Source organism: Dermacentor variabilis, chromosome 8 (assembly GCF_050947875.1).
Source record: "Dermacentor variabilis isolate Ectoservices chromosome 8, ASM5094787v1, whole genome shotgun sequence".
Taxonomy (NCBI): Eukaryota; Metazoa; Arthropoda; class Arachnida; order Ixodida; family Ixodidae; genus Dermacentor; species Dermacentor variabilis.
In genome coordinates this window covers 24229650-25383082 of record NC_134575.1, presented here as the reverse complement: position 1 = coordinate 25383082, position 1153433 = coordinate 24229650, and the positions used below count along the sequence as shown (strand labels likewise).

At 47.7% G+C, this 1153433-nt stretch overlaps 28 protein-coding genes, 2 long non-coding RNA genes and 1 other non-coding gene across 68 annotated transcripts in view; 15 read left to right on the top strand and 16 right to left on the bottom strand.

Moving 5' to 3' along the window:
- Positions 1 to 71406, bottom strand: part of Smurf (SMAD specific E3 ubiquitin protein ligase) — a 111721-nt gene extending 40315 nt beyond the window's left edge. Inside the window, exons 1-2 of the mRNA XM_075701475.1 lie at positions 70204 to 71406; positions 20456 to 20494 (exon numbers count right to left, since the gene is read on the bottom strand). Of these exons, the coding sequence (XP_075557590.1) occupies positions 20456 to 20494; positions 70204 to 70255 (91 nt within the window). The 5' untranslated portion in view covers positions 70256 to 71406. The remainder of the gene's footprint in view (positions 1 to 20455; positions 20495 to 70203) is intronic.
- A 1034-nt stretch (positions 71407 to 72440) lies between these two features.
- LOC142589850 (uncharacterized) lies at positions 72441 to 86003 on the bottom strand. The gene is made up of 10 exons (XM_075701477.1): positions 85765 to 86003; positions 85604 to 85699; positions 85447 to 85511; positions 85210 to 85289; positions 84751 to 84846; positions 84022 to 84203; positions 76451 to 76586; positions 75215 to 75254; positions 73698 to 73860; positions 72441 to 72676 (listed from the first exon to the last, which is right to left on the bottom strand). The coding sequence occupies exons 1-10, from the start codon at positions 85809 to 85811 to the stop codon at positions 72589 to 72591; spliced, it is 993 nt and encodes a 330-aa protein (XP_075557592.1). The 5' UTR covers positions 85812 to 86003; the 3' UTR covers positions 72441 to 72588.
- A 171-nt stretch (positions 86004 to 86174) lies between these two features.
- Positions 86175 to 94124, top strand: LOC142589851 (uncharacterized). 2 transcript variants are annotated; one of them, XM_075701478.1, is made up of 9 exons: positions 86175 to 86275; positions 86491 to 86536; positions 86692 to 86808; positions 87370 to 87507; positions 87748 to 87780; positions 89082 to 89380; positions 90190 to 90343; positions 92009 to 92038; positions 93496 to 94124. In XM_075701478.1, coding segments are annotated over exons 2-9 (891 nt in total). In that variant the 5' UTR covers positions 86175 to 86275; positions 86491 to 86534; the 3' UTR covers positions 93614 to 94124. The 2 variants fall into 2 exon arrangements, with proteins under 2 accessions (XP_075557593.1, XP_075557594.1); XM_075701479.1 differs by lacking the exon at positions 87748 to 87780.
- A 3154-nt stretch (positions 94125 to 97278) lies between these two features.
- Nubp1 (NUBP iron-sulfur cluster assembly factor 1) lies at positions 97279 to 111798 on the bottom strand. The gene is made up of 11 exons (XM_075701474.1): positions 111627 to 111798; positions 111414 to 111518; positions 110975 to 111111; positions 109153 to 109221; positions 108702 to 108734; positions 107655 to 107742; positions 106060 to 106214; positions 103694 to 103804; positions 100709 to 100811; positions 99508 to 99591; positions 97279 to 97958 (listed from the first exon to the last, which is right to left on the bottom strand). The coding sequence occupies exons 1-11, from the start codon at positions 111655 to 111657 to the stop codon at positions 97903 to 97905; spliced, it is 972 nt and encodes a 323-aa protein (XP_075557589.1). The 5' UTR covers positions 111658 to 111798; the 3' UTR covers positions 97279 to 97902.
- A 5496-nt stretch (positions 111799 to 117294) lies between these two features.
- Positions 117295 to 171806, bottom strand: gw (trinucleotide repeat containing adaptor protein gawky). 5 transcript variants are annotated; one of them, XM_075701469.1, is made up of 16 exons: positions 171657 to 171806; positions 169735 to 169801; positions 164346 to 164463; positions 164110 to 164261; positions 163034 to 163099; positions 159750 to 160259; positions 158084 to 158257; positions 153046 to 153591; positions 151654 to 151944; positions 144980 to 145112; positions 138091 to 138329; positions 135801 to 135956; positions 135534 to 135662; positions 133821 to 134072; positions 130115 to 130809; positions 117295 to 129946 (listed from the first exon to the last, which is right to left on the bottom strand). In XM_075701469.1, exons 2-16 carry the CDS (start codon positions 169786 to 169788, stop codon positions 129136 to 129138), a joined length of 4326 nt encoding a protein of 1441 aa, XP_075557584.1. In that variant the 5' UTR covers positions 169789 to 169801; positions 171657 to 171806; the 3' UTR covers positions 117295 to 129135. The 5 variants fall into 5 exon arrangements, with proteins under 5 accessions (XP_075557584.1, XP_075557586.1, XP_075557585.1 ...); XM_075701471.1 differs by having other exon boundaries at positions 153058 to 153591; XM_075701470.1 differs by lacking the exon at positions 171657 to 171806 and adding an exon at positions 170344 to 170442.
- A 23956-nt stretch (positions 171807 to 195762) lies between these two features.
- On the top strand, positions 195763 to 209112 carry LOC142589845 (transcription factor IIIB 50 kDa subunit-like). The gene is made up of 5 exons (XM_075701466.1): positions 195763 to 195991; positions 197472 to 197816; positions 200031 to 200132; positions 205968 to 206270; positions 208051 to 209112. Exons 1-5 carry the CDS (start codon positions 195929 to 195931, stop codon positions 208420 to 208422), a joined length of 1185 nt encoding a protein of 394 aa, XP_075557581.1. The 5' UTR covers positions 195763 to 195928; the 3' UTR covers positions 208423 to 209112.
- A 729-nt stretch (positions 209113 to 209841) lies between these two features.
- Positions 209842 to 247891, bottom strand: LOC142589843 (eukaryotic elongation factor 2 kinase-like). 3 transcript variants are annotated; one of them, XM_075701464.1, is made up of 16 exons: positions 247234 to 247891; positions 247065 to 247134; positions 240781 to 240923; positions 237279 to 237658; positions 233856 to 234055; positions 232685 to 232722; positions 232143 to 232314; positions 229526 to 229675; positions 227329 to 227587; positions 225086 to 225264; positions 224068 to 224310; positions 220823 to 221034; positions 218466 to 218595; positions 216149 to 216273; positions 214925 to 215103; positions 209842 to 213804 (listed from the first exon to the last, which is right to left on the bottom strand). In XM_075701464.1, the coding sequence occupies exons 4-16, from the start codon at positions 237487 to 237489 to the stop codon at positions 213698 to 213700; spliced, it is 2205 nt and encodes a 734-aa protein (XP_075557579.1). In that variant the 5' UTR covers positions 237490 to 237658; positions 240781 to 240923; positions 247065 to 247134; positions 247234 to 247891; the 3' UTR covers positions 209842 to 213697. The 3 variants fall into 3 exon arrangements, with proteins under 3 accessions (XP_075557579.1, XP_075557578.1, XP_075557580.1); XM_075701463.1 differs by lacking the exon at positions 240781 to 240923; XM_075701465.1 differs by lacking the exons at positions 240781 to 240923; positions 247065 to 247134; positions 247234 to 247891 and adding an exon at positions 246300 to 246319.
- A 305-nt stretch (positions 247892 to 248196) lies between these two features.
- Positions 248197 to 269312, bottom strand: Tsen54 (tRNA splicing endonuclease subunit 54). The gene is made up of 9 exons (XM_075701462.1): positions 269099 to 269312; positions 266311 to 266481; positions 262324 to 262387; positions 261175 to 261258; positions 259933 to 260081; positions 257620 to 258717; positions 256567 to 256820; positions 254875 to 255058; positions 248197 to 252471 (listed from the first exon to the last, which is right to left on the bottom strand). The coding sequence occupies exons 1-9, from the start codon at positions 269236 to 269238 to the stop codon at positions 252315 to 252317; spliced, it is 2301 nt and encodes a 766-aa protein (XP_075557577.1). The 5' UTR covers positions 269239 to 269312; the 3' UTR covers positions 248197 to 252314.
- Position 269313: 1 nt separating this feature from the next.
- Atg12 (Autophagy-related 12) lies at positions 269314 to 272194 on the top strand. The gene is made up of 4 exons (XM_075701467.1): positions 269314 to 269504; positions 269861 to 269997; positions 271916 to 271978; positions 272067 to 272194. The coding sequence occupies exons 1-4, from the start codon at positions 269348 to 269350 to the stop codon at positions 272124 to 272126; spliced, it is 417 nt and encodes a 138-aa protein (XP_075557582.1). The 5' UTR covers positions 269314 to 269347; the 3' UTR covers positions 272127 to 272194.
- A 1915-nt stretch (positions 272195 to 274109) lies between these two features.
- LOC142589841 (uncharacterized) lies at positions 274110 to 291467 on the bottom strand. The gene is made up of 16 exons (XM_075701461.1): positions 291214 to 291467; positions 290064 to 290382; positions 289350 to 289587; positions 288754 to 288896; positions 287600 to 287766; positions 286968 to 287258; positions 285657 to 285867; positions 284249 to 284479; positions 283052 to 283263; positions 282297 to 282486; positions 281532 to 281625; positions 279100 to 279345; positions 278466 to 278668; positions 277494 to 277693; positions 276375 to 276612; positions 274110 to 274704 (listed from the first exon to the last, which is right to left on the bottom strand). Exons 1-16 carry the CDS (start codon positions 291343 to 291345, stop codon positions 274460 to 274462), a joined length of 3360 nt encoding a protein of 1119 aa, XP_075557576.1. The 5' UTR covers positions 291346 to 291467; the 3' UTR covers positions 274110 to 274459.
- Positions 291468 to 292102: 635 nt separating this feature from the next.
- On the bottom strand, positions 292103 to 304246 carry LOC142591328 (uncharacterized). Its single transcript, XM_075703654.1, has 12 exons — positions 303306 to 304246; positions 302988 to 303205; positions 302477 to 302712; positions 301873 to 302045; positions 301205 to 301339; positions 301007 to 301113; positions 299539 to 299731; positions 295891 to 296238; positions 295352 to 295561; positions 294776 to 294993; positions 293463 to 293655; positions 292103 to 292995 (listed from the first exon to the last, which is right to left on the bottom strand). Exons 1-12 carry the CDS (start codon positions 303508 to 303510, stop codon positions 292433 to 292435), a joined length of 2799 nt encoding a protein of 932 aa, XP_075559769.1. The 5' UTR covers positions 303511 to 304246; the 3' UTR covers positions 292103 to 292432.
- A 63-nt stretch (positions 304247 to 304309) lies between these two features.
- On the top strand, positions 304310 to 317486 carry LOC142589840 (GPI alpha-1,4-mannosyltransferase I, stabilizing subunit-like). Its single transcript, XM_075701460.1, has 5 exons — positions 304310 to 304573; positions 304692 to 304833; positions 305968 to 306181; positions 307000 to 307094; positions 309395 to 317486. Exons 1-5 carry the CDS (start codon positions 304413 to 304415, stop codon positions 309539 to 309541), a joined length of 759 nt encoding a protein of 252 aa, XP_075557575.1. The 5' UTR covers positions 304310 to 304412; the 3' UTR covers positions 309542 to 317486.
- On the bottom strand, positions 317215 to 370610 carry E(bx) (nucleosome-remodeling factor subunit NURF301 E(bx)). Of its 2 annotated transcripts, XM_075701456.1 has the most exons (32): positions 368970 to 370610; positions 361884 to 362005; positions 359934 to 360142; positions 358776 to 358894; positions 357398 to 357746; positions 355072 to 355278; positions 353710 to 354092; positions 352719 to 352959; positions 352130 to 352174; positions 350440 to 350579; positions 348990 to 349202; positions 347589 to 347810; positions 346627 to 346812; positions 344697 to 344987; positions 343026 to 344152; positions 338779 to 338887; positions 338405 to 338618; positions 337775 to 337913; positions 336715 to 336946; positions 333401 to 333833; positions 332685 to 333010; positions 331081 to 331246; positions 329658 to 329867; positions 328325 to 328561; positions 327093 to 327360; positions 325251 to 325476; positions 324715 to 324822; positions 322709 to 323025; positions 321816 to 321989; positions 320425 to 320620; positions 318917 to 319001; positions 317215 to 318760 (listed from the first exon to the last, which is right to left on the bottom strand). In XM_075701456.1, the coding sequence occupies exons 1-32, from the start codon at positions 370089 to 370091 to the stop codon at positions 318564 to 318566; spliced, it is 8613 nt and encodes a 2870-aa protein (XP_075557571.1). In that variant the 5' UTR covers positions 370092 to 370610; the 3' UTR covers positions 317215 to 318563. The 2 variants fall into 2 exon arrangements, with proteins under 2 accessions (XP_075557571.1, XP_075557572.1); XM_075701457.1 differs by lacking the exon at positions 352130 to 352174.
- Positions 370611 to 370726: 116 nt separating this feature from the next.
- Positions 370727 to 380292, top strand: AIMP2 (aaRS-interacting multifunctional protein 2). Of its 2 annotated transcripts, none has more exons than XM_075701458.1 (5): positions 370727 to 370897; positions 371329 to 371481; positions 373458 to 373737; positions 378029 to 378101; positions 379407 to 380292. In XM_075701458.1, the coding sequence occupies exons 1-5, from the start codon at positions 370757 to 370759 to the stop codon at positions 379741 to 379743; spliced, it is 984 nt and encodes a 327-aa protein (XP_075557573.1). In that variant the 5' UTR covers positions 370727 to 370756; the 3' UTR covers positions 379744 to 380292. The 2 variants fall into 2 exon arrangements, with proteins under 2 accessions (XP_075557573.1, XP_075557574.1); XM_075701459.1 differs by lacking the exon at positions 370727 to 370897 and adding an exon at positions 371063 to 371201.
- A 4832-nt stretch (positions 380293 to 385124) lies between these two features.
- On the bottom strand, positions 385125 to 388294 carry Dlic (dynein light intermediate chain). Its single transcript, XM_075701454.1, has one exon. It carries the CDS (start codon positions 388134 to 388136, stop codon positions 386568 to 386570), a length of 1569 nt encoding a protein of 522 aa, XP_075557569.1. The 5' UTR covers positions 388137 to 388294; the 3' UTR covers positions 385125 to 386567.
- A 499-nt stretch (positions 388295 to 388793) lies between these two features.
- On the top strand, positions 388794 to 434782 carry LOC142589836 (UNC93-like protein MFSD11). 3 transcript variants are annotated; one of them, XM_075701451.1, is made up of 16 exons: positions 388794 to 389237; positions 414062 to 414123; positions 415379 to 415486; positions 416750 to 416829; positions 418484 to 418580; positions 420461 to 420637; positions 420731 to 420807; positions 422370 to 422435; positions 424444 to 424569; positions 425945 to 426113; positions 426775 to 426838; positions 427324 to 427395; positions 428177 to 428363; positions 431929 to 431960; positions 432520 to 432550; positions 434145 to 434782. In XM_075701451.1, exons 1-15 carry the CDS (start codon positions 389151 to 389153, stop codon positions 432523 to 432525), a joined length of 1410 nt encoding a protein of 469 aa, XP_075557566.1. In that variant the 5' UTR covers positions 388794 to 389150; the 3' UTR covers positions 432526 to 432550; positions 434145 to 434782. The 3 variants fall into 3 exon arrangements, with proteins under 3 accessions (XP_075557566.1, XP_075557568.1, XP_075557567.1); XM_075701453.1 differs by lacking the exon at positions 431929 to 431960 and having other exon boundaries at positions 388795 to 389237; XM_075701452.1 differs by lacking the exons at positions 431929 to 431960; positions 432520 to 432550 and having other exon boundaries at positions 388795 to 389237.
- A 7873-nt stretch (positions 434783 to 442655) lies between these two features.
- Su(z)12 (Polycomb protein Su(z)12) lies at positions 442656 to 468202 on the top strand. Of its 4 annotated transcripts, none has more exons than XM_075701449.1 (16): positions 442656 to 442913; positions 444276 to 444322; positions 444423 to 444487; positions 445409 to 445474; positions 445906 to 445961; positions 446046 to 446132; positions 447793 to 447807; positions 449834 to 450013; positions 450651 to 450907; positions 451874 to 452060; positions 452944 to 453194; positions 455862 to 456019; positions 458019 to 458111; positions 459655 to 459760; positions 460652 to 460731; positions 462569 to 468202. In XM_075701449.1, exons 1-16 carry the CDS (start codon positions 442790 to 442792, stop codon positions 462792 to 462794), a joined length of 1998 nt encoding a protein of 665 aa, XP_075557564.1. In that variant the 5' UTR covers positions 442656 to 442789; the 3' UTR covers positions 462795 to 468202. The 4 variants fall into 4 exon arrangements, with proteins under 4 accessions (XP_075557564.1, XP_075557562.1, XP_075557565.1 ...); XM_075701447.1 differs by having other exon boundaries at positions 449810 to 450013; XM_075701450.1 differs by lacking the exon at positions 447793 to 447807.
- Positions 468203 to 473796: 5594 nt separating this feature from the next.
- On the top strand, positions 473797 to 511745 carry LOC142589833 (protein tweety-like). Of its 9 annotated transcripts, XM_075701435.1 has the most exons (16): positions 473797 to 474177; positions 478711 to 478858; positions 482067 to 482227; positions 483475 to 483586; positions 485025 to 485263; positions 487520 to 487615; positions 488792 to 488864; positions 491712 to 491781; positions 492799 to 492854; positions 494786 to 494878; positions 497631 to 497770; positions 498145 to 498246; positions 499914 to 499994; positions 502893 to 502959; positions 506649 to 506767; positions 506976 to 511745. In XM_075701435.1, the coding sequence occupies exons 2-16, from the start codon at positions 478733 to 478735 to the stop codon at positions 506992 to 506994; spliced, it is 1554 nt and encodes a 517-aa protein (XP_075557550.1). In that variant the 5' UTR covers positions 473797 to 474177; positions 478711 to 478732; the 3' UTR covers positions 506995 to 511745. The 9 variants fall into 9 exon arrangements, with proteins under 9 accessions (XP_075557550.1, XP_075557551.1, XP_075557553.1 ...); XM_075701436.1 differs by lacking the exon at positions 499914 to 499994; XM_075701438.1 differs by lacking the exon at positions 506649 to 506767 and having other exon boundaries at positions 473798 to 474177.
- Positions 511746 to 511958: 213 nt separating this feature from the next.
- Positions 511959 to 527294, bottom strand: LOC142589832 (tRNA (carboxymethyluridine(34)-5-O)-methyltransferase alkbh8). The gene is made up of 12 exons (XM_075701434.1): positions 527100 to 527294; positions 526775 to 527003; positions 526394 to 526543; positions 525569 to 525760; positions 523882 to 524059; positions 522378 to 522505; positions 521720 to 521753; positions 520229 to 520280; positions 519976 to 520131; positions 516574 to 516723; positions 514881 to 515158; positions 511959 to 512173 (listed from the first exon to the last, which is right to left on the bottom strand). The coding sequence occupies exons 1-12, from the start codon at positions 527253 to 527255 to the stop codon at positions 512020 to 512022; spliced, it is 1857 nt and encodes a 618-aa protein (XP_075557549.1). The 5' UTR covers positions 527256 to 527294; the 3' UTR covers positions 511959 to 512019.
- Positions 527295 to 527995: 701 nt separating this feature from the next.
- On the top strand, positions 527996 to 535625 carry LOC142589834 (uncharacterized). 4 transcript variants are annotated; one of them, XR_012829980.1, is made up of 5 exons: positions 527996 to 528539; positions 530999 to 531076; positions 531565 to 532395; positions 533880 to 534705; positions 534764 to 535625. XR_012829980.1 is itself a non-coding variant. In XM_075701445.1 (4 exons), exons 1-3 carry the CDS (start codon positions 528166 to 528168, stop codon positions 532388 to 532390), a joined length of 1278 nt encoding a protein of 425 aa, XP_075557560.1. In that variant the 5' UTR covers positions 527996 to 528165; the 3' UTR covers positions 532391 to 532395; positions 534764 to 535625. The 4 variants fall into 4 exon arrangements, 3 of the variants coding, with proteins under 3 accessions (XP_075557560.1, XP_075557559.1, XP_075557561.1); XM_075701445.1 differs by lacking the exon at positions 533880 to 534705; XM_075701444.1 differs by having other exon boundaries at positions 533880 to 535625.
- A 66818-nt stretch (positions 535626 to 602443) lies between these two features.
- LOC142590970 (uncharacterized) lies at positions 602444 to 604304 on the top strand. The gene is made up of 2 exons (XR_012830295.1): positions 602444 to 602528; positions 604087 to 604304. It is a non-coding gene; the product is annotated as an uncharacterized LOC142590970 (long non-coding RNA).
- Positions 604305 to 607721: 3417 nt separating this feature from the next.
- zip (myosin heavy chain 10) lies at positions 607722 to 715459 on the bottom strand. Of its 4 annotated transcripts, none has more exons than XM_075701429.1 (34): positions 714754 to 715459; positions 668442 to 668598; positions 660761 to 660788; positions 659552 to 659660; positions 658651 to 658671; positions 654269 to 654295; positions 650057 to 650149; positions 648245 to 648308; positions 647690 to 647788; positions 646911 to 647054; positions 644609 to 644823; positions 642708 to 643196; positions 641723 to 641837; positions 639113 to 639294; positions 638278 to 638399; positions 637175 to 637244; positions 635738 to 635898; positions 634932 to 635040; positions 633950 to 634081; positions 633147 to 633367; positions 631945 to 632215; positions 628595 to 628888; positions 627423 to 627635; positions 625877 to 626188; positions 624007 to 624369; positions 621724 to 621975; positions 620878 to 621090; positions 619813 to 619974; positions 619316 to 619533; positions 617019 to 617142; positions 614795 to 615003; positions 612972 to 613080; positions 611472 to 611644; positions 607722 to 609389 (listed from the first exon to the last, which is right to left on the bottom strand). In XM_075701429.1, exons 1-34 carry the CDS (start codon positions 715108 to 715110, stop codon positions 609260 to 609262), a joined length of 5958 nt encoding a protein of 1985 aa, XP_075557544.1. In that variant the 5' UTR covers positions 715111 to 715459; the 3' UTR covers positions 607722 to 609259. The 4 variants fall into 4 exon arrangements, with proteins under 4 accessions (XP_075557544.1, XP_075557545.1, XP_075557546.1 ...); XM_075701430.1 differs by having other exon boundaries at positions 639113 to 639282; XM_075701431.1 differs by lacking the exon at positions 658651 to 658671.
- On the top strand, positions 713026 to 765404 carry LOC142591327 (uncharacterized). Its single transcript, XM_075703653.1, has 8 exons — positions 713026 to 713047; positions 744793 to 744943; positions 751962 to 752011; positions 754472 to 754567; positions 756321 to 756368; positions 758455 to 758505; positions 761438 to 761737; positions 765090 to 765404. Exons 2-8 carry the CDS (start codon positions 744838 to 744840, stop codon positions 765402 to 765404), a joined length of 966 nt encoding a protein of 321 aa, XP_075559768.1. The 5' UTR covers positions 713026 to 713047; positions 744793 to 744837.
- Positions 765405 to 766542: 1138 nt separating this feature from the next.
- On the bottom strand, positions 766543 to 790776 carry LOC142589826 (leukocyte receptor cluster member 8). 3 transcript variants are annotated; one of them, XM_075701416.1, is made up of 14 exons: positions 790504 to 790776; positions 784621 to 784845; positions 783697 to 783757; positions 780311 to 780725; positions 779423 to 779582; positions 778657 to 778701; positions 777990 to 778133; positions 776416 to 776892; positions 775421 to 775594; positions 773831 to 774074; positions 773417 to 773620; positions 772330 to 772459; positions 771216 to 771423; positions 766543 to 768609 (listed from the first exon to the last, which is right to left on the bottom strand). In XM_075701416.1, exons 1-14 carry the CDS (start codon positions 790551 to 790553, stop codon positions 768450 to 768452), a joined length of 2697 nt encoding a protein of 898 aa, XP_075557531.1. In that variant the 5' UTR covers positions 790554 to 790776; the 3' UTR covers positions 766543 to 768449. The 3 variants fall into 3 exon arrangements, with proteins under 3 accessions (XP_075557531.1, XP_075557530.1, XP_075557532.1); XM_075701415.1 differs by having other exon boundaries at positions 775421 to 775597; positions 790504 to 790775; XM_075701417.1 differs by lacking the exon at positions 790504 to 790776 and adding an exon at positions 788988 to 789089 and having other exon boundaries at positions 775421 to 775597.
- On the top strand, positions 789193 to 817740 carry Pka-R1 (protein kinase, cAMP-dependent, regulatory subunit type 1). 5 transcript variants are annotated; one of them, XM_075701425.1, is made up of 11 exons: positions 789193 to 789375; positions 801599 to 801772; positions 803436 to 803527; positions 804570 to 804678; positions 806984 to 807082; positions 808484 to 808543; positions 808641 to 808701; positions 809138 to 809259; positions 809414 to 809495; positions 811413 to 811600; positions 814171 to 817740. In XM_075701425.1, exons 1-10 carry the CDS (start codon positions 789274 to 789276, stop codon positions 811583 to 811585), a joined length of 1074 nt encoding a protein of 357 aa, XP_075557540.1. In that variant the 5' UTR covers positions 789193 to 789273; the 3' UTR covers positions 811586 to 811600; positions 814171 to 817740. The 5 variants fall into 5 exon arrangements, with proteins under 5 accessions (XP_075557540.1, XP_075557541.1, XP_075557538.1 ...); XM_075701426.1 differs by lacking the exon at positions 789193 to 789375 and adding an exon at positions 789856 to 790023; XM_075701423.1 differs by lacking the exon at positions 789193 to 789375 and adding an exon at positions 790991 to 791197.
- On the bottom strand, positions 813587 to 908470 carry LOC142589830 (uncharacterized). Its single transcript, XR_012829978.1, has 3 exons — positions 908166 to 908470; positions 906016 to 906138; positions 813587 to 813932 (listed from the first exon to the last, which is right to left on the bottom strand). It is a non-coding gene; the product is annotated as an uncharacterized LOC142589830 (long non-coding RNA).
- Positions 822200 to 923963, top strand: LOC142589828 (neuronal-specific septin-3-like). 3 transcript variants are annotated; one of them, XM_075701420.1, is made up of 11 exons: positions 822200 to 822317; positions 843755 to 843788; positions 886714 to 886875; positions 905486 to 905659; positions 909703 to 909852; positions 911097 to 911178; positions 912400 to 912537; positions 915761 to 915878; positions 916533 to 916628; positions 918085 to 918233; positions 918922 to 923963. In XM_075701420.1, the coding sequence occupies exons 1-11, from the start codon at positions 822306 to 822308 to the stop codon at positions 919058 to 919060; spliced, it is 1254 nt and encodes a 417-aa protein (XP_075557535.1). In that variant the 5' UTR covers positions 822200 to 822305; the 3' UTR covers positions 919061 to 923963. The 3 variants fall into 3 exon arrangements, with proteins under 3 accessions (XP_075557535.1, XP_075557537.1, XP_075557536.1); XM_075701421.1 differs by lacking the exons at positions 822200 to 822317; positions 843755 to 843788 and adding an exon at positions 858455 to 859213; XM_075701422.1 differs by lacking the exons at positions 822200 to 822317; positions 843755 to 843788; positions 886714 to 886875 and adding an exon at positions 858454 to 859213.
- Positions 923964 to 926019: 2056 nt separating this feature from the next.
- FoxK (forkhead box K) lies at positions 926020 to 1005408 on the bottom strand. Of its 2 annotated transcripts, none has more exons than XM_075701418.1 (8): positions 1004998 to 1005407; positions 949654 to 949917; positions 946551 to 946718; positions 943908 to 944067; positions 941567 to 941754; positions 940840 to 941069; positions 937875 to 938024; positions 926020 to 930600 (listed from the first exon to the last, which is right to left on the bottom strand). In XM_075701418.1, the coding sequence occupies exons 1-8, from the start codon at positions 1005354 to 1005356 to the stop codon at positions 930110 to 930112; spliced, it is 2010 nt and encodes a 669-aa protein (XP_075557533.1). In that variant the 5' UTR covers positions 1005357 to 1005407; the 3' UTR covers positions 926020 to 930109. The 2 variants fall into 2 exon arrangements, with proteins under 2 accessions (XP_075557533.1, XP_075557534.1); XM_075701419.1 differs by having other exon boundaries at positions 930464 to 930600; positions 937845 to 938024; positions 1004998 to 1005408.
- A 5649-nt stretch (positions 1005409 to 1011057) lies between these two features.
- TRNAS-CGA (transfer RNA serine (anticodon CGA)) lies at positions 1011058 to 1011139 on the bottom strand. Its single transcript has one exon. It is a non-coding gene; the product is annotated as a tRNA-Ser (tRNA).
- Positions 1011140 to 1013550: 2411 nt separating this feature from the next.
- Positions 1013551 to 1072320, top strand: LOC142589824 (mannan-binding lectin serine protease 1-like). Its single transcript, XM_075701412.1, has 15 exons — positions 1013551 to 1014215; positions 1028223 to 1028323; positions 1047588 to 1047753; positions 1049152 to 1049333; positions 1049912 to 1050130; positions 1051685 to 1051852; positions 1055169 to 1055372; positions 1058930 to 1059079; positions 1060845 to 1061007; positions 1061895 to 1062097; positions 1063976 to 1064275; positions 1065923 to 1066029; positions 1066336 to 1066535; positions 1067266 to 1067533; positions 1069900 to 1072320. Exons 1-15 carry the CDS (start codon positions 1013782 to 1013784, stop codon positions 1070116 to 1070118), a joined length of 3084 nt encoding a protein of 1027 aa, XP_075557527.1. The 5' UTR covers positions 1013551 to 1013781; the 3' UTR covers positions 1070119 to 1072320.
- Positions 1072321 to 1077214: 4894 nt separating this feature from the next.
- Positions 1077215 to 1122286, top strand: LOC142589825 (mannan-binding lectin serine protease 1-like). Its single transcript, XM_075701413.1, has 15 exons — positions 1077215 to 1077524; positions 1089645 to 1089751; positions 1094539 to 1094707; positions 1096062 to 1096243; positions 1097808 to 1098023; positions 1099994 to 1100161; positions 1101349 to 1101552; positions 1102594 to 1102743; positions 1106567 to 1106729; positions 1107930 to 1108132; positions 1113472 to 1113771; positions 1114907 to 1115007; positions 1117730 to 1117932; positions 1119825 to 1120092; positions 1121241 to 1122286. The coding sequence occupies exons 1-15, from the start codon at positions 1077355 to 1077357 to the stop codon at positions 1121457 to 1121459; spliced, it is 2823 nt and encodes a 940-aa protein (XP_075557528.1). The 5' UTR covers positions 1077215 to 1077354; the 3' UTR covers positions 1121460 to 1122286.
- Positions 1122287 to 1153433: the final 31147 nt, after the last annotated feature.

Here is a 1153433-nt window from a genome sequence, read left to right as displayed (position 1 = left end):
GTAACCTTTAGTGTCCCTTTAAGCAGGGCTTCCCCCTCCCCCTAACCCCCTTCCTCTCTCTTTCTACCGTCATATGTTCACAAGGATTATTGCATACGAGCTCCAGCCGCCAAGGATTATATCTACAAACGTCAACTCCTGCCACAGTTTCATCCTTTCTTTCTTTTCCGCCCTCTGAGTGGGCCGATCTATGAAATCCTTAGCGTAACCTAATATCATACATAACCTCATTTTTTTTTTCATTTTTTACGCAGAGGCGCGTGGGAAGGAAGAGGCAAGGACGACGCACCCGACATGCAAGGGCCGTCGCTCGGCGGACGGAAGCGGCGAAACGAGCGAGAAATTGCGCCCGCCGTCGCTAATTGAGACTGATTGCTCACTCACTCCGGGGATGGCATTCGCGTTCACTGGGGGGGCGTCCTCTCCTCGCGAAGCGCTGTAATAACCTCGCAACAGCCGGAGCGTCGCAGGACACCTCGGGTGAGGAGGGAGGGGGAACAGGGGGCGCAGTGGGAAAAAGGCAGGAACACACATTGTTACGGTGCATTTGGCCAGGACCGTGGGCGCAAAGAGGGAGACGAAGAGGTATAGTGGTATAGACCGTCTCCCGGAGCTGTGACCTTTGTACCAGCCTGGGCGCGCTTACCACGAAGTTTCCTCCGTGTAAATAGTTCTATACATACATTGTTGCATCGGGCTTCCTCTTCGTAACAATATGTATATTTGTAGTGGGAAAGAAAGAAAAACGCAGGGTGAGAACGCAGATATCACGGCTACTGAGAGCAACTGCCCAACATTGTAGAAGGATCCGCCACCCTCCATCGTTGTAGATTCTACAACTCGTTGGCTGAACACCACGATCGTCATCGTGCATCACGTGACGGGTTTTCTAGCGTTCCAACTGCAAAACGTGCGCACGGAGGTCGCCGTCTGCTACAAGACACCGCTTTTTTGTAGGCAGACGTAAATGTTTAAACTGTACGAGATTATAGAAACTGAGCACATCATCTGCCTGCTGTTTGTTGACCAATGCGTCAGTCAAACCTCCACTGCCGCGCGAGCTAAGAACTTTATTATTTGCACGTGTCTTGCTAGACGATTATATCTGCATATACACTACCCAGGTTATTTCTGTTGTTTGTTTCTGACAATCTTTTCGTTACACATTACATTATGGGGTTTTACGTGCCGAAACCACTTTCTGATTATGAGGCACGCCGTAGTGGAGGACTCCGGAAATTTCGACCACCTGTGGTTCTTTAACGTGCACCTAAATCTAAGTACACGGGTGTTTTCGCATTTCGCCCCCATCTAAATGCGGCCGCCGTGGCCGGGATTCGATCCCGCGTACTCGTGCTCAGCAGCCCAACACCATAGCCACTGAGCAACCACGGCGGGTAATCTTTTCGTGCTTGATTACAGTATGCCATATTCCCTATCACTGGGCACGTAGTCTCGAGTGCGTATATGTACGAGCCATCCCGAAATAAAATTTCGTTGCTGAAATTTAGTGCTTGTGTCTGTGTTTCGCTTCTTATTCTTGTGTCCTTGTTTCTTGCTGCGCTAGGCTTCATGCCTTCCATGCTGTTCTACGAGGTTTTTTTTTTTCTCATGTAGAGAACGAAAAAAAAAAATATCTACGCTCCCTGCCGTCTTTCTAGATAGGCCACGTGACTGGCGCGCACAACCAGCAAGAAAAATTTTGACCTCAAAAAATATAAACCAAACCACGTGAAAGCAAAACGAAAAAAGCAACTTACAAATCAGGCTCCTTCGAGGAAAGTACTTTCCTCGTGGCCTCTTCGAGAAGACGTAATGGTGGCGCAAGCGCGGTTGCGCCTGTGCGACTATACCGTAAGACCTCGTTATAACGAAGCTAAAGGGGGAGCCAAAGTTACTTCGTAATATCCATTATTGCAACGCACAGTGCACTATGAACCCCTACGGGGATTTCAAGGCGAATCTCACTTACTTTGTTACATCGATCACTTCGCTATACACCGTTTAGTACGTACAGTTTTATTCTAACAGATGTGTGCTAGTTTCGAGTAGCGCAGTTGCGTGTATGCCACCTTCCTTCGTCCCTCGTCCGTTGGCGCTCGGCTCTCAAGGTTATAATGTAAACCAACTTGCCCAGGTTGCGGTTATTTTGCATAGTCGCACACATTGCGGAATTCCTGGCGTGCATGCAAACACACACACACACAACACAACGCAGACACAGACAGACAGACAGACAGACAGACAGACAGACAGACAGACAGACAGACAGACAGACAGACAGACAGACAGACAGACAGACAGACAGACAGACAGACAGACAGACAGACAGATAGATAGATAGATAGATAGATAGATATTCGGACAAATTGTCGAGTTTCCTCGTAGCGGCAGAAGTGCAGCCTTCAAATGGCGGCTGCAGCGCGCTTTCTACGGTTAGAGAGACGGGACAAAGACCGCGACGCCTGGGCATGAGTCGCAACGACGCAGTATGTGTACAGGGTGTGGCCGTGAAATAAAACGAGATAATAACAATAATAAAACGCAGACGCCGTCGCGCTATAGCTGCACGCAGCCCACGTGGTCCGACCCCCCCCCCTCTTCGTCGCGCCAGCCGCCGCGTTCCGACAATGAAAAGGAGCCCGAAGCAAAGAGGCAACTCTGGCAAGGTCGCCCGGATCGTTACGGGAACACGCACCTCAATGGCGACTGTTACCTAGGCGCCCGTACTCGTCGCGACGATAGATCACTGGGGCTGATGGTCGGGTGGTCTATATATATAAAGAATTTGAGCGGTGCTACAAGGTAAACAGAACAGGTCATCCTGGCACGCGCGGTCTGATGTCTTCACTATCAGCGCCGAACTGCCATTTTCTTGTGAACCCTGATGAAGATCGGTCCACCGGTCGAAACTGTCGAAATTAAATACCTGTTCTGTTTACCTTGTAGCACCGCCCAAGTTCTTTATGTTTGAAAGGTAGCCTGAAGAATTCCTCTATACCTAATATATATATATATGATGCAGTGCGCATTGAAGTGGTGCTTTACTTGATTAACACATATACATACATCATATACATACCGCGCGTCCCACGTAACTAGCACAAAAATTTCAAAAATGCGCAAGTGCCACTTGTTACGATCGGCCTGCAGGGGTACTGCTCTGCAAAGCTATTTCTGCCCGCTGCACGTGCTTCGATCGACCCGCGGTGGTGGCGCCCTTCAGAGAACCAGCGAGAACGACAGCGCTAACCGACCATCAACTTCCTTCGGAGAACTGCAGACTACGGCAGCGTTAATCCACCATGCGCCTCGTTCGGAGAATCGGCGACGGCAGCAGGGCGGGCCACGTTTGGCGCCCCGTGTATTGTTGGTTGATTTGCCGGGTCTTCATGGTCTCTATGCAGCAAGAAGAGCTTCCCTAACAAAAGGGCGATTTGCGGTACGTGGGCCCCAGGATTCGTCACAGTCTACTGACACTCGTGGCGACTACAGGAGAAAGGCAGCTCTGGAATTTAGAGGCGCCGGCTGGGGTCAGGCATGACCACCTGGCTACGGGGACGCGCTCAACTCGGGTTCTGGGAATCCAAAGTGCGTACGTGTGTGTGTGAGCCCTCCTCCTCCAAGTCGGGTCGACTATGCCCCAATGAATATGGACAGTCCGATTGGACAGCCGTTTCCCTCACCTAGGGATCTGGGAGCACGGAGTGTTTATAAGCGGCTGTTTATCGGCTGCTATGGTGTGCTCGTCAGTGTGCTAGTCAGTGTGCTCGTGATCGTATCGTGAGCTGTGTGCTCGTACTCGACCAGCAGTGTGCTGGGTGTGTTTGGAGCTTCGTGCTCGCATGCTGTATGCTTCGTCTTGCGGGCTCCATTTGGGAGTCACGCTAGACTGCCGAATGTATTTCTTGTTTATAATGTAAATACCTGTAACCTACAACCCCTTCAACTGGTGACAGCGGCGAGATCGTCCGACAACTCTGACAACTGGCTGACAGCGGTGGGATCGTCCTCCAACTCCAATACACGATAGCATGGACCTATCGAACCAACGTAATGTTTTGTCGCCGCTTCGAGTTGGACCATAATTTTTGTATTTCGCCTAATTACATAATTAGTTATTACCAATTAACAAAACAAGAAAGTGCCGTCACTTTTCTTTCTCTTTGCAAGCTTTCTTTCATGTAAGCTTCGAAAAAAAAAACGTACTGAGCAACAGAAAGCTGCTGGTTCGGAATTTTTTTTTCAAGGACGGTCTACAATTTTATCATTGGCACTTTTGCTCTGAATATAACATCAGAGAGGTTGAGTAATTAATAACGACCAATTACGTAATTAGGCGAAATACGAAAAAAGATAGTATTGACTTGCTCCGAACGACGGCACACAACATAATACCTTGGTTATGTCCAGCCATACGTGGCACTTGCTATACAGAATTCCTAAAGATACATTTCGAGCAGATTGGATTCTTTATTGTAAGGTTTGCATCCCGCCCTCATCGGAATGCGGCCGTCGCGGTCAAGAGAATCGAACCAGGAACCTCGTGGCAGCAGCGGAACACCAGCCAGTGAGCAACCGCGGCCGGAATTGCAAAAAAACCGGAGCAGAGGATTATAGGAAAGAATTGCGGGTATATATGCCTCGAATTCTGTCATTTGAGATGTAAGACGTGCAGTTGGGCAGCTCGCGTAATGCGTATACGTGAGTACACGCATTATGTATAATGCGTAATGCTTATTATTTATTATACGCATTACGTATAATGCGTAATGCCCATGCGGCAGACGACCACCGGCCGTCTACAAAGCAACATAATTATGGGCGGCTGCCGAGAGGAATTAGACACACAAACAGTCGAGAACGACAGGTGATCCCGACGTGGCGGTGAAATACAGGAAGTCTGCCCCGAGCATACTGTAGGCCGGGTTCGGTGTACGCAGCTGTGGGTGTGACAGGACATAAGTGGGAGATGTCTTCCGTCCTTGCAGTGTAAGGAAGGAAACAAACTGTAAATTAATACTACGGGAGGTAGCACTATAGGTACGTGACGAAGCCAGCCTTCGTAAGTCTATACTTACCGCGAAGCCAGATTGCCTTCCCTTTTTTTAGTAGCGGGCGCGGCGTTTTCAAGAAAGGAAGCGCAAGCAAGGCAGATGATTATTGTTGTGGCAAATACACACCCCAAAGGGTGTACTACCTATGTCTAAGGTGTAGGCTCCTATATATATATATATATATATATATATATATATATATATATATATATATATATATATATATATATATATATGATAACTCTGAGAAGAGTTAAGGTGCCTCCATATTACGCTAGGCGACGCTGACATCGAGGCACCCTTAAAGCCCCCCTCCCTAGCAAGAGCTAATGTAAAGGCTCCCTAAACAGAGCCTGAAGGGAGCCTAAAGGGAGGCTAGTGCCTAAAGGTAGCCTATAAAGTCCCTTTATAGCTCTGTTTAGGGAGCCTATACAGTAGCTTTAATAGAAGAGCGTGCGCTGAGCGCGGCAAGCCGCGATGGAAGACACTAAAGCTTAACGCGATACGATCACGTGTTCGGCCGACTCACTTGGCTTTGATTATGTCGCTTAATGCTCCCTCCAAGTTCTTTCCTACCTACATGTTAGTATAATGGTGATGATTATATGTACGACTCTCCCGAAAAAAGAAAGAGAAAGAAAAAAAACTATACGCCGGCATGACGAGAATTGGTGCGCGCCCTTGTTGAGAACCATCGTCATCGTCGCCATCATCTCCCAGTAAATGCGGTGCACTGACAACGAAAAGGAAAAAAAAAAACATGACGCCTACTTCCAACCTGAAAGCCCAAGCCTTCAGCGCGCAACTGCATCGCGTCCCTCTTGAAACAGACCACGCGGCGCCGCTTACAGCGCGCGGGCTCTTTTTGTAAGGTCGCGCAACGGAAGTGCTTCGAGAAAAAAAGAGAAAAACATCGTGTCACTCTAGGTAGTCCATGCCCACAAAATGTACTCAAAGGAAACAAAAAAAGGCCAACAAAACGAAGAGCCAGCTTTCCACGCGTGGAAAACGCGGCGCCCATTTACCGAATGTCGGAACATCCGTCGCTCCCTGGGACTACCACTTCCGGCACAACATCCGCTTCCACGGCGTGGGACCGATTCACCACTCACAGACGCTCAGCCCTCGCTGCGCTTTTACGGTCGTCATCCTAAAAAAACCGCCGCCGGAATAACTCCTTTGTGCGGGGAGTAATTGCGCCTGCTTCTTCAATTTGGCTCCATTGCCAAGCACTATCTACTCCCTAGAGGAGTAAACGTTCGCTTTGCGCCCTTTACAGTGTAATCTAGACCCACGACGGCTAGCAGGTCGTGTAACGGTTAGGACAGGTTGTAGAAGTTTCTAGAGGAAATTTTGGTGCTCGGGTCGCTTAACTGCTCTATACTTATGTGTTGTGTATGGATTTGCCTATAGTCTTCACGCTTGGGCCTTCAGACGTCCTCGTGGCCTCATGTATACCGTTTTTTGTAAATGTACAAACAAATATATATATATATATATATATATATATATATATATATATATATATATATATATATATCCAAATGCATGAAGGCAACAGGGAAGTTTTAGGAATTGTGCTCCAAAAGTTAAGGGAAGTCAACCGCCTGGTGCACATAAGAACGCAAAACATGTATACAAGAACTTGTAGGCAAATAAAGAAGCTTGGAAAGAAGCTAGGGACCAGAACGAAAAATGGCAGGCCGATGGCCTGTTAAGAATAGCAGAATGGATGGCCACGGGATTAGGGAAGTGCAGTAGGTGGTGGCAGGGAATTAGGTTGGTGTGATATAAATGAAAAAAAAAACTCGCAGACATAGAATGGTGTCGCCATCTGGTGTAAGACAGGAGTACTAACTGGAGATCAGTTGGGAGGCCTTCCCCCTGCAGTAGCCGTAAATAGGGTAATTACGCCGTTGCCATAGCGCGAGAGGTATAACTCGAGATCGCTTCGTCCTTCGGTGAATATAAAACAGACTGATCACGAAAAAGATGAATCGCTGGGTATGGTACGTTCGTTGGACAAGGGAAATGTCAACACCACTGATATAATTATACACACTCAAGGAAAAGCTCTCCCACTCGTGTGTACACTTTACGCACTACATTACACACTGCAGGATGCAATTTTGTCGCCGCGATAATCGACCGTCGTACTTTCAACTTCCTCCATTATTTTAATAATAATAATAATAATTGGGGTTTTACGTGCCAAAACCACTTTCTGATTATGAGGCACGCCGTAGTGGAGGACTCCGGAAATTTTGACCACCTGGGGTTCTTTAACGTGCACCTAAATCTAAGCACACGGGTGTTTTCGCATTTTGCCCCCATCGAAATGCGGCCGCCGTGGCCGGGATTCGATCCCGCGACCTCGTGCTCAGCAGCCCAACACCATAGCCACTGAGCAACCACGGCGGGTTCCATTATTTTCGGTGGGGAGGCCTTCGTCCTATAGTGGACATACATGGGGTAACGATGATCCTTATTTAACATTTCACCCAAACCGTCGGGAGTAGTACTGTGTCAGAATTTTGATATAGGTTAAGATATCCGGCTATCAGAAAAGTATTTCTCTGTCTCCCTTTTTTTCTATCAGCAACACTATGGAACACGGAAGCGAGCACAGCGCGGACAGCGGCGGTTAATAAAGGAAACGCACTCAACATTGATAACGACTCTCCTTGACCAAATGATACCCTGGACGGCGCACAGTTTTTAAGATCGAATTGCTGCGGAACATTACACCTCCAAGGGTGTAATATCTTAAAGAGAATGGCTTTTCAGTGCCGGCAACTGTATTTGAGGGCCACTGCCCACTGCTTGCCACTGCACGCGCTTCAAAAATGGAGAGAGAAAGTGTGTGTGTGTGTGTGTGTGTGTGTGTGTGTGTGTGTGTGTGTGTGTGTGTGTGTGTGTGTGTGTGTGTGTGTGTGTGTGTGTGTGTGTGTGTGTGTGTGTGTGTGTGTGTGTGTGTGTGTGTGGCGGCAACATGTGCTGCATAACGTGCCGCGCATTGCGATGACCACTAGCTTGTCCGTGTGTGTCTCCAGGACAGAGTGCGGGCGACGGTGAACGGAGGCGTGGCGCTCTCGTTTTTGTTGGTAAGTTTTTTTTAATTGATTAAATAATGCCTTTCTGCGCTAAGGTGACCTTGGTTTCCGCTTGGCGTAAATGGAGGGCCGAATCCGCTGCAGAGTGTGCGCATGCGTGACTATATAGCTGTTTAGTGCTCGTGTGTATGCATACACGTGGATGCATGTTGTGTTCGTGGCTTGCGTGCGCGTTCGTGTGTGTCTGTACATGCGCTCTTATGTGTTCCGCGCATTCTTTTTTTTTCACACACGCACCCGGGCAAAGGAGAGGGCCGGAAGGCGACAACAAAATAAGAATGTACTCTATCTTTCCCGCGCCGCCGGTGACGGCCGGTGTTCTCAAGTTCGGCGCGAATTAATGAATGAAAAACTTTCGCAAAGGAGGTATCCCGGCGAAGGTGGAGCGCTCAGTCCAGGTCCCCTGTGGCCATCTCGCTAGCTCTGTCGGTCAGCTTGAGCTGTTCTTCAGGCTTCGAGCAGGACAGCGCAGCTTCCCACTGCTCCGGTGCTGGTGTTTCGAGTACTGGCGCTACCTTTGGTTTTTGGCAGGCCCATGTAACGTGGTAAAGCGCTGCGTGTACCCCGCATAGCGGCCGTTTATCGCGAAGTGCCCGGGTTTCTAGCAAAAAAAGTCGTCGTGCACTCTCAACGAGCGTGACCCCACCGTGGTGCTTGCACATAATGGCTGCGTGCGAGTTTAAAAATCTCTCTAGCCTTTCACAATCCGGTAAAAACCAGCGCGCACAGCGCACCGTGACCGGCATGCATGCAAGCAGTCGCTGGGCACGCGAGTCGCCTCGCTCGCGGGGGCCCCGCACTCTGCCAACGCCACCTAGACTTCTTTTATGTTCATTAAAGCTACTTCTAAGTTTTCCTTCACGTCAGAAAGAAAGCTATGCGTAGCGAAAGCGGCCGCAAAGTCATCTGCTAAACGATGGCGAAGGGCTGCGTACGGGCTGAGTTTGGTGACGTCACGGAGGAGTGCACAGGCCTTCTTAGTCTAGGTGGCGTTGACTCTGCTCGCACACACGTCCGGACACGCGCGCCCCAAAGTCGCGCGGGATTTTCCACCGAGGTCGCGCCCGATTGCAGTGCACACACGTCTGGGCTTGCGCGGGACGGTCCCGCAGCAGCCGCCGCTGATTTAGTCGAGAGACGCGTGCCGGCGGCGTCGCAGGGAACTGGTTCGAGGACTGTATGCGAAAGCTGTTAAGTTGTTGCGTTTACCGTCATCAGCCTATTTTGACGGCCGCTGCGGGACGAAGGGGCCCTCTCCCCGGCGATCTCCGATTAACCCCCGTCTCGCGCAGGCTGACCACGTCTTCATTGCCTGCGAATTTCCTAATTTCGTACCTCGGAGTGTGTGCTTGCACCCCTTCCTTTGGCAGCCCGTTCTGTATTTCGGGGTTCTATAAACTCAATGTCCCAAGTTCGAATCCTCGTCCACACTACTACATTTTCAGGTTTCAAGTGGCGCATGAAACCACAGAAAAAAAAAAAAGAAATCGCCAGGAGCCAGTGAGGCTATACTAGTCTTAGCCAGCCTGTCCAATGCGCTGACTGAAGACAAGTGTTGCCCTTGTCATTGTGCGCCGCAAGGCTCTAAATACGAGAAAATATTTTGACATTCGTAGCGTCACATTGAGGTATACCGACGCGGGGGTCCTACGTGATATTCAGAGAAACGAGCATTGACGTTTGGCCTGTTTCTGTTCTGGTAATCGATCTTTTGATCACTGCGAAACTAAGTAATGCAGAGTTTCGAACACTATATATATATATATATATATATATATATATATATATATATATATATATATATATATATATATATATATATAAAAGGCTAAATTAAAACTGATTTAGCATGGCTCTAGACAGGCGCATAGTCCGGTCTCCTTCCTCCGTGTGTAGTTAATTTCTGCTACTCTTCAAATAACTACGCGTCTTTTTTAGTGTCGCGTTAACGTCCCGAAATTTCAGGGCGGTGGTTTGGGCTATTATAGCCGGTTGGACATACTTAAAGTGACAGCGAGAGAAATGAGATCTTCGGGCACAATAGAACAAAAGGGACGAAAAAAACACGTGGTTGGTCCCTTTCTGCCCTCTCGCATACAAGTTATGTGTCTTCGCGCGGTGTGGCTTAATTATGTCTCGAAACTGCACAGTGGACGACGAGGGGGGGTTGCACAGGAAGGCGTCCGATTAATTCCGACTACACTGTAAAATAGTTTACACCCTTACGAGTGCAAGGATGCGAGTTACAGACTGACTTACACCCATATTACACTCAATAAGGGTGTAAGGGTGAGAGTTATAGACCAATTATAGACCGGTGAGACAGTGTGTACTATGGGGTTCTTTACCGTGCAATGATACCACTGGCCTGGGGCTCTTACGCCGTATATCTGGCCCTTGCGCTACACATACGAAAAGCAGGCATCGTCGTCATATTTAACGCGCACTCAAACGCACGATACACGAACTTTTTTGTCTTTTTTTGCATTCAGCCCCCATTGGAATCATGCGGCCGGGGATCGCACCCGCGACCTCGTTCCCAGTAATATTGTACGAAGCATTTCACTATTTGTGTGCATGGGATCGAGTTTATGAAGAAGGCTGGCAAGATTTGCTTTTCTCCGAAAGAAAATTCCTCCTCTGAAATATCGTTCTCGCACACGATGATGCGCGCCAGGGACAGAGTTCCGGCTGATTCCGAACATACCCATGTTTACATACCACGAACATACCATGAAGGTACCACGAACATATCATGAACATACATACCTACGAATACCGATGGACAAAAGCGTCGTTACCTGCAACTCGACGCGTGCTGGTCGAGCTGACCACGCAACCCATCCAAACCCCGAAGACGCCATAATATGTGTCGTGTGGCGCCCCCCCCCCCCCCCTTCGCGCCCTGCTTGTATACGCTTCATAGTAAGCGCGCTTTAAAAGCACAGGAATCGTCAACCAATTGGCTCGGACGAAACCTCTGTTCGAACCAACCCGGCGTCGTTTACACGAGCCCGCCAACAACCACCGAATTAAGACCCAATACGGTCCGTCGTCCCCGGTTCGATCTCCAGCCGCAGCAGCTGGGCCGCGAAGAGGCGGTGACTGTGCGCACGTTTCCCTCTTCCTCCTCCGCGCTGTCAACGGGCTACACAGTCGCTACGTGCGCGGTGAACTTTTTTTTCGCGAGTGTCCAGATCGGACGTGCTCTTTGTGACCTTCACAAAGAGGTCCGCAGACCACAAGCAGGACCTCACTTCAATTGGAACTCCTGGCAGCAGCAGAACAAGAAGTTGCGGCACGCCGGCGACTCTCGCACACCGGACCGCTCACTCGAGAGCGCGCGCGGAACATCGCGGACGGCGCTCGCGAAAACCCGCGCAACCCGGACACGCAAATTAGGAGGAGACGATCTGCGGGAGTCGCCGTCGCCACATCCGCATCATAACAAGCCAGCTGTGCTCACCCGGCGAAGGGTCATCTCTCTCTCTCTCTCTCTCTTACACTGGCGGCCGCCTTTCTTTCTACACAGCGGCGCCGGCGCCGGGACGACCTGTCTGCGCATCTGGACCAGTTGGCTCTCCGGTTCGTCTCCTTCTGCGTCGTCGCAGTGGTGGACCGCGTCCAGAGGGCCGGAAAGAAAGGTGTCGGAGATGAGATTGAGGGGGGATCAAGGACCAGTTGGGTAGCACGGAGGCGCTAGCCCCCCTCCCCTGCCCCGGAGGGTCACTGCGCCACATAGCAGCAGCAGCAGCAGCTGCTGTCACGAGCTCAACACACACATCCCTGCCGCATGACTGCCGGCCGCACAGCCGGTCCTATTATGAACGCCGCTAATACGACTCACAAGAGGAGCAGCGGCAACTGTGAGATGGGCGAGCGACAGCTGGTTTCTTTCTTTTCCTTCATTTGGGGGGGGGGGGGGTTAACACGACGACACGCTCCAGCGAACCCATGATACGGCCCGTGCGCGCGTTTGGCCTCTAGTTTGGCTCGCGGACCCGGCGCATCATGCAGGGATGCGTGCTCTCGTCGCGCGAAACAAGTGTGTGCGCAAAAGGCCGATCCGATCAAAACTACAGTGGTTGCACCGACGACACATCTGACAAGCTTCCAACAGGTCCGATCCACTACGCAGCTGTATCAGAAATAAAGCAGCTACCGACAGGTTCCAATTAGCAGCCCCGAGCTGCTGCCAGCTTTGCGACGCACGACTACATGGCATGGTCGAACTGACAAACGGATTCAAATTTGGACTTCTGTGGTGCTTCTGTATAGCACTGCGTAAAAAAAAAAAAAGCTGTCGTTTTTAGAGAGCACCTCCAATGGTTAAGTGCCGATGCGTGGTTTTTCTTAATTTGCTGTGGTCATCGGTATAGAAACGTGTCGACCGGTAAAATAGACATTTCGTTAAAAGCACAGCGCTAGCTGTGCGAGACATTTCTTTGTGCGTATTTACGAGTTCGTCAGTTTCCTGCAATGTCTTCGTGTAACGATGAACTATACCAACAAGCGCAACTCGAAACGCTGCTCAATCAAGTATGTAACAGCTTCTAACAGGAATCTACTAACCATTCAACAAACTCAAGCACGCGTCCATCAAGCTCCAACAAGTGTCCACTATAGCTTGCAAAATGTATCCGTCAACCTTCACACGTATTCAAAGCTAGCGTACCGCAGCCAACGAGCGCAATGACCTCCGATCGACGCGCGATTCGGGGAGGAGCGTCCACCTGAGGCCAAAAGAAGTGTCATTAAAGCCTCCGAGACTATAGGCAACGGAGGCTCTGCGGCAGCTGGGAGAGGCGCAGACGGCTTAGTTCATCCAAGGAGTATGGAGGTTTCAATGAAGTGAAAGGGGGGTATGGAGAGGTTGGTCGAAAGAGCGTGTCTCTATAGCCTGCTACTTATCACCGGGGTAAGGGAAAGGGAGAGGTAGGCGACGACACAAAGTGCAATAAACTATATACACAGTGCCCAATGGGCACCGTAGTGCAGCTGTACCCCCATATTACCCACCGAAACGTCAACAACGCAGGTCACGTGGCATGCATGCATATGGCAGTGCGACACCCTTTGCTGAATAAGCGAAAGAAGGAGAGAGGAGGAGAGAGTTCAGTGCACACGATGGGAATGAACTTGATCGCGACCCATTTCACCGCTTCGCGGGGAGCAGCACAAAAACAATAACAACTCGTGGAGTCATCGCTCCGATGACAACGACAAGCGCTCCGAAGAAGCCCCCCAGCGACAAAGAAGACGTCGGGCGCCATGTGGCGGACGGGCGGACGCCGCCGCGCCTTCTGCGCAAAAGGAAATGTACAAATTCTCGGGGCGCGCCGAAGGAGCTTGTCGCAGCTAGCTAGCTCCGCTCATTAGGAGACGCAGCCGGCCGGCGAGTACGACGCGCCGCCGGGGGGCCGCTTTTTAATCCGCGGCCGGGCGTGACGTCATCCGTCCGGCACGGAACGCGGGGAGGTCATCGGACGCACGCCCCAAGCCTGTCCACCACCACACCGCGGCCAGGGGGAGGGGGGACGGCTCTGCAGCCGGCAGAACGGAGCAGCGGCCACAGCGGTATTTAGACCTGCCACCCTCCTCTCTCGCAATGCCAGAGCTTGCAGCGGAAGCGCAGGGTGTGCTTCGATTCCGGGCGTACGCGGCTACTTTGCTGTTGCGCGCCGTCTTCACCTGACGGTCGCCATACTGGGTCTCCCGTTTCAATCCCGACGAACAGACGGCAAAGAAGGCGGCTTCGAGAGAGGACAGCCAGAATCTGGTCGGCAACGATGCGAGCAAGCAGACGGAAACCTGCACTGGAGTAAGATACACTCGTGCTTTCCACAGACGAACGGACGCGACGACGCAGGCTGCTTTGCAGTTCGCGAGCAGACGACACGGGCGAGTGACTCAACCGGGAGCTGCGGGACGGAGTGCGACAATGCAAGCTCTGTTAAGCCAGAGTTTACGACCGTGTTCCACGGCCCGCTGACGCGGCTTCCGCGTCAGAGCTTACAAAAAGGCTCCGTGCTGTCGTCAACACCGCCCAACATTCGGAAACCCGCGAGATTAACTAATATTACAAAACGGCGCGCGCGCTCGGACGAGAGACCCACCAGGGGGATTTGCAGGCCATCACCGGGCGCAATAGAGACACCGCGCGCAGCTGTCGTGCTGGCTTCAACGAGAGAGCGCAAGAGATGGCGGGAGGGGGAATGGGGCGCCTACTGGACACAAGAGGGGTGGCGAGTCCGCAAAACGGAAATTAAATCTCCGACGGGGAACGGCGGCGGCAGCAGCAGCAGAGCACCGCGGGAATGTCCGGCCGCTCGCCGCCGCCTCCGGCGGCATGTCATCCGCGCTTCCCTCTCTGGCCCAACTTTTTCGCCGCCACACAAACGATAGACACAACCTTCGCGGAGCGCGCGAAGCAACCGAAAGCTACATACTAAACCCGAAAGCGGCGGCGGAGGGCATCCGCCGCCGCAAGCTGCAAAGACGACAACAACCGCGGCTGGAAAACAAGGACCGACCTGACGGAGCAGGCGCGGACGCGGCGGTTCGTGAGAAGCGAGGAAAAGCGAGATCCCGCAGAGGGGAGGGTGGTGGGGAGGGCACGACTGCCGGGCCTGCCCAGAGCCGCGATCTTTGTTTTCGCGTTTTCGCCAGGCTCCACGAGACGAGCGAAAACGGAAAACGGAGACGAGCGAGGCATATAAACGCAAGACCGGGAGAAGACGAATGAGAGAGAAAGAGACATAAAAAGGACCAGGATTAAGGGGTACGGCTGCTGACGTGTACCCCACACACGTCCCAGCATATGGCATCGACGGAATCGTAACGGCAGTAACCGGTTGTTTTATTTCAAAACGAGAATTCCCGCTGGCTGCATTGTAACTGTCCAGCCACATCTACCGACACCTGAACGGCGGTGTGCAGAGAACGTGCAGTTAACGGAGGAAGGGGAACCTGGCGGTAAGGAGAGAGGGCGGAAGGAACAAGGAAGAAAGGATCTTTGCATAATATACATTCGCATGCGTTTCGAGGCAAACGACCGGAAGCCCGGTTCTCCGGGTTTCAACTGTTTCACCGCCGTCGCAATCGCCACGTCACCCGATTCTCTCCTGCCGGCTGAGGAACGTCGGCGTGATCCGCTATCTGAATGGCTGACCGGCGGAGTCGTGCGCTCAGCGGCAGAACCCAGTAGCCACGGCGACATTGCAGCGAGTGCAACAAGAGGTAAGATAATAACCACAATAATAATGAAAAATAAAACGAATGCCGGATCTCAACCATTACTCCTGATGTCAACTCAACGGCAACAGCAACGCGATCATGTCTTCCACAACAACTTATTCACTGCGGTACACGCAACACCTTCCGTCGTCCGACACAGCATTGCCTGAACGTTGGCAACAGCTTTCAACTGCCTGTGCGAGCAAAAAATAATAATAAAAAAAAACAAATAAAATACTTAAAAAAAGAAGTAGGCCCGAAATGTGCGCGATAATGAAGTGTTTTCTCGCCGTCTACAGCTGCCAGCCGCACATTACCGCACGGACCCGAGTTCGAAACCCGGCTCGGCAAAGTTTCGTTTTCCTCACGCCCTGCGGTGACGACGGTGGACCCGAGGAGGCCTAACGAGGATATCCGTTAGCCTAACGGAAATCACGTGCGACTGACCAGTTTCGAACTTCTCCAACTGCCTCTCGCAGTAAGAGGAACACTGCATTACCAACACCCGAGCCGGTACAAGTTAAGCATTCGCGATAAGTGACACCGCGCATGCCGAGCGACTGGACGAGGACGGTTGACCCACGCGCACGCACACACAACACAGCACTGCGCATGTTACGATTTCCTATCCGTCCCCGTCCAGTCACGCTGCAGCACTAGCTGCGTCGTCACGAGACCCAACCGACTGCATATACAGCCCACCGGCGTGCTTTAACGAACGAGGAATCGAAAGGAACCGAACGCAAGACCTAAACCTGCCCTTTGCAGCCAGACGGGAGCGACGAGTCCAGACAGGCCTGCAAGCGAGGCACGTAGTCCCAGAGAGCAGGCGAGGGGAAGCAGACGAGACCCCGCAAAAGAAAAAAAAAATGCACAACCGCAGCGGTATACCGGCAGCGGGATCGCTTTTACCGATATTTAACGACTCGCATCACGTGAACGAGGGACAGTTACCGGCCCGCGGGCAGGTCGGAACAGGTAGCGCCGGTTAAGAGGAGTATGTAGTATACGTCTGCACACATTTAGTTGGTTTCGTTTTAAAGCACGCATCTCCCCCCCTCCCTTCGGGCAAAACGCGACCGACGGCCCTCCCTCAGCGCGGAAGGGCCGCCGCGCACGTCTGGTCGAGGTCGGCGGGAGGGCGTAATAGTAAAAAATCCCGAGTCTCTCTCTCGGTCGTTCGAAATGCCCGGCCGCCCGCCCGACGAGGCGCCGCGTCGGCGCAGAGCACCACCACTATACTACGCCTCTCCGAGTCCTCGACCGTTCTTGAGCCTTCGCAGAATCGCTCCGCAACGAGAGACGAGGGGCGGCGAATTAATACGACGGCGCGCTATAATGGAAATCCGTGTCACCCGGTTGCACGCACCGCGACGTCGCCGAGTCACCGCGGAGGGGTTGCGTCCGGGACCGGCGCGAGTTCACGTATATATATATATATATATATATATATATATATATATATATATATATATATATATATATATATATATACATATAGTTTGCTTCCTGTGCGGCGACGCAAGGTATGCACAGTCGGACGCCTTTACAACGAAGTGCCCGGGGGGGGGGGGGGGGGCTCCGAAACCATTCGTTATACAAGTCATTTCGTTGTTAAGCTCACGCACCGCACAGCTTGTCGCTATAGAACCCGGACGGAATTATTCCTTCGTTATAGAGGTCATTTCGTTGTATAGAGGTGTTCGTTGTATAGAGGCGTTCGTTGTACGGAGGCGCTCGACAGTGTACAGAATCTCTGTCGAAAGTATACGGGCTCTATACACGCGTTGCCTACGACCGCCACGCGACTACACAGGCTCTTTTTTTAAACAATACTCCACGGGAACCTGATCACATATATAGGAACGACATAGATGCTCAAGGCGCGGATGAGCCTATGTGCTTTAGCCAAAGGCTGCACGTATAACACCAAACAGAGAAAAATTAAAGAGAAAAAAAAAAGACAGACGTCTTTTGTGCGGATCTAGCTACAACAAGCTCCTGAAGATGTATCCGGCATTTCTGTATTGTTCTTATTAACAGAGTAATTAGTAAACGACAAACTTTACGGCTACAATATGTCAATACAACGCTTGGTTTGTAAGGGACATTGAAATCCTCACATTCGGTTGTTTGCGACGCGCTGCCTGTTGTGCAGTTATCATTATTATTATTATTATTATTATTATTATTATTATTATTATTATTATTATTAGTGTTGTTAGTGCCTTTTGTATGACTACTTTCAGTTATTTGCGACCATGCAGTGTGTCGGAACGGAACAAAAAACAAAAAAGAGGATATTTTTCACTGGAGCGAAAATGTAACCGAAACTTTCCTTAATAATTTGTTTCCGATTGAAACAGAAATATCCGTTTTTATCGGTTTGCGGTTCAAGAGCGGCAATTCGAAACAACCGACGTCAGGCAACGTCGACCATTAGCCCGTATTTCATCTGTGTGGGGGGGGGGGGGGGGCATAAGCGCGTATCTCAGGCAGGATAGCCGGTCGAGCTCTAAATGGTCTTTTCAAATGTGCTCTGTAGGCACGACTTACAATTGAAAGTTAATTAAACAAGTACTAATGACTCAATAAGAAGACAAGTTACTGGAGGCTTCTTCGTGATGCTGCTAACAACATAGAGTTCGTTTCATCCTTCAAAAATGATGTCGCTTTTTTTATTTTAATCATACCTTCTCCGTGTTAGCTTGGACACCCGGTATACGCACACCGACGCAAACGAAACAATGTAATCCATCTAACGCTGTCCGCATTGACGAGCGTCGTATGTTTCTGCATTTTAATTCAAACAAATGGAGTACGGGGTTGACTCCTATTCGAGGGAGTAACCAATTCACCTATATTTGACTCCCATTATGGATACTCTTTACACTCCCTGATGCAGTGTAATTTTGAATGCTGCCGACTCCTTTTTGAGGGAGTAATAAGAGGAGTGAACTTGCTCCGGCAGGGAGTAGGCAGTACCACGACTCTCCAAAATGGAGTTAAACATGCTAAGAGCAGTTTTGGTGTACTCTGGAGCAAAATATTTGCCAGTATTTGCGCTCTCGCATCTAAAACGGAGCAGACATCACAGATGAAGTCGACGCGAATGCTCGTGTTACAGAATGAGCTCATTAAGAGCTATAGCATTCAAAGGGAGAAAGTCTCTCAAGATGAAGTCCATATAGATACTCTCGTAAAATGAGCTTAGAAAAATGTTAACGCACTTGAAAGGAAGACAAAACATAAAACCCTGCAGAAATTCTCGGAACAATTGGCGCACATGTAAGTGCTCTTGCATTCAAAGAGAAACATGCAAATAAAGTACATAAAGATACATTGATTGCTGTTCTCTGCAAACGTATTCCTGTGGTTAGCGACACAATTCAGGTTGTTTTCTCGCATTTTCCTTCTTGTTTCGAAAATGCAGGGTCGTGTGAATGGATAGATGGATGGATAACAAGAGCATGTCCCCTTTAGAAAAAGGGTAGTGGATCATACTTTTCCGTTGTGTTTTATTATAGGCCCTCTTAAGATTCGTAGTTGGTGTTAACAAACCACCAAACTTCAAATTAAATTTACTGCCCTAAAAAAGTATTGTCTTCCGATTGTGTGTGTTCTCTATGCATACAGCAACCAGCATTCCAGCCGCCATTTGTCTAGTATTTCCTAAAAAGTAGAATGAATGGCCTAGACAAAAAAAAATGTCTGCTCTTCGCAATTGGTAGGATTAACCTCGTCTAATTCGGTACAGTGGTTGCCGAGCAAAGTTATTTCTCCGTTCCCAAACATTTACACAGGAACAAAGCTTCTCCTTGAACAGTAAAACGGGATGTCATAATCAGAAAGTGGTTTTGGCCCGTAAAACCCCATAATTTAATTGTGTGTGGATAATGTTGCTAGGCAGTTCAAAACAAGTTTAATCCACCATCCCTTGCATTACCTCGTGTGTGTTGGGGCCGTCTAACCTAACCATCTTTGGAAAACACGGGGAAGGTGGGAGAACGAAATTAATGACGATGAGCAAAACAAGAAAAAGGTAAAGCCGGGAGCCAACGTTTCGACAAGTGGACTTGTCTTCTTCAAGCCAACGTATGCTTTCCTTGGCACGGTATATGCGTGACCAAGGGGGCAAGGCGAGTAAAACGGGAACAGCGAAAACGGGATCAAAGGTAGGGGACGCTGTCGGCCGGACGTACGAAAGAACACAAAAGACGTACACAGGAGTTGGGGTATACGCAAACTCGCTTGAAGAATCTGTTTCTAAAACTTAGAAAACCCTCGTCAAGTTACCACGTTACACCAGCCGTACATAGGCAGCCGGCCAATTCAGCGTCAACTACAGCCGCGTACCCGAGAACGTGGGTGACTACATACCCGAGCCGCCTACGCATGGCGCAGCAACGCGGAAGCCGGCTACATGCACCGACCTCCAGCGTCCCCGTTCGCTATACTACATTCAAGGATAGGCACAGCTTGATGGAAGAGGGATTTCACGCCGGCGGAAGATTACATACCGCCTTCCTGGGGTTAATACTGCTCCAAGTTCAGCGAGGACTTTTTTTATTCAGATACCCTAAAGATATTCAGACTTGGCTAATGCGGCGCGACGGCGCTTCAGCAGTTATGAAAACGGGCAGTGAGGAACAACCCTCGTTCATTTGTTTAGCCACTGGTTTAGTTTAGCCTCACCTTCCTCCTGGGGGCCGATGCCTCAAGTTCGGCGATGACTCGCAATGTGACAAGGTCGTTCACCAGTAACGGTGCGTCAGCAGTTAAAAGGGACACAGCGAGGCAAATTGGGTGGGACGCTGGAGTTGGCTTAGTCTGGCGTTTGGTGAAATGATCGAGCTGGTTCCCGAAGCGTCACCACCAGACACGCACACACAGGGGAAGCCCTATACGAAAGTGGTCTGGAAGACTTTATCGCACGTTGCTAAGATCTCCTCGGTGAGATTAACACCACGGCTGTGACGCAGACAAGCTGAAAGGGAAAGCGTTTGGAGACCTAATAACCAAGGGAACAAGACTTGAGGAAACACTTACGGAAGAAGTCTTTCTTGCACAGGTTCTTGGCACACAGCACTGCAAAGGGGAAAAGAGAGGGAGAAAGACACATGTTAGCGAGGTTGATCACGTGACACGTAACAAGCGCTTGCTCAAACAACAGAGTTTTAGCTTGTCGGTAAACGTATTACAGTTACCGGAGACGCGGCTGGCAACACGCAGCAACGCTGGTAGCGGCGCTATATTGTGGCGTGGAGTCTAACCAGACAGCTCGCGAATTCGTCATTGCCAGTGGTCGGCCATATTTGACGTAGAGCGTCGGCAGCAACACAATCGTGAAAATGCCGCCTTTTTTGTGGTTTTCCTTCAATGAGAAAACTCACGCGACACAAAAACGCTTGGAACGTGTCGTAGTTGGGCAAGCAACAAACAAGTGGTAATAAATTTACCGTCACGACTAAACTCTCTAATGCACCACTCGATATACACACACAATGACGATGCTATAGTTAAGCGTGGCCAAGGGCGACTTTGTTTCGGCGACATTTGCGCGTACAGCAAACACGAATATGGTCATTAGCAGGCGCACAAGCAGCGGCTTTGCTTGTGTAAAAAGCCGTTGATTATACGTTTAGTGGCTGTAGCCCAGTTTCGAGTTCTGTCACGAATGGTCCGTCAGTGTGAGCACGTGTACGCAGCACACGTAAGCACGCTACCGTGCAGCAACACTGTTATCGCAAGAAAACGTATAAACACCCCACAGAAGAGAGAAAAACTCGGCTTCCCCGCGAATCGCCAGATTTGAACCATGCAGGTACAGAAGGCGGAAGACGGGACAAGGCGCAAAACTCTGTTACGTAAAAAAAGAAAAAGTGTGGGCGTAATCGACCCGTGCGCTGTTGAATGACGTCACAGAGGGCGCGGGAAGGAAAGAGGAAATCTTCCAATGCGCACGTGCGCGCGAGGCTGCGAGATGACGCGAGACAGCGTTCCTTTCAAGCGAGCGTTGCGAGGCGCCTCGAAAGAGACGCGTGAATGACACCACACGTCTCCTTGACTACAACGTGTGCCAATAGAAATCGCGGTTGCGTCACTGCCATTCGACACGTTGACCAGCAAGGAATGGCCTCCGAGACCATCATCAGACCCCAAACAGTTTCGCGCGTCTTTTTTTTTTTTTTTCTAACACTACAAGGAAATATGGCGCAGCAATACGTCCGAACTTGAGGAGCCACAGCACAGCGGCTCCAGTACGGAAACGCAGGTCAGAACTGACGCCAGCCGGACCCGACCACGTTTTCATGCATCGACAAGCGCCGACAAGTCGACTCGACCCGACTTCACCGAGTTCGTGCAAGCTCGTACAGTGGACAAAAAAAAAAAAAAAGAACACACTTTATTTTTCTCGGATTCCTTAGCACGGAAAATACAGGCAGGCCCCACTCCGATGTCCATTCGTCTACCTCTCGTGTATCCTGAGGAGTTCGACAAGAAGCGAGCGCAAAGCGGCCGTGGCTTCGGCGAGAGCACGGGAGAAGAAGACGGAGTGCGGGCAGACAGGTGTCGTCGAGACGGACCACGCCCTCCCTGGGCTAGACTCGCTCACTCAAGTCCTCCAACCTACTTCAATGGGAACCACCGTCGCCTTGAACGCAGAAAGGAGGGGGGGGGGGGGGAGGCGCTGCCAGGAGTCACGTAACAGGGCACCTTTCTTCCTTTCCCCGCGTTCTTCTCTTTTACGTTCCCTCCTCTGCTTACACGAATTCCTTCGAGTGAAGAAAAGCGGGGTCGCAGCCCGCCATCGCCGTCGGAACAGGAAGCAAGAGAGAGAGAGAGAGATGCACAGAAAGGAGGAACGCGAGCGCCTGGCAAGGGCAAGGTGGTGCCGAGGGAAGATGGCACCAGAGAAAGCCGCGGTGGAGACTCGGAAATGCGCGGCCGATAAAAAAAATGTGGGGGGGGGGGGGGAGGGGACTCGACGACTACGACTACGGCGACGTGTGTGCGCGTGTGAGGTCTGGCTTCACGGAGGGGGCGAAGAAGACGGGAGGGGCGTTTATATTATAGGCAGCCTGCCCGACAGGAAGAAGGACCCGCGAGAAAGAACGACCCCGCGGCAGTTGAGTCGACTTGCGGCACGCAGGTATGCCTCGTAGACCACCACTCTGGGCTCTGCTGCTGATGCTGCTCTTGGGGGAACAGGCTGAGGTGGGGGGGGGGGGGGGGGACAAACAAGAGAGGACACGGGGAGAGGGCCAACAAAGACGGGAGCGCCAACCACTCGGGCAGGTGGTGCTGGTGGCGGGGAAGTGAAAAAAAAAAAAAGGACCGCATGAGTGTTCTGTCCGTGCGACTAGGGAGAGGTATCTCCTCCTCCCCCTCACCTGCATACCATCCAAATGGCCCCTTTCCGGGGCAACGCACATAGTTCCCTCCGTACTGGGCCGCGCAATTGCGTGCAGTGTGGCGAAAGGCTAAACAGGTCCTGCTAGTTAGCGAGAATGTACGGGAGTAAAAAAAAAAAAAGAGAAAGTCAGCTGGCCTGTTGTTGTATGCCAGTAATCCGTCTGTGATGCCAAGTGATTTCTCTCGGAAGGAAAGGTCCCGCCCGTCGCTATACGCCGACACAAAGGGAACATCTGTCTACTTATCCGAATAAATAAAAAGAGCTAAAGAGGAGACATCCGCGACAAGGAACAGCACGATCGTCTTGTCTTGTCCATGTCATTTTCTATTTCATCACCGCTTTATTTTTTCGTCTTAACTTGTTCTGTATCACGAACCCAACACGCCAAACGAGACATCTTGTTAATACATCCATCTGTTGATCCACCGATTTGACACACTCTGCCCATTCTTTCATTCAACACGTGCAACTCGCATCATAACACAAAAGCAAATCCGGGCCTCGATATGGCGACGCACAGGCCAGCCCTCGTTGGTGAAGGTCTGGGGGAAACTTGGCGCGAACGAAAAGAGAGAGAGAGAGAGAGAGAGAGAGAGAGAGAGAGAGAGAGAGAGAAACCGCCGCACAGTAGTATACGGTGTCGAGTGACGAAAGAGCGGCGTCTAAGAGCAGAAAAAATAAGTTTTACGTTTGTCTCTAAGGGAGCGTCACTAAATGCGCAGCAACAGCAACTCGGACTCACTTGCGTGAAGCTTCGTACTGTTTCTCTGTCCCTTTCTTGTCGGGTCCAGTGTGCCCCGCCTTTTCTTCTAAACATTACCGCGTACTAACTACGCACCGACGGAGAAATCGCTTTGTCCCATTAGTGGGCGCCATTTTTCTTGACAAGAACTAAGAAAGATAATGGAAGAGTGTTTATAGTATTGTCGGGGGAAAAGAAAGAAGAAATAAAGAAAAAAAGGCAGAGTACAGATTATTAGAGCCCGAGTCGTTACAGGCATAGGAAATTGTACAATACAAGGGACATGGGTTTTAATGAAGGAACTATCAAGAAGGAGAAAAATGCTAGGCTGCGATACGGTGTGGTTAAAACCTTGATTACACATCAAGCAGGCTAGGAGACCATTTGCCGCCGGCCCGTTTCAAAAGCCACGCTATTGAAAAATCGTCATCATCGACACACTGGAAGAGAAAAAAACTTTCCCGCAAGCGGCGACTCCCGGGGCCCACTCCATGAACTGCACGCAACTTAACTAAGACGGGCTTTAGTGGTAGTGATCGGCGGTCCCATCGAACAAGAGGAGGAGGAAACTTGGCAAAGTAAAAAAAGAAAAGGCAGTAAGCCGTCTACCTCACGAGCTCGCCATTCTTTAAAAAGACCACGCGCGTAAGCACCACGGTGACGACCACGTCGACGAAACTGCCGATTCCTATCCGCCTCCCTCCTCACCGCCACACCGCAGTCCCGCTCCCCTCTTCCTCCCCATGGGTGGCAGCCGCGCGTTCGCAGCACGTCACTCACGCCCTCTGCCGGCGACGAAAGCGCTGCGCAAGTCCGTGACGTAGCGTGAGGGAGTCTGTGCGAATCGATACGTCGCGCCGGGTCGAATGGCGTGCGTGCTCGTTATTACTGCGCTCGCCTTCCTGCCCTATACTTTCACCTCCGAGATGTGTACAACCAACGGTAGACTGTAACTTCACTTCCGGAACACACACACCCACAAGAACTCTGACACACTTGTGCTCACGCAAGGTCGCTGCGTGTGTAGCGAGTAAACCGTGACACGACACCCCTTAAGGGGACACGTGTGAAGAACGACACAATCATTTTTAAACCGGTAAGCTATTTTTTTTTCAAAACTATGTTACAGTCCATTCACTTGGCGGGAGAACTCGATTATTGCCGGTCGAAACGAAATCCGAATATTCGGCGTCGGTACGTCAGTGTGACCTCACGGATTTCAGTTTTCTTTTTTCCCACCAAATTTGGACCGCCTTGTGGCACAGTTAGCTCTCACCGGGATAAAAGTGTCTTGTTTGCTATCACGAAGCCGAATGCGCCGAGGGGGGGGGGGACATTGAGCTGTTAAAGCGATACCTTGAAACACAATCGAGCGGTAACTGGCGGGGGCGCCAGTAAACTCAGCGCAGTCGTGGAGGCCGGTATACCGATAAGGCGGTAACCCCGCATACGTTAAAGCTCTCTATCAGAGTTTTTCTTTTTTTTTTAGTTTTCCGCGATCTTCTTACCATTTGCGGAATACCGGAGGGCGCAAAAGCTAGCGCGGCCGCGGGTTTGGTGACGAATTCGGGACAGGCTATATAACGCCCTCTATTATACACACAGATCGAAGTAATATTCCTCCTATACCGACTTTCCCTCCACATACAGCCAAGCTTCGAGCGTCGCAAGGTGCCGGCACGCAGAAACGAAGGTCGCGACTTTTTGGCCCAGCCTTCGGCGTCGTGAAAAACAAACAAAAACGCGCAAGCCGTGGGCGCAAAGGTGTCAACACGTACGCAAAACCTTCGAGCAACACCGCCTTGTTTACGAAAGGTGTGCACTTGGAAGTAAACGTGTACTCAGTGTGCACCCAGAGTGCACCCAGAGTGCACGTAGTGCCGTGCGTGGAGGCGCGCTGGCGCGCGATTCCCATTCAAGCACCGGAATCGATCGATCGGTCGGTCGATCGATCGATCACATTGTCGCGAGACGCCGCGTCTTCCCTGCTGATGTATAACCAGCGCAAAAGTGGACACGGGACACCAGTAAGGCGACAAGGACAAGCGCTGACTACCAACTGGCGTTTGTCACAAAAAGGCCCCCCGTGCTTGTGTAAGCTCTCGCACTTGATCACAATCGGATACAATCGCGCAAGTCAACATGGTCGCCGCGAATAATCAAGAGCGCGCCAACGCCTAAAGGCGGCCTCCAGCGTACAGACCCCAGGTAAGCAAATTAAACGCTATAGGGACGGTTTGCTAATGCAGTTGCAAACGCCAGTAGCATAGTCAGTGTTTGTCCTTGTCGCCTTACTAGTGTCCCGTGTCCACTCTTGCGCTTGTTATATCAGCATGGAATCAGGCCGGTTTCGCACCTTGAGTCTTCCCTGCTGTGTTTCCGTGACCGCGGCTTTCGCTGCTTCGCCGGATATGTATGTTTATCTTTTCTTTCCCCAGACCGCGCGCGGAGCTACATAATCTGACGCTTATCGGATCAGTTGTTGATTGCAAGAACTTTCCGGATCGCATCGAACGGAGCATGGGATGCTGTATTTTTTTTTCTCTTCCTCCTATAGCTGCAGCGTGCTCTTTGGAGCGCTATAGCTTCCTGTCCCACATCGACGGGAGGTGTCCGCTCCTTCCTTTAAGATAACGCTGCTCTCGCCGAAGATTGAGAGTCTGCGTATACGACGACGGTGCTATACACGAAGCGACGATACACGCCACGATAATGTACCACGATACTCGTTGCTACGAGCCGGTTCGGTATGCAGGAGGTGAATGCGTTGTGAAGACATCACACACTGACTAATAATAATAATAATAATAATAATAATAATAATAATAATAATAATAATAATAATAATAATAATAATAATAATAACGACGATGATTATGATAATCACGATGATCCTGAATGAACAGATCGACTGGTTCCGTGCTGCCGTCTGCACGAAGGGGATTTTCTCGGCAGCCTACATGCACAACCCGCCGAGGTGGCGTAGTGGCTTTCGTTGGATAAAGCTGATATGACCGAGCTCGGTGTCGCGGGATCAAATTCCGGCCGCACCGGCCGCATTGCGACGAGAGCAAAACGAGAGGGGAAAAATAAAATAAAACAAAAATCCCCCGCCCCGCGTAGCGCGCATAGGGTGCACGTTAAAGGAACCCCAGGTGGTCAAAATTAATCCGGAGCTCCCCACCCCCACTACAGGGCGTGCCTCGTAATCAACTCGCGGTCTTGACACGTAAGAGAAACCCTACAGAACTGTAAATGAAGCCCATACATATATACATACCGGGAGGAGTCTATCTTTCAAACCAGAGCCCTCGCGAGACACTCTCTGCACGCACGGAGAAACCTGCATGAACCGCTCTGCGATCCACGAGGCGTGCGCACAAACACACACACAAAGGCCGCGAGACCGAAGCCCGAGCACGCCTCGTTACAGGTGCACACCACGCAAATCGATGGAAGCCGCCGCTGGACAGAGCCGCACCGGCCCGGTCGGTGGTATTATTAACCACCACAGAGCTCGATCGGCCGGCAAGGCGGCGCGTCACGACGATGGATTTGCCCGCGACAAGGTCAATCAATTCGTCGCGTCGCTGACGCTACAGGATATATATATATATATATATATATATATATATATAGAGAGAGAGAGAGAGAGAGAGTATGCCTAGCAAAGTCGACAGACTGTCATTTGTACCGCTCGAAGACAAAAATGACATGGCAAGCCCAGCATACGCACCTGCGTGTGTATGTATATATATATATATATATATATATATATATATATATATATATATATATATATATATATATATATATATACGGTGCACGGCATTGTACGAACGCGCAGAGGTTTGGGGACACAACAGAGCATTAGGCTAGCAGACATAAAAAGAAGAAAAAAAAAACGAAGTTGACACGAACGCCAGGTTTGGACTGCATCTGTACACTTCTACCTAAACACGCAAGAAAAGAAAACACCGTCACACTCACGTACACGGTTACGCGCAGCGCGCATGGTGCGTGTTTGCTTCTTGCGTGTTTCGTGAGAACTATACGCGGCGCAACCTACAAGAGGCATCCGCGTTCAACAACTATCATAACTAGCCTACACCCACAACCGTTCATCACAAAGATGGGAAACAGTTGCCTGGCAAACTGCTACGGGCAAGGGCACCACGCATGCCTGGTCTATATAGGGTGTTGCGTTTCGCCTGCGACACGTGGTTTTGCCGGCGCGACTGCGGCGGGGCGGCAGACATTTTGGCCCGATCGTCGTCGCCGCAACACTCATCGCCAGGTGTTTCCAGGCGCGTCTGCGGCGATGCGACCGCCTAGGGATCCTCCTCGCATTCCAGTCATTGTGCCCGAAACAGGCGATGCCAAAGCAGGGATCTCATTCCAGTTATTGGGCCCGAAACAGGCGATGCCAAAGCAGGGATCTCGTTCCAGTCATTGTGCCCGAAACAGGCGATGCCAAAGCAGGGATCTCATTCCAGTTATTGGGCCCGAAACAGGCGATGCCAAAGCAGGGATCTCGTTCCAGTCATTGTGCCCGAAACAGGCGATGCCAAAGCAGGGATCTCATTCCAGTTATTGGGCCCGAAACAGGCGATGCCAAAGCAGGGATCTCGTTCCAGTCATTGTGCCCGAAACAGGCGATGCCAAAGCAGGGACCATCTTCTCGTTACAGTCATTGTGTCCGACCGGCAGCGCCACGACAGGGTGCTACGAGATCGTGCGCAGCGCCACGACGGGGTGCTACGAGATCGTGCGCAGCGCCACGACAGGGTGCTACGAGATCGTGCGCAGCGCCACGACAGTGTGCGTCACCATTAGCCCATTGTACATTCACGTGCTCGTCTTTTGAGGGGTTCCTTCTTGCCCTCAACTGCGAGAGTATAAAAACAGCTGCCCCCGGACGCCAAAAGGGAGGGCTCCGATTTCTTCTGTTGAGTGAAGTGCTCTCCCGTCTCTCTACTTCGGTCAACCTGACCGCCAACTCTTTGCGATGTTAAAATAAACAAGTTGTTTCGTTGTTACCAGTCGACTCATGCTTTGCCGGGACCTTCGGATACTTCGAGTTGTACCCCAGGCCGCCAGGCCAACGCTACCCTTGGGGCTTGCGACCCAGGTACAACCACGGGCGTCAGCGCCGAGTTCCCAACAGATCGTACCAGCAGTCGGATCCAAACATCTGGTGGCAGCGGTGGGATCGCCTACGACTTCAAACAACAGTCTGCCAGCGGTGAGATCGCGACAACGGAGGCCAGCAGCAAAGAGATGCAGTTGACTGTATGCTGAGCAGCTCAACGACGATCCGGGAGCAGTGCAACGAGCCCTGTGTGACGACTGGTTGCCTGCAGCGGAACGACTGCGCGGAATTCCTGCCTGCGAGGTTTGGTGAGTGCGGGACTTTCTTCTTCTGAGCTTTGCCAGGCTTTTTGTTAGTGTCAGAAACAGAGCTGGTAATTGTGGTTGTCGTTGCTGCCGGGTTAGTTTGCGGCAAGACAATAGTAAGCAGTAGAGAAAGCAGCATTCAGAGCAGCCATGGATTTGAAGTCGTTGCGCAAACCGAAATTGTTGGAGCTTGCAAGAGAGTTGGGTCTGGATGTCTCAGACAAACTAAGAAAACCAGAACTGATAAAGGCTATTCTTGAGTTAGAGGCTGAGGATGACGAGCTGTCGGAATGCCTTGAGACCATTGAAGAGAGAGAGACTGCAAAAAGACAGGAGCGCGAACTTAAAGAGCAAAAAGAAAAAGAAGAGCGCGAACGTAAAGAACAGAAAGAGCGAGAGCAACAAGAGAAAAAAGAAGAGCGTGACCGTCAACACGCTTTGGAAATGAAGCGTCTCGAGATAGAGATGGAACGCGCTCGTAATGGAAGTCAGGCACACGGTGCAGGAGAACGCGTATTGTTCAAAATGACTGACCTAATGCGGCCGTTTAAGCTTGGAGAGGACATTGGTTTGTTCCTGGTTAACTTTGAGCGAACGTGCGAGAAGCAGGGGTTCTCTCGGGAAACGTGGCCACAGCGCTTGCTCACTTTGTTACCCGGCGAGGCGGCCGACGTAGTCGCTCGCTTGGATAGAGAGGAAGCAGAGGATTTCGACAAAGTAAAATCGAGTCTGCTAAAAAAGTACCGGCTGTCTGCGGAGGCGTTCCGTCGGAAGTTTCGGGAAAATGAGAAAGGCAGAAGTGAGTCATATACAGAGTTTGCGTATAGGCTTATGTCGAACATGCAGGAGTGGCTCAAAGAAGAGAAAGCGTTTGGTGACCACGATAAAGTTCTGCAGTGTTTTGGGCTAGAACAGTTTTATAGTCGGTTACCGGAGAACGTGCGATACTGGGTCTTGGATAGGCCAGACGTTTGTACGGTGGCTAAAGCCGCTGAGCTAGCCGAGGAGTTTGTGACGCGTCGAGCTCGCGGAGCTAAGGACGGTCAAAAGGGTGAATTTGGCTCGAAGTTTGAGAGGCCGAAGTTCACGCCCATGAGATTAAAGGGGGACACGCGTAGTGCGGATGCGAGTGAAAGCAGTCCGACCAGACGTAAAGAGACGGCGGCAGCCAAACGCAGAAAGCGGTTCGAGATGAGGCGAGCGGGCGTTTGTTATACGTGCCAGAAGCCGGGTCACTTTTCGGCGCAGTGTCCGGAAACAACACCAAAAGTTGTGTTTTTTTCAATAGGCAGCACTGACGAGAACATGAAGCTTCTCGAGCCTTACATGCGAGACCTCCTCGTGAACGGGAAAGAGTGCCGAGTGCTTCGCGATTCCGCAGCTACGATGGATGTAGTTCACCCATCTTACGTAGAACCCCATATGTTCACGGGCGAGTGCGCATGGATCAAGCAAGCCGTGGAAGCTCATAGCGTGTGTCTGCCGGTAGCAAAAGTGCTTATTGAAGGACCTTTCGGAGCGCTTGAGACAGAGGCGGCAGTGTCATCTATGCTGCCACCCCAGTACCCGTACCTATTTTCAAACAGGTCCGATCACCTCCTGCGCGAGAAGGGGCTTTTGTTTGGTGAAGCTAGTGTTCAGGCCTTAACCAGATCGAAGGTTCGGGAGCTCGCTGCAAAGGCGGTAGTTGCGGGGCCGACGTTATCAAACAACGAAAAAGGGTCAGAGGCGCAGCAAGCTGATATTCCGAGCACGCCCGAACTGAATAAACTTGAGTCTGTAACGTTAAAGGCGCCAGATACTGGAGAGGAAACGCCCGACGCGGGAAAGTTAGAAGAGCTATCTACTGATTTGCTCATCGCGCCTACGTCAGACGGACTTGATAGGTTGCTAAAAGTCAGCCGGTCGGCTTTGATAGCCGAGCAAAAAAAGGATGGCAGCCTGGAAAACGTGCGCTGCAATGTCCAAGAAGGTATCGCCAGGAAAACTGCGCGTTTTGTGGAAAGAGGTGGAGTCCTGTACCGGAAGTATCTAGACCGCCGAGGAGTGGAGTTCGATCAGCTGGTCGTGCCTCAATGCTATCGTCAGGATCTGTTGCGCTTGTCACACGGGGGTTCGTGGTCCGGACACCTAGGAGTTAAGAAAACTAAGGACCGTCTCTTGCAAGAGTACTATTGGCCAGGGTGTTTTCGGGACGCAGACCATTTCGTGAGGACATGTGACACTTGTCAGCGGGTGGGCAAACCAGGGGACAAATCGAGGGCGCCGTTGAAATTGGTACCTATCATTACGGAGCCTTTTAGACGGCTCGTTATTGATACTGTGGGACCTCTGCCGGTAACAGCCACGGGGTACAGACACATTTTGACTGTGATCTGCCCAGCGACAAAGTTCCCTGAAGCAGTGCCGCTTAAAGAACTCAGCTCAGTTGAGATAGTTAATGCACTACTGTCCATATTTGCGCGAGTTGGTTTTCCTGCGGAAATCCAATCAGATCAGGGCACAGTGTTTACTAGCGCTTTGACGACAACTTTTCTCGAAAGGTGTGGGGTAAAGCTGTTACACAGCTCAGTGTACCACCCACAGTCGAATTCCGTTGAGAAGCTCCACTCCGTCATGAAGCGCGTGTTGAGAGCGTTGTGTTTTGAACATCGAACTGACTGGGAGCTGTGTCTGCCTGGGGTGATGTTTGCTTTAAGGACCGCGCCGCATGCGGCTACGGGGTTTTCGCCAGCTGAACTGGTGTACGGTCGCTCGCTTCGATCTCCGCTTCGCATGCTTCGAGAATCGTGGGAAGGTAGGGGCGACGACCCAGTCGTGGTGGAGTACGTGCTTAAGCTCCTCGAACGCTTAAGAAGGGCACAGGAGTTGTCAGGTGAAGCAATGACAAAGGCCCAGCAGAGGGCCAAGGTTTATTATGATCGGACAGCCAGGGCCCGTCGTTTTGAGGTTGGCGATGAGGTCATGATATTGCGCACATCGCTAAACAACAAACTAGACGTGCAGTGGGAGGGCCCAGCACGAATTGTTCAGAAACTGTCGGACGTTAACTACGTGGTAAGTCTGCCAGGAAAGCGGAAAGCACAGCAAGTTTACCACTGTAATCTGCTCAAACCTTATAGACAACGGGAAGCAGTGGTGTGCATGATGATAAACGTTCCTGAAGAGCTTCCAGTCGAGCTTCCGGGACTAGGCTCAGTGACGAACAGGGAAGACACCGGTCAAGTCATTAGTGACCTTATCAGTAAAGCACCGCTGTCGCCTGAGCAGAAAACCGAACTACACCAGCTATTACAAGAGTTTCAAGGTCTGTTCTCTGAGAGGCCTGGTAGGACTTCTGTACTTACTCATGATATAGAACTTACCTCCACAGAGCCAGTACGATCCAAGGCGTATCGGGTGTCACCCCGCCAGAGCGATATTATGGAGGCTGAGGTAAAGAAAATGCTACAGCTCGGTGTTATTGAGGCAGGTGAGAGTGATTATACCTCCCCTTTGATTTTAGTTGAGGTACCGGGCAAGGAACCTCGTCCTTGCGTCGACTACCGCAGGCTTAATTCCATCACTAAGGATCAAATTTATCCGATCCCTAACATCGAGGAGCGCCTTGAGAGAGTTAGTAGCGCTCAGTTTATTTCCACCCTAGATCTTGTCAGGGGTTATTGGCAGGTTCCACTTACAGAAGAGGCTAGTAGGTATGCGGCGTTCATTTCACCAATGGGAACATTCCGTCCTAAAGTGTTGAGTTTTGGTTTGAAGAACGCGCCATACTGTTTTTCAAGCCTCATGGATAAAGTGTTGCGGGGACAGCAAGAATTCGCTTTACCGTATCTAGACGACGTAGCGATATTCTCCGCATCCTGGTCTGAGCATATGACACACTTGCGGGCAGTGCTAACCCGCCTGCGCGAAGCAGGCTTGACAGTCAAGGCTCCTAAGTGCCAGTTAGCACAGGCCGAGGTTGTCTACCTCGGTCACGTGATTGGTCAGGGTCGTCGCCGCCCCTCTGAAATAAAAGTGGCCGCTGTGCGGGACTTTCCGCAACCGCGCACCAAGACCGATATTCGGTCGTTCTTGGGTGTCGCCGGCTACTATCAGAGGTACATCCCTAGGTACTCTGATATCGCGGCTCCCCTGACGGATGCTCTAAGAAAGACAGAGCCTCAAACAGTCGTCTGGGACGAGACAAAGGAAAGAGCTTTTAGCGCCCTAAAGAGTGCCCTAACAAGCCAGCCTGTGCTACGATCGCCAGACTATACAAAAGGGTTCATTGTTCAGTGCGATGCTAGTGAGCGAGGCATGGGCGTTGTACTGTGCCAACGGGAAAATGGAGAAGTAGAACACCCCGTCCTGTATGCTAGTCGTAAGCTGACCAGTCGTGAGCAGGCGTATAGCGCCACCGAGAAAGAGTGTGCATGTCTCGTGTGGGCCGTTCAGAAATTGTCATGCTATCTAGCCGGCTCGAGGTTTATCATTGAGACGGATCACTGCCCTCTCTAATGGCTGCAGACCATCTCTCCCAAAAATGGCCGCCTCCTGCGCTGGAGCCTCGCTTTACAACAATATTCCTTTGAGGTGCGTTACAAAAAGGGGAGTCTCAACGGTAACGCCGATGGCTTAAGTCGAAGCCCCTAACGTAGGAATCAGCCTCAAAATTGTTTCTTACTGATGTTTTTCTTCCTGAGGCAGGATTTTTTTTAACATATTGCTTTCGTTTAGTGTTTCAAAGTGATGATATGCTTTCTAGTGCAATTTTTCAATTTGTGGACGCGTTCTGAGTGATGCTAGACTACTGTAAGGAACTAGGCAGTGGTATAAAAAGGGGAAAGAGCCTGGCAGGGCTTAGTGAGGGTTGTGCCGTGCTTGCTGACTGAGCGGTTGAGTTTTCAGCGTAGTTCTAACGCTTGCCGGGAACGAGAACAAAAATGTGAACTCTCCCGAAGTCACTTTGCAGTGTCCCGTGCGAACCTGAACGAGAGAACGAGGCCTTCTCTGTGCGCTGCGCTCAAGAAACGTCAAGGGACGCCCGACTTCGGTTATGAGCATCATCGAGCGACATCCCTCCGGACAGCGGATGCAGTCCCCTGTCCATCGGGATCTCCTTCCCCCGGCGGGGCGGTCTGTTGCGTTTCGCCTGCGACACGTGGTTTTGCCGGCGCGACTGCGGCGGGGCGGCAGACATTTTGGCCCGATCGTCGTCGCCGCAACACTCATCGCCAGGTGTTTCCAGGCGCGTCTGCGGCGATGCGACCGCCTAGGGATCCTCCTCGCATTCCAGTCATTGTGCCCGAAACAGGCGATGCCAAAGCAGGGATCTCATTCCAGTTATTGGGCCCGAAACAGGCGATGCCAAAGCAGGGATCTCGTTCCAGTCATTGTGCCCGAAACAGGCGATGCCAAAGCAGGGATCTCATTCCAGTTATTGGGCCCGAAACAGGCGATGCCAAAGCAGGGATCTCGTTCCAGTCATTGTGCCCGAAACAGGCGATGCCAAAGCAGGGACCATCTTCTCGTTACAGTCATTGTGTCCGACCGGCAGCGCCACGACAGGGTGCTACGAGATCGTGCGCAGCGCCACGACGGGGTGCTACGAGATCGTGCGCAGCGCCACGACAGGGTGCTACGAGATCGTGCGCAGCGCCACGACAGTGTGCGTCACCATTAGCCCATTGTACATTCACGTGCTCGTCTTTTGAGGGGTTCCTTCTTGCCCTCAACTGCGAGAGTATAAAAACAGCTGCCCCCGGACGCCAAAAGGGAGGGCTCCGATTTCTTCTGTTGAGTGAAGTGCTCTCCCGTCTCTCTACTTCGGTCAACCTGACCGCCAACTCTTTGCGATGTTAAAATAAACAAGTTGTTTCGTTGTTACCAGTCGACTCATGCTTTGCCGGGACCTTCGGATACTTCGAGTTGTACCCCAGGCCGCCAGGCCAACGCTACCCTTGGGGCTTGCGACCCAGGTACAACCACGGGCGTCAGCGCCGAGTTCCCAACAGATCGTACCAGCAGTCGGATCCAAACAAGGGGAAAACAACAACAAATGAGTACAGAGAGGGAATGACAGGTTTAAAGACACGCTTAAAGAGACAAATAAGTTAAAGTGCATTCGTAAATTAATAAGCTTCTGCAATACCGAAGATGTCACGCTTGCTCCGACAGAAAAAGTTTTTTATAAAGTCAGAAAAGACGCAAGAACGAATGGCCGGTGGAGACACCTCCTTGAAATTCCCGCCCCAAATCGCCATGACGTCACGAGGGTGTACCTATATGTGGGCTCGTTTGGTACGCAAGCTCCTAATTTGGTGCTCCGTGCTGTTTTCGTGCGCTGCCTTCCATGTTCGCGTCGTAGCGCCTGCGCTACAGCAAACTGAAAGGTGACGTCACAGATTCTGACGGCGCGTGTCCGCGCCTATGCATGGTTAACCTTTTATGGGCAAAGACGGACTACATAGGCGTTGTGTCCTATACAGGGGCCGAAGACTGAACGCAGCAAGTTTCGACGACACTTGCTGCGCCACATTGACCTAAATACGTGAAAATGCTTCGAAGTCTATATGACGTCACTCTGACGTATGGGTGCTAGGGCTTCGGCGCGACACTAGGGCTTCGGCGCGACATGTCGAAAACTTCCCAAGTTCGGCCTTCATTTTCTCTTCTAACATTTAACCTGTCATCGCAAGATTAACGCAAATAAACATTTTAAAAGAACGCTTTATCAGTCTGAAGTTGATTTAAGGCTTCTGTGTAGTGCACCCGTAATCTCCCGCATTCTGTTCACGTAGGCATCCGCCGTGGTTGCTTAGTGGCTACGGTGTTCGGCTGCTAAGCACGAGGTCGCGGGATCAAATCCCGGCCACGGCGGCCGCATTTCGATGGCAGCGAAATGCAAAAACACCCTTGTATTTAGGTGCCCGTTAAAGGACCCCAGGTGGTCCAAATTATTCCGGAGTCCCTCACTACGGCAAGCCTCTAATGAGATCGTGGTTTTGGCGCGTAAAACACCTAATTTGTTTCCCCCTTCACTTAGAAGCAACGCTATGTGACACTTTGGACTGCTGATGTAATTAGAAAAAAAAAGAAAGAAAAACTCATTTTCATTCGTAACACGGAAAAGCGTCGCTTACTTGGTGGAGCAAACGACGACCAAGTTTCCTTTACTTCGAATTACGCGCCAAAACCTCGGCGCTGCTATGTATGCAGTGCGACGTCACGGCTGTGACGTAAAAGAAGCGTGACGCCATGGCCACTGAGTCGCCACAATGGATCTCCGTGTACAGCTTTATACGAGATGCCGAAAACTATCTTGTCATTTGAAGAGTAAACGATGCTCGAAACTAGCCCGCAGCTGGCGAGGTTCCCCGCTTCTTTCGCTACGTAAGTATAGACACACGAGGGCAAGAACACGGAGAAATAAGACTGAACAAATATAGAGCGGCAAAAAAAAAAAAAATGTAAGTGTAGAGAGACCTTGTTTCCTTGTGTTTGTGCCCCTGTCATTAGAGTTGTTTTAGCTCCTTCGCAAACTTTTACGAATTACCAGGTTGCCGGATATCGAGCCTCGCGCTCTGGCAACGACATCCTGTGACACCTTGTCCTACTACAACGAGTTTGAAACTTTTTTGTGTGTGTTTCGCGTGTCTCTAATAAGGAAAATTATACAGTTCGCGATTACGTCGCTACCAACGCGTTACACGAGCAGTTGAGTAGCATATTATTATAAGACACTGCAATAATAGCTGCGTGCACTTCATGGCTGACCTCCCTCGACACAAGATGGCGCCACCAGTGTTTCTGATTTGTACGATAACGCAAATGGCAGTGCCTTGCTATTTGAGGCTCCAGCCTTTTGCCTAAGGACAAAAAAAAAAAAGAAAAAAAAACATACCGGAGCAAATGTTGGGAACTATAGACGAGGCATGTGTATGCTGGAGCAAAAAAATCCGGAGACCACTCTCGGCACATCGTAATGTAACGCAAAGCGACTCGCCCAGTGAGAACCGTGGGTAAAGCACACCTCCCAGAAGCGCTTGGGTTTGAAGTCGACGGAAGCGACAACCGGTCAGCAGTCGAGATAAGCTAGAGACGTTTAGAATTAATGGTGAAAAGAAACAAAAAAGCAGTCGAAAGATTGATACGACCGGATCTCTTACAGTCATAGCTAGCGGTACAAAGTAAATTTTGAAGTAGAAAAAAAAGAAGATTAAGGAGATGTATACAAGAAGGCTAGATAAAAAAAAAAAACACGTATAGCCTACTTGATTATGTCAACCAGGCTATAGGTGACTATTCGTCGCCGACCCATTTTAAATGGGGTGCCACTAAATCATCATCATCATCATCATCATCATCATCATCATCATCATCATCTGCCGTACCCGTCTCCGGTATTCCAGAAAGCAGACAAGCTACATGGACAAGCTAAACCCCTTTACTGCGTCCATACGCTAGCCCACAAGAAACGCGCGTTTGGAGAGCTCGCACACGAGTAACGAAGCAAAGCCAGATGAACAGCGGGGACGTGACGACGGATCGAGAAGGCGTCTTCCCGAGTTCGGGGAATGCGTGTCCACCCACGAAATATACGTAAGCACACACGCAGGGAAGCGATTCCAAGACGGGCCGAAGACGGCAGCGATGCGGTTCCTCCGGCGCCATGTGTTCCTTCGCGGGGGTGACCCGCGCGCGCTATTTCGGGCTCGGGCAGCGCGCACGCGCGCGCAGATAGGACCGATACGCGGGAGGGTGTCGCAAGGTGCTTTACGCGCGGGGACCGTGTCCATTAATCCTCGAAATTAACTGACGATACCCGCACAGATAAGAGGGGCGGAGGTTTGGGCGACGTCTCGAGAAGGCAATCGATCACCGCCACCTTCTTGCACCGCGGCGAGTATGCGACGCGCGCAACGGCCCAACCATATAGCGTGATTGCGTGACTTGTTCTGCTGTATATGCCGTGGCCCGTTTTTTTTCTCCATATGTACTATACAGGGGCTGCCTAATATGGTAACAGAAAACAACAACAAAAGAAAACACGCGAACACACTGCTTTTTCCCTTCACTACCGTCTTTCGTTCTCCTTTTTTTTCTCAGCATGGCCGGAATGCGTTTAAACGAGGACTATATATATATATATATATATATATATATATATATATATATATATATATATATATATATATATATATATATATATATATATATATCCCACGGTAGAGGGATATAACACGTGAAACGGAATACCATTTGCCAGAAATCGTCAGTTTAAAGGGCCTACTGCAAGGACTCTAAGCCTAACTCCTCTATACAACGAAATGACCTGTTTAACGAAGCAACGATTCTGTAATTTCAAGTATTTTAACTTTAAGGTAATTTTAAATTGTCAAACTAAGCGTGGCATATACGTAATGATACGTTGGATATTGCAGTGTCAAAGATTAACCCGAAAGCGGAGCCACCGCAGTTCCCGAACGGGGCCAACTGAATCGCAGCGCGTACGTTATATCGGCTACTTCGTTACACCGAATTTCTGCCTGCAAACAATGTCAAGCAACACTTGTCATGTGTGTACTTCGCTGTGCGCGTCGTCTTCGTTGCATTGTTCCGTTATTCACGGGGAGCGGAGTCGCGCGTCAGTCCCCCCCGTAAGGCGGGAAATCCCAGCGCCTTCGCCATTTTCGGCCACTTCGCTACAGCGAAATTCGCCCCGCGGAAACGTGCCCATTACTTTCCTTTGTCACGTATACGTGCTTGTAAGACATTCGAAAACGCGTCATTCGCACTTTCGTCAAGCACATAACTGCGTGCGGCCTGGTCGGTCGGTCGGTCCCATAGAGTTTCTTAACCAAATTATACACTACGAGCAACTATGGCGCTTCAAGTTACATCAAATTTGACTACATCGAATTCATACATTCAATTTCCTATCCAATTCAATACATCCAATATGCCTAGTATTCGTGTTTGTGGCATCACTTATCAAACTTTCAAAACTTCCAGGCAATCTTCGTTCTTTTTTTCTAAACGCCCAAAGGCAGTAGGCAGTATCCACGTAACGTCAGCAACGCCCATTTTGTTGTCCTACACGCAGCTTCCATCGTGCTACTGGAGACGAGAGGATCGAGATAAAGCGCCGCATTCTTTTTTTTTTTTTTTTGCGGTACCTGGATATACCGCAACACGGCGGCCTCGATATGACGTTAGCGCGTACCCACTTTCCCAATCGTTGCGTTCATGACACGATATCTTTAAGAGAATACCATCAATTCGCGAAGTCGTATACAAAAAGCCGTTTGAAGCATGAATGACGCAGTTTTACAGGTAAATCAAAGTGTAACACCTACGTATAAGATCTATTTACTTATCGTTAGTTTTTCATTACTTTAGTTCGCGGTCATCTTCTGATCGCCTTTCTTTTTCTTACTTTCACAAAAGAAAATTTTGCTTTGAAAGTTCCAACGTCCAAATTGTGAATTTTCTTGCTTTTCCTTTTTATCCATTCAATTTGACCCGCAGATTCGTGGCCTATTCCTCCCCCTCCCCCCCCCCCCCCGAGCCCCCACTGTGGGGTATGCGCCACGACCACTCAGGATCAACGTCAACAGCAACGCCTACCCGTAGCGATTCGCATTGCCGGCCGAACGGACAGCATTCGCACTGCAGTAATTTGCGCGCGTACAGGATGGCCGCTCCCATTCGCGCACTGCAGGGAAGTTCCCACGGCGAGACGCGCGCGCGTTCGTTGTCTCTCACGCCGGGATCCTGTTTCTCGGCCGATTCTCTTGCGCGGCGCCGCCAGCTCTACGTTCCAAAGGCATAACAAGCAAGCAAGCAAAGAAAGAAAGAAAGAAAGAGAGAAAGAAAGGAAGGAAAAAAGAAGCAAGGAGAGAAAGAAAAAGACAACGAAAGAAAGAAATCGAAAGAATAAAGGAATGAAAGAAAAAGAAGGAAGGACAGAAAGAAGGAAAGAGAAAGGAAGGAAGCAAAGAAAGAAAATGACAACGAAAGAAAGAAATCGAAAGAAGAAAGGACTGAAAGAAAAAGAAGGAAGGACAGAAAGAAAGAAGGACGGAAGGAAAGGAAGAAAAAGAAGGAAGGACAGAAAGAAAGAAAGAAAGAAAGAAAGAAAGAAAGAAAGAAAGAAGGAAAGAAAGAGAAAGAAGGAAGGAAAGAAAGACAACCACACGCGATTCCCTCGCGGGCGCGTTGCGACGTCGCCTCTGCGTGGTGGGTACAGGCATAGCGCGCGACGGTGCGCCAACACCCAACACGACACGCGATTGTCCCATCGGCCGCCACCAGGGTGAAGAGGCTGGTGGGTGGTATATACGTGTACCTCGGTGATGGGGGGGGGGGGGGGGGTGGCCCAGCCTCACTTATCTCCCGTCCAGAGACGCATACGAGTCTGGTTGGACCCAGTCACACAAGCCACGGAGTCCGGGCAATCCGCTCCCCCCCCCCCCCCCATCAAGCCCCGCACACTCGACCTTCGGGGGCGCTGATTTACATATAATTGTGGAACACAAAGCGGCGATCGATGCGAGTGGAGCCCCGCGGGCGGCGCAACTCCTCCTCCTCATCCTCTCCCCCACTGGTGGATCAGGCAGAGAGAGAGAGAGAGAGATAATAAACACCGCACCACTATCACACGTTTTGAGTTGTCTCTGTGTTGTTTTTCCTTTCTTTTCTTTCTTTTTTTGCGTGTCAGACTATAGCGCTTAGTGTATCCTACGGATTCACAAACACACCTCGAGTCGGCCCGTCGGAGTGACGCATTTCGCGAGCAGCCAGCCGCCTTTGAAGGAAAGAAGAAAACAAGAGCCATCGGCAGCGTGGCTGCTGGCGCCTCAAACTCGTTGCTGTAACCCTTCGTACTGCGTCTTTTTCTTTATTTCTCTTTCTTTTTCTTTTTCGCGCGAACAACCCGCGGCACCGAAATATCATCGTGCTCCTGACCCAAGCGTAAACTTAATAACGTTCCTTTTTTCAACACTGTGCTTACCCTAACGTTATACCTCGGTGCCCACACGTCTTCTTCTGGCTGCGCCGCCTCTTCGCCACGCAGCCTTGCACTAATGAAAAAAAAAACATTTAAATTATGGGGTTTAACGTGCCAATATAACTTTCTGATTATGAGGCACGCCGTAGTGGAGGACTCCGGAAATTTCGACCACCTGGGGTTCCTTAACGTGAACCTAAATCTAAGTACACCGGTGTTTTCGCATTTCGCCCCCATCCAAATGCGGCCGCCGTGGCCGGGATTCGATCCCGCGACCTCGTGCTCAGCAGCCCAACACCACAGCCACTGAGCAACCACGGCGGGTGCAGCACTAATGAAGCCACCCGTCCAGTTTTTTTGCTCAGCGTACCATTTGCTCAGCGTACCGTTTATGCTACGCTCATTCGGATAACTCAAAATTAAGCTTCACAACGCGTAGCATCGTGAAGCATGGGTTTAATGGTATAACTTGGATTCCGTTACGTCATAGTGCCGTAACAGATTTCAAATTATTATTAACATCATTTTTTTTGTTTCGTTTCTTGCGGCGCAGTAAAAAAACTTCCCGGAACGTGCAAAGTTCTTTATTTTGGCTAAACTTGGCGAACACAAATCACACGGAGCGATGCCGCCTATAATTGGAGTTCCAGTACCAGCTTTTTTTTTTTACGACCAATGCCCAGTCATTTTCTTTTTCATCCCTAAAATTCGTCTGCAATTTTTGTTCTAAAGACGTCGAAGACCAATATTAGCACGTTTCAAGAATTATTTCTGAGCTGTAACGGCCCAACTACGAGAAAATAAAGTTTCGAAATCCGTGACGTCCCAGTGACGCAGCCCCGCTTACGGCGCGAAGTTCACAAAAAAAAAAAAACACCTAAACTTCGACCTCCATTATTCTATTGCAGTAATCAACCACTTATTTGGAAATTAACGAAAATAGGGATTTGAAAGAATAATTTTACCGTTATATGAACCGAATTAGCGTTTATCTTCAGTGATCGCTTTAATGCAAAGCCTATAGCATATATTTGGCAACAGGATAAGCAGCGAATCCAGATCTAGCTCTGGAGTTGTTGCACGCGAAAGGTGTGCAACCGTCATTTTTATTATTTGTCCACGACGGCGCATGCGCGTGCGCATGCGCCCGACGCACTTCCGCACAGCCAATCGTGCGTCCCCTTGGCAACAGTATTGAGCAGCGTGCGAGGAGAGCTTACTTAGGCGTGGGCACGGGTTCGGCTTTAACCAAGCGCACAGGCCGCAAATTGACGCGAACGCGGAAGAAATTTACTGCTGGCTATAGCTACCTACCTAGCCTTTCATATATCCACCAGTTCCTGTTATACGACCCCAGCCGGCGTTTCGGCCGCTTCACGTACAAGCTTCACTTCCTACGATTGTTTCGCGCTTTATATATATAGAGATATATATACACAAGTGTCTGGTCCAGTCTTTTCATATTTCTTGGCCACTGGTCAGCGTCTGCTCTATTTTTTCGTCGGGCAGTCTGGTTTGCGATCTCCCAGACGGTAGTGCAGACGCGAAACAACACCCCCCCCTCCCCCCTCCCCCCCCCCCCCCGCGGCGTATCGCGCCGGAAATCGGCCACACATCTAGAAATCATACGCACGCACGCACGCACGCACGCACACAGGCAAAAAGCTCACCGCGCTTACATGGCAGACACGGCCTGGTTTGACCAGAACCGCTTCCGAAACAGCAACAACAAGCAGCACCGAACAACGCGGCACACGCATGTAGGACGGCGAATATGGACGCCCAAACAAATAAAACAAAAAAAAAACAAAAAATCGAACATCCTGCTCGGCGAGGCCACGGAAAGGAAGCGGAACGATAGGAACAAACAAAGAATAACGAATCGAGAGAGCGAGCGAGCGAGCAAAAAAAACGCCCTATGGAGAAGGTATAAAACCACACTACGAAATTATAGGAACACGAATTGGAAAGCGCGAGTGTAAGGGCCCTATGTAGTCGAAGCTTCGCTTCGCGCCGTTCATGCTTGGGGGCATACGGGGCGGTGAACGAAAAGGCGAGTGGCCCTTCATTTTGAATTTCACGCGCACGTGTTCGCGAACCTCAGAAGTGACAGCGCAAAGAAAAAAAAAGAAGAACACTGAAAGAAAGTAAGAAACCCGTCAGATCTCCGTTCCGCCCGCATTCGATATGACACCGGGGAGCGCGCGCACACACACGCACGCACACACACACACACACACACACACACACACACACACACACACACACACACACACACACACACACACACACACACACACACACACACACACACACACACACACACACACACACACACACACGTGCACGAATAAACGTATAGTACGCGCTGCACGAGGCGTCGTCGGAAACGGCCCGGGCGAAGAACAGGAGCAACCGCTACAACGCCGGCGGCGGCGCTAACGCGCGCCGAGATGGCGTCATACCCGAAAGCCACCGCTTCCGCCTCGCCGGCCCTTTCTCTCTCTCTCTGCAAGGGCGGCAACTCTTCCGGCGTTGCTACCGTAAACACTCGCTTATAACGGCAAGAGACTTGCGCCCACGGAGTTCCATACAGTTAGCACAGAGGGAGCTGTGGCGCTGGTGTCCTCTGGGCGAAGTGCAAGCGGAGAAGGTTCAGCCGGCACGGGAATGATGAGTACGTGGATTTGCCTAAAAAAAAAATATTGAGTGCTTATTTATAGCTTTAGAAATATGGCTTCGCGACTCCGCAAAGTGATTCCGTTTAAGAAGGCGCCGCGCTGTAAATAATTAAACAAGCATTCTTAAAATTGTCCAACGGCAGGATTCGAACACGGGACTCCTCACTACCAGAGAAGCCCGATTGAAAGCAAGCTCAATAGAGGGCTTTTGTGGCATGGATGGATGGAGGGTGAAAAGGAAGGAAGGAAATGTAGTAAGGTCAACCAGACGCACGTCCGATTTGCTACCCTACAAATGGGGAAGAGCTTTAAGGGAAGAAAAGAAAGGAGAGGGAAGAACGCACAATCGGTGTGAGTACATGCGGATGTCCATAACTTCACGCCTACAATCGGTCACTGAGGCCAGTCGCTTTCATGAAACGTAGCAGTGCCCACGTCGCTTTGTAAGCCTCGACGCATGGTGCCGGCACTGGTCCGAGAGTCTTAGTCTCTGAAAATGGTCTGTTATCTAACCGGTTTAACACCATCTGGAGAACGTTGCGTTCGTTGTCATAGAGATCACAAAAACACAACACGTGCTCAATCGTCTCTTCACAGTTGCGCGAGTCGCAGATCGGTGTGTCGGATATTCTAATAAGGAATGACTATAGGCTTTCGTAAAAGCCACCGCTAAGCACTGTGCGCGCAATAGTGCTTAGGCCAAGGTCCTGCAGTATCCGGTCCTCCGAGAGAGAGGTCTGTCGTTCAAAGCGGCTCAGCAAACTATAGCTTGCAGAGCAAAGTCGCCGAGCGTCGTCGAAGGAGTGGGACAGAAAGTGAGAGAGGCATAAAGGAGAGATGCCTCGACCTGCACCACTAGTGTATCGCAGGTGAAGGAGTGGGACAGTGGCACAGAAGCACAGTGCTTCCACTGTCTCGTCACACCGGCGGAAATGGCACGCGGCAACTCGAGTGCGAACTTAAGTCTAGCCGTTATGCCCCGGGGTGCTACTGCGCATGCGCAACCCGACCAGCCCTAGAGAGAGTGAGAGTGTGTCCTGCTCCCGCGTTCTGTGTCATGACGTTCCGACGCGCTGTAAACGGAACCGACGCTGGCTGTAGAAAGGCTATAAATATAGATTACTAAGGGCGCTTCGAAATTTGCTACTCTCTCTCTCTCTCTCTCTACTGGTTTTAAGTGGTCCGGGACCTCCATTTAATGCAAAAAAAAATATTTGAGAGTCGAATATATCGTGTCCGTAGTCCTTCGAACGGGCGGCTATTACAGGAGTATATACGGTAATGTTTTGCCCCAAAGCGGGGCTCCTTCCTTCCCACTCGTGCCTCAAAGGCCGCGTGCACGCAACACCAGCGTACAAGAGTAATCTCGGTTTTCTTTTCTCTTTTTTTTTTTTCAGCTGCGGCGAAGGCGCGCATGCCTCCGACCTGCGTCCGGCGTCACGACTCCAACGCGCCGCCCCGGCCGAGACGTGGCAGAACGCCGCGCAACAAAGAAGCCGGTCTCGAGAAAGAAAGAAAAAAAGAAAGAAAGAGAAAAAGAAAGAAAGAGAGAAAGATAAAGAAAGAAAGGAAAATAGATCGACCACACAGCGCGCGCTGAGCAACGTCTTCGCGACCCCGCCTTTCTTCGCCCAACGAGAGCAGAGGAGAAAGAAGTGTTTATTCGGGGCGATTTCACTGAACACGACGGGGGGAAAAAAATGAAGAAGGAAAGAAAACACGCAGATCCAACGCAATGTTGGAATCTAAGTCAGGCAAACCTTGTTTGAAGTCAGCGAGGTAGCAGCGGCAGTGGATGGAACGAGCACGGCTTCGTCGAATCCCTTACACAAAAAGATCTCCTCAGACAGTTTACAGAAAGTCAGCCGTTATATGTCTATAATGTTGATTGACTCTCTAAGCAAATTCAGCAGACTTGCATAGACAAATTATAGACACTGTGTACATACAAGTTATGCCTATGGTCAGACTTATGGCCTTACACTTTTCAACGAGTGTTGTCCAGAGAACGTCTACGTATACAGACAGTCCATCGACACATCGTCTTGCAACTTTATCCTCCCCCTTCACTTTCCATCACCACCTGGCTCGACTGGCTTGGCGCTGAAGGTGAAGAAGAACAGCGTCGACTGGCCACCCAGGCGGTCGATATGCTCGGCCTGTAATTTTTGGCTGAATAAAAGTCTTATACTACTACTATCGACTATCGTCTATAGAATGTCCGGCTGAATCTCCATGGATTCTTTATATACATCATATCATACGTTTCAGTGACTATTGTTTATGGAACAGTTATAGACAAATTCTACAGGACGGTTTCTAGTCGGCTTATAAACTGTCTAAACCTATTTTTGTAAGGAGTAACTGCTGTCGTCACGTGGTCGAACAGAGCGATGTATGATGGTTGTCGCAGGAACAAATGTTGACGAGGGGGGTGCTTGCGGCAGAGAGAGAGAGAGAAAGTACGACGCGTGTGTACAGTCTACTGCAATAGTTTACGGACCACGGTATCTCAGAAAAAAAAAAAAAAAAGGAACGTTCAACTTCCCCAGCAGCCTGTGACAGTAGTAGGTAAAATCCGAACATCACAAGGTTGTTTGTTCACATATATACTGGTAGAGTCTGTAAATGCGAATGCTATACGCTCCGTAGATATTTAACTCTTCCTCAGATTTGGTGTTCCGTAAAATTTTGTGGTATAGAGTGTACACATCATGCCTTAAAGCACCTCTTGTCGGACTACCGGGCGGGCGCGTAAAATCGATAAGGTGCAAAAAAAGAAAGAAAGCAGTCCATAAATAGAACAGCTTTGTGACTTTTCACTTTTAAATCACAGCGTCACAAAAGGTTCCCTTCACGCATTATAGATCGAACAGCATGTGCGCGGGATCTGCATACCTCGTTTGCATTCCTGCCACTGGATGTAACCGGGAAACAAACAAGTCGCGTAATGCACACAAATGCGTTACACCGTGACCCGAGGAAGTTCAGGACGCGAGAAGCGCTCGGGGTCACGCGCATGCGCCGCAGAAACTTAGCGCGTGGACGCGCCAGTGTGACGTCAAACAGACGGGAACGCGGCGCGGCAATAAACGTTAGCCTTATTCTTTTCGGGGCGCTAGACACGCGCATCGTCGCTCGACGGACACAGGCGGGTACATAACGGCATGCGACCCCGGCCACATCATTGTGGCCCGACCTCACTTACGGGTCAGCACGTTACGGTGCACACGCCAATGCGCGCCAATGCGCGTCATTGCGCGCCATTGCGCGAGACCCGTGTCTAATGCGGTGTCTGCGGCGTGTATTCCGCGAGCGAGACGTCACACTTACGTCGCCAGGGGGGGGGGGGGGGGGGGAAGGGGGCGCAGCTCAATAACAAAAAACGTTGTTAGAAAGAGCTTGGTGGCGCAACCCACCACCCCGTTCCAAGGGGGACGCTTCTAACATCCATCCATCCATCCATCCATCCATTTCTGTAGAGGTGAGGCTGGGAGCTACAGGGAGAAACACCGACACCGCAAAAGGTGCACGATCGATCTGCTCGCATGGAATCTACAGAAGCTGTTGTTGTTTCTTTTTTTTTTTCGTAGGGGTTCGCAAGCAGTAATTTTTGAGCCGTAATCTGACACACGGAGCGAAGAGTGCCGGAAGCGAATTAAATGGAATGATTTTCGAATGAAATGGGAACTGCCAGTTTCACCATTAATCAAAAATACAAAAAAAAAGAAAACGATGAACATATCCTAGCATTCACAACGTCAGGAAGTTTCTGTCGTAAGAACTGCGCGTTGTGAAACGGTGTTTATTAAAAGTCCGAAATGGAAGCTCTGGAGAACAAAAACACCAGCAGAACGCGGCGCGCCTAATGGCACTACGCCGTGCTTCTCCGATACAGGGCGGCAGAAACGGCGCCTCCTTTTTCCCCAATATACAACCTCTCCCTCTCTCTATCCCTCACAAACCGATGGAAAAACAAAGCACACGTGATTAAGTTCGGGCGGCATAGTTTCTCGTTATTTTCTGGCCATCCGCACTGCCCCACCATTTACTATCCAAGCTAGACAGTTCGACCGCACCTCACACGGACGCAAGAGGGATATCTCTGGTTGCGAATTATGGCAAGGGGGGGGAGCAATAACCGAGAAAAGAAACAGCAAAAAAAAAAAAAAAAGCAGACCGCGATCCCGGAAAGAAATAACCGCCTCGCGCGAAGCACGCCAACTGGTGGCCGTCACGATCCAGCTTCGCCCGAACATTGCAAGCAACGTAGTGTTGTACGTAGAGCACAATACGCTGCGAGAGTTGCGCGTTCGCATTATGCGGAGTGTTGCATAAACCGATCGGTTACGCCGAACCCGATAGCCCGCGCCAGCTGCTTCGCCCGAATATTGTAAGCAACGTAGTGTTGTACGTAGAGCACAATACGCTGCGAGAGTTGCGCGTTCGTATTATGCGGGGTGTTGCATAAACCGATCGGCTACGCCGAACCGATAGCCCGCGCCAGCTGCTCGTGAACTACGGAAGACATTTAATGGCGTCTTTCGCGGAAACGGCACAGTATACGCGGCTGCCGCGGCTAATCGTCTATCGTCCGCTATCCGTTCCGTCCGTGGCTGTGCGTCTTGTCTGGGGGAACTCACTGTACAGTCGTAGAATCGAAGCCCCCCCAAGATTCTGTTCTACAGCGAGCGAGTGAAAACGTTATTCTAAATGTCCGGCGCGTGGTGGGCGGGGCCATAAGCACCCCGGCCTATAGGTGACGGCCTCGAGTCCTTGGACACGGGCAGCTTCCTCGGCGTGCCGGACGGCCCAGAGTTGATCGGCGAGGTCGTGGCTGAGCAGGGCCGCCTCCCAAACGCGCCCCTCGGTTCGAGACTGCCGTGTCAATACCGCGTTCGTCGGGGACTCCTGCTGCTCGCTACCGCGACGCATGCCCACAGCGTGTGCTGCAGCGAGCATGGCTCTGGCTCCGCGCGCTTTACAATCGTCGGACGAATAAATGTCGGGGTATAGCGGAGGTGAACGACGTCGCCTGGTTCGGATATGTGTGTGTTTTACAAATAAGAAGAAAAAAAAAAAGAGAATGCTGAGACCCTGGTGGCGGCAAAGTTTCCAAATACGCCTCTCGGAACTTTTGAGGAGGGAATTCCGCGCCTCGACGCTCGACACTTTCACGCGAGCGCTTTTTCTGGCGTGCCGCGACAACTAGGCCGCCGCTATACGTAACGCATTGCCGAGGTTTAAAAGTGATGACTACGACGACGACGACGATAAACGCGAGAAACGCCGGATTCTCCGCTTAACTGTCCTCCAAAGAAATCCAACAATGCTCGCAAGAAGCGGCTCTAGGCGCACAAGAAAGCATAGCGTCAAAAAAAGAAAAAAAAAAAAAGCGCCACGCTGCGTCGTCCGCATCGACTGCAAGACCGGTTGTTCCTCGACTGTATATATAGTTCGGCATCCCCTCCCCCATATATATATATATATATATATATATATATATATATATATATATATATATATATATATATATATATATATAATTACTTCACCGCTGCAAACGACGCTCACGTAAGCAAGACGCATGCGCGGATTATCGTCGATAAAAAAAAAATGTGACGCAAACCCTGCCTAACCACCATCTCTTGCTGCTAATTCTTTTGACGGACGGACGGGTTCTCGACGCGTCCGACATTGCGGCACGACAGAACACGCGGAGTGTATAATGCTAGATGAGCAAACGTTTTACCCACTATATATACGAACGAGGAAAACAGAACTGCGATGTTATGTCTCTCCTCTTTTTTTCCTTCTTTTTTTCCCTAGCAAAACTCAATTAACTATATAGTACTGACTGTCTATGCTTATTACCCGAACGACTTCTGCGGAAATCGTCAAGGTGGTGTATTCACTCTTAACGAGTCATTCGCTCGGGCGTAACCGCTTCCGTGTTGCGTATTGTGCGTTTAACCGAGGGCAATTAAAGGATATATCGGGAAAAAGAGTTTTACTATACCGACTGTATATAAGAAGTTCGTTTCCATTATAAGCACATTTAACGTACTTCATCGTTCTCATTTGTACATAGCCATCGTCATCCCTGTTCTTTTTATTATTTTAGGACCTGTCGTATTCGGTTCCCGTACCTCTAACGACCGGACGCCGTCTTATAATGTATCTTGCACGGTGTTGTTTGTTTATTGATGCGATAGCGCGAAGGGCCCCACGCCGCATAAAATCCGGCGACGGCGTTCTGCGTCCGTCCGGCGTCGACCGTCTTCTCGCCGAATATCGTTCCGAACCACGCACCGAACCACTCTTCTGTCACCAAAGTCGCTCGTACCTCGTCTTTCATTCTTTACAATGTTATCCCTCGGAATTTCGAGATTGACAGCCCCACAAACAAATGTCATTTAAAAAAAAGAAGAACACCGACAGCGCATACCTTTTTATGTTACATCCTTCTCAGACTGAAATATCAAAAGTGCGAAACAATGACAGGAGATGACGCCACACAAGAGGCCGCGTTTCTACCAGGAAGCTCGCCTTCGCGCACAGGCGTTCTCCGCCAGCGTTTCCCGGTAAACATTGCGGTTACGTAAACTGCAGTTGCCGGGAAGTGTGCGAAGCAAGTAAGGGATCTTTAAATGCTATCGCGTTCCACTCTTAAAGGCGGAGCTTTAACGTCATCCTGAGTTTTTTTTCGCGAACAGCTCGGCTAAAGTTAGCTCTGGGACACAAGACATAGGAAGTTCCGTTCAGACTGCGCCCGTTGCGGCATAATAACGACTCACGTTACACGAATGGCAACAACAACAAAGATTACCGCCGCGATATCCACGACGTTACGGCAACGTCATCAGGCGGCGGGCATTTCATCTTCCAACAATCAAAACGTTTCGCGAACGAAATTATTAACGAAAGAATACTTCGTCAGCGTTTCTCTTTACATAGAGTTAATTTCCTTTCCCTTGTCCTCTCGTAGCTTCAACGCTAGTCAAGGAGGTGATGAAGGTCCGAAGTCGGCGCCCCTCGATGATTCGAGTGCACGGTGGCAGCGCGAAGGAAGAGCCGTTGTCCGACGAAGTGACGTTTTATTCAAACGCCGAAGCGTCTGTCCGGGTCCAAGCCCGAAGCTCCGCCTTTTCACACAACCAAACATGGCTTTTTAAGCCCTCAGTTGTACAAAGGATTCGCCAACCAGCCAATCACACATGCGAGTTCACATCATTGTAACCAATGGCACAACCACTTTGGTGCCGCACACGGCATTGGTGGAAACAGTGGCACACTTTAGAACACGCCAGGGGATAGGATTTCTCTCAAAGACACGTGCCACCTCCCTCTCCCCTACGTTGGGCTGCGAGTGTCGGCCCCTGATGCCTTCCCTCTTTTCACCTGCAACCGGCCGCCATACAAGCTGCCGAGGATGTTCCGGGAAATCGCGGATTATTAACTGCATATCCGCCGGACAGCGGGCTACCCTGCCAGTACTGAGAAATCTGTCTCCCGTGCAGCTGTGTGCCGGCTAAGTGATAAAGCTACCCCCATTTTCACGGGAATCCTTAGCAGGGGCACGCGGATGCCAAACATCAAAGCGGCTGGGCAGCGTCGCGCTGCCCAAATTCCGTGACGGGACATTTGGGGAGCGCGTGGGCATTAGCGGTGGCGGTGACCTCAAGCACCCCCCTTCTTTCATCTTCACGCTCGTCTGCCCGAACGCTCCCCTTCAGCTGGGCCCTTGTACCCTTTTGTTCCGAGCGGGGGTGCCGTTCTAGTGCCTTTTCTACGGTGCAGCCACTAATCCGCTTTCTCTTCACGCGTGAGTGCTGCCCGCGTCCCCTCTTCGCGGAACCCATATGCGTGCCTCATTTCCGGTTATTGGCCGATACAGCAGGTGTGGGCTCGTCCTACGCTTTGCTGTAGTCGCCTAAACTGGGCCACACAATAACAGCGAGGTCAAGTCCCTAATCTCAAACTGACTCATAGTCTCTGCTTAAAGCACGCGATGACGCCACACACACACACACACACACACACACACACACACACACACACACACACACACACACACACACACACACACACAAGAAAGTTCTCTCAACATTTATCAAAGACGATCCGCGTTGAGCAGTTAACGCACATTCCTGCACCGTGCCCAACGACGCGCCCTTTAACGAAAGAAATAAGAGGCGGGCGGCGGAGGGAAGGAACAAGGGGGGCAACCTCGACTTCTCCCCAAAGAACAAAGCGCCCCCCCCCTACAACCTTCCGTCCGTGTCACGTGGTATGCCGAGACGAAAGAACGCCGGCGAGCAAGTTCCGAGCCGCAGCACGTGGACACGCGAATGCAGAAAGAACAGCAGCGGCTCTTTAAAAGGAATGGAAACAAAGAAAAAAAGAAAGAAATAAGAAAGAAAGAAAGAAACGGGGCCTCCTTCGAAAGAGAAACATCCGTGGCGGCCGACGGACGGGCGAACCTCGGCGCCCCACCTAGAAGAGCAAGCGCGGACGTTGGGAGGGGGGGGGGGGCTCCGCCGGCCGTCTGGATTCCACAGCTTTCTTGCATCTACTTCTTCTTCCGTCTCTAGACTGTACGCGCCTCGCGCAACCAACGGCGGCCCAGAGCAAGACGAAGAAGCAGGAGGAGAATAGCAGCAAGCGTGAAGCCTCGTGGACTGGTGGTGGGGGAGATCCACAAGAACCGGTTGTCCGGCGCAAGCGCGCACACACACAGACGCACAACAGGCACACACTATAGAAGAGCGAGCGAGCGGACCCGAGGAGCCCCGGAGAGGCGCACACAGCCGGCGTCGCCATCGAGCTCGTGCGTGCACTATGCGAGAAATGTCGGCACGACAACAGCAGCAGCGGCGGCGGCGGCAGCAGCAGAGGCTTCGTTTGTTGACCGACAGGGGCCCGTCGAGCGTGCAAGCACGGTGTGCTTTCGGTTTCCGCAGCCGATGCCTCTCTTTCCTCCTCTCGGGTGCGCGCCAGTAGCGCCGATATAACGACTGACTGACCGACCGACAGGACACCACGCACTACTCCCGCCCCCTCCTCCCCCACGTAGCATTCAGTCTCCTTCAAATGCAGGTGACTGTACCCCCCCCCTCCGCCGCCCCCCGTCGACGATGCAGCTGCACGAACGCTTTCACCGCCGCGCACGCCTTCCCGACTTACCATCCACGGGAATGCGGGAGAAACCGTCACCTGGGAGAGAGAGACGGGGGTGGGGACGGTGTCAGGATTCGTAAAGCCCGACGACGAGCGAACAGAGAGGGGTGTCTGCAGAACCAGAGCTCAGTTTACAAACTACACTTTTAGCTGGGGGCTCTTGTTTTTCACTCGGAGTGATCGACTGGCACCCACCGCGTGTGGCTTAGCGCAGCAACAAGCACGCGGTCGCGGGATGAAATCCCGGCCGCGGCGGCCGCACTTTAATGGGGGCGAAATGCAAAAAAAAAAAAAAGAAGGAAAAAAAATGCAACGCCCCCTGTCTTGTGCATTGGGGGGACGTTAAAGATCCCCTGGTGGTCAAAATTAATCAGGAGTCCCCCACTACGGCGTGTCTCATTCGTGGTTTTAACCCGTAAAACCAGTGGGAAAAGAAAAAAATTTACGCACGAAGTACGTCTCTACCGACTGAAACATGCCCTTCAAGCAAGACATCGCCGATAACCGACTAGGGCGCCGGCTCACTCAGACTCGCGCGGGGCTGAAAGACCCCACTCAAGATTAACGAATCAGACTCGTTCACTAAATTGTGTGCGCCCAAAACATGATCCGTGGCCGTCAGACTCACTCGAATGATCACGCGGACTCGGCCACTGCACGAGATCGCGCATGTAGACCGGGGTAAAAACAAAAAAAAAAACATTTGAATCTCTCGCAATTTTGAATGGCTGAAACACTCACGACATACGCGAGCTCCTCCTTATTCACTTAAAAAAAAAAAAACTCCCCCCGACTCTCAAAACTCACGCTCACTTCGCTCATTCACAAATAACGCGGACTGACTTCGACCCACTATAGCCTCCACAGTGTGTCTCGGGAGCTCAGGCTGAGCCTGGGTCAATCTGTGCGAGTCGAATCACGGGGTCACGACCTTGCTAGCCAACGCACGCGCACGAGCCCGCTTTACATCTGTTTATTTTTAATTCGGTTCGCGGGTGACGCCATCCCGGTGTGTGTGTGTGTGTGTGTGTGTGTTACCTGCGATTTCTCAGTTTTGCGTGCAGTGACGCAGCGAAATTTAAGCTCCTGCAGCTAGCATGGATGGAGTACTTAACAGACACAATCGTTTTCGCGCATCGTACTCGCTGCGCTTGTCAGCTCAATATGGCCAGCCCTTGTGACAGGGGGGTGGGGGGGTGGGCCGTTAACGTGTACGGTACGAGAAACATGCCGTGCAGCCGTGAGCGCAATGGCTACGGTGTTCGGCTGCAAGGATGCGAATTCGATCACCTGACCGCATTTCTGTGGTAGAGGAAGGCGAGAAAAAAAAAAGAGAACTTTGGGTGCACATTCAAAGAGAAGGCTTTATCGGTATAGCCGCTGACAACCTAAGAATTCAGCACAAAGTTTGTCCGCAATACCCCAGTTACTGCACACCTATGCGCGTAGCTCCCTAGAGAGGCCCCATATCGAAAGAAGCTCGCCTCTCCCATCTCCCCCGCCTTGCAACCGCCCTGTGACGTCACGGAAGCGAGCGAACGTAATTGGCGGGCGCGTCTACACACGTTCTCTATCTCGAGTTGGGGGGCAGCGGTGTATTTCAATAACGCGCCGCTGCGTTCCTGGGTTGTCACCGACTATACAGCCTCGTTTACGCGTGAACTCTACGCGAGCGGGTCGAGTCAGAAGTCGAGTTGCCCAGCCCGACCTCAAGAGAGCGTTTGCACGCGCTTTTTGGGCAAGTGAACCCACCCCTTGCAGGCGTGTAGACCGAACTAGCCCCCACCTCAACGCGCTTCCCTCAGCTCGACCCGCTAGCGTTTACGCGAATCCGTCGGATGGTTTTTGGCAGGGTTACGGTGTTTACCACTGGTCGATCTGGATGGACTTTTTTGCTCCGCTGCCGAGGCGCGGATTCGGGGGGGGGGGGGGGGGGGAATAGGAAGAGAGGCACACGTCACTTCCGCTTGCAGCGGGGACGGCGACTTTGGTTGCCGTGGAAACGTGCAGAGCGGACAGTCGGTGTGCGTGACGTGCGTATGCACAGATTTCCGGCACGATCCATCGCGGAGCGTTCTTTGCTCTTCGCTGGCAGATTAGGAATGGTGAAATCCGAGCACTCGCTCCAGGATTTCGGCGGCCGCTCAGAATCCAGCAATGAAACTCACCATTACTGTACAGCCCCTCCCCTCCGCCTTATATAAAGTGCCCTTCATTCTTTGGCCCGGAAAGCCGACTCGACGCGACTTCATCGGGTTCGTGCAGACGACGCTCACACAATCGCCAGCCTGTTTGATCTAAGCCCGCGGCTCTTCTAAGCACAGCTTTCCTCAGCCCGTGCCAGGACATAAAACACGTCACGGAAGCCGTGAAGAGGGAGTGGGGCGATGCAGAGAACACTTCGCATACACCCACCCGCAGGAGGACCACCCCCCCCCCCCTCTTGCCCTCGGCGATTCATTCCGCCCAGAAGACAATCGGCCCTGTCTCGCAACACAAAAGCCCGGCGCCATTCGATAAGGCGCACCTGGAGGGCGACTCAACCCTGTCCACTTACTACACGTATATGCACCCCGCACGAGATGGGAGCGCGAACACAAAGGCGACGCGGTATGCGGACGCTCGCGTGCGTGCGTGTCTCTACACACACGGTCCGCTGCTTTCGGGCGCGCCCCTGGCTGCATGGGACGGACGGCGCGTGCGACGTCCGACGGACACACACAAAAAAAAAAAGATGCCAAGGTCGACAGATCGACGCACGAAGTCTGCATTAGAGAGTTTTAGTTTAGGTGACGCAAGCGGCTTGCGTACGCAAGAACTAGGGGTGATGGTACTGCGCATGCGCAGACCCTTACGTCTGTGTCTGCGCATGCGCAGTACCATCGCCCCTAGACGCTGACGTAAGGGTCTGCGCATGCGCAGTATCGTCGCCCCTAGTTCTTGCGTACGCAAGCCGCTTGCGACCCCTAGACTAAGACTCTCTATTAATCTATACTACGCGGTGGCCAGAGCGCCGCAACAACGTCGCGCGAGTGGCTCGCACTGTCCGTCGAGATTCGTCCACACGTGCCAGAGACAGCCCCGAGTTTTCGGGGTGTCCTGCACGTATGCAAAAATGTTCCAAAATCCGGGTGAATTCATGACTGAAAAAAAAAGAAAAGGCTTACTCCGACTTAACATAACGCTCAACGATTTACCCCAACCCCAGTCAGCCAGCCAGTCAATCAATCGATCTATGAAATCCGTGAGTGCGTAACGTGATGGAACGACTATCCCTGACGCCAATACGCGGGCTCTCGCTCCACCGGTATCTATCTAACGGCGATTTTGTCATCGTGTAAAATTTATTGAAACCCATTTTACCTGCCAGAATCATCATCAGCAGCAGCATCAGCAGCCCATTTTATGTCCACTGCAAGACGAAGGCCCCTCCCTGCGATATTCAATTACCCCTGTCCTGCGGCAACCGATTCCGACTAGCACCCGCAAATTTCCTCATTTAATTTCCAGAATCACGATCAGATCATTGAGGGACGCCGTAGAAGACGGGCTCTCGATTAATTTTCACCACCTGGGGCTCTTTACAACGTGCAGCTCAATCTACCACGTGGGGTTCTTTACAACGTGCAGATCAATCTAAGCACACGAGCCTTTTACATTCCGCCCCCCCCACCCATGGGTATACGGCGTATATCTCACCTATGATTATAGACTATAGTGTACAGTGGTTGCGTACAGTGGCTGAGCGTCAGACTCGGCTGGATGAGGGCGTGGATTCAAATCTACGCTGCCGCCGGTTGCCTAAATGGATGCAGAGCGTTCCCCGGTCCGACACCAGGCTTTCTTTATGGGCAAACTACTCTCGGCAATGAATCCGCATCGTGCAAATCCCGTCGAGCCCTGTGGGTACAACAATACGTCCCGTAAATCCTACAGGTGTCCGCGGCTTTAAATGTTACCGGGCGCCCGTCGGCTATCATCACAGAGGAAAGGAAAGCGTAACGAGAGGCCGGCCGGCCGGCCAGCACGAACGTGTTGGAGAAAGTGTGGCGGAAGTCACGTGCCGTTTTTCGCAAGGGAGCACAGGGACTGGTACCCCGAACGTCAACGTTGCCCTAGCAACCGCGCACCTGAAGCTCTCGCTGCTGCTCTCGGCCTCTAAAAAGTGAGATAAGATTTTTTTTTCGACCCGCGCCTTTCTCGTAGCACGTTCTGTTCGCGGGACAAGCTGACTTTGGAACGCGGTGTGCTCAAGTTTGAAAGTTGTGTTTAAGGTCCACGAGCGGGAGTGTCACCTAGCAACAGAGACACACAAGTAATCACGGCGCCGGTCTCCGTCGTCTGCTTCGACGTGCCACGGGAAAAGCGCAGGAGGCGCGTCTGCTCCAGTAAAACTTAACCGAAGTGTCGTAGGCCTCGTTCTAACCGCGCGTCGGCAGCACACACACTCCTGGCGGCTCGTAGCAATGCAAGTTCGAAAAGCTCGCGCGAGCCCATCGGCTCCGGCGAGCTGATCGGAGGCGCAACGGGAGATGACACACCAACCCATCAAAAACGCGCGCGCCTATATTATATACTGCGCGACTAAATATTTTACCCCCTCCTGGCTAACCCTTGACTGTCCAAAATTCACGAACGAAAGTTTTTTTTTTTTTCCGGGGCCACGAACAACAAACAACACTGCTGCCACAACGCGGATATATATATATATATATATATATATATATATATATATATATATATATAATGAAAGGGTTCCACAGAGACGAGCGCGCGCACAAGCCGAACACGCCGTCGCCCACTCGGCTATCGCAGCGCGCGCGCACCGAAGGCCAGGGAAATCGAAGCAACAGGCGCTGCTGCAGCAGCTGCTGCCTCCGGCGCCCACGATGGGGAGATTAGATAAGCGCAGGAGGGCGGCCGGGCTGGCCGTTCGACGCCGCCGCCGACCCGAGAGGGCCGAACTTGCGGAGTGCACAGCCGCAATGCGTGGCACCGGGGGAAGCAGGAGTGAGAGGGCAAGGCAACCTACACCCCCTCCCCCCCCCCCCACCGCCGCCGGCGGATATCCCCGACGCACGTCCACTTATCGCGGACGACAGACGCCCGCACCCCTTTTTTTCACACTCTGCGCGACACACACCACTGTGTCTGGACCGGCACGCGCGTCAGCACAGCCGGTCATGTCTCGTCTCTCTCTCTTATCTTTTTCTCTCTATCTCTCCTTCGCGGACGTTTGTTTCTCCGCGCGCTTGGTCGTTCGCGTGTGGGTGCGTGCGTGCGTTACAATGCTACGAGCGAGCTTTAAACACACAAAAAAAGAAATTCGCCGACGATGACGATACTCCCCAACGCGAAATGTGAGCGCAGCTGTATATGTATTTTCATTTCGCGATACACTGGCCGGCGCGGACAATATGTCTCGTGCGGGCACGACTGCCTCGTTTAATCTGGAGATCGCGAGAGGAAGCGTGCGGGCGACGCGCGGGCGCGATTCGCGGCAGCCGCCGCAGACAGACCTCCGCTCATGCAGCGCTTCGTTTCCGCACGGACGACGCGCGCTACTCGGGCGCCATCTCGTACACTCTTAAAACGGTTGCACCCTTTGGGGTGTGTATTTGTCCCACAACGATAATCGTCATCTGCCTTGCTGGCGTTTCCTTTCTTGAAAACTCGGCTCTGGCTACTTTCCTGTCGAGAATGCTGCGTCACACTGATAACGCGCATGCCGTTCGTGACTGGGAAGTACCGGGCTCGCAGCGTTAAAGAAAGGAAACGCGGGCAAGACAGATGATTATTGTTGTGGGACAAGATACGCCCCAAAGAGTGTAAATTTTTCTAAGAGTGTAGCCATCGTCGCCGCAAAGCCCCTCGTGCGCGGCACTGCGCTTTTATTCTCACGCTCTCGGCATGCCCTCCTCCTCCACTTCCCTCCTCGAGCTCTCTTCGCCCTCGCCCCCCCCCCTTTCTTTCCCCATATCCCGATCACTCGGCGTTCGCTGTCGTCTTTCGCTGTGCTCGCTCGTTGGCGCGGTTACGAGCACGGACGCCGACGCTCGCCGCAGTAACGGGCGCCCGATGGCCTCGCTCTAAAAGCCGTGGAAGGAAAGAAACTGACATCCACCCGTATTGTATAGCGCGAAACTATAAGCTTCGCGATTGAAGAAAAATAATTCGCCCTGGTCGGGGATTCGAACCGCGGACCAACGCCTATCCAGGGCTACGAGACGGGTGGATGTGAAATTTTTTCGATGATGATTCTGTTTTTTTTTTTTTGCATCCCCTGAGAAACGGGGAGACCAGACGGTCACCTAGCCTGCCTTTCATGAAACTGACTTGCCATAATTTAGAAAGACAATTGAAATATTTAGCAAATGAAAAGTTAAGAGACATCTCGAAAAAAACCTCAACGGAAACAAGAGGCCTGGCAATGACATATCTAAGAAAATGGAAAGGGGGGCGGGTACTTGCACCACCACCCTTTTTTTTCCCTAAGTATATGCCCTGCGCGCCCGGTACTTTCAGTTGACGAACGACATGCGTGTTACCGGCGTGACAAGGAATTGATGACAGGGAAGTCGCGAGCACAGAGGGTTACGTGGGACTGATGACGATTATTAGGGCGTTTTAGCACCCAAGAGTATTTGCATGGACAAAACCCCACGGTGCGCTTGCGTTCTCTTGTACTCCTTTTGCTGTTCTTTATTTAATAATAATAATAATAATGCCTTTATTTTCCATCCCAAGGATGAGGGAGGGCGAGAGAAAAAGCTAGATATCCAGCTTGACGGGCTCTCGCCTCCCCGATACAATACATGATGTTTAGAAAAAAAAGGCAAACAGTACAAGCATGTGAGTACAGACAAAATATCACAATATCACAAATGACAATTTTTACAAAAATGTACAATTGCAAAAAAACAAAGCGATGTGCATAATATCATATCGTATATTTCAAACAGAAAGTGCTGCCCTTCCACTTATAAGTGAAACAAAATGACGCAAATCTTTTGACCGGGTGCGTTGGAGATTTAAATTGTAATGTTGGCACAGGTTTAAGAGATGTGGAAGAGTGTTTCTGAGCATATGTTGTCCGTAACCTGTTCTGAATGAATGTATGTGCCAAATATCGGTGTTTCTAGTTGCGTAAGCGAAATTTCTTTTCTGCAGTGATGCCAGTTGTGCAATGAACGAGACGTTATTTTTGACCTCGGTAATGTATTTAGTGATTAGGCGGTATGCGTACAGATCATGAATCGGCATTATGTTGTCTTTCATAAAGAGCGGTTTAGATGGGTGGTCATATGCTGCATTGTATATTATTCTGAGCATTCTTTTCTGCTGAATTTATTTCTTTTTTTCCCGAACATTTAGTGAGCAAACCCTAAAATATCCCTATTGTTAGGGGACAAGATCATCCCCAAGAAGTGTGCAGTTTCCTTGTGTAGCGTGCGCTTCCCCCACCCACGTACACGCTAAAGTAACTCTACAGCCCTTGAGACTAACTACTGTTGTCAACCGCCCCCCCCCCCACCCCTTAAGCGAAATCGTCAACCAGCACCAATAGAGACTTTTAGCGTGTCTGCTATTACGGCAAACCGGGGCGGTTTGGGCGGATTACCGGATGGTCGGGGGCGTAAACGTGAGCTGCCGGAGCGGTGCAGCCGCCTGGTGTTGTAAAGCTCAATCAGACAAACACAGAGCTGAAATTGCAGTAGTCTACCTTATTCTGCTTCGCTGCTGGTGCAAATTTTCGGCAGCGGCGTAATTGCGTTCACAATTACGCCGCTGTTGAAAAGTTAGCCCACTAAGAATAATATAGTAATTGGCTCTGTATTTAGGTGGTTGAACTTTGCACCACCAGCTGGCGCCACCAATCTAGCCGCTCACGTTTGCGACCCGACCATCCGGTAATCCGCCCAAACCGCCCCGGTTTGCCGGAATAGCGGACACGCTAGAAGTCTCTATTACCTCGAACAACTCCTTTGTTTAGCACCCTGCGTTCAGTACGTTACTGTCAGGGATACTGTTATCACGTCGATACCCGCATGTCGTTTGCGACCCGAAAGGAGTGGACGCGCCGCCGCGTTAAGGAAAGGTACGCGAGGCACATGACCAATCAAGACTAAATGGTGTACAATTTATACGAGTGCAAAACAGGCATTTACTCCTCCCGTTGTAAAGGAGTCACCCGTACTCCCCTATTCCCCCCTCTCTATTCATCTTAATTTTATTTACCTGTTCAGATCGAGCGACAGAGCCCAAGCAGCATGCAATGACGCAACGTAAACAGATGATTGCCGGTTTTTCCTGCTCGCGTGCGTGACAGCTGCCGCGGAGTTACGCAGTATACAGTCATAAGACTGGTTTAATCGCAGAACAATCGTCGTTCCACGTGTATTTCCCTGTCATTTTCTTTTTCCTTTAGCGTTAAGGTGGAATTACGTGAGACACACATCAGGAAGGAGGAAATAAAAAAAAAGACTTCGCCATGCGTAATTAGAGGCGGGCGCAAATTAGCGCGTAAGCCCGTTTCACAACCACGGGTGGCTAATTACGCGTTATCATTATACGTAGGTCGAGAAGAACGACTGGGGGACAGTTATTTCGCCAAACTACCGGAAGTTCGTAGACACGTTATAAGGAGAGTTTACTAGTCGACAGCCAGTCTGCAGGTGGTGTACAGCCTGCAGTACGGCTACAAGTCCATCGAATGCTTACACAAAGTCTACGGACCTGACGCCTTTACATCAACTGTGTCAGAACGATGTCTACAATTGTGGAAAGCGAAAAAAAAAAAAAAAGAAGCTTCGTAGAGAGGCAAGTAGTTCTGTCTATTAGTATAAGCATGGATGACATAGTAAATAAACTAATATCATGAAAGCAAGTAGTATATGCCTATAGTGCATATATTACAGCGTAAACTCACAAAATGACACTCTCAAGGCAATGCCGCAAAGATGTCTACAATTACGTAAGAAAAATAACTACAGAGACAAGTGGTCTATGCCTATATACACTAATAGTTAACAGTCTACATGCATGCGAGCTCACACTCCTGATTCACCTATGTCTCAATGATGCCTACAGTCACGTAACGTGAAATGAAAAATACATCGAGGTAAGCGTTCAGTGTATGCAGTCTACAGACCGTGATCTACAGATATGATCTTCTACCTTTAAATCAGACTTCGTCACAATGACGTCTATCCTCCACCTTGCAAGTCGTCTGCAGCACTGTGGAAGCTGCAGGACTGCTTATAACCAGAAGGAAGGCCGAATGCCCCTCGAGATGTGTTCATCCGCGCCGCGTCGTCTGCTCGTCGTCGTCTGCTCGCCGCCACATCTAATTCGCGGTATGCGACGTGCATGCGCAAAGGTCAACTAACACGGCACGCATCACTGTAACGTATCACGTGCCAATCAAAACACAAGACTCTCTAATCCCGCCAATGTTCAGACTGTCACGGCCGGAACTACATTTCAATGCGCAAGGATATTGCGTCTGTGTACGTCTCATACCATTCGGCAGTGCTGCAAACAGTTTGCGAGATGCAATTATGTTCCAGAGGTAAGCAGTACACACATGCAGACTGTTTTACGGAAGCGTTCTAGGCGCCGCCATCTTGGGCCGTTAACGCCGCTGTTTTCCATCCTTAACGAAACGTATGCGTTACTGCAGTCGATTCGCAGGCATTAAAATAGCTGTGCTGAATGCGCTCAGCGTTCCGTGACCATGTTACGTGACTTCACTTCTCGTAAAACATAGAAACTGCCTGTCTAACAGCCAAATATGGCGACGCCCACGAATCGCGCGTACAATCGTCATACACCGTGCACTCTCAAACGGGCATTTCGTTAAGGTATAGCGCGTCTGCCAAACCTATACTCAGGGACACCAGACGGCCAGTTATCCGCGCCGAGGCGATAGACGCTGATGTCGCACGCGCGTCTGCATCTTGGCGCGAGATTAGGGTTTCCCAGGCGCCCGCATACTTCACAGGAGTTACCGATAACGTCCCATTATGCACACGTTTGCCGCTTATACGGTTCGCTTTTACTCGGCGGCTTTTCCGGGGAAAGAACCGACGGTAAATGCAACGCAGCCGACGGAAAGAAACTACCGCGGATCAGTATAAACAGGCGCTTTCCGTATACTAGGCACTCGAGTATACACACCGGCCTGTACAGTCGAGCGCGTCTCCAACGTAATGTCCTGTGCAACGAAAGAATAATCCCGTCCCGGTTCTATTGTGAGAGTGACCAGTGTAACAAACGATTTCCGACGCCCCAAGTACTTCGTTATAAAGGCATTCGACTGTAGACTATATTTAGAGGGCAGCCATTAGACGCCCGTCCCTGCGGCGAGCGTCAGCGCTGTCCCGCCTAACCGAGCGCACGAACGCAGCGAAGGATGAAACAGCGAACGCGGAGCGCAGCGGAAGATGAAAGACGGCGATAGCGAAGAGAGCGCGAGGAGGAAAACCGGAGGAGCAAGTGGCGGCGGAACCATGAGGCGGAAAGCGGAGGAGGAGGGTGTGGAGAAAGCGTGAGAATAAATGCGCAGTGCCGTGCGGCGACGACGGCTACGAGATGGCGCCAGGGTTGCCTGCGTCGTCTGTACGGAAACAAAGCGCTGCGTGAGCGGAGGTCTGTCTGCGGCGCGGCTGCCGTAAATCGCGTCCATGCGTCGCCCACGCGCCGCCTCTCGCGATCTACCGATTAGGGAGGCAGTCGCGCTGCAAGTCCCTCTGTTGGCAACGTGCTGTACGAGACAGATTGTCTGCGCCATCCGATATATCGCGAAAAGAAAACACGTATACAGCTGCGCTCAAATTTCGCATTAGGGAGTGTCGTAATCGTCAGTGAATTTTTTGTTTTGTTTACAATTTGTTTCCGAAAGAATTCCTATTAAGTCCCACAGAAGGGCACAAGTTACAACAGCCTGTGTATATATGTAGAGCTCTCCAACTAACACCAGTGCTGTACAGTTACAAAATGTGTAGAAAGTTAACTTTACTGTCAAGTACAACAAAAAAGATGCATGCGTGAGCTCGACGCATGGGGTACGTTCCTTATATCTGAAGAAATCAAGAACATGTGCCTAGAGTACAACTTTGGGATAAATACTGCTTTAAGGGTCTGGAAGGGTGAGCCTATCGTCAGGGTCGGGCGCCCCCCTTAAACAGTCTTTTTCGCTTGATTACGACGGAGCTAAGATATTGGGATGTTTTCCCACTTAGCATTAAGGGTATACTGCCATAAGCAGTGGTAAAAAAGTTTAAATGCGACGTGTATAGTTCACCCTTACAACAAACCAAGTGTTTGTATTACACGAGGTCTTTTTACTAATTTTTGTATTTTTATTTTGTACTGCATATCGCATTTGTACAGTTTTATACTAGACATATATATATATATATATATATATATATATATATATATATATATATATATATATATTCCCTGCACGATAGCATATAACGCTAACAAATGCTATATTTGCATCTTTGTTGGCAATTTTCCATTGGCGCTTTCTAGCCTCGTCGACTTAGGGTCCAGATAATCATTATATAAACTCCCACTGTTAAGCATAAGTTTTTTTTTTTTTAATTTCCACTATTGCGTGACGATCGATTGAGATTCCTGCACCCAAATGTTCCCGTGCAGCGCCCCATCGAACTGCTGCCGCGCCGCTGCGGTGGGGGAGTCGAACCCACGATCGGGAAAACAAGAAAAGAAATAACTGGCGGTAGTGGTGTTGGGTCACGTCACTATACGCTTAGCCAACAGGATCTTGGAACTGCCCTTAAAGGGACACCAAAGTGGAAAAATTATTTCTTCTGCATAAGTAAATTACCGTTTTACAACACCAAAAACACTACTCTTACAACGATAAGACGTTTGATAAGCCAGAAAAACCACAAGAACGAAATACGGGTGGCGACGCCTACTTAAGTTTCCGCACCTGGGGGCTGTGACGTCTTGGATTTTGATGGCATCTTCTAGGGCCTGCTAATTATATATAGCGGTACAGATTGACTGCACAAGGAAATAACTATTACACATGGCAAGTTTTTGGGAACCTTTATTCAGCCAACGCGGCCCAAATGCGAAAACATACTTTGGAAGCCCTGACGTCACGCTGACGTACCGGCGCTGGGGTTTCGGCGCGAAATTCGAATACTGATACTTCGACCTTCATTTTCTCATCTAATAATCAAACTATTTTTAACGACTGCCTGCAGGGTTCTCAAACAATGGTTAATTAGTATAAACTGATTTATTGTCTCCCTTTAGTGTCCCTTTAAATTTACACGGCATTCGAGAATAAGCGGGAGGGGGTTACACTTTGTAAGCGTTATTTATGTTTATTACGTACCACAGGTACTTGGGTCCAAGCAGGCGGGCCCCAGTTTCAAAGTTACAAAGTACAAAAAAAAATAGTACTGCATAGGAGCCAACAGGAGCTCAGCTCAAGATCCAGTGCCTGGGGGTGGCTCGCTAATCGTTAAGCGTTAACACAGTGGTCGGAAGGGAGGGTACTCCACACTTCGTAAGAGTTACTTAAACCGGACCCCGACGTGAACGGCCGGCCGGGGTGTGTCATCGAGCAGGGAAGAAGTTTGGGCGTGTTGGTAGTTCAATCGTGAACTGGGATGCACTGCGCAAGAACGACACAAGGACGAAGCAGGAACACGGGACCAGCGCTCGTCCCGTGTTCTTGATTCGTCCTTGCGTCGTTCTTGCGCAATGCATCCCAGTTTACGGTGTGTCATCGACCCCGCCGAAGGTGCGGTGTGATTCACGCGGGTCACTGGCGTCACGCGCAGTGCGCGCGGAACGCAGGCCGTCGCGTCTAGAGTGGACGCCGAGTCACAAGTTCTATATCTCCGTCGCCGACACGGACTGCGTCCGAAGGCCGTCTCTAGGCGGATAGCAGCGGAAGACGCCAGTACCGTGAGAAACGGACAAGAAGTTGTCGCTTATATAGTATAATCAGCAAGGAGCCTGCGCCTGGGCCGACAGCCTCCAAGTCCTTCTCCCCCCACCCCACCCCACCTACCCCTTTGGGAGTCTAAACGAGAGTGTGTGCGTGTGCGTGTGTGTTTAAACAAAAAAGAGCCTACGCCCAGGACACGGGTAATTGGAGGTCGCCGGTTGAGGCCTTCGTCCTGCAGTGGACATAAAATAGGCTGCTGCTGCTGATGATGATGATGCCCGTTGGGGAGTATCCCGTCGGCCGCTCCCTACATTCCCGCCAGGAATGCTGCGTCACGCTCTGATAACGCGCATGCCGTCCGCAGACGACGATATGCTCGTGGATGACGATTATCGTTTTCGGACAAGTTCCAAAGGGCACAAAACCCCTCCGACTCGTGATCTATTTGTACCCCCCCTCCCCGCAAAAAAAAAAAAAAGTGGATTAGGGCACCATTCTCTAGGAGGAGAAGGAGGGGCGGGGTGGGGTGAATCAGCATCCGCTGGAACAACTGCAGGAGCATTCCCTCAATCTTTTGGCTACCACCACGGAAGACACGAAGACAGCGACAGAGTACATACGTGGGTCCAACACCTTCCCCCCCCCCCCCCACGCCTTCCTATTCGCACGAAGGTCGTCGAGTTTATATACCAGTCGCGCTCAAAACCCAGCCATGCACATCCGGCCAGAAGCAGGAATCCCAGTTATGAAAGGACAGTAGGAATCGACTCAGTAAAGCAATGAACGGAGCTGGTTCATGATTGTATTGCGCTTAGCGTTACAATGACGAAACTAATGGACGAACATAAGGAACAAAACGTGAACGTACGCGGCGCGACGTACATACACGTTTTGTTCCTTATACGTTCGTCCATTAACTTCGCCAGTGTAACACTAGCGCAATGCAATCATGAAGTAAGAATCGACGCTTTAAAATCAGTCCGCTTTACAGTCCCGAGGTATTCTTTCAAAATGCTGTCTTCATAATCGTTTGACAGAGGAAGGTTTCACTATACAAGCGGGAATGATCTAGAAATTAATAAATTCTGTGGTTTTGCGTGCAGGAACAACGATAACGATTAGGAGACACGCCGTATCGGGGGGTAGACTCTGGATTAATTTCGAAGACCTGGGGTTCTTTAACCGAGGAGAATTATGACGAAAGTCGCCTTTCTCGAGTTCGGCGAGCGAACGGCGACGTGTTACGCCACAGATTTGGAGCTAGCATCTGCGCGTGTTCGGACCATTTCTGTGCGGAGAAAAAAAAAAAATATCTGGAAGCTCGCTAGGTTGACTCTTCGATTTTCCTTAGAACGCAACGCAGTCTTTAATAATCGACAAAATGTTAAACCTTTAGGCTAACGCAGATATATTCAAATGCATGACGACGCGCGAGAACTTCAAAATGGTGTCGTCAGTCTCTCTCTCTCTCTTCTTTTCCTTCTTTTTTCTTGCGCCCTTTTCCTGGCTTAACAACCACACTATAGGAGTGGCATTTTCGGTGTTCCAGATGTGCAATTTACAAATCTGGAAAAAGCACGTATCCCTTAAGAGCATGGAAACTGACTGAACCCAACTGCCGAATAGGTTAGATGTTATTAACAAAGTCGCACCGTGCTAATAAAGCCTGTGCAACTGCTGTGTTCGCCAAACCACTAAAGGGGCAGTAAAGAGAAACAGCAGACTAGTTTACAGTGATAAAGCGTTCTTTCAAAACTCTACTATAAATATATTTGGGGTAACAATTAATTCGTGCATCAGAAAAAATGGTCAAAGTTAGATTTTTCGAATTTCGCGCCGACGCCGGTACGTCACTGTGACGTCGCGGATTTCAAGTTATTTCTTTTAAACTTTTTTTTTCGCCTGTCGTGACTCTATGTCAGTGAAACTTGCCACGTTCAGTATTTGGCTCTTTCTGGAACACGGTGTTGATAATCGTTACCGACAAAAAAACTTAACTTGGCCTGAGCGCACGCCGTCCAAATTTACGACGCCACGCAATCACGACGTCACGCACAGCGATGACGTGCAGGAACTACCAAGGTGGCGTCGTCAGCGATCACGTTTCTCCGCGTTTACTCGCTTATCGAGCCTTCTCACACGGTAACAGTGGCTTTTGGAATTGTAGAAGGGTATAATTTACTACTACAAGCTCGAATAATTTTTATATGTGGTGTTCCCTTAAATAGAAACAAAGTATTCTGGCTTCCGCAAAAGCATAGTGCGAAAGCTACTTTTCTGCGAAGGTACAGGCAGAGTCCTTGTACAGGTCAGGTTAGGTTAGCCATGCGTTTCTCTCTTTTCGGTTTTACTTTACAACGTGACATCTATGTTACTATTTGGACGTGCGAAAAAGCTCCCTCAAGAAGTGGCAGGCGGTCCAAACGTATACGTTTACGTTCACCCGGAAGGGCCCAGCGGCCGAAGCGAAGGCGCTGTGGCCTTCTAGTTTCGCCAGCCCGGAGAACAAAGACGCCCTGGAAAAAAAGAAAAAAAAAGCGACGAGTGCGCAACCACACACCATGCGCCTTACACGCAGCCAGCTCCTTCCAAGCGTTCAAATAGCCCAGCTCGACAGCGCCGAAAGACCTCAAAACGCTTGACCGAACACGGTCTTGAACGAGGAACAAAATGGAGGTAGAAAAAACCAACAAACAGACTGCGCTAACTCGACGCGCTGAACAACGGTAACAGATATCTCGCCGTCCAGACTGGTCGGCAGATGTGGCCAGTTTCGTCTGGTTCTGTGGCCCAAAGATAACTTCACTTTCACTCGCGAAGCCTATCGGGACCCCCGTCGTATACACGCGGTTCTAGCGGCGCTTTTTCAAAGCGACGGCCCTGCCGATAAAGGGAATATCAGAGCGTGAACAGGCCAAGAGCGGCGGCCCATGCGAAGTCAACATGGCAGACGATCGTCGGGCAAGGCCCTTTCTTTGCAGACGACGCCGAACAAAGGTTATGGCTGCAACGCTCCGTTTGCCGCTGTTCTTTACGAGCAACGTGTAGGCCATTTCGTTCCTGAACATAAACGCAGCGTCGACAACGGCCTGTCGTCGACAAAACAAGCCAGCGTTGAGTCGTGGCTGGAAAACCTGCACGAGGTTTTACCGCCGGACAGAGTCGCTTCCGCTGTTTTTGCTCAAAAGCAGGAGAAAATAGAAGCAAGGCCTGCGGAATCGTTCCCAATACGTCGTTGCCGTTCTGGAGTAAAGCAGGTGGACAGCTTTTAATTTAGACGTCAAGTGAGTCACAGATCTTTGCCAACGACCACTCCAGAACGACGCGACGCGTAATCACAAACAGCCGACGGCATGGCATACAAAACCAAGAGAACTGAGGGTGCGACATCATCATCTTCTTTTCTCAATGTGTGTGCCATGTGTGCATCTCGAATCGATGCGACGAATCGATGCCTGCCGCACGTAGCCGCATCTGGAATGAATCGGGCAACAGCGTCGAGGGATCAACCACCCGCTTCCGCCAGTTTCGTTTCCTCTTCTTTTGTTCGTCTTCCGTGACCGCCGCAACTTGTTCCTTCCTGCGGCAGCTGCCACTCCTGCTGGACTCTCGTCGTTTCCGCCGAGAAGCGGCGATCCCGAAGGCGCCTCGGGCGAGGGCATGGAGCCAACGAAGACTAAACCAGCAGCCCCGGCTATGCCATCGCGGAAGAGCGTTTCTTTCGCGGCGGCCGGGGGACCGGAGACGCGTTTTTAATCCAGTCACGCGCTGCCAGCAGAATGCAAATCGCAACAACCTCCGACCTTGTAGCGGCGGCAGCGCCGAGCCATGCGATCTACCACCATCTGCACACCTCGCGAGGTGGACTCGTCGGGAGCCGTCGCCGACGACGATGTCGTCTGCAACTGGCAGCGCGTGAGGCATCGACGGAATTGGAAACGAGCGCCGGCGGCATCGAAGGAGGCGCGCATTTGCACCCAACATTCGGAACGAAAGGAATGCCCTTCCTACGCTTCCCTTCTCCGAAACTCGGTGGACTTTGCCGTGAAGTGGGAACAGTTCACGCGCGAAACAGCGCGCGGTCGCTTATTTTTCTTCCCGTTGCATCCGCTGGCCGTGTAGAAGACACCCGACAGAAACAAAACTGGCATAAACTAAGAGGGATAACCGTAAAGCACGAATTCGGCATCACAGAAACAAAGCCGTCGCAAGAACTGCCCATCGCCCCGCCATCCGCTTGCCCGCAGACATTCACACATCGGAAAGTTGTTCCGTACTCGCGCTGTCGGTGCCGAGTTATCCGTTGCTGCCGTACAGGGTACGTTAGGCCTAGCGAAAGTACCGACTGATCCGTTTGGCTCCAGGGTCGCGGACGCTTTCACGGAACCTCGGCTGCGAACGCGCCGCCGCGTCGTACGGTACTACAAGGACGGGAAACTCACCTGTCAGTCTGATCTTCATAGATCCGTGCCGTCTCGTCGGTGGATTAGCCATGACGGATCCAGACGGGACGGGGGTAACCCCCCCCAGAACTCCAGGGGCACACACACACAAGGCGACGACGCTCCTGTGGCGCACGGGGCACTTTGCGCTTGCCGATCCGTCACATCGGCACAGCGGACACACGATCACACATCCTGAAGATACGATGGGCAGTCCCTTAGAAGCATGACCTAAGCAGGACGGCCGTTATAGCGAAGCGTTTCCCTGAATCGGCGCCGCCGCACACATTCCGACGAGACCCCCGAAGCACACACACAAACACGCACGCCAAGTCCGACAAGCAGCCAAGAACGGGAGAAAAAAAAAAGCAACAGCAACCGAACAAACTTCGGCAGCGAGTTTTGTTTGCGGACGGCGGCTGACTGGGATGCGGCTAATGCAGCAGCTGGCGCGGAGCAAGTATGACTGGTGGCGCCATCTTGCGGCACGCGATTCAACTACGTGATGCAGCGTAGGCTCACTCTCGTAGTCGATTCGTCGATTACGAAACGGCGCGTGCAAAGTTATAGTATGAGAGGCTGAAGAAACATGAAATGACGTAACTCGACGGCGCGATTTTCGAATTTCGGCACCTGACTGACGCGACTTGCCTTGAACCACCGCTTGAACTCCGTGGCAATGTGGCTGCACGCCGGTTCTTGTCTACTCGACCATACCCGGCGCCAAGCGAAATAGGGTGCCAACTTTCGTCAATGGTCAACAAAAACGTCATTCCTCCTCCACGGTGTCAAGTAAACACGCCTTGACAAAGCACCACTTGAACCGAGTGATGCTCTTTCTTCCTGCTATCCTCGCCTGACCTTCCTTGAAATCGTACTGGTGTGTGTGCGGAAGGGGTCGGGGCGGGTGGAGGATCAGAGAAGCGATCCTAGGGAAAGTAAATAATTCCAACTAGCTCCAACACAAGTTTTAATCGGAGAAGATACGGGACGAGAGTCGTCGCCATGGCAACGAATGGTCAACAAAAACGTCATTCAGTCAGCCGTACGTCTATTCATACGGAGAATAGACTAGACTTCGCAGGACGCGAGATTGGCAAAAGCTTGAGCGGTATGAAGAAATAAAAGACCAGTTTTACACTCGCACGAAGCGTAAAACTTTAAACGATTCCTGAATGAGTCTCGCTGCACTGGTCGCTAATGCTACTATACCGGCTTGGCAATATCTACAGATTCCACATGAGTCTTTATACAGTTTTTTTTTTTTTATTTTAAGTTCATGTTGAGATGATGACTACGGTATGGGTGCTTCTCGATCAGTACCAGATAAGTGGGCACATGATTGCGGATAGCAATAATCGTTACCTGGCGCATCATGTGGCCTGAGTGAACTATTTCTTACAAATCAGACTTCCCGCTGCCCCCCTTCTGAGAACAATTTCAATTCAATTTCTTGTCTGTGTCCCAAGGCGTCACGAGAGCTCCACGAAATTTACCAGTATAGAAATTTGCAATGAAGCACATTGACGTTACCTTACTTTGGCACCACAGCTTTCTTATCTACGCTGTGCTGCAATGCCATCAGTTGCTACTGTTGCTGATAATAAAATAAAAACACACATCCCTGTTCTCTGTAGCAGGACACTTCAGTATACCTGAACCCCCATGGAATATAAATAATTCTTGGCCGATTGGCTAAGTGTATGAGCTATTCGAAAATCGCACAGGCTCCATTATCATGGGCAATGATCACCATCATGGGCAACGATGCCCATGATGGTGATAATGTTTTTAAACAAACATTCACTCAAATGCTCTCACACTAACAGTCATTGATAGACTAATTCTACAGATCATTTCTATTTCCAAGCATACTTTTTGATTGATTCATATATTTATGGATTTGATTTCTGACCACTGTCTTCTCAACTCACACCTTGGCATCATGGAAACCAGGGGTTATGGCCAAATTGCACTTCCATGTCCTTGACTGAACATGCATCTTCAATGGCCCATTCAGGTGGTCATTTGTGGGTACTCTGCATCGTGCTACGAAGATGGTGAAAAACAGCTTTAAAAAACAAAGATAACTCACTGTGAAAGTGATAATCCTGCTTCCTTATCAACACTGGAGCATGCTTATGCTAGCAGTAATGCTTAGTTGCTCTTTTACTTGACTCCTGTGGTGCTGCCAGAGGGCTCTAAAATGACCACCTGAATATGACACAAGAAACCGCTTGGGCTTTGAGCACTTAATTTATTTGCAGCTTCAGTACAAAAGAGATTCGACCATCAATAAATGCAGTCCTAAAAAATGCACGAGAGCTGTTCGATGCTGCTGGTTGAACACTTTGCAGGCACGGGCAATGAACACAGGAAGCACTGTCATGGTTCACAGTCGACAAACGCAGGAAAACGACGTCCCTTATTGCAGATGATCCCATAAAAGGTCTGCACAACAGCAGTGTATTCCCTGAAAAATAAAAAAAGGCAATAATCAGAAAGCAGACTGCTGCCACATGGACACACTATGGAAACAAAGCCAAGAATTTTTAGCTTTATTATAAATGTTTTCCCACCATGTTCATTTGACGCTTCGTACCTTCTTGTCTTCATGCTTTCAACCTCTCTTACAGAGGTGTACACAATGTGAAGCAAATTGTTGACACAAAATGTGCTCTAAAAAACTGAAAGCCATTTTTGCACATCACTTCCTCATCAAATCTATTGATAAAAAAGCTACGCAACCATTCGAATGAAGGAGTCGCTGTCGAACCCCTAGTAACACCCCTAAGGAGACCCATCGGTAACAATTTCGCAAAAGGGTGTTTTCCCAAAGGGTGTAAAGTTTCGTTGCAGTGTAGAAGGGCACTTTTCAAGCAGCACTACAGGAATTGAGAGTGTTAACAAAGCACAGTGACCACCTCATTCAAGGTAAAAAACTTGATGTCAGCATTTTGCATACAGTCATGTTTATCTATTCCTTGTGCACACGCAAGACTCCATACTCATAATGCTCTGATTTGATGCGATGTACTGATTAGAACAGATCGGGCTGCTTTCCTTTCTACAATCACACACTGATGAACTGGTAATGCCCTGCGCAAAATGAAACTAGAAAAATGGCAATGGATCTGACAGCATAGTATAGTGACAAGTATATTGTACTGCTGTAAGTAATGAACTGCTACCACCCTGCAGTCTGTTCTATCCCTGCATCGTCACTTATCATCGCATTTTGCAAAGCGATGAGTACTTGAGTACAGAGTACTTGTACAATGTGAACCAACGAGCATGCAACAGAGTACTTTTTACACACAATTGAACTGACCAAAATTGTTTTAAACATGCAAAGCATTTTACTTATGCTTAAATTTTACATTTTGCTGTGCTTCCTTGCATTTTTGACCAGAGGCCCATAAGATATTTACGTCGTCAACACTTTCAGAAGACTTGCACACAATTTCGGAAAAAGGTATCTAGGTAACACTAACTGGTTTGGGCAAGGCGTGCTTTCCAGAAGTGGCAAAATGCTCTCGCCACAGAAGTCCAGAATGCACTTGTCCAAGGCAGCGCGTTTCTTCTCAATGTAGGTGCGAAACTCCCTTCGGAACTCCTCCCGCGATGGAAACGCCGGCGAGGTCAGCACCGAGAACGCTGCACGGAAATACAATGACATCTGTGCATTACTGAGAGTGTAACCTTCCAAGTATCTATCACGATCAGCCTACTTTCTGTTCAATGCAATACAGAGGCTCCTCCCAATGCTTTCTATACTTATCGCTGCTATGTCTTCCAATTTCCTTATCTCATCACGCTATCTAATCCAGTACCGCCCTAGGCTGTGTTTCCGCTCTCTGGGCATACAGGTACAGTTCAGCATTTTCTGTTTTTATTACTATATACAATGCACTTTTTTTTCATGCGAAATTCAGAATGTGTGTGTGCGTATGAATATATTTTTTTCAGACAAATTAGCCAGACTTCTTCAAGAGGATACTTTTTCACATCGAGCTTACAGCAGTGTGACTACTTTCCAGTGAATAACTGACTCACTAATTTCGGTGACGTCAAAACATGCCGTATAACTGCAGATCCTGTTCTTCAATGCTTTAGTTGCATTTAATACACAGAATTACGAAGATTTAGAGAAGCATTCTAGCAAGGGCACAATGCCATATGGTGATGTGACTGTGCAGGAATTAAGAGTTGAGTTCATTTTAGATTTGAACAAAAATTAGAATCAAACTTCATTTATAACATTACGCAGGGACAGAACTCGTGTGGATAATACAGAACAAAATTATTAGACAGAAATGACTAGGCGTGGGAGGTAGCTATAAAAATTCTATCGCACCGAAAAAAAAAAAACTGAGATGTAAATTTTAGTAAAATTTTGTTTTGTTTTCTGTTGCACAACACAGTGGGAAAATTTTTTACAAGCTCTAATTTTGTTTTAAATGTACGGAGCCTTAAAACAACTCGGCAGCAAAGCCAGGCGGACCCAGGAGGTCTGCGCGACTGTTACTGTGCTTTACCTCACAAATTACGTGCAGCGTAGCAAAAGTCATGGGTCATGCCAGCCAACGAGAAAAGTGAACCAAAACAAGGGTTATTCCACTGTCCACCTCTGGTGGCCCCACACACGACGACACTGACTGAATGGAAGTGTCACGCAAGAATTGGCAGCACACAATGGTCAAGCCTGGGTTTTGTCTGCCCTAGAGCATGCAGCCACGTTTCATTACTGATTGACCTACACAAACCATAGCCTCAATACATATATGCAATATACAATACAATATGCAATACAATACAATATACAATACAATATGCTCTGTCTCGCAGTCAGCGAGACAGAGCACAGTACACAGGTAGCCAAGTACAAGAGAGGCAGAAAAGCTATTCGAACATTACAATAGTCCATCCACAGCTTCACCATGCTGTATGCTACGCGGGAATGCTAATGCGATTATCAACCTGCATAACCTTCTAAATGATAGTCACTTACATTCACTTTTACTTGATTCACCATTGTCGGCAGCAGCTTCCTGAAAAGTCATGAAAATACATTTGTGTTTAAACACTAACTAAAACAAAATCTTACATGAGTAAAATTTTTGTACTTAGATACTACTAGCATATATCACCAAAATAATAGCGGAAAAGCATATTTTAATATATTGCAAATAGAGTTCGAATTGCCCCTTAGTAGATCACGGGCACGCCTGCTGATGTGCCATGCGGCTGCACGATAAGGTGGAAATGACATCGATCCCAGAATTGCACGGAGTGCACTAGAAGCTGTTTCAATTGTATTTCTTGTCTTTAAAATAAGCAGGAACACCTTGCAAGTGCAGCTGTGTGTACTATACACTCTGTGTATAAAGCAGCGAACAGTAAGGCAAAAGACTTCCCTGCAGAAAAAAAAAATGTTATGGCCGAGTGGCTGTAACCATACAATATCCCCTGTTTCAGTAGAAGAGTTCATATCCAACAAGAACATATATTCATGAATATAAAAAGCAAGCACAAAAAAATAAAAGATACGCATACAAGCAAGACAACAGGATAGCACTCGCCCCTCTCGTTTTCCTTGTCTTCAAACTTTTTATCACGCTTATTTTTTTTTCTCCTTGTTGATTAACAAATACTATCAGAATAAATTCATACACAAGTAATTATTAAACTCTTCCAGGCCTCCCCCAGCAATCTCCAATTACCACTGTCTTGCCCTAGCTGATTCAGACTTACGCCTACACATTTCCTAACTTCGCCATGCCACATAATTCTCTTCCTTTTTCAACTGCGCTTCCCTACCCTTAACACCCATTGTGTAACTCTAATGGGCACGCATTACACAGCGTGCCCAACTCTATTTTCCCCTCTTAATGTAAACTAGAACACATCGGCTATCCCCGTTTGCTCTCCCATCCACAAGGCTGTCTCGCTTTCGTTTAACGCTGCGTCTAGCATTTTTCGTTCCATCGTTCGCCACGCACTCCCTAACTTACTCTCAACCTTCCTTGTTAACCTCCGAGTTTCTGTGCCACATGTTAGTACCAGTAGAATGCAATGAATGTACACTTTTCTTTTCCAAGACTAGTGGCAAGTCAGTCGGTGACGACTTGCATATTAGAACAGTTTTGTGCCCAAATAAAGCACTGCAAGATTATGGTGGGTGAAAGCGTATGAAATCCTTTAAAAAAACACACACAAAAAAAAAAACAATTGCGCGATAATGTACCTCAGCGTCGTACACCGACAGGAACTGTTGTCGCTCGGGGCAATCGGTCTCCTTCGCAGCGCACTTCCGTGCTTCGTCAACTAGGGCGGAGAACTCGCGCAGTTGTGCTCGAACCTCAGGAACGCTCAGCATTTCTCTGTGATGTAATCGGAAACAGATATATATTTAGTTACATTGGAAATGCGAGCAGTATAACAAGTAACTGATCTGGAAGCACATTCGGGCATGCTTTGAGTCCGCACAGGTTGGAAACACCGTACACCTGATCACGAAAGCCTTCAAAATGAGGATAATGCCAAAAAGCATAAATTATGTACCATACCACATCAGCTCCAAATATATAGCGCGAAATTTTAGGGATGTGTGAATATTCGAAACTTTCAAATAACAAATCAAATATTGTCCTATACGATTCAGTCTTCGAATCAAATAGCCATATTCGATTAGGTCCTTGAATCAAATAGCCACTACTCAAAAATCTGAATATTTTTTAGATATTCTACACCGTCAACTACACACAATTAAGCATCATATTGAAGCAAAAATGTGCCCCACCCACATTAGGCATAACATACTAGTGAAAAACTGTTTTCTTTCTTTCACTATGCCATCACCAAAGATGACAGGCATGTCTGGTATGGTCGCAAAGGTATACATTGATATTAATTGGCCCACTACGTTACCTCCATAAACATTATATAATAATGCATAACCACATAGGTTCCTAAGAGCACTGAGCTATTGAACAATCTGCTCAGTTGTTCCTAATGTTCTCTTTGTGCTTTTGATAATGCATGCTTTATAATGTGCAGTGTAATGACAGAAACCTTCAATTGCTGTAATTACCCTGATGTTGAAATTCCTGGTGAGAAGGCTGTACATTATTCGCAAACTATTCGAAAAACATTCAATTCAATACTCGCACTATTCAATTTGTATTCGATATGATGTTAAAAACTGTTAGTCACCCAACTCTACAAAATTTCTTTCTTTTTTTCAAATTCCAGGTTTCACTGTGCGGCGAGTTCAGCCACCAAGCAGCTAAGCCCTACAGAAGTGGAAAACTCTCTCAATATTACATTACCATGAGTACCTTCCAGTTCTTAAGTTATATTTGTGCAAATACGGTATTATACTAGCTTCAAGACTGAGAGCTGCACCATTAAGTTTGTTGTGATGTCTATGAAGTGTGTATTTTAAATCAAGGTTCTATTATTAGGTTCAATGTATTTGAGTTTTTTTCACAGTTTCCACACTCAAAAATATTCTGTAAGCTGGTACTAGTACTAGCACACAATCATTCTTCAAGCTCACTCAACCTTGATACTGCCATAATCAAGATTTGCTACTTCATTCTGCTTGAAAAGTAATGGGAGACAAACCTCAATGAGTATTTAAACTGTCTGCGCACCTGGGGACACAACGGGAGGTTCGAGAATGACAAACCTCCCAGTTTGTAGACACTGAGGATGAACATGCATGGAGTTTTGGTTTGAAGTGATGAGTGGCACTTGAATAAATATCTGAGAATCATGGCTTAGAGTGATCTCTAAAAAAATGCAGTGATTGGCTTGGTCTCATTGAAGCAGGCTGCACAATGTTATGGGCAGAGGCAGTGCAGGCAAATGTACACTCCAGGACAAAGGTCTGTGGAACACGAGCTCTGTGACAATATTTTGCCTGTCATCTCGGCAAGCACACCGTAAAATTTCACGTGAAAACGTCATTGTGCAGTTACCAAATTTGTTTTCGATGCTTGACCGTTCAAGAATTTTTTTTTTCTTTCCAACAACATTGTTCCACAATACTTTTTCCCCAACTGTACAGTAGCTTTCACAGTAAGCTTGCTATCGCCATGGTGCAACAAAAGCAGGTATGACATTTACGACGACCCCGGATTAGCGCCCACAAACCATCGGGCTGCAGCATGCAAGCGCTCAATGCAATAGCGAGCTATGTGGCTTGCAAACACATTGTTTCTTGCATATTGTGCTTCAATCTTTGTGTGGCTTATGTGAATATGGCATGGCAACAAAACATACACAGTGAGAGTTTCTTGCTTTGTACTGAACACATTGTAGCCCTTGCATTATTCACAATCTAAACCGAATGGCACAATGCACCTTAGCTTTGTCTTGCATCTCTCTCCAGCGACAAAGCATCAGCAATAATTTTTCACTATTTTTTTTTTTTAGATATAATCTCTACCATGTCCTCTGCTGCACCTAGCAAAGAATGTTCCCAGTACTATAGAAATTGTGTCAGAACGATTCGATGTTCAGTTTGTGATACATCAATTATTTATTATTTATTTTGTTTAGTGTCGAAATAGTGCCTCCCTACAGCAGAAGAGTGTGCAGGAGAGTAATAACAAACTTACCAGAACAAACAAAACAGAAACAGCGTAAAACCACGATACCGAAGAACATAAGCCAACAGCAGTATCAAAGATGATTGTTGTGGTCGTTGGTGGTTGCCTTATTACCAGTAATCTTACTACGTCACTTTTCGGCGTTTACACTAGAAACTTTTGTGTGCATCGACAGTTGTCTTCAATAAATACTGAAGAAGTTTTCCTACTTTGGTGATTTTATGCTTCAATTTCTTTTTACACGGCGGCACCATAGCTTCAATGGTGACGCAGATCTACAAGCCTCACTGAGAAGATGCAGGTGGCAAGCTGCAACTTCTTGCTGTTGCAATATCTGTTGTTTCACCTACATTAAAACACTATGTTAAAGCTGCGTATCACAACATAAAAATTAAATTATCAGGTTTGACATTTCTAAACTGGCACAGTGGGTTACCTGAAATGGCACAGGATTCGGATTCGGATTAATTTTGACCACCTGGGGTTTCTTTACGTGCACCCAAGCTGCTGTAAATGAGCATTTTTTTTCTTTCAATCTGCCCCGATCGAAACGCAGCTGCCATAGAGAGGAATCAAATACACGGTCTTGAGCACCACAGCGAGATGCTATACTCACTGAACTACCATGGCAGGTGCTGCCTAATTATGCCATAAAGGAAAATTGCAGGTACAACTTCCGAAAAAAAAATGAGATGACTGGCGGCTAGGAAGAGGTAGGTTTAAGCAAAGTGTTTGCAACCGTTCAGCCCAACATGCACAAGCAGCAGAAGCTAATAAACTATATACAGCTAAACTATATTTAGCGCAATGTTGTAGTGCAGTGTCAATCATAGCTTAGGTGCTTCTAGCTGTGCCCATTTCTCTTGTTCCCATACCAATATAGTGGAGGCAGTTGAGATAACCATCGCTCAGTTTCCATGGTCCCTTAAAGCGCACCATAACATCTGCAAGAAAACATTTTTGCATGTTCACACGGCCAAAAAACATCGGCTTCTGTAGATTACAAATCACAGGCATCGAAGCTAAAGACGACCCGCCGTATAACATCACTGGCACGTGAAGTCGTGGATGTGCTAACCGGAAATGATGAAGCTGTGACTGAACACTACCGGCCGCACCATGCAGCCATGAGAACATGAGCCAACAACAAGATAAACACCGCCACAACAGTGGCGGTAATATTTTGCCTAATAATGTCTTGCAATAATGCTCATTGATGAATCATAAGGATGACGCAAGGCACAGGAAAGGCGCAGTCCTTCGCTCACTAATTATGCAGACGCAGGCGCACCTGTCTACACTCTCAGGTCGGTGTTTATCTCATTGTTGGCTCAGGTCCTCGTGGCTGCACAGAGTCACCGGTAGTTTTCAGTTGTCGCTCAGTAGTTTCAGGTGAGCTTGCCCATGACCGTACATTTTATAATAAACTTAAACACAGCAAGAAGGCTGCAAGGTTGATGCCTACTCCTAGCAAATAGTAAGGCTCGGTATCAGAGAAGCAGACGATGATGAAGACTGCAAGTTAACTTCTGGCAAACATTCCTTCCAGATGAACTAACAGCTGGGCCTGGGAGTATGCGACATGGTAACTTGTGCAAATAAAAGTACAAACCAATACCAACTAAAGTTACGAATACATGAGAAAAGGAAAAGCACATAAAGAGTAAAAGACACATTTTTCTAAACCGCACATTGAGAGGTGTTGGTTACTGCAAACAGCATGATACTTACCGTGGATACTTAATAAAAAAAGTTGACAGTCACTTTAGCATACGCTAAAGAGGATGAAGGCAAAAGCCTCCGTGCTCATGAGACATTCATTACATTACTTGACATTTTCATTCGAATGCGGTGTTACTTCCTATTACTTGTTTTCTCCCCACCAAAGGTTGTGAGCTCGAGTGCCTTAACTAACTCTACCTTAATTAAAGGTTGCCCTAATTAACACCAAAAGTTGCAGGTTCATCTTGAGTTCAAGTGCATTAATTAAGTTTGCCTTAATCAACACCAATGGTAGAGGGTTCAACTCTCGACCTTCACGATGTCAATTGGAATCCAACTTGGAGATGTGGCCGGTTCACCCATATAACCATGTTGGGCTGTGGGTTCGAATGCCTTAATTAACTTCACCTTAATTAACACCAAAGGTTGTGGGTTCGACTCCCACCAAACGTCATGGGTCCGAGTACCTTGATTAACTCTATCTTAATTAACTGAGCCTTAATTAACACCAAAGGTAGTGGGTCCAACTCTCGACCCTCATGATAATTGGAATCTAACTGGAGATATAGCTGGTTCACCCATATCTCCAAGTGGAGATTGGTGGGTCGCCTCCCACCAAAGGTTATGGGTTCGAGTGCCTTAATTAACATCACAGGTCGTGCTGACACTTCTTTGCCTTGGCTTCATGCTTTCTTATAAAGAAATTGACGGCCTAATTCACTCTAATTAACACCAAAGGTTGTGGGTTCCCCTCCCACCAAAGGTCTATAAACAACACAATCGTCGGCAAACATCCTGAATGAAGACTGTGTACCAATTGAAATATCATTACTATACAACAAAAACAATTGTGGTCCCAACACTGAGCCTTGGGGAACTCCTGACGTAACTGGTGGATATTGTGAAGATGTATCATTCAGAATAACAGCCTCTTTCCGCATTGACAAATATTCGACAATCCAATCTATTTTACCATCCAAGTTATAAGCTTTTAATTTGGAGAGTAGGAGACTGCATGCTACTACATCAAATGCTTTACGGAAGGCTGAGAAAACGCAGTCCACAACTTGTTGCTTATCAATTGCCGAAGCTAAATCGTGAATAAAGTGTACCAACTGTGTATTGCAAGAAAAATCACACCCAAAACCATGTTGGCTGGGGCTTAGGAAATTATGTTTGGTTAAATGAGCCATAACAGAATTATATATTACATGCTCCATAATTTTACAGCTTGTACTTGTTAAGGACACGGATCTGCAGTTCTAAACGGAGTTTCGCACACCACTCTTATGTATGAGCATGGTTCATGCTAACTTCCAGTCATCAGGCACGTCAATTTCATTGAAAGACTTCTGGAACAACCGGGTGAAATAAAAGCATAATGTGTCTTCACAATTCCTGATGAAAGCGGCAGAAATCTCATCAGGGCCACTTGCCTTAGCCTTGTACACGTTTTTTAATAATTTAGGGATACCACTGACACAACAGGTGACTTGCGGCGTGCAGTCTACTTCAACAGGTAATGCAAAACAGACAGTTCGTGAGCTGGACGGCAGAAACACAGATGAAAAATAATGGCTAAAAATTTCAACTTTAGACTCATTAGCATGAATGATTGTTGCATCATATTTCAAAGCAGGTATCGATTGGTTGTCCTTGCCATCACGGTTCACATACATCCAAAATTCTTTGGTATCCATGACAATTCTTTGTCCCAGATTCAAGAAATGCAAGCCCTTAGCGATGTCGGACTTTCGTCTAAATTAAATTTTTATTGCTTTCAGCAAGGCCAAACGCTCTGGTAAAGTATCTTTGATAATTTCACCGCTGTCTTCGAATTACGGCACGTAACTCTGTGTTAAACCAGGGTTTGTCTTGAGCTCTCCTACTTGATATAAATCGTGATGACACAAAAGCTTCACGTAGTTCAAACATTTTCCGTTCGAAAGTATTCCACAGTTTTTTTATATTTAGATTATCCACGAGTGCATCAAAAGTTGGAAAGAACGACTCGAAAGCAGCACTAATCACCTCGTAGTTGGCCCTGCTGTAGACATGTCTTTCGGCAAGGTGTTTTTGCAAACTTCCCATACAGAACTGATAAATCTGCTAGAACAACATTGTGGTCGCTCCAACCTCGCAACACCTGTACATTGTACACAACATCAAGTACGTTACAGAGCAAGAGGTCGAGTATATGACCTGTTAGATCAGTGCGCGATGGCTCGTGCACATGCTGATAGAAGGCGTTCTGGTCTACAATATAAAAAAAAAGTTGAGTATAGACTCCCGCAAGCAGTATCCCTTGCTTCCCCAGCTGACCAGTCAATATCGGGAATGTCAATGTCCCTCACTAGGACAAGGCATTCATTGTTAATAGTTTAAAAAAAATGGGATAAACTAACTGGCGGTTCTACAGAAGGACCAGGAGGCCTACAAAATGGCCCAACCATTGGTTTCCCATTCGGCAGCCTTGCTTTACAAAAAAATTGATTAAGTTTCACTATCGGTAAATTCTATCTGGATGCTTGGGATACTATTATGGACAAGAATAAACAGCCCTCCACCGCATGAACAGCGGTCTTGACGAAAATCCTCGTACATGCCAGGCAATATCTCAGAGCCTGAGACAGTCAGGTCAAGTCAAGATTCGATTCCCCAAAACAATGGTCGGTTGGACAGCACAAAGAAAAAAGCAAAAATCCTCAACTTTATTTTTTATAGTATGGCAATTGATTAACAAAAAACCTGACCGGGCACATCGCACTATTAATAGCAATTTGTGATTGCTCCCGTACAACAATGGATTCACTGTCCCATTGAAATAGCCTGCTCACCAAGTGAAGCGTATCAAACTACAGAACTGGTTTCAAGACTTCTTCGCTGTTTTGTTTGACGTAAGCCCATAATTTCTTTCGCTTATCACGGACAGTAAGGGAAAAGTCTCCAGATATAGCAACGCTCAATCCCTTGACCTTGAATGCTTTTGCAAGCACGGCTTGGCGGGCTTTAAATGAATTAAAGCGCATAATGATGGGCCGATTTTTTTCTTTGCAGAATTTACCCAGCCTGTGTGCGCATTCGACAGATAACGAAGACAGTTCAAACTTCGAAGTGCACAGACTTATGACGAGTTCCTCAGAGTGGGCTGCCATCTCATTGGCATTAGAATCCGGCAAACCATAAGAAAGCAAATTATGGCGCCTCCCACGATTTTCCAAGTCATCCATTTTTTAAATCATGCTTGTCAAAACTTCGTGATTTTGTCGTTGCTGATCTTCAACATTAGCTAAGGTAATATATCAATTGTGTTGATCTTTTCGAGATCGAGATTTTGGCAAAATAATGTGCATAATTCGAATTTCCACGGGGAAAAAATCACACTCTGCCCAGAGCTATGCTCGTTTAGACGTATGTGGCAATATGCTCCACTTAATGACTGCCACTGAGACACCTTCAGAAAGAAAAGTAAGCATACCTGTATGCGACCGTGTCGCTTTTCTTTGAAGGACTGACTGCTCGCCGCTGTCTCTGGCATCGTGACTGGGATGTCGAGCGCGGCTGCTCTCTGATGATGCTCACCTTCCTCACCGTGACGACCGAACGACTCCGCGAACGCGGCGTCTGCTTTGGTGCAGCCGTCTTTGCTGCAACTGGGGGCTGCAGAAACAAAGCAGAAGCCTGCTTCATTAACTGCACGTCGAGCGGCACTAATGCAACTACTTTTGACGGAGAAAAAAGATAAATCAAAAGACTGAATTTTGAAATTTAGGATTTAATGTGCCGAAGCTGCACAATAACTTACGAGGGACACCGCAGCGGAGGACTGTGGATTCGTTTTGACCACTTGGGTGTGCACACTCACAAAGCAAAGAAAATTTTAAAAATCGACCTTCAGCTGCCTTGCCGCATTTCATGTTCGACTTCATGTATGAAAAAGTGGTAGGGAACTCTGCGAAATGACCGTAACATGAAAAGCTGGGAATGTCTCCGATGCAAGGAGAACTATAGCATACGTTCATACGTGTATAAATTACTAACACACTGAGCAACACATAAACAAGTCAGGCCATGAAAACATGGCTATGCTAAGCACTGCGTGCCACAGTTAAGTTGGAAAAGCCTGTGGGCTCTCCAAAAGGCCACATGCGGATTCAATTGCCTTGAAATGTTCACTGACAATATACATCAGGCACTCTAGACAAACCTTATCATGCTGGCGGTCATCAATTTTCTTTGATGCCATGGTGGAGGCATTTTTGATTTTCGTCGAATGTCTTTCATTTTTACTGGGGCAGTCTCCCTAGAGAGAGAGAGAAAAAGGTTGTACAGAAAGGCAGGGAGGTTAACCAGTGGTAGTTCCGGTTGGCTACCCTGCACGGGGGAAACAGTCTCCCTAAGAACAAGAAAAGTGTAATGATGTATGCATCGCGGCACTGTCACACAATATGAAACAAATGTCTTTAAGATTTTAGATGATGCAGTTAAGCCAAGCTCTAATTTTGTGCAATATGATGACTTGACTGTGACTTGCACAGTGTCTTGCTCATTCATGTTGAATATGTGAACATATTAGTGTCACATCAGGAGTAATAATCGCTCTGCGACCATTTTACTGGTGTTTATCGCTTTTGTGCCGGAGTGAATATTGATGAGCAATACGTACACTGTCTCCATGCCTCAGCTGTTTTGCTTTGGCTAGAACAGTGTTAGCTTTCTCCAGGAAGTCTCCAAGTTTTTGCTTAGCTGTGCAAGAAAGAGAAAAACACGATGAATATGGAAAGGGGAGAGGATAAGGCCTGTACGTAGCGCACAGAATATGTCGGTCGGTTCTGCGCATTTCAGAGTATGTTAAAAATTTGAACTTTCGTAAACGTGGCAGCTGACATCGACGAATTCGAACCTTGCGTTATGTCCATTTGAGAAGTGTTGGCTTGGTTTTCTTTTGTTTCTTCTGCGGCAGTAGGTCTGAAACATGAAGGGCGGCTGACATGAATAGAATAAGTTGAAAGAGAGAGAAATGATCTGTTTAAAAAACAATGGATGGTAAGACATCGTACACAGAGATGAACTGTCGGTAAAACTCGTTCATGGTGTCCACCAACCGCCGCTCTGCGTCGACCTGCGCTTGAATGTTGTTCAGGATAGCCATCAGTCTGAAATAAAAACGAATTTGTTCGCAAATAATGCACGACCTGACGAAACTGAACGCCTGGCTTACCGGGAGTGCACCGGTTTCCACTTCGAAGTTTCTGGGTCGGCGTTCATTTCATCCGGGAAGCGCCGTCTCTGAACAACGCGAAAATCATCAAGTTTTAGGCTCGTGAATTCAGACAATAACTGCTATAACAGGAAACGGTGCTCGTCAACATCTCTTTGAGCCACGAGAGACGCCGCAGGAATCTCTCTCATACCAATGCTCATACACGCTCTCATATGACGTGCCGCCATTTAACGGTTTCGGTTTTGACTGTGTAGCAGGAAAATTTTACAAGACGCCACAAGTACTTGTTCTCTTTTATACACGGCAAGTTCGTTACTTACTGCGTCAAGGTAGATTACGTTATGATTACAAATGTGTAGTACAGCTTCTTTCTTTTAATAACAAATTTATATTTTTAGCGACATCACCACGCCATCAAGTGTGATCAAGTAACTATGCGCGGACGCCATGGCGCCGGTCGAGTAGTGTTCTTTTTATCGTTCTTTCGTGCGTAGTAACTAGATTGCTGGTGAGTCTACTTACAATCGTCCCCTCAAAGTAACAATAGCGCGGCGGATCTCAGCTGCATGCCCAAACGCATGACGTAAATGTCACGTATAGCGAAGTTATCGATTGTCGGGAGAGCCGGCGTCTTCCGACACGCTCTGCTAAGCCTAGGTTTTTTGAGTTGTGCTGCGAAGTCGTAACTCGGTTGCAAATTTTTTTTATGCTCTATCTTTTCAGACAGAGCGGGCAACTGATTTTCGACACCCCAGTCCGCAGCAATCATGTGAGTACTGCCGGTGTTAGTGACACGTCATTTTTTTGGCTAAATGACAGTGTGTGCCAGATTTCTGTCCGAAGTACTACTTCGATCGGCGCTTTCTTTGATGGCGTGTTCGGTGCTTTTGTGAATTCACCCCAACACACTGCTGTATTTTGCAGGGCCGCTAGCCCGAAGCGCGTCCGATCGACGGACACCAAGAAAGAGCGAAGCCGGGAACGAACGAAGAAGAGCAGGACGGCATCCACTAGCAGCTCGCGTTCAAGCAGCGCTGCCAGGTAACCAACCTGTCGCGCATTTTTCCTCTCACACCTTCAAACTCTTTGGTTTGTCCTCCGCACAGTCGCAGAATGTTCTGCCCGGAAACTTCCCACAGTGGCACACGGTGCGAGAAAAATCTAGGCTTTGTCACGAAAGTCTGGAACGTGTTTCGTTTAGCGCACATCATGTCATGATGGAGAGAAAAAAAAAAAGAAATTAAAAATTTGCGACGTGTGCATGTTCTGAACTATGATATATGGCAAGGCAAGCACGACAAGACAAAACCATGTACTAACCATCGTTTCCATGGTAGCTAAGCGATCGCAGCGCGAGAGTTTCTTCCAGTAAAATTTCGTGGAAACTCTATGGATATTTCCCTATCACTTGTCGTGGTGGTGATACTACAGAAGAAGCAAGCAGTCGAACATAGAGAAACGCTTGTTCGTTTATGTGCCACCAGTGGGCAGAAGTAGACAAGGTCTAGTTAGAAGCTGCATTAGGTGCAGCTTCAAGTGCTATCAGTTCCCTCTGCTAGTTCCTCCGTACTGACTGTTCTTTCACGTTATGTGCACTCACAGCAGCGGCAGCAGCTCCAGTGACAGCAGTTCGAGCGGAAGTGCCTCCAGTGAATCGTCCCGCTCTTCGTCGTCGTCATCTTCATCGTCGTCTCGCTCAACTTCCGTGTCGCCACGAAGGCGCCGGAACCGTGTGTCCAGGTAAGGGACGGCACACTTAACTTTGGGCTAGGTTAAGTAACCTGATGCCAGCCCAAACATGCCCTGCATGTTGTCATGTTGCGTGGTGGCCAAGCTGCCTACTGTCTCTTTTGCATTGGCGTCAATGTTTCATCATGTGTGTGGCGTTGGTTTTTGTTGCATTGCGTGCATGTGCCTGTGTGGGCTTTGGTGCTTTCCTGCCTAATGATCGCCGTGCCGCTGCTTCTTTGACCGCTGCAGGCCTGCGAAGCCAGCCCCTACTCCTGCACCCACGTAAAGTACACGTTCATGCCTCATTGCTAAAGAGCGAATGCTTTTCTGTGATACGTGCGCGCCCTTACGTGTTTAGCTATTTTCAGTTTATCAGTTTCAATTTCAGTTTATCCGAGAGTCATTAAGAATTTCTCTGAATGACTGTTGGACAGTCAGCGCATAAGGCTATCTGGAATTCATGCCTTATTTGTGGCTTTGTTGCAGCATTCTTACAATAGGTGTAAACAGCCTACGTCACAGTTGTCTGCTTGAATGCTGTACTTCAAACGGGAAAGTGCTTTGTTAAAAGCATAAGGTCTTATATAATCTATTCTCATATAAAAAGGTCAGCCATAGGTGGAGCTGTCTTAAAAATTTCTGTGAAAGTGGTACACCACTGGCGTTGGAGATCATTTATTTTGCAAGTTGAAAGACTGCTGTTGTGCGGGTGTCATCTGCTGTCGTCCAGATGTGTCTACGTAGTATAAAAGAAAAGCCAGAACACTGTAAATGTGGGTCTCTTGTGTATGTTGTTCGCGACTGTCCGAAAAGCTGCACACACCCACGTTCATTGGCTGACAGCAGCGCCTCAGGCATGCGAAATATTGAAAGGACCTAGTGTAGCATGTTTGTGTGAAGCCACCAGGAAGTTATCACGACTACTGCGGATGAGTATTAATGTATTGATGCTGACTGTCTTGTGATCCTTCTCAACACTCCAACAAGGAATGTTCCGAAGAATTGTTTTGTTACATTTTCATCTCTTGGTAGAGAGAGTGCAAAGTTGTTGTGGTTTTGTTAGTAGCAGACGAACCGGCTTAGTGTCTGTTACAACGTATAAGGCACTTTGCATGGAAAAATGGAAACATTCTAGTGCTACTGCCCACCCTGCCAGGATTAGTAATTGCTGCTGAATAATTGATTGCTAGAAATGCTGCTGCATAAAGAGGGAAACCTATCTTGCGTAAGTGCAAATTGCATATCTGATGGAGTCCTGAAACCGAATAGCATTCTTATTTTGCTTGGCACGTAGCTGCATCATCTTCTTTTGATATGGATCCAAATACAAACATGCCTGGCTAGCACACTTCCATTGTTCAAAGATTGCATTGCAATGGACCTCTTGTGATGTGCATATGTTGTCTGGTCATTGTTCTTTCTGTCCTGTTCGTGCTGTCTTCATTGCCCTAAAATATAGCGCATAAAAACAGCAGTACTCGAGCCACATTGTTGCTCAAGCTTGGTCGCACCGCTCGCTCGACAAATGTTTTTCTTATTGCATTGTGGCCTCGTCATGTCTGCTCTTGTCGTGGAATGTGCAGGTCGGCAAGTGGAGCTCGCGGCGGCGGAGGAGGAGGCGGCACCACCAACGCAACCACTTCCAGCAGCAGCAGGCGCAAGCGGACGCCATCGCCGCCCCGCCCGTGCAAGATTCACGTGGGTCGACTGACTCGCAACGTGACCCGTGACCACCTGCTCGAGATCTTTGGCTGCTACGGCGCTGTGAAGAGTGTCGAGCTACCTCCGGATCGGACCCACAGCCACCTGTCGCGGGGGTTCGCCTACATTGAGTTTGAAAACCCCGCAGATGCCGAGCGAGCCATGCGCCACATGGACGGGGGTGAGCGCGCATTTCCCGTGGTCTTGATCTGTGACGGCCGAACATAGTTCCATATCAAGGAAAATGGGAAGAACTTGTTGCTTTATTTTTGGCCATCAAGAGTTCACTTGCAAGAAACGAACAGTGAAAAGCTACTCAAGTTATGAAATTAGTGTAGTGTAATTGTTCTCTGCTGGACTGTCCACAACTAAAGACTCTCTCCAGAACATTAGAAACTCTACTGTAGGCTGTGCACGGAGCTTTCCACTCTCATCAGAACTTTGACGCTTGTATATATGATACGTTGGGCGTTACAGGCTTCTTGATTTGCAATCGCCTCCTTGGGTATAGATTTTATTTTCGGTTCGCATGCACCACCATCGCTCTTCTCAATTTTGTGTGCAGCAGCATCAAGATAGCGCTCCTGGTGGAACACCGAATGCATCTGTAACGTTTTTGTGGATTCAAAGCAGAAATAATAATTTGCAGTGCTGTACTATTGGTTTGCCCATATTAGCAGTCCATGATGTCACTCCGAGACCACGATAAAATTGTTTAGGTTTCGGCCTGCCTTCAGATTTTTTTTTTTTTTCTTTTGCAATTATGCAGACACTTGAGGCATGTTGGCGTCGCCATGGTGCTGTTCCCAGTATTGATGCCGCATGTGCGGACTGCGCTCAGAGGGTTTAAAGTTCTCCAGAGACGGCACAATGCATTTGGCTGCTAAGATGAAGATCTAGCATAAACATAGCGATGCCACTTGGAGTTCTTCGCAGTGACATTGGTCTTTTTTTTCTTCTTCTTCTTTTCTCCTGCTCTCTGCATTACAGGTCAGATAGATGGCCAGGAGGTGACAGCAGCATCAGTCTTGCTGCCACGACCCGTGCCTCCGAGGCGGCCCAGCCCCCCCATGCCTCCAAGACGACCCCCTGCGCCGCCTCCGCACTGGAGACGATCATCCCCACCGAGGTCACGTCCACGAAGGTCTGTCATATTTTTGTCTTGGCCGAATGGGACTGTGTTGATGAAGTTAAAAATAGTCTTTAAAAGGCCCTAAACCACTGACTTTTTTTTTTTTTTTAATGTGTTTGAATTAAACTTGTGCATAGTGAAAAGTATAACCTGACAATCATACGTCACAAACATGGCAGCATTAAATGCCACGGGAAAACCATTGAAAAATTATTATTAATTATAAAGCAATCTTGGTTTGGGGGCTCAAATAATGCCAAAAATCAGCGAGCTTCAAAAAGAATTGAAGCACCAAAAATGGATCACAATTCTTGCACCTTGTACCTGTGCCTTCAAGTATGAGTCCGTCTTGACGTAATAGTTCTGTGGAAACCCGCAAGGTGGAGAGAAGTAATTAATAAAGGGAAAATCAGACATCCACCCGTTCATAGCAATTGCTACAAAGGAAACCCATACGGGTTCCTCGAAAAAGAAGCCTCGCAGTTGAAGAAAAATTCGTCCTGGTCCGGGAATCGAACCTGGGACCACCGCCTTTCCAGGGTAGCCGCTCTACCATCTGAGCTAACCAGGCGGCTAGCAGATGGTAGGGTGAAGTCGCTACGAACGAGTGGATGTCTGATTTTCCCTTTATTAATTACTTCTCTCCACCTTGCGGGTTTCCGCAGAACTATTACATCAAACTCTTGTTTTTGCTTTGAGTTGTTGACAAATTTCGACTTTGCCCTACCATCTGCTAGCCGCCTGGTTAGCTCAGATGGTAGAGCGGCTGCCCCGGAAAGGCGGTGGTCCCGGGTTTGAGTCCCGAACCAGGACAAATTTTTCTTCAACTGCAAGGCTTTTCTTTCGAGGAACCCGTATGGGTTTCCCTTGTAGCAATTGCTACAAACGGGTGGATGTCTGATTTTCCCTTTGTTAATGAGTCCATCTTGTGTGAAATCCTTACACTGTTCATGACAATGAGCAAAACTAGAACAAGGTGAAAGCAGGAGCCAACATTTCAACAAGTAAGCTTGTCTTCTTCAGGGCAAAATATGCTTTCCTTGGTAGAGTATATACAGGTGGTTCTACTAAAAGGGACAGGGGGTACGGCAGGCAGGCAAGGCAACAACAGAGGACCTGTTAGCAGTGAGGGTGTAGGTTTGAAAAGAAAGGTGTGCTATTCATCATCGGAGGAGGAATGTGAAGTAGCGCCATGTGTCAGCCAGTTGACGATTGGGATCTACAGTGACATGTAAACCGGCTGACACCACGGCGCTACCTCACATTCCTCCACCGACATTGAATAGCACACCTTTCTTTTAAACTCTACACTCTCGGTCGTTGCCTCACCCACCCGCCTTACCCCATTCCCCTTTAGAAGAACCACCTATATATACTGTGCCAAGAAAAGCATATGTCGCTTCGAAAAAGACAAGTCCAGTTGTCGAAACATTGGCTCCTGCTTGCAAATTGTCAGTGTAAGAGCAATGCAGAATAAATATATGTTGCAAGCGCATGTACTTGTAACTATAAAAGCATTGACGTCAACTTTCAGCCCATACAGAAAAAAGATACCTCGTGTATAATGGGCTCCGCAGAATCTTTGCGAGAAATAAACCTTACAGTTAATGGCACTCAACTGTTGAATTACAACTTTCAGAAGTGGGCCACGCATTGAATATATTTCGTTGCACGCAGGTCACCTCCACCAAGGGGACGTTCAGGCCGGTGAGTCCATGCTTTCACAAAGCAGTGCTAACTTCTTGCTGACAGGCATGTGCGCGTATGGTAATCTTTGAGACAGTATCGAATAGTGCTAGAATGGAGTCACTCATAGGATATTTCTCGAATATTTGTTGAATAATGAAAAGCCATTTTCACAAAATATAGAGCTATGGTCACATCCTAGTGACCATAGCTTATAACGATACCGCTTTTAACTATATATAGGATCTTATGAGCAGCCAATGCTCCGTCAACTTTTGTATGTGTTCTACAGTAAAATAAACTACTTACTACAAGCTCCCATACCGCATTATCGGTTATAACAATTAAATCTGGCTACTGGTTGTGTGCCAAAAGGGGAAAAAAATGTTAAGTGGTCGAGGGAGGGAGGGAAGGGGGGAGCAGCTGTTTGGTCGCACCCGGCATTCCTTCATCGCATCCCATCGCCAGCATTTCATCGGACGCTCTCGTAGTTCCGTTTTTGACAGGTAAGCGGGCGATCTCGCGCTATTTCGGTTAAGCAGTACTACTGTTTAGTACATACTTTTTCCGAGCTCCGGCTAACTACGGTTTTACGAGGTTTCACTGTAGCAGTAAGCATTTTATTTTACTATAGAACATGCGCAAAAGTTCACAGTGCAGCATCTGCTCATTGTTACATGCGAGTGTCGTTAACCCGATGAGCGTGAAATTTTCTTGCGGAAACTGTGCCCCTGTGGTCAAAGGAACAAATAAGCAGCTTGTTTGCGCACCCAGGACTCTTCGAAAAATGCAGAGTTTTAGCCAGAAAATTATATGGTACAGAGCTTGACATATATTCATGGTAGCTTTGTGCTCACCTGTGCGAGTTGCCATGCCTATGTGGCCATCTAGTGCAGTTACCATATAACTGGAGCTGTGCCTACGAACAAAGGCAACAGTACGAAACCACTGCATGGTGTGAAAATGGCTTAAATTTCACATGAAATTTCAGCCGTTTCAGAAAGTCACGCAATGCAGAACACACGAAACCATCACTGAAAGTGCTTCGTGCAGCAGCAAACGCAGAGAGAGCAAAGGAAGGGGGGGGGAATGCAGGGCTCCTGACGTATTCTGCTCCGGTGCGAGAGAAGGCAGGAAAGACATGTTGCATATGGATGCTAGTTAAGGCAAAGGGGGAAAGGTGTCTAGTTGGCCTTGAATATGGCAGCATGGAAATGTGTCACTTCCGTTTCTTATATCTCTCTCTAATAATGAACTAATTTGAAGAATTCTTACGGTAAAATTCTCCACAGTCGGCGGTTTACAATTTCTGATGGGGCCTGCTGAGGATAAGTAAATAAGGAAAATCGTTGAAAGCAGCAAGGTGAAAGTGCCATGTCTGGATGACCTGCAGCTGCGAGTTTAGGTCCACACCATTGCAGTGACTCGAGTTTTCGTTCACCCCGCTCACATAATGGACTGTCGTTGCCGCATTTCAGGAGTCCTCCATCAGGTCGACATCGCTCACCAAGACCGTCGCGAAGATCGCGGTCTCCAGCCGGCACGGGTGGAGGACCCCGACGCCACGCACGCTCGAGCTCCAGCTCTTCACGTTGACCGTCACTTTCATCGAAGGCTTCGTTGCTTTGGCATTCATTGTAACCATGACTACCACCTGCTGTCATTTCTCTATACGCCGGGCATTTCCTTGCCTGTAAAGTATATTGTGAACTACATCATGGCACTGTTAATTTTGTCTGCTGTGCATCTTGTTGAGGTCATTTGAGTACTTCGTTCCCTGATCATGTGTTGTACACTGTCTATTGTTCTTGTACCTGATGGGTGCAGCCCCTTGAAGAGGTTTTTCTGTTTCTTTTTAATTGGCCTCTCACACAAGTTGGCATTAGAAATGTTGGGTAGATTTGCAGTGATGCCTATAAATAAAGTTCTTGATGTTGTGTTCATAGCATTCATGCCTGCAATGTTTCAGAAGTTTTTTGCTTCAAAGATTGAATGATTGTCCACTGGGGGAGTTTAGATAAACATATTAGTAAAATGCCATGTAAAGCCATGTGAAATTGAATTGCAACATGCTTGAAAGTCATTAAAAACATCCTTTCACAACCCATTTTACTGTCACTTGTGCATCTGGTTTATTAGAATGCAACACCAGCTAGAGGATTCTCGTTAGATCCCAGGATCTGCCTGCGCTCGGATTGCAGCACTAATACAGGTCTGTGTAAAGCAAGGGCAGTGTTGCAAGTTCGTACAAATGCAAAATAATTTCAAAATAACTTCCTTTTTCGCAAATGTTTGTAATTAAATCTATAACTGGTATGTTAAGCACTTTGCTTTCAGCCACCTTTGGGATAAGAATTTCCATGAAATGTAAAGAATGATACACCTTGGAAATGAATTAGGGCTTTACGCTTGGATCATGCTCGCATGTTAGTTTTATAATCTGGTGGTTAAAGCAAAACAGTGACGTGAAGAAGGCTAAATTGCGTGCCTTCACTGGTTTTGCCATTTCATAATGTACGCTGGCTGCAAGGTCGCTGTCGGAACCAGTACAACAGTGTAGCACACAAATGCACATTGTTTTCACACTAGAGATCGAATCTGCTTCACCTTTCGAATCGCGCTTTGTTTTTAACCCTGAAGTCGCTTTTTCATTGAGACACGCTCCTTAATCCCTCTGCATGTCTGCACCCTTTCTTGTAATGTTTTTGGGAGTGAAGGAATTCTAAGGGCAATTCAGGCTGTGCTGCCTTCTGTTTCTCGCCTGGGGCCCGACACCTGAAAGATCCGCAAGCACCATGCCCGCAAGTTGCCCTACATCTCGGGTTGACGTTCTTGCTTTCTACAAGCTCTAGTTCGTGATTTAATTAAAGCACCTTGGCGTTTCTGGTTAGTTTACATCACCGTTTAAATGCATGCAAAAGAGTGGACTACGGGAATTTCCATTCGGGCTCAATATTGGGCACACGGCGTGAACTTATTTTCACGTCTACCGTCGCAACTATCGTCACGTCTACCGTCGCAACCACGACCTACTGGAACTCCAGACCTGCACAGATATCCGGCTTCTATGGGAGCAGCTTGCGCCCACTTTCGTTCAACCGACGGCCATAGGTGGCGCTTTTATAACCTGTTCGTCTGCTACGCGGCGGGCGGCCGTGCGGCGTTGTAATTAGTACGACAGCCGTTGTGTTGTGATGAAGTGCTTGTCTAGTTGATGATTTTTGCTAACACAGTGACAGTGATGTCACAAGGCTTTGATTGGTCACTTGGCTCCAAAAGTTGACTGCCCGAACCTAAAAAATGTCGGAGCGTGTAGTCCGCTGCTCTCTAAAATAGCGTTAAGTAGCCGCTCCTATTGCCTTTTTCAAGCAGAGTATTATAAATCACATTGTGTGAAGAGTTCGCAACGATTAACAGTTTCATTGTACACGTTGTAAAATTCGCTTCTGCGCTCTTTAGGGGCTTGAAACCACCGTAACGTTTGACGACAGAACGGTTACCGCTCATTTTAACTCTTAAAGTTGTCCGTGAACGCGTCGTGAGTTCAAAAAGTGAATTACACACACAGCTTCACTGCGTACGTATCTTAAGCACCACCGTTATGCTACCGCTGTACCACGCAGGAAAGCTAGCTTTACAGTTTGAAGAGTTCCGTGACACGATTTAAGGCCTGCAGTACAACACGTTTTAAAGCACTGAGATCGCTCAATTTTTTGCAAGCTTTCTACTGAGCTAGACATCCAACGACATTAAAAACAAGATATGGTCACCTTCCCTTGAAACAGAATCGATCAGCTTATTGCACATATCGGGCGGAGGACTTACTCGTGAATACATTTAACATACTTTTACCAGATCATCTGCCTTTCACTACGGCACACAGCAGTAAATCATAATGCCATCTACGACATTAGGCTATCTGTAATCAACTAAAAAAGCTAGATTATACTATGAATCTTTTTAAACAATTTTTCCAGTCTCTTACGGATGTTAGGAAAGGGAAATTTATGCCGTCGATCTAGCATTGCAGCTGCCGTTGTTTACATTTCTTGCACCGCTCCTCCTCTTATAGTTTCACTATTCAAACTCAAAGCATTCGCAAATATGTTTTCTTGTGAATTTATTCCTTTACCGCCAATATAAGCGCTTTGTGCCTGCCGAAATGGCAAGACAAGCGCTGAACAGCCAGATCGCAGAAGCAGACGACAGCGAACAGATTATAACTAGCGCCACTCTGCTCGTACGTTCTTTCCCTAGCGGCAAAAGGGGCGAACTAGACCAGGCGTGCTGGAGGAGGTAGATCTGCGCAGGTCTAGAGTTGAGTAGGTCGTGGCATTGGTCGTGGTCGCAACTATCGCTCGGTTATTTTCACGTCGGCAAAGATGCGGAAGTGACGTTAGAAGCGTAGTAGAAGCAGACGAGTGGAAGCAGTTGCTCTTCTACGCAGGTCTGCGGTGTCCTGCGGAGTTGCAAACCAACGGTTTGTGCAGACGACGATGTCTGCTTCGCTCTGCTCCAGCTGACGGCGATGTTGAAGCTAGCCACCGGCGTACTCGTAGAAACGGTAGCGAATTCCTCGCATCGCGCGACACTGTCGACCGCGGGGTTGCGACTGCATCCCTTTGCCGTCCGTGCGAAATCTTGGCACCTCTACAGCGACTGTCGCAACGACGACGATGACCCGACGACGACGGCGGCGAACAGAAGTACGACCTCTGCCGTCGCCGCGAGCGAACGCAAATCGCATGGCGAAGGGTCCGCGAACGGTTCGGCAGCGGAGCCACCGGTACCTCCGGAAAAGGACCAGTGCTGCGGAAGCGGCTGCTCGAACTGCGTGTGGTTGGAGTACGCCGAAGACTTGGTGGAATTCTACAAGGACGGCGGAGCGCGCGCCGCGGAAGCGGTCGCCAAGATACCCGACCCGAACGTACGTCAGTTCGTCAAAACCGAGCTAGAACATATGTTGAAGCACAAGAAGTGACTCGTACCCGGAACTAAAAGCTGCTTTTAGAAGAGCACGTGCTTTACTCAAGATTGCGTACTGTGCATACGTTTCGCGGTACGCAAGCTAAACGCGGATGCAGCCCTGTGTACTTTGTAGGACATCGCGAAAACAGTGATCTGAGAGACCTCTGGTAGACACAAATCACGCAATGTTCGATCTTTCGGCGCTCATCTTTCACTCATCTAGGTGTTAAAATGACACCCGGGGTGGGCATATCGTGGTTTTATGTGACGCAAGAATTAAAACAGACAGTAGGTGGGTGTGAACTGAGTACTTTAATTGTATATCAGCGATGTACAAAAAGAAACTATGTCGTGAAACATTCTACAAATTTACATGTATTCACAAAATGCGCCAACATGTTTCTTTTGGGGGGCTGGCCTGCCGCACACTACGAAGTGATACAGCTCAACTTTCCAGGCATATGCTTAGTCATGCTGTATTCAAGATATCAACCGGTCTTTGACGCTTTGCAACTATACAGAGCAGTCCACTTACAATAATGCCACCTATGGCATTTACCGGGTATAACAATGGGCGTTGTTTTATAAGTAGTATACTGAAGGTGAATAAAATTGGCTAGATAAAATAACAATGTAAGGTTATGACAATAAAATTCCGTTACTTTAAATCAAAACTGAGCTGCACTGTATTGACAATCACTTCGTACCATAAAAATGGTAAGACGCATCAAATAGTAAACTTGATTTGTCGAAAACTTGCAATGGTCTTGAAAGTTCATCCTAAATGTCTGTCACCATTGCCTACGAAATTCTCATTGTTTATCTTATCGTTTCCACACGTCTTTGGAACATCAGAAAAAGCAATATCTACGCCGTCGGCACACAACTGCTGTATAGTACAGCTTCTGATATCACGGTCAGGTAGTTGCTACTGAAACTTGGCTGAGTGAGCTTGTCAGGACGGTGGAAAGCTCTGTAAAAAAAAAAAGTACAAACAACATGTCAGCATCACTTTAGGAAAACAAGTGAAGCACTTGTGATGGGACACCCTCCAAAGACCTAAAGGAAGAAAATGTGTTAAGAGGACACTTTTGCTCAAAAGCTCCTATCTAAATACATTGCAACAGAGAAATAATTTTTCTGGGCATCCACTGCTCCAAATTTGATGAGGCTTGCTGGATTTAAAAGAAAACATTAAGATCTAGTGACTGTAGGAAGCAAAGTTCTCATTTAGGCCTTAGATTATTTTTATAGGAATTGTTGAAAAATTTATGGAAATGAAACTGTGACGTTTACAACTTTCTAACTTGATAATGAAAAACGATATCACAATTCTATAACCGTGCCTAATAGAACATCTAATGCTGACAAAATTGATGTATTACACATCACTCTAAGACACACCATTGATATGCAAATTTTGTAAAAAACACCACACCCTAAATCAAAATTCTGTTTGAAACAGTCGCTAGAATTTAAATTTATCTCTCAAATGCAACAAGTTTAATTAAAATCTGTCCAGAGGCTGCCTCATAAAAGCACTACTATGTTTTACATGTTTTGAATAGGTGGCATAGGAATTGGCCCTGAGCTAAAGCTTCCTCTGAAGTTCAAACAGCCTAGTATCGTGCTCGTAGGGCTAGCTTGCGTGCATAATCCACTAGTGGCACTCCGCAAAAGGGCAAGGAAGCGATATGACCACAATATCGGAGCATATCGCTTTGTATTGTGGGGCTCCACATGTCAGAGATTGTGTTCGTCACCTCAGTGAATCTGAATGCTCTTAACACAACGCCTTTAAGGGATAGGCGAGTGGGGTCGCTGCACCGGAACATACAGTGGATACAACAAGCACCAAAAGTTGTATGAGTGAATCAAATTATGTTTTACTAACACTAGCTTCTTTCCATTTCTGGTCATTTCAAGCGGTAGCCCAGCATAAGACATTATCACCATAATCTGAAATGCGAACAGGAAATAACCAACCAGAATGCTTGTTAGGCTTGATTACATGGATGTATGACATGTAATCACTCTGTGACCAGTTTGTAAGCATGGAGCAGTCCCAAATGTAAATTTTGGAGTCTGAATTAAGCTACTCTTACGAATGCAGGAGAACCTGGAAACAGAACATCACATTGGAGTATAGTTTCTAAATTGTTGGCGTTTGAATTTATGCAGATAGTACAACGACGCCAGTAAAATTATGAAACTATCCTAACAGAATTTTTATGTACACTACTAATTAAAGCTGTAATTACATCTTAAATGCTATACCACCTGCAGTTCGAGTAAGCAAGGAATTTTTCCTGAAGTGCTTGATAACAAACATATCACGTGTAATTAACGCAAGAATGCAATCAAACGAAACAGGAAAATGTGCCGAGAACACCGTAATACACAGGCTCAGACTACAATGCCTGCAACAGAACCATACCCAGGAAGTGGCTGCATGTTCTGTTGATGATGCACTTCTCTGAGGTATGAAATCACTTAAGATAAGAAAAAGTTGGCTGCCTTACTCTGAACTATCTCCGTGCATGCAACTGCTGCTGGAGAATCGGGATGCTCTCGCAGGAACAATTTTCCTTCATCGCAGGCCTTGGCTGCAGGAACAATAGCAGTAAACCGGCAACAGGTGTTTTGCTTTCGATTTCAACAAAGCAGTCAGAAGAGGCAGCTGTCATGCCCCGACACACAAGAAACAAAAATGACATAAAATGTGGAAAACAGTGGTCTTTTGTCAGGTGAGCATAGGCAAAAGAAATGAGACCAGAACACCAATGCTGCCAGTACGGCCTTGGTCTTAGGTTCAGGAGCGCTTCAAAATCAGTTCCGGTCAAAGTAGAGGGCAAGATAACAGTGGACTACAACAATGCTAAACTGGGCTGGTTGCATACTTATTAATCAGCGCGAAAACAACTGAAGAGACAGAGTTAGGAGGATACAGGGCAAGCGCCCGCACATAGTTTTTTTTTTCCTTTTTTAAGTGTTTTGTTCAATAAATTTCATTTGTTAGACAGCGCTTGTCCTGTGTCCTTCTAACTCTGTCTTCCATGGGTCAGTTGGCACACATTAGGATAATAAACAAAGAAGTGCCTACAAAGGATCACCAAGCAGACGACAAACTTAAGCATTTGTTGTTTGTGTTGTGTTCTGTTGTGAGCACAGATGCAGAAGTGAAATGATGTTCTCAAAACCACTGCAACACGGAGAACTAAGTCTTCAGATGCATTCCCTCACAGCTGTGTTAAAAAGATACTACAAAAACAGATCACTATCGAAAACCGTAGTGTAACTGACCTCTAAGCTCCGCTCAACATTGCTTTAAGCACAAAGCACACTGGTTAAACTGTACACCATAAAAGCACTGTGGTTCAGGAACACTCTATGCACATGGACTGGTGTTCAGTTTGAGTTTGATTCAACGTGTCAATTATGCCCATGTTTAGAATTAATCAACCTCCGCTTCCTATAGCAGCCTGCTTTAAAGCTTTCGTGGCCAAGAATCGGGCAGATATATTAAAAAACACACACACGCAAACACACATACACCTCTGCGGTTCTTTTACTGACACCTAAACAGAGGCCCACTAATGCATGGTTTGTCGAGAAGAGGCCAAAGCAAAGTCTGAGCTAATGAATAAAAATTCTCATTATTTCAGTCTAATTTTATGACCGGCTGTGCAATATGGCTGATCCCAAAACATCATTTCTCCTCACCAATTTGTGGGTCAAGGGGCAGTGAACCGAGAAAAGGCAAGTCTAATTCTTCACACAGGGCAGCTGCACCTCCGGTGCTGGGAGGGAAGATTTCGCTGCGCACCTGTAATAATGACAACAACAGAAAGTTATATTGCCTCAACACAGACTTTAAAAACCACTTACACAACCTTCACACCTGCCACAATGTCAAGTTGCTAATTCACAACTAACTTCATGGCACCTGTAGCTCGCCAGCTTCGAGCTGCGTAGCCAAATAGTATGTGTGTTGCATCAACCAACGAAGAAAGAGAAAAGAGAGGGGCTCTTCCACTGTCTGCTTCTGATCTCTTTCTGAGCAATGGCGACTGAATGGAAGCATAGTAAAAGGTCCAGCAACACAAGCTGTTGTCCCTTCTCCGAAACATGCAGCCGCCTGTTACAAGTCTGCTGACATGAGCCCTGGCCTTCACTGCACTTGATGGAGTAGGTGGGATGGAGCATACATCCACTGCTGGTACTACTGAGATACTTTCTAAAAAATTGTGCATGGGTCACTGAACTGACAGCCTAATAAACTCTCGGGATGTACACTATACTTCCATGCATATAACCCTTGTGTAAAAAAAAAAATGTCAGGAAATTTAAAAGCAGAGTGTTGGTGAGAGGGTAAGATAATGAAAGTATGAATCTTGCTTTGAGGGGTCGCTTCACCGCAGTGCAAGTTAATCTGTGTGCTGATATGCCACATTTGAACAGCGAGCAGATGCAAAAGTGATGATGATCGAACACGCGTTTCCGGAGGCTTTCTTTGTGCAGACAAACGCGTTGGGTTGCATTTGCAAGCCATGAGAATTGTGGATACTGGCTTTACCTTTTTGATGCTCCTTTACTTGAGGTTGTAGTTGGGGGTTCCAGTCATATGCACAAGCGGGTTATACACACATAATTATGGTGAGGACATATCACCAAACCCATGATTGAAGCCATGGTTGAAGCTAACAAAAGCCTTCTAAACCCTATCCCTACACTAACTATTTGACAACTTCATGAAGCCGTTTGTGACCAGCAATGAAGGTTGGGCGATTTTTGGTACCTGCCTTACATTTGGTACCTGCTTGCTTTGGTATGTGCTTTATGTACAAACAGTAACTCTCCTTAGCAAATGTACATGCAGTACACATCCGTTAATTCGACCCTGACCCAATGTTCCGGCCAGCGCCCATACATATCTATGGGTCCAAAGTTCCGTCATTCAAATTAAAAATTGGTCTTCGCCAGATCATTCGAACTTGACTAGTCAGTTTAGCCGCAATACAGCGGTGCTATGCGGTGAAGCATATGCAATTTATCGCGATGAAGCGTACCAAGAGTGGAAATAGACCACTGTCACGGGACACAGTACGCGTTTCCTAATTATGCAGGCGCGCACGCGGTCACAGTACGAGCCCCTAGACACCTAATAAGCATGCTGGCAGCCCGTTAATAAGCTGTTTCTGATATTGCTGTGGCGATCCCAGTAGTCGTTTCGCCCGCCATGCATGTATCGCATATGAGTCCGTTAACGGGGCCTAGTACGCGTCCTTTAATTATACGCACGATCCATGCGCCGAGATGCGCAGAAAAACCATCTGTGTTTTGGGAAAGGTAGCGAAAGGGAAGGCAGTAAAACGAAAAAGAAAAAAAAAGCTCAGAAAGTCGAGGGGACGTTTAAAGCCAACAAAAGAGCGGGAGGTCTACCTAAACCTCGCGTTTGCAAATTAAGGAACACGTGCTATGTCCCGTAACAGTGGCATTCTTCCCCTCACCACTCGCTTTATATGCTTCACTGCATAACGCGGATGTATTAAGGCGAAGCCAACATTAAAAGCAAACACTGCCAAGTGAATTAAAGGCGTGGTTCGGCGATTTTTCTGCCTTTTGTTTAATTCGACCAGTTTCGTCGGTCCCGTCGGGATCGAATTAACCGGAGTCGACTGTACAGTGCAGGGGTTCCGCGATAAGGTCTATTTTCTTCTCCGCCTATATATGGAACCTGAAATTGAGGACCGCGGTTCAAACTTGTCATTTCAAACTGCAGTGCACTCGTAAATTTCAGTTTGCGCATCTGAGTTACGAATAAATTCGGGTTACGAATAAACCAGTGCATAGTGTGGTGGGGTGTGCTGTTGCGAACGTGCGCTACACCCATTTTAAGATTGTGGCTAGTATCATCTCCAACCAATCTGCTTTGCCAGTTGCCATTTCATGCTTAAATCTACTCTCGATTACGGGAGAGCCAGTTTTTTAATTATCTTTTATACAGAGTACCTTCTTGAAAGTGACGAGTTTACAAAGTCACGAAGCCGGTTGAAGTCAAAAGGACAAAGCTTTCAGGCAAATCCATGTACTTCCCATAATGCCTGCCATGCGGGCTGAACCGCACCTTTGCAGCTCCTGTAGACACTAGCACCAGAGTTCCCTCTAGTAATTATTCTATGAAACTCTATGGTACTGGGTGGTTTCCTAGCTTCCCTCTAGCTACGCCAGGTGTCAGCACATGCCTTACTGGTTTGCTTTGCCTCCTCATAGAGGGCACTGGAGTTTTGAGGCACGGACATTGAAAAATCTGCAGTAGGGTAGACATATAGGTACAGCTCCGCTGTAAAATTTGACAGTGTTTGCTTAAACAAACGGTACTTTTCCTCTCGGGTGTACCCAGTTATGAACAGGTACGAATAGAAAAAAGTACTAGGCTGTACTGCGGCCTTGTATTTGGTATCTGCCTGCACTAGTACCTGCTGTCCATGCCAGATCACAGAGTTTGGTTGCTGCCTCGATCAACGCACTCCTGCCCACGGACCCAACGCTGGTTTATATTTTGCTGTCCTGACTTCAACAAATAAATAGCACAGAACATCTACAAGTCTGAAAACAGCACCACACAATGTCATGTGCACTTGTAAGCAAGGTTAGGTTAAAGCACATGATGACTGAACCATTTGACTGGTCATTCAACCAACTCACCAGGCATTTGGGGCAGACAAAGCCACGCATGTTTTCAAGAACGCCCAAGATTCTCAGGCCCATCTTGCGGCAGAAGCCTGCCTGCTTGCGGACATCTTGTAGTGATACCTCCTGAAGGATAGAGAAGTCACTCATCACCCACTAGAAACTACAGGCATTATAAACTGTCATGACTGTTTGACACATTGCAGCAAACCCTCACACAGCCAACAGCCTTTGCGTAAGGGCTTTCCTTTCACGCACCATCGCTCAGTTATAGGCAAGGGCTACTTCTTTTACGGTACCCCCAACGGCACAATTGTGTCCACGGACTGAAAAGTATGAGTAAAAATCATCATCATCAGCAATGGCTCACACCACTACCCCCAAAGGCACAATCGTTTCTGCGGACAGAAAAGTGTGAGAAAAAACTATCATCATCAGCAATGGCTCATACACCCCTAAGAAAGCAAAAAATGGGTCATAGAGAACAACATGTCAAAAACTGATCATCAATGGCTCATACCTGCGGAAGCAATGGCTCATGCCCCCCGTAAGCAAGCAAAAAATGCAATGGCCTATAGCCCCGATATCACAGTAATAGAAAGAACGTTTGCCAGTGGTTACTGTTTGTCTCGTCGCCATATCGTAGGTGGTGGTACCCCCACAGCTTCGCTGTCCAACCACCTTCACAGGGTGGAATGGGCCTCGACTTTTTTATTTCTTCCCAGAACAAAACTTTAGAGAACTGACAAGAGTGTGCCCATGCGCTGCTATTTAACTCCAATATGATCTGCATAGCCAACTTATTTCGCTGGACAGTTTCGTGTGCATAGGAGCATTCTGTGAGAGCGCATCTGCAGAACGTACAGAACTATTTCGCAGGCTAAATCTATGAGCTTGCGTACCATGCGCTACGAACATGGACGGTTCCACATGCAGCTCTTGCGACAAAATGGCGGTGCGAGCTGAGTGAGTGCCACCTGCTGAGGATTTATCAAGTAGTTTAAATGCGCTCTAAGCCTCTTAGTTCTAAACTAACATGTGCATTTGCTTTACATTTGTGTCATAATGCTCTGACACAGGAGTATTCATGACTAGCAGCTGCCATTTTCCAGATACACTCTCGATTTTTCAGCTTTTTAGGTTAAACAAAAGAAGCTGCACTAGTTGTATGTGGCCTTCAAGATTGAACACCATGCAGTGCAAGCCATAGCTGCTGCCAGATTTTAAAAGCCATACATTACAAATGTTTGTTCGTGCTTTGCATTTCTTATAGATGACACTACAACGTAAATTTTGAAACAAAGATGACACCACAACCTAATTGTTCCAGGAGTGTGGCACATATAGTGCAGCTGAAACTAAAACTGTTTACTAATGATAGTTTACACAGGGCTTATCGGCAGCATATCTTGGATATTGTCTTTCACACTTTCAACGAGGTTGCTTTATTTTCTTTTATTTTTCTTCTTTCCCCCTAAGCAGATGCTTACCTCAAAGCAAGAATCTAGACTACAAAAATCTTTTGGAATCGGCTACCATCAGGCAGCAGTGTTGCAAATTACGGTGGCTCAAGTTACGATTCCCAGTTTGCGTGTGTCCTTGAGCACCAACAGAGTGTGAGCTTGCTTTGATTCCACAGTGTGTCACTCAGTTACAGTAGTTACTCAGTTATGTTACAGTATATTATTCGTTGTACTGCTCTATAATAAGCAGCCACAGCAGCACTGAGTTTCCTTCGCCATAGTTCACAATTTGTAGAACAAGCGCTTAGATGAACCACACAGAATGAGAGACACTGCACTGGCTGGAATTAGTGGATTGTCTCTTGGCTAGCAATTTTATACAGGCACAAATAGGAAAAAGAAGTAGGGCTTTAAAACACAAGGAAGAACTATTCCGACAGATACAATATCTTTTTTTTCACGCAGTAACAGGGCTGGTGTGCCCATGTACCGACATGTCTCTCTCTCTCTCTCTTTTCTTAAAAAGGCTGCTAAAATTACGAGGAGCTCTGTTCTCAATAGTTCTGCACAACCTGGCACCTACCAAAACTGGGCTGACACTTGCACTTGCTACAGTGGATGGTGAAATTTCTGCTTAGTGAGCCCTTCAATGAGTTCATCTGCTCTCTCATAACATGTCAACTCTATGCCAAATAAAAAAAACATTAATCTAACTTTTGTTGTTGTTTTTGAGCCTGTACGAGTTGCAAGGCAAGAAACAATAAACTCGTACACGTGCCATTCAGTGCAGTTGTGCGAGTCTTATTTTTAGTGCTTTCTGCGAACGCCGGTTCTACAAATTTGTCAGCCATGCTACACGCAGTGGCCAAAGTTTCTGCCTCATTGAAGACGTTCCCTTGGAAGTTTCAAAGCTCCCACCTGTGGTGTTGTGACAAGTACGACGCCGTCAAGGTTGCAGTCCTTGAGATACTGCGCCAAGCTGAGGTGCTCGTCGGAGGTTCCCGGCGGTGTGTCCACCAGCAGGTAGTCGAGGTCACCCCAGTCCACATCTCGAAGGAACTGCTTTATCATTCCTAAAGTCGCGTAGAGATCAACTATGCTTAAGAGAAAGCTTGAGACTGGGCGCCCCCATCTAAATACGTGGAAACTGAGAAATTGCTTCGCTCAGCATGCATTGCACTAAATTTGATGAGGTTCATTAGAGTTAAAAGCAAAAGTTAGCTAAAAATTTCTGAGGCTATCAATTTTTTTTACCCGTCTAAGATCAATAATGAAAATATTGATAAAAGCGACTTAGCTAGTTGAGCACATAAATGTGCAGATTGGCTTGAAAATCTGGGGAAACAACTCATAATGGTAATGTCACCATGATATATATTTCTGCAACTTTAAAAATTGGGTGCAGATGAAAAAAAAATCCCCCTGTCCACTATCTCAAAGCAGTCTTGGCAATAATCATCCAATTTTCTTATTAAAAGCAATTAAATGGCACCTAATCATACAACGTGTGTGCTTGGTAATCAGGCCATAACTTGCAAACGCCAGACCATGGCCTCCAAGTTTTTCAGTGCTTCGCAAGAGCCGCCTAATCTTGGAGGTTGTGCCAAAGAACCGATGCTGGTTATCAACATTGTGAGCTCTGCATCACATCCTTTTTATTAAGATTTATTATTACTATGGTGTTCTTTCAGTTTCAGTACGCATTTTTTTCTTCAGTTTCAGTAGTTAATGGTTATTCGTCCACTTGTAATTCAACCATAAAATTTTGCAGGAACACTGTGCCGTATTCACACTATATAAAACAAGGCTTTTTGTGCGGTCCACAATTTCGTTGCACTTTGCCTCTAAAGGAGCCAAACACACTACACTGCGCTCGCTACTGTTTGGCAACTTGTGTTCAACCACTTCCCTCATCTGCTCTTTGCGTTTGCCTGAGCATCTGCAGGACTGTCTGGAATTGCATTACAGGGTTGAACATCCTAAAGCAACACGTGGACAATGAGAAAGACCCTAACAGGGGTCTCTGGGTCAACTTCGGCCACCTGGGCTCCTACAACATGCAACCGAAGCACAGTGCATTACCAATGTGCAGCTGTTGTGGGGAGGAATCGAACCCAGGGCCTCAGGCTGAGCAGCAGCACAAGCCAAAGTCACCAAATTGTCGTGGTGTATAGGACCATTTACTAAAGTCTCTGCAGCCACAACAGTAATTTGTCAACCAAAATCTCCTAAGTAAACTTTTCAGGTGCCCCGATATGCATTAAGCTGGATCCACATGACGGAGACGCGATCGCGAACGAATCAGTCATGGACGTGTGACATGAATCGGATCACTCCGCAGCTAGCATTCACACAACAGAGGATGAGATGGCAGCATAGACGGAGCAACCCTCGCATGGGCAACTACAAAGACGCAATCACGAAAGAACCGAAAATACCAATGGTGATTTGGCTCCCTGCTGTGTCAAAACAGAACTGTCAAGCCTCACGGCAAAATGACACCACTGCAATACCATCCTTGCGAGGTCCTCTCCAGATGACTGCATCCTCAGGAGCAGTGAGGAAGCCGACAGACATGAGTGACAGGTTGTCCTCCATGTACTGGAAGTGAAGAAAGAACAAAAAAACAAAAACAAACTTGTAAGTTAGAACATTGGCTGCAACATACAATTACACAGCCTAACCACAAGAGTAGGGCGGAGGTTCAAAACAGGACATGCGTGGCACAAGCAATGTTGTGAACAAAAGTCCACAGAAGAAGATCACTTGTCACTCTAGCAGCTGTATTTTGTGACAATAGTCATCATTTTACATTCTTTATGCCCTTGGTCACAGGCTCGTAGGTCATGTTCCCGCCATCACCAGTACAGGCTACCACTCCTCCCAACAGGCAATAAATAAATACATTCGAGAAAAAGGATCCTTACAAAGTACAGTGCAGTCTGCATATCCCCTTCCTGCAGCATACACTACATGCAGCTAAACCTTTGTTAACAGCAAAGTGAATGGTACCAGAGGGATTTGTTCGATCATAAGAACTTTCTGAAAGTGGGAGCCATCGGTAACTGTGAACTCACTTTCCCAGATCTGCCACTGATTTGGTGGGGGACGGTAAAGGGGAGGAGCCTACCACTGACCTGACCCTTTCTCACTTTTGAGGTTCAGTGGCCTATCATTGATTTATACTTACATACTCTCAGGGCATGAGAGCATGACAGAGAGAAGTGCTTGTCAAAATAATGTTTAAAGCCTTTTGAAGGTGGCAGAATCATGGGTAGCAGCGATGGAGATGGGAAGGTGATTCCAGTCACTGCTTGTTTGTAGGGAAAAAAAAAAGAACTATGGCTTTTCGAACCATGGCTGCTCTTTTGCATTTCAGAAAAGGTAACCACATGATTGCAGTTTGCTGAATTGCCAAGCTGAAAACAGCATAATAGTCCGCAAGGGTACGAAGCCCAATGCATCTCCCCAGAAGCTAGTGCCTGAAGTCCAAGCACGCTGAGCCAGGCAAACCAATCCACATGGTTCAAAAACATGCATAATACCACTTTGAAACTTACCACTGGAGACCAGCCAGAAGCACTCTGGTGGACCTAAAGCGAACAAGGAAGGACATCTTAGGTACACACAGGCATGCTCCAGAAGTTTGCTAGCATTAAAAAGGCATGTGAAAATGCTCACCACATGAGCAACATGTTCTCTAACATTCTCCGCAAACTGTAAGGAATGTGACAGAACTACCACACACGCTGTGAAGCAGGACAATGCAGCTATTTCGCTAGCACAGTGAATGAACAATATAAGAAAGCTTTAGAATGAGAGGACCCAAAGGTAAAGGATGCTATCAGTCAAGTGTACAAAAGAACGCAGGGAGAATAAAAAAAGAAAACTATGCAATCGACATACAAAGAAATTTGTGTTTCTGGGTTTGCAAGGTCACTTGTGGATGCTATTTATAGAACTTGACATCATTGGCAACGTCTACCGAAAGGAAGAGACAAGGACGCTGACCTGTTCACCTTCAAGGCCCAATATTCTCGGCTGCGATGGGCCGCAGATGTCGACATCCAAGACTGCGACCTTAAATGCAGAAACATAACTTCATAGCAGAAACAACAGACCAAAACAAAAAGCTGAAAGGCCAATCAATGTCAGCAACAATAGGGTACGTGTAACGATGCGCATGGCAACAAAAGTTGGCGAGCCATGGTAGCGTTCAGCCTACGTCTGCCATGTCCCGTCGAAGGCAACATCTCTCAAGCGGGTTTCTATATGAACGTGCCACAGCTTTTACATTCGTGTACCAAGCTGGAAGTAGTGCGAGCACTCCTAGCAAAAGGTGCCTTACTGTCAGCTACTGAAGTCACCAGGAATATTTAGTGTCATTCGAATCGAATGGCATTTGCAGATAATCCCGCTAATTGGGATTTACACAGGAAAATTTAATGTCATTCAAATGGAATGACATTTGCCATCGAATGAGTTGGGGTAACTCATTCGCATTCGATTTCGAACCGAACGTGTACTCTTGACCCCAGACAGACAACAGCGACATGCAACGCGAAAAAATACTGCATGCATCAGCAAAGTCACAAGATATTTTTTAAAACTTATACAAAGGAATAATTATTTTTGCCGCGATGATATTTTCACCATGGGCTGTGCTCAAGCGCTATTACTCTTTGCATCAGAAGTCTGTTGCGGCGGTCGGCCATATTGGATGTGTTGATCAAAGTGCTTTTAGTTGTGAATAATTGACATCAAAATGTTTTCGCCCGTTTTAAAAGTACTCACAAAAGTTCTTAAATGCGCTTAATAGGCACAAAATTTCTCTGAATTTCACAAATTTTGTTCTATATCGTCATTGCTCTCATTTGTGAATGCCATTATATTTTACTGTGTAGCACCGTAAGAGACCGTATGGCATTCGATGCATCGAATGCCGTTCGATTCGAATGACATTAAATCTTCCCATGTGACAGGGGTATAAGTTTGCTCAGTCAGGTAGTTAATCTTGGCAAGAAATTAAGAGCTTGCTTCTTAATGGTGCATTCAGCTTGCATGACAAGCTACACAAATATCTAAATTTGCATAGCATTATGTTCTCTTCAAAGTAAACTAAGAAGCAATACTAGGTTAGCTTAGCTGCGTTTAGTCCTTCTTTCATCACTCCACTCACACTTATATGGCAGGAAAATACTGGTTACAGCTGGGAAAATTAAGGGCAAAGCATTGCTTTTTAAATTTTGACCTGAACCAATGAGCCGGCATGTTGCTACATAATGAATTTCCAAGTGCTTACGCTTGTTTGTGCCCTTTTGGTCCAAAGATGTTTGAAAAGCTCACACTGAGTCTTTGGTTCCTTTAGAATGCAATGCTGGCCTTGGTTTGATACTATGCCATTACCTAGTCTCGCGCACAAACTAAGGAACGAAATCTAGGACACCACCACTTTTTCGTCCCATATTTTGCTTAGTTCTTTCAAACTCCAAGCGTTCACCAAACGGCACACTTTGGCACTGTTCGTCCATTTCCTTTCCAGCGAACAGCAAGTTGCTCAAAAAACAAGAGAGGTCCTACAATCTCCTACAACTTTCATTCTAACATTAGGGATAGCCAGTGGAACTAGTTAGTATATCTCCCATGACAGCTACAGCCAAGCATCTCATTCTCTCTGCCAACACTTAGCGATTATCACTGTACGTTCAAGAGACTGGTGCTTAATCCTATCGAGACTTTCTTTGGCACGAAGCAACGGGCATTTCCCGAGAGTTTACATTCGACTATAAATGCAGACCATACACCATTAAGGAGAACTGTGGCCAATCCTTACATTAGGTTCCTTTTCCGAGAGAGCCAGTCCACTGGCCAGAAGGGAAGTGACGCTGCTCTTTCCGACGCCGCCTTTACCCGAGAGCACGAGAACTATGTGCTTTACCGTTGACAGGCGTTGAGCAATCACGGCAACATCTGAAACACCCCCCAAAAAAGAAAAGAAACGTTTTATTATTATTATTATTATTATTCCTTGTTCACAATCCTACCAGCTTCTTCGCACAGTCATGGCGGAGTGCAAGAAATAAGTTCCTCCAACCCAGATTTTCATTTCTGTTCTCACGACAGAAGTCGGAGTCGACTCCGCGACGGAAGGAGAGTGGTCAACAAAGCGCAACATTGTACCAAGCGGCGCACCCGTTTGCAAGTTTAAATAGAACACTGTATCATCTGGTTTTAAACAGTTGTTACAGGCAATACAGGACACCAATACTTGCCTGGGTCAGGTCCCCTAGTTTCGCCTGACGCGCAGAGGCGTTGATTGGGGCATCCTGCGCACGATGCTGCCTTGCCGGCCAAGTTACTTCCCGTGCCTGGGCAGCCTACAAGAACGATCCGCATGCATTCCGTTGCATGCGAGCGCAGAAAGCCGACGAGACTTCCTATTGTTAGCAAACACTAGGACGAAGAACTTGGTAAAAAATACTCACTTGCCGGCGCGTCTGCGGGAACGTCGGCCATGCTTGTTTATTTGCTGGATCGAATTGGCTGTCCCTGGCCGGGTGTCTTGCTCACGTTGTAACATGTTTTGCGTTCTCGACAAATTTAGCGTTGTGAGTTGCAGTACGCGCTTGCCTTGTGCGATATCTTGGTGGTCTTGTTGGTTCTTTAATCTATGGTCTTGTCATCGCGACCTCATCGCTTTTCCTCTCTCTAGTAGTGATGACTTGGCTGGGCCGAGCTGGTATTTCTTGATAATCGGCACGAAAAGACAACGCATAAAGCACGTATCTTTATGTGGCATATAATAAAATTAAGTAAGGTACAGTTATACGCGAATTCATGTCTGCCATTTTTCATTGACTTTGCTAACGAAACTGCACCGTGCCAAGTCTTCCCTGCCACCCCTGTTGAAAAGCTTCGAGAGCCGAGAATTCGCGTAACGACGTGGCAGTTGGAGCCATTACTGCCAGAACCTCGCGTTCGTGCTTTTCTCCCTTGTCTTCGTTTTTCTCGCATTGCTTCACTATGCAAGCTAACGTATGCAGATTCAAGTGACGACATGCGAATGCCCGTATTACCGCTTTGCGCCGAGATAATGGAGCTCTTGTCGGTTGAGCAGCATCGCATATCAAAATGCTGTACTCGGGGCTGGAGATTCTAACCTTCCCTCGCATATTTGATCCCGTCCGCCCCTAAAAATATCTCTGCGGGGTCTCAAACGTGTTCGTGGGACAAAGGAACGACACCGCAGAAGTGCAAACAATCACAAGGGCATTTGTTGCGCTTTTCACGCATCAATGCCAGCTCATGCCGATGCACGCTAACGAATCGAGGAAGTCCGACTGACCGCGACAAGATTTCGAGCGAATATCTGCGCTCCACCATGGTGGCAACCAATGCCACCGGCGAACGGTGGCACCACATTCGAACGATCGTGTTCGCCCATCTCGGTGTACCGCGAAGAGGGCCGGAAGACGTGGGAAACGTTCGCGCACACAGGCAACCCCAAATCAAAGGCTGCTCCCTTTCGCGCCCGAGTAACCCGGATGTTAGGTGGCGTTAGCAGCAAAAGCCCCTTATTAGCAGCTACTGTGCATTCTACCACTTTAATAGCATACACAGATTAGCGCAACATCCGCCACCTCATACTATTCTGAAACTGCCGACCATCGGCGGCGCGTAGGTATACGCGGGGAAGCCGAACTGCAAGAGACGCGAGAGTCATGCAGGTAAAATAGCGGGCGTGCGAGTGCACATCGCAGGACGCGTGCTATCGTGACATGCATTTTTCTTCTGCGCAATTCGTGCGTATTCTGCAGCCAGCATCGGCGTACTCACGCATTACGTCATCAGCTTTACCATCTTGTTTTAGAATGGAAACGTACATGCATCTCCTGTAGTTATCAGTTCCGCAAACGGATCATATTGAGAAACTAAGCCCAGACTAGGTGGCGCACAGAGAGAGAGAGAGAGAGTAAAACATCTTTATTAATAATATCTGAATGGCGAGAGCAGTGTGGGAGGAACCCTCAGTCCAGGGTCCCTAAGATGATTCCGGCGATGTTTCGAGCCCGTTGTATCACTGCTCGGAGGACCTCGGGAGGTCCGTCGCGGAGGGCATCGTCCCACAGCTCTTTGTTGCGTAGGGGGTAAAGGAGAGTTGGCAAGGGAGGAAAGAGGTTTGCAGTGCACTCAATCGTGACGTGGAAGATTGTGGGCGAGCTGCCACAGCCAGGGCAACGATCTGCATAACAGTGTGGGTAGAATTTATTGAGAGAGACAAGATTAGGAAAAGTTGCGGTTTGTAACTGGCGTAATGCCACTGCTTCCTCCCGCGAGAAGGACGGCGGTAGTGCGGCGTGGGTGCGACGAATGCGTGTATAATGACCGAGTATGTCTTTATAACGGAGCAAGGGATTCCCCCACTCTGAACTAGTCGCCTCACCACGCCGAGTCACCCGGAGGGAAATTTCTCGGGCAACCGCATGTGCGCGTTCGTTACCCGGCAGCGAGGTATGACCAGGGGTCCAGAGTAAGTGGATGCGGGGAGGTGTGGTTAGTGTATTTTGCGGGATCTGTTTGAGAATTTGGTGCGCCGCTCTCGGGATGCCATGTCCTAATAGGAACGCCCGGCATGCCTGTTGCGAGCCCGTCAATATATACACTTCCTCAGGAACATGGATGGCGTATCGAATTGCTAGAGCAACACCGAGAATTTTTCCGTAAGCGGCATTTGTTCCGCGCATTGCATCAGAGTCTCTCAGGGATTCGGTGCCATCCAAAACTACCGAGGTATAGCCCTCTTGAGTGCGTGATGTGTCCGTGTATAAAGTGTGTGTTTCCGGGATGTTTGCAAGCATGCGGCCAATGTATCGTACACGGGCTTTGCGCCGCCCTTTGTCATGCTCGGGGTGCATATTACGTGGCAATGGATGAATACTTAGTGTTTGGCGTATTGCTGACGACAAGATCGTTGGACGGGTTTCAGACTCAAGGGGTGGGACAGAGTATCCTAGCCGTGTGAGAAGATGGCGGCCAGTAGGAGTGAGTAGGAGGCGCTGGCGATGGCTGACCCAATGTGCCTCTAGCAGCTCGCCTAGTGTGTTATGTGTCCCTAAGTTAAGGAGACGGTGTGTGGAAGTATAGTTCGGGAGGCCATGGGCCAGCTTCGTCGCTTTGCGAATCATTGCGTCTATGCGAAGTTGTTGCGCTTGGGTCAACCGCTGAAATGGGAGATGGTATGTAAGGCGGCTGATCACGCATGCCTCCACCAACGCAGCAGGTCCTCTTCTCGAAGGCCCCAGCGCCTGTTGGAGACCCTCCGGATCATGGCCAGAATTTGCTCAATCTGTCTGGATAGAAGGGAAACAGTGTAGTTTGACCTGCCATCCACTTGGATGTGTAGGCCGAGGATACGAGCACGATTAACCTGTGGTATCGGTGTGCCATCCACGTGCACAGCGATAGGGGGAGTAGAGGAACGGCTCCGGGGGCGAATGATTATGAGCTCCAACTTTTCCGGAGCACATCTTAAGCCGCATTTTCTCGCGTACTCGGAAACTGTATCGACTGCTTGCTGCAGTCGGTCCTGGATGGCTCCGTCGGAACCCCGTGTCGACCAGATAGTAATGTCGTCCGCATAAACAGCGTGGGCGACATCAGGGATCTGGTCGAGTAGTCGGGGGAGCCCTGCGAGCGCGATATTGAATAAAGTATGGGAAAGAACTGAGCCCTGGGGTGTCCCACGTCCTACAAGGCGAATCGTACCGGATCGATGCGGTCCCATTCCTACGGTGGCTGTGCGATCTCGAAGAAATGCGCGGATATAGTTGTACATACGAATTCCACAGTGTGAATGTGCAACATTGCGAAGGATGAGGTCATGTTCAACATTATCGAATGCCCCTTTTAGGTCTAAGGCGATGAGTGCTCTCGTTTGGGCGGACGACAGAGGTCCTATGACTTCCTCCCGCAATTGTAAAAGCACATCTTTGGCAGACAGATGAGCCCGATATCCGGATTGAGAGTTAGAAAAGAATGATTTTTCTTCGAGGAAGGGCTGCAGACGCTGCAAGAGTACATGCTCCATGAGCTTACCAATGCAAGATGTTAGGGAGATGGGTCTTAAGTTTTCAACCTTAACAGGCTTGCCCGGTTTGGGGATCAGTATGATGTCGGCGTGTCGCCATGCTTGGGGAAGCATGCCCTTGCGCCAGCAATCGTTGAAGATATGGGTGAGGTGGTTAATATCCGCGTCACTGAGGTTACGAAGGGTGGCGAATCGGATGTGGTCGGCTCCCGGTACCGTGTTGCGGCGTAGGTCTTGTAGGACCACCCGCACCTCGTCAAATGTGATGTCCGCATCTAGCAATTCGTTCGCCTCGCCTACATAAGGATAGTCAGGGTACTGCGGCGGCGCGCCTGTGGGTATGAAATGCTTCTCTAGCTCTCTGAGGAGTGTCGAGACATCGTCCCTGTACTCGTGCATTAGGATGTGCAGCTGTTGAAATGTTTTTCCCTTTGTTGTGGTGGGATCTGTGAGTGAGCGAAGAATCGACCACGTTTTTGCTGCGCTCAATGTGCCTGAGAGGCGATCGCAAAATCCTCGCCAGTTATTCCTCGTAAGGATCTCTGCATACTCCTGAGATTCCCGTGTAATTTGATCTATACGTTTCCTAAGTTTGCGGTTGAGGCGTTGTCGTTTCCATCGTCGTGTCAACCCTCTGCGGGCGTTCCAAAGATGAAGTAAATGCGGGTCTATGTCTGGTGTCTCGGTTGTGGTGCGCAGTATGCTCGTGGTGGCCTCTAGATCTTGTGCGAGAGAGTCAAGCCAGCGTTCGTACCCTTGGCGCTCAGGTGGGTCCTGGCGACGTTCCCTGAATTTCGCCCAATCCGTTATACGCACATTTCGCTCGGGCCTGCGCGCACCCCGTAATGACAAGGTGGTCGCCACAATGTGGTGGTCACTACCAAGGTGCTCCTCTAAAGGCCCGTGCGCAACGACTGGGCCAGTATTGCGCACGAAGGTAAGGTCAGGGCAGGTGTCACGAGATACGCTGTTGCCCATCCGAGTGGGGTGCTCTGGGTCGGTAAGGAGTGTGTATCTCATGTTACAGATGGCATTCCATAAGCGGGTCCCTTTAGCCTGCGATTTAACGTAACCCCATGCAGTATGCGGAGCGTTAAAGTCGCCGGCCACCACACAAACCCGTCCAAACCTACCAAATTCTGTTAGTAGGTGCTGAAAACAGTGCGTTCGCGAACGGGGGGAACTGTATGCATTGAGTATAAACAGACTCTCGCTGCGTTTACCTTGCGTAATTATTTCCAATATTTGGTGAGGAATGTCAATGTTAGTGGGAGGCACGAGGATTAGTGTGCCGTGTACTCCCTGACGGGGCTGGATCTCCCGCTCCTGAGAACAGGGACCCACTGTTAACCTACAACGAAATCGCCAAGCAGTGTTACTTAGAGCGCAGGGAATTCCCCCTGCCACATTCTAAATAGGCCACAGGCGGTTACATTAAGGCTTCTGCAGACACGAACGTATCCTAACCCGGTCATCATGAATAAAATTAATCCGGACTGCGGGGTTTCAGTCTATCGTAGCAAATGTGGGGGTTTGCTCGGTTTAGACCGCATGCTTTGGCGCTGCTTGGTGTTCGCCGATGATGGTTCTCGAGGTGAACAGTGGTGGCAGCGGATGCTGCACAAAGAAGTGCTGGCGGACCAACTCAGGGCTGTCCAGAGAGCCCGTGTGACGGCAGAGGGGCTCGGCCTCTGTACCGACGTGGGAGCGGCCCGCATCAGTCTCAGACTGATCCCTCAGAACCTAAATAAAGTTCTTCATGCCATACCATACCATAGAACACTGCACTCAATGTAAAACGTAAAATGATAGTTGACCTCAGCAGGTCAAGTTGAGCAAACAAATTTCATTATGCATTTAATAACTGCCCAGCCTCTGGCAGATGCTCCCAGACACCTACAATGTCGCAATTTCAAGGTGGTGAGGTCACATTCATTTTGTTTATGCGGTGTGGCATGCGAGAAAGCAGATTTCACGATCTCAACAAGCACATACTATCAGTCCCGAAGACAAGCTTCAAGAGACAGAAGGCCTGCGAGACAAGAAACGAAGTGGGACCAGTGGGAGGCACATATTACACAAACCTTTAATGCCTGAAAGTTGACTGCTATTACAATACAATAAATTCATCAACACATCACAAGGTTTTTTTTCTTTCAGTATCTTTGTCGTCGTCCAAGTACGGCCAGCATCATTCTCCGCGCATATATAATATGTATATATAATAAAACCATCTACAACTTTCGTGTGTGTGTGTGTTTGGTGTGAGAAGGCCCCTGAATAAGCAAGTTCTTCCACGTCGAACACGGAGCCCCCCCAGACAAAGCGAGGGGCTTGGGTTTTGAACTAGCAGTCTGAATCACATGTTGGGTTCCCCGCGGTGCCGTGTCCTTAAATATCTATATGTACCCTTGGTTTGTCAAGTGTCGCACGCTTTTTTTTTTTTGTTGTTGTTGCTTCCTTGTCACTTTTTTTTCCCTCAAATACACACACACCTCGACAACAGTGGTAGTTAGTGGTAATAATATACAGTATTGGTGGACACTAAGAGCACGGTCCCATGGGGATAAAGAAGGGGGGAAACGTTGCAACAAGTAATAAAAATTGAACAATGCATTATTGTTATACTTAATCTAGAGAAACAAATGTACATGTAAACACAACAAAAAAAGAGCAAAAACACAAGGAGCAAGAAAAAAAAAGGCATAAACTTGGAAATGCACACTTTTGTCACCATAGTGAGATAGTATTTTTCTTTCACATGTCATTTAAAAAACACAAATGTCACAATTGCAATCAGTTAAAATTGAGGGAAGGGGGAGGGGATGCAAGAAATAAAATGTGAAGGGGCTGTGTGCCCTTCCGAGTTGAACAAAATCAAAGGTTCAACCCACACCTCGCAACACCGTGTGGAAGAACATTGTCAGGCAAAAAACATTAACACAACACACTGCAAGAAAGGGGGGGAAGAGGCAGATAAACACAACCTGAGATTAAAATATCTTCACTAAGTGCATCAATATCAATCAAAATGTGTTGGCTGCTGTCACACTCTCTTGGATAGAAAGAATGCCACCCTTTGCTTTTTTTTTTCTTTCTTTGCTGCATTAGTAGTTGCAAATGGTACTGTGGTACAGTTGCATGCGTTGAGGGGGCACGTTGCACATCAAGAGGGGGCAACCGCAACATCCTTCGGCATCTTTTTAAAAACTACAGACGTCTCCCGTTAGCCTCGACAAAACCTACCAGCTCATAAATGACTTCATCTCCCCACAATGTTCTGCGGCAGATGCGGCTTCCCAGTCACCAGTTGCATTGTATTGGCTGGGATTCTGAACAGAGAACCCCTCCCCCTACCCACCCCCTTCCCTCGGCATGTGCGACACAACACTCATTAATATGTCAGCTCTGTGCTTGGGACCATAAGCAACCAGTGCTCTTTCATATCGTTGCTATAAAACTAAACTTCCTGGACGAGCACACCGAATGCAAAGAGATGGAAGAAAAACAAATGCCCCGAAAGAAGGGAAAAAATTGCGTGCACCACACATGCTCAAAACTGTCGTTGACGCCCGAGTGAGCCTCCTAGCTCTGCTACGAGGTGCCCGGGGGGGGGGGCCTTGGAGACTGGGGCACCTCACTGCTATTCTTTTTTCCATCTTTCGGGGACTGGAGCAAGTAGAGAGCTGCCAAGGAGGCAAGCCCTCCCGTTAAATTCTCATCAACAAGACAAAATGAAAAACACATACATGCACGAGTGCGCGGAAAGGACAAACAATATGAAACAATAAGTGCTCTTCTTAAAACTCGCGCGCCCCCAGTCGAAATTGCACCCAGCGCGAGCGGATGCATGTACCGAGCAAGCACCTGCTCGTAGCACGCGCCACCCGCTAAGAGAGTCTCGGAATGAAGTAGGTTTTTTTTTTCCCCCACTTGGAGAGGCAGCAAAATGCGGCACACACAGACGCACAGAGCAGCGACACCTGGAGACACGCTTTCTTTCCCCTTCCGGTCGACACTCGCTCTTTCTTTTTCCTTTGTTCCACTGTGATGGTGGTTGCCGTTGCGGAGATGGCAGCGGCGGTGCACAATCCTGAGACGAGTCGCCGCGGGCAAGCGGCAGCCCCTCTTTGCAAGTGCCGCAGGTTGGGCGGACTGTCGGAAACATTGATCGCGCACAACAGTTTTCTTCAGCTGGCCACCACCGCTGTTGGGAAGGACACACGTCCTCCCCCGCCACTCGCGGTCTGGCAGCGGCAGCAACAATGGCATAACACAAGAGTGACGGGCACGGGGAGAGCGCGAGTAACACAATAACTTAAAAACAAAACTCCTTAGCTGACCAGGAAAAAAAAGGGGGGGGGGGGTTCATAGCACTGTTTGCAAAGGAACACCACACGCAAGTATGTCGAAATCATCACATCTTTGGAAACCCTGAGACATCAAAAAAAAAAGGGGGGGGGGAATACATTGAAGAAAAAAAATCCTTTTTCCAACATGTGTTCACATTTACATAATAATGATGTGCCGACGTGCATATGACACACACAGATTTGAGACACGTACACAAACACACCCTCCTTTATCCTGGACGTACACGTTATACACTCATGCGCCATGCGCGCAAGAAAAAAATATATACGAGCGATTAATAGGAATACTAGTTCATAGTAACAATTGCTGTGCACATATCTCACCAACAAAAATCACATTGGCAACAAGTGTATTTCTTCCCCCCTCATCGTCACGACAATATTGTGTTCACTGCCAGAGGAAAGCCCCCCTCACACACAAGTTCCTTGTTTGCCGCGAGGGGTTTCCCCAAACCACCCTCAAACATTGCCACCCAACCACCACCGAGACGCAGAGTTACAGTGGACAGTGCAAGGGAACGGAGAGAGTAGTGAGCGAGGTAGCAACCACGCACTCCGCCCAAAGCTCGCGCATCCCACACCCAATTTTCCCCTAACACAGCACATGCTCTCGCGGCGGTGGCAAGACGTCGTCGTGGCAGAAGCAGTGTTCATTCCCTGGACTATACTTCCGTGTTCCACCTCCCGACCCCACCAAACCACGCCTGCCTTGTAATCGGCGATGACATGAAGTTTTGCATTAAGTAAGAGATGCAGGAGGAAGGCGGTCACAAGGTAAGGGGGGGGGGGTAGGGGAGAGGGGTGATACAGCTGTGGCAAAGGCACATGGTCCAAGCGCTTGCTTTGCTGCCCTGCGTCAAGTAGTGCTTACTGCTGCTGCAGAGGGAGCCGCTTTCTGACTAGGCATTCTCTCCTGGCTGCTGCTGCTGCTGCTTTGGCACGGGGGTGATCAGTGATGCAGGGGCGGGGGGGGGGGAGGAGATGGGGGATGCGTTGTGTCAGCAACTAACGCTACTCAAGACGAGCGAGAGAGAGAGAGAGAGAGAGCGCTTGCCCTGATTGTCTTTCAGGGAATGACAAGAGGTAGGGGGGGGGGGGGGGGGATCGCACAGGTGGGAGAAACGGGGAGAGGGGGTGCCACACAGCGGTTAGTGTAGTGGCTAGTTACTTTGAGATCATCGTCCACTGCTGCCTTGTTGCCAAACCTGGCATAGTCTCTGCACCCCCCCCGCCTCCCAAACCCCACATTGTCCCCTCCCGCGGTTCCCCCCCCTCACCTAATAACACCACCCATGCCTGCACCATTGTTGTGGCTGACGTGCAATTCTCGACCTACATAAAGCTCCCGTACATGTGACCCCACCCGTACCCCCTCCACCCCTATTCAAAACCATAGCCAGCTGCCTCGGGAGATGACCCGTGCCGACATGCTTGCAAAGGCGTGCACGCACTTACACACAAAACTTCCTTTTGTTTTCTTTTGTTCATTTTCTGCTTTGTGATTTGCCACTGAAACACTAATGAAAAATGTGCTCTTTCACAATGGCTGCTTCCAAGAAAGCCCCGAGGCATGCCACAACATGACAGCAGTTAAAACATTTCACATTTTTGGAAGAGATGGTGCTTTTTTTTTTTTCGCCTGTGTTTGGAAGTAAAAAACAACGCGCAAGTCACTCTAAGTCACCGGGCTGTAAAAACATGGCCATGCAAAAAGGGGGGGAGGGGGGGGGGAGAAAAAAAAAATAAAACTTGCACAGGCATGCCATGTTTGTGTGGAATCGATGGCAAGAGAGACTGACCCTGCCTCCAAAGCATTGACAGGGGACACCACTCTTAAATGTTGACCTAGTTAAGTGTCATTAAAAAATAGAGGTTGCCAAGCCTGTTTCTGTCCTCCTCAAAAGTTTTACCCAAGCAGGTACACCTAATAACGTGTCACGAGAGGTCATTCGAACATAAAAGAAATGCACATGGTGTGATGGTACAACAGTTTTGCAGGGACCAACCCCGTGGCACGGCACCCAAACCCCTACGACCCCAACACTGGTAAAAATTTCCTGTGGTAATGGCCACAGAGCAACTAAAATCGGCACATAAACAACACTCCTGAACACACGTGGAAGAAGCTGATGGACGAATCCTACAGGGGGAAAAGGTTCTTGCCCCAACATAAGACGCGCGTGAGCAGGTTGGGGGAGGGAGGGGGAACAACCAACACATAGCACGCGGGAGAGATAACATTAAATAGTCATTATTTTTTTTTTTTTCTGCAAGATTCAGGCCACAAATGAAGTGAGCTTTGCTTGAACCTGTCCCGCGAATAACGGGACAATACAATGATTATTGATCAGGTATACGGTGTACATCGGCAAAAGACGCACATGGCGGCAGAACTAACAACTTCTCCCAGGCGAGGAGGAGGTAGTCTTGAGATTTTAAACTTTTCTTTTGGCTTGCCGTTTTGAGGGAGAAAGACGCACTTCGGGCCAACCACCACCAAGTCACAATGCCTAAATATCAGCTACGTCGATTGCAGGCGAACAAACTTGGAGGAAGAACAGAAAGAGAATGACCTGTGACGACCAGACACACACAACCCTGCCACAAGCTACAATGTTTGAGTACCTTCGGCTTTTTATAATAAATGCTTGTCACCGAAGCAGCCCGCCCCCACTGGTCAGCTGCTACAAACTAATTGTTCCACTTTGGAAAGCCCATTAGAGGAAACAACCCGCCTTGGCCAAAAAGTCATGATTGTGCTCTCCCAACTCGAAGAGCCCGCACAAGCACTTTCAACAATTCGAGCAACAACGACGACCAGACCGCTGAGCAGCCAAGACGTGTACGACACTGAATGACTAATGGGCTTGGCTTGGCAGTAGTACCATGCATGGCGGCAAATCGACCAGAAAGTCTATACACGCGGTCTCGATATGACTCCCACCCCACCCCCATTACCCCTCCCCGAAACCAGCTTGCACAGGTAGAGTAGGAGAAGGGGTAGCAGTTCAAAAACGTGAGCTTTCGAGCAATTCTATAGGTGGAACTGCGTCCGTTTACACGTGATTGCTGCCACTGTGTATTGGTATTGATTTCTTTTTAATTCTTAAAGCTATACACACACATTGTTCTATTTGTTCTTCTGTGAGTTCCTTTCCAGCACCATACGAGTGAGAAAAAAAAAAAAGACGAAGTGAAGCCGCAGGTAAGTTTGGAGTGTGAAGCACCTGCTCCACACAAAACTAGGGCCGAGGGCGACTGGACGGCCCTCACGGCCACGGCAACATCACAATATGACAAGGAGAAAAAAAAAAACTATTTTTTTTTACTCGAAAGCTACACATGCACAAAAAAAAAAAAAAAAGGATCTCTTTAGGATGGCACTAGGTGCGGGAATACCCCTGCGGCAGAATATCTGTGATAAACGCAAAATAAGAATACAAATTTGGATATATAAAGCTAGCTGTGACGAGAATTCTTTTGAAATTTGGGGGAACTAGCATGACACGACACACACAAACCCACACACACACACACATGCAAAAGCTGAGTGGCACAAGAGAAACCTTGCGGGCATCTGAAAGATCACATTGAGTGTGCACCCCTGGCCTTTCTCCGGCCCCAACGTGGCTGCGCGCGCCGGTAGTTTAAAAACTGTGCCAGGAAGGCCACGGCCTCTCAACCACGGGAAAAGGGGGCAATGGAGGTCGGCAGTAATGGATCAACTTAAAAACGGATAAAACATCTCAACCCGTGCAGAGAGGCATCGGAGGCAATGTGTCGTCATTGGAACCGCTTGGGAAGTACGAACAAGACCGTCGCCGATGGTCATACCGTTGTTCCCTCCCGTTTCTGCTGGCGAGAAAGGCGAACCAGACATGCGCTTTGCCCTGACCAACCCTGGCAGCAGAAGAACGGGCCTTGCATTTCCCCATGGAAACTTTTTTTCCCACTCACCACATTTAAGGCACAGAAAAAACAATTGTTGTCCTCGCGGCATTTCGGCAACTCAAATTCGGGCTTTGCAACTGGAGAGACTAACGCCAGATTGCATATGCGCATGCATCCCCAGCTGTGTTCTATTCTGCAAGCACACGCACCCCCCTTGCCGCCCCCTTGCGTGAACCTGAAACAGTGTGTCAACAACCACGCTGCCGTGCCTGCATCATTCCGCGCCCAACGCAATGCTACGGACATGCGCAATGCAACGTCCCAAACCCTTGTCCCCCATTTACACAGGATCCCAACCAGCCCCTCTTGGAGGAACACCTAACCTGTGCGGCTAGAAAATGGAATGCAATTCAGAGCGCCCCGGCATGGGAAGCACCAAGCTTTGGCATGGAGGAGATTTTCCCCAAACAACAAAGTAGTGTAGGAAGTGGACGCCCCTAACTATGTACAAGCACACTACACACACACAACCCCCCACCCCCTCCCCCACAGGCCGGCACAAGGGGGGAAACGAGCACCAGCACCCCCCTTAGCCTCCCCCTCCCCACCACCACCACCATCAAAATCATCCCACATAATCTCATTTCATCGCACTCTCAAGGTTGAGAGCAAACCTCTCCAAGACGGCCGTGCCGTTGCTACTACTGAGACCAGTTTGGAAAACAACCGCCATTGTTGTAATGCTGCCTCCCCCACCAGAACACTCAATACTTGTACACACACCTGCAAATGCAAACTGCACCCCAGCCCACCCCACCAGAACCCCTGCCCTAAAATGCCAGCACGCGTCTTGCCTGGAATCGATGCTAGCTGCCGCGAGACGACACTTGCGACGGTGCAACCCCCTTCCCTCCTTTTTCCCAGACAACTTTGTACACAACTGAGAAGGGCTTGCAAGAACCCGGAAACATCTTTGTCGAGGGGGGTGGTGGCGAGCCTCCCTCGTACTTTGACTGCTCACTAGGCAGAAGTGACTAATCATTGCCCCCGTCCGAGAAACAATCCCTTGGCGGCTTCGCGGGTGGGGGCAAGCAAGGCTGGTCGGGCGAGACAGGGAACGATGCGACGGCGTGCACCCTCCGCACCCGAGTGCCCGCCTATTTTCCTTTGAGCAGATCCCGCGCAGCTGTGCCGGTGGACTCTTACTTAAGATATATATATATTTTCTTCATACACTAGAGTATTAGGTGCTTGTCTTCTTTAAGGTATTCTTCCGCTGCCCGTGTCCCGCATTGACAAGAGACTCGATAAGTGTTAACACTACACGCTCACACAGACACGCACGAGACAAAGTTGGTGCACGCGAGCCTCCGTCACCAATCCCGGAAAAACCCCAAAAGCACCCGTGCACAACGCGATGCCGCAAGAGAGATTCCACCACTAATGCACTTGGCTCTGGAAAGCGACAGGTCCGCCCCCTGCTAAGGTTAGGTCTCCCCCGATGTGGACGCCGCCCCCAAAAAACGAGTGAACAACTTGCACGATGCGAGTGCACCTGTCCGAAGTCCATATAATATATATATATATATGTCGTTTCTCTTTTTTTTTTTGTTCCGCACCTTGTTCGGTCAAGGCACGGCTTTTTTTCTTTTTAGTTCTTTAGTCATTGCATTTTCTACAAAAAGCTCTCAGGACGGGGGGCAACACGTCATCCGCGATGGCCCCCGAAAAAAAAAAAAAAAAAATGCACATGGCAACTCTGGCACCCATCCCTCCAAGTCTCACCCTGCAAAGAAAGCGCGACAACGGGCTGTTTTTTTTTTTTGTTTTTTTTTCTGTTTTTTTTTTCATCTCAACAGTAGTGCTGGGTGCACCTTCCCGCCCCACTCCCTAAACTGCGCGAAGGGAGGGAACGAGCAAGCTCCCCAAATCTCACTAAAAAGCGTAGCTTATCTATGTACACACACAAACACACAGAACATATATGTAACACACGCACAAACTGACAATCTGTACAGATGAACGAAAGCGAGGGAGAGAGAGAGCCGAACATTTTTGTAATGGAGGGACGAACAAGGGCTACAAGGAGGAGCGCCCTCATCTCTCCAGGCTTCGTCTACTTTGGCCCCAGGCTACGTTGCCAAACTACACCAACTGTCCCCTCGCGTGTATTTTTTTTTTTAACTGCATCAGAACGTGCCAAGCACGCACGACATTGAGGCGACTGTGTTAGTGTTGAGAAGCAAGACAAAAAATTTTTTAAGAACAAAAGAATACAAACATGATGTGCACTTCAGAAAGACAAGAAGCCCGAGCGACTCATTGAAACACTCGCAGCAAAGGAACAAGGAATAGCCGCGTGCGAGCAGAAAGAGAGATGTCCGAGGCAGATGTGAACACCAACTGCTACGTCAAGAGACAGCGCACAAGACAAGAAACTAGAGATAACAAAACAAGAAGTCAACCTTTTTGATCGCTGGCTTCGGGGACGTTAAAAAACATCAAAAGACCACTTAGAGAGACAATGGTGCATGCAAGATTAGGAGACATGGTAAGGTAAGAAACTGAAGTAACCACACTAGCTGGCCACAAGTTTACAAGCAGTCATCACTTTAAGTACACAGAAAGGGAGAGAAGCAGAGAAACACTTTAAGATGTCTCCTGGCATCAAGAGCTGCCCAATAACCAAGTCAGACGGAAAGGCTATGCGCAGCGGCTGTGACCCGAAAGAAATGAAAGCACCAAAAAGAAACAACGGGGACTTGAAAACTGCACACGAAACATACTGCTGTCCTTTGCCTGTGACATAAAGCTGCTCTGCAATCTTCACAACGGACTCCTGGAACATCAGATTAATGTGGTGCAACCATGAGCCGGCACACAGATTTAAGAGGACAGTCAAGAGTCGACGAACTCAAGAAGGGTGAGGCATCGCAGGTGTAAAAAAGGTGGCCTCACCGCTGGCATGGACTGCAACGCGGAAATACCAGAACGCAGAGAGAGGGGGAAAAAAACGTTGAGTGCAGGGATTGTGCTAGACTTCAATATATTTTTTTTCCTCCTCACTTCTACAGCGTTAAGTTTTGCCAGCCCTGACATTGGGGGAAAAAAATAACACAGACCAGGTCAGAAGATGTATTGCACGTTTGCGCACAAGATGCATAGATTGCCACACCAGTGTGCCTGAGAAGAGGCATTGCGCTAGTATATATCTATATATATATACAGAGAGAGATGTTGGGCCTTGTGTGTGTTCTCCCCCCCCTCCCCTCCACCCCAACACTCCACACCCTGAAGCACTTTGTGGGAATCTGGAGAGATTAGGGAGGGGCGCAAGAGGGGGGGAGGGGTACGAGTTGGAGCCCCTGCATTTGCGAAAAAGGGGGAGTCTATACCAGTGGCGCCCCCTCCTTTCCCGGCCCCTCGAAGCCCCGCTGATGCGGGCAGGGCCAGTGGCTGGAAGAGGGCTTGAGCTACTGATGCGTCACAAGAAGGGAAGGCAACCCTCGGCAAGCGGAGTGGAGCCGACAATGTGCGCATTCTGGGGAACAGGGCCGCCCTCTCAGGTAGAGGCGGTAAAAAGAAAGAAAGAAAGAAAGAAAGGAAAAAACGAAAAGAGGCCGCACTTACAAGAGAAGTCGGCGACCAAAGGGAGAGTTTGCGACAGCGGCCAGACGAGGACGCTCGGGAGCGAGCCTCGCTTCCGAGAGTTGAGATATGTGAAGACCCTTCCAAGCTTCTTCCGTCTACATAAACGGGAGGTGGGAGCTCGTTGGCAGGGCAGCGGCGGCGTGTTGCAGTGCACCGCAGGTTGCACGGGAATTGCAATGAGTAACCGAAGGAAAAACGTGGAGAGGTCAACCTCTCGCAAAAACAACCATGCACCCGGGAACGACCTGTGAATACGAGAAAAAGCAGAGGACGGGATAGAAGAGAGGAACAACGCTTCGCTATTGGTAGCCCCCACCCCACGTTATTGCAAATGTCATGCACGACTGGGTGAACACGGTTGTGCCCTGCATGCTCAGATATGTTGGTGCGGTACACACACACACTGCCCGCTGCCGATGCAGCGACATGCCGGCCTGCCACAGCTCCACCTTGCACCCAGAGGACGAGATCGAGTAACCAGGTGACCCTTGCGAAGAAAAATACCAGAAGAAGAAAAAAAGAAAGTCAACAGAGCCCTGTGTAGGATGGCTGATGGGGTGCAGCACCATGCCAACCCGTGAAGAACACTACTCTCCCGATACATCGGGCGAGAGTTCGCACACACGGAGAGAGACAAAACGACAGCACGTCTTCTGAGCCCAGTAGGCACGGCCAGAGAGGCGCTCACGTTTGGTTTTTCTAAGGCTTCTTTTCAGCAATGCCTGCTGCCTCTTACAACGTAAAATTTGTCCCGACGAGGAGCTACGGCAATAAATCTGGCACTTCATATCTTTGTGGTTTCTTTTTTTTGGTTTTCAACAGAGGCAAGCCCGCCCAGCCCAGACTTCTGCGCCTCGCATTGCAGTGGGACAAGGCAAAACATTGCAGCACCGCAGTTCGGTCACGGGGTTGCGGTGGCCAGACATTACGGAGATCGCATTCATCCACAGAGGTCGCTTCTTGTTCTCCTCCGCTGATGGCGATGGTGCACCGTGCATGGCGCCCCTGGTGACCGACTGCAACAATGTTGTGGCAGAAATCGTTGATTCGGCACGTGGGCATAGAGCAATTGAGGGCGGAACAAAAAAAAAAGTTAAACAGAAACAAACAAGCGACCCACGAAGGAAAAAAAAAAAAACATTAGCAGCAGTGGGAATGGTGACTACTACTGCAACACAGATAATAAAAACAATGTTCACACAAAAAATTCTGTCCATGAAGGTATCACACTTTGGCAGTCGTCGCACGCCGCTGACAGACACCCTCCCCCACTTGTGCATGCCAGAAGACAAACTTCGTCAACGGTAAGAAAAACTGAATAGACACGTTGTGCAAAAGAGCAGTGTTCTCTTGTAGTTACCTCTCTGTTTCTTTTTTTTTTTGGATTTTTTTCCCCCATGTTTTTTTTCTTACATTCTTAGTCACGTGTAAAAGGTGGTCAATATATATATATAATATATATGTGTAATATCAATATATATATATATATTTTTTATGTGTGTTTGTGTATATACTATTTTTTTCATCTTGATTGACTTTCCCACTCGCGACAGGCAAGCATAACACAATCACACATGCGCACACACATACACGCGACAAAACGAGACTGAAAAGAAAGAAAAAAAAAGAGAAAACAATCATAAAGGCCGGTCTGTGTCGTTTTGGCATTCGGCGCGCAGCGGCGGCAGAGGGAATGGGGTTGTGGCAGGGGGGCATGATAGTGGGGGGGGGGAGGGGACATGCACACGACGCTAGACCGATGAACGCACATGCACACACACACAGACCCAGGCGGCACACGACAGAAGCGGCACGCCGAGTCCCGCCGCTTGCGGGGCAAGGGCTCCGGCCCAGCACCCCCCACACAGAAGCGGTTATCACAAAAGGGGCCGGCAAGGCACCGGCTCACGCGCGCTGCTCATCCTCCTCCTTCGTCGTCACTGTAGTAGTTGCAGGTTTTTTTCGCTGCCGCGAGGAAAGGGGGGTCGTCACTCAGATGGACTCGCCGCTGAGCAGGTCACCAGGCAGGAAAGAGTTGAGCGAGGACTGGGGCACTCCGGGGCCTCCGTGGTCGTGGTCCATCTGGTTGGAGCCACCCACTCCGCCGGCCTGGCTTGTCTGAGGCGCAGCCCAGAGCCCGCTGCCGGACCCAGGGAAGGACCACAGGTGGCTGGCATTGGACGACGAAACGGCCGCAGCCGACGACACCGGGGGTGGGGCCGTGGTGTTCCACGGCTCCGTGGGCTGCTTGCTGGGGCGACCGGGCGCATACTGCAGGGGCGGGCGCTGCGGCGGCTGGTGGTAGGCATTCGTGGGGGCACCCCAGGCCATCTGCTGCTGGTGCTGCTGCGGCTGCGACGAGGGGTGCTGCCCTTGGCTGCTGCCGAGCTGCAGGAACTGGGCCACCTCCGACTCGGACGGGATGTAGGCCATCATGGTGGTGTTGGAGAGGACGCAGTTGTGCAGCGCAGACTGGGCCTTGGCGGCCTCCTCGCGTGACGCGTACTGCACCAGGGCCAGCCCGTGCTTGAGGTACAGGTGGAAGAGCTGCAGAGGTCCGTGCTGCATGCACAGCGTCTTGAGCGTCGAGCCGTCTATCTGCTGGGTGAGGTTGCGGAGCATGAGGAAGCTGGAGCCAGAGCCTGGCTGCTGGTCCCAGCCCGAGGAGAGGCCGGGGGGCGGGCCGCGAGTCTTGGGCCCCACGTTCCACGGATCTGTCGGCGCCTGGTGCTCCGAGCTGCCACCCCAACTGCTCTTGGAAGCATTGCCTTTGGACGAGCCACCGCCACTTCCATTTCCACTCCTGCACGCCAGAACACGAGCACGCACGTTACCAGAGAGTGGGATAAGTCCACAGATTGCCGAAGTTGCAGATTGGTTGCATCGCAGCCTTTACAAACATAAAATTAATGTTGCACTAGTGAGAGAAAGAGCACACAGAGCTGAAGGGCAGAAGCATAGGCCTACTCACCCGTGCATGGCTGGAGTGAATGCCCACGTGCTGGAGGTCAGCGAGGCCAGAGAGGCGACGAGCGAGCCCTCCCCTCCCGGCGGACTCTGCTTCCAGCTGCCACCAAACAGCTCCGAGTCCTTGATGGTGTTCACCGACAGGGGTGAGCGCACCACGCTCCCGGGTGTCAGATGCGGGTCATCCTCTGCACTCTTGAGCGCGGAAGCGCCCTTCCACGGCTTGCCGGGCTCAAATTCAGCCACCAGGTCGCTCAGGCTGTAGCCACCGACGCCAGAGTCCTTGCCCTCGCCAGGAGAGGAGGTGCCACCCGCGCAGCTGGTGGTGGGTGGTGCTTCGGGCCAGCCGTCCTGAGAACAGGCCCCCGAGGACCATGGTCCGTCGGCACCACCGAGGAATGACGAGAGGCTGCCGGCCTTGGAGGCGGGGCCTGGTGCCCTGCTGAAGTCACCACCGCCGTTCTGCTGTGGGGCCTTGTTCTCTTCGTCGAGGCTCGAGGGCAGCTTCCACTGGTTGAGGCGCGACTGCTGCTGCTGCTGTTGGTGCTGCTGTTGCTGCGACACAGCGTCCTTGAGGTTCAGGTCACGGAAGTCAGAGTGCAGGCCCTCGGCACCACCGGGCTTGCCGGCTCCGAGGAAGTCCTGCGGTGTTGGCGGGCAGCCCAGTCCGGTGGGAGGCGGCGGAACATGAGGTGGGGCCTGCGCCAGTTAAACGTCCCAGTCACACTCCGGTTGGCAAAGGAACACCGCAGTCTCGACAATACAACGGTCATAGAGCACCCGGCACGAAATGGTTGAAACTAGAGATTTCATTCTCTTCCGACCTGGCCCTGCTTTCACGGGTGCTATCTTAAACTTGTCCAACTGGCCATCTTACAACAATTTATTACAAGTAATTGATCAACCAATGTCTCGTAGCTGGGAGAAGCATTTGACGCCACTTATTGCCAAATGCTGCCAAACTATAGTCCAATGGAAAAAAAAAAGCTTGCAAGCTACCATATAAATCAAACTTAACGGTAGCGCTTCTGAAGGAACGAATAAATTAGGGGTGTGCAAATATTAGAAAAGGTCAAATATTATCGAATATTATATTCATAATATCTGTATTTGATTAGAAAAATAGACGTTTGAAAATGTTCGAACATTCAGTTAGACACGAATAATCTAGTCAAATCGTATTTATTGCTGGCTGTGTTTTCATCTAATAAAATTAGGGCGACTTTGTGCTGCATTTTGCAATGGTTTCGCGCTGCTTGCAAAATTTTGCCTGTGAAGCCCACTTAACCACTAAGTGTCCAAACTTGGTGGGAAAGCCAGCCTCTCAGTAGCGAGAGGCACGAGTTTGTTTTTTTGTTTTTTGTTTTGCAGCGTTGCTCTTAATTTTGAGCTTATTTTGCTTGACAGCAAGTGCGATGAGTGATGACTGGCACAGTGTAAAATGCCTCTAATGTTACGAGCATTTCATGCGACATAATAAGGCAGAGGCTGGCGAGGACAGCTAGTGGAAAATACTCACATTTTCCCATATGAACCAGATACACAATGTTTTAGTATAACGGCTTACTATTTTTTTAACACTGACAATGTAATTGCAATGTTCCAAAATAACAAAGTAAGCCGACTTGCTAATAAGTGCATGTGTATATCATTATTCGCTATTCAATTCGATATTCAAAGCTAAATATTTGTATTTGAAAATATTGATATTTGCAGACCTCTAGCACAAATGTAATTGGCAATTAGTAAGACATTTAGGACAGAAGGTGTGGGGAGCACACGCGCCCATCTTTCCCCGCGCCGTCGCGTCGAGAGCCGGCATAGACAGGAGAGAGGCACACTATGCCCTCTCCCGATTCTCCCTCGCTCTCGCGACGCGCGCCCTTCCTCCCAGACTTGCGGGCAGGTAGCTGACGGGCGAGGAGATTCCCCTCGCCCAGGTAAAAAGGTACAAAACAGCGCGACCGGGGGAGACCCTCTCTCTCCCGAGGCCGGACCCCTAACCTGCCGGACTGGAGTATCTGCCGCAACCCGTGAGTGACCACGTTGCCCGACTATCCCGGGCAACGAGGCCAGCCTATTTAATACTATTACAGAGAGGACGACCCTCTGCCAGTGTTCTTTATTGCCAGTAGCAATAAACGTTCTTACAGTTGACACCGCTGGTTGCCTTATTCATTCGAACCCGACGTAGCCACGATTCCCGCGCTACAGGTTGGGGAGTAACACAAAGCGACAGCGTGGGGCTAGATCCGGAGCTCGCCTTCAGCCCTAGCCGCACGCAGAGTGGAACCCCCACATTTCGAGAGCGAGGGAGAATCGGGAGAGGTCATAGTGCGCCTCTCTCCTGTCTATGCCGGCTCTCGACGCGACGGCGCGGGGGAAGATGGGCGCGTGTGCTCCCCACAAAGGTTATTATAACAAGGTGACACAGAGTAGGCAACGGGTTATTCGGAGTCGGTGGAGATTGCCCAAAGTATCAAGTGCAGTAAAACCTTGTTAATACAGTCTACGCTCATTAATGGACCTTATTATAAAGTCTAATATAATGGACCTTATTTGAACCGTAGTTTGTATTCTTAATGCAGCGAAGATCGCTTATAATGGACCGCGCTACAACGGACTATGGGCTACAGCGGACGAAATTAGCAGCAATTTTTGTCAAAATCGGGCATATAAACCGGACTTTTGCCATGTCTACATGGACTGGCAATTGACTTGCGAGCGTCAGCCAACAATCGTGGCTCAATATCGCGCGCACATGGAAGAAAGGCGGGACGCAGCAGCGCAGTCTTATTTCAAGTGTGAGGCACGGGTGTAGGGAGGCATTGAAGCAAGAGAGAGCGCGAAGTCAATTCGTTCACTAGTGTTGCCACGCCTTCTCATTCCAGCGTTTTGACAGCAACTTTCCTCGTTCATCGAGCAAGATGCGTTCATGTTTGCCTGTGCGCGCGCGACACCGTGCTTGGCAATTTACTTAGTAAGTGAATGTTTACAACTTTATACGGTCGATAAGACTACTATCATTACTTTGCATAACTGTCTACTAATTCGATATCACGATCGATGCTTTCCCCCCTCGGGTGAATGTGCACCCTTCTTTTTTTTTTTTGCTTTTTACTTTAGACGTTCACTCATTCTTGGCAATAACTTTGTTACACATCGTGACCAGTTCGATAGCTGAGGCATTTTGGATATTACAAACTTCGGATAAAACGGACATCTTTTGTCGGATTATCAGGGTCCATTGCAACGAGAGTCGACTGTATGTAGTTGGCAGGGACATGGGGAAAATGCGTACTAACCAGCTATATGGCTTAACCGAAAACCACGAATTAGCCACGGCTTTTCTTTGAAAAGTGAAGAAAAAGCACCGTATTTATTCGAATCTAAGCAGATAGTTTTATTTTTTAAATAATCATACACCAAACTCTAGGGTCGGCTTAGATTCGAGGGTTTTAAGAAATGGGCTACTTTTTAATCGAAAATGATAAATATGGTGCATAGCTAACACAGTCTAGAAAAGTTCATATCACAGCCACCACTAAGCCGTGCCAGTAGACAACTGAAGTACATGAGCGACATGGCCATTTTGACCTGCGTTGTAGTGGCGTGCGGCCTTGGCGTTACCCCTAGTTCAAAGCAACCTATTGAAGAGCAGCCTATGGCAGCTTGCATCGATAGGCAGGACACAGGAACGAGTGGCTGACCTGCTGCGGGGGCTGCGGAGGTGGAGGCAGCTGCTGCTTGAGGAAGAGCGCCTGCTGAGCAGCAATCTGGTTCTGCAGGTTGAGGATGCGCTGCTTGGTCTGCGTCAGCTGCACGCTGACCTGCAGTGGGTTGTTGGGCGGGCCCTTGTGCACAATTTGGTTCTGCTGCTGCAGTGCATGCAGAACCTTGATCTGCTGCAGCAGCTGGTACAGCAGCTGGAGGGTCTGCGGGGCCAGCGGCTGGTTCAGAATCTGCGAGAGACGGAAAGGCGCAGCACTGTGAAGGAAGCCGGCATCAACTTGTGCAGGCAGGCAGCGGCAGGCACCTTGCTTTTTGAGGTGTGGGCTACATCAAAACTGCGGGGTTCAGCTCCGTAACAGCACGGTGGCAACTGTGCAATGATGTGTCGACCTTCCCAACTTACCGTATTTACTCAGCCTAGGCCGATAGTTTCAAGAAGTAATCATATAACGAACTCTAGGGTTGGCTTAGATTCGAGGATTTTAAAGAACGCACCAATTTGCAATTGAAAATGACAAATATGATGTATAGCTAGCGCCATCAGGAAAAGTCAGTATCGCAGCCGTTACTAGCCGCACCAGTAGCCAACTGAAGTGCACAAACGAGGTCGCCATTTCGACCCGTGTCTTATCAGCATGTGGCATGGCGTTACCGCAATGGCACCAAACAGGCGATGCCACAAACGAAAAGTGGTGCTAGCTGCTGAGGCATCGTCAAACGTTCAAGCCGGGCGGGACTTCAGCACCAATGAGAAAAACGTAACCTCGTTTGAGGGGGCAACGGTAGACGCTTCTTGTGTGTGCCGTAACGAGGAAATGACAGCGATGAGAAAGACGAGCGTGCGATAACAGAGAGGAGCTATTCACCGTGATGACGCCACGTTTTGACACGTACGAGCCATGCCGTACTGTACGCGCATGCGCCGGTGCGCTGACACGAGCTTGCATGTGCCCAAAAGCGTGCGAGGCTAGCAGCAATAGTGACGTAGAATGAGCTCGGCATGTTCATATTAAATAAATGCTTTTTTTCATTTTGTTAACGCTGTCTTCACTTTTTTGTTCGGCTTACATTCGAGGCAAGTTTTTCTTTCTTTCTTTTTAATTAATTAATTAATATTTGGGGTTTTACGTGCCAAAACCACTTTCTGATTATGAGGCACGCCGTAGTGGAGGACTCCGGAAATTTCGACCACCTGGGGTTCTTTAACGTGCACCTAAATCTAAGCACACGGGTGTTTTCGCATTTCACCCCCATCAAAATGCGGCCGCCGTGGCCGGGATTTGATCCCGCGACCTCGTGCTCAGCAGCCCAACACCATAGCCACTGAGCAACCACGGCGGGTGCAGCACTAATGAAGCCACCCGTCCAGTTTTTTTGCTCAGCGTACCATTTGCTCAGCGTACCGTTTATGCTATGCTCATTCTGATCATTCTGATAACTCCTGGCTTTGGACATTCAGGGGTCGGCTTAGGATCGGGGTCGGCCTAGATTCGAGTACATATGGTAATACCATCAAAGCCGCAAAAATGCTAAAACTTGTTCTCTATGCAAGACACACACTGGTTATTTAAAAAGAAGTTCCGTTCCGTGGAACCTCGTTCCATGGGGGCACTTTGCAAAGGCACAGGCAAAAAAAAAAGCACAGCAATCCTTGCAATGCAGAGGGGGACGTGTCGCCGGGGGCACCTCACCTGTGGGTTGAGGTGTCCGGCGTGCACCGCCATCTGTATCTGTTGCACCAGGAGACGCAGCTGTGTTGCAGACGGCACGTTTGGCTGGCCCAGGCGAGCCCCGATGCCGGCTGGACCGCCAGCATTACCCTGTTCAGAGAGAGGACAGCACTTAGTGCCCCGCCAATCAGGCAAAAAACAGCCTGGGTTGCCCTGCGCTAAAGCTCACTACGCACTCCCGGACAACAAACGTCGTGATCGCCGTCATCACCAGACTGAGACACTCACGGGAAAGTGTTGCTGCTGTTGCTGCTGGAGAATCTTCTGCACGAGGGCTGGGCTGAGGCTGCTAATACTGTTTCCTACGGTGAGACTAGAGTTCTGCCCGCCCATCCCCGTGCTGTTAAGTAGACTAGCTGGAGCGTTGGACCCCTGGTTGGAGCCCTGCAAGAAGAGACCAAGGGTGCCAGCCGTTACCTCCAACCGATGCAAACAAGTGTAAAGCCCAATAAGAATGGTTAGTTTGACAACTGGAGTCCTCAGCACACTTTGTGTGGCTAGTACGGCAAGCAACAACAAATGACTCTCTTGTACCGTATTTACACGATTGTAAGTCGACCCCTCTTTTTAAATTTGAAAGTCTGAAGTTGGGGGGTCAACTTACAATCGAAACCAAAACATGGCCCCGCCAAAAAAAGCGATACCAACTGGAGCTACAACGTAGTTACAATTTTATGTTTGCTCTATGGCCCTACCCGTATCTTTTCGCTATCCCGCGTGTTTGTTCGCTTTTCGGAAGGGTTTTTCAACAGTTTTGAGAGTCTTACAGTGCATGCAACACTCATGGGGGAGTGTCGATAGTTGATGGAAGCGCCGCTGTTCTCATTTGCGGCGGCACCCTCAGAACGGCGGTGCTTGCGGGGAGTATCGGTAGTTCATGGAAGAACAGACACCGCTCGCGAGTTTCTCTTTCTCTGTTTAAAGGCATTGGTATTGGTTTGACGCGTTCCACTTGACTGCCGGCTACGTGCTACTTCTATGCTTCCCCAGTCGTCATGAGTGCTCCTGGCCCACTAATCGTTCGGCACTCGTTCACAGCAGCGTTCAAGAGGGCTGCCATCCTTTACGCCGAAGAAACAAATCACTGCGCAGCGGGCCGCAATTTCGATGTTTCTAAATGGGTGGTGCGAGAGTGGCGACTGCAGCGAAGCGAAATTTTCACCCTGTGGCAGCAAGTGAGAAATTTCCCACGTGCCGAAGTATGGACGTTTTCCGGAGCTGTAGGCTAAGCTTGCGGCGTATGTCGCTGAAATGCATGATCAGTCCCTGCCAACGAAGTGCGACGTGGTCATGTAATAAGCCCGAACCTCCGCCTTAATTTTAAGGTTCTGCTCCGCCGTGAGTACAACGAGTGGCTGGCGGCAGAAGACTTGCGAAATTACGCCAACTGGACCTGTCAAAAGAGCCTCCCTGATGGCTGCGTGTGGTTGGGTGCATTTGGCGTGAGCTGCTGTTCTGCAAAATGTCCTGGTGCAGTCGTTTGCCAAATCTGAAATTTCGCTGGACCACGACGCGCTGTGGGACCGCAGCAACGATGACGATGGCAGCACTAGTGAAGACGTGTAGTCCAGTGACCATGTCAGCTACTAATTAATTTTCGCTATCAAATGCGCCCTCGGGTATGCTCTCTTATATTTTTTTCCCCGGTCAAGCGATATGGGGGGGGGGGGGTCGACTTACAATCGTGTAAATACGGTAACTGGTTCTTACGACCACAGGCAATGGACAGTCTAGGCTACCAGGAACATGGAAGGTTGTTTACAAAACCTTCCGAAAAGAAGCAAGTCGTTTCGAGGCAGTCTGCACTCCTTGTTGATTCATTTACAGTTGATTTAATGTGTGAGCTATTAATAAAGCCATTTTGTTGGTTGTACAACTTTCGAAAACAATGCCTTGCATATTTTGTGGTCTTCTCAGTTTCATTTTCAGCCAATGCACAATCTTCTGGTAAGGCTTTCTCAGCTTCCAGAAGTGCAATTTTTATTATTCTTCTTTCATGTGGAACCTTAGTGTTTGGCAAGACTAACAAATAATGAAGTATAAAGCCACGAGACCCCAGAAAATTAAAACAACTGACAATTTTGATCTATGCTATTATGCCTGCATTGCAAACATAAACTTCAAATGCTTACAACTTTTGTCCTGGACAAGCTAAAATGACAAAACTAGTCTTATGGCAATCCTTGATTAGCGTAGGTTATAATGGCAACGATATTATTCAGAAACATGACTGAACGTTTTTACCAACATGTTTGTGTCAACAAAGAATGGTATGACATGCCTCAAAGTAAGCTCAACATAAAACTACATAAACCGATAAATTTTCACGATTATAGCTCAAACATTACAAAAAATAATTCTAAAGCCCACACATCCCCTCAGCCAGCTGTGATTACCACTACTATAACAAGACCTTTCCTCCGCAACCGTATATCGAATGCCAGCTAGCCCCTTCTGCACTGATCAGAGCCGCACCAGCGCACAACGACCAAAGCGGCTATGAACGTACGGTCCGTACCTTGACCTGTGGAGGCTTGAAGCCCTGCCCACCACCGTAGCCAGCACCAAACACCGGCAGCCCTTGGAAGCCGCCGGCAGCGTGGAAGCCCGGAAAGGGCGGCTCCCCCAGTGGGCCATGGGAGTCGTCATCTGGGCGCATCTTGGGACGACCCCCGACGGGGAAGCCACAGTCCGAGCCATCCAAAAGGCCCGAGTCCTGACTGCCATTTCCCCTGGTGGCCATTGTCCTCAAGTCGACTGCAAGCACAACAGCAAACAACATGCTAATTATGAACTTTGCACTAGCCAGGTATATTATACTTTCAATATCACCCTTCAGGCATGGATTATGATAAGACTGTTTATAAATGCATCAAACTTACAAAACTTTATTCCAAAGCACTGGACACTCGATTGCAAAAAGAAGGACAGGGAAGTAGGATGCGACATTGGAGTGTTTTCTAGCGAGTTGTCATAATTAGAGTACAGTCAAACCTCGATATATCGAACAGTGCGGTGATCACGAAATAGTTCGATATAGCGAGAATTCTATATATAAAATCACGTAGAAAAGCGCATCAGAAACTTCTTAAAATCAATGAACCAAGGGCATGGTGGGGATTATTGTTTGGAGCACGTTTGGTAGCAGTGAGCGCAACTGGCCTAAGGCCGCACCAACTTCATCAGTCGGGAGCGCGCAGTGAATTACGCCGCACGCAATTAGCGTAAGCCGCACCGACTTTGCCAGCCACGCGAAGTTGAAGTCGCGAGTGTGGCAACATCACAGCTTATGGAATCAACCTCGGCAGCGTCTTTCTTTGGCCGCTACTTCTGCTGCGATCTCCGCGTCCGTCAATTGAAGCTTTTTGGAACACCGTCAATAACAAGGCGTCTATCAGCGAGCCCAGTGAGCGCACGCTGTCACGCGTCTTTGCAGATGCAAACCGCCACTTCTCGCGAGGCACGGCAGCTGCACAGCGCCACACCGAGGCGTCAGCGCATCAAATGCAATGCGTTGTTGACGCTGTGGAACTATCCAAGCCGCCGCGTGTGTACGCCGCTATGTTCAAATGGCGGCCTCGACGTGATCAATGTGTGCAGCTATTGGCGGCGAGGAGTTACGGAGTCGCCATCTATCGGAAGCGCCTCGCTGGCGTAGTATGAGGGATCACGTGGCGCGCTCCTCATAGGTTTTGCTGTCAGCGCTCACTGAAAACACCACGCGCGAGCTCTCCCGGACATTTCTGTAAGTACTTTCGAAACGAGAGAAGTTTCTTACTGTCTAAATAATAATCTTGGGCAAACTGAAAGCACACAATCGTTTACAGACGCTATCTCTTTACCGAATACGTACAGTGAACGCCACTGCGCGCGGTCGCCGCGATGGAGTCTCCCGAACCGGCTTGCGTGAAAGGTAGGTAAACGCTCAGAGCAAACTATCTGCAATATGTTCTTATAGTGTTTGTATAACTAAATGGACCGTAATAGAATGAAGCCTCAATGAAGCGATCGCGCAGATTCGCAGCGACCGACTGCGCGTCTGCATGCTTGTCCGCGCACTGTTTCGCTTTCTCCGCGCGCGCGTTTTCGCACCGTGCCATGAGCTTTAGGCCGCAGAATATGAGCATTTGACAGTATACAAGCAACCATTGTTGCGTGGGCGCTATCAGAGCTGTTCAAAAATAATTTCATCGTAGAGACTTCGACGCCTACGGGGACTGTGATGTGCCGTCGTGACGATTCAATCTTTTTTTTCTTCTAAATTCTTTGACCTTTCAATACTATTTCTCGAGTTGCGTCGCACTGTATGTTTATCGGTGTTCTCAGCGTGCAATTCCCCGCTGCTCCTTTTTTTGTAATCCAGTGCATTAATTCATAACACAAATATGACAATATGCATGCTTTTTTTAAATGTGCTTCTTACCGCTGCCTTTCCACTCCACTGAACTTGCCAGTTTCTATAGCATCGACAGGTTCACAGACCAAACCGTCATGACATTAGTCGGGCAGCGGACTCGGGCGAGCGTCTCAGTGAGCGTTTTCAGAACATCGCAGACCGGGCGCCGTAGCAGAAATCTTCCTCGCGTCTGTGCTTGCTGCATACCCGAGTTGTAGCCGATGACTGTTTGCCGGTTTTATGTTTCGCGAGCCAAGCTTCACACAGCTTCTTGTCCTGCGGCTACGTGTAAATAAGGCTGACACCTATGGCTGACACCGTGCTCCGTTGCGTGCGTCCGGCATTGCGGCACCGAGCAGTAGCCTACCATGTTGTGCGCCTTCAAAGGCAGCCACTACCTATTGTAGTGCTTTCAAGCGTTGTAAAGGAGACCCTCGAAGCAGGAAAATCTCGCCACTGAATGAGGACCGCAGCGCATGAGGGAATTTAAACTCTCGTTTTCAGCTCGCTTCAGCGCGCCCGAAGCAGCCGACGCGGCCGCTATGTCCACGTGATCCCTCCTAGCACGTCACGCCGACGGTGGCGCCAGCTTTTCCAGTGGTGGAGCTCGAGGCCAATAGTGCGCAGCAGTCGGGAACGCCCATCACGCCACCGCCATCTCCGAAGGTGTTGCAGGAAAGCTCACCTCCTGTCAACAGAGTGCACATGGTCTGGGGTGGCGGAGTTCGATATATCCATTTTACGTCCGACCCCCGTTCGAAATAAAAAAATTCAGAATGCAGGCGATTTTCCAGGTGACATAGACATCTGTGTTCAATATACAGTCGCCGACCGATTTTCCGACAGTCGCCGACCGATTTTCCGGACTCCGAAAATTCGGACATGCCCGATTATTCGGTCAGCTTCGCGGCACCGCCATTCTCCCCATAGACCATAATGTATAACAACCGCCGAAAGTTCGGACACCTTGCAACCCCTCGTCTGATTTTTCGGACACTCCTTGAGCCAACTCGATCCAGGGCATCATGCACCGACTCTGACCGGCGCATACTTCGACTTGCTGAACGCCATTTTTGTTTTGAACGGAGCCTCCTTGCTGCCCCACGAAGTGGCGCTACTGGAAATCCCCGCTCATCATCATCGTTTCTGCCTGGTTCGATAAAGTGGTCGTACAGCAGTTCCGGTTTCAGCTTAGTAAGCCATGTCAAGACAATCCAGCAGCTGATTTGTTTCTTTCGCGTGCTTTCGCGCACGACGCTGCGAGCAGCACGCAGCACATTTTTCGTTTGTGCGACTGGTGTCGGCACGGTGGTGTTTGCGTTGTGTGCTGTGTCGAGGTTTCGGTGATCCAACGCGGAGTACGGAAACATCGCGTCAAGTGTCTAATGGCGCTGACAGTGCCCGGGCAGACTGCGCTGGGGAATGCCGGCAAGCGGGTGCCGGGAGGCCTAAGATTTGTCGCCTTCCGATGTGCTCCCTAATGACGCGGAAAATGTTCTGCCGAGACCTGCGCAGAGGTTGCATTGCGATTCCAGACACAGTCTCATTTGACAGTTTCACCGGTGCTGACACTGCTGTACTGACATGCGCAGAACTCGACGACGGCGAGATCATTCGTCAGGTTTCTGCTGCTCCGCCGGACGACGACTCGGAGTCGGAAGATGACGCACCATGTGCTACGCTGCCGTCGCATGCGGAGCGTGCACAAGCAGTGACTGTGCCTTCAGCCGCCTATAGTGACCGTACGACCCTCTCCGAGATTCAGGCTTATCTGATTGCGCGTAAACGGAACAGCGTGCAACGGCGCACTCACGATTTCTTCAAGCCTACTGCCGAGCCCGAATAGAATAAGTGCGTGGAAATAAAGGATTTCATTTTTTTTTCTTAATCTGCTTTTTCGGACACCTGTTTATTCGGACATGTCCGCAGTCCCCGTTAGGTCCGAATAAACGGTCGGCGACTGTATCGAGGTTTGACTGTATGTAAATATTTGTTCCCTTTGCAGTCAGTAATGTTGCATTTTTACATCAAATGAACTGAATCACCAGCTCCAATTACAGTAAAAGCTCGTTAATTCGAACTCGTGGGGGACTGAAAAATTGTTCGAATTAAGCGGAGTTTGAATTAACGAGTGGGCGGCCAAAAAAAGAAGATGGCCATTGCATTTGGCTGCTAGGGCCGAAGCCAAAATAGCCATATCTGGGATCGTCATCGAGGAATACGCACTACTACTCTTTGAGGTCGGCGCCTTTTATGCGCCTGGAACTAATGATAAATGTACCCACGTGAGCGTCAGGCTTAATGATGAAATATGACACTATTTATGCTTCAAAAACATGTTTATTAACAAAAGAATAATGATCGAAGCATATTAACATGAAAAATAATCGGTGATTTGCATTTGTTTGCGCTTTCTTCGCCGCGACTCGAGAAGCATTGTCTGCAACTTGCCCAACATCTCCAGCGCAGCATCCGAATTCTCATCGGTGGAGAAATAGCGCGCAGCCAGATCGAGTCCCGATGCTGCTTCACATGCGCTTGGAGGAGGCAACGGATCGTCCTCTTTGTCGGACTCGTCGTCGCTGTCAGGTGTGCTCGCCGCGCGTGAGTCGTGCTGCTGAGTGGACGCAGCCTCGATAATCTCGGCGTCAGTTAAAGGCCCCGTTGTCTCCACGCCGTTGTCTACGTCGACAAAGCTCTCGAAGTCCACACCCTCCGATAAAACAGCGTAGGCAGGGTCCAGCACGATGGAGCCATCATCTTGATCCACTTGAACATCAAAGTCGGCTGTGCAGCAGGCTTCTGTGGTTTCACTGAAGCCACACTTGCGGAAACAGTTAGCGATAGTGTCTGCCTTGACGGCGTTCCACGATGTTGCCAGCATGTGGCAAGCTCCGAGCAGGTTGACATCATACGGCTTCCCGCTTTCCATGCATACGAGAAGAAACAGCTTGCTCCGGAGCATCGGCGGCGGCGGCGCCCGCGCGTCAGAGAAAACCTGCTACGGCATGCGCCGGAGAGTGGTGTGCAGCGAGCGATGAGCGAGCGTGGCTTCGGCCGCTTATCTGTTTTTTCTGCCAGCGTCCACTGCGGCGTACGCGGTTGTTGCGACGCGCGTCTTTTCTTTTCTTTCTTTCCTCTTATCTTTGAACTCTCCTCTATCTGCACGCGGCAGCGGTGATGGCTCGGCCTGAGCCAATCGGCAGGCCCGTGCACTTTCCTTTTCATCCTTCCCTCAGTCGCAACAACAACAACGCCGGAGACTTCCAGCAAGGAAATTGGCGGCTCGCCTCGTGCGTGCAAAAATGCGCGCTGGCTTATTTATTCTCGTCGCTGTGCATATTAAAAAAAAAAAAAAATTCAATGCATTGTACTCGTTACGAGGCGACTTCTATTTACGAGAAGCAATGTCGGCTGCCGGCTCCTAGTTCGAATTAACCGACGTGAGTACCGGTACGTTCGAATTATCGGGCGTTCCGGCCCATTGATATACATAGGGCTTTGCAGGGACCCGGGCATCAGTTCAAATTAACCGGCGGTTCGAATTAAGCGATTTCGAATTAACGAGCTTTTACTGTACATGCACTAGATAAAAAGTGGCTGCAACCAAACGAGACACGAAATATCATGTACAGTAGAACCTCATTCATATGTTCTGGAAAACACTGCGAGGGAAAACGTACTAATTGCGAAAATGTACGATCCGCAGTAACTAAAAAAATTTGTCAGGCTCAACTATCGTTGACACCTATGTAACGCGAAGCGTCGCGCGGATCGTTGCAGCACGAGACACCCACGGCGTCGAGCTGGGGGAAGTCCACACCGTGGCACCTGCAGCAGGGAACGGCGGCGGGTTTGGATTATTGGCTATAAAAGCATGCAGTACCGCACCAGTGGCACTACGGACCAAGCGCTGTATAATGGATAGGTGAAGATGCTAATCGGACATTTGCCGGTACCGGAATGCCGGAATAAGGAAGTCTGCACGCCGTCATCTTCAAGCGCCTCGCGCCTTTTCTTGTTCGCATGGGCTCTAGCGGCCAGAAAACGTATACGATCGTAGTCTGCAGCAGGGAACAGTGGCACGTTTCAGTTATTTCCAATCAATAGTGTGTGCTACCCTTCCGACCGCACCACGCACTGTGAAACAGATGGGCGAAGACGCTTATCACAATAGGATTGGCGTTGACAGCTGTGAATGCCGCGTGCAACGAGCCTGGAGAAGATTTGCTGGTAATTAAAAAAATTAAATTATGGGGTTTTAGGTGCCAGAACCACGACCTGATGAGGCACACCGTATTGGGGGACTCTGAAAATTTGGACCACCTGGAGTTCTTTGACGTGCACGTCAATCAAAGTACACGGGTCCCCATCTCAATGCTGCCGCTGTGGCCGGGTTTCGACTCTGACCTCGTGTTTGGCAGCCTAACACCATAGCCCGTGAGCAACCACGGCGGGTGATAAGCTGGTATCGAAATGAGCAGCTGAGTGCGCGCCCGTGTTTTCATGGCGGGCAAGTATTGCGGTGAAGCTGCCGCGGCAGGCAGGTATATACTGTTCTCGATCTTGTTTACATAATATCTAGCAGCCGGAAAATGCATCATACGATCGCGGTTTGATGACGTACTGAACTTTGGTGCTGAAAAATTGTGTTTTCCAGGAACATACGAACCGGTAAAAGATGAGCATGACTGTATTGGGTTATTTTCTCTGTTCTCTATGGAGAACACTGGCGCCGGGAAAATGTATGTAACAGGAACATATCAGCGAGGTTCCACTGCATTATAAGGAAGCCATTCTGCCACATAACCGACCCCTTTGCAAAGCTTATTTGTCAAAAAGCAATGTTGGTTTCTGGAGACTCAACTGGACAAATTGCAAAGTCTAAGAGGCGAAGTTGTCAAGTTGATATGTCAAGGGGACAAAATTAGCGTACAGCAGGGTTTTATTGTTTGGCAGCTTGTCCCCTTGATTTTTGCGTGCAATCCAGCAAGAACAACAAGGTACGTACTTAGGGTGTCCTCGATGTTCATTTGGTTGATGCGCAGAGCGTTCTCTACGTCTTCCTTCTTGAATCCCATATCGGTTAGGATACGGAACTGCTTACTGGCATAGATGAGGTCCTTGGTCAGAGGCTTGCCACCCTGTCAAGACAAGAACAAACAGCACCAATGATCAACACAATCCAGCACATGGTGAGTCAATGTCACTGTCACACACGGCACAGAACCGTGCAGTTCAGAACTGGCCCAGCCAGCCCGAAAAAGTTCCTTTAAAATCGTGCAGAATGATGATCACCTCCTAAAATCCGCAACATAAGGACTCGGTTTGCTCCATCTTGTTCCTAAACTGCCATAAGCACCTGGCCAATCCTGATGATAAGCTGCTGCTGTCAGAATCGGCGCACCAATATTCTCCACATTCAACTGTCTCTTTTGCTCCCCTTTCCCCTTCCCTAGCGGGGCACAACAGGTAGCACACAGTTCGGCTTCAGCCCTGTGGCCTTCTGTAAATGATACTACCTACTGGACCCCATTTTATTGCCCCCCATTGCAATGCAGCTAGCTATTCCACTAGTGAGCGCCCGATCAACATCAGGAGTGCTACCATGGCATCGGGAAAACAGTCAAGCTCAAGGCAGATTGATTGAGTAATGGATTTTAATGGCGCAAGGGCCAACTCTGGCCAAAGAGCGCCAAACATAAGATGTAAGAATGATGGCAACAAAGAATGAAACATGGCTGTAAAGGGGTCCAAAATAGGTCTGTATATTCTGTACAAATAGTCTAGTATAAGCATACTATAACAATGGCAATGATTAGTGATGTGTGCTATGATCGTAAAATCTTTGCAGCTTTGACTAAGCGAGGCATATGGGATACAGTAGCACTAGTGCCTCAACAGAGCCCTCGGTTATAAAGGCCCAGAGGCACATACATGCTCCACAGATATGCTTGCATTGCAGCTGCAACCTCCAAAGGGAAGGTAGTGCTACAAATAACCTGGTCAAATTATCTTTAAGGTGTCTGTTTCTGTAAGAAAAATTAGAAAAGAGGCTTACTGCCAAGAAAAAATGCTCGGTGGAGGGGTACGTGCCCTCGATACATGGAATTACTTTTTCCTCTCTCTTTCTATTTCAGGGCACTGAATAAGAACGTGGTTAACTGCGAGACTATTGCCCCATCTACTACATGTTGGAGGATCACTTGCAGTGAGTAGGTGAGAGTGAGTGGCATAGGTGTGCCCTATCCTCAATCGGCAAAGAAGCACTTCTTTGTGCCTGCGTTCTTCCGGACGGCGAAGGGCTCTTGCGTGCGAAATTTCAGACGTTCTTAGACATTGACTCTATGGGGTACGTGATGGTGCAGTGGCGCCATCGGGCGTCCGGAAAGTCGGCCACTTACTGTAAACTCCTCCAACCGACGACATGGCGTCAAAAGATGATTCCTTACGATCCCTCTCTCTGTTACACGAGGCAGCATTACCGCGACTTCTGCCCCCTTTCCGTAATATTACCGCTAATTTCCCCTGATAGAAACACAAATTCCCAGAGTTTTCCCTGAGTATTTCCAGACTATTCAATATCCCTGAGAATTCCCAGTTTTCCCGGTTGGTAGCCGCCCTGCTAATCCTGTATTTATTCGAATCTAGGCCGATAGTTTTTTTTTCAAATAATCATATTCCAAACTTGGGGTTGGCTTAGATTCGAGGATTGTAAAAAAACGTGCCAGTTTTTCATTGAAACTGCTAAATATGGTGCATAGCTAGCGCCATCTAGGAAAGTCAGTTTTGCAGCCGCTACTAGCCGTGCCAGTAGCCAACCGTACACAAGCGAGGTGGCCATTTTGAGCTGTGTCATGTCTACCGTATCGGTGCACGGCGTGGTGTTATCGCGATGGCACCAAGCAGGAGATGCCACTACAGTGCCGCTTTCAGGCGAAAAGTTGTGATAGCCACAGAGGCATCGTCGAACCTTCAAGCCGGGCGGGACTTCGACGTCGACAAGAAAAACGTCTGTCGCTGGAAGGGACGACAGCAGCAGCTTTTTGCGTGCGCCGCAACGAGGATGGCATTTAGCAGACCAAAGAAAGGCCGTCACCACGAAGTGGAGACAGTTTTGGCCGACTTTGTTCGGACGCAGAGAGCTTCCAGTGACAACAGAAGTACTCCAAGCGAAAGCTAGGAAACTTTCGAGGGAGCGAGGCCTAACGCCAAAGGATTTCAAAGCCAGCTGGGGCTGGCTTCAGAAATACATGAAGCGCTTCGGCTTCAGCATCCAACGTCCAGTTCCATCTCCCAGAAGCTGCCAAGCGATTTCGAAGAAAAGCTGATAGCTTTTCAGCGCTACCTGCTGCAAATGAGAGTAGCGGCAGGATATAACCTTGGGCAAATCGGCAAGCCCGACCAGACGGCTGTGTATTTTGATACGCCAGTGGCGTACAACGTGAACGAAAAGAGTGCCAAGGAGGTGATGGTGCACTCTGCGGGCTACGAGAAGCAGCGCACAACTGTGATGCTCTGGTGCACAGCTGACGGACATAAACTCTCTCCTTATGTGATATTTAAAAGGAAGACACTGCCTGCTCGATCGAGAAACTTTCCCAAGAAATGTCATTGTGCGGGCAAATGAGAACGGGTGGATGACGGGTGCGATGGTGGAAGAGTGGGTTAAGATTATGTTGCGACGGCGTCCAGGAGCCCTTTCAACAAAGAACTCGCTCCTTGTTGTCGGCTCTTACCATGGGCACTTGACCGACAACGTGAAGGCTGCGCTCGCCCAAGCGAACACGGACCTCGCTGTCATACCGGGCGGCATGACGGGCCAGCTGCAGCCACTTGATGTCTGCATCAACAAACCTTTCAAGGATCGTCTGCGGAAATATTACACGGACTGGTTGACTGACGAAGACCACATGCTAACGGCAACAGGCCGCATCAAACGTGCATCGCTATCGCAGCTGGCGAGCTGGGTAGCTGCAGTGTGGGACGACATCCCAGGTACTTTAATCGTGCGCGCCTTTAAAAAGTGCAGCAAATCCAATAAGCTTGACGGTACCGAAGATAGTGCACTGTTTGAAGGGGACAGTGACAAGGAACACAGGGACGAGTCTAGCAGCGACGACGACGTTGAATGAGCTCTGCACGTTGTGGGCTCAGTGTACGTCTCCGCGCACGGCGTCGCCAAGTGGCTCCCGAGAAGTGGAGCCTCACGACGCGGCACGACGGCGCACGGCGACAGACCCACCGCAGGTTCGAGCACCGAGCCGAAAGACCTGGCCGGCTCTGGCCGTACGCATGGGCGCTCTCCCAGGAACACAAGGTGTCCAGGACAGTTAAGGCGTTTATTGATCACAAATGGCCAACATGTACCAGACTGCACCCAAACAAAACACACGGAGTACACTCGGCGCCCGCGGTTCCCGATGGCGAGGAAGGCGGGTTACACGCCGCGTCGAACAATGGTTTGCGCGCGCGGGCCGAAATGCGTTCGCAAACGCTACCTAGCGCTTCCAGTCACCGACAATGGTCTGCGACGGTTCGAACACGCAAAATGTGACGCACTGAGCACCTGCGACTACCGCAAGGGCGGAACGCAGAGCCACTCAGCAAGCCACACATACGCAAGCTGACAAAGCACGTGAACGTCCCCAGGCCGGGGCGTTGGGGACACAAATAGCTGGTTGCTCACGTACCTTGCAGCTTGCCTCTCGTGACCGGCGCTCGTCCCTCTCGCAGCACGACTCCCCCGCGCACGGCGATCGTCCCCAGTCGGGGCTTCTTCCCTACGCCACGCCCCCACGACCCAATCGCAGGGCCGCGTAGCATGACGTCGCGGGACGCGATCGCGGCGCCCGGGGAAAACGGCGCGCGGTCGAGGGGCAGGCATTTGGGAGGGGTTTTCCTCGCAATGGCGAATACCGTATTTACTCACGTATAACCCGCCCTTGCATATAACCCGCACCCCTAACTTTGAACCCCATGAAATAAAAAAAAATATCCTCGCGTATAACCCGCACACTTACCTGAAAAAATGAGGACTAGGAAGTTACAACTGAGCAAACAGTCACCATTTTAGTTTTCAAAACAAATATATTTGAAAACGACTGCCGCAACGTTGTCAGTGCTGTCGTTCAATTGTCAATCGTCGCCACTCTCACTGCTGCCGTCTGAGGCTTCATCGCCGCTCTCAAAGACGTAATCATCTTCGGTACCATCTAGGCTGTTGCTTATGGCACACTTCTTGAAACTCTTGCGTACCATGTCGGCCGGGATCATCCCCCATGCATCTACGATCCACTGGCACAGCAGTGCAATATCTGGCCTTCGCACGCGTCCCGTCGGCGTAAGGGCGTAAAGGCCATCGGCCATCCACTGGGCATATAGCCGCTTCACGTGAGCCTTGAAAGGCTTATTGATGCACACGTCGAGTGGTTGGAGCATGGAAGTCATGCCGCCAGGTATTACGACAAGGTCTGTGCCGTTGTCAGCGAGGCGAGCTTTCACCGCGTCAGTGCAGTGGCCTCGGAACGAATCCAGCACCAGCATCGAACGGCGTGCCAACAAGGCACCTGGTCTTTTTTCCCAGATTGCTTGAATCCAGTCAATGACGAGGTCACTGTTCATCCACGAGTTATCTTCCACTCGCACAACAATTCCTGGGGGAAGTGGTGTACTCGGTAGAGTCTTGCGCTTGAATATTACATACGGGCGCAGTTTGGTGCCGTCGGCCAAAGCACACAACATCACTGTGCAGCGCAGCTTGGTGTTGCCGCCAGTCAGCACACTAACAGATTTTGCGCCCTTTTTTTCCAGGGTCGTGTCCATAGGCATCTCGAAATATACTGGCGTTTGGTCAGCATTTCCCAGCTGAGATAGCAAGTAGTTGCGCTCTTTCCTCAGTCCGATGACGTAACGTTGAAAGTTGAGCAGCTTCTCCTCGTAAGCGTCGGGAAGCCGCTGGCACATGGTAGTTCGCCGCCGCATCGAAAATCCATGCCTGGCCATAAAGCGCTGCAGCCATCCGCGGCTCGCATGAAACTCGCGTGGAATGTGCATTTCCCGGGCCAGCTTCAGGGCTTGCATCTGCGCCATCTCTGTAGACACAGCGTGGCCACGACTCCTCTGCTCCTCGATGAATTTTGCAAGCTGCGTCTCGAGGTGAGGGTACGCGCCAGTCTTCGGGCCGCGAAACGCTCGCCTGTCCTTGTTCGCAGCTTCGAGAGAGTCTTTTTTCTTCCGCCAGTCGCGAATGCAAGATTCGTCGACATCGTTCTTTCTCGCAGCAGCTCTGTTGCCGATTTGTTCAGCAGCGGCGACGATCCTGAGTTTCTCCTTCGCCGTGAATGATTGCCGCCGAGACACACTCATGATGCCTAGACAAGGCTGGCGAACTGTGCAAACTGGGCGTACAAGAAACGGCACCTTACTCAAGGCCCATCAACGTCTGAACAAAGCGTATGCAAAGCATGCGAAACGCGTGGCTGGCGTGGGACTAAACAGACTATGGATGTGGATCTGGCTGTGACCTGCGTTGGCCTCTTGTTGGCTGGATGGATGGATCATAGTGGCTTAGCCCTTTGTAACGGTGGTGGCTTGCGCCCCCTAGCCTAGGATTCCCCCCTTTTTTTTCCCCCGTAATTTTGTTCGTATTGTGAACTGTAATTTGTCCCTCTTTTATAGACTCACTCGTCCCTAGCCCCTTTTGCACCAATCTTCCAACCTACTCTTTGTCACCACTACCATTCTCTCATCCACACGTCCGTCCTCCCCTGCAAATCCCAGGGCACCCTCTATATCTATCGCCGCGTCTTCGGCAATGTCCGGACGAAGTGTTCTGCACCGCAAAACGATATGCTCCATGGTCTCCGCTTCCACGTGGTCTTCTTTCAGTCCATACTGGCCTTCGGTGGTCAAAAGGTTGGTGCAATATTAATATGCACTGCAACACACGTTGATGTCGATGGGCATGCGGACTCTGCACGGCAGGCCGCGCGTTGCCGTGAAGCCGACCCGCCGAGCCCCCCTTCTCCGGAATATTCGCGTATTACCCGCACCCCCACTTTTTAAACACATTTTTTCAATTTTTGGTGCGGGTTATATGCGAGTAAATACGGTAAGTCCGGAGCCTTAGGCACAGCAACGACTGCGCCCCGGTAGACCGAAGGAACTCCCACAACGTTCAGATTCAATGAATGCTGTTTGCATTTTGTGAACGCTGTCCTCGCTTTGTTTGTTTGGCCTACATTCGAGGTAACATATATATTTTTTGTTGGCTTCGGACTTTAGGGGGTCGGCTTAGAATCGGCATTGGCCTAGATTCAAGTAAATACGGTATATTGTTAAAATCGATGTTATAAATGGGTTCGACTGTACCGATTTTCCCCGTATGGGCCAGTTCGGGGGTGCCGTCTAGTTGAAGCGGTGCCCAAATGGGCACGTTGCCTCCGCCGAGGGGCCTTAAAGGTCCAAGCACAGAGCATTGGCGCAACCCCCAGGATCCCCTTTTCCCCAAACATGGCTAAACCTCACACAGACGCTGGAGGGTGCAACCCTCGTGTGCTCGGGTATGTGGTATCACAAAACACAGTTGTTAGTCACACACCGTGGTGCCACACCAAACCCCTGCTGACGCAGGCTCCCCTGTGGGGCAAGCTCGAGGCAGACTGACAACAGAGGAATGCGTACCTGTTTAGCAGGCCCACCCCAAGTAGAGGTGTCGATTTGCCCGTCGGCCCATGAAGGCTTGGGCTTGGAGGCCCAGTACGCCTGGTCAGGAGGGGCACCGCCCCAGGCGCCCTTGTTATGGTCCTCCCAGCTGGAGTCTCCCCAGTTGGCGCCGTTGCCTCCCCGAGGGCCCTTATTGCCTCCGCCTCCGCCACCCCACACTCCTTCCTTTGGCATCCGCAGCATGCCCGGTGGAGCACCGCCTCCACTGCAGATAGACTTCACCGAAGGCATGTCCTTCCAGTGTGACACCTGAAGGCGTAACGACGCTCTTACCTTGCTGTTGTGACATCATCATAAGACACTCTACATGCCATCAACCACAATGCACAACCAAATGGGACACTTTCTCAATAACACAAAACCACAAAAGAAATCAACTCAAGCTGCTAGCAAGATCACCAAGAGTACAGGGCTCAGAAAGCAGAGCATGCACGCCTTCAGAGACACCACTCCCTTGACGTGGGTCGGCAAATCAGATAACAGTGAAACCATTCACTCAACCAGCAGTTCTCTAACACACCAATACAGGTGTTTTGAGGAAAACAGCCAATTAGGAACATTGCTTTCAGTTCTATTTAATCTATGTTTGTTCAAACGAGAAGTACGAGTAACAGCAACCACCGAAGAAACCACCATGCAGCACCCACAGCTCTCTGAAAGCAGGGCATGCACACGTTCAGAGACACCATTCCCTTGACATATGTCAGCAAATCGGATAGCGGTGCAACCATTCACTCAACCGGCAGTTCTCTAACACACCCACACAGGTGTTTTGGTGAAAGCAGCCAATTAGGGTTTTGGTGAAAGCAGCCAATTAGGAACGTTGCTTTCAGTTCTCTTTAATCCATGTTTGTTCAAACGAGAAGCACGAGTAACAGCACCCACCGCAGAAAACCACCATGCAGCACCCACAGCTCTCGGAAAGCAGGGCATGCACATATTCGGAGACACCATTCCCTTGACATATGTCAGCAAATCGGATAGCGGCGCAACCATTCACTCAACCGGCAGTTCTATAACACACCCACACAGGTGTTTTGGTGAAAACAGCCAATTAGGAACGTTGCTTTCAGTTCTCTTTAATCCATGTTTGTTCAAACGAGAAGCACGAGTAGCAGCCCTCACCGCAGAACCCACAGCTCTCAGAAAGCAGAGCATGCACACGTTCAGAGACACCATTCCCTTGACGTGCGTCAGCAAATCTGATAAGAGTGCAAACATTCACTCAACCAGCAGTTCTCTAACACACCCATACAGGTGTTTTGATGAAAACAGCCAATTAGGAACGTTGCTTTCAGTTCTCTTTAATCTATGTTTGTTCCAACGAGAGGTACGAGTAACAGCACCCACCGCAGAACCCACCTTGCCCTGTCGCGTAGGGTTGCCCCAAAGGGCAGTGCCGTCATCATAGTTGGTCACTGGCCTACGCGACGGCGGTGGTGATGGTTCCTCCCAGCCAGACGGCTCTCGCTTGCCGTTGGGTCCGCCCACGGGCGACCAGGTCCCCACACTGGGAGGGGGCCCGGCCCCCTTGGGCCCTCCGCCCCATGCGCCACTGGGGCCGTCGTCCATGCTGTGCGACGGCCGGCCACCACCCCAGACACGGCCCTGTGAGTCACGGTCGTCGGGCCCACCCCAACTGGAACCTGGGGGAGGGGGCGGCCCGCCACTCCAGTGCTTTTCTCCTCCGCCACCGCCACCTCCTCGGTGGTGCTCCCCGCCCCACGAGGGAGGGCCCTCGGGCGGGGGGCGGGGGCCACCTTGCTGGGACGGGGTTGGCACACCGGTCCACATGTTTGAAGGAGGCGGCTCATCCTCCTCGCCCCAGGTTCCCCCAATGTGGCTGGTCGGGGTGTGGCTGCCCCAAGGCTGCTGCTGAGAGCACTGGCTTGAACCCTTTGCGGACAAACGTCAACATGTAGTCGCACTTTCACGTGTTTAAAATATCGAATTACCCATAAAACGAAAGGTACCAAATATGCACAACAAAAGTTTCTGTCGACATGACGTAAACAATGTATAGTACCATAGTTATTCAAATCTGGAGGAGATGACAGCGACAACGAAGATAGCGACATACGATGAGCTCGGTATGTTCATATTCAATAAATGCTGCTTTCAGGTTCGATTCAGAAGAAGGTGCACGGCACCACAAACAAAAAGGTGCAGGGGGGGGGCCAGTTACGGTGTGCCGGGCTGCACCCACTCGCTGCAAGGTTCAAGGGTGCACTGTACCTTGCCTTGCACCCCGTTCTATCGAGCAGGGGGGTGCAGGGCGCGCTGCTGCACCTCGGGGAATCGAGGGTCTAGGTGCAGCACACCGTGAATAGGTGCAGAGAAACTTGGCCGAATCGAATAGGCCTTTCATGAACACTGTCCTACCTATATTGTTTGGCCTACGTTCGAGGAAAATCCCCTTTTGGGGGTCGTCCTAGATTTAGCGTAAATACGGTATGTACCATATAAATGCATGTACAGGCTGCGCCTGTGTACGGGCCGCCGCACCCAGTTCTTCCTAAATATGTATCCAGAAAAAGAATAAAAAAAAACACTCAGTGCCCTTCCACTCAGTGAAGGTATCTGGGTATGTGGGCCCCTTAATGACGAACTGCACCTCTGCCACGAGTCGGCTTGGTATTGTACTATCTTTGCGATCGGCCACGTGTGGGGAGTGCTTACAGCCTGCGTCACCTCTACTGCCGTGAGGCCTTGCATTGCACTATCTTCTGGATTTTTTTTTCATGCGGACACGACAATGGGGAAAGTAGCCCATAACCAACCTCGTCTTAAAAATAAAAAATAAAAAAAATACTCGACCTCGTCTTGAATATGAGGGGTACACATGCGAGCTTCCAGGCGCCGCTTACACATGGCGAACTCACACTATTGAACTTGTGCTATCTATATCAGCATTAATACAGAAAAAAATCGTCCAACTATGAGGCTTTTCTTTCGGGGAACCCGTATGGGTTCCCTTTGTAGCAACTGCTACGAACAGGTGGATGTCTGATTTTCCCTTTATTCATTACTTCTCTCCCCTTGCGGGTTTCCACAGAACTACAACGCCATATCAGCATTAGCACCACCAACTCCGGTTTTGTGCGTTGTTTGGCCGTTTGCATATGCTCCGCATGCCGCTTGGCTCTTTTGTGCTGTTTGCTCGTTTCCATCCGGGCATTCACATATGAACACGATGGGCAAGCACCTAAACAGCTACACGGCTGGGTTTAAGCTGAAAGTGCTAGAGTTTTGCTCTCGAACATGACAAGCGTACAACCAGCAAGAAATTCGACGTGGACAAGAAGTGCGTCCCACGATGGTGTAGTCGGAAAGAAGCTTTGAAGGCAAACCATGTGCAAGCTTCCCAAATTCAAACAACTGCTCTGCTATCTGATGAAAGTGAGAAACAATGGCTATGCGTTGACGATGGACATGCTGCGCATGAAGACTCAAGCCATGGCACGTGCAAAATGTGTACCGCACAAGGGTTTCAAGGCTAGTGCCAGCTTGGTGTAAAGATTTTTTGAGGAGGAAGAGCCTATCCTTTCGGCAAAGGACCATGCTGAGCCAGCGGCTTCCAGGCAGTCTCGCGAGGCTTAGGCCGTCTCCAGACTGTCTCGCGAGGCTTAGGAGCAGGACACCGGAATGGATGAACACAATCGTTCAAACAAGCCACCGTTCACATGACCGTACACATGAACGACCAGGTGTTGGAGTCCCGCATGGGGCGAACATAAAGTCAAACCCGTTTATAACGATGCCAGGCTTAACAATCTATCGGTTACAGTCGACGACCAATAATTGAGACTCCACAAAGAATGTAAACAAGTCCAAACTATCGAATGTCTGGGGAAAAAAAAACTAATGTTACCAAAAAAGGTCACCTTTTTTACACTGTAAGGCCCCTGTGCAAGGAACAGCTGGTCGATGCATTGCTGCACGCACTTCCGTTTACGTGCAACCAAGTGGGCCAGTATTTTTGTCAGTGTTCAGTTGCGCTGTACATCGATGGAAGGACTGCAAAGGCTTGTCAGATCCACATGCGGAAGGGATCATACGGCGCATCATCATCCGAGCAAGAGTCGCTGTTTGATGGTGGGAGTACTTGCTCAATTATTTTGTTATCATTCAGTTCAGCACACGACAAAACCTTGCTGTCGACATCTGCAAAGTCTTCAAGTGTAACGGCAGCAGGAATCGGCACACCGCAGCCTAGCAGCTCATCAATGATGCCCACATTTGAGCCCGTTGTGGCAGGCGGCACTTCAGCCTCTTCGCTTGCGAAGTCAGGCTTGTTCAGACTGCTAGGGCACCGATTTTAATGCCATTTGACGCGACCTGTCTATAACTTCACAAGAAAGACTTCTTGGAGTCAGCGGAGCGCCGTCTGGAAGACAAACTCAACAAACAGAATTGTGATAGCGGGCTATGCACAGCGGTGCCGGAACAGGATGTCATGATCGCGATGCTGATGCAACCTCACAATTCAGACAAAGTCTCGGCATTAGCATTTAAATCTCCGAGGCATAAAGCAGCAGCCAAGGATAGGCCTCAGAGAATACTGTCTAGCGTGTAATCTCTGAGGACATACATGATCTCTCGTCGAGCTGGCCAGAAGAGATAACGGCGGCAGAGTCGGTGTACGTTACAGGCACAGACCGGAGTCCGGATAACGGAAAATGGGGCTGGCAGCTGTCCAAAATGTTGGCTGTTTTCGCGCATGAAGTCTATGGGGCCATTGGCGGTGCCGCGAAGCTGTCCGAATAACCGAGCATGTCCGGATTATTGGTGGGCAACTGTGAGACGCTGCTGCGCTGTGAACTTTTGTATGTATTCCATAGTGAAATAACCCGCTTACTACAATGCCCCGATGCCGCATTACCAGTTTTGGCAATTGACCGTCGGTGCTGAAAATCTTGTTTCGGGAACACATAAACAAGCAGAAAATGAGCGCAACTTTAGTGGGGCATTTTGCGTGTTCTCGATTACGAATGTTGGCGCCAGGAAAACATACGTAACGGGAACGCATCAACGAGGTTCTACTGTATAAGGCAAAGGTGCAGTAGTTGGACCAAGGAAAAACAAATTTGGGCATACTAATATAAGACAAAATAGAGTAGCTGAGGATTATTAACACGTAAAGTGCAAGTCTGCAAACTTCGCCCTCAGGCATGGCTTCACAACAGCGCGAACTTTGCCTCATAGTGTGGCTTCTCGGCACAGTAGCATGTGCTGCAGTAAAGCCACAGTATTATGCGAAATTCGTGCTGCCGTGAAGCCACATCTAAAGGCAAAACTCACATATTAGGTGAAGGGCGACTTCGAGGCTAAGGATTCTGGGGAAAAAAGAACTTCACCTTATATTTCAAGTCGAAACCCGTCATAACGAAATCCTCATGACAACGAAATATTTTCGCATCCTCGGCAAATGCCCATGGGATTCAATGTGTTTCGTACCAAAGCATTTCGCAACTTGCTGGAAATTAACCCTGCATACTACCTACTCGAGCAAGGCTAGCAGGCTCCAAAATGTACTCCACACATTGGGCTGTAACTAAGCAACCGCCCGGAAGTATGCATCCCTTGCTTCGAGAATGCTGGTTTTGATGCCACTTGACAGGCAATGCATGCGGATTTGGCGCCGGACGTAGATTTGCGCAAAGGGGCTGTAATCTTGATTGACTGCCTTCGGGTATACGAGGTATGATCACTTTCACGCTCAGCACCTGACGCGTTGGCGCCTACGGGCAACAGCGTACACTGGAGAAATGACGCTGCGCGCGAGGAGCGCTGCTACAGTGTGTCCAGTGCCGAGTTACACAAAATCTTGCCAAAGTGATTGTATTCCGAAAGTAACTGACCAAGAATACTCCTCCACCGCAGTGATGCCACTGCAGATGGACACATATGGTGCGCTTTGTACTAGTGGCAATGCGGTTCTACATCCTCGATCAAAGCTTGCCAATGTGGGCTAACAGAATTTTGACAGTAAAGTTTCCTTCTGAAACGCATTACTTATCTGTGCCGCCTCGTTTTGTAACAACGAAATTCTCGCAAAAGCGATTTTTTTCGTGTTACCCCGCTGATTTCGTTATTGTGAGGTTCAACTGTAAACACTGCAACAGGACCTCTTCGGGGCGGCCACATGTGCATTGCAACAGCCCACTTCTTTTTTTGTTGTGTGTGTTCGCTCCCACACAGCCAGCAATATAACGGGTTTGGTTTGAATATTCGTATCTCAAAATCTTCAAATACCCAGATTTCTAATCAAATATTAAACTCATTTGATACAAACATACGTAAGTGTTACCTGCAACTTTTGCTCATTCAATTTGATGATGACATAATGCCAATCAATGGCATTTAATGCCATTATTTGCCTTCTTACCTGTGCTGACTGAGGTGGGTTGGGCTGCTTGTTGCCACCGGCTCTTGCACTACGCATGTTGTTCTCCCAGACCTCGGTGCCGTTGTTGACGGGTGCCCTCCAAGGTGCCCCCGTGGGTGGCTCTTTGGTCCCTGGCGACATCGGCACATCCCAGGGCGTCTCTTGGTTTATAGGCTGCAGCAACAACAAACCGGCGTTCCCCGCTCACGTCAAGGCCATGAACAAATATGAACCAAGGTTCACCATGCGGGGTCAAAAGATGCTCTCTCAGCGTACTATTCCTTTATAGATATAGGAACTACTGTATTTACTCGAATCGCACTTTCTTCCCACTAAAACGGGTCCAAAAATTGTCATCATCATCATAATAATCATCATCATCAGCCTGGTTACGCCCACTGCAGGGCAAAGGCCTCTCCCATGCTTCTACAACAACCCCGGTCATGTACTAATTGTGGCCAAAAATTATGTGCGCGTTAAAATCGAGTACGAGCCTAAACCTGTGTTACCACATCACCATCGGCATTTCGAAATGGCCACCTCGCATGCACTTCGAGCCTAGCTATTTCTGTATAAAATAATGAGGTGTGCGGTACTGTAAAGGACTTTACTTTTTTTGTTACAATCAAAGGCGTATTTTTTTTTTTTTTTTTGGTCACGTAAAACGGGTGCGCATTACAATCTAGTAAATACAGTGGCTACAGCTATCCTCTCCTTAAGAAGAGGGAAATTTTCCAGACTCACACAAGATTACAGCTCTCGTCCATACAGGAATGAAATTTCTAGAAAGCCAAGGTCAGCGACCACATTGGTAAAGCTGAAGGCACGCGGTACAATTCTGCCTAGGATCCAACTTGCAACCAATTGTACAAGCTGCAATGACGTTTCCAGCAAGCTCTATTGGGTACATCATGCCATGTGGTCACATACAGCTAAATGCCCCAACAGCTACATCCAACAAGTTGCATCACATACTTTGGGACTGAGGTATGCCCCGGCACCTTTGTGTGGGCATTCACCTGTTCTGCCCTCCCTACTCCTCTCCCTTTCTACTCGCCCCAACTGTTGGCGGTGGTTGCCGCTGTCGGGAGAGCGAGTGCAAGAAAGCTCTCCCCTAGAAAGCACTGGATACATACGTTTCCCCCTCGTCCATCAGCCCCCTTTGTTAAGGTCTCAGACTTGAGCTTGCCTAAGGCACGCAAGGCGAGCGCATACATTCTGTCGAGCCTTTTCGGGAGGCTAAGCTGAAAAGCGGTGCCTACTGCTCGTGCGTAATCTTAACACACTGAGCAGCACTTATCGGAGGCCCAAGCCGAAGAAGACTGCCCGAGCTCTTGCGAGTGGGCCTACTGGTTATCGCTAGAGCAAGCAGCGCAGCCGAAGTGACTTTTCTTAGCGGCGTGCGGCTAGGAATCGTATCTTGCTTATCCAACCAGGCACCGCAGCATACAATAGGGAGTGCTTTAGATACGATTTCCCCCAAGTGATTTTACGCATCCAAAAACCCCATAATCAGCTGTATGCCTTTTCATTTCTTTTGTATAGGCCTGGTCAATAGCATTCCCAAATTTCTTAGCTCCACTTTTCCCTCCTCTCTTCTACTTCAGAAAGCAAAGCTTCTGGCATGCATGTACTTTATCGAAAGCAGCTGAAAAGTGTTTCTCACCGATTGGCCCCAACCCTCGCTGAAAGCCGCCATTCGTCGCAGTTCCGACATCGGCTCTTCCAAGACGTTGCGTGTGGCCACTGTGGTGCTCTTGGGGTCCGATGCTTCGGCACCCTTGGTGACGGGGCCCTGACCCCAGCTGCTTGCTGCTGCTGCCGCTGCTGCTGCCGTCGGCTTGGTCGGGGAGCTTGCACCGCCTGCGTCCCCACCGGCATTTGGCCCACCGGTAGCGTATTCGGGCCCACGCGTGCTTGCAGCACCGCCCCACTGGGTTGCCCCGGAGCCCCAGCCTCCCTGGGGTCCAGGTGGCGGCGCACCCCAGCCTGTGGCTGGGGCCGCGGCGCCGTTGTTGAGCGAGCTTTCGCCTCCGCCCAGCAGGCCAAGGCGTGGAGGCCGACAGTTGCGCGACGATTGTGGCGGATGCGACGAGGGTTGTGACGTTGCCTCCTCAGATCCCCCAACAGCGCCCAGTAACTGGTCTGCACCTTCCGAGGTGCTGTCGTTGGAGGGCTGTGTGGCAGAAAAAGAATAAGCTAACATTACACACACTAATAGTTAAGTCTACGATCTTTTTCAATACAGTTTATCTTCCGATATAACAAACCTCGATATAAAGGGGCGCGGAACCACCCCTCGGGCTTAGTGAAATAACACAGACTGCAGGTAGCATATGCCGCTGTGAATATCTCAGCCAAGTTCTGCTGTCATACGCGGTGCATGGAGCTCGCAAGCAGACTGTGAAGTCCCCTTTCTCTAAAACACTCTCTTTTCAACAGAAGGCCTTGTTCTCACTCTCTTCTGGATGCTTTATTTTGTCGTTGCTTTAGACGGCTGCTATTGGCTGGTAGCCGACATCAAGCTGCGGCCGGCTACATGACGCAGATACCACGGCCTCTGCGGGGTGCTGCCACGAGTCCACTGGCTAAACAAACTGCAGCTCACCAAGGACAACCACGTTTGGCCCGTCGTAGGTACCAAAAGCGGAAGTCGTGGCAGCTATGCTGATATCTAAAACAAAATATGCGCACCACAGTGACATATGGAAAGCGGAACATTGTGGGCATGCCCCGCTATGTCGTAGCCTGTGCAGTGCAAGGCGTTGAAGACTGAACAGGAGCACAGCCGAGGCAGAGTTCGATTGCCAATAACTCCGCTTCTGCTGAACACACTGAAGCATGTTTTGCAGCAAAGTATTTCTGAAATAGTCAATTCTCACTTCAAATGCATTTCTCCACTTCGCTGAAAAGTGGTTCAGGGCCCCTTAAATTTTTTGGTGTAACAAAAAAATAATTTTTTTTTGCAAATCTTAGTTCTATTGTGTTTTACATATTGTATTGTAGTTCTACATTTTCCTTAACGATTTAACGAAGTAACGGGCTGCGCTACAACTGACTATCAGCTACAGCGGATGAAATTAGCAGCAATTTTTCTCAAAATCGGGCGTATAAAATAGACTTTTGCCGTGTCGACACGGGCTCACAACTGACTTCCGAGGGTAAGCCGACAATTGTGGCCCAATATCAAGCACGCGAGGGAAGAAGAAAGGCAGTGCGGAAACATGCTGTCTTCTTTTGCGTGAGGCACGGGGCGCAGATGAGGGAGAGGGGTCCTACTCCGGCGGCTGCTGCTTACGGCGTGGCCGCCATACCTGGAAAGCGATCTGCGATGCGTACAAAGTGCACCCAGTGCTGGCAGCTTCGACAGTGCTGTGCTTTCAACGTTTTGACAGCGACTTTCCATGGTCATCGAGTGACATGTATTCATGTCCACCTGTGTGCACATGACACCATGCTTATTAATATAGTATATGAATACTTACTTTATACGGCCGATTATCCTTACTTTGCATAGCTGTCTACTAATTTGCTAGCGCAATCGATGCTTCACCTTTTTGGGCCAAACTGCAGCCTTTTTTGGTTTGTTTTTTTACTTCGCACGTTAGTCACTCACTCTTTGCAGTAACATTGTAACACATCGCGACCAAAGTTCCGGAAGTGAGGCATTTCGGATATTTCGTACTTTGGATAAAACGGCCATTTTTTGTCGGATCATCGAGGTCCAATGTAATGAGAGACGACTGTATCCATATTGTTTTGCACTCCTGTTTTTAATTTGAGGATGCAGTCTGATGACGGCAGCAGGCACTAAGTGCGGTGAGCCATGGCATCCAAGATTTACAGCGCTGCACGAAGCAACATGCCAATCTCATAAACCCTGAGCCACACTGACGCACTGCTCTCGGCATGATCAGCACCGCGCGCACTGGCATGCACAACCATGCTACTATAGCATAACCTTCTTTGGGATCTTTTTATAAGTGATTACTATTATTCTATAAGTGATTTATAAGTGAATTAACTAAATTTGCGATTTAACGAAGCTTTTGGTGCAAGTACAACTTGGTTACGTCGAGGTTCGACTGTGTTCTATAGTTAGAGCTTCTACACCCCTCAGAATACAGCCATGAATGCAGAGATAAATTAATTTAGTACAACACGGTATCACAACTAAAGCAGTTTACCACAACTGTCTACAAACAGTGTGGGGATTGAGGAATGCGCTGCCCTAAAACCTCATGACAGTTACTACAAAGTGCTTAACTTTGGCAACATTGATTTGATACGGAGCTACAGAAAGCGGGAAACCAAACAGTCACATCTTCAACCATGTATGCATGTCACTCATCCTCAAGACAGTCTCCCTCTCTTTGAGACAACCGCAGACACTACACCGACATCACAGTGCCAAAAGGCGTACAGGCTTAACTTGTATGGCCACATTTATTGCAAGATGAGACACCTAATGGGAAAGCAGTGTTCACGCACGTTTGAGAAAGGTGCTTTGTCGCCAGAACGCTTCATATCAGCCCACATTATTGTTTAATCTAGAGCAACTGATCGTTTGTGGTGAAGCTAGCACAACAGTTGGCAACATTTCAAATTTCATCCAAGTAAATCAATCAAGACCAGAGCCCCTTTTACATGTTCTCACAAGGAGTAGAGTTGCATACTTCTTTTCCCACGCACCAATCGTGCTACAAGGCAAAGCCTCCACAAATGTACGGCCCACGAATGTTGTCAAGAGCAGCTGCTACTCAATTGGCATGGTCGTTTTCTGAACTACAATGTCCCTGTCAATTATTTTACAACAATCCTTTCCAGCACGTTGTGAACCTGGCCTGTTACATTACCCTATGCTGGATCAATTAGTATCATTAATGTAAATCCCACGGCCAGATTTTTCGGTTTCAGAACAGGGACACCAAATTAAGTCTTTCCACCTACTTTTCCGGAACTGCCAATTTCCCTGACAACTCCAGGTTTTCCAGGGTTTCCCTGGCGGTGGACAGCCTGTAAATGGGATATACCTTGTTAACTGCAGAATGATCTCGTGCAAATAATGTACACCTCTCCGCGCATACCAATAGAAGAAAATTCTGACACTGAACATACAGATGCGCCAGGGAATAAATATATAATGCATATTATTGAAAGGACCACATGCAAAGGCATAACCCAGGGCTGTAGCGATGATCTCTGAATGAATGTTTGCCACCATCAACTTTCACCAAACCAGCATACTACCACAAAACCTTCCCCCCCTTTTTTTTTTGCAATATGAGTTTACAAATGTGTGGCTGCCGTGACCTTTGGAATAAAGGAACTGCAAAGCTAGGGATCCTCTACAGCTAGCATCCCCTCCTGCCAAGATGCACAGTGGCAAGGCTTCGGGCCAGACCTTCTTTCAACAGACGATAAGCACTTCGCACACCTAGTCCGACCTAACCAAATAGGCACATCACAGGCTACAACAGCCAGGCAAGATGTCGGCATGCCCGCGCTGCATTCCCCCCTCGCAGCATCCAAGCTTTCAAAACGAGTCTCAGCTTTAACAATGCTCCTAGCAGAAGGTTGGTGCAGGAAAAGCCTGCTTAGGGAATTTTGCACACCACCTACTTTAGTCTACCTTACCTGATGTGTTGACAGGGACATTACAAAGGGGGTGAACTGTTGTGCAACTTTGGATGCTTCGAGGCAGATTACGGACTTTCAAGCAACTCTGCTCCCACAGATAGAGTGCGAGCAACCTCAGACAAAAAGCAACAAGCAGGGCAGGGAAAGGTTTCCTGATGCATGGGGAAATCGGCAGGGGCTGCGGTACGGTCCACCGTCAGAGGGAACACCTAACATTTCTGCACACTCCCACTGGAAAGTGGCAGATCCCATGTGTTGGCTAAATTAGCCCTGGGGCATTGTAACTGAACATCTACCATGATGATGGCCAAATTCGGACGTGTTCCCTTCAACAGCGGATGGTCCGCGGTTGCCACATACGCAAATTTCGGCAGAGGAACACTGACCCAGGAGGATGAGGAGGCTGCAGAGGTGCCCCTATTGTGTCGAGGGCCCGGCTGACTATTGCTGGGCCCTGTGGAAGCACACTGGCCCCCCAGGCTGCTTGAGCGGTGTATCACAGATGCTTCATCCCCAGTCCATACCATGTCCTCCCCACCTGCAACGACACAAAACGCCCATCAGTGAATACGAAAAATGATAAAAAGAACACAGAAGAGGAGGGGAGGGGGGGAGTACGCACCCATGCCCCTTTCACAGGGGTTCCGGCAGGAATTCTGCGCCAAGGCTGTGCCAGACGTCCATGCCGCCGACACGTTCCCGGCCTCTCGCGAATCTGAGCCTGGCCGCGTATCCCAAGTCTGTCGCACAAAGGGTACCACGTCAAGATTATTTTAAGTGAAGAATAAGACACAACCAAAAATAGTCTCGGGTGATGCAGGACCAAGAATAAACTGCCTCGGCAAAATGAAAAAGTGAGTGTGCCAGCTGTTATTTGTTAGGGTGAAACAAGGTGTGTGTGCGTGTGTGTGCGTGTGTGCGACGTGTTTCACCAGAAGAGCAACCGATAGCCTTGCATCTCTTTTGCCACCAGCGTTTTTTGCAGAATATGCGTGCATTATATTTCCTCTGAATAGCACAGACAAGTACAGTTGATTCCAATGCAACAAAGTTGGTGGGGCTCATAAAAAGATTTCGTCATGGAACTACATATATGTAATAAATAATCATGAACGCCGGATTAGTGGCTCGAAAAGGAAGTTTAATTGCACATGCATACTTGCCAACCTGAGAATTTGGAAAATCGTAAAGCTACAGTGGCGGGGGGAGGGGCGTATGTGCTGCAGCACTTTTTTTGAAAGGGCTTACGTTTTGCGACAAGCTACCTCACATTTTCACAACTGCAAGTGAAATCCGTGTCCTGGAGACTAAAGAGCGAAAGCCCCACTGGGGCACAGTTTATTTTTGCAATGATTTTGCTGTTGCTGACTTTGCCTGCTTCAGAAAGTTCTCCGTGTAGGTTTGTTCAAAGCAGGTAGCACTCTGGTGCCCCTTGATCATCAGCAGATGGGCAGGTGAGCAAAACCCCGTTCGAGTTTTGTTCACAGTGCTGAATGTTCTCCAACATTCAGCACTGCTGTGGGGAATGGAGAGAATACCCAGCATAACCGTAGAAATTCTGCGGGGCCTGAGCGATCCGTCGACACTTCGAATGCTTCCCCATTGTGACCACTGCAAGTCGCACCTTTGCTCATTCAATATGTCGGCTGGAAACTGATATGCTCGCAAGATGACGAACAACTTCAAGCGCGTTGATTGCTTCTTTTGATTCGCCACTCTGCAGGGGTAGGATAGCAGGGAACGCCATAATAAAATGATGTACGCTGTTGAATGAAGCAGTCTCCAGAGCTTGTACTTGAGAAACTTCAGCCATCTTGAGATTGAAGTCTTCTAGCGGGAATTTGTCGACAATGTCATTGCATGCTGCCGTTAAGTACAGACATACAGCAGAGAAGAACTGCTATCAATGCAGCTCGGTGTCTCAACCACAGAGTAGCTGTGTTGCCAGTGACTACGTCTTCATCACCTTCCTGGTTCGCTGCAGCTCCATAGTCAACTTCCAGCAATGAATGACATGCCTTAACACCTGGGCACACAAATCTAGTCAGGAGATCCTCGAAAAGGCCGTTCTAGAGGCCCCTCAGTACATGAATCTGAGGAGCCCGTGTCTGAAGAAGGTAGTTTGCCTTCTCAATAAGCGGTATAACATATTGGAGGAAAAGACAGTATACCCTGTTTAGCTCCAATGACAAAAAATAAAACAGGCGCTCCTCACAGGTCACTTGGTTGACTTCTCCAAAATCCTTGGTATGAAGCTTTTGCTTGAGGTCCAGAATCAGCTCCTTTCCTCTTTAGCGAGAGTTCGTCGTCGGCGAATTTTTTTCCCGAGGCCTGCAGCAGTCTTGGGAAGATGCGTAGCAGACTTTGGGGTCAGTGCAGGGTTCAAGGGTTTGTGAGGAAGTTTGTGAGGAATTTGGTATGACTCCAAAAACAAGCTTTGCTTGTTGCACTGCTTTGTTTCAGATAAAAAAAAAAGCTGAGTAGTGGTTTCCACTGGTTGAGCAGCCTCTTCAAACACTTTCCCAACATCCAATGTGTCAGCGAATGCTTCAACGTCTTTCTAACCTCGACATCGTGCATCTTCTGGAAGTCTAAGTCAATCTTTCTGCTTCTACTTTTCTCTAGGTAAAAAAAAAACATAAAATAAAGTCCACCAAAGCCTCATCAACTTTTACAGGAAGATATGAAGCTCCTTTTCGGGAGGCCGAGTTGATGAGATTGCAGGGCAACCAACCCCTATCAAACTTGGTTGAGCCTCTCTCAATACAGTACAAACACTATTTTTCTTGCCGATCATGACATTGGCACTGTTCGAACACATAGCCAACAGGTTTCCAACATGCAAATTCCAAGACTTCATCTCGTCCAGAACCAGATTTGCAATCTTGAGACCTGTCGCTTCCCCTTAGATTGTCCCGAGGCAAAGAAGGCGACTTCCAACTCTACTTGTTTCTTTAACGAAATATGTTGCAACAATAGGATAAAGCTGCGTATCCGTATTGCTACTGCCATCCACAGTGATCTAAAATAGTTGCTGTTTTAGGGCATCCAGCAAAGGAGTCCCCACGTTGGTAGCCATTTCCTGAACAATTAATTGAAGTCTTCGCTCGTCCACAGGTGTAGCGTTCCGCTTCTTTACACTTGGGGAACATCTTCCGGAAAAGCAGTCCGGCATGATCGCCGACAGTTGGCAGGATGTTGTGTTCAACTAAAAACGCCGTGAAGAGGCTACACGAATCACAATGAGGTTGTTGCTGCATACAAAACTTGCTAGGCTTGGCTGGTTGTCCGCGGCGGCTCGCACGTATCCCCTGATGCTTTTTCAAAGAGATGCGGACCTTGATGTCAGACTTGACGCAATGCAAGATGTTCACATTGTGCACAGGCACATGTGGTGCATAATCCAAACTTCTCCTTTTTCTTCGACGGCATGAAGCACGGAAATTTTGCCATGTACAATTTCAAAAACATTTGGGAAGTACTGTCGGGACTTCGAGCCCGCCACTACACTGCGAAGCCGCTACAGGCCGGAGTCGCACTGCGTCTGGCGCAGCAGCTAGTCGCACAAAAGGCGAGGCTAACACTGCAGTGACTGAAGCTCACTGAAGTCCAAACTCCCGCGCCCGTACTAACAAAGGCAACAGCATGGCAATAGGTTTGCAGAGGCGCCATTGGCACTATCGAACTTTGGATATGGATTCATGACCCCCTAGTAGACGGCAGAAGTTACAACCTTGCAGCTGCTGATGATACCACGCGTATGTATTGCCCTCTCGTGGCGGCGCAAGGTACCAGGGTGTAGTTTTACAACATTTTCACATTGTTTCTTTCTTTTTGCAAATAAAATGTTTTCCATAAAATTTCAAGCAAGATTCGTAAAATCGTAAGACGGCTAAAAATTCTTACATTTTACGGAAAATTCGAAATAGTTGGCAGGTATGCAAATGTCACAGGGCTTTTAAATTGACAGGTGACAACACCAGGTGATTTTCTCATTGCTCATGAACGAGGACATGGCAGTTGGCCTTGATCCCGCGGTCACCTTTACATTTTCCACCGATTGCTTGAACACTTGGCATGCAAAATAATGATTCTTTTGAACAAGCATTCGGTGACGTTGGTGGTGACCCTGGCTCTGAAGGTACAATCTTGGTTGACTTGCAAATGCTGCTAATCAAGTTTCGTATCAAATTGTAGCGAGCAGCCGATTTTAGAAGCCACTCAAAAGATGCATGTTAGAACCGAGAGAGTACAGTATGCAAAACCTTGCCTGCTCCATGAAAACCGTGCTGAAGAGGACACAAACCCACCATGCACATTGTGGCAGAGATAATTATGAAGAATTCCTTTAATAGCCAGTTCTTCTAATTCGTAAAGTACACCTCCATGCACTGCACATTAGCAATATGAAATGCTATCCACACATGCTGGATTTCATTAAAGACAAGTACAGCTTCAAATGAATGGGAAGCAATTATGGCAACCACGCAAAAAGTCATACCATGCATGTTCAAGCGTCCTTTCATTGTCGTTTGCATAAAATCATTAATAAGGAATGCCACATATTTATTACGATTTCAACACTGTGCTGTGAAAACTCAGTTTTAACGGGCCCCTTTGAGCTGTTCATAATATGCAGACTGGTAAGAATTATGATGAGAAATATAATCATTTGTACCATGAAGGCAAGGAGGTGACATTGACCCCCGTATTCAGAAATGCATCTCAACTTGATGCCCATGCTTGACTCGGTCAAAATGGTACCCAACGGCAACAACATGCAGCAAGCCTCTTGGGCACGTTCACGTCAGGTGTATCTAAATCAACTCATGCATTGGCTTCAAGTTGATGTTCATTTCTGAATACGGGGTTAGGAAGCCTTACATTAGGAATGGGGCTGAGTAGACCGATCTCCCAAATACCCATGAATTACAGCGCTGTCCCTAACTTCTACTTAAAATTAATTTAACATAGCAAAAATGGCATGTTCATCCACATTTCCCTGAATGTTGCCTTGAACCATAGAAGAAATAGTAACCTAGTGCTGAATGTGCTCTGAACATGGTGAAATCTGCCTACTGTGTCATGGTTAAGAATGGCTTACAATGCATTCCTAATGAACAAACAGCCAAACTAGAAAGCTTTAAAGAATTTTTTTGTGCCACAAAAGGCCAAATACTTTACACCAAGGTACCAACACCAAGGTCCCTGCACAAATTCCAAAACATAGGGGAGCTTCATTAATTTGTTCAGCGTAATCTGTCTTTCCAGGCAGTTTATGGCAGTAACCACAAAGCGGTTATGGTGGCCCTTCAACTTCAATGTTTGTCCCAGGATCGAAGGCATTCAAGATTTTCAACATGCCAATGCTGAACATCAATTAAGCTCTCTTTTCCCAATGCAACAGCAAAGCACGTAAATCTCCAAATAGAATTCCTGTAATTATACTAACACACACTTTAGAAACAACTACCACATGTTCCTTGTACGCAGAAGGATGTCAATCAGCCAGTGCGAAGGTAGGAAATCACAAGATATCTTAATTGGATACTAATGTCGGAATGCCAGACCAAGCGTCATTGAGATCACCATGACAATCCAACAAAGCAACATTCGGGGACATATAGCAGCAAGGCTAAGTGCAATCTCACTTCTTGTAAAACAAAATGTTAAACAAGAATGTAGGTTTTTCTGGCTGCGTATGCGAGCCACAGTGATCGAAGGTGTATGGCGTATGCCAATGTATCAGGTGCCGTAACAAATCCAACTCCTCCGTAGAAAGACCTAGACGGGCTCTTAAAAACAAGTATTTTGGCTGCTCTGGCACCTGGTACTATCTTGAACATTATTTAACTGTAACTTAATGCAAAGAAATAGCAAGTAAACAAATTTAAAAGAGAATTTATTGACAGGAATGACAGAGAGACCGACCTTAGCTAGTGCGCCCTAGTCTGCCACTCTGCAGAATTGAAAAAAATTAAGAAGAAAAACTGGCTGGATAAACTACTCACCCCAGAGTTCCCTTGGCCAAGAAACAGGTCGCTTCTTTTGTCGTCACCTTGCATCTTAGTGTAGGTTCTACACAAAAGCACAAACAGAATGGATTTTAATAAAACGCGGGCTTTACTACAACATTTCTCTTCGAACGGTCACAGGGATATATCGACACCGCTTGTCGGAGACTTGTAATGCTCTTTTGCAAACGACGTGCTCTCAACTGAACCACACACGCGACAAGTACCAGCTAGTTACCACTCATCAAATGTACAACATTACTGCCAACGAGACCGTGTCCGTAAAGACGGTTGCTAATGCTGATTACACCGATTTACGATGCGGCAGACGATCGCGAGTTATCAAGAACGATCCTCTGCAACACCAGAAAAACACAATCGCCCGTCGAGTCGACTACACGAAATTAAACAGCCAGTTCAACTGCAGATACCTGAAGTTGCAACAGGTGTTCATCGCGGCCATTATGGGTACATCTAATTAGCAACCCGAAACTGCTGACGCAACCAGAAGGCTGTGAGCTAGTTTCGTGCTACAGTTCCAAGCGCCGCGTTCGAGAACGTCTCCTCGCGGATGACGCGGCAAGATGCTACAATAAGCGAATTCACCTTCACCGCGGAAGCAAGGTGAAGAAGCAAGAACGCGCCGCCGGCCTGAATCTGCGGCGAGAACTAGCAGCCTGCGTCGCAGAATCGTCCCGTCTGCTGCGCTGCTTCCACAACAGGTGGTGACACCTGACGGCCACAACAAACAACTTGTGCGCGCGGCCAGTTTCGAAACTCGAGCAGCGGGCCACGCCATCTGGCGTTCGGCAAACGAGACGCGCTGTGGGAAAAACTCCGAAACCGACACTGCCACTAGGTGCCGCCGCTGGGCAACAAGGCGGTAGGCACGCACAAACACACAACACCGAAGCCAAAACACACGCACGCACGCACCTTCGATGGCGCCGAAAAAGAAAACAATGCGACGCGAGCTTAAGCGGTGCCACGAAAAGCCGCACGCGCGCGTGCGATGCCCGGGTTTTCTCTTGCGTCGCAGCCAGCTGAACGGCCAGTTCCTCCACTGACACAGAGCTTCAAACAAGCGCACGAGCGGGCAAAAAAACTAAGAAAAATCGATACTGCGACGTCACGGACCGATCAATTGCTCGGCCGTCGACGCAGAAGCGATTCACAGGCTCCAGCCGCGTCCTTGCCGCCGCTAACTATTACTATCGCCAACAGGGCACGATCGCGCGCGGCGATCGCCAATCGGCGCCCCGGAAAAAACATTGCGAAAAAAATCTGCACACCGTAACGACGAACACACACGGTGCGAAAGCAGGCAAGCGACCACGATGCTGCGCTGTGGCGGACGACTAGGCTTCCTTTTTTGTTTTTTGCTGCATCGCTGTTTTGATGCCGCCGCCGTCAAATCGGGGCTTCGGCCGCTTGGCCAAACACGGTCGCTAACCGCACAGCGGGGCCTGCCAAATGCGGGAAACGGCGCCTCGCAAAAAAAAAGCGGTAACATTACACCTGTGCCAAAAAAACGCTGCGGATGCGATTTTGTGTCGCACTATCGGCGACAGGCCGGAGAGTAGGTCAAAAATAGCATCAGCTGTTGCGGCAGGCCTAGCGATGGCGATACACAAACGTTACGCCAAAGCCGCTGCCGGTGCTCGCGGCACCCAGAAGCGGCCTGTCACCGGGTCGGAAACGATCGGCAAGTGACGCAAAATCGAGAGACAAGCGCGCGCGCTACGCAACGAGCAGCCGTCGACGATTCAAGGGCAACTAGGCCTAACCGGTCAGCTTCACAATAAGCGCTCTGCGGGCTCTCGGCGAACGCTCGCCATTCCAACGTCGACGGGCGCACGATCGGTGCATCCGGATAGCGGGCGCCGTTTCGAACACGCAAAACACCGAACGGTACTCACTTGTACTCAATTTTGCTCGTCCAACTTCAACAAAGGTCCAACATCCATCTGAGCATTTCGTTTTTTGGACACGATCACAAGGAACCATCGGGTAAGCGAGCAGCAGCCATGTTGGCTGCCTTGACTGCGGTGGCGAGGAGGGTAGCGGTGGCGCGCGCGGCGGCCGCCGCCACCGGAACAGCCACCCTCCTCTCCCCCGCGCGGAATGGACTCGCCCAAGAATCCTCAAATCGCAGCAGACGGATCGGCGGCGGCGCATGAGCGCACGATGCTCAACAAACGAAACTCTCTAGCTAACGACCGCCTGGGAGTTGCACGTTTAATCCGTATCGCAGCTTTGCTCTCCGAACGCGGTGATCGCAATAAAAAAAAGTTTACCGATACGCGTCGACGTTTTATTAAAGCGGAGTGGAAGGGCCCGGTTACGGCGTTCCGGAGGCTAGCTGTCCGTCGCGGTGCCGGGAACAACGCAAAAGCAAGAGCGAAAACGAGGTCGCCTCCCGTCTCTCAACCACCTCCTTGCCCGTTCGCTCGCCGTGTTTTTGATGACATTCTTATTTTGTGCTTCGCGCATCGGTTGCAGGAGCGGTCGGGACACGTGACGTGCACCTCTCTGCCCGGTTTTGGCAGGGCAAGGGAACGCGCTCCGCTACGCCTTGTCGCGGTGGTAAAAAGGCGCAGCTCCTTCCCAGGGCCCGCCGTAGGCGCCGACACAACAGTCGGCTTGCCCGAGCGCCGCCGCGACTGTATAATATGTAGCGCCCTGCGCGGCTGGCACAAATTCTGACATTCCTCCCCATCTCATACACACACGCGCGCCGTCGCGGAAACTTTTTTTTATACGTTTTGTTTCCTCTCGCCGTCTGCTCGCCGCGCACGTAATCACGGCGCAAACGCAATTAGGTGCGCGCCGAACGGACGCGCGTGAATGAACGCGACGCAAGCAAGACCTTGTTTGTCTGTTGTCCCGCGCACCCCGTTAAATAGAAAGGCCCGTTGTGTCCTTTACGTTACCTTGGTGAACCGGGTATAGGGCCGAACGCGTTGACAAATGTGAAACAATGAGGACGTGTGCCGAGAGAGAGGACAGTAGCAGAACCAGTTTCGTCCGCGCCTGAGAGCAGACGATATCTTATCTATCGAGAGCATGCTGATTGGGAAGAGCGAAAGCTGCGTACAATTCACGGAATTTCCTTGCCTTTTGTTCTCGCTGTATTTTTGGTCTTTCACTGCACCCGATCGAGTGCTTTCAAGGCGAATTACACAAACCGTTATACGACTCAAGGTGCATGGTCGCACTGTGCCCGCTGAAAGACGAAAAAAAAAAAAATCGCCGACAGGAAAGCTTCATTGACCTCACGAGCGCGTACGTCGTCTGCTTGGAAAATTCCGAACGGTCTGTTACCTGGGATTCTCGTCACCTAAATTCCGAAGCGGCTGTCCGTATGAGCAATGCCGTCGTAAAAGAAAAAAAAAGCGGGTTTGCCAAATGAGGCATCGATCCGCCTATTATGGCTGATCGACATGATCGAGTGGATCGCGATAGAGCGATGGCAGGGGAGTTCTATCAGTAAACAGCGCTCCACCGGTAGAGATTGTGCACTCGAGCTCTCGAGAAGGGTACGTATGGTACGTATACAGGTACTCCGCCATAGATTACGACCTGAATGTTCACAAATTAAAATTTATAGTAATAGTAGCCGTGCCATTTCGCAAATATCATCAAATGTATTAATAAATACAAACGATTCCTCTTCCATTTTACGTTCCTGATAAGCAAATATTTTGCTTAGCAGAGAACAACGCGTACTACCACACCGAGCTTTTTTTTTTTTTTCTCAGTCACGCAAAAAATATTTTTACTTGGTTCATGTGAGAAATACACTCCAAAAGAACTTCATTCCTTGACGAAGTTCGGAAGATTTCTTTTAACCTGTCTACCAAGACCATGTACCCAACAAAATAAATGCCGCGTATATACATCACATTACTTTTCTACCGCAATCCGTTAATGTACGTTTATCTTCAATCCGCGTATACTTACCGAAATTTCTCCACCTGATGACAAACCCGCAAGCCTGCTAGGCATTCGCAAAAAAAAAAAAGCATAAATTGGGAAAGAATCGTCAGCAGAAACTGTATATTGTCAGAAAAAAAAATGAAAATCGTATGACGATTGTTTTATAACTCCGTCAATTATCTCCTTCCTCTCGCAACTTGCGCTGGCATTTGTTAGTTACGGATGACAAGTTAAAAAAAAAAAAAAGAACTCAAAAAGCGTAACACCTCCAGGGCAGAGCCGGTTGTTGGTCTTTGCAACCGTTTGTTTAGCGGCCAACACTTGGCCTTCGATGCCGCAACAATGCAAGGACGTAAGCGGAAGCTGTCGAAGAGATAGCGATAACCCTTTCAGCGCAAAACTTCAAAATGTTGTTGAGAAGCCGGTCGTGATCGGAAGCATCGAGGCGGAAGGAGAACAGACAGAGATTCGATAAAGTGCGGAAGCGCTCAGCAGACGATACGTTGACACATGCGTTTCTCGAAAAAAAAAAAAAAATGGACGCATATGTTTGCCTTTGGGAACGTCCAGGCGCCTCTTGGGAACGTCCAGGCGCCTCTTGGGAACGTCCAGGCGCCTCTTGCGAGCGTCCCACTTGTACCGTCAGCCTCGGCATAGTAATGGGTCTTGTCAGCTGGAATCTTTAAAAAAAGAAGAGAGAAACAAAAAAAAAACATCACGAAAAGAAAGCAGTAAAAAACATACAACGGGGGCGGACATGGCCTCCAAGATTGGCGACGCACGCGGTTAGACGGTTTCTGAGGCCACAAAATTATTTTCTTGAACCAACGCTTGGTGGCAGGACAACCGCGTCTCGGGCAAACTGGCGGGACATTTGTTTAACGTTTTAGTATAGCACTCTAGCTGTTCGTGCGTATACGAACCAAAGTTCGTTTGCGTTTTAGTACTTATATACAAACTAGCACTCTAGCTGTTCGTGCGTATACGAGCCAAAGTTCGTTTGCGTTTTAGTACTTATATACAAACTAGCACTCTAGCTGTTCGTGCGTATACGAACCAAAGTTCGTTTGCGTTTTAGTACTTATATACAAACTAGCACTCTAGCTTTTCGTGCGTATATGAGCCAAAGTTCGTTTGCGTTTTAGTACTTATATACAAACTAGCACTCTAGCTGTTCGTGCGTATATGAGCCAAAGTTCGTTTGCGTTTTAGTACTTATATACAAACTAGCACTCTAGCTGTTTCGTGCGTATATGAGCCAAAGTTCGTTTGCCATAGGCATGGAACAAGCTATGCATTGAATTATTTTCGCATGTGGATCAAGCATATATACACTAATTACACTAATTCGACAAGAAATTAATCTTTTTTTTTAGCAATCAAAATCAAAGTGCGGGCAAGGTATACAAGTTTGGGTTATAAATGCATGAGTTAAAATTTTGGCGTACAAAAGCAGTTGCCTGAAGTCGTGCGGACCTGTATATCGCGGCAGCGATATACAATTAGAACTCGATCTAACGAAACCCGATTTTACGAAGTTCCGGATCTAACGAAGAAATTTCCATTCCCCGGAAGGTACTCATAGGGCTCAATGTTGTCATCAACCGGTATTTACGAAACCAACTTGACTGCACTCGATTTAAGGAAGTTTTTCCTGAAATAAATGACTAAAGGAGCGAAGATTTCTTTCAAATTTTGACACCGGTGGGTTTTTCTTTTAGCGTGAGCTCTAAAGCTATCGCGTTGAAACATTTAGGCGCCCTGGTCACGGTCCTAGCTTTTCTTTGACGAGGCTGCATGCCTCGCCCATGCACAAACAGCGGTTTGAACACCGCCTCGGTATGGGCGGCGGTGGTTGCTTTCGTTATTTAATTGTTTTCGCGACAGATGGCTATAGATTAGCGGCAACTACAATGCCCCGGTAGCTGCTGCGTGTCGCTACGTTACAGTTTTCGACTTGGACGAACCGAAAAACACCTTTCTCGATTTTACGAACTTCCCGATCTAACGAAATAATTCGAGCGCGGTCATCGCTTCGTTAAATCGAGTTTCAATTGTATTTCGCGGTGGGTCAGAAACACTTAGTCTCCAGATTTCTCGCATCTACAGAACAAATTAAGAATTTTCGGTTCAGTGAATTTTTGCCAAGTTTAGGAAATGTGGGCTTCGTGCGAGAACATCGGAAACGAGAACATTTGGTGTCTAGCATGTTTGGAAAGCACCTATCGAGCCACCCGCAAAAGGCAAAATATTGTGAAGAAGAATGAAATAAGCTAACCCGCTACGTACACGACGGCATACTGACATCGAGAGCAAAGACCCAGATTTCTACCTTCCAATTCACTGCACTGAAAATTGCCGCAAGCAGCACATATTTTTTTTCGCGTTTTGCGGGCTTCCTTCCAGGCTCTCGAAAAAAAAAGGAAAACTTTTATGTAGCACGTATTGAGCAATTGAGGATTGGGAATTTTTAGGGACGATCTACTCTTTTCATTTACATCTTTACTCTGAATATAATACCTGACGAGTTAATTAATCATTAAATCATTATGTATTTAGGTGAAATACAGAGGATAATCTGACTTGATCCAAGCGACGGTAAACATTACCTCGGTTTTGTCCAGCTGTGTAGCACTCGCATAATCTTTGATTTTGGCGCAGGTTACGTGGGACGAACATCACATATGTACCCAATGCAGTTGCTTATGAGACTGATGGCAAACTAATAAATAATTGCAATCGACTGATCTCTCAATGATCCACCTATATCCTATCAACATCCAGGTATGATCCATTCGTCTGCGCCTCGCCATAACGTCTTATGGACGTCTACAGCCTGTAATCCTTTATAACCTGTAATCTATAATGAATAAGTCAATTTCAATGTATTTTGAAGATATCAAGTAGCCGACGTCTTATCGACTTTCGTTATACTTTGGTATAAGACTGCTTATGTACGTCACATACTGATGTCGTAGAGATTTGCACGCTATGTCATATCGGTTCGCTACATTGTAAGTTTTCTTCAATATTTGTTTGAATAATTTTTTTTCTCGTGAAATTTTTCATGCTACTGGTTCTCTTTGAAAACGCTAAATCCCCCCCGAGTCTCATTGTCCTTGAAACGCGATTGTGCCCATGCGTGTTCGCATCTACCGCGCATCCAAAAAAAAAAAAGAGGGGGGGGTATGCACTCCCAACGCCTCAACTGTGGTTGCGGCGCACGCGAGCTCTCCTTTTCAATCCTCCGACATGTAATCAGGCATGCGACGCAGCCGGCGAAGCGAGCGGAGGCGAGCGCAACGGCGAGGAACGCGGTGTGACGTCATGTGCCCATCGCGGCCAGTGAAGCTTTCGCTTTCAAAAAAGCGAGCTTCAGGAGCAGAAATCGGCGACAAATCCCAAGGCAGCCGTGTCGCCAAACGGAATTCGGCGTGCCGTTATCGGCCGCACAGTTTGCAGAACAGCGCACTCGGGCCTGTTCACCAACGACGCGCTGTCCCGACGAAGCCGTTAACAATGATTCGCGACCCACGAAACGCACAACCGACGCGCACTCAACCTGGGCGCAGGGACACACAAATCTACGGGCGAAATCCCCGGGGGGACCCTTCGAAAACGTTTTCAGCGGCGTGCGGCAGGGGGCAGCACTGGAAAATGAAAAAAAAAGGCGGGATTCGAGGCAAGTCACGGATATTTGCGCCTGCATAGACTTCGGCCTCCCATGGCCTCTGCATGTCTCGCGCGCCGGCCATCGCCCCTGCAACCTACTCTCCCTTTCTCCCCTCTATCCTCTCAACTTTCATTCCTCGCCCCCGTTGGATGGATGGATGGATGATTGTGGCTCAACCCTTTGAATCGGGCGGCGGCGGCGCGCGCCACCTAGCCTTTAATGGTTCTATATGCATGCATACCTATGTATTTACTCCTTTACTTTTGCGTTGATATTGTCCACCAATCAGATAGCCTCCGTTTAGTTATTTCTACCTGTTCAAAGTCTATTCTACTTTCACTGTCTTTAAAACCCAAGGCTTTGAATAGTTCCCCGTTAGATTCAACTGCAGGGTGAAGTTGTTTACAAGCAAGTATCAGGTGTTCCGCCGTTTCCTCCTCCTCTCTACACGCCTCGCACACCAAATCTATCTCCTGGTATCTGGCTCGGTACGTTTTAGTCCTCAGTACACCTGTCCTGGCTTCGAACAACAATGAGCTTCCCTTAGAGTCCCCAGTACGCTGCGCCGTGCTCCCATACGGGCTGCAGAATTGAGCGTATTTTCCCTCTCCCAAATCACGAAGAAGTGGCTAAGGTGGAGGCGCGCAGCGAGCTCCAGAAGGCACGCTGCACATTCGACACGGCGCAAATTTTCTCGCGAAAGAGATACATTTCTTTCGGCCATCGAGGTTTCTGCTCTTTGAGCTCGAATGAGTGGTGTACTCAACCCCATGGGTGGTGTACCCACTGGCCATGGCTGCTCCACGAACTTGCTGGTCGAGCCATTATTGTATAGGAGTTCTGTGGTCGAGGCTGACCGCGCTCATTTTTCTCTTTCAACATGCGGGAGGTTTGCGTTGGAGTGCGCTGCTATCACCATTCGCGGATCCAGGGAGATATGCCCCCCCAGACCGCTCCCCTCAAAAAAAAAAAGAAAAAGGTACCTTAGAAAAATGTGTGCGCGGCGTCGGCAGGTCACAAACACGTAAGTAAGTCTCTCCAACGCTTACTGCTCTTTCGCTCTGGAGAGTCAAGAAATGTTTAATGACTATTGAACACGACCCACCAGCACATAAAAAAAATCGCTGTTAAAGACAATTGGCACGTCGTAAACGTTTTTTTTTTTTTTTGACGTTCTCTATATTAACCACTGACCCTTCACCATCGGAGTGTATACACCGCAAGCCTCAGGAAATCGTAAGCATTCGTGCAGTCTTCATCATCCTCAACCGCCAAGTCAGAGTAAGACCCCCCCTTGATTGACAAACCGGGATCCGAGCCTCCAGCTATCCCTGTGCTTGCCTAATCTCGCAAAATGTCCGTCCCACGTTTCCTTGTATCACTTCGTTTGTAGCACTTCCACGGGTTCATAATGCATGATCTACCTCTGCAGTTTATAATATTGCTCTACGGTTCATCTCGTGGTTTACTTCAGTGCAAAGCTGTTTCGACAGAGAGCGACCCAGTTGCCCAACAGTATGTGTTAAGCAATCAATCAAGGTTGCAAGATAAAACCAGTGAGGCAGCACCAGGGTGTCAGCACTGCTTGGTAGGCCTCGCCACCCCAAGTCGGTGGTGTCAACAAATGTAAACCAATACATTTTTTCCAGCATATTCATAACAGCTACACGTATTCAGGAAGCAGCACGTGGTTCACAAAATAAAAAAACGTATAAAGTTGCACATATACAAATCCTATATAACTATGCATTAGTTACACAGAAGTACGTATTATATCTTTCGTGACAAAAAATATGAAAGGGGGAGGGGGGATACGAGATTCCACATCTGCAACAGGTCGCGTACTTCAAGGTGCTGCCGTGGTCGCGATGGAGAACGGGCTAAAAACAAACACTGCTGATGATATAGATGTATTTGATACAAGAGGTATATTCGATTCAGCCAAGTTTCTCTGCACCTAGACCCTCGATTCCCCGCGGTGCAGCAGTGCACCCTGTACCCCCGTGCTCGATTGAACGGGGTGCAAGGCAGCCCGGCACCCCCTGCACCTTTTCGTTTGTGGCGCCGTACGTGCACCTTTCTCTGAATCGAACAAACCTAAGGTTTCTCTGCCCCTTCCAGAGTGCGCTGCACCCTCCCCCGTCCTCGATTGCACCGGATGCAAGTGAAGGTGCCGCTCCGGTGCAGTGCAACATTGCAGCCAGCAAGGGCAACCTGACGCACCACGACCGCCGCCGCGTGCAGCTTTTCTGGATCGAACAAACGTTGTGGCGCCCTTCCCTTTTTGGAGCGCGAGTACATGAACCTGAAATACTAGCAGTATCGCAGAGTTTAATGTAATGCTTTAGGGCATTTAGGGTATTCTCAAGGGGTATTTACGGTACTTTAGGGTATTCTCAAGGAAAAGCTTTAGAATCTCCTTGTGCCGGTACAACGCGCCACGAGAAGCAAAAATTACGGATTACTGGTTAAAAAAGAGATATAAGACATATAAGGTGTTGTCTATTCGAACGAGATTTACGTAAGGTACACTTAGTTTTTTTTTACAATCACCGATGATCAAGTCTCAATGCAAATTCGGGCCTCCGACACGCGTTGCGTTTACATTTCAAATGGACCACCTCGTCGCACGCCGGCCATTCAAAACAAAAACGGCTGCCAAAAGTTCCCCCTAGCAAACTCCGCCGAAAAACAAACAGAATTCGGTTACTCACCGTTTGCCCATGGTTATGTCCGGGCCTCCTCCAGCAGGCCTAACCAGCCTCAAGCCTGCGCTGTCCAAGCTCACAGGCCAGCCACCACGGGCGCGTAGCACCAGACGACAAGTTGAAAACAAGATGTTCGCACTCAACGCCAAACGAGTGGTCACTGTCAAGGGCCAGTGTCGACTGACCGATGACTGGGCGCGCGACGAAAAAAGAAAAAAAAAAACCCATCCGAAGATCGGTCACGTGACCCGGCGGGCGTAGCCGCGAATGTCTCCACCCACCGCGACTTGGGAGAAACGTCGCGAGGTGCATGTCGGGAAGCTATAGCCGTAGCGAAACGCGCGGCTTTGTCAGCAGACGACGGCCGCAAGTTCTCCTAATTGCTCAAGCCAGAACGGGGCTTGTCGAGGGGGAGTGTGGGGGAGGGACCTTGAGACGGCAGTCGGAGGAACGGGCACCTGACTCAGCCTGGAGTGCGCCCCCCCCCCCCCACCTCCCGGCCCCCTTCGACCTGTTGAGCCGTCCCGTCCGCTATCGCCCCCAAACCCCCAAAATCCCCTTTGTTATACCGGAGGACCACGTGCTCCCAAGACGAGTCGGCGCGCAGTTCTGGGTAGGGTGCGACCCCCGTATGGCCGTCGTACCTGAACAGGCAGCGAAGCCATAGAAATGCAGCGCGAGAACGTGTTGCTGGACTAAGTTAATTCATACCTGCATGCCTAATAAGCACGCACTCTCGTTAGGGACAATCTACACGGCTTAAAGGCTCCCTGGACAAGTTTTCTTATATCTTCGACTTTTAAATTAAGCGGTGGAATGTGCTTGCTGCTTCGTTGGGACACCACGTGGAGAAGTCGAGTTTTAGCATTTCTACAAGACTCCATCTTTCCGGCGAGAGTTCGCTTTTTTTTTTTTCTCTCTCTTCGCTGCATTTCTTTCTTTAGCGTATCTTGTCTTCTGAGATTTCCCTCGGTGTGGGATGTTGGTTTATATAGTAGGCCGATTTCGTCTCACCCTGCCGTATCTACTACAGCTGCCCACTTTTTGACGCGTCTGACTTTTTTTGTTAATCGGTGTTCTTTCTTCAACTGATTTCTTTCTTGTAGAGCTTGCCGGCTTGTCAATTATACGTATCTCCTCTTAACACTGCCACGCGACTCATTCGTCATTGCGTTCGTAGCGATATCGCACATGCGGGTGAGCGATCGTACGAGTGAGATTTCGAAAATTCAAATCGTTCGTCAGCTTCAGTAGTGGTATTTAAAGGGACACTAAAGCGAAACAATAAATCAGTTTAGTCTAATGAAGCAATGTTTCAGAACCCTGCAAGCAGTCATTTCAAAAAGATAGTTTGATTATTAGATGAGAAAATGAAGGTCCAAGTATCAGTATTTGAATTTCGCGCCGAAACCCCAGCCCCGGTACGTCAGCGTGACGTCAAGGATTCCAAAGTATGTTTTCGCATTTGGGCCACGTTGTCTGAGTAAAGGTTCCCAAAACTTGCCATGTTTAATATTTGGTTCCTTTAGAACACAATGTAGTCAATCTGTACCGCTATATATAATTAGTAGGCCCTAGAAGATGCCATAAAAATCCATGACGTCACAGCCACCAGGTGCGGGAACTTAAGTAGGCGTCGCCATCCATATTTTGTTCTTGCACTTTTTCTGGCTTACCAAACGTCTTATCGTTGTAAGAGTGGTGTTTTTGGTGTTGTAGAAAGGTAATTCACTGATGCAGAAGAAATCATTTTTCACTTTATAGTGTCCCTTTAAAATGTTTAACAACATAACCGTAAAAAACCTTCCGTCCCCATGAAGCGCATCCTTCTGGGTCAGTTCAGATATTGTCGAACATTTTTGAGTCTTGCAGAAACCCAAGTAATGACTGGAATATGAGGCGCCGGACGTATCTCAGGGGAGACCAGCGGGAAAGCGCCATGGCTTTCGACATTCTGAGGTCTCAGGATAGCGGGGAGGGTGGCTATCGCTCTTCTCCGTTGCTCGGCGAGCACTCCCACAGTATACGTTGCTGTCCCAGCAGCTGGTTCCCTGGACAGGAGCGGCAAGTGGCGGATTGCCAAATCTGGAGGCGCAATGGTATCACTGCTGTCTCCGTTACGATGCGTCGCGGGCATGTTGGCTTCGGCACGGGTACACTTCCCTTGCAGAGGCGTATAGTACTTTCCCGGAGGACCTTCCGAAGCACGCCACATCGAGCCGCCTTCGCCTATGCCGGGACTGTGTCCGCGGGTCGATCGGGTACGTGGGTCGTCAGGCGCTACGTGTGGCCGAGATCTCCGAGGGGCTGGAAAGAGACCCGCTTGTCGGAGAGTCGGCCATTCGGTTGCCAGCGACCCCGGCTTTGATCTGGCATCCAAGCGAGGATGACAGTGTAGCCAGCTTTGTTGGCGATTCGTATCACAGCGGTGTACCGAGTGAACGGCACCATTGCGCGAGTCGATCCAGGCGCAGTCATCTATGGAGGCCGGCGAGTTTGGGCAAACAGTGCGACGAGTGAAGGTTGCAAAAGGATGTTTGAGGGCGGCGTCGCATGTAAGGCAGGGCGGCAGGAAGAGTGTAGCGCACTACGGCTGAAGCTTCATCACTGAGTCCTCCATTACGGCGTGCCTCATAATAAGAAAGTGGTTTTGGCACGTAAACCCCATAATTTAATTTTTCTTAATGCCGCCTTGCGTAAGACAACTGCCTCGCTTGCGTAATCGGCATTCAAGTTTCGGGGGATCGGCGCAACGTCCCCGGTCAGGGGACGATCTCACGGAGCAGGGAAAGAGGGCAGATGCGATAAGTTCAATGTCCTCTACGGACAGTGATAGAGGGAAGGGCGGGGAGGGAGATATAGGATAGTGTAAAGCTCTGAACACGTCGATCGACTTGGCGGTCTTGGAAGGTTGAACTGAGATTTTGATAGTTCGTATCGCACACGTGTACCTGTTTACCACCAGATGTCACGTGGTAGTGACGGTCAAAAACACAGCAGCAAAACTGCGAATGTCGAAGCTAACTAGTATTTATGGCTAACTCTTCATTGGGAGTACCTGCGCCCAGAGAAGACAGTCTACACTCAAAGCACAACGATGGTGGCGAACACGGTCGGCGATCGTCGAACATCTGCGGGGAAAGCGCGTCGGCTTTCATACATGAGTCATCGAAGGTTCGAGAATAATGGCTGGTGCCCGCGCGTCTTCCAGAAAGTACTACACAATTCGCGTCGCTCATGAAATCAGATTACACACGGTTCGGTGACGACAGACAACGGATGGAGACATCGATAACATTCGAGAAACTTCCGATACATGCAGGCGCGTCCTGCGCTGAGCGATAACGTTTAAGCTTCGTCGGCCGGTGAAAAAGTGGTCCCCCAAGAGAGATAAACACGCGCACATGTCAATATCTTGAACTTACAACTGCATAAAAAAAGCAGCAAGAAAAGAACTTGCCAAATGGGAGTGCGGTCACCCCAAGAACTTGTAAACGAACAACAACTTCCAGTTGTCTGGCACACCGTGTCAAAGACAGCGATGCAACACAGAAACATGATCTCACCAGAATGCACATAGAGTGAGTGCCCTGTGCATGGGGTGGAGAGGCTGACGAATGAATTGGTTTGCATAACCAGAGACGACAAATTCGACAATGTCGATTAGCGAATCGGCGAATCGAATAGCAAGGAACTATGCAGATCCTGCGCACTGTGGGAATCGATGCAGGCGAAGCTTCCTGTGCTGTTTGCTTTGATTGACCGTAATTAGCGTTGACGGCGCATGTTTTATTTCTGCAACGTTCAGTCAAACACGAGAGTGGTGAATTGATGTTGAACGTTATAACTTGCGTTCACCACCGTACTGTTTGTATGCGTAGTGTACAGGACACGCAGGGAGAGGTGCTTGCTTGAGGCAGCGTTGCGCGCCATATTTCATGACCGCTGAGAGGGTTGAGCATTGTCATTGCCTCGCATGGCACATCGCATTGTGGTAGACGTAGTAAACTTTAATTGTATTATGCGGCTGCACGGGCCAAAACCAAAATCGGGTTATGAGCTAGTGTGGTTGCTTGGGCTAATTGGTAATTCACGATAAACGCGACGTGCAGCGCGAAGGACAAAGACTGCGAGAGACGACACACACTGCGCAGTGGTCCTTCGCGCTGCACTTCGCGTTTATCATGAATTACCAATTAGCCCAAGCAACCGCACTAGCTCATAACCCGATTTTTTGTTTTGGCCCGTTTTTATAACGGATGCACGCTGTACTGGCGGACTCCCGATTAATCTAAGTACTCCCTAAATCTAAGTACACGAAAGTGTGCCTTGAATATACTAGACGATAGGCCATTCACAGATTCAAAGGTCTTGGGAGCCTGGCCTCACAGTTCACTAGCCCAGAAAGCGATTCTAGCTCTTCTTCACTACCTGAAGGCAACAGGCTTGGAGTGCCCCGCTGTAGACATCCTGCACCTAACTTACTACAGGTGAAAGTGCGATATAGACTATATGGTGATTATAAAAGGGTGAAAGAGACGCTTAATTTCTGCAGCCCATCAGGGAGCACGGCGCAGCGTCATAGGGGAGAGGAGGAGTAGGAGGTAAAGAGGTGAGAGATGGTTCAGGGGGCTCGTCCGCACATGGCAGCAGAAGAGGCAGGGACCGGCAGGGACAGCTGTGCTCAATGGTACGCTGCTATCCCACTCGCCTCCACGAGCTCCGCAAGGCTGTGTATATAGACTCATGTTTTCTCTCTCTCTCACTCCCCCATCTCCCTTTCCACGTGTAGAGTGGCAAACTGGACTCCGTCTGGTTAATCTCCCTGCCTTTCCTTCCTCCACTATCTTTTTCTTTCGAAGCGCAAGAGCGTTTTTTTTTTTTTTTTCGCCGCACCTGTCGAAATGCGGCTGCCGCGGTCGGCATAAAATCAGCGACCTCGAGCAATGACATGGCCGCAAAGCTACCGCGGTGGCACAGAAGCAATGATATGACGTGTGACCGCTTCCGTAGTGTCGCATAGGCCCTGCGGTGAGCTTTAATTAATACGGCTTTTCTTTCGTACGCCCTGCGTAAGTTGTCCGCTTGATATATTTGCGCGGTGTTTATCATTCAGAACTGGCAGAAACGCACCGTACCTCAAACTTAAATTTGTCCCGTTGCCCCTTAACCGCTGTCGTGTCCTGTGCCTCCTCGCGTCACCCTTTCCCGTATCCTCCCCGCACCCCTTGTACGGGAACTGCGAGCGATGAGTGGCAAGGCAATTGTTCCACTCGTTCGGCGACTACGCCGGTTCTACCCATTTACCGCCTCCTCTCCCACTCCTCCCTATGCCGCTCTATCCAGCTTGCACGTGGCCTTGGCCGTTCCGAGAAAGATGAATCAGTTCTGAGGTTCGGCGCCGAAATTCCTGCAGTGCTTTTGAGGGAGTCACGTACAATTACACCTGCCAAGGTCAAACTGCTCCCAAGGTCAAACGAATGCATCGCGTCTCCTCTCTTCTCTGCCCACCAACCCCACGCAGCCTTCAAGACAGCAGCGGCGGGAAAGTCGAAGGAAGAGGAAAAGAAAGTTTCGCTTTCAAAAACCAATCGTTTCCTAGTCGATATTTCGCACATTCTAACGAGACATTTACATGGACGGCAATATATCTTAGGCGGGAGCAGCGGCGAGCAATTTTCGGCGCTGCCTCGTGGGCCGCGGTCGGGCAACGGCATTTGCGAAATTCCTTCGTGGTTTTCGAACAAAGGCCACGTGACTACATCTAAACGCGAGAAGACGACAGTGCATGTCAAGCTTCATTCGTGCGCCACCAAAAAAAGAAGAAGAAGAGAGAGAGAGAGAAAAGAGAAATAAAGCATGTTTGAAAGAAAAACATTATGCGGCACGCAGTGTCCTGGCCAGGACGCCGAAAAGAAGCTGCGGCGACCGCACATCCATTTGCCACTGAAGAGAAATCAATGCATACGCTTATCGCAACGCAGGGTCTCGGGGATGAGTAAGTAATCCGTCGTGGAGAGCTCGTTCATTGAGGGTGGCCGATCAGGCGGCGGTCGTTACAAGGTAACCGGCGTTGTCCTCGCGTTATATTTTGAAATGAATAGAGAACGGTGCAAACAATAACTACAAGTTGGACACCTATGCATAACGTTACGTTACTTAACGGGTGGGGGGCTTGAGCACAGTCCCGGAGCTTGTTGGTATGATAGCGAACTAGACGAACAGTATGGCTTTATTAAGCGGGACACGTGGACAAGGTCAATTCGTAGCTGGGATGACGATGGCGTGACAGGGGCGATGTCGTAGTTTATGTCACTTAATCGTCATAATACCTGGTACGATCATATCCAAGTGCACAGTAACAGTTTAGAGGGATATACTGAACTACAGGGTCTGCATCGGAGCTGGTCGGTACGGCGACATTGTTTTTTTCAAGGCAGGTAAAAAGCAAATGAAATGCAGACAACGGAAAGAATGAGGACACACAGAACCGCTCCATGTGTCCTCCTTCTTCTTGCTGTCCGCGTTTTGTTTCACCTTTGCCCGCCTTCGAATATAAAGTGGTGTCGAGGGTATAACAGCAAATTTGAGCATGGGAGTCAGCGCGTATATCCCCGAAAGCTATTTCCGCCGTTGCGGCCAAGACACTGCCTGGAATGTATTCTTTTTTATCGAGGCACACACACTCTCTCTCTCTCTCTCTCTATCTATCTATATATATATATATATATATATATATATATATATATATATATATCACGCAATAATCGTTATCTAACTTGCGTGCTCGTTCCTTTCTTCGTCGCGTTGCAACGCTCATGCCGTTCAGGACCTGAAAGTATAGCGGAGAGCAGAGCGTCGTGCGAATCGATGTGTAAGCGAAGCTCATGATGTTGACCGCGAATGTTTGATTTCTTCGACGTCTAGCGCAACACGAGGGTGGTGAGTCGACGTTAAACGTTACCTTGCGCGCACCGCTGCTGCTCGTCTGCGCAGCACACAGAACCCACGGGGCAGAGGTGTTTGCTTGAGGCGTTGTTGCGCGCGATACTTCATAACCTCTGAGAGGGTTTGCGCATACTCATTGCCTCACGTGGGACATCGCATCGTGTGCAGAAGTATGAAACTTGAACTGGATTATGGGGCTGTACGTGCCAAACCACAATAGGATTATGGGGCACGCGGTAGTGGTGGACTCCGGATTAATTTTGACACCACGCTGTTCACTTAGTGTGCACCTAAATCCAAGTGTACTGGCGTTCTTTGTCTTTCGCTCCCGTGGAAATGCGCCTGCCGCGGTCGGGGTCAAACCGCGACCTCTAGCAACGTCGTAGTCGCAAAGCTACCCCGGCGAGTGTTGATTTGAAAACCCTACGTTGCGCTTTAATGCGGCTCTGCTTCCGCATGGCCTGCGCAAGTTGTCCGCTCGACTAATATGCATGGTTTTTATTTTTCAGAAATAGCAGGAACATACCGCACCGAGCTTTGAACTTACATTTACCCCGCTTGCCCACAACCGCTGCTTCCTTGCATTGTCGCGTCCCTTTCTGGCATTCCTACCCCCCCCCCCCCCGGCCCTTCCTTCCTTGTATGGGAAATGCGATCGAAAACTGGCAAGGCTGTTACTTGTTTCGCGACTGCGTCGGTTCTACGCATTCTGGGCCTCCTCTGCCACTCCTCTCTAAAACACTATTTATAATATATAACACTATATAACACCTATCTATAAAACACCTATCTCCAGCTTTCCTCTGAGCTTAATTTAATTATGGGGCTTTACGTGCCAAAACCACTTTCTGATTATGAGGCACGCCGCAGTGGAGGGCTCCGGAAATTTCGACAACCTGGGGTTCTTTAACGAGCACCTAAATCTAAGTACCACGGGTGTTTTCGCATTTCGCCCCCATCGAAATGCGGCCGCCGTTGCCGGGATTCGATCCCGCGACCTCGTGCTTAGCAGCCCAACACCATAGCCACTGAGCAACCACGGCGGGTTTTCCTCTGAGCTTGCACGTTCGTAGAAAGCCGAGCACTGAACTTTCTCCAATTTCTGCAATTCCATAGCTTTTTGGGTGGGTCACGTATGATTCCAGTTGTCAAAATGGCGATGGTTAGCGAGTTCCAGAGGGCATTATGCACATTCGATGCGGTTCAAAGTGTCTGCCGCCGTCGTATCTCTCATGTAAACACTCCATCCATCCCCTCGGACGCTTGTGCCAGACGGCGCGTGTTCGAAGAAAGAGGCAAAGAAGGCTTCGTTGAAAAGAGAAAAAAAATAAAAAAGAAGGAAAGAGACAAGGCAGGGCTGTAGGGCTAAGTGAACAAGACTCGGGAAAGACGGGTGGGACATGACAGAGCGCTAGCCTTCAACGAACAAGCTTTATTCAGAAAAAACATTCCAAGAGGCAAACGGTGGCTTCTTGGCATGTTTCTCCGAATAATGCTTGTCAGCTGCATTCCAGCTCGCTGTCCTGTTCCATATTTTTTTTTTTTTTTTCGTAGTCTAACCTAGTAACTAACATCATCCGAGGGGTACTAGGAACTGATCGCGAAAGAAAAAGAACTAGGGAAAGCAATGTAGAAAGAAAGAGTATATATATATATATATATATATATATATATATATATATATATATATATATATATATATATATATATATATATATATATATATATATGTATATATATACGCAGGAAAGAGACGACGAACTTTTTGGGAGACTTCTTTTACTTAACGTTTTCGGCTGGTGGACCAGCCTTCGTCAGAGTACAGTGACTCTGACGACTGTACTCTGACGAAGGCTGGTCCACCAGCCGAAAACGTTAAGTAAAAGAAGTCTCCCAAAAAGTTCGTCGTCTCTTTCCTGCGTATTTTACGTCGGGTCCTGCGTGCTGAACTTTGAAGAAAACCCCTATATATATATATATATATATATATATATATATATATATATATATATATATATATATATATATATATATATATATATATATATATATATATATATAAGAGAAGAAAGTGGGTTAACCGAGGGGCCCGATTTTTATTAGTCATATCACAGAAGCCAACAAACAATGACACCAAGGTCAACATAGGGGAAACGACTTGTGCTTAATAAATGAAATAAAGAAACGATAAGTTAATGGAAATAAAAGTGGATGAAAAAACAACTTGCTGCAGGTGGGGAACGATCCCACAACCTCCGCATTTCGCACAAGTAGTTTCCCCTATGTAGTCCTTAGGGTCAGTGTTGGTTGGCTTCTATGATATATATATATATATATATATATATATATATATATATATATATATATATATATATATATATATATATATATATATATATATATATATATATATATATATATATATATATATATATAATGTGGCGAAATAAGAATCAAAGAAAAAGAAACACAAGTACACTATACAATGTGGACCGGTCTGTCCGCTCCCCCAGATGAGTATACGGACATTCTCGCAGCATCGTCCACGTATTCGCCGTGACTGAGTTATCGTTTAGCTACTGTCACCCACGTGCACCTCGACGAAACGACAGGTTTTCCATGCGTTCGTTTGTGCCACGTGCGCGATTGTTGTAAATCTGTGGATAAAATATCGACTCTCTCTGCTCCCGTTCACGAGAAGAGCCGAAGCATGATTGGATAAGGGTGACGCGTATTTCATCAACTGGAACGCTTTGGCAGACTGCTTTCGAACTCAGCACAGAACTTTCGAGCACAGGTTTTCGAACCCGAGACCCTGTGCTTGGCGGCAGAAGAGAACGAGCCCCGTTTAACCCCGATTACACGCGAGCGGGTCGAGTTCCGACTTGCATGCGTTTACATGCATATCGCCAGACATACGAGCTGGGCGATCTAGACGGCCCATCCCTTCGCTGGCGGGTTCATATCGAACTCGATCGCATCGACGTTCGGTCGCCTCGGCGAGTTCGTGACGTCACACCCACGTTCGCACTGAACAAAGTCCAGCCGCTAAGTATTCAACCTCTTCCCGCCAAACGAATGAAATCAGCGTTGTTGACGGAAAGCCGCGGGAACACCTGAATCGGCACGCGTCTTGTCTAAAAGGCCAATAGGTTGAAGTTCGGCGCAAGCCGATTGCCTTCATCGACGTCTTGTCTTCAAAGCCGAGCGCCAAAAATGTTCGCCGCGGAACGTCCTGAGTGCAGTGAACCCGCGTTTTGTGTGCGTCTACGCGAATAGCCGAAATTTTACAATAAAACAAACTGTCTGTCGGAGAGCACGTGCCCGTCACTCTATGTGCTTTAGAACGCGCCCCCTTTTAATGAAGAGCCGCTGGTAATGAAGTCTATTCACGGTTCCGATGACTTCGTCAGACGACGCAAGCAGACGACGACGCAAGCAGACGACGCAAGCAGGATACACTGTCTCGTTCCTTTGCCGTCATCGTCGTCTGCTCGCGCTGTTAGTACTATACGGAGGTACGGAGTAGGCGACGCTTTTCTCAATGTCGGAGTCGTTTGATTTTGTCGCCTCTGTACAAGGGCTCACGAAACAAAATTATTCACGGTAAAATGATTCCGTATGCGTCGTGAAATTCCGCACGTTTCGACTCCCGTGTCAACACGTTTAATACGCCCAGCGGAAGCTGCTATCAGAGCCATTATTATAGATTCTACAGGACGTCATCGTAGACTTGGGTGGAGGACACACAGGGAGCGTCTGCTGTTTCGTAGAGCAATTCCGCCGGGAGCATGCAGATGCGCGAAATTCGGAAGTTGAAGTCCGTAAGCTCTGCTTGTAATAACGCTATATAGAACGCACGACTACGTAGATCGTTTCGTCTCCACTTAGTTCGCACTTGTTGGCGCATCGCTTGAGGATCAGAAGCTTGCTTACCGTTCCACGTCTGCTGGGAGCTTGCGCACCGGTTTCCTTTTAGGCCCCATCACCAGCGGCTACTGGCGCGGTCCTAAAGGGCAGCTCTTTACAAGCGCTGCATATACGATCGTTTCACAGGACTGAGGGCGTGCGCTCGGCGTGTGCCAGATGTATATATAGCCTGGAGGATACCCGGCCCAGCTTTGTGTCACGTGAGCTGAGAATACCGAGATATATGGGCGAATACCGCGATCAGTGAATTGTCGGTTTCCTTAATTGATAGAGAGAGAGAGATAGTGCGGACCGCGCCGATTAGCAACGAGTACGGCTCTCTTTGTCCAGATAGCCCCCCCGTGTCCCGTCTTATTATTTTTATGTTTTGCAGTGCGTCTTATAGTTGCCGGATTTGCTTTCTTTAGCGTATATATATATATATATATATAGAGAGAGAGAGAGAGAGAAGAGAGAGAGAGAGAGAGAGAGAGAGAGAGAGAGAGAGAGAGAGAGAGAGAGAGAGAGAGAGAGAGAGAGAGAGAATATTTCTTGACATGTGATGTTGCCTTAGCTTATATGCCTACCTGTTTTCACCCTGCCGTATCCAGACGGGTGCAGCTTTTCCTAAAGCGTCTTTTTTTTTTTTTTTTAATCGGTGGTCTTTCTTTACCAACTGATGGATGATAGTTTTCTTGTGGACCTTTTGTCGACTTGTCAGTTAGGCCTATCTTATTTAGTCGCATTCTCACGTGACTCATTCGTTATCGTCTTCGAAGCGATATATAGCACACCCGTCCGAACGACCGTGTGAGTCGGGCTTGGAGAGGCGGAATCGTTCGATAGTTCAAAGGTCAAAGACCTAGATGGGTGGGAAAAGAGAGTGACATCGCCACTGACTCAAAATACGATTATTTATACCTTATTTGATATCTTTATAGTGTACGAAACTTGTAAATTGCCGCATTTGCTTTCTTCAGCACACATCAGATATCAGATATTGTTTGGGATATCATTGGCCTCAGCGAGATTAGAAGAACTGGTGAGGCTTATACACTGCTGAATAACGGACATGTCCTCTGCTATAGAGGTCTCCCAGATAAGAAGCAATACGGGGTAGGATTTCTAATCCATAAGAACATAGCGGGCAACATTGATGAATTCTACAGCATTAATTAGAGGGTAGCTGTAGTCGTAATCAAACTTTATAAGAGGCATGGATTAAAGGTAGTACAAGCAGTGGCGTAGCTAGGTCGTCTGGCACCCGGGGCCCATAGGTCTTCTGTCACCCCCCTCCCCGGAAGTAGCCGGCGGAAAGAGGGGTGTCTTCAGACGCATATGACACCCCCCCCCCCCCTCACTGGCCCCTTGCACCCGGGGCCCACGGCCCCCCGGCCCCCCCTGTTGCTACGCCACTGAGTACAAGCCTACGCTCCAACATTGAATCACGATGATGAGGAAGTAGATCAGTTTGATGAAGATGTTGAATTAGCGATGAGAAAAGTGCAAACTCAGTATACGGTAGTAATGGCCGACTTCAATGCAAAAGTGGGGAAAAAGCAGGCTGGTGAACGAGCAATTGGCAACCACGGCATCGATTGTAGGAACGATTCTAGGCATCGATTCTAGGAGAGATGCTGACAGAATTCGCAGAAAAGAATAAGCTTCGAATAATAAACACCTTTTTCAGGAAGCGTAGCAACAGAAAGTGGACCTGGAAAAGCCCTAATGGTGAAACAAGAAATGAAATTCACTTCATATTTTCTGCTGATCCCAGCATAGTGCAGGATGCAGAAGTCATAGGTAGGGTAAAGTGCAGTGATCATAGGTTAGTGAGGGCTAGGATTCACCTCAGTTTGAAGAGAAAAAGAGCAAACTTGGACAAAAAGAAACAGGTTAACCTAGAGGCAGTAACGGAAAAAGCAGACGAATTCAGGCTGGTACTTGCAAACAAATATGCAGCCTTAAAACAGAGAAATGAAGATGACATTGAGGTAATGAATGAAACCGTAACTAGGCTGGCTTCAGAGGCAGCAATTGAAGTCGGAGGCAAGGCACCAAGGCAACCAGTAGGCAAGCTCTACCACGTAACAAATGACCTAATAAAGAAACGAAAGAGTGAAAGCGTCCAACTCAAGAGGAGATAAGATAGAACTCGTGGAACTGTCAAAACTGATCAATGAGGCGAAAGTAAGTGATATTCGAAACTATAACATGAGATAGACTGAAGCCGTAAAAAATGTACGCAGCCTGAAATCAGTGAGAAAGAAACTTGGCATAGGACAAACCAAGATGTATTCACTGAAAGATAAGCAGGGTAATATCACCAGCAATCTCGAAGATATAGTAAATGAAGCGGAATAATTCTATACTGACCTCTACTGACCTGAACCTGTACGCCTGCTTCACCTCGGCCGCGGGTGGGGCCGGCGTTGCACTATTTCCGGGATCGGCCCACGTACGGGTAGTTTTTTTTTGCTTACTACAACGACACGAAAATTTCATCGGATGGTAGAGGTATGCAGCTTCGCTGTAAAAACCGGTTTTGCAAAAAAAACTGGTTATCCGGTTATTCGATTCAACAGTTATTCGGATTTGAAAACCAGATAACCGGAGTGATCGACGTACTATTCGGTTAATAGTATCCGGATATTCTCACAGACGGATATTTGTTCTTCTGTACTTGTGCTGAAATTACCTCTTTTCATTTCTTGCATTCTTACTTTAACCGCTATATCTGCAACTGCTCTTGGAAACCCGATATCTGCTCTGGTTAAGCTCCTTACGTTTGCTTTTTTAAACACCAAATATTCGTTAATTAATAAAGGGAAAATGAGACATCCACCCAAACGCAGCAAATTGCTACAAAGGAAACTTACTTCTCTCGACCTTGCGGGTTTCCGGACAACGATTGCACCAAGTATTCGTGTCCATATTCGTATATCCGGCTAACTGGTTATTTAAATCGGATATGGTGAATACCAGTTTCCTGAAATCCGTATAACCGGTTTTTCATCTTCCTCCAGTTAAACCGGATAGCCGGTTTGACGGATATTTACAAGCACTAGTATGCACTGTTCGCTTCACTTTGTTGGGCGCTTATTTGCAGCCTCTGCCTTTCGTGGTTATGAGCCACTGCATTTTTTGCTTGTCTATTGGTGTATCAGTCATTGCATCCTTCTTACGTGACGGACATAATTCTCGTTGGTTAGGCATAGACATTTTTTCGCATTAAAAAAAAAAAGATGGCTGCCATTGTTCTCGAATTATCGTCGACGTTCCACGCGAGATAGGTTCTGCGAGAGCTTTTTTTTTCTTATTTCCCTCCTCTTTTTCTCGTTTTCGGGTAACTCGACTCCACAATTACGGTACGAAGCTTAGAACGCCACGAATAATTAATTACAGCACTCCCCCTCCTTTCCCCCCTTTCAACCGACGCTTTTAACACGGGTACCAAGTACAGGGCGGCCTCGGAAGTGAACCGAAAGCGGAGGTGAAGGTCACGTGGTATAATAAAGAAACAAAAAATAAGCTGGGGCGCCCGCCAGTCAACCAAGTGCGGCGGTTCAAGGTCACGCACAATAACCGTGTCCCTGACTTCTCTTGGAAACGCTGGGGAACGTTCGTCACTCTTGTCTTTGACGCCCGGTGCTCGACTCAGAAAAAAGAAATGGACGCGTCAGCGGTAATACCGGCAGATATTAGGTCCAGAACTACAAAAAGTTGAGCTGGTTGCTGTGGGTTCCTCGTGAAAGAAGTTAAGGCGTACAGACACGGACACAAGACAAAAGAACTCTACAACTCTCAAGACAACTCTTTGGTTCTCTTCTCTGTCTGCAGCCTTCTTTCAGGTATTAGGTTTAGGCGACTTCAATTGTCTTATTTTCTTTTTCTTTTTTTCCACGTCCGAAGCCGAGCACAATCTTTTATAGTGCGCGCGTTTTTGAATCGGGTAACGAAATTAATTATTCGCTTGACTGTCGGGACAGCTAGTTAATAATTAAATAAAAACAAAACAGAAGCAGTCCTTCAAGAGATCTGACTATCTCGTTACGAGAATGAACATTAGAGACAATGTTGAAAACTAATAGCACAGCTCAGAAATAAGGGGATGCATGCCACAGAGTAAATCAAGCCCATGACTTTACAGACTTCTAAGCGTGATATACTGACGTTTAGCTCGCACAACTCGAACATCAATAATTTGAAAGTGGTTTACATTTTATATGCGCTTTTGCTTAACATATATGGCACGGCGCCCCATATCCGTGATGAGGTGATATTCCGCGTAAAGTACTATTGTTTGTAAGGAGCTGGCGCTCCGTAAATTGTTACGCCATACGTGATAACTGATTTTCCTATATGGCCGCACAGACCAAATTTTCTTTTATGGCAAAATGATTCCGTACGTCATAGGATCCCGCAACAATGAACGCTTCGACTCCCATCAACACGACATATGGGCCAGTACAAGGCAAAGTAAGAGTCACTATTAAATTTTAGAAAATAAATGGCCACGAGTATGGAAGACCCTCCTGGAACAGCTTTCTTTTTTTTTTTTTTTTTTTTTTTTTTTTTAATGGGGCAACGTGCACTGTGTTAACCGAGTGTTCAGTAATCGAAATGGTTCTATGCTTCTTTTGAAATTCCCGCGTCCAAATGTGAGCGAGCAAGAGCGATTTTCCCGGCGTTGGTTCTTTATTCTATGGACGCACATTGTGAAATCTATGTGATATGTCTGGGCAATTTCACGGTGATGAATGGGGTGGAATCTTTGGACGCGATACTTCATCAATTTTTTTTTTTTTTCAAGCCGGCGTCGCATCCGACAACCAGCTGATCATCATCATCATCACCATGGGAACGGCTGGTCCAGTCAGTGCGGTCGCATCAGTCGCATGCGAAACGCGGTGATCTGTTTTCGGGACGACTGCTGGCGTTGTTGCTCGTTTTGTAAAATTCCGTCTTTTGCTCTGCATCAGAAAGCGAGCGTAGAACACTCCAAGATATCCGAATGTCTTCTGACGTATGTCCTTCGTGCGGCGCCTCTGCTGTGACCGAAGAAAGCGGCGATGGAGTAAGTGACATTCTTCACGATTTTGCTGTCCCGAGTCAGTCATTCTGCTGCCTGTTTCGTAGAAGCCTGGCTCGCTGTTTGTAATGACATTTTGGGACATTTTTTTTCTTCTGATGTGTCTGTCAACATTTTAGTCTCGGTGTAGTTGACTGCAATTTGATCTAGACCACTGTGTTGTTGGAGACAAGACAGATTGTGGTAGAACAAGGAACGTCGCTAACGCCAACGTTTCGACAAGTCTTCTGCCCTGAAGAAGACAAGACCCCTTGTTAAAACATTGGCTTCAGTGATCTTCCTTGTTCTACCACTCGTAATTGCTTCAAGCCTCCATCTTCCTGACCTTCTCCTTTGTTTGAATCAAGAGTTGGGAATAGAACTCGGGAAAAGCGTTTTGAATGCGGTGAGTTTACATGATAGTCTAGGACACAGCATCAACATGTCAACCTGTCAAGCGATGCTGCACCTTAATTTCTGTGCCATTAAATGTGGCGTTTTTGACAAGGTGCACGATGGTGCAGTTGCTTTCATGGAGATAACCTAGGAATTGTAACTGAAATGTTTGATAATCTATCTTGGTAACAACTTCAGAGTGCAAGAGAACATGCTCGCGTGCACACACGGAAAGACCAAAGAAAGGACCCCTCTTTGACACAGGCACTTGTGTCAAAGAGGAGGTCCTTTTTTTGGGGGTACTTGTGGGGGGGGGGGGGGGGGGGGTGTTCAGCACTATATGTTATTCACCTTCTTAATACTGTTAGTAATATGTTAGGTGTAAAGAACTGAAGGAAGCAGCTAGTTGGTTTAGTGATTTGGTTAGTGTCAATGACTACTTGATTTGACTAGGCTTTGCTAGTCATGAAGTGTGTGTTTTCTTGCAGTCTGAAGATTTTAAAGATTTTACTCTCGTGGAGATACTTCTCCAGGAGATGTTACATTTAGCATCTAAATAGGGTATTTCAACAAAGAACTGGGTTTTTCAGGTTCCTAGTGTACTAGTTCATGATAAGACACCTGCCAAACCTCTCAAATTGTGTGTAAAGCTTACAAATTCAGGCTTGTTCTGCAACATTACGAATGGAAAAAGAAATTAAATTTGAAAAGATTCGTCACATTTGTTTATTCAGACAAGTTCCTGAAGCAGACGAAGTTGGCAACAACGTGGTAGCTAAAAAAGTCACTGTTAAAAATAATGTGCTGCTTGTCAGTTCGTGCTCTTTCAAGTTTGCTGTTGCTTTGTGTAGTGCATCTAAAGGTATGTCATTGTAATTTTGTACCTCACAAAATTTGTGTGCTCAGGCTAACCTAAAGAAAAAATGTGCTGTACCTTTTTTTGTGTGTGTGTTGTGTCCACGGGGTGTTTATAAATTCTGAAGTTTACAGGTTCCCACGTACGTAATAAGAATCGACTACAAAAGTGCATATGTCCTTGAGCTATCTTCGTATCTGGGAAGTTGATGATGATATATGAATTGTTCTGCAGTTTTCACGGGTGTGCACCGCCTGCGGAGCTGTTTTGGATGCTGCTCCGTTGCGTGCGACGGGGTTCTCGGGCGGCGACGACGGCCTCTGCTTTGTGTCCTCGACGAGCAGAAACACCTTGACTCTCTGCCGCGCCAGAGGCGAGAGGGGAGCACGGTTTCAGTGCCTGCTGAGGGAAGGACTGACCGGAAACCGGCGCCTCTGCAATGATTGGATCAAGCAGATGGCCACGAAAGTGAACATGGATTCGGTGATGGTGCAACAGGCTTGCGACATCTTCAACAAGAGGTTCATTAAGCAGCCGTTCAGCCACCAGATGGCCCTTGCGGCCGCCAGCTGCTATCAGGTACCGTCGACAGGAAGACAGCCTGCAATGTTGTCCTGTGCCGTGTTTGAATTAGTAGTAACAGGAGTACTGGTGACGTTCCGAGATCTCCAAACCTTGTAAAAATGAAGTACTGGCAAACGTCTGAGGGTCCTAGATAATTTGTTGTAATGTTTGCTTATGACGGCGAAATGCAGTGCCCGGGAGCTGTGGTGTTTGACCTTGTCCAGCAAAATGTTGCAGCTGGGATGCTGAGCTGCATCAGTCACATTGCGCTCGAGGTGGAATGCGTGAACAGCTCCTACAGCAATAAAAAAAAGTACTGAGCCCTATTTTCATAAATTTTAGAAACGCTACCACATGCTTTTACACATAAAAGGAAGGCACTTGGTAAGCGCAAGTACGGTAGAATGTTGTGATATGGGGGGGGGGGAACCTCAAGAGATAAAAGAAATATGTCCCAAATAGCAGGAGTATCACTTACTGAGAAAGATGTGCAGAGGTTCAGCACTATATGTTATTCACCTTCTTAATACAGTTAATAATATGTTAGGTGTAAAGAACTGAAGGAAGCAACTAGTTGGTTTAGTGATTTGGTTAGTGTCAACAACTACTTGATTTGACTAGGCTTTGCTAGGTTTAATTTCAAGGAGGTGTCACAGCAACACATTCCTGCTTCAGTTAGTGGCAGAGCAACATGCGATCATGTAGCAAGTGTCCAAATTATCAAACAGCGTGCCGTAAGGCATCCAAAATATGGAGTGAGTGGTGATGCCATGAAGCTTTCAAGCTGTGTAAACACGCTACGCATTAAAGGTTATTCATATTCCTGCCTCCTTGAGTCTTTGCCATCGCTTCTTAAGGATGGCTTTGTGGATTGAATACAGGTGTTGGAATAAATATATTTCAGATCCTACCTATTTACGAAATCCTTTAGAGCTTGATTCTGTGGTACCATTTATAGGGAGTTGCGGAAATTTTATTCCAATTAGGGACAGTTCTCTTTTTCACTACCCAAATACAAAATCAATGAATTAAGAGTCTGTTGTTTGGTTTAAGGGGCAGTTCCGTTTAGGTGATTTCTGTTTACTGAGATTCTACTGCATAAAGGTTGGGAAACATGTAAGGTTTAGCGAGGGGGGCCCCTCCCTATTTGGGCTATGTCATAATGATAGAGCAACAGCTGTCAATACAGAACCTCTGTAATAGTGCCTCTCTCTTCCCATTCCTAATTCATGGAGCCGTAGGAAAACACCTGCATTTGTGACTTCTAGATCCTCTGTTCAAGCTGTATTTTTTCTTGAAATATTGCTTTCTTTCTTTTTTTTAAATTATTGCTCTTTTAGGTAGCCTTTCTCCTTTTCTTTTTTTCAATTGTTGCTGTTTGCACATTTTAGGTGTGTAGGTGTCGGCAGACGCCGTTCGCTGACAAGCCTGGTTTTTGCAACTGCACTATCGTGTCATGGGGCCCACATTGAGGGTTTAGGCTAGGGCCTGTCACTTTATGCAACTACACTATCATCACAGGCTTGCTCAGCATAGTGACTACCTAAATTTTAATATGAATTTGAGCCGGTTTAACGTAAGACTATTCCAATCTGTTTTTAGTCCAAATCGGCCATTTGCCCTCCGAAATAGGTCAAGATTGCTCGGGCTCTGCCCATACAGGCCTGGCACTTGCCCATGTGGGCTGGACCTATCACTGAGAGCTAATGGCCGATTTGGAATAAAAACAGATCGGAATAGTGTTATACGTTGTACCGGCCCACGTCTCGAAATGCTGGACCTGGTGCAGGTCAACATTATTGCCACAAAAAGGAAAAAAAAAAATTGCTGACGTTGTAAGAGGGCTATGCGTAATGCCGTTGCTCATAAAAATATAAAAGAAAAGTGTCACACACGTTTCTTCTTGCGACTTCTTATGTGTGGCAGCCGCAGTGATTTAAGGAACAGGGCAAGTCGGTGTGTAATGGAGTCATGACAAATCCATCTCCTGGGTGCTGACACCAGAATTGGCTCATAGAAACAAGTGTTACAGTAACTTATTTAGAGAATGCTTGCCAATATTTTGGTAGGGTTTCTAGGTTTGGAACTTTCAGTTAATTAAAAAAAAGTAAAGAATGTTGTCTTAGTGCTCCTTGAATACTACTGTAAACATGTTATTGTGCACGATTGTTGGCCTTTCAGGTGATTTTGCTCGTGGCATGTTTCATAACTGTGCTCGGTGCATCACAGGTGCTGCGGGAGAATGGCCGAACCATATCGCTTCCCGCCTTGGCTCAGATGGCCCAGTGTACAGGCCCAAACCTGTTCCAGGCCATTCGCACGGTCACCGAGGTGAGGATGCGTACCATTCACGTCATCTCCTATCGCTTAACTGTCACTGTGGTGAACACAGTGACATGTTAAACATGAATCCCAAACGATTTAGCAATAGGGAAGTACAGTTTACGCAGAACCCTTGTATACAACGTAACAAATTCACGTAAGATATAATTGACATATTGATTGATCTAATGGATGTCGCTTACAGAACCGCGATATCTGTTCTTTATGCAGAGCTATTGTAAACTTGGTTCGTCTATCTTTTTTTCGAGATTTCGAATTTTTGAAATTTTTAGTAACAAAATTCAGGTCCTATATCGAAATTCCGCTTCCAATAGTCGCCAGAATTTAACTTTCTCTCTCAAGTGTAACAAATTTCATGAAGATCGGTCCAGGGGTTATCTCGGAAAAACTTTTCTGCGTTTTACATGCATTCAAATAGGCTTCGTCGGAGCGGCTTATCACGTGACCTCTTGCGTCGAGATGACGGAGCACGAATAAATATTTCCCGACACGTTTGGTTCCCAGTAGCTGTGCCAGTAGTTTTTATTCGGTGCGTGCTTGTTAGGCTGATCTGCTGTGGCTCTGTCTGCAGAACGGGAACACTAAAACCAACCGCGCACTTTGACGCGCGATCACGTGTTGGGCCGACAGGTTCGGCTTCAATCGCGTTTTTACCTCCATGGGCTCTCACCGCTCATACGGGTGCTGGCGAGATTGTGCACCTCGTTTAAACAACAAAGGTAGTCATCAAGGCCAACAGAGGTAGTGATCAAGGCTCTAGAATTTTCATCGGGCCGATCTTGTTGCGTTTAAGACTTGTTCTCTCCCTTCTCTAAAGCACCGCCGTCTGGAGTGTGCAGGTGGATACCACTCGTCGTTAGGCGCCGTGTTGCACGTAATTTTTTGCTGAGGGGGCAAATCGTTTGCCTTTACGGCATTTCACAGTACGACGTAGTTCGCCAATGTCCGGAATAGCTCTCCGGGCAAACGCGCAGTTATATTTGCGAGCGTTCGAAACGGCGCCGAGCTGAAAGCCAAAGCGACGCGCGAAAAGAAGACACTCAGCCCGCTTAACTGTAATCCGTTTTATACATCAGGCATGTATATGTAGCACGTAGTGGTTCAGAGAAATGAAGAGGGTACTATTTTCTGCTACCAGTTAGCGAACACCGCTCAGCACCCGGCATTAGCAGACATCCGGTGCAACGCTGCGTAATAAGCTATGCAAGAAGTTCGGTGACGAAAATGTATCACTCCGCGCGTTCCATTCGTGCTTGGCTGCACGCCGACGGCGTTTGCTCGCGCGAGCGTGCAAGTGAGGCTGCCGCAACGGGCTGGAAAAGAAAACAAACGTACCGAAAAGAGAAACGCAGCAAATTGATCTAAAACAACGCATTAGATGTGTGTATACTACGGTTTGTTTCTAAGGGTCTAAAAAAAAAAAAAAAATCGCGCTACCCCCAACACCGTTGCACCTAGCTGATGTCTGAAACGGAGATGGTAGATTGTCCATGGCCCGCTCGCGTAACTGCCCGTTGCTTGCGTCTCTTCGATTGGACGTCGAACTAAAGCCCTTTAGACTGAACGCGAGGAGAACGCCGCGTCATGCATGGGTTACTCGACAAAACTCTGTGCGTACGACGCAAAGACGCTAGCAATCATTTGGCGTGCATGATCGAAAGGTGCTGCTTTTCGTGACTCAATTGCGTAAGTTTGGCGCCGCCCCCCCCCCTTTATTTTTGCGCAGTTTTTGTAAGACCCCTGATATTTTTATTTATCGTTTATGCAGCTCGCGGCCGCTTTACAAGGGCGTGCGTTTTTTTTTTTTTCTCGAAATCGTAGAAAACTAATTTTGCGCGCCTTACCACTGCAATTTTTCTTACTGAAAATCTTGCGGAGATATCGCATTTGATGGTCCGGATGGTTTTGTGGAATACTTGGCACAGTTAGTTGTCTGGTTCTTAGGAGAACAAGATGCGGTTGCCTTCGTTTATGGAGAAGCAAGCTACTTCCAATCCAGCGCTAGTATGGCGCTTCTGCTCCCGCCTGTGGGCAGTTGCGGAACGCTGCCGGTCGGGGGCGATTGCGCGTTTTTCATAGGAGCGGCGAACCAGGGGCGAGGATGCAGGATTCCAGTTTGCCAGTTCAGCAGAGAGATGCATGTGTTGACCGTTGAAGCCTGCTTCGAAGCTCCTAGGAGCTTAGGATACAGGATCCTAGGATACAACTGTATCCATACATGCATATGCACAGCTCGACTACGCAGTTTTCGATTATTCGCCGTAACTATACTTGCAACAGTACCGCATTGCACAAACAGTAAAGCATGCCAGAACACGTGTGCTTAACGAACTCGCCAATGTAACGACCGGCAGCGACAGTACTTTCACGAGCCATCTCGCCTACGTACACCCGTGAGCAAAAGTATACGGACCACGGGAGCGCGTGCCAAACTGCATCGACGCGCCGTCTACCGACGCGGCGCCTGCTGTCGAGAGGGCCGCTAGAGCAGCGGTGCGCATGCGCGTCCCATCATATCTGCTGGCCTGACATGTAGCTTTGCCTGACGTCGCTGTGGTGCTCGTAGACTAAACGTCCACTGGGCATCGTTGTCGCTGCTCCGTCCCATTTTGGCCATTGTTTTACGCAGCGGCTGCGGCTGACACGCGCGTCCGCCGCGCTTCGCTTTCGTTCTTTCTTTGGGGGAATTATCGCACGCCGCACTGCCTCCTCTGACGCCTTTAGATGACTCGCACAAAGTTGCCTTCTGCGGCTTTGTGTTATCTCGAACTGTTCCAATGCTTGCTGCCGCAGGTAGAAGCAAGGTTTTGCAATCGGTGTCCGCCGTCGCGTTAATAAGTAGAACTGAGCTGCAGGGGCTACTATGCTCCGCAAGCAGCAGGGTGCTAAAAGGAGAAATTAGCGGCACCATACTGCCTTTATTTCTTCAAACCCTTCAACAAGGCTTGAACAAGAAATGCACGCGAGGGTGCCACGACAGACAGCAGCGACAACGCTGACACATGCGCGAGAATATAAAATCAGGTGCAGCTGTGCGGTGCACGCTGCCGTGAAGTTCCAATTACGGTTGCCTCCTTGCGAATCGGGTCGAGGTTACGGACCTGAATCACTGGTCGGGGTGACCATCGACAGACTGCGGTCTTGAGGGCACTTAGGACGAGCCAATGTGTTGCTGTTATTTTCGTAGATTATAATTTTCACAACTGTATACATGATTTCACTACGCTGTCAATTTTCCATAGGCGGCGATGACGCCTCGAAGATGCCGTGGTATCCGCTCGTAACGCGACGCCATGAGGAGATCCCGACCAGTGATTCAGGTCCGTAACCTCGACCCGATTCGCAAGGAGGCAACCGTAATTGGAACTTCACGGCAACGTGCACCGCACAGCTGCACCTGATTTTATATTCTCGCGCATGTGTCAGCGTTGTCGCTGCTCTCTTTAGTGGCACCCTCGCGTGCATTTCTTGTTCAAGCCTTGTTGAAGGGTTTGAAGAAATAAAGGCAGTACGGTGCCGCTAATTTCTCCTTTTAGCATCCTGCTGCTGGCGGAGCATAGTAGCCCCTGCGGCTCAGTTCTACTTCTTAACGCGACGGCGGACACCGATTGCAAAACCTTGCTTCTACCTGCGGCCGCAAGCATTGCAACAGTTCGAGATAACACAAAGCCGCAGAAGGCCACTTTGTGCGAGTCATCTAAAGGCGTGAGAAAAGGCAGAGCGGCGTGCGATAATTCCCCCGAAGAAAGAATGAAAGCGAAGCGCGGCGGACGCGCGTGCCAGCGCAGCCGCAGCCGCTGCGTAAAACAATGGCCCAGATGCGACGGAGCAGCGACAACGATGCCCAGTGGACGTTTAGTCTACGAGCACCACAGCGACGTCAGGCAAAGCTACATGTCAGGCCAACAGATATGATGGGACGCGCATGCGCACCGCTGCTCTAGCAGCCCTCTCGACAGCAGGCGCCGCGTCGGTAGACGGCGCGTCGATGCAGTTTGGCACGCGCTCCCGTGGTCCGTATACTTTTGCTCACGGGTGTACATACGTCGCATTCGAAGAAAGGGCTGTTCCGAAAAGTGAACGAAAGTCTTGTCAGGCTGCATGCAACTGCAGCCTCTGGTGTCGAGCACCGGCGTGGCGTCACCCGCTCCGTTTTAGCTAGAGGCCGCGGTAGTATATCAACAAGTACCGCACCCACGACCTCATCCAACAGCAGCAGTAGCAGTGTCCAACGGTTTCCAAACGGATCCCAACAGCCCGACGGGTCGCGTCCGACCCACTTCAGTGCTAAGCCTAAAAGTCTGCGAAGCACCGATTGTGGCGGTTGCCATCGCTAGCGACAAGCCAGACGGCCTTTGGTTAAACAACCGCGACGTTCATCGCGCAGCGTGCTGCTTTACTGCTGCGGAATTGAAAGATTGGACAAAGAAACATTCGCGGACAAAAGGATCGGGCTCTTTCGACGCGTGCGGCGTCACGTACGATGACGCGTGCGTCCGCTTGCGCCGTACCGTGTGGCGTAACGTCGACCGCCAGAGTTTGATTTCGGTTCGGTTGTCGCTGCCGGCTCGAGAGGGGTCACGGCGTGCCTGGCTCAAGTGGTTTTCCGATACGTGCTTTAGAGAGGCCCGCCGCATTCTTGATTTTGCCCACGATAGAATACGCGAGGCGTAGCACCGGGAATGCAACGTTCGTCAGGCGCCAATAAACACCGTGACAGCGAAGGTGCAGCTTGCTCCCCGTTATATATATATAAAAGTGAATAGAGCCGTGTAACCTCATCGTCTATCTCTGAGCTTGCTAAGTCTATTTACTCGTTCAGCGAAAATACGTACGGAAAATTCGGTGGCGCCGAGGTTCTGCTTTAGTTATAGTGTTCTATGCTATAATAATGCTAAATGCTATAGTTGTAGTGAAATAGTGAATGGCTGCATGGGTGAGAGTAATTTTTGCCAACAAGAGCGTTCCGAACTGGAAGAGTGGCACTGCTTTGTGGAGTGGAAAAAAATGGCGTTCACAATAATTCGTTTCTTAAGTTTGGTTTATTTTTTTTTTAATCTTATGGATAGGGTTAAATGATGCTAATGAGCTGCCGGTGTTGGAGTCGTTTTGCTGTATGAATTATGTAATACTGACAAGAGGCATAGTTTAGGGTGATGGTCATACTAGGGTGGGGGGACGGTTGTCGATGCGAGTCGAACCTTTTGTTACTGTTGTAACAGGATGTCACTTGATTGAGCTTTGATTGCATTGAAAATGACAGGTAAAGCTAAAGGGGGTGCAACAACAATTGGGAGAATTCCAAATCAGTTTCTCTCTAGTTTCAGTCTCGAGACCCCGAATTTTATGAGAGCAGTGGCCAAATAAACGTTGCAAAGATGGCGTCACCATAGACTTTAATAAATGCTGACCAGTGGGGCAAATACCCGTTTTGAAAATGGGCCTTGACCCAAAGCTCTCCCTTGACATCGAAGAGCACAGTTTAATGATTATTATGATAAGGAGCCACTCAACTATCATCCCTGCGCTCCCGAAGATTTGAATAAACGCTTGGGATTGCCCAGTTATAAATGTTAGTTAGCTTGGTAATCACCGAGGAGTGTTCTGAAAGAGAAGTGGCACAACGTTAATCGAGGAGAAGGACTGCCCAGCTCACTCAGAAGTTGAGTGGACAAAAAGTTATAGAATGGAGGGGTAAGTTTAACTCCTTGGCTGTCAGTGCCGATGCCGTTGGCTCTCGTCGATGCAAGCGAATGATGAACGAGACATGTTCATGCTATTGGCCTTGCAACTAAAGGGAAGAAACCCCATGGTTGTTTGCAGGATACGGGCACAGGAACGATGCCTGCCAGGCTGCAGGATCTGCTGCCTGAAGCGGCACAGGCGATTGACCCCTCCGAAAGGGCAAAGGTGGTGTCGCGTGCCACCGCTCTGCTGGAGCCGCTCCGGTGCTGCTGGTTCTTCGAGGGGCGGGCGCCGCGGTGCGTTGGGCCTGCGCTCATCTTCATTGCCTGGAAGTCGCTCGACGTCGACCATCAAAACGTCTCGTACGCGACCTTCTGTAACATGCACGGTTTGGGCAAGCCCACCAGCTCGCTCATGTCCACGCTCTCTGACCTGAACAAGGCAAGTCCTAGGGATAGGAACGATGCCCCCAAGTAGTAGTCCGTGTTCTCTACTTCACTCGTTGTATTGTTGCGTATTTGGTATAGCCTTAATTACTTAATTACATTAAATGGCAAGGCTGTAGAGTTATTGTTTTCTTTGACCAACCAATCCTCTTCCTTCTGCACAGATTCATTGTAATATGTCATTGTTTTAATGCCTTTTCCCTAATCTGTGGATCATGAACCAAGCTAAATGACCATCCTACTTGACTCACATGTGCCGACTGTCACTCATGTTTATATGTGCATCTACTCAAACCCCTTATCACTTACCGACACTCACACCTGTGAAACGAGTATGTGCGATTGTGCGATTGAGTGAGTATGCCAACCTATGTGCTTGCTGCAGCATTAAGGCTTCTGAGTACAGTAGAATACACCTTATGTTAATCTGTTTTAGAAAAAAATTCCAGAGAAAACGTGCTAACTGGGAAAACGTATGATCCGACATGCATAGTCATTTTTGCAGCCTTAGCAAGCTTACGTTTGTGCTCCTCAAATTCAGCCTGGGTCGGCAGTTTTCTTGGACAGGGCATTTTGGCAAGCAGTTTTGATGTGCCTACTCGCTGGGAATCGTTGTGGCAGGAGACGTCGACCTAGTGGTGCCCAGGCAGCCTGAAGTTTGCTTTGTCATTTCCCTAGTTTGTAGTGTTTTAAGACGCCAGCGGGTAGCCGAAACAAAATCGAGCTGATGGGAGATGCTGGAATACGATGCCGCCAGAGTGAAACATGATGCCCACTTTGTGCTGCCTGCAGCAGGGAGTGGCCGTGCATCAGCATTGTTGCATGCTAAAAGCGTGCAGTACACTTCCAACAGCACTAAACCCCACTCGTCCGCCATGAAACAGCTAGATAAATGAAAATGATTATCGCAATAGGGTTGGCAGCGATAGCTATAGATGCAACGTGCGACAAGATTTGCTGGTACCGGAAAAGGAAACAGAGTGCGCACCACATGCCAGCATTTTCACGTGACACGGGCGGGCAAGTACTGCGGGGAAGCTGCCGTGCCTGGTGCCCATACTACTCCCAATTGTATGCACCTCACACCCTTTCTTGTTTACCTGGGAAAACACATCGTGCGATCGCAGTTTGGTGATGTACTGAATAGTCGTTGCCAAAAGATTGTGTTTTACGGGAACGCATGAAACGGTAAAAAAGCGCAACGGTTTTGGATCATTTTTTGTGTTCTCGGTTGCGAATGTTGCCGCCAGTCAGTGAGGTTCTGCTGCGGCTATCTGCATGAAGTTCTCACTTGTGCAAAATATTCGGCCACACAACTTAGCTTATTAAGGTGGTTAAACACGATCAACTGGTTGGCAGCACAAAGATGGTAACTGATGTATACGCTTGTGTCGATGCGCAGGTTGCATAGCACAACAAATACCCAAAGTGACAGGAATAGGTTCTCTTGTTTTTATGCTTTGTTTCACGCATGGCTGGCGACACTGAGGAGACCAGATGAGCTTCTCACATCTGGTGCCTACAAAAACCACGAGTGCAAGTAAACATAAGCCAGGAGCTTAGCCAGAAAGAAATGCCATTTGTCCCACTCTGCCTTACTAGAGAGTTCTAGCATAGCATTACTGCCTGCTGTCACCCACTCATACGCGCAGTTTTACAGCGCACGTGTCAGGGAGAAGTGGTACTAGCATGGCGTCCAGTGATATTGTTAATACCCTACTGACATTACGTTACACCTGTATAATGCTGCTGTCTGCCACGCTGGTCTCTTTCAGGTACTTGTGCAAATGGCCAGTCATATCCCGTGGATCAAAGGTAAAAAGCTGAGTGCCAACACTGTATTGATGTACGTGCCAGACATAATCCGCTACTCGGCATCGTTAGTGATGGATGCCACCAGCAGTGCGGCAAGCACCAGTACAGGGCAGACAGGCGAGCAACGATCTGCAGTCGTCTATAAAATGTTCCGGAAGGGGAGAAAAAGGACCAAAATGGCGCACGATTATGCTGCTGAAGTGGCGGACTGCGACGGCAATGAGGACATTTCGGACTCTGAAATTGACCTCCTCATTCGAAATGAGCAGGAGGTGAAGGTGATAGAGGCATTTCTGGAATCTCGAAAACGAAAGAATATGACGGATGACTGACATTTTGTTCAGCAGTAGTGTGTAGTCTCTGAGGAACTAAGAGGACGCTAGTGAAAACTGTTGTAATTGTTACAAATGTTCCGAGCCACGTTTGACGTGGCCTCGTGGTAGTGATGCAAATTGTCACTGCGGCGAGGACGATGCAAGACCTTCGAATCTAAAACCGGCATTAGGTGGCATGGATGGTGCGTTCTCTAGGATCTCGGAAACTATGGAAGTATTGACGCGTGTCGATGAAAATTGAATGCATTCGTGAAACATATTAAATATGTTAAGTAGAAACAGAAATATGCAAGCAGCAATTTTAGCATCTGAATTCATGCGAATGTAGATATCGTAAAACACCGTCTATATGCCCTCTATAAGGGGGTGAATGATGTTAATGCTTTAGCATTACGTTGAACTACAAGTCCTTCATAAGGGGCAACCTTCTTAAATGCTTCAGCATTAATTAAGGGCATGTCCACGTGAGAACAAAACTTGTTGGGTGAGTGGTGCTTTTCAGTTAGTCATTAACTTGGCAAACTGTGATAACCACTGAACTGCACTGCCGTTTTCTCTACGGCCATCTTTTCATGCTAGGAATGTGTTCAGCTGTCGTGCATGTTTCTGTTTGGTGGCACATTTTCACTGTCCTCCATTCCTAGACTGGTGTTTTCATGCTTTGTATTAAAGCTGCAATGTTTTTTACCTTGTGTGTTTGTCAGTGCCACATGCACATACCATGTCCACATACCATACCAGTACCACATACCAAGAATAGTGCATTCTTGGAAACCAGTTCCATAATGGCTTTGTCATGTGAAAAATTGGGATTAAGCTTCGCCTTTAAGAGTGGAATGCGACAGTGTTCAAAGACCCTTACTGCTTTTCATGCTTCGCGGCAACTGCAGCTTATGCAACCGTAACGTTTACTGGGAAACGCTGGCTGCGAACGCTACGCACGAAGGCGATCTTTCTCGTAGAAACGCGGCCTCCTGCATGGGTCGATCTCCCATTATTGTTTCACACGTTTAATATTTCACTCTTAGAAGAGCTAAGGTGTTTTTTTCCCATTACACGTTTGTGGGCTGCCGTTCTCAAAATACCGAGGAGTAACTTTCTAAAGAATGAAAGACAAGGTATGAGCAACTTTGGTGGTAGAGAAGTGGTTGGGTATGCGTGGTTCGGAATTCGGTCCGAAATTCTTTTTGCCAAGGCGACGTCCAATGCTGGACGCCAAATTTTCTGCGACACAGGATCCTCAACGCTTTCGTGTTAAAATGAGGAGAGCTTGTGTAAATAGGATTCAGTCTAGTTTTTTTTTAGTTGTACAACCTAGTCACCGTGTTGGACTGCTACAATACCGTAAAGGATTACTTTGTTGGGAATTGAGAGAAATGAGTGCACGTCAGGTGTGAACATCACAACAGACCAATATGATGGTACCATACTTTATTCTGGAAGAGAGAGAGAGAAAGATGTGTCACACACACGGAGAACAATATGTGCACGAAGTGGGAAAGGCTTAACACAGCAGTGCAACAATCTCAACAAAACGGCAAGCACTTCTTGGCTGAGCAACTCTCCAAGGACAGTGCGGTGCCAACTTCACGCCCAGCCGGCTTGCCTGTAAAGCACAGAAAAGGCAGACGCAATCTGGGCCTGAACCCGCACAAGAGCCACAGACAAAAATACAGCTGATCACAAAAATGTTCAGACTTGTCCTCTAACAAACTAGAATCTATGAGGTGGCTTAACAGCATATACTGTGAATGTTTGGAAACGTCGAGGTACACATCGCAAACAGTTTGCAAAAAAAGTGTACATTAAACACACACTGAGCACCTCTAATTACCGATGGCACGTACATGCACTGGTGAACAAAAAGGTAAGTTTTTTGCTTTTTAGACCGATCTCGCCTTGCTTGCAGACACGATGATGCTTGTAGTTTCGAAGCAGAATGCCGAAAAATTTTGATCATACAAGGCAGACGTGGTGCTGAAAGCTTTCGAGGTTTAATTTCCTTAAAATTGCAGTGAACGAATCTTGAAATGGAGCTGCTGAATATGGAACGGACTTCTGTCATTGCTGCTCTGCAGTTGATCCCCTGGTCAATTCGGAGAAAGTTTGCATTTTTCCAGAGGTCATTTCAGATCGCCTCGATCCGTGGAAGACTGCCCTCCTGTTACACAATTGAGGCACGAATCCAACCGGAAGCTATGCTGTGTGTTGCAGCACTTCTACAGACTCTGCATGACCACTTGCACAATCGTGCGGCGTGCAGCAGTACGTTTTCTTTTCCCCGGCAGACTTGGAATTGGGAGATATGAACGCAATTCAAGTGCACGCTCGACAATTCAGCTGGCTACAACCACATTTCTCTTGTGCATTCTGCCAAAAACTGCGAGCAGCCTATGTGGTAGCAGTAATGCAGTGATGTATTGCAGCAATACCGGTGTCCATTTGAAAGGAAGGAGCAGTAAAACCAAACAACGCCTTGTTGTTGTCTATAGTTTGCTGTTCATGTTTGAGCGTCACGAATGCTGGGTTGGTTGATCTTGAAGCACAGTTGTAGCAATTGACACTGCCGTGATTCGTGCAAGGAATAACAAACTAGTTCATCCTCGCAATGTGATTCAGGCTGACTCGGAACTGTGCGACGTGTACACTCCGACAGTCTATGGCACAGACTGTTAATGCGACGAAGTCCAGGGTGTGTATTTTGCAACAATTCTTTGTGAAAACGCTGATTGGTTGACTCCGAAATGGAGGCATGGCATCATCTGGGCATATGACAAAGAACTGCTGCAAAATACAGCACTTTTCGACACCGCACAGTTCTCGCATTAGCCAATGCTACCATAGCATAATTACAGTGGACTCTCTTAAAATGGAGCCTCAAGGGACCACGAAAATTGGTTCGGTTTAACAGGAGTTACACGAAAACATTTTCTCCTAGATCAATAGCCAAGCAACATGGAATTATTTCACAGCATTTCATTGGTCAAACAAGTGCGCTTGGTCCGTACCTGTCGATTTCAGCGTGCATTCATTATACCTGACGTGCAAAAGGAATTGCAAGAATGCAGGGGCCTTGTTCCTTTTTAGGCATCAGTCAATGAATTGGTTTCAACTTGCAGTCATTCAGCATGCATGCCTCGACTGGGAAGAAACAAATTTCTCGCATTGCTTGTAATCTCCAAGCTTTTGCTTGCATATGTGCAGATAGTTTTATGGAATTGCAGTGCCGCCATCTTTGGCTTTGGTAACGCGAAAACCGTAATGTTAACCGATCAGTGCATGGTGCTGTAAATGGAACCACTGAAAAAGAACGGCTGCAGAGTTGTACAGTTGCGTTCTAGATCAAGCAAATGTCCCTGGAATCCCACATTCTCAAGACTAAATGTGACGACGAAAGGCGCAGCACAATGGTGCTTTACAAAACGAACCTAAAATTAAATTATGGGGTTTTACGTGCCAAAACCACTTTCTGATTATGAGGCACGCCGTAGTGGAGGACTCCGGAAATTTCGACCACCTGGGGTTCTTTAACGTGCGCCTAAATCTAAGTACACGGGTGTTTTCGCATTTCGCCCCCATCGAAATGCGGCCGCCGTGGCCGGGATTCAATTCCACGACCTCGTGCCCAGCAGCCTAACACCATAGCCACTGAGCAACCACGGCGGCTTACAAAATGAACCTGAAGTAGTCTATGAAGCCTTTTTTTTTTTGCAAAGTGATTCAATGCAGTGTCACAAACATTACAGAGCCACACAGGCTAAATGTTCCTTTAGACACCAGTGCTCTGAAAACAAAGGCAATGCTCAAGCGTGCCCAGTGAACGAGGATGCCATCGGTACAAAACATTGTTTTAAGAACTAGCACCGACAAGATGACGCACAAGTGCACAACCTAAACTAACAAAATGCAGTGATGACTATTGGATCTGTATCACATAGCAGCCATCACAACTACTGGAAACTATCCTTTCAGGCAAACTCTGCTTTAAGCTTGACTCTCTGAAACGGCTGAACAGCTTGGAGACCTTTGATCAGTTCATGTAGCTATTCGATGCGCTTCTCGTTGGGACGATAGCTTGGCTACTAGGTCGCCTTAACATTTCGTTCAGAGCGAGTCTACTAACGTTATCCATCTAGAACGTGTAAACTACATGTTCCTCAAAAAAAAAAAAAAATACGCTATAAATGATTCGACAACACTAGCTGGTTAATATTTAGCAAGCACACCACCCTCTCTATTATATAAACTACCACACCCAGACTCATCCAACCATATTAGGCTGCATGTTGCCCTCAGCCTACGACACAGCACCAGGAAGAGATCTTAAATTTGCATTTCTTTTTGCTTTGCACACACACAAACACAAACAAAATGGCTTTCAGGCCACCTTCAAACAAACAAAACATTTGAAGTTCACAGCAAGATTCAGACGTGTTAACGACCTTCATATATCAAAGTGAAACGGAACAACTTGCATGCAGAATTAGCGGTTGGGGCTAGACCTTGCCAGCTCTCAACTGATCACAGGGCAGCCAGATGCTGTGCTTGACTGAGGCAAACGGCTTGCAGTGTATGTTAGCAGTTTTACATGCAAAAAAAGAAAAGGTAACAGGCTTGTTGCACATTCATTCAGCCCGTCCCCCTTACCCATACACAACTCTTAACAAACCAAACACAGGGCCAAAAAATTTCCTTGGGAGAGCCCTTCTACACAAAACAGCGGAAGAATCCGTAGCAAACAAAAGCAACAAGAGTTTAGCAACGAAGTGAAAACAACTGCACTGTTTTCCTTGTTTACAAGCATTGTGCGCTTGCGAAAGAAATGGAGACATGCAACAGAGCAGGGATAGGCAGGAAAACGCCGGTTCCTGCTAATAGGGCTCCTTCACCGGTACCCCGCACACACTCGGGCTTTCCTTGCAAGACTAAATCATATCTACTTGAAATGAGGTGACATCTTTAAACTTTCAGAAAGGAAGAACATGCCACCGGTACCAAGGAAAAAAAGAAGCAGCAACGAGGGATCATCGTGCCACATTCCTTCACAATCAACATGTTGGAACAGAGGACTACAGCACCGACACCGGTGCACATTTAACAAATGAACAAAAAACAGAAGGGAGGTAACAACAGAAACAACAAAGTGTGACTGAGAATTTGAAACCAGTGGCACGGGGTGTGCCAGGTGACAATTTTGAATGAGACGCGTAATGTGACAGGTCGTACGAGACGTGCCAGAGTGCTACTAGTTTGGTTACGAGAGACTAGCTTCTTAGCACGCCTCCTGCTGGGCTTCTTCGGCCAGCTGGAAGTACTTGTTGGCAAGGCGCCCTTTCATGGCAGCTGTGGCTGCAGCCGCCGCTTCTTGGTACAGCTCCCCTGCACGAAAGAAGGGAGCAAATGTGCGGTAGCACATTGTTAGTCAAAGGTCGGTTCGACCATGCAAGTTACTCAAACTTGAAAAAAAGCCTAACCATTTGCAAACTATTTGAAAAGAAGAAAACTATGGATGAAAAAAAATGCACTACTTTGCTGCATAGGCAACGCATCACCATTAACAACCACTGGTTATCAAACCTATGCACTACATGTCCAGCTCAACTCCATTTCTTCCCCGTAATGTCAAACAGAACATGGGTTACCCCCATTTGCAGTCTCTAATCCACACTGCTGTCTTCCCGTCTCCTTTATGTTAATGCCTACCACTTTTCATTCCATTGCTCCTTGTACAGTCCCGGTAACCTCAAAGTTTGTGCCCATTTGTTAGTACCCGTAGAATGCAATGACTGCACACTTTTCAAGGATAGCGGCAAGCTGCTGGTCATGATCTGGCAATGCCTGCTGTGTGCACTGCAGCCCATTTGTGTCCAACCCACGACTGTGCACTGCGAGATAAACAGATAAAGATAACCTGCAGCTTTTTGCCACGTTGACTGCACAATACACCAATGGCCTTGCTGACATTGTCGCATATCCTTTCTACCACAGAGTAACGCAGCTTTGTAGCATGCATGCTTGTTTGCCAGGAAAATGGGCCTGTATTGCCTGCACTTTAAAATTGGATACGAAACCAAAACCACATCAGCAGAATTGGCAACAGCCTTCTGTCAGAGCAAATACCATTGCCACTGTTCTTGTAAGATGGCGACAGAAGTTTGAAACCATAAAACTTGTACGCATGTTACATTCAGGGATGTCTTCGAATTGAGCAAGTGTGGTAGCTTAGGCATCTGAGTTGAGTGAGACGTTATTGTTGCAGCAAGGAGATGCTTGCCCACTCACCCTTCTCTGTAGCACCCAACTACCGCTGCTACATGGCTGGTCGGTGTGAACCGATACACACACGCGGAAATAGAGACAGACAGGGACGCGCGCCACTTCACGTAGTCCATGTAGCAATGTTTCACCAACTAGCCCAAAATGAAATAGTTCTAAAGGAACTGCTACTAGCTGAAGGTTCAATGGGCACCCGTCAGTCAAAACAGCACTGGACACTGACCAGCCGTTGCTGGGTCCCTGTCCAGGCTGTAGCCTCCCTGTAGGTAAAGCTCGGCCTGCCTCGCCAGCAACAGGTACGGGGGGTCGTCCATGCAGCCGTCGTACTCGCCACCCTCGTCATTGTCAGTCGTGGTCACAGCCATGTTGTACCACAGCACAGCATCCTGCCAGTTGCGCTGCCTGCAGCACAACAATTGGCGGCCATGTTTTCTTTCTCGACGGCGACAGCATTTTCACACGCCTGCCGCATGTTTTTGAACTGAGAATGCTAATTGGAAACCTGGGAGGTAGCGGATCACCAGGATATAGTGGTCCAACAACAAACAGGAAAGATTGTTGAGCATGGTCCGCTTGTAAGGGCAACACACGATTAACGTTCCACCGCTGGCTACGGCCGACATATGGCTTAAAGGCCACCGGGTTGTATCTTTATACACAAACGTCTACACAATACGCATCACACATATTTTCCAATCAAGCTGAAGATATGTTTTAGATGCATTGGATTTTTTCACCTGATAAATGTACCCAACATGAGCGGGCCATACATGGCTTATAAGATGACACTGCAACCAAATATGCCTTCTGAAAGCATATCAGCATTTGTTCTGTGCCAACAGCTGACCTAGTTGCTAAGAAAATGGTAACTGAAATTAACCCTGTAATGCCCAATGTAGCATATACGCTGCACTGAGTTTGATACCTGAACATTCCGATTTGGGCTCGGGAAACTTAAATGCATGGCCTACAGTAGCATTTGTGATATGCTAGAGTGATTTCCTAGTTGCAAATAGTCAAGAAGACCAATTGCTTAATTAATGAATTGCTATACTAATTAAGCCTTAAATCAGATAACGTTTCAATGTTTTTCACAGATGTACACTCCGTGGCCAAAAGTAAAGGCGAAATAATGTAATCTCCCTTGATGTGGAACCGTGTTTCGGCATTAGTGTTAAACTGCCCAAAAAGAGCAGAGGAAAGTGCACCAACCAAACATCAGCCTCAGTGGGGATGATTCACTTTAATGAACCTAAATTAACTGTCCCTTGAAGTTCCCTAAAGTTTGCCCATGCAATGCAATCAATGTGGAACCCCACCACACCTATTGTGGTTAATGGCTACTACCTGCCAGGTAGTCCCTAGAGCGGCGTTTGTATAAGAGAAATTCGATGCCACAAGAGGCAGTATAGTGTTCTGAAGAGGATGGGAGGGCAGGCTGCCTTACCTCCGAGTGCCGAGGCCTTCACCCGTGTCCAGCGCCTTGGCCAGGGCGATCATGGAACTCCGGTCTCCGGCCCTTGCCGCTTGTTCCAGGTACTCCACTCCCTTTGATGTGTTCTCCTCAGATTCCTGTGAACCACAGCAAGGCTTAAAACTTTGCTAACCTGGCCTGGAGCGAAGGGGACTTGTTGATAGCACTGTAAGCTAACCATCGAACTCAAACACCATATATACAAGGCCTGCAGCGGACGACTACAGGCGCATGTGAAACAAAGGCGTTTTCATGGGCGCCTTCTAACTCCAAACTGCACATCACAGCACTGTAAACCGATCGAACAAGCTGGGAGATAAAGACAAGAAAAAAAGCTGACATCCCAAACACAGGCACACACATGTACCTGTACGCACTCTGTGAGGTTTGGTGCAACTGCCCATCGTCTGTTTACCTTTCATCCAGTGTCATAGCGACTAACGGCCTCATGGGACACACTTCGCTTCAATAAATTAGGCAAATGGTGAGGCTGGATGCCTGGTGTCGGGTACTGGGGGAGAGCACTTACGGAGTCGCCATCTGTCGGAAGCGCCTGTCGGAAGGGATAACGCGGCATGCTCCTCATAGGTTTGGCTGTTGGCGCTCAATTAAAGCACCATGTGGGAGCCCTCCCGGACATTTCTGCAGGTACTCTAGAAACGAAGGAAGTTTTTTTTTTGCTCGAAATAATAATCTTGGGCAAACAGAAAGCACAGAATGGCTTACAGACACTATCTCTTTACTTAATACGTACAGTGAATGCCCAATGCGTGCAGTCACCGCGATGGAGTACCCCGAACCAGTTTTTTGCGTGAAAGGTCGGCAATTGCCGAGAGAAAACTAGGAGAAATATGTTCTCCCATAGTGGGCTGTCTATAACCAAATGGAGCATAATAGAATGAAGCCTCAGTGCAGCGATTGCACGGGTTTTTTTTGCTTTCGCTGTGATTTTGCGCTGTGACATGATCTTTAGGCCGCAACATATGAGCATTTAACTGTACACATGCAGTCATTGTTGCAGGGACACTATCAGAAAATAATTTTGTTGCAACTAGGGGCTTCGACACCCAGGGCGATTTGTGATGTGCCGTCGCAACAATTCAATAATTTTTGTTCTTTTCTTCAAGTATTGGAAGTTTCAATATCGTTATTTCTCATGTTGTGTTGCACTGTATGTTTATCGGTCTTCTCAGCGAGCAATTACCCGCTGCTTCTTTTTCTTAATTCAGTACATTATTCATTGTTTGTTGCTACACAAGCATGAGCATATGCCATGCCTTTATTCAATGTACTTTTTACCGTTCCCTTTCCATGCCAGTAAATTTCCCAGTATCTAGCATCAACAAATTCATGGACGAAGGCTTCATGACATTAGTTGGGCAGCGGGCGCGGGTGAGCATCGCAGTGCACGTTTTCTGCTACTCACCGAACATCACAGGACCGACCCCGTATCAGAAATCTTCCTCGCGGAAGTGCTTGCTGTACAACTAAGTTGTAGCCGATGGCTGCTTGACAATTCTAATTTTCGTGATCCAAGCTTCACGCAGCTTCTTGTCCTGCGGGTAGGTGCGAAGGCTGACATCGCACTCAGTTGTGTACGTCCAGCATCGGGGCACCGAGCAGCAGCCTAACATGTTGGACGCCTTAAAAGGCAGCAACTACCTGTTATAGTGCTTTCAAGTGTTGTCAAGCACACACCTGAATCAGGAAAATCTCCCCACTTCATCAGAACCGCAGCGCAGGTAGGACTTTAAACTTTTGGTTTCAGCTCGCTTCGGTGCTTTCGAAAAGGCCGCTGTGTCCACGTGATCCGTCATACTATGTCACGCCGACAGCGGTGCTGGTCATTTTAGTGGTGGAGCTTGCCCCCAATAGAGAGTGGTGACAGAAAAGACCAATGAAGAACCAAAAAATATGCTGTCTCTCGCAGGTTACCAGATCACTTTGAAATGTTGCGCACTTAATTGGCCATTGCACTAAGCAATGGATTTCCTGCTGTAGATGCGGCGTGGTATGCATGTAGAGAAATCCACCTTGTGGCAATCTCTTTCGCGAGGTTAAACAGAGAGTAGCCGTTGCAGTTAAGGAAATGGTACTTCTCTTGGTCCACTGACATCACGTGATAGCATGCCTTGTTTCTGGATATCCACCTTGTGGTAATCTCCTACTCAAAGCTGTGGTACGGGAAGTGCACAAGGGAAGCTCACACAGGTTGCTTTCGTCACTGCCTCCATCGTGAGTATTTTTGCTCTTCTATCTTACGCAGCCTGCTCAACCTCATCGCTCTTACCGGCAGCGTCCAGTCCTCGAGGAGGTCGTGGGGCAGCCCCATGTAAACCTTGGCCAGTACTAGCAAAGCCTCCAATGCACCGCAACGAGCCGCCTGCTCCAAATGAAAAACAGCCGCATCCTGGTCGTACCTGCAATGGGGACGCGAGCATACCACAGGTTTCCGAGAGCTGAGCACCACTATAACAGTTCGGCCAATACTAAACTTGTGAGAAATACGTGCTTCAAAAAGCAACAACCGTGCGCCCCTATTGCTGTGCATGCCTCGGGTTTGAAGGAAGATCCTTACGTCAAGCATTCTAAGCTCACTAGTGTTGGAAAAGTTGGCGTACGTGAACAACCCTTTTGTAGGCAAAGTGCAGCGACCATTCCGATCACAGCACACCACAGGTTTTGAGGCTCCTCATGAGGAGAAGACCGCTGCTGTCCTTGTCAGTCGGTGGCCACCACGTTTCTACATATCATCAGCATTTACACATTGTTTCCTGTGCTGACACTGTAGCTGCGGTTGCCTGCAGGCAGCTAGCTTTTGGGGCTTTTGAATGGGGTTGATTAATGGGTACTGAATTAATAAAAGGCTGTTGTGAACTAAGAATTCACTGCAAGCTCCGCCCATCAAACTGCAAAACACCTGTCTTTTGTTCCTGCATCCTCCAAAACATACCATATTTACGCGATTATAACATACCCTCGAATCGCGCGGACCCAATTCTTTAGGGCAATAAGAAAAGGCCACCTGAATGTAACATGTGCCCAACTTACACGGAAAACTATTGCATGTCCTCAAGTTTGAGATCATAAAAACTGAAACATGCAGAATTTACCTTGACAAAAGGGAAACATCTTTTAACATAATTTTTCATAATGAAAGTGGTGCGTCGTCGTTGCCATTTGTGCTACGTTGGCCACAGACACCAAGCACACAAGGCAGTATGCTCGAATGATCACATTTAGAGACACTAATATAGCTTTCGTGAGCTTTTACATGATTCTGAGTCAGTCTTGCTAAAATACGTGGCCAGAAACATTCCTAGTACTCTGCACATATAGTGAGCTTGGCACAGCACCAAGAATGATGCCGACATATCTGGCGCCGATTCGCGAGAAATCTTGCAAAGTTACATTTCCGAAAGTGATTGTAGTCAAGCGTAAAATGTGAACTGACAACAATCTTCAAAGAACATGCTCTGCTACCATGTCGTGATGGTGCTGATGCTGCATCTGATGGCTCTAACGATAGGCTGTTGCCAACACCGCAAATGTGGTTATGTATCAGATTGCAATGCCCAGGCAATTCTCGTACCCATCTTTCCTTTTTCTTTTTGGAAAGGAGGTGCCCATTAGATTCGTGCAACTATGGCAGTTTCCTTGAGATGCCCATGTCGAAAAAAGTTCATCACTTAAAATACAGCAATACCTCGTTAATGTGTTCCTGTTTTACGTATTCCTGGCACTGACGCTCTGAAACATCAGTCCCGTTTCTGTAACTGCCCCACAAAATTGTTATTGGAGGTTAAGTTTTCCCGAATCCATGTGTTCCTTTTCCGTGGTCCCCTCAGAAATGTAACAACGGGGTTCTGCTGTAACTGGCTGGTGCATCTACGCGATGTCTTTTGCGAGTTAGACAGCAGTATACTTACCGCCACAAGTAGCTTGTCATCCCACTACACTGATATTGCAAATAAACTAATGAGCTCTGCAGAAGTAATGAAGAATGCGCACACAGATAAAAAAGAAAGGAAGGAACAGGGTTCAGTCAAATTTACTCAGCAAAGCAGAGCTTGCAGGACTCTCTGCACCATCGAGTTTTCTACATAAACTAGAGGGATACTATGGTGCTGTATGGCTACCATATCTGATACATGAATTTGTCTAGTCTTCGTGCTAGTTGCTTCAGACATTGTTGTGGCATTCATTATTAGGCTTTATCTTTCTGAATTTCCAAGCAATTATATATATATCTTTTTCTAAACATGTGAAGGCAATAAGTTTTTCCACGCATGCGCAACGGTTGCGAACTGTTGCACTTGTAACGCCATATTTTGTCCAAAATGATCTCAAGTTACGTCACAAAGCCGTTTGAAACCGGAAGGATGAAGTTCAGGCAAATCCATGTACATTACCCGTTGTTGCCATGCTGGCAGCTCCTGTACGCACTACTGCCAGAATTCCCGCTAGTAATTTTTTATAGGCAACTCTGCTGAAGGGGACGCAAGCATGCATGGAGTTTAGGAAATGGCCTGATTAAACAACACTGGCGGGTAAGGGCGATGGACCATGTTGATCGTGCGTCCAGCCGTCGGCTAGTGGCCGTCTGCTCTAACCCGACGCTCTGCACCAGCGGGCGCTGCAACTCACTTGCCCTCCGGGTGGGTGGTGTCACCGAAGCGGCCGTTCTCGTGGCACTTGGCCATCTCCAGGTGGATCTGCCCGAGCACCGAGCGCTGTGATTCGTCCAGAGGCCGTCCCTGCTGCTGCCGCACCAGCTGCCGCAGCTGCACCTCGTCCAGCACCGATGACGGACGCGCGCGCTGCGCCACCAGCCGTTGGAACTCGGCGCGCTCGTGCTCCTGCGTGTTGTGCACGTTCGGAGAGATGTGTGAAGGGCCTGCAGAATGCAGTCAGTGCCTCCTCGCAAGCTCGGCTGCTGTGTTTGCTAGCCATATATGGGCATGCATGAGCACAGCTGTCTGCACAGTGTATGACGGTGTTCCTCTTGCACTTTCAAAAAGGAAAAATTCACACAGGAACTCCTCTGGTAGCTGTCTAAGTATGCGTAAGCATTGTGCCACTTGCTCATCTCCACGCAGCCTGCTGTCATTACCGTTTTTATGAAAATTGATCCAACCAGTATAAACCCTTATCAACTCTCACCGGTCGTTCACTTATCATGTACGATAGCGAACATGATAAGGCGGACATGAATTAAGATGGAGTTCATTACGGCACTGGAGTTCATGACCAATGACATTAATTGAAGTGGTGTTAATTAGACCCAGTCAATTAAGAGATAGTTAATTAAGGCACTCGAACCCTCAACCTTTGGTCAGAGCCAAACCCACGATTTTTGGTGTTAAGGTGAATTAAGGTTAATTTAGCGAAGCTGTTGCAAAACCACCACTACATTTGCTGAGGGGGGTATGCAATGCTTTACTGATGGTTTGGATGCTAGTTTCGAGCATGTCTTTTTATTGAAATGTGCGCTGTTCTGTGTGTTGTATGGGTACTCTCAGTAAATATATGCACTGCTTACTTCACTTTGCTGAGTGCTTGTAGCCTCTGCCGCACATGGGTATGAGCCATTGCATTTTTTGCTTGCTTACGGGGTACGAGTCATTGCTTAGGGGGTATGAGACATTCACTGTCTTACGTGATGGACAAGTTTCTCGTTGGGTAGGCATAGAAATGCTTATGCATTTAAATACTGGCATGCACCTAAACCTACACAAAAAGTTGCACGGATTTAGTCTATAGTTGCAGCGTTAGCTGCACTGTCTTACTGAAACTTTATACATTCTTATGGTATGCATATCATAATAAACCTACGGAGAGAGGAAGTACGGTCAAGAAAGGCCAATGTTTAGAGGGTGTAATGAAATGAGAAAATATACAGGCATAGAATGCAAGGCAAGGGGTAATTGGAGATCACTAGAAGAGGCCTTCATCCTGGAGTGGATATAAATTGAGCTGATGATGATTAATGTCGTAAAACTCTGATGACCAAGTCGTGTGTTTGTGCGACCTTGTAAAACTACTGTGCTTCTGCGACCTAGTAAAAAACATTGTGTGCGGCGAGTTTGGTCACAATTAATGCCGCCAGGTGCTACATCATTTCGAGCTAAGAAACAGTTGTTAACAGCTAATGCAGTAAGAAATAGAAAAAGAAAACACAAGAGATACTTTATAAGGGATTCCCTTGTAGTTTTGAGCTATGTACAGGCTGTTGCCTACTTTCTTTTTCAATTAATCAACTCCCAGCTTGTAGCTCTTGCCCAAATGCCTGTCGACAGAGCATCTTTTCTCTAGCTCAACACAAAGCCCTCTTCTGCACCTGTATGTTAAGGTAGCACGGAAAATGTGGAAGAACAATTACCTAGAGCAGGGACTCCCAAACGGGTACTACGGAACCCAGAGGTTCCACGAACAGAATTTTGTGGCTTTGCCAGCGTCTATAATGAATGGCCCCGTCTCCGCTTCGGTGGATTTTTACATTAAGAGTTTGAGTTTAACAATTAAAACCACCATAACCGCACTTCGGATGAATTCGTTTATCATTCAGTTGATTCATCGCAAGAATCATTGAGAGGCCACGGATAGGCACATTGGTGAGAAAATGAACTAGAGAGAGGGGGGAGGTTTCCGCACAACTCTCGGAAGAGAGGTGGGGCATTAGAGCATTACGAGTGTGCAAAAATTGCCAATGTAGCCCTCTGTCAGAACATAGAAAAAACCTTTGCACAGTACCATCACGTCTTCAGGGAACCACTTCCCGAACTTGCATTTAGCAGACTTCTGGTAATTTCATTTTTCAGTCAACCTGATCTCGACCGAGGGTCCAGGCTAGTACCCATACATTTCTATGGGTCCAAACTTCCATTATTCCAATCCTAAAATTGACCTTCGCCAGATAACTCGAACTTGACCAGTCGGCATGCAGGTGCCTGACCCCTATGGTGATGACAGCCACCCCTTTACTGGCAACATGTGTCTTGGCAGAACTTAAGAAGACAGGGGATGTGTTGAACACGCGTCATCTCCTGTCAAAAAGCGTCTGTTTTTAGCCTGCCCTAGGACAATTTTCAAGCATCAACGGTAGCGCACTATGTCTGATTACTGCGTTTACCGGATTCTGACAGGCACCTTTTTTCCTCGAGAATGCTCTATTAAAAACCATATTCACGGCCTTTGTAAGCTTTGCCGCATATTGCAGCTAAGCTGGCTTTAAAAACCCGTGGGACCAGCTGACATAAGGAAAAGGGCCATTAATATACAACACACATTAGACCCTTGCCCCCTTTTCTTGCTAAAAAATCGCGTCAGCATTAGATTTCTGCTTTGTTTAGGAGCTTTAACATTATCATTGCGTTAGTTTACTACTTTGGGCTCGTACAAAGCGGGTGCAGGTTTTATTCAGGGGCATGTTAGAATAGGGCAAATACGGCCGAATAAATCAGCATTTTGTGGTGACTTTTTTTCTTCTTTTTCATCTTGCGTAATTCGACCAGCCGGTAAATTTATCGATTTCATCAGTCCCGTTAGGGTCAAATTAACAGAAGTCCCTTTTGTTAGCTGCATGTATAAATCACCTCAGAACTTCTTAATTCATATTCGATAAACCATGTGTTAAACCATGTTTTTTCATAGCTCCTTATAGCTTTGAACTGACTGAGAATTCACAGCTGGTTTCAGCAGTGCAACACAAGGACAATGTTATAGTGAACTCATAAGGCATGCACTGTACTGCTAGTTCATTACTTCTTTGTCCTCGTGTTGTCATGCTATTGAAAAAAAGCTATGAAACCGCCCACAACTCGCCCACCGTTCTGTCCTGTAGCATGGGGAAGGCCACAGGAAAATTGCGGCACTCAGAGAAGCCAACTCACGTCTCCGATGGTGCTACTTTCGGAGTCGTAGCGCTGGCGCCGCCTGAGGCGGGCCGGCACGGCGCTCGCCCGGTCACCGTTCGTGTGCTGGCCGTTGGCATACTGGTGCCCGTTGGTTATCTGGTTCTGCAGAGTCTCGGTGTCCTCGGAGTCGCTGCCTAGCTCCAGGTCGTGCGAGTAGTCTTCCATGGTGTCCTCACTGCCACTGCTAAGGCTGCGAAAGCCACTGTCCTGCTGCTGCAGCTGAAACAGCGACATTTGCCTCGTAAACCATCGTCGCACCGTGGAACCATGTCTGCGCAACAAAATCTGAACCCTGTACACATTTACCGATGGAGAAAAAGAAAAAGAAAATAGGTTCAAAATAAAATGACATGTTTGCATTAATCTGAATCTATCTTGGACAACCTGAACATACGTAACCTGAACATGCATGCATTATTGCATTGCTCCTTACTTGGACCGTATTCTCAGCCGATCACTTTCGGGAATACTATCACTTTCGCAAGATTTCGTGCAAGTCGGCACTTGATGCATCGGCATCTACGGGCGACGGCATGCCTCGCCTTCTGCCAAGCTAGCTGTGTTGGAATGCCAGGAATGCCACTGCCCGTAGATGCCACATTGCAGAAGTATAGCATAAGTATAGCAGAAGTATAACAGTGCAGAAGTATAGCAGAAGCACTGCCCGTAGAGTCACATTGCAGAAGCGATAGCATCATCACGAGTGGTCGACCGAGAATACCGCTCCTGTTTATGTCCACATATACGTTACACATTTTGCACAATGTAACCTATACAGGTCTAAATAGTTTCAGTTATGTGCAGTCAACTTTGAACAGGGAGAAAATTTGAGGAAAGCCCTGTGGTAAAGGTCTTCTAGCCTAGTCCTCTACTCAGCAGGGAGGGGTACGCAGTGAGAATAAATTGTACCAGGAGTAGGACTTCGGTATGAATGCACAAATACAGGCTGGAGCACCTATTCACAGTCACAACTTCGCACGACGTGCACACTGACCATCGGGATGTCGTCGTTCTCTCGGTGGCCCACCTCGTGCAACGAATCGCAGGGGCTGCTGTAGGTGCGCATTCGCTGCCTCGGGAGACCAAGGGCCTCTGCCAGATGGTGCCGCTCGTACTGGGACATGCCCACGCACAGCTCTTCATGTCCGCGCAGCCGCGTCTTGGCCGCTTGGGCTGCAATTGACGAAGCAATCATGCTTGTGAGATGGCTCAGTGTCACAAAATATGTGCGCAGTATATGAACATGCAAGCAACTAGCCCCTTTGCCTGTGTACGATGTGGTCCATTGTTAAAGGGAACACACGAGTATAGAGCACGTGGGCATATTTCCCTCTCGCAACTACCACGTGGCTTTGCCGCAGACGAGTTGGAGTTGGTGGCACTGGCAACCTTCTACACACCTGCGCATTGCACTGACATAGTTTCGGCAAGCACATACTTCAACTTTTGAGTGCCAAAGTGAGAGCCACAGATTAGAATATTCCCTTTTAACAGTGGACTGCCCTGTGCTTTTCACGAACTATGACAAACCCAAATCAGTGCTCCGAAATGAGAACAACAACTAACTGTGCCATGCCTCTTTAAGGAGCTAAGGAAGTACTGAAGACTGTTCAAGCAGCAATATGAAACACACTTGAAGCAGGTGGACACGCAGACTCGCTAACTTCAACAAATTAAGTTGTATGTGTCCAATGCACGCAGCACAACAAATTATGTGCCCACTCCTGCGAAGCTGTATGCTCATTGAGTTTAGAAGGCCTTTTTACGTCCGACTAACCAGGCAAATTGCGTTATAAAACGCGGTATTTCGCACCGCTACACGATCTATACCTTGGCAATAAAGCAAAACCCGCTGAACGCATCACGCACAATGCCACAGGCGCAGAATTTAGTAAAGGGGAAATATACATTATGCAAACACGGCATTAGCCTGACGAGGGCAAGGCCAGGCATTAATGCAACTAGGGCAGAAAAAAGAAATGCCGTAGTGAGAAATGCATTTGCGAGGTTCAACCACAACTGCGAGGCAGTAAGCCATTAGGGGATGGCTGTACTCCAGCATCTTTCCATGATGCAACATACCTTGCAAACCCATAAACACACCAGGATTTTTAGTCAAGCTCTTCAGGGTGCCATTTCAGTAAGTCTAAAAGGGCGTCTTGTTGGGCGAGTTGGTCACAATTCATCTTGGCTACTAGGCGCGAAAACACACACGACACAAGGCAGGAGACGGGACAGAGCGTCAGTAAGTCCACAGTGAAAGACAAAGATAGCAGATAACTGAGATTAGGTTCTAATGACACGGCAGCCACTGCTGCTCTGAAGTACAAAGCAAATTTGTTAAATCTATGTGGGGATGCGCGACTCTCCCGCGTCCCCTGATATGTTGTTTTCCCGCATAGCTCCCATCTCCTGCAATCCCGCTTCGCCGCGTGGCCTGCGTGACGCCCGCGGTAGTCGGTCTGGTTGAGGCGCAGTACGAGAGATGGCGCGAGTGTTGCGCTGCTAACGTCTTTGGCGGCGGGCCGGCGAGCGCCGTGGACACGGCGCGCATGCGCCGATCCATACTTCTGCGAGACCGTCTCGCGTGGCCGCCTTCGAACGCGCCACCGTTCGCGTGACTGTACACGCAAACGACCAGGCGTTGGGATCCAGCATGGGGCGAACATATTCGCTCGCTATCCGGTCGCGGTGAGTCGGACTTCCTAGATTTGTCGCGCGCCCATCGGCATGTTTTGGGGATAGCAACTCGGCTAGCAGGCATTGATCTATGAAAGGTGCAATAAATGCCCTTATGATTGTTTACTGTACTGTGTTGTCGTTCCTTTGTCCCAAGAGCACGGAGGAGGACCCCACACCTACTAGGCATTCAGTCAATAACAGCAGTGTGTAAAGGGCTGAATACGGAAGCTTAAACAGTTGTTGCACACAGTCAACGCTTTGGTTTTACAGTTTGTGTAAGAAATCAATTGCATTCAGGAGCGCCACCACACGGCAAAAATAAGCTAGCACTTGCTCACTTAGAAACAATGTAAGGCAAAACCTAATGCTGCAGTATAGTGAGGTACAGTGGAAAAGGGTTCCATGCCTTTCATGAAGAGGACTAAGGAATTACTTGACGCTTAGAACATAGTCAAACGTTGCAAATAAAACCAAAATTCACCATAGAGAGTTACACTCCAAAATGCTGGTGGTAACATGCAATTGCCTACAATCTTAACCACCAAAAGCACTTACCAAGAGCAGATGCTGGTGTGCCGACCAACTTTTCGCTGGGTGCAAGGTCAAATGGGGTGAGGCCAAGACCCGAACAGACGCAGTTGCAGACGTGCGATCTGAAGAACAGCGCCATCCCACGCACACCGAGGTTGCCATCGCCGTACTCGGAGCCGTGTGCAGTGTGGATCTGCGGATCGGTGTAGAGGTCGCCCACTCCCTGGATGTCCACTACGAGTAGCTCGTGACCCGAACGTTCGAATGTGAAGTGGCTGAACGCCTGCAGCAGGTGAAGAATGTATGTGAATACAGTAACTGAGGGACAAGTAGCACATGGCCAAAACGTTGCACAAAGAAGCACAGTCAAACAGATGAATATATATATTTGATAACACTCATGTTTAAATCCAGGGCCAGGATAATGCAATGGTTCTATTCTAATCCCTTTCACGCTTTAGTGGTGGTCCGAGCGGCCCTCCGCTTACGCCATCACCAGGATTGGACGATTGTGAGCAGTGGATGACGAGTAAAGAAAAAAAAGATATAGAATCGAGCATAACAAATTCTTGCATTATACCTGCTCACAAATTAAGGATTCATGGGCAACATTAAAATGGCAGCAGCATTTGTGGGGTAGCATGCGTGTGTAGCATTTCACATAAGAAACTTCGATTACAATTACACATTGGGTCTACACAGTGCTGCCAGAAAAACAATCAATGAGTACATCAGACGGGGGAAAAAAAAAGAAAGAAAAAGGCCTGCTAATTTCAAGTAGCACCTCCTCGCTTCCGGAGCATTACTGTGGCCTAGGTGGCTGTCTAACATTACCTTCACTGTGCTGCAACGGCCTGCGTGGGACAGGACAACAGCAGATAAGATTGAAACATCCGCACGTTTATTCAGAAAACTGAATAATTTGCCCTTGACTTCTGGTTCCAGCAAGTCTATACATTGTTTAAGAGGATTGTTTAAGGGTGCTCCTATCCAAATACATGTAAAAGGAGCATTCGTTTTCCTCGGCAACCACTGCATGAAATTTGACGCTGTTTGTTGCACTTAAAAGAAAAACTTAAAATCTAGTGACAGTTGGTCTCAAATTTGAGTTAGGTTGTCAATTTTTAATGAAAAATTGACAAAAATCGAAAATATTCAAAGAACTAAACTATCAAGTTTACAACTCTGTAACTCAACAACAAAAAGTTATAATACAATTCTATGAATTGCATCTAATAGTACATCTAAAGTGGACACAATTGATATGTTACACATGAAATAGAAGAATTTAGTGATATGGAAATGCAACTTTTGCAGAACCCTTGTAAACAACGTAATAAATTCACGTAAGATATGAAATGACATATCTGATTTGTCCGCTTTGAATGATCTAATGGATGCCGTTTACAGTACCGCAATATCTGTTCTTGACGTGGAGCTATGAATTTGTAAACTGCGTGCTTCTACTTTTTTTCAAACTGCCAAATGTTTTAAAATCTTTTTAACAATATTCAAGCCCTAAATCTAAATTCCGCTTCCAACATTCATTAGAATATAACTTTAACTCTCACATGCAACACATTTCATTAAAATCGGTCCAGGGGTTACCTCAGAAAAACGTTTTTGCGTTTTACATGTATTTGAATAGGCCGCGTCGGAGTTGGGCCCGAGCTAAAACTTCCTCTTATGACATCAAGCTTTCATTAATTTGGGTGTACTTGTCTGCACAAGCAAACAGAAGGAACTCGCATAAGCAAACAGAAGCAGCAAGGCCCTCTTCGCTGCGAGTGCGTATCAGTCGTGAGGTAACGAGATTTGCAGCTTATGCACTGATTTTGTGTGAAATACAAGCAGTGGTTGCAGATGTCTTCAATAAATAAAGGCACGTTGATATTGTAAGCCTTTGTTGATTGTTTTCTCGATACATTCAATGTTGACATTTGGTTAAATCAGGCAATTTTTCAGGGGGTCGCTAAATCTAAATTAACCAGGTTTTCCTGTAACCTTAACCCTAATCACATTGTAGTTGCAATGCAGTGGAAGTCACGACTATTGTTACAATCCAAGAGTGTTCACACTTTTGACAATGTCTATGCAACCTTTGGAAACATTTCATCGAACATTAATTGAAAGTACTGCAGCCTTCTCAAGGTACAGACTTGAGCATCCTCAGAGAGCTTGCACAGAGAGTGCCGGCAAGAACGGAAAGCACCCCAATCACCTGTGGAGTGAGCCGCGTGGCCTGGGAGCTGATGAAGCCGGAGTTGGAGTTGTACTTGATGTAACTTCCTTCAATGAAGTGCTCCATGTGATACAGCGGACTGCCTGGCCGCTCCACAAACTCAATGATCGACACCTGGAATATATCCACCTGCACAACACGGCAGTGCCAGAAGTCCAGATTAATTAATCTGTTACGTTATGGAAGTGTTGGAACTTGAGCTTGCCCGCTCATCTGCAAAACAGTAAACTTCTGAATGCGTGTTTGGGCACTACAAGGTACTTTTATTCATTTATGCAAATGTACATGTTCACCTTCTGTGGCTCCCTATCTGACTTGCGTTCTTGCTCCCGGACATCAGTGTCTCTCAGCAAAGTTTCTTTAGCCACAACCATGGTTCAGATTATGGAAGTACTATCTGGCCGCAGAATATTAGCTCACCCACCACTTCCTTCTATCTGTGGTACTGCACAGTGTTTGTTAGGCCATGTATACCAGGTGTCTCTGCGAAGGCGAAGCAATTTTTAAAAAAATCGCCTGCAGCAGGTAGCACAATCCAAGTCCTTGAGCTGGTCTACTTGAAGAAGCGCACATAACTTGCTTGAGAAATTGAAATGCATAATTGACTAATTAACAACAATTAACAAAGTAAATTCTTAGTTAATTCCCTTGCAGCAAACATGGCAATTTATAAATTGTACCCAGTAAGGCAAATTCACTTGAAAAAAATTCTGCAGATGACACTGTTTCTGAGACATCCACCATCAAACTTGTGGTAAAAAAAGCATTGTTGTTCCACTTACATTTTCAACAAAATGCCGTTTTATGTGCTGAAGCATGAAAGGAACTGGACCGCCAATGTATTTCTTCATAAATTTCAGGTATTCATATCTCGAAACTAGTGTCACCCTGAAAATTTGTTCCAAGTGGATCCCCCTTGCGAACTCTCTGGCTGGAATTTGTAAATTGCAACATCTGCTGCAAGGTAATCACTTAAGAACTTAATTAGTGAATTTTTTATTAACTACTCAATAACGCATTTTGATTCCCTGTGTAAATAATGTAAGCCTGTTTGAGCAATCCAGCTCAAGGATTATACCTTATTTTGCTGTAGCCCAAGCTGAACAAGGACAACAGAAAGGCACATCTGACACACACAGCAGTAACTTTCAACAACAGATTTATTTCCAGTTCTCGTCGCTATATATACACCCTCGCAACGTCATAAAGCACATGTAAAATTTCGGTAAAAATGAACAAAAAAATTAACTGGGAACCACACGTAAGCAGTTTTTTTACTCACATATTCACAGACAAGTACATGTTCAACGCAAACAATAGATAATTGAGCTCTTTTGAGGGTAATGAAATTGAAGGTTTACTGACGCATGTGTCGCCGAATGTTGATATGTGTCTAGCTTCTATTAATTTTGCTGTTCATTTTTTGCCGAAATTTTACATGTGCTGTATGGCGTTGCGAGGGTGTATATATAGCAACGAGAACGGGAAATAAATCTGTTGTTGAAAGTTAGTGCTGTGTGTGTCAGATGCGCCTTTCTGTTGTTCTTGTTCAGCTTGGGCTACAACAAAATAACATCTGCCGTACCAACAAGCCCCTATAGCTACCCTCATCAAGGATTAGAATTCCGTTATCTGGGACAGGTTATCTTTAAAAATTGGTTAAAGCTTTCACGGGTACACCCAGTATACAGCCAGTATAAATTCAAATGCAAACCATTTTGAAACTACTCCAGTGCGTTGTTCTGTTTCCATTCTCAGCTGCATTTGAAACAGTGGCTTAGTTCACTCTCTTAAAATGCACAGAGCATTTGCACAGAACTGGCTGCAGAGTGCTTACACATCACATTTCAACATAATTCTGCATAACAGGTGTTAAATATGTTAGTAATGGCTTCTCAGTGTGTAGCACCACTGGTAACAATGTGGTGCGTGTTATAATAATACACGGACTCTGTAAGCTCTCCCATATTAGCACTTGCACAAGGAAATATACCTGCCTCTATGTACTTCATCATATGACAGTGCTCCAGACATGGCTGAGTACAAGCTACTTCTATACAAAGTCTTCTGCAAGAGAAGTTGCAGCCCACACAAGCTGTTAATGTGAGCAGCAACATGCCGATTCTACTGAGCCATCTGGCATGCAAATTCTTCTTGCTAGCTACACATGCTAATTCGACTGGGACAATTCCTAGCTCAAACCAGAGCAGCGAAACCCAAGTAAAGAGTGTGCCACTCTGACTCATTGAATTTGGGCTGTATTCTCGACCAGTCAATTTGCAAGATTCAACCTTTGGCGTGTACCACTTAAAGCAACCAATGGAAAAGGACACGACCAACCAAACTCGTTGGTGGGCTCACTATTTTCACATTGCATAGTCACTGACTGTATCAAATCAGTACAACAAGTGCCAGAAGTGCTGCAGCACTGACGAATGCACTCTGCTACAGTGACCGGCCACTGAAGTGGATGTCGCGTCATCCTGTCAACTTGTCACGCAAAGTGGTGAATCATGCCCACACTTTCAAATTCACGCTCACGACCGTCAAAACTTGCATCTCGCAGGACGACTACGACAGTGCTAAAGTCTCCCACCTTCTTGGGGGGATTGTGGCGGTTGAACTCTTCGGCCCAGAGCTTGGCGTCCATCTGCAGCCTGACGTCGTCAAAGTAGGTGGTACGGTCCACGGGTTCCAGGTACCGCTTGGCTACGTAGTTGAATGCGTGCGCCCAGTTCTGGGCTGGCGCAAAGCTGGACAACTTCTTCCTGTTTGTGTGGAATCCCAAATGCATGAGCTGCCCGGCTCTCACAAACAGCGCTGCAGATTTATAAGTAGGCCTGCCTATAAGTACAGTATGGTCAGGTATTGAAGAAAGCACACCAGTTTGCATCCTGCCATTAATTAATGCCAAGATAGGAAACAAAGACCCACAGGGTAACTTCTCATGTATAAATGTTAGTCCATTGATATGAGCCCCTTCGTTCCAATATAGGTGAAGAAAAATAACAGTTAGGTTGGCCTCACTATCAGAGAGGCGTTCCCTTTAACTGATGACTGTACTGTACAGTGTTATACTGTCAACACACTGCCTGCACATGGTTACACAGCCACCACAAAGCCAAATGAACTACTCACATTCTGAAGCATTCTCGCATGGCTCCCCGTCCAAAGGGCTGGAAGTGCGCAGCAAATGCCAAACACCAACAGTCAGTGAGCGCAGGACCACGGCTTGGGCACTGACTAAATGTGTATTCCCCTTTTAACAATTGGTGATTAATTACCTTAATTATATTTATGGTAATTATCAGCATTTTCTGCTTTTTTTTGTGCTGCTAGAGCTCATAAAAACCTGCATTCTGCTACTAAACATACGCTAAAGGGACACTAAAGAGAACCGCTACGTCGGTTTACACAGCTAAATTATTCTTCGAAAACTATTTTCATTGATTTAGTAAAAAGAGATTGATTACCAAAAGACAAAACAAGGAAATTTGATTAACTGTGCACCAAAACTACAGCCCCGGAATTTCAGAGTGACATCACTTATTTCAAGGTAGTTTACGGTACTTAAGCTGTTTTGACAAAGTACAATTTCGAAACTTGGCAGGCTAAGGCATTAGATACTTTAGAACAGGGGTGACCAAACTGCAGATCCTCACAGATCCAAGTGCAACTTGTGACTTTTTTGGCATCTGTAACCCTCCTCCCCCATATTTGTGCCTCTTCCATTATCAGACCAGCTTTTGTTATATTCTAGAACTTCAAGGTGCAAATTGCTGCATGAGTGGTATTCACGGTGACCACCAGCTTTGTTGGATTAAGTCTTTTAAAGTTTTTCACACCCCTTTATTAATGCGACTCTTGACTAAAATGATTCGTTTTCCTGTGGCTCTTTGCATAAGCCTGTACGGCATGCCTGCCTTAAAATGTAATGTAGTTTTTATTTACCCATAAACAGTTAGCTAAACACGAGCAGATGGCATCAAATTTCACTGACGTCACACCGAGCTCGTGCGAAAACTTCCAAGGCGGTCATCGCCACTAGTCTTCCGTCTTTGTGTCTTTTCCGGCTTACGAAGCCTTCTCTCACAATGAGAGTGTCCTTCGTAGTACCGCATAAGTGTAAATTGCTAATACTGTTTAACTTACTCTTCTGTTTAGTGACCCTTTAAGGTGCCTTCTGTTCCTCTCGACTTCAGTAACTTCATGGTGTTGCAGGGTGACTAAATATAGAGCCCGTAGGCTTATTTCTCTAGAGCATTAAATCTTCTTCTTCTGTGACCAGGGTGCAAGGTAGTCCACTCACGTCGGGGGCCATCTTGACCAGAGCCTCGTCCTCCAGCCAGGCCTTGTTGAGGGCGTTGTAGCGGTAGCGGCGTACGCGCTCCGCCTTGAACTGCTCCAGATGGAACATGGCCCAGGGGTCCTCCATGTGCAGAACTTGCCGGGCCGCACGCTTCCACTTCAGGGCTGCCAGCTGCGATGGGCTCAAGGGCCGCGGAACCTCTGCGCATTTGCGCACGTGGTGTAGCGTACGGCACATACCAATGTGTAGAGGCACACCATTGTTTTCATCATTACTACAACCGGAGTATAAAGCACACACAAAACCTTTGAAGGCAGGCCGGCAAGTACCTAAGAAGTGGTGGGGAAGGATGAGGCACAGGAATGAAGACGGATACAGAAAAACGATGAATTGAATGTGAAGAGGCTGATCCCTCTTTTAGAGGAAATGGTCACAACACGAAAGTGAAGCTTCTATTATAAGAAGCATCGGCAACGATAGCAAGCACACGAGGCCTGTGCTTCTGTGCAGCGTAAACAACACCTCGGATGCTACCAGGCATCATAGGTATAACCGACACGATGGTGAGTGCGTATGTGGCAACACTCCATCACATCACCGGAGGCATTGCGAGCGCCTACAAACAAGTGCAAAGGTGAGCAGACACACAAAAACTCCATGAGCTGTGGTGTTGCCACCAAGCGGTGATGGTTGCGAGGGATTACGTACGAAAAAGCGCCATGGACACCATCACCGCTAATGGAGTCAGACCACGAGACAGTTCCAAGCCCTACCATCTTTACTGCCGTTATAGGTATCCCAGGTAACGGCCATGTTTTCTACGGAATTGCTCAGTGTTAAAACAAAAGATAACCTAAATATCCTCACTGCAGCAATTTTTTTTATACACTATCAGGAGCCCAATTTCTTTAACGAAGCAAACGTTTCTATGCCTACTTTCCTAACCACTAGGTAGGCACAAAACGGCAAGCTATCGCCATGTTGCAGATTTGCGTGATGATGATTGTGCGACATACACGAGATATTTTTGGTGTAGATTGGCATAAAACGCTTTCATGCTAAGAAAGCAGGGAATCAAGGAGGGAACACTCCACATCTTTTCATCCCACATTCCTTCCTGAAATGCACACGAGCTTTATAAAGTACTCTGTAGTATTATGGTAGAGAACTACTGTAGATTTTCATGTAGAATACTGCATGAAGTACTACGGAGCATTGCATTCCTTTGTGACCGGTGTATAAGCTTCATGCAGTACTTTAAAGTTTTATTGCCTTATGAGCTTCACAAAGTACTCTGCAGTTTAGGCACATTGTGGCAGAATTGTAGAGTACTGCATGAAGTACTCCAAGTACTACAGAGAATACAGCATTGAGTGACAGGAAGTACATGGAGTTGACTAAACTTCGTCCTTCTGGCTTCAAACGGCTTTGTGACTTTGGAAATCGATAATTTTCTACAAAATATTGCAATAATATCAATGTAATGACTACAAATGTGTGCAGAGGCTGATTTCCTATGAAATATAAAGAAAATTTAGAAAGATAAAGCATAATATAAATGTCACAAGAATGTCATAAGCCACAAGCATGAAGATGAAACAAATCCATGTACTAACCATCATTGCCATGGTAGCGGAATGATTGTAATGCCACAGTTACCTCACAGCAACTTTGTACAAAACTCTATGCTGCACAGAGTACTTAACGAGGCTCATATGCAACTCATATGAGCTCGTATGAACTTTCATATGTACTCTGGTGTACTTCACAGCGAACGCTACATAAAACTCATGTATGCATTTCAAAAAGGAACGACATTAAGAAGAAAGAAAGAGAGGAACGGCTACTTAACAAGTCACCCTTTTCCATCACCAGTAAAGAGACAAGGAATGCCGCAACAAAGAGCGGTCTTTTTTAAAAAGTCACACTAGGGCTGCAAGAGACTAAACAAGACAGCTGCTTCATCACTGAACTTATGAACAGTAATGAAAGTGACAATGAGTTTGAAACCCATGCATTCACCACTGAATGGTTGAGTGCATTAGCATGGTTGTATCAAGGCCACATGAACAGCCAACAGGCAAATCACACACAATGTAACACACCTTATGGACAATAAAGCTTAAAGCGCGTTGAAGCTCACATATGCGTGGCTAAAGTTGCGCAATAGCCACAGAAGACCAAAAGACAAATGGACACAATAACTGGCTGGCAAAGCAAGATCGATGGCACATGGAAGAATGCCCATTGTCACAAGAATGTTTAGAGGGAAGCCTGATATTAGACCAAAGATATTTATAAATCATTATTGTTTGACTTAAGGCATTGAAAACTTGTAGATATGTGTATTCCTTATAGGTACTTATTTCAAATATGAGACTCATCTTGGTTTATCTCATTTGTTTCCAATTTTACACTTGCTTCCTTTACTTAATTTTCCAGAAAGGTTCGTGAAAAATCAGTTCCTCAGATTTCGCTAAACATGGTATCAATGGCTTCTGCATGCATCAAGGAAACCAATAAGACCCAACTTCTAAGACTTCCAGAAGAACACTCTTCCGAGAGTCGACCTCTCTCTCTGACTGCACTTGCCATACGTGACATACAAATACAAAAGCTTCAAAACATACTTAAGAAATTTTCATGTCCGCAACAAAACTACAATTCCTGTAATTCCCGAATTCCTGTAAATAGGGATTTGAGCACGCATGTGAACACTTTTTTTTTTTTCCTGTACAGCTCTTGCCATTCGAGGTTTCCATTAATAGATTAAGAGAAATTCAGTTGTTGTTTTTGATGCTGTTCACAATCTTATGAATTGGCACAGTCGCACTGGTGGCACTTCCATAGTATATCCGATTCCTTTCTTTCTTTCATTAAAATATAAGCAGATCTTACCTTCTTCTATCTTTCACTGTTGCAAAATGTTTCTAGTTTCTATTGTTGGTTTAGTGCAATTTGTTTGCTACAGTAAGCTTGATTTCAGTGCTTGGACCGCAAGCACTGAAATAACATAATACATAATACATTAACGGATCTGCATATGTTTGCAACTGTTGCCGTATGATATTGTGACAAGCACCCACTGGATATTTTACAATTTTCTCCATCATGAATGCTTAAACAGAGAAATCCTACGGACAGGGAACACATCAATAATGTTCTAACATATTTGTCTTCTGAAAAAAAAAAAAAGAAAATGCGCCTGTACGATAGCAACAAGCACTTGTGCTATCCCTATGTGCCAGCCACCTAACCCACACTCTGGTCCACAAGATCTTAATTCTGCAGCAAATTTTTGGCAAGGACAGAGAAGAGCAGGTGATAGGTAAACTCAGCCGCTGAGACACATAAAAGCAGACGACAGCACACAGAATGTGCAACTGGCCCAACAGCAGAAAAGAAAAGATTGCGCCGACTCACCTTCAAGCTTCTTGCGAGGGCTGCGGACAGGGTCGCCGACGACCTTCTTGCGCTTGAGACCCATGGCCACCGAGAAAATTGCCGAGGATGCGCCCGGTCCATCGGCCTCGCCACGCCCGTCGTCATCACATTCGCGCAGAGCGTTGGGGTTGCTCCGGATGTCCTCGATGCTCAGCGGGCGCAATTCCAGATCTGCATGCTCTTCCGCCATCGCCTCCGCCGCCGTCGCTCCTCCCGAGCTCGCTAGTGTTGGCACTTCGCTCCTCCGGGCACGGTGCCTGCTCAGATCTCAACTACGACGACGGCAGTGGCACTGACGCGGACATCTGAAGCACTGTCTGCTGCGCTGGACCAGTGGAGGGGAGGGCACACCAGGGGTTCTGCAAAAACAAACTGAATGGCTTTGTCCGCGGTGGCAACAAAACCGATCAGGTCTTTAGACGAGGTTTACAGTGGTACCCCCATTGGAGGGTGACATAGCGTGAAACAGGCAACAGTATGAGCCAGAAATAGCCAAACATTTATTCAGCCTAGAAGAGGTTCAAGTTACGACGTGCCAAGCACGACTGCTGTTGCCTATCACCACAGGACTACAGCCAGACATTCATCCTTCACTCGCAGGTGTTTATTTATTTGAAACAGAATCCACCTCACAATGGATGCAGACATTAAAGCGATTAGCATCGAAGCAATGCAGCGACACACCGTATTGCCAACGCAGCAATGTGCCTGCAGCCGGGCTCATCTCTCGCACTTCCCACTGCTCACGCTGCGCTACGTAGTGCTGCCACCGTGAAGTCTGCGCATGGTGTGGGTTCGATTTCACCAAGCACCGGATAAATTTTAAAGGATCTTCTTGGTCGAAGAGTAGCACAGTGGGACATACCCAGATACTCAAGTTGGCATCAAAGAGGTTCAATCTCAAGACACAACGTGCTTGACCTTGCAGAAATGTGCCACAGTGCAACAGCACACTGAGAGGTGCTTGGTTAATTTGTTGTTGTTGCCAAGGGATATGGCTCATACCCACTACAAGAAATTGGCCTTACCAGAGCATATCAGAGCACAATTTATGGGTCAACTATGTCCCATAACTTCTTTCTTGATGGTCCTCTAGAAGATGTGTGCACTCACTTTTTATACGTAAGCTGTTACTATGCGACTATCCAGCATGCTAAGCCTTTTTAAGTGCTAGCTTACGCAAGTTTATTCCACCTCTTTCAGACATGCCTCCGTTGACTAGTGGTTAGAGCATCAAGCTTCTGTGCTGGGGCCCAGAGCTCGAAACCGACCACTGGACTTTATTTATTTTATTTATTTCTAGTGACAACTAGTAACACCAAGTGTCCCAAGTTGGCTATACGCTGACAAACAACAAAGTGGAGGGAAGTTCTCAAGAAAACTATCACCTTTTAAGAAAAAAATCCTTTCAAATTTCTGGTGCAGGGCATAATCGAACACACATTGCAATGTATGTTAAGGAACAAGCCAGGCGTGGACTTCATGGTGACGTCACTAGATGGTGCCACCAAGTCCAGAGGGAATCATGAGAGGAGCCATGCTGCAGTACGTACCTCACATATGACGTGTTTTGGCGATGGCAATACAGTGTGTCCCTGCATTGTTTCAATGCTGCCAGCAGAGATGCCAACAGTCACCACGAGATGTTCTCTGGCAGAATTTTTATTTAGGCAAATACATTCAGCATGGAAGTAGTACTGAGGATACTTAGTCTCTAAACATACTGAAGGAAGAGTATAATTATCTTCAGCATGTTTGCTCGCATAACACTGAGTAAAAGAATTGACACACCGGGGCCCCAGATTCTCCCAAACTTTTTTATGGCCCCAAGCTGGCACCATCTGACTTTCGTGTGTACTGACTCTGAACAATAGGTTCAAAACAAGAAATGCGCACAAGAGACCTTAGGAAATCGAGTGAGCAGTGCGCAGTGGTGCGACTATTGCCTGGTGAAGAAGACGGCGGCTCACGTGCAGACAGGGCGAGATATAGAATACGCTACCGCGCTCCACCTGAGCCGCCCCTCCAGAGATCCCGCGGCGCCATGACTGGCTGGCCTATATAAATCGTGGCTATGGCGGCTACCTCTTCGCGCCGCCTCCCACAAGTGCATCAGGTTCTTAAGAAACCTGGAACAAGTTTCTACTAGAGAGTAATCTTAAATTTTAAGAAAAAATGTGGATTTGATTAGGTTTGCTGCAATTAGGAGAAAAAGTTAAAATCTTGCAACTGCAGGAGGCTGACTTTTTATTCAAGTCATAAATTTAATAAATAAGCTGCATAATCATGTCCCAAATTTGTCCACTTCAGATGCTTTAACAGGCGCAGTTTCACGGAAGTGCGATATTTGTTTTTGGTGCAGAGTTACAGATTTGTAAACTTTGTGTCTTGTTCTTTTTTTTTAAAACTTACCGATTTCGTGCAATTTCTGTAAGGAATTTGAAGCCCTAAGTAAAATAACCTGCTTCCTACGGTCAATAGAATTCAGCTTCGACTCAGTTGAGCAGTTGTCAATTCAGAGCATTTATGGGCTTTACGCACATCTAAATATGGAAATCGGGGGTCAGCTCTGCACTAATGCCTGCTTTTAAGCCTAAATGTGAGCGACCTGCTTATAACTCATGCATGTCAGCAAACTTTCTAGATTTAAAAGCATGCATTTCATTAACCTCATCGCATTTATTCCGTAAACATGTGCCTTCTGTAGTCGCCAGACAGTGGTTTTCCATTAGATTTACAAGTCCTGTCAAAACAGCATGCTTCGAAGCCCCGCATAAAGTGACAAACACGGCGTCAAATTGCGTTGCATCCTCATGCTGACAGATTTGGTCAAGAACTATAAACACTGTTCAATCTCAGGGTTGCGATCAAGTATGGCTGAATTGAGCTGTATGAGAATTGAGCTGAAAGTAGCTCAATTAGGATAGTTTACAATATTCCTGCTACACGGCTGTGACCCTTCAAATTAGCTATGGGCTCAATCAAAAGAAAAAACCATAGAGAAGGGGCGGGAAAGGGGGGGGGGACCATAAAATAGGATCGCTAAACAATTACAGAGAATGGTTTATAAGTACAGTTCGTTCTCAGGGTTTATATTATCTACATTTGGGGGTAAAAATCGGGTGTTATAATTAGAGAAAAAAGAAAACTAAGAGAAATTGGGGTTCTTGCTGTCTGGCAGCCCAAATTACAGGTTTTCCTGGTAACTTTCACAAATGATTAACATATGCGATGGTCACTTTCTCGACACAAATGTATATAAGCAAGCGAAATCATTCACAAGAACATTTCGTGACACAGAAAGCAGCTGAGAAGTCATGTGATGAACTCATTTATAGAAGTCCTCATTGGCAGGCATTTTTCATGCTTTGAAAATAAATCACGTAAATAAAAACAACAAATAGAAGCATGTTTGACGATCCCCTTTTTACTTTGTACTCTGCACTTTACTTAACAAAGAAAACCAGTAGAGTATACACACGGGCAAGCTTCGGAAGAAGTGAGATGCTTTTCCTTCTCTTACAAGCCCTTGTTGATGTACATTATCACATGAATTAAAAATTTTCTGTGTCCATCCTAGACCTGTCAGGTCTTTCATCTTTGTCTGCTTCATGCCAAATCCTCCTGCAATAAAATTAGTGGAATACGAACAAGGCCAATGTGCTGCCCTTCTTTGAACTTAACATCCTCTCAATGTCACAGCTGCAAGTTTCAATTCAGAGCAAACATCAATGTTGTGTTTCCTTCCTAACGCATTAATACCTTTTACATGTGTCTAACATGCAGTAAATGTGATGTAATGGGCCGTCGTCATATCCACGCAAACCTGCTGACAGGCGATGAATATATCACATTTTCCAGTTTTCACTTGAGTTGTTAAGTTAAAAAGGAAGCACATATCACTCACATGCAAATATTATCACCCGTATATTTTGACCACTGGCTCACACATGGTGGCCAACGTTCATTACTTTTCTGATGCTTGCATTCATCATTATCCTTTACTAAAAGGGCAAACCTCGGGAAGAAATCAGGCATAACTCTATTTTAATAAAACCTGTCTGGGGTGCAAAATAATGAATTAAAGGGTTTTAACTAAAAACAAAGGACACTATTTACAATATGCCACACATGTCCAACCAGCTTGTGATTTTGCTTCTCGTTGTCACAGCCCTATGATTATGTTTAGCACTTCACTGACTATATGAGCTTATTATCTCTCGCATTTACTGATCTCTTGTATAATCTATCTTACGTTTTACAAAATCTTTTCTGTATCAACAGTGTTCCACAGCTCTCCTGCAGTATTCTGGTATTCTACTGATGAGCAGTTCAAAATCCCCTGGCCCACCACTTTCTCAGAGTATCCAAATAAAAAAGCAATTAAAAAGTTAATGTAATTGCTATGAGCTTGCATTCAATGCAAGCTTCAATAGAACCTTTTTTAATGTAATTATCTACTACAGACTGCATGCAACAAAAACTACAACCACGGAAACAGTTCAACCAAATTTTAATAATTGTCTCCTCGTCATCATCAGCCTATTTTGTGTCCACTGCAGGACGAAGGCCTCTCCCTGTGATCTCCAATTACCCCTGTCCTACATCAACCGATTCCAACTAGCACCCACGAATTTCTTAATTTTATCGCACCAACTAGTCTTCTGTCTTCCTCTACTACACTTACCTTCTCTTGGTACCCATTCTGTAGCCCTAATGGTCCAACAGTTATCTAACCTGCGCGTTACATGACCTGCCCCGCGCCACTTCTTTCTCTTAATGTCAATAAGAATATCGGCTATACACGTTTGCTCTCTATCTCCTATCCTATTGTATCCTACCCCTACGCAAAAACTAGCATTTGTGTAAGAACCAAATTATGCTGACACATAGTACATGGCTTTTCATTTGGTTATTACTAACCATAAGTTAAACCAAGCCTCCGAGCTCCCTCAATTATTCATACTAATTGTGTGTGTAGGGACCTAACGATTGCAAGGCATGCGTCACATCTCGTGTGAATGACAACTTAAGGACACCAGCGCAAACAGAAACATAAACTCAATGAAAGAAACCGCAGACCTCACTGCTACTCAAGGCACCTGTTAAAAGGCCTCAAATTAACTGAAAGGCCATTTACGGTGACCCTGCACCGTGCGACGACCTCAGCCACGAGACGGAAGCATGCGAAGAAAGTGAAATGAACATGCTGCGAGTGCAGAAAAGCGTACGTGTCCGATAAGTGATCTCTTATCACCCGGCTGGGATCAATAAAAACAACACTCACGGCCGCCAAAGAGGCCGAGCCAAGCCGCAATGTCCCTGCCCAAAGTAGGTCAGACAGGGCGTTTGCGACACCCTCGCCTCGAGAATTGGATTAACTTCCTGCTTCTACGGATGCTGAACGGGCAGGCACTACTTGAGACAGCTGAGAAGAAATTTTTGTATTGTACATCGTAAAGGTGACTCAGGATTTCTAGGATTGTTGCACGTAAGAACAGTGCTGTGAAATGTGTGAACTGCATGTCAGTGCGTCTTGCGTAACAAAGATGACTCGGGATTTGCAAGAGATTGTTGCACGTACAAAATAGTGCAGTGAAATGTTTGAACAACTGTGTGTCCACATATTTCTGTCATGTGTGTACCGTTGTACTAATAATTTATTCAGATGGCTAACTAGACTAAACCATTATGCTACTGAGTGAAATGCCAAAAGCAACAGTTAAATTAACCTTGCATGCAGCTGTCAAACATTTACATTGCTGAGCCTCATATTTTTTTTTATTTTATGTGTGTGATGTGCAGCCGATGTTCAGATTTATCCAGCAGTGCAGTAATTAGGTCACACATATGCAAATGTGTGACTTAATTAAGTCACCATTGTTAAACATGTTAGCAGCAAGGCACTGGTTACCAACAGCGGAATAATAGCTATTCTTAGCAGCTTATGCCCAAGTGCTGTCTTAGTAGTTTCATTACTTTTCATATGATGCACAATCATAACAAAGATTGACTTTGTATTTGGTCCTTTATAAAATTTACATGAAAGCATCTTTAAACCAACTCATGCCGCATGGATTAATATACAAGTGAATAGATCATTAAAAATGGCTACTTTCAGCATGGTAACAAACTTGTTGGGTCCCAAAAGTGTGTACTTTGCAATTGTATACATCATTTATGTTAAACAAACTTTCAAACTTCAAAAACTTCAAAATATTGGCCACTTCGATTTCTAATGCTCCAATGAGCATGATACTACGTGCAGTTGAGTACAAAAGTTTATGGAACGGAGGTTCTGCGAAAGAGCTGGAATTATGAGAATCGCAGGCAAAATTCACATTTGCAGATGAACGAGAAGAAATGGGGTTAAACGAGGGGCTCAATATTTATTAATCATATCATAAGAAGCCAACAAACAAAGACACCAAGGACAACAAAAGAGAAATTACTTGTACGATGTTCGCATATTGCGAAGACGTGGGATTGTTCCCCACCTGTGGCAAGTTGTTTTTTCATCCACTTTCATTTCCATTAATTTACCATTTCTTTAATTCAATAAGTACAAGTAATTTCCCGTGTTGTCCTTGGTGTCTTTGTTTGTTGGCTTCTTATGATACTGCATTTGCAGATAGTAGCACACAGTATGTATGTCCGAACAGGGAAACAATATTCCAGAGAGGGCTAGAGACACACTCTCCAGGCTGACCTCTCCTCCTTTCTCTCCATTAAAATCTACACGTCCTCCTCCTTTGGATTCAACTACACACAGTCACGGAAATACAGAAATGTTTAAATGAAGCCGTGGCAAATTATATTAAAACAATTTCCAGGTAAGTTGGGTTTGCACCAAACCTTGACTGTTTCTAACACTCCTAACAAATTGACATGCTTAGTCATCAACGTATTATGCCTGAATGAGCATCTTCACAAAGGCGAACAGTGTGACATCACTTTGGTAACGCATGGACGACTTGCCAAAGCAAGCCTGACGAACTCTGTGATGCCCAAAGGTGTCATGTATGCTGTGCTAAATTTGACACCTCATGATTCGGATCGAAGCATTTTAACATATGCTGGTGCAAGTATTCAGTTGCAGATACTTCAGAAAGCCAGTTACTAATTAATGAATTACTGCACTAATTATGTTCTAACTAAATAAAATTTCATTGCTTCTTTTTTTTTTATGTACTCTTCAAGGCCACAAATAAATGCAAGCAAGTTGTTCTAATTTTCCTTGATGGGTAACTGTGTTTCGGCATTTCAGAGTTAACATCGCATGTGCATTCTGACAGTCACAGTAGTAGAGTTGAAAACAAAATTGATGTAAACAGCAAAATATATGTGCAGCACTAGCATGGTGCTTTAACGCTGCAAAATATGGTAGCAGCGACTTTAAAATTTATCACGCCTATTACAATGTACACCTTGTCCGCAAATGCTTGAAACACTGAAGTTTGAGACGAGATTCTCTCTGCAAGCAAATGAATTTGGATAAGCAATATTTATGTAGGTGTGGAAGAGGCTGTAAAACCCACCTTCTTTACCATCACAATATGTTTGTTCGACATATGGTTAAGCATGGTTTAAAAAAACGTAAAACTGAGCTTGAATCAGATACAATGCAACTCATATAGAAATGGACAGAGTGCAAATAACTTTAATGAAGAACTGTGCAACAAGGACTGAGAAAAAAGAAGTTAACTACACTACTAGGAAACAAGCTAAAAATTGTATGCTAACCGAAACGGCCAGGTTACAGACCCCGATTAATTAAGCAACCTAACTTTCGAAAATACCCAACTTTAACGAAAAATTGATGTTGCAAGCAAATGAAATTTTTGTCGCAATACACAATCTGTCCTTGCATTTTGCATAATTGCATCAAGAACTTGAAATTTGTTCTTTAGGTGCCCACTTTGGTCTTTAATAATAATAATAATAATAATAATAATAATAATAAAAAAGAAAGCCTTGCTTACACTAAGTCTGTGTCACGAAACTTAACCAGTGCCAGAGACGGAGAAAACCATATCTGCTACGATTAGAAGAGTACTGAAAATGTAGCTGATTGCGTGCATATCTTTATTAACAGACGCCAAGAATGCACATTTACGAAATGAAATATACTGCCTATCAGCACGAAAAAGAGTATAGAAACAAATCAAACAGCCAAGAAGTATGGAGGTCATAAAGACAGTTCAGATAAGTGCTTGCGCAGCAAGTGCCTCAAGAAATGGATTAACTCTCTTTGGAACTGTACTCTTGCGCAACGAGGACAGAATGTGTGGTCGATTATATGTCGTGCTCCACTTTTGCAGTTGGGCAAGATATCCACAGCTTTGGTCCTCAAACCGAGAGAATTAAGTACTTTCAATCGATGCTTAGATTTTTTAGGGAATTAAGATACAACATGACCACGAAAATCGCAGCAAAATGTTTTTTTTTTTTTTTTTTTTAGTGGTGGTGTTTTTTGAGGCGCAAACGTGGTTTACTAACGATTATGCTTGCATTCTACCACCCACGTTCCGTTTACCAGGGAAAACAACGTATGCAAATAAAACGCAGCCTTCTAAGAAAAGAAAGCTGGCAGGAAACATTCGGACACACGCGCAATCTGAACACGTTCGCCTCATGAAATCGTTCACCTCATGAAATTCATGGAGCAGCAGCTCTATTTTTCACATCTCAACAATCGAAAATTAGATACACCAGCTTCTAGGGAAGGCCTTGACACGAACTGTAATAAACAAACAGGTAGCCTGCACTGCGAAAGGTGCTGCTCGATCGACAAACAAACAAACAAACAAAAAGCAGGCGGCGTGCCTCGAAGCGTGAACATGCAAGTAGCTGCTGCTAACTTTGGCACGTGTCATCAATGCTGGAAGCCGGCCAGACCGACTCGAATCGGCTTCATGATCTTGGATCGAATCCCCGCAGTGGGTTGAACATCCCAGAGCAATGCACTGTTGTTTACGTTTACATATACGCATGACTCACGGCATGAGCTAGCTTCTTTCACGATCCGAGAAACGCGTCAAGTGAGACAGGTGTTGCTCCGCTAACTCGACGTTAACGCTCCAGTGACGACTGCAAACACAGCTGCGCGCCCGGCTTCTCACTGCGGGGTGTCATATGATCTTGCCGGTTACGTCTCCCCCCGAATCGTTTCAGGTTCTCGCAGCTCGCCATTTACGACCCTGCGATTAATGTAATGAACCCGTACGAGGAAAACTAGAGATGTGCGCCCAGAGCACGCGAACGCGCGCATTCGAGAAATGAGGAAAGAAAAGTGGTCGGACAAAAACAGAAAAGCCGAAAGTGCGGGCAGTGGTGCGGGCGGCAGAAAAACACCCGCCCGCGCCGCTGACGGCCGTTTATTAACCCGTTTGGGATAGAGTCGCTGCAGTATCTATCTCTGGCCGGTCGACCAAATCTTAATGCAAGGGCCGTCTCGTTTTGTCGGGGCGACGGGCGCGATAACGTACTCGCGACACCCGGTGTCAACAAAGTGACAGCAAACCCACGCTGACAGCGCGTCTAGGCAGCGATAACCTTGACTTCGCTGCTGACGAATTCGAAAGTTCCTGTCCCAAACAACCCACCACGTGTTCAAATGGCGGCACTCCGCGGGGTAGCAAACAAAAACATAACGGTGCACGCCGCAACATCGCGCGCGCGTTGCTGGGGCAGCATCGTGCAAGCCCCGCGAGGCATACCTACTACTACGTGGCACGACGCGTCGAGATGGTAACATTCGCTTACCTCGAACGGCCTGCCAGGCGGTCTCGTCGAGCTTTAGCAGTCTCCCGTCGAAGTCATCGAGCGGCAACAGCTGCGGCGCGGCATGCATCCATTACTATCGACTCGACCGTGCGCGCGGTGGGAAGCGACGCACATTTCGTTCCAAAAAAAAAAGAGGCATGCGGCTTACCTTTCGGTGAAGCACAACGCGCTTTTCGAACCTGTCAGGTTGGCCTGTGGGCTGGGCACGACGCATCGACAGCAGTGCGGGTTCGCGACAATGCATTCCCTGGTGCGCGGCCTGCTGCTGCCTCTCGAAACCTCTCCCGACGAGCTCGCTTCTACGCCAAGCCCCCGCGCCGCTCTCGCTCGCACGCTCTCTCTCGCCTCGAGCCCGAAGCAGCAGCCAAGCCCGCCGGGCGAACCTCTCGGCTTTTTCGTCTTTCTCTTCCGGGCTTCCTTTTTAAAGGGAGTCGGTGTCGGCGGCGATACCTTCCGGCTGAATGCGAGACACGACGGCTCCGTCCCGGCGAACGCTAGAACATATGGGAGTGACCGACGCAGCAGCGAAGACTCACAACACGGCCGCACCAACCGACGCGCAGCGCGCTCTCTCTCGTCGCAGTCGTAGCGCCGGGTCGCCGCGATGTGTGCGTGTTTGTGCGAGACGTTTGTGCGTGAACTGTTTGTGCGGCGACCGTGGCCCATATCCCGGAGTCGAGGCAAGATGGAGCCACCGCGCTGCTGCCGTAGCTTACAGCTGTAGCATGCTGTAGTGGCACAGCGTCGGAACGTTTCTAGTTAGGTTTGAAAAAAACGGAAAGGCGGACGAGAAGGAGCAGACGGAAGCCGCGTCGCGCCGCCGGACCCGAAAATATTTATCGCACTGAGGTATTTTTACTCCGGCCCCGCGGTTCGTTCCGCCATTGCGCGAACGAGCCAATTCTTTTAAATTTTTTTTTTTTCATTCCAGCAACGAGTGCGACGTTTGCCAAAAGCATGCGGCGCGACCCGACACACGAAATACTGCACCCACGCAATGCGCCTATTTATAAACACTTGGCAGCGCGGGACCCAGATTAGAGAGAACACTGTTTAATCCACGCCGTCGAGTGTCAGACGTCGTGAGGCCAAACAAGAAATACAACGTACGCAGGGGGTGAGCAACAGATGTATTCTGTGTAAATATGAAATATCGACCCGACATGTGAACATCACAAGGTGACATATGATGTTTACAGGGTGTGTATGTAAACATAAGACAGTATATGTACATCTTACTAGGGGTGCAAAAGCAAGAGTGGCATGCAAAATACTAATGAATTCATTTGTACATAGCTAGATGTGCAAGTGGACACAAAGTACATAACCAAAGTTGTTGGACATATGTGTAAACCATGAAAAACCATCAGAATTACCAAACGCTGCTCTTTTGCATCATTTTGATCATATACAAATAATATGCAAGCTACAAATTCCTATAAAATCATATTTTCAATAGATGGATTAAATTGCACATGCAACATGATTTCAATATGTACACAATGCTCACATATTCCACAAAATTTACCTTGAACATGAAGGCTATTATGGTTTAGGATCTGTCAAATGCAAATACTGTGCAATAAACAACTTGTACAATGACTTGGGATTAGCTGCCTATGGAAACAAGTCATTGAATATGACAGCAACAGACCTTGCTGTTATACAATTTCTTTAATGTAAAAGGAAGTAAGCTGCTGATGATAACCAGACAAAATCATGGGGATGCTGCCATATGTGTTTTGCAAGGTAAATGCTGAGTCACTTTGGCCTTGCCACACAGCAGTAAAAAAGAAAGGAGGCAGTTCAGTTTGGGATTTGGGATTAGCTGCTTATGGAAACAAGTCATTGAAAATGACAGGAACAGACCTTGCTGTTATACAATTTCTTTCATGTAAAAGGAAGTAAGTTGCTGATGATAACCAGACAAAATCATGGGGATGCTGCCATATGTGTTTTGCAAGGTAAATGCTGAGTCACTTTGGCCTTGCCACACAGCAGTAGAAAAAGAAAGGAGGCAGTTCAGTTTCCAGGGCACTTTGTGCAGAGTAACGACGACAATCAGTGGCTGGCACCAATTGTTTCTGCAGTTACCAAATTCAGGGCAGAAGATTGGCTCAATTCTCGCATCACTGATGAAAGAGTTTTAAAGCAGCCTTAGGAAGTAAGGAAAAAGAAAATTGCAAATTGATTGGGGACTAAGAAACGATGAGCAGTTAGTCCTCAAATAATGACTCCTTTGAGTTAGACTACAATAATGCTGGTACTACGCCCTTGGTCATTCTTACTTTGGTGGCATGCATAATTTTTGACCCGCTAGCTCACTTCATTAAAGCCTTAATTTGCTTTTCTTTCTCTATAATTGCATGATTATCCTGGTCACACAGCAGGCAATAAACACAGCTGAACAACAGCATCGCATATGTCTTAAATAGGCTATCTACAAGCCAAAAAGGAAAGCCTAGGGACACGACGTTTCTGCTCCCTGCCCATTTACATGTGTGGGGCCACTTTATTTTATATACATTTGTACACACTACTTGTGCTAGCACTCGCAGCGCTGCATGCAGGTGGAACATAGCACATCGTGCTTCAAGTAGAAATGAATCAGTTCTCTACCGAAAGTTCCACCAAACACAGGAGAATGTCTACTCTATTCACTACAGGCCTGGGCACACACAGACACAATTCTCTCATATTTTGGGGGGTCCACTGCATAGACGACGATTCCCGACTTCACACAAGTACAGGTTCTCCAACGTCCTCAGTTGACGCAGTTGCACAGTGAAAAAAAAAAAAAAAAGTTTTGCACTGACAGTTGGCAATATAGCTTCGAAAAACTAAATAAACTGTGCCATCCTCTTGGCACCAACCCTGACTTCAGCACAGATATTCGTCTTCCAAAGTTCCGTCTCCAAGAGCGGTTCCAATCCTAAAGGGCGCCTAAACCACTCTGAACTCAAGATCCTGTTACGTAGTGGCCACTGCATACCAGCACTAAAACCTTTCAAAATCTCGCTACCCCCCCCCGAGGTGCTTTCTTCTCCTCGCCACATGCTCCGGCCCACACCATGCAGTGTTGGAAGGCTACGAGTCGCGTCAACCAACCAAAAGGGATCGCCCATTGTCCCACCCGCTGGTCACCTTCTGCACAATGCCGTCTGAATGGAAGCTTCACGGAAGACTGGGTGGCACACGATCGGCAAGCACCCCCTCCCTTCTCAGAATACACGGCCAGCTCTCGTCAGCCAATCGATGGCTTTTACCCAGGTGATGTCACGTACATGACCTTGCTGGCTTTGCAGTGTGCAAAGAAGGGACCGAGAAAGCCCAAAGAGGAGCACGGGATTGTTTATTTTCTGGCGTCCCTGAGGAATGTAGCATTGCTATGTTTGCCAAATGTGATCGTTTTTTGTTTACAGAATGTACTTAATATATGTAAAAATAAAAGATGCCAGAGGTAATTTAGGGGCCCTTTAAAGACAAGCCTGCAGATCTTTCAAGTCAGGTGTGCAAAGTCAACAAACCATGAATACATTCTTTCAAACCCATGCTCAATTGTTGGCATGAGATGCTCTAGTGGCGATGTGTGGGGGATATTCGCACGTGCAGCATAACTCAGGAAAGTGAGAGTTGACGCATGCATAGCATCTGGCTGAAAATTGGATCTCAATGCCTACATTCATTGCTCGTCTCACACTAAAGTTAATGCAATGAATGCAGTTTTTGGAGTATAGAAAAAAAAAAATCGGGTCTACATATCCTTCGCAAATGTCCAAGCCAATGAAAATGCAGTGTGATTCAAAGCTTAAGACAAACAACCCAGTCAAATCTCTGGTGGGCTCTAATTTCACAAGTACAATGGAAACAGGCTTTGTTGCATCCACAATATTCCTAAGTAAACTTTCTAACTACTGCAGAATTAAAAAAAAACAAAATATGGAGATAGTGTGATTTAACAAGAGCACGTCAATGTTTTTTTATAACTTCACGTGAAGCAACACCTGCATCTCTGTTAATGATGCAGGTGATTTGTGCACGGAAGTGTGGAAGCATAGAAATGAACAAATGAAAAACACATGAAAAAAACAAGCATAGACAAGATGAGGCATGGATCTTCTAACTCTGTTTCTTTCAGAAGCGTTACAGTAGCATTCCTTAGCATTCTGTCATTAGAAGACTGAGGTGAGCAACATGACCTACAGGACACGACTGTGTATTAAGGCAGACGCATCCCAGCTGACTGTTCCGACTTCTGATTAAAGGATGGCAGCTTCACCATTCTGCTGGACGGGCTCTTTCGTCAGCCTTTAACAAGCATTTCAAACAAGTCGATTCCTGCCTCAGTAAGCGTAAGAATTCTGTTGTAACGCTCCTGAACGAAATGAAGTTAGAAGACCAGCTTTCCATCTGATCTGTGTTTGTTCATTTGACCACAGCTGCGCGTTTTTGTGCAGGAGGTTAAGCTTCACAGGCGTAAACCAACTAGCCAGAGAAAAACATTTACCGAACCCAGCACACATAGTGATCACACGCACAGACATATACGACATCACGAACACAGTTTCCAACAGCGGCATCCAGCAGAAAAAGGGTGCACTGATAAGTGCATAAGCAAAAAGAAAAAAAAAAGCAACACAAGGTGAACCTTTCAAGTGCCATTGTGTTACTTCCATGCTAGCATGTGTCAAGCTGGTTCCCTGGCACTTTTTCACGCACTAGCTAATCCATACCAGGGGTATACACAGTGTCAATTAACCGGCAACGGCTGAGGCTGGCAGAAAGTCAGGGCAATACCGGTAATGGGGAACACTGCAACAAAGTGCAAAACCTTTCTAATAAGACTGCATTGCTAGCCTCGCGTACCCGCAATCATTCCAGTTAACGTTACTATAAAAAAATACTCGATTATGCAGTATACAAAATTTCTACAGCATTCAAGACTCGCTATAAACAGCACTGCTGAAGTTCGAACTTGGTAGCAATGGGGCCTACCTCTCTTTAATATGCAATTTTTTTTTTTCTTTCTGCTTGCCTGCTGATGTACAACCTAGTGGCAGTGTGCGATTGCAGCAATCGGAAGCTGGCACATCTCAGCCGGGCAAAAGCAGGCGGCTTGGAGACCAGTTGGAGATCTAATGAGGTTCCAAAAACATAGTCTCCCCCACCCACGCAATATCGAGGCATCACGCGAGGATCTCGTACCCTGGAACAAAGCGACTTCCGACTTCAGGGTGCCGGAAAGAAACGAGGCGCCTCCATCACGTCGAACGCATACAGATGCACTTGGCCGTGGTCCACCGTCGCAAACACGAGGGGAGCGCTGTCCGTCACGGTCGCCTGTCTACGTTTCAGGTCTTGCAGCCGGGCCGGGCCATCTTCCCACCTGCCGCAGATATAGAAGACGTTGCAATTCCACTGGGAACAGTAAAGGCTGGCTCACACGAATTATTTTATGCACAAGAAAGCGCCTAGCACAGCTGTACTAAGGGCTCCACGCTGCCACCACACGTGCTGTTTGCGAGCAATGAAAGTCGGCGTGGCATGATGCAATCAAAACAGCCATAAAGTGAAGCTACACTATGGCTGCCGCTCATCACAAAAGTAATCTTGATGGGAACAAGCAGATGTAGTAATGAAAATAACTTGTTGTCCACAAGAAAGTGGCACACACAGTTATCGTTCAGGCGGCAGCCAAAAGCAGTCGTCGGGTATCCACCACTGTGTTAGGCCTAAAAAAAAGGTGGCTTTCTTGTGGTATGCCTGGCGTCTGATTGGCAAATACAAATGAGCTGCTTGTGGTTTTTGAAACTGATCGGTGGACAAGTTTCAGCGTGCCCATCTTTTTTTTTGTAATGGCCATGACAAAAACTGTCACCAACACGACAGCACACACACACTAGCATCAGAAACTGCTCGACAGTCATCAAAATGCACAATTTGTGGGCAAACCAAGCCATGTGGGTCAGTCATAGAGCTATAATTATCTCTCATACTGATTTATTGCACCGGTTGATGTGGCATGCTTGCAACTTACGTTAGGTTAGGTAACTTATGACAAACAGTCATGGCATCAACAATAGGAGAGAAGAATTTCATAACTGGAGTGAAACTTTTTACATTTCCTGCACCGGGATGACTAAAGACAGGCAAAAAATAAAAGAAATTTCTAGTGGAGTTTTTGGTGACACATGGAAGGCTTTTTTCGTGAACTGATAACCACTCAAGGTGGTGTCACGATTTCAGTCCAAGTGGTCGCTGTTGGAGTCAATAGCGCATGGTCCTTTGTGCTTCTTAATTTGCAATCACAACAATGTGAAATATGGCCACCCATTGTTACACAAGACCATTTTTGTGCCACTCGAGGCAGTGGATAAGCCTTGGGCAGGAGGCTTCATAGATACGGCAGAGACCCAATGCAACACATGGCCATTCGTGTAGTAGTATTTGTGGTGATGCGCGACTCTCGCGCGTCCCCTGATATGTTTTTCCTGCATGGCGCGTCTCCTGTAATCCGGCTTCGCCGCGTGGCCTGCGTGATGCCCGCGGCGGTCGATGTGGTTGGGGTGCAGTGCGAGAGATGGCGCGAGTGTTGCGCAGCTAACGCCGCCTCACGGCAGGGTTACTTGGGGGCGCAGGGGAGAACAGGCTGTCTCTTTCCCGGCGGGACGGCGAACAGCGTGGACAAGCCGCGCGCCGCCGACCCATGCTTCTGCGAGACCGCCTCGCGTGGCCGCCTTGGAACGCGCCACCGTCCGCGTGACCGTACACGCGAATGACCAGGCGTTGGGATCCAGCATGGGGCATATTCGCTCGCTATCCGGTCGCGGTGAGTCGGACTTCTAGATTTGTTGCGCGCCCATCAGCATGTTTTGTGGATAGCAACTCGGCTAGCAGGCATTGATCTATGAAAGGTGCAATAAATGCCCTTGTGATTGTTTGCACTACTGTGTTGTCGTTTCTTTGTCCCAAGAGCAGGGAGGAGAACACCACATATTGGAAAGAACAACGTTTATCTGCAGCAAAGAGTCGACAACCTCCTTATCATTGACGCCTGGATTGAACTAGACGACAGTAATTCTTGGCGGCCACGACGAGAGTTTGGTACTCGCAGGATGGAAAAGCGAGGCCTTATGAGATTATAGAGCTCCTCACTTGAGATTGCTGGAGATGCAATTTGCACATTAACTATAGGCGGTTTCCAAAAGTGACAATGCCGACATAAGGCCAAGAGACAATGAAGCTGCCAGGGAAACCACAGGTGAAATTACTGGTGCTGTACACTCCCCGTGTTAGATCTTGTACAAATACCCAAGAATATGCACCTGGGAACAGTCGCGCTGTAGGCAAATTGGTAGTGCAACACGTGCATAGTGCTTAGGATGTGGGTTTGGCTCCCATCAATGGCAAGTTGTTTTTTTAGTCCACTTTTGTTTCCCTTTTCCGTAGTACTTCTACATTTCAATTAAAACAACAAATAGTTTCCCCGACGCTTCCCTCGGCTTTATATGGTTTCGACTCACGAGAATCGGGCCTCTCAGTTCTCTTCTTCTTATTCAATGCAGACCGTTTGCATTTCTAACATTAGTATTCTGTTTCTTTTTTATCTATGTAAGATATTTCTTGTCGGGACAGGAATCCTTGTACCAGACAGGGGTTAAAGGTACACCCAAAGGGACACTACCGGCAAATATTGAGTCGATGTGGACTGTTAGAATACCACTCCAGCAACCTCGCAGCGCTCATTTTGTGCCAAGAGAAGACTTCATTTAAGAGAAAACTGTCTCACCTGACCATGCAGACTCGGCACTCTGGAGTTCCAGGGTTCCTCTTGGTGTAAGATGTGCCAGGCAAATACACGTCCAGGTCTGGCGTCAAGGGCTCGGCGCCATCGAGCGCTGGGCTGCTTGTGTGCCGTCCGCCATTTACCAGGTCGACCTCCTTGAGGATCACAAGCTCAGACACAATGCCCGCTGAAACATGAAAAAAAAAAAAAAAAAAAAAAAAAAAAAAAGTCAGTCACGACATCACGACACACTACCAGTTGCAAAGACGCGTATACCCATTCCCTCACGCTAGGTTAGAGAGGACGCAAGCAGTACACTTCAGACAATTACAAACGGATTCTTACAGAAACCCCAGACTCGTGCATGTCATGTATCCAGACATGTACACTACCAACAGATGCACATCGTGTGGCGAGGTTGCCACACTTAATCACATGTTATGGGAGTGTCGGGACTTAACAAACAAGTCGGGCACCACCGAACCCTCCGTCTCTTCCACCGCCAGCCTCTACTCGCGCTGGAAGACCGCACTGCTCAGCTCGAACCTGACAGCACAACTCTGGGCAGCCCAGCGAGCCGAGGAAGCCGCTTCGAGACAAGGTCTTGGAACCGCATCCGCGGCGGGTGCCCAGACCCACTAAAGAGACACCGGACTTGAATCTGATTGATTTGAAAATTAAGTTTACGTTCTTCTGTTAGTCACTTCTTAGTCAGAGGCACGTTCGATTACACTGGGAAGGACTTGAATGACCTTACCTTTGCGTGCGGCAAAATCGGGCTTCAGAATGATATAAAAAAATTATAATAATGCAGATGTAACACAGATGTTGGAAATCCATCCGAAGCGAAGCTTCAATCAAGCGCTGTGTATTAAATCCCATATAACTAAAGGTGATGCGTGGAATTGTACTTGGTTACATTCTGCGCAACGTGCAACTTCATGCAATGCCTATGTTTATCCACCGCAAAGGTCGAAACTTTAATCTTGTGCAATTTTTTTCAGTTTACGAAAACTGCACTGCTCGAAAACTACGGCGAAATGCTAACGCCAAGTTGGGTGGATGCAGTGTCGGACGCCTAAGCAGCGACGTCACAAGGACGGAGGCAATGAATGATCCGTGTTAAGAGAAGAATGGTGATGACAGGTGTGTGCACAGAGAAGCACGACACCTATCTAGCTACACTTAAGGATTCTGCGCCTCTTGCATCATAGTGGCGCACACCCATTATGGAGGATTGGACACGAATAAGTGCACACCCAGTTGTGCATAACAAATGGCTACATCAAAGAAACTCAAGTAAATCAAAGAATCCGTTGAACATAACGTCCTATACCACTGAGAGAATGGTACGCTTCAGACATAGCTATGAGCAGTCTAAGAGCTATCAGTACAGCATTATCCTTTAAGGTGGAACACCTTATTAGCATTCAAGCACTCACAGCAGCTTAAACCGGTGACAAGTCCGTATTTTTTTTTTTCTCGTCCTCTTTCATTTCCTTTTTCCTTAATACCTGTACATTTAAATGAAAACAACAAATATATTTCCCTTAGACTTTCCTTTCAATAATGGATGCCTGCATTAGGTACCATATAAGGCACATTTTCTCTTCAAAGAACAAATACGCTATCACTGTTATACTGGCTTAAAATCCATGCGTGTCTGAACGGCAGTGGATGCAGCAACCCACTCACGTATCGAGAGATCCCGTGTAGGCACGACCAGGGGCTGGATGGAACCTTTCCAGAGGACGGCACCCTCACAAGCCAGCAGTGCCGCTGAGCGCTCGGCCTGAGTCTGGCCAGACTTGAGCTCGGTCCAGCTGGTCGCCTCCGCGGGGAAGGGTGGCAAGGCGGAGGGATAGTCTTCCTCGTCGGGACCACCACGACCCCCGCTCCGCTGCCAGTGGCTTGGTCGATGCGGCCTTCCGTGCCAGTTTCGGCGGGGGCTGCCGCGAGGAACGGTTAGTGGGAGATCAGAGTGTGGAGAAGATGGTGGACATTGCGCGAACGAGTGCTCTATATACTTCGACTTCATACTTATCAGGCAGCGCTGCTGGAGCTGTTTAAGTCACCGCAGTCATATAAGTTTCACTCGGCTCATTCACAGTGCAGTTGTTTTCGACCTGCAATGCTTTCTACGGAATACTGCACATATTACAAGTACGACCTTGTGGACAAAAGGTTATGTTCGAATCATATCTGTAAACTTTCGTGCTACCAGTATGTGACATACTGTTTTGTTCATGAGTGCAGGAGGCGCGTTGTGGACTCAAGTTGCAGAAAGGTGTTGCCTTGCTTGTCCGGTGATAGATTCAGATCCGAGCCGCCTCACATGTAATAATTACATCATATTTCTCTTCATAAAGGTATGAGACTTAATGTTGCATCAAATTACATTATGCACACCCGTATCTTTCCTTCATCTATGATGCACTATGTTCTTTGTTTGCGAATACGAGTACTGAGGAAAATCTGTCTCTAGCCTACATAGCATTGTCTTGCTATTTATGAAATGGAGTGTAAGTACATGCACGACTCTTCACGATGAACCCAGAAATTCAGTGAGGCTAGCAACGTGGTTGAGCCCAGAGAGCAGCAGAACATTTTGACGACTGGCACTACTGACCTCATCTAAAAGCCCCCGGAAAACCTAAAAACACCACCCGTGAAACCCTTGGTTATCTAATGGCCCAGGTTCACAACCACTTCACTCTATAAAATTTTCGTCAGGCTCTGCAAGTATACCTGTCATTCCTCTGCACTGTTCTTCGGTATGATGCCTGGTTTGGCCGATTCGGCCGGTCTGGCCGGCCCGGTCCGGAGTGGAATGAAGAGCTCGATCCGGACCGCCTTGACTCCTGGCTCCGCTGCGACGCTTCGCTCACGTACGTTTCCGTAAAGTAGCCGTACTGATTGCCAGAACCATGCGGAGCGCCTTCCTGAGGATTCCGAGGCCAGCTTGGAAGCAGTGGCGGGAGCGGTGGAAGCGGGGGCGGTGGCATGGAGCGCCAAGGCTGGCCCGGCCCCCAAGGCAGTGGTGGTGGCACTCTTTCCAGGTTGGCCCCTCCCCGAGGGTCGGCGAGGTTCCAAGGTTGTGGCTGACCAGCTCCTCCTCCTCCCGACCACCACGGCCGGTCGTGAGACGCGTCATATGGTGGCCTCGCCATGTTGTTCCATGGTCCACTGCCACCCTGGTACGCGCCCCGAGGCTGACCGGTGCGGTAACCGGCAGAGTCCGAGTTGTTCCATGTTCTGCCATCTCTGCGCTGCTCCGGAATTGTTGGTGTGGAGTTATTTGTGGCATGCCACGACGATGCGTCTGCAGCCTGCCACGCCTCTCCATTGCCCTGGCACTGAGGGTCTGGCCGTAGTTCCGGGATGGCAGGATTCCTTCGTCCGGAGTTGTGCCTCTGGTCCCAATTTGCCAATGGCCGTTCTTCATACCAGCCCCTGGTTCTCCGCTTCTCCCTGATGGACTCTTCCTGTTTCCACCCGGCGGTGTCGACTTCGTACCACTCTCTCGAAGGGTACACATTAGTGGGAAGGAGGTGCCGAGGCGGCCGTTTCAGGGTCAGCAACTGACCGGCGACATACTTTGGGAAGGAGAGTTCAGCACACTGGGCAGGCCGTTTCTCCGGGAACAGGCTCTTTTTTGGGCTGGTCGCCGGCATGATTGTGATGGAAGAGTCGAGCTTGGGCAACTTGGCCGGAATCACCTCGATGATGGAGATGTCCGAGTCGTCCGAGTCGTCCAGGCAGACCACGTCATCGTCACTTTCATGTGGCTCATCCTTTACTTTCTTTGCTTCTGGCTTGGCAGGTGTTGATGTTTTGGAGCTTTCCCTGCAACAATTATTGTATCAACATCACCAAGGACGGCCACCTGACGTGACAAAATGGGCAGTGTATACAGCTGCTTCCACACAGAAGAATTTTGCCATGTTTCTTGTTTGCTCGTTTCTACCTCCAACTCCGTGCATAAACTACATTTTTGTGCTTAAAGAGTGTGCTATAAGAGACCAGTGGTAAATCTAAATGTACAAACTTGCCGGTCTGTTTGATCACGAAGTCAAGCCACACACTCTGCATTCACTTTGCATTAAACTATTTGGTTTACACAACACATCAGCAGCACTCTGGCTATGACATATCATCTGTGCTTGGATAATGTGACAACAGCTCACTGCAGGTCATCTTAGCATAGTGTAAATGCGTAACCAACACCAAGGTTTTACTTGAACTGTTATTGAAGCTCTCAAGGCGTTTCCAAAGACCCCTTTGTAGAGGGGCAACCTACCCGCAGTCACAATCCACAATTTGGAAAACGCAGCTGCAGCTTAACAAAAAGGTCGCAGATGCTCTTGTCTACATAAATGTGGGCATCCACAAGCCAAATTTAATGAGGTTTGTTGAATTTAAAGGAAAATGTTAGAAACTACCAACTTTAGGAAACAGATTTTTCATTTAGGCCATAACGTTTTGTTACAGAAGTTCTTGAAAATCACAACACTTGGAAAAACTGCGGCATCAAGCATACAACTCCAACTCTCAAATAAAAGACGTGTACCACAATTCTGTAAACTGTACCTCTCGAGATATCTAAATGAGAAAATAGAGATGCATTGCACACCAGTCTGAGGTATGCAGGCTTAATTTGTGACTAAGATTCTTAGCAGAGCCTTTGAAAACCGTGTAAGAGATTCACAAAAGCTGCAAGCTCATACGTCACATTTGACCACTTCAGATGCTCTAACAGATGCCATTTATGAAACCGAAATATCTATTTTCTATAGAGAGTTACGCATTTGTGAACTTTCTGGTCACTTTTTTTTTTCTACCTTGCCGATTTTCGGTAGTTCTTTGTAAAAAAATTTTAGGCCCGAAATAAAAATACTGCCCCCTAGAGTCAGCATAATTAAGCTTCATCTCTAGAACGTAACAAATTTCACTCAAATCAGTTCTGTGTATCCCGCGCATCTCAATAGAAAAATTGGATACGTGGCCTCGAGGTGAAGCTTCATTTTGAAAACAAAGTGAAGAATATAAAAAAATACTCACTGCTTTTTGTGTGGAATAGCAATGTATCCGGCCCTAAGGAGATGCGAGTAGACGAGGTACTTGTCGTAGTCATCGCCGTCCTTCAGGAGAACCTCGTAGGACTCCGAGATGCTCATCGAGGTGCCATCGCGCGTCAGCAACAACTGATTCTGCAATCATGCAGGAAAGCAACGTCACTGCATTGGCACTAGCAACAACGTCGACTCGAATTTACAACTGTGCCCTCAGCTCGTTGTTTACTTTACACCGCTAAGCAGAAGACAGTGCCGCCCTTCAAGCTAAGTTGTCACGTCGCTTCGATAGCACCCCTCAGCAATTCTAATAACACAGCTGCTTGAGATGCGCCCGTTCCCTCTAGCACTAGAGTTTAGGGTGACGGCGAAAGTGCTTGATATAAACTCATAGGTCGCGAATCACTGAGGAGCATTGCTGAAGAACCGTGGCTACTACCGCAGAAAAGATGGCATTGCCCTTGAGTTGGCAGAGTCGAGGTTAGCATTAAGAGTCCACTTGGGAACCTGGCAAGGGGAAATACAAGTGCGTTTGAGTTATCGACTGTGCTGATGATCGCACCGTAAAACACCTTTCTTTCCAGGTGTTGCAGATGGCCAACAGGCAAACTGCATCAACAACTGCTAATTTGAATGTAGTGACAATTGGCACATTTTGTAACAGATAATGACGCAGTACTCATAACACTAAACAATAAACAAAAATAATAACAATAAAGAAAGCTTATATAGGTTTCTCAGAAACAAAGCTTCATGGTTGAACAAAATTCAACCTGGTCCGAGGGTCTAACAACCAGATTCAATGCCTCCCTGGGGCAGTTGCTCTTAACAATCCGAGTTAACCAGGGGGCTAGCAGATTGCATAGCGAGGCTGAATTAAACGACAGCTCAACGTGGGCAACACTGAATATGAAGTCAGTTCTGCGGGAATACGCAAAGTGGAAAGAGTTGCCGAGGATTTTTTTTCCTGCCATGAAACTTGCCCTTACGACCACCTCACAGAATTTTGCAGAATTGACTTGCCATATTGAGCGAAGTCGTGTGCGACGTCAATGACTGCCAGTTTCTGACGGCACTAAAAAAAACGTATTTCAAACTCTTTCAACCCTCAACAAACCATGCAGCTGCAGAAATGAGTCAAGGGCTACTTGCTAAGCACGATGCTAGCCACATTTAAAGTGTTTTCTTGAAACTTTAATCTTCGAGTGCCACATTAGTTGAGGAAACTCACCGCTTCCAGCAGGAAGAGGGCCTCCAGTGGGTGCAGCACCGTCCTGTCTCCCACTTTTGTGCCCATAAATTTGAGGTAGGTGCCCTGCAAGAGTGGGGGAAAAGAAAAAAAGTGCAAAGAAAGAAGTCAGTGACAAGTGAAGCTTTTTTTAACGTTCACTGAAACGACTTTGCTTAACACCACGGGTGTTAAACATGTTCACTTCTGCGCAACTCAACGTCCCTCGCCCAATGCGTTCCTCTCTGGTGCCACTTTAGTCGCTTCACTTCTTCCTCCATGCTCAGCTGCTTTTGACGCCGACTTTCTCACTTCTCTGTACATACTTCTTTGATGCTTAGTTGCCAACTCGTTCACTTCTGGCTTCTTGTTCTGATTGGCTGTCCAGGCACCTACCGAGCAGCACACAAGCCCATTCTGGGACACTGGCCAAAAATGCTCCCATATCGAGTGTCACACGCCTGGCTGCGCACACCCGGTGCCCCTAGCTGCGGAAGCCAGCAGATGGCTTAGTTTATAGGAGTGAGCAACCTGCGATTAAAGGGACACTAAAGCGAAACAATAAATCAGTTTATACTAATGAAGCATTAGTTGAGAACCCTGCAGGCATTCATTTCAAAAAAATAGTTTGACTATTAGATGAGAAAATGAAGGTCCAAGTATCAGCATTTGAATTTCGCGCCGAAACTCCAGCACCGGTACGTCAGCGTGACGTCAGGGATTCCAAAGTATGTTTTCGCATTTGGGCCGCGTTGGCTGAATAAAGGTTTCCGAAACTTGCCATGTTTAATATCTGGTTCCTTTAGAACACAATGTAGTCAATCTGTACCGCTATATATAATTATTAGGCCCTAGAAGATGCCATCAAAATCCAAGACGTCACAGCCCCCAGGTGCGGGAACTTAAGTAGGCGTCGCCACCCGTATTTCGTTCTTGCACTTCTTCTGGCTCACCAAACGTCTTATTGTTGTAAGAGTTGTGTTTTTGGTGTTGTAGAACGGTAATTTACTGATGCAGAAGAAATCATTTCTCACTTTAGGGTCCCTTTAAGTGGCTATCGTAACACTGCGTTTACGACAAAATGTTTTGTTTGTCTAACGCGATCGCGAACAACTCAAAGCAACTGATAAGGGGGGCGCATGAAATATGTACCTTGTGTTTGGTCACGACAACTCTCTTCTCCTGGTCGTCCCACAGGGCTTGCAAGACGTCGATGCTGTGAAGAAAAAATTGTCACGTGACAATGCAGCGACAAGAAATCGTTGTGACTAACGTTACCGGTGCAACGAGCTCTCTGGGAACCTTTCACACTTTAAATCCAAAATAAATCTACAACTCAGTATGATATCAATAATCATTGTGCAGAAAGTACATGGGGATTTGATTACTGTAATTTCTGATTCACCAAAGAAGTACATTAGGCTTACAACACTTTATAGCTGTGAAATGCCCCCCAAAAATGTTGGTTTAGCTTAACGCATGAAATATCTAAACTGTGTAGTCAGAAAAAAAAAAGTACATGATAAACTATACTAAGCGCATAAAGTACGAGGGAGATCATGATAATTAGTCACAGCTACGAAAACTGATGACAACGAACCACCAACTTAGAATATTCTAAACTTAAGTAATTTATAGAACAAAAGAAATAAACATCTCAATATGTTAGTGAGAACATGAAATGCAATTCAGATTAAAGGTAGTTGAACTTGAAAATAGGCTCTCATTAAATTCAATTAATGAAGCATCTACAGCCAAACACATCTATGATGAAACACACCTATGAAAAAATGCTCATAGGTTTTGAATAAAAGGCGTGGCTTATCAGCTGATGCTGACATTTACACATACACTATGCATGAGCTCATTAAGAGGAAGCTTTAGCTCGGGCCCAACTCCGATGCAGCCTATTCAAATACCTGTAAAACTCTTTTCTGAGGTAACTCCTGGACAGATATTAATGAAATTTGTTGCATTTGAGAGTTAAAGTTAAATTCTAATGCATGTTAGAAGCGGAACTTAGATTTATAGCCTGAATTTTGTTACAAGAATTTTCAAAAATTTGAAAGTTTGAAAAAAAAAGAACATAGGAGAATAAAGTTTACAAATTCATAGCTCTGCAACAAGAACAGATATTGCAGTTCTGTAAACGGCATCCATTAGATCACTGAAAGTGGACAAATTTGATATGTGAATTTATATTTTAAGTGAATTTCTGACATTGTTTACAAGAGTTCTGCAAAAACCGTATTTCCATATTACTAAATTTTCTGACATTCATGTGCAACAAATCACATTTGTCCGCTGTAGATGCACTTTTAGATTCAATTAACATAATTGTGATGTCATTTTTCATTGCTGAGTTACAGCGTTGTAAACTGGATGGTTTCGTTCTCTGAATATATTAGGTTTTTGACAATTTTTAATAAAACATTGACGACCAAAATAAAAAAATTCGAAGCCAACAGTCACTAGATTTTAAGTTTTTCTTTTAAATGCAACGCACCTCGTCAAATTTGGTGCAGTGGTTGCCGAGAAAAAAGAATTCTCCTTTTACATGTGTTTAGATAGGAGCACACCCGAGCTAAAGCTTCCTCTTAAGACAAAGCTTTACATCTGGGCCAAGCGCAGTTTCCATATTTAAATACCACCTGTGAAGCGCAGCCACTTAATTGATTCGAGTGAAATTTCTTGCATTTAAGAAAGCTCAATTACTACAAATGAAGGAAGAAATATTTTGATTCATGGCTTCATTTCTTTTTATTAAGGAAGTTGCATGAAATTGGCAAATAAGAATTAAAACATCTTGTTTACGAGCCCATAACCGTGCACCAAAAAAAAAACAGATATTGCCACTCTGTAAGCTGCATCTAAGAGAGCATCTGAAGTGGACACATTTATAGCTTATGTGAAATCGATAAAATGTTTACAAGGCTTTTGCAAAAAAATACCACTCACAAATTAGCGATACACTTCACAACAGCCTGTACAATACATAAATTTTGTCCGATTCAGGCGGCTCAATGTAGCTGCTTACAGAATTGCCAATAATTGTAAACTTGATAACCAACTTAAGATATTTGAAGTATTGTAAGTTTCGACATTTAAAGAAAGGAAACTGATAACTTAAATGAAAAGTCTGCTTCCTAGAGTCACTAGATTTTCATTTTTTTTTTTAATGCAACAAACCTCATTAAAATCAGTGCTACGGTAGCCGAGAAAAATTATTTCTCCATTCCCATGTTTGAGGGTTAATCAGAAAGTCTTTGCCCCTATTTTTTATTAGCCAACATAGGGTACATACAGGTAATTACAAATATACATTCTATTCTAAGAATCTTACACCATTTTTCCACATACTAGTCCCCACACCGGTTCAGACCCCATTTGTCCCAACGCAGCACTAAATTTGAGGTGCCCCTGTCGTCAATCAGCGACGCACACGAACTCCCCAAACGCTCACTGTCATGCAAGCCTTCATGGCTTTTTGGGAACTCACACCACCACCTCACACTTTTCAAAGCAAGACACCTATCCTCCTATGTGGGCTACATTTCCCTGTGAATTTCGATGGGCATTCATCCCTTGCTATATAGAAAACGAATCGCACTTCGTTGCTCATACACTATGGACGTGTGAAGCACAACTGCCATCCTCAACAGCAGTGCCATCCTCAACAGCAGCGCCACGCTGTGGAGCTACCGGCAGATAAGGCCGGGCCGGTACAAGAAAGATCCACCGCTGGGAATGTAGATGTTCACTTCGCGTTTACAGCCGTAATTTGGCTTAATAAATGGGGGGGGGGGGGGGGGGCATATACTTTCTGATTCGGCCGCATATATAGGAGCTCCTGTGGTAAAGCTTTCATTGAATTCAACGTCCTGTACGTGGACAATGCACTGAATGAGAGACTAAACCAGATGTTCACGTGATTTTATTAAACATTTCCTGTTCCTGTTGCTCGTTTTCACCGCGTAGTGGGAAAGGCAGGATTTATGCCAGCAGTTTCTAATTGTAACTGGTGTTACTGTTACATCGCTGGAGAGGCGATTCGGGGGCAGCGGGCATCGGCTACGCCAGCACTGCAGAACACAAAACTTCGCTAAACAGATTTGAAAAATGAGCTCGGGTCCACTGATCAAGTTCGTTCAACTGAAATATTCGCTATTCAGAAATTCGCTTAAATGAAAGATTTTTGCATAGTATACATAGGAAAACTGCCGGGGATTTTCTGAATGTTCGTGATTCTGAAATATTCATTAAACTAACGTTTGTACAACTCAGAGTTTACTGTATTACGAGGGATGGCGCGAGTGTTGCACTGCTAATGCCACCTAACAGCGGGGTTAGTCGGGCACGACAGGGAGTAGGCTTTTCCTCCTTGGCTTGGGGGTCGGCAAATGGTGCGGATTCATCGCGCATCGCGACCGACCTGCTTCGCGGTACCGTTCTGTGAAAGACCTAGGAGCAGGACACCGGAATGGATGAGCACGATCGTTCGAATGTGCCACCGTTCACATGACCATGCACGCGAACGTTTAGGTGTTGGTGGCCAGCATGGGGTGAACATATTTGCTCGCTATCCTGTCGCAGCGAGTCGGAGTCAATTTGTCAAGCACCCATATTCAGCTAGCAGGCATTAATGTGGGAAGTGCAATAAATGCTCTGTTCGCACTACTGTGTTGTCGTTCCTTTTTTCCAAGAGCACGAGTGAGACTCCCCAACTTCTAACAAAAATATGTGGCCCAAAGTGTTTTAAATAGCCAGGAGCTAACGTACAACACACCTGATGAATAATTTTTCACTAAAAGGCAAATTATAGATTGTGCCATACAAGTTCACAGCATGGAAACGAGAATCCATATTATGTAAGGATATTTTGCCTTTAATACCATTAATTCCTTATCACCTGTTGCATCATCAAGTGCCAGATACTGGCAATAATGAAGGCCAGGCATCGTGCTGGCCAGTGAGGAAGGACAAATAAGAACAGAAGAATACCATAATTGTCGCATAATACAGCCTCAGACAAGCACGGCAAGAGGAGGTGCGTGCTTCTCTAGTTTTCCCGCAGCTGCCAAGTTGCGGGAAAACCCAGTCCCAGTCCCAGACCTCGTGGCATGCCGCTCCGAGACTTACGGTCTGAGCGATCCGACGCGCCCTAATGTGTCGGCCCTGCTCTTTCGCAGCGATTCCACCAGCTCTGTCTCCTCTGTGGACCCATCTGGCTCCAGTCGCTTTGTGCCCGTCCAAACTTTGACTTGGTTGTCATGGATGCGACCTTGGTGCCACTTGAAGACATCTGCACCACTGAGGAGTAAAAAATACAAGGATAGCATGAAGTTCAATGACCTGAATGATGCTTCTTAACCTCCCAAAGTAAAACGAGACTGTGAGAAACACTGTAGACAATGCTCTGAATTGATTTTCACCACCTTGGGCTTTCTCGACGTGCACCCGAAACTCAGTAAATCAGACTCTTTGCATGACACCCCCAGTGAAATGGTGCCGGGAGTCGGACCCCTGACTTCGTACTAAGCAGGACAATGCCATCGAAGGCACTGAGCTACTGATGAAAAGTCAAGGCCAAATTTACAACAAAGCAAACATGAGTCATCATAAATGTGTGCTGTATTTGGCTCATGTAAAAGGTCCTTTGAACATGCACATAAGCACACATGAATTTGCGCAGTGGTTACTATATTGCAAATGCCATTGACGACAGCATGTCCCCCATGCCATGAAATCCCATTAATCTTCTTCGTGCATGCTAGTCATGGGCTAGTTGCTGCCTGACAGTTCCTACCCTTCATAATGTGGCAAATCAGTTCTGCAGAAGCCCACAAGGTGGAGGAAAGTTTGTGAAAAGAAAAAATTGTCACCCACCCAACTGTAGCACAACCACAAAAAAATTGGCAGTGGCTAAGCTCAGCTATGCCAGGATATACGTAGCGAAAGCTAAGGCATAGCATGGTTGGCCTTGGTTAATCTCGATTGCAAGTCCAGGTTAGTCTGGTTGTCTAGCTATGTTGCGGCGTCTAGCCAGTCGTTCGGCGCGCTGTTCGTCTGTTTCCTGGGCAATTCGTTTCTTCTTCATCTCGTTACGATGTCAATTCCAGGCCTCCTCCTGCTCATCAGAATTGTCGCCGTCCATACTGCCACCTCAACTGCGGTTGCGGCGCACGAGAGCTCTCCTTTTCAATTCTCTGACATGTTATCAGGCATGCGATGCAGCTGGCGAAGCGAGCGGAGGCGAATGCAACGACGAGGAACGCGGTGTGACGTCATGTGCCTCCTCGAAGCACGGCCACGGCGAGATCGCAAAGTCACGGCCAGTAAAGCTTTCGCTTTAAAAACATGCAAACGGGGTTTTCAGGACAAAAGCTTCACAGTTGAAGAATTCGTTCTGGTCTGGAATTCCAAGTTTCCCTTGATTCCCAATGTAGGCAAAAAGACTTAATTCTTATGTCAAAAAATAAAAACAAAATAAAGACAGAATAGAAATGACAAAAGCATGGAACTAGTAAGACAAGGACAGAAGCTTTTTTACCTTTTGAGAACTATACACGACAACTAGAGTAACAGCCAATCAGAGGCTGCTATAAGTTGTAACAGTGGCTTTTCTACGTAGAGTTTAAAAGAGGGGCCCCTACCTTATACACAACTTTTGTCGTACCACAAAGTAAGTCACAAACTTGGAACACGTTTAAAGAATTGCTTCGCACTTTTTAGCAACCCACCTAGCTGGTTTCAGACAACATAGTTCGGAGCAGATATTGTTCGTGATAGGCAGTGGTGTTTGATGCTTGGCTGCCTCATTCCTCTGGAACCCCTCTTTGGAACCGCCTCTAGCATTCAAGGGGTGCTCCACGAATGGATCACTCAAGGAGGTATTTGTACCTTAGTACTTGAACTGTGTTCTCTTGATTATGTATCCTGCCCCTTTCCTGCAACAGCCTCAAATGTGAGGCAAGCAGTATGTTCAAATAAATTTCCTTCTAACATTCGAAAGTGAATGAGAATACTTAGGTTAGTCATCAGTTAGGTTCAGGTATGGCGCACGAAGGCTGCAGAAATCGAAAGACTGTGGCGAGCTTGTGCAAGTATGAAGCGATCGAACTGCTGCATAGGAAGTGACTGAGCGGGCTAGATCTACGATTATGACGTTAAAAGCTGTCGTGAACACGCAATCATGAAATATCGCAAAAAAGCTCATTCAGACTAAAGCATGGCCAATAAAAGCGCACAGAAAACGATGACAAAGGCAAGAAGTATTGTGTCTACGCCTTACTTCGTCTACAGTGCACCGTTGTTACTGCCACATGAACCAATACCTGTCTCAATACAATCGTTATTCTTCACCAATACCAACTCGCTCAGTTTTCTATACTATGCAGACCAAAGCAAGCAAGCACTGAGGTAATTCTCAGCACAGGCTGCAGACTCTGTGGGATGTCCTAACTGGGTATCACAACGTACAACTGTGAACATGAGTCGTCACTTATCACGCTAACCAAGACATATGTGACCAAGATGATGACAAATGAATAAAGAAATGTGGCAGTGATAGACAAATTCTCCACTAATGTACGTTTTGAATGACCCTTGCACTATCGTACTTCCACTATATAACTAATTGCAAGGAATGTATGAAATACAGTTCTTCCGAAGTTGTTGATCCAAGCACGCGTGTCTTCCAAAACGTGTGTGAACAACGCATCTGCAAGAAACGGACTCCGCACGAGCTCCAGAGAAAATCAAGCAGCTAAGTCTGTTCACAAGTAAGTGATCGCGCATCGTATACTCGGGCCAGTAGCTCGCGGAAGGGAAAGCGAACCACAGAGTTCGCAATGAAAGCTGCGATTGGCGAACGGCACCGTTCGACGCGAAATCAGCCGCCTCTGCTAAAGTGAGCGTTGTTCCCAACCTTGGAGGCCGATAGGCGTAGTCGTCTGCCGTCGTACTCGTCGTGGGAACTGCCTCACTTGGGGATGCTGGGCTATCTTTGCCATCCTCGTCTAACTTGTCGTCGCAACCCACGGCTTCCATTCCAGCTTCGGCAGCCATGCTTGCCGCCAGCACGATTTGCGTTGGCTGCGAAAGGCATACGAAAGTTGACTAACCGCACAAGGCGAGTTCAAGTCGAAAGCCAAACCGATCCAAGGATTTTGATATCATGTCGGAGGAGACCGAAAGCTGCCCAGCTACAGAGTCTGGGAATCATGACAACGCCGCAGAGGACACCTCGGAGTCTAGCGCGTCACCCGAAAAGACAGAAGCCCAGCGGGACCGCGGCGATTCGGTCGGGGCTAACAGCAGTGAAAAGAAAAAAAGTGCGTTCTTTTGACAGCTCTCGGTTGGCGCACTCGTGCGCAAGACTCGCGACAACATCGAGTTGCCCGCAACTTTGTAGTTTGTCATTCGAAATACGCACGGTTCAAGTCACGCGGCCCCTTTCGATCGCGATCGGGCCCGATCGGAATCGTATTTCTCAATCCCGAGTGCCTCACTCGCGCAGTCTGCGAAAGGTAGCCAATCGCGATCGAGAAATTCGATTGCAGTCGAAGGTGTCCCGAGCGACCGCGATTTGGTAGCCACCGTGTACTCGCGTACTGCGTTGGCGCACGGTGGCCTGTGCAGTTTGACATGTAAGCACGAACTTGGAACACCGTGTTCGTTTGCCTTGCAGTTGACGTCCTGCTGAAGGCGACTGGCGACGCGCCAATCATGCTCAAGAGAAAGTGGGCCGTTGCGCCAACGTCGAAAGTTATGGACATCGCGGACTTCGTCAGAAGATACCTCAAACTCGATCAGTCGGAGTCCCTGGTATTTCTCTTCTTTCGTTTTGCTTTCTGGCGGAAACGTACCAGACAATTTCTGCAAAGCATTTAAAACTTAACTTTCTCAGTGTATTCACTCAAACAGCACAAAGCTGCTGCAAGATGTGAGGCCCATCACCGTGTGTAACGCAGATATGTGATGCTTATTTTTTAAATATACTTCTATGAGGAAGCACTCCAAGTCGTTTCGAATCACGTGCCAGCTCGTTAATGTGGTTCATTGAGCTGCTTCTGCCTCTGTTTTGTCTTAACATATACGGAATACTATAATGTAACAGGGATTTTGCCTCTCGACACACCTGTCCGTATTGCACTGAAAGGTACCACTGGTAGAAGTGGACAGAATCAGAAGTATTTTTATTCATTCATTCTTGTATGATAAACATATAAGTAACCAAATATACAGGAGGAAATCCCAAAGCTTTAATTGTGCTGTAAGGGTACCTCCAAATGCATTGGGCACACATCATTGGTATCTATCATGGTACCTGTGTGTCTCTGCCACTTATGCTAGCGTTTACGTTGAAGCCAATAGCAAATGTGGGAAATACAAATCAAAATGTTCAGTGTAAGAACTTCTCCTAAAAATTGCCTGCTGAAATGCAGCTGACTAAGAAACCCCTTCAAAATGTATTATCACTAAACCACTTGCAGTCGTTGAACACACGTTGAATTAAAGTGCGATGACTTGCAGCAGTAGCACAAATGTTTAGGACACATGTAGGCAGTTTTTAATTGTGTGACTGGTAGAACAGTCTGTACATAAAAGAAGTAAAGGCTCGTCACATAAGTCTGCAACGCAAAGTACTTGTGACAGCAAGTTACAAATCCTCATTGTGCGCAATGCTGCTGACGTGCATGCTGTTGCTCATCAACTGTCACTCCAGGTACGCACTGACACAGCCGGCTGCAGATGCAACATGCACTTTGGGAATTATGGCTGTTGCCTCCGAGAATTCAATGAACACTTTTGTGTTTTCCCATTATTTTTTTTGTGTGATTAGACACACTAAACATAAGAGGCCCCAGACAAGGTGACACAGACAGTGCAGGCAACAAGCTGATATTTCACTTGCTATCACAATTCAAATACTGACTGTTCACAGTTCTTGGAGGCACATGTGACACACAATAGGCCTTGCAAACCAGTGCACACACTGAGTATAACTTGCTGTTGTCAGTAGAAGAAAATTTTTAAGGATTATGGAAATGAAACTGAAGTGGCCAGTCTGACACAGCTGGCTCAACTAAGGTGTTGCAGTGGACTCATACATTGTAGACATAGTGTTGAGTCTTGGTTGGCGACAAATAAATTATTCGGTTTTGACTGACTATTTCTGCCAAGGGCAGAAACGAAACCTCTGATGGTGTGTGCAAAAGCTGGAGAAAATGTATGAGCTACTTCTCTAGATGAGATTTCCAGAGAAGAGCAATCCAAATCATTCAGAGTAGTTGGAGAACCAGGGCTTTAGCTGCCATTTCTTGGAACATTCCTTCGATGAAGGTTGCTTCCCAAGTTTGAAATCTATTCCTTCTGCCATTTTCTGTACTCTTTGTGGTCATTTAGCTGTTTCCACCATTTATTAGCAACCTTTTCCATTGGCACAGAGAACAAATCTGCAAATAATTTACATTCAGTTGTAATGGCCTAGCACGCATGCAAGAAACTGAAATTGTGCCCCAATTGTACAGTACTGATCCATCTTTCTTCAATTGAAAGTTTGACTTCATGAAATGCAGGAAGCACTGAATGTTGCTGGAATAGAACACTGCTCTTTCTGAATTCAAACTACATTTATGGACAAAATGTCTTAGCCACACTTGCTTACATAGTCTCTGCAATGAACTTGCAAGATATATTTCTTAAAGCACTCAGTCACGACGGTTGTGCTTCTCCTGCGCAGTTCCTGTACATAAATCAAGCGTTTGCTCCATCCTTGGATCAAGAGATCAGCAACCTTTATGAGGTTTGTGCTCTTCATTTGTGGAATGCTTTTCTTGTTTGGGAGATTGAAGAGCTTTATTTTTTTGTCTTCTTTTTTCCCCCTTTTGCAGTGTTTTGGTTCCAATGGAAAGCTCACCCTTCACTACGCAAAAACACATGCGTGGGGATGAAGCCACCAATTTAAATAAGTCACGTTCTTGTAAATACTGTGAAATAATTAAATGTTACACCTGCTTTATCATGTTTTGCAATTGGTTGGTTCCCACTTCAATATGGGTACTGTTTGGGTGTGGTGTTACATATGTGAACAGTTCTTACAAGTGCTACTAAGTGTATATTGCGTTGTCCGTACATTCCATTTAATGTTCATTTTTGCTTGTATCATTCCGATGCCTGCTTTGGTATTGCTTTGAAATGCTTCAATATTCAAATGAAAAGAATTATGAGAATACAAGATTTCCTTTCCTGCAACTACTGTTTCTTGAAAATTTCGTACACTCGAAATTTTTGTTCATCTGAATATTTCACCATTTCACTTGTTTCCAGATGTAAGGATCATACAAAGATAAACATTTGATGGAAATTAATAAAAATTCAGTTTCTTTGTACAGGAGCCAGATTCAGATTTGCTCACGTGAATTTAATTAAGTGATGCAAAGTAGGTTGGAAGAAGATAATCAAGAAAGGCTTACTTGGCTTTAAATGTGCAGCTACTCTGCATACTAGTACAACGGAAACAAGAAAATAAAGGTTTCATCTAAACACAATTCGTTTGCTCAAAAGCAATATCACTGCATCTTGATTGAGCTTTTTTTAAGTATCTACATAACCCATACAGGCAATAACTGCAGGAATCGAACCATGGGAATGCAGAACAATGCAGTCAAACATAGGACGACATTGGACTCCGAATTTGGGATACTGCAGATGTGCTTGCAGGCAAAAGTTGGACGATTGCACCTTGCATGCTAAGTAATGGTATTGTTGTTGGATTTTCAATCTTGAGGCAGTGAAACTAGGAATACGATATAAAATGAGGTAATGAGTTTATTGCCTTGTATGGCTTCTTGTACAGGTCAGACGCATGCCTAGAACTTTTTCTCAACTCCAGGCCTTGTGTTAACCACATTATCCATTGACTTCAGGTTTATAAGTGAGAAGTACCCAAGCAATAAAGCAACTGGTAGGAAGGAAGCCTGCCCTAAGAGAAGGCAAGTAGTAAGGCGTTTCAGAAATAGCACATACCAAACATACTCAAAGCCCCATCATTCATTCTTTTGCATTTTGTATTCTTTCATGCGTCCGGCAGACTGCATCCGTCAACTTAGGGTGGCGTAATACACAAAACTCCATATTAGTTCCGAGTGCTAAAAATTAAGTGAGCTTGGAAATGAATCTAAACAATAGGCTAAAAGTTGTACAATGTCAACTGAAGCCTCGTATAAAACAAGGCAAGAAAAATGTTGCCAACTGAGCCACGTGCCTCCTCAGCATTGCATTAGCCAAGGAGGAACCGCATGACTGTCCTTAGCGCGACTTGGTTACAAACAATTCTCTGGCCAGCTTGCCACTATCTGGAAAGGAAAGTGCAATCATTGCTTCCTACCAGTGCTGACCTATTAGGCAGAAACTTAGAGGTGAACAAAAGCTTCAGAACAAGCTATTAAACATGCAACGTACGCTGCAATGAAAAATGACAGGGATAACTTTAACGGAAAGACAGCGGTGTGGACTAGAGCAAAAAGGGGTAGAAATGCAATTTGGCAGGCCACATACAATCGTAAAGGGCAGACAGAAGGTCTATTGGAGTTGTAAAATGATTATTGGAGTTTATTAGCAGAAGAGCTAGATGTGGCTGAAGTGCCAAGAGAGTTGCAAAATTGGTGCCAAAGAAAAAAGTGCAGTCTAGGATGGTGGAAAATTAGTTTGCATGACAAAATTAACTTTCCAGGCATAGGATGGTGTTGGCTGCCGCGATATGGGCATAAACAGGAGATCGCCGAGATGCCTTCATCCTGTAATGGACAGGAATTGGGCTGACAACGAATGCAAAATTGAAAAACAGTTATTTAGTAGTTTAGTAAAGAGTCCATAATAGCCACAACTTTCTAAAATCTAAAGAGTCAATACAACCACAAGCCATCACAACAGCATAAAATAACAAGCCTTTATTTCATGTCGAGTGGAGGCAAAAAATGCCAGGTACAAAACAAGATACGTGGCAAGTTTGACTTGCATTTGCAGCAAAAGCTGCAGTTAACGATTAGCTGTACATACATAAAAAAAGTTGCTTCGGCAACATAAAGTCAACAGACAAATGTTAAAATGGAAAGGCACTGGGGTAAATAATATATGCAGGTACCTCAAGAAGTAGCCCGAAACTGGAAGCTAGTCCCGAAGTGATGACTAGCACTAGATTTGTGCAGGACCCTGCATTTGTTTAACACATGCAGAGATGCCAGCACTGCATGCATGTTAGTATCAAATTGCTTGTGCATGGCCCCTAGCTATGGCCCACTTGGTCCCTCGGGGAAATGCAGCGGCCGTACGGCAAAGCTTCAAACACTCTGGTCTTGCCACATTCCGTGGCCACGGCGAGGAATAGACTGCCGGCGCGAGACCAGTAGGATTTCAGGGCCACGGGCGACTGGGAGATCGTCTGGACCTGCTCGAACTTGCTGTAGCCTTTCCACTGGTAGATCGCGACCGTCTGGAGGTGACGGCTGCCGAGCACAAAGAATACGTCGCCTGCAGGGAAAGTGGTTGACCTCTTACTCGGGCGCCACACAAAGAAAGGTAAACAGAAGTGGTAATCAAATTGTGGGGTTTAACAAGCCAAAGCTGCACGCTGAACTTTGAGGAATGCTGTAGTAGGGGAGAACTGAAACTTTTTTTCTTTAATGTGAACCCAAGGCATGGTACTGGGACATTCTTACATTCCGCCTCTGTCTGAATGTGGCCAGGTATCAATCCTGCAGCCTCTTACGTGGCAGTAGAATGCTTTACCCAGAGAGGCACCGCAACCATACATGAAGAAGGAAATCTTGCAGTTTTGCAAATGTGGTCCGATAGTCTGCCAGTACTCATACTAGGTGCTCTATGCTTGTCCATGTTGTGCCAAAATTCACAAGCCACAATTATGGCTAGAGAAAAAGAAAAAGCATTGACGTTCCAGCACTAAGTCATTACCAGAGCCAATTGAGACCATGATTTCTAATGAAGTACTGACGAGACATTTTCCCACTTGTGTTAACTAAAGGTCCAAACCCTCTAGACCCTAAATCCAGGCAAGCATCAGAGCGCCCCCAATAGTTCACTGTAATAGTACTCTTTCAACAAACCAGTTTAGTTCTCTGAATGTGTATGCATCACGATGTCACGACATTGGCTTTCTTTGTTAGTGCTATCACTGCAGCTGCCATACACACAAACAAAGCCATGGGAAATGCATGCAGCATCCCTTATTAATTTGTTTTGTGAGCAATACCATCGTCCCTAGTTTCATTAGTGGACGATTTGAGACAATTTTAGCATGAACTTAAAGTGCCCGATGTTTCCAAAGCCTCATACTTGGCAAGTTAAATCCTTTTACACTCGAGAAATGTGCAGTAGAGTTTCTGCAACTCCCAAATTATGTGACAGTACTTCAACCCCTTATGGCATAGTTTTTGGAAAAAACATACATGGCTTGTGTGTTGATGCAGTATGCTTCAATAATATCGATGCTCCACACTTTTAGCAACTTCTAGCATTCATATTTCTCAGTTCTAACGAATTCAATTGACGCGATGGTAGAATATTTACCACCATGCACGTTTTAAAGAAAATAACACTATTTACTTTGCATGCAACAAGGCACTTGTAAAGTGGAAAAATAGCGATGCCAAGGTGGGCTCGTAAGCCAAAGAGCAACGATCACCCATGACAAGCCAAGATTAAGTTCTGGGGTTTTACATGAGAGAACCACAATCAGATGAGGTATACCGTAGTGGGGGGGGACTCTGGATTAATGTAGATAACCTGGGGATTTTTAATGTGCACCTGATGCACGGTCTATTGCGGCCACCATGGCCAGGATTGAACCAGTGACCCAGTTCTTAGCAGTACAAAACGATGAGGCCCATTCAACTCTTCGTGCACTTCATGAACTAGTTCCCGGTCATGCAGAACAGGCACGGCACCTCCTGCATGAACGCTGCACTACCTTATCTGCGAGCTCTTCCTGCACGGAGCCTGCGCCGAGTGAAACGAACAAAGAAGAGCAGCACCAGTTGCTAATTGGTTTAGAAAGTGCAGGCAAACTGAATGGACCTATAGCCACTACGCTACCGCAGCGGGCGACTGTCAGATCATTACGATCCCACTTGAGGAGTCGAGAGGAATCGACAAATGTGGTACTAGCTGAAAAGTCCACTTGCCTGCAAACCTGAAGTGCTCCATGGTGTTGACTCCGGTCATAGGAATGTTTTGAAGGAGCTGGAAGCGGCCGTACATGTGCTGGTAGATGCTGACTGGCTCGGTGTGGGCATCGAGCCAGCTGTGCTGGTCCTGAAGCCCGGTCTTCTCGCTCGCAAATGCGCACAGCAGCGAGTTGTCCACGGTAAGGAACAGTGTCGACGATGCCAGCGACGTGGGCACATCAGCCATTGGTACAAACTGGATGAAAACAGACATTAATGAAGTTTTATTTACTATGAGGACTCTCCAATGATAAGATTGGAGTTGTAAGTAGTTGTGGGAATGAATAGCAGTCATTTTTGAGACGAAAGCAAATACGAATTTAGTAAGACCTGAAGTAAATGTAGTGGAATACTTTTCAAATAGCACTCAAGAAAAGCCACTTTCACAATCAATACAGAACTGGGCATGTTCACGTACTAGCAGTCATAACGTTTTATTGCATTGCACATTATGAAGCATCGTTTATTAAATGCATAAGTGGAGCATGCTTATGTACTCGAATTTTGGGTTTTACTGCTCAATGGCGACAACTTAAGGTATTAGAAAAATATTTGTATGTATGACGACTATTCTATTTGAAGAACGAATTGAACAAGACAGTATTCGAAAGTACAATGTTTTGTCACTCCTATTTGCAGGTGGCCTTTGTTTCATGCATCATTCTGGACACTTTTTTGATCAAAAGCTAGTTCACATTAAAAGGAGCCTCAAGAGGTTAATTTTTATTGGTTAGAGTGGACTTCTGGGATTGCAAGCAGGTGGTGGAGGCTTGGCAAGCGGCAAAATAAAGAAGTGGTGACTCCACCTTCGGATTGCTGCACTAATTTCTTGCACTGTCATGCAGTTGGCAGTATCTGCACGGTTTTTTTGTAAGCAAACAATCAGTCGGTCTGGCAAACTGCCAGTTTTTCTGGAATAAAGTCTTACCGCAACAGTGCAAGGTCAGACTTACACGCATTGACCAGCAACTGTATCCATTGTAAGGGTGCAAAAGAGGACCACGGCACCTTAAACTGAGCCAAACTACCCTTAAGGCTAGAAATAGTGCAGGAAATGTGCCGCCAAGTGCTTCATACCATGTTAACGGCTCCAGACAGGGTGTAGACAGTGGAGTACGACGATGTCAAGCCCTGCTTCCAGCTGTTCGCAGACGAGAGGAACACGATGCCGTCGAATTCCACGACGTCTATGGACGCCACACCAGTGGCATTCAGAGTCTGGTGAAGCTGCCAGTGGGCTTGGCCCGGTGCAAAAAGATAGACGTCGATGTGTCCGCCTGTCAAAAGTGGAACGCTCAGCTCAGCAAGGGCAGAATTATGCAAGCACGAAACATGAGGGAGCCCGCTCTTTAAGTTGGGGTCTAGTGGACGTCAGAAAGACATCGCCAGAAGGCTGCTGGTGCCTGGCCAGTGTGCTGCTTTGCCTATATTCATTGAGATTGTACACACATATATACTGTGCATACATAATGCAGTATAAGTTAACTATAAACAAAACTGCATCCAAAACAAGAATACCTCCGTTATATTTAATATTTGTTGCACATCGATATTTGAAGGAACATTTTAGGAGTAAGTCATGATGTCCAATAATTCTTTGTATTGATGTTCGTTATATCGAGGCAAGACTATTTTGCCAACTTCTAAAACACTGCAAAACAAGGAATCCAGGCCTTGTGTCAACAAGGTAAAGGTTACAGTATTTCGTACTCAAAACTTACAGGCAAGGTGTGCCTCCCATTACAACTTGGAAGTCAAGTTTGTTATCACAAAGTACTTTCTGTTCAGAATCCTTGTGCACGTACGGAAGGCATCGAACTTAACTTTTGCAATGCTGTGCAAGCAGTATGCCCAATGTGGCACTTGACAGCTCATTACTGCTTGTCATGGCCCTTGCATCAGTTTGTACAACAAAGCATTCGTGCCATGCAGGACTGAACATTCACAGGAGTCGATAAAATACTGCAGAACACCGCACTTCGGCCGCAGTAGCGCATAAACCACACGAACGGCAGGTTGGATGGTGGCGCACCACAGACACACACTTGCCTTTGCTCGAGGGCAGAAGGTACTTGTTGAACGAGTGGGCGACAACCAGGTACGTGCTCCCGAGGAATTCAAACATCTTGACGTCGCTCACAAAGGCCGATGCAGTCACCCTCAGGTCAACCCTGACAAGCTGATCGCTTGCAAACTGGCCACGTGGATCGAGAAGACCCAAGGCCAGCTCTTCTGCACCTGGACGTTCGCAGCTGCACAGGACGATTATGGTACACTCCAAGGTGGACGGAAGAAGCAAAAAAAATTAAGAAGTTCAATATCTTGATACTGCACAGTTGGCTATGAAGGGTGTCGTACTGAGAGGCTTGTCTAGGTATGCAACGCACATACCTATAAAGCAGAATTGCTGCAGTGTTTACAGTTCTATGTACAGTTTATACGCTTTACCAGCAATCTCTTCGAAGTGTAATCGTTTATGACGTTGTATACGAGCATTATCAAGAGTGACACGTACCCAGAGACCAAAGCTGGTTTTTAGTTGGACAGCCATACAGCTGAAAAGAAAACTGGTCTGACGATGTCAAGAATGATATTCCCATTGAAAGCGAGGCAATGATAGCTTGCCGATGGTTTATTCCCTAGCTTCTTGCACTCTGAACAGTTGACAAGTGACAATGCTCACCCCAGTCTGCTCGAGGTACTATTGGTCCAGACGACGAATCCAGGCTGTGTTGAGGCATGTTGAGAAGTGAATGGAATATAGCGACGGCGCAGGGCAAATCGTCCCTTGGTCAGTGCGCCGTCGGGCTCTACGTTGAGCACCTCCGACGAGAACTCCTCGCAGCAGTTCTCTCTGCCGTGGAGGCAGTGAGTGGGCCAGGCAGTCCAGAGGACCATCATGTCAGCAGGAATTGTATTCCAGGGAGACCTGCACGATAGGTGGAACAGCCACGTGAAGTCTGCTTAAATGACCCTGTCAGGCATAAATTAGCTCTATCCATTGAAAAGTTGGTTTTACCACATTTCTTGCAACTTGCATAATCATGAAAAACGTATGGATTAAGAACGTAATCCTTCAGAGAGTTTTGTCAAGTTAACAGAAAGTGGACTCCATGCTAAATCTCTTTACAGGAACGTCAGATATAAGAACATCAACTGTTTTATGTCTAGCATACTTGGAATGCACCTATCCAGCCACTTGAAGAAATATTGCCAATGTAAACATTCCGAGAAACAAAAGTGAGCGCGCTTCATGAAGACACTGCTGATACTGAGAGCAAACAGCCATCCATATGCCTGTCCATATCAGTCAACTAAGACACTTCAGATACTCAAACTTGCAGCACAGGTCCAATTGGAAATGTTGCAAGGTGTAATGAACACATTTTAAGTATCATTTCCGCCTGCTTTTGATGCACCATATTGGCATGCAGAAATGCCCACAGGGTACCTGAAGGGGATACTGAAGGGTTTAGAACCACAGTACAGCACCATAGTTTTTTCTTCTGGAAGCCCTCCACCACATGTGGGCAAAAGCCATAGACACGATGCGTCACCGGACGAAACGTTGAGCAGTGGGAGGCCCAGCTGACAAACCCGAGCCTTGAAGACCAGCATCGCCCGGCGAGCAGGGCCAAGTTAGCTCATGCTCCCACAACATCCTGGACTAGGGACGCCACCTGCCTCGGACGATTTCACCCTCAGCTCATATCTATAAATGAAGTTTATTCTTCCTTCTCCTTTACACTGGTAACTCCAAGTCTGCATTTCTTCAGTACATTACCTACGCTTGAGTGCCAGTGTTTTGAGCAGATTACTGGTATTATGGCCGCGAAAGTTAATGAAACACAGGCTCAATGACAAATGTGAATTTCTGCTGTTAAGGCACGGCACCGTGGAGGTTACAAAGGCTACTACATGCCAAAACGGAATTTGTGGCCACATGCAATTGTAAATGGTGCTAGAAACTCTGGGCAATAAAAAACCCATGCACATGTGTCCCATATTTTTGCACCATTTACAATTATGCACTGAAACAAACGGCCCAGTTCTCAATCTCTTTATAGTTTTGAGGCAATTTACACAGCAATTCCATCGTTTTTGCAAATTCCGTGTCCCTTAAATAGTTTTGCCTCACCCTACTTTGTGCCTTGGCAAAAATGCTAACAGCCCTAATGGCCAATGGCTTTGCAAGTAAAAATGGCATTGCATTCTTTGTAAGGTTGCGATGGATTTCTAAACTGCTGCATGCATGAAACATGTTCGACAAAGGGATGTATGCAAGCACCAAGGATCAGCTAATGCGTGCAATCTTTCTCCATTTACTAGGCATTTATGCAATTTATTGAAGCTCACCCAAGCTTCAATGCTACTGGAATGAGAGCATAATCACTCTTGGGTGCTTTGCAAAGCTAAGGCCTTTCTTCAGCCAGCAAGGTTCAACAGCCAAAGCATTGAGCTAGTCAAGTTCAAGGCAATAGCCTCAATTCAATAATGTACTTCAATGAAAGAAGAACAGCAGTCCAGTAACAGGCCTCTCTTTGAGTCGTAGTTTCAGACATGCTAATACTCTACAGGCACTCTTGTGTAGCAGTGCTGTGCACGAAAGTTAAGTAGGAGGATTGCGGCCTAGTTTGTGGTCCACCACAAACACTGATGCACACCAAGATGGTATCAGAATGTGCGATGGAAACATTTGGGTAAGCCATTATTCCATGGATGGTAGCTGGAAATTGTCTTATGAATTGGTGCTGGAGGCACACAAAAGCTCAGTAACAATAGAAGAAAGAGGTGTTGCCACAGTCGCCGAGGAATATGTGTCGAGCTCCATGGGGTAAGAAGCTTCGCAGAATTAAGTTGTGGACTTCACATGTGGCGTCTGACAGGAGAGAAGGTGCGTCAGCATATCAAGCCATATAGTCAACAACTATCACAGTACAGAGTCACTTAGACCACAATGCCGAACTGCCTCCTGGATGTAGAAACTTAATGGATTGAAGATTCACTGGGAAATGCATCGTTCAATGCAGCATTGGACGATCTTGAACCATGGACAGTTAAGCAGCGTGTAGTACACAGTGTGCATTACGGAAGTATCACTATCGTTCCACTTACTTAAGGGAGCGAGCCACGGGGCTAGTCAAGATCCTTCGAGATGGAATATCCAGAGTCTGAAAGGCCCTGAAGTAGGCAAGACCTGTGGCTTGTCCTGAGAGTGATGAAACAGCAGGTCAACAATTCTTTAGGCACACACTCAACCGATTAGCAGGCTTTTAAAAAGTAAGTAATGCAGCTTTATTTACTTTATTGGATGTTTGTGCAATTAAATGTAGTTCCCATAGTAAAAAAATCTGACAAATAATTCATGCAATATTGAGTGTTGGAATCGCAAGTGACTCCGTTGCTCAATTAACAGGCACCACAAATTTGAATTACTAAAGATAATTTATGTAAGAATTAGCAATACATGGTTTAAAGTAGAATTGAGAGTTTGCATTAAAAAAATTTATGCCTCCTGCTTAACCTTCAAGATTCACGAAAAGCGAGGACTCTCTGTTATGCACGTACTAAATACCCGAGCTGTAAATGCGTGTCTGCAGTCATGACAGCTGACACGTACAGCACTTCAAATAAACATGGCAAGTTTTCACTCCCGATTGTCCTCTCTGCCTTTTTTTCGCCGCATTACTCTGGTGTGACAAGCCAAAACATTTCAATTAACTGCATTAACCAAACTCCTAGCTTGAATTAAGCAGCTTCAAAATGCTTTAGCAGACCAGCCAATATTTCAAGCTTAAAGCTAATAGCACACAAGGAAAAAATAAACTTTAGAAAGCAAGTTCAGTGAGATAAAAGCGAGGCATCGAGCTGAACGCCGACCTTTGTAAGCAGCATGCTGTCTCTGCAGGACAGCTTCATGGTGTCTGAGGGCGTCGACCATGCTCTGCGCTCCTTGCTTCCACCTGTTCTTGCCAGCCTCAAAGTTCTGCTTTAGGTTTTGAACGTCTATGCCGTTTGCAGTCCCCACGACCGTGATCTGTCCTACCACTTCAATTGGAGCCGAAAAGACCTACAGAAGATCAAACAATTGATGTGCAAGGTGTGTGAAAATATATGTCGAGAAAGGGCTTATTGGCGATGGTTAGCTTTTTTCACAATGCAGACGACATGCAGACAGGGAAAACAGATGAAACTGATTCCAGATATGCGAAAGAAGATTTAATCATGGGGTTGAGCATCTGAAAGATTCATACTGCGCCACGAGGGACACCATAGCCGAGGGACAAGAACTACATTGGATCACATTTTCTTGAGTGTACCTAAAGAAACATACACGAGTGTTTTTTTTTTACATTCCACCCTTATGAGAATTTAATTCTGGCTAATATCAACCAGATATTTAAACAGTGATAATCGCGTCTTTTTCTCGTTTATATGTAATGTGCACTAGAGTTTTGCAAAAGTTGTGCACTGACAAGTTAGGTGAATAGAAACTATTATACGAATATATATGTATACGAATATATATACGAATATTATATAATACGAATAGAAACCCAGCCTATAAGGACACCTGGCAGCAGAACATTACTGGGCTTCGAGACTTTAGGCAGGAGGAATAACTAAACACCTACGGTGGAATGCGGTATCTCCTCGGGTCTGTTGACAAGGACGACATCTCTCGCAAGCTCAACCAGGTTGTACCCATTGACAGTCACTGCGTTCAGGTTCCCACGGATCTCCACGTCCTGGACAAATGTCTTTGCACCAGACAGCTTGTACTCTCCGGATTGAGTTACCAAGTGCTCCCTTAAAATGCCATTGATGCGCTCGTAACCGAGGTCACCTGGGTCAACAAGGTAAGAGAAGCAGGTCAACAGCAAGATCAAAACTTATTTTGAGGAAGCAGGCCAACATCTGCCATGCTGCAGACTTGGCGAAGACGGTGCCGACCGATTTCAGAGTGCTGCTCGTGAAGTCTCTTCTGCAAGGATCACGCACAACAAACAAAGTCCAGCTAGTCCCAAGCATTCCCAAGTCCCAAGTCCCAAACAGCTTGGTGGATCAGTCTCAAGGTCTTGCGACAGAATTGCATAATGAAGTCACATCAAAATTAAAATACCTTTGTTATATCTAATTATTTAGAAGCACATCTGTTACACGATGATACTGGTAACGTTTTAGGTTTATTTAGCCATGTCCAATATTGTGCGACATCAAGGGTCAACTGTATGTGCATACCCTTGTAGCATGTCTAAATTCAGAGCGGAAATGTTTTTTTGCCACGTAATGCTTTAGCACAGAAGCCTCTTCCAGAATATAGAAAAGCTACCATGCTAAAGCATGCAGAAGCAGCCACATTACTTCAACAAATTGTCATTCATGCATGACGTTGCAGATTGCAACATCATGATTCACAGAAGGCTTGGTAATTTGATCAGCTGATAGCAGCACATGACACTACATGAAGAGAAGACTCTTGCACTGCAGACATCTAAATAAATGTTGACGCTACTTGCAATAGAATACCAGCCCAGTTATATTTTCAAAAGAAAAAAAATGTTTAAGCTCCTGCACATCATATCAATTGCGAACAGAACCCCAACACGAAACAAAGTGCAAAAAGATAGGGGGGTCTGAATCCATTTTACAAGTAGTAGCACCAATAAGCTTTAGTTGCAAGTTGTTGCTGGTATCTTGGTTGATTATGAATTCCGAACTTATAAGCGCCAATGACGATACTCTCAGGCTGTTTATCAGTAGCGATGACAAGCGCTGCAGCAGACACCATTTTGCCAATGCAATTACCAAGAGCAAAGCATTTCACCCACCGTGAATTGGAACGTCCCTCTGGAAGACGAGCTTGGACCTCAGCCTCTGATCTCCACTGAGTGTCACCCTCTCAGCCAACAACTGTTCTAGATACAGGTCATTGACCTTATTGAGGTTCAAATTGCCCTGAATGGCCGACGGGCCAGCCAGGATCACCTTGCCAGGAATGCGCTGGTGTTTGATCCTTGGCAGGACAAGGTCTTCGGGTATGCGCAGGCCGTTCAGTGTGCCTGGCAAGCGAATGGAATGAACAGTTTGAACAGTTAAGGATAGGCAGACATAATAGATGTTCGAAGGCACACAGAAAAACAAAGCCAGGCAACTGTCACATTTACTTTAAAATAGGTAGAAGGCGACTATGGGTAGACCCCTGTATATCGAACTTGCCAAGAAATGAAATTTGAACATAGGTCGACCCATGTCTCCAGAAAAACGAGCAACTGAATATGAGACCTTTGTTCTCAGCTACTAAACCTTCCGTCGTCCACAGTGCCATCAGGTGCGTCCGATATGCAGCATTTCTCAAAACCAGTCTGGCGCGACGCGAGAACTCCATTAGCTCATCATTTTCGCTATCTTTGCTCACGAATGTAGGTCAATAGTTGCTTTTAGGCAACATTTACAAGGGAGAGGGAAAAAGATGGTCAACCTATACTCAAGCAAATAGTACGACAGTTGTCATAACATTTTAACTGCAACCAGCTAAACTATAGTTATTGGTTAGCAAATGACTTGAAAATATTGCAACATGTTCCTTGCATTTGCTGCACCATTATAAGCAGAACAGATTAAAATCCTTGGAGAGTCATTGCTTGCGCATGGCACATAGTGCTGACAGCACAACGGATGAAACAGTACAGATGCGCTGAACTAAAAAACTGACCAGCCCAGCTTAAGACTCATTGCTTGCACAAGTGTGGCATGCTTGAATGACGACCAGCAGTTTAGGTCTGCTTCAAGATAACCTGCAGTTTATTTTGTCGCTTCAGAAGCACGTCTAGTGTACAGCATCACTACAACAACAGAAGCGAGCTACGTAATTATGCACCAGTGCTGGGAACAACTATCGAGGCACTTATCCTTGAGCATTTTCTTACAACACAGTTTTGCATATACGAGTGTCAAATTAACATGTGCACTCATCTTAAATGCCATTCTCATTGCTGCTTGCGATTTGAAGGTGGTCTTTGCTTATACATTTGTAGATGTAGTGCTTGACGAGAGATAATGCACAGAGAAAATCCTGAGCACTTCAATGATACATGCGCAGTTGACGTGCTAAAGTTAGCTGAGCCCTCCTTGCAGCACTCAACACCAAAGTGAATGGAGTCATCACAGGATTTGACGTAGCTATGCTTAGTAGTAGCACAGCATAGAGAAAGATCTCGCAGAACAATGCATGCTTGCCTTTCACATCCATGTTGTTGACAGTCAGGGGCCCAACTATGGTCTTTTTGCCGCGGATGACGTGACGACCGTGGGCTGTGACCACACTGGCGAGATCAGCGACGCTGATGCCACCCACAGGCCCTTGCGAATGGACATTGCCGCGAACGTGAAGGGAGTTTGACGCAACCAGTCCGTGTTGGTTTGTGAAGGTCTTTGTTCCTCGGACAACCTGGAAAGGCGGGAGGCCAGAGAAACGTTTTTCAGGACGTCGATGGCATGCTGGTTTCTGGCAGCCAGCATGCACGGTCTGCTTTGAAAGCAGAGTAAGTGTGTGGCTGCCAAATACAGCTGAGTTATGACATGAAGGCACTCAGATTTTTTTTTTTTTAATGGAAGGACAACAGCCTAGTGCATTCTAGTGGCAAATGGTTTTCACTAGGTAAAGTAGGAGCATTTCGGTTGTATTGGGTTTATCGCAAGCTGGGCATTCCCTTTAACAGCAAAACATTGTACGGCACTTCACACACCGAGCGCGTGGCTGCTGACGCTTTTTGCATCACTGGTGGCCGCTGTGAACGCAGCTGTTGCATTGTGGTACACGTTGAAAGAGCTTTTGCGAGGCGTTGTGACTGCACTTGGTCCAGCAGCAATCACTCAGCGCTCTCCAGTGGTGAAAAAGACTGACTGGCATGTGGTCCAATTATTTCATTTCAACTGCCGAGCAATGAACTTATCTAAGGAAGCGTAACAAATGGAATGATGATGCATAAAGAAGGTTTTCAATGATTGATGTTGAACTTATCCCTTACAATGAATGGCACAACGGAATTCAAATCAATACCACAAACATGACAACCTAACTCCAAGCAAAAGCAAGATATTTTGCTGTGTACATCTGAATTTTTGCACCTAATTTTGATTAGCACATGAATGTGGTATGCACTTGCTGATTAAAATAAAGGTTGTCAGCCACTGCTGGCAATGATTAACCGTCGTTTGCAGTCTCTTGATACAGTATAAGTGTGCTCGTTACGAGAAGGAGCAAATGTTTTCTTTATATAAGTATACTCGAAATTTTTCACTAGATATTTTAGATGAAGCAGCAAGATACGTCTGTGCACGAAGATTGTCAGGGAAATACACGACATGGCTGTCATCGATTCCAACAGACATGAAGACCTATTTTGCATGTGTCTACACATTCTTGTTTTTACGAAGGGTAATCAAAGTTAAATCACTGAACTGCAAAAAATAGCTAATGGCTCATATTGAAAGCCGCAGGCACAGCTCGAATTTTGAACAGACAATAGCTTCAAGGGTGCGTTTGACCTGTTCAGTTGACTTCGTGACAGCATCTCGAAGTAGGTCAGTCAGGTTGACCCCGTTGATCGGCCCCAACAGAGTGAGGGAGTCGACGACCACTTTGTCCAAAAAGGTCACCGGTCCATCCACCGTTTGTGGCACATTCCTCATGATCAGGTTGCCTACAAGTTTGTCAAACGGTGCTCCATTCAGGTCCCCAATAATGTGGACATTGCCTTTGACATTCAGCTTCGAGAAATGCTTTCGGTCATACACCGACTGTTTCACACCATTGTTGTACAGTGCTTCGTTGTGCAGCTGCAATACAACAAAAGCAAATCAATTAAAAAAAAGAAAGATTGATAACTAGGCGGTATTAGCTCTAGGATTATTGAACAAATGTTTAATGTTACTTGTAATGTGTAATGTGTTTTTCTGGCTGGCCGAGCATCACTCGTGATGAGAGGAGTCCTTTTGCCATCGCAGAAGCATAGCTTATTCATGCTGCTTAGCATTATTTGGTGCCCGTGTAATGTGTTCGAAGTTCCGAATTTTTAGCTCCAAAGCAGCATTCAATCAACTTGCACAAAAGGCATTTGCTGCTGCTGGTTTCAATAACTGTATGAGGCTGAAACACTGGACAGAGACTGATAATATACCTTTGTAATGTTGCAGCCATTCAAGAGACCACCGATCTCAATATCTCCATCGGATAGCAGGTTCTTGAAGACAACTGTACCACCCAGCACTTCATCTTCTCGAAGCAGTACCACGTTATCAAGATCGAGTCCGTCGAGCTTTGCAGGTCCATAGAGGTGCAAGCGGCCTACGCAACGCCAAATAGAAGGAGGTATGAATCAGTCCTAAATGGTAAAGGGAAAATCAGACATCCACCCATTCGTAGCAATTGCTACAAAGGAAGCCCATATGGGTTCCTCGAAAGAAAAGCCTCAGAGTTGAAGAAAAATTCGTCCTGGTCCAGGGATCGAACCTGGGACCACCGCCATTCCGGGGCAGCTGCTCTACCATCCGAGCTAACCAGGCGGCTAGCAGATGGCAGGGCGAAGCCGAATTTGTCGACAACACACGAAGCAAAGTTAAGTGTTTGACGTAGTGGTTCTGCGGAAACCCGCAAGGTGCAGAGAATCGGACATCCACCCGTTCGTAGCAATTGCTACGAACGGGTGCATGTCCGAATTTTCCCTTTATCAATTCTCTCCACCTTGCGGGTTTCCGCAGAACTACTACGTCAGTCCTAAATGAATTTACACCTACAAAACGCAATAGTGGCTGAGACAAAGCTGGAACTTTTTTTTTTTTTTTTTTTTGTTACGAGGTTTTACGTGCCAAAACCACTTTCCGATTATGAGGCATGCCGTAGTGGAGGGCTCCGGAAATTTCGACCAGCTGGGGTTCTTTAACGTGCACCTAAATCTAAGTACACCGGTGTTTTCGCATTTCATCCCCATTGAAATGCAGCCGCCGTGGCCGGGATTCGATTCCGTGACCTCGTGCTCAGCAGCCCAACACCATAGCCACTGAGCAACCACGGCGGGTGAAGCTGAACAGGTGCCAGAAATAAACTGCTTGGTCCAAGGCAGTTCACAGTCTTTACCGGCTTGCAACCCAAAATGCAATCTGTAGCAATGCGAGTGCAAATCAGCTTTGCATATGGATTTGTGTTCGGCGGCTGGTGAAGATTGTCGATGAAATCGATTAAGCGGTCCAGGCATTTCAAGAGCGTACAAATTGCACTGTTATTTCGTGCAAGAACTTGAAAGCGCATAAATCTTGGGTGCAATAGCAAACTTACGAGCGTCAACACCACCCAGGAAGGTCATAGGCGCAGATATCAAGTTTTCTTGAGTTTTTGACATCGCTCGGGCATAAAGATCTTTCATGTTGACTCCATTTACAAGGTCATTGGTTGTCACATGTCTTTGAACAAAAGCTTTTCTGCAGAAAAAGAAAGAAATAAAAATATAAAATTGAGTACAGTGGCAAGTAGCAGATAAACTCAGCAAAAAAAGAAAAAAAAAGCTGTGAGGATTGACTATGAGCAGATTTGAGCATTTAAGCTATTATACTCACAGTAGCTTGACTTGAGTTAGATTTGTTACTCTTAACAGCACAAGAGAGAAGGAGGTGCGAACAGACCTCAAATTCGCTTGTGTTGTCTTTCTCATCATTGACCCTGTTTGCAGTACCTTCATTTGCATCGACATTTATGTGGTCACTTAGTTCTCCAAGACAGGCCATGCATTTAACAAAATCGGGTCAAATGCCTGACTGCAGAATGCACAGAAATTTGAAAGCCGTTTGCATGGCTTTAATTCTTTAACTCTAGACTGAACTGAAGCTCAGCATGAAGAAAGAAAAATCTGCACTGAACTTGAAAGAAGCGCTCACCCCAGGACTGTCTTCTTTCCAGATATAACCTGTTGAACATTACGGCGAATGACCCTTCGAACGTGTTCTTTGACGTCAAGGCCATTGACTTTGTCGGCAAGCAAAGATTCCAGGCGCAGATGGTTTTGGAACACCTTGACACCGTCCACTTGCTGGGGAACATTGAGGAGCACCACACTGTTCAGCATCTCTTCAACATTGACGCCATCAACGAGGCCATAGCTTTGCAAGTGATGAGCTGAAAATGCAAGTGGTATCAGTTATGAAGAAGTGACAGTTGCAGAACTAAGGGCAATGCGTTGCCCGATATTGACAATGACAAGAGAACTCTGTATTTGCTCACATATGCTAACGCTCTGCTTGGACAGTATCACGTGCATAATCAGGCCACATGCAATTAAGCATAATACCTGAAGTAGAAATGCTAATGGCACTTGCAATTACAAGCAAGCTGCACAACTGAAAAGCTTTTACACCACACTTGCATTGAAATTTGAGCACTTGAGATTTGCAATGATGCGCACGAGAAAATGAAAATCCTACGAAGCCTAAAACCAGCCAGTAGAACTTCTGACTTGACTACACTGAGCCGAATATGGTCGTTATTACTAGATGCCCTCACGAGCAAAGAAAATTTCTAAGAGGAATGCTTCCGAATTCAGCATATTTACAGAAAGTAGGTTGTTTTCCGGGCACAACAAAGCAATGCCTCACCTTCCAAGCCATTCCTGAAGTGCTTGTTGCTGATGAGCCTGTGCCGAGAGCCGTTCTGCAAGACCAACTCGTCCATGAATGCTTTGAAGGGTACGCCGTTGAGCTGGACTGGATTGATGAAGTCTGCAACGACCTCTTTGACCGAGATAGGTTTCATGAAAGATGGCGTACCAGCCATCACTTGCTCGCCATTCACCAAGAGGAACTGCTTGGCAAGGGGCTTTCCATTGACAGTTTCACTGTGAAGGTCCTTTTGTACCACGATTGATGGGAAAGATACATCCCCATGTATGACAGTGTTTTGATGGGAACTCGACACCTGGACAGGAAAGGTACAATAGGTAGGACTTGAGATATCACAAACACACATGACACCAGCTTCATTTGTGCAGTATCTAAACACACAGCCAACAAGCAGTATTGCCGTTTTCAATAAGGAACAATGTTAATTCACCACACAGATTGAAGTAGATCAAAGGTTGATGAAAAAAAGATTGGCAATAATTTAACAGCAGTATTGGTTTTGACTAAGAGTAATCCAAAACTTGACAGCAACTACTCATGTACAGTCATGGACAACTGAAACAAGAAATTACAAAGTAGCACCCCCCTCGCAAGTTACCGCACAAAAGTAGTCTCTCACCACTACTTATCTAGTTTCCAAAGGTGGTACAGGCCTCGCACAAAGAGTACAAGCCAAAATTGTGCCGATATAGCATAGTATATTAGCAAAAGAAGAAACAAAAGAACACATTTTAGTTAGCCTTAATTTGTACTTCAGTTGTTTAACTATGCACAAGTAGTCTCTGTAAAGTGTTTGCATACTTTTGGTCAAATCCAATACACTGCCTTCGCTGTATTCAGAATTGTCTTTCGGCTGACCTTTGGTCTACTGTGATCATTGCATGTGGTGGAAACATCTTTGTTCTAGCTAAGGACAGCAATATCGCTTGCTACGTGTATGCCGACAGTTGTCTGTGGAAATATATATTGCATGTACGCAGCTGTAGCGCGAGTATTTTTGACATCTGAAGTTCTGCTATTATTGCATGTCAATGTAATATAATGGGACGAGGATAAGCAAGAACTTGCACTTTCCGAGGTATGGGTTTGCAAAATGACTCAAATGTCAGGACAAGGAACAACTCACCAGCTTGGCAGCCTCCGAAAGATCAATACCATTTACATTCACACCGGGAGCAACGTCAATAGGTCCCTTTGTATGAATAGAATCCTTGAACACAACCGGCCCTTCAAGGACTTCGTCTCCGAAGGTCCTCATGAGGTCTTCGTCGAGGTTGATGCCATTTATTGTTTCAGTGTCAAGGTCCTTCTCCAAGTGAACAGTGTTGAAGCTTACAGGTGACTTGATGTGCTGTAAAAACAAGGTTTGCGATTATTGTGAAAAGTTGCCTACCACAGCCTCAAAAAAGGAAGTGGGATGAAGTGCTTGCCTAACATAATGTCCAACCTGCAGAATTAGAACAAGTTACTGCAAACATGACAAAGTGGATTCTTAACTCTTGTACACAAAACAGTGTTCATAAATGTACTCGCGAAGTTTTCAAGAGGTTGTAAAGGCAGGTGCCATCATTTTTATCACTGCCTGCACAGCAGTTCTATCGCAAATTAGGACATTAAACACAATACAGAAACAGCCCCAGATGAAAGGTTCAAGATCAGTAGGTTTCCACATGGAAGGTAGGAAAAAATGCATCAGAAAGATGCAATTGTGAGTTTCCGGTTTACCAACGAATCACCCATAACCCTTGCGAGACATAAGCGTTCAGGCATAATGAAGGACACCGCTGATCGGAGTGGTGAAAAGACAAGGCGAACACGGCAGTTTCACACTTATAACCCGAACTGAAAATTCAATGCATTTGAAACAAAATGGAAGTTCCATATGCATGCCAATAAGTGCCTGCAGGTGTGGTTTCACAGCAATAAGGGAAGCATTTTAGTAAAGCAGGACTTCAATGAAGCAGCAGCAAGGGCCAGCATGGTCGATTCCGCTGCAATCAGCTGGAGTAGGCATTAAAATTAAAGCAGAGATGTTTTCATGCACAGTGAATATTCTGTATAATGCCATCATTACCGTGCTTTTCTTCCTCTGCAGTCTTTCATGCAGACATGTCTCAAAGCATTATCTCAGCCATTGCAATACAAAGTACAATTGTTTCTGCAGCTATTGTTTTGTGCCGGCAATGATTATGTTGCATTCATCCATGATACGAATGTTGTATGCGGTTATTTGCATGGATTGAAATGACTAACCACGGCTGCAAGTTATCTGCAGGGGTGCCTTATCCGCACGAAGGAATGGGATGTCAGAGATTGCACACACAATTTCGTTGGCGGTCACAAAGTTACAGTATGTTCAGACCACAGAGTATGCTACACCTCATGCTGCAGCAATCCACAAGAAGCAACGACCATAAAGCTCTTGCCTGGTCAGCCGACTTCAGCCATATCAAGTTGTGCAAGTCCCGCAGCATGTGGTCATTGATGCCCTTTTGTGCAACCACATTCCCAATGACGATCATTGACTCGATGTTCACTGCAGTGTTGTACACCGTCTCAAGCCCCGCTGTCCTGCCGAGCTCTGATGGATCAACGCCGTCAATCGTGCTCCCGGGAGTCATGGCGATGTCTTTGGTCACCACGAGGTCCGAGTCGAAGACCTTTCGTCCAAAAACCACCTGGGGCCCCTTGCTTCTAAGCACTGCATCTTTCGCAATGTCCAGGCCATTGACTGTGCCGACATTGAGGTTTCGTCTGAAGTGGATCAAATCCTTGACAATCCAAGTGCCCAGAATGTTCTGTGGCGTATGCAAAGTGACCAAGTCGTGATTGGGGCGGACACCATTCAGCGTGCCTGCAACTTCTGCATTTCCGTGGATTGCAACAGGTGCCCGATATGTCTTTGGCCCTGAAATACATCGGAAATTGCAAGTCCATAAAGAAAGTAAATGTTTCCGATGGAAGATTAAAGCTGTGATAAAATTTTAATTTCAGCAAGCTTGCACATGACAGTGTTTAACATGAAAAAGGATGAAAAATCTCTGGCATCAAAAAGGCGCCAAGAAGCTGGTATGGGGACAAAAAAAAAACAAAGCTTACATGAAAGCCAGAGAAAGTAGTTTTATCTGGCAGCTGTCAAATCTTAACGTGGTGAAGCATAACACTGTAGCGGTTACTGATAAAGTAAAAGCAATATTTTCTGAACTCTGCAATATCAGTAGCCATTGCAGCACTATAGGGCACCATTCTAATGCAATGAGTCGAGAGCAAGAGTTGCTTGAAATGTTGAAGAAACCACTTCAGCTACCCAAACCAGCACAGCAGCTTGAGGTAGCACAGAAGATCAGTGGAGCGAGCATGGATAGGAACGCCTACCCTGAATGGTCTGATGGCTGTGCTTGTCGACTGCCTCGGTGTACAGCTTCCTGATGCTGTAAAGTCCATTGATTGGATTCTTCAGGTTGAGTGCAGATCCGACAGTCAATGGTGCTTGGAATGTCCATTCTCCGGTCACTGTCGTGACACCTTGCAGGGGAACCAGGTGAGAGATGAATGCTGACAGGTCGTTCTGGAGGAAGAAGAGCAGTTGAACTTTTTCATGAGCAAGAACGTTTTCCAGTGGACATGCATATCCTTTCCCCATACTTGACAAACTGGCAAGCATCCAGTTTCACACCCTTCATGCCAGCATCTACACAACTTTCAGGTAACCAACACTTTTTTGACAAGATTGCTCACTGCAGAGAGTCACTTCTGCGGAAATCTGGAAGATGGCGGAAGTTTTACAAAAAAGCAACCGTTACCCACTCCGAGTGGCACATACCTACAAGGGAAGCTGGCGCGTGTTGCTTAGCAAGGAAGACTTGCAGTAAGAAAAATTCATCTCAGTCCAGGGATCGAACCCGGGACTGTGGACTTTCTGGGGTGGTTGCTGTACAATTCCAAGCAGACCAGGAGGCCACAGGTGGTAGCACAAGGCTGAACTGAAAACTCTGGCATGGATTTTTCTCTGTTGCTTTGGGTTACTCCCCAGTGGATGACAATCTTGTTTTCACCAGATTACCCACTGTGGTGATGAGTTGGAAGCTGGGGCCAAGCTCAAGAAGCTTTGTTGTTTGCAAGTGCTCTTTGCGATTGGTTGGCTGCCTACACTATTATATGTCCAGCGTCACGCTCGGTTGAAATCTTGCAAAACATTGCAATAGAACAGCAGCTTGGGCTTGTTGGTTTTCCATACGGGTGTTAACAGCGCAATTAGACTGGGACACGAGACGAGAAGACATGACGAGCGCCGACTGAAAGTCTGCACTCCTGGCGTCTTCTCATCACATGTCCCCGTCTAATTGCACTGTTAACATGAAGAACAATGCCAATGCAAGAGCTATTCGTGAATACGAGCCTATTTTTGCAGGAAAGCTTATCGCATAGTTGTGATAATAGAAAACATGAGTAGCACTTGTGAAAATATTTGCACAGCCAAAGATTAACTGCGGCATATGCTATCTGTCACTTGATATTCATCATTACAAGAAACTACCAGTGCATGATACATCATCTGCAAGTAGGAAGCCAAAGACTGGCAGTTGAACAATTGCCGATTGGCAGACAGATTACAGGAGTGCTTAACTAGTACAACGGGTGTGCTGAGGTAACCAGATGAAGTATTTGTGCAGTAAATAAACACTTGCATTGTTTGTTGTCATGGTAACCTTGAGGTCGCCAGGGACACGCAGCTTCACGAACTCTTTCCTCCCGTGAATGGCCTGTGGCGTGTTGGTGGTGACGATTTTTTCAGGGTTGATACCATTGATTGCACGGCCTTGTTGGATGTTCAAGTCGGTCAGCGAGACATGGCCAAACTTGAGATTGCCAGTGACCAGCTGATCCTTGTTCGTCAACATAACATCTAAACGTGGCGGTGAAAGAAAAGGATTGTACCATTCAAAACCTGGAGCGACGAAGTTTGTGATAAGTATGGTATTCAGGGTGAACATTGTCCCTTGTTTAGTAGGGACACAAACTAAAAAGTTAACATCTCACAAAATCTTAACCTTGACGACTTGAAGAGGAAGCATGTGCACAAGAATGAAGACAAAAATAAAGATGTCATAATTTAACTATCAGTAGAATTAAGGATAGACCACCCAGCAAGGTAGGTGCTGCAATGAGGAGTCACACTGAAATAAATTTGGGAATGTTATAATGTTTTTAATCAAGCTTTTAACAACCAGGCCATTTGTCTGCGTTGGTCATGTGTGACGCACCTGAGATGTTGATTCCGTTGATCATCTGAGCATTCAGGTTGTTCACGTAGAGGTCGTTGAATGATACTGGAACATCGAGAACTTGGTCGCCAGCCACTTTCAGGGTGCTCCTCAGCATGTCAACGAGAGGAACACCGTTCAACGTAGAGTCCACAAGCTGGCCCACGTTAAATGTTGATGAACTGACAGGTTTGTCAAAATTTAGGTTCCCTGCGCAAATGAAAACAAAGGAAGCCACAGATTAAAGACTAAATTGAAGCAGGATGATGTAGCAACTGTTAAAAAATATTTAGAGAACCTAAGTGCAATGCAATATGTACTCAACTTGTATGCAACCATGCCGTAGCATGATAAACAGTGCCAAAAAGGAAGCTAGTAAGCAAGGGGCTGCAGGAATATCAGCTGTTGCCAGTGTGGACGACGCTATGCCGAGGCAACTCAAATAAAACAGTTATCTGGTTAGCATCTAATGAACACTAGTAAACAATAGCCAGATGGGACTGCACCAACTGTTGCGGCTAGTAAAATTGAGGACATACCCTGGATCGTCTGCGGGACAGACTTGAACACGACATTCTTCAAGTCATTCTCCATTTTTGCAACACCATTCCTGACATCATCGATTTGCCGGGAAACATCTGCTGGTGTCACCGTGGGGACCCTCTGAGCACTGGGCATAATCACAGCCTTTGGTGCGCTGACCGACCCAGTGACCTTCACGGGACCGTCTATGACCAGAAGCTCGGTGGCAAGCGGCTTCTGCCCGTTGGATGTCCAGACGCGCCCGATGTTGGCGGCCAGGTTGTCCACGTGAGCCTGCCGCTGCAGAAGGGAGTTCTCCAAGCCCTGAAGGCAATCGAGGAGAGGATCCGGTTTCCCTTGGGCAACTGGAAGATGGCAAAAATAAAGGCTTCGTACTCTCGCACTATGTAGCAACTGCAGCACAGCCCAAAAAGCTCGATGTCAAAGTAATAAATGCAGTTTCACATGAGGTAATGCTCCCCAAAACCAGTTTTTTCTGGACATCATAAATAAATAAAATAAATCATGCAAGCTCCAAGGTCAACTGAAGCTAGCAGGGTGCACACTTGTTTATGTACAGTGGTGAACAACACGAGAGGAAACACTGAATTTTAAAGAGACACTAAAGCGAAACAATAAATCAGTGTAGACTAATGAAGCATTGTTTGAGAACCCTGCAGGAAGTCATTTGAAGAAATAGTTTGAGTATTAGACGAGAAAATCAAGGTCCGAGTATCAGTATTTGAATTTTGCGCCAAAACCCCAGCGCCGGTACGTCAGCGTGACGTCGGGGATTCCAAAGTATTTTTTCGCATTTGGGCCGCGTTGGCTGAATAAAGGTTTTCGAAACTTGCCATGTTTAATATTTGGTTCCTTTAGAACACAATGTAGTCAATCTGTACCGCTATATATATATATTTAGTAGGCCCTAGAAGACTCCATCAAAATCCAAGACGTCACAGCCCCCAGGTGCGGGAACTGAAGTAGGCATCGCCACCCGTATTTCGTTCTTGCGCTTTTTCTGGCTTACCAAACATCTTATCGTTGCAAGAGTGGTGTTTTTGGCATTCTAGAACAGTAATTTACTGATGCAGAAGAAATCATTTTTCGCTTTAGTGTCCCTTTAAGGAAGGGTTGCTTCTGATATGTACTTGTTACAACTTGTTAATATGGAACAAGTAGCTTCCCGTTGAACATCTAGTCTCAACTTGGCAGCTGTGATGGGTGGGAGTGCTTATCCACTGGCCTTTCAACAGTAAAACACGTTGTGGGGCTAGTTGGTGCATAGCTTTCAATAGAATAAGCGCCAAAATTGACGGCACACAAGAAGAAATACAGACAGGACAAGGCGCTTCCTGTCTGTATTTGCCTTGTCCTGTCTGCATTTCTTCTTGTGTGCCGTCAATTTTGGCGCTTATTCTATTGAAATGCCTTTCAACCTTGTGGGGCTCCTTGTACACTAGAGGACTGTACGTAGCTCTGAAAAGGATTGACGGCAAACTCTGAAGCTGTAACGTAAAATGTTATTCCTGTACATAAAGCTGGATGCATGCCGAAATGTATGAAAGGTTTATAGGCATAACAGCTTATGTGAAAATTGAAAATAAAATGCTCTAGACCACTGTTCTATCAAGGCAACCATCTCCATTTAGGCAAGGACTAGCATGCAACAGCAGAAAGCCAAGGTAGTTGGTAGGAATCCATGCTATAAAAAAAGTTAGTCATGCAGACACTGACATGAGGAAAATGAACAACACAAATTCCATGGAGGTCTCAGAGGTTGTTGCATTCTGCATTACCAGTTTTCATCGTGTCCATGTCTGCACCCCTAACTTTTTTTTTTTTTAAAAGCATGAAGGAATAGCCCTTTTCATGTTTAGAAACTAAAGCGACTTACTTTCACCACATGCTGCCTTCAATATATATTGAATTTAAGCAAAGAATCAGTTTTCAAGCAAAGCTTGTTTCCCTTGCAAGTGGTGTAGTGGTCACACGAAAACAGTTTCTCACAGCAGAGCAGCTGTGGGAGAGGGTGGTTTGACGAGTTGACAGCTGCGCCAGCGCAATTCATTGAGCAAGGATTCCGCAGCCAATCAGCCTTTTCGCTTCTGCCAGGGAGGGAAAGGGCAGGAAAGGGTTTCGCAGGTTTTTTCGGATTAGTTTCTGTTCAGTCTCTGAAAACAGATGGGATGGCCATGCGTTGTGCGTTCCCTCTGGGAACTGGCAGCGTTTGAGGACTAGTGGCGAGAACTATAGACTGTTGTTCGCGCCAACATGACGCAACATGAACGCACGCACACATTAAGTCATGTTGGCCAGAAGAACAGTGTTGGCCAGAACAGCAGCAGCACCGATGGTTCGTCGCGCTGGCGCCGCCAACGTAACCGGACATGGCCAACATGCTCCGACACGCCTGGTGTCTGACGATGCTCGCCTGTGCACCGATAACGTCCGACTATAAACACTCCTTCAGAGCCGCCCAGGCAATCCGACAGCAGTGAGCTGAGCAATGAGCAGATCCCGAGCTGAGAGAGCGGTAGGTCGAAGCAATTTGGCACCGTTACCTGTGGGTTACTGAAGCGTGATGAAGGTCAAGCGCATGCAGGACAAACTTCACTTACCCCCATTTTCCGGTAGGAGAAGGGATTGTAATTTTTTTCATGTTTGTGTAACATGCCAGTCAGCATTAAGAGACATGAAGCAATTATGTCCCTAAGCGCTATTCAGGTGTGGAGGAAGTTAAAAGCAATATGGTTGTTCCCTGCGACATTGAAACATATAGGATGGTCAGATGATTGAGTTCACAAGGCCAATTGCCAGCAAAAATGCAGGGATGGAAAGTTTCCCCTTAGGAAGGGATTCTAAATTTGCTACAACTTACCAACTTGGCCATCCCGAGTCTGCTGCTATTGTATAATTTCCAATTCACTTCCAATAAAAAAACTAGTATGTAGCACTCGTGTCATACTTTGTCCGATTCTACCCCCTCCCCTTTTTTTGGTTTGTGTTTACACAGGCGAGCGTTTACAACAGCTGTCCACTCAGAATAAAAACAGCCTGGTCAGTCTGGAGGTGGCGCAGAGTCGCTGAACAGTCAGCCGAGCATGTATGGATACAAAAAATTGAATCTTTGCTAACTTACCGTCCCATTGTCATGAAGGATGAAGAATGAGAAACTGCCAAACAGCAGATCTAGGATTTGAGTTACTTCGTCTCCGCATGACTATGCATATGATTGACCATAGTTGTGACAATCAAGGATTTTCCTCTTTATGTTGCAGACATGCACACTACCGATGCAGATAGATAATGACAATGTTGAATGAACAAACAGGGTATGGGTGTTGACAGGGAGCATGAATTGCACCAACTTCTATTTAAGTAGAACCTCTTAACGAAGCCACATCTGACACAATAGCTTTGTTATGTTAGATATTCATCATAAGCATATATAGGTTACACTAATGGTGGTCAGACAATTTTTATGTACTTTGTTATATCGAGGTCTGACTGAAGAGAGGTCATGTGCTAGTCAACTAACAATGGCAATACTGACTGCAGAATTTTGATCGCAGTTTGCAACAGCTGCAGTTCATTTCAATTTGTTCAATTCATTTCAACTTGAGGCCCATGCCTATATTGCACTAATGCATGCAACAGCTCACCGAAGCTGTATTTCTGTAGAACAAGCTGCAGAGGCGGCTGGGGTGCAGACGGTACTGCTTGGGTTGCAAACATGAAGAACTGGCCTTCAATGAACTGGAACACTACGCTGGAGAGAGACATGCCAGACATCTTCAGGGTGAACGTACAGTTGTACGTGGAGGACTCTGTCTCCAAGAAAAACATCACTTCATCCTGCAAACATAAAATGTGGCACCGATGTCGCACTGTTGCAGAACGTTAGACCAAGAGAGCAAAGTATTTTACTAGAGCCGCTGCCGGCAAAGCTAAACTGCAGAGCAACGAAAATATTTTAACGAGAACTTGCAGGGAGGAGAGAGCTTCCCAGCAAAATTACTAGGAGGAACTCTGGCACTAGTGTGTACGTGGAAGTGGTGACCGTGGCCTGGGCAATGGGTTTCAGGGACAGTGAAGTAAAGCTTAATGAATCTGTAGTGGAGAATCTGAAAAGACAAGAGTATTGGTAGTGCACAAGGAGGGCACATAATTGAAGGACAGATTTTAGTACAATTGAATTCTTTCAGGACGAACGGTTAAAGAAACTGTGGGTCCTAAAGACTGAAAAACAAAAAAGTACGGTGGCCTCCGCCACCAATCCACTTCAAAGGGGACACCCATTGATGCTACGCAAGCTGCAAATATGGCAGTTCAGCCATCATGGGATTGATATAATGCAGTGCCTAAACTGTTGTTTTGGCTTGAAGCAGCCTTGCAACTTTGCCAATTGATGATGAGAAACAAAATATTGCATTATAATTACAACTGCTTGAAAACTTTGAAAGAAAGCATAATAAGTAACTTAAAGAGAACATTTGAAGTCAATGCAAGCATGAAGAGAAATTCATGTACTACACATATTCCCATGATAGCTGAACGCAGCGCTGGAGTTCCTTCTAGCAATTTTTTTTTTACAAGAAATTATGGTAGCGAGGGCCTCATGTGTGCATGAAGATCTTTCTATGCACGTGAACGCCATGATGGGTCTTAATACAGCATTGCCAAAGTAGAGGGATAAGGATAAATGTTGACGGTATCCGAATTCAAGTACAGACATTGCCTTCTGCCTTGACCAGAATCGAACTGTCACAGGCTGGAATCAATTGCATAAACTAATGATATCAGCTGGGTGCCACATAGCAACTGAAGTGCTGCAGTAGTTCTGATGCGAGATTACTGTATTACGACACTTATTACACAGATCATTTGTTTGCATCCTGTGACCATATACCGAAATTATGCAGTGTATGTAGAGTGGGCACTGCCCAACTTAGTGACCTAATTTCAAAGAGGCAAAATTTATAAAGCCATAGAAGCGCTGTCGATTTGAACACTTTGCAAGAGAATAAGAAAGAGCAACTACACTGAAATGAAGTAAACGAAGGCCACAGTGTTTAAATATGATATTGGTGTAAGCCGCTGTTTTGGGTCCTATGCAAGCACTGCTCTTACCCTTCGCACAACTGCGATGGCAGCTTCACCGTTTGGCAGCGTGAAGATTGAGACGTCCTCTGCACCCTCTGTATTCAAAAGGGTCTGCCATTCAAGGAACTGATCGCCTGCATTAAATAAAGGAATTCGATCTGTCTACTGCCGAGGAAAACAAGTGGGTGAAGCCTGGCAGACACCTAATATTAGTGCTTGTCTTACCGGCATACCAGTAGAGGAAGACTCCCTGTCGAGTCAGGAAAGTCAGGTAGTGGATGCTGGCAACCATGAAGTGGTTCACCTTCCAAGCCTGCCAAAACCTGATCACTTGCACATAGCTCAGCTCGTGTTCACGACCTGAGGGAAAAAAATAAAAATAAATACAAGGTACTTTCAAGCCATCTATTGAAGATTATTGCTTGTGATGCACTGAAGCTAATGTGCTTTGCCGAGCACTAAGGACAGTGACAGAGCAAAGCAAGGAAGGTACTAACACAAGCAGGAGGGTGCACCCATGAGCGTGATACAAAATCGAGGAACACTTAATTAGGCTTTAAGGCGCAACGAATCGAGATGTGTGGATTTGAAAGAGACCTGCAAATGTGTACCCAATAGCCCTCGTGAACATTTTATGGTTGAAGTCATTCTTTTATTTTAAATTACATTCTGGTGCTCCTCTTCAAAAAATATTATTCGCAGGGGAGCATCACTTCCCACCTGTAAAGACGTCCAGACAAATGACATCGCATGAATAAGATGGTATGCAGATAGGCGGAAGTGAGATGTCCTACCTGCAGTTCTTTTTTTCTGCTGTCGCATGTCCACATGCACAATGCTGAATTTACAGTAATTATATGCTTCTTGCAAAAGAGAACTTGAGGCATACTAACGCTGGTTGTAGATGAATACAGGAGATCCCAAGAAAAGTTCGCCAGCGTTATCCCTCTCTTGAGCAACAGCAATGTAGAGTGGTCCATCCATACTCCAGGCAACGACTGATTTGGCTCCTATCACTGAGTGCTGAGAAACTGCATCAAACTGTGTGTTCTTCCATTGGTAAAGGCTGCAGGAAAAAAAAAAATTAAAAGGGCAATTGGGTGAAAGACTGCTGCCAGAGTGAGTACATACGGTCAACTGTCAACGTAAATTAACAAACCTATAAAGTAGTTGTCTCAAAAGTGCCCGCCTTGAACCAGGCATCCACTACAAAATATCATTTAAGCCGCAAGGCCCGGAAATGTATGTCAGATTGGAGAGCAAATGATCCAAGCAATTTGCACAGTGTACGCAGACCACAGGAATTAAACGACTGAACTATTTAAACAAGTCCACGGTTTCTGTTATTAACCCCAAATCGAATTTTCATCCTTCAACACAATGCTTTAAGAGACCCGAATTTAAGTTGCAAACACCGGGCGCAGATTCAGTTCACATATGCTTAAATATAACGACAGAACTGTAAATGCCGAAATACCACTATGTACCGAAACTTACATAAGCTTTCCGTTGTACGATGCGCCAGAACCGGAGTAGCTTCTGAACACACACGTGACCAGATAGTGGGCCGAAGCACCGCGAACTACGTCGATGTCAGATTCACCGCCCAGTTCGATGGTCTGCTTGGCGACCAGTTTTTCACCTTGAAGCAGGTACAGCCGCACGAAATGATCTCGGCTACCATGTCTCTGGTGCAGGCATACTATCCATAACTGGTCGCTGTACACAAACGCCTGCGGAAAAAAAAAAAAAAAAACTCAGCTCGATCCAACAGGTATTGCTAGAAGAATTGTACGGGTGGCTGACAGCTATACTAATTATTAATGAGTGCCAGAACCACGGAGCGGACTAAGTCAACTATTTGAGTTGTTTAAGACTTAGGTAGTGCTTTTACGAAGACAGCACACTGGCTTTATAGCTACGAAACAAAATCGAAGACTTTCCGGGTCGAGCGTATCAAAGGATGCCGGCACGTAGCTGGTACGTTGTACGTAAGAAGCAACAGCACCTCGACTTTGGGCGTTGTCAAACTTGTGGCCATTCCAGCGAATGTAGCGTAGCGCCCGTTGGTCCATCGCAGCAGCTCGACCTGTCCGGTGGTCGTCGCGACGACGAGAAATGTAGAGCCAGGGACGTACGCCGGTGCCCAACACGACACGTTTCCAAGACGGATGCCCAGGTCCACCGGCTTCGCTCCGATGACGCGAAGATGATCTTGCGGAAGGGCTGCGAACCGCGAACGCGCCGACTCCCATGAAAACGGACGACGCCGCAGCGAAAACGCATTAGTTGAAAGAGAAGGTCAAACACTGAAATCGAAGCTTACCGCCATATTCAGGACTGTCCAGAGCTATCACACTTCGCTTGTGGCGCTGTAATCTGGCCTTTTCGAAGGCTTCGTGCAGCTTTATCTTGAAGTCGTCCAACTTTTGCTTGAAGTAGTCTTCGAGGCGTTCATCTGGCGTAGAGGCGTCGACAGCGTAGGTACAGAGCGTGGAAACTAGCAGCAGCGCCCAATTAAGTACCTGCATTGTGACCCTGCAGCAGAAAGCATGAATCACTTAGCGTAACTCGTGCAATGACTTCTTAAAAACAGCACAATTTGCTCAGAAGTGCGGAAATCCCGCGCCAACCGCACCAAAGCGGGCTCGATCGTACTCACACGATGGTCACGACCTTAACTCAACAAACGGGCGCGTAGCGTTCAACTTCGTATTATATAGCCAGATGTACACGCCCATTAAAACAAAACACGCCCACTCCAACTATCTGCAAACGCATATATACATATGGATGGCAAAGTGTGTAAAGTTAGTGCGCACGCGTAAACTGCCCATCCGGATGACTGGAGAAACGCTGCATGCCTAGATGATAACGTACAGTGTGTGCTCACCTTTTGATAAGGAAATCAGCAGCAACGTACTAATCTAAGGTCACAACGACTGTCGATGAAATATGTGTCTTTAGTCTGACATCAGTAGTGAAGCTGGACGAAGGCATGTATTGCTGTACTTGCAAGCTGCAGTGGCGCGAGGTGAAGGGATAGGACATCACTTTTGCGTGATCCCCTTTCAACATTTCCAGTGGAACTTGTGTCCCAATATTATGATGACATAACCACAGAGCCACGCATTTTGAACATCCACGTGTGCCTACGCCCACCATGCATACGGGTCAAGGAATAAACAACTATACATATATAGTTGAACGTCCTTGCGCAGTCCTCGCTATACCAAAGAGAAAGAAACTTTCAAATATTCCGCCATTTCAAACGATGTTGTCGATTGGACGAAGCATTCTTAGCTTGCACTCGATGCCGCCAGGTGCCCGCTCGCAACGTTCACCTGAAAGAATACAGAGGAGAAAAAAATCGGCTGCTTCATGCCGTTCCTGCACTTTTAATATTTTGCTCTGAACGTATCTGAATGCACTCATGGCTTTTAGCATGCGCTTAGCTCTTGCGCTAGCGCTTGTCTCTGCACTCGAAGCCAACGCAGCCGTGAACAAGGCGAAGCCGAATAATGGCGCAAAGCTTTGCAAGGAAGAACCAGACATCATTGTTGAAAGAAACCTAGCTCTGACGGGCTACCACAGGTACGGAGTTTCTTTGTGGCTTGTAGCGGTTATTTAAAAAGCAGATCGAGAGAGACCGGTTTATGGCGTCAAAGGAGCGTTCGAACTTTTTTCTTCACGCCGCTCTTTCATGTTCAAGGGAGCTGCAAACAGTCATTCACACGCGAAATCGACTGAAAGTCAAGGGTCGGCCCCCTACATTGCTGCTCTTGGAAACGGTACCGTCGGGCGCCTATGTTGACGCTCACCAACTGCGGCTTCTCGACGACAGCGATGCCACAGTAAGTTCTGCAGACCCGTCCTGACTGTCGCGATTCTCAATTTCAAGTACCCGTGTGGTATGCGTACGGGTCAGATGAATTGGTGTACGTACGCATTACCACACGGACTTCTCCCATGCGGGGAAGCCAGCTTCGAGTGATGTGTGCATGTAAATCGCCCCCGGCTTAGAGATCACGCGCGATTGCAAATTATCGGGCGGTCTGAATAAAGTGAGAGGACGAAATTAATGTAGTGAAAATGACATACAATTGCATTGAAAAGAAACGCGTGTATTGGCCTTGCTCACTTGTAGATTAACTAGCTGTTGAAATTGTTAATGGGAACTATAATATGGTGTCGATCAAGTATAACTCGCAGCGTGCAACATTCGATGTCCATCGTGTAGTTGAAAACATGCGTGCATCCTTAGCTGGGGCAATACATAAGCTAATGTTCTAAGTTAAACTAATTACCTGCGAACTGTGATGCTTAATTTACGAATTTATTGGCATCACATATCCTTTATATATATATATATATATATATATATATATATATATATATATATATATATATATATATATATATATATATATATATATATATATATCTGAAATGATTAGGCTCTCCAGCACAGTTTAGAATACAAGGGAAAAAATGCAATTCGTCGGGTAACTTTAGGCATACGCATCACTGAGCAAGCTATCTGTGCTGTTTCTCAGCGTACGTGTTCATGTACACTGCACATACAATGCATGGTCCACGTCTTTATTCAAACAATCTCAAAAGAACACGCTGTGCTTGTCGCTGCTTTGTTCTTCCTTTCATTCTGCTGTAAGGCCACATTTTTGGTCTGCATCATTCAATAAAAACTGGACCTCTTTATGTGCACTTCACCATTGGAGAAACAATTAAGCTGCTGCAAAGACTTTTGGTTTTGTGATGTACCAGCAATCAAAGGTCTCTCTAAATCCATGCAAGTAAAGAATCATGCCAAATATTTTATTTAATGATACAGACCAAAAAAATTAATGTAGTCTTGCTGTTAAAAGAAAAAAAGAATGCCATGTAGCAGCAATAAGCATAGTCTTCTAATTTGCTAAAATAAAAGCACAGGTTACTGTACAATGTATTGCAATTTCCTGTCTGCGTAGTTTGGACTGCGCGGCAAGGTGGATGTGGAAGAAATGGCACATCAGGCCAGCGGGCACAGCGTCTTCACCTTTTTGCCATTGAACGAGACCTCCGCTGTGGCGGCACTGCCAGTCCACATGCGGTACCACAAGGCACAGAATTGTCTGGCTGATGGGCCCTTTGCCAAAGTGACGCTGCATCCACCGTCCATCTACTTCAGGCATCCTGACCTAGGTTTGTGCCACATACCCACTCTTTTAAGAGTGCAATGTGTCAGCCTTTTAGTACTGTGAAATACCAGTAACCCCTTTTTTAATAGGTAATGCACCTGACTTCTTTTAATTAAACATGGTTTATAAGCGTGCACATTTGGGCTTGTTGGTTCACGATGGGAGCAGAAGACAGTTCAAAGCAGCAGGATGTCGGGCAAGTGCCATGGTACTGTTCCTTCCTTGTGTCCTGCTCTTTGTGCTGTTTTCTCCGACGCCCTTGAATAACGTGAACCAACTGTGCACGTTATGCAAGTCATAGCAGCACCGTAGAAAATATCAAACTACTGGTTTGCTTGTGTAATCTCGACAACAGTTCCTAAATTAAGTACTATAGATTCGTTTCAGAAATGTTGCACCAATTCTGTTTCACCCGATGCATAGTATTAATTACCATCACTAAGGCTGCTGCTGATCTTTTGCTCACATCAAACGTCAAAATAGAGGTCTGTTGTCCATCTTCTGCCCTTAGTAGTGAAGAAAGGTACAAGCACTTATTTTGCATGCTAAGTCAAAATGAAAGCTCCTGTGTTGAATTTATCACTGTGTTGAACACAGTGATAAATAATCAAGTACCCTAAGGTTGACACTCTGACACAAGATGCTAAAGCATCAAGGCACAAGGGCATTGCTTTGACACATTGCATGCATATCAATTTCCTAACCTGTGACCACAGGATGCCCTCAGTTTATTATGTCTTCAGTAACCTGCAAAATAAAGGTGAATGACTTTGCGGTCTCCTATAGTGGTCTCCAAGTTCCATCACTTGCATTTCCACGCAGACTTCCCAGACACGTGTGAAGATCTTCATCACCTCCCCTGTGAAGCAGCCAACATGGAGCGTACATGCTTGTGGAAGCAACTGAAAGTTGCTAATGTAAGTTTCTTGTTCACCAACGAATGTTCTGAAGGTAACAACAGACTGGCATGTTGTTCTGGAAAATGGTGGTTTACATTATGTACTATCAGCACAAACTCAAACAATTGCGCAACTACTCCAATGTGACAAGTGCAGCAAGCTGGTAAAATTGCGTAGTGACAGATGGACAGCACAAAAAAAAGTCATAAACATAACAGGCGCGCACTTCAAAACTGTTTAGTATTCCGAGTAAAACTTTGTTTGAAGCTGGTGCCTGTTATGTCCATTTCTTTTCTTAGTCCATGCCTTTCTGCACTGTTCATTGATCACCATACACCAGTTTGTTCCGTTTCCAGGTATACTTGCACTTACACCAAAATTACACCATTTACAACAAGTGCACCAAATGCAATTTTGATTACTCCACGCTTTGAAACTGGATACAGAGCGATTGCATGTCACACCTTCATGTAATTATGTGTAACACGTGTTCTAGTCAGTTATTTCGCGTATGTATTTTAATTATGCTTATGGTACATGTCTGATGAAGGCTATTAAAGGTGCACTGAGACATATTTTTGATGCTTTAGAAACTCTGCCACACACTTCTTGCAGTAAAATGATTACATTTAGCAACAGGTGGGAGACACAAGATAATTTGATATTAAAGTTAGCTCTCGGAAATCCAGTCCTCACATCAACATTATCATTGTGTCATGACACAGAGTGAAATCGTCTGACATTGTGTAGCAATAAAGCTAGATATGATGGCGTTACTCATAACACGTTTCTTCTAGCCCTGGTTATGTGTGGAAGCCGAAGCAGCCAAAGCAAAGGACTAGGTCAATCTACATACTATGATGTCATGGTGCATTGCAATCTATTATTAATTATGGGGTTTTACGCGCCAAAAACACTTTCTGATTGTGAGGCACGCCGTAGTGGAGAACTCCGGAAATGTTGACCACCTGGGGTTCTTTAAAGTGCAGCTAAATCTAAGTACACGGGTGTTTTCGCATTTCGCCCCCATCGAAATGCGGCTGCCGTGGCCGGGATTCGATCCCACGACCTCGTACTCAGCAGCCCAACACCATAGCCACTGAGCAACCACGGCGGGTTGCAATGTATTATGATGTCACCATGCACCTCCTAGGTACCAACTCTTAAACTGTTTGGTAGTAAGGGGCATTGTAGCAAATTAAGGAAATTCTGACACTTCCTGGAATTTTTTTTTTTTTTTGCAGAGTTTGGACTAATGCAAAAGAAAAAGAAAAAAAAAGGAAAAAGTCATGCCAGTATACTCCTTTAATAATTGTCAGGGCTTCCCATGTCAATCCTATGACCGACATCACAGTGCAGTGTTCTGCATTGGCTTAAACCACTTCATTAGGTGCACATGTATTGGTTTTGCCTATCTGCATCACAATGCAAAAAGCAGTATAACCAGAGTAACCTGCTTCTAGTAGCAATACTTGAAGCAAGTCTCAAACAAGAAGCTTGCCAAGTTGATGCGTTTAGTTTCAATATTGTGTTGTTGTACTGGCGTCGTACGTACAATCTTGATTTAGGTTTGCGAGAGTCGCAAAGAAGTGCAACATGCAGCCAAGGCGTGGCGCCACTGTGTGGAGTACTTCAGATATTTACCCTCAAGAGGTGACGTGTGTACGTTTGCCACAGGCAATAAAGTGAGCAAGGTCGGCTGACTTAATTGCCAAGTTTCCTAGTGGGACTCAGTATCAACTATGTAACTCCATGCATGGGCTACTCAATAAAGCTGACTGAAGCTAGGTAGCCTTGCTTCAAGTGCACTCAAATGAATTTCTGCAAGTGAGGGGCATCTTTACATGTTGAATGCACATTTAGTGCCTTATTTCTTTTTTCAGTCATTAGAAGCCGATTGTGTTAACAGAGCTAGTCGCAATGAGTATGTTAAACGCAACTTCAAAAATTTACCCATAGCCCCACCTAAATTTAATGCAACTGTACAAACATCTGATAACTTTGTTAGAAGAGTACTTTCAAGTCTGCGTGAGACAATTCCAGATATATCATTACAGCGCATCAATTTCAGCATGCTGGCTTTAGCTGTGCTTCATACTTCTGCTCTAAAAGTTTGGCACACATCACCCTTTGTGATAGGGGGTACTGCTGCATTTTATTGCTTATAGCCCGCTTCGAAAGGTTCGAGATCAGTGAAAGGAATTGTGCAGTACAAGTTCTACATGAAATGTTGCTGTTTAACCTGGTTTTGCAGCTGTGTAATGGACAACTCTGTTTCATCAACAAAACAAAAAGAAAAAATGTATTTTCTGTTGCAGCTTAACGACCTATCAGCAGAAGTGCCCGTCGGATGTCTGGAGGATGGCTTCTTGGTCTCGACCACTACGCTCGTCACGTACAGCCTGTGTTCCATAGCCATCGCATACTACGTGTTCATGCACGGCAAGAAGCCACGTTCCGACTAGCGTCTCCAGCACCAGGTGTCGCGTTTGTCACCGTGACACTTCGTCTTTCCCTAGTCACAATTCTGCTGTGGCAATTTTTTTGAAACGCCACACTGCTGTACCTGGTATTCTTCCATTTTCTTTACTAGTAGCCGAAACTTCTTAGTCAACCGAAGTGTTTGCAGTGCGCTACAGTAGTGTTACGCAGTTAGCGCTCATTAACTCGAACTCTGATATCTCGAAATATGGGTTAAGACGAATTTTTTTCTGGCCGTGGTCTCAACCAATGTGTTTTCTAGCTTCTTATCTCGAAAAGTATCTTTTTTTTGCACTGGACTCTGGATATCTCGACTTGAGAGAATCCCAGGGAAAGGGCAACAGGGCAGCATCGCTTGCGCTCGCTTTTCTTTCTTTCTTTTTTTTTGCCCGGCGGCGGCTCGCTAGCCGAGCCAGATGTAGGCCGCACTCCCCGCTTATCTTTCCATCACCGCTCACTGCTACTTTGCCGAGGCCTCGCGCGGCAGCAGCGAGTCCATCTTATTTCTTTTTCCTCTCTCATTTAGGACGCTGTCAGCCACACATCAGTCACAGCATATTAATCATGACCAGCACTTATCAGCAGGCGCGATCAGCCTACAGCATTTCAGTGAAATCGCTACTTGACAAAAACGCTCACTTCATGCTTGCGCGACAGCGAGGCGTAAATGCCACGTCACTCGTGGGCACTCTTCTGTAGTTTCGGTTGTCACAGTTGTCTGGAATTCGTTACGATGCATAAAGTACCAGCGCCAGTTTTTTTGGATGCCTGAGAATGGTCATGCTTGATTGACTGGCTTCAATTATTTCATTAGGACCAATCGTCCTCACTCTGTACCAAGCATGCAGTCTCGGCACCGTGCCTGTAGACGCAGATGTCTCCGGTGCTGATGCACACTGAAGTGACAGAAAATGTTGCCAGCGGTATTCTGGAAAGGCTCCACATGGTATCGCACTCATCTCGAAACATTTTCCCGTTTTTACAGCTTCAAGTTAATGGGGCCTTACTGTATTTTCAAGAACAGGTAACAACACTAACACAATGCAAAAAGATTCAGACAGTACTGCTTGTATCTGTATGCCAATACAGTTCAACACTGTCATAAGGAAGTCTGATCTGACACTAAATACCATACTTATATGCGACATTCGTTATAAGCATATATTTGTGACTCGCTTATGTCGGCTAGAAAACTTTTATTTACTTATATCTGTGCTCGTTATATTGAGGCTTGGACTCCATTTCCTACTTGGCAGGCAACCCTTTGGAAGCTATGCTAATACATAGTGCAGTCAGAAAAGTCTCGCTCTGCGCTTTTTGCACTGCAGTCTTTATCTGCGACACTCTCAACCCTAGTCTCCACCCTAGTACGGCGTTGTATTCCTGTTATTGAACATGATCTCAATAGTCCTCACATCGAACATCTATTCCTCGAATTAATTCCCAATCGTAAACGGAAAGAATGCATCTTCCTTCTGAACATCTACAATAGCCCCAAGGATAAAGCAAGGTGTCGCTTCCTCACCCTGTTTAAGAAGGCTCTTCACGTAGCTGGAACGCACCCCCTACTCATCGGCGGTGATTTCAACCTCGCCCATACAGGCTGGGGCTACATTCGCACGGAAGCTGCAGCTCGCAACCTCTGGCAAGATTACCACGACTTAGGCCTTACGCTCATCACGGATCCCTCCTTTCCTACACGCCTCGGTACTTCCACTACCCGGGACTCTACCCCCGACCTCACCTTCATCAAACATATCAACAATGCACACTGGACCAATACCCAGCAAGACCTGGGCAGCGACCATTATATCCTTGCTCTCTCTTTACCCCAACTCGCTGCCGCCCCTGCCCCCACTAAAGAATTCACCATTACCGACTGGGACGTTTTTCGAAAAATACGCATAGGTTCTACCTCAGCAGAAGGCATTACCGACATTAACACCTGGATGCAAGCGCTACGCACTGATGTTCAAACGGCCACTCGGGTGGTAACTACAGATGCCTCAGTTGAACGCATGGATAGCCGCCTCGCCCATCTTCTGGAGGCTAAAGCCTCTATCCTAGCTCGATGGAAGGGGCAGCGCCTAAACCGTCGCCTCAGAACTAAGATCTCCAAACTGAACACAGCCATCGAGGAGCATTGTCAAACCCTCAGCCGGCAACAATGGACTGAGCTGTGTAACACGGTGGATGGACAACTTCATCGCCCTTCCTCGTGGAAACTCCTCAAACATCTGCTTGATAATACCACCACCCGCACCACCCAACAGGATCGGCTGCAGAAGCTCCTTTATACGGAGACCCTTCAGCAAGGTCCACAACAGGTGCTTGACTACCTCTGCGCCAGATATATCTCCAGGGGACAAGTCAGTCCACACAGCAATTACATCGGTAGCCCCAACCCTACACTAGACGCCGATTTCAGCGTATCTGAAATACATGCCGCTCTACGCAAGCTTAACGGTCGTTCTTCTCCAGGGCCAGATGGGGTCACTAACAAAAGCCTTCGCAATCTCGATGACGAGTCCGTGTCCCATCTGACTGACTACATCAACGATTGCTGGCGCAGTGGTGCCCTTCCAGCCGCCTGGAAGACTGCCAACGTTATCCTAATCCCAAAGCCTGGCAAACCATCTAGCCTCAATAACTTAAGGCCCATCTCCCTCACTTCATGCGTAGGCAAGGTGATGGAACACGCCTTCTTAGCACGCATCAACAGTCACCTCGAGGACAACTCTCTATCCCCACACCATCATTGGATTTCGCCCTCACCTTTCTACTCAAGACGCTATGTTGCAGCTCAAACATCAAGTGCTAAACGATCGTTCCCGTAACATGAAAGCCATCCTCGGACTCAACCTCGCTCAAGCCTTTGATAACATTTCCCATGCAGCTATCCTTGACCAGGTCTCCAACCTCCACCTGGGAGAGCGAGCCTACAATTACATCCGTGACTTTCTCTCCAATCGCACGGCTACCCTCTCGGCCGGGGATTTACGATCAGACAAGCTTCCCCTTGGCAGCAAAGGCACCCCGCAAGGTTCAGTTATCTCTCCCATGCTCTTTAACTTAGTCATGATTGGCCTTGCCAAGCACCTACAGCAAGTCGACAATATCAACCATACCATCTACGCCGACGACATCACCATCTGGTCGTACCGAGGCAGTGATGGTCAAGTGGAATCAGCCCTCCAAACGGCGATTGACACGGTTGAAGCCTATCTCCCTCCAAACGGCGATTGACACGGTTGAAGCCTATCTCCAAGGGACCGGACTGCGCTGTTCGCCGGCTAAATCGGAGCTTCTGTTATACAAGCCCATTCAGCGGGGTCGCCCTCCCAAACACCAATCTGATCACCGACCCTGTGACGCCATCACCCTACGCCTTCAAGATGGCAGTCCTATCCCACACGTCCCTAGTATCCGGGTTCTCGGTCTCACCATCTCTACCAACGGCTCTAACGCCTTGGCTCTCAACAAGATCTGTGCCCAATCGCAAAACACCCTACGACTTCTTAAACGTATATCTCACCGTCGAGGAGGACTCAAAGAAGAAAGCCTTCTCAGACTCGTCCAATCCTTTGTCATATGCCACATTACGTACGTTGCTGCGTACCTCAACTGGTACCGGGCTGAGCAAAACAAGCTTGACACCCTCATACGAGGGGTCTGCAAGCAAGCACTTGGGCTCCCGCATTGCACCAGCACTGAACTCTTCAACCAACTGGGAGTTCACAACAACCTTACCGAACTCATTGAAGCCCAACAACGCTCCCAGCTTGAACGGCTCACCCTTACTGAAACGGGGCGCTTTATTCTGTCCACGCTTGGCTTCACCTACCATCAGCAACAGGGCCCCAAACAACCGATCCCGACCGACATACGTAGCTGGATCTACATAGACCCTATCCCTAGAAATATGCACCCTGAATACAACAGGGCCCGGCGCCAAGCTCGGGCCGGAGCTATCATAAAAGCCCTTGCCCACGTACCTGGCGTCACATTTGTTGATGCAGCCCAATACTCCCATGGCACACGATTTGTGGCCGTCGCCACACGCGATGGAGCCCTACGCCACGCCTGCAGCGTCACTACCCCCACTTCCGAGACGGCTGAAGAAATGGCCATCGCCCTGGCCACTTTAGATCCCACCTGTCACACCATAGTGTGTGACTCTCGCTCAGCCGTTACTAACTTCAGCAAAGGCCGTATTTCTCCCCAAGCTTTTCGCATCCTCTGCCAGGCACCACACTCTAAAGACAGCATAATCTCCCTAACATGGATCCCGGCCCATGCGGGCCCTGTCCACCCACACCTCCCCAATCTCAACGAGGTCACCCACTCCATTGCGCGAGGTCTAGTCAACCGCGCCGGAGTCACTGGAGATGAGTTGGACACCAGGGAAAGTCTGACAACTTATAACGATCTCGTTAAGGCATTTCACCTCAGTCGCCGAATCTTCCCCCCGCCTCACCCAAAGTTCAGCCGGGCGTAGGCTACCACCCTGTGTCTACTACAAACAAACACGTACCCTTCACCCGCCCGCCTCCACCTTATATTTCCGGACGTCTACACTACCCCCAACTGCCGGTGCTGTGGAATTCACCCGGCTATGCTTCCGCATATGCTATGGGAGTGCCCAGCACAGTACACCCAGACTAACACCACGACTCTCTCGTCGAGGTTGCATGAGGCTCTGCGGAGCTCCGCCCTCGACGACCAAACCTGGGCGACCCAGCACGCCCGCGATGCGGCGGCGAGGCAAGCCCTCGACGTCCCTTCGTGGGAGGCTTAGGCCCGGCCATCATAAAGTGCTGGTTCTAGAATAAAAGTTTATTCCTCCTCCTCAACGCAATAGCTAGTTAATACTGTAGATGCAACATGTTGCATCTATAACTCCTGGACTTGAGAGGAAGCTTTAGCCCGGGTGCTCAGATCCAAATACATGCAAAAAAAAGAATTCATTTTTTTCAGCAACCACTGCATCAAATTTGGTGAAATTTGTTGCATTTAAAAGAAAAACTTAGAGCCTAGTGACTATCAGTTCTGAATTTTTTATTTCTGTCGTCAATTTTTTATAAAAAATTGCCAAAAATCAGAAATTTCCAGAAAACTAAACTATAAGGTTTACAACTAACTCGGCAACAAAAATGACATCACAATTCTGTGAACTGCATCTAATAGGACATCTAAAGCGGACAAAAGTGATATGTTACACGTGAATTTCAAAAAATTCTGTAATATGTATATACAGCTTTTGCAGAACCCTTGTACACAATGTAACAAGTTCACGTAATATATAAATTGACACATCCAATTTGTCCGATTTGAATGCTCTAATGGATGCCGCTTACAGAACCGCCATAGCTGCTCTTCATGCAGAGCTATGAATTTGTAAACTTCGAGCTTGTATGTTTTTCAGACTTGCAAAATTTTTGAAAGCCTTTTTAAGAAAATTCAGGCCCTAAATCGAAATTCCGCTGCGAACGGTCACTAGAATTTAACGCCCTCTATCAAATGCAACACATTTCATTAAAATCGGTCCAGGGGTTATCCCAGAAAAACGTTTTTGCGTTTTACGTGTATTTGAATAGGCCGCGTCGGAGTTGGGCGCGAGCTAGAGCTTTCCTCTTAAGGTTACGTCAAATTACTTATTTGTGCAACCTCCAGTTTGCAACATACTGTGTTCTGGCTACCGGCCACAGAAATGTGTCACTCTATTTGTCTGTTCACTGGTAAATAGGTTCAGGTCTGCAACGCCTTCTGCATAATAATTACATCGCATTGTGCAACATAAAAGTATCAGACAAGGTTACATTGAATTAGACCGACACATCCCCATATATCTCTCACATGGGACACACTTTTTTTCGTCATATAGCCTGCTGTTTGAAATCAAGTACGTACAGGGCCTTGACGACGACGATGCTCCTTAGCTGTGGCGTGTACCAACAAAGAGGGATAGGTAAAGAATTGGATTGGAGGAGGAAACATCAGACAATTAGGCCAAGGGGAGAAAAAAAAAGTAAGGAACATGTCAAAACAGGAACACTACATAACCGGGCTGTCAGATTAACAAAATTATATGAACAGTATTCATAGAATGAGGAATAAGACATTTCTGTCTATTACAGAAGCATTGGGCTGCTTGTACCTTACCTATGGTATTTTCGTGCGCGATTACAAGTGACACAGTGGCGCCAGATTTCCCTCTAGAGCAAATTTTTAGGAATCTCTAGGCAACAAACCAAACACACAGCGCTGGATTTTCCAAAGAAATCCCGGGTTGTAGCGCAAACACCACAGCAGTGAGCCACTTGCTTCTCGTTCTTGCTCGATATAATTTATTTTTTGTCGTTTTTTCATACAAATAACATGTTTACAATGTTACACATCTCGCAACGTAGTAGCAGAGTCTCCTTTTTTGTCATTTTTTTTTAAAACCATTTTTGCAACATGTAGGTTCGCACACTCCCACGTGTGACGCATCGTGTGTTCCCCCTCCCCCCACATTCGAGTGCAGAAATGGTTAAAAAAAAAAACTGTCGGCGTGACCAAGAAAGGCCACGTCGGCATTGTGTGCAGAAAGCAACGAGGAAGCGTCGTTTTGTCACCGCTTTTTACGACTCCATTATAAACAAAAGCTGGCGGCAGCGAATCGCTCGGCGCACCTGTGCAGACGTGGTTGCAAATGTTGGAAGGGCAAGCAGGTGGTGAGAGACAATGGTAATGGTTATGTACAGGGCGCTTTGGTGCTCCAGAAAACACAAATGTATGTTGTCGGAGAACAAAAAAAAAAAAGAAAGAAAAACTCCACTCCAGGTCTGGACACTGGCGTTTTGATTCGGCCACGTTACGGGCAAACACGCCCCAATACATTTGCTTCTTCAGAAGTGGTAGCTAAATGTTGTCGTCTGCTTTGCTTTGAACGCACAGACGCACTTTGGTTGGTGGTATCAGCCTAAATTGAAATGCAAACAGGAAAGAAACCTTATCAGAATGGTGTAATTATATAATCATGCAATGGTTATTGGGACGGTAGCTTTCCTTTCCTAGCTTTGTGCATGTTTTGGAGCCCAGATTAGAAGGTCGCTCAAGGAAATCTTTTCACTCTAGCTTAATGGGCTGCGAGTAGCATATCCAATTGAAGCAATGATGGCAACGCGGCAGGGCTGGCAACTGCCTTATTTTTAAAGTTAATCTCTAACAGCCCCTTCGCAGCTGACGTGTGCACCTGGCGATAAGAAATGTGATGCAGATTCCACATGCATGCACATGTGCTGATCTCGCTGTCAAACCTGGATGCATGAGGCCCCAGGCAAGCACTAGTTTTTGAGGGTTCGGGTTTTGTCATTTCCGCCGAGCGGCAATAGTGCTGTCTGTGTGAGCATAGAAAACATCATTTTCGTGACGCACTCGCTTGTATTTCAAGCGTAAAACTTTGCACAGAGGCTGCTTTGTACCCAAAATATCAGAAACTAGGACTTTGTTATTACGCAGTCCATTAAGCTTACACTGTCACAAATGCAGACAAACCAGAAAAACGGTTAACGACTCGTTTGCGTTTAAATTTGTGCTGATAGTATGTTCGTCTTGAAGTTTGACTCCCCAACTTTTTTTTTCTTTTTGAAGAAGCACAGCAATCAACAAAACGTAGTTTTGAGGTTTTCTTTTCTTCACGTATTTTACATATGTAACTAGATGGCACAAGCAGTTAACAAAAAATGCAAATGAGCACAGTGCAAGCAGGCATGAGCTCTAAACAGAAGCTACCGCGCCATTTTTGTACTGGATGCCGCCTCATGGTACGTCGCCCAAAGTGACGAAGGTAATTTCGCTGTGCCACCTATGAATCAATCATTATAACATTTTGTAGGCCACGACCTTTTGATTTTCTAAAGAAATAAAGGCAAAGGTCATTTCCAACGTGTTTCTCTTTGTCAATGGCCGCAACACCTTGCCTGCATCCAGACTTGTTCTGTTAACGGAATAAATATTTACTACTGACCACAATGTACAATGCTTGAAAGAATTAAAAACAAAGCTCTGCGAAGTGAGTCCATGGTAACATGCATGTTTCCAGTCTCTCTGATGCAAGCTTCGGGCATTCATCTCAAAAATGCATAGTCAAATTGCAACTAAATACACTCGCGCGCATGCACATAGACATAAAAAAAAGGGCCTACATCTTTGTCATGTTTCAGCAGGTAATAAACCAGGACAGCAGTGACACATGAAAATGTTCGGCATTGTTTTACAAAAACACTTGCGTACACTCCATCCTCCCCTCCCTCTTATCCTGTACATATTGATACATAATTTCATCAGCTGTCTTCTCCTATTCATGTTAAAAACAAATTTCACAAAAGTTTTGGGGGGGATGAAATGTGCATCAAACAATTCTAAAAAAAAAAGGTCTACTGGACACGATTTCGCATTTGCAATGCACGAGAGACATGCAGCTGGAAAAAAAAAAAAAAAAAGAAAGGACAGCACTTCACGTGGCTCCACGAAAACGTGCAGAGAGGTATACGCTACAAAAGGAAGAAACAAACAAAAAAGAATGGTGGTGCGCGCTGTATTAATGAGACTGCTATGGCAATGAAGAGACATCTCCCTCTACACTATGTACAAATATTTTTCTTTTTTTGTTTTTTTTTCTCCCCATCGCCCGAAGTCAAGCGATGATTCGACACTTAGATGCTGTGGCGTCGGGGGCAGACCGGTGACACAGTCGACGCGATGGCTGCCGTCTTTACACCACTGTAAGAACCTCAACGCACGGCTCCGCGGAGCCCGCCCTTGACTGTACGCGGAGTGATACGCCCGTCGCAAGCACGCACGAGTCCGACGGAGTGCATTACGTTAGTCAGCACCGCCAGTGCGTGGATAAGCGTTCGTGTTCACTGTAGTACGCAGTCCGCCGCGCGTTGTCACGTCGCGCGCCTTCTTTCGGTGGCCGGGAGGAGGAGGAGGCGACTCCCTGGTGTCTCCGCCTTCGGGTCACCACGAGATGCTCTCGCGGAACACCTTGATCTTGTGGACGAAAAACGCCTCGAGCACCTCGGCGCACTGGTAGAAGGGAGAGTTGCGCGGGTTGTAGTAGCGGCAGTTGTCGAATATCTTGGTCATGTCGCCGATGAATTCGCTCAGCTTCTGGTAGTGGCGAGTCTGCAACCTCCGCTCGATGGTCTGCAAGTCTGCAAAAAAAAAAAAAAAAAAAAGAGAGAGAGAGAGAGAACACAATGCTTGGCTTTCCTGTGTTTGATGGTGTCATGCAGTGACAATGCTAGCTATCTAATGCATATCGGCCTCCTTGCACTGGACCGGTCAGAATAAGAACAGCGTTTACTTACCCATAGGTTCTTTTATGATTGTGTAGTAGTCGGGCGCCTCCTTTGCGTCGACAGGTTCTAAGAAAGGCCAGGCCATCTTGTGCGTCTGTCACACGGACAAGCGAAGGAGAGAAAAAAAAAAGAGAATTTTCACAGGCATGTTATTGAGCTCGTGCACTGACAACCACACAGTTGATCAGCTGCCCTATTAAGAGCAGCAAGTGACACATACCATATTTATTTGAATATAGGTCGACCCCCCCCCCCCCCCCAAGAGGTTACCCAAAATGAACAATCAACCTATATTCCTGACCACAGCTAGCAAAAGTACCAAGCAAACCAAGTTCCTCTGTCATGCCTGCCGTAAAGCTAGCTGGTCTGGAGATTATCCAGACTGGCTTTAAGAAAATGTCCAATGCACTCGATGGAATGAAGGATGACATTTTAGGGCTGCTGTGGACACCTTGCGTAGCATGCCACGAGGACGACTTCCCTGGCAGTTCGACAAAGATGCAGCTTGTGACATCGACTGACGTGATTTGGTAGCCAGTCTTGCAGCAAATAGAGTTGAGTCACGTTCAAAGTATTGTTGTTTAATAAAGACATGGGGTTGACCTATATTTGAAGTAAATGTTTTTATTTGACAGCGAGTTCAACACGTAAGGTTCGACCTACCGTAAAATTCCGAGCAAGCGCTTCCTCTCAACTTCACTGCTAATTTGAAGTTTCCACTCTGTTCCGGAAAAGCACCCCCCCACCGCTCCCCCCATTCCCGCTAAAGAAGTTATCAAAGTGGCTTCTCCTTATCTCTCTCCCTCTCCTTTTTTCAAGGCGCATCCCCGTTAGTGACATGGCAACTTGCTGCACGCCGTTTGCAGTTTGTGGACCAGCGACGGTCTAGCTGGCAAAAGGAGAGATCTCCCAGTCACACAGTATGGAGGATCTCCCTGTGGCACAGCAACGTGGGCAATCGGCGACAGAGGAGTAGTCACGGCTACGCTCTGGCGCCCTGGCAGCGCCACCACCGCTAATCGCTTGCCAGCGATACCGTCGCTAGGCCTTTTCCGGCCCACTTCTAACTTGTAGCAAACGGCGCTTCAGAACGAATTGCCGACGATCCCAAGCAGCAATGTTTTGTTACCGCTGTTGCCGTTTTGCCCTCTCGCAATAATTTCGCACGAAGAAGAAAACGTGCTGATGATATTAGCGGCGGCGCCAGCTGCGATACGAGCATGGCCAAGCCGCAGTCTGCTGTCCGCCGTCAGTAGCCATGCTTTGGCAAAATTTTTATGCTGTGCCCTAGGAGTGCCATTAAAATGGCTGAATAAAAAAACTTTGAAGCGGAGACCAGAGTTCCCCGAACACACAATGGGTTAGGCAGGGCCACAGCCTTCTGCAGAGTAAGTAATTCTTGAAACCAGTCATTCCTCGTAGTGCAGGCTGCGACTGCATCTAATCTGCATTGGGCATCTAGACAAGTGTGCAGCTGTCCCGACGGAGGGGAAGGGGTGGTGGCTTCCCTTTCTCACCTGAAGGCTCTTCAGCAGCTTGCGCAGGTTGTCGAAGTCTTTCGGCTGCAAGGGCTTCAGGTTGGCCTGGTTGATGTTGCTGTTGCGCTGACACGTGGGGCAGATGTACTCCTCGATGGAGTCCGCCTCACTCTGCAGCACCCCCACGCACCGGCCGTGGAACCAGTCTTGGCACTGGTCGCAGCAGATGTAGAACCTGCACGCAGACGGGCACGGTTGTTGCAAGACCGGGCAGGTCACGCTTCAGTGTGGGACCAACTATTAGCTCACAGCCTGTCCGTCCCATCACACAGTACCAGATAAACATTTGTTCATTCCAAGCTGTTGTATGGGATTCGCATCATGATTACAAATATTCTACAATCAGTTCAAAAACCGTAGTGCTCGCATTGTTTTGGCTGACCATCATCATCATCATCACATCTTGTAAGAAGTTGAAACCTAAGCCTTCCATTTCTCTCGCTGAATAGAAAACCCTCACTACCAACTGATTTTCTTTAAAACCTGTCATCTGAACTTCTCATAGGGTCCTCCCACACCTCATCTGGCATAAACCAATACAAAGTTCAGTGTTCCCTATAGTAATGTTAAACACTCTTTTGGCCCTCAAACAAGTAAAGAATGGAACATTTTGTCCACGGCCACAGCATTAGTCAGCTACTAACTCAATGTACTTAAAGCTGCTCTAGAAGAATACATGCTACATCTTTCTTTCATGCCTTTCTGGCATATTTTTGTTTGGCTTTTCTACATGTTTGCTTCAAACCATTCTATAGAAAGCCATGGACCTTGAAGGCATTTCAGAAAACAAAAACTGGCTTTTATTTGGCCACATTTACAAGTGACATCGGAGGCTATCTGTGTGGCAGTGCCGTCATCTGCACTTGCATTACGAACTGCAATGCAAGAAATGGATGCCGCACAGAGAGCAAAGACTGTAAGCAATGCATCTATTTCTTGCACCTTTTAACCAACTAGCACACGTATCGATCCTGTCGTATATGCTGCAGCTTATGTGAGGGAAGACGTTGATGCAAATCAATGATGGCGAGTTTTTTGCAAGACATGTCTCGGTTTCCAGAACAATGAACCAGCCACCACAGCCGAAGTAGGGCAATGGTCAAGACGCATTACATGGGTGCATGGCTAGTCACTTGCCATTTAAGTGCAAATGACTAGGTGCAGTACAGGAACTTGACATAGTGGTGAGCTGAAATACTTGTACAAATAGTAAAATCGGCAATCTCAAGATAGAGCCAGGCTCTGCCATTAGATCGGTAGGCGTGAGCCACATGATTGTACAGTGCAAGCTCTGCTGGGTTGCAAGGACTGCACGCCCAGCCGCGGTGCAACACAATGTGACGGGGGCGAAGCCAGTGGTATAAACCTACTGAGACTCGTCGTAGGGTTGCCTGCAGAGACAGTAGAGTTCCTGTGTTGAAGTCTTGTGGTCCTTCCGGCACTCGTTGCAGACATATTTGTCCATGGCCTTGGCTTGAACCTCGGTCAAGCCTATGCACTTGACGTGGAACCAGTTCGAACACAGGTCGCACCCAATCATGAACCTGCACACAAAGCGCTCGTCCTCATCACTGGTGCCACTTTTACGAACTACGTTAAAAACTTCACTCTCAACACAGAACATTTGGTTCGGGTCAATCTTGATAATAGGCTACTTTATGGCTAGACCTAATCCAAAGTTGTACGCTGGCATTCTAACACATTTCCGTTAAGGTCAATTTAGACAACAGGGATAGTTAGTCCTAACCCAAAGCTGTACACATTTGGTTACTGTGCTGAAGGCAACATGCTTGGCAGTGCGCGAGAAGCGCCGTCAGCCGTACACACCGACGCGTCCAGCGCCAAGTAACCTTAAGAGTGATCGACGAACATCTGGTGAAACACCCGCGATGACACTGCAAGAGTTGTTAAGGTGGGCCAATTGCCAATTCGGAACACTAGCCTGCTGCAACACCACCACCACCAGAATGCGACTGTCATGAGTCAGCATGTCGGGTGAACCTTTTGCTGCAACATGCACCTAGAAGTGACTAAACAGGATCCGTATTATGTGTAGATTCCTTCCTCTTGACCCTATGTCACTCTTGTCATCCGTTCGTGGCCAGCCGACGTTACTGATAATGCAGACGACACAGCTGACCACTGACGATGCGCGCAACAAGGAATGGCATTTGAGTAGAATCGTCACGTTATCATGGCCCAGCACTCTTCTTTGTCGAAGTAATGAGAGGCCACGGAAAAAAAGTAAGGCAGATGTGCTTACTTGGAAGGATCGTATGGCTTCTTGCAGATGCAGTACAGCTTGTGTTGACTCACAGCTGCCCCGCCGGCGCCACCACGCTGCTTGGCGTGGCTGGCAGGTGTCGCAGAGTTGCTGCCACCGCTGCCGGCACGGTGGTGCGATGGAGCCGGCGGCGGCCGCTGCGCGGTCGGCACCTTTGCCTGCTTTTTTGGCCGCTTTGGCGCCGGTGGCGGCGAGACGTCGCTTTCGCTGGTCTGCGACTGCGCCCTCTTGCGCGATGCAGCCGCCGCCGCAGCAGCTGCGGCCTGCTGCTTGCTGCTCTCCAAGGTGCGCATCACCTACAAGAGGGCCACACAGTGTTCACCTTCAATAGGCCGCCGCAGAGAGTCAAGACCCTTCAGTACTAAAGAGTTAAAGGGTCACTAAAGGCAAATACTAAGTTGATGTGGACTGTTTAAATACGTTTCTAGAAACCTCGCAATGCTTGTTTCATGCCAAGAAAAGACTCAGTTTACGAGAAAATTGTATCAGAAGGGTCCAAATTCCTTTTTTGAAATTCAAGTCTCCCGCCACCCAAACCGGGGAGTGGTGACGTTGCATACACCATCACCAGTCTGCTGCCGTCTGAGTAAAACGGTGCCTGACAGACGGCGGCATCTAGCCAAGACAGAGTGGCGGATTCGCTGCTGCAGCTGCTGTTTTGGTCAAGTGGCGTAGACCGTTCAGGCATCCCGCGAGATCATATGGAAGTTGAATTCTCTGCTACTTGCAGTTTGCGCTAGTTTCGCGAGCCAGCAAAACCAGCACAGCACTACGCAAAAGTGCTGAAACGCGAAAGCGCAGGCGGTGCACAGTCGAGTGAAAACGAAACCTTTCGACCACCCATGTCGTTGTCAACGATAATTTCAATGAGTTCTTTTTTTTTTTTGTGAACATGAAATAGAACTAACTGGACAAGTAGCGATTTATTTGATCTTTTAATACAATCCGAGGATGCTTTTTGCAACGAGTAGTTCAGTACTAGTGACAGAATTTAACTGAGGAGTGCTTTCGCCATCGGGCAAGGGCTTGATTGTCCCGGGGGAGTCTCTAATCATGTCCTGCCTTTACCTCGATTTCTCGATTATTAAGGGCCTGTTCGCGATAACATTGACGCCTTAGAGATTCTCGAGCACTATTCTATCACTTTAGCTTTACTTAGCATTTGCCTTTAGTGTCCCTTTAAGGTTAGGATAAAGGAGTGCCAATACACTGTTTCAAAGTTGCAGGAAATCTGCCACAGGCTCCTTTGCATGTAAAAGTAAGTTGCGAAACACCTAGCACAGTAAAACCTCGTTCATATGTTTTGGAAAGAAAATGCGAGACAGAACATACTACCGAGAAAACGTACAATCTGAAGTAACTAAAAAATATGATAGACTCAACCGTAGCAGTTGACATCTATGTAACGCGCAGCGTTGTGCAAATCACTGCGCACGAGACGCCGATGCGTGTCGAATTGGTGGGGTTTCGGTGGCCCGAGACACGTTTTGTCGTTTTCCTATCGCATAGTGCCAGAGTTCCTTCTAGGGCTTAAAAGGAGGCTTGAACGTTTATTTAATGGAACAAGTAAAAAATGCCAGTACTGTCAGCAAAGCTATGCTCCTGCAGTAGCCAAGCAGCCACTTTTACTGTGATAGGTGGCTAAGTCAGCCATCAAAGATGCAACAGCGAAAGGAAAAAACCCATCCTCGCCAAGAACAGTTCTTACCATGTATTTACATGTTTCTTCAAAAGCACATAACACACACCATGACAGGGACTTGGAAGTCTTTTCGATTTATCGTCCCACACTGCCGAAGACTGCCTGAGACATTGCTTTAAGTCAATAACCACTGGTGCCTCGGACAATTGGACAATCCAGTGCCTCGGGCAATTGGACAATCCTGGGCAATCCGGGAAAACAAATCGAGGAGTCCTCTGGTAGTGTCTATCAAAATCAGATTCCTCTCATGCTAGCTTCAAGCGCGGTCTTCAAGTCTGCTTACCTGTGCAACTTTCTCTTGAGGTGGTATCCGTGGCGTCACCAGTGTCGTCGGGGCGGACACCGCTGCAGCTGCTGCCGCTCGTCGCTTCAGGTCGGCCTGGAGTTCCGTCTGTGCAGAGCAGAGCCATTCCCAAAAGCCATTGAACAACAAACTGTCAAGGAAGTGGCAACCGATTAAAAATTGCAGATCACGACAAGACATGCAAGAATCACAGTCAAAAAGCCCAAAAGGAAAACCTCGGGGCTGCAAACAGGAACAAGCGAGCGTGTTCTCATTAACAGTCGTCAGGTCTTTACCTTGTTTTCCACACTCTGCTGCTTATTTTGATGGACAGTGCCTTGTCTAGAATCCAGTTTATGACACGCAAAAACACATAACCGTATGCAGCGCATAAAACAGCCAACAAGAACAATAACAGATGTGTGCCTTGTGAGTGAGCTCACTTCCCACAACAGAATAGATGTATAGACAGACACAGAGATAAGCCAACCCAAGCAAGGCAAGGCAGGAAGCCGGAGACGCAAATGTCAGCCTACCTGAATCTGAATCTGGAGCTCCTTCTCCATCAGAGCCCGCTTGCGCATGATCTCGCGCCGCAGGAACTCCGTCTGCCGCACGAGCACCTCGTGCAGCTTGGTCTGCGACGCCCGTGCCTTCCTCTCCTCGGCGCTTGCCTTGGCCCGTTGCCGCCGGCCCGTCGTCTTCTCGTCGCGCTCGATCTTGTCCACAATCCCCTTGAGCACTTGCTGGCACACTGCAGCCCTGCAAATGTGGAGGACAGTGTTTTTCTTGAATACATGAAGTACTAAAGGCAGCTCTTGCAGTCGTTTTTTTTAAAAGAAAGTCGAACCTCACCAAAATGAAGTCCCATCTGATATAAGTAGATGCCTTCTTCTTATCCAATATTCACTAAAATTGCATACTCGTTACACAATGATACCGGGAAAAGAGATACAGTCGAACCCGGATATATCGAGCTCGAATGGTATTGCGAAACAGTTCGATATATCAATAATTCGATATATAAAATTAAAAGTTTGATACAAAATTCTTGAGGGGGATTTTACAGCTGTTTGTTATAGACAATAATTTGTTATATCAGGGTTCGACTGTATTCTACATTCATGTGTTTGTTCTACCAAGATTCATCTGTACCACACGCACAATGACGCTAAACATATGAGCACAACTTGCCGCACTAAATGCCATGTATGTATAAGTGCCAACGTTTGGGGAACAAAAAGAGAGAAAGGGCACCATTTCTGTCCAGTTGTTTGCCCCTCTACTTAGCTTTTGTGCTTAAACACCGAGAGCTATGCACGAACTGAGCCCAACATCATACTTTGGCGAGCCATAGATAACATTTACAGTAGTTTAAATGTGGCAAGCTCAGCACAACTCTTCGAGTGATCTAAAAAGTAGGGTTTCAAGTTTTTTTCAATGCAACGAAGGGCTTTGGATAAATTCTGACCACCACCTGGAAAGAAGGCGCACTCTAAAGTGCCCGACTTGAGAAAAGAATGGGTCCAATGCTCAACTTCAGCGCGAGATGAATGTGATAGCTGTTGCAGGTTCTCCTCCCGGCTTACAAGTGGTGTATTATAGATTTATAAAAGAATTTGGCACCTTGCATATGTTAAACGGAAGCCCTTTGCAGGGTGCTTTGGTGGGTGTCTCAAGTTTTCGATTGTAGTGGTGCTGCTGTCTGCAGCAGTGCTTTTGGCCAATAGATGAGGAAAGTGACAAGGAGATCGTGCTTAGAATGTTCCTGGCTTCGAGAAAGAGCTCACGTGTTTGTCAGCTATTGCACTTCCACGAAATCCCTTGAATGAATGTGACTGCGGTTGGCTTGCTGCTTACCACCCACAAGTTTAATGTAGAGGAATGCAAATCTAAACAAAATGATGAAAAGACAGGGGGTGCCATCTGGTGCCTTGTGCCACACATGTCCAAGTCAGGACCACCCACTAGAAACCACCCCATTATTTCTGTGTCAACGCATCTAATCAGGCCTACAGATGCCAGAATTACCCAATGATTTCATGAATTGTGGCACGTTAGCGGGATCAAGGATAGCAAGAGCGCAACCACCGGGGCAATCTGTACGAAGTGAAACCACGGTTGCCGCCAAATTTGACAACAGTATTTCGTTGCATATGTGAACATTATGTGAACATAAACAATGTAAACATTGCGTACGTAAGCTGCAAAAACCCAACAGTGTACGGGAGATGCTATTCCTTTACATACATAAGGCATTTACATTTGCTTGCAAATGCTACTCTAAAGCTGTCTGCTGCCCATATGACCGGCACTTTGCAACAAAACATGCCAGAGGGGTGGAGGTGCATTCTCGCTAAGCCACTCGCGTCACACACCTCTGCCCTTCATCCTTGTGTTCGGTTGACTTGGATTTTGACAATGGTGGTGAGGAGGCGGGGCCACCGCCTGACGAAGACGAGGACGATGAAGAGGAGGAGGAAGAGGAAGATGATGAAGACGACGAGGAAGAACTGCGGCCCACGCCTGCTGTCACCGTGACAGCCGCAGGTGTACGCTGCAGCTGCTGGTGGTGTCGCTGCAGGGCCAGCAGCTTCTGCTGGATCTCGGGCGATGTCTGAGGGTTCATCAAGGCTTGCCGCACAACTGCACATAGGGGCAAAAACGAATAGACAAGGCACACACATGAACACATTGGATATGGCAATTCAGGGGCCACTGAAGTGTACACTTCAAGGGCCCCTCAACCAGGTTGAGGCATTTCAAACAGACAAGTGTGGCACGTAGATCATGTGGTGGCAATTGTGTTCGCACTCTCAAACGGCTGCCGAGCGCGAGAACAGCTGAAATTTTCCAAACAAAGGCCTACGTGTGCTTCCTCTCGAGGGAGCCCCGCTTCTAGCCAGAGTCAAGGTCACATGAGTACCGTATTTACTCGAATCTAGCGCGCACTTTTTCTTCCGATAAAACTGGTCCAAAAATTGTGCGCGTTAGAATCGAGCACAGAGATACCATAGCAGTAAACAACCGTGTTCTGCTTAGCTACTAAAGTAAAGGCATTGGCAGCAACATGATCGTTTACATGCAGTTATTTCTCATGTTTCATTGATGACAACATTTGTGTGCCACAAAAGCGTTTCTATTATGTTGCAGTTGAACAAATTGTCGCAAACTGTTGCTACCAGCGCTGTTTAAGTTGTCTCTCTCCTGCCTGAAGTGGTCGCACCTGCCGAGTTTCGCAATGCATAGAACTGCTGGCCAAGTTAATTTCTCAGGAGACCTTGCTTCTTTTCCAGTCACCTTTGCTGCTAACCGGCAAGGTGTACTGCCCCACAGCAGACGAGGTAACTGTAATCCGGCTACAAGGCTCAAAAAGACAACACTCACTCTGTATTTAGCCATGCAGCCAGGAAATGGCATGAAAGACATGCAAGTTACATTTGTACACACAGTTCAAATCAGGCTCTACTTCCTGACAAAGAAGGAGTTACAAGGATGAAGAAGTGCTGCTACTGCTGCATTAGTTTCACTGCCATGCAGGGGTGCTCCCTTCAATAGTGGACACAGTACAGTGCAGAACAGCGCAGAAATGTCTGTGGTCTCTGCTTACTCTGCTGTGTTATGGCCGGGGTGAGCACGAACTGCTGTGGTGAGTTTGGTGGCGAGGACACGGGCGAAGCCGCAGGCGCTTCGCTCTTGACAGGAGTGGCCGGTGCCTCCGCTTGCTTGGCTGGGGTGGTCGGCACGGTGGCGGAAGTTGCAGGCGTCTCCGCGTTAGTCGCAGTTGCAGTAGCAGCAACCGTAGCGGCGGCAGCAGCAGCAGCAGTAGCAGCAGCAGAGGCCACAGCTAAGGTGAGCAGAGAAAGAAAAAAAAAAAAAGAAAAAAAAAGGAAAAAGACGCGTAAATGGCACAACCCACAACTTATCCTTACTGAAGAGTTGGGACGACGCAGTACGATAGTCAAAAACTATTTCCTAATATCAGAGAAACTAACTTAATACAAATGCACATTGAAATGAAACAACATGCATTTCGAAAAGGTAAGGAACGTGTCAGATATTAAAGAGCACTGTACTCATCCCCTCCAACTCAAACGAAAAAAAGCAGACAAATTCCAACAGCTGCTTCGAAGCAATCCCCAAGCTAAGTTTCCCACTCTCTTTAGACTGACAGTGCTGGCATGCATGCCGAAGGCATGTTTCAATGGCAAGCAGTGAGCTCGAGTGAAGCAGAGGTCATTCAGCAGAAAGACTGCAAGTGCTCTACGAAAATCAGCTGTGTGAACCTGTGCTCCAAATCGCTGCAATGACCCAAACTGGACTAGGCAAGCGCGCTCTCTTGCCACCTTGCTACGGGTGTGCAAATATTCAAAACTTTCAAATAGCGAATGGAATAGTGGTCTCTGAATCAAATAGTTACCATTTCTGAATGAAAATATCTTTCTAATACTTCTCGAATAGTTCAAAACATCAACTGTGCACAAATAAAAATAAAATTGCAGCAGAAGTATGGTAGATTTTCACCCAGGCGGACATAGCACAGACACAAAACATGAGAACTTGCGTAGTGGAGCAGGCTACGTCACTTAGGTAGCCATACACAGCAATCATACGCACTCTTTGCATAGCCTTGTGTATGCAAAGAAACTACATTTGCTCCTAATGCTCCATTTGTGCTTTTAATAAACAACGCTTTATTCATTATTCGAAAACTATTCGATTCGATATAATATGCTTCTGGTAATATTCAATTTGCACTCGATTCAGTCTCAAAAACCCCTATTTGCACACCCCTACGCCTTTGATCAGGCGGCACGGCTCATGTTCCCAATCGCAACATTCAGAGACATTCATCTACACTGGACATTTAAAAAAAATAGGAAGCCCACTCCGAATCTACCGGTACCAGTGCAACAAGTTGAAATAAAAAGACCGGTGCCAACCTTTAACCGGTGTCGTCGTCGCCGGCGCCAGCACGGCTTTCGTGGCCACCACCGGCGTCGCTGCTGCGGCGCCCACCGCTGAGGCCGGGCTAGCCACCACGGTGGCCAACCCCGGGATGCTCACGGTCGCTGCCTGCAGCCGCACGCTGGTGGCGGCAGGCGTTGCACCAGCTGCTGCCGCTTGCACCAGGGGCCTCACCGCTGGCAAAACTGCGAGTCAGTTGGACGGCGTCAACACTCTGCTGCCAGAAAGTTCAGTTACAGCAGCAAACAGTTTAGTTTGCAAACACTGCAATCCACATGGCTCTGATGTATAGTAGAATTTCGTTGACACGATTCCATTTAGTAAGATTTTCCAGTGCCAACATTTGTGACCAAGAACACAAAAAATTACTTAAAATAATTATGCATTGTTGTTTTTAAGCGGTTAGTATACAGCTGGAAAACGCAATCTTTCGGCACCAACGTTCAGTACGTCGTCAAACCGCTATTACAATTTGACATCGCTCTAAGCTTCTCCATGGTGCCGGAGACACCTGCTTTCTGGATTGTGTTAGTTGCCTGTCAGAGACTTGGACGTCTGCTTCATGTAGCTTGGTTATGTAGAACTAGAAGGTGCTTGCTTACCACAGTCCAGTCTCAAATGAGGCAGACACGGACAGGAACATGAGGGATAGACAAGACATAACTGTTGTGCCACCCGTAGTTACACTCAATTCAATCTATCTGCAACTGCAAGGGTGGAGCATGCCTGCCTAGGAGTACTTGTGGTGAACTACAATACGGCTCTTGTGCAATGGAGTACAAATAAGCAGTACTGCACTAATTTGATTCACGTGTGCATCTTTCTGGGCAAAGACGGAACATTTCCCGACTAAGGTTGAAGGAAAAAAAAAAAGAAGTTGCAGTTTTGTCCGAAAGGCAAAGCATCAATTGCGATAGCAAATTATTAGACAGCTGTATGAAGTAAGGATAGTAGATTCATCAGCCTTACGAACTTGTAAACATTCGCTCAATGAGCACAGACACTCGCTGTGAGAATGCTGGACTGAGGAAGCGTGGCAGTAGCAGCGAGCGAATCGACCTTTGTGCTGCCTCTTGCTTCAATGTGAACTAAGTGGTCAAAACGCAGTGTGCACGACTTTATCAGTCCTCGACACGCCTAGACTCTGTCCCCATCGAAGATTGTTTGCAAGATAGGGCCCGCACGGCTGTGCCGAGCCGCGGCATAAGCAGTAGCTGCTGCCGCAGTAGAACGCACCCCCTCACTGCATTCGGAAGACGGTGTGCTTCCTCCCCGGCTACCTCCATTGTGCGCGAGAGATCGAGTCACCATCTTTCGCTCGACCGCGACGCTATCACACGTGGACTCTACACGGAACATCACGGCGACACCGATGGCAGAAATGCGCCTGAGCATCACCTTTGACTTGCGTGCCCAGGATCTGCTGTGGCACAGTGGTGGTCAACTGTGGCCGAATCTGGATGAGCTTTGGGGCCAGAGTGGCCTGGGTGGAGGTGACCACGGCGCCGGCGGCCGCAGCCGAACTGGCGGGCAGCGCCGCTGACAGCACCACCGTGGGCTGCACCTGCAAGTAGGGGAAACCGAATTTTGGACTCCAAGCAAGGGCTGGTAAGGGTTGTGTTGCTTTCTCGGGAGAACGGCCCTGTTCCCGTGCCCCATCATAGCACAGCCAACCAGAATTTTGCATACAGATATTAAATAAACTGAGTGTGCAGGCATGTCAAATGGCATGAAAAGACTAGAGGCAGAACCAGAGCGCTTACATCGTGCACAAATCTGGTCCCACAGTCATTCTTTTGATACACAGGAATAAATATCTTGGCTATTTTCAGAAGGATATAGTAACGAAATGATCTTTTGAAGAAAATTTGCTCCAGGTGAGAACACAGCGCAGCTAATGACTGCACATATACGTAGGACTACCTCTGCTTGCCCTTTTTGCTTGAAACATTCTTTTGTGGTGACTGCCACTCTATTATATTAGGCAATGTACAACACTACCCCTTCATTTATATAGCACCCTTTTTTGTTACATGCCATTACAAACAAGTTATCAAAATTTTCCTTAACAAATCTGTAATGATCCACTCACTACTCCCTGGAGTTAGGTGCAATATACTCAAGATAACTGTCAATAAAGTAGGCACATGAGATGGCTCAGTATTGCCTCTGCCATCGCCTACTGGCCCACTGCCGATAACTTCAGTCCTCCATGTTGACGTACAATGTCTGCATGTCTGCTTCTACGTTCAAGTAGTCAGGTTAGCTAGTCCATCACTTCTGTTACCGTCTTCGTACACCAGCAGAAATACCTACGTGGCTGAAAACCTGCTGTAGGAATTGTATGCACAGAACACACCAGCAGTGGAAAAAAACATTACACATGCAACGCAGCTGATTTTTACATGGAAAAAACCAGAAACGGAAAAGCAAAAGCACCACGCTTATTGTTGATGATGCTGTCACTTGCGTCTTTCTAGCGGGCAGAAACACATTAAATTAATGCCCGCCACCACACGACGTAGGTACTTTGCACAGCTGTAAGGTTCATCAGTGCCTACATCGCGGAATCTAATGCTTACTCAATCGGTGGTCTCCAAATCACAGTCCCAGCGATGGCTCTCTCGGATCCAATCTCGAAGGCCATGCATTTATGTACTGCAAGCGCCAGAAGCAATCGTTACTATAGATAGGAGCAACTGCAGGAGCAACTGCAGGAGCCAGAAACGTGTCATGCCTGTCGTATTTCTGACACTGCCTCTGAGATGTTGAAACCAGACTTGCATTGCAGCATGCCAGTTTCGGAGGCCACAACTGGATACTATGAATTATCCAGATGGACTTGTGTGGGCTTTTCAAATTATTCGGTGCAAATGATAGGACTGTACCAATTCTACAATTTAACCGAGACCGAATTAGTGGGGTGTTGCTGTAGTAAAGCAGCACCCACTCCTTGCTATCCTTCCGATTTCACAATGGTGACATACACCACAGCCACTGACCTTGATTTGCTGCGTTGGCTGAGAGACGATTTGTACTGTGCCAGCTGGTGCTACAGAAACAGCTGTTTGGGGTGCCGCTGCTGGTGCAGCGACCACGGCGGGCGCTGTGGCTGCAACAGCAGTGGCCACCGCAGGGGCCGCCGCCGCCGTAGCCACACCCGTGGCCGGAGCGATGGATATGGCCGGACGAAGTGTGGTGATCTGGATGGTCTGCGGCTGGGATGTGTTGGCCGCACCGGCTGTCGTCGTCGTGACTGCTGGCGCAGCTTGCACAGGCAACGTCAGCAGTTGAAGACGGCCGTCTGGCAGACGGATGAGTTGTTGACCTGCAAGCAACAAAGCGGCCGTCAGGACAGCATGCAAAACTTGCCAATGTTTGGCAGAATAACAATTCAAACAGGGGTAGTCGATGTGGTTAGCATTAAGAATAAATGAAGCTGGGCAGGACATGTAATGCGTAGACCAAATAATCTAAGACAGTTACAAAATGTGTGCCAAGAGAAGGGAAGTGTAGTTGGGACGGCACAACACGAGGTGGTGTGATCAAATTAGGAAATTTGCAGGTATACGACAGTGTCAGCTGGCACAAGACAGCGGTAATTGGAGGCTACTGGGAGAAAGCCTCCGTCTTGTGGCAGACATGATTAGGCTGATGACAATGATGATTGAGGTGTTTAAACTGATTGGGGGGATTTAAAAAATACAGCACTGCTCACCAGGCATAAGTCCCCGGACTTGGAGCTGGCCATTGGGACCCTGGATGATCTGAATCTGCGCCCTCACGGGAGCAGCCGTGCCCGTCGGATTTCCCAGGGCCGGGCGGATCACCGCATTGGCGCCGCCGGCAGTCGCAGGCACCACTCCCCTCACTGCAATCACCGCCGGCCGTGTCTGGCCCGCACCGACGGGGGCCCGCACGATGATTTGCTGCGGGCCGCCCACCGTCGTCTTGGGCATCAGCGTTGGCGCGTTGGTACTGATGGCACTGATGGGAATCTTGGTGATGCCGTCTGCACTGTTGGTGGCGCCCACGGGTCGCGTCGTGAAGATTCGGCGCACTGCCCTTCCTGCACCAGCATTGCCCGGCGTTGTCACCAGGCTTGTGAGTGTGGTGCCCTTGATTGGGCTTCCGGATGACACCAGTGCCACCTGGGTGTAAAAAGGAATATGTGAGGGTCAGTCCCCAGTTCACCTGAGCAGCACCGAGGCTGCAACTACAGCTGTCACAGTCACAGCTGCTTACAACGAGGTTGCATACAAAACAAAAATACCTTCGTTATACTCCATATTCATCATACACATTAATTATATGCTGATACAGTCAAACTTCTATATAACGAAGTTCTACTTGCAGCAAAAAACTTCGTTAAATTGTGAATTTTGTTAATTAGCTTTTTAAGTTTCAGCATTTTAAAACAACTTCTCAAATTACCAGAGCACTCCTGGTGGATAGTATCTCGTTAGTAAGCACTTCTAAACAAACTGCAAGAAAGTTGGGCCATTACAGCGCAGTTATGAGCACCAGTGCGTGCAGTGAAGATTGCGCTGAGAGCAATGAAACGACGCGGCTGACGGCGTCCGAGATTTGTGTGTGTTGCGTCGTGCGCAGCCGTAAACCTTGGACGCCATAGCTGACCATGCTTAGTGCCTGCAGTCAGCGCCCACTAATTAAACATGAAAGTGCAGAAAGATACGGATATTCGTCCTGAACAACAACAACAACAAAAAAAAAAAAGCCACAGTTTCACCAGAGAGGTGGACCATTGATGGTGAAAACAGACAGACAACTACATGAAGTAATGTTTATAGCTTTATCGGTGTCACACACGCCCAGGGGCCGTATTCCGTAGCAGTTCGCTTTGGAACCGGTTCGGTCTGGCTGTTGCCATTGGTCAGCACTTCGCTGTCGTCATCCCTGGTGGGCGGGATGACAAATTTTGTTTACATCACACAAGTTGTCAATCATCTGGAAAGGAACCGGTTCCCTGCTGCGAGAGGAACCGCGGAGAAGTGGTTCGCTCGAGGGTCGTGCGCGGCAGCGAGCATGATGTCGAGGGTTGCTAGGGCAACCCGTGGCTGCCGGCTAGTCTCACGCCAGCTGACGAGCCGGCACCTAGACGAGACGAGGCAAGACAGAGATGGCAATGGCGGCTCCTTTGGTTGTGCTGCTGGCGAGCGCCAAAAGACAACGACGCGACGAGAGGCAACGACGCGACGCGTTCGGCATGGCCGAAGAAGAGTTTCGAAGGCATTTCAGGCTCTCCAAAGACATAGTGCGACGTCTTTGCGATGACCTGGAAGAACATCTCGGACCTCAAAGATTTCGTGTTGTCGACACTACGATGAAAGTGCTGTGGGCGCTGCGGATTTTCGCCACCGGGAGCTTTCAACAGTGCGTCGGGAATGAAGAAGCGATTGCACTGTCGCAGCCTTCGGTCAGCTGGATCATTACAGCCGTCGCCAAGGCCATTATGGTTGTGGGCAAAGAAAAAGGATGGGTTAGATTCCCATCCACGGCACAACACAAAGCCGGCGTCAGCTGCTGGCCCAACACACACGACGCCTTTGCTAGGTAGGGGTGCTCCTCGACAAATGAAACGAGTATTTCGCGCTGCCTCGCTGAAACATGAGGACCCAGCCGCCTGTCCTTGTGCGACGACATCGTTTCGGTTCCAGCACGCGAACAAGTCCAAAAGGTAAACAAAGTGAGGCAAGTTGTTTGTATAACGTATGGCACACCACCTAGTGACTAAATAAGAAAACAACACAAATAAAATTACAACTCCCAGTAGCCATCTGCGCCGCAAGCTCACATTTATTACTGAAAATTATATTTGCAAGTGTTCTATACAAACCAATGTTTTTTTATCAAACCAGCAACATCCTTCAATTGCTATACTGTCCCCCAAGTACAAACAAAAATGATGACGTGATCTTCCGGCAGACCGCCGCTCGTTGATTGGTTCCCCTCACGCCGCCTCGTTCCACTCTTTCTCCGAGTGACGTAATCCAGACGTAACCGGTTCCAAAGCGAACCGCTACAGAATACGGCCCCAGGCAAACATTAACAGATCTCACTCGATGCACGTGAACTCGCAGTCACAACGTGAGCTAGAGTTTCGCACCGTTTCCCGGAAACTTGACATTACACGACTGCCAACACTTGATGCGCGGGAACAACAAAATGCGCTTGAAGGCACCAACCATTTAGGCTCGGCCTTTACACTTGCAGCGTAGAGATACCTAGAAAATAAACCATTGCACACAAAGAAGCACCCCACCCCAGTGCTTCCTGCCTACCTCGTCCCGGCATGCGCACTTTGACGGCGCTTTCGGCGCTCAAACTTTTCGTGCAGAAGGATGCCTCCAATAACTTTTTCTTTGGCTGACATTTTTATAGTTTTTTGCTAAATTTTATACCTATACGGGCTCCAAGTACATGTTTGAAATGTCTGAAAACTTAAATCAGAACCATGCCACAAAATTAGTTTGCTAAATCATGAAAAAGAGAAATACATTGTTTTCAAAGCAACTAAGATCAGGAAATGAAAATAGTTTGGTAAATCCCCAATTTCGTTAGCTCGAGGTTTGACTGTATCAGCATGCAACATTTTGAATTTACTGTGTTTAATCTAACAATTCATTATACTGAAGTTCAACTGTACAACATGCTACTTCAAGAGTATTATGGTGAGCATGTAATTAAAGCTGCACAACACCCTTATTTGCTAACTATCCATTTCGACACCTGTTGTTTCAGACACTGAAAGCAACTGTAACATATGCTCAGTTTCACCCTAGTTTGGTATGCACCCTAATTTTGCTTGTGCCCCTCAGGTTACTGACCAATTCAGAAAGAGCCACCATGTCAATTCCACACTAATAGCTCTTGCATCTTGAGAAATGTGAATGAGATCCCTGCAGATGCACGTAGCTGCACTACGACCCCGTGAAGTGCAGTAGGTAACTGTGCGGGTCAAATGTTGGCAAGCTCGGCTGCATCGGGACACCAAATGTGGGGACGGCGCACCTTAGTGAGTGTCTGGTTGGCGGCCTGTGGCGTCGACACCGTCACCGTGATGGTCTTGGTGCCGGGTGTGCTGGTCTTGGTGCCCGTTGTGCCCTCCTGCAGCCGCTTCTGCTGCATGGCCAGCCGCTGCTGCTTCAGCTGGGCCTCCATCTGGGCTCGGATCTTGTCGGCACTCTGCTGGGCATGCACCTGGGCCAGCTTCTCGCGCACCGCCAGCTGCTGCTTCTCGATCCTGCCACAAGGAGGATGCAAGAAACTCAATCACACTGCACTGCACCCTTCCCTGGCTAACGTCTTGCAGCTGTAGTATAGTAGCAGTAGTAGTGGTAGTAGTAGAAGTAGTAGTACTAGTAGTAGTAGTAGTAGTTGTAGTTTACTCATAACACCAATGTCATGTGTGATGCGCTCGGTCTAGTTGAGCATTACAGATGAGAGAAATGCCCTAAAAATACATGGAAAATGATGAAACCTTATGTTGAAGTGCAGTCGTGTCGCAGAGCCTGGATACAACTGCGGTTTGTAGGCTTTAACAGCCCACAAACGGTGCTTATCAATACTCTCTTTGTCTGGTCATTTTTTTCACTTGCTTTTACATCTTTGGCACCGTAACAGTTTGCCACAGAGGCCTCTGGTGAAGACCCGTGCCACAACATTATTACGTGGACAAATATGGCACGTGTTTTTTAGAACGGTACTTTATCCCTGCGAATGTTCACTGCATTTGGAAAACGATGCCATTGCCAACGTGTACATTCTGACAGTCGCAATAATTTGTTAGGAAATAAATTCACAACAACTGGGCTCAACCGTAACAGTGGTAGCAGCAGTAATAGAAATAATGGCAGGCACCTCCTACCTGAAGCTTTATGCACAAAAAGAAGATTACTCGTTCTTCCCATTTAATCAAGAGACTGTGCACTTGTGAAGCATGTGGCTGCGTACACAGATACAGCACATTACAAATGCACCGATCACTTTGGCGCTTTTACATATGCTGGTACTAATCCCCCAATGAACAGGCAAGCAAAGGGTGTTCAATATGCAACAAACGTCTGCTCACTTTTCTCCGAACTGCCGGATCTCCCAAAGTTCAAGGTCTTCCTCGGGCACCCACACCTCGGTCACCGTCGGTCCCTTGTGCTGGGGCGACTCGGGTCTTCTCCTCTCCCGAAGTCCCGTCCGCTGCGGTGTCACTTTTTCTGTGCAGTGAGGCAAAAATAAAGACTCATAAGCACAGAGTTAACCCTACTTGATCATTCAGTAGTAGCAAAAGCCTTTTGATGTGCTAGTTGGCAACGAAAACACAGAAATCAGCTTTTGAAGCACGGAAAAGTTGAATTGTGAAAAGAGATATGGGCACTTTCGTATGTGAATGTTTGGCACGTGCTCTTAGCTACCAAACCAGTGCACGAAAAGCAGTCCCAAAGGACTTCCAGTTAAACAACTGCAACATCACTGCTCACTTTCTGCATGTATTTCCATGCTTGGCGAGCGCTGCAGATTTTAATGCACTGTGCAGTAGGCCACTTTCCCCGGCACAAAACATATGCTCATGCTTTGACGCATGTGGCATTCTTTTTATACGTACAGACACAGAAAAAGAAACGGCAAAAGAATTGCCTAAAATTGACCTGCACGAGTTGCACAAGAGACAGCATCCTCCCCCCACACGCACACTTTCTCGACCCACCTCTGGGTTTGGAGGGCAGGTCGATGGGCACTGTGATGCGCCGCACGAGGTACTCGGAGCGCAAGCCGAAGGGGCCCACGTCCTTGCGCTTGAGCAGCTCGGTGGTCTGCACGTCACTCTCGGTGGTCATCGTGTTGGTGCCGCCTGGCGGGGGCTTGGCCTGCAGGTCGTCCCAGCGCAGGCTGGCCCACAGCACGCGCAACTGAAGCGCCACCTGGGCGAAGGCAGGGGGTTGGCAAACATTGTCACACCGTTGCAGATTACGACAAGCCACTCGCAAGAGCGACACTGCAGTGCCTGAATATCACGAAACCTCAAAGCCGCACAAGTGGCGTGCATGGTGGCCGCGCACTAGTGTAGTAGTAGCCACGCACCTGGTGGATGGTGGTCAGCATTTGATTCCGGTACCGCCAGGCAGTCTTGAAGCAGGGCCTTGGGCTGACGCCGTAGGGCCAGCTTTGCGGGTTCACCTTGGCTGTGTAGCTGCAATTGTGGCGATTGTTATTGACTGCAGTGGGAGAGTGGTGACCACAGCAAACTTGGCAAGCACCGTCTGCTCTCACCTTTACTGTACGAGTAATTGGTACAAGAACCACCCCCAACTGTTTCATCAATATCTTAATGCACTCCCTGCTGTACTGACACAAAGTATTTCCCAAGCGCTTAAGCCCATTTCTAGAGTTAAGTTAGTTGTTTCGCTTACCTCTGACCACATGTTTTAGCGTTGCCTAGAAATCTTTAAAAAAAAGAAAAAGAAAACGCGCAGACATGCCTCTGGGAGTTGGCCAATGTAATAAAACTTGACCCGAACAGTATAAACCAGCAGTGCTGCAGCGACACAAACAGGTGCAGACAGCAGCACGAGGCGCATTGAAAACGCAAGCAAAGTACTGCAGGTGGCGACGCCAAGTGCGCTGATGACGTTTCTATGATTATAAGCCGTTATTGCTTTTTAGTGCCTTATCCATCGGCATTGAACCATTGTGAACCGTAATTAAACATACTCCGGCGGACACAGAGTTTCATACAATAATTACAAGAAGGAACTGTGGCGCTGGTGTCTACGGGAGCTGCAATGGGAGCGGTTGTACCAGCATGGGAATTACGGGAAGTACATGGATTTGCTAAGCTTCGTCCTTCTGCCTTCAAACGGCTGCGCGATTTTGTAAACTCAGCATTTGCAACAAAGTACTGTGCAATAAATAATTAAACTTTTTAAGATTGCCCGGTGGCAGGATTCGAACACAGGACCTCTAGCACAGAAGCCCAGTATTGAAACCGATTATTCCATGGACGCATGCATCGATAGGCGTTATGAAACGCCTTTATGACTTTATAGCGGGCAAGCCAGTACCTTGGGACGCTTGGTGTGTTCCGAATTGGCTACATCGACAAGCTGTTCAATTAGTTGCGACTGTGTGTGTTTGCAGCACCTTCCACACTTGGAGAAGTATAGATTGCTTTTAAATTTATGACCATGAAGGCATATAAAGCGTAAAAAACAAAGCCACAAGAACGTCTGGATCCACAAGCGTGAAGATCAGACAAATCCATGTGCTTCCCATCATTCCCATGGTGGCTCAACGATTGCAGCGTCAATGTTCCCTTTAGTATTTATTGTAGGAAACTGTGCTGGCGGCGGCTGCATCTGGCACGGCTGCGCACACTGTATCTTGAAAGCGATCTGCAATGCGGACAGAGAGTGTCAACTGCTGATATCTCGGCGAACTTTGTCTTTGCTGCTTCGTTCACGTTGAAGCGACAGGCACCGTGAAGGTAAAGTTGCTCGCTGCTGCGGGCTCTATCTTGAAAGCGACTGTCTAACGTGACAGACGGACAGACCGTTTTTCTTGTTGGGTAGGCATAGAAATGGCTACGCACTTAAATGCTAAATCATGTACATGTATGTGTACCCGTAATTGTATAGATAGCTGTATAACAAATTTATTTTGTACATGAATATCATTACGACGATTTATGTACATGAATATCATTATGACGATTAGACTACGACAGATTGATAGAGAGTACTGACAGCACAAATTTGAAGAACTAGGTGCCCAAACTTAGTGGGAATGTAGCTTTTCTTTTCGTGTGCAATTCCTGTGTTCCGTACACACTTTCTGGCCAACTCTACATACCAAAGAGAACTAAACATTCAGTTACTTGCTGCACTTTCATTATAGTTCCCTCCAGCATAGGTTACACCAATGCGACATTTGGCTGGTTTCACTGGCGTTCCATTAATACCACGCTCACACCAATGTTCACACAACATCACCCGACATCTGTTAGTAGCACCCCATTCTTTTTGCTCGTGGGCCCCGACAAAAGAAAAACAGATGCCTTTTCAAGATGTTAAGTTTGCTTCCCCATGCCATACTGCATTCCTGGTGACGGCAGTGTTGGTGCAACATTCAAATGTAGACGAAGTGCCCAGCACCCATTTCTAGCACTTGACAGCTCTATACGACTGACAGTGCAGGCGCAAGAAATTAGACAGCAGAAAAGATGGGATACGACAAAGGGATGACAAGTGAAAGACGGCAGCGGTGAAACTATCGGCCAAATGTTTATTCCTGGAGGCAGCTGCGCAGACGTCCTTGCACACACAATAACAGCAGCGAGACCGCAGCCCCAAGAAACTTCTGGTCACATGCCTTATTAGTCTACTATGCCAGAACATAAAGCATGTTCTTAAGTTGTTTCTAGGAACGGAAAGTCCCTTTTTGCGTTTTCGGATAAAAAAAATTTAGTGGTATGCGAATATTCAGAAATTTCAAATATTATCGAATGCTATATTTTAAACATTCGATTTTCGATTCGATTCGTTTACTTCTGTCTAATCTAAGAAGGTGTGTCTGATTTGGTGCTGAATTTTGCAACAATTTCATGCTGCTGGCGAAATTTTGCCTTTAGAACACGCTTGGCCACTGGACGTCTAAGCTTTGCAGGAAAGCAAACCTCTCAATAGCTAGGGGCACAGATTTGCAAACACGCGGGTACACTCTTTGCAGGTACCACCCCCAATCCTGAGCTGATAGCTTGAAAGCAAATGCGATGAGTGACGACTGGTACAAGGTCAAATACCTCTTAGCTTACGGGAAATTGATGTGGCATAATAAGGCACAGCTTGGACGAGAACAGAAAACAAGCAGAAATTATTCAATTTTCCAAAGCTAACACGAGCCAAATACACAATATTTTAGTGTAACAATTAATTTATGATTGTAGTACACAACTAGATTAGTTTTTTTTTCACCAATGACAATGTAATTGTGATGTTCCAACATGTTCAAATAAACCAACTTCTTAATAAATGCATGTGCATATCATTATTCTATACTTGATTCGACCTTCGATGCTAAGTATTCGTATTTGATGCGTACTCAAATATATTGACATTGGTACACTCCTACTCATAATGCCACAATACTAACACTTATAATTTTTTCATATAAATTACAGCATAACTTGACTTGTAAAATCGTGATTATGTGCCAGGGAAAAGCACTCAAAATCTGCGGGCTTCTGTTTTAATGCACTCATGCTACATGCCTTGCCATCCTAAACTTGGCGAGATATGTCGGTGGGAGGCCATCCAAGCGTTATGTTTATAAACAGCAAAACGGTCTGTAGCGTCTTTGCATCAAACAAGGATATATAGGAATGATCGGGGAAGAAAGTGCTCAGACGAAAACGGTATTTTATTCTGAACCACGGCAACTTGGTGAAAAATATGCCAAATACATGCAAGATGCATACAACACGATACACAAGACAGAGAAAGAGGAAGGCAAAACAAAGGAAGTTTTCCTTTCTTTCACAAACTGGTTGTGGCATTGCCAGAGACGATAACTTTTGCGAGCGCTGATGACAACATGGGTCAATAATTATACCTTACACGAAACTCCCTCCAAGCTGGGGATTTTCCTCAGAAATTGTTTATTCAATGCTCACCATACTTTGAGTTGTCAATTAATTCACTCCTGCCCTCCATCTGCTAACCTTCCACTTAACGAAGACTTCTTAGGGTGCATTCACAGCGTGACGAGAAAGCTGGTGCGACCGAGTGTGACTGGCAACGAAGGATGACTCATGGCAACAAACATTCACAGTGGCAAGTGCGACCAGCTCATCACACCGAAATGTCTTGCGATTGGTGCCATTCAATTATGATAGCATCGCCGTCGGGACATAACATAAGCGTAGAACACGACGCCGTTGTGCTCCTGCACTGTTGATTGGTCCTGCAGCTTTGAGACTTCAGTCGTGGAGCTGAAACATCAGGCAACGACTGACTGACCCGAAGCGGTCACGTTTTGGCCAGAGCAACCACTTGTGGCCGACTTGAACCAATTGCAACCAACAAACCTTTGTGGACCAGCTGCCTTAATCCTTTTTACACAGAGACAGAAAAATATATAAATATATTTTTACATTACAGGGCGATAACAGCTTGCATTGCATGAACTCTGCAGCGTGAACACTGCAATTTCTTGCATCTGAAAGCTGCTTTGCATCTCACAACTTAAGACCTCAATTTTAATTATTTCAGCTCATCCTGCCAGAGACAGATAGTGAAAGTAGACTTTGCGAAAGGAAGAGCCAACAAGCTCACCTGAATCCCGTGGCTTCCCGAAGGGAGCCTCTTCGGGACATCTTGCGTAGTTCGTGCTGTGGCAAAACCATGATGCTGCGTTGCTTGCTGGCAAAGGTCTGGAAGCGGCAGAACGGCGGCAGCGTGCCCTTGTTCTTCTTCACCTTCTTAGTCACCTTGGTGATCTTGCCCAGGTACACCTTGTTGCTTGTCGTCGTCACTGTGGTGCTCACTGCCTTGCCCTCGGCCACGGCCGTAGTCGTCAACGTCTTGGACGTCGTCGCTGCGGCTGCTACGGCCGCTCCCGCCACTTTTGTCACGGCCGAACTGCCCGCGGACGACGCGATGATCGTTGCGGACACCAGCGCTTTTGCAACTGCCGCAGCTGCCGTTGTCGTTGTTGTCGTCGTCGCCGTGGAAGACTCGGTTTTCTGGCCAGACTTTTCTGGCTCACTTTTGAGAGTGACAACCTGCTTTTGCTGACTGATGGGAGTCAACTGTGTTGCCACCGGACTTGAAGAAACTTCAGTTGGCAATGCTGAAGCAGAAACTTTCTTTTCGATGTTGTTGCTTACCGGCGGTGGTGATTTCACCCCAACATTTGTGGGCTGCGCAACTTCATTCTCCACAACAGCAGGCAACATTTCAGTGTCTTCACCAGCAGCTGTTGCTGTTGCCTCTTCCTTTACGGATACGGGCAGCTCGCTTCCAGCAGGGACGGACGTGTCGTCATCGACAGGAGCAGGTTTTTCTTCGGCTGAACTAGACACCTCCTCTTCTGCGCAAGAAGACACGTCCTCCTCCATGGAAACGGGCGGGTCACCCTCGCCACAAGTGGCCACCTCTTCCTCGACAGAAGCAGAGGCATGGTCACTGCAGACGACTTCCTCTGCCACTGCAGGCTCAGTGAGCACTGTCTCTTCCGCGGCCGTCTCGACCGGGGGGAGCTCGGACTCGTCTGTCTCGACCACCTCCTCGGCCGCGACTGTGGTCATTTCAACATCGTTGCATGGCTCAGGGACATCGGGCACCATATCTTCAGGCTCGTGCTTTACCACAGAGGTGGTCGTGCTGGTGGTCGTGACAGTGGTCCGGGACACGGTGGTCGTGGTGGTTGTGGTCATCTTCTCCACGACAGTCTGCTTCATCTGCAGAATGCAAGCCATCCAACAAACAAGGGCTCAAACGACAAGGTCAGTTGAAGCATTATTACTTTGCATTTCTCTAGCTATGGTCCCTGTAAATGCTGAGCCCACTTTCTTGCAAACTTTACTTTCAAAAGCTTATGAGACACAAGTTCTACAACAAATGTCAATTTCTGCTCTGTGACTACAGACTGAAACCTTGAATTCAAGGCATGTCCCCAGGCTTTGCAGGGATAGGTTCCTTCCCTTTTTCTTTTGATATTTTTGCATATCCTGCGTCCCACAAACTCTTGCAGCCGAATGTTCATTCATACAAGTGATTACACCTGAAGATCAGTGCACGTCTGTACAAGTTCCTACAGGAAGAACTACTTGAATCAATTTAAGTAAGCTAATCATCGGTAAAATGCACTTTCACATGTCAACGGCACATTTCTAACTTTGCACGAGCCGAATATCCGACTTCACGGGCCTTTCCTCGGCCAGTAAACGAGAAGCAACAGAAAGCGCCTAAAAAAAAAAAATAAGAGCAAGCGTCTCAACCCACCTCGCTCACTGGAACACCTGAGTCAACTGGCTTCAGGAGGCTCTGCATCTTGACTGGCGACTTGACTTCTTGCTTGACCACTGACTTGGTGTCTCCATTGGCGATTGCATGGTCGGTAGCCGCGGCAGTTGCCGGTGTCCGGACACTGCTGTGAATGGTTGCCACCTTGACGAACAGCTTAGAAGCCCGGCAGGTGGATGAATAGCAGTTGCCGCCAACAGCAGACGCCGCCGTGCCGCGACGGCACAGGGGCGAGTAGCAACGTCTCGCCCTCTCCGCGAGATCCAGGCCCTGGGGAAAAAAGAAAAGGTTATTACGAACACAAATCTCAACAGTGCAACAATGTGGCCCCTGGCCACAAGTTCCCATTGAATGGTTCCTGACGAGTATAATCATGCACTCTAAAAACAGTTGCAACCTTTGGGGCATATATTTCTCACACAACAACAATCGTCATCTGTCTTACTTGCGTTTCCTTTCTTGAAAATGCTGCATTTACTACTTTCATGTTGAGAATGCTCTGTCATGCTGATAACGCACATTCCATTCGTGACCTGGACTTACCGGGCTCACAGCGTTAAAGAAGGGAAATGCGGGCAAGACAGATGACGATTATCGTTGCACAGCAAATATACACCCCAAAGGGTGCAACTGTTTTTAGAGTGTGGTGGCAGCATACCATCTTCACACAGCTAAGCTGCGAATTTAGTAGATCCAGACCAAAAATAATAGCAAAATTCAATGCCATTAAATGACAAGAAAAATGAGGGAGATGCTCCTCGAAACAACCTTTTTCTTTTTTTGCTTCTCTTAGGGATGAGAAAATTCTGCAATCTATAGAATGTTTTATGCACATTTAAAATACGTCATCAGCTTTTGCGGAGCTGTTATATTTCTTGAGTTACCTCCCACACAATGCCATATATAGTGGTCATTGTGGGCACTTTTTGGGAATTAAATTTTATCAGAAAGCATCCTGCTGTAGCTTATTTAGCTCGTTGTAGAATGCAAAGTGCCAATATCTATCCCCTACATGTACAATTAATTACTGCAACTAAGCAAAAGAAATACTGGACAATAACCAACTTTTTTTCACAATCCCATGAAACATAACTGACTACTTTTGCAGCTACTGCTGAGAGATGTTGCCATTTCAAGCAGATATTTGCATTCTACATATCTTGATAAGTATCTATGCCAAATTTCATTAGTATAGTACAATTATAAGTGCTTAACATTATTTTCGTTTATCGCTAAAAAAAATATTGAAGTGTAGTAATTTCCTTTTTGCATAGTTCCACTAATTGCACATGCTGCTCGGACAGACATCAAAACTTTGCAATCTATAAAGAGCTAAGTAAGCTACAGCACAATGCATTTTGTGAAAATTAATGCATAAGAAAGTAGCCACAAAGATCACTATACATTGCCATTGTGTAGGTAGGACATAGCTCAAGAAATACAGCAGCTAGAGAAAAACTAATGACATACTCGAAATTAACCCGACAAAACTTTCTAATTGGCTCAGTTTTCAAGCCACTTGTACAAATAATAGTAATAATAATAATAATAATAAAATTTCTGGGAGCATCTCCCCTAAATAAAAGCTGCAAAAAAATTTTGGTCCACATCGAAAGCCTGGTTTCGGATAGCGTGGACATCTTGCCACCTTATTGTAAAATTTCACCACAAATTAGTTTTATCTCAAATTTAACTGTATTCAGGAGTGCCAACCTAAAAAATGACGTTTATTTTTATGCACAGGCGACGACCAATTATTTGGCTGTCCAAACTCCAAAGCAGTGCCTTGACCACCATTTCCATGCTGCCAATTCCGCATTCGGAATAGGCTGCATTCTTTCAACACTGCACGAATCACTGACGCACAAGATTCTTGAAAAACACATTTCCGGCACAAGTTCAAGCTCACCGAATCCTCAGCAGTGACCATTCCATTGAGCACCAGTGGCCTTGCCACTTTCACTGGCGACTCGACGGTCTCGACGTCCACGTGAGGCTCAGCCTTGATCCTCGTCGACTCGGCCATTTTGTCCTCCAGCTCCTTTAGCTTCAACCGGCGCTCCAGAAAGCCGTCAATCTTAGTTGTTTTGGCCACCTGCAAATTACCACACCAGATCAGGTCGGGTCATCATTTCAGTGGATAGCAGAGAGGATGACACCCATCCTAACCACTTTCCATAAGCATTCACCAATGTGGGTCCACCTCTGGAGGTCCTTTCCCAACCAGTTTTGGATTTGGCTACCTATAACCATGAATCAGTGGCTTTCAAAGCTGTTCACCGAGTCACCAGAACTACAAGTGTGACTGCACACAATGGTGTAATTTTACATGGCAGGCACTTAAAACTGAACTCAAGGTCGGAACCGTGTGTTCCACTAACTGAAAGTGCCACTCAATATATTGCAAGCGCCCCAGACGTAGCTTTCCCCAAATCTTTTCAGCACATTCCTCGCTTTATTTATTTTATCTGATCACCACCACGACATGACGATGATAGTTTGCTGGAACGGCGCACAAATGAGCAGGGGGGGGGGGGGGGTCGCATGTGCAGTGAATCTGCAACAATAGTTTCAATAAATTGATTGACAAGTTGATCTTCTGCTTACACATCAATCTCCTCTCGAAAAGCCTTGAAATGTTTGTGTGACAGAGGCATAACACCCTGCTGAATACCCTGCAGCAAGTGCCCATTTGAGTAAGCATGACAAAATGAACAGTACTGTGGGTGGAACTAAACAAGAGTTATAGACTAAGGTTAAGAGACCAAGGTTAAGAGACATCAAAAACTCTCCGTGAGAGGAACAGCAGCCCTCCTCTGTCCCGTTGCCAAAGCTCTCCAACTGTTGCCGAGCCTTATGCGGTCCCCTCACCTTTGGGTAGAGGGTCCGCACGGGCGAGGAGAGTGACTCGGAGACGTCGACCAGCTCCACGACCATGGCTCGGGATGCCAGCATCGCCTTGAGCAGGGTCTCACCGGTAATTTTCACCTCCCTCGTCGTCTCCCCAGGCTCCGCGGATGGTGCAGAACTGTCACCGGTTGCACCCGCCTCCGTTTTCACCTCACTGCCTTCCCCTCCGCCTTCCTTCACAGCCTGCAGAATGGAGAGACAGAGAATGGACAAGCATTCTTTTCTTTTCTTTCTAGAGCCGCGACAAGGTTCCACGCTAAATTAAATTCTGGGGTTTTACATGCCAAAACCACAATATGATTATGAAGCATGCCGTAGTTGGGGACTCCGCATCGATACTGACCACCTGGCGATCCTTAACGTGCCCCCAATGCACGAGACATTTTTTTTTTTTTTGCATTTCAACTCCATCAAAATGCAGCTGGAGTTTGGTCCCATGACCTCGTGCTTGGCAGCGCAACACCATAGCTGCTAGGCAACCGCGGCAGGTTACGAATTCTACGCTCCAGGGAGGGTGTCGAGACCACTCCACTCGCCACAACGGTGAGTAGACGGGCTTACAATGAGGTTGCTCAGTGCAGGTTGGCAGCCAAGGCCCCCCCGCATGTATGTTATGCAGGGATGCAGTGCTGTGTTGGCTCGGGGTCAGTGTGAGCAGGTGCACGCAACTGCGGGTACAAATCTGCACACGTAGCCAATGAGGCACATTTGGGGCTGGTTGTGTGATGTGTATACTGTGTTAAGTTTGCGTTGTTTGCTTGCCTGCCTCAGAAGTACAATGTGCTTTCTTGGAAAGGATTCGCGTCGTCTCGCTACACCCTTTTTGGACTATACAGAGGGTTCTAAGGGAGATCCATCCTTCTAGATAACATTCCTTACCTAACCTAACACAGTCGAATTTTGTTACAACAGAGTCGCGTCCAATACAACAATAACCAATAATTGTTATAAGCATATATTCATTACACATTGATTGATATTGGGAAGAGATATTTCAGGTTTGCTTCATTATATCCGTGTTGGTTACGTCGAGGGTCAACCGTGCCTAGCCTTAGGGCAACCCAGACCGGGGCCGCATTACTGTAGTAATGCCTTCCGCTCAGTTCTGTCACTCTCATCATCCATCATTCACGGCTAACTGATACCATTGATAACGCAGGCAGAGTTTCACTCTGACCACCGACAAAGCGTGAAAAGGCATCGCTAGAAAACCACAGCCTGTGGTATTGCAGCCTCGGCATGGGTCCAGGGAAGCGTCACAGTAAAGCTGTGAAGCTGTTTTTTGATTCCCGTGAAGCTTCACTAGCAAAGCTTCACGTGAAACTTCAGCAGGCACTGCTCGCAAGCGTCTGACAGACCCACCTTAGCAGCCTCCTCGGCCGCGGCCTTGGCCTTGTTCTCGGCGGCGCTTCGCTGCTGCTGCTGGCCATGCTGCAGGGCGATGACCACCTTGTGTGGGCCCGCCCGCAGGCCCACTGTGTGCGCCGGAACATGCCGCACCACCCTTGTGCAGCTTTGCCACTGCCAGCCGCCCTGGCCCGTGATCCGGTACTCTTCACCCTTTTGTTTCCACACCTGCGGCACAGAAGATAGAGAGAGAGACGGGCATCAGCTTGTGGACGGCTCAGTAGGCGGTAAAAATTGCACCACCTAAAGAGAGTTTGGCGAAACAGCTCTGTAAAAATCTGCAAGGAGGAGGATCTTTAAGCTCGGGGACGTTTAAGCTCCCGAGACTGCACTGTACGAAATTCCGAAAGTTCTACGAACCTCTATGCCAAAGTTTTGCATTTGTCTGCAAATTTTTGTTTGTCATTATCCTCCGCAATGCATTTCTTAAAAGACTTTAACGTGGCTTTATGTGGAAGGGAATAAGAAAGATCTTCAACGTCTACGCTGAAACCAAAACAGCCCACAGTGCTCGGCTTCTTCAAGAACTCAACCACCACACCAGAACAGGGGGCTACTAATATATTTACTGCTTGAAAATGACCTAGATGTTTTTGTAACAGGCTAGACAAAGCACATGCCTTCAATTCTTCTCAAAATTAACTAGGAAGCAACTATTTAACCTATTCACCCTGGATATGTTGCCAGATGAATGCGCAACTGTGTGGGAGTGGTCTAATCGTAATTCTTACTGGCACTTTTCAAGAAAATTGACACTATTTTGACATAGGTCGTTGAGTAGTCGCAGGTTCCAAAAAAGCAAACCCCCAAGTATGTTTCGAATATTGTGAAGTGACACAAAAATCCAGGATGCAGTGTCAACATGGCCCTCCACCATGCAATTTCACATTTTCATGTCTGTTTTTATGCGAAGAAAAACAGTTTTAAACTGTGCCAAACATGAGGACATGGTGACTGTGGTCACATACATGGAAGTGCTGCTTGTAGCATCTAACAGCGGCCCTTAAAAAAAAAAGTTTTTTTTTTCGTGTTCATAACATAATAAGGTAATAACTGTCTCGAAAAGGGAATATGCCCCTGAGCTGTCTTCAAGTTGGAAGAGGGTAACGAAAGAGAAATGCTGCCATCTACCCAAGAGCAACACGAAGGAAGAAAGAAAACCCCCCACATCGGTTTCTCAGAAAGGTTCATAGTGGAAGAAAAATCTTGGGGCTCTACGGAGGAAGAACTTCAGTTTGGCCTACTTGGTGCTTACTGCACATCATATCGACCACAAATAAAGACGGGGACAGCGGAAGAGAACACCGCCCGCATTGCTCTTGTGTTCTCTTCCGCTGTCCCCCGTCTTTATTTGCGGTCGACATGAGAAACTACAGGGGAAGCTGGCTGGGCAGGGCGCTCTCACCTGGTGCTTGAGCCCCAACGTGTACTTGACCCAGACGCTGCGGTCCACTTCCTCCTCCATGAGCTCTCGCCGCTCCCGCTTCTCCAGCTTCTTCTTCTCCTCCCGCTCGGCCACCGTCGTCCGCCGGAGGTGGGTGTGACCTGCGGGGTGCGAGGAGCACGGATAAATCGCCGCACCCGGCCCTGCTTCCGCTTCCTCTGTAACCGGTCTGTGTCGAGACACGCCAGCGGAAGTGGCAGGGCAGACCACCACTCCCAGAAGCAATGCCCGTAGAGTTTCTCACCGCATTACCGGGAGGAAAACCTGGCACCACCCTCTGCTCGAGTTTCCGAAGCGGTGCTGCGCCACCAAAGGAGTGCTAAGGCACCAGTATATGGGTGGCTCAACTTGTCATAAAGGTGTTGGCTTGGACCAAAACATGGTCATGGCTCCCCAAACGAAGCTTTCTTGGAATGATATTAGAAAGTCGCAATTCACCCGCAATACAGTTGACCATTGTTACACGAAAATGCACACTACCTGAAAATAAGCGTGCATCCGATACGCACTGACACTGCGAAAAAACATTTCAGATTTACTTCTTCGTACAGCGTAACCTCATTGATAGGTTCCTCACTGTTGCATTTTCCCGGCTGGTACACTACATTTTCGCGGCCCCAAACTACAGCCCATATATATATTATGTTCCCGTTTGATATGTCACCCTTGTGTAATGTCCCCGCATCATACGTCGTGTTTCAATGTGGTGGTCACATAAATTTGGCTAAGTAGAGGCAAATCAGCTCTCGCATGTTGCTATGAAGACGACAGTTGCGTATTCACGGTTATGCCTGCCAAACCCACCCAGGACACCGCCCCGAAATGCCCGATGCACACGATTGCCAGTCTTGAGTGCAACTGTGGTTTTTGCCGGTTCCCTAAAGTCAGCTTTCCCGCAACACAGCTGTTTTATGAGGTGAAGCATAAGCAAAAAAAAAAAAAATTATTGCGATGAAGCATTTAAAGAGTGGAAAGGGGCCACTGTCTAGAAACATTGTATGTGTCCCTTACTTACATGTGCACGCACATGCCAGTCATGGTATGACTGCCAAGCGGAGCCATTCCTGATGTTGTGGCGATATGAGGCCTTCCTCACTGTAAAATTATCTCAGCCTTTTCTTTTTTTCCCCACTTCAGTCCTTCGAAAAACATATTAATGGGACTCTACACCTTAAAGTTCCTTAAGGTTGACTCCTATATAGTATTACAAGTAAGCAAATAATAATTAAAAAGATCATACAACTGAAGCCAATGTAGTGCGCACAGCCTCATCTTTCGTACCACTATAGCAGCCAGCTGGCAGTGCCTTTGTTTGACATAACTGTACTCAGCATAAGCCTTTCTTTAAGAAAGAAAGAGAAAAGAAAAACAGTTCTTACATAATAATATGAAAAAGAACGCCTTCTTAAAGCTGCTTTTATTGGAGACTGCAATTCCAACAGGAAAAACGCTGTTTGTGGCTCCACGGCGTCCTCACTCTCCAAGAAAGATGTTAACCCAAAGCCACCCACATCCTGGTATTGCGATGCATAGAACCCAGCCAGTGTGCCAGGTTTCTCTCTAGATAACTGCAAGAAACTCTGTGGCAGTGCCGCTGGAGGCACGAGTGGGTTGACTCGGAAAACACCGTGTGTCAGTGGCACATACGTACCAAGCGCAAATCGCGAGGCCACAGAAGCGTTGACATGCTTAGAATCTAAAGAGGGAGGGAGAGGACGAAACACTGTTGACGCACAAAGGTGAAACCAAGGAGAACAAAAGGAACACTCACAAAGCAACAGGTCCCCAAATTTGCAAAACCGATTACATGCCAATTGTTTTGGAACCGTCCCGACCAAAAACTGAGCCTTGTCAAGAGGCTGAGGCCCGATTCACTACTTTCCCCGATTGGCGATTTGCCACTTTCAAGGATACCACAGATTTTGTGCAACGTTAACCTCCAGCACAGCATGAGTGTAAAGCAACTGTGTAAACTAAGTGTAAAGGTGCTGTGAATGCGGCGACCATAACATATTAAAGTGACAAAGGAGACGTGGGTCCACAACTAAGGTTGTTTTTCATTTATGAAGCAAATGGGTTCTATATATATAGGAAACTGCTTTTATCAGCAATGTGCATGGCACATCGCATTTTGAAGCTATTCATCCCAAAGCAGTAAGCACGAGGAGTGAAACGACATCTCCCTGAAGGTGGCCAACCCACAATGCAGTCCCAGGATGCGACAAAGAGAGGCAACGTACCTAGCGAGTCGCTCCAGGCGGCATTGAAGAGGACTGGCTTGACCGAGGCCTCGAGGATGGCCAGGGCGAGGGAGAAGTCGCGGGGTGACGTGCACATGTTGACTGCGCGCAGCCAGTTGCCCCGGTGAATGGCCCAGTTGGGGTGCAGCAGGGCGGCGGGCACGCTGCTCTCCAGCTGAAGCAGCGTTTGCCGCAGGGTGCCGACCAGCGCCGCACGGCTGCCGTGCACTGGGCCGCCCCACTGTGCCGGGGAGAAAAGATGCGGAGGACACGCCGTTGGTCAGCGGTTCCACCTTGTGTCAACCTCGAGTCGGAGACAACATTTCGAAAAAAAAAAAAAAAAAAAAAAAAACTCTTTGCGGCAACAGCTGCTTACTTTCCGTCGCCCTTCTGAAAACAAGTCCTCTTGTATGTGAACTGACCTGCCCTTGTTTTGCCTGCTCTTAAGCTGTTAGTGGTCCTGTGTACACTATAAATTAGCATGTGCAAAATGTGCTTGCGCAGACTGCTTTCAACAGCTTTGCAGGTTACGTACCCAAGCCTAACTTTTGTATTTAGCGTTGCAGGCTTTGTGCAGCTAGCATAACAATGCAGCGGTGTACTCCGATCCCAAATCAGCCTTAATACTTGCTCTTCGCCGCAACTGCAAAACGAATCGTAAAGTCAGCGTTCGCTTAGCCTCACCTCTATTTGATGACGAAGTATTGGCAACACTTTGTGGTCATTATTCAGCCCAGCCGCCTGCTCCGACAGAGCCAGGCCTGACAAAAGACACCAACAGCTGCTGCTGCAAAGCTGTTTTGGTTTCCATCTACCAGATGGCACCACGGCATTTGGCGGCGTTGGCCTTGTATCTGCCAACACTCGTTTAAAAGCCCCATCGAGGAGATGCGCGCAGTGTTGCTATAGCTGTATTGCTTGTATTTTCTACATAAACAGCCGGAACAATTCACCAAAACTTCCTAATAAAGGACAGAGCTTCTTTGCCCACCTTGAACTCGGAGGCGGCGGTCAGCGAGAACTTGTGGGACAGGTGCCGTCGCTTGTCCCTGTCCTCGGCGTGCTGGTGTTTGTTCAGGGCCAGGGTGTTGCTGTTGTACTGGTTGGTGAAGCTGCGGTAGCTGCCCTCCATGCCCAGCTTGAAGAGCAGCGACCCCGAGTTGAGCGGCACCGCGCCGGACGCCTTGCCCCGCGTCACCCGCGAGATCTCCCCGTCCTTGGTGAGCACCAGGACCGAGTCCCCGTCGCCGTCCGACGACCCGCCGCCGGACTTCTTGGCGGTCCCCGTGGACCGGCTCGTGGTGTCAAAGGCGAAGCTCCGGGGCACCAGCGAACCGGTCTTGGACCGAGTCACGATGGAAGAGCGCGGGCCCGCTGGGCAGACAAGAGGTGGTGCGACGCTTCTGCTCAAGACACCGTCTGGTGGTTGAACAGTCAACGCTTTTGCCTTGGACATTTGAGTCATCCATGGATGTTTTGCGTTCTTTTTGGATGAACACCCCAAAAAGGTTATTCCTTCCCTCGTTTTAAATGACCTTTAGTGTGGGTATCTCGTTCTTAAAATTTTATGCTTTTGAACCTTGTTAAAGTCGCATACGACATAAAAATGCCTTCACTATATCCTGTGTTCATTACAAATACACACATATTCTACACTGATATCGGGAAGAACTTTTTTATGTTACTTCCTTATATCAAATGATTTGTTGAATTGAATTCAGCTGTAATTTATCTCAATTTCACAATTTTATACTTTTGAACCTTGTTAAACTTACATCGGACAGAAATACCTTCACTATATCCAGTGTTCATTACAAATGCGCACGTATTCTACACTGATATCGGGAAGAACTTTTTTATGTTACTTCCTTATATCAAATGATTTGTTGAATTGAGGTTCAGCTGTAATTTATTTCAATTTCACAATTTTATACTTTCGAACCTTGTTAAACTTACATCTGACAAAAATACCTTCACTATATCCAGTGTTCATTACAAATGCGCACGTATTATACACTGATATCGGGAAGAACATTTTTATGCTTACTTTGTTATATCCAATGATTTGTTATATCAAGGTTTAAGTGTAATTCATTTCGATTTTACCATTGAAAAGCCATACCATCATTGGAGTACATTAAGTCTCTTGTTTCATTTTTTCCCCCCTACATCGTATCACTTGCAGCGTTTCTGCATCATCTGAACGTAGCCAGGAGTCAAACGTGCTATTTTGTGCCCAGCATCAGGACACTACAGCCAGCCCACTGAATGGTCATTACGCGACTCCAGTGACTGTTCCTACCCGCTTGCAACTATACACAGAAAGCACGCTAAGTAGCAAAACATGACTCACTGTCCGGTTCCTCCTTGCCAGTTCCTTTCCCAGCTGCCTTTTTCGCGTTGTCTTCCTCCGAGGGCTTCTTGCCTGCTGCTGCTCCATCGTCGGATTTTGCTCCAGACTGCTCCGATTCCACCTCTTTCTCTTCACTCTCTTTGGTTTCAGGTGTGGCTTTGGATTCGGCTTCTGCCATATCATCTGGCTCCTCTTCCTTTACTTTCACTAAATGTTCGAAAAAGACAGGAAGTGAGCAAGCAAAAATAAGGGCGAAGTGTTCTAATGCACAGCATTCCTGCCACCTTTCTCCGCAAATTTTTAGGGCTGCCGAGTATTCAAAACCATCAAATAATGTATCAAATATTGTCAGACTCAATTTGTCCTTCAAACTGAACAGCTGCCATTCATGAAGATATTTTTCGAATAGCTTAGAAGTATTTCAGATCATCAAGCGAGCATGATCAAAATTAAAATTGGAGTAAAAGTGTGATAAATTCCATCGTCGCTCATGGCGCCAGAGTTTTCCTCCTGAACTGCGATCATACCCACTCTCCCAAGAGTACAGGTTATGCAAACAATCTCTTTAGTTATGCTTGAGCCTGGATTTGTGCTTTCAATAAACAATGTTTGATAGCATGCAATGTAATGTCAAAAATTTTTTAACATTGTGATTGCTTGGGTGTGCACATCATTTTACATTGATACTGAAGAGAGCTGTTCTTTATTTGGGAACTATTCAAAAATTATTCGATATTCAATTTAAGTTGCTTCTGGCGCTATTCAATGCTGATCTGATTCGGTCACAAGAATTACCATTTACACATATCTAGGAATTTCCAATCATGCATGATTTGCACTAAGCTAATGTCCTCTACCATGCAAGCGCATTAGAAGCCAGACTAGAATTACTATGTTGGCATACCTGAAGGCTTAGCTATATTAGTGTTCCTTTTATCTACAATTAAGAGTAAAAAGTTAATTAATGAAAGGCTTAGAGAATATGATCCTTAAGTAACACAAGAGCTTAGCGTAAGAACTTGCTTGTAATACAAGGTTTTTAAATGTTTTGGCATATAAGATGTGCTCTTTGTATTCAACAATTTTCGGTTCGAATAGCGCAGAAAGTCTAACAGTCATTTCATTGAATGCCACAGATTACTAAGCAGGGAAACTGCATAGAAAACCACTGTCGGAGAATAACCAAACGGACAGCAAATCAGCTCCCAAGAGTGGCACAAGGAAATGCTCACAAAATTAGTAGTCCACTGGTTTTATACTGCACAAATTTAACCATAAATTTTTTCTTGATACTCAAAGGTCACCATTTTGTTACATCTCCCGAGATCGTAATTGATGAGAATTAGCAGAACTGAGGTGGTTGACATTTTGTAACCACCATGCAAAGGTAACAATAACAAAAAAATGAAATAAAGAACACCTTGGGAAAATTACCTGACACCTTAAATACTTTTTTTTTTGAAAACCGTGAATTGGATATAACAAGCTACATGATGTGAATTGTTGTAAGAATGTACCACATCAGTCTCAAAGGCGCTAACATTCACGGGGCTATGTTTAGTAAATACTATACATAAATATATAGTGCGGAAGTCCAATTGGTAGAGCATTGCATGGCATCACATAGAGGTTGGGGTTCACACTTCCATCTTGCTGCTGTCTGGTCTTCAACTTACACTTCCCTTTTCCTTGACTAATCCCACCCTTCTATCTTAAAATAAACACAATCAATCAAAAGATCAGCTAGTTTCCTTTAGATTTTCTTTGGTTTCTTTGTCTGTTAGCTTCGCATGTTCTTTTTTTTTTTTTTTAATTTTGTGCAACAACACAATTCTCACACCACTCTGCCCGACCAGATGGCATGCTGAAGCAACACACATGTGCTATGAGAGACGCTGTAACGGGAGGGAGAGCTCCACATAAATTTAAATTGTGTGAAATTTTCCAATGTGTGCCTAATTTACTAGGTAAAGTGCTTAAAAATGTAAAAGCTACTTCAGCGCGTTGTTCTGTTTCCAGGCTTGCCTGCATTCGGAACAGTGGCTCAATTGAGACTCCGAATTGTACACTTGGGACTACCACATGCATAGAAAGCGACTACGGAGTGATTACACGGCCCCTTTCCATTTAATTACACGTAACGTCGGTTGCTGCTCTCAATTTTTTTGCACTGTGCACGGGCATTTCTGCATTACACCACCATTTCGAAGTGCAGCCGCTGCATCTGGGAAACCAACCCCCCCAACCTTTCTCACGGCAGAAGTACGCCATAGCCACGGAGACAACCCGGGCAAGTTAGTACAGACACCTCGAAGCGTAGACTCACCTACTGTGACCGTTTTGGTGCTGGTGGTCGTGGTCACCACTGTGGTAACCATGGTTGTGGTCGTCACCTCCTCCTCCGTCTCCGTGACGTCGGGCTTCGTGTCCACCTCCATCTGCTCCGGAGGCGGCATGTCCGGCACCTCCCCGCAATCCATCCGGTTCTCTTCGCCGCCCATGTCGAGGATGTTGGCGTGCGACGCGACGTTCATTTCCTCCTCCACCATCTGCGGCACCTCCGCGAAGTGGGGCAGGCTGTCTTCGGGCTTGATGGGGCACGGCATGAGGAGACTGTCCTCTACCGAGTTGAGGAAGCGGTGCGCCGCGCTCTCCAGGCTGGCTGCCGCCAGTGCCTGCACCGATTAACCGTGAGGTCAGTGCGTACAACACTGAAGGGCCTTGCCACCCACCAATGAAACAAAATACTGCTACTTTAGTCAAATACATAGTCAGACTGTTTGCGAGAAAGAGTGCACGTGCGCATGCAGTTTGGGAGCCGTACGTCCCCGCGACCAATCGGATAAAACGAAGCAAACTTCCAATATGGCTGGCCATGCTCCATTTCAATGAGTGTTCTACTGCTATAATGAAGCCCGATATGCAAGAAACAAAACAGTATTGGTTACAGTTATGCGAACATTTGTTCATGCTCAAGATATGTATTCTAGCAGAACAAATGACTCGCCAAAGCAACTTGAAACGGCCCATTCTAGGCACAAGTGTACATTGGCAAGCGGCTTTTTTTTGCCAGCCCTCAGCCAGCAAACTTAAGGAGCCAATCATCTGTGATCGCAGCACCTATCACATATGGCATTAAAATCAGCAGGCGACCCTCTGCTGGCCCTTTGAAGGAATCATGCTTGCATTTTTTTCACACGGACCCAATCATGATTTTTTTTTTTTCAATATCAGCCTGTATGCTTGTAATGAATATGGATATAATTAATGAAGGTATTTTCATCGAGATGAAACTGTACTATAACGACATTCGCAAAACTTCTTTTCCTAAGCACCATCCAAGATTGGACATCGTCGTGGCAATGATTGCATTATCATGTCAAAAGCCATCACGAGCCCAAACTCTGGCAAATCAGCAAATGCTCTTGCAAAGACACTGGCCAATCAAGAAGTGCTCTAACGAAGACAATGGCCAATCAGGAAGTGCTCTAGAAAACACTGGCCAGTGAGGAAATGCTCTAACAAAGACGGTGGCCAATCAGCAAATGCTTTAGCAAATGCTGGCCAGTGAAGAAATTCCCAAGCAGACTCTGGCCAACGAGGAAATGTTCTATACATAAGAAGTCTCGTGAATGCAGACCCTGATCCTCCACTGAGAAGATCCTGTGTACGCGAACTGCGCGACCTCTCCAGACGAGACTCACAGCGTTCTCTTCTTCTAACCGCCGCCGTTCCTCGGCCTCCTGGGCCTCCCGCTGTTTCCTCTCCTCTTCCTCCTTGGCTCTCCGCGCTGCCCGCTCTGCCTGCACCTTGACCAGAGCGGCTGCAAGGGAATTGGGTTCACAGCTGTGAGGCCTGCTTCTGTGTAAAAAATTTCATCATGTTTTGCCACGTAGAGGTACGGCACTTAAGGTTACACATGTGACCCTCCATTTCTTTCTTGCATGTGCTAGCGAGAGAAGTCTGTCGACTGGTCTTCACGGCATTCCCAGCTATGTGTGAAATGGAGTACAATGACATTCCTTCACTTGAAGAAATGTGACAAAAAAAATTGCGTTTTCAATTCCCCTGCCTGATAATTAGCAATACACTAGCCCTTGACCCTTCATAAGATGAAATGCTCTTTACAGCCTGATGCACTCAACACCATTGTCCACATAGCTTAAATAAGTGTTTATTGAAGTTTGAGGTTCACTGGCAGTCTTTATGAGAGCCTTGCGGTCATGTCTGCCTTGCTCAGCATTACAAAATGAAAAAAAAAAAAAAAGAAGAAACATTCTTGCAGTAAAACTACGAAACACAAGAGCTGTACAAGCTCGATAAAAATTGGGAAGAAACCACTGGAGGACAATTGTCAAAATCAAGTGACAGCTCAGATGTGCCACTGGGTACAGTTATTGGTTAGCTGCATTGGTTTATGCATAGGTCCTTCTTACAATCTTCATAAATACACTGGCAAGGAAACACATTGTGCACTGGGACACTATTCTAGGGCAATCCCTTTTGAAGGTACTGTCACTTTTGTGCGACTCAGTGCAGGAGGCGTGCAAACATACGGCTGAACGCGCTCCCGGCACTGTGCCAAGATGGAGAGCTTCGCAAAGCGCCAGAAACGCTGTTGAGCATATAACACCAACGTGCCCTGTGGCCAATCAAGCATGATCTCACACAATTGATTGTCTGCCCAAAAGGGATTGCTCAAGAATACTGCGCCTGCTATCAGAATGAGCCCACCAAGTCGGGACCTTTGGTTACACTACCTCCCATACTGGCCCCGTATACTCAGCCGGACAGGCGTCCATGCCAAGTGCCGGGAGGAGCCAAAGAAAAGCTCTGCTTCAAGACGGGCAGATGCAAGGTACCATTCTCAGAGTCCAGGTAGGTTTTCCGATTTCCTTTGGACGAGTTTGTGAGCTTCTCGGTGAGCTCCATGTGCCGGACAATCTCGTCGCGGAATTCGGCGATGGTCCGACACAAGTCCAGCTCCAGATCTTCCGCATCGAGCACGTCGAGGAGCTCCTCCAGCTGTGCTGGCGTAGAGTAGTAGAATGCCTCGTTGTTCTCCCCTTCCCTGAAATGCAAGTCCTGAGTTTTCACATTTACACGTTGCAAGGCAAGTTGTTGAGTTTAGGGGTCTTGGAACCCCACAGTTAATACGGCATATCAACAGTCTTGAACGAAAATAAACTTTTTTTTCGCCAAGTTGGTTGATACTTGGTGAAGCCATTGTAGCACCCACGGTGTCCGGTCTTCCATTCTGTGTGTTTTATCTGCGCTACAATGGCTTCCCAAAGACTCGAACAAATTTAGACTAGCTGTTAGGTTTCTGTTCAGTGAATGCTCTATGTTCGATTCGCCAGCCAAAACTAATTAACTCTAAAGAGATTTCTTCCCTTGATGTAAGAAGAAAGGAATTACACTTTGATTTCCTCCGCCAACAAATTAGCAAAACAGCAGCCCTTGACCCTTCGTTGTATGTGGTGGCTCTTGTAGCCCAATACGGTCATGTCACATTAATACGGACACCCCACAATACGGACAAAATTTTCATCAACCAGTTGGTGGCCATGCATTTGTGCCTTGTTAATATAGACACTCGCAGTGCACACTGAAGACGACCTTTTTGGGGATAAAATTAGAGAAGGCATACGTTTCTGTCTCATTATTACGGACGCTGCCTAGCATTGTAACGGAAACTGTGCATAACGGGAGGGGGATAAGAAGTGGGGGTGCTACCTATGTCAGGAAAGCCGGACGGGGTACAAAACATATCTACATGGAATAGGCATCAATAAAGAGACTGAACACAGGGCTTACACTATTTCAGCAAGAAAACTGGTCACCCTCGACAAGTCAACAGAAAGTTCAATAAAACCCTAAACATGAAACATTTACAATTTACACACCTTCCTGCATTAGCACAGAAAGCTCAGTGCTGAGGATACCTTTTGTGATCATCAGTGCACGATAGAAGGTAATAAAACATGCAAAGTATTCCTGAAATGGCTTGAGGTATTAAAAAACACAGTAGAAGTTATTGCTGTATGGCCATTCAATCAACATATTGCAAGGATATTTGATCCCTTGGCTAACAGTACTTGAAACAAGCAGTAAAAAGCATGGCCAATTCAAAGCTTAGATACAAAATGCTTTTGCGCATTTTTATCCTAAGGCTTCCATTTCGGATACTACAACCCGTGGCAAATGATATATATATATATATATATATATATATATATATATATATATATATATATATATATATATATATATATATATATATATATATATATATATTTTTTTTTCAAATTAACCACAACCACACTCACATGTGGACTTAGCAGCCTTTAAAAAGCACCAAGCAGACAATCTGCATCAGGTAGTTTGCAGATATGATTCAAGTCTAAGTACGTCACCTCCGACACTTTTCAGCCCGCTGTGGGTGCCGCCTAATTTCAGATGCGATACTGAGGAGAGCCGTGCAACATGTTCCAACGAGAAGTAATGGCAACATTTCTTTTTTTATTCAGTTTCAGTATCAAAAACGTCCAACTTTGCAAACCTTTAGAGACATGTCCACCCATATTTCAAGCGAAAAATTTTGCATGCAGACCTGCTCTGTATATGAACTATCTAAAACTAGGCTCCTTATGCAGCCTAGACTTCTTTGCAGTTGGCCGTTAAGTAGCAACAAAGTCAGTATCAACAGACGAATCAGAAGCTGTGGATTCTTCAGTTGCACAGTCATTCATTTCAACAGGACCACTGCAAGAACGTCAACCCGGCAAAATCGCAAAATACAAGCTACTCACACAAAGATCCTTCGACAGAGAAACCAGTACTTTCTGCCATGCCGGTCGAGACCCAGGCATTCTTGTCGACTGAGCAGGCCTCCTTTTTCGATGTCTGATATACAGTCTGTGACCCCTGACAACTGCAAACATCATTGTAGTAACAATGAAGCAGGCAAACAGACAGACAAACAAAGATCAAGGTGAAAGCACATAAAGTGAACAAACAAACACGTGAACAAAATTTTATGGTAAATGCCCACCCCAGGTTGGTGCTGCAGAAAAAGTGTCAAGCAAACAAGATCTTTTGGAAATCGATAAGTCAAAAAAGGCTTCATTTCCCTTTAAAACTTACTTTTTCAAAGAACTTCCTCCTCCCTGTGGATTTCTACAGAGCCCATTTAGTCAACCATTGTTCCAGTTTATAAGGTTGCAAGTTGATTATTTCACCATCATGCTGCCATCTGTAAGGTTACAACCTAGCTCAACTAGTAAAAAAGCTTCTCCCTGTCAAGGCAGGGGCCTGAGGTTTGGTTCCCAGACCAACGTCAATATTCCGCAACAATTTTTTTTTCACTTATTTCTGTTATTGTCTAGTCATACACTCCACTGAGAGGGAGTATCCATGGTGGTCGGTGCACCAGCATGTGAGGCAGTATCAAAGGACAAAGAAAAACAAAGGAAATAACATCTATAGAACTGCATCCATAGGCAACAAATTTCTGCAAAAAGCTTGCTTTTCCAGGAATTCACATTTCCTTAGCAGCCTTAAATGGATATTAAATGGGGAAAAGTGTTAAAAAAAGAACATTTAGTTATCCAGGTGGTTTTATCATGTGTAAAGATATGAGAGATGGCTACATTACGTCAGACTGCCAAGACGAACAGCATAAGTGCCCATGTCCTGACAGGAAATGCCCTACCAAAAGGTAGAAAGGTAGAAGGTAGGGCCATGACTTTCAGAAGTACTTTCACTTCTGCGAGATTTTGCGTGAGTAGTGCCAGGTGTCTATAAAACAGTGTTCCTGGCACAGCAATAAGCACGCTGCAGACAACTGACACACCTGGCAGCTGGGAAAATTGGTATCCTTGTATGCTATGCATTGCTTAAGTAGCATGCCCACAAAAGGGAACAAATGGATGGCATGAGGACAAAGTCAGTCAGCTGTCTATTTTGTTGACTGAAGAGGAATTTGTGTATTTATGGAGCACATGTTGCGGGATTGATTTAATGATATTTCCTATGAGTAAAGTGTTGTTTGCTTGCATGGTTTTGGCAAGGTTGTTTGATGACATTTTCTTTCTTTCTTTTTTTTTTTTTGCTATCAGATATGTGATGCGTTTTTTTTTTCCCCCACCAGGTGGCACTTGAATTAGATGTTTTGCCGCTGCCCGATTAAAAAGATTGAGCCTCAATCAACCATCCACCCATTGTTTAAGTAACATGCCTTTCAGTAAAAATACAAACAAGTTTGCACTCATGTCATCCCATTTCTTGTCCATGTGTTATTAATCTTGGCAAAGTGCTAAGAGTTCTTTCAGTAATATATTTCTTGGAAGCACTTCACTTATTCTAAGGTGTTCTTCAGGCTTCAAATAAAGGTGGTCCCATTAACATCACCTAAATATAAGCACACTCCGCCAACGTCGGAACACTGCTGCTGGAACTAGAAATGGAACCACAACCTTATGCATAGCGGCAGATCACAGTAGCCACAGAGCCGCTTTGGTAGGCATACTCAGCAACTACACAACATAGACGTAGCCTTCCTTTCCAATTTTTGTTCATCTGAATATATTGCCTTTGTCCAGCCTTTATTATTATAATATAGGCATTATATTCTTTAAAATTTATAACCACGACCTCACTATAGACATTTTCCTACAAGATGTACTCTCTCATCTTAATTCTATGCGCTTTGCTACCGATCGTAACTTACTTTTGCCTAGTATCCGTACTAATTATGGTTGATCCACTTTGCTTTTATCTTCAGTAACATTTTGGAATATTTTACACACTCATGTGTAATCTGTATCTTCCTTGCAAATGTTGAAGAAAAACGTGAAACAATTTGTTTTTTAAACTCTAAATAATCTTATCGGCCAGTGTACATTACTGATGCATACATATATATGCATTTTTCTTTTGTAACATATATGCTCTCATTCGTTTGATTCGCTTTTTCTTGCTTTGCAGTTTTACTCATTTTACATGCACAGGAAGTTCCACTAACAGTGATAAAATCTCAGGACCTTCTTCTGTATGTAATAAACTTGAATTGAATAGCAATCATAATTAAGCTCAACCGTCCCTTTTCTTATCTAATTTAGAAACCCGAGGAAACCAACGCTCTTAGATCTAATTTACCACTGATGTGCCGAGTGATAAACCGTGTATTTCAACACAATAACGAAAAAAAAAAAAAAGAACTTTCTTTAGAACAACGAAGTTGAACTTAATATAAACAACATGTGTTTCCTAAACCTTTTACAGTACTAGGTTTGAAATTTTAAGTATCTTGTTTCAGGCAAGAAATCCAATTACAGGCCAGCTGCTGCCTGCAACAGTGTCGAAAGGGACAATAAAGACATTTATGTCACAACATTTCAGTGCTTGCGCTGCAGTGGTTTCCTGAATGCATTCTGTTACCTTCTGCATTAGAATTCATTTTATTTTTCTACTTTAGGCCTCTGCTACAGGGACCTAAACAACACCGGAAAATGTAAAGAACTCACTCAAAACGAGAATAACTTTTGTACACACTGGGACATCTCTGTGCAAAAGCAATGAGCAAAAGAATGCTGCTGCTGCCTAAAGAGCAGCAGTTATTTTCATGTAGCAGAGAAAGTTGGTTCACTACAAGATTGCCTACTGTAACGACAATCTTGCCCTTCAATCAATGATAGATAGGTATCACAAGATTGCATAAAAGTTGTATGGCGACAAAATTGGTTTCATTTAGTGGTTTCTGGGCACGCAAAATCTGCACAATGGTGCAAGCTTTTTCCATTTAAGATACCGGGTAACACCAAGCCCCTTGGTAAAAAAAGTTATTTGCTGCATTTTTTTACCGTACATGGTGCAGAACATTGCAACTTTTGGTAGTCGAGATTTTAAGTCTATAAAAGTGAACTCTCAAACCTTGATGAGATGCATAAAGTGAAACAAACCCGAACTCTCATCTCAACGCTCCATTAAAACCACAATGCTGTATAGACTGATATAGATTGACAAGCACAATTAAGTACAAGGTTAAAATACACAATGTTAACTGTTTTGCAAGATTTAATACGCTGTGAAATGTTTTGCTCTCTTAGTCCAAGGCCACACAAGTAAGACAAATTGACAATACATATATTTTTAAAATTTTTTAATGCATACTGAAGCCTGCTGTTACTTCTTCACAACATACCTACAAACTTTACCCAACATGAGCAAACAGTTTAAAATGACTTTTGCATGCGCCCCGTTGGAAAATTCCTTATATGAGCATTCCGGTATTCCAAGTGTTCTTGTGCATGTAATTAGAATGAAACAAGAAATGACAGGTATAACATTAAGAGATAGAAGGAGCTTTTGTCAAAGTACAAGCAAAATGAGGGTCAGGAATTAAACGAGGAGAGAAGTGGGGGGGGGGGGGGGGTGTTGGAGGGCAGTATTAACTACAAAGTTCATATTTTAGCTTAGGTTAGGAACAAGGCAGGGGAGCAGGCCATTGAATGTTTAGGGCAGATAACAGTTTGGTTCAATAGGGTTACAGTACGGGTGCCAAGTAAGGAGAAGCGCAGTCGAGGATGCCAGGGGATTAGGTGGCGTGACGAAGCTAGGAAATATGCAGGCATAGAATGGAGTAAGCAGATGCGAAACAGGAGCAGCTGGAAATCACCAGGGGAGGCCTTAGGCATCTAGTTGACATAAAATAGGCTGCTGCTGGTAATAAAAAAAGACACGGGTCCCGAATAGTCAATGGGCCTCTTCGATTATCCCTCCTCGACAGTCTCGTACTGCACGAGTCAGTTACTTCAGCCGATCGATGTTGCCTACGCAGCATCTCGGGCAGTCCGGGAGTGTCGGGTATGGATAATCGAAGGGGCCCAAGGAGTAATGTTTGTCAAACAGCCAGGACCTATAGTATAGTTTTGTTTCCATAGACTTATCGCAGCGTCTATTGGAGCAATTTTACAAGCATGCCTTAAAATGGGAACTAAAGGGTTCCACTGGAAGATGCAACATCAAGGCTGCTTGCATTCTGCATTTGTATCATCAGGGAGTCAGACACCCTACCCAGACACTAAGGACGAAGCAGAGAGAGGCGAGTGGAAGGTGATTATGCCGTAGCAGCAACCACCTGGAAATGCGCACGTGTCCAGACGCAAAGATAAAAAGCAGCTGACAGGCGTGCGCAGCCCTTGTCAGGCCCAGAATCGCATCCTTTTTATCTTGTGTTTGCAGCTACTTAGAGAGTCAGAAAGTGCAACCGTGGCTAAAAAATGGGTCCCCTGTCACTTTTCGTGGACTGCTTGCAAGCACAATGGCCACGCAAAATGCCACAGAATACTGCTGCTTTTCACTCGGCATGTAAGGGGAGCCTCTAGAAACTAAGCCACCAATGTCCAATATGACGTGCTCAGAGCAATTTTTACCTAGCATTTTTACAAAACGTTGCAAAATGCTGCTAAGTCTGTTCTGGTCACACACATGGTGGAGTTCCCAATTTCAATTTGCAAAGCAGGCCAAGTATGGTGATGATGCTTTCAATGCAACGTTATCTCGCTATGTAAGAACTGAAAGCCCACAGCACAACAGCTTGAGTAACTTATTTTCAATTCTGAATGCTCACAAGCCATACGAGTTCCACATGAAATGTTCCCACCATGCTACACCATTAACGAAAAAAAAAAAATCATTTCAAAGCTGTTTGGGAGATCAGGAACTTCCTCATGCAATAAACATTCAGCCCCATAACAAAAAAAAAAAACTATATTACTTTTAATAGTAATAATGACATGGCCTCCTCACATCTGTATCACACAATGAAAGTGATTTACAGCAAAAGCAGACTTGGATTTTCTTTACAAGCTGGCAACTAGCCAGTTAGGCAAGTGGGGCCCTGTTCGAGCACTATAAACCATTTCTGCACACACAGAAACAATGTGGCTGATCCCGAAAGCCTAACAAAACGAAGGTGGCTCATCCTTTTAGAAACGTAAAACTACACAGCGCAGCAATTAATGAAGCAGTGAAAGCAAACGCTAGGTCTCGCTAGTCGCACACTACAAGCACTGCAAATACTTCGGTGTTTGTTTTATACCAAGAAACTGCACTGCCTGCTGCCATCGACTTCGTTTCGAGAGGTGTGATGCAGGCGCGTGCAACAAGCTCCCATAGGCACAGTAAAAAGAAGCAGTTCACTCAAAAGTTAAAAAGAACGAAGATGCAGCTACAGCAGGTCCTGTAGAACCAATAAATTTGTTAAACTATGCTTGCTTTTACTATTCTAACACGGTATAAGCGGTTTGTGTACTGTTTGCCATGCTTCTTAAACATTCTCTCACGTGTGCACCATCGCACTCAGTGTTTGGAGAAAGTTGCGAGATGTCATACGACACACAGTTTGATGTTGGTCAGGAAAATGCTATCATACTCTTTTTGATAAAACAGGTCATCATTAGGACCTGCTTCAATTTCTTCACAATCGTGACACCAATACTGTCACAAAACTTGCATCATCTCACTTTCCTAGTAATACTTTCATACTTTCCTGGTAATAATTATACTTTCAATGCACTTCGCAAAACTAATACGTTAGTTTTACTCGATTCAATGTTTGCCTTTTTGAGTGCCTTTAATGAGTCGGCATTCTCAGATGTAAACATCCTCCGGCAAGGTTGCATTTGCCTGACCGGGGCCATGCATCAGTCAGCTTATGTTTCTTTGTAGCTTGCACAAATTCTTTGGTGGCTTTATAATTGAGAATGTGTTGTGTCTGCCTTGCAATAGAAAAGAAGATGGTTAAATGACAAATTAAATGGACGAGACATTGTGAAAGGCCAGCACTTTGCAATTAACCAGAATGTGTGCTCACCAAGCGAACCATTTCCTGGGCAAACAAAGACGTCGCATCATTCAGACCTTACATGCCCTACTGCATACACCCTAGAAATTGCCCTCATCTTCATTAATTTATCTACCTATGCATCAGAAGTTCGTTAATGACACCAAATTTGTACTGATTGCAGCATGTGTATAACCCAACCTGCGCACTGAAGGTGGCTTTCTCCACCTTTTGCACAGATTGTTGGAATCATTACGCAGCTGTCGCATAAAGTAACCAAATAAATTCCATCTACTCAATTTTCAAATGCACTAGCACTCACATTGCCCGCTGCTGACGGCACACTGCACCCACTAAATATATATATATATATATATCTATATATATATATATATATATATATATATATATCTATATATATATATATATATATATCTGCATTTTCCAGCAAGCACAGATCAAATAATGCCCTCGCTAATGTCTGTCATCATCAACAGCGTGATCATAAACGTATTGCACCTTCTACATCACTTTCAGTTCGTGAGGCCTGAACATCTGTAGACTCTAGACAGCTCCTCTGAGACCTCTCAACAACAAACTAGCAAAATCCGGGAGGTCACCAACTTAGACACGCACAAATGAAACTGTCGCCGATTTTGCACAGTTTGTGGGAAAGTATCAACAAGTTGGAACGTTTCAAACACTCAGCAATATTGACAGCACCTGCAGGCATCTTAAACCGACTGTCAAAAAATCATCCACGACACCCATCTCGGAAAAGCCTGCTCGGGGACACTCAACAAGCAATAAATGCGAATCAAAACGGGGGTTGGCCGGTTTCTACGCATTATGCAAAAAGGAAAGAAAAGAACTGGACACCAGCCCTCGCAAACACCTCACTTGAGCCGTCAGCATCAACAGCTCATCGGTGTCAACACACACCGAATCAGGCACACATTTCAAATCGACTCTCGCCGCCGATCATCAGCAATTCACACGCGAAAAGGCGAAGCGGGGTGGGGACACCTTGCTGCGTCATTCTATATAATACCTGGTTGGCCTGACAGACGGTGCAGATCCAGTCTTCGGTGGGAACGTCCTCGAGAGGCGGGTCGAGGCAGGCCAGGTGATAGACGGCCGGGCAAGTCTCGCAGCACAGAAGGTCGCCCAGCTTGTGGCAAACTCGGCAGTGATCGTCGTGTTTGGCCACGCCTTCGCTGGTGATGTCCTCGCGCGCCTGCGCCGTGGTCAGGAACTGGTCGCACAGAAACTCGAGCACGTTCAGCTTGCTCGCCACCGCGGTGAACGGGTACTCGCATCGTTCGAGCGCGGCGAGCATGGGCCGGTACTCGGGGTCGCTCGTCAGGTACATGCGCAACACCGCGGGCCACGTCACCGCGTCCACCATGTAAAGGTGCACATTGATGCTGTCCTTGAGGTCCTGCGGCCCGAACTGGGTGCCTGCCGCCTCCTCCTCGCGCAGGATGGCGCGCAGCAGCGCGATGTGCGCCTCGGACAGGAGCGCCGACTGCTCGTCCGACATCAGGGCGACGCAGAAGTCCTCGAATCGGAACGGCGTGAGCCGCAGGATGTTCCTGAAGTGCCGCAGCGTCTCGTAGATGCTCAGGGCGCGCATGATGTGGCACGTGGGCAGGATTAGGTCCTCCGAGCTCTTGGGCAGCGCCAGCGCAGGCAGCTCGCGCTCCTGCAGGAACACGGGGCTGTGCGCCCTCCGCGAGGACGAGGTCCATTTGCGCTTGGCGGGAGTCGAGCTCGAGATGGTGCTGTAACTGCTCTGCGAGTACACGCTCACGTCGTCCGACTCGTAGCTGGCCACCGAGCCGTCGTCGTCGTCTTCTTCGTCCTCGGCGCGCTGGTAGTCGCTCTCGTCGCCGCTGGACGGAGGGGGCTCCAAGTCATTGTCCTCCTCGTCGCCGCCTCCGAGGACGGTCTGAATGAAAGAACGAACCTTCTGCGATTTTTCGCGGAGCCTCTGCTTGAGCTGGGGCTGCGGCGTGCTGTTCTCGTACTGGCGCAAGTGAAGTCCCAGGCGCGAGCTCTGGGCGCTGGAGCCAGCGTACAGGTAGCGAGGCTTCTTGAGCAAGCTAGGCCTATGCGAGAGTACCGCCGACTTGGGCGGCCGCCCGCGGCCCCTACGGCCCCGCGAGGACATCGCAGGGACTCAGTATCGTCCTAAACCCGCTAGGGAAGCTTTCTTCGGCCCGGGGCGGGGCCGCTATTTACCTGGGGCTCGGTATTTCCCTGCAAACGGTCCATACTGGGCCTACATTTTGCGAGCCGCCATTACCGCCGCTGGGATCACGTGACCTATACATTGACAACGTCGTTTCGCCGTTTTTGCATCCGTGCTCGCTGTGGGTACCAAGTGTTCACACGCACCGTCCGAACGCACAAATCACACAACCACCATGCCGTTTGGCAAAATTGCGCGTCACACAGGCACAAAATCGATCAAGCGACCGCGACACACGGCTCTGTTGTTCGACATATTGCGTTACCCCTCTCGGCGCCAGGCTGGCTTCTGATTGGCCCAGACTGGCAGCCGCCATAGCCGTTTCAAAATGCGAAAGATCATCGCACGAACTAATCTCCGCGTTTGCAGCGACGGCCGTACCTTCGGACCAGCCGTCAGAAGGGAAGGCTTTAATCAACCGGGCCGGAATTGCGATGCAAACGAGATCGGCCATTAAAAAAGCAATCCTTCTGGTATCCGAAAATAATGGCCACCTTAGCCAATCAGAGCACGCCTTTCAAACAGGCGGGAAAACTCGCGCCACCTGTCAATGCGCTGACACAACTTCTCTTAGCTCTTTAAACATGGCTTCCGTGCCGGTGGGATGCATGTACCGAGTGACGCCGATCTACGAAGAAATTAACGCCGTCGAACTCCCTAATTGCATGTACAGGGTGGCAAATGTGTACGGTGAAACGTGCGCCGCCAACGTCCCGAACGGCGGGGTAAGTGGCAGCTGCTGTGTCAACGTTACCTGACGCTACCACGTTGGCAGCGGCTACGAATTGTGTTTACTTCCTGCATTCGCGTGTCTCCTGTAACGTGCCTTATCTTCGTTGACGCGTGGTAATGTTTGCTGCGTAGATAGCCGGGAGTGACGAGAGGCGTCTTGCCCAGATCGTTGTATAAATAGCAGACCGTTTGTCTATAAATACATCCGCTTGAAGTGGGGGGGGTTGTGAACACAGTTACCAGCTCGGACCACGTTTAGAGGACCCCGATGCAAGTAACGACGTTCCTTCGTTTACGGTCTGCGGCTTTTTGATAAGCATCTGATAAAAGTTGTTTAACGTAACCTCAATTCAGCATGGTAGTTGAAAATATTGACGAGATCACGTGTTTGCGTGCTTGTTTTTTTTTTTTTTTTTTTAACTAGATGCCTATCGACAACGCGGGGGACATGGTAGCTGAGCTGGAACACCGGCAACAACAGCTGCTGGAGAGGTTGAACCATTTGAGGGAGCTGGTGGAGAGCGTCAAGGGCAAGCCACCTTCCAAACAGGCCAACCCTGGCGAAGCAGTTAGTTCGGTAAGCGTGACGGGACGTTGAACTTGTTCTAGCGCGGGCACGTGTTACACTGCAAACACGTTAGTTTAGTTTGCATGTACCAACTGCGACTATTGCATCATCTGTTGCCCACCGTGTCGAGATCGTTGTGTACAGGTCGAATACAAGCAGCTTTTGTCACATCGTACTACCTTTTACTCATAGGAAAATTTTTTATAACTTCAGTTATACAACGGGCATGGTTGCTCACGTGTACGTTCACGCTGTTGGGGCATTTTGGCTAATTTTTTCATCTCCGTATGCATCCTCTTGTACGATAACATGGTAGTTTGGCGTAATCAGCTTCTCGGCACTGTAGCAGCTAGTAGTATAGTAACGCATTAAAAGTTAAGCCGCGCGCTGTTGGACGATCGAGCGATCGGTCATTGAATTTGTTATCGCGCTGTAAGTATGCAGTATTGTACTCGCTTGTATTTCAAGACGTAAAAGCACAGATGAAAATTACCGTTGCTGCAATACATTCCAATAGGAGACATACTGTGTGCTTACAGGTTGGGAACCCTTCGTTAGCGCATGTTTTCTTAGTATATACTGATTCAGCATGCCATTAGACGTGCACACTGGTTGCCTGCATTTACTCTTTAATGCGCACATTTACTTGCTCTTCGCCAGCTCCGATCTTATATTGGTGTGACGCATATTCGTCGTGAGTAGACTGCTTATGCCATTCTCCAACCCAGTATGCAGTTCCGTGTGAAGTTCTGTCAGGTAACCTGAACTTTTCAAGCATGAGAAATGCTAGCTCATGTTATTGCCCCAGTTTAATGCACATCTAGAACGAGAAGAAAAAAACAATGCAATTCTTGGTATGGAGCACTCGACCAAAACATGCTGCAAATGTCATGCTCATGTTTGAAACAAAGACAGCTCTTTTACTTGTCAATCATGTATGTGCCAGCTTCTTTGTTCGGTTTAATGCACCAAGCTCTGTGAAGTATCACTTCATGTAACATCACTCGAGCAATCTAGTTGGATTGACCAGTCAACATTTAAACCCTCCTACGGCAAGTTCCTCCTTGTAAAGCCATTGGGCACAAAAGTTAAACACGTTGAAGTTTACGTGAAGTCAAGCTTTCGTGAAGCTGTTAGTTAACAAATCAGGCTAGCTTGTATTTGGTAACGTGACTTCGTAGTACAGAAACAAAGGACAAGACCGAAGGGAAACGACATACATAAGCACTAATTGTTAAATCAATGGCTATAAAACTGCTCAACTGCACTGTGTTTTGCAACATAACGATTACATGCCTGCCTGGCAAAGTGCTGTGACCCTACACGTCACCCATGTGACTGTGCGTTGCACAGTTTCCTGTGTGCAATCACGTGAGTGCTGAGTAATGCATGCATGCGTTAAAATTGCAGGCAGTCACTGAGGCATCTCTAGCAGCCTTTGGGAAACCTTGTAACCAAACTCCATCAGTTAGTCAGTGTTTCCCATGTTATTTCTTTTACTACAGAAATAGAAGTGCAACAGGCATGCAACTTCAAACATGCCAGCTACGGCAGCAAGAAGTCACTGTGGACGCACGTACGGTGTTTCATTTGCTTGATTGCAATGTTCCACAGTGCCAATTCACGAACGCCAATTGACTTGGGCAATCACAAACTGATGTACATGTTCAGATTATAATTTTATTTAAAACCTGGGGTTTGACGGATTCCCGTCTGGTCACTGCTCCCTTTTCTTAGTCGTATCTTTATGTACTGTGTATGGTCACCGAGCAAGTTGCTCTATTCCCCGCAGAAGCATCTTCAGAGGGTGTCTATTTTCTTGCTGCAATTGCTCCACATCACTGAAACAAGAGTCTTCCCTAGGCAGTTGATCTTTTGTGCACATATATGTCTTGCTTGTATTTTAGAGGAGTAAACTCGAACTCTTCAGCTCACTGCATCATGCAGCATCACTGAAACGTGACAGTCTTACTGGCAAACCGCAGGAGACGGTACCGGCAAGAGTGGTGATGCCAGTCGGCAAGAGAAGCAACTCCCTCGTGGACATCGTAGTGAGCGCATCGCCCGATCACCCTCCGTGGAGCCTCTGGCCGCTGCGTCGTCTGCTGTCGCAGCACATGCGGGTGCTGTTCGCGTGCCACACGCATTCTTCCGTGGGCACCCTGCCTGCACACCTCTCCTTCCTGGCTGCCAGTGCCGACGGTGGACCTTGGGTGGAATCGCGCATGTCTCATGACCTTGCCCTCACTCTGGTCTGGAAGCAGGGTGAGCTGGCCTTGTAACTTGTTGGACGCTCAAACAATGCAGCGTGTCTTTTTTTTTTTAGGCAGAATGGTAGGCCATGTCTTTGACTTTAACCAGGGTGGTCTGGTACAAAATAAAACTGGCATTTAAAAAAAATATAATTTTCAAATTTCGACGATTTTAATAAACCGCTTACACTTGAATGAAATCTTGAACTATAACTTTGCTTTGTGCAAAAGTCACCCCGAAAGAAAGCCAAAATTCGTAAGTCAGTAGCCACCGAGTTTTAGTATCCTCCCAGTTTAATGTATCTTGAATAAATAAATTCTAGACTAAAATAGATCCTCAACATCCACAGAAAACGCATTGCCTATGGATTGTTTGTTTTGTAGGAACTGCACTATGTCTTGTGAATTGCCTGTCGAGAAAGGATCATGATCCTTTCTCGACAGGCAATTCACAAGACATAGTGCAGTTTCTACGAAACAAATTCTAGACTGCAGACTGGTGTTCTGGGCCGTTTTCCATTTTTGTGATATTTCCACTCAAATTTGCTTTTCTTATAAAGTGAAATAACATATGGTTAGGGTTCACGTGTTCCTTACTGGGGAAAAAAATATATTGTAATCAAGAACTGTACTAATTTGTGGCTAAGCAAGCTCAAGTTTAAGAAATATTGAAATTTGCCGAATGCTGCATATTCTCTTTTAGACAGGCAAAATTTTTGTCTCTCGTAAAGTTCATAATCAGAGTCCTGGGTCCAAAACCTGCTCTAGAGATAAATTTTATCGAAATCAAACATGACAACCAAGACTGCCTGTTCCTTCTTATCTGGATTCGCACCCTTATATAATGGCGTTTTTCACTGGACCCATCTGGAGCGGCCGCCAAAATCCTCGAGCGAGTGCTCGGGTTTCACAAATCCAAATCGGCCAGCAGAGCACAAAATGTGCCGCGTGGGATCACACAGGAAGTCTGCGTACACGTCACACAAACCGGTTCCGTAAACCATGCCCGACTTCCTCTCTGTACACTTTCACGGCAACCAATGTCGCTGTCCCCCATGCGTAATTTGACTGTGGCAGTTGCAGAGTCCGTCGTTTCCATGTCGCGCCCACAAGAATTGTGCATGGACAATGTGCATAGAAGGCTTCGTACAGCACCTGCGCCACCTTGTAATCGCTGTCCTCCAAGCTGTCGTAAATTGAGGGGCTTTATGCTCTCGTCACTAAACGCGAGCTCTACAGCAGCACCGAATGCATACTGACTGGGTACTGATTTCGCTTGAAGATTGCGAGCTATTTCCGCCCGAATCCGCACCTCGGTGGTGGAGCAAGTGAGAGCATTCCGGCGCGGAGCGAGTTGATTCTAAACGACCAGCGGAAAGCACGAACCCGCTCCAGATCGACCAGTGAAATTCGGATTCGGTGCCACGGAGCAAGAAATCCTGCTCCGAATCGACCAGTGAAAAATGCCATAAGCCAGTAGTCATCCTATACACTATGGCCCACTGGCTTAATTTCCACATGACGGTCTTGGCAATGCAATTTTTTTTACCAATGTAGGTCTGCCTAATCTCTCATATCAAGCTCATTTTTTCCTATGAAGTTGATATGTTGAAGTTGCTGTATTTATTTGAATATGAAGGCTGGTTCTTTTTCCCGGAATCCTTAGCTTTAAAGAGTCACTAAAGAGAAATGATTTCACCTGTGTTTGTAAATTGCCAAACCACAATACCAAAAACAAGACCCATTGAAATATGGATTCAGTTACTGTTTCAATATGGCAACGGCACCACAATACCGGTGATCCAGATTTTAGATGGCAGCGCAAATTGTAGCAACTAATAAACCTTGGCAGTGTGAGGGAGTACCGTATTTTTGCGCATATGACCTGCATCGAGAATTTAAAAATTTAACGGTAAAGGCAGGGCGCGAATTTCGCCTTATGGTGTGGCAGCGCGATGCATGCTGCCATAAAGCCGCATTGTGAGGCAAGAATTTGAGTATAACCTACATCGATTATTCGGTATTTCGGGCTATTCATCGGCTACTCTATGTTGGCTCGTAGTCCATTTTATCGGGCTTCCCTGGGCACTGCCATGTTTGGTCACGTGGTGACGTGTCCCTTGCTTGGCTCAACTGACCTCGGCTGCCTCCGTTTACAACTGCAGCGCACAGTACCGGTGCACCACAGCAAACCAATGTTTCAGTCTTTGTTGCGACAATGTCTGCATGATCAGCAGGAAACTTTGACCAAAGCTTTGGAAGACATGTAAATGTCGCATATCTATCGTACCGGGCAGGAGGGAGGGTGGGGGAACAAGGGAGCTAATTGCGTTTTGTCCAGATGGTGTGAGTATTGCCATGCGCTGTGCGGCTAGCAATTGTTTTCCAAGACACAGTGGTATGTACTTTCTGCTACTGTATTAAATCGTGATTGCATGCAGTCATTCGCTCACCTTTCTTTTTTTTGATATTTATTTAGAACCCATGGCTTGGAAGCATCAGGTTTCTATGTCTTTAATTTACTGCCATATTTTGGAGCAATGTCCTTACAATATTTATTTTCCATTTGATCACACGTGAATGCGTCAATTACACTAAATTTGTTTGTGGCATGCTTCGAACTTGAAACGTCCATGTTTTGATGTGAAAGCGTTAAGGGTCCCGTGTTGCAGAAAATCCGGTGTCGGTGCCTGCAGCGATGTCCATATGAGAAAAATCATCCCGATCCACGCAGGCCCTCTGTGTGGCGCATAGGCGTTGCTGAACTCAATTTCTCAAAGTAAAATGAACTCAATTTCTCAAAGTAAAATGCACCAGAAAATTATGGCTTACACACAACCTGCAGACGTGATAGTATCGGATTGTAATTTGAATGTATGAGAAAGCATAATTCTGTTATGCGGAAACTCAAACACGAACCCCTTTTCCAGCTGAAAAAAAAAAAAAAAAAAAAGCCAGGAAGCTTGACTTTGTGCATAGCGTTCGGAGCCGGCGTTTCCAGGAGAACATAGCGGTTACATAAGCTGCAGTTTCCGGGAAGCGTGAGAATCATAGAACGTGATACATTGAAACGTGACTAACTTTGATGCACACGTGCCTGTTCTCTTTTGCTTGGTGTGTGCATGCATGACAAGAGGATATGTATGTACGATTCTGTCTTCCATTAAACATTTATGAGTGTAGCGCTTGTCTTTGTCCACCTATCTTGTCTCTGTGGTTTTTATCGCGCTAAGTTGCTATTTCAGTTGTGAGAAACAGTCGGGGATCTTTTAATGCTATTGCGTTCCATTCTTGAAGGTGAAGCTTAGGCTTCTTCCAAATTTTAAAACTTTTCTAGTACCTTAGAAAAGATATGCAACATTGTTCATCACTCATTTCACATTGTTGCTTGTGATGAAACATTCCGCTTCAAACATCCTTACCTAGCATGCGTAAACTCTACTCATTCATCGGCATAACCTCTTACAAATGCACTTGTATCTAATATGTGACTGTAAATGGTCAGTGAGTTCCAGTGAATGGGGCGGACTTTAGTGAAGAGCAGAAAATAAATAATATTTACAAACATGAGCGAGTGCCTACTAAGTTTGCCCTGCTATCTGGCCATTATAGTTTTGTGAGATTGGCTCAAGTCAGATGGCAGTTTGACATTAATTCCGGAATTTGTGGCACAACAAAGCAGGGACAAAGAAAACATAGGAGGGCAGTAGCTAGAGTAAAGCAAAGTTGTGCTTCTCTGTGCTTCTCCCCTACAAACGCAGGACACTGCGAGCTGATGAGGTTTTAGTACAGAGATTATTGTGTTGAATGCCACAGTTGTTAATCCGCACATGAGAAAGCAGCCTTACTAAAGTGTGTATGCATACAGCGAACTTAAAATATTCAGGGGGGGAAAAAAAAGGTGTTCAGCGTTCTCGTACTGCACGGTGGGCTATGAGGGACGCGGTAGTGCTGGGGCTCCATATTCATTTCAGCCATCGGGTATCCTTTAACGTGCACCTAAAGCTGGGTAGAGGAATCTTTTTGCATTCCACCCCTTTCGGAACACACCCGAATAAAATCGCTGTGGAGCAGGGGATGCAGCTGGAGTTGAGGCATCAAATGGTTGGGCGCGGCACAAGCGCCATCTGTCTACAGAGTGAACTAGCCGGCAAAAATTGTTTATGTTAGTGTGTATACTTAAGTTCTTTTTGTTGGTTCACCCAACTGGCACTTTCGCCTTATGATTGTGACCGCCCTACAATCAAATAAATGCTGTAAGTTCAAGAATGTATGGTTGATTCTTAGCCCTTTCTTCTTTGCAGTGGACCAGAACTGTGAGGTCATGGTGAGCCCTGTGCTCCAGGCGGCCATAGTGGGAGAGGTGAACCTCATCAGGTGAGTAGAATGCCCTTGGAGCGGTTCAAAAAGGGCAGCCATTAACACCAGCTCATGTCTCAGGTTTCAGTTTATTAATTTTACCGAGACATATAGGAGGAGGTCCCTGAGCACCAAGCTCTACGGTGCGGGGCCTCACTGGCTCTGTGGAGCACAGCACACAGTGGTGCAGTCGGGAAGGGCATTTATTGCACCTTCTATACAATAAGCCAACGTGTCCGATGCGCCCTGGCATCGACACCTGAGCATCCTAGGATTCCTGCAAACGTCAACACCCAAGTCGTTCATGGGTGCATTTTCACACATGGAGTTATTGTGGTCGCCCATGACAGTGCCGTTCTCCAAAGCCACACGTGAAGCCCCTCTCGGGCTCATCTCCCAGAGGGCTCCAACGAGTGCCCCATAAGTGTGCAGGACATCGTCCCGAAGCCGATGAGAGAGAAGCAAGTTCGAACTCCTGCGCCCGAGTTATCTTGGTGTCAGGTGGCGCTAGCATCGGGACACTCACGCCACCTGTTGTCACAACTGTAACCGACGGCCCCTACTCCCCAACAATTAAAATGTCGTGCGGAGAAGCTATGCAGGGCAGACAAACATCAGGGGATGTGCGAATCAAGAGTCCTCACAACATTTATGGAGTAGTTATGCTGAGTAGAAGGCTTGTATATTCAAAGCGTTAAATTTATTAAGTCATCACTATGTAAATTGGAAAATATGTCAGCAGTTAAGTATCTCGTGAAATGCAAAATAATGGCAACATTACTAAAACGTTCCAAACTAGAATATCCTGTGCTCTACATCAGCAGGTAGCTAATTAGCAGAAATCAATATAACGAAATCGAGACTATGGAGACATCTAATTGAAGTTTATTCCCAAATGACAGTGCTCGCAAGTACACAGTTTGCTTTCCATAGTCTGCTCCATAGGTGAGAGGAAATTGCTGTGGGCTGCAAATCTGGTTTAATTTGTTTTAATGAGAGCAGTACTTGCTTGTTTGCTTGTATTTTTGTATAAGGCTCGAAGCCTGGTGGAATGGATAGTGCTTAATGTGCATTATCCAGTTAAATAATAATTTGTTCAACCAGCTCTTGCTCTTGATGTTGTTTAGCTATGGGAAAAAATTGTTACCTTTCTTTCAAGCCACATCGCAATTGCTAATATGTGACAAACTGTGAGCTTGGTTTAGCACTTATGCCGTTACCTTGCCACAGCAAAGGGAAAGGTTCCTCCTCTTCAATGTTTCGTGTCTTCCAACGACCACTTTTCTGTTTTGTCAAATTTTTTTCGATGCAACGGCGTTGCAGGTACCTTGGACGGCTACTGAACCCTTCATACGAGTCGGGAGATGCAGCGACGGCTACGGAGGTGGACCACTGGCTTTCGTTGGCTCACCACGGCATCATCCACGGGAAGAACAAAGAGCAGCAGGCCGTTCTCAAGGCTCTCAACGCGCAGCTCGGCAGGACGCCCTACGTCCTGGGGTCGGTGCCAGGCCTCGCCGACATCGCCCTGTGGAGCGCTCTGCTGCAAGCCAACCTTGCGTGTGGGGCGCCCAGCAATGTGAAGAAGTGGTTGAAGGCCCTCAGCACGAACCCCATCTTCTCACTGCCCAAAGGGTGCTGCGTCTTAAGTGATCTATGAATGAATCCAAATAGTGGAAACGTTAGGAACAGAAACTTTACTTTGTCATTTACATTTGGGGATCATGTGTTTGGGTTCTATTGCGGTTCAATTTACGTGTAAGCCATGTGCTATTAATTAAGTAGTAGTAATGGCTTACTGACAGTTTGGTGTTAATGAAAGCCATTTTTGTGTGTATTGCAAGTACAACGAAAGAATGAAGACTTGCGTTTGGATTAGAATTTCTCATTTTCTCTCGGGCCTTCAACGGTAACATAATATGTATTAGTTGGCTTTTGTATTCAATTCCTCCATCCACTATTGTCACTCAAATTGTATTATGTGGGCCCAGTGCTGCAGTATTTTTTTTTTTCTTCATCATCCTAACTTGAACAGCAACATAACACACTTGAATGAATAGGTTAAGGGGCTGCAACACTTTCACGCAGTGCTGTTGAGGAAATTGCATTGCGAATGTTGACAGCAAAAACACGCAAGGCACTGCTCTGCGTCCAGTCGCATGCGGCATAAGAAGCCGTCTTAAAATAAACAGTCATTTCTGAAATACAATGTTGAAGTTTTATCAGTGTGTAGAGGTCTGGGGCTCTATTCTTGGTCAACCACTCTTGAGAGCGTCACTTTCAGTCAGCATGGAAAGTGGATGTGAGCGAAAGAGTGGTGTACCTTCCATCGGCATTGTTTTCACATTGCATAGCTCCCAAGTGCGTTGACGGGAAGCCTGTCGCTCGGGTGGGGCATGGCACTGGACTTCCCGTCGTTCAAAAGTGCAAGCATCCTTGAATGTGACAAGAAGGAATTCGGACCCTGAAATGCCGAAATATGGCTTCGAATTGCTGATTTCGGCTTGGTGAATGTCTAATTCCAGCCAGACCGAAGTTGGGACGGCAGCAGCTGAAAAGGTGGGTCACAGTATGCGTGTGGCTTTCTTTTTTTTCTGAGCAGCGCTACAGAGCAGGAATGCGTGGAACGCTTCACTTGTGGAGTCAAATGCAATAAAAGGTGAGGCTTGCTGACCTAATGTGCTCGACCAGCAATCTTCAGAGGGAGTTCACGCAAGCGCTTGCTCCTACCGGCTGATGCAATCTGTGGCAAAGACTGCCACATGATGATTAAAGTTTGTGCCCTGAATGATGGGTGCTGTCAGTTGGGAAGCGAGTACTCAATCATAGCTTCATGGCTCCCACATTTGCGTTAACGTAACATGAGGAAGTGGGGGAAGGTGCCTTCCCTCGGCTCCAAAAATGGTTAAGTATTGCGATTACAACGCAAACTAACAATGCGAAGCACAGCTGTAGTCGTCTTGCACACTTAACAGTTAGGCACAGCGTGATCCCCAACTCTGGTGTGCGCCGACTGAGACCACCTGTGTAAGGTGATCGACATTGTATTGCGCTGTACTGTAGACAGTGCTTGAGACTTTCACTTCCTCACGTACCTGTACCCCATCGTGCAGACACACAGTATGGTTCCACCTTAAAGGCAACACTACATAAATGCATTGGTAAAGCTAATAACGTTATGGAGCAAGTGTGTGGCCACAGATAAGTTGATCGTGAACAAGAAAGAACATTTGGTTGGAAAGAGCTTTCGATCAGTTTTGGCAGTTGTGTGGTCCTAGCTTGTAAATAACTTGCAAGCACAATTTTTTCAACCCATTTGTTATTTTCACCCAGTCACTAATATAGCGCTAGTTAATTGACTTTATTGGACAAACAGTTGCAGTAGGTCCGTCGCACTTGTTTGAACCTATGCTAAAGTTTTCTTGAATCTTCTCTCTTCGGTGCTGTGCAAGGTGTGTGCACATACATTTTATTTCCAACTTCGTGTTTGCACCTCTTGCTTAATTGGAAACACAACTTCACGTAGCCTCATATGGCATGTGCTCTGGATGCAGTGATTACTTGCAGGCGAGTGTGAAGAGGAGAGGTGTATGTACAGTGCTCAATGCGGACAATTCCAAAACTGCCCTGATGTATTATTGTTTTATTTCCAGTTTCATCTGCATTTGTAACACTGGCTTAGTCCACACTTCAAAACCTACACTTGGAACTTCATGCTTACGAACCAGCTACTGAGCGGTTACATGTCGCACGTACATGTAATTACGCATGAAAGGCATTCATTGCTGTTCGCTTTCCGCTTTATGAGCACTGTACAGAGAAGTATGAAATATAGCGATGCATGTTTAGTGTTTCATCCCCTATCGTGAAAATTTCACCAGTCGCTCCACCTCCCTGACGCTATTGCGGATACCTCCTGCGAAGTTTACAAGTCCGTTGTAAATACCCTTTCTCCTGCAAGTAATCGTGCTTCTCTATCTCCATGCCACAGCTTTTTCAGGCCCCGCCCTGCTACGTCTGCTTGGTGAGACATCATCGATATACATGGAGGAAAACGCACAACAGCTAGTTCCAAATGGTTATGCCCGAGTGACCGTGATGCAATAGCACATTATCACAATTATCAGGATTGCACAATAGCAATTCACATTAAACTAGAAAGCTTAAACATTATTGCACATCAAAGAAAATTGGGACTTGTTGACATTTTTGGATTTATTTCTTGCCATGGAGAACAAATTTTTTGCAGAAAATAAGCAAGGATATAAAAGCAAGTCAATGTAATTGTATTAATTTGTAGTAATCGGTTTGCTGAACTATCTACAGCTGAAAACTCCCTCCAGCGTATGTGTTAAGTTTACAGGGCTTAAAACTTCTAAGGTACCAAATTCAACAAATCACGAATGATACATTAGGCTTTCTGGGGCTAATTAATGCCCTCAAGGACTCCGTGTCATGTACTGGTGCAAGGACCAACCCATTTCACTATTACACTGTCTTTGGTATTGGCCTACTTTACTCGAAAAGAAACTAACAGATGGGAAACTGAGAAGCGGCACGTGGAAAGTAGGCAGACAGAGTTTCGTTCTAGAAAGAATGTCTCGTGTGATGGGTTGCGCAAACGTCTGTTAATAGTGATTACAACACCTCGCCGACGGTCACAGCCAAGACGCAACACCAATGTTCACACACTAACGTTGATATAAGGTTAAGAGGACTCTGTGCAAGAAACCTTCATGATGCCAAGAGGTTGGCATTTCTGTAAGGCTCATCCATCCAGTGGTTGAGCTCGCTGCACTTTGTGAATAGAAAAGTAGCGAGTTGTGCTCGGAACCTATCTATGAATATGAGACAGCATGCTTTCTCAAGCTATAGACACTCGACAAGAAAAGGTGCACACAGATACAGAGTAGGGTGCCGTTTCCAAAGGATCTTGTATATTAACAATTGGACATCAAAATCAAATTTTAGAAATACCATTATTACCAAATGTAGCTATTGGGTGACATTAGTGAGTGGTTAATTTGCACTTTGACAACTGCTGGGCACGTGAGTAAGACCATATAACCAAATCTCGCTAAACAGAAATATCTGCTCCTTTCAGAAGGAGGCTGCTGGTTTGCAGCCTCCAGGATTGCACAATAGCAATTCACATTAAACTAGAAAGCTTAAACATTGCTGCTGAAGCTTGCTGAAGACTGCTTGTGCCTGAAACAGCTCGTCCGCTTAACATTCCTTCAAGTTCACGCCTGTTGGGTATACCTTTTCCACACAACTATAAACATTGCTCTCATGTGTAATTCTTTTAGTGTTGTATGCTTAAAGAGGCTATGAATAGCTAGGATTTCAATAGCACTCTTGATAGGAAAGGACCTGGCAAAACAATACCAAAGGAATGTTCAGAATATTGGGGAGCTTTAGAAACAGCATCTCCAAGTGATTCTGCATGGCCAAATACCCTCAGTTCCTTTGTAGATTTGGCCAATAGTAGGCAGTTTAATAGGGGCCCCAAAGTTAGGGGTCGCAACCTGAGAAGTACGAGGCGTACAAAAGAATGCAAAAAGTTATTTTTGATAATGCAAGCATGCAGGGGGCTTTGAATTAGCAGACACACTTGCGTGCACATTTTTCCAAAACTCCCTAGTGGCCCCTATTTCTAAAACCCCTAACGATGATAATTTTTTTGTGAGTAAACTATACCCTAGAAGGTGTAAAATGCCTTAGAAGTACAGTACTGAAGGCATTACACCCGTTTGGGTGTTCTTACATCAAAATTTCCATTATTATTACATGGTGCTTTCCTATGGGCACAGGTTGCATTCCACATGGGAAAGCACCCAACACACATGGAAGTGCACCAGGGTGGTGGTGGTGATGCTTCAACAGCTGGTCTTAGCCTGGCAGTCAAGGCTGGCAATTGCACCGCCTGCAATGCCTCTTTCAGGTTGTATATTTTGTCGCCACACGTCTGGGAGCTCGCTGTGGTAGAGAAACAGAAGCGGAAGGTGCAGCATCTCTCTCTGGAAGATCTGGTGGCCTACTGGAAACACTTGAACATTGTATGCAGTCGTGCGGAAATCCTATGGTCGACATGGCATCGATACGTACGAATAGTGTTCCACACTTGGATCCTCGTGTTCCCATAAGAATGATGGTTATTGTTCTGGAATAAAAACACACTAAGGGTACAAAGTGTTGGTGGGCATATCAGCCACAAGTCCAGAACCTGGGACTGGTGCAGCCTATTGCAGAAAAGCAAAAGCCAGTCAGACATGCCAGCAATGAACCTTACATACAAAATTCTGGAAAGAAATTCGTGTGAATGTGCAAGAACATGCTTGTAGTAATTGAATGCAAATATATTTTTGTTCTCGAAAGGCCACGTTATTTCCTTCCCGTCAGGCCAGTCACCACCAGCCTATAGTAGTTTTGGCTTGTTCAGTTTAATCTGATATATTGGCAGCGCTGTTGGAAGACTGACTTGAACAGGTAAGAGAGTTATTGGTGTGACTTGTTCACATCGTAATCCTCCTTTTCAATTGGTAGAAAGTAATTTTTTCTGATCAACAGCGAGGCGCACTTCATTCTCTCACAATTGAGCAGTTGTCGATTTCAATTGCATATAATTTAATGCGTAATCATACTTATTTTCTCAAATGAAATGGCATTTAAGAATGATGGGCATAAAACATTCAATACAAACATATGCCACAAATTAAGCAAGATCTTTGTGAAAAATTGCATAGCTGAATTTTTTCTGAAGCACAAATTATGTTCCCATCATTCGTGTAATCAAGCTGCATAGGTGGAAATTGTACACCTATGGTCTCAAGAAATGCGATAAAATAAGTAGGACACGTTATCATGAGTAACTGCGTCAAGCAGATGCCAAAGCAAATTTAATTAGAGCTTCAACAAGATTACTTTCATTAGCTTTTTCTTCAGGTCCAGCTCAATGTGCAGACAACTTTAAAACAATGCATTTGAGACGTCTTAACCAGCCTTTTCCACATTCCAGCAGTCATTTCACATGCGCAAAACTTGATTTAGAAACATTTTATTTCCACTGTGTTTACATGCTGTCCACTCTACCCTTAGCCATTGTGACATGCACAAAGTTAAGCTGTTTCTCAGATTTCTTGCTGTGATGCGAACCAGTACCTGTCATGTTAAAAGACACGAGGTCTTGAGAAGGGAATGTGAATAAACTTGTCTTTTTTCCTTTGCATACAGAAGCTGCTCTAAATTTTGCACAGTGAAGCAGACACCTCAGCAGTAAACCACAACTCAACATAAATAGCGGCACAGGAAACTAGACGGCCATCATCGGACGTGTTGATGCTGGGGAACCTGAGCCACTGTGAATACAATGGTGTGACAGGCGAAGGTTAACTTAGAATAAAGCGCTCAGTGGCAAAGCAATCAATCTGCAGTTCTTTTGGTGGCGCTTCAGAGCTTATAACTGCATGGGCTAGTTGGTGATGTTTACGCGCGAAGAGCAGCATAGTTCCTAAGTGCAAGGTACAGTGCTAATGCATTCACCAAGCCATTTACTACGTGTCAGCACTGCATTCATTTCCTCGCTGCCCAAAAGAAAGTGGCCCGAGGAAATACGTTGTGGGGTGCACACGAACCCTTCCGTAACCAACAGCCCATGACCAGCTCTTGTGACAGTCACCTCTGCTTAAGCTCAACACTTATGAAAGTGACCGCTTTCTTCATTTTTGATTTGCCCCCGTGAAACCATGCACTTACTCATATTTCTGAAGACCGTATGCCATGATCCAGTACAGCAGGGAAAGGTCCAATACTCATGTGCAGGTTGTGCTTGATAAAGTACCGTAAGACTTCTTTGAAAAACAAGGCCGCACAGCGGGAACTGCCGGACATGACTGAAACTCGTGGCACGAGCTTTACCAATAAGCATTGCCGCTCATGCTCTGGCATGACCAACTGCACCGTACTTTCAGGGAACGAAGTTTACAGAGAACAGATGCAATGAGAAGCTTGTTCTCTCTAGGTTTTTTCACACAGACTGAAATAGAGAGGTGCAATACAGTGCATGTGCACATGTAAACTGCACCTACCTATATCAAGCTGCGCACCAGGGCCGTAAAGCCATCCTGCTTTTCTATTTCAACATTCTCGTAGCACCAACCGTCTGCAAACTGTGCATTCCCTGCGGATCTTCACAACCTGCTCACAGTTCACATATGGCATACAGTTTACACAGACCACAAACAAAGGACAGCACTCGCCCTGCGCTCTCGTCATTTGTCCATCGTCTGTGTGCACTGTACGCCGTGCGCAAACGTGTCAAAGCAAAGTAGCCTGCCAAGGCGTGCTTACGAAGCACTTCTCTACTCGGTCCCCCACTCTCAGCGCACTAGGCAACCACACTAGCCACACAGCGACGCACCACCAAACGACGACCCCCGTTCTGTCCGCCTGTCGCCCCGGGTCCTTGGCAAAGCGAGCCCCTCCTCACGAGCTGTTGGCCGGTGGGGTCTCTTCCGTCGGCGTCACCGGCGCCGCAGGGGAGGCAGCGGCGGGGCTCGCCCCAGGCATGCCCTTGCTCTTCGCGATGGAGCGGGTCATGCGCTCGAGCTGGGCGGCCGCGTCGTTGTGCATGAGCGACTTGTCGGCCGCCGCCCGGATGGGCGTGCTGCCGGGCCCAGTCTTGCGGTTCAGCAGGCTGTTGAAGAAGTTCTGCAGCACTCCCTCGTTGCCTCCCTTGGCGCCGTCGGCCTGGCTCAGCTTGGCGAACTCGGTGTCCTTCTTGCCCGGCGTGGGCAGGGCGCCGTGCGAGCCCGGAAGCCGGCGTTCGGCCGACTTCTGGACGCCGACGGGCGTCCGCGCCCCCGCGGGCCCCGCCGCAGCGTCGGAGGTCGCCCGGCCGGTCGACGGCTGCGCCTGCTGGTTGAGCAGCGCCAGCTGGCGCGCCAGGAACGCCTGGTCGCCCTCGGCGAGCACCTCCGGCTCGCGCTGCAGCGGCTTGCGCGTCGTCATGGGCCGCGTGATCACCTCCGAGTAGGGGTCGTCCGGGGACGCGGACGTGATGTTCTCGTACAGGATGGCGATCTTCTTGTCGTTGTCCCAGCCGCACGGTATGAACACGCCGTCCTTCTCGACCACCAGCGCGGGCGTCTTGAAGGGGAAGCCGTAGATGCGGTGCACCAGGTACTTGTAGAGGAGGTCGCAATTCTTGTCCTCCTTCACCGACGTGTAGAAGAGGGCGGCGCCGTAGCGCAGGCAGAACTTGCGCACCGCCTGCTGGATGAAGTCGAAGTGCTCGTCCTTGAAGTCGTAGTTCTTCTCCAGGGTGCTCATGTAGTCCGTCTTGGTAATCGCCACGATGATGTCCAGGCCGAGGTTGTTGCTGAGCGTGTCCTCGCCCAGCAGCGGCAGCACGGCGGCGGCCGCTCCCGAGGACGCGTCTCCGTCCTCGCCTCCGCCGACTGTCACCGAGGTCCTGCGCAGCGGCGAACTCACGCCTTCGATCTCGTCGCCCGGTTCGATGTAGTCCTGGAAGCGCCGCAGGACGCGCAGTTTGTTCCTCTCCACGGTGCTCGGCGGGAGGCGGAGCCTGGACAAGTGCTCCTCGAGCACGGTCGCCCAGTTCTGGAGCGATTCGAGAAGCGACCACGGCGTCGTCATGGACGCCGTCAGCAGCACGGTCGTGTTCTCGAGCGTCTCCTCGGTGAGGACGAACTTGAGCAGGTTGCGGTGCCAGGGATCGCCGTCCAGCACCCACACCCCGAGTCGCGTCTGGTCCTCGCGGTACTCGTCGCGTACGTACAGGTAGTGGTACTCGAGACCCGACCCCTTCTTGGGGTCGTCGTTTCCCTGTATCTTGGCGATCAGGGTCGTCTTGCCGGACTCGTTGTCCCCCATAACGAGCAGGAGCTTGTGCGACGGCAGCTTGTTGGGCAGGCTCGCCTGCACCTGCTGCAGGATGGAAGACCAGATATTTTGGCTCTCGTCATCCTCCTTGGCGGTGCCGCCGTCCGCCTGGTTCTGGGGTGTCGCGCTCGTTCCGGCGTTGGTGACCATGGTGACGGTTGTCCGGCCGCTCGGACCGTCGAACCGTCAAGGGGTCCGGTTGAAAATGCTGTCAGCTGCTGCTCCGTTCTGCGACGAAAGCACGGGACGGACGACACCGCTACAGCGCAGCAAATCAATGGCTGGCCTGGCTGTGTCACCCGTGTCGAAGCCAGAAAGAAGTCGACAAAAGCATGATGACGCACAGCGGCACAGCTCCGTACAAAAAAAAACAATAAACTTTCTTTTACTCTTCCGCATTAGATACAGCTATTTCTATACATTGTAGACTAATTGGAATGTTATATATCACTTTCAAGTATTGTGTTAAATTACTAGAGTTTATTCAGCATAAACAAACACAAGAACAAAACCAAAACTTCACGACATTTAGATATCCTAGATTCCTTGGTTATACACATCCAGCTTACACATCAACCGTCAGTCAAAATAAATCAGGAGCTAACAGATTATCATGTTATCTACATTTAACTTAAAATAAACATTAATGCTCAAATAATATATTTTACGCTTTCATTAGCTTACCTTTTTATTTCATAGGTGGCAGAACAATTTGTAAGTTCTTAATTACAAACCAATAAGGGTATGGATTGACGACTTGTATTTGCTGGAGGGTGGTGGCACTAGTGATACAAGAAAGCCTATGGACGAAACCAAAACGTGACAAAATGGCAAAAGCCAGATTTTCTGTGGCACAGCAGTTGCGGCGGTAACGGCGTCGTCAGTGTTGCTCGGTGCCGCCAGGGTATCGTCGCTGCCTGTCACGTCGCCGCTTACTGTGGAAGCGTGCATGTGCATGTGTTATCGTGACTCGAGGCGTTCGATCCACCTAATCGGGGAGGCATGCCCAGCGCAAGAGAACTCTCTCTTGTTCTCCCACGAGCCGATCATATGTTTGTGGAGCATCGCCGGTGCTGATATCGAGCCCCCGAGCCAGGTCAAGCGCACCCGGTCAGCCACAGTTGGAATTCGCCGCCGCACTGTTAACCACAGACACTTGCCACGATGAACGTGCGGATGTTCAACGTTATCCTCCTCGGCTTCGCCTTCATGTTCATCTTCACCGCATTCCAGACGGGCGGCCTAATACAGGTAAATTCACACTGTAGTATACATCTCCGTCGATTGTTCCGCCTCTGTATGAATGAATTTGCCGCCCCTTCGCGACACATCCGAGCCCGCGCATCTGTAGCTAGGTGTTGTGGTGTTGTTATTGTCCATCGCTTCATGGGCTGACAGATGACAGCTGCACGAGGGTTTTCCAGTGACAACGTTTACGCAACCCATGCAGTGCTTTATAATTAAGCGAGCTCGGATCGCGAGTGAGCCGCAAGCTTGGTCACTCGAGTAATTGGATGTGCCTTCACAGTACGGCACGCACATCTCAAGAAGTCGCGCACCTCGCATACCTAGCTGTTGCGTTAGAAGAACGCGTCGAACGAGTTTTGTCACGTGCCACATATAACCTGCCCTGAAGTCTTGCCGCATTCTTGCACGCACTGTGTACTTGGGGCCCCGTTGAGGGGGTTTCGGTTTCGGCGAAAGATACACTGGGCGGTTTGTTTTTGGTGTGTTTCTTTTCCACAGGTGGCGGCGCGCTTTGTTTGATGCGATAAAGTAGCAGATTTCTCGAAATGAGGATGTGATGAGCGCTGTTGCTTGTGGTCAGCAGTAGTATGTACTAATACACTTAATTTGCAAGCGAAACTGCGGGGTCAGCACGGGTTCTGGGTACCGCATCCGGGAAATGAATTCAGTTTCGTACAGTGAGCGAACTCGATCGCCACGTATAATGTTTAAAACTTGGTCTGATCCAAGGTGATTTATTTTTGCTACGCAGTTTGTGCATTCTCACCTGGGCACTGTAATTAGCGCCGAGGTTGTACAAAATTAAGTCACAGTAAATGAGAAAACTTCATTTGCGCACGCGCAGCATTTTTTTTTTTTTTTTGCAATGCGTTATCTAAGCTCTCCTGAAATTGTTATTTTATGACGTTGCTTTATGGATGTGATTAACATGTATATATGTGCTCTTCATGAGCACCGTTATTTCCCTGGGAATATTTTCCGCTCTGTGCCTGGCGCTCATTTATTCGAGTGTGATATCATCCTCGCGTACAAATGTCCGTATAACATAAGCGCGCTAAAGAAACGGCGGTTTACTTAAGAGGAATGTTATACCTGCGTACAAATAATTCAGTTCCTGTTGATCACCCGAATGGAAGATACATCTTTAATTCCTCCATTACACTCATTCAGCGAAGTTCGAGGTGTGAAAAGCACTGTTTAATTCTGCCAGGTAAGGGATGCGAGTGGCGCAATCGGTAACGCACCTGCGGTTTTGTGAACAGCTTTTTATCGAGCTCACAATAGCGAAATTGCTGCACCTGCCCATGCGTGCTTTCGCTCTGAGACCGCGCGTATTGACCGCCAACTGTACAGGCGCCCAAATCTTTAACTGGCGTGCGCGAGCGGCGACTTTTCCATGCGTCAGCGCCGTATGACGGGGCGAGGCTGGAAACGGCTTAGCAGACGATGGGCCCAGCTGAGCGCGCTTTGTCCGCATGCGCTTAGCCTCAGACTCTTTCCAGCCTCGCCCCGTCATACGGCGCTGACGCACGGAAAAGTCGCCGCTCGCGCACGCCAGTTAAAGATTTGGGCGCCTGTACGTGCTATGTTTATGGAGTTTCCGCTGCGCCTCAATGGGACACAATAAAGGGGAGTGAACGTGTTAAAGGGACACTAAAGCGAAACAACAAATCAGTATAGACTAATAAAGCATTGTTTCAGAACACTGCAAGCAGTCATTTCAAAATAATAGTTTGAGTATTAGACGAGAAAATGAAGGTCGAAATATCAGTATTTGAATTTCGCGCCTCAACCCCCGACGCCGGCACGTCAGTGTGACGTCAGGGATTCCAAAGTATGTTTTCGCTTTTGGGCCGCGTTGGCTGAGTAAAGATTCCCGAAACTTGCCATGTTGAATATCCGGTTCCTTTAGAACACAGTGTAGTCAGTCTGTACCGCTATATAATTAAGTAGGCCCTATAAGATGTCATCAAGATCCATGACGTCACAGCGACCAGTTGCGGGAACTTCAAGGTGGCGTCGCCCCCCGTCTTTCGTTCTCGTGCTTCTTCTGGCTTACCAAGCGTCTTGTCGTGGTAAGAGTGGTGTTTTTGGTGTAGTAGAGAGGCAACCTACTGATCCAGAAGAAATCATTTTTCTCTTTAGTGTCCCTTTAAGCAAGATTGACAGCAAGCTGCTTTCATTAAAAGCAGACGGTTTCGTCTGCTCGAAAACTGCCATTGTATCCGTTAATTTGCGCGCGGCTTAAAATGGCTCACCCCCAACGTTCCCGCTTCAGCATCGTTTTAAAGAAACGCCAATGTCAACCACCCGATCTGAACCGACCGCGACCCGGCCCGAACCGACACGTCCGGTACAACCGACCTCTTCCCGGCCGATGCGACCAGACCCTTCCGAACCACCCGAACCGACTCAGCCGATCCGACCCGACTGATTGGCTTTAAACGGTACTAAATATATATAATACTTTAGCCAAAACACGTATTGAATAATAAACAGTTTGAGAGATCACGCACTGTTCTTAAATTGATTATCGGTAAGCAATAAAAAAGGTTATCGCATTTCGTTCAAAAGTAAGCAGTGACATCAGTCTGCCTACTTTCAAACCCTGAAATCAGCCTATCGTCATCGGTTGCTCTGTATGGGCGCGGAATTTAAATAAAAGATATTTGCGTGCCTTATAATCAGATCCAGGTTTCGGCACGTAAAACTCTTAAACTATTATATGTGTGTATGCTTATTTCAAAATACTGCAAACCAGAAATGTTTTAGTCAGTGCAGAAGCAGTGACAAAATACAAAACACTGATTGGTATAACGACAGAAGAGGGTTGCATACCGAAACCTAAACAAGAAAAGTATGTCACCCACAGAAATGACACTCAGTTTATGCAAATAAAAAAAAGACATCGTTCGACAAAAATATATTCGTATGGAGAGAGAATTCCAATATTCATACTGTTCATATACAAGTGCTGAATTTAAAAGTTGTTTGTTTTGGCAAATGAGCCTGACGAGTTCGCTTTTAAATAAGTGGCTTCACACCATCGACAGTCTTAGCTTATTTTTACCCAGCAATGATTTGTAAAAAACTAAAGCTCACGAAATTTATCATTTCTTTTTTTTTTTCTAGCGTAAAACTCGCATGCCAATGCACAAGCACATGCACACCAACCCCCCCCCCCCCCCCCCCCCACACACACACACACCAAGTCCTTATAGCATAAAATGATTTTCAATTTCTGTTGCCTTCCTTGTTGCATTTAATACACTTTCTGTTCAATTTCACTTTAATGTCATGCATGTTTTTTGCGAAAGAAAATGAACGCAAGCATTTGCTGTAACAGCTAACCCAACTTGGTACGACTGACCTTGTTAAATTGTCATTTTTATTTTATTAATAAACCTTCGACACAATTTCTCCACTATTCAGGCAAAAATAAACGTGTTAACTTGTTGTGCCATGTAATAATTTTATCCAGTGAAAATATAAGTTACGCGAATAGATACCATTGCTATGAAGTGTCGTGGAAAGCTCTGGAGCCCCCCCCTCCCCCTCCCTGCTTATTAAAGAAAGAAAGAGTACTAGTTCAGAGGACCACTGTGTCGGTGCGTGTACACCTTGCAGTATTTTATAGGCAGTAAAGTTGTTTTCCGCCGTGCAGCAGCTGAGTACCTCGTCTCAACGTAGTGCATTCATATAACCTTGGAGCTCCCCGTAGCAGATGGCGGAAAGAGCGTCACGTGGCAATCTGTGATCGTAAAAAAAGTAAAGCCAAGGCTTCTCGGAAGTAAGCATTCGGCATGGCGGTAGGAAAACAATAGGAGGGAGCGTCAAGTGACAATTTTGAAGCCCAGTCACAAAAATCACCGCCCAAGCACTCCGTGCAGATGGATAACCAGCGAAGCTGACGCGTGCGGCCCGGGTGTTGATCGCTGGCTTAATCCCGACGATTCTTTAAATGACGGCTTGGTATGCTGCCGGATCCTCGGTACGCAGTTGCTGCTTGCGCTCGGCTGCACGAGCCTGTTCTTGTGCCCGCGGGCTGCAGCACAGGAACGACGTAGACGAGCTCGTTCCCTGTTCTGCTCGCGGCGTTGCTGATCGAAAGCTGCCTGCTCCTCAGGAGTACGTTTCACGCGTGGCCTACCCAATTCTGAGCCGGAGAGAAACTGCTGGGCGCGCCGCGCTCGACTGCGACGGAGAGAAAAGACGTCACTACTGGCGCAGCCAATCGCGCGCCTTTCATTTGTTTTCGCGCATGCGCATGGAGTTGCGCTGGAGGAGTTTTCGGCGTACAGGTGACAGACGGACGGACGAATCGGCTAGCCATATAGACAGTCTTATTGGCGAGGAGGAACGTAGCCTCGAACCACTAGTACGTGCGGATCGCCGTTTCTTTCAGCGGCAGCTTAGAACGGTAGCGGCATATTGTGAATTTGTGCGTGCGATTTTAGCGTGTCTGTCTGTGATTGCTGCGATGTCAGGAGGCTCAAGGTCGATGGGCCATCACCTGTGCTGTACTGCCTGCACAAATAACTTTCGTAAGCGAATCAGAACTGCATCTTCAGCCGCGACGACTCCGTTGACTCCGCCGCTGCGATTGCAGACAAGCGTCCCCTATGGATTGCTAGCATAAACAGAGAGCATTTGACGCTGTCAACTTCGTCGCGTGTATTTTGAGATCTTACTTCCAATGAGCGCATCGCAACGAACGCGGCACCGATGGTCGCATTGGGATATGAACGAAGTGCGCGTTTTTCTTCGTGAACGCAAATTAAAGTTATTACGTTCAAATGTGTTTCGAGATTATCGGGCTCGGCAACAAACGTCCTGGTAGATGTTGACCGGGGACGTATTGTAAAAGCAGCACGTGCCGACGAAGAAAAATGAATGGTGCGTACTTTTTTCGTTCTGCAACCAAAGCCATGCCTACCGGGTTCCGGCCAGCCCTAGTCCACATGGGATCTCCCGTGCTTCCGAATCTCACCGGCAAGCTGTGTGGCCGATGACGCGCATCGCGTGCTGTGTTTCAGAATGTGTAAAGTTGTGGCTGCAGAGAGTAGTTCGTTTTTTTAGCTCTACAGAGTCGGCGAGGTGCCCTTGCACATTGTTGCGACTCGGGGTTCGAAGACGTGCCATGTACTTTGCTCGTGGAGGAGTAAGCGAACGTGGGGCTAGGCCCGATATCCAGGACGTTTTACAAAACACGTTTACATATTTACAAGAAAGTTAAAAGTAGTACAGAAAAAGTTCACGATGAAGCTGTAGCAGCCCATCACTCGCACCGTCCGTTGCTCCTTTTATGCCCCGTGTGGTCATTGTCCAGTCACTTCCCCCAGTCCGGCGTCGGGAGACCGATGACATCAGGTCCCACCAATCCGGAGGTCTGTTGCCCTTTCCCTCCCAAGGGATCTTTGTCGGAAACGCACGCACATCGCTGGGCACAAGCAGGGAAAAGGGGGAACGTACGCTGACTCCGATCGTGCACCGACTCCGCCCCCGGCGTGGACCTGCCAATTTTGGCTGCCGAAAAGTAATGGCCGTATCCTTGCTAATTGCTCGAACCTCTCCTGACCGAGGTACTCCTGTGGTGGCCATAAATCATCCGTTTTGAGAACCATTCTGACGAGACCGTCGGCCCGCTCCCCATAATCGCGTTAGCCGTGACCGGGCGTTGTCGCGGGGTGAACGGCCGATCACAACAGGCACCACTTGAGACAAAAGATTGCGCGTATTCTTCGGCGCGTCGCGCCGGAATTGATCGTAGGACATGTTCGCGTTCACTATCAGGTCATTTTATCGAGCACGAATTCATGTTAACGACCCTTCGCAATGTCGAGTTATTTTATGCTTACTTGTTTTGTGAAGCTCAATGCCCGCGTGCCAGGTAAGCAACGTTTAGAAAATCGCACCGGGAAAAATTTTAGGAGCACGAACGCACGTGCTTCCTTGGAGCTTCTCAAGTTATCCGGACTGGGATATACGCTGGTGCATGGCACACGGAGACACCTGAGAATGAGAGTTCAAGGCTAGACATTCAGTAATAACACATTGCATGCATTTTACGTATTGACGATGTTACGACTTGACTCGCCTCCTATTTCGCCTCCTTGAAGTGGGTATGCAAATAACGTTTCGCTGCTGAGCCCGAAGGTGCGGGATCAGATCCCGGCCGCAGCGACCGCATTTCAATGGGAGCAAAACGAAAAGAAGAAACGCGCGTGTATCGTGCATTGAGTGCACTTTAAAGAACCCCAGGTGGTCTAATTTAATCCGGAGTCCCCCACTTCACTGTAAAATAATTTCCACCCTTGAAATTGGAAAATGGTGTAAATTTTGGTGTAAATTGTGTAAATGGTGTAAACTGACACCCTTAGGGAGTCGGGTATATAAATCACACCCTTAGGGTGTGAGTTGTAGACACATTTACACCCCTTTTCACTTTTAGGGTGTAAATTATTTTGCATGCAGTGTAAGGCGTGCCTCATAATCAAATGGTGGTTCTTGAACCTAAAAAGGCCAGAATTTAATTTTTTAATAATGTTTCCTGCGGTCTTACTGTATATACGTAACTGGTGGCGAGCTATCTCTCCGTAATGGTGTCAACGGCGCTGCGCTCTTCAGACGTCATCGCTGCTGTATAGAATGCGCGGAAACGATCGAGGACCTCCTTCAGGAGATATAGAGGCACGTGTGACACATATTGCGCGATCGATAACGCATCCTGAATGCGCACTATCGCTTTCTTTTGGGTACGTCCATTACCGAGATAGTCGGGGTCGGTAGAAGAAGAAAAAAAGAATGAGGCGGTGCTCGGTGTTGATAAGTCGTGTTTCCTCCGCATGCGATCGCTTCAAACCGGTGTACAGCGTGGTATGTTAACAGAAGCGTGCCTTGCTTTAATTTTTTTTTTCTGTCTAAGTGGCAGTCGACGAGCGTTAGAAAAAGTAGTATTGACACGAGATTTTAGTATTTTCATTTGTTTGCGTTGTTTGGGGGGTCCTCCACTCGAAGCCGCAGAAAGAATACTACGAGTTTCAGAGCGGACCGAACAGTTCACTATCATAGCTTCATAGCCAAGAACCGTGGCTTCAGCATTGTTTCCCGACAGGCGTATGCAGCGTGACGTCACTGCGCGGAAGGCGGTCACGTGTGAGCAGGACATCGAGACCTATTTTTTTCCCACTCCGTCACCGCGAGCTTGGTCGGTCGTTGTGACATAATCATTTCGTAATGTTTGCGTGACGACGCCAGGGTTTTGACTGACTGCGTGCTCTGCTCATTTCGTCAGCAAATCAGTTTCTCGTTACTCGGGCACCGCGATTTAATTTGCGACAAACTTGTGACGTCACGCCTTCGCTCAGTCCTTTTGTTCGTGTACGTGTGTGTGTGTGTATAGTAAAAAAAATACTGATGTATTTTCAAAGCTGTGGAAACTTGGAGCAGACATTTCTCGCACGTAGCGATGACATTGACCAAATAAGAAAGGTATGGGAAACGCTTAAAAGATGTTTTAATTTGATGCTGAAGTTGATATCGAAATGCGAGGACCTGGAGCCACGACAATATCGTGACGTTGTGGCACAGTGAAATTTCCTAACGTGATGTTGCAATAAGGTAGGTGGATGATGTCGCACGTAAAAGAATAAACAAGAGTGCGGCGCGTGGGCGGAAACCATAGTTATGTCGCATGAACGGAGTGATTGTGTCGTGACGCGTCCACTTCCTGACTATACTTAGCCGAAACTGGTTCGCAGAAACGAGTGCTGCCGACTCCCGTTTATTTAGCATCGGCTTATTCCATCTTTCGCTTAATTCGAACGAACTTGAACGTTCCGGTGAGAAACTATACGTGCACTATAAAGCGTGTCACTTCGACCAATTTGACCTCCCCCCCCCCCACTACTGGCGCCTCCTCACGTGCGCAGCTGTTACTAAAAATCCTGTAAAAAAAATTGGAGGACGCTTAAGCTTCGCCTTCAAGAGTGGAACGCGACAGCGTTCCCGTCGACCTGACAAGGGGTGTAAGACAATGGGCTACGGCGCAGCGACTACGCGCCCCGCATCGGACGCGGTGAGCGTCGAGCAACGCAGCGTTCGGCGCGACAACGAAATGTGCGCCTGAGCAAGCGACGCACGCCTGAGCCTTAGAAACAGCTCGTTTCTAATGCAACGCCGCGTTCACTAGAGGCGCTTTTGTACCGCTTTGAAGCATCGAACTCGTGGCTCAGTGGTAACGTCTCCGTCTCACACTCCGGAGACCCTGGTTCGATTCCCACCCAGCCCATCTTGGAAGTTGCTTTTTATTTATGAAGTGCCTGCCTTGATTTATCGCTCACGGCCAACGCCGCGGACGCCGACGCCGACACCGACGCCGACGCCGACGACACCGGCTTTTCTACGACACGAGCTCCTTAACGCTATCGCGTTAATACAAGAAATTCAGCAGACGTCGCCGCTGAACAGGCTATGACAGCGACGGTAGCAACTTGTTCAGCAGCGTTGATGACATTTCGCACTTTGGCCTGCGAGGTGTCTGTTCCGAGGGTGTTGTCCGACGACAGTGTTGAGATGTGAGGGCTGTATTGCCGACAGCGACACATATATAGTTATTGCGTTGATGTATTGAAGCAGTAAAAGATTTAATCTAGTCGTGGCGCCGTTTGTTAATTTGACCTTACGTATAATACGACCACAACTTGCTGTCCGCTTTGGGTCGAATTAACGCGAGTAGACTATATGCTACGGTAAGTTTTCTATACAGGTTCCTTTGACGCTTGCTGCATATTTAAATTTTCTGACCCGCCGCGGTGGCTCAAGATGGTGTTGCGCTGCCAAACGCGAGGTCGCGGTGTGAAGTCTCGTCTTACGGCGGCCCCGTTTCAGCGGGGGCGAAATGTAAGAACGCGCCCGTGTATACCACGCATTGAGTGCACGTTAAATGGACCTCAGATGGTCGAAAATAAGGCGGAGTCCCCCACCGTACGGCGTGCGCCTCATAATCAAATCGTGTTTTTCATTTTTTTTTTGGCACGTAAAACCCCAGAATTCAGTTAAATTCCTTAATTTTCTGGGATTTAGAGCGCCTTTCTGGAATTTATAAGACGCAGAAAAAAATTTTAGAAGATTAAGACATGTCGAAGGACGCTGCTACATTGGTGCTATTCCGGAAAACGTCGCCAAGTGCCGACCACTTTCGAGCCAATAAGGGAGATCGTTAATACATAGCTGCCCCGTGAGCCAATCGGAACTGACCAGCTGATGACGAATATGACAATACGGCGGAAACTCAGCGTCCACGTCAGTGTGCGCGCACCTCTAAGGCGTGCTTTGATTAGTCCTTGCCGTCCACCGTCCGTACTTTATAGCGCAACGTTTCTGCGATGCAATAACTCGCGCGATATGTTGAACTATGCGAGACTTCACATACGTGCGCAAGCGGGCACGCCGGGCTTCCGCAGCGTTTTACACGCTTGCACTGCGGGGGGGGGGGGTGCGAGAAGTCTCCCCCCCCCTTCCCCCTCAAGCGTATGCCATGCAATTAACCCGTTTATGTGCCCGCGCCATCTCGGCCGTTGGAGGTTGTTGGAAAGGCGTCCGATCGCGGCGTCACGCACGTCGCGCGAGCGATGCCGTAGTCGGGGTCGGGAATTCCCGTGCCCGCTGCTCTCCGCGCGTGTGGCGCGAAAGACGCGTTATCTGTGTCACGGCTCCCGTCCCCGTGCCCCGACGAACGCGGACGAACGTTTCTTTTTTTTTCTCTTTTTTTTTTGCGCGTGGTTGTACTTACGTGCATATCTATGTGTATACAGATCCACGTGCGATATAAATACATGCACGCCGAGCGCTTGCGTATCCATCGGCATGCGTATACCCGTGCCCGATAACAACAAACCCCGCCCCCTTTCCCGCGGAAAGCACGTATACTCCCCATAGCTGCCGTCGTTGTGTCGTGTAGGCATACAGGCGCATCGATCGACCTGGATGACAAACGACTCTGGGATGGCTGCGCGCGCTTCACTATTGGGCCGCCTATTATGGTGACAACCGCATTACCGCTCTTCGTATTCTCTTTTTTTTGGTCACGCTATATATGCGCGGTGGAATCGTTCCGCTGTCACAGTTGTGTTTTTCCGCGCGCGCGCGATAGATTAACGTGCGCTGCCTTTCTTTGCTTGCAAACAGGCTTCCCAGAAGACTTCCGGTTAAGCCCTCCGGAACGACACAAGTTACAGTAGCCTATAAATTTGCAGTGCCCTCCAGCTGGCATCAGTTTTGCTGTAAAGTTGGAATAATCGATAATAATCGCTTCGAATAATCGATTGTTCAATGCAATAAAAAAAAAAGCCCATACATGAGCTCGACGCATGGCGCACTTTCTTTATATCTGAACACATGAAGGATATGCGCCTACAATATGCGACAAAATACTTCCGTTTTCTTGGCTAGCTTGACTGTCAGGAATGCATGACCGGAAGTTTTCCGGCCTCGTGAATGCACTGCTGCCACAGCGTGGACAAAAAAAGGGTCTATTCACTCCGGTTCCGCGCGCGCAAGTTTGAGGCGTCCTCTCGAAGGCGGGTTGGCGTGGAGCGACAAAAACCACGTGAGAGCGCTTTTAAAACAATTCACACCCTTAAAAGTGAACAGGGGTGTAAATCGATCTATAACCTGCACCTTACACCCTTATTGTGTGTAAGGGTGTAGGTTAAGACTAAGCTCTCTTAAAACGGTTGCTCCCTTTGGGGTGTATATTTGTCCCACAACGATAATCGTCATCTGCCTTGCTTACGTTTCCTTTCTCGAAATATTCGGCGCTCGCTACTTTCCTGTCGAGAATGCTGCGTCACGCTGATAACGCGCATGCCGTTCGTGACTGGGAAGTACCGGGCTCGCCGAGTTAAAGAAAGGAAACGCGGGCAAGACGGATGACGATTATCGTTGTGGGACAAGATAAGCCCCAAAGGGTGTAAATTTTTCTAAGAGTGTATTTGCCACACAACGATAATCGTCATCTGTCTTGTCCGCATTTCCTTTTTTCAACGCTACGAGCCCGGTACTTCCAAGTCACGAACGGCATGTGAGTTAACAGCACGACCGAGCGTTCTCGACAGGAAAGTTGGGAGGAATTCTGGGATAAAGCCCAGAATTTAACTTTTTTTCTTTTAATGCATTCGCGTCAGGAGTGTCACAGTGAGAAAACAAGTGTATGTGTGTGTGTGTGAAGTGTGGAAAGCCGGTCACGTGGGGGAGGTCACGGGTGTAGAGTGCAGCTCCTGGGGTCGTATTCTGAAACGATCCACTTCGGCGATGCTGTCGCCTCGGCGATAGTTCGCCGTCAAACGCGCGCTGATTGGTTGTTTTAGCGAAATCGGACGAGCGACGTCATGAGATTTTGCTCAACCAGCCAATCAGAGCCCGTCTGATGGCGATACTGTCGCCGAAGTGGGTCGTTTCAGAATATACGGCCCCTGAATAACGCTTTGGAATGTCGTGGACGAGTTTTAAATCTTGTATCCGGAACCTCCAAGGGCGTCCGACGTAGTGCGAACGCATTTCTCTCGCGTTTCTCGCTGAATCGTCACTGAATTTTTTTCCATGCTAAATCATTGTCCTCGTGGTGCTATGTCGGTAATAATTCGAATGAAGAGAATCGCGGAAGCGAACTTCTCCCTACGGAAACCGTTGTTGCGGAGAAGCCTGCTTTGGCGACCACTTGTGCGCTACGCACGCACCCATGGACGGCTGATTAGGCTTGCAGGTACCGTGTGCAGTCTTGCAATTATTGTTTTAAACACTGCCTTGGAGAGGGACATTCCCGAAGTGAACAGTGCATGCAGATGGCACTCGATATGAAAATTGCCTTGCACTGTAAAAGAATTTACACTCTTAAAAGTGAAAAATGGTGTAAATGTGTCTATAACTCACACCTTTAAAGGAGCACTGACACAAAAATTTGAAGTCGAGATAACTTGTGAGATAGATTTAGTTGGTCACACACACATCGTCTATAAAATATCAGCGACGAATATCGCTTAGAACATATTTAAAATCAATTTTAAAGTACGTGCGCCCAGCCAACCGCAAAACAGAGCACCTCGCGACATTGACATCAACCGGGATTGTAAATAGCCAAGAAAACGCTACGTCATGTGGCTACGTCACGAATTTTCGTTGGCTGCCATGCGGCTTACATGTGCTCTTCTCCTCTGTTGTTGCTTGTTCTAGCTGTTGTACTCGTAGTGGGACGCTCTCCGTGTCGCTGCAACTGCAGTTTTTGTCGTGTCCATCGGGATATTTCCCACACTATCAGCTTGACTGCGCTGCCACAACGTTCAACGCCGATTTGCTGTGCCTCACCATTGATTGTGGCCGATGCGAGGGTTTTGTTGAGGTTCGTCCTGGCCATCGCCGGCCGCAATATCTGAGTCGCTAAGTGATTGGCCACGTCTAAAGCGCGAGACACATAGCGCGATTTTCCGTGCGATCTGTAGTACGGCGCGTCGTGTGCGACTTGCCGCATGCGGCGATTCGGGACACATGGTACAATTGAGCGAGCGGCGGCCCAGAACCGGCGCCCCTGCCTGGAAGTTCGGAATCCTGCGTAACTTCGAACAGAAAGTGAAAGCAACCGTATTTGCACAGCTATCTTGTTTGAAACAAACGATGACAATATAAACACGTCTATGCGAGCACTGTAGACGTGTTTCCGCAGACCCGCCGTGGTTGCTCAGTGGCTATGGTGTTGGGCTGCTGAGCACGAGGTCGCGGGATCGAATCCCGGCCACGGCGGCCGCATTTCGATGGGGGCGAAATGCGAAAACACCCGTGTGCTTAGATTTAGGTGCACGTTAAAGAACCCCAGGTGGTCAAAATTTCCGGAGTCCTCCACTACGGCGTGCCTCATAATCAGAAAGTGGTTTTGGCACGTAAAACCCCAAATATTATTATTATTAGTGTTTCCGCAAGGCCGCGTTAGCAGTATCGGATCCGTTGACAGCCGCCGTTGGTTAAGAGCCGGCAGGCATAGCTCGGTGGGCCATCGAATCCGACACCGGTTGCGCTTGTGACACGATCGCTTGCAGCTCGTATAACGAAGCGCCTATGTTAGTCGGCACAACGTGTACACAGTTATGTCACGCTTAAATTGCAGCACATTTGATTTCTTTGGCGCCAACAGAAGCGAACGAGCATGCCAAGCGAGCTTGCGATCGCTGGGAGACGATGTAGGCCTAGCTCGCCGGCCGTCTATCCGGGGCCGAGGGTACTTGCGATGCGTCCACAGCTCGTAATAAAGCGCCTAAATTCGTCAGCGCAATCAATGCCTGAACATTTATGTTTCTCTTAAGTGAAAATACGGTTAGTTTTCCCGGATCCGTTAGTAGCGATGAGTAAACAGGCCAGTCAGGCGAGCCGCTTCGTATACAGACGATTGCTGGCGCGTCTGCGCTTACCGCGTCCGAGTAGAAATCACGCCAACGATTTACTATTTCGCACAACGTTTTTTAACTCGCACTCTTTCGAGGTCACTTTATTCTAGGAGTTATTTCGTGTCAGAAACAAATTGTAGCCCATTTATGCGCCGTCGTCAGCGGCGAAAGAGGCCCACGTTTCGAGCAGAAAAAAAAAACAGACATGATCGGAGCGGCGAGGCGCCCGCTCGCCGGCCCCGCCCCGCCGGGTCTACCACGTCACCATGACGTTCACGCTACCGGCGCTGTCATTGGCTGCGGTCGTTCGACCGATGCGGCAGTCGCACGACAATACGTCATGGGTTTTTGCGAACACGTGACCACTTTGTTTACACTCCCGTTTGCCCCATCTCGGTGCTCTCTGGAACCGAAACTTCGACTGGTCGCTACAAAAGAGACTGCAAATAATTACCTGTCGCGCTCCGAAGTAAATGAGGTTTCGTGCCGTTATTACTGGGTCATTAACTACTTATTAAAGCAGAAAAAGCCACGTGGATTTTTTTTGTGTCAGTACTCCTTTAAGGTGGCGGTTATATAAATCACCCACTAAGGGTGTGAATTATAGACACATTTATTTGCACCATTTTTCACGCTCAAGGGTGCACATTGTTTTACAATGTGGGCGACCGTGCATGCACTGTTGCCGATCCCCCCCGCTAACGCGCCATACGGTCAACGCTCGCGCGTACTTAAAAAAAAATTGCAAGGGTGTAGAACAAGCCGTCGCTTTTTAGCCGAAACCATAGCCTTTACGCCACCACGACGGACGTAGCCCGTTCTTATACGCAACTTGAATTTCTTTTTTACCTCTAAGATAACCCCGTGATCAATGGACACCTAGGAGGAGTAGTAAGTTGAGCCGTATTGGTAAATTGCAATTGAGGGAATAACCGATACGTCAGCCAGCTACACATTGTGCGGAGTGTTTTGTTATAGCCGGAAATTACGCTAAAGCGAAAGACTCCCGTGTTTGAAGGCCCCGCGCGCCAGCTCCGTGAGATTTCCACAGCGTGTGCTCGGGGACTACATTCTTTAATAGTTTATCGATTTATCGACAAAACAAGCGTTGCATTGCGTTCTATAAGTGAACCGATGATAAGTTTATTACAACTTTTGCAGAATAGCAACGGTGCAGACATGCGAGAATACTTGAAGTCCGTGACGTCGTACTGACGTATGCGGCGCTGCAAATCGAGCGTGAAATAAAAATAAAAAGTTAGATTGCACAATATTTCCCGCCGAATAAATGCAAATCGAGTCTTGAAAGAGTGCTTAACCAGACTACGTATTGTTCTTCGGCGTCCCATTAATGCGGCAGTAGGCGCTGCCCACAATGAAGGAAGGTGTGTTATATACAACACACCTTCGTTCATTCGTTTACGTGCCCCTCCAAAGCACCGCGCATTATAATGTGCGGTGCTTTGAAGGGGCACTGTTATGATTGGGGGCTCAATCACATCGCTCGTGATCCGTTGTCAAGATTGGAGTCGGGCATGAATTAGAAGGTGGCTGGCCCATGCCGTCGTCCAACTTATCCACGCTGAGGAAGTTGATGAAGGGAAGGACTGCTTCTCATCGAGAACGAGGAATATGGGTTTATTTACAGTATCTACATCAATCTAGCATGACTGCTTGAGAGAGTGTGTTGAGCAGCCGCACAACAGCGGTTTGTAAACACTCGGTCCTCCCCTTGATTCCAAGGGGACGGAAACGTTCCTCCAGTCATTGCAAACACGCCGCCTCTCCCCGGGACGGCTTACACACACACACACACACACGCACGCACGCACACACACACGCACGCACGCACACACACGCGCACACACACACACACACACACACACACACACACACACACACACACACACACACACACACAGGTTCACGGTTCGAAACCGACATCACACGAATTTCGTAGAACTCGGAGCGGACCCTCGCAGCGCGCCCGAGTAGCCATTGTCCTGCGTCTTGGTCGGCGCGTGGGAAGGGGGCCCCGACGACGTTCCCGCGGCAACTCCCCCGCTCGCGGCAGATCAGGTCCGCGTTGGTGGGTTCGGTAACAATAGTTGGCCCGCCGAACGCATTCAGTCGCAATGGCGATTTAGTGACGTCGTGGCTAGAGGTTTGCGGCGGCACTCTTTGAAACGTTGACGCCCGTTGTCGCAACTGGCTGACAACACTTGCACCTCAGCTGGACCGTTCTTAACAGCACGTGAAGCGATATCGCTAACTCCGGGCAAACAGGAGCGGAATATTCTTCTAGATCAGCTCAAGATTAAGTATAGTCGAAATTTAATCCGAACATAAAAAATAATAATCGGCTATATGTATCTCCGTTGCGGCATTCCTTTTTTTGAGTTCCATCACGCGTGCATGCTGTCACCTGACACGGTATATGTACTCCGTGCCGTCATTGGAACAGCGCTGTTCCCGTTAGTGTCAGTATTTCGTAGCACATTGTACTCCTGTTCCTGAACAACGACCGAAAGAGAGAAAGATAGAAAGCTGAAAGGGATCCATTCTTTTGTCATTTTCTTCTCCCTTTAGTGTGGTGATCCTCCTGTCTTCGGATGAGACGGGAGGAACACCTCCGATATATGTCCGTTATAGAAGAGAGTGTCAATGTATTTCAAGCTGCCGCGTGCACATTCGTATCATTGGGCCCGTCTCTACATTATAAAACAAAATTACACCCTTTGGGTTGTATCTTGCCACACAACGATAAACGTCATCTGTCTTGTCCGCATTTCCTTTCTTTAACGCTGCGAGCCCGGTACTTCCCAGTAACGAACGGCATGCGCGTCATCAGCATGTCATAGCATTCCCGACAGGAAAGTAGCGGGCGCGGCGTTTTCAAGAAAGGAAACGCAAGCAAGGCAGATGACGATTATCGTTGTGTGGCAGGTATACACCCCAAAGGGCCTTTCTCTAAGAGTGTACAGTGGCATCAAATTTAGGTGTTCCGCACACGTTGAAAAAATTTTAGACGTTCACTTCGTGATTGATAAATCTTAATAGAAGAAGTTAACGCGTAGTTCGTGGTGGATTAATGTTTATTGTTCCGGGAACAATCGGATCAGCCATCAGAAAATGCAGAGAATCCAAATTCAAGTCCGATTAGCATCCACTGGAATCCAACGTTGCCTGTGGTATCTGTGGCCCGCGCTGGTGAAACGTGCTACATGGTGAGGTGACGAGCGGCTGACCAATTGCTCGGCGCCCTTCTCGAAGGGCCTGAACGTATGAAACGCCCCTGATCCTTCACCACGTACCATGCGCTGTAAAAAAAAAAAAAATTAAATAGACGAAGTAAGAAAACTGAAAATTTGTCTACAGAAATTCTTGCATAAATTTATTTTTACGCTGAATGACAGAATATTCTATTGATTTTAACATATTTGGTCACTTCAGGGTAAAGCGAAAATTTCGTCATGAATATACGGTGAAAGAAATGGTTCGGTTTTCTTTCTTTTCCTTTCTTTTTTTTTTTCTTTTGCTATCCTTAAAGGGCAACTCCGGCGTTTTTTTTTTTAAATCACATTAGGATATCGTCATATTCAAATGGCATCCTGTCACCGGTAGGGTGGTTCGTCAATTCGCTTAGAAATTCATTATTAATTTTAAATAACCATAAACGAGATACCGAAACCGAAACGGGTAGCCGCTTCGTGTGACGTCACGATCGGTCGATGACGTCACATGCTACGCCATCACAATGGAAACACGCAGAACACGTGCTAAGCACGCAGTACTCGTGGCGCTAACGCCAAAGAAGCGAAGCTGATAATGTCTCCTGACGACACAGGAGGCTTTTACAGATTTTCCGAACTATGGACTGCGGCGAATTCAGCAACAATTTCAGCGACAGTGGCAGTGTAGTTTCAGACGTCACAGACACAGGGTGGCCAGTAAAAAAAGGTCACGAGTCGGAAATGCAACCAATCTTTAAAATTAGTTTTTCAGGAAAACTAAATGACTTGCAGCAGTTTGGCACAGATAATCAAGAGTGCAAAAGGGAACGTATATCCAAAATTTTATTGAAATCAGTGAACATCGAAACATCGTCGGAGTTGCTTTTTAACATTTGTGTGCAGCTTCACCACCCACGTGAGTGTAAGCAGACGGACCTCTCGCATGAGCATTAATTATGTTAATTTTGTTATGTTAATTATGGGAATTATGTTAATTAATGTTAACTTCTGAGAGGAATACAGCTGTTAGCCTGCAGCCATGGCATGCCACTCAGACATTCGCCGCCACGTACGCATATCATTTTATATCTTTTGCGTCTATTCCCGGATGTCTCTTCTCATATGTTTCATGTAGTGGGGTCATCTATACATAGTACGTTCTCTTACAGCCGCATCGCAGCACTTGACTATATCGCACACCCAGAGAACGGCAGTCAGAAGGGGAGTAAAGTTGATTCCGATGAAGGAGTCGTGCAAACATTTTCCTTTTCTGTTTTTTTTTTCTTTGTAGAACGACGTAAAAAGCCGTCACCAGAAAATATAAGCGAAACTAAAGAAAAAAGTACGAAAAAGACGAAACAAAACAAGCAAACAGAAAATGTAGGTTTCGAAAATTGTCATAGTCCTGTTTCTTCGTTCTTTATTTTTTTTTCTCGTAATTCTTTTTCTTCTTTTCTTTTTTTGGGTGCACGATATTTGTCGAGGCCGATCGAGACACACGCGAGACCGAAAGAACCGGAGCTAGAACCCCCCCCCCCCCACACACACACACTTATTAAAGAATTGCCGCGCGACATTTCGATACCATTACGACAGACGACAGCGTCAGACAAACAGCTTTATCTGCGTGCGGATCACCTGCACGTCGTGGATGTGTATGCGGGCTCAGGAGCGTGCGCTGTCTGCAAAGCGCTGGGTTATGAGTCAGCTGTTGCCGCAAAGCTGTGTGCACGTGCCTACGATGCGTACACACGCAGCTATGGAGCCGCTCGACAAGCCCTCTCTTCCTTTCTTTATTTTGGCAGTCTCGTCAGCACCTTCGCAACTGCTTCATGAGCACGTGTGTACTGTACATGCTCCGTCTATAAGGTTGTGTGGTAATCCGTGTACGGGCGCAGGACGCGATGTTGCGCGCCAGCGTCTTTGACGGGACCGGCATGTGTATACACGACGATGTATAGTGCCGCGTTCGCTTCCTGTTTTAGCGTGTGAATACGGAATCCTTGACGCACTATGCATGTTGTCCATTGCTTTAAAGAAAACGAAGGAGAAAGAAAAGGGAAACTCGGTACAAACCGCAACTTTTCCAAATCTTGTCTCTCTCAATAAATTCTACCCACACTGTTATGCAGATCGTTGCCCTGGTTGTGGCAGCTCGCCCATAATCTTCCACGTCACGATTGAGTGCAAACCTCTTTCCTCCCTTGCCAACTCTCCTTTACCCCGTACGCAACAAAGAGCTGTGGGACGATGCCCTCCGCGACGGACCTCCCGAGGTCCTCCGAGCTGTGATACAACGGGCTCGAAACATCGCCGGAATCATCTTAGGGACCCTGGACTGAGGGTTCCTCCCACACTGCTCTCGCCATTCAGATATTATTAATAAAGATGTTTTACTCTCTCTCGGTGTTCTTACACTCTGTCAAGAAGGATGACGATCGAAGCTGTGTGTGTGGGCCCCTTAATGGGCGAACTGCACCTTTGCCGCGGGTCGGCCCTGCATTGCACTGTCTTCGGGATGGGCCCACGCATGGGGAGGTGTCTGCACGCGGACACGATCCTGGGGGAAGTATCCCTTAACAGCTCCGCTGTAAAATTGGTTACTTATTTGCGTTTCTTAATTAATTAATTAGATGGTTAATTATGACGACTAACGCGGGACCTGTGGCACGGGCGCATTCGCACGGTAGCGCCGAGGTAGCCGAGGGGCGCCAACGAACAAGCTGTGGAGACGACTACGACGCTGGAGCCAATTTAGATGATGATAGTTTTGCCTTAACACACAGAGACGATCCTGGAGTAAGTATCCCTTAGCTACGCTGTAAAAAAACAAAAGAAAAAGGAAAGAGAGAAAAAATTGGCAGTGGCTTAGCTCGGGTATGCCAAGATATACGTAGCGAAAGCTAAGGCATAGCATGGTTAGCCTTGGTTAATCTTGATTGCAAGTCCAGGTTAGTCTGGTTGTCTAGCTATGTTGCGGCGTTTAGGCGGTGGTTCGGTGCGCTGTTTATTTCCTGGGCGATTCGTTTCCTCTTCATCTCGTTCGGATGTCGATTCCAGGCCTCCTCCTGCTTATCAGATTTGTCGCCGCCCATGCTGCCGCCCCAACTGTGGTTGCGGCGCACGCGAGCTCTCCTTTTCAATCCTCCGATGATGTTATCAGGCATGCGACGAAGCTGGCGAAGTGACCGGAGGCGAACGCAACGACGAGGAACGCGGTGTGACGTCATGTGCCTCCTCGGAGAACCGCCCCGGTGAAAGCGCAAGTTCGCGGCCAGTAAAGCTTTCGCTTTAAAAGAAATGAAGAAAAGGAACAGGCTGTAGAAATATGACGTGTCGATATGCTTACCTTGTTGCCATAACCTATACGTGCTCCTTATACGGATGGACCGCACTACACTGTAATTGCAGTTTTCTTTGTTTATGACGTGCTTACTGAGCCACAAGACAGTTTCTGCAACTGTATATGGCAGGCACCACGACGCTAGACGTCATACATATATGCTCCACAACTAGAGTGTACAGAATATTCTTGTACACTCTATCCACAACGTAAGACCGCATATGTATATTGCAACATTTTCACAAAACAATTCGGCGAGTTGGTAGAATGCATATGCTTCATATTAGATATAAAACGGCGCACATAAAAGCCAGGATGGACAGATGAAACGATAAGCTCGCGGTGCACCTCGTTTTATCTCTCTGTCTTGGTTTTTTATGCGCTCGTTTCTAATATCTGATGTGAAGCGTTGCTACCCTGACATGTTTCCCAACACTGTAAGGAACCAGCGCTGGCAATGGGAAGTGCTGCTGCAGTTTGAGTGTGCGGCTGAGATATACCGCACACCATCCGATTGCGGTGGCGGGGGGGGGGGGGGGGGGTCACGTAAAGGGCACGACATTTTGGATGATAACAGACGCTCACCTCTATCAACGTTCGCTTTTGCTCTGTATAGATGCGTCCAGCCAAGGGCTCGTCATACCCATGCTCGTTGGGAGAAGCGCATGCGCTCATACGTTCCATATACGCCGCCTAAAATCTCTGCCTTTCATGAAAGGTCTCTCTCTCTCTCTCTCTCTCTCTCTACGTTCCAGCACGCCGGAACCCATACAGGCCAGAATCCTGACACGCGTGCCTCAGAGATGGGCAGGGAAATCGATGAGGCGAAATCGGAGCATATATGTATGCTACTGAAAACTGTTTCCACCGCCCGCTAGGCTGTGTGTTACGGCGCTGCTGTGGGCACGCGAAGTTCCGTCGTTGGTTTCCCATCGATGACACCGCAGCTTCGATATTACTGCAACATTGTTCCTATACGTGACATGCTCCGCAACACTGTAAGCCCGCACAACGCGCAAGCGTGCTTGCCTTGACATATGCTTCGCGACACTTCCCGTTGCCATGACATGCATGGGTTGCGACCTTGTGACGTACACGTGTTACGTTTCACGGGGCTTCTGGGAGAGTACAAGACATGTGTCACGGGAGCACAGGTGCCCACTAATAGTATATGCAGTCGAACATCCTTATAGCGAAGTGCTTGCAAGGCGCCTCCGGTATTATTCGTTATTCAGGTAATTTCGTTGTAAAGGTCGCGCACCGCAAAGCTCGCAATAGAATCGGGGCAGCATTATTCCTTCGTTATTCATGCCATTTCGTTGTGGAGGTGGGCTCGACTGTATGTAGTGGACGCAAAAATGGTGACATTGTGTGAATAATATGCTGTATATCACTTTCGTCGTCGGATGAGGTGAAACGGGAAACCAAATTAACACATGGGAATTTGCGCAATGCACCTACAGTTGTTTGCAAACACGAACAACGGCTTGCGTGAACATATAGTGTCGACCGTGCACGCGGTCACATTCAATTCGGCCGTAAGCCGTATTTTGCGCGGTACACATGTCCTTTTTCTTTCAACCAGTTAAGCAACGTACGCGTTCGAAATATTTGAAATAATTATTTTGAGCAGGACGGTGGACTGTCCTGCTTTTTAACGTAAATTGATGGAATTGAGTGTTGACGCCAGTGGTGTAAAGTTGAAGGGACGACAAAGATATACGCCAAGTAAAATAAATTTAGACTGATAAAATATTCATTAAAGACGTGTTTTCTTTTATTTCGTGGCTATGGATTATCACAAGGGAAAATTTGAAAGTCAAAATTCTGTTTTTCGAAGTTCGCGCTGTAATTCCAGCGCCGACATACATCCGTGTGATCTCTATGTTCCCGCACTTTGTGCGGGAACTAGCTAGGTTTAGTCCTTGGTTCTTTTAGAACGCTCTCTAGTGCATTTTTGCCGGCGGAAAATTAACCATGCCCAAGCCATGACTCCAAATTCATTACGTCATGGCGTCGTGGTGAGGGAACTTAAAGGCGGCGTCGCCACCCGTATTATATTTGCCTCTTCTCGCGGTGTGTTTTCTCTTTATGCGGCAGCAATTATAGGGACAATCCGGGCGAATTTCCTGGAGTGTCCGTCGCCGTGATTTATCGTGTAAAGTTCAAGTGCGATAAGATCCCATCACTGCCTGCGGCGCCATATGTTGTCGGCAGAGGGAAAAACGTGAGAGGGTGAGCCGAGAAGGATGGCGGCTTGATGCGCGCCTGGCTTGATCCGCGCCGCCTTCCCGCTCGCCCAGCGTTGTGTTCGAGAGGCGGTGAGGGAGAGAGAGAGAGAGAGAGAGAGGCAGGTGAGCGCGCGAGCCCGGCTGAGCGGCTCAGTAAAACCCCTTAAGCTTCGTAAAGTAGTGCCACGCTTTCAAGAATGCCGCTTCCTCCTCGCGCGCTCCGGCCGACGCCGCGTCGCTATTGGCTAATAGCATCACGTGGGCCCTCGCGCCGTGCACGAGCGCCATTTTTGCTCGAGAAGCGTCTGAGGAGTGGCGAGGAGCGCATGTTGGCGCCGTTTCTACGCTCGAGCAGTGTAGGCGGCGCCACGGTCGAGGAGGGAGCGTGAAAGAGAGAAGAAACGAGGAGGAGTGAAGACGGAGGAGGAGAGTGTCGCTGCTTTACGAAGTTTAAGGGGTTTTACGGCTGAGCGCGGCCGCGTGCGCCCCACGACCTACTGTATAATACAGTAGGTCGTGGTGCGCCCTATCTTGGAAGTAATCTGCGGCGGGTGCAATGTTACGCGAGTAGAGATGGCTGATGGCTTCGTGAGCGCTGTGCTCCCGCGCGCGTAGTGTTGGAGGTCGCGCAGTCTCAAATTTCGGAGACGCGTTCAAGCTATAGAGGCACGAAGTGGAATTTGCTCGCCACTTCTGCTGCTCTTCACCACGCCAGTGTTCTGATAGGTAGTGTCCACGGACACCGAATGAGATCTGTTGATGCTTGCACGTGCGCACGTGACACCATGATTGTTAATTTAGTCATAAGCAAGTGTTTACGGCAATTTATATGGCCGATAAAACTACAAATCTTAATTTACTTCATATATTTGTCTGATGATTTGCCATTGCAGTCAATGCTTTTCCTTTCGAGCGAGGGTGCGATTTTTTTCTATGTGCTGTAGAAGGGTAATTTACTAATCAATTCAAATACCTTTTTCTTGTTAGCGTTTTTAATTCTGGGAGAGGGAGTAGAGGGAAGGGGGCTTCTCATGCCACAGCTTCCCACTTGCTGAGCGATCGGTGGTCTTATGCGCTAGCTGTGCAACAATGTGGAAAATGCAGTTGAAGCAACTGGCATGTGCAGTTTAAGTTACACACAAGCTGCTTGGCCAACTGCCATGCTTCTGCTTTGACTTTTAGAGGCCTGTTTTGATGGGTTTGTCAAAATCTACGTACCAATATCTACTACTTTGCGAATCTGTCCGATTGTTGAACTTCGGCAATCGTTAAAATCGAGATTCGTGAAATGACTTGCGAAACTATAATTAAAGCATATGTGCTAACCACTGAAAAGGCGCACACGTACATGTTCACAGAAACTATGAACTAGGGATTGGAATCTTTCTGTAGCATTGACATGCACGTGTAAATAAATTGAGTGCCACATTGTGCGTGCACCTGTTCGACTAATGTAACGCAGCGAGACATTTCCCTACTTCACGACTAAATTAAGAACTTTGTGGTGATGCCACAGTCTCTAAACTTTCGTTGGCGAGTATTCATAATCACATTAAAATAAATCCATGATATGTATTGTAAGTGTTAACTTAAGCTCTTAACTTAATTCTCTCGTTATATTGTTACTTATTTAGGCATGGGCTTTCCACTTTTTTTTTCAAACTATATTTTTCATCTAAAACGTCGATCATGCTTTTTGTGCTGCGAGCCTTTCCAAAAAGTTCTAACATCATGAAGGAAGGCCAACAGCCTGTGAATTTTAATATAGATGACACAAATGATCTCTAGCACCACGAACTTACTTTCCAAAGTATTCCTCTGAAAGGGAGCATTGGCCTTCACATATGACATGAAGCACAAATGCCTTCTGGCCTTTTGTTATGCATGCATTTTTGTTCAGTGTGTTCAGTTGCCAGCCAACTTTGCTGGAATGTTGTAGTGCGGTCAGCAGTAATTTTCTTCCTTTTTGTTTATTATTTATTTACTTGTTTATTAATTAAATAGCCAGCCGATTACTATTACTACTAATACTGCAAATGAGTATCATAAGGATACTTTTCTGTTAGCGATATATGTGATGCAGTGAAGCTTTATCACTACAAGATCGGTTTTGTATGTTTTTTTACTGCGAGGCTACTTTGATGTTTAACTTGGTGCATAGCATGCCTGCTTTGCTTTGCGCTTTTACCACGCGAAGACCGTTTTAATTTTTATTGCACTATTGTGAAGACACTACTGTTGAGTATGTACATTTTGCTGCGAAGCTTTACCATTTTGAAATCAGGTTTGTCTCTTAGTTCTTTTTTTTTCCTGGAGGGAGCAGTGCAGAAATTATGAAGTGGTGGAAACTTGACTTACCTAAGTAGTTTACTTTACATTGGATAGCAGTTAACTTGTACTGCTTCTTTTAAGGAGATTGGCTTACAGAGAGATAGCGTACATCTTTAACAAAGTTGGAGTGGTTCTTGTTATAGACTGTATATCTGTTCAAGTAATTCACCGACCATTGTGATTGTCCACACCTCCTACTATAAATTACTATTAGGTTTTTCTGTTGGGTAAAAATTCTTTTTCTCTCTCATTGCAGAAAGTTGTCCTAGACAGTATCCACAATGAAGACCCCAGCTACACTGGTGACGGCTATGTCAGGTACAGATCACCTTTCATTCCCGTTCTGCTTTGAAGTTCGCAACCACTTCCAAACTGCTTGCACTGAAATGAAGCAGATATTAGTTTGCATGCCAAGTGTGCTTGTGCTGATGTGTAATGCTGTGATATTGTTATAATTTATTATGACTCGTTGCCTCTCTGCTGTGACATTATTACATGTTATACTTTCCCACATCTGATGCTGTGTTCATTCATATATTTCGTGTATTGACTGCATAACGCTGCATTCTATTTTAATACATCTTTCCAAAATGCTTCTTGCATTTTGTACTGTACTTCGATTTTTTTATTTTTATTTCTTTCTTACTTTCAGTATCTTATTTTGTATGTATGTTCCCTCCCTCCTGTTTGGGCTTCCACAAGGCCTGCCATATTTAAAAAATGAATAGTAAATAAATAAGCCCTTTGCACAGACATTTGCAAACACTTCTTTTGTTAAGATTGCAGCTTTGAACCCACAATTAAATGCATAACTATTCCATACATAAATGTTAGTTACCCATTTCTGTTCTCTTTATTTCTATCTTCACTAATTGTATGTGTAATTATATACATGTAATTAGGTATGTGTGTCTGCGGCTTGTTTACCTATTTTTGCAAAAGAGAAGAACTATATATTTTTTTTCACTGCACAAGGTTTTTTTCTTATACTTCTTCTGTTATTCTGTAACCTGTTTTATGTTGATGACTCCGTTTGTACTTACATGAGTGCCTATGGACATTCTGCAGCGAGAAAATAAACGGCCAGTCAGTGATTACCGACAATGGCCAACTGGTCCTAACTTATTTTTTATTTTTTGCACTAGGCTGTACATTCCTATAAGGAAGAATGTTCTGCTGACATTAAGTACATTTGGGCACACTTTAACATATTTGTAACAGCTTTCTGGGCTTTTCAAAAGGAGCTAAGCTTTTATTCGTTTGGAAAATTTTAATGCTGGTGCTTGTCTAGTCTTGAATGGGTGATGTTTGGGAGAACCACATAGTTCATAAGCAGTGTTTGCATTGTTTGTCATGCTACCCAATATTTGATAATATCTTGTCCTTATCTATGCCGTTTCCTTTTTCTGTATCATTTACAGAGTGCACATCGTACTTGTGCTTGTCTTTTTGCAACTTCTCCTATGTAATACCTTAACAAGCCTTTAGGGTACTCAAACGAATGAACGAGGTTCTCGAAGATCTATTGCCACTTCAGCAGATGACTTTTCTTTTTTGTCACTTCTCGCTGCAGCCTGGCTGTTATTTATGCTGTTTTCGCCATCTCCAACTGGCTGGCGCCGTCGGTGATCAGCTTTCTCGGCCCCAAGTACACAATGCTCTTTGGTGCCGTCACATATAAGTACGCAACTTTTCTGGCTTATTTTACTATTTGATCTATAACGGCTTCTTTTTTTTTTTGCGTGTAAATGGCCGTAGCCTTTTATTGAAAGGCTTGATATCGCACTTGATATCGGCTTGAATGTTTTTTCACTCGGGCAGGACACTGCTGGAATTCCCTATAGCCAGGAACATTTATTCACTTCCCTTAGATGAGTTTTTAGCTGCACTCACTAGCGACGAGTGTTGTGTTTTGCTTTATATTTGTCATACATTCGAACCTCAATATAACAAACACTGATATAACGAATTATCAGATACAATGAAGTGTGTTGTGTTGTTTTTCATTGATATTAGCATTTAAAGAACATATGCTTATAACCAATACTGATCATAATGAAGGCACTTTTATGTTTGACTCGACTTTATTATAATTAAGTTTGTTGTAGTATCTGCTCTTTACTGATGTGTAGAATGTCCTAGTATTGTTGGCTCTAAACCTATTCCTCCCGCCACTCCTCCACATTTACATTTTTTTCTCTTGCAGAAGTGTTATGGCATCTCCTGCAATAGTCCTTTTCATAGGGCTGCAGTTTGTACAAGTAAACGATAAAAAAATTAATAAATTGAACTCTCTAGTTCAATTTTTTGGAAGCTGTGACATTTGAAAGTGAAAGTTCCTTTGTGAACCCTCTCTGAATTTTCTGACCGTGGCTGCTCGGTGCTGCTGCTGTCTTTCCATATAGAACAAATAATAATAATAATAATAATAATAATAATAATAATAATAATAATAATAATAATAATAATAATAATAATAATAATAATAATGATGATGATGATGATGATGATGATGATGACGATGATAATAATAATAATAATAATAATTACATATTATACATTACATATTACATATTATTACATTATTATTATTATTATTATGTGCCCGATGATGGGGTATAACCTTAGTCCCCCACCACAGCAAGCCTGATGTTCTAACCATTAGGCCACAATCGCACGTACACTACTATCATGCAAACACCAACTGGCTCTTCGAGATGATCACCGTGTATGCGATGTCGTGTAGCACGTGTGCGCAAAAGCACATGTGTGCATGCCCGTTTCCATTACACCAATGACACAGGAAGGAAATGGGCAAATTAATAGCATTTGAATAACTGCTTCACAATACCTTTGCCTCACGTACATTGCAAGAGGTGCATTGGATGTGCATTCTTTTTTGTCTGGCAATGCTTATATTGCGACTTGTGATTGTCTTTTGCAGCATATTTGTAGTCCAGTTCCTGTTTCCTGTAACTTGGGGTTTATATGCTGCGTCCGTTGCCATCGGTGTGGGTGCGGCAAGTACGTACCTTTCTTTATTTTGGCTGTTCTTGTATGCCGGCAGGTGAAACAAGTGTGTTTTAGGGCAATGCTTTTTTGCATATTAGGTAGTCATGCAACAACAAATGTTACGGAGTTGAACATACTCATTTGTCTCTTTTGACCTTAGTAGACTCCTTGAAGCTTTGGTACTTTTAAGGAAGTCTAAAAATATGCAGGATGTAGGAGCATGTGTTAGAATTTTTTCCTCCTCGGTCTATTTCTCTCTGTTGCCACAAGTTCAGTTCGTTGGCAGTTTTAAAGATTAACTCATTATGAGGAGTGTTAACTGTCTTTCAAGCCATCTGCACAATTTAAAATATTTGTTGCAGTGTAGCATCTCGGCAGAAAATAACTAGTTTGGACATCTATTGCGAAAAGCAGCCATCGGGAGGCTTTCGTAGACTTATTGTCCTGGATTCGTTTTCTCGTATATGTGAGTGCATGTGTTTGTGCTGTACCGGCTGCATGGCATCGTAAATATGACTTGCATGGCACGTACGTCATCTTTACAGTGTGTTATCTGTCTTACAGTGATCTCACTTCTATTGCTTCTTTGTTACTCGCCACGGTGGCTTAGTGGTTATGGCGCTGCACTGCTAAGTGCGAGGTAACAGGTTCAAGTGCCTGCCGTGGCAGCTGCATTTCGACGGGAACAAAATGCAAAAATGCCTGCGTCTCGTGCATTGGGGGCACGTTAATTAAAGATCCCCTGGTAATCAAAATTAATCCGGAGTCCCTCAATGTGGCATGCCTCATAATCAAATCGTGGTTTTGCCACGTAAAACCTCAAAATTCAATTCAATTCAATTCGCTTCCTTGTTGGGCACAACGCTCATATGCATGCTACCTTTGCTGCATGAAACCCATTGTTGATTGTATTAAGATTCTGGCATTCACAGGTCATCATTCTTGAATAATGAAATTCCTAAACACAGATGTGACTGTTCATTATCAGACTTGAAATAAAACATGTTTTGTGAAATGTGCTCTTGCTGAAAGAATGAATGTAGCTTTTTGTCGCCTTACACTTCTGCATACCCCTATTAACAGATGTTGCACTTTTGTGTTTTGATTGCTTTATTTTTATTTGTTTACTTCTATCCTGATCTCTCTCTTTGTGACATTCTGTAGAATGTGCTACATCTGCAGTGACTTTCGTTTTTGTTTAAACAACCTTAAAAGAATAGTATGCATGTATTGCATTGTTTTCTTTTCACTCCATTTTTGTAACAAGATCATAGTTTGGTTCGTGTCATTCAATAAAGCACTTGGAAAGTACTGCTTGCCTGTCCATCTGCAAAAAGTAATTAATAAATATCTTTTTAATTATATCTTCAGTTCTACGTGCATCTGGCCATAAAATTACACATAAACTGGTTTCATTGCCTCTTGGCAACTAAATGTCCAGATGCAAGAGGAAAACAATGATTCCAAGTCTTTTACTAAATAGTGTTGAGCAAAAAAAAAAAAATCAATGCTTTAGCAAGACACGACTGAAAGCAATGCAAGAATGCATCCAAAATCTTCATTAAAAGGTTGTCGGAATAAATACACAGGTCTCCGCATTCTTATTGCATCAAGTACCTGGTGTTAATCACCAGCATGATTTAATAAAGTTCTTATTTGCCTGCAGTGATCTGGACAGGCCAAGGGAACTTTTTAACCATCAACTCTGACAGCACCACCATGTCCCGGAATAGCGGCATTTTCTGGGCCATGCTGCAATGCAGGTTAGGCTGCAGTGATGCATTTTAACTTGCCTATGCATCGCTTACTGTTATGCCATTTGTTCTAGCATGTTTTGTTGCCCACTAGAATTTCTTATTGTTTTCACATTGGTGCACTATAATTAAGGACGCTAAGGAGGAATATTAGGTCGAGCTGTACTTGTAAGTCACGCTTGAACAATAGCAAGTCAGCCACTCTATCTTACCATGACAGAAATCTTGGTATGCTATAAAAACTGTAAAAAAAGAAGAAAGAAATGCGGGATGGCACCACCGTCCTGGAGTTTCCACACCAATTCGCCATGACCATAGCCATGCCATGACGTCGCGGATATTCAGTGCACCTGGCCTGCTTTAGTAAATTGCTTAATGGTATGCATCTAAACATGATAAATAATTTGGTAACTGCCTATAATTTGGGTAACTTTGGTAACTTGGTAATTGCAATAATTTGGTTAATTGCCCAAATATAAGAAAATACTTAGCAGTACTTGCAACTGGGCTTGTTGGTGCACGTTCAGTAAATATAGATACTTTCAAAAGGTTAAACTGGCACCGATGCTTCGGCACAAAATTCAAGACAGAAGCTTGAACTTCGCTTTCTTTTTAGTGATAACAATGTTCTTCTGACAAAGTAACGAAAATAGCATTTTGAAAGCATACTTTACCAGTTAAGCTGTTTGAATGCTTTTCTTTAGCTTCCTTCTAACCTGTGTCGTTTAGTTTGACGTGTCTCCTTCGAACTTCAGATGTGACAACACGAATATGGACTTCCACATGAAGCACCGCTTTAAGCTATCACTTATTGCTGGCGTAATCTTGTACATGTGTCCATATTCTTGCACCAAGTCAGTGGTGTTATTCTGTTATCACTACTCGAGACAGGTGGTGCCTTATTTGAAAGAAATATAGATGCTGCACCGGTACGCATTTTTTTCTGCTACCCTTGTGTAAGTACTCCTAAAAATTATTTCATTTCATGGTTTCCTTGGCTTATGCTAAGAATATTGTCTTGCTACATTGCTTTGTGCGTAAGCATATTCTACCATGCTTCGCAATATCTTGGAGGGAATGTGCTGGGGTTTACGTCATGGCAGCTAACCACCAGGTGCATGTGTCATCAGCTTAGGTGCCATTTGAAGGCCACCGATAAGAAAATTAGACAATTGCTATCCCCTGAAACTTTGTCTAGACTGCTTCATTAGTATGTACTACTCATTTACGACCAATTTAGCCAAATCAAAATTTGGTTGCAGTTCGTTGCAAACACTGCAAATGTGTTTGTGCATGCCATCACTTCCATTAATAAAGTCAACTGTTCGCTCCGGACAAACCTAGTTGCGAGTGACGCTCTTTCCTGTCCTATCATTTTTCCTTTCGCATCATTTCGCATCTCTTATGCCATAGCAAAGTAACAGGTAGTGATACCTTTCTTTTTTCTTTCTTTTTTGCCTTCCACATTGCGTACTTGTTATAAATAAACAAGGGGAGACAGACACGGACAGCATAAGTCAGATTGTTCTGCACCTTACACAGCTTACTTGCACAGAATCATCTACAGCGCTTCCTCATTATTCATTTTTCTTAAATGCCAACTCATGCTTCACAAGTGCACCCAGAGGCTTCTGTGTCCTACACATAATACAGCTCATAGCATATGTAATAAAAACAATAGAAAACTAATGTAGGACTGACTGTAAGCTGTTGCATATTGTGATGCACAGACTTTCAGCATTTACCATGCACTTTCCAATCAGGGTTTGATGATGTGGTCTATCCTTGCATATTTTTTTTTCTTTACTTATATTTAGGATTTTAATGTTGTGCAGATAACTTTAAAAAATGTGTTCCCTTCTGCTTTTTTTTTTAAATCTCTGTTTTAGTCTCATCTGGGGCAACATATTTGTCTACATCCAATTCCAAGGTCTCGACCAAATCGACCGGCATAGCCGCTTAACGGTCTACGGCGCTCTGACGGGCATCGGCATTCTCGGCATGTTGCTTCTACTGTTGCTCAGAGGTGGTGGAATTCCTCAGCGCCAAATCAGCCAAACTGAAACGTAAGCTGACCCTTATCGTGTCATCTATCAAAATCTCGGTATTCCTTTTTCATTATCTTTTTGCTATTATCTTCACCTTTTCTACTTTTTCAGGGAAGAAAAAAGCGGTCCCTCATCGCAAGTTGATGTCAGACGGCTGAATGTGCAGTCAGGCTTCATGGATGCATTGTGTACGTATCGCATGGATTGCATAAGAAATGATCGCCCACTCTTGAGTTCTCATCCGGCAGTCATTATTTATATCCACAGCTTCATGAATGCATGCAGCCAAAGCGCCTGCATCAAGGTTGTTAAAAAGCACTTATTAGTCCAGCATTGTATGTAAGGCAACATAACATATTCATGAGATAATGGGGTGGAATAGCTGGGCTTGTTCTTGGTAAATAACAAATACAAAATGCCTGTGTGGTTATGTCAAGTTTACGCTCAGAGACTGCATTTATATATGGCTGTCAACAGTCATGCATGGCGGTTGTGATGTAAGGCTAGTTAACAGTAAATACCGTAATGCCCCTATCCATTGCCCATTCGTGAGGCATTGCTCTCTCCTTTTCCTCACAAAATATCAGTTAGTATATGCGAAGACATTAGTCACTCCTGCGAAATACCCGCAGAACAATTAGCACCACAGTTTTACTGTTCACATAAACTGCAATAGCCAAGCACAGCATATTACTGTTAGCTTGTTTATGTTCTTTACATAAATTCACATCTTCCAGTGATGTGCGGCAAGTACACGCTGCTGTCAAACATTACAAAGCATGTCATTTCTCAGTGACTCTCAATAACTGTTCATGCTCTGTTCATGAAACTTTCAAGTGAAGCTTTCTTTGCCCCCAGGGCTTGGTGTGTCATTGTCCGTCTCGCTGAGCAAAGATTCTCAATAAATAAAAAGATGTATGTCACCAATGGTGAGTTTGAACCCAGTTGCCCAGCACGGCAGTGTGATGCTCTATGCATTAGTCCATAGACGCATGCCCAGAAAGACAGAACAACGCCTCGTAACGACCTACCAGGTTCCCTCATGCAAGCTCATGATTTGAGATGCTTGGTGCATGAGTCACATAGCATAGCAACAATTTGCTTATAAAAGCAAGACAACATTTCATCTTGTTGGCTAACTGAAGCTTTGCTTACACAGATCCAACAGAGCATGGCATCTGCATGATTTTTTATTTATTATTTATTATTTTAACTTCATTGTTTTGCACAGAAGCATCCTCTGCCTACCCTTCTCTGACAAGTTACATTCATTGGGCAATCATACAAAGTGATAGACTATGAAGACAAAAAAAAAAATCTTAGGGAAATTTAATTGTTATGTTTAATTGCAATGCATAAATAATAAGGTAAGGAAAATTAAAGTGGGTAAACAGATAGGAGTATTGCAGTAGCTGGAATGACATGACAGGATAGATCTTGCAAGAACTGCACACTATCTGTCAGTAAAGTAACAAATGTCAGGGCAACATGTAAAAAAAAAAAAAAGAGGCTATTTTGTGCACTTTGTGCTTGCTTATTTTTTAAGCAAATACAGTAGTGAATTGTGAATAATAAAAAATGAAGGGTAGCTGATCACAAGTGGGGCATGTTCTAGTGATTGGATAGGTTTTAATGCTCTGCCAGATGGGTCTGTGTAACTTGTAACTGTATGCGACAGTGCTCAAAGCAGCTAAGTTTCAATTTTTCTTCTGTAGCAGATTGCTGTTAACTTGTCCATGTCTCCCTGCAGGGCAGTCAGTGAAGCTCATGAAGACGGGCAAGATGCTCATACTCAGCGTTGCATTCTTTTATACGGGTGAGTCTCTTCCTGTCTACTTACCGTGAGGTGTTTGTGGAACTCGCATTAACTGTAGTGCATGTGAGAATCTGTGAGCCCTTTGGGATCCCTGAAGATATTCACGGAGGCCATGAAGCCATTGCCCATAATCAACCCTCCTCATTCCTTCATGTTTGGACGACAAAGCCAAATGGACATATTTACCTAATACGTAACATAGCCATCTCAATGCATAATAATAATCATCATCATAATCGGCCTATTTTTATGTACACAGCAGGACGGAAGCCTCTCCCAGCAATCTCCAATTGCCCCTGTCTTGCACTAGATGGTTCCAAGTTGTGCCTGAAAATTTCCTCATTTTATCGCGCCGCCCAATTCTCTGCCGTCCTCGACTGCGCTTCCCTTTTCTTGGCACCCATTCTGCAACTCTAATGTATGGTCCACCGGTCATCTTACTTACACATTACATGGCCTGCCCGGCTCCGTCTTCTATGTCAACACATAGGTTGTGCCTTTCTTGGGTTTGTTTGAAACCCAATTGTATTGCAGTACGGGAAGAGGGGGAGGGGGAGGGGGAGGGGGAGGGATTATATCGACACATTAGTACTGATATTAAAGGGAACATTTGATTTCTACTCAAGACCCTTCCTTGTCCGATATTTTGGCTGAGATTAAAGGAGTAATGCAGAGCATATTGTTGAAATGAAATGCAAACTGCTGCATCTGCTGTCAACATTACATCTATGTATTATAAACATTCAACTCGTACTGGACCATTTCATATTAAACTACGGGTATATAAATATACGAATGTTTCAGATAACAAATCGATTATTGCCTTATTTGTTTCTTTATTTGAATTAATAATCGCTATACATATATATATAAACAAATATTTTGAATTGCTAACTGTATGTATTGAAGTATAAAATTAGAGAAAAAGTGCGATAAATATCATTCCTGTGGCCATAGTGGACATAAAATATGCCATGTTTCATAGCGGAGCATGCTATGTCACCTAGGGAGGCGGATTTTTCCAGCTATATCACCATCACTCGCACTCGCCAATGAGTCTCGAGTATGCAAATAAACTGCTCATTTGCTCTTAGTGTTGTGAATATACTAGGACATGAAGATCGTTTTATATGTAGTGGTGAAAACGACTGTTCAGTATTCAAAAACTATTTGAAATGTATTCTATATTTGATTTCATAAGCTTCTAGCACTGCTCAATTCATATTTGTTTGATTCAGTCTCGGAAATTGCTATTTGTACGCCCCTGTATTGGACCAGTCCGTATGACACAAACATAGATTGGCGAGCCGGAAACGTGAGCTGATGCAAGCATTTTCAAATTTTTTTTTTGCATGTATCAATACAACTAGCTCGGCATGTAGTTGTAATTAGCTGCAGCCCATACAGCACCTTCTTCATCTTCACCCTTCTCCTTGGAGACGCAGGTGCTGTCCTCCTTGTTCCACCATTCCTTCAACACAATAGCTTCCTAATGCACTCAGTACTTTAAAAGCAACAAAGCTAGTATATGCTAAGTTTCTGTACCGGGCTCAATCCGAGTGAGTCGATTTATATGTTTGATGTAGGTGCTTTCTTACGCAGTGCAACAGATAAACATGAAGGAACATATCTGATGCTCACAGCATCACAGCTCACAGCTTTTGGGTTCAGACGCGTGCGATCCCGGAGACCTCTTGGAAGGGCCTTTGTCCGGCAGTGGACTTAACGAAGTGTAATGATGATGATGATTGCAATTTATTTGCAAGGAAGAATAGCACGAGTCAGTCACATTGTGGGCAGGTAAATCTCCACTTGAATCAGCACTAGTATGTACATTCTTGCTGAACTGTCCAGATGTAGCAATCTTTTTTCTTCTTTTTAACATAAGAATTTGGTTTAACAGCATGCACATATCTGTGAAGCAGTTCTGCCTGGTATCGGTTTGCTTCTCACCTCACTCGTTTACCTCGCTGCCACCAAATAGCCAAAAAAAGAAAATGTTTTGCAGGACTGGAGCTGTCGTTCTTCAGTGGCGTTTATGGTTCGTGCCTCGGCTTCACAAAGAGCTTTGGCAAGGACTCTTCCAAGTTCCTTGGCATCAACGGTCTTCTCATTGGTGCTGGAGAAATCACGGGTAGGAGTGCAGTAGGGTTCCTTCAGTTGAACTCTGTTTAAATTTAGTTCTTTCTGAAGAATAGACCAGTTCACGGACATTCTGTTTCTTGTGTTTTGTTTCACGAAAATGTAGCATTATAATCTTAAGCCAACTTCATTCTTGAGCTGCAGGGATTAATGAAGCACACACACGCAATTGAGAGAATCTGCCTCGCTGTTGCTTGAGTCACATTCTTGATTTGGGCATTATTGTTGATTAATCGCAATGGATACCACAGGTGGATAGCTGTAAGCTCAGTAATGGCTTGCACACAGTAAGAAACAAGGAAAATTTCGGGCATGTGGCAAGATTTATTTTAAAAATTTTTATCTGTTTCTGGCAGTTGGGCGTTACTAGCCAGCACACATTGAAATCCCTAGCACTTATTTAAAGCACTAGCATTGCAGTGCAATTTAGTTTGCTTAGTTTGCAATGCAATTTAGCCATAAAATTAGTTGTAGCCTAAATTTCCGGAGTGACAGAGTGCATGTTTATTCTTAAAACTTCCAAATTTGCTGTATTGTAGCCATAAAATTAGTTGCAGCCTAAATTTCCGGAGTGACAGAGGGCACGTTTATTCTTAAAACTACCAAGTCCAAGTTAGCATGTTAGTTTTTTGCTTCAAGTACTGTTGTGATATTCAAACCACCTAAAGATGTTGGGTCAACGCTCGTGGCATTAACACCGTGGTTAAGTTTCTCTCACTTTTCTTTTTATTAGCCGGGACTACGTCATTGTGTATTATACCACACCATCTGTGGCCAACTCTCCTGCCTTTATCAGATGTTCTGTGAGATTATTTCATAACGGGTTCATTTTACTGTTCAATTGAAATCACACAAAGTAAAGGTAGCGATATACATCCTGATATATATTTCATTAAAGGAAGTTGCTAGTTTTAAGCAAACAGACAACCCCATTTCTGTGGCATTGTTAAACTGTCGAAAAGGACTACCCGACGAGTGCCAGCATGTCACGTGAAAGTGGGACCCCTTGAACTCCACAGCCGGCTCATCATCTCACACCAAAGCAAGGAGCGGCTTTCCCCATGCTCAAGTGCACTGTTGCACGCATTCTCGAACATTCTGTTGCGTGGTGCCGATGGGCAACCACCACGTTCTTGAGCATAGAAATCAACCGTTGTTTTCTTTGAAAGATGTGTTAGAGAGAAACATTTTATCAATTCTGTTGTTCATGTGCAGGGCCAAGCATTTGTGTTGAATTGGCATTTTGTTTGTGACAGTTATCCTTACAATAAAGTTGATTGATTGATTGATTGATTGATTGATTGATTGATTGATTGATTGATTGATTGATTGATTGATTGATTCATTCATTCATTCATTCTTCTCAGGTGGGCTCCTCTTCAGCATCCTGGGCAAGCAGACAAATAAGGCTGGCAGGGACCCCATCATTCTCCTTGGTTACATCGTGCACATTGCTGCCTTCTACACCATTTTTGTAAACCTGCCAGCAAACTCGCCGCTGGGACCCACTTCAGACCCTGCCTACATCACAAGCAAGTGCGTTTTGGCAAAGCAACACTATTCACAAAGTTATCGCCTTCGCTCTAAAATCAATGGAATGCTTTTAGAGAATAGCGCAACCAGAACGTGCTAGGCGATAGAAATGGCTGGGACGCAGTGATACTAACTACTGATGGTTTGCTGCACATGAGCAATATACCAATTGCATGTAATCAATTTCTGTCATCCTCCATGTTACGAGTGTACCATACCATATACGTCATACCAAGAAGCCCATCAGTCCTTCTTTCTCAATGGAATGCCAGCAACACTTTCCCGTGGGTGTAACTGCATGTTGAATATTTAACTCCATTTCCGAGAAGGGTTTTACTCCCCAGGTGGAGTATGTTTACTCTTCTAGAACCCAATTGGAGTCAGTGTACATCATCGGGGGTATGTATACTTGCTCAACAAATTTGGCCTTTCATGAGCGCATATGAAGTCTACAGTAGACAGAACACGTGTTGAAAGTTATTATTCATGTGTTTGTTCCTGCCTGATAGGCCGTGTCATTCCATGTTTGCTTAAACATTAAGGTTTCGTACCAACAAGACAATACCACATCACCAGTACTAGACTGTTTTCTTCTCTGTTGATCGACTTAGCTGCCTGTGTTCAAACATAGTTCAATTTCTTTTTTTTTTCCTTTTCTTTTTAGTCTCTACCTTGCCTTCGTGGGCAGCTTCTTGCTTGGATTTGGTGACAGCTGCTACAACACCCAGGTTAGTCTCAAGGTGGCAGTGCGTGTAGCATTCATATTGCAAGTAGGTATAGTACCAACTTTCATTTGATTTTAATCTGTTTGCTGTGATTAATACAGTTAACTTTGTTCACAATGATCATGAGAATAAAATAGCTGAACAGTTTCACAACTTGTTGAATGACCTATAGAAGTATAAAAGCAAAAACATCATCATAATCAAGAATTACTGATTAAAAATAGAAAAACAGCCGCCAGCTACAGATTTATCTGCTGGCAGCTCATATCACTGAGACATTTTTTTGTATGACTGAATACTTCATACGGTGACCGAATGCATAGCAAACTGACTTGTTCATCAAACAAGGGCAACCTCTGTAAATAGTTTCTTTAGCTACAAAAAATGTTTGTTTTTGAACACATCCATAAACATGGCAGTTCTTTACTCTTATTGCCAACCATTACGGCATGCTTGTCTAATAAGTGCTGTCTCAAATTACTTTTCAGATCTATTCTATTCTTGGATTCGTCTACTCAGATAACAGTGCACCAGCATTTGCCATATTCAAGTTCATCCAGGTAACTGGTGATGTGTTGCTCATGTACCAGTTAAATATTTATGCTTTCCAGTCGATAAAAATTGTGTCAGCGTATGTAGTCATCTATGTCATAGCGATGCCAGCCTGGCTACAAGCAAAGCTTACTGTTGAAAACACAAAGCGAGTTACTAATGAAAGTGTTACTTAGCTCATGAGGCGGAAAATCCGGTGTTGGCGTTGTTGGCGTGGCCACGCCGAGGTCCAAAAAGACTATGTAATTTAACAAATGCTTGCGACGTGACAGTGATGATGATTTATTGGCATCCGCTTTGAAATAGGGCGATGAAAAATAGTCGCTTAGCCTTAATAACTATCGTAACATCTGCCATCAATGGTGAAGTCGTGACAAATTTATCACAGTGAGAGTTTTCGGGCGTGTTTCTCAGAAGATTGTTGTGTCTCGAGACTCTCAGGGGCAGTTTTTCTCTCTCCTTGCTATCTCAATACCTGGATAATGCTTCTTGCAAGTGCATTGGCGGGGCCTCTTCACCACATTAAAAAAAGCGCAGTGAAGAAGCGCGCTTAATTGGCGCGTATATTGCGGTACAATCTTTGATTTATCTTTTGATGCCATGGGGGAAAACCGGCACAATAAAGTCATCATTTGGCATTTTTTTAGTAGTTAGCTGAGAACTCGCTGTCAATATCTCACAACAAACAGGCACGAGTTTTCTGCCACATTTTACAGCAACCCTGATGAACACATCACTAATTCCTTTGGGTCTCCACCTTTCCCTTTCTTTTTCTTTCCCTGCCTACAGGCGATAGCTGCCGCAATTGCCTTCTTCTACTCCAACTACCTGCTGCTGCCGTACCAGCTGCTAATCCTGGTGGTGTCGGCGACGCTGGGCACGCTTTGTTTCTGGATCATAGAGTGGCAGACGTTTGTCGACTCCCATCAGCGCAAAGGCCACGTTGTCTCTGACAACAGTAGCTCTGACGAGCCCTGTAAGTAACGATCCAGTTTCTGCACCACTTGAACTTGTTTCCTGCTTATTATCATGTGTGCACGTTTAGACAAATTGGCAACATTTTACACGTGGGTGCGTCGAAGATCGTTTGGTCACTTCGTGTATGTAAGGGTTACAATAGGAAACTTAACATACATATAGTATCTGCATAGTATGTCAAGAAGTAAGTGTAGAACGGGCCACTGTAAGGCATCTAAGAACTAAATGCAAAAGTAAGCTTCATAATAATTGGTTAGTAGGAATTAAACTTGAAATGCACAAAGGTGCAGAGAGAAGTGTGTAAAGAAAGAACAACTACACTTGGCTAATATAGGGTTGAGGGGTGGAAGCATGCCATCTTGCACCAGAATGCAAGTGCAGTTGTGCTCGAAGATATGCTGAATCTGAAGCAACCCACAATATAGTTTGATCTTCCAGTAGCTCGGCACGTGCAAGACGTCCAACGTCTGATGGAAAGCTAATTTCTTGTCTGGTATTTCTGCAACGTTGACCATCTTAAATTGATCAGCATTGCCACGCCCGGAAGTAGCACAATGTTGAAAGCGAGACCCATATGTGTGTGCACACTTGTGCAACAGTTCAGAGTGTGTGCCACCATTCAGCACAGAGTTGGCACAGTGCTTGGCACATTGAGAAGAGGCTGCAGGGCTCTCTGACATGTTGCACACCTGCAGTGTGTGTGTGTATTTGTTGAATCCACAAACCGCTGTGCTGACTCCTGCACATTGCACTGGCAGCAGTTCTGGCTGTCAGGCTTGTTGAGGAGCCAAAACACGGAAAACACTGCAGCGTGCAGGACATCAGAGTGCAGCAGAAAGCATGTTTTCTTTGTTGTTGTTTTTTTCCTGCAAACTCACCCCCATGCACCGCAGTGTTTTTCACGATTCACACACTCAATCTGCAGTTGGATTTCCTTCGTGGGGCCCCTCTGGTTTTTTTGCGTGCAAATGCAGCGTGTTGTGCTTTGCTCTGTCATGGCAGCATCTCTTTTTTGTGCCCGTTTTAGCTGTAAACATTTTAGGCACAGGTTACGGGCAGGACACAGCAGGCTTTTGCGAAAGAAGCTTCTCATTAACTCATACCTTATAACTGCCCCTAGCTTTCCTGCTGCAAACCATGGCATTCATTCTTGGCAAGAAATAATTTTCAATAGACTTCACCTTTACTCTAACATAGGCCCGCATGCCATCAGCTTCTGTGATAAAGCTTTTTTCACTGCATCAATTGCATGCTGCAGCGTTATGCCTAAGCTTTGGAGACCAGCTTGCCGGGTGTGGATTGAGCAGGAAGCCGTGCATGGGAAGTGACATCTAATGGTGGTACTGCACTATTTATTGTCTTGACTGCACAGGCGTAGGGATGACAATACTTGGGAACATTCGAGGTTCCTGTACTTCGCATGGTATTTTGAGGATATTTCTGCCCTTCCATACGTAATAATTTGGAATAGGAGGGTCTTATTTGGCTCCTTAGAGGCAGAATTGATCATACTTTCTGCTGGCCACTGCAAATTTTGCACGTTTCAGACAACAAGCATGGCGGAGCCTTTCTTGAAATTTAATGTTTTTGTGGTGCGCAAGCCAGTATGAGTTAAATGACCATGCAAGTATGAGAAAGGAAAGATTTTGCATTATTACACTAAGTAGCATTAACAAGCAATATTGTGAAGCAGTTGAAGTTAATGTGAGTAACCCGTCGTAGTTGCTTAGTGGCTATGGTGTTAGGCTGCTGAGCACGAGGTCGCGGGATCGAATCCCGGCCACGGCAGCCACATTTCGATGGAGGCGAAATGCGAAAACACCCGTGTACTTAGATTTAGGTGCACATTGAAGAACCCCAGGTAGTCAAAATTTCCGGAGTCCTCCACTACGGCGTGCCTCATAATCAGAAAGTGGTTTTGGCACGTAAAACCTCATGATTTAATTTAATTTTTTAATGTGAGTAGGAAAGTATCAGGCTACTGATACTTCATTGGAAGTGTCATGGGGACACTTCCCCACATAGCATCTACCGCATGACCCTTTGTACCCTGCATTGTTGGGATCGTATACCGCATACCTCTCTCATGCGGTAGATGCTACGTGGGGCAGACTGGCCGCTGCCTAAATGAACGGCTACGAGAGCACCGAACACTGGTAGATTCATTAGCGAAGTGCAGCCATTTGGCCATGCACTGTAAGCGATGCGGGTGTGTGCCGGCGTTTGACACCACGTGTGTGCTTGGTAGGGGAGGCACAAGGTGGGGGCGCGAGATTTGTGAGGCATATCACATTGACAGGGAAGGTGATAACTGTGTCAGCACAACTTCACTTGCCTTGTACAAAAAAGAAAAAATGTACTTACAGAACAGTCTGCCACATTTTGTTTAGAATGTGATTGTACTGTTTTAACACTGTGTGCGCATGCACCAACGAAATGTATATATGTACCTTCGCTCGCAGTAAAATCCAGTTAATGTTTAGCGCTCGTCCTGTCGTCTTCTCTGTCTTTGTCCCTGCTATTTTGCGCTAGTCTTTTGAATAATGAAGACAGACACAGGTGGCTTCTCAGTTAAGTGTTTCTGTAAGACCTTGCACAGCTTGCTTTAGTTCTGTATCACCACAGAAAATTTTTGCGACTCTGCCATGTAACATATGTGATGCGTGTGCGGTTATTATTTCAGCATTCGGTTTGCCTGGGACGTCCCTGAGCATATGATGCATGAAGTGGAGCTAGAGCATTGGATTCTTGTACTCAAAGTCCCATGTCCGAATCCTTGTCCAGACCACTACATTTTTCACAGGCTTGAGACGTGGCACCTGAATCTAAAAAAAAAAAAGGAAAAAAAGAAAGAACAGCCGAGTGCAAATGGGGTTATGCTAGTCCAGATGCAACCAAATTAGGAATGCCCACTGAGCTTCAAAAAGACACTCCCTCACCAGAATCCAAGTTGGTTTACCCAGCACAGTACATTTGGCCACTACCTCCCTTATGAAGAAGAAGTATTTTAATGATTGGAAAATGTAGAGAGGTTGGCCGGATAATGGAGCATCTGGCCTGCTACTCTACGTAAGGGAAGGGGAAGAGGGGAAGAAAAAGGGTCACAATGGGGGATGATAATGGGAGGAACGAGGTGAATGACACATTACACAACTGGTATCACAGGCGTGAGTCCAGGCCCGTGTCACCTAGGAAACGTGAAAGTGCACGCATTGTCTCTGTCGTCTGCCAACTCTGTGGCCACGCGCCTAGCAAGAGGTCCTCCGACAGTGGTCCATTGTGTAAATGTCTCAAACCTCCCTTATGAGTCTTGCAACGGGCTAATTGGAGATTCCTTGGAGAGGCCTTCATCCGGCAGTGGACATCATACCGACTGGTGTTGCTACTAGGCATGACGAATGCTGACAAAGCCTTTATCGTCAATGTGTAACTGTGCATGTGTGATGAGCTAGCTGGTTGGCTCGTAGTGCCGAACCCTGACACATATCGGCTGTCTGAGAAAGCTGGTGTCTTTGCCGGCACCCATAAAACTTGCTGTACCAATTTTCTTCTTCCTTATCAAGGCAGCAGTGAGGATGAAATGTGCGCATTAATGGTGAGTGACCACACATCACTCTAGGGCAATGAGGTCGTATGGCCAGCATTATAGGCCATTTGGAATACATTAAAGTGCAGTTCAGTTCGTAGGGATGTGTAGACTAGAACCTTGTTGATACATTTTAGGAACAAAAGCATTTTCAGCAACACTGATTATTGGAGGAAGTTTGTGATCTGAATCATATTTATATGAAAGGTTGTATTCCTTATGCTCTCCATCACACTTCACCAAGATTATACTTTATCTGAAGATCTTTATTTAATGCCTACTGCTATTGCTGAATGTTAACTACTTCTCAGTTTTCCTATGCAGGCCAGCACCTAAGCATCATGATCTGTGCTGTGCCTGGTTACAGCGTTTAATGTTGTCATTATGAGTCATAAATAAATGTCAGCGTGGACCCGTCCTCATGCTATATACTGCAACAGCTTTTTAAGCTTAGCATTTAGAGTAAGCGCTAAGAGTGATTACCCACGAAATGTTTATTAGTCTAACATCAAATTTATGTTCGGAGGGAAGCTCTCCTCACAAGCTTTCTTCGTGTCTTTTTACATAGCACTGACATGAAGAAGCATAGCCGACTCACAGTAAGTATGCATGTGCCTGAACTGTAGTGAAGCTGTTCGTGTGCTTTTTTTTTAGTTTCTTGTGGTTACAATGCTTGTTCTTTTCTTCTTGCATTGCTAGATACTTTGAAAGTATTCCACTAGCTTTCCGCATGTGTCATGCTTGATGCATCCAGACTTGTAGTTCCTGTGCTGGCATGTGCGACACTCTGCTTTTTGTGTGAATTGAAGTATGTGAATTGTCAGAACCGTGCCTTCCATTTTGCGTGCAATGCATGCACGAGATGCATGGTCTCACTGGCTCTGTTGTGTTTTGTGTTTCCTCCTGTATTTTACACCGCATGATTCGTGTTCTAATGAAAGTAAACTTGGATGAATCTGCATCCATTGGCATTTTATATGCTGCATTCATAGCACTGATCAGTGCTGCAGAAGGGGGGCAGGGTGTTGACCTTATTTATTTATTTATTGTTGTATGTGCCTCTTCAAGAGCTTTAATAGGTGAAATGTATGTTATAAAATAAAGCAGGAGAAATATATTTCCTGAATATTTTCGGGCACTGAAGACCCACCTTATACAGCTGTGTACGATTCACTGAATTAGATTTTCAAAGAGTGCGCTTTCACCAAGTCTCCGTCGAAGACCGATTCTTTTCCGTGTGCTACGTGCGTGCACTAACATTCTTGCTAGGGGGAAAAAAGAACTATGCTTTTTGTTGTTATAACCAACAATAATTGAGTGGTTGTATAATCTCATCTGCCTTTCTACAATTTCGGCTATGCAACACTCAGATCAATACAGTGAGCTTATTTCATGTAGCTGGCATAGTAATTTTGTAGATCGAGATCATCATCGGCATTCAAGATAGAGTTGTATGGGCATGGCTCATTTATGCCTTGTCAAAAAGCAAGATTGGTGTAAATTTTTGGGCTGCAGGTGTGTGGGGGCAGTGTCAGACAACCTTGTGGGGACATTAGAAGTTTTCTAGAGTACGTGTATAAGCCTGAACGCCTGCAGTGCCGATCCAGATTGCAGAAGTGATTGCAGCATGCTGTGTACTTTTTGCGAAGGTATGCTCCACTGCTGTACTCGTTTGCTTGCAGTGAAGAGAGTTTAACAACGCCATCTCGAAATAACCATGTTGTTAGACCATCCTCTATTATAGGTGTGAGACGGGGGTTCGTGCCGGCACTGCTGCTCATCTATGACTGCAATTCACACAGTCCGGGCCGCCTAAAGTAATGCGTGCTACATGTTCTGCAAACCCAGACATTGATGGGAAGTTTTGCATCGTTCCAGTTAAGAGTGCCCACTGTCACTTGGAACATCCAAGTTACGAGAAACACCGTCAACTGGAATGTTGAACATTTGCCCCGGTTTGCGCATGCCGCGTGTCCGAGACGTGTCATGTGCCACACTTGAGCGACCATTTTGTCGCTTCCACCTTCATTGTGAGAGTCTTGTGGGAGCTGAAAATGTCACTCCGTCTGTGTGGTTGACACCTGTCGTCTTTGTTCATCATGAATTGGCCCGACCCAATGGGGTTACATTGTACACCGTATTTCACGGTGAAGTCACTTGCTGCCACTTTCTTCTTTTTTCCCCATCTTTTAGGTGTGGAGAAGCTGTGAAGAACCAATCAGTTCACATTCCTCATCCACTTCAGAAGACCCAGTACCAAGGTGCAGCCTGGAGCAATGCATCATTTGGAAGCCACGATGACCGATGCCATTGGATCGGTGTCGTGTAGTACTTGAACGTTATTGCATCTATAGTATTGACACTGTTGCGCTTCTTTTTATCTCGCGTACATACCAGTTTGTGATACCGTCATGCCGAATGCAATGCACGCAACTCTAGGTGGTCAACTGCGAAGTGGTTGCGTCAAGGAGAGCAAGTCTGGTGCCATGGACTTTTCGTTTTTATATGAGTGACCGTATTACCTTTCTTCCCACACGCTTTCATGTTGTTAGGTGGACTTTTTTGAGTCTATATTTTTAGTATGTTCTTGTTAAACAAGATATTTTTCGCAACTGCTCAGGCAAACTGTTAAAACTTGTAGTTGTTTATTGTGCAGTCGTCACGTGTAGTACAAAGGGAATGATTATATATATATATACAATGAAAATATTTTTATTCAGCATCCCTGTTAAAGATGTGTCTTAGAGAATAACATCTGTAAATACTGTATTTTTTCACTTCTTTGCATGTACAAAAGTGTGTGACAAAAATAAATAAACATGACTTTGGTCCTTTTGCCTCTCATTGCTGCACATACGAAATACTTTTTGCCCTGAAAAAAATTGCAGCGGTGCTCTTTAAGTTGGTTCTCCAAAATTTCAAAATACTATTACTGTGCATATCATAAGAAGCCAACAAACACTGACACCAAGGACAACATAGGGGAGATTACTTGTTCTTAATAAATGAAATAAAAAAATGATCAATTATTGGAAATCAAAGTGGATGAAAAAAACAACTTGCCGCAGGTGGGGAACGATCCCACAACCTTCGCATGTTTGTTGGCTTACGACATGACTAATAAAATCGGGCCCCTCATTTAACCCCCTTTCTTCTCGTTTAATACTGTGCATAGTACTTTAAAAAAAAAGAAAAAGGAGAAAAAAAGGAGGAAAGAGAACAGGGTAACCATAGTGAAAGAATCGTAACTCTGATGACGTTAGCTGTGGTCTTTCACCGGGCATTGGTTGTTGAGGTTGTGCTATAATGATCCACTTCATTGTATACAACACGCTTCCACGCCACTTGCATTCCTAGTACTGCACCTTGTGGAATATATTATCCTGTTTTTTTAACATCCGAGTATAGTAAAGCTTCACTTGTTGGAATAGTGTACGTTTACAGTCAGTGGCAGCCCATGATGAGCTTTCTTGTGGAATATATCGTCCTGTTTCTTTAACATCCGACTGTAGTCAAGCTTCACTTGTTGGAATAGTTTGTTTGCAGACAGTGGCATTTCATGATAAGCTTTCAAGTTAACTGAACAGCGAGAAACAGCATTAAACAGAGAAACTGACTGTAGGGCATCGGTGGTTTCCCCTTTGCATCCCATTTCTGCGATGTTCTAGTTAATGTGCCAAGTCGGCCCAGGGCTTCACGCTTCTCAAGCTTGCATGGTAGGCTTAAAAATTTTGGAAGGCATTCTACAATGTTAAAGCCAATTTTTATGATCCATAATGCAGTCCTAACAGTGCCAGTTATTTCACGAAACCTTGTGATGATGCAATCAATTTTACATGCGACACTGTACTGATCATACTGAAATATCACTATTAATGCGAAGCATTCTTCGCTTCATTCCAGGCATGTTGTGGTAAGTCGATAGGTAGGTCGACTCCTCCTGTCTCGCCTGACTTCAGGCCTCTGTAATAAAAAGAAATGCTTTGCCGCCAATGGAATCGAGCACACCGGTCAAACGCTTTCTCCACTAGGCCAGGATCGCACGCATACTCCTCTCGTGCCAAAGCCGGCTAACTCCTTGAGCTGTTTTGTGCATGCTTAATGAGCCATTTCCTTGCGTTCTGTCCTCGTGATAGCTCATGCTTTGAGACACTGTGTTAGACTACGCCATCTTCTGGATCGGCTCACATTCCCCACTACTTTCTTTGTAGCAGCTAACACTACAAAGTAACTGTGTGACATTAAACTGCCTTCGTGAAATTATGCCGACCCAAGTTGATCATGGTTTAAGCATTTATTTGCCAGAGTACAAATGCCATTGTTGTTTTAACGTACATATAAATTTGTACGATTGTATGTAATGCTTAATCACAGATAACATTACAATTTGTGTGTCTCTCACGTATACACATTAAATACCTATGCAGAACACAACAATCAGGATGCTGTATAAATTTGCATCAAGCGGATGCAGTAGGAGTTATGCTGTTGGCAGCATACGATCATTGTCGTGGTCTTGCTGCTGCTGTCACATATGTGTTGATCGCCACAAGAACAAATACTTTATTTATGCAAATGCATTGGTTCACCGGTCATCCTTCGTCAGACCCTGAAAAGCTAGCTACCTGCAAAATGCCTCGTATAACATCAATTCCCACAGTGTGTGAGATTTGTGAACGTCTTTAATTTTAAGACTTTTTGAATCTTTTAAAGGTCATTTTTTCAGATGAAAGTTTCTTGAGAGCTTTGTGCATCACTGGACCTTTCATTTGTTTTAATTTAATTTTAATAATTCAATTGTAGCCTAAACTTGTCAATTTAGGAAATTTGTATGTTCATGGGTTATAAAAATCTTAGTGAGAAATGCTTTTTTTAAATAACTAATATTACTTAAAGACCACTACTCGTGTGAAAAATATTTTTACAGCGAAGCTTTTTTTGCCTGCTTTCCCAGGTTTTGCATGGCTGTCAGCCGCTATCTTGGTAGATATATTTGTGGGTATATATGAAAGGGGCTTTCTTTTTTTGGCTGCCCCAAATGTGCAAAAATTGCCTGCGTCAGATAGCAGAATTCTAATCCTTGATCGAAATTACTAGATGAGGCAGCCCATTATTTCTAAGAGAAATCAAAATACTTAATTGACTAGTTAACCTAATTGTGGTAATTAACTTCTCAAATAATTCATTTGCAGCACATATTTCAATCTACAAATTGTAGCCAGTGAGTATGCGAGGCATAGTGGCTTGGAATGAATTCTGAGGATGGCCTTCAAACATGCGGTAAAAATGCACTGCTATTCCACGTACTCTAAAGAAAATGTTCTATGCATTGAAGCACAAAAGTAACTGGAACGCCAATGCATTTTGTTAGAAAATTTAAAAATTGACGTCTCAAAACTGGCATAGTCCTGGAAATGTGTTCCAAGTGACCTTGCGGACTTGCGGGCTACAATTGATGAACTTAAATATGTGCCGTTAGGTAAGTATTTAAAAAGATAATTAGTGTAGGTAAGTTAATTACTCAAGCGCTTCATCGCTCTTACAAGTAGTGGGGTCGCCCCATCGAGTAATTTGGTCACGGGTTAAAATCACAATTTTTAACTATTTGGTGCAGCTAAGGCAAAAAATGATATGTTCTATGCAACCGCCAATAAAGTGGCTTATGCCCTTGTGTGCTGACCAAGCGTGTAAAGAAGCTCTGCTCCACCTATTAAATATTACTTTCTACACAAAACCTGGTCATCTCTTGAAAGCTCATTTGTGTCCCTGAGGCTTGGCTCTACTGATCTCGTTGTTTTTTATCGCCCCGCGGACATGAATGCGACTTTCGAAAGCGAATTTCATCGCGTTGTTGTTGAAATATTTGGGCGGTTTCGAAATACGGTTCTTATAATCTTCTGAGACTTCAACTATCCCAATATTCAATGGTCTACACTATCTCTTTCAGCCAACGATACTCGGGCACAGGAATTTCTTGATTCTTGCCTTGATTTTTCGTTGTGCCAGCTTATCGAAAAACCGACATGTTCCTCGACCACATGCGCAAACATTCTTGACCTAATTTTAACTGCTTGTCCTGAACTGTTAACTGACATAGCCCATATCTATGGTCTTCCTGATCATGACATAATTACTGGAAACTTAAGTTGTTCACTTAACAAAAAAGAGAGTTGCTTGAAAGTGTGTAAGGTGTTATAAGTGAGCCAATTTTGATGCAATATGTATCGAATCATCCCATTTCATGCAACATTTTTTAGATGCCCACTTGTCATGTTCCATAGAAGATAACTGGAACCTTTTTAAATATACTCTTTCAAACTTAATTGACCAATATATTCCAGCTATGACCATCAAAGCAAGCAACATTTCTCCATGGTTCAATCAGTAATTACGTCGACTTAATAATAATAAAAAAAAAGACTTTTCAGAATGGCAGACAAAAATAGATTATCGGCTTCGTGGTGCTGCTATAAAAAATGTGACAAGGAATATCAATTGCTTTTAAAAACTACTTGTCGCTTTGTCATCTTAGGTAATAAATAACTCTCGGCACTTTTGCCACACAATAAATCGCAGCAACCACCCCGATGTAACTCTTGCTAATACCAATGGTTCCCCTGTTACTGAATCTGAATGTGCTAAGTTATTAAATGATTCATTCTCATCTGTTTTTACTCTTGAGGATATTACTACATGCTCTAACATTGATGTTGTTTCCGGTACTAATATGACTGAAATAATAATTGATGAAGCTGGTATTTTATCTTTACTTGGAAAATTAAGAACTTCATCTGCATCTGATCATAATGGCTTCAACAACAAAATATTTAAACATATTTCTTCTGGTGCCTATCGTTGCTTGGCAGCCATCTTTTCTCTATCATCATTATCATCAGGCACCATTCCTCAGGACTGGCTAATAGCAAAAGCAGTGCCCATATATATATCAGTGGATTGCTCATCCTTGCTTAACTACAGACCTTCCTATATCTTTAACCAGTACCATCTGTAAGCTCTTGGAACACATTATACACTCACATGTAATTGCATATTTAGAGGAACACAATATCATCTTCAAATACCAACACAGTTTTTGCAAGGGCTTTTCATGCAAAACACAACTTGCAGGATTTACTCAGGATTTACGCTCATTGTTGGACTCTGGCATCCAAATTGACGCCATATTCCTAGACTTCTCAAAAGCATCCGATCGAGTTCCTCACCACCGGCTCTTACTAAAACTTAGACAGCTTAATATTCACCCACTTGTTCTGGCGTGGGTGCAAGCCTTCCTCTCCACTACACAACAGTTCACGTCGGTCAATGACTTTAACTCTCCTTTCGTCCCGGTCTCATGTGGTGTTCCTCAAGGAAGTATGCTTGGTCCATTGCTTTTCTTAATTTATAATAATGATTTACTCTCCTCCGTCAAATCGAAAGTTAGGCTATTTGCTCACGATTGTGTCATTTACTGCAACATCTCTTCTGAAGCTGACCACCAATCTCCGCAATCTGACTTTGACTCCTTAAATTCGTGGTGCACAAAGTGGCTAATGGCACTAAATCCTTCAAAAACTAAGTTGATGTCTTTCAGTAAAAAAGCTTCTTGCATTCCAACGTCCTACTTGCTAAATAATACTTCAGTGGAACCTACGACCACGTACAAATATCTTGGAGTTAACTTTCAGTCTAGCCTGCCCTGGCATTACCACATTAATGTCACCCTTGCTTCAGCAAATCGCTCACTTGGGTTCTTAAACGTAACTTGAAACACACCCCATCGCACTTACGTAAACTGGCTTATATCACTTTAATCCTTCCTAATATAGAATATGCCTCAGCCATTTGGGACCCCAATCAAGACTACATTATTAAAAACATCGAAGCCCTGCAGAACTGTGCTCTGCGTTTTATTTTTTCGGATTACTCACGTCACACCAGCGCCACTCCATTGAAGAATCGTGCTGAACTGCAAGTGTTATCATGTTGCCATAAAATCACTCGCTTATTACTTCTTCGTGAGCTCTACCATCATGCATCACTTCGCGAGGACTTCTTTAGGCCACCCCCTGCCATCTTTCGCCGCCGTGATCATCCTTTTAAAATCGAATGCTTCACATGTCGCACACTAACTTATGCCAGATTGTTCATACCGCACACAATAACTGAGTGGAATAACTTGCCATCGGACATCGCAACCATCACCGACATAAATGAATTTCAGGAACTTCTAATCATGAATGACATTGCGTAAACCTTTCTTGTATCATGTCCCCCCCCCCCCCCTTATTTTTTACACTACAAACGGCGTTAAAAAATGACCTTGGCTTCTGCGTAACATGCATATTCTTATGGTTACTGTTCCTATTTTTAGCGGTGATCTGCCTTTTCCTTTTAAGTTCACATGTTGTGTTGTTTTCTGATTTGCTGTACATTAATCTCGTGTGTGCTTTCTATGAACCAGATTACCCTCCACTTTTGTGTGCTTGTGATTCGTATACTATTTTTGTACACTTCTGATTATTATTAGTACTATGACAATCATATTGCCCTTGTATTATTATTATTATTTTTGTGATTATAGTTTATCAGTTCCCATTTCTTTTTCTGTTTTTTTTTTTTCAACTTATTACTCATTTGTTACATCTGTATGCGTTACTGCAGCCCCCCCTCCCTATGTAATACCCTCCTGCGAGAGGGCCTTTAGGGGTATTCTGAATAAATAAAATAAATAAATAGTATGTCAGCTTAGAGTCATCTTTAAAGCGCACTGATCTGTTAAAGAAATGGCGAAATGTATTTAATGGATTCTTTGATTTAGTTTGCTTTCTTTGATTTATCCACTCAGTATTTGCCACTACAGCCAGTCTTGGCCAGTCCGCCAGAATGGACATGTCCCACTGCGTTACCTTTATAAAACCTCAACTTTCAATGTCGGCTGAAAGATAGTTCTAAAGCACACGGATTTCTTAATAGAATGGGGAATTACATTTCTTAAATTCTTTGGTTCACTTTCTCTTTACTTTTTTTTAGCCATTTGGTATGTCCCACTGTGGCATAACAGGTGTAGAATTCACGATCGTTCCTTGACACGTGTTGTACTTTTACACGCATGCAGCTGTCATCACAGTTCTTCCCTCAACGAGTGTCATACGCTCCCTTCGTCTTTGTGGCATTGCTTCGAATACGTCTTGCATTGTGCATCCGCCCGAATTGGAGTTTGCATTCTGGCATAGATGCATTACATAAACATAGAAATTGCATGACAATAAAGTTGTGACCTTCGTGGTAGATAAACATTCCATCAGATTGCTCGTTGTGTAGGATGAAAGTAAACAAAATTGTATCCATCACCATTAGCTGTAAAGCACGTAATTAACTGCCGTACTAAAGCTTCACTTCACATAGATTCCAATACGTGTGTTGGATCTGCATATGTTTTGATAGGGATTGTTCGCAGTTTTTCAGTTGAAATATGGCATGAGTGAGGAGATCAAATGGATATATGGGTAGATGGATGAGAAGGTGTTATGTGCAGTGATGAAAAACATGGGCTCTCTTTCACTCAACAAGCATGCGTCACAACAGCATATACTGCTCTATCATGTGTCCTCTCACATATTACAGCGTTAGTTGCCCCAGAGCGGACTGTGAGCATTGAAATCTCCAACTAGAATAAATAAAAGGCTCTGGTAGCTGGTCTTTTTCATCTGGAACACTGTGACATAAAATTTTATGGTGGTGTGCTTGCTTCATTTCGTGCGCCATGTTAGCAATTAAAGATCGCAGCTAGTGACCAGATGTGTTTTCCCCCATCTTCATGGAAGCAACTATGCATCTGTCTGGATCCATGGATTCAAGTGCAGCATAGATCCCCAAAGCATATTCAGGTAATAGGCCTTTGCATATTAATGAACCAGTAGATTTTAAAGGCTCAAATGCAAGTTTTAATATTATTTTATGGTTTCAATACGAGATTGACGGATATGCCTTATCGCGTGGGGTATTTAGCTGTGCATGCATACGCAGCATGACTGCGGCTGCTCGCACGCGTCAGACCACCATGGCAATGCCCAAAGGTATGCTCCGAGAAGCATGCAATATTCAAATGAGACATTTATTCATCTTGTTCGTCTATGGCATGCTGTAATGGCATTGTTTCTTGATCTTGTGCTACGTGGTGAAGTCGTCGTGAAACATAAGTTGTGACAGTGGTGAGATGTCTTGCGAAGCTGTGATTTAAGCTGTTTCGAAACTTAAACATCGACGTGTGAATAATTGATTGCGCTTAACTAATATGTGACACTTAGGCACTTGAATGAACAGCTCACTCAAAACAAAAAAAAAAAGAAACTGGCAGACCTAACTGAAGTGGTTTTTACAAAAAAGTATAATATATTTTTTTTCTTCATTTTTTTTTCTCGCGTCGATGTGCTGAGGAGCAGGTTGAAAAGTGCAAATATCAACACGAGCACATCTGCAGCCGGGTGACGTTAATCGCGACACCCCGCTGATCGCTCTGCCGACGCTGCCGTAGGTAGCGAACTCTCGCGTTCTGTGCTCGACTCGACTGTCTGTCTAGCGATCCGAAGGGCAGTGGCCCCCTTCGGGAGCTTAAAAACGTCAGCCGCGCGCGGGAGCAAAACAAACACAAAAACGGCAAAAAAAAGAGAAAAGCGCAAGACGACCCTCTCCCCACGTCTTCCTTCTTACCCAGCGTGCACTGCGGCTTATCGGTGACTGCTGCTGCGGCTTTCGGGCAATGTGCTTTTGTATTCGGTGGCAAATAATCGCGGCGGCTATCGGCGCTCCGTGAAAGCTCCTCGGTATCGGGCCCGATGCCGCCGAAAAAGAAGGACAGGCCTCCCGTCGAAGCACCCAAGCCGCAGCAGCAGCAGCGTCCGGAACAGCCCCAGCAACATGCCTACGCCGACCACGAGCTTTTTCTCCAGGCTTTCGAGAGTGAGTTCGTTTCTTCCGTTGCGGTTGAACAATCCTGTCGTCGAGTCAGGCTTGAGAATTTTTCCCGTCGGGAGTGCCTTCTGCTTTGATCCGTATCTCGGTCCATTTTAACGCCTCAAACGCCTGGGTTGTTCTGCGTAGCGCGATAAGCGGGAGCCCACCTTGGGACGTTTCGCGCCAGCTTCGACGCTTTCCCAACTCGGGATACGAGGCGTAGGTCGGTGCCAGGGCGCTGCGCGCGGCAAAAGCGCGACCGCCGTCGAACTCTCCGCGATATGCGCTACACGCCTTACATCCTGGCTACTGTTTATGAAGACGTTCTCCGGCGAAATCTAGTTCTCTAAAATTAAAGACGTCGCTAACGCCGGCAAGTGAACTGTGTGCTCACTTGTGTTCCCTTCACCGATCACTCGGGAGCCACGCGCATCAGTTGGCTGCGCTTTGAGCGCTTTTGAAGTACGTTTGCAGGGAGATCAAAACTGTCAGAACTGGTTGTGTGTGTTGGAGAAGATCCGTCGACACTTGGGGCACTCGATCGAAAATTTATGGTAGGTGTTCCCACGCCGCAGTGTTACGGGTGACTGAAAGCAGGTGGCTGTCTGCCCGCCTGCCAACTGCTGTTCGCCGTGTACCTCTTGCGAAGGGTGCAGGGTAAAGAAGAAAACAAGAGGAACCAACGGGAGTGCTCTAAAACATCCCGCAGAGCTGTTAAAACAGCTGAATCTCGCGAGCGGTTTAGCATGCAGAGGAGCAGCGCGCGGACCCGGTAGTTTTCGCACGTTGATATGATGAGCTGGCAATGACGCTCGCTTGCCACCGCTGTTACACAGCGCCCAGTTGCACTGTATCAGCGTTTTTATTACGGCATTTTCATTTTACCTTTGGGTATTGCAGGATTCTGCGGTCATTTTCTATTGTGCTATTTGGTGCACGTTAATACGGTTCCCAATACACTCCTCGTTAATCTTTCATATAACGCTAGAATGGCACGCTTAATATCTAGAATATGGAAGTAAACATTGACCGCGCATGTCAATATTTAGTTTACTATCCGTAGGTACTTCTGGATTGGATAATTCTGAATTTGGAATCGGTGTGACAAATTTGGGGACCATCATCCGATTCGTCACAATTCTTATCTAAATGCATGCAAGGTAAAAGGCGTCTGTTGTTATGTTATACGAGCTCTCATTGTTTTGCCTAGAGTGAGCGATTGCAAAACATCGGAACAGTTGTCTTTTGTGTAATTCCTAGAGCACCTTGTACAGTGCCCCTTTGCATTTGTCTTGTGCCTGCATGAAGAAATCATATTGCATTGCAAAACATTTTAGCACTACACATTTACGTTTGCTTGCATTCCAGAGCCAACTCAAATTTACAGGTATCTACGTACACGGCACGTAGCATCGGTAAGTTCAGTTTGTGTGCAAGGTGTTGCACTATTTGGTTGCTTTGCTTGATTGCAAATTATAGTTGCTTTATCTACTGAGACAACATTTTATTTTTCAGCCTATCTTTCTTCATAGGACATTAACTTATATGAATCATCGCATGTCACGGAACCATAAGAATAGGTATGTGGCCACCCTACTAACTTCATCTTGTAATTTGGTAACTACACCGAAGAACAATTCTGGTATCTCGCATGCCATATTTCCTCTGACCTAACGGATTCAACAGGCTCAGCAGATGTGGCACGCTTTAGGAATGATAAAGCAGCGTGAAAAAAACATTGTTAATGGCGAACCAGCTACACCAAGCCTCCATCCTGGTGGCTTGCTTGCCTCTCATATTCGCATATGCACAGCCCAAACCTCTTCAACTTTAACGAGTGAAGTAGACATAGCACTTCAACATTGTTATGCCATGCGGCAAAGCGTAAGCAGAGGAAATTGACGAATAGGCTGCAGGGTATGTCATTGTTGAATGTCAACTTGCATGTTTGTACTATGGCTGCATGGAAGCTGTTGATGTCTGTGTCATCGGAGGGTAGTTTGAACAAGTGTTCACTTCGAGAGTGTGTAAGTTGTTGAGGGTGACTATCCATCATCGTTACTGAAGTTTTAATGGATGAGATGAGTTTATTTACAAGGTGAAGCCTACCTACTCTGCACTCTGGTTTTTTGTATCCTCTTCATGTTCTCTTCTTTGGCTTTGCTGGAGTATTATTTTCAACTCCTTTGAAGAACTACTTGAGAAATACTTCTTCGCTGCCTCCAGGTAGACATGGGCTAAAATAATGGCTGGTTATGAAATTTTAGCACTGGAGTCACCATGGATTTTTACTGATGTGAAATAACAGTAATCCTGGTGGAGGGCCACCCTGCGTATGACAGCGTTAATATGAAGAGTTTAAAGCCACATTTTTGTAAAAATGTGAATGACAGCACCGACTTTGTGTCATACATTAGTGATTAAATAACTTCGCATGACTTTTATCATAGAAGAGATTTCTGGTGGACTTTCATTGACTGGCTGGTTCTTCTGTTCTCAAGGAAAAACTTTAAAGTGGACAGTCTTCTACAACGAGTACAAGCACAGCAAGATCCATCATCATGCAGGTTTGTTGCCTTTGTCTCATGCATACATGTCTTTTCGTCATTCTTTCGAAGCTCAGGTTTGTTGCTAAGCTGATTCATAAGAAGGAAACCTCTTATGATTTGGGATAGCTCAAATATGCCCGTACGTTTTCTTCTGTTTGTCTACCATTCTCAAGCTGGTCTTGCTATGTCTTTTGGCGTTCTTGTTGGAGTGACGAACTGTGCATCAAATGTAGCAGTTTTGAACAAATTTCTTGTCTGCTCTTTGGGGCAGAGTATATTTGCTCCGCCCCCCCTTTCCCTGTAATTGACGCTTATGCACTGGGACATCAGTAAAGCACAACAGGAGGCGTCCCCGACTTCTTTTTCTCTCTCTCTCTCTTTGTTGCCCTAACACAGTGTTTCCTTATAAAGCCGGAAAAAAAATTTAAGCGATTCGCTTTTGCTTTCAGAGCCCCAAGCCAAATGACATTGACATTCACCGGCTTCTTCGACCGTTCGACAAAAAGTGAGTTGAAAACAATCTTGTAAAGGTTGGCTGATGGCCCGTGCCTAAGCTGGTGCCTCATCCTCCTCGCCATTCGCTGAACAGGGGACATGGTCACAGCAGAAGCAGTCATCCTGAAAATTTGCAACAAGAAGAAGAAAGAACTGGAACTGCCGTTGGCACAGCTTTCAGGTAGTATTTGCAGCTCTCTTTCAAGTGGGTCTGCCTTTGTCTGATATGCTGAATGACTCGCTGTGCATCGTAGTCTTGGCTTGAGAGCCAGTTGTCTCACCAGTAGAGAAGTTGCAGCAACATTGAGTTTAAAGGGGCTTTAAAGGCAAGCGTTAAAGTCAATCGGGACAGAGATTAGTCTCCTGTAATCCTTCCAGTGTCTGAGTGATCACATGGTTAACAAAAAGCTTTCAACTGAAAGCAGCATCCCTGCCTCAATTCAATTTGCCTAAAAAGGAAAAAAGGGTGTACTATTGTGGACGTATTTAATGTACATATACATGGCAAAGTATAAGTAGATTGCCTTCTAAATGTAATAGCTTGAAAGTGCCATTTCGCGTTGCTACTTATCCGTTGCCAAGGATGGTGCAAGCTCCAAACTAAATGAAGAAAGTGAAATTATGCTGACATCACATGACGTGGGTAAAATGGGAACCAAATTATGGATTTTAGTTAAGCCTAACTTCATGAGCCATCAATTAGGCCTTTAGGCAGGGCTAATTTCTTAACGATAGTGCAGCAGTGAAGTGTCAATCCAGTGACCCATGGCCTTTTATACCGTCAGTTCACTGACAGTCTCGGAGGCCATGCTCTTGCACTGCCTCCCTACTGCTGCTTGTTTCATGGCACATGGCACCCACTCTGTGCTGTTGTTCTACTTGCAAATAGTTTCAGAGCATGGCCTCCAAGACTGTTGGTGCACTGACAGCCTCGAAGGCCATGTCCTGCCACGCTTGGCAACTCCAACAGCAGCGTAGAGAGGGTGCCATGTGCCATAAAAATTGGTGTTTCCTCTGGGGAACTTGTACAAGAACACCATGAAACTCTGCCTTTAGAGAGGCCTTGCTGCTGGCACTGGTTTTCTTTGTATAGAACTCGCATGAAGGCTGCCAAGCTAAAGTTTTCTCATATATGTATATATATTGAAGTGCAGTGCAATTTGTTTTCGTAGTATCAGTCATAAGCTAGCCTTGACATGTGCTTAAAAGAGGGTTTTTATGTCAGTGAGAGCTGGTTTTAGACTTGCCAAGCAATGATGTTCGCAACTTGCTTCTTTCCGAGGTTTTACAGTTTCAGACGTCCTTAGTTGCACACTGATTTCAGAAAACTATCGGCTAAAGTTGAATTAGCTTTATTTTTGCTTTTATTGCCCCTTTAAGTTGCACGCATGAAGGGAGCTGGTGGTGGGGCTTGCTTGTTGCTTAAGTCTCGTTTACCACATGGTCGTCTGCTTCACAGATGAGCAAACACTTGAAATATGCTTTCTTGCACTTTTGTGGCGCTGTAGGGCCTATTCATAATTGCTCATTTTGCCTGTTTTCTCACGGCTTACATAAACTGCCCAGTTCTTTTCAAGACGGTGCTGGTTCTTCCCCTCAGAGTAATTAGAGCACAAAATGGAACACTCCTTCGAGACATGCTTTACACACACTGTTGCACTTTTTATTTGCAGCACAGTATGCTTGCTTTTATGCACCAGCAGTCATGCTTTGCAGCATGGCTCAAGTATTGCCTATGAATGCTTTTGGCTTAGTAGCGCTGGATATCTTTTTTCTTTCTAAGTGAGTGTTTGTTTGCTACTTGTTGCATGGGCTGCGGCATGTTGTGACGGTGAACGAAGCCTGCAGATCTGAAGGTGGGAACTTCAGTTTTATTGTTAGTTTAAAGCTGAATTGCATCCTAAAACACACTTTGCAGAGTTTGGAAATGGAATGCGTAGCACTGTGTTTGGTTTCCTTCTTGAATTAGAGATTGAGAACTGACATCTATAATTAACTTCAGTAGCACTAAAGGCCAACTGCAACAAAATTTTATTTCGTCAAATTGGTTATGGATGAGCAGTCTATTATTATATTTAAAGAAATGATAAATTAATGGAAATGAAAGTGGATGAAAAAAAAAAACAACTTGCCGCAGGTAGGGAACAATACCACATCTTTGCCTTACGCGTGCGATGGTCTTGCCAACTGAGCAACTGAGCTAACACATAAATACCCACTTTCTTGGGTATTTATGTGTTACTACTAGAACTAACCTTGGGAGTGTGGCTACCTGAAGTCATGTGTAGGTTTAATGACCAGTTGGCTTCCCCCAAAAAGGTCACCTACTAGTGATGCCTTTGACAAAAGAATGTTCCATATCCGCCGCCAAGTTTTGTGCCTGGTGGCGCTGGCTAATGCTCCCAGGGTCGCTCATCGTGCCCTTCATGCTAACGTTTAAGTAATACCTCCATTACTAGGTGCCCACCGCGTTGCTCGCTTTCCCATTGTTACGGCGGTTCCCTTAGTTCTGCATAAATTCCGTGAGGCAGCGCTCGTTGCCTTTTCAACTTCTGGCGGCAGCGGCTGAATGCTTGCGCCCGCGCGGTTGCTACTGAATAAAAGTTGAGGGCGTCGGTCCCCCCCCCCCGGTTCTTCGTAGTGGTGAACTTAGGAACAAGGGCACAGCAGGACAAACACAGTCACTGGTAACTGGTGCTGGTAACAGTCACAGTCACTGGTAATTTTCAAACCAACCAACAGGGCTTATTCACTTTTGCCCTTGTGCAAAAACTTTGCTTCACGATGCTGAGATTCATGCATCTCTGTATATGTCTCTAAGAAAGGGGATTGTGTCTTCACGTTGCCTACTAGCTTTCTCAGCTGTCGCTAATTATTATACAGTCGAACCTCAATGGTACAAACATAGATATAATGAATTATTGGAGATAACAAAGTCGATCTAAAATCCTTATTGTGTAATTATACAGTTGAACCTAAATATTTCAAACATGGATATAACTATTTGTTGGAGATAAAGTAAATTAAGATGTTTATTACGAATGTCAGAATGCAACATATATACATGCTTATAACAAACATTGGATATAATGGACGAAAGTACTTTCATGTCACATGCGACTTCATAATGGCACTTTGAGGCCTAGGTAGCCATTGTTGCCAAACTTATTGTCATTCACCATACAGTAGGGCTGGACCATTGATCAAACAACTTTCCAAATAATCAATTAAAGCTTTGTCATAAAATTTTTAATTGCAAATAACCAGTTGCAGTAACAAGCAAAATCGGAGGACAAGTGTGAGCACCGACAGCCCTGTCTAACTCGCTCAACAGGGAAAAACGGAACCGCAGACTTGGTTACAATGTTTCAACTAAGATGGCAGGTGTGTGCATGCCTGTTGTGAGTTGAAACGAAAACCACCCGTGATCCATGTGCTGGACTTCCTGTCAGCGGTACAAGTGGTCGAGTGAACACCCTTACGATTTCATTTGAGTGCGTTTGATGTGCTTGATAATGTGTGCACTCGAGCAGGCTGCTGCTGATGCGATATCAACGTCAACTGCCCATTCAAACAGCATGGTTTGTTCTCGCCTCAACGTTTGTGTACAAAAATTCTTCCTTCTGACCTTTTTAGCTTGCTTATGTAAATCCACAAACCCGAACGACCAGCCCTACCGTGCAGCTGCCAAGTGTGTTATAGGATGCAAAAAACAAAGTTACTGTATGTCCCTGAGCATGGCACTAGTGAGTTAGCAGAGGAAAGCTGCCCATGCTTGGGATGACGTGCATGTTTCCATGGGCAGTCGGGGTCCTACGAGAGTGTTGTTCTTGACGGGAGCCTGTCGTCATGCGACAGCACCATTTGTCTATCACGTGCCAGTGGGCAGCTGCGAGGTGCCGCACAATCCCGAAGGAGCTGCACACACCAGCAGCACCCGCACGACGGCCATCACGGTGCCTGGCAACAGCTTCTGCCCGAACGGAACCGGTCTCGTCCGTTCCTACGTCCTGCTGCTGCGAGTGACCGCTGGCGGTCTGGTCAACGAAGGTGACACTGGAGGTCAGTCCTGCTTTTTTTTTTCTTTATCCGTGGTCAAAATAACGAGCGCTCGCTTAACCACGAGCTGGGTTCATCCACACGTTTATGATAGAAACGACCAGTATGAGCTCTTCGACAGTACATAGTTTGCATTTATTTAGCGATGCCACGGACTAGCACAGTTTTGTCTCAAAGCTTATTTGTGCTTTTGGTAGATGGCGCCGCGCATTCCATGGGACAGCGCAGCAGCAGTGAATTTAATCTTTCCGAGGAGGTAAAACCTGTTGGCAACTGGGGTCTTTAAAAATAACCCGGCCATTTTTGGCCCGCATTCAGAATAACAGCGTGGTACAGAAGAGACTAAGCAGGATGCATGAAAATAAAAACTTAGTTGAACTTGCTGTGCTAAATGGTGTATAAAGGCACATTATGGCAGGAGTTGCACAACAGAAGTTAGCAGGGATTGCATATGGCTTTTCCACAAAACAACGAAAGGACAGACATGGCTCAATAAAGTAGAGTATATATATGCAAGTGAATACGCAGCCACATCTTTGATTTGCAAATTATATTGCATACGTTGCTTAGCTACATTCAGTGCCTACGTTTGACAAAGTTCTTAAAAAGCGAGGAGCTGAAACTTGCCGCGACGTTTCAGTTCCTGCGGCGGAGCCGCCGTCCAAAAAGGCCCGACGCAACGGGTGCCACCGTCCCCCAACTTCCGGTGCTGGCAGCGGAGCTGGTAGCGGCACTTCGGCGGAAGAGAGTCGCCACTACGTGGGCGAGATGGTTGTGTACGAGCAGCAGCGGTGCCTCCTCAGCGAGGGTGAATACCAGCTGATGCTGAGGCCTTGGGGACCAAAGGCAGCACCTCTTGCTCGAACAGCGTCTTGGGAAAGCCTCAACCATGTAGAGGTGGGTTCCCGCGGTCGCCTGCGTACGGTTCAAGGGTACTGCCTGTCCCCCGTTCTTCAGCCAATGCAGCCAGATTCTTTTTTTTTTTTTTTTTTTTTTGCAAACCGCTTTCAGTTGGTGCAGGTGAAGGACCCGCATTGAGGTTTCACCTTGCATCAGACGCGAACGTGTACGCAAAGTATACATAGAAGCACACCTTGCGCATATGCGCACATCGGTACACACACAGTTACCCAAGTTGATCCGATGGTTGGTCTCGAACCCTGTTACCTCAGCACAGCAGCCCGATGCGCTAACCATTTGACCATGGATTACCCAATGACCCACATAGGTGGGAAAGCAGTTATATACAAACATGCATGGCTAGATAGCCCCTGGAAAGGGCATGAAATACCCAAAGAATGTTAACACATTAAAACATGTTTTTTTTTTTTTTCTTTTGCAAATGTTGGTCACTCGTTCAGGTTTTCGACTCCTTTCCAGATTAACAGTAGAAAAAAAATTGCCAAAAAACCACCTCGCATAAGTTGGCAGGGACAAAGAAGGGTGTAATTGACACAAGCAAGCCCTGCTTTGTTCTTGTGCAGTACGTAAATATGCATGTTTGCTGTAGTCTCAAAGTATTAAATAACCAACTAGCCCTGTTCTTCGTACTGAAGAACAGTACGATAGCATGCACTTGTAGGCAGTCTGTAAAAAGACAAACAAGATTGAGGGAAAAAAAGGTTGACAGTTCCATTTCAGACAAACTGCATGTGAGCTTTGGGCCGTGTAAAAAGGCTCATGATTCACAAATTTTCATGTTCACCATATTTCTTTTACTTTTTCAAAAACCAGGGTTGCATACAGGCAAGCTTACACACCCGCTCTCACGCATCAGTGGAACAGAAATTTACATTGACTTCTGTTTTTTGCAGTGTCATTCAAGCTGCATTCTTTAGGATCGATTTCTTGACATCCTTGCAGAGTTCCCCGCCCCTTGAGGCATTTGAGAAGTGCCCCAAGGTGGCGTTTCGGTTGAACTGGGGTCCGTCCGAGGAGAGCGCTAATGCGGAGTCTCCAGACCCCGTTCGAACGAACCGGCCTGTCTTGTCGCCCGTGGAACTGAACGTGGCCGAACCTGGGCACAAGCACACGCGCAGCAGACGCAATGGTGAGCCAGACTGAGCTTTCTTGTGACTTTGTCTCTCAAAGCTTCGCGAGTTGCGACAGTTGTGAGTGTACGACGAGAAGGTTAAACGGGGACAAGGCAAGTGGCAAGGATGACAGCTGGACACTCGTGATAATGGATCACCAACTTGCACAATTGGCCACCCTGCTGAGTTGCAACAGTGTTTGAATGAATGGCTTGAGCACAGGTTGGCACTGTCATAAAAGTGCTTGCATGCATGCAGTGTTAAACTGAGCATCCCCCCATTTCATTGACCCGTTTTGGAGGTCACATTCATGATTGATCATCTTTGTGGACATTTCAACACTTTCACGCCGCAATGTCCAGCACGGTGTCTCACAGTAGTGGCAGGAATCCAATCGATGCGCTCAACTACATTGCAATATAATAGTAATGCTGATAGAAGGTGTCGTGTATCCTTCGTCACAACCCTTGCTGGCTTAGCCAATCAATGCTAATTTGAATTGATAACCCTGGATGTGGTTAATTGAAAATATGACCCAAAAAACTCTTGTGCTAACAGTGCCTGCCACCACGGACACACCGAGGGACAGTGTTCAGGAGCCTAGAACCTTCTCCTGGCCACTAGCCTCAACTTTGCATGGTGTAGAAGTGTGTCTTGCCCAAGATAAAGCATACGTTTACTGTCTGTCGAGAAGGAGGTCAATACAGGCTCAGAGCTTGCTCACTAACTTTGCTGTCTTGTGCTTTTTCTCCCAGCTGGCAGTTCACTGCGCCCAAAAGAGCTTTGCGTGAAAAGCTTTAAATCTTCGGTTCACGTCACGGTTGTGCTCGTGCTTTTCACCCTGTGTTACGAGGGGTGTGTTTAGCTGCAGCATGCACTTACATCGCACGCACTCTGCAGGCGAGATGAAGGCAAGTCAGCAGCAGATACAACAGCAGGGCAGCGGACAGGTCCAGAAGAGCCCGAACAAGGCGGGCACGGGACAGCGCACGCGAGTGGTGTACCAGTTTGTGTACCAGCAGCAGACGCGGCAGCAGACGGAGGCGCGGGCCGACATGCGCTGCCCCTGGTGCCTGCTGCAGTGTCGTCTGCTGGCTGCCCTCCTCAAGCACCTGAAGCTCTGCCACGGGCGCTTCACATTCTCCTACGTGGTACGGGCTCCGTTCTTGCTTCGGTCTCGTTCCGAACGTAAGCTGGCCGTGATCCAGCCGCGGGTGCTATAATTTGTACTCCCAAGTGCCTACAGACATTAGGCAAGAGTGGTTTCGCATCTGCCATGTTTACCCGGTTTTAACGCGCACCTGAATCCAACGCGCCCCCAATTTTCGACGATGTTAAGCATGAAAATAAAGGTGCACGTGAATGTGGCACGTGCCCTATTTATAAAATAAAAATGTAGCATGCCCCCACATCTGGATCAGTAAAAACTATACTGGCAAAATTTACCTTCACGAAAGAAAAGCTTTTTTTTTTTTAATTGCGCTTTCATAATGAAAGCGGCGCATAGTCGTTGCCATTTGCGCTTCATTGGCCTCCAATACCAAGCATAAAGAGGCGGTATTCTCGAACAATCACTTTTAGAGGTACTACTGCTATCTGTTTTGCAAGACTCTGCATTGGACTTGTCGAAGTATGCATCCAGCAAGGTTCCTGGCACTTTGTGCAGATAGCAAGCGTGGCATGGCCGCAGAAATGCTGGCAGCTGATTACGGCGTTGCATCCGCTTGAAATCTCACGGAAGGGATAGTATCTCTGAAATTCATTGCCCTAAAATATTGCCCAAGATGATAGTCCAGCACAAAACGAACTGGCACAGACTTTCACAAATTGTGCTCTGTTGCCATTTTGCGATGGCGCTGCGTCTGACGGCTCTGATGGCAGGCTGTTGCCAACGCTGCTAGCGTGGTTTCATTTTCATGTCCCACTGTAGCGCACAGGTGATGTTCGAGCTCATTTCCCCTGAAAGAAAGGTGCGCGTTAGATTTGGGTAAACACGTTAACTTGGCAAGACTGAAGAAAACTTGCAGCTTCTCTTGCTACATCAGCAACTTTAATACAATGGAATTTTTCTTCTTCTCACTCATTAGTTGTCAATCGACATCCGTTTGAGCTTCCTCTCCTTCCCATGGTTATCCATGAACTACTACAACATTATCATCACTGCATTATCATCTGATGATGATGTGTGTTCTGCAGAGTGATGCAGATCAAAGCAAAAAATAGGAAACAAGATTGTGTTAAGCCGGATGATGACTTTGACTGTCTCCAACTGCAGCTGGCATCACCAAACTGGTTTCTAATATTTACATGATTTCAGTAGTTGTGCAGAAATAATGCAGCGGCCACGTTTGGATGGTGATGAAATGCAAGAACCTTTGTATACTTAGATTTTAAAGGACAGCAAAGAGGGAAAAAAAAGAGAAAAGAAAAAAAATGTTTCTTCTGTATTAATAAATTGTCCTTCTACAGTACCAAAAACACTGCTTTTCATAGTTAGTTACTTTAGATTACACCCCCTACTAGCCTTTGGCTATGGGTCTAACCAGTTTTGCCTATTTTTATTTATTGGAATCATGAACATGTAATAAAAGAAAGAAAGATTATGGGCGACGAATGGTGGCTTTTAAGTTGTCACATGAGCTTTTCGTGACATTGTAGATTTTGACAGAATCTGCTAAGGCCTCAGTAAATTTTTATCAGTCAAAATCCACTACACTGTTTCAAAAAGCGAAAATTCATCATGACAAGTTTCAGGAACTATTACTGAGCCAACGCTGCGCAAACACACACACAAAAAAAAAGATGTGAATTCCGTGACGTCACACTGACTTGTTGGGGTTAGGGCGTGAAATTAGAAAAAAAAATTGGAACATTGGCATTTATTTTCTCTTCTAGTAATCAACCCATTATGGCAAAATTCACAAATGTAGAGTTTTCAGAAGGTACTTTATTAGTGTAAATTATTGTTTCTCCTTAGTGTCCAATTATGTACATGTTAATGAAACCCCAGGTGGTCAAAATTAATTCGGAATCCCCCACTACGGCGTGCCTCATAATCGTATCTTGGTTCTGGCACATAAAATCCAAAGAATCTAATTTTTGTGCGGGAATGATGCAGAATATTCACGCAAAGGTGACATGCATTCCATATATTATATGGAATGCATGTCACCTTTGCGTGAATAATGCAGGTTATGTGGAATTCAGACTAAATGTTAATATAGTGGACTCTCTTTAACCAGAACCTCAAGGGACCAGGGAAATTGGTTCCATTTATCAGGAGTGCCGTTACTGAGAGACCAACCATGAAGATGGTGTTCCATTTAAGCGATTTCCGTTTATCAAGGGTCCACTGTATGTCAGAAACAGTTGAGGAGTGGATAAGAAGTTCGTGTCGCCTCTCGAATAACACGGGAAGCATGTAGATTTCAGGCTTCACATGGGAAACATGTCGGTAGAGCGGTTGCTCCAGTGAAATCGAGGAGCGACCTGCGAATAGGGAAGTGGGCCCCACAATTGCCAAAAGTTTGATAATTGGTGAACTAACTGACTCTCCATGCATACTACATTGCTTGACGTAATAGTTCTGCGGAAACCTGCAAGGTGAAGAGTAGTAATTAATTAAGGGAAAATGAAACACCCACCCAATCGTAGCAATTTCTACAAAGTAAACCCGTACGGATTCCTTTGTAGCAATTGCCATGATTGGGTGGATGTCTCATTTTCCCTTAATTAAGTACTACATTGCTGCGTGTCCCTTCGTGCCTTGCCAAGAGCCTCGCACTGAACCCTCGCTGTCTGTTGTTCATCCTCTACAGCCTCACCCCAAAGGAGCGCGCATTGATGTCTCCATCAACGAGTGCTACGACGGATCATACTCCGGCAACCCACAACACCTTCACACTCAAACTGGATACGCCTTTGGCTGGACTGGTCCTGCTCGCCGCACTCCTGTCACCTGTGTGATGGTCTGCCGGTGAGCTTCAGCTTGTCGGCTGTCCCGTTGACACTTGCTGGATGCGTACTGTCCCGTCTTCTAAGGGCAAACAATAGGACCCGCTTTGGGTCAGGGGTCTAAATGCACAGCGCCTGTAGTTGTATTCTGTGCAGCCGGCGTATTGCTACTGATTTTCGGCTGATCGTTTTCGGGGGGGATCATCACTGTTGGTGCACGTTCACTAGATAAGCTGGCAGGCAGGATGTCCGCATCATTCCAATGAGGCACTGCACTCTATGTTGCATCACTTGAAAGCCAAAGTGCCCCCAAAAGTGATTGACCACCGGTAATACGCTTCCCAGGTCGGCAAAATAAACGCGAGCTGGCTCAGACTTGCTCGCAAAATAAATTTATTGCTTAGAGCTCTCTTGAACCCCGACTCGCCAAAATTCTACTCAGTTTAGGCTCACTCGGACTCGCACCTCTAGGACAAGCACACTCACTCATAGGCCAGTCTGAGTTTAGTGAGTTGATTCACCAGCGAGTTGCCTGCCTATGCTCAGACCTCATATCTTTCTGTCGTCTGGGCTTTTTTGCTACTTTCCTTCAACTTCGTCATTGTATTTCTCACTGAGAATTATTGTGCCACACACGAGGTGGAATTTTCTGCTTGAGCTTGACAAGGTTACCTCATATATGAGGGGGGACCCAAAAGTAACAAGAATTTTTTACCGAGGGGGAAGGTGAGTTAACACCATTGAGTGCCACTGTCTTCGTCTCACAATATCTTGGCAGTGAAGTGAAGGCTACAGCAAGTATCGGTCAATCAAGGGTGCGATCGTGTTCCTCCGCCGTGGGGCATTGTCTGCCCTTGAAAACACTCAGTGCGGTGTGACACTTTTCCGCCACCAGCAAACGGTACCCTCGCCTTGACCGATTAAATGCAAGATAGTAAAAAAAGGGACCTTATTGTACGCGCCGTGGTGGTGTAGTGGCTATGGTTTGTAGCGGTGTAGTGGCTATGGCTACGCTGCTAGGCCTGAAGGTGTGGTATCAAATCCCAGCAGCGGTGGCCACGTTTCAGTGGGGGCAAAATGTAAAAACGCCCATGTACCAAGCATTGATTCAACGTTAAAAAAAAAAACAGATGGTCAACATTAATTCGCAGTCCTTCACTACAGCGTGCCTGATAATCATATTGTGCTGTTGGCATGTTAAATCCCAGAATTAGCTTTTTTTTTTACCTTTGTGTTCAGTCAGTGCTTCTTGGCAAATTGTCGAACTTTTAGTCAAGTCAGTGCTATGTAAAGCTATGCCACATCAGCCAGCACAAACAAACATTCGTAGTCTATGGCCTCTAATATCTGGCTACGCCTGCGGCTTGCTACGTGCGCCATCCTATCTCAAAGGCCATGTACAGCGACTGCCTCTCTCGTTAAGCCTAAGTACTGAAAAATGAACAGATCTTGGAAGCAGCACGGAATAATCACGAATACTTTTCTGTCGATGCGTTATGACACAAATCTAAAGCAAACGGGCCAAGCAGTGCACGGCAATGGAACTGGAACTGCATTGTGGCGCAGCCTAGAACGTTGTGCTGGGACTCGTAGCGTTGGTTGCTCTGCTGAGATATTGTGAAACAGTGTATACACAGATACTACACTACAGTCTCCATCATTTGGCCTAGCAGTGTCCTTGTGTGAAGTTTCGTCTGTTCACTGCCTCACTCGCGATCTGCAGCCGTTCCTTGATGGCCGCCATCAAACACTGCATCAAGACTGCGTCAAGTTTCGTTCCATCTTGGGAAATTTTTTTTCATTTTGGGAAGCTTCATCATAACAAAATGCCTCGTTATGTGCAGCTAAGTCTTGTGCACCACAGTGACGTTTCCAGTCACACAGCACTTAGATGCGTTCCCCCCCTCCCGCTCAAACGTTTTTACGGTCCCTTAAAAACCTGAAAAATTCACATTAGCTGCATTTCAGGCTGCTGATGCACTGTAAATACTGTATCCTTTAAAAATGTTTTTGTTTTTCAGACCCAAGAGAGCACCTCTCAGCCTCGCAGAGTTCATGGAGCAAGATGAACCTGACATTGAGCAGCCACGACCCTACATGTCTGGACACAATAGGTGTGTGCGTCCAGCCTGTGCTTGTTCTCAACCATTCATTGATCAGAGTTCAGAGGAGTTGCTAATTCTTTTGCCTTTAACATTAAAATTTGAAGAATAATTTGTCCCAACAAGTTATTAGTCCAACCTGAATTTAATAATTTGTTTTTAAAAATTTCTATTTCATCAGAGTGGTTCCTCATCGTACTTTATTCTTTATGTGGGGAATGCGGGGCTGGAGAGTCAACTTTTGAACCGCTGCACCAATTTCGATGAAAATTTCAGGGAAGATTTATTTCCTTATTAAAATACATTCTAAATTTCAGCATGCTAGCACAAACAGAAAAAAAACTTATAGCTGTCATATTGAACAATCAAGTGTGTCAGTTTAGGAAAACTTACTTCAAAAATAATGAAGATATAGTACTAATTGTCTGTGATTAGATACTTTCTAGGTGGTTTACAGTGCAGGAGATAGGCCAGTCGCATATTTTTAGTAATTTCTGTAAAAATGTCGTCACTCTAAAAACAGATTCTTTTTTTCCATCATTATATGTCATGTCAGACATCCGACAATTTTTTGGTGTCGGAAAATATTTAGGGATCTAAAAGGTACCTCATCTTGTTCCTGACAAACCTTCAGTCTGGAAATTACCTTGTAAGCAGCTTTTGGCGAAACAGTTTGAAAAGAATAGTTCTGCTGAAGGTTTTCTTTGGCTAAAAAATGCAAAGTGAAAAAAGTGAGTTCAAAGGTTTCAGAACACGCTACCTTGTCTTAAGACCAAAAGTTATTAAAAATTATTAATAAAAGTATCCTGCTTCATAGGTTCCACCCTCCTCTTCAATTCGATTCTGCGGCAGTTGCTTCAGGTTATCTTCGCTTTTTTTTTTTTTTTTTAGCTTTAGAGCAGTGCGGCATCCTTGTCTGCGCTCGTAGACAAGGGTGCCGCGGCCAGAAGTATGCCTTTCTTTTTCATTTTCTACTTTGCGGACTGCTGTGCTCCAGTGGAAGGTCTCCCATAATCAAAAAGCATGAAAAATGAACTTTCTGGCACGGGCAGCTCCCTACCTTCCTGTTTAGCTCCCTGTTTGGTTCCTCGCCCACTCTGCTGCCGCGTCTTGAATACAGTATTCATGGGCGCTCTTAACAGCAAGTGCATGCCACCGTCACAAGAAGAGAATTCATTTTCTTCTTTTCTGCTGCACAGATTGCAACCAAGCTTGGTAATGAACTTCTTTATACGTCTAGGGATGCAAAATAAATAAACTTACAAAATGCGTTTTTCTGGCGAAAACCGAGATTTTTGGCCCGCCCTCCCCCTTAACGTGCGGACTTGATTGTCTCTTTTGAAAACGTGCAATTACCATCGGTACAGCGAGGGGAAAGGCAAAGCGATGGAAGTGGTAACGTCAATCTTGCATACGCACATACCAGTTGCACGAGTCGAACGCACCTGTTGTTGCTGTCGCCTTATGCCCATCGATGTGTCATTTGGGGCTAAGCCAGCAGGCTTGTTGCATGCTCTGTCATTTTGACTCCTTCGCATGTGTGCTTACTTTCCAGGCTCTACTACCACACGGAGACGTGCTTACCCATCAGGCCTCAGGAGATAGAGCGAGACAGCGAATCGGAGGATGATCCTGAATGGCTGCGCATCAAGACTCAGATGGTAAGGAGCTGGCACAGTCGGTGATTAATGAGCTTTTAGAGTTAGCACTGCAGCATTGCGCTTCCTTTATAGTGTTGAGGGCCAGGCCAGCTTCACGACACTGCGAGTATAATAGGCACTGTAGTGCACTGCTGATTAGTTTTGCCTGTTTATGGTTCTTTAACAGGCACTTGAATTTAAGTGCACAAGCATTATTGCCCCGGTTTCGCCCCTGTTGAAACATGACCACCACGGTTGGGAATTGAGCCCGTCACGTCATACTCGGCAATGTAATGTCTTAGCAACAGAGTGACCATGGCAAATCAGCGTTGCATCTGTGATAGTGTACAGCAAATCATCCTGAAGACAAGTTCTGTTACTCTAAATTCTCTGATAAGCTGAAGCCAGTCAGCTTCACTGTTATTTGCATTGCTGTAGATTCAATGAGTTTCTGTTCAGCAGAAATTTCAGTCCGATTGAACAAATTTCCCACGTTGAGTGTCATCAGGAGGCTTTGTGATCCGTTTAAAATAAAATTTGAGACCTTTAGACACGCTTAGAATTTTGTATCATTAATATAATTGCGCATGGGCGACATGTACCAGTTTGCATAAGGGGAGCGCTCAATTTGCGGCCCTCGTCTTCTGCCGCCAGTTGCAAAGCTCAATTTCCAGTTTGTCTCGCTCATTGCTGCAACTTGTAGCTGGGGCTTGCGCTCGGAAGGCATAGCTGGTTTGCCCCCCTGCCGGGTAATGTCGGCCATCGGCGAACCAAGGCGGTGTATGTCGTAAACTGTACTTCTCGTAGCTCAAGTAGTTTACCATGGTGTCAATTGCAACGGTGATCTCCTAATACAATTATATTTTTGTTTGTCTGCACATTACATGGTTGAGACCAGTTTGCTCTTTTCAGATGATTGACGAGTTCACCGATGTAAATGAGGGAGAGAAAGAGCTGATGAAGATGTGGAACCTGCACGTCATGAGATATGGGTGAGTGTACACTCTTTTTGAGAAGCCCGAAATACACGCAACATTGCCGCTCGAGGCACTTTTCGTGTATTCGCAGGCTTCTTACATGCTCGAAAAAACTTTTATGTAGCATGTATTGAGCTACAGAAAGCTGTACAGTGAAACCTCGTTAAACCGTAGTTGGCCCGAGCTCGGAAAAAGTACGTAATAAACAGTAGTACTGCTTAACTGAAACAGCATGAGATTGCCCACTTACCTGTCAAAAACATAACTCAGTGAGAGTGCGATGAAATGGGGAAAAGAAACATGCAGAATCTATTCACTTAACACGACAAAAGCGTTATGTTCGTTCGATGCCGTGGCGGCCTAGTAGCGACGACAGCGGCCTCAAACTTACTCAAGCTGCAAGTCAGCATTTCAGCCAGCCACCTCAGCAAACACTCACATCGCGGATTCCTTGTTGGCGTTGAATATTCTCCGTGCACGGGCGCAGTAGCGTTGCAGAAGTCGTGGGGCGCCTTTTTCATTGCGGGGTGCTGTTCTCGTCGCGATCATTGCATTCATGAGGCTGACGTAAAGCGCAGCTTCTGCCACTGTCGGCCCTGAATTGCCCGTGCTGTCGATTTCCGTGTCGTCCTCATCGCTGTCACTAGTCGACACTTCGGCAACAACAGAGGTAACGATGGCGAAAAGTCGAGCCTCGTAGCCGACATCGTTTCGCAGTCGCAGCAGCTCTTCCGAGCAACTTCTTCGCATTCCAAATGCCACACGGCATAGATTCCTGTACTGTGCCAGCGCCAACTTCTTCGTGTCACGTTTGATAGCACGAACGATGTGTAATTTTTCTTCTATGCTGAGCACCCGGCGTCTTTTTTATTCGAGCTTTGACAATGACGCGAGTCCTTGCTTGCACGACGCCACAACGCTCTCGGTACAGCGCTGAAATGATGTTGACGCGGATCCACGCGCAAACGCACAGGTCGCTGGGAGGCTGTTGTTCTGCCAGGCCGCCCGATGGAGATGACGCACCGCCATGTTTGCGCGATGAAGAGTGTAAACGCTATGTGTTAACCGATACGTACGCAATAAGCTGATACGGTTTATGCTTATGCAAAACACATTATGTTCTATGGCCGCTGAGTCAGGGATTTTACTTCACTACTTTTAAAACGAAACTACTGTTTAAGCGGTTACAGTTTAACGAGGTTTTACTGTATTGGGAGTTTTTCATGTTTTACTACAATTTCCTCATTGACACTTTTCATGTAATTATGATACTCAGGAAGTTGATTAATGAATTAAGACTAATTATGTAATTAGGTGGAATGAAAAAAATAATCTGAGCATCTCCAAGCGACAGCAAACATTACCTTGGCTCTGCCCACCTACCTGGCATTTGTGTATTTTTAAATCTTGATGCACAATAGTTGGGACACTCTGTGTAGCTTGTAGACATTTTACTTCACATGCAGCTGTTGTTACTTCTGGTGGGCAGTTTGTCTAATTTTTTTTTTTTTTTTTTGCAAGTACTATTGCCAGTAGACCTTGTGCCAAGGGTGTATGAAACTAAACGTTTTTACAGGGTGTCAAGTACATCGCAATGTCTTAGAGAGACAGAGTGTCAACATACTTGAAAACGAATCTGTGCAATGCCTTAACATGTGATACAGCACGCATGTAAAATGAATCTCAGTACGCAGCTGTGGCACAGAAGTGCCACAGCTGCGTACACAACTCGCGCTGTCTTGCACTGTACCGCCTTGCACCTTAAATGTTGTCGTCCTTGTGAATCGACCATTGCCTGGCGCTTCAAGTGTCCGGTGCGTGGTCACAGCCTTTCGCCTCGCGTGTCTTTCAGGTTCGTTGGCGACTGCCAGATAGCTCTCGCCTGCAACATGTTTGTGGAGCAAAAGGGTCACGAACTGATTCAGCGCAACCTGTACCGCAACTTTGTCCTACACATGTGCAACCTGCTTGACTACGGCCTGGTCAGTGCCTCGGTCGTCTACACGACCGTTCGGAGACTGCAGATGTTCTGCGACGTCAAAGACCGCCGACTGCGCCTCCCCATCGCATATTCGTAGTGCCGTTTCGACCTGTGGCCTAGTGGCGGGAGCGATCGGCTGTACAGACACGAGTTTCCGCCAAGCACTGAACGCAGTGTGAAGAAAGAAATAAGACCGGACAGAGTCTCACGTTTCAGAGCCGCGAATGGAGCGACGAGTAGCCATTTCTGGAGGAAAGTACTGCCCCCTTCGAGAAGGGTTAAGGGTTTTTGCCTTCGAAGATCCTCTGCCACTGCCCCAATAGCATGCCGTGGGTAGGGAGGTTTTTCACTCGACAGTTGCCGCGACTTGGGAGCAGGACAGTTTGTATCTGTCAGCTGGGCTGGCTGAAAAACTTAACAGAAAGCTGTGCAGAGGTACAAGGCGTGTAAATAACCTGCTGATAAATGTGGATGATTTGAGTACAGCCAAATGATGCGAGGAAAAAAATGTAATAGGAATGGAACTTCTTTTTTTGGTGTGGCGGACAAGGTGAAGTTTGCACACCTGCACGATCTTCTTGGAGATGCTTTGTTCTGCCACCGCTAGGGCAAGCTTTTCTCCTGCACCACAGACCGAATACTGGCGCCTTAAAAATGTTGTGCCGATCATGCGCGCAACGTCTTGAAGTGAGGAAAGAATGGTGCCGATTTGGTACTTTCCTGAAAACTCGGCCCATTACGGTTATCATCGGCATGCGATATGCCTTAACTGGTAGTACAAAACTTGCCAAGAGAGCTGTAACCTGCCATGCCCCTTGCCTCGGTGGGAATGACCATCCTACATAGCGGCACCAGCGTTAAACTCCCGCTAGGGGTTCATGGGGTTCGTAATGTCTTCAGCTAGACCTAGGAGGCGCTGCAGGACATATTCCAACAAACATTGCTTAGTGGCCTTGCAAAGGACTTTATTGGCTGCTCTTGCAAGTAGAGTTGTGGGCGATTTGGAATGCCAGACAGTGTGTGTTGTCGTGAAGCTATTCTTATTTTAAATCATTTAATATCAGATTCATGAAGGGTTTGTATTCATGTGTTTATCACTTTGCATTTCTTTAAGGCTTCTGCTATGCAGGGTCGTTATGCTTTTGAAAAATGAATGTAGCATTGAATCTGCAGCTGTCAAGTCAAAGAAGTGACAGAAGACCAACATGTAGATGTGTGAATATGTTGCATTGTTTCGAGAACACTGTTTTGAAATTGTTTGTTAAAGTAAGATTTGGAGATCCCTAATGTTTTGGAAAGGTGCAAAGAAGGGAACTTTGCAAATTTATGGCGCTGTTTTTAAGCAGCTCCACGAAAACTGGGCTCTGTGCGGCTAATATCTGTTCATTGAAAAGTTGGCGTTGTGTTATAGTAGTGTACCGACAGATGAAAATGGCAGCAGGTCGGAAATGCAGCTGCCTGTGCGTGCGCAGGCAGCATTTGCATTTGCTGTCATCGGGGACCCTGTTTTTGGAGCGGCCTGCCAAGCAATGAGTGGCAGTGATAGATCTCCGGCGTGTCAGGTGACAGTGCAGAGGGAATTGTCATCACTCTGTACTAGCGGTGGGTTCTGGACTTCTGAAGTGATGCCAAATGAAAAACTGCCAGCACATAATGTGTTCATGTCGTATTAGTGAGAATATTTTAAGTGGGAGCAAGTACTAAATAATTTGAATTGTTAACGTTTAGTCTGCACCGTGCTGCTAATTCTTCACCTACTCACTATGTTTCCTATTGTGCCCAGCAAATTTGGGTTCGGGTAACCCATTGGCCTGCCAGTGATAGTTTTGGCTGGTATGAATATGGCACGCTAGCATTTGATGTCTCACTGGTGTGCCGAGACAGAAGTGGCAACGGCAATGCTGGTGGTGATGCGAGGTGGCGCTGCCCTCAAGTGCACCATCACCAGGTGCAAAATTCGATAGGATGCCGTGGGCAGTTTGGTCGAGCAGCCAGAGCAGCTGTTAGCAGGTCTGTCCCCCATATGTCTCTAGAATGGCAACGAGCTATAACCAGTCTTGGTGGTAACCAACCGTAGTTGCCCTCCAACAAACCATGGGTACAGGTACCTGAACAGTGTAGAAATTCTGATGTGATAACTTGATTGCTCTATTTTTATTTTTTTGGCTTTTACAGTTTCCCAGGCCTCTTTGTTGGTGTGGTAGCAGACCTTAAGCTTTAGGACCTGTGTTCTCTTTGGCGAGCACTGTTTAGTTGTGCGATAGAAAGTGTTGAACAGTGTTTTTGTTGTGTAAGCTTGCACTATGAGATTTCCGCAACCCAGGCTAAACACCTTAGAAGACTCATTCTTGGGTGCATATGTGGTCATATTGCATGAGTGACATAACTTGAAATCTACGGTTAAGGCCCGTCGGTTCAGGGTAGAAAACCAATGGAAAAAGGATAGCTACTAGGACAGGAATCCTCATGCCCATTTTCTCTTATCCTTGCTGGCATACCTTTATTTCTTTTTTCTGTCTTCCTGTTCAGAAATTGTATCAGTGCTGGTGTTTTTGTTGCAAAATCAGTATGTGCCACCCGAAAAGGTTTTCAGATGCTGAATTGTGGCCAGGAGATTCCACAGTTGTTTTCGTGGGGGACATTTGGGACAGTATTCAAGAATCGTCTCGTGCTTTGTCATTGGCTCAAGGGCATACAGTGTCGCTAAGGCAGGGCAGTTGGCGCAGCGGGATGGTCAGGATGGAATATAAGAGCGGCGGTACTGTTGCAGTGGCCCATCGTACAAAATTAAATGTTTTCTAAGCTGTGTGCTACGTTATTAAGAGTAGAAGGACAAGCCGAAACCATAAAACTGTGTGTGTTTGGTGTTACGACGGCTATGAAGCCTGCTGGGTAGTTTCAGAAAATGGCAAATACGGTCTCTGTCAGTACGCAGAATGGGTGCAGTCGCTCGGTGTCTGGCTCTGCGCGTTGTACCGTTCCTGCTGTGTGCTGAAGCAATTTCCAGTCGTCGCATGTTTCATTCTCGGCACCCTTCACCTCTTTTGCATGAAATCTGTGTAGGCCATAGTTTTAGCATGTGACTTACACGTCTTAAACTCTCACGTATAACGGAATGCTCGGAGAGCTTCGGCTTCGGAGTTACGGCACCACCCCTGCCAGGTTCCACATCTGGCGCAGGATCTACCGGCATCTGGCCAAGGCTAGAATGGCACGGGCGGTAGTGCTATGCTAAAACCACATTTGAATGTTATCGGGTTTCATGAAAAACATTCACCCTTTATTCTCTGATTTCAAGATTAAGATGTGATAGCTGCAGGCGAGTTCACTTGCATTTGCTATGGTAACGTTATACGGAGTATACCCATAGTTGAAAGAGTGCACTGAGGAAGTTTGTAAAGATTTGCACTGAAAATGCCATGGGGAAGCAAGAAATGTAAGGTCAATCTTGTTGTGTCTCTTGCGCATTTACCTTATGGACTGTGTTTTCAAATTTATCTTTCTTTTTTAGCATGTTACGGATAAATTTAGTTATCACTGCTTCCAGACTCTATCCATGCACTGTGTGAATTAGCAAGTGTTTGCGAAGCTGGAACTTACCAGGGTCAATAACACTATGCCACAGCTCTCTAGTAGTAGTATTGGTTCCAAGTATGCTTTTTAGTGCAATTGAGACATATCTACCAGTCGAAGAAGCCTACCCCTTCACCTCTGTTACTGTCACTATAGCTGCTGTGAAGGTTAGCTGGCTGCACCATCAAGGAACAAGTCTTTTCAGCGTGCATGGAGAACATTGGCATTTGGTCCTCAAGGCCAGAAAAAAGGCTGCATATTTCGCTAGTCAATAAAATTTAATGGTCCTCCCATGCTTGCAAGGCAGAGGCTGTGGAGTTTAAGAAACAAGCTTTGTGTGAAAATCCGTGGCGCAAGCGTATACAGGCTGGTCGCTCGAGCGTGTTTATGTGAGAGTCTTGTGCCATGTCGCAGTACCGTCGGCCCTTGATAGCATAGTGCAACCTCTGAAACACTGCCACGGTAATATCTTTTTTAAAGCCTTTTTAATACACCTCGCTTGTACAATATGCTCTAGTTGTCACCCTTCAACTGATACCACTGTAGTAAAGGCATACCACTTCTGAATTCACCGACAAAACCTTGCTGTTCTCGTTCCCATCTTGTGAAAAAAATTTGTTTCGAATCATTGTTCGCCAATTGCTCTTGCCGCAAGGGCCTGGATTTGTCGCGGCAGCTGCATTGTCTAGCCAGAATGGTCCGAGACGCGCAGCAAAGTGTTGTGCTGGCGAAGTACCGCATTTTCAATATTTTCTACATAAAGCGGAGGGTGGGGATCCAATTGCTGTACTTTGTCAGATACAAATAAGCCTGGAACCATGCTAAATTTCGGAGGGACCAGAACTAACGACACACAACCTGTCAACTACTACGCGGTCAACTGGCCCATGGAAAGTGATTGTATGTCTCGGGAAGACCACCCGATTCTTCACCTATCCCCCTCAGTGGGTTTGTGACATTTTTGAAGGAAATCAATGTCGAGTGGGGAAGCAAAATTAAAATGTTTGGGATAGTATTCATTGGGGTATGCAAAGGGCACTACACGCAGTGGTTTAACTCAACAAGAAGATACTATTAAAAGGACCTTTTGAATTTGACGTTTGCTGCATAATGTTGAGGTCAATGTGTTGCAGCTGTATCCTGTCAATCAAGAACATGGGCAGTGGTTGTGGAGGTCAATTTACAGTCGGGGGGAAAATTATTTCCTGTCCGAACTCCATCCTTTTGATAATCTCGGCTATTGCTAAATTCAACCATTTTAGTTGGTTCACGTTTGTTTTGGGATTAACAAATAAAGTTTCATAAAGGCAAGTGGGAAGAATAGGTCTACCTTGTCTGAAGATGGAAATGTGAATCGAAAACTTGAAAGTAGCAGTAGCACAGTTGGGATCCCGAGTTTAATTTGGCGCATAAGGAAATTCAGAGGCTGAACTTCCAGCTTCGTATTAACTTGCTGAAAGCAGTTGAAAAGGCAGTCGAAGAAAAATCTGGCTACGCAGTTCCTAAATGGGATACCTTTTCTGTAACTGGCCCGTACCCTCCACTTCCTTATTCATCCTTCGGAAAGCTATTATGCAAGTGATGTGATCGATCCAGGCCCAAGTGCTAGAAAGATTGGCAGTCTGGCCTTGCGAAGAGGCATTTGTTCTAGCATATACTGTTCTACTGCTGTAATCCCTCTGTGTTTGCTTGCACGGATTATTTATTCTGTAATGTATAAACACGCTTTCTTTTCCTTTTGTTTTTTTTCTTGAACATGCCTCTGTCAGTGTTATTACCTGTACTTGTTTACATCGCTGTATGGAATGCACGTGATCACGTAGATGTTTTTGTACCATTTCGAACCTCGACGATCGAGGTTTTCTGTTAAGCAGTTGCTAAAGCTCATATGCTTGGCTCTGCTCTTCAATAAAAGATTCATCTAAAGAAAGAGATGGTTCCCCGAGGGGTCGAAGTGTGAACTTCATTTCCTGCCCCGCCTCTGTCTCCTTTGTTAGTAAAATGATAATGAAACGTTTACAAAATACCAAAAGTTGCCGTTGTCAGGTAAGTTTTACTGGACTTGCCAAGCGTGGTACCACCTTCCAGCTTCATATGTGGTGCGCTGGCCATGAAAATGGCACAGTTTAGCTAGCATACGTGAGGATTGCAGGTTATTGCAGTGGATTGCTGTGGATGCAGAGGATTGCAGTGCCGGTTGTGGGTACAAAAATGCCTTAGCGTAGCGTTGCCGTTAATACCGTTGCCCCAACTGCGCATGCGCGGGGCTTACTGCTCGCGCACAGTTGTGGGTAATGGTGGTGCCATGCTAAAATACGGGAGCGGTTCTTTATGCGTACGTTACGTACGTTGATCACAAGAGCCCGCCCTGTTTGTTGTGCCTCAACACGCGCTTCTCAACATGCACTTGTTTCTGCGGAAAGCAATTTACATTTGCAAAATAATATTGGCAAGTGGAGGCCTCGGGAGCCATGGCGACGGTGGCGTAGCCAGAATTTTTTCTCGGGGGTGGCCACGCGACTGGTGTTCCACTCCCTGGCTACGCCAAAACTCGGGAGAGCAGCCAATATGATTAGCCAGGTGGCTGCGGGTTCAGTTTAACCATACTGTGCCTGGCAGGACATGCCTGTGTGTCATATGCAGACTTCTAAGCTGCTGTGCTGCGTTTTTCTGGCCTACATGCGTCTATGATATAGATATAACACCAGGCGATATGGCATGGCAACAGGAGAGTCATTTGCATATTCATGAGCTTCGACAACTTGTTTTAAGTCGGGCAACACTATTCAACTATTTCCTTTTCAACTTCATATGAACTATGTGTCTGCATCCTGAAATGAAAGGCGTGGTGCCGATTTTAAAAGGAAAAAAACTGAAGGAGTCTGGCGAGTTCTTCGATCTCCTGCTGTTTGCACGGGCAGTAGCATTCACCTGCAGCGGCAGTGCTGACCATCTTCGCAGCAACAACCATCACTTTGTGTCTGCAGGGACAAGAAGCTACGACTCGTGGATATTTTGGAGGTGACCTCAAACAGCACATGGGTATATTTCCCCTGGGTGTTGTGGGGATGCGTGACTCTCACGCCTCCCCTGAGATCTAGTTTTCCCGCATGGCTCGTCTCCTGCAGGGCGGCTTCGCCCGCCGCGTGGCCTGGCGCCCGCGGCGGTCGGGTGGTACAAGCGCGGTGCGAGAGATGGCGCGAGCGTCGCGCCGCTGCGGGGTTACTCGTGCGTCGGGAGACAAGGCGCTCGGGATGTTGGGTTCGAGACAGCAAGCGGGACGGTCGTGCCGCACGTGCAGCGACCCTCTTCCCCGGCGGGTCGGCTGAGAGCGTGGACATCGCGCGCGCCGCCGACCGATGCTTCTGCGAGACCGCCTCGCGTGGCCGCCTTCGAACGCGCCACGATTCGCGTGACCATACACGAGAAGGACCAGGCGTTGGGATCCAGCATGGGGCGAACATATTCGCTCGCTTCCGGTCGCGGTGAGTCAGACTTCTAGATTTGTCGCGCGCCCATCGGCATGTTTTGTGGATAGCAACTCGGCTAGCAGGCACTGATCTATGAAAGGTGCAATAAATGGCCTTGTGATTGTTTGCACTACTGTGTTGTCGTTCCTTTGTCCCAAGAGCACGGGTGTGAGAGACCCCACATCTGGCGCCCAAATGGGGCTCTTGGGGCATCGGACGATAGTTTTAACAGTTTTGCTTCGTTCAAGACCTTTGTTTGAACCGAAGCGTAGGCCTAGCGTGAATTTTGATCGCTAGCGTCGGCGACGTGCTTTCTTGAGCGAGGTGATGGTGACGGTAGTGTGTTTGAACATGTCAACATGCTAAGCCTTTTCGCAAGTGTTTTTTCTTAATGGCATTCGTCGGTACGAGAGCCACGTGGTCTGCATCCTGGGAGAGCGAGGCTGAGCGCCCGCAGAGCAGTGGCAAGCCTGAAGCGAGTGAGTACGGAAGCCTCGTGGGTGATCCGAATTTCTTATGTAAATAGCTTCTTCTATCTCTTTGACTCGGATGAAGTCGCGGCTCTGGGAGCCGGGTGGCCGCGGGCCACGGGTGCCACTACAGGCTGACTGGTATTGCGGCCTGGCACCGGGCGCTCCGACACCGTCTGGGACGGTGGGCGCCGTCAACTCGGATGCTTTGTGCACCGAGCGGAGTAGGACCACCTCACAGAGCTAACGTCTCCTCGCGGCTGCCTGTTTTGCGCTCATTTTGGGTGTTGTTTTTGGATGCCGGTTGTTGTCAGGGTAGCGACGATTTAGGCCTAAGGCTTTACGAAGCTGCCTGTCGCACGTGGAGGGACACAACCTGGTGGACCGTGGCGTTGAGGTGTTGCAATTCGCTTCCCTCATTCTATTTAGCCTCGCACGAATTGAAATTACTCGTTCGACTCAAGAAAGCGAGCTTCGTTCACGTGAACTTAGCATCTGAGTAGCTGCCCGATCTTTTGCTAGCCGAGTTGAACATCGTACCACGTGGGCGATGCGCATGCATAATTCCTCTCCCTTGCACTACTTTAGTGTTTGCCGAGTGTGTTGAGTTTACGCAGCGTGATTGGAGTCACCCCTGGTTTGCCGTCACCTGCTCATCGTCTGCGCTGCTGCCCCGGACTACGATCGAGCCACCCCGGGCGATGGTGATGCTGTGGCCAGGTCGGCGCGGCGACTTCGGCGGCCTGTATCCAGCTCACAACCCTCGGCGGCGGACAAAAGAGCCGGCGGTCACCGACAGCTACGGCGGCTCTTCCCAGCAGGGCGCGTCGGCGCGAGCGACGCTTGTTCGTACCGACTACTGCGTCGTCGTCTCCGGAGTCCTGGCCTGGCATCGTGCCGTCGAGTCTGCAAAGCTGCCGCTGTGACCGGCGGACGCCAGCGGTGCACCCAAGGACAATGTCGGCTCGCATGTTATGGACAGCGTGCGGATATTTCTTCGGCGCGACCACTGTTTAATGTTCTACCTTGTTTGCGAAGCACAGTTTGATGTTAGACCGTGTCACATGTCTCGCCGGAATATGTAGTGATTTAAGGTTGGGGGGATGTGGGGATGCGTGACTCTCACGCCTCCCCTGAGATCTAGTTTTCCCACATGGCTCGTCTCCTGCAGGGCGGCTTCGCCCGCCGCGTGGCCTGGCGCCCGCGGCGGTCGGGTGGTACAAGCGTGGTGCGACAGATGGCGCGAGCGTCGCGCCGCTGCGGGGTTACTCGTGCGTCGGGAGACAAGGCGCTCGGGCTGTTGGGTTCGAGACAGCAAGCGGGACGGTCGTGCCGCACGTGCAGCGACCCTCTTCCCCGGCGGGTCGGCTGAGAGCGTGGACATCGCGCGCGCCGCCGACCGATGCTTCTGCGAGACCGCCTCGCGTGGCCGCCTTCGAACGCGCCACGATTCGCGTGACCATACACGCGAAGGACCAGGCGTTGGGATCCAGCATGGGGCGAACATATTCGCTCGCTTCCGGTCGCGGTGAGTCAGACTTCTAGATTTGTCGCGCGCCCATCGGCATGTTTTGTGGATAGCAACTCGGCTAGCAGGCACTGATCTATGAAAGGTGCAATAAATGCCCTTGTGATTGTTTGCACTACTGTGTTGTCGTTCCTTTGTCCCAAGAGCACGGGTGTGAGAGACCCCACAGTGTATACCTTGTGCATATGTGGCCAGGGTGGTGTCTTCGCGGTTCATAGGAGGAACTCTGGGTGCACCTACCGCGGACATTCGGTTATATTATTGAATTTAGCCTTGCTTATTAACAATTCAGTGTTGATGCAAAGTTCACAGTGGCCGCCCTCTGCTTTAATGAGAGTCCCCTTCCTCCGCGCGACTCCGACCAACAGGGACATCAAATAGCAGCACACTAAATCAGTTTATATCGGTAAATCCATTCGGCGGAAAAAGGTTGATTGCTAATGGAAGAAAAGGAAGGAAAAAAAAGAAAACTTGATTTTCGCGCCGAAACCTCAACGCCGAGGTCTGTTTGTTACAAAATCCCAAGCGTTTCTTTTTTTTTCTTTTTTCTCTTGTTGAGCCGTTTCGGCGCAACGAAATTCCTCGAGACATGTTTTGTCGAGTTTTTTTTATCGGGTAAGCAATTGACGTGACCCGAATACCTAGCTGGCCAAACTCCAAGACGTCACGGCGCACTGGCACTTCAGGGTAGCTTCGCCACCCGTCTTACATGTTCGCTTTTTCCCTGGTTAATCGAGACCAACATGTGCAATAAAAGAGAAAGAAACTGAGTAACATGGCAGCATTTAATATTTATGTGGCAGAGTGCCATTAGTGAAGCTGGAACTAGCGACGACGCAACGTGGGATTTATGCAATTATAAACGAGCATACATTTTTCCTTACTCTCTTGGAGTCTTTTCCTGAACCAGTGTTAGTGAGTGAATAAACTTTTATTCGGTACAGCAAAACGCGATAAAACGCGCACCCGGCTAATCCCACGACGGGACTGACAGATCTAGTCTGCCGGCCCGATCGCGGGCGCGCTGGACGGCCATGATTTGGTCCTAAAGGACTGGACTTCACAGGAGGGCGTCCCACCCTTCATTGGTGAACTTCGGGCCCAGCGACCCGCACTCCCAGAGCATATGAAGCAAAGTAGCAACCTCACCACAGGCCGCGCAAGAACAATTCGGATAAATCTCGGGATATATGCTGTTAAGGGACGCCGGATTTAGTTAGGAGTTCGTTTGCAAGAGTCTGAGCGTGACCGCCTGCGGCCTGCTTAGCTTGGAGTGAGGCGGCGGGAGAACCCTTCTCTCTAAGTAAAAGAATCTAGTAAGTTCATTGTGCGTGATAGGAGCGTCTCTGTCTCCGGGGAGAGAGTCGCCCGATCCGAGGGCAGCGCGGTCGGTAAAGCCACGCGCAGCCTCGTGGGCAGACTCGTTGATGTTCAGAGGAATCCCTTCAATTGCCCCGACGTGGGCAGGGAACGAAAGTATGGAGTGTATGGAGGTGTCGCTTTGTGTTTGGCGCCTTTCAGAATTTGAATTACACGAAAATGGCCGTCGGGGCATTCTAGAAAGGCCGGGTAAACCAGTGTGAACATAATCTCCTTTATCTTCATCATTAAGGGGGTTTTGAAGGGTTAATGTTTTCGTATGAACAGCGCGTTGCATCATGTGTAGAACGCCGATATTCCTTTTTTAAATTCATTTATTTTAGCATTATCGAGGCATCCTTTAGTTCAGTCTCTCCACAGAAAACCCTGTGTACCAGAACAGAGATTCAAAATGCAAATCAGTCGCACGAGTTTCGAAAATAGCGCCCTTTCTCTCACTACCGCAAGTTGTCGTTGCTCTCGCATAAGGTTTATTGACCCGAGTAGAGAAATGATCTGCGTGATACGTAAAAGGAGGGTAACCAGCGCTCGGAAATCGCTTTGTCCGTAACGAAGGTTTTGCCCTGGCGGCGGGTAACAGAACTGTTCCCTTCCTTCTTTCCGCAGTTCTTTCCCGTCGCCGAAGCCTTTGCGATGCGTTGCCCCCCTCCCAACTTTTCTGAGACCTCCTCACGCAACCCCCCTCTCCGACAAAGTGGGTGCGCTTGGGGCGGTCCCTGCCTGCTCGCTGGCCAGCAGCGGCGGCCGCTGCCGAGTGTGTGTGTTTCTCCTTGGCTTGTGGTGGGTGGTTATCGCGACCAGCGCGGGACTATGTGAAGAATCACCGGATAACCAATTTCCTGCTGCGCGCGGCTTCTCTGCGTGTTCCCTTTCGTGGTGCGCGCCGTGGCCGTCTTTTTCGACGAGACGAACCAACGCTCCCGGGGCCGCCCAGGGAGAAGAAACTCCGCGGCTATGATGCGCGACGGCTAGCTACCGTTGTCGCGGTGATAAAAAAAAACAAGAGAAACTAGCGCTCACACACTCCGCCTCGCGTCACAGCCATCGATTCTCCGAGCGGTGAGTCTCTCCGGAACAGCCGTCGTACGCGGCTCCCTCTTCTTCCAGTACCGCACTCTCTTTTCCATTCCTCTGCTTCCTCTCACATTAAAACTTTCTTTATTTCGCTCGGACATGCCCCAAAATGTCTGCGTACAGCCTTCCATTTTGACGCGCGGACGCTCGATGCGCGATTCGGGAGCTCGTGCGGAGCGCGCTCCGCGTCTGCGCGATGTTGCATTCGCCAAGTGCCCGCTGCCTGCTAGTATAAAAAGCCTGCCCTCGGCGGTTACAAACACCGCGATGGCTATCCGCGCAAATTGTCCTCAGCTGGACAATGTGGAGAAGAAGAAAAAAAGTTGTTTGCGTCGAGCCAGGGCGGACCAATGGAGTTCAGAAGCAACGCGGGTCGATACGTAGTCGTGGTCCCCCGAGCAAGAACGCGCGTCCTCGCGCTCCAGCACGCACGGCTACCGTGCTACGGAGCCACGATCCGTAGCCGTGTAAACTTTTTTCTATTCCGGCTTGCCAAAGGGTCGAGCCGGCACGTTTGCATCGCATGCAAGTTTGATATCGTTCCGTGACTGTTTCGAACTTTGAGCAAGATCGCCTCCCACGCGCATTTCGGGGTGTCTGCGCGCGTTGTTCCAGTTCATGTCGTTGCACTTAACCGCGTCGCCGAACTTAATCTCTTTTCCTTTGTCCCCGTGGGGCGCTCTCGGTAATCGTGCCGTCGGGTTCTCGTCTATATCACGTTCTTTTACCCCAGCTCCTCCCTGTGTGGCTCGCTGTTTCCGATTCCCATGTATTGATTTCCTGGGGTTGCGAGCGCGGTTTTCGTTTCCACAATGGAGAACGCGGCTAAGGTGTGGTGCGTGTGTCTAGGCGGTTTCCTGTTGCAAACCCGAGAGCGACGTCGTAAACCCGCCATGCTGGTTAAAAGAAAAAACGGGGAGCCAAAAGTATCCTTTCTACTTGCGCGGATTGAAAGGGTTGAGGCTAATCATGCGCGATTTTGGATATGTAGCGCTACACAGTGATTTTATTTTCCTCAGGCGTCTGTCATATTAATGCGTTCGCTTTCTGTAGAGTCTCGTAACTCTATCCATGTAAAATAAAATAATACAAAACCTATGTCCGCTTGCGTAATATGCATGCATTATACGCTACTCCAAGGTCAGGGTGCTTTCGCACTGAGACGTACGCATGCCGACGCTGCCTTCAGTCGACTGCTCTAGACGACGCTGGTAACGGCTATCTGCACAGAAGAAGCTCGCCGACACATCTCGTAGCTGTCCTTGAGTGTGATAACCAAGTGCCCGACTCGGTCGTCTCCCGCGCCTCCGTACGCTTTCGTAGCTTTTTTTTTCCCTCCTGGTTTCACCACCGCTCATTAACTTTGCGTTCGACCTGTAGCCTGTGCCAAGTTCCTCCTGCGTTTTTCAATCGACTCGCAGCAGCCTAGCTGTCGTAACACGCACACTCTTGCAGTCTCGTCTATCAAGCAGGGGCATGCGCCATTCACGTGCGACACACTCGAAGGCCAAGTCACGTCACTTGCCCTAAACGGCTTTTTGTGCGTTTGTTGCTCGTAAAGGGTCGAGCTCCTCAAGGACTTGACAGCACGGATATGAAAGGGTCTTGCCCGTATTCTGGCCCCCCCTCTATCTCAAGCTTGCATGCAGCCCAACCGGCGCGGCCCTCATCGAAAACGAATTTGGCATACGTTATACTTTTCCTGCGCATTCTTCCTTTCGCGTGCACCGGCGTATACATCCACGTCCGTCATCTTTCTGAAGCAAACGACTTCTGCATCTCTCCATATAGATGAACGTAAAGTGCAGTCACACGCACGCGCTAATAATTAAACGAACGCGTCTCGTGTGAATTTATGCACGCGCGTGCAAGTTCTTCACGCTAACCGCCATCCATCCACCCGAGGGCGCATTGCGCGGCGGAAATTCTTGTCACGTGTTTCATGCATGTTGCACATCTCGGGCGACACGCGCATAGAGAAAGAAATGACGCGCGCCCGGAGAAAGTGACGCATACACCGCCGTATATTTAGTCGCCGAACACGTTTTAAATGTGTTCTCGGCGGGGAGTGCCGAAGGGGGTGGGGAAAAAAACGAAAAATGCGCGATAGGTGGGGCGCTCCACACGCGATGCTGTAGAGCGAAATTTATCGAGAGCACACGCAGATAGCAAAATGAGCCGTAAGGAGGTCAGGAGCACGCAGAGGAATCGTTATTGAAAACTCATTGCATGGGCTCGTCCATGTGCACATTCATGTAAAAACGCTTGCTGTCTTAGCTGACACGAATTTGTATTTCGTGTGACAGTTACTTCACTAAAATTAAGAATTCATGTTACTAATTCAGGCGTGTTGTTTGTGTAAGGGTGTTCGAGGGGCTCATAGCACAAAAAGCGCATGCCTATACTCTCTGACCTATCCACTCATAATAATAATAAAAGAATAGGAAGTTGGATTCTGATTTTATGTACAACGAGCCTCCTGCGGTTAGGGTTTATGTGCAACTCTGTTGGCCCGAGTGCTGTGTAGAGATGCTGACTATGCATGGTCTTAACGTGCTCATAGTTTCTTATTGCACTGTGTACTTAATGATGAGGACGGGAACAAAGACTGCAACAACGGATGGGATTGTACCCGTCCTGATCAATAAGCACACAGCACAAGAAGAAACTATGAAAAGCCATCAACTAGCCCAATTCATTGCCCTATTGAACTTGGCAAGTGCTATATCCTGGACATTGTCAAATTTCAGCATATTTTTGAATTCACTGCATCTTATCAGTTGTGATTGGCTCACAGCTACGGCTGCTACAGCCTCTCTGATTGGCTCAAAATGCCACCATTAGAGAATTTCGCAATATGGCATAATTTGACGGTTACCCATAATATCACCCTTATGGCACATTTAGCCATCATGTTTTTTTTCCAAGCGCTATTTTTTTTTATATATATAAAAGGTCATTTATCAAGACAATAAGCATGCTCCTATAGGGTTAACAAATGCAGAATAATGCTACTGAAGTAATTTGTCTTCATAATACAGCTTCATTGTCGTTTTACACAACCACCAGAGCACTTTGAAAGCACTCTCAAAATGCTAGTTGGATGTGCCATAAGTGATTCAGCTGCTGTTTATGTCACTCTTGGTACTAGTATTTCGAACAAGGAATATTCTTGGGTACATATATCATAGGGGAAATAGCGTGGCTAATCACATAAAGGTAAATTTCTGGTGTAATTTTCATGGTTTGCAATGAAAGCTTCTTCAAACCACTCAATGTGTTGCGCAGGAACAACTATCAGTATGATGTATGGTTTCAGGCTGAAAATGTACCCCAAGGAACAATCTCAAATACTTTTAACTGTTTCCATGATCCGTAGCACAACATTACCTCATCGACACTGCCACCCAGCTACTGTATTAGAAGTTCTAGTATGTTTGTTAATGACGTGACAGAAGCCAATACAACATGTTGTACGAACACATTAAACCCCCCTACCTTCAGATATTAAAAATTCTCAAGTTTCTGCCGAGTCTGATGAAATGAACCCTGCTATAGTAGAGGGTGTAATAGAGAGTTTTATCTTGTCTGTAAACGTAAAGTCTGTGGAATACTGGGTTTCTGTAGTCATTCACGTGAGCAGGCGTGTTTGTGGTACAAACTTTAACCAGAAGGGGCACAGAGCTATATTATTACAGTGACCTTGCATACTCGCTTTAACTTCTGTTGTAACTCGCCTGTAGTTACATAATCATTAATGTTCAGTCCCTTCTTAAATTTGATTCTACGAGAACACTTGCATAACAAAAAAGTTGTTCAAACACATTGTAGTTGAACAAAGCTTCTATAGATGTCGCTACCAGCTTTACAGCTCCAGTTGGCTGTTAGTCCGTAAACAATAAGAACTTTATGGACTAGCTAAACTCTCAAATTTCAGGCGGGAAGGTAGTGTCGTGGATTAGATAGAAAATGGAGTAGCCGATATCGTATTTGAAGTTAACAGGAAGAACTGAAGATGGGCAGGCCGTCTAATATGTACAAAGCAGATAACCAGTGGTCTATTACAGAAAGAGAATCAGTGCTGAAGTAAGGAAAGCAGTCAAGGATGTCGGAGAACTGGGCGGTGTGATGAAATTAGGACATTTCTAGGCATAGGATGGAGCCAGATAAGGCAAGATAGGGTGAATTGGAGATCTCTGGGAATGTCCTTTGTCCGGAACTGGACATAAGATAGGATGATGATGCTTGTAGCTTCATGCCAGACGTGAAATCAGGAGCTCACTGCACAATCTGCAAACACCCAAAATTTTTTGCAAGTAATAAAAGAAAAAAAAGCAAGTTATTTGTTATATGGCTGTTTTAAAAGCAGTTATGTTAAACTAAATAGGGGGTCTAGTTCTAATGACAAGAGTTCTGTGTTTTGTAGCTTCAAATTTTGTGCTTTTCCAAACTGTGATTTAAAAGCAGGAGCTTCGGTCTCACTGTTGCTTGTTTTTGTCGCGATGCTTGTGCTTGCAGACGGTGACGCCTTGTCCCCACAATGGCATTGCACGAGGGCTACCAGGTGTCGATGGTGGCCGACTGCTTCCACGCTGTGCCGCACGTCGATATCGGTTTTTCCCCCGTCAATTCCACTTTCGACCCAACCAGCAACGTCTACCTTGAGGTGCGTTTTCTCCTTCCCATTGTAGACACCACGTGTGCTTCTTGGCTTTACCACCTTTAAGTATCCTGTATCATTACAAATACGTGAAACGTTTATGGTCCGTAAGGTTTTAAAAAAAAAGCTGCAATTTTCACATCTCGGCACCCAACCCGGTACTTGGATTTCTAGTAGGATTTGCGAATGAAATAGTGTTGGGTGGTTTAACTGGGTACAGTCACAATTAAGCTACTTGAAAATTTGTAATTTGCTCATATGCAGAGTTCTGCAAACTTTCGATGCTGACTGTACAGTCGACAGCAATAGCCTACAGACCGCATGATCCTGTGCGAAACTGCTGCTCCGTGGCACCTGCTGTTGAAAGCAACATTAAGCCGGAAATTAGCCATCTTGTTTTTCGCCAGCGTGTCGATTTTCATTTCGTTTCATTTCCCAAACACTAGCACGTATACCCACTATGGGGGATTGGCCAAGAAGCAGGCGGTTTTCCGTACGGTTTGAATTAAAGCAAAACTAGATTCGAACAGTGGAGTATGGGACTAAAGAACTGTAATTTAGAGGTGCAATGGAAATATTGTTAAGAATTTTGATAAAATAAGTTAACATAAAGAAATGAAATAATAGAAATAATTGATGATTTTAGAAATTCAGCAAGGTAATCTTTTTTCCTCTCTAATAAAATTGTAAACTGCAAAAAAAGCATCCCTGTGGCTTGGATCCCAGTGAAGTCACCCCAAAAGAAAGAATTTTCTTTGGCTGCGTGACGCTCTTCTACTTTCTCGTTCTCATGCCGAACTGTATGGAATGATATCTGGCCAGCAGCAAGCAGCCTGATACTGCTGACATCAGCAGTATCAGTTGAAATGATGCCATCAGTTTAAATGATACTGCTTTTGAAACAGAAGCATGCCACCATGGCTAATGTAGAGTATGTTGCATGAGCAAAAAAAGACTAGCGTCGCGCCAAGAAAAAAAAAAATATCCGGACGCAAACAACTTAGAGACACATTTCTAGCCTAGCGCTGTCTTCAATGGCTGCAGACGCTACAGAAATGTCGCGGAGAGATTGTTTGGCACACGCTTGCGTGATCTGTAAGCCCTTTTGTGGTTGACTTTACGTAGAGTGCGAACAGACAAGGATAGAGGTGAATATGAGACTGGATGAAATAGCAGCACTACATCTCATCTCATTCTTGAGTCTGGCCTTGAAAGCAGTCAACAATATGAAATCTAACTGTCGTGGAGTAATATGTGTTTGCGTGTAGAAACGCTGCTGTAGATGTGGCAAGGTGGTGTTGCAATTTCTCCAAGTTAAGCTGGAGAACAAAGCGTATTGCCGTCTGGTGGCTGAAAAGACAATTGTGGTGTGTCTGACCTGTTATTGTGGTTGCCTTGAGAACCAAGCGTGTCTCCACGAGCTCCATGCTGTCCGTCAATTCTCCCCCGTGTGCTTTGATATCTCCTGCTTCATCTTATGCCCGGCAGCTGAAATCTAAAATGGTCATCTTCTCTTCAGAAAATTATTTTCAGTGTGTATTGGTTACCTAACTTGCAGGAAGCAAATGTTATGAAAAAAAAATGCAGTGAAAGTTTATTTTGGAGTGGTCTTATAGTGGCCACCTACCGTATATTTAATCACATGAAGGTACACAGATTGTGATAATTTGTGACCATTCACTATCAAGTTCTGTAATAATATGCTAGGAAGTCCGAGTATGCACATATTTTTCTTAACTGTTGTGGATGGACGAATTATGCAGGGACAACTTGCACAGCAACAAAACAGCACATACAAGCACAATCTGAGTATCTAATCATTCCTGAGTAAGGACCGTGTTATTCTGTTTCTTCTGAGAGCTTGGCAAGTTATACACTGCTTGATGTTGGAACGCATTGTTAGTAAGTGGTGCCTTTATGTTGGCACTTATCTTAACGAAGAAGAAGACAGTCTTGGGTACAGGCTATTGTGCAAGTGTTTGGTTGCCCACCTTAACTGTACCTTTTGCATAGTCTGTAAATACATTGCGTATATACTTCCTTAATCCCCATTACGACATAAATAATCTGCAGTGTGTAGGCTGGAATTTTCAGTGCTTTTCAGGGCCAGCCCTCTTTTGGTGGGGACTGTGCGAACTGCCAAAAAGCTCGGGGCCCACTTTTATGTGCTTGCCGCCAGTGTTTGCTCATCATAGCTTTATTGTCAGCTGTGTCCCATCATTCATTTGGCAGCCCAGCGTGGGCTGTGCAGACAGCTGGTCACTGGGGTTGAGGTTAAGTGTGCTTGCTCTAAACGGCTATGCAGGAGTAACAGATTCTGGTCTACAGAAAGGTTCCATAGTGTTGTTGAGTGCACCTCTAGTTGGTGGAGGATTCTTGACAAAGAATGGACAGAAATGTTCAAAACAGCTCCAAGTTTTAGAGCAAGAATTGTTTTTCTATTCTGTGTTATGATGGCCAGATATAGTGCAAGCAAAAGTATCGTTTTCTTTTGGGATTCCTCTAAAGATGTTTAGATATGCTGTTACCCAGCCTTGGTTATCTTTTAGTTGATAACTGGCCTGTCAGGCAGTGAACATAGTTTTATCCCACTTAAGTGCTTAAATATCATCATTGTGTCACGGAAATATTTAGGTAGAGGCGCAAGGCTATAACTAGTACTGGAAAGATTTCTTTTTCCTTCGTATTTCTTTATGCTGATAGTTTTAGTGCTGGCCCATTCACAATTTACTGCAAACTTGTAAGGTTGAAATTATTTGAAGTTGAAATAATGTAGCTAGGCTTTACTGAAAAAAAAAAACTGACTGTTTAAAAGGTGTATATAGGATGTGTGGCAGGCCCTTCACCCTTTTCATGCATCTTATAATTTCTGATGCATACACTAGCTTGTACAACAAAGAACTAGCACCTTTAGAAACAAGTGTTGCTGTGATGAGATGATGTAATCTGTGGGGTGATACACTATGACTGAACGGTGTTCTGTTGTGCTTCTCTTTGTCTTATTTTATCACTGTTATTAGGGTAGTTGAATGCTAACTGGCTTTACTTTAATACAGTTGTCACACAGTGCATTTTCGATCGCGACCGAGCCCAATTGGGATCGAATTTCTCAAAAGAAATTTGATCCCAATCCCGATTGAAAATGTACTGTGTGAAACCCGTATGAACCATCGTGTGGCTCTCACTTATGACTCCCCCTGTGCACACATTGCAGAGCCTGGGCATCCTGATTGCGGTGCCAGGCTTCTGGTTGATCCTCACCCTTCTCGCATTCCTCATCTTCTTCCTCTGCCGATGCTGCGACTCGGGTCTCAAGAAAAAACGACGCCTCACACCGCTCAAGTGGATCCTGGCATTTTTTGCACTCCTCTGCTGGTCAGTCTTGGAACGTCATTTCTTTGTCTTCTTCTTTCATTATTGTTTGGGAAGCTGAGCATTCTAAGTGTGGTCTTGCAGGGCCCACTACTGGGTGAGACAATGCTCTTCGAGTTTGAGAATAAGCATGACATGTGTAAATGAAGCTAGTTGCTAAAACAATCGGTTGCTAAAGCAGCCAGTTGCTAAAGCAGCCAGGTGCTAAAACAGCAAGTTGCTAAAACGTCCAGATGACAAAATTTATCCTTACTCACAGCGCAAACGAAAGGACAGCGACTGTCTTTTTGTTTGTGCTGTAGGTAAAGGCACAATTGTACCTGCTTGTCCAACCAGCTATGGTTCTTCAGGTGCTAAATTATAATGTTGCTGAAGACATCCAGTTGCTAAACTGCTGTCGCCCACAGCTCAGTGGCTGTGGTGTTCTGCTGCTCAGCATCAGCTGGGCCATGGGTTAAATTCCCAGCATCTGCGGCTGCACTCTGACAAGGGGAACGTATTGCAAGGAAACTTGTGCACCGTAGTTTTGTAGCATATTAAAGAACCCCAGTTGGTCGAAATTAATCTAGGGCTTCCCGCTACAGAGTCTCTTAGAGCCTCTGAGTTTCTTTTGGTGTTAAATTCTGTGATTATTTTTCTTTTTCATTAGTGCTAATCCATAAAGTGAATGCACCACATGTTGCACATATGTCAAAGCATGTCACTTCAAATACTCTGTAAATGTTTGTGGCAAATGTTTATGGACCCCTTTCTTAATGTCATGATTAACAAAGGAATCCTGAAATTCTTCGCAATTTCTTTTCCTTTATCTTTTTTTTCAGTTTATGGTTGGTGCGTAGCGTAGACTCGTTACTAGACTCTTTTTCAAGCACGGAGCTAAGAGAAAATAACTGAAGTTTAAGGGTAATGGTTCTATAGCAAAGTACTTGCTTGTTGGTGAATTGCCACTGTTGAGCATTGATGCTATTAGCCTTGTATTGGTTGCCCTGCCATTTTAAAACGGCAGTTTTTGGTTTAACGGCCAAATTCATGGCATCTGTCAATTATAAGCTGAGCACATTTAATTGCCCTCATAATCATATAATCTTTTCTGATGAGTTGTGTGTTCCCTTATAGGCGTCTTTCCCAAAGCTTGCTTTACTGACGTACAAGCCCTTCCATGAGACATTTCTCTTGGCATTGGTAATTGTTGCGGTGTGAGGAATTGCCAACGGGCAGAGTCATGTGAACCTCATTTCTTGTTGCTGCAGCGGTTCATTGGCATTGGGACTGTTTGGAAACGACCAAGCTCACAGTGGTGTAGTGGCCGTGCAGAAATCAACCCAGTACATGGAAGACAACCTCAACAATTTCGGCAACCAGGTGAGTGCTCGAAAGTTTTGCTCCAGTTTTTCATTTTCCTGTCAAAGCAGCATTCAGTGTCAACAGGTTATGCTAGTTTGATGTCTGGTGGTGTTTGTATGATGCTAGTTTTGTCGTTAGAAGCTAGTTTGATGCCCAAGCTTGACTTCCTTTCAATCTGGTTGTTAGGTGAGAACACTGAAGATTGGGAGAAAATTTGTTGCCCTGATGTTTGATTACTGTATGTCATGGTGGATAGTTGATGCTATCATGACAGGTTGCAGCAGGGTCGGTGATTGCAGTTTCTCATTCCCTCGTGCACTTACTACAATAATGTGAAAGTTTTGTGTGTACAGCTAAACCTCGATATAATGAAATTCAATATAATGAAATTCTCAATATAACAAAGTATTTAAATTTCTATAACCTTTCATCCATAGAACATCGTGCATTTAGAAACTCCATGTAGCCAAGTGTGTTTATACACAATTTCGATATAACGAAATGTCAATGCCACCACAAAGAAATATTGAGACAATAAATGAGAACTTCCGCACATGCTGGTGTTTAAATTATTTAGTGGCTGCTTGCGTATGCACCTTTGAGCGCTGCTTGATCATGCAATTGAGCGCTGCTTGATCAAGAGCGACCATCGAAGCGAGCGGCATCATGTTCGGTATAAAGTCCAAGTGCGATAAGATCCTACCGTGCCATGTTCACTGTATGCTTTGAGGGCGAGCAGAGAAGGATGACAGCTTAATGAGTGCAAGGAGCAAAGGGGAGGGGTAGGAGCATACTTCTTTTTCTAGCGCGGCCGTAGCTTTGCATGGCTGTCAGCACAGTTTAGCGTATACACAGTCCGCGCATCCTGTTTTAGAGGTAGTTTGCCGTGCGTGCAAAGAATGGGCGTGTCGAGATGGCGTGCGCTGCCTTCCTGCGCATTTAATGCTGGACGTTGTGTCATTTCAAGTTTCGGAGATGCGTTGATAGCGTTGTCCCACTGCAGGTGACACCATCAGCTGCAGGAGTGTAGTAGATGTGACAGTGTGCTTTGCTGCACTTAATTCGTACTTCCGATGTGAAGATATTGTTGGCACAGCATGAAACCCTATCTTTCGTCGACGACTCTCAAGTTCAACAAAATGAAATTTTTTCTCATTCTAGTTTGCTTTAATCGTTTGCCCAATAATTTGCAGAATCTCGCGACTCCTTTCTGTAAAAAAAAAATCGATCAGCAACTGTACTCATTTGCATGAAAAGTCGAATTTCAATGCCACGAAATTTCAACATAACGAAGCAAATTGCCAGTTTTACAGACTTCGTTATATAGAGGTTTAACTGTATATGGATTTAGCTTTCGTGCCATAATGCAACAAGGCACTGCAGTTAGGAAGGAAGCTGGATGTCTGCTGCCTGGATGTTGGGAGGTGACGGGTTGACGACCGTAACTTTGCCGCAGACGCAATACCTGGAGCGATCCCTTGGCCAGAACGCCAAGGACCAGCTGCAGGGTCTTACTGAGGCACTGGCTGGTCCCATGCCTGATCCTGCTGCCCGAAACTTGATTGACCGCGGGCTGGAGCTCATGAAAGGAAACCTGAGCGTTGGCGCTGGGCGCGCCCAGGAGCTGCACTCCCGCATTGGCCATCTGACTCTCAGCCCGCTGCCTAGAGCTCTACAGTTGATGGAGCTCTTCCGGTGAGTCCGTGCAAATCGGTATCTTCTACTTCGCTCTGTCATGATGGCAGGGTCAATTTGCATGCTTTAAAGAGGCACTAAAGGAAAATGTTTGGCCAAATTAGATTTGGATTACTCGTCCAGAAGTCTACTAATGTTTTGTGTACCAATATATGACATTCTTGCGTATAAAATCGGCATCGAAGGTGCCGCTGCTGATGCTCAATTTGAATCCACCCGCATCGAAACGAACAGGTTGACGTAATCACCAGGTGACCTCTCTCTCTGCCGCGCTATGTGATTCGGCCAGTGCTTACGTTGCACGAGAGGTTCCGTAGCCAGCAAGAGGTGGCACCACTATACCTTTCCATTTTCGTCATTCCCTTCCATGCATTCGATGGGGGCAAAATGCAAAAATGCCTATGTGAGATGCTTTGGGTGGACGTTTTAGCTTTAGGCATAATATAGGCTCCTATGTGCAAATGGGTGTGCATGTATGAGTTGTGGGGTCTCTCACACCCGTACTCTTGGGACAAAGGAACGACAACACAGTAGTGCAAACAATCACAAGGGCATTTATTGCACCTTTCATAGATCAATGCCTGCTAGTCGAGTTGCTATCCACAAAACATGCCGATGGGCGCGCGACAAATCTAGAAGTCCGACTCACCGCGACTGGAAAACGAACGAATATGTTCGCCCCATGCTGGATCCCAACGCCTGGTCGTTCGCGTGTTCGGTCACGCCAACGGTCGTGCGTTCGAAGGCGGCCACGCGAGGCGGTCTCGCAGAAGCATGGGCCGCCGCGCGCGCGCGGGACGTCTACGCCGTGCGCCGACCCGCCGGGAAAGAGCCAACCCGTTCTCCCCTGCGCCCCCAAGTAACCCTGCCGTGAGGCGGCGTTAGCAACGCAACACTCGCGCCATCTCTCGCACTGCGCCCCAACCACATCGACCGCCGCGGGCATCACGCAGGCCACGCGGCGAAGCCGGAATACAGGAGACGCGCTATGCGAGAAAAACATCAGGGGAGGTGCGAGGGTCGCGCATTCCCACAGAGTTAGCAAAAGTATTATGACCTGGAAATGAGGCAACAGCACGAAGCACTTAAGCAAAGTGACCTGCGCACGTAATGTGAACACACATCGCATAATGTCAGCAAGTGTGCGTTCATACAGCAGTGCATCCCTGGATGGACCCAGATGCGTTATATTAGTCATAGTTACTGAACATTGTTTTTGGGTGCTAGATGAGACATTTGAAAGGAAGAACGCACCCACACACACTTTGCTTTCGTATGTCCCACCTAGCGCCCAAAAACAACATTTAGTAAACCCCACCAAGATGCCCAAGAAGTTCCGTTAAGCTATACTCAAGTTAGTTTGCGTTATTAGTGTATTATCTTGTATTCCCTGAGGGGCCAGAAGCCCGCCCATTTAGTACATTTGTGGTTCCGTTATGTTCTTGCAAATACGTTGCCATCTTGCACTGTGTTAAACAGTGCTGAGGAAAAAATTGGAGGACACTTAAGCTTCGCCTTCAAGAGTGGAACGCGATAGCGTTATTGCACGCCGTTATTGCACCGCCCACTCAAACGATCGACGCGAGCCAAACGTCGCAATCGACATGGACAACCGGGCCGCGACGCGCCACAAAGGTGGACGGGAGCATGGGGCGAGTGGCGCGCCACGTGTCGGAGCAGCGCCGTACATTGTGAGGAGGGGGTCTTCGGTGTTTGCCGCAAGATGCCTCTGCGTGTGCACAGAGCGCAGAAGAAATGTAGCGGAAACATACTTCGCTACTCGTGTAACTGCGACTTCTGTAATTTACGTGCTCATAATTACCGATATACACCGCAGTATACCTTTCTACGGCGCATTTCTAGGGCAACACCGCATTCACTAGAGGCGCTTTTGTCCCTCTTTGAACTATCGAACTCGTGGCTGAGTGGTAGCGTCTCCGTCTGACACTCCGGAGACCCTGGTTCGATTGGAGCCTGGATCTTGCAAGTTGTTTTTTATTATTTATGAAGTGCCTTCCCAGATTTATCGCTCACGGCCAAGGCGCTGACGCCGACACCGACGACAGCGGCTTTTCTGCGACACAAGCTCCTTAACGCTGTCGCGCTAAAAAGTGCTGCACAGAACAATGTCAGCCAACGTGCACCAAGGTCTTGGTCTGCTTCTTGAATTGAGCGTGTTTGGATTGTGTACACTGGTTCACCGGTGTTCTTACTGGCCATTGGCTCCACAATCCGTGACCCTCTCCCTCCCCCCAGGTGGCCTGCGACAATTGGCCTGCTGTGTGTGCTCATTCTGGTCTGCCTGCTGCTGCTCTGGGGTGTCATCCGGCACTCGCGATGCCTGCTCATTCTGTGAGTCACGTGAACCACCCCACCCTCTGTGTGCATGCTTGCACACGTCTGCCTGTACTCAACTTCTCTTTGCATCAAGTGATAGATTCTGTACAAAAAATTTTGTCGCATTGGAGTGGTAGAATTTAATATAGGGGCAAATTGGGGCTTTTTAATATAGGGGCTTTTGTAACTTTAGGTTTGCTTGAATTTTAATAAAGAAAAAGAAAAGACATGGTGGCCGAAATTTATCCGCAGCTTTTCACTGTAGTTTTCGAGACCTTTTGGGACTTTAAATTCAATAGCTGAATGAATCAGTCAACTGAAGAAATGTGCAAGGGTGATCAACGGACCTGCCAATGCCAGAGATTTACTCTTGTGTAGCAACATGATCTTTTCCGATAACACATCAAATTATCTTGTGTAGTAATGTGTGCCTAATGCGTCAGGATTTTTCTATAGCACATACAGCCTTTTGTAGTTCACTACAGGTCTCAAATGAAGGCTCAGGTCTTGGCAACTTGTTGAATGCTGTTGTATTGTGGGGATGTGCTGCCTCGTAGCCTTATTGTAGTTTGTGCAAAACGCCCTCCATGGTAACCCAGTAGCTATGGCGATACCGCAGATTCAATCCCAGCCATGGTGGGCGCATTTCGATGGGGGTGAAATGCAGAAACTCTTGTGGGTACTTAGATTTAGGTGCACATTAATGGGACCCCAGGAGGTCAAAATCAATCCTGAGTCCCCCACTATGGCCCGCCTCATAATCAGATCGTGGTTTCGACATGTAAAATTCCAGAATTTCATTTTTTGTTAGTTTGTGCAAATCAGATAGCCAATCCGTCGACAACAAACAGCGTGGGCAGCCCTCACAGCCTTGCTGTAGTTTGTCAATCAATGAGTCAACCAATCAACAGCTTCGTAGTAGTGGCAGGCTGCTTTTTGAACATCTCGGAAGCAAGAAGCGAAAAGTGGGACCCCCGTGCAGCCTTGCTGTAGTTTGTGCAAATAATCAATCGGTCAACCAACAGCACTAGTGTGTCACTACTAGGCTTGCTTAGCAGCAAACAGTGAAGAAGTAAAGGTGAATGGCAGTGCCCGTTTCACATTTCCTTGTGGACTTTCCATGGGATCAAAGTTGCAACAACTGCAGCGCTAAGAGACATTACAATTTCTCACCTCCATTCCTCTCGGCAGGTTTTCGGTCCTGGGTCTGCTTTCCGTGGTGCTGTGCTGGGTGCTGGTCTCCCTCTATCTTGGCATCTGTGTGGTGAGCTCAACAAAGCTGTCTCCCTAATTAAATGCCCTGCAGCTGCCATGTACGCATTTGCGATTGTGCAGCTTTTGCTGGAAGGCTCGCACTAAATCACGTGCCATGATTTAGCCCCGTAAACAGTAGTGCTGATTGTAGAATTGGTGTAAAGCAGTCTTTCTTCAAAGGGAGCCACTGGCTACGACCCGCAGCTTTCGACTTAGCGGCACCAAATTTTTGTGGTAACAGTGGAATGCAACTATAACGCACATGAAATTATGTGCAAAGCATGTAAAGATCATAAGGCACATGTTCTTTGATCTCCTGATCTGTGAGTAGCAGACTTTGAAATAAGAAGCCCTCATGGTTGTGGTGGAGGAAACGCGAGTGCATGTTGCATGATCAACATGTTGCATGTTGCAACGGCATGTTGCATGTCTGCATCTTGATCAGGTCAGTGATAGACGGCATTTAGAATCAGTTCTGAGTATTGTGTCACAAGAGTAGTGGGTTTTGAACAACACACATCATGTATGTAATGATAATAAAAAAAAAGATTTTGTCTTAACCTCAAAATGCCCAACATATCTTTTTGATACGCTTATTTTAAAACTCAGATTTTGAGAGTAGGAAACAACACAAGACCCACAGTAGTGTTTTCAACACACTGACGCGACGTTTCATTGGTGGATAGCTCAGCAAACCAATTACAGTAGAACCCCGCTGTTACGTTCCTCACTGCTGCGTTTTCCCGGCTGCTACGTCGTTTTCATCCGGTCCCGGCATAGCTTCCATAGGATCCAGTGTATAAGGAACCCCGCTGTTACGTCGTAGCTGTGAAAACGTTCCCGCATGATACGTCGCAACTTAGCCCCCCGAACCCGCCTGGGCTAAAGTAGGCAACGCGCTCCAACCGCCATTTTGGCTTTTGACGAGTTTTGGCCGGGCTTGGCTATGGAACTGGCTGCAAGAAGCCGCACGCCAGTTCGAGAGGCCGCCATCGAATTGGCGTGCGGCTTCTTGCAGCCAGCTCCATAGCCAAGCCCGGCCAAAACTCGCCAAAAGCCAAAATGGCGGTCACATACGACGACTACGTCGCCGTGGATGTTGTTGTCGGGACGTCAGAGTGTCAGAGCATCGCCGAGATCGTTGGGATCTCGGTCGCGAGTGAAGTCGCAGACTGCGATGCACGAGCCGCATGATGCCGGGGAGTTGCCAAATCGTAGCTTTCGAAAAGCCGTTGCGGCTCTGGACCTCCTCCGCAGGTACGTCGCACCTCACAGCGACGCTGACAGCAATGCGGCCTTCCAGGCTATTGAGAAACGTGTGGTGATTTCTAGCGAGCGAAAGAAACGGCAAGCCACAATTCTGGACTTTTTTTTAGGTCCTAAGCGCACTCTGTGGAAATAAATTGTCTATAGTTGAAGCTGCACTTTTTTTCATTCATTTTCGAAGCTTTCCTCACTGTTGCGTTTTCCCGGCTGTTACGTTTTTTTTCCCCGGTCCGGTGAAAAACGTATGAACGGGGTTCCACTGTAGTACTGAATTATTACCTTACTATTTAACATTTTACTCAAATAAAATTTCATTGTAAGTTCTTTTATGTATGTGAATGAATGTACTCTTCATTGTCAGAAATAAGGGCGAACAAGTTGTTTTAATTTCATTTGGAGTAGAATGGTACAGTCAACTCTCAGTTGTACGAACGTCGGTTTATCGAATATTTCAGAATAACGAACTTTTGAAAAATCCCCGGCAGTTTTCTTATAGATTCTATGCAAAAATGTTTCACTTAAACGAATTTCGGAACAGTCAATATTTCAGTTTAACGAACTCGCTCAGAGGACCAAGGCTTATTTTTACGATCAGAACCGATGCCCGCCCTCATCCAACCGCCGCTCCAGCGGCAATGTAACGTCGCTGGCGCTACAGCGCCCCTGGGGCAAAGCGGTGGCGTGGAAAACCAACGGAGACAAGACATGGCCTCCGAGATCATCTGCACAAGACGAGCAAACATGTAATCTCAGAGGCCATGAACAAAGTAACATTGCTGGCGCTTACAAAGCCGCCAGAGCAAAGCGACTATCTGTCACACCATAAACCACGTAGTGTGTGTTTCTATGTGTATGGTTGTCGTCTCCTTTTGAAGAAGAGGCGAAGAAGACGAAGAAGAGGCAGCTGCCGAGCCAGTTTCAAGCCCTATAACTCTAGCTGAGGTTGTAGGGTACATTGGAAAGTTGAGAGACTTTGTGTCTTAACAGCAAGCTGTGCCAGAAGAAGTGTACAAAAACATTGACTCTTTGGACAGTTTTGCTACTTCCTGTGCTTTAAAAGTACAAGTGCAGAAGAAGGTTACAGATTTTTTTTCTAAGTGATAAAGGCAGCATTATAACTGTTATGAACCTTGTACTTGTTGATATGTACAAATTCCATTTCACACATTTCTAACACTATAGATGCCATGTCTTTTCCTCCATGAATTGCACTTCAAACTTTTGACTATGTATGCCATGCCTTATGTTGGTCTAGTGACTATTCAGTTTAGTGACCTTTCAGTTAAGTGAACTATGTATTTCCTTCGGTCCCTTGAAGTTCACTCAAGTGAGAGTTCACTGTATTGGGGATTTGGTGATTTTATGGTCTGTGTTTTCAGAAATGGGTTGCTGAAGTAATCATCTGGTTGAAGTAAATGTGTAGCGCTGTACTTGTTGTGCAAGTGACGACCTCAAGTGTAGCAGTTGGATTACAGCTATGTGACATGTGCACATGTTTTTTTGCTTTTTGTGCACGCGTTGGTCGTTGTCCGATTGCTCCATTGGGCGCTGTTCAGAAATGTTGTTTGTTTGTTTGTTTCTTTGTGTCTAGGCTGGCTCAGACTTTTGCCTGGACCCTGAACCATTCCTTCAGAAGCAGTCCAGTGGAATGGTGGACAATGGTAGGCATTGCACTGCAGTTCCCCATTGCTGCAGAGATGTTCGTACGACTGAATGTCTAGCACACCTTTTCACATAGCCTTGACCAAGGTATTTAATAGGAATCTTCACTAGAAGTTTACAAGTAAACAATTTCTTAGTAGATTTATCCATGCTTGTCCTCTGCTTTCATTCAGAAAGAGAGGCGGGCTTGAGAGGAGCCTAACAAGATCTTCAGAGGTTGGCGAGGCCAAGCGCTTTTCTGCAGGTGATTTGGGTGAGAGATGATGAAGAGGCAAAAAAAAAAAAAAGAAAGAAGGGTGCGACAGCTGTGAACAGGCACATTTTTCAGGAGAGTACTGCTTTCTGCTATCTCAGCAATATCTTCTACATGAATAAAGGGGCCTGCTGTTTTGTGTGGAAAGAGCTGTGATGCTGACATAAGGGGGGGGTATTCTGCAAGAGTCCACCTAGTGGACTCTCCATTTCGGCTGCTGCTGATTGGGTGCAGCTGTGCTGGAGAGGAGAAGACAACAGGCCCCAGCCAATCAGCAGCAGCAGAAATGGACAGTCCACTAGGTGGACTCTTGCAGAATACATCCCCAGTGCGAAGTTGCAGTGTATACGCTTGGTTCCATATCCAAGATTTGATTACTGCTTCCTATCTTTGATAGCTACCCTACCATTGCATTTGGAGGAACTCCCCCAGTCAGTTTCTCCTAAATTTTGGAACCTCCTGCTGTAAGCATAGATCGCTAAGCGTAGATAACTACACCATGATAGTTAAAATAAGCCCAACAGTGCCTTGTGCGAGGTGTATGAACATCTGCGGTCTACAAGCCACACATTTCACCTGCAACGAGATCTGCTGGCCAGTTCTTTAAAATTGCGTACTTGCACACCAAGCAATGTTTTGCCTTGAAATGGCTTTGATTGCAGGTCAGCTGCTTGCCTTTCTGCTGTCCTGTTGATTGTAGCTGTGCTGTGAGGCATCAATTAAATATTTTTTCTCAAGCTTATTTTTTTCTCTCTTGTTCCAGCTGTGCTCAACTACTACCTTCACTGCAGGGATGACTCCTCCAGTCCATTTGTAGAGGTGAGGGTTTTGTGGCGGGAGTTGTAAGGCGAGAGACTGCCAGGCAGCAGGCCATCTTGTTGGCCCCAGGGTGGATAAGTTTTGTTACGGAAGTGGACGTGTTGGCTGCAAAGTGTGTAGTATCCATAAAGATAGTGTTGCATCTCATACATACTTCTTTGTGCAGGAAAATAAACCAGTCTGTCCTTGTTATTGCAGTACCAATTTACAGCAATATTTATGCACTAGGATAGCAATATTTACGCATATGTATGCTACCGTATGAAATGCATTTAAGGGCCACACTATTTTTTTCCAGGTTCAAGGGTCAATTTCCAGGGTGCAGCTCATACGTGATCTGTAAAAAAAAATGTTTCTTTTGTTCTTTTTCAAGTGGAAACAATGTGCCAACTAGCAAGTGAAAGATGTTTATTGCTAGCTTCTATCATCTACTCTCCATAGTCACTCGTCAATTCCTCTGACTTCAAGCTGGTGCTGTGCTTCGGTGTAAGCTCATCCCAGAAGAAGTTGCATTCGGCACCGTCCAATTGTTTAAAATTTTAGTTACCGTGAAAGTTCGAGATACAATGTCTGCGGACACAGAATTCCACGCAGACAGGATCCAGTCAAGCACAGTCACGAGCTGTGCCCTTTTTAGCCGCCTGCTCGGGGTCTGCTCGTGGCAGCCAGTTGCCATACAATCTGAATAATGCCTTCGGAATTCAGCCTTGAACGGCCGGTCTATGCTGACGTCCAGTTGTTGCAGCATGCCTGCGAGGCCACCCAGAATAACGACCATGACTGTGGCCTTGGCACAGCTGTTCCGTAAACCGTCAAGTGACTGCGGAAGCTGTCCAAGACGGTGGGCGACTGTTTGGCCAACATAGCACCTGGGCGGTTGTTGGTAAAACAGTCGACGGCACACGGGTGCACGCATGTTGAAGGCTATTTGCAGGTAGACGATGAAAAGTGTGAGCGCGGCCCTTACGTGAATTTTCTTTTTTCAAATATTTTCTCCTAGAAAACAGAGTGTAGCCCATACATGCACATGGCCCTTATGGGCGTTTATACATTACATGTTTATCTGTGCTGTGTACGTGAGGTAGATGTTATACTATAAAGTTGCTGAAACCTGGTCTTATGTTATAGATTGAATTATTCGAAAAATTTGTACAATTGCAATGCACAAGCAACAGTTGTGAAGTATTTCATTCACAGCATACGCCTTTTATCCTAAATCTTCTCAGACATTTAAAAAGTGCAAAACAACATTAGCGCGAAACAGTCTGAAAGTGATGTAATCTCACTGGCGCCGCATGGCATGTCAAAACTTATAAGCATGCCAGAAATTTTGCCGCAACAGCACATAACTAGCATACTGGCCAAAGAGGATGAGCGCTACATTAAACCTTGCTATTGCTGTCACTGCTTCACCCTTTCGGCGAAACTGCCCTCCCCCTTCTTTTTTTCTAAGAGATGAGCCATCGCCACATCTAAAGAGTTACTTTCCGAATTTTCTTTCATATCGTCTCAGGCTTACTATAGTAATAAAGTGTCTATTCATCATTCTCACTCAAATTAACTCTTTCACTCGCTTGTGTTGTGTCAGTACGACTTCATCATTTGTGCATAAGCTGAATGTCTGCCCCCCTCCGCTTCCAGATGCTTTTTAGTTTGACTCACGTGCTTGTTCTCGTACGACCCGCCGTGGTTGCTCAGTGGCTATGGTGTTGGGCTGCTGAGCATGAGGTCGCGGGATAGAATCTTGGCCACGGTGGCCGCATTTCGATGGGGGCGAAATGCGAAAACACCCATGTGCTTAGATTTAGGTGCATGTTAACGAACCCCAGGTGGTCGAAGTTTCCGGTGTCCTCCACTACGGCATGCCTCATAATCAGAAGGTAGTTTTGGCACGTAAAACGCCACAATTTAATTTTTTTGTTCTCGTACAGCCACTCAGAGAGGCACGGGCAGCTGTCGATGGCGTGCAGACTCTCCTGGCACCAATGACACAAGTGGCAGACCGCTACTTCCCCCGCAAGGAGGTGGGTGTGCCTACACGTGTGCATACATGTACAGTCCTCCACACTAAGCGCGCTGAACCAGTGCGCTGCAATGTAAAGAAACTGAGGCCTTCGCATTGCTTGCTTGTTTGGGTGACAATGCATGCGAGCAGCAGAAGCCACAAGAATGCCCGGGCACTGCAATATGCAGCCTGGCACCTTGGACCTAGGGGCTGTTGCGTTATTACTCTTTCGTTGGCTTGCGGAAGAGTGCTTGAGCACTCCAGACAGATGTGTGGATGTCTTGCACTATATCGGCATAAATTCGAACACAATTGAGCAGAACATAGTTGAAATGTGTCCTTGTGTTTCTAGATTCACCTGCATTTGTAATGGTGACTTGATTTCGAGTTTCAAAACGTGCATTTGGAACTGCACCATGCTTAGAAACTGGCTAGAGAGTGTACTTGCACGTCACACTCCTATGTAATTATGTGTAACAGGTGTTCTGATCAGTTTTACTCTTATTGGTTGCCTATACTCGCAGAATACCTGAAACTCATTAGGTGCCGTGAGTAAAGTAAACAAGAATAAACAGTCAGTTACAATGACTACCATATCTATTGATGGGCTTAATTCAGTTTATGCTGATAAGACGTGCTCTGCGGAACGAATACATTGTTTTGAAGGGGAGGTCGTTTCTCGCAGTGAAGCTCTGTCTGAGGTTCAATAGTAGAGTGGTTCCTGTTCGAAAGAATGGAGTTTAAGGAAGGATAGGGGATGTATTGCGCTTGTAACTGCCTCTCTAGTGCAAGGAGCCCTTGACAGCACCATACAAGTAGGAACGAGAAGCAGACTGAGGTGCAGGTCGATGACCCCGTGTCGGTACTGCTACTTGCCAGGCCTTTTATTAACAGAGGTTGTACAATGCTGTCACCATATTTTTGTAAATATATAACTCGCCCCTACCTATAACCCACAAAACCAGTTTGAAAGAGAGAAAAGGCATTTGTGTATATTTAAATAGTGCAAATAAACTGTACACATCTGCATTTCAAATTTCGATGAAGCTGGCCTGGCACAGTTGTTGACACAATGCAAAACCTTTGAAACAAAGAAAATTGCTTGTATGTAATTAAGTCATCACCGCTCTCACTGTTTGTCTCTCATTCATGGAGAGTAAAAGTTGCCTCTAGGTGCAGCTTCACAACAATGCACAGCGCATTGCCACGTAGCGACGCCCTAAGGCAAACTTGCGTTGTATTTATTTCAGTGGGTTATATGCGCAAAGATACACAATGCTGAACCTGCTAGCCACACATGCTCAGCATAAGAATATCATAAACAGATCACGTAAGGCAGCGCACATTCCTCAATTACTTGTGAAATCTCGTTTTGAAGTATACTGCATGTTCATCTAACTTCATCTATGTGAGCCCCTTGGCTCTTAATTAATAATTTATACTAGAATCGCTTAGCCAGAGCCCGACTGCATCTTTCAGATGCTGAGTTACAAGAACCCTGTGTTTGTTGTGGTTGCACCAAAAATTGATTGCAAAGGACTGTAGGCCTACTGTGGTCTGCGTTATGAGTCTTACTTCATGAAACTAGCAGGCGCATCGGACAAAAACTTGCTGTCATGCTGCGTGAATACCACATGCCTCTCCGTGGGCCACATCACGGTGTTTGGTTATCAGGAGGATTGTTACTAAAGGCTTCAGGGAACATGTTGCCAGATGGCGAGTATTAAACATCATAAGGGCCACTTGGTTGGGAGTGGTATTCTATTCTTGATCGATCACTTTGGGGAGTTATTGGTTTCAGTGGATGCAGATTTGGCAAAGCTGAATCTGCGAGGCAGATTGCCCATCACTCCGGTGAAGCGTCGTGCCAGTTGTTACATCATGCAGTAATGAAAGTATCTACAAAAGTGATTGACAGAAAATGCGGCTGCAGTATGCAATGGCTTTGCAAGGCATGTGTTTGAGACTCCTGGCGTGGAGTGCAGCAGGGGCTGCTATTACAAAAAAGCTGTTAGTCCCGGTTGGTTGTGTCCATTTCCTTTTTTTTCGTGGACTTAGACCATCCTGGAAAATTAACGAAAAAAAAAAGGAATTTGCACACCTGCTGCTTTGAATCGGGATCTTTTGTACCTATACAGTGGTTATGGTAAAGCCAGTGCTATTGCCAGAAGGAAGCGAAGTCTCCGGCTGAACTCGCAGAATTTGGAAATAATGGTGTCATTCTGCTTTTGGGAGTGCGGCCTAGTCAGGTGGCTGGAGCATCATAAAACATGTGACTCGCTGTGGTAGCTTAGCGACTGTGGCGTTTCACTGCTAAGCACGAGGTCATGGGATCAAATCCTGGCCGCGGCGGCCACATTTTGATGGGAGCAAAGTGCAAAAACATCTGTGACCCGTGCATTTGAGGGCCCCGGGTGGTCAAAACTAATCTGGATGTCCCTCACTATGGCGTGCCTCATAATCAGGTAGTGGTTTCGGCACGTAAAAAACTCAGAATTTCAATTTTTTATAAGACACATGATTCAGCCAAACCTGACGCTACATCCAACCTGATCTGCAGCGAACTGGTAGTAATGGTCGAAAAATTACAAGCTGACATAGTAGCCAGGCAAGCTATAAACCATCACTTCCTTCCTTTGCGCCTCAACCTCCTTTGTCAATAAACTGCCGTGGAATTCTCATAACTACGGTCAGGGGGAAACCTGGAAGAATCTTGGGAGGATTTGACGATTCTGTTCTTGTGTAGACACGTCGTCACTTGTTGCCGCCAGGTGCACTCACTGCTGGGTCAGCTGGGCCAGGAACTCAACGGCAGCCAGAACGCGCTTGGGATGCTCGGCCTTCTGCTTGACTGCCGCCCGCTCAACCGCGAATACCGGCGTGCCATGGATGCCACCTGCACCGGCCTTCTGTGAGTGTTGTGAGCTCGCCTCTTCTGTTGTTTTCCTTCCTTCTGTTTAGTGCCTAAATAATCAGTGCGACTATAGGCAGCGGGGCGTGAAAAGTTATATGGAGACAGCATAGATGAGTGGCAGGCCCCGAGTTTTCCTTGTGAACATTGAAAACCAGGTTTTTCCAAACCAGGCGAATGCTGCCAATTCGTGTGTTGCTATCAAAAGTGATAAAAACACAAGGCATGCATGCGTGCCTGTTTTATAGAGGGGGCTGTCCACAAAAGTTGGCCCTTCGTCATGGGCGGCATGATAGGCAGCTCTGCTGCCCGGTGTCCTTATAAAAGTACTGCCTTTGCTCAAATGAGGCGCGAGTGCTTTTTCTTGTCTGCAGGGAGGGCACAGCCTTCATGCTGGCTTCTGCCTTCGGGGGCGGACTGCTGTTCACGGTGCTTATCTGGGTGGCCTCTCACACCTGGATTCACATTCGACAGAGGTGAGCGCTGCATAGCCGCGAAGTGCGAACGACAGCAGTGACAAGTTTAAGGCTTCACCGATGTATATAGTGTCAAGCACAATGTCAAGCACTGGAATGGTCGTGCGGGATGGTTTAGAATATGCGAGTCGGTGTCATCCGCATTCAGTTTTCCGCACCGTTTATATTCTGCCTGCATCTAACAGTGCATGGCGTGTGAGAGGTGCGCAAAAAGATCAGTGAAGGTGGGCAGGTCTGCAGAAGATGTATGGAAAGAGAACAGAGACTCGTAGATAACTAAAAAGAAGGGAAGTGCAAAAAAAAAAAAAGAAAGAAAGAATGTATGCAGTGCAAGGTTCACTTGGTTATTTAAGAATTTATGTTAAAGTCATATGTCAAGCATGTGTGTTCACGCAGTGTTTGTTAATAGCCACAAAAAACAAGTCGATACTTCGATGTTTTGAAAAGAATCTATCTGAAGTTCCCTTTGTTCGGAGCTTTGTTTACTAAGCAACAAGCAAAAGTATCCCGGGGTACCAGGATGAGCTTGTTTTTGTGACTTACGATATTCAGCCTCTTCTCGATTGTGTTTTCTTTTTCCCTCTAATTTGTTTGAAAGGTTCTAATTTCATCCCTTACTACTACCCCATTAGTATTCCTTTAAATGCCACTTTCGGTGTTTCTCCCTTGCCTGCTTTTCTCATTGTGTAAAACTTCAATTCTTAATTTTCTTGCTGTTATCCCACCATGGCACATTTCCTTGCCTCCTGAAACCTTGCTGTCGTTGTCTAGCAAAGCATTGTTATTTCTGCCTGTTTCACAAAGCTGTTGAAGGCAGTTACCATTTAAATACAGGCAGCGCGGTGTACGTCACTGTTTAATTTGTGAAGCAACCACATGCCTTTTGTTTCTAGAAATGTTATCAATTGGTCGTCATCTTGTAAAATGAGCCCACATTAAAGCAAAAGATGGTGCCTTACCTTCAGCACGGTTTACGCTTAGTTCACTCCTTTGTATTATTTATAAGCGGGAGCTTGTGAAGCCGCAGGGAGCCCGAAACTTGGCCTGAAGTCTTAATCCTTTCTGGTCCTGTGATCCCTGCAGGAATCGTAATGCTTTGTGAGGAATGCCCAACGTGAGAAAGGAACAAGAGCCGAAACCAACCTGAGGAATCTGAGTGCTGGCAACTCAAATCAGATAATTTATGAAGACCTAGTGCTGCAGATTCTCTCTGAAATTTAGAAAAAGTCCAAAAATTACCTTATGCCGAGATTAGGTGTTCGAACTACATGTTTGAAGCCAGCCACCTAAAGCACATAGAAACCTTAGGCATGGCAAGGAAACAAAGTTTGAATGATTCGTACCCATTCATATATGCACTTGCGATTGAAATTTAGAATATTGAAGCTCCACAAGCTCCCCGCAGCACACCGAATTTGGGGCAGACAGTTGCTGCACGTATTGAAAGAACTGCTTCAGGAGTTCCATTCCTGTTTTTCTCATTCTCACGTCAGTCAGTAGCACGAAATATTAGTTTCTTACTTCGAAAAGAACATTTGGACCAGAAAGGGCTAAATTTTTCACCAATGATTTCTTGGCTGGGGTTTCCGAGGGTTGGAAGCGACGCGTGCGCGCCTGTGTCTGTGTGTTTGTGTGGGTGCCCCAGTGCGGGACCGGCTGATGTGCAGGCGGCCGCGAGATACCGTGGACGAGGAGGACCCTTTCCTGCCCCCCTCCGCGGTGGGTGCGCCTCGACGCAGCCGCGACACGTACGCGACCCACCTTCCCGTGCCCTCTATCTCTTTCTCACTCCCTCCATCGCCATTCCCAGGCACTCGCTGCTCTCACCACGCTCTTGTGTTTTTGTGTGTGTCCTGTTCTTGAAAACCTGTCATCACGCTCGGTGACCCCCCACACCCTGCTTGCCTGCCTGCCTGACTGTCTCTGTCTTGGGCGCACCCCGGTCAAAATAACGCTGACGGGAAGTGGTCTGACTCGCTCACGCTAGCTGCGGCACTAACACGTGTACTACTGCCTTTGCGGGGAGTATAGTCCCCTCCCCCCCCCCCTCCCCCCTAGTCTGTAGTGTCTGCTACGGAAGTTTACGGAACACGGAGACCACGAAGGAATAAAACTTTCCTGCAGCAAACGTATGTGAATTCTGGAACCAGGAAGTGCAGCCTGCATTCCTGCACAAATACTGAATTGTTCCTCTTGTGGTTTTCTGAGCTGTGCGAAAGCTTCTTTCTAAGGGTACAGTGTTCCAACAACTTTTACGACTGAGCATATCTGGAATCACTCATGGATGCAGGTGCCAGAGATTCGTATTTGTCTGTGATAGTGTAAGGAACTGGGTGAATGGAAATTTGTTCGTAGTATTACATGTATGATTAAAAAAAAAAACAAATGTGGATGAGAAGTAGCACCAACGTGAATATCAAGCACAACGTCGCAGGATCAAATTCCAGCCGTGGCAGCCACATTTCAGTTGAGGCAAAATGCAAAAAAACGTCTATGCGTAATGCAGTGGGTGCACAGTAAAGATTCCCAGATGGTCGAAAATTAATTCAGAGGCCTCACTGTGGCATACCTTGTAACCAGATGGTGGTTTTGCATGCGAGACCTGAGAATTTAATTTGAACTGTTAATGTTTGTCTGTCTCATGGTGTAATTACCCAACTGAAGCACATGCTTTTGAGAAATTTAGCCTATCCTCTGGCTGTAGTGAGTAAGTTGACCACTGATTTGCTTTTCCCTGTGCAGTTAAGCCTAACTTCGTCCTAGTTACTAGCTGCAATGCTTCTGGGAGTTTGAATTTTTCAATGCGGCCTTCTTTTACTTGTCAAAGAATCAGGAAAGATGTCTGTTGGCTTAGACTGTGCGCTTACTGTCTTGTACAGTTAGCCCATACAATACAGGCTGCTTTAAACATGTTGGCAAAAGCTGCATTAAGATAACTAATGTGAACTCATAGTGGATGAATGTTATTCATTGCTGATGTCATGAGGGGCTGCACTGTGCTTTTGAATTTTTCTTTATGTTAGTTCAGTTCTGTGTGAGTGAAGCTTAGAATTGAGTTGGCATAATGAAGTTACTACAGGAATGGAAGTACCTTGTGTGTTTAGAATTATAGCTGATGGGGAATGGAGAAGGGTATTGGATCTGTCAATACTACATAGGAAAGAAAGGGAACAAAATAATTGGTGAATTCCTGCAGACAGTGCATTCCTTGCATGCCTGTGACCACAAGTGATTCCAGATATGATGTCAATGTTTTGTTTCAGTGTTGTGTTCTGATTTCATTTTAGTTTCTTGTGTTTGTTTAGCAGCAGAGCTTGGTTTGGTTGGCTGACTTCTAACACTAACGCTCATTGCACTGGTGTTGGTAATACAAAGTTACTCACTGTGTAACACCTGCATATCTTTTTTGCTGGGTTGTGCTGTGTCATCTGTGATGCCTATAATCACAAAAATACAGGAGCTTATGCATCTGTTCTGCTTGAATGCTGTATAACAAGGGTTAGACATTGCTTTTATCTTGTGAATTGGTTTGCCTTCTTGAGCTTGCGCAACGCCAATGACATCTTTGTAAATTGAGCAGTGATGAGAGTACTAAATGTGGCCTTGTCGTTTGCAAATACAAGTAACTGTTGTGTAGAAGATATTGTGCTCACACTACTCCAGCTAAAGATGCAGTGGTTGTGTTCAACTTATGCAAGTGAAGACTTATTTTCTGTATGCTCCTAAAGAAAGAAATAAGTTGGAACTGGGGCACAGATGTTTAGTTTACTTGGGCAGCTCTCCAGACCTTTGATACTGTACAGTAAGAGCTTGTTAGTTTGACCCTCATTGATCCCAAAAAGAGGGGATAACTCAGACTGGTCTGGTCCTGGCAAACGTATGCACTGTTGTGTGGTATCAGGCACTCACGAACTTGGGACATGTTTGATTGCACGTCAGTTAGTTTGGACAAGCCTCAAAGGCAAGTAAGCGGCGAAGTCATTATGATAAGAAAGTGAGTACAGATATCGTTGTGATAAGCAAGTGAGCGCAGATATCATTTATGGTAATAGCAGAGAATAAGGCAGAACTGGTGCTTACGTGAAAGCGACATTACCTTACTACTAAGTTCTTTGTACCACATTACCACCATGCAGCCAGTGTATTCATTCATGAACTAACTTCCAATCCAGTCCAGCCAAGTATGTGATACCCATTCTAAGGCTCTGTATGTCGCGAATGTGTAAAGAACAATGGCAGTTAATTTTGACCATGACTTGCGTGAAGTGCCACTCATCATTCTTGTGCTCTAATACTCCATTAAGTTCTCGCAGATTAAATTAAACGGAACCTTGCAATTACATGCCGTTAAGGTGGGAGTTGAACGCAATTTTAGTCATCCTGTGAGCATAAAATGAAAAGGCAGCACAGCACCCTTGAGACTTATTTCTCAAAGTCAGCCGCAGAAAAGCATGCTCTGTTTTTTGTTCTGTCCCAGAGGGCTATCTTGTGAAACTTTGTCGCACAAATTTTGCTTACGTGGCGCAGCTGTCAGGTCCGCGCACTCTTGTGGCTATCTGTTGGTGCGTTGGCGGCCTTTCGAAGGCCTTTTTTTTTTCTTCCTCTGTCTGTTCCCTCCCTGTTGCCTCTCGTGGCACACCCCGTAGGAATGGACGTACCGCAAGCCGTGAAGAGCAAGCATTTCTGCAAGCCAGGTACACACCGCCCCCAACGGTAAGCAGCACCAGGATTGAACTTCTCTCGTAGTGTCATAGATTCAGCTTATCCGTTTCAACAGATTCTTTAGCTCAGTGCTTACATCTAGCTTATCCTTGGTTATATATTTGCTTTAAACTCCCCCGACTCCCCAGAGTGTAGCATTATGTGCGGCACATGAAAGTGTTCTGCATTTAGACTGGCCTTGATATAGACCCTGTTCCTCATACGCTAGTGTGCTTCGCCATGCTGTGCATTTGCCCACCTAATGACAACACCATTCATTGTTCAAGTGAATAGCGAACTGTAGAACCGCCTTTCGTACATCTATGCCAGTACGCTGCTAGCAGTATGTGAACGGTTTTTTTGCTATCAGTGATGCCCACGAAAAATTGTTTGGCAGCTGTTAGAACCCAAATAGTGTCACTGGTAGTCGTGGTCACATGTTAGCCTTTAATATTAGGCCTATTCATATGCATATTCATGCATATGCATATTCAAAGCATATATGCATATGCATATGCAAAGGCATAATATGCATGTTCATGCATATTATGCATATTGATGCATATTAGGCCTTTTCAGCTAAACAGATTGCTTTGAAGGCAGCTGGCAGTCTTCTAGATGTACCTGGCAGATGTGGCAGGCAGCCCTTTTATAATGTAGAAGACATAGTCGCATTTAATTCCTTGCCCAGAAAGTGCATGCGCTAACCCATAACTGTGTGGCAAAGGCCTCTCTCTTCACTAATGGAACCTAACACATCCTGGCTGTTTGTGAAAGCCCAAATCCCTGTGACAAGTTTTTCTTATTCACTGTGACTTCTTCATTGAGACATTGTGTGTTGCTGTTAACAATGCAACTCGCACATACAGGTGTGGCCAGAACAATGCGTAGCCCAGGAACATTCGCCAACTTACGAGCACCAGCTCAGAATTCCCGAGTGCAATCTTTGTCAAAAGAAACACAGCCATTGCACGCAGTGAATTTCTTGCTCTTGCTTTGGGCAGAGCGTGCAAGCCACATAGGTAGTGAGTCGACAACAAGGTGCACCTGAGCGTGACAAGAGCATCTGGCAGCATCCCCTAAACAGGAGTGGTGTTCTTGTTAGCTGTCACTAGGCTGTCACTAACACAAGGATTGAAGGGAAGATAGGGGCAGATGCAGAATGTTTGGGCACATTACTAGATGGTGCCAGTCATATCTAGCTAGTGTCAATGTGCAATGCACCAGCTCGACTCAACCGGTGTTCTTGCACTTGGTATTGTCCTGGCTGCACCTGTAAGTTAGCTTCAGCTAGGAATCAATGTCACGCTGTTCTGGTACTGCCATCGCTACTGAAAAAAAAATTCCTACGCATTCTTGCAATTCCGCATGTTTTGTGTATTAGTCATACGGAACTGTGGAATTGACACGGTGCCTGTATCATTCCAACTTTAACAATACGGAGACCGTGAATTGTGAGATGCGTACAGAAACTTTTCAGTAGTGATCCACAACTGCTCGCAACCATTTTTGGTATGCCAGAAAGTGCATCTTGTGCCTTGTGATGTAGTCCTTCCTGCACGTCTCGTTTCTTTTGGAGATGCATGCTTGACGTAGTTGCAGCCTTGGGTTTTGCTGCTGGATCGGTCCCCATAATGATGGATTGGGGTTACTTATTGCCCCCTATGACTTGCATATTTGAAATGCCTTGGAGTGTTGTAACCTGCATGGTGTCGCGACTGCATCTTAGTGTGTCATGGTTGCCATTGGTTATCGCAGTAGGTTGCTTTAATTATGAACTAGTGCACAAAGTGGGGAAGTGGAATAGCAACAATTTTGTTGTGTCTATTGGTTGCTTTGGAATCTAAGCTTGTGAAAGAGTATGTAAGTGATGAGATGAAATGTATATCAAGCAATTTAACATGTGTGCGCATCTTCTTCAAATACTGCACCTCACTTTCTTTCTAAAATTGAAACACTGAACAAAATTTTATGTTCACGCTGTAGCTGAATTGCATTGTAAAAGCATAGCAGCGTTTTATATTCACACCTTGGCCTGTTAGTTTCAGGTATGAATTAAAGTGCCATTGTGGCCATAACTAGACTATTCTAGAGCGATGAAAAACTTGTGATGTGCGTATGCCATTATAACACTTCTATCTTGCCGGCCTTAGTAGCCATTTGTTGGGAGTGTCTTTCACCTTTAATTTCTCATTTTTTGAAGCCTGCCGTGTACTTATACACTCTGATAGTTAAGGAAGGAGCCTATAAAACTAAGCAGGGACAATGTGTGCAGTCAGAAACGAATAACGGAAGTTGAAAGCCAGTGACAGTTTTTCACCATACTCAGTCAGGAGCCGGCATTGCTAGTTGGAACATGACGCACTGGATTGCAGTACGACACTTCATGGTAACCGCATGATGTTTGAGCTGTTTGAACTGTTGTCATTAGGGCTGCTTTAAAATTCTACAGCCTTAAGTCCCCTGAGTGCAACATCACCATTTCTTGCTGCATTAGGAAATCCATGTGTTGTGTAGCACATTCTCACCTGCGAAACTGTCTTTGCAGCAGCAGGAATTTTCTATGACTGGAACAACGTGTGCAGTGCTGCCCCAATATTTGCACTTTGGTCTTTGTTACTATAAAGTCAACAGCAAGAAAAATTTTAAAAGATCAAGAAGCCAAAGAAGGACTGCATGAGTGATGGTTAAAAAAAAAAAAAACCTCGTAATTGTTTTTTCATAAAGAACCTAAGCACAGCTGTTCAAGTAAGATTTAGGGAAATGCACTGTTGGTGGAACACAGTGATAGGGCTCGGGTGTTTGAAGTGCCGTTGCACTACAATGCTAGCTTGTTGAATTTGTTTAACAGCTCCTCAACTTTGCAGTAAGGTTTCACTGTCCCCAAACTACCCTCTTATGCCACTTTTGCTTATTCGATCATCAACTTGCATAACTTGCCAAGAACGGGATGGGAAAATCTTAAGACATGCTTGATGAAAGAAATAGCTCAGCCTCAGTATCACTTGGTGTAACTTGAGGAATCTAGTAAGTGAAAATAAGTTGATGCTGCCCTTATGCCTTTTCAGGCATTTCCTAGTAGCTAAAAAGGAAAAGAACTTGCACAGTCCTTACGAATTGCATGGTTCATGTTATCTTGTTGGACAGACTTTATTGGAAAACATAAACCATAATGTAATAGCCGAGGAACCATGCATTACACTTAACTTACTGTGGCCAAAGTTATTAGCAGTTAATTGTGTAGCTTAGTAAAGCACACAACATGGGTGTGCAAGAAGCATTTGTTCCATTATAATAATAGTCGTACCACCAACTGCATCCACAAAGTGTTCAACTGATTCCACCAGGTTCTACCACGCAGCAGCTATGTTTCTAATGTGTCTGATGGCGTTGGCATATGTACAGTTCTGGCTTTGGCTCTGAATGTGCAAAATTTAGTGTTCATGTCCTTCTTCCCTGTAAATTGTAATTTGGGCTTCCAGTGAGCATCAAAAGCAAATGGAAATGGCAGATCTTCTGTTACCTCGTTTGCTCCTGTAGTAACTGCACATGTGCTTAAAATTAGAAGTTCAGTTATTATGACGGCAAAGTTGCACTCGGTGGAGTTGGCATGTACAAGATAAAGCAGCCTCTGTGACGGTCAGTCCACTAGAGCCTGTCACCCGTCCCTCTCCTCCCGCGTTCCTCAAATGTTTGACCAGGCCAGCATGCGGCCCGTGGCCTCGGACTCGGGGGAACCGTTGTTGGCGTCCAGGGGTGGCAACACACGCCGGGGCGTCACGCCGGAGCGAGCCCTGTCGTTCTCTTTTGTTTCCTTTGCGTGAGTGTCTCGACTCCCCGCATGATTTTTCTTTTTTGCGTTTTCCTTTTTTTCTCTCTCCCCCACATCCCATTTCCCCCCCCCCTCATCCCGGCCATATTTTGGTGGGCATCTCGCCCTGGTCCTACTCCTCCGGGCTGGGCAGTACCACCAGGCGTTGCAGTCTCGGCGAGCGTACCCGACGTGAAAAACCTTGTTGCTGTTTCAGCACCACGACGGCGACCTGACGTGCGCCACAAAGTTCTGAGAGGGGGAGAAACAGAGACTTGTGACTCCAGCAATGAGAAGACGTTGAAAACCCACCTTCTTTCCCTCATTCTTGTACCTTCTCCATCATTTGACTGCACATCCGCACAAGTGTGTTGACCTCACCCGACCAGAGATTCCCTTTTTTTTTCATCATCCAACATGCTACAGAGAACCTTAGTAGAGCTTCTCCATCTTCCTGCTTTTTTTTTTTGTGACCCCTGTACCCGTCTGGTCATGTGCCGGTTGCTTTCTCATCTGCTTTCCCACGCTGGAACACGAGTGCATCTGCTGGGGATTCGGCGGCAAGAGCAGCTTGGTGTCGTTCAGAAGTTACTGCAAAATGCTTTTGTTGAAGAATATGTTTGAAGATGCATTGCAGCGAGCCCTGAACTGCTGCTTCGCTAAGAAGAAGTGCTGCTTTCAGCCTGTCTGCAGTGTTTTTGAATACACGGCAAGGTATATTGAGTTTAGAAGGCATCTGGATGTAGTGTACCATCCCAAGCAGTGATCTTTCTTTAAATTAACCAATTGATAGGGCTTGAGGAAGTTTCTTCGAATATTTGATGGTGACTGCTGGTTCTCATTATGGAGTGTTTGCATGGTCAGATTCAAGGTGCCACGTATCTGCCAAAGTTCTTTGTAAGTTAGCAAGTCGTGGGTGTGACTTGAGACGCAAGATGAAAGGACAGATCAAAGGTAGCATGAGTAGACAAAGACAGTGGGGCAACACCGTGAACCCCTCCCTTGCAAACATTCTTGCAAAGATGCCAAATGAATTTCAAAGACTTGACTCAAGAGACAGTCAGTACAAAGTCCTCTGCCGATGTTTAATTGACTTCACTGAGCCTGTTGAATTCGCCAAAGCTCGGCACAAACAGTGACGCCGCAACAAAGGAAGTGTACTCAAGTATGTAGTTTGCTTACGTGCGAGTTACACGACCCACCGCGGCCGATTCCTGCCAGAATGGCTTGCACAAGGGGCAAGTGTTTCTGCTGGCAGTCTGCGCGGAATCAACGGAAGAGTTGTGGACGACTGTTCAAGCCACTCAACACTGGCTAGACGATGAGAGCAAGCTGCGGAGTGATGTTGCAACCAGCATAGTGCAATCCCGAGTTATCTTTGCTGCTTCTGCAATGCAAGCCAGCGGTGCCACGGCGCACCGTCAGACTGCTTCAGAGTACCATCACCTCCTTCACCGAAAGCTGCGCACAAGTGTTGTCACGGAATGTCAGACAGCTTGGAGATGGAGTGCACACAATTTCTGCATGGAGTTGCGTGAAAGGCGTGCCCTGGCATGTTCGTCACTGTCTTTATGAAAAGCTGCACAGAAAAGGCTTCGGAAAGTTGGTCAGGTGGGGTAGGGGTGGTGCAGGAGGGTCATGACAATGTCTCGACCCTGGCACCGTAGTCAGTTGCAGATTCTCTCATGCTGGATTCGTGGGGAAGTTTCACGGTGCCCTAGATCACCTCGTGGAATTACGATGGTCGGTTGCATGGAGAAAATGCTGCAAAGGGTTGGTCATGCCACTTGGTGTTGTGCAACTTGTGATGCAACCTGATGCGGTTGTGCAACTTGATGCGGTGATCATCTCCCTTGGTGCCCCTCTTTGCCTGCAGCCCCAAACATTCCTCGACCCATAGCAGGCCGGTGGTGTTCCTCATTTCTCTTTTTCCCCTCAAGGAGCCCAGCTAGTCAGCAGAAACCCTGGGGTTGTAAACGACTCTTTTCGGGCACCCATCGTCCTTCACCCGAAAAGTGCCAGTCGGCGTCGTATGCCGGTTGTGACTGCCACCGTGACGTCACCGCACGCATTTGTTTGTTTGTACGCATTGCTTTTGCCTTTTTTTTCTCTCGTTGCCGAGAATCTCGCGCTCCGACATGCGGGCGCGTGCATCCACCAATGCTCAACTTGTGTACAGCTCTGCCACCTAGGCGCGGATCTCTTTGTGGGAGGCTTTCTTTTTATTGCATATATGGATAGCCTAGATAGACATGCTTAAGCTTTCACAGTCACAAAGTTTATGTTTTGTGTACACTTGCTCGGGTCAGAAATCACTGGATGGATCAACATGAAAAAAGATTACGGATGTGCGCAAGGCGTGTTGTGAAATGTTAGTTTCCACAGTACTGTCTTGTGCTCCTTAGTAATGCTTTGCAAAGTGCATTACTTTAGCAGAAAACAATGCTAGCGCAAGTTTAGCGCACTCGTTACCATACATTTGGCTCCTTGAACATTGGACCAAAAGCAAATGATTTAGTCGTCTGTGCTGGAAATGCTTTATCAAAAGAATGCTTTAAAAGAGAAAGTAAGGTCTGGCTCTCCAGTTCAGAATTATTGAAATTCTCAGCTATCTCGTTTTGTTGCGTATTATCCCTGCTATTATTCAAGCTTGTGAATTGTATTTGTGGAGTGAATGACTGTATTGTCGGTGTAGCTGTGCATTCGGACTACGCAAGCATTTTAACTTGATTAGGTTTGAAGTCGGGCATTGCCTGCTTTACTCGTTAAAGGGTGATGCCCATCTTTTGCACACTAAGAGTGCAGACACAGATGCGTCCTAGTACGAAGCAACCAAGATAAAAAAAAAAAAAAATTTGTCGTCTTGACAATCGATTCTCACATTGAGCAACATCCCGATTGCTGTGGACCAAATCATTATATACACGCACATACACCCCAGCACAACTTCTTTCACATTCCTGCGATTGACGCATGAATGCCTACCACTTTTTATCAGTGTAAGGCGCTGTTTTAAAGAATATTTTTTGACTGTGATTTCATGATGTAACGCGTCGGCAAGAAACCATCTGGACCAACTGCTTTAGTCATTCCAGGTGTTTTGTTTTCTCGTGTGCAGGGAATCATTGCATTCCAGTATTTTGTGTGGTCGCACCGCATTTATGAAGCACGCATCTGAAATGTGTGTAAATAGGTTGCGTTTCTTTCATTTCAAGCCTCCCTAGAGAGATCCGTGAGCTGCTGTGCCCATATTTCACATTCTCGGGCATGTCCCGGGTTTGTCGTCATTGCTGTACGTAGTACGTGTCGTTAAGTGTGCGCTGCGCCGTTTTTGGCGAAGTGCAACTGACGCATCTCTTTTTGTTGTCTGTGTGTGCAATGTGTGTACATCACAAAAGAGAGAAGAAAAAAAAAAGCTTTGTTAATACTTTTCTTTCTTTTCGCTGAAAGACTGCAGAAGCAAATCCATAGCTATCGAAAACCAAAGATGTATTGTTCTCGAAGCTTCTGGGTCTTCTCAGCCAGCCATGCATTTGGATTCTTAGAGTGCCCTGGAACCAACATGTCTGCTGCCAATGCCGTGTTCATTTTTTAGCCGCGAACGATTTTGGCAAAACGCGGAAATCTGTGAAGCACTGCGTTAACTTGCTGGGAGGCGGCTGTGTGCTAGCCGTGCACGAAATGGCTGCGAGTGTCGGGCTTTGAACTCAAGCAGCAGTTCTGGCTGTACATACGTTTCTAGCCGTCACGTCACGCTTTCGGCGAAATTTTACCTCCACATTCAGTCGACAATGGCAGGAACTGTATTGCAAAGAGATCAGGTGCCTATGCATCACTCTGCCTCAAACGCATGGAAGAGAAGAAGAAAAAATATGTAATCAACGCGTAGCTTGGCATTTCATGCCGACGTGTTGGCTTCAGGTGCTTTGAAGATAGCGATAGAATCAGCGCTGTAGCCATTTTCCCGCCAGTTCCCGTTTTGTCAGTATCACCATTGACGAAAACGAAAACCTTGTCATCCTCTGCTTGTTAGCACAATGGGTTCTGCTTGGCTACCTCTGTGTAACGACTTTTTCTTTCTTAATTTCCTTTTTCTTTTTTTCTGTGTGTGACTGACTGCCCACAAGGCTTTGCTTCACTGGCAGAATGCTTAAGGCTTGTCTGTGTAACTATTTAAGGGAAAGCTTTCCAGAAATGATATTGCGGTCTTAAAGCTATTGATTGCAATCGCTGTAAAAGTGTACAGTTTGTGCTTTTTTTTTTAACCACTGTGTTCTTGTTTACAAATATTAAGTATGTTATGGTCTCTAAGCTTTGAAGAAGCTGTGCTCTTATTACTGAAAAGACTTCAGCTATTTTTGTTGCTGCATTTGAGTTTTAAAGCTTATAGGAATTTTCTTATGAGAACTAAGTTTTGATGTTGTGCTTATTAAGTAGGCAAAGCATTAATTACCATACATGGGACACGTGCAACCATGGCGACAAAAAAATTGTTTTGTAACAGATTGGATGTTTGTTACAAACTCTGCTTACTCACCACAGTTGCATTTTTGCTTGACTTGTTCAAGCAGATCAGTGTTTTATTTTTGGGAATTGGCATCAATGGCAGTTGTAGGTAGATGCTTACATTACTCCTCTATCAACTTGAGTTTGGCTGTTACCTGTAATTTTTTTTTTCTTTTTTACAAGTGAACCCATGACATAGGTGTTATGCTTCGTATGTTCATGCCAATGCTGAAAATTGCTGCCAACTGAACTGTGAACCGATGCTGATGTCGTCGACAGTAGAACCTTTTCATTCTTTTTCTCTAAGGCCACGAAGACATTTTTCTTTATTGGCCAGCCGAACAAAACCATTTTCAACGACCTGTGACGAGCATGAGCTCGGCGCCAAGAAGAAAACAATTTCCTACCGTTGGTACACCTAGCAGTTTTGTCAAAATGTAGCCAGAAATAAAATGAAAAAAAAAATGGTTCTTAAGCCCCACATGTTGCTGTTTGTGTCTTCAGGCCGCTGGGTGCACGGCGGCAACTAGAGGACAGATGGGCACTTTTTCCATCTCGGTGTTTAAGTGTATCATAGCACAACATCTTCACCAATAAGATGTTTAGGTTGCTAAGCTGGACACCTTGCAAGTGTGGCTTTGTACCCACACAATAGAATAGAGAAGTTGACATCAGTGTTCAAAGTTCGAGCGACCAAACAAACAACATTTCGAAAACCGGTGGTTTTTATGGACACACTTCGTCGTTTCCGTGCATCAGCTGGCAACGCTGACTTTGTCTCTAACCGAGCCTTGTTTGACGATCACTGCGCACCAGTTGCCCTGATCGTGATATTCAGTCTCAACACAGCCTGGAGCCACGCTTTCAAGCAACTCTCGAAGTTCTCCATGCTGGAACAAGTGGTAATACCTGGCAAAAGAAGAGAGCTTGAGTAAGGGCGGAGAGAAAAAAAAAATAATAAAGGGGGCACAGTTTGGTGTATTGGTAACAACGTGTTAACTGAACAGAGTGAAACGTGAGCAAGGAGTGGATGTCGCACTTGCTTGCAAGTCTTTTCTGAAAACTCGTGTCACGACTTGCATACTTGCTTTACTGTACCAACCATGAGCAAAACTATGCCCTTCAGTCGCGGTGTATGCATTTGTGTACGTGACTTACTCTTGCCATTTCTGTGCAGTGGTGGTAAGAAAAGCGGCCACAAACATTAATCTTAAGAGTAAATTGAACATTCTGCTTAGCTAAAGCACGCACATTTTGCATCTTAGTGAAATGATATCACTACAGACCCCTTTGGCAAAGGCACTACCATGTTTGATGGCACGTTTGATGTGGGGTGTTTGGGTTAGCAGCTGTGAATAGTTTTCTTCTTCTTTCCTTTCTAGTAATTCCTGCAACCAATAATTAACTTGTGCATGTAATTCGAGCGGGTGATTGAATTCTTTGTTAAAAGAAACATGTAATGGCTGGCTGTAAAACAAGTAGATATTTAATTACTCTAATTATGATTACTCTCTATAGAATGCACATAGACCCGTCCTACCTCCTCCTAGACTTGCTTTCAACGCAGTATCCAGCACCTTGGCATAAAGTTACATAAATTTGTTACATTTATCGACAGACGATCGTAATTCATGACTGAAGGGGCTTAAAACGGCACAATTTGTACCTATGTCAGGTGGGAAAGTACACTTTGAGTGCATTTTGCCATTAGTGCTGTTCATAGGCCTGTCGCATGAAAAGGTTTAGAACCTGTCGCAGTGGCTATGGCGTTGCACTGCCGAGCACGAGGTAGGGAGTTCAATGCCGGCAAAGGCGGCCGCACTTCAATGGAGACGGAACGGGGAAAAAAAAAAGAACATGCTCGTGTACTGTGCGTTTGGGCAATCGTTAAAAGAACCTTGGATGGTCAAAATTAATCCAGAGCCCTCCAGTGCAATGCCCCTCATGACCCAGTGTGCAGTTTTGGGATGTCAGACACAACGTTAAAGGTTTAGCGAAGCTTGCTGCTGATAAACTCCTGACTTTGCTGCATCGAAGGGTGCAGCTCCAAAAGTAGTGTCTTAAAACTCAAATGTTACTTGATGCAGGATTGAAGCTGCAATTCCGAAACCACTTTTTCGTGAGCTTTATAAGCTTCACCATGCCATTTGCAATGGAAACCGGCATTTTTCCTCTCATCAAAAGCTGTCTTTCGTTTCTTTTTTTTTTTCAAGCCTTGACGCCTCGCCACACTCAATTGTTCGACGCAGTGCTGTCTTGTCTTGGCTCGTGAGCAGTCATGTTGTTACTTTGCGAATATCGCCTAAAATAATAAATGTAGAATATGCTCGATGATTTACCTAGTGACGTTGCCGTCAATTCCAAATGACACTTTCCCTCCAGCGTAGCAGCGTGCCGCCCAAGTGGCACTCGTTCAATCAAAGCGTCACCAAATTTGCCCGTGCGACTAAGGTGCTACCCGCTACAGCGATACAGTCGTTACATTCTCCTGCTAAGTTGAAGTCTCAAGTTCCGATTCCTAGCCATGACAGCCGCATTGCAGTGGGCTTGACATGTACGGTGCGTTGAGTGAATGTTGAAGAACCTCAAGTGGGCAAACTAGTAAATAACTGCAGTCTGAAAACACTAGTCTCTATCAAAGATTGTCACCATGCCTGACATGCAGGATGGCTGTGAAAGAATCCAGGGCCAAGATAACTTAACGATTCTATTTCGATTCTTTTCCTTTTTCCTGCTTCGTCAGTCGTGAGCGGCATTCCACATATGTTATTGCCATGAGTGGCTAATGATAAAGAAATAGAATTGATCAAAAGATATCTTCACGTTATTCCAACCCAGGTTGCTCAAGTGCAAGCTATCCCCAGGCAAGTGTCCACAATACTCCTTTTAGATTCATACTGTACTTGCGTGAACATAGCGCCAGGCAATTTGCACAACTACCAGAGCAGCCAGAGGCGGTACCTCGGGTTACAATCAAAACCATGCTTTGAACATAACAAGATTGCTTTTGCTTCCCGTTAAAGCTGTTAGCTCTGCGGGAAAGCCAACCTTTCTACAGCATAAGTGGTGGATCAGCACAACAAAAGGGAATGAGAGTGTTAGCACGAAAAGTCTAATACTAACAAAAAAAAAGCTTATTTCGGGCTTTAGGTTCAATGGCCCGACCTGTTACAGCAACATGCGTTTACAATACCTCATCTGCACAAACACATCTGTCCCAAAGTGCTACAGGATATCCTACTGTACGCTGCTAACAGACTCCACTCCTGCGGCGAATGCGGACCACCTGTAGATAGGTAATGAATAGAGAAAAAATTGAGAAGTGTAACAAATTGACCAAGTCTAGTAACTCCACGGATACGGCTTCATTAAGCAACATTCATGTCCCTTATAATTGTAATATCTTTCAAAGGCTACACCACCTCGCTATATAGTACTTGTGGTCCCAATATGCTTGCATAGATGCGGTACCATAAGAAAAGCAGCTTGCCCCACTGCCATATATGCCTCGGACAGCAAAACCATTGAAACAAAAGATAACCGCGGTCAAAACACATGACCGACTGATCATAAGGTTAGTCTCCCATTCCCGAAGGCAAGTCGCACAGATGTTCACCTGTAGTGGGTCTCTTGAGTATTCTTGGAATGCCAAGGCACCAGCATGTCCCGGGCCTGAAACTGAGTTCGGTTGCAGTGGACGGGCAATGATGTTTCCGGAGACTCGACGTAACTTTCGCAGTTGGCGGCAGCTTTGTTGGGGTTCAGATATTTTGACAGCGCGCCTTCTTCATCACCACCGGGGTTGTTCTGCTCCAAGGCCCAGACGTAGACGAGCGCACGCCCGCCAGGCCGCAGCACGCGTAGGATTTCGCGCACTGCCGCCTCTCGACGCTCCTGTTTAGTTTCGGCGTGAAATAACGGAACAGGCAAGAGAAAATTCACGTAAGCATCTGGTGATGGATGTTGCTGCAGTTCGTAAGCTGAACTTGATCGAAGGCAATTCAACTAGCCTATTGCACGATACCAGCGCAATATCAAATGCAACAGGGAGAGAAGGCGCTGGCATTCGAAACACGCTGTTTGCAGCATAGGTAAACCAAGCAATAGCAAGCCAATCCATCCAGCAGCATTAGAAATCTGTATTACGAATCAAGGAACAGGAAAAGGAGGAATTCTAGTAACAAGCACTTGTGTATTCTGCTATTTTTACTTGTCGAGAAGTAATCGATTGTGGCAGCCTGGATATCGTGTTGGGTCAATGAACACTGGTCGGTATTCTTCTCCAGGAGTTTGACTCGGGGGGAGGGGGGGCATCATCACATGCTAATAGCATGAGGTCTGTTAAGGGACAAGAAATATAAATAGCAAGGTAAACCAGGTTGACATTTTATGCTCCTGGAGTCGCAAATAGACTTGTCGTCCCACGCGTTGAGAATTTGTGGGCCAGAAAAGGGCGAAGCAAGACTGTTGGTGACACCACCTTGAAGTTCCCGCACCAGTTTCTCGCGTCGCAGGTACAGGCAGTGTCCGCTCGGAGCTAGTGAACTGCTTATCAATACAGCCTAACTTCAATATAAAACAGCTCTAATGAATTATCAGATATAACAAAGTAAATAAATTTCTTAGCCAATATTTATTTTTTTATTTATCTACACTGTAAGCCTTGCAGGGGTCATACAGAAGTGGACATACAAACATGGTACAGGCATAGCATTTTAGCATACTAGGGATGTGTCGAGCTCAGAAGAAAAAAGGCGAAAGGTATGAAAGTATGCCATGTGAAGTACAAAAAGTAGTTGGTACAAGTAAAATGTTAATGTGCAACCAGTGGAATGTACGCTCAAAAAAAACATGCAAAAGCAGAGCATCGAAAAGCATGAACGTGCACCAATGCGTGTATGAAAAGTCAGTCAAAAACTAACAAACGCTTATAAGTTGTAACGAATATTCGACATATAACAAAGGTATTTGCATGTCGGACACAACTTCATGACTACAATGTTCAACTGTATAAAATGATGGCCCTGCCATAACAAAACGACTAGACTTGGAAACCATTGTGGATATTTCTCAAACAAAAGGCACAAATACACAACCGCATCTTGAAAGCTGTGGCATCACAATGAGAGGCACAGTTTGGGGACAAAATTCAAAACCTGTAATTTCTACACAAATAACCAACTTTTAATGAAGTGCAAAAAGAGTGTTCGCAATATAATTATCATTCTACACTGATGTTGCATTTCTCAAGCATCCCTTCAGCATAACGTGTCCCACTGAACAACACAGTGGATATTGTGAGTACTTACAATGGTAGATAGATGATGCAGAACAGCTATGCTAATGCAGGCATCAAAGACACCCCTTCTGAATGGCATCTGCAGCACATCGGCTTGAAGAACTTCCAGTCCACGATGCCGACAAATGTCGCAGAGCCGTTGGCTGCGGTCGAAACCAAGCTTTGTGTAGAGAGAGAAAAAAGAAGGAAATATGCACCTCTATTTGCATCGTTTTGACTTCAGCTAAGCACCATGAAAGGATAGTCTTCAAAACCCAGTTGGTTTAGTTGGTTCGTTTTTAACTAACCCCATTAGGAAAGTTCATCTTGGAAGCAATCTAAATGCATGGGAATGAATAAATCATTCTGTATAGTGTCCACTGAACTGATCCTGCTGGCTTGTTGCATTTGACAGAAAAAGTTATGTGCTCATTGCTGAGAGCAAATTTTCAAATTCAGGCCTTTTTAACAAAGATCACCAACATTTAAAAACAAACCATCGAGTTTACAGCCTTCAAACGCCACAACGAAATGGACACAACACTACACTCTGCATCATGGTTGACATCAAAGTGGTCAACGTTACGCTGCTCTGAAATACACCTCTAATTTGTGGACAAGTATTTTTCAAAAACAATGTGTAAGCCACAGAGCTTTCACTTCGTATTTCATTCCATTAGAAACTTGTGGCGTCTCTCACACCCGTACTCTTGGGACAAAGGAACGACAACACAGTAGTGCAAACAATCACAAGGGCATTTATTGCACCTTTCATAGATCAGTGCCTGCTAGCCGAGCTGCTATCCACAAAACATGCCGATGGGCGCGCGACAAATCTAGAAGTCTGACTCACCGCGACCGGAAGCGAGCGAATATGTTCGCCCCATGCTGGATCCCAAGGCCTGGTCGTTCGCGTGTATGGTCACGCGAATCGTGGCGCGTTCGAGGGCGGCCACGCGAGGCGGTCTCGCAGAAGCATGGGTCGGCGCGCACGCGGGAGACGTCCCCGCCGCGCGCCGACCGGGCAAGAGGGTCGCTGCACGTGCGGCACGATCGTCCCGCTTCCTGTCTCGAACCCAACAACCTGAGCGCCTTGTCTCCCGACGCCCGAGTAACCCCGCAGCGGCGCGACGCTCGCGCCATCTCTCGCACCGCGCTTGTACCACCCGACCGCCGCGGGCGCCAGGCCACGCGGCGGGCGAAGCCGCCCTGCAGGAGACGAGCCATGCGGGAAAACTAGATCTCAGGGGAGGCGTGAGAGTCACGCATCCCCACAAACTCCAATGCATATAGTTTACAGAATTGTGATATCTATCTGGTTTTGGAACGGAGTTGTGGCGCTGCAAACTTGATGCATAAATGGAAAAAAAAAATTGCAGCATTCTAGGCCCTAAATTACAATTCTGCTGCCAACAGTCAGTACAATTTCACTTTGTCTCTTTGACAAATTTCACATAAATTTGTGCAGTGGTTACCCAAGGAGTGTATTCCTGTATTTCACATGTATTTTATAATGAAATAGGCAGGGGCGTGCGAGTAGTAATTTGTAAGAATGAATACAAATTGAATGGTGCCAGAAGTTAATTGCATATTGAATACTTTTTATTTATTTTCATTTTTTAAAGATTACTCTCAAGGCCAGATTGCGCTACAAAGAGGAGTGAGAGAGAGAAAAAAATGCATGTGCAATTGGTTCAATAAAAACACTGCAAAGAGCAGATTTGAATTTGTCAAAAGTCTGGGATAAGAGCAATGGTGGCAGGAAGGTGGTCCCAGTCGGAGCTTGTCCTAGGGATGAAAGAATCGCTAAACGTATTCGTACGGGAGGCAGGAGCTTCTATTTTATACTTGTGTTCTAACCTGGATGAAGTGTAGGTGGGTGGAGAAAAGATAGCTCCTTTTAAAACGGGGTTATAATGGTAAACTATGAAAGGGACAAAGACGGGAACATTTGCGACACATCGAAAAGATCTGGAAGGTTTAAACTGATCTTCATGACGCGAATAATTAAAAAAAAAGAAACTTGTCGAAAAAGAAGGAAAGCCCTTTTTACCATTGCTATAACACATCCTTTACATTCTAGTAGCAATGTTAGCAAGTTTCTGTTGTAACATTGCACATTACAAAGTGTAGCTTTCAAAGTGCAGTTGCAGTTTACGGCACTACAATGTCCGTATTGTGGTGCGCGGTTACGAATTCGTAAAGACACTGCTTCAATTTTTCTTGTAACTAAGCAGTTTTCAGGAATTAAAAGAAAAAATGCATTCGAGGGCACAAATAAAAATTTTGCTCCTAGACTCAATAATAAACTCTCAAATGCAACAACTTTCCTTCGAGCCTGTTAGGTGGCCTTGCAAAAGCATTTATGCGTTCTATATGTATTTGAATAAGGAAATGGAAGTTGGCTACGAGCTAAGGCTTCCTCTTGAAGGCTAACTGCTACAACATTTTGGACTAAAAAAGAAGGAACCACCCCAGTTTTCAGTTTTCTATAGGTTGGATACCAGGCAGCCGTTGTGCAGAATTTTGTTTGCAATAGTACAAGTGGATGCACCATAAAAAGCCAGCAACACGATCAACGCTTTTGGCATTGAAATTTGAATGAATCCTGCCGCTACCGCTCGCCGGAAATGGCGCAAAAGCCAGAACACTGAGAACCAGTGCTCTCTCCATCAAGAGACTACGTAGGCGGGCACGGCAGTGCGATGATCATGCTTATATCATTTGCTTACCACCAGCTGCACCCTTTGTATGCTAAAGGGTGGCAGATTAGGCTGTTTGGTTAATTAATAATGTTGCAAGTTTTTAGTGCAAAGCATTAACAACAGGACAACATCAGACAATGATGAGTGCTTGCCGCCTGACTTGTGTTGTCTTGTTGTCACTATTTTGTGCTATACAGCCTTGTAGCCATCCAAAGACTGTTAATTGTTAAAATTTAGGGGATTTGCCAAAGTTACGCCCAGCAGCTTTGCTGAGGTAACCTCATTGTACATATACTACTTGACACCAACAAATACTGTAGCCAGATAAATTTTGTCTCAGTTGGCCTTTAACCAGTTAACCGCCATGACAAATTCCAAAAAAATTTTTAGAAGTGCGAAAATAGATGGTGAAGGTCATTGTGCATTATTTTCTTGTCAAAATTACAAGGAACTGAACATATACGCATGTGCAAAAAATTGCATGCAAATGTGCAAATTCACGAGTTAACTCGTCGGCGGCACCAGTGGACGCATGTTGTGATGGCAAGTTAGCTAATCATCGCCAGTTGGGGGGTTAACGACCTCATCGTCTCGCTTTAGACAGAAATAAGATTTACGGCAAGAAAAAGTCGCACAAATGTACGCCGTGCAGTGACAGGCCAATTTATTTTACTATGTGCACTAGAACCCTTTGGGGCTTTGTTTACAAAAATTTGATATGCACCAACCTTCAGCAGCTTGTCGTGACCTGTGAGGTACTTTCCATTGCCGCAGCCAGCGTCGAGCAAAAGTGAGCCTTGTTCCAATGAATCCAGGAACTCTGCAACTTTGGGCCACTGTTTATACCTGGTGTCGCTGAACTGCTCCGCTATGTTTTCATACACCTGTGTGCGCAAAACACTACAGCTGCAGTCTGAATAATGCTAGTCCTGAGGCTGAAAGGATAAGCATCGACTCGGTGAACAGAAGAACGTCATTCACCTTGTAGACGTGCTCCGTTTCTAGCCTGAGAGCAGTTGCATTGTCTTGGTTTCTGCAATTCAGTTTGAACAACAAAGATGTAAGGTTTGTCAAACTTTAAAGGACTTTGTAAACTGCTTAGTAAAAGGTAACTTTGCCTCTGAGGAACCTGTGAAATACAGCAACGTTCTCATTTCAGCGTCTCCAAATGAAGCATGTCGCATTTTAAATAAGAAGGTGGTTAAGGTCTGTTGGAAGCAGATTTTTTTATTTGCGCCTCCAATTTCTTGCTTCATAAAATTTACAAAAATGAGAAAAGTTAAAAAAAGTGAAGTATCAAGTCTTCTACCCTAGACTTTGGAATGAAGACAGTGCAATGCTCTTAGCTATGTCAATTAAAGGCACCTTTATAAAGACTAGAGGTGTTCTAAAAGTAAGATTTTAGAATAAAATCAAATACAAATATTCGAGAAAGATGACCCCCAAACATTGAATCGAATATTACATTTCTAAACACAGTGAAACATAAAGCTTGTGTGGAGTCCTCTTAGTAAAAAAAAGGCAGCTTATCAAAATTATTTACATGGCTTATTTACAGGTGTATTCAAATGCACGTAATACTGTTTACAAGTTGACATCCAGTCAACTAAGAAGCTTATAAACAAGAAGCAACTACTTTCAGTTATCTGGTGCACCGTGACAATGACAGTAACAAAAAAAGAAAAAGAGAGAGGGGGGAACAGCATGTCGCATTACGCAATACAATTAATGTGCAGTATCGAGTTCGTTCAAGGGGTTAAGTTTGACACTACCTACAGCACCACACATTGATTTAAAAGGACGAAAACATTCCGAAACTGGCCAAATAATAAAAATAAATTGCTTTACTCTAAGTCGAGCTAACAAATTCAGCTACAGAAAAGGCATTCGTCATGAATGACTGAAAGAATAATCTGTCCCACCAGCCGTGGTTGCTTAGTAGCTATGGTGTTGGGCTGCTAAGCACGAGGTCGCGGGATCGAATCCCAGCCACGGCCGGCCACATTTCGATGGAGGCGAAATGCGAGAACACCCATGCACCTAGATTTAGTTGCACGTTAAAGAACCCCAGGTGGCCGAAATTATTCCGGAGCCCTCCACTACGGCGTGCCTCATAACCAGATCGTGGTTTTGGCACGTAAAATCCCATAACCTAATTTTAATAATCTGTACCATACATTTGCTCAGGAACCAGTGATCCTGCGTCACAACCGCAGTTCCCCTGCAGCGGAATCATTCGCTACAGTTCTCCTTTCCATCACTCTCCATCCTCTGAGACTCCAGTAAGTGTTGTTATCCCTTACATACTCTAACAGTGAATTCTTGAATCGAAAAACAAGGACTATTCCATTTGTATTAGAAATTTCGGATATTCGTACACCCCTAAAACTACACCGATCAAGTGTCAAGACACCAGCAAGTGGCAAAGCTCAACTATTGTTGAGTTGGCTGCTGGGCACGATGCCAACTTACCCAAAACGATGAGAATCGCACAGCAAGGCGTTTCCTGCAAAAACAAATGATAAAGGGGTTAACCCCATAGACGTAAACAATAAACCGAATTTTCGCATTTTTTGCACGTGTAATTGACATCAGAAACAATGAAATTGACGTGTGAAGTGTGTGCGTGAATTATATGCAAATTGTGCCTCCATGTGTGGCTTCATGGGAACGCGAAGCGCGCTGCCATGAAGCCGAACCACAATTCACTGTAAAACTGCGATGAAATGGTGATCTGTCAAAACTTGTTGGCCAAGTTGTCGCGAACATTACAGACACAAAACAAAAACACAGACACGTGCATATGCCACTACCAAATGAAGTTCATTTAGAGCAGAAAGAATATCTATACGTGAAGCGTACATGTACACATTTTGCAGAAGGCATTTGTTTGTGTATTTGTTTTAATTCGTGCCCATATTTCTCGCACTGGCTATACCGTGAAATCGCAGTCGCTGGACAAACAAAACGTGATTGTCTCGGGCGCCTGCCTGGCTTTTGAATGTTGGTGTGCGCGGTTATTCGCGTGGATAATACAAAAAATGCGCGGTATGCATGCCAAAAGGATGCGGCAACAGTGCTAAGGTAAGCAAGTGAAGCGAGGCAGTAGGATCGGACAGGCGATGCTCACCACATTTGCAGCTCCCTCTTCGTATGTGCCTGAATGTGTACGAGACGCGGACGCTGCGCTGAGAAAGGGTTATGCCGCTGTCTGGGCCACCAGATCTTGGAACGACGTCAAACTTGCGTGACGCGATACTGGGGGCACAAGAAAAGCGAAACATAAGAACTCCTTGCCTCGTCGGTCTTGAAAGTTGGTCAGCACGGTACTAGGACCATTACTACTGTTTCCATGAAGCTCACAATTACTGTAATGTCCAAGATGCATGTGAAAGAGCAATATCACTTAAGACTGTTGCAAAGTGTTGTTTCTGAACTCTTTATTTTCATTCACTTAATGAAAGAAGGTTTATTGCTAACAAAAAAATCGTAGTGGCAGTGAGGTTTCAGCAGAAAAAAAAAAAGGAATGCTCGAAATTTCCTTCTTTTTCTGTTGAAAACCTCAGTGCCGGTACAATTTGTTTTCCATGTATATGAATAAATAGGAGTTGGTTTTGAGCTAAATCCTCCTTTTAATAGGAAGCTCTACCTGTTGCCCTTATTATAGAAATACCTATGAAATGCAGAAATGCTTTTATTTGGCTACCGTTTAGTAAACTTGAATGATATTTATTACATTACAAGTAAAATTCTAATGATTGCGGGAAGCATATATGTTCACTTAGGCCCTCAATCTTTTACAAGAAAACACCAGAAATTGAAAATTATCAGAAGGATTTCAGCGTCAAGCGGACAATTTCATAACTCTACGATAAAAGTAGATATTGCGATTCTGCTAGGTGAATTTATTACAGCATCTAAAGCTGACAAAATATATTCATTTTTTTGAAGTTTACGCATAATTCTTTGTTACTTCTATTCAGCAAGAAGTCCTATTCACAAACTACTTGTGTGCGCTTCGTCCGTCCACGTCCTGTCCTTCCTTAATATCGTGTTTGTAAAACTGAGCGCAATATAACCATGTACTTGTGTGATTCAAAGCTATGTATAATACATCCTGTCTTTTCAGTTTAGCCACATAAATAGACCCAGTTTACGGTTTAGTTCTGTTAACACAGAGTTACAGGATTACAAGCTTGCTGCAATTTGCTCCAAATTGTGTTATTTTACCAATTTTTGTCGTTTTCTGTAAAAATGTTAAGGCCTAAAATCAGCATTCTGTTTCTGGTTGTCATGAGAATAGAGTTATATTTCTTTTAAATGTGGCTGCTTTCATTCAGATTGGTTCAGCAGTCCCCCAGTGAAAGCATTTGCATATTTCACACATATCGTAACAGGAACATTGTTGTTGGCTCTGAGCTAAAGTTTCATCTTAACCGTCGAAATCTACAGCACCTGTGGAGGCGTCATTTTGGTCTGCCAATTCAGCACGATGGCTAGGGCGAGCCACAGAAATAGTTTATCAAGGAACCAACTTAATTTGCTTCATACCAATAGTATGCTACAACGAATGCCCCTTTCACAATGGCTCCCACAACCTTTATTTTGTCGATTAGTTCAACAAGCCTTCTCACCCGTGAGACCACACGTAGCGGCTGTCGCCAGACAGAATCAGCGCGCTGCGAGGAGGCAGAACTTGCGCCACTTGGCGGCCGTCGGGGTGCCGGAAGTTCATCACAACTGAAGAGCCCAAGCTAAGCAGCACGATGTCGTCGTCAAAGGATTCGTGGCTGTCGACATGTGGAGGGATTCCTGGCAAAAACGAGCGATACACGAGTGTAACACATTTGTCGTCATGGCATCCACGAGGACGTTCCAGGCCAACAGTAAAGAGCAGTGGCACCTTCTGCACTGCCAGCAAGCAGCCTTAGGATGTGCCGAGTGCGCGACACAATTTGCGAGCGGAACAGACGAGGGATAAATGTGTGCTTCACTGCTCACCAAAATTTTTCTGCGAACAGCTCGCACGTAAATTTACGGGTGCCATACTGGGCACCAGTCAAAGCTTTTGTAGCACACACAGATATAGGCCAGAGATAAGCAGATCGGACTCCAATAAAAAGTCTAATGATGCACTCTAGAAACAGTTTACGCCCTTTGGGGCATATCTTTGTGCCACAACAATAATCGCCATCTGCCTTGCTTGCATTTCCTTTCTTGACAACTCTGCACTCACTACTTTCGTGTTGAGAATGCCATGCCAGGCTGATAATGTGCATTCTGTTTGTAACCTTGAAGTACCAGATGTGTAGCACTGGAGGAAGGAGAGGCACTTGTGAAAGATGACGGTTATTATGTGTCCCAAAGGGTGAAAGCCAAGAACAGCTGGACCACCTGAAGCTTAATTAATCTAAATCTAAAAATCACTGGAATGCAGCTGTTGTGGCCAGGAATTGAACCCGCGAAGTTGTGGTCAGCAGCCACTAAGCAACAGTGGCAGGCGTGGATTGGATTCAATCACAGCTATTGCCATGTTAGTAATACTACTCCAACAAAGCGACCACAATAATGTTACTGCAAGATAAATAGATGACTTATGACAACATGACGGATTGTGCAGCGCATCTGTATTAAACACAATAAAGAGCTCAGAAGGATTCCTGTTGTTTTTTAAGCCCAGCTGCAAATTCAGAACTTATTTATTTAAAATACCTTACAGGCCCAAGGAATGGGCAGTCTGTAAGGGGAGCTTCAAAATTTTACGTGATATAAACAGCATACAATTATATAAAAATCTTAAGAACACTTTTTTTAATAATTGTACAATGTACAATTATAAACTGTACACAACGTCGAAAATCTTCAAAGTGAAAGGGACAAAAAATGAAGACAAGAAGCAAAGCAAACGAGAAATTAAATTAAGTAAGAAATGCGTGTTCATGTCGTGACAGAATTGTTCCTTGTTAGCTTCAGCTACCAGGATATTGGAAAGGCCGTTTCACAAACGGATGTCACATGGCAGATGAATTAAAAGCATCTGTTTTACCATAGATGCATGCGAAAGAAATATGATTACAGAATATTCCTGGTGCATTTCACACTATTAAATGCACCACATCTCTCTACAGCATGGTAGCTCCCTCAAACACACACAGAGGTGAGTACATTGTCAAAATGAGTCCCAGCACATACGAAACATCATAAAAATAAAGTGACGTAACATCTCCTTTGAACTGAGGAAAATTGGATCCATGTAACAGATCGCACTTTGCAAATGGGCTCTGCACTGCAGAGACTTTCAATGGAAAACAAGAGTATTACCCTGCCCAGGGAGGTAGCGGGTCACAGTCAGCTGGTCAGGAAGTCTGTCCAAGTGACCGGCAGTGACAAGCCGATTCAAGAACGGCGCGCATTCATTGGGAGTGCGTTCGGACAGTGGTGCATCTTTCTGTACTCCCTGTAAGCTGTAGTCGAAGGCATAGCCAAAATGACGCACTTCCCGCTGACGAAGAGCTGCAGCGAAAGAATGCCAATGTGAGACCTGAGAAAGACATTAGCAAATGAAGACTTGCACTTTTCTGTGAAAAGGGTCGGAACGTAAGCACATTTTTACAAAGGATCAGAGCTCTTGCATGAATCCCAAGGCCAGTAGAAGAACAAACTGAATCTTAATAATTGTTGTGAGTGGTAGCACGAAGTTAGTGGAATTCTGTCGAAAGCAAAATCTGAGTACCACTTTAGCTATGACAAAAACCACATCACTATGGTGTCTCAGCTAGACATCAGTCATCAACATCTTTCATGTCTTCATTTCAACAATAAAAAGCTGTTTCCAACAGCTCTGGGGATGAAAATAGTAACTTCTAAATACGATAGCATATCTTTGCGTGTCCACGTCTACTTACCTGAATCCTGCTCGGTATCTGGAAGGAGTTACTGTTAAGGATTTCTATTTATACTGTGCCCGACTACAGAAATGATCGCAACCATCGGCTGCAGACACTGGGCCATCATAAAGCGGAGCGACACTTTCGCTCGCATGCCGAGATAGTGCAAGACAACTGCCTCGGCGTTTCATTGCATGGCGACGCAAGTGTCAGTTTAATCGCATGGTCAATTTGCATTGCTAACAGCACGTGGTCTCACCTTGTGACTCTTCTGGGTCACCCCACGTGATCAGTTGTGCTAGGTCGGTGGCCTCATGCTCGGTGACGGCATCTTCAATAAGCTTCAATCCCTCCGGTAGTTGTCTGTCGTCAAACAGGTTGCTACACGCGTTTCCTCTGATGCTTGGCGCTGAGAATGCATCGGAGAGGAGTGAGAAATAAGACGATATCAGTGTATGAACACAGGACGAAGCTGCTTAGCAAACGTGTTTGTCGCATCGTTTAGAATAACTACATATTGGTTTATAACTCTACACAATGGCCATGATTATGACATGCACGGTCAACATGTACAATGACAGCCAGTTCTCTTCTTGCGGTAACTTGTGTTAGAAATGAACTTCCGTCGCAGATGACTAACCTCGTTCAATGAACGCAGGAAACACGGGGTCTTTAGCGAACGTTGGTACGTTGCTGCTCAGATAAGAAGCCGCGGCAGCGCTAGAGTCGACATCCTCGAACACCACTACGGCAAACGGTTGACCAGGAATGAGCAAGATATCTTGTATGCTGCCGTAGCAGTGAAGTTCGCTGTAGATGGCCTCGTAGCTCCCACCGCAAACAATTCCACAGTTGTTGAGCACTAGAAACTGAAACATCGGGGAAAATATAAAAGCAAAAACATTAAAACGGCACTTGCGATCGACCACTGCGCGACGGTAAAGACTAAATCTGGTGGTAATCACCCTCGTCGGATATTCGCACACGTCGACACCGGTGTTTTCGCGGATGATCCGGGCACATCTTGCCACTTTTCGACGAGCTTTTCTCTCTGACTTTGTGAGCTTTAACTTCGCAGCCGCTTCTTCGGTCGAAACAAAACCAACCTCGCGTGCTGCCATAACAACTTTGTGGGCGCCGCCATTAGACTAGGTTGCCACGACAACGTTTCTAACGCCTCCACTAAGTGTGAACTTCACGCAATGCGAGTGCATAGTATTCGCTGACTTAGAAGCACAAAAAGAAGCTGTTTGCTTTGCTGAACAAAATTTTCTGCATCAAGTAGAGAAGCTAAAATCATTGCTGGCGACTCAGTGCGTGACCTTTGAGATTGACCACACATTATTGTTTCATCTCGGAGGCTATGCTTAGCAGCTTGAAAATTGGGGCAACCACTTAGAGAACGTTACTATAGAGGCTAGAAGGTTTATAACGTTACTTTTGCAATATTTGGTAAGTTTATGGGACGCTGTTCAGCGAATTTAACTTTCTTTCAGCGCGCGTCACCGCTACACGTTTGTATGTGGCAACGGAAAAACGGCTGCGGGAGTAGCAAGCAGTAGCATAGAGCAGTAGGGTTTGAAACATGGAGAAAGGAAAAACGTTTTTCCTTCCTCCACGGGCTTGAAGGGTGGCGGCCACCAAAGTTTTGGCGACCATATGGCATCATCCCACGTTGGGCATCCATGCTTGGAAAGAACTTTTTGGTGCGAATACTTCATTTCTTCAAATTTAAAAAATTTTAAAACATGACATAATTTTGGTATTTATATCAGCGCTGAATAAATTTATTGTTTTTTTTTGTTTTATTTTTGCGTGATTTTGTCAACACGATACGCACGTAATCCGACGCGCCGATACGGCAACACTGGCCGGCAAGCCGCTCGCAGCCGCCATTTTGTCCGTCTTCCTGTTACCGCTTGACGCTCGCGTGTTCGTTGATGAGGTGGAACATAAAGAGCGCGTAAGGTTTCGCGCCCAAGCTCCCAAGCTTTTCCATACTGAATTGCGGCTTCAAGGAACGGCCTCACCATGAACTACGGCCGGGCACCGCCACAGATCGACGGCATGACGTCGTTGAAGGTGGACAACCTCACGTATCGCACCACGCCGGAGGACCTGAAGCGGGTCTTCGAAAAGTACGGGGACGTCGGCGACGTCTACATACCGCGGCATCCATACACACGTGAAAGCCGTGGATTCGCCTTCGTGCGATTCTACGACAAACGCGACTGCGAGGACGCCATGGACTCGCTGGACGGCTACATCCTGGATGGCCGCGAATTGCGCGTCCAAATGGCGCGCTATGGGCGGCCATCGGACCCGTACCGCCAGTCGTCTTCGCGAAACGTCAGACCGAGCCGCCGTTCCCGTTCGAGGTCGAGGAGCCGTGGTCGCCGGTCCAGGTACGCTACACTTCTCTACTCGCATGTTTCCGTGCGGTTTTGACCGCGTTTCGATATGCCCCCCCGCCGAGCATTTTAACCCGGAAAAAAGGCTGTTGTTTACGCGCGCCGAACGCTTCAACTGCGACAGTACCGCAAGAGCAAGCGCATGGATTTATCTGATATGTTCGAGTGTCCCTTGCCACATTTCTCGTTTAAGAAGAGCTCGGCATAAATTGCGAGCATCCACAGTAACTGGCCTTTTTTTTTTTTTTTTTTTTTCGCAGCTTCAGTGCAACCTTCCTAAATTTCCACCGCGTATACTTTTGGGAACGAAAGGGCTTCGTAAAAGCACGGTCGCGTGATCACTTCCTTCCGTTAGCACTACATTTATTTATCTGTACACGAAGTCGCGTGGTTCCCTTCTAACGCTAAGCATCATGCTTTTTAGTTATCCAGTACAATTTATGTATATTCGTGCTTTTCGCTAGTTCCCTGCATGACCGCCAGGTGAAGATGGCGCAACCGTCGTGAGCGATGTGCCAGCAATTGTGTGTGGACTGCGGTATACGCGCGCTTTTACACCATTTCGAGTACGAGTGCACGAAGGATGCTGCAAAACGGCGTCTCGTTGTTAGCTCAGCTACTGAGCATGAAGTCGCTGGTTGGGGTTCCAGGCTGCTTTGGATGACCGTTAAAATTGTGGCCAAAATTAATTGTAGACCCCCCCCCCCCCCCCCCACTACGGCAGAAAGTCACAACCTAGATTTCTTTTTTTCAGCTCTTCGCTCACCATTCTGAGATGTAAAGCACCTTTTGAAGAACCTTGCACTACAAATTGATTGTATCATAGTTGGGCGGTGACATTGCTTTAAAGTAAAAGGGTGTCACTCAACTTGCTCTCTTGATGACGTATTGTGGCATGAAGCCACAATCACAAAGCAGGCGCATGTCACAGATCTCGTTCAGTCCCTCGGTTTCAGGTAAAATCAAGGCAAGTTCAATTAAATGAGATTCCTTCGGAAAAATATCCTGTGTTCTCGAAACGGTGTGTAAACCACAATTTTCCCGTGCTATGTGTTATAGCAGCATGTAACAGAGCTGGCAAACTTTGTATTGTGTATGCACTTCTCGTGGCACCTTAGTGGCAAGCTTTCAAGCGAAAGCATGGCCTTGGGAGCTCCCATCCGAATACAGAGGAAAGGCACAGGCTCAGCATTGTTTGAAGTACATGGTTTGTTCCATTTGAATGTAGGTCTACTGGCTGTTGGGAATAGATTCCTTTTATCAGGCTGGCAATTTTTTTGCCAAGACTGCCAAAATTTGTAAATAAGAAAATGAAGCAGCATGTTTACAGCTTCATATACATTATTTTTACATTAATTACAACATTGTTAACAGCATCAGTTAGGGCATCGAAAGTGAGAAGAATTGACGCAGTCCGCAGTAGTATATCTTAAATCCGAGCCGCATGTTCACAGAAAATATTAACTTGCTAATGCCCCAAATTTTGATGTCATTTGCCAGAATCCATTCAACTAAGAAATATGTATTCTTGTCACCATAGCTTCCGCACTGCAATACAAATGAAGTATCTGAAACGTCTATCATGTAAGAATAATTTAGAGATGACTTTCAATTACAATGCTTTTGTCGGAGTTGTACTCTGTGAACATCTTCAGGTCGACGTTGCAACGGCTTCGACGTGGCAAGTGCCATGTTGGTTTTGACATGCAATAACCGAAGTTACTATATAGTCAGTTGCAACAATGTAAAAAAAAGAACAGCAACAAACCGAAGCTAACTGCACCATCATATGTTTGTTTACATATCACAATTCATGAAGGCAGATTAAACTTGCAAGAATAGTTTATTTTTAATGACTATCCTAAAGTTGACCACATCAACAGGTGCTGTCATCGACGCCATCGTGTCAAACGTAATTAAATTTGGACGTGTGGCAGCTCCATCAAAAAAACTTCATTAGGAAACTAAGGAAAGGCAACTTAATGTGATTTTCTGTGCCCATGGGGCATGGGTATTGCATAATTAGAATACTAATTGTCAGTGCATAGTAGTAGTAATAAAATTCTTCCCTTCAATATAACAAATTGCATTCAACTCGGCTTAGGGCCTGTCAAATGAGAACATTTCTGCATCCATGTATTTCGGTAGGGAAGTTGGAGTGTGCCTCGAGCTAAAGCACCATCATAGGTATAGTAAAAGCAACAAGACAGGGGTCTGTACTATTTCATATATGCTGAAAGCAGTAGCCACAAAAGAAAAGAAGAAAAAACTGCACACATCGAGCCTTGCCTTTGCACAGTCATTTAGCTGTTGTGATTGACATTCGTGTGTTAAATGCAGCATAAAGAAAACCTGTAAGAACAGGTACTGCAATGTTGTGACAGTGTTAACGAGCCACTGTTGTTTGACAGGCCGTGCACTGATTGAGATAAATAAAAATTATCCTCGGGCAGGAGCCGACGACGTTCATCATCTAGAAGCCGTAGGCGGTCCAGGAGCCGGTCCCGGCATCGCCAGTCAACCTCTCGCAGGTGAGCACCATAAGACGGTGCTTAAATTTTGTGACGGGTTTGCTTACATTGCTTAAAGACCAGGCGCAATGAAATTTCTGACCTAAGGACATTAAATACCCCTCCGTAGCTATCAATTAATGCCATTTGATGCTAACATTGTTGAAATTTAATGACTTAGAATCATCCACTGTGACAGGCGTATTTCATCAGTTTACATAAACAAACTTGAGAGCCTAAATAAAGACTTTATTGCCAACAGTAGAAATCAATCTCATTCAGGTTAGTAAAATATGGAACCGGATTTGCACACAGCAACGCACCGGCTTGCATGCTGCTGTGATGGCCAGTGCAGCCCTGCAGTCACGGAGTGCAAACGTGTGTTGGTTGGTACTTAGCATACTGGTGGGGAGACCACAGCCTGCTCAAGGAAAGAAACACTTGTCAGCAAGTTGTGTTAAGGGAATGCATACTTAAATGGTTTTCCCTTTAATCAAAACATTTTGCAGGTCCAGGAGTCGTTCAAAGGAGCGTAGGCGTTCCCGCAGCCGCTCTCGCAAGAGCCGGAGCCGGTCCAGGGATCGTCGCAAGAGTCGCAGCAAGTCCAGGGATCGCAGTCGTAGCCGTTCTCGAAACCGTGAAGTTAAACGGAGTCGTTCCAAGTCGAGGAACAGAAGTCGCTCAAAATCCAGAGATCGTAGCCGATCTAAGGAGCGTGCAGCAAAATCGAAGCGACGCAGCCGATCAAAGTCAAAGGGTCGTCGCAGTCGGTCAAAGTCCAAGGAACGTAGTCGGTCCAAGTCTAAGGAACGGAGCCGATCAAAGACGAAGGATTACCGCTCCAATTCTGGCGAACGCAGCCACAGCAAAGATCGCAGCCGATCCAAATCCAAGGAACGTGGCGAAAGCCAACACAAGAGCCGATCAAGGTCTGCAGAACGCGGTCAGAGCCAGCGACGGAGCCGGTCCAAGTCCAAGGAACACAGTCGCTCAAACTCCAGAGACCGCAGCCGATCCCGGGGCAACAGTCGCAGCCAGTCCAAGGAACACAGCGACGGCAAGTCGCGTCGTAGCCGCAGCAGAAGCCTCCATGACGGCAAGCAGCGGGATCGCAGCCGCAGTCGATCCCACAACGGAGATGGCCGCAGCCCATCGCAGAGCCCAAGAAAGGTGGCTGATGATAGGGCTGATTCGAGGTCGCGGTCAAGGTCACGCAGCCCAGGAGATAAGCATAGTTCACCGCCCCCAGATCCAGCAGAGTCCAACGGCGATCATGAGATGCGCTCACCTGAACGAGACCGCCGCTCTCGGTCCAAATCGCAGGACTCCGACTGAGACATGTGAGAATTGTCTTGTGCTGTTTTCCACCTCGGAGGAGAGAAAGCATGTTACTCTCAGCCCTGTCTTGAAAATATGTTAACCTTAGATATTTGCTCCCTTTCTTTGTCTACACTGCTTCAGAGAGCGCCTTTGATTTTGGCAAGTATGGCATAAATGTACTGGGCTTTTCTTTCTTTTAAGTTGTTTGAAAGTTGACAGCGTCTTTGCAACAGAAAAATCTGCAAGCATATTCATATGGCTGAAGTTTTACGTTACTTTATCTGTAACTGGCACATGGAATGTGCATTTCTTCCTTTTTTATTACCATGTGTGGTCATCATTCGTCAAAAACTTGTTGCATAGTTAAATTTGAAATTCAGTTCTACTTCTGGCATTACATAATAATAAGGCATGATGAACTTGTTGACTTTTTTTTCACAATTGGGGGATTTTCGTGCACATTACAAAAATTTGATTTGGGCACACTGCAAGCGGGCACTTGGACATTTTCTATGGTGTTTTCTGTTCACCCGTAGCGCAGTCACTGATAACTTTAGCCAGGTGTGTAGCTGAATTCTGTAACATGCTTAATACCTCTGTTTTATAGATGTGATGAGTCTTGCATAATTGACAAGTTTTCATTTTTGCTGTTACTTTGGTTTACTGTTTCTAACTTCGTGCTTCTTGTGTGTGTAGTTGAGCGTTCTACACTGGACATTCATTTCATTGCTACTGAGCCAACTGCCACTATTGTGCCTCTGTAAGCACCCCTATTATTCTTTCCATTTGCCTTGTATCACAATTTTGAATTAAACTCTATGGAACTGGAAAGTGTTGGGCAAGGTAAAACAGCCCTGTGGCGATTTGGAATAAGCTCACTAGTGTTCTTTAGATCGTAGCTGCCTTGTGGGTTGCAAGTTTCAACTAGTTATCACTTATTTTTTTCTTTTTGCGATTGCTAGTGTCGGAATTTAGCCTGGGTGTAAAGCAGCATGGGCACTTGTAACGTGTTCGTTCAACTGTAGCGACTGATCGATGCGTTGACTTTTCTAACCCTGTAATGACTAACATGCAACTTTTATTGCACTGATTTTCATATCAATTTGTAAAGCCAGTGTTTGCGTTTTTTCATAGTTTGCACTCAACATTTCCTTGTCTTTCTCTATTTTTCTTTTTTTTTTTTTGACAAAAATGTACCTACGCTTCATGGTTGGAAACAAAGGTAAACAAGTTTCATTTTCCCTCAATGTGCATTACAGGGTTAATTTCTAAATAATCTTCACTGGTGCACCATATTTCCTGTCGGGGATTTATAAGCCTAGCGTCACGAAGCAGCTTAGTCAAGGCACTCGCACTAAATATGGTTAACTACCAGGCATGATTAGGGTCACTGCCACGTCTGTATGGGGAAAGGCGGTAGGGAGGGGATGGAATTGATGCACAACGTTTGGGGCAGTGGCTTCGCTGACTGTCGTCGTGTTGTTGCCCCTGTCTGTGCCCGCAGGCCCTGAGGTGTGAGGGCGTTGGTAAAAGGCGTTGGTGGCTCTGTCGAAATGGCGGGACACCATGTACGAGTTCCAGCTGCGCTGAGTTCGGGCGGTGGTTTCCAGAGTGCGGGACGTGTGCTGAAGCTTGCGTGCTACCCCCAACCCACTTGCTCATCACCTCCAGGCTGCCTTTTTTTTTTTTCCAGCCATTTGCCTTCTCTTGACTAAATTCCGAGGACAAGTTCTGCTTGCAGAGAAATTGGCAAATATTGAGGAATGAAATTTAAGAAGCTGACGTTTGCATATCCTGGGCAAACATGCAGCTTTTGTTTTTGTTGAAATAGGGGGAAATTACTTGGCTGATCTCAGTGGGCTTTCTTTAAGTGTTTAAGCTTTATAAAATTGCTAGCTTTCAGCAGTTATGCAGCTTCTGATCAGTTGTGCCGGTGTGTGCGCAAGCAAAAATGTTAATCCCGGGCTTGATATCTGTAAAAGCACACTCTTGGTACTGCAGGCAAAAATTTTGACCACAGGCTTGATACATGTGAGAGCACACTATTCGTTCTACAAATCATTTTTACTTGGTCCTTTGAAGTAGACTTTTTTTTTTTCTTTTGTTGAATGCCTGATGTCGTAACTGAACAACCGTTTCAAAGGTACCGCTTGAGCAGCAAAGCCTGGTTGCTCGAGGCAGCTCGCAAGAGACCGAGAAGGCCGAGCGAGCGGTTTGGGGGGCAGAAGGGTGTTGGCGGTCCGGCGGGCGGTTTGCAGCCGGAGCTGTGGCATGCTGTTGGGTGGTGCCGGTGTGTTGCTGATGAGCAGCGTTGCTGTGCGGGAAAACCGGTGTAAGTAGTTGGATCGAGATGATGCTGAGCCAATGTCTGACTAAGTCTCGCCACAGGCCGGGATCCCTACCTGAGGGGGCGTGTCGTGTAGCAGCCCGGCAGTAGTTCCGGCTCGTGTTCCAGCTTTGCCTCGTGCGATGGCGTTGCGGTGGTCCTGGCACGTTCGCTGTCCTGTGGTGCCGAGTTCCGTGTGGTGGGGCATTTGCCGAAGGAGCTGTGTGGTTTGGTGCCACTGCTTTCTTTCTTTCTTTTTTTTTCTTCTACATTTACCTCTAGGTGTGTCATCCCTGAAGACCAAAGGCAGCTTGCGAGCAGGAAGTTTCGGAGTAGAGTATGCAGAGCGACTGTCTTTTTTTTTTTTTCTTTGGTGCCAAAGCTTGAGCTGGATTTGTTCATGGTAGGGCTTACTTCCAGTAACTTCATTAGTATGTGCAGTTCTCGATGCCTGAAATTTCAGCATTGAGCAGAAAATGTTAACTTTGTGCTGCTTTTGAAACACTTAAATTAACTGCCAGAATGAAGGGTTACTTGTCAGCATTGTTGTCAGGAAGCACCAGATGGTCACAATTTGTGTTCATTTTGCTGTTGCAGAACTGAATGTGCTGTGTGCGGGTATCAATCGCAACCAATGCACAGTATTTGTTGCTGGCGCATTTGGAACAGGCACTTGATGCCACATTGCCTACACAGTGTGCCTGGCTTTAGTACTACAGTATAGCATTCAAACAGTTTGCATAAAGTGGTAAAAACAAAATTTTAATTTCAGAACATTGGGCGTATTGGCTCATTTTACCATTAAAAAAGTTTACTGTTAAGCAGTCCTCATGTGTCTGCATGCTCTGCTCTTAGGACTTCACATTGGTCGTGTAGGTAACTATAGTTCAAAAGTTGCCATCAAATAAAGGTCTTCAGCCTTAATACTGTGCCTCTGCTGTCTCTACCCTACAATCTCTCAGCTAAAAGTACACAGTATCTCGAAGTCGATTGTTTAAATTTTGTTGTTCATAAGGACCATGCTGCTGGCAAACGTGCAGCGGAGTTCGCATTTTTGGAACTGTAGCAGTTTTAAGACTGCGGCAGAGTGGTGCGCTTAGTTTCACACTTTGCCCCGCCTGCCTTCCCTACCTTGCAAAGTAGGCATCTGCATTGTGTATTGACCACGCGCTCAACCACTCCGAGCCATGGAAAGGCGAGCCTGCGCCACGCAGCAAGGAAGAAAGCTGACGTATCCAAAAGGATATTTATTGATCTGGGTTTGGATGTGACACGGTTGTTTACAATTAAACCTGATTACATTTGAGGCCGAAATGGTCGGTGATCACAAACAGCGCGCCCCAACAGAGAACAGTACTAAGGACCCTGTCTGGAGGTGCCACCTATCCTGCGGCCAGCACTGTTGTGGTCGCCCAACCCAGAATAAAGGAAATGGATGAGGGATCACCACCTCGAGGGGCCGTCTCAGGACATCAAGAGACAAGAGAAGCACGCTGTGGCTGGGAGCGCTGAAGAGCCCAAGTAACCACCGGCCGCGGAGGACGCATCTTTTGACGTCCCGATGGGAGTCTTCCCAAGCGCCGCCTAGCATGCACGATCATGGGCTCAAGTCCCGCCAAAACGGCTCGCTGACCCCCCATGGGCGGGGTGGCAGTCGGGTGAGGAACTTGGAGCTTGCAAACGCAATTGCGTCATGCAATTGCACTGCAGGCACCCGTACTGCCGTGCCGCCTTCAGTTTGTGTATGCGACTAGTCCTTTTTTTTTCGTTTTTCTCTTCTGGCCAGTGGTGGTCTTGTGGAAACCTGTCATAAATTAATGCGACACCATTTCAGTTTGCGCCAAGTATTGTAAAACCTTGCATATAATACTTCTCGGCATCAAAATTTAGACATACACTTTCCATCTCAGACATAGTACAAAGAATTTAGAAAGATAATTTTGATAGCAGAAAGGTGGAGAGGTCGGCCTGAGGGAAGTGCCTGTAGCCTGCTACTACTACTACATGCTGTGGAAGAGACTTGGAGGAATAGATGAGATTTGAAGAGGAATGGAGGTGTTGGCATGGCGAACATGTTAAAGAGCTGCACAGCGTTTTCTGTGCAATGCGTATGTGCACACCTCGCAGCACTCATTCCCGGGTAGAGGTTACTGCAGTGTAGCTAGGATACTGCACTGTATAGCATGAATAACTTGTAGCTTTTCGTGCCACTAGGATAGTTTAAAGCAGTTAGAAGGGGGCGATTATTTGTCGTACCTGATCTTTCGGTGCACTGTCGTTGGTCGCGCTGGCAGTCCAAGGGCTGCGGCGGCAAGCGTAGCCGTGCGTCCTGGATTGGTGCAAAGCAGTAGCCTCCTATCGTTAACAGGCACTGCGATGAGAGGAGACCGCTAATTGTCCAATCCATTCATCTCCGACTTCTCAAATACTCGACTCTTATTCACAGTTCTACCTTCGAAAGTTCATTTTCCTGGAATGATCTGTGCATGCATCCGCTCGATTCTTGGCCCATCCCCCACTTTCTTTCCTTCCCTTTTGTCACTCTCTCTCTCTGATCACGATTATTGTTGTGGGACGCAATAAGCCCCAAAGAGGGCAACTTTTTTTAAATGTACCGACCTTAGTACTAAGTTAACGGGAAGCAAGGGACGTATTTTGCGACGATCACTTCGGCGATATGTACTATGATGATGATAGAAACTTTATTGTACCGCCGGATGAGGTGGCCCCCTACTCCGCCCCGTCCCCGGCACACCGGCCTTGGGGACGGGGGCCGGGATAAGGTGGCTAGCCGGGACCTCCCCGATTAGAAGCAAGCAAAGAGCGCTTGACTCTTCGCGGCTGCTTCCGCCGGGCGGATGGCGTGTTGCTGTGGGGTAGGGTCCTCGCTCCGCAGCAGGGCTTCCCATGCCTCTACAATTAATGTTTGCGTTAGCTCCTGGGGAGCTAGCGCATTCCCAGATTATGTGGTCGAGGGTCCCTCTCGCCCGACAGTGTTTGCACTTGTCGTTTCCTCTCTATCATGTACAACGTGGTATGCCCAGACCGGGTTTACGAAGTTCCCAGCTTGCAGGCGCCGCCATGAGACTGCCTCTATATTTAGATTTCTATCCGGTGGTGGCACCAGTCTTCTGCATAGCCGATAATTTTCGACAATCTTCGCGTAATTTTGCATACGCTCGCCCATGTTCCGACAGTATGGCGGTTCCACAGCCAGCCGGAAGTAGAGAGCTCGGGCTAATTCGTGGGCCGCCTCGTCGCCAAAAACGCACGTGTGTGCGAGGGTCCAAATTAGGCTAATTTTTTCTGTTTAGCCGTCTACTGGGCAGAACCCTTGCCGCCTCCGGCTAGATCCTACCCTTTCCAAAATTCCAGATGGCCGTTTTGCTATCGCTAATTATGAAATTTGCTTCCGTTCCCACGCAGTCGAGCGCTATCGCAACTTCAGCCGTTTCCGAGTTGCGGCTTCTAATGGTGGCGGCCGATTCCGGGGCACCTCGGCCGTCGACCACCGAGGCGACCGCCGCACCCGACTTGCCGCGTCCACGTACGCAACCGACTTGCTGTCCGTCGAATCGAAGCGTTTGATTAGTGCTTCCGCTCACTTTTCCCTCCTCTCCCTGTTGAATACGGGATGCATGTTACGAGGAAGGGGGGAATGTGTAGATTTTCTCGGCAATCCAGCGGGATGTTTGTCTTGCTTCGTAGTCCCCCTATCTGTTTGCAGGCCTACCATTTCGAGGATAGCTCTGCCCGTGGTCGTTCGGCTTGATCTTTCGAGCTGCGAAATTCTGCCAGCCTCCGCTATTTCGTCCCAGGTATTGTGCACTCCCATAAAGAGGAGCTTCTCTGTGGAGGTGCTAATTGGTAAGCCTAAGGCCCTCTTTATGCACCGCCGAATGGGCGAGTCTAGCTTCCTCCTCTCCTCTGACCTGATGTTTAAAAAAGGCGTGACCTAATGTTTAAGAACTATCGTCTTCGAGTGACGTACTATCGCCTTCGGGTGACGTAGTGCGCAACCATCCAATCGGCGCGCACGTGGCAGCGGTACTATCGCAGAAAGTGTTGCTTCCTGTCAGGTATGTGGTTCTTACCCGCTATGGGGGATTATCCAAGAAATGAATGATTATTCCAATTTATAATGACTACATTTCCGACTTGCCACTTGCCGCGTCCACGTACGCAACTGACTTGCTGTCCATCGAATCGAAGCGTTTGATTAGTGCTTCCGCTCTCTTTTCCGCCCTCTCCCTGTTGAATATGGGATGCGCCGTGTAACGTAGAATTATGCGTTAAAATAAAACCAGCTACGTCAGATCGAATAAGAGAGTTAATTTAAAGGTGATCGTCGCAGAATACGTCCCATGGCGAACCTTGGCGAATCCTCCCCCGTGGGCGCGTGGCACTTATGAAGAGAGATGCTAGCGACCCATGTTTCGCTCCACTTGGCCTTCGCACTAATATTGATCCAAACGAGCGAGGCCTTTTTAAAAAGACCCGACTACAGCTACCCTGAAGATCATTGACGCCGACTACGTAAGCTTACGCAAGCAACGCTCCTGATTATGCGGTCGCGCGTGGTGGCTCTGGATATCCCGCTGCTGGGTTGAAGCCAATTATCTGAAGTAGAGCTGTGCACGGGGCCGCAATCCTGAGCCCGGCCCGGTCTGGCCCGACACCCGACCTGCAATAAGGCGACGCCGACACAAAAAGAAACAATATCAGGAAAATCAGTTTATTTAAATGACCTTATAATGTTGAACTCTTGCATTCCATATGACAAAATCGTGAATATATACAGATGCAGCGGGCGCACAGAATTGTTATTCTAAAGTATTGTGCAAAAACAAGTTGTCCATTGATGAAGGGTTAAGGCAAGTGCGGCGCTCCTGCATTATGAATCCGGCAGCGCTGAAGTTTCGTTCACTGCTTGGACTGGTGGCCGGAATGGACAATAGCCTCTTAGCAAGAAGAGCAAGTTTTGGGTACGTGGCTTCCTTGCTTTTCCAAAACTGCACCAAGTTCAGATTCCGAGCACGGTGTCGATTCTGCGGCCAAGTAATCGGTCAGCTCGTCTTGTTCAGCAGTCTGGTTGCTGGCTGCGTCGCTCCACTCGCTGAAGAAGTCCATGCATGGCTTTTTTGCGAGAGGTTGTTCTTGCAGAGTGCACGAGTACGCCCGTGGTATCGACGCGAGAAGCTCTCTTACGCGCCTCCGCTAGCTTTCGTTTGCCTTTTGTTAGCGTTTTTACTTTTCTCCTGTACCTGTAGATTCCATTTTTGATGAATAAATACATTGCAATTCCCGCTGTCCCCACATGCGAGACGACAAGCATAGTTTCGCATAAGGCACGCAGTCGAGATCGGGGAGCCCGGCCGGTCCGTCCGAGACATAGCCTGGCCCGGGCCCGGCCCAAGTCCGAGTAAGAGAATCTCCAAATGACCCGAGCCCGTGCACAGCTCTGATCTGAAGCCCTCCATTGTGGCTTCTCTCACAGCCGTCCGTGTTGCTTTTGAGGCGTTCAACCTCGTTTGTTATTTACGCCCGTGGGATTAAGCGTCGTCAAGCAGCTTTCACATTGACGCGCGGCGGCGCTGCGGCGCCAGTTGTGGACGCCACCTACCGCGAAAAATTTACAACGGATGGGGGTACAGCGCGCTGTCGTCCTCCGTTTCGCTGCACTGTCGAAGCACGATTTTCTGTGACCGCCGGACTACCGTAAACTTTACGGCGACGGTTTGCCACACGTTCGTGTCGAACAGCATCTACGCCATCTGATCTGGATCAAGCTCAAGGAATTTGTAACAAGCACGTGATGCCCCCTCTGGCATAATCTTCGTTGGCCCGCCAAGCTCGGTGGCCTCCCTGGCTCAGTAGGCGACATTGGTCACCGCACCGCAATAAACACCGATGAGCACAGCTGCTCGGAGGTCAGTCATCGTTCGGCACCACCACGCTGCGGAGCGTCCGTCTAACAGAGGGTGCCTCGAGCCCTCCCTCGTTCACGAGCCCGGGCGGATCGTGACACTGGCGACGAATACCCACGAATCGTCCCACGCCGCCGCGAGCGGCGAAACACCGCCCCCCATTGCCGCTGTACGGAAGGTTCGAGCCGTTGGAGGGAGATGGGTCCGCCTGGCCAATTTACGAGGAACGCGTCCACATGTTCTTCTGGGCAAACGATACACCCGAGGCCAAATAGCGGGACATTTTCCTGGCCAGCTGCGAGAACCGCGTCTTCAGTCTCTTGCTCGACCTTCTCCAGCCAGCCACGCCGCATGTTGACACGCTCGGTGAGCTGCTCGCCATACTGCGCTCGCATTTCAACCCAGCGCTGTCCACACTAATGGAGCGTTTCCGCTTCAACAACCGGAGCCGCCGGAAAGGAGAGACCCTCGGGCAGTTCGTTGCTGCGCTACGAGGGTTAGCGAGTGCCTGCGTTTTCGGGGACCAGCTGGACTCGTTGCTCCGGGACTGTTTCGTCTGCGTCATCAACAACCCCGCCATGCAGACGCAACTCCTGGAGCTTCCCGACCCCTCGCTGGACAACGCCGTGAAGGCAGCGCTGGCAATGGAAGCTGCCGCCAAGGACGCCGGCGAGATTGCTCTTGCGACTGGCTCACCGAGTTGACTGACAACAACACTGACTGACTCAACAAGTTGGCGACAAAGGGCAGTACCTGCGGTCGCTGTGGTGGTGACCACTCCCCCTCACAGTGCCAGTTCTCTCAAGCACAGTGCTTCACGTGCTGGAAAACGGCACCGGGCACGGGTATGCTGAAGGGGGAGGACGAACAGCAGCAGCAGCCTGGTTCAAGCGCAGGTACCACAGAAGCCCGCGGCCAGGGTAGCTGTCGCAAGGGCACGCGGCGGGGGCGGGCGGCAGCAGGCTCGAGTTCTTCCGCGGCCAGGCTCCACGTTGTGGCCGAGGACCCGCCGATTTCCGACATGTGGTACACAACCCTTGTACCGTCCTCTGTGCCGCGTAATTCTGACCATCGAAATCTGCGGGTACCCTATTTTCATGGAGCTGGACAGGGGCCAGCGTGTCGGTCATGGCCGGGAATCTCTTCAAGCGTACCTTCCCCAGCGTGTCCGTCGAGGCTTCGAGCGCGATGCTGCGCAGCTACTTTGGGCAGCTCTCCCAGGTTCAGGGTCAGGCTCGCTTTGGCGACAGGGAGGCAACCCTTCCCCTTTACTTAACCAAGGGCTCGTCGCCGACGCTGCTGGGCCGAAACTGGATGCATGCACTGGGCGTTCGTCTAACAGAGTACCAGGAAGCCAGCCTGCAAATGGTGAAAGATTTCTGCAGCCTCCTGACAGAGTTCAAGTCCCTGTTCCAGCCAGGGTTGGGCACATTCGCCGTCACGACGGCTGGCATCTATGTTTTTTCAAGCCTCGCCTACTGCCGTTCGCGCTGAAGGACACCCAGGAGCTGCAACCGTTACAGCGAGAGGGCATCCTGGTGCCCGTCAATACGTCTGAATAGGCCGCTCCCATCGTACCTGTCCTCAAGCGAGACGGCAGTGTCAGGATCAGGGGGGATTTCAAGGTTACCATCAACCCCGTCGCTACCGTCGAGAAGTACCCGCTGTCCCGGATTGAAGATCTCTGGTCAGCATTGTCCAGTGGACAGAAGTTCACCAAGCTGGACCTCAGAGATGCTTACCAGCAGCTGGTGCTCCAGGATGCCTCCAGGAAGCATGTCACAATATCGACAACTTTGGGGCTCGTTCAGTACACGCGCTTACCATTTGGCGTGGCCTCAGCACCAGCCATATTTCAGAGGGAGATGGACCTCTTCAGGGTCATGAGGCACGTGGTGGTGTACTTGGATGACATCCCGGTTACTGGCAGCGACGACGGGGACCACCTGCACAACGTCCTGACACGACTGTAGGACGCCGGCCTCAAGCTCAAGCTGGAAAAGTGCATTTTCCTGGCCCCCAGTGTTGAGTACTTGGGACATGCCATTTCCCAGGCTGGCAGCCCCGGCTCCCCGCAAAGTTGATGCTGTGCTCAAGGCGCCTGAGCACCAGAACAAGAAGGAGTTTCAGAGCTACCTCGGCCTCATGAACTTCTGCAGGAGTTTTCTGCCGAACCTGTCGTAGCATCTACAGCCGCTCCATCATCTGCTTCGAGATGGTCAGCGATGGGTCTGGAAGAAAGAGCAGGACCGGGCTTTCCAGCGCAGCGAGGAGCTAATCACCAAGGCTCCAGTGCTAGTACACTTCATGGTTATGTTGCGCTTAGTTTTACACTGACGATATTAAGTGAAGGACAGGACGTGGACGGACGTAGCGCAAACTACCAACTGTTTAATACTGTTAAAGAACGCGCTTATATACAAGGAGATATGGTGCAGGGGGGGGGGAGATATAAAAAGATATGACAAGGTGACGACATGTGATCATACTTCGGGCCAGGCATACATCGTTCACTTGCATCCGTTCGCCCTGACAAACTCGACCTCAGCTTCGATAAGCGCGATGGACGGAGTGCTTACGCACGTCTCTTTTTCTTTAGCTATCGCAAGCGCCCCCCATATTTCTCGCTCCGTTTTTGATGTGCCAATGACTGTGGTGCTTTCTAGAAGCGGAGAGCATTTGTATTGTTCGCAATGTGCAGCCAAGTTGCTAGGTGCTGTCAGAAGCTGGCGCGTGTATTTGTGCTTCCGTAACCTATCATTTAGACAACGTCCAGTTTGGCCAACGTATACTTTCCCGCAATCTAGTGGGATTTGGTAAACCGCTGAAGTAGCGCTTTCCACGTACTTCATGCGCTTTCTTGAACATGCTGACGACAGTTTCTACGCTAAATGGATCGGTTTGGTTTAGAGTTCACGTACGAGACTCCTACCGAAGGTCGATTGCAGTACCTTGACATAAACATTATGCTCAGAGGCTCCCACATCTGCTGGTGCTACAAAACTAGAGGAGAAAGAAATCCTGTGGTATGACTCTTGCCATTCTAAAATCATAAAAAGCGGCATCGCCAAGGCTTGCATCAGTCAAGCAATTGAAAAACCACGCCGCCATGCTGTGAGGGAGAGCATCGATTTGCAAGTAAGCCGCTTAAGAAACAGTGGGTACCCGAATAGCATGGTGGTGCAAATCTGTGAAAACTTGTTGCCCGAAATCAGAACCAACAGAAAAAGGCAGAAAACGCAGGAAAAAGAAAAATTGAAAAAACGCGTGGTGTTGCCTTACATCCATGGCTTGTCACATAGGATAAAAGAACACCCCAACGCCATGATGTTCAAGTACTGTTCTCCGCTCTGCAAAAACTAGAAGGCATCTGCAAGAGGGTGAACGCAGGATCCAAATAGGGCGATCCTAGTGCTACGGTCTATCAGACTAAGCACGTGAAAAAGTACGTGGAATGTGCTACTTCAGTGGTTTACCAAATCCCACTAGATTGCGGGAGAGTATACATTGGGCAAACCGGACTTTGTCTAAATGATAGGTTACGGGAGCACAAATACACGTGCCAGCTTCTGATAGCAACTTGGCTGCACATTGCAAACAATGAAAATGTTCTCCGCTAGTAGAAAGCACCACAGTCATCGGCACATCAAAAACAAAAACGGAGCGGGAAATATGGGAGGCGCTTGCGATAGCTAAAGAAAAAGGTGTGCGTAAGCAATCCGTCCATCGCGCTTATCGAAGCTGAGGTCGAGTTTGCCAGGGCGAACGGATGCAAAGAGTTAAATTATGGGGTTTTACGTGCCAAAACCACTTTCTGATTATAAGGCACGCCGTAGTGGAGGACTCCAGAATTTTCGACCACCTGGGGTTCTTTAACGTGCACCTAAACCACGGGTGTTTAGGTGCACGGGTGTTTCAGCATTTCGCCTCCATCGAAATGCGGCCGCCGTGGCCGGGATTCGATCCCGCAACCTCGTGCTCAGCAGCCCAACACCATAGCCACTGAGCAACCACGGCGGGTTCGAACGGATGCAAGTGAACGATGTATGCCTGGCCCGAACTATGATCACATGTCGTCACCTTGTCATATCTTTCTATATCTCCCCCCCGTGCGCCATATCTCCTCGTATACAAGCGTGTTCTTTAACAGTATTAAACAGTTCGTAGTTTGCGCTACGTCCGTCCACGTCCTGTCCTTCACTTACTATCGTCAGTGTAAAACTAAGCGCAATATAACCATGAACGTTCACCAACTAGCCCCCTTCATTGCTTTACTAAATAGTACACTTCGATCCTGCCAAGCCTGTCGTCCTGACTGTAGATGCGTCGCCGTACGGCGTGGGAGCCGTGCTGGCACACCGGGACAAGGAAAGCCTGGCCCTCACGTTCGGTGTCGAACGCTTCAACCAGTATCATTGGGGCCGGAAGTTCGAGGCGGTCACGGACCACAAGCCGCTGCTGGGGCCTGACAAGGCAGTTCCCGTGCAGGCATCACCTCGAGTGTTACGCTGGGCCTTGAGGCTGGCAGCTTACAGTTAGCAGCTGGTTTACCGTCTCGGAAAGGACCTGGGACCTGCTGATGCCCTGAGCCACCTGCACCTGCCAGAGGTGTCTGATGCTGTCCCAGAACCTGCTGAAGTATTCATGCTGGAGCACGCGTACCCGGAGGGGCTCTCCAGATCTGTGGTATCGCAAGCGACCAGCTGGGACCTAGTCCTGTCTCAGGTGGTCAAGGCGGGTGTCCCGTGGGGAGGAATTGGTTTAGCAGGCCTATAGCCATAAGGCCGCTGAGCTGAGCTTGCAGCAGGACTGCCTACTGTGGGGTTCCAGGGTGGTGATCCCACAGTCTCCGGTGTGGGGTCCTGCAGTTGCTGCACGCGGGTCATCCTGGCGTGGAAAAGACCAAGATGGTGGCCCGGTCCCATGTTTGGTGGCCTGGACCAGGACATCGCTCACATGCTGCAGAGCTGCCAAGTCTGCCAGGAGCATCAGCGGGCCTCACGTCATGTGGAAATCACCCCCTTGGCCGTTCCCACAGAGACCCTGGTCCCACCTACATGTGAATTTTTGGGCGCCCTTCAAGGGCCATTACTTCCCGGTAGTGGTGGACGCCTTTTCGAAGTGGGTGGAGGTTCTACCTATCACCACTTCATCAGCAGGCGCGACTATTGAAGCGCTACGTGAGGTCTTCGCCGCCCAGTGGTTGCCGTACATCGTCGTGTCCGACGCTGGTCCTGCTTTCGCCAGCACAGAGTACCTGACCTGGCTGACGAAGAACGGAATCCGCCGGATGATGGTTCCGCCGTACCACCCTGCTTCAAACGGTGCAGCCGAGCGGGTTGTGCAAACCATCAAGGACGAGCTCAAGAGCCAGACTGGGGATTTCCGGACGCAAATTGCCCGGATACTGTTTCAGTACCGGAGCTTCAGTACCCGGGCGGATCGTGACAGAATTTTCACCGTTGAAACGTCGCGAAAGCATAGCTATAGCCCTCCATACTTACGTCAACGGCGCCGATGAAAGCCATGAAAAAAATTGAATTGTATGCGAAGGAAATGCGTGTCTTTGTGAAGCTTTATATTTATTTCCTGTCTGCAGCACATATTAAATGTCTCTAAAGAAGGTATGTTTTCATACAGTAATTTACCAGCTAAATAATTAATCGTTAGCATAAGGTAACCTTTTTAAGGGTATGAATGCGAGCTAGTTGGCACGAATCCATGGGTGAAAGACAGCTCAAAATAAGCGCGGACAAGGGAAGAACACAGGACAAGATTGATAATTAAATGATTTCGATCGTGACCCTAAATGAAGGCGAGCGTGGACACGTGATAATTTCATGCTTCCAAATAAAATGCGAGTCAGCATTAGGTTATGTCCACACTCGCGAGTCTGCGGCAAATGTGGGCATTTGACTGATCCCGTGCGCGTCCTGTTGAATTTGCATTCCGCCTTTTCAGAGGCCGGAATGCTGTGATTTAATTATTCTCACTGTTTATGCTGCGTTTGTTTTGCCATATGTACGCAGAATGAACAGATGATTCGCGCTGTTTTTCTCTAAATATTCATAACGCTGTGTTGTTCTTCCAGTGCACAGCAGTGTCAAAAGTGTTAAATTGTGGGGTTTGCAGCGTCCAGAAGCTGAAAAGTGGACTATGAGGGACACCGCCTCTACCGCCCAAGGAAATTGTCGTGTCGTAAACAAAAACTTCCCCAAACGTGGGCCGATCCCGGAGACAGTGCAATGCCGGGCCGAACCGCGGAGGAGGTGAAGCAGGCGTTAAGCATTCCCCGTACGGGGGCTGATCCCGAAGATATGCAATGGTGGGCCGAACCGCGGCGGAGGTGATCGAAGCAGGCGTTAAGCACTCCCCATACGTGGGCTGATCCCGAAGTTAGTGAAATACCGGGCCGTCCCGCGGCGGAGGAGAAGCTGGTGTTATATACTTCCCATACGTGGGCAGATACCGAAGGTAGTGCAGTGCCGGGCCGACCCGCGGCGGAGGTGATGCTGGTGTTATATACTTACCATACGTGGGCAGATCCCCAAGGTAGTGCAATGCCGGGCCGACCCGCGGCGGAGGTGAAGCTGGTGTTAAGCACTCCCCATACGTGGGCAGATCCCGAAGTTAGTGAAATGCCGGGCCGACCCGCGGCGGAGGTGATGCTGGTGTTATATACTTACCATACGTGGGCAGATCCCGAAGGTAGTGCAATGCCGGGATGAATTAACCGCGGCGGAGGTGAAGCAGGCGTTAAGCACTCCCCATACGTGGGCTGATCCCGGAGATGTGCAATGCCGGGCCGAACCGCGGCGGAGGTGAAGCAGGCGTTAAGCACTCCCCATACGTGGGCTGATCCAGAAGATTGCAATGCCGGGCCGAACCGCGGCGGAGGTGAAGCAGGCGTTAAGAACTCCCCATACGTGGGCTGATCCAGAAGATTGCAATGCCGGGCCGAACCGCGGCGGAGGTGAAGCAGGCGTTAAGCGCTCCCCATACGTGGGCTGATCCAGAAGATTGCAATGCCGGGCCGAACCGCGGCGGAGGTGAAGCAGGCGTTAAGCACTCCCCATACTTGGGCTGATCCAGAAGATTGCAATGCCGGGCCGAACCGCGGCGGAGGTGAAGCAGGCGTTAAGCACTCCCCATACGTGGGCTGATCCAGAAGATTGCAATGCCGGGCCGAACCGCGGCGGAGGTGAAGCAGGCGTTAAGCACTCCCCATACGTGGGCTGATCCAGAAGATTGCAATGCCGGGCCGAACCGCGGCGGAGGTGAAGCAGGCGTTAAGCACTCCCCATACGTGGGCTGATCCAGAAGATTGCAATGCCGGGCCGAACCGCGGCGGAGGTGAAGCAGGCGTTAAGCACTCCCCATACGCGGGCCGATCCCGGAGATAGCGCAATGCCGGGCCGACCCGCGGGGGAGGTGAAGCAGGCGTTAAGCACTCCCCGTACTTGGCCCGATACCGAAGATAGTGTCATGCCATGCCGACCCCCGGCGGCGGAGAACCAGGTGTTACGCACTCCCGATACGTGGGCCGATCCCGACGATAGTGCATCCAGAAGATAGTGCAATAACTGCCCGACCCACGGCGGACATGAGGCAGGCGTTAAGCACTCTCCATACGTTGGCCGATCCTGAGGATTGTGCAATACCTGTCCGACCCGCGACCGAAGTGAAGAAAGGTTAAGCACTCCCTATAGGTGTGCCGATCCCGGAAATAGTGCAATACCGGCCTTAAGCGCGGCCGAAGTGAAGCAAATGTTAAGCACTCCTCATACGTGGGCCGATCCCGGAGATAGTGCAATGCCGGGCCGACCCGCGGCGGAGGTGAAGTTGGCGTTAAGAGGAAGCTTTTGCTCGGGCCCAACTCCGACGTGGCCTATTCAAATACATCTAAAACGCAAAAACGTGTTTTTGAAATAACCCCAAGGCCGATTTTAATGAAAGTTGTTGCATTTGAGAGTGAAATTCTTGTGAATGTTGGAAGCGGAATTTCGATTTAGGGCCTGAGTTTATTTTAAAATTTTTCAAAAGTGCGAACTTTCGAAAAAAATAATCGCACGACGTTTACAAATACATAGCTCTGCATCAAGAACAGACATCGCGGTTCTGTGGACGGTATCCATTATATAATTGAAAGCGCACACACTCAATATGTCATTTTACATCTTAGGTGAATTTGTGACGTTCTCTACAAGGGTTCGGCAAAAGCTGTATTTCCAAGTTACTCAATTTTTGAGATTCATGTGTAACATATCAATTTTGTTCGCTTTAGATGCACTAATAAATGCAATTCGCATAATTGTATAATCATGTTCCGTTGCGGAGTAATGGAGTTGTAAACTTCATAATTTCGTTGTTTGAAAATTGTATGTTTTTGCTACTTTTTATTAAAAGATTGACGACATAAATCGAGAATTGGAAATGAACAGTCACTAGATTTTATGTTTTTCTTTTAAATGCAACAAACGTCGTTAATTTTGGTGCAGTGGTTGCCGAGAAAAGCGAATTCTACTTTTAGATGTGTTCAGATAGGAGCACCGGAGCTAAAGCTTCCTCTTAAGCACGACACGTGCGTGGGCAGATCCCGAAGTTAGTGCAATGCCGGGCCGACCCGCGGCGGTGGTGATGCTGGTGTTAAGCAGTCCCCCATACGTGGGCAGATCCCGAAGGTAGTCAAATGCCGGGCCGACCCACGGCGGAGGTGAAGCTGGTGTTATATACTGCCCATACGTGGGCAGATCCCGACAGTAGTCAAATGCCGGGCCAACCCGCGGCGGAGGTGAAGCTGGTGTTATATACTTCCCATACGTGGGCAGATCCCGAAGGTAGTGAAATGCCTGGCCGACCCGCGGCAGAGGTGAAGCTGGTGTTAAGCACTCCCCCATACGTGGGCAGATCCCGAAGTTAGGGAAATGCCGGGTCGACCCGCGGCGGAGGTGATGCTGGTGTTATATAATCCCCATACGTGGGCAGATCCCGAACGTTGTGCAATGCCGGGCCGACCCGCAGCGGAGGTGATGCTGGTGTTATATACTCCCCATACGTGGGCAGGTCCCGAAGGTAGTAAAATGCCGGGCCGACCCGCGGCGGAGGTGATGCTGCTGTTATATACTCCCCATACGTGGGCAGATCCCGAAGGTAGTGCAATGCCGGGCCGACCGGCGGCGGAAGTGATGCTGGTGTATTAGGCTTCCCATACGTGGGCAGATCCCGAAGGTTTGTGCAATGCCGGGACGACCCGCGGCGGAGATGATTCAGGTGTTATATACTTCCCATACGTGGGCAGATCCCGAAGGTAGTGAAATGCCTGGCCGACCCGCGGCAGAGGTGAAGCTGGTGTTAAGCACTCCCCCATACGTGGGCAGATCCCGAAGTTAGTGAAATGCCGGGCCGACCCGCGGCGGAGGTGATGCTGGTGTTATATAATCCCCATACGTGGGCAGATCCCGAAGGTAGTGCAATGCCGGGCCGACCCGCGGCGGAGGTGATGCTGGTGTTATATACTCCCCACACGTGGGCAGATACCGAAGGTAGTGCAATGCCGGGTCGACCCGCGGCGAAGGCGATGCTGGTGTTATATACTCACCATACGTGGGCAGATACCGAAGGTAGTGGAATGCCGGGTCGACCCGCGGCGGAGGCGAAGCTGGTGTTATATACTTCCCATACGTGGGCAGATCCCGAAGGTAGTGAAATGCCTGGCCGACCCGCGGCAGAGGTGAAGCTGGTGTTATATACTCCCCACACGTGGGCAGATACCGAAGGTAGTGCAATGCCGGGTCGACCCGCGGCGAAGGCGATGCTGGTGTTATATACTCACCATACGTGGGCAGATCCCGAAGTTAGTGAAATGCCGGGTCGACCCGCGGCGGAGGCGATGCTGGTGTTATATACTCCCCACACGTGGGCAGGTCCCGAAGGTAGTAAAATGCCGGGCCGACCCGCGGCGGAGGTGATGCTGCTGTTATATACTCACCATACGTGGGCAGATCCCGAAGGTAATGAAATGCCGGGCCGACCCGCGGCGGAGGTGATGGTGCAGTTTTATACTTCCCATACGTGGGCAGATACCGAAGGTAGTGCAATGCCGGGCCGACCCGCGGCGGAGGTGATGCTGGTGTTATATACTCCCCATACGTGGGGATACCGAAATTAGTGCAATGCCGGGCCGTCCCGTGGCGGAGGTGACGCTGGTGTTATATACTCACCATACGTGGGCAGATCCCGAAGGTACTGAAATGCCGGGCCGACCCGCGGCGGAGGTGATGGTGCTGTTTTATACTTCCCATACGTGGGCAGATACCGAAGGTAGTGCAATGCCGGGCCGACCCGCGGCGGAGGTGATGCTAGTGTTAAATACTCCCCATACGTGGGGATACCGAAATTAGTGCAATGCCGGGCCGTCCCGTGGAGGAGGTGACGCTGGTGTTATATACTCCCCATACGTGGGCGGATCCTGAAGGTAGTGCAATGCCGGGCCGACCCGCGGCGGAGGTGATGCTGGTGTTATATACTCCCATACGTGGGCAGATACCGAAGGTAGTGCAATGCCGGGCCGACCGCGGCGGAGGTGATGCTGGTGTTATATACTCCCCATACGTGGGCCCATACCGAAGTTAGTGCAATGCCAGGCCGACTCGCGGCGGAGGTGAAGCAGGCGTTATACTATACTCCCCATACATGGACAGATACCGAAGTTAGTGAAATGCCGGGCCGACCCACGGCGGAGGTGAAGCTGGTGTTATATACTCCCCATATGTGGGCCCATACCGAAGTTAGTGCAATGCCGGGCCGACCCGCGGCGGAGGTGATGCTGGTGCTATATACTCCCACTACGTGGGCAGATACCGAAGTTAGCGCAATGCCGGGCCGACCCGCGGCGGAGGCGAAGCTGGTGTTATATACTTCCCAAACGTGGGCAGATCCCGAAGACAGTAAAATGCCGTGCCCTCCCGTGGCAGAGGTCACGCTAGTGTTATATACTCCCCATATGTGGGCCCATACCGAAGTTAGTGCAATGCCGGGCCGACCCGCGGCGGAGGTGATGCTGGTGTTATATACTCCCCATAATACGTGGGGATACCGAAGTTAGTGCAATGCCGGGCCAACCCGCGGCGGAGGTGAAGCAGGTGTTATATACTCCCCATACGTGGGCAGATCCCGAAGGTAGTGAAATGCCGGGCCGACCCGCGGTGGAGGTGATCTGGTGTTATATACTCCCCATACGTGGGCAGATCCTGAAGGTAGTGCAATGCCGGGCCGACCCGCGGCGGAGGTGATGCTGCTGTTTTATACTTCCGATACGTGGGCACATCCCGACGTTTGTGAAATGCCGGGCCGACCCACGGCGGAGGTTAAGCTGGGGTTATAGGTTCCCAATACGTGGGCAGATCCCGAAGTCAGCAAAATGCCGGGCTGACCCGTGGCGGAGGTGATGCTGGTGTTATATACTTCCCATACGTGCGCAGATACCGAAGTTAGTGCAATGCAGGGCCGACCCGCGGCGGAGGCGAAGCTGGTGTTATATACTTCCCATACGTGGGCAGATCCCGAAGGTAGTGCAATGCCGGGCCGACGCGCGGCGGAAGTGATGCTGGCGTTTTATATTTCCCATACGTGGGCAGATCCCGAAGTTAGTGCAAAGCCGGGCCGACCCGCGGCGGAAGTGATGCTGGTGTTATATACTCCCCATACGTAGGCAGATCCCGAAGGTAGTGCAATGCCGGGCCGCTCCCGGGGCGGAGGTGATGCTGGTGTTATATACTCCCCACACGTGGGCAGATCCTGAAGGTAGTGCAATGCCGGGTCGACCCGCGGCGGAGGCGATGCTGGTGTTATATACTCACCATACGTGGGCAGATCCCGAAGGTACTGATATGCCGGGCCGACCCGCGGCGGAGGTGATGCTGCTGTTTTATACTTCCCATACGTGGGCAGATCCCGAAGGTAGTGCAATGCCGGGCCGACCCGCGGCGGAGGTGATGCTGGTATTATATACTCCCCATAATACGTGGGGATATATACCGAAGTTAGTGCAATGCCGGGCCAACCCGCGGCGGAGGTGAAGCAGGTGTTATATACTCCCCATACGTGGGCAGATCCCGAAGGTAGTGAAATGCCGGGCCGACCCGCGGTGGAGGTGATCTGGTGTTATATACTCCCCATACGTGGGCAGATCCTGAAGGTAGTGCAATGCCGGGCCGACCCGCGGCGGAGGTGATGCTGCTGTTTTATACTTCCGATACGTGGGCACATCCCGACGTTTGTGAAATGCCGGGCCGACCCACGGCGGAGGTTAAGCTGGGGTTATAGGTTCCCAATACGTGGGCAGATCCCGAAGTCAGCAAAATGCCGGGCTGACCCGTGGCGGAGGTGATGCTGGTGTTATATACTTCCCATACGTGCACAGATACCGAAGTTAGTGCAATGCAGGGCCGACCCGCGGCGGAGGCGAAGCTGGTGTTATATACTTCCCATACGTGGGCAGATCCCGAAGGTAGTGCAATGCCGGGCCGACGCGCGGCGGAAGTGATGCTGGCGTTTTATATTTCCCATACGTGGGCAGATCCCGAAGTTAGTGCAAAGCCGGGCCGACCCGCGGCGGAAGTGATTCTGGTGTTATATACTCCCCATACGTAGGCAGATCCCGAAGGTAGTGCAATGCCGGGCCGCTCCCGGGGCGGAGGTGATGCTGGTGTTATATACTCCCCACACGTGGGCAGATCCTGAAGGTAGTGCAATGCCGGGTCGACCCGCGGCGGAGGCGATGCTGGTGTTATATACTCACCATACGTGGGCAGATCCCGAAGGTACTGATATGCCGGGCCGACCCGCGGCGGAGGTGATGCTGCTGTTTTATACTTCCCATACGTGGGCAGATCCCGAAGGTAGTGCAATGCCGGGCCAACCCGCGGCGGAGGTGAAGCAGGTGTTATATACTCCCCATACGTGGACAGATCCCGAAGTCAGTAAAATGCGGGGCGTCCCGTGGCGGAGGTGATGCTGGTGTTATATACTCCCCATACGTGGGCAGATCCTGAAGGTAGTGCAATGCCAGGCCGACCCGCGGCGGAGGTGATGCTGCTGTTTTATACTTCCGATACGTGGGCACATCCCGACGTTTGTGAAATGCCGGGCCGACCCACGGCGGAGGTTAAGCTGGGGTTATAGGTTCCCAATACGTGGGCAGATCCCGAAGTCAGCAAAATGCCGGGCTGACCCGTGGCGGAGGTGATGCTGGTGTTATATACTTCCCATACGTGCGCAGATACCGAAGTTAGTGCAATGCAGGGCCGACCCGCGGCGGATGCGAAGCTGGTGTTATATACTTCCCATACGTGGGCAGATCACGAAGGTAGTGCAATGCCGGGCCGACGCGCGGCGGAAGTGATGCTGGCGTTTTATATTTCCCATACGTGGGCAGATCCCGAAGTTAGTGCAAAGCCGGGCCGACCCGCGGCGGAAGTGATGCTGGTGTTATATACTCCCCATACGTAGGCAGATCCCGAAGGTAGTGCAATGCCGGGCCGCTCCCGGGGCGGAGGTGATGCTGGTGTTATATACTCCCCACACGTGGGCAGATCCTGAAGGTAGTGCAATGCCGGGTCGACCCGCGGCGGAGGCGATGCTGGTGTTATATACTCACCATACGTGGGCAGATCCCGAAGGTACTGATATGCCGGGCCGACCCGCGGCGGAGGTGATGCTGCTGTTTTATACTTCCCATACGTGGGCAGATCCCGAAGGTAGTGCAATGCCGGGCCGACCCGCGGCGGAGGTGATGCTGGTATTATATACTCCCCATACGTGGGGATACCGAAATTAGTGCAATGCCGGGCCGTCCCGTGGCGGAGGTGACGCTGGTGTTATATACTCCCCATACGTGGGCAGATCCTGAAGGTAGTGCAATGCCGGGCCGACCCGCGGCGGAGGTGATGCTGGTGTTATATACTCCCATACATGGGCAGATCCCGACGTTAGTGAAATGCCGGGCCCACCCACGGCGGAGGTGAAGCTGGTGTTATATACTCCCCATACGTGGACAGATCCCGAAGGTAGTGCAATGCCGGGCCGACCCGCGGCGGAGGTGATGCTGGTGTTATATACTCCCCGCACGTGGGCAGATCCCGAAGGTAGTGCAATGCCGGGCCGTCCCGTGGCGGAGGTGAAGCAGGCGTTATATACTCCCAATAGGTGGGCAGATCCCGAAGGTACTGAAATGCCGGGCTGACCCGTGGCGGAGGTGATGCTAGTGTTATATACTTCCCATACGTGGGCAGATACCGAAGTTAGTAGAATGCCGGGCCGACCCGCGGCGGAGGTGATGCTGGTGTTATATACTCCCCACACGTGGGCAGATCCCGAAGGTAGTGCAATGCCGGGTCGACCCGCGGCGGAGGTGATGCTGGTGTTATATACTCCCCATACGTGGGCAGATCCCGAAGGTAGTGAAATGCTGGGCCGACCCGCAGCGGAGGTGATGCTGGTGTTATATACTCCCCATACGTGGGCAGGTCCCGAAGGTAGTAAAATGCCGGGCCGACCCGCGGCGGAGGTGATGCTGCTGTTATATATTCCCCATAGGTGGGCACATACCGAAGGTAGTGCAATGCCGTGCCGACCCGCGGCGGAGGTAAAGCTGGTGTTATATACTCCCCATACGTGGGCAGATCCCGAAGGTAGTGCAATGCCGGGCCGACCGGCGGCGGAAGTGATGCTGGTGTTTTAGGCTTCCCATACGTGGGCAGATCCCGAAGGTTTGTGCAATGCCGGGACGACCCGCGGCGGAGATGATTCTGGTGTTATATACTTCCTATACGTGGGCAGATCCCGAAGGTAGTGAAATGCCTGGCCGACCAGCGGAAGAGGTGAAGCTGGTGTTAAGCACTCCCCCATACGTGGGCAGATCCCGAAGTTAGTGAAATGCCGGGCCGACCCGCGGCGGAGGTGATGCTGGTGTTATATAATCCCCATACGTGGGCAGATCCCGAAAGTAGTGCAATGCCGGGCCGACCCGCGGCGGAGGTGATGCTGGTATTATATACTCCCCACACGTGGGCAGATACCGAAGGTAGTGCAATGCCGGGTCGACCCGCGGCGGAGGCGATGCTGGTGTTATATACTCACCATACGTGAGCAGATACCGAAGGTAGTGCAATGCCGGGTCGACCCGCGGCGGAGGCGATGCTGGTGTTATATACTCCCCACACGTGGGCAGATCCTGAAGGTAGTGCAATGCCGGGTCGACCCGCGGCGGAGGCGATGCTGCTGTTTTATACTTCCCATACGTGGGCACATACCGAAGGTAGTGCAATGCCGTGCCGACCCGCGGCGGAGGCGAAGCTGGTGTTATATACTTCCCATACGTGGGCCCATACCGAAGTTAGTGCAATGCCAGGCCGACTCGCGGCGGAGGTGAAGCAGACGTTATATACTCCCCATACATGGGCAGATACCGAAGTTAGTGAAATGCCGGGCCGACCCACGGCGGAGGTGAAAATGGTGTTATATACTCCCCATATGTGGGCCCATACCGAAGTTAGTGCAATGCCGGGCCGACCCACGGCGGAGGTGATGCTGGTGCTATATACTTCCCATACGTGGGCAGATCCCGAAGGTTGTGCAATGCCGGGACGACCCGCGGCGGTGGTGATGCTGGTATTATATACTCCCCATACGTGGGCAGATCCCGAAGTTAGTGCAATGCCGGGCGGACCCGAGGCGGAGGCGATGCTGGTGTTTTATACTTCCCATACGTGGGCAGATCCCGAAGGTAGTGCAATGCCGGGCCGACCCGCGGCAGAGGTGATGCTGGTGTTATATACTCCCCATACGTGAGGATACCGAAGTTAGTGCAATGCCGGGCCAACCCGCGGCGGAGGTGAAGCAGGCGTTATATACTCCCAATACGTGGGCAGATCCCGAAGTCAGTAAAATGCCGGGCCGTCCCGTGGCGGAGGTGACGCTGGTGTTATATACTCCCCATACGTGGGCAGATCCCGAAGGTTGTGCAATGCCGGGCCGACCCGCGGTGGAGGTCAAGCTGGTGTTAAGCACTCCCCATACGTGGGCAGATCCCGAAGGTAGTGCAATGCCAGGCCGACCCGCGGCGGAGGTGATGCTGGTGTTATATACTCCCCATAATACGTGGGGATACCGAAGTTAGTGCAATGCCGGGCCAACCCGCGGCGGAGGTGAAGCAGGCGTTATATACTCCCAATACGTGGGCAGATCCCGAATCAGTAAAATGCCGGGGCGTCCCGTGGCAGAGGTCACGCTGGTGTTATATACTCCCCATATGTGGGCCCATACCGAAGTTAGTGCAATGCCGGGCCGACCCGCGGCGGAGGTGATGCTGGTGTTATATACTCCCCATAATACGTGGGGATACCGAAGTTAGTGCAATGCCGGGCCAACCCGCGGCGGAGGTGAAGCAGGCGTTATATACTCCCAATACGTGGGCAGATCTCGAAGACCGTAAAATGCCGGGCCGTCCCGTGGCAGAGGTGACGCTGGTGTTATATACTCCCCATACGTGGGCAGATCCCGAAGGCAGTGCAATGCCGGGCCAACCCGCGGCGGAGGTGAAGCAGGCGTTATATACTCCCAATACGTGGGCAGATCTCGAAGACCGTAAAATGCCGGGCCGTCCCGTGGCGGAGGTGACGCTGGTGTTATATACTCCCCATACGTGGGCAGATCCCGAAGGCAGTGCAATGCCGGGCCGACGCGCGGCGGAGGTGAAGCTGGTGTTATATACACCGCATACGTGGGCAGATCCCGAAGGTAGTGAAATGCCGGGCCGACCCGCGGCGGAGGTGATGCTGGTGTTATATACTCCCCATACGTGGGCAGATCCTGAAGGTAGTGCAATGCCGGGCCGACCCGCGGCGGATGTTATGCTGGTGCTATATACTTCCCATTCGTGGGCAGATCCCGAAGTTAGTGCAATGCCAGGCCGACTCGCGGCGGAGGTGAAGAAGGCGTTATATACTCCCCATACATGGGCAGATCCCGACGTTAGTGAAATGCCGGGCCGACCCACGGCGGAGGTGAAGCTAGGGTTATAGGTTCCCAATACGTGGGCAGATCCCGAAGTCAGCAAAATGCCGGGCTGACCCGTGGCGGAGGTGATGCTGGTGTTATATACTTCCCATACGTGCGCAGATACCGAAGTTAGTGCAATGCAGGGCCGACCCGCGGCGGAGGCGAAGCTGGTTTTATATACTTCCCATACGTGGGCAGATCCGGAAGGTAGTGCAATGCCGGGCCGACGCGCGGCGGAAGTGATGCTGGCGTTTTATATTTCCCATACGTGGGCAGATCCCGAAGTTAGTGCAATGCCGGGCCGACCCGCGGCGGAAGTGATGCTGGTGTTATATACTCCCCATACGAGGACAGATCCCGAAGGTAGTGCAATGCCGGGCCGACCCGCGGCGGAGGCGATGCTGGTGTTATATACTCCCCATACGTGGGCCGATCCCGAAGGTAGTGCAATGCCGGGCCGACCCGCGGCGGAGGTGATGCTTGTGTTATATACTCCCCACACGTGGGCAGATCCTGAAGGTAGTGCAATGCCGGGTCGACCCGCGGCGGAGGCGATGCTGGTGTTATATACTCACCATACGTGGGCAGATCCTGAAGGTACTGAAATGCCGGGCCGACCCGCGGCGGAGGTGATGTTGGTATTATATACTCCCCATACGTGGGGATACCGAAATTAGTGCAATGCCGGGCCGTCCCGTGGCGGAGGTGACGCTGGTGTTATATACTCCCCATACGTGGGCAGATCCCGAAGGTAGTGCAATGCCGGGCCGACCCGCGGCGGAGGTGATGCTGGTGTTATATACTCCCCACACGTGGGCAGATTCCGAAGGTAGTGCAATGCCGGGCCAACCCGCGGCAGAGGTGAAGCTAGGGTTATAGGTTCCCAATACGTGGGCAGATCCCGAAGTCAGTAAAATGCGGGGCGTCCCGTGGCGGAGGTGATGCTGGTGTTATATACTCCCCATACATGGGCAGATCCTGAAGGTAGTGCAATGCCGGGCCGACCCGCGGCGGAGGTGATGCTGGTGTTATATACTCCCCATAATACGTGGGGATACCGAAGTTAGTGCAATGCCGGGCCAACCCCCGGCGGAGGTGAAGCAGGCGTTATATACTCCCAATACGTGGGCAGATCCCGAAGTCAGTAAAATGCCGGGCCGACCCGTGGCGGAGGTGATGCTGGTGTTATATACTTCCCATACGTGGGCCCATACCGAAGTTAGTGCAATGCCAGGCCGACTCGCGGCGGAAGTGATGCTGGCGTTTTATACTCCCATACATGGGCAGATCCCGACGTTAGTGAAATGCCGGGCCCACCCACGGCGGAGGTGAAGCTGGTGTTATATACTCCCCATACGTGGACAGATCCCGAAGGTAGTGCAATGCCGGGCCGACCCGCGGCGGAGGTGATGCTGGTGTTATATACTCCCCGCACGTGGGCAGATCCCGAAGGTAGTGCAATGCCGGGCCGTCCCGTGGCGGAGGTGAAGCAGGCGTTATATACTCCCAATAGGTGGGCAGATCCCGAAGGTACTGAAATGCCGGGCTGACCCGTGGCGGAGGTGATGCTAGTGTTATATACTTCCCATACGTGGGCAGATACCGAAGTTAGTAGAATGCCGGGCCGACCCGCGGCGGAGGTGATGCTGGTGTTATATACTCCCCACACGTGGGCAGATCCCGAAGGTAGTGCAATGCCGGGTCGACCCGCGGCGGAGGTGATGCTGGTGTTATATACTCCCCATACGTGGGCAGATCCCGAAGGTAGTGAAATGCTGGGCCGACCCGCAGCGGAGGTGATGCTGGTGTTATATACTCCCCATACGTGGGCAGGTCCCGAAGGTAGTAAAATGCCGGGCCGACCCGCGGCGGAGGTGATGCTGCTGTTATATATTCCCCATAGGTGGGCACATACCGAAGGTAGTGCAATGCCGTGCCGACCCGCGGCGGAGGTAAAGCTGGTGTTATATACTCCCCATACGTGGGCAGATCCCGAAGGTAGTGCAATGCCGGGCCGACCGGCGGCGGAAGTGATGCTGGTGTTTTAGGCTTCCCATACGTGGGCAGATCCCGAAGGTTTGTGCAATGCCGGGACGACCCGCGGCGGAGATGATTCTGGTGTTATATACTTCCTATACGTGGGCAGATCCCGAAGGTAGTGAAATGCCTGGCCGACCAGCGGAAGAGGTGAAGCTGGTGTTAAGCACTCCCCCATACGTGGGCAGATCCCGAAGTTAGTGAAATGCCGGGCCGACCCGCGGCGGAGGTGATGCTGGTGTTATATAATCCCCATACGTGGGCAGATCCCGAAAGTAGTGCAATGCCGGGCCGACCCGCGGCGGAGGTGATGCTGGTATTATATACTCCCCACACGTGGGCAGATACCGAAGGTAGTGCAATGCCGGGTCGACCCGCGGCGGAGGCGATGCTGGTGTTATATACTCACCATACGTGAGCAGATACCGAAGGTAGTGCAATGCCGGGTCGACCCGCGGCGGAGGCGATGCTGCTGTTATATACTCCCCACACGTGGGCAGATCCTGAAGGTAGTGCAATGCCGGGTCGACCCGCGGCGGAGGCGATGCTGCTGTTTTATACTTCCCATACGTGGGCACATACCGAAGGTAGTGCAATGCCGTGCCGACCCGCGGCGGAGGCGAAGCTGGTGTTATATACTTCCCATACGTGGGCCCATACCGAAGTTAGTGCAATGCCAGGCCGACTCGCGGCGGAGGTGAAGCAGACGTTATATACTCCCCATACATGGGCAGATACCGAAGTTAGTGAAATGCCGGGCCGACCCACGGCGGAGGTGAAAATGGTGTTATATACTCCCCATATGTGGGCCCATACCGAAGTTAGTGCAATGCCGGGCCGACCCACGGCGGAGGTGATGCTGGTGCTATATACTTCCCATACGTGGGCAGATCCCGAAGGTTGTGCAATGCCGGGACGACCCGCGGCGGTGGTGATGCTGGTATTATATACTCCCCATACGTGGGCAGATCCCGAAGTTAGTGCAATGCCGGGCGGACCCGAGGCGGAGGCGATGCTGGTGTTTTATACTTCCCATACGTGGGCAGATCCCGAAGGTAGTGCAATGCCGGGCCGACCCGCGGCAGAGGTGATGCTGGTGTTATATACTCCCCATACGTGAGGATACCGAAGTTAGTGCAATGCCGGGCCAACCCGCGGCGGAGGTGAAGCAGGCGTTATATACTCCCAATACGTGGGCAGATCCCGAAGTCAGTAAAATGCCGGGCCGTCCCGTGGCGGAGGTGACGCTGGTGTTATATACTCCCCATACGTGGGCAGATCCCGAAGGTTGTGCAATGCCGGGCCGACCCGCGGTGGAGGTCAAGCTGGTGTTAAGCACTCCCCATACGTGGGCAGATCCCGAAGGTAGTGCAATGCCAGGCCGACCCGCGGCGGAGGTGATGCTGGTGTTATATACTCCCCATAATACGTGGGGATACCGAAGTTAGTGCAATGCCGGGCCAACCCGCGGCGGAGGTGAAGCAGGCGTTATATACTCCCAATACGTGGGCAGATCCCGAATCAGTAAAATGCCGGGGCGTCCCGTGGCAGAGGTCACGCTGGTGTTATATACTCCCCATATGTGGGCCCATACCGAAGTTAGTGCAATGCCGGGCCGACCCGCGGCGGAGGTGATGCTGGTGTTATATACTCCCCATAATACGTGGGGATACCGAAGTTAGTGCAATGCCGGGCCAACCCGCGGCGGAGGTGAAGCAGGCGTTATATACTCCCAATACGTGGGCAGATCTCGAAGACCGTAAAATGCCGGGCCGTCCCGTGGCAGAGGTGACGCTGGTGTTATATACTCCCCATACGTGGGCAGATCCCGAAGGCAGTGCAATGCCGGGCCAACCCGCGGCGGAGGTGAAGCAGGCGTTATATACTCCCAATACGTGGGCAGATCTCGAAGACCGTAAAATGCCGGGCCGTCCCGTGGCGGAGGTGACGCTGGTGTTATATACTCCCCATACGTGGGCAGATCCCGAAGGCAGTGCAATGCCGGGCCGACGCGCGGCGGAGGTGAAGCTGGTGTTATATACACCGCATACGTGGGCAGATCCCGAAGGTAGTGAAATGCCGGGCCGACCCGCGGCGGAGGTGATGCTGGTGTTATATACTCCCCATACGTGGGCAGATCCTGAAGGTAGTGCAATGCCGGGCCGACCCGCGGCGGATGTTATGCTGGTGCTATATACTTCCCATTCGTGGGCAGATCCCGAAGTTAGTGCAATGCCAGGCCGACTCGCGGCGGAGGTGAAGAAGGCGTTATATACTCCCCATACATGGGCAGATCCCGACGTTAGTGAAATGCCGGGCCGACCCACGGCGGAGGTGAAGCTAGGGTTATAGGTTCCCAATACGTGGGCAGATCCCGAAGTCAGCAAAATGCCGGGCTGACCCGTGGCGGAGGTGATGCTGGTGTTATATACTTCCCATACGTGCGCAGATACCGAAGTTAGTGCAATGCAGGGCCGACCCGCGGCGGAGGCGAAGCTGGTTTTATATACTTCCCATACGTGGGCAGATCCGGAAGGTAGTGCAATGCCGGGCCGACGCGCGGCGGAAGTGATGCTGGCGTTTTATATTTCCCATACGTGGGCAGATCCCGAAGTTAGTGCAATGCCGGGCCGACCCGCGGCGGAAGTGATGCTGGTGTTATATACTCCCCATACGAGGACAGATCCCGAAGGTAGTGCAATGCCGGGCCGACCCGCGGCGGAGGCGATGCTGGTGTTATATACTCCCCATACGTGGGCCGATCCCGAAGGTAGTGCAATGCCGGGCCGACCCGCGGCGGAGGTGATGCTTGTGTTATATACTCCCCACACGTGGGCAGATCCTGAAGGTAGTGCAATGCCGGGTCGACCCGCGGCGGAGGCGATGCTGGTGTTATATACTCACCATACGTGGGCAGATCCTGAAGGTACTGAAATGCCGGGCCGACCCGCGGCGGAGGTGATGTTGGTATTATATACTCCCCATACGTGGGGATACCGAAATTAGTGCAATGCCGGGCCGTCCCGTGGCGGAGGTGACGCTGGTGTTATATACTCCCCATACGTGGGCAGATCCCGAAGGTAGTGCAATGCCGGGCCGACCCGCGGCGGAGGTGATGCTGGTGTTATATACTCCCCACACGTGGGCAGATTCCGAAGGTAGTGCAATGCCGGGCCAACCCGCGGCAGAGGTGAAGCTAGGGTTATAGGTTCCCAATACGTGGGCAGATCCCGAAGTCAGTAAAATGCGGGGCGTCCCGTGGCGGAGGTGATGCTGGTGTTATATACTCCCCATACATGGGCAGATCCTGAAGGTAGTGCAATGCCGGGCCGACCCGCGGCGGAGGTGATGCTGGTGTTATATACTCCCCATAATACGTGGGGATACCGAAGTTAGTGCAATGCCGGGCCAACCCCCGGCGGAGGTGAAGCAGGCGTTATATACTCCCAATACGTGGGCAGATCCCGAAGTCAGTAAAATGCCGGGCCGACCCGTGGCGGAGGTGATGCTGGTGTTATATACTTCCCATACGTGGGCCCATACCGAAGTTAGTGCAATGCCAGGCCGACTCGCGGCGGAAGTGATGCTGGCGTTTTATACTTCCCATACGTGGGCAGTTCCCGAAGGTAGTGCAACGCCGAGACGACCCGCGGCGGAGTTGACGCTGGTGTTATATACTCCCCATACGTGGGCCCATACCGAAGTTAGTGCAATGCCAGGCCGACTCGCGGCGGAGGTGAAGCAGGCGTTATATACTCCCCATACATGGGCAGATCCCGAAGTTAGTGAAATGCCGGGCCGACCCACGGCGGAGGTGAAGCTGGTGTTATATACTCCTTATATGTGGGCCCATACCGAAGTTAGTGCAATGCCGGGCCGACCCGCGGCGGAGGCGATGCTGGTGTTATATACTCCCCATAATACGTGGGGATACCGAAGGTAGTGCAATGCCGGGCCGACCCGCGGCGGAGGCGATGCTGGTGTTATATACTCCCCATACGTGGGCAGATCCCGAAGGTACTGAAATGCCGGGCCGACCCGCGGCGGAGGTGATGCTGCTGTTATATACTCCCCATACGTGGGCAGATCCCGAAGTTAGTGAAATGCCGGGCCGACCCGCGGCGGAGGAGAAGCTGGTGTTATATACTCCCCATACGTGGGCAGATCCCGAAGGTACTGAAATGCCGGGCCGACCCGCGGCGGAGGTGATGCTGCTGTTTTATACTTCCCATGCGTGGGCAGATCCCGAAGCTAGTGCAATGCCGGGCCGACCCGCGGCGGAGGTGATGCTGGTGTTATACACTCCCCATACGTGGGGATACCGAAATTAGTGCAATGCCGGGCCGTCCCGTGGCGAAGGTGACGCTGGTGTTATATACTCCCCATACGTGGGCAGATCCTGAAGGTAGTGCAATGCCGGGCCGACCCGCGGCGGAGGTGATGCTGGTGTTATATACTCCAAATACGTGGGCAGATCCCGAAGTCCGTAAAATGCCGGGCCGTCCCGTGGCAGAGGTGACGCTTGTGTTATATACTCCCCATACGTGGGCAGATCCCGAAGGTAGTGCAATGTCGGGCCGACCCGCGGCGGAGGTGATGCTGGTGTTATATACTCCCCATGCGTAAGCAGATCCCGTAGGTAGTGAAATGCCGGGCCGACCCGGGGCGGAGATGATGCTGGTGTTATATACTCCCCCATACGTGGGCAGATCGCGAAGGTAGCGCAATGCCGGGCCGACCCGCGGCGGAGGTGAAGCTGGTGTTATATACTCCCCATACGTGGGCAGATCCCGAAGGTAGTGCAATGCCGGGCCGACCCGCGGCGGAGGTGAAGCTGGTGTTAAATACTTCCCATACGTGGGCAAATACCGAAGGTAGTGCAATGCCGGGCCGACCCGCGGCGGAGGTGATGCTGGTGTTTTATACTTCCCATACGTGGGAAATTTCCGAAGGTAGTGAAATGCCTGGCCGACCCGCGGCGGAGGTGAAGCTGGTGTTAAGCACTCCCCCTTACGTGGGCTGATCTCGAAGTTAGTGCAATGCCGGGCCGACCCGCGGCGGAGGCGAAGCTTGTGGTAAGCACTCCCCATACGTGGGCAGATCCCGAACGTAGTGAAATTCCGGGCCGACCCGCGGCAGATGTGATGCTGCTGTTATATACTCCCCATACGTGGGCAGATCCCGAAGTTAGTGAAATGCCGGGCCGACCCGCGGCGGAGGAGAAGCTGGTGTTATATACTTCCCATACGTGGGCAGATCACGAAGGTAGTGAAATGCCGGGCCGACCCGCGGCGGAGGTGCTGCTGGTGTTATATTCTTCCCATACGTGGGCAGATCCCGAAGGTAGTGCAATGCCGGGACGACCCGCGGCGGTGGTGATGCTGGTATTATATACTCCCCATACGTGGGCAGATCCCGAAGTTAGTGCAATGCCGGGCGGACCCGAGGCGGAGGCGATGCTGCTGTTTTATCCTCCTGAGACCCGGGATGCATTTGGGTGCACAGATTTTTAACAAACTTTCAAAATAAATCAGGATGGTTATGAAGGTGAAAAGTGTTAAATGTTTTTTCAATAGCCGTGATAATTTCAGCTCAGTGCGATGTCCAATATATTGGACACTGGGATGCTACCCGGTCTTTCTTCACCCAGGGCGCACGTAATGACATACCGCGGATATTACGCAAAACTCATGTGCAAAAATATTTTAACAACTCAAAAGGCAAAGTATTCAATAAAGTACATAAGAAGAGCATTCCTCTGCTCAAAAAAAATTTCGCTCTTGTGTTCACTTCCCATGGGCAATTTCAAAACACCTGTTTGTCCTTGGTGATGCAGAAGAAGAGCTGACATTTTGTGCAAAAGAACTTTGTTTTCATGTCGCAGCCCTGTAGTCTGCAACGGGCAGCGTTTGCAATGTCTGCCAGTATTGAGTAGTGGGTAGTGCTCTTTTCTTGCGGTTCTCGAGGAGACAGCCGAGCCTGCTTTGATGGCGGATGCCCCTCGGCTTCGTTCTCACTCTCCGTTTCATCCTGCTTCTTCCCTTGAGCCACGAGAGTCTCAGCAACAGATTGGCGGAACTGCATATATTTGAGTATTTATTTCCGCTGTTTCTTTAGGGAGCGTATGTCCCGCGTGTTCTGCACCCAGGAGTTGTTGAGGGCAATGTCGAAGAGGTGAAAGATGGCTCTGATTGTCCACTTGTTGACGCCTGCTTTTATCCTGTAGTAACTTATCATTCGGTCTGCCTTGTCAACAACGCCCATGTTGAAGTTGTACATGCGAACAATATCTGGTAGAGGGATATTGATATTTTTTTTGCCTTACGAGACCATCTGCGACAGTAGGTGTCTTGCGGATCGAAGCCATGGATTGAAAAAAGAAACGTTATTGGATTAATTCATAAGACACGCGAGGCCGGTCCCCCAAAGAAAAAAAGAGACGCAATTTCGTCCGCAAGCCGCTAAACGCCATCAGTACTCGCCTACTGTTCATAACAAGGCCATTGAAAAAGCACGGTCAAAATAACCGGGTTGAGTCCTAGCGTCCAACGTAATGGACACGCGAAATCAAAGGAAGAGTAAAAGAAGGTAAGTGCGCGAATAGTTAAAATTTTTTATTCTGCGCGTACGCTGTTGTATCAACTTTAATATAAAATTAAAGATATGCCCTAAAAGCAGGTAGAAATACGAGAAACAGTGCTTACTTCTCCGGTAGCTGCCGTAAAACGCCGCGCCGCTTAATGCCGCCATTGTGGAACTGTTTCGGCTGGAATTTTAACGATGTATTTTCATCAATGCTGCATAGATTGCGCAAGCAGGTGTCCAATAAGTTGTACAGTGCGGTTTTATGAGGATGAAAGCCTTGTCACAGGAGTACTGTCTCATATCTGAATGTCCAATATATTGGACAAATCCCCATAGCGGGGTCTCAGGAGGTTATACTTCCCATACGTGGGCAGATCCCGAAGGTAGTGCAATGCCGGGCCGACCCGCGGCAGAGGTGATGCTGGTGTTATATACTCCCCATACGTTAGGATACCGAAGTTAGTGCAATGCCGGGCCAACCCGCGGCGGAGGTGAAGCAGGCGTTATATACTCCCAATACGTGGGCAGATCCCGAAGTCAGTAAAATGCCGGGCCGTCCCGTGGCGGAGGTGACGCTGGTGTTATATACTCCCCATATGTGGGCCCATACCGAAGTTAGTGCAATGCCGGGCCGACCCGCGGCGGAGGTGATGCTGGTGTTATATACTCCCCATAATACGTGGGGATACCGAAGTTAGTGCAATGCCGGGCCAACCCGCGGCGGAGGTGAAGCAGGCGTTATATACTCCGAATACGTGGGCAGATCTCGAAGTCCGTAAAATGCCGGGCCGTCCCGTGGCAGAGGTGACGCTGGTGTTATATACTCCCTATACGTGGGCAGATCCCGAAGGTAGTGCAATGCCGGGCCGACGCGCGGCGGAGGTGAAGCTGGTGTTATATACACCCCATACGTGGGCAGATCCCGAAGGTAGTGAAATGCCGGGCCGACCCGCGGCGGAGGTGATGCTGGTGTTATATACTCCCCATACGTGGGCAGATCCTGAAGGTAGTGCAATGCCGGGCCGACCCGCGGCGGATGTTATGCTGGTGCTATATATTTCCCATTCGTGGGCAGATCCCGAAGGTAGTGAAATGCCAGGCCGACTCGCGGCGGAGGTGAAGACGGCGTTATATACTCCCCATACATGGGCAGATCCCGACGTTAGTGAAATGCCGGGCCGACCCACGGCGGAGGTGAAGCTAGGGTTATAGGTTCCCAATACGTGGGCAGATCCCGAAGTCAGCAAAATGCCGGGCTGACCCGTGGCGGAGGTGATGGTGGTGTTATATACTTCCCATACGTGCGCAGATACCGAAGTTAGTGCAATGCAGGGCCGACCCGCGGCGGAGGCGAAGCTGGTTTTATATACTTCCCATACGTGGGCAGATCCGGAAGGTAGTGCAATGCCGGGCCGACGCGCGGCGGAAGTGATGCTGGTGTTATATACTCCCCATACATGGGCAGATCCTGAAGGTAGTGCAATGCCGGGCCGACCCGCGGCGGAGGTGATGCTGGTGTTATATACTCCCCATAATACGTGGGGATACCGAAGTTAGTGCAATGCCGGGCCAACCCGCGGCGGAGGTGAAGCAGGCGTTATATACTCCCAATACGTGGGCAGATCCCGAAGTCAGTAAAATGCCGGGCCGACCCGTGGCGGAGGTGATGCTGGTGTTATATACTTCCGATACGTGGGCCCATACCGAAGTTAGTGCAATGCCAGGCCGACTCGCGGCGGAAGTGATGCTGGCGTTTTATACTTCCCATACGTGGGCAGTTCCCGAAGGTAGTGCAACGCCGAGACGACCCGCGGCGGAGTTGACGCTGGTGTTATATACTCCCCATACGTGGGCCCATACCGAAGTTAGTGCAATGCCAGGCCGACTCGCGGCGGAGGTGAAGCAGGCGTTATATGCTCCCCATACATGGGCAGATCCCGAAGTTAGTGAAATGCCGGGCCGACCCACGGCGGAGGTGAAGCTGGTGTTATATACTCCTTATATGTGGGCCCATACCGAAGTTAGTGCAATGCCGGGCCGACCCGCGGCGGAGGCGATGCTGGTGTTATATACTCCCCATAATACGTGGGGATACCGAAGGTAGTGCAATGCCGGGCCGACCCGCGGCGGAGGCGATGCTGGTGTTATATACTCCCCATACGTGGGCAGATCCCGAAGGTACTGAAATGCCGGGCCGACCCGCGGCGGAGGTGATGCTGCTGTTATATACTCCCCATACGTGGGCAGATCCCGAAGTTAGTGAAATGCCGGGCCGACCTGCGGCGGAGGAGAAGCTGGTGTTATATACTCCCCTTACGTGGGCAGATCCCGAAGGTACTGAAATGCCGGGCCGACCCGCGGCGGAGGTGATGCTGCTGTTTTATACTTCCCATGCGTGGGCAGATCCCGAAGCTAGTGCAATGCCGGGCCGACCCGCGGCGGAGGTGATGCTGGTGTTATATACTCCCCATACGTGGGGATACCGAAATTAGTGCAATGCCGGGCCGTCCCGTGGCGAAGGTGACGCTGGTGTTATATACTCCCCATACGTGGGCAGATCCTGAAGGTAGTGCAATGCGGGGCCGACCCGCGGCGGAGGTGATGCTGGTGTTATATACTCCAAATACGTGGGCAGATCCCGAAGTCCGTAAAATGCCGGGCCGTCCCGTGGCAGAGGTGACGCTTGTGTTATATACTCCCCATACGTGGGCAGATCCCGAAGGTAGTGCAATGTCGGGCCGACCCGCGGCGGAGGTGATGCTGGTGTTATATACTCCCCATGCGTAAGCAGATCCCGTAGGTAGTGAAATGCCGGGCCGACCCGGGGCGGAGATGATGCTGGTGTTATATACTCCCCCATACGTGGGCAGATCCCGAAGGTAGCGCAATGCCGGGCCGACCCGCGGCGGAGGTGAAGCTGGTGTTATATACTCCCCATACGTGGGCAGATCCCGAAGGTAGTGCAATGCCGGGCCGACCCGCGGCGGAGGTGAAGCTGGTGTTAAATACTTCCCATACGTGGGCAAATACCGAAGGTAGTGCAATGCCGGGCCGACCCGCGGCGGAGGTGATGCTGGTGTTTTATACTTCCCATACGTGGGAAATTTCCGAAGGTAGTGAAATGCCTGGCCGACCCGCGGCGGAGGTGAAGCTGGTGTTAAGCACTCCCCCTTACGTGGGCTGATCTCGAAGTTAGTGCAATGCCGGGCCGACCCGCGGCAGAGGTGATGCTGGTGTTATATACTCCCCATACGTGGGCAGATCCCGAAGGTAGTGCAATGCCGGGCCGACCCGCGGCGGAGGCGAAGCTTGTGGTAAGCACTCCCCATACGTGGGCAGATCCCGAACGTAGTGAAATTCCGGGCCGACCCGCGGCAGATGTGATGCTGCTGTTATATACTCCCCATACGTGGGCAGATCCCGAAGTTAGTGAAATGCCGGGCCGACCCGCGGCGGAGGAGAAGCTGGTGTTATATACTTCCCATACGTGGGCAGATCACGAAGGTAGTGAAATGCCGGGCCGACCCGCGGCGGAGGTGCTGCTGGTGTTATATTCTTCCCATACGTGGGCAGATCCCGAAGGTAGTGCAACGTCGGGCCGACCCGCGGCGGAGGTGATGCTGGTGTCATATACTCCCCATACGTGGGCAGATACCGAAGTTAGTGCAATGCCGGGCCGACCCGCGGCGGAGGTGATGCTGGTTTTATATACTTACCATACATGTGCAGATACCGAAGGTAGTGCAATGCCGGGCCGACCCGCGGCGGAGGTGAAGCTGGTATTAAGCACTCCCCATACGTGGGCAGATCCCGAAGTTAGTGAAATACCGGGCCGTCCCGCGGCGGAGAAGCTGGTGTTATATACTTCCCATACGTTGGCAGATGCCGAAGGTAGTGAAATGCCGGGCCGTCCCGCGGCAGAGGAGAAGCTGGTATTATATACTCCCCATACGTGGGCAGATACCGAAGGTAGTGCAATGCCGGGCCGACCCGCGGCGGAGGTGAAGCTGGTGTTAAGCACTCCCCATACGTGGGCAGATCCCGAAGGTAGTGCAATGCCGGGCCGACCCGCGGCGGAGGTGAAGCAGGTGTTATATACTCCCCACACGTGGGCAGATCCCGAAGGTAGTGAAATGCCGGGCCGACCCGCGGCGGAGGTGAAGCAGGCGTTATATACCCCCAATAGGTGGGCAGATACCGAAGGTAGTTCAATGCCGTGCCGACCCGCGGCGGAGGTAAAGCTGGTGTTAAGCACTCCCCATACGTGGGCAGATCCCGAAGTTAGTGAAATGCCGGGCCGACCCGCGGCGGAGGTGATGCTGGTGTTGTATACTTCCCATACGTGGGCAGATACGGAAGGTAGTGCAATGCCGGGCCGACCCGCGGCGGAGGTGAAGCTGGTGTTAAGCACTCCCCATACGTGGGCAGATCCCGAAGTTAGTGAAATGCCGGGCCGACCCGCGGTGGACGTGATGCTGGTGTTATATGCTTCCCATACGTGGGCAGATACCGAAGGTAGTGCAATGCCAGGCCGACCCGCGGCGGAGGTGATGCTGGTATAAACTTACCATACGTGGGCAGATACCGAAGGTAGTGCAATGCCGGGCCGACCCGCGGCGGAGGTGAAGCTGGTGTTAAGCACTCCCCATACGAGGGCAGATCCCGAAGGTAGTGCAATGCCGGGCGGACCCGCGACGGAGGTGAAGCTGGTGTTAAGCACTCCCCATACGTGGGCAGATCCCGAAGGTAGTGCAATGCCGGGCCGACCCGCGGCGGAGGTGATGCAGGTGTTATATACTCCCCACACGTGGGCAGATCCCGAAGGTAGTGCAATGCCGGGTCGACCCGCGGCGGAGGTGATCTGGTGTTATATACTCCCCATACGTGGGCAGATCCCGAAGGTAGTGAAATGCCGGGCCGTCCCGCGGCGGAGGAGAAGCTGGTGTTATATACTCCCCATACGTGGGCAGATACCTAAGGTAGTGCAATGCCGGGCCGACCCGCGGCGGAGGTGAAGCTGGTGTTAAGCACTCCCCATACGTGGGCAGATCCCGAAGTTAGTGCAATGCCGGGCCGACCCGCGGCGGAGGTGAAGCAGGTGTTATATACTCCCCACACGTGGGCAGATCCCGAAGGTAGTGCAATGCCGGGTCGACCCACGGCGGAGGTGATGCTGGTGTTATATACTCCCCATACGTGGGCAGATCCCGAAGGTAGTGAAATGCCGGGCCGACCCGCGGCGGAGGTGAAGCAGGCGTTATATACCCCCAATAGGTGGGCAGATACCGAAGGTAGTTCAATGCCGTGCCGACCCGCGGCGGAGGTAAAGCTGGTGTTAAGCACTCCCCATACGTGGGCAGATCCCGAAGTTAGTGAAATGCCGGGCCGACCCGCGGCGGAGGTGATGCTGGTGTTGTATACTTCCCATACGTGGGCAGATACGGAAGGTAGTGCAATGCCGGGCCGACCCGCGGCGGAGGTGAAGCTGGTGTTAAGCACTCCCCATACGTGGGCAGATCCCGAAGTTAGTGAAATGCCGGGCCGACCCGCGGTGGACGTGATGCTGGTGTTATATGCTTCCCATACGTGGGCAGATACCGAAGGTAGTGCAATGCCGGGCCGACCCGCGGCGGAGGTGATGCTGGTATATACTTACCATACGTGGGCAGATACCGAAGGTAGTGCAATGCCGGGCCGACCCGCGGCGGAGGTGAAGCTGGTGTTAAGCACTCCCCATACGAGGGCAGATCCCGAAGGTAGTGCAATGCCGGGCGGACCCGCGACGGAGGTGAAGCTGGTGTTAAGCACTCCCCATACGTGGGCAGATCCCGAAGGTAGTGCAATGCCGGGCCGACCCGCGGCGGAGGTGATGCAGGTGTTATATACTCCCCACACGTGGGCAGATCCCGAAGGTAGTGCAATGCCGGGTCGACCCGCGGCGGAGGTGATCTGGTGTTATATACTCCCCATACGTGGGCAGATCCCGAAGGTAGTGAAATGCCGGGCCGTCCCGCGGCGGAGGAGAAGCTGGTGTTATATACTCCCCATACGTGGGCAGATACCTAAGGTAGTGCAATGCCGGGCCGACCCGCGGCGGAGGTGAAGCTGGTGTTAAGCACTCCCCATACGTGGGCAGATCCCGAAGTTAGTGAAATGCCGGGCCGACCCGCGGCGGAGGTGATGCTGGTGTTATATGCTTCCCATACGTGGGCAGATACCGAAGGTAGTGCAATGCCAGGCCGACCCGCGGCGGAGGTGATGCTGGTATAAACTTACCATACGTGGGCAGATACCGAAGGTAGTGCAATGCCGGGCCGACCCGCGGCGGAGGTGAAGCTGGTGTTAAGCACTCCCCATACGTGGGCAGATCCCGAAGGTAGTGCAATGCCGGGCGGACCCGCGACGGAGGTGATGCTGGTGTTATATACTCCGCATACGTGGGCAGATCCCGAAGATAGTGCAATGCCGGACCGACCCGCGGTGGTGGTGAAGCTGGTGTTATATACTTCCCATACGGGGGCAGATCCCGAAGGTAGTGCAATGCCGGGCCGACCCGCGGCGGAGGTGATGCTGGTGTTATATACTACTCATACGTGGGCAGATCTCGAATATAGTGCAATGCCGGGCCGACCCGCGGCGGAGGCGATGCTGGTGTTATATACTCCCCATACGTGTGCAGATCCCGAAGGTTGTGCAATGCCGGGCCGACCCGCGGCGGGGGTGAAGCTGGTTTTATATATCCCTAATAGGCGGGCAGATCCCGAAGTCAGTAAAATGCGGGGCGTCCCGTGGCGGAGGTGATGCTGGTGCTATATACTCCCCATACGTGGGCAGATACCGAAGTTAGTGCAATGCAGCGCCGACCCGCGGCGGAGGCGAAGCTGGTGTTATATACTTGCCATACGTGGGCAGATCCCGAAGGTAGTGCACTGCCGGACCGACGCGCGGCGGAAGTGATGCTGGCCTTTTATATTTCCCATACGTGGGCAGATCCCGAAGTTAGTGCAATGCCGGGCCGACCCGCGGCGGAAGTGATGCTGGTGTTATATACTCCCCATACGTGGGCAGATCCCGAAGGTAGTGCAATGCCGGGCCGACCCGCGGCGGAGGCGATGCTGGTGTTATATACTCCCCATACGTGGGCTGATCCCGAAGGTAGTGCAATGCCGGGCCGACCCGCGGCGGAGGTGATGCTGGTGTTATATACTCCCCACACGTGGGCAGATCCTGAAGGCAGTGCAATGCCGGGTCGACCCGCGGCGGAGGCGATGCTGGTGTTATATACTCACCATACGTGGGCAGATCCCGAAGGTACTGAAATGCCGGGCCGACCCGCGGCGGAGGTGATGCTGCTGTTTTATACTTCCCATACGTGGGCAGTTCCCGAAGGTAGCGCAATGCCGGGCCGACCCGCAGCGGAGGTGAAGCTGGTGTTATATACTCTCCATACGTGGGCAGATCCCGAAGGTAGTGCAATGCCGGGCCGACCCGCGGCGGAGGTGAAGCTGGTGTTAAATACTTCCCATACGTGGGCAAATACCGAAGGTAGTGCAATGCCGGGCCGACCCGCGGCGGAGGTGATGCTGGTGTTTTATACTTCCCATACGTGGGCAGATTCCGAAGGTAGTGGAATGCCTGGCCGAGCCGCGGTGGAGGTGAAGCTGGTGTTAAGCACTCCCCCTTACGTGGGCTGATCTCGAAGTTAGTGGAATGCCGGGCCGACCCGCGGCAGAGGTGATGCTGGTGTTATATACTCCCCATACGTGGGCAGATCCCGAAGGTAGTGCAATGCCGGGCCGACCCGCGGCGGAGGCGAAGCTTGTGGTAAGCACTCCCCATACGTGGGCAGATCCCGAACGTAGTGAAATTCCGGGCCGACCCGCGGCAGATGTGATGCTGCTGTTATATACTCCCCATACGTGGGCAGATCCCGAAGTTAGTGAAATGCCGGGCCGACCCGCGGCGGAGGAGAAGCTGGTGTTATATACTTCCCATACGTGGGCAGATCCCGAAGGTAGTGAAATGCCGGGCCGTCCCGCGGCGGAGGAGAAGCTGGTGTTATATACTCCCCATACGTGGGCAGATACCGAAGGTAGTGCAATGCCGGGCCGACGCGCGGCGGAGGTGAAGCTGGTGTTAAGCACTCCCCATACGTGGGCAGATCCCGAAGGTAGTGCAATGCCGGGCCGACCCGCGGCGGGGGCGATGCTGGTGTTATATACTCCCCACACGTGGGCAGATCCTGAAGGTAGTGCAATGCCGGGTCGACCCGCGGCGGAGGCGATGCTGGTGTTATATACTCACCATACGTGGGCAGATCCCGAAGGTTCTCAAATGCCGGGCCGACGCGCGGTGGAGGTGATGCTGCTGTTTTATACTTCCCGGACGTGGGCAGATCCCGAAGGTAGTGCAATGCCGGGCCGACCCGCGGCGGAGGTGATGTTGGTGTTATATACTCCCCATACGTGGGGATACCGAAATTAGTGCAATGCCGGGCCGTCCCGTGGCGAAGGTGACGCTGGTGTTATATACTCGCCATACGTGGGCAGATCCTGAAGGTAGTGCAATGCCGGGCCGACCCGCAGCGGAGGTTATGCTGGTGTTATATACTCCCATACGTGGGCAGATCCCGAAGGTAGTGCAATGCCGGGCCGACCGCGGCGGAGGTGATGCTGGTGTTATATACTCCCCATACGTGGGGATACCGAAGTTAGGGCAATGCCGGGCCAACCCTCGTCGGAGGTGAAGCAGGCGTTATATACTCCCAATATGTGGGCAGACCCCGAAGTCAGTGAAATGCCGGGCCGTCCCGTGGCGGAGGTGACGCTGGTGTTATATACTTCCCATACGTGGGCAGATACCGAAGGTAGTGCAATGCCGGGTCGACCCGCGGCGGAGGCGATGCTGGTGTTATATACTCACCATACGTGGGCAGATCCCGAAGGTACTGAAATGCCGGGCCGACCCGCGGCGGAGGTGATGCTGCTGTTTTATACTTCCCATACGTGGGCAGATCCCGAAGGTAGTGCAATGCCGGGCCGACCCGCGGCGGAGGTGATGCTGGTGTTATATACTTCCCATACGTGGGCAGTTCCCGAAGGTAGCGCAATGCCGGGCCGACCCGCGGCGGAGGTGAAGCTGGTTTTATATATCCCTAATAGGTGGGCAGATCCCGAAGTCAGTAAAATGCGGGCCGACCCGCGGCGGAGGTGATGCTGGTGTTATATAATCCCCATACGTGGGCAGATACCGAAGTTAGTGCAATGCAGCGCCGACCCGCGGCGGAGGCGAAGCTGGTGTTATATACTTCCCATACGTGGGCAGATCCCGAAGGTAGTGCAATGCCGGGCCGACGCGCGGCGGAAGTGATGCTGGCGTTTTATATTTCCCATACGTGGGCAGATCCCGAAGTTAGTGCAATGCCGGGCCGACCCGCGGCGGAAGTGATGCTGGTGTTATATACCCCCATACGAGGACAGATCCCGAAGGTAGTGCAATGCCGGGCCGACCCGCGGCGGAGGCGATGCTGGTGTTATATACTCCCCATACGTGGGCAGATCCCGAAGGTAGTGCAATGTCGGGCCGACCCGCGGCGGAGGTGATGCTGGTGTTATATACTCCCCACACGTGGGCAGATCCTGAAGGCAGTGCAATGCCGGGTCGACCCGCGGCGGAGGCGATGCTGGTGTTATATACTCACCATACGTGGGCAGATCCCGAAGGTTCTGAAATGCCGGGCCGACCCGCGGCGGAGGTGATGCTGCTGTTTTATACTTCCCATACGTGGGCAGATCCCGAAGGTAGTGCAATGCCGGGCCGACCCGCGGCGGAGGCGAAGCTTGTGGTAAGCACTCCCCATACGTGGGCAGATCCCGAACGTAGTGAAATTCCGGGCCGACCCGCGGCAGATGTGATGCTGCCGTTATATACTCCCCATACGTGGGCAGATCCCGAAGTTAGTGGAATGCCGGGCCGACCCGCGGCGGAGGAGAAGCTGGTGTTATATACTTCCCATACGTGGGCAGATCCCGAAGGTAGTGAAATGCCGGGCCGACCCGCGGCGGAGGTGATGCTGGTGTTATATACTTCCCATACGTGGGCAGATCCCGAAGGTAGTGCAACGTCGGGCCGACCCGCGGCGGAGGTGATGCTGGTGTCATATACTCCCCATACGTGGGCAGATCCTGAAGTTAGTGCAATGCCGGGCCGACCCGCGGCGGAGGTGATGCTGGTGTTATATACTTACCATACATGGGCAGATCCCGAAAGTAGTGCAATGCCGGGCCGACCCGCGGCGGAGGTGAAGCTGGTATTAAGCACTCCCCATACGTGGGCAGATCCCGAAGTTAGTGAAATACCGGGCCGTCCCGCGGCGGTGAAGCTGGTGTTATATACTTCCCATACGTGGGCAGATCCCGAAGGTAGTGAAATGCCGGGCCGACCCGCAGCGGAGGTGATGCTGGTGTTATATACTCCCATACGTGGGCAGATTCCGAAGGTAGTGCAATGCCGAGCCGACCGCGGCGGAGGTGATGCTGGTGTTATATACTCCCCATACGTGGGGATACCGAAGTTAGGGCAATGCCGGGCCAACCCGCGTCGGAGGTGAAGCAGGCGTTATATACTCCCAATATGTGTGCAGACCCCGAAGTCAGTAAAATGCCGGGCCGTCCCGGGGCGGAGGTGACGCTGGTGTTATATACTTCCCATACGTGGGCAGATACCGAAGTTAGTGCAATGCCGGGCTGACCCGCGGCGGAGGCGATGCTGGTGTTATATACTCCCCATAATACGTGGGGATACCGAAGGTAGTGCCATGCCGGGCCGACCCGCGGCGGAGGCGATGCTGGTGTTATATAATCCCCATACGTGGGCAGATCCCGAAGGTAGTGCAATGCCGGGCCGACCCGCGGCGGAGGTGATGCTGGTGTTATATACTCCCCACACGTGGGCAGATCCTGAAGGTAATGCAATGCCGGGTCGACCCGCGGCGGAGGTGATGCTGCTGTTTTATACTTCCCATACGTGGGCAGACACCGAAGGTAGTGCAATGCCGGGCCGACCCGCGGCGGAGGCGAAGCTGGTGTTATATACTTCCCATACGTGGGCAGATCCCGAAGGTAGTGCAATGCCGGGCCGACGCGCGGCGGAAGTGATGCTGGCGTTTTATATTTCCCATACGTGGGCAGATCCCGAAGTTAGTGCAATGCCGGGCCGACCCGCGGCGGAAGTGATGCTGGTGTTATATACCCCCATACGAGGACAGATCCCGAAGGTAGTGCAATGCCGGGCCGACCCGCGGCGGAGGCGATGCTGGTGTTATATACTCCCCATACGTGGGCAGATCCCGAAGGTAGTGCAATGTCGGGCCGACCCGCGGCGGAGGTGATGCTGGTGTTATATACTCCCCACACGTGGGCAGATCCTGAAGGCAGTGCAATGCCGGGTCGACCCGCGGCGGAGGCGATGCTGGTGTTATATACTCACCATACGTGGGCAGATCCCGAAGGTTCTGAAATGCCGGGCCGACCCGCGGCGGAGGTGATGCTGCTGTTTTATACTTCCCATACGTGGGCAGATCCCGAAGGTAGTGCAATGCCGGGCCGACCCGCGGCGGAGGCGAAGCTTGTGGTAAGCACTCCCCATACGTGGGCAGATCCCGAACGTAGTGAAATTCCGGGCCGACCCGCGGCAGACGTGATGCTGCCGTTATATACTCCCCATACGTGGGCAGATCCCGAAGTTAGTGGAATGCCGGGCCAACCCGCGTCGGAGGTGAAGCAGGCGTTATATACTCCCAATATGTGTGCAGACCCCGAAGTCAGTAAAATGCCGGGCCGACCCGCGGCGGAGGTGATGCTGGTGTTATATACTCCCCACACGTGGGCAGATCCTGAAGGTAATGCAATGCCGGGTCGACCCGCGGCGGGGGTGAAGCTGGTTTTATATATCCCTAATAGGTGGGCAGATCCCGAAGTCAGTAAAATGCGGGCCGACCCGCGGCGGAGGTGATGCTGGTGTTATATACTGCCCATACGTGGGCAGATTCCGAAGGTAGTGCAATGCCGAGCCGACCGCGGCGGAGGTGATGCTGGTGTTATATACTCCCCATACGTGGGGATACCGAAGTTAGGGCAATGCCGGGCCAACCCGCGTCGGAGGTGAAGCAGGCGTTATATACTCCCAATATGTGTGCAGACCCCGAAGTCAGTAAAATGCCGGGCCGTCCCGGGGCGGAGGTGACGCTGGTGTTATATACTTCCCATACGTGGGCAGATCCCGAAGGTAGTGCAATGCCGGGCCGACCCGCGGCGGAGGTGATGCTGGTGTTATATACTCCCCACACGTGGGCAGATCCTGAAGGTAATGCAATGCCGGGTCGACCCGCGGCGGGGGTGAAGCTGGTTTTATATATCCCTAATAGGTGGGCAGATCCCGAAGTCAGTAAAATGCGGGCCGACCCGCGGCGGAGGTGATGCTGGTGTTATATACTGCCCATACGTGGGCAGATACCGAAGTTAGTGCAATGCAGCGCCGACCCGCGGCGGAGGCGAAGCTGGTGTTATATACTTCCCATACGTGGGAAGATCCCGAAGGTAGTGCAATGCCGGGCCGACGCGCGGCGGAAGTGATGCTGGCGTTTTATATTTCCCATACGTGGGCAGATCACGAAGTTAGTGCAATGCCGGGCCGACCCGCGGCGGAAGTGATCCTGGTGTTATATACTTCCCATACGAGGACAGATCCCAAAGGTAGTGCAATGCCGGGCCGACCCGCGGCGGAGGCGATGCTGGTGTTATATACTCCCCATACGTTGGCAGATCCCGAAGGTATTGCAATGCCGGGCCGACCCGCGGCGGAGGTGATGCTGGTGTTATATACTCCCCACACGTGGGCAGATCCTGAAGGCAGTGCAATGCCGGGTCGACCCGCGGCGGAGGCGATGCTGGTGTTATATACTCACCATACGTGGGCAGATCCCGAAGGTACTGAAATGCCGGGCCGACCCGCGGCGGAGGTGATGCTGCTGTTTTATACTTCCCATACGTGGGCAGATCCCGAAGGTAGTGCAATGCCGGGCCGACCCGCGGCGGAGGTGATGCTGGTGTTATATACTTCCCATACGTGGGCAGTTCCCGAAGGTAGCGCAATGCCGGGCCGACCCGCGGCGGAGGTGATGCTGCTGTTTTATACTTCGCATACGTGGGCAGATCCCGAAGGTAGTGCAATGCCGGGCCGACCCGCGGCGGAGGTGATGCTGGTGTTATATACTTCCCATACGTGGGCAGTTCCCGAAGGTAGCGCAATGCCGGGCCTACCCGCGGCGGAGGTGAAGCTGGTGTTATATACTCCCCATACGTGGGCAGATCCCGAAGGTAGTGAAATGCCTGTCCGACCCGCGGCGGAGGTGAAGCTGGTGTTAAGCACTCCCCCTTACGTGGGCTGCTCTCGAAGTTAGTGCAATGCCGGGTCGACCCGCGGCAGAGGTGATGCTGGTGTTATATACTCCCCATACGTGGGCAGATCCCGAAGGTAGTGCAATGCCGGGCCGACCCGCGGCGGAGGCGAAGCTTGTGGTAAGCACTCCCCATACGTGGGCAGATCCCGAACGTAGTGAAATTCCGGGTCGACCCGCGGCAGAGGTGAAGCTGGTGTTATATACTCCCCATACGTGGGCAGATCCCGAAGGTAGTGAAATGCCTGGCCGACCCGCGGCGGAGGTGAAGCTGGTGTTAAGCACTCCCCCTTACGTGGGCTGATCTCGAAGTTAGTGCAATGCCGGGCCGACGCGCGGTGGAGGAGAAGCTGGTGTTAAGCACTCCCCATACGTGGGCAGATACTGAAGGTTGTGCAATGCCGGGCCGACCCGCGGCGGAGGCGATGCTGGTGTTATATATTCGCCATACGTGGGCAGATCCCGAAGGTAGTGCAATGCCGGGCCGACCCGCGGCGGAGGTGATGCTGGTGTTATATACTTCCCATACGTGGGCAGATCCCGAAGGTAGTGCAACGTCGGGCCGACCCGCGGCGGAGGTGATGCTGGTGTCATATACTCCCCATACGTGGGCAGATCCTGAAGTTAGTGCAATATACGTGGGCAGATCCTGAAGTTAGTGCAATGCCGGGCCGACCCGCGGCGGAGGTGATGCTGGTGTTATATACTTACCATACATGGGCAGATCCCGAAAGTAGTGCAATGCCGGGCCGACCCGCGGCGGAGGTGAAGCTGGTATTAAGCACTCCCCATACGTGGGCAGATCCCGAAGTTAGTGAAATACCGGGCCGTCCCGCGGCGGAGAAGCTGGTGTTATATACTTCCCATACGTGGGCAGATCCCGAAGGTAGTGAAATGCCGGGGCGTCCCGCGGCGGAGGAGAAGCTGGTGTTATATACTCCCCATACGTGGGCAGATACCGAAGGTAGTGCAATGCCGGGCCGACCTGCAGCGGAGGTGATGCTGGTGTTATATACTCCCATACGTGGGCAGATTCCGAAGGTAGTGCAATGCCGGGCCGACCGCGGCGGAGGTGATGCTGGTGTTATATACTCCCCATACGTGGGGATACCGAAGTTAGGGCAATGCCGGGCCAACCCGCGTCGGAGGTGAAGCAGGCGTTATATTCTCCCAATATGTGTGCAGACCCCGAAGTCAGTAAAATGCCGGGCCGTCCCGTGGCGGAGGTGACGCTGGTGTTATATACTTCCCATACGTGGGCAGATACCGAAGTTAGTGCAATGCCGGGCTGACCCGCGGCGGAGGCGATGCTGGTGTTATATACTCCCCATAATACGTGGGGATACCGAAGGTAGTGCAATGCCGGGCCGACCCGCGGCGAAGGCGATGCTGGTGTTATATAATCCCCATACGTGGGCAGATACCGAAGGTAGTGCAATGCCGGGCCGACCCGCGGCGGAGGTGATGCTGGTGTTATATACTCCCCACACGTGGCCAGATCCTGAAGGTAATGCAATGCCGGGTCGACCCGCGGCGGAGGCGATGCTGGTGTTATATACTCACCATACGTGGGCAGATCCCGAAGGTACTGAAATGCCGGGCCGACCCGCGGCGGAGGTGATGCTGCTGTTTTATACTTCCCATACGTGGGCAGATCCCGAAGGTAGTGCAATGCCGGGCCGACCCGCGGCGGAGGTGATGCTGGTGTTATATACTTCCCATACGTGGGCAGTTCCGGAAGGTAGCGCAATGCCGGGCCGACCCGCGGCGGAGGTGAAGCTGGTGTTATATACTCCCCATACGTGGGCAGATCCCGAAGGTAGTGCAATGCCGGGCCGACCCGCGGCGGGGGTGAAGCTGGTTTTATATATCCCTAATAGGTGGGCAGATCCCGAAGTCAGTAAAATGCGGGCCGACCCGCGGCGGAGGTGATGCTGGTGTTATATACTGCCCATACGTGGGCAGATACCGAAGTTAGTGCAATGCAGCGCCGACCCGCGGCGGAGGCGAAGCTGGTGTTATATACTTCCCATACGTGGGAAGATCCCGAAGGTAGTGCAATGCCGGGCCGACGCGCGGCGGAAGTGATGCTGGCGTTTTATATTTCCTATACGTGGGCAGATCCCGAAGTTAGTGCAATGCCGGGCCGACCCGCGGCGGAAGTGATGCTGGTGTTATATACTTCCCATACGAGGACAGATCCCGAAGGTAGCGCAATGCCGGGCCGACCCGCGGCGGAGGTGAAGCTGGTGTTATATACTCCCCATACGTGGGCAGATCCCGAAGGTAGTGAAATGCCTGGCCGACCCGCGGCGGAGGTGAAGCTGGTGTTAAGCACTCCCCCTTACGTGGGCTGATCTCGAAGTTAGTGCAATGCCGGGTCGACCCGCGGCAGACGTGATGCTGGTGTTATATACTCCCCATACGTGGGCAGATCCCGAAGGTAGTGCAATGCCGGGCCGACCCGCGGCGGAGGCGAAGCTTGTGGTAAGCACTCCCCATACGTGGGCAGATCCCGAACGTAGTGAAATTCCGGGTCGACCCGCGGCAGAGGTGAAGCTGGTGTTATATACTCCCCATACGTGGGCAGATCCCGAAGGTAGTGAAATGCCTGGCCGACCCGCGGCGGAGGTGAAGCTGGTGTTAAGCACTCCCCCTTACGTGGGCTGATCTCGAAGTTAGTGCAATGCCGGGCCGACGCGCGGCGGAGGAGAAGCTGGTGTTAAGCACTCCCCATACGTGGGCAGATCCCGAAGGTAGTGCAATGCCGGGTCGACCCGCGGCGGAGGCGATGCTGGTGTTATATATTACCCATAGGTGGGCAGATCTCGAAGGTAGTGCAATGCCGGGCCGACCCGCGGCGGAGGTGATGCTGGTGTTATATACTCCCCACACGTGGGCAGATCCTGAAGGTAGTGCAATGCCGGACCGACCCGCGGTGGTGGTGAAGCTGGTGTTATATACTTCCCATACGGGGGCAGATCCCGAAGGTAGTGCAATGCCGGGCCGACCCGCGGCGGAGGTGATGCTGGTGTTATATACTTCCCATACGTGGGCAGATTTCGAAGGTAGTGCAATGCCGGGCCGACCCGCGGCGGGGGTGAAGCTGGTTTTATATATCCCTAATACTTGGGAAGATCCCAAAGTTAGTGAAATGCCGGGCCGACCCGCGGCGGAGGTGAAGCTGGTGTTAAGCTCTCCCCATATGTGGGCAGATCCCGAAGGTAGTGCAATGCCGGGCCGACCCGCGGCGGAGGTGATGCTGGTGTTATATACTTCCCAAACGTGGGCAGATACCGAAGGTAGTGCAATGCCGGGCCGACCCGCGGCGGAGGTTACGCTGGTGTTAAGCACTCCCCATACGTGGGCAGATACCGAAGGTAGTGCAATGCCGGGCCGACCCGCGGCGGAGGTGATGCTGGTGTTATATACTCCCCACACGTGGCCAGATCCTGAAGGTAATGCAATGCCGGGTCGACCCGCGGCGGAGGCGATGCTGGTGTTATATACTCACCATACGTGGGCAGATCCCGAAGGTACTGAAATGCCGGGCCGACCCGCGGCGGAGGTGATGCTGCTGTTTTATACTTCCCATACGTGGGCAGATCCCGAAGGTAGTGCAATGCCGGGCCGACCCGCGGCGGAGGTGATGCTGGTGTTATATACTTCCCATACGTGGGCAGTTCCGGAAGGTAGCGCAATGCCGGGCCGACCCGCGGCGGAGGTGAAGCTGGTGTTATATACTCCCCATACGTGGGCAGATCCCGAAGGTAGTGCAATGCCGGGCCGACCCGCGGCGGGGGTGAAGCTGGTTTTATATATCCCTAATAGGTGGGCAGATCCCGAAGTCAGTAAAATGCGGGCCGACCCGCGGCGGAGGTGATGCTGGTGTTATATACTGCCCATACGTGGGCAGATACCGAAGTTAGTGCAATGCAGCGCCGACCCGCGGCGGAGGCGAAGCTGGTGTTATATACTTCCCATACGTGGGAAGATCCCGAAGGTAGTGCAATGCCGGGCCGACGCGCGGCGGAAGTGATGCTGGCGTTTTATATTTCCTATACGTGGGCAGATCCCGAAGTTAGTGCAATGCCGGGCCGACCCGCGGCGGAAGTGATGCTGGTGTTATATACTTCCCATACGAGGACAGATCCCGAAGGTAGCGCAATGCCGGGCCGACCCGCGGCGGAGGTGAAGCTGGTGTTATATACTCCCCATACGTGGGCAGATCCCGAAGGTAGTGAAATGCCTGGCCGACCCGCGGCGGAGGTGAAGCTGGTGTTAAGCACTCCCCCTTACGTGGGCTGATCTCGAAGTTAGTGCAATGCCGGGTCGACCCGCGGCAGACGTGATGCTGGTGTTATATACTCCCCATACGTGGGCAGATCCCGAAGGTAGTGCAATGCCGGGCCGACCCGCGGCGGAGGCGAAGCTTGTGGTAAGCACTCCCCATACGTGGGCAGATCCCGAACGTAGTGAAATTCCGGGTCGACCCGCGGCAGAGGTGAAGCTGGTGTTATATACTCCCCATACGTGGGCAGATCCCGAAGGTAGTGAAATGCCTGGCCGACCCGCGGCGGAGGTGAAGCTGGTGTTAAGCACTCCCCCTTACGTGGGCTGATCTCGAAGTTAGTGCAATGCCGGGCCGACGCGCGGCGGAGGAGAAGCTGGTGTTAAGCACTCCCCATACGTGGGCAGATCCCGAAGGTAGTGCAATGCCGGGTCGACCCGCGGCGGAGGCGATGCTGGTGTTATATATTACCCATAGGTGGGCAGATCTCGAAGGTAGTGCAATGCCGGGCCGACCCGCGGCGGAGGTGATGCTGGTGTTATATACTCCCCACACGTGGGCAGATCCTGAAGGTAGTGCAATGCCGGACCGACCCGCGGTGGTGGTGAAGCTGGTGTTATATACTTCCCATACGGGGGCAGATCCCGAAGGTAGTGCAATGCCGGGCCGACCCGCGGCGGAGGTGATGCTGGTGTTATATACTTCCCATACGTGGGCAGATTTCGAAGGTAGTGCAATGCCGGGCCGACCCGCGGCGGGGGTGAAGCTGGTTTTATATATCCCTAATACTTGGGAAGATCCCAAAGTTAGTGAAATGCCGGGCCGACCCGCGGCGGAGGTGAAGCTGGTGTTAAGCTTTCCCCATATGTGGGCAGATCCCGAAGGTAGTGCAATGCCGGGCCGACCCGCGGCGGAGGTGATGCTGGTGTTATATACTTCCCAAACGTGGGCAGATACCGAAGGTAGTGCAATGCCGGGCCGACCCGCGGCGGAGGTTACGCTGGTGTTAAGCACTCCCCATACGTGGGCAGATCCCGAAGGTAGTGCAATGCCGGGCCGACCCGCGGCGGAGGTGATGCTGGTGTTATATACTTCCCATACGTGGGCAGATCCCGAAGGTAGTGCAATGCCGGGCCGACCCGCGGCGGAGGTGATGCTGGTGTTATATACTTCCCATACGTGGGCAGATACCGAAGGTAGTGCAATAACGGGCCGACCCGCGGCGGAGGTGAAGCTGGTGTTATATACTCCCCATATGTGGGCAGATCCCGAAGTTAGTGCAATGTCGGGCCGACTCGCGGCGGAGGTGGAGCTGGTGTTATATACTTACCATACGTGGGCAGATCCCGAAGGTAGTGCAATGCCGGGCCGACCCGCGGCGGAAGTGAAGCTGGTGTTATATACTCCCCATACGTGGGCAGATCCCGAAGGTAGTGCAATGCCGGGCCGACCCGCGGCGGGGGTGAAGCTGGTTTTATATATCCCTAATAGGTGGGCAGATCCCGAAGTCAGTAAAATGCGGGCCGACCCGCGGCGGAGGTGATGCTGGTGTTATATACTCCCCATACGTGGGCAGATACCGAAGTTAGTGCAATGCAGCGCCGACCCGCGGCGGAGGCGAAGCTGGTGTTATATACTTCCCATACGTGGGCAGATCCCGAAGGTAGTGCAATGCCGGGCCGACGCGCGGCGGAAGTGATGCTGGCGTTTTATATTTCCCATACGTGGGCAGATACCGAAGTTAGTGCAATGCCGGGCCGACCCGCGGCGGAAGTGATGCTGGTGTTATATACTCCCCATACGTGGGCAGATCCCGAAGGTAGTGCAATGCCGGGCCGACCCGCGGCGGAGGTGATGCTGGTGTTATATACTCCCCACACGTGGGCAGATCCTGAAGGCAGTGCAATGCCGGGCCGACCCGCGGCGGAGGTGAAGCTGGTGTTAAATACTTCCCATACGTGGGCAAATACCTAAGGTAGTGCAACGCCGGGCCGACCCGCGGCGTAGGTGATGCTGGTGTTTTATACTTCCCATACGTGGGCAGATTCCGAAGGTAGTGAAATGCCTGGCCGACCCGCGGCGGAGGTGAAGCTGGTGTTAAGCACTCCCCCTTACGTGGGCTGATCTCGAAGTTAGTGTAATGCCGGGCCGACCCGCGGCAGAGGTGATGTTGGTGTTATATACTCCCCATACGTGGGCAGATCCCGAAGTTAGTGAAATGCCGGGCCGACCCGCGGCGGAGCAGAAGCTGGTGTTATATACTTCCCATACGTGGGCAGATCCCGAAGGTAGTCAAATGCCGGGCCGACCCGCGGCGGAGGTGATGCTGGTGTTATATACTCCCCATACGTGGGCAGATCCCGAAGTTAGTGCAATGCCGGGCCGACCCGCGGCGGAGGTGATGCTGGTGTTATATACTTACCATACATGGGCAGATCCCGAAGGTAGTGAAATGCCGGGCCGTCCCGCGGCGGAGGAGAAGCTGGTGTTATATACTCCCCATACGTGGGCAGATCCCGAAGGTAGTGCAATGCCGGGCCGACCCGCGGCGGAGGTGATGCTGGTGTTATATACTCCCCACACGTGGGCAGATCCTGAAGGTAGTGCAATGCCGGGTCGACCCGCGGCGGAGGCGATGCTGGTGTTATATTCTCACCATACGTGGGCACATCTCGAAGGTACTGAAATGCCGGGCCGACCCACGGCGGAGGTGATGCTGCTGTTTTATACTTCCCATACGTGGGCAGATCCCGAAGGTAGTGCAATGCCGGGCCGACCCGCGGCGGAGGTGAAGCTGGTGTTAAGCACTCCCCCTTACGTGGGCTGATCTCGAAGTTAGTGCAATGCCGGGCCGACCCGCGGCAGAGGTGATGCTGGTGTTATATACTTCCCATACGTGGGCAGATACCGAAGTTAGTGCAATGCCGGGCCGACCCGTGGCGGAGGTGACGCTGGTGTTATATACTTCCCATACGTGGGCAGATACCGAAGTTAGTGCAATGCCGGGCCGACCCGCGGCGGAGGTGAAGCTGGTGTTAAGCACTCCCCCTTACGTGGGCTGATCTCGAAGTTAGTGCAATGCCGGGCCGACCCGCGGCAGAGGTGATGCTGCTGTTATATACTTCCCATACGTGGGCAGATCCCGAAGGTAGTGCAATGCCGGGCCGACCCGTGGCGGAGGTGACGCTGGTGTTATATACTTCCCATACGTGGGCAGATCCTGAAGGTAGTGCAATGCCGGGTCGACCCGCGGCGGAGGCGATGCTGGTGTTATATACTCACCATAATACGTGGGGATACCGAAGGTTGTGCAATGCCGGGCCGACCCGCGGCGGAGGTGATGCTGGTGTTATATACTCCCCACACGTGGGCAGATCCTGAAGGTAGTGCAATGCCGGGTCGACCCGCGGCGGAGGCGATGCTGGTGTTATATACTCACCATACGTGGGCAGATCCCGAAGGTACTGAAATGCCGGGCCGACCCGCGGCGGAGGTGATGCTGCTGTTTTATACTTCCCATACGTGGGCAGATCCCGAAGGCAGTGCAATGCCGGGCCGACCGCGGCGGAGGTGATGCTGCTGTTATATACTCCCCATACGTGGGGATACGGAAGTTAGGGCAATGCCGGGCCAACCCGCGTCGGAGGTGAAGCAGGCTTTATATACTCCCAATATGTGGGCAGACCCCGAAGTCAGTAAAATGCCGGGCCGACCCGTGGCGGAGGTGACGCTGGTGTTATATACTTCCCATACGTGGGCAGATCCTTAAGGTAGTGCAATGCCGGGTCGACCCGCGGCGGAGGTGAAGCAGGCGTTATATACTCCCAATATGTGGGCTGACCCCGAAGTCAGTAAAATGCCGGGCCGACCCGCGGCGGAGGTGATGCTGGTGTTATATACTCCCCACACGTGGGCAGATCCTGAAGGTAGTGCAATGCCGGGTCGACCCGCGGCGGAGGCGATGCTGGTGTTATATACTCACCATACGTGGGCAGATCCCGAAGGTACTGAAATGCCGGGCCGACCCGCGGCGGAGGTGATGCTGCTGTTTTATACTTCCCATACGTGGGCAGATACCGAAGTTAGCGCAATGCCGGGCCGACCCGCGGCGGAGGCGAAGCTGGTGTTATATACTTCCCATACGTGGGCCCATACCGAAGTTAGTGCAATGCCAGGCCGACTCGCGGCGGAGGTGAAGCAGGCGTTATATACTCCCCATACATGGGCAGATCCCGAAGTTAGTGAAATGCCGGGCCGACCCACGGCGGAGGTGAAGCTGGTGTTATATACTCCTTATATGTGGGCCCATACCGAAGTTAGTGCAATGCCGGGCCGACCCGCGGCGGAGGTGATGCTGCTGTTTTATACTTCCCATACGTGGGCAGATCCCGAAGGTTGTGCAATGCCGGGCCGACCCGCGGCGGAGGTGATGCTGGTGTTATATACTTCCCATACGTGGGCAGTTCCCGAAGGTAGCGCAATGCCGGGCCGACCCGCGGCGGAGGTGAAGCTGGTGTTATATACTCCCCATACGTGGGCAGATCCCGAAGGTAGTGCAATGCCGGGCCGACCCGCGGCGGGGGTGAAGCTGGTTTTATATATCCCTAATAGGTGGGCAGATCCCGAAGTCAGTAAAATGCGGGGCGTCCCGCGGCGGAGGCGATGCTGGTGTTATATACTCCCCATACGTGGGCAGATTTCGAAGGTAGTGCAATGCCGGGCCGACCCGCGGCGGGGGTGAAGCTGGTTTTATATATCCCTAATACTTGGGAAGATCCCAAAGTTAGTGAAATGCCGGGCCGACCCGCGGCGGAGGTGAAGCTGGTGTTAAGCACTCCCCATATGTGGGTAGATCCCGAAGGTAGTACAATGCCGGGCCGACCCGCGGCGGAGGTGATGCTGGTGTTATATACTTCCCAAACGTGGGCAGATACCGAAGGTAGTGCAATGCCGGGCGGACCCACGACGGAGGTGATGCTGGTGTTATATACTCCGCATACATGGGCAGATCCCGAAGTTAGTGCAATGCCGGACCGACCCGCGGCGGAGGTGAAGCTGGTGTTATATACTTCCCATACGGGGGCAGATCCCGAAGGTAGTGCAATGCCGGGCCGACCCGCGGCGGAGGTGATGCTGGTGTTATATACTCCCCATACATGGGCAGATCCCGATGTTAGTGAAATGCCGGGCCGACCCACGGCGGAGGTGAAGCTGGTGTTATATACTCCTTATATGTGGGCCCATACCGAAGTTAGTGCAATGCCGGGCCGACCCGCGGCGGAGGCGATGCTGGTGTTATATACTCCCCATAATACGTGGGGATACCGAAGTTAGTGCAATGCCGGGCCAACCCGCGGCGGAGGTGAAGCAGGCGTTATATACTCCCAATACGTGGGCAGATCCCGAAGTCCGTAAAATGCCGGGCCGTCCCGTGGCAGAGGTGACGCTGGTGTTATATACTCCCCACACGTGGGCAGATCCCGAAGGTAGTGCAATGCCGGGCCGACCCGCGGCGGAGGTGATGCTGGTGTTATATACTCCCCACACGTGGGCAGATCCTGAAGTTAGTGCAATGTCGGGCCGACCCACGGCGGAGGTTATGCTGGTGTTTTATACTCCCCAAATGTGGGCAGATCCCGAAGTTAGTGAAATGCCGGGCCGACCCGCGGCGGAGGTGATGCTGGTGTTATATACTCCCCATACGTAAGCAGATCCCGTAGGTAGTGAAATGCCGGGCCGACCCGGGGCGGAGGTGATGCTGGTGTTATATACTCCCCATACTTGGGCAGATCCCGAATGTAGCCCAATGCCGGGCCGACCCGCGGCGGAGGTGAAGCTGGTGTTATATACTCCCCATACGTGGGCAGATCCCGAAGGTAGTGCAATGCCGGGCCGACCCGCGGCGGAGGTGAAGCTGGTGTTAAATACTTCCCATACGTGGGCAAATACCGAAGGTAGTGCAATGCCGGGCCGACCCGCGGCGGAGGTGATGCTGGTGTTTTATACTTCCCATACGTGGGCAGATTCCGAGTGTGCAAATATATTTAACACTGCATTTTCATCTGTCTTCACAAACGAAACTGATATGCCAACATTTGTCCCAACTTCCCAACCAAGATCGCTCATGCCACCAGTCACATTCGCTGCACACGGCATCGCCGGTATCATTGAAAATATTAAGATGTCATCTTCTGCAGGTACTGACGAAATCACCAGCAAACTCTTAAAAAACATACGTCATGCTTCTTCAGAGTACTTATCATTACTGTTCACACAATCACTCTCCACAGGTAGCATACCCACCGATTGGAAGGTGGGGAAGGTCGTTCGGGTCTTCAAATCAGGTAACAAAGAATCGCCCCTTAATTATCGCCCCATCTCTTTAACAATTGTGCCATGCAAAATCATGGAACATGTAATCTATTCTTGCATAATGAACTTTCTCGACTCTATTAATTTCTTTCATCCTTCTCAACACGGCTTCCGTAAAAACCTATCTTGTGAAACGCAATTAGCTATTTTTGTCCATGACCTGCACATGGCCCTTGATTCTAACCTTCAAACTGACTCAATCTTCCTAGATTTCGCGAAAGCCTTCGACAAGGTTCCCCACGAGCGCTTGCTACTAAAACTTTCTTGGTTAAATTTGCATCATAACATACTGCAGTGGATAAAAGAATTTCTTGCAAACCGTACCCAATTTGTTCACGTTAATAATGAAACCTCTAGGTCTCTTGCAGTAACATCAGGCGTCCCGCAAGGATCAGTTCTTGGTCCCCTTCTATTTTTAATATATATTAACGACCTACCAACACAGGTCTCCTGTAACATTCGCATCTTTGCCGATGACTGTGTTATCTATCGCACAATCAGTAACCCCTCTGATCAACTAACTCTTCAAAGAGATTTAACTTGCGTCCAGGACTGGTGTAACCAATGGCTCATGGAACTAAACCCCGATAAATGCAAACTCATGTCATTTCATCGAAAACGTAATCCTCTCCTGTTCCCTTATACAATTTCGCACGTCACGATAGCATTAACACAGTCTTACAAATACCTAGGCGTAACGTTGTCTAACGATCTAACCTGGAACGCGCATGTCACTAGAGTGATATCATCTGCTAACAGAAGCCTTGGTTTCCTAAAACGTCATCTACGTCTAGCGCCACCAAACCTAAGATTGCTTGCATACAAGTCACTCGTACGCTCTAAGCTGGAATGTGCCTCTGCCATCTGGAGCCCTAACCAAAAATATCTAACAAACTGTCTAGAATCAGTGCAGAATCGTGCCACAAGATTCATCCATTCATGCTATTCATATAATGTCAGTATATCATCGTTAAAAGCAGAATCCGGCTTAACAAGCCTGACTTGTCGGCGTCGTATCGCTACTATGTACTTATTTCATAGGTTTTTTTACAGCTCACTTCATCATCCACCTTACATCAGCCCTCCTGCACGCATTTCTCTCCGCATTGGTCATCCCTTTCAAGTTGCCCGTCCACGTACGCACACTACCACGTTTGCCACATCATTCTTCCCACGTTCAGCCTCGGACTGGAACGGCCTTCCACACGACATCGCCGCAATCACCTGCCCATCGACGTTTTTGAACTGTATAATTAACATATTTACCAGCGAGCAAACTTGTACCTAAACATCTTTCCCTTGTGTATATAATTTATTTTAATAGCTACCCACCCCTTATGTAATACCCCCAATCCTGGGGGCCTTTAAGGTAATAAAGTGAAGTGAAGAAGTGAAGGTACTGAAATGCCTGGCCGACCCGCGGCGGAGGTGAAGCTGGTGTTAAGCACTCCCCCATACGTGGGCTGATCTCGAAGTTAGTGCAATGCCGGGCCGACCCGCGGCAGAGGTGATGCTGGTGTTATATACTCCCCATACGTGGGCAGATCCCGAAGGTAGTGCAATGCCGGGCCGACCCGCGGCGGAGGCGAAGCTTGTGGTAAGCACTCCCCATACGTGGGCAGATCCCGAACGTAGTAAAATTCCGGTCCGACCCGCGGCAGATGTGATGCTGCTGTTATATACTCCCCATACGTGGGCAGATCCCGAAGTTAGTGAAATACCGGGCCGTCCCGCGGCGGAGAAGCTGGTGTTATATACTTCCCATACGTGGGCAGATCCCGAAGGTAGTGAAATGCCGGGCCGTCCCGCGGCGGAGGAGAAGCTGGTGTTATATACTCCCCATACGTGGGCAGATCCCGAAGGTAGTGCAATGCCGGGCCGACCCGCGGCGGAGGCGAAGCTTGTGGTAAGCACTCCCCATACGTGGGCAGATACCGAACGTAGTGAAATTCAGGGCCGACCCGCGGCAGATGTGATGCTGCTGTTATATACTCCCCATACGTGGGCAGATACCGAAGTTAGTGCAATGCCGGGCCGACCCGCGGCGGAGGTGATGCTGGTGTTATATACTTATCATACATGGGCAGATCCCGAAGGTAGTGCAATGCCGGGCCGACCCGCGGCGGAGGTGAAGCTGGTGTTAAGCACTCCCCATACGTGGGCAGATCCCGAAGGTAGTGCAATGCCGGGCCGACCCGCGGCGGAGGTGATGCTGTTGTTATATACTCCCCATACGTGGGCAGATCCCGAAGGCAGTGAAATGCCGGGCCGACCCGCGGCGGAGGTGAAGCAGGCGTTATATACTCCCAATAGGTGGGCAGATCCCGAAGGTAGTGCAATGCCGGGCCGACCCGCGGCGGAGGCGAAGCTTGTGGTAAGCACTCCCCATACGTGGGCAGATACCGAACGTAGTGAAATTCAGGGCCGACCCGCGGCAGATGTGATGCTGCTGTTATATACTCCCCATACGTGGGCAGATACCGAAGTTAGTGCAATGCCGGGCCGACCCGCGGCGGAGGTGATGCTGGTGTTATATACTTATCATACATGGGCAGATCCCGAAGGTAGTGCAATGCCGGGCCGACCCGCGGCGGAGGTGAAGCTGGTGTTATATACTCCCCATACGTGGGCAGATACCGAAGGTAGTGCAATGCCGGGCCGACCCGCGGCGGAGGTGAAGCTGGTGTTAAGCACTCCCCATACGTGGGCAGATCCCGAAGGTAGTGCAATGCCGGGCCGACCCGCGGCGGAGGTGATGCTGTTGTTATATACTCCCCATACGTGGGCAGATCCCGAAGGCAGTGAAATGCCGGGCCGACCCGCGGCGGAGGTGAAGCAGGCGTTATATACTCCCAATAGGTGGGCAGATCCCGTAAGTAGTGAAATGCCGGGCCGTCCCGCGGCGGAGGAGAAGCAGGCGTTATATACTCCCAATAGGTGGGCAGATCCCGTAAGTAGTGAAATGCCGGGCCGTCCCGCGGCGGAGGAGAAGCTGGTGTTATATACTCCCCATACGTGGGCAGATACCGAAGGTAGTGCAATGCCGGGCCGACCCGCGGCGGAGGTGATGCTGGTGTTATATACTTCCCATACGTGGGCAGATACGGAAGGTAGTGCAATGCCGGGCCGACCCGCGGCGGAGGTGAAGCTGGTGTTAAGCACTCCCCATACGTGGGCAGATCCCGAAGGTAGTGCAATGCCGGGCCGACCCGCGGCGGAGGTGATGCTGGTGTTATATACTTCCCATACGTGGGCAGATACCGAAGGTAGTGCAATGCCGGGCCGACCCGCGGCGGAGGTGAAGCTGGTGTTAAGCACTCCCCATACGTGGGCAGATCCCGAAGGTAGTGCAATGCCGGGTCGACCCGCGGCGGAGGTGATGCTGGTGTTATATACTCCCCATACGTGGGCAGATCCCGAAGGCAGTGAAATGCCGGGCCGACCCGCGGCGGAGGTGAAGCAGGCGTTATATACTCCCAATAGGTGGGCAGATCCCGTAAGTAGTGAAATGCCGGGCCATCCCGCGGCGGAGGAGAAGCTGGTGTTATATACTCCCGATACGTGGGCAGATACCGAAGGTAGTGCAATGCCGGGCCTACCCGCGGCGGAGGTAAAGCTGGTGTTAAGCACTCCCCATACGTGGGCAGATCCCGAAGTTAGTGAAATGCCGGGCCGACCCGCGGCGGAGGTGATGCTGGTGTTATATACTTCCCATACGTGGGCAGATACGGAAGGTAGTGCAATGCCGGGCCGACCCGCGGCGGAGGTGATGCTGGTGTTATATACTTACCATACGTGGGCAGATACCGAAGGTAGCGCAATGCCGGGCCGACCCGCGGCAGAGGTGAAGCTGGTGTTAAGCACTCCCCATACGTGGGCAGATGCCGAAGTTAGTGAAATGCCGGGCCGTCCCGCGGCGGAGGTGATGCTGGTGTTATATGCTTCCCATACGTGGGCAGATACCGAAGGTAGTGCAATGCCGGGCCAACCCGCGGCGGAGGTGAAGCTGGTGTTAAGCACTCCCCATACGTGGGCAGATCCCGAAGGTAGTGCAATGTCGGGCGGACCCGCGACGGAGGTGATGCTGGTGTTATATACTCCGCATACGTGGGCAGATCCCGAAGATAGTGCAATGCCGGACCGACCCGCGGTGGTGGTGAAGCTGGTGTTATATACTTCCCATACGGGGGCAGATCCCGAAGGTAGTGCAATGCCGGGCCGACCCGCGGCGGAGGTGATGTTGGTGTTATATACTTCCCATACGTGGGCAGATTTCGAAGGTAGTGCAATGCCGGGCCGACCCGCGGCGGGGGTGAAGCTGGTTTTATATATCCCTAATACTTGGGAAGATCCCAAAGTTAGTGAAATGCCGGGCCGACCCGCGGCGGAGGTGAAGCTGGTGTTAAGCTCTCCCCATATGTGGGCAGATCCCGAAGGTAGTGCAATGCCGGGCCGACCCACGGCGGAGGTGATGCTGGTGTTAAGCACTCCCCATACGTGGGCAGGTCCCGAAGGTAGTGCAATGCCGGGCCGACCCGCGGCGGGGGTGAAGCTGGTTTTATATATCCCTAATACTTGGGAAGATCCCAAAGTTAGTGAAATGCCGGGCCGACCCGCGGCGGAGGTGAAGCTGGTGTTAAGCTCTCCCCATACGTGGGCAGATACCGAAGGTAGTGCAATAACGGGCCGACCCGCGGCGGAGGTGAAGCTGATGTTAAGCACTCCCCATACGTGGGCAGATCCCGAAGGTAGTGCAATGCCGGGCCGACCCGCGGCGGAGGTGATGCTGGTGTTATATACTTCCCATACGTGGGCAGATACCGAAGGTAGTGCAATAACGGGCCGACCCGCGGCGGAGGTGAAGCTGGTGTTATATACTTCCCATACGTGGGCAGATCCCGAAGGTAGTGCAATAACGGGCCGACCCGCGGCGGAGGTGAAGCTGGTGTTATATACTCCCCATATGTGGGCAGATACCGAAGTTAGTGCAATGCCGGGCCGACCCGCGGCGGAGGTGATGCTGGTGTTATATACTTCCCATACGTGGGCAGATCCCGAAGGTAGTGCAATGCCGGGCCGACCCGCGGCGGAGGTGATGCTGGTGTTATATACTTCCCATACGTGGGCAGATACCGAAGGTAGTGCAATGCCGGGCCGACCCGCGGCGGAGGTGATGCTGGTGTTATATACTTCCCATACGTGGGCAGATACCGAAGGTAGTGCAATAACGGGCCGACCCGCGGCGGAGGTGAAGCTGGTGTTATATACTTCCCATACGTGGGCAGATCCCGAAGGTAGTGCAATAACGGGCCGACCCGCGGCGGAGGTGAAGCTGGTGTTATATACTCCCCATATGTGGGCAGATCCCGAAGTTAGTGCAATGCCGGGCCGACCCGCGGCGGAGGTGATGCTGGTGTTATATACTCCCCATATGTGGGCAGATCCCGGAGTTAGTGCAATGCCGGGCCGACCCGCGGCGGAGGTGATGCTGGTGTTATATACTTCCCATACGTGGGCAGATCCCGAAGGTAGTGCAATGCCGGGCGGACCCGCGACGGAGGTGATGCTGGTGTTATATACTCCGCATACATGGGCAGATCCCGAAGTTAGTGCAATGCCGGACCGACCCGCGGCGGAGGTGATGCTGGTGTTATATACTTCCCATACGGGGGCAGATCCCGAAGGTAGTGCAATGCCGGGCCGACCCGCGGCGGAGGTGATGCTGGTGTTATATACTCCTCATACGTCGGCAGATCCCGAATGTAGTGCAATGCCGGGCCGACCCGCGGCGGAGGCGATGCTGGTGTTATATATCCCTAATACGTGGGAAGATGCCAAAGTTAGTGCAATGCCGGGCCGACGCGCGGCGGAAGTGAAGCTGCCGTTAAGAGGAAGCTTTAGCTCGGGCCCAACTCCGATGCGGCTTATTTAAATACATCTAAAGCGCAAAAACGTGTTTTTGAAGTAACCCCCAAGCCGATTTTAATGAAATTAGTTGCATTTGAGAGTTAAATTCTAGTGACTGTTGGAAGCGGAATTTCGATTTAGGGCCTGAGTTTAATTTAAAATTTTTCAAAAATGCGAACGTTTGAAAAAAATAAAAGCACGACGTTTACAAATTCATAGCTCCTCATCAAGAACAGACATCGCGGTTCTGTGGACGGCATCGATTAGATAATTGAAAGCGCACAAATTCAATATGTCATTTTACATATTAGATGAATTTGTTACGTTCTTTACAAGGGTTAGGCAAAAGCTGTATTTCCATATTACTAAATTTTTCGAGATTCATGTGTAACATATCAATTTCGTCCGCTTTAGATGTAGTGTTAAATGCATTTCGCAGAATATTATAATCATGTTCCGTTGCTGAGTAATGGAGTTGTAAACTTGATAGTTTCGTTTTTCGAAAATTTTTATTTTTGCCAATTTTTAATAAAATATTGACGACCTAAATCGAAAATACTAAACGAACAGTCACTAGACTGAGTTTTTCTTTGAAATGCAAAAAAACTCGTTAACATTGGTGCAGTGGTTGCCGAGAAAAACGAGTTCTCCTTTTACATGTGTTTAGATAAGAGCACCGGAGCTAAAGCTTCCTCTTAACCACGCCCCGTACGTGGGCAGATCCCGAAGGTAGTGCAATGCCGGGCGGACCAGCGGCGGAGGTAAAGCTGGCGTTAAGCACTCGCCATACGTGATCCAATGCCGATGATAGTGCCACGTGGGCTGACCCGCGGCGGAGGTGAAGCTGGTGTTATATACTCCCCATACGTGTGCAGATCCCGTAGTTAGTGAAATGCCGGGCCGACCCGCGGCGGACGTCAAGCTGGTGCTATATTCTCCCCATACGTGTTCAGATCCCGAAGTTAGTGAAATGCCGGGCCGACCCGCGGCGGACGTCAAGCTGGTGCTATATTCTCCCCATACGTGTTCAGATCCCGAAGTTAGTGAAATGCCGGGCCGACCCGCGGCGGACGTGAAGCTGGTGTTATATTCTCCCCACACGTGGGCAGATCCCGAAGTTAGTGAAATGTCGGGCCGACCCGCGGAGGAGGTGAAGCTGTTGTTATAGTCTCCCCACACGTGGGCAGATCCCGAAGTTAGTGAAATGCCGGGCCGACCCGCGGAGGATGTGAAGCTGTTGTTATAGTCTCCCCATACGTGTACAGATCCCGTAGTTAGTGAAATGCCGGGCCGACCCGCGGCGGACGTCAAGCTGTTGTTATAGTCTCCCCATACGTGTTCAGATCCCGAAGTTAGTGAAATGCCGGGCCGACCCGCGGCGGACGTCAAGCTGGTGCTATATTCTCCCCATACGTGTTCAGATCCCGAAGTTAGTGAAATGCCGGGCCGACCCGCGGAGGATGTGAAGCTGTTGTTATAGTCTCCCCATACGTGTACAGATCCCGTAGTTAGTGAAATGCCGGGCCGACCCGCGGCGGACGTCAAGCTGGTGCTATATTCTCCCCATACGTGTTCAGATCCCGAAGTTAGTGAAATGCCGGGCCGACCCGCGGCGGTCGTGAAGCTGGTGTTATATTCTCCCCATACGTGGGCAGATCCCGAAGTTAGTGAAATGTCGGGCCACCCGCGGAGGATGTGAAGCTGTTGTTATAGTCTCCCCATACGTGTTCAGATCCCGAAGTTAGTGAAATGCCGGGCCGACCCGCGGCGGACGTGAAGCTGGTGTTATATTCTCCCCACACGTGGGCAGATCCCGAAGTTAGTGAAATGTCGGGCCGACCCGCGGAGGAGGTGAAGCTGTTGTTATAGTCTCCCCACACGTGGGCAGATCCCGAAGTTAGTGAAATGCCGGGCCGACCCGCGGAGGATGTGAAGCTGTTGTTATAGTCTCCCCATACGTGTACAGATCCCGTAGTTAGTGAAATGCCGGGCCGACCCGCGGCGGACGTCAAGCTGTTGTTATAGTCTCCCCATACGTGTTCAGATCCCGAAGTTAGTGAAATGCCGGGCCGACCCGCGGCGGACGTGAAGCTGGTGTTATATTCTCCCCACACGTGGGCAGATCCCGAAGTTAGTGAAATGTCGGGCCGACCCGCGGAGGAGGTGAAGCTGTTGTTATATTCTCCCCACACGTGGGCAGATCCCGAAGTTAGTGAAATGTCGGGCCGACCCGCGGAGGAGGTGAAGCTGTTGTTATAGTCTCCCCACACGTGGGCAGATCCCGAAGTTAGTGAAATGCCGGGCCGACCCGCGGCGGAGGTGAAGCTGGTGTTATATTCTCCCCACACGTGGGCAGATCCCGAAGTTAGTGAAATGTCGGGCCGACCCGCGGAGGAGGTGAAGCTGTTGTTATAGTCTCCCCATACGTGTACAGATCCTGTGGTTAGTGAAATGCCGGGCCGACCCGCGGCGGACGTGAAGCTGGTGTTATATTCTCCCCACACGTGGGCAGATCCCGAAGTTAGTGAAATGTCGGGCCGACCCGCGGAGGAGGTGAAGCTGTTGTTATATTTTCCCCATACGTGTACAGATCCCGAAGTTAGTGAAATGCCGGGCCGACCCGCGGCGGTCGTGAAGCTGGTGTTATATTCTCCCCATACGTGGGCAGATCCCGAAGTTAGTGAAATGTCGGGCCGACCCGCGGAGGATGTGAAGCTGTTGTTATAGTCTCCCCATACGTGTACAGATCCCGTAGTTAGTGAAATGCCGGGCCGACCCGCGGCGGACGTCAAGCTGGTGCTATATTCTCCCCATACGTGTTCAGATCCCGAAGTTAGTGAAATGCCGGGCCGACCCGCGGCGGACGTGAAGCTGGTGTTATAGTCTCCCCACACGTGGGCAGATCCCGAAGTTAGTGAAATGTCGGGCCGACCCGCGGAGGAGGTGAAGCTGTTGTTATAGTCTCCCCACACGTGGGCAGATACCGAAGTTAGTGAAATGTCGGGCCGACCCGCGGAGGAGGTGAAGCTGTTGTTATAGTCTCCCCATACGTGTACAGATCCTGTGGTTAGTGAAATGCCGGGCCGACCCGCGGCGGACGTGAAGCTGGTGTTATATTCTCCCCACACGTGGGCAGATCCCGAAGTTAGTGAAATGTCGGGCCGACCCGCGGAGGAGGTGAAGCTGTTGTTATATTCTCCCCATACGTGTTCAGATCCCGAAGTTAGTGAAATGCCGGGCCGACCCGCGGCGGTCGTGAAGCTGGTGTTATATTCTCCCCATACGTGGGCAGATCCCGAAGTTAGTGAAATGTCGGGCCGACCCGCGGAGGATGTGAAGCTGTTGTTATAGTCTCCCCATACGTGTACAGATCCCGTAGTTAGTGAAATGCCGGGCCGACCCGCGGCGGACGTCAAGCTGGTGCTATATTCTCCCCATACGTGTTCAGATCCCGAAGTTAGTGAAATGCCGGGCCGACCCGCGGCGGACGTGAAGCTGGTGTTATATTCTCCCCACACGTGGGCAGATCCCGAAGTTAGTGAAATGTCGGGCCGACCCGCGGAGGAGGTGAAGCTGTTGTTATAGTCTCCCCACACGTGGGCAGATCCCGAAGTTAGTGAAATGCCGGGCCGACCCGCGGCGGAGGTGAAGCTGGTGTTATATTCTCCCCACACGTGGGCAGATCCCGAAGTTAGTGAAATGCCGGGCCGACCCGCGGCGGAGGTGAAGCTGGTGTTATATTCTCCCCACACGTGGGCAGATCCCGAAGTTAGTGAAATGTCGGGCCGACCCGCGGAGGAGGTGAAGCTGTTGTTATAGTCTCCCCATACGTGTACAGATCCTGTGGTTAGTGAAATGCCGGGCCGACCCGCGGCGGAGGTGAAGCTGGTGTTATATTCTCCCCACACGTGGGCAGATCCCGAAGTTAGTGAAATGTCGGGCCGACCCGCGGAGGAGGTGAAGCTGTTGTTATATTCTCCCCATACGTGTACAGATCCCGAAGTTAGTGAAATGCCGGGCCGACCCGCGGCGGACGTGAAGCTGGTGTTATATTCTCCCCACACGTGGGCAGATCCCGAAGTTAGTGAAATGTCGGGCCGACCCGCGGAGGAGGTGAAGCTGTTGTTATAGTCTCCCCATACGTGTACAGATCCTGTGGTTAGTGAAATGCCGGGCCGACCCGCGGCGGACGTGAAGCTGGTGTTATATTCTCCCCATACGTGTTCAGATCCCGAAGTTAGTGAAATGCCGGGCCGACCCGCGGCGGAGGTGAAGCTGTTGTTATATTCTCCCCATATGTGGGCAGATCCCGAAGTTAGTGAAATGCCGGGCCGACCCGCGGCGGAGGTGAAGCTGTTGTTATATTCTCCCCATACGTGTTCAGATCCCGAAGTTAGTGAAATGCCGGGCCGACCCGCGGCGGAGGTGAAGCTGTTGTTATATTCTCCCCATATGTGGGCAGATCCCGAAGTTAGTGAAATGCCGGGTCGACCCGCGGTGGAGGTGAAGCTGGTGTTAAGCACTCCCCATACGTGGTCCGATGCCGAATATGGTGCAATACCGGCCCGACGTATTGACGTATAGTTCAAGCGTAAGATTTTGCACAGAGGCGTACGTCTAAATTACCTGAAACGGCTTTTTACGCGGTCGAAAATTTCGTCAGTTGGCCTTAATGGCCAGACCTCACCAGGTCTGGCCGTTTTCAGCTGACATGCGCAGAGCATACACTGAGGGATAACGATCCTTTGTGCAAAGTATTACATCGCTACGCGCTGCGAAAAGATCTGAAATTTGAAATTGAACGCCGCTTTTCCTTCTCCTCGCGTCCGCCGCGCTCCAAGCCGGAGAATGACGTACTCGTGTGCCTGCGCCTACGTACTGGTGTCCTCAGTCTCACGTCGCTCGTGGTGACACGTGACTTTGAGAATTATTCAAGACATCATCTGTTATCTGTGCGACCTGCTGCTTGAATTGACGAATTGAAGTTTAGAGAAATAATAAAACACACAAACGCAATATCTGCGTCTTTTTTTTTACTTCGCACCGAAGCAAGAGACATGTGCTTTCGCTTCGTCTGCTCGTTCCCACGGTCGTGCGGTCACGTGCCTAGGTACGGAAACTATGCCATTCTCTCCCTGCTCCAGGCGACCCACTGACTAAAGGTCAGTGGGTCGGCTCGCATTGGGCGCTCACGGGAAGACTTCAAATGAAGCTGTGCAGGGTGATATGGGCTGGACTAGTCTTGAAGTGAGGGAAGCTCGCAGTAAAATTCAGTATGACGAAGGACTGAGGAATATGGAAGAAAGTAAATGGGCTGGGAGAGTGTTGAGGTATCTGTACGGGAAAAAAATTGATTCACAGTGGAGGAAAAGAACTAGGAAGCTTACCAGCAAGTGTGAGGCCTGTATAGAGTGGACAACACAGCAACAAAGAACGTCAAGCGGTAAGTCAGAGAGGCTGAAATAATCTCACCAGTTTCGGCAATGGAAAAGAAACCGGCCATGAGTAACTACTTAAGAGGAAAAAACGAAATCAGGAAAGAAACAATTTACGATAACTCAATGGGAAGCTCAATACTTTTCGAAGCGAGATCGGGATGCCTTAGAAAACGCACCTATAAAGCGAGATATAAGAAGGAAGAAGAAGCATGTGCTAGCTGCGGTAAAACTAGGGAAACTTGTTAGCATGTTTTATTAGAATGTGAAGACGTCTACCCAGCGGTCGATTTAGGCACCACTGGCCTCCTTGAAGCCCTTGGGTTCAGCGAGAGCAGTGGAAAAGTAAACATGTCCGGCAATGGGCATTAGTAAGAGGCGATGGGAGGATTGACGGAAGAAAAGTAGGGAAACGACAAAAAACGGAGACGTACAAGAAAAGCACAGTTCGCAATAGGGGATCAGAAAATTTGGTTGTGGGAGTTCATAGGATTTCTTTTTTTTTTTTTTTTCATTTTTAACCTAGGTAGGACATTAGGCAGTATAATAGCAAGAGCTTAGTGGCGCAACCCACTGCCCCGTTCCAAAGGGGGCGCTCATAACATCCATCCATCCATGCGAAGAGGGTCGGGACATCTGCGATTCATAAGGCTAAATGAGCTGAAGAGTCACTGAGCTAATCTAATCCACTACCAGTACACTTGCAACATGGAGGAAGGTATACCTCCATTTCACGCATATGACCGCTGCGCCATAAAGGTCTGTGTGCCATAATAACGGGCTGTGCGTAGTTTAGGATGAGATTCTGTCGGGCCTATAGTAGTGCGTGCTCGGTCCATTGTGCGTTGGTGGTGCGTCACGCATTCGTACTTCGTGCTGGCGGCGTGGCCTTGGTGGGAGAGGTTGTCCTCAACCGACGACGCGCAATTCGCGCGCTCGTTACGGCAGCTGTGTCATCGTGCACCTGGCAAACTGAAACCTACTCCCTCGCTTGTTATCTGTTGCTGTGCTTGTTGGTGTGCTCTTTCTTACTGTGCTTTGCTGCGTTGCATTTATCTGCGTTTGCTCATAACGCAGCGGACTTGTAGCTCGGCCGTTTTACTATAGCTGAACGACTTTGGGACGAAAGTGAAATTGCTCTATTGGCTATGAGCATTCCACGTGACTTTATTGCCGTGAGTTTCCTTGTGCCTTTGTGTGGCTCGATTTTACGGCTACGTACGCAGAGTATTTTCTTTTTTCGATGACTCAGTGTGGCCGCGGATGGTTTTGATTTGTTCGTGAGTGGTCGCGTGTGTCGGTTATCTTCATCGAGAACAATAGCAATGGTGCGCGCCGGTACTCTGGAGCCATTTTTGATGCGCAGGAATAGTGTCCGGCCGATAACCACTCAAAATTGTGGTTGACTGGTACATCAGCTACAAAGCTCTTGGCCATTACCACCAGTGCACATTGAAAGCAGCTTAGTAACGTAATGGTTTGAAGCAGGGGTATGACTGGGACATTACTTCATTAATTACCGAAATTAGCTCATTCTGTTCATTACTATTACTTCACTACAATGCCCGCGTAAGCAAGTGCACAAATTTCAACTTTCATAGAAGATGGCATTGCGGCCAGTAGAACCTGTTACATGATCATGTGCGCTGAACAGAAAACAGCAAAAGACATTTTCGGCATCCTCAACACAAAACTTCCTATAGCATCTCACACAATTGCGTTTACGATAGCTGCCTTAATTCTGTTTCAATGTGGCCATTCGTTTCCGCTTTCAGTTGGCTTGTCTCCGGCATCGCGAAGTGACAGCGCTGGGACGCCAACAGCGTTTGTCGCGTTCGAGCAACACGTGTCAACACAGGGAGGCGTGGTCTCCGAGATTGCACCGGTACAATCTCTGAGGCCACGCCTAGCTGCAATCGCCTGCGCGGTGCCGCAGTGGGGGAAATTGCGATGGCGATAATGAGCCTCTGCTTATACGCAGCTACGCGCAGTGGTGAGAAGGAACAGCGTTTGACGGCGCATTCAACACGGATACCCAAAAGTTTTGGCACCGAATGTGGGCCGAACTCCGCGGAATGCGATTGAGCCTGCAAAGGTCGCGGGGTATTTCTTGTTTCGGAGACAAATCAAGTTTGGCAAATCTATTGGCAGGGTAATTTTACTTCGTTGAAACAAGGTTATAAAACGAGGATATCTGCCGAGATTTTAAGGGAGGTTCCACTTTGTTACATCAAATAACCGTTATGTCCCGTTTCGTTATGACGAAGTTTCACTGTAACATGCATTTGTTATATCTTGTCTTACGTTCCAATTACAGGTGCCAAATCACAGCTCAAGCAACATTAGGAACAAGCTACATTGTCTGCGGGTCCATCAGCCTGTGGAACTGTCTAAGCCAGTTCCTTGGATCATGAAGCGACCAATGTGTGATAACAGACAGTCATAAAGCAAATATCTAGAAGGCGCATTAGAAACATATTGCTTATGTAGTGGTGTTATTGATTTTATTTATTAAAAATTCTTTGAAACCTTCGACCACTTTAGCGCTTCATTTGTGTGATTAATCATTCTTTATGTTAAGCATGGCTCTAACATGTATCACTTTTGTGGCCTTGCCAATACTTCAGTGGTGCTATATGGTGGGTTGTAAGAAATGGGCCGTAGGCATTAGTGCTGTCCGTACAGCCAAATTTCTTTCAATATTGCGAGGATTAGGAACATTCCATTGATTTGTTCATTTAGCAAGTATGAGGAGGCACTAAGTTCCTTTATATTTAATGCTATAGTGGAAGGCTGTATTGTGTTCCTAAATTCACGTGTGCCAAAGATCCATGTAAGAAAAACTTCCGTGATAGCGTTGCTGGAGTCCTTGATATTATTTCATCCGCAAATCTGGAACAACGTTGACAAGGTAAGGAAAATGACCTTGAATCTTCGCAGACCATCGCATATGTGTGGTGTATGCTGTTTCTAGCCAGATCACTGAAGCTCAGCAACGTATCGTTGGGCAGTTGATCTGGAAGGAGACACACTCTAGACTGCAATGTTATGACTGAATTCTAGCGTCTGGAGACTACTTAAAATGTCATCTTTGTGCTAGTGCTTCCCTTGACATTAGTGTTCGCACAGTAAATCGACAGGTTTGGTAGTCGATCTTGCTGCCATTTTTTGCAAATACTCCCTACCCCAACGAAGTGGTGCTTTTCGATAGTTTTAAGGTACTGATGCTTGCAATGAATGTTAAACATTCCTGACTAGAAGTGCGACCACCTTTTTAAAGAGCTTTGGATGGTTTGTACGTAGGTTACCTTGGGGCCTTAAAAGACCTCACTCGACAAATTTACAGATGTTACTCAACGAATTGCTTTACTAAATTGCAGGGCTTTCGTTACACAAATATCGACTGGAAGGTACCGTACCTTGCTCTTAAAATGTGTAGCCCGTTGGGAAAACATTTTAAGACGGCTACAAAACGTCTCGCAAAATTTCTGACAGCCGTTTTCAAAACAGCTACAAGACGTTTTGCAAGGCATCTCAACCGTTTTTAAAACGGCTACAAAACGTCTCACGGCCGTTTTTAAAACGTCTACAAGATGTCTTGCAAAACGTCTTATCTCTTATTTGGCGGTGAATTAGACGGTCATCTTGCGAAGACATCTTGAATATATCTTGTAAACGTTCGTAATGATTTTCAAGACGTCTTGGTGATCTTGCCAAGAAGTCTTGTCGACGGCTGACCAATGTGTGTTCACTAGGGTTGAGGATTGGGCGAGTTGCCAATAACGAGTTGCCTTGCCAATAAACCAGTTGGAAGTCAGCGCACCGTTCCTTTATCTGGCCTGCTCGGCTTGTTTCTTCCTTTCTACGTTGCGCTGTACCAGTTTTATTTTTACAATGTGTGTTCAGTGGGTCTGAAGGTACGTTGGACAGACTTTCTCGCGCCTGCGGCGCTGAGTCAGTCATCGCCACCGGCAGTCTTTCAGTCACTTGCGTTCAGCCGCGGATGCTAAGGCCTTCTACATTTTCAATATATGCGGCCCGGGCTCTACTACGATCGCTACTGCTCCCACAGAAACGTCTGTGATGTTACTTACAAGGTGCATCGCCGTCAGGCGCGAGAAAGCTATGATCCGCCACGACTGACTTTGCACGAGTGCCGCAGGTGTGAGACAGTCTGTCCAACACAGCGGTCGCCAAATCGGGCTTCAGTGGCCGCTGCTTCACCTATTTTACCGCGCCAGCGTCCGAGCGTAAACAAACTCGACCTCACTCCGCAATGCCGACACGCCTAGAGACAAACGTCTTCAACGCGCGCTAAGAAACCCCCTCCATAGTGCGTAGGCAGAGTCATATATTCCAAGGAGCAAAAGCCCCCAGATTTTCTCTCACGGCCGCTCTTAGTCGCGCCTGCACACAAACGGCTGGCGATATCTCAAATGAACGGCTCGTCGGTGGCTAGGAGGCGAGAGCAACGGCGGAGTGTTGCAAGCAATCATGACTGAAGCCCCTTAAACTTCGTAAAGTAGCGACACTCTCCTCCTCGTTTCTCCTCTCTTTCACGCGCCCTCCTCGACCGTGGCGCCGCCTACACTGCTCAAGCGTAGCAACGGCGCCAACATGCGCTCCTCGCCACTCCGTAGACGCTTCTCGAGCAAAAATGGCGCTGTAGCAAGGCGCGAGGGCCCACGTGATGCTATTAAGCCAATAGCGACGCGGCCTCGGCCAGAGCGCGCGAGGCGGCATTCTTCAAAGCGTGGCGCTACTTTACGACGTTTAAGGAGCTTTAATCGCGACAACTGCGGCGGCGCTGCAGTCGACAGCAAGATCGCGCCCCGGGGGCGGAGGCACGACGGCGGATGTCGAAGCGGGCGCTTTTGTTCGCAATTAGCGGTCGCATATTTGACATAATTAGCGGTAAGCCAATGCGTATCGTAATTCTTTAAAACTTCTTTCAGGGCGAGTTCGCGCATACTTAAAAATTCTAACAGCGCAAACACATGCATCCACAAAATAACAAATAATTCGTCTATTGTGTCTCGTCCTTGTTACTTTGTGGATGCATGTGTCTGCGCTGTTAGAATTTTTAAGTCGCGTACCTTGTTAGTAGAGGAGACAGCGACCATTATCTATCCTCTGACTAGTGGTGAAGAAGCTTTAGAGCGGGTGCTCTTATCTAAATACACGCAAAAGAAGAATTCTTTTTTCTCGGCAACCGCTGCACAAAACTTGACGAGGTTTGTTGCATTTAAGAGAAAAACTTAATATCTAACGACTGTTGGTTTCGAATTTTTTATTTTGGCCGTCAACCTTTTCTTTCCTAAAAATTGCCAAAATTGCAAATATTCGGAAAACGAAACTATGAAGTTTCCAACTTCGTAACTCGCCAATGAAAAATGCTATCACAATTCTGTGAATTGCATCTCATTGTTCATCTAAAGCTGACAAAATTGATTTGTTACACATGAATCTCAAGAAATTTTAGTAATGTGAAAACAGTTTTTGCAGAAGCCTATTACACAATGTAACAAATTCACATAATGTATAAATTGACATCGAATTTGCTTTGAATGATCTAATGGATGCCGTTTACAAAACCGCGATATGTGTTCTTGATTGAGAGCTATTAATTTGCGAACTTCATGCTTCTATTTTTTCGAACTTTCGTATTATTGATATTTTATTCAACAAAATTCAGGCCCTAAATCTAAATTCAACTTCCAAGAGTCACTAAAACTTAATTTCTCTCAAATGCAACGAATTTCACTAAAATCAGTCCAAGGGTTATCTCAGAAAAGAGTTTTTGCATTTTGTGTGTATTTGAACGATGCCCAGATGTTGTCGTCCACGTACCCGGATAATGGCTCTGGCTTTTGGCTCATGGTCACTTGGAGGTAGCTGACAACTGGATCTAAAAGCATTTCACGCTTAAGAAAAATCACTTTCACAGCAGCATTTCAAATAATTTGACACATTTATTGTTGCAATATTAAAGTATAACAATTCAAGATACAAAAATAACTTGACAGCCAAAACCTGAAGCATTCCTCACAACTGCTCTCAAGGTAGGCGTTCCCCCTTTCAGAAAAAAAAAATCAGTTAAAAAAGCCCCAAAGTTCTTGTTCAAAGGCGTCCACATCAGAAGTGCGGCATTGCTAGACGCATGAGCCACATTAATTCGTTCCGTTCTATACGACAAGAGACCGCAGCTTTTTTTTTTTTTTGTACAAGAACGAACATTGTCACACAGTCGTGCAACATGTTTTTTTCCCCCCAAGTGGCGATGATTCCCCACACTCGGGGGCGACGTCACCGCACGAAGAGGGGGCGATTGCAGCAATGCAAACAAAGGGAGACGTAGTCAGTCGCTCGTCTACTGGATCTCCCTTGTCCGCGACAGAGCACCAAAAGAAAAAAACGGGACTTCACCGTTTCCTTCAAAAATGACCTTGCAGGAACATGTCTCGCCCAAAGAAACATGCACCATCCTCTCTGATACCACACGTACACAATCTTGCATGCACACACAATCACACACTGGCATTCGCCTTTTTTCTTCCTTTGTTTTTTTCGACGGCACCTCTCTGAGAGGCGAGGAATAAAGGCGGTGTTAAACTCCTTGCAAGAAACCCTTCTTTCTCTACGTGCTGTCGTGAAGTACATAAACGCGCGTGTCACAGTCGCCAAATGCACGGAACGATGCAACAAATGGTTCAACAGAGAGAGGAAAAAAAATTACAATTACACGCACACACATACACGCAAAAAAAAATTGAAATAACATCGTTAAGAGGTCACTTCACACCTCCTCACATGACTGTGTCGGCGTGTTAAACCAAATGGACCATGGCAAAACCGACTGGCACAACCAGAAACAAGATGCGGCAACGGAGAAGGATTGCGTCATTTCACTAGTGCCCCCTTCATAATAATATTAATATAATGTAAGCACGCCAAGATGAGGCAGGACAACAGATAATGTCCACGTTCAAGTCTAGATGGTGACGCTAAATATTAGAGCTATTAGAAAAAGAAAATGCCACAGTTTTCGTACATTATTGGCATGAGAGAAAATGAAGCACGTCACAAATGGCTAGACAGACAATGAAGCGTGGCAGCCCAGTGTTGCTGCGCTGCGATTATCTAATTCACAGCAGGCCAGATTTGGCAGGGAATGTTGCTCCTGTATGTTTCCCAGGCCCCGGAGACAATTTCACAGTGCTAGACACATAAAAGAGAGACCCCAGAGAAATCGCGAGGCCACGTCAGTGCGACAACGCTGGCAAGATCTACCTATCAAGCATCGTCAAAAACAGAGCAATTTAAAAAAAAAAAGGCACGATTTCATCCACTGCCTCGGCATTGTGCATAGTGTGAAGAAGAATCGTGGGGTCACGAAGGGCGATAGCACTGGGCCATGTGGTGTTTCTTCAGAAACAGTTTGGCAAGGGGCGGCTAACCAGCGGGCTATATTGCGATCGCTTTTGTCCATGCTAAGGCTGTCCATCTTCCGTCAAAGATTCCTCGGGCAGGGAAATTGGGCTGTCGTCGCCAGCAGCTCCTGGCACGGATCCCCGCTTGAACATTCGGCTCGTTGATCCACCGGATGTAGCACCAGTCCGCCTGCACAAAGATGCAAAGTCTGTCGTGCCACTTCGGAAGATGAGGTACAAAGGCGTACAGTGAGACACACAATGCAAACATCACACTTTGTACATCAAGCACTTGCGATCGTTTTTGAAATTTAGGTGGAAGGACTCTCTACCAATTGTGAATGCCTTGCATCATGAACACTTTCGCAGCAGCTGTATAAACACCGCTGCACCTCGACTTATCGCCAGTCAAATCCCGATATAAGGAATCACGTGGGACCACTGAAAATCGTTTGCTATTCAGAAGGGTTGTTATAGTGGAAGCCCCAAAATGAACCATTCTGGTCATCAACCCATCAGTTCCATAAGTTGTCACCGTTTGAGCTATCCACGAAAATGCCACTGTTGGCTCTTGGCCCGCGGTCTTGCTATTTTCTCGATTTCGCCGCCACGCAACAACTGCTTTCTGTGCTTTGTCTGCTAGCCTACTGTTTGGCTGCTGTGAAGGATCCACGGAAATTTAATAATCCACAGATTTCAGAATATTAGTTCGTAGTACTGAGGTGTGTTAACACGAAACGAAAACTGAACAACGATCGTTATCTGAAAAGTTCAGTATTCTGAAGTTTGTAGTACTGAAATATTTTTACCTTTAAACCATAAGACGTCAGCAGCAGATTTCTGAAAAGTGTGTTAATCTGAAGAAAAGTTTGTTAAAGTAGCGTTTGTAGCAACGAGGTTTCACTGTATGTCTTCAATGTAACAAAAAAAATAGATTGGTACAGTCGGCGACCAATTTTTCGGATCTCGCAGGCACTGAAGAAAAACTCGTTCAGCCAGAAAAATTAAAAATATTATGTTTAGAGTGGCTTAAAAAACCTCTAATAACCCCCTGCCTAAAGCTACACTTGGAGGCGATCAGATTTGCTTGGATTTGCGCACGAGGGACTTCGTCTCTGTTTGCAGTCTGACAAGGGCATCACTGTCTTGGCGATTTGCCACGGAGATCGAAGAAACGAGCCACGTTTCTTCGCACCACTGGGCTCTCGCGAAGGCACACGACGTGGTGCCGACCACACAAATTCGAAGCTGCACAAACGCAAACAAAGATGCGACGTCGTCTTTGAGAACACCCCTGCTTTGTGGACACACCACGTGCAAATAGCAACCTAAATTTTAAAATACATAAATAAAAATTGATTTAGCATTAAGTGGTTACGACGATAGTGCTGACCAATAAAAGAGATAAACAAGAGAAGTGCCATCTCCTAGAGCATTTTGTCAGCCAAGAAAGAGTGGGCATGGCCTTCGAGACGAGACGGGGGGGATGTCGTGTGCACTCTCACTGTATAAACAGTTGCATTGCACCCTTTGGGTCGTGTCTTGCCGCAGAACAATAATAGTCATCTGCCTTGCCCGCATTTCCTTTTTTTAACGCTGGGAGCCCAGCACTCCCAAGTCACGAATGGCACATGCATCATCAGCATGACAGAGCATTCTTGACAGGAAAGTAGGGAGCACAGCGTTTTCAAGAAAGGAAATGCAAGCAAGACAGATGACTATTACTGTTGTGTGGCAAACATACACCCCGAAGGGTACAACTGTATTTAGAGTGCTCTACTGAAAGCAGGCGCATCCTGATCTTGGAGGCCGTAGAGCAGTCCATTGGAAGTCAAACCTGGCCAAGCCAGCGGAAAATTCGACATGGTGATGTCCAAGAATAGAGTAGCGCGGCTCGGAACGAACAATTTAGTCAGAGAAATCGAGCTCTGGGGCCTAAATTTGTTCGAAAAATCGATTGCGAAAATGCATTAGCTCTACGGGAACCCTGACGGCACATTTATGAAGTCCGGAAAATCCTCCAAGTCCGAATTTTCGGAATCCGAAAAATGCGTCGGCGACTGTAGATCTAACAAAGCAACCGTTGAAACACCCAACGCACTGAGGTTAATCTGCGACGAGGCCTGGCGACCCATGCAAACATCACCAATGTAGGAAGCTTCCCTGCATTCTGAATTTAGTAACAACTGTGCAGGGAGTGTGGCCATCGCGAGTTGACGTAAGCGGTGACAGACACGAGCCTACAAGCACCAGCCGTGGTTGTTCAAATCACCTCAACTTGCTGCGCGCGGCATTCAGGTCGCTCTGGAGCTTCTCGTTGGCCTCCAGCACTTCCTCTAGCTCCCGCTGGAGCTTGCGTCGCTGCGCCTTCTCCCGCGAGCATTCCTCCTCGACTTCGTCGAGCTGCCGCTTGAGGTTCTTCATCCTGTTGTTCGTTTTCTCTCCCTGAAGAAAAATGTAGAGAGAATGCTAATGTAAATTTCACTATTCAGAATTCCTTCACCACACCACAATTAAGTTCGCACCGGTTGACCGACACTGGACGACAGATGAACACAGACTGCTGGAGACCTGACGCTCTGCCACTAACATACTAAGTGCTATGCCGACAAACTGACAACACTAGCCAGCAGGTTTGCACAACGACCGACTGGGTTCAAATGTTCCACGGCAATGCAGGGGCTACGCGAACTGCATTACGCAGGGCCCCACACTGACTTTTGACCACCTGGATTTCTTTAGGTGAACGTAAAAGCATGGCATATGCGCGCTTTGGAATTCTGGCCCATTAATGTGCCACAGAAGGGAAGTGAGCCCACGACCTCAGACCTCGTGCATAGCAGAACACACGTGGCCACCAAGGTTTTGCAAACAACAATGCACCTATTTCAGTGGCTGTATCTAGGACCGTGCGTGCTAATAATGTGCACTGCCCAGCGATTGAAACGCGACACTCGGAAGCGCACGGCTGACGGCGCACCACTGTCAGGCGCTCGAGACACCAAGCAGAACATTTGTGGTGCATGATGAATGCGAGAGTTAAAAATTTAAAATTAAATTATGGGTTTTTACGTGCCAAAACCACTTTCTGATTATGAGGCACGCCATAGTGGAGGTCTCCGGAAATTTCGACCACCTGGGGTTCTTTAACGTGCACCTAAATCTAAGTACACTGGCGTTTTTCGCATTTCACCCCCATCGCAATGTGGCCTTCGTGGCCGGGATTTGATCCCGCGACCTCGTGCTCGGCAGCTTAACACCGCAGCCATTAAGCAACCACGGCGGGTGTTGACTCCATTTGGTCCCCCAGCAATCGCTCAATGCACTCCAGTGGAGCGAAAAGTGCCAGCGGCCATGTGGCCCGAGCATGGAGTTTCACTCACCGAGCATTGTACCGCGGAATCGCAAGTGCTAATAAAAACAGCCAAAACCATGTTGCCTGCATCTTCAAATCAAATCAAATCAAAGTTTTATTTAATCTCTCAACAAAGGGAGAAAGGGGATGGCGGGAAAAAGCTGCATTACTGCAGCTTGACTAAGCCTGGCCCCTTTGAGCAGAAGCTTAAAAGCTTGGAGCCAAATTTGAGAATAGCCCCTTCCGAACAGATGCGGCAAGCAGAAGTGCTCTCCTTGTGGCAACTTCTGAACTGATTTGATCGAAATGTGTCGAATTCAAGAGTGGGGACTAAACTGCACCGTCTCCCGAGAACAGACTTGAGTTGTCAGCAGTGGCGGCATCTGATGAACAAATGAGCGATAAGAGTGTGCGCACCTGTTCCTTGAACTGGTCGGCGTGCCTCCGCTCGTCTTCAACTTGCATCATGGACTCCTTGAGGCGCTTCTCCAACTTCCGGATTGTCCGCATGGCCGCTTGCTTCTCTCTGAAAACAGCAGCGACGTTAGTGCACTTCAGTCCGAGCAGAGTTCCACTAAACGTGAAATGTAGTGGTTAATCAGTCTGGACTGGTAACATTCCTGGTAAAAAAAAAACTATTGGCACTTCTTTCACGAAAATGAAATTAGCACGTAAGCGAGGGAAAAAGTACAATCATCACTGGAGATAAACTTCAAGCTTCACTTTTTGAATTTCATGTTTACACTCTGGCAATGATGATGTCAGCAGGGCTATGCAGTGTTTTTTGCTTACCTGGAAATCTAAAAAAATTGCCATTTCGTTTCCTTGCTTTTTCTTTTGATCAAATGACAATATGAGATGACAGTTAGATATTAAAAGCAGATGCTTCGAATATCTGCTGTCACTGGGAAGATGCTGCGAAAATTTTGCAGAGCCTGTCTTGCCTCATCTTATGCAGAATCGAGCAATGTTGAGCTAGCTCGTTCGGCTGTAAAAAGATATATATGAACAGCGATAAACTCCATTATTTTTATGCATTTGCTGGTAAATCAAGCTTCTGCCATTAGCTGAGCCGTTTGCAATCCTAGAAGCTTAATAAACCTATTTAGCTCAACAACATTTCTAGTGAAGGTTGGTTGTCAAAACTTCTTGGTTGGCAAAAGAGCCAGTATAATTTTAAGACACCAGTTTTGATTTCAGATGTTATAATCGCTTCTGCGGCACCTTCCATAGAAGCCACCACATACCTTCTTCAATACAATGTTGTCTTGTCTTGGCTCGTGAAAACTAATATTGTAGTTGCAATGAATAGCCTTATGCTAAAAGATGCGCTGTATAGCACTTTTAATAAAACTAGATAAGAAACATCAAGTGTGCCTACTAACTTATCCATCGACATCACCACCAATTCCAAATTACACTCGGCTTTGGGGCAGTACAGCAAAGTTCACTCAATTCGAGTGCCACTGAATTCGCCTGTGCGACAGGAGTAGTATACCCAAGACACCCAAGGATAGTGTTGGCAACAGAGCGAGATAGTTGTTAACTTTGGCGAGCTTTTTTTTAGTAAAATTCCTCAAGGGACTTTGGCCGAGTTCAATGTCGCACCCCGTTTTATCCAAAGAGGGTGCCTCCATTTGTCGTCACTTCTAAAGGCATACCGAAGAGCTTACTAATGAGCCATCTGAAATTAAAGCCATTTTTCTAGGCCACGCACAGTCTTAAGATCTGATGCCGTTTCCGAAAACAGGGGTGGCTGTCCCGTTTCACATCCTGACCGTCAACTCGCCGATAAAGGAGGTAATTTCAAGCTACAGCTTAAAAAATAACAAGATTTCTAGAAGCAAGTCATTATTATCATCATCACTTAGTGACTTCAACTAAAGATGAGAGTGTCTTGGGCCACAGCCTGGAGACTTCGTCCGAAACAGAAAGGTTACCGACCCTTCCTCAAGTGTTCCACGACGGAATGGGAGTCGCCATGGCTTGGCACTCCCAGGCACACTTTCCTTCAAGTTACCGAGCCTATGGCTGCTCCCAATTTTTTGCCATTCTAACAAGACAGCCGGCACATCCAATTCAGCTTTGTTCAACGTCTGTCAAACGTTTGGAGCACGGACAAAAAAAGCCTGAAGAGGCTTGACTGCAGGGTCCGCGGACCATGAGCACGGCACACAGTGGTGTCAACTCCACGCACGTAATACGGGAGAAAAATCAAATCAAGCGGTGCGGCAACTCACTGCTCGGCCTGGTCGAGTTGCTCCTCGACCTGGGAGAGGCGGCCCTCCAGCTGGCTGGTGGCCGTGCGAAGCTTCGACTTGCAGGCCGTCTCCACTTCCTGCAGCTTGGCGCGCAGCTCCTTGGTCTGCCTCTCCTGCACCAGCGCGTTGTTTTCCAGCCGCTGCGAGGTGGCACGCTCTGCCGCCAGCTCAGCCGCCAGCTGGTCCACCTGTCAACGAAATAAATAAGGGGGAGGGGGGATCACTGCGCGCAGTGCCTAAACCCAGTTTGCCGAAACGAGAGTTCTATGACGGGCTGGTTGTTTTGGACTGGACACGGCGAACAGCCAAGACAGTGATACAGCACATCAGGCCTGTTTACATGCATATTTTGTCGTAGTGTTCCCACCATCTAGGACACGGTGCAAGAAATTGTGCAGTAGAAAAACTTTTGCAATTTTGATTGCAACGTTGGTTGAAACTTGTGGTTTCTTAAATTTTTAGGCATTTAAGCTTCGCAACTTCCAATAAAAGAGAGGCAAAAGAAGGAAGTAATCTTTTGGGGATGAGTAATGTAGGGAACAAAAATAAAAACTAATGATCTCCAAAACTAGGGTGCTATGATGATACCCATGTTGCATTTACAGTCGCCGACCGTTTATTCGGACCTCACGGGGACTGCGAAAATGTCCGAATAAACAGGTGTCCGAAAAAGCAGATTAAGAAAAAAAAATGAAATCCTTTATTCCACGCACTTATTCGGGCTCGGCAGTAGCCTTGGAAGAAATCGTGAATGCGCCGTTGCACGCTGTTCCGTTTACGCGCAATCAGATAAGCCTGAATCTCGGAGAGGGTCGTACGGTCACTATTGGCGGCTGAAAGCACAGTCACTGCTTGTACACGCTCCGCATGCGACGGCAGCGTAGCACATGGTGCGTCATCTTCCGACTCGGAGTCATCGTCCGGCGGTGCAGCAGAAACCTAACGAATGATCTTGCCGTCGTCGAGTTCTGCGCATGTCAATACAGCAGTGTCAGCACCTATGAAACTGTCAAATGAGACGGTGTCCGGAATCGCAATGCCACCACTGCGCAGGTCTCGGCAGAACATTTTCCGCGTCAGTAGGGAGCACATCGGAAGGCGACAAATCTTAGGCCTCCCGGCACCCGCTTGCCGGCATTCCCCAGCGAAGTCTGCGCGGGCACTGTCGGCGCCATTAGACCCTTGACGCGATGTTTACATATGCCGCGTTGGATCACCGAAACCTCGACACAGCACACAAAGCAAACACCACCGTGCCGACACCAGTCGCACAAACGAAAAACGCGGCCTGCTCGCAGCGTCTTGCGCGAGGAAACAAATCAGCTGCTGGATTGTCTTGACATGGCTTACTAAGCTGAAACCGGAACTGCTGCAGAGCCGCTCTATCTAACCAGGCAGAAACGATGATGATGAGCGGGGATTTCTAGTAGCGCCACTTCGTGGGGCAGCAAGGAAGCTCCGTTCAAAATAAAAATGGCGTTCAGCAAGTCGAACCATGCACCGGTCAGAGTCAGTGCATGGTGCTCTCGACCGAGTTAGCTAAAGGAGTGTCCGAAAAATCAGACGAGAGGTTGCAAGGTGTCCGAACTTTCGGCAGTTGTTATACATTATGGTCTATGGGGAGAATGGCGGTGCCGCGAAGCTGACCGAATAATCGGGCATGTCCGAATTTTTGGAGTCCGGAAAATCGGTCGGCGACTGTATTAGCTTGTGACCGTCTATACCCATGTTGCATTTATTAGCTTGTGACCGTCTAGTTTTCCAACAAAATCCCTGCACCACCTCCAAGATACGGGATCTCTGGCAAGAAAAGAAAAAAATGTGTGTGGCTGCATGCGTGTATGTAATTAAAGGAGGGCGGTTTATGGGTTACTGCAATTTTAAATCTCCGAACACTCCACAATAGCAAGGTTTTATTCAAACTCATTCTGCAGTAGAACAGCAGTGGACTTCATCCAAAGTTGCTACAACTGCAACATAAAATGCTGATGTACAATTAGGAAAAAGCTGCAGCTAGTCAGAGCGACGATTTGCACGAGCTGGTTATACATTGCGAAACAAGCTTTTGCACTGACAGACACTGTCATAGACCCCAAGTCCTGTACCTCCTTTCTACGTCTGTGTCTATCAGCGCAAAATCCACTTTGCTGTAGCTAGAGCCACTCAAGATGCTCGTGTTGCAGACTTGGAAGTGGTGACTCACCTGCGCCTGGGCCTTGCGAATCTTGTCGCTGAGGATTTCGCCATTGCTCTGTTCTTCCTCGAGTTCTTCCTCCATGGCGTGCATCTTGGCCTCCAGTTTCCTCTTGTCTTCCAGGAGCAGCGACCTGCATCGACGCAATACGGTCAGCCGAATAAACACAAACAGCGAGTCACATGTGCAAGACTTGAGAACAATGAAGCACGTTTCTTGCTGCTTTCTCTATTTCCTCTTTTATGCTGCTTCCTCTGCTTCCTCTTAAAGAGGACAGAATGTCTGTCCTCTTTAAAAAAATTACCGACGATTACGTTACTTCCTAATGCGAAATTTGAGCGCAGCAAATAAGCTGTTTCACCTTTTGGATAGATTGAGGCAAAGAAATCGAGCAACACATGTATGCGCTATCACATAATTTTTTTTTATTTTTCACACGTATTCCTTTAACAAAGACTCCACTAACAGTTCTTGACAGTCATGAAGGAAGCTTTGTGGTCGGAGAAATAGACTGATATATGTTCGACTTGGTACACCAATGCTTGATTCTCAAAGACGAGATCTATACAAGTGCCTCGCGAGGTTGTCACAGCCGTGGGGGAAGCAGAGGCTAAGCGCCGCCGCCGAGAAGACCCTGCCGTTCGCGCCGCCGAAGCGGAGGCTCATCGCCGCCGTCGAGAGCAACCAGCAGTAAGCGAGGCTGAAGCAGAAGCTCATCGCCGCCGCCGAGAAGACCCTGCAGTTCGCGCCGCCGAAGCGGAGGCTCATCGCCGCCGTCGAGAGCAACCAGCAGTAAGCGGAAGCGGAGGGGGGCGGCGTGTACACCCAGCGGCAAACGATGGGGGCAGAAGCGCGCGCAGCAAGCGGACAACACGATAAAGGGAGGAGGGAAGAGATAGCAGCGACTGACTGATGCCGCTGACGGCGATAGTGAGTCAACCCCAGCTATCCGCCACACAAGAACAGGGGGGGGGGGGGACCCTTTCCTCCTCTTTCTGCATGGCGGCGACGGTGTTCTATGCAGTCACGTTATCTTGACTCTCTCTCGGCGTCAGCGGCATCCAGCGGTATCAGTCGGTCGCTGCTAGCGCTGGGGGGATGAAAGGGGGGCGGAGCTGGTTACGAGGCCGACGACGACGCCGACGACGACGCCGACGCCGACGCGAAACCCAGGAACGGACGCCAAAGAGCTGCGCTCTAAAAAAAAAAAGACAGCACAAACTCCTGTCACATGTTATGGCCACCCATTTAACACTTTGTTGGCAAAAGTTGAAGGATGCTTTAAAAACTACCTCGGGAGATCCTCTCTTGTGGGGGTTCCACTCTGCGTGCGGCTAGGGCTGAAGGCGAGCTCCGGATCTAGCCCCACGCAGTTGCTTTGTGTTACTCCCTAACCCGTAGCGCGGGAATCGCGGCTACGTCGGGTTCGAACGAATAAGGCAACCAGCGGCGTCAACTGTAAGAACGTTTATTGCTACGTTTATTGCGGCAGGTACTCCAGTCCGGCAGGTTAGGGGGTCCGGCCTCAGAGAGCGAGGGTCTCCCTCGGTCGCGCTGTTTTGTACCTTTTTACCTGGGCAAGGGGAATGTCCTCCTCGCCCGTCAGCTACCTGCCCGCGAGTCAGGGAGGAAGGGCACGCGCGCGTCGCGAGAGCGAGGGAGAATCGGGAGAGGGCGTAGTGCGCCTCTCCCCTGTCTATGCCAGCTCTCGACGAGACGGCGCGGGGGAAGATGGGCGCGTGTGCTCCCCACACTCGATATGCATAAGAATGAACAAATTGCTCTGTCTGGCATTCGCTCAACCAACAGTGACTAAGGTTTGTACATCGTAACTTTAGCAGGCAAGAAGTTTGGGCGTGTTGGTGGGATACATACGAACTGGGATACATAGTGCAAGAAAGACCTGTGTCCCTGTGCCTTCCTTGCGCTATGTATCCCAGTTCGTTTGTACATCGTAGACAAGTTGCCATAAGTGAGGAAGCTCTGATGACAAAACACCTGTTCATTTGCCCTCACCAAGTAATATTTTGGCGTAAGAAATCGTCGACTGGAAGCTAGTCCACTGTAGTGACCGAGGAATCCGTAATGCTCCGAAACGCATCTTAATTTTACGCCTTCACTTGGCCGGTAACCTCAACAATTTCTAATGACACGTGATCAGACAAAACTTTCGTTATACGTGGTACTGCAGGCTACACTTTATAAACGAGATTCTAATATTTAACCGCACTGCTCTTCCAAAGCGGCGATGCGCAGTGCATGAAGCCACTGAACAGACACAGGTCTGGACGGAGTCTGCCACCCACCCTTTGGCAGCTGCGCTGGCAATCTCGTCCTGCAGTTCGTCCCGCTCCCCCTCGGCGGCACGCCGCGACCGCTCTGCTGCAGCCAGGTCCTCCTGGAGCTGAGCAAGCTCGGCCTCCAAAAGCTTGGCCCGCTTCTCGGCCTCCTTGGCCTGGGCCTGCAGCTCCTCGCGCGAACCTCGGGCCTCCTCGGCCTCCCGCTGCCAGTCCTTGGCTTGTACCTGCAATTTTCCAAAGCGCCGTTGCGGTGTCGCTACTGACAGGGCTATGCAATGCTACATAAAGTGCACAACTGTGACAACTGTGAATAAACTAGTACAAACTGTACTAGTTTATTCTATTTAGAAGGCCGGGGGCATCATAACTGTCCTGCTTCCCAGTGGACACCAGAACTGTCCCACGGCTGTGGGGAAGACGCAGGGTAAGAGAACAGATAGTGGAGAGGAAATGGCCACAGCAGCAAGTATCTCGCAGAGCATGCCTCAATGAGTCTTTCTCACCTGTAGCCTCTTCAGCTGACGCACAGCCTCTTCCTTGGCCTTGTTCACTGTGTCCAACTGCCGGTCAGCCTCCTGGACATCTGCTTCCAGCTTCTTGCGAAGCGTCAGAGCCGCCGACCGCTGCTTCCTCTCCTCGTCCAGCTCCGCCTCCAAATCTCGGACCTTGGAAGCAAAGAAACGGGTCCCTCCAGCAACCGCACACCACATGTGTACTCTCACTCGCAAACGCTAAGCCTAATTTTCTCACCTTTCCTTTCGACCTTTTTGCCTGGAAACGCAGGTCGAAAAGCAAACGCAACCCTAGTGATCGTTATGATGCAGTCATAACTGCAGCAAGTACCCCAAAGTTATGAAATGTCAAGTGTCACTGTACGGGAGAACATGGTTTAATCTGACTATCTTTAGAACTGTACAAACGAGACAGAGGTTCACAGGAAGATGGAGGCTTGAAGTTTCAACAGTAGTCCAACAAGAGATGTTCCCAAGGTAACATTTCGGCATAGACAAGTTGAATGGTTGGCTTCCAGAGACATACCTTGTCAAACTGCTGTCGATCACTTGACCTACACAAGAACTTCAGCACAACTTATAGTGTTGAAGACCTGCAACAAACTGTTTGCCTACAGACGTTTAGCGCCCTAAGGTTAAGGTGCTTCGTCAACCCTTCTCCCAACACCTCTTGCAATAGTCAACCACATACTATAAAACTGTGCCTACGGCACAGTTGAATAGCACGAGCACTGAAGGAATAGTACCTAGTGCTATTAGTACTCAATACTAGTACTCAATACTATTACTCAATACTAGTACTACAGTGCCAGTACATTAGTACTATTGGGACGCTTACTACTAATAGCATTCGGCAGGCTAAGCACAGGTAACCTCATTACACTCCTCAATTGATCTTGAAGAAACGAAAATTACGGCTGGAAATCGGACCATCAGCGCTGCGGTCATCGGTCGACGGCCACCGCTGCAGCAACACCATGCAGCAGCAACCGAGGCACCGCTGACACCACCGACACCGCAGACCAGTCTAGCGATCGGTGAGCAAGGGGCACGCACCTGTTTGGCCAGGGCGCGCCGCTTCTCTTCGGCCTGCTCGTCCCGGGCCTGGAGGTCCCTCTCGTGCTGGGCCTTGAGCGCCTGCAAGGTCACGTCCAGCCGCAGCTTGGCGTCCTCGGCCAGCTGCAGCTCGTCCTCCAGCTCCTCCAGCCGAGTCTTCTGTGCCGCTAGTTGGTTCTCCAGGGAGCGCTTGGCCTTCTCCAGCTCGTGAACCTGCACGAAGGAGTTGTGTTACGGGCGCATGCCGAGAGGTGCCTGAATAGCGAGATTTTCAATGCAGACATTAAAGAAAAATTGCCTTCAAAAAGCTACAGATATCTATAGACTCTCACGTGCGCACGATAATAGTAACGAGCCTGCAGCCCCAGGAAACTTGTCTCGTGCCTCATCAGTCCACTACGCCAGAACAAAAAAGTGTTTCCAAGTTGTTTCGACATACGAAAAGTCTCTACACTTTCAGATAAAAGGAAGGGGCACCTTAAAACTAGTATTCAGAATTTTTCAAATTGCAACTTGCGGCAGATTTGACCAGTAAAACTGCAGTTATGTACAGGCTCCTGCAGGCTCCTGTTTCAATGCATTCTTGCTGCTCGTCCTTGTCGCTTTTGCCTGCCAAATTTAGCGGGATATGTCAGCAGGCAAATCCAGAAGCCGTCCAGGACCCACGTTTGTAAACTGCAAAGGGGCGTGCACGTCTACACCACCAGAAAACGGGGTCTCTCACACGGTTCAAAATCTCGTTGCGGTTGGCATTTATAGTTAAAACTGCAAGTCGCATCCAGCGGCCATGGAGACTCGGCAAGAGACCACGAAAGGAGGAGAGAGCGAAAGTTCCGGCAAGCTCACGTTTCTGTCGGCCGTGCCCTGCGAGTTGACGAGGTCGTCCAGCTCCAGCTGGAGCTGCTTGCGCGACCGCTCCAGTTCCTCCAGGTTGTCGTTGCGCTCCTCGAGCTCCCGCGTCAGGGCCAGGATTCGCGTCTCCTTCTCGCGCCACTCGCGCTCGGCCGTGTCCCGCTCGGCCGCCAGCCGCTCGGACACTGCCTTCTCCTCGGCAAGTAGCTGATCGAACTTGCGCTGCTTCTTCTCCAGCTCCGACACCTGCGGTCAAGAAACGAGCGGGGGCAACCTGCAGACCTTGCGGCACCAATGGCGCCAACGCTTGCACCCTAAGAGAAATGAGTCCGATCTTAAAGGAGCCCTGAACCACCCCTCGGCCTCGGTGAAGTGACACAGTCCACGGGTAGCACGCGCTGCTGCGAACATCTCAGCCAAGTTTTGCTTTCGTACGTAGTGCGTGGAGCTGGAAAGTGGAGCGCGAAGTCGCCTTTCTCGCAAACGCTCTCTTTTCAAACAGAAGCCTGCTCCTCATTCTATTGTGGACGCTTGATTTCATAATAGAGCGGATTCCCATACGCGGCTGCTATTGGTAGCTGCGGTCGGCTACGCAGCGTAGATAATGCGGCTGCTGCGGAGTGCCGCCACGAGTCCACTGGATAAGCGCACTGTGGTTCGTCGAGGACAACTGCGTTTGGCTTACTCTCAGAGCGTCCTAGGCCCCAAAATCAGAAGTCGTGGCATATACGTTAACATCCAAAATGAAATTTGAACTGTGTGCCATGGAAACATTTAGAAAGTGGAGCGTTGTGGGCACGCCCCACTCCGCTGTAGCCTTCGCAGTGCAAGGAACGGGAGCACAGCGGAGGCCGTGTTTGATTGCCAATAACTCTGCTTCTGCTGAACGTATTGAAGTACTTCTTGCTGCAAAGCATTTCTGAAATAGCTTATTTTCACTTCAAATGCCTTTCTTCACTTCGATAAATGGTTCAGGGCCCCTTTAAGGAAACAAGCATCTGGCTGGGCTATACTCCATAGAGTATAGCCCAGCCTACTAAAGTTACTAGAAGTAGCTCTTGGCGCTGCGACTGTTCAGCTAGCATGGGAATGATGCCCAGCATGTGCTTTATAATCTGATCATGGTGCTCGTGACTTCAGATGTTCTTGTGGCTTCACAGTAGAACCTCATTCATATGTTTAGGAAAATATGCAAGAAAAAGCGTACTAACTGGGAAAACATGATGCGAAGTCACTAAAAAATTTGGTAGACTCAACTGTAGTCAACACCTACGTAATGCAAAGCATTGAACTAATCATTGCAGCGCGGGACGCCAATGCGTGCCGGGCTGATGGGCCCAAGCAGCCCCCAAACGCACACTGTTTCTGAAGACTTCCGCAAGCTTACGTTAGCCCCCCCATGATCTGGCCTGGGTCAGCCGCTTTTTAGAGCGGGGCATTTCGGCGAGAAGTTTCCACGTGCCCACTCGTCGCGAATCGTTGCATCAAGAGATGCCAATGCGCATCGAGCTGCCCAAGACGAGCTTTGTCGTTTTCCCATTGCGTAATGGTGCAAGATGGCGACAGGAAACCAAAACAAACTTGAGCTAGTGGGCGATGCAGGAATAACGTGCCGCCAGAGAGAAACATGATGCTTACTTGGCGCTGCCTGCAGCAGGCAATGGCAGCACATTTGGGTTATTGCCTATTATTAAAAGCACGCAGTACGCTTTCAATGGCACTTGCGCCACACGCGCTGCCAAACAGATGGGTGAAGACGCTAACTGCAATGTGGTTGGTGGCAACAGCTGTGAATGAGACGACCCACGAGGACATTTGCTGGTACCGAAACAGGAAACCGAGCACGTGCCGGCATTTTCACGCGACACGGGCGGGCGAGCACTGCGGGCAAGTTTCCGTGGCAAGTGCCCAACCACTCTCGATCCCACGTGCCTCACGCCTTTTCTTGTTCACACGGTATCTAGCGGCTGGAAAACTTATCATACGATCGCAGTTTGCCTATGCATTCAATGTTGGTGCCGAAATATTGTTTTTTCTGAGAACTTATTAACCGGCAAAAGAAAAAAAGAAGCGTAACTGTACCAAGACATTTTTTGTGTTCTTGCACCGGGAAATCATATGAAACGGGATCACTTTAATGAGGTTCTACTGCAAATACGTGCATTGTTATATCCACATTACATCTAAGTTGGCATGCCACAATATGTTACCCATCACCATGGCGAGGGGGGGGGGGGGGGGGCATTGCAAGGAAAAGCCAGGTGCGTGGCCACCGACCTTGGCCCTCTGGTTCTCCAGTTCGACGGTGACGTCCTCGACCTCGGCCTGGAGCTTGCGCTTGGACTTGTCCAGCTTGTCGTTGAGCGCCTGCAGCTCCTGGATCTGGCGCTGCTGGGCCTCCAGGTCCTTCTGGAGCCGCTTGCGCGCGTCCTCGGCCTGGGCCGCCACCTCGCTCTCCTCGTCGGCCTTCTTCTTGAGGTCGGCCACCTGCTGGGTGAGTGAGGCGATCTGCTTCTCCAGGTTGCGCTTGGACTCCTCCTCCTCGTCCAGCTGCTCCTGCAGTGTGGTGCTCTCGCTCTCCAGCTGGCGCAGCCGGGAGCTCAGTGCCAGCTTCTGCTTCGTCTCCTCCTGGAGCAGCTCCTGCATGACAGAAAAAAAAGAAAGACGAGCGGATTGATGCGTTGATAAGGTTTGACAGCCAGACACGAGTGGATTGATTGTATTGAATGAATGGGCCAGAAATCCCAAAGAATTACAGTCAGACTTGGCTGCAAGAAAGTGTCTTCGATTGCCTGTCGGGATCACCGACTGTAGCATATCGAAATTCCCTCCAGAATTAACGCTCTTCCAACTCAATGAAATCTAGCTGGGGCACGAGCCACTTCATCTACAAGATAAGAAAGCACAGAAACTAGTTCTTAACAAAAGCGGTTAGGAAATTAAACCATTTCCTGGTTCCCGATGTCCCAAATGGCCAAAATGTAGCAAAACCAGAAGCATTATGAATTATAAAATCATTATAGACTATGCTCGGCTACTGGCTTGACAAGCAAACTTTTATGCGGTCTTTGTGTTTGCTGGAATGCTGCTGCATTACTGCTTCACTACTCCGTCCGATCCACTTTTATAACTTTTTCTTGCCTCTGTAGTGAGTGATAAAGGCAGGACCACCCAGTAAGAGAAAATTTTTAACAGAGCAGAAGGCTCGAACTAATGCCACAGCTACAATTGGAAGCAACAAAACGGAGCACGGCTGAGAAATTTGGCATCTCGACAAGCCCCCTGTTGACCAAACTGAAATCTGAAGCCAAGGTCTCAAAGGGTACATTTGCACAGCGAGAGAAAACCACCTAGCCAACACGCGAGGACCTTGACGAAGCAGTTTGCATGTGTTCTTTTTTTAAAGGAGGATGAAGATCCCGATCAGGGGAAGCACGATCAACAAAAGGCACTCAACTAAACCTGCAGCTTGAGCTCGATGATGACTTTAAAGGCAAGAGCCAAGTGGCTGAACCAGTTCAATGAGCACCATCAGATCGTCAGCTAAGTGCTGTGCGGGGAGTCCAGGCGGAAATATTTACGCGCAAGAGCGCTCAAAGTTGTTTTACTTTGTTGCAACAAGAACGACGGCAACATCTGTCACAGCCATGGCAGAAACACAATGTTCACCGTAACCGTAACAAGTCGAGCCCACCGTTCTGTCACAGTGGAAACAACATGTTTTGATTGGCACCTCAGCAGACCACTTTGCATTTAATGGGGACAAATCTGGCAAGTAATGCTCGCAAACATGGTATTGAACTAAACTCGCTGCTAAATGCTACCTCTGTGCAAAAATTGAGCATGAACGATCCAATGGTTCAGCAGAAAGAATCGTGTATGGCTGTTGCTTTTGTTTACGCAACATTCAGTATAGGGCATGCCAGTACGAAATCAGCCACCTAATCAGTAGTGAAGCAACATCACAGCACATGCGCAGCTTTGGAACCTCACTCACTAAGTACTTGACAGAAAGCTCTCCTGCTGCAGAACCCAAAGCATTGCTCTGTCTTCATTTTTATGCAAAAAAAAAAACAAGGACAACTGATGGTTTTGATTAGGCAGATCCGCCGTTCCCTTTCGTTTGGCCCCACACGGAACAACGCACCTGTATTTCGGCATTCTGCATCTCAAAGGCCTGAGCACTCTTGATCGCCTGCGTGGCGCGCGACTCGAGTTCCTCGAGGGCCCCGTTCGCCTGGTCAAGGTCAGACTGCAGTCGCTGGCATCGCTCCGTGGTGTCGCTGCGCGCCCGCTCCAGGTCGGCAAGCTTCACCGACAGCTCCTGCAGCTGGAACTCCAGGCCCTTGCGACGCCGGTCCGACTCCTGGCGGGCGGCACTGAGGGCCTTGATCTCGTTGGCCATGTCCACGTTCTCGGCCTCCAGGTTGGCCTTTTGCTTCTCGAGCGTCGCCTTGGCCTGCACGTTTTTTTGGGAGACGGCAAGGTCAGTCAGAGCGACGAACGTGTGCGAATCGACAATGGGCCCACCTCACCACAAGTTTTACTACGGACAACTGTTGCAAAGGTTGGCGGCAACTGAAGTTCTTAGCAAAATAAAGGGCAACTATAGCAAAATGCACCTAGATTTTCTTTTCCTTATTATTATTATTACAGCAACAAACCGACGCCCTCTATATCAGAAGAAAGGGATGAAAGGATAAAAGAATTCTACGATAGAAGTGGGGCCGAGGATCCACTCACACCCTTGAATATCCTCCTATGCTAATTACATTATGGTGTAATTATATTAATTACTTAGGCTACATCAAAAACATTTTTATAACAATTCTATTAAGTATAATTAGATGCATGAAGTGGTATGATGCCACTACATCAATTAGGTTGATTTGAAGTCTGCTGGACAAATCTAAGACCGCTCAAAATATCGGCGATGACGAGTGCAACCTTTACCGCAGCCCCGACGCCAGCACGATCAAGTGAGATGACATGGCAACTTGGTGGAAATAGTGCAGCTTCAACACATACAGACAGAAGAAAAGACAAGGAAGAGAGCTGTCAAAGTTACGACATGCAAAAGAGCCCGCCTTGACATAAAAATTGTTACAGCGCAATCACATGCAACCACAAAGTATGAAGGACGGCACACAAGCGCTGACTGTCAACTAAATTTTATTGACGGAAGACTGATATCTTATATAAGGGGAAAGGGAGTGATACAATCGGGGGAAAATGACAATGCGCATTTGCTAGTGTTTTTCTAGTTTTTTTCGTTTTCTTGTTCTTTTTCTGCGCTGATTCCGTTGACTGCTGGCACGTTCGTTCATCGATGCGCATTGTCATTTTCCCCGATTGTATCACTCCCTTCCCCCTTCACTTCTGCCTTTCCCCTTATATAAGGTATCCGTCTTCCGTCAATAAAATTTAGTTGACAGTCAGCTCTTGTGTCCCGTCCTTCATACTTTGTGGTTGCATGTGATTGCACTGTAACAATTTTTATGTCAAGTATGCACCAACTCGCCCAGAAAGAAGTTTTAATGAAAAAGAGCCCGCCGTACCAGAAATTAACTGTAGCGAGGCAGAAAGTTGGGGGAGTTCGTTTGTTCATGGTGGATTCATGGTGGAAAACTGAACCTGAACCAACTCATCCAGCTCCCTGCCCTGGTACGCAGAGAAGCCTCCTTGTTGCTCACCTTCTTGAGGTTGTCCAGGTTGTCGTTGAGCTCCTCGAGCGCCTGGGCGTGCTTCTGCCTGATCTCGCCCACCTGCAGCTCGTGGCTCTGGGCCTCCTCCTCGAGCGACCGCTTGAGGCCCACCACTTCCTGCTCGCGCTGCTTCTGCAGCTCCCGCTGGGCCGCCGTCGTGTCCAGGGAGTCCAGCAGCTCGTTCTTCAGTGCCTCCAGTTCCTGGACAACAAGACGGAGTGCTTTCCTTGACCGAAGCAAATAGCAAGCAAAACGCCACTTTCATGGGCACTGCGACTTGCCACAAATGAACTGACAAAAAAAGGCGGAGGGGGAGGCGTGCCGTCAATTGCTGGCACCTCAGTACCTCAGTGCAAGCAGCAGACCTGGGGGGCTATTCTGCAAGCGTCCACTTGGTCTGCTACATGGAGTTCAGACTGGCTGGGCTGGAGTATGTGTCAGAAGGAGACAGGCACTCCCAGCCAATTAGCACTTCAGCAGCAGACGAAGTGGACATGCCCATTAGGTGGACGCTTACAGAATAGCCTCCCCGACTACACACTGGACACTCACGACAGAAGAAGGCAAGGAGGAGAAGGGGAACAAAGGGCTTTGTTAATCACGACCAGTGGCGTAGCCAGGGGGGTGACAAACAAGGAACGCTAGCCAAGATGATGATGACACACAGTGTCTAATGTACAGTACTCGGCAATTGAAGCGTCATACTTGAACTGCATGGTGGCTGGCCATTTATGCATCACCGGTGAACGATGGGTGAACAATGAGGGGGCCAAATGCAGTCGCAATCTATCACAAAGGAACTCGCTTTCATTTGATACAAAAATGGATCAGATCGGTGTCCTCAGCGCCCGCCGGTAGCACAAAAAGTTCTGACTGCCACGTGCTCAGAATATAGAGTTTCAAATCACTGAGCACCGAACGTTGCACTGTGTAAACTACAATATCCAGCAAGTGTTACCTTAACGACTTCAAGCTCCACTACAAGCTTTGCAGACTGACAAAGAGCTACAGAATTAAAAATCAAGCACAGCATTTGACATAGTACCTCGTTGAGGTCCCGCAAGCAGTGATGACCCGACTACAATATCCAGCAGGCGTGGCTTTCCAGACTACAAACTTCACAAGCTGGCCAAGGCGAGAAAGCCCAGAGTCCGACGTACCTCGTTCAGGTCCCGCTTGAGCTTCTCGGACTTGGCACGGGCCACCTTCTCAGAGTCGAGGTCCTCCTGCAGCTCGGCGAGCTGTGCCTCGAGCTCGCGGAAGGCCTTCTGGGCCTGTCCCTTGGCGGCCGACTCCTCGTCGCAGCGCAGCAGGGCCTGCGCCAGCTCCTCGTCCCGCTTGAGCATCTGCTGTTGCAGCTCCTCCACCTGCGCCTTCTTCTCGCCCAGCTGTTCGCGCGTGTCGTTCAGCTCCGTCTCCAGCCGACGCTTGGCCCGCTCCAGCTCCTGACGCATCTGCAAGTGTTGTTTGCCAAAGGAGAAAAAAAAAAGCAATGGCATGCAGTGAGAAACGTACTTCCTCTCCACCCCGAAGCTGGGTTTTCTTCACTGAGAACCACTGAACTGGAGACTACGGGTCATAGAAGATCGAAAATAAGAATTGTGCTCGCACGGTGGAATGCAACAGTGAAACTTCAAAGCAGAATACCCCTTGCGAATAATTACCGAGACTGCTATCTTGCAGCACTGTGCACCTGGTTGCTAAAAGTGGCATGGACACCAGTAGCAGTGCCAGAGAAAAATTATGACACATTCTTGCACAAAATGAAGAAGATGAAAACAACAGTGTTCGTATCAACCTTAATTAAATTGACGAATTTCATTCTGTAGGCACACTACAAGAATACCTACTTTCAAGATTCATGCACAAGTCCAGCCAAACAATTTTCTTTAATTCATTTGCTACGCTTGGGTAAAGAGGAACTGACTAATTTGGCACTAAGTACCGAACAGCATGTTCTGACACTTGTTACACAGTCCTGCTGAACGTTCACATCTACTGTCGCCCAATTGTGTCATTGATTTTCTATGTCACTGAGCTTCTGTGACACTTGAGAAAACGCCGATCTGAATAGCACCTACACCCTATAGAGTCGATATATTTCAAGGCCTATAGGCATTGGCTGAAGCTGCTGCTAGCAAAGCTGGACAGATGTTAACAGTCATGGCATACATGATACCTTAGATGGGACCACATGCTGCAAAGCACGAAATGGGGTCATAATTTAATGTTTAAGAAAGTCCTTTGTTGCTACGATTCTAGCAAACTATCAATATAAAAATCAAGATCAAGTACCTGACTCTTGCCCTGCAAGCAGTCTTCTAGGCTTGAGACGTCAGCCCAACGACGAGCCTAAAACCGTGTCGGTTCTCTGCTACTGCTCACTCTAGCATTCCTATTAAGCTAGACCTACAAAGGCTAGAGTTTCTACATGCACCACCAGTGCCCAACCGGGCACACCAGTCACGATATTGCAGCTGTTCTAGGAACCGTATACAGACACACAAGAACCATTAACTCGGATTACCTGCCTAGCGTGCTACTGTAAACACCAAACACACATTGACTATCACAGCTGCTAACCAATCAGCACAACCATGCGATCGACAGGAAAGCCAACAGTACTCAGCCAACTATTGAGTGCTGTGTCACTAGTGTCTATCGGTTTTCGCAGCTACATCTACCAGGTATGGTGGCAGTGGGAGGAGATGGAGGGGGGGGGGGTCAAATTAAGAAACTACTATGCCAGACATTACAGTGCAATTATGCAGCCTTCCCCAAAAGTATTCAGGCCTCAGGCATGCGCCCAACCAGAAGCTCGCTCTAGCATTTCAGTCTGGCCATTGTTCTCTTGTTCCCAGTTTCGCAAAGCTTTTGGAGGCTAACAACTTTTGTCCTGTCTAGAGAGTTGCAACCCCTACCCTACTTTTCTTCCCCAAAAGTTCTAAAGCAACAGGAATTTCACTAACCTTGGTCAGCCTATTCCTTGTGCAAGATCAAGCAAAAATGGCATGTATGAGAAGAGGTAAGGGCACGTTATAATCCAGCGTTTTTGGCTCGCTGAATTATGTCGACCAAAGCTAGCTACGTCGCATCTGCAGCATCAAGCTCGACAAAATTTTTGTGCTTTAACACTACAGCCGGCTGCAACTGCACTGACGGCGCTGTTGTCATGGCAACAGTCACGCACCAGCAGCAAGCAACCCCCCCTTAGGCGCAAGCTCCCACTGGGTCACTTTTCAGCTCTGTGCAAGGAACGCCAGGACATTTAGCCGACACAGCCCGGCGCGCTGGCAAAAAGGTAGGAGAGGAGCAACACCGTCTGCATCGTGTCACTGGAGTATAGAAGTAAATTTTTCCCCGCGAAATTGCAGCGTCTGAAGTGTGTGTGTGAGTGTCTTACTGCTCGAGTACAACTTGCCCTTTGGCGTTAGCTCACCAGTTTTCGAGAAAGGCTCAAGAAAACGGTGCACCTCTGCACAATCTGAGGAGCACATCTACAAAGTGCCCTCAAGCATGCCCTTGGACCGCCACTCCAGGCAAAATTTTTTTTTTCCCCGTCACGAAAAGCATGCAAATGCATTTTTTCTACACCAGGTTAACAATGTCTAAGTGGCCTAAAGCAAAACCAAGAATGTGAAAACATTTTTTTTTCTTCGGTCCATCATGCCTGTGTAGTACTTCGGTGAGTGTGCAAGTGCACCTTTCGAAACCCCCCCCCCCCCCCCTCATTTGCATTATGAGTGTACTGCTTTCAACAATACTTCCATGCAATAAACCTTGTGTTACTTGCAAATTGACTGACAGAGTGCGGTGATCCATTCAAGGGCCATTCATAAAATTTTTGGTTTTTCATGTGCACTTCTAGCAAGAACGACACAAGTTTCCTTGAAAACCAGTGCGAGTCCCCATGCAAGAAAATCCCGGCCAACTAAAGCTTTTCATCTCTGGAGCTTATCGTGTTCCCAAACAATAATCGCTATATATCATGCGTGCTTTTTTTTCTTTTTTTTTCAGTGCTGTGCATCAGGTTCTTCCAGGTCACGAACGCCATGCGCATTATCAGCATGACATAGCAACCTTGAAAGGAGAGTAATGAGTGCAGTCTTCATGAAAGGACACGCAAGGCTGACAGAAGACTATCGTTTGGAGCCAAGATATGCTCTAAATCATGTAAACTTTTTTTAGAGCATGTTCCATACAAAAGGAGAGAATGCTCAACACCAAATTGGCCTTTAAGTTTGCGCATTTCTTTTACTCCCCTCTGATTCGGCCATCACCAAGCTTGTCACATCAAGTGCATAAGTGCTCCCCTTTTTTTTAGAAATGAACTTTCCTTTATGTGCACAAACCTACTTAATTCCCCTTAGATGCCCCTGTCACCATGCTCCCGTGACATAATTATAGAAGCATTCCTAACACTAAGCTAACGTTTACGTGCATAATGTCTCTTTTACTCCCCTTTCAATCCCTAACCCTCGCCACAGCCAATGCTCCCTTCCAAACTCACCTGCTGCTCACGCCGTAGCCTCTCCTCGAGGTCGGCGATGGCGGCCTCCTGCTTGGACTTGAGCTTGCCCAGGTGCTTGGCCTTCTCCTCTTCCTCGGCCAGGGCCTGCGCCAGCTCGGCCTGGCGCTCCTCCAGCGCCTTCTTCTCCTTGGCCGCCTTGCTGCTGCCGTCCTCCATCACCGCGTATGCCTCCTCCAGCTTCTTCAGCCGGCCCTCCAGGGTGTACTTCTCAATCTGCAGCTTTTGCCGCGCACCTTCCTCCTCCTCCAGCCTGGGATGAAGCGGGGGAACCTCGCGTGTCACAGAGTGGCACCGTGCGCCGCAGCTTGTGCCAAAGTCCACCGAAATGCTCCCCCGCCATTTTCTAAAGTGCCCACGACATCTGCGCAGCCTTCGTAAGCTCCGAACTTTCAGATTTTGCGCTATTTATTCATTTCACTTTCTCATTATCGACACTCTCGAGGCCCGTCGGCCATTACAGAGAGGAACGGGATGACAAAGTCGGTACTGTCGGTGAAAGCAGCAAAGGAGGCAGGGAGGCGGTTCCATTCTGTACGGGCGGCACAGATTGAAGGAGTTGACATAAGCACTCGAGCGGCAAATCGGCACTCCGACCCCACACCGATGGTCAACGCGTGACGAAATAGACAGGCAAAGTACAAGCTGCTCCTCCCGAGGGTCATCAACCCCACATCGACGACATCAGCTAAGCATGTTACAACCAGTGACAGTTCTTTGCTTGTTTGGGACACCAAAAGGCTTTGCCTATCATTTTTCAGTCCACTGCTCGCTGCGCCGTCCTTAGCTTCCCAAAGTTTCTGCATTACCCTCAAAGTGCCAACCCCATGAGTTAGTGCTGGCGTGAACATACTTATGAGCATTTCTATTCAGCGACACTGGCAAGTTCCTGTTTATGACTTGAGGCTTCCGCCCTGCAGCCAACATAAGATAGCCTCGGATGCAGTTGATGATGACTTCTCGAAGGGGGCTCTACGAAGACGACTGCTCTGGAACTTCTGCCTCCCCGACGTGCCTCCCCGATTCATTCCCTCCTCACCCAACTTAACCTAACCTAAACATAACGAGCCTGGCCAAGGTAGGGCCAACAGCAGTGCACTTAACTGTTCCTTACCTAACCAAACCTAACCCCAACAGCATCGGAAGCAGGATCAACGTGGGGCCAACGGCCGTGCACACTCAACTGTTCCTCCAAGTCCTGGATGGTGACCTGGAGCTTCTTCTTGTCCTGGAGAAGTTGCTGGCAGCGCTCTTCCTCTTCTTCCACGCGCCCTTCCAGGTCGTGCAGGACCTCCTCCAGCTCCTGCTTGCGCGTCGCCAAGCGCATCCGCATCTCTTCCGCCTCCGCGCACAGCTCCGTCTCCGCCTGGAGCTGCTCCTGGAGCGTCACCTTCTCATCCGTCGCCTGCACGTAAGGGCCCCAGAGACAGTGAGGTCGAGAGAAAGGCACCAGCTGTCAACCTTGGGTTATTTGTGCCACGTTTCTGGTTGGCTAAAAGCTTCATGCGAACAGCTTGACAAAAGGGGCCCAGGTAGCCTATACAAGGCCCAGACAGAGATACACATAAAAAAAGATAATAATGATAATAATAATATATTAAAGCAAGAACATTTGAAATAGCCGAACCAAATCTAAACAATTTCAGCTAATGTTTTGCACGTCCGCTGCTTTTTTTCACATCCAGCATATACTTCCAAGGAGTTGGGTGGGTGGGTGCTTCACAAGTATACTAGGCATGAAATGGTCGATCTTCTTATATATAACGTTACCGCAGAGTCCACATATTGTAAAATCAACAAAATCCGCCGAAGAATTCAAAATTCTTAATCCGTCCTGCAGCTGCACACTTTTTAGGATTCTGAGGATGCAAAAAAAAAAAAAAAAAGTCAATGACAAAATTAATTGGTGCTTCAAGGGGTTACCCGTAAAAGTTTTTCTGCACAGATGAGAAACATGGCGGCATTGTGGTCAGTGGCGCAGACCCACCTGCTGCAAGCACCGCTCGGCATCCTTGAGCTCAGACTGCATCTTGTCCATGCGGTCGCGCATGGCCTTCAGCTCATCCTCCTTGGCATTCAGCTTCTCCTCCTGCTTCGTCACCTGCAGCAGGGGCTTCACCTGCGGGCACACAGAGAGACGGCAGACGTTGTGAACACTAGTCGTCATCATTATCATCATTTACTGACCCTCAAAGACCCCTTGTGGTGTATCGCATACAGCAAAGATGTCACTTAAACACCAATTCTCACAAATAGGTACATAAACAAAAATAACATAGAAGTTAAAAAAATGACGACGATCAGAGTCGATCGAATGGGTAAACATATTTCACGTAAGCAAAAAAACTAAATTCTCTGGTTTTACATGCTAAAGCAACAATTCGATTATGAAGCATGCCGTAGTGAGGGTTTCTGGATTAATTTAGACCACGTGGAGTTTCTTGAACGTGCACTTAAATGCAAGTACACAAGCATTTTTCACATTTCACCCCCCCCCCCCCCCTTCACCATAATGTGGCCAGCACAGTCGGGATCAAAACCAATACGCCAAGCTCGGCAGTGCAATGTCATAACCGCGGCGGGTTTCAAACAAGCAAACAAAAAGAGAACTGTACAATGAGTTATCACAGATCAGTTAATGATATCAGTGTTGAGAAAAAAAGTTACCATAATGAACATATTGAAACATCCAAATGAAAGAGATAAATGCATTGCTCATATACAAATGCAGCTCCAGAACATGGTTGCTGGCACGAAGTGCAAGTGCGCCGAGAATATAAATTCATGCAAGCTTGTTTTGGAAAGACCCGAGACTCCCAACGCTACCCTGCAGTTCAGCCATTTTCGAGCTAATTTCCGCCGTCTCCTTATCTCGGTTTAGCAGACTCATCTTTTGCCAGTGTACTACAAGAAACGTACAAATGGATGCACGCACAAGCAGAGAAAGACAAGGGAAAAGACCAGCTTGCCTTGGTGTAGAGTCGCCACCAAGCCCAGTTGCGAAGCTTGAGGTAAGAGGCACAATTCCTCTGGATGATGCGGATGGCGTTGAGCTGCTGCATCCTCTTCTGGTAGTTGCTGCGCGGGAGAACAGGACGATTGGAACCGTGTCGGAACACACCGCCCTAAAAGTTGAGCATGCCTGACATATTAAACACCGCCATGTCTTCTATATGTAATGTACACCACACATCGTTGGCGTCATCCCATGTCATGCAGAATTATTTTTGCCGATGAAAGATGCCTTTTGCCGGTTTTGGCTGCGTAGGTCACGCTGCTCAGGTGACACACAGTCTTGACAACCAAATCAAGACTCTACGAATCTATACCATTGAAACATGTCGTACCAACTACACCCTATCAAAAGACTGTTTTTCTATCTGCACACCGGCGTGATAGCACAGTCAACGGCACCCTTGATTAAGAACACAAAAGGTGCCTTAGAAAGTCCTAAACTACAAGTAATGTTGTGAGGGTGCACTGGGATGTGAAGCGGATGCAAGGGTTGACGGGAAAGTTGGGTTAGGTTAGAGGGGGAGAGGACGGTCGGCGGGATGCGAGTGGTGTCGTGCGTGTGTTGCTGTGGGTGCAGTTAGCTGTGCAGAAGCGAGATTGTTGAACGGCGGGACTGCGAGGGCTGGACTTGGCAGCTCATCTTCCTCCACCACGGAGCAACAAACGATGGCTTCAGGCAACTGAACCTAACACACTATAGCTACACCAGCTGCTTGAGGCAAGTGAAAAAAAGAAAAAAAAATCCCTAAGCAAAGCTTACCGGCGTGCCAGGTTCCCTCGGCAGTAGGCCTGGAACTGAATGATGAGGTCGGAGATCTTCATGTCCCTCTCCTCTTCCAGCTGGGCCAGCACCCCAGCCCGGAAGAATATCTTGCTCTGCCCAACTCGGTACAGGTTCGGGTCCAAGTCTAACGCTATGATCTGCAATGCGACAAAAAGCATTGTGGGGCACCCCACCACGATTCTTCACTTGACTGGCCACAAAGAGCTGAGCTACGCGTGCAGCTTTCCATATCAGTGCAGCGAGTTCCTCCACAAATGTCAGGGTTTCTCAGCGAGTCGCACTACGGTACGCTGCCTAAGAAAGCACTGCGTTCACCCTGCTATTTTCAGCAAGCCTATCACACCTGTGCCATACAGATGAGGGTAATGTCATGAAGAGTCTAGGATCTCAAGTCTGCTAACGCTATTTATACCTAAAGTTGCGACTACAAAAGCATTTTTAATTACATTAAAAGCCGGGGAGGCAGCAGCTGCAGTGAATAATGAAAGTGTTAGCCAATCGTACTATGATTCATGAAAGAAAAAAAAAGTAATAAGGATGAAAGTTCGAGAACTAAGCAAACATTAATATTAATATTTCATGTAGAATTATTTTAGATTGCTTTATAAATATGTTAAACCATATGCATTCGTAACTGCTAACATTGGGAGTGAGAGCACATATTTGACAGTTGAAAGGGTAGAGAGATCACACTTTAAATTTTAATGCTATTAAATTTGTCCGTACGGCGCTGTGTCACCGGCACTAAATTTAAGGCATCGAGCAGTTACTGAAATTTGTTCGTGCCCATGTGGCGTAGGTATTAAATTCAGCAATTCTGCAGTCACAAAAGCTGAATGCCTAATTAAAAAGAAGTACCTTTTTAAACTATGTGGTACAGCAGAGGCCATATCTTCCAAGTTTGTTGGGCAAAAGTAAGTCAAACAAAGGCCTGTTTAAAGCAGACTACATCAACCATACCAAGTGTTTAAGATAACGAAACACTACATTAAAGACAAAAAACATAACGTCCTAATATTTGTGCTGTTTGGAATTCTACTAGCATCAAGCCATTGACAGAGAAGCAAGGCCAACCAGCCCAAAATGATTGACTGAATAGGAATAGGCCAGAGCAAGCAGATGAATGCGATGTTAAGGTCGTTGTCCTCAGCGTCTGATGTCTTCCAACGTCTCTCTCCCACACAGCATACCACAGCTAACAATTTTCAAGTGCCTTGGAGAAATTTTGTTATTCTGAACTTTACAGCGTAGGCAGCCACCAACAGAAATTGAATTATGCATAAAAAAATTACAAAAGATAGTTTTATCCTTCCAAACTACAGCTTGACCAGAGGTTGCACCGAGTTCAGGGTGTCGTCAGAACTGTTGCAGCAACATGCCAAACTGACGCTGCCACACAGCGAAAGAGCTCACCATCTTTTCGCATGCCAGCTTGCCATCCATGAAGCCCTTTGGAATAGTGTTTGGCGTAAGGAGCTCGTACCTGCGGCAAAAAAACAACTAACTCAAGCATTCCACCAATGAGCGTAGCTGCCACAAAAATCACGAACTGCAGTTATACATAAATTTGCACAGCCAAGCTACCGCTATACCACCGACACTAAAAGGACTTGCAATCTTTTTCACACAATCAACAGATCCGTCTTGCACAGCAAATAGAAGCAAGTCTCAAACACTGACCCTTTGGCATAGTGTTTGGCGTAAGGAGCTCGTACCTACGGCAAAAAAAAACCAGCTAACTCAAGCATTCCACCAATGAGCATAGCTGCCACAAAAATCACAAACTGCAGTTATACATAAACTTGCACAGCCAAGCTACCGCTATACCCCCGACACTAAAAGGACTTGCAATCTTGTCCACGCAATCAACAGATCATCTTGCACAGCAAATAGGAGCAAGTCTAAAACGCTGATGTTGCTGCCTCAACGGGCAAAGGGATTCTGCTGACTCACAAGACTCACAGCATGCTATGCAAGCGCGAAGTGACAACTGCAGTTATTCCCGAAGTGTCCATGCAAAAGCACTAGGCTTAAATTCACTCACTTAATGTTGGCAATTAACAGCGACAATGTTAACCCCAGAACAACGAAAGTATTTTTGATACACCGAGTTTATTACCTGAAAAAGCTGATTTGTGTGCAGGAGAGAACGCAACAACCATAGCAGCGTTTCTGACACGCTGAAGTGAAGTTTCGATTCACGACAGCTCAGCAGGCTAATTACTAATTCACATATTTTTTATTTCAAATAATATTCTATGGTTTTATGTACAAATGCGCTCCCCATAGTCAGAAACAAATGCAAATGGGTTGTTTTAATTTTCTTAGATGTGGAGTGGTGTTGAAGATTTGTGGAATTAAAGAAAAAAAAAACACTAAAAAATAAGCATACATGGCACATCACACCAGTACAGTATAGATGCACAAACACACACGACACTAGTATGGAGCATGATTGAACACATGGTTCAGTGAGCTCAAAGCCTAAATGGCAGAAACAGCAGTGGCCTCATCACCTTTGCCGGAACTCTTGGAAAGGGATTCGATTCGGGAAGCCTTGTCGACAGATTCGTATGCCCTCGAGGACACCGTTGCACCGAAGCTGGTCGAGGACAAGAGGGGCGTCAATCTTGCCAGCCTGAAGAAGGAGTGAATTACGAGTCAGTACCGTCGGCAAATGCTTATTCCTTTTGAAATAGCTGAAACAACTACCAACACTCGACCCATAACATGCACAAATTCAAGCCCATATCACATGAAACCCATGTCACCCATATCACTGTTGGTCTGCGACACAACTTTGAACAGCAACGAGAATTGTGCTGCATTGAAGGGCGTGCTTACTAAAATTGCAGATGCAGACGCATGGTGGCACATGGTGTATTGTAACCGCATTGATGCAAGTATGTTTAGATGCAGTGCATAGCTGCATCTAAACATGCATAGCTGCTTCTTGTTGTAGGAATTTTGAACATTAGAAACGTATTAGCTTCCACAGCTGTTATTTCGTGCAGAATGCCTTAGCCAAGATTCAGTTGTCATTACTTGCACAAGATTGGCCATACAAACTGCTGCAGTCTGGTGCCTGCTAGACTTACTAGCCCACTTCTTTATCAAATGATTAACTATGCTAATTACCTCCAACCTTGAACTTTGCTAATCTCCCCTTCAGCTCTGATTTTTCTGTGCCAAATCTCATCTCTCTCAGCCTGCTCGTGAGAACAATTTAAATTTGCGTTGGGGTGCGACGCCCAGACTGCCCATGTTACGGATGCTCAAACTGTTTACCAGGCCATTACCGTTAGCAAAAAAGAATTGCATGAGCGAGAGCTGCCCGAATTCACCGCTCACCTTCTTCTCGTGGTTGGGGATAATGCAGCGAACGAAGTTGGGGTTGGTGTTGCGCAGGGTCACCATAAGCCGCGCCAGCTGGTCCTTGTAGAGCTGGCTCACGGTGCGGAACATGCCCTTGCGGGTGCGGGCGCCGAACTGGGTGTCGCCCATGGTGGCGGTGCCCATGCCTACGATTTCCGCTGCTCTCACCGACCGACACGCACAACAACGACAGGGGACACACCGAGGCATGCGTGCACGGCGAAGGTGTTGGTGGTGGTGGTGGCGACGAAGGTATTGGCATGCCAGGCAGCAAAACACGGGGAGGGCAAAAAGAAGTACAGTTAGAGACTGTACTTTGTACGGGTGTCGCACGGTGCAGTTCCGGTCACGATCGGGCTCGACCGCGATTGAATTTCTCGGTCGCCATTAGCCCCTTTGCACAAGCTACGGGAGGGAGCCAATCACGGTCAAGCACTTCACTGTGGATCAAACTCGATCCTGATCGAAAGTGGCCATGTGACACCGGTATTAGTCATGAATATGAGAAGCGAGACAATGCACTGCGGCAGCTGTTAGGCCCTAATTTTTTTTTTCCCCCGTGATGCATCACACATGGCTTTGTGCAAGAAAATGGGTGCATATGTTGAAAAACTGTGGGTGCAGAATTCTTTGTTAGACACAAAAAGCATCTTTTGCTTCTTTTTTTTTCTTGTGCATACATGCAAGTAAGAACTAAAGGCTCCATGGGTGGATGCAAAACATTGGCCCTTTAACTGCCATGAAACGTTTTGAAAAATTGATCGAAAATTAGGATTCTTTTAGATTTTCGTACTTTCGGCCATCTATAGCTAAATAAATTTGATTCAAGTAATGCCTATAGCATTTTTACAGCTCTTGCCCAAAAAGAAATAGCAAGACATTGTGTATTATTTACTGTGTCAAAATTACAAGACTGTGCAACCTTTACTGCAGATATATGGGGAAAAGAAAACAAAGAAAGAAGGAATGAAAGAAAGAGAAAGAAACCAGAAGTTGCAGAAAGACATCTTGGCCACACAGCATACATGCAATCCAGTGGATGTGAACCTTAGAGGTGCAGGAGAGATTGTTTTGGTGGAGACAAACCCAGTTCAGGGTTATGGCCGCGTGGTCTGACTTCTCATCTGCGATACTACTGCTTGATGATTCTTTAAGATCAAAATCATCGCATTGGTCGTCTAGCAACCATAGTCACTGGTCAAAAAAACTACAGCTTGTTTCACAACGGCACATGCAGCCCGTGACATTGGTGTCACTTTTAAACCCAGTTTTTCTGGTTGCAACTGAAGATAGGTAGTTTTTGGCTGCCTAATAAAAGGATACAACATGGATGCTTTAAAAAACACCCTTGTGCCAATGTGCGTTTCTTTAATGACATTAAACAGTTCTAATACTTGCAGACAGCTCGACACAATTTAACTCCTCATTGGCACCAGAGGACGCACACTGTCATGAGTTGACCTGTCATCGGCAGTTAAGAGCAAATTGACACAAAAAAAGAAAGGAACATAAAACTGGGAACTATAAAACAAACACTAGTTTTGTGTGTGTGTGTGCTCAGTGGACCCCATGCGTGCCTTCATTACACAGTCCAACACTCAGAACTTCAAAGCAACGACCTATTAATACTGTCGGTGCGTCACTCTGCCTCTGTATAGAGGTTTGTTGAAGCCCTTTTTGGCATTCGCAGTTAAAATGGTTCAGTGGTTTTTCAGCAAGCACAGCCTTGCGGTAGCCCGCAGAAAAATAAAAGGGGGAGGACGTGATTTCGCAAGGAAAGGTGGCGTGTTTGGCCCTAACAAAGGTGAATCGCTAGAGTACTTTTCGAAACCGGTCCACAGCCAAAGTTCCTGCAAAGTTTGTTCCTATGAGGCTGTTCTATGCAGACGGTATTAATTGACCTGCTTGCACAAAGGAGTGCACTCCACCCACTTACACTGAACATAGGGAAAACATTGTCAGGCCAAAGCTCCAGCCGCACATATAGCATGATTCTGCATTTCACCGGATAAGTTTCAGGGAACACTACCCCTAAGCACAAACCAACAAAGGCTGAAACCACGAAAGCCTCTGTGACTACTGCTGTAAATGAAGTCGCTGCCATGATACGACGACTTGCTGGGCAACCTTACATATTCCAGTAAACACCAGCACTAACTTAGACGAGCTGCTGCGCTACTTTGTACTTGAAGGATTCAGTGCAAATTTACCATTCTGCGTGCCCCACTCGCGTGTGCGTGTTTTCTCTATGTCTAATCTTCCAAGTAAAACGACCACTAAACCAATTTTGATTCGAGCAATGTGACGTGTCTGGCGACACGTACAATTTACACGCTTCTCCGAAAGACTAGCATGAGCTTCCATTACAAACACACCAATGCCATTCTGTCCAGGACCTTTTCACGTCAGCCAACAGAAATCGCTACGCAAGAAGCGTTGGCAAAGGACGTGGCCAGGAAAGGTCTAGTGTAACTTATACATCACTCCTGTCGCCCGTCCTTCTGGTGCACGATCCTACACGCAGCAGTTTATGTCGGCCAGATGCGACGCTGCAGCGTGATCTAGACAATCGTAAACAGTGCCTACCGTCCTTCCAGATCTGTACAATGAAAGGATCCTGCGCGCTCTGCAGCAAGGAGACAACGTTTTCGTTGAGTGGATCCATGTTCTTCATCAGCCACTGGTTTGCCAGGTAGTCCACCTGCAATGGCAATGCACCATCTCAGACGTGCTGCCCTTCGCAGTTCACGGACGACTGTGCCGCCACCCTTCAAACTTGGACTTCGCGGAGAAGCTATAACTGCAAGTCTGGGATATGTCCTGTAGTATGGGACAGTAGCAGCAGGCATCCTTCTCTGTTCTCGTTTCATGTCAATATAGAAAAGGAATTGTACATAGTTCAAGTCCTAAAGGTTGTTGAAAAAGAAGTACACAAATCCTAGCATTCTGAAGGGTCGAACCACAGACACGTCAGACCATGGTCCGAAATAGTACACAAAGTAGGAGATTGAAAAGAGTTGAGAAAGTGGCGGAGACACAATGTTTGCAAATCCAAAAGAACACGATGAGCTTATTCAAGAACTACAAGGTGGCCGTCGCCACTCGTCTTTAGTTTTTGCGTCTCTTCCAGCGTACCCAGCCTCCTCTCTAGGCAAGAGCGGCTCTGTTTAGCACTGCAGAAGGTGAATCGACTTATACAGCTCAACTTACTTTTTTCTTTGCATAGCTTCAACAAATATGCAGTTACAAAAGATCATATGGAGCGCAATTCCTCTCTCCCTGGGGTGGTATTCTCGAGTGATCACTTTCTGAGGTACGATCACTTTCGGCAAATTTCGCGTGGCTTGGCAATGGACAAGTCAAAGTATGCGACTGACAGCATTTTTGGCCCTGCAAGAAGATAAGAAGCTTGGCATAGCGCCAGGAATGCTGCAGGGCCGTATACACCGACACGTCCAGTGTCAAGTCACAAAAGTGAATTGGCACTGGACACGTCCCCGAAAGCGATTTTACCCCTGAAAAGCGATCACATGAGTAACGCCACCCCTGCTGGGCAAAACAATCTACCCACCTTGCCCGCGTAGTGGAGAATGCTAAAGTCGGCCGTGCCACGGAAGTCCGACTTGATGAACTTGGGGTGCTGGTTGTGGGAGGTGACCAGCTTCTCAGTGAAGGTTTTGTCCGTCGCCTTGGGGAACATGCACTCCTCGTCGAGCAGGGCCAGGATGCCCATGGGCTTCTCGATCAGGTCAATGGTGGGCTGCAGGTCGAGCCCGAAGTCGATGAACTTCCACTCAATGCCCTCGCGCCGGTACTCCTCCTGCTCCAGCACGAACATGGTGTGGTTGAACAACTGCTGCAGCTTCTCGTTGGTGTAGTTGATGCAGAGCTGCTCGAACGAGTTGAGCTCAAAGATCTCGAAACCAGCAATGTCGAGGATGCCGATGAAGGAGGCGCCCTGGCGCTTGGTGCGGTCCAGCGACCGGTTGATGCGGTTGACCAGCCAGCGGAACATGCGCTCGTAGCACGCCTTGGCAATCGCCTCGACGGCAAACTCCACCTGCGGGAAAGGAAATGGATGTGGGTTCAATTAAAGTGCGAAATGGAAGAACAGCCACAGCGCGTGTACAAACCAGTTAGTTCACTGCTGAGTAGACTGCATGAGCTATGCAGTCTACTCAGCTGTGGTGTTCATGGACTTAAATGAGAGATTGCATGCACTGCTTTTCGATAGTAGGAATGCTCTATCACTAACTGTATTGGCACAGCAAGCTACTAATAAGCTTCACAAGCTCACGACTAGCCTACAGCAGAGGAAGGTTCTCACGATTTGAACGCACAAATTTTCCTTCAGCATTGATCCTGCGAGGAACTTTACTTTCTCACTAGCTAACTTGCGTTTCGCTTATTAATTTACAGAGATGGGTTCAATTTTTGTCGTCAAACCGTACTCGACACACCTGCTAACGTTAAAATTCACAAACAAGTCACGGTCATAACAAAGGCGAGAGGGGGAAGGGGGGGGAGGAGGCTAGCATGAATTTTTTTTTTTTACAGTTTATTCCAAGCACACTTTTTTTTATGGGATACATAAGCACTTTATTTAGGCAGAAGCTAAAAACAGCAGAGAACGAAAAGCAATGCATCATATTTAGACAACTGTGGCTTTTTTCGGCAATATTGCTGTTGCCAATTTTGCCACTTTCAGGAACGTCGGAAGGAACTTGCTCAAAGCATAAACGCTCAATCTCAAAGTCCATGAGAACAGCACATGTATTATGCGCCACCTCTTTATTCAACACCTTTCAAACTTTTTTTTTTTTTTTGCAGGCACTATGTATCTTTTGTAACACTTGAAGAAACATTCGTAAAATCTTAGAACAGGCCCTATACATACACATTACGAAAAATTCGGGAGAGTTGTCAAGCGACTCGGACAATGAGACGGCTGCATTGAAAGGCTCCAGATTCATTCCAAACAGCTGCAGGTTATTGATCTTCGTTACACAGTCATCATTTTCGCCCCAAAGTAAGTGGCAGCTGCGGTCATGACTTGCACCCGCAAAACCATGCGCTCGGCAGCACAAGGTGGTGGCACTAAGCCACCGTGATTGCTTATAAGGTTCACAAACAGCATTTGTGTCAGCAAGCGGGGTTTTTTTTTCTGCCCGTGATATAAAGGTAGTAGTCCATGAACTGCAACTTGCCATGACGACAAAATGGCTACGACATTCTGCAGCTGAGTATGAGGAGGTCGTTGATAGCAGTCATTGATAGCAGTCGCTGATAGCAGTGGCATTCCAACAGCAAAGGCAATTGTTTACCAGGCTTTGGGTGTACTTTAAATGAACCTCACATAGCCAAAATTAATCCTGAGCCCTCCATGTCGAGTTCACATGTTGCTCTAAGATGCCAAACCTTGCCAATCAATCTGGACCGCTCCAGGTGCAACTGCGCACCTGACACACTCACCTGTTCCTTTGTCTGTGCCTTAGTGACGTGGTCGCGGCCCACCTTGAGCCTGGGCCGCAGGAAGGCCTTGGTCATCTCTGTCACGTTGAGGCCCAGCAAGTGGCTCACTTTCTGCGCCACCGTGTTGTCCGGCAATGTTGCCTGGTCCGAGTTGCGCTCCTGCCGAAACTCCATGTTGCCGAAGAGAAGCACCGCCGACACCACCCGGAATATGCCTGCGGCAACATGACAACACACAACAGTTCAGTAACAGCCACAAGAAACACGTCACCTTTCAACTGCAGGCAATTGTTTGCGTCCATGGCTGCATAGAGAATCAGCATGAGGGACAGCATTGAACTAGGCAAGACAGAGAAAGTGTACTGGAAAATGTCAGAAGTACTAGTATATCCTGTAGTCGCACTGTCTCACTCGCACTCTCCCCTTTGGGAGTGTTCTTGCTGGTGTTAACCCTGCAAACATGAACAAGTACTCCATCTCCCCAATTCCATTCAGTACAACAGAAACCCACAGGTCATATCAGTCAACCAGAAAAGAAGAACAGAAGAAGACTTCCTCGTGAAACATAGTTCCAGCGCACAATTGAACAAAAACGAGGAGAGAAAGACAACACGAACGCCGGTTTAGGACAAGACGGTGGTCCAGAGCAAACGTGAGCTCTCTTGCACGGCATGTGGTCACTGCTAAAAGGTTGACAAGGGTCGAGGAAGGGTTTGCACATAAAGGAGTAGGGGGGAAAGGGCCCAATGTACTAGAAAGTATATCGCTAAGTATGGACAGCTGGGCTAGTTGGTTATGATTAGCATTGTGAAACATAGTTCCAGCGCACAATTGAACAAGGACGAGGAGAGAAAGACAACACGAACGCCGGCGTTGTCGGCGTTCGTGTCAGCATTGCAGCTTTCCGAACGTTGTCTTTCTCTCCTCGTCCTTGTTCAATTGTGCGCTGGAACTATGTTTCACAATGCTGATCATAACCAACTAGCCCAGCTGTCCATACTTAGCGAAGACTTCCTCCCCTGTACAGTTCCTCCCTGTACCGATTCTTTAACAGTACCGCACGAGCGTCAACTGGCTATCTGGTAAACGGCTTCCAACAGCGTGAAGCAACGCAATCAGCAAGCAAGAGAGACCAGCAAGAGATGAACAAATTCCTGCTTATCTGGTCGCTTAGCACTATTAGGAGGTGCTCACTGGCCGGCTATTCAACGCTCCCGCGGTACTGTTAGGAAATCGGTCGACTATACACCACTGATGGCCCTCCGCACAACGTCAACTGAATGAATGCTTCATTATGGAAGGATTAGTGGAGCACAATGGTTGAGCCACACCCCTCCCCCTTCCTCCTCTTCCTTTCTTTTGAACACACCGCTGGCTTTTGAGACTGACTGGCTGGTGCAAGCCTTAGCCTTCAATGTGTTGGTACTCTGGGCTCAGGAACCCGGAGCAGCACTCCACTTCAAGGAAGCGCATCCTAGAATTAGCCGTACTAAGGCTATCCTTCATTCGTTAGTGGCGGAACTTTATGCAGATGAGGGGCCGTACAGGGTGCCATCTAGCAAAAAAATTCACCATAAATATGACACACTGCACTGCAAAGAGTAGGTGAGACAGAGCATAGCTGACAAGTTTCTTGACAAGTCCAATAAAGAAGTTTCACACTGACATTAGCTTGTGCACAAACTGGTGCACATGACAGGCCACAAGGGTTCTCGGTTGGACTGTGCACTCACCAAGACCCAGTGAACATCCTTCTATGCATATACGAGCTCAATCATTGGGTGCTCGAAGCCATACTCAGCACTATGAGTGTGCAAGCGCAAGCCTCAAGAAACCTAGAAGGTGGCATAAAAATTGTGTCACGCAAACTTAGTACCTCCTCTCCGGTGTAGGACAAGGCAGGACAAGTGCTATAGAGACGTGAATTTGCAGCACTTCTGGGGGAGGTGGGGGGGGGGGGGCGAGGAGCAGCCATCTTAAGGGGAGGACTGTGGGAACTGGCAGAAAGAACGAAAGAACAGTCACGATAACACTCAGCCTGTTCTTACTGCGTGCTTGCCACCACTGTTCGTGCGACATGGCTTTGTTGTCAGCAGCCCAGTCATCAAATTGGAAGCCCAGTGCAAGGTGTGTCGACAGCCAGTGACTGGGGTTGTGATTAAGTGCGCTTGCTATATATATAAAAAGGTGTGCAAAGGTAACTGGTTCTGGTCTATGGGAGAGCACTCGCATAAGCCAAGAATTCACAAACTCTTGGCCAATGAAGGGAGAAGGTCCCTGAAGCAATGATAATAGCACTCACAGTTGAGGTCCTCCTGGTTGAGTCCCATGATTGTCATGGCTTTGACTGTATTGCGGAATTCTTGAGCGTCGTCCACTCCCGGAACAGGCACGTGACCATGGGTCAGGAACGTGTAGCTCTTGGCGTCCTCCAGCAGGTACTCCTCTGTACGCAAGAGCCAGAAAAGGTAGAGCATGACGACAATGAAGCCTGCCTCACATTGCCGCTCATGTACTTCTCTTACTCTTTTTTCAGGTTTGCACGAATTAAAAATTTCAGTGCTGAGCACGGCCCAGCTGTATTTTTGAATTTCTCAGGCTTAGTCAACATGCTGACAGTAATGACAACTGGAACCATTGCAGCTTTCCGAGAATCTGCGATCACACAGTGCCCACTAAGCTTATATGCAAGAGCATGCTGGAACTCCCTTGAAACTCATTAGCAGCAGGACTCACTAGTGCCCCAAGTCGACAGAAGCTTCTTCAAGCAGCTAAGTCTGTAACACACAGCTGTTGATGCACGGCTAGAGTCAAAAGTAAATGGGGTGTGCAATCTCTGAAAAGCCTGAATATTTCTGCACCCTGGAATTTATAGATGTGCAACGTGAGCTAGCATGTGCAGCCAACAAAGCGCTGCACTATTTCACTGGCCCTGGGTTAGAAATGAGCAGAAGTACAGCTTTCTTCGCTAAATCCACAACCCACAAACTTTTGGGCACTGACGACAACTCCTGTACAGCTTTGAAAGTCTTGTTCAGCGGACTGTATACAGGAGGAAGGTGCAAAAGATGCGAAACTCACTCTTTTGCTCGGGCGTGGCTCCGTGCAGAAGCTGATAGAACACATGGAAACACCGCTCGTCTCTTGCTTGCCGGATGGCACGCGACTTTTCCAGCAGGTCTGAGGGTTGCGAGTGTCAAGAACGAAATCGTGTGCCAAGCAAGCTAGCAGCCCATCACAACAATTCAAGATGAACTACGAGCAATATATTCAAACGGATGAGTAGAAATAAGCATGACCTTGTTTGCAAACCACATGGTTTGCAAATGAACTTCAGTACGACAAGCACTCGGCAATAATTCCAGGCATGCCTATATTCAAGTTTGTTCAGGCTTTGCAGGATGCTCCTGATGATTAACGTTTGACAACCTTCGGATCAGAATGTGAAGAGGAATCTTGTTACAGTAAGATATGTTACTATGAGCATTCATATACAGAATGCTTGGGCACGTATCCTAGACACACACAGGCCCAAACAAAATCTGTTCATAGCCTAGAAATCGAGTATGGCTCGCATTAAAATGAGAAAAAGACACATTAAATGCATCAGTTTTCTCAAGTTCAGAAAAAGGATACAGGTCTCAATGTTGGCACCAGCAATGAATCCAGATGCATCAAAGTTTATCCTAATAAACTTGCCCTGCAAAAGTAAAAGATGTAAGTGTTATAAAATAAAATTAGCAGACATACAAACAAAGGATTGCAGTTACTTTGAGAAAAGCTCAAACTCGTGAAAAAATCCTCACAATGCAGAACTAGAAAAGAACGAGAAGCAGAGCTGCGCATGGCCGAGTACGAGCACATCGACAAATAGCCTTGTCTTTATCAGAAAAGAATGAGAGACAACAAATAGTGGGAAGAAAAGTGACATGTGAAGGCAAGTCACACATGAAGGTAAGCTCACTAAGGGTGATGCTTCCCTTTTTTGTTTACCTGTAGCTTTTGTATATTTCAACAGTCACAGTCAAAGCCAACGGTCAAAGTATTGACCTTGGTATACAACGTGGCAATGCAACAAAGTGCACCGCATAAGCGAAAGTGCTTACAGCCTAAAAGAAACTTATGGCATATTCAACTAACAATTTTTTGCATGTTCTCCCAAGCTTCAAAGGTAGCATAAGACAGCAGCTAAGCCAACCAGCACAAGCGGGCTCAAATGGTTATAAAGTAAGATTCATGCTAGTGACCTCCTCGCCCTCAAAAAGCAGCTTTAAAGTAGTCTTTTTCACGACCTTAGTAACATCCCCACCAAAGTCGAATACGTCACTAATCGAAACGTTTCGCAACCCTTTCACTTCCAGGCACTTTCGGCACCTTCACATAGTCCTGTGGCACAAATTCTGGGCAAGTTTCCACTATCCTTAAAAAGAAGTGTACATTTCTTTAATCATCATTACCAGACTAATAATGTCTACTGCAGGACCAAGGATCGACTCTTCCAGTGATCTCCAATTACCTCTGCCTTGCACCAGTCAATTCCATCCTATGCCTGCAAACTTCCTATTTTCATCACACCTATTTCTCTGCCATCCTCGACTGCACTTCCCTTCCCATGGCACCCTTTCTGTAACTCTAATAGACCAACCAGTTATCTGCCCTACGCATTACATGGCCTGCTCGACTCAATTTTTTACCTCTAAACATAAACTAGAATATCAGCTACCCCTATTTGCTCTTGCAATTTAGTGAATTGTGCTACACAATGGTACAACGGTTTAGATGAGCATTGCACGAGGTATAAACATAGTAGATTATACAGTGCGCTATGTAGCAACTGTTAATGTACATGTCGGCCATTAGTAAGACATTGTCTCCATTTTTTTTTTTTCTCTTCTCTAGCTATCCCTATTTATAGAGCAATTTAACAAGAAGTAATGTTTAGTTATGCTGCATTCGCGAGGCAGTGGATTGCATTGCCAAAAAAATTTCTGTTTAAAAATTTTTTTTCTTAGCAGCAAGTTCGTACTGCCAAACGTGCCTCGTCACCCTTCGAAGGCAACAGCTTCTTACAGAACTAATCTTGAACTTCAACTTCAGCTACTTGAGTCTCCTGCGAAAATCTGTTTTCAAATACAGCCTGTGGCTATTTTGCACCTCCTTAAGTTTAAATAGCCCCACTAAGCCACAAGTTACGAGTCCATAGATCGCCAGAGTACTATAGATTTCTGTGCTCACGTATCTATAAATATAAATGAAAACAACCACAAAACCCTGCTTGTTTTCTGGGCTAGTCGTTTCATGCTTTTATCGGAGTTGAGGATGCACATTATAAAGGAGAACAAACTGACAGTCAATTCCTGTCAGTCTTTTTCTCCTTTATCGCCCACATTGTAAACGTCAATAGAAGCAACAACAACAACAAAAATTAGGGAACAGGAAAGCACTCACGAATCTGGAAGAGTTGTCGTTCTTGACTGTCTTGGCATTTCCGAAGGCCTCGAGTATCGGGTTTGCTTGAAGCAGCTGTTGCTCGAGTTCGCCCTGCAAGATTGCAGACGACGCAAAAAACGTCACCCTAACGAAAGGAGCAGTGACGCGCCTCCAGTATGACAAGCAGCACAACGGGAATACATTTCGCAAGCTGGGACAGCGCAAGGACCCAACAATCGTCAGCACCGGCTCATTTACCAAATGCACCAGATACCACAGGCAGCAGGACAGATAACACTTCACAAACACACTGAGCACCAAAGATGAAAAAACAAATGCAACAAATAGACACCAAGACGCAAATATTAAAAACATAGGCCCGAGAAAGGGCTGCAGTTACTAAATACCTTAGTGCCAGTGGGCAGTACACTACAAAAAAAAAAAAAAAAAAAGAATGCCCAACACTGGACAGATTTGCTGAAGGAGCAATAATCCTGTGCCCGGTATTCTGTCAAGCGATTTATATCATGCCTAAACTTGACAAAGCCTAAAAGTACCACCTTTGCACATGAGCTCTATAAAAATACAAGATATGCAGTATGACATGTGAAATAACCTCAGAAATCACCACACACTAACTTTGCAGAAAAATTTTTTTTGAATGCAATAAAGCAACATAAGCAAACACGCGGATAAAAGCTACACAAGCTTGCCAGACGAGAAAATGGTCTCCGGGCACAAAAAACAGAGCGTACGCGAGCAGGAAATGTGATAAGTGGAAACGGAATTGGTAAGCGACTACAGGCAAACCTTCAATTATATAGACATCCTGGTCACATCCCTTAACATCTTGTCAACAAGACTGCAGCTCACCTAAGCTTGCCTGTGCAAGTCCTCGCTTAGAATGGAAGCGCTTCCGCTGCACGCTCCATATAAACTGTTTATCCTGCCGCACAAACTGTTTACAAGGAGCAGGCAGCCGGCAACGGATGTGCTCTTAGAAAGACGTCAAGTGATCCGCCACTAACTACTTTATACAACTGCATATACCAGTGGAACGCAACAGCAAGACCGGATGCGCACTACGTTAACAGTAGCCTAGTAGCAAACTAGGCTACTGTTAACGAGGCACTGCATAAAGAGTGGCTGAGCCTGTTATGTCTGGAGCAGCTTGCAATATATAATGTCAGATCACGCGGGCTCTAAAAGCCAAGCCATTCATTTCTGTTAATGCCAATTTAAGCCATCAAGAGTCCCAGGTACTTAAGAACCTCAAACAAATAAAAAAGACGGTGCTACAGTGTTTTACGTCTACTCTATTGCATAATTCGTGCATTTTCCTTCTTGCAAGACATTACCAAACTTGTAGTGCAAAATAAAGAGAGGAGAGAAAAACAGACACAGAAGGACAAGACAAACATTAACTTTCAGTAGATATTTGTTATACAGCACCATTCTATTACCATCGACGGCTATTTTATGTCCACTGCAGGACCTCCTGCGGTGATCTTTCTTTGTGTCAGCTGACTATCCTATGCCTGGAAGTTTCATCACAACCCCTAATTCTCCGCTGTCCTCGACTGCAATTCCCTTTTCTTGGCACAAATTCCGCAGCTCTAAAGACCAACGGTTATCTATTCTATGCATTACATAGCCTGCACAGCTCAATTTTTTCCTCATGACCTTAACTAGAATAGTGGCTGCCACCACCATTTGCTCTCTAGTCTACACCACAATCTTTTTGCCTCTTAACATTGCAATGCCATAACTATCAGATACAATATCATTTTTGTGCACTTTTGACATGTTTGTCACCTTCTGTTCGTTTTGTCTGTTGTTTCTTTTTGATACCGCATCAATGAATGAGCAGCACGTATAGTGCACTTAACTGTTTAAAGGGAACACCTAGCCAGTGTAAAGCCAACAAACCTGAAACCCATCTAGAGAGAAAAGAAAAACGGCCTATAGTATGCATATAAACAAGGGACTGATATCTTTGCATTAATGTATAGTCCGCATGACATCATGCTATAATTCAACTACATTTGGTGGCCAAATACTATACGAGTGCACCCTTAAATGGTAGACTCAGTTTGAAGTTACACTTTCTGCATCTATAGTTTTCTGCCGTGTGTTGAAATTTCATCAGTATGGTGGAATACCAACCAGCTCCAAATTGCACCTTGCTAAGCTTGCAAGGGAATGTTAACTTAGTAATGTTTTCAAACTGCTTTCAAAAAGGGCTTGTCCTGGTTTATGCTCACACAGTCCACAAACAAACTAGCATGCGCACCTGCTGGCTGAGAAAGATGTACAGGTAGCAGGAGCTCATTCAGTGCCACCTACTTTACAGCAGTCGTACAATACTGCCACAGCGACAATTTTTTTTTCGATAGTACGTGGTCATACAAGCACAGCACAGTGACAACAGACAACCATGCCAACTCTGTGACAAGCACCACACACACACGCACACACACACACACATAAAAAGTATACAAGGACGCCAAAACGAACGTCGCACACCATGCCAGCCTTTTTTGTTTCTTCAAAAGGCCTTCAGACAGTGGAGCTTGAAACACAGACAGCAAGCTGCAAGTATGTATACCCACCGCCAGACAGTCCTCGTGTTCGCAAGGCGACAAAGAGAAAAACAGCGACAATAAAAGCCTCCAAAATGGAAGCAACGCACAAAGCCAAGGCAGCTGCAAAAAACGCGGGAGGCGCTGCAACGGCAGTACCAGAGCGAAACATCTTGCTCTAGTTCACCCGTTCAGCCTTCTCTATGTATTTTACAGCAAAGCTGTACCAGGGAGTTCTGCAACGGTTTTTGTGCACCAGCATGGTTGCTACTGAGGAGGGCACAGATATGTTTGTACAGGGCAGAGCCGACACTGTAGAGCCGGCACAGTGCGCAGGAACATGCGCAGGATATATCAGAGGGTATAGCATTACTATATACTCGATTTCATGCTTGGCAGGCAACGCCGCACAAGCAGTTCGATTGTAGCAGTCTTACTCGGCACGTTTTGCAGTGAAGCTGCATTTGACTGCGACACTTTCTACTGAATAAATATTGCGTATATTACAACTGCACATTGTGCCTATCAGGTTACGTCAAATCACGCATCACTTGTCCCCATTTATTCAAATTTGGGTACCGTGTTTGGGTCACGAGCCCCGCACACAGTCTGTTGTGGCAGCTAGTCGCAGAAACGCGTCACACTCTGCTTGTCTGGTGGTGAATAGGTTCAGATCTACCATGCCTCCTTCCTCGTAATAAATTCCATGTCATATTTAGCTACGTAAAGCATGAGAATACTACATCGAATTACATGACGCACTTTTTTTGTGTGTGTGAATGCGAATTGTGAGAGAAGTCTGTTCAGCCTTCATAGCACTGCATGAAACAGAGTAGAAGGTCAAATAAAGTTTATAATAGCATGGTACAACAAAGCAATTGCATTGGATATAGTGAAGCATTTATGCAATCTTGGGTAGACTACAGGCGGTGGTAAACGAGACCCCTAGGACTTTGGAAGACTGTGAGAGCTCCCTCGTACAGCTTTGCTGCATTTATGTGCGAGTTACTAAATTTGGCACATACACGGGCATGTGTTTCTTTTTTCTTTGCCTTTCCCAGCATTATACATTTTCTACCAAGCATCTATGACAATGGGTAGCTCCTCTACCAAACTCACGGGCAGTAAGCCAAACCTTTTACTGTGCTACCTTCACATGCTTCTTTTGAATAAGGTCTCGAGGCAACACTTCTGCCACGTGACAGCGATTTCCAGCATTCTAATAGGGAATGTGGAGAAGGCAATGCATTAAAGAGAATGGGCACAAAAAACTCTAAAAAGAGCCAATTTAATCTTAAGCTAGCAAAGTGATGTTTGCAACTAGCAGTTCACCTCTTGCTCAGTCACTGAAAATTGCCACCAGTCAGCTCTTTGTGCAAGTCAATTCACTGCTTCAGTGAATACATGGCTTCAGGGAATTCTGCAGAATACCAATAAGCTGAATGAGAAAGTCACACGCTTCCACGGAGGGTCTAACACTTTCCAATCGCAGTCATGGTGAACGTGACCAACAATGTAATCAAATAATAAAAAAAATAATGCCATTGTGCTATTACTAGACATACTGCTGCAGCACCAAGTTCTAAAAGGCACAAGCGGAAGACGTGTGTGCAAAAATACAAAATGCGCCATCAACCGCGCAACTTACCATGTTGAACACTGGTGGTTGATAGTTCTGCGGAAGAGACGAGCAAGAGAGACGTGGTTAGCAAGGACAGAGGAGAGGATTACAACAGGGGCGTTTTGGGCTGAGGGCATGCCATGTCAAGAGAGGTTAGATTCCCCAAACAGCACACCGATGCACGTAAGCGCCAAAACCGAAGAAAGTGACTCTTCCAATGCAATGCACAAGCTTCCTTTCTCTACAACAACAATGAGCGCAGGCAACTGTCTTTACATACGCAGACAATAACAAGAACAGCGTGCAATGATGCACTGTGTTCAACTTTCAAGCAAACGCCACTGCTACAGTTTTCTACTCATAGCGAGATTCAGTTCAACCTTGGTTCTCAACGAACCACAGCAACATGCGGCGGCCAATTGATTGTAGATGAAGGATTACGGATCTATTACAAATAGCAACAGTTTCATCAGTTTCATTTGATGCTCCCTAGAGGCTCGAAGCAACAAGCTGCGATTCTGTGGCTTCTGTTATGCTATACTTGACTAACATTCAACAACTTCGTGAAGTTTAAACATTGTCACTAGTACATTAAAGAAGTATTTAAGCGCGACACGGATGAATCTCAACTGCAGCTGCTGCACATCTACAGTTGCCACTTTCGTCAAGAAAACAAGTGCCACGCTTACGTGGAACACGAACCAATGTGGAAGTGGAGCATCATCATTAACAAGTGCTCGTGTTCAAAATGCAGTCAGTCTACTTTCCCTAACACTTTATTTACTTCTTGTAGAGTGTCATTATTAACAAGTGCTTGCTTGGCACATTCAAAGTCCAGTCAGTGTGCTTTTACTAACACTTTATTTACTTCTTGCAGAATAGCTGTGCGCATTTTCAATTTGTCAGAATACCTTTGAATACGATGAGCAGTTACAAAGGAACATGTAATCCAGTAATGAAATCGTCCTAAGACTAGTCTCGCCCGATGTTACGAGTTGCTTCTCTTAAGAGCTGTGTGCCGTTACCTCGACCATAGCTGCGAAATTTAAGTTACTCAGCTCTCACCAACAGAGACATTGATAAGGTTTCCAGCAGGCAAAACATACAATGCCACAGCCTTACACAGACACCGAGTCATGCTGAAACAACCCAGAAAATTCCAGACGGGTACCAGTGCAAACAAGTTTGCCATCGCGAGTGACATGCATGTGGAAACTACCTGTGACACACACGTACAGGGCCATTGCATTATTTGGGGAAAGCCCTCACTCTTATTGCAGATTTCCTTCAATATGAGATACACAGATGAAACATTTTACCGTTTAATATATACATGTGCTCATTTTTTCACACATCCTGTAGCTTTCTTGCTTTTTCTTTTTTTCTCATGGCCATAAATGTTACGACTCCTGAATTTCAGAGATGCTGTATCTCTTGTGACTGACACCACTATTAATTATGGAGGTCTATTGCCTATAAAAAATATTTTAAAATTAATCATTTTTTTAAGTGTGAGAGAGAAATATTGCTTCCAAAAGTTTGCTGCAATACACATTCAGTCAAACTTGGCCTAAAGCTCTCATTTTTGCATAATTGCATGTTCAAAAAATTGCCGTTTGTTCTAGCATACCAACTATTTTTCACACTGTTTTCAGTTTTGCCAGCCAAGTACCCTTCAAACTACAAATGTGAAATAATTTTCAATGCCACAAGAACGCCGCGATTTAAAAGAAAAGTAGGTGCCTACTTAAATTTAGCCCACCAAAACACGCAATAACCGGAGTAGTCTCACCAGCACATTCAAAAATCAAGAAAAAAGAAAAAGCCCCAAGAGCAGGCTTCCCCACTGGGCACAGTGGTTTCGTAAGAATAGGTGTGCAAGATACCCCTGCATCTTGTCTACATAAACGAGGAGACAAGAAAAAGCTTTGTGCACTCTGAGAATGACATTAAATTTTGGATTGAGCAACACTACCCACTTACGTACTAAACATACACATACCATTAACTCTAGTGATGAACCATGAGCAAATGTGGTTCCAGTGGAGTAGTGTCAGTCTTTCTTTTTAGCACTTTTTTTATTGTTGAACAAGAATGGCAGTATGCACCAGTGAATCACAATGCACAAGTTTCACATATAAGCTGCAAATAATCAGTATGAGGTTACTGTTATTTGCACTTGTTGCAGTGACTTTTCTACTTTCTGCAAAGTAAGCATTAAGAGCGAAAGTATTGCACCAGTTAGTTTATATGTAGCGGTTGTTCTTGATCATTCTTAGTTGCGAGTTTAATGGCTTTGATCTCTTCTATGTCTCACGTGCAGGCATTTAAAAGGACGCTAAAGGACAGAAATTCAGTTTAGACCGATAAATAATTCTCCATAACTATTTTCATTAATCTTGCGGTAAGAGCTTGGTTACTACAAGAAAATATGAAGGCCCAACTTGCAGTTACTTTTGTTTACTTTGCACAGAAATCACAACGCCGGCATCTCTGTGCAACGTCATGGATTTCAAAGCATTTTCTCGTACTTCGGCCATTGTAGCACAGTAAAAGTTATAACCTGATAAGGTTAGTCTTTGGCTGTTCAGAATACAATATAGTCCATCTTTACTGATTAAAAAAAGAGATTAACTAGTGCTGAGCCGATGCCATCAAAACCCATAACGTCAGGACGAACTGATGCAGGAACTTGAAGGTGTCACCACCCATGCTTAGTTTAAGTCTTTTTTTTCCGGCCTATCAAGCATCCTTTCATGGCAAGTGTAGTTTTTTTTGGTATTGCAGAAGCTTAATGTACCAATGCAGCTCGAATTCATTTTGTTTTTAGCATGCCTTTTAATGCTGCTTCTTATTTTTCCCTAAATGACATAACGCCACTGGACTAACTTGCTCACTTTTCCTCGCCTTTTGAGAGCAAAGACATTGCTCAATGCCTCCTCTATGTACTCTGCAGACAAGGTTCTTTTTTTTTGTGTGTGTATGTGCAAAAAGGAAAGAAAGAAAGACAAGTTCACTCAATGAATGCTGCCGCTGTGGGGGAAATGCCACACAACACTGGAGTGGCAGTTATCAGCTACTTGAGGCAGGTCGCTCAAACAACAGCGGAGGTTGGCTCCAGTTTTATGACAGGCTTGCAAGAGGTATGGCTCTGGGAAGGCTCAGTTCCTCGTTCCGAGAGTTGAGAGGCTATTGCACGTCTTAGTGGCAAGATATATCACTTCCTTACAAGAAACTTGTACACAGGTCCAGGCTTTGGCTCGTGGCTGCCACCAAGCAAACTTTTAGAACGAAAAAAAGTGACCCGATAATTGGTGCTCCCGTACCTAGGTTCCTACATCAGTCTACAAAAGTTTGAAGCCGGTGCTTGGGCTTTTAAGTTGTAGGAAGCAAAAAAACAGGTTGGAAGTCGACTTAAATTAGCCAATCAGTGATGAGCTCTCAGCTTAGAACAAGCAGCAGATTCCCATTTCCTCTTAATAATGGACACAACCAAGTTATGAGAGAATTAGTTCTGCAAAAGTGAAATTTCTGTTAAAAAGTTGGTCGCATGTATGTAATGTCAAGTCTGGTAAAAGCAAGTTGAGCATAAACTCTACTAATGCTTTTGTTTCTCTATCATTATTTGCATATCTTCATCTCGATGACGCCTCTTGAGCCAAATTTTGAATTATAGAATTTGCTACCCAAACAATGGCATGTGCTGCTAGTATGTTCACTCATGTTCCAGGTGAGCTCATTGTAAGATCACATTATCGTGTGACGGAACCTAAGATTCCAATTTCAAGCAAACCAAAGTTTTCTCCAACCATAATGCATAATGTAGGATAGACTGAACCGCAATAATTTCGTGAGAGGGTTGAATAATTCACGATTTGTTGCACACTGAAGGGTTTGAAGCCTCGCACCATGTTTTAAAGAGTCTGAAGCCATTTCATAAACAAAACATGATATGCTCACATCCTCCTACTAATAAACCTGGGCGACTGTAGCGCACTATCATTGTTATGATCGGTCTGCTCACACTTTCGAGTACAATGCCTCCAGAATCGGCCTTCTTTATTTCATATCGAATCCAAGAATGAAGGTCACTGTGCCCTGCATAATGCCATCGCATTTTAAGAAATGACGGGGGAGGGGGGAACGTCTCTGCTCCAAGGCACTGAATGACTTGACGTTTTTCATTTCTTTTTCAAACCTAGAGTACCAGAGTGAACAGGAACCCGTGAAGAGGGCAGGCATGCTACCCAAGCCAAGAACCGCAGGGAAAGGGAACTGGTGACGTTTCGCAACAACTCCGGGATGCACTACGCCATGCACCAGGCACCACCACAGTCGTGCACAGCAGCACACCATTCACCACGCACAACCACACCACCAGCCGCCACCAGCCAAGTCACGAGACTTACGTGAGGCACGGTGCCGGACTCCTTGAGAGCGTGTGAACACACATGGTCAACACTGTAGTCGAGGCACTCGCAACGTTACGATCTTGCATACAAGTAAGACAAACACCCGGTACTACTTTTCACCAGCATTTGTAGCATGGAAGCACATTTAGACAGTATTGATACCTACCAAATCTGCTCAGCAGAAAAAGAGGAACCATGTATTTCGTACAATGTGAGACCTAAACTTAAGACAGTAAACAATGTTTCCCAGTTGATAGTATACAGGGATTTCTATGCATTTCCCGAATTTTCTTTTTTGTATGGCGTCTAGTAAGAACTACTACAGCACTAAGGATGAACAGACTGAAAGCGGGGCATTTCAAATGCAGAACGACTGAACAGCAGCTATTGCAAAATTGAAAGTTCGAATCAGCTATATGACTAGTACACCTCCATAGACAACAGTATCCGAGATATTGACATCTTAACATTGCCACTCGGCTAGGTCTCGCATGTCCATTAGTACACGTTGACTAGGCACCAGCCTGCCAATACCTGTCACATGTGCCCAATTACAAATTTTATGCTTTCTTGGGGGACAAATAGACAAGAGAAAAAAAGAAAAAGAGTTGACAACTCATTCTCAGTCAAATTATTGAAATGAGTACAGGAAACTGACAATATTGCCAGCAGAAGTTATTCACAGGTACTCACGCAGTGCCTGTTGAAGACTGACACAAACTCCATGCAATTAAGGGGTCGCACTTAGTGCCACACCTCTCCTCCAGGACAGTAATTTGTAGTAGTAGCCTTTACAAATTTTCAGCCAGACATCCAGAAAAAATGTAGGAAAGGCTTTAAAAAAAAACTTCTAACACTAGAGCCTTCTAGTACCAACAGAGTTGCATAACAGCCTCACCGAGTGGATGGCGGATGACGTCGATGACCGCGGCTTGGAAGACGCAACGTATGCCAGGTACTGGATGACTTTCTTCGTGTTCTCAGTCTTGCCAGCGCCGGACTCGCCCCTGAAGACAGAACAAGCACAGCTCAGCTCCAGTACTACTGAGCACTATTATTACATCACAAATGTGTGCCGTCTGCTGTGATGGCAGAGCGAAAAAAGGCACCTTTATCTCTAGTTCAAATGGTCGCGGTAGATGGTGCCATTGCTGTATCAAGTATTCATGGTGGTGTTTTGCACAATGAATCACCTTTAAGGGGTCCAAACCACTTGCTTTCTGTGGAGGCTAAAAGTTGCTAAACGGTGGCAATGAGGGGACAAGCCTGAAAAGTGTGGTATCTCTGTAAAGAGCCAGGTAGTCATTCTAGCCTACATACACAACACTTCATGCAGGCTAAAGAATACTGGTCAGCGCGCCATTGTGAATGTTTCAAATGTTCCCACACCCCTAGTCCTTTTCTTAACAGCTTGCTTTACAATTTTGCAAGGTTTACTCAATTTCCTCAGCAACATATAAAAATATTTAGAAACTGTTTTAGTGTCAATGATGAGTAAGTTTCACACTTTCCATGTATGACAAGAGTGGAGCCTTAGACATACATGAACTTTTACAAAAGGTCATCCCAAGCTCACAAACAAGCCTCAAGTTATGTGGAAAAGAGAGGGGAAAAAAAAAAGACATGCACACACACCATAGGTCGGCAAAATAATTAGAACTCTTTCAGACTCGCTCACAAAATAAATTTTTTGCTCAAGTCTTACTCAGACTAAGACTCGCCAAAACTATATCCAGCTGTACTAACTCAGATTCAGACTCACTAAAATTCTACTAAGCTTGGCTTACTCAGACCCATGGGTCAGAGTGTCTTGGCTCATGAGCAAGTTTGCCGACTTATGACGCACACATGCAGGCACACACCCACACCCACCACACACATGCACCCAAATGCACATATGTGCAACACATGCACACATGCACAATACACATGTACCCACACACAACACACATGCATGCACACAACACCTAATGCACATGACTGCACCTGCACGCACATGCACCCACAACAGACATGCACCTACACACACATATGCACCCGCACACACACACACACACACACATGCACCCACACACAGCAATGTTAAGAAAAATGCATTCAGACTCACGTGCATAGGATTGACTGGTCCTCTCGATCTGCACAGAAAGAAATGTACATTGTAATTATCATAGCGCTTTGGTGACACATCACAACACATTTCCAATGGTGACCACAACAAATCATCTTCCATATTTTTTATAATCTATGCGGCGAAAACATACAATGAAATCCAAGGGCTTTTTCAAGAAAAAATAAATTTATTTTCTTAAGCAGTTCACTTGCAAGAAGGCTTAATGACATCCCTAAATGAAGCTCCATTGTACCGAACTTCACATTTCTTACAACAGCAGCGTACACATGCAAACTACTAGTTGGTAACTTATGGAAAAGAGAAAAGCCCAAACAGAGGACATAGCCTAAGGACGCAGTGAACAGTGCTAACTACTGCAAGATAGCACTGTGACCAGTGCCCCATCTCTATGTGATTTCTTCGCCGTGATCCCTCATATTCTTCATATATTAGAGCTAATTAATACCCTATTCATTGGGGACTGTTGCTTTCGTGACGATTGTCCTGCTTTGGAAACGAAGAACAAAAGCTTGCATAGTGAACACCCTTACAGATAAGATTGAATGAACCGTGGCAATTCACTGATCTTAATCAGAAGTTCTTTTGGCCAATGCAGTGGTTCACTGCACGTGGCATTGTGCAGTCGAGGGCATGGCCGCCGCTATCCACGATGGCTGCATTCCAATGAAGGCACAATGCAAAAATGCGCACATATCAAGCTTTGGGTACACGTTAACAGTAAGTAAGTGGTCGAAATTCTCCCCCAGCCCCTCCACTGCGATGTACGCAACAGCGCTTATGCTCTTCGGTTTACTGAACCCCATAAATTAGAAGTTCTGCTTAGAAGAAAGCCACTACAGCTGCTGCAACTTACTCGTAAGTGTTGCTTGAGAAAGTTCATCTTAAACACGGTCTACCTCCTGCACTTCATAAAGATGAATCGTTTAGTGCTGAGAAGAATAATGCACAATACACGTGTGGTAAACGGTTGTTAATGAAGTTTTGCGGTCATAATGCCAACATTCTATTCATGTGGTATCATGAATAATGTGTCTAAACGGTTCTCAGGTTTGTGAGCTAAATTAAAATGAAACTCTACGGTTTTACGCAGAAGACCACAATCTCATTGTGAAGCAAGCTGCAGTGGCAGACTCCAGGTTAATTTTGACCACCTGGGATTCTTTAACACGCACTTAAATCTAAGTGTGTGGGTGTTTTTGCATTTCGCCCCTATCGAAATGCAGCCGCCATTACTGGGATTAAAAGGACGATCTCGAGATCGGCCGTGCAGTGCCATTACCCACTGGGCTACCCAAGTATAAGATAAGTATAAGGTATAAGCGCCCAGCCAGTTTAGTTCATATTACATTTGCACCGCCACCAATATCTGTCGTCAAAATACTGGCTGGAATAAACTACAGGGCATGCTATAGAAGCAAAATAGTATACGCCTATCTTAAACACCAGAGGGAATTCTAAATTTAGGGACCATGCTTTTTTGACGAAGGCTTTATTTTCCACAAAGAGATGAGAACTAAAAATAAGCAACACTTTAAAAGATGCACAACCTCATTCGTCTGAGTTATGTTGCATATAGCTGAGTGCACTTAGGTTTGAAAGCTAAAAAAGAATGGTAAAGTTTGTAAGCATGCAGATTCTGCAGTGCAATGCATGGTGGGCGTGTGCATCATGCACACTAGTGTGTTAATGCGGAAAAGAAAGCAATCCGAATTACAGCACTCCGCAAAATTTTTATGATGACAATGAGCAACATCAAGCTAGTTTAGTGTGGTGATATATTGTTTTCGAGACAAATGTAATGGAAAAGGGTAGGACACAATTAGGGACGATGTTTTCCTTTAAAGAGCAACATCTGAGCACTGCTTCAGAGGTTTCGAAGCATTTCTGCACATTTTTTGTCACTTTCATTCAGAAAAAGTTCTCAGAATGCATTAGTTCAGAGTTTTTATTTCCCCCCTGTAGATTGCAATGTAATGCTTGTTTATCTATAAACTATTGATAAATAAGCAAGTTACTGCATGATTGGCTGCTCAAAGCCCTTTGCATGTACTATTCACAGGCTTCTTTCACGCTTGGAAAAAACACTAATGCAGCATGTATTGAGCAACAGAAAGCTGTATCGGGAATTTTCCATGTTGCTTTACAATTTTCTCGCTGCCACTTTTCATCAAATAAGAATATTTGAAACATTGATTAATTAATTAAGACTAATTATGTAGTTAGGCAGAATGCAAAAAGAAATCTGAGCATCTCGACGGCAAACAATATTGCCTTGGCTCTGTCCAGCTTCGTGTCATTTGCATATGTTTGGCTAAAGTTACGTAGGACACCCAGTATAGACAATTTGCTGAGTAGACACTGCCCAAATCTCAGTGTCACGAAGAACTAGTGTGGAAACATCAAGCCCATCTTTCATTTTTGCATTTTTTTTTATAACCTACCCAGACTCCATTCATGCTAGAGCTGGAACTTCAGGCTCTCAAAAGTGACAGTTTACAAATCCAGGTTAACATCTCTATTTTATTATCATCATCATAAGCAGCAGTAGCCTATTTTATATTCACTGAAGGACTAAGGACTTGCAGTGATTTCCACTTACCCCATCCTACACTCTAAAAAAATTTATTCTCTTTAGGAAATATCTAGTCCCCAAACAATAATTGTCATCTGTCTAGCTTGCATTTCATTTCCAGAAAACAAAAAAAACTGCGTTCGCCAATTTACTGTCACAAATGCAGTGCTATGCTGATAACTCGCATACCATTTGTGACCTAGAAGTATCAGGCACACTGCGTTAAAGAAAACAAAGGCACACAAGACAGTTGACAATTATTGTTTGGGAATGAGAAGCCCCGAAGGGTGCAGACTTTTCTTAGAGCGCGTGCCTGCAAATTTCCTAACATCTTCCCATCCTCTGCCACCCTCAACTAAATGTACCTTCCCTATTGGTGCCCACTCTAGTAAACCACCGGTTTACCTGCTCTAAACATTACACAACCTGGCAAGACCCATTCAGTCGTCTTAAACTTGACTCGAATATCGGACACACCTGTTCATTCTCTAATCGATACCACCATCTTCCCGTCTCTTCATGTTACACCCACGATTCTTCATTTCATTTGTTGCACAGCCTTTTTAGTGCCACTCTAACGTCTTGCACACAAATGCAAAAGCGAATGAGAGCCAGAAGGACACTGTAATGCTGTTTTACAGTTCGCTGCAGCAGTGCACACGCAAAGGGACGCTGAAGCAAGAGGAGCGGCGGTGAGGACAATGAATGCTCGACACACAATGCACGGGTTACCCCGACGGTACACATTCCACAAGCCACCGAAGCGTGCACCGCGCACGTCCCACTGGCATGACTGCTCAACCAAAACGGCAAATCGTCCAAATGAGTGCACAAAGCTAGCACGGGCACAAACGACGTGCAGTAGAGCATTGCTAACACGCCTTACAAAAAACAAGACGAGGTGGACACGCAACATTACCAAAGCCTTCTCTCAATGAAACAGGCAATGATCTTAGGCACTGGACTTATGCTACAAATGACATGCTGAAGCGTAGGTGTGAAACCGTCTATAACTGCGATGTGGCTACAATAAGCCGCAGTTCCACTGGTCGGGATTTGGTCATTTGCTCAGAGCAGAACGCCATACGAATACAGTAAGTAGGCAATGGCCTCTTTTGTACGTGTACATGAAAGACGCCAAAACTTACATCTGAAGCAAAGATGCTCCTGCCTCTCAAGACATTTTATTGCTAGGGACAGCCCACATAGGAACCATACCAGTTTTTAAGAGGTGTAATTCAATAACTACGATTATAGTCTGCCCAGCATTTCCAAATTACACACTGGAAGCATGCAGAAAAATTTTAAAAAGGGGGGGGGGGAGATGGGCTTCTACTTATGTCATCGTTAAAAAGTCAGCATGACAGTACGACAGTGGCTAAGACATATACCGTGCATGACAACTAAAGCCAAACGCATTTAAAGGTGCGAGAAAAAAAAAAACTCCTTTCAAGAGGTGTGCTGAATGAAGTCTACTGCAAAAACATCTACAAAAGCAGGTTGTCTGCAAGATACTCATAAGGTACAATGACATGCCTGCCAACCTCTTGATTTTAAAGTTTGTAAAAATCATGCAGTGTGTGTGTGTGCGCGCGCGTGCGTGCGTGCCCTGATCACACACTGTGGGATATATGAGGTATTATTTTTAAGTTTCCTGGAATTTTTAAAAATTGCCTGTCACTTACAAGGTAGTTGTAGTCCTAAGCTGGACTATTCGGATTGTCGGACATTACTTGCATGAAAAATCGAAACATATTCAACTGATTAAAAATTCAGTAATTAACTTTGTAATTATTTTTATTTACAGCACATAATGCAATTTAGGAATTGTAGCCGGCGAGACTGCAAGGCTCATCTATTTGGAATATATTTTCATACTGACACGCCATTTTGGAGATATGCGCCACCAAACTCGCCATAATTATACTGTTGTTCCAATTTTTAACAAAACCCTCTTTTATGCACTGAAGCACAAAAGTAATTGGTACGCCCATGTATTTCATCCCACACATTGGGAAATGATATGTCGAAACTGACGTGTTCTGGGAATTCGTTTCAAGTGTACAAGTCTTGAAAACTCAATGGCTACAATGTGTAAGCTGCTATGTGCAATAAAGTAATTAATCAGGAAGTTAATTAGTGATTCTGTGTTAAACCGATGAGCATGTGCTTTGATTTCGTGTGCTAGTAATGTTTGCTTCTTCAAGTAATCCAGCTGAAGGACAGAAATTATGCGACCTGCCAGAGGCAGTTTTAAGACATTCTTTAAAACTTAATGATCAGCCTATATATGTACTTTATTAACGATTGTTCGCCTCTAGATGCAGCCCACAAGTAGTAGCCAACTAGGAACAGCTGACACTCACAAGTAACACATGTTTTCAGATCACAGTGACTCTTTCAAGGACTGCACTGTAGTCAATCTACCGGCTTCAGGAACTTGCAACAATAAACCTGACCGAAGCCAAGTACCCGCTCAGTATCTCATGCTGCCACAAGAGGGTAGCACAAGGTACCATCCCCATTTCTTTCTTGCATGCATTTTTTTTTTTTTTTGCCATCTCGTACCACCTCACCTGTCAACTGCCTTAAAATTTTTTCGTAAACGGCATTCCGTTTGTATAAAACTTCACTCAACTTTCATGAAATCGGAGAACAAGGCGAAATCTGGAAACATTACTAAAAATTCGGGAGAGTTGACATGCAATGACAGACACCTGCTTTTTCATATGAACTTCACACGCACTGCATGTGCACTCAATGACTGCATTTTTCTTTTTCTTTTTGTATTTACTGTACTTGCAGGAAAATGTATCTGCCTCGCACACACTGCGCGCAAGGAGTCCACCCCACTCGCTCCCTGCCTTACTACGCGATCATTGTCACATCCTTCTGCAGTGAGCGACACGAGGACTGCGCCCCTTTCCAACTTCCTTCCACCGCTGCTCGCACCTCAACGCGAGCCCAGTTTCCAGATTACATGTGGGCTGCGACAGAAAGTTGATATCAAGATGCCTCCGCAGCAGGAACCACAAAAAAAGAAAAAGCCCATCCGGGAAGTCAACTTCCTTCCTGCACTTCACGCAGACCTCCTGAACGGAAGGCTGTAAAAGGAAGGCTTTCCTGCAGGCCTCCTGCTGCAGGCACAAAAACGTCTTATATGCCCACTGACTGAGGTTGGTCGTGACACTGCTCGTATTACCAGCGTTAATTAGCCCTGCAAGTGAACATGCTTGGCGCTCACTAGACTAGTAAGAATGCTACAAGGAAAACCATGGTTTGTTTTTGTAGCCTTCCATGGATACATAAAACGCATCCTATTCAGATGAATACTCAAATTGTGTACAGCTTAGGAATTATAGGTCATGCTGCACCCTGATGCAACTCTCGCAGTAAAGTCACCAGGTACAAGTTAATAGAACTTACCTATACAGGTTGCTAAACTTAAGCTCTATTAAGAGCCATAAAATCTTCCCACAGTGCTTCTCTCGTTCTTTTTTTAATGGCAGCAGTTTTAATAAAGCGCATAAAGATTTAATTGCATAGGCTGCAATTCCTCGCAGATGTGTGCGCCACCTAAATCGCAGCATGTTACTTCAACCCAATAGCAACTTCCCACAACTTGACCAGTGGTGTGCTACGGAGAAGGCTTAAGAGGGAGCATAACTCCACAGCAATTCATACTCAATTATTAGAGAAAAATCTGACACCAGCATTTATGTCCATTGTCTGCACAGCCCTTTGACACTTCATGGGTGTGGCAAGTAACCATATGGATTTGTCTGAACTTCATCCCTTTCGGCTTCAAACAATGTTATGGCTACTTCTTTTAAACACTGTCATCTCAAATAGGTGATGCCTAAAACGTGGCGGCTGTGACGTGTCTCTGGCTCTAACTTCTGGCACGTACTGTCCTCCAAAGCACAGCCTTAGAGATCTGCATCCGTTACTGCTAGGAAACGGTCACTATTTTCTGTGTTGCAGTGATTGGCCTCATTTACAGTACAAGTACTATCACTGTATTGTTTCGTATTGTTTTTTTTTTTTAACATTAGAAATTAGGACAATGCTTTAATGTATTTGAAGTGACTCATCCATGACTTAAACATATCATAAGAAGCCAACAAAGACACCAAGGACAACACAGGGGAAATTACTTGTGCTTACTAATTGAAATAAAGAAATTATAAATTAATGGAATTGAAAGCGGATGAAGAAACAACTTTCTGCAGGTGGGGAATGATCCCACGTCTTTGCATTACGCATGCGATGCTCTACCAATTGAGCGACCACGGCACCATTTTTCCATCCACTTTCTGAGGTATTTATGTGTTACTACTAGAAATAACCCTGGGAGTGTTAGCCAGCCCCACCACTCACAAACCTTGGCGGCGGATGTGGAACATCCTCTCTGCCGCAGGCGTCACGAGCATGTGATCTTTTTGGGTGAAGGCAACTGGTCAATAAGCCCACACTTGCTACTTGAAGGCATCAATGTTTCCGGATTCGAGACTCTCGTTATGTAATGAACGAGAAAAATGGTTAACCCCCTTTCTTCTCGTTCATCCATCACTTGTGTCATTGCCCAAAACGCATCGATAACTTGCGATATGCATACTGAGAAAAGTCTACACTTATTAATGCAGTAAAGTTAAAACACTCCACTATTCCGAAAAAAATATATATGTTGTCCTACTACAGTGACCAACACAGCCAAACTGCAAAGCACCACAAAAGAATGTGTAATTAATTGAGCAGACAAAGCCATGCCCCATCGTAGCTAAATACATGTAGTCAAACTTCGTTATGCCCAAGTCTCATCCCAAGACAAAAATGCCTTCATTACATCCAGTATCTGTTACAAGAATATATTCACTGCATGATGCCATCGGCAATAAGCATTTTGTGCTGGCTTCGCTCTACCCGATAATTCATTATATCCGTGACTGTTTTATCGACACCCAACTGTACTACCTACGAGGCTGCCAGCACCAGATGCCGCCTGCAGTAATCGTAACACAGCAACGTACAAATGTCAAAGTACCTCCTAACGCGAGACGTTCTTAGGAGAGAAGTCACACTCACCTTGCAACATGCTACGGTAGGAACCATCGGTGACGGCAAAAATGTGGGGAGGCACTTCATGGCGTTTCTTGCCCTTAAATAACTCTATTACTTTCTCGGTGTAAATAGGCAGCTTCTTGTATGGATTGACGACTACGCAGAACAGGCCAGAGTAGGTCTGAAATAAAAAAAAGGGGGGTAATTAAGTTTTTTTTGGAGATAATTAGCCAACTTAACAAGAGAATAAAAATTTAAAAGACGGCGTGTATGATACTTGTAGGACCAGGCTTCCCCAGCAAGCGCAACTCACTTTGTTGAATGATTAAAAGAGCAATAAACAGCTAGTATTCTTTGAAAAGAATACTATTCATTGCATGAGCTGAAACGCTTTGATTATCATTGGAAAAAAATAAAAGTTTCAAAGTGTCTGAATATATTCGGATCATTTTGGTGCATGGAAGTTATTGAAACTTGCTTGTTTGAGTGTGGTCTTTTGTAGTGCAATGTAGTCCGCACTTCACAGATCATAAACACTTCACTGCACACAAGCAGGTGCCGTGAAAATCCACGTAATGGTGAGCTGGTGCAAGAAATTCACAGTGGAATCGCCACCTGTTTCCTCTCCTGGTAAAAGCGGCTGCTTTGTGAAAGCAGGGGCACGATTGGAGATTGTAGTTCAAAACGCGCATTCAGTTTCGCATCACGCGATTGGCCTAGACCGCGCCAACGTCATCAGTTGCACCCGTGAGCACAGTCTAGGCCAATCGCACGAGGCAAAACTGAATGCAAACTGAACAATGAGGTTGCGTCCCAGAAGCACAATTGACCGATACAGTTAAAGTTCCCTGTTAGTGTTCCTCTAATTGATCCGATATGCCAAAGGATGCCTTATGAAATATTTTACTCGTCAGCTAATAATGCTCTAGTAGCGCATCAAAGGTCGTTAAAGGAGAGTCGTGCAAAGCAGAAATATGTATAGGGCAAAGTTCGGTCAACCAGAGCCACAGAATTTTTCACCGCCAACACTCTTGGATGAATTTCCCAATATTGATGTACACCAGTGAACAAAAGTATACGGACAAGGGATCGAGCGATGTAACTAATTTTCTCCTTTGTCTGTGAATGCCACTTGAAAGTAAAGATTGCAGTCGAAACTTGGCATTACCAATATTTTAGTGCACTTGTCAGTTTCCGTTTATGCGCATTAATTACGAAGGAATTCTATTTTTTCGGCAACCCTGTGGTCCGTATACTTTTGCTCACGGGTGTACATACGCCTTGGTGCGCATCTGCTATGCTAAAATAATCGCACCATTAATGCGCCCCGCGGGCCTTTAAGCAGCGAGAAATACCTTGCCCACATGTTAGTTGTGGGGCACGATCCCTCCGAGGATGCGCTTGTCCACATGAGATCTAGCGTTGCACATGGCGGCATACTATGCGCGCCGGCGGGCACTGCAGAGACAACGTAAGGGCCGTTTCAGCTTCCCACAACACCTGCTGACGCTGGCCACTTGGAGCTACGACTGAAACGAGGCACTAATCTCAACAGCAAAAGACACACCTCCGTTTCACGGCTCTCTGGTAGCCGATAGGCGAAGCACTGCCCGATCCATGGCAGCATTCGAACAAATGCGGACGCACGCAGCATGCAGAGTTCAACCGGAACTCTTCTCATATTTTGGTTGCGTTGTGTGTATGCAAAACGTGGAAACGCTTGCCTAGTGATGAACCCTGGCTACAGGGCATTTTATTGGGGAACTCGCAACACTGCCCAGGAGACATTCCTCCACTCACTAGGCTATGTGATGCGGCGTGGAAAAGCTTGGGCGTTCAGAGCCTATAGGAACCCCGGGAGGCATGTACTGGGGTCGATTTATGCACAACAAACAACACCTCGTTGGCCGGTCGCCCTTCATTCTTCACCTCCCCGTGGCAATAAAGACAGCCGAGGTGTCGTCGGCAGAGAAGAACGGGGCCCGCGACGCGAGCCTCCCCCCAGCGCGCGCGCGGCCCAAGCCAGCGAGAACAACAAAGGGGGGTCTCACACACGGGAGGCAATAAGAACAGGCCACAAAGGCGGGGGGGAGGGGCACGGGGGGGGGGGGGTCCGCGAAGATGCTTCCCCCCCCCAACCCCTTCAGTCAGTCAAAGAAAGGCATCGGCAGGTTAGCGCGCGCGTGCCGGGAACCGTTTTCTTCCTCCTCGACGCACGTGACCACCCCCCTCTTTCCTCAACACCCCCTCCCCCCCGCGTTAATGTACGCCACCAATGACGTCACAGTGCCGAGTGTTATTCTCTCCGAGCGAAGACGTGCAAATGCACGACGGCGACGCAATGTACGAACAGGCGAAGAGGGCGAGAGAGAGAGAGAGAAAGCAAAACGCATATCTCAGAACCCCCAACCTTACGGGAGCGGTTTTCTTTTTCTTTTCTCTCTCTCTCTTTTTTTTTTTTTCATTTTTCGTTGGGGTTGGTGGGGGAGCCCTTTCTACCTTGCAGTCACGTCAACACACCGACGGCCTCGCCTGCATTCTCTCTCCTCCAACCTGGTCTTCCTCCCCTCCCCCTCCTTCCCCCTCTCCCCCGGGGCGCCGCTTCTCGGCTCTTCTCCGCGGCCATCAAGCGACGCGGGTGGCGAAGGTCCAGGGAGCGGTGTACGCCCACGAGAAGACGCACGTGGAAGTCCGACGGTCAAAGACGCAGCAGAAACGGGCAGCAGCCGGGCGGGAGAACAGTCGCAGAATCACCGCTGGCTGCTCATTGCCGAAGGCCGTGCATTAAATACGGCTGCCGCTGGAAGGTTGGGGCGAGGGTGTGGAGGGGAGGGTACTGCACTTGGCGGCGGTGCTTACAAAACCTGTCGGGAAAAGTTCCTACGTTCGCTATTCCGCTTAAAGATGGGAGCAGTATACTTTCGCGGCAAGATGCTGATTGGCCGACCAGAAAATGAAGGTCTTTCTTTTTTTAATTTCGCGCCACAACGCCAGCGGTGGTACGTTGGCGTGGCGTCACTGAATACCAAGTAACTTTTCGCATTTGGGCCGTTGTGGCTCGCAGGAAGTTCAGTCTACGGCTCCTTTAGAATAATATATGTAGTACATCTTATGGATGTATTACAACAATGGATGTAGATGTAGTACAATATATGTAGTACAACCTTTATGGATAAGTGGAACCAGACCCTAGCAGGCAGCGTTCAAACCCGTGACTTCACCGCGGGTTGGTTACGGGAACTTCCAAGGCGTCGTCGCCGACCGTATCGTTCCTTCAGTCTTTTCTGGCCCATTCACACCTGCTTTAGTAATTTACCAATACGGCTCGATATCTTTCTCTCTATAGTAAGGGACGCCAAAGAGAAAAAAATATTTCAGCTTTACAGCCGACTCATTAATTCGACCTCGGTTAATTCGAGTTTTCGCTTAATGCGAACGCACTTTAAGTTCATGGCAAAAAAAAGAAACATGTACTGCTACGAAAAGAAAAACTCGTTTAGTTCGAACGCGAAAGCAAGCCGCTTCGGTTGATTCGGCCCCCGCCGGCATCCCCTCATGAACGCACCGGTTACTAAGGCTGGAAAAGAAATCCAGCAGAATAGAAGCACGGCTCTACTGTTTCCTTGTAGGTTTGAAGCTGTTTTTTAGTTTACTTTTCGGAACATTGCTTTTCCTTTCAGTCCAACTGAGGCAGCGTTCAAAGATGTCGTTGCTCGTCGCCGCATGGCGGTTGAGTCGCACTTCAAGAGCAAGAAGCAGAAAGACCCATTGTGAATTACTTCGAGCAAAAAAAGAAAAACACGAATTGATTCATTTCGCTACCGTTTATTAATTTGACCATTCAGGTAAATCGACCAAATCGTGCGGTTCCCCAAGGGTCGAGGTAACGGGAGTCAACTGAATTAGTAAATTATATCTGTAGCACAATGCCAGAAAACTGCCACACACTACATGTCGCTCGCGTCTCTGGACACCGACTGCGCATGCGCAGTCGATTCCGTGACAGCACGAGAACAGCGGCGGCAGTTTATTGTAAAAAGGTGCTTAAACAGTACACACAGACACTTTCCGGAACCAAACAAAGTTAAATGGTCGCCTCAAATGCCCACGCAGTTAGCTGTGGCAATAAATCGCAGGCTCAGACCAAACAGAAGAAAAAAAAAAAGGGGGGGGGGGGTTGCTGACTGTATCCGTACCATTTCGAAATAATTTTGCCCTAAATGGATGCAAACCAAATACCGTAAAACTACCGGTGTCCTTATAAGCTCACAAAAAAAAAATCGGGCATTTTACGATAAAATTGTGAAAGTTGGCAGTTGTGTAATCGGAACGAGCGCGTTTTCTCCAGAACAACAACACTATATGGCGCAATGAACGAAAGTGCGGAAAGATAGCTCTGTAGTTAGCGGCAAGAGGTATACAGTACATATTCCCGCTGGTCATGGTTATGTTATAGGTGCGTTATGTTAGCTTAGGTTAGGCGCTTCGCGTTGCATTCGAGTCATGAATCCCGACCACCTCGACCAAATAGCCATCGTAAATAGGTGTCCCAGAGCTAACGTGAGCCAAGCTGTTCAACGATATTATATATATATATATATATATATATATATATATATATATATATATATATATATAATGAACATGGTGCGAGATACGATTTTAAGACCTACCGTGTCAGGTCGTCAGAAGTATGACGACCGGATGCCGCAGGTCTTAAGATCTCGAACCATGTTCTTCTCATTTTTTTCCCCGCTTAACAGCTCGGCAAACGTTAGCTGGGACACGCGAATAACAACGCACATAGCGCGGCGTTATTGGGAGAAAGCAGACGACATAGCGTCACCGCTACTTCCGGAACTCCCGGCCAGGGCGGAAGTCGGCGTCAATAGACACTCTCAGCCAAGGCCTGCCCGCTCCCCCTCTTCCTCTTGGAAGCGTAACCACAATAAACCGCGCCGCCAGAGAGGCCGGCCCGTGCAAACGGCATCCCGAGGCCGGTCACTCCGCCGACCGAGAGTGAGGAACGCACGGCCGAAGAGGGGACGACCAAAAACAAAAGAAAGAATCGTCGAAGTGGGTCAAGACGCAGCGGCGCCCGCGAGGCCGGAACGGACTCGAAAGGGACGCCCTCCCCACGCCGCGCGCATACGATGATGACCACGGGCGAGAGCATTAGCAGCGGGAGAAAGCGGCCGGCCTGCCGGCCTCCGCATATTTGCCGCCGTTGAAGAAAGACAGCGCGGAATCGAGAAAGACGAGAGAGAAACAAAACGAAAACTGGGGGAAGCAGAGGCAAAAAAACAAAGAAGATTAGCGTCGACGCTAAAGAAGACAAGGCCGACGTGCAACGACGGTTCAAATGATTCGACGATTGAATGTCGATTATATTTATCTATTCTGCCTCTTTTTCGTGACAAGGTGGGGGTTGGGGCGAGTTGGCGATTCAATATCGACATGTTTACACAACGCAGAAGACGAGGACTGAAGGAAGAACACGACACAGGCGCTACGTTGTTTTGTTCTTCCTTCAGTCCTCGTCTTTCGCGCTGTGCAAACATGTCGCCCTTTTTTCATGTTCGTCATTTATTATTTCGTATCTTATTCCAATCGAATTACGCGCGCAATTGCGTGAACCTTGTCTTCTTTACCGTCAGCACTTGGTTGACCCACTCTCCTATTTTTTTTTTTTCGTGAGGCGGTTACAAGATACCGAAATCCCAGATACACCAAACCCATGTCAAGTCAGCAAAGACGGCCTTGTATTCTAAAGAGAACAAAACAAAACCTTCGCAGATGTACGCCAATACGAGCAGCTCGCACATCAAAGACGTCGAATCTGTATAAGCGAGTTCTCGCACACTTCGTAAGTGCTAGAGGTCTTTGCAAACGGTCTGTCATTTATCCGGCGTCGATTCCTTCGCCGTACCCGCGCTTTGCGCGAAAAACCTGCATTTTTTTCTTGTCCAAATCTGTCTTAGCCAAAAAGGCGCGGCGCGATACCTACAAAATGTCTACCGACCTGGGCCCCTCGTATCTGCACCTCCAACGCGGAGCCGCGGAAACGCGACGTGCGAAACAAGAACTACCGGCTAAGATAAACCGCGCTGTGAAATTTGTCCGATTAATTTCTATAGCAAACATCATTTACTGCGCGTACATAGACAGGGACGAAATGAACGACGAAGACAAGCGCTGTCTTCGGCGTTCCTTTGCACTGGTGTCGTTATAAGCTAAAAAAAAATCGGGCATTTTACAATAAAATCGTGAAAGTTGGCAGTTGTGCAATAGGAACGAGCGCGTTTTCTCCAGAACAACACTATATGGCGCAATGCACGAAAGTGCGGTAAGATAGCTCTGTAGTTAGCGGAAAGAGGTATACAGTACATACCCCCAGTGTGGGTATGAGCCATAACATGAGGCCATCATCATCATCATCATGGTCCCTGTCTATGAACGCGCTGTGTGTGACGTTTGCACTGGTATACCAACTAGCCCGCGTACCCAAACCCTGCTTCAGTAATTTCTATAACTCGTAGGGGGGGGGGATATTCCAAACCTGTGAATAACGAAGCGAATAGCGTCCGATTCGATTCGGTCTTCGAATCGTACAGTCAGAGTAAGCCTAAGTGCGAATATTTTTTGAATACTTCTCGGATACTTCGAAACGTTAACTGCATCTAATTAAGCATCAAAGTGGAGCAAAATTATGGTAAGTATTCACCCACGCGGGCATAGATAGCACAGACATAAAACACGAAAACTTGCGTAGTGAAGCAGCCTACACGCAGCTTGGGTAGCCACAATTTTCAGGCATACAGCGTTCATTCGCACTCTGAAGAGCCCTGTGTATGTGAAGAAAACTTAGTTTTGCTTTTAATGCTACATTTGTGCTTTTGATGGACACTTCATAATGTACTATAATGACAGGAACTGGTTAACTTTAGGAATACCAGGGTGTGAAAATCGTTTTATGTTAATTGTGATAACGGCTGTTCAGTATTCGAAAACTACTCGATTCGATTCGCTTTTGGCACTATTCGACGCGTATTCGATTCAGTCTCAAAAATCGCTATTCGCACACCCCCGATAACTCAATAATTGTTTGAAAGCAAATTTGGGACTCCGACGCAACCCTGAGTTGCAGGCTGCTCATTCGATACAAACAACGTCGCTGCCACGTGTAAAATCCCCATTAACAGCTTCGCAGTAAAAATTGAATGCCGTTCGTCATCCCGATAACGCGTAACGAGCGAGTAAAGCCAACAGCTTGAAGACAAAGGGATATTAAAGAGCAACACCAAGCTTAAGGTCTCGTAAAAGCTATACAAGACCGGGTTTGCATTTACTTGGCGAAGAAAGGTCAAAGAACAAAGAAAAGCTAAGGGTACAAAGTTTACCCCCCCCCCCTACGCCCACCCCCCACCATCTCCTAGTTTTTTCCCTTAGTTTCGTGCCCTAATCGCGGCGGGTACGCTTTACTAGCACGTCAGGAATTTCAAAGATTTCTTGGAATGTTTCAGACCCCCCTCCCCCCTCCCGGTACTTTTTTTTTTTTTCAGATAAGTTTTTCAATACTCGCCAGCTTTATACCCCGGTTACACGGGGCACTTTCAATCGCGATCAAAAATGCCCCGCCGTCGTGCAACTGGGCTACTAGGCCGATGAAGATGATGATCATTAATTAATGAACGGTCCGCGAGTGGGAACGAAGAAAGCACGTCCCCCTAGCTACGCCCGGGGGGTGCAAACGCTCACGCCGAACAGCCTCCTCCCCCGCCACACTTTTTCCCACTGCAGACCGCATCACCGACTACCGTGCATCAGAGGGAGGGAGGGATGGAGGGAGGGCGCGCAGCTACAGCCTTGATCTCAAACGCTCGTCGGTCGCGCTTCCATCCCGCCTCAATGCCGGCTCCTCGACAAGGCGTCCGCCGCGTACACCACAGTGTCGCCGCCGAGAGGAAGGAGGAGGAGGGGCCGTGGAGGAGGGGGGGGGGCTACGCGGGCCACGCAATGCGCGTGACTGCACGCAGTGTGTGAGTGTGCGCGCGCGCGAAGTATATGAAATCGCGTGTCGAAACGGCTGGCGCGCACTCCGCAAGGCGTCTCTCGTGGGGGGGGTGGGGGGGGGGTTCCTTTTTATTCTCGTTATGTTTATTTTTTTTTTGGTTTATTCACTTCTGGGCGCTCGCGCCAGCTCCCGCGCACATATCGTCACTTCACGCCTGTGCCGGCGGCATAACGGCACTCCTTTCTTTTTCTCTCTCTCTCTCTCTCTCTCTCTCTCTCTCTCTCTTGCGAAACGTCTTTTCTCGCACACAGCCCCCTCCTCGTCCCGCATCACCCTTCTTACGCCGCGCACAGCACACAGAGAAGGAAGAGAGAGAGAGAGAGAGATGGACGTGTTAAATAAGCGAAAGAGAGAGAGAACGCAGAAAACAAAGGAAGCAGAGAACAATGCACACGTCGTCGTCGTCGCCGTCGTTCGGCAGCACCGGAGAATAAACACTAGGGCGGGGACCCACTGTGCCTATATACCTACACGAGCCAATAAACCGCGCGTCTTTGAGGTCGACGGGACAGTACTGCACGTGCTCGTGTGACGACGAGGGCCGCCATTCAAATCGTTCGCAACGTGCGGCGCACGCCTCTTACGTTGCACACGTGTGTGCTACGTAACGCAGCCTCGCCTCGTTGTTGCGATTTCTCGTTGTTACGAACTGCTCGAATGTGGAGACGCGCAACGCTACGTGGTGGTCACCCCTGCGATCGTGTGTACAGCCTAAAGTTACAGGCACGACGCGAAGGAGGCAACAGGACTCGCTGAATGCCACGCATCGTGTTGCCTCCGTCAAGTCGGGCCTTTTAACTATCTAATGCCTAAGCGTTCTTTGGCGAGTACCCCAGCTAAATTTGTAAGTCCCGTGACGCCTTTCATCCGCACAATAAATGCATAACTGGTCAAGTTCACGCATGTAACCGTTATAGTAGTGTAATAGTAGATCATTGGTAACGTTAGAAAAAAAAACGAAAAAAACGAAAGGTGTTTTTGACTGGGATTCGAACCATGGACCGCAGCGTGGCAGGCAGACGTCTGTGTGAGCTACATTACATTCTTTTCTTTTGTTATTTATTGGTTGTTTAGACATTCAAACACAACCTTTCATCGCTCTGTCGCGACACACTACATTCGCGGAAGCGAAAGTTGCTTTTTGGCCTCGGTTTACAACACACCCGGTTCAAGACAAAAGGACATTAAGAGGTTTCTCTCCATTTGCTCATTTTGATACAGTCCTGCAGTAGCGCGTAAGCATTCTCTGGCGAGTACCTCGGCAAAATCTGTCCGTCCCGTGACGCCTTTTAGCCTCAAAATAAAAGCACAATTGGTAAGTTAGCATGTGTAATCGTTATAATAATGTAATAGTAGATGATTCGTAGCGTTAGACAAAAGAAACACTGGTTATGCCGCCGTCGCCGCGCAAGGTCGTAACAAAAAAAAAATACAATAAGTTAGCACATGTAATCTTTATAATAGTGTAATAGTAGATGATTGGTAGCGTTAGAAAAAAGAAACCTGGCGACATCGCCGTTGTCGCGTCAAGGCCGTAACAAAACAGGAAAATAAAGGAAATCATGAAAAGCTGTAGCATGGCAAAAAAAAAAAAAATGCGGTTGTGACGGCGTTTCGGCTCGCTTGATACGATATACCTGCAAAATAAGCGCATAAATGGTCAACGTAACACGTAATCGTTAAAGTAGTGTAATAGCAGATTACTGGTAGCGACGGGTAGGACATGCATAGGCTAGCTAAGTAAGTAAGCAAGAGCGAAGTAGCAGTATAGCCACAGATTGCTTACGCATTAGTAGATTATTCTCAGGATTTCTCCACAACTTGTTTTAGACTGTATGCCCAGTAATCATGAATCAACTAGCTCAGACGAAACCGTTGTCGGAGCACTTAATTACTTAGTGGAACCTGTAATAGCCTTCTACATGAACATAAGTAAACGAGATTATAAAATCGTAGGGATTTTCGGCAATATAGGAGGACAGCTGTCAATATGAAGCATCCGCACCGCCACTAATGCTCTAAGCAATTAATCCCACGACCAGAGAAACTAAAAACATATAGTCAGGTCGCCAAGATCTTATTGTACACATTGGAACGCTATCAGACGTGGATTGCAACATTTACTGAATGAATGTGTGTGTTTCTTTTTTTTTTTTTTCCCGCAGCGAGTTGTTATAAATATATAGACGGCTCGCTTCGTAGGACATATTTTATTTCTCCTTGCTGGTCCAGGAATCAACGTGTCATGCATCCACGCAACGGAGAGCGACTGTAGATTAAAGGGACACTAAATAGAGAGATGATTTCTTCTGTATCAGCAAATTAACCTTATACAGTATCGAAACACACCACTCTCACCACGATACGACGCTTGGTGGGCCAGAAAAAAAGAAACGCAATAACAATAGACAGGTACAGCGACGCCTCCCTGGAGTTCCCACACCGGGCCACTGCGGCGTCACGAATTTCGACAGCGTCTTGCGGGGCCTAGTTAATCACTTGGCAATAAAGACAGGTTACAACGCGCTCTAAAGGAGCGAAAGGTTGAACACGGCGGGTTTAGGGAACTCTTGCTGAGCCCCAACGCGGCCCAAATACTTAAAAAAAAAAAAGTAATAACACTACTTTGGTAATCCCTGATGTCACAGCGACGTAGCGGCGTCGAGGATTCGGACCGAAATTTAAAAAAGAAAGAAAGAAAGAAACAAACTATATGACGTCCATTTCCTCTTCTAACAAATCCGCCTATTATTGCAAAGGTAACGTCAACAGAGTTTTTGAAAAAAAATAACGCTTTATCCGTCTAAACTGATTCAGCGTTCTGCTTTAACGTCCCTTTAATTGAGCGGTCGTGACGGCACGCAATCGTATATCGACGGGCACTGCGTACTGTATTATGCATTGTCATCTCGTACAGAACAGATGAAGTGCCGATATGCTCGCGTCGAAATGGAAGCAGCCGTATCGATGTTGATAGGGCACCTGTTCGTTCCCTTTCTGCGCATATAATTAAGCACAGAAGAACACACGGACGAAAGAACAGCCCGCGCAATCAATACTCGCGTGGCAGACAGACGGAGACCGCGATAAGTGCAATCGCAGGTGCCGCACGGCGAAGCGAGCGTACAGGCTCCTCCAGGTCGACCCCGTGACATTTATGCCGGCTGATACGTATGCCAACGAACATGATCACGCGAGCGCGTACTCGGCTCCGATAAGCGGGCCCGCGCGGGGGCCTTTGATCGGCGAGTTCTCCCGCCAGAGGGGTTTTGCGCAGAATTATTAAAGGCCCCGACCGCGAGGAAGAAGTGTTCAGACGGATTTACGGCGTCGGCCGGCTTTCGTGCCTCGCTAAGCCGCCTCAAGAGGAGGAGTCAGTGTGGCGCTGTGCTCCGACGTGCCGGGTTGACCAGTCAGCGTAGCAATAGGTGGCCGCACAGCCGTCAGCGCTGTGATCTGAGGTGCCGGCAGACTCGGGACGAAACCGAGCGAGGCCGAAACCGAGCCCGGACAATCGCGCGAGGCGAAATCGAACGTCGGCTTTTCGAACGTACACGACGTATCGCAGCGAAACCAAGAAACGCTTTCACCGAACTGATTCCTGCAGACTGTGCCACTTACCCGTACGGGAAATCAAAGCATTAATCGCCGTTTAGTAACTTTTGCGCTATAGGACCGCTAATTTTTTTTTGTACCTTTGGTTTAAGAATCAAGTTAATCCTGAACAAAAGCTATAGCTACCGAAGAGCAGGAAAAGAGGAATGAAAATTCTAAGATCCTTCGCTGGGCCCATCGTGAAGGAAAAGATAAGGCTATCTATCTATCTATCTATCTATCTATCTATCTATCTATCTATCTATCTATCTATCTATCTATCTAATCTATCTATCTATCTATCTATCTATCTATCTATCTATCTATCTATCTATCTAATCTATCTAATCTATCTAATCTATCTATCTATCTATACACACGCATATCTGTTTACCTGCCTATCTGTCTGTTTACCTGTCTGTCGACACACCTGACAGCCAGGCACAGCCACAGAAGACGGGTTTCGTGTCACCAGACAGGGGGATCGGCAACACACAAGTGTCGCGCGCAAACGAACACGAGAACAGCTTCCGCGCACGCGATCTGCTGGCTCCCCCATTTCATTTCAAAGTCCACGCGTACGGCAGCGTTGTATGTACGCGCGCATGCGCTGCGCGAGACATCCACTTCGCCATTGTTCGGCGGACGACCAGGTTGTATGTATACAGTCGCGGCGACATCCGGGTACGCGCAGGAACGCTGCGGGATCACTGCACATCGTCGTTGTATCGCCCTGACTAGAGAGCTTAGATTTATTTACCTTTACTTATTCATTCATATTGCCCACAGCGCCTAAATGTCATTACAGTAGGGGCAGGGGGCTGTACATGCATATATTCGTATTATAGCGAACATACAAGCAGGATACAAGAAATGTTTGAGCATGGCATATAGGTAAAAGAGGGCAGTATTAGCCCTCAATGCAAAACAAGCGAGCGTACAAATTCAAAGCGCCGCCGTGAAGCTGTTTCTTGGTTGTGATTCTTTTTCTTCTGCAGGACACAAGCGCATATGGAACGTACGCGTGAAAACCATCGAACCAATCGTACGACTAGCACACCTGCACATACCTTCGAATTCGAAATTCGTAACGATATTCACGCGCACGGAAGAAGAAGAAAATGGGGGAAAGTGGGGGTGCACATTTTTTCATTTGTAGTTTGCCCTGAGCCGAAGCATACATCTAGTGGGATACATGCGCACTTTATTAACGACGATTTCCTTTAAACGCGGCATCACAAGCAGAAGCATAGTTGGAACCAGCACGAACTGTAAAAAAAAAAAAAATCGCATTTGTTCACTTTTGGCAGTACCAACAACCGCCATCCAACAGACTTGCCAACATATTCCTTTTTTTTTTTTTTTTGACACACGTACTACCGCGCTCAATACGAGCTGCAACACGGGCATAGAGCCGTGAGTTCTTTCAATAATAAAAATGAAAAGTGCCATCTTTCTTATAAACAGTGTGCTACTAATAATCGGAACAGTGTTGAGCATTTTTTTCTTTCGTGGGCGCTGTCATGATGCCACACACACACACACACACACACACACACACACACACACACACACACACACACACACACACACACACACACACACACACACACACACACACACACACACACACACACACACACACACACACACACGACGTATTCTCGTGTTGCAACTCATATTGAACGCGATGGCACGCAGAAAGCCTGCGGCTCATCGCATACGTACCAGCCACGTATCCGACAAACTTTCTCAACAGGTTCAAGTAGGTTGACAACTAGCCGGAATACGTTGGAAACCCGTTGGGTAGCCCGCTCGTTGGTATAACGTACGACTACACTCGTATAAAAAATATTTTTGTTTTCCCTAGACAAAACAGTTCCCAAGAAAGATTACACCAGAAGTGTGTCCGTTGCAGATGCAATTCCGCAAGATAACGCGAATTCCTCGTGTCAAGGCTGCCTGTATCAAGGGCGCCGCAGAGAGAGAGTGCCAATTCCAAAAGCCGTCGATTGACTACACGGCTGCGAATTTCACAAAAAAAATGACGCTATTTCTTTTTTTTTTTTTCGATTCTTTTACAGCTAGAAACTCGACGTATACGAGGTCACCCGACGCCGATGCTCAAGGCCGTACAGCTGCCTCTGCGCGCAGCGGTCTCTGACACACAGCGCGCCTACACAAAATTATCGTGCGTATTACTGGGAGGGGGGGGGGGGCGCACGTCAGAACAGGAAAGTAGACGTAGTTCCACGCTGCGAGCGCATCTCTCTCTCTCTCTCTCTCTCTCTCTCTCTCTCTCTCTCTCTCTCTCTCTCTCTCACACACACACACACACACACACACACGCACGCACGCACGCACACACACACACGCACGCGCACACACACACACACACACGCACACACACGCACGCACAGCAAAAACGATCTCGTAAGGCCGAGCAAAAGAGAAACAGCGGCCGCAGTTCATTACCTACATTGCGGAGAGCGTAGCGGTTTCCACGCCCGCGAACTACACGCGAATAAATATATACGTGTATACTATATCCGGCCTACAGCAAGCAACAAAAAAAGTAAAAGAAAAAAAATCGAACCGAAAGAACAGACGCTGTTTCTAAATGGAGAAAGCGGAGGGCTTCACGCCGACTTCCGGCATGCTGACACGCACGCCGCGCATTTGCATGTGACGCGCCAAGTGCACGTGTGAACACCATTGGTGTTCATTACTTTACACACACACGCAGACAAGGCAAGGCGCCCGCGCTCTCCAAATCCAAAGGACCCGAAAGTACGCTGTTCCGACAGCGTGCCCGAGCTTCCATTTGCGGCAGGGCGGGTGCCACGCAAGTTCCGGGAGAAGAGAATGGATCGGTACTTCAGACAAGTAACCGCCATACAGTGCGTACAAAAGACGGGTATAGTACAAAAAGCCCACGCGGTATGTATAGGGAAAGATGGGTAAACGTTTGTCGGATGACGTGCCGTGTACGAGTCGCTCCAAACTGACGTACGCGAGACGCGTTAGAGGGTTTTAGTGCCTGACGTGCGTACGCCTGACCGTCACAGCGAGAATCACACAGCGTGACAAAGCGTCCACGCCATCGTGTAAGCCACACACACACACACACACACACACACACACACACACACACACACACACACACACACACACACACACACACACCTATGCATGCAACCGCGTCCCACGGGTTTCCATCAAGCTTACAACTAGGACAGACGCGCTCTCGAAGCAGCTGCACATTTACGACAGCGTCATACCGCGGATATCGCACGGCTTTGACGCACGCGCGTTTACCACTTTAATAATAACAACGATGGTAAAAAGAAAGTGACACACATACGTGCGTCGAAATCGCCCACTCCGCCAGCTAGACGACGCGTCAGGGTAGGCGGATGCTGCGAAGCAGGATGTTGGAAGTTGAAACACGAAGAGAATCTAAAGTTCGGAACTATTTTTTTTTTTACTTCACGTGGGTTTGGGCGTATCTGGGATCTGGCTATCTTGTAACCAATACCAGAAAAGAAAAAAAAGAAAGAAAAGGGCAACCAAGTATCGACGCTAAAGAAGACAAGGTCGACGTACAATAGCGCGTGAAACGCGACACGAATAAGGAACGAAATGAGTGGATAAAGAACAGGAATAAGTGAGAATACAGATATAGTGAACATTTAATCATCGAATCGCTTGAACCACTTTGTAAGTCGACCTCGTCTTTAACGGCGACACTTAAATGACCCTTTCCTTTTTTTTTTTTATTGCGATGACGACTTGCCTTCAAGCATGTTTGTTGGGCACGTCTGCTGTAAAGCCTGTGTTATGTACGTATCAACCAGTAGTTTACACTATCCGTCATGTACCCAGCCGTCATTGCTGGTCACGACACTTGATCAGAGGCCAGCTAAAAAGCAGGACACGGGGGGGGGGCGCATTCCGCTTGCACGCCTGGAGACGAGTCCATATTAAGCGGAAGGCATCTGTTTCTGCCGCTGGAAGGGGGGCGACACATTGCACCAAGTGTAAAAAGTGCGGTCAGTTCCGAGTACAGGTAGCAGCCGCTGTAAGTGACAGCCCGGCCCTCGCAGCATCCCTACGCACAACTTCCTTCGCTTTAGTGCGATAACGGGGGGAGCGACAACGCCACCTAGATTAGATATAGCACAAGGCCTGCGCACTCCTCTCTATGACGTCACGCTACTACAGGCCCGAAATTTCCCCTGCCAGGTCCGGCTTGACGAAAGCGGTGACGCTCGGGAGCGTCCCCCCCCCCTTTTTTCTTACATATTTTACATACATATTTATACTCAGGAGCGTCTCCTGTAGATCCTATGGCAGTCGGGAAAGGTAGCATGACGTCATGGCACGGAGTGGTCGGACCTCATGCTATGGTATAGGTAGCATTGGGAGGGAGCACCGAACTACGCTGCACTACACTAAAGCGGACTACACGGTAGGATAAGAGCTGGACGCGGTTGTTGCGTCTTAAGATGACACGGATGCACTCACTGTACGCGGTGACGTGTTCGGCGCCTTACCGTCGTACGGTACACGAGCACTTCCGGCGGCAGCGTGTGACGTCTTACGTTACAGATTCGAACAAGTATAACTCGCTTCAGCGAGTGGCGGCGTTCTGTATATCTAGTAACTTAAACATGTAGTCTTCGATAACGATGTACATAAATGCAACCTTTGGGTTTATTCGTCGAAAATGGCGCGATATATACAAGAACGCTTTTAACGTGTTATATCGGTGGACACGGTGTCGCGCGTCGCGAGCTAAGTTATACCGACTGCAGGCCAGTTTCTGAAAGAATTGAATTTGTTCGTGATTCAGACGAAGAAACGGAAATTGACGAGTGCGTTGAAAAGTTCGCAGTGGCAAGTTTGGACTTCAATTCTATTTCAAGCTTGATTCAGATGCGAAAGTCTGCTTTATCGATCGCGGTGTCTGGTCCATATACTTTTGCTCAGGGGAGTACGTACGTGCACGCATACATATATACACATACATACATGCCACGTATCCCAGGTAACTTGTCCCAAAATATTTAGATACGCAAGTACCACGTAGCTGGACAGAACCAACGCAATGTTTACCGCGTCGCTCGGAGCAATTGAGTCAGTCTTGCTGTTTTTGCCTAACTACATTATTCGTGATCAATTAATGAACTTCTCAGATGTTATCTTCAGAGCAACAATGTAAATCACAAAATTGTAGACCATTCTGACAAAAAAGAAATGCGATCCAGCTTTCTGTTCCTCAGTATGCGCTACATAATAGCTCTTTCCAAGCTCAATCGGGATTTTTTTTTTCAGGATGGTCTACAATTTTTTTTTTCAAAGACACACACAGCACGTAATCGTAAGACAGCAACCTCAAACGAACAGCGCCGAGCGCAGCGTCCCCTCCCCCCCCCCCCCCCCCGCCACCACCACCACCCTTTGCACGGCTAGTGTCAGTCAGCTTGAACTGCCCCGCGGCTGCTATAGTTCACCAGTCACACAACCATGGTTATGCTCTCCCGTATACATCCGCCTATAGCCTCAAGCCACTACGTACGTCACTCTACTTTCGTTCGCATCTGTTCATGACGGCGCTTATGTATTATGTCCCAGCGCTGGCACACTACCCTCCTCACACGCTCTACTCACTATAGGGCAAGCTCATCTGTATTATTACCACAAATGTCGATCGCTCATTCGAGACGAAGTGCGTACGCAGGGCAGCCGTACATACGCTGCAGGTGCGACACGACGGCAGTGATGATAACGCGCATTCGAGTTCACGCGTCGTCCGGCATTCCGCGGTTCACCCTTTCCCTTTTTGTCTCCACGCGTCCTCACTCGATTCAGATCGTTCGGTGAAGGAACTCCCCTCGCGGTTTGCGAAACGTTAAACACGCCAAGGTGAACCGAAAGCGTTTTTACAAAATCGCCTCTTTTTGCGTGTGTGCGTGAGTGACTGAGTGAGTGAGTGACTGACTGGGTGGCTGACTGACTGAGTGACTAACTGACTGAGTGACTAACTGACTGGGTGGCTGAATGAGTGACTGACTGGGTGGCTGAATGAGTGACTGACTGGGTGGCTGAATGAGTGACTGACTGGGTGGCTGAATGAGTGACTGACTGGGTGGCTGAATGAGTGACTGACTGGGTGGCTGAATGAGTGACTGACTGAGCAGTGACTGACTGACTGACTGACTGACTGACTGACTGACTGACTGACTGACTGACTGACTGACTGACTGACTGACTGACTGAGTGATTGACTGAGTGAGTGACTGGCTGAGTGAGTGACTGGCTGAGTGAGTGACTGGCTGAGTGAGTGACTGGCTGAGTGACTAACTGACTGAGTGAGTGACCGACAGTGTGAATGAGTGAGTGAGTGACCGACAGTGTGAATGAGTGAGTGAGTGACCGACAGTGTGAATGAGTGAGTGAGTGACCGACAGTGTGAGTGAGTGACTGACCGACTGAGTCACTGAGCGAGTGAGTGAGCCTGTGCGCGCGCGCGTGTCTTTTTAGTTCGTGACAGTGTACTATATACGTGACGTTTCCTCATCGCTCGTAGCACGCGTTGTTGCACACGAGAGAACAGGATGGTCGCAAATGCGCACAAAAAGCGCTCGCCGCGTTGCGCCAGGTGCGCGACACATCGTCGGCCCGCGCGGCGTCCTGCGTGCCTGTCAACTTAGGCGCGAAGTGCGTTCTCCGCTCGCCGAACGCGAACACGCCACAGATGATGCGTAGCGTACTAATGGCCAACCATGTCGCTAAAAATAAAAGAACACTTTCGGTATCAAACAATCCCATGTGAACATGTGGGTACAGCATATGACAACTGGTATGTTCCGATATATAATATGGAGCTTGCCAAGCCAATTAGCTCGCATGAACCCCGTGGGCGTCCGTACGCCGTGTGTCCCATGTAACTTGTTCAAAAAAAATTAAGGAATATGCGAGTGCCACGTAGCTGGACAGATCAGAGGTAAGGTTGTTTGCCGTCGCTTAGAGCAGGTCACGCTATTTCTTGTATTTAGCCGAATTACACTAGTTAAGTAATGAACTCCATTACATATATTCCGAGCGAAAAAGTGTCAATGGAAAAATCGTGGACATGCTGAAATATTTTCGATCCAGCTTTCTGTTGAACAATATGCGCATTACATAAAAAAAATTTTTGAAGCCTGAAAAAAAATAAAAGCCCGCGAGAGGTTGCGTATTTCGCTGGTTTTCTTTCTTTTTTTTTTTTTTTGAGCAGTCACAATTCATGACGTCAGGGCTAGCTGATTCGGCTACCCGACGTTGACGTCGCCACGCATCAGTCCTGTCCGCGTTTTTTTTTTTTTTCCCGGCTCCTTTATCCTCCCGGTAAGTGCGGTGGTATTAGTGAAGGCGTAATTTAGTAATTACAGCTCAGATTATTTTTTTTCCTTAGCGTAACTTTAAAGAGACAGCGGTCTTTCGGGCATGCGTACGTTCATGGTGCAACGTTCGACCCGGCGATTCATCTCCCACCACGTACAGCAAAGTCTACCTCCACCCGATTCACGAACACATTCCTACTGACCCGCAGGTCCTTTTAGATATATTCCCTTACTTAGACATCATCCCACTCTCCCCACCAGTCGTCCCGGAGAGCAATTGTAGCTCCACGTTTGCGCTCTTTCTCTCTCCAATTCCCTCCCCCCCCCAAAAAAAAAAGTTGCATGTCAGCGATGTCTATACGCGGGCTAAAAATCTCTTCCTTTCATTGAAGTTAGTTAATTCTAGTTTAATGGCGCAAAAGCGACTGTGGCCAAGCTGCGCCAGTCACAGGACAGTACAAGATCCAATCGATGTTAAGGCAGCAATACCTGCGTTACCTAAAGTCGATGTAAATACACCAGTTTCATCTAAAAACTCGAACACGTGAGTGAATGGCACTATAGCGGCTCGTTGCCCACTATTAAGGCAGGGTGTAAAGGCATGTATACGCGAGTGATACAAATCGTCGAAATGTTTCCGCCTCTGCGCGTTTCAGTATGCGGGCACGACGTAACGACGTGGTTTATACTGTAAGCGATTCGTGGCATTTCTCGCTCGCAGGTTGGTGGGTTTTCCTTTCGAAATAGAAAATTGCTTCCATTAAAGGGCTCTCTCTTTCTCTCTCTCTCTCTCTCGTGCCAACTGCAGAGCTGCGCACGCGCAGACACACACACATCCCGGCGGCCGACGCCACGGTCTGGCGCCAGCCAGCGCTGCAGCGAGGCAAACACGGAGACCGACCGACCGACTGACTCACCGCTTGCGAGCCTCGAGCGAGTCCGACCCCAACGGCGCGGCGCCGGAGCGTCGGCTACGCCAGCGGCGGCGGCGGCGGCGCACGTGCGTGCATGCATGCATGCGTACACATACACGCGGGAGGTGGGTTTCGTGCGCAGAGAACGCTCCCCCGCTGAGGAGAGGGGCGAGTTCCGCGTGTGTGTGTGTGTGTCTTTATGCATAAACCCGCAGGCACGACGCACCACGTGACCACGTGAGCGTATGCCGATGGAGACCGGCGCTGGCGGCATGGGTAGCAGAGCTTGCTTTATTTTTTATTAATGCTTCGGGGTTATTAAGAGTGCCAAAGTGAAAAAAAAAAGTGTGAGAAGGCGGTCACGGGCTAGAGGTACAGAGACGGGAGAGCTTAGAATAGCGTGTATGTATGAATGAATTAATTACTATTTTTATGGGGTTTTACGTGCCAAAACCACGTTCTGATTACGAGGCACGCCGTAGTGGAGGGACTCCGGAAATTTCGACCACCTGCGGTTCTTTAACGTGCACCTGAATGTATGTATGTATGTATGTATGTATGTATGTATGTATGTATGTATGTATGCATGCATGCATGCATGCATGCATGCATGCATGCGCTTCCGAAAGACACCTTGCAATGCGGCGAAAGCGGTTTCAATCGCGGATCCGGTACCTCAAATATAGGTGCGACGTAATGATAACGCCTTTTTTCTCGCATTGACTGTCAAATCACCACAGATTTTTTTTTTTTTTTACTGTACCGTTTTTGCCAAAAGTATACAGGCGCTACGTCGCTCGCAATCGCCACACTATTAGGCTTTTAAAGGGCCTTCACTTGGTACGTCGTAAGTTCCCAAAGCCCTCGGGAACGCAAAGAAATCTCGTCAGCGCCATCTAAGGAGCGTCTCGGGAACCGCACCACGCAACCAAACAGCATACATACATAATAAAGGCGCGGAGCAGCTCACATATTTTTGCGAAAGGCTGTATACCTGTCTTTTCCGTGGCCCTTTAAAGGGACACTCGAGCAAAGAATATCTTATTTTGTTTTAGCGCAAGCTGAACAAGGACAACAGAAAGGCACATCTGACACACACACAGATGCGCCTTTCTGTTGTCCTTGTTCAGCTTGCGCTAAAGCAAAATAGGATATGCCGTACCAACAAGCCCCTATAGCTATCCTAAGGGAAGAATAACATGAACTGTGTTAGTAAATTACACTTCTACAATGTCAAAAAAGACGAGGAGGTTCGCTAAGCCCGGAAATGCGCTAAAAACGAAAGAGGGTTGGCGATACGTCGCCTTCGATGTTATCGCTCCCTCTAACCGTGACGTCACTCATTGCGGCGGCAGCGTCTGGTCGGACATACACGTTAATCGTTCATGCATTGCATTCTACAGGAAGCGAAGGGAGCTAAATCAGCGAGTTTCGAAAATTATTTAACTCCGGCGCGGCTCAAATACGGGTGGTGAAGTGCTTCGACATCGGTTACGTCACACTGACGTGCCGGCGCAGCAGTTACGGCGCGAAATTCAAGAGGCGGAACCTTTTTCTATCGTTTTTTTTTCTTAACTAGAAATATTTTCTCCCTTTGCGGTATAGGCGGAAATTCGTTATGCGAGACGGCGAGGGCGGGTGCTCGCAACCGATCGTGGCCACTTCAATGGGAATCAGTTACACGAGTGTACGGCGGTCATGGTGACGTAAGAGGACGAAATGGAAAAGTAATTGCAGGTGGCACCCGCGCAGGCATCGTGCGTTCACGCACGACAAAATGAATCTAATCAGGCCTTTGCGGGGGCCTGCAAAAAAATAGACAGAAAGAAGACAGAGATAGAAGGCGGTTTGTAATTACACGCCGCATAGTAAGGCGGTAGCAAAGCGTGCGACGCGAAATGAGACGCGCGGAGCCTAGAACGCAGCGGAACCTCGGTATAGAGAAGACATTCGTTATAGCGAATCGCGGCGCAGTTTGGCTTCGGAAACTGCGTACACCGAGCGCTGAACTCAACATGGGTGCCGGCGAAACAATTGGCCGTTGCTGAATGGAAAAAGTATCGCACTTCTACACTTTTATCTCGAACGCTATTGCACGTTACCACTTAGGTACTGTTAGACGATAGCAGAATGACGAATAGTGCAAGACGAAAAACAATAAAAACCACTCTTCAATCAAACGTCACCGACCAAAAAAAAAATAAGAAAGAAGGAGACACGCGGATAGACACACCGCCGATCCTGCAGCCGTTCCATCCATCAAACCAGCTTCGACACATCAATGCCACGGAAGAAGACGAAGGCAATAAAAAAGAAACGCAAGGCGATTCGAACCGTCGTCTGCCGCAGCCGGACGTCTCAATCACCCCTCCCGGAAGACAGCTTATAAGTTACCAAAAAGGTGATGCAGTTCGACAAGCATTTGCAGCCCACACACACACACACTCAGTGGTATTCGCGATAGCTGGGAAAGGCCGTAGACCTGCAGTGGACATAAATTCGGATGCTGGCATTCACAGACAGAGACAGGAAAGGCCGAGATAGACGGACAGATGCAGAACAGAGACAGACAAAAACACAGAGGCAACGCCGCAGGGAAGAGCTCGCGACAACAGCGGGAACAGCCCGACAGGCAGATTGGAACGCGCCGGCGCGATATCGAAGTAGTACACGCACATAGAATAAGAACGGCATCGGTAAGGAGGAGAGAGAGATGTCCGAGGAGGAGGGCACGAGCGAGGAGACAAGACAAGGAACGAGCGAAAGTCCTTCCAGCTGGCGCAATCCGTCATCTGCCCACATTTTTTACACGCGCAGCTCTTTCTGCACTCTTTCTCGGCGCTCCGAAAACAACAACCACGCAAGCAAGGCCCACGACTGAGGAAGGCGAGGCGAGAAAGAAAGCAATAAAATATTCGCAACAATCAATAATGAGGAAAAAAGAATAAAACGAAGATGAAAACAAAACGCAGGAGTGCCGCTTCCGGGAATAGCTCTCTCTCTCTCTCTCTCATGCTACCCTCACCCAGTGTGCGCGTGAGGACACGCGCGTGCGTGGCTATGTACCCCCTTCGAAGACTGGGGGGGGGGGGGATCCAGATGTGGCCCTGTCGACGCTCTCGGCCTCCCAACCCCCTCCCCTCTCCTTTCCCTAAGCTGTTTAAAAACGAGGCTCCCGTCATCGCCGCCTTGAAAGAGAGCCGTCCAAAAAGGCGAGAGAGAAGGACTGCCGTAAACAATGAGAACGGCCGACTGAACGCGCGAATCACGAACCGAATCAACGTGGCGCGCTGCGTCGGATTATCGGCCGAGGAGAAAGTATAAGCTGAATAGTAGGAGACTACGAAGGTGTAGTAGTAGTAGTAGTAGTAGTAGTAGTAGTAGTAGTAGTAGTAGTAGTAGTAGTAGTAGTAGTAGTAGCAGTACTAGGAGGAGGAGGAGGAGGAATCGTTGCAGTACCCCACTAGTAGAGTCGGTAGTGCTAGTAGAGAGAAATGAGATATGAAAGGCGGGGAGGTGAACCGGTACGTAAACATCCAGGTTATCTCTTCCCCTGCACTGAGGAACAGATAAAAATGGGCGACAAAGTAGTAGCAGCAGTATAGTAATAGTAGTAGTACAAGGAAGAAGAGACTATGTAGTATGACAGTAGCAGTATTAGTAGCAGCAGCAGTAGTACAAGGAGGAAGAAACAATGTAGTGTATCAGTAGTTGTAGTAGTCGTCGGAGGACAGGGAGTCGTAGTAGTGGACGGGGGAGTAGAAGTAGTAGCAGTAGCGGCGGCCGTAGCAGTAGTTTTCAGACCCAAGAATACACTCCACGCAAAGTTTGCCGTTGAGACGCTTATATTGTTTATGTTCGCGACTAGAGCATGGATATTACACGCGATTCCTAACTCGCATCACTGGACACACAGTTGTATGCTAACGAACGTTATGAACGAGACTTTATATATGCTTCAAACGAAGGAAAGGGGACCGCAGGCTAAAGGCGACAGCGTTGTAGCTTGAGTGTGCCTGTGACCAAGTACATGAACTTGCAATCAAACACGAGGTTTCACAGCTTCAATAAAAAAAAAGGGGTGGGGGCGAATACGCTTACAATAAAACAAAGAAGATTCAACAATCTGCACACTAACACTTACAAAGTGCTTCTTGAACTAGGTAAGTATTAATGCTAGCAGACTGCCTTTGATTGAGCAGTATTCATTACAGCAGGCATAAGAAACTGCAAAGTATGCTCACCATAATTGGCACGGTTACGAGGAACTGCCCATTCTTGAGCAGTCCTCGTTAAAACAGGCTTTTCTTTGTGCTCAAGTTTATAGCAACAGGTTTCAGGTAACTGGACACTTCAGTTGGTGAAAGCCTAACGTAATATAGCAATCGGTATTCAAGCACGTTAAAAGGAGATAATCTGAATGCCTTTGAATTCAGACTCACATTTGTGCCAACGGCTCGTGCTGCTCAGTTGCCCTAATCTTTTTCTAAATCTTAGTCTTCATTGCAAATTCCTACCAAATTTGTTTAAATTCGCTTTACTTGAACTTTCAGCGTTCATCTGCGGTTAGACAGCGCTAAATCTTTTAATCAACCGGTCAGTGGGGGGAACCAAACAGTCAGTCAGTCAGTCAGTCAGAAGTCAATCAGCCAACCACTGAACCAGTCAGCCAATCGATCAGTCAGCCAAGCAGTCGGTCAATGAACTAGTCAGCTAACCAATCAGCTAACCAGTTCGATCAATCGCCTAGTCTTTCTGCAATCTCAGTAAGCCGGTCGATCGAAGGAAACACTTAAACAAGTCGAACATGTGCGTCAAGTATGCCAATGCGGTCCAAGTCCACACACACGCGCGCGCACGCACACGCACATCACAATCGAGGAAAGCGGCAACAAACATGGCGTGTGGACGGCAATACACACGCCCAACAGATCGAGTCAACCGAGACTCTCCTTCGAGGCAAGACAAAACGAAACGGGGGCGTCGAGTCGGGAGGGGTTCTGCGAGGTAGAAAAATCACGACGACGGACTTAAAAAAACGCGTCGTCCCAGCAGCTCCTGCAGCTGGGAGCGCCGCTTTGACAGCAGCTGCTCGCCGTGTTCTGTCAAACAAGTCGCTCGCGGCGACCCACATTAGGACCGCGGCGCTCGAAGCTACAGAGACAAGACAGCCGCTTCGCACAGGTCCACACTGGCTGCCACGGTGTGTGTTTTACGGAGGGAGGGTGTATAGGGCGGTGGGAGGAAACCCTGAAAAAAAAAGAAAGAAAAAAAGACTGCCGCGTGAAACGCGCTGACGGCATCTGCGGTGAGTCACCCGAAACGACAACGACGACGACCATGCAAGGCGCGCCGTCGTGCATATCCACACACAATGAATCCGTGACCGCGTCCACTGCTCATTCATCGACCTGGACGGGGCGGCGGTCGCTTCGAGGCCTAAGTGGGACAACCAAGTTTCACCGGCGTGGCCACATCGAATAAGGGGACAACACGTAACGTCGGTTACGCCGACTTACTACTCAAGCAAAGCTCGACGCCGTTTGGAGTTTCTGACAAGAAGCTTGCCAGACGTTTCGGAAGTGGCGATCGTTCAGCTATCGCGGGAATTACCGATGCCTACGAGGATTTATCTAATCTTAGTGATTGCTGCTTCCAAAAAATGAAGAAAAAGAATATGCTTGTAAGGCTACAGTGAGATTAAAAGCCGGGCGAGTTGAAATTGATGCATTCTAGCATGCATCGATGTATGGTATGGCCGCTCGATCGTCCTGTGTCCCCGAATTATTTGCTGCGTCGCCGTCGCTTTCCAAGCCGATTCGAAGAACTGCGAAGTTACTTCGACTCGTCCTTCGAGATCACCGAGCACTGGTCCACCTTTTTATAAGCACAGCAGGGAAATCCATGATGCAATATCTCGCTGAAACTGACCAAGGTGTAAACTCGCAAAGCCTTTTTTGAGAAGCCTGAAGAACGAAGTTTAGGCAAATCTTTGAACGTCGTTGTAAGGCTTCTTTCTGGCCACCATCACAGCCACCGGGTGGCGCGTGTTGAGCCAGCGCGGGGTGACCGATCTCGGAGCCCATGCTCCGAAGAAAGCCACAAGTGTTCAACAGGAAAGCTTATCAAGTTACCATACTCGAACCCACGCGCCTCATGAATTATCGTCGTTTAAGAAAAAAAAAACATGTATTCGCTGTTCCCTTTCACAGTGATTACGACTGAACACGGTATTGAGAACGGAAACATCGCTTTCTTCTTCCTAATGTGACTGTTTTGGCGTGTCGGTAAAACCATGACTAAAAACTTTTAAGCGCACAACCAGACACTGACGATTGCGTCTCCCGTCTTTCACCGTCCTCGTCCGCTTGTGGGCTTAAAAAAGCTTCTTGCCATTTTCTTTCCCGTTGCTTGCACGTGTTTCCGCGTTGCAAACTCTACACTCGGCGCCGTCGGACATATAGCCTCCGAGATCGGTATCTCGGAGGCCACGTCGGACGCGTCACACGGGGGAAGGGAAAACCCACTTGGCCAGAGTACCCGGTCCTGTGCTGCGCATAAGCGTTGAATGACACAGGAACCACGGCAGGAAAGAACTACGGCGAGTGACTGGCTCTCTCTGATGACGGGGAAACATTATCGAACGAATGAGGCAATGACTAAACCCATCGCGGCGGCGACGGCGGTGTCCCAGTTTCGCTGGCCCGCGACGTTTGCGAAGGGTCCGTCCCGCGTGCGGTCGAAACCGGTAACTACGCGAAACCAAGGTTGCTTAATAGCAGCTTTATTTCTTATAGTTAACGACCACATCTATGACCTCACGCGCGATGAGCGGCCTAACCTGAGCGAATCGTTGCCGTTCATTGTATACACCGGAGAGCTGGACAGGAAAAGCGAACGGAACGACCATTTAACCCTGTAATGCCGAACTTATCACATCCCGGGTGTTTCAGCGAACACTCAAAAATTTTTACAGGTTACCTGCGGATGATGGCACAATTATAGCTTATGGGCTGGTCTACTCGAGTAGGCGGACACGAACAAAAAATTGAAATGCATAACCGATTAATTAACAAAAGTTCACTAATTAAGTTTTTTTTTAACTAAGTGCTCTATGGCCATTATTGCAATTTACAAATTCTAACCGTGGAGTTCGCAAGGCGGATCCACATGGAAATAATTCTCAGGATGACACCAGTTTCGAGATATCAATTCCCGAACTTTGCGGAGAAATGCACTGGCGTTCGGGTTACTTTCTTAACAAAAACGTCGTCTAACGCCCAGAAGCACAAAAATGTAACTGGAACGCCAAAGCGTTTCTCAGCATTCGCGTTCTCCGCAATTTCTCCGCAATTCGCGAGGGAACAAAAAACCGTCCGAAGCCAGACGGACGAAGATTAGGCAAATCAATGTACCGTGTCCAGCAACAACGGCCACCTGGCAACGTTGACCGGTACGCGGTGTGTACCGATCATCTACAGGCAGGCTAAACCTCCACGTTCGCTGCTCCCGCGCACGCCGTAGTGCCAGAGGTCCCTCTATAGTAATTTCTTCGCCTCTTAGCCACGCGCCATGCATCGTGTAGAAAGAGAAGGGGGGGGGGCACAAACGGACCCGACGGCGTTCAAAATCAGAAGGCCACAGAGCTATAAAGAGGGGAGCCCCGTTATTTTGTCGGTGAAGGTCTCGTCGCGCAACCACTGCACGGCCGGGCCACGAAACAGCAGCAGCAGCAGCAGCTCGGCCGTCCGAATCCGCAGCCTTGACCCGTCAGACGGAGAGCGCGCATATAATACGCTACGGCTATACAGAGCGCGTGCGTTCACGCGAGCCTGTTTGCTTGCTCGCTTATACGCACGCTCGCTCGCGAATTGGTAGCAGCGTATCGCCGACGCTTCTCGATGCGAGGGAGGGGGGCACGGCGTCGTCTGCTTTGCGTCAAAAAAACTAGAAGAGCGCGACGCGTCGCGTCTCGATCAAGCCGGAAACTAGGCGGCACGAGCAGCACGCCAGACGCTGCGACGGCGGCGACATACCGCGCGCGTACGTGCGTACACAAAACGCGGGCGTGCTCGCCGCGCGAGCACGGACACAAAAGAAGGCTGCGGCGAGACCGCAGCTCCCGTTTCATAACGAGCAGACGTCAGTTTGCGTGCGTGCGGGCGTGCTCGCCAATACAAAGTGGCGAACAGACGATGCGCATCGCTGTGCACAGTTGGGCGCGCGCGTGCAGTACACAGAGGCGAGGCCTCCGAGATCCGAAGACGCGCGCGCGCGGAGACAACCCGTCCGCACAGCCTGATCTCGGAGGTAATGTGATCGAGCCATAGAGTTTCCCCTACAAGAGTTCCCTTCTACGAGATTTCCTGCAAGAGTTCGCTTTTCGAGCAGGGTCCGCGTGGGTGCTGGAGAGCGGCCATCCGGGCGCGGGCCTTTCGTCCTTCCGGCTTCAAATACGGATTTGTGACACGAGTGGCAAAATTGATCAGTTTTGACGAAACGTTGCGTCATAAAGGCGACAATTCGCAAGGCCTCATGCATGGGTTCAGAGACCACAAGATTTCTAGGAAATTTAGGCCAACAAAGGCCGCATCTAAAGCCTAACAAAGGCACAAAAAACAGACAAACTCACGCACCCTCACTCATTCCCATATAGTATAGCTGGACGATCGCAGCGCCAGAGTTCCCTCTAGCGAGGATAAGTAATAAACTCAAATGCTTAATCCGAGATAGCCCCTCACACACTACTGTATGTATATATAACTACTATATAGCCTACGACTTCGACAGCGCAACATACACTAAAGAGTTCCTGCAAGGGCGACACCTGCCGTCTGTTCGCTACAATATGAGCGAGCAGACGACCACTTGTGCCAGCGTCTCGCGTTGTACCGTCACAGCACGAGAATCGGAGCCACCCACCTAGCCCACAACAGCCAGTTTCCTAGCCCACAGCAGCCAGTTTGCTGCGCAAGCACACATATCTTTAGATCTCACTCCGCGAACGGCAACCGGGCAGCTGCAGTTAAGGCAAGACGAGTAACCGCGAGCGCCTCGAGGCGGTGCTTATTTTAGCGTATGTATACCGCGTCTTCTGCAATGCCACTCGGCCATCAAAAATTCCCCCGCGCGTAGGCGTCGCGCGCGGAAGGGACGGGACAGTGACACATTGCCCTTCCCCCCCCCCCGCCCCCCTCCCACGAATTGCGCATGTTCCAGAATACGCGGCCCGCACCACTAATGCACGCGGCGCCATGCATTATGCAGCAGTTGCGTGCACTCCTGAGGCAAGCAACTGGCGAATATCTAGATACACGCGTTCATTTGTGTCAGAGAATCCGCGGACTTGCAGCCTGTCCGGAGATACGCTTTCGGGGGACTTTTTAATGCGTCAGCATTAGAAGTGTCAAAGTGGAAAAGAAATGGATGTATGTGACGTTTGCGAAGCCGGTCACGTGGTAGAGGTGTCTGTCTGTCTCTCTCTCTCTCTCTCTTTCTCTCTCTCTCTCTCTCTCTCTCTCTCTCTCTCTCTCTCTCTCTCTCTCTCTGTGCGTGTGTGTGTGCGTGCGTGTGCGTGTGTTAGAAACCATAAAAGAGCCTTTTCGTAAAAAAAAAGTAACTGGAACGCCGATGCATTTCGTCGAACACTTTGAACACGAATATCTCGAAACTGGCGCAGTCCTGAGAACGCGTTCCAACTGGATGCGCCTCGCGAACTCCCCAGCTATAATTCGTACAGTTAAATATGTGCCGTAAAGTAATTAACTTAAAAGTTATTTAGCGCAATTTTACGAATTTTTCAATTAAGCATCTTGATTTATCGCAGTAACAATGGCCGCCTCATCGAGTAACGCCGATCATTCCTTTCTTTTTCTTTCTTTACGGCGGAAGGTGGTAAATGGGAATTCCACAACCGTTTTTGCGCAGCGGCGTTGAGTTCCTGTATCAAATATCAATCGACAGCAACGCAACTTGTATCGGAGTTCCGTTTTTCTCATTTTTTCCCCTTAGTTTTGAAACGTAATCAGATCAGTGATTATAAAATTAATGTTGCCTTCCATATACCTCCCTCGAATATGCAAGAACCTCCTTGCGCGGTTTAATCCGTAAAACGCAATCGTAAATCCATAAACCATAAGCCAGTAATCCGTATTTTTTTTTCCTTAGGTATGGCAGTTGCTCCTCGTCGAGGTGGGCCGCCGCTCTGCGCAGCTCAGACCTCGGAATCCAGACGTGGGCAGTCCAGCAAGCCCGTGAGGCGGCGTTGAGGCAGGGCCCTGACGTTCCCCCGTGGGAGACCTGAGCCCGGGTCGTGTTAAACCTTGCCGGACGTATAGTAAAGTTGTATCCATCCATCCATATCCATCCATCCATGTCGCGTTTCAGCGGCTCAATGTCGGTGGGTCACCACGCGTTCAAGCGGGCTGCTATACATCGGTTGCTCAGATCGGCAGACATAAGCGAAAGAGTTTTTTTTTTTTTTTTTTTTTGCAGGGTTGTCACGCGGCATAATGTGGGGATTGGAATTGCGTGTAATCGTGCAGACCCGTTTCAATGCAGATGTTGCGGAGGGCAGCTACACATCAAATATTGTTGAGCACGGGCCATCGCAGTTCGTGCAGACGACTTCAGGTTGGATCACTTCTCGTTTTCGCGCCCCCTAAAAAAAAAAAAAGCGCACTCTCGCGAACTATCTTTGATCCAGGGAACGGCCTCGTCGTCGAAAGCAGACGGCAAGGACGGCCGTTGCATGACGCAGGAGCGGAGCACTTCGAATACGGGACGTGTTGTCTTCGTACCATTATTAATTACAACGAAGGCGCGAAATAAAACGACGGACGACGGAAGACGACACGGGACCACCACGTAGGCGCCCACCAGAACGTGCTCAGTTCGTACCATTGCAACCCGGTGGGTACAAGTGAAGCACATAAGGGTAACGGCGCAAACAGACGACCACAAGAAGCGAGACACGTACACACAAGTGTGTACGTCTGTTCGCGTGTACGTCTTGTGGTCGTCTGTTTGCGCCGTTACCCACATGTTTCAAGATGAACAAAATCGCCCAAAAAGAAGTATTGATGAGGTAGCACAAGTGACGGATGGTGTAAGCGCCGCCTATCGTTCGCGGATTTATCCACAATCTTAATAGTGTCGTGTATATAATAGTAGTGTATAATGTAGTAATTAATGAAGGGAAAATTACTTCTCTCCACGTTGCGGGTTTCCGCAGACATATTACGTCGGAGCCTTAGTAAGCGAGAAATTGAGGTAAATTCAGGACACGATTATAGACTCCCCCCGGACATTCAAGTACTTAGCCGATGACGAAAGCGCTCATTTAAATTTAGCCACTAGTACTGAACCACTTCTTTACAGAAACATCATTGTATTGCATTATAAACGGAAAGAAAATGCTATTTGTCCAGTTCTATTTCATCTTCAGAGAGAGAACTACATTGCCATTACCCTCGACAACGACGCCAGCGGTCGAAAGGTTGCGTTTGCGCTCGACTCTGCGCCGCCCGCGCTTTCGCATTTCAGTAGTTTCGTTATCGCGTATAGTGCTGCGCTGGTTTTTCTGGCTTGCGAAACTCCCACAAAGTGCAAGTAGCAGATATTTCCACGCACATGTGAAGTCGCGGTATGTCCGAACGGTCCACGCCACTTGAACAAAAGCAGTTGCAGCGGCGAATCCACCGCTCTGCCCTGGCTCGGTAGAAAGAAAGAAAGAAAGGAAGAAAGAAAGAAAGGAAGAAAGATAGAAAGAAAGAAAGAAAGAAAGAAAGAAGGAAAGAAAGAAGGAAAGAAAGAAAGAGAACGTACTGTCGTCTGTCGGGCGCCGTCTTACTAGCCGACGGCAGCAAATGGCGGTGATGGCGTGTGCAACGTCACCACTCCCCGGTTGCGTAGCGGGAGATTTGAATTGCAATGAGGGCATTCGGAACCCTTCAGATGAAATTTTCTCGTGAACTAAGCAAGCGCTGCCAGGTTTCTGGAATGCTATTCAAACACTTCATTTCGACTTCGCATTTGCCTTTAGTGTCACTTTGACAGTCAGTCGGTTTCGTGGCTACAGACTAATGTGAGATGACGCAGACGTACAGAATCACTGTCGCACAACCTGAACGCGAAGCAGTTGCACTCTCTTCCCGTATAAGGCTCGGCGCGGTGCACATTCTATACATCCTGCGTTACGGATGTACTACAACATCCCGCACCGTTATGTATTTCTATCACGCCAATTCCCGACCGATGACGTTCTGTTTCCTCCTCTCGACGCAGACGACCGACAGACGGCACGCTGTTTACGAAACGCCGCGGCGTCGGCTCGATCAGCTCGCGTATATATATATAATAGTAACAGACGGATATACGTTCACGACCGCTTCCTCTGACTATAGATCGATCCGTCGCGGTGCCCGCAAATCTCCAAAGCCGAGATGGAATCCGCGGTGACGTCACGTCCGGCGTTCTCTTTTAAAACCCGACTGGGTTGCACACGCACGCATACCAGACACACGAGTCACGCGTGTGGTATACTCGAGTACTCGAGAAGAGGACGTCGTGTCTGCAGCGCGTAATCTCGAGTGTGGACGGAGTGACCGATTGACGGTGCGTTGCAAGCGATTCTGGCCGGCCTTTGTAAAAGGCGGTCTTCAACTGCCAAGACGACTTGCTTCGAGCCCAAGTCGACGGAACGCATTCGGAAGACGTCTCGGCAAGTGGCGTCGACAAGAAGAAAAAAAGAAGAAAGCCAGGAAGCACACACATCGTTGCTGTAATGCGAGCACGCTGCACGAGCCAGCCTACGAACACACACACACACACACACACACACACACACACACACACACACACACACACACACACACACACACACACACACACACACACACACACACACACACACACACACACACAACGTAGCTTACATTAGGCGCACAAGCGTGAATACGTTTTGTTGTGTCGTGTTTTCGAACATTCTACATACTAAGCCGCCACCTTGTTTGGTCGGCAAAGTAACCTCCATCTTTCTCTTTTTTTCGTTGACTTCCATGTTCTCGCAAAACTTTTTTATAACGGCTTTGTCAGAACTGGAACGAGACTTAAGATGAGCGCTGTCGGCTTAAGCTGTCCGTGAAACTGCAGTATGCAACGAGTATTATAGAACACAGCGTGAAAAACCTCTTAGACGGTTGATTCGCAGCACAAAGCCTGGTCTTCTTTGGCAGTATACCTTAAGAATGAGAGAGGGGGGAGGTCAAGGAGTGTCAGAACGGGGATGCAATCTAGTATACGGGTCGATGAACAAACAGCTCGCGTTCCTCGTACAAGCATATCACTTAAGCAATTGACCGGGGGCAACCGCCCCCCTCCCCCTTCCCCCATTTAGCGACCGCGAGGAGATAACTGGGCGCGCCGCCTTATCACTGACACTTCCAGAAGAGACGCTATCCGGCGATCTTGGCTACGAGCCCACAGTCGTACAGGTTGAAGAAGTGATCGCCTCATCCCTTCTGCCTCGCCGAAAGACGCCGACGGCTTCAAAAACGAATCAGCGCGTTCTGACGCATCGGCTGAGAGAGACAGAGATAGAGAGAGAGAGAGAGAGAGGATGTTTCAGACCGCGCACGTAGTCAATGGACGCGCCCACTGCAATAGAGTGAAGTGTTCTTCGCAGTGTGCCGAATTAGTCACACGGAGACCCAGATCGTGAGACGGAAATTTCCAGAAAAAAAAAATGGATTGGAGCAGACGTACGACAGATCGACACACCTGAGTCACGATCGCCAGCTATACCACACCGTTCTGTTTATTAAAAGAAAGTGTACAATCGTTGCATTATAACCGTGTCAACCTACAAGGAAAAGAAACTTGGAGGTTAATGAGGAAGTTCGAGAAGATAGAGGTATATGGACCACGCAAAGAGCGACGGTGTGAATTAGAGGGCGAACGGAGGTATACAGCCGGCGCTCTGGTTGGTGTAAGGGTGTGCAGTTATGGACAGATTTACACCTTTTAACCTTTAAGGGTGTGAATTATTTTACAGTGTCGCAGGCGCTCTCGTTGAGATTGGCAAGAGAAACAGGGTTGGGCAGCTCACGTATTGCTCGGGGGACGAATCCTGCGGCCTATTTAAGAGTTACGGATTGGTTGCCCAAGGGGAGGGAAGCCAAGTCGGAGACGGCAGGCGGTGTGATGAAACTGCGAAATCTGCAGCCGCACCGTGGGGTCAGCTGGTTCAAGACGAAGGCGAGAGAAGGGGGGGGGGGGGCGCTTGTCGCAAGATTGTGGCTGTTTGGGCTTGTTGATTTCAAGGCATGACGAATTGTAACGCAAAAAAAGAAAAACAGACGAGAAACGAGCCGACTGCAGTTGGTTAGTATAGTTAGCACTCGCCTGTCATCTCGTTTTTCTTTTTTTTTTTCATCGTTCTGCGCGACAATGTGTCGCTATGGAGATCGCTAACAGAGGCTTCCGTCCTGCGCGGTGAACATGAAATTAGGCCGAACACGTTCGTTCACCAGACAGAGCCAATAATATCGCGTCGCCGCAGTAGCGCAACACTTTGGCCGTCTCACCGGGAGTGGCGTATATCGTGCGCTCTGTCACAACGAGTATGCAAGTGCTCTAATTACTGCGCACATATCTTCGAACTCCGTTTCGATTATCTGTCCTTCACACGCTGCCCTCTCTGCTGGGCAGATTTTTTTTTTTTTTCATGCGACATCCTCTCCGTTAGTCTCAGCCACGATGCGGCCAGCAGAATCTTTTTTTCTCTTTTCTTTGCCGCTATAGCGACAACACAATAGACGCGCTGATGTATACCCTTCACTGCACGTAACGCCCCTACAACCCCGGTGCACAAAATATTTCGTGATTGATTGATTGATTGATTGATTGATTGATTGATTGATTGATTGATCGGTCAATCGAGGTCTCAAAGAAGAGACGTCGTAATTAACGCCTGACCACTCGCCCACCCCATCGAAATGAAGCCGGCGGGGTCGAGACTCGAACGCTCGACCTCGTACACCGCAGCAGAATGGCATAGCTGGTCAGCCACCACTGCGACAAGCATTTTTCTTTTCGCTCTCAGTAGATAACCGATGGTCATTAAGGGTTACGGACTGGATCCCAAGGGAAGGGATGCGTAACAGGGGGCGGCAGAAAGTTAGGTGGGCGGATGACATTAAGACGTTTGCAGGGACAACATGGCCACAATTAGTACATGACCGGGGTAGTTGGAGAAGTATGGGAGAGGCCTTTGCCCTGCAGTGGGCGTAACTAGGCTGATGATGATGATGATGATGATGATGATGATGATGATGATGATATGCAAACGACGACACGTGTCGATAGCGGAAAAGAAGAAGCTGCAGACTTTGCGTTGGTTTGACCGCGCGGATCGAGTGGCTTTTGACGCCCTCAAAAACATCGCGGTAGTCGCGCGAGAACACCCGAGAACACCGCTGCGGGCAAGTGGGCGTGTCTAGAGACCAGCTGTGACCCCCAATGGCCTCCGAGATCCGCGCGCCCGATCTCGGAGGTCACGTACCTCCACACCTGAGCTTTCTTGTAGCATGCACTTAAAAGCACTGAGCACCAGCATTCTTCTTCTTCATTTCTGTCCCTAAGAAGGGTGTCTAATAAGTTTTAAGCGCGAGCAAAGACCAGGACAAGAAACACAGACGCCCCCCATTCCGCGCCCGCAATCGATATATCTATATATATACGGCAACCGCCCGCGAGCGGCAGTCGAACCGGCGACCGCGCGCTCAGTAGCAGGAGAACGTTAGGGCCCAGCGATCCAGTGGCCGCAGTTTCTCCGCCATAACCGAGTTGCCACCCCCCCAAGCAAGACAGAGAGAGAGAGGGAACGCATATTATATATCTTCGACGTAAAAAAGCGCAATGCATGTGCATTTTTTTTTTCCTTCCAACCTCAGCCCCACAGCAGCCAAAGCGTTTCCCGCGATACGTCCCGGTTACGTAGTATTCATTGTTCGTGCGCCATCACACACGCACATAAAAAAAAGAAAAAGAAAGGAAAGAAAGAAAAGAAAAGGAGAAAGAAAAGGTGCAAGGCCATGGTCGGGATAAGATAGGCGGGCTTAAACGCGGATGCCCCTTTCTATTCCTTCTCGCGCGCTTTACATTTTGTCTCCCTCCAGCGCGCACGTATGCTAAAACGGGGGCAGTCGGGCGTCAGTACGCGCGGAGAGATACGACGGCCACGTCGGTCGGCAGAGAGGAAGGCATTTTTATCGGCGAAACACGCACTCTCGACACCGAACGACGCGGCCAGAGGAGAACAATGGAGCGAAAGCGTCGCCTTCCGAGCATTTCTGCCCCCCTTTTCCTCGCTCCCCCCCCCCCAATTACGAGCTTTATCGTTTCCGAAAGTGCACAGTGGCTTATCAGGAACGCCGTAACAGGGAGAGGGGGATGGCGGGTGGGGGAGGCGCTCCGGATTAATTGCGTAACCAGGTGAAAGGAAAGAAATACATAATCTGAGGCTTTCACGCGCCAATCCTAGGATTTGATTGTGAGGCACGCCGTATACGTGAGGCACCTAGGCGTGAACGGTGGGTGGGTGAGCGGAGGGGGGGGGGGGGTCTTTAACATACACCTGAATCTAAGTACACGAGAGAATCTAAGTGCACGAGAAGTACACGACGAAAGCGCTGGTCAGCGGCAAAACTGAATATGTCTGTTGCCAGCGGAACTGGAGACAAAAAAAAAAAAAAAGAGACGTAGCGCGATCTGGACACCTGACAAAGACGGAATTAAAATGCGGACGCGGTAGCCGAATGCCAAACGCTGCAGTTCATCGTGGAAGAAACGAAAGAAAGGGGGGGGGGGGGGGTGACAAGTCGTTAGGAGTGCCGCGATAACGGAACAGCAATAACCAGCAGTAACTAACGCCGTACACCCACGTATTGCTAGTAGACGACACCAGGGGCAATCCACGATATATAAGCTTGGTAACGACGGTGATTCAGCTACATTTGGCGGGGAATATTGTACTGGAACATTCCATACATCACCATCATCATCGGCCTATTTCTATGTCCATCTCCTGGACGAAGGACTCTCCCTGCGATCTTAAATTACGCCTGTCCTCCGCCAACAGATTCCAACTTGCGCCTGCGAATTTCCCAATTTCATCGCTCCACCTAGTTTTCTCCCGTCCTCGACTGCCGCTTCCCTTTTCTTGGCACCCATTCTCTAACACTAATGGTCCACCGGTTATCTGCCCTGCGCATTACGTGATCTGCCCAGCTCCGTTTCTTTCTCTTAAATGTTTGCTATCTGATCCACACCGCTCTCTTCCGGTCTGCTAGCGTTACGCCTAACATTTTTCGTTCCATCGCTCTTTCTTCTCAAGCTTCTTTGCCAATCTCCAAGTTTCTGCCGCATATATGTCACCACCGGTAGAATGAATTGATTGTACATCTTGCTTTATAATGATAATCGTAAGCTCCCAGTCGGGATCTGGCAATGCCTGCCGTATGCACTCCACCCCATTTTTTTTTTTCTTCCGTAAATTTGCTTCACGAGAGGTAAACGTACTCCTTCACAGAATCCAGAGGCTGACTGGAGATCCTGAATTCTTCTGCCTTTGCGTGCAGACTACTGAACATCATCTCGGCATTCTGCACATTAATATTCCGTACATACTCGTCTACAAACATGCAAACTCGCGTTTAAAAAAAAATATCGAGCAGCAGGGGCAGCCCGGCCGACATGCGCCAGGTTGCCTCCACGTCGCGAGCGACCGCGCATGCGCGGGCGTGGCAGCGCGTTAAACAATCAGACGTTGCCTGCTGCGCCAGAAATCACTAACCAGCCAACCGACCGACCGACCGGCAATTCCGTATCGCAGTATACGTCTGCGACAAAGGATATCGCCAAGTGAGGTGAGCAAATCAAAACGTGGCTGTACAGCCCCCTGCGTCGTCTGCCAAAAAAACGAGTCGGCTACCTGTGTAGCCCGCCCACAAGGAAGTGCCGTGCCAACCCCGCTCGGAGAGCGGTCGCGTCGTTTAATATCTTTGTTTGATTTTTTTTTTTCATTTCTTAAAGCGCCTTTCGATCTCATAACGCCCGTCGCAGACTACTAACGGCGCGTGGGTGGAGGAGTCTCTCGAACGGAAGGAAAAAAAAAAAAAAAAACTTTCGAAATCGAGAAGTGGGGGCGGGGGCGTACAAGGCGCGCTATACAGGCTATATACCGACGTGTAACTCAGCATCTCAATGAACAGTACCACCTCGCGTGGGCTTTTTCGTCGGACCGTAGGCACGGACGCCTAATGATGACGCAATAAAACTCGCCCCAAGATGCCCAAAGAACAACATAAGAAAAATTGACAGTGGCTTAAGTATCCTCACGTGATTTGAATGCGAAATCATGGTTATACGTCCGTGATACGCGACGTCGTCATACATTGTCACGTGTCCTTGACAACCCTATAGCTTCAAAACTTAATCCACCTTAATCGAGTTTGCTCGAAAATGTGTGCCAACTTAAATCCACTTTAATTCACCTTCATTCACTTTACTCCACCTTAAGTCACCTCACTCTAACCTTGTTCAAACTTCAATTCTGTGTTACTACTGCCGTCATACAAGACGCTGATGACGTCACTGATGCTTTTTTTTTTTTTTTTTTGTAACCACTCGCACTGCGGACAATTCCAGCTTTAATGCCTGATGGGACGTTTAGTGCTTTCGCATTAAAAATCCGGCAGAAACCCACCTCGCAAATGACTGTAGACGTTCGCAGCGCTTAGCACCGAGGCAACGTAGCCACACCCTATCGCCACGTTATCCACTTCTGTGCATAGCCGAATTGTTTAATTATTCTTGCCGACATCTTTTTTCACTTCTATATAGCTCAACCCTCCTCGCTCAACGTACCCTGCGCTTCGATACTGTTCCCTTTTTTCTCCACACTCGGCTGCTTTTGATGCCGACTTTCTCATTACCCTGTAGCATGACATTTACCTGTCTATTCGGGCGCTTATATATATATATATATACTCATTGGCACATACCCATTCTGGAGGATTATCCAAGAATGTTCACGTATACGCCACGCACCCAACGACGCAAGTTGCCTGTCTGGACATGCAAGTGGCACATGACCAGTCACCCGAGTTGGTGAGAAAGCGGTTACATACCTACGGACACAGCGAATAGTATACGAAGTTAAAGAAAAAAACACATAACCGCATTTAAAATAAAATGAAGAAAAAAAAATGGCGGCGCATCCATCCTTCGGAGACGATGGGCGTCGTCAAAGCGAGCAGCAATCTATGTTGCGACGGGCGTGTAGTCGGCGACCGATGTGTTTCGCGATTATCACGAAATGAGCGACGCGTGCACCCGGTGACACATACTGCCGTGGACCCAAGTTGGCGTCGAAGAGGTTTTCTGAAGGGGCGCCAAATACCCCGTTGTCACATCACCCGGCGACTCAAGTTGGTGCGACGATTGGTTTTGAAACCAGTTCCCTTCGCACGGCTAGCCTATGCTCCGATCAAATCAGACCACGGGCTACCCAGTCAAGGTCAGATGCACACACACACACACGCAAACACTATATTATATATATATATATATATATATATATATATATATATATTATATATACATACACAAGAAAAAAGTTATTACAGGTACTAATGTGCAATATTTTTAATAAGACTGAAAGTATAGTTAAATTTGTGAATTATAGTTGTCATGATGCACTACTTGTGACGAGTGTTACTGTGCAATAATAATACATTTACATAATATGTTGTTCATCATTATTCTCTTTGGCCCTGTATGTTTCCTTTCATACTTCTCACTTCTTGCCTGTACCGTCCTGTGCTTCTCATTTTGCTTAAAAAAACAAAAGAAAAACAGAATGTATTCCTCAGAACCTAAATAAAGTTCTTCATACTATACCGTACCCCCCTTACGTAATACACCAGCGCGGCCTTTCAAGGGTAAAGAAACGATCACATACATACCGCATACATACATACATACATACATACATACATACATACATACATACATACATACATACATACATACATACATACATACATACATACATACATACATACGTACATGACCTGGCTACCTCTGCGATCCGCTAACAAACTGTGCGACAATGAATCCTCGCGACTACCTCACACCGGCGATTTTAATTAAAGCCCAGCGTATATGCGCACGCGCACTTTCGACGCGGCTTCTAATGCCCCCTGCACGACCGCAATCTTGGGTCGGCCGTAACGCTCAATTGCCCCGCCCCCGTACGAAGGCCCCCACGACACACACGATGGATGGATGGATGGATGATTGTGGCTCAACCCTTTGAATCGGGCGGCGGCGGCGCGCGCCACCTAGCCTTTAATGGTTCTATATGCATGCATACCTATGTATTTACTCCTTTACTTTTGCGTTGATATTGTCCACCAATCAGATAGCCTCCGTTTAGTTATTTCTACCCGTTCAAAGTCTATTCTACTTTCACTGTCTTTAAAACCCAAGGCTTTGAATAGTTCCCCGTTACATTCAACTGCAGGGTGAAGTTGTTTACAAGCAAGTATCAGGTGTTCCGCCGTTTCCTCCTCCTCTCTACACGCCTCGCACACCAAATCTATCTCCTGGTATCTGGCTCGGTACGTTTTAGTCCTCAGTACACCTGTCCTGGCTTCGAACAACAATGAGCTTCCCTTAGAGTTATCGTAAATATTTTCTTTGGCTATTTCTTGCTTAAACGTCCTGTATGTCTCCAATGCCGATTTGGTTTGCATCTCTGTACTCCACATACCCCTCTCTGCCTCCTTAACCTTTTTCTTGACAGATGATTCCTTACTTGTTCCCCCGCTACTTCCCAAGTATTTGCTTGTCAATTTTCTAGTTCGCTTCCTCCACCTCGTGTCAACATTCCTCGTGTATAAGTAACTGAAAACCTTCCTAGCCCACCGAATTTCCCCCATTTTTCTCAATCGCTCCTCAAATGCTATCTTGCTACTAGCCTCTCTGCCCTCGAAAGAAGACCATCCCAGATCCCCCTGCACTCCAAGATTTGGTGTCTTGCCATGTGCTCCCAGAGCGAGCCTACCCACACCACGTTGCCTAATTTCCAACTGTTGCCGGGTCTCTGTTCTAATACATAGAACTGCATTGGCAAAAGTCAGGCCTGGTACCATTACCCCCTTCCATATCCCTCGTACTACCTCGTACCTATTGTAGTTCCACAGTGCCCTACTCTTCATAATCGATGCACTTCTGTTACCTTTAGTCGTTAGATATTTTTCGTACTCTGTCAGATACTCAATGCCATTATTTATCCACACCCCAAGGTACTTGTATTTATCGACTATCTCCAGCATGGCCTCCTGTATCTTATGCTCGCTGCAACTGTTATCATTAAAAATCATGACTGCTGATTTTTCTTTGCTAAACTTCAAGCCTAACCTGTCTCCTTCTGTACCACATATGTCCATTAATTCCTGCAGATCTTCTGCATTGTCAGCCATTAATACAATATCATCCGCGTACATCAGTCCTGGTAATGACTGTTCAATCAATTTTCCTTGCTTGAGAAATGATAGGTTGAAGCCGAGTCCGCTTTGCTGTATTTTGGCCTCTAGACCTTGTAGGTACAGCATAAACATCAGAGGTGACAATGGGCACCCCTGCCTAAGCCCCCGCCGAATCATCACAGGCTCCGAAACCTGCTTTTCCCATTGTATAATCACCCGGTTACCTTCATAGATATCTTTTAAGAAATTGGTTACTCCATCTCGCACTCCTAAAGTTTCCAGAATGCCCCACAAGCCCTCTTGAAGTACACTGTCATAGGCTCCCTTGATGTCCAAAAAAGCCAGCCATAGGGGTCTGTGTTCCTTTTCAGCTATTTCAATGCACTGTGTTAGCGAGAACAGATTGTCTTCTAGCCTCCTATGCTTCCGGAACCCATTTTGTAGCTCTCCAAGTACCCCCTCGTTCTCTACCCATGCCTGCAGTCTGTCCTTTATAATCTGCATAACCACCCTGTAAACCACTGACGTCACTGTTATAGGCCGGTAGTTATTTATGTCAGCTTTGTCCCCCTTTCCCTTATATATCATTCTCATCCTACTTAGCCTCCATTCGTCAGGTACTTTACCATCCACTAGCATTTTGCTCACCACCTCCCTCAATGCTTTCTTAGATTTCGGGCCCAATTTCTTTATTAACATAATTGGAATACCATCGGGGCCTGCCGATGTGCTACTTGGTACCCTCTTCTCCGCCCTTTCCCACTCTTTTTGTCCAAGCGAAAGCAGTGGGTTGACCGGGCTATTCCTTTCCGACGTACTGCATGTACCATTTGTCTGTTTTGTAAATTTTTCCCTCATCATGGTTCCTATATGCTCCATTGCCGCCTCTCCTTCTAACCGAGTACCTTGAGCTGTTACTATATACCTCTGCTCTAGGCTTGTCCTATTACCCAAGGAGTTCAGATGTTGCCAGAATTTTCTAGCTGCCTGTTTATCTTTGTTATTGCTTATTTTTGACAGCCATTGGGACCCTTTTGTCTTGATTTTCTCGTTGACCAAATAAGATGCTTCCCTTTTGCATTTTATGTAGTTTACCCATTTCCTCTCTACTTCTGCTTCAGGTTCTCCCTTACTTTTGGAATACCTGTGTTCCCTGGAGGCTTCCTGACGTTTCTTTATGGCCTTCTTAACTTCTTCATCCCACCAGCTCTTGAGTTTTCGTATCCCTTGCCTTGTTTTCCTGACTCGCGCCTTACCTAGCTCACGCTCAAATAGTCTCATTAACTTTGGGTAAGTCCAATCAGTTTCAGTGCTCTCTGATATTTCCTCTTCAATTTGTTTGGCCGCTATTTCCACTTCGTCTTCTGAGTAAAAAATCACATCTGGCGTTTCCTCGCGCGTCGTTCGTGCTTTAGTTTCCTAACGAGGGCGTTAATTAGCGACACCACGCGGCCATGAGAGAAAGAGCACCACACCGCATTTTGAGGACGGAGATCTGTCTCTCCATGAAATGTCGTCCGTTTATCTCCTCCTCCTCCCGGGTGTCTTTTTCTTTTTTAATAAGCAACGACATCCATCCCATCTGAGCAACATGCACTGTAGCCTGTACAAAAAAAAAGAAAAAAAAACACGTAAACAACAAAAGTTCTCGTTCCAGTGCCCAGCTGGGACAAAGTCGTTTCCTGCACGTAGGGATCGTGTACCTACATGGAATCTAAAGGCATTTTTTTTTTTCATCCTTACCTAAAATAAGAAAGGGCGGATCGTTTACCATTAAGCGCACGAACGCATCTGGCGCACGTATGTCACTACATTCCACAATTACAAACCGCCATTATTACCTTTCCGTCTGCCCGTCAAAGCAGACGACCGCACAGCCGTCGCCTGCTACCAACGTCAGTCGCCATTTCCTTTCGTACAGTGAGTTATCCCATTCAGGCGCATCAAAAGCACTAACAAAAAGAATACTTAAAATGCCTCACACACATGGCAAAACTTCTAACTGCACTTGTGCAGTGTAAGGTGCTTTAGTAAAACAAGTCGGAGGATATACACGTCTGGGTTTTCGCGTTCGGATCAGTATGTCATGATGTAGCGGGTTCTTTCTTTTTCACGGTGTTTTACATCCAGGATATATTTCGAGTGGTTGGGTGGGTGCCTTCCAAGTATGCTAGACATGAAAGAGTTGATGTTTTCATGTCTCGCGCAGAGTACACATTGCGTAATATTCCCAAAACACACCGATGAACTGAACATGTTAAAATCCGTTCCGCAGCAATAGGCACTTCAATACTGCGACAACGCAACAACAAAAATGTACTAAAACTAAATTTGCAATTGACAGAATTTGCCGGCGCCTGAAGTGGATATACCGCTGTCAGTCCCAGACCTTGACTAAGCGTGCCGTACATAACAAGCACTACGGGGAAAGAAGGTTATACAGGAAGAAATACTTGAGCCGCGTCCAAGACACGCGAGGGAGAAATAGCGTTTAAGACACGGCAATGTATTATATATATCGGCACGGCAAAACGAAATGAAGCGAGCTATAATACGGCACGGCAAGGAAAAAAGAAACTATAAAAATAAAGCGAAAACAAAATGTGCCCTCTAGGCAGCCTGGATGGAATTTGGCCAACGCCACGCTATCGCAATCCACTTCGCGCCGCGAGCAGAGGCGGGCGACCACAGCTCGTTGATCCAATTTATTCAACGCTGACCCCCCCTCGAGGCAAGCTCCCCCCACCTCCTTCCGATAACGCTCATAATCCTTCGCCTCTCCTATCGTTCTTTCACGTCTGCTAATTTAGAGATCAAACTATATCACATAAAACCACGACGTCGCGTTCACCCATACATCGACAACGCCGAGGGAACCACGCCCACTGCTGCGACAAAAGGAAAACTGCCGCGCCGTTTCGTTTTTTCGACAAACCGAGTGTTCGCACACACAATGGCACCGAGTCTGAAAGGTTGATCGACTCAAACCGTTTCGCTTTAATGACGCTTTATTTGTTTGTCTTTCTCTCTCTCTCTCGGGTCACAAAGCCAACAAACGCCGGGCGAAGCCGCTTGTAAACGCACATGTGGGAGACATCAGACTATGGTGAGATCCGTTCCCTTTCCGTGCCAGCAGAGAGTGAGTCATTGCCTCTATCCCGCTCTTTTCTTTTTCTTCGAAACACAAGCCTCTTCAACGAACATCAGCGGCCGATGCAATTAAAAAAAAAAGAACACGAATCAATGCTCCATTCCGCCGTCGACTGAACACAATTAGCGAAATTAACCTCGAACAACATCCAGTAGTAATTTCTTTCCCTTGAGAGAAGCCCGCTTCGTCTGGTCGCATCGAAAAAAACGATAGTTATGCGGGTGTCACACGGCGCACTTCTGATCGCTATCGGGACCGATCCAAATGGAAATTCACGACTATGATTGACACTCTCGCGCATATTGTGCAAAGGAGACAATCACGACAGAGAAATTCGATCCGGATCGGGCTTGATCGCGATCAGAAGTACGCATTGTGACACCGGTATTAGATCTGACGTCACCAATAACGCTCCGAATTTGCTCCGCTAGTTGCTGAATCACGAACTTGGGGGAAAACGGCGCAAAGGAGACAGCAAGATTACAGGCGCGTACTTTTTGAGCTGTTTCAAAGGCGATCCTAAGATATCAAGTCCAAGACAGAAAGCAGCAGCAGCAAAAATGATTGACAGGTGTGCACAGGGTATGAAGCGAAACAAGCTCGACCGTTATTGGCAAAATAGCACGCGGACCTTGCTACCACCCACCCGCCGGAAGCAAAAAATGAAAGTGCGCTCTAGCGATATCAAGCGGTGGCGTGTCGTTCGATAACAGTGTTTTTCAAACGCACCCGTTTGAAGCTCGGCTCACGAGAACGACTCGGAAGGATGTTTTTGGAACGCGTCGAGAAGTGGACGTGAGCGTAAAATCGCGGCAAAAGAAAACCGCGACCACAATAAGCGCTTTCGAAAGCAGCAGAAGGCAGACGCTAAAAATGAAAAGAAAGGCAGACCACAGTACGCTTTTTTCGAACGCGAATCACGGCGCGATGTCGACCGAGCATGAAAAAGCGGTTCGCCGCACCAAAGAATGCGCGCAAGGAAGAGGCGAGGGAGGCAGGAACGTAAAGTTAAAAAAAGAAAAAAAAATAAAGATTATCGCAATGCGGGCATATGCGGCTGGCGGCGGATGTCATGCAACTAGTGGCACCTCCGGTCCTGATGAGGAGATAAAAAAAAAAAAACAAGAACGACTGCCGCCGACCCCAGCGTGCGCCAACTAGCAAAACGCCGGTACAACGAACGACACGCGCGACCAAGACGCTTTCATCGACGAAAAAAACACAGCCGGCATCATCCTGTCACGCAGCTAGCGCTGATCGGCGATCACACAAGTGTCCAAGCATCCCAACGCGGGGGCAAAACCTGGGCAAGGTGTCCTGCTAGGCAGCGTCAAAACTTTTCTTTTCCCAAACCTTTTAGCAGACGCCGTCGTCACCGCGAACGACTAGGCCTAACAACGGCGGGAGCAGCTACGGTTGTGCAGCGGTGGTTGCGGGGAAGGGCTCGGCGGCGGATAGGTGTGGCGGTTCGCCCCCAACAAAAGGGGCGCTCGATTTTTGTTTTTGTTTTTTTTTTCTTTTCTTTTACGCTTGATTTCGTTCTTTTCTTTTTGGTTTTGTTTGTTTCGCTCGTCGTAGTAGGCCCGCACCTCGCGGCTTTGCCGTGCGCGACAGGAGCTCGCGTGGACGAGCATTTTAGGGTGACGGGAAGAGAAACTCACGTAAATGAGGCCCGAATAGTAGCGGTCCTTGATGTTGTGCAGGACGGACGCCTCGTTGAGGCAGGTGAGCTCGGCCATGTCCTCCACCTTGTTGAACTTCGGCGGGTTCATCTTTTGCACGTCGTCCTTGCTGACGAGAAAGCGCTTGCCCGTCTCGAGCACCTCGACTTCGAGCTCGTCGCCTCGCTCGCCCTTGACGCTTGCGGCGACGAATCCCTGCGACTCGTGCGGCACCCAGATCAGCTTCTTGGCCGTCCATTCCGCCTGCTTGGTCGGGTCGTACACGTCGCTCTTGTCCACGACCAGGTACTTCAACTCCGGACTGTTGAACGCATCCAGTTCGGCGGGGTCCGCCATGTTGGCTGCCGCTGGCAGGAGACCGGCTAAAAGAGCGGACGCTGCCTTCCCGCAAGGCGGTGTTTGTCGGGGGGGCGAGGTGTGCGCTTCACTCCCGGACCGGCGACATGTAAATCCAGCCGGGTGGGACGCGTCACCGGACCAAGCGCGCACACTTACTGATTTCTCGGTTGCGGGGGTTCAAAACCAACGTGACATGCCCGGCACCGCTAAAGTAGCACGGCTGTCACACGGGCGGCGCGCACACACACTCACTCACACACGCACAGCGAGTCAACCGCCGCCGCCGCTGCTCGCTGGCTGAGAGGAGTTCCTCGGCCAGCGCACAAACGCACGCACGCACGCCACAAGCAGACGAACAAACCACCTCTTAAAGTCACGTGGTGTGTCCCACGTGACACCATCCACGTGCTGCGCTATCGGCCAATCGAGAGACGCCGCGGGTGCCGACAGCGCGCCGCGCGGTGTCGCCGGCCCGGGAAAAAACGCGGCTGCGAGACTGCGGTTGTGCGCTGACTCACTGGAAGGTATCCGCACCGAGACGCAACAGCGCGGTGCGCGCTAAGGAGAGAAGCATCTAATGCATCCAACACTTTGAATATGTCAAGGAGAAGCTAACAAGCTTCATCTTTGTTCCACCTCGACTGTCGACAAAGCGCGCAAAGAAGGCCCGCATGCCCCTCGGGGGCCAGACGGCGGACGTAGCGATGAAAGCGAGGAGTTTTCGCTTGTGTAATAACCCGTTCTTCGAGGGCGTGTACCTCTAACCGTTGTTTTCGTTTGACAGCAAGAGCCCATCTCTGCGCGACACCAGTGACAAATCACCGAAGGAAGCACCGACGGCTACCACTCAGGCGCTTCTTTTCGTCTGCCTCGAGGCGTTCGCGTCTTTTGCTGCTAAAGCGGTCGTTTTTTTCTCTTTATCGTCTGCTCTTTAAACGGCTAGCAGACATTTGAGTGTCTCTACACGCGCATCACCGTAAACGCTTGTCGCGCATAATTATACGCGTTTTCTTCAGCTTCTGCTTCCTCCCTCGCCCTACCAGGTCTTAATCGCACGATTATAAATCCTCCCCGTGAGTCGCCTCCCACCCCCTCCCAAATTCTTCGAAGGAGAACGGCGCGGTGTTTCAGGCGATAAAAAAACCGGAACGCGCGCGGCGGCTGGGCCGAGACCGCCGCGCAGCAGCGGTGACGTCATGGGGGCTGACGCGGGACGTTTGCTACGTTGTGTGCCTGTGCGTTCTTTCTCGCTTCTTCTTCTGCTGCTGCTACTTCCTCTGTGCCTTCCTGTTTCGACAAATACAATAAAAGAGGAGAAAGAGATAGGGCTACAGGTGTCACGTGGCGCGTAGGAATGCTTCGACTGTCCCGGCGTCGACAGCCAGACCTCTCGGTTTCCGCTGTAACCGACCCGCGGTGTACAGGTCGCGGCGAAATCGCGCATTCCAGCTCGGCTTGTATATCCGCGACTGAGCGCGCGCCCGCAATGCGAGACTCGTTCGGCCTCCGCTGACCGCACCGGCTGGGAAAAGTAACAGAAAAAGAAAGTGCACAGAAAGAAGAAAACGTGAGAACGCGTTCCTCTTTTACTATTCCATCCGCGCGCTCATGCAAATGCCGAGAAAGAAAAAGACACTCACCGATGGCTTTCGCACGCGCGTTCTCAGATGCCAGAGGAATTCGTCTGCTACGCAGAAACGTTCTATACCGTCTGAAACTGTTGCAGACGGTAGAGACGGTGGTGACGACAACTGTGGTGAACAACTATGCAAGAAGGTGTGGTATCGACCGAGTCACTCAGTTGACGAACAACAATTTTGTGCCATTATTTATCAAACGCAGTACGGGCGACATTGCATATTTATTTATTTATTTATTTATTTTTTTATTTATTTATTTATTTATTTATTTATTCTCTGCCCCGTATAGTTGCTGCAACAATATCAAGCCTTGTTACCAAGGCTTCGTGCGTAAGAAATTTTGTTGGTTGTGCCAAGTGAAGTTCAATAGCAACCGCCACAAATTCCTTCCCGTCAAATCAAGCCCACTACTGTCGCTCCTAATATATAGTTGTTGTTTTTTTTTAATCACTGCTGATATATTCTTGAACTGGGGCCGAGTGTTTGGTAAATGTACGGTCAGCGTGAAAAAAATTCACAGCGCACAGGATTTGATATCAGGCTTGCTATTTGCTCAGCCTGGACACGTTTGCGTATAGCTCGCCATTCGGATTTCCGACCAGTGCTATATGTGAACATCGTAGTGCTGAACCTGTTTCCATTGGCCACAATCACAAACTGCGAGGAAATTCAACGTTTTCTAAGATGCCGGCATTCGCAAAACTTTCGGGGCCAGTTACCGCACACTTCTTCTCTTTTATATATCCTACATGACCTGATGGTAGACTTTTCTTTATAAAAACATTCATACGCTTATATGCTCGCTGACTCAAATTAAGCAGCGAGGAATTCCAATGAATAACAATTGCAGGTTTTAATTTGTATCGCACTGCACTTATTACGAACCGCACGTAAAACACAGACAATAAAGCCAGAGAGAAAGCGTGGGGGAAATGAATTGTCACGTTTAATGGAAATGCGTAAATTATAAGCAAACGAGAAATCAAAGTGCACGAAGTCCCAACTGCCAGCCTGGTGGGAGTCGAACCCCGCGACTTCCGCCCTGCCGAGTCCACTTCCTTGAGTAAGAAATCTCGTTAAACGGAAATATCAAGGGACCAGAGAAATATGCTCCGACTAACACAAGCTTTTTTTTTTTTTTACAGATAAAAATATGCAGACGTGCAGCAGTATACAGGATGTTCTTTTTTTTTTTAGCTGCACCACATTTTTTTAAAGGATTGCCTATGACAGATATAAATGTTTTAACCCTTGATCCACATTACTCGATGAGGCGGCCATTACATCTACGAGAAATCAAAATGTTCAATTGAATAATTGACGTAAATACTCCAATTAACGTTTTTCAATTAATTACTTCGCGCCACATGTTTCAATGTGCGAATTTGCTCCAGAGACTTTGCTCCAAGTGGATACGCCGTAGAACTCACCTACTATAATCCGTAGATTTTAATATGTGGCGTAAGATAATTAATTGAACTGTTAATTAGAACAGTCACGTTAATTATTCAATTGAACAGTTTGATTTCTCGTAGAAGTAAATGGCCGCCTCATTGAGTAATTTAGATCAAGGGTTAGAATTGTGTTATCTGCCATAGGCAATCTTTAAAATATTTGGTACAGCTAAAAAATGCGTACGTTCTTTTTTTTTTAAGAAAATACAGGATTTTTTTTTTTTTTTGATCGCCTGCGGCAGACAGCGTAATCGCAGACCTTGAGTTGGATTACTCTCACGAGAAATTGAAATGCAAACTCAAACAATTACCAGAGGTTCACCAATTTTCTAGCCATTTACTTAAATTTACCGCATATATTGCAAGTTAGGAATTGTAGCCGCGGCGAGGTTGCGATGCGTATCCGCTTGTACCGACTTCGAAGGATTGCAGTGGCTTCGAGACATGCACCGCGAAACTTGAGGTAAGAATGCCCTACTGTTTCGCTTAGTTGTTTAACAAACCCTCATTGTATGCATTGAAGTACAAGAATATAACTCGAACGTACATGTATTTCGTCGTCCGCTTCGGGAATGAACATTTCGAAACTGCAGCGTCATACCGAGAATTTGTTCGAAGTGGATACGTCTTGCGTGAACTAGCCGGCTACAATTAGTAGATTAAAATGTGTGCCGCAAGGTAATCAGTTAAAATGTAGTGAATTAGTAAACGTTTGTTAATTAGTCAATCATGCCATTCGATTTCTCGCCCAGCTAAATAATGTCCGCCTCTTTGAGTAATCCAGCCTAATCACTAGAGTTAGGCTGACACAGACGACATTTAAAAGATGCTGCATGGTCTGAAACAAAGGCGCATACTCGTACGTCATACACACTTTTAACTCCGTTAGACACGTTAAGCATAAAGAAGTGAATGTAGCAGCTACATTTTGTCCCGTGGCTTGGGCACGGTCGATGGCTAAATACTGGATTGACCAGGCTTCGCTATAGTTTCGGTTTTGGAGGAGATGCTGGAGACCTATTCATCATTAAAAAAAGATAGTACTTCAGTCGGTGGCCGAATAAAACGCGGTCGTGCAAAGGCGGCCCAAATTATCGCACGGCTCGTTGTAAGGGGGTCCGAAATTTCGGTTGTCCTAATTCTGGACGTCTATATCGGGGCTATAGTGACGGTGCTGCGAAGCTGCCCAGGTCTGCAGGTTCCATGTGTTAAATATTTATGCAATTTTTCTTTTGCCTCTTGAGCCTTTGACACCGCTTTTTAACGATGACTTTTCTAGATAGCTCACAGGCATCGTAAAAAAAGGCATATGTATCATAAATTCTGCCCCTTCTTTAAAACTTCGTTCTATGAAAAAAAAAAATTAGAGCTGGCTGTATGTAGATTCGTTTACAAAGAGTTTCGAAAATTTTGGTTGCGATTAACAGAGATCTTTTTTTTTTTTTGCATTAGACAAATACAAAAAACAACCAAGTTGGAGGCTGTTGTTACGTTTACGCGGCAGTTACGATTAAGCGGTTCCCGTTTACTAAGGTTATACTAGATTTGTACATGTGTACGCATGTATTTGTGCACCGAGCATGTTATATTGGCCTCCTACATTTAGACTCGATCGTGTCTACGCGTTCTTAATATCGTCTTAATTGAAAAGCGGACCCTCGTTATGGCCGATGCGTCACTGTCAGAATCGCTCAACCATTCGCAACAAGATTGTTCTGTGTCACACGGGCAGTTCGACCATGGGTTCTTTGAACCAGCACTTTAATAATAATAATAATAATAATAATAATAATAATAATAATAATAATAATAATAATAATAATAATAATAATAATAATAATAATAATAATAATAATAATAATAATAAATAACGACCTCGCCGCTGGCGCACTATCGCGTACGCTGGCAAGTGCAAACAACTTTGGAGGGATTAGCAGAATTTCACGGTTATGCATACGCATCGCGAAGAAGGTCATGACCTTGAAGAAAAAAAAAGCAGTTGCCGTAATAAGAGTCGAAATCAATGTACGCGTTTTATTCAGAAACTCACGAGTAATGTGTGTCGTATTTTCTGGACGATACTTTGACCTCGAAATCATTTTTTTTTTTTGTATATAGTCCGCTTCCGATGGTGGAGGTCTATGACATAACAACATGCTGCGGGATGGAGCTCCGCATACCGATTTGATGACTGTGACTCTGAAAAATAAATTTTAAAAAGCGTTATCGTTTCGCAACTTATAGGCGCCGCGAAGCTCAGAGGCCCTTGATTCAATCGTTGAGTCAGTGAGTGGAAAAATTTGTCATCCACAGCTGAAATAACTACGATCCGCGATTATTCCTTTAAAGAAGAAAAAAAAAAAAGAAAACGAAATTCAGACGAAATGGGCTTATTTTGTTTGGATGGCCAAATTTCATCGCAGAGGCGGACGCTAGAACTTGCGTCACAGTCGCTAAAATGGGTGTATTTAACTATTATTGACATTTAATTAATACTCCATGTATTTGTACGGGGGCGAGGGGGACCTTCTCAATTGTGTCCACTTCTCCTCCATCACTTCTACGTAGCTCAACGCTACGTAGTCGCTGAACGCACGGTCTGGTCCAATTTGTTTTCGTTATTTTTCTTCCCTTTTTTTCTCCACATTCGGCTGCTTTTGATGTCGCGACTTCATCACCTCTTTCTTCTTGTGTTATGCTTGTCTTATTCGTGCACCTGCCCAGTGGCAAACGTATCCATTCTGGAGCATTGGCCATTAAGAATGTTCACATACACTACACCCCAGTGGAGCCTGCTCTGTTGCAAGTGTACTCGCACCAGTTGTGCCAGTTGCACGTGGTACAAGTTGTCTGTTCGGGCACATACCTCTTCTTGGATTGTAGCGCGAAGTGACCCGGACAGAGACTATAGAAGCAGACAGGATGAGCGCTAGTCTGTCTAGTCTCCGTCTGTAAACGAGAAGAAAGAAGGGGGTTAACCAAGGAGGGGGCCCAATTTTTATTAGACATATCATAAGAAGCCAACAAACGCTGACGCCAAGGGCAGCATAGGGGAAATTACTTGTGCTTAATAAATGAAATAAGGAAACGATAAATTAATGGAAATGAGATCAAAAAAAAAAAACAACTTGCCGCAGGTAGGGAATGATCCCACAACGTTCCGCGAAAAAACAACTTGCCGCAGGTGGGGGACGATCCCACAACCTTCTACATTTCGTGGAAGGTTGTGGTATCGTTCCCCACCTGCGGCGAGTCGTTTTTTCATCTCATTTCCATTAATTTATCGTTTCCTTATTTCGTTTATTAAGCACAAGTAATTTCCCCTATGTTGTCCATGGTGTCAGTGTTTGTTTGGCTTCTTACTATATATATGATCTCCGTCTGTGTCACTTCGCGCTGCAATCCAAGAATATGTCACCGTACCAATTCGCCCAACTCTTTGTGTCCTCGGGCACATATCCACTCACACATGCCCAGTGACCCGAGCTAGCAACGGGAGCTAGCAATCCGGAAAAAAAAATAATAAGGAAAAGAGAGAGTGGGAATGCGTGGTGAGGAGGCAAAGAAAGGTTCGTTCTAAAAATCCCCATGGAAGGACGAGATCTCGTATCTCATACGAGGCACGCGACAGCTCCCAGTTACCCGATCCACGACAAGTCGCTTTGCCAGCCGGGGAGTATAGAATTAAAGAGTCGCATTGGGACACAAGCGAACACCCTTGATTACAAAGATGCGCACAAAGCGACACTCGATCGCCTATAGGGGAGAGGGGGTGGCGAGATTTGCCTCGAAGATGCTCCCGTTCGTCTAGCTGCCAGGCATTTCTTTTTTCTTTTTTTGTGGTTCACGTAAGCCTATAGAGTGAGTCGTATACTAGCCTAAAACCCGCATAAGTTATCCTGCTTTTTTTCGTGCTTTAGACGTGTTTATTTATTTATTTATTTATTTATTTATTTATTTATTTCATTGTTGTGCATTTGAACTCCCTTGCAACGTACAAAACGTATCTCTCAAACTTTTGATATGGATGTTCGTACGTACCGTCGTCGTGAAACGAATGTTCGCTCTCCACGCCAGCTCTGAGCTTTTAGGTTTGTACAAATAAAGCAACGATTTATTATTATTATTACTATTTTTGTCGCTGTATAGCAGGCAATGCGCGCACTGCGAGAACAAGCGCATGCCACTCGGCTTTCAGTGGAACTGGCGTCATCTGTTGAAGCCCTTACCGATTATTATTATTATTACCGATAAAAGCATTATCTAGGCCCAAGCAGACGGCCTCAAAATTCGTGACGTCACAGAAAGCTGTTGCGGGAACTTCACGGTGGCGTCGCCACTAGGGTTTCGTTCTTGCGACTTCATGACTTTACGAAGCCTCTCCGCACACGTAACAGTGTTTCTTTTGTGTGTGCGCGTGTGTGTATTCTAGCTAGAAGGGTAATTTACTAGCACAGCTCAAAAATTCCCTTCCCTTCTCTTTGTGGCGTTCCTTTAAAGCCTGCTACGAGAGACACACGGCGTTCCAGTTAACTTTTTTCCTAAAATAAAGAAAGAAAAAACGCACGTAAAAGCGTGTTGCTGGCTTAAAGTTCGGTGATAGCGCAATTGCGCACTGAGTGCGTTGTTTCGTCCAGTCTAAGGCGCACGCTTGTTACAAACACCATACGTTGTTCGCGTATAGTAGAACGTACAGGTTGGAAATCCCGACACGGTTGCGCATCGAGGCTGTGGAAGTACTCAGCTTTTTTTTTTTTACTTTTTCTTCTTCTTTTTGTTGTTGTTAGATCCTTAATTGGGTCTATAAACTTTTGACGCCAGCTGTATATACAAGGCACATAGTTGCGCACATGCTCTTACATGGAATCGGCAACACACACACACACATGCACACAAGCACGCATATATATATATATATATATATATATGACGCCCACATTGTGTCAAGGAAGAAAGCAGCATTATCCACTGGTAATATGAAACTAATTTTAACATGACCTGGATGACCCGTTGACGCAGAAGGAGGGGTGTTTAGTTTCCCCATGCTAACAAGCATCGCTAGCAATTAATTAACGGGCGCGTGTTTGCACGCTGTATTTTACCGCTTCCGCTTGTCCGCGTCTACTTTCGAAAGGTCGACGCGGAGCGAAAGTCGGCACGCTAGCTGTCATCGAGCGCAAATAATACGACCGCCGCTCGAGTACGCGTTCCTGCAAACCGACAGCGCTCTGCTTTGAGCGCCGGCGGTTTCCGAGAGATGCTTGGGAGGGCGCCAAGATTTCTTCGGTCAAGCTTGAACTGCCGCACGTTATCGGTTTCCGAACGACTTGCAAGCAGAAAAGCGACCCCTGCGTTGAGCTTAACCATATGATCAACTAGAAAACAGGAAGTCCTTTTTTTTTGTTCATCACTGTCATTTTTTCTTCTGGTCTTTTCTTTTCTTTTTTTTTTTTTGCTATGGGGCTGGAGGTGGGGGGTTCGGCGCTGCGTCACTCCTAAGGTTCTTCAAAAACCAGAGTTCTCTACAAGTGTATGTAAAGGTCTGCGCAGTATGCACATGTAATAATGGTTGAACGTCGGCAGTGTGACATCCATAACCGTTCATTAACTTAATTAGACCTTTTATAGTGTCCCTCCCACACGTACTCAGTGCTTACTCTCTCCCTTCTTCCTCTTTCTATTCCCCTTTCCCCCAGCCCCAATGTAGGGTAGCAAACCGGGTGCTCTTCTGGTTGACCTCCCTGCCTCTCCTGTCCTTGCTTTCTATCTCTCTCTTAATCAGGCGAGTGAGTAAAAAAATGTGCCACCCATCGCGGTTGCTTAGTGGCTATGGTTTTGGGCTGCTAAGTACGAGGTCGAGGGATCGAATCTCGTCCACGGCGGCCGCATTTCGATGGGGTCGCGAAATGCGAAAATACTCGTGCACTTAGATTTAGGTGCACGTTAAAGAACCTCATGCTGCCCAAGTTATTTGGGAGTTAACCCACTTCGGCGTGCCTCATAATCAAATCGTGGTTTAGGCACGTGAAACCCCACAATTTAATTTTTAATTAAAGAAAAATGTGCGGTTGAACGTCCCGAAACAGCGAACAGTGGACTATACGAAAGAGGTCACAGTGGGTAGGGCTCCGGATTCTTTAACGCGTGCACCTAAATGTAAGTCAACGAACGTTTCTTTCATTCCGCCTCCAGCGGAATGCGGTCAGGAATCGAGCCCGTGACCTCGCGCTCAGGAATAGCGTGCCAAAGCCACCAAACCACGTGACGGGCGAGACCAGCTCGAGCTTCGTCACCAGTAGCATCGACATTGACGTTGTGGCTGCCGATGTTTTCAGCACACTGACTACACCACTGTTTTGAGAACTAAGGTAATCGGCCTTACCTAGCTTAATGAAACGACGCAGCAACTTACTATTAGTCCTTAAAGGAAAGTGACCGAATGGCAAAATAACATTGCCGAGCCTTGCTTCAAAATAAACACTCAACAGAAACGGGATGTACAGTGCGTGGCGTTATTGTCGCTGCTTAATCTGTCACTATCGGTGTAACTCACACTGAGTCTGCGTTGCTCAGCACGGACCTGCATCACCAACTCTGGGCCGTCCAGCGAGCCGAGGAAGCCGCCAAGGGCCAACAACCCTTGACCGAAACCTAGGCAGTGTCCAGGCTCACCCCACCAAATCGCAGGGCACTCAATAAAGTTATTTGAATGAATGAATTCGGAAATCTTATCAACCGGGCAAATGTGCCGTCTGCTAGCGGGAGAAGCAGACGACTCCTCCTACTGCCGAGTAAACAGGCCGCGCCACCCATCTAGAGAAGTGAAAACTATTGAGTAACAAGACCGGTGTCCAATTTTGATACGTAAGCCACATTACCACCATGAAGTTCAAGCGCCACGGCCAAATGGTACAGAAATATTAAAAAGAAAATTGAAATGGCGTTTTGAAGTGCTCTGTCCTGGCCTTCGAGAGCGCGTCTCCACACGACATGGCGTTGGCAATCTCGGAGGCTACAACAAGCTTTTTTTTATTGCCGTAACGCGGCAGCACTGCTTATTCAAAAATTGGATTCAAAACAAATCGGCTCGGTAAGACAGGCAGCTGTTGTGAACTGTTTCTTTTCTTATTTTTATTATGTATACTTTCCTCAAGAGCAAGTTTGACAACTGTCAGTTACTTTCCAGTGGCGCTTAAGCAGACGACAAACGCTCTGAATGAACACTCGGAGCAAGAAAGCGCGCGAAAAAGTGCAAGTCAGAGGTAACAAACGCACCATATGTATAAACTTTTATATGCGCCATTGAGCTATTATAACTAAAGCCATGCTAGTCGCGCTGCGGCCAGAGATCGTTAGAAGATTATGCAGTCTAGAATTGTTCGGTACCGAATGACGCGCTGGTTTTCACGCTCGCGTCTCAAGGTGAAACTTTAGCATGTGGGATTGACCCAACTGCTACATATCTTAAACAACGCTAGTCGTCCCATCTAAGCTTAGGCGGGAGAGGTGACCTAATGCGGAGAAACTACAAACGGATTATAAGTTAAGAAACGGAGAAAAGAAATTGTCAAGGCGGCAACGGATTATTCCGAGTTAGTAAACGTGTGCGTGTGTGTGTGTGTGTGCTCGTGCGAGCTAAAGGAGCAGAAAAGTGCGCCATCTTCCACATACAATCATGAAAGCTCTATTATGTATTTTCATCCCCACAGCGTACATGCTTCTAGCATTTTGCCTTGTTAAGCTAATTTTGAACAGTTTTTTTTAAAGAAGTTTAGGAGAAGATAGGCGAGCAGACGACGACGCATAAATATTAAAGCCTATTAAAAAAAAAAATACTGGGGACCCGTTTTGCGACTGTCCTCAGCTGAACATACCCAGCTGGCTCGTCCACTCCGGTGGCGTCATCGAGCTTTTCCACTAGGCTGGAACATCGTTCGTCTACAAGAGGAGCGTTTCGGATAGCAGGTGTAACTAGAGATCAATGCCAGAAATAGGTTGCCCGGACTAGTCTAAAAAGATATAAAAAAGCTTGGTGTACGCGCTCTCACGTGCTTGCTATACCTCAACGTACCATTGTAGAAATACGGATGCAAGAGCCTCGAAAACTCGAGCTCAACTAATGTCAGGCAAAAAAGGACATCACCCGAGTCATTGTTTTTTAGTGCAACAAGAATAATGAGTTCAGAATTCAATGTGAGCGTGATTTTTATTTTATTACAATAACGAGTGTGAGCATTTATTGTGCACTTCTTCTTCATCGTGCGGGTAGTCGCGTCATCATAGGGGTCTGTGCCGAGGGTGCTTCGCCGCGTCTCTCAGACTCAATAAAGGTTGGCCCTTACTGTGACGTCACAAGAACGAAGCTCCTAACTCTGGGCCGTCCAGAAGGTCCACGACGCCGCCAGGAAAATCAACCTCCCGGTTCCGTCGTGGGAGACGCTCACTCCAGGAGAGCCCAACGCTCTCGTGGCCTGCAGGACCTCGAATAAAGTTGATTTCCTTCCTTCCTTCCCGGGAGTATGCCAGGCGTACAAAGGACGGGGGTTCAAGCTCCTCCACCACTTGTGACGTCACAGTAAGGGCCGACCTTTATTGAGCCTGAGAGACGTGGCAAAGGACCCTCGGCCAAGTACACCATTACGACGCGACTACCCGCACGACGAAGGAGAAGGGCACACACATGATGATGATAATATACAGATTATGAAGAAGTGCACAATAAATGCCCACACGACACACATCGCTGGGCTGACCATCCATGGGTCTTAATATATAGGCTCAATTTTCTCACTTAGAGTAATATAAAGGCCACACGCTTTTGCAGTACTGCATTTAGCAGTCCTGGTAGGATATTCTGTAAAATTTTCACAAAAAGTGGCAGTGGAGGGCGCTGTAGAGGTGTGTTTGAAGGGGGGGGGGGAGGGGCGAGGGCACTCGTTCGGTCAACTCGGCTCCCGAAAGTCAGCTACGCCGCAATACAGCAATGTGTGAAGGGGTCACTGTCGTGGAACATAAAATGTGTTCCTTAATTACACGTGCGCGCACCTGCCATTTCCTATCACAGTACGAGCACCGAGATGCCTAATAATTATACTGGCCGGTATTTAAAGCTACCTTGGAGGTGGCTGTGGCAATTTGAGCCCTTGAGGGCAGTTAAAAGCATGCATTTTGTTTTGTTTTGTGGACCGCCCGATTTTTCAGATGTTGCAGTCCTTAGGAAGTACAAAAAATCGGACGGTCCACAAAAAAACGAAAAAAAAAAAAACAAAAAAACAAATGCATGCTTTTAACTGCCCTCAAGGGCTCAAATTGCGCTCAAATCGCAGTCCGGTTTTCTGGGCGTGGGTTCGTATCCCACTTCTGACACCATGTACGATGTAGGGTGCTGATAGACGCTAGCCCCGTCTGCCTAAGTTGTTGTTTGTTTGTTTATTTATTTCGGACAATCTTGTACAGATTTCCCGTGGACGCTGGCGAAAAGGCAAATAAATGCCTGACAAAGCGCCAGCTACCCATAAGCACAAACACTCTGTGAGAATAAAAAAAAAGAGAACAGTCAAAAAACGGCAACTCATAGTTTAAGAAAGTTAAGAAAGTAGTGGGAAACCACATACAACTGCAAGGATACACAATATATGTAAAATATGATGATTTCAAGAGTAACTACACAAACGCTAGACGATATAATGAACATAGAAAACATGACAACAATTCCGTACAACAAAGGTGATCATTTGCCTATATTTATATATATATATATATATATATATATATATATATATATATATATATATATATATATATATATATATATCGCATGGCGCGTAGCACCCTCTACAGTGGCGATGATTATTTTTTTTAAACGTCTCTAACCTTTTCAAATTTTCACAATTCTTGCGACGTCGGAACTTCTTGGGATTTTAAAACGAAATAAATACGTGGCGTAGTTGCATACTTATTTTTTTTTTGTTTGCGGGAAACCTTTTGAAGAATTCTCAGCCATATTTCTCAGCTTCATCACCTTAGCTAAAATGGTCGAAAAAAAAAAACGATTTTTGGGTCAGTCAGGGGCAGTTGCTCAAAAACCAAATTTTGGATTTTTTTTTTAAGAAACATACTATGGAGTGACATAAATTTAACTTCCCATGTACCAAAGTGCTAGTGGTGTAAATTTACCGAAAATATTTTGACCGGGTACAATGCGTAAACTTTACAGTGACAGGCCTTCGAATCTGTAAAATCTGCAAGTCGTTAAAACGTTCTGTTCCACCTTTAGCGAAATAAGAATGTTTTTTTTTTCAGGAAATTCGTGTTAAATTTACGAAGGTTGATTACTTTTTACGGAGTCATTTTTACACCTCATAAAAATTTCTCTAAAAACTAAAATAGTCGTACCGACCCCCCCCCCCCCCTCCCCCGTAGTCTGCCCTTCTCTGAACACACTCGGGTGTTGTTGCACAACAGTCTTTCCTGGAAAAAAAAAGAAAAACGCAAAAATTTTGCAGATTGCGTTAAACCTACTGCCAGGAGAACAAGACATACAGCTGAGCATCCACTGACACCGATTTTAGCAAGTACAAATATCTATAAGCATAGCTTCTTCCCCAGGACAGTGAAAGAGGGAAACGAATTTTCATCCACAGCATTTAAATCTAACAATTTTCTGGAAGAGCTAGAATCTTCTTTTACTTAACGGATAAAAAATATAATTTTCTTTCTATATTTTACAATATTATCGTATATTTGTGCGTACCTGCGGTTTATCTTGTCAGTACTTTTAAGTATTCTGTTCTGTATCTTCCACTTTTATGCTAACTTGTGTGGCATATTCTATATTTGCATAAGTCAATGTACGCCACTCTTACTAGGGCCGAGGAATTGACCTAAAATAAATATCACAAACAAACAAACAGACAAACGAACGAACGAACGAAAAAAAAAAAGAAATCGAAACTCCCCCCAGCAGACGAAAACCGCACCAGACGTCAGTCACGTATGGTATAACAGTTCGTGTCTGCTTTCTCACAACCACCTGCAGGCATAGCTCGTCGCGTGCGGTTTCCTGTAGATGTCAAAAAAAAAAAAGAAAACCTTGGCGCCCGTCCAAACCATGTCGCGTACGAGCGCAAGGCAATTAACCTTGCTCTGACGTAGTACGCGTCATCGCGTGTGCAGCCGTTCTCCTTATAAGGATGCCGGCCGGAACGAGCTCTCTCTCTGCAAACAATCTTCGATGAGGAGCCGATGCGGCCATTGCAACGACGAGTGTTTGCGGTACGCGGGAGAGCATTCCGCTGTGTGTAGCTTGCGCCTGCAGGCTCTCTCTGCATCCGGGTATATACAACCTTCGCAACAGGGAACGATTGCCTTTTTGCTTTGGAGTTTTCTTTTTTTTTTTGCGTTTCTTGAGCTACCGGGCGAGGAATGAAAAGCGGTGACAATGTGTGTTGCAGTACACAGGTCACTGAATGCGTTTGCGTCATTTCATCCGGGTCCGTGGCGTACGTTTCACGATTTAAAGCACTTAATTCAACACCGTACTTACGGTTAATCGACTTGGTATGCACAATCGTGTCAGCACAAAAAAAAAAAAAGAAGAAGAAGAAGAGATCGTGACAGTACTGGATGTAAATTCGGTACTGTTCGGTACCCATTTAAGACATTCGGTACCCATTTTAAGACAACTTCTCCCGGATTCGGAGAAGATGTAGCTAAAACATAGCTGTGTTAATATTTGATAATATCGAGGTATACGCTACCGTGGAAATTGCTTTTCTGTTCCCCACTTCGGCACTAATCTATTCACGAAGCTCGTAACAAGTAACTTAGGCCACAGATATAGTTGCCACAGCTTGCATCTGTCTTTTCAGCGCGCCCTCTAGAGAATGTGACAATGTGCGAATAGGTGGGGTGGGGGTGGGGGGGAAAGTAGGGCTAAGCCCAAACCCCTCTCCCATACCCGCGCTTCGACGCCTTTCACTTGTTAATGCTAGTTCCGCACTAACTAGCGACAAAGTAACCAAGCGTATCAAATGGAGTGTGACATCCATAGAGTGAAGGATGTCACCTTCCAGCTGCGACATATTAAATTAAATTTTATCATAAATGAAGGCACAGGAAGCTTCTTTTACTCGTGCGCACGCAAAACCTTAAGGCACGTCGCGCTGTTGCAAATTACCTTTTGTTTCATGGGTTATCTACCGGTTCGACAGGAGAGCAGATGCAGTGAGGAAAATCTAGAGCGTTGGGACGGAAACGGTTGGGAGAGGAGGCTGACCCACCGTGCTTGCTTATAGCGGCTTTGGTGTTACGCCGCTAAGCACGAGGTCGCGGGATTAAATCCCGGCCACGGCGGCCGCATTTCGATGCGAGCGAAATGCAAAAACACCCGTGTACTCAGATTTAGCTGCACGTTAAAGAACCCCAGGTGGTCAAAATTAAACCGGAGTCGATCCCCCCCCCCCCCTACGGCGTGCCTCATAATCAGATGTTGGCACGTAAGGACCCCATAATTTGATATGGGAGGAGAGGGGAAATCAATTGCACGTCTTTTCGATGGGTGGATGGATGGATGTTATGAGCGTCCCTTTTGGAACGGGACGGTGGGTTGCGCCACCAAGCTCTTGCTATTATACTGCCTAATGTCCTACCTAGGTAAAAAAAAAAAAAAAAGAAAACACAGTGAATTCCCACAACCAAATTTTCTGATCCCCTATTGCGAACTGTGCGTTTGTACGACTCCGTTTTTTGTCGTTTCCCTACTTTTCTTCCACCAATCCTCCAATCGCCTTACTAATCCCTACTGCGGACCTGTTTACTTTTCCACTGCTCTCGCTGAACCCAAGGGCTCCAATGAGGTCAGTGGTGCCTAAATCGACCACTGGGTAGACGTCTTCACATTCTAATAAAACGTGCTCCATAGTTTCCCTAGCTTTACCGCAGAAAACGGTAAATGCATCTTTAATGAGCTCCCCCTGGTGGCCTCGCCACGGTCTCGTATTGACCGCCCGGAGCTACAGCACCAGGAAGCCGTTGGAATGATCCTTGGCCTGCCGAGGAGCCCACACATTCCTACCACATTGGCCGGGGCCGAGACGTTGCCGCTGTCGCTGCTCCTGATGCAGCGTGGCCTCCATCACGTCGACATGGTATACACCCCGCCCAATGTGGCGCTGCTCTGTCCCCAAGGTTGCGGGGTCGACCGAAATCGCGCTTGGGCAGCCTGCGCTGCATTTGCTTGCGAGGAGGTTGTAGGCCGTCCTCCCACGCTGACCATCCCAACACCTTCTCCACACCGATGACGTGAGCGGAGCAACTGCGGACAAAAGACGGAAAGGAAACGACCGACACAAGCGCTGACTTCCAGCTGAACACTATTATCGTAAACACGCATACATGTAACCATAGCACACGCGTCACATATCATCATGGATTATACCAACTAGCCCGACCTCACACTTTCCTGCGTATGCCATTGGCCGTTGGAAGTGTCCACCATCGCCGGATGCGCCTCTCGAAAAGGCGCGGTCCCCATCCTGCGCTTATGGTACCAGGCGTCGACGTCCCTGCTGCAGGACCAGCTGGACAGACACATCCATGTCTACATGAACAGCTCCATCCATTCGGACCCTGGCTCTGCTACAGTAATGGAGTGCTAACTTGGGCCGGCTGGTACATGTGCTACAGCCTCATCCGTAATCCCAGCCGTAATCCCGGCCGTAATCCCAGGGCGGACCTACGGGCCGCGGACCTCCCGGATTCCCCGGTATAGTGATCCTTTGCGACTTGCTGCCCCCATTCCATGGCTCTCCAACGACCGGGGGTCTCCGGCCTCGGCGTCTTCCTGCTGGCGAAACAGTTTCGCGTCCTTTTCTCGAGTGGTTTGGAGCTGTCGCGGCAGTGGCTTTCCTCTCACATCGGCGTCCGGGACAAAGAGGAGGCGGATATGCCCTGGATGAGGCAGGACAATCATTCCACTCCAACCGTCAGCGACACTGCATAACCGCCTTGGACTATGCGAGGCATAGTGAGGCATACGTTGCAGCGACACCTGGCGGCAATCTACCCGGCAAAGCAATGCGCTGGTCCGGCTAGACTGACCAGCGCGTCGCCGGTTCGATCCCCTTGTCCCCTTCCGGATCGTGGCCCCACAAGGCAGTATAGCGGATCTCTCCGCCTCGACTGCTTCCCTGGGCGATATATCCAGGAGTTATAGCTACAGGGCCTGGCTCCTTCCCCGGTCCTGTTCAGTGTGCATGGCAGAGACGATTGATCCCCTGCTTTCCTCCTGCTCCGCTTGCACCAAGGGCAGGGCTTCCCTCTCCGCGTCGATTACGACGCCCGGAAACTCCTGCGCTTCTCGGCGACGGAACTTCTGTTCCCCGGCCGGCGTCATAGCAACGCCTCTCAAGCGCCTGATTACGTTCCCAGAGGACACGTGGCTGGTGTCTATTATGAGATGTACATGCGGAGCCTGCATGTCTGCAGCTGTCAGCTATGGGTCCTGCTACCGCGACAGCCTTAATTGCCTCTTTTCGTTCCTCATTCTGTCCCCCTCCCCTTCCCCAAGGCGCATCACACCGGCTCCCTAATCTCTCTCCCCTGTGCGACCGCATGTGACGAGAACAAAGAATAATGTGCACTGAAACGTGTACTGGTAACTGATAGTTCACTAATTAATGCTTCCACTGCAAATGGTTTTTCGGAGTGCTAACTCCACGGCCAACTCTCGTCGTGCAATACTTCGAACACTTCATGCGTTTGCAGTTAGTATCACCATATATATATATATATATATATATATATATATATATATATATATATATATATATATATATATATAACATCATGCTGACTTTTGAAAATATTTTTTAGTAAAATTTTCGAACGACGGTTTCTCTTACAAGATGCCTGATTTTGTGTGCGGGCAACGTACGCGCTACATGAGCTGATATTTTGTTCATTAACCCGTGCCGCATACCTTTATTTTTATTCACGTTTTTAACCCTATTATGCAATCGTGTTTTTTTACACACTTTCAGTGGATTTCGTGTCTCGGCGTACTCTTGTATATAGTTGTAATTTGCGCCGATTATTTGCATTTCAGTATTTCAAATTTCTTTTTCCTTTCATGCCCCCCTTACTCAATGCTCCGCATGGTGCCTGAACTGTACCTTGAAATGAATAAATAAATAAATAAATAAATAAATAAATAAATAAATAGGCCCGACTCACTGCTACCGCGTAGTAAAGGTGCTCACGCACCCACAAGATTCGTTTATCGTGTCTGCCTTCTTTCCGCTATAGCCTCCTGATACGCACCTTCTGTTATCTAAGGCGCGCGCCAGCAAACTACGCATATCACTATGTTCCGGTGTCAGCAACGTTAACAGAGATAACGAATTATGCGCTTACTAGGACGTTAGCAACAGTGGAAAAGTCTCGTGGAAAAGCCTCGTGCGTCACAATATTCTTCCACTGCTGCTGTCTTTAACCGAGGTCGGCATAACTTCGGTTGCAACTGGGCCAACCGCATATACCACTTACCTATACAGGTCGGTATGAGTCTCACCGGCGAGTACGTTGACCCCTACACGTTCGACGCTCGTTTCACAAGCGAGTTATCATTCGTGAGTGACGAAGGAGGCGCTAGTGTATATACGTGAGCTACGAACCGGGTGCCAGTGAGACCAAGTCGCATCAGATGTGAACAGCAGGATGGGATGAGTGCCGGCTGACATGATGCACGAACGAAAGGCAATGGCGGTGATAATTGAGTGGACGTGGCTACTTACGCGAGTGCATAAGCGTCAACGACGGGGACGCAGCAGGCGTCCCTATCATTGTTGTTGGTTCGCCGTCAGAGGAGTGTGAGGGGAGGGAGACGGCGAACCTTACCAGTTGCATTTTGTTCTGAACATGTATATACGCCTGTAATCCCGTATAGAGGAGGAGGAGGAGGATGAAAAGGAAGGAATGAAAGGGTAGGGAGGTCAACTAGACGCAAGACCGGACATACTACTGTAAACTCTCCAGAAGAAGAGCCTGCTGTTTAGGCCTGCAGAATTATTAGTGCAAGGCGGTTAGAGGGAATATCGCTCAAGTTAGCGATGACTTCCCTACTTTTTGGGACGATGTGACAACTAAAGCGGGAGCGGTTGAGGTTGGGGATCCAAGGAGAGGAGGAAAAGGAGCAAGGAAAGGTAGGGAGTTCGACCAGACGTTGGGTATCCAAGCGAAGAGACAGCGGAAACCACCAGGGCGTTACGGCGGAGAATCGCACGAATTCAACTCCTCAGAAGATTTCTGCAGGAAATACGGTTCCATCTCGGTTGCCGACACACTGCATGCGTCGCTACATATACGCGCTTCCCGTCGGAAATGCGGCATCATACGACGCAGGTAGAGAAGTTCCCGACGGGTGAAGTCGACAGCAACCTATCTGTAGGAATTGTGTGTTATCGAATGTTACAAGGGCGTCTTTTTTAGTTTTGTTTTTTTTAACGAAGGAATGAACCTTGCACGCGTAAATGAACTTCCGAGTTTTGATCATAACACCGACTTACTTTGCGTCTCCCCTTCAAAGCACAGATAATTTGGCTCCCACACGTGCTGCAAGTGGTATCTATGGCAACTGAAGTTTGCCGAGCTTCCCGCGTTCACGTAGCCGCCTCATCGCAGTGCTAAGTGACGTTCACTGTCTCACTGTTCACTTAGTGCTAAGCGCTCCCGTATATGCACATGTTTATGATGCCTTACTCCGAGACCGTGTCCTTTAAGCGCATCGCCGCACTGAACGTCTCGAACATGCATCGAAACCTAATTAGCCCGTAGCCTATATCTTGCTACCGTCGAAATGCACGCACTCCGCCGTTGTCGGGAGTCGAACCCGGGCCTTCGAACAGAGAAGCACCAACGCTACTTTCGCCATATACCGTGTGTCACAGCTATAGCGTTAGCCAAGCCGTTCAACAACAACAACAACAACAACAACAACAACAACAACAACAACAACAACAACAAAAAAAAAAAAAAGGAAGGAGACACACGGTGCATGATACCATTACAAGACCTAGTCGTCAGCGTTCTGACAACCGAAAACACCGTAGGTCTTAAAATTGTATCCTGCACCGTGCTTTCCTAAATGTATATACTTTTTTCTTCCATGAACAGCTTGGCTAACGTTAACTGGGTACCATATATATTGCGCTGGTTGCACGTCTCCAAAGACGCAGGCAATTTTCTTGTTCGGGAGTCATCCCCCTATACTCTTGAATTGTCTACGCTTCCTTCCAGGTGGCCACAGGCGCTCGGGTGCGTGTACCAGGGTCTCATCCCCCGCCCGTTTTCTGCCTGCCGTATAACGAGACAGGCGTATTTACGACTCTGACTCCGCACGTTCTCCAGGAGGCACGACATTTGTGGGACACGTCCAGAACACGGACGTGCGCGGCATCAGTGCCTCGAGCTGAGGCCGCGGCTTCCAGACAGACGGACTCCAACTCGAGCTGGGAGCAAAATGGCGGCACTTGTTATATAACAACTCTCAACGTCGAGGGCCGAATACGACGCGGTCGTATAACAGCCTCCCACTCACTTGTTGCTTGCGGGGTGTGTGTCGTCTGCTCCTCGGGAAGCAGACGACACACGCTGTGTCTTTTTCCGTCGGTTCATTTTGCGCAAGCAGACGGCTTCATCGCGACGCAGTTAAAGAGTCTGATTGTTACGAATGTCACACGGATCAGATATTTTCCAATCGCAATAACTGCCGTAGAAACTGGAATTTCGTGATGCCTTAGTGCAGACGCGAGATTTAAGTTACTATGCTGAAGGGGCACAGAGGTGCTTGCCACACAATTTGAGCGCTAGTAACGCATCGACTTTGTTGATCCCAGGGCGAAGGTCTCTATATGCGAGGTATTATATATATACATTCGAGATCATAAGACGATGTTTCATAAATTGGGAGCAGAGGAGCGAGAAGAAATGAACAAAGAAAAAAAATATCGGAACTTCTGCGTGAATGGCCGCTTGCTTCCGCACATATACGTGGACGACTGAGTGCCTTCAAACAAGCGTCCGCCATTCGGCAAAACGCAACTTCTATAGATTCTTGCCATAGTGCACGCAATGCATGGTTAACCTTAACCTCTTGAAAAAAAACCTGTCCGCAACGATTTTAACCGCAAGCGCCAGCTATATAGCATATTTCTTCAAGCCAATGTCTTTTCTCAACTTTAAGAAATATTTATGTGGTCTTCCAAACAAACATCTATATTTCACTGCTGTCCTTGACACTGCATAATTATATGCTCACCGTCATGGTCGATCGCATTGAACATTTGGATTGTACTAAAGGTTCCTTCGTTAAGCTTGGCAGGCGCTACATTATATTCTTCTAAATGCTTCTAAAGCCCGTAACTGGCCACCGGCCAGATCTTCGAGAAGTTGCCCATTCTACAGGCGACGCTTCAGAAGCCTTGCCAAGAGTACGTGAAGACGAATATGCTGCGTAGCTTCCAAGAAACTCACTTAAACCACGGTTCCAATATGTTAGTACCGCCAATGCCGCAGTGTATGCGGCCATCGTGCTTACAGACGGCGTTGCTCACGAGTTGGCGGCAGAGTCAGCCCAGCGGATTTGGTCGACAGCGGCGCAATTCAGGCTCGAAACGAACGCGTCTAATCCAAACCACACGATGCAGCCAGACGTCGATTACGTCTGCATACGGCTCTCTCTTTGTCTACGCGCCCATCCAACGGGCCGCTTTCGGTTAGATGCAGAGGTAGACGTGCGACGTCGTCGACACAGTCTCGGTCGCGAAATTGGTCCGCGCTACGATACGCCTCCAACGTCCGCGTAACGGAAAGTCGGCGAATGACGTCACGAGTTCTCCAGCGCGCGACTTCGCGGTCGCGAAATGCAAGAGTGACAAAGAAACGCGACTCTTGATCTATACGACCACGAAAAGGTGCGTGGCGATGTCACGCCGCGTTACCGAGGGACTATATACAATTATAAAAGAAAATTAGAGGGGGAAACCGACAAGGCAAAAGCAGTCCCTCTTCCCCACATATGAAAGGAAAGGGGCGTTGCATTCGGAGTTGATATTCAAAGGCGAGTCTGATGGGAAAGGGTTCTCAAGCGAAGAGGGGAGGTGAAAGGGCAGGTGGGACAGGCCTGCTGTGTAGGATGTCGCGAAGAGTTACGAGCGACGTCTGCGGCAAGCTGGCACGTCGTACACTCTGTGACGCGCCTCTAAAACGGTGCAACGCTGCGAAGGCTAGAGCCGCAGAATCAAGAGAACCGTGCGCGCCGCAAAATGTACTGTATCCTTCCGCCATGCACACATCCGAACCTGCGCGTCTTCTGCTCTCGACTATACAGTGCAGCAGCAGACGACGCTGCAAGACGATCGACATCTTGTTAACGACACTGGTTTGATCGTTAAAGCTTGGGAAGAAAGTTCGCAAACGCGTAGCGCAATCTAACGGTACTCGCGTTTGGCACTATTTCCTGCGATGCTTTTGTCGCTGCTTTTGCTGTGCGCGTATAGTCACTGCCGCACCGTCGTCGCGCACGGTTTTAGCGAAGGCCCGACTCGCTTTTCGTGGTCGGAGTGCCGGATGTCTCGAAGCAAGATGACGCCATCCAAAGAATGTTCTCCAGAGGAGCCAGATGAGAGTTCCAGTTCATGTCGCTCCGAACCTCCTCTCCTTTCGAGACTTCCCTAGGCGGCGGGCCTGCGCCCGTTGCCCATAAAAGAGTTTTCGTGGAAATAAGAGCACGCGGTTACTTTGAAACAGCCGTGCGCGCCTCGGTGCCGCAGTGGAGGTGGGAACTTCTTCAGTAGAGAGACGGCGACGCATCTTTCCGTGGCGACGGGGGCTCTTCTTTCATTTTGAACGCAGAGCGGAGCGCGAGGCGGGTGAAAGGGGGAGAGTTGGGGCCGCGTGCCTCTCGTTTTCCTTGCGGGTCGAGCTGGCGGAGAAGACGCCGCCGCCTTTCCGCTAAGCCTAAACTGGAGGGAGGCGACCGCAGGCTCCCAGCTGGACGACAACGCTGGGACGTCAGGACTGGCTGATTGCGCCAGGACAGGGGACCCGCTCCATCAATCTGCATAGACCGGAGTACTTCGTTTGAACCGGCTTCTGGTGAGACCATTGTCCCCGTCATGCATTGTCCCCGTCATACCTGAAAGTGCAAGAAAAGTGTGTGAATCGAAACTATAAAGCTGGTCATACGTTCAGGAGCGCATCGTCTGTTACTCGGAAGGATTCTGAGCCATTTGGTGCTTACTGTAATGAAGCGCGTTTGTTGTGTTTCCGTGAGTCTTGTTCGGACAGTAACGGGCCGAACGTTGGATATATACGCTTGAGCGATCGTACCTGCCTATTTCAATTGGTTTGCCGTTGGGCCCATGAACGGCCACGATCAATTCACTGACCAGATGCCATAACGTCGCCTGCAGCGACCAAATTCGGAACGACGGATTGTCCACGTATCTTTAGGACAACGTCGTTCGATCTTGTCGCTAATTTGTCGTGCTTTTTTTGTTCTCAGGTCAGGCAGCGTTCTTTAGGTGACTCGCGACACCTTTCAATAGAATTATTGGGCTTGTATAGAGTTCGTGGTTGATATATGGCCGCCTTATGCAATTTCAGTTTACTTTGTCCGCCTGCCCAGTCGAGTACTGAATCCGTCAAAGGGTTCGCACTTTGAGTGTTCCGCATTTGTAGTAGTTTCGATGATACAATGGGCTGTCACACTGAGACTTAAAAAAGAAACGCTGACACACAGTCCTGCTGCTACGTTTTGTCGAATGGCCTGTTGAGAATAAGCACACGTGTGGAATGAATACGGCAAATCAGTTCTGCGGAATACCGCAAGGTGGATGGAAGGTTCGTGAAAGGAAAAAAAAAAATTGACGTCCACCCGTGTGTATAGCACGAAGCTACAAAGGAAACCGACACGGGTTTCTCGGAAACAAAGCTTCGTACACTTTAAGAATATATTCGGCGCAGAAACCCGTGCGGGTTCTCCTTTGCATGTGTATATAGGTTCGTGATACGAACGGGTGGATGTGATTTTTTCCTTTCGTGCGAAGTGGAACGCCGTTCGTTGGCTCCATTGCCCAGACAAGGCGAAACTAAACGTTTCGTGGTCCTGTACATGCGTCAGGAACGTGCCGACTGAAGCGTCACTGCATAAATCCGCATAGACACTAGCGCCGCATTTCCTCCTATGGTGCAGTTTTCGAAAAAGAAATATGTGCTCGTCGGTGTTTTGTTGCCGTTCTTCTCGCTGTAGCTGTATACCTCCATATTCGCTGCCTCCTTGCCAGTGTGGAGAAAGTTGTCTTGCTAATGCGTGACCGAATCGTGTTACATGGTTTACTCTTTCGAACTTCGACCGCGACGTCCGCTAATTTGGCGGGAACGTTGTCAGTTCATTGTCCTTCCCCCAAGCGTTGGCCTATTTACACCTCTTCCTTTCGTCCATACGTGGGAGTTTTTTTAATGTACATATTCTTCGCAAAAACCGTTTGTTTCCATGCAGCTTTGTCGATGGCGCACGCCTATAGCTGTGCCTTTGTGTGCACGTACGGATCTCTTCTGCCTTGACTATATATACTATACATTGACCCGCAGCGAACGTGGAATATATTTCCACTTATACCCTGTTGGAAGTACTTTGGATTACGCTTATAGCTGTTGCACTTTCCGCGGCTTTCCTCGTAATCGAATGTTGAGCCATTTCGAGGCGGGAATGAATTGCTTCCGTATAGTTGTTCACGCGATGACAAACCGATCACAGGAAGATCGTGAGGGGCTTAGGTTGATCGACAGTTGAGGTTGCATTCCCGAAATGATAATAATAATAAAAAAAACTTCAAGATGACGTACCAACAGGTGCAAATCTCCACACTGACCAGCTCATATCACAGATCTAATAACGTGTCGACGAGGGCTTACGAGGATAACTGCCCTTGTCGGAAAGTAGGCTCCCGACAGAGACTTTTCTTGTTCGCCTATACTGTTAATTGGTCACTTCTCGTGGTGATTTAAAGTTATTTCGATTCTGCGAATTTAACGTGTCAATACCGCAATCTGGTTGTGAAGCTCGCCGCATACAGCGGAGGTATCCAAATTATTTTGTCACTGTCATTCTTGACAAGGCGTGATATGGCAAAATATGACGACATGCAAAAGGTGGTACGGCCAAGACTTGCAAGCTAATGCACTTAAAGGGACACTAAAGGTTACTGTTAAGTCAACGTGGACTGTTGAAATACCATCCCAGAAACCTCGAAACGCTTGTTTCGTGCCAAGGAGAGACTTATTTTAAGAGAAAATGCGTTCTGAAGCGTCCGCGTACCTCTAGCGCAGTTCAAATCGCCCGCCCTCCGATCGAGGAGAACTGACATCATGGTCTCATAGTGACGTTGCGCCATCGGTGAGTAGAACGGCGTCCGCAGACGGCGCTACGGCTTTTCTGCGCAAAACGCGAACGCGCGGCCAGAAACAGAGCCAAGACAGAGCCGACAGCAGAGCGAAAGCGGGAGTATGGTGGCTAGCGGAAGGAGAAACGAATTACGTCCCACGTTACGTCCCACGGCACACGGAGAGTCCGTTTTCGTTAAACTATAGGCTGCAGCGAGCTCGCAGCGTGGTCGGCGTGGTCTATGAGAAGCGACGAGCCGTTTCGCACTCGCAACAGGGCATAAAAATGTGCGAATCGACGCAAAACTCGGCCTAGAAACGTGCTTCGCCACAGCCAGGGCTCAATACGACCCAAGCTGGCACGACCCAGATGTCGTTTCCCGCACCGCCACCAGGCGCCGCTACTATACCTCACACTCCAGCGCAAGACGCCCATAAGCTGGTACTTCATTCTATGACGCTAACTTCGACGCTCGTCGCAATGGACCCTGACACCGACAGATTGGCTCGCGATGGTGGGCTCAACTTCAGCGATTTGAGCACCGACGAGCGCGACCTGCTTCTGAGGGCTCGCACTGCCGGCGTCGTTGCGTACTACGACGGCGGCCTCGACACCGGCTCTCCGGAGCGGGAAAGCAACGAGGGCTTCCCACGACATCACATGGACGTGGCATTCTCGCTGCTTGTTCCAAATGAAAGTTTCGCGAGCAGAACCCTCACAGCACGACGCGATAACGAAACTACTGAAACTCCAAAGCGTGCGCGGCGCAGAGTCGAGCGAAAACGAAACCTTTCGAACACCCATATTACTGAAGGGTAACGTCAAAATGTTATTTTTTCCTAGAATCGAATAGACGTAGACAAGTAGCATTTTCTTCCGTCTTATAATCGAATGAAATGATATTTTAATACGAGTAGTTGAGTATTAGTAACATAAATTACGGGGAGACGTTTCGTCATCGGTTTAGTACCGGAATGTCGCTGGGGGGTCTCAAATCGTGTCATGCATTTACCTCAATTCCTCGGTTACTAAAGCTCTGTTCGCGATTATATTGACGCCTTAGACGTTCTAGAACATTGCTCTACCACTTTAACTTGACTTTCTGGTAACCTTTAGTGTCCCTTTAACGACAATCAGTTTTGCGGGAGCCCGAAAGGTGAACGAGTGTTCACAAAAGGGAGAAATTCTCATCCACCAGACTGTCATCCACCGGATCTAATTCGTCGTTGGTAGAGAGGAACGTTTTATCCGCGAGAAAATGAGCAAAATGGAAAATCTGAGTGGCGATGCAAGGCAACTTTGACCTCTGCAATGAGAAGCCCTCAGCATGACTCACGCCCATAACTCTAACTTGTATGATAGAACGTTTGCACCGACAACAAAGTGCCTTGATTAAATAAGGCCCGAGTACAAAAAAACATGCAGGAGTAAATATTCGCAACAGGGGTATAGGCGTGCGAATGCTGCAGAAACAAAATCCGAAGCACATTGTAACGCGTACAGTGCAAGATATTATTCACTCAACCACAATCGCAGGGTGTACCACGTTCCAGAAGCGCCGATGTTCAGAGCTGGTGGGAGCGTTAACTGGTCAGCGGTCGAGATAAGAGACGTATGGAGTATCAGTTAAAAAAAAAAAAAAAAAAAAGGAAAATTGTGCAGAAGATCGCACGCACGATGGAAGTCGATATTGTACGTGCGAAACATTTTGCAGGTACCTGGCTATCTAGCACTGTTTGGGGTTCCACAAAACGGTACTAGGGGGACCAACGTGTCTGTAAAAAAAAATGAGTAGTCGTGTGTGGGTAGCGAGCGTGTATGTGACGACGATAGCACTACAACGGCCGCGTTGAATGCGATAGCATGGCGGCAACGGCACGATATTTACACCATAAGAGTTTCATACGATAATTACTTTACGCCGCCCGTTCGACGCGAGCTTACGACATGGCAACTGCTGGTTTCCGCACAGGTAGTGGACGAGCGTACATGGTGGAAACGCGAATTGTGACGTCATCAGCGACTACGTGTGTGTCATGCAATCGTTCGGCTCTGTCGTGCGGTGTGTGAAAGCCACCGACGGTGACGTTTTTACTCCGGCGAAGGGATGTTAGAGCACGATTAACTCGGACGATCGTGAAGTCGGTACACAACGTCGAACCAATTTCTACGCATACCGTGCTGTGTACGAGAAAAGTACTGCGGAAAGTTGGCAGGTCTCGGAGATGATGCAGTATGACCGGAAGAGGAGGAGGAATAAACGCTTACTTTCGAAACAGTACCCCTGGTCGAGCACCTGTACTATACTCTAGGTGGGTGGGAGGTACGACTGGAGCGAGAAAAAAAAAAAAAAAAAAAAAAGCGGCGCAGCCGCACGCACCGTCATGCGATTTAACACGGCGCCCCAGAGCACCAGCTGTCTCAAGGAAAGACGACAACAAATTGGCACAGAGTGCATACGCCGAGCGTTTCAAAGAGTTGGCTGGCCATGGCTTTGGAGCGAGAGAAGTCCCTATATATACTCTTCTTTCGTGACACTAACTAATTGGAATCTCCGCAAAAGAAAGCGATAAGATTTATACGTAACACATTATAGCCATTACTTTTCACCTTCGTCGCACGCCCATGCCTTATCACTTGACGTATAACTGTACACAGACTGCACGTGCGAATGCCTTGTCGCCTTGCATATGAGATCATACACGGGCCATCGGTCATCGCGGCACGGTTTTCATTTATGAAGTGCCTCGCACCATGCAACTCGAAGCACTCACCACATTAACCTTGTTCCATTCCAACCACGCTTGAACAGTTTTAGATTTTTTTTTTTCCATCAACAGTCGAACTCCGGAAAGGTCTTGACGGCTCAGTTCGGCAATTACCTCCCCAGCAATTTGCGAAGCAAATCCCTCGTCGTACATCTCATTAGTTTAAGGCTTGCTTGTGTACTCTTTATTTATTCCGATGTATGCACCCTGCAATAGGTGCTTTTTTTACGCGCAATCCTGTTTTGTTGTGACCTACGCGTATTTGTAACATGCTCTTCTGCTGCTTGCACACTCATGTAGTTTTGTGTTTTGTACCTATGCTAATGTATGTCGTGGCAGGCTTCATTTATTACCTATGTAAGCAACTTCTGTACCCGCGCCTGCAACGTCTCGCATTGAGACGGCCCTACATGTAAACAAAAGGTACTCGGGCGATCGTACGCAGCCTAATGGCTACCGCAACGCGGCCTACCGTGCTCAACGGCAGAAGGTCGATTCCACCGCCGGTCAACATTGCTATCTTTATTAAAGCGAGGCAAGGCCAGAAGCCTACGTATACCTAGCTATACCGGCCGCAAAGTGCCAAGCAGGAGGCAAAGAATGTTTCGGATTAAACGCAGGCAAGAGATGGGAGCGGGATCATCCCATGGGCATAGGTGTAACCGTACGAGATAAAGAAGATATGTTGGTTACGAGATTAACTATAGGGTATATAATGTAAGCAGTTTACCATAGCTAGGTGATTGTTTGTCGCGGCCTTTATTTAAACGGTACGTCATTGAAATCATCATGAGTCACTATCACCGTAGTAGAGTCACTAGACACTATTCGATGGCAGTTCCCCAAATACATATACACACTAGTCGAGGAAAAGCTGAGTCGAGGCCTGTTTTTGAACACGGTGGTTACACCCGGTTGCTTTCGTCTGTGCGTTGAAGTAGCAGAATAACGAACGCAACACCCTTCATAAAGAGCTTCTGCCGGAACAAAGCGCAAGAAGACGATTCGCGAAACCATGACGTCGCAGAAAGGAGAAACTGGCGGTGCGAGGATATATGCGCTTCACGGCACATCAATCCAATCAAATGCGCTTCAGAGGGTCGTTTTCTTGCGCTGAACGCGCTCGCTGACACACTACAAAGACCGTACGGAGAAACCCCGCGTTCGGGAGATGCGTTCGGTCCCGGACGGTTGGCTCCGGCCCTGTTCGTTTCGCAGAACTTGAGACTGACGCTCAAAAGTATATACGCGCCGTCGCAATCCCAACAGGCGTGAATTTATTTACTTATTTTGCGGCACACGTCACCGGCGGCTTTTTCTTTTTTATCTTCACTGATAAGTACCCGCGCGCCGCAAGCGCATTGATGATGCAGACGACGAAGGAACGAACGCCGGAGCAGACGACATAACTGCGGGCCATGCAGACGACGCTCAAGTTCTCTTTGCTACCACTGCTGGTGATGGCGGCGCTGGTGCCCTCGACAGAAGCTAAAATCGAACAAGTGAAAAGGGCCTGCGTCGAAGGTAAGTTTTTTTTTGCCTGTTTGATTGATTGTTTTCGACGCTAAATATGCAACCGGTGTACTATTGAATAAAAGAAACAAACAGTCGAAGAACCGGTGGTGTACGTAACCGAACAAATTGTTTCTGCGAATGGGCCCGCTTATTGTATCCTGAAAGTGATGACGTCATGCACGTGCTGAAGGAAGCATCGATCCAAAGGAACGCGCTTCTGCCCAAGCCGCTACGGTGCTGTTATCTAATATGTCCTATTGATATCGCGCTCGTTATTTGAAACTTAAGGTCCGGTATATGGGTCAGGATATACTTGATGGCTTGAACACGTATTTACGTAAGATGACCTCCTGCGTCTGTTTTTTGTAGGCGATGTATAACATCCGCGATCATGTCAAACCAAATAGCACGCCAGCACATATACTATCGAATTACTTGATGATGTTATCACTGTTGTCGATAAAATATTCCTTGCAGGTTCGCTAACTTGTATTTGTATTTACTGCAACAATCAGTTTTGTTCGTAAACACATCGCTTATTTCTTGACAACGGTTCACTGAACAACGCAGTTTGGTTTAATTGTGACTGTATTAGAGTTCGAAGCGGTAACTGAAAGATGCACTCAGCTGTTTACAAAAAGGGGATTCATCGCACATTAAGCCTTTGCCTCAATATGCTTTTTGGAGCCTTCTTTGAAAAGTATTCAGAAACACAAAACAGAAATAGACCACAGCATGTTTATTTCAGTGGTAATAAACAGCCATATCTGAAAACTCACTCAGAAGAAAAAGAAAGTGTCATAAACAAATATGTTACTAGATAATAACGCCCGTTTTTTGCCCTTAGAGTCGGTTAAATCGTTGCTGATCGACACTATACTACGAGCGAACAAAACGAACTGTTACGCATAATCTGCATTTCTTTGATCGACAATGCCAACAGTGTCTCACACGCACCTTTAATCTGGACGGCGCAATCACATTCATCGTGTCTGCTAACTTCTGTAAACGCTTATGAAATGCAGAAGCTTTGTCGAAAGAAACAACGAAGCCACAGCAAACACGCGCATTGCTGACTTAGCGATATCGTACAAGGTTATAACAAAAGGGCTAGAACAACGACGCAGCTCTCGTACACCCTTCGGGGTACACTCACTCCACCTTTGAGCGAATGTACTCCGCAGGGGAGTATGGGAGTTGTAGGAGTTAGACAGGGTGCGCTGGTGAACACCCTTCTGGAGAGAGTAAGTGCTTGTCCTGTATTTGACTCAATTTTCTACAAAAAAAAAGTTCTCGTATACACCCTTTTGGAGTACATCAATTCTTTGAGTTAAATTGCTGCACAAGGGAATGAGATCTCTCAGAAATTGGAGTTTAATCGAATGTGCAGGCGACTCCCTCTGCGAAAGTGAGTGCTTCTCCCGTATTTGAGTCCCCTGTCTGGAGTTCTCGTACATCCTTACGGAGTACATTCACATGTAACTTTGAACTGAATCACTCCGCGCGGGAGTGCGAGATCTCTCAAAAATTAAATTTAATAGGGATTGCTTGCGGCTTCTTGCTTTCTTTTCTTTTTTTTGCGGCAGTATGTACCCCGTGTTTGTCTTCATTTTCAAGATTTCTAGCACGCACTTACGGCGTACGTTCACTCCGTCTTTGAGCGAATGTAGTACAGAAGGGAGTGCAAGATCTCTCAGAAATGAAATTAAACGAGCAGTGTCATGGTCACTCCCTTTCACAGAAGTAAGTGCTTTTCCCACATTTGACTACATTTTAGAGAGTTCTCGTGAACCCTAACGGGAAAACAGTAGGCAATATCTGAGTTATAGTTTGCTGCACGAGGCGGTACAAGATCTCAGAAACGGAGTTTATCACGGGACAAGCGCCTATGTCGCAGAGTCTGCAGCTCCACCTTTGATGCTGTGAATTGTGGCGAAAACAAACAAACAAACAAAAGAAGCAGTTAGCGCAACTTTTTGATAAGTTGTTGGAGTAATAACTCAGGTCACTGCCTAGACGAAAGGAAAAAGTCGATAAAACGAAGTGGTTTATACAGGTAGTTTAGTAGTTAAGCTATTGTCTACCTAATTCACACACACTCACACACACACACACACACACACACACACACACACACACACACGTCTATTTAAACTCAGTGAAGCCCGGTGAAATTTACTGTCGTGCCTAATGAAATAAGGGAGCTCTCTCTCTCTCTCCCTCTCTCTCTCTCTCTCTCTCTCTCTCTCTCTCTATATATATATATATATATATATATATATATATATATATATATATATATATATATATATATATATATATATATATACACACACATATATATATAGTCTACCCTGAGGAGAGTAAAATGTCGTTATTTTTCTCCGTGTCAGTTTTACGTCTGTCCCATTTGCAAGCAGAACTTGCATCTCACTTTTGCACTTGTCATAAACTAAACAAGCACAACAGGACGACTCTCTCGTTGTTTGAAATGCTAGCGTTCAATAAGACCTTTCTTACTGTTTTTTTTTCTTCACTCCCGTAATTCCTTCGTTACGAACGTTCATTTCACGACGCGACGCGCGAGTTCCTCTGCAAGAGCCTGTAGCACGTTTGACTGTTTTGTCGTGGCAATAATTTAACCGTAACAGCTCAATATTTTTGCCTCACCTTTATTCTTTTTTGCGCGAGCGCTCAATTCAGAACATTGATTTTGCAAAAACAGTCACATATACGAACAAACCAAAACATAAGATGTGCATAACCATGCAAGCTTGCTACGAGATCTCCCGACACTTCTGTCGTTCGTAAATTCAGCTGCAGGTGATCGTTCCCTTTTTTTTTATTTACACGTTTTTTCTTTTTTCTTCTTTCCTGTCTTTTACGACTGCTAATTTGTAAACGCCGTCGGCGGTCTTTTCCTCCGCAACATCGCATCATAGCTAGTACGATTAGCTATTATCACGAGGACCCTTTTCATCCATTGAAGTTACTCTGACGACCGTTGATCTAAAGAAGTGGCAGGAATTTTACTATCGGAGCACAAGTATGCTACACTGGTACCCCTCGTCACTTGCCCAGGCGTTTACTCGTTCAGTTCCTTTTTTTTTTGCGCTTTCGGAAGAAGTAAAAGCAACGTATACAAACAGCTCCTTACTTAGCCCTACGTTGGGACCGCGTTTATTGGGGCTGTCTTAAGCAACACTTAAGATTAGTTGACGGATGGCCGTAATTTGCTTTTTAAGCGTTATATTTTCTTAGCTCGTCCCTCACTTTCGCACCGTCGTTGTCTGCAACGCAAAGCTTGGCAGTGTGCCAAGGCCGCCGGATAATCTGCGCGCGCAGAAGGTGTTTCCATTGGCGCAAGAGCACGTGATGCATGTGCTTCAACCAATGAGAGAAGAAAGTTCCCTCACGTCACGCAAAGCTCGGGACCCTGCAACATCACCAGATGGCGCTGCAACTATGCGCAGCACACGACCAAGTAGGCGATCGGCATAAGGTATGAGCAACATGGCAACAAAGAAAGATAAACGCAAAGTCAGAGAGCTTGAGACGATCTCCTGGGTGGCGATTTTTTTCCCACCTGAACTTTCTTTTGGGGAACACTCCTTCCTCGAATTTTGTTTCCTTTGACTCTGAAACACTGTTTAAATACGTCACAAGTTTTTTAAACCGGTGATCAATAGCTTGCTCCTTCCTCCGCACCATCTCACGATCGAATAAGACAGCTCGCACAAAAGCGCTGACACGAAATAAAGCCACACCATCACAGCGTCGAACGAAACCGCAAGCTGTGAAGCGAGCTTATAGACGAACACAGCTTCGCAACACTCTGCTCTCTATATAGAAACAGCTATACAGAGCTTCTTTCTTTGTTTCATCGCTCCGAATTTTATTCTTTCGAGTACGGGGCGTGTACACACACGCTTCTCGAGAAATCCGTAATTTTCGGAGAACACGGCCGCCCCGTAATAAATCTCGGCTACGGCATTAATAATCTCGCCCACGCGGCAAGCTGCGTCGCGCGTTTCGCGCGAAGCATGTCACACAGGCGTTATAAAGTGACTGGGCGTACGTATACCGCGCAACGCGGTCGTTCAAAGTCTCGCCACACGGGGGCGCCACGTAAAACGCGTATACAGATGGCGTTGACGTCACGTTGCGCGCCTGGCGACTGCTGCGCGCCCTTTGTCGCTTTGGGACCGGTGGCGCTGCTCCGTTCCGGGAAATTAGGCCGCAGTTTTTCTTTTTTTCTCGGACGTGTTTCCTGGAAGATTTTCCGGACTCATTTCGCTATCGGCTCTGCGGCTTTTCAATAGCTCGGCTTTTGAACATCGATACACTAAGTGTCAAGGTTCACTTCGCGAACTGTCAACAAGTAATAGGAAAAAGAGTGACACGGGATGACAAACAATGAAACCCAGGAGAAGTCGGCACAATTGCGAGTGCTACAAGTGGTGGCTGCCGAATTCGCATGTTGCGACGAAAGCGATAAATGCGCATGCGCGTTGACAGAAACGACGCAAGTTTCGTCAGGATGCATACCGGGTGAAAAAAAATATGTGCTGAGCGATTCGGCAAAGCATCCGAACACTGCGCATTGATTGAAACCTACACTCTAAGAACAGTTTACACCCTTTGGCGTGCCCCTTCTGCCACACAACGATAATCGTCATCTGCCTTGATGCGTTTCCTTTCTTTAACGCTGCGAGCCCGGTACTTTCCAGTGACGAACGGCACGCGCGTTATCAGCATGATATAGCATTGCCGACAGGAAATGCTATCAGTTAGAAAGTTAGAAGCGAAGTTAAAAAGAAAGTCGTGACCATCATCCAAGCCGTTACGCTTCCAGTGTGGCGACGGTGGCGTTGATCACGTGAAACGCACCTGTGCACCATTTTTATATATTTAAAAAAGTGTTACTGGGCCCTTGGTCAGACGTATAATATCAAAGAAGCGAGCTATCAAGGCTTTCTCAAGAGCTTTTAGTTAACAGGTTGATTCGGGACTGTGACGGAGCCCCTCGGACACAAACGTCTATATACTAGTTGCATCCTATATAGTCCATCGTCATTATTCCTTTCCATCCTAATTGTTTTTCTCTGAGCAAAGTAGCAGGCAAGACCTTTCAGGTCAACTCCTCTAATAAATTATCCATCTCTCTTTGTAGCACATAGACCAAGCACTCTCTACACAATGCCACAAGAGATAGAAATCTGTACGGATTATACTTACTCTTCAGGCGTTTGAGCGAAGGCTTTAGGTAATATTTAGGAATAGTGGAGTAAATATAAGTGAATTAGGGCGTTTTCTTCGGCGACGGACCGCTATAGACATCAATTTTCATAAATTCTGCAATCATTGACTCAAGTTAACTTCTACATTTTGATTACAGAGCGCATGTTGGAATGGAGAATCGAAGCCAGTGAGCTCTCAAGGCACGCCCACTTTAGCAGATATCCCCAAAATTACGCCACCAGTTTTGGGGAGTTCCGGAAATGGAGTCAAAGGAGCGTTTTTTTACTCCCTGCAGAAGGTGTATTACCAGTGCTCGCTTCGTATCAACTCCAGTGTAGCGCTCACATCTACACGCGCTTATAAATTTCTGCAGCTTTAACTTCCACAGGGTGTGTGTGCTCCGATTCGTTAAAGCTGTCTCATCCGATATCTACACTCTTAGGCAAAGTTACACCCTTTGGGGTGTATCTCTGCCACACAAGGATAATCGTAATCTACCTTGCTTGCGTTTCCTTTCTTGAAAACGCTGCGCCCGCTACTTTCCTGGCGGGAATGCTGTCATGTTGATAATACGCATGCTGTTCGTTACTGGAAAGTATCGGTATCGCCGCGTTAAGGAAAGGAAATGCGGACAAGACAGATGACGATTATTGTTGTGGGGCAAAAGGGTGTAACTTTGCTTAAGAGTGTAAGAAGAGAGTCTCGTCTGCGTATTGGAACACAAACGTGCCTCTACAGCACGTACACATTCTAAAAACAGTTGCACCCTTTTGGGTGTATGTTTGCCACATAACGATAATCGTCATCTCTTTTGCCCACATTTCCTTTCTTTAACGCCGCAAGCCCGGTACTTCCAAGTCGGGGACGGCATGCACGTTATCAGCATGACAGAGCATTCTCGGCAGGAAAGTAGCGGGCGCGACGTTTTCAACAAAGGAAAGCAAGGCAGGTGACGATTATCATCATTCACTCTTAAAACGGTTACACCCTTTGGGGTGTGTATTTGTCCCACAACAATAATCGTCACCTGCCTTGCTGGCGTTTCCTTTCTTGAAAACCCGGCTCTGGCTACTTTCCTGTCGAGAATGCTGCGTCACACTGATAACGCGCATGCCGTTCGTGACTAGGAAGTACCGGGCTCGCAGCGTTAAAGAAAGGAAACGCGGGCCAGACAGATGGCGATTATTTTTGTGGGACAAGATACGCCCCAAAGGTATCGTGTGGCAAATATACACCCCAAAGGGTGCAACTGTTTTTAGAATTTATGACGTGCTCGTTGGTCGATGTGCAGTGCTTATATAGACGATTGAAACACCAATACTCAGACGGCATGGCGCCCGGCGCTTTTTGCGCCGCCGGTGATCGCTGAGGAGGCCGAATGCAGGTACACGATGCATCAAAAAGATTCTCGCTTTCACGTGACAAAAAAAAAAAAAAAAGCGTAATCTCAGTGTCACCAGCGCCCGCCGGTACAGTGAACTACCGGTGGCTCAAGAAAGTATCGGCCGCCATGTTGTCCCAGTATCGCGTTTCATTCGCTGAGCACTATTCACATGTAGCGCTATATGATTTCCTGTTTCGCTAGACACGCGACGCCATCCGATTTTATACATACATCGGGGGCCTGCTGGGACATAACTATATGCATTTGGAAACGGCTAACGATAGCCGCATGGTTGCTATTCATAATAATAGGCAGAGCACGCACAAGAAGCCTCATACGACTAATCTCTCTCTCTCTCCCCTCCCCCGCCTCCCTTCCCTTCGTTTCCCCTTTCGATTTCAGTGGAAGTCGTGGCAGATCAGTGCGCCAGGAAGCACTACTCGCCTTACAAGGTGAGGCTAACCTTTTCTACAATAAATCAGGCTTACTCGGAGCAGTGTATACACTGAACGTCTATATACTCGCCGATTTATCATCATCGGAAAAATACGCGAGAATCCAATCCAGTGGAATGCCAAATCTCTGCTGCGACGCGCCAACCGGATCGCCTGCACTTCCGCAGTCTGAACAAGTTCGAATGGTGGACGACGCCAGCCCCCCCCCCCTCCCCCCATACACAATCCACACGATAATATAGATAAAAGGCACTAAACAGAACAAACCGTGCAGGCTTTTGCGGCAATAAATTACCTTTCTGCATTACCAAACAAGCCAGTCTCGTTATGAGAGTATATCTCGGTGAGCCGGCCGGAGAAGGCGCAAGAATGAAAGACGGGTGCAACGACGCAGAAGCGTTCTCGCACCACGTGACAGTGACGCCACGAATTTTTGTTTTTGTTTTACGGCGCGTCTGCATGCTCGGGCATAGTTAATTGCGTGTCCGTAACTGTGGACTACGTCGCATTCTAAACGAGCCAATGAGCGAACTTTGCAAGTTTCGAGAACTTCTACGGAGCCAAAATATTACTGCTTTGAAATCCGTGACGTCATGATGACGTAACGGCGCGAAATAAAAAAAAACTAAATTTGACCGCTACTTTCCCTTCTAGTAATCAACACATAACCGCGAAATAACGAAACTAGAATTCTCAAAGGTTACGTTATTAGTATAATCTGATTTAGTGTTTCTCTGGGCCCGCTCACCGGGCCACGTGGCAAATTTCGCTTATGCGCTAGACGTTGTTAGATGCCCTCTAAGGAGTGTTCTACGGCACAATTTTTTCAAATTAGTTAATTCATAGCAGAGAGACAAATATTTGAAGTGGCGCGAACCCACGATTTCAGGAGGCGAGCGTAACCGCCAACATGGACGCTCTCTCCACTAGGCCCGTCGAGCCTCCGCCAGCGAAATTCCTTCCCTGCATTCTCCCGCACCGGAGCCAGATGATCTCGTGACGAATACGCCACGGGACCCGCTTTCTCTCTCTCGCTTTTTTGTAGCCGAGTGGCGCACTTTCGCGCGAGCTGTTGCGTTTGTCTCGCTTCTCGCAGCGGACGAACTTGCGCGTTCTGTACGAGATTAGCAGCATAAGTCAGTGCCACAAACACGAGCACCGATGCAGACGCGCGCGCGAGGATGAAAGACCACCATCGCGGCGCTGGAACACGGTAGAAAATGAGTTTCGCTGTCTGCTCGAGCGACTGCACGGCGTGGGAACAAGCAGACGAAACAGAAAGTAGGTCCGTCTTGCTACGGTGCGAACTGAAACGAAAACACGCAGACATTCGGTCTGCATGTTTTATTATTTCTCTAAGCTTCAATTCGTCTGTACAAGCAACATGTCACACAAATAACAGATGCCTCGAATGATTCTCCAAGTCACGTGTCAACGTGAGCGACGTCACGGCACTCCCATGTACGTATAGGCGCACTCGTGCGATTGACACCGACTCTCCGGCTGGGAACGCGGCGCCCGGGAGGAAGAGGGGGACAAAGTTTGAAAGTTGAGCTTTTTCCGCGGCGCGTAGGGAGGAAGAGTTTTAGATTGGGGGACGCAAGCGGCTTGCGTACTAGGGGCCACGGTACTGCGCATGCGCAAACCCCTAAGTTTGGGTCTGCACATGCGCAGTACTGTCACCCCTAGTTCTTGCGTACGCAAGCCGCTTGCGTCTTCTAATCTAAAACTCTAATACTTAGCAGACACGGATCGTTAGCGCGAATTGTATGCGCTGCGTTCGTCAGCTCAAAATGGCCAGACCTGGTGAGGGCCCTTCGAGAAAACATCGTGTGACATACAGGGACGCGTAGTGCAAGTGGCATGTTTAGGCAGAAAAGATGGCCGCCTCTTTGAACGGGGCGGCCATTTGGCTAGAGTGTAGTAGAATACTTTAGTACACTGCATAACCTGGCCACTCGGAGAGAGCTGCGACGTCGCGCGAGCCTAATGTCGCCAGCATTCAAAACATGCGCTGTAACAACTGAAAGTGACCCGTTTGGAGTCACGCCTTGAATTAAGGACAACGGAAGAAGCCGCGACAAGAAAAGAAATAATCGTGCTAAAAGCGTCACCAAAAGACGCTCGCTGGAAGGTAAAGACTCTGCCATTTACCGCAATTCCTCTCCTGTCTCGCTTTTCAAGCACGGGTTCTCGCCTTCTCTCGTGATGTCACCGACTTGAAACAGGTTGCTCTCCAGTTACGGCTACGTGTGGGCACACGTTTTGCTCAGTACGTTGAGAAGCACGTTTTGAGACTCATCACGAGACCTAAAAGTTTGGTACGTGCCATTGGTATATGATTGCTGTATACAAGGCCTACCTTGTGCGAGTGTCCTGTAGTATCCGTCGTGCCACCCTCTGGCTATAGGTCACTGTTGATAACTGACAAGAACATTTTTTTTTTACCCCGTGCAGCTGGAGCACTCCAAGACGCAGCCGTACGTGAAGAAGTGCTTCTCCAACCGGGCACACGTCACCGACCTCATGCTGGACTGTGCCGAGCCCATGGCGGTACGTGGGAACAATCTCCGTCAAGCGAAACGATTTTGCCCTGACGTGGGGTTCTACACATAGACACCTGTCAAACAGCGTCGCGTAGGCGTTCTGCATGAGCCAATCAGAGAGAGCGCCGCAGCCGCCCTGTGAAAACAGTCGGGGACGACGCGATGGCCGATTCCACAATACGGCGGAAAATTTTGACGGTGTTATCGCCGCCCATTCCACGAGAGGAGGGAGGTTGCGGAGCCGAAACCGAAATTTAAGTGTGCGAGCGTCCCACATACCATTTCTGAATTTTTTACCAAGCCTTTCTCTTCTTCTAATCTTTACGTCCCGTTTTCCCTTTCTCCAGTGTAGGGTAACCAACCGGGCTCAGTCCTGGTTAACCTCCCTACCTTTCATTTATCATTTGCTCTCTCCCACAGAACATCCACGCTAAAGGCTTTACTCGCGTTATTAGGGTTCCTGCGGTCTGCGGGGCTTCACGACAGACTGTAACGCCGTACCTACCGCTCTGTAGTGTACGGGGATTGGTCGTGCTCGTCTCTATTTCTATCTCCCCCTTCCGCTCTCTTTCTCTTTTTATCCCCCTTCCCCCCGTGCAGGGTAGCCAACCAGAACTGCCTCTGGTTAACCTCTCTGCCTTTCTGTGCATCCTTTTCTCTCTCTCTCTTGACAAGCGAAGCCACCCGAATCGGGAGCGTTTTTGTTGGGCGCCCGTGCAGATTTCTCGGTACTAAAACGCTCTGGAAGGTGACGGCGAGGGCTCGCCTTCCTATATGTAGCATGGGATTTATATAACCTTTCTCCCTCCTACCCTCTCTCTCTTTTAATCCCATCTCCCCCACCCTGCTGGCGCCGAGCCGTGCTCCCACATGGGTTGCAGAAGATAGTGCTAGCCTTTCCTCCTTCCCCACAAGAACCACTTCTCTCTCTATAGCCGTGCGGATGCAGAGACTGCTCGGCGACCTGCAGTCAGCCCGTGGCCATGCGTGCAGTGGATGTTTCGGTTGAGAACGTACGGCCGCAGCTACTGCGTTAAAGGATCCACTTCACTCTACAAGATTTCACGACAAGCCGCGGTTTCTGGGTGTCTTCGCTTTTCCAGGGGAACGATTCAATTTCTTTGGCTCACTGGAGGACGCCTCACTGAAGCGACCGGCGTCCTGTCAGCTGGCTTAGCCAACCAGTCCGCACTGAAAGCGATACCCCGGGAGTGATCGACCTATTTATGTCTTCAGCTTGTTGGCTTTTTTTTTTCCTTCTCTCTTTTGAAATGCAGGCTGGCGAGGGACCCAAAAAAGTTTGGCAAAATTACAGCGTCCGTCGCGTCATCCGGCTGGGAACAGCCTCAAAAGTTCTCTTCATGCAAGCTTCCGCAGACTTGGGCGACGTCTGCGAAGACGTCAGCATCGCAGCTATATATATATATATATATATATATATATATATATATATATATATATATATATATATATAGAGAGAGAGAGAGAGAGAGATCATGTTTGCGGGCTTCAAGCGGTTGATTCTTTGCTTATGCAGTTGATGCTGTGCGTGTCTTCCAAGAGGTTTGCATGGATGTGGTAAAAAAAAAAAAGCATATTATTCGCGCGCGTGGAAAGATACACGCTGTCAGCAATCAGTCCAAGAGTCGTATAACCTCGATGCACTGTGACAAAATCTTTGCGATGTGTTCCACGAACTAAAGGCAACTACTTTTTTTTTCTTTCCCTTCTTTGCTTTTCTGGCGCGCTCACCTCCGCAGTTGGGCATCTTTCTGACTTGCAGCGTGGATTCCGTCGCCAAAACTGCGGTAAGTGCAACGCCCAAAAACTCGGGAAAAAGCGCATGCGTAGTTTCTTCAAACGCAAACTCGAGGGACTTGTGCATTCCGAGTATACACTGTCTCCCACGTAATTTCGCCAAGTCAGCCTTAATTACCAAGTAAGAACAATCGTACACACACACTACCGCACTCTTAATATATATATGTGTAGCACATAACTCACTCATCAGCATAATATAAGATCCCCCTTGTGGGCCTATATTCTTGCCCTATAATAATATTAGATCTCTCGTGTGTTTCGTTTCTTTAACACTGCGCTCCATTTTCAGATCACGAACTACAGGTGAGGTATAAGCGTGACAAAGCGTTCGCGACAGGAAAGTATCGACCGCAGAACTGCAAAGTAAATTCACGATAGATCGACTATATATATATATGTTAGAATGCTAGAGAACATTAACAAGCGCGACGACGGTATGACATAACGCTGTTGGGTAACGCCGCATAATGTAGCGCAGTGTCATTGGTCCTCCCGGGCAGCCTGCACCAACAATCCGGAGATGACATTTTGTCAGTTTCGAGTGCCGAACGTCGCTGTCATGTCGTCCGCGTCGTGCCGCCATTGTGCCGACGTATACGTGACCAAACAATTTCGGGGGCAGTCCATTAACGTGCCAAAAAAGTAGCTTCCCATTTAAAGGGAGCTTTATTCCGACTGTGAGGCGGGCGCTGCCTAGTGGGGGGGACTCCGGATAATTATTGTTTTTTAACCACCTGGGGTTCTCTAACCTGCAACCAATTAAAGCCCCTTAAACTTCGTAAAGTACTGCCACGCTTTGAATGCCGCCTCCTCCTAGCGCGCTCTGGCCGAGGCCGACACCGCGTCGCTATTGGCCTAATAGCATCACGTGGGCCCTCGCGCCGTGCGTCAGCGCCATTTTTGCTCGAACAGCGTCTATGGAGTGGCGAGGAGCGCATGTTGGCGCCTTTTGCTACGCTCGAGCAGTGTAGGCGGCGCCACGGTCAAGGAGGGAGCGTGAGAGAGAGGAGAAACGAGGAGTGAAGACGGAAGAGGAGAGTGTCACGACTTTACGAAGTTTAAGGGTCTTTACACCCAATGCAGGGTATACATACACGAGTGCTTTATGCATTCTGCTCTTATCGGAATGCGACCGCCGCGGACGGGGTTGATCAGACCCGCGACCTCCATCGAGCTCGGTACCGTAGCCGTTGGGATATAACCGCGGCGCGGGTTTTCACTTTTGTACGTGCGGAGATTACCGAGGCAAAACTAAGCTCCACTTACGTGAGCGCCGCGTAACTGCACAAGCGGGCATATGGGCAATAACGCACCCAAACTTTCCGGGCACACTCCGCCAGATTTCGCGAAAGAACGCAAAGGGCTACGCACAACGGTGTTTTGGGATTTTATGTGTATACGCAAAGCCGAGCGTTAGCGCGATTGTACACAAATCCCCATTGATTAATATGTATATATCTGCAATACAGGCAAATAGCAGAGTAGAAATTTGCTGAATAGGCAACGGCCATGGCCTCAGTGTTTTGGAACGTTTAAAGCCATCACTTAAAAAAAAAAAAAAAGAATTGTCACTGTCTTGACACAAACTATCGAGAGTCCCTTTCACTTTTGGATCACATTCAATACATATAATTGCGAGTTGTTCAATTGAGGAATTGAAAAAAAAATTTCACTTTAACGTTTCCAAATATACATATCTCTCTCCTTAAAAAAGAGACGCATTCGATCGGATTCTTAAAACCAGTGTATATGTGTGCGTGCGGAAAACTTTATTGATGATAGAAAATAACGGAAAGGAAAAAAGGCTGCCACGTCATCCTGGTCCGGGAGGAAATGGATCGCAGTTCTTCAATTGCGAGGCTTTTCTTTCGAGGAACCCGCATGGTTTTCCTTTGTAGCAATTGCGACATTTGGGTGGATGTCTCGTTTTCCCTTTTGTTACTTTCCCTATTCTATAACAACACCCTCGAACTCGACGCCTCGCAATTGCCTTTCGTACGTGTGCGCTTCTTGCGACACAACTAATTCGGCGTCACTCCCGATCACACCGCAACGTGCGACTCACACGTGCAGGGCAAGGACACCCACGACCCGGACTTCAAGAGGCGGACGAAGGCGTTCAAGGTATGCGGGACGTTTCATCTGCATACCCCGTCACAGTGGTTAAACACGCGAGCCCGTCATAACCATCTGATCCGACGGACTCACACAGGCCGGCATGCAGACGGCTGCTCCATTATGACAAACTAATACCGGTGTCACACGTACATTTCTGATCGCGATCGGGGCCGATCCGGATAGAGCTTGATCCAGATCGGGTGTTGCTACACGGTCATTTGCGATCGCCATCCTGCGCGATCCGGATCTGGGCGATCGCGATCAGGCCCCTTGATCGCGATCGCAAGCTGACGTCTGCGCCCTCTAGAGCAGTATTCTGAAAACGCTAAAAACAAGATGTGAAGCCAGCTTAAAAAAAATTCAGAATCTTTTACCAGCAATAAGCTGTAAAGTTGAACTATTGTCCTAATTTAACTATATCGTGCAAATCTGAATTTGTAACTAATAGATTATGCAGTCCTGAGAGTTTTTGATGATCAGCAGACGACAACTCGATCCGGATCGCTAGGACTGTGTAGCAGCGACCATTATTGATCGTGATCGAGAAATCCGATCCGGATCAGCCCCGATCGCGATTAGAAGTGTACGCGTGACACTGGTGTAAGGGAAGTTTGCACCCTTTGAGGATCATCACGACCCCAAACAATAACCGCACTATTAAAATTTCAAATTAAAGCAGGGAGCGCAGTCGGCAATCAATTTGTGAAACGGAAGCAAGACAGGTGGCGATTATTGCTTGGAGACACGGCCCACCTCAAAGGGTGGATACCGTTTTTTTATTTTTTAGTGTGTGCAGTGGAACTCTAATATAACGAGCCCGGATAAAGCGAATTATTCTCTATATCGAACACGCGAAACTTACAGACCGATAATCGCGTAACATACGTCCCTCCGTTACGAAGTGGAGATGAAAAAATTTTTATCGAACTCGGGGCGCCCGATGTCGGCACCATCGAGCCCTTGAACGCGCGCGAGCCGCCTCGCCCGACAGTTCGGGATGTGCTCATCGTTATCGGGTACATCGAATTACCCTTTATATCGAACTATCTTTAGCCTAATTGTTAGTTATAACCGGGCTTGATTGCATGTAGCTCAAAGAAGAGTCGATCTAAGCTCTCGCGCTCTAACCCGCTACTCCGCAAATGGGGAAAGGGCAACGATTGAGGGTTTGGAGGACGATGACAAGAACATTGGTGCCACGGCGGCAGTCAACGCAGCAGCGCATTTAAAGGTCCCGAGGCTATAGCCATGCGTCGCGTTAAAAACGTAGCACCGCGCCCATGCTGCTACTGTAGTACATCTCGGTTGGGGGCGAAGGACTAAAATGTTCTCCGAGAATGTCCTGGCGTCGATGTTAGCCAGAAGGAGGCTAAAAAGCCCGTCGTTAAATTTTTCAGTGCGAGAGCTATACACAAGGACGCGCTGAAAGTTAACGATGAACACGTAACAACTTGCTCAGTTCCACCCCCCCCCCCCCAACCTACTTCTATGCTAAAAAGTCCATCGTTTGTGTCTTGGGCAGACACAAATATAACAGTGGCAATCCTGGGGCTGTTCTCATGGCTGTGCAGTGTCGAGTAGAAACTCTGTCTGAAGCCTGCCAACAGGAACTTCACGGACGCGGTTGCTGGTACGTTTATAGTCGCTCAATAGGTCGGACGGCTTTTAGGAACGTGTTTCGCACTTTAAGGTTGGTCGCATCTGCTGCGCCACTAAAACCATCCGATCCATCTGACGGCACGGCCGCTGAAAGACTGCTGGCGTACGGCCATTTGTACGACAGTTGATTCACAGATCCAGTTGCCAAATGTAAGTTACATACGTAGGTAATACCTTCGTAGTAAACATTATATATATATAGCTTTTAATACGTAACACGTAATGTTACGAAGAGTAGATTTCTCTCACTGCTCGCACTTGCGACCGAAAGTGTGCATTTGTGATATAATAGGTAGGCGTCATGTGACTCGACGTAACATTTCTCTGTGTCGCAAATATTCCCGGGAAGGCGCCGCGGATCTGTACTTATTTACTGCCAAATGAATGAAGCGATATTTGTCTGCGCACCTCTCGCGGTCGCCCCCAAAACTTAGGTAAAAAAATATTAAATTCTGAGGACCTAAGAGGCACAAGCACTACCTGGTTATGAGTCACAGCATGGTGAAGGACTCCGTATTAATTTAGACAACCTGGGAGATCTTTAACGCGCCCCCAATGTACGGATCACGGGTGCGTTTTTGCATTTCGCCCACCGCCCCATCGAAATGCGGCCGCCGCGGCCGGGATTTGATCCCACGACCTCGCGCTTAGCAGCGCAACACTATATACACCACCGAGCCACCACGGCCGGTCCAAAACGCAGTATACGAGGCATACTGGAATCACGAAATGCCACAATACTCGATATCAGGTAACCTAACGCACAGTGAAACGTGGAAAGTGACGTTTCTATGACCTCACATACTAGCGTATACGCTAGTTAATCTGGCGGAAACTATAGTTTACGCCAGATTATACCGGTGTCACACGTACACTTCTGATCGCGATCGGTACCGGTCTGGATCGAAATTCTCGACTGCGATTGGCTCTCTCGCGCATTTTGTGCAAAGGAGCCACTCACGACCGAGCAATTCGATCCGGATCGGGCTTGATCGCGATCAAAAGTGCGCTGTGTGACACCCGTATTAGAGTCGAGGTACTGCGCATGCGCGGACCCACACGTAGGAGTCTGCGCATGCGTAGTACCGTGGCCCCTAGTTCTTGCGTCCCCTAATCTAAACCTTTGCCTGCTAAGCACGAGAAGGCTGTCACTATAGCAAGTACTACGTAAAAGTCCAGCTTTACTGCGCCCTTTGTGGCCTGCAACGCACACGGCAGCCACTTACTCGAGGAGGGGGGCGGGGCTCTCTGCATCACGTGCTTCTCATTATGGTCGCAGACGTGCGTGGAGAAAGGACTACAGGGCACGGTGCCGGCGGAGACGGACCCGTACGAGTTCGACAAAAGGCGGAAGAAAAAGATCAGACGCCGGCTCGCCGACCCCTCCGGCGAAGGCCTCTTCAACAACGTGTTTCCCCGCTACGCACACGACTACCTGTCTCTCTCTCTTGTGCCGCCTCCACGATGGGGGGGGGGGGGGGGGGGTCAGCGTGTCTGTCCTTCCTTGTCCCTTTCATGCGTGGCCTCAGAGATCGCGGCACGGGCGCTTGCAGCTCCCGATCTCGGAGACTACGTTTGCGTGTGGTCGTTTACAAAAATCCCCAGAGGGAACACTGGCGCTGCGATCGCTAAGCTACTAGGGTGCCTCGATGCGCGCGCGCGCATCGGGGCACCCTATAAGCTACCATGGGAACGATGGTTTGGCAGACAAATTCGTCTGCTCGTTTGCAGCTTCAAACGTTACCGTGACAGTTATATATCACGTTCCACAACGCAGCAGGGGCAACTGGTCTTTGCGCACATGCGCAGTCATTTGCGAATTGTTGCATTTATAACACGTCTCGTTGAAAATGATCATTTTGTGAAGTCACAACGCCGTTTCGACTCGGAAGGACGAAGTTTAGGCAAATACGTGTAACGCGTACTAACTCCCAATCATTCCCACGATGGCTGAACCACCATACTTGCATCGCCCGTAGACAATAGCGCCGGATACTCCTCGAGTAACTTTCGTAGAAAACTATGCCTGCTTTGTCGGTTTAGTAGAATGTTCCTTCACGCTGCTTTTGTCCCTACCAGCACGTGCAATCATGACAAACGACCGAGACGGCAGCGACGAGCTAAAACTCACTAATCTCAGAATTTTTGCGAAGACACGAGTCAGAAAGAATGGAGGCGAGCAGCAGCGTCGGTGGAGACACCTTGCGACGGCATTTCGCCCTAGTGGAATGCCAACTATGTTATCACTTGTACTTCGGCGCAAGATTTCGACGTCAGTGTGATTTTTTACCAAATAGCTTCTTTTGTGGCTCTAATTCTTCGAAGAATCGGCGCAAAACAAGAACCGTTTCTAATGCGTTACACCGTTCACGAAATCACACGTTGACGCCTGGCCCTGCTCCTCGGATATATTACGCATTCGCTATGCCGAATCGCATCAAGGTAAGAATTCTCAAGCCCGAAACCAACCCTCCTGCAGCGAAGACGCCACCTTGAAGCTGTACAAAACCACAGCCGCAACACGAGCTAGATGCTGTACGGTGCACAGGTGAGTCCAGTGACACACAACCACTACGAGATAACTCGGCCACTCACCTTTGCATAAACACTGCCATACCCCAGTATACTCGCTCGCCAAATAATAATAAAAAAAAAGAATAACAAGTTTCTAGGCACCATAAAATGTGCTTTGAAACAAAACGCGAAAAACCGGCCAGCCGCCCAGAGCAAGAAGGTCCGCCTGCACGTAGACAAACGCCAGAATTTTGCTTACAAATTGAGAAATTAGGAAAACTCCATGGTGAAAAACTGGCTGTGTGCCATAAAATGTAAACTGAATCAACATGTGCGAAAAAAAAAGAAAGACAGCCGGCCATAAGGGTAAATGAGTTTTTCCTTTTTTAAAAGTGAGCCAAATACATCGGAAGCGAATGGGAGGAACGCTAAAATCGCACAGTGAAGCCGTCGTCAATAGCAAATGAGTTATAACACTGTTGTATAGTTAACGTTAAATTGGCTCATTTCGACATACCCGAGTTGTCAAACGATGCCTATGAAAGTGTCCTTTTCAATACCAGCAAAGTTCCGATTTCTGGAAGTGGCTCATTTTAAATCCTCAAAGGAGTACCGCCATGACGTTTACAACTTTTTTTCTTTCAGTAAACAAAGGTCGTCGACCTCTAAAAACCCTAGATAAAGATACTGGCAAGCCCCGGAGCGCCATAAATAATTTACTGTACAAGTATGCTCTGGGTGCCACGTAAAGAATACGCCAGTTCATCCGTTTGTCCTGGCGATCCATATTCAGGAAGAGCCTCGGTAGCAATACATCGGCACAGAGAAAACCACAAGACGAATAACCTATAGATTTAACCCTGCTGAATGCTTTTTTAAGTGTTCCTTTAACAATGAGCTTACCCGTCCGAACAGTTCGGAATAGACCAGAAAAAACGGCAGTCAGGCAAAAGAGCCTGGACGCCTGTCACAGGAGTCTCGGTCAGAGACAACTTGATGCCTCACCGTGCTACTTTCTAAAAAAATATATTTTACTGAAGGCTTACGGTGAATAAATAACGTAAATCAGGCTCAAGCATGGCGTAGCTTCGAGTGGATCCACCTGTCCTAAAGCATGTCCGCCATCGCCACCTTACGGATATTTCCTTTGTGCGACAGTTCGGGGAAATGGCAGGCGGTGTGCTGCCGACGGCACACTTATGGTACAAAGCTTTCGGTAAATCATCCAACGCGGAATGTGCAAAATCGCCACTGAAAGTGCGCCGCGGAAAAGGCCGACAATTGCACTTCTTGATATTTTTGAGCGCAGCCGCTGCCTTATTTCAACAACAGGCAACCGCACACAGAACACTCAGTGCCGGACGGAGGCGATTCTGCGTTTCGGATTGGGCAGCACACACCACGATCCGACGCCATCGAGCCGGAGCTCCGGAGACGCCCCATCTCCTAGTCGGTCACCGCCGCGGAGAGGGGGATTAGCAATTAATCTTTCTTCTGAGGTGGGATGAGGAAACAGGTGGAGAACAGGGGGTACTGAGTAGAGGTCCACACACTCATTCGCTCACAGACAGGCCTCAATGTGGCCGCTCAAGGTTGGGGGTGGGAAGTACAAGGGTACGAAACACTGCCTTGTCCTTCGAGTCACCGCAACGACAATGCGCCAGGTAAGGGGAGGTATAGGGCAAGAGTAGAGGGGGAGGACAGCCAGGCGCAAGCACTGCCAGAGGCGACAAATGTCACCAGAAACGCGCCCTGCAAATGAAGCGAGACACGGCCGAGGGCCGTGGATCGCGCGCGAGGCGGCAAGCGCCCGCTGCCGGCACCGCGAGAAGGGACGGCGAAGGTGGATTGGACGGTAGCGGCGAATCACCGCAACGGCGCTGCGCGGAGGGAGGAGGCGAGAGGATAGGCGAGAACGTGATCCAGCTTCGGACGACAAGGGGGAGAGCAAGACTTGCTCCGCGCGCGGGATGGCAGCAGGAGCGCGCGGATGACCTTGGTTACGGCGAGGCCGACGGCGACGCGAAACAGAAGGCCAAGAGCTGCACTCTAAAAAGTGAAGCTCATTACGTGAACCTGCCAAGGCACTAGGCTTCTGTGTGGAAGAAGGCAGGGCAGAATGTTACCTGCAGACGCTAGGAGCCGTGTCAATGAGAGCGGCTTGGGCGTCGCCTCAATAGAATCTGGGCTGTCGTAAGTGCGCGTGAAACCCAGTGCAAAAGCATTGCAGACGTTGCCGAGCTCCACCACTGGAAAAGGTGGCGCCGCCGTTCGCGTGACGTGGCACGAGGGATCATGTGGACACAACAGCTGCGTCGTAAGAGCTGAAAACGAAAGTTCCATCTGCACTGCAGGTACGTGGGGAGGTTTTCCCGCTTCGGGTGTGTGCTTGACAACACTTGAAAGCCCTGCAACAGGTAGTGGCTACCTTTGAAGGCATCCATGTGGTAGGCTACTGCTCGGTGCCGCAGTGCCGGACGCATGCAATAGAGCCCGGTGCCAGCCTTCACATGTACCCTCAGGACAGAAGGCTGCGTGAAGTTTGGATCGCGAAAGTTGGAACCGGCAAGCGGCCATCGGCTTCAACTCTGGTGTGCAGCAAGATCTGCGAGGATTTCTGCTACGGCATCGCGTTTACGATGTTTGGCGAGCAGCAGAAAGCGCGCACAGAGATGCTCGCCTGCATGCACTGCCTTGCTAATGTCGTGGTCTATGAACTTGATGCAAGATAGCGGCAAGGTCACTGAAATGGAACGGTAAAAAGCACATTAAAAAAACTCATGGCGTAAGCTGTTTGTGTTAGCACCAATGAATGTACCTAGTTCCTAGTTATAAGATTTTTCCTAGTTAACAAAATCTGAAAACGATTATGTGCCTTGCTTGCCCAAGGTTATTCTGACAGGAAAAAGCTTGCTTCGTTTTGAGAGTACTTACAGAAACGTCCAGGAGGGTTCCCGCATGGTTTTTATTGAGCACCGACAGCCAAACCTATGAGGAGTGCGGGGCATTATCCCTCGTATATGCAAGCAAGGCGCTTCAGGCAGATGGCGACTCCGTTAAGTCCTCTACTCCAAAAGTAGTTTTACGTGACGTCCAGTCGTCTTCCCGTTTTGGTTGTCCACCATCTTAAAACTAGTGTGCCGGAATGCTTGATGCACACAGCAGGCAGCGCACGATGCTACAGAAGTCTCTTGCTGCTCCCATTCTTTAAGACACATGAAAGATGCATGTATGCATCATGTAATACGCACTGTCTCACGCTTTTATGTCGCAAAATACGACGGAATTATTCCATTCAAGACATTGCAGATCAGATTCTGTCGAACGCAGATCGAGCGCAGTGACATGTTTCTGCCCACGTACTGCTTGCGCTCGCAACCAAAACATAGTACAACACATACTGGATGCACAAAGGTACACACAGCACTTGGTTCAATGCAACAATACGTCCACTAGCTGTAGTTGCAACGTTCGATGTAGTGATTACCGTAGAATATGCGTCACAGATAAAAAACTGCACTGCAAGACACGTGGGGCGAGACTCCTATGGCAGCACTTCAAAAATGTGTTGCCTGCCAAGTATTGACTGGAATCTAGTTGAAGCAAAGGGAGTGATGGCAATGAGGCCCACCGCTTGGCAACATTTCATTCTCTTATTTGCAGTAATTATGAACTGATTTGAAGCATACTCCAAATAAATTGCTCCCTAGGCAGCACTACAACTTTCCATGTGACAACTAAAATTTCTAATACATACTGGCGAGAGGCCCCTGAATACATAGAGCCTGAAAAAAAGACACTTCAAATACAGCACATGCGGCAGTTCCCCCTAATGCAGCAAAGAGAAGCAACAGACCTTCAATAATGAAATCACTTCGACCAAATAGACAAATTTGTTTTTTTATTATTTACATTATGTACACATTTACATATAGGGTGTTTTTTACTCTGCTACTTACACATTTACATAATTTAGGTACAGAATGAGCACATTGCATCTCTTCCTTGGAAAGTGGTAGATGTAGTAATGTCCTTGATGTGCAGAACTTATGCACACACAACCAGTGACAAGCACTGGTTGAAAAAAAACTGGGCAGGCATATTGTGAAATGTCTCAAGCACCGGCTTTCGTATCACATAGGTGCCACAAGACTTGTTACCTTTGTGGTTATCTTCGTTCCTGGAATGCAGGGCTCGGGATCTTGCTGGCGCCATGATGGCAGTTTTCTTCGTTTCCCGAAGTAGACGGACTCCATCTGGAAAATCTGCGCAAAGAGCAGCCTGGTGACAATCGGTGCTTCAGCAACACGGTTGACCCAGCTTGAACCCGAGGCTTGACGCGGCTTGGGAGGAGCCAGGGAGCCATTGCTTTGGCCAGCTGAGAGACTTCTAGAAGCCCTTTATCTTAGAAAGACGTCTTCCGATTCACGACGTTGACTGCGCAGTGTTCGGCACTGCTGTGCTGATTTTCAACAGTGCACAGACAACTGCAATCATTAAGATGAAAGCGGGAGGTCTTGGGAACTTGGCAGCTGATACACCCCAAAGATACTGGGCGCACTGTTTAGCTACGACATTCAGCATGGTGTGCATGTGCTGCATTGAATGTTTGCACAAGTTGAAATGTGAGAAAAGCTAGCTAGCCTGGCCTTTGTCTTGCCAGGTCAGGTGCAGCCGAGCTGCTTCTGTTGCAATTACACTTGTTCTTGTGCAAATGAGCTTTGAAGCATGACATGTAAGGCGTGGCAAAGAATTTCGGACTGCCAACTTGGCGGCTGCCAGCCACTACGTCAACGGTCCCAAGCGATATTAAAGTAGCCAATAAAATCTCGGGAACCGGCTGTAGACCTAGCCTAGGCCGCTGGCAATGGCTCGGCTGGCTGCACCAGGTCATCGTTGACGACTTGCTGGAGCCTGCTGCAGCTGATGAGTTGATTTATGAGATTCCAGGACTGGCCCGGCAGTCGAAAGGCATTACCCATTGCTGATGACTTGAACGTCGACCGGAGAAAATGACGCCGGTCGGAGCTGGAACAGGTGAAGAGCAGTGGACCCGGTGCCGCGCTCCTCGGGTATTATTTAGGCCCCTTCCAGGGGCGGAGCGACATTTTCCTCTAGGCAGTAGTCGAATTTTGCCCCTTCCCCAATGCCGTGACCTGGTGAGAACACCCTCGAGAGCGAGCAGCACACTGGGCCGACGAAGCAGCTCGAAAAAAAGTTCGTGAGGCACGCGTCGGAGCCGAGTGCGCAATCGAAGCCCCTGCAACTGGTCGATCGCGAAAGTAGTAGAGAATGCGCGCTTCCGATTTCGCTTCCCCTAACAGCTTCAGAACACGAAATACCCATCCTTGCTTCCCACACCCACCCCACGGCAGGAACACAACTGTCCGCAGCTGGCGAGGGAAAAGAACCCCCCCGCCTTCTCGACGTCTTCCGTCCGGGAAACCCTTTGCTCGAGCAGCCTGCCTCCCCCGATGGGGGCTCGTGCGTTGCCGACGCTCGCGAGCACAGGTGCACCGAAAGCGGGGACGGAATGCACATATTTACAGTCTGTGACGCAGTGGTCACACTCCCAGCTGAGCTTGCTTCTGGGGCTTTTCCGGAAAGAAGGACGGGACGGGAGATACACACACACACTACCCCTCCTCCTGGGCGAAGGTGGTGCTGGGGGGCAAAAGGATGTTGGCAGGAAGGGGGGGGGAGGGGAGTGAGCGAAGGGAGGAAAAGGGCGCAACCACCACTGTCGCCACGGCAACCGCAGTGTCGGCAGCCGATGCTCAGGCGGCAAGCACGGCTGCCAGGGACTCTTTGCAGTCGACGCTGGCGCCGTCCTCTGCCAGGGTCACGTTTAGCTCGGCCAGGAACGCGAGCACGTCCTCGCGGTCGGCGAAGCCCAACGTACGCTCAATATACTCTACCGGCAAAACTGGGCGGTATCTACAACAAGACAGGATGAGAGCAGTTAGCAAGAGCACCTGCAAGCAAAGCTCTAGGTTTGAGTTCACAGCGTTACCCGGCTAGCTGTCTCCATGTAAAAAAAGCTGTGAAGCAAGGTTGGCTTAGTGCGAAATCATAGCTGTGCCAGTATGATATGGAAAATATCACAACTTCATCAAAGCAACAACTGGCTATCAGAGCTCATACTACAGATGGGCGCATTACATCATTACAGGCAACATTAGCGCACACACACGCATCCAGAGCAGGTTGAAGGGTTACTCGAGTTCTATAAAACCAGTCGACATCTTCCTACTGCACGTACGGAAACAAAGCAAAGTTTAACAACCTCCTTACGAAACTGAGCATGACAGGTTCGGCACTGTTTCAGCCGACACTGGCAATCAAAATCCATAAAAGCATTCTGCCTACCATTCCAGAAGTGGCCAGAGCTACCATGACACTGGTTGTCTTAGCTTTCAACTTCCTTGGCTTCACAGCAGTCAGTACATGGAGTCAGCAGAGGGTCCTCCTTCCGAATATCAGACAATCTAGCCTATACAAGGCACTAGGCTGTAGTGTCTTGGGTATGCTGTCCATTCTAAATAGTGAAGGGGGTACATACTCACCGCAGTCGTCAGTTGAATCGGACCACTCAAACCTACAAAACCAACTGTTACGTCTGCAAGATTTTACCGAAACACTGTCCCCAACAACCCCTTTATATTGTGCGCAGTGTGCAAAAACTAAGTGCTCTTACAGTGCAAGAGTGCAACAGGCATTCAAGCTCAAAATTTTAACAGTAATGTGTTCCAAGGATAATACTACTGATAAGTTGAGCTGCATCTGCGTGGCTTTAGCATGGCAGAGAAGTTAGCAGTGCTGGCAGGGAGATGCAGGGGGACCTGGGTCACAGTCATGAAAAACCACAATATGGCCAATTTTTTTTTCTGCTGTATCCACAAGCAATGGCATCAGAACTTTAATTATTTCGATAACTAGTTCACTCCCACAGAAATTATATCACCAAAACTGGAAACTACCAATTGATTTCGTTCCGACTGCTCAAAAAATGAACAAGTTCTAATGGCGGCGTCTTCCAAACTGTGCCCTGATGTGTAGATTCATGAAAAAGGCTGCACACTATATTTAATGTTAACTTTGTAGGAAACTGCCTTACATAATGCACATGGAAAAAATTCATATAACAGATCATATTCTATAGATCAGTGAACCAATGCTTATGTGCTACATAACTCAATTTGTCATCTGCAAGTGAGTTATGGAATGCCATCTACAGGCCAGGCCGTGCAAACAAGGACGCTATAGCCCAAGCAGAATTCCTAATCCGGTGCATGCACTGAGGGCTAGAGGCATCACAGCAGACGTTAACACAAGCTTGCTTCATGACTCAAGGATGTGACAACCTTTGTGCTGTCTCGTTCGACAAAAGCACTCGTATGCACAACTCACGGCACCATGCAGCCCATCAAGTGATTGCAATGTGTTGCAAACTGTCCCCAGCAGTAACTGCTTCACACGACATGCATGCTCATTTTAACCCAATGAAAGCTACAGGCACTTCCCTGTACAGAAGCGTTGTCTTAAATGCTGGAATTGCCCACAAGAATGCACTCAATGAATTTTGGGCAGCATGCATTAACCATAAACACGCGGTGATATTAGTAAAAACTGGCAAAAATCTAGCACTTCTGAGCATACTGCGTGGCAATGATCCACAACAAAGAGCAAAGGTGTCCTCCTGAGGGCATACGCAAACCTTGAATAGTGCACTAGTTAACTAGCACTGGTTAGCAAAAAAAAAGGTGGAAAAATGCAAAATATTTGCCTGCTAATTTCGCATGGTCCTTTGAAAGCAGCAGGAAACTTAACATGTGCATGCAGTTGTGCCTTGGTGCTGGTTAGTGTGACCAAAGTGCAGTTAGCGTGCAGCAGAACACTAGAGATACGAACGCTCATTTTCCAAGAACTCTTCAATAACAAATGGCATGCTTTTGAGGAAGTAGCAGTAGCCTGCACGCATAAGCATGAACTTATTGCCAAATAGTGCCTCCCAAGGACTCCAGCACTCTGATAATTAATCAGCCAGGCCAGTCCAGATGGAGACAAAACTTTACCTCTCGTGAACGAACTTACCCCTCTTCAATGTTTCCTAGACCTCCCGGTGTTAGCTTATTTGACACTAACCATTATTCTCGCCTGCCATTTTGTACTTTCTTGTCAACAGTAGCGACATCTCATTGCTGATACCACATAAGGTGCTGGCAAAATATGCTCTCCTGTGCTGCGAGTTTGCCGCATCTCCTAGCATTACCGCACCCATTTTCACAGTGCTTCTCCAGACGACAGGGGGTAAACCCGGCAACCACTCGCACACAAAAAGCAACAGGCAAACATATGGCTGTGCTGTGCAAGAAAAACACCTCGAAACTTCAGACGAGCACTTCTTGCTGTGCGATGTCCGAGCTAAACAGGGGGGTACTTTTGTCACTGGGGTGCCCCCCCCCACCGTAGGGTCGTCATGGCAGGGTGCCTCCAGATAGAGAGAAAGGGGGGTGAAGGGTGGTGGGAACGAGAGTACTCACGCCTTGACCATGGCCTTGAGCGCATTGCGGCGCTCCCGCACCGCGAACCAATCCATGAGGTAGCCCGACATCTTGGGCGGCCGCTCATACAGCTTGAAAAACCGCGCATAGTTACCGAGGCTCCACGCGTGGCACACCTCCAGGGCGTGCTTCACCACTTCGTCGGTCTTCTCCGACGAGTTCAGGTGCGCCAGGATCGTCTTCAGCTCTGCGCGAAGGAGACCGCAGAATTATGAAAGACCGATTTCACCTCAACTCTCAAGCCCATGACCAAGTTCATCCTAGCAGTTTGTACAGGGCAGTTCAACACATGTGGGAACACAGAATTCATATTTATTAAGGGTGCGCTAGTAGCGAACTTTCAACTTCAAGGCGAATTAATCATGAAAACCGAGTGTGAATTGATTATTATTTTTATCACCCGCCAAAGGTACGGGAAAAAAAAAGCAAATGCATTGGACAGGAAATAGCATACATAAAGATTATGCCTTGTGGTCAACAAAGTTCTTTAGTACATTGTTGCTTGACATCATCGTAACCACAGTTATTTAATGTTGCCTTGAAGGAAGGATAGCTGCTTGATATGTCCAGGGAGCAGTGATCACCCTCCTGCATGCAACGATTACTTCACACACCGAAAAGAGCTACTCTGCTGGACGCCCTAATGTCTGGTACTGGAAAATCGTATGCCGACGGGTTTTTGCGTCTTAACTTTAGATGTTAGACTGGCTCGCCTGTTAGACTGGCTTTAGACTGGCTCTATGGGGCACGTGGTGGTTCTACGCAAGTGTCCGAATTATCGAGCATGTCCGAAAAATAGGCAGACTGTACAAGGAACTGCTGCAGATGATCACACACAGGTGAAGCCCTTGCCTGAAGTGGACCCTCTGGTCTACAGGTCATACAATAAATGCTTCACTGCAGTGACAGACAGTGCTTTTGCATGTCCTGGTTTCTTTCACATGCTTTTTACGTGCAGAACAAGCTGCACAAGCAGCTAAGACAGTGCTACAACAATGCAGCGCAAATTCCTACGCTGCTACCAAACTAGGCCCAAAGCAAAGGGCCTCAATGAGGTACCCACGCAGAATTCTTGAGAGTTCGGAGCTCTCACCTAACGTGTTCCTGGCGAAGACATTGTAGAGGATGCGGTACCCGAGAAACTCCAGGGCATTACCGCTGTGAAGCTCCTGGTACAGGGTCTTCAGCTGTGTCTGGCACTGGTTGAACTCCTCATGGTCACCCTTTGGTGGCAAAAGAAGAAGAAAAAGCATGCAGCCCCTTTAGCACATGCGCATAGTCCCTGGTACAACCAACATCCAATCAAACACAACTGTCTGAAAACGAGCACGCACCAAGCCACGGCACAGGTAGCGTGCCTGTTCCAACGGTGACCCAAAGAGCATTGGCTGTCCTGATGGCAACCACAGCGAGAAGCAGCACTTTGTTGGATATCTAAAATTTACTTCCAACCATAACGGCACAATGGCGAGTTTTTTCCGGCATGGCGTATGGATATATAGAAAACTACAGGGTCTAACATTTCAATGCAACATACAGGCTATGAATGGCGGTGTGCATAGTGGGGAGTGCCCGAACACATTCTCGACTACCTGAGTCCCTCCAATGTGCAACCGAAACCAAGTGCACGAGAGTTCTTGCACCCTGTTCCATCAAAATGAGGCCACACCGCAGGGAAGAAACCAAAACATTAACCTTGTGCTCAGGCCATTTCGTTGGCCATGCTTTCATTATAACAAGTATTCTAATGCTCCACATCATAATAGATTGAATCCCCGAGCGCAAGATCAGAGAAAACACAAGCTATAGTGAAGCAAACATGTCTACACTCGCAGCACGAAATACATTCTTGAAGCAACAATGCCTTACCCTCAAAACCGATCAACTTGAAAAGGCACACACCAGATGCGCATGTGAATTTTGGCCAGCTCAACTAGCTTGCAGCTGGCAAGCTGCGCCAACCTTGTGTCACCACCCCAATGACATGGCTGGTGAACTTAGTGATGTTTGTGCATCACATACAGACGTGGCAAAATCGCTTACAGGCTGTCAAAACTGACAGGAGGCCCTTTGCTGGTTTGTCAAACACATCATGCCTGCATTTCTTTCACACGAACCCACTATACCACAGCTACCAATAAATGTCAAGACGAAAAATCAAGAGAGAATAAAGTGTTCACCTTTTCAAGAGCTATGCGGGCGTGAGTCTCGTAAACCTGCACAGTAAAAGGGTCCCGCACGCACTGGACCGTTAGGTCCTGGCGGATCGACTTGAGCTGGTCGCAGGCGTAGTGGTAGTCCTGCTTCTGCAGCCACTGCTCCTTCACCATGTCCAGCGATTCCCGGAGGACCTCCACAGGACGGATGGTCGACGGGTCGGGGGCCTGAATGGACGAGACAGACCGAACAGTTGAAATAAATAATAGCAAAGCTAATTTTAAAAACCAGTTGGCTGTTCAACTCGCAATACAAGTGGCACACTTATGAAAAAGATTACAAAAACATTTGCAGCAAAATTTTTCGGAAACTACAGGGCTACAGATTTAAACCTGCATTTGACAGACGTTCCATAGATAAAAAAGGAGAGCACTCACCGAGGTCAGCCTAAGGTACTGCTTCTCGAGGTCCTGGCAGGTGCCCACAATGGGGAAGGATTCCCAGTCCAGCTCCGTCTCCCCATCGCCGGAGGAGGGCCCCAGGTTGGGGCCGGCGTTGATGGTGAGCACGAGCGAGAAGGGCCGCTTCTTCTTGCCTGCAGAGATCTCCGACTGAAAGCGCGCCGCACGCTTCTGCAGCTTCTCCGTGGTCGCCATGTCCTCCTCCACCTGAAACTGAATCCTGGAAAAGCGCAGAGAAAGAAGTAAGACAGAAGAAGGCGTCTAAGCTCAGGCCGAGGCAGTGATAACATGCACAGGCCCTAGTCAAGCACTGCACTTACAGCATGTTTGAACGGCCGTTTCGGAGTGCTCTGGGAACGTTTCAGAAGACTCCCAAGAGGGCAACTAAGCGTGAAGCCACATCACGACTACCAAGCTCCTAACACATCTTACAGGACTTGGCACTATTGGAAAGGTCTGGTACGACCAGTAGAATGTGTCAATGTTTACGAGTTATGTAGGGTTTGAGACTACGGCTATGATGTGCCATGCACATCAATGGTTATGAGGGGGCGGGGGCGCTAACCCTTGTCGCAGATACTGGGACGGCATGCCGAAGGTTCCTAGACGCCAACTCCAGAACACAAGGTGTGGCATCAGCGATCAGAACACCCAGCTGGTCTATTTCCGAAGGAATGACACCAAATGCTATCAGATAATACCAAATACTTCAGTGAAATACCTACTGCAATGATCATGATAACATTGCCAACAGCAGCAATATGGAGTTGTTTTTTTTTCCTTGCATAGATATCAATTACACGCATTTCATTTAGCTACTGAGACTTCGGATGCAGTGAGCATTTTAGCTGCAAACTTGCAGGTGAATGCTAGTTTTGTCACAGCAAAAACATCTAGATTACTTAGACATCACTGTTTCAATCACTTTTTAAAAAGTTCTTTGACTCGTTTTGCTCCTAATTTATGCTGCTTTGGAAGTTTGCTGGCTTTTATGTATTCACCACCTACGCTGGCTTCCTTTATGTCAGTTTGTTCCCCCGAATAATACTAAAATTGCTTATCTGCTTATGAGTAAAACGAGCAGGATGAACTTACAGAACGAATTAGTATGAATTTACATAATTATTGCGGTACAGCAAGCTTGCTCTTTACCTATGCGAGGTTAATCATAGGCAGAATACATTTTGACCCCAAACAATTTGAAACAATCTGGTATCTAGCCATGTGTCTACTGAAATGGCACGAGTTGTCTGCATTTTGCTGCTCTTGCAAAAATGAAGCAGTCTCACTTTCTTAAGGATTAATTATGATTAGTCTATAATAAATGTGGTTGCACGTCCAAATAAACTTCAGAAAATGTACGAGACTAGTTTCATTAAGTTTAAGAAAAAAAAAATATATAGACATGTCCCCACTGGCAGCTCCTTGCAAATCAGCCGCATCTACGCGGCAGTCCCGATCCCTACTTTCCGACTTCACTCAAACCAGCCCCGCGCTCAAATTGACAAGCAAGAAAGCCTGCCAGCAAGGTTCGCTTAAACGACGGAACTGCTGAACAGGGCTCACATTTGCTGCTGCTGCTGCTTCTTCTGCTTCTTGTTGGCCTTGCGGCCACCCTGGCCAGACTTCTTGTTTTTCCCACCGCCATTGTTTCCCCCGTGGCTGTAGGAAGATACGCTCGAGTTGAGAACCTTCTTGGACGAACGAGTTACCTCTGGGCTGGGGCTCGACTCCATGGAGCTGCTGCGCCAGAGACAGACGTACACGTAGAGTGGTGTGAAAGAAATGCAAGAATTCAAATAAACAGTGCCACACGATTTCTGCTATCACTACCGCGACGCTTCAGAACGCGTTAAATCGCAGCGTTCACCCCACACAAAGGCAGATTTATGTGTGTGTCACAGCACCCAGACACTGTGAGGGAAAGAATGAAGACCTACACTTTTTAATGGCTCTGAATCGTGGACTGTAAATAAGCCACCTGCATTGTTGAACGCCTTTGCTACAGGCTTACAGCTACCTCATGCACATTGGCAAAGGGCAATTACAGTAGAGCAGCGCTTTTCTTTTAACACAGAGGCATGGATTTTTGGGCAGCGAACATAGGAAGTTTCAAGTGTGCCAACGCAGCTATTCACCACGAAGTGACAATGCTACTATATAAGGCTATTACCAATGTTTCGTTTAAGACAAAGAAACAATGAGAAGAGCACGATTAGGGTGAACTAGCTTTCAAAAGGCTGATATAGTTCAGAAGCACAGGACCTTAGTGGCTACCTTGTCCATGTATCCCTTACAGAAAAGGAATCTTCACATACTGTAGATGCTACTTTGCTTTGAGAAAATTGGCTCTCCAACGGTGTAACCCAAGAGTAGCAATAAAATTGTGCTAAGGTATGGCTTTCCCCCTTTCCAACTCCTTTTGCCATGCCCACTTCGACAGGCCAAACAAAATGGCTCAAGAGCTCTATGGGACTGCAGCCAGAAACACCAAAGGCACCCATTTCCCACACAACCTCTCCAATCCAGTCTCTTGTCACCAAAGACAAACTTCTAGTTACCTCGAACGCCTCTTCTTCCGACGGTCCCTCGCCACGGCATGTGTCGGGGCGGGACTGCGCGACCGGGGAGACCACGACCTGGACCTAGACCGCGAACGAGACCGCGGAGACCTGCGCGACGACGACCCTCGACCCCAGTCGCCCCGACGACCGCCACTGCTCTTCAGCGGTATGTAACCGGGTGGCGAGTCGCCACCACTGGCCGAGGAGGAGAGCCTTCCGCCGGCACCTCCTGCGGGCGTGGTCTGCGGGGGGCCCAGCCGGCCAGCCATTAATCCACCAAGCCGCCGACCCAAGCCCGGCTTAGACGGGCTCGGCAGCTTGGAAGAACCCGTGCTGCCCAACTGCGGTAGCTGCAGTGGCAGGCCGAGCCCTGCGCCGCTGCCAACCTTATTTGCACCATCCGGGCCAGAAGCCCCGATTGCTGTACCCGCCCCAGTATTTTGCTGCTCCTGCTGCAGACGCTCACTGTGGATGCTGCGGAAAGATGCAAGGATGATCGTTTGCATACAGTGCTGAGGAAATTGAATGCATCAATTTAGGGCTAATCAATATGCACCGTTTCTAACTCATACAGGTTCATTGTTCACAATACAGCGGAAACACTGTCATAGCCTGAGCGCAGCATGCGACGTGTAGAGTTGTAATAACTTGGGCAGGGTATTACGTTTTTACTCGAATGTAGGCTGGCCCCGATTCTAAGCCGACCCCCGAAAGTCTGAAGCCAGAAAAATAAACAACTCGAATGTAGGGGGAAAAAAAATGGGGCGAGAACCGCGGCGAGAACAGCACTCACAAAATGAAAACAGAATTTATTTAAAATGAACAAGCCGAGCTCATTCCAAGTCACCATCGCTGCTGTGGTCTGGTAAATGCCATCCTCGTTGCTGCACGCGCACACAGAAAGCATCTCCCGTTGTCCCATCCAACAGGGACGTTTGTCACATCGATGCTGAAGTTGCTCAAGGCTTAAACGTTTGACTATGTGTCTGCGGCTAGCACTTTTCGTTTGAAAGCGGCAGTATAGTGGATTTGCCTGTTCATTGCCGTTACGATAACGCAACGGTCAAAACAAAACAGGCCAAAATGGCGACATCACTTGTGTACTACAGTTGGCTACTGGCGCGGCTAGTAGCAGCTACGATACTGACTTTTCTAGATGGTGCTAGCTATGCACCATATTTATTTGTTTTAATTAAAAACTGGTGAGTTCTTTTACCATCCTTGAATCAAAGCCGACCCTAGAGTTTGGTAAATGATTATTTGAAAAAGAGAGCAAAAAAAAACAACCTATAGGCCTATATTCGAATGAATACGGTAGCTATCCACTTGATAGTATTAGGTGCCGTAGAGATAGTATTGCGTCCTAATTATATTTCCTAGAAGTCGGCTGCCACACTAATAAGCCCACTACGACAGTGTGCACACTGCACTGTGAGCAGTGAACATGCACGGGTTCCGCAACAGTTAACATTCCCGACTTGGTCAATTACTAATAGTTCGCTTTTTGTGCTACCCGATGCTACCACGCTAACCAACCAGATGATCGTTCGTCAAACTCTCGGTTATCTCACCTGGGCAGTGGTTCCTTGTCCCAGTCTATGGACCACATGGCACCGTCACGGTACATCTTGGTCAGCTTGCCCTTGAGCACAATCTCCACTTGATCTCGATCCAGCTCGGACTTGCACTTGCCAAAGGCACGCATGGCATACCGCCTGCAAAAAAAAGCGGCAATGCTGCTGTCAAGCCACGTGGACGATTTGAATGCCAAGGACTGACAACATTTTGGACTCTTGCATTAAACGAACGCCTTTGGCCTTGAATCCCCAGATAAACTGGCTAGCCTCTGAGCACCCTCAAATATTTATTATAATAGCTTCTCTACGTCCAGTTTAGGTTTGGTTTCTCTGGAGGTGCAGATGTTGCAACATCATGATGTAGTTGGTGGTCCTGTGAGAGCAGGACATTGCGAAAACTTGCCCTTCGCTCCGGCTCGCTCAGTCATCTGCTCTACCAATTCACTGGACTGCTATGTGTCACTTTTCCTTTACTACAAAGCACAAAGATGGACTTGCCCTCTTCAATAATTAGAAGACATGTTTAGAAGACACCTGAAACCACCCAAACTTCCCTTATGCTTTCACTGGCTTCATTCACTTCTGGCTTTTATGTAGCAGTTCGACAGAATCCCAAGTTGTCCCCCCCGTCGCCATCACCCAGAAGCAAAGAGCCACTCACTTGAGGCTTTCAGGCCAGTCCCCACCGTGTGGAGTCAAGTTGGCCCTGGAACGAGAGAGCAGCATGCCTTAGTCCAGACAAGAGCACATGGCATCAGACGCAAGCCTAAGTGTTGCATAGCTCGCGACTCCCACTGTGCCCTACAATGTATCAGTACGCAGTTGTGGAGTGCGGCACTGTGAAATCTGGCGCCTGGACGAAAGCTTAGTACGATTTGCACAAGGCGAAAGTTCACGTTATGCACTCTGTACAATACTGTTAAGTGTCTAGCAATGACCGATGCTCTGCAAACGCTGTGGCACCATCTGCTAGGTGGAAACCTATGCATGTTTCTGCCTGTCTAGGCCTAGCAGCATCAAAATAATACAACCGATCACAATAATTACAAAACACTGCTTAACATATTTTTCTTAAGCATGAGATAAGACTGTGATGGCCTATTTTACTATTTCCTGCTGTCACAGTGAAGAGTAATGCGAACAAGTTAGAACCAAAGCGGGCAGCCTGGGCTTTTGCTTGTTGCTGCGTGATCATGGTAACTGGCGAGATCCATTCCAGTATACTTCATGCGCGCACAGTTAGCGCAGCCATTAACGGTAGTAGTATGCGAAAACTCTATTGCTGTTGACCATCATGTAAACAGGGCTCAAAGATCTAAGGCCACCTAATGCTGTTGACCATGTAAACAGGGGCTCAAAGATCTAAGGCAGGGGCCAAGTGCCCCTTTCTATGCGGTTTCTGTGCCTTTGTGCCGAGGCGAACTCACATGCAGTCCTCGAGGCGTTGAGTTGCATCGGCGGCTGACCGCTGACCGCCACCCTGTGCCATGCGCTGCTGCTGGAAGGCGTTGGCACGAGAACCACCCCGCCCGCCAAACTTGCCTCGCTTGGGAAGGCTGAACCGGACGCCACCTGCACCAGGTGCCTCTGGAACAGAGACAGTGTGGAAACGCAGTGAAAATGATGAACACTAACAAGATAAGCACAACAGCGATAGGTGGCGTTTTTATAACTGGTCGATCTGGAGTGGCCCCTGAAATCCTGGAGCGAGCGCTCAGACTTCAATTCAAATCTGACAGCGGAGAGTGAAGATACTCCGCAGAAGTTCATACCAGAAGTCTGTATGCCCACATCACACAAACAGATTCCGAAACTCGTGGCAAACTTTCGTTCTGTATGTTTCCATGGCAACCAAAGTCGCCAGCGGGCACCAATGAACATGAACATTGAAGTGATGTATGCGCCTCCTATTTCTGCCCAAATTTTTGCCACAGCAGCACAGCAATTGAGAGCGATCCGGTGTGAGACGAATCAATCCGCAATGACCAGTGGAAAGCATGAACACACATCAGATCAACCAGTGAAAATCACCACTGAGGTAGCTTTAGCTGTGGGCTATACGTGTGAAAATGCAGCATATTACTATGAACGTGGCTAAGGACTTAGTTTTTCCTGCATGATGTAGAAACCACTGACACATACTGAACACGCACAGTTTCACATGCAGTGCACTCTATGGTTTTCCTTCATTATCCGTGTCAGCTTTCATTGTGTCCATCACAATTATCCCAACATAAAGTGTCATAATTCATGTGTGAGAATGTAGGAACCATGCACCCCACCGAGCCAAGACTAGTGCAAGCATCTCCACTCACGCTTTCCCTGCATGCCTGCACCAAACTGTGCTGGACCCCTGGGCCCAACCTCGCCATTGGGTGCCATCCCATTGTAGCCGTAGTAGAAGCCATAGCCAGGAGCCGGTGGGCAATAGCCTGCACTGAAGCCTGGGCCAAAGCCAGGAGCGGGGCCTGGTGCACCAAATCCCATGGGAGGCTGGTGCTGTTGCTGCTGCTGCTGCTGCTGCACCTGGGGTGAGGTGCCACTCGAAGGCGCTTCAGAGGCAGCGCCCTCCTTCTCGGAAGGGACCTGCTCACCAGGAGGGGGTGGCGGCGCCCCCGAAGCGACAGATGGGCCGGACTTGGGGGAACCGCTGTTGGCGGCTGCCCCGCCTCCAGGCTGCGGGAACTGCACCGGAGCCGACGCCGGGAAGTAGCCGCCACCATACATGTTCTGAAAGGCGCCAACAGCAAGGTATTGCAGCACAGAACTGGAACAAGTTCGATGACGCAATAATGTAATCGTCAGGAATTTTTTCTACTTTTCTTTCCGCGCAGTGTGCGCGCAGTGGCATTGCTAAATTCGAACTGTAATCACAGAATCCAAAAGTCCCGCTGGTGAAAAGCTATTGTCCACAAAAAACCGGCAGCAAAGCATTTCTGGGAGGCCTTTTCCGTAACTGAATAAGAGTGCCAATCTGCTCTTGCCAATAACAAATGGTCGCAGTTTGCAAGAGCCATCTCTATGTGCACCGGGCAAAACTGAGAGCACCTTCCCACCTTTTCCTCCATAGCATGCACTGCCCTTTATGTTCAATATCTTGTTTGACACCACCTGCCAAAACAGTGCCGTTGCAAATTTGCCGGTACTTGAAGTGACTGTGGCGCACAGTTCAGTATATAGAATGTGGCAGTGAATGGGAGTTCAATGTATGCGGAGTACATTACCATACTTTTGCATGGGATTTTCAAGGGGGTTCCACAACTATTTGATTGCGATTGCTTCTAAACAGGGGAGACAGGCAAATTTGAACAGCAGCTGCGCCACACCAAACGGTGCGGATAAGAGTGGCTTCAAATGCTTTGGCAGAGCACGCAGCAACGACTACGCAGAATATTGATTGGATGAAGTCTAGTCTAATTGGCCATGAAAGAAACTGGAAGCCACGTCTGTACCTGGAGTCCCTTGAGATACAACCAACAGGATGCACGCTCATTCGAACTGAAGGAACCCTCCCACCGTCTTATGCGCTGTGCTTTGCGCCATATGCTTAAACCTATTTGAACAGGCACTTCAACCTTTTCTGCCCCACTGTGAACAAGGTTTCCGTATGGAAGCTGAAATGCCTTGTCTTTTAATGAGTTTTACTTGGTCAGTGTACATCTTCCTTTGTCAGACAATAATAAGACCAGCGACAGTTTGATATATCTGGGATGGACTGTATAAGTGAGGGAAAAACACATCCTTACATTAATCACACTCTTTTCTAATGGCCATAAAGAACAGGGACTCCTAGAGCCCCAAAAAAGCGACAGCCAGTGAAAGAGGCCCATCAAGATAAGGGACAAATAATTTTGTTTAAAGGGCCCCTGAAACGGTTCGGACAAATTTTGTAGACGCGTAGGGTACAGCTTAAGTAGAACATTCGCACCCCAATTTAAGTGAAGCGTTACGTATTAATGGAGCTACAAGCGATTAGAAGCTACCCTCCTCCCTAGCCATGCTTTCCCTCCTCAACTCGTTCGCCGAGCGAGTGGGGCTAAGCTCCGCCTTCACTGGTTCAGCGTCACGATGCGACGTCACATCGTCCACTTCCGGTTGTTTTGGAGCCCGCCCCCGCCCGCGCGAGACCGCTCCGCTAGCCGCTTGGCCGTCGACCCCAAGCGAGAGCTATCGAAGCAGCGTGCGTTGCGAGCATTCTGTCGTAGCGCCGAACGTGTCTTGTATTCCGGTAACCACAGGCAAGCTGGTCATTTCGGCAAATGACTGTAGGCATAAACTCCAGCTGATGAAGGAACATTAGCGTAGACGTACGTGAGCGGCCTGATCGGTCTGCACGGTCCATACACTTGTTGGTGCAGCGCTTAACCAGCCAAACAAAGCGCAAATATTGCTCTAACCAAGTGTAAAACATTTTAAACATTTATAAAAACAACGTGTTCATGATTACACTCCTGCGAAAAATACACACCAGCAGCAAAGAAGAATACACTTCGTTGCTGCTACTGTGTATGGTTGAGCTCTGTGCCACCAGGTGGCTGCACCGTGCAGACCATTCGCATTTGCCCTTCTGCTCATCTCATGGCTCATCCCGTTACGGCAAAGTCAAGCGGCCAGACTCTGTCCCCTTGCGCTTGCGTTTTCCCTAATACCGGACTCGGGAAACGCTATTGCGTTAGTAATCTTCCGGTGTGAAGTGACGGCCACAAACGCGCAAATCCTGGCACCGATCGGATAGCGGCAGTCCGATGCGCAGCAGCCAGTTCGCTCGTACGCTGCCTTGCAGAGGGACACGATGTCGCAGCTTGACATATTGCCAGTCGCTACGTTTGCAGTCCACAAGGCAACAAAGTCGAATTATAGTGCTCGCGAAATGACTGAGACCGACTCTGACCGCGGAGCTCTCTTCAAAATGGAGTACGTTGTAACACAAGCAGACGACACATGCTGTGTGCCGGAAGTGCTTAAGTGTACTGAAAAATTATTCTTGTGCATTCTCTTTATGTTACTTTCTTTTCATAAAAACAAATTAACTAACATTCCAACTATTACGAAGATCGTTTGTTTACCGTAAAGTTGGAAAAATTATCGATCACGCGCCCTTGTCAGCCAATCGGATAGCTCGCCCCACTGACGTCGTATGGGTGATTTCGGTCATATGGGTAGGGGCGGCTTAAAATTCCGCCGAGCAGTGCGCTGCGATCGGCAGCGATGTGCATATTTAAAACCTTATAATAAATTACAGGCTTTACGCGGAGCACTTAGATGTGTCAATTAATGATCAGAAGGACCTACTCTAACGACTCAATACGTTTGTAGAAAATCGTCAAAAGCATTTCAGGGTCCCTTTAAGGACACACGCATACATAGATTTTCTTACAGTACACTACCTAGAGAGAAATCTGAAGCCACAGTTTACGAGTTCCTTAACCGATGTTGTGCCACCATGGGAATACAGTACCACCGAGGTAGTTACCAGTATGAATTAATTGGGTCTGCTTACTACACTTTTTTTTCCCACATCACACAAATTCGATCAGGAAAGAGCGTTTACGCTTGCCGTAAGGGACTTCAACTACAGAAGTAGTTACTGCAAGAGCTTTATTTTTCTGTAGTCACTGTAACCGCACAATGTCTGTGCGCTGCTACTAAGGTAGAGGTAAGCTTCTGCATACAGCAAGCACAATGCGAACTGAACACTCACATAATGGGGGTAGAAGCCGTAGCCGGCACCTCCGGGCCCTTGAGGCGGATAGCCATTGTACCTGCGCAAAAAGGTCAATTCCGTAAACTTGAGAGACATAAGTATAGGCAAAGGCAAGCACCATAAATGTCGTGATGTCATGTGAAATTATGGTCCCTACAAACGACTGAGTGCACAGCTACGAATCTGTGTACTTTCAAACAGCGAAAGGAGCTGCCAACACAAAAGCTTCGACAAGTTGAAGCCACTGAATAGTAATAATAATAAAAAAAGTAAAGGCTTGCGTGACTGGTACTATCAAAAAAGCGAACATCACCTAAGAAGAAAACTGTTGCACAACATATAAGGCAAGGGGGCTCTAATCGATGCAAACCTGCACTGATGCTTCCTGAATTCACTGAATCCATCTAACTTTTCTAGTGTGTAGTGCAGAAACAGCAGCGCTGGCGTGAGTCCTCCACTGTTCATTGTTTTTAAAGTTCCTGTGCTAAAGACGGGAAAAAGATGTCGTACCAACACGGCTGACACAACACCTGCGTCAGTTGCGCTTCTAAAGATGCCATACTACCCCCAATGTGCAAATCAAATGTTCGTGCATTCTGCCCGAAAACTTATTTTTCGTTATAAGAGCCCAGTGACAAGAATCAACTTGCCTAAAACGTATTATACTGCCTCCAATGTCTTTCTTGAAGGTGTAATCACTTTGTAAGCTCGCCGCAGTTATGTCCCAAATTGAAGCAACCTCAGCACTAACCACCTAATGTGCCAGATGGTGGCACAAGGTCGAATTCAAAACTACATTAGCGGTCCACAAGTTTAATTCAAGGAGGGTGAAAGAACGAGGACGGAACAAATATGACTACATCCCTGCCAGCATACCCTGACCAAAGAACCAGCAAAATAAGCAAAGCCACGGTGACACACCCCATGTAGCCGGGATACATGCATCCCTGTTGCTGCTGCTGCTGGCCTGGCCAGTAGGGGTAGCCGAAGCCTGCACCATAGCCAGGAGCAGCCATCTGTTCAGCGCCAGCTGTAGTCTTGCCGTTGGTGGTCTGCACCTTCTCGAGGGCTTTGCGCGCGTTCTCCCAAGCTTGGCTTGGGTCCACGGGCACGCCAGCCTCCATCTCTTTGCTGCTTTCCGGTTTACTGCGCACCCAAACGAGTCTCGGATCAGCACTCTCACGGACATAGGTTTGTCCCTAACTATGGCTTTCTTTTTTAACCTACACTTAATGCAGGGCCGAGGCAACGACACTGTACTGCACTTAGCCGACTGGATCGTAGCCAATCAGACCAGCCTGCTCAGACAACATGTTTGCAATGCCTGCCTGTTGCTTGCTACTTACACACACATCTGGTACGAAGAAACTGTTTCGCATAGGTGAACAGAACAATACTTTTGCACCTGTCACAGAAAATTTAGAGAAAAGAAAAACACTATTTTGTCTTTCTAGCTGCAAATCTTAAACAAGAAGTCTACTTGGTATTTTCAAATTCCTTGAATGCTTTTATGAGAATTCCCTGGCAGTCTATGATCTTGCTGTGTTGGGGTGGTGTAGTGGCTTTCGCGTTGCGCTGCTTAGCTTGAGGGTGCGGGACCAAATCTAGGCCGCCACCGCCTTATTTAGATGAAAGTGAAAAAAAAAAAAAAAAAAAAAGAAAACCCGTGGGCTGCACAATGGGTGCATGTTAAAGAACCTCAGGTGGCCAAAATTAATCTGGTCTCCCTGAATATGACAAGCCTGCCATTCATATCTATTCGGCACATAAAACCCATGAATTTAATTTCACTTGTGGTAGTCTACGATCCACGCAGTTGAAGCGCAAGGAACAAATGGCATAGTTTCCAACAAAAATTACCGCAGGGAACTCCTATGCTAGTATGCTAGGATATAATTAGCTATCTGAAGCTTTGCATAATTTATTATTTGTCAAACAGTTTCAAATAGCCCCACAGCGATTCGGGAAAGACTGAAAGGTGTTGGTGAAATACTGAGAAAGAAGTCCGTGGTAGAATCGAGACTCTAGTAGACCAGAAGGCGTACCCGATTCAACTCTTTATGAAGAAACACAGCATGACTGACTGTACGATGAAGAGAAAATTGCTGTGTAATTATGATAGCTCGTAAAATGCTATGAACAGAAATTCTGCCACCTTGACTTACTTTCAACGAAGCCTCCAGAACCTTATAAAATCATGCAAATTTCACATATTTATTCACTACAATTCGTAACATGACGGGGTACACACACCGTGAACAAGCAATCTGCTCTTCATAGCAGCAGTAAGACGGTATCAGTGCCACAAACGTGTGACGGAGACCAAAGTTCCTGCTGGTGTTATACGCTGGTTCTACAAGTTGGTACAGCTGCTTGGGATAGGCTCATAATAATTGACGGGCCTGATAGATTATGCTCTGAAAAACTGGGCAGCGACTGCACACATTTTTCAAAACTTGTTCTGCCTTGCACTGGACGCATAAGCTTTGTAGCTTTTTCCTGCTATTGGGACAGACAAGTTTTCGAGAAATAAAATGCAAGCAACTTATTATTGTTCAGTGACAAAATACACCCCAAAAGGTGCAAGTATTAATAGTGTAGGCATTCTCACTATGAAGAGACTTGCTAGACGATATGATTGCCATCCCCAGTCACACACTTGTTTCTCTGGCTCGGCAACTGTTTCCTCTGGCAATACGCAAACTGCGTTTATTATTTACTCTGTCGATCGTTGGATACGAGAAGTTGATCTTTGCGTCACTGCCGGTTGTTGGGCTAGATGGTTTGTACTTATTGTGGTGCGACAGGATGTGAAACAATCTGAAGACCAGGGCAGCATTTCTGCACTGGTCCTCGCATTATTTCCCATGCTGCTGCACAATAATTGAGCTTTGTTGCTGTGCTAATCTTGTATTGCACAACCACTGCATAACTGAAAATCTGAAACCATAAAGTGGGGCAAAATAATGCAACAATTCTATTCCAATTCCCGCTTCACCAGTAGCCCGTGCGCAGCTGCACCTACTTTGTCACCAGTACCAGTTAGACACGAGCAGTAGGTGATAATGTAGTAGTGACATATGAAACGAATTGCTGCATAACCTACACGTATGCTTGCGCCTGCAGGCCTTGTATTTGCTGCACCTCGTAGGTAATGGCTGTTTAAACCCACAAGATGCATGCCCACTTGGCTCAACTTTACGCCTTGGTAAGCATAGTTTCGTATTTCTGGGAGGCAACCAGAGCACCGACATTTGTGTGGAAAATGAACGACAGCTTTAGAATAGTATTTGTTGCCTTACGTACATTAAACGCAAGCACCTCTGTGGGATGTCTTGGTGCATCCCTTCAAGACCTTTAGTTTAACATATGGAAATGCAAACACAGAGGAGGTTTATTGACAGTGATGTTAGACTAATTTTGCTCAATGAGAAAATGCAGCAGCTATGGAACCTTCCACTTCCAGTGACCGAGCGTGATGCAACGGTATGCGATGACAAGCTCTGCAATCGCCGGCAGAAATCTTGACGTAATTTGTGCAGGGTTCATCCGCAGCTTCTTGCTCTGATTTCTCCGAGGGTTCGTGGTCATAATCATGTGTGATTGCAGTCCCAAAAAATGTTCCCTTTTCGGGCATCATATTATAGACACCAGCGGTAGCACCATATTACTCCATCTTTGGTAAACATTTCTTAGTTAACAACATCGGTGAAATCGCACTTGAGGAACTGTTTCTAAAAGTGTCCTTCGCCAACAAGTGGTGTCCGCTGCTGCTCTTGCTAGCACGAAGAACAATGCTGCTTTAGGCCCGCGTGAGTTAATGTTCAGAGTAAAGAAATAAGTGCTTGTTGACCTTCTCTCAAGGAGAGAAATCGCCATGATTTGGTGCAGACTCCGCTTATTTGCCATTGGAGATGAGTTTCCACTAACCATGCTGCCAACCTCTTCGTCGTAGAAGCTTCAACATATCTTAGAAACTCGCAAACATGCAACAACAGAGACCTGCAGCTTGTTGCACAAATTGACGGCTACAGATGAGTTTTTCACTGCGTGCTTTATCTGTTGTGTGCCGTCTGCCACAAGTACCAGACGACATGCGTCGCTGAGAACCATTGTACTGAGCACAGCGCCACTTTTCCGTCATGATGTGGAGAAGTTGCGAACTAAGCTCCAGAAGGGTTGGTCATGTATCTCTTTCTCCATGGGTCAGTCGGCACACCTACTCCTCTAGCCATCATAATCCTGTTGTTGCTAAGCGGACATGTCTCATTAGACCTACAGGTGCTGGAATTGCCGAACAATCTCGCAAAACTGGAGGCGCTATGTGCTCATAAACAAAGTTTCAGGCAAGTTTAGAGAAAGCAAATGCTCATTTCGATATTTCCTGGCGAATGAGAACGTAGTCATCACAAGAATTCACGCAGCAGTGGGAGCCATGGGTGGCACCATGTTGGACAACACTATTTCTAAGCGTGCATAAACATTACACATGTGTGCTCGCACTGCACTTCGATGTGTACCATCTGTCCTGCACCATCTGTGCATGCGTGAGGCACGAGCTTTCGCACACCGGCATGCATATGTGCAGTTTGGCCTTTTATACTGTGCCTGGTGTTGCAAACAGCAGGAGAACCCACAAGACTCCTGGCTTCTCTTGGGATTCAATGGTGGCTCAAGATGGCTTGCTACTGCCTACATGGTTTTTGTGTCACATTTAGTTCTGAGCCCCTCTGTTGCAACACTTGAGAATGGGCTCTGCAATAGCTTTGACTGCTTGTTAAAAAAGCTTCTCTGCACATTTTTAAAGGTTTAACAAATCATGTATGATATTTGCAAGGACTACTTCCCATGTCTGATCTTGACAGATACGTGCAGGGAAACATAAAACTGTTTGTAAAAAGCAAAGACAATAGTTCTACATAGAAGAATTGTGCGCAAATGGTGGGGAAAATATTTCGCCATGCCAACTACGAGGTACGCCTTAGTATAAGGCAATGTATTGGTTCTGATAGTGTGGCTTCTCTGAAATTGTGCCAGGATCTCACCAAAGTGGCATTTCGAAGAAGAGTCGTACATAGATTCCACCATGCTTAGACGCAAGCGCAGCAAGTGCCTCGACCACTACAACGAGCCTAGAGGTTTGCGCACCACTGCCCTTGCTTCTTTACACAGGCCTTCCATGCGCTGCAACAATCGTCTTGGCTACCAGTACCAGCTTCACGCATTCGTGCTCTCGGTGCCAACTTCGAAAGCACGCATTAGCATAGCAAAAGCTTCGCACGACTCACCAATCCTAGCCAGAAAGCGCGTCCCCTCCCCGCACTTCGAAGGCGCCAGCAAAATTGTCTTTCACACGTAACCCGTCGCTCGCAAAGATAAGCACTCGTACTGCACGTCTCTGACAAGAGAACGGGGGAGGTGGCACGCCAAGATTAAGAGGCCTGTCCCGCGTCTCGCAACGTGACGTATAGAGACGGCCTCTTATCGGGCGCGGCCAGACCTGTCGCGAAGCAGCGTCGTGAACGTGCACATCAGTTGTTCGCCCTGGCAATGTGACTGAAAGGCGCCCCCGACATGGCAGACGATACTTCGAAGCCCGACGAACTGTCGAAGCAGGCGCGGAGGCCGGACCTCCGGCTTCAGATGCCAGCTACCCCGCGCTCTTCCGCATCGAAAGTGAGTACATACGCCGATTGTGTTTGGCGGAGGGACGGGGGGGGGGGGGGGGGGGGGCTAGCCCCGGAAGAAGCGACATTTTCCAGGTGCGTTTAGCGTGCTAGTACGGTGTATTCATCCGTAACGACTCGAGCGACGTGCTTCAACTCCGATTTACGCCTCTTCCCGTGTCCCTCATAACGAACTCCACAGAGAATGACAAAAACAAGGCAACTGCCAAGTCTCCCAAAAGTCGGGGCTTTTCGAAGGCGATCGCGTGTTTCTGCCGCCGACAACAAACCGATGGCTAACAAAAATCACAGGTGCGAAACAACAAAGCGGGCGGCATTTTCACTTTTTTTTTTCTTTGCGTGGTGACACTACAGCAGTAGCGGTAGCTAGTCTTGCAGACAATGCCAAGACTGCTTCCCCCCCCCCTCCCAACCTTTATTGCTTTCGAAGACGAAGCTGGACAAAGCGTGTCAAGCAAGCCCTTGTACGGTGCTTCAGTCCAGCCAACGCCCGCTCGGAGCTAGCTAACGAGTTGGCACCACTAATGACAACTAAGCAGCGAGTAACGTCGAAGGGAGTGAAGCATTGGCTCTCCATCAAGGCGAACTCTCCAAGTTGACCGAGTGGCTTGTACAGAGGCGCCCCACGGAGAGTCAGGTAAGAGCAACAAAAGACGGCTAGGCGATGTAGCAAGCATACGTAGGGTTGTTTCCAAAAAAATGCTGGCGCGCCGCTCGGAAAACGTAGCGCGGTCGTAGCGCAGAGCATTCACACTCGCATCCACGCGCTGACATTCAAGCGCGAAATGTACAGGAAGAAAAAAAAAATCCTTAACCGAGGCGCAAGACGTAGCTTCACAACAAAACTGCGGCAGTCAATTATCAATACGCCGCTGCGTCTTCGGACTGGCAGCGGTGAGCCGAATCGGCAGAAGCAACAACAACACAAAACTGTCTGCGACACGACCCCGGTAGGCCAGCAGTCCCACGTTTAGGTTTAGGCCTATCTTCACCGACCGAGTTCACAGCACACGTTACGTCAGGCGAATAGCATTTTACTCGAATTAGCGTCCCGCGGACAGCGAACGTTAAGTGAATACTTCAGTGACTAGAAACAACTTGTCTGAAATGCACTTACTCCCAGGGAATAGCGGTCGGTGCTTGCTCGAACGCTTGCACAGCGGCCATCAGGGATGCGACGACGACGCTTTTCTGAAAGACCTAGCCTGAGAAAACATTAAACATGGGCAAACGAGAATGCGAACACCAAGAGCTAAATTAAACCCGACAACAAGACACCCCAAATTAAACGCGATTTTTGATCCTAGAAAAAGCACGAACGTTGACTCATTCGCAAGAAGCACATATCACCACAGATCGCGAGGCGATTATCGACGCATGCGCAGTCCTTCTTTTCGCGCATGCAAGCTCGCGCATCCGCTACAGGAAATAAGTCCGCCACTTGGCGCTCTTTCGCACTAAAATAAAAATGATACCGACACGAAACTTGTAGAGAGAAAATCAAATAGTCTTTCCATAGCGTGCATTATGAAGTTTCCGGAACAACATCGAGAGCGAAGACCGCGGACTGAAATTACTAGTGCGGAGGAGCACACGAAAACAACTGGCAGACGACGAAGGAACGAGGGGGCGCACGCAAGTCCAAGATGGCGTCCACTCAAGAGGAAGAGCAGAGCTTGCGCGAATGCGAGCTTTACGTGCAGAAGCACAACATCCAGAAGCTCCTGAAAGACTGCATCGTTCAGCTATGCGTGAGCAGGCCGGAGAATCCAATATCTTTCCTGCGGGACTACTTCGCACGCCTGGAAAAGGTAACCGAAAGAAACGCTGCCGTTCCCCCTAAACTCATCTCTCTCGGCTACTCGAAAGCGATGCGAAAAAAAACTTCGCGACGGATGACCCGAGAAACTCAGCTACACGCCCAATTCACGATCTCGCGGGCGATCGCCGAATATCGGGAGGCTTTCCAAAGGGAAACCGATCGGGGTCTGATTTTTGACGGCGTTCTGGATTTCGGTCGCGACGGAGTACGCGGCTACGCGAGGTTCTAGGCCTTTCAAACATACCCTTCTCGCCTTCACTGTCTGTGCTCGTGCGAACCTCTCGCACGCTTCACGATCGACGGAGAGGAAAAAAAAAATTGATTAGGCAAACAAGTCGGAGAGAGACGTTGAATATGGTCGCTGACGGCGATTTCCGTACCGACAAGAGGAAAGAGTTCGTCAGCCGTGTCGGTAGTGTTCATCCGAGCGGTGTGTTGTGTGTGTCGTCGCCGGCGAAGACATCGGCCCGTTTTGCGCCGAGGAATTCGGCTGCTGCCGGGGCGAGGCGACGTATTATAAATAGTAGGAGAAGAGTCGGTGCTCAACCCCCTCCCTGTTCTCTTCGACGCACTTTTCGAGCGGTGGTTGCCGTTTTAAAGGATGCTTTACCGCCGCCACTGCATGGTTGAAGACCGCGGCGAGAGCGCGTGGCCACGGTCTTTAAAAATAGGACGAAAGTGAGCGAAACATTTTCGCGCTCAACAAGGGGCGCAGGCCAATGATAGTGCTGTGGAGCGTTTACCAATGTCGCTGCAGAAAACCGCGGACGCCTATTGTTTCATTCTTCACGTTTGTCCCTTTTTTTTTTTCTTCCGTTTTTAGACAGATTTCTGGAAGATTGACATCTGTGACCGAGCGGTTACCGTCTACATTCAAGAATTACGTTCGGAAACGACTGAATCGAACAACAAAACCACGATTGCTGTATTAGTTTCGCTTTGCGTGCCGGAAAAGATGCGCAGCGCAAAATTTTTTCCATTTAATTTTTTTTTATTGCGGGTGGGGGGGGGGGGGGTCTGGAGAAGGCAGAAATAAAGAAATTTGTGACTGGGTTTCAATGTGCTCGCTGTACCAACTACGCTCTAGTACCATTCTGCTTGCGTTGCTTACGGAGTTGCTTCTGTCGGAGAAGCGAAACTTGCGGCTATGATGATAGTTTCGCCTTCACGTTTTTTAAATGTTAGTTGCGGTGGCCGAAAATACGAAGTCGGGCGCAAAAGATACGGCTTTAGGCACCGTGACAGCCCATTATTCCGAAACTAATATAGCGATGTGTTGCGCAAGTTTGCGTTTTGATGCCAGACAAAACGCGCGCTGTTGCGAAATTGTAACTTCGATCGACTAACGGTTTAAGGTGTCGCTTAAAGTGTCATCGTGGCTGTGTTTTCGTGTACTTTTCCATTTCTTTTTGTTGTTTATATCTGATAAATACGAAGTTTATGCTGGCGAAATGTAATCCGCGTTTTTTTATGTAAGTATTTTCAAACCTTCCTGTTTAGGTTAATATTGAAGAACACTTCACAATTAGGTTCCACAATAATCTACCAGTGAGATATGCAAAGAAAGCCTGTAATTTTTCTTTTCCTTTGCACGTAGATGTCGGGGTAATGCATCATGTCAGTCACTTCTACGTGGCATATAGTCTAAGCATTTCTGTTATAACGCATTCATTGCTACTTAGGCGTTCCCTTTAAGAATGAACCGTACCGTGCACTTGAACAACTCGTATCATGAGCACATGTACAGTTATGTCATTAAGCATCTCCTGCCATCGAATTGTTAGAGGGAACTTGAAACATGGTTACAGTGCTAAGGAAGACACAAACACGAAATGTAGAGGATGGGCGCTGGATATCAACTGGCTTTAATGCACAAGTGATGACATGCATGAAAGGCAGATGCGTCGAAACTCGAGAATAGTGTAGAATCTCGATATATATATATATATATATCAAACCGAAGCCACAAAGTGTTCAGCACTTATTAGAACTTCTAGATGGTCTGTCTACAGGTTCAAATAAGTAGAGGTCCAAAATAACGTATTTGCCAGAAGTTACGTGATTTAATCATTCTTGACGTAGTGATAAAGTGAAAAATTTAGAGGACGCTTGAGCTTCGCCTTTAAGAGTGGAACGCGATAGCATTCAAAGACGCCTGAATGCTTTTCATGCTTCCTGGCAACTGCAGTTTATGTTACCATAACATTTACCAGGAAACGCTGGCTGCAAATGCTATGCACGGAGGCAAGCTTCCTGGTAGGAACGCGGCCTCTTGCATGGGTCGATCTCCTGCTATTGTTTTGAACATTTAACATTTCATTCTGAGAAGAGCTAACATAACAGATATGCTCTATGAGTGTTCTTTTTCCCCATTACATTTGTTTGTGACCTGCCGTTCTAAAAATTCCAAGGAATAAAAGACAAGGTATGAGCAAACTTGGTGGTAGAAGAGTGGTTGGGTGTACGTGGTTCGGAATTTGTTTTGAAATTCTTTTTGCCGAAGCGATGCCGGACGCCGATGCAGGATTTTATGCAACACTGGGTCTTAACACTATCGCGTTAATACAACGAAAAAAGGTTGCTAAACGCCTAGCTGCATGCATGTGTGCTTGCATGCCACCTGGTCAGCCTGTTCTTCAACCATCATTGTGCTGTCAATGTAGACCAAAGTATGGTTGATGTGTGCATCAAATCTGCATTCTATATCAACTTAAACAGAGTTGGGTCGTCCTCCTGATAGCCAAATAATAGCGGGTTTTTTTCGCAACAGTCATCTTCTGGTGTTTCCTCATTTCACTGCCGCTTTCACTGGCCCAAAGAGGGTGGAAGCGTTGCTATGTAATGTGCAGAAAACAGGTGTTGTAAGAAAAAAAAAAATAATTCTTTAGACCTTGATTCTGTACTTCCATTTTGGGGGAGTATTGGACATTTTTGTTCCGATTAACAAGTGTTTCTTTTTTACATTGTTCGAATACAAAATCAACCAATTGAGATCCTGTTGTTCTGTTTAAGCGATTTTCATTTACAGAGATGCTACGGAACACATTGATTTTTAAAGATTCTGAAATGAGTGTGCATTTCATGCATGTAATTACTTGTGCCTTGGTAAAGCCAGTAGATGTTCAGCGCCCATTTTGCATATTCTGTGTTTGCCTTCGTCACCTTCAGCGCTGTGACCATGTATCATAATGCCAGCAACCAATTACACCAACTTTGAAAAACATAAGTCTTGGAGGGATCTCCACTAGGCTGGCTACGGAGAAGTCTTTTCACACATTCACACGAAATTCAGATTCCCGAATCTGTGCCTAAGGCCCTCTGCAGTCTCTTCTTTCGGGAATTTTCAAGCCTTCCATGTGTCGCACTCCTCCTTCAGATTGGAGAAAGTGAAGGAGTGTGTGCGGATACTTTGGCGAAGCTTTATATATAATCTGTTCACGTGGTTTTGTGGCGTGCCAGTTATTTGGTTGGCAACCGAAGCTTATTTATTGCCGCAGCATTGGTGTAGAATTTAAGTGTTGGAAAACATATTCACAAGCTTTGTTTTGCTTGAAAAATGTGCACATTGTGTTGCACTGTCAAGCCTCCACAGAGTCTCCACAAGTGCTACGCCCCGCTGTACCTAGAAGCAGTTGAAAGTATGCTGCCCGAACTCAGCCTGGCACCAGGCTATCCCAGCTGTTTCCCTATGTCTTCGTGCTACCTTCAAGCCGAACATTCAGGCTACACCCATAGAGCTTGTCTATGGGGAACCACTCCGTCTCCCAGGCGAATTTCTTGCCGCACTACCATCCAACATCACCACATCAGATTCCACCGATTTCGTCGCCCGGCTCTGCAGCGCATCACTGCAAGCCTACACCTTTCGTTTTTAAGGATCTGGCAACATGCACACACGCTTTCCTCCGCTTCGACACAGGCCGCAGGCCTTTCCAGCCACCTTACAGTGGACCCTACCGGTTTGTCCATAGCGACAACAAAAATTTCACCCTGCACGTGAATGGAAAGGACGCCCGTGTTTCTATTGACTGGCTGAAGCCACCATGCATTACTTCCGATGAACCAGGGAACCCCAGCGCACCCTCGGGCGTTCTTCCATAACCACCAACATCGCAGCCCGCTTCAGTCACTACACGTTATGGACATTGGGTACGCTTCACAAATTTTTGCAAGCCCTGAGGGCTTTCCACTCCATGGTGAAGGGTGGTGGTGATGTGGAGACGTGCTCTCTGCAACATTTCTGCGCAGCCTCTGCCTTGTCATTGTCCACCCCGCCAAGGCACAACTGCATGCTGCACTGCGTGGCCAATGAGAAACACCGTTGCCGCCTAAGACCGGTGACAGGGAAGATACAAAAGCAGGCTGTGTGGCTTGAAGAACTGGACGCGTGAAGCACCAGTATGATCACCTGCTGCTGTTAGGGCAATAAACTGCCGTCCCTTTTCTATGTTGGGATTCGTTCCTCAGCTGACACAACATTCTACAATACCAATCATTTCTGTGGTAGCGGCAGAGCTCCCTCCAGTTATTTCTGTAAGAAACTCTATGGGTTACATTTAGTCTCTTGAATGGTTTACTGCATATATGAAAACCAAGTGAGCATATATACAAGTTTCATTGACTTACGTAGAAGCTTGAACTTACTGGCGATGTAGTCTTGAAGGGGGGCGGCAGAAAGCTAGGTGGGCGGATGAGATTAAGAAGTTTTCAGGGACGACATGGCCACAATTAGTACATGACCGGGGTTGTTGGAGAAGTATGGGAGAGGCCGTTGCCCTGCAGTGGGCGTAACCGGGCTGATGATGATGATGAGTCTTGAAGGAAACTCTGTTCTAAGTGCAGTGAGCAGAGAGAAAGGCCAGATACAGAACTTGTGGGCTTTTGAGAACCACGTTGTGCAGCTTCTGTCACAGACAGACTTACACCTTGTGGTGGAAGGCCAACAATGGTGGAGGTCGTAATTTTAATACCTCATGCACATGAGAGGTTAGAGAGAAGCGCCTTACTGCGATTCTGCCGGTGCAGCGCTAGCATCCCGATGCCGGTCCACGGCAGTAGTCGATCCCGTCGTGGTGGAGCCCGTTTGTCAAGTCGCGTGGGCTCCCCCTCGTCTTTCGTTCTCCAGTTGCCCCTCCTTGCCCTCTTCCGTCGCCGGACGCATGTCGCAGAGAAGGGGGAGGGGGGATGCCGGGGACCTTCTCAAAAATACACGCAGGTGGGAACGTGTGCAGTGCTGGCGGGCTCGATGGCGAGGCAAACGAAGGGGGCGTATGACAAGAGGAAGAGGGGGTAGGGGTGGTTGGGGTTTAGTAGGGGGTAGCAGTGGCATTCGTGGGACGATGCCAAGAGAGCGGGGAACCCTGGAGCTTTCTTATTTGAGGTTGCCACAGCGGGGGTGGTGGCATCCCCTCCCCCACCCTTCCTCCAAGCTGGGCCAGTCGCGCCCTCCATTTTTGCGTGGAACGGCTCATAACGCGTCTATTTGTGGTTCGGTGGCAGCTCGCAGCGCGCCTTGTGGCCGAACTGTATCGGAGGTTTTTTTGCAAATTGTGTTTGCAAACTCCAAGGCCCATAGATTGTGGTCGTGGACACTGAACGCAAGCGCTGTTGTGTCGTCATTGTTGTGTTGTGTTAAGGTGGAGTAGGTGGACGTCCCTGACGCACAAATTTCACTGGATGTTCTCAGAGGGAGTGTAACACGCAGCTGTAGCTTTGCCTTGAGTTGTGTTTCTTGAGGCCTCTTCTTGGCACTGTGCCCACCGTTCGAGCGTGTCGTATCTGGACGAGCCCCTTCAACTAGTTGCTCGTCAAATTTCAGCTCGTGAGTATCCAGCATTTAGGGTTGTCGTGGTTGTGTCGTGCCGTGCGAGTGTCCCAGCCTTGCTGTGCCTCCCTTGGAATATGCTGGTGCGAGATCTCTACAGTCCAACCTCAGTAGGGTCTTGTGCACTGGTAAAGTGCACTTCCCTGTCAAGGCACCACTCATGAGTGACTCCAAGATTTCTGTGTGTGTGTTGCGCATTGCAGGCGCCTAATATCACTGTGTGCCTTACTTGGAAAACACCAGCACGTGAGTTTTCAGCTGCTCAACCCTGCTAGACAGCTGTCCCTTCGAGGAGGGCCCATCTGTAAACATTTTTCGAAAGCTTGTGACTCATCTTGCACCACCTGAACAAAGAACTGGAAGTGCGGTCAGACTCGGTTATAACGAAAAGGTTTATGCACTAAAGATAATTCAATATTAGGTAATTTTATATACCTAGACTGACCTGTAACAAACTTACGCAAGCTTTTGCGATCCTTTGTTATATAAGAGTGTCATCTCGAGACAATGCATAAAAAAAGTAAGCAAGTCATTAATTGCTGAAGACAAAACTAGGCATAGCAGTTGTGCTTTCAACTGTTACTCATTGTCACTAAGAATGACGTTCTCGATGCCACGTCTGATTTCGCAGTCAACAGAGCAAATAATGTTGGCCTTCTTGAACATCAGCAAGTGGATGCCTGAAGTTCAGTAAATAAATCCAATGTCCAGCTCATTATGTGGAAGTTCTGCGCGTTCGATATAGAGAGTAATTCGCTATATTCGGGTTTCTTGCATTCAGCCTGGATTTTTGTATGTGGCAGCTCCTACTTGGTAAACCTTAAAAATGCAGGGTTTGTTCATACCCAGAGCGGCTTAGTTGTCTTCATACTTCTGGTATCCTTGTGTGCTGATCTGCACAGGATAGTTGACCAACACAACATCTCCGAACAACAAAATTAAACTTTGGCTTCAGTGAACAATCGCTTATAAGCAAGTTCTCAAAATAGTAGAATTGTCTGAAGAATGGTGCTGATTCTGGAACGATTGTTTATTTTGCTTACTGCATGTTGTTATGTTATATATATATATACACCACATACATAGTACTCGATGATTCAGCTTAATTTCTTGCACAGAGCAATTTGTAGCTAGCTTTCTTTTTTTTTTTTACTATTTTGCTTCCCTTGAGTGATGTAACAACGAGCAGATTTTATTTTCTTTGATTGCATAACTCTGCAGGCAATTGTGACCCAAGCAGGAGACTGCCACACTTTTGGTCGTTCCACGTGTCTGGAAGCATGGGGGATGTGGAAACCTTCACAATTAGTTTGATTGGCAAACTCCGTCCCTAACTGCATAATATAATGCATATGAAATGTTGCCGCAGAAAACCCACTTTAGCATTGAAGGCGCTCGTTATGGCAGCCATTGGGCTGATGCGAGTTTGTGTACAACCGTTGTGTAGCGCCCGACATAAACTGAACTATGCCTGTTTCATCTGACTCCTGTTCGTTAGTCACCTCATGAGAATGCCAAAGCAAGACAGCAGGTTGGATTGTGTGAGGAGACCTGCAGGTGGGTTACGGAAATCTCAGATGGTTGGCACTGCATGTTAGTAATGGTTAGAAAGCCTTCACGCAAGTCTCATTTTAGGGTGGCGACAACTGTTGTTAGGAGTACCTGATGCCGCCAGCTAGCTTGAGGGGTGAAACTTAAGAGTTAAATTTAGGGATGTGGGATGCAAAATGGCGAAAGTCGAGGAGGGCCACGTTGCTTGCAACTGCCACTGACGTGAAAGCAACCAAACTTTTTCAATAAAATTTGGCCTCTGTCGCCAAAGACGTGTGTATGTGAGCGCAGTACATGGCACGTATACCTTATAGTTCAGCAGGCTAGTAATCGCAACCTTTATTAATGCGCACTCAAAAAACACCCACTGTTTTATGTGCAGAGCAACGACAGAGTTCAATGCACTTTCGCTTGCTTGACTTGAGATAATGCTACCGAGCGTGCATCACCGTGCAATGTAATTTATTGTTTTACATGTTTTGTGCGACATGTAATAGCAAAAAGTAAATTTGATGCGTTCAAATAAAGAGAAAATGTGTATGCAAGTTTCCTGCATGCATTGCAATAAAATTAATTTAAAGAAATGTAATAAAGTGCTTCCCAAGATGGGTACATGTCAGGATGTAACCAAAGAAGGCAAGAATGCACCACAATGCTGCAATTTCTAACCGGATTGAGGACCAAAATGTCGGCCCACATGAATAGCGGTTGAAACTGTGGTGCTGTAGCCATGCTAAAAACAAGACATGTCGACTCCCTAGTACTGGTTTTGGGTCTCGCTCTGAATGTAGCATGCCCTACTCTTCTTTCTTCCACAATGTGACCGGCCAATTATCGTCGTCAGCCTGTGTTAAATCCTATTTAGATAGAGAGGCTCTCCCACCAGAGTGCATTGCTTAAACCCCTCCTGTTGCAACCGAATCAACCCATGCTGTGCCTGCAAATTCCCTATTCTCATCTTCCACTGCTTTCAGGTGCTTCGTTTATTTTTTTAGACCCCTAGTGCAGTAGTCTGATAGACTACATATTGTATGCTATTCAGCTAACAGAAGTGCCGAAGGTATTAAGTGATCCGGTTTCGAACTTACCAACTCTTAAGAATGATATTGATGACGGGGTGAAGTAGCAGGAAGTGACCAGAAAAGAGAGAATGGGACTTCCTTCAAGTATGCTGGGAACTTATGGTGCCTGGGATGTGTCAGCTTACACGGTTTTGAGTCTGTATGTTTGCGACGAAGAGAAGGGCGTTCGGCCACACGATACGTGCACTTTGTTGTGCATAGCACAGTGCTGAGATCACCCTGAGCAGAACCGTTTGTTTTTGGGTTTGAGGAAAGTTTATTCGGAACATTGTTATGCTACTGTTTTCTATTTATCAATATTAGAGGTGCTACATTGTTTTCGAATTGAGCAACACACAAAGCTTGTATGTTCACATCTTCAGAACAAAACCAGTGTGTTTCAGCACCCATGTCGGAATTTCGCATGCCACGTGATGTTGGCACACAGCTTGCAACTTTTGATGCAGAAGCTCATATCCGGCATGAGCAGATATCTGTGCATTTCCTCTTGCAAGACACCTAGAACAGGTGCATGATGCCATAGCCAGATGCGTGTGATGAGCCCTGTGTGGTTGGGCCTTTAATGTTGGTTGCCAAGTTGGGCAGTTGGAAATGCACGAAAGACATAAAGAAGGGGACGTGTAACGAAGCAAGACTTGAAGCAATGCACAGCATGTGGAGAATCCATTCCTCTGTGTAACTGGGCCTTTATTTAATTTGCTTGCCTGGTATAGTAATTTTCATACCAATGACCACCATTAAGTGACGTGGTGAAGCTGCTATGTGTGGCATTACTGGCATGTCGTCTACGCCAAGTCTTCAGTCAGGCACTGTTTCTGTAGATAAATCGCCAGCTGCAAAATTAAATTTCTGTGTCAAGCTCGGCCTGCCGACCCAGTCGATGGTGCACTTGTCGGAAAGTTTCTTACAAGTGTAAGAATGTTGTAACATGCACCATACTGTCAGGGTTGCATGGTGGAAACAGCTCATCTTGTCATTTATGGCTTCTTTGTAAACTGAAGCTGCATGTAATGCTACAGGTGGTGTTAAAAATGCAGGTTCCAGCACATTGTCTTGTATCAGAGCTTTGGTAAGCTGGTACTAAAGGTTCTTTTGGAGTTGCTTCTTAACAATACACATTTCTGACGCATGAACAGTAGCTCTGGAAGTGCACCTTCAATGGTGGGGGGGAGAGGAGGAGTAGGAGGAGGTCGAAGCCGCCGGGAATCATCACTTGAGCACAAAGTGGGGGGGGGGGGGGGGTGCAATGTTGCGGCCAATTTCAGCGCACTTGTTGCCAGTCATTTGTGCAATTCTTTGGCATGCATACAGCTAGAAGTTTTGAGACTCTTTTCCTTGTTATTATTCCCTCGTTTACTCTCATTGTCACATATGCACCTGCTTGCCTCCAATCTTATGAACAGGTAGTACATACTCGAGTAAGGGCCGCGCTTGTAAAGGAGCCGCACCACGAACTTAGGAACCCCAACTTAGCAAAACCCCAACCCCAATGCTGTGAGAATTCACCGAAATATATAACGACATGGGTAGGGCAGAGGAAGATGGCTGTATTTGTACGTCCTGCTGAACCAAGCCCGAGTGGCTGTGATAGTGACAGCGGTGAGGACTGGATGAGGCACCACGAACGTGGCATGCATGCTTGAACAAAAACGTACATTACCAAAACAATAGTGCTTGCTTTTTGTGTACAAAAGGATCATGGGGATTACGCATGGCCATAAGAATGAGACCAAAATGGACCGTACTCAGTCAAGTTTGCGAGAAAAAGAAACTGTGACCCTTATACAAGTACATACAGTAGTTGCCAAGATTCGGTGAATATGGTTGCACAGGATTGTGTGTGTGTGTGCATGTGTGTGCAGAAGGTAGCAACCTGGGGGCAGCGTATTCACTAGACCTGTCTCTTGAGCACTGTTGCGTTGTTGTGACGCAGGAGGCTGCCACAAGAGCCAAGCAGCAGCAGCTCTCGCCCATGGCGACCACACCCCCCTGCGAAGAGAAGGAGGATGAGCTGTCACCACTGCCCGTGCCGCCTCAGCGGAGCCGGCGCGGGGCGGTTAGTGCCGAGACCTACTCTGAGGAGGACGCCACATCTTATGTCAAAAAGGTAACCTGGCGCATCACCGTCTCAACTGCTCTGGCTCGGGCTTTACGGATCCTATTCGCAGTGAAGTTGTTATTGGAGCTAGAACAGCCTGAAAAACGTAAATGCCAGAAGTGTTGGTGCCAAGAGTTCAATGTTTGATGTATCCGAGCAAGAAGAATCAGGAGATCTGAGGGCCTTGATAAAGCAAAAGAGATATTAATTGTTACGCTTAATTGAAATGTAGAAATAATAAAATGAAGGGGAATGAAAGTAGACAAGAAGGTAATTACTTTAAGCTGGTGGGAGCTGAACCTACCCCTACCCCATTATGCATTCTGTGCTTCGCTGTTAAGCTCCCAGGGTGGCCGTCCTCTTGTCAGTTTTCTTCAACAAGGGCTAATTTAGCACAGATACATAAATACACAAGAAAGTTGAATGAGAGTGAAATGTAGCATCCAGAGTCACAAAAATTAACGAGTCAAAGATAACTTTCACTTTGCTCGTATTTTTGAAGTTTCTGCAGCCGGTAACGTGGTTTGCATGTATTAATGATCATAACGTCCTCTGCTCTTTGACAGGCTAGAAATAGATCTAGAGCCAAGAATGGCAGCCTTAAAAGAGTGTTGTAAAAGGCTGGCGAGGACGTTGACTGAGTACTCTCTAAAGAAAGTTTGCACCCTTTGGGGCATATCTTGTCCCCAAAGAATAATTGTCATCTATCTTGCTTGTCTTTCCTTTCTTGAAAACTCTGCTTTCGCTACTTTTCTGTTGAGATTGCTGTCATGCTGATAACACGCATGCCATTTGTGACCTGGATGTATTTGGGGTCAAAATACGCTACATAAGGTGCAAACATTCCTTAAAGTGTAATGCACCATGATTTTCAACAGTAAGAAAGGAAAAGGACGGAAGAATTCAGATAGGCAAAATTGCTTGGCATGGAGCAAGGAACTTGTGTTTTAATGCTCCTTTTGCGGTGTATGTATTGTGCCAAAACACATCAGATCATGATGACGCTGACAGTGAATGTCTCTATTAGCCATACAACGTCTTTGTTAAAGCTATTCCTGTAAACTCAAAATACTTAGCTATCAACTCTGCAGCTACATGGAAAACAGTTCAGTATCTTTTTCACAATGTTCATAATGCCATGCATACTTATTTATATTTTCTCGTGACCATCTTTAATCGGCTAACAAATGCTACACGTTATTGCTCAGTGAAAAACGCACCTTCCTGTATCGGAAGTTACTTGAATGGTACCGCTCGTTCTATTTTTTGCCTATGTTGTCGCCAAGCCTTGCGTAATCAGACTGCATGCGCAATGCAAATAGTGGTGTACATTCCAGAACTTGGGCAAGCACTATCGATTACACTGGAAGGTTCATTGAGCCATGCATAACTAGTTGACTCACCTGATCTGCAGATCAGATTGTTGACGATCGGTGCATGTGTTCAACACTGTTATTCTGCTCGAGTGTAACTTGTTTTCATGAGCATGAGTTCACCCAATGAAGTTAGTTTTATGACTCACTTTTCTGGCCACGGGTATGATTCTTCACCATCACAACAATGTGACAGCAAAACTTTGTTTTAGGTTAACATTGTTAGCAATGCGCAGGCCCCCACCGGCAGGCATGGTATGCCCCACAATGATTGTTGGTGATGTGTTTGCACACTGCAGATGGTGCCCAAGGACTATAAGACCATGGCGGCACTTTCGAAGGCCATTGAGAAGAATGTCCTGTTCTCACACTTGGACGACAATGAGCGGAGGTGAGCCACACGCCACGCAGATTGGTGGCTTTGCATTCAACAGTAGTCTAAAGCCTTCTAACTAATAATGGTACTTCAAACATTTGCAACATACAGTGTTATGAGCAACTTAACACTTCGAAGGTCCACATAGAAAGCCTGTGGGACTTTGGTTTTACACACACTAAACCTGTTTGTTTAGACTGCTCAAATAAGTATTGGTTCTGTAATGCAAGCATAACAGGAAACATTGCTAAGGAGCGCCTGTTTTACTTTATAATTTTTACATATTTTTACATGTGATTTTACATAGCCCACATGACCCAAAAGGAGCTGGGAGTCTATTTGAGAATGAGAAATCAATTCATCAAGTGTGCCTCTTCTAACCTGCTAGGCATTTCTTAAATGCAGGCTATGAGCTTTCGACACTTAATGTACGTCTGCTCATGAAAGTTAACAACCTTGAAACTGTAAGAGCACAAAACTGTAGCAGACTGCGCTCTGCAATTACAGGCTTTGCGCTAAGGTCACAAAATATGTGATCCAATTCACAGTTTCTACATTTGGCCAGGAAAGAATTATGCTGATAATGATTACATTTAAAAGGACTTTAATGGGCAGGTGTGAAGTATGGTACACTGAAAAAAATAAATCAACTAGTAATAAAGCTAATATAACGTGCAGAGTTTTCAACTTTACTGGAAAGACGTGGCAGGCGCAACTTATTCGGTAGACATCTATGCATTAAACAATTGGCAGCGTTTTTTGTCTGTATCAGCTGTGGTTGATGCAGTTGGGTGTCTGAGCTTGCTAAACATGTTTCTGGCGCACAGTACGAAACAGCAAAGAGACAGAGAAGCTCCCTGTCTTTTACCAGTCCCCCTTTTTTCGTGTTCCACATTTTGCACCAGAAACAACATGTTCAGCAAACCGATGCAGATCACTACCTTGAGTGGACCATTACTGTATATTCTGATGATGATCAACACTTTTATTCCGCGTGATTAGGATCTTGAGAAAACCTTTTTGGTGAATCACTGTTGCACCAACCTCTTGGTTACAGCGACATCTTCGACGCCATGTTCCCCGTGGTTCACAAAGCAGGCGAGGTGATCATCCAGCAGGGAGACGAGGGGGACAACTTTTACGTCATTGACCAAGGGGAAGTGGACGTGAGTGGCGCATTTCACAGTGGTTGCACTGGTTTTGGATTGGTGATAAATGAGTATTCTGTGCTGCTGAAGCAGCCCCGAAAAAGCTGCAGGGCAGGCAACGTGTCTTTTGATCAGCAGCCTTGAAATAGCACATTCGCAGACGACGCACGTAGCCGGTGGTTAACAGATACAGTCAAGCTTTTTTTTTTTGAACTCCACAGGCACTGCAATAACGTTTGAAAAATCGGGCAGTCAAAAATAACAAATGCATGTTTTTTACTGCCTTCAAGGGTCTGAAATAGCTCTGAAGGCCTGCCAGTACAATTAATAGGCGTCTCGCTCGTGCTGCGACAGGAGACGGCGATTGTGCACGCGTATAATAAAAGAGCACTTACAGTATATATAACGACCGAATTTTTAAGCACGCCCAATAATTTGGACGTCCTCGCAACACTGCAACGTAGCCCACAGAGCCAATGTGTAAGGAAATCTCAAATTTTGTATCCTGAAACCCTTTGCCGTCCAATTTTCCAGACTTTTTGCCGTGACTACAGATCCGAAATGGCAATAATCAAAGCTACCACCGCCGTCATTTCGTCTTGCAGCATAGAATGTCCGACTGTATGTTGCAAGCCCCAGCACACCGCCTCAGATTTTTCAGTGCACCATGGGTGGTGCATAATCTCGGGATTTAGTGCAAGCAGTAATGTCATTGTTTTTCGTTTCTTTCACTATCACAAACACCTACTTTTGCGAGCCTTCAGTGACGCCGCTGCTAGTATTTCAAACATAAAGACTTTGAGGATGCTTAAGCTTCACCTTTAAGAGTGGAACGTGACAGCGTTAAAAAATCCCCGACTGCTCCTCACGCTTCCCAGCAACTGCAGGCAGCAAATGCTATGCACGAAGGAGAGATTCATGGTAGAAATGTGGCCTTTTGCGTGGGCTGATCCAGGGGGTAGTGCAAAGCCGCACCAAAGAAGTTACATCAGGTTTCCGTTATTATTTTGCACTTTTAATGTTTAAGTCCGTGAAGATTTAACATAAAAGACATGCGCTCTCAGTGTTTTGTTTCATGGCATTTGTTTGTGGGCTGTCATTCTCAAAATTCCAAGGAATAACTTTGTCAAGAATGGTGTGGCAATATATCACCCGCATATATCGCATGTCATATAGCGAGGTGTGGCATATACATATACTTAAATATATACGGACATTTTCGCTCATGGGACGCTGACACCGGATTTTCTGCAGCACAAGGACCTTAACGCTGTCTTGTTAAAATATTCGAAGGGGGTTGCTCTTTATCAACACTGTCTGAAACTAGGCTTCTTACGTGGCCTTTGGAGGTGAACATTAAAGTGTTCAACATAAATGGATGTTAAAGAAGAGAAATAAGGTGTATTAGTGGATTATGCTTTTGAAATAGCATGCAAAAATGGGACTGACCGCACCAGCTTGCTGTGATGTCATGAATTTTGACAGCGCCTACTAAAGTCTAGCAAATATTGTAACAGCGAAGGACTGTTGCATTGCATTCTAAAGGAACCAAGGAATTCGCCTGGCAAGTTTCAAAAACTTTTCTCAGACCAAAACAGCCGAAGTACAAGGGAGTACATTGAAGTTCACTACATCAGACTGACATACCAGGACTTGGGTTTCGGAGTGAAGTTACATTTTCTTTGCTAAAATTCAACTTATCAAATATACTATAGATGGATTAATTGTTCTTGCATTGCTTAAGAGGCACTTGTGTTCACCTTCCCTTCCAGTATGTGTTGGCATTTGTTGCACTAATTCCCCTCTGGCTTTACTGCCAAATGAATGAAATTAGACTTTTGATAGAGCATATTGCCAGTCTAAACTGATGGTGTATTGTCACTTTAATGTGCCCCTCTTTGTAAGAAGCGATACAAATGCAGCTTTAGCCTTACGGAAGTTTTGGTTCTGCAATGCTCCTTGATACTTTGTGTCTGCGGTATTTCTTTGAACATAATTAATTAATAATTAATTATTAATTAATTACAGGCTTTAGTACTTTATCTTACATCCATTAAAGGAGCTGCAGGTCTAGTCACTATCAGCAGAGTTTCAACACGATACATCTACTCTGTCTCCTGTAGAGATTGTTACCTAGTACATTTATAAGTCTAACCTCTGGTGTGACACCCGAAGTGGTATTTCACTGCTGGTTATCTCCGCTAGAATAAACTGGATGGACAAAGGATGATGCGGTAAAGTCTAGATGAGCTCTCGACAGCTAACGCCATGAAACTGGACTTTCACTCACCCTGGTTAATGCAGACTCTCTCTCTCTCTCTAGGTATACGTCAACGGACAGCACGTCACCACAATCGCGGAAAACGGTAGCTTTGGAGAGCTAGCCCTCATTTATGGAACGCCTCGGGCAGCTACAGTCAAGGTATGTCACATGTCATGTTCATAGTTTAGATTACTCACACACTTATTACCTTAATGGAACACTGGGCTACTGAAGATGCAGGCGTGAGCAGCTGGCATTGGTGGCATCACGTGGTGGAGTAAGGTTTAACGAGAGAGGGTACAGTGGCATTATTGCAGTGATCTACGATGTTCTGCTTAACTGCTGTTGTAAAGCATTATTGTATTGGTGTTTTTCCTTCGGTGAAAACATTCACGTAACATGTTTCAAACACGTCATAGTTGGACGAACTGTCAATAGATGTCGCTACCAGTAGTGCTCCAGCGGCGCGGTATTCCGTAAAGAGTAATAGGTTTACGGACAAGCTACTACACTCTGCCACTACTTGTGGTTTGCGTAACACATAAGAACTGCACTTGTTGCTAACTTCAATGAGAGTGAGAGAGCATTCATATTATTTATTGAAGAGAGGTTGCAGGCATTTTAATGGCCTTGCAGCATTGCAGGCACCCGAGCTATCAAATTGGGGCTGTAGGTTTCATCAATTGAGAGTATTAGAGGAAGGAGGGAGTCTGGATTCATAGAAGCACCTGTCATTATGCAAAATGACTTGCATGTGGCACCCTGTTAAAATAATTATCTGCACATCTCGTCTCCTTTGGAGCTGCTAGTTTCCTTAAATTTGGCCCAGTGAAATTGAATACTGTAGCTGTGAAGACAAATTTCACTGCCATGTTTAAAAGGCTTTCTACGAGGGCAAACCAGAAAGTCTTTGAACCTATATATTTTTTTAAGCCAAACTATAGCTGTAAATGCGAAGTCAATGTATCCATTCCCAGCGGTAGACCTTTCCTGGACCGGTCTGACCTTATCTGCCGGTAGCTCCGCCGCGCGGCGCTGCTGTCAGTTGTTGAAGATGGCGATTGTGCTTCACACGTCCACGGCGTACGAGCAATGAAGAAGCGATTCGTTTTCTATAGAGCAAGGGACGAACGCCCATCGAAATCCACAGGGAAATGCAGCCCACGTTTGGGGAAAGGTTTTTCGCTTTGAGAGGTGCGAGGTGGTGGCGTTGCGAATTCGCAAAAGGCCATGAAGTCCGATGGTGGTTTCACAGTAAGCCAGACGAATTCTACCATGGGGGCATCTCAAATTTAGTGCTGCGAGGGGACAAATGTCTGAACCGGTGTGGGGACTGTGGAAGATTAGTGGAAGGTACGTGGAATAGTACATATAATTGTAATGACCTGTATGTGCCTTATTTTGGCGAACAAAATAAAGGGGCAAAGACTTTTTCACCCTCATGTTGGGAACCATGCATGAAGCATCTGGTTTTATGCTGTTTTGCAACTCTGTGGCAGTGATTTGCAGCCAGATTACTTCTGCTTTATCCTGGACTCAGTTGTTGTGCCATTGTCGCAGGCCAAGACAGACGTGAAGCTCTGGGCCATTGACCGAGACACGTACAGAAGAATTTTGATGGTGAGTGAATGGGTAAAACAGCCCTGTTTCTCACTATGCAGTTTGGCGCATCTCAATCTCAAGTCGCATTGGCTTACGCCTCTAATTTGCGTTCCAGGGAAGCACCATCCGCAAACGCAAGATGTACGAAGAATTTCTTAGCAAAGTCTCCATTTTGGGTGAGTGTGAGTCGGCTTTTTTCTAAGTAAATTTATTACCTATGACATGCTTCCATACAAGAATTTTAAGTTGCAGACAATTGATGTTCTGTTTGATAATGATCATGTTGCGTTTGCTACTAAACTTGTACGGCCTGTGATAAACGTAAAGGTAAAAGCCAGCCACGGCCTTCCTTGCATTTGCTCACTGTTTCATGTGGTCTCCCAGTTTTTATAGTTAAATTGGATCCTCGTGATATCCAACTAGGGAATTGTTTTCCTTAAAAAAAAAAAGAAGAATAAACAAAGAACATGACCAGTAGTGTAGTTTAATGTGTCAAGTCGCTTTGCCATCGCCCATATGAGGTGGGACGGCACAGCTTTGCTACTGCAAACAGTTAAGATGTTCAAAGTAGCGTGTGGTGGCATTTGCATCTTGTGGTGTTTTGCATGACAGAGAGCCTCGACAAGTGGGAGCGACTCACAGTGGCTGACGCGCTCGAGCCTGTCACATTCAACGATGGCGACATCATTGTGGAACAAGGCATGCCCGGCGACGACTTCTTCATCATTGAAGAGGTGAGCAGCCTCGCGTACCCGCAGCACGCTGCATTGCCCATGTGCGAGCGACCTCGTGAGCATTGTGGCTCTGGCCTGTGAATTTCGAAACGTCATCGTCTTGAAATTAGCCTTACTTGGCTGTTCTTTAACGTTTTCTTCATTCTCTCTGCAGGGTTCAGCATCAGTGTTGCAGAGACGATCTGAGAACGAACCACAAGAAGAGGTTGGCAGGCTTGGCCCCTCTGATTACTTTGGTACGTACCTCTGGCCCTTGCTCTGTTTGTGTTGAGAAGTCCGTCATGGTCAGCATGTATCACTGGGCATGCATTTTTCCATGAAGAAATTACATGCCTCTTCCTTCTGTGGTGCCAGCATACAAGTAGAGCGAGCATCAGTGGATGATGTTAGCAGAGCAGCTGGGTAGAACTTGTATTCTCAGGCAAAGGTTGATGTACTCTCTTTCAAATTCTACTCGCCACGGTTGCTCAGTGGCGATGATGCTCTGCTGCCGAACACGAGGTCATGGGTTCGAGTCCCAGTTAAAGCAGTCGCATTGCAGTGAGGGCGTAATGCAAAGAAACGCCTGTCTATCATGCTTTTGGATGCATGTTAAAGAACCATAAGTGGTCAAAATATAGCCTGTACTAATCTATCACTCGTAACACACCATGCATTTTTGGGGACATTAAGCCTCCCCATATAGTTTTTCATCCTTCCAAGTTTTTGACAACCCTCTATTAGAAACTCAACCTTGACTCCAGAAAGGGGGGGGCAGTGCCACTTCTACACTGAACAGTAAGCACTCAGTCAACCCTGTCGCTTCCACACGTCTTCGACGGCTTTGTCTCGCCTGTAATGCAGCTCATCTGAAGTCTGGAACAGCCGAGCCAGGTTGTGGTCTTTTCTGAAGGAGAGGTTGGCAATGTTGGTTTTGTTGCAGCTTAGCTTGTTGCACGAAAAATTTTTTTAACGAAAACAAAAACAGAAGGGACAGAAAAGAGGGTTCTGTCCTGTCCGCTGCTGTTCTATGAAAATTTGTTTCCCATGCTAGGAACTGTATGTGGTCTTGTGACTGTCATAAGAAACCTCATAACTTAGTTCTCATTGAATATCGCTCCTAGCAGTGCAGTAACTGTGCGAGGGACTCGCTTGTTGACCTATAATGTATTAGCAGACGGCCCCTGTTAATAATTGCCTGGCATGTTTTGTTCATGATTTGTAATTGCCAAGTATTCAAGCAGTACCGAGAAGGAAGTAATGTCATGCACGTGTCCTCATGCAACCCCATGTACATTGCAATGGACATCATTTTTTACTCCTTTTCAAATTTAACTTGGAAACGATTACGGCAAATATTAATTCCAGATATGAAGTCTGATGACGCATGCAAAACTGTCTGGGAGTGGCTCAAGCATATTTTTTGTTGTCTGCCTTCTCAGGAATTGGTGTTGACTGTTGTGTTGTCACAAACAATAAAAAACACCTGCGAAGTGCTTTTTTTTTTTTTTTAGCAATGCTACGCCTACATGAAAGTCCAGGCAATGCAAAGCTAACAAAGGCTGTTTGCTCTGTGACGCTATTAATAGGAGCTTCACATATGTTGTCGGATATAGTGAAGCATTTGCTATGTCTTGGGCAGATTTTGAGGCAGTGGTAAGACAGCCCCCCCCCCCCCCCCCGATTGTCAAAGAGCATGAGAACTTCCTTGTACAGTTTTGCCGTCATTGATGTAAGAGTTGCTTGGTTTGGCATACGTCATCTATAATATATTCTTTTACGACATGAAAAGAGGAGAAGTTTACATTCTTCACATACATGGACATCTAACGATGTTCATCTAAAAAAAGAAAAAAGGTGTTTTTCAATTAAACTTGGTGCTGGGCTAGTTGGTGATGCATTTTTTAAAACTGATGGTAGTGCTAAAAGGGACGAACACACAGTGAAAAGAGGACACGACGACGAGGGAATGAGCATCCCCTCGTCGTCATGTCCTCTTTTCACCGTGTGTTCATTCCTTTTAGCGCTACCATCAGTTTTAAAGAAAGCATATAAGTTGATAATATGAACCAACTTGATAAGCAGTTTTGTCCCTGTTCTGTCTCTGGCTCCACGATGGATGCAAGCACTCCTCTTGACATGTTCCTTAGCCACCGGTCTCTACCCGCACGCAGGTGAGATCGCGCTGCTGCTGGACCGGCCGCGGGCGGCCACAGTGGTGTCGCGTGGGCCTCTCAAATGTGTCAAGCTCGACCGGTCTCGCTTTGAGCGCGTCCTGGGACCCTGCGCCGAGATCCTCAAGCGCAACATGACGCACTACAATAGCCTCATATCCCTCTCGGTGTAGGGAGGCAATGACCCGGTGAGTAGTAGTAACTTTGAGCTTCCAGAAAAGCCTGCGGAGGAACCTTGCCAAGCAAACCACTGCAGTGCGAGGGTAGACTTATTGAGGCTGCAGAACTTAAGGACTGTGCTGTCACTGTTCCGACGGAATCTTTGTGCATGCTGCTATTGCAGCAAAGCCAAGGGGAAAACGTGTGCAAATACTTGTAGAATTGATGTGTAGGGGTGTTTATTTTGATGTTTCTGCCTGATTCTTAGGAGGAAGCTTTAGCTCAGGCCCAACTCCGATGTAGCCCATTCAAATACATGTAAAACACAGAAATGATTTTCTGAGATAACCCCTGGGCTGGTTTTAATGAAAGTTGTTGCATTTTAGAGAGAAAGTTAAGGTACAGTGACTGTTGGGAGCAAATTTTTTATTTAGGGCCTTAATTTTTTTTTGCAAGGATCTCTTAAAAAGTTTAAGTTAAAAAAAAGCCGGAAGCCCGTAGTTTACAATTTTGTCCCTCTGCATCAAAAACAGATATCACCGTTCTGTAAACTGCATCTGTTAAGGCATCAAAAGTGGACAAACTAGATTATATAAATTTACAGCTTATGTGAATTTGTTGCAATGTTTAAACTGGTTTTGCAAAAGTCATACTTGCATAAGAACGGTATAATGCAGAGCAGTGTGTAATAGATTCATTTTGTCCACTTTAGAGGTACTATTAGATGCTGTTTAGAAAATTGTGGTATTTTTTTACTGCTGAGTTACAGAGTTGTAAAGTTCATAGTTTTGTTTTCAGAAAATTTGTGATTTTGGCTATATTTATAAAGAAGTTAGCCAGCTTAAATTAATAATTAGCTTCTAACAGTCACTAGAGTTTGACCTTTTCTTTTAAATACAACAAAGTTCACCAAATTTGGTGCTGTGGTTGCCGAGAAAGGCGATTTCTCCTTTCCCATGTATCTAAGATAGGAGCCCCCGAGCTAAAGCTTCCTCTTTAAGGAATACTCATTTTTTACTAGCATTTTTTTTTTTTGCATTAAACAAAGGCCCAAGCCCTGTAACCCTTAGAAACAAATACTGGCTAGTGCCAGAACGTCCTAAGTAATGTACAATCGACTACTGTCAATTTGACCCTGATCGGACCTATGGAATTGGTCGAATTATCCGGTGGGTCGAATTAAACAAGATATAGAACAAAACGCCAAAGCACACAGGTAACTATTTTGGCAGTAACTGCCCGATTCTAACGCGTCCCTGAATCAAACGCACTTTCTATGTGTCCAAAGTGGAAACCTAACATAGGAATGACATTAGATCTCCTAAACATAGCATAAATCTAATGCGCATCCAATATTTTAGCAAGGAAATTTTGAAACGGTCTAACCCGTGTTAAACAATGGTGATCCGGTTTTTAAAGTCAGCTTCACCGCAATACATCTGTGTTGTGCTGTAGAGCATACAAATGTCAAAAAGGCAGTTTTTGTTTCGTATATGACTGCATTGCAAAGACAATTATTGGCCCAAATTTCTTCGAAACAAAAGGTGGCCGTTTGAATCCGGCAAATACCGCGAACAGACATTCTGGGCTACAGTTGTTATGAGGTCATGATGCACTGGTTTGCTTCGTTACTGCGATTGCTGTGAGTGCTGCTATAGGAAAGGCACACTTTTGTTTAGTTTTTTTGATTAGCAACACTATCATAACTAGTCTTGTTGCTACACATCAGAAAAATTTCTTACTCTGTGTCAAGGCATCACAATTATGTCAATGGTGTCAGGTCCAGCATTTCAAAACAACTTCAGGATCATAATAAGTGTGGTCTTTTCACCCGAGAGAACCATCTGGTAAAGTTTCTACAAGTTTAGATATGCGTGTCAGTCCTCCTTGAAGGCATTTGGAACTGCACGGCACCAATTATATGTGCAAGAACACATCATGTACACAAAACGCGACACCATAGCGTTACTTCCTTATATGACACACTGTCAAATACAGTTCGAGATAGGAAAAAAAAAAAAAAAAAAAAAGGAGACAGTTCCGCTTGAATGTTGCAGTATATATTGCAGTATATATTGAAACAAATGGAGAGTAGGTAAGTGAACTTTGTCATTACTGAAGTTGCTCAAACTGGTTTGTCAAACAGTATAAACTCTGCAAAGTTGGCACTGATTCATGTTTGACGGTAATGTGATGATCCAGTGTGGCCGTGCTGTCTTTCTTTACTTCTGTGCTGGGGCGTGATCGGAGATCTGTTGTTCGGAGCGCGCATTCAGTTTCGCCAGGCGCGACTGGCCTAGGCCAGTCGCGCGTGGCGTTACTGAACGATCTTCGATCCTGCCCCTGGTCTTTGTGCCGCCCCTGAAACATCAAATTGCTTTGCTAGTTTTAAGCGTAACACTTTCTTTATGGTGCACAGATATATTAGTTAAACCACATTCAAAAAGATCAGTGCCAGAAGTGCTGGCATTGTAGAGTACAGTTATATGGCTATGCCAGTGTTTTGAGGGCTGTAAAAGCGAAGTGGAGTGAACGGTACTCGTAGTTGAGGCCATGCCATAAGTTGTCTTTTTTCTTTTTCTTTCCTGTTTCTTTACAGGTATCTGGAGGCTGTTTAACAGGGAAAAAAGAAATCCAGGAAAAGGTAGCAAGTGGCATCGCAGAAGAACAGAAGTTGCCAACCTGTTTTCTCACTTTTGCAAATGGCTTAAAAGCACCAGAAACCATGCTGCGCCCCCGAACTCCTCGTCGTCGTCTGCAAACTTTAGTGCTGCCTGCTTCTTCCTTGTTTATCTGCCCTGCCTTCGAACCAGAACTTTCCCCACTTCGGTGTGTCTTCGTGCGACTAGCTGATGTCGTAAGGGCTTGAGAGATGCCGGGCGTGACTTGCTTCTCAAAATTGTTTTCCCTGCATGCTTCTACGTGTTCTATTGGCTACACGGTAAGCCAAGACGTGGCATGAGCCACAGGTCATCTCTAGCAGTGTGCGCTAAGAGCAGTAACTTTTGGATCATATCCTGCTGTCAGTATTCTGCCTTGAACTTAGAACTTGGGCGTCACTGTGCTGTTAGGACAGCGTTGTCAGAAATTCAAGAACTGGCTTGCTTTGGCTTGCTAGCACATCGTTTTTCCTAGGATTATAACAAAAATCACGAATAAGGGCTGGGATAAGGGCTACCCTGCGGCATGTGTGTAAATGCACAAGTCACTGCTGTGTGCGTATAAAATTGTTGGACTCCGGTAGCTGCGCTAAGTCAACAGACTGTGCTGTGCGACAGAGTTACTGCATGGCTGAATATTTCGCGGGCGTGAACTTCCACCCACTTTCCCTTGCATTGTCCTTTTCCCAACCTTGGATGGCCACACGAAAGAGCTCAGATTGGAAAAGAAGGTTCAGAAAGAGGAATTAGTAGGAAATACAACGGTCGAGTATCCTCTCAACAGCTGCAGCATTTCTTTTCGTTCGCACACTCTCCTGCAACTTGTGCTGTTTCCTCAAATGATTCTGCTGCTGTCGTTTTACTTGTACATAGAACTAGCTTCTGTATATGTTCTCGAGGCAGGCACAAAAAGATGCGTACGGCTTCCACGGCCTTTGGGAAGTTTGTCATCTACGGAGAGAATGGAATCTTTTTTTTTTTGTTTTCCTCCTCTGAAGGAGCAGGTCAACTACCCTCCTTTTTTATTTGCTTTGCATGTGCTTGTTTTGTGCCCCCTTTATTTCTCTCGTGTGCATGTGTGCGTGTGAGTGCGGAGAAGACAACCAGTTCTCCAGAGCTTCTTTTACCTGCATTGCAAGCTGCAGCCAGCCTTTTTTTATGTGCACTTCCTGTCGTTCTAGGCAGTGGCCAGTTGTGTTTTAGATTTCCACTTAGTGACTCTAGTCATGGTTGTCCCCTTCTCGTGTAGTGTGGTGTCGGTGCGCGTTGTCACTGGCACAGAGCAAGAAATATGTGGGAGGAGAAACTTCCATTTGGCACTGGCGTGAATGGGCAAGTGAACTGTGAAACGTTTTCCTCCTCTTGTGGTGCAAGTTTGTTTGTCAAGGGTCTTGCCTTGAGCTGTCTGTCTACACCTGAAAGGGCATACTAAATGGGTTAACGCCTTACAGGGTTAAAGTTCACACACATTGTATAATGGTGGAGCAGCATTTTGAAGAGGGAAAGAAAAAAATGCAAGAAGAGGCGTTGAAGGGGAAGCGTTGATGGAAGGCACCTTGTGACACAAGTGCGGGCTTGCAACAACATGCCCGGTTGTCGTGATGGAGTGAACTGTCCGATTTTCAGTCACTAGGTCACTTTAGCGCTGACCCAGCGCATTTGTGACATTATGTGGCGATGCTTGTGAATGGATCTCTCCTCCTAAATTATTCTTGCCTGGTGGTCGTTATTAAAGGGAGTGGCTTTTCCATGCCCCGTAATGAAGGACCCATCGTGGAAGTCCTTTGTGGCAGTGATCTGTGGAAGCTGTCTTGGACTCGACCAGCACCTCCGGTCTGGCTCTGCTGGGCAGCTCACATCGCCCCCGCCGGTGACACCGCAAACTTTGTGCCTAGTTGCTTTTACTGAAGGCTCAATTGACCAGCCATAGTCTGTTTCAGCACACCAAAATGTTTTTGTGTGCAGATAGCTGTGTCTAGTTTAGTCGCACAGTGTACGAGGGAACTGGTTTAGTTAGCCGTCTGTGAATTTTTCTTTTTGTACCTCTGATAATGGTCACCTAGATGCAGTAAACGCGTCAAAAGCAATCTGTTATCCAGTGTTTTCGTTTTAGTGCACACGGCATTTTATCAAGGATGTTAGCTTTTGTAGCGCAGATGCAATTTTATTCCTGGAAAGATGCACACCACCTCCATGCCATGGAGGAAAACGCTAGCCAATGTCCTTTCGGGCAGCGCAGTACGTGAGCCCCATGTTGTTAGCCGGGCGAATGACGTCCTGGTTATTTCAGGGTAGCAGGGCCATACAGTGTGTCGCTGTGCATCGTCGCAAAGGCGTGCCCTTAGTCGCCCTCGAATTAGCTGCTAGTAGTAGCGCCGGGGGCCGCTGCCACTGTCAGCATTGTCAAGAGTAGCACGCCCTTTTCGTCATCTCCAGAGGAGTCTTTGGTACTTAAAGAGATCCCGTGGCATAGCGTTTGTGCTGTCACAGAGTAACTGCGAAGCAATTAGGGTTGTCAAGGAGGGGCAAGCTTGGCCGACATGCCAATGGAAAATGCGTTCTTCGCATTTGCGTTCTGGACAGAATGAAGAATCTGACAATTTCAGCATTTGAGGGTGGCACCAGTAAGGTCTTCAACATATGGCAAGCGGCTCCCTTCTTTTTTTTCTTTTTCTGAACGACACACACAGAGGGTCCTCGCTGCGTGGTCTCTCTCTCTCGCAAATGTATTTCCAGTGACATCGCATTTCTAACAAGCCAACGGCGGTCCTTTGAGACAAGATTTGTACTGTCCATGTGCAAGCGTCTGTGACGGGAAAGGATTCGGAGTTGCTTCTACGTGTCTTGCAGCCGGTGATATGCATGGCGGGCTCTGAATTTGCAGAGCATGTAAGGGCCTCATCATAAATTATTACAGCTGCAGGTAATGATCCAACTTGCTTGTAGGGATTGTCATTGGTCACCTCGCAGCAGTGACGGCATCAGCCACTTGCCTCTCAGCGATCTGTGAACAGTCTTTTGAAGGAGCATCTTACTTGTTGACAATCTTCCTGTTTTCCTTGCAACTTTTCATTTTGTTTTGGTCAGACGGTCGGCAGACTGCCTGGTGCACGTCAGATCAGAGTACCAAGAGCCATGCATTCCACTGGCTGCAACACGAGTACATGCTTTCGATTGGGGTTTTGTGTAGATGCCCCCGAGGCCTATCCTGTCAGCAATGGCGCAGTGTTTTTATCGTTGAAATGTGCGCTTACTCCCATTTCTCTCGTCTCTTTTTTTTATATATATATGTATGTGTATACATTTCTTGCGCGCCGTTCAGTGTTTGAAAACGTAGTCTTGGCTTCTTGCTTTATCCTGGTGCAATCCTCTTCCTCCCACATCCGACCCTGTATGTTGCAAAGCCCCTGAACAGCTTTTTTTGGACAAATGTTCAGAGACATGCAGAACATTTTCTTGTTAGAGTAAAGAAACAGAAGTGGTATCAATAAAACAATTGTTTGTGACTAGCGGTGCCTTTTCTTTTGCAAATGTGTGGCACGATTTCACTTCCAAGGGCTGTCGTGCAGATTAAAGGAACATTAAAGAGCAATATAATTTGAGTTGTACTACATAGTAAATTATTTTTCCACAATACCAAAAGAAGAAAGCCACTTCTAAGAGGAAGCTTTAGCTCAGGGACTGCCATCTATGTACACGAGAACGGAGAAATCGGATTTCTCGGTAACCACTGCATAAAAGTTGACAATTTGTGGCATTTCAAATAACTTAAAGTCTAGTAATTTTAAGGAGCTGGATTTTTTATTTAGGTCGTCAATATTCGTGAAGATTAAAAAAATCGCTGAACTTCAAAAAACGAAACCATCACATTTCCAACTCTGTAAGTTAGCAACGAAAATTAATATCCCGATTCTGTAAACTGCATCTTGAGACATGCAAAAGGGTTTCAACCTTCAACTGGAACTCTTGACGACTTGTGTACTCCTTGAAGATCGCACATCTAAAGCAGACAAAATTGATGCATTATACATGGCTCTCCAATACAACGCTAAAAACTCGGAGGACGCTTAAGCTTTGCCTTTAAGAGCGGAACGCGATAGCACCCAAAGATCCCCGACTGCTTCTTACGCTTCCCGGCAACTGCAGCGGATGCGACCATAATGGTTACCGGGAAACTCTCGTGGCGAATGCTATGCACAAATACGGGCTTTCTGATAGAAATGCGTCTTGCATGGGCCGTGATGTGGCAGAGGCGAGCACCATCTGGAAGTGTTTCAAGGAAGCGGGTGTACCTCTTCGTGGACTCCGAGATATTTACGTGCCGGCGTGCAGAAATTGTGGAGGCCGTCTCCGATCTATACATTGTAGAAACGCTGGAAAAGAGGTTTGAGTTCTTGCGTAACAGAACTATATTTTCTCGTATATTCAAATTACAATCCGAGAGCTATCGCGTCTGTAGGTTGTGTGTAAGCTGTAGTCTACGATTTTTCCACGTATTTTAGCTGAAGAAATTAAATTAGTTCAGTGAATTCTTTGCATCGCATGGAAAGCCTGGGTGTGCGTAGTTCGAAAATATTTTTGCCGTAACGTCCGACGCGGGATGCCGACGCCAACAGTGGATTTTCTGCGACAATTGCTCAGCGCTATCGCGTTCATATGCGAGAAGGCCTTTTGCAAAATCCTTATCAGCATTACAGTATATCCACGTAAGTTGTTAATATATCAAATTTGTCCGCTGTTACGGATGCAGTTCACAGAACTGCGATACCTGTGTTTTAGTGATGAATTACGGATTTGTAAACTACATGCTTTTTTTTTCTTTAGGCATACCAATTTACGGCAATTATCCTAACCAGTTCAGGCTCTAAGTTTAGATACTGCTTCCTGAACAGTCACTAGAATTTAACTTGCTCTCTAACAATTTTCATTAAACCCAGTCCTGAGGTTTCCTCGTAAAAGCGTTTCTGCGGTTTACGTGTATTTGAATGGGTGACATCGGAGTTGGGCCCAAGCTAGTTTCCGCATAACACTGAGAGGATCAAGGCATTGATTATGGCTATAAGTTTGTCTGTCGAACTGGGAATTTCTATGGCGCTAGAAAGACTGACAGAGAAAACGCAGTCTTTTCAGCAGCACTATTGAGGTTTTCAGCATGGCTCTCATGGTTGAGGAGTTTGATGCCAAATGAGTCTGGTGGCGATGCCACCTTGAACTTCCCGCGCCAGGTAGACGTAACGTCATAGGTGTTGATAGCGCCTGCTCGGGGCTTGGTTAATTAGTCAGTAAATGTCGACGGCAGCGTACTCCAAATAAGCCAAAGACTTCACCTGGTAAGGCTGAAGAACTTTTGCTGTCAAAGCGCCCCAAATCTACTTCGAAATCCGTGACATCACACATGCACAGGCGTGGGGAGTTTTGCGCAAGAAGAAACGAAAGGAACTTTGACTATTTTCCTTTAGTTTTAAATACTTTATCAGTGTAGGCTGGCTAAAGGTTTCTGTTTGAATCCCCTTTAAATTAGCTTTTTTTTTCAATCTTGCTGTAAAACTTGTGAACACGCCAGAGCGCATTCCGCGCGCTGTTAAAAGAAAGGACTTGCACGCGTGTGCACCTTACAACTAATGGAGCGCTTAAGTAATTTGTTCTGGCTGTGAAGAAAGGCGGTAAAATGTTGGATGCACAACTAGCAAAATGCTGTAACCATAGTCTGGCGGCACGTGCATGGTGGCGATGAGGGGCAGGCATAACAAATCACGTGTAGGTTTCACGATTAGTCTATGCGGTAGAAAGAAAAGACAAGATGGGGCGAGCCAAGATGTTAAGTATATGTACTTTGTGGTGTTCTCTCCTCCCGTACTCTTGGGACAAAGGAACGACAACACAGTAGTGCAAACAATCACAAGGGCATTTATTGCACCTTTCATAGATCAATGCCTGCTAGCCGAGTTGCTATCCACAAAACATGCCGATGGGCGCGCGACAAATCTAGAAGTCCGACTTACCGCGACCGCATAGCGAGCGAATATGTTCGCCCCATGCTGGATCCCAACGCCTGGTCGTTCGCGCGTACTGTCCCGCGAACGGTGTCCAAGGCGGCCACGCGAGACGGTCTCGCAGAAGCATGGGTCGGCGCACGCGCAACACGGCACGTCCGTCCCGCTTGCTTCCCGAACCCAAAGAGAAAGCGCCTTCCGCTCCCGCACCCGAGTAGCCCCGCCGGTAACAGCGCAACACTCGCGCCATCTCTCGCGCTGCGCTTCAACCACATCGACCGCCACGGGCGTCACGCAGGCCACGCGGCGAAGCGGGATTGCAGGAGATGGGGGAAAACAAGAACGCGCGTGAGTCGCGCATCCCCACAACTTTCAGAAATGTCGAATAGGTAATTTGCCGAAAAAGCGTTAATTGGTTTGGTGTGTCAGCTATGCAGAAGAGTCATGTGCATGTGGCGACGCCACCGTCTGTTTCCCTCGCCAGGTGCCTTTGACGTCACAGAATTCAGTCGCAACTGACCAGCTCAGCCCGGCAACTTTTTTGTAAGCTTTCACTGCAGTGAAAACGGTAGGCGAGAGGACGACCAATCAGTGCCGTCACGCAACGTTGCTGTGCGTTCTTTGCCGCAGGAAAAACACTCCCCCGAACGTGCGCCCAGTGTCAAGTAATGTGCCGGCCGATCCAGTATTTGCGAGTTATCCCTCGAAGACGACCGTATAGAGGGAGGGGGAAAAAATAAACGAACGCGTTTATACAGCATCTGCTCATCCGATCAATTCGCACACCCGCGCAACCGTCGGCCAAAGAAGCCATCAATAACCAAGGGCCGGGCAGGCGAAAACTACTCGTAACGACACTCCCGTGGCTTCTGGGCTACCTTAAACAGGTTCTTTCACGTTCCACGTCGCCCACGTATTACGTTCGGCCCGCCGTAGCATACACAAACGCACGATAGTGCAGAAGCGCCATATAAGGGAGAAGGTGGGGGGAAATTTGGGGGTCAGCGCTTGCGCGCAACGTCTGTCAGCGCCAACAGCAGCAGCAGGAGTCCGAGTAGCATTCCAATCTCGATGCGCGCGGGCGCCCGGTCGGCTTTTCTCAAAGCGCCGGCGCGCAGCCGGGAAACCCTTCTTCGTTGCGCTGCGGCCGGATGTAAATAAACCCGAGCGAAATAAAACAAAAACAATCAAAAAACGAAAAGTTCAGAGACGATATACGCTGTACGCCGCCTCGCCCCTCGATCGGCAGAGCGAACAGAAGACAAAAAGAAGCAAAACGAGCAGACGACAGAGAGCGAAAGGACCGAACAGACGACAAATAAAGCGAAACAGACGGCAAGAAAATATGAAAAGCAGACGATGAGGAAAAAAGAAAAAATGCAGCGGACAAGCAGAAAAAGAAGCGCTCGCACACAAGAGAAGTAAACCAGTCTCCTCTCCGCTGCAGCTCGGCAAGCTACCCCGACGAGTCGCCGTCGCTATCAATGCAAGTACACACAGAAAGGCGTGTACGGGGGAGCAGCTTTGCGGAGAGAAATGTCGCAGAGCCCGCAGAGCCTCTTGGCGTTTCCGCTTGCGCCTTGGGCTAAGCGAGGCAGTGCCGAGGAGTTTTCGGGAAAGCAGAAGCGGAGGAAGCCACATGAACACGCCCCAAAGCTATATAATGCGCTAAAAAAGAAGAAAAGGGGGGGGGGGGGCAAGTATATTGCATCAATGTACAGCGAAGATACGTCTCCCGCGCAAGATGCGCTTCTCTCAACTCTCGGGCCTGCGCCGCTCGTCTTCGTCAAAGAAGGAAATGCTGCTATCCCTCGCTCGCCTTGGTGTGGCAAGTCGAGCGAGGGCGATGGCAGATGCGTAGCGCGTGCACAGGCAACGCAAGCGTGCGCACAACCGCGCTACAAAAAGGCGAAGGGAAAAGGGAGGGGGAGATAAATAAAACGCACATATAAGCAAATGGCGGCGCCCTCTAGCGAGTAACAGAAGCCCGGCGCGATGAGCGGAGCAGACGAAAGCGCTTACAGGGGCGCGACGTCCGAAGATAACGGCCTGGATTGTGCGCGGATGCTGGACCGGTGGAAATGAGCTATTCGGTGAGTTCCTCGTGCTGAGTACAGAGCATGTTGCGCGTTGTCGCCGAGTGGCTCCTTTTAAAGACTATAAGCGACATCTAGTGTAGCAGACGGCGCGAGGCGTAGCAGACGGCACCAACGCGGAGCAGACGAAACGGATGTGGTTAATACATTGCCCGTGTGTGTTTTGAGTAGAGAGAGAGAGAGAGAGAAACCGAGGACTATTAATGAGTCGCTGCGAAAGCTGCATTGGAGAGTTCTTTGCACGGTAAGGCGATTTTCTCACGAGGTGCTTGTTGCAAGCCGTGGCGTTCAGGCATGCGCTAACGCAGGCAGTTGTCAAACCGTGCACTCAAAGGTAACATGATGTCACGCCGGTTCATACATACATCTGAAATAATCCATTCACGGAGATATTTCGGAGCTGTACTTGACTTCTGCTCGCATGGACATTCAGCGCAACACCGGGTCAAGTTGATATTTTTTAATGACATAGGGTGGGAAAACCTGTTGCAATACGGGCGCATTGTCCAGAGCATCATGTCATTTTGACGGACATAAAGAAGTCGCCGTTTTCACGCAAACTGCAAGCCCATAATTATTTTCACCCTAATTGTTCCACGATATAGATATTCGAGCGATCGGTATTAGTAGTGAGTTCTGGTACTATATCAGAATACGCCCACGAACTGCATGTATGCTCTGTTATAAATTGGGTACTATTGATTGATTAAGGTGTCAAGTACAATGGTTTCTTGACTTTTCTTAGTCCTTAAGCAAACATTTTTGAACGAAATTAAAAAAGCCTAGCACGAATGGCACAGAGCCAATGTCAATAAATGCTAACTGCATGTCATTCCGCACTGCTGAAAGATGAGCAAACCACAAATTCAACTGAGGTGTCAAAACCAGCCCATGAAGGACGCCATAATGTTGGTTATCGGACCAATTTTTACCATCTGAAATTCCTTAACGTGTCCATAGATAAATATCGATATAAGAACATTTGTGTATTGTGGCCACGGATGAGCGTCGCGGATGCAGCTGGAGGATCGAACCTGCAACCTCGTGCAGCATAGACGCTGAGTCAATGCGGCGGGTAACCGGATCATATTTAGTTATTATTCGTATCTGTATCAACTAACTTCCAGTTCATTTCGTTTAAATTTATTCACATTTTCTTGCGTGTTCTTATTTTTTCTTTTTCTTACGCCCTCGTACCGCCAGATTGACGGCTGATCCCCAAGAGTGGGTTCCGACATTTCACTGCGAAACAATTCCAACCAAAATCAACGAGAGCACATTCTCTTCTCGAGTTTCGGGCCAAATCAATTACTACTCGGTGACAGCTTAGCGAAAAAAAAAAAACCCTGCACACGAAAAGCTATGCCGGACTCGTTAATTAAATTCTGGGGTTTTACGTGCCAGAACGATCCGATTATGAGGCACGCCGGAGCGGGGGACTGCGGAAATTTCGACCACCTGGGGTTCTTTAACGTGCACCTAAACCGAAGTAAACGGGTGTTTTCGACTCCATCGAAATGTGGCCGCCGTGGCCGGGATTCGATCCCGCGACCTCGTGCTTACAGCCCAGCACCATAGCCACTGAGCAACCACGGCGGGTGCCGGACGTGTGTATACTGACGAGCACGAAGTCGAAGGTTCGACTCTCGGCCACGGCGTTGCCACATTTCGATGCGCGCGAAATGCACGAAACGTGCATATATATATATATATATATATATATATATATATATATATATATATATATATATATATATATATATATATATAGTGATCAGATTGAAATGTGGGAACAGCCTACGGGTCCTCTCGAAGCGTCTGCGTTGCCTTAGGACGTTAGACCTAATCAATGAGCAGACCAATCGATCATCCGAGTGACAATGCATCCGAAAAAAAAAAAAACGCAGGTGTACCGGTTTCTGGGTGATAGAATTAACCGGGATCCCTCAAGCAGCGACCCTCTAACCATCTCTAATCCGCACTGTGGCAGCAGTGGGCCTACTCGATTTGTCGTACCGGACTGTGTCCATGGGTGTCCGAGACGCTGAATAAACACCTCATTAGCTGAAAGCATCGCCTCGGGCAGTCGATCCTGGATTGTCAGTGACGGATAATTGAATATGCCCACTGTGGATCGTGACCCCAGAAAACTTTCGGTCAGGCATTTGTGACAGCCAAGGCTAGCCAACGAAAAATAAATATTTTGTCCCATATATAGTTTAGTCGGACTAGCGTCTCCATGCAATGAAGCGTTCTTTGTTCTCATAGGCTTAATATACGCGTGGTGATAATTGTTCGGTTCCATGGATTTTTTTTTTTTAAATCGCGCCTGTGGCAGATGGCATAATTCTTGTCCTTGAGCTGGATTATTCGAAGAGCGGACTTTACCAGCACGAGAAATGGAAACATATTAATCTAATCAACGAAAATTCACTAATTAATTTTTGATTCGTTACTTTACGGTTCATATTTCAATTTACGAATTGTAGCCGTTGAGCTTGCACGACGTATGTACTTGAAGTTAATTTCCAGGATGACACCAGTTTCGTGATATTATTTTCCAAAGTGCGGGACGAAATACGTAGGCGTTCCAGTTACTTTTGTGCATCAGCGTATAAAAGAGCGTTTTGTTAAAGAAAAGTAAGTGACACAACAGTGCATTTCTTACGGCGAGTTTGATGGCGCATATCTCCAAGCTGGCGTCATTCTGGAAATTCATTGAAAGTGGATACGACTTGCCAACTTGAATTGCACATATTGCAATCCGTAAATTGCAATATTTGCCGTAAAGTTTTCAATTCAGAAGATAATTAATGCATTTTTGTTAATCAGTAGAATGGGTGTTTCGAATTCTCGAGCGAGTAATTTCCGCTTGTCTGAATAATCCAGCTCAAGGACAAGAATTATTTTATCTGCAACAGGCTTTTAAAATAAATTGCTTAAATGTTAAAAAAAAATTATCACCATGTGTGTAAGTACACGTTCTCGATGTCTTCAGATATAAGGAACCTGCCCCGGGCGTACAGCTCATGTTTGTAGCTCTCTTGTTGTACTTGGCAGTAAAATTCACTTGTCGAACATTCTAACTATACACAACAAAACTGGTGCCAGCTGGAGATTTCTATAGATAGCTTGCACGTGACGTTATGGACGCAGCTTTCCACCGTGCTGGGTCACAAGCATGGCGCCTAGGATGACGTCAGTGCAGGCCAGCCATATTTTGAGACTATCGTAACTTGTGTTCTACAGGGCTAACCCGAAAGCCTTCTGGGAGCGTACATGCGTGTGCAAACACAGAGTCTGCATAACTTTCAATAACACGCTACTTTTAATCAATGAATAAACTAGTCAATCAATCGGGTCGATTCGCCGTCGAGCTGACAGCTAGCTAGCTTTCAAAAGAAGTCCTTCAACGACGTCGTTCCGGCGAAACACCCCGTGCAATTTGGCCTTCTGCAGGATGCATCGATGACGCGTGCAGTTCGCACCGAACGCGGTGTCCATTACCCGTTTCCTGTCAACGACAGCCGGTCAGCGCGACGCATATGATGCAATGTAGTACAGTGCTCGAATGTTCCGGCTCGCCAGCAGGAAAGGGTTTCGTAAATGGCCACTATACGGAGAGAGAGAGAGAGAGTGTACGGTTGCCCCGGGCGACGCGACCCAAACCATCTGGGCCGCCTATCGCTACGTAAACAAGGAGCTGGATGGAAGGTAGGAGCGTCCCCTTTGAAACGGGGTGATGGCAGCTCGCGAGAGATAAAAGCTCCCTCTGACGGTTGCATATATATATATATATATATATATATATATATATATATATATATACATGGCGCCCTTCCGAGGGCGCACGCCATATATAACCGCTGGATACATATATAAATTCACACGTCAGCCCACAGACATGTCCCCGCGTAGTCTTTCCAGACACTGGCAGAATGCCATTCCGAGCATAGGGTTTCGTACGATTCCAAGAACCGCATAAAAAATGGCGCCGAGAACAAAATGTCCCCGTTCAAACCACGCCTTCGGACCCACACTCCAGATATAAGACAGCCCCACCCGTGCGGAATGGCGGGGGTTAGTTCCCCAAAACAGCTAAAAGTCACAAAACCGTTTCATTCGAGCGCTACATGTGCTACGGCGTTGGTGCTGGCAGGCGAACTTTCAGCGCTGGTTTCAATGCGCGTTCGAACGATATGCGTTTTTCACTTCCCGCGTGGAACCGTCCCACACCTCGGAGAATTTCACCCATTGAGACAGACAAGAAAGCAACGCACGCGACCAAGTGGCATATTTGGCGACCGTGAGACTCGCATTTACAAACCATTATAGGCGTCGCAAACGATCGCACTGCTAGGTAAAACGCGTGACGTCGAGTAACCAGAAATGTGCGGTGCATGGTGGTAAATACAGCGCTCGGCGCTAAACCGCGAAGGTCGGCGCTAATCAAGCGCTGCATGCTGTAATGCGTCTTGCTAAAGGACACCGCACCATATATGGTGGTGCAGCTCAATGCGAGTGTACACGTCTTTTGGATTTCTCTGCTCACTATACCCTTTCGCGTATAACACCGTACTACATCCCCAAGCCAAGGAGGAAGGTCGGCCGAAAGGAGTCGTTAAAGGGACCCTGAAACGATTTTGACGATTTTGTACAAACGTACTGAGTCGTTAAGAGTAGGTCCTTCTGATCGTTAATTGACGAATCTGAGTGCTCCGCGTAAAGCGTGTATTTTATTATAAGGTTTTCAAAATGTACATCGCTGCCGATCGCAGCACACTGCTCGCCGGAATTTTCAGCCGCCCCTACCCATATGACGTAAATCACCCAATTGACGTCATGTGGGCCTGCGATCCGATCGGCTGTCCAGGGCGCGTCAAATATAATTTTTCCACCTTTATGGTGAACAAATGATGTTCGTAATAGTTGGAATGTTAGTTAATTTGTTTCTATAAAAGGAGAGTAACAGAAAGAGAATGCACAAAAACAATTTTTCAGTACCCTTAAGCATTTCCGGCACACAGCAAGCGTCGTCTGCTTGTATTACAACGTGCTCCATTTTGACGAGAGCTCCGCGGTCAGAGTCCGTCTCAGTCTCTTCGCGAGCACTATGATTCGACTTTGTTGTGTTGTGGACTGCAAACGTAACGACTGGCAATATGTCAAGCTGCGACGTCATGTCCCTCTGCAAGGCAGCAGACGAGCGGACTGGCTGCAGCGCATCGGACTGCTGCCATCCGATCGGCGCCAGGATTTGCGCGTTTGCGGCCGTCACTTTACACCGGAAATTACTAACGCAATAGCGTTTCGCGAGTCCGGTATTAGGCTAAACGCAAGCGCAAGGGGACAGGGCCTGGCCGTGTTCCCTTGGGTGTCGTTTCACGGGATGAGCAGAAGCGCAAATGTGAATGGTCTGCACGGTGCAGCCACCTGGTGGCACAGAGCTCGACCACACACAGTAGCAGTAACAAAATGTATTGTTCTTTGCTGCTGGTGTAAATTTTTCGCGGGAGTGTAATCGTTAACACGTTGTTTTTGTAAATGTTTCAAATGTTTTACACTTGCTTAGAGCAATATTAGCTCTTTGTTTGGCTGGTTAAGCTCTGAGCCAACAGTTGACTGGACCGTGGAGACCGATCAGGCCGCTCACGTACGTCTACGCTAGAGTTCCTTATGCCTCCACCGCTCCGTCGAAACGCCCAGCTAGCCTGTGGTTACCGGAATACCAGACACGTTCGGCGCTGCGACAGACTGCACGCAACGCACGCTGCTTCGATAGCTCTCGCTTGGGGTCGACTGCCCAGCAGCTGGCGGAGAGTTTTGAGAGGCTGCGCGCGCTCGCTCCTAGGGAACCGGAAGTCGACGACACGGCGTGCGATCATTACGCATAGCCAGTGAAGGCGGAGCTTAGCCCCGATCACTCGGCGAACGAGTTGAGGGGAAAATGCGTGGCTATGGAGGAGGGTAACTTGTAACGATCCGTAGCTCTCTTAATATGAGACGTTTCATACAAATTGTGGTGCGAATGATTAACTTTAGCTGTACCCTGCGCGTCAACAAAATTTTTCCGAACCATTTCAGGGGCCCTTTAAGTGCTCGTATACACGCATGCGTTGCTTCTTCTATATATGCACGGCGAGGAAGTCCCACCTCGGGAGACACACGTGAGCCTAACTTGAAATACTGCATGCGCAAATCTGGCATTGGCCAAACTTTTCCAGTGCACTAGTGAATTTCAGTTTGCGCGTCTGGATGGCGAATAAATTCAGCTTTTCTTTTTTCTTTTCTTTCTTTTTTTTTTGCAAGCCTGTGGTACGTATTCCTTTGCTTCCGGTTGTTAGTACAAACGTACACACGACACGTGTTTACGATACGTTCACTAAACAAACACTTCCTTAACCACTTACCATTTTGCATATGAGTTGGGAGAAAGAAAAAAAAAAGGACTGCTCGCCATACAGACATCGCCAAAAAAGTAAATATGATTCGTTAGTGAAAAGGCCGATTTAAAGGGTCACTAAGGACACATGCAATTCGAAAATAATTTGCGAATTTACCAGCAACGACACACTTTCCGTCAGAAGAAGCTTGGTAAGCGAAAGACAAAAGGAGGCGAAAAAAGAAATAAAGAAAAGGAAGGAAAAAGAACGCCCGTTCGGAGTTGCCGCACCTGCTCTCGCCGCAGCATCCTGGATTGCGACGGCGTCCTGGTTGGTTCGTTCTTCGCCGATAAAGACGTTACAGCGCAGGTGCCTCCACATTTATTTATTTATTTAGAAACACCGTTAGCCCTTTCTTTAGGGTTACTTACAGGGAGGGAGAGCATTTTGCATACAGAAGTGTACGCGCGCACGCACGCACGCACGCACGCACGCACGCACGCACACACACACACACACACACACACACACACACACACACACACACACACACACACACTTAAAATAACAATAACCACAGTTAAAGCGCCGACTAATCATCATATTATATCACGTAAATATACAGTCAACAACAAAAGTTTACGTGATACGGTTTCCCCTTCAAATGTGAATTCCTGCACTGTTAATGCATGACACTTCGTATTTAATGAATCACTGTGTAGGTGGCGAAGGCTACTACTACATGCTGGAACATTTACTTCGAAGCTGTGGGACCACGCGCTTCGCGAGAATTCAGCTTCTTGGCAGATCCTGCGTCCCGTAAATTTTTGCGGTTGACTGTGCATCACGCCGAATTACGCATGTATAATTACATATAAGCCAGTTCGTCATAAGCGCGTTATCGTGCAGCGGCGCGGAAGTCGACTGCCACGCCTCCTCTCCCGCCACCGCCAGAAGGGGGAGAGGAGGGCGGCGGAAGAGCACGAGGGCCGTCCTTCCCGAGCGCCCCCGCCAAAGCATGACGTCACAACGCCCTCGAGCGCCAGAGAACACGCGGGCCCTTTGCATCGGCGCGCCTTCGTATCGATAGTGAAACTACTATACCACCACCGACCACGAAAACGGTCGAAAGAGGCAAATGGCTCTATATATTCGCTTCAAGAGAATAACAATAAAAGTTGAAAGAAAGAAACAACAACATCGAGCAAATTAAGCGCTAGAAGATCACCCTGAAGAGTGGCAGTATACGACGACGAGAGTTCACTGCCGAGATTACAATTCAACGCAGGAATGTGGCGCTGCTATAGGGAAAGCAGAAGGGCTATATACGGTCGGTGACAACCGAAGAATTACGAACGAGCTCCCCCAAAAAATAAAAAATAAAAACGCAGTGCTGCCGTCCTTCACCGTATGAAAGAGAGCCCATCCTGCTGGAGTCCGCTCACAGCTTGATGACTTTGCTCTCCTAATGTAACTGCTGTAGGCTGTAATTATAAAATAAGAGCTATAGTCGTTTCACGCTATCAAACGTTGCCGTCGGCCGAGCAATGATGTCAGGATCACCCATAAAATTTCCCTAGATGTCCAAGTTTCACCGCTCCACTTCAGCTAAATAGGCGAACCTGTTATTTGGCTGGTGCATTTACGCAAATTGTGTTTGAGCTGGACAGCGTACACAAAACGCTTTAGTCTTTTAAGAATTGCCACGACTGCAAGCTTAAAGAAACCTGGCTCCAGCGAAATTCTACGTATGTATTACACGCGTCCAACGCATGTATTAAGGAAAGCGTGACAGCACGTATAATGGAAGTATCGGGCACGGGAACGGTGCGGTATATACACCACGCATTGGCTGAACGTCTAAGTTGAAAGGAACACGGAAAGGAAATGATTTGTCGGTACGCATCCGTTCCTCCACGACCGGCGCAGTTCCTAGAGGATATCTGGCGAGATATAGTACTGAGCTACAGCGAAACGTTTGTACAGGATACAATTCCATAATGTTGAGAATATAAAAAAAAAATATGCGGTCTCTATCAGCAAGTTGGTGAAACACACAGAGCGTTCCCCATACACCGCAAAAGCTCGTTTTGTTGCGGCAGCATATAGCAGTTGCACGGACGCTCGTGGCGCGTTCACGCCGTCGGCGCAAGCGAGGTTCTCTTCAACGAGCACCCATAAGCACGAACGCTTTTGCACTCAGGATCGAACCCGAGACCTCGAGCTCACCAGCGCCCCTACAGCCACGTGGGCTCTACCGCGGCGAATCCGCTGACAGAGTCACCGTGATTTAAAAGAAGCTGTGTTGTTGTTGTTGCCCGTCGTTCAGCGCCGATTCAAGTTTGCTGCTGTTTGTATGCTGCGCCCAGCCAAGTTACCGTTAATAAAGTGCGCACACGTATTTCCCGAAAGGCGTACGTGTGCTATGTATAGGACGATATAAGAGAATTGCCCCCCCCCCCCCCCCCGAACACCTTCGTTCGGTTGCTAACGCGCGATCTTTACGAATTTTTACAGTTTACAGGTTGGCACGCAGGCGTGGCGCAACTAGCGTTTACAGCCGTCATATTCCTGAAAACCGCAAAAAGGAAAAGAAAGAAAGAAAGGAAGAAAGAAAGAGAGAGAGCGAGAGAGCTAGCCATGCACACAAAACTTGCAAAAGGTGCGCGTCTCAGGCCCACGCACCTCCCCCCCCCCCTCTATATAACCGTTGCGGACGTGGGCCGCACAACAGCGCCTTGACCTTAAAGAGTTTGAAAGAAGAGCTGCCACGATCGGCGAACTTGTTTGACCTCGAAACGCCATCATAAGCTAGTCCGGCACGCGTCGAACGACCACGCACGCGTTTATCGAGCAGCGACCTGCTGTGAGCGCGTGGGAAGGCATGAATGACGCGTGCAAGAAAGGTTCTTCTCGTAGATTATTTTCCGTGCTTATATTTCTTCATAAATTTGTTTGTTTGCTTTCAGCGTACGACTCTCAAACTGAACTCGAGTGAAAAAAAAAATCCGAAGACATCTAAGCACTTCTTATGATAATTCATATTAAACAGCCCCAAAGAAACACACGGACAAGGAAGAACAAAGGACCACCGTTCTAAGTCATTGCTTCTTATGAATTGTATTAATGCCTCAATTAGTTGTATTATTGCTTAAAGCATTAATGTCCCATTGAACGCGCTGAGCAGTTCTTCGAGTTTTGCGCTTCGAGTAATGTACCACACAGCGGCATGTGCTGCCCGAGCCAACAAGCAGCAGCAGCAGCCTGCTGGCTCGGTAACGAGTCACGTGACGTCGCGGCGATACCCTCCTCCCCCTCTCGAAACACCTGGCGCGCTATCACGGCATCACGTGATCCCTTTCGCCCGCTCGCTCTGCTCCGTCGAGGCGGGCTCGTGACGTGGCGTCGCAGCCAATGGGAACTCGGGTGCCCTTTCCCTCCTCCAGACGACAGACGTACGCCGGCTCTTTCGCTCATTTGACGCTTTCGTGAAACGGCTATATATATATATATATATATATATATATATATATATATATATATATATATATATATATATATAATCATAAGCCAGGCTACGCCTACTGCAGGGCAAAGGCCTCTCCCATACTTCTCCAACTACCCCGGTCATGTGCTATATATATATATATATATATATATATATATATATATATATATATATATATATATATATATATATATATATATATATATATAGTTGAAGAAACGAAGGCACACACTTACGCAAATTGCATTTATAATGTTTTTAACGTTTCGTCCGTGGCACGGCCTTCGTCAGAATAAAGACTACTGTAGTGCGGTTTTTACTCCGACGAAGGGGCCGGAACGTTAAAAACACTAAAAATGCAATTCTCGTAAAAGTGTGCGCCTTCGTTTCTTCAAGTACCCGTGCACATTCCTGCGCATGCGGCGTAAAGTAAGCTGGCGCACGCGCTCTCGCACACGCGGCGATCATCATCTCATTGTGGCCTAATGGTTTGGGCACAGGGGCAGCTCGCAGAAAAGGACACACACCGCTATATTACTGCGGTGACCAACCGTATCTTACCTGACTGCTGCGTGCAAAGTGTTATATAAGTATGCAGTATATTTATTTCAAGTGCACAACGTAGTGGAGTATTTACGGAGATGTACGGTAATTGCGGAAGGTGGGGGGATTCGGAAACAATTATCGATGTCGATCGCATTATAGCAGAAGAGCCGCAGCACGTGAAAAAAAAATTAAATTATGGGGTTTTACGTGCCAAAACCACTTTCTGATTATGAGGCACGCCGTTGTGGGGGACTCCGGAAATTTCGACCACCTGGGGTTCTTTAACGTACACCTAAATCTAAGTACAAGGGTGTTTTCGCTTCCATCGAAATGCGGCCGCCGTGGCTGGGATTCCATCCCGCGACCTTGTGCTCAGCAGCCCAACACCATAGCCACTGAGCAACCACGGCGGGTCGCAGCACGTGAGACGAACGAGACAGAAGCGTATGGCCGTATTAAATCTGAACCTCGGAGTGCGTTAAAGGTTGCACGAATACGAAGAAACATTACTTCAAGCGTGCGGCTCGGTTAGGGGATGAAAGAGAAGATTGAACTACTGCAACTATTGCCGGGCGCGCTAAAATTGTATACGTCTTAGGGCTGAAGGGAGATAGATAGATAGATAGATAGATAGATAGGAATTTTATTGATAGGAAAGTCAGAGAGGTCGACCTGCGCTAGAGCGCTCTAGTCTGCTACTCTGCACTGCGGAAGAGGGAAGTGAAAGTACTTGGATGGATGGATGGATGGATGGATGGATGTATGATGATGATGATGATGATGAAGTGACGAGTACTTATGTACATCAGAAGGCGGCTCTACTAAAGCCGCTCGTCTAGTTTCGTGTCATGTAGAAACTTTATCAGCGCTTGTCAATTTGGAAACTGTCCCCGTAAAGAAGGAAGAAAAGGGGGATTTCCAGGATAAGCTTAGCCCGAAGGTAGAGGTGAATCCCTCTTCGAGCCGATGTTGGCACATGAAATTGTTTACGAAATCATGAAAACTTAATTTAGCGCGTTTAATAAGAGTTACGTGCACTCAGCGGCGGAGGAAAGGTCACGTGAGCAGCACGTGTCGCGGGTTCGAAGTACTGTCGAGAGGACGAGGCGGGCGTCACCGCGGTGGCGTGATCCCCTTCGCATCGCTTCTCTCTCTCTCTCTCTCTCTCTCTCACTTTTGGTCAGCGATTCGGCAAAGTCGTCATGTCTGCTGAAAGTTCCTTGTCAACGCTATACGTAAAGGATCGACCCCGCTTGTCCCATTAGCGACACTTCCAGCGCATGGCGGACATTTCTGAATGCCTTAAGTGACGTCACCTCTTCCGCCCACAAGGAGAGGAGACCCGTGGACGCATTGTGACTTCATTGCGGGACGCGGGCGAAAATTTGGGTATTCACATACTCGATTCAAGACACCACTTTGCCCGCGGTTTCTCTTTTGACTCGCAGTGCATTATCGATAATCAAGGAGGGGGGGGATTCAGTGAATGGACGGGGAAGACATGTAGCTAGCCACGCACTGATTCGCATTTATTAATCTCGTTTTCTTTATTCATTCATTGCCCGTAAAGAGCAGCAGCCTGACGATGAGGTCGTTTGCCTCGTCTATTGACTCCGCCTCCCTACACATTAATTTAATTAATTTATTTTTATTTGTTTATTCGTATACCCACATTCGCCCAGTGGACATTGCATAGGGGGATCAGTTGAGCGTTTATACGCGAGATGTGCGCAGTCGAAACAACAAAGAGTGCAGAGCAATAGCTATACGGGATTCATTAACATGAATTTACAGACACCAAGGAAAACACTTTCTATATACGAAAGTGGGGTAACTATATACGATCTAAACACTGTTACGCAGGGCCATTGTAACTACGTCGTGGCAGTTCACTCAGTGGCTGTCGCTCTGCGCTGCTGAAAACTAGGTTGCAGGTCCGATTCCTTGCCGCTGCTGCGCACTTTGAGGAATGCGACATCGCTCTCGTATCGAAATCCCGGCGTTCGCGTAAGAATCCCGGCACTGCGGCGTTCGTCGAGGCTCAGTAGTGGCTTTGGAAAACAGATCAATCCTTCAATTGATCGTTCGATTAGATAGAGCCCTCGTCATCTTGACCCGTTAGCGTCGGAGCTTTCCAGTCGGACACCACGCACTCTGTTACCGCGAAGGCGGAAGCAAACTGTCATCGACTTGCCCGTGATGACCTATAATAGGACAAGCATTGCATAACACGGAGCCCTTGGGGTATATAGAACCGTGACCAAATGTTAACTGCAACGTTTAGTCACGGTTGTCTACACCCCGAGAGCACACGCGGTGAGGGTTTCCGAAATATAACTGCATTCATATTATATATCGTGGCATTGTGGTCGGCGCAGCTGAGCGTTTCGCGTCCCACATAGAGAACCAAACAAAATCCGTGGTTTAGGCGTGAAACTCGCAGGATTGTGGGAAACGCGAGTTCATACAAAAAAATAAAAATAAAAAATTGTGGCAACTGTAGCTTCTCATAAAGTTCCGAATGCCCAATACAATCTTCAAAACCAAAAACAAAAAAGTAAGAGTTTTCTTTTTCAGCTTTCACAGTTTAATGATAATTAAATAGAAAGTAAAAGAAAAGTGTTTTGGAGATACGTAAAACAGATTAGAAAAGACTATATGAGCGTTCCTGCTTAGACGGAGCCAGACAGAATTACAGATAAAGATCGGGAAAAAGCTGAGACTTTCAGAGAAGCAGTTAGAATTAGGTTTCAGTTCAAGTTAATCTCGAAACTCCGTCCTTTCCGTTGTTCTTGCGACTACGGCAGGCGTCAGTAGTCGTCGTTATCACGCAGGAAGGAAAAAAGAAAGATTAGTATCATGACGTTATGCATGACGTCAGGCAGCTACCCTCGGCAACCGAACTTCCATACTCCCCTTCCCCCCCTCTCCGGGGCTTGTCTGCGCGTTGGCTTTTGGGGAAGTGAGACCCTCTAATGTTGGCAGACCTTTGAATTTCCAAGGCTTGGACCGGAGTAGCTTTTAGCGACGCCGTCGTTACGACCTGCGCCCGCCACAGAGTTGCGCACAATAATCACCAGAGGGAACTCTGGCGCTGCGGTCGCTCAGCCACCACGTGGGAATTATGGGAAGTGCGTGGATTTGTGTCATCTTCGTGCGTGTGGCTTCATAGGAGTTTTGTGTGGGCTTTGTTTACTAAGCTTTATGTGTCCTGATCGTTCTATTTTGCGAAGGAATCCCTTTTTCTTCTAAGCGCGCGGACAATACACTGTACACATGCACAGCCGTCGCGAATCATCGCACTTATAGCGCAAATATATTTCAATTTATCAATTGGCCAAGCCGAAGCTTGATCAATGCCGTAGTTCACGGGGCAAAACCATGCGAACGTATCTACCATGCATACCCTTTCCAGTTGAACCACGCTTGCCCTGTAGGCGTGCGTGCGCGAGCTCACCGTGGCTTTCCTCCCCCTCCCTCTCTTTACCTTATCTTTCTATTCCCTCTTTCTCGTCCCCCCCCCAGAGTAGGGTAGCCAACCAGACGCATTTTTGGTTAACATACCTGCCTTCTCTCTTTATTTCCTCTTCCTCCTCCCGCAGATCCTAGCGCCAGAAATTTCTCCAGTGATTTCTGTAGGAAACTCGTGGACCTCACCATAGCCTCCGAGAGCGGGCGGCGCGCGCTGTCTGATCTCTGAGGCCATGACCTTACCACCCGCTCTACACTCTCCCCATTTTGGCCGCGCGCCCAGGGGCCGATAATCGACGCTTGCGTGGCGGTGATTATCGTGGCGAGGGCCTATTTCCCAGGAGCCTTTCCTTTACATTTTTAATGACTTTACATTTTAACGCTTCAAAATTGTCACGTGACGCCCCCCCCTTCTTTTATTATTATTCATCCACGGTAGTTTATCAACCTGCCGTCGTCGTCAGGCCATCCTACTCACCCGCAGCTTCTCCCTCTTCACACGGAAAACAAAACTTTGCCAAACACCAAAGCCACTGCGATTCCCTAATGGAAATGACCCGTGTGCCCTGTCTCATAATCCCATACGGTCATATACGTTTATATGGGAACGTATAATTTTCATACACAATACCATAGTATCATATATGATTATGGATACAGGGCATATGGGGCATACGGGTTTCTTTCAATAAGGTTTGAACTCGTCTCCCTGCAGCGATTCGCTATATATCAACACTGCTGCACTATAGCGCAGCTACGACGTTCGGCGATTTGTGCGGAAGCTTTGCACAGACTCCCGAGTGTAGTGACGTTGGTGCACATGTTTCGGAGTCCACAGCGGGCAATATATATATGCTTCAGTGGACCAATACGACGACGCTGCGAGCGTGGCATCGCAAAAGACGTTTTCGGCCAACTACAGACCCTTGAGAATGACGGCATCCGTGCGTGTATTTAGGAGGCCACCACGGGCAATAATACAGCGGAGCGCGGACGAGGTCGTCTGCGTTGCAAAGAACCTGTTTTCGAAAAGATGCCGCGGTGTGCACAACGGTATCATCTTCGATCCCCACCGTTAGCATCTTCATATTCCCCGATTTTTCCAAGCGTACTCCGGCCCCTTACTAGATTTACGTACATTTCCTGCCGGTACATTTGCTACGACTCGCCACTTCCGCAATATCCATGGTGCTCGTCTGCCGACTTGAACTTTGAACAGCAGGGCGGATTTCTATGGTGTGGACTTCCATTAGGTTCCGGGTGGCCCGGGATAAAAGACTTCCTGCCGCCGACGAGAAGCTAATATCTCGGAATTCAGTGACGTCACGTGGGGCTTCACTGACTTCAACCGCGATCGCACCTTGTGGCAGCTCCCATTGTGATTCTGGGTCGCCCGGGAGGAACGACTTCCGGCAACCTACAAGAGCACAACAATTTCTTCGGAATTCGGGGACGGCCTGTGATGTGACTTGGTGCCAGCCGACGCCCAGAAGGGGTATGCCAAAGTCATTTGAACGGCCGGCTTTCGCTCTTCGAGGAAATCTCCCCGCCCAAACAGAGATGCAAGCCTCACCTGGGGCAAGGGAACGACCTCCTCGCTGGAAAAGTGGCAGGAAAAGGAATGACCTTCTCATGGCGCTGAGCAGTGCTCCCGCATGGGTTGCAGAAAATAGTGCTAGCCTTTCCTCCTTCCCCACAAGAACCACTTCTCTCTCTCTCTCTCTCTCTCTCTCTCTCTCTCATGTGACTCGGCGACCAATCGGACAGGAGTCAGCGGCCTCTGTCACGTGACCCTAATGCGCCGACCGCCACCACCCAACAGAGTTCTGGCGACGTCTTCAATTGTAACATCATCGCCATGCACACTTTTACAGATCTCGTCTCAATATCTCAACCAGGGTTTGGGTACGGGCTATAGTTGGTAGATGATGATGATGATGAAAAACTTTATTTATCCCTCTTTAAAGGGAAGGGGGCAATGGAATAGAGGGTGGGGGGAGGAACTACTTGAAGTAGGCCTCCTTTATCCTCTCAGCCCACTCCAGGATGGCCTCCTGAAGATCGGGCCTGGAGCTGCGCAAGGCAGCCTCCCACTGCTCCTCACTAGATATTAATTGCTTGAGGAAAGGGGGAAGGGGGTGCTCAGGGCACCCCCACATGATATGGTTTAAGTCTGCTCTGGGAGATACACAGAATTTACAAGAGTTGGTAGATCTCACTCATGTTGTAAACAAATATCGTTCCAAGCTCTTTGCTCGAACGACATAGCTGCAAACGGCGTGACGTTTCGCGTGCGCCTCAATTCCGCGAGCGCCTGCACTCCGTCAACCGTGCAGCGTCCCGCGGAAGCGAGGTTCTCTTGTGTAAACAGCCAGATACACGTGGCGGCCCGGCGACCACGGCGCGAAGACGAAGCAGCTGAGCGTGCACACGACGGGAAAGCTGCACCCTTCTGTATTCCTTCTCTGGGGCGCTCCCCGCATGCGCGCGGACAACGGATCTGCGGCGAGAAGAGAGCCCGGGCTTGAGAGGGTCGACGTGCCCGCGGGTACACACGCCATTGTCGTGCGCGACGCGAACCGAACCGAACCGGCAGTGTTGTCAAACGTCACCAGACTATACCGGAAAGCGGGCTGCAATGTCCGAAGAGTGTTCGCGATTCGGCAGTGATAATAAGAATGGAAAAAAGATGAAATAATGGCAACTACAGTGGCAGTGATCTGGTCAGCTCGGTGCAAACGGCGAGTACATAACGCGCCAAAAAAAGGAACTCGAAACTGCGCTTCACGCTTCATTTGGCATTTGAAACACCGTAACTTTATTTCTATCGTTTCTGTTGGTCGCATTTCGCTGAAATCTAAGCACTTTCCTAGCACCCCTAACGCCTAAAGTGCCTCTGTGTGTGCGTGTGTGGTAGTCTACTTAAATTTGAAGCAAAAAAGAACGTTCGCAGACAAACAACACAGGGGAGAGGTGTTGCATGAATTCAGGGGGTAGTTTAATTTCAGAAAACACAATTGTTATTTAGTTGCAAAAGTATTAAATTAAATAAAACACCACTAAAGAGCATAATTCGCTGTATCCGATGGCCCATTGCATCAGAATTCGCTACAACGAGCTACAACGGCACCAAGCCGCTGTTAATACTGACAAGTCGTGGCTATCGCGCCTGCCGCGGAGTTCTCTCTTCCGGGCCTTTTCATTCCAGGGCCCCTCACAGGCCGACAACCGAGGCAAACGCATGCCTTTCAGCTCTTCTGCGCGTAAGTCACGCGCGGTATTCCGCGGCACAGATATATAGCGGCACGCCGGCACTGCTGTATATGCAAATCAGCGCGCCACATCGCACGTGTCTTTTTTCCAACGTCCAGGAGCCCCGCACGTCTATGTATATACAGCAGCAACAACAGCAGCATGCAACTCGGCGAAGACTCTGCGGACGTGTGTCCAGCTGGCGCAGTGATCCCCGAATAAAAAGGATGAACGAACCCTTCGGAATGCGGTCGCTCGCTGCCTTTATGCATGCGATATGCGGCTTGCATACGCAGCACGCACGCAACGGCTATGCAGCTCGGGCTGATGCAGGCCAAGCCGTCGAGTTCGAGCTGCTATAGCTCACCGCTCGAATGTTTACGAAACAGCGTACACGTGATGTACGGGGAAGTGAAGGGAAGGTAAGATGGCTTCTCTCGTCGCCACCCCCCCCCCCCTACCCCAGCTTTTCTTTTCCTCCTCTCGTTTTCTTTTTCTTCCCACAGATGGCGTGCGCGCCTGTCCGTCGGTGTTCTTTATTGCTGCTGCTGTTCGCGAGCAGACGAGACTCTTCTGTCGGAGCAGAAGTGCGTGTAAACAATTGAGTCGACAGCCTTCCTGCGTCTCGCTCTAGTCCAAAGCTGCCGTGCGCAAGTACTCGTGTTTTGTAACCGCAGTTCCTCGATCGAACAGCCTAAGCGCCCAGCGTTGTTTCAACGTTTCCCGCAAAATTAATAGGGAGTTTTAGCTCGTTCGTAAACGTGCACGCTTAGGGAGTAGCGGAACACCGGAAACTTCAATATAGTGCCTGCGTGCTCTCCCTCTTCACCGAGAGGGAGCGAGGAGAGCATTCAGGCACCTTACAGCAGCAGCACAGGTAGCGGCACCTTGTGACACTTTAGGACAATGACGGGATAGTTTTCGTTTCACACGTGACCGTTGTCATCAATAGAATAAAACAAAAGACACTGTATGTAATAGGTGGTGTCCAAATTCACTTAGCGGTGACGCCCTCTGGGAAAGACAGATGCAGATTTTAAAGGCTATGCTTTTGCTGGTTGCATGCGGCGGAAGCGTTATTGGGAGGCAGAAATACGTCATGTATAGACGTCAGGGTTTGGACACCACTTATTACAATTATATGGACAATCCAGCCGCATTTCTGTCGTCCGCGTCGCCGTGAGGTACCATAAAAAATTCAAGGACGGTACAATTGTAGCCGCGCGCCATATGCTATATGTTCGAGTGAAGGCGTGCGAGAGTGAGCTGGCGACCGCGGCTCAATCTCCCGTACGCAAGGGAGGAAAGCGGGGAGGAAGCGCGCCGCCTTCCGTCGCGCGCAAGGCTTCGGCGGCGGGGCTTCCTACTCCGGGCGGCCACGCGCGCCCGACGGGTTGTTGTATATTGAAAGCCATCTGCTACGGCTACTGAGTCCACGCTGCGCCCTGTTTTCGCGGCTTGGTTCATGTTGGATGCGGCCGACAGCACGAACGTCAATTCGCTCGCCCCTGCTGCCGCGTTTCCTCACTGCAGCGTTTTGACAGCGAGCTTCCGCGGACATCGAGTGAGATATGTTCACGTTTGCTTGTGCGCGCGTGACACCATGCTTGTTAATTTAGTTAGTGTGTCTACGTTTACAAGTTGACACGGCCGATAAAACTGCTATCCTTACTTCGTATAGCTGTCCACTAATTTTCTATCGCAATCGATACTTCGCCTTTCGGGCAAAACTGCGACTTTTTGGTTAGGTCGCCGTCACGAAACATTGCTGGTCATTGCAGTAATAGATGTCTGGATGCCCTTGTTAAAATCAGTGCCACGATATGGCGCCACCAGGTCGGCTGCTTACCTCATTACGTAGACAATGCGCACACGGACCAATGGCGAACCCAAAGGAAAGGCCCTCACCCCCTCCCACCCCCCTAAAATGCCGGAACTTTTGTGATGACAGCTACCAAGCGTGCACCGGGTTTCCCCTCTTTTCTGTATATTTTGGTGAGGGACCCTGGAGGAGGCTGTCCTGGATCCGCCCCTGACACGGACAGGCTAAACATCTAAAGTGGCGTAGTGTTGTTATACGGACATGACGCAGGATCGCGGTCACACCCTCTATATTACAAAACTATCGCACTGTGCACCTTTGTGCAAAAAAGAGGTGAGGCGTGCAGACAGGACAAGAGTAGAGAAGTGGACGACACGAACGCCGCTTCTCTATACTCTTGTGTCCTGTCTGCACGCCTCACCTTTTTTTTTTTGCATAATGAATACTTACCAAGTAGCACAGCTTTCTGTCGTTCTAAGCTGTGCACCTTTGCTTTGTCCAATTATAAGGTTTCTCTACATCTTTATTGCTTTATTAAGTCCAGTCAATTTTCACAAATCACTACTACAGTTGTCTCACAAAACGCGATCGAATAAAGCAACAGTCCCCTACAATGTTCTGGCATCGAGCAATAAAAGCCCCATACTTGCTTTATCTTTCTGTCACGAAGTAAGTGCGCAATGCTGTCACGCGCACGGAAAGTACATTTACCGCCACTGGCGTTTATGCAAACAAGAATAAGAATCAATCTTGCTTGTAAAACATTTGAAGGTACACCAAAGAGCAAAACAAAATCAATTGAGACTGGATCAGTAAGTATCCTCAGAAGACTATATCAACATTTATCGTTTTAACGGGTAGATGTGGATTACTAGAGGGAAAAGTAAGGAGGCGAAACTTTTCCTTCTTGGATTTCACGTTACCACAGCGTCAGATCGTCAGTGTGATTTCAACGGCCTCAAATTGTTCCCGCGGTTTGGGGACCGTATTTGTGCAGAAAAAAAAAAGTGACCAAAAATTGCTAAACTGAGTCGGATTTGCTTAGAATGCAATAAAACGCTCATCTGCCGATAAGCAATCGACTACTCCCGAGAAACAGGTCCTGTCAAAGTGCGTGACGTCATGGGGAGCTGTAGTGCGAGAAATTCACGGTGGCGTCGCCACAAGTCCTTTCTCTTTGCGTCTCTTTAAGCTTACCAGGTATAGCCTCCAGATACTCACGCAAAGTCTGACACTTTATTCTTTTTTGGGGGGGGGGAGTTATTCTAGCGGAGTAATTTATCATGAAGCGTCGCTGAGCGTGCAGCCTCCATCATACTTAACCCGAACGAGCTTTAGGCGCCTTCTCCTGGGGAGGGTGCTGGCTATTACAGACCGGGGTGGCTTGAATGGTGCTAGCTTAATGCGTCTTTTTTCCAAAACCATCCCATGCTTGTTCGTTGCTGCTCGCGTTCGTTAAATTCAAGCCGCTATAGAGATGTGCCTTCAATATTCGGGTTGAATCTGACGGCGGCCCGTACATTTTTTAAGTATATGTAAATACACCCTTTAGCGACGCGCGGTCGACGGTAGACACGCGTACAGCTCGAGCGTAAACACGTGACTCAGCCCTTTCGAGTTCAAGGGACCCATCTTTGTCTTTCCACGAGCGCGGTATAAGGCGACGCCCACTTAAACATTCCGCGCGCGCGCGCTCGTTCCGCCGACGTCGCTCAAGCTCAGCCAACACCTCCTGTAGAGGTGTTGGGCTCAGCAGCCTTGGGAGAAACGCGAAGGCCTGACGTCACCTTCACGACTCGCGTATTGTGCCGCTTGCTTCTTGCGCGTCTCTGTACAGGGGCATCGCGGGCAGCAGCAGCGTTCGTCCGGCACTGTGTGCTGGATGCGGCCCTATATATATAAACGAAAAATACCTTACGTACGTAACCAATAATCAAGCAACGACGCTACGTGCGTATCGTGAATCCCGATGTTGGTTGCCAATACTCGGAAAGAACATTTCCCGTCGAAGAACGTGACACTCTTGTGTGTAGTGTGGCCAATTTTCAAATGTGACACCTTAATGCAGAGCGCGCGCGAGTCTTTTTTTTTTTTCTCTCTCTTCTCTCCGGCAAGCGTGCGATAATGGCCCGACTTTAGTGAAGACAACTTGTGGCTTGTGGCACGGTACTTTTCGACGAACTTGTGTCGCGCGTCGACACAAATTCAGCCGGTGCTTTCAACTACAACAGCACGGGCGAATCGAGAGCCGCACGTTAGAGTTTATCAATGGACCGCTCTGCATCCATATGCGACTTCACTAAAAAAAAATCAACTCAAGCAGGCGTTCCGTTTCATAGTGATTCCCGCTGCGTACTTTTAGTCTTACGTCCCATCTGTTCTTAGCGCTGGCTAATCACGATGCCTGCGTACAGACCAAACTAAACGTTCGCGTTTCACCATTCTCTTCCAGGGCGGCACGGTCCTGTCCCAGCATGTCCTGGAAGGTGAGTTCTGCACGCAAAGACCTCGGGGCTGTTAGTGACCCTCGTAAGAGTCACGCATCGCATTCACGTTGTCTCAACAGAAAGCCAATTGAATGCAACCGAAAAATCATTAGAAACACGACCGAATTTCAATAACTGATGTTGTAAGAGAACGACAGGGTCGATTGTCCTTGGCAGTCTTTAGCACTGCATACGCATCACCTGCTCGTCCTATTTAGAGCTATAGGCTCACGTCTGTTGCAGAATTCGCTATACCTTCCGCATGTAGGAAGGATGAGTTGAGAAACCTGAGCGAACGGCTCGCAACTATTAGTATAGTAACGAGTTCGTACGTGTACTCTAGAATCCCATATCTGTCACAAATAGTAACTATTACGTGAAGCGACAAATTGAAAATTAGTGAGAACCCCGAGCATGCGCAGGGCGTGCGTAGCTTTCACGCCTCGTTACCGCGAAGCTTTGAGGCGTCGTCCCATCTACCGCTTTCATTAAATATTTGAGAAGGCTTGACAAATGTACGTAATAGAAAGGCGCGGTGCAGTCGCTTCTCCTATTACAATAGCTATACGCTCCTAGGTACACTACGGTAGCCTTCGTTAAATACGACCATTTCCTCTTTCTTTCTCTCTCTCTTACTTCATGAAGTTACATGCAGCACTTACAGAGGTCGCTGCTGCGTATAACCCAAGATGTCGCCAAAACGCCAAACTTCGCTGCAACTTCTGCATATTGTTTGGATCGCACCGCTGGTACGATCTGTTGGGAACTCGGCGCTGACGCCCGTGGTTGTACCTGGGTCGCAAGCCCCAAGGGTAGCGTTGGCCTGGCGGCCTGGGGTACAACTGGAAGCATCCGAAGGTCCCGGCAAAGCATGAGTCGACTGGTAACAATGAAACAACTTGTTTATTTTAACATCGCAAAGAGTTGGCGGTCAGGTTTGACCGAAGTAGAGAGACGGGAGAGCACTTCACTCAACAGAAGAAATCGGAGCCCTCCTTTTGGCGTCCGGGGGCAGCTGTTTTTATACTCTCGCAGTTGAGGGCAAGAAGGAACCCCTCAAAAGACGAGCACGTGAATGTACAATGGGCTAATGGTGACGCACACTGTCGTAGCGATGCCGTAGCACCATGTCGAGCACGATCTCGTAGCACCCTGTCGTGGCGCTGCCGGCGGGCACAATGACTGTAATGAGAGGATGGTCCCTGCTTTGGCATCGCCTGTTTCGGGCACAATGACTGGAATGAGATCCCTGCTTTGGCATCGCCTGTTTCGGGCCCAATGACTGGAATGAGATCCCTGCTTTGGCATCGCCTGTTTCGGGCACAATGACTGAAATGCGAGGATGATCCCTAGGCGGTCGCATCGCCGCAGTCGCGCCTGGAAACACCTGGCGATGAGTGTTGCGGCGACGACGATCGGGCCAAAATGTCTGCCGCCCCGCCGCAGTCGCGCCGGCAAAACCACGTGTCGCAGGCGAAACGCAACAGACCGCCCCGCCGGGGGAAGGAGATCCCGATGGACAGGGGACTGCATCCGCTGTCCGGAGGGATGTCGCTCGATGATGCTCATAACCGAAGTCGGGCGTCCCTCGACGTTTCTTGAGCGCAGCGCACAGAGAAGGCCTCGTTCTCTTGTTCAGGTTCGCACGGGACACTGCAAAGTGACTTCGGGAGAGTTCACATTTTTGTTCTCGTTCCCGGCAAGCGTTAGAACTACGCTGAAACTCAACCGCTCAGTCAGCAAGCACGGCACAACCCTCACTAAACCCTGCCAGGCTCTTTCCCCTTTTTATACCACTGCCTAGTTCCTTACAGTAGTCTAGCATCACTCAGAACGCGTCCACAAATTGAAAAATTGCACTAGAAAGCATATCATCACTTTGAAACACTAAACAAAAGCAATATGTTAAAAAAAATCCTGCCTCAGGAAGAAAAACATCAGTAACAAACAATTTTGAGGCTGATTCCTACGTTAGGGGCTTCGACTTAAGCCATCGGCGTTACCGTTGAGACTCCCCTTTTTGTAACGCACCTCAAAGGAATATTGTTGTAAAGCGAGGCTCCAGCGCAGGAGGCGGCCATTTTTGGGAGAGATGGTCTGCAGCCATTGGAGAGGGCAGTGATCCGTCTCAATGATAAACCTTGAGCCGGCTAGATAGCATGACAATTTCTGAACGGCCCACACGAGACATGCACACTCTTTCTCGGTGGCGCTATACGCCTGCTCACGACTGGTCAGCTTACGACTAGCATACAGGACGGGGTGTTCTACTTCTCCATTTTCCCGTTGGCACAGTACAACGCCCATGCCTCGCTCACTAGCATCGCACTGAACAATGAACCCTTTTGTATAGTCTGGCGATCGTAGCACAGGCTGGCTTGTTAGGGCACTCTTTAGGGCGCTAAAAGCTCTTTCCTTTGTCTCGTCCCAGACGACTGTTTGAGGCTCTGTCTTTCTTAGAGCATCCGTCAGGGGAGCCGCGATATCAGAGTACCTAGGGATGTACCTCTGATAGTAGCCGGCGACACCTAAGAACGACCGAATATCGGTCTTTGTGCGCGGTTGCGGAAAGTCTCGCACAGCGGCCACTTTTATTTCAGAGGGGCGGCGACGACCCTGACCAATCACGTGACCGAGGTAGACAACCTCGGCCTGTGCTAACTGGCACTTAGGAGCCTTTACTGTCAAGCCTGCTTCACGCAGGCGAGTTAGCACTGCCCGCAAGTGTGTCATATGCTCAGACCAGGATGCGGAGAATATCGCTACGTCGTCTAGATACGGTAAAGCGAATTCTTGCTGTCCCCGCAACACTTTATCCATGAGACTTGAAAAACAGTATGGCGCGTTCTTCAAACCAAAACTCAACACTTTAGGACGGAATGTTCCCATTGGTGAAATGAACGCCGCATACCTACTAGCCTCTTCTGTAAGTGGAACCTGCCAATAACCCCTGACAAGATCTAGGGTGGAAATAAACTGAGCGCTACTAACTTTCTCAAGGCGCTCCTCGATGTTAGGGATCGGATAAATTTGATCCTTAGTGATGGAATTAAGCCTGCGGTAGTCGACGCAAGGACGAGGTTCCTTGCCCGGTACCTCAACTAAAATCAAAGGGGAGGTATAATCACTCTCACCTGCCTCAATAACACCGAGCTGTAGCATTTTCTTTACCTCAGCCTCCATAATATCGCTCTGGCGGGGTGACACCCGATATGCCTTGGATCGTACTGGCTCTGGGGAGGTAAGTTCAATATCATGAGTAAGTACAGAAGTCCTACCAGGCCTCTCAGAGAACAGACCTTGAAACTCTTGTAATAGCTGGTGTAGTTCGGTTTTCTGCTCGGGCGACAGCGGTGCTTTACTGATAAGGTCACTAATGACTTGACCGGTGTCTTCCCTGTTCGTCACTGAGCCTAGTCCTGGAAGCTCGACCGGAAGCTCTTCAGGAACGTTTACCATCATGCACACCACTGCTTCCCTTGGTCTATAAGGTTTGAGCAGATTACAGTGGTAAACTTGCTGTGCTTTCCGCTTTCCTGGCAGACTTACCACGTAGATAACGTCCGACAGATTCTGAACAATTCGTGCTGGGCCCTCCCACTGCACGTCTAGTTTGTTGTTTAGCGATGTGCGCAATATCATGACCTCATCGCCAACCTCAAAACGACGGGCCCTGGCTGTCCGATCATAATAAACCTTGGCCCTCTGCTGGGCCTTTGTCATTGCTTCACCTGACAACTCCTGTGCCCTTCTTAAGCGTTCGAGGAGCTTAAGTACGTACTCCACCACGACTGGGTCGTCGCCCCTACCTTCCCATGATTCTCGAAGCATGCGAAGCGGAGATCGAAGCGAGCGACCGTACACCAGTTCAGCTGGCGAAAACCCCGTAGCCGCATGCGGCGCGGTTCTTAAAGCAAACATCACCCCAGGCAGACACAGCTCCCAGTCAGTTCGATGTTCAAAACACAACGCTCTCAACACGCGCTTCATGACGGAGTGGAGCTTCTCAACGGAATTCGACTGTGGGTGGTACACTGAGCTGTGTAACAGCTTTACCCCACACCTTTCGAGAAAAGTTGTCGTCAAAGCGCTTGTAAACACTGTGCCCTGATCTGATTGGATTTCCGCAGGAAAACCAACTCGCGCAAATATGGACAGTAGTGCATTGACTATCTCAACTGAGCTGAGTTCTTTAAGCGGCACTGCTTCAGGGAACTTTGTCGCTGGGCAGATCACAGTCAAAATGTGTCTGTACCCCGTGGCTGTTACCGGCAGAGGTCCCACAGTATCAATAACGAGCCGTCTAAAAGGCTCCGTAATGATAGGTACCAATTTCAACGGCGCCCTCGATTTGTCCCCTGGTTTGCCCACCCGCTGACAAGTGTCACATGTCCTCACGAAATGGTCTGCGTCCCGAAAACACCCTGGCCAATAGTACTCTTGCAAGAGACGGTCCTTAGTTTTCTTAACTCCTAGGTGTCCGGACCACGAACCCCCATGTGACAAGCGCAACAGATCCTGACGATAGCATTGAGGCACGACCAGCTGATCGAACTCCACTCCTCGGCGGTCTAGATACTTCCGGTACAGGACTCCACCTCTTTCCACAAAACGCGCAGTTTTCCTGGCGATACCTTCTTTGACATTGCAGCGCACGTTTTCCAGGCTGCCATCCTTTTTTTGCTCGGCTATCAAAGCCGTCCGGCTGACTTTTAGCAACCTATCAAGTCCGTCTGACGTAGGCGCGATGAGCAAATCAGTAGATAGCTCTTCTAACTTTCCCGCGTCGGGCGTTTCCTCTCCAGTATCTGGCGCCTTTAACGTTACAGACTCAAGTTTATTCAGTTCGGGCGTGCTCGGAATATCAGCTTGCTGCGCCTCTGACCCTTTTTCGTTGTTTGATAACGTCGGCCCCGCAACTACCGCCTTTGCAGCGAGCTCCCGAACCTTCGATCTGGTTAAGGCCTGAACACTAGCTTCACCAAACAAAAGCCCCTTCTCGCGCAGGAGGTGATCGGACCTGTTTGAAAATAGGTACGGGTACTGGGGTGGCAGCATAGATGACACTGCCGCCTCCGTCTCAAGCGCTCCGAAAGGTCCTTCAATAAGCACTTTTGCTACTGGCAGACACACGCTATGAGCTTCCACGGCTTGCTTGATCCACGCGCACTCGCCCGTGAACATATGGGGTTCTACGTAAGATGGGTGAACTACATCCATCGTAGCTGCGGAATCGCGAAGCACTCGGCACTCTTTCCCGTTCACGAGGAGGTCTCGCATGTAAGGCTCGAGAAGCTTCATGTTCTCGTCAGTGCTGCCTATTGAAAAAAACACAACTTTTGGTGTTGTTTCCGGACACTGCGCCGAAAAGTGACCCGGCTTCTGGCACGTATAACAAACGCCCGCTCGCCTCATCTCGAACCGCTTTCTGCGTTTGGCTGCCGCCGTCTCTTTACGTCTGGTCGGACTGCTTTCACTCGCATCCGCACTACGCGTGTCCCCCTTTGCTCTCATGGGTGTGAACTTCGGCCTCTCGAACTTCGAGCCAAATTCACCCTTTTGACCGTCCTTAGCTCCGCGAGCCCGACGCGTCACAAACTCCTCGGCTAGCTCAGCGGCTTTAGCCACCGTACAAACGTCTGGCCTATCCAAGACCCAGTATCGCACGTTCTCCGGTAACCGACTATAAAACTGTTCTAGCCCGAAACGCTGCAGAACTTTATCGTGGTCACCAAACGCTTTCTCTTCTTTGAGCCACTCCTGCATGTTCGACATAAGCCTATACGCAAACTCTGTATATGACTCACTTCTGCCTTTCTCATTTTCCCGAAACTTCCGACGGAACGCCTCCGCAGACAGCCGGTACTTTTTTAGCAGACTCGATTTTACTTTGTCGAAATCCTCTGCTTCCTCTCTATCCAAGCGAGCGACTACGTCGGCCGCCTCGCCGGGTAACAAAGTGAGCAAGCGCTGTGGCCACGTTTCCCGAGAGAACCCCTGCTTCTCGCACGTTCGCTCAAAGTTAACCAGGAACAAACCAATGTCCTCTCCAAGCTTAAACGGCCGCATCAGGTCAGTCATTTTGAACAATACGCGTTCTCCTGCACCGTGTGCCTGACTTCCATTACGAGCGCGTTCCATCTCTACCTCAAGACGCTTCATTTCCAAAGCGTGTTGACGGTCACGCTCTTCTTTTTCTTTCTGCTCTTTAAGTTCGCGCTCCTGTTTCTCTTTTTGCTCTTTAAGTTCGCGCTCCTGTTTCTCTTTTTGCTCTTTAAGTTCGCGCTCCTGTCTTTTTGACCTCTCCTCAATAGTCTCAAGGCATTCCGACAGCTCGTCATCCTCAGCCTCTAACTCAAGAATAGCCTTTAGCAGTTCTGGTTTTCTGAGTTTGTCCGAGACATCCAGACCCAACTCTCTTGCAAGCTCCAACAATTTCGGTTTGCGCAACGACTTCAAATCCATGGCTGCTCTGAATGCTGCTTTCTCTACTGCTTACTATTGTCTTGCCGCAAACTAACCCGGCAGCAACGACAACCACAATTACCAGCTCTGTTTCTAACACTAACAAAAGCCTGGCAAAGCTCAGAAGAAGAAAGTCCCGCACTCACCAAACCTCGCAGTCAAGAGTTCAGCGCAGTCGTTCCGCTGCAGGCAACCAGTCGTCACACAGGGCTCGTTGCACTGCTCCCGGATCGTCGATGAGCTGCTCAGCATACAGTCAACTGCATCTCTTTGCTGCTGGCCTCCGTTGTCGCGATCTCACCGCTGGCAGACAGTTGTTTGAAGTCGGAGGCGATCTCACCGCTGGCAACCAGATGTTTGGATCGCACCGCTGGTACGATCTGTTGGGAACTCGGCGCTGACGCCCGTGGTTGTACCTGGGTCGCAAGCCCCAAGGGTAGCGTTGGCCTGGCGGCCTGGGGTACAACTGGAAGCATCCGAAGGTCCCGGCAAAGCATGAGTCGACTGGTAACAATGAAACAACTTGTTTATTTTAACATCGCAAAGAGTTGGCGGTCAGGTTTGACCGAAGTAGAGAGACGGGAGAGCACTTCACTCAACAGAAGAAATCGGAGCCCTCCTTTTGGCGTCCGGGGGCAGCTGTTTTTATACTCTCGCAGTTGAGGGCAAGAAGGAACCCCTCAAAAGACGAGCACGTGAATGTACAATGGGCTAATGGTGACGCACACTGTCGTAGCGATGCCGTAGCACCATGTCGAGCACGATCTCGTAGCACCCTGTCGTGGCGCTGCCGGTCGGACACAATGACTGTAATGAGAGGATGGTCCCTGCTTTGGCATCGCCTGTTTCGGGCACAATGACTGGAATGAGATCCCTGCTTTGGCATCGCCTGTTTCGGGCCCAATGACTGGAATGAGATCCCTGCTTTGGCATCGCCTGTTTCGGGCACAATGACTGAAATGCGAGGATGATCCCTAGGCGGTCGCATCGCCGCAGTCGCGCCTGGAAACACCTGGCGATGAGTGTTGCGGCGACGACGATCGGGCCAAAATGTCTGCCGCCCCGCCGCAGTCGCGCCGGCAAAACCACGTGTCGCAGGCGAAACGCAACAATATAAATTACGGCGCAGTTTAGAAGTTACTGCGGAATAATGTGAAAACGCTGACCGTCGTGACGGCTGCTATGATAACTGTTCAACCATCGGCTGCAGCCCATGCTCAATCACAAAAAAAGAAAAGGAAAAGCCGTTATCGTTCAATTTTCATTTGGTTTTCACCACAGCAGGTGCCGTAGTGTTGATCGACGCGAGTACGCCGTACACATATTCAATGCTGGCATTCAATGGTTCTCGTTTTACTGACAGCGAAACCAGTCCGAGCATCACAATGTGATGTGGTCTTACCGTTGTATGTGTATAGGGAACAGGAAAACGGTTGTACGGCTGTAGTTTTCAAATCTGCCTGTAAATGACTTTACCAAGACGCTTACTGGAATGAATCAATCATACCCATCAAATCAAAGCTTAAGCCTATAGCGATTCGGAGCAGCCGCACACTAGAAACTGCTTATTGGAGCGTATCCATCAGGATTTCCTAAACGCGACCACCCACCCTCCATCGTTTATGTACCTTAAGCGGCCGGCTCGCGTGAGAAGGACCGGAAGAAGAAACAAAAACAATCTTCAGTCCGTCTTCTTCTTGGGGTCAACAAACCGCGGCGGCTCGTCGTCTGCATCGGCGTGCTGCGGGGCAGGTGCGAAGAAGCACGAAGGCGCGAAGTCCGTCTGCTCGGGGGGCCCCTCCCCAACGCCGCGGCAAAGGAGACGCATCGTCTGCTGTGCGCCGCACAAAGCGAACAGGCACAAAGCGCGTTCGCTTGACACTGCCAGCAGAGCGCTGTCGTCTGCTTAGAACTGTACAGCGTTGCGACGTCTGGAACTAGGTGGCGCCAGTCTATCAGACTAGAGAGAATTAATCCACATTTCGCTTTGACCGGTGTATCGTAATGATTCAGGTGAACGGTACATTATTTAAAGAAAGAAAAAAGAAACGCTTGCAGCCTATGGGGCTCATCTAATCGTCATAAGTTGGCACCGCAAAAGGTGCAAACTTTTTTATGAGTGTCGAGTGTGGGCACAAGCACAAACTGTACACGGTTTGAAGTATTGTTATGATATTAAGGAGCCATAGCTTAGCAATGTCTTTTAGAATGTTTGCGTGTACATCATGTGGACGTCGTCTGCGACGAGCGAAAGAAGAACAACGGTGATGAAATATTTAACGGTGTTATTGGCGAGATGGCTCGAGCATACCCGTCACTTCACGAGGTATAGTTTATCTGGCCAGCAGAGAAGTGTGCCCAGCAAAAGCTTGCGAGTTGCTGTCATTCAAATTTGTGACGTAAATTTCGTCACTGGGCGTATCTTTCTGACGAGATAGCGGGGCTGCACTTCCGGCGTTTCTCGTGCGCTTGCTTTCGGTACGAGCTGAATACAATTAACAGCCAAGTTTCACCATATCTCAAACTGTGCGCGGATTTTAGAGTTTAAAAAAAAATGGGTTGGTGTTTAAAAACGATTGCCCCCCTTCCGCCATATAAACAATTGCCATAAATATCGTAGCTTAGAAGTTAATTAGCAAATTTTCGTTAATTAGACCCTTTTGGTGTTTTTTTTTCTAGCGTTTAATTAATGCCGCCCTCGTAATAGAATGTCTGCGTGAAAACACCACCTGCGCTGCTGCCACAGAATTTTTTAAAAAACCTGTTAACGATAAAAAAGCACCCTGTACACTACGAGAGTCGGCGAAATGCAGTGCCGCTTTTTGTAGACCACACAGTGTGTGCTCAAAAATGTTTGCGCGAGACAGGAAGCGTTTCTGCGACGTGTTTCCGGATTCTTGGAAATATTATTCAGTAACGGCCGAGTCAGAAGAGTCAGCAGCTAAATGCTCAAGTATTTTGTCATACGAAGGTAAACCTCAATGATGTTAAATTTGAACGACTAAACATGTACACTATGTAAAGAAGTCAGCTATTCACGCCTAGTGCTTTTATGGTAACAAATAGTTAGCGCCAGGTATGGAGAGATTCAACTTTTTTTTACAAAAGTTTCAACTAGTTCCCAAACTTAGCTACGATCTTCTGGGGAACTGGAAAATAAAACGTATAATCCGAAAATCGTATTATCCGAGGAAAGCTGCCAAAAAGTATGAAAATAGGAGTACGCGGTGACAAACTCAATAGCCGAGGTTCTTGTGACGTCGAGTGATAATGCAGCGCGGACGACGCACTTTTATGCGGCAACGTCCTAATAGATTGTTAGTTTGCGCTGAACTTTCTTCTTTTCAATGCCCGTAAAAAAGTCCTTGTGGAAGTTAAAGAAAAATAAAAGCGGCCGTTTCCTCACTCAAATGAACGTTTGCAATGAAGCCCCGAAAAGTGTCCATCGCTTTACCACCACAGGTAATGTCAATCAATCAATCAATCAATTTTGTTATTACATAAAAATAATATACATATAGAAGTATACAGAAGGAGGTCCCATAGTTAAAACTGAATTGGGACCTCCTGTTCATGGTTAACACAAAAGTTCATTTAGCAAGCAACAACAGCTCAGTTGGTTCAATTCCATTAATAATAAATAATGAGATACAATCTAAGTAGATGAGGTAATTTATAGACAATATAACGGCAGTAAGCAATATTTCGAAACTAGATAAAACGAAAATAAAAGAGGAAGAAAGAGAAAAAAAATTAAGTAAAAAAATTAATTACATGTTGGAGTACATAACAATGGCAGGTCTAAAGCTAAAATCGGATTATACAATGCATAGTGTCACTTACACATCACATAACAAAATTTTTGAGTTCATCATAAGATCGATGAGGTTTCAGGAGTTCTATTTAAATGGTAATGTATTCCATGATGATATGGCTGCAAAGTGAACTGTCTGTTTCCCATAATTAGTGCGCACTTTGGGCAGAATGAAGTTATTATGCAGCGCAAAACGAGTTCAGTTAGTGTTTGTTAAAGATGATATAGGAATTAGCGATAATGATATTTTGTCATTTATTATTTTGAAAAGAAGAGTGGCAAGGCTGTACTTGACATTATTATTATTAGTAGCATTATTGTTCAGTTTCTTAAATTTGAACTTTCAGTGTTTAAGTTCATTAGGTACGCACACCAGAAGGAGACGTCTGTCTATTCGATTACAAGAGCAACAGCTTACTAGCATCCCTGACGTGCTCACGCGCACACCAACACGCCAGCACGGTATCTCCCGCGGTGGCGATTTCTCCGCGCTGCTGGTGCAGAATCTGCACTGCTGCAGGCGTGTAACACGTTGTTCGTGGGTCGGTGAAATTTTATTTAGGCTAGTACACTGGAATATAAAACCACGAGTTTTAGAAATAACGGTTAACACGCACTTCTGCAGTCGTGTTATCCAATTTCAGGTGAAAAACCGATCGCGTTAACCGTGTGAAAATAGATTGCTCCTCACTGACCAAAAAAAGGAAGGACGTATTATCCGAAAAACGTATTATGCAGAATCGTGCCAAAGGTTCAAAGCTGGTTACGACATATATCGCAGTATTGCCCAATTACAATGTGTCTGAAAAGTTGTGTCGCGTCAGTGTTATTGTCGCAAAAAAATCTTAGCAGTACTGCAGGTTAACGGCCGCGTCGCTACCAACACTTTACACCAGCAATGAAGTAGAATAAATATTTAGGCCACTTCTGTAGTAGTTTTGCGTGCTATCTGGTTAGACACTGCGTCACCAGATGTCGCCACCAGCGTTGTTGCCGCATAAAGCCGCTGACGTGTATACGACCCTCCGGTAACCCGGTATTCGGCAAAATGGCATAACGCTCACGGACGCGCCGAAACTCTCCGTGCTGCACGTTTCTAGCGAGACACGAACAGAAGCTCATTTTTTCCTCCACCGTCCTCGACACACAGCGACGCCGAGCTCGCACGGATTCGGTCGAGCTCGCACGAAACGGCCCTCGCGCGCGGAGCGGCTCTCAAAAGGGCGCGAAAGGCGCACAAGCGCGCGCGTGGGGCGAGGTCCTCATCAGTCACGTCAGCGTTGAAAGCGCGCGCGAGATTTCCTCGGCGCAGCTGGCCCGGCATCGCTGTAGTGCAGTAGGTGCGAAAAGCGCGCCAACGCCCCCGTCCGCAGTCACCATTCGAATCGCGCGCAAATGTGCGAGGAAGAGGACTGCACAATGCTGCCAACTGTACGAGGACCGGCGAGGGGGCCACATTTAAGAACTCGGCACGCGTCCCTGCCCTCCGTGGAATCGGAGTTTCGTATGTGTCCCCTCAAAGGCGCGAGTTATAATCCCGTCCGTTGGAACATTTTGCTTCACCGCACTATTTTTTGTGTACCTCCAGAATCACGAAAAGACGCACGCCTGCAGGACGGATTGGGAACTTGCAATTCTTTGGTGAGTTTTGTCAAGTCTAATTACGCGTAACGTGGGCTTCATGCGAGAACTCTCTACAGGAACGTCAGATATGAGAACATCAATTATTCCGTGCACCACGCACCAGAAGAATACGGCAAGCATTGTGAAAAATGATAGAAACGAACCCGCTACATGAAGACATAGTGACACCAAGAGCGAACATCCCAGCCGTCAACTTTCCGACACGTTTGGCTGAAACACTTTGCACATGTCATTCGGACTTGCAGCACAGGTTCAATGAGAAGTGTTTCAGAGTGTATATTCGGACGTTTTAAATATAAGTACATTTATATCAGTGCTTTTGATGAGTTCTCTATGTTGGCATGCGCCCGTAAGAGGTATCTACGCGAAATTCTATTCTACGTACCATCGCGGACAATTTAACAAAATAATTCCAAAGTAGAGCACCTTTTGCAAGCAATATAACCCGACAGCAACGTTTCGCCCCGCTATACTTCTTCGGTCGCGAAGTGTGGTTAATAGGCCTCACTGATCGTGCAAGCTGAAACCACGCCGACATTATACGAATTGTCAAAAGCGGAATCGCAATGCTACCTCTACTTAGCCCTAACTCGTACGCGTTTTATTTGTCCACGACACTACGCACGCTCATTGAAACCGAGCGTTCTCGCGCTCATATATTTACAGCTGATGTCCAAATCCACGCCCCCTTGGGAGCTCCCTCTGGGTAACAAAATGCGAACTGAGGTGTCATTCTATATTGTCGAATTCCGTAATGGCGGCACTCGAACCAATCACAGAGGCCAGCCCACTGGGCGTGGGTGGGCTCGGTTCGGGTGGTCCAGCTGTGCGCCACCAGGTGGCGTCGCTAACCCGGCCACTCACGTTTACGCCTTCGGTAACCCGGTGCCAGGCGGAGGTCATTTCGTATACCGGAATACCGGACACGCCCTCACCAACTCGCCATTCTGTTGAATATCAATGTTTTACACCTATGCCGGTGTGCAAGCTCTTGGTAGTAGTATCATAATATACAGGAATAGCCGCTATTTTTCGTTGATCAGTGGAATTTACGCTCACTGAATGGTAACTGGCTCCTGCACGCCACAGGATTTTTTTAAAGTGCTTATTAAAATAACGACGCTTTTGTGGCAAAAAAAAAAAAAAAGAAAAGCGCGCGCGCACTCATGTCCTGCCCCTCTCTGGGTGTAATTTGTCTGATAACGCCTTTAAATATGTTGAGCCTTTGTGGATTGTAGCCTTATAATTTATGGCGTAATTTTGATACACAACGATAATCGTTATCAATGTCGCGTGCACTTCATTTTTTTAAAGCTCCACGCTTGGTACCAAATTGCTGTCAGATATAAAGTATTCTCGGGGGACTTCACTGCCGGTGATTTCGCGATGATAGGTTATTTATTAGACGAGAAAATAAAGTTCAAAGTTCAATTTTTGAATTTCGCGCCTATACCCGAGGACCGATACGTCACTGTGACGTCAGGGATTTCAAGTTATTTTTCTTTTCGCATTTGCGACTTTGTGGGGGCTCTCAGTAATAGTTTCTGAAACTGTGCCCCTGCTATAAAACAGTCAAGTCCACCTGTACCAATAAATAATCAACTAAAGAATTAACGCCGTCAAAATTCATGAAGTCACGGCGTACCGGTGCGAGAAATTGAAGGCGCCGTCGTCACGCGTCATTCGTTTCTTGCGTCCTTTCTGACTTACCACGTGTCTTTTCGCGTTATGAGTGGCTGCTTTAGTATTATAGAAGTATAATTTACTAACGCAATTCAAATTAAATATAGCGCTGTACACCCGTTTCCTTGCTTTCAGGAACTCTACGAGTTCGTTACAACGTAAACTGACTGAGTGTTTTTAATGTCCCTTTACAGCAGATGCACTCAAGATTGATGACAATTACTGCATGTTACGTGAAAAAAGATCACACCCTAAAGGGCGTAATTTACGATGGCGTTAATGATGTTATTGATTTCCGGGTGCATTTCCTCGCTATAACGCCCTATTCCCAGTGCTTCAGTGTAAGCGTATATGACTGAATTGTCCGAAAGGATGATGACGATTTTCCCGCGCAGTTGCAGACCGTGAGGTGTTTCAGGAGTGTTTTAAGTTTTATTGAGTGACAACACAACACACATGAAATGTGTAAACTTTCTACAGGTATTGCAAAAATCAAATCTCTTCCGACAAACGAAAAGGGTGCTCAAAGTGCAGACATTAATCGGCAGAGCGTGCCGCGCCATTCTTCCTCGCTCGGCTACCACAAAAACTGAGTCCTCGTTTCAATCGCCTCCGAGATTACACACGTCCGCAATCTCAGAGGCCATGTCCTTTACGTTTTCCCTTCTTCGACTGCGTACGTCGCTTTAGTGATCCGGATGGCCTCCGAGCATGTGTGTGTAATGTTTTCACCATAACTTGTTTCTCTTATATCGCGGAGTCTAACCTGGACGCAATATTGTAGGCGTAGGCTATGGAGGCGAAAGCAGGCCCCAAGGCCAATATTTGAATAACGATGTCTACACCACCACCAACGACGACTATACAGGCCCGAATTGGTAGCTCAACTAGCGCCGCTTTGCCTCCCTCGGCCGTCGCGGTAACTAGGTCGTCGTTCCTCCTTTCATTTCTCCACAAGTACGACACCACCCATGCCGCAGCGCCACTCCGCACCGTAGCGGCGGCATCGGGAAACCAAGCCGGAGAGCGCCGCCCCAGGAGCAGCGGCGGGGCAACGCGGCAGCAGCGGCGTCAGCTACGCTACAACGACGCGACGCGACGGCGCTCGCTGCAGCATCGCCGCCGGCGCCCGTCCTCTCTTTTGTCCTCTCTCGTCCACCCTCTCGCCCCCGGCGAGCCCGACCACCGGTGTTCGCTTTCCCCGCAACACTCTGCGGAGAACCGATCGGCGGCGTACTCTCCCGTGTATTTGAATCGTTGGAAGCAAGCATCGGCTCCCCCCTCGACTCCTGCCTCGCCGACGCATCAAAGACAGCTCACTCCTGCAACGAACTTGCCCTCGCATCATCCCTCCATTTGAATCGGACGCGTGCGCGTCGTCTGTCAACCGCTCGACGAGCTCCGTCTGCAACTAGAGAGTACCTCTGCAACCGCATCGCTTGCGACAGAAGGACGGTACGGCGCGAGGATTATCGTGACGTTGCTTGGAGAAGTTGCGCTTACAGTACGTGTTATTGTGCGTGTCTCGGTGAGTAGTTGTCGAGCGCTTCGGCGAGCGTCGCGCGCACTCGATCATCGCCTCGTCGTCGACCAGAGAGGCTTCAAAACAAAACACACCGCGGCCCTGACGGAGCCGGGCACTCACTTCGTGACGCTGGGGAGCTTGGGATTATTCATCACGCGCAAGAGCTGCAGGCGTTCGCGTCCCTGGCACTTCCACGGCGAGTTGTTTTTTTGATCGTCGCAAGATCTGTACCTCCGCCGACGGTGCCACGAGAAGCTGTTGAGGCAATCTGATCGCCGTTGATTGTCAGCGCTGGTGAGTTTGAGCCGTCTTTGTTTCTCTCTTATCTACGAAAGCAGCGGATGCTTGACAGCTGTGTGTTGACATCCGCATCGCCGGCTCGGGATTATCGATCAGAAAATCGATTCCAGGTGCCTGCTTAGGTTTCGAATCGTCGGTTGTGGACGAACCCTGATATTTGGGCCAATGTATCGTACGTGACGTTGCGTACTTTGCGACAAATTTGAGCGATTCCCGAGGTGTTGGGGACTTGGAGAGGAGAGAGGCGTCAGCTGTGTATTGAGACGAAGCCGAACCGGCAGGCGCTCACATAGCGCAGTCTCGTCGGCGGGCCAATGGGATGGCGGCTCGGCAGTGACGTCATCACTACGGAGGGTCATTCATAGAGAGCGCGGGAGAGCATACACTGCAGGGGAAAATGTTAGTTGTTGTTGTTTTTTTTTATTTCCTACGAATATTGTGGTTTTGCACTTGCGCGAAAAAGGAAGTTGCAAGAATCAAAGTCGTGTGCCTTGCAAAACGATACGTCTATAGCTGTCTTGTTGTAAATAGGTGTATGAGGTCCCCAAACAACAGTTGATGAGCGCAATGACATCAGCCATTCGGGCTATCGAAGAAAAACAAAAAAAGCGGCGGTTGCATTATCACCTATCGCTTATGCACCTACGGCCGTTTAGTCAACGGGAAGAATAGGAATAAGCGCTAAAATAAACAACCTGTCCTGTCGTTTATCTGAAGTAAAAGAAGGAAACCGAACGCTCGTAACGAAAGGGCCACAACGTGGTTCAACTTCTTCCAGTCTCACTCGGGCAAAGAAATGAAGATCAAATCGCAGGGCTGTGTTTTGAGCACGCATTCTCGTAGCCTTATCCGATAGCAGTTGGCCCTTTTATTTATTCTCGACGACAGCAGTAAGGACACTTCTCCAGCTAAGAAACAATACGTAAGCCTCGCAATCTCCTTGGATTGGCAATAATTTCACTCACGAAACAAAGCAACCTACCGAGGAGAAAAGAGAGAAGCGGGCAGAAAAGACCAGGTCTGCGGGTTCCGCTTGACTGTGCAGACAGAACCCATTCAACGAGACACAACCCCTTCAGAAGCAACAGCGGCAATAATTCTCAGCCGGTCTGGGAAATCTCCAGACGCGCTGATTGTGTGAGGCTTAGCGCACATATACAGAAAGGGGGGGGGGGGGGTCATTTTTTCCGGTCGCCTGCTGGCTGGTATGCTGTTACCGCCGTTCGGAAAGAGGTTGAAAAACCCGTTCGGCTTCCGAATACGCGAGCGCGGGTGAACGACGGTGGAGGACGACGACGACTTCGAGTGGTGCTTCGATTGTTGCTAGGGCTGCCGTGTTCGAGTACCTACAGCATAAAGTTATCAAATCGAGACCGCGTCATTACTTCATATTGGCTTTGAAAATCTCACAAGCAATGAAAGGCAGTGGAGGACTTTGTAGTTATCAACGCCTATATAGGTCGAGCGTATCTGCCAGCGAGTCTGGCACAGTATAGGAAGGAACCGGTCGAATATCTGCGCAAGGCCTTGTGTAATGCCTGCGGGACTTTTCAGGTGTAATACATGAAATGAAAGGCTAATATGAGGTCCAGCTCGATCATTGGCTGAACTGTACGTGCACGCCAGGGCTGGGCATCGATAACGAAAATTAACCCGAATGACCGTTGCGCTTTCGCAGACTATTTGATCAATTAACCGCAGTTGAGTTGATCTCCACGGAGATCACTTAAAATCGGGACGAAAATGTACGACGTGTTGCGTTAGATATGCATATAAGTAAACAGTAAGCATCAAAACCGATATGTCGTTAATTTTGAGGTAGTGTGTCAATTGCACGAAGATAAAACGCAAGCCACGCTTTCACATTTTGAATTGCCCGCCGAAATCTCAACGCCAGTACGTCAGTGTGACGTCAGGGATTTCGAAAGTGTGTTACGGTATTTGGGCCGGCAACGGGCGCAAGCAGAAGTTCACGAAACCTGCCAAGACCGGTCGTCGGATCCTTCGGGATGTAACGAAGTCAAAATTCGTTAGCGACAAGGAACTCGGCTTAGAGCAGACGGCGTCAAAATCTGTGACGTCACGGCAAGCCTTCAAGGCGGCGCCGCATTCGGTTTTTCCTCCTCGCGTCTTTTCCGGCTTACATCAATCCTCCATCCCACGGCAAGTTTGGTTTTCTTTGGTATCCCAGAACCGTGATTTACTGATACCGCTGGAAATACTTTAATGCGTTAGCATTAGGAAAAAAAGTGCATGTGTGTGAAGTGTAGGAAGCATGTGATAGAAGTAGGGAGGGTATGAGAGAGCTTGAAGAGCATATGACGGTCGTCTGCTCCGACGTCAGTGCGACTGACGGTCGTCTGCACCGGATCACTTCACTCCTCGAAGAGGCAGGGCACGGTGGAATGAGCTTTTGAGCCACACTTTGCAATGTGCTGAATGCGGCGTTTAAATCATGGATCCGGGACCTCAAAGAGCTGCGACGTAATGCTAACGCATTTCCCTCGCACTTAACGCTAAATCGTCGCTGATTTTTTTTTTTCTTGCGTACTTTGTCTCTGGGGTGCTGCGTCGTCTCTAAAACGCATGCAGATGACAGTTGCGGTTACGCAGCCCGAGTCATGCATATAGAGCAAAGTAATGCAATAACTCAGAACCGGAAATCACCTGTCTTACGTTGATTTCCGGTGCGTGGTTCACACGGAAATTCGCGTAGTTTCCGGTCACTTTAGGAGCGACGACGAAACAAGGAACGACAGACGTACGTTTCGCCGCCTGTCCTATTCGGCGCTGAAGATATAAGCATCATGAATTAACAATTTTACCTGAAAACGTTTCGCCGTCTATGTCCCTTGCACGCGAGACGTCATAAGAGACACCACGCAGAGGTGAACAAGACACAAAGATAATGTGTCTTAGCAGTGAGGCTTTATATATATAACTATTTATTTCTTTATAAGTCACTGCGAACCACGCGCAGGTCCAAGTAGGGTGGTTAGAAACGGACATTGAAACAAACACTGAAGAATAAAGTAATACTTGTCATTCGGTAACGCGATCGGGCCGGTACGACGAATAATTGCAGTCAATAATGGTACGTGAAACAAAATGAATATTTCACCCCACAAAAAAAAAAAAAAAGCCCACCGTCGTTTTTGACACGCATAATTCGTTAGCTAAAAACTGATTTATGCACTGGAAACCCGATACATATAGCGGCCCATACTGTAGCGTTTCTTTTGGGATGCTGTAGGGAGTTTTCAGTTGTGGATAGCTCAGCAAAGTCAATTTCTAATAAAATTATTTCCGTAATAATTAATTTTACTCAATTAGGATCTCACTGTTTTCTTCGTACCCATATACACTCCCCATGACAAGAAATAAACGTTAACAAGTTGTTTTAATTTTTTCTCTGATGTGAAACGGGGGTGTTCGGGTTTTTTGGGGTTGGAGCTTCTACATGTACAGTCGCGATCAAAAGTTTGGGGACCAAAGGTGCATCGATTTGTTGTTTTTCACAGCCTGGGCATCCCGGCTGAAATCAAGAGCACACCCCCACACGCGCGTGTTTGACCAATACAATGTATTTAAACTAATCCAAGCCACAAAACTGCTCTTGTTATTTTATTTTATTATTATTATTTATTTTTGCTGGTGCCGTAGTTTCCAAAGTTTTGATCGCGACTGTACAAAATGTGGGGGTCAGAGTTCAAAAGGTCAGCTCGAAAGAAAACGCCGCAGAAAGGCAAGTGGACGAGAATTCAAGCAATTTCCGGAGAGCTAATCTCGGAGTGCGTTCGTCGGTCTGATAGCAATTCTCCTCACTGAATTTGGCGCCCCAAACCGCTGTCGCCATACTACAGTCACACCTGATACGCGCTTCAGTGCATAGCTTATCGATCGGCGGGGGCCGGACCCACACCCTCAACAAAGCTGGCTAATGCGACCGGACGCATGCAAAAAAAAAAAAAATACTGATAAGGACAGCAAACAAATTTACTCTCACAGAAGCTTATCTGTGTGCAGCACAGACATGTGCGCTTATTAATGCTTTCCAAGTTGAATCTAGGCCAGAATAGTATTCAGCGGAGCTTGTTGGCTCAGAGAAAGACGAGTTTGAATATAGGAGCCGAATAAGCAAGACTGTTTTTGCAAATGTCTTGGAAATGTTATACTCGCTTACACTTAAAGCGAAGCTTTCTTTTTCTTTGTTTCTTTTGAACTCAAGTAGCGCACGATGTCTATTACTACCGTTTCGAAAACACAACGCGCAAACGTAAAAAGAAAACAGACGTAGAGATATTTAAAGTTCCTTCTTTCCCAGCACAGTTCTCCCGCGTTGTTCGTCGTCGTCTGCTTCGCACTCGAGCAGACGACGGCTTTCGCGTATTTGCTCTCGCTGGGCGTACAAAACCCACTGCTTTTCGAGGCTTCGGCGAAGTACTACACTCGAAGCTAAGATCAAAGCCACCACTGCCGGCTCCCATGTTTATTCACTCACTCGCCGTCGTTACCCAAGTCTGTATGAAACTCCTCTCCTGTCTTTTAATACTGTTTTTCTTTCGTCGCACTTCTGTTTTCGCTCGGCGCGTCGTGGCAGACGGACTGAAAACGCGCCGTAAGGACCGTACAAACCTGCGTTTGTACTACAGTTATGGCTTCGCGGGGCTTTGCCGGGTACACGCCACTCACGATGGGAAGCTTGCGTAGCTTATATAGCCTCTTTCCACCCCCGTTCACTCTTCCATTCGCTCACCGGGACAGTGTTTTGTCTGTCCAGACGTACTTTTGTCTTTTTTTTTTGTTTTCGATTTGTCGCTTCGTTTCTCCTGGTTTCTGCGCCCCTACCAGACGATAACGGTGCGAGAGGTGCGTAAGGCTATACGGGCCGGCGGTAGAGAACCGCTATTCGTCATCGCCGCAACCCCGACGCCAGAGTCGACACCGCTCTGCAACACGGCTGGCGTGGGACAACTGCAGGAGGGAGTGTCTGAGAGAGAGAGAGGGTGGAGAGGTGACGTCATTGCACCGGAGTTGGATAAAGGGGGAAGAGAGCAAAGCCTCGGCTCAGTCGGGGCTCAGTGCGAAGCGCAATGTAAAAACAAAGCAAACGCAGTGAACAACAAAACGTGCGTGTGTGATGGGGGGGGAGTAATAAGTGGGTGAGGAGGCGGTCCTCTCTGAAGCTGTCACGTCGTCCCTCGCCAACGACCGGCTGCGGGCGGGTCAGGCAACAGTGGGCTTCGACCTCACGTTCAGGGACGTCCCGAAATATACGCGCGTCGTCTGTCCATCCTCGCGTGCGCTTTGCTGTCCTACCGATAACTGAGCGGCGCGCTAGCTGCGGCAGCAGCAGACGGGGGAGAAACGGGGTGCCCTGTCGTCTGCGAACGCGCGTGCGAGCAGAAGTCTACTCGCGAGTCGTCTGCAACGATGCGTGCACTCGTAGTTGTCGTCTGCTCCTACTTTTTGCTCTGTTATTTCGTTCATTCCGCGCACCTTCGAATTTTGAACGCTGACACGCGAACACGGCGAGCGTGCGTCGTCTGCAACGTTGTGTGTGTTATAGTCGTCTGGCCTCTCTCACTCCCTCTTATTTAGTTATTTCTTTTATACCCTGCCCCCCCCTGCTCAAAAAAACAAAAAAAAAAAAAATTGAGGGCCAAGCCAGAAACGCAGAGCATGGCTTGCAACGCAACTTTAAGCGAACGACGAGAACCGGTATACAAGAACTCGTACGTGAGCGAAATATATTTGTTCAGGTGTGAACCAGCACACAAGGCGTCACGGCAAAATAACAAACGACAAAATATCGATTTGTGTCTGCTTCACCTATGCAAACAGAACGCTGCATATGTATGAATAGTCGCACGCTGGCGTGCTTTTGCCTAGTACGTGATGCCCCCCCCCCCCCCCCTCAAAACCCCCCAATAAATCTTACTCGATATAAGTGAGGGTGCATTTTTCTTTCTTTTTCTTAGTTGTTTTTTTCTCTCTCTCTCTCTCTTTCGGATATTTTCCGCTGAGGGGCGCGTACAGCTAAACAGATTTCCCTATATTATCGAATTTGGGGAAACGATGTCAGAGCCGCGATACATGAGCGAAAAATAAATATATAGGACGGCGGGGGCGACGTAGCTTTTGCAAATAGAAATCCTACGCGCGCACCATTCGGAGCGGAAATTCCCGAAACACCCGAAGAGAAATGAAATGTAATCACAGGTCGCGGCGTCTTCAGCAGACGAAAAGTGCTGTGCCGAGAACTTCTGCTGCAGTCGTTTCTTTCCTTCTGTTTCATTTCTTTTTTTTTTTCCTGAAGGCGTCTGCAGTAGAGTAAAACCTACGATGGTAGCTATTTACGTTTCTCGCTTGCCCTTGCGGCAAAAAGCAGCTGGGAGTCGTAGAGGTATGGATTATTCTTTGCCCCCCGGCGAAATTTTGCAGTGGCCAGGCCTTGTCGAGATAAAGTTTACCGCACTTCTGCAAGTCAGCTTTCTCAGTCCCGTGCTGACGTAAATGCATTCGCCGCTGGAGTTATGAGTGCACAACATTCGGTACATATACCGCATGATGCAGTCAGTACAATCTTAAGGGGGCACGCTCAGTTAGTATCGTACAATCAATTACAGCGAAGACATATTAAAACCATGCACCCTGTCTTTTGTTACGCGTGCAAATTTGGCCTAACAAATCAGATACTACCCTTTTCCCCCCATTATTTTCAAAACATAAAAATAAAAGTGTTGAAATGTAGCAGTCTTGCATTGTCTTCACATTTTCCTTTCCCCTTCCCCGCTTCCCCAGTGTAGCGTAGCCTACCGGGCTCAACCTGGTTAGCCTCCCTACCTTTCCCTTATAACTTCTCCCTCTCTCTCTGTCTCCGACTTGTCTTTTCTGCGTTCATTGAAGGTTTTAATAACACTCTTAAACCCTGGAAGAAATACGGACGAGCGCGAAAGCGCCCTAAATGACTTACTATAATACTTGTTTCTACGGACCAGTTCTCGTTTTGATAACGACGAGGCGGGTGTGTCATGACGTCATGGATCGCTCCAATGCTTCGATCGCTGCAGCTGCGAACGAGCAGAGAAACGCGCGCAGCGCTTCTTTTTTTAGCAAAGTCATCATACATATAGCCTTCTTGCTACATGACGTCAGCAAATATTGTTCCATGTCAGGACGTCACGCTTATGGCACTGACGCCGGCATCTCGAGACCCAATTTTAGTGAGAGACCAAATATAAGCGTTTTCCCACTTTTGCACTTGCTAAGTGCCGTCTTTCTGCGAGCGAAGATTAAGCGTTAGAGCTTCTGTAACTTCGAGAACGTGCGTCAATATACTCATTTAAGATCTGAGTTTTCTTCGTTTTTTTTTTTTACTGCATACATGCCTGGGATAATGAGTCATGCGCTTCCCTCCCAATCCTTATATTACAAAAAAAAAAAAATGCGCAGAACTTATCTCACGACGAATGTCGACATTAACGCGATTAGCAATATAGCAAAGTATAGCGACACACGCCTAGCTGCTAACACGAAGGCGCGCCATACGTGACGCGCGTATGCAGCCGGGCTCCTCCAGCTCTCTCGCTTCCCGCACGAACACGCCGCAACATTCAGCGGCGGAGCCGCGACGTCCGCGCGTGGCGCTGGTGTCGTTCAGAGAAGCTCGATCCGAATACATGTGACGCGGCTTCCATCGCGCCGAAGCAGTGAAGAGATCTTAAGTTATTTTCTTTTTTTGCCGCCGAAGAGCGGCACATACTATATAAGTCACACACATTTACCCGAGTTGGCGTTAAAGAGGGTTCGTCGAAGAGTGGCGCATGCATACCCAGAGACGTACACTCAATGATCCAAGCTGGCCTCGGTCGGCGGTTCACTGAAGGGCGGCGTACAAGCAGTGTCACACACACCGAGCGACACAAGCTGGCGTGAAACGGTTTAATTCGTGAGCGACGCACCTACTGTCACATACCCAGTAGCCCGAGACGGTTCGGCGTTTGGTTTAGAACCGTGTTCCCTCAGCACAGGAGCCCGATGCTCCGCCCATTAGACCACGGCCTTCCCATGGAGTTCGCGAGAAAATCTAACCAAGTTCGCGGGAAAACGCTTAGATGCGCGCGTCCTCTCTCTTTCTCTCTCTCACACACACACACATAGAGAGAGAGAGAGAGAGAGAGAGAGAGAGAGAGAGAGAGAGCCCCAGCAAAGTGGGCGAGGAACACTAATCACATTAAATGTTGAATGAAGAAATGCAGCAGTTATGTATCAGCTACGCGTTCCCTCCAACAGTGAACCATACCGCACAACGATATTCCCGGCGTATATGACGTCGTCCAACTGCCGAGCTTAGTGTGCAGGGTACCGCCAGACGATGCGCAGAGCAGTTGCACATGTAGTCAGCTGGAAGCAAACGCGCCGTCGCCTCGCTTCCGGAGCATCGCGTTTCCGTCTGCAACGGATGACGTCACGGCCAGCCTCGTCGAGCGGCCAAGACCCCGCGCTCGTTTGCGGGGGCACACGTCATACCTCACTGCTTCGCGCGATGCATATAACATGGCATCTCCTTATGTGGAGCATGTGCGCGCTGGCGATATAACATCGCGTGGTGCTTGGTACGACGTGCCGTAACTTCCTCGTTCGTTTGAAGGGCCTCCAGTGTCGCTTATTCAAGCCATGGTTATAAAGGCCATTCAGGCGTACGTCTGCACGCAACCTGCGCGTGACGTCACTAATATGTGCAGCGACGTTGTCAGTTTCAGTCAGAGTCGCGGATTCGAACCCATGTAATAATAATAATAATAATAATAATAATAATAATAATAATAATAATAATAATAATAATAATAATAATAATAATAAATAATTCGGCAGAGACACCCAAGACTGCTTACGTGTGGGAATGCGAAAGCATAGTCCCTTAGGTGAAATGTTTCTTCCCCCCCCCCTCTTCCCACGTCTTCATTGTGCGCGCAAGCTCTCGCTTACGTTCCAACTGCCCTTACCGAGGCGCTCTGTCATCTGCTACGCTCGTGGTGCTGCCCCGTGTAGCGGCGACGTACTTTAAAAAGAAAAGTATATCAGCACAAAAAACGAAAAACAAAGAAATGTCACGTCGCTACTCCTGTTAAAACCCGAAGCCTCGGGCAGGTTGATTGAAAGGCGCTTGTAACGAAGCGTCGTCTATAACACCACGGAAAGAACGACAAGACGACGCACAGAGCCCCAACATCTTGTCGTCTATAACGAAGCAACTACCGCCGCCCCGCAGAAAAAAAATAAATTAAAAAAATAGAGGAAGGCAGCGTCGACTCTCTCCGTTCGGACACAAGTTGGACCTATTTCCCTCGTCGGCACGCGTATACATCGCCCCATCACGTAACCTCGGGGGGGGGGGGGGGGGGCGATCTCTTCTTCCTTTGCTTGCCGTTGGCGAATTTCCGGGAAGCGCTTCCGAGATAAGCGGCGGCAATGCATCACGCCGATATGAGCGCGAGCGCGCGCCCGTGCGTGCGCGCGTGTACCGGACGCGTCGGAAGGAGGGGGAGAGAGCGAGGCCAAAGCGAGAGGAGTCGGTCGGTTCCTTGAACCGAGGAGACGGCGTCGTCGGGAGTGCGATAGAGATCGCCGAACCATGAACGTCGTACAGCAGTGCGCGCGCAGCACGCGCTAGAAGGCAGAAAACGAGACGTAAAGGCTTTTTAGTCCCCCCCCCCCCCCCCCAACTACCCGCCTTTTCGCTTCGGTTCACCGCGTTTCTGTTGCTTTTTTACGAGCCCACGAGGCACGGTTTCTTTTAATGCGAAGTATTTTTTTCGCACTTCAGGCGCTTTGAATTATCTATCTATCTATCTATCTATCTATCTATCTATCTATCTATCTACTAACTTGGCCCGATGGCTACGAATGCTCGTATTCACGATGCCGCGTCGGTCGTTGCATCGTCATTCCAGCTTCGCAATCCGACTCCCGCGAGCTACCTGCGCTCGAGCCAGGTGCCACGCGTAAGAGAAGATTCCGGCATCTCGGCAGCAGAACACCACCGAGTCCTGGTTGCATCAGCTCATACAGCGACTGAAAGAACACGCTTCCCACGAGTGTTGGATGTCCGAACGCCGGACTAAAAACGCGCCGCCTCTTTGTCCCTCCCAAAGCTCGTATACCGGACTTTTCGCTGCCCTTCTCGTCGTTGATAGGCGGCGTTATCAAAACATCGAAGCCTGCTCTTTCGTGTTGCCCATTTGGTGTCCGAGTACGACAACGCTGCACCGGAATTCCGCAATGGCAGCGTTATCACGGTTATAGGCCAAAGCGGGCAATGTACCGTACGCCACTAGTCCGAGTGGCTATAATCAGGTTGTGGTACACAGCTTCACCCGTCAGATGATCCGTTACTGTGTCCTCCAAGTCACGTTTCGTGCTGGCCGTCAACCGAGCATTTAGTTTCTACGTTCCTTGCCCATCTCGTGTGCCTCCATGCCTGCTGCTCGTTCCCATGAATTCGATCGCGCGTAGAAATAGTGCGATCGCCGTTTTACTATCGCCGTCTTGCTGCTGTCGTCACACACACACACACACACACACACACACACACACACACACACACACACACACGCTGGATGTACACAAATACATTCGTCAATCTGGTAACGCCTTGCGGAACCCCAAGAAATGCCGCATTAGCAAGCTGCCTGCGAAATGCTTCGCATAACATCGATTCCTACAGTGCGTTGGATCTGCACAGTTTTTTTTTTAATGCGTAAGAACTTCTATGCCTACCCAACGAGGGAGCTCGTCCGTCCGTCCGTCACGCAAGACGAGATCGCATTCAACATAGGGCTCGCGCGTCTCGTTTCAACGCCAACTAAGCGGCGAGAACACGGCGAACACGAAGCTATCAGCAGTCGGCGCACTCTGGCCCCATCGCAGATCGCTTTCCATACGGGGCCCGAGCGGCCACGCCAGACGCAGTAGCCTAGCGGCGAGAACGCAGCGCACAGCCGCCGCCGGAGTACGGTTGATATGGTTCAACGCCGATGGATAAGACGTTACAAAGAGTGATAACAGCGTATAATGATCGGAATGTGATCAGCGCACCTGGCGCCGCCACCTGCAGTGGTTTGCTTGCGTCATCAATTCACCTTGCGCCGCCGTCCGCAGCAGTTCGTGTCACCGTACGTCGTCATTTATACCGGTCGGATCAAGTGTCATGAAAAAAAAAAGAACGAAGGATACGGCGCTAAGCAGACGAAGTGAGACACAAACGACATAAACGGGCATATAAGTTACATATAAACACCGTGCTGCGTGGAGATGAGCAAGTGGCACAGTGCTTACGCATGTCTTAGCTTCCAGAGGAGTTTCTTCGTGAACTTATTGCCATTCGTGTATGGGCGGATAACCGCGATACTCGCATGGATCGCTCCCAGTATACAGAGCTGGCCGACGCCAGATGTCGTTGTTTCGTTGACAGCCATAACAAAACGCAGTACACTCCAGGTCATGACGTCGCACACGTTACGTAAGTTTCCACCGATGACAGTAATGACGAATTCGTGTTCTTCCGTCCGTTTAATATCACTCCCCCCACCAAAGCCAAAGCCCCCCGTCGCTTCCCGATTCGCTGCAGCCTTTTCGTTGCTGCTTCGAAAAGTCTGACGCGACGAAAGCACGAACAAGACGAGCGACCCTCTCCCACCACTTACGGCGTGTGCTAACGCGGCCACGGCTGCGCCGGTCATGCGAGGGCCGAGTCAAAGCCCGAACAACGTTACCCCAATGTTGCTGTTATGTTTCCCTGCAAATGGAATTCGCCACACGGTGCCCCTCCGAGCGGGTCACACTTCTTCCTCACTCCGCAACCCTTAGTGGCCAGGCCAGTTATATAATAGCGGAGGTTCACCCCCCTCCCCGTCGACCGAGAGCGAAGGAAACCCGTTCCGTTGCGCGAAGCCTCGACCGTGCCTCCGAAACCACCCGCCGAGGTGCCTGTCGTGGTGCGTGCGGTGGCGCAGAGACGCGGCAGGCTGAGTCTCTGCAGTTGGTTACCTGCGCGGGTGTCCGCAGAAGCGATTGTACCTTTCTCCTGCCACGCAGGGTTTGAGAGGGAGGAGGAGGAGGAGAGGCAAGCGTTTACTAAGAAGCCGCGGCGAGTCTCCGCATCGTTTACATTCCACGGCGTTCCGGACCGCCGCCGCATCTTTTGCAGCCGCTGGGCAGTTGAACGAAAGAAAGAAAGAAAGAATTCAAATGAAAAGCATACTTTCGAGAAACGGACAAAGAAAGAAAAGAGCCGCGAAAATGAGGTCCGCTGATGACTTGCGCGCTTAGGAGGCGGAACGCAAAGAATGAGCCGTTTTCCTCGGCCACCTCCGATGGCGTCGCTGTCACACACATCGGCGGCAACAGCAGCACCAGCAGTTGGTGGTCGTTGCACGAGTCCCGCGCGCGGCCTACTTACTCCCTCGAGGCTCAGGGCGGCGCGCGATTACACAACCAGCCGGTAGCGCGATGCCGCGACGAAGCCTAGCCTAGCCGAGCCGAGCCAGTCATGGTGGTCTCCGCGCGACCGATTGCGATTTGGAAGGATTCTTTCACCTCAACGGGCTCGCTCGCTCGAGAGCGGCGTGTCGCGCTTCCGTGCGGTTCGCGAACCGTCCCGAAGAACTTTTTTTTTTATGGTGTTTTACGTGCCAAAACCACTTCCTGATTATGAAGGCACGCCGTAGTGGAGGACTCCGGAAATTTCGACCACCTGGGGTTCTTTAACGCGCACCTAAAATCTAAGTACACGGGTGTTTTCGCAATTCGCCCCAATTGGAATGAGGTCGCCGTGGCCGGGATTCGATCCAGCGACCTCGTACTCAGCAGCCCAAACACCATAGCCACTGAGCAACCACGGCGGTTAGAAGAGCTTCCTGCCCTCCTTTATCTGGGACGCGGGTGCATTCGATTGGTCTCGCGATGTTGAGTAATTGGCTGTCTCATTTTTCGGAGCGTTTAAGCATTCTTCGGCAATTGACCGCGATTTCGTCGGCGCTGTCTATACTTTTTTTTTTTCGTGGGCCGATCCCGAAGATAGTTGCAGTCTAACACGTACAAAGGTAGAAACAGCACGGTGTTAACGGTATACCGGCGATAAGAGAAGCGTCCTGGCATTCTTCTCCCCGTGAAAGCTAGCATTTCGAGACGCTTTTGTTCGAGACGCCGAGCCTCCGCGGTCGCAGGCGCCACACGGTGTTCCGGACTGGTCCTCTAGGAAGTGGCGCTCGAAGTACCCGATGGCTCCCGCGTGCGGGTGAGTTGAGGTTCGTGGTAAGGGGAGCTCTACCACGACACAATAGTGCAATATATATAGTTCCTTGCATGACGACATCCCAGTGAACCCTAAACAAATTATTGGACAGCAACCGGGGTTACAGTTCGCGCGAAAGACATTGTGGTGCCTAATTTCGCGCTAATACCATAACCGCTTGCGCATAATGCAAGGAGAGAAATCAGTGGGCGATTTAGCGCTAAATGCGAGAGAAATGCGTGCCCATTACGTCGCACCTTCTCGAGGTCCTGGATCCACGATTTAAACCGCGTTCACCACATTGCAAAGCTTTATCTTATTTTTTTTTTTTTTCGGGAAGCTCACTCGACACACGGCCTGCATCTTCAAGAAGTGCAACTCACGTTGGTCCGAGGAAGACCGCCATCAGTGTCATTATTATATATATATATATATATATATATACACCGGCTTCCCACACTTTAGACACATTTTGACACTCATACTGTTAACATATTAAAAAATTTCATTTTTCGCCAACTCAGTACAAGTGCAACCAAACAACGTCCCCTGAGCCCAAGCCTTCTTCTGCTTCCGCGCACTTCAACAATAACCGATTTTCGATCAATCCTGAAAGGCGAATTCTCTCTCTCTCTTTCTTTTTCTGTGCAAGCCAGGCAACTGACAGTTTCAATTAATATTTCGAATGATCCGGACCATAAAACGCGATCTAGCTGCGAACTTTAAAGAAAAAAAATATAGAAAGGGAAGCGCAAGTCGTTGCACGTGTCCATATATCATATCGCCGTCTGAGAAAACAAGAGTGACGCTATTTTCCGGCGTGTGACTGAGGCGTACGTCACCGTCATCCTGTAAGCACTTTCGTCACAAGGTCTGGCGTAACAAGCGAAACCCGGCTTGGTGTGCCAGCTTGGTGTGCTAGCGCGTGCTAACTAGCCTTCCGGCGTTGCAGCTAGGAAACTCCATCGCTGTACAAAAAAAAAAAATGAGAAAAGGAAGAAAATGGAAATGAAAACATGAATTTTGGCCCGTTTTCCTCGCTTCGCCAAATCGCCATCGATTTTGAAGTTCCCGTACCTGCCATCGTAGGGACCCGGAGCTTGAAGGAGACTACGACTACGAACTCTCTATATTATCAATAATAATAATACCATTTTGCTTAAACACACTCCCCATGCCGACAGGGTTTATTGCAGAAAGCGCGAAAGAAAAACAAAAGTGCAGACGAAATACAAATACACAATAAATCGAACAAGCAGAACATGTTTCTTTAGATGCGATGTGAGCTTATTCAATTTCACTATAGCAAATGAGAACGTGTAGTAAAATAATTACAAAACTAACAAGATACACAAATCATCGTCGCTGTGTATTATGCGCAGAAACTGCTTGAACGAACGTTAAGGACACACAATCTGTCTAGAGTGATAAAGTATTATTTCGAAACGGCGTTTTCCTGCATTTCGCGGCAAGAGGCCGATTGCTGTGAAAATAACAAAACAAGGTCAAATTTTCACACTTCTAACTTCGCGCTGAAAACCCCAGCGCCGGAACACTTATCACTCTGACGTCACGGATTTCAAACTATTTTCTCCCACATGAGCCTTTGCGGCTCAGTGAAAATGTTTTTGAAACATGTTAAGTTAATTTTGATGTCTTTTAGAACACAACGACAGTCTATCTCTAAAGCAACAACAAAAATAAGGGGGGGGGGGAGGAAAAAGAACTATGCCCGAGCAGACAGTGTCGAAATCCATGACGTCACGGGACGGTGGGCTGGTTCGGAAACCTCAAGGTGGCGTCGCTACCTGTCATTTCTTCTTGCGTCTTTTTCTGCCATACAAAGCCTCAATCCTCTCACGGTAACAGTGTTCTTGAAGAACTCTATATTTTTCGTTAAGCTCGCGGTAATAGGTTGCCTACTTGAAGAGAAAGTGACGGTCAAAAATTTCATTTTTGAATTTCGCGCCGGGACCACCGGGCCGGCACACACGTCAGTGCGACGTCACAGATTGCAAAGTATCTTCTCGCATTTCCGCCGTTGTGGTTCAGTAACCGTTCCTGAAACTTCATAAGTTCAGTCTCTGACAAACTTAGAATGAAATGCACTCCGTATTTACCAATGATAATTTAAACTATAAGCCCGAGCAGACGGCGTCAAAATCCATGACGTCACAGACAGACATCGGGCTGGTGCAGGGATTTCAAGGCGGTGTCGCCACTCGCGTGCCTTTCATTGCTGCGTCTTTTTCAGGCTTATTACCATTGCGTCTCGTCGCGGTAATTGAGTGGATTTTTTGTATTAATTGTGGAAGGGTAATTTACTAACACAGCTCAGATTATTTCTCTACCTTTAAGGTACAAGTGTCGAGTGTCGTATGCGGTGCAATTAATCCTCCAGTATAATGCTCTGCACCTATTCCCAGTTTTGCTAATGGCTGTTGCAATTGTACCTAACTAAGAACTACCAAAGCTGCGAAAAACGTTGATATAACGTGTCATAGATGCATTACGCTTAAAATCACATAGGCCTATGCTTGTCCAAGAACATTAATTAGCGCATTCGCGACAGTTCCGCCATAAAACTGAAAGATGGCATCCGGTATAACTCAGTCTTTCGCCAGCGTCAACATGCACCGGCGAAGCAAGCAGAATACGACGACGCAGAAAGCAGAACAGAAAAGATAAACGTTATGAGTACGCGGCCCCCAGATATGCCCCGGCAACTCCATTTATCGAAGATGCAAATACCCTTTTCGATCTTTAGGCTTTCCACACGCCGCTTCTCGTCATCGATGCAAGCTCGCTGGATGTGTGTGCGGTGCACATACAAGGAAGCGCTCGCCGCAACGACGGTTCCATGCATCCGCGATGCTCGGCGTCCATACAAGCGTATCCATGCCGCATCCATGGCCTCCGAGATGCCACGTCTATATCTTGTAGCACGCGATGCCTCGGAGGAGGCCATGCCCTGAACATATGCAAAGAGATTCGCTGGCCGAGGTGGTACGTCTGCGCGTACGCCACCGTCTGTGCGAGTTTCCTAAACGGGCGCTGTGACGTCATGGGTGTGCGAGGCTTGCGTTGGCATGCGGGTTGAGCGAGGATTCGCCTAAAACGTGGACATACGGCTACACAGAAAATACTTTCTTAAGATAGAATCTTCAGAGAAGGTTTTCAATCAGCCGCATCACATCTTTCAATGAAGTTAACTCACCCGCAGTGCGCGATCAGGCGAAGAAAAGGAGGAACAGACGACGAACTGTCGCAGTGCGTGCGCCAACGTAGTCCGTCCTCCGACGTTAGCGGCCCGCCGATATTTTTTTTTTTTTACGTTTCATGCTAATTGTACATCCAAGTACAAGTCCTCATGATTGAACAAAACGTGTTTCTCGATTTAAACCGTTCTTTACGTGCTGTACAAGCTGGAAATGGAACCGCTGACACAGACAGAACGGTGCTAGCCGGGTGCCGCCCCTCGAGGTGTTCTGGCTCCCCGAGAACGATGCCAATCCGAAGCCACCACATATCCCGCGGCATTCCCATGCACACAACAGTGCAGCTGCAGTGCCAGAGAGAGAGAGAGAGAGAGAGAGAGAGAGAGAGAGAGAGCAAATGATAAAAGAAAGGTAGGGAGGTTAACCATGCAGTACTGAGCCCGGTTGGCTACGCTACCCTGGGAAAGGGAAAAGGGGACGGAAAGATTAAAAGAACAAAAGAAAGTCTACTGGGGATATCATTCAGTCACGCAGTCCGAATCACAGACGCTGACTCAATCCTGTAGCTTTCAAATATCGCAGCAGCGCTTTTGTGGCCTTTTGTAGCTGCGATATGCGATATGATTCAGAGCTGTGCAGAGGTCATGTCTTTCGTTTCCCTCTAGAGGTTATAGTGAGAAACCCTATGGCCTACAGAAGTTTCTCGGGAAAACTCGGGCGCTGCGATCTTTCAGCCACCAAGGAACGGATCGTCAGCATACAAGCATTTGTTTAAGGCTAAGCTTTAGCTCGGAGGTTTCTATCTAAAAACATGGGAAAGGAGAAATTTTTTTCTCGGCAACCATGGTGCACCAAATTAGATGAAGCTTGTTGCGCTTTATATAAAAAAAATGGTTAGAATATAGTGAATGTTGGTAGCAAATGTTTTATTTAGGCCGTCAATATTTTAAGAAAGATGGTTGAAAATCGCAAATTTTCAGAAAACGACACTATCGAGTTTGCAATTCCGTAACTCAGCAATGAGAAACGATATCATAATTGTGTAGACTACATCTAATAGTACTTCTAAAGCGGACAAAATTGACGTATCGCGCATGGCTGTCAAATATACTAGTGTGTTAGTATGACTTTTGCAGAACCTATGTAAAAAATGGAACAAATTCACGCAAGATATAAAATTGATCAATCAAATTCGTTCGCTTTCGATGGTCTAACGAATGCAGTTTACCGAACTGCGATATCTGTTCTTGATGCAGAGCTACGAATTTGAAACTCCGTGCTTTTATTTATTTATCTTTTGTCTCAATCTCACCAATCTTAGAAATATTTTTTAAAAGAAATTCAGCCCTTAAATCGAAATTCCCCTTCCAACAGTCATTGAACTTACCTTTTTCTCTCGAATGAAACAGTTTTCACCAAAATCGGCCCAGTGGTTATCTCAGAAAAAGCATTTTTTGCGTTTTACATGCACCTGAATAGGCGGCATCGATCGGAGTTGGGCCCGAGCTAAAGCTTCCCGTGGCTCGGAACGTTCTTGCGACGTCACTTTTTGCGATTTTATCTTCTTAAGTTTCCGAACACTCGTAGTTTTCTGATCATGGCGAGGCAATTAGTCCCCGGGCGTGCAAAGCGTATAATCGTCGCCAATTGTTGCACTTGCGTAATATGCGAGCTGCTGTGGAAAGAGTGAGTGAGTGAAGGAACTTTGTTGTGAATGCCTGCAGAACGGTTAGGCTTTTGCCAAACAACGATAATCGTCATCTATCTCGTCCGCATTTCCTTTCTTTAACGCGGCGAGCCCGGTACTTTCCAGTAACGAACGCCATGCGCGTTATCAGCATACATAGCACTCCCGCATTATCAGCATAGCACTCTCGACAGGAAAGTAGCGGGCGCGGCATTTTCAAGGAAACGCAAGCAAGGCGATTATTGTTGTGCGGCAGATATACACCCCAAGAGGTGTACCTTTGTCTACACTCTCAGACAAAGCTACACCCTTTGGGGTGTATATCTGCCACACACTGATAATCGTCGTCTGCTTTGCTTGCGTTTCCTTTCTTGAAAACGCCGCGCCCGCTACTTTCCTGTCGGGAACGCTATGTCATGCCGATAACGCGCATGCCGTTCGTTACTGGAAAGTACCGGGCTCGCCGCGTTAAAGAAAGGAAATGCGGACAAGACAGATGACGTTTATCGTTGTGTGGCAAGATACAACCCAAAGGGCGTAATTTTGTTTCAGAGTGTAAGAGTGCGTGGACAGAGAATTGCCTCTTTGTAGGGAACGTCCGCAACCGCGCCTGTATAGGCGAGCTTCAGAGCGTGAATAAAAAAAAATTAAAAAGACACAGATAGAAGTAGAGGGAGAGAAAATAATCAAGCTTGGTTTTAATTTTCTCGGCTGCGAATCAACCCTTTCTTTTTTTCTGCTAAATAAATGCAAATCGAGTTTTGAAGCGACACTTTACACGTATACCGTCCAAGCCAGTTTAGCGTTGCTCTCTAATTAACGAGTTCGCCGTTTTTGGCAGCCCTTCACGACCGTTTTTTTTTCCCTGCCTGCAGCTGGAACGCCGCAAAGCGTCTAAGCATAAACGGGGAATGAATGGGGGAGGGGGTATTCGTGCTTCCGTCGACAAAGCCATTTACGAGCACTCATTCACCTTTAATGCGTCTGCGCGAACGAGGCGAGCTACACGATAAAAGTGGCGTATATATATACCTTGCTCGCAGGAGAAAAAAAAAAGGCGAGTGCGGTGCGGTTAAAAACGCGTTCTTTTCGCTGCTCTCCGTGTCTACGTTCCGCGACGTTTAGTGCCCCTCACGTTCTATACTTTTTTTTGTGTGTGTGTATGAAATCCACGCGGAGTGTACTACCAAAAGAAAAATGCTTTTTCTTTACTACGGGGGACAGATTTGGCTCACGTTTCTGCGACGAAGGAATACGAAAATAGAGCGGGGCAGGCTACGACCTCCCTCGCTTAACCTTGTAAAAGGTGCACGTGACTGTATCCTCCCCCCCCCCCCCCTCTTCCCAGACTCCTCGAAACGTCGTACTTCATCCTTAAACGAGCCGCCCAAAAAACGCGCACGTTGTCTCAACATGTTTTTTTTTTTTTTAGTGTGCGATATAAAATAAATGTAGGAGTCTTTGTCGCCGTACACTCTAAAAGAAGAAGTTTACACCCTTTGGGGTGTAATATCTGCCACACAACAATTGTCACCTGCCTTGCTTGCGTTTCCTTTCTTGAAAACGCCGCGCCCCCTACTTTCCTGTCGGCGATGCTATGCCATGATGATAACGCGCATGCCGTTCGTTACTGGGAAGTACCGGGCTCGCAGCGTTAAAGGAGATGCGGACAAGACAGATGACGTTTATTCTTGTGTGGCAAGATACGACTCAAAGGGTGTAAACTTTTCTTAGAGTGTATGCTACACTCTAAGAACAGTTTACACCCTTTGGAGTGCCCCTTCTGCCACACAACGATAATCGTCATCTGCCTTGATGCGTTTCCTTTCTTTAACGCTACGAGCCCGGTACTTTCCAGTAACGAACGGCATGCGCGTTATCAGCATGATAGCATTTCCTGTCGGCAATGCAATGTCAAGCTGATAACGCGCATGCCGTTCGTTACTAGGAAGTACCGGGATCGCAGCGTTAAAGAAAGGAAATGCGGGCAAGGCAGATGACGATTATTGTTCTGTGGCAGACATACACCCCGAAGGGTGCAACTGTTTTTACAGTGTAACAAATGTTATCGCACAGCGCAGGACGCGCTTGCACGTATCGGAAGTTTGCCGAATGTTATCGATGGTTCTATCCGCTGTCTGGTTGTCGCCGAACCCTGTGTAATCTGATTTCATGCATGCGCGACGCGAACGGTGTAGAACTTTCTAAAAGACACGCGGGCAACAGCGATTACTCTGGAACGTTCGATTACTGATATATAAAAAGCCGACGCGCTTGACTCGCTGATCAGATTTTCGACGATCGCCGACTGTGTTCGCCGCTGTCGCCGTTCTTTTAGTGTAGCCTGTTTTTTTAGCGCACAAGTTCGCCCCATAAAACACCAGTTTCGTCATTCCCAGTTTTGCTTTCTTCACCTTCATTACTACGTGACGATATGATGATGACGATGATCTTGATGATGATCCAGCAATGTTGTTAGGGGCGCTATATATATATATATATATATATATATATATATATATATATATATATATATATATATATATTACAAGCCCTCGTCGCGACTTTCACGATGTTGTGGGAAACGCGGTGCGTACATGAGGGGCACGACAGCAGATCTCCATCTTGGAGGTTGCATGCGATCAGTTATTCATTTTAGCGTTTTTCGTTTCACTAATTAGCGATACTGAAACGCTGCGCAGGTACGTTGGTCAGACAGAGGCACACGTTTTAGCCTGTCAACTTGTTCTGAAAGGCTTTGTGCCTCAGAGTTCGCCCACCAGCGCGTGATGGCAGCTCGCGAACGTTTACTTTTCGTGACGCCTCTTTTTACAAGCTTGGCCTGCCGCTGTTCTCTAAGACGTCGTTCTAATTACAGGTTTCTTAGCGTCACCGCCTAAAAAGAAAATTATGGGTCTTTAAGTGCCAGAACCACTTTATGATTATCGGGCACGCCGTAGTGGAGGACTTCGGAAATTGCGACCACCAGGGCTTCTTCAACGTGCACCTAAATCTAAGTATACGCGGGCGTTTTTCGCATTTCGCCCCCATCGAAATGCGGCCGCCGCGGCCGGGATTCGATCCCGCGACCTCGCGCTCGGCTCCATCGCCGAGCTATCGTCCAGTGCACTCTATATACGTAGATAAAGATCAGCCGATTCCAGACGGTTCGTCGATCGAACCCCACGTGTGGTGCTTGCTCGCCCGAAGAAGCCGGCCTCTCCGGAAGCGCTGCACAGAACTACAGGAGGAGCAGGAAGAGGTCACCGCAGAGCGTTGACACGGAGCTACGACCCCGAGATCCGGCGAAAGCCACGTCCCCCCCGCATCCTCCTTCACCCAATTAGCGTCGTTCGTCGCCCGTCCCTTCCCGCTGGCCGCCGACGCCGCGGGATCGAGTGCGATTCCCTCCGCCGGCGTTGTTTTTCGGGCGCTCGTACCGTGTTTTCCGCGATTGTGGCCGCCTACTCAGTTTTGTGTGTACTCCGGCTGCTCTCTGTCAACGCGGACAGGCGGGCTGGTTCGCGAGTTGATACGCATCATGGCTACACAGCGCGAAGCACTCCATAAGCAGGGCGAACAAGAACACGCAAGTGGCAGTTAGGAAGCGGTTTCACGTCTGCCGCAGTGCCTCGTTTTATTTCAAAGCGAACAGCTTTCTCTCTCTCTCTCTCGATCTTCATCGAGACGCGCGTAAAATTAAATTCCGGGGGTTTAAACTGCGTATTAGAGCCGCGATCGGTTATGTGAAGCACGAGCCATAGTTAGTGGAGGAGGTGTAGAGCAAGCCGTATGGTTAGTGGAGGAGGGGACTCGGGATTAATTTCGACGACCTTGGGGTTCTCTATAGTGCGCACCCAGTGCACGAAGCACAAGGGCGTTATTTGCATTTCGCCCCCATCGAAATGCGGTCGCCGTGACACCGGGGTCTGTGATCCGGCGTATACCTCGTGCTTAGCAGCGCCGACGCCATGCATAGCCGCAACCACGGCGACCGCCCGACGCACGTGGTACACTCTTAGGCAAAGTTACACCCCTTGGGGCGTATCTCCGCCCCACAACGATAATCGTCAACTGCCTTGCTTGCGTTTCCTTTCTTGAAAACGCCGCGCCCTCTACTTTCCTGTGGGGAATGCTATCTCATGCTGATAACGCGCATGCCGTTCGTTCCTGGGAAGTACCGGGCTCGCCGCGTTGGCGAAAGGAAATGCGGACAAGACAAATGACGATTATCGTTGTGTGGCAAAAGGGTGTGATTTTGCTTAAGGGTGTATAGCCTAGTCATCAATGGGCTAACGCGGCGAGTAGCATCGATGGTCTCTGCATGCACGAAGTTTTAATGCGTTCGCGTCAGGGATGCCAGAGTGGGAAGCCGGTCACGTGGTAGTAGAGGTGGAGGGGGAGAGCTTAGAAGAGAGAAGAAGTATAAAACCATGGGAGTGGTGGCGCTGGCTAACACTCCTAGGGTTCTACTAGGAAACATCAATACCCAAGAAAGTGGACGGGGAAACGGCGCCGCGGTAGCTCAAATGGTAGAGCATCGCAAGCGAAATGCGAAGGTTGTAGGATCGTTCCCCACCTGCGGCAAGTCTTTTTTTTTTTCATCCACTTTCATTTCCATTAATTTATCGTTTATTTCATTCATTAAGCACAAGTAATTTCCCCTATGTTGTCCTCGGTGTCGGTGTTTGTTGGCTTCTTATGATATGGCCATATATATAATCTGGTCTGCTCCGGGCCATCGTCAGTTGCATTTCGCTACTCGAAGAGGCAGGTCGTGTGTCGAACGAGCTCGTGAAAAAAAAAAAAAAAAGAACACTTTGCAATGTGGTGAACGCAGTTTATATCATGGATCCGGGACCACAAAAAGATTCGACGTAATCCTAATGCATTTATCTCGCATTCACCGCTAAATCGCCACTGACATTTTTTTTTTTTTTTGTCACAGGTTCTTTTAATTACTAGGTGGCCCGCTAGGTGGCCTAAGAAAAGCATGACTGCGATGATTACAGGAAGAGACACGTGGTGGCGGTAGCGACGACACCAGCACCAGTATAGACCACCACACAAACGCCCATCTACTTAACCTAACCTATTTATCCTCACTAAAGTAAGGCCAACCTAACGTAACGTATTTTCTGTGTCGATGTTAAGTAAAACTGGCGGGGACAAAATGTGCTGCCATCTGTGCTAGCTGCAATACCTTTTTTTTTTTTAACCTCTTCTTTGTCACTTACGCATTTCCTAATTTTCTTGCGATTCTGTACCAGTTCCTCTTTCTGTTACATGCTTGTTACTTTTTTGTGTGTGTGCGCGAACAATTTTGGCATTAATTATAGCTCGCGGATTCGTTTAATATCACCCTGCTAGGCCAATCCCAATCGTGGTTGTGTGCCGTGTTTTGAGGAATCACCATTAAGAAGAAGAAGGATAAGAATCATTTCAATCACGTGGGACCTGCACGCCTGGAGATCAATTTGCACGTCAGCCTGTGTATCTTTAGACTCGGGTCAGCAAGCTCTCAACCGTTTTCAAGGTCAGAACCCTGTAGCGACTCGTCGCGTCCGAAGGTCGGAGCGGTGAGTAACGTCGGCGTGACCTCGCATTACCGACCACGTAACGCGTGTGCCACACACACGTGGCATCCGCCATAGCTGACAATTATTATTATCATCATCATCACGGCTTTCTCGGCCGTGTCTCACATATATATGCTTTCTTTGCCTCTTTCGTTCGCGTTCCTGTTCGGTGGTCGGACTTTCGGCGCCGCTACAACAAAGGTGCCGATGCAAAACTGCGCGTGCTCTCGCGTCCTCCTCCTCTCTCAACACCCTCTCCCCTGTGGGGCCGGCGGGAGAGGAGGATGGCACCGCCTCCCACGACGGCGCTAGCGCCGCTTGTCTCAAACACGCGTATGACGAGTCGGCTTACAAGTGCGTAGCTATCCTGTATAAAACCGCTTGCACATTTGCTACAGTCAACGGCTCTGACCTCGGAACAACGCGACGAAGCAACAAACGACACCTGACCACCTTCGCTGCAACTAATGTACACCTTCGAGCGCATCCTTCCTTTGATAAAGCGAACGGCTTAATCGCTTCGTTCGGTTATTCGCTTACATTGGCAATCATTCGTGAATGGTCTCCGCGCTTTTTCTTTTTGCGATTCGTAGTGGATCCGCGAGACAGAAAGCGTAGGCCCCACCACAAGGCGCCGAATATGAACCGAAACTTTGCTGCACACAATTACAAGCTTTCACACAAATCTGGGCCCTCGGTATGATAGAGAGATGCCATTCGCTCGATTATGTTCCTTTCTTATCGCTGACCGTTCACAGCGGACCGATCCTCGCGATAACGTAGGCGGATCGATAGTATACTACAGCTCGGCCCACTGCCGTAGCGCGATAACGAAAGGAATTGGAATGGAATCGTTACATATTATCCCGGCCCTGAAACAACGCGCCAACTAGCCCGCCTTGTCTTTGTCAGTGGTGCGTACAGCAATTTCGTGCATCGTCGATAAGTGGATACTTCGCGCGATCAGAGATTGTTTTTCTTTTTCTTGCTTCGCAGCTCGTCATCTTGAGTAGCATCGTACAACGCTGTAACACATCTTTACACAAAATTGTTCCGTGTGCGTGGTGTTCCCCGCTTCCAATTAAGTTATCTCAATGTTTGTTAGGTCAGTGTTTGCTATGTATGGGTCACGGCTTATAGGGTTCCGAAGTGATACTTTCAGCCGTGGCTTGGTACACATCAGAACCGATGCACAAGAACGAAAGGGCATTGGCGACGCGGCTGTTCTTGGAGTTCCCGTCACATGTAGTATCCCCGTGACGTCATAAAACTTGGAAGCGCCTCTGTCTAACTATTTATCGGTAAAGGAAGAACTGCTTCCCCACCAACCTAATCGAGGATTCAACCTAGCAGGTTTGGAGAGCTCTCTTAGCGCCAAACCAGACCAAATACCAGAAACTGTGTACTTCGAGATCAATATTGGCGCAATGGCACTGCTGTCGGGTCGCTAACTTCAACAAAGGGATGATTTGGTTTACATTTTTCTCCGCTACAGTAATACCGTTTTTTTTTTGTTTTCTTTTTTTTTTTGGCACCCGCCGCGATTACTGAGCACGAGGTTGCGAGTTCGATTCAAGAGTTCGACGATCGGATCTAGGTGAGAGAGAAACGCTAAGACGCCCGCCTATATAGTATATTTAAGTGCGCGTCGACCAACCCTGGCGGTCAAACTCGTATGTTATTACTTCATTCTTAAATGTAGAAAAACGGGAAGGAGGCAGCCAAAGTTAATCCGGATTTCACCATTGTATGGCGTTTCTCATAGCCCTCTAGTGTTCCGTTGGGACGTTAAACCTAACGAATCACCAATCAATCAATCCAATTAATCAACCAACCGACCAACCAGTTTCTGATCTGTCGTGTAAACAATCATGCCCACGATGTGCATGACAGCACGCGGGCGTCGCGCGCCGTTGACGTTATACGCGAGGACGCGCGTGACTCACGCGACGTGTCGAAACGCTTTCTACACGACGCGGGCGGCGGACACGGAAATTCCTCGGGAGTCTCGCAACGAGGCCCCGGGAAGCCGGCGCCCAACGCGCCTGTTGAGCAAGCAAGTCGTCGTCGTGGTGGTGGGGCCGGACGGCATGCTAGGAAAGAAAAAAAAAACAGCTGACGGATTGGGTTGCTGGCGGACGCGTCACCGCTCGCAGATGCAGCCCGCATCGACCGAACGATGCAGTCACTTCCCTTGGTCTTGATTTTTTGGGGGGACTTTGCGAAAGCGCGGAATCTCCACGAACCTTAGCAGCGCGGGCGACACATCGAGACTCTGTATAACGGTAATCACCGTACGAGACCTACACTCGAGAGGTTTATCTTGTCGGCAAACATCGTACCGTTTGTGGAATACGCTGTAAGACAATTGACACCCTTGTTCACTTTTAAGGGCGCACATTTTTTTACGGTACCCCGGGTTACCGCACGTGCAGGTGTACGGCAGCAGCAACGCTGGTAGCGTCATCTTGTGACGCAGTGTTTAACCAGAGTACACGAAACTAATACTGCAGTGACCTACCTTATTTTACCTAACTGTAACCTTAAAGCACTGGTAGCCGTGTAAACGTTAAAATGCACTCCTCTTGTGAATCTCCATCGATAAATAACGCTCACGTAACACACAAAAATAAATGTTTCGAATGCATCCTAGCAGGACGAAACATCACAAAGTGTTGTTACCAGTGCTGTCACAGCCGTCTATGGCTCCGGTAACCCGTAAACGGCCGTATGCGGTATACCGGCTCTCTGGAGAATGAGAAGGGGGTGGTGACACACTCATACACCAGCAGCCAGGTAACATAATGGCTGGCCACTGTAAAAACTTATCTTTATCCTATCTGGTTAATTGGCGCTATCAACGCGGCCGCTTACGTAAACTTCGCCGCTAACTCGGTATTCCGTGAATGGCAAATCATTTACGAACAAGCAACGTCTCTGTAATGACAGACAACTTTTTTCATATATTTTCTTGGGTGTATTATCTTATTGCTTTCCCATGGTGATGCGGAAATGCGGCGCTCTTCGATGTCTGGCACTAAGAGGTGTGCGTGTCAAGTCACGACTAGAGATTGGTCACGTGGGAGCAGAACGTGGCCACGTTTTTCTTTCTTTTTTTTTTGCAGTCGGGGTGCTGGTAAGACATCGTCAAATTGCCGCCATATTGTCAAATTTTGTAAAGGCGGCACCTTGAGCCAATCAGGGAGGCCGTATAAGCAGCCCTCCGGGCCAATCAGAGCCGACAAGATGGCGAATTCGATAACGTGGCGGAATTTTACAACGACCAGAATCACACATTCGCTCTGGCTCGCACTGTTGTCTGCTGTGCTGCTACTATGGGTGTGAGGCCAGGTGTAGCAGCATAGTTAACGACCCAACGAAGCGGAGGGAGCGCAAAACGTCGCTGTGTTCCGCTCCCACGTGACCTCCTGGAAACCGAAACTGGTTGCTAGAAAAGCTGCTGTAGCTAATCAAATAGGGCGCTTTGAGGTTCCCTAGTATTTCTTTTAAGGTTTGGAGGTCGAAGTCCTTCAGTTGAAGCAGGAAATAATAAATGTCGAAAACGTCGTGCTAGTAAGATATCCTCACGTTGCCAAAATTAACTCGGTGCGCTTTATAACACCGTGCATGCCACAGCCCCTATACGATGCTTCGAATATCAAACTCAGTCGACCAATCATTCACAATCAATCGGTGAACCAATCTCTGCGCAGCTCTGCACTCAGTGTTCCACGCAGCCGACGGAGGGCGCAGCGGTCGCCTGGGAGCCCGTGCCGTGCTCGCCGCGGCCAACCAGCTGCTCCAGGGAGACCTGCCCCCGGCACACGAGGACCTGCTGCTGGGACGGGCGGCGGAGAAGTCGGCGGCCAAAAACGGTACATACACCAACGACTACGGCTTCGTCTAAAGCTGGTGCGCGATCACTGCAGTCTACGCCCTAAAACATACACGCAGGGACAAGAAAGAGGCGACACGTACACGACGCGTGGCGGTCGTGTGCCACGCGTCGACGTGTCGCCTCTTTTTTAACGGTCTCGTCCATAAATTCAGGCTGTGTGCTGCAGCGATAAAGAGCGGTACGTTCACACGTTGACGTGGAACAGAACGCGAAACAACGAGGCACACAGGAAAGTAAGCTTTGTCGAGCGACGAACTCGGCTGTTCCAATTCGGTGCACGAATACACATACGACTTTCGTGAAATTCATTCATTCATTCATTCATTCATTCATTCATTCATTCATTCATTCATTCATACTGTCAGCCCTCTTAGGGCTATTACAGCCAGGTGCGTGCTTTGCTACACCGGGGAAACTGGCGGGCGACTCTTGTTAGGCATCTGTTGCTGTAAGACGTTTACTATGCAAAAGGGAAGTCCTGCCTTATCAACGGGATCGGCCGACCGCGAAATGTGGACTGATAGGAAAAGAACAGACCCTTTTACCCGAGACGTGGTAACAACTGGTGCATGCGTAACAGAGGTGCAGTAACAGCATGCGACCCCGGAACACTTCCGGTGGAGCGTTCTTTTGGCACCGGAATTTACCTAACAGCAAAAAATGAAAAAAAAGAAAAGCAGCAATTAGTGCCGTAGTATGGGTAAACGTTTTCTGTGTGTTGCAAATAGAATAAACGCGCAACGTGCATCGAGCTTATATATGTGGCTTTCTTTTGCGTTTCGCAGTAAGATTTAATACAGCAAAGTTTCTCTTAACTGCGTATACAAGGTTGGTGTCAACCGGTGGGCCCTACACACGCACGCACACACTCATTTGTTTGCTTGTTTGTTTATTTAGAAGCTCTTGAAGCTCATTCTCCTAGTTACCGCTAAACTTAGCGGCTGATTCCAAACGGTGAAACCAGACTTCTTTTGGGACCTGCGAGTGTAAAATTCGAAAGGGTCGTCTACAGAATCGAGCGAAAGGCCAATGCACCAGGCCTCTCGTCGGGACGAATAAAAAAGGGAAAGGAAAGGTTTACGGCAGACCATATAAGGAGCTCGAAATAACAGGGGGGGCGGGTGAATGGAGGTGGAGGGGTAGGTGATAGTTTTAAGTTTTACGGGGCATATCCCAGAGACTGCTTACAGGCTGTACAGTCGGCGGTTCGGCATCCGTCGAGGCCACTTCAAGCACGGGCTTCCCTTATCACGGGCGTGCAGCGCTAGTTCCGCTGTATATGCAAGCCCAAACAAACCGGAAACAAGAAATAAGCATCAACGCGCACGCCGATCAAACGTTCGGTTTTATCACCTTCTGCACTTCGCATATACACGCGTATCTCGAAGCGCCAGAAGGCAGCAGTACTTCAAGGGGAGGGGGGGAGAGAGAGAAAGGAACCAATGGACAACGTCAAACACTGGCGTCGCGACCCTGAAGATAACGTCGACAACAGGCGGCGCGACAAGGTTGTGCTTCGCGTTGCTGCTGCGACCAACGGAAACGAGCTGTAAAAGAATGTTCATAGAAAGCGCGTTAAGAAGGGAGGCTATATTAAAGTAAGCTGCGCTCATCAGTAAATTACATGCCCTTCGTCAATACCGAAAATGGCACTCGTACACTGTTCGACGAGGCTTAGTATGAGCCAGAAAAGGTTGCAAAAAAATGAAACGCGGGTGGCGAAACAGCCACGAAGTTGCCGCACCAGCTCGCCGTGACGTCACAGATGCCGGCACGTGAGGTCACAGATTTTCGACGTCGCCTGTTGGGGCCCAATTAATTGTTTTAGAGTTACAAATGTTGTGCATTGCATTCTAATAAAGGAGAAAAGGACTGAAATTCGCAAGTTTCGAGAACTTTTTATACCAAACCGCAGCGGTCCAAATGCGAGCAAAATTGACATTGACGTCCGGTCTGCGACGTCACACTGACGTACCAGCGCCGCCGGGGTTACGGCGCGAAATTCGAAAAAAAGAAATGAAACTCCACATTTACTCTCTCTTCTAATAATGAACACATTACCGCGAAATCAACAAGAAACAGAATTTTTTTCAGGAATGCTATCTAAACTGATTTAGTGCTTCTCTTTAGTGCACGCTTTACTAAGGTTGGTTATAAATATCGGGGGCGTGAAAGCCAAGTATAACACGCAGGCGGCTACAGGTTCCACGCGCGCATGCGCTGTAAATTCCGCGTGTCTTTGTGATCGCTGATTTCGCGCCATTGCGCATATAGACACGAATGTGCGCGTGCCACGTTGAACGGTTTTCGTAAGCAAATTAACCTGTTCATCGACATCAGTTGTCCCATCCACGAACGAAGAGTCAGCGTTTTCAAGATAACAGCACAGGCAAACGTATAATCTCGAAGAGAAAAGCTGGAAGCTGGGCTCCTTGTTGATATCGGAACGAGCGCTGCGTTTTCTTGCGGTGGAACTTGTCCGGCGCAACGTACCAGGTGGACGTTGCTACACGCGAAGGAAACAGCATCAAGACTCGTAGCGAGAAACGCTGCGACCGCGTGCTATATAGTCGCGCTGCACCCGCGACTGTCGCCAACCACGTGGCACCCTTTATGGCAGAACTTGTTCTCCCGCTGTGTGTATAGTCGGTTTACAAAGCGACAACTGCATCTAATGAGTACATTGTTGCGCCCAAAAGGAAAATAGACCTTTTGGCGCAACAATGTATTCCTTAGATCTCGACCAACTCGCCCAGCAAAAAGTTCTGCTCAGCCGCTAGCATAACGAACAAAGGTGACGGGACGAGCGATATATATATATATATATATATATATATATATATATATATATATATATATATATATATATATATATATATATATATATATATATATATATATAAAAACTGTTTATTACGAGACGATGGAGCGGAGCAGTGAAGAGCTATAGCCATAGGGCCCGCGGTACGGGAGAAAAACTTGCTTAGCAGAACTTTTCCTGGGGGGGCTTTGTCTCTGTTTTCACTTCCTGCAACGCTCGCACTTCAGCGTCAGCTTCTGCGGTCTAGGCCTAGTTTGGTTCCCAAAGCAGATAGCCTTAATCTTTTTGTTTTTTTTCGGGGTCGTCTGCCACATTTGTAAGACGGCGCCAGTTCGTGCGTACACGACAGCGCGAGCTTTGCGACGGAGCTGGCCCCCGTCTCGAAAGATCATTAGGGACAAAAAAAGAAAAAAAAGAGTGCGTCGTTTCACCAACTTGGGAATGCCACTGCTTTTTCTTCCTTTCTTTCTCTTTCTCAGAGCCTCCTGCAAGAGAAATGGGCTGGCTGGGTGGGGTGCTTAAATGTGTCGCACAGTGCGAACCAGCCCGGAGTGCTCGTTACCGACGGGCGGCCAAGTAGAAGAGTATGGTATACGTACGATGCAGGGTGCGAGGCAGGCCGTGCGAATACGCGGCAGTGGGTTTACGTGCATTCCATTTGTACGCGCGCGCAGTCTCGCGTCACGCACCACCAAACAATAGCAGTGCTTTCTGTCTCTCTCTCTCTCTCTCTCTCTCTATATATATATATATATATATATATATATAGTACGTGTTTTTGCTCCGCCAATTGTATTCGGTGAAGAGGCACGTCATCGCGAGGACCTCTACAGCGCACGCACGGCGTAGCCCGTTGTTACGCAGTGGCTCGCCGCCGCGCCGACGGAGCTGTGTAGTACGTGCTCGCCCAGCAGCAGCCAGATCGGGATTAGCCGGCCAAGGCTGACGATCGCGATGACGGCGACGCGACGAAGAGGCCGCCGCCCTCGCTGCCCTCATTAGCGGGGAGGGAACCGCGACGGCGGTGCTCACAGTGGTGGTCTCTACAGTGTAACAAGATTGCGGTTGTGGGCGAGAGGCGACAACCGAAGCCCCGATTCGCAGCGGTGCGCCGATGGCGGCCTGCCGAACCATTTGGCGGTTGTGAGAAGCGCGATGTTATCGTAATCGTCGCGGCAGGCAGACGGAAGGGTTTTATCTCGATCAGGAGGGGGGGGGGGGGGGGCGTAATATCCCCGTTTCGGCTGGGGCCCTCAGTTAAGGGCCTCGGCGGCGGCACTTTGGGCTATGGCTTCACCCCCCAACGCGGGGATCCTGGCCCGGTGCCCGATCAAGGTGCAGCCAACGTGCCCCAATCGCGGCACATTTGGCGATAGGCTTTCTCTAGTCTTCCACTAACGAGCTGGTCGGAACCGTCTCCCAATGCTAGTGCGTTGCATCACGATGGCGCGGCGTTTATTTTTTCGTGACTATTGACCCAACATTCTTAGGATCGTACAACGAGCCCAAATTCGTGGTTGCAATCCTTAAGAAGAGTCCCAAAGACGTTCAGCTCGAGCCTACGGCCCTACAGGCTTCGCGGGAGTGCCAACTTCCTCGCAAATCACGTGTCCCGTAAACTTTTGCGGACGACTGTCCGTACGTACACCGCACGTACTGAAGTACGCCCCTTCACCGTGGCTAGCATCCCGAAAGCTGTGCCAAGATTGCCCGTGCGCGCTTGAGGTCCCACAAAGGCTTTCGTCAAAGGTGGCTTCTCTGCACTTAGAATTACTGTAAGGAGAAGCCCACTTCTGTGATTCCCTCGGTTAAACTGCTGGCTACAGACGTTTGTGCGGTTGCGGACTGGCGATGTTGCCGTGATAACGGTGAGCGTTGTTACGAATAAATAAATAAATAAATAAATAAATAAATAACGTTGCTCTACGCCACTAGTTCGATGCGTTGGATCTGTGTCCGACACTCAACCCTCTTTTCATTAGAATGAAACGCACAATTGAAACAGCCGATTTGTGTGTCCAGTCTTTTTGCCATTAGAGAGCTTTAGAATGGGGGCCCCGATAGTTTGGGGCCCCAAAGAGCTTTGCGGGTGTTAGCGTTGGGGCACGCAGGAGTGAATAGTTTTGGAATAGGGCTTTGCGTTTACGGATAGCGTCTTGCGCTGACAGCGCCACTACGGCGTCAAAGAAAAGCTATTAGAAATAATTAAATAAAACAAACCATCTTATGATAGGAATAGTAATTTTGACTTGCGTGTATTCGTGTTTAATTACAATTTAGAGGTTATTCTGCAAGCAGCAAACAATTAGTTGCGCTTTGAGAAAACCAACTTTACGTGCCTTCACCAGCCAAGCTTAGCCGCGTTAGGCCTTGTTGCGATTCGCCCGCGACACGTGGTTTTGCCGGCGCGACTGCGGCGGGGCGGCAGACATTTTGGCCCGATCGTCGTCGCCGCAACACTCATCGCCAGGTGTTTCCAGGCGCGACTGCGGCGATGCGACCGCCTAGGGATCATCCTCGCATTCCAGTCATTGTGCCCGAAACAGGCGATGCCAAAGCAGGGATCTCATTCCAGTCATTGTGCCCGAAACAGGCGATGCCAAAGCAGGGATCTCGTTCCAGTCATTATGCCCGAAACAGGCGATGCCAAAGCAGGGACCATCCTCTCATTACAGTCATTGTGTCCGACCGGCAGCGCCACGACAGGGTGCTACGAGATCGTGCTCGACATGGTGCTACGGCATCGCTACGACAGTGTGCGTCACCATTAGCCCATTGTACATTCACGTGCTCGTCTTTTGAGGGGTTCCTTCTTGCCCTCAACTGCGAGAGTATAAAAACAGCTGCCCCCGGACGCCAAAAGGAGGGCTCCGATTTCTTCTGTTGAGTGAAGTGCTCTCCCGTCTCTCTACTTCGGTCAACCTGACCGCCAACTCTTTGCGATGTTAAAATAAACAAGTTGTTTCGTTGTTACCAGTCGACTCATGCTTTGCCGGGACCTTCGGATGCTTCCAGTTGTACCCCAGGCCGCCAGGCCAACGCTACCCTTGGGGCTTGCGACCCAGGTACAACCACGGGCGTCAGCGCCGAGTTCCCAACAGATCGTACCAGCAGTGCGATTCCAAACATCTGGTTGGCAGCGGTGAGATCGCCTACGACTTCAAACAACTGTCTGCCAGCGGTGAGATCGCGACAACGGAGGCCAGCAGCGAAGAGATGCAGTTGACTGTATGCTGAGCAGCTCAACGACGATCCGGGAGCAGTGCAACGAGCCCTGTGTGACGACTGGTTGCCTGCAGCGGAACGACTGCGCGGAATTCCTGCCTGCGAGGTTTGGTGAGTGCGGGACTTTCTTCTTCTGAGCTTTGCCAGGCTTTTTGTTAGTGTTAGAAACAGAGCTGGTAATTGTGGTTGTCGTTGCTGCCGGGTTAGTTGCGGCAAGACAATAGTAAGCAGTAGAGAAAGCAGCATTCAGAGCAGCCATGGATTTGAAGTCGTTGCGCAAACCGAAATTGTTGGAGCTTGCAAGAGAGTTGGGTCTGGATGTCTCAGACAAACTAAGAAAACCTGAACTGCTAAAGGCTATTCTTGAGTTAGAGGCTGAGGATGACGAGCTGTCGGAATGCCTTGAGACTATTGAGGAGAGGTCAAAAAGACAGGAGCGCGAACTTAAAGAGCAAAAAGAGAAACAGGAGCGCGAACTTAAAGAACAGAAAGAAAAAGAAGAGCGTGAACGTAAAGAACAGAAAGAGCGAGAGCAACAAGAGAAAAAAGAAGAGCGCGAACACGCTTTGGAAATGAAGCGTCTCGAGGTAGAGATGGAACGCGCTCGTAATGGAAGTCAGGCACACGGTGCAGGAGAACGAGTATTGTTCAAAATGACTGACCTGATGCGGCCGTTTAAGCTTGGAGAGGACATTGGTTTGTTCCTGGTTAACTTTGAGCGAACGTGCGAGAAGCAGGGGTTCTCTCGGGAAACGTGGCCACAGCGCTTGCTCACTTTGTTACCCGGCGAGGCGGCCGACGTAGTCGCTCGCTTGGATAGAGAGGAGGCAGAGGATTTCGACACAGTGAAATCGAGTCTTCTAAAAAAGTACCGGCTGTCTGCGGAGGCGTTCCGTCGGAAGTTTCGGGAAAATGAGAAAGGCAGAAGTGAGTCATATACAGAGTTTGCGTATAGGCTTATGTCGAACATGCAGGAGTGGCTCAAAGAAGAGAAAGCGTTTGGAGACCACGATAAAGTTCTGCAGTGTTTCGGGCTAGAACAGTTTTATAGTCGGTTACCGGAGAACGTGCGATACTGGGTCTTGGATAGGCCAGACGTTTGTACGGTGGCTAAAGCCGCTGAGCTAGCCGAGGAGTTTGTGACGCGTCGGGCTCGCGGAGCTAAGGACGGTCAAAAGGGTGAATTTGGCTCGAAGTTTGAGAGGCCAAAGTTCACACCCATGAGATTAAAGGGGGACACGCGTAGTGCGGATGCGAGCGAAAGCAGTCCGACCAAACGTAAAGAGACGGCGGCAGCCAAACGCAGAAAGCGGTTCGAGATGAGGCGAGCGGGCGTTTGTTATACGTGCCAGAAGCCGGGTCACTTTTCGGCGCAGTGTCCGGAAACAACACCAAAAGTTGTGTTTTTTTCAATAGGCAGCACTGACGAGAACATGAAGCTTCTCGAGCCTTACATGCGAGACCTCCTTGTGAACGGGAAAGAGTGCCGGGTGCTTCGCGATTCCGCAGCTACGATGGATGTAGTTCACCCGTCTTACGTAGAACCCCATATGTTCACGGGCGAGTGCGCGTGGATCAAGCAAGCCGTGGAAGCTCATAGCGTGTGTCTGCCAGTAGCAAAGGTGCTTATTGAAGGACCTTTCGGAGCGCTTGAGACAGAGGCGGCAGTGTCATCTATGCTGCCACCCCAGTACCCGTACCTATTTTCAAACAGGTCCGATCACCTCCTGCGCGAGAAGGGGCTTTTGTTTGGTGAAGCTAGTGTTCAGGCCTTAACCAGATCGAAGGTTCGGGAGCTCGCTGCAAAGGCGGTAGTTGCGGGGCCGACGTTATCAAACAACGAAAAAGGGTCAGAGGCGCAGCAAGCTGATATTCAGAGCACGCCCGAACTGAATAAAATTGAGTCTGTAGCGTTGAAGGCGCCAGATACTGGAGAGGAAAATCCCGATTCGGGAAAGTTAGAAGAGCTATCTACTGATTTGCTCATCGCGCCTACGTCAGACGGACTTGATAGGTTGCTAAAAGTCAGCCGGACGGCTTTGATAGCCGAGCAAAAAAAGGATGGCAGCCTGGAAAACGTGCGCTGCAATGTCAAAGAAGGTATCGCCAGGAAAACTGCGCGTTTTGTGGAAAGGGGTGGAGTCCTGTACCGGAAGTATCTAGACCGCAGAGGAGTGGAGTTCGATCAGCTGGTCGTGCCTCAATGCTATCGTCAGGATCTGTTGCGCTTGTCACATGGGGGTTCGTGGTCCGGACACCTAGGAGTTAAGAAAACTAAGGACCGTCTCTTGCAAGAGTACTATTGGCCAGGGTGTTTTCGGGACGCAGACCATTTCGTGAGGACATGTGACACTTGTCAGCGGGTGGGCAAACCAGGGGACAAATCGAGGGCGCCGTTGAAATTGGTACCTATCATTACGGAGCCTTTTAGACGGCTCGTTATTGATACTGTGGGACCTCTGCCGGTAACAGCCACGGGGTACAGACACATTTTGACTGTGATCTGCCCAGCGACAAAGTTCCCTGAAGCAGTGCCGCTTAAAGAACTCAGCTCAGTTGAGATAGTTAATGCACTACTGTCCATATTTGCGCGAGTTGGTTTTCCTGCGGAAATCCAATCAGATCAGGGCACAGTGTTTACTAGCGCTTTGACGACAACTTTTCTCGAAAGGTGTGGGGTAAAGCTGCTACACAGCTCAGTGTACCACCCACAGTCGAATTCCGTTGAGAAGCTCCACTCCGTCATGAAGCGCGTGTTGAGAGCGTTGTGTTTTGAACATCGAACTGACTGGGAGCTGTGTCTGCCTGGGGTGATGTTTGCTTTAAGGACCGCGCCGCATGCAGCTACGGGGTTTTCGCCAGCTGAACTGGTGTACGGTCGCTCGCTTCGATCTCCGCTTCGCATGCTTCGAGAATCGTGGGAAGGTAGGGGCGACGACCCAGTCGTGGTGGAGTACGTACTTAAGCTCCTCGAACGCTTAAGAAGGGCACAGGAGTTGTCAGGTGAAGCAATGACAAAGGCCCAGCAGAGGGCCAAGGTTTATTATGATCGGACAGCCAGGGCCCGTCGTTTTGAGGTGGGCGATGAGGTCATGATATTGCGCACATCGCTAAACAACAAACTAGACGTGCAGTGGGAGGGCCCAGCACGAATTGTTCAGAAACTGTCGGACGTTAACTACGTGGTAAGTCTGCCAGGAAAGCGGAAAGCACAGCAAGTTTACCACTGTAATCTGCTCAAACCTTATAGACAAAGGGAAGCAGTGGTGTGCATGATGGTAAACGTTCCTGAAGAGCTTCCGGTCGAGCTTCCGGGACTAGGCTCAGTGACGAACAGGGAAGACACCGGTCAAGTCATTAGTGACCTTATCAGTAAAGCACCGCTGTCGCCTGAGCAGAAAACCGAACTACACCAGCTATTACAAGAGTTTCAAGGTCTGTTCTCTGAGAGGCCTGGTAGGACTTCTGTACTTACTCATGATATAGAACTTACCTCCCCAGAGCCAGTACGATCCAAGGCGTATCGGGTGTCACCCCGCCAGAGCGATATAATGGAGGCTGAGGTAAAGAAAATGCTACAGCTCGGTGTTATTGAGGCAGGTGAGAGTGATTATACCTCCCCTTTGATTTTAGTTGAGGTACCGGGCAAGGAACCTCGTCCTTGCGTCGACTACCGCAGGCTTAATTCCATCACTAAGGATCAAATTTATCCGATCCCTAACATCGAGGAGCGCCTTGAGAAAGTTAGTAGCGCTCAGTTTATTTCCACCCTAGATCTTGTCAGGGGTTATTGGCAGGTTCCACTTACAGAAGAGGCTAGTAGGTATGCGGCGTTCATTTCACCAATGGGAACATTCCGTCCTAAAGTGTTGAGTTTTGGTTTGAAGAACGCGCCATACTGTTTTTCAAGCCTCATGGATAAAGTGTTGCGGGGACAGCAAGAATTCGCTTTACCGTATCTAGACGACGTAGCGATATTCTCCGCATCCTGGTCTGAGCATATGACACACTTGCGGGCAGTGCTAACCCGCCTGCGCGAAGCAGGCTTGACAGTAAAGGCTCCTAAGTGCCAGTTAGCACAGGCCGAGGTTGTCTACCTCGGTCACGTGATTGGTCAGGGTCGTCGCCGCCCCTCTGAAATAAAAGTGGCCGCTGTGCGAGACTTTCCGCAACCGCGCACGAAGACCGATATTCGGTCGTTCTTAGGTGTCGCCGGCTACTATCAGAGGTACATCCCTAGGTACTCTGATATCGCGGCTCCCCTGACGGATGCTCTAAGAAAAACAGAGCCTCAAACAGTCGTCTGGGACGAGACCAAGGAAAGAGCTTTTAGCGCCCTAAAGAGTGCCCTAACAAGTCAGCCTGTGCTACGATCGCCAGACTATACAAAAGAGTTCATTGTTCAGTGCGATGCTAGTGAGCGAGGCATGGGCGTTGTACTGTGCCAACGGGAAAATGGAGAAGTAGAACACCCCGTCCTGTATGCTAGTCGTAAGCTGACCAGTCGTGAGCAGGCGTATAGCGCCACCGAGAAAGAGTGTGCGTGTCTCGTGTGGGCCGTTCAGAAATTGTCATGCTATCTAGCCGGCTCGAGGTTTATCATTGAGACGGATCACTGCCCTCTCCAATGGCTGCAGACCATCTCTCCCAAAAATGGCCGCCTCCTGCGCTGGAGCCTCGCTTTACAACAATATTCCTTTGAGGTACGTTACAAAAAGGGGAGTCTCAACGGTAACGCCGATGGCTTAAGTCGAAGCCCCTAACGTAGGAATCAGCCTCAAAATTGTTTGTTACTGATGTTTTTCTTCCTGAGGCAGGATTTTTTTTTTAACATATTGCTTTTGTTTAGTGTTTCAAAGTGATGATATGCTTTCTAGTGCAATTTTTCAATTTGTGGACGCGTTCTGAGTGATGCTAGACTACTGTAAGGAACTAGGCAGTGGTATAAAAAGGGGAAAGAGCCTGGCAGGGCTTAGTGAGGGTTGTGCCGTGCTTGCTGACTGAGCGGTTGAGTTTTCAGCGTAGTTCTAACGCTTGCCGGGAACGAGAACAAAAATGTGAACTCTCCCGAAGTCACTTTGCAGTGTCCCGTGCGAACCTGAACAAGAGAACGAGGCCTTCTCTGTGCGCTGCGCTCAAGAAACGTCGAGGGACGCCCGACTTCGGTTATGAGCATCATCGAGCGACATCCCTCCGGACAGCGGATGCAGTCCCCTGTCCATCGGGATCTCCTTCCCCCGGCGGGGCGGTCTGTTGCGATTCGCCCGCGACACGTGGTTTTGCCGGCGCGACTGCGGCGGGGCGGCAGACATTTTGGCCCGATCGTCGTCGCCGCAACACTCATCGCCAGGTGTTTCCAGGTGCGACTGCGGCGATGCGACCGCCTAGGGATCATCCTCGCATTCCAGTCATTGTGCCCGAAACAGGCGATGCCAAAGCAGGGATCTCATTCCAGTCATTGTGCCCGAAACAGGCGATGCCAAAGCAGGGACCATCCTCTCATTACAGTCATTGTGTCCGACCGGCAGCGCCACGACAGGGTGCTACGAGATCGTGCTCGACATGGTGCTACGGCATCGCTACGACAGTGTGCGTCACCATTAGCCCATTGTACATTCACGTGCTCGTCTTTTGAGGGGTTCCTTCTTGCCCTCAACTGCGAGAGTATAAAAACAGCTGCCCCCGGACGCCAAAAGGAGGGCTCCGATTTCTTCTGTTGAGTGAAGTGCTCTCCCGTCTCTCTACTTCGGTCAACCTGACCGCCAACTCTTTGCGATGTTAAAATAAACAAGTTGTTTCGTTGTTACCAGTCGACTCATGCTTTGCCGGGACCTTCGGATGCTTCCAGTTGTACCCCAGGCCGCCAGGCCAACGCTACCCTTGGGGCTTGCGACCCAGGTACAACCACGGGCGTCAGCGCCGAGTTCCCAACAGATCGTACCAGCAGTGCGATTCCAAACAGCCTACGAGCCATAACATCTACAATCGAATTCGGAATGGGCGGCGTCTAATGAATCAAACTTCATAGCACACGCTAGTTCAGAGAAGGCGATAATCGCAGTCACTTCTCCCAGCTTGCTAACTTCACGTGTTACCACGAATCGAAACCAGTTTGGTGCTAGGTCAGAGCCGTCGCTTCGATGGGTGCCGCCATGTTTGCTGACGCCAAGCTTTTGGGACCGCTATTTTGGCTCCCGCTAAATCAGTGAAATATAGCGTTCCCAACGTAAAAGGCAAACGCAGTTTGCGTCTCGCGCATGCGCAGTGGCTTCGACGCTATTTCTTTGGGGCCCCTATTCTAAAACTCTCTATTGTCCCGGTTTTTCCCCCGCCATTTGCAATTGCGCATCGAAACCAACTCACCTATTTCTCTATGTTATTCCGACGCGAATGAGTCGCTCGCGGGAATGAAATGCAATCTCAAAAACTTTACTCACTGGCCACGGGGGGAGGGGGGGGGTGCGATCTTACGTGGCACTCCCATGCGATATTGGAAACACCTAATCGATACATGGACTGTGCGTTTTTATTAAAAGGGTTCAGCCGCAACGAAGCGAAGCTGTAGCCTGCATAGAGAAAAATCTGGATAGGATCGGGTTTCGAGGATTTTCAAACATGGAGAATTTGACAATGTGACGGAATTTGTCAAAGTATAGAATAATACCCGCGGCCTTCGACGCAAATCAGGCCTCCACTACCTCTTCGTGAGCACTTAGAAACAACGAGAAAAAAAAACTAATAATATTGGTACGGAGATGTTGGAAGCATAGAGTAACGGGAGTAACAGGAAAATAGCAAACATCAGTGCAGCTTTCTTTTTTCTTATTTATCGCGCTGTCCTCAAGTGTTCGCCTCGTAAATACGCCCGAGGAAGCTCAGTTCACACAACCGACTATACAGCAATTTATTGCACGCCTCCTGTGCGCTCCCCCTCGCTCCTTGAAAGCCCCGGCACCGCGCTGTTTACACCCGAGATGCAGACGCGAGACAGGCAAGACACACAACGAGACCGGCGCGCGCGATGATCAACGACGCGCCGTTTCTATTTTTCCGGCCACCGCCGCGCGTCTTCTTTCAGGCAGCTTTCGGGAGCAGCTGTGCAGGCGCGGTGACGTGCGCACCGCCGACGAGAGGCCGACCGACTTTTGCAGTTCACAACTCCGAGAAACCGAGCCTGGCTTGCGGCAAAGCCGAAGCCCGCCACGTTCTCTCTCTCTCTGTCTCTCTCTCAAAAACACACGTACGCACACAAACACACACGTGCACTCCATACCCTTCCCCTCCTCCGTACACTAACGTTGCCTCTCTCTCTCTTACTCACTCTACCCTTCTCTCGCCTCCGTACACTATCGTTGCCTCTCTCTCTCTTACTCTACCCTTCCCTGTCCTCCGTACAATACCGTTGCCTCTCTCTCTCGCACTCATTCTACCCTTCCCTAACCTCTGTACACTAACGTTGCCTCTCTCTCTCTACCTTTCCCTCTCCGTGCAATAACGTTGCCTCTCTCTATTACTCTGCCCTTCCCTCTACTCCGTACACTAACGTTGCCTCTTTCTTTTACTCACGCTACCCTTCCCTCTCCTCCGCATACTAACGTTCTCTCTCTCTCTTACTCTCCCCTTCCCTCTCCCCCCAATATCGTTTTCTCGCGCCTTCTGGCCGCGTTGTGTTACGCGCATCCGCTGACCCGGCCGAGGTGTACACGCGTCCCTGGCTCTCGTCTGCCGAGGACGGGCTCGTGTAACGCGATGCTCGTGTGTGTGTAGGCGCGTGCGACACGGCGCGAAATTGGACGGACGCCCGATGAGATCACGCGTTACACGCGACGCTCGGTCGGCTATATATACGTGTCGCATTTTTACAAATATGGTGCGGCTGCAAGAGCGTGACACGCGCCGACAGCGACGACGCACTTTCTTTTATGCGTGATTTGCGGTCAGTGGCGCATGCGCCAATAGGGGGAGGGGGTGAGGGGAAAGGTTTCGTAGGTGTTCAGGGTGTCTACCAAGTTGACATTTACAAATTCCCCGAGCTTCCCAGGTTTTCCCTGAGCCCCTTTGCAAAATTCCCTGAATGAGCCAGAACTTTGTTTTATGTAAAGACAGGCTGACACCATGTTGCTCGATGCTGTCACTCTCTAGTAAGCATGTTGAAAAAAAAAAAAATGACAATCCAGTATGAATAGTAAGGAGTAATATCTATTTTATTTAAAAAGAAAGCAGAGGCCACAGCGAAAAAAGAAATGGCAAAACCCATTCCAAATTGAATCGAACATTTTCCAATACAAATGAACAGGAGATGCATACATAAGTAAATATTTTTAATGAGCTATTTCTATCAATCGATAACAAGCTCATCGTTATGAGACCTGACCTTTGTCACTAAACTAAGATTTTCTCTCAGCAGCTGGAAAGTCAACCTCAACTGTCCTCACATGCTCTCAGCCAGGTACACAACATCTGAGTTGGGTTTCACTGCTTTAAAGAGTTTATTTTGGTTTCAATGAGGGACACCTACATCTCGGTGTCAGCCAACACTTCGTTTTTTGAGATCAAGCTCCTTCAAAGAGGCGACGGCACGCGTCATTTCCCGTTAATTCCTCAGTGCGTCGGTCCTTTCTGTTCTCATCCTCCTTCTGGCACGGGTTCACCCCATGGATCATTCGAAGCATCCTCTTGGTCAGTTGTACAGTCAACGTCCAATTTTTCGGACTCCCTAGGGACCGCAAAAACATCCGAAAAATCGAGCAGTCCGAAAAAAAAAAATGAATGCATGTCTTTAACTGTCCTTAAGGGCTAAAATTGCCACAGCCACGTCCGAAAAAGCTCTTAAGGCTTGCCAGTACACTTATTAGGCATATCGGTGCTCGTAATGTGACAGGAGACGGGGGTGCACGCGTGTGTAATTAAGGAATACATACTGTGTTTCCCGTGACAATTGCCCCTTCCCACGCTTGTTATCCTTCACCGCATAACACTGCTGTAATAAGGCAAAGCTAACTTTCGGAGACTGGCACTGCGTAATGCGCTGTGCTCTGCGAGCTTCGAAGCCGATCGCGAGGATTACAAAGGCGGAGTCGGTGCCACTGCCGACAGCGGCGAATTCTTTCAATGAAAAACACGGCACCGCACGGCAAGAAGCTTAATAGCGAACGTAGAAGCAGCTAGGCCTAGCGTTGCCGCGGTGGTGGCTACGGCTGCCACCGTATCTGCTTGCGAGAGTGCCGGTTCGAGGCGGCGGGATAATCAAAATGGCGACGGTGGTGGCTTTGATTGTCATTTCAGACCTGCAGTCCGGGCAATATACATTGACTATATGGAGTACGCGGTGGTGCCGCAAAGCCGTGCGAATTATCGGGCATGTTCGAAAAATCGGTCGTTAACTACTCTGGCAATACCTCGTGCCGATGACACGGCGTCAATGACGATTCGTTGCAATTCCTCTGTTACTGGAGCCAGCATTAACACGACTTTCGTTCCTTTTCAATAAAGTTACAGCTAATTTTCCCTGATAAAAGCACAAAATTCCTGAGAATTTCCAGACTCAGAGGCCATATTCCGTCGTTGCGGCTATTTCCCGACTGTAGCGATAGGTGGTGCTGTCATCTCGAACGTTTCTTTTGTTAGGCTTTGACTCGTTCGAAATGAGAAGCGATCTCGAAAACACCACAAGGTTATCCATAATACTCTATCGTCGAAGCGGCCTGATACTAAGCGAAAGCCGTTTACACAATCATTGGCTACGAACGAAGTGCATTTTACAAAAGCAACGCCAAATTCAATTCGAAGCGGGCAGCCTCCGGGACCGCCGCCATGTTTCACGCAAACTCCGCAAACCACGCAAAAACGCTAACGCTAACTCGTTTGCCTTGCGTACGCCTCTTATATTTCGTTTAGCATTCAGCGCATGCGCAGTCACGATCCGCTATATTTTAGCGTACGCTATACTAAAGCTGTCTACTGACTGCACACTTTGCGCCGTGATGAGAAACGGTGCGTGTTCAAACAGTTGCATCTACATGTGTTGGCAAAAGCGTGTAAATTGGTACCTCGAGCACTGCTATCTGTTTATGTAGCCTTGTTGAAGAACCATGTTCACGGAAAAATCGGAGATCGTCGGGAGAGGCCTGCGACTTGCATAGTCATTATTATGTCCGCTGTACAGGACCAAGGACTCCCTGTCAGGGATCTCCAGTTACCCTGTCTTGCATCAGCTGACCAGATATGCCTGCAACTTTCCTAACCTAATCGCATCGTCATGTCCTCTGCCATCCTCGGCTGAGTTTCCCTTCTCTAGGCACCGATTCTGTACCTTTATTACTACTGAGCTATAGTTATCTGCTCTACGCCACGACCTTCTTCTTCGACGCCACTTCTTCCTCTTATTATCCACCATTTCCGCTACCCCCGTTTGCTCTCTTATCCACACCGCTGCATTCAAACAAGGTCAAGAAAAAAAAAAAAGGTTAAAGACTACAGATTCTGACATATAACTATGTGTCCTTCGTGCCTCTTCGCCTGGACTAAATCGGTTTTCACTGATAACATATTTTTTTTTTTCGAAAGTACGTTTTCGCTATTCCCGCGGTAATCACGGTTAATAATTAAAGGAGAAAATGAAAGTTCTCAATCTTTCTCTTTTTAATTTCGCGCGGTAACTCCAGCCCCGGCATCGGTGTGACGTCACAAACTTCAGTCTCTTTTTTTCGAATTTGGGCCGTCATAGCCAAGTAGAAGTTGCTGAAACTTGTCAAGTTGGGGGATCTTTTAGAATACAGTGTAGTCGAGAATTGCCGATAAAGAAATTAACTAGGCACGAGCCTCCCGTATCCCATGACGTCACGGCGTGCTGCGGCTTCATCTTCCAGTGCGACGTCCACACCAATCTTTCGTTTTTGCTACTTTTATGGCTTACCACGCCTCTCCCAATCGCAAGAGATGGGTGTTTCTGGCATCGAAGAGTAATTTGCCAATACAGCCGAACTTATTATTTCTTTCACTAGCAAGCGTAACTAACTGGCCAGCTCTTGAAATCGGCGGTGTCCGTCTGAAGCCGCGAAGCAAGCGAACGAGGGAGGCGGCTGGAGGTGAAGAGAATCGCGCGCCTGGGGAAAGCATACGAAGCAGCGCGCGGCAAAGTAACGTCACCTGCTGGAATGTGTAGGGAACGTCGAGCGCAGTGGGGATGGAGAAACGAGGCGAAGTGTCGCGGAGGAGGAGGAGGGTAGTCGGAGGTGCGCTGGGTTGACCTCATCTGGCAGCTGCTACAGGGTTTCTTTGCGATGCATACGTACCGGTTTCGTCTCGTGATAACTTCGTCCTCGCGCGACGTACGCTGTGTGAGCGAGTGAAAGCGTGCGGCGGTGAGCTGACGATGCAACACCATCTATAGATAGCACAAGGCCTTTTCACTCCGATCCTTGTCGTCATGCTAGGGGCCCGACTGCGATAGAATCTAATGGGGATGCCCCCGAGTAGGCAACAGCGATTTCGACGTCAGCGCTTTCGTCGCGCCAGCCTTGGCAATGAAAATTCCGGGCCGGTAGCATGACGTATTGAACAAGCCTTGTGCTATCTAGGTGGTGTTGAACGATGGTGGCTCAATCTCGGTTGCGCTAAGGCTGCGCAAGGGGAAAAAGCGCGCTGTATTTCGTCGAGCGCATGGCACCGAGGGGGGGGGGGGGGAGGGTGGCGTTGTACTTCGGCCACGCGCGGTCTCGCAGACGGTATCTTAAAAGCGAAATTTTTTTTTTTGAGGCACAGTCTAGAAGGGGCCGCCGGTTCGTAGCTTTGCGTGTGCTGTCTTCTCGCCGCTCAGTTTGCGTTGAAGCAATAAACACGACGCTCACTCCGCTCGCTGCAGCTACCGCGGTTTCTCCCACGAGCGTTTTGACAGCGAGTGTCCGCGGTCATCGAGTGTGAATTGTTAACGTTTGCTTGTGCGCGCTGACAACACGCTAGGTAATACAGTTAGTAGGCGAACGCTTACAACGGGGCGTTCTACTCCGGCGGCTGCGGCGTCTGGCGCGGCCGCGCGAGCCCTGTTTTGAATACGATCTGCGATGCGGACAGTGTAGGCGTCTAGGCGCACCGAGGGGGCGATAGTGTAGTGTGCGCTGTAGCACCTTTGCGCTTACGCGCCACCCGCATTCACGAAGTGAGACGTCCCTGTAACTAGTTTTAAGGTGTCCATTTAATGACGCGCATGGTCCGGGTGTACGTAACACGTGCTCCTTGCCACTGCAACACCGTAAAGTAATTTACACCCTTATACGTGAGAAAGGGTGTAAATAAAGTATATACCGATTCACACCATTTGTAAAAGTTGTGAATTTACAGTATGCCACGCTGTGTATACTTTGTGAGCATAGGGTGCCTCGCGACGCGATTGGCGCACTATTTCTCGCCAGTTTCCTTCACCGCAATAACCAGTCACCAACGGGCATTGCCGTCTCTGCGCATCTACGTAGAAGACGGTCGCGCAACGAATTTTGGTCGGTCCTTTCCTTTCTCTCCTCACACACGTACTACGTCATCGCAGGCGAGCTGAGCTTGGACGACTTCGTGATCGTGATGGCGGACGCCCTGACGGAGACCACGCACTGGGGCAGCCTGAAGACAGACGTGGCCGGCTACGTGGGCATCGACACCCTCCAGGAGCAGATACGCAAGAAGGTCCTCCGCCGAGGGTTCGAGTTCAACATCGTCGTCGTCGGTGAGTCATCCGTCCGCAGTCTGTACACGTGTGTGTGTGTACACTCAGATGACCGTTATCAGCTACTAGATACCGTTATTACAGCATTTTCACGTTAGAGTCTTTGGGTTATATATGTGGACACTAACGTAACCTGCTGGAATGTGTAGGTAGTCGGAGAAAAGTGGGGATGGAGAAACGAGTCGAAGTGTGGAGGAGGGTGATCGGAGGAGCTCTGGGTTGATTATATACATAATAACGCGAAGTGAAGCAGTGCAAAGAAACGGAAATACGACGCGCAAAGGCACTTTAAGCCCCTTAAAAATATGCGAACGCATTAAAAACAAACGAAGTACCCACATGCACGCACAACTTACTTTAAAATGCGATGTCTCATCGTGACGTTCCGGGGTGCCAGACATCCAGATGGACCCGCCGCGGTGGCCTTGCGCCGCCGAGCTCGACGTCGCTGGTTCGGTCTCGGCCACGGCGGCCGCATCCTGCGATGGGGGAGGGACGCAAAGACGCTCGATAGTGTACGGTGCATTTCGGACGCACTCTGAAGAAAACCAGGCGGTCAAAATCAATCCGGAGCCCCCCCCCCCCCTCAGTACGGCGTGCCTAAAAAAAAAAAAATCCCAGATGTCCTTAGCTATCGCCTAAGAGACGCGAAGGCAAAAGCCTTGTTAAGCCTACTGTAATTCACCTTAATCCACCGTAATGCACTTTAAACCACCCAAATTCACCTTAATCCACCATAACTCTCCTTAATCTACCTTGATGCACCTGTCCACCCTAATCCTCCTTAATCCACCTAATTTTCTTTAATCTACCTTAATCCACCCCATTCCTCCTTTATCCACCCTAATCCAATCACTGATCAATCATGAATTAACTGTGCTAATCATTAATAGTCTCACACACGGCTGGACATGCTTTTTGGTTCGCTTCTGGCCTACCTTGGGTCACGTGATATTTTCTGTACCTCACAACGCGACCGTGAAACATATTTCTGTCAAGGTTGAATACTGGGCGTGTTGGTATAGCATATTAGAGGCTCGATTGCGCAACATTTGGACGACACACACACATTTTAAGGCTTTCGCCTTAAAATCAGAGCGTGGTTATGACAACCGAAACCTCAAAAGCAATATCTTCACATTTCTAAACCGAAACCTAAGCTCGAAACCACAAGCGTCGTCATGTGGATGAATCACATGCAGTGGCACACGATGGCGGATGCGGGTGTGAAAAACGCTCCTGCCCTGTCGGTAATGTTAGGCCTGTCCAATACCTAAACATTTGGCTGCGCGTGTTCAAAAAAGAAAAAAGAAAAATTTTGCGCTCACCGCAGCACTGGTCTTGCTCAAATTTTGCAGAACGATCGCATGTTGGCGCCGACTTCGTTTAATATAACATTTGGCACGGTTAATTGCCTGGTTTCTAAGAAAAAAAGTGCAAATTTGCCTCAGGCAGAAACTTGTGTCGCCATCTGTCGTCTGCTGCAGAAAGCAGCGTTTCCGGGAGGACAGTCGCCTGTTCTAGGAGTGGGCAACGCGCGGCAGCCATCCCTGAAACGCTGCGCTCTGTGCAGATGACGGCAGGTGGCGACACAAGTCTGCGCCAGGGCCGGTTTTTCAGACACCGTTTCTCCCCATAGACTAAAACAAGTTTCCCATTTTTGTCTTAAAGAATAGGCGACTAATCGTGCCAAGTGTTATACTAAACGCAGTCGACGCCAAAGTGCGATCGTTCTGCAAAATTTGAGCAAGAACAGTGCAGCGGTGAGCGCAAAACCCTTTTTCTGAACAGACGCAGCCAAATATTCAGGACCCTGTATATTGGACATTGCCGTGGTCACTACCAAGGATTATAAACAGCATAAAATGTATGGCTATATGATTTTCTGGAAGGCAAAACAGCGTAATCTGTAAATATGGAAAAGAATCTGACACAAACACACTCCGCGTCTCAATATATATATATATATATATATATATATATATATATATATATATATATTGCAAGGAAGGGGGGGGGGGGGAGGGGCAAAGCAAGCAGGCCATGCAAAAGCAGCACTAGAATGCGACAAGTGTGCGCTCGATTGAACAGAAACCCCCTTCGTAACTGCGCAGACCCACCTGTTGCGTTGGGCCATCAAATCCCACAACTCGATTTTAATCTGCACAGTGGCCAAGCTGTTCACCAACACGATACCGCGCGTCAAAGGCCACTTACCTCGTCACTTCTGCTCCCCCAATCGCTCTTTATCTATAGTTCTTTCGGAAAAAGTTGTTTTTCGACGAGTTGTCTGCGTGACAGGGAGAAACTTGGCGCGATAAAATCTGGCCCAAGGACCCGCGACGCAGCTGTTCCGTCACAACAGAACCAACTAATACTTCGTTGCGAGATCGAGACTTGTCATCCGCCTACCCGACGGCACTTTGGTGACGATCAACTAGCGAAAGTATCGGATTTGAATTCCGGACAAGAGTCGTGCGCGCGTGAAAAAAGCTTTCGCCATTACCTGCTCGCCTGACAAACGTCGCTGTGCCTTTTTCCGGGGACAGGGAGTTGTTCCTCGAAGCTTTTCGCCGTCTTCTCGTCGAAGGGAACGATGCAGATAACACACAACACACATACCAAACGCAGATAAATCCTTATGCGTTGAGGCACCGTAGTCCAGGCACAGGCTAAGACACGGAAGCCGCGGAAGCGCGCCAAAAATGCTCAGTTAGGTCACGTGACGTGCGTCCAGAAGTGCAGAAGAAAGCGCTGGCTGTCGCCCTAGTCGCCGCTTAGGTTCTGAATTTGTATTTATTTGCTTCGACAGAAAGTAGTCAGACGCTCGAGTGAACCTTACTTTAAACAGTAAGGCGAGCAATTTTCGACGCCGTTTTGGTGGTAGCGCACGCAACGCGACAAATTTGTCGTAGTTTCGGTTTCTGAAAGACTTCGTATTTAACATGCACGCGCGAACTTCGTCCTTTGTTTTATGGACTAGTTGTCATCCGCAACCCTAGTCTTACATATAAATGAAACTACTCTTGAAAAAACCGCTTCCCTACTATATATATATATATATATATATATATATATATATATATATATATATATATATATATATTTATATATATATATATATATATATATATATATTTATATATATATATATATACACACACACACACACGCACTGCTCAGTTGTTTAGTGGCACAGTCAAAAGACCGTAGCTCCGCTCAATGCGTCAGGAAAAACATCTGGTGTCATATTTGTAACACTGTATTAACTACAAGGTAATCTGCATTTTTTATGACTGCCGAATTTGCGGGGATGAAAAAAAAAAAAGAACGAATCCCGCATTATAATCGTGCAAATGCAGTAAGGGAGCAGAAGAGCCAGTTTCATATGTGCATGAATCTTTTGTCTTGCAAGAATAGGAGAGTCACAAGCGGCTCGTACAACTGGGCACTGTGCGCAAGCATTTTACATAAGTTTTAAACGCAATGGTTGCTGGAGCTAGTGTCCACTGGTGTTTGTGTCGATGCACTGGTGCGCGGTGTTGTTTGCATTTTCTTTGATGAAACTTTTTTCATCGTCTTTCATCTCGTCTCATATTTCATCTCAATTTAATATCACGATAACTTTTCCACATTAGTAACTTTTTAGGTGTTTTGCTGTGAACTGAACTATTCTAATGGGACTACAGAGGCTCCTCATGCTTGCCACAGGTGATGCGCCGACTCTGAATTACTGATACGTTTTTATAGATTTGCAACTCGATACTAAAAGTGGATGTGGCATGTTTCTTTCACATGCTCTTAAGTGATTATGAAAGCTTTTGATTATTTATATTTTCTCTCATTTAGTGGTTCTTGTTTGCTCATTCATTTGTATTTAGCTAAGACATTGGGCTAGTGGGCTTTTCAGTAGCCAAACTTCCCATACTGTCACAGTTAATAAACAACAAAAGGCACACGTATCAGACTGCTTAGTCACAGCAAGAATCTGTCGAAGCTCCCTAGTGCAAAGTTCAGCCGTTCCTTTTCTTCACAAAATGCAGGTAGGAGCGGCCTGGGAAAGTCAACGCTCATCAACACCCTCTTCAAGGCCAACATCAGCCGGAGGTCGTGTACGAAGAAAGGATCTGAACCAGCGGACACGGTTCCCTACGTCATTCCCAAGACAACCGAAGTCAAATCAGTGAGCCACGGTGAGTAATGCACACTTGCACGTATGCTCACCAGCTCAGCAGCCTCGCAAGTGGAATATGTGTGTCCCTGCAGGCAAAAGTGTTTAACTGGGAGCTACCACTTTAAGTTGTATTACTGTTTTATTATCATTTGTAACCACTAACATCAGAAACAGCCAGGCATATACGTGCAATAACAACTGCTGCCAGACAAAAATAAAAGGAAGAAAACGCCGCATTTAGATTGAGCAGTGTTGTCTGAACTACACTGCAAGGACACATTCTTAAACAGTACTTTTTGCATAGTTCGCACAGCAAGACATGTGCGGGGCGTAGAAAAATGTGCTAGGGCTACCACTGTCTCCACACAAATGCAATATGCTTTCTTTAATGTAAAGAGGAAGCAGTGGCCATGCCACTGTTTTTCCGCTGAGGTGGGGGGAGGGGGGGAGCGGGACATGACTTCCCATTTTCGTTGTGGGTACAGGGGGACACCATCTCTTGGAACTTTACGTAGTGGAAGGATGGGCAGGATGAGGGGGCAGGAAGAAGTATTGGGGAGTTTGATTCTCCCCTTTAAAGCCACCCCTGATGTGAGCTAACCTTGGAAGTAGGTTTTAACAGAATTTCGTGACTTAACAGAGCTTCACACAAGGCACAGCGAAGCGAACAAAGATCCGTGGTTTACTGAAATGTTCAGCTTATCAAGGAGTTTGGCTTAACAGACACTACCTCAAAGAAGTCTACATACTGTATTGCCAAGGTGATTCAAAGAAATGCAAGAAGCGTCGCTCTTTGCTTCGGAAGCATACAGAGGTAAAATAGGCAACTGTACTGAGAACCAGTGAAACATGCGTTAGATATACATAGTCCTTATTCATTCCAACCTGCATTTGCGCAGATTATTAAACCTTGCCCAGCTCTGTTTCACATCACATTGTGCCGTCAATTCATAATGAGCCTTTAAATTACTACCGCAGTTTTCAAACTGAATATAATATGTACTGGTACGTACTTCACTGTGTACAATAGCTTTCGTGCATTACACCTGTTTTGTGATGGACAATTGATTCCACACAAAATTGTTGTCCATTGAACTTCCTGGCACGATGTAGAGCCTATAACAACATTACAGCTGGTATGTGACCATTTGTCTCCCCCAGCTGATACGGCGTCATAAGTATGAGGCCTAACTTCAGAGTGCAGGCTCTTGCACAGTGTTCAGTTCTCTTGCGCTAATGTTAAATTTTGCCACTGTACTGCAGTGATCGAGGAGAAAGGCACACGGCTTCGGCTGACTGTCACGGACACACCAGGCTTTGGTGACCAGATCAACAATGAGAACTGGTGAGCGTGATTTTCACTGAGCCAGTATACTTACTTGCTTTGTAATTATTGGGCAGAACATATGCAAGCGCACTAATGTGTGCACAGAAACTACTCTTTCACAAGTTGCAGGCAGGGTATAGTTTGTCACTGCACAAAACTATAAAAAATTATATCTAATTTCTCAAATATAATGTTAACGAGATCTTGAAATGAAACTTAGGTGCCGTTTTCAAAGTGCAATATGCTGTGCATGGGCTAATGTGCAGCTAGGCTAATTGTCTATGTAAGCTGACTATATGGATGCTCTTAACTAAATATGTGAAACAACTGCATTTATGCATCGAACAAACAGCATTAAATAGGGTGGAATAAGAGTTCCCAACTTCTTGAAAGGAAAAAATTAGCGATGTCCAGCTCTAATTTTATATTATGCACTGCGAAAGGAGACAATTATTGCCTAGAGTGAATACACAAACTATGGATCAGGGGGCATTCTTTAACATAAGATGCATCGGAGAGGTTTTTGCTGTAACTTTGGAAAGCGCTCATTTTTTCCAGGCAGAATGAGATCTGGTATATGTTGGAGTGGAGATAGCATGCTTGCTGTTGCAGCTTCCTGGAGTACGCACAGACTCACTTTCACCCTAACTTAATGGCTTAGCTAATTGTCACAAATATACTACATGAGGTAGCATATTGGTTGAGCAATGCCGGCGCCACCATTACAGTGCTAACCCTACCTGTGCTTTAAACTAATCATTCACGGAGTCATTCGATTGCACTCACTTATTCATTTACTCACTGTGCTTCACTCAACTAATTGACTGGCTCACTAACTAGCTAACTGGCCAGTTAGCTCATTGAGTAACTAACTAGTTGGCTGACTGACTGTCTAGCTAGATGAATGACTAAACTAGCTAGTTGACTGACCGACCAGCTAGCTGACAGAGTGATTGGCTGACTGATTGGCTAAATAACTGACAAACTAGCTTGATAAGTGATAAACTAACCAGTTGACTGACTGACTAGCTAACTGGCTAGCTAACTGACTAGCTAACTGACCAACTAGTGAGTGACCAAATAGATGACTGACTGACTAGGTGTCTAGCTGACTATGGCTAGCTGACTAACTAGCTACATAACTGACCAACTAACTAGCTGACTGGTTAACTGGCTAACTGACTAGCCAACTTATGCAATCACTTTTAAGGTATCGCTGCTGCCTCTTTTCCCTTGCAGCTGGCTGCCCATTCTGGAGTACATCAATGAGCAGTACGAGAAGTACCTCAGTGAAGAGCAGAGTGTCACACGCAAGAAGCACATCCCAGACACACGGGTCCACTGCTGCCTCTATTTCGTGCCCCCTTCAGGACATGCGTAAGTGTGTGAAAACATGCCATATGCTCTCCCAATGTGCAAATAATCCTTTCTTTATGTTTAAGTGGTGTAGAATTGCTATTTCAGTTTAGAAGGTAACCATTTGGGACCTCTGTACAGTCAAAGCTTGTTATAACGAAGTCGCATTTAGCAAGGAAAATACCTTCGTTATATTCGGCATTCATTATAATCGTATATTCCTTGCACCCTAATATCAGTGATAAGAATGTTAGCTTTACTTTGTTTTACCCAATAATTCGTTATACTTACATTCATTATATAGAACTTTGACTGTGCTTTTGGAATATTAATGTTCAGACCTTGGCAGAAAATGTTCCAGCCCCTAAACAGTATATTATTACATGACAATTATAAAAGCTTCCCCTTTCAGTTCTTGGTCGTTGGGGCAATATAAAAATGTTGCCTTTCTTTACTTGAAAGCATACTTGGTGCTCCCTGTCCATAGCACTGTTTGTTAGTATATAAAAAGCTTTATTCAAATGATGCTCTTGCTTTGTAGCACCTAGATATGACGAGAGTGGTATGGAGTTGCTGGGACTGGAGGACGTCTAAAGTGGTTTGCAAGTGGCTGGGGGGGGGGGGGGAGCAATTAAAGACAACAATCGGTCGACTTCTCAATGCAGCCTTGTCCTGCCAGAATGTCACCATGAGGCACAATCGTTTACGAAGACAAAGGGGTGTGAGCGACTGACACTCCCCTACACTCCTACGCCTCCATGCACCTCAAATAGGCTATTTATGATGACAGACCAGCAGCCAATGTGGAACAAAAATAACAGTATTACAATAGCTTCTCTTTTCCTGTGCTGGCAGGCGACATCAGACTGTGGAACAGCTATCATTACTGGACCTGCGTGTACCATAATTATGCACAGTTCACAGAACCACTTGAGGAGGTGGACATTAATTGCACGAGAAATCACAGTAAATACTGTATGTACTCATGTAAGAGTCACACTTTTTCACTTCTTTTTTTTTTGCACTCTTCATGAGGTGCAGCTATTAGGCAGGAGTGGGCCATTGTGGTCAAATTTTTTTGGCCGTGTGCAATATGTACTCTTGATTTCATAGAGCAAAAAGAGCGAGTGCTGTTGTTTTCACAATACATATATTTCTTCACACAAGCATGCCACACAGCTGGTAATCATCTACAGTCTTCACTAATGTCGCTGCCACTGATCCTCAGGTTCGGTTCAGTAGCCCACTCGTCAATACATTTCGTCTTCAGTGCCTTCCCTGCCATTAGACATGACTGTGACATCAAAGCTTTTTGCAACCGTGTCCGAAGAAGATGGCACACACCACACACTCGGAGTCCAAGAGCATGTGCACAAGCTGCGATGCTCTCTTGAAGTCTTGGAATTCTTTACCTTGTATTCTTGTTTTTGAATTTTCGGCTCTCATGCTGGGGATGCAGCTTTTACATGAGTGTGGCCTCTTAATAATAATAATAATAATAATAATAATAATAATAATAATAATAATAATAATAATAATAATAATAATAATAATCAGCAGCCTGGTTACACCCACTGCAGGGCAAAGGCCTCTCCCATACTTCTCCAACTACCCCGGTCATGTACTAATGGTGGCCATGTTGTCCCTGCAAACTTCTTAATCTCATCCGCCCACCCAACTTTCTGCCGCCCCCTGCTACGCTTCCCTTCCCTTGAAATCCAGTCCGTAACCCTTAATGACCATCGGTTATCTTCCCTCCTCATTACATGTCCTGCCCATGCCCCCCCATTCCTTTTTCTTGATTTCAACTAAGATGTCATTAACTCGCGTTTGTTCCCTCACCCAATCTGCTCTTTTCTTATCCCTTAACATTACACTCTTCATTCTTCTTTCCAGTGCTCGAACATTAACAAATTTACTCGCACAGGTTGGAAACACAATCCAAAACTGCTGCCAGCCTCAAAGTTCTTTCTACATGGATATAGATAGCAAACATGCCAGCTCCAATGTAATTATAGTGAAAAGTTAATTAGTGAACATTTTTAATTAGTCATTCATGCATTTCAATTTCGTGTGCATCTAGCTCAGGAACTAGAATTATTCTATTTGCTACAGGCAATTTATTTTTAAAAAGCATATCTCTGAAAAAAAAATAATAATCTAGTATTAGACTGGATGTAGTCCCCAACCATATCAGTACCTAACATCTCTCACTGCTTATGGTTTCATTTCCCTCATTTGAAGCCCATTTAATATTTTTCCTCGGAGAATGTGCACTCCAGCTCATTTAATTGCTTGTAAGGCGAACCTCGCCATGGTGAAGTTGCATCCAACAAGAAAATATGTTCATTATAGCTGGTATTCATTACAAGCATATATTTGTTGCATGCTGATATCAACGTTAAACATTCTAGATTTATGAGTAGTTTGCTATATCTGAGAATTCATTATATTCATGGTTACTATATAGAAGTTCGACTTATATGGGTGTCACACGGAGCACATTCAATCGCTATCGAGCCCAATCGAGATTGGATTTCTCGATTGCAATTGGCTCCTTTGAGCAGGCTGCGGGAGGGAGCCAATTGTGCTCGAGAATTGTGATCTGGATTGTGATCTATCATGATCGAAAGTGGCTGTGTGACATCGGTATTACCTTTTTCAGCTGCGCTGAGAAAGGTAACATTGATAACATGAACTTATAATGGACATTAAATTCATTAAGAACATAATGACACCTTAAAAAAAGCATTGTTATAACATATGTTTCAATGTACATGGACTTCACAGGCTGTGCACATTTAAACACACTTTCCAATAACGGGGCGCCATAATAATATAACGAAGATGCGCAACCATTAATATAAAGAAGCCATGAAACCAATGTGGAATTAATGGTGGGAGTATATAAAATTTTTAGTCAACTGCTTTAACTGCTGACGTGAATGGCAGGTTTGTGAAAATATCAAATTCTTGTTGTGCAGACGATAGAATATAAGAAGTTGTCATTTTATTTGCCTAAAAGGATGTCAACTAGGTATTTAAGAAACGTCTCAATAGCGTTCAAATCCAAGAGGGGACATAGGGAAACAGTCTAGTATAATAAAATAATCAATCATATAAGGAAAACACCTGTTGTCTTTGTAGCCATCTTGTACACAGCCCAAGGTGCTACAACACGAAGCACCTAATAGAGGATCAATGATGCACCTGCCCCTGTAACAATGTGTTGTTTCCTTTGCAGCCTGACGCCTCTGGACATCGAGTTCATGAAGAGGCTTGACAAATGCGTCAATATCGTTCCAGTCATAGCTAAGGCTGACACGCTGACCCTCGAAGAGAGGAGCAGCTTCAAACAGAGGGTGAGCTAATGTCCTCAAAGACGATGCTTGTCAGTGTCTTCTTTTACTCTAACTGCATCCCTGTTCTTTCTAGAAGGTGTGCTGCAGACCACTGTGTAGTATAGCCGCAGGGAAAAACGTCATTGGAATACATACCCGACACATGCTTATGTACATCTGTGTTACTTCCTGAACGTGAAACATTGTAACATTTTTTTGAAGCGTTATCACATTTGGAATGCCTGTACCACTATGCCACTCAACATGTGATGGATCACCTGCTGTTGGTAGCGTGTTGAAAACTTGAGCAGTGGCATTACATAGATGGAGTCCGACTTTGAAATGACGATGAAAACCTTCACTTGTTCTAGTTTAGTGCTGTTTGAAATGAGAGCAAAATGAAATATAGATAATGCCTTTTTTTTACATGTAGAAGAAAAAACGGTGCCAAAAGACTACATCTGTAGCACCGAGATTCGGTTAGCCACTACACCATAATAACGAGCAACGAGTTCGTCAATATAAAATATGAATTTGCCATGGGCATCAAAGGGCTAGAATATGTTTAGGACTGGTACATTCTTAACTAGCAGCAAAAAAATGAAAAATTACGTGGGACTGCTTGAAATTTCTGTAGAACTGCAACATAACCGGCATCGTTCATTTTAATCTCAGATCCGAGAAGACCTGCACAAGAATGGCATCAGTGTGTATCCTGTGCAAGAATTTGAAGATGACCCTGAGGAGACGGTTCTCAACAACAAGATCAGGGTAAGCCATGGTGACGGACAGTGCCAATTCAAGGCTGCAATAGACCTTGAATAAGTGCAGCACAAGAACTGCTAGTAAATTGTGCCCTAGCAACCACACGTTGCAAGTAAAATGTCTTCACCCGCAGCAGCAAAATAGTTTACTTTGAAATCAGCATTGGCATAGTCCTTCCATTGAGTTTTCGAATGGCGAACTCATCGCACGACAAAATTGGCTTTAGTGACTAATGTGCCACTGTCAAGCTGACTGGACTGTCGTATACGTACAAGCCACAAATCGCTGATGAAGTGAGTTCCCTCTGTTGCGGCATTTTGCCTTGCCAGGATGAATATCAGTCTTGCTCTTAAAGGGACACTAAAGCGATACAATAAATCAGTTTAGACTAATGAAGCATCGTTTGAGAACCCTACAGGCAGTCATTTCAAAAAAATAGTTTGATTATTAGATGAGAAAATGAAGGTCCAAGTATCAGTATTATCAGTGTGCTAGGCCCTTTGTCCTTCCTCCTGCAGGTGAATGACATTGTTGACATTGTAAAGCCGAATGTTCAAATAAGGCTATTTGCGGACAATTGTGTATTGCTTAAAGAAATTACCCACACTAGTGACCAAGATGACCTAAATGATAGCCTCAGTAACATTTTCTATTGAATGTTGAAAAAAGTGTTTTTCTACCCATTTCCCACAAGAAAACGTCTTTCTTATAGTTATATTCTGCACTTAAACAAGTTACTAACTATAAATATTTAGGTGTCACCCTTTGCAGCAACCTGTCCTGGAACCTTCACATGCAAAATATATCTTTCTCTGCCTTCTGTAAACTGTGTTTTCTGAAATACAAGCTTAAACACATCCCAGCATCCTCTGTTAAACTGCTGGCTTATTACTACTTAATTCGACCGAAGCTCGAGTATGCCTGTATTATATGGGATCCCTACACTCAATGTAACATAAAGAAAATTGGAACGAATCCAAAGACAGGCTGTCCGGTTTGTTTACAACAAATTTTCAACCTTCGACTCACCAACTGAACTAATGAGGTCTAATCTGAGCTAACCAGGCAGCTAGCAGATGGTAGAGCGGCTGCCCCGGAAAGGCGGTGGTCCCGGGTTCGAGTCCTGGACCAGGACGAATTTTTCTTCAACTATGAGGCTTTTTCTTTCGAGGAACCCATATGGGTTTCCTTTGTAGCAATTGCTACGAATGGGTGGATGTCTGATTTTCCCTTTATTCATTACTTCTCTCCACCTTGCGGGTTTCCGCAGAACTACTACGTCTAACTATGTATAACTTAGAAATTATGTCTACTCTAGCTCAATGGCATTGAATCTGGGTGTCTCATTAGAAAAAAAAAATAACACACACATTGAATGGAGTATTTAATAGTGTCACAATGAAAACAGTGCGTGGAATGCAGATTACATTGAAGACAATTAATCGTCCTCCTCCCTTGGCAGGCCTCTATTCCATTTGCTGTTGTGGGAAGCGACAAGCAGCACACGGTGAACGGTCGCACGGTCTACGGCCGGCAGACTCAGTGGGGTCTTGTGGAAGTAGAGAACAGACACCACTGCGAGTTTCCCGACCTCAGAGATATGCTCATCAGGTGAGTGACACCCAATAATTGGGGTCGCATTGCATGGTAGCAGCCACTAATTATCCTGCAGGTACTGAAAACACCCTTTCACTGGTAGCCTTCAGCAGAGTGCAAATTTTAGCTCGTTCAGTGCGTCCTCGGGTGAAGAAATTTCAGATGATAGCAGACGACCCACATGAGCACTCACGAAAAACTGTAATGTTTATTTGTCGTGAAGAGCAACACATGTGTATGCATTACCATTCTTAAACACAGTTTTTATGGAGGATATTGATTGATTGATTGATTGATTGATCGATTGATTGATCGATCGATCTCAGCAGTTCAAAGCAAGATCTGGCCACTGAAGAATGCAACGTGCAGGAGTACAGATTAACTTCAACCACTAAGGTTCTCAAACATTTGCCACAATGCTGGCACACGCAGCCTACACAGGTATTATTCGCTCATTGCTTTCATTGAAAATGTGGCTGCATCAGTAGAGTCGTGATTGTACGACTGCTGAACCATACCGCCTGGCCAAACTGTACGGATAAGTACTTCACAGAAATGGGGGCGGGCTGTGAACCCCATATGCCGCCTTCAGTTTCGATATCACTGAGCAAGCTTGCTAAATCCACTGTTTGCGCGTCTTCTCTTTGCAAGCCATCGCTGAATTCCTGTTGGGTCACTAGCCCCCTTCATTTCTTTCTGGCAGGACTCACATGCAAGATCTCGTAGAAGTGACCAAGACAGTTCACTACGAGAACTTCCGCCACGAAAGGCTACAAGCGCGCCACGGCCACATTAACGGACACGGCATCAACATCGTGAACCTGAACGAGAGTAGCCTGTGAGGTGGTGCATCTGATTGTCCGATTCTTCCTCCACCAACATTTACTTGCCTCCGACCCCCCAAGCACGCTCCGGGTTTGTTTGCTTGTGGACACGTGAAGGCCACTTTCACAAGTTCTTCCTCATCTCTCGGGGGACAAACTCTTGTCAACAAAAGGTTTCGAAATTGTGACATCTCCTGCATTCCGCACTAAGCGCTCTGCTACGAAATTTGGCAGCATCTTGTGGCGTGACGCGTTTCAGTTTGGCAGTGGGAGCAAGGCACAAAATCATGACAAGGCAAGAGTTTGGCGAGTGTCTTAAGCATGAAGCAGGTACCTGTTCAGATGAAACGAAGCAATAATGAAAAGTGGACGCATATGCTTACAAGCAAAAATAAAATTAACTCGTCTTAACTGCGTGCGGCGGAAAAAGAAGGCCACTTCTCTCCGACTTTTAGTAATCATTAAAATCATAGACATATCACGGCTAAGCTTTCCGCATCTATGCCAGTTTGCGGAAATTCCTCAGACTCTTTGTAGAGTCGCAGCAATTGTGTCATTTATGCGATGGTGTGAAGGAAATGTGATCGTGAATGTCACGTCTGTGTGCTAGCTAGGTAAAGCTATGTAGGAACCAACGTGTCACCCTATGAAGCGTACTGTTCTCTGTTTGCATCTTTCTTCCAGTGGCGTAAGCTTAATGGTTTTAACATTTTAGAGTTTGTGTCTACTGCAGTGCCTGTGTAGAAGCTGCTGTCAAAACTTGCAAGATCTCAGTGAAAACAGGAAACTGCAATTTTTAACCCAGCATTTCTTCAGTGTGCTTCCACTTGACACTTCAGTGAGCGTTACTGAAACACAGTGCTTACTTTATGCAAGAGGTGGCATTGCAGTAGGCATGGCAGAGTTTAAGAAACGAGTCGAGTCAAAGCTTACTTGTGAATGCTGGGGTTGTTTTCACCTACTGTCTCCACTGCCATGTTGAATAGCCAACCGCATTGCCATGTCCAAGAACTGGACAGCTTCTCTTTTTTTTTTATATTGCAAACTGTTTTTACGCGTCATGGCAAGAATTGCAGATGGAGCAATTGCTGGTTCATGACAAATGTGGCCTGTGCTGTGCCAAAAAAAAAAAAAAAATGCAGCACTTTGCCGAACTTTTGTGCTCACATGTTTGGTGAAAACCAGAAGTGCTTAATGATTTTTGCAGGTGAAAATGGTTGCCAAGCTCCCGTTCGCCTCGCGAGAAAAAAATGAAGAGTTTGCTCCATCGCTGAATGAATCCCGCGGGTGGCCGCTGAGACTGCCTGTTGTAGTGACAGTCCGTGCTCAAGTAAACCGTGGGTCTTCTAGTCATAGCTTAGATGTCACAAGACGTGACACGTGGAGTCACTATCTGTCAATGTTCAGTCTTCAGAACAGGCTCGGCCCTGTTCTAGCACGTTCGAGAACTGTGAAATGTGTGCTATCAGTGCTGACATGATGCTAGCTGTCACACTTTTGCTACAGCTACGGAGAATGTCAAGTCACAAGATGTGGAGTGATGCGGCGAAGACTACCAGATTTGCAGATTGTGTGTGCAAGCATTTCACAGGGGGAAAAAAAAAAGAAATTCATAGTTCGAGGAACTTTGTGGGGAACATGTGTTATGCAAATTATGTGTATCTGGCAAATTCCTCAATATACGGCCACCTTTTGAAACATCTCTTCTAGCACACAGTCACCCTTGCTGCCATCTATACTGCAACTGCTGCTTTCTTTTCTACCAAGTGATGTATATAGACCACTTTAATTTGGTTTGTGGTTGGTGCTTCAAGTCTTTAAACTTCTCGGTCTTCTTATGTGCAGCATTTTCTTATTGTTGAGCATGCTTTGCCTCAAGTCAACACAGTTGTTCAAGTGAAATACAAACAGGGTGATTCCAAAACATACAGCGACCTACACATCTGCTGTAACAAATTAAAAAGAATGTCTCTCATTTTCAGCCGCCTTTGGCACCGGTCAAATTTTAAACCAAGGTCATATCTTTCTTAGGCTGCAGTGTTCAATAACATGCTTGGCACTTGCTTGATTTAAGTGGAAGAGAATTTGGAAGCTGCCATCGTCTGCACGTTTTGTCAGGGCAGAAGTGAGTAGCTGTACAAGTAGTGGACTGTGTGTCACTGCCTGTCAGCAGCTAAACAAAACAGTGCAGATAGTGGCAGCAGTGGGAATCGAGCCCGTCTCACCTACCCACTTTGGTACATATTTCAAGGCACTCTTGTCTGATTGACACAGAGCAGGGCCGCTATTTTTTGGCGATGCCTTTTTCGATGCTAATGCCTTGTTGAACTTTTTAAGTTCCGAGTGGCCAAAGCAATGGTTACCTCGGTTGAAGCATTGAACACCACCACTTGCGAATATGAAAAGCACGAAAGAGCATTAGCATCGAAAAAGGCATCGCCACAAAATAGCGGACCAGCTCAGCCCACACGGCCGTTCCTTCAGAGCTGCTATCCTTGCTGCATTCTTTGCCACCGAATGGCAACACCAGTTCATTCCTCTGCAGCAGTTTGCTTCTCTGATCACAACGAGCATGGATGACAGCAGCTTGCAATTTATTTAAATTTCTGGATTAGCCAAAAACAAAAATGGCCATCTTCGGTAGCGCAGTGCAAAATGGACACCAACAATTGTCCGTGTCATTTTTGCGCTGTGTTACTTAGGATGAAGTGACACCAATGTAAGTTCTGTTAACAATGCCAAGTTCGTAGGGAACAATGAACTAAATGTGTCACACGATAAATATAGCTACATACAGTGCACAAAAAAACAAATAAGGATATCTGTTAATGGGTGTCAGAAGCTGGAGTTAGTTTCCTCTTACGAATAAATGGCAGTTCACCACACAACAAATTTCAAATCAATTGCGCAGTTGTGGTGATATACCTGAAACACAGATCCCCAGGCTTTTCTGTCACCATCCGAGTTCTATCGCTTGGTTTTCATTTGCACAGGACTGTGCGACCGTCTCGCTATTTCTGCAGAGACCCCACATTCTGTTCCACAGTAGTTCGTCTGGCACTGGAGTTGAAGCTACAAGGTGTGCTCTGTCACTCAAGGCTGAGCAGACCGTGCGCTGACGTTGAGAGACAAAGAAAGTGCTTGTTAAAGGTTTAGATTGCCGATTAAACTAAGCCGCATTAGGCTTCATCAGTACATGGGAGGACTGACTACAAGGGAATGCCAGATGCTGATAGAACAGACTCTCAGGCTAGTTGATTCATGAGCAACAACTTGCAGTGTGCAACAATGGAACTTGAGAGCTCACATACAAACAGCGCAAAATTGATGTATGTGCCAGTTGGAACTGTTAGTAGACGTCTGTGTCGATTCATTCCATAGTTGCACACTGCAAGCTATATCGAACGCTGATAGATTCCGTTCTACGGTTTGAGAGGTTAGGCGCATTATACATAGATGCGTGCTTAAGGACAACGTAGACAAGGAACGAAAAAGGACAAGCCAAACGCCGGCTAATGCTAAGTCCAGAATAAATTTTACTCGATTCTTTTGTTCCTCTTGTGTCCATGTTTTATATGTCTGACCATATAGGAGGCTATGGCCCGACCTTTCAAACCATTGATTCTTACCAACTTGCTCAGCCTCTTTGTCATTCTAAGCTAGTTAAGTGTCACACTTGAATGAGACAGACACTTCGTCTGCAGCACAAGACATGTCACACTGTAGATATAAGCATTTTCATGATTGTGCTTGTGCTCGACTGGCGTCAGCTGCAGCTTGGATTCCAGTGCTACATTACTGTCAAACAAAGCAGAAGCACTGTGTGGTCATGGTATGATCACGTCGACCCCCGTGTTAACCATCTGGCGTGGTGGTATTTCTGATATTCATAAATCTGCCTCATGTTGTTTCTATTCCCATCACCCTGTGTCACATGTTTGTGGTGTTTGTGTCTCTTCTCTGCACCCCATCCCTTTCGCCCTGATAAAATGAATCAAGAAACGCAAGTTAATACTACCAAGGCATTGTTGTCATGAAATTTCTCTATGAAGCGACATTTAAAGGAATACTAAAGGTAACTATGAAGTCAAGCTAGAGTAGTGGATTACAGCTATGAACAACTATCAGCACTGGTCTTGTGCCAAGACATTACTCTGGCTATGCAAAAACTGCGATTAAAGACATGCGTCTTTTTCTCACTTACCTGAGAAAACAGGAGCAACATCATACAAGTGTCAGCACAGAAATCTCGGGGGGGTTATGCTCTGCCGAGAACTGCTGCCCTCAGCGAGTCAGACGGTAGCACCGAGATGGTACCACATTCCCAGATGGGCACTGATGAAGCTCTGCAGGTGCTCGCTTTGCAAATATTCAACAAGATTGGACAAACTGCGTTATCTTTTACATTCAAATGGAAGATGTCATCTTATTCATTTTGCTAATTTTTATTTGCTCACAGACAAATCGTTGTCTTGAGGGTTTATGCCGACGGGAGTTGGACCTGCTGGCACCACTAGCTTCTCAGATGTACGTCGCTTTGTCGTTCACGACGGCTCTGTCCTCGGCAAAATGGCACTAATTCTCGCAGGAAAGTAACAAATCAATTCACCTTGACCCAATTGATGCCTTTACTGTTTCTTTAATTCTGTGGTCTTCCAAAGGAAATGAGAGCATCGTTTGGTAACTCCTGCGATTTGAAACAGTATAATGGCCACTACTGGTGAGCCTGTTGCGCACAGCAGTGTTTTAACACAATTGTGTTGCTTGAAAACCATTGAATGACATTACAGAAACAACACAGCTATATTTTTAGTAGGAAGAGTCTTTGAAGAGGTCTTATTTTTATGCAGCATGTATGTGTGTATGTGTGTGAGTGTGCCGAAAAGATGTCTAATAAAATAATCTGCAAAGTATCTTACAAGCTGCGTCTTCTGTGTCTTGATTACTTTATCTGTGCACAGCACTCACTTGCGCCCTAAGTGCTCTGGCATCACAGCTCCTCTCAACACTTGAAGCCTAACCACTGATGTCAGCTTTGTTGAGCTGGCAACAAATATTTAGAGGGAATAAGTTGTAAACCTTCCCAAGGCGGCGATAGCTGGTGCGACAAGGGCAACAAAATGTCAAATGCTCCATGGAGTTGCCGCTAACTGTGTCACTTATTGTTGCCAGTTCAATATGAGAGCCAATTTCGTGATGCCATACGACAGAGTTCCCAGCTGCAGATTCACTCTGCACCTTTACCCTATTCCACACTTCTACATGGCAAGGTACATCTTGCAAGCATGTGAGAGAAACATAACTCCCCTAAGGTGTTTGTCTTGAGAAAATGCAGAGGTTAGCTGCAGTCAGCCAAAAATGAAATCGCTCACATTTGCAGGTACAAGCACAGGCATTGCCTGAACATTTTCAGGACAGTTAAAGCAAGTGGCTTGGTTAAGTTACTAGCTACTACGAAAGCCATGCTTCATCCAATCCTTCCTGAACGGTCTCGCTGCAGTAACACGGCATAGCCAGTGTACACAGTCTTTGCACAACGCACAGCAACGGTGCTTCTTTCTTGTCTGGTTCCACCAGATAATGAGATGATCAGCAGATATGCATGCTCTTCGCCTAAGGGCAATTCAGGCAAGGCTGGAATTTTCAGTTGGCCATGCATAATGTCAACATTTGCAAGGCCTTTGGATGTGCGTCGTTACCTGTTCCTCGTGCTCCTAAAGGTGTTTTTATATGCTGCCAATGTTACTTTTCAAATCAATTAAGTATATTGCAAGTACAAACCTGAATATGCCAGACCAAAACACTGTTGGGGTTAATGCTAACACCAACACAGCAGCTACGACAGACGTTGTGGAGTCTGCTGTGTCAATTTCTACAACTTGGCAATTCATTAGGTTCGAGGCTGCACCCAGGAATTGCTTTCAGGATGGGTATTGCATGCACAGCAGTGGCCATTTTGAAATACATTACTAACGTAAATATATTTTGACATATACGTATGACACATAAGAGCAGCCAACCGGACAGCTAATCTTTAGCCTCTTTGCACTTCGCCTGGTTTCTAAGTTCTGCTAAACAGTATATTGGAGCAGCAATGATTTTTAAGGGTCCTGGTTAGGTTAAATTAGGTTGTGCACCTAAAGCGTGGTACATGAACATTTTTGCATTCCATGTACATTGGAGTGTGGAACACTGATATATAATGCCAACACAAATCTAACCCGGATGACCCTAACCCGGTCATCGTGAACAAAATTAATCCGGACTGCGGGGTTTCACTCTATTGTAGTAAGTGTGGGGGTTTGCTCGATTTAGAACACATGCTTTGGCGCTGCTTGGCGTTGGCCGGTGATGGTTCTCAAGGTGAACAGTGGTGGCAGCGGATGCTGCACAGTGAAGTGCTGGCGGACCAACTCGGGGCTGTCCAGAGGGCCCGTGCGACGGCAGAGGGGCTCGGCCTCTCTGTACCGACGTGGGAGCGGCCCGCATCAGTCCCAGACTGATCCCTCAGGACCTAAATAAAGTTATTCATACCATACCACACAAATCTCGGCAAGCCAAATTGCTCTAGTGGTGGGCTTTCTAGCCTCTCATTATGTGCGCTGTCTCCCTGCACACCCAGTATTGGAGGTCACATTATCGAGCGCGCACCTCCTCCTCGAAGATTTAAGACGGAAGCTACGAGGCATGCAATAGTGAAGTGTGTCGTATTAATTTAAGACTGAATAGGGTTCGGTTTTGTACAAAAGCTTGGTACATGAGCATTCTGCATTCACCGGTGTGCAGGTACCCTTTTCTGGAATCAAACCTGCAACCTTGTGTTAATCAGCAGATTGCTATAGCTACCTTACTAAGTGTCAGTGTGCTAGTGGTACCACAGTTATAGGCAAATGTAAGAACTTGCAGCTCTAATGGTGATGCAAATGCAGTTTTCAGATGCATCACGTGAGCATGAAAATGAAGGAAGAGCCACGACCTGTCAACAAAGAATAAATTTATTTAAAAGGTGTTGCCTTGTTTTGTTTTTCAGGTGTTTTGTTCTGGTGACACGTCTTTTTTTTTTTTCTTCTTTCAAAGAGATGCAAGGATAGGGGAACATGGGACAAGGTTCATCGGAAAAAGAAAACACGGAAACACCAGAAAAATAAAGCGAGACGAGAAGTGCCTAACTCGGCTCTCGCGCAAAAAACATTCCTCTGGTCACAAGACGACCTCTACAAGAAACGTCCAAGTGCGAATTTTATTGCGAGAAAAAAATTATAAAAATAAAATAAAATAAAGAAAGCTCTAAGAATACGTGGAGCACTGACCACATGAAAAAAAAAGGAAAAAAAGAACGAACAATCATGTTGTGACGATGTTATGTGTTGCGTGGTAGAACATTTCAGCAACAGCAAAGCAAGAGTCTTGCTAGACTTAGGAAAACAGTCGCTTCAATTGAATTACTAAGATAAACATGGCAAGAAGGGAGAGAAGAAATTAATCGGAAACCTCTTAATTAACAGAGCCCGTCGGAGGCTGCAAAGTGATAACGACAGGTTACTGCAATTGTCTACTACACTGTCCGTGAACGCCCCCAAGGAGCATCATGGCCGGCCATCTTGCGCTGACAAGGGTGGAATGATAACCATTTCACAGGGGAAACTAAAAACACGGATGCTTTAACCATGTCTTTTTCTAACAACTTTTTTTTCCCCGAGGAACGATTCTTTGGTGCTATCATGACCAGTAGCTCCCCACCCTTATATAGGCATTAAGATCTGTTAATAAACAAACTATCTACAAAGAAAAAAAAATGTATCAAGCAGAAGAGGCAAGTTCCTAAAGCCAGCCTATATGCTTTCCATCACTCAGCTAGAGCCAAGCGAAGAAGTAAGCAAAGAAACCCAATGAATGCTCTTGTCAAAATACAGAGGGAGAAAAAAAAAAAAAAGCTACGATTGTAGTGAAGGCGTTCGCTTTAATCTTCACCATGATGACGACTCTGCTGTCATTAGGAGCCACGAAAAAGAGAAAAAGGAAAAGGAAAAAAAAAAAACACAATGCAACAAACGAGCTGCTCTTCGACGGTGTAGCCTCTGTTTCCTGGCTAGAGCCTGAGGTCAGGCTCGTTTAGGGAGGCGAACAGCCATGTCTATTCAATATTTCTATGTACAAACAATTTGCTTAAATGTTCCTACAACGTCCTATCACCACGTGGACTGCAACGGCCAAAGTGTGAAGGAGAAAGAGAGAAAGAAAAAGAAGTTGTCCAGTGTTATGTTACGATGTGACGATGGAAGTGACAAAGGGGAAAGGGGGGTGAAGGTAATGAACAGCACACAGACAGGAAACAAAGAGCAAGATTAAGCAATACAATACAATCCTTTCTGTACTATGCAACAAGCACTACACGCTTCATACACGATTCTTGTCCTCTTCTTTAATCCATCTTCTCTCTTAAAAATAGACCAACTGGCATGCAACAACGATTCTCTGTACGCGAGTCTATGTACACCCATCGACCAACAGCCTTCGCCATGCCAAGCAACAAATAATAAAAAAGAGAGAAAAAAAAATTGTCCCCCGACCACTTAGATGGTCCAAAGCCAAACGACACACTCTGCATCTCTCCCGCGTCATGACAATTCGCAACAGCTTGCTCATGAGCGACAGAACAAATCACGGAAGAAACTCTCTCACGAGGTTCTCTAAACACTCCTGTGCTGGCACAAAAACAGTGGCCGGGAGGCAACAACAAATCTCTTAACCATTGCTGCCATCAAAGCATAGTTAGCCCTGGGTAGGGAGGAGGGAGTAATGACGTAAGTGTGCAAGTAAGGGGGCTTGCTCCTTGCCAAATCCACAGCCAAGTCACGGAAAAGCCGCGTCGCTTGTGGCCGACAGCACAAAGTGGGAAGGGGGGGTTGGACAACAAAAGTTGCTTATCTAGGGAGCACTGCTTTTTTCTTCACATCTGCTAGTGTCCCCACCTCAGGCGGTGCAAGAAACCTGCTTTTGCAATGCCGAATCTAAAGCCAGGAAACCTGCAAAGAGGCCAGTCTCGCCTGTTATCAGCCGTGATATGTGCAGATGCGCTCAGTCAAGTGTTGTCGCCCCCCCTGACAATGGAGCGGCCAGAAGCAATGGCTTGGAAAGCGGAGCAGAAGTTGCGACTTCAAAGGCAGCGAGCGCATGACTAGCAAGGCCTGTGTGTGTTTTGAAGAACTTCCTAAAAAAAAAAAAACACTGGAAAGATGAAGAAACCCCCCAAAACGAACAGATAACTTCAATGGAAGATGAAAAAGCGCAACGCTGCCTTTGCCGCATCGCCCTGATATACAAATACAGCTCAGCACCAGGGATCAAATTCATCCGCATCTTTCCCCCCACTGACATGTCACCACAACCGCCGAGACAGAGCCTCCCCTCAAAACACACTGCGCATCCTCCATCACCTTCTGTTTCGAAAAGGCTCCACCGAGGGTGCCCCCTCGCTCCATGGGCAAATGGAGTTCCCTAGCCAAGAATGGCACATGCTCTCCTCATTTCCTAGCTGTCAATCAGACCAGCTACTCGCATCCACTCTCCCAACAATTGCCTCCCACATCTCTCATACACTGTACACTACTCTGACAAGCTCTTTGCTGAAACCAAGCCTCCTCTAAAACTCGTCTGTACAAAATGCCGCACACGTCGTCTCTCATTTGACCCTACACTGCGTTTTTCGGTGCTGGGGCCCCTCTGCCGTGCCTAGACACTGCCCTTCACCGCACCGCAACGCCACCGCACCAGACGCGCCCACATGCTACATACATCTATCCTCCTAACGCCAACTCTACTCGCCCCATCAAAATACATTAGCCTAAAATAAAAAGATGAAAGAGCCACGGTTCCCGCGAAGTAAGTCATCGCCAGGGAAGCCGCGAGTTTGTACAATTCTCACAGCTGTGCGTGTGCCCCAAAATGCTGGGGCTAGGCAGCCTCTTGGTTCGGGGGCAGCGAGCTAGCCTTTCGTGGTGCCATTGTCGGTGAATCGCAGCTGGCGAAACAGAAATCCAGATTCTGCCAACAGCCCGTTCTTTCGCTTGCCACGGGAAACCAAGCAAATGCCAAGCGCACACCAGGCACAAGTGCGGCAGCACAAAGGCTAACAATGTTGGCTACGCTCGCCAGTAAAAGAAGAACATTTCCGTCATCGTCTGCCCTGAGAACACAAGCACGACGGGGACTTGAGGAGGGCAAGCAAGGTCGCTTCTGCGAGCGAGCGTTGTGCCGCGAAGCATGCAACGGAACAAACGGAGAGAGAACGACGATGAGCGACGACCTCAAGCACCACCCCTTTCCCCTGCCCGCCTTAGCGGTCTGCAGAGGAAATGTGGGCCTCGCACGCACCTGCTACCAAATGCACCGACGCAAAAGTGGATGCGGAACAAAAAAAGCGATGAAGTGTCCGTGGATGACAGCTTGAAGTGCGGGTGAGTGCGTGACAGGTTGACAGAGAAGTGGCAAACAACGATGCAACCGAATGGGAAAGAGAGCAAAAAAAAGGAAAGGGGGAATTCTGCATACATACTCTCGCAATGGCGCAGCAAGGCACCACTAGCATGACAGCTTCGTTCCTCATCTTTCACAGGAAAGGAAAAACTGCAGAATAACCGTAACAGTCATAGAATGTTGGAAGAGAAAGATGCAACAATGATTTAAAAAATAGCATGATCTAGTAAAAGACAGGATTGCAAGACGACTGCTTTTACAAAAGAAAAATAAAGAAAATGGCGACGCCTATGTGTAAGGGAAGTGGCAAACGCACCATCCCCGTTACAGCAGTCATTCAGCAGTAAAATAAGGTGGGATGGAAAATGTGGCTCTAAGAAAGCTGTTTTTTTTTCTTAGGGGAGCTACAGTTCGGTTGCAACAACAGATAAAGAGCCCAGCAGAAAAGATAAAATGGGGATCAGCAACAGCAGCATCCAGGATAGACAGCATGGGGAAAGAGGGAGGCAGAACAAGAAGGGGATGGTGGTAACACAGCAAAATAATAATAATAATAATAAAAAAAAAGCAAGTCAACGAGTGATGCCACCATTAACATAAAGAAGAGGAGGCAGAGTCTGTGGCGGATGCCGTGACAGTCGTCGGAGACGACGTCGTGGTGGAGACGGGCGGAGACGCAGACGATGGAGCTGCCGCCTCGTCCGAACCGCTCCGGTGAACTTTTGATGGCGGAGGCCGGGCGGGGGAGTTGCTTTCCCGATCCCGACCCGCGATGCTGCCGGCGGAGGAGGTGGAAGAGGGTGTTGATGTGGCCGGCGTTGCAGACGAAGAGGAAGTGGCCATCTCGTAGTGGCGCTTGCGCGGATGCGTCGGAAGAGGTGCTGCTGCCGGCGGCGATGACGAAGAGTCCGGTGTGGGTGGCTGGGCAAAGGTAGATGATGGTGCCTGCACAATGACACTCGTCGGGTGGAGAGGGGGCGGCGAGGAGGAGGCAGAAGATGATGGAGTCTGCTCTGCGGTGGACAGCCCCAGCGGCTTCGGCTGGTAGAAGAGCTCGGGTGGACCTCTTGGATAACTGCGCTCTGCAACGAGAGAACGAAAACGGAGAAAGCCAATTTTAGGAATGGTAACAAACAAACAAGCAAACTTGCATACATAATCTACAACACAGTGTGGCCGATGAGGCTGCACCTATTGTCTAAATTTGAGTTACCTTATTTACTCGCATAATGATCGCACTTTTTTGTAAAAAAAATTTACGCAAATTCAGGGGTGCGATCATTACGTGGGTTAAATTTCCCACAAAAAGAAAAATTCTTTTTTTTTCATCCCGCGCTTGCTGCGGGATGACAACAGGTCAACAAATAGCTAGCTGCTGCTGCATGCAGTGCGGAACACCAAAACAAAAATGGCGGCCGGCGGAGCAAACCAAACGCACCGAACGCAATCTTTTTTTTTTCTCGCGAGTACTGAAACGAGCACTGAAACAGTTTTTTCCGTATCAATAATGAATAATATAGTTAATATTGGCAAGTTTGTGACAATAACGTAGCCATGTCCACTTTGAGGGGACAGAAACAGATGGGCACGCTTAGCTGCCAGTGACACAGAAGCACATGGCGGGCACGCTGCGGAAACTGCGGCATTTGTCTTCACTACTATCCTAATACGGCACGTTTCCACTAAGGGTGGGCGAATATCTTAGCTGTGTTACAAGCGTTGGCGTATGAATAGGGTACCCTTATAACGTATCTGTGCTATCGCTGCCGTTTGCGTTTTGTTGCATGCCCACGAGTGCAGACGAGAAGAACCGAAGGGCGCCTTTTTTGTTGTTGTTGACCACAACCATTATGAAGCCCACACATAATAAAGGTAAGCTTGGTTGTAGCTTTTTCTTGTCATGGAAGAAAAAGTGATGAAAGGAATGAAATGGGGCATCTGCTTAAGAATGTTTGGTGTGTGCAGACCGCTTGGTTTGCCTTGAAGAGTTGTTCGTGTAGCATTCGACAGATGGCAAGTGCGATCATTATTAGCTAGACTTTGCACACGACATATCGCTGCGGCAAGTTCAGGGTGCAATCATTACACAGGCAATTAAGGAAAATCGAATTTTGATGACAAAATTCAAGGGTGCGTTCATTACATGAGTATATATGGTAATTCAACCTCCTAATAGGATCCTGCAATGCACTAGGGAAAGCTTGTTGAGTGGCAGCAATGGCACAGCCTCAATGCGGCAATTTTGTGTACTCCATAGACTGGATGCAACGCAAAAGATTGCTGCTACGATGATTGATTAAAAATGTAATGTGCAATTTACGTTCGCACGATACTGCGAGTACTGAAAAAAAAAAAAGAAAAAAGCTACGGCGTTATGTTTTACAACCAATACAGGTACAGTAGAACCTTGGTTACATGTCCCCCGGTTTTGCGACGACCCGCGTTTTACAACAGATTAGCGCAGTCCCGGCGAAGTCCCCATAGAAGCAATGCATTAAATACCCCGGTTATCCGATGCAATATTACGCCTGACCTGCGTTACACGACGACCCTCGCGAAGCGCGAGGCGGAACGGCGGACGAAAGAAAAGTGACGCGGGTCTCTTTCCTCGTTCCGTCTCTCTGCATGCGAAACGCTTGACACTGCTCAACCGGTTCGCTCCGGCACAGCTTTCTTACCTGCCTCGTCTCATCGTTTATTTCTCTCTCCCCCACCAGCTGCTGCCCGCGACGCTCGCTGTGCTGAAATAGCACCTTTTCTTCTCCACAATCACTTTCTCCCTCTCTTCTCGGCGGCGCCACCTCTCTTCGCGTTGGGGAAGCGTTTCTCTCCTAGTTTCCCAGCAGCAAATCGCCGACAAGGTAGCGCGGAGAGGCCTAGGTTTATCGCACATGCTCTTCGTCGTAATCCTAGCGACCAGCGTTCAGCGGAGGTTTTGAGTTGTGTGGCGCAACGCAACACACGATGTCCCAAAAGCAGACAGTTCTGTCTCTCGGCGATAAACTGAATATTATCGAGGAAGCGGAAAAGCGGCATGGAGCCACGAAAGCCAGCATTGCCTGGGACCTTGAGATACCTGAATCTTCGCTTTAGATGATCGTGGCAAACAAAGTGGTGATATTGCAGAATGCCAACAAGTTCCAGCTTAAGCGGAAAGCGTCAAAAGTAGGACAGCATGAAAAGTTTGAAAAAGTTCTCGTCAAGTGGCTGCATCAAGCACGGAGCTCTGCGATCAACATTGACGGCGCCATTCTAAAAGAAAAGGCGGACCTTGTGGCATTGCGTCTGGGCATCGACGACTTTCAGGCATCAAACGGGTGGCTGGATCGCTTTAAAAAACGAAACAGGATTGTGTACAGCCGCTCCTGCGGCGAAAGCTCTTCCGTGGACGTTTCGACGGTGAGCGAGTGGATGGAGTCTCTGCCGGAGACTATTGTTGCATACAAGCCCTGCGATGTTTTCAACGCCGATGAGAGCAGTATTTTTTACCATATGCAGCCCGAGCAAACCCATGCATTTAAGGGTGACAGCTGTCATCTTGGCAAGCGTAGTAAAGAGCGTGTGATGGCACTATTCTGTGCTAACGAGGACGGTTCCGAGAGGCTGCCCATACTTGTTGTTGGAAAGTTTGCAAAGCCACGGTACTTTAAGAACTTGAAGATGCTGCCGTGCAGCTACAACTTCAACAAAAAGATGTGGTGACGTCTTCACTCTTCAGCAATTTTTTGCAGCAGCTGGATAACAAAATGGGTGCTAAGGCGAGGAAAATATTGCTTTTTGTGGACAATGCACTGTGCCACCCACCCGATACGTCCAGCCTGAGGAACCGACAGGTTGTTTTTTTTTTTTCGCCCAACTGCACAAGCTGGCTGCAGCCACTGGATGCCGGCATCATTAAGTGCGTCAAGCAAGGGTACCGGAAGCGGTTAGTGCAGTGTCGGCTGGCGGCTATGGAGCACAGCGAGTCGGAAAAAAAGATCACTGTGCTCGATGCCATGCATTTTATAGCCAGTTCGTGGAACGCAGTGTCGTGAAGCACAATCACTAAGTCATTCAAGCACTGTGGCCTTAAGCGAGAAATTGTCTCCTCTGCTGGGGACGCAACAAGCTCGATGCTGCTCGAGGCCGATGCAGGCTTCGCCGACAACGATTTGGAGGGCTTAAACCTCACCACGACCTTCGCCGAGTATGTGGAGGCCGACGACAACGTTGTGATCTGTGGCGAGGTGTTGCTGGACGACGCCGTCAAGGAGGCTTTGCCTAGTGCCAACACCGCTGCGACATCGGACAAGGACGACGACGCCACAGATGCCGTACCTGTGCCTACCATGTTCGCCGAGGTGCTACAGCACACATACGGCATCCGGAACTACATCTGTTCATGCGACGGCGCAGATGACCTCCTTTTGGACGTTGCCCAGCTTGAGTGAAAGCTCTTGGTTCGCGCCGGCTAGCGGGAATCGCGGCAGTGGACAGTGGAGTGCCGTAAAAGTTCGTTTGAATAAAGCATGATTGGTACCTGTACTGCAGCATTAATTCTTATCACATTAATTGTTTTTCTGTAATTTGAGTTTCCAAGCCCTGCAGAGTATGTTAGTAGTTTACATCGAAGTTTCTTGTTAAATCTGTCACGCGAAATAAGTAGTATTTTTATAGGTATAATTTACGTTCGGCTTTTACGACACCCTCATTTTACGACGCTTTTTCGTACTGTATTGGGGAGTGACGGGTGAGGTCTTGCAACCATTGGAATGACGCATCACATGCCGTGAGCTGTTGTAACCACAAAAGTGACGCCACTGCCTTCGAGATTAAGACAGCATGCTACACGATCGCAGAGGCCATGGGAATGCCATTTAATGCCAGCAACAGGCCGAGCAGGCTTGGCAACTGTGGCGTGCCGATGTCCGCTAATGCCCTGCTGCTGGTGGCTGACACCACACGACGTCACGGGAAAGTGGACCTTAGCACCGGAAAAAAATTGAAGTGGGAGGTAGCCTTCATTTTGCTTTTATTTTGAATTTTCTCTGACCGATGACTTGGCCTTGTATGGGCCAATTTCCAAAGTTCTTTTTGTGCTCTGTGTTCTATGACATGCTGTGAATAGACATAGAGCAAGCATGGCGACCCGAAATCGGCGTTGCAGGGCCTTTTTAGTACTTCATTTGTTCGCTTGAATTACAGTCACCGACGGATTATTCAGGCAAGAATTTGGACTTGGTGGATATTTCAAACTTCGTGAAGGCACTGTCTAAGTTCCCACAGAGCTAATGCATTTTTGCAACCAATTTTTCGGATGAATTTAGGCCCCAAAGTTTGGTTTTCTGGACTAAAATGCTCGTTCTGGGCCACACTACCCGATGTAGGATTTTCCATTCGCTTGGCTTCCAGTTGCCCACTCTATAAGCCTCCAAGATTGGGACCTGTACGTTTTGAATATAGCATAGGAGTTTCTCACTATGACACCTAGAGAGAAATCTGGTGCCATCGTCTATGGGAGTTTCTTAAGGGGTGCTGTGCCGTCATGCGCATGACGGTGTATGTGTCTGCGAGGCTTGTGTTGGCTGGTGTTGTAAGAGGCTTCGTCTAAAACGTGGATATGGCTACACAAATAACGCGTTCTTAAAGTGAAATCATCATAAAATGATTCTCTTCACGCATGTTACATCTTCCGGTGAAGTTTTCTTACCTAAAATGCATAACCGAGCGAAGAAAAGCAAGAAGAGAGGACAAACTGTTCCAAAGCGAACTTTGTCGCCTGTCCTCCAACTTTAGCGTCCCGCTGATACTTTTTATGTTTCATATAACTGTACATGCAATAACAAGTTGCCATAGTTAAACAAAGCTGTGGTGCAATAATGAAGCTAAAACAGCTTTTTACGGGCTGTTTTAATAGAAAATGAGTCATTGTGACAGACGGAATGGTGCTTGCCAGGCGTGTCTGCAAGGTGTCCTGGCTCTCCGAGAATGATGCCAATCCGAAGTCACAATATCATGGCATTCCCATGCATACCACAGCGCAGTAGCGCCAGATTTCCCTCTAGGTAATATAGTGAGAAACTCTATGCAAGAGAGAGCACGTGACATCCTTCCGTCTCGGAGGCCATTCCCGCTCTTCCTCAGTTGGCAAAACTCTCTACAGGAAGGCACTTTTTCTTGCTTCTTTCTGTTTTCGATCAACACTATCGTCATAATCAATGCGGGATCCACGTTTATTCATTCATTTATTCTTAAAGTTTTGGTTGCTATTTGCATGTGGTGTGTCCACAGAGAAGGGGTGTCTCGGAGGCAATGTCGCATGTTTACGTGTGTTCGTGTGGCTTTCCATTTGTGCGATCAGCATCACCTCATGTGCCTTCGTGAGAGCCAAGTGGTGCAAAGAAACATGGCTCGTTCCTTCAATCTCCATGGTGATCTACTGCAATGGAGATCACAAGCACGGCGACGCTCTTATCGGACTGTATACGGAGACATCACTATTGCACTAATCTAAGCAAATCTGATCGCCTCCAAGCGTAGTACAAAGCATGGCATAATTAGAGATGTTTTTAAAGTTGCTCTTAGCCTAATATATATATATATTTTTTGGGGTGAGAGAGCTTTTTGGATCGCTCAATTTTTCAGACAATTTTTCAGTACCCGTGAGGTTTCGAAAATCAGTCAGCGACTTTAAGTGGTCACGCTTAGTTAACTGGTAGTGAACAAAGTGGTGATATACTTAGCTTGCAGACTTTGCCCCTGTTAATGCTTTCTAACAGCAGCGAAACTCCTGTGCCCCTTTCCATGCCACTTGGGTGGACAAAGTTCTATAAAACGACTGCCTGCCCCAATTATCACTTGTTTTTACGAGTAATAGATCAAGCAAACATGTAGATTGCTTTGTGAGCATATATAATTCTTAGTCTCAGCAGATACGACTCACAAGATGTTTACATTTACCATAGGCACACCCACTGGGCCGCCCTCACCCTCCCTACAAAGCCCGTGTGATGAATTCCGCCAGATCTGCAAACTAACCGTCAGACCAGATCGCCGCCCTATCTAGTTGATGCCAGCTCTCTTCACCGCGTGACCGCTCTTTCGCGCGCAACCGCTCTTTCTCACGCAACCACTCGCCGCCCTCATCATGGCAAGGCGAATGCTAGTACCATCGTACCTTCGCTATGGCACCACAAAAGTGCACGGGACCCTGTAGTTTTCAGGGGAACTCCCCGCAGCACCATTGGAAGCGACGAGTAGTGCGAGTGCCAAAGTCCACCACTTATTCTTTGTGACTGACAAAGCCACACGCCCGCGTTTTCCCGTGGATACTAAAGCAGAGGTCAGTGTCACCCCACCTAACGCTCGAGCTGGTTACCACTGGTTAAGCTAACTGCAACTGGTTGCGCTGAGTCTTCGGGCTGCACTGAAGCAGGATCTGCACTGTACGCCTGCTGAGATGGTTTTTGGAGCACCACTATGCCTTCCAGGGGAGTTCTTCCACCCTGCCGTTTCATCGCCATGCTCTGGCCCCATTGACTACATGAACTGGCTGCGATCTTCATTCTGAACACTTCGTGCTCCTGAACCACGCTACCAGCACCGTACCGCATTGGATATTCCCAAAGAGCCGGTGACGTCCTCTCACGTCTTCGTCCGCCGCGACTCCATACGAAAACCCCTGCAACCCCGATACGACGGTCCATACCGTGTCATTCATCCTGCCGACAAGCATTTCGCCGTGGACTTAAATGGCCGACAGGGCACTATCTCTATTGATCACCTCAAACCCGCCTTGGTTGAGAACCCACTCCCTCAGTCACTGGATAAACCAATTAGCCCAGAGCCAGTTGGTCCTCGGCAGTCATCAAACACACTTCAACTCCCAATACCCAGACCCAAACTCCTCAAAGTATCGTTCCGGCTACCTGCAGGGCTCCGTCATTAGAGGGGGGGAGGTTCTGCTGTAGCGGCATCGACGTCATGGAAGATGAGAACGGCGGCTGGCTAGGGACAGGCCATTGCCTAGGAAGCGAAGCGGGGCGTGGCCGAGATCAGGCGCAGCCGGAGCGAGGGCAAGGTGGTATATCCACCGAGGAACGACCGCCAGCTAGGGCCTTCCGCTCAGTAATAATATGCTCCTGCTTGTTCTGGCTCATTGTCAACACTGATTTTGCATGCCCGACTATGAAAATGCTTCCCAGGGCCTAATTCCACGGTTTTTGAACAACTACAGGCTACGGCACCATAGATTTCATCTAAAGATTACCGGACACTCCTACGGCTTTACTACAAGCAGCAAGAATGCCAGGGGAAAATGAAACAACCCTACATGTAGGGCAATTACTTTACGACGGTCGCCAACAGTGAGGCACACCTTGGTCGAGCCGCGGTGAGTCGCTGCGCATCCCGTTGCTTTTGAGGACACCGTTCGAGACCACGGAGGGTTGGTGGGCCACCAGCACCTTGGGTTTGCTGTTGGTGAACGCGGGCAAAAGTGGGGACCCACCCAACTGGTGGGCACCACCTGGAGGAGAGAGAGGGGGGGAAGAGAGTGTAAAGCGTGCATTCAAACTAAGAATTAAATTCTGGGCTTTAACATGCCCAAACCACAATCTCATTATAAGGCACGCGGTAGCATGGTGCTCCAGATTAAATTTCAGTACCTGGGGTTCTCTGAGCGCACACCTAAACCCAAGTACACAAGCACTTTTGCATCTCTGACTTGCCTAAACTTTCGTGATTTTGGCTTCAAGTGGCTTTGCAACATTGCAAATGTGTTTTTAACTCCATACTGCACTATAAATGCCACAATTTGCAATGTGGACAGAGAATAATAGCCTTGCTGTGTCAGAAAGGAAGTCCAATCCGCTTATAACAATCCCAGATACAACAACCTATCTGTTATAACGACCACATTTCACAGCATTTACTATTCTTCTGAACCTACCTATTGAACTGCGCACAGATATAGCGAAAATGTTCAAAAGCACCGTGCTGTTACAACGAACATTTAAAACCTGGTTGCTGTCAAAGGAGGGCATACGTGAAAGCATGGAACCGCGTGGTAGAGCACCCCCCTGCTCCAGTTCGACCGCAATGAAGATTCGACTGCCGAGATCGTAAAAAACGCGAGAAAAGATTGTAAAGAAAAAACTTAACTTCACGACTCTCAGCACATGTGTGGCCGATGCTGCAGCCATAATGGCAAGACCTTTGTGAAATGCCGGCACGTAACGGTAGTTTCCACTTCCAGCTAACTAGAACAATTTGCTAGCTTATGCAGAATCCAATTGTGTCCTGCTTATAGTAACGTACATCACAAGCTCTCAAAGAAAAAATGCTTGCGCATGTGCTTGCAGTTTAGAAATGGCCGCTGATTGGAACCAAGGAGCTACGCCTTGTCCTTTTGTTCTTTAGACGACATTTTTAACAGAACTTGCAGTTAGATGGAGAAAAGTGTTGGGACGAAAAAAAATAGGGTACTGAAAAATTCTATTTTCAAACTGAAGTTCTGTGAAATCGTAAATGCCGATGCAGGCTAAAGTGATGTCAAATATTGCTTGTTTCCAAGAGCGAGTCCATATATAAAAAAACCTGATCACTCTTTGGGGAACTATCGAGTTCGTTAAAAACAGGTTAGACTGCATCCTTTCTCTTAACCCTTTCGCTGTCACAGGAGCGCAAAGCTGGCGCTCCTGGACTGGCCACGCCATCTGTTAAGTCTTTCTACAAGTTCGTATTTTCGCCTTGACCTGCGTTTGTATGTATTGAGTACGGTGCGACTTCCACTCACCCCTCTCTCTTTGTTGAGTGGCACGGTGGCTCTGTGTTCGCTGTATCATGCGTCGCGCACACGTGTGGTTATGGGTTCAAGGGTTGTTCTGCCATCTCCGCTGGTTTGAAGGTCTTTATTTTTCTTCTGCTGGTGTGTCTGCTACGGCACGTCAAGTTCAGAGGCACGCGCCGCGCCGTTGCCTCTCCGAAAAGAGTGACTCTATTGCTGCTTTCGCTCTCTCGCAACACCCTCGCTTCCGACTTGCAGCAGTAAACGTAAAGCGCTTCGAACTTTGTTTCAGCCTTTTTCCATCTCCTCCTGTCTTCTTGATCACACAACGTCCCATTTCTCTTCGTTGTGCGGGCGACTGAAAGCGCATCCTCCCTACGCGCGGTTACTTTCGGATGGCTGAGTGCGCGGACCTTCCTCTGCTCATTGGAGCGGTGGCTCAATTCCGATTCAGAATAAGAGCCGAGCTCGGATTCAGACTCTGACAGTCTCATGCGAGGAAGAGGCGAGTTCCGCATCGTCAGATTCGGATGTTGAACGAATGTAATAGTCAGGCTGATGATGATGATGATGATTACTAACAACAGCTGCAGAACACTGAAATGTGCATATTGCATTGACTATGTTGTTTGTATACCAATCATAATAAAAAATAAATTGCTATGTTCATTCCCTGTTGTGCTCGTTCCGTGAAACCAAGCCAACACTGGGGGGGAGACAGACGTCACGGCCAGAAAGGTCCGACAGCGAAAGGGTTAATAGGTAACTAAAGTTCGATCCCCTTCTTTTCCTCGCTCTCAAAATACAACTACATTCTTAGTTGTACTGCTGCATATTGCTAGAAGCTACTTCTACTCTGTATTATTGTTCACTCATTTTTGCATAATTCCTCTGCAGAATACTAGTTATTTTGGATTTTGACAATTTAAATTATCATTTTATAGGAGTTACACAGTATCATTCATTATGATGGGCATTGTGGTTTCTTTTTTTTCCCCTACCCTCCTGCTTAATAACGTTATTCGTTTAGACTACTACCTGACTACCACATTGCTGGAGAGTTTCCTAGTACATAATTACTAGAGGAAACTGACGCTTCAATAGCTCAGCTACCGTAGGAATGATGGTTAGTGGTATACATGGAGTTGTCTGATCTTCGTGCTTGTGGCTTTGTTTAGTATCGTTAGCTGTCTTTAGGGGCCAACATTTTGAAGCAATCCTATTTTCCTAAACCCAGAAGACAATACCACAGGGTCTTATTGTCCTGTGTAGGGCACATGCATGATCGCAGCGAAATGCAGAGTTTGTATCGCAATGTTTTGTTGAAATTGATCAGCTGCAAAGTCATGAAGCTGTTTGAAGCCACAAGAATCCCTCAGGCAAATGTACCAACTAACCATCATACCCAGGCTGGTTGAACCTCCGTGCTTGCAACTCCAGTAGACAAGAGTTCCACTGAGTATATGAAAGTATTTGAAGGTGCCTCCTTCCGTATCTTCATTTATGTATTACACATAAGAAAACTGAATAAAAAAAAATTATTCTGATTAGTCACCTGGTGAGCCCGGGGCTGACTGGCTGGCCTTAATCTCGCGCGCCAGGTACGAGGCTTGCGGGGGCGCAAGGCCGGGGGGGATGGCCATCATGGCGACCGGCGGCTGCAATGGGGAGCTCGGCGCCCCCTCGGGGACCATGCCCTCCGGCACGGGGCTGGGCTCCCGTGACAGTGAGTCCGGCGTCGCCAGGCCGCTGTGTGCACCGTGGCTTGGCGACGCCGGCGCTGACCTGTGGGAGAATCGAGAGACTCTTGAGGTTGTGCAAACAAAAAGAGCCAATCGCAACTCGAAGCTGGCCGTGAATCACAATGAAATTTTTGCACGGAATAACGATGAAAGATATCAAGCCACTGAGAAAGTTTGGGAATCCCTTTTATCAGTAACGCGTACTCAAAAGAGCCACATAAAGAGCTCCCCATATTGCTCAACCGCTGCAGCAAAACACAGGGAGTTTCAGACCTTAGAAACTGGCTGCCTCCCAAGCACTGGTTTAGTTTTCAAGAACGACAGAATCACATGATGGAAGATGGTTAGGTCTTCAAAACCTAGCACACACAACACTCCATATATCATTGCCACAGGCAGTAACTGTCTAACTGAGCAGCTGGCTGCGAGTCACAAAAAGAGTCCAGGAGAGCCCAGGTTTCAATTTCTAAGCGCAACTTTTTTTCTGCTGAAGTTTAGAAAGCCATGTTATGGAAGTCGAGACTTGTTGTCGAAACCAACCTGGAGGAAGAGTAGGGCGTCCGGAAACAGGGAAGCCCCCGTTGCCGCCGCCTACGGAAGGCCTGCTCGACCAGCTTGCCTTCCGATTGGGGGTCAATGCGCCAGAAGGAACCCTTTCCCGGCTCTTCCTGCGACCGGGGAACCTTGACGAAGTACCGGTTCAGGCTCAGGTTGTGCCGGATTGAGTTCTGTGCGGGACAATGGAAGAAATATGAAGGACAAGCGAATGCCGCAGCGCATGGTGCCATTTCCCAAATGCACCGAAACATGAGAAATCGCCATTCAGCGCAACACATCACATCTCAAATCTATAGGCCCCCTCCATCTTAGAGCTGTAGCTATTGCGAGCTCTTTAACCCAGCTGAAGTCATGATGTCCGTTGTCGTAATTGTTTGACATTGCCAAGCACTTAGAGACGACCAGCCCATTTGCCAACGTCAGGCAGTGCACAAGTATACGACTCCTATTGGTTCACAGATGCAGGTGATGACAAAGAGAGTGCTTAGGTTTCGAGAAAATAAAGTATGCTTCAAGACAATGCTAATAATAGAGAGATTTAGACTCCCCTATGGTGTTACAAGTAAGTGTTGCAAGTTATGGTGTTCTGCAAGTTACAACAATTGCAGAAAATCTCGACTGTTGGGCTAACAGCTGTTGATGCCAGTGAAGCACTCTGGCTCCTGCTGTCTACATGAGCATTGGGCGTGCACACAAAATCGGACTCCCTGCTGAGCAGCTGCGGGCGCTCCGCATCACAGCGCGTACACTGGTGCAAGCGAAACGGCCAATAAACGGCAAGTTGAATTTTCTCTAAACCTTTCTTTTGACCACTGAAAAAAGTCGTCGGCTTTCCTTTCGTCTCGACTCATGAACCATCAAGGTGCGACACCTGCCACCTGCCAAAGCATTATTTGGGAGAAGTGTGCTCTCGTGTTGCGTGCTCTACTTATAATGGCATATTCACTCAGGCACTATTGGCCATGCTCTCGTACCACATTCTTGTGTAGCAAAGGCCATCCTATTTCTAAGTATTAATGCGTTAGCATTAGGAATGTCTACGTGGAAAAAGCGTGTTTGAAGCGTGGGGAGTCAGCCAATGTGGTAGACGTAGAGGGGGGATCAAAAAGCTTAAAAGAGTGCATGCATGTGTGCGTGCCAGTAGTGCAACTGATACTGGTCTGCTCAGCGCTTCGCTCTCCAAAGAGGCTGGATGAGGGCTGAGTGAGCTCCTCAACAATGCTTTGCAATGTGGTGGACGCAGTTCAAATCGTGGATCCAGGACCCCAAGGATGGGCAACGCAATGCTGACACATTTCTCTCGCATTTACCGCTAAATCGCCACTGAATATATTTTGTTAGGGTACTGCCCATGGAATATTTAAAAAGAGATTCAAACTTTACAGGCTAATGATCAATTGCTTTTGTACTAATGTAATTCCATCACCTCAGGTAAGGGTGAGGACTGAAGGCACACAGAACCCTGCTTCTAACAATGCCTGAAGATCAGCAACAGTTTTAAAGAAAATCTCACATGTACATAAAGATAAAGCTTCAACTCAAGCCCACGTCAACTTTCCCTAATCAGATACATGCAATGCAGAAATTCTCTTACGAGACAACTTCTGGATCGATTTGAATGAAATTTGTTGCATTTGAGAGAGAAAGCGTTACATTCTATTGACCCTCGGAACAAAAATTTCAATTTGGGGCATGGAATTTCTGACAAAAATTTTCAAAAAACAGGCCAGTTTCAAAGAAATTGAAGCACAAAGTTTTCAAATACGTAACTCTGGGCCAACAGACATCACATTATCTCCAGTGGGCAAACTTGATACTATATGAATTTACAGTTTATGTGAAATTGTTACGATGTTTACGAGGGCTATGCAAAGGCCCTATTGGCGCTACATTTCAGCGCAGCGCATAACACATCAAATTTGTCTGCTTCGAACGTCTTAATAGTGGCAGTTCACAGAATTATTATTGTTTTTCGTTGCCGAGTTGTAAAAATTGATACTTAAGGTTTCTTTCTCTGAATTGTATAATTTTCGACAATCTTGTGGGAAAATAAATATATGGCCTAAATGAAGAAATCCACTTTTTAGAGTCACCAATTTGTAAACTTTTCCCTTACATGCCATGAACCTCACTAAAATCAGTGCAGTATGGTTGAGAAAAAAATATTTTTACGGTTCCATATATTTAAATGGGAGCCCCACAAGATAACGCTTCCTCTTAAGTGGCACATTACAGCTCCCTTTTAGGGAAGCATCTCAAAACAAATGCAGTTTAGGACCCCTTTCAATCAAAAGAGCGAGAAGGGAAAAGTGGTCAGGCTGACCTGCCATCCTTTGTCGGCCGTCCGGTAGTAGGGGTAGTTCTTGGTGATGTATGAGTAAATGCCGCTTAGCGTCAGCTGCTTGTCCTGTGCTGACGAGATGGCCTGCACAATCAGCTGGGCATACGAGTAGGGCGGCTTCTGGTCCCCGTCTGGCCCACTCCTGGAAGAGGAGGCCACCAAGGAACGCTATTCGCACAAGGACCCAAACATAAGAGGGCATCTTCTTACTTTAGGAGGAGAAAAACGTTTGGTCTATGCATACGGTGCACCAGTCTTTGCATGGCCATTTCCGTATGTCATATGTTAAGGTTCAGAGCACCCATTGGAAAGCATTTGAGATAGCTGACGCAGTCGCATCATTTCGTGATTCCACATCACAGTCAAAGAGTTGCTTGTTTCAAGCCCGAAATGTTCTGGAATGCAAGAGCGTACAGTCACGTTCAATATGAGCTGCAACACGGTGCTCCAAGACTATACAGGGCCACCACCACCACCACCACATCATCAGCCAATCTTATGTACACTACAGGAAGAAAGTGTTGCCCTGCGATCTCTAATTACCCCTGTCCTGTGCCAGCCGATTCCAACTAGCGCCTGCGAATTTTTTAATTTCATCACCCCACCAAGTCTTCTGCCATCCTAGACTGCACTTCCCTTCTCTTGGCACCCATTCTGTAACCCCGGTGGTCCACTGGCTACCTAACCTACGCATTAAATGACCTTGCCAGCTGCATTTTTTTTTCTCTTAATGTCAGTTAGAATATCGGCTAGCCCCGTTTGGTCTCTGATCCACACCGCTCTCTTCCACTCTATTATACGCCTAACATTCTTCATTCCATCCCTTTTGCACGGTCCTTAACTTGTTTTCGAGCTTCCTGGTCAGTCTCCAAGTTTATGCCCCATATTTTAGCTCCTGTAGAATGCACTGATTGTACGGTACACCTTTCGTTTTAATGACAATGGTATGCTTCCAGTCAGGATCTGACGATGTTTGCCGTATGCGCTCCCACCCCTTTTTATTCTTCTGTAAGTTTCCTTCTCATGATCATTCTGTGAGTGATTGACCTAGGTAAACATACTCCTTCACAGACTATAGAGGCTGACTGGACGATCCTGAGCTCTTGTTCCCTAGTATGGCTATTGATCATTATGTTTGTCTTCTGCATGCTGATCTTCAACCCCGCTCTTACAGTCTCCCTGTTACAATCCTCAATCATTTGTTGTAACTCGTCCCCAGTGTTGGTGAACAGGACATATGAAAAATTGCAGAACAATGTTTCGATGACTAGTATTTATTAAACCAACTTTTTCGTATTTCAGCACCACCTTGCAGTTTTGGAGTCCCTTTGACCAGGGATACCATGTTGCAGCTCGCATCAAGAATGACCGTACATGGAAACAAACAGCTGTGATATGGCAAAATCTTGAGGTTCTTTGTTCAACCAAGGCAGGCATAACTTTTATTTCAGTCACCGATTACATTTGGCTCTGCATTTCCCTGCAAAAAGCGTTGTACTATAGCACCAAAACAGCATTAACGCAATGTGGCTGAACACACCACAAGATGTCACCGTTGACACAATTGCTCCCATTTATGTTTCCTGCAACATAGCACATAGAGAATCACATAAAGCATTCAAATATCATGAACACATCATGCAAATTGAAGCTGGTAACATGCTGTCATACTAAGGAACAATATTACAACAAAAAACTTCGATCAGTCCTTCTCATATTGCACCACAAAGCTCTGATATTTGTGCACGCGTACTTCTAATCTTCATTTTTGTTGCTACCTCGAGTTTCTGGAGCAACAACAGTGTTGAACCAGACTTTTAGGTAGCTAAACTTGATTTACCTCCTGGAATAAACGCAGGCTGACGAAAGATGGCCAGCTTGCGTGAACAAAAGGAGGAGCTCAAATGAAAAACTTCAGTAGCCCTGCAGTGATAGTGAATCTCTGGTGAATGGGAAAAAGGAAAGAACAAACTGCACCTCCTGCCAGTTTCAGTAATAAATATGTTGTGATCAAAAGTATGTTAGCATTTAAACAAACAAAATGCAACAAATATGCGATCAATTTTACATTTGAAGCTATGATTCCTATATTACTTTTACTATAATTCCTTTAACAAAAATGCAGTGGAAAGCAACACAATGTGAAAAGCTATATGTGACATTACAAAGAAAAAGGCCACTGCTGCACTTATCACAACTGGCCATTTGAGATTTAGGAAGCTTACATTAATTTACTTTGCCTTCTCAAATTCTGCCTAATCGATGGATATCCTTGTAATCTAGGTTTAGGATGTAACAATTTGTTTCACTTGATCATATCTTATCCTTCAGTGCTCCCGACTGGCGGATCCTGGTGGCAGAAAAAGCGTAGAGCGGCATTCGGATAACTGACAGAGCGTGAAAATAAAAAGCATTGCAATATAATTGTTATAGTCTGGCCCCTATTTAATAACTGTTAGCACAGCAAGCAACTGAAAATACACAAAAGGCCTGAAAGGTCAGTACGATGAACCGGAAACTGGCGACATTTGCAAAGAAAGCCCGGCTGTGCCACTCAACAACCTTACAGTTGGCAGTGGACCGTATGCGCCAGACGAGTGAACAGAGCACACAGCAAAAGCTCACCCAGGCACAGAGTTGCTGTTATTATGAGATGCTGGTCCACTCGCACCAGAGCCCGTGGTGGGGACCTCCTCATGCCTCTCCACGGCTGCTGCGGCCATTTGCAGGTCGGAGGTGACGTTACGACGATGGTTTCCCGACCGGGGACTCGCGGGACAGGAGTTTGCCGCACTGCAATGTGGAAACGGTTCGAAATGAGTGTTCAGCGATGCTTCTAAAACATGCACGTTCTAACAGCAGTAAACCACGAAGCAAGGCGCCTGCACCGCAGTGATCAAGTCTTTGCTCCAGAGAACGTTTCAGATGTGGGCAGACTTGCCGTGCTAGCCACAGCGAAAGTTTTTTCAAGCGTTTGGAAAGCTGAGGTTCTCACGTGGTCATAAATACCTAGGGCAAAAATTAAGTAGCAAAACTTGTCTTATCCAAACAAGACCGAAGAGCGAAGGAACACTCAAACATAATACAATGTGGGCCAACCCAAGTGAACTGTTGTGCACACACGCGCAGTGCTCAGCACTGGCGATGATGATGAATGACAACAGCAGCAAAGGTAGCGGACAAGTTTCATGCACCCAAATCGGCGTCAAATAAGCGTAGCGACTGTGCATGACATCCGCCAAGACAGTGCGGATAACATCAATGTGCAGAAACATCTAGTGGCAACAGTAAAGTAGTGCAATAGACTTTCGTTATTTCAACACCTGCTCATATAACTTTTGGTTCATTCGATCCCGACCAAAAATATTTTTCAGCGACCATACAGTAAGATGGGCCCCCAACAGATAACATGAACTTGACTGGTAGGCACGAACATGTCTGATCCCAACGGTGAACCCAATTGCAATTCCAATGGCTGAAGTGTCTTGTCTTGGTGGCGCGCTTAGGGACAGCGAATGTATCAAACAAACGTCATGACATAATCTCATGCCGAAAATGCTCGTTTTCATCCTCCATAGAAATGTTTTAAAGTAAAATGGTAGCTCACATAGAATTGACGCCTTAGGTACTCGATTTTAACGGACAACTTTTTTTCAGTGCTGAAAATTGCCCTGCATGGTGCAACTGGACGTTAACAAAAACTGAATTCGAAGCAACCTACCATCAGAGCCAAACTAGCCAGTGTAAATGCCACTGACATCACAAAACGGCAACAGAAAAATTATTGCATAGCATGCAGAAAGTTTCCTTCCTCCGTGACAGATTAAGAAATTGTCGGGCAAGCTTTTGACACAGTTGATGCAGCACAAAGTAATTAATAATCGTGGATATAAAAGAGGCATTGATCCCACCGTAGACTTTAAAAACAAGTACAACTGCATATTTTCTTGTGTCATCATGGCCCCAAATAATCCTCTGCTGACCTAGACCTGTGTTCCGCTTCACTTGGCGCCCATTCTGCTGTTCTATTATAGACCACCAATAACCTGCTCTATGCATTATACAACCTGTCTAACTTCACACCTTCCTCTCAACTAAAACATCAGCTCCACCTGTTTGCTAGGTAATCCAGACTGTCATCTGCCCGCCTCTTAACGTTATGGTTACTACTGTTCCTTTTATCCCTCATTGAGCGGTGTTAAGCTCTTTCCCAAGGTAACCTCGCTTCAATGCTGTCTTTCATAAATTTCACTTCATTGGAAGAGTGTTTCAAAATAAGCAGTTGAATACGTCGCTACTCTGATGGGCGATGAGCGGGCTATCTGCTCTATGCATGACATCCCTCGCCCAACTGCATCCAATCCTTTTAATCTCAGTAACACCTCTTTCGTCTCTAACCCAGTCTTGCCTTTAACATTATGCCTAACAGTGTACTGTTGCTTATTGCATGGTGCCTAGCCTCTCAAATTTCTTGAGTTTGACTATACAGTAAAAGTTCGTTAATTCGAACCGCAAGGGGAAGCCGCTTCAGTTCGAATTAACGAAAGTCCGAACTAACGAAAGTGAAGGAGAACAACAGTACGCTGCGATTTGGAAGCAGTAGGGCATCTCAGAAATTTGGCGTGTCAGAAAGTGATGGCGTGTGCCGCGGGCACACGCCATCTTCAAGTCGCAGCTCTGGGTCCGACTGTGCCAAGCCACCGATGCCCAGCGAAACGAACGTTAGCCGAGGCTTAACACCATCATAAAGAATTGCAACGACTGGTACATCCTAAGCTGAAAACAAACGTGCCTAACCGATGAAGACTGCCTAGACAAAGACGCTGAACATGTGAAAATGGCGAAGGCCCCGATTTGCCGGTTCTTGATTGCAAGCACAGCTGCGACGCACACGATTCGCTGTGTTTTGGTGCTTGCCGCACCATCTGCCGCACATTAGCAGTTACACAAGATTTGCACAGCCTCCGAGATTCGCGACGGGCAAGACGTCTCAGAAGTCATGTAGAACGGAGAGGAGGCAGCAGCTGCTCCCTTCTGGCCGACCCCGCGCCGGTTAGATTTTTTTCCGATTTTGCCTTCTCTCCCTGCTCTCTCCGTTCCGGAGGTGACCGAGCCTTGTGTGTAGGCAGTAGGCGCGTTTCTCTGGACATGTGCCAGGCGCCAAGCCGCCGGCACGGTGGCGCGTAGTTTGAATAATCCATCGCGGAACCTTCTCGCCTTCGAATTAACAGGCTTTTTTATACATAGAGTTCTGTGGAGCTTGGCCGGGCCAAATCATATAGTTCGAATTATCCATAAATTCGAATTATTGAAGCTTGAATTCACGAGATTTCACTGTACATTCAACATGACGCTTGTGATTAAAGTGTTACATTTTTTTGCAGCCATAGCCATGAGGGACACTGGCTAACACACTTGGTTTTTGATGGGAGGATGGCCACCACAGTAGCTGAACTGGTAAAGCACTGCATGTATAATTGGGAGGATGTAGGTTTGGGACTGCCAACTGTGGCAAGTTGTCTTTGGGTACACTTTCATTTTTCTTTTTGTTTTTTACCATTTCTACACTTCAATTAAACATGATTAATTTCTCCATCGCTTGCTCTAGCTTCATTGTCCATTTCATTGTATGGTTTCAACTGATGAAAAATGGAGCCCTTCGAGCTCCTTTATTCCTCTCACTCGTATGAAATGAGAGGATTTCCTTCGAAAGCCAAAATCCCCCCACCTAAGCGTGCCTGTGGGCGACGGGATGGGACTGGTGAAGCTTGACTCAGGCTCGGGGATGTTGATCTTGAGCGGGGCGAGCGGCCGCGGCAGGTGGTGCGGAGCCAGCTGAGGGGGAGGCGGCTGCCGCGGAGAGACGGCCAGGGGCCCCGCCTCCAGGCGTGGAGGGGGAGGAGCGCCACCACCGCCACTCGCCGGCCCCACCTCGTCCACCAGCGACTGGAACATGATCTTGATGTTGGTGCTCGGGAAGCGGAACACACATCTGCAACAAGAAGTGACATCACATCAGTCAAGAACCACAGCTGCCCAGGAATCACGGCAAACACACTGCGAAGAAGTAGATGCTGTGACAGGCTCCATAGGGTGCGTGAAGTGACACTAGAAACAGTTACTGCTAAACACTGATCTTTCTAGAAAATAACTGTGCGTAAAGAAAGGAGCGCACTGCACGTTTGCTAACATAGGAATATCTGCCGCAGAGAACTTTCATTATGAGCAATCTAGCAAATGTGCCACATGAAGAACTTGCATGCCATACACAAGCACACTGCCTGTCACACAAAGATGTGCTTGTTCAGCATTTCTAGGACCCTGTGCCTGTTACCAGTGCCAAATCATTGTAGCCACTTCGCTCGACAGACAAAATATGTGGTCACCACACACTTAACCAAAACATGCCTTGGGTGTCTTTTGCTTCTCCCGCTGACAGCTCTAGAGATTTCAACTTCGGGTGCGATGAGTATGCTAGCTTAATGTGTTTTTTTCCAAAGTTGACATTTTCTCCTTACAGCTCGTGTTTGTTTAAGTTAAACTGCGATAGACGGGTCTTCGTCGTTCACAACAGGCGTGATGGCAGCTTTACGAGCCACAACACAGGTGTACAGAGGTAATAAAAAATTGCAACAGCTATTACTCGAGCCCAAATCAATGTGGCCTTGAAAATGCACTTTCCTCTTCAACTTCATGAAAAATAAACAAACAAATAATCACACAAACAAAAACAAAGATGTAGTCCAACGATCTTAGCATATGTGCTTTTCTTCAATATGTATGCATGCTGTTCCTTGCATTAGGTCACACCAACAATGCGAATCTCCGCCCCATGTTGTAAAATGCTGAATGTGGATGAAATGCAATTTGATTCAATGTATTCAAATGAGTTGCCACAATGAATCAAAGACCGCCAGAAACGCAGGACAAGGGGTCCTACTCGACAAATTCTGCCATGTTGTCCGATTCCACCTTGTTGGCTTCTTGAGCTAGTCAGAGACGCCCACGCAGCCGTGGGCCAATCGAAAGCGACAAAGCGACGAATTTCACCATACAGAGTAATTTGACACCAGAATGGTGGCCCCAAGTTTAAATCACTGCCACGCAGTTGGGTCAAGGAGGCAGACGACTTTAGGGCAGCGGGCAAGAAGACCTGCAGGTCTTTTGCGAGTAGGCGTCTTGAGTTTGGCAGAAATTCAAAGAACCACGAGAGCAGCTTCCCTTTCCACAGCTGCGATGAGAAACTACGTTTGCAAACAAAGCAAGCATGCAAAGCAAGCAAGCAAGCCATTCTCTTCAGCCCCGAGATGCCTGGAGAGCAGGCGTAGTACAGACAATAGACGGAGAGAATAAATAGACGAGCAGAGCTGTCAGTCATACCCCCCCTAGCTACCTCAACCCCGTGATCTAGTTAGAGCGCATGCCGCACACGTGCTGTGCAGCAAGCGCAAGCTGCCGCAGGATCGCGTGTCCCCGACACAATTGCAAAAAGGTTTTTTAAAGACTGTCTCAGAGAATGCATCTGCCTCCTTGAATACGAAAGACGTAACATTGTTGCAGCCCTGCTGCCACGTGTCAGTGTCGCCGTGGGGTGCACCGACAAGTCACTTTTCAATATCGTGGCGAAAGAGGGCCGATCAAACAATGCCAAGGTTGGCCAGAGCAAGGCGCAAACAATGCGGAATAATAATTGGCCCCTTTGACTATGTAGTACACCCAGTCCATTGTTGTGAAGCTCCCTCGCCAACTGCACATCTCTGTGATGAAGATGTCCAGAACACTTGGAATTAAATAAAGGAAAGAGAAACCTGCCGCAAGTGAAACGTCGCGCAATTCATGCCGCATTTCCACATGGAAGCAATGGCAATAAATTCAAATTAGATATCTGTCTTCCAGCAGTGCTCCCACATTTGAAACAAAAGAACAGATACCCTTCTTTTGGACAGGGCGTGTTCTTGGCAAAAGTACTCCGACACAGAGACTGGTGCAAGTAACATTGGTGCAAGAACTGCACACGTGGCCATCACTGCAGAGCACGTGTACATACTGAAGCAACGCTTTAGCATGTACTTAGTCTTAAAAGGAAATTGTAAATGAAAGTACCCTCCTCTGGAATACTACAATATTGCATAATCTGCACCCCCCCCCCCCACCTCTTGCTCCCTAACATCAAACAAGTTGCATATCCATGGGTACAATACCCGAGTTAAAAAGATAAACTTGTGGATCAACTGTCACCAGAGCTGCAATATAGTACTAATGACAATTCTATTGCATTTTCTTCTTTTTGTGTTTCACCATTTGCCAGAGCAGCACATCGCCTCCTACATTATCGCCATAATGGGTCGCTTCAGGGTGGTAAAACAAGAATGGAATAAAATTTAGCAAGAATATGCTGACCTGGGACATAATTAGTGACTCTTCCACAAGCTTGACATTTTCTTTTGCTATTCCACTATACCCAGAAATTCCAGAAAACTTGTGGACATCAAATTTTGCATTCCAGCAATTATAGACTGCATTTCTCTAAAAGAAAAAAACAAAGAAAAGAAGGAGGGAAAGGAATGAGTGTATAAATTCTTCACAGGACACGCATCACTTAACAATAGATCCATTTATGAAAATTGTAAAAATATTACACAACTTGCAGGCATCCTAGCATTATTCAAATGAGCTAACTAGCAAGTGTCTCAGCCAGCATATCGTAGCAGGTCTACCAGGTAGCTATCACTTGACAGTCATCGTCCGGTAGTTCGTGCCCCCCCCACCCCTCCGTTCCCATTTCAGGAGCAAGCGTGGAAAATGTGCTAATACATAGTCTCACTTGACAAAGCAACTTGCAAATTATTCTGCAAGCATATCACATATGCTTGCTAAAAAAGAGCATTCTGTTCTGCATTGATTCCTGTGATCGAAGTGCATCAGCCCTCATTCAGAAAGGACAGACTGGTGGGCTAGTTGGTATGGCATTATTTACACAGAAGCGCAGAAGCATAGGGAAGATGACAGAGAAAGTGTTGTGTCCAGTCTTTTTCTTTCATTGTCCATATGCTTCTATGCTACTGCATAAATAACAGCCCTCGTAATCTGCTTCAAAGCTAATGCATTGTTTCAGTTCCTAAACCAATTTACACAAACTATTCTTCCAAGCACATCATGCTTACTTGCTGAAAACAGTATTCTGTTCTAAATAAACTAATGTGATCAATATGTGTCGAAGACCTCAGGATAAGCTTCAAAGCTATTGCACGGTTTCACCATCCTAAGAACCTTGCACTCATAATTCTGCCAAGCATACCTCCACGCTAACTTGCTCAACTATTCTTCCCTGCATAAATTCAAATTACTGTGATAAACACAGATCAAGAACCCCAGAATAGACTTCAGAGAACTAATTCATGGATTTCCCTTTCTAGCTAACTAGCATAATCTAGTTTGGAAAGCATAACCCCACTTGGTGGCAAACAAAAAGTTCATTCTATTCCAGCTTAATTCTCGTGATCAAAGTGCCGTGAATACCTCAGAATACAACAACTCAAGATCTTTTCCAGAGCCCCAATGCCTCTTGTCGCCTGCTAAATCAACTTACACAAACTATTCTGCCAAGCCTATCCAACTGAAATCATAACAGTAGCTGCATAAACAGGTACCAGCAAAGAAAGTCAAGATGTGCTTGCTTAACTCTCAAGGTCAACTGTACCTCCTTTAATCCCCACACGCAGGTGACGGGGGCGCATTGTGCACAATGCCCTAGCGACAGGCGCAACTACGTTTTGTCGACAATGAATGTGCGGCACAGCTGCTGCTGCAGAAACCTAGAGCCCCTTCCTTGTATGCGACCCGTTTTGTTTAGCATTTGCTTTAATCCTCGAAACATCTGTCCTCTCACTGCTGAATTGCGCAATACACAAGTCTGGTCTCAGCATAGACGACAGTGATAAAATAGTGGATGCAGGACACAGAATGTTTGCACTCGGTGGAATATGAGTAAGAGGGGAGAGGGAGACAATGCGACCGCAATAATGCAATACAGACATTTGGGGCCAGTTGCACAAAACTTAACTGCACTCTTGTTTTCCAGTTTAACGCAGCTGGTACAGTGGAACGAACGCTCTAGTGTTATCATGCAGCTCGGCCAAGGTTATTCGCGGAATCCTGGGGAAGGGTATAACATATTCGTCATGTTGTGCTTTACATAAGCTTGAAATCCATGTACTTCCGGCTTTCCTCAATGTTAGCCAACTGCCTACGTCAAAGAAGAGTTTGCTTTCCTTGACGGTGCCGCAAAGGAGATGATGCTTACTTTTACACCAACACTTTAAGTGGAGGCGAGCATTGGAAAAAGTGTGATGGTTCCCAATTAGTCATTAGTTGGTTCAAACATGTCGCAGTTGTGCAACCAAAGCCAGTTGGTTGGCCGACTCAGTATAAATCTGGAGACCTAGCAACTGTTGAAATATTCCTGAAAACCTGCCACAGTATACATTAATGTTTCATATAGTTCCTACCCGCAGTGCTCGAGGACAGCTTCCTGGAACATATTCGGGACAGCAATGCACATCATAAGGCTCACTAGAGATCAACGCAAAGACAAGGCCTATTCTGCTCGTCTTTATTATCTGGTACTTTAGTTAAACCTCATATTGTGCCAGTTTTTCTGTGTTCCAATGTTTTGCAAGATAACCAAGCAACTTCATGCTTCAAGGTAATCATCTTTATCCAATGTTACAGGGGCCCAACGGCTCTCTTTGAGCGAGACACACAAGAAAGCTGAACAAACCCCACAAGTTTGGGTCTACAGCTCAAAGAACAACTAATGCACATCTAGAAGTTCAGAGGCCACTGCAAGTGTGACTGGAACTACTGCTGTCCTCGTACAGGACCCTTTGTAGAGCCCACAGTGGTCCAATACTGAAAAAATTTACGGCAGTCATGTTGCTATGGGTACAGGCAGTCCTGGCCTGCCCAGAGGTCATAAACACAGCTGATGATGATGATCTGCTCTATTACTAACTTAGGAAACCAATGATGTCCAATTTAAAGTTAAAACAGACGCGGCACTCCATACTGGTGCCTCGTGGATTAATCAGTTGACGTGCCCTCTGGGAGCCGTAACCTCCACGCTGGAAAGCACCGAATCGTACACGGTGACCAGCAGAGCTGTGCATTTGCCACTAAAACAAGCAATGGACAGCGGTGAACAGGCACACTGGGCCGCAGAGCTCACATGCTCTCTCCAGGTTCATATCAGCGTGCGTGAGATGCTACACGACAATTCAGATTCTTTCAATGCTTTCGGCAAAGTCTGTGCCGCAAAATCGAGTCGGAACGCGGTGGTGCATCGCGGAAAGCTTATCCAAAGTCGCCTCCTGCAGAGGCAGCATGCGTGACGCCAAACGTGAACGGGCCCGGCTAAGGACACCACCACAGTGGCCCGGCTAAGGACACCACCACAGTGTGAGGGGGGGGGGGGGGGTACGAATGTGTCAACATTAAACGGCGTCGCGTCCTCGGCGCCCCACCACTGAAGACGGGCTCATGAGACACGGGGCAGTCGCGACGCAGAGAGGAGGAAGAGGTTGCAAGATGAATACGGGGGGGGGAGGGGAGGGGGGGCTATTCAAATTGTAGCCGCAGCACAGCCGTCCGTGCGTCCATCCGGACGTTTGTTACGACCTGCGGGCCGATAAGATACCGAACGGCCACATAAACGCAGAAGCCGCGTCGTCGTCGGATAAGGCCCGAGGATTCTCCCACTATCTCTCCATGGAGAAAGAAAAAAAGAACACGAAGAAAGTCGACTCGGCGTGTGTGTGTGTGTTCGGCGCCGCGAGCCAAGTGGAACAAGCCCGAGAGAAAGTAGGTGGCCCTTTCCTCGGTCGCCGCGTCGCTAGGCCACGCCGCTACGGAGGCACGGCGGGAGCGGCAGAAAGCCCGCAGCGTTCCTGGACCGCTGCCAACGACGACAGAGGAAGAAGACCAGCAGCGGCGGGACGATGCGAGGCTCGTAGCCCTCGCCGCCGACGCCGCCGCTGCATGACACGTTTTCTGCGCTCGCGCGCTGCGTACAACGTGTACGCACGCGAAAAAACTGTTGCATCCTTTCCGCAGCTCTCACCCCCCCCCTTGTCACCCCCTAAACGCCACGTAGCGACTGCGGCGCTTAGCTTTGTGGAGGATCTCGCGAAAACAGACAACTACGCAACGGCAGCGCCTGGCGAACGTTGTAGAGGACGACCTTCTGCGTCGCTTGGATGGTCACGTGAACCGATAGAAGATCGGCTAAGGGCACACTGGTGGCCTGATTGGTTGACCACTCGTTGTTGCGAACAGATGAAATAGAAGCGCCGAAACAACGACCAACCAGACGAACACAGGGCTAGTATTGCGGTAACCACGTGCGACATTCTACTTCGCTGGTGGTGTACGCGTTTTTTGCAGTGGCGTAACCGTGAACACGTTGCCTTCTGAAGTTTTTTTTTTTTTTTTTGTCGACATGAGCACTCGTGGAACAGGAAACCTGTCTATTTGTGGTTGGATGAAGCGGCACAAGATGTTCCTATCAGCGTCCGGTAACCCAATATTACGCAAACGCCATTGCGTATACCTGAATATCAAACACGGGAAAACTCTCGCTCTCTCTACTCTCTAATAGGGAGCTTTAGTGTGTCCGGTATTCCAGAAAACACCGGCGGTTTGGGCGGACCACCGGAAGAGTCGGGGTGCAAAGCTCAGACAGAGAGCTATAACGCTGTTCTCTGTTAACAAGCATATTGTACTTTGCTGCTATTAACACTACTACGCCCATGCCGAAAAGTTACATCAGCAGTGAACGTAGAGTACACTATGTAACTGAAATAATGGCTCCGTGTGTCTGGTTGAGCTCTGCGCTACCAAGTGGCTGCACCTTGGCAGCTCACATTTATGCCTCCGCCCATCCGGCAAAACGCCCAGTCCACTTGTGTTGACCGGAATACCGGACAAACTAAAACGTTATAGTGCTTACAGCCACCGCAAAAAACTTCCAGACCAGGAACTTTGTAGTCGAACAAATTATCGTTTTTTTGTTTTTTTGTTTTTTTTTTTAGCGTCACAACACACTTGTGTTTCGAGCTCACCGTAGTCGGGGGAGGGGGCTCCAAATTAATTCAGTATAAGTACACGAACATTCTTTCGCATTCCGTCAACATCGAAATGCCGTCGCCGTATGCCGGGAATGGAACCGGCGGCCTTTTGCACAGCGACAGGACGCCGTAGCCATTGGGTCACCGCGACGGGCAAACTTAAAATTTCCATCGCGACCTCGTCGCTCGGATTAGAATTTATGTCAGCGACGCGGTGACTGTACGGGGGCAAGCATCCGCTGCAACTTTTGGATATATGGGCAAGAAGTGCACGCCTCACCACCGTTTTCCATCCTCTAACTCATTCTTTTTCAAGAACACCTGAACAGTGGAAACCAAACTTCTGCGTTCACTACGAACACAGCAGACCTCCGACGTTTCGAGAGGTTTTCAACTGCGCCTAATGGATTCAGTTTTAAAGTGAAAGCTTTACTGGCCGCGAACTTGCGATTTCGCCGTGGCCATGCTCCGAGGAGGCACATGACGTCACACCGCGTTCCTCGTCGTCGCGTTCGCCTCCGCTCGCTTCGCCAGCTGCGTCGCATGCCTGATAACATGTGAGAGGATTGAAAAGGAGAGCTCGCGTGCGCCGCAACTACAGTTGAGGCGGCAGTAAGGACCGCTGATAAGCAGGAGGAGGCATGGAATCGACATCGGAACGTGATGAAGGGGAAACGAATCGCCCAGGAAACAGACGAACAGCGCGCCGAACGACTAGCTAAACGCCGCAACATAGCCAGACAACCAGACTAACCTGGACTTGCAATCAAGATTAACCCATGCTATGCCTTAGCTTTCACTACGTATATCCTGGCATAGCCGAGCTAAGCCACTGCCAATTTTTTTTTACTTGATCCACTGTATCTTATTCCACTGTTTTCTTTTAGTTTCTTGACTTGCCTTCTTTCCAAATTTTTTTTTTGACCTCGTGTTGATAGATCTGACGTATTATATATTTGATAAAATTAACTCACCGGGGTAGCCCAGTGGCTATGGTGTTGCGCTTTTGGAGCACGAGGTCGCGGGTTCGCTACCGCGGCGCCATTCCAATGAGGTGGAAACGCAAAAAACGCTCGCGTACTAGCTATACCGTGCAGTTGAACGCCAGGTGGCCCAAAATTAATCCGGGATGGTTCCCCACTATGGTTCCCTCATGATCAGATCGTAGTTCTGAACAGAAAGAAAAAAGATTTGAGTGTTCGCTTGGAAAACAGCGCTACAAAAAAAAAAGGGAGGGGGAGGGACTAAACAAAAAGACGGTGTGCGCTTGCCTATAGTCCCGTTTTTAGCGCCGTTTGTTTTCCAAATCGCGTAGCAACCACCTACTTCACCAACAATTAACGCCCGTTATCCCAGCATTTAATCATTGTATTTCGTTTAAACCACTCCCTTCTGTAACGCCTCGGCCCCGAGGGTACGATAAACGACCAACTGAACGAGGTTACAGGGTACGACAAATTTTCTTTTTTTTTTTGCCGGATTTCTCGCCCCGCAAAACTTTCGCGACTGGCGGCACATGGTCGATGGAGATACGGAAACGCTTCGCCGAGCGCGCACACGACCTGCGTCGGCGGCCGCCAAGCGATCGATAGCGTCCGGCGCATCGAGTCCCGAAACACTGTGAACGCGCTACTCCCTTAGAACAGGAGAGTTCGTCCGGGGACTGCCGACACTGCGACCCCGCGACATGCGCCAAGAGCGCGTGTTGCTCGCCGCAAGCGCCTCGAACGTACACTCGTGGGGGTGGCGAGTTGTGGCAACTTCGCTATCTCTCCCGCAAGATAACGACCGGGACCGACGATTGCGACGGTACGCATCGTCCCCCCCCCCCGTCTCTATGCTAGAACGTAGGCGCGCTCCCCGATACGCTTCACGGAATATCGGGTTACCGGTGAAGTGGACGGTGGTAACAACGCAGGTGACATCTTGCGCCGATTTGTCTGACAACGCGTTAGCAGCGCTACCGCGTTGTACGGGCGTTGTCGTTAAAGGGAAGAACTGCCATGTTTACCGTAATGTCGCTACCGACGCCAGCTCAGTAGAATATCGCTGGTCATTGCAGTAGCAGCTCTGTGACGTCCTCGCTGGTCAAACTTGACATACAGCGGGTTACCTATGACGTGGGCGCCCGTAGCGACGCTGGTGGCGCCATCTTGTAGGACTTTGTCCCGCAACAACGGTTCAGACACGTTTTTGTTTTATGGACGTTCTTCATTCATTCAAATAGCTTTATTGAGTGTCCTGCGATTTGGTGGGGTGGGCCTGGACTCCGCCTAGGTTAGAAAAGATAAGCAGAAATGTCTGGCTTTTCTTGCGGAATACCGGTGACGTAAACGTGAGCGGCCGGGATGGTGACGCCATTTAGGGGCACAGGATTTAACCACGGAGGACACCGAGGTATTACTGGAGTAACCATGCACATTCTACTTAGTTTTGGCACCGAAGTAGTCGTTAACATGCGACCGGTCGTTTTTTTTTGTTTTTGCTTCTGCAAGTACACCAGCGTAAAACAAACACGTCTACAGCGTTGTTGACACTTCGCGCCTTCGGCAACCAGGCATTTCGTGCACGTTAACACCCGTTTACGGACAACCTGAAACCCTCTACTATCGCCGCAGCCACGCCGCTAAAAAACGGCACAGTCGCAGACAAGCAGTGCAGACGCACTCGCAGTGCTGACGTCCGTGCATCCGGAGACAAAAGAGCATCGCCGCCGCGCCGAGGCAGGTTCTGCGTTGACCCCTCCCCCTCCACTCACTTTCCTCGGCTCATTGATCAACCGACGTTTGAATTCTCTCCCCCCACTCGACATCTATTGTTTAGCCGCCAGTTCGAAACACACACACGCGGCGAAGGCCTGAACCCAGCAGCGCATCGCTCGCGGCCACGTCTCTCCAGCGGCACCAGGAGGAGAGCGAGCGAGGGAACGGGACACGTCAGCAACGTCGTCGTCTGCGTCGTAGGAACGTCTCTTTCTCTCTTTCCCCGACTTCCCTCCTCCTCCTCATCCACGCCTGTATACACAACGGCGAAACAAGCACGCGGAGCGCACGTAGGGAACACGACGGCAGTCAGTAGTGAAGGCGGCTAGGGGCAACAGCAGCACAAGCCGCGCACGCTGTAGCAGGCGTCGGCTGCTATCTCCGAGAAGCAACAGAAGACGAAGAATAAGGTTGTCGGGGTGGAGGGGGAGAACAAGAAGAAGAGGTTAAAAAAAAGGCGGAGGAGGAGGATGTTTCCAGAGTGCTCGCCAAGGGCATCTCTCGCCGCTGGGGCCGCGGCGCCAAGTCGCCCTTGAACTTGGCGGCGACCGGAAGGAAGTCTTTGCTGAGGCGGCGATCTCCCGTGTTCCTCTCTTTGGCTTCGCTCGTGGCTTGCTGCTCGCCGTAGCCACTTGCCGCCCGACGACGCTGGCACAGGCGGTGGCAGCCGCGAAAAGGCGACCGGGCACGTGCGTGGCCTTAGCCTGAAGTGTAACGGCAATTCTTTTTCCTCTCCCACTCGGGTCTCTCTGCAGCGTGCGTCTGGGTGCTTTCCAGAGGCGACGAGGACACCATTTGTAGAGAGGAAGAGAGAGAGAAAAGTATAAGTAGGAGCTATCAGATGCTTCCTGCATGTCGAAACAGGTCGCGATGCGTCCTCGTCTTGACGTACTATACGCCCTACACTGTTGTACAAGGCTTGAACAAGAACGTTAGCGAAGTGCAGTGAAACCTTACGGCTCGAGCCAGCCAATCAGTGTAAGGAGAGCATGCCACATGCTTCAGAGAATGGGTGCTACATCCGACACCTCCTAGACAAGATTTGTTAAGGAGGTGCTGCTACATCCCCAATGCAGGAGTAGGGCTCGCCCAAACGTTCCCCCCTGACGCCTCCGTGAAGCTCCCATGCACTCAGTCGGCGTCGTGCAGATGACGATCAGAGAGGGTGGACAGCATGTAAAGATTTCGCTCCTCCTCCGTTATGGTTGGCTGACGTGACACACACAACCTTCGCTGCGTTGAACGGAAATGTTGGTCAGATGGAATATAGCCACGGAGTGGCCTCCGAGCTCCGCGCCGTTCGATCTTCGGAAGGGGGGGGGGGAGGGATCATTCGGGACACTTTTTTTCTTTACTGTCGCTGCACGCGCATATAGGGTAGGGGGGCAGGACAGGTGACGCGTTAACCTCTTGAGGCTTGCGCTTTCGCCTATGCGAAGCCTCTGAAAGTTGTCTACAACAAAAGAATCCGGCACTGGAAACAGGCGGCCCCGTCCACATACGTGCATTGCCAGACAATCGATGTCCAGTCTTGTGACGCCTTGACTAAGGACACTCCGCCGCCCCCCCTTTTCAATGCACGTGGATGATGTGTCTGCCTGTTTCCAGTGGCGACGGAGACACCTGCTGTATACAAGTTGTTGACGGCTCTGCTGTGCTTCGCAAGGAGCATAAGCTTCAATAGATTAGCTGCACCTCTGAAAAGGTGGGCAACTCTCAGGGGGTAAGCCTTCTCCGCCAGCTGCCATCGATGCTGTCGAAGATAAAGAGGAGGCGCGACGTCGCTTGCCACTTTTCAAGAGCAAAGCGCTCAACGAACAAACTGCGCAAAGCACTCCAACGACGCTTTATCGCCAAGGGGGCGGGGGGAGGGAGGAGGGAGGAAGGGACCACACATTCGCCCTTTATCGTGCGAAACTAACTTTTCCCATCTTTTATTCACAAAACGCGCGCACCGGTGCTGCACCGAAGCACGGCATCGGACGCGCTATAGTACGTCGCTAAAACGCCAGTTCTGCAAACTCTCCAAACCACGACACCGAGTTGAGATTTTCCTGCGGTGTTCCAATTTTCTCCACACAGTCGTCGTCCTCAACTTTGCACGTGTTCCTTTTCTTCAACACTGCTCACCAGATGAGATGATATAACGTGTCACGAACCGAGCCTCAGATTTCAAGAAAAAAAAAACGAAAATCGCATCACCTACAAAGAGCAAATAGCAGTACAAATGAAACGTAAGTGATAACATTCGCCACAAAATTGCGCCACAATAGATTGCGAGCGCAGCCATCTAAATTTATAGCCCTGATTCTATAACGGCAGGCATTACACCGGTGAGCTTTGAGAGTTATTGCATGAATTCAGAGCAATGGGTTCACACAGATTTCGAACTAAGTATCAAGTGCATGTGTTCTTAGTACCAACACACATCTGTTATTTCGGTGTTAAAATAAACTACACTGAAATAATTCACAAAAGAAAACACATTTGAATCTTCACTAACACAGCACGCGTACCACCTAGAGCTTTTCTCTGGTACTGAAGACAAAGATAAAATATATTATTTAGTCAAAGGACAGTTAAATAATACAGTTAGTGATAAGATATAAGGTTAGTAATATATATAGTGACATTACGTTTATGGCTACGCATAAGAGAGTTTTGACGACATTACAGTGATAATTACGGTAATACAATAGAGAGTTTTAGTTTGGGGTCCCAAAGAGCTTTGCGGGTGTTAGCGTTGGGGCACACAGGAGTGAAGAGATTTAGAATAGGGCTTTGCGGATAGCGTCTTGCGTTGACAGCGCCACTACGGCGTCAAAGAAAAGCTATTATAAATAATTAAATAAACAACACCATTTTATGATAGGAATAGTAATTTTGACTTGCGTGTATTCGAGTTTAATTACGATTTAGAGGTTATTCTGTAAGCAGCAAACAATTAATTGCACTTAGTTTTGAGCAAACCAACTTTATAATACGTGCCTTCACCAGCCAAGCGTAGCCGTGTTAGGCCTACGAGCTATAAAATCCACAATCGAATTCGGAATCAGCGGCGTCTAATGAGTCAATCTTCATAACACACGCTAGTTGAGAGAAAACGAAAACCGCAGTCGCTTCTCCTAGCTTGCGAACTTCACGCGTTACCACGAATCGAACCCAGTTTTGTGCTAGGTTAGAGGCGTCGCTTCGATGGGTGCCGCCATGTTTGCTGACGCAAAGCTTTTGGGGACGCTATTTGGGCTCCTGCTAAAGCGGTGAAATAGCGTTCTCAACGCAAAACCCAAACGCAGTTTGCGTCTCGCGCATGCGCAGTAACTTCGACGCTATTTCTTTGGGGCCCCTATTCTAAAACTCTCTGATATCGGCATATCTGAGCATGCATCGCCACGAGCAAACTTCAGAAAGCCTGCACAGTTTCATACTCATAATTATTCGTGGTTTTAATGGCATCGTCTGTACTTCAAATGTTTCCATTGGTAACGAATTGGATACATAATTTTCACCAACTAGTGTTTTGCCCCTCGAGATGTAGTCGCGCTTCAATCGCACGGAACCGCATTTCAGTTCGCGACCGTGTGAATTGACCGCAATCGTCTTCTCCAATGTTCTCGCAAAGCAGACGACGCGCCAGCACAGGAACGCGCTGGGACACGCCATTGGCTTGGCAGAAGCAGCAAGCTAACCGTTCGACCTGTGCGTGCTACCGACATCGTCGGTGCAGAGCGTGAACTCTGCAGAGCGTGACACCCCCCAACCAATACTCTATCTAATCGTCTCTTCTCTCGATTTTACTAACGGTCCCGGCGCCCCAGTTCACTCCATTTAATTGTAGTAGGAAAATACGCTACACGTCGGGGTGACCGTGGTATACATGCAACGCCGCATACGCGATGCGTTACGAGGAGAGAAAAGAAAGCGAGCCACAGGAGCAGCACGCGATCCCGCCACGTGCGCGGGCAATAGGCCTCGGCCGCAGCCGCTCCCTCGCCGGAGGTGTCAGCGATAAGAGGAGGGCGGCCGGGTGGCAACAATCGCCAAGAGCACGCAGATTGCTGCACGCCCGAATGGCAGCTACAAACACGAGATAAAGGGAGGCGAGGAGCCGGAGGAAGGAACGCGGCGAAACGCGAACGGATTGCGGAATCGCGAAGCGGCGACGGTGCCAAAGAGAAAGGATTTCAAACCGCTTGACGTTCGCGCTCCGATAAGAAGATAGTATGTGCGTTGCTAAATCGTATATACAGCAACGCGAGAGCGACGAGAGAGGCAAAAAAAGGCACGCGATATACTTGGGAAGAACTTGGAACTTGGACAAATAACTTGGACGTCTAATTACACGACGCGGCATTACGGAATTGCGCGCTTACGTATAAGGTTCGTTAGCACAACGAAGACGTTACAAACGCGAACAATTAATTCAACAAGTTACACTCCAACGTGCTGTTCCCTTTCCACGTTTACCCGAACAGAGGCTTATATTCAGAGTTCCAAAACGTACACTTGCGACCAGAATTTCCTTTTAAAATTCACGTAACTCTGGCGTTGCAACCGTTCTACTACCATCACCGGGAATGATGACTGGTACATGGATATGTCTGACCTTCAAACTAGCTCGTGAAATTCTTGTGGCTTTTTTTTACTAACACGCATTACGTGCCATACTTTGCCTAAATTTCGAAGGAATCGTACTTTTCGAAACTCAGAAGGCAGTAAATGTCCGAATCCTCGCCCCGGTGTTGGCGCACTCTGGATAAACAGATGCGGATCTCGAAGTCCTTGAATTTTGCTGGTTACACGAGTACGGAAGCGACTGCGGGAGCCGGAAACACGTGACAGACGTAGGGTTTCGGACATTGACAAGACACTGCACTGCGCACGTACACAACCGCTTGGAGCTGTTACATTTATAACGCCATACATATGCCGTTGAAAATGATGAATTTGCAAAGTCACCAGGCGGTTTACAGCCTGAAGGAATAAGTTTAGACAAATCCATGTACTAGACATCGTTCCCGTGCTGGCTGATCCGGCAAGCCATGCAGCTCCCCTATACAATGGCGTCACAGCTCCCTAGAGTGATTTGTGCAAGGAAACTGTGCTTGGGACTTTTCAGGAACTGACCACAGAGGGATTACACGTCGGACTTCCTCGCAATTACGCTCAAGAGGCGTTCTGATCAGTGAATAGAGACTTTTAGCGTGTCCGCTATTCCGGCAAACTGGGGCGGTTTGGGCGGATTGCCGGATGGTCGGGGGCGTAAACGTGAGCGGCCGGAGCTGTGAAGCCACCTGGTGTTGTAGAGCTCAACCAGACAAACACAGAGCTAAAATTGCAGTAAGCTACTTTATTCTGCTTCGCTGCTGGTGCAAATTTTCGGCAGCGGCGTAATTGTGTTCACAGTTACGCTGCTGTCGAAAACCTACACCCCAGCTAAGAATATAGTAATTGGCTCTGTGTTTAGGTGGTTGAGCTTTGCACCACCAGCTGGCGCCACCAATCTGGCCGCTCACGTTTACGCCCCCGCTCATCCGGCAAACCGCCCGCGCCTGCAGGATTACCGGACGCACTAAAATTCTCTAAATTTATCGTGTCCGGTATTCCGGTATACGCAATGGCGCTTGCGAATTACCAGCGGTACTATTATGGATATATTTGAATTGCGCCATATTGTCAAATTCGGTCATGACGGCATTTTAAGCCAATCAGTGAAGCCGTAGCAGCCTTCTGGGCCAATAAGAGCTGACCAGATTGGGCATTCGACAATGTCAAGAAAAGGTGGTCGTGTTACCGGAAGCGTACACGTCAGTGGCCAAGTTGGTGTCGCCACCTGGTGGCGCAGAGCTCAACCGAACACAGAGCTATTATTGCACTAATAAAGTGTATTTTAACTTCGCCGCTGGCTTAAATTTTCCGCAGCGGCGTTAATCGTGAACACTTTATTTTCTTAAATGTGCTTTTCTTTTTCGACAAGAACACTCATGGAACGCGAAACCGTGTCTATAAGGCATTGTGGTTAGACGAAGTGTCACAATGTCTCTATCAGAGCCCGGTAAACCCGGTATTACGCAAACGCCATTGCATACACCGGACACGTTAAAAAATGTTCACGTTTCAATGTATGATGATGGCGCGTATACTGAAACACGGATAAATGCCTATCAGCGAGCGTCTTGAATTTTCGTTTATTTTCCCAAATGACACAAAGGCTCGCCGTGACTTCTACGGTGTCCGCTCGAGCCTTGTTCAATTTTTTTATCTGTTAGAATCTACTTACTACCTGTACTCCGAAGGATCCGAAGACTGAACTTAGCAAGTTCCCATAACTTTTGCTGCGCAACAGTGGTCCGAATATGAGGAAATACTTTGAAATCTATAACGTCACAGTGACGTGCCCGCGATGGAGTTTTCGGCGCGTGATTAAACAGAACTTTGACCTTCGTTTTCTCCGCGAAATTAACGAAAACAACATTTTGAAAGAATAGTTCAGTCCAAATTGATTTAGAGTCCATCTTAGTGTCCCTTTAAGCGGCACTTGTACCACGAACGAGGCCGCAGGGAGAAAGGAGCTCCGAATTATTGAGATCAGGATGGAAAAAAATTCGCCGAACTCTGCGATAGACCCTAATGCAACATTTGAGCGCAGTTCTATGCGTTCTTTTCATTTCGCGATATATATTAGCTGGCGCGGACTCTCTGTCTCGCGCGGCACGTTGCAAATGGAACGAAGTGCGGCGCCACTGCCTCGCCGATCTGGAGATCGCGAGAGGCAGCGCGTGGGCGCGATTCACAGCAGCCGTCGCCGACACACCTCCCAGACGACGCGCGTAAAGCCCCTCAATTTTTCAAAAGTAGCGCCATTCTTAGATCTTTCCGACACCCCGCTCACCCTGGCGCGTCCTCCTCCACGCCTCCTGTCGCCCCAGCCTCCTCCGCTCCCCCATTGGCCAATCTCTGTCACGTGGAAGCAGGCGCCGCGCTTTTCTATATTTTTTCTTTCCAGCGCGGAGCAGGCGCCGCGCTTTTCTATATTTTTTTCTTTCCAGCGCGCGCCGACCTCCATTGTTGGGCCTGCGCGACGAAAGTACGGCAGGCGAACTGACGGAGTGCGTTAGCGTAATAGAATGTGTAGGGCCGAGAACTTAATTGCGATGCCAAGCTGCTGCGCCTTCGGTTGCCGCAACAGACACAGCGAGGGCAAAAAGCTTTTTGCTTTGCCATCCGGCGGGCACAACGCAAAAAGAATTGTGGATTCGCAGGATCGGGCGGGCTGACTTCGAGGAAGTGGCAAAGAACGCACGGCTAGTCACAACCTCTTATTTAGAGCCTAGTTCACGCCTTACGCTTCGAAAAAGTGTGTGCTCATGCTCTGCGTGGTTTAAAGCGCGTTGTTTGACTTTTTTTTCGAATGTGCTCTCTTTGTTTTATGTAGTTTCGTCTTGAGGTGAAATGCACGCATCGGCAGCTGGCCTGTGACATAAAAGCGACTTTATTCAGGGTGTGTTTTGAGCTCCACCAGAAGTTAACACATTCTCGATGTTTTTGCAAGGCTCAATATGACTTACGATGCAGTCTTGTAGCTTCGAATGTACGCCCGCATGTATTGATTTGGTTTGTGGTGATTAACGTTTTTAATGTTCCGAAGCGACTAAAGCTAGAATGCAGGTCGTAGCGGATGGCTCCGCATAACTTTATCGAGCTCGCCTGGGGATGTTTAACGTGCACTTTGATCGTAGAGTCGTACGTGGGCCGGTAAATTCCTTGTTGGCGTTTCATAATACTCGCGCGGGCGCGCTAGCGCTGCTTTAGAAGTTGGCGCCTCGGCGCGATTGTATTTCTTCAATAAACTTTATTTACTAGTTGTAATACCTTGTCATTATTTCGTATTATTGACGGCGCCTCCAGGGCACCAAAGCGGCAACGGGAACACCAAAGCTAGAACCAGGGCTGGATGGGGCCCGCCGAAGCCTGTGTATGCCAAGGGGGTATAAGATTGCGGACAGTCAATTTTGCATGCGAACACGCCCTGCGACGCCTGCATTATTGCAATGTCACGTGCTCTTCAGAGGCCTCCGTTAGCCATTACATGTGCCCTCCTGGAGTAGTACTTGTAAAAAAAAAATAATATATCGTCACGATTACCAAAGCACCCCGCAATGGAAAAAACGGCCCTGTTGCCAGGCATTGCTGACCGCACACAGCCATTCCGCCTGTGTGCGGTCAGCAATCTCTCACGCGCCGGCCGAACAAAAGTATCCTGCAGGTACGTAAATGAACCTACGAAACCACGTACACATACTTTCACGCAGTCAACACCTGAAACTTTGATAATTACGCGCGTGTTTGAGTACACCGCGTGCATGCGTCGTGTTTCAGCAACACGAACTCTCAACGTCGCGCGCTTTACGCCTTAAATACGCCTTGATAATGGTCCTTTTCTCTATTTCTTCCACAATTCGAACACGAAATTCTAAAGGCCAGTTACCGACTGACGAAGAAAGATCTCGATTGAAAAAATAGCTCCGCAGGGCTCGAACGAACTTTTTTGCGGATTTCCTCCCGTAGCGTGTTAGCCGTCGTCTGCTACGGCAGGCCCACCACCGACGGCGCCACCGTCGAGGCCGCGCCGAGCGGAGGAGGAGGGAAGTGAATGGCGCTACTTTGGGAGATTGAGGGGCTTTAGACGCGCGCCACTCAAGGCGCCATCTCGTAGCGATCGTCCCCGCAGTACGCTTTTCTTCTCACCCTTTCGCCATACCCTCCTCCGCTTTCCGCCTCAAAGGTGCCGCTGCACCCTCCTCTCCGCTTTCCTCCTCGTCTTTTATCCCCCGCTGCATTCCGCGTTCGCTGTGCTCGTTCGCTCAGTTACGCCGCCAAAGTAACGGGAGCTAAAAACTACGCTTCCGAAAAAAAAAGAACAGACTCCACTACGCGCAAGGGAATCTCGGTAAAGCAACGTCTCGCCCACGACTCCACCCGTAACGTAACGCGGCCGAGACCAACGCCCAACCTTAGCCAGCATTACGCCGAGAGCAGCTGATTCGATTCGGTGGGCTACGACGGACGGGTCACGGTGACTCACTCACACCTGAGACACCTGACACACCTGAGAGTTCTTCTATGAAGTGACGCGCAACGTCTGAGCAGATCAGTCTGGAAAGCCCGTTCGCTGGGAAGTACTTGACTTGCGCACTGATGGATGATACGTACAGTCGAAGGGGTCTTTCGCGTAACCACCTCTTACTAGAAAATCTGTCTGGCGCAGGGAGCAAAACAGAAGAAAGCCGCTGACCGTTTCGCGCCGTTCTCTCTCACACAGAGGAGAGAGAGAAGGGAAACTAGAACTATCGGTTAGCAGTCGTCAGGCACACACACAACACGCAACAAACTATGCTAGACTTGTTATCCATTCGGTTTCGACGCCGGCTGCACAAAAAGGTTCCAAGCCAAATATAGAGCCTCCTCTCTACGTAAGCGAACCGCGCCCCAACAGACACTCGCACATACAAACACACGCGCGTGAACTGTTGGGGCACGCGCATTTAGTGAGCTTCCAAACACCTCGAGACATGCGGGCGGAAACACAGAAAGACAAAACAGCGAAACACAGGCCCACAAAAATAACAAGTGGACCGGGGAAGGGGTGCAACGAGGAGCGGTAGGGAAGAGGGGGCTTTATTTTGAGACGCCCGTCCCCCACGCATAAAACAGGACTCCTCCGCACGTCAGTTTACGTTCTTGTATACCCCCGCCCCCCTCCTTTCCCTCTCCACGAAAGCTGGCGTGGCTCTAGTTCCGGGCGCGCTGCCACCGATGCACCCCCGCCCCGAAACCGCCGTAACCCACGCAACCAGTTCCCTTCACCTTACCGGCGTTTCTCCCCCCTCCCCTCCCACTCGTAGAAGCCATTTAAGATGGATGCAGCGTCGCGAATCCTGCGAACGTTATTCGCAGCGAGCTCGGGCTGCCATTTCTGCATGTAGAGCTGGGCAATAGAGTTTTAGATTAGGGGACGCAAGTGGCTTGCGTATATATGCAAGCCACGGGGATGTATTCTGTAAGTGTCCACCTAGTGGACATGTCCATTTCGCCTGCTGCTGAAGTTGTCATTGGCTGGGCTGGGATATCCGTCAGAAGGAGAAAGGCGCCCCAACCAATTAGCACTCCAGTAGCAGACGAACTGGACGTGTCCACAAGGTGGACACTAACAGAATACTCCCAGGTCCCGTTGATACGAATCTGTGGAGATGCGTATGTGAACATGCGCCGCTGAAAACGACAGTAGTACCAAGGTTAACTGGCGCTACCTGCATGTCGGTTGCCAATCGACGTAACCCCCCCCCCCTCTCTCTCTCTCTCTCTGTATGTATGTATGTATGTATGTATGTATGTATGTATGTATGTATGTATGTATGTATGTATGTATGTATGTAAAGTACAAAGCGAAAAACAGGCCAATTCTTCGAAATTCATGCGGTTGCATTTCCTTGCCATTTAATGCAGGCACAACAGTCGCCGACGCAGACGACCCAACAGCGGAAGAGAACGGTCTGCAGTGTCTCCGTACAATCTCCTAGCTATTCGCGATAGCAAACAATACATCCCGCAGCGCGCACGTACAGTCTACTCGTCGTTCGCGATAGCAGACGGCTTAACCGCGAAACAACGCAGCCTGCTGTGCCTATCCGCATACAGTAAGCTACCCGTTCGCAACAGCGCAGACGACCCAACCGCAGAACACACGAATCCAGTGTGTGCGTACAATTTCAATGCCGCAACCAAATCGCTAAATATCCATAGCCCGCAGTGTACCGTACAAAGTCTCGTACGGTGGTTGATGTCACCTCCGGCTTCGCGCAAGGCTGCACCCTTTTTCGCCAGGCAACGAGAGAGAGAGGGGGGGGGGGGGACAATGCGTTCGCCGAGAAGAGTAAAAGAAAACAAGAGCAGGGAGGAAAGAGGACACGGACTGTTTCAAACTATAACAACTTTCGCCTTCTCTCCCCCGCTCCGCGTTGCCTCCCGCCCGCCGCCGTAGACGCTGACGTCAATGGAACGGAAAGACAAGCAGCAGCGAGACGAAAAAAGAGAACGAACGGCCGTTCCGCCGGTCGGCTCGCTGCTGGCCGCAGTTTACCTATATTGTTTCTCTTCGGATTCGCGTTAAAAGGATACGGAGCACAGGCTTCCCGCTGTTCTTCGGCGCTCGCGCATCCGCCCGTACTTTCCGTCGTTCGGCTTTCGCACGTCTAAAATGAATGAACGGTGAATGGACGAGCACGTTATTCTTTTTTTTAACTCTTCGTTGCGCACTCCCACGGGCCTTTTACAGTGTTGACAGAACGGTAGCAACTGCTCTCGCCGCTGTGCAACAGTGACGACAACCGCGACATCGCGCGAGATAAAACGTCATTAGTTGAAGCGGCCAATGCTATGCTGCTGCTTCGTGTGGACTGCAACTACTCCATGCGCGAAAATTCAGCTTCGACACATACGCTGCCAAGCGGAAGCGTTGGGCAACAGCAGAAGCGGAACGTTGGAGGTCAGCTCTTCGGTGACCACTGGTTTACCTAATTCGTTTGTTCTGCAGTTTAAAAAATATAAGTACCGGCTCGACGACAAGCCTCAGTTTCGCACTCGCACACCATCGCGAAAACCTTACCGGCTCCGGTGTTCGAGGAAACGGTGCGATGATGGCTCGTCTCTAAATTCGGAGTCAACAGATTGAGGCGCCACCGTGGGGCACACACAAAAACTACTCAAACGTTATTGTTCACGAAAAAATCCGCATACACGGCATCGGCTTATGCTCATAGCGAGCGCGTACGTCGTCTACATCCGACCAGAATTGAGTATAGATGTAGTTAACGAGACCGAGATGTCATCAAGAATCTGACTAGCACTGGCACCGCAGAAACATACGAGCGATTGTGGAGCAGATTCCCTGGCGAGAACGAACCATAGAGGAAACAATTCAGCTGTAGAATAAAAAACAATTAATGGCTAAGTATTCGGTGACCAGGCACATGGACCATAAATGAAGTAGGTAAAAGTTGCAACAACGACCACAAGTCTCAAAGCGCTTGTTCATACAATCAATAGATCCATCCACCATACCAACCAAAATGAAACCTAAAAAAATGTGCATATATCAATAAAATCGGCCCCTCTTGCTTCCCCATTCCTCTACTCGAAAGAAAGTTAAACGTGTCGCATAATACCGGCCGATTTCCGCACTGAGCTTGGCGACAAATTGGACTGTCTAAGAAGCCGCGACGCTAAAACGGGCGTGCGACGTTTTCGTGATGCAAGCCGAACCGATAATGACCCCGGGCCGGAAATGCCGCTGGACGCTGGCTCTCCGGAAGAAAGTGTCCGCGCGACGGCGAGTGACGACTTTCCTGGGAGCTTCTTATTGCCGGAAAATCGATCGGCCAAGCCAGTCGTGTGTGTGGACGCGACCGCGTCAAAGTCGTAATTACCTCGAAACGACCACGAGCGCCATCGCACCGCGATGATTTCGTCACCCTCGATTCGTTGACGGCTAAGTCGCGCCTCTATCACTCGTTCTGCGCCGTCCTCCGTACAGCCGTCTTGCAACCCAATAAGCCCGAGTCGTTCCTCGTTTAATGTCGACAGATGAAAATTGGGCCGCAGTGTGTGCGTATGTGTGTGTTGAGGCAGCCAGCCACGACAACAGCGCAGGAACGCCCAGCGCGTTTAACAATGAACCACACTCAAAACACGTCCTCCGGGATTGGTGGTGCGACCTGGCGCGTCGGTGGGCGAACCTCGGAGGCCATGAACAAACCTGGCCATCGACTGTGGCGACGGTCGCTATCGCTGAACATCTAGGCACACTCGCTCCAGCTTCTATTTCTGGATTTCTGGAAAATTGTAAACAGCTGGCGTTGGACGATTTGTAATATGGCGGAGTTAGGTTACTCAACTTTCGATTCTGGTAATCTTCTTTTCACCTCCGCTGTTAATGCTATTGTACTAATTCGCTTACGTTTTAACCCCTAATGTTTGCGACGTTAACATCTCTGTCACAGCTCTCCCATTTGTGAGTCCCAGTATGCGAGAAATAAGTTGGCAACATCCGTCGAAATTTCCCGACGCTGTCGACGGTGGCGCAGCAATCTGAATTCATAAAGAAAAACAACCCCCCCCCCCCCCACTTGGCCTTCAGTTACCACCTCCTTCGACAAGGCGTTTTCGTTCAAAAAGAGAGCAACAAAAAAAAGGAAGGGAAAGGAAGATGTCGAGGTGGTCTCCGGAGTGTAACAATCTACCAGCCTAACATAATCTGACACGCGGCGCAATCCTTTTCGCCCGCACTGAACCGCTTCCCGGTGCGACGCTGAAGCGCTCAAACAGGAACAAAAAGAATAATAACACGATCTAGCAAGTGACGACGGCAACAGGGCAGGCAGTCCTCAGCCGTGGGATGCGCTGGCAGCGCCGCGGCGCGGCAGAGCGGAGCGGCGACCGTGACCTTCGAGCGCGCCCGCCGCTAGGGGGAAGCAGCCATCGCGCAATCGACAAAAACAGAGGCAGGCGCGGGGGGGAGTGCGACACGAACGAGGAGCAGCCAACAGTGCGGCGCTCTCTCTCTCTCTCTCTTTTCTTTTTATCAACGGGACGAGGCCAACAACGCGGAACCGCTCGAGCCTCCGAGAGCCACCGGTGGGGGGCGGATGCGTAGAGCGCCGCCGCCACCGCTAGGAGGGGAGAGTTAGCTGATCGCCGTAACGGTCGTCAAACGCAGGTTTACAAATGGGCCGTGTCGAAATCGGTTAGGAGACAACAGAACCATCGAACCCGACTGCTGCTGGCGCTTGCGTCAGCCGTCGGGAAGGCGGCGCCCTTTAATTCGTTCTGTTTTTCCCACGGATGGAGCCTTAATTGGCAACACTGTTATTCTATGGCTAACCGGTGCACCGGTTCTCATTCTCCCGTTATTTTTTCTTTTTTGCTGCTCGTGGGCGACAGAAAATGCATGCGTCGTAGAAGAATCCACATTTGGAAATCGACATGCATGCGTCGATGCGGAGACGAGGAGCGTGGTGGGCGGGGATGATAAATGTCGCAATCGATGGCTTATCATCGTCACACGTGATGAACGATAAATTTCATGGTGCGCCTGCGCAGTAACTCGGTTCAACTTGCAGCGAAGCCTAATTATCAGGTGCACACTTCGAACATACAGGTGCGTTACTAGGTTCTGACAATATATATATATATATATATATATATATATATATATATATATATATATATATATATATATATATATATATATGTATGTGTGTGTGTGTGTATGTGTGTGTGTGTGTGTGAAGTTCACGTTTTAAGCTTACTATACCCGTTACGAGGCTAGCCCAACCTACCACTCATCTATTTTTTCTTTTTTTTTTTTACTTAGTTGTTCTCGGAGCTTAAATAAGGAGACAGAAGAGATAACAAGATTAGATGCGCATCAATGCAAGTGTCACACCAAATCACAGCTTACCCGATCTATATCCTCACCCTTAGCAGCACCAAATATAATTACGCCATACGTTGCGACGGAGCCGTGAATGTGGCTTACCCTAAGAAACTGGGCCCTCTCACGTCATAACACATCCTAGAATGCTATACATTACTAGTTCCAGACAAGCAAGTATAAACCACGTTTCGAATTTTCCTTATTGTCTCATCTTCATTATAACGCGTTCTGCGCGTTCCCTCGCATCTTCCCTAAGACGACCAAATCCACGCTCATCGCAAACACTACAGGGAGGCCCCCTCCTACGACATTACGGTTCTGACGTCACACCTCCATGCACCTATCTGATTGCGCTCTATGTGGCGCAATAGAGTGACATATGCCTCCGCTTGTTCGGAACGACAAAGTGTATTCTGGATGTACTTTTAGCCTTAGCTCGTACAATATCCGCTGCCGCTCTCAAGTCACGTGACAGCGGAGCGTTCAGGCCACTGGAAGGTCCCTCGACACGGTCGCACTTGATCGAGTCACCCGGCGCTAAGGACAACAGACAACGCGCACAGCCACGTAGAAATCTGGAGAGAGGGAGGGAGAGGCAATTGATTGCACAGACGCAAGCGCTTACGTCTTCAAACACAGCTGCGACATACGGTCTGATGTGTCGTCAAATGTTATCCGGGTCTGTTTGGGTAATGAAACGCTTCGCTTCTCTAGTAACCTATACAATCGGGGGCACACGGCGTTTCCTATTCAAAGCTGGAGTGACTCAGCGCCGCGTAAAGGGAAAAGCCATTGGCCACGACTACTCAGTATGGGCTAGAGTCGGAAGAGACGAATATGTCTGTGCGAATCATTCGTTTTCCTTCCTTCCTTTAAGATCCCCCCTCAAGCTGACCGCACACATTTCTCACGCCTTTATCTGCTCGCTCCAGGTCACATATTCGCTTCTAAGTGTGAAAAAAAAAGAAGATAAGAATCACGAACAAGCGAATGTGTCAGCTGTTTGAAAGCGAAGCGTTTTTTGCTTATCCACCTGGAAACTGGTGTGGATTGGGTGCTGCTTCTGCGTTTCTCGCCGAGGCAGTAACTACATCATCTCTACTACAAACCCCGCAGCAGAGCCATCTACGTCGGATATGCAAATATGCAACTATTTAGCGTCTAGCAAACTCGAAAGGCACCCGTCCGGCCACTAAAATTTAAATGCTGCATGGACGTAAAATAAAGCGAAAAGAAATTTCGAACCCGTTACATCAAGAACATCAAGACGTAGAGACCAGCTCATTTTACTGAACCACCGTCCACACGTGAAACTTCCAGCACTGGCTCGATCGGAAGCGTTTCGGGTTGTCTGCAGCCCATTTCAAATATCATGTTCGCCGGTTCTTTTCGATGCGCCATCTCCGGCGTACAAACAGGCACACGGCGCTCGAAGAAGGCTACCCGTGACAAACAAACGCGACACACGTTTGCGACGAAGTCTCACGCACAACCACGCGTAACCAGACTCTCTCTATTGGTCTGCAACCTTTTATTTTCGCCGCGCAGGAAGCCACAGATTAATGCGGCCACGAATTTATGTGGCTCGCAAAAGAAAAAAAAAATTATTCTGCCCACGCGCGCTAGCAACGTCATAGGTTTCATAAGCACGAAGCTTGTCTATAGCAGGGTTGGTGTGCGACAGCCGCACAACACGACGACGCTCCGACTAGACGAAATAGCTTTGGCGTTTCCGTTAACGCATTGCCGTTTCCGAAATATGTGCCGGCTTAGCGTAGAAGTAGGCCGCAACAACGCCAGTAGCGATGTCTGGTGACGCAGAGTCTAACCAGAGAGCGCACAATGTTACTACTGCGCCAACTCCTCATCCTACTTCGCTGCTGGTGTAAAGCGTTGGTTACAAGATAATCGTTATCATGCAGTACTTTACAATAGAAGGCTCGACATTTGGGCGAGTTGATACTGGTTGAACACCTTGAATGGAGAGCGCAAGAAGACGAAGAGAGAAGGCAGGGACACAAAGGACCTGTGTGTGTGTGTTCCTGCCTTCTGTCAACGCGTCGTCTTGCGCTGCCCCTTCAAGATGTTCAAGAAGTGCTTTACAAATTCCCTTAATCGAGGACGCGACCAAAAAGAAAAGACAAAGAAAAAAGACATTGTAGTTTTACAAGATGTGGCGTTTTGTAAAACGCCCTACCCTATTCGCTACTGCCACCAGCGGATCCGGTAATCCGCAGACGACAAGAAGTTTACGAACAAACTCTCCAGTATGGTACTAAACAGGGTAACGTTCCCTTAGCTCGACAATAGTCTTCAATGGCTTCTGCAACGATCTTCATCTTTCAAATCAAAGCACCACGTCATACGCACAACAGAGAACTAACGTCAAAAGCTACATGACGTCAGGGAATTGTGCTCTTCGTGAATTCCGCTACGTTACAGGTAAGACATCAGCGTCCGCATGCCGGTTCAGGACAAAAACGTTTTCTTTTTCTTTGAAATGGGACGGCGTGTCATTGTAAAGGGTAAGGCGTTATCTCCATTTTACATGCGCGCGTACCAAACGTGCGGCACAATTCCACGTATTGTATATTCGAAAGTAGGAACGTGACATATACGTGAGGATAAAACCCGCCAGCTGTTCCTCATCCTTCCCCAGGCCGCACAAAAAGGAGACGTCTAATTGCGGAACGAAATAAAATGCGAAAACGTTACAGGTGCGCCTATGACGTCAGGAAATGTTAGCAGCTACGTCATCTGCGCGCAGGTCATACAGGTGTATTTTCGAACTTGTGCGATCTTTACAACAGAATTCTCTCTCTCTCTCTCTCACCCCCACACAGACACTTAGAAGTATGAGGGTCCGGAAGCGTTTATATCTTGATACCAAAGTTGGTTTCCAGATGGCGGACCTGGCGTCATCGACGTTATCGTGACGTCATGACGGAGCAGAATATGCCGTCGTCATGTGGCGAGGAGGTTAGGCACGATGGTGATATTGCTCATAAATGAATTAACGAGAGCGGCGAACGCGTTTATCGTGGCAGCGCTTATTAACAGATCCAGTCCGTGTGTAACGACACCACGGCGCACCCGCCTCCTGGGTACCGAAAATGGTTCAACAAGTATTCTAGGAAACTATTTAGGGCACGCTCGACAGTATCTTTTTCCTCCCCTAAGGTTTGGAACGTTTAGACCCTTCATTCGACGCTGCGCGCACACACGAATGAATTAGAAATTTCCTTGCACCGGACACACCGGGCGAGTGAGTGCCTTTGTATGCGTGGTCATTTGCTTCGCGCTAAAACTATTGCAAACAATCGCGCACCACCACCTCTACAGCTCGAATTTATTATTTTTTTTTTCAATATGATCCTTGAGCTCTACCAGCCCAAACAAAGGTATCATAACGCAGCACGTCGTAGTTGCTGGGGGTGGGGGCGGACGGGGGGGCACCGTACTAATTTTGGCCACCTGGTTCTGACCAGTCCCATTGAAACACGGTCGGCGCAGGCCATAAGCCACTAAGATAATGATGGGCGTACGTAGTACCGAAGTCGAAAATAGAGAGTTTTGGGTGCCGAAAATTTACACCAGCAGCGAAGAAGAGTACGCTCGGTTACTGCAATATTAGCTGCTTCTGTCTGTTCGAGCACTGCGCCACCAGGTGGCTGCACCATGCAGACCGCTCCCGTTTACGCCTCCTCCCCAACGCCCCTTCCGCCTGCGTTTTACCGGAATACCGGACAAGCTAAACCTCTCTACTATCCAATGTCATGCGAGTTACTCCACCACGCACGAAGGAGGAGGAGGGGTTGGGGGAGAGGACAATCAAAAGCGCGCGCGAGGGCGGCGGCGGCGGGGACAAGGCGGGGTCACGCGTACGGGCAAGTCTGCACCAGCGTCCAGCAGGGCGCCGTTGACACAGCACAAAACAAAAGCGAAGAACCCGGATGCGAGAGGCGGCGGCAGCAGCCAACGACAAACACAAGGAGCGAAGCGCCAACACCGCCGCCGCGTCAAAAACGACGGGAGAGGGAGAACTCCTTCTTTCACTCGTGAACGACAAGGCTATGCGCGCACCAAGCCGGTGAGAGCGGAACCAAGAGGGGCGGGGGGGGGGGAGGGGGGAGCGCGGACATCTCGACCCTTTCACGGGTCCAATGATTCCTGCAGGAATCGTGTTGACGCTCCGAAACGAATGTACGACAAACGCCGATAACTTCTAACTTTAGAAATATGACATTTAGAAACTCGAATTACGTAACAGCTAATTTGGCGACGAAGATAAACACGTTTTTTGTTTTGTTCACCTTCTCCCGATATTTCGTAACAGTCCCCGCGTCACATCGCGCTGAGGTTAGGTCTGCGAGTGATATTTTTGGTACGTGCCGCCTAACCTGGCAGGCACACACACACACACACACACACACACACACACACACACACACACACACACACACACACACACACACACACACACACACACACACACACACACACAAAAGCAAGCGTGTTCCAATATGCTGCTGTCATAATTCGCCATATTATGAAAAAATAAGAGGTTTGAAAAACTATACGACATGCCTCTCAAGGTCTAGACATTGTTGGCAATTCATGAAAAAGAAAAGGAACATTTGATACGGTGACGCAAGCTGCAATGAGGATTTGTTTTCGCCCGTCTTTTGTTACGGAGCTGAGCGAAATATAAGTTTCTCATTTCGCTGATAAACTTAGGACCAGAAAACGATCAGGGATCGCTTTGAAAGACCCCTTTTAAAGCGAAAGCTTTACTGGCCGCGAACTTGCGATTTCCCCGTGACCGTGCTCCGAGGAGGCACATGACGTCACACCGCGTTCCTTGTCGTTGCATTCGCTTCGCCAGCTGCGTCGCATGCCCGATAACATGTCGGAGGATTGAAAAGGAGAACTCGCGTGCGCCGCAACCCCAGCTGAGGCGGCAGTACGGATGGCGAAGATTCTGATAAGCAGGAGGAGGCCTGGAATCGACATGGGAGCGAGATGAAGAGGAAACGAATGGCCCAGGAAACAGACGAACAGCGCGCGGAACGACTGGCTAAACGCCGCAACATAGCTAGACAACCAGAACAACGTTGACTTGGAATCAAGATTAACCAAGACTAACCATGCTAAGCCTTAGCTTTCGCTACGTATATACTGGCATAGCCGAGCTAAGCCACTGCCAATTTTTACTGTCTTTCACGCTTCCCCGGCAGCAACTACAGCTTATGTAACTAACGTTTACCGGGAAACGCTGGCTTCTGTGCACGATGGCGAGCTTTCTGGTAGAAACGCTGCCTCTTGCGTGGGTCGAGCTCCCGTTATCGTATCGCACTATTAATATTTCAGTTTGAGAAGAGCAGCCGCCGTGGTTGCTCAGTGGCTATGGTGTTGGGCTGCTGAGCACGAGGTCGCGGGATCGAATCCGGCCCACGGCGGCCTCATTTCGATGGGGGCGAAAACACCCGTGGTACTTAGATTTAGGTGCACGTTAAAGATCCCCAGGTGGTCGAAATTCCTGGAGTCCACCACTACGGCGTGCCTCATAATCAGAAAGTGGCTTTGGCACATTAATCCCCATAATTTAATTTAGCCTGAGAAGAGCTAACACAAAGGACATGCGCTGTCGGTGTTTTCTTTTTCCATTACATTTGCTTGTGGGCTGCTGCGCTCAAAATTCCGAGGCATAACCTTGTAAAGAACCAAAGAAAGACAAGGTGTGTGTGCAACTTTGGTGGTTGGAGAAGTGGCTGGGGTATGCGTGGTTCAACATTCATTTTAGCCGACGCCGGAATTTCTGCGACACGGTAAAATATAATAAACACCACCGCTGTCTTTCGCGTCGTGCTTCTCTCGGCCCGTGTGCTCTCCCCCCCTCCATCTGTCCTCAACATTCGTCCGTCGACAAACACCGCAGCGTCGACGCCTCGCGTAAGTGTGCATCTGAATTGAAAGGTGAGGGACTCCGGTTGTATTTTGACCACCTGCGGTTCTCTTTTTACGTCGACCTAAATCTGAAGCACGTGAGCAGCGTTACTCGCATTTCGGCACCATCGAAATGAGGCCGCAGCCGGGTCGAACCCGCGACCTCCAGGTAAGTAAGCAGCGCAGCGCCGTACGTGTAGCCACAGGGTCCAACCGAGGCCGGGTCTTTCGCTTTGCGAACGCGAACGGCGGTGCGCGCAGTGCACAAACGCAAACATTGCATCGCAGTAACGCTGTGACGCGTACAACGCGTGCGCAAACACTGTTCGAGATTACGCGTTGCACAGGTGGCAATGTGGGTAATTTGTACGCATCGCATTTAGTTTCTTTAGCATCTAAGCACTCGCTTCGCGAAAGCTTCGATTCGCACGGATACCAAGACGCTCGTCGAACGTGCCTAAGACCTTTAAAAAAAAAGCTACCTTCCACTCGCGCGGCGAGGGAAGCTAGATTAGTACCGGAGAAAACGAGAGGCCAGACTCCCTTGCTCTTTCCCGAAAACCCTCGTCGTCAAATGGGCCGGTGTGACGTCGCTGACTTGGAGGGAGTTCGAGGGAGTACTCTGGCGTAGGAGTTCTTAGAAACGATTTTCTCTCTCCCTCTCTCGGAAATTAATTTCGATCGACTGGGGTTTTTCAACGCGTACCCCGACGTAAGTACAAACGATGAGGTGTCGCCTGGCAAAGGCGAAGGGGAAAGAAGTATCGAAGCGGATTTCACAGACAGGCTTGGCCTGGCAATGTGCGAACAATCCGCACCAATCTTCCTTGACAAGGCCTTTCCGGGTACGGCGCAGACTGTGTCAAATTTTTCTTTATTGCTTTTCTCCACCGTAGAAGCAGCTGCGCTCCGACAACTAAAGATCAGCTGGAAGTCAGTGGCACTTCGTATGTTTTGTGTGCGTATACGTCATCGACCCTCCCTTTTCTTTCGCTCCGGCGTTATTTACTGTGCCATAGGTCAAGTGCCTCTTCACAAGAAAAGAGAGATCAAGGTTGAAGTAAGTTCACCTGTACAACTAACTTGCACTTTTTTTTTAATAAAAATACCATAAGAGCTTGCTACAAAAATCACGAAAGAGAACTCAGGCGCGGCGATCGTTCTGATACCATGGTAACGATGGCATAGTATACTAAGGCCACAAAATTTTTTGTGGAACACGAAATCTGGCAAGAAAGCCGAATACCAGCGCAGCCTCGCGACGCAGCCTAGTGTTCGCACTTACAGCCTCTACCAATATACGCGAACAGCATAGTGATTTTACTGACTACAGTTGCGGGCAGCTCGGAAATCGAACATTTTCCCGAGACCCCGTGGTCCGTAAACTTTCGTGGTTGACTGTAGATGCATTTCTCGTATAATCTTCGCGCATGTGGCTTTAATCGATCTTGCGACGTAATTTATTACGCTTAACAACAAATCACTAACAATGAACGTCGAATGTCGTCTCTGTGTGCATGAGCTATGTGCCTTTACGTCATTTGTTTTAATATCGGTACACACTATAGCGCCGCCCACTTCTTTGGGCAAGAAGCTACGCACGCGGACAACTTTCTGAGGCAATGAAGGGAAAGCTTACGGGGGCGGAGCTTCTTCACGTGTGTTACGACGCCAAGTAGTCCGCCAGCGTCACCCTTCGGTATGACGTCACACCGCGTTCCTCGCCGTTGCGCTCGCCTCCGCTCGCTTCGCCAGCTGCGTCGCATGCCCGATAACATGTCGGAGGATTGAAAAGGAGAGCTCGCGTGCGCCGCAATCACAGTTGAGGCGGCAGTATGGACGGCGACAAATCTGATAAGCAGGAGGAGGCCTGGAATCGACGTCGGAACGTGATGAAGGGGAAACGAATCGCCCAGGAAACAGACGAACAGCGCGCCGAACAACTGGCTAAATGCCGCAACATAGCTAGACAACCAGACTAACATGGACTTGCAATCAAGATTAACCAAGGCTAACCATGCTATGCCTTAGCTTTCGCTACGTATATCCTGGCATAGCCGAGCTAAGCCACTGCCATTTTTTTTTATCGGTAACGATGGACTACACTGTATTTGGAAAGAGCCAGGTGCTGACCTTCGCAAGCTCCAGATCACTTTTACCAAGCCGCAGCGGCCCCTACATGACATGGCACGGGTATGCGCGAATATTCGAAATTACGAAGTACGAATCGAACAGTCTTCGCCATTCGTCTCTTATTCGAGGATTCACAATTCGAAATTGCCGAACATTTGTTTCTGTTCCAGCATGAGGCATAACAACACACCCTTAACATATCCGTGACGTTGCATTAACGTACCGGCAGCACTGATGCTAATCCTCCAATCCCTGCGCGAAATAAGAGAGACAGAAAAGAACCATTTTGTTTTCTAGTAATCCATCCGTCACCACAAAAGAAAGAGGAGAGAGAAATACCTATAAAAATATTGTTTTGCTTTTGCTTAAATACCTTTAAATATTGCTTCTCTCTATAGTTGTCACTCGATAACACAGCGTCGCGAATTTTTCGGGCAACCGACGAGCCGGCTCCGGTTTAAGCTTCCGTAACGCGCCGCCTCGTTTTGTAACTGCTACACGGACGTCAGTGTAGCAATCTCAGTGTAGCAATCTTGCCTTCCCCCACCGACGCGAGGTGGCACGTTCGCGCGCAACGCGAACCCTTTGTTTGCTAACAGTTGCGACACGCCTACACAGCTTCGACTAGGCACACCCGAGCCGTTCGCTCGCCGACGTCGACAGCACAGCGCTTAGCGATACCTCGTCGACTGGTTTTTTTTCGCGCCACCCATGCACTGACGCAGACCCCGACGTGTTTATTCCCGCCACGCCGCGCCAACGGGCGATACGGCGCCGTGCCTGCGTTGCCCCAGGGATGGAAAGGGGGAGGGGGAGAGAGGGCTTGGCTCGAGACTACTACTAGCTCGCTTGCGTGCGTACGTGCATGCGTACGTGCATGTGAGCCTATGCAAATCGGTCGCCGGCGAGCTGGTTCGGCCCGACGTGGGCCGAAGAGAAATAGCAAGAATCCGGGAACGCACGTGGCATCATATTATCCACTCCGAATCTGCCGACTGCGATATATATATATATATATATATATATATAGGGAGAGAGAATGCATGATGCAGTGCGCTTATGCGCGGCGACAAACCGCGTAAAAGTGGCCTTTTGCGTGACGCAAGTTCGCTCGCAACTTGCGCAATATGGACGCACTATCATCGTGCGACTCTATGTCAAGAATCGCAAGACAGTCGAGTCTGCAGCTTTCGTGTGTGCGCGTGGCGTTTGCTCTTGTCTTTTGCCTGTTCGTTTTCGTACGTGCGATTCTCCGAATGGTAGCGAAATAATCCTAATGTTTTTGCCATTTCTGCGATGAGATAATCGTCATTTACTTGAACGCTGCCGTTCCCAGTACAATATCCCGCGGGGTGCTATTCCGGACATCCGTCAAGTTCCGCCATATTGTCAGCTCTGATTGGCCCAGCGGGCTGCTACGGCCTCTCCGATTGGCTCAAAACGCGACAACGTGGCGGAATGCGGCGGTGTCCCGAATAACATCCCCAGGTCACGAATGGCGTGCGCTTACATCAGCAGCGCGACACGGCGTTCTTCGCGTGAAAGTACAGCGAGTACATTGTGTTTCCAGAACGGGAACGGCACGCAAGATAGACGAAGATTACAATCGCGGACTACTTCCTGCGGCAATGTCGCGGAAGGCGCAGTGGGGCGCGCGCAGCATCTCCACGTGTGTTCCTGCGCCTGGCACCGCGGCACCGCTTGACAGCGCTTTCGGTTTTCTTGGGACAGACGCCGAACCAGCGTGCACCATCCATGCGTGCGACGGTTTACTCATTTGCACAAGCGAGGACGAGAAAGGAAGCAGAAAAGTAAGTCGAATTCAACCCCATTCGGGCGCCGCGTCCACATTCGTGGATGCAACTTGTTTTTGCCCCTTCTGTCGAGCGATGGCCAAGAAAAAGCAGCAGTCATCCATAGCTTCGGGTGAACTCCTGCATGTTCCACGTGCCGACATTTCACTTCCGATGTGCTCTGGTACCGCTGCAGACGAGCACTTTGCTGAAGGTGTACGGCCGAACGCCTAAGGTCACAACGAAGTGCCTGGGGGCCTACGAAATAATTCGTACAAGTCACTTAGTTGTAAAGATCGCGCACGGCACAGTTCAAAGTAAAACAGGGACAGAATTATTCCTTCGTTGTACAGATGAGCAAAGGAGCAGAGACGCTCGACTGTATAACGCCAATGAGAATGAGGTAATATTCTCAGGAGCGCTCTTTATGGTGCGGCCTTTGCGTCTGTAGCCGCAGCGTCCGTGCCTTCGTTGCAACAGAAAGTTACCCGCGAGAATTATTGACCAGGGAGACGCATAAGCCCCGGATGAATGCAAAAAAAAAAAAAAAAAGATCCATTCCACTCTGTGAAGGTGAATGACCAGCAAAGCTGTTTAGCACACGACACAGCAGAGGCGACAATCTTGAACAAAGTTCCGAAGATAGTCGTTGTCCTGATCGGTGGCCATCGCGACAAAAGGTATGCACACATATTCTCGCATCAGCTCTGTTATTAAACGCGTCCGCCACGTAACGAAGGCAATGAATGGCTGACACACCGTTAAGAGAAACGGTTCCATATACCGCCGTAAATAAGAAAAATTTAACGTACCCTCCACATTACGGCGACAGAAGCGAAATGAAATCTCTGCGCTGGAAAAGGCGAGCGGCTAACGAGCCAGCTGTGGAAGACGACGATGCTCGAGCCATTGCTAATGATGATAATTGATGACGATGACAGTTTCCTCTAGCCAATGAATGGTTCGTACCCAGTTAAGCAATGAGCGGCAACGGAGCCAACTGTGGGAGGAGACGACGAACGCCAGAGCAGTGGCACGGGCCCATTCGCGGGCGACGAAAACGCCCTAGCCAACGCAGCTTCGCTGCAAAACATTAATTTCTAGAGAGTGGTCGCACTTCTCACTGTCGGCGAAATAATACTCGCGAGAGCACTTTCTTGTGCGCACCTCGGCTCGCGATAGAAAGCTCCCGAAAAGACGAGGGCGCGCTGCGAGGCAACTTGTGTGTCCAGGGTTGGCCGACCTCGGCGTCGCGGGATGTCGCCACTATAGCGTCGCTGCTCGCCTTCCGCGTGTAGCGGCATTCCTCCGTAGGTGTATACGCTGTTACGTCCCCGCTAGCTAGGCTGAAGTTCTGTCCCGAGTGATTTGCAACGATTGCCGGTACAGTGGCGCTGGCTAGCACTCCAGGAGCGGCTTCCCGATCACGAACTTACTGCTGCACCGCTTCCTTTTCAACTTTAATAATAGCTCCAAATTCAGACCGTGTCACAGTCGCTCACTGTTCTTCACTGCTAACATTCCAATTGTATCACACGTGGAGAAAAAAAAAACGTTCTTAGGTGCCAGTACAGTGCCGACATTTCTTGGTGGAAATACCGAGACACCTCCCTGTGCTGCCCCCCCAACCCCTATGGTCTATATGCGCCAGTGTTGGAAGTTCTACTAGCAAGCGCTCAGTGACCTTGGCTAGGTTTACTGCACGTGGGAAAGCCAGTTTCACGTCATTTCCGCACATACCGTCTATAAAAGAGGGCATTTTTCTATGTGGTCTTTCGTAAAGCTTAGCCGCAAACCCCACAGAATTACCGCCAGACGTCGCCGCGTACCACCGTCGCCCGAGCTGTCGTCTGCAGCAGTCGGGTGAATGGATAGCGCTTCCGTAACGCCCTCGCGGGCAGCTTGCGACACACGTTCCCGCAAATTCGCAGCACCTAAATAAATAAATAAATAAATAATAAAGAAACGCCACCCACCGACTTCCGCTTAAGCCTACAAAGCGATGCCGAGGCACGGCCAGGCAGACTAGACGTAACACGCGCCGTCGCAAAGCGAGTACACGAACGTACTTGCATACGGGGCGTGCAGCTCAACCGGCTTCCAGAAGTTGCAGAAGTTGGCCTGCGCGACAGCCGTCACGAGTTGAAAGGATACTACAGAGAAATACGTTTTGAGCTGTATTAATGAGTGACGGTGTTACAAAAAGAAAACCACTTTTCTTGAGATCAGACTTCGTAAGCCAGAGAAGACGCAAAAACAAAATTATAACAATAATACCGGTGGAGACGCCACCGTCACGTTCCCGCACCGGCTTGCCGCGACGTCATGAATTTTGACGGCGTCTGCTCGGGCCTAGTTTGCATTTCCTTCTTTTCTTTATCGGCAGACGTGGATTGTGCGATTTGTACTGCATCTCTGAGGAAGCTGAAACTTTGCAAGCTCCACGAACTAGGACTATTATTATTATTGAATCACAACAGCCCAAATATGACTTCACCCTAACACATAGACGCTGATATTTCGTCGAAAAAAAAAAATCAAAGGAAAAGAAAAAGGAACTGTGATCTCGATTTTTGTTTCGTTTAATAATCAACCTATTGCCGTGAAATCAAGGAAACTAGAATTTTTAATTATACGATCACTCTAAGTCAATTCCATCGTTCGCAACGGAAAATGAAAAACTGAAAAACTGCGCCGCGATTCCACACGTAATATTTTGGCCTCCGACAACTGAACACGCATTGCCAATCACGCACTGCGCACTCACCTAATTAGCATTACATTTTTAACTCGCGCTTCAATGCAGTTTTCTTCGAGGAGAAATCAGACACACTATGCGTTCGGCAGACGCCTACCCAATACACGACGGCTGGCTGGTCTTGGCTCTTAACTTGAGCCTTAAAATAATTAGGTGTTCAAGCCATGCTGGATGCCGGCTTCAAGAAAACTCTCTTACTCATTAAGCCAATGTTAATTCCTAACTACACTTGCTTTTCCTTTTTTTTAGTAGATACCGCTTTCGTTGTCGCCGGCTTTGTCAGTACTACGTACGTGGATATGTTGTCTCAAAGGAAGCAAAAAGAAAATGGCCATTTACAGCTCTAAGTTGTGTCTGGCCGTGGACTAGTTTTGAGGAAAGATGCTGCAACAGAAAGCAAGTGTGACTGGACCAACTATGGCTGGCAGCTTAATCCATCGGGCATGAAGACACCAAACAAAAAGCTAAATTGTTGCAGCACCATGAATAAAATAAGCAGAAGAGTTCAAGTGACAACAGACAGACTGTCACCATAACTACGGAATGCCAAAGGACACAATCCCGAAGCCTAGCCATGGTTACAGAATTAATTTTTACCCGCCGCAGCCACATCACTGCAAGCACAAATATATCTGGGATCTGCTAGATGGCGAAATATCAGCAAACCATCCATCTCATTATCATCCTGTGAACATTTTTGGGCACACTGTCCCACATTAAACTACGAATCTCACATGAGGTCACGATTTAGACATTGGTGTGTGCTGGTCATGTGTTCTTTGACATGCACAGTCAGAAACCCAAGATGAGACAGGTTCACAGGAAAGTGGAGGCTCGAAGTGATTAAATGTGGTAGAACAAGGAATGTCGAAAGCAGTTGCTGTCCAGACAAAAGCTAGTTCCCTTCTCGAAACGTTAGCTTCAGCAACATTCCTTGTTCAATCACAGTTAATCACACCAGGCGAAGGGTATGCAACAATGACCCTGGAAATAAAGACATTGTTGAAAGTAGCACAGTGTGTGTGTGTGTGTGTGTGTGTGTGTGTGTGTGTGTGTGTGTGTGTGTGTGTGTGTGTGTGTGTGTGTGTGTGTGTGTGTGTGTTTGTGTTTGTGTTTGTGTTTGTGTGTGTGTGTGTCATTCTTTTTGTACCTTGTCGGATGTGCTACACCTACGGACTGTAGTTTCACTGACATTTTTTTATAACCATGCATTGCTTTGGGACCTAAATAGTGAACATTCTTTTTTCATGCTTCAAAATGCTTCATGTTTTCAGGACACCATATCTAAACGAATGCATAACACTTGCAGCCCAGAAGAGCTACAAATGAACATGCTGTTTAAAGCTTAGAGACATTACAGATGTTGAACAAGGCATCTGATTACGATAAGCATCTGCAGAAACATACGTTCCCTTGACAAGCTCTGGAGATGACAGCAGGCTGCCTACAGTAAAATGCAAATGTGTGCTACTATGACAGCCTGCCTCAGAGAAATAGCCATTATGTCTAAGTTGACGTGTCGACCACGCTATTGGAAAATAAAAATAAGTACAAGGGTGTATGCAAATGTCTGGTACAATGTTACGCAGCAGGACAGCTGTGTTTATGTATAAGAATTACTAAAAAATTTTTGTTTTCTCTGTGTGAGGCTTATATATAGACAGCAAATCCTGGCATAATGTTACCAGTGTTACGAGTAACAACTGTGTAACTAAATTATGCAAAATTAAGATAACAACTGTAACAAAAAACTATTAAATGAAACTACAATGAGGATGGCAGTTTGGATGCTGTACTTTCTGTTAAAATGCACATATCAAAGTAAAAGGCTGAACAGCTTGAACGAGTCTTTTGCTCCAAATAGTTAGTTCGGCACACCAGCCTAATGCAAATATGCAAACACCTTTTGTTCCAAAACTATAGATGACCCAATAAACAGTGTTTACATTTACTCTATGTTGTCGTCATAGGTAGAAAAAAATTATGTACAATTATACAAGGCTAACAAAAAGGGGCTTATTCCTAAAATATACATAGACAAGTCAAATGCTACTACGACTAGTACTCATGTAAATGCGTGTCTGCAAAACAAGGCACAAGTAAAATATACTGTAGCTCTCGGCCTAGTTAGAATTTAGAGGAAACAATGCATGTGCTTATAGAAAGGGAAAAAAAACATTATAAAAAGACACGGCATCTCATTCTACTTAAAATGAAAAGCTTCCCAAGGAACTTCACAAGTGTACCTATTGCAGACTTTGCAAGTAATCAGGCTAATCTCTCTTGGTAGTAACAGCAAAAGGCAACCAAACCGCTTTTCGTGGCAGCACACGTTACTCATTCGAAGCAATGAGCATTAATAATGGAAAGGTAAAATGCACCATGTTGCAGATCTGCAATGGAAGGTAAATGCAACTTATTGCAGATATGCACAATATTTAAGAGACGTGAATTTGAGCTTAAAAAAAGATTTATACATTGAGGACTCCTGGCGTTGCTGTCAGTTTTCCGAACTGGTATTGTCTGAAATAACTATGAAAAAGTTATCTGACAAGGTGCAAAACATTATTGCAAAATGCTGTCAAGTGTTAATCCAGGAAGTCAGCAGGTTCAGGGTGCTATGTACATTGTATGCAAAAAGCACTATAACAAAATGACAGAGAAATAAGTTCCTCCGAAATATTCCAAAGAATATTCTTCCCTTCTACATAACGCACTGCACGGTATAAAAGGAAGCAAGACTAAAATCAAGGGGCATCTTTACTGCACAAGGAATTCGGAACTTAAACTTCAGAAAGCCTGGAATGCTGGTTGTATGATCAAAATGTCAAATACAAACTAAAAAAAAATTACAGTAGGAGCATAGGCTACGATTTAAACAATATGTCATTTATTATTCTGTGGAGTCAAATGCTTTAAGTGCTCGCCTGTTGCTAAGGGCTTCCACAATATGACCACTAGTTATAAGTTAGCATGCAGTTACAAGGGGAAAAAAGCCAGCAGAAGAATGTTTAACAATAGAAACATTGCTACAAAAGCATGTTTATGGTCAACCGTTGCAAAGGGAGTTTAGCCTGAAAAAGTACTCCATGCCTTAACGTTCCACTGCTTCAATACACTTATAGACTCAGAGCTCAGTCGAACTGACCTTTAACAGGTGTTGAAACTGTTCACTAAGTAAAAGCGAGTTTGCAGCTGAGCTGTCAAACCTTCGCATCCAAAAGTCAACATGCTAGCACTGCAGTAACATGACAGGATAATGCATTAAACATGACTGAAGGCTATAATGCAGTTCTCTCAAGTTCACAATGAAAGTACAGCTGTATTAGCAACCTTGTTCTGATGTACAACACCTGGAAGCCTGTATATTAATGCCAAATGAAGGGAGCTGAGAAGTTCAAACGTCAAAATAAGCTGCACTAAGAAGCTGTTCATAAACAATTGTGTATTCCATTAATATTTTGAAGTTATGCCGTGTGGCAACCTAAGTGAATAAAAAAAAAATGTGACTTTTCAAATCCATAAACAGTATTTAGTCTGACTGTCGAGGATTTCAAGCTGAGTGCAAACACCAAGTGAACGAAACAGCTGTTTATAAACAATAAAACATGACTTTGCACTTGCATGAGCCCTTGGTCCAATTGTTATCGGCAGTCACTACTGCAATCTTAGCAACTTCAACTGAAAGTGAAGTTTTTTTCTTTTCTCCTGCACATCACTGCATCATGAGTAGTTTTGTAGTCTGACAGAGGTGCTTGACCTAACTAGTGGTACAACCCAGAAATGATCCCCCCCCCCCCCCCATTTATTGGTTCCCTTTATTGTTAAGATGGAAAAGTTTGCTTTACTCTTGTAACAATGTCCGCACTTTTGTCTAGAGCACTTGACTGCTGTGCTACAGAGCAATGTAGGATCACACCACTGTAAGAGCACAAACAATCCAGATTTTTTAAAGATAACCGAATACTTTACCATTCCCATCAATTCAATGCCATTAAGGCAAAACTGCAACTTTTTCCTTTTATCATCACAGCACATGTGATTCAGCGCTCTAGATGGAAGTGTCGACGACTACACAGCACACTTACAAGTTACGAAATGGCAGAATGACAACTCCTAACGAGTCATGCTAAAGGTGTTTCTCGATAAACAGATTCAAGCAAAACACCGCCTCTGTTTATCCCTAGTTCCACATCAACAGATGCCAACTTGAGCTTGTCGGTGACTGTGACTCTGTATGAACTATGCCAGGATGTGTAACACTAGTGTGGAAGGCTGCTCCTAGCAAGGAGAAATAATCATCGAAAACGGTTAAGAAGGATCCCCATACTGTTCCAGTCTTCCAACGATGATACCAATGAATGAATATTTAGACACCAAGCTAAACCTGCGTACATAAAGTGACCATAGCGGAGAGCTTAAGGTAAACGTTTCAACCACTTAGGGTTCAGAGATGCAAAAGAGTTAGTAAGTCAAGCTACACTGGTGCATTACAGTTATTTATTTCAAACACTGCAAATCCCAACTTAGGGGCTGTGATGCACGACACAAACAATATAAACGAAATAAAACTGCATGAGAATGAGAAAGCAGACAAACCAACGTTAGCGCGACAACTGTATCAACGATATCAGTATATGTCACATGTCTGGTAAGAAAAAAATACACTTAGCACATAAAAATACAAATCATAAGCGCTTTGTAGTTCTAGGGGACCCTCAAATTTCTCCCACCTCATCTCAAATGACTACACTAGCTTCAAGTTCACTTCACTCGTTAACTGCCTGAGATGAGGAACGAAGGAGTATGCAAAAGTATTGTTCACAAATAGGTCAGTCTTGGAGTAGACGGTCAGAAAGCCAAAGACGACAAAAATACAAACTGACTGACTGACTGATAGTTTATTGTACAGGCTTTGATGTCTCGAAGAAATACAAGGATTATGAGAGAAGCCTAGTGGAAGCATAAAGGTTAATTCCGACTTTGAAGGGTTCTTTAAAATGCATCCATAGTGTTAGGATCGGCCTGCAGGGGTACTGCTCTGCAAAGCTATTTCAGCCCGCTGCACATGTTTCGACCGACCCGCAGTGGGGGCGCGCCCTTCAGAGAACCAGCGAGGACAGCGCTAACCAACTGCGGGCTACGGCAGCAACAAGAGTTCCCCACCCCCCCCCTGCCCCCAAAAGGATGCTTTGCGGTGCGGGGGCCCCAGGATTCATCACAGTCTGCAGACACGTGGCGACTACAGGAGAAAGGCAGCTCTGGAATTTAGAGGCACCAGCTGGGGTCGGGCGTGACCATCTGGCTACGGGGACGCAAGACAATGGACACCACGACGGCCACGTTGCGAAGGTCAGCTCTGAGTGCTGCGAAGGTAGTCTGCCCTCGGAGGGGGGCAGTGAAAGTGCGTAAGTGTGTGTGTGTGTGAGCCCTCCTCCTCCAAAAAGGCGGGTAGTTTATGATGACATCGAACGATGACGTCTAACGGAGTGTTTATAAGCAGCTGTTTGTCGCTGCTGCAGTGTGCTCGTCGTCGTGCTCTGTGCTCGTCAATGTACTCGTGAGCTGTGTGCTTGTTTGCTGTATGCTTCGTTCTGCGGGCTCCATTTGGGAGTCACGCTAGACTGTGTAAATGTATCCCATGTTTAAAATGTAAATACTGAAAATAAATCCTGCTCGCCTAAGTCCCGACGAAGAGTCAAGGTCCTCCCTAGAACTCAGACTGCAAAATCTTACAACTGTATGCCAGCGGTGGGATCGTCCGACAAATCTTACAATAGCTTGATCAACAAGCACTTTTTTTGCGCTGCGCTGCCACTGAAATGCTACTGCCGCAAAGGAGGGGAGTCGAACCTGCAACCTCATGCATCCACCTGCCGACTGCCATAGCTATTGAGCCACTGCATGTTATGTGCAAAAAAAATGAGTGACTAGCAGCAAATGCCGCCTATAAATTACTGTCACAGTTGCCCATGAGTGTCGCCTATTTTGGCACTGCCCGCTGGAGATAGTGATAAGAAACCCAACCTGCACAAGCAAGTCCCAAATGCGTGGAGATACTGTGCAATCTGCAATTACTAACTATTGTCACTAGTGGCATGGTTCCAGCACAAAACTATGCAGGGAAGGTTTAAATCTTATTTTGTCTGCCCAACAATCACACTTTGCCCACCAAATAAACGTAGAGATTCAAATGAACAGGTTATCCATTTATATACAGTACTATTGTATAACGAGATGTTCATAGTCCCATCTTCTTCCTTACAACATCGTTATTGTCAATGTTACTAAATTATGTGTCCATCACTCCGTTTTTGTTTCTTACGTTGTTGTTTCTGTCATCAATGTTATTGTGACAACTAGTGCAAAGTACCTACTGAATAGTTCACTTTGATAAATACTTTCTCCGCTGGGAGATGAAAAGTTAAAGCTGCAGCTTTTTGCTTAGCAGCAGCACACTATAGCTGCCATCCCTTTGTAGTTAGTGGGCATTACGAAAAAAGGGACCAATGCACTGCTGTGACAATGGGCTTGACATCATCACAGGTAGTGCTCCTCTGTTGCTGTGCGGAGGCGCCTTGTGAATAAATGCTTTGTGGACGTCGCATCTGGAGATAACACCTGTGCTGTGTTCCACAATTCAGCACAAATTACGAAGGCAGTGGGAGCTCCCTAACTAAAGGGCACGAAACGCTTCCAAGCACAGATTTTTCTTGAGAGTTAGTATACATAATAAAGTTATCCGTGTCGTCAATCTTAAAGCAAAACCATTCTTGGGCACAATTCTGTATAAAGCGGTCTTTTATCTACATTTGCATTTCACAGCATTCAGCTGAGACATTTCAAAATGTTAAGCGTTATTAGCGTAGCTATGAGACAAGCTCGTTCATGGACATTTTATTAAGTATTTTGTGTTTTCAACAAAAATGAAAAGCAAGTAGTGCAGCAAATGCCTATAAGTGTATTTCCTGCCTGGATCCCCAAGGGTATTACATTTATTCTTTCCCAAAATTAATTTGGGAATATACGACATAACATATTCATTCCGGATATGATGTCAGGTGCGTGCAGAGCACCAAGTTGTTCAACCATATCTTTGCGACCAGTGTTCAAGAAAATTGACGCTAATTTGATATAGACCATCATGCCGTCACTGATGACGAGAATCACCCCTTAAGTGTGCTTCGAATACCACAAAATGAGATGAAAATTTAGAATGCAGCTTCAACATAGTAACCAACCACACAAATTTAGCATATTCCTCTCTATGTATGTGCAAATAAAAACAGTTTCAACTAAACAAAACATGAGGGGATCGTTACTTTGTCCATGTAGATGGAGGTGCTGCTTCTAGCATCTAACAGTGGCATGTAAACGAAAGAAGTCTGTTTTACTTCGGTCGCAAGTCAGTAATAGGAACCACCCTTGAAAAGCAATTATGTCCCTGAGCTCGATTCGGGTCTTGGGAGGATATACAAGCAGCCATGCCGACATCACAGTGTGCAGTGCATCAAAAGACTGCACAGTCTGCACACACGCAGACGACACTCACCGTTCCCACCTGGTACCGCACATGTGCCTTGAGACAACAGCCGTGTGATCAGCCACCACAATACCGCAGGCTTGACACAGTTACTTTCACGGTTTGGGCCCCTTTACGGTGACATAGCGCGTAGAAGTTCTTCTGGCTGTGGTTGATGCTTAGTCTAAATGTGAAGGCTAACAAACTATATTCAACATTATATACCAGAGAATGTAATGCAGACAAGAGAGACTACTGTCACTGAGCACACATACACACCAAAAAAGGTGCACTACGCAGATATATTTATGCATCATGTAAATGAATGCAACATGAACTGCTGCATACAAGCACAAAGGTTCTCAAATAATGTGTGGTTCGATCAGTGGCGTTGCTAGGTCCTCTGGCACCAGGGGCCCATATGTCTTCTGTCACCCCCCCCCCCTCCACGTCCGTCCGTCCGGGTGTAGCCCGCGGAAAGAGGGATGTCTTCAGATCTATATGACACCCCCCCCCCCATCTGGCCCCTTGCACGCGAGGCCCACGGCCCCCCGGCCCCCCTCGTTGCTACGCCACTGGGTTCGATGCAACCTTATCTCCACAAGTTGTAGTTGTAGGACGCTGAGCAGTTATTTTGTAGAAAGACTTGCAGATCCAAAGCAACAGCACTGACCAACACGCAGAGCAATACATCAATGACTGCACTGCTTGCATAACTTCCAGACCATCGCCCACTAATTATAAACAGACTACAGTCTTCAACTCACTTAATATGTTGCATTAAGCACGTTTACGAAATCGGAAGAAACAGGAAAATCGATTCAGGTGCGACCTGCATTGTATGCCACGGCTGATATTTAGCTGCTCGGATTTGCTCCAAGAAGGAGAGGCTATCAGAAGTCGCAAGGTACAGTAGAGCCAACTGCTAAGAGGAAAACTTATTTCGGAAGCTCCTATCTAAACACATGCGAACAGAGAAGTCTGTTTTGCTCTGCATCCAGTGTACCTAATTCGATGAGGCTTGTTCAACGGAAAAGAAAAAGTTATTTAATTACTTTTAATGACTGTAGGAAGCAGATTTATTGTTAGACCATTGATTTTCTTAAACAAGAATTGTTGAAAGCTGAATGAAGGAAAAAATCTTTATGCGCAAACTTTCAAACGAATGACATATTGCACAAATTTGTGAGGACGACTTCAAAGCCCTTATAAGCACTGCAACAATCTCACGTGAGCTGTAAATCACATCAAATTGGAATACTTTAAATGCTCTAACAGGTACAGTTTATGCAACTGTGACATCTGTTATTGGCACAAAGTTAAACTCAGTGCTCAAATTTGTTAGAAACTTGCCAATATTAAACCCAATGCCTAGTTTAGTAAAAAGTATCAGGTCCTAAAACAACATTCCACTGGCTGTAGTAAGTAAAGTAACTTCCCCTCTTACACGAGCAGTGATGCAAAATTCTTTGGGCTCTGTTTATTGCACATAATCAGTAGCTATTGACACAGTAATAATGCGAAATAAACTGGTTTGCTATAGCGCCAGACGACTGTTTTGTTATACACTCATATCTCATGACCAGTCGCGGTTTCGATTTCAAAGGGCACTTTGCACCCCATGACGTAAGAGACGTGCTTGTAAACAGCGATGGTCACTTGAGCGCGCAAACCTGTGATGCACACTAGCGCAGCACCGTCTCATGTGCCATCTGTGCTCCTGTTTTGTCTGCTAGCCTGGTGAGAAACAGGTGCATTGTTACGCCACTGTAACACTTCGTTTCACACTATATGCAGTATGATCCCGGCATAAGAGGGCTTTAGCCACGTTTTAGCATGTCCGCAAACTTCCCCATTTACGACTTACAGGATAGCAGGACGCGTACGGCAGGAACAGTGCTGGTAGCGACATCTGGTGACGCAGTCTCTTAACTAGAGAGCATGCAAACACACATTCTAATTGATGGTGTGAAACCTTGGTAGCAACATAATCACTAGCTTAATGTAGTCTTATGATAATTCCCTTTGACAATAACACTGCTGCAAAAAAAAAAATGAAAGCAAGAAAAGGACGAAACCAAAAGATTCGAATGCTTTGTTGAATGCTGGCCATTGCACCGGTAATCTGTAAAGGAGCCGTGAGCCACTCCTCGGGCTTGGCGAAAAAACACAGCCTGCACATGTGCTCTGAACATAACAGCCAACTTCTGCAGTCATGCACGGTGCCTGGATCTCACAAGCGGAGTGTAAGTCACCTTTCTCTTAAATGCTGTCTTTTCAACAGAAGCCTGCTTGTCACTCTTTTCTGGATGCTTTATTCCGTAATATAGCAGGTTCTCATACGCAGCTGCTATTTGCCAATAGCTGACATCAATCAAGAAGGGTGTTAGGATCAGTGCGCTTCTTCATGCTGTTACTATGCACACATGTATTGATGCAGTTTAATAAACAGGCTGAAGTAAGCGAAAATCTGCTTTCGAATTTGCATAATAATTACGTACTTCTGGAAGAAGCCCAGTATCGTCTGATCACGCTTAGCCGCGACCACCTGCATAGGAATTAAACGTTGGCCACCCTGCTTATCGGTGTCGTAGCCGCTGAGTCTCTATAATTTTGACTAGTTTTGAACACAACTAGCTTAGAACCGTGCGAAAGTTAAGGTCAGACCACCCACACGCTTACCAGCGTGTGCTCCCTCCTGGCCGCTCCTGGTTAGACACCTTGGCAGATTTCGCTTCATAATGATGGAGCTATTGATAGCACTTCAAATCGCACAAGTTGGTTGTGGCTACTATCGGTCGGTCAAGCTGGTGCAGAACAAAGACAGTCCACATCACGTAGCACAGCCAGATGGGAGAATATGAGCGCAAGTGCACACTCTAGCCCTGTGGTGCACAAAGCAAACGCTGCAGTCGCATGTAGCTGCAGTCTGCTACGTAGCATCGGTACTGCAGCCACCGTGGGCTGCCGCGACGAGTCCACTGGCTGAGCGCACTGTGGCACACTGAGGACAACTGCATTTGGCGCATCATAGGTGCCAAAATCAGAAACAGTGGCGTCTACGTGAACATCCAAACCAAATTTGAACTGCTTGGCGCAGTGACATTCAGTAGGTTGAGCATTGTTCTTCAAAGATTCCCAATGCAAATCACTGAAGGAGTGCAAACACCGCAAACACCATGTTTGAGTGCCAATAACTTCGCTTTTCCGGAATGCATTGAAGAACTTTTTGCAGCAAAGTATTTCTGGAATACTGTAACTTCAAATGCACTTTTTTTTACCTCGTCAAACAGTGGCTCAGGGCCCTTTTAAACGGTAAGAAGTTTGCATGTATGCTTCACCAAAATGGCAAATTGGGTGAGTGTTCATTATGTGAAAAGAGCAATCCTGCCTTGCTCGCATGATGAAGGGCTATCACTAGACATGTACACACATTGAACTCCTTATATGTAAAAAAATAGACCAACGTTAGTAAGCGCTGATCTGTTCTTCACTCGTCTCTGTCAGTTCGTGCTTTCACAATAATGTACAAATCGTGTACGGTCAGTGCAAGACCCCCAATGCAAACAGTGCTGAAACCTCTTCTGGACAACAAGACATGCTGATGACGTCACAAGCGATTGAAATCAATCACCAAAACTCGTGGCGCAACACTGCTTACAAACCGGACCTAAGCTGACAAATTAAAAGGTGGTGCACTTTGCTTCATTCAACTTGAACGAATTAACTTCAAAATTAAACTATGTTCTAAGCTACATTTGCTATCGATAATGTACAGATTATGTGACCTTACAGCAATATAATCTGTTATTTTGAGTTAGAATTCTTGTGTCAGTACATATTTATGAGGAAACTTCTTTAAGAGGAATAGGCGTCTGATGTCACCTATTCAAATACACGTAAGTTGCAATAAAGCTTTCATGAAACAACTCCCATACCCTATTTTAGTGAAGTTTGCTGCATATGAGAGAGAGAGTTGCATTCTTGTGACTGTTGGAAGCGGAGTTTTTATTTAAGGACTCGAAATTACTAGAAAACTTGCCACAAATTGGTGTTTCAAATATATAGAAGCACAATGTTTACAAATGAGCAACATTGCTCCAAAACCGATATTGCTGTTCTGCCAAACTGCTTCTGTTAGAGAAACTAACGCAGACACATTTGTTATATAAATTTAGAGCTTACATGAATTTGTTACAATGTTTACAAGTGTTATGCAAATGTCCTACTCACATAAACAGGTATATTTTACAGCAGTGCATAATCTGTCAGTGTTGCCCACTTTGGATGAATTAAGTGCCGTTTACAGAATATTGATGTAGGTTTTTCAGTGCTGATTCACAGAGCTGTAAAGGTGAAAGTTATTTTTTTAATTTTACAAGTTAAAAAAATTAGGACATTGATGGCTTAAATCAAAATTAAGCTTCTAACAGTCATTAGATTTTACCTTTAGCATTTAAATGCAACAAACCTCATCAAACTCAGTGCAATTGTTGCTGAGGAAGACAATTTCTCCTTTATGATGGATTTAGATGGGAGCCCCCGAGCTAAAACTTCCCCTTAAATGCAACCAATTTCACTCAAGTTGATGTAGCGATTATCTCGTGAGAGCATTTCTGCATCTTATCCATATCTGAATAGAGAAATTGGAGTAGGCCCCGAGCTAATGCTTCCTCTTGAAGGGAGTGCCGATTCGGTATTCAGTCTTACGTAACAGAAAGAATATTTAAGTTTGAAGGAATTCTATGACTGACGACGACGGTGTGAGGTGTTTAGTGGCGTGCCAGCCAGATATGGCCAAAGAGCACCATGCAAGTGGTGATGGGGTGCCAATGAATTGTCAAGGAGATGCAAAGATTAACTGTGATCGGTAGATGTAACAAAGCCGTAAAAAGGTAAAAAAAATGAGCCACCGTAAAGTGCATAAAATGTGTAAGTATTAAATAACAGTAATCACTGGTGATGTGTTCTATGACCATCAATGACTGATGTGATGCATCGGGTAGACAACAACAAAAAAATGCTGCAGATCGCTTTTCTATTCTTAGTAGCAATCAAGGCAGGTATTCTAATTAGGTGTTCTTTCTAACAGTGAACCATACTGCACGCGTGTTTCGTTTCTAACAGGGCTAGCTTGAATGCTCCTTGCTCTCTTTTGGTAACTATGACCTTTCATGAGCAGGAAGTGAATATACCGTTTACTGTTAGCCATGCCAACGCAAGCAAGAGTACTTGAGAGAATGGCGTGACAACACGGGGAAAGGTTATCTCATACCGACACAGCAGACAACAAACATTTGCACAGACGAGGGGCGAGCGTTGAGTCTCCTTGGGGCTAAAACCACTGCAGATATAGGTTTCCCATTTCTGGCTCTCAACATAACAAACAATAATTACCACAGAGAAACATGCCACCAGTGCACAGCACAGCAGTAAATGTTATGGTTCAGTAAATTTTTGAAATGAGGCTTTTAAAACAGTTTCGAGGAATTTTGGTTGTTCCTTACATAACCATTTCAAGGTGATCAGAACAATTTAAAATAGCTGAATAATCAACCAAATTAAGCAGCAGAACCATAGTGCATACTGTTGTCTCAGCCTTTCATATCTATTGGTGTCTCGTACGAAGATGTAGTATTTAATGCGTATATAATCCGATAAGATAGTGGCTTTTAACAAGTAATGCGCAAATGAATAAATTAAGGCTCAAGTTGACTTGATATAATGAATTAGCTGAAAAGGCTAAGCAGTAGGTCTCTATAGGAGAATCCTGGGAACCAAAGCATGTAAAAGATTGGTGTAGGTAGCCCCCAGGTACAATGCCACGACACAAGAACTGAAAGAATAACACAAATGCCGACTATCAACTGAGAGGTCGAACAGTGGCGAAACCTTTCGTTGCACTGTCACGAATGTAAATGCACTCTGAATTTCCAAGATAGCGAAGCTCTATTCAGACAAAGGAATGAAAAAGTCAGCCTTACGGTTGAGGTAAGCTGTACTGACAAGTGCAGTCAGTATCATGTGCAAAAGCCAATCTTTGGTTATCCTTCACAAAGAATTGTCTTTCCTGATCCGATATCTGTACAGCGCACAAACACAGACGTCCAAAGTTGGCTTGCTTGCGACACCTTCCCATAAGCATGCTCAGACAGTTCTTGAGTTGTACCTCTTTTTCACCACTGTGTGACCTCTCTGTTGGTAGTTGGTAGCTGGCATCGGCTTTGTGCTTTGCGTTACTCTTGTGGTTGTGTCTCCTTTACAAACTCGCTAAGTTTTCTGCCACACTACATTTTCAGCCAAGTCAATCCAGATCAGTTTACGCCCACTTGTTTCAATAGAAAGTGCACAAGTGGATGATTTGCAAGACGTTAGCAGATGCGAAATAGTGGATGTGCTATCGTGGTTCATCACCAAGCCCAAGCATGCATGAATCCCAACAATACCTCGCAGCGCACTGTTACACTGACTCTCATCGTTTTAAAATTCAAAAGAGAAATATTTAGTTCAAAATTTCTGTCATTTTCTGTCAATTTTTTTCATGGTAGCTTGCATTCGTCCAGGTGCCCAGTGAAAAGTGATAGTTACAATGACCACAAGCTTTTCCTTTCTCCATTCCTACAATTTACACTGCTGCTAATACTACTTCAACAATACTGTATCCTATACTTAAAGAGGCTGCGGAATGATGGACACAAGCAGCGTGGTCATCTGTGATGCTCTATGGAATAAATCACACATGTGTTAGAAGTTTATCTTGCAGATGTAAAGTTACATCAAATGACACATTTTTATGCTTCCTGTATGCAACAAACTGTATTTTGTTCGTGACTGGAAGCGGTGCGCTGTGGCCGCAGAAACGTCTCCCTCGGCTCGTTCAGCTGCAAGTTCAGATATGCAGTGCCTCGAATGTAAAGATTACATCACACTTTGCAACATAAAAGTAATAGGCGTCATGCTACGTCTAATTACACGACGCACAGCATAACTATGTTTCGTGGTCATGGTGGGAGAGGCCTCTAACCTTCGCAGCGTAATCTGCTATGTATGGAACAGATTACAGGAGCACAATACTTCCTCCATGGAAGCCAACCGAAATGCAAAAGAGATCTATCTCCCACGTGACACCCTTCCGCGATTTTCGCGATGGAGACAGCCTCACGTTGTACACGAACGTGCCGCATTTTCTGGTACCTCGCACGTGGAAACAAGGAAGCAGCCACTTGGAGATGTTCGGACTTCTGCTCGTACGGGGCATTGACGGTAGCGCCGCTACGCTGCCGCCCTCTGGCGTCGTTCGCGCGAAGCTCAACAGCACGGGACCGCCAGCGTGCGTCCGACGCCCGTCATCAAACGTGTTTTTGTTTTCACGAAGTGCGGGACCTCAGAAACAAGAGGGTTCCAGATAGGTGGTTACAGGCTTTTGTTTGGTTTGGTGCGAGCCCAGTGTCCATAAAGAAACGCGATAAGAACGAGGGGGGGGGGGGGCGAAATACCGGGATGCAAACGTCGGCAGCCTTGTTGTGAGAGGAGGGTGTGTGCTGGGAGGGACACTTATCGTGGCGATACCACCGCAGTCTCCATGCTGATAGATCTTTACTCTCTCTCTTTTTTTTTTTTGTATATAGCGCGTTCCGCATGGGCCGACTCATGCCTTCTACGGCGAACCGGAAAAACAAGATGAATCAGCGACATGTCTAAACCAAACAAGTAGCAGATGCCAGTATCTAGCCGGCGCAACGCTCTTGGCAAGGGTGCGGAAAATACAGCGGCAGCAGCAGCAACAAAAACAACAATAATAATAATAGCAATAGCGAAACCGAAACAAGGGGAGACGAAAGGAGCTGGGTGAAAGGCTAAACAATTCCCGTGCAGAATCTCTGCTAACGTTGCCCTTAGTTAACGAACGACTCCCCGTTCGGGATGAGAGTCCACGGGAGGTCATACACCGAATCCACGATCCCAGGTTCCAATACCCCATTGCGGCTCTTCGTTCCAAAGCACCCTGACAGATCACTAAGTAGGCAACGTTAGCCTATGGCATAAATAATACGGCTTCATTATCGCTCACCGGGGGCACTTCTTCGTGAGGAAAGACACACTTCGTCTTTACTATCTTACGCAACCTTCTTTGGCGTTACTCGTTCGCGCTACAACGAGCAATCGAAAGTGCAAGTCTGCTAGGCGCAATCATTCGCTAGCCGGCATTGTGACGAACATTGAAAAAAATTTTGGAGGGCGCTCAAGCTTAGCCTTTGAGAGTGGCACGCGATAGCATTCAAATATCCCCGACTGCTTCTCACGCTTCCCGACAACTGCAGCTTATGTAGCCATAATGTTTAGCGGGAAACGCTGGCGGAGAGCACTACGCACGAAGGCGAGCTTTCTGGTAGAAACGCGGCACCTTGCGTAGGCCGCGGATGGATGGATGGATGTTATGAGCGTCCCCTTTGGAACGGGGCGGTGGGTTGCGCCACCAAGCTCTTGCTACTATGCTGCCTAATATCCTACCTAGGTTAACCAATGAAAAAAGAAAAGAAAAAAAAAAACACTATGAACTACCCCGTCCAAATTTTCTGATCCCCTATTGCGAACTGTGTTCTTGTACGTCTCCGTCTTTTGTCGTTTCCCTACTTTTCTTCCACCAATCCTCCAATCGCCTCTTACTAATGTCTATTGCGGACCTGTCTGCTTTACCACTGCTCCCGCTGAACCCAAGGGCTTCAAGGAGGCCAGTGGTGCCTAAATCGACCGCTGGGTAGACGTCTTCACATTCTAATAAAATATGCTCCGTCGTTTCCCTAGCTTTACCGCAGCAAGCACATGATTCTTCTTCCTTCTTATATCTCGCTTCATAGGTGCGTGTTCTAAGGCATCCCGATCTCGCTTCGAAAAGTAATGAGCTTCCCTTTGAGTTATCATAAATGGTTTCTTTCCTGATTTCGTTTTTTCCTCTTAAGTAGTTACTCATGGCAGGTTTCTTTTCCATTGCCGCCACCCATGATTGCCTCTGCGCCACCCGCGGATGCGCAGAGGCAAACGCCATCTGGAAGTGTTTCAAGGAAGCGGGCGCGCCACTCCGTGAATGGTGGAGACGCAGGAACCGGGGTTCGTGTTTGGGTTTCCGTGTGACAGAATTACGTTTTCTCGCATATTCAAATTACAATCCGACGCTATATCGTCTGTAGATTGCGTGCAAGTCGTACTGCGCGATTTATCTGACGCACTTTACTTTGAGAAATTCAATTAGTTCAGCAACTTCTTCGCGCTACACGGAGGGCCTGCGTGGTCCAGAATGGCTTTTCTTGCGAAATCGAGGTCGACACTGGACGCCGGTTTTTTTTTTTTTTTTTTTTTTTTCGACACGGGGCCCTCAACGATATCACGTTAATAACTATCGAGCCTCGAGGCAGTAGGCGTGACGCGAAAAATAAAAACATAAAAAAAGGAATATTGTGGCATGCGCCGATTCCGAACAGGGGGACAGAACACGTGCCGTCTGCAAGCCGGCACTGCGAAAGAAGCCAAGCAGCAGCAGCAGCAACAAACGGCAAACCAGCAGCAGCGGCAGACGACGGGGCGAGCCCGCAAAAGTAAACAGCGCGCAAGGGGGGGGGGGGGGGGTACGGGAGAGAACGAAAGAAGCAAAAGGCGAAAACACAGAATAAGGAAAGAGCGGCGAAACCAACCTCCATCCTCTCCTCGACGCCCTCACCTAGCCTGCTCGGCTGACGGCGATGTTGACGCGGCGTAGTTCTCTTTTCTGGGGATACGCAAACTCGACCCATCCTACGCCGCGAGCGGGCACACGCGATAAAAATATAAAATAATAAACAACATAAAAACGAACGGTACGGAGAAAAGTTGGGGAGGGAGGGTGAACACGTTAGATGAACAGGAACCAGTGGCTGCTGCCTTCGGGCGCAGCCGTCGCGACTACTAAAACGGACGAGGCTTCGAAGTGACGAGGCCTCGCCGTCGCGAATGAATGAAAAGGTGTGGACACCGACGAGCCAAACGGGGTTCGGAGCGGCCGCCGTGTTCCAGCCAGAGCGGACGACCCGAGGTCGCAGTCGCGAGCTCTCTCCGATCGTTGTTTTCTTTTTCCCCCGACACGCGCTGCGTGCCCGATCGGGCAAATAAATGGAAATACATAAGGCAAACACGGGGCCACACCGTAGCCTAAACTTGTTTTCAATGTCAGTCAGCCATGGTAAACAAGCCACCTCCTTCCCCCTCCCCCACCCCAGCGCGCAACCTGGGACAAGTGTAAACAAATTGCCCGATCGGCAACCACCCGGGATCCAGCGACCGCAAGTTTCGCCCTGCCCCGATTAGAAACGACGGGTTCCGGGGGGGTGACCCTCGAAATGAGCACCGCGCCCGAGGGGGCCCCGAGACGGAGCCTGGACCGACGCGAGTACGCATAGCAACAAGCCCGAACCGACCATGTGTTGGTCAGGCCTAATGGCACACATGGTTTCTCGTCGGCTACGGCCGGCGCGCCGTGCGCGTCGGAAGGCACCCGCTCACTACTCACGTCTTGGGCAGCGGCAGCGGCGCGGCTCCCTTGCGCTGGAAGACGCCGTCGACGAAGACGCCGTTCTTGCCGTTGCACACCATGAAGAAGTGCGCGCACTCGTAGAAGATCTCGAGGTGCTGGCGCGAGATGAAGCTCGAGTGGCCCATATTTACATCCACCTCGCCGCGGCTGCTGTTGCGGCCGATGGAGATGCGCTTCTGGCGGATCATGTACTCGAACTCGCGGCCCTCGAGCCGCGCGATGGCCGCCCCTTTCTGTTCCGGGTTCCACTGGAGCCGCGACGGGCTCGAGGGCGCCGATTTGAGGGCCAGAAGGGCCCAGGCATCGTTGTCCGAAGCCCTGTGTTGCGTCGACATTACCGTACACACCGCGCTCCAAAATGGCGACCGCCTGAGCCAGACCTCCCGGCATGCGTCGCGGCCGGATCACGTGACCAGTTTTATTCCTTTCCTCTTCTCCCCTCGCCCCGTCCATCGCGTCTCGCCCAAACGCTGCCGCTGCCGCTGCAGACGACAGAAAATGCAGCCGCGCACGCACGCCGGCGGCGGTCCCCTCCTTCCCCTTCCCGATGCAAGCCGACGCGATAGAAACGCGTTTTGCATCGGCAAATATTGTGTATGTGTGCTCCGCGATGCTCGGCGCTTCCTTGTGTAAAAAAAATCATAAAAGCAGCGGCGACGGGGGTGGTAAATCGAGTAGGCCCCCGACGACACCGGTTCAGCCGGGTCTGTTGGAGGCGACGACGACGCCGGCTGCAGCGCGCTAGCTGCTGTTGCGACATGCGCGGCGCGTTTCCGAGATCGATATAGTTGAGGGGGGTTGGAGGGGGGGAGGCGGGGGAGGTAGGCCGCTGCGAATGCGGGTCTCTGTGTCATGTTTACATTCCCCGTTCGCTGCTCTCCTCTTTTATTTTTTCGTCTTGTACTGCCTGTCGGCCGCGCGCGTCGCTTGGCCTTCGCCGCCTTTCTTTTATACACGCATACTTTCCCGCACTTCCCCGGTGCCGCGACATCCTTCAAATGTCCGTTCTCGGGCGACTCCGACGCGATGTGCTGCCGGCCTCGTTATTGAAATCGCCAGTGGCGGAGCGGCAGGGCTCAGCCGTTGGAATCGACACCAAGCAAATAAAGAAAGAAAAAACGGACCCGGACGGCTCTCGTGCTATTGCGACACCCTCCAGACCGCCGGCGCGGCTTTCGATGGCTTGCGCAATACGTCTGCGCCGCTGTATACAGTGTATCTAACTCGGCAGTACGTGTATCAGCTCACGAACAGAACAGTAAACGCGCGCCGACCCGTCTTTGCGAATGTCGTTCGTTTAACGGGGCGGCATATGTGCTCGCGCTTGGCAATTGCTGTAACCTTCGCGGACACGGGCGCCGGCGCTTTTTCAAGAACGTCGGACGTCATCAAACGGATTACTTGTTTTTTTGGGAGTACTTTGTTTATCATCCTGTTGCTATGAGGAAGCGAGCGAGCCAAAACGAACAAGCGGAACTGACGCTCGCTGAACGCGGAAACGCGCAGACGAGCCTTTTAGTTCGTTCGTTCGTGGTGTGGTGGCAGCACATGCCGCAGGGCTCTGGAATGTCCCGTCTTGTTTCGCTTTTTTCCGATGGGTGGCAGGAGACCACAAACAGCGTTTTTTGTTTTGCTTTTCCTCCAAGTCGGGTGAAACAGCGCGAACACTTCAATCTGCGAAGGCAACAGAAAGAAGCTGGAGTAGGAGCTGGACGACATCGCGGTTTAGAAAAAGTGGAAGCAGACGACGCCATTTTACAAAGGGATGAAAGCACGAAATTAACAGCTGACAATTAACAACGGCTTCCCGTGCATAGATAAACGAATCAGGTAATATAAGTTGGAGACTGGATAACTTATATACTGGAGACATGGAGGCATTATAATATACTGGAAAATAAATACAGATTGTTGAATTCGCACACAGGCTATGTAGTTGGTCATGGAAGCTACATTTGCATTGTAGCCAATGTACGTAGTGACATTAGAACGCATGCAGTTGAATTGAGTGATGCGACAAGATAAAAGTTCCACCCCCCTCCCTTCCTCTCGATGCTCGAATTATTCACATTTGGGGAAGCGCTTGAACCCCTGCGCCCGCTATACCCCCACCGTCAAAATTGGGGAAGCATGTCAATCTACCCACACACCTCCCTTTTGAAGGCCGGTACTGTCGTCTGCCCACTGGCAAATCCAACAAAACAATAGCTGAGCCCAAAATTTCTTTTTTGAATATAGTGGCCACGTAAGTAATGCTTTTCTTTATCATATCCCTTGGTTACGTTGCGAGAATTGTCTCTTATTCGTCTGCTCTACGCGCTGCAGCAGGCGACGCGCTGTAGCAGACGATGCGCGGGACGCGCCATATGCACAGAAAGCTGGCGCTGGGCAGTTCCTGCCATAATACGTTTCTGTTCGCCCCCGCTTTATTTCATCAGCCCGTGTCCCTTGGGGTTCTCTACCCACATCTGAAAACACAAAATCAGCTTTGCTATATTTAACTTATAAGGTTAAACTATAAGGCACGAAATCGTTGCATCATCGAATACCGCGGAACTATTGAATATGTATTCAGATAGTCGACATAACATTACAGTCGCAGTCTCTTATCATCTTCAATAAACGAATAAAGCTTCTTAGAACTTCTTAGAGCGTCTAATTCGATTGTGTAATAAAGACTTTTAATTCTAGATATACAGGGTCCTGAATATTTGGTTGCGCGTGTTCAAAAAAAAGAAAAAAAAAGATTTTGCACTCACCGCTGCACTGTTCTTGCTCAAATTTTGCAGAACGATCGCATTTTGTTGTCGACTTCGTTTAGTATAACACTTGGCTTGTTTTTTTAAGACAAGAATGAGAAACTGTTTTCGCCTATGGGAAAAATGGCGTCTGATAATCCGGCCCTGGCACAGACTTGTGCCAGGGCCGGATTTCAGTTTTCAAATTTCAAATAATTTACCGGTCGCCAATGGTTTGCCGTGTGTGCTCGATTATCATATCGGTCTCTCTTAATTATACGAATAGTTGTCACACTTTCAGGCTCTTTTTCGTAATGCAGTAGCATTTAGCAATTCATATCGACCATTCTAACAGTTTATTTAGCTCACGATAAACGGATGGCGCTTGCACAGCGCCCAGCCCTTTATTGCCTCAAGATCCGGGGCGCAACCTCCGCGGGGTTTCGATTCCTGGTAGGTTTCCGAGAAGGGTGGAATGCAAAAACATTCCTGTGCCTACGCTTAGGTGCACGTTTAAGGACACCAAATGGCAGGAATGAATCGGAAGCCCCAGCACATACAGTGTCCCCGATAACCCACTGCGCAGTTTGAAAACGCAAAATTCCGCATTAAAAAAAAAAAAAAGAATCGCGCATTTTTAGGCCTTAATTTTATCGTTCCCGATGAGCATTGATTTGAGATTGATGGATTAGGCCTACTATGGCTGAGCGAGCGGGGGCGACAGGGGCACCATCTGTGCACGTATGCGACACGTTGCATGATCGAGTGGAGGCTTCTTTCTTCTACACACAGATAGCAAAGTAGGGCACGTGGCTAGTACGGTTGCACATGTATAAGTGATGAGACTATTGTAATATGTTCTCATATTACATGCGGTTTTTAGCAAGAGACCTGACCGATTACGTTGACGTCAAAACTTCTGGCTACGGCACCACTTGGAGGCACAGGTATATGATCCCTAGGATATAGCAGAGGCCCACCAGGCGCGTGCCTCCTCCCCCACCGCCTCCCCTTTCCCGTCCCCAAAACCAAGTTTATTATCTACGCCACTATAACTTGCAGATGTCGGAGGTTGATGCCGAAGGAGAAACGAAACATATATTCACAGCTCGAGGACAGAGAGTATGGACTGCTTTTATTGCCAAGAGAAAGATAAGCCGGGAAACAAAAAAAGAAAAAAAAGCAAATGCGTTTTGGGGAGAACCAGGAATTCAAAAGGAAAGACGGTAAATATGCAGACCCTACGCACTGTGGGAATCGACGTAAGCGAAGCTTTCTGTGCTATTTGTGTTCACTGAGGGTATTTGGCGGTGATTTCGACGGCTTACGACAGTGACGATGTGGTACTAAACGTTACCTTGAGTGTACCGCTTGCGTTTGTCTAAGTACTGCACAAGAGCGCACAGCGAGGCGCTTTTGCTCGAGGCGTTGTTGCGGCGCCATTGTCCGTATCCTGCGAGAATGCTAGCACTGTCATTATTCCTCCCACGGCGCTTCGCACGGTGGGTGAGATGGAGAAACGTACCATTTTTATTGTAGTCCCTAAAGGAAATATAGCTGCTGCCACGTACGTCCCACTGCCCGGCGGACCAGGGCCCGAGCTGACCACCCGGGCTTCCATCACGCAGCACGGCCTCCCAGCGTTGCAGTGTAAGGGACGTCGTGGCTAAAGTGTTGATCGTGCTGGAGCACCACTTTAGTATTGTCGTTTCCTGAACGGCTTGGTGTCTGCACGCCATTCATCAGTTGTCGATGGTGTGAAAAAACAAACAAACAAACAAAGTTGCACGGTGTTTATTTTTTCAGAGATAGCAGAAACGTGCCGTACCATACCTTGGATCATCATCATCATCATTGCAGTTTGTCCCCAGCTGTCGTCATATCTAGTGGTAGCGTTTCTTTCATTCAAGAGAGCCCAAACGAAGCATGACGGTGCCTTTCCTTTCTACCGCGATCATCAATGCAAGCTGCCACGAGCGAAAGGTCGTTATACATCCGTTTGGTCAAGGCGTTGGTTTTACCCATTCTCTGTCTCCTCTTGAACGAGAGAGGGAGAAAAAAAGAAAGAAACCGAGGGGCCCGATTTTTATTAATAAAATCGTAAGAAGCGAACAAACAAAGACACCAAGTCTGTCTTATTCAACACAGACATTCCGTCTCCCCTCTGGACTGACGCGCGTGAGTAAAAGGTAAGCGCTGCAGCTCCTGTAATGCTTTTGCGAGAGGCTCACAGCCTTCAAGAGGAATTCCAGAGGACATTGTAGAAACGGCCAGAGAGGGTACTGTACGTTGCGACGCTCCCGAAGCTCTTTGGAAAGGTCTGCCGCCGTTCCTGCCGTGTACATTACGCACGTTTTCAATCGCCCCCTGACGCGGCGTGCAAGACAGCAGCAGCAGCAGCATCGAAAAAGTCGAAGGAACAGGCGAAGAGTGCTTCGTTTTAAAAAGACCCCGAAAGCGAAAGGAAGGTTTTAGGGCTTACACGCATGCCTAAGCGCGACGGATTGCCGCCAGGACGACAGGACCACCGGCGTACGTCGTCGCCGTACAATTCATGCATTCATTCATCGAAGCGACGCGTAAACCACGAAACTGCGGAAGAAACCTTACATGTGCGCAAACCGGTGAACCCCGGTGAGTCGCTTCATAATACGCGCCAATACAAAACTAGTAAGACTGCAGCGCCATCGCACGGATATCTAAAAAACTATCGACAAGACGCTACGGCCTCCAAGACTGCCAACGCTGCTTGCGCAGTGGTCTTGAAAGCACTAATGTAACCTAAATACGACAATGCCTCATATAATGCTTGTTCAGATACATAAATTTTTAAAATAAATAATAACTACAATGGTCTCAAATGTTCTTCAATGCTGTTGCGTCTAACAAAAGCCACAACAGCATTTTATACTTGCCTCAAGATGGCAGCACGCTTCACAATTGTTTAACGTTAGAAACGGTAGATGGCGACACAATACAAACAAGGCTGTTGTGGTTTTGTCCATATGGTTTTGTCATTTAGTAAAAGCGAATTTTGTTTCTAACACCTGTAACGAAATCCGCTTTGACGCTTAACTGGTGCCGTTGTACCACTTACGCGGAAGATCTGAAGTAGGCATTAAAGCTGCGAATCAAGCTCCGAGAATAAATCTTTGAACTTGGCTTTATAGTAGCCTTCGTGGAACGAGTTATTCTTATAACATTGTGTTACGTGCTTCATGCGCAGCCAAACTAAGTCAGTGTTTGGTTAAGAGCAAACAAAAAAGGAAACAATAACAAAAACACAAATAAAAAGTTACGCAGCCGACAGGATTCGAACCTGTGCGGGGAAACCCCAATGGATTTCGAGTCCATCGCCTTAACCACTCGGCCACGACTGCTCGGCTGTGAAACGCTTCTTAGAGCATTTATGAAGATTTGCAGTTGTTATTCGTAATTCTTTACGACTATTTCGAGATTTTATGAGACACTGGAAGCTGATTCATGTAACAGTGACTTCGCCTAGAGTTAAGATACCAAAATTACCGCACGCTGTCAAGAGTACGTTGCAGAAAAACGACCGAAACATTGTTTTTGAAGTTCGGTTTCGTCTTCTCCGTCTGCTCGCCTCCTTAGCGAAAGTCTCCGGAAACCATAGCAAACCAATGGGACAACCGGGGCCGCTTCTGCGATGACGCCACCAGACCTACACTGCGACCGACCGGCGTGCCTAGCGCGCTAAATTTAAACACGTTGTACAAAACTTCCTGCGTTCACAATGCTAGATTTTCGTGGAGCTTCACTTCGATTTCCAGGAAACCGGAACTTTTTAAGCATCTTTGTCTTATAAAGCAAAGTTTGGAGAAGAAACCTACACCTTTATGACTGTGCAACAATGGACACCTTGTACGTTTTCGTGTACAACAGGAGCAAACCGTTAATATTGTTACTCAACACCAGTTTTTATCATAGTACCTGGTGCATGATTGCAGGTCGTTTACTATGAGCTGTTCACAGATGCGCATTGCAGAGAAGCCTAGCGCGTTACGATATGAAAGCGTGATAAGCGGTTATTGAATAAATGATAAATATTATATGATGACTTTATGTTTTGTTATACGTTCACAAATTTTAATGGTGTATAGCACATGAAAAAGAAAGTCGATGGCTTGTTGGGGCATGGGGTGGGAAGGGGGCATTGCAAGATAGTTTGCAATCCCCCCCCCCCCCCCCCACCCCCCAATAAGTATCCCTGGGCAAGCCTGCGGTTGCACTTGATAGAAAGATCAATTGAATTGCCTTCGTCGTGTTCAAGACGTGGATTGTTGAACACGTAAAGACTTTATTCAAGGGACAGCGTTCTGCACTTTCTACTCAAATTTTCCATCCAGCTAGGTGGCAGAAAGACTTGATTTCGGGGCTGTTATTTCGAAAGCGATATGCGTAACAAACAAATAAACAAACAAAAATGAAAGAGATCACGGTTTTTCTAAGACCGAGAACGCTTTATGCTAAGTGCTGGCATGCAAGTAATCTCGAAAAAAAGAAAACTTTAGTGCTGTTGGACGCTGAGTAAATCAAACGTAAGCACTATGCAAAAATCAGTATCTGAAAAAGAAGAGACGAAATAAGGGAAAATAATACCTGAGTTGAGTTCGGCAAATAAAGTCCGCATAAGTTTACAACCATTCAATACTCCTATGAGCTCTACAGTTAGCGTGCGTTCATGAGATTACTGAAATCAAGAGCGACGCAACATATGACCTTATATGGCATCTCGTTGAAAAGAAAAGAAAAGAAAAGAGAAGAAAAGAAAAGAAGAGAAAAGGAAGGAAGGAAGGAAGGAAGGAAGGAAGGAACGAACGAACGAACGAACGAGAACGAACGAACGAACGAGAACGAACGAACGAACGAACGAACGAACGAGAACGAACGAACGAACGAACGAACGAACGAACGAACGAACGAACGAACGAACGAACGAACGAACGAACGAACGAGAACGAACGAGAACGAACGAACGAACGAGAACGAACGAACGAACGAACGAACGAGAACGAACGAACGAACGAACGAACGCAGATGCCGTTGGATGAAGAGCTGTATTTTCCCACGTACTCAAGGCGAAAGGAATGGCCGGACACCTGTATTGCTGCGAATGCTATTGCAGGCGACGTGATACTTGTTTTCCTTCCAGGACGTCCCATATTAGAACCGGGTACCCGCATTGTGAACGCTCTACAGCGGAGCGTGGGAATCGCTGAATATCGAAGAAAAATGGAAATGAAACGGACAAAGCGAACATATATACAAAAACGGAAACGTAATTGTAGCGCAAGGCAGCGGGAACAAGGTAGTAGGAGACGAGAAAGCGAAGTGCCTTTTCCGCTTTTGTTAACGCGCCTATCTCGTTCGAGCGTGTTTACTAGCGAACATGCTTACTACCTATTGTGTTTCTCCCCTTATGCGCAAAATGAATGAAATGCACACGGCAAAAGGAGACAAGGAAACGAAAGTCAGGATTCCTTCTCTACTGTTCTGTGTTCCTACATGTAGCGGCGAGGGCCCGCAAAGCAGACGACGAAATAGAAATGAAACAGACGAACACAATCAGACCATCCGGAAGAAGTAGGCGAACCGAAATCAGGCGCGCAGAAAGAAGCCCAGAGGTAGGGGGGAAAAATCACCAGAACACACGCAAAACGCCAGTCGGGCGTAAAACACGCGCACACGTAAGAAAAAAAGCAGAAAGAGGAAACTTGTCGGACGACATTTTGGTCCTACCCTCGCAGCGAATGTCCTCCTCGCTGCGTCGAACTCTTTCCCGCACGCTCTTTCAACCGGCGAGGCGGCTCGAAATGAGATTCCACCGCGGCTGTCGTCGACGCCGTCATCATCGGACGCGCTGGTCGGTCTTCGAGTTACCGCCGCAGCGCCGGCGCGTTCGCGGATATATTTCTTTGCCCCTGAGGGAATGAGGCTTCAAGCGCGCGCCCGTCTCCTTAACTTCGCCCCTACCAGGTGAAAGACGTGGTTCGTATAAATGCCGGCTCTGCGCCATCGGAATCTACGCAAGCACCAACATCGACGGCTGGCAACGAGGAGAAGAAACCTTCGCACGCGGCGCTCCTTGAAGAACGAACGCGGCCGCGACGATCAAGGAAACGACCGAGACGGTGTAGAAACCGTGGATACTTGCTCCGTGCGTGGCGTTTTGTTTTCAGCCAGGTGCGTCTGCGAAGAAGAAGACCTGCTGGTCGCGGAATTTCGGTTTCCAGACATGGAAGAGGGCATCGCGTCTGGCCCGGCGGTGTGTGATCGGCTACCGGGCTACGCCGTCGGACGGCAAGACCGTGAAAGTTGTGGTGAAAGTTGCAGAGACGCAGTACGTCGTGGACTCCGCAGGAGCACCGGTAATCTGTGGCTTAGGACAGCGGTGTTTGCCGTGGCAACTGTGGTGTTGGCGAGTCAAGGAACGTAAGTATACATACATACGCCCTGACCTCGATCGAGGTCACTTTCATGTGTCTCGCGGCTTTTGTTGATGCTCACGGTGTTTGTAGACACCAATGCTGGAGGGTCGAGTGGCAGTCGACACAAAGATGAGAGGCACATTGGCTCGTTGCTTGATGGTCGTCAGTTTATAACTTGACTAGTAGATGCCAGAACTATATAGTACTATAGGTTGTGAGATAAGTCTAAGTTTACCTCAAGGTCAACTTAACGTTGGGCACCCCACAAACAAACACAGAGGATGTCACGAACGCAGTGTTGAGAATCTGTCTAAATCGCATCAAACGTCTTGATCAGCGAAGCTTCGTTGAGAAACGCGCGTGTAGCACATGCATGGCAGTTGTCATACTCAACGCGAAAGCCAACCGTCGGTATAACGAACTCGCTTAATACGAATAACCGCTTCGTTCGAAATTTCTTAGGCGCATGAAGGTGTCACCAGCTCTTCAGAGCTTCAGCTACAATAATAGCACCACCTTCATGGAAAAAAAAGCTCGTAATGTTCGCAGCAGTGAAACGAAAGTAACTATCCTATACCTAACACTTTATTACACCAAAGTGCGAAAATATAGTCTCTGGGCCATAAATTCTCATGAATAATTATAGATGAAGGAAACGCAAGCACGTTAAAAGACATCGTCTATGGACTCGGTGCACCTTTAGTCGACTATTTGCTGTTGGATGTTCACAAACTATAGGCGAAACAAAATTTACCCAATATGCAGGTGAAGTAGTCTGTATGCGGCTTATGAACTTTCTACAAGCTGCCAAAACATATTTTAATGCGTTAGAATTAGGAGAGTCCAAGTGAACAAAAGAAAGTGTATGTGTGTGAAGTTTGAGAAGCCGGTCACCTGGTAGAGGTAGATGGGAGAGCTTAGAAGAGCGCATATGTGTGTATGTGTACGTGCACACACACAGCCACACACACAAATATATATATATATATATATATATATATATATATATATATATATATATATATATGCTTGATTCTTCCGCGGACATCAAGTAACGAAACCTCAGTCGACGCGTACCGTGTTGAAACGATATTATGGAGCATATACAAAGGCGCGCAGACAGGAACACAGATTAGTGGCTAGGGACTATCGGAGTCCGGCCACACCTCCCTTACACTGTCGACCGACCACAGAAAGCCATCATAGGTTCCTTTTAATGCATTAGAAATGCCACACTTCCGGAGGCTCCCGCAACCATCGTCTGCGGCAGGGCATCCCCGTGCCATGGACTCACCTTGCGATGTCTTCGAGCGTCGCTTTCTTCAGACGGCAGAATAAGTTACGATTGTAACACACATGCAAATATGAACGCACCTTTTACTTTAAAAAAGTGCGTGTTAGAATAGTTCATCTATCTATCTATCTATCTATCTATCTATCTATCTATCTATCTATCTATCTATCTATCTATCTATCTATCTATCTATCTATCTATCTATCTATCTATCTATCTATCTATCTATCTATCTATCTATCTATCTATCTATCTATCTATCTATCTATCTATCTATCTATCTATCTATCTATCTATCTATCTATCTATCTATCTATCTATCTATCTATCTATCTATCTATCTATCTATCTATCTATCTATCTATCTATCTATCTATCTATCTATCTATCTATCTATCTATCTATCTATCTATCTATCTAGTGCAACTTACAGTTGTCTGCTCCGGATCCTTTTGCTCCTCGAAGAGGCAGTACTGATATGTCACTGTAGCTACGCTAATCATTGCTTGTATTACTTAATCGTCGAGTGAGCTCTTGAACCACAATTTGCAATGTGCTGCATGCGGCGTTTAAATCACATATCCGGAACCTCAAAGAGGTGCGACGTAACGCTAACGCATCTCTCTCGCACTTACCGTTTAATCGTCGCTGAATTTTTTGTGCGGGGTTACTTAGAATTCTCGGTTTCCAGAGTTTCGCAGCCATGACCACTCCATTGGAGAAATATTGTAAGGTTCGGAGACATACTTCGCAACGACGCCATGTGGACGATGGTCTTTTTGACAAACGCTTCATTGCTAAAGAAATCCGAAGGCTTCGTGTGAGAGCTTGCAAAAAGTAAAAAAAAAATATATATATGAGAACTAACTTTGCCCGAATGTAAGGAACGATTTAATCTAGTTTTTTTTCAGCTGATTGTTAAATTCAATTGCGATTTCACTTCTCCAGAAACATTCTGGCAGGTAGTAACAGGCAAAGCGCTGCTACAGGCAGCTCGATCAGAGTCCCAGGAACTGCACCATGGCAGTTTAACCATCCGATGGGCAACGAAATTCATCGCCACTAACATACGGAAGCCCACGAAATTTGCCGCCCATGCACCCTTCCTGAATCACATAAGCAATGATAAAGAAATAGCGAAAAGAATGACAAGGAAAGCCTACAATATTATAACGTCTTTCTACAACACCACATTGTAGAACTACTGTTTGTAACGAAACACACCACTGTGGCCGGTGGCCGTGATATTCTGCTCCGGGGCATGAGGTCATGGGTTCGACAAGGTCGTCTTCCGATGGGGACAGTGGGCAAGAACGTCCGTGCACCGTTCTTCGGGTCAGTGAACTCCGATTTATAAAATCTAATCCGGATAAGTCTACTACAACGTTATTCACAGTCAACCGCGCCGCTTTGGGGCGCGACGGACGCGGAGAGAACGTATATACAACAAACAGCACGATCCGACATCACAAACATCCAGTCAGCCCCTACGAAGGCAGCGCGGCCCTCTTTTGACACATCACTTAAACGCTGGTTATCGATCGTATCAAAGAATGCGCCGACCAACAGGCTCGGTCCTGTCGAGTTGCGAGCCGAGAGAAATCTGCATAGAGGATCATCGTGTCGCTGGCGCAGCACGTTGAACCAGCGCTCGCCCTTCCGGTCCTGGCGTAATCTCGACACCGGAGAAGCTCGCTCGCGACTCTCGTTGCAGCGATAACACGCGTTGCAGGCGCCTCTCTAGGGACCACTGCGCAACCCATCGCTCCGTGAGCGGCTGCTGAATGCGCAGTATCAGAGATTATACGTAATCTGGTTGTACTGTACCTTGCGCGAGCTATTTTAAACCTCTTCCTGAAAACAGGTTATCTCTATCCGAATAAACTCCAACATCATTATCATCATCATTATCATCATCATAATCATCAGTAGCCTAATTTATGTCCACTGCAGGACGTATAGGACTTTTATATCGATCTCCACTTACCCGTTTTTTGCACCGGCTGACACCCCTTTCCACCTCCTCATCATCGTATTGGTCTATTTTTTATGATGCCTCTGCAGGACTAAGGCCTCTCCCAGCGATCTCCAATTACCCCTGTCTCGGGCCAGCTGATTTCTAGTTATGGCAGCAAATTTCCTAATTTCACCACACCACCTAATTCTATGATGTTCTCGAGTGCCCTTCCTTTGCCTTTGCACCCGTTCTGTAACCCTAACAAAGCAATGGTCATCCACCATACACGCATTACCTATGGCCTGCATTGAATTGGATTGGATTTCCTTCTTCGATGATATGGCCTGCCTGACTCCAATTCTTCCTCTTCATCTCGAATAGCATAATGGCCGCCATCATTTGTTCTCTATAATCCACGCTTCTGTCTTCCTGTTTCTTAATGTCACGCAGGACTATAATTTTTCATTTAGTTCCACAGTTCGCTGCGCGGTCATTGCCTTTCTTCTCGAGATTCTTTGTTAACCTTTAAGTTTATGCCCCATATGTAAGTATACCGGTAGAACGCAATGATTATACACATTTATTTTCAGTGATAGCGGGAAGCTGCTGGAGGGGGGGGGGGGTTCTGTAAGAGTCCACCTAGTTGACTGTCCATTTCGACCGCCGTTGATTGGCTGGGGCCACTCGTCTCCTCTGGTGCATTTATGCTGCGACGACCACCAAGACGATGCATTACATTGGAAGGTTATTCACAGCCAGGCTTCGACAACGTTATAGCCATCTCGATGTGAGCATTTTGTGATTGTTACGCTGTTCCAGCGGCGATGTGTGTGCGTTGTGCGCGTGCGTGCGTTATCTATACTCGTGTCGCAAGCTACGTGAAAGGAGCGCCGTAGTGGCGCCAGAACGCCTCATGAAACCATTCAGCGATATGTGCGAGATAGTTCGATGTGAACCGATTCCTAGAACGTACCTGTTTTCTCAGGCTGCGCCTCGGTGACATGCGTTCTTCATGACATCATCGTTACTAGACTTCCGCAGATTCACGACTGGGCTTTCCCTATGCAGATGTGCGTCTTAATGGTGACGCAAGTACACGACCCAGCCGTCCTTCCTTCTCTCTCTCTCCCTGACTCGTCATACACACTCAGGCGCTTCTCAAACGCTACACATTAGCAATATGTGACCGGCCATACCTCTCTCCTGGTTTCCTTTCGTCGACGCAGGACGTACTATTCCGCATGGGTATATGAACGAATATGTGAACGGTAGTGAAATATGTTAAGTATACTGCATATGCACGACGGCGGTGAGGCGACGGTGCGACGCGGGTTCACTTTGAGTTTAACGGAACGCAATCCGCAAGGTGGCTGCGCTGGATGGTGCAAGGTCCTTGCGAACGTTCGCCTTGGTTAACTAACGTGCGCATCCTTTTTGCTTAGTTGAATGGCGTGCTCGCTCGTCTTCTCCGGGGTTCTGGCTGTGTTCGTGTATCTGGTGTCTTGCAATGTTGTGCTGCTGGCTCGCACCCGAGCCGCTTCCCTGAGAACGCCTGCTTCTGGAAGGCGGTGACCGGACGCGGTTCGGAGAAAAAGTGAAAAAGGCAGGGGTTCTCGCGCACTGGTTCTGGCGAGCGCCATAAATCGCGCAGATCTGGAGAAGGGAGTTTTTTTTTTTTTGGGAGTGTTTTGGGGTCGGGCCGAGGCGGCTCGGGTGGTTCGAGTGACGCCCATCGCCGGTGTGAGTTATGGAGCCCGGACACATTGTCGCGCGGCTGGGGGTTGAGACTTGGGAGACAACGGACCGATCGCGTCAAGTGCACGATCGGAGCGACGGACTGCCCCGAGGCCTTTGCTCAGCAGTATTCGTTAATGTGGGCTCGCTTTCCTTGTTTACTCGGTGCAACCGCTAATTTCTGTCTGTAAACAAATTCAAGTTATTGACATCCGCGATCTTGAGTCCCGGAATACCGAAGCACGAGAACAGTGCAGCGGCGTAGGATAAGTCGCAACGACAACGACAACAAACCGGGAAGGATGAACCTGGTGGAGGAAGAAAGCAAAAAAAAAAAAAAAGCCTTACTGATGGTTTTCGTTCGGGGTGTACTGGGAGTTCAAGCATGTTCGTATGATATCTATAGTGCTAAAGTTTGGGGAATAACGTAGCGCTGGATAAGGGTAAATAATTAAGGCAACAGCACCAGCGCCGGCAACGGCACCTTGCGACTTTTAGTTCCACCAGGTTCATGATTATGTTGCCGCCGACATAATTACGGCAGTAGCTAAGCGCACCGCATAGTGCGTCCTTGCAATGACAAGCTCTGTGCGCTCTGGCTGAACTCCACACCACGAGACGGCGCCACCAGTAGTACTCCTGCTTACGCCTAGGTCTAGGTTCTTCCGGCATTGCAGTATTCTGTGCACGATAATACGCATACTTACAAGCCAACACCCTCTGCTAATCGACTGATAGCACTGAAAAGCGAAGGGAAGAAACCAACTTTTCGCGCAATAACTTAAGGAATCTTTGTTCACTAGGGACCGGACAACTTTATGGCAGCCTAGCGGTCACGTGCGCCTCGAATGAACGTGCTCTGCCAATATAAGGTATTCTTGGTCACATGCACGTCTGCTCCTGTAATGGGAGTCTCGCCATCTTGGCCCGCGGGGCGCTTTCCAAATGCGTATTCTGCGCGGCTGCTATCTAGTCCAATAAAACGGCGAATCATAAGGGAGTAACTAAAGGTTATAGGTTCTCGTTCCTGCACGCTCTTTGGATGGGCGACGTCAACGCGATATAATCGTGCGAAGGAACGAGCAGGTTCGGTGCATCGACGCGCTCCAAGCGTCCTAAATATACGTTAGCGCCTATTCTGTAGGAGACCGGTTTCTCGCCGGTCGAGATGCCTAAATTACCTCCGTGAGTGATCAGGAATAAGAGTGTAGCTAGTTAAGTACGGACTTAAGTGGCCTGCAACATATAACCAAACTGCAGAATCAGCACGAACCTTGCACTGCCGGAGTTTCAGAAGACGCAGCTTATAATTAAGCCAGGTCACGGCGAGGAATCGCCCGTGTTACGTATCACAAGATGTGCAGGCCTATTTTTGCTTGTTTCTGTACACTTCTCCACTTGCAAAGGTATAGAAAGGCCCAAAATGCAGCAGTATTCGCTGCAGCCATTCCTTCTATCTTAATAGTATACCGCTGGGATCTTGCTAATCTGGAAGTTTTTTAGCTTCGTCTGTAGTTAAGCTGTGTAGTTTTTGAATGTGCCGCGCGCTCGAAGAAGGTGCACTGAAACAAGTTCGGCGAGTTGTTTGTAAGTGAGTACGACGAAACACTCGAGGAGAGCGCAGAACAAGTTCTGTATAAGAAAAGCCCGAGGGGCGCTGTGGTATAATTATGCCTCGCAACCGTCCCGGCGGAATGCGCGAGTAATTAGTTCGGCATTGCTCTTGCCACTACCAAAAGAAAGAAAACAAAAAGAGAGAGACAGGTGGAAAGGAGAGCGAGTCGCTTCAGGAAATTTTAGGCGGCAGATGCGAAGCATGCGCTAAACTACAGTCATGTGGCTTTCATTTTTTTTCCCGCCGACTTCTTGGGCGGGAACAAATTTCCTTCACTTCTGACGCTTACGTCGCGTGCGACCAGGTTTCTGCAATTATAGTGGTTGTATTTCTACCTCCTAGGCGACAAACAAACAGCTTGAAGACTTGACCGTGCTTTCGCAGAATATCGCCCGTCGTAACTCCGTAGCACGCTCTCCAAAGATTCGACCGTGGAGTTGTGTTCCGTGTGTTGTTTCACAATGATTCCCAGCTATTTTTCCAAATTTTTTTGTGTCTTCACTGACATCCCGGCAGAAAGAGGTCTGCGGTGTTGTTCTTTCTGACTTTTATTATGTCTCCAATGTTTCTTCCACTGTTGGATGTCCTTAAAGAATTAATGAAGCAAGTCATTGGATCAAGCTACTTCTGCTGGTCATTTCTGCATCGAGCCTTACCCTTTGTCGCTCATTCAAGAAAGTGTGAACTGTCTTCAGTGCCAACTCCGTTAAAGAGTGGCTGTACCCGCTGCACTGAATTTGGCTATCTGCTGTTGGGCACGAGGGCGAGGGTTCGATTGCCGATCGCGGCTGCTGTATCCCGGTGGAGGCCCAACGCGAACACGCCCATGTATTTCCGCTTACACCCTCGTCTTATCTATTTCCGTGCACCTCAGTCAAAGCTTCAGGCCGCATCAGTCACGCAGGAAAGATAATCGGAGGAAGGGTTCGTCCATTGTGCCACTGTGCGCCGCTAATCCTTCGGTGAAGCTCTCGTTCAGCTGATATCAACCACGGAAGGATTAGCGTTGGACAGCGGACGAACCTTTCTGCATCTCGTTCTTGATTGGCTGACACACCCGCCGTGGTTGCTCAGTGGCTGTGGTGTTAGGCTGCTGAGCACGAGGTCGTGGGATTGAATCCAGGCCAGGGCGGCCGCATTTCGATGGGGGCGACATGCGAAAACACACATGGCACTTAGATTTAGGTGCACGTTAAAGAACCCCAGGTGGTCGAAATTTCTGGAGTCCTCCACTACGGCGTGCCTCATAATCAGAAAGTGGTTTTGGCACGTAAAACCCCATAATTTGATTGGCTGATGCGATTTGTAGCTTTTACGGCACTGCAATGATTCGGCGAGACGCTTCAAAAGTTGGGCTAGTTGATATGAATACGGAGTGCTCATCTACAGAGTATCTCGCAAGCCATATCTTCCTTCAGGATATTAACACAAATCAATCAATATTTATTTTCGCGAACACTGAGATTCCAGCCGAAGAGCTTCAACGTGACAGACGCAGGACGGAACAGTGTATTACGATGAACCGTATTTAGGGAAACGTACTGTAGTTGGCACCGATCGACTGCCTTCCTTCCCGGGCATAACAACTGTGCTCAAAACGATCAAGTAATACAAGCAAAGATTAGCATACATACAGTGACACATCAGTTCTAAATCTGACGCATAAGAGAAATGGCTCCGGGAGTTCACAAAATATAAATGTTCCTCCCAGGGGCAAATGAGGTCCCTCTTCAGTGCCACATTCCAAGCACAGCACGAAAGAGGAGATTCGTTTGGCCTCGTTATTTCGAATTGCTGTCGACGTCGATCTACGTGCTTCACCGTCCCTGTCCTTTAACACACTCCGCCTCGGCACGGACGCGGCCTAATGCGTTTCTTCTTCGCTCGTACACCGCCTCGTACACATATACTTCACGACGCGTGGCTGAAGCGGCGACGACACGAATTGCGCGTCGAGTGTAGGATCTTCATCCAGACAAGATTTGCATAGCGGAAGCACCGCACCTTTGCGCGAAGCAGACGGCGCGCAGCAGACGCCAGGTTTCCCCCCCGCTAGTGACGTCAGCGGAACGCGCGCGCCCCCATCCCTCTGACGTGCGGAGTTTCCGCTAAAAAGCAGAAAAGGAAGAACCGGCGTTTCGCCGGGAAAACGTCGTCGAACGGGAGTGTTCTCACGTACGCTGAGAATTAACGATTAAATCGTCCGAGATCGTAGGCCGGGTTTTTTTTATAGATCGAACTAAGAGGCCAACGGAGGTTTAACGGACTGCATCGCTCCGTTGCCAGGACGGCGAATATACATGTTGGCGGCTGATGGCCGTCTGCCACGAAAGGAAACCCGATACTTTCGTCGTTTCGAAATTTATTATACTTCTGCCTGTCTGAAGGCGCTGTTTGAAGACCTTTATTTTTATTAATTCACTACTCTCACAATAACGAATGTCTGAAAGCGTGTTTTGCTTAGCTTTTGTTCACGCAGTGCTCAGAGTGGCAGATGCAGCGTTAATACCCTGTTAGTGTGTAAAAATTAATGTATTCCGACTGTGATAGATTAATTGTCTAGAAGGCTTCGTTTTCGTACAGCTTTGTCGTTTCGTCTATATGAAGGCGATACACTGTTTGTGCACAAATTAATAAGCACACGAGAGAGATCAAGAGAGAGATCGAGAGAGAGAGTGAGAGAGAGAAAGAAACTGGCAGACAGACGTAGAAAAACAGAAATAGAGCGAGAGGGAAACTCGCAGGGCACAGATAGAGAACACATAGTAATACATAGATATAAAGATACAGAAACACACAGTCATACACAGGAGTGTGAGCGAGAGCGACATAGATAAAGATAGTTAGACAGATAGAAACACAGAGAAAAAGATACATCGAAACACACGTATAGAGAGTAACAGATAGAGGGAGAGAGATAGAGAAACACACACACACACTATATATATATATATATATATATATATATATATATATATAGAGAGAGAGAGAGAGAGAGAGACCTGAAGCGCCTCGCGTATGCTACTGCGTTTCATTTTTCAGACAGCGACCGGTCATCTAATCTTTCTAACGCAGTGAAGACTGATCTTCTCATAGCATTAAATTGTGAATAATGTCATAAAAAGATGATGGATGGCCTCGTCGCAAACGCAGATGGGGTGAAGCGCTAGCATTCATTCCGACGACTGCGGAAAACGCTTTCGCAAATGTAACATCCACGGTTAGTTACCTCGCCTTTAACGTGGAGCGATGGCTATACATGTAGTCGGGCGCTGTTGACTAAGGGCCTTCCTTTTAGTTACGTGGAGTTTTGATCAGGCGTCAGTGTTTTTGACAACTTCTTTCTTTTTCGCCTTCGCTTCATTAATCTCCTATTTGTTACACAGTTTATAGGCATTTGAGGTTATTTTCTTCGTTGGACTACACAGTCACGCTGGATGCGCGCGCCCTGAGAGCGAAACAAACTAGCGTTTTTTCTCTGCGGCGTGAATGATGCAATCGAAATGCGCCTGTCAGGTTATCTGTCCATCGCAGGTGTCGCAAACTATTCGCAGCTCTGGGAACTGTCTGCCAATAAGGGAATCGCCTTTTTTTAAACACAAGGTATACGTGGGTTTTTTGCAACTTGTGTGTCTGAGAGAGCACTATGGTTTTTCCACACACATGCAGGTGCTTATAGAGTCAGTTAGTGAACGATGTTAGCTTCGCGTGTTCGTCGTCTGCTCTGCTGCACAAGAAGTTGCAGACGGCAAGTGCCTGAAAGAACGTTCTACGTTGCAAAAGATGCAAGGCGTATCGTGACACTTGCCCGCAATTGACTGTACGCAGCATCGCGAAGCGAACTCCCTGCTAGTTTAAGGAGTAAATGTGGTTACGTTACCACGTTGATTCAGCTTCGGATTCACTCCCCGCGTTGTAGTGACTCGCGGGAGTGTAAGCAGTCGACGTAAAGCAGACGACGTGAGTACATGACGCACGATGTAATATATTCCGGTTGTCAACTCCATATAGAGATACCGCTTTAGGTACGAATACGTGACGTGGTTGCTTTTTGATGGACGGCTAGATGAAGTCAGCTTATGCGTGTAAACGAGCTCTTGAGTCAGAAATACACGCTGAGTGCTTTGAACACTGTCTGGTGAAGTTGGACGGCTTAATGTGATTCGACTGAAAGCACACGCACATTACCTATTAAGGTCAACAAGTGTGTGCTGCGATTGCCTTGATTACTTTTTTGGTAGACAAGTCGGCTTATTTAATGGCTAACATATAGTTTGGCGCAAACTATTGGCACGAAGGGAAGCACAGGAATGCGCCTGCACTGTCCATGTTTGTCGTGTTCGACTAGATTGCACAAAGGACTGCGTTGCCGATGTAATTGCCTTACTTCATGTAATTATTTTCTAAAAAAATCTAGCAACCTAATGCTGTGCAGCGGCAGACGATAATTGTTGACGATATCTTCATTTGATTCAGCAGCAGTGCAATCAACCAATGAACAATTCAGCACAGAATCCGGAGTTGTACACTGACAAATTCCTGCATATTGTCAGATTCGCCATCTTGTAATCACTGATTGGCTCACCGGTCGATTACAGTCTCTCTGATTGGCTGAAAACGCGAACGCAGCGCACTCTGGGATTTGGCATGGCTCAATTTGATGATGTCCACGATATCCCTTCCGGACAACTGACATCTATTCAGATCGTTCTTTACAATCTGGTGCGTCGACCGTGACAGAGGATGTATGCTGTGACGCAGTATACATGTGATTCACAGAGTGGATCGTTGCGACTGCTCGTTCAAAAGGCCGGTTGCTACAGGTGATCTGACTTTCGCAACCAGTGTGAACGAACAGCTCTCAGATTTTCCTATATGCACGTTCTTCGAGTAACTTTGCATACGACGTTGAAGTGGACGACGTGCGGCGTGTCGTCACGTCCTGCAAAGGAGCACTATAGCAGACGACGCGTGCGCGAGATGTTACTGAAACTGGAAAGTTTCGCTAATTGCATGCAGTGTGGCGAAACGTTCATAGCAGTTGCCGCAATTCACGGTGAAAACCCTTCTCTTACCACGTTTACCGCGTTGATTCAGCTTGTATTCCTAATCGCGCTGCATTGTAAGGCTCGCAAAAAAGGAAAAAAAAAGAAGAGAGCAAGCGGACGGGTGGTGTCATGTTCCGGCTGTCGACTTTAAACAGGGACTTCCTTGAGTGCCTACGTACATGGCGCGATTGCTTGTGAGTGAACAAGTGCCATTTGGTCCCGCGTGTAAGCGTGCTGTGGAGTTAACACTCCTTGTAGAACACGCTGGACACAGCCTTATCCTGTGGCCAAACGATATCCGGGTTATGCTATATCTCAACTTTCTCCATCTCTTTGCCCTTCCCCCGAAACGCGCTTTCTCGCGTTCCTGATACGTATACTAATGTAGCATATAGCTGTGTTAATATGCAGTTGAAGATATAATTGACCTTAAAAGGAAGTGGAGTTAGGCCGGCAGTAAAGTGTCTTAAAGATCACTTTCTATTTTGCTAATTTTATTCGTTTTTATTATAAATTCAAGTGTCAACTCATAATTTAGCAGTGTACTGAATGTTAAAGAGCACACTTCACCCGTAACTTCCTTTATCCAACAATTCCAGAATTCCAAAAGTATAATGCGAACGATTATATATATATATATATATATATATATATATATATATATATATATATATATCCAACAATTCCAGAACTCCAAAAGTATAATGCGAACGATTATACATATATATATATATATATATATATATATATATATATATATATATATATATATATATATATATATAGAGAGAGAGAGAGAGAGAGAGAGAGAGAGAGATTGTCATTATTAACAAAATGGCAGAGAGGGCAATGGTGTTTGCTCCTCTTACTTCGTATACGCTTCTGGGGGAGAGAAAGCAGTGGGTTATGAGTGGTGGCAATATGGAATGAAGACGGGAAAGCTGGACCTCTGAGAGCCGCGAGTAAAGCCCCATGCAGTGCAGGAATGTATGACGCACGAGCTGCTTCGAAACTGGATTGACAGTCTGACGAAGGCCCCAGTAGCACGTCTTCAGTGAGTGGCCACACCGTATTATTAGATAAGGCTGTTGTGGTCAGTATAAGCGGTCCATTCCCGACCTTGGACATATCAGGTTGCTGAACATGGGGTTTACGAGACATACGGGGTGTTTAATGTCATAGAGCATTATAAAGGACGCTCGCTATTCTTCGCTGTCGGCGTGGACGCAAAATAAGCGGGTCCGATCTCGCAGGCTGCCTAATCAAAGGCATGTGGGTGGGCTGATCCTGATACTATCGCACGGTATGCGTCTTCGCGAGGGTTGTAACCTTTTCTGGTGCGGTGATTCCTGCAAGAATCACAACGCTTTACATGGAATATGTCCAACACGGAGAAAAAAGACAAAACCAAAATGAATGCGCCACATCAAAGCGACCAGCAACTCCAACTACATAAATTATGTATACTTAATGCTGCAGCTCATTAGATCCCCCTGAAATTTAGAGAACTTCGAAGAGCTGCAGCGTGCTGAGGTTAGACGTCTGAGCGGCACCTTTGGCGCCAGCCACCCAAGGTGTGTCAGACGTCCTAGGCACGACGCGAGAACAAACTTTGCATACCTGGGACCCATTCTTCGTGTACGTGTTATTGAAAATTAGAAGTTTGAAGCTCCATAAGCACGAAAGACTGAATCAAGAATATTTTATATTTATTTTTGTTTTCCTCCCGACTTAGTTGCACAGAATACAAATTTGGTTCTTGAAATACGAAATTCGGATCAGAGAGGGTTAAAACGCTCTGAAGAGCTGATCGATCTCGGCGGCAGTGTATTCAAAGGCAAGGCGAACAGATCCTCATAATGACATCGCATTACATATTACACAGTCATTCAGACGCAGCATGGACACTGGGGGATCCAGAGGTGGGGGGAGGGGGAATGTCTGCCCCTTCCCTTCCTGAGGCTGCTTTGGATCCGTCCCTGATCATGAAGTCATGTGTTTTACGATATACCGTACGCGTAGTGTTATGCCAACAAACGAGGCCAATCCATTCCAATACGAAATTCGGATCAGGAAAGGTTAAAACTCTCAGAATAGCAGATCGATCTCGGCGGCAGTGTAATCAAAGGCAAGGCGGACAGATCCTCATAGTGGCATCGCATTACACATTACACAGTCATTTAGACGTAGCATGTACACCTGAAGATCTAGAGCGGGGGGGATGTCTGCCCATCCCCTCCTTGCGGCTGGTGTGGATCCGTCCCTGATCATGAGGCCAACGTGTTTCTCGATGTACTGTACGCGTAGTGTTATGCCAACAAATGAGGCCAATCCATTCCAATCCAATCCCTTCCCTCGTGCAGGTGTCTACAGTTGTCCATCGACCCGAACGACGGTTCTGTGCGCATACTGCGGGACAGGAGGGCCTCCACGCCGTCGTCTGACTCACTGCGAGAATTCAGGGGTGAGTAACGGTCCGCTGGGCACACACCTGCCGGCACCCGCCGCCTCCGCCACTGCACCACCGTTTTCTGCACACACGTCACCGTGCTTTGGCCCATACCGGTGCCTTGTACACTTTTACTCGTCGAGCAGCCAGATTAGTTCCGCGCAGCGTTTCGTGAACAGTCGTTTTTTTTTGTTCTTACGTTCGGCCGTAGAGATAGCAATAAAGTTTTACGTAACTACCACTGACCACTGACTACCACTGAACCATGTTTCGTCGCCTTGCCATTCTTATCTTCCCGCGTTCCCACGCGTAGGACACGTTGAATGTACAAGGAACACTTAAACAGTATTTTGATAAACTCTGTTTGCAGAATAAGCTATACATCGAATTTTGAACATTAGTTTTTTTTTCATTGTCTGCGTGTGTAATCGTGCAATGTTCAGTCGTGAGATATATGTGTGAGAAGGAACACCGAATTCGTTGTTAAGCGACAATTATTCATGCTGTGTGGATTCTAATATGAAATGTTATTCTGCAACAAGAATATTGCAATTCACTCGTTGGGAATTAGGCAAAGTGGGGGAAGTTCAGGAGAAAGGGAAGCTATCCTGTACGCTAGAGAGTAGAAACTCGTACGGCTTTCCTCAGAATAAAGCTTCGCAGTCGAAGTAAAATTAGGGCTGCTGGTGCCAGGAACAACGCCTTACTGGGGCCATTGTACTATGGGAATAAACGAGGAGGCTGGTTGATCGTAGGGCGATATTGAGTTATTTGACAACTAGAAGCGCAGCAACTGTTAGCAAAGCTGTTACAGATCTGTAACAGTAAATTTGTTAGATTTGCCACAGTGCTGTGGCATTCCCCTTATCTCCGTTGTCCATCGGTCTGCGGTCACGCCACTGGGTTTCGGGGCAGTTGAAGGCTTTGTGTCCATTGCAAGGTGCCCCGAAGTGTCCCTACATTGTGGCTGCAGTAGATGATCGCCTTCTGCTATGTACCCAGCTATAATCGCTGAGTACAAGACAACAGATACTGCAAAACACGGCTTGAATTCACAGACAGCGCGGGTTTTACAGCACTCATATATTAAACAACGAGCATTATACCTTAAGGCGAGGCTCCTTATATAGAAGAATGAAGAAGAAAATATTACGCATACGACAGAAGTACTCCGAGGTGCCTGGATGTGGGCAGGACAATCTGAACACTTATGCGCGTTAACTTACGCTTCCGCAGGCTGCTAGTTCCACTAGTTTCATCATACTTTCGCTTGACCATCATAGTGTGCCGCCTGGTAACGGATGCGAAATAATAATTATGAGTGTGCGGTGTCCATTTGTCTGTCCTTTGCGTTATGCCGTTCGCCTCAAGCTATCAGGTCTTCTGATACCCTTAGCTTCGTCCACGCTGTGCCGCGAAGAAAAAAACAACAACGTGGCGGGTTAAGCACAGATAGCGAGGAACCGCACAAACCGATGAAAATATTATAATGGAGACATGTGCCGTAGTCATCGAAAGGCATGTGAGCATTTAAAAAATAATAGTTTCAGCGCTTCCGCGATTCCGTGTCATCCCATGATGGTAATACGGTAATGCTCGGCCTTGAACATGCTTCACGCTTGTAGCAAGATGTTCTTGCCTACGGAATGATGGTCTAGATTACTAAAACTCTCTAAAGAAGACAGCGATTTGGAATACGATGGATACTTGAGACAAACATCCTGCAACTACAATGGATTCAGCACATCATTTGCACTTTCCCCGGCCATTCTGCTTAGTTCATTGCCTATTCTGTGTGCTCTGAAAGTGTGTAGATTGTTTGGTTCTTCTGGAAGCATCTCTTGAGTGAGAAGGCAATCCCAGTAGCAACAAGGAACAGAAAGGCACAGCGCCAAAGCAATAAAAACGCCAACACAACAAGTAGAACACAAAAAGGAATGATACGTTAGTTGAACAATCGTCAGGGATAGTGAACAGCCCAGAATAGGCTTTTGGGCAAAGTAAGGACAAAGGGTTTGCCAGGGTTCCCTGACAGAGACGAGTCCTCTTGTGGGAACGTTGCTTCGAAATTGAGGCCTACCTTCTTGGGTCACTGTTTATTACAAAAAAAAAAACTCTCTTCACTAAAACTTGTCACTAAAACGTTAAAGTTAGTCACAATTCACTAGAACTTGTCTTCGTCGGGGAGACCTGACGTAGACAATTCCCTTGTCGAAACGTTGACTTCGTCCTAAGGCTTACTTTGTTCCGCCGCTGTTGATCACTAAGACTCTCTTTACTAAAACTTGTCACTAAAACGCTAAATCCCTAAAACAAATCGCCGATCACCTAACTCGTCTTCGTCGCGGTTCCATGACGAACACGAGTACAATTGTCGAAACGTTGGCTCCAGGTTGAGGCTTGCCTTGTTCGCCCACACTCGACCACTAAATTAAAGCTCACTGGTGGTTCCGCGCTTCCAGGGTCTCGCGCTGGTGCACAGAACTTGGGAGACGACGCAGGTGCCTGTTTACGCACCAGAGGATGCGCTTTCTTGTTTCGCACTCCCTCGCCCTTATACACGGACGGGGTTTGCGTGACACGGACGCATTCGTTTATCCCGTCCGCCAGTCGGGGTCGGCCAAGCGTGGAGGGGCGGGGGCTGTGTTGTAAAGGTTGGCGAGGAAGGAGAAAGCCGCGGGCTTTCTACGCGCGCGCAATCAACAGTGGGCTGCCAGCAAATGAAGCTTCCTCTGCCTGGAGCCAACACGCATTCGTCGGGCAACAACATGTATCCTTGTCGAAACGTTAGTTAAAGGCTTCAGGTTGAGGACGTATCCCTTCGCCGACTATATTCATCAATTCAATCGTCTTTATTCCTTTGACCCATCTTATCTTATTTCAATTAGGACTTTGTGTCGTGATTCTGTGAAGTAACAAGCATCGAAGTAGTTACAGTAGCAGTCCTGGAAACTCAGGAAGGAGGGCCAGTGTTGGCTAAATTAGGTCTACATTAGAAACACGCTGGTCGAACATCGGACGTACATTAGCTTCGCTTCCAGTGCTGCTCATTAATGTATTTGGGTCGGAAAAAAGGAGGGACTCAGAGCGAGGGTGTGCTACCTCATTTACGTGGACGAAGGACGACATTTTAAAATGGGGTTTTGATGGTTGACGTTCAACGCGCTACAGTAATGTTTGACGAAAGTTCCACATTTTACATGCCGCTTTGCTGCCACCCTTTCCTGTTTTTGTTAGCCATGCCAGGTTGCCGACTCGCTCGGGCGGTTGCCTTGCGTCAAAACTCCAGACACGCAAGGTCTCAGAAATGCGTGGCATGGGTAGCTCCAGAATGCACCGATCGCACAATAAATTAATGGTAATGTCTAGAAGGGTGTGATGGCAAATTGAGTTCACTTCACTCGTATTATACCGTAATAAAGCGACTAGAAATGCGAGACGGACAGGGAAGCGCTACTTTTGCCACACATAGAAAGCACGGTGTGACCCAGTATGGGGTAGGTCTGAACTGTCTGTGAATTGACTTTAGCGGAAGGACCCACTGTAGTATTACAAATATACCAACACGAATCAAGGCAAGCTATTCTTTCTCATTCTGTTGAGGTACAGACTAAAATGACTGTTTGAAAATGCTTTTTTTTTGGTACAGCTTGCGTGGCTCACAGCCCCTGATCTGATGTTGATGGAGGTGTTGACCTCTGTCACAATTTTAATGAAAGTTTACGTGCAACGCGCTGCAAGTTCGTGCAGGAGAATAGCTTGGCTCTTCATCTGCGGTGGTTGATGCTCCCGTGGATGACCAAATTTCCAGCAAAGATTACTAGAGGGACCTGTGGCGCTGAAGTCGTTCTGCTATCAGAGAATATTGGGTATATATTACATTGATTTACGTCTGCATAACTGCGCTATGCAGTTTGATATTTCCTGTGCTTATCGTTGTAGTTGGTTATTACACTTATCACGGCTGAGTTATGCAAGTTATTTAATGTCAGCTTTACGAATCTGGCAATATATGCCATGTTCTGTCGCTTGAGTGTGCAGTGTCACATTGTATATACACTGCTGAATGCGGACATTGTTAGCTCTGTAGGGTTGGTGAAGCTTCTCAACAGTCGTTGAGACTGATGCTCTCATTCTGAACCCGAGTCACCCTTGTAAAAAAAAAAAACGCAACTAAACCCATTAAAAATATCTAATTTTCATGCTTGTGGATTCACACATTCTTGCGGCATTATTTATTACGCTTTATCTTTCTAAATCTTCGAGAAATTATATTTCTGTAATTTAATGAAAGCAAGAAGTCTTTTGTGCACATGGATGATTGCGTATTGTTTGCGCTTATGACGCAACAATTCGCTCAGGATCAGTTTACGAAAGCTTCAAAGTCGTCTGAAGCCCGAATGTCGAACTTTACGTAAACCGATGTGACATTGCTATCACTACTACGCTGGCTCCCCCACCATAGTTTCAGCTCTCGTGCGGACACTGGCGACCGCAGCTGCCTATCGTAAATTTTTCTCAGACACTCCGTGCCGTGAATTATACTACGGATGATTCACTCACTAATCAAATTTGGCTCGCGCTGATTGGCAAAGCATCTTGAAAAAAAGAAAACAGTTCCCATACGACCTTATAAAGTCGATAAGCATGCGACGTCAGTCAAGTTATACGCGCCTGCGTCTGCGTAAACTGGATCACTTTTTTTTTGCCCGGCTTCCTCTACACGGGGTCGTAGGTGAAGCATGATGACGCACGCGCGAGGCACCCAGCCTCACCGCGAGCGTGGCGCGTGTTTTGCCTTGAAAGCGGCGTTTGTTTGCGGGTGGAACGTGGCTGTGACGACGGCGTCGGGGCGCCCGCCAACTGTTTTCTCCTACGCCGAGCGACCTTTCCCTCTCAACTCTTTCGCCTACGCTCCACTTTACATGTATAGGTGGCAGAGAGCAACCCGCGAAGTTTGTTGCCATCATCCCCCCCGTAACATTTTTGACAAGTGACCTCAGGGACGGATTCGTGGTAGCCTCAAGAAGGGCCGCTTCAAAAAAAAAAAAGAAAGCGCGAAGGTAGGCAGGAACTCACCGCGTGCACAAGTTTGTCAGCTCAGAAGTATACCGACATGTGTAACTAAAGTGTAACTAAAGAAGGGAGTTACGTGAACAGTAAACAAAACATTGAAACCTTCGTTGATATGTGTGTGTGTGTGTGTGTGTGTGTGTGTGAGAGAGAGAGAGAGAGAGAGAGAGGGAAAGACAGGGAGGCTAGCCAGCGTAAGTACCGGCTGGCTACCCTGTGCTGGGGAGGGGGGGGGGAGGGTCAATTAAAGGAGCGCGACATCTGTTGGCCGACGATGCGGATGTTTTCTACGGGTCGCAAGTGCACCTCATTACGAAAGCAATCTCGGTGTCTCTAAGCAGAATCGAAGGAACACTTACGGACGTCTCTTTTTTGTTTTGATATATATTACGTGCGTGTATATATATATATATATATATATATATATATATATATATATATATATATATATATATATATATATATATATATATATATATAAGCTTGTGCATGAGTTTTGTTTTACAGGCACTTTGGCTTGCCTCCATTTCTGTCTCGTTAACTCGTTTGCACATTCTTTTTACTTTGCATTTTAGATTGCGCCTTCATGGGACTGATTGTGTCGTCCCTCCTTAGCCGTTGTGTTGCCCGTAAAAAACATTGCGCAAGAAAACTATGTATTGCTCTCTCTCTCTCTCTCTTTCTCTCTCTCTCTCGTATTTTTTTAGAGTGGAACGCTGTAAGCGGGGCTCAAGAGGACAAGTGTTCTCCTTTAAGAAATCACGCTTCTAAGGAAGTCTCCGGTACTCAGAAGTATACGGTACTGCACTTTCCACGTAGAGCACATTATTACTGGCGGGTACTATTTTAAGAGAGCGCTGTCTTGTAGTTTTTCGCATCGTAGTACTGAGCAGCGCTTGTTGGCATAGCCAGACAAGATCACTGATGCATTCTTTAGGAGAAAATATAGTGCTATTGTAGCCAAAGCCTAGCGTTGTCTGCGAAGCTGTGCAAGCTTGTGACGAAATCGTAGACGCAAGCACCGAAGAAAACAGGAACACGGAAAGCGCAGTACATGTAAGGTTTTCGTTGGTTTTATCTTCTTCGGCGCGCAAACTATTATGCGACTGTAATTGAACCGTTTCCCGTATGCGATCTAACACAGTGCAACGGTTAATTGTCCTTCGTAGCAAAGAAACAGAGGAGTCGCTATAAAGTCGCTTCGCTTATTACACACAGCAAGACGGGTGTCTCAAATGAGAAACGTAGACGTAACAGCAACGGCCACGCAACGCAAGGCAAGCCCGAAGCTTGAAGCTTCGTAGATGCGAGCGTCAGTTGCGGTGGCGACACCTGGTAATTCGACGCTTAACGAGGGCGCGCTTAACTTCTTTTCCAATGAGCGGTTGTGGTATATTCTCCTTATTCGCTGGCTCAAAAGTATCGGTCGCGACGTAGCCATAGTTAAGCCATGTACGATGTATTTCGTACGCAATACAGGAACACTTTCGTGATATATGACGAAAGCGTTGCTCGTTTATCTCTTGCAAAAAAGAAAAAAAAAAGGCATATCGCAATACGGGAGTGCTTCTAGTATGCTATGATCGATCGCAGCGCCGCCGTTGTGGCGCTGCGGATTAGTTCGCGGATTAGTACGCAGATTAGCACACGGATTAGTACACGAATTGGTACACGAATTACTACACGGATTAGTACGTGTATTAGCACACGGATTAGTACACGGATTAGTACACGAATTACTACACGGATTAGTACGTGTATTAGTACACGGATTAGTACGTGGATTAGTACACGAATTAGTACACGAATTAGAATTCGGCCGTAAACTCATGGCTTCAAACGGCTTCACGGCTTTGCAGACTGATATCTTTCCAACACAGGATTTCGTTATAAAGGCCACAAGTCGCAGTGGCTATGCAGGTGCACACAGTCGTACGCATTGCCCATTGCGTTGAGAAAGATTGAATCGCTTCAAAATGAGGGCCAATAACGGCGTATGAAGCACTGTGAGCGAAGCCACAAGACCGTCTGGAACCACCAGGCACACAGATCCGGCAAATCCGGGTACTAACCGGGAACCAGAACCGTCCACCGGAGCCGGAGTTCTCACCAGTAATTTTAGTATAGGGAACTCCATGCGCATCGCAGCGCCTTCTTTCCGCGCTCTTGACAGCTGTTACCGGGGCTGTAAGTCACTACTTTGCGGACGCTCGCAAATGACAATGCACTTGAAATTCGCCATTTTTCTTTGCCTTTGCAATTTTTTCGCGTGGATTCTGGATTGAAAACTGCAGCCAGTGCGTACATACCGCGTCAAAGTAGCGCTCCGCCATCGCGCCTGTCGACGTGTACGGCGGTCGCGCTCGTGCAAGGACGAATGCAAATGAGGTGTGTATAGCCCTTTGCCGGCTGTCAAAAAAGCCGGCGAGGCGCGCTCGCTTTTCGCTTGCCCTTCTGTACATGCACACACGCTCGTGCGCATCAAAGCGCAGTCATGAGTCACGCCAGGACCTGACGCGAAGCGCATCCGACAGTCGCATCTGCACAGTGTTGCGAAAGCGCTGATCCAGCAGACGCCGCGAAGATGTAATACCGTGAATACAGGGTGTTTCAGCGAACGCATTCGAAAATGAAAACAAAAACTCACCGTATCAAATGGTGCAATTCTAGTTTATGAGCTGGTCCACTCATAGAGGCGGATGCATTATTTGCGCAAGAAATTCAAATGCATAATCAACTAATTTAAGAAGCAATTCACTTATTAAGTTTTTAACTAATCACCTTGTGGCACATATTGCAATTTACGAGTTCTAGCGGGTGAGACTGCAAGGCACATCGACTTGAAAAATAATTGTGTGGATGACGGCATTTACGAGATATGCGCCGTCAAACTTGAGGTAAAAATGCCCGGTGGTTCCGCTTACTTCCTTAACAGAACGTCGTTTCGTGCGTTCAAGCGCAAAAGTAGGCGGAACGCCAATGCGTTTCTCCGCAAAGTTCGGGAATTGATAGCTCGAAACCGGCGTCATACGGAGAATTCGCTACAAGTGGATCCGCCTTGCTAACTTCCCGGCTAGAATTTGTAAATTGCAATATGTGCCACAAGGTAAATAGGTAAACGCTTAATTAGTTATTTTTGTTAATTAGTCGATTATGCATTTCAATTCTTTTGTGCGAGTAATATGTCCGCCTCTTCGAGTAGACCAGCTAATGGACTAGAATTCAGGCAATTAAAAAAATTGAATTGTATAAGTGTTCGCAGAAACACGCGGTATGTCATGCGAGAACAGCGGGAAATAGCTCGGTTCGACTCTCTCTGAGCGCCGCGAATGGGATACGAAATGCGTCGTAATTTATTAGGCAGACCCCTTCGGGCACAGACTGTATAGGAGTAACGCGACTATATACGCAATATTGATATTCTGACACTGTCTTTGTACCGTTCTTCGTCATTACTCTATCTGGTTACTACTTTCGGCCCTGGAGAAAGAGAGAGAAACTCTGTGAAGAACGCTGGAGAGTTTTTTTTCCCTGGTAGCACACGTAGACCACGTGTCACTCCTGTGTAGGAACGGTTAGAAATGATAACGATCAGTGCACGTCATACACGTATACACAAAACACACCTCAGTGCGAAACATACAAACTAAATAAACCATCTCATCGAAACCACCATCGTCTCTCAGGTAGTTTAAAATTGCCATTGTTGTGCAGGGGCCGGGCGCACAACGACGAAGGGGCGTACGGCGAATCCGTGAACTAAATCCACGTCGTGGCAAAGTGTTGTAAGGGCTAGGCGACCCGCAGGGGCGATTGGTAGATAACCGGTGGGACATTAGAGTCAGAGAATGGGCGCCAAGGCAAGGGAGGCGCAGTCGAGGACGGCAGAAAATTAGGCGGGACGATGAAATGAGGAAATTTGCGGGCGCAACTTGGAATCGGCTAGCGCAAGACAGGGGTAATTGCAGGTCGCTGGGGAGAGGCCTTCGTCCTGGGCTGTGGGCAAAAGGATAGGCTGCCGACGACGACGATGAGTAGGTAGATAGCTCTATTTATTTCTACCTCATTCTGCCAGGTCAAATAGAACTAAAGCCTGGCACCGAAGAGGAAGACGAAGGCAATGCGCATGCGCAACGTCTTTAAGGAGGGTACACACTATGTACATGATACATCTACGGGTTATTTTGTGACCTACCTATTCCTATAACTGTAACGGTAACGTGTCCGAAATTAAACACTTCTGCGTTCGCGCTCCTCCCTGTGGATGGTTATGTTTTTTTTTTGTGTGTGTCCTCAATATATTACGCGATAGGAAAGTAAGGAGAGAGAGAGAGAGAGAGAGAGAGAGAGAGAGAGGGAGAGAGAGAGAGAGAGAGAGCCCTTTGATGAAAGGCAGAGATTTTAGCCAGCGTATAGACACCGCTGACATGCTACTCTGTGTGGGAGAAAGTAAAGAACGTTCAAACGAGATACAGTCAGATACAGTCACGTGAGCGTTCGCAGAAGTCCGCTGTTCCTCAGCGTTCACCGAGCTACGGTAGCTTGTCCCATAAACTTTCTCTCTTGGGTGGTCGAGCGTAACGGTCACATTCGGGAGGCCACACAACAGCTCATCAGACTGCGAGAGAACAGAGGGTACGCTCTGTTTTGGCCGCACCGACTCGAGAGTTTGGAAACTGCACACATAATTCGGCGGTCACGAAGGTCACGCGGAATCCGCCAGTAAGCCAGCCACGGTGCCAGCTTTTCTGACCCCGACTTCGAGATGCAGATCTGCGATTGGGCGATCGTGTCAAGGCTGAGTCACCTCGCAGAACGAAGGTCGCTTGCAGGGTAAATATACGAGTATACGTATACCTGGTGTTTTTTTTTTCTAATGCGGAAAACTTATAATGAACCGATAAAACCGATCTAGGCCCAGGACGTTCTCGCAGCTAGGCAAAAGAGGCTATAGGCGGACGTTAGCTGCATGAAAAATTTTCGTCGATAATTGGACTAATTGCGTGAGCTGTGCTAATTAACTTCCTGATTATTCACTTTGGGGTCCACGCTCAGAATTGCGAAATTGAAGCACGGAAGTTTAGACGCCGTGTCTGCGTAGGGGAAATCGTGTGACCGACACACTTGGGAAATCCGAATACCATAAGGATAAAAGAAAATTGAGTTCGAAATCTGCTAGAAGCCCTCGACCTAAATTTATTTTTTGCTGTACCTAATGATTACTTCTGGAGTTGCTTTTATTTTTTATTTTTTATACAAACATTAGTACTGCATCACGGGTTACCTTATCGAATTTATGATTGCTTTCTCCCGTGTCTTCATTTATATATTTGCTATCGTAATAACCGTCACCGTTCATGGTCTGTTCCCACATGGGTTCGTGTCAAGCAATCGACGTCGTCATTTCGTGGAACCGCATAGGTGCTTCTTCACGAGTGAAAATGTACTACAATCTGGCTTTGCTGCCCGCTTGCATGAGGGGGAGCTGCGTTGCATCCAAAGCAGGAAATGCACAGGGAGGCCGGAAAAAGGAAAATGGCGAGGGCGAGACGCAAGTATGATCCAAACGCACTTTCGGATGTGGTCAAGCTGTGGGAGCAGGGAAAAAAAATGTGGGGGGGGGGGGAGGGAGGGGCTGCAGGCATTGGCAGCGGGAAAGAACACGCACGTTTGTAAGAAGAGAGCGAGCTCTCCTGTCAAGACGGTGACTGGATTTGTAAAACGGGTTTGGTTACGAGCGGCCAAGAGCAGGTTTGGAATTGTGGTGCCCCCCCCCTCTGAAAGGCGTGACGGAAAGAGAAAACCAAAGCGGGATACCCATCTGCATGACCGTCGAGCTATCGAGCGTCGCAATGGTTCGCAATCGTATGCGATGGGTTCCACGTGCAACGCGTGGGTTCGTCGGACTCGAGACTGCTCGTTTCGCTCTCCCACGTGACTCTCGTATTCGGCCGACGGAACCTTGGCGTTTTGATTATGGCAATGAGATGCAATAACTTAAGCTTTATAACGTTCAGGATACTGGAAGACGACAGTTTAAGGCAGCAAAGCGGGGCTTACAGCTCCTAATATTGTAGGTGGTGTTAGTAGAAGGGGGAACGAGGCCTACCCGAGAAAGCATGAAGAACTAACACACTGCACGAACGGATGAGAGGGACAGTTGTAGGCGTTGGCTTGTGGACGATAGATTCACTAAGCCACTATTATGCAATTTCTGCATGAAGAGGGCCTCCGTGCTTTTTGCTCAAACAAATACATATGCCCCCCAAGGTGAGCTTCAGAAAAAAAAACAACAGAAAGAGGAAGAAGGGAACCTTGCGCAGGTCATGTGAGATGCACAGAACAGATCAACCAGTGGTCTTTTAGAATAATAGAACGGGCACCATGGGAATGGAGGCGCAGTTGAGAACAGCAGGGTATTGATATAAGTTATGATGAGATCAGGAAAGTTATGGGCCAAAGATGGAGCGAGGCGATACAAGATAGAGGTTACAATAGGATGTCTGCTGAAGCGGAGTTAAAACATTTGGAGGACGCTTGAGCTTCGCCTTTAAGAGTGGAACATGATGGCATACAAAGATCCCTGACTGCTTCTCACGCTTCCCGGCAACTGCAGCTCATGTAACCGTAATGTTTAGCGGGAAAACGCTGGCGGCGAACGCTATGCATGAAGGCGAGCTTTCTGGTAGAAACGCGGCCTCTTGCGTGGGCCGATCCCTCTGAGGAAGTGCACAGCCGCGCCAGGAAAAAAGATTGCGTCGTTTTCAGGTTTCTTTTATTCTTTCGCATTCTTGTTTTATTTCAGTCTGAGAAGATTTAACATAAAAGGCATGCGCTGTCTGTGCTTTGTTTCATGACATTTGTTTGTGGGCTGTCATTCACAAAATTCCGAAGAATAGCCTTGTGAAGCATCGAAGACAAGGTATGGGCAACTTTAGAGATAGAATGGTGTGGCAATATAACCCGCATATAGCGCATGTCATACAGCAAGGCGTGACGCATATACGAGTATATATCACATACCGAAACCGGATTTTCTGCGACGCGGGCCCCTGAACGCTATCGCGTTAAAATGGGCTGAGTAATATGGCTACGGACCATCAGTTATTATGGAGAAGAGGCCAGAGGTGTAAACGCGACGATAAGAGGCTAGGGCGGGCTGTTTCCTATTGGTCAAGTGCAGCGTATTCACTTGTACATATACTTGTATATGACTTCAGGTCTGCGTCTTCCCACGTAACACATTTGGCGGAGGTGGACGTAACAATATTAACAATAAAACCTACGTGCTGCTTGGTACGGTTACTTAAGAGCTCGTTTTCAGACTACCGTGACCAAGAGAGTGACCAGTGAACTGGGAAGAAAAGTACTTTATGTTCGAAGAGTGACTCAGCAAAAGATAATAGCAATAGCTTGCTCCTCGTTCAATGCCAGTGTCCACACCTCGGCCTACAACTTGCCGGCTCGATTAAATCGATGACGTTCTAGGTTTCAAACAGGCGCAGCGTACTGACTGCACAGCGGAGTGGAGGGCTCCTGTTAAGTTTTCAAGCGACTTCATGCACTAAAGAACACAGTAATTCAAGCAGACGTGGCTGTATGTTGAACACGCGACCATGTAACTTGACTGCCCCCAATTTCTCTTTCAGGAGTTCTAATTACAGGGCACGCTAACGAAAAATACAGAAACAGACACACGAGCACAAAACGCACACGGGCTAGCGTTCCCTTTCTCTGACCGACTTCTTTGAATAGATTTCGTGTAATCATATAAATATACTACTCTGTTCTCTGAACATAAGAAATAAAATAGTGTCCCACCCAACTCTGTTTTCTATATCTTCATACTTTATATGGTTTACTACTTTCAATCAATCAATCAATCAATCAATCAATCAATCAATCAATCAATCAATCAATCAATCAATCAATCAATCAATCAATCAATCAATCAATCAATCAATCACAACTTCATTTCCGCAATGATACACAGGCAAAACGAGGTGGCATGCAGAAAAAAACTCTTTTTTTTCACAGATTGCCAGGCCTCGGCACTACCCTCAATGAAACGTATAGCCAACGACACATTTGCTGCTGCTGTTCTGGCTGTCTTCAACATAAGCTCTGCTCTCTTTCGACGCAGTAGCAGCGAACAGAAAGAAACGAGTGTGCTAGACGACCTCGTTTTCTCAACGCCCGCAGACGTGCACACCTCACATTCGCAGACTGCTGTGCACGTGACTACGTCACCTTTGACAGCCCATCCGGCAAATCGCATCGGGGGAACCCGTCACAATTTCTCGCCCCGTACGCCGCTAGCCCACTCGGCGAGCTGACGCGCGGGAGTGAATGATGCAACATTCATCGATGCGTTTCGCTCGATTGCGCAACGAGCTCGAGGCATTGGAAAGCGTGTAAACAGCATCGACAAAGTCTTATGGAACACAAGGAAAATGAATGGCGGCGGAAAGACGGCGACCTTTCTTCCTTTCTTTCTTTCTTTCTTTCTTTCTTTGCGGTTAAGGTTAAGTGAAGAGTATCGGTGTCGAAATCACGTACATAGCAGCCCGGCCAAGCTCGATCTTCGCGCTCGCCGGGTTGTTGCCACTCAAGTCTCCTGGAAGGCGCAAAAAAAAAAAAGAAAACACGAAGAAAGTTACGAAGCGAGATGACGAGGCCTCGTGAAACGAGGCTGCAACAGCGACGGCCATTTGCGAAACGATGGTGCGTGTGTGAAAAAAAGGCGAGTGTGATAAAGTGTCTGTGAGTGGACTTAACAGGTAATATGCACGGTATAGGAGTTAGAAGGTATGACCCACGCGTGGTTAGAACAAGCGAAGTCCCAAGCTTCCGCGAATACCATCACGGCGGAAGAATTTCGGCAGCCAGGGAACTTCCAGAAATGAGTAACGGCCTGAGTGGGAATGCGGCTTCTGTAGGGGGCGAGGAACGCTCATCGTGATGGCATGTCTGGTGTGAAAACAAAACGGGTCGAACATTGCGCACGACGGAAAACATTTTTTTTCTGTTGCGTTATTACCAAGGCCCCTATCAACTCCCCCCGGATGGGCATAGCGATATTCTGACGAGCCTGTGTTCTAGGCGTATGAGCGATTCGATTAAAGAAAAGCATCAATTGAGCTAACTGGTTTAAAGTGCTTTAGAGGGGCATATTCAACTCAATGCCTGAATCGCTATTAAGGGAAGACATAGGTTATCATGCTACATCTGAGAGGCTGCAGTGCGATGGCGAAGCGGTGTCCTACAATTTGGAGATTATTCATCGACATTCACATGAACTTGGTCACAGTCATGGTCACCCATCAACTATTACTATCTCGTGATTCAGTGATGCATGCCTACCAAACGCCCACGACTTTCATCTTGACTCTGCCTACCTATGTTTTAGAGCACCTTGTTATCTTGAGCAAATGTATTGCGTGCTCGCGATACGCCATCTATACCCATATGCCTCTACAACGGCGGCCGTAGACTGTTGGCAGCACCTCAGTAAGGCAACAGCCCAATGAACGCAGTTTGAAGGCCAAAGCACGTGATTAAACATTACACTCATTGGAGACAAGTTCTTTCTTGGCGACCTTTGTGGGATCTAAATATCTTGCCGCTCTCGTCTCGTCAAATTATACTGTCTGAGGCCTTTCAGCGCATGTAGGGTAACGAAAAAGGCATTGAACTGAAACTTGGAACAAAAAAGACAGGGACTTTGACCTTGACCTGCCAACTAGAAGTAGTGTTACGCCACTTTTGCCAGCATTACAGTGCGACTACGCAAAAAAAAAAAAACGAGGTTGTACCGATCGAAGGAAGGAAAAAGTAGAGAAGGAAAGGCAGGGAGGTTAACCAGTTTAGCGTAACCGGTTTGCTACCCTACACATGGGAGAGGGATGGGTGCGATGAAAGATGGGGAAGGGGGAGAGAGAGAGAGCACATAGTACAGCACACAAACATCGTCCGGTAGAGTCTATCAATCTGGCATTGTACGTGATAACACTGTCAGAGCCGCTTGTCCAATCCCGTCTCTTTCAAAAACTGAAGTAGTCCCTTCGTCGCCTTCACCTGCGATGTCTTCTGTCGGCGGCATGTGAAAATCGTGTCGAGGGACAATGGTCTAGTGTCAAGGTGCGCGAGAACGGATGCCAGGGACTGTCGCTGAACATTATATTCAGGACAGTCGCACAGAATGTGTTGCAGCGTCTCCTCGCAAAGACAGGCATTGCAGAGAGCGTTGTCGGCCATTCCAATGCGGAATGAGTAAGATTTCGTGAAAGCCACCCCTAACCATAAGCGATAAAGCAGAGTCGCCTCGCTTCGGCGGAGTCCAGTTGTCATATAGAGATGCATCAAAGAGGGCAGGTGGTATTGACGGTTGCTCTGGTTGGTCTGGCTGTTTGGTGTGCACCATGAAGAGAGCGTCATCTCCTGTGCAAGCACTCGAAGTCTGCTAGCTGCGTCGGATCGTGAAAGCGGTATGGCCTCTTCTTGTGCGTCTTCAAGAGCTGCCCGAGCTGCATTATCGGCGTCTTCGTTTCCAGTGACGCCGCAGTGACTTGGCAGCCACTGAAACGTCACGTGGTGTCCTTTCTCCTGTAATGTATGGAGTAGGCATCTAATATCGAATACGAGCTGTTCGAACGGCCCGCGACGCAGAGCTGATAGTACAGATTGTAGGGCTGCCTTTGAGTCGCTGAAGATGGACCATTGTCGAGGTGGCTCCCGACTGACGAAACGGAGTGCAGCGCGAAGAGCAGCTAGTTCAGCAGATGTCGATGTTGTCGGGTGGTATACTAAACTCATTAGCAAGGCTAGTTGGCAATGACTCATTATAATAACGACAGCGCGATGTGAACAAGGACCAGACAGAAAACGGGACAAACGTGTACGTTTACTGTGTTCCCTTGTGAACACAGTAAAGTGATCTATGCCCAAGGCAAGTGATCTATGCCCGCAAGATCACTTGCCGCATGCTCACAGGAAAATGCAAAAAAAAACGTCTTGATGAACACACGATCGATAATAACCTATGGCTTCTCGACACATGTCATCCCGATCAAAACCTATCGTACCGAAGCGATTGAGCAAGCCCGAATAGCTTACCCGACATTTGACAAGATAACCTATTACGAAATAACGTAGCTCTGCGAAAATGAACGACATTGACAAAGTTGTATCATTCATGGTGATTTAGGGTGAATGGCGATGGCATAAGCCCGGAAATCACTATTCTCCCCTCGATCAACAAGAATCAAACATGGCATTCGTCCCCGTGCCATCACGGCGTCGATGTCCCACAGTGTGCATCTGCGTGAACAACCGTTTGTATTTCGGCATAGCCTGTGTACGGTGTGGTCAGTGCTGCCAAATTCAGGGAAATTTGGCTAGATCTAGGGATTTTAGGTCTTGTTCAGGAAGAATTTTCCGAATCTGGGGAAAATTTGCGCCGTCACCTGGAGGAGGGAAACGCCAAGAGACGTGAAAAACCACTGCCGAGGTTTGTGACGTGGTTTGGAAGTGACGGCCCGTGTATATAGATTTCAGTCAGCGCAAATTATATTCGCGTTATCATGCAAAAAAAAAAAAAAATAACGCATGTAAGCACTGCTACGCCTCACGCCATCTGGCCCCTGAAGTTGACGGTCGCGCTCGGAAACGTCGGGTTTTCAAAACTAAAACAAATTTTGTGTTGGAGTTCCTTTGTTATTTAATAAATTGTGACTTGTGGTCGTATACAGCGGCGCAGTGAACGCCTCTCGCCATGTAAACGACAACGTGCGGGCTTCCTGCGCTCCCTGATGGAGCCCAACAACGATGTAAATTAAGACACTCTTTGACTGAAATACCTATCTGTAACACACATATAAAAAAAAAAGCAGCACGAGTAAATATCGGCATAAGCGGACACTTATGCATGGCGCTGAGCTCGACAAGACGGTGGTGGCGCGCGTTGCTTACTATGCGCGCCAATGTGCCCTAAACAGAGCAACATTGTGAAGAGTCGCATGGCAGCATACCGGTGGCAACGTGTTTCTGGCGAGCTTCCGCATGGGTGAAAGTAAAAGGAAAATTGGACGCATGTGTGAATGCTTCGGTGTAAGTTACCTGTAAGCGCTTAAACGGGCCGGTGTTCCGTCAGTACGTCACGGCTTCGAATAAAATTTTATTGCACATATGTTGGTGCCGTGAAGCGGCACACTGTTTTGATGCTGCTGCATTCTGTAAGCGTCGTCCGGTGCCAGCTTCCTTGCAATTCGAATCTTGACAATCTTGGCATTTTGCTGTTGTCGAAACTTGTTTTGAGTGTGGAGCAAAGTACGTTTGAATGGGCTGCCACCTTCTTCTGTGAGTGTAGTTTCAAGCACGAGGCTGCAGTGTAAGCACGAAGAAATCTGGCTAACACAACTTGCACTGCGACATCATTTCGGCTTGAGTGCAGTGACTTCGTTATTTAAGCGTTTAGAAGTTAGTTAGTTATGGGGTTTTACGTGCCAAAACCACTTTCTGATTATGAGGCACGCCGTAGTGGAGGACTCCGGAAATTTCGACCACCTGGGGTTCTTTAACGTTCACCTAAATCTAAGTACCATGTGTGTTTTCGCATTTCGCCCCCATCGAAATGCGGCCGCCGTGGCCGGGATTCGATCCCGCGACCTCGTGCTCAGCAGCCTAACACCATAGCCACTGAGCAACCACGGCGGGTAAGCGTTTAGAAGCGAGCGTGGGAATAAACTTAATTTTAAGTTTGGTGTATATTTGCATAAATAAGTTTATTTTCAAGATAACCATATTGATAAACGGAATGGCTGCATCTTACAAAAATATCTAGGGGAAATCTAGGAGATTTCCTCATATTACTTAGAGGAAAACTGACTTCGGAAGTTGGAAACACTGGGCGTAGGGCCTAAGCATAAGCATTGCGCCAGATTGGAGTTGTGACCCGTGCGGTGCGTAAAAAATTGACACTTCACGGGTTTCCCAATTCCATTAAATGAAAATAAACAAAACTGTACGCATTGCGTATAACTGTACATATTCGCTTCACATAGATTCCAACACGTGCGTTGTGTGTGTAAACTCTTTTTTCTTACATTCATTACTGGACTGTCTACGAGCGAAAGTTGTTAACACGTACGTTTACTTTTGGCCCAATTTATACCCATGGAATTCCGAACGGTTCGTTTGTGGTAAACCTATTGACAAATACAACCGAGAACAGGATTAAGGCCAGAGATGCATTCGCCTATATTGCTTTATGGCGCTCTAGAAAACGTCTGCAAGCTTTCCACATGTTCAAATATTTGTTTTGAGGGAAACATACGTCTTTTGGGCGTATAGAGAGAAGGGCCATACCGGCATTAGTCGAGTTCACGTTGCTGTGGGTTTTCTCTTGCAGCAGGGCGTCAGTGGCCGTGGAGGAATGCAACACTGGTGACAGATTCCAGCACAACAACTCTAGTTAGCGCTCACACCGAAAGCATGCCGACATGTTTCGGCCTGCGACACTCACGGCCTTCGGTTACCACGGTGCTTCAGTTTACGTACGTACGGCTCGGCGAGGGTTACGGAACAGGCCCACTGTAAGATAATCCATAGTCTAGCAGTGTAGGAATGCGTCTGACAAAATTCCTGGCGTCGACGTCATTTTCTCAGCGTCAGTGCGGAATTTTTTTCGAGCCGGTTGCCACTCGCGCGTTGCTTTGTTAATCCTTAATTACGATTAGGCTTGTGACGATGATGTAGCTGCCATTGATGAAATCGACACGCGATCAAGAGTTCTGTTGAGAGAAAAAAATTGGGTAGGGATTGACTTGAAGTTCCTAGGATTATTCCAGAATACCTGCTCCAGCTTACAAAATAGCCTTTAAGGAAGCTGGGCTATACATACACATTGCAGGCGGGCACATTTTTCTCATTTTTAAGGACGCCCTGTGTTTCGACCGCGTCCTAGACAGTGAGCTGCTACCCTGCAGGTGCGAAATGTGAAGGTCACAAATTCTCACCCTTATGCACACGGTTTGCGACATTCTGGGAAAATTGCGTACGTATTTTTATCGCCTTCTGTCTTTCTTTTGCGTAAGTTATAAGCGGCCCGCTGTCACCATCAACGGTAAACGCTCGCGAGGATAAACGCGCGAGTCTTACAGTGTTGAATCGAAAATGTTTGATGGTCATTTTTCTCAACGACTCGCAGATTGCGGGGGCAACCTGACGGCGCTCTCGCGACCTGCCCGTCTCTACAACCCGGGCTACCCGAAGGCGTACGAGTCCAACCAGCTCTGCCGCTGGGTCATCACCGCCGACGGAGACATCACGCTGAAGTTCGTCAACGTCGAGATTGAAGATTCACCGGGATGCGAGTACGTGCGTCGTGCGCTGTTCAGCAGGACGAAGCAGCTGAGCGCGCAAATCACTATTGAAGTCAGGCTGTCCGCTCGGCGGGTGTCGAACTTTGAAGCGATTGCACGGATTGGACTTCCGCCAGGCCGGAGGCATAACACTGATTGCCAGTGATGATTTATCCCATACTACGCGCATACTTGGTACTTGGTAAAATGTATAACTGTGGAGCATCCTTTGCCGAGTTCTGACTGATGAAGGAATCAGAAAGAATAAGTCTAAACTTTCAATTCTTACACAGGTATTTGCGCAGAAGTCAAGTAATTAGAGACAGAAAACTTTATGAAGCCAAAAGAGAATGGAACCAAGAAACGCGCAGAGAGATATTTTTGTGGTTTGAATTGAAGTGCAGAAATCAATTGTAAAGGAAAAGAGAAGCGGAAGTAGACGAGTAGATAACTTGCCACCTTTAGGAACCACATCTATGCCATTACGCGTGCGATGCTCTTAACCAGTATAACCAAAGGGGGTGACCGTCCTACCACCCACTTTGTAATTTCTTAACGTGCACTACATCTGGCTCTGGGATTGTTAGCAAGTGCCACTCATGGCCATGGCGGCGGAGCTGGTGGTTGTAACTAACAATGATCGAGATCCACGGTTCTCCTTCTCGTTAACATAAAACGCGGTTATTGCTAGGAACAATGAACGTCCAGCATACCTTCTCGTATTTGAAAGTATGCCCTGCGGCAAAAAGAAAAAGAAAACAAAGAGGGCGGGAGGACTTTATATGTAATATAGCATGACTCGCTCCATTCAACAAAGTCGAACAGAAGCCTATGGTGTGGGCCGTGGTGTGGGCTATGGCGTGGGCCGTAGATCCGTAGACGGGTCCAGTGGGTAGCTTGACTTTAGCTCCACCTTCAACAGGCAGTTGTGCCTTGATGAGCGCAGTTGGTCACAGCGCCACCAGAATTTGCGGTAGGTCTGCCAGAGCATCCGGGCGAGGGAAGAAAAGACGAGCCACTCCGAAGACCGGCTGGTGGTCGGGAACCCATAGACAAGTTGGAGTTGATGTCAATGCAGCACCCCAGCGAGTCAATCCTTCTTAGCACATAGCGGCGGGAGAGACCGCGCGTTCTTAACAGACAACAATGACAGCGCACAAATGAAGGCACGACACTGAACTGTCCTCACACCCTGTATAAAGGGAGTGCCATTTGAAATTGCCATACAAACGTAAACGTACCAGCAAGCGGCAGGAAAGTGGCCAACAATGAATAATAACGTACTAAAGAGGAGGACAACACTTTCTTTGTTCGGTTTCATTGTAATGGTCACAAACGCTGCATTTGCTCTCGCTACACTGTACACCGTTTATGTTAAGGTTGGCGCACTAAACGTTTCTTCTGGTACAGGTACGACAACATCGACGTGCTCATCGGGCCGAGGCAGGTCTCCATGGGCAAGATGTGCGGCACCATCACGAACCGCACCATCGCCACCAACTCCACGTCGGTCACGGTGGTCTTCAAGTCGGACGAGTCGTACGAGGAAAAGGGGTTCTTCCTGGAGTTCTCCGCGGACACCGGGGTCGCGGGTAAGTTTGGACCGTCCATAATACCCAAGTTACGGAATTACTGGAGAGAAACCACTTGTTGGGCCGGCTGCTGTCCTTGAAGAACATCCATGTTACGAGAGGCACAAATAACAAAAGCGGATTCGAAGAGAGAGAGAGAGAGAGAGAGAAAGAGGACAACTGCTTCTTTTTTTTGTTTGCCTCCTGATGTCCGTTTTCATTTCTGCCGCTCCAAGCATCTATGTTCATTAACTACGATCTATTGACTAGCGCAACATCTGGTTGGCGAATACAGGTGCTCCATCTAAATGCAACCGTTGCTTAGATATATGCGCACGATAAAGATTCTCATGTGGTCAAAAATAGTTCAGAGCAGATTACTAAGGCATCGCTTTCAAAGCTACAGTGCCTGCTTTGCGACGCTAAAATCAATCAATCAATCAATCAATCAATCAATCAATCAATCAATCAATCAATCAATCAATCAATCAATCAATCAATCAATCAACATCAATCAATCAATCAATCAATCAATCAAGCAATCAATCAATCAATCAATCAATCAATCAATTTCCCCTCTCGCCCTCGACACAACGCAGAGCTCTCGGAGAACGTGTGCGGCGACACGTTTACAGCCGACGAGGGCAACGTGACCAGCCCTGGCTACCCCTTCGAGTACCCGGACAACAGCAGCTGCTGGTCGCTCATCAACGTGGAGCCCGGACGGGTCATCGTCATGCGATTCAAGGTCATCGCGCTCGAGTTTGACGAGTCGTGCGCCTTCGACTACGTCGAGATCTTCGACGGCTCCACCGAAGGTACACGTGTGGAGCGCAGCTGCCTTTAGTCGCCCTTCTCGTGCTCACAAGCAGAGGCAGCGTTTATGAGAGTGCCTTATTGCGATAGGACTATACGGACACACTAGGCGAATTTCCGCCGTCGCCGTGATGTTTCGTATAAATTGTAAGCGCGATAACATCGCGGCCGCGCGCCATGTGCTGTAGTTGCGAGCGAAAGCTTGCGAGGGTGAGTCGACAAGGCGGGGGGGCCTGATGCGGCGGTGTCTTCTCGCGCTCGCAAGGGAGGAAGGCGAGGAGGGTGCGCGCCGTCCTTTCACGCGCGCAAGGGGGGGAGCGGGGCGATATGTGCGCGCTAAGAGGGGGGAGGGAAAGGTTATCGCGCCTCTCCTCTTCTAGTCCCCCCTCCCCCCCAGCAGGTCAGAAACCGCGCGAAGAAATAACTTCTGATCTTTTGTTACACTATGGATTAACGGGGCGCAATACCTTGACTTGCAGAAAAATATTTGCTGGTCCTGGTCCCTCTAATCTTTTGGCATTAAGTAAAGAGTCGTAAAAGTCGTTGCGTTCATTGAAACGAAACGAAAACGATGGAAAAAACTAAAGAAAAGCAGGCGAAAAATATTCGGGCAGTATTTAGCTACCGCTATTTGGCCAAAGTACGCGATAACATTCTTATAAACTTGAGAAGTATGCATATTCATTTAGGCACAAATGACTTCGAATTCAACGCAAATGCTCGAATCTATGGGAAGCAATGTTTTCGTGATGAAGTTATGTACATGTTATAAAGCAGATCTTGTTCTGCACAACAGTACGCAGCATGGCGATTAGTTGGGCCCAGCATAGAATGACAGCGGCCCACATTGCTGGTGCACTATCTCCAGGATCAGCCCACGCTTTCTTTTGTGTACGGATACCTACAAAGTGGGTCAAGTCCACCTAGAATGCTATCGCGTCAATAAACCACACATGTTCAACGCTATATCGGCAGTGAATCAGAATAGAAGGCGGATACAGGTACAGTTCCCACGAGAGGGCGACTGTCTTTTGCGAATAAATAATCACAAAGCCCATCATAAAAAGGCAAAAAAAGAGACACATCACTTCTTGCGTCATCGCAAGGCTCTGTGACATTGAAACTCAAGGCCGCCACGTAATGGTGGAGTGGTGAAGCTCCGTTCTAATCGCATAAGTATGAGTGGTTTTAACGGCAGGGTTGAATAAGAACTTTACAGGACAGAGCGCGTGTCCCGCCAAGTCTCTCTTCACTCTTGCCGTTAAAATAGCTCATACTTTTAGGATATGTTACGACAAATGGCCCAGCAGGCTATACTACCATGGACTCCGTTCTAATGTCCTCAATTCCCGCTTAGCTTCGCAACGATCCTGTCTTCTATGTCATGTACACCACCCCTTCTTTATGCTGCGTGTCTCTGTTGTTGTCAGTCAAATGTCTGTCGAAGCTTGCGACTACTTGATGGCTTCGGTTGTTTACGGCTACTGCCGGAACCCCACCTGAGCATGGCCGTATATGACGTGCTCATCAACGATCTTTCTTTTTTTTTCCTCAAGACTCTCCGTCTTTCGGCCGCTTCTGCGGTGACTCCCAGAAGCGGATCCTTCGCTCCACGAGCAGCAGGGTGCTGGTGCACTTCAAGTCTGACGACCTGCTCAGCAATCGCGGCTTCCTGCTTCAGTACGAGAGCAACAGCGGAGGCATCAAGGTCAGCCACGACGGAGGTAAGCGATGCCTGGAAACGCGATGACCGGCGTCTGCGTCAATGATTTGAGCATTCCCCCCACTTCTTCATTTTTTGTTTATTTCGTTGGGCTTGATGTCGTTCTGGCGCCATAAGGTAATGAACCTCACCTAGAAGTAAACAGAGGCTTCGGCTTAGTGCCATCAACATGAAATTGTATTTTTTTTTCATACCGAGGCCGGAAACGTTTCGGAATAGAAAACTATAGTGGCAAAAAACTTGCAATTCAGGGTACACAAAGTTGTATTTCGGAGGCGGAGACAAGTACAGAGACCTACGTTCCTTCTTTAAAATAATTGGGAATGAAGTTTTACGCTTGTTGCTGCTCGGTTCTTGCTCAACTTTTGCAACACGATCGCATTCTTATAGTTCGGATCATAAATTATAATACTCGGACACACTACTTGTCTGGTTGCTACTATTGCTAATATTGCTAATTACGCCTTTACCTGCGCCAACAGCAGTGAGTACTGTTTAGAACATATTGAATGTCATTTCCGGCGTCTGCAGTACGGCAAAACAGGGCCTTCGAGATTGCATTCCGCAAATGGCTGAAGGGGGAGCATAGCGTCTTAGAAGCAGGTGAAGGCAAACTCACAGTTTCTTTTTCTCTTGACAAATCAGGCTAGTAATAGCGTCGTATGTTATACTCAACAATTCGGACGATAAAAATGAACTATTGCTGGAAAATTTGAGCACGAAAAGTACAGAAAAGCGGTAGGCACAAACGTCTTTCTTAATATCATTTTAAGTGAAGAACGCAGATGTCCGTCCGCTTTTCGTGGCACATGGATGAATGTCTTTGTCATCGATTTACGGTTACGTTTACTAGCTTTCTCAGTAGAATTCATTTGCCTAACGTCTTATGTTCACCGGCTCGGGCTTTCGATCAACAAGTGAATTCTGCATGGTGATGCCCTGCAGTTCCTCCATGTGAATCCTGCATGAGACAATTCGACAATGTCCTGAGAATATCAGAAGCAGTGCTCTCAGCAACTACCAACTCTGCTTTCTCTGTAATGAAAGAACAACAACTGGTAATTTGTTTTCTTTCTCGCCACCGTTGCGTCTCCTTGAGCAAAATTTCACCATTTTGCATTTTCGACATGTCTGCTCCTACTTATTTCCGTTTGGAGCTGTTCAGTTTGGCCACAGCCACAGGAAAGTTCGAATGAAAACAGCACGAACACATACAAAAAACGAAATAGGATCTATAAAGCAGGCTATCATGATGGTCAGCAAAACCACAGGACGGAATCAAAAAGCTGCCACTTGAATGTTCATAACACAAAAACACAGGCGAGAAAAGCATGACAAACAAAATAAGATCGCTGATGCTGGCGAGTTGACGCATCAAAGCATGCACCGATATGTTTAACAAAAACGGGCTGTTATTCAAGGTGTTGTACAGGGGGGGGGGGGGCTGTCACACAAAGAACAAATATATTTGAAAGGGCTCAGAAGAAAAAAAGTGGAAATAGCGCTACGGATTACGTATATATTAACGTTTCACCTCATCGCCACGGAAGCGGCTTGCACAGGAAGGTAGCACGCACTTTCCCATTACGCCGAGCGAAAACGTCCTTGAAGCTGTGGACTTTCCTGAGAATCTCCTTTGCACGGCGACCTCGTCCATTTACTTTGAATTTTCAGTTTCCGGTTTTCGTATCCCTTATTAGCCACGTGCGGTTGCAGGAACCCGTGTACTGCAATGGCAAAATAAAGCAGGAGGTTTTCTGCTGCCACTAGCTGGCAAGGTCAAATCGCGTCTAAGGTGGGGAAGAACCACGCTCGAGGTGCGACGAACGTGGGCTACCTTTCGCAACCACTCCGGGCCGTCTGTCTCTTGCTTTCACGTTTCCTTTGAGCACTTAAAATTTTCATCCTTTTTCACCATACTACTTATTAACACCGCAGAATGTACCTTAATGGATCTCCCTCTGTCGTGCTCATCGCTCATCCTTTTCGATTTTTGCCGTCAACAAAGCACAGTGCCACAGGCTGACCACCTATCCCTCGATTCAAATAGCCTCTCTCTTCTTATTACATGCACGCGATTGACTGTCCCGTTGAAGTGCTCATGCTGGCGGACAGTCATTGACGTATGTTTTGAGGGTCTTTTTAGGCTCACTGTACACCGCGTCTCTTCGTTTGAGCAACTATAGGCTAATGAAAATTACTGCTTCAACTTTGGTAGGCTAAGTGCTGGCTAAGTGCTAAGGCTAACTATAGGCTAAGTGCTGCGCGCAGTGGTACGCGATCAACTAAGACGAGAACCAGCTGTAAAGACGCAAACACAAGGCACAAGCAGTACAGAGGAGGAATGTCGAATGAACGACTGATATTTATTGTTGCGCTGGCGCAATGCCGTCCGTTTGAAGGCTAGATTGACTCCCGAAATTAAAAAAACAACGCTCCTCAGCTAGCTTTATTCTTGGCGTTATCGAGTGTAAGGCATCGCTATCCGTTCACTGAAGCATGCACGGCGATTTTCGTTTTCACACTCTTGTAGTGCACCAGAGAGGTTCACGCAGCTGTTCTGCTGATGTGACTTCGCCCCTAGTTGTGAAATCTCCGCGCCTGATCATCAATGACACATTGAGAGGATGACAATTCCAACTACTCTGCGTTAGGCAATGGTTTGCCCCACTACGGATTATGAACGCTTTGAATACAAAGGGTTCACAAGAACATGCAGGTTTTAACTATGAAAAGTAGGCCGAAGAAAAAAGTAGCTGCAGCTGTGCTGCCGTTGTTTCGCCACTGTTGATCACTTAGTACACCACGGCATGGTTATTACTCAACGCATTTAAGAAGTCGCTGATTACGTATGTGGAGTTGGCATGTGCGCTTGAAGTGTAGCAAAGTCGAGTATCGGATGTTATTGCATCTTGAAAACGGCAGCGCATGACACACGCAGAACGAGGAGAGATGGGACACGGGCAGCCCTTTTATTTTCTTTTTGTTGTATGACCTATGGTATTACGGAGGGGAGTGGGTAAAGCATGCGAAGGACACACAAAAAAAGGTAACAGAAATGCGCCAAAATGCAACATTAGGACCTGTGAAGCCGAGTGATGTCACCAATGACCGTGGTATAATTGTTCGTTGTATCCGATCACAAACAACCGCGCCGGGAAGGTGGTTACATTCTTTCGAAGCCCCGGTGTAGGTGTGCCATCTTCAGTCCTGTGTGTGTGTGTGTGTGTCCAAGCGCTCTAAGTGCTCGAGCTGGTGGACTGGGCTGTCAGTTGACGCGATGTAACGCGCATGCTCTCGATGCTCTGCGTGCGTAGGATGCGCCGTGGCCTCGGACTCGGAGAACGGCACCGTGGCCACGCCCAACTACCCCAACCGTTACCCGGCCTCGACGCACTGCCTGCTCGACCTGGAGGCCCCGCGAGAGGCCAAGGTGGCGCTGCGGTTCGTCGACTTCTCGCTGGAGCCGGACGCGAACTGCACCTTCGACTTCGTCGAGATCTGGGACGGGCTCCAGGACGGTACGTGGACTCGTCCGCATCCCTTGCCCCGCACTGCACAAGAGCTAGGGGTGTCCCCGTCTCGGTCGCAACATCACCGTGAGCCGTTGTCCTCGGGAGCCGAGGTGGCACCCCGGAACAACGGCTGAAAGCATTGTTTGCCATTGTCTGACAATGCCGACGGGGAGAATTGCCTGCGCTATTGACTTTCTTAGATCAACGGGCCCGTGCGAACGCATTTGACCACATGTGTTCCTTATGCGCGCGTGTGTCAGAGTACCTTGTCGCTCTCATATTTCTATTCACTCTTTCTCCCCGTCACATAAGGCAGCATAGCCAACCTGAGGCCAAAGGAAAGAAGCCTAGACTGATGTCAGGAATGGCCGCGAGAAAATGGCCGCGGGTTGGTACGGTAACATGATCCTGGATTGTAGCGCGAAGTGACACGGACACAGACTAGAAGCAGACAGGACTGTCTGCTTCTAGTCTGTGTCCGTGTCACTTCGCGCTACAATCCAAGATCGTGTAACCTGATGCTATTATGGTTTTGTCCTGCGTTTCTTTTTCCTTTTAGGTTTTTATTCCTTAGCACTTCCCCCTCCTCCGTGACTTCTACAGCACTACAAACGAATTAGACACAAGTGATGAGGGTATGTCAAAACGACAACTATAACTTCGAGGGTCGATGACCATGCGTCAGACGATAACTCTGAACATGAACACTACCGAAAGTGTACGGCGAGAGGCAACGAAGGACGGATGAAAAACCATTTCACACCCTTACATAAAAGGACCGCTCGTTTCTAGTTATGATCGTATATGACGGTAAAAATCCTGCTTAATAACGCTCCATAACCCCAAAAAGACACCGACGCACCACAATACTGAGAATCGATCGCAAGGTTATTGAACAAATGAAATGTCAGCAACAAACAATGAGGACAAACGACAGGGCTGTTGCGAAATCGTACCATGTCGTATTATTGTTCGGAGGTGCGTTTATTATGAAGAGAGGCCCTACGCACACATATTGACTGATGCAAAATTAAAGCAATAGCCTTCACGTTGTTTCGCGAGCCAGTGAGTTCTACTGTTACGCGTGGTTGAGTACATTCGCAGAACTAGGGACATCCGCAAACTGCGCATCATTGCGAATCATCTAACGAGCCTACCAAAGTTAAGAACGCAGTATGTAGCCGTGGCCTTCGTCAGGACTTCCCAGAAGGACGCGCGGAGAACGCGTACAAACGAAACAAATTTAAGCCGGGCAGGGATCGTTGTTGCAGAGGCTGCCACTGCGTGGTTAGGAAACGGTCGTGTAACCCGTTAGAAGCGGACGAGAGGCGCACGTGGGGACTAGCTGCGCATTTACAAGCGGTCCGTGGGGGTGGGGGGAAAACACGGCCGTTGCGTGATGGGAACCCTGAATAGAGAGAAAAGAGTTGAGCGATTATGAAAGGCAGCGGGCAAGAGGTGTTTTTCCGCGCTTGGGTCGGCCCCACGCGTTGCCACGATTGAATATAAAAGAACAGACCGAATGCCCGGAGAAGGCTAGCGTGAGGCAGTGGCTATCGAGGAAAGTAAAAAGAAAAACGTACACGTAGGAACACCCCCTCTCCCCCTCGCGAAGTGAAAGAATAGCAAGCGCGAGATTTAATAGCGACAAACGGAAACTTTGCTGCGTCCCGACCAAAGCGTGGTGAACGTTGGTGCTGCGTGCCCATTGTTCAACATAAAGAGTGAAAGAGAGTGAGAGGTGCGAAAACAGCCGTGTACGTCCTCGATGGGACACGAGGCGACCTGTTCTTTTTTTTTTTTCTCGAGGGACACGGAAAGTTTCGGTTTTCGTCTATCGTGAGCCCAAAAGAAAGAGCCATTTTACTTACGCGCGAGTACAGAAGAAGCCCTCGCTAATTAATCGCTATCAGCAACGCCCTCGACTAGAAAAGCTCATCGCGCTTTAGGGGAATCCCCAAAGAAAGGTGGATTTTCGCAGGGGGGGGATGCAATGAAAGTAAGTAAATTACAATTTGCGGACGCCTGCCAGGGGCCACATAACTACGAGGAAAAAGCAGTGGCTTTGAGATACCTGCATAACTTCTTGTTCTCGTCGTCTGGTTAGTCCTAACAATATGCGGATAGCTATGAACTCTGCGTTGAAAACTATACGCGTCTCCGACGTTTTCAAGGCTACATTCGTGCGCCACAGCGTTTACGGGCGCATATCGGGCTCGAGCTCAAACACGTCGAATTTCGTCTGTCGGCATAGCGGGAGGCTCATTTCTTTACGTTAACTTATTTTATCAAAAGTGTTAACACTTTTTCATTACACTTCTAAATTATAGTTATATCGTCCCACGATCCACTATTGAAATATAGTTTCGCTTTACCTTTAAGCATACGGAAAGACGCCTGCTTCTTGGCCAATCCCCCATTGTGGGTACGCGCCACTATTGAGGACACAAGACAAGACAAGACAAGACAAGACAAGGTGCGGAACTTCTTTTAAAGACAGTGGCTCGCCCTGACCAGAACTCGAGCTTGCGGCAAAAAAGCCCATTATACACCATCTTTTAAGACAGTGCTCCGGGTTGACGGGCGCTGGCCAGTTCGTAAAGAAATCCTGCCGTTACGGCCGATTTCACACCTCAGCTCCACGGACCTCGACGACGTTGTCTTCGGTATAATGATCTCGCACAACAATTACAGAGATATGGTGGTTACAGGCACCATTGCTCCCCTCTCGAAATGATACCACATTTGTTGGCCTCCGGCATCGATATCGTGAGATGAGCGAAAATGGCCCAACCCGTCCACGTAATTTTTTTTTTAATATATGGGGTTTTACGTGCCAAAACCAGTTTCTGATTATGAGGCACGCCGTAGTGGAGGACTCCGGAAATTTAGACCACCTGGGGTTCTTTAACGTGCACATAAATCTAAGTACACGGGCGTTTTCGCATTTCGCCCCCATCGAAATGCGGCCGCCGTGGCCGGGATTCGATCCCGCGACCTCGTGCTCAGCAGCCTAACACCATAGCCACTGAGCAACCACGGCGGGTGTCCACGTAATTGAAACGCTTTGAAACTCACCTTTGCCAGCGTTATTCCTTTCCCATTTATTATGTTTTATATTTTAATTTCTTTAGAGTGATTCGTTTTATGTGACAGACGGACGGACGGGTTTCAAGGTTGGGTAGGCAAGGAAATGCTTACGCATTTAAAAAGAAAGTCGCATACAACGTACAGAAGAACGTACGTTTCAATAAAAAACAAGCTCAACCCCCCCCCCCCCCCCTCCCCACAAGCATCCGAACTAACAATAAAGCTTTGCAAGCCGAAGCCCCCTCATCAGTTTTAGCGGTGGTTTTGCAACAGCTTTCGCAAGGCCGGGATGGCGACTCAATTTTTTTTTTACTCCGCAAGTCATCGTTGATCGCACCACATAAAACACACATCAAGCAAACAAATTGTGAGAATTCTTACGTTGCGGTGCAATCGTAGGAATTTCCCAGAATCCCGAAAGGATTTCCGACGCAAAGCTCAATGCGAATTCTTTGTCTCCGGTGTTTTCTCAGGTTGGCGATCTCTTGGACGACTGTGCGGGGACAAGGGCGAAATGAAGGAACTGGTCTCCTCGGAGAACCGCATGCGAGTCAAGTTCTACAGCGACAACTTCTCCGAATTCCGAGGATTCTTCGCGAATTTCTACCTCGTCTCCACGGCTGGTGAGTGTGTTTTGAAACAAGCGAGGAAGCAGAGCTGCGTGGTCTAGTGGACGCATCTCACTGGATACGTACACGTGCCCGTTTTATGCACCTGTGGAGAAAACACCCCGAAAAGTGTGAAGAGAACGCTCTACTTCGAAATCCAACTCTGATTTTCAGATTCAGGTACACGTGAAAGCATAAATGTGCTCACTAAGCCACCGCTCAACGGATTCGCATGATATCTATGGCATTTGAGAGAGAGAGAGAGAAAGAGAAAGCCGGATTCTATACCGTCTCAAGGAAACAGTTTTTATTTACTGTGTGAAATATCTTACAAGTCTTGCCGAAAGTCGCGAAGTTAGAAAAAAATATTCAGCCACAAGGTTTACACATTCATAAGCATGCAGAAAAAAATATGATTTTGTAAAAAAGCGTCTGTTAGAGTATCTGCAGCGCAAAAAAAATATGTGAGATGTGAGTCTATCGCTTACGTGAAATGGTTGCAATGCTTTACAAAACTCTTTTCCACAAATCAGTGGTATAGTGCAGAGCGGTATACAATATATAAATTTCTGTCGGCTTTAAGTTTCGGAATATGTGAAATGTACAAAATTGTGATACCACATTTTGTTGCTCATTTACGGTTACGAGCATTGGGCTTCAGTTTTACTAAATTTTGCATGTTTCAACAATTCTTGTAAAATTACTCTTCTACAATCGGTGGATGTTTACATCTTTATTTGAAATCCAGTATACCTCAGCTAATTCGGTACAGTGGTTGCCTATAGAAAAACCATCTCATCGTTCCCAGGTATTCTGACGGAACCCCCTGTAGAAGGGGTGCTCTTCCTCTTCAGGTGCATTTGATTGTTTGATGCGTGTGGCATAACATGATATTTATAAGATAGTATTCAGTGGATAGATGGAGGACGTACGGGAACGCTAATGGCGGGGTGGTCAGAATGAAGGCAAAAAAAGGGTGCCTTGGCTGAGTAGGCGGCTATGCTTGCTTGGAAACGTTCGTTGTTTGCACCATTATTCGGACACTGGCTGCATCGCAGCTGGCTGCATTGATGTAGATGCAGGACTTTATCGCTGTCAAGGCAGTCCGGGAGGCGGGGGCGGGGGGGGGGGGTTGATTAGATAGGCTGAAGTTGCCGTAGAACACTATATGATGGGACGAAGGAATATAATTATGAAAACACGCAGAGAAAAAGGTCATTTTCTGGTTTAACGCATGAATTGGATTAGAGAGATGTCACGCAGTATGAATATCATGGGCAAATGGTCGGCGGGAAACATAATTTATTCTTCCTTGTTAAAGAGGAGTTGCCAAAGAAATTGTACAGATGTGCAAGCGGGGTGCAACATGAATGGTGGCTCAATGACACAATAAAAAGGCAACCACTTTTGGGCTTCAGAATCTGTGCTAATAAGGGCTTTGGTCAAGAAACGAGAATACATTAAGCAACATTCTGTGCTGTGTCCGCCTCGTACTTTCAATGAAAGTAAATATATTTCTTTATGGCGTCGACATGCTCCGTGTAAGGTCTCCTTGCCCATACTTGAATGTCAAAATAGCTTAAACAACCATATTTTGCCATCAAAGCAAGATGACGGTTCTTAAAACGCTGATTGTGCGCGCTTCTTCTTTTCGCAGACAATATACAAACTTGTTTAGTCAGCGTCTCTCAATAAACGTACGCTGATTTGAAGTACATGACCCTGCGTGGCTGCTGTAGTCTGTTAGAGTTTGTACCATGGAACCTTTTTTTCCGTGTAGGTAAACCGGAAGTGGAAGACGCCAAGACTGTGATCATGCGCAAGAACTCCCTGGTTCCTGCCCGCGAGTTGATCGACGAAATTTCGCCCGACGAGACGGTGGCTGGCGACGACCAGAGGATCCTCAAGTGCATCCCAAAAGTTCCCGGATCCAGCGTCAGGTGGTGAGGAGCGTCTGCCGAAGCACCAAGTGCCGATTTCAGAAGGCTTTTCGTTCGTAAATGCTACAAGTCGCACAGCGCAAATGGACAGGAAAGAGAAGCGACGAAGATGAGACCTATAGCGAACAAATTCACGAAGCGTCTCGTTCGTAAATGCAGCTTGCCATTGGCTGGTCGCCTTCGCCAATGATGCTTCAAACATCGCGATTGTCTAGCGTTTCTTCAAGGATAATTCCCTCTTATGAACTTTTTTTTTGAATACGGGTGTAAAGTACCAACCAGTGTTTTACCAACTTACCATTGGCCGATGGCCTTTGCTGATATTATGTTCGGCAGCACGATTTGGCTGCCAGATGCTCTCACAAACAATTCTATCGCAAGAACTTTTTTTTTCGTGAATATGGACGCACCTTCTTGTACACGCGAGTTTGACCATGAGGCTCCAAAATTGCGCTATGCGCCTAAACGCCTGTTGGCAGTTGTTGTCCAGGGGATGTATTCTGGGTGTCCACCTAGTGGACATGTCCTTTTCATCTAGTAATGAAGCACTGATCGGCTGGGGTCACCTTTCTCATTCTGACGCGTACCCCGGCCCTGCCAATCAGAACTTCAGCTGCGGACGAAATGGACATGTCCACTAGGTGGACACTTACAGAATACCCCCCCCCCCCCCCTCCTCCAGTTATGTCTCACGACGATAAGTATTGCGCAATTCGCTGAAACCATCATAATAAACCGAACGAAAAAAAAAAGAAGGGGACAAGCTGATATGACTAGAAGGTTTTATGTCTGAGGCAAATAAGGGGCGTGGAGGGGCCGAGCAAGTGAATAGAAACGTCTCCACTATAAAAAAGGCGTGCGTTCACCGCTTGTTGTGCCGGTGGTCGCAGGGTGAAGAACGAGACGGTATTGAACGGCACCATGCCCCTGCCCCACCTTTACCTGGTGTCTCCGAGCACGCTGTGGATTCGGCGCATGCACTCGGACCTGGCCGGCAGCTACACGTGCCTGGTGAGCACCGAGGACCGGGAAGCCATGGCGACGACCCTCGTCGTCATGGCCGGAACGAAGCCGCGCAGCAAGTGTAACGTCTGTGAGTATCGGGCCTGCGCCAAATGTCACTTTAGTTGGTGAATTTTTTGCCAGGGATACGCGAATAGCAACTTCTTTTTTAATGCAAAATGAAGTAGAAATGGAACAGTGCCGGAAGCGAGTCGAATCAAGCATTGAATACAATTCGAGTAGTAATCAAAGAATGAACACTCGTTTTCACAATTAATATTCACAAAACACAGTGCGCATTTAAACCACAGTGCTAGTGTACAGCCTTATAAAGCACGCCTTGATGGTTTTCAATACTCGTTCTTTCCTTCGTGTATTAATATATGGAATGGCCTTCCGGACTGCACTGTAACAGCACAAAATGTTAACGAATTTTATACTCTATTAGAATTGTATTACAGGCAACGAGATAATTAGGAATTGATTATGCTTACTGTTATTCTGTGCATACTGTGTATATTTGTTAGCTCCCTGTAATTTGTGTTTGACAATGATGTATAACGTTGTATTGTCGGTGTTGTAATTTATATCTTTATTTTTTTCCTCTCCTGTAATGGCCCTCAAGTGAGGGCTACAGTATTCCTAAATAAGTAAATAAATAAATATTAAACGACGGTCACATCATTGTATTCTTAGCGTTGGGAAGTTTCTGCCATTGTGTCGCACGTCGTGAAACGTTGCGTATTGAAAGAAGAAATGGGTCGCTAGGAACAAATACGCAGTTTCTTCACACAATCAGGACTCTTCGGGGAATGCGAATGATAGCTGCATAGCTACTAAAGTCTGACACCTCGTGCAACGTAGTTTGATTATCATGCTTTGTTTAATTATGAATTACCACGCTTTATGCTTATACTATGCACGCAGGTATGAAGCTTATCGTACTTTTGCTACACTTTTATGTTCGATAACGCACAGTTGGTGATTTAAGTATGCGAAAATTACTCGAGAACCTTTGATATTTACGAATAGGGACTACTCGATTCGAATTGAATAGGATGCCACGCGATTGGCTATTGGAAAGACTAGAATATTCGCGTGGCCCTACGTTTTAGGTACGTGTCTCCGAAGGCGACATCTAAAAAATGCAATTGTGTGTCGGTTTGATCTTGTTCACAATGTTTTACGAAGTTTACGGAAAAGAAAACCGTTGGTTATGCCACTTCGTTGCAGCACCTAATCCATCGGAAAAACACAGCAAATCAAAGGAAAGCGCGATCGACCACAGTAAAGCAATGTGATTTAAGTAGGCCGGGTTATCGGTCCCGATGAAGGCAAGGTCGTCCGGACGCAAGCATAGGTTCGCTATTCGGAACGTTAGTGTTTTGATGAAGCTGGACCTTTCTCTCGATTATTTCTATTTATAGCATCTCAGAAAGCAATTCATGATATACTGTTCGCATCGTTCTTCGCAGTCACCCGAAAATGAGTTGCGTACGCCAAGATGAAGCCCCCGAAAGCGCATTCGTCGGTATACTGTCCTGCAGTTGTATTTCCTTGAGACATTCGGTGAAGGCTTCGACATGAACACCGCAAGCATCGTTTAAGATACTACAGCATTCAACCAAACATCTTATATTTCGCTTGTACTTCACTCTGCAGGAGTGGAGCTTAGTACGCCCAAACCACAGATCAGTGGTTATTAGGTAGCAGACCTAACGATAGCAGGCCTCTTATATCAATCACCCTAACACATTGTGGCCAATCGCGCCTTGCTTTGGTTTGTTGTGGGCGTCGGCCTGAGGCATTGCCCCTACGCGTTTCTACACTTCACGAGTTAGCGTATTGAATTCAATCTGGATTGACGAACTAATGGCCTAATACACGTGAATGCTCCATAGTGGCGCGTTATGGTCGTTTCGTTCTCTAACGGCCCTCGCGCGTTTGTTTTACGAAAAAAAAAACGCAGTCTTTCGCAAGAGCCCCAAGGACCAGGAGATCCCCCACGGCGAGACGGCCATCATGCATTGCACGGCCCAGGCCCCGCAGCGGCCCTCGTCCGACGTCAAGATCAGCTGGCTGCGCAACGGGCTGCCCTTCCCGACCAGCACCCGGTACCGGGACCTGGGCAACGGGCTGGTCTACATCAGCGACGCCATGCCCAAGGACTCCGCCGTGTACACCTGCGTGGCCACCGACCGGCGCAGCAACTGCACGGTGCAGGAGTCCGCTCTGCTCAGGGTGCTGCCCAGGGTGAACATCGAAGAGAGTGAGTCGCGGGGTCTCACCATCTCTCCGCAGCGATGCTTTGAGACATAAAAATAAGCAGTGGCCTCTTCGCGAATTGCCAGAAGATACACGGATTTACCAGTGTTGCAGTCGCAGGCAATGTGGATGATTTTTTCGTGTCGAAGTTTTCAGGCGTAGTGAACGGAAGGGCTTCGGAAAAAGGAGAAAATGGGAAAGAAGGGACTATATCTAGGTGCTGTGGCGCACAGATCGTGCTCCCTTTCTTTTTTTCCAGCACAGGGTAGCAAACTGGAAGTAATCGCTGGTTTGACGTCACTGTATTTCGTCCTGTTTTACCTACCTCGTTTTTTCTTTACGGCGAACTTTACTACAGCGCTTACCTGACGTTGAACCAAAAAGCAGTGGCTGTCGGTGCAATGCACAGTGCCTTCTGACGCGAGCACGTCGCAACCACCATTAATGAATGTTTTTCCGAGTAACACAATTTGAATTCCCCACTTTCAGCAAAATGGGACATGTTCTGTGGCATGAGAAAAACCCCCACACAACAATGACCTCGCTCATGCTATTTACTGAGCATAGCCTTGAACTCGCGTGTGAGTCCCTAGCTTAACGGCAATGGGATAGGAAGCCAGCACAAACAACGTGACCATCTGATTATTTTAAAGACTTGCAGGTCAATTTACAGCTAGGACAGTTTCGCGATTACTACGTGTCATTGTGGTGTCAACTAAACTCTCGTTGCTTCCTAGTAGACCCGAAATCAAGAAGTGGGCCGACAGATGAAGTGGCGCACTGTGGTATAAAAGTACTCAAAACAAGGATAAAGTACTCCAGAAAGGCTGGCCCACGTTTCAAAAGGTGGACCCATCTTTGTCAAAGATAGGTCCACATATCGAAACGTAGGTCAGCCTTTCTGAGGCACCTTATCCCTGTTTGTAGCTTTTTATGCCACAGGTTCCTAGTAGACCTGGGCGCTTTCGGCCTTAATGCCACTCACGACAGCTTGTGGATTCCACAAGAGTTCCAAAGATCTATCGCAACACTGACACGTTGATGGGTTTTCAATGACAACAAATAAACGCCGCTACACATATGTAGCGCTTCAGTGAGCATTGATTAATCCAGCCTCATTTATCGCCTCCCCGTCGATATTATGCGCTCAAAGTACACGTGTCACATTCTAACACACTGACACGCTCGCAATAATTTTCTTTACCGCAAACATGCAAGGATTGCAACTGTCTTTCAGCATCAATGGTTAGTACAAGTTATGCCGCTTTATTTAAAATTCCGTTAGCTAACCGCAACTAAACTTTGGACCATTTTGCTGAACGACGCATTCTATTACTTTTGTTATAAGTGTAAGTGTGCTATTTCGACACAATCCATGAAGAATATAGCTGTCGTTGTATTACTTGTGTGTTGCTGAAATGTTGGCCCTGAAATGCAATTAGTGAGTTGATATTGTTCTTATCTTGTGTTATATATACCTATTCTGTATTTGTCTATGTGGCCCCTTCCTCTACAATGTATTTTTACCCTGAGGATTGCCCTGCAAATAACAAATAAATAAATACGTAAAACGCCCGGATGCCCAGCGTTAGCAAAATAAAAAAAAGCTTCTGTGACACTGACTATGACAAACCTTCGTTTTTTTTCCCAGTCTGCGGAATCCCGTTCGTGGGACGTCCCAACATGTCGAAGCCGCACGTCGAGCATGGAAAAATTGTCGGCGGAATGGACTCCCTCAAGGGTGCCTACCCGTGGCAGGTGAGTTCGATGATATTGGGTCAGGCTGACGCTCCGGTCTTCTTAAAAATGTTGCAACAAGAAACGTCACTAATTCACCTGAAGTTTGAGGTCCAAGGTTCCAAAATAAAGCAGCGATGCTACATTTGGACGCGTAATAACTTTCTACCTGGTGTTCTTTTTCTTCTCCTGCTTTAAGCAGACCTTATAATTAGCGGTGGCGTCGCAGATATTTGAAGTGCCTTCACGGACACAGATAATTGAAATGACAGTCGTTTGGAATGCTGGGGTCGGTGGTTACATACAAGCCCCCCAATGTACGTGCAGGTTATGTTCTGGACGGACTTGCGCAAGGCGTTCTGCGGCGGAAGCCTGGTGAACGACCAGTGGGTGCTCACGGCTTCGCACTGCTTCAAGAGGGACGAGATCCGCGTAGACGAAGTGGAAGTGAGGCTGGGCAAATACGACCAGACCGTGATTGAGCCGCAGCAGGTGGTCACCAAGATTGCTGACGTACACTTCCACCCGTAAGTATGCAGGGAACGTTATTAAGTACTGGCAAAGATGTAACATAGAAAAAAAAAACGAAGCCTACGTGTCTTGAACAATGGTATTGGGTTAGCTGCTAAAGGAAGCGTCCAGCACAGAACAAGTTCCAGGGCAGTGGACATTCGCACCTTAGCCTTAGCAAACCACCTCAGCAGGGTCAACGGCCCCGACAGTTAATTGTATGTGCATTTAGGGGAACTTACCGCAGACTTATTCTTATCGAGCGAAAAGAAAGGTATTTACCTTAAACCGAAGTGCTCGACAAGACCCGAAACTAGTTTACGAAGGTACGTGGTAGATGTCCATCACCATTCTGTTGAAGGGTTGTGTAGATAGCCGTGAGATGTGACTAAAAAATACGGCGAATATTCTGCCTTTCTTTCATCGAATCATACACATTTTAACGGTTTGCTAAAATGCACCTCAGGAAGCAAATCTAATGTTTTAAAAGAATATCCGTAAATGCCCCTTAGTTGCATTCGAATGTTTCAGTAATGAAATAACACATCGCTAAAGCTTGCCCTAGGGCAATGCACAGGTAAAAACATTCCAGGTGACTTATTTTTATTTTAACAGCAAGGACAGCCTAGCTCAACTTGGCTGAATAACTGTGTAAGCGTTAATTACATCGTACGAGCCGTCCGCTAGCGGCTTGGAGCACCGGCGGTCATCTAAGCACCGTCTCCATGGTGACGCACTCTTTCGCAGGAACTTCAACGTGAACACGTTCGACAACGACATCGCATTGGTCCAGCTCGCCGACCGGGTGACCTTCACGGACTACATCCTGCCCGTGTGCCTGGGCGACAGCGCGACCATCGAGCGAGACTACTTCAGCTCGGGAGACGTGCAGCTGGGCACCGTGACCGGCTGGGGACAGCTCACCGAAAGCGTCAACACGCTCCCTCGGTACCTGCAGGAGATCAGGCTTCCCATCATCGACCACAAGACCTGCCAGGCGTCCACGCAGTACCCGGTAAAGGCCGAACGATTATTGCTCGGTCATTTCTCTCGGGAAAATAGCGAGTGCCGTTGGGGCAGTGGCCGTAGCGTATTGCTGGGGTCTGGGAAGACATCTTGCCACAAGGGAAGCCTCCCATGAAAGAAAAAAAAAATCTCGCTGATAGCGTAAAATATATTGATCAAAATGAATAAAGTTCACGTAGGCTGTATCAGGGATGCAGGCACAGTCAAGGACGTGAAACGCCTTGTGCGAGCTGCGGTGTCCTTCGGCACTAGGGTACAGAAATGACGTAGCCAGATACACAAGTACGCGTGCCTGACTTATGTGACACCTAGTGTGGGTCTTAATGGTCTAATTTTGGAATCGTGCTTTGCCCCCTTTCCATGGTGATTCCGATTGTTTTGAAAATAATTTTTATAAACACTAGGGCAAAGGAACGACCTCTCTACTGGTGGTGCTCGAATATATCTTGTAGCACTCGAGGCAGCCGCACACGCAAATGGCCGGTACTCCAGCACTTGTGCTTCCTGTGGAGACGGATCCATTTCACAGTGGTCAAAGGGGTTGGATATCACTCCGCATTGCTGGCCGAGTCTCGTTACGCAATTTCTGGACCCCAGGGGTCGTTATGCAAAAAAGAGGGGAGGTGTGCAGACAGGACACAAGAGTAGAGAAGTGGACAGCACGAACGCCGACTATCAACTGAAGGGAGCACTGAGACGAAGAAAGAAAGAAGACACAAAACTCATCTGCGCAAGCTCAGGAATCGTGTCACCACTTGTCAGTCGGGTACATGTGCCGGTCTACGTGAGAGATAAGTGTTCAGGCACTTAATCTCTTCCTTATGTAAAGTAATCGAAGGCTGACTCACGCACGCACTTCCACCAGTACAGATATGCCATGCCTCTACCATAAGACGCGTATCTTCATTCTTGTGCCTGTACGATATCACGCATTCATCTAACTTTGGCGTTCAGTTACAGTCTTGGCAATGTAGGGAAAGATTAGAAGGTGATCCACCGGTTAACGACCTTTTATGTTCCGTTAGGCTCTGACTGATACACCGTCCCGTTTGCCCTAAGTAGAACTGGCCACAGCTAAGGGGAATGTTATACACCACACCCATACGACAGTCAGTAAAACTGTTGTTCTTATTGTGCTTCACTGGACAAATATCTGTTTTTTTTTGCCTTAAACCTGCTCTTTTTTCCTTTGTCGCACAGGATTAAAATAGTTGCAAGTAGATATGTTGTTAATGTTGCTTTCACTGCTCCCAATAAGCTAGGTAAGATATGCGCTGCAGTACAGAGGAAAAAGGAGCAGGTAAAATGCAAAATTTCTGCAACAAATTGAGCACCTGTAGGCCTTATAACTACTGATGAGCACCAGTTTGAGTTTGATAAGTTATGCCTGCCATGGCATAGGGAGCTCTTTCAAACGTGCCTATACTTCTGCTTAGATGTGGACTAACTAACGTACTGCACAGCTAAGCCTCTCTGAACTTAGTGCGTGGTGCTAAATTGATTTGCGTCATGCGTGGCGCGACAAAGGTGCCATCAGCGCACGCCACATATGCATGATCGAGTAATGGCTTCTTTCCTTTTCATAACGTATGCAAATGTAAAGCGCATGGGTAGTGCGGTTCCAAATACGTAAGCGATAATAGTATAACGGGTTTTCGTTACACGCAGTTTTAGTAAGCGACCCCGTCTGACCGAATTTAAAAGCGCTTAACGCCAGAAGTCAATACCAACTCAGGTTGTACACCTTTCGTATTGGGCATAAAACAGATAAAAGCTCCTCCCCATATTTTTTTCTCGATCTGAGTCAGATATTAGAGCCTGCCAGAGGAGCCAGCTATTCTTTCACTCTGTCCAAATGGAGCAGAGAAAACAATTCTCGAGGTCATGTGGGCAGTTCATAAACCTTCACCATGTGCTGCCTCACTTCAACAGCTCAGAACTCTGCAGAGAGGTTTAGGGAGGCCGAGACTAGAGTGTCGGCATCGTGTGAGTCAGGCTGATGATCTGTTACGGCAGTTGGGCTAGGTCCTTAAAAAAGTTGGAATAATGAGCAGCATAACGATATAGTCCAGAATATGCTGGTAATTTCTACCACCGTTTTTTATCCTTCTCGTTTAGTTGCTTTTGTTTTTCTAGACCTTGTTAACAAATCATTTATTTTGTAGACCCATGTACTCTGAGGCAGCATTTAAGTACGCTATGGTATCATGAAAATACGCGAGTATCGGCGGACTATATAGCGGAGGAGAGCGCGTGACCAAAGAATGAGAGGACCGTAAGTTGTCCGCAATCAGTGCGCCTTATCTGTTCATTGCTGGACGTCTCCTAAACGTTTCCGTGTCCCGTTTTTCGCAGGTGACAAGGAACATGTTCTGCGCAGGCTACAAGCAGGAGATCGTAGGCGACGCGTGCAAGGGGGACAGTGGTGGTCCCTTCGTGATACAGCGCAAGAACCGCTGGTACCTCATCGGCATCGTCAGCTGGGGCGTCGGGTGCGGCCGCAAGGACCACTACGGCTACTACGCCAAGGTCAGCAACTACCACAGCTGGATCAAGGAGAAGATCCTCTACTGAAACGACGCGTCTACAATCACTCTGTTCCTCGTTCGAGGAGGAAGATTCGAGCTCAGGAAGGCAGCTCAACGATTACGGGCAACGCGCGACACCTGAAGCTGATGACGGTGGCGCTCCCCTCACGAGAACGGTGCAGTGTTGCGGGCCACCGGAGGGTTGACCGTTTTCGCGACGTTTTGTCGGGCCGTCGCCAATCTTGAACGACGCGCGAACGATGTTCCTAGTGAGCGGGCTAGCTTCCTAGACGCAGGCACCTGTCTACACGTGATAGGCGTACATCAAGGACAGACAGGGACCATCGTAGTCGATCCATTCTCGTTGATGACAATACAACGCCAGTTATGAGAAATAACGCTGAGAAGATGATAGTGGCTGACACGTAACCACAAGCTTGAAAATGTTTACAGGAAAAATCAAGTGTTTGGCAAATTGACAGTCGCGTACGATACGATGAGCCAATGTGAAGAGTAACTGGTACGCTATGAAGGTGTCACTCGTGTAGAGGTGCCGGAGAGCTTAAAATGATGAATAGGACAATAATAGAGACATGATTCTAAGAGCTTGTTCAAGGTGAGGCATTAAGAGACAAGGCATCGAAATCGACGTCAGGGCATTTTTCTGTCGGGCACGTCTAAGAGACATTTTTACTGATCTTGGGCATTCAGAAAACGTTTTAAACGAGCTACTGTCCGCTGGATCTTACGTTATCATGATGTAATCATCACGGCGCTTCTTGATCCCAGATAACACCATGGTTAAATACGGATGCAAGTAGGCGTTTCACAAAGAAATATGTCTTTTGATTGTGTATGCTGTCTGATATTGATCACCAACCGTGGCATTAGATTCAATGGTTCAGGAATATACATTCATTCAGATATACTTCGATAAAAGACAGTTCGATGTTGCCCAGAAAAAATGATTTTGTGCAGCTAATTAACTTTTTGTTGTGGCAAGAAAAGTTTGTCGACGTACAGCAGGACTCGAGAACAAGTCCCAAAAGCCATGGTTCAGTTAACACTGCTGGGCTCTCTGTTTTTGTTAAATTATTTGATAGGAAAGATATTTACATGTCATTCTTGCAGCGTTTTTTTTGTTTGTGTGTTTCCTTTACCAGTATGTTGAGGTCAAGTTTGCAGAGAACCCACATACGTGACCTAGACGTATTTTTCAGTAATCGCTAGAAGATCTCGCGAACGGACCAATGGAGACAACTTGGTCAGGCGCTTCTTTTTGACAATAGAGCTTGAGCTCTACTATCGCTGTTGTGCTATTGAAACCATATATTCGCGTCTATTGAAGTCCCGATGTTAAAGTGTGCCCATGCAACAGCGTTTGCACAGTCAACGTCTTGCTTACAGGCTACCGTGGAATTCATTCTGTACACATATACATTTATAGTCTGCTTAGTACATTGACGTTTTCCAGTGCTTCGGTCAACATAAATCCATTTACACACCATCGATAAGGTTGAGCCACTAATGCAAAGATTACGCGACTACTTATCATAACTTTATTTTTTCCCTTTCAATAGATACAAAATATGATTGAAAAATCATGAGATGGTGCTTCGGCAGTACTTAAGCGAACTCTATAATAGGACTCAACTGCCGCATAAATTAGAACGTTGATGAAGCCAGTCACAAGAACACTCATTTTGATAAACCTTTCATAGTATCTGGAGTCCATGTGATATCTGCTGCTGCCTTTGTTCGACCACCATTAACTCGCTATGCTAGCTCAATTTTAAGTGCCTGAAAGAGTCAGGAGTGCACATTCGCATGCTTAGTGGTCCATGCTGAACAAGAGGATAGCGACAGAAATTTCTGAAGCAGGGACATAATTTTCGTCCACGCAACATTCAACGATATTGCTACGCTTAGGACAAGGTCGGATGCAGACACTTTTGACTAGGTATAGCCGTACAAATGCGGCGATGTGTGAGCGCGTGCTCTTTCTATTTTACTGTACTTTTTTACATTGAGTGTGAAACCGGTGTGTCTGAGCGTACATTGTAGTCAGTATTTATATCGGTGCGCAGGACGCCCTCGTGGTATGTGGAATTTCACCATTCCTTCATCTATATTCCTTAATTTTCTTTACACGAAACACGCATATTTTCATACTCATGTACCAAATGTCACCGAGGTTCCTGTGCCCGTGTTGTCATGCCATAGAATAAAGTTTCTCTTTTTATTCTTTCGTCAGGAGTGCGTGTGTTTCATTCGTGTGCAACCAGACCTGCCTGGTTGCAGTCGCATCCCGCCGACCAGCCTTGGGCCTTCGGGCTTCTCCATATGAAATTTTGTAAATGTAGATCCCTGCAAATACTGGCGCGTACCCAATCTCGGGGACCGAATTGGTCGGTTAATGTCAGCGACGACGACAACGGCTACCACCACCACACAACAACAACGAGGACGATGACGACGACAGCAACAGCAGCAGCAACAACTACAACAACGCCCTTTTTTGGCGATGCAACCATGGGCCGGATTAATGCAACGATGATTTTTATTAATTTAGATGTAGAAACCAGGAAATGATTCTACTGCGGTGTCGTTCATTTTCAAGCTTCGTCAGTGGTCACAGCGTTGCTCCACCCTCAATATCAACTGAATCAACTGTACGTGAATTGTAAATGATAAAGGGTGGCATAGTATCGAGCAAAACGAACCACTACATTATACCGGCCCTGTTGACTGCCAAACGTAAAGACAACATGGTCATCCGATGAGCTTAAGTTACGCTGCTGCCTGGTCTTGCGGAAGTTTGAGTAGTTTGCTGTGCTTATGCATATCATTTTAGTACAGCGGCCGGCCACGCGTCTACAAGTTCGACGGTGCTGCTCAAACGTGAGGTGGGAACTACAGGAAGACACAGAGAGAGAAGTTTACCTAAAAAAACGACGGTAGAGATGTTGGACTGATTTTGACTCTTCTAGCCTGTTACTCTGTGCAGGGATAAAGGGAAAAGGGAGAGAAATAGCGTTATGAGTGGTGACGACGTGGACAGTAGGCGTGAACAAATAGTCTTTCAGATGGCCGTTGAGCTTGGCACGACCACAAATCCAGCTGCAGAGCGATTTGTGCACAGCATGGAGCTTGACTCACAGCTTTAAAGTTCATCTAAGCCCCGAGAATGGTCTGGTTGGGTTGAGCTGGCCGTGATGGAGTCTTATACCGGTGTCACACGACCACTTTTGATCGCGATCACACCCGATCCGGATCGAAATTCTCGACTGCGACTGGCTCCCTCGCGCAGCTCGCTCAAAGGAGCCAATCACATCCGAGAAATCCTATGCGGATCGGGCTTCATCGCGATCAAAAGCGAGCCATGTGACACCCGTATTAGGGAGTCGAATAAACGGATAGAAAATGAGCGTTGCTTCGACAAATGGCATATGGTTTCATAGAATGATTACTAGAGGGAACTGCAATGGGGACGGTTCAGCCAGCGTGGGAATTGCGGGAAGTACAGTCAACCGCAAAAGTTTACGGGACGCAGGATCTGCCAAGAAGCTGAATTCTCGCGAAGCGCGAGGTCACACAGCGTCGAAGTAAATGTTCCAGCATGTAGTAGCCTTCGCCACCTACACAGTGATTCATTAAATACGAAGTGTCATGCCTTAACAGTGCAGGAACTCACATTTGCTGGGGAAACCGCATCCCGTAAACTTTTGGCGTTGACTGTACATGGATGTTCCTAAACGTCGTCATTCGGGCTTCAACCGGCTTCGTGACTTTGTAAATTTGCCATATTCAAATATTTACTGTGTAATAAATAAATACACATTATTAAAATTGTCCGACGGCGGGATACGAACACAGGACCTCCAGCACAGAAGCCCAATATTGAACGGATTACGCCACAGATGCATGCATCGAGAAGCGATATAAGACGCCCTCATGAATTTATCACGGACTAGCCAGCGCCTTGAGAAGCTCCGTGCGTTTCGACCTGGCCACTTCGACAAGGAGGACTGCTGCAATGAGTAGCGATTGGGCGTGCTTGCAGCGTCTCCTGCACTTCGAAAAGTATAGATTTCTCCGAAATTTACGAAAATGAAGGCGTACAAAGCGTAATAAACGAAGCCACGAGAACGTCTGAATCCACAAGCCCAAAGATCCGACAAATCCGCGTACGTACTTCTCATCATTCCCATGGTGGCTTGAACGATTGCAGCGCCAGCGTTACCTCTAGTAATTATTCTAAGAAACTCTTTGAGAAATGGTAACCTGAAGGTTCATCACATTAGGCCCGCACTTCGTGGACTGATCCAGGTCATTGAAGCTCACTGCATGTTCATGCACGACTAGCCAGATATTTTCAGGACGGCCTCATTATGTGAAATTAGTAGCGACATCCTGTTAGACAAGTGCAAGAAAACTTAAAGCTAGCACCACTTTGGCCGCAAACAAACAAACAAACAAACAAACAAACAAACAAACAAACAAACAAACAAACAAACAAACAAACAAACAAACAAACAAGTAAACAAACAAACAAACAAACAAAAACAAACAGACAGACAAACAACAAACAGACAGAGAGACAGACAAGCAAGCAAGCAAGCAAGCAAGAAAGCAAGCAAACAAACAAACAACAGTAGCATAAATAAGCCACCGTGCTGCACTGATTAAAATGATTACTGAGGTGCAGGTCATTGAATGGGGATTTGGGCCATCAGCCATGTAGCGTAATACCGCTATCACGTGGTTTAGCTAGCTCACATGTACCCGCCAATTCCACCATGAGCACTGAGTTCCACCCTAGTCGCTCATAGACTTTCATGTTCAAAACAAACAAAATCAAATGAAAACAGTGTTCCGGAGAAAACCGAAGAGGGTCTTCGTTGCGCGCTAATCTCTGCCGGCGCTGCTCCAATGCTTAAGTAAAGCATGGTGCATGGTACCGGCGGTGAAAATGCGGCGTCCCATTTTTAACGCGATAGCGTTAAGGAGCTCGTGTCGCAGAAAAGCCGGTGTCGTCGGTGTCGGTGTCGGCGTCCGCGGCGTTGGCCGTGAGCGATAAATCACGGCAGGCACTTCATAAATAAAAAGCAACTTCCAAAATGAGCTGGGTGGGAATCGAACCAGGGTCTCCGGAGTGTGAGACGGAGACGTTACCACTGAGCCACGAGTTTTTTTTTTTTTTCTTTATTGCCGACTTCAACACGTCAGTTTACAATACTGAGCCACGAGTTCGATGCTTCAAAGCGGTACAAAAGCGCCTGTAGTGAACGCGGTGTTGCCTTAGAAACGTGCTGTTTCTAAGGCTCAGGCGTGCGTCGCTTGCTCAGGCGCACGTTTCGTTGTCGCGCCGAACGCTGCGTTGCTCGACGCTCACCGCGTCCGATGCGGGGCGCGTAGTCGCTGCGCCGTAGCCCATTGTCTTACACCCCTTGACGGGTCGACGGGAACGCTGTCGCGTTCCACTCTTGAAGGCGAAGCTTAAGCGTCCTCCAATTTTTTTTCATGACATTAGGTTTAGCATCGCGCTGGAGTGACTTCGTTATGGCCAAATCTTAAGAAATATAGTAAGATCCAAAAAACTAAAATACACAGAATTTGAAGCCACTCAACGTTGTTGTTTTGAATGCAGGAGCAGTCCAGCAGCCTCCAATGAATTCATAGACAAGCGGTCAGGTTTGGGCATAAAACATTCTCGATGCTTGATTCCCGAACGAAACCCGTGGAATGACACAGCGTCTCATTGCTAGAAACACACGCAGAAAGAAATACGACCGGAAATTGTTAGCACTAGAATAAGTTAGCACTTGAACCCTCGCGCTTTATGAAAGTACCAGAAATGACTGCACTCGACACCATCATCACAGTGCCTTGATTCTTTACGTTGGCTGAACAAGCACATTTAAGAAATAAATATGAGCTTGCGGAAATACATGCGACAGGAAGGACAACGAGGATGAGTCCTTTCACTTGCATAACGATGTTCAACATAACTGGCCAATAAGGGTTATATTTTAATGCTGTTTTTTCCTACAAACTGTTGGCTCAGGCATTTGATACCATCACGGTATTTTGGTGACAAAACACTCAGAAAATTTGTTCTTTTGGTTTTCTCTTGTTTACGGGCGTTCTGGAATTTACGCCTTCCCTGCATTGTCCACGAATATGGAATATGTACCTCCCACTTATCCGTGAAATGGATATATGGGATGGATATCCATATATCCATCCTTAGCGATCACTTCTCCTCTGGTTCTGGGCAGGCCATCTTAAAAATCAAAATATCAAAAGAAAACGAAGCACTTCATTCGACCTGACAAGCGCGAAACTGTGTCAAGCCGGGCTGGTCGGCAAGTTCGCAAAAAACGGCGCGAAATACAAAAACCAGAAGAACGTTACAGAGGCACTTAAGTCTTTCTACGCACATTGAGTGCGAAAGCATTGTGACTCTTCCGCGCGCTACTTCTGACTTGGTCATGTGCTCGAATTGGGCAAAGTCAATTTTTCGGGTGTCCACCCAAATATTGGGGGTGGGCCAAGTCAATTTTGGGAGATTGCCAGGCCGGTTTCTTACGTAGGTCAACTCAGTATTCGAAATGGGCCAAGTAAATTTTTTCGGTGTGGGCCACGGCGTCCGTCCGACGCCGTGGCTGTTCACCGTGGGATGTCGTAGTGCGAGCCGCAGAAGGTCCAGCGCCGGGAATGTGACATCATCACTTACTTGATCACGTGGTTTCTCTTGCCAACGGGTGTCAACGCCCGACACCCGCCGGATTTTCCTGCTTCATGGGACATATAATGCTTTTGCATTAATAAATAAACAGAAAGGGACCGTGTAGCTCACCCTTGTTTTTTCACCATCTCTTTTATGATTCGTTTGCTGTTACATCTTGACGACGGTGTTCAGTGATACCGGAGGGCCAGGCATGCACCCTTAGCTTGTGTCCGGCATCCTATGGCGAGCGACACCAATGCATGCGGGCCTCCCTACTCTCAGATTACGGCCGAAAGGGGGCTGCCACAAGTTAGATAATGAGTCGGTCGGCCCCCTTGATAAACAAGCCTGCCCTCTCTTACCCTTGCGCTGCCTTCTCCATCTCTCAGCGAAGGAAGCGACGACAAAGCTCGGAGTTAGTCAACGAATCGTCACCTAGCGTCTCTCGAGTCTTGAGGGCGTATAACACTTTCGCCCGCCGGGTGCCGGCATGAATTTTTGTTTCGCGCGGTGACGTCGTGTAGAGGGAAACTAAGAAAGCAAGTGGCCATGCTTCGTTTGATCCGTAACGACTCGAGCATCATTGTCCGACACAAGTACATCGCCAATGGCCAGAATTTACATGGAGCACGCGGAGGACTTTGTAGGAATGCTGGGAATATGCGGCTTAGGATAGCGATCCTTGCCGCAACCGCCGTCATGCTGGCGAGACAAGCTACGTAAGTACAGCCGAGAAGGTCACGTCGTGGAAATTCCCTGTTCTGGGGTGTTTTCGTTTTCGCAAAATTCGACTTTGTGCTTAGGTGTTCAGTCTTCTTGCAGTGCTTGTGTCACAGTAACCTTTGTTTCCTGTGCCAATGTTCCCTTTGGCGGCCCTACTCTATACGATTTCCAACTCGGTCAGAAGAAACTGAAATGTTTGACCAAAATTCGGAAAGCCAAGGTCAAGCTTTGCGCCTAAGTAACCTAATTCCGGTGCCGTTGTTTTCTTTCGTGCTCTAAATACGAATGCACGCGAAGTCGCCCAGTTGTCTTTCTTACGAAGTTTGAGTGTTTGGCGACAGCGTGGTTAAGTTAGGTCAAGCTTCGCGTCCAACCTAACCCAATATCTGTGTGAGTGTTCTTGTTTTGTGCTTCAAGTACGAATGCGCAAGAACCGACCCAGTATTCCTTCTTGCGAAGTTTGAATATTTGGAGACAAGGTAGTTCAGATAGGCTAGTTTCCGCACCTATCTTAACCTAATCTCTTGGAGACTGTTTATTTTCGCAGTTCAAATATGAATGCGTACAAACTCGCCCAGTATTGCTTCTCGCGAAATTTTAATGTTTGGGGAAAAAGTGCTTTTGAATGAACTGCGCGAGGACGGGACAAGAAAGGAAACAAACGCGAGCACCCGAAAGGTAATATGCATCAACAAGCCCAGCTAAAAACGCTTCTTCAGTGAAAAGGTAGTTCTGTCAGGTTTCTCAACTAACTAACCGAGCCAGGTGGATTCAGAATGTCAGATTCCAGGTGTGTGCTATACAAAAAAAAAAAAAAATTGCGGATCCCATGCAATGGCGGTATCGGTGGCATGAGAAGCAGTTTAAAGTCGTGTTGGGTTCCGCGAATCATTACCAGGTGAACCAACGCGTGCACAAAGTAGTCGTGCGTATGGTCGCGAGAGTAAATGTGTGTGATGACAGCAGCGCACCGCAACTACGACGTCAACGACGATCATATGTCCGCAAGGACGTGGGTTTCTACTCCGGTCATTCGACACGAGCTCATACGACACGGCGATCGTGTTTGGTTCTACACGGGCAGTGGGCTAGCATGAGCGAGAGAAACGACATCAGAAACGAATTGCGACATCTTCAGAAAGTTATGTGCTACATAGTCCTTCCTCTAAGGGCCACGCCAGGAGAGTGTACGTATGTCAAAACGACGATGGCATTTTTCACTCCACCGGATAAACGTCAGAACCACGAATAACTTGAGCGACTGTGAAGTTGGTACAGCGTCGCACAGGTTCTTCGCAGCGTTAAGTGGTACGAGGAAAGTATACGGGGGGGGGGGGAAGGAAATTGGACGGTTCCGGTGACTGTGCAGTCTAACGTGCAGCGCATCGAAGCACGAGCTGGCACAAAGAAAGAAGACGAGACAGTGGCGCACGTCATTGAGTTTTTCAAAGAGCTAGTTATCTTTGGAACTAGAGAAGTATGCGTGCGATCGTGGCTTAGTTCAATAAAGAAACAAAACGAAAGCGATCGTGGTCTGGTGGTGGGAGCACCGGGCTGCTGTGCTCGAAGGCATTGGTGTGATTCACCATCGGTCGCGCGCTATGTTTTTTTTTATTAAAGCCAGGCGAGACAGGAACCTACCCACCTACTTACTTACTTAAAAGTGCGAAGGATGAGGCAAAGGATACTTCGCATTTAAACATGCAACCATTGATATAAAAATAAAAGCGACTCATATTGATCATTTCAATGACGCTATGCTATGTCTGAAAAGGGCTGTTTCTTGGTTTCGGCCGAACGCGAGGCAAAAGAGCACGTTATGCACAAGAAATATGAGCCTGTAATTTTTCTAGTGGGCCGTGGCCATAGCTTAGGGCTATTGTTATAATCCTCACGATGATTGTGGTCAGGCAGCAAATATTGAATGCTTTAGAAATGTGTGATGGCGCAAGAGAACCTGTTTAAATATAAGAAAGAGCTATGAAGGGAAAGAAGAACGCTTGCGTACCGCACAAACACAAGATGATTTTCGCTTGCATCAAGCATTCCAAAATAGAGCAGCGCGACAACACAGGAGAGGTAAAACTCATACCGCCGGGACGAATCACGAACGTCCATTGATTGCCAATAGGCAGCAAGAAGTCAAAATACAAATTCAGACATGACGGCTTCCGATTTGCTTTGACTGGATTCAGTTCCATCACGGTGCAGAGCACTTGAGTTCGGCTGCAAGGTCGAATGCATCGTGACTTGCGACGGGGAAGCGGCAGGGCCTTCTTTATCTCATCGGTAGCGCTCGGCCAGCAGCATGCATTTTCGCTGTTCATCCGACGGGAGCCGGCCTCGTTCACCGAACGCACGCTTGAGAGCAGCACGATACCACTGCGCAAGCGCTCCGTCACGTGGCATTTTTCATATTTCGCGAGGTTTCTTTGCAATCCGGAAAAAAGGACGACGTGAGACGTATCGTAAAGGAAATAACTCGATCGGTGGTTTCTGAAGGTGCTCTACAAATCAGCGTTTCATACTTGGGGTCCTAAGCTAATAATTAAAAAGTTGGGTAATTAAACTTAAGTAATTAGTGAATTATGGGGAAAAATTGTCTGAGTTACTTTAGGCTATTGCGAATAGCATGCGTTCGGTTCCATTCGCTTCCGACACGCCTTTCACATTTAACGTCTTGGCTCAAGTTACGTGGGACAGGGACACCCTGTTTATACAGGGACAATATACAGGGAATACACAGGGACACCCTGTATATTCTGATTTGACGCCGACTCGTCTGCCCTCGCTGTTCCAACCTTCGCTCGACGTACTCGGCACTGCCCTACGACGCTTCGATACGTTCAATGCAGCGAATTCGCATCGTAGACTTTTTCTTTCCACACTGAGGCAGAGCACCCTGGCGAAGAGACTAATCCTCTTCTCGAAACAGTGGCTTCAGACAGGCGTTTTCGTTGACCACCGTCGGCCGACAAAGCTACCTGTGCCAATTTAGAGAAGTTATCGAAAGGACGGAACACGACCGGCTATACGTTGGGGCAGCAAACTCCTCTGCGTAGTCCCGGTGGAGGGCGTCCAGAAGAATGTCACGCTCACAGGGAATCCAAAAACTACGAGAATCCTTTGGAGTCAAGACGGAGCGCCGGCCTATGGCGTACGCGTCTCATGTAATCTCGCCGTCCGGCAAGTTCCTCGTTGGGGCGTCGTGTTACGCCGATAGTGCGAGGCAAACTTTGCGCTGTCAGCGGCAAGGATGCTGGCCGCGACCAGAGCGCGCGTTCGAAGTTTACCGGGGGGCGTACTCCAAGTCTTGGCGGATTGTAGCCATGGTGTTACTGCGTCAGGCTTTTGCTGCTTCAGTTGTTGTAAGCTCGTTAAATCTTGTTCGCGCCTTTACCGTCGATCTTCTCTGTTTGCACTCTTTGGCCCTAAATTAGCGGCGGGGGGGGGGGGGCGGCTTTCGAGTGATCACCCAAAAAAGAATTGCAGTTTTTTTTTGAAGCCACGTTGCACGTACCGTGGATAGATCCTGCACATGTATTGGCAAAAGCCCCAAAGGACGTTGGGTTAAATTACAAATGACGTTGATAATAAAGTGGCGATTAATGTACAGCTCACGGCTGAGGATATTACAGATATCAAAGAAAATTTTGAATCTACTGAAGTAGGTCTAACATGAATAGGCCCGTTACATAGCTATTAGTGAAAGAGAGAAGAAGGGAAATTGAGGGGCTCAATTTTCGGTAATAATGAGCATATTGCTACGGAACAGCCGCCACAGTGTGGCTGCACTGAGGAGGACGAAGACGAATGTGTGTGCCGGCTTGATATAGCGTCGCCATTTTGGCCTCCGTGAGCTTCCCTGTAGATAAATTGTAAATAGTATTCGGCTTCAGCTTCACGTAACAACACAAAGCAAACAGACGATGAAACCAAGGTAAGAACAGGGAAAATTAGCGGCAGTTGAAATCGAAATGTACAAATTAATGAAGAAGAGGGAAATGCGAGCGCACCAAAAATAGCTTAAGAAGCTAAACAAATAAGCTCGCAACTGATTACTTTGTGACATAATTAGTTTATCCGATAAATTAAGCACGGAAGGGCCGCGCTAGGAAAGCGAAGCGAGCGCTGCGATTTAGCACTGTCTGTTTTTGGTGTAGTGTGTGCACCCAGTTTGCCCGGGCCTCGTAAATGCAGCATCGAAGTCCCTGGAAGGCAGTCGTGTCGTGAGTGACAATGTCGCCAAAGCGCTTCTGTCTGAGAGGTTGGACACTAGTCCAGCATGGCAACACGTCCAGATGGCGAACGCCTTTTCTTCTTTATTGGCGCAGTGTTTACTGACACTCATAAGAAAGGTGGCAGATCCTTCTCTCTTGTTTTAGTCCATAACCGTAAAGGCTAGCATAGGTTATTCAATGATATACGCAAGAACACATTAGTATCTGGTACATGGCAATGTCATATTACAAGAGGGAAAAAGACAAAATTTAAAACTGAGAACACTCATTGTAGTGCCCAATTATATAAAATTTTACAAACTCTGCTCGAGAATCTAGAAGAAATTCTTAGAAACATATATTGACATTGCATTTAATTTCTATATTTGTAGACACACATTTACAGCTAAGAGTTCCGCTAAATTCCCCTCTGATCTTGCGTTTCGCGCTGGTATTTCTCTTCAAGGTGAAGCTTCTTGTGGTGCTTTCCAAATTAACCTTATACCTGGTAGCCAAGCTTCCAAAGAAGCCCATAAGTTCAGAAACATGGCGGTTCAGCTGCGGTTCCTGCGGCTTATAGCGCCATCTGCGCGACGAGCGAAGACTTCCGGTGGAACAAAAATAAAGTGACGCCATATCCGTTAAGAAAACAAAAACGAACAAACAGAAGTGGCGTCGTTTTAATTGTCAAAGGCGTGAAACTAATTTCGATGGCCTGCCATTAGGGCAGTATTTTAAAAATGTTGCGCAATCCGACGCGATGGCCTTTTCGAGTTTTTTTTTTTATCGCGCAGAGCGACGCAGTGAAACGCCAGCGTTGCCGGTGTCGCAATCTAACGCACGCATGGAACACAACTGCTTCTTTTTGCGGACAAAAAAAGAAGCTTTCGGCGTTGAGTAGTGGCCACATCGCCGGCATCCAAGCTCGTTGGCTCAGCGCATGCAGCCGCACGAAGGCAGCTATAGTAAACAATTATCCGGTGATCACATAACTTACTACTTTTTGACTGGACACGTTACCCACGACGAAGCACATCTCGCAAGCACCAACGCCATCAAGAACTCGCGAAAAACTCTGTCGAGCAAAGTCCCACAACACTTGAAGACGGCGTTTGGTATGGGAACCATACCAGCGCGCCTTTTTTCCTGCATTCTACAAGAGCTGTATTGGATCTCGCCTGAAGCGGCGTGAAGACGCCCCTTTTTCTAGTAGCCCCTAAAGAACAAGTCTTCACTCTTAATTCTAAAGTGAAAAAAAAAATCTCTCAATACCAAATTCATTAGAAATTTCATTTTCAACACAAATTCTGGTTGTGCCTGCGGTTTAGTTAAACCTCACCTGGTCGCACTTCAATCGCGCTGCTCTCATAACCGCCCTCGATGGCGTCGGTGCTCTGGACCGCGCTCAGTGCCCGAATCTTCTCGCCCCTTCTCGCACTAATCTCTGTCGAGTGTCTAACCGAGCTGTCCAGGTTAGGCATTATACACGAAGCATACGCGCTGGTCTTTTAATAATAACACACACACACATCTCAATAATAGCCTGAAAGGCTCAAACGCATACACGTGCAATGTACGGCGAAGAAACCGTCTGCCTCTTATTTTTCTTCGCTGTACGTTCAGGCTGTCATTCAAGTAAAGGTCTTAGGCACAGACATGAAAGTGGCACCAATATCTTTCCAGAAGGTTAGATAAAACTCAACGGGTAACCCGTCCGGCCCTGGGGCCGAGCCATGCTTCATGGAAGATGATGTTGCCTTCACTTTATCAGCTGACGGTAGTGCACAAAGGCGTTCAGCGACCTCAGGTGGAACCTGAGGCAGCTCACTAAGCATTTCGCCGTTACCATGATCCATTCGCATAGTACTACGCAGCATGTTTTCAAAATTTGTCACTAAGAACCAATAATCACGCACGGGAGGCGACGTAACAGGAAGTGCTCAAGGGGTCGCAGAACCGAATGCATTCGGCTGTCCAAAAAGCGAGTTTCTTGCAAAGCGCAAAACTTCAGGGTGTGCACACGGATTACGTCTGCTTCGCCAAGCAGCAGCTGACAAAGACGACGCTGCGATGAGGCGTTGGAAACGCCTCCGTAGCTCACGCTGCCATGACCGCATCAGCGGAGTCAGTTGATGGACCCGAAGGGCAATACGGAGCTTCTTGGCAGCATCCGCCAGTTCTACTGACGCACGTCGTCTGAGTGCACGTCCTTCTAGTGAACAATGCAGACGCCACTGCACCTTGAGCCCGTGCCATGACTCCGGGTCAGATCAAGAGAGAGAGAGGCGCGCAAGACTCTTGACAAACAAGAGCGCGAGTGCGCGTCATGTAGAACGCGGATGTCGAGGCACCAATGTTTTACTGATGAAGAAAGAGGGAGGCAAATTTCTTACAAAAACGGTCTTTGATCGGAAATATAAGCATGAGATAAAGGTAAAGTAAATTGTGAGTTATACTGACCTAAATTACACCGCACATTTACTCCGTTCCATACATAGCAGTCGACGTTGTGGAGGCAGAGAGACTTCTTGCAGCTTCTTCGTTCGCACTTGGATATAGTTGAATGTTTTTTGACCGCAATTGTGTGTAACTCTTGTTTATATATGCTCAGTGTTATAATCAAGTTATAACCCTTAGCAGTCGTATCATAGAGAAATCAGACACAACCTAACGTTAGCTTCTGCTCTCGCCTCATACTTGTGTTGCTCCACGTCTTGAATTTCCACCTGGCGCAATCCCCGGGTCCGCCCTGCAATTCTCGATAGAGTTATTCCTCGGAATTTTGAGAACGACAGCTCACAAATAAATGACATGAAGCAAAACACCCCCAGCGCATGCCTTTTATGTTAAATCTTATCAGACTGAAATATGTTAGAAGTGCGAGACGATAACAGAAACCTGAAAATCATGTAATTTCTTCGGCGCGGCTGTGCACTCTCTTCTGGACCGGCCCACGCAAGAGGCCGCGTTTCTACCAGAAAGCTCGCCTTCGTGCGTAGCGTTCGCCGCAAGCGTTTGCCGGTGAACAATACGGTTGCAGAAGCTTCAGCTGCCGGGAAGCGTGAGAAGCAGTGAAGGATATGATTGCCATCGCGTTCCACTCTTAAAGGCGAACCTTAAGAGTCCTCCTATTTTACAGCAGCCGGTCACCCACAGACTTCCGTTCCACGGAAGCCACGTCACAACCCTACATGGCGGCGTGAAGTCTGTCCGCTTCGGGCCATTAGCTAGTCCTTTCATACCTATTTTGCCCCCTTCACGGGAAATCAGAGGTGAATATAGAAGATTTTCGCTACCCCTCAAGTCGCTTCGGCAGCAAAGTGAGACCATTATCTCGATGACCTCCTTGAAATTGGTTTTCGATGTATGGCCATGAATGTCGAACTTATTGCAATCAATGCCTCGTTTACTAGGGGCCCGCCATATGAGCCGACAGCTTGGTTCTAAGCTTTGAAATCTAAATCGCGTGCTGCTTTCTCCGTTATAAATTTTCGCATCTGCTAACATCACGGAAGCGTCCAGTGCCGGACGCCGATGATGCTTAGCCACTCAGAACGTACGCAAATGACACTGTCTCTGCACGTTTGAGTTAAATGAAGAAACTGCATTTTAAAGCAAAGTGTTGCCTTATAACAAAAGCTTTAACTTCTCCAACATGCCGCATGTATAGACGACTACGAGCGCCATCTCCTCGCGGTTCCCTTGAACTACAGCTACCGTCGCTCAAATTGTAAAACAAGCGACGCGGCAGGCATATATCCATCTCACCAGCAGGTTTTAGCAGTCTGGAAACTACACAAATTCTTAGCCAATAGGAAGGCCGAATGCCCCTCAAGGTGTGCTCATCGCGTCGCGTCGTCTGCTCAGAGTCTGCTTGCCATCCTCTTACATGCTCCATGGTTGGTGAATTGACGCAAAAAAAAATGTTTTGATGCCGTAACCATAAGCTGCGTTTACATGTATGCGATAGCAGGGCTTCGCTTTACCTGTACGCTTTCCCTGTAGTTACCTTACAGCCTGCTTGACAAGTAGTACTGGCGAATGCCCTTACAACTGTTCACTTGCGTCACAGCGTCTAATCGGCGTCTGCTTAGCGTTTTCTCGCTACCGTCATCACGTGCCATCCTAGAGTGGGGCAGTAAATTAATTATGCAGTGAACTATTAGGCTTTTATAGCGTTCCACATTGTAAGCGCATTACAAATGCAAATGCTATGGTACAGGCACGTACCGGGGGGGGGTGCCTGGGGGGGCCCGGCCTTCCCCCCCCCCGAAATTAAGCAGCATACCCCCCCCCCGCCCCCTATCCGCCCACGCCACCACCCTCCCACACATTCCTGAAGCGCCGACAAATCAATCTACTCGGCGGTCAACATTTTGCTGCCTTTTACCGCGAAAGCAGTGTATGACTAACTTCCGTAGTTTTCTTTTCGGCATCCGTTAACAGAAAAAATCATAAAGTGGGACGATCCTGGTGATAGTGCAAAAAGGGTCCAAGATCAATGGCACATAGTAGGGGGTTGCAGAGCGGCACCATTACATCCTCCGAATCCTTACCCCACTAACGAGCTTTGGGAGAGAGCCTTGGCTGCAGCTCCGACCTCGGGGATCAGCAACGGCTGATTGCGAGGGCCCAGGACGCGGCCCGAGCTCAAGGCATTCTGGAATGAGGACGCCGCTCCAAAGCTGCATTTACCTAATAAAAATGTTTATTCTCTCTCAATGGTACATACCCATGTGGACTCGGGAACCTATAACGCGCCCTTCGGAATCTTCTGGATGGGCCCACGTATGGGGAGAGCTTAACGCCTGCTTCACCTCCGCCGCGGGTGGGCCCGGTGTTGCACTACCTTCGGGAGCGGCCCACCTAAGTGCTTAACGCCTGCTTCACCTTTGCCACGGGTCGGCCCGATATTGCACTATCTTCAGGCCGACCCGCAGCGGATGTGAAACGCTTTGCTTTTCTTTTTTGAGCGTTGACTGTCAGCTTTCGCTCCCATTCCATCTTTACAGAGGATAATAGTTGTCAATCTTTTCACTCCTTCTGGATGGCGGTAGTTATCGGCATCTTCTGGGGTGTGGAGGCCAGTTTTCTCATCGATTCGGTGCCCGCGCGATTACCCCCCCCCCCCCCCCCCCCCGAGAAATATCCTGCGTACGTGCCTGCTGCGGTACCATCTGCTAATTAGAAATCAAACCAGTTTCACGGCTCGGTGCCGTGTCTGTAGTCCTAGCGGAGTGGAAACAGCCGATTTCAATCATTACGACAAAACATACCTAATGATTGGACCTCAGATTGAGATGACACTTATCGATGACGGATTTTGCCACTCGTTTCTTGCTGACAGGGCGGAGCTAGGTACCGTAACAAGCACGAATTAAGATCAAAGCTGGTGGTCGGCGCTGTGTGGGCGCTGCCATTTTGCCGCGGTTAGGATGGTTATTACGGTTAGCGGCGGCGACTTCCACAGCAATTCACGGTATACGACGTGCATGCGCAAAGGTCCTAACATGTAACGTATAGCTGTAGTGTATCATGTAGCGAGAAAAAATAAAACTCTCTAGTGTAGCTCGCGTCTCTAGGTGCTCGAAACGCTCCTTAACATTCACAATAACAGGAACGCGTCAGAATGGTGGTGTCTAAGTTCAAGCCCCAGCGATGGCTTTTTCTGGGGAGCAAAACCATATCTAAGTTTTTTTTTTGCTGGCAGCATGCGCCAGAAGCGACTGCGGGAGTCGGAGGCGCCACGTTTGGGACGTCACCTATAGATCCTTCTCGACTCCTACACGCAGCCTTGGGAGCCACCCTTTGGTATCGACCCTGAGCTCGTGGGTGCCAGAGGAACCTTATACAGTTGCCGTTCTAACGTCTCATTTCTAAGGCTGCAGAGGGGCACATTCTTTAGCGGTGTTACCCGACCACACGCCTTGGATCCGTCATGAGAAGGCGCTGTATCAACAACAACGAGTTCAACAGACCGAATTAGGTGACTTGCCAGAAGTGTCAAGCGAAGCACCTGTGAAACCAGCGTAAACAACAACAACAACAACAACAACAACAACAACAACAACAACAACAACAACAACAACAACAACAACAACAACAACAACAACAACCGCTGTGACCATGCTGCTAACGCAGACTGGAGGTACTATTCCGGGCATTGTAAGATTCCACCACTTGTCAAATTTGCCATTTAGCCATCTCTGATTGGCTCAGAGGGCTGCTACGACCTCCCTAATTGGCTGAAAATGCCACCATTACACCATTGCAGAATTTGGCAATTAGGCATGATTAGACAATAGCCAACCACTTGCTTGTTCCACGCCTTTTGGTTATTAGTTACGCTATTCCTGCAGCGCTTACCGGCCTCAGCTTCTGCCAGCTTCTGCCAGTTGGTTTGGGTCAGAAATCAAAGAGCCTCAAATTTTTATCATTCTCTCTATTGCGAGAGCAATAAAATGGACACTCCGGGCGCATTTCTGCCCTCGCCGTCGGCGTAGCCGTGAGGTTCCGTTTAAGTCCAAGGGCTATAAAATAGCCGCGCGCCGTATGCTGTATGTGCGAGTGAAAGCGTGCGAGGGTGTGCGGCCGATCGCGGCTCAATCTCGCGCAAGCAAGCTAGGAAATCGGGGAGGAAGCGCGCCGTCTTCCGTCACGTGCAAGGCTTCTGGGGGAGGGTAGGAGGAGGGGGGCGCTGTACTCCGGGCCACTGTATCTTGAAATCCATCTGCGACGGGACAGAATCCGCCCGTGCACTGAGTTTTCGCGGCGTAGTTCGCGTTATGCAAGACACAGCACGAAGGTCAATTCGCTCGCCGCTGCTGCCGCGCTTCCTCATTCCAGCGTTTTGACAGCGACTTTCCGCGGTCATCCAGTGAGATGTATGCACGTTTGCTTGTGCGTGCATGACACCACGCTTGTTAATTTGGTTAGTATGCCTATGTTTACAAGATTGTACGACCGATAAGACTACTATCCTTACTCCGTATAGCTCTCAACTAACATGCTGTCGCAATCGATGCTGCAGCTTCTCGGCGAAACTGCGACTTTTTTTTTTAGTTGAGCGTCACTTACCGGTTTGGCCCACTCACGTGTTACTTTTTCAGGAGCTACTGAGAGCTGTGTTGGTTTTGCATTTTATTGCGATTCCAATTACACGGATGCTCGAGGTACGTTTTGTGCTGTCTGTCTGACACGTTTCGCGTCATCGTTGCACTGTCCAGCTTATGCGAGGGTTGCCAGAGAGGCGGTGTGCGTCGAATCCAATACCCATGTTTGAGTAACAATGACTCTGTTGATAACGGCCGTCTGAGTTGCTTCTTATTAAACATTTGCGCGCACAAAGACAGGACGTCGAACGAAGAAGGGACACACAACAAGCGCATACTTCGACTGGCTTTTATTGTGACAGCGACATATATATATATACGCTTCCACAATCAGAAAAAACAGGATGGCAAGAAAACAAACAAACGACGCGCAAAATTGCATAGCCACATGTGCCGGCGAAACCAACCCTTGTCACTGTGATTCCTTTTCACAGTCCAGAAACCTCACTTCCTTATCACTTAATGCTACAGACGGGGCACTAACACAACTCTGATCATGCCGAAGAATTTTTCTGGCCTCAACTATTTCCCTGGTTAGCCGATTTATGGGAGAATATAATATCGTGCATCTGTTAAAGATAGGATAACAACCATTGTATGACTTGCAAGAGTTCTGCCATGTGGCCTTCGATGCCTTGCTTTACCTTGCGGCGATGTTCTGCTAGCCTCTCGTTTACGCATCGGCTGGTTTGGCCGATATAATACTTGCCGCACGGCAAGGGAAACCGATATACTACGCCTTCTTGAGTTGCTTGATTAAAGAGCTTTAATACATTTTACGCAGATGCCTGCAATTCTCCATAGACCCGGCGGACGGTTCCGTGCGTCTCCTCAGAGGCAGCAGACCGTACCTGACAGCAGCCGAACCTGGGTCAGTGCGCGAATTCAGGGGTGAGTGACAGTTTACTGGGCACGCCATTTCTAACGAACCTCGTGCATTCTACACTCGTGGTGTCCTGACCACGCCAGGACGAGAATTTCTGTGCACGCCATCCATGGCTTCCGAGATCTGGCCCGAGCTCCGTGATTCTGGAGGCCGTGCTTACGATGTTGCTAGTGGTTCCGCTGTTTTGGTGTCGAGGCACGATGTTTACCGTTGGGGAGTCCAAGTGCGAGATTGGCATGAAGGCTCTTTGTTTTCCGGGCGATCGCGTTTACGGAGCGGGCGTATTTAGAAAACGTTTGCTTTCCGATTAGAATATGCACTAATTACGCCATTGCAGATTATAATAAATGAACGAAAGACCGACCCGACCCGACCCGACCCGACCGACCGACCGATGGACGGACGGACGGACGGACGGACGAACGAACGAATGAACGAATGAACGAATGAAAATAAATAAATAAATAAATAAATAAATAAATAAATAAATAAATAAATAAATATTATTTTCTTGCATTCTTGAGAGGAGACAGGACAAAAAGCTCGATCATCTGGAGGGAAGTGCTTTCCCTTTCTGCACTAAACAGCATGTGTAGCAAAACGTGGTTCTTTAAGCGTCAAAAATAGACGTCATAGCATATGACTGATTGACCGATTTGAGGTGAATTATTTATGCTGCAATAACAGGGTGGAAAAATTTGGTGGACGCTTAAGCTTCGCCTTTGAGTGTGGAACGCGATAGATTTCGAAGATTTCTGAGTGCTATTCACGCTTCCCGGTAACCGCAGCTTTGCCGCGGAGGCGAGCGCGATGGCGTTGTTGCAAGGAACCGAGCGGGCGTCGCCGCTCGGAAAAAGGGGTTTGTGTTAGAGTGTCCGCGTAACAGAATTCTGTTTTCAAGTATATTCAAATTGAACTCCGACGCTATTATGTCTGTTGGCTCTGGTTAGGTTGCACTGTACAATTTGTCTGTCGTATTTTACTTCGAGGAATTCACTTAGTTCCGTACCGCCTCTGCGCCACACGGAGGGCCTGCGTGGTTGTGGTTCGGAATGATTTTTCGCCCAGTGACGTCCGACGCCAACATCAGATTTTTTTTTTTTTTGCGACACTAGGCCTTGAGCCCTATCGCATTAATAACTAATGGGCTGATAGAGGTCCCTACGGCTGTTAACTGTTTGGCACAGGTTGCGCAGCAAGTGCTTGTTCGTTATCGTGCGATCTCCTAGTCGTTTCAAACTGATTCGACGCTGATTCTGCTACTCGGCTATTCGTCCTACATGAATGTGAAGATCGAGCTAGAAACAAGCGTACGCGATTACCCGCTGTGGTGGTTTAGCGGCTATGGTGCTGCGCTCATAAGAAAGTGTTCGCGGGGTCAAGTCCCGGCCGCGGCAGCCGCACTTCGATGGGGCCGAAATGCAAGAAAGGCCCCTGTCCCGTGCATGGGGGGCGCTGTAAAGATCCCCTGCTGGTCGAAATTATTCCGGAGTCCGCCAATACGGCGTGCCTCGTAACCAAATAGTGGTTTTGGCACGTAAGATCGCAGAATTGAATTCAATAGTACACCCTTGTGTATTCAAACAATGGTTATTGCAAGCAGTTTGTTGAAAGGCAAAGTAGCATGACAATATAAGGGCGACATAACATCGATCATGGTTGCAATCTTTATTAAAAGGGCCTTGTGCTCCAAATTGTTGTTTTTATTCGACATTTGCTTACTGTACGACTTGGCAGTGTCTCCAACACCAGTGAGAACATCGAAATAAGAGCCTTCGATATTTTGATTTGCTTGTCAAATTGCTTTCCCTGCCGACTGTGGCCTCATACATCAGCAATTATCTGCAGCGGATGTGACGCAAAGGCACGTGACTTATGCTGTTAGTTTTGATTGGTTAGGGATAAGGAATATATTTTGTGTGCTCGAGCCGTATATGTGGTGAATACCTTAAACATGAAAGCGGATTTTTGCTTTTTAAAGCTACGAAGAGGACGCACATCTGTGCGGTAAACATTAATTTTGTTTGCAGCTGACACTTGGGGCACTGTCGAACGGTCGACACTCGAAATATAACACAAAAACGAGCATTTGCACGTAGCACGTACGGATGAACGGCGTGTAAAGTTCATTCTGTATATTTTTGACAAACATTTGATGGCTACTCATAAAATTTATTGTGCGTGAGACGATGCATGTGCAAGCGCCTCAACTAGATGGCGCCACTATATCAAGCGAGGCAACGAAGAAAAGGGCCCCAATGGGAAGAAAACCTCCGGTATCGCGTGATGTAAGCCGCGTTTTAATTGGAAGCAGCGTAAGTCCTCGCTGGGCGAGCGTAATGGAAAGCGATAAGCCTCTTTCAGTCATCCGCATTTATTTTGAACTTGGAAGTTGAACAACTTTTGTCTGGCTGCGTCAGTTCCCGTAATTATTTTTGCGTCGCCAGCGGACCAGCCCATTGCTGGCGACGTGCTGGTCCAGATGAAGCGCAGTAACACGCCGCTGCAAAGTAGCACAGTGTACAGTGTACAGTGTACTACAGTCGAAGTACACTGTACTAGAAGGCTTCTATTACACTGTAGTCGAAGGCTCTCACAGTGCTGCACACACGTGCATTGGAATGATGTGCAGCCTTCGCCAGAGCGTCCGCCTCCTTGTTGTCCTGGAAACCGACATGCAATGGGACCCATTGTAGCGACAGCTCGAAGCCACTCATGACAAGGGCACTAAGCTCTGCTGCTATCAGAGAGACGCAAAGGCCGGCAGCTTCCATTGAATACCCAGGAGCGCGGGCCGCAAATCGCTAAGGATCACGACCGGCATAGAGTTTCTCACTATAACACCTAGAGGGAAATCTGGCGCCATCGTCTAAGGGAATTTCCTAAGGGGCGCTGTGCCGTCATGGGAATGACGATGTATGTGTCTGTGAGGGTTGTGTTGGGTGGTGTTGTAAGAGGCTTCGTCTAAAACGCGGATATAGCTAAACAAATACCGCGTTCTTCAAGTAAACTCTTCATAAAAGAGTTCATTTCAGCCATATAACATGTTCCAATGAAGTTTACTCACCTACAATGCATAACTAAGCGAAGAAAAGCAACAACAGACGACAAACTGTTCGAAAGCACGCGCGAATCTTGTCGTCTGTCCTCTAACTTTAGCAGCCCGCTGGCACTTTTTACGTTTCATATAATTGTACATGCAATAACAAGTTCTCATAGCTAAACAATACATGTTGTTGTGTAATAATAAAGATAAAACAGCTGTTTACGTGCTGTTTTAGTAGAAAATGAAATCAATGTGACAGACGGAACGGTGCTTGCCAGGCGCGTCTTCAAGGTGTCCTGGCTCTCCGAGAACGATGCCAATCCGAAGTCACAATATACCGGCATTCCCATGCGTACCAAAGCCCAGCAGCGCCAGATTTCCCTCTAGGTAATGTGGTGAGAAACTCTAAGACGACCGGGGAATTCGGCAGGGCCTGCGCCAGCAGGGTCGCCGTCAGCTGCAGGCGGGCCATCTCTGCAACGGCTGGGCTTGCCGCGAAGGGCTGGCGGCCCACTCCCGAACACCGAATGGATCACGCGTGATCAGGCGGAGTGTGTTACACAGAAGACACGCGAATGTGTGTGCCCACAATGCTCACGTCAGCGGCGGGAAACAGGACGCTGCCTGGCTCAGGCAGAGCCAGCTGAGCGCAGCGTAATAGTGCGTGCACTTGGCCTCGTCGTTTTACAGCCAAGCTGTTAGCCTGTAGTTGGTCGGTATTTTTCGTGTCAGTGAGCAAAATGTGGCTGGATCATTGCTCGATTTAGAACACATGCTTTGGCGCTGCTTGGCGTTGGCCGGTGATGGTTCTCGAGGTGAACAGTGGTGGCAGCGGATGCTGCACCGTGAAGTGCTGGCGGACCAACTCGGGGCTGTCCAGAGGGCCCGTGTGACGGCCTCTCTGTACCGACGTGGGAGCGGCCCGCATCAGTCCCAGACTGATCCCTCAGGACCTCAATAAAGTTATTCATACCATACCATACGGCGACAGTGCAGGGCCACAAACAGTGGCTCGTACCCCCGTAAGGCAGATGCTTCAAGCAATCAGTAAAGTGAAGCAAACAGTGCATACGTTCTTTGAAATCGCGCACACAACATACAGAACTACATACGTTTCGATAAAGAACAAGCTCAAAACAAGCATCCGAACCACGTAATTGATGATAAGGCGCTCCTGATAACAATGCGAAGCACGTAGTGCTCCCCACATACGTTTCCCCGGTAAAGATTACTGTTGCCCAAGCTGCCGCGGCGACGGCAGCTCGCGACGTGATGAGTGGCTTCCCTAGCCGTTCGTGTGAAATAACCAGCCTAGCAACTGATTTTTAATGCTGCTACAGCACAGCTATGGGCGGCAGCGTGCTCTCAAAATGTACTATTACTAACATTACTTCCATTATACTCTAAATTATCACTACTACCATTAGTCTAAAACCATAAAGTATCGCATAACCCCCTCAGCAGTTGTGTGGGGTTGTTTTCAACAGCTTCACTGGAAATCCACTTTCGCAGGGCTGGGATGGCAAGCGAGTTTTTTTTCTTGCAGCCAAATGCACTGCGCGTCTGATCTGGAGATATTCCAACCCCCCACGAACGATCCGCGCATGCGCCGTCGATACCAGGACAGCACGGCGGCGGCAGCGCCGAAGGCCCAGACGCGCTTCGAGTGTCCGAATAAAGTCTATTGCAGTAAATACCAGTATTAACCTAATTTTAAACCACTTTGCATTGACTTCTGATGTGCAGATTGCGGAGGCAACCTGACGGCGTTTCCGTTCCCAGCGAGAATCTACTCTCCGGGTTACCCGAGGACCTACGAGTCGAACCAGCAGTGCCGTTGGGTCATCACCGCGGCCGAAGGGAACATCACGCTGAGGTTCCTCAATGTTCAGATCGAGGAATCGCCCGGATGCGAGTACGTTTTCAAAGAGTTTCCTAGACACGACTGCATAGTCAGGTCGTGCGTCTCACGAGCGTGAGGATGACGTGGCGCGTGCGGCGTCAGTCAAGGAAAACTACCGAGCTTTAGGGGGACGCTTAAGGGAAAAACAAAGTTCAAACTAAACTGGCCCATTACACTAGGTAGATTGCTTAACGAAGGGAAAATAAGACATCCACCCATTCGTAGGAATTGCTACAAAGGAAACCCATATGGGATCCTCGAAAGACAGGCCTCACAGTTGAAGAAAAATTCGTCCTGGTCCGGAGCAAATTCCAGGACCACGAAGAAATCCGGGACCAGGAAGACAAATTCGTCCTGGATTCGCCCCGAACGAGGACGAATTTTTCTCCAGCTGTGAGGCCTTTCTTTCGAGGATCCCATATGGGCTTCCTTTGTAGCAATTGCTACGAACGGGTGGATGTCTGATTTTCCCTTTATTAATTACTCCTCTCCATCTTCCGGGTTTCCACAGAACTATTACATCAGGTAGATTGCATTGCTTGCCGCTCCGATTACGATTCAAAAATTCACAGCCCGCAATGCATGACTGAGAAGTTCGTTGTTTCATCCGTACCGCAGGTATCCGCCCCATTCGTTCGCCTTCGTCTGCATCATGGATCCTCTGGTCTTGAAGAACACAGTATGCGACTCAGTGTATCCATAAATGTTTACAATGTTTATAGTATTTGTTGACCTAGTATTTAGGCCTCTCGCCTCTTCAAAAATAATAAAGACAAAGCACCAGCTGTCGTGGCGTGGCTGAGTGTCTACGCAAAAAGTCGCGGTTTCGTTTCTGGGATGCGGGCGGCGGTGACGTAATGCAAATAATGCTTGTGTGACATGCTTTGGGTACACCGTAAATAAAATCCCAGTGGTGAAAATTAAACTGAGGCCCATGTAGTCCATGTTTTGATTTGACATGTCAAATCAATCAATCAATCAATCAATCAATCAATCAATCAATCAATCAATCAATCAATCAATCAATCAATCAATCAATCAATCAATCAATCAATCAATCAATCAATCAATCAATCAATCAATCGATCGATCAATCAATCAATCAATGTACAAATCCGTTGGAGTGGAGGCTTAGTAAATCCTCTATCATGCAAACTTAGAAGATCGTGAAGACATGTTGATTTTCCCGGGCCAGCACCTTGTGCCCTCATAAATTTTTGGTGGTGTCTATACTCAGGCATGTCTTAGTTGTGTATTAATAAAATAGGTAAATAATTGGATTGCATTCGAAAATCAAGCCCACGCTTACCTTTTGAACTTTTGTCTACTCTGGCGCCCGTGCTAAATGTATAACTCTCTCGTTCAGTTTCGACAACGTCGATGTCCTGATCGGCCCGAGTCAGGAATCCGTGGGTAAGATGTGCGGCGCCATCTCGAACCACACCGTGGCCACCAACTCCTCATCCGTCACGGTGGTGTTCAAGTCGGACGAGTCCTACGAGGAGAAGGGGTTCTCTATGGAGTTCCACGCGGACATTGACCCCTCAGGTGAGTTATTCCCATGAGCATAACAGATTCGAATCTGTTAACTTGACGTCGCAGATTTCGGCTGACCAGAGAAGTACATAAGCTTCCGCGATGCCTCGTGGTGTTGCAAATATCTGCATTCAAATACTGCAAAGCGCGGCGCGCCTTCGACGCCTTCTTGGACAACACAAAATCCAGGCCAGACTTGGAATAAATTTTCTATACCCGATTGCGGTAATATCCTGGCTGCGTCCGCGTTAAACGTACCATATTTATGGGTCTATACGTCGATATTTCATGTTTTTGGAATAACATTAGAGCACGCTTTGCTGGGAGTCAAATGCGCGATCGGGTGCTGTGGAGCAGAAGGCCGTCTGGCGCTGACGAGCAGAAGGCCCTAGCCACTGATTTATTTCAAGGCAGGTGCGTTGCATGTTCTCGTTGCATGACCTTTCCTCCCCTCTATTTGGTTTAGTGACTGGCACTGTAAACTTCACCGAAAAAAAAGCGATGAAAGAGAATCAAGAGAGAGGGAGAATGAAGAGGAAAGGCAGGGAGGTTAACCAGATATAAGTCTCCGGTTTGCCACCCTACACTGGGAATGGGGGATAAGGGTTAGAAGGATGACACAGAGGAAAAAGCTAAAAAAAAGGAAAAAAAAGAAACACGCACACATTGAGACATACACACAAAAGGCGTTCTAGTTAAAGCCATTCACACAGGCCGGTAGATCGCAAAAAGTGCAATAGTGCTTGCGCGGCCTTCTTCTGTGACGGTAGGTCCTTTCGATGTTGTAGAACTCTTTTTTGGGATAGCGGTTGGTCGTCCAGTTGGTCAAGTTCGTGGCAAAGACATGCCCTCTGTGGACTCTACTGCGGGCAGGCGCACAAAATATGGCTAATTGATTCTTCATGGCCGCAGTGGTCACAGGTTGGGGTGTCGGTCATCCCTATGCGGAATACATAGGCTTTGGTAAAGGCAACGCCCAACCAAAGTCGATATATTAGCGTGGCGTTTCTACGGCGGAGCTGTGATGGCGCTCGAAGACTTAGTGTGGGATCAAGTGAGTACAGTCGCGTATTTTTTAAATGTGGCTCATTCCATTGCGACGCGGTGCACTGCCGAGCAAGTCAGCGGAGCTTCCGTGCTGCGTCATTCTAGAAAGAGGAACTGGGACGTGGCGCTCCTCAGTATAGGCTGAGCGAGCAGCGTGATCCGCCCGTTCATTGCCGATAATCCCGCAGTGACTTGGAAGCCACTGGAAGGTTATTTCATGGCCTGCATCACTTACATGGTGTAACGTCTCTGTAATATGGAATATTAGTTGTTCGTGCGGTCCGCGTCGTAAAGGTGACAGTAGAGACTGCAGTGCCACCTTGGAATCAGCAGAATATTGTCCACTTGCGTGGCGGTTCATCACCAATGTGATGAAGGGCAGTAAAGAGCGCTGCGAACCGCGGACAGAAACAACGGCTTTACGCGGCAGACGAGCGAAGATGGAAAATGACGCCGCTGCTTATCGGGCCACAGCTACGCATCACGCGTTGGCAGACAAGTCGGACCTCTGCGCGTGTTCTCAATGCAGGTCTCGCCGAAGAATGCGGCGGCACCCTGGCGGGCGAACAGGGTAACGTGACGAGCCCAGGCTACCCGGTCCAATACCCGCACAAAAGCAGCTGCTGGACGCTCGTGAACGTGGAGCCCGGTCGCGTCGTCGTCATGCGCTTCGAAGATTTGGCTCTGGAGGCGGACGACTTGTGCACCTTCGATTTCGTCGAGATCTTCGACGGCCCTACCGAAGGTGCGTACAACGCGCGCGGTTCCGTTAAAATAGAAAACAAGAATGTGTAATGCTATTCATTGCCACTGCTGCTTTAAAGAAAACCAAATTACTCCATAAGTGAGGTTTTTTAGCGCACGAAAAGGGGCGAAAGGCAGTGGCAAGACGTGGACACAGCGCTAACTTCCAACAATTGTTTGATTCCACGAAGCGGCACACACATATATAGGTAACACACACCACCGTACGCATGCGCACATGTACTGATTTTTAATCAAAGGAGACGGCACTGAGACATGTGTAATGGAAAGTTAAGATGATATCAAAGATGAAAGAACGACCATGCATAGCCAAAAAAATTTTTTTTGGCTCGCTAGTTTAGTTTAGGGAGCGCATGTGTTAGCGCGCCTTCAATCGATCTTTCAAAAAAATAAAAAAAAGAATTCGATTTTTTAAACGCGGCGCAGAGGGCGGTCTGATCGAGATGGCATTTTAATCTTTCGATTACAAATTTTTTTTGTTGGCTATGCATGGTCGTTCTTTCATCTTTGATATCATCTTAACTTTCCATTACACATGTCTCGGTGCCGTCTCATTAGATCAAAAATCAGTACATACGCGCATGCGTACGGTGGTGTGTGTTACCTGTATATGTGTGTACCGCTTCGTGGAATAAAACAATTGTTGGAAGTTAGCGCTGTGTCCGCGTCTTGCCACTGCCTTCGTCCCTTTTCGTGCGCTAAAAAACCTCAGTTATGGAATACCAGCACGCCCTAACCTACGCTCTTTCCAGTTACTCCATAAGTCTTTGTCGAATAGTCCCACATCATCTGGTGTTTCTGTGTAAGGTGCACGTAATTCGGCATGTATGACCGCATGAAATTCATATGCATGAAAATTTTGACGCATATACGTACTTTCTTTGGTGAAACATGTGTGCTGGAGACCATTTGTGCGCATTTTCGGAACAATATATGACCGTAATAATCTCGTATAATGATGTGTGACTGAGCATGCATAAATATGCGCATGGTGACGCATATTTATGATCCAACATAATTACTTTACTGCGCATTTTCGACAGTGAATTCATACTGGAATGCGCCCCTCTGTACGAACTTCAGTATTTCCACATTTTTTTGTGCGATAATTCAAATTATCTCGCATAATAATTCGCAGCGCAGAAGTACACGTGATTCGAGCTTTATGATCACGGGGAATTTTTTCTACGCGGAAGTTTGCTCGCACGCGCGTAGTTTTGACAGAGCATTCCTAAGAAGGGTGCTTCCGGCCACAGTAAAATAATTTGGCATGTTTCCGTACCACTATCATGTGATTCGTCTGGTGCGTTAATGCAAAAAAATATTTTGGTTTGAAGCACGAACATCACAGCTGTGACAAGAGTTTTCTACTACTACTCCAAAATCGCACTGCACTGCCTGCAAAAACAAAGAAAAAGAAAAGAGAAGTAAAGGAAAGAAATTCAGTGTTGGATTTTCTACTGCTCTCCTATAAGGAAAAAGATCGCAGGTGTAAATTATGTCACTGTGAGAATCCACAAAAATTGAAAATTGGGACGATACGTTTCGCACTTCGGCATAAACTGTCCCTCTACTTGCTGTCACGAGCCGCAAATAATCTGCGATGCGCCAGAATCTCCACAAAAGTCGCAGATCCGGGCGCTGATTCTCTAGACGCTTTGTCAGGTTCCGCCATACTCTCGAATTCGCCTTCTCGTGTATTCTTGAATGGACCTCGGGGATGCTACAGCCTCTCTGATTTGCCAGAAACGCCGCCATGTAGCTGCAGAATTCGACAATGCGGCCGGAATTTGAGAATGGCCCGAATAGCCATATCATCATAGGTCGCCGTAAAAGTATACAAACTTCCTGTCGCAAAGACCTGTATCGCTGGAAGGCGAAGATTCTGATAAATACCGATCATGTGTGACTTCTTCAACATTTCTCTCTCTCTCTCTTTCTTTTGTACAGAATCTCCATCTTTCGGCCGATTCTGTGCGGAATCGCAAAAGCGCACCCTCAGATCTACAGGCAGCAGTGTCCTGGTCCACTTCAAGTCTGACGACTTGATCAGCAGCCGGGGCTTTCTGCTCGTATACGAAAGTGACATCGGAGGCATCAAGGTCAGCCACGAAGGAGGTAAAGTGCGAGAGGAAAGAAACGACGATCGGCCGTTGCGTGAGCTAGTATAGATGTAACACGACCTCTTCTTGACGTTTAAAAGTTGTATACGTACGCCGGGTGTTCGGTGTGAGAAAGAAGATCATCTTTGAGCAGGCCAAACGAGATCACGTGGGGAAAAAATGAAACGTAGCCGATTTTATCCACTGACGTACCGGGTAGTACCACTTATAGCGGAAACACTTTACTAGCATTCGAGCGCTCACGGCAACTTATGTTTAGCACGAAAGCCAGCGGACCAACGCATCTTATTAGGTATCTGCAGTAGGCGCCGTGTAAGGTGAACTTACAAAAGGAAGCGGAAGAAATGCTGAAGTTATGTTCGCTCAATTGCTTGCAAGATGTACATCCGCTAAAAGTGGACTACCCTGCATACCCAGCGAGGATCGCGAATGCGGAAAAAGGCTTCATGTAGTCTCATCGCCTTTTCAGCGAACGTTTTTAATGTGACCAGGTCGAGCAAGCAAACGTGTTTCAATTTGCATCCGCTACGCTCGCGGGCACTCGGAAAATATGGAAAACCGAATGGTGGCAGGCCGCTAATGTCGCCGTAAGGCTGCAGCTCCTGTGCAAAATATGTGTGCGAAAAAAGAACAAAACTGAGTGACTTTCTACTTGATGCAGGCTGTTCAAAGTGACAGTGAATCAGAATCGACACCCAAACTGAGAAATAATAATTTTTTCCCGTTTCCTTCCTAGCGTCCATATACATATATATTTAAAATTTTGCTGCAGTACACCTCTTACGAAGTGGGAGTTGACGCTCCATGCCTGCTTTACTTCATCGCAGTCTTTACACCCCAAACAGGCAATCTCTGAAGGCCGTGCTGCCCTTCTGCCGTGACTCGAGCTTGAAACTGTGCAACAGCCTCGACTAACGAACAGAAATCACTTGCCACTCCGTGCGAGGTTAGATAGCTTCCAGTATTCTCAAACGCTACAAGTCGTAAAGGAGGTTCTGTGAGAAAAAAAGCTTTAGTGTGTGCACGCATGTTTCGTGGGCGTAGGTGCCATCAATGCGTTCGTACGTTCATCCTGCGTATCATGCCTTTCATCCGGCACGCGGACAACGTAGCGTGCCAGGCAATCACCTCCAACTTTTTCTTTTTTTTTTTTTGCTATAGTCATCGTCTGTCTCTGTACAGGCTGCACCGTGACTTCAGATTTCGAGAGCGGCACCGTGGCCACGCCCGACTACCCCGACAGGTACCCTGCGTCGGCCCACTGCCTGCTCGACCTGGAGGCCCCGCGAGGGGCCAAGGTGGCGCTTCGGTTCGTCGACTTCTCGATCGAGTCGGACGCCGACTGCAACTTCGACTTCGTCGAGGTTTCGGACGGGCACCAGGACGGTACGGCAGCCGTGATGTTCGGCAGTGTCGCCGGGAGACATTTCCTTTGTGACCTAATAATAATAGACCTAATAATCATAGAAGAAAAAAATGTAACAAGCATAGCCTAATACTGTAAAATTGAGCATGTAATGCGAAACCGAGTACATAGTAGGAGGAAGTACTTTAGAGACGCAAAATACAATGAAAAAAAAATTTTTTTCCCTCATATAATGCAACCAAAAGCACTTCGTTCTTGGTCGTATATACCTGTAAGACCAAAACCACGGTGACCATAAAATCATTGATACGAGAATGTCATATGAGACGCGGCTTTGATAGGCCAACATCCCGAACAAGCGCTTCAATCACCGTATTAACTCGTTTAAGACCCGCATGTCCCTTTTCCCCTGTTTTTTGCTTGTTTTTTTTTCATAAACCGACATTGCGCGGGTCCTCAAACCAAGCTTATCGTGACTCACTGGTGACGCGTGCTTAACCGTGGCGGCTACAAAAGGCATGCACGCCCTGTGTGACTGCGTCAACTCTGTCACTGTACTTATTATGTATTCGTCGTTTTCGCTGTCACCATTGCTGAACCGAACAGCTCCAACATATCAATTGACGTGAATTTGCAGTGGTGAAGCACTATTTAGGAATGCGTTGACTTATTGGGCTTGTTGGTCGACATTCACAACGAAAAGAGCGGCATAAACATGGGCGACCGAAAAAAATGATACCAACGCTTTTATCGTCCTCTCGTTCGTCCGTGTTTGTAGCGCTGCTTTCACTGTGAAGTTTCAGAAGATTTCTTGGCAAAGCTCCAAATTAGGGGCTGCGGGCCACGAAAAAGTAAATAACATACACGCCATGCTCTATGGTAAAAAAGAAATAGCCTGAGATAGTACTATATTCGCTTCACTCCCATAGAATGACGCGGGAACTTTCAGTACTGCCGCCTTGCCAAACGCATAATCTCGAAACGAGTCGTTGAGATTTTCTGCTACTATCGCTACGATCGAGTTACCTCCGAGCTCCGTTCTCTCTTGGCCCTAACCCCAGGTTGGCGATCTCTGGGCCGACTGTGTGGGGACAAAGGCCAGAATGCAGAGCTGGTCACCTCGGAGAACCGCATGCGACTCAAGTTCCGAACCGACGACTCACATGAGTCTCGAGGCTTCATGGCGAACTTCCATGTGATTTTCCCGCAAGGTAAGTGCGTCAAGTGGAAAAGCGCGTGTGCTCAAGTTAACAAATGTCGCTCCTTGCGTGTACTGCTAACACCAGGGGCTTCAAACGTGCCTCGGGAATCACGGGTAACACGTTCTCACGAAGGCATAGTGACGGCCGAAGAACCAGACAGCGCCAATACAGTGAGTCACGAATCTAATTCTCTGTAGGGCGAACTTGTGCGCAGGGAAGCCAGTATGGTGCTCAAAGCACGACGATAGCGGCGAGCCCAATTGTCGACCTTCGAATCTGAACTGAAGGGTCAAATCCATCCGTTATTTATGGACTTACCACGGTAAATGCAAGAGTAATCACTCGCACTCGCTTACAATGTGCGACCGTCTTCGGCTTACTTAACCTAACCTAACCTAACCTAACGTAACCTAACCTAACCTAACGTAACCTAGCGTAACTTGGCGTAACCTAACCTAACCAAACCTAACCTAATCTAACGACAACTATAGCAATGCTAATGGTTGTGCTTGGACTCTATACACTATGGGATTCAACCACGGGGATGTTTGCTCTGCAGTCCATTAATTTATTTTCTTGTGCAGTGTAACCGATGTACTGTTAAATTTGTATCTTTTCTATTTTTGTGTGCTTTTTAAACAATCATTATTGATTCTTAATACTATTATTGCGTTCATTTTAACACGCCATCTATCTATGGCATGCCCGATAGTTTACTTGTGGTTTTAACTTGGAATGATCCACCCATTTCTCGACCAATCGTGTATAGTGGGCATGAGCCACGAACAGAATGGGCGGGTTAAGAGCAACGACGCCTAGAACAGTGTATAGGCGCGAAGCAGCATGTAGGATAACTACTTTTGGGTAAAAAAGAAACATAAAACAAAAACAAAACAACACCCTGACAGGAACGAAGCGTCTTTTGCGCGTGGGTAATTCTTAAGGATGTTCTGTTCCGCCTGGTTACGTAGGCCTCCATTTGTCTGAATACTAAGTATCTGTTGGCCTAGCGCTTTGCAGAGCTCTACGTCTTATTTTCATGTAATAAAGAAGAAAAAGCGTCCGTCGCCTAATGGTTAGAATATCGGGACAAAGGTCCTATGTTCGAATCCGGCCGCCGGACAGTTTTACACACACACACACACACACACACACACACACACACACACACACACACACACACACACACACACACACACACACACACACACACACACACACACACACACACACACACACACACACACACACACACACACACACACACCCACACCCACACCCACACACACACACGCACGCACGCACGCACGCACGCACGCACATATATATATATATATATATATATATATATATATATGTGTGTGTGTGTGTGTGTGTGTGTGTGTGTGTGTGCGTGTGTGTAAAACTGTCCGGCGGCCGGATTCGAACATAGGACCTTTGTCCCGATATTTATATATATATATATCCAGGACATCACGGTGAGGCCGACATCAGTACTTCGTCTGGAGTGTGTATGTAATTGCTCTCGGAATAAAAAGCAATCTTATTTAACTGGCGATAGCAAATTTTCCCATACCCTTCAAGTTCGTCTTTACAGGAGTATTCAACAAAGTTCATTATGTTCGTGCTTTGCCCGCATCACCTTGTGAACAGATGCGTTATTACACAGTTTTGTGCTTTCTGGATCACGTGAGTGCATTGTCTCGTTGTGGCAAACGATAGAGAGAGAGAGAGAGAGATATGTACGGAGGGGAAAGGAACGGAATGCTGGAAGGTTAAGACATAGCATTTTCATCGAAGCCGGCACCAATTTCTCCATTCAAATACATGTGAAACACAGAAACGGTCGCGTTGCACAACCGCTGAAGCAATTTCAACACAACTTTGCTGAATTTAAGAGAGAAAACTGCATTCTACCACCTGCATGAAGCAGAATTTGGGATTTGGGGCCTGTTTTCGAATCTAAAGGTGACTATTCGATTCGAAGACCAAAGCCGAATTGCTCATTACTTAATTGGTTATCGGAAAGTTTCGCATATTCACACCTCCTTAAAAAGGACTTATATAAATGCATGCAACCCTGCTTCGCCCCGAAATTTCAGGAATGTTTTGTGCATTATGGGTGCCTTCCTGAACCGACGTGAAGTTCATGGTGTGGTCGCTGCAGATGAGGCCCTCGGAGTAATAGCTCACAGATATGTACTGGTGCTGAGCAATATTTTGGAACATATGTGTTCTGACAAGTCGCCAAATAAAAGAAAAATGTGAGTCAAAGAAAGAAAGTCAGACTTGGGGTAAGCCTCTCTACCCTCTCCAATACGGAAATTGAAAGAAAGAAAGAACATGGAACAACTATCCCCATGGTATACTAATATTCTCCCTAAGACCTTGGGTTTCTTCGATGTCAAACATTGTTGCGTTGCCTTAACTTCAGCTTGAATGAGCAGATGCTTTATTACAGTAAAAGATATTTAATAGCGCAAGGACGTGGGGAATAAAACAACCAAAGCCAGAGCGCTCTGTCTATTTTTTCCCTCACGCTTGCGCTATTAGACATCTTTTACCATGATATACCAACAGGCCCAAACATTTGCGGGGGGAGGTTTCATTCCGGCCTTCTTCTGTTTTTCTAATTACGTTTTATTTAGTGCCCAGCACGTAGCTGCAGGCTAACTTCGTGGATGGTTTTGGTTCTAAACTTCACATTGACTTCTATTTAGTGGTTCTACGTTCACTGGAAGGCCTCAAACAATCTAATGTACGAATCGAAAGTGGTTTGCCTTTTTCGTTCCGAGCTTTGTATTGACCCAGTTTCAGCTGTCCTACGTGCACTACAATGCCTCAACTAATCTAATTTACGTTACGATAGTGGTTTTAGCCACCCGTATCCCACGAACACACAATCGATCCGAACTCGCCAAAGAAGATCTTGTCTTCAGGAGGTGCAGCGCAGGGGACACACCTCGACGTTTTGTGTAAGGGCTGGGCAGCTAGGACGTGCTGCGTTGCATTTGGTGAAGCCCTTTCCCTTGCAAGTGATAGCAGGGGTCATAGCCACCCCAGCCCGATATTCCCCTCAGGAAAACTTCCTCCGCTGCTACGAGCTTGTGGGTGAGGGAGCGGGCACAAGGAATAATGATTAAGTCGCGTACGAACAGCGATTATTTGTGGGCTATACGAGAACGAAAAATGCGCGGTGGTACAAGGAAGTGTCGGTGTATGCATGCTCTTTGTGATATTAGTGCTTTTATTTATCTCTCATGTCGCGATAGGGCAGGACTTCTGTCCTTGTGCCCAGCGTGTAGGAACATCTTGCCCACTCTCTATTTCTGGACATCTAATAAATAAATTACACCAGACCCAGAGATAATGTGACAATACGAATTTGCGCTCGTCTTGAAAGAACCTGGCGATTGAAATTCTTGAAGCACTGTGAGCTTTGAGATGAAGTGATGACCTTGGCTAGCCGTTCCTAGCTGGCTACCTCGTCTCAGATCTCGGACGCCGCAGCCGATTTCACCTTCATTTACGCCGTAAGTGGCGTCAAAATTGTGACGACAATGATGCGTATTTGGCTCTTACAGGGTGTAAAAATGCGACCTTCGAGATCGGGTACCGTTACTCCGAGGTAGCCATTGCTGAGGGTGCGATTGGGACACTGATTATGCTGAGCGAGGAGCCAATATTGTGCGAGTTTATGCACGCGAGAATCCTGGTTGTGGTAACTGTGGCCAGTTCGTATCTCGGAGGCAACAATAGCTTCAGTGTCATCGGTTTACTCTTTCTGTGTCCGTCATCTTTTTCTTTTCATTCGAATACCCATTACACGCAGACAGGCCGGAGGTGGAAGCGGGCAGTACTACGACCATGCGCAATAGGTCCTTGGTGCCAGCGCACGATCTGATGCAGGAGATCCCCAGCAACGTGAAGGTGGTTCAAGATGACGAGGCATTTCTCAACTGCATACCGAAAGTGCCTGGATCCAGCGTAACGTGGTAAGAACCAGAACCCGTATTCACAAAACGTCGCTAATGGTGCTTCTGGCCTTGGGATTTCAAAAAAAAAGAAAAAAAAGAGGGAGCTGAATTCGCTAGGGAACTACCATCTGTTTAAACACGGAAATGGAGAAATAGTTTTTTCTTGGCAACCACTCCACCAAATTTGGCAAGGTTTATTGCATCACAAAAAGTAAAACATAGTGACTGTAGAAAGCGGATTTGTTATTTAGCAAGGTGGCTACCTGAGCTAGTTGGCTGATTCATACTGGCTGTAAAACAGCGCACGTCTTTCTGCGTTGTTTTACTCTCATTGTAATTTAAATTGTTAATTCCTTTACAAAAAATTTTTGAAACATGCGAAATTTCGGGAATCAGTACTATGAAGATACAACTCTGTAACTCAGCGATAAAAACAACGATATCGCAGTTCTGCAAACTGAACCTAATAATATAGCTAAAGCGGTCAAAATTGATGCATTATACACCGCTCTGAACTATACCACTAATATGAAAATAGGACTTTTGCGGGACCTTCGTGACATTGTAACAAGTTGGTGTCAGGCGTAAATGAACATAAAGAATTTGTACGCTTTAGATTCTGTGACAGATGCAGTTTACAATACTGCGATATCTCTTTTTGGTTCCGAGTTAGGGATTTGTAAACTTCGTTCTTCCATTTTTAATTCTTACCGATTTTCGGCAAAATATTCTAAAAATTAGCAAGCCCCCAATCGAAATTCAGCCCTACAGGCGCTAATATTTCATTTTTTCTCTCGAATGCAACAAAACTTCATTCGAATCGGCCCAGGGGCTGTCTCATAAAAACATTCCTTTGTTTCGCAGGTAGTTGAATAGAGAAGTCGAGAGGTAGCCCCGAGCTTCAAAGATACTCAGATTGTGGCCCCACCCGTCACTGGCTCGAAAAGCGATTCGTGCACTAGTACAATACTCGAAGTGCACCTGCCTAAGAGACCATTTATAGTGCCCCTGCGTATAGTCTCCCTCCCACACATACTCAGTGCTTACTCTCCCCCATTTTCCTCTTTCTACTCCCCTTTCCCTCACCCCCCGTGTAGGGTAGCAAACCGGGTGCTCTTTTGGTTGACCTCCCTGTCTTTCCTGTTCTTGCTTTCTATCTCTCTAGCCTCAAGCTAGACCTCCGTCTGTTAACCGCTGTCTCCGGGTGGTTGCGTGCAGGATCAAGGACGGAGTTGTCCTGAACGGCACCACGCCCCTGCCCCGACTGCACTTGGTCCCGCCGAACACTCTGTGGATCCGGCAGATGCACTCGGAGCTTGCCGGCAGCTACAGCTGCGTGGTCATCACGAAGTACCTGGAGGCCGTGTCCACCAGCGGGGTCGACATGGAGGGTACGAAGACGAGCGACGAGTGTGACGTTCGTAAGTAGCAGTGGCACTGATTCTGGCCCGCTATAGCTATGCCCGAGAGGTGGTCGAAGGTGGGCATGGTCACCGCCTGAAAGTGCTGTCAGTTTTGCTACCTTGCGCTGGCAGAAGGTGCAACGATCAGCAAGAGTAAGTGATGAAACAGCTTTATCGAAAGCTAAAAAGAATAGAAAATGCTAACGTGGCCTGCGGGTCTAGGCATTAGATGAGTTTTTAAAGCTTGCTGCTCCTTCTAAAAGTTTGGAGGCTTTGTACAGCTCGTTGTCGGCACCACGGAGACAGTCCCTGGAGAGCCTGCTTTCTCTTGGGTGGTTGAGTATAGGCGACATAGTGTGCGCACATGCGTGTAGCTCCTTAACGAAGCTCTTTCACTGCGATATGGGTCACTCGCTGCAAATGCGCCACTGGGTAGGTACGGCTGTTCCAAGAAACTCTCTGACGCCGACTTGGAGCACTGGGTATGGGCCACTCGGTCTGCCCCGGTCTTCAACGAACGTCTTTGATGCCAACTTGAGGAACTAGGTGTGTGCCATTCAGAATAGGTCGATGTACATTGACCAATAAGGTCAGGTAAGTTTCTCCGACGCTGGGCGAAGTCCAGCCCACGTCACGCGGATTCCTCAAGGACGGCGACCCGGTGCTGTAGCAGGCTGCGCCGCAAATGCACTCCATACGTGCCGCTTTTCGCTGAACGCCTTTGGCGCCAACGTTTTAGCGAGCTGCGCTACGAACGCACTGGGTATGGGCCGCTCTTCAATGAACGTCTCGCCAACCTTGGGTCGGTGAATGTATGCCACTGGGTTCACGGCAGTGCGAGGGAACAATCCTCAGCGTTCGCAGACACCCGCGCGCCATTCTTCTTGTCTATGGGAGGCCACCCACACGCGCACTTCTCGGCGGCGCCACTAGATGTCACACACATCATGTCCAGAAAGGACAGTACTCCGCCTGCTACTCTAAAACGAGCTCGAGGTGCTGGTGCAGCACCAGCGTAAGGGTGGCCTCATCTGTCAGCAGGGCGTCGATTGTAGCAATGGCCTCGGTGATGGCCCTCCAGACAAAGCCGCGCTTGGGGCGGAGTTGATTCACTGCCGGAACTCGCGGGCCAGACAACAGGGTGGGTTTCGGCACCACTTGAAATGTAGCGAACAATGACAGGGATTAGACCCGGACCTGGACGTCTGACTCGTTTGTCATCAGGCAGCAACTGCGCGAGCAGCGCCCGCGGCCGCTGCTCGTGCTCGGCGCACCTTCTTTATTTGCAACAAGGACTCCGCTGGTCCCATGAAGCGTTTCGCCGCGTTCACACGCACGGGCGCGCCATCCAACTCAGACGCAGGCTTCGCGGCGGCGACGCTGGATGGCGCCGATTGTTCTCAGGGAAACGCGAACGAGGAGCCCGGCTGCAGTACGTGCGGCATACATAAGCCATTTTGACGGTGGCAATAGGTTTGTGTCGCTGTATCGATTCAATGCTAAACGTATTGCCATCGACAATTATCGTGAGGTGGGTTCTGCCGAATCTGGTTTTACTTATACACACCTATTTAAAAATGTCGCTCAGAAGTGTCATTTGCACGCGCTAAAGGTGTCGCTGGCGACATTAGGCGAAGCATTGGAAGCTTTTCATTGAAAGCGATGCACACATGCAGCGGTCCAAACCTACTGAATGTCAATACAAGGCCAACTAAAACAGTCATTTTATATTCGCAAACAATCGCCGGCAGTCCTCACAGAAAATCCTTTGCTCGGTCGAACTCGTCTAGAGATTGCTAAATACACGGGAACACTCCGTTGTGTACCTCCACAAACACACATCCTGGGACACACATGTTAAACACACCATCACCAAACTTTCAAGGACTGTCGTCATTTTGACAAGGTTTCATTTTTTATACGATCCAATATCAAATTTTAGACTTATAACGCGGCATCTTTTGTGCCTTCTAGATTATCGCTTTCTTCTACGGGGCAAAGGTACGTTATCTAATTGGTATAAATTGCGTGTACTTCAGAAAAGAAAAAAAGCTAATAGACACATAGCTGGCGCGTCCTTCAATACACATACAGTGGAACTTTTCAGGCGCCTTAATGCAATACGTGTTCATGAACTTTATTCATATACTATGGCGATACGATATAAACACAGCGTGAATATTAGGGAAGACATGATAACGTCGTTATTGCATTTGAAATTTAGATGTTTCCGCATTTCAATGCACGCATCAAAGAATATTGGGATGTCCCATTCTGTCAAACGAAACACGAGCTGTCGTGGCGGTGATGTGGCTTGGCGTTACGCCGCTAAGGCGGAGGGCGTGGGAAAATGACGGCCATGGTTGCCAGATTTCTATGGGGCAAAGTGCAAGAACATCAGTGGTGCACGTCAAGGAACCCCAGGGGGTCAACATTAATTCGCAATTCCCACTATGCAGTTCCTCACAATCATATCGTGGCTTTGGTACGTAGGCGTACAGAATAAAAAAAAAAAACTAAATATGGCGGGGAAGTTTTTCAATACACCATACCGGTGCTTTTAATTTTGTTTTTATAAAAAAGGATTATCGATATAACCACTGCCAGTAAAACTACACTACGCTGTCTTTTGTAACGTGTTCATGGTACCATTTCGTTCTTTCTGTGCTTAAGTGGGGTGCTGGTGAAAGCTTTGTTTTTGCCCGGCCAGTTAATAAGGAAGTAGGCAGGAACAGCGCCAACTAAGACGATCACGAGTGGGAGAACGACACAGGACAAGCGCCAGCTGTGTCCAAGACAAGCGCTTGTCCTGTGTCGCTCTTCCCCTCGTGATCGTCTTAGTTGGCGCTGTTCCTTCCTAGTTCAAGTATGCACCATCTAGTCCAAACGAATGTTGTTCTGAACCAGCTAATTAGGGTGGGATTCACCCTCCCTAGGCGTCTGCCACGAGCCCTTGGGCTTTGGTGGTGTCGTCGGCCCGCTGGACTGCCCACATTTGATCTTCTGGGGCTGAGCTGAGCAGACAGCACACCAGTACTCGCGAAGGCTTTCGCTAGAGGCGGTTTTCCCCTCACTACTCGTCAGCCAGTTGCATTCCCAGAGCATATGCTCAAGAGTTGCTCTTGAGCCGCATAACTCACATTCGTTTGTCTTGTATATATCTGGATAAAGTGCTCGTCTGAATTTTTATATGCATGTTACATGATTATGTACTCCTTTGATTCTCGGTACGTTCTGTTTCTTTTTCTTTCTCCAACGTAAAATACATGAACGAATAGTTTGTGTCCCAAGTTTCAATTGTGAGATGAATCCCGGCATGATATTAAAAATTTGAGTGCTCACATAATGTTTGAAATGTTAGTAAGTGCGTTTCCGGTTCCTCCTACTGTATGCCTTGTAAAGGGGGCCCGAATCTCGGCCAAGTGAATCAGGTTTCACTTCTAGCACGGGATTTTCTCCACTGAACGTGGAAGTAAATGCAATGCAATTCAATTTAATTCAATAGCAACGTTTAGCGTTGCCTTGAAGGCCTTTCAGAAAGCTGGCGTTACGAGGAACGTGCCAGAGGCTTCCCAGGTATCGCAAATCGACGGCGAACGGTCGCCTAAACCTAGTGCAGGAGATGGAGGAGAAACAAACTTTGTTCATAGAAATGAGCCGGCGATAGAATCGTCGAAGGTGGGCGGCGCCCCTAGTCCAGGATTCCGCGGGCCCGAGCCGACAACACCTTGGCCCCATTCGCCAGACGATGCTGGTCTTCAGGGCTCGGGCTCGTCAGCTGGGCCTCCCCACTGCTCGACGATTCGTCCAGCGATGGGTGGTGTCGCTGGGTTGCGCCCCAGTATTTCACGCCATGTGCATGAGATGTAAACGAGGAACAAAAAAAAGCACGTTGGCATTGGCCGGACCACCCAAATGAAATATGAAATATATTTAGCTTGACGCTCACCACGGTGCAGTATTCCCACAACTGCTCAGCAGGAAGGCTAATGCGGGTGCGGGCAACGCTCACGCCGGCAGCGAAAACCAGGACGTTGCCCTGGCTCCGGTATGTAGAGTTGGTTAAGTGGAGCTGGACGGTGCATCCACTTGACCTGGTCGCATTTTGGCTCCCAACGCTCTTCGCGTCTCTGGAAGGCTATCGATGACGCGCGCACGCGTCATTGATAGCAGGACAGCACGCCAACGCCGACGCCAACGGCGTAACTGCGCCTCGAACGTCCGCATGATTGCCAAAGCAAAGAAACCTGACAGTCGGGTAAAAACCCGCCATACAACAACAGCAACGACAGCCACAACAACATGCTCCGTAAGCTCAAGTATGTTCGAGTAATTCCATACGATTTAGAGGGCCCCTCCCCAGATTCGACATTTTCTGCAAAGTTCGAACCGCGAAAAAAAAAAAACAGCTAGCATTTCAAACGAAAGCCCGAGCACCCTACCTCTCAAGAGAGCCCCGAGTTCTGCTGACAAATCAACGGCACACACGCATGCGGCTTTCAGTAAGGCGCACTGTCTGTAACGCCACCGATTAGGACACGTGACGTCAGTAAATCATCCAATGCCGAATGCGCTAAAACCACCACTGTAAGTGCGCCGAGGTGGGAAAATTAAAATAAAAAGGAAAGGAAGGAGTCTGACGAAAACGAGGAACACCGCTGAACAACGGGACGCGACTGAGACAGACGAAGCGTCAAGGCCCGTTGTTCAGCGCTGTTACTTGCTTTCTTCCGTGTACTAACCACCCGAAGATCGCACGTTACCACAAAGAGGCAAAGCTTGTGACTTGATCGACGTGGTCCTCCGTTTCTGATATGGGAGAAGACGGACGCTAGTCGAGGCAAAGGCAGAGGGTATCTATGTCGGCAGCGAAGCTTTCCTCTGGCAGCAAGGCAAAGCGATATTTCGATTCCTTTTATCTCCTATAGTAATGAACCAACCTGAAAAATTTCCTGCTTTAATGGGCTCCCTAGATGGTTCATTGTAAGTACCAGCTGCAGCAGTTCTGTTTTACAGGTACGCGGGGGTTCCCGAGACAGAAGGAACGTGAAGGCTAAGCACTCATGGCAACATTTTATGAAAACAGTACTCAGCAAAACAGACAGCTTCACATGTTGTCTCACCGTTACACATTGTTACACCGTTTATAACGAAAATTTCTGATTGCACCTGGTGGGGGATCCTTCAAGGAAACATAACGGCAGCAGACCTTTATAAATGATCACATAAGTTGATGAGATGTTATTGTACATATGAGGATTATGCGGCAGATGCGATTTTTCAGCAGTGAATACCGCAACGCCTTAGTCACCAATCAAAGTATCTTAATTTTCGTCATGTTTACACGTGCATCGCAGGATTCGTCAAGAGTCTCAAGGACCAGGAGGTTCCCCAGGGAGAGACGGTCGTCATGAAGTGCGCCGCCAGCGTGCCGCAGCGGCCTTCGTCAGACGTCGAAATAAGGTGGCTGCGCAACGGTTTGCCCTTCCCGACCAGCAACCGGTACCGGGATCTTGGCTACGGGCTGGCTTACATCAGCGATGCCACGTCCGAGGATTCGGCCGTGTACACGTGCGTGGCCACCGACCGCCGCAATAGCTGCGCCATCCGGGAATCCGCCCTTCTCAGTGTGCTACCCAGAATCAACGTCGAAGAGAGTGAGTCTTCAGTGTTTGCCGGACAGTTCGTTGCAATACGAGACTAGGCCGGACTAGTCGGGGTACATGGTTTTGTGTGTCTTATCATGGCGATAATAGAAAGAAACAGCGGGAACACGGGATAGCCGATGATAGATAGAGGACGCAGGGCTGCGTTCTGTGTCCTTCAGCTGTTGCCTCGTGTTGACGCTGTTTATTCATCATCGCGAGTCACCAAATAGCTCACATTGGGACTTCGTTGCTTCGTGTCAGGAATCAGGTGCCACCTTATTGCTTACCATCCATCACAGCGTGACGCAACTCCGCTCTAGCCGGGACGTGCTACTGCTTGTCTCATTATGGTAAAGAAACAGCGCGAACACTGGACATACGCTGTGGGACACCGGACGTAGCACTGCTTTCCGTGCCCTTGTCTCGCGTTCACGCTGTGTCGCCACCATCACGACTCACCAATTAGCTCACGTTAGAACTCTGCTGCTTCGTGTCATGAGTGAGTCGGCGTCCGTTTGAATGCGCTTTGAACACCTTTTATGCTCCAAGGAGTGCGTCTCCAAAAGTACCACGTGAAAAATTTTGTACATGAGCCAACTGTGCAGACTGCGGGTTGTTCACAGCCGGGCGTGCTAGCTCCTGCAGTTGAAGACGTAGCGGTATTTGGGAGAGCCCTTCACCCGGGCCCTACATCCCGAGTACGAAGCAGGAAGCCAGATTGTAATTTTTTCCTGTGGGTGACAGGCTGTCAGTTTTGAAAGAGCGACTTTCGGCATCCTAGGTGGACACCATGATATATCATGATGGTACGTGCAACCTACACCGCGACAGGGCTTGTTCCTTGGAGTCCCGTTGCAGCACGTGAAAAGAACGACGCCTTGGATGGCGTCATTTGTACTTTTGACCCTCTGAGATTTTTTTGACGTCCACCCGGTGCTCTGTACACTCCACCACCAACACCGAAACGCCGCGTCCGAGAACTGAGTCCGCGGCCTCAGGATCAACGACATCATCGCAGCACTCTTTATAGACGCAACGAACGTTGCATGAAGAATCCCTGACAACTCATCTCTAAAAATGCTGCCTCGTCGCCTTATTTGTGGCTGAATGCGAAGGATAATGACAGGCCGTGCTTCCATTTCAGTCTGTGGCAGTCCTGTTAACAGCAGCCGCACCAACACGACGAAGTCGCAAGGCAAGATTGTCGGCGGAAAGGACACGGTGAAGGGTGCCCATCCATGGCAGGTGAGTGACATACTGCTGCGCTCATGCGTATGTCATCTTGCAACAATTAAACGCGTAGAAAAAGAAACGTTGCCGAAATATTGCCAAAATAAAACAACATTTCGGGATCCGCCTCTCATTCATAATCTTCCCTTTAAAAGTAATCATGCTCTGACAAAACAAAAGTTGTGCAGACAACACCGCAGGACAATTGTCAGGGTCAAACAATAGATTCCAGATATAGACCTGCTGAGATGTGCGGCTGCACTTGCCCTTTAGCTCTATTAGTTATACAGTGCTATGAGGCGTGTCGGTTACTGCGACGTTACACTGCCTAGAGGATCAACCCACGTCAGAAACCCCGCTAAAATTTTTCGTGGATGCATATCGTGCAGCGGCATTAGGATCGGCCCACCAGGTACCACCTTAGATTACACTGCCTCCGCGATCGACCCAGCTTTGACTTGTTTAAATTATTATAGCTTTATAGTTTCAGATTTAAATAGTCCAGCTATGACCAGGCCAAATTATTCGGCCAGATAGTCATCTACGAAGAGTAAGGGGAAGTGTTGAAGATAGCTACGCCTTTAACAAAGCCAGAAAAAAATTAATGAAATTAGGAATTTAACGTGCGAGAACCACGATCTGATTATGGCACGCCATAATGTGGCAGAGTGTATTAGTTTCGACAACCGGTGCTCCTAAACTCAAAGTGCACGAGTTTGTTTGCACTTCGCCCCCATCAAAATGGGGTCGTCACGGTCAGGATCGAACCTGCAACCTCGAGCCTAGCAGCGTCCCGCCATCGCCACTAAGCTGACGCGGCGGACATAATAGAGCCATATGGTGTACTTGATAGTTGCGTCTCTACCACGGGGCAGACAAAATAATAATAATATTTGGGATTTTACGTGCCAAAACAACTTTCTGATTATGAGGCACGCCGTAGTGGAGGACTCCGGAAATTTTGACCACCTGGGGTTCTTTAACGTGCACCTAAATCTAAGCACACGGGTGTTTTCGCATTTCGCCCCCATCGAAATGCGGCCGCCGTGGCCGGGATTCGATCCCGCGACCTCGTGCTGGGGCAGACAAAATGCCCGCCGAGAAATGATGCATGACCAGCACGCTGCCTTGTTGCATGTGTTGCTACGGCGCCCCACCACGGCCCTCAAGAAGCAATGCGCGAAGTAGGTGCACGCCTGCCCATTTCCTATCTCATCTTTATATTGCCGCTTTCCCTTCCCCAGTGTAGCGTAGTGAATCAGACGCATTTCACGTTAACATCTCTGCCTTCTCTCTTGATTTCATCCTCTTACTCCTCTTTTTTGGCCACCTATGTCCTCGTGACAGCAATTCTTTGATACCTATCTGTACCCACGGCTCACGTAGTGAAACTCTCAGGCTTTCAAAGATCAGTAAAACTGACGTTTCGAGGTTCGTACCAGATAGATCCCTTGTTCATAATCTTGTACAAAAATGCTACTTCTTCTCGACATTCGTCCCTGACTTGCTTCGTTTGTAACGATGCTTCTGCGCGTCCAGGAGGTATTCCGTCTAACTCGTGACAAAATGATTCAGCTACAAAGTTTATGCGCTGATGGAGAGTCTTGTGTGTTACTTTACAAGCAAGGGCGGCAAGGTATCATGTATGCGGACCACGTTATTTTACATTGAGTAAGTTTCGCCCACTCATATCTTTACTTCCGTCTGATTCACTTTGAAGCGAGAAAACTTGCCGACGACTCATTTTTTTGGGCATTTGTATTTAGCAGTACACTATGAAGACCACACTTGTTCCAGCTTTGGAGACACGTTTTGAAAACAAAGAATGCCACGTGCGCAATTTAGCCGTCTCAACGTGCCACGACATTTCGAACGAGGTAACATGCGAGGGTATACGGGTGAGCATAAGCGTTGTCTGGAAAATAAGAGAATTTTCGCTAAACGTCGCTTACTGTCCGCTCCGCTCACATTTATCGAGCTCGGTCACCGCAGATTTTTCGTAAGCGTGTCTGCCAGAGATGCGAGCGACGCGTAGTAAGCTCGGCTGACTCGCATTCTAACCACCATTGCAGCATGCGAGGTCTGCGGCACCGAATAATATATCGACCCCCTGCTGTGCCACTGTCCACAAAATGCCTCGGAAGGACAAGAACTTGCTAACGCTCTCCAAAAGCTGGAAAATCGGCGGCTTCCCGTGCAGGTGCTGCTGGAACACCGCCTCCATCGCACGTCCGCCCGTATAGCGGTGAAGGCACTTTTGTGCTTTTTGAGGACAACGGGCTTGTGTGAACGCCTTTGACTATTAGTGCAATTACTATTAGACCACACGCGTCAGCGAAGTCAGCGCTAATTTCCTTCTTTCCTTCCCTCCTCTCTCTCCCTGTAATCTTTGTTTTCCCCTTTCCCATTCCCCCAGTGCAGGGTAGCCAATCGGACGTTATTCTGGTTAACCTCCCTGCCTTCTGCTTTTCCCTTTCCTCCATCCCTTCCATTGCACCATTGCAGAAGGCAATTTAAGGCTGCAACTATAAAAAAAAGCAGAAAAGATATCTCGGAACAATGTAAGAACGACACGACATTGAGCATATAATCATCATCATCTCTTAGCGACATTTCTAAATAAAGAAAGGTTGAGTGCTTCCGGCCCCGACCTGGCCATTTCGCCCACAAAAGAAGTTGCCAACACTGCTTGAAACGTCGAGTAACGCGGGGGTTTCGTCCATATCGCCGGCGGCAGGTGATGTTCTGGTCCCCGTCTTTGGCCAAGGCGTTCTGCGGAGGCACACTTCTGAACGACCAGTGGGTGCTGTCGGCGTCACACTGCTTCCAGCATGAACTGGTCCACCTGGACGAAGTCGAAGTACGACTGGGCAAGTACGACCGGCTCGAGGACGAGCCCCAACAGGTCGTCACCAAGATCGCCGACGTGTACTACCACCCGTGAGTGCGCGCAAACGCGTCCCGAGTCCCGATGCTCGCCGTGTTGACGGCTAAATAGACATCTAGACGGAAACCAACCGTCTTAACCCTGTAATGCCCAAATCGTGTATGGAACATAGAACACCTTGTTGATTTTTGTTTCTAGCCAAATGGAGAGCTCATCTGGCGGGTACTCTGTAAGAGTCCGCCTAGTGAACTGTCCATTTCGGCCGCTGCTGACTGGATGCAGCTGTACGAGCCAGGAGGAGACGAGCGGCCCCAGCCAATCAGCAGCGGCCGAAAGGGACAGCCCACTAGGTGGACTCTTGCAGAAGAGCTCCGCTGTACCACAAGTAATGACATTTTATTTGACTTGTTGCTTAGTTAGAGCTTATTTAGTAGTTATTACTCATTAACAGGTTCGCTGGACTATCCGCAACTCGTAACTTCCCATAATATATACAAATACTAGAATAAGCTATGCGGTAAGCTTTCTGTGCCCAAGACAGACAGACAGAGAGAGAGAGAGAGAGAAATCATAAAAGAAAGGCAGGGAGGTTAACCAGGCTGAGCCCGGTAGGCTACCCTGCACTGGGGAAGGGGAAAGTGGGACTGAAAGAAAAGGAAGAAAGAAGTTCACAGTTTGCACTGTTACAGAAACAAGCGTTCATCGCTGTAAGCCAGAATTTTTTGGTGGCAAAACAGCGTACTCTAATTAAGACTAGCACTCGCCTAAGGCTGATAGAAAACACACATATATTCAAAGGAACAGGTCCATCATGTCTGTCACCACGTAATCGTCTGTCCTGGACCAACCGTTTCTATCAGGTCGCAGGTATAGCAACCAACACAGGCTGTCTAGCTCTGGATTAAAAAAAAAACATTCAACGATTCTCATTGTAGTGGAGTATGCGTGTTTTCATTCCTATTTCGGTTGTTTTTTTTATGGCCATAAGCAGCTGTCAGTTTGAGCATCACCTCTTGCGTGTATTGTTGTTTTGCTCCGTTCTTGTTTCGTATCAACTACGCAGCACAACGTTGATACACATTGAAATATAACGGTTACATTATACCGGCCGATTATACATGTCTAGTTTGGGGATTTAAGAGGAAGCTTTAGCTCGGGGCTTCCATCTAAACACATGGAAAAGGAGAAGTCGTTTTTCTCGGCAGCTGCTCTACTGAAATTCACAAGATTTGGTACATTGAAAAACATTACAATCTAGTGACAGTTGGAAGCGAAACTTTTATTTAGGCTGTCATTTTTTTATAAAGATTGTTTGAAATTGCGAAATTTAGAAGAACTAAGCTATCAAGTTCATTACTCTGTAGCTCAGCAATAACAAATCATAGCACAATTCAGGAAACTCCATTTAATAATGGACATACGGCGGACAAAATTGATATAATATACACCTGTGTTAACTTTATCACTAATCCGTGAATATGACTTTTGCAAAACTCTGGCAAACATTGTAACACACTAACAGAAAAGCTGCCTATGAATATGCCAAGTTTGCCCGCTTTAGATGCTATAACGGATGCAGGTTACAGAACTGCGATGTCTGTTCTAGTTGCAGCGCTACGCAAACTTCGTGGGGGATATTTCCCGAACTTAACAATTTGTGACAATTTTTATTAAAAAATTAATGCTTTAGCTCGAAATTTTGCTTCATACCGTGACTAGAACTGAACTTTACATCCGAAATGAAACAAATTTCATCAGAATCGGCGAAGGGATTATCTCAGAAAAAAAAAAAAAACAGTCCTGCGCTTTACATGTATTTGAATAGGCGGCATCGGAGTTCGCACCGAGCTTTATAAAGGTCCTTCCTAAGCATACTCTCATTCCTTTCAATGTGCGAGAAGAACGGCCGAGACAGCCGTCCGAACACGGTCTCGTCAACTCGCAGGCAGTTCGAGGCAAACACGTTCGACAACGACATAGCGCTGCTGCAGCTCGCCGACCGGGTGAAGTTCACGGAATACATCCTGCCGGCGTGCCTGGGCGACAGAGCGGCCATCGAGCGCGACCTCTTCGACTCGGGAGCCGTGCGCAAGGGCAAGGTCACCGGATGGGGACAGCTGGCCGAGAACGCGAACACGCTGCCCCGGTACCTGCAGGAGATCGAGCTGCCCATCGTGGACCCCGCGCTCTGCAGAAACGCGACGGTGCACAAGGTATTTTCTGCAGGAGTGCGCCGAACCGCAGCGCTGGCTGGGGGTGCATGTCGAAGGGGATCGAACGTGGCAAAAGGGGAGACATCACACACAGCGCTGTGTGTGTGTTTGTGTGTGTCTGTGTGTGTGTGTGTGTGTGTATGTATGTATGTATGTATGTATGTATGTATGTATGTATGTATGTATGTATGTATGTATGTATGTATGTATGTATGTATGTATGTATGTATGTATGTATGTATGTATGTATGTATGTATGTATGTATGTATGTATGTATGTATGTATGTATGTATGTCTGTGTGTATGTCTGTGTGTATGTCTGTGTGTATGTATGTATGTATGTATGTATGTATGTATGTATGTATGTATGTATGTGTGTGTGTATGTCTGTATGTATGTATGTATGTATGTATGTATGTATGTATGTATGTATGTATGTATGTATGTATGTATGTATGTGTGTGTGTGTATGTGTGTATGTGTGTATGTATGTATGTATGTATGTATGTATGTATGTATGTATGTATGTATGTAGGTATGTATGTATGTATGTAACGAGCATGTAACAATTGCCGAGGACAGAGCAATTTTCTGATTGCACTCCTAGGGTTCCAAGAGCAGGAATAGGCCTAACGGCCTTCACACGCTCCAGAAACGCATCGCTTACGCTACCAACATATATATATATTCAACATATCTACTTTCGCCACGCTACTTCTAATCAGAACTAGTTGAATGAGCGCGGTAAAATGTTTCCTTAACAGTTGTATATATCATAAAGTCAGTGGCGTAGCCACATGTGAAGAGAACTCTCTGTTGTGGCGTTGTTGTTCTCATTAGTGTCATTGCCATTTTTCATTTGTTATTTTATTATTATTTATTAATTTTTCTGGATAGCATACAGAGCAATGGAGAAGCCGAGATACCCTACGCCGAAATCTCTCCACAGTAAGTTCTCCACAGCAATCCATGTATAACGGAACAGAAGAGACTGCAGGCGCGGTTGTTCAGTCACACGGTTGCCCAGTCGAGGTGATTACCGTCGACGTTGGCGAATTAGTTGCATGGGGTCCACAATGCCGAATGACTCTAGTGTGCCAAAGTGCGTACGAATAGACCCGTTTCTTTCTTCCCTCTGGCTCTGCAGGTCACGGAGAACATGTTCTGTGCTGGATACGCACAGGAGATTGTAGGCGATGCCTGCCAAGGAGACAGTGGGGGACCCTTCGTGGTGCAGCACAAGAACCGCTGGTACATCGTCGGTATCGTCAGCTGGGGCGTCGGGTGCGGTCGCAGCGGCCATTACGGGTACTACACCAAGGTCAACAACTATCACAACTGGATCAAAGAGAAAATAGCCTACTAGCAGTCTACTAATCTTGTTGTTCTGTGCTTATTTTGTTTTCACAGACGCACCCAGGTGATGTTTTCCATGTGGCCTAACTGAATTGTACTCCTATTTCCATTTACAACAACTTAAGTTTATAATGGACCGCAAAAGAACAACTGCTGTACATGCTAGAAATTCGACAGTGACGCAGCACAAGAGGATGACTAATGATCCCTACCGGGCTTTTTCGTGATCACGTGGCAACGTTGAGACTCATCTCACCCGGACCCCACTGGTGTTTTTGGCGTCAACACAGTGAATGGTTCTGGGAACGGTTCGGTAGGTTGGGAAGGACGCCGCATGAATGCGCCTTCTCCCTACAGTTCGCGTCTGGGGGGTGCGTTCCGATTTCTTCCAGCAAGCGGCGCCGTCTAGTTTGACATCGAAGAGGGCAGATTTTTTTTTATGAGCGTTGAAAGCACGCGTACGGTCTTCACGCTGCTCAGCCCGCGACGCCCCAATGTGAGGTAAGGTAAACCGAAAATGATCCTGGTTTAACGTGTAACAGTGGAAACAAGAAAGATTCACTGATTTCTTTGTCATATGTAATGTTAATTTGTGCTGCAGCACATCTTCACCGATGTCGTAAGCGACGATCGCGCCTCACGCAGGTGCGTCCAAGCAAGCCTCGAAGATCTCGTTGTAATGACGTGGAAGACTCTGAGGACTGTGAGGAGCTGTACGTACGGAATCCTTGTGAACAGGTGCTCTGCGTCGGCAGTTTATAGGGGGTTAAACCGAACAACAACAACAACAACAACAACAACAACAACAACAACAACAACAACAACAACAACAACAACAACAACAACAACAACAACAACAACAACAACAACAACAACAACAACAACAACAACAACAACAACAACAACAACAACAACAACAACAACAACCTTTTATGCTCCATTTACACAAACAAAATACGTTGCTCCAAATTGAAAAAAAGGAAAACAAAGGAAGATGAAGAAATAAAATGCACGAAGGAAGAGTCGAGTGAAATATGGCTCTTGTTACGCAAGTGACTTGGGTGGCATGACCAAAAAAAATGATTACAGCATTGCATGCGTTGGGCTCGTCTCGTACTTTTACTTCACGAGAGGAGAGGAAGGCACACATCGATATAGCGCGTGCAGACCAACGTGATCTGCATCCCTACGTAAACGGCCATCCCCCAAATGCTTCCTCTCAGTAGATCCCCCCCCCCCCTCTCTTGCTGCTTGAGCTAACTCCACAGATTGTTTCCAGCGCACCGTCAAGGATTCGTGCGCCGTAATCGCGCCGCGTTACGGCATTCGCCCGTCGTGACCGAGCATTTTGCCTCAGTGCGAAGCAAGAAAACAATTAGCGTTTATAAGCAAGCAGAAATAAAAGCCAGACAGACACAGTAACTGGGTCGTATATCTTCTTCTGCTTCTCGAAATCGCCGCAACGGAAACGCGCCGTCAAGTCGCCGCCCCAAATATCGAAAGGCTTCGTTAACGAGAAGAAAAAAAGAAACTTCGCACGGTATTTCCGAAAGCCATCTCGTGAATTGTTTCGCCCGACGTCCCAGACCTCGGACCGGATTAAGCGATAGCAGCACGCCGAACCTGGCAGCGACAAGGCGTGGCTCTCTGGCGGCGAAGGACTCGGTCGACCAACCTTGGGCAGGACGAATCGAATCGACGCTTTTTTAACAGCCTCGAGACACGGGAATGAAAACAGACTCTGGCCGTGAATACCGGCATGCTTATGCGCATTCATTTGTCTTTGTCGGTCAGGATAGTGGATATGTAAGAGAAAGAAGAAAGCTGTGGGGATCAATCGCGTGACAGGTCAACCGCAGGGCAATAGACGAGGGGACACGGCAGTAATAAAATACAAAGAACGCTGACTTAAAGGCTTCACCCTTGCGCAGAATGACATTTTCCTTTATTATTAAGGAGGCACGAAGATTGTTCATACACTGGTTATCCGTGTGGCCAAATAAATCTGATTTATGTGTCTGCAAGACTGACGAGAATTTGCGAAGTATGTGAGCGAGATCGTTGTTCCGAATTGAAGGTTGCACAGGTCAACAGCCGAACGATTGCTGCAGCCGAAGTACAAAGAGAGTGCTGGTGACTCTTTCGCTGTAGTAACTGCTTGCCCATATGTCATTCTCTTTTCGAGAGTTCTTATATTCCCAGATGGAGTAAGTGCACTCCATTTGGGCTCAAGCAGAGTGAAAGCCCTCAATCAGGAGTAAATAAGAGAATTTATAACTGAGCCCTTGGAACAAAGATAGTGTTGGCATCGAGCATGTAAGTGAATGTCGTATTTGACGCCCTTATCGAGAATTCTGTTACTCATCGATTGAGCAACTTGGGTCTATTTTGGCACAAAAACACCATCGGGGTTAAGTATGAAAACGTCGGAATGAGCTCACAGCACAAAGAGTGTACTGGCGACTATTATCAGGAGAGTAACTGTTCTTGGACTCCCTTTCCGAGATTCTCATGCTCCCTGATGGAGAGTCTTTCACTGATTGGGTAGAAATTGAGTGAAAATATTCGACCGGGAGTAAATATGTGTATATACTAAGGCCTGGAGAAACCCTTGCCAACGAGGGACAGCATTCTTTTAGATAAGTCTTACGCGTCCTTGTTATTTCATCATCCCTGAGTGCATCGTTAGGGGCCCTGGAGTGGACAAGTCCCCCTGTCTGAAAGTTGGCTCCAGAGACGTCCTTTGTTCGACCACTGTTGATGGCTTGACGCATGACCTCTGAGAATCGTCCGCGCGCGCCCTCTAGGCAACGCGCGCCACCCATTCTCAGAGGCCATACTGCCTGTGCCCATCTTCCTGTGGCTCTGTTTCTTGTTTGGATCTCAAGGGGCAGTGCGATACAGGTGTGCTTTACTCAAAAACGCGGTTTCCGATGCTTGCAGGGTGTACGCGTCAAGAGTCGATAAAAGGAAGTAGGCGCGTCCTCGTCTACGACTCTACGTTGCTCAATGTTCTAAACATGTCTGTCTCCATGAGGCGCTGTGATTTCGCCCAACCCCAGAGAATTGCTATGGAATATTACCAAGCACGAGGGCATAGATGAAAATTTTAGGGAGCCCTGAGGGAGATTACAGGGACAACCTGAAGTAAAGATGCCAGCGCTAACGTTCGCAAATTGAATAATGTGTTTAATATACGAAATCATGTAGAGGCCTGAAGGTAACCAAGTGTCGGTGGGCTCATTGGCATTGGGGTCCCGCAGTAAAACCAAGAATGAGGCAGTAAAGGGCGACATGGGCTGAGCTTCTTTTTAAGTCAGAAAAGCACAGAGCACAATCAGCTTCGAAGAAGGACTCGGGAACATGAATGAAAATGAATGGGCGGCTAAATCGCACACCTATCAGTACCTCAGAAGCGAGTACATAAAATGGAGGCAGAGGAAGAAAAGTTGTACACTCGTGTACTTACATTTAGGTGCACGTTAGAGATCGCCGGGAGGTCGAAATCTCCGGAGTCCTCCACTACGGAGTACTTCATAATCAGAAAGTGGTTTCGGCACGTAAAATCCTACAATTAAATTTTTTTATACTAAGTAAGGATAGTAGTTTTATCGGCTGTATAAACTTGTAAACATAGGCATACTAAGTAAACTAACAAGCATGGTGTCACAGGCACACAAGCAAGCATGAACACATCTCACTCGATGACCGCGGAAGCTCGCTGTCGAAACCCTGCAGTGAAGAAGCACGGCAGCAGCAGCGAGCGAATTGACCTTCGTGCTACGTCTCGCACCAACGCGAACAAGCAGCGAAAACACAGCGCACGAGCGGATTCTGTTTCCGTCACAGATGGCTTTCGAGATACAGTGGTGTGGGCGGGCGTGCGCGGCCGCCCGGATCACCCAGAGTAGAACACCCCCCCCTCCTATCCCCCCCGTGGCCCCGGAGCCTTGCGCGCGACGGAAGGCGGCACGCTTCCTCCCCGCTTTCCTCGCTTGCGTGCGCGAGATTGAGCCGCGATCGCCGGCTCACCCTTGCACGCTTTGACTCAAACATACGGGATAGGGCGCGCGGCGACGATTTTATCACCCTTGGACTTCATACGGAACGTCACGGTGACGGCAGAAATAAGCTTGGAATATCCACATAATTGCTATCGCAATAAATGAAGGACAGGGATACGGACACGGTAATTTGGATGCAAAAGATGAAACTAAAGGAGAGCATGATGATTTGCAAGTACCGTAAGAACGAAACCAGGAGGGAACACCTGTACGATACATAAAGGACAGTGCCCTAATATTTGAGTCTTGAGGACAAAAGCATACCGCAGAAAATACTCGCAAAAGGACACGGCACGTGTTTGCTGCAGAAAGAGTCTGGAAACGACTCACAAGCATCGTAGCTGAATGCCAAGATATCACCCTGTAAGGCGAGTCAGGGACGTCCAATTTCCAGAAGAGCTGGTATTCAAAGCGGATGGAAGCACTATCTGGTCAGCAGCCGAGATAAGCAAGAAAAATGTTAGTGGACCATTAGAATAAAATTCAGGGAAGGCATTCATCGAACTGGGGTCCTTAGAGGCATAGGTAACTGCACAATAGAGAAATAAAGGTTTTAATAAAGAGATAAAAGATAAAGGAGAGATAGGAACAATGGTAGACTCTTAGGCATGTATAGATAAGTGATTAGCTCAAGCAAGCAAGGTGACTATTTATCCCCGCCTCGTTAAATATGTCAATAGCCATGATCGTCATTGTATCTCGAAAAAAGATGGGGAATGCAGGAGATGGAAATTCAAGACGATGAGCAGAACGTGAACAAGGTGAATGCAGGAGCCAATGTTTCGGCAAGTGGACTTGTCGAAACGTTGGCTCCTGCATTCACCTTGTTCACGTTTTGCTCATCGTATTGTATCTCGAAGTCGCACAAGTGCGTAAGTCCTGAATGGGGCTCAGCAGCAAAAGATAATTCAACTGTTATTGTCCATTATTGCGTTACCGATATTCAAGCACATCGGGTGTCTTTTCAAGTTGCTCTTTGTATTGGTTCGCGAAGCATTTCACGTCTTACATGTGACTCCGAGATCGATAGTTGCGAAAAGTTTACTTCCAGTAGCAAGTTACGATCAGTGTTTGCAAATGCTACAATGTCGTTTTGTCTGAAGCTCCTTCTATGTAGTATGTTTAACCACGTAAACAAAAATTATCAGGTGTAGAAACACAGAAGGGTGCGCACCGAGATCGTGGAGGCAACCGCTGTCATTCGCCGAATGCACGCTAGGTCGCACCCTCCTTACTGCTTCGCCGAAAACGCTGATGCTTTACCACTGCGTCTTGGTAGCTCAAGTCCGCTAACGTGCACCTGAAACGGTGGTTGATTAGCAAGAGCTCGTGCGTCATCGTAGACACCTGAATTCGCTGTTGTAAGTCCTTTCAGTTGCAGTTTGGGCAGTCACTTAAGCTCGCTGTGCCGTCTGTTATAACTCAGACTGTTATATCGGCCTGCGCAATGGGTAGCAGCATAGCAGACGACTGAGCGAGCCGGAGAAAGTCGCAAAACGTGGCCACGTCCAGCTCCCACGTGACCACTGTTGCGTCATAATGTCACGACGCACACACCTCCTGGGAAGCCGAACCAAATCTGGTTTGAAATACAGTTACCATAATACATTATATAGGGCCACTTGTGGCTTACCAGCATTTTATCCGGGCTTTCGAGGGCCAGAACCTTCTCTTTATGCAACGAAGAAGTCCGAAAAATCGTGTCATGCAAACTGCAGATCTCGCATAGAAGCTTGAGCTAGTGCGACGGTGTGGGTAATTTCTATTCTGCTCAGTGCCTACTCCAGATTCAAGCACCCGCTAAGCGCAGTTGACAAGATAACCTCGGTGACTAGAGAAGTGGACTACTTAAAAACCAAGAAGCCGTTCTGTGCTCGCGGGCCAGATCTGTTAAAATTATTAAGTGCTTGGCGACCATATTGTCACCTTCTTGGTCGCCGTTTCCTGTAATGTCCACGCTGGCAGCGCACGGCACTTTAGATATCGCGTAAAAAAACACGACCGCCAGTTGAGCCAAGAGTTGCCCTCGACCAAGGGCGATGCCATATCTGCGTGGAGAACGGTATGGAATACATTGTAATTAGGGGCTCGCTTTCTGGCCTGGCTTTTTACTTGGGCCTGAGGCCGTTTAGCGTTTAGGTTGCGCTTTAAATTTGTTAGCTTCCCAAAGGCAACAAAAAAGCACTCTGCAACGCGAACGGAACTTCAAGGCGGCTTTTATGCCACAGGCAAGCAAACTCAGTTTACGTAAAAGAGAGAACCGATCAGCTTAAAACTTAATTGTGGGCGTTTCTTTCTCTGAACCGCTCAACGAGAGACATAAATAGAGAGAGAGAGAGAGAGAGAGAGAGAGAGAGAGAACACTCGACTGTATGAGAAAAAGTACGAATGTCTTCAGTCGAGGACGTCGCCTGCGGCGCGATTCATCGCTAGTCCAATAAAGTCCGCACAAAACCTTTGCTTGTGACGATTAATGGCAGCGGTCAAAGCGGGCTTCGGGCAGGCAAATAAAGCTCCGCCTTCACAAGGAGAAAGATAACGCCCGTGAACTTATATTTACAACATATTTAATAGGCCATGTCACGCGGTCGTCCAACTATTTCGAGTTTGTAGTTGCAACTGAGAGTACAGGGCCCAATATGACTATACGCACAGGAAAACTGGGCTCTCAGCACACGTTTCAACTCAGAATTTCAGTTTCTAAACGCTACCTCTAAACCCGTCCCAACGACAGCGGCCATCTTTTTGGCATGAGCTGTGTGACATCAGGAAATGAGCGAGAAATGCTGGGTCCTTTGCATTGAAACAGTTTGAGACCACATCGGACATCAAACGGTGCAGCAAGGGTGTCGCCGTTGAAATGTGTCCGCAATTAAAAAAAAAAGCGGCAGCGAATCACCAAAACGCACATGGAAAAGCAAGATGGCGCCTGACGGCCATTATGTACGCGCAGCTTCTGCAGTATCTTTCGGTTTTCGCAACACTCAGAAGCATGGCCTTCGAGATAAGCTTCTGTTGTGCGAGAGAACCGCTTCCGAGGATTCGAATTCCTTTCGTCACCACTTAGTGCTGTCACACTGCTGTACGGCTCAACTGTGACAGTTCAACTGTGAAGTTTTCTACCGAACCGAATGCGCTCAAAGTTTGCCACCTTTCTCTGAGACGCTTACGGTTTAACGGACAGTGCGTAATTAACCTTCTAAAATTTGGTGGCATGGTCCCTTTGAGAAGCACATGTACATATAGAGTCCCAAATGAGCCCGAGTGCTCCACGCTATAGCCTTTCTCAAATCCCGATTTTCCTTTAGAGCACTAAGGTTGATGGATAAATGAATCAATGATACAAAATATGTTGACAACTTGATCGATCTAATAAGCGTTCGAAATAATCGTCCGATAGATCAGTCAACGACAGGAAGATCACTGAATCGATGTCACTTATGGAATAAATCACTGAATTAACGCATAAATGAATTGAGGGTTAATCCTTTACTGAGAGACCCGGTAGTAACAGACGGATGAACGCGGTATAACGTACACTTCTCAATCCACGCCTACGTGCGTCATCGCCGGGGCCAGGGATTGCTATTAAACTGCTCGCAGGACTGACCAGCTGTTCTTGGCACTTAGCGAGGCGCTTCGCGAGGCGATCGGCTTTGGCACGTGATCACCCATACCGCTGCCCATAGCTGCCGCCGACGCCTGCTTCACTGCTTCCGCGTAGTTCGGTGTCCATTTACTCCTGTGCGCCTCGCAAACACTCGCCCACTCGGCTGCAGCCCGAGGTGGTGACTGACCTCCACGTGCATGCGTCGGGGAGCGCCTGCACGCTTGCTTTCCTTTTATTATGACTCGTTTTCTTGCGCGGCTTGTGCGGGCGTAGGGTATAAGCAAAGAAAAAGTTTTGGCGCTCCAAAGAAAAGGCAAGGTAAAAGTAATCGTTGTGGTTTCGTTGTTTTCGTTGACGTAAGGTGACGTTGTAGACTCGAATGGCGAGCAGGAGGTAGACACCAGCACGCTACGCTGCCGAGATGACTGGTGCAGGACCACCAATACGGAGAAGACACGCGCGTGTCGATAGATAATGACCAAACCACGGCATGTCACAATGCTGTCAGTCGAGTGAAGCACGATAGCCGGTAGGTTTCGATGCGATCGGCATTCTTTGGGAACTTCACCAAGCTCGCGGTGTGACCGCTAACCTCTTTCACGCCGGCTTGGGTCACTGGGTATATTGCCACTCTTCAATGAACCTCGCTACCACTTCAAACGCCTCTATCTCTCCCCGGAAAACGTTAAACAGGATCGACTTGAGGCCATTTTCTGCGTTAAAAATACTCGACAGTTGGCCACGTCTGTCGCTGGCGCGAAAGGATGTCCGTGCACCGGTGCAGTTCTCGAAGAACGCCGGCGCGAGTGAGCGTTTGTGGTCTTGCGCATCCTCCCGCGCGCACGCACTCCCTGTTTCCTCTTTCCATTCCCCCTTTCCAGTACCCCTAGTGTAGGGTAGCAAACCAGACACTCGCCTGATTCACGCTTCTTGCTTTCACCCTTCTTGCTTTCTCTTTCTCTCTGTGAACCTCGTTTGCGCCTACTTGGGTCACTGGATATGCATCACTGAGTACACGGCACTCTTCAATGAACCAGTACAGTAGCCTACAGTCCAGTACGGGCCTGGACTGTAGGCTTTGATCATGCCAAATTGCTTGCCGTATGTTTTACATCCTCCTTCTTTCGTCATCGTCACCCATCATGCGCCTCTTTCTTTCCCTCTTCCCCTTCCCCCAACGCAGAGTAGCTGGCTGGAGGAATATACCTCAGGCCGACCTCTCGGCATTTCGTATCATTAAACTTCTCTCTCTCTCTTCAATGAACTTCTTTCCCGCCAGCTTGGGTGACAGGGCATGGGGCAGTCGGTGTGCGTCGCTCTTCAATAGAAAAAAGGAAAAAAAATTCCGGCAGTAGCCATCTCACGATGAATATAAACGTTTAACGATGAATGTCCTGTTGAATCGTCGTCATCGTGTCTTTCTGCGTCAACGATAATGTCATTAGCACGGAAGCAATGCAGCGACGCACCGTGCTGCCAGTGCCGAAACGCATGATGGTATGAGGCCATGTCTGCACCTACGCTTCTCTCTCGCACTTCCCGAAGGACACGCTGCTCTATCTAGAGCAAATGAAGTCCCCAAAATTCAAATTCACGCTAATTACCGCAACATTCTTTTCGGGAGACTTGGCCACCCATCCTCACCTGCACTGACCTGGAGAATCAATTGAGCCGCCTCGTCCAGGCCCTGTGCCTGGTAGTGGCCACTGGAGTCCTGGACTGAGAACCCACTCTCTGGTCCCAATAGCCCCAGTTTTCCTCAATAAAGTTATTTCTCTCTCACTGGGTCACCGGTCACCTGCCCCACGCTTTACATGGCCTTCCTTGGTCCCTTTTTAATACGTTAGCATCCTTAGGGTACTTCCCGCATTTTCGGGGCCTGTCTGTCTGTCTGTCTTTAGTCGAATGGGTAGCGCATAGGCCACTGTGCTGAAGGAACAGGGTTCGAAAGCAACCCTCGAAGCAACTTGGATCATTGGGTATGTAGCAATGCGTACACCTGTGCCGCTCTTCAACTAACCTCTTTTGCGCCGACATGGTTCCCTGTAGTTGCGGTGCTCGGTAGGCACAGCTGTCCGAAGAAACTCTTTGATGCCGACTTGGAGCACTGGGTAAGTGCCCCTCGGTCTGTGCTGGTCTCGAACGAACCTCTTCGATGCCAATTTGAGTAACTCGGTGTGTGCCAGTAAGTGTGTGCAGCTCTTCATTGAACGTCTTTGACGCCAACTTGAGAAACAAGGCCTGTGCCACTGGGGGAATGAGCTGCGCCGCAAAGACAAAAATGATCCCTCGAATTTCTCCGATGCTGAGCGGAATCGAATCCACCTCACAGGGATTCTTCGAGAACGGCAACCCGACGCTTTAGCAGGCTGCGCCACGAATGCAGTGGGTGTGTGCAGCTTTTCAATGAACGCCCTTTCACGCCAACGCTTTAGCGAGCTGTGCCATGAACGCACGGGGTACGCGCCGCTCTTCAATGAATCTCTCGCCAACATGCGTCAGCGTGTATGTGCTACTGCGTGTGCTGCAGGCTGGGAAACGATTCACAGCGTTCTCACGCACCGGCGCGCCACGCTTCTGGTCTCGGAGGCCACGCATTAATTTCTCGGTAGCGCCTCTAGATGGCACAGCGCATCCAAAAAGAAGCGCAAGAGAGGAGCCCACTGCCTGCGGGACGCGTTTCTTCTCGGTACCTGCCCATCCTTGGCGCAGGAACGCTCCATAGTGATCAGCACTTACAGACGCCACGGCCTTCCAGCGGCCACAGAGCACTGACCTGCTTTTCCCGGTGTGTCCCCGGCTCCCTGCGCTGCGAGGCCTGCTGGAGTTTACAAATTCCACTGGGAATCGCCACCCTGTGAGCATCCTCTACAACGCTGGCGACATTACTGCCACCTGTCGCGCATAGTGGAGTCTATTAGCCCACACCCTCCTTCTTTGTCTATCATCTTTCACTTCCCACCCTTCTCCCCTGGCGACACTTCGCCGTGCTCCCTCGCGTGTTGCAGAATCAAGCGTCTTTTCTTTCTTTAGGTGACTATCATCATCAACAGCATTTTCACGCACCGTCGCGCCAAGCATTTTTCAGAGGCATCGCGCAGGCTTCGCGGCGGCACCAGCAGATGGCGAGGAGCGTTCTTAGGGAAGAGCGAAAGGAGTTCCAGTGCGGTACGCGTCTCATACATAACTCGTTTCGACGGCGGCAATACGCTGTGTCGCCATATTGATTCCCTGCTAACGGCACTATCATTGACAGTTATCGTGGTATGATTGTCATTACCCTCTCACAAAGCCAGATAAAGACGCGAGAAGTACAAACGGTTGGTGACCTCTCTTGGCATGTTCGCGCAACCGCTTGTCGTGACGTCAGTGATTTTGAAGGCATCTGTGCGAGCGCAGACAATTTTTTAATCGGCAGAGATGGACTACATTGTATTCTAGAGTAGCCAAACACTGCACTTGACGTATTTCGAGAACTTTTACCAAGTGACAACGGTAAAAATACTAAAGGATGCTTTTAAAATACGTGACGTCCGACTCGGACGCAGGAAGAGTCGTCTGCGTTCGAAATTCAAGAAATAAAACTGTGACGACCATTTGAGCTACTAATATATTCAACCACTTACCGCGAAATTAAAAAAAAGGATAGAGCTTGGGAATGATGCCTTATCAGTTCAAAAAGTTATTTAGTATTTCTCTTCAGGGACTTCAACCCGCCCGACTACGCACGACATTGTGATTCTCATCAATGTATCCTTTTATTTTCTGAGAGTTTGTTGACCTACGTACATACGGGAGTCTGCAGCGGTGGCGTAGAGGTAGAACACCCGCCTCGCGTGCAAGAGGTCCGTGGTTCGAATCCCGGTGCCGGCAATTTTCCACCGGATTAAAAAAAAATCCGCGTGTTGAAAAAATTGCACAAACAGGCCTGGAGTGCGGCCTGATCCCGGTGACCAGAACCGGTAACGCACTCCCTCACCAGAGCAGGATTGGCCACCCTGGTGCAGTACTTGGCCACAACCTCCTATATGAACACAACAATCAAACCCTGGCCCTCAGTCCCCAGCAGCTGCGAAGCAACTGACCACGGCGGCGGTCAGACCTGCGACGCAGCAGAGGGTGCTAAGAATCACTGGCTCCGGACAGGCCGCCATTGGAATATGAACCTGGCAACGTTTAACGCTAGAACGTTATCTAGTGAGGCGAGTCTAGCAGTGCTATTGGAGGAATTAGAGGGCATTAAATTAGATATAATAGGGCTCAGTGACGTTAGGAGGCCGAAAGAAGCCTATACAGTGCTAAAAAGCGGGCACGTCCTGTGCTACCGGGGCTTAGCGGAGAGAAGAGAACTAGGAGTCGGATTCCTGATTAATAAGAATATAGCTGGTAACATACAGGAACTCTATAGCATTAACGAGAGGGTGGCAGGTCTTGTTGTGAAACTTAATAAGAGGTACAATATGAAGATTGTACAGGTCTACGCCCCTACATCCAGTCATGATGACCAGGAAGTCGAAAGCTTCTATGAAGACGTGGAATCGGCGATGGGTAGAGTGAAAACTAAATACACTATACTAATGGGCGACTTTAATGCCAAGGTAGGCAAGAAGCAGGCTGGAGACAAGGCAGTGGGGGAATATGGCATAGGCACTAGGAATAGCAGGGGAGAGTTATTAGTAGAGTTTGCGGAACAGAATAATATGAGGATAATGAATACCTTCTTCCGCAAGCGGGACAGCCGAAAGTGGACCTGGAGGAGCCCGAACGGCGAGACTAGAAATGAAATAGACTTCATACTCTGCGCTAACCCTGGCATCATGCAAGATGTGGACGTGCTCGGGAAGGTGCGCTGCAGTGACCACAGGATGGTAATAACTCGAATTAGCCTAGACCTGAGGAGGGAACGGAAGAAACTGGTACATAAGAAGCCGATTAGTGAGTTAGCGGTAAGAGGGAAACTAGAGGAATTCCAGATCAAGCTACAGAACAGGTATTCGGCTTGAACTCCGGAAGAGGACCTTAGTGTTGAAGCAATGAACGACAATCTTGTGGGCATCATTAAGGAGCGTGCAATGGAAGTCGGTGGTAACTCCGTTAGGCAGGATACCAGTAAACTATCGCAGAACACGAAAGATCTGATCAAGAAACGCCAATGTATGAAAGCCTCTAACCCTACAGCTAGAATAGAACTGGCAGAACTTTCGAAGTTAATCAACAAGCGTAAGACAGCGGACATTAGAAACAATAATATGGATAGAATTGAACAGGCTCTCAGGAACGGAGGAAGCCTAAAAACAGTGAAGAAGAAACTAGGAATCGGCAAGAATCAGATGTATGCGTTAAGAGACAAAGCCGGCAATATCATTACTAATATGGATGAGATAGTTCAAGTGGCTGAGGATTTCTATAGAGATTTATACAGTACCAGTGGCACCCTCGACGATAATGGAAGAGAAATTAGTCCAGAGGAATTCGAAATCCCAAAGGTAACGCCGGAAGAAGTAAAGAAAGCCTTGGGAGATATGCAAAGGGGGAAGGCAGCTGGGGAGGATCAGGTAACAACAGATTTGTTGAAGGATGGTGGACAGATTGTTCTAGAGAAACTGGCCACCCTGTATACGCAATGCCTCATGACCTCGAGCGTACCGGAATCTTGGAAGAACGCTAACATAATCCTAATCCATAAGAAAGGGGACGCCAAAAACTTGAAAAATTATAGACCGCTCAGCTTACTGTCCGTTGCCTACAAGCTATTTACTAAGGTAATCGCAAATAGAATCAGGAACACCTTAGACTTCTGTCAAGCAAAGGACCAGGCAGGATTCCGTAAAGGCTACTCAACAATAGATCACATTAACACTATCAATCAGGTGATAGAGAAATGTGCGGAATATAACCAACCCTTATATATAGCTTTCATTGATTACGAGAAAGCGTTTGATTCTGTCGAAACCTCAGCAGTCATAGAGGCATTACGGAATCAGGGTGTAGACGAGCCGTATGTAAAAATACTGAAAGATATCTATAGCGGCTCCACAGCCACCGTAGTCCTCCATAAAGCAAGCAACAAAATCCCAATAAAGAAAGGCGTCAGGCAGGGAGATACGATATCTCCAATGCTATTCACAGAGTGTTTACAGGAGATATTCAGAGACCTGGATTGGAAAGAATTGGGGATAAAAATTAATGGAGAATACCTTAGTAACTTGCGATTCGCTGATGATATTGCCTTGCTTAGTAACTCAGGGGACCAATTGCAATGCATGCTCACTGACCTGGAGAGGCAAAGCAGAAGAGTGGGTCTAAAAATTAATCTGCAGAAAACTAAAGTAATGCTTAACAGTCTCGGAAGAGAACAGCAATTTACAATAGGCAGCGAGGCACTGGAAGTCGTAAGGGAATACATCTACTTAGGGCAGGTAGTGACGGCGGATCCGGATCATGAGACGGAAATAATCAGAAGAATAAGAATGGGCTGGGGTGCGTTTGGCAGGCATTCTCAGATAATGAACAGCAGGTTGCCATTATCCCTCAAGAGAAAAGTATATAATAGCTGTGTCTTACCAGTACTCACCTACGGGGCAGAAACCTGGAGACTTACGAAAAGGGTTCTACTCAAATTGAGGACGACGCAACGAGCTATGGAAAGAAGAATGATAGGTGTAACGTTAAGGGATAAGAAAAGAGCAGATTGGATGAGGGAACAAACGCGAGTTAATGACATCTTAGTTGAAATCAAGAAAAAGAAATGGGCATGGGCAGGACATGTAATGAGGAGGGAAGATAACCGATGGTCATTAAGGGTTACGGACTGGATCCCAAGGGAGGGGAAGCGTAGCAGGGGGCGGCAGAAAGTTAGGTGGGCGGATGAGATTAAGAAGTTTGCAGGCATGGCATGGCCACAATTAATACATGACCGGGGTTGTTGGAGAAGTATGGGAGAGGCCTTTGCCCTGCAGTGGGCGTAACCAGGCTGCTGATGATGATGATGATGATGTACATACGGAGACGACCATAGTGTCCCTTCAGTTAATAAAATATGTCCAGTGGTTTCTGGCCCATCACACAGGCTAGAATTAACGGAAGGCACACAAGTGTCTGTGAAAGTATGACCGCTGTCTAATCAGCACGTGCCAAGGGTAAGAGGCGCAACATTTGCTGTCGTCCTACGCGTTTTCGCCGTAGTGAAGGGGAGGGGGCGGGGTGGGGATTCTTTCACTGTGATCCCTTGTCGTTGGTCCTTAAAGCAATGATTCATTAAATGTAATTATGACGATAGAAAAGAGAAAATGTCGTTGTGACGTATTCGTTTGGAGCGTCAATTTTTTACAGTGTACCAGGTTCCAAACCGGTTGCTCTGTCTTTGTTTTTTCTTAAGTGATATTTGTTTCATTCTTGTCATGACAACATGATTATGATGATTACGAGTCATCTACTATGTTGACTGTGATGAATGAAACTTTGATGTCCTAGCATGATTTGCAGGTCTGACAGCAAGGAAAAACAAGGAAAAAAAGATGACTGAATGAAGCAATCAGGCATTTTGTTTTCGAAGTACGATAGGTAGTACACAAAGATATTTGCACTAGGGCTCCTTGGTTCGTAGCGTTTTCGCTGTCTGGTGCCTCGGAAAATCGGCGCACGGCGCCTCGAACCACTTCGCGTAGGGCGAAACATGTAGCGGATAGCGAAACGACCGAGGAACGCGGCAGCGGTAAAGGCGGGACATTTCTGCGAAGCGATTAATAACTACGTCCCATTTATTTCTTATTTATTTCACTTGGGTGCTACCGCCTGCGACCTTGCGTGACTCGTTAATTGCCGGCGCTTGATAGGGCCGGGTTTCCCCCGCAATTGAATTGTGTACTGGAATGCGACAAGGATGTCGGTGACTCGGTGAATAATTTAGTGGCCTGAGCACCGTTTTCTGTTCCAGCCACACATCTATGTGGTTCGAAATGTCATTAGTTTCCGGTTTCGTCTGGTCATTTCCCTAACCCGCAGGTCACCTTTCAACATCCCATACATAAACTTATGTGGTGGCGAAATCTACTAGGCCATCACTAGGATACAGCGAACAGGTCCTTATCCTCCGCACCACTTTACAATTTCTGTTTCTTTTATTTTTGGGGGGAGGGGGACCACCGATGGTGGCAATACTTTTACGTAAGAGCTGTCCTATGGCCCTCGTTATGCAGCTGTTTCGAACAGGGTACCCAGCGAATGCTCATATGCAGCTCCCTTTTGAAATCTCTTCCGAACATTTGGTGACGTTATTCTACGTATGTTGCCTAAACTTTAGTCGATCGTCTGTTGCAGACACTGCAGTGTAGCCCGCGTTGATGAGGTAAATCTACACGCGCTACATGTGGCCAATCTCTTGACCTATGTATGATACCACTTGCCCAGTGCATGCGGCAAAGGACGACTGCGTCCTGGATGCAGCTACGGAAAGCATCTATACCGGTCATGGCCCTACAGTTCAAAACGGGCGTTCAAGAAGGTACCGAGATCTCGCGCCGATTTCCGCCATCGTCCGGTGGTGCGGGAGTGCTAAAGGAGCAAAGAAAAAACAAACAAACAAACAAACAAACAAACAAACAAACAAACAAACAAACAAACAAACAAACAAACAAACAAACAAGCAAATGGTCTTGCGGATGTGGAAGAGAAGAGACACGCACCCTTACTTTATTTCTCTTTGCGCCAGGACGGCCTTCTGCCTCGAGCTAACGCCGCGGGGCACCGAGGTCGCATTACAGCCTCTCGCACGGCTGACAACCTCGCGCGCAATACCGAACGACGACATGCGCGGGCGAAGAAACCTGCGGCGAAAAAGCACTCCCAACCGTTTGTCTCCGTCAACGGCGGCGCGCAAGAGCCTCAGACCGCGATCCCCATTGAGATCTAGGCCTAAGGCGGAGCCGGAGAGGTGGGTCTGCGATTTCGCCTTCTGGCACGAATTCGGGTCTCGATGCATCATCACCGATGCGCGCCCCGCATATGGCCACTCAGGCGAGAGAGAAAAAAACAACAAAGAAAAAAAACGCCTCGTCTTAGCGCCGTCGGCGTAAGTGAACGCCTAATCTTCAGGCTAGAGCGCGTAAGCTCAGGCCGACCTCTCTGCCTTCTTTCAAATAAACCATCTCTCTCTCTCTCTCTCTCTCTTCTTCTTGTCTTTTTCCTTCATGTCCCGCCCCACGTTCTTACTTTCAACACCCGCTGCAAACGCGGGCGCCTGCCTGACTGTTTAATGACATGGAGTGTTCGTATCGCACGAACGCGCGTGTCTTCCCCGGCACTGCAGCCGTGATCGAAATCGAAGTTGCGCGGCAGGCGTGTTGCCTCGAGCAGAGGTGGTACGCGAGGTCGCCATCGTGTTGGCGTCACACCGGAACGGTAGCACCGATTTCACGACAAGGAGGATCAGGTGCACGAGTTAGCGGTTAAGGGGGGGGGAGGGGTGTAATGCGGTGACACCCTTTCAACTCTTCGTTGTTTTTTTTAACAGACTACGATCTGTGAAGCAATTGCAGACACAGTTTGATGCGAAATATGTCATGGTGCTTACCACTATCGTTGAAAAGAAAAGCGCGCAATCATTGCATTCTATTGGTGCTTACGTATGAGGCAGAAACTGGTAGGTTGACAAACAAGCTTGGGAACAAGTTAATGACCACGCAAAGAGCGATGGAACGAAGAATGTTACGTGTAACGTTAAGAGACAGGAAGAGAGCGGCGTACATCAGGAAGCAAACGGGGATAGTCGATAGTTTAGTTGACATTAAGAAAAAATATTAAAAGACGACTGAGCAGGCCATATAATGCGTAGGGCAGATAACTGGTGGGCCATAGGAGTTACAGAAAGGGCTTCTAGAGAAGAGAAGCGCTGCCAAGGGCGGCATGAAATTAGGTGGAGTGATAAAATTGATAAACTTGCAGGCGCCAGTGGCAATCAGCTTGCGCAAGACAGGCGTAAATGGAGATCGCGTGGAGAGGTCTTCGTCATGCAGTGGACATATAAATAGGCTGTTGATGATGATGAGGCTGATATCACGGTGATGCGAATGTTGCAGAAACAATTTAAGGAAAGAAACTGCAATAAAGTGCGAACATGGGCCGGTTGTTAATTGTTCCAGAAAAAACGAGTGAGAGAGCAATACAAAGAACATCAAAAGAGTGGCATTGAGATACACAGCTCCTGCAGATGCTGAAGGTGGTGGGAAGCGAAAGTGTTAGCTCTGGGCCAGCTTTGTCATCCCTATTCAAGTACATGTGAATTGCAGAAATGCTTTCAGATGACACCTAATCAACCACTAGGAACTAGCCTCCGCCTTTCTCAACGTCCCTGGATCTGCGTTTCCGCTATCACCGCACCAACATTTTGAAGCTATCCCTCGTTCATTGGCACCTTCGCTTCTTTGAAAGTGAATGCTTATGGCTAAATAAGAGAGATTACAAGGACATTTAAGAGAGAGAGAGAGAGAAGCCAAGAGGGAATAGTAGGGAGATTAAACAAATAAGGCCACTTAAAGATTACAGTTAGGTTGGCAGGAAGGGTGGATACTCACCTATTATCTGAGGGAGTAAGTGAGTCAGGCTACGTGCTCGCTAACTTATATCATGTGCCCTCACACTTCTCGGCCCTCATTCGCGTTCCTCTTCGCGCCAACTCACAATCGCCAAAGCTCGATCACTCGCGTTCATTAGTCGCTGCTGCTCACACTAGCTGCACTCACTAACACACATACTCACCGTCCATTCAAGCTGAACAATACTCACGTACATAGTCATCGTACACTCAAGCTAAACAATACTTTCTCACATACATGCCATCCACTCATGCTCAACAGCACACACTCACATACGCGTACATACTCATCGTCCACTCAGGCTCAACAGCACTCACTCACATACATACTCATCGTCCACTCAAGCTCAACAAAACTCACTCATATATATACTCACCATCCACTTAACCTCAACAATACTCACTTACATACATACTCATCGTCTACTCAAGCTCAACAGCACTCACATACGTACTCACCGTCCACTCATGCTCATCAACACGCACTCATATACATAGTCACCATCCACTCAAGCTCCACAACACTCACTCACATACATACTCATCGTCCACTCAAGCTCAACAACACTCAATCACATACATACTCATCGTCCACTCAAGCTCAACACTCACTCACATATATACTCATTGTCCACTCAAGCTGAACAACACTCACATCGATACTCATCGTCCACTTGAGCTCAAGAACACTCACTCACATACATACTGATCGTCCACTCAAGCTCAGCAACATTCACTCACATACATACTCATCATCTACTAAAGCTCGACAACACTCGCATACGTAGTCACCATCCACTCAAACTCAACAACACTCACTCACATACATACTCATTGTCCCCTCAAGCTAAACAATACTCTCTCACATACATACTCATCGTCCACTCAAGCTCAAAAACACTCACTCGCATACATACTCATTGTCCACTCAAGCTCAACAACGCTCACTCACCTACATACTCATCGTCCACTGAAGCTCAACAACATTCACTCACATACTCATCGTCCACTCAAACTCAACAACACTCACTCCCATACCAACACTCACTCACATACATACTCATCGTCTGCTCAAGCTCAATAACACTAACATACGTGCTCACCATCCGCTCAAGCTCAACAGCACTCCCTCACGTACATACTCATCGTGAACTCAAGCTCAACAACACTCATTCACATACATACTCAACGTCTACTCAAGCTCAATAACACTCACATACGTAGTCACCATCCACTCAAGCTCAAGAGCACTCCCTCACATACATACTCATCATCAACTCAAGCTCAACAACACTCACATACATACTCACCGTCCACTCAAGCTCAACAACACTCACTCACATACATACTCATCGTCTACTCAAGCTCAACAACACTCACTCATATACATACTCATCTTCCACTGAAGCTCAGCAACACTCACTCACATGCATATTCATCGTCCACTCCAACTCAACACTCACATACATACTTATCGTCAACTCAAGCTCAGTAACACTGACATGTGTACTCACCATCCACTCAAGCTCAACAGCACTCCCTCACATACATACTCACCGTCTGCTCAAGCTCAACAACACTCACTCATATGCATAGTCACCATCCACTCAATCTCCCCAACACTCACTGACATACATACTCAACGTTCACTCAAGCTCAACAACACTCACTCACATACATACTCATCCTCCACTCAGGCTCAACAACACTCACTCACATACATACTCCTCATCTACTCAAGCTGAACAACATTCACATAGATACTCATCGTCCACTCAAGCTCAACAACACTCACTCACATACATACTCATTGTCCACTCAAGCTCAACAACACTCACATACATAAACATCGTTCACTCCAGCTCAACAACACTCACTCACATACATACTCACCATCCACTCAAGCTCAATAGCACTCCCTTACATACACACTCCCCATCCACTCAAGCTCAACAAAACTCACTCACATACATGCTCATCGTTCACTGAAGCGAAACAATACTCTCTCACATACATACTCGCTGTCCACTCAAGCTCAACAACACTCACTCACATACATACTCATTGTCCACTGAAGTTCAACAACACTCACTCACATACATACTCATCGTCCACTCAAGCTCAGCAACACTCATTTACATACATACTCATCGTCCACTCAAGCTCAACAACACTTACATACATAAACATCGTCCACTCGAGCTCAATAACACTCACTCACATACATACTCACCATCCACTCAAGCTCAATAACACTCACTTACATACATACTCCCCATCCACTCAAGCTCAACAACACTCACTCACATACATACTCATCGTCCACTCAAGCTCAGCAACACTCACTCACATACATACTCATCATCTACTCAAGCTGAACAACATTCACATAGATACTCATCGTCCACTCAAGCTCAACAACACTCACTCACATACATACTCATTGTCCACTCAAGCTCAACAACACTCACATACATAAACATCGTTCACTCGAGCTCAACAACACTCACTCACATACATACTCACCATCCACTCAAGCTCAATAGCACTCCCTTACATACACTCCCCATCCACTCAAGCTCAACAAAACTCACTCACATACATGCTCATCGTCCACTCAAGCGAAACAATACTCTCTCACATACATACTCGCTGTCCACTCAAGCTCAACAACACTCACTCACATACATACTCATTGTCCACTGAAGTTCAACAACACTCACTCACATACATACTCATCGTCCACTCAAGCTCAGCAACACTCATTTACATACATACTCATCGTCCACTCAAGCTCAACAACACTTACATACATAAACATCGTCCACTCGAGCTCAATAACACTCACTCACATACATACTCACCATCCACTCAAGCTCAACAAGACTCACTCACATACATACTCATCGTCCCCTCAAGCTAAACAATACTCTCTCACATATATACTCGCTGTCCACTGAAGCTCAACAACACTCACTCACATACATACTCATTGTCCACTGAAGTTCAACAGCCCTCCCTCACATACATACTCATCGTCCACTGAAGCTCATCAAAGACCCCCCCGTTCGCACTCACGCCCACCGATACCGTTCGTGGCCCTCGCAAACCCTATTTGACGCCTGTGAAATGAGCATAAAGCGAGTTGTGCGTCGGTGCGCTAGTGAGTGTGCATGCCGAATTATGCTGAGAAGGAGAGCTTTCAGTTCTGACAACTAAAGGCAGCGTTTTCTGACGGGCGGATAACAATAACGGTGCGGCGATCACTATGGCAGGGTGTCGATGACGTTGCGACATTCGTGTGACGTCGAGGACAGAAGCGAAGATAACGATGACCATGGTAGGACGGCGTCATTACAAAGGGAATAGAAAAAAATTAAAAGCGAAAGGCAAGTACCTCAAGACCACAGAGGTTGCACGACGGTGACGGCATGACGACACTTTGAAGGCGAGAATAACCAACAATATAACGACTACTACCCGACAACGATGGCAGGAAGGCTGAGGCTTCGCGAATCGAATGCGGGAGTGAAGAAAGTTTTCCTTCCTGGATACTCCTGTCAAGAAAACACTGATTATAAACACTATAGGTTCCGCAAACGACAGGATATTCAGACGAAGCACCCTGAGCAGCTATGGCTGTGAAATCCTTTCCAACCAGCCAACAGCCTCAGCTACAGGGAGAACACAGGAAGTTGCCTTCAAGTCGGTCTCTATGTCAACGGCGCTACAGCAGTTCCGCGAACCTAACGCGATCGGCACAGAAACAGCAGCGTTTGCAGGCTTGCATTTGCAACCTTGGTTTCCTTTTTTTTCTCTTCGTGATAGTATACCGAAGCCAGAGCACCTAAGGACAGAAAGACAAGACATTCCTAGTTTACTGAGCTGGCCGGCGTCTCCGGGACCTCCACGCAATTATGCGATAACACGGACGCCGGCGAACGACGCGGACACTGTCAACGCTACAATAACGGCGAATTCCACAGGTCGATTCAGTGCCATTATTTTCTGTTATTGCTTGCCGGCATAGATTAGCAGCAAGGTCGCGCGTTTCATCATAGAGTGCATGAAATCTAATTTTACCTTACTGCTGAAACATCACACGTTACGCTTACTCGACTGGACTAGCATGATTTTTAAGGCGAAAGTATTTCTAGGCTCATGGTGAAGTTTGTGTCACCAGAGCTGACCGCCGGAGTGTCAGCCGAAGCGTCATCACGCCATATGAAGACAGATTAAGGAAAGATTAAATAATGAAAAATGACTGATAGTGAGAGTTAGTGAATGATAAGGCTATAATAGAGATTCGTAGAGGTTAATAATGACTAGTAATAACTAATAATGACTATCAAGGACTTCTAATGGCTACTAATGACTCCGAAATGAACAATGTCTAACAACGGCTTGTAATGACCACAATTGAGTAGAAATGACTAGAGATGTGTAGTAATGAGTATTAATGACTAAAATGACTACTAATGACCTGTATTGACTAGTAACGACTACGAAATTACCAATATTTGTAACGGCGGCTTGTAATGACCACAAATGATTACGAATGACTAAAAATGCTTACTAGTGAGCAGTAATGACTAATAATGACTGAACTGACTTGCAATGACTAGTAACGACTATGAAATAACCAATATGTCCAACGAGAACTTGTAACGGCTACAAATGATTAGAAATGACTACAAATGATTAGTAATGACTAATAGTGACTACTAATGACCATGATAGGACGTCAACATGTCTAACGACGGCTTGTAATGACCACAGTTGATTACAAATGACTAATAATGCTTAGTAGTGAGCAGTAATCACAAAAAGAAAGAAGAGAAAAAGAAGAGGCAAAGAGAAAGAGGCGAATGATAAGAGGAGGAAGAGTAGGCTTTCGCCGTTCACCTTTTAAGAGAGATTTTAAGAGTTCCTGCAATTTGTTTCTCCGTTCCAGGAAGAAAAGAAATAGCTACTACAAGGCGAGCAGTGGAATTGGTTGTAAGGACTTTTAACCGGAGCAATCGCTTTCCAGCCAGCCAACAATCTCAGCGCCAGGGATTTGTTGATGGACGTGACGGCGCTTCGACGTTGGATCCTACGGCAATGGCGAAACGCAACGCGATCCCAGAGTGAGCAGCTGTTTGCAAGCCTTTATTTAGCCTTGGGCCCTCTTCTTTCTACTTGATATTGCGGAAGCCAAAACATAAAACCGCAGAGAGAGAGAGAGAGAGAGAGAGAGAGAGAGAGAGAGAGAGAGAGAGAGAGGCACAACATTCCGAGTGGACTGAGCTGGCCGGAGTCTCCGAGACCCTCCATAAATTACGCGATAACACCAGCGCTGACCATCGCAGTGGCCGGAATCAGGCAGACCGAACCACGCCGGTCGCCCCCCACCGTTACACACGGTTCTAAAGCTCAAGGCTCAACGCCTGCGGGCACACTTGGGACTTTTCGCCGCGCAACCTCGATCGCTTCTGGCTCCTTCACTACAGCGCCGGCGGCGGCCGCAGCTAGAAGATTGGAAGCGCGAGAGCTGCGTTTCTCTCGCGCATATATATACATACACAAACGATCGTGAAAGTGGCGGAACCGTCTTGTGAGCGGCTGCCATATACACACACGAACACATCCGCCAGCCGAGTCGGCGTGCTGCCGGTGGCCGTTCAATATACAACACACGACTGATTTCATCGCCGCCGCCTCGTGAGTGACCCGAGGCGGTTTCTTTTTGTATTCTTCGCGCGCCAACAATCTCCCAGAGACCGAAACGGTGGGATCGGCTCGTCATCGCACATTTATGTATGCCTCCTCTCGTACGCTGCATTCGTAAGCACTAAGTGATCGAGCGAACGTGTTCTGTTCTTTTTTGTTTGTTTGAAATTCGGAAACATTTTCGCTGATGTGTGTAGCACGGTCCGAATCCTTTGTAGCGCTCGACTCGCGTGAGCCAGTCTGGCGAGTGCACGGCCTTCGCAGTCCTTTCGCGTTTCGCCGCGCTGCGGTGGCACCGTGGGTACGCGGCGTTGTGCCGTTGTTCGCGAGGTCGCGGGTTCACCTGCTCATTGCTTCGCACTTCATATCTTATCAGCGATCGCAAAACACTTTACTCGCCACGTCTACGTCTTAGTGCGCCGCTTACCTCTTTTTTTTTACATTTCACGCAGGAATAAAGAAACACATTGGAATGATCTTCCAAGCGATGTCGTGCACAACTCTAATCTGCTCACATCGAGTCTCACCAGCGACCCGTATCACTACAGATGCCTACACGTAGTTTCAAACACAGAAATTGGGAAAGTTAAGTAGTACGAAAAAGAAAATTAACAATCGACAAACTACAGAAGCTGAGGGATCCTGTCGAACCAAAGGAGTTCCTCGAAAACTCTCTGGTTCGTGTAAAATTCGTGAAAGGGAAAGTTGTCAGGAACCTGATATGAGCAGCCAGTTACGCTTGGGTACTTTCGTGCGGTGCAACAGAGGATGCCCGCTTGCCGGGCAGGCAAGGAATTTCCAGAATAAGAGGATTTTTTAGAGCGTAGCTTTGAGGCGCCCGTTCCTGCGGCGAGTGTCTGTGTCGGCAGCGTAACCGAGCGAATGACCACAGCAACAGATGGAAGAGCGAACGCGGAGAGGGAGATGAATGACGCGAGCCGCGAACGGAGGAGACCAATATGAGAACGGCCCCTTCAATGACGTGCGCGCAGGAAACTGGTGTACGCCCCGACCCGCAAAAGACAGCTGCCATCGCAAAGTTCCGGCAGCCCATCGTCAAGAAGGCAGTGCACATATTCCTGGGCATGTTTGGCTACTACAGGCGCTTTGTCAAAGACTTTTTGCACATTGCTGAGCAGCTGACAAATCTAAGTAAACGTGATGTCGAGTTCAGGTGGGAAACACCGCAGGCCGACGCATTTCAAGATCTCAAACGACGCATGTTGTCGCCACCCGTACTTGCGCACTTCGACGAACACTGATACAGAAATCCGCCCTGACGCCAGTAGCCTAGGCCTGAGTGCCATCCTAGTCCAGAGGAAAGACGGACTTGAACGGGTGATAGCTTACGCTAGCCGGTCGCTGCCAAAAGCGGAAGGAAACTATTCTTCGAGCGAAAAGGAATGCCTTGTCATCATTTGGACTACAGCAAAATTCTGCCCTTACCTATATGGTAGGCCGTTCAAAGTCGTAAGCGACCATCACGCGCTGTGTTGGCAAACGAATACAAATGACCCTTAATGACGCTTGGCGTGGTCGAGCCTTAGACTGCAAGACTAGAACATCCCTGTAGTCTACATGTCCGGACGAAAACACTCTGATGCCGACTGTCTGTGTCACGCTCCCGTGGAGCGGCGCCCCAAGATGACCAAGACGAGTGTGCCTTTTTAGGAACAATAAGCGCACACGACTTTGTCGAGCAACCACCAGCGGACACGGAGCTAAGAAGCCTCGCTGAGTACTTGGAAGGCAAGATCGACTTTGGCCCGAAGGTATTTAGGTACGGATTGTCTTCGTTTTTCTTGCAGAACGACGTACTGGCGAAGGAGAACTGTTCGCCAGACAGCGTCAACTACTTTCTCGTTGTGCCCTCAGAACTCCAGCTTGAAGTCTTGCACGCCCCGCACGATGATGAAAGCCGGGTACATCGGGCTTTCCCGTACGCTCGCAAAAATACGAGTGATATTGGCCGCGTCTATCCGCCGACGTCGGTCGTTACGTCGAGATATGCCGAGACTGCCAGCGACGCAACACACCACCGACAAGGCCTGCGGGATTACAACAGTCGATTGAGTCTCCATACCGACCGCTTCAACAGATAGGGATGGATTTGTTGGGAGCCTTTCCGAACTCAACATCTGGAAGCAAATGAATCGTCGTGGCCACCGACTACGTTACCAGCTACGACGAAACTAAAGTTCCGCCCAAAGGTAGCACGGCAATGATACCAAATTTTTCGCCGAGAAACTCGTGCTGCGACATGGTGCGCCAGAAGTTCCCATTGCTGACATAAGAACGGCTTTTACAGCTGAACTTACTCAAGCCATCCTGCAGTATAGCCAGACAAGTCAGCGTAGGAAAACTGCCTACCACCCGCAGACGAACGTTTTCACGTAACGTCTGCACAGGACGCTCGCCGACATAGCGATGTGCGTGGACACGATTCGTGGGATGCCGTCCTTCAGTAAGTAATCATTGCTTATAACATGGCAGTGCAAGAAACAACATAGATCACGCCGTTCAAGCTGGTTCACGCTAAAAACCCTACGAAGACTCTCGACGCCATGCTACCGGTTCACAATTTCGCCGAATAAAAAGCTAATTTCATCATTCACAGTTTTGCTGCGGTGTTATTCACTGTGTGGGAACGGCGCGGTTCCTCACTCTACACCAGCAGGCCCCAGTCCCGGTCTGCTGGGTTTGAAGCCACGCGTGGTCTCCGTGTCTCGACAACTTGTCGCGTTGACGCAGTACTGCATCGCGTTCATGCAGTAACCGCCCCGGCAGGTCCCTTCGCCAACGGTTCAGCAGCGCGTAGGAGGCCGCTCCGCCCCCGTGTCCCATGCCAGACCCGATGACGGTGACAGAGGAAGAGTCGGCGGAAACGCTCCTCAGCGAAAGCCAGATCAGTATCTCGCACTGTGGAGATGTTCACGCACCAGGCCAGGCAGGCGACGCTACTGGCCATGGAACGGGCGCTGCCCGCCTACCCCCCGATCATGGTCCGTGCCGTAACGCAGCTGGGACCCCACGTTGGGCACCAATGTGAGAACGGCGAGGTCCCTCACTTCACGCGAGCAGGCCCCAGTACTGGCCAGTCCTGGCCAGCCGCGCCCAAGAGCGCCCAGCCGAGCCTCGAACCCCTGCTTGCGCTCAAGAGACCCATTGTCCTCCACTTCTTCGACTGCTAGCTCCAATTCCGGAATTGCCATAATTCGCACTACTACGTTACAATATTGCGAAATGAAAACACGTAAACAGTTGCACTCAAATTTCCAATTAGGGAGTATTGTAAGCGTCGATGAACTTTTTTTTTCCGTAACACCTTTAGATCCGACGTGCGCCCTTCACTGTTTCCTTTATTTCACATCTTTTTCAAGCCAATCAGCACTTTTTGAAGTAATTTTCATCGCTCTTAGCACGTTAGCACACATAAAAGTGAAATGTAGCAGGAATCACATGTTGTCCACCTTTCCACCTGATGCCAGGCAAAAAATTCAAACCTCTGGGTTTTAATCTGTCGTCCGGTTACATTGAGAAAAGAATATGGTCTCAACGAACACTTTTCTCGTCTGTCTGTCCCGCTTGCCCTGTGGCATAGCCACTTTCACATCTACGTATGCATCAATCTTACGGACTGCAAACAACACAAATAAATCTCAGAAAGACGGAAACGTGATTTAACCAACAACGAGTAAACGAGGGAAGCCTCCTCAGCCTGGATGGAGCCATGCGCGTTTTAAGGCGAAAGCCTTCCTGGGCTCATAGTGAAGTTCGTGTTAGCAAGCCTGACCGCCGGAGCGTCCGTCGAAGCGTCATCACGCCATATGACGACAGATTAAAGACAGATTAAAGAACGAAAAATGATTGCTAGTGACAGTTAGTGAATGATAACGTTATAATAGAGATTGGTACAGGTTAACAATGAATATCTATAGTAATAACTAATAATGACTACTAATGACTTCTAATGACTGCTAATGACTCCGAAATGACCAATATGTCTAACGACGGCTTTTAATGACCACAATTGATTAGACATGACTATAAATCTCTAGTAATGAGCAGTGATGACTGAAATGACTACTAATGACTTGCAATGACTACTAATCACTACGAAATGACTAAAAATGCTTACTAGCGAGCAGTAATGACTAATAATGACTGAAATGACTTGTAATGACTACTAATGACTATTAAGTGACCAATATGTCAAACAATAAATTGTAACGAGTACAATTGATTAGATATGACTGGAAATGCTTAGTAATTACGAGTAATGACTAATAATAACTGAAATGACTTGTAATGACGCCTGATGACTATGATATGACCAAAACGTCTAACGACGGCTTGTAATGACCACAATCGATTATAAATGGTTAAAAATGCTTAGTAGCGAGCAGTAATGACTAAAAGAAAGAAGAGAGAGAAGAGGCAAAGAGAAAGAGGCGAATAATAAGAGCAGGAAGAGTAGGCTTACGCCATTCACCTCTTAAAAGAGATCCTAAGAGACCCTGTAATTTTTTGACAAAGGGACTTCTTCAACTTAGGCTCACCTTGTTCCCTGACCGTTGATCAGACTCTTGGACTTGTGTGACTCAAGCCACCCGCACAATTTTAACGACTTAAGACCAACAGTCACAAAACGACGGTTGCTTGCTCCCCCCCCCAAGCAAAACAACAAAAAGAAAAAAAAAAACACCGAAGACACTGGAGAATTCGATGACAGCGCGCGCACAGCCAGAATTTTCCACCGAGCTTCGCAAGGACAATGGGCGATGCATTGGAAACTCAATCTGCATTTAACGGAAATACGCGCCGTATTCATGAGGGTGAAAGCGATAGACCCTGCAGGATTACCGCACTCAACACGGACGGGGGGGGGGGGGGAGTAGTGCTCAGCCAAAAAAAGGAAAGAAAGAAATCCGGAAAGCGGCTGATAGTCGGCGGAATAGCCGGTAGAATGAGCCGCTCATCGTATCGGGCCTCATCTACCCCTGCACATATACGATCGGTGACATTATGCACACCGCCGTTTTTCGCCTCGGTTCGGCTCGCAATAAAAAACCTACTCGCCTCGCCACTTGAAACCGTTTCAAGTACGGTTTCGAGCTTCCTCTGGCGTTGTGAGTGAGAACGTCAAGTAGAACGATCAGGGAAACAAAAAAAAGTGAAAGGAGAAGCCGAAACAGGGCACCGCGCATTCGGCCTGCGCCAGGAAGGCGAACAAAACGAAGTGAAAAGAAAGGCGCCTTTCTTTACGAGCCGGGAAAGTCAACAACCTGAAACGTATAAGCTTGCTGCTCAGAATAAAAATGGCGGCATTCCTACACAACTCGAAAGCAATTATACCAAGGGGCGGCTCCGCAGCGCGACTTGTGTCGAGAAGTTGCTGGTGCTGCAGAATTGCAGAACAGATGCCTGCGAGGCAATCGGAAACACCCCGCACGGGCACGTTATTTATAGGGAACTTTCTTTATTCTTTCATTTCGACACTTTCGATCGAGAGACAAGACACCAACTTTCGTGCGTGCTATACGTAACAGTCATGCAACTCGCGACCACGCGACGCGGGCGGCTTTGCTAAGTGGCGCGGCAACATTTTATGTGTCGTCACTGTCCTCACAAAGGTTCGTCTCTCTCTCAAAAAAAAAAAAAAAACGGCCTCTGATGCCGCAGTTGGCGCTTTGCTACTTGCTGCTCGTTTCCTAGAATTTCCGGTTCCTCAATTTCCGCTTCCTAAATGTTTCCATTCATCTGAGTTTAGTACGATACGTCGTACCTGCTGTACGGCAGCGACAGCTGAGCTTGCGGAAGTTCTTATCAGCCGGAAAGCTCACGGCGTAGGATTTCGTACCAAGAATGTATGTTAGTGATACCTGCAGCTTGCGAATCCGCGTGGTTCTTAGTTTATGCAGCATGGTGATGATAGTTATATAGTGCAAAGATCTGTCCAAGCTCCGTATTTCTGCGTTCTGACGACCTTGTGATTCTCGTATTAAACTTCTTGCAGTTCATTGTTACGTCAAAGAAAGTGGGTAGTTTCGGTCGAAGAGGGACGGGGGGATGATAGCAAAGTTTTGTGTTGTACTGAAGCTCATCCGAACGGTGTTCTAAGAATACGAGGGGATGACATGTTGGTGCTACACCGAACGCGCGCATATGTGTGAGAGAGGTAAAGATAGAGAGAGAAAGAGAGAAAGAGAGCAATACCTTATTCAGCTATAATTGCCGATTCATGTGTGTTATCGACTATTCCCAGGGAAGCTGAAGGTTTTTAGCGCCAGTTTCTCCTCGAGTGATCTTAGAATTGTACACTATGTTTTGCACCACGGTGTATATGTCGGAAACTGACGCTTAGCCTTGTGACTGGCTCTGCGCTCAGTAGGACTCAGTAGGGGAAGGAGCGTGTAGGTCAGTGGTACTACGCATGCAGACGCGGTCAGCGGTATATTGCCGCCAGCATTGCGAGAAGAAACAGACGATCGACACATCCCAACTGCGTTTCAAGGAGCCGCCACACCGCGAGCGTCAAGCAAAGCACCGCAAGGCAACGCTGGGCCGGTGCTGAAAGACCGGTGGCTCGTGCGCGGGAATCAGATGATTGGCACGCGACAGGAGGCGACGAAGAGGGGAATGACGTTCGAAGAAGCGAAGCTCGAGGGACGTTTTTGTTGTTGTTGAGTATTCAGTCGGTTTTTGTTGACGGGCACAGGTTCGCCCAGAATAAATTAGTTTTCGTAGAAGCGGTTGTCGTAACTGTTGGTTACAATATTCATTAATTGCGTCATCTAGTTTCGAGTGCCTGTTTCTAGCCTGTAATGGCATCTAGCTAGCGCCGCTTGCTGCATCGTCGGCGGAGTAAGAGAGAGAGAGAGAGAGAGAGAGAGAAAGAGAGAAAGGCAAAGGAAAAGGAAAAACAGCGACGTTAACCCGAGATTATCTCCGGTTGGCTACCCTGTTCTGGGGGAGGGGCAAGGGGATGCAATAGGTGATGATATTAACTGAAAGAGAACGGTGGCACGTACCTCTAAGTATACCATGAAGCTATCAGGAACTACCAGGAAGTCTTTACGAAGTCGTCCCAAAAATGGTCCCATGGCTGAATAGGAAGAAAATTGTCTTCGTTCCGGGACCGAACACGAGGCACCAAAGACTTTCCGGGAGGATTGCTCAACGGGGTTAACTAACCCCGAGACGTAGCAGAGTGCAGGTCAAAGGCTAAGTCAAAGTCAAAGTTTATTCGACAACAGTGCATAAAAGATACAGTTGCCAGGAGCACAGATCAGAAGCACAAAAATAGGCTTGATGGGGTCTGTACCCCTAATGGACAACTCGAAGCTGATAAACGCTTCAAGTATCACAGAAGTCCGCAAGTTGGCAGTAATGTCGGGAAAGGGAAAGTTTTCAGAGCGCCATCACAAGCCTACGTTGTGTGATGATATGATAGCTTATGACATCCCCTTTACATAGGGGAGCCGACAAGCAGTCGCTTACTTTTTTACTTCTTTTTTTTTCTTCTTGAGCTATTTTTGCAGTTTCACCTTTTGCTGATTAATCCAAAGCCTTATTATTGCTTAGTACACTCATCTGCTGCTTTTCTGTTCATTTATGCCTTGTCTCCTAAAACCTTTATTATCGTAAATCTCCCATGTTGCCATTGTTGTTTTATTAATTCTAGTCGTCATGCACAGGAGGTCCCATTTCAGTTTCTAACTGCGGGACCTCCTTTTGTATATCGTTATGTAATTATCCCCATTATTGTCTTGAAAAAAACTGATTGTGATTCTGATTCTGATCAAGCGCGAGCTGATGCAGTTTTACGATATACTGCATTGTAGCCTTTCGTCTATCTCTGCTTTATTTTCCACGAATCATGCGCCAGAATACGGCCAGACCAGCCCGTAATCTCTGAGGGGTTAATTATGGACAACAGGTTCCGCAGGCTACGTAGGCATATTTATTTTACGGAGAAGTCCTAAACGTATTCATTTAACTGTTTGT

Bases quoted from the DNA above. Each gene is read 5' to 3' on its own strand.
- LOC142589850 (XM_075701477.1), bottom strand. From the start codon at position 85,811: ATGAACGCCGACCCAGAAACTTCGAAGTGGAAACCGGTGCACTCCCG. The intron at 76,587-84,021 runs GTATGCTTACTT...ATTACATCACAG, and splicing joins AGCGACACGGTCGCATACAG to AGAAATGCTGAGCGTTCCTG. The intron at 75,255-76,450 runs GTACATTATCGC...ATGACTTTTCAG, and splicing joins TGTCGGTGTACGACGCTGAG to GAAGCTGCTGCCGACAATGG.
- LOC142589851 (XM_075701478.1), top strand. The intron at 86,809-87,369 runs GTAACCAACCTG...GTGCACTCACAG, and splicing joins CGTTCAAGCAGCGCTGCCAG to CAGCGGCAGCAGCTCCAGTG. The intron at 89,381-90,189 runs GTGAGCGCGCAT...TCTGCATTACAG, and splicing joins CATGCGCCACATGGACGGGG to GTCAGATAGATGGCCAGGAG.
- Nubp1 (XM_075701474.1), bottom strand. From the start codon at position 111,657: ATGGCCGACGTTCCCGCAGACGCGCCGGCAA. The intron at 108,735-109,152 runs GTCAGCGTCCTT...TGTTCGCTTTAG, and splicing joins TGGGCCTTGAAGGTGAACAG to GTCCACCAGAGTGCTTCTGG. The intron at 99,592-100,708 runs GTGAGGAGAAAT...TTGTTCCTGCAG, and splicing joins GCCCCTTGACCCACAAATTG to CCAAGGCCTGCGATGAAGGA.
- gw (XM_075701469.1), bottom strand. From the start codon at position 169,788: ATGCAAGGTGACGACAAAAGAAGCGACCTGTTTCTTGGCCAAGGGAAC. The intron at 145,113-151,653 runs GTACGCATTCCT...TTGTCTTGACAG, and splicing joins GGGGTGGGCCTGCTAAACAG to GGTGGCAAGCCTCTGACCAA. The intron at 135,957-138,090 runs GTACGGACCGTA...CTCTTCTTGCAG, and splicing joins TCAAGCCTCCACAGGTCAAG to GGCTCCAACCAGGGGTCCAA.
- LOC142589845 (XM_075701466.1), top strand. From the start codon at position 195,929: ATGTCTTCTGACGTATGTCCTTCGTGCGGCGCCTCTGCTGTGACCGAA. The intron at 200,133-205,967 runs GTGAGGATGCGT...GGTTGTTTGCAG, and splicing joins CCATTCGCACGGTCACCGAG to GATACGGGCACAGGAACGAT. The intron at 206,271-208,050 runs GCAAGTCCTAGG...GGTCTCTTTCAG, and splicing joins CGCTCTCTGACCTGAACAAG to GTACTTGTGCAAATGGCCAG.
- LOC142589843 (XM_075701464.1), bottom strand. From the start codon at position 237,489: ATGGCGGAAGAGCATGCAGATCTGGAATTGCGCCCGCTGAGCATCGAG. The intron at 232,723-233,855 runs GTGAGTGGACTA...GCGCACTTCCAG, and splicing joins TGGTCAAGATGGCCCCCGAC to CCCTTTGGACGGGGAGCCAT. The intron at 213,805-214,924 runs GTCAGTGTCCAG...TCTTTCGTGCAG, and splicing joins CAGGGACCCAGCAACGGCTG to GGGAGCTGTACCAAGAAGCG.
- Tsen54 (XM_075701462.1), bottom strand. From the start codon at position 269,238: ATGGCTGCCGAAGCTGGAATGGAAGCCGTGGGTTGCGACGACAAGTTA. The intron at 262,388-266,310 runs GTAAGTCTCGGA...TTTTCTTCACAG, and splicing joins CGCGTCGGATCGCTCAGACC to CATCGACGTCTTGCAAGCCC. The intron at 256,821-257,619 runs GTATACTTGCAG...TCCTCGCGGCAG, and splicing joins ACAGTGCAGAGGAATGACAG to CCCCCGCCGAAACTGGCACG.
- Atg12 (XM_075701467.1), top strand. From the start codon at position 269,348: ATGTCGGAGGAGACCGAAAGCTGCCCAGCTACAGAGTCTGGGAATCAT. The intron at 269,505-269,860 runs GTGCGTTCTTTT...TTTGCCTTGCAG, and splicing joins CAGCAGTGAAAAGAAAAAAA to TTGACGTCCTGCTGAAGGCG. The intron at 269,998-271,915 runs GTATTTCTCTTC...TCTCCTGCGCAG, and splicing joins TCGATCAGTCGGAGTCCCTG to TTCCTGTACATAAATCAAGC.
- LOC142589841 (XM_075701461.1), bottom strand. From the start codon at position 291,345: ATGAGGACCTTCGGAGACGAAGTCCTTGAAGGGCCGGTTGTGTTCAAG. The intron at 290,383-291,213 runs GTGAGTTGTTCC...TTTCCTGTCCAG, and splicing joins TTTCGGAGGCTGCCAAGCTG to GTGTCGAGTTCCCATCAAAA. The intron at 281,626-282,296 runs GTCGGCGTTCAG...CATCACTCTCAG, and splicing joins ACAGCATGCTGCTTACAAAG to GACAAGCCACAGGTCTTGCC.
- LOC142591328 (XM_075703654.1), bottom strand. From the start codon at position 303,510: ATGCAGGTACTTAATTGGGCGCTGCTGCTAGTTTCCACGCTCTGTACC. The intron at 303,206-303,305 runs GTAAGCTTCGAT...CGCGGTTCGCAG, and splicing joins GGACAGTCCTGAATATGGCG to CCCTTCCGCAAGATCATCTT. The intron at 299,732-301,006 runs GTAAGAGCAGTG...TTATGTTTGCAG, and splicing joins CCATCGCAGTTGTGCGAAGG to GATGAAGTGATGTTTTTCTT.
- LOC142589840 (XM_075701460.1), top strand. From the start codon at position 304,413: ATGGCTTTTAGCATGCGCTTAGCTCTTGCGCTAGCGCTTGTCTCTGCA. The intron at 306,182-306,999 runs GTTTGTGCCACA...ATTTCCACGCAG, and splicing joins CTTCAGGCATCCTGACCTAG to ACTTCCCAGACACGTGTGAA. The intron at 307,095-309,394 runs GTAAGTTTCTTG...TTTCTGTTGCAG, and splicing joins AGCAACTGAAAGTTGCTAAT to CTTAACGACCTATCAGCAGA.
- AIMP2 (XM_075701458.1), top strand. From the start codon at position 370,757: ATGGCTTCCGTGCCGGTGGGATGCATGTACCGAGTGACGCCGATCTAC. The intron at 371,482-373,457 runs GTAAGCGTGACG...GGCAAACCGCAG, and splicing joins CTGGCGAAGCAGTTAGTTCG to GAGACGGTACCGGCAAGAGT. The intron at 373,738-378,028 runs GTGAGCTGGCCT...TCTTCTTTGCAG, and splicing joins CACTCTGGTCTGGAAGCAGG to TGGACCAGAACTGTGAGGTC.
- Dlic (XM_075701454.1), bottom strand. From the start codon at position 388,136: ATGGTCACCAACGCCGGAACGAGCGCGACACCCCAGAACCAGGCGGAC.
- LOC142589836 (XM_075701451.1), top strand. From the start codon at position 389,151: ATGAACGTGCGGATGTTCAACGTTATCCTCCTCGGCTTCGCCTTCATG. The intron at 427,396-428,176 runs GTAACTGGTGAT...CCCTGCCTACAG, and splicing joins CCATATTCAAGTTCATCCAG to GCGATAGCTGCCGCAATTGC. The intron at 428,364-431,928 runs GTAAGTAACGAT...TTCCTTATCAAG, and splicing joins CAGTAGCTCTGACGAGCCCT to GCAGCAGTGAGGATGAAATG.
- LOC142589833 (XM_075701435.1), top strand. From the start codon at position 478,733: ATGGCATTGCACGAGGGCTACCAGGTGTCGATGGTGGCCGACTGCTTC. The intron at 488,865-491,711 runs GTGAGCTCAACA...CTTTGTGTCTAG, and splicing joins TCTATCTTGGCATCTGTGTG to GCTGGCTCAGACTTTTGCCT. The intron at 494,879-497,630 runs GTGGGTGTGCCT...TGTTGCCGCCAG, and splicing joins GCTACTTCCCCCGCAAGGAG to GTGCACTCACTGCTGGGTCA.
- LOC142589832 (XM_075701434.1), bottom strand. From the start codon at position 527,255: ATGGCAGCACGCGAGGTTGGTTTTGTTTCGACCGAAGAAGCGGCTGCG. The intron at 524,060-525,568 runs GTAATACTCTTG...CGTTTTTGCCAG, and splicing joins CCGCTACCTCCCTGGGCAGG to GAATCCCTCCACATGTCGAC. The intron at 521,754-522,377 runs GTGAGCATCGCC...TTGTTTTTGCAG, and splicing joins AAGAGGGAGCTGCAAATGTG to GAAACGCCTTGCTGTGCGAT.
- LOC142589834 (XM_075701445.1), top strand. From the start codon at position 528,166: ATGAACTACGGCCGGGCACCGCCACAGATCGACGGCATGACGTCGTTG. The intron at 528,540-530,998 runs GTACGCTACACT...ATCCTCGGGCAG, and splicing joins AGCCGTGGTCGCCGGTCCAG to GAGCCGACGACGTTCATCAT. The intron at 531,077-531,564 runs GTGAGCACCATA...AACATTTTGCAG, and splicing joins CGCCAGTCAACCTCTCGCAG to GTCCAGGAGTCGTTCAAAGG.
- zip (XM_075701429.1), bottom strand. From the start codon at position 715,110: ATGGCGGACCCCGCCGAACTGGATGCGTTCAACAGTCCGGAGTTGAAG. The intron at 659,661-660,760 runs GTGAGTCTGAAT...TTCTGTCTTCAG, and splicing joins GACCAGTCAATCCTATGCAC to GGGCGAGTCCGGCGCTGGCA. The intron at 609,390-611,471 runs GTGATTTGAACA...ATCTTTGTGCAG, and splicing joins GCCGCGCGCAGCAAGTTGAG to GCGGACTGGTGCTACATCCG.
- LOC142591327 (XM_075703653.1), top strand. From the start codon at position 744,838: ATGCAGACGACGCTCAAGTTCTCTTTGCTACCACTGCTGGTGATGGCG. The intron at 752,012-754,471 runs GTGAGGCTAACC...TACCCCGTGCAG, and splicing joins AGCACTACTCGCCTTACAAG to CTGGAGCACTCCAAGACGCA. The intron at 758,506-761,437 runs GTATGCGGGACG...TTATGGTCGCAG, and splicing joins GGCGGACGAAGGCGTTCAAG to ACGTGCGTGGAGAAAGGACT.
- LOC142589826 (XM_075701415.1), bottom strand. From the start codon at position 790,553: ATGGCCGCTGTGCAAGCGTTCGAGCAAGCACCGACCGCTATTCCCTGG. The intron at 779,583-780,310 runs GTGAGTGGAGAT...TCTCTGTTCCAG, and splicing joins TGCAGGCATGCAGGGAAAGC to AGGCACCTGGTGCAGGTGGC. The intron at 778,702-779,422 runs GTGAGTTCGCCT...CTCTCGTTCCAG, and splicing joins CAACGCCTCGAGGACTGCAT to GGCCAACTTGACTCCACACG.
- Pka-R1 (XM_075701423.1), top strand. From the start codon at position 791,033: ATGGCGTCCACTCAAGAGGAAGAGCAGAGCTTGCGCGAATGCGAGCTT. The intron at 803,528-804,569 runs GTGAGCCACACG...TCTTGGTTACAG, and splicing joins TTGGACGACAATGAGCGGAG to CGACATCTTCGACGCCATGT. The intron at 807,083-808,483 runs GTATGTCACATG...CCATTGTCGCAG, and splicing joins CTCGGGCAGCTACAGTCAAG to GCCAAGACAGACGTGAAGCT.
- LOC142589828 (XM_075701420.1), top strand. The intron at 843,789-886,713 runs GTGAGTTCTGCA...ATCTCTGCGCAG, and splicing joins GTCCCAGCATGTCCTGGAAG to CTCTGCACTCAGTGTTCCAC. The intron at 912,538-915,760 runs GTAAGTGTGTGA...TTTCCTTTGCAG, and splicing joins GTGCCCCCTTCAGGACATGC to CCTGACGCCTCTGGACATCG.
- FoxK (XM_075701418.1), bottom strand. From the start codon at position 1,005,356: ATGTCGACGCAACACAGGGCTTCGGACAACGATGCCTGGGCCCTTCTG. The intron at 941,070-941,566 runs GTTGGTTTCGAC...ATTCTCCCACAG, and splicing joins ACGCCCTACTCTTCCTCCAG to GTCAGCGCCGGCGTCGCCAA. The intron at 930,601-937,874 runs GTGTGCCTCACT...CTCTCGTTGCAG, and splicing joins CTCACCGCGGCTCGACCAAG to AGCGCAGTTATCCAAGAGGT.
- LOC142589824 (XM_075701412.1), top strand. From the start codon at position 1,013,782: ATGCCGGCTCTGCGCCATCGGAATCTACGCAAGCACCAACATCGACGG. The intron at 1,051,853-1,055,168 runs GTAAGCGATGCC...CTGCGTGCGTAG, and splicing joins CAAGGTCAGCCACGACGGAG to GATGCGCCGTGGCCTCGGAC. The intron at 1,067,534-1,069,899 runs GTAAAGGCCGAA...CGTTTTTCGCAG, and splicing joins AGGCGTCCACGCAGTACCCG to GTGACAAGGAACATGTTCTG.
- LOC142589825 (XM_075701413.1), top strand. From the start codon at position 1,077,355: ATGCTTCGTTTGATCCGTAACGACTCGAGCATCATTGTCCGACACAAG. The intron at 1,100,162-1,101,348 runs GTAAAGTGCGAG...GTCTCTGTACAG, and splicing joins CAAGGTCAGCCACGAAGGAG to GCTGCACCGTGACTTCAGAT. The intron at 1,117,933-1,119,824 runs GTGAGTGCGCGC...GTCAACTCGCAG, and splicing joins GCCGACGTGTACTACCACCC to GCAGTTCGAGGCAAACACGT.